The 962,500-nt window shown below is 43.8% G+C and overlaps 3 protein-coding genes and 2 long non-coding RNA genes across 8 annotated transcripts; 3 read left to right on the top strand and 2 right to left on the bottom strand.

The window, feature by feature from the left end:
* The first annotated feature begins 103,467 nt into the window (after positions 1–103,467).
* tox (thymocyte selection-associated high mobility group box) lies at positions 103,468–743,769 on the top strand. 4 transcript variants are annotated; one of them, XM_087985898.1, is made up of 10 exons: positions 103,468–103,486; positions 578,884–578,949; positions 628,396–628,638; positions 675,049–675,183; positions 692,501–692,779; positions 703,289–703,519; positions 728,988–729,068; positions 729,853–730,248; positions 737,086–737,231; positions 742,675–743,769. In XM_087985898.1, exons 2-10 carry the CDS (start codon positions 578,899–578,901, stop codon positions 742,709–742,711), a joined length of 1,599 nt encoding a protein of 532 aa, XP_087842024.1. In that variant the 5' UTR covers positions 103,468–103,486; positions 578,884–578,898; the 3' UTR covers positions 742,712–743,769. The 4 variants fall into 4 exon arrangements, with proteins under 4 accessions (XP_087842024.1, XP_087842023.1, XP_087842022.1 ...); XM_087985896.1 differs by lacking the exon at positions 103,468–103,486 and adding an exon at positions 115,185–115,635; XM_087985899.1 differs by lacking the exon at positions 103,468–103,486 and adding an exon at positions 543,379–543,397.
* Positions 743,770–802,028: 58,259 nt separating this feature from the next.
* nsmaf (neutral sphingomyelinase (N-SMase) activation associated factor) lies at positions 802,029–908,781 on the top strand. The gene is made up of 31 exons (XM_087985894.1): positions 802,029–802,170; positions 809,564–809,653; positions 811,350–811,428; positions 816,237–816,301; positions 816,397–816,433; positions 819,280–819,330; positions 820,709–820,780; positions 821,478–821,525; positions 821,950–822,002; positions 828,708–828,837; positions 834,748–834,819; positions 835,074–835,182; positions 842,676–842,852; positions 842,964–843,043; positions 849,959–850,049; positions 853,532–853,595; positions 853,699–853,750; positions 853,838–853,958; positions 859,327–859,458; positions 865,862–865,904; positions 867,219–867,385; positions 870,166–870,277; positions 871,088–871,146; positions 871,854–871,921; positions 874,664–874,728; positions 880,877–881,000; positions 892,208–892,291; positions 902,062–902,212; positions 902,600–902,702; positions 902,837–902,946; positions 907,429–908,781. The coding sequence occupies exons 1-31, from the start codon at positions 802,127–802,129 to the stop codon at positions 907,521–907,523; spliced, it is 2,748 nt and encodes a 915-aa protein (XP_087842020.1). The 5' UTR covers positions 802,029–802,126; the 3' UTR covers positions 907,524–908,781.
* LOC148150066 (uncharacterized) lies at positions 888,396–911,790 on the bottom strand. Its single transcript, XR_015756879.1, has 2 exons — positions 911,530–911,790; positions 888,396–895,514 (listed from the first exon to the last, which is right to left on the bottom strand). It is a non-coding gene; the product is annotated as an uncharacterized LOC148150066 (long non-coding RNA).
* Positions 911,791–914,614: 2,824 nt separating this feature from the next.
* LOC122549463 (syntenin-1-like) lies at positions 914,615–960,945 on the bottom strand. The gene is made up of 9 exons (XM_087985895.1): positions 960,874–960,945; positions 952,230–952,300; positions 936,404–936,479; positions 926,873–926,973; positions 926,474–926,635; positions 922,791–922,966; positions 917,497–917,668; positions 916,781–916,872; positions 914,615–915,190 (listed from the first exon to the last, which is right to left on the bottom strand). The coding sequence occupies exons 2-9, from the start codon at positions 952,278–952,280 to the stop codon at positions 915,136–915,138; spliced, it is 885 nt and encodes a 294-aa protein (XP_087842021.1). The 5' UTR covers positions 952,281–952,300; positions 960,874–960,945; the 3' UTR covers positions 914,615–915,135.
* Positions 928,324–952,800, top strand: LOC148150065 (uncharacterized). Its single transcript, XR_015756878.1, has 3 exons — positions 928,324–928,488; positions 930,219–930,275; positions 952,496–952,800. It is a non-coding gene; the product is annotated as an uncharacterized LOC148150065 (long non-coding RNA).
* Positions 960,946–962,500: the final 1,555 nt, after the last annotated feature.

The raw sequence follows: 962,500 nt of genomic DNA, 5'->3' as shown, positions 1-962,500 counted from the left end.
TTAAGTTTCATAGACCAATAGAGTCTTAGTGATGTACAGCACAGAAACAGACCCTTCAATCTAACTTGTTCAAGCTGACCAGATAACCTAAATTAATCTCGTCTCATTTGCCAGCACTTGGCTCATATCCCTCCAAACCCTCCCTATTCATATACCCATCCAGATGCCTTTTAAATACTGTAATTGTACCAGCCTCCACCACATCCTCTGGCAGCTCATTCCATACATGTACCACCCTCTGTATGAAAAAGTTGCCCCTTTAAATCTTTCCCCTCTCACCCTAAACCTATGTCCCGTAGTTTTGGACTCACCCACCCTGGGAAAAAGACCTTATTCACTTACCCTATCCATGCTCCTCATGATTTTATAAACCTCTATAAGGTCACCTCTGACACTCCTGGGAAAACAGCCCCAGCCTATTCAGCATCTCCCTACAGCTCAAACCCTCCAACCCTGGCAACATCTTAGAGACTTAACAAAAAATGGACTCAATAGGAATCAGGAAGAAAACTTCCCATTGGTTGGAGACATACCTGGAACAGAGGAAGATGGTAGTGATTGTTAGAGTTCAGTCATCTCAGCTCCAGGATATCTCTGCAGGAGATCCTCAGGGTACAGTCCTCGTCCTAACCATTGTAAGATGTAGTTATGTTTTCTGATGATTACACAATGTTCAGCACCATTCAGGATTCCTTAGATGCTGAAGCAGTCGGTGTTCAAATGCAGCAAGACCATTGCAACTTCAAGCTTGGGCTGATAAGTGACAAGAAACATTCAGACTGCACAAGTGCCAGGCAATGACGACTATCTGCAACAAGAAATAATCTCACTATTTTCCTTTGATACTCAACAGCATTACATTGCCGACTCCCCATTGTCATTATCTTGGAGATGAGCATTGACCAGAAATTGATCTGATTCATTCCTATAAATACAAAGAAATTGCAAAAGTAAAACATACGCGCTATTAAGCCAGGTTTCACTTTGAACTCTGACTGGTCCAGGATTATCATCAGCTGGAACCATGGCAACAGAATATAATTTTATAATTTACAATAATTTACTTGAATACTCTGTTAGGTATGTACTGTAGGCCAAGAAACAGATTTCTCATCGACACAAAGGCACAAACATTAAACTTTCAGGAATTCTGCATTGATTTTTTTTATTCATCTGTGGTTTGTGGGTGTCACCAGCTGGGCCCAGCATTTATTGCCTACGCAAAGTTGCCCCTTTGAGAAGGTGGGGGTGAGCTGACTTCTTGAACCGTTGCAGTCCGTGTGCTGTGGGTGGACCCACAATGCCCTGAGGGAGGGAATTCCAGGGAGGATTCAGAGACAGTGAAAGAACATGGAACATAGAACATTACAGCGCAGTACAGGCCCTTCGGCCCTCGATGTTGCGTCAACCTGTCATATTCCATGTACGTCCATACACTTGTCCAATGACGACTTAAATGTACTTAAAGTTGGCGAATCTACTACCGTTGCAGGCAAAGCATTCCATACCCTTACTACTCTCTGAGTAAAGAAACCACCTCTGACATCTGTCTTATATCTATCACCCCTCAATTTAAAGCTATGCCCCCTCGTGCTCGCCATCACCATACCTGAAAAAAGACTCTCCCTGTCCACCCTATATAACCCTCTGATTATCTTATATGTCTCTATTAAGTCACCTCTCAACCTTCTTCTCTCTAACAAAAACAGCATCAAGTCCCTTAGCCTTTCCTCGTAAGACCTTCCCTCCACACCAGGCAACATCCTGGTAAATCTCCTCTGCACCCTTTCCAAAGCTTCCACATCCTTCCTATAATGCAGTGACCAGAACTGTACACAATACTCCAAGTGCGGCCGCACCAGAGTTTTGTACAGCTGTAGCATAACCTCATGGTTCCGGAACTCAATCCCCCTATTAGATTAGATTACTTACAGTGTGGAAACAGGCCCTTCGGCCCAACAAGTCCACACCGACCCGCTGAAGCGCACCCACCCAGACCCATTTCTACATTTACCCCTTCACCTAACACTACGGGCAATTTTAGCGTGGCCAATTCACCTAACCTGCACATTTTTGGACTGTGGGAGGAAACCGGAGCACCCGGAGGAAATCCACGCAGACACGGGGAGAATGTGCAAACTCCACACAGTCAGTCGCCTGAGACGGGAATTGAACCCGGGTCTCTGGCGCTGTGAGGCAGCAGTGCTAAACACTGTGCCACCCCGCCCACAAATAATAAAAGCTAAAACACTGTATGCCTTCTTAACAACCCTGTCAACCCGGGTGGCAACTTTCAAGGATCTGTGTACCTGGACACCGAGATCTCTCTGCTCATCTACACTACCAAGAATCTTACCATTAGCCCAGTACTTTGCATTCCGGTTACTCCGACCAAAGTGAATCACCTCACACTTGTCTGTATTAAACTCCATTTGCCACCTCTCAGCCCAGCTCTGCAGCTTATCTATGTCTCTCTGTAACTACATCTTTTGTCACTATCCACAACTCCACTCACCTTAGTGTCGTCTGCAAATTTACTAACCCACCCTTCTACACCCTCATCCAGGTCATTTATAAAAATGACGAACAGCAGTGGACCCAACACCGACCCTTACGGTACACCGCTAGTAACTGGACCCCAGGATGAACATTTCCCATCAACCACCACCCTCTGTCTTCTTTCAGCAAGCCAATTACTGATCCAAACTGCTATATCTCCCACAATTCCATTCCTCTGCACTTAGCCTACTGTGGGGAGCCTTATCGAACGTTTTGCTGAAATCCATATACACCACATCAACCGGTTTACTCACATCTACCTGTTTGGTCACCTTCTCAAAGAACTCAATAAGGTTTGTGAGGCACGACCTACCCTTTACAAAACCGTGCTGACTATCCCTAATCAAATTATTCTTTTCCAGATGATTATAAATCCTATCTCTTATAACCTTTTCCAACACTTTACCAACAACTGAAGTAAGGTGATATGTTTCCCAGTCAGGGTGGTGAGTGGCTTGGAGGGGAGCTTGAAGGTAGTTGTGTTCCTGTATCTGCTGCCCTTGTCCTTCCAGATGGAAGTGGTTGTGAGTTTGGAAGGTGCTGCCTGAGGGTCTTCGGTGAATTTCTGCTGTGCGTATTGTAGATGGTAGACACTGCTGCTACTGGGTGTCAGTGGTGGAGGGAGTGGATGCTTGTGGCAGTGCCAACCAAGCTGCTGCTTTGGTGTCAAGCTTCTTCGAGTGTTGTTGGAGTTGACCCCATCCAGGCAAGTGGGCATTAACCATCACACTCCTGACCTGGGCCTTGTAGGAAGTGGACTGGCTTTGGGGAGTCAGGAGGGGAGGTACTTGCCACAGTATTCTGAGCTTCCAACCTGCTCTTGTAGTCACTGTGTGCAATATGACCCTTCTCTGTTCAGAAAAACAAGGTTCCACATTGTGAATGACATTGAAATGTTGAACTGCAGGGGGAAAACAAGAGCATAGACTCTGAAATATGCAAAACTGTTGACAACAACCATACTTTAATGAATTAAATAGATAATTAATGAACTAAGTTTTCAGTACATACAGCATGTGTTAATGTCCTCACTTGTATCAATGTCAAACTTTGATCATTTACTTGCAAACATCAGAATGACTTAGGGTGTAGGTTTCGGGTGTAGGTTTAGGGTGTAGGTTTGCTCGCTGAGCTGTAGGTTTGATATCCAGACGTTTCATTCCCTGGCTAGGTAACATCATCAGTGGTGAGCTCCAAGTGAAGCGAAGCTGTTGTCTCCTGCTTTCTATTTATATCTTTCTCCTGGATGGGGTTCCTGGGGTTTGTGGTGATGTCATTTCCTGTTCATTTTCTGAGGGGTTGATAGATGGTATCTAGATCTATGTGTCTGTTTGTGGCGTTGTGGTTGGAGTGCCAGATCTCTAGGAATTCTCTGGCATGTCTTTGCTTAGCCTGTCCCAGGATAGATGTGTTGTCCCAGTCAAAATGGTGGTTTTTTTCATCCGTGTGTAGGGCTATGAGGGAGAGAGGCTCGTGTCTTTTTGTGGCTAGCTGGTGTTCGTGTATCCTGGTGGCTAACTTTCTTCCTGTTTGTCCTACGTAGTGTTTGTGGCAGATTGACTGTTAATATAATCATATTACTGCAGTACTGTGATTTCATTGTTACCAAATTTCAAATTATATTCTTTCTGATTATGTTACGCTCTGTATGTAGTGTTGACCATCTAATACATTTATATGTAATTTGGAATGCCTCAGCGTTTTGAGCAGTGCTGGCCCATGTGTGAACTTATTACACTAAGTTGCTGAACGTTGCTCTGTTCTGTATAATGATCCACTCCATTTCCAGGATTTATCACTGACGCAAAAAAGCTGCTCTTCACTCTCCTTCAGTCAGTTCCTAGACCCTTGTACTGCCACTAATTCAACAGGTCGAGGGAACTGCACTGACTCACTTGTAGCTCTGGACATCTGTACTGCCAATAATATTCAGTTAGGTTGTTTGAATATCAATAACTATCACAATTATAAACCCGTAAACCATCTGGGTGTTATCAGTGTAGGGTAATGTGGAATTTTTATCCAAAGTAATTTGAATAATTGCAAACTCATACCTGGAATGATCTGAACAAATTAAAATGCTGTGCAGAAACAAGCCCCAACGTGCCTTAAATAAATACCTGAGCCTGGAAGTTATTGTGTGCAATGTTGTATTAAGAACCTGGGAATCTAGGAACAGGAGGAGGCCATTCCACCATTCAATGAGATCAGGGCTGACCTGGGGCCTAAGTGCATATACTTGCCTTTGACCTCTTTTTTAAATCCATTCATGGGATGTGAGCATCTCTGGCTAGGCCAGCATTTATTACCCATCCCTAATTACCCAGAGGGCAGTTAAGAGTTAACCATATTGCTGTGGGTCTGGAGTCACATGTAGGCCAGACCAGGGAAGGATGGCAGATTTCCTTCCCTAAAGCACATTCATGAACCAGGTGGGTTTTTCCTGACAATTGACAATGGATTCATGATCACCATGAGAGTTTTAATTCCAGTTTGTTATGGAATTCAGGTTCCACCATCTACCGTGGTGTGATTCAAACCTGGGTCCCCAGAACATTCCCTGGATCTCTAGATTAACAGCCCAGTGACAATACTGCAATTCCTGGAATGGCAAGATTACCTTAAACTGAAAGACTGAGCGACTGGGCTTGTATACCCCTGAGTTTAGAAGACTGAGAGGGGATCTGATTGAAACATATAAGATTATTAAAGGATTGGACACTCTGGAGGCAGGAAACATGTTTCCGCTGATGGGTGAGTGCCGAACCAGAGGACACAGCTTAAAAATAAGGGGTGGGCCATTTAGGACAGAGATGAGGAGAAACTTCTTCACCCAGAGACTGGTGGGTGTGTGGAATGCGCTGCCCCAGAGGGCAGTGGAGGCCCAGTCTCTGGATTCATTTAAGAAAGAGTTGGATAGAGCTCTCAAGGATTGTGGAATCAAGGGTTATGGAGATAAGGTAGGAACAGGATACTGATTAAGGATGATCAGCCATGATCATATTGAATGGTGGTGCAGGCTGGAAGGGCAGAATGGCCTACTCCAGCACCTATTGTCTATTGTCTAATACCACTAGATCATTGCCTCCCCTAAATATCCTTTTAATACCTTTGTTTAACAAAAAAATTATCTATTTCAGATTTAATATTAATACCAGATCCAGCATCCGCTGCTGTTTGTGGAAGAGAATTCCAAACCTTTCCCACCCTTTGTGTGTGTCGGAGTGGTTCCTAACGTCGCTCCTGAACGCTCTGGTCCCAAATCTCAGGTGATGGCCCTAGTTCTAGAATCCCCAACCAATGGAAATAGTTTATCTTTATCTACCCTGTCTTTTCCTGTTAATATCTTGAAGATGCCAATCAGATCACCATGAGAGCAAGTGCTTGTTATAAGGGGCACTTCAGTAAGAGTTTACTGCAACTGGCAGAAGAGAGACAAAGGCTCAGTTTTACTCGATTCTGACATTCCTTGGAAATGCTGCTTTGCTGGAGTGTAGCTACCAACCAAACACCATGACCATCAAAGAGCAGTGAGGCAGGAGGGACATCCTACTCTGAGAATTCTCATACCCCAGGCCTTCACTGGGACCTGATGTACATTTAACTGATGTAACAAAGACAAAGTAGGGTCTAGGGAACAAATCTAACCATGAGCCTGAGTGAGAGTGGGGGAGTGACTGGGATCTAGAACACAATTACCATTTGGATTCCTAAGACACAAATTCCTAAAGTTAGGAGAGCATCCAAAAAAACAAAAATGTGTGCCATTAGAGGGGCACACAAGTTGCTCAGAGAGTAATGGGGGAAGCTGAAAATGTGTTGCTGGAAAAGCACAGCAGGTCAGGCAGCATCCAATGAGCAGGAGAAGCGATGTTTCGGGCATAAGCCCTTCTTCAGGAATGGGGAAGGCCTGTATCATGCTGTTTCTATCTTGGCTCCACAACAGTTGTCGGCTGGGTGGATGTTTCCCCTAAAACTCTCCTGTGTTTGGGAGTATCCACCCACCATTTTATCAGAAAATGAAGGAAGTTTCCCCAAACCAAAGAAATGCCAAGCAAACATTTCCAGCTCACACGTCTTCAGAGCTGTGTAGACTTTCCATTGAATCAAATTACCTACGGTCCTGGAGGAAGAAGTTAACCTGGTTATTTTAAGTAAAGATGCCCTCCAACGCATCTCATCCACATCCCGCACCTCCGCCCTCAGACCCAACCCCTCCAACCGCAACAAGGACAGAATGCCCCTGGTGCTCACCTTCCACCCTACCAACCTTCGCATAAACCAAATCATCCGCCGACATTTCCGTCACCTCCAAACAGACCCCACCACCAGGGATATATTTCCCTCCCCACCCCTCTCCGCCTTCCGCAAAGACCGTTCCCTCCGTGACTACCTGGTCAGGTCCACGCCCCCCCTACAACCCACCCTCCCATCCTGGCACTTTCCCCTGCCACCGCAGGAACTGTAAAACCTGTGCCCACACCTCCTCCCTCACCTCCATCCAAGGCCCTAAAGGAGCCTTCCATATCCATCAAAGTTTTACCTGCACATCCACTAATATCATTTATTGTATCCGTTGCTCCCGATGCGGTCTCCTCTACATTGGGGAGACTGGGCGCCTCCTAGCAGAGCGCTTTAGGGAACATCTCCGAGACACCCGCACCAATCAACCACATCGCCCCATGGCCCAACATTTCAACTCCCCCTCCCACTCTGCCGAGGACATGGAGGTCCTGGGCCTCCTTCACCGCCGCTCTCTCACCACCAGACGCCTGGAAGAAGAACGCCTCATCTTCCGCCTCGGAACACTTCAACCCCAGGGCATCAATGTGGACTTCAACAGTTTCCTCATTTCCCCTTCCCCCACCTCATCCTAGTTTCTAACCTCCAGCAACATGATCCCCTGACTTGTCCGGACTTGTCCGACCTGCCCAGCTCCTTTTCCACCTATCCACTCCACCCTCTCCTCCCTGACCTATCACCTTCATCTCCTTCCCCACTGACCTATTGTACTCTATGCCACTCTCTCCCACCCCCACCCTCCTCTAGCTTATCTCTCCACGCTTCAGGCTCTCTGCCTTTATTCCCGATGAAGGGCTTTTGCCCGAAACGTCGATTTTGCCTGTCCTCGGATGCTGCCTGAATTGCTGTGCTCTTCTAGCACCACTGATCCAGAATCTGGTTTCCAGCATCTGCAGTCATTGTTTTTACCTCGTTTATTTTAAGTAGGTTACAGTCATCATTAAAACAGCATCAAGATGAATATAATACATAATGGGTTTGTTAGATAGCATCAATCATTAATGAGGCCAAACACACAGCTTGAATCAATGATTTTATTGTCACACGGTGGCTCAGCAGTTAACGCTGCTGCCTCCCAACACGAAGGACCTGGGGCAACTGTCTGTCTGTGTGGAGTTTGCACATTCTCCCCGTGTCTGTGTGGGTTTCCTCCGGGTGCTCCGGTTTCCTCCCACAATCCGAAGATGTGCAGGTCAGGGTGGATTGGACATGAGAAATTCAGGGCTACAAGGATGGGAGGGGTGCGGTGAGTCTGGGTGGGATGTTCACCAGAGGGTCAGTGTGGACTCAATGGGCTGAATGGCCTGCTTTCATACTGTGGGGATTTGATGATTCTAATATATCATGAAGATTCAGTGAAAAAAGTGTTTTGTTGCCACAGTTCAATGCCATTTTGAATGACAAAAGAAATAAAAAGAAATTACTTAAAGAGAGATCACCTTCTGTTCAAATTAGGGTCTCAAGCGTGGCTCCAAGCTCTCTGCAAGGTGTCCCGCTCCTCAAAGAATCCTGCTCCAGGGACAGAAACAACGATACCAATCCTCCAAGAGAATACAGCGGCTCTACTGCCACCTCACCAACACTGCCAGGATTCTGGGCTCACGGCACTGCCAAACACCCCCCCCAACCCCATCCAGAGTCCAGGCACTGCCAACCCCCCCCCCCACCCAGAGTCCAGGCACTGCCAACCCCCCCCCCCACCCAGAGTCCGGGCACTGCCAAACCCCCCCACCCAGAGTGCAGGCACTGCCAACCCCCCCACCCAGAGTCCAGGCACTGCCAAACCCCCCCACCCAGAGTCCGGGCACTGCCAACCCCCCCCACCCAGAGTCCGGGCACTGCCAAACCCCCCCACCCAGAGTGCAGGCACTGCCAACCTCCCACCCAGAGTCCGGGCACTGCCAAACCCCCCCACCCAGAGTCCGGGCACTGCCAACCTCCCACCCAGAGTCCGGGCACTGCCAAACCCCCCCACCCAGAGTCCAGGCACTGCCAACCCCCCCCCCACCCAGAGTCCGGGCACTGCCAACCCCCCCCACCCAGAGTCCAGGCACTGCCAAAACCCCCCACCCAGAGTCCGGGCACTGCCAAACCCCCCCACCCAGAGTCCAGGCACTGCCAACCCCCCCCCACCCAGAGTCCGGGCACTGCCAACCCCCCCCACCCAGAGTCCAGGCACTGCCAAACCCCCCCACCCAGAGTCCAGGCACTGCCAACCTCCCACCCAGAGTCCAGGCACTGCCACCCCCCCCCACCCAGAGTCCAGGCACTGCCAAACTCCCCCACCCAGAGTCCAGGCACTGCCACCCCCCCCCACCCAGAGTCCAGGCACTGCCAAACTCCCCCACCCAGAGTCCAGGCACTGCCAAACCCCCCCACCCAGAGTCCAGGCACTGCCAACCTCCCACCCAGAGTCCAGGCACTGCCACCCCCCCCCACCCAGAGTCCAGGCACTGCCAAACTCCCCCACCCAGAGTCCAGGCACTGCCACCCCCCCCCACCCAGAGTCCAGGCACTGCCACCCCCCCATGCCGCAACCACGACCTTGCCAACACCACTCCAACCTCGAAGGTGAAGACGAGAAAGACAGAAGTTGAAAGATCCATGGAGAAAATGATGGCACCGCCCTGGAGCGGCAGGCTCTGAGCAGCCCGAACATTGCCAGCCCTAATGTGCTGGAGCCAGCTTGGTTGCACTTGCCGGGCCTGTCCTTTGCATGGTCAGTGTCAGTATTTCGGAGGTAGTTACTGGTTATTATCTTGGTTGCTGCCCAGAGTCTACAATTCATTGATTTCTCTTTCCCGCTCCCACCCTTCCTCCCCAATCTTATCTATTACTGGTAGTTCCAGCCAGTGAAACGTTAGATGTAATATGCAAATTAAACTCTTTAACTATAGGAAATGAGCAATTTGACCTTTGGTAATGAGTCAGTTGTTATTTCTGGTTGTAAGGTTACATTCAAATTCCCAACAAATGTGAGAAATGCTCTATTAAATGTGAGCTTCCTATTTTAATTTCTAAAGCTATTTAACTGAAAAAGTCACCTCTTATTCAAAATCCTCCATGTGCTCAGACAGTCCAACGTTCTGTAGAAAATACAGTGACAGGATTATATTGAAAGTAAGTATTAAGCTTGGGTTAACTGTGCATATGTTTAATGCTTAAAAATGATACTGATCAGCACAGGTTAAATCAATCTGTTTTAATCTGAAATTAGTTTAATTGATTTTCCAATAAAGGTGGAAAATTTGAATACTTATGTTCAATTTACAAATCACTAGTTAATACTGGTAAGTTATGTATATTTAACATTGAAAAATATTTGTACTGAGAGAAAATTGTGCCAACAGATTACTGTAAACATGACAAATAAACTTTGACATTGAGAGCTATATTAAATCTTACATCTTGCTGTTATGTCAGTAACTGAAAATAAAAGCATCTGTTTCAGCTTCACCAGAATAGACTAATCCAAATAATCAAAAGTCAGATTGATCAAACTTACAGCATGTTTTTGTTACACACCAGCAGAAAGGTTCTAATTCCATTTCACATCTTGTTGTGGTTCCTTTCTCTCCATCAGTCCACCCTCAGTGTGAAGGCAACATCAGGCAGGAATCTGGGGACAGGGAAACACAAGGGAACCTACACGGTGGGCTCCCTTCCAATGTCGGGCCTTCTGGCATGGTTAATGTGACAATTGGCCAATTAGAGTCTGCCCAGTGGGGCCCATATCAAATTGTGGCCATGGAAAGGGACAGCCTAGAATAGTAATGTCAAGCCGTGAAACAGAATTCTGTTCCAGCAATCAGAGGGCATGCTCAGTGGCTGTAACTTTTAATTGGCAGATATCATAATTGAAGGAAGGAATATAGGAACAGTAATAGGCCATTCAGCCCGTTAAGCCTCCGCTGCTATTATTACAATCACAGCTGAACAAAAGCATCAATGTCTTTTCCACATACTACCCCCATAACCTTTTAAGTCATTTCAGCATTGGCGTTCAGAAATTTATCAATTAATCTTCCTCTAGGATGGAAAATTCCAAAGGTTTAACATCCTGAGTATAAAAATAATTGACCTAATCTTGGTCCTAATTGGCATCTTCCTTACTTTTCAAATTGTAGACACCACAACTAGAGGAAACATCTATCTGCATCTACCCGATCGTGTCATTAGATTCCCTACAGTATGGAAACAGGCCCTTTGGCCCAACAAGTCCACCCAGACCCATTCCCCATATTCACCCCTGACTACGGGCAATTTAGCATGACCAATTCACCTGACCTGCACATCTTTTTGGACTGTGGGAGGAAACCCACACAGACACAGGGTGAATGTGCAAACTCCACACAGTCAGTCACCCGAGGCTGGAACCGAACCTGGGATCCTGGTGCTGTGAGGCAGCAGTGCTAACCACTGAGCCACTGTGCTGCCCTTAAGTATGTAAGCATTGTGTAGATTTCAATGAGATCACCTCTTGATCTTAGAAACTCTCGAAAATAGAAGTCTGGTTTGATCAAATTCTCTTTATGGGGCAGAAGAACACTTCTGGTGAGCCATTGATGTATTCTGCTATGGCAATAATATCCTCCCTGAGATAAGGAAACGAAAATGCACACAATACTCTCCATGTAGTCTAATTAAGATCCTGTACAAGTGAAGCAAGACTCCAGCTGCTCTGTACTCAAATCCTCTTGCAATAAAGGCCAACATTCCATTAAACTTCCCAACAGCTCACTGTACTCTAATTCTGGATCAGTGGTGCTGGAAGAGCACAGCAGTTCAGGCAGCATCCGACGAGCAGCAAAATCGATGTTTCGGGCAAAAGCCCATCATCAGGAATAAAGGCAGAGAGCCTGAAGCGTGGAGAGAGAAGCTAGGGGAGGGTGGGGGTGGGGAGAGAGTAGCATGGAGTACATGACCTGGGAGTTGCAGTGGGAGAGGGACTCCCTGAGATTCTTGTAGAGAGAGGAGGAAAACTTCTTCAAGGCAGAATCTCAGGGAGTCCCTCTCCCACTGCAACTCCCAGGTCATTTACTCCATGCTACTCTCTCCCCACCCCCACCCTCCTCTAGCTTCTCTCTCCACGCTTCAGGCTCTCTGCCTTTATTCCTGATGAAGGGCTTTTGCCCGAAACGTCGATTTCGCTGCTCGTCGGATGCTGCCTGAACTGCTGTGCTCTTCCAGCATCACTAATCCAGAATCTGGTTTCCAGCATCTGCAGTCATTGTTTTTACCTCACTGTACTCTAAGTCAGCCTTCGGTAACAAGGATACCTAGGTCCCTTTGTACATCTATACCTTCCAGCTTCTTGCATTTTAAACAATATTCTGCATTTCTGTTCTTACTGCCAAAGTGGATAAGTGAAATAACTATCCCATCACCTGTACAGTACATGAACTCTGACCAGCTAGCTCAGAACTAGTCCCTAGAGTGAGGAGACTCTCCAAAACTCCTATTTATATTCCACCACCAGGAAGAAAGGAAACACCCGAGTGGCCAGTGACAAGCAGTGCCCTTCACATCAAAGGGCAGTGCTGTGTGATCGAACTGTAAAGGGGAGGGTGGGGACTAAATGAAACAAGAGTTGGAGGGGGGGGGGGGTAAACTCCGGTTTATAATCAGTCTGCCTGGGCTTCCTGATTGGGGTGGTTAACCTGGACCAAGCAGGGAACTCACACTGAAGGAGATTCACCTAACCAATCTCGTTCCAATCACTATAAAAACTTGATGTAGCAGGCAAGGCAGCGGTAGACGTCCGGTACGTGGCCACCGCCATCCGACACCTTAAAACGGCAGTGCTCGGACCCGACGTAGTACACCAGTTGGAGGACGCTCAGGTGTGCGGTGGGATCCCGTCCGCGCTCACCCCAGCCCGGCCGGAATTTCACATTGGCCCCAAGGTCCCGTACTTCCCGCGGGAGCCTGTGCCCCACAACCTGAGCCGCCTCCGAAATTTTAATTTTGTTTTGTTTCGGGAGGTGAAAAGGAGAGCCCTGTATCGACTGCTGCTGCACACCGTCCACCTCTTCTCCCTCATCCACCGTCCGGACACGCCTTGGCATGCCCATTTGCCACCGGGCGGTGGGGATCCCCAGTGGAGGGCTCTCTACGTGGGAGTCCTCCCCCTTTCTCTCGGCGATCTGGGGTGGAGGGTGCTGCACGCAGCAGTCCCCTGCAACCGCAGATTGCGGTGGTTCACTGACTCCCAGCCCAACTGCTTGTTCTGTGGCGCTGTGGAGTCCGTGGACCATGTATATATTGGGTGTGGGCGTTTGCACTCCCTTTTTGATTTCCTGAAAAACCTTCTCCTCTGTTTTTGGCTGCACTTCAGTCCCACGCTCCTGATCTTTGGGCACCCGGTACGGAGGAAGGAGGGCAGGTCTGAAGACCTCCTCGTGGGTCTGCTCCTGGGCCTGGCCAAACTGGCCATCAACAGGTCCAGGCAGCGGGCCGTGGAGGGGGTCGTTAGGGCCGACTGCCTGCCCCTCTTCCGCGGTTACGTTAGAGCCCGGGTGTCCTTGGAGAAGGAGCACGCGGTGTCGACCAACACCCTGGAGTTGTTCAGGGAGAGGTGGGCACCGCAGGGAGTGGAGTGCATCATTTCTCCCTCCAACTCTATTTTGATTTAGTCCCTACCCTCCCCCTCACTGTTTTGATCACACAGCACTGCCCTTTGATGTGAAGGGCAGTGTTTGTCACTGGCCACCCGGGTGTTTTCCTATCTTCCTGGTGGTGGAAATTGAATAAAGATTCGTGCACCTTGCGTCTTTCACTGTGTCTCACACCTGCACACACACAAAAATAAAAACTTTACGTTGCTGTCACCCCAGGTGGGTACCGGGGTGGGCTGTCCTAGAGGTGGATGGAAGGTTATTCAGGGCAGACCGAGAGCTGGAAGGTGCATGGGGTGGGCTGCCTTAGAATGTCCGGAAGGTGGGAGGGTGGGGGGACTTGCTGGGTTTTCTGGGGGACTGTATTGTATGCACTGTTGTTTTTATGTAATTTGACTGTCTTGTATGTATAAATGTCATTGTTACTGTTTTGTAATGCTTGGATCTGGGATTTGAGGTTTGTCCTCATTTCCCTGTAAACTGGTTGAATGTCAGGGTTCGGGGCCGTGCTTTGCTGCCCCTCTCCCTTGTAAAATTGCTGTTTCTCTGTATACAGCTGTAAATGTTAACTTTTCTGTAAACTGTGCATTGTTTAGTAAAATATAAAAACTTTATGTTTTTCCACATTAAATCCTGTCTGCCATGTTCTTGATCATTCATTAACCTTGTCTAAATCCTCCAGAAACCACTTTGTATCTTCTTCACAAATCACATTTCCCGCTCAGCTTTCAATCATCTGCAAACTTGGAAATATTTTATTTGAATCCTTAAATCCAAACCATTGATCTATGTGTGAGTAGTTGGGGCCCTAGGACTGATCCTTGCAATACCGCACTGGTCAGAGTTTGTTAATGTGAGAATGACCCCTTTGTTTTCATTCTCTGACTTCTTTCAGAAAATCAATCCTCAATCCGTGATAGTACTATTCCATCTGCTCCTATCCCACATACTTTAATTTTGTTAACCACCCTCTGTGATGGAGATTATCAAAAGCAATCTAGAAATCTAGGTAGATGGAATCTGTCATCTATTTATCAATCCAACACATTCATCCAGCACTATTTCCCATTCACAAGTCGATTCCAGCCCCAGGCGACTGTCTGTGTGGAGTTTGTACATTCTCCCCGTGTCTATGTGGGTTTCCTCCAAGTATTCCGGTTTCCTCCCACAGTCCAAAGATGTTCAGGTCAGGGTGAATTGGCCGTGCAAAATTGTTCCATAGTGTTCAGGGATGTGTCAGTTAGGTGCATTAGTCAGGGGATATGTAGAGTAATAGGGTAGGGGAATGGTCACGGTGGGTTACTCTTTGGAGGGTCAGTGTAGACTTGTTGGGCTGAAGGGCCTGTTTCCACACTGTAGAAATTCTATGATTTGAAGTCCATGACACCTTTGCCTCAATCAGGTCATTATTATTCAAATGTCTACTCATTGCATCCTTTATAGAAGATTAGAGTATTGACCCTGCTGATGGAAGGCTGGCACATTTGCAGCTTTCTCTCTTGCTCCTTTCTTAAATAGTGGGATGACATTTGAAAGATTCCAATCGATGGCAATCATTCCAGAATCAACAGAGTTTTGGGTGATAATCATCAATGCATTGACCCTCTGTGTCGCCTCCTCCTTCAACACTGCGATATAGAACGGCAGACCCCAGGAATGTATCAGCTTTCACCCCCGGTCCAACCTTCTCACTATCTCTAATTTCCAGCATCTCCTCATTCTCCCCAATCACTTGGATGTGGAAATCTGCAAAATGTCTTGTTTCTTCCTCCGTGAAAACAGACACAAAGTAATTGTTTGCTTTCTTTGCCATTTCTTTAATCCTGATTATAAATTCTCCTGACTGGACTGTAATGGGTGCACATTTTATTTAGCTAAATGTACCTTCAGAAGGCTTTATGGTTCAATTTTTGAAGTTGTGAAGAAGGATCACTGGACTTGAAGTGTTGACTCTCCCTTTCTCTCCACAAATACTGCCTGACCTGCTGAGTTTCTCCAGCAATTGCTGTTTTTGCATTCTCTGGAATGAGATGACTTTCTCACAGTTTTTTGGTTTTGACGATGATATCATATCCCTGTCAATTACAGCCAGCCTCATTCAGTAGCCTGAGTTAGGAGTTGCTCCTTTACAACTGGTTGTCTTCATCTCTGAAGGGGAGAGAGTGAGAAAGAGAGAGTTGCCTTCATGTGCAGACTTGTAGAGATCTGAGTGTAACTGCTGTCTCACCTCAGGGCAACAAAAAGGCAACCAACAAACAAATCAAAAAGCTGTTGCTGGGCAGTTTGTTGCTCACCTGAAAAGCACCTGGTCCCAACTCGCTTTACAAAAAGTGTCAAATCCTCCTTCCCCAGAATTACATACTCTCAGGAACTGTTGAGGGAACTGCATATAATTCCAGTTTTCCACTCAGTTGTAATAAAAGATCATTTTCAGCTCATTCTCTGCAACACAGCAATCCAAACTTCCATTTTCCCTGTTTAAATTTCCTAAAGAATTCTACATAGTCCTTACAGCACAAACAGGTCATTGCAGGTGGCTTTTCCTTTGTCTTGCTGCATGATAGAATGTGTTGATGATCTTTCTTAAATGTTTGGGCATGTTGTTCTTGTGAGGGATTCTACAGTTTGCAAGTTGGTTTAAACAACCTTTAGCCCAGGATTACCTGCTTATTTTTATAGTGCCAGTGACCGTCCTCATGACTTGTCTTAACAATGAAACATGCAAGATTGTCCCTGGAGCTACTGGTTTGTAAAGGTCATATGAGGTCACAGATAGAAGACTGCAAGGAAACATCTGACTTAAAGTCCTCAGCAACCTGACGCAAATCATCCCACATCATGAGTCTGTCGCGCATCCACTCTCTGTTGGGTATCAGATATGCCAGCCTGCAATCTGAAATCTAATCTAACATGAATTATTTACTCAACATCAGACCCAGGTTGGACCAAAGGGTCTGTTTCCATGTTGTATAACTCTATGACACTATAAATACACGACCACTCCAGGTCTGAGTGCATTTAGACAAGGTTCACAAATGTTTGCAGTTACTAATAAGGAAGTCTTGTTATATCTATACAATGTCGAAGTGAAGCTGAATCTGGAGTACTGTGTACAGTTTTGGTCTCTGTATTTAAAAAAGGATATACTGGCATTGGAGGAGGTGCAAAAGAGATGTGCCAGGTTGGTTTCTGGGATGAAAGGGGTGGTTTATTAAGAATGGCTAAATGAGTTTAACTAAATAAGTTCCGCCTTTATTCATTCGGGTTTAGAAGAATGAGGAGTGGCCTTGTTGAAAGATATAAAGATTCTGACAGGTTTAACTGGGGAGATGTTTCCGTTAGTGGGGAATCTTAAAGTAGGAACATAGTTACCGAATAAGGGGACACTCATTTAAAAATCAAAGACAGCAGTGAATGTGTGGAATTCTCGACTTCAGAGATGTGTGGAGGCTAATCACTGAACATTTCTGAAGAGGAGGTGATCAGTTTAATAAATATCAAAGCATTAAGGTCAACGTGGAGAAGAATCAACGTCTGGGGCAGATCCATGATGATCAATGGCAGAGCGTGCGCAAAGGACTGAATGCATTATTCTTTATTTGATGATCTTATCGTGGATAGCAATCATTGCAAGATGGGCTTGGTAAAATATTCAGTTAGTACAGTCATACATGATAAAGTCAAAAGGGATCTTATTGTTCTAAATTAATCATGCAGTAACAGAAGTTGAGCCAAATACCTTTAGATACTTTGATTCTGTAATATAACCAAATGTTAATGGCCACAACATGTTGGTTTAAAGAGCTTTTACCTGCAGATCACATGATTATTTATAGTTTTTCTCATTATTAAACTTGAAATAAATTTGATTTGGCATTCTCTCCTGGAGACTCCTTCTAAAACTGGTCTCTCAGTTGTTGTTGTTGTGTGGTACCTTAGAGTATGTTTTGGGTGAACTACTCTACGAAAGAGACATGGTTTGAGCCATCTAACTTTTGCAAGTAGTTTTTTATTTACATTATTGACATATTTTCTGGCTAAGCACAAGGTCGGAGTTGTTTTTGCTTCTTCAGAGTCCCTACGTTATCATGTGATCTTGACATCATTGAGGTGTTTCCGAGATAGCTGCTCAACAGTTAACCCTTTACACTACAGTCCACCTCAAAAATTCACAGGTCAAACCTTGTCACCTCTAACAATTCAGCTAGTAACTCCATACTGAGTTGGTTCTTTTCCAGGACGTTTCTCCTGCTCCTGTCCTGTTAATGAGTAGCTGCTGAAAATCATTCCAACTGTTTGGCCCATGCACAGTCGGTGAAATGCAACAGGCAAAGTGAAATTTCCAACAATTGCCTATTTACCTGTGGTCAACAGAAGATTAGAAAGTAAACTCAGATCCCACTTGCCCTCCATAAGATCAAACACTGTGGGAGGATGTTAAGCTGGTGGTCTGATTTTACAGAGGCACGGCAAGAGACTGAGTCATCTCTGAAAATCCAGTTCATTGTTTCTTTCTCAAATACTGACTCTAGAATCAGATTCCAAGAATGGAGTCTTGTTTTAATATCACATCTTTCACAACTTCAGAAAGTGCCTTAAACACTTCACAGTCAATTAAGTCATTTTGAAATGTAGGAAACACAATAGCCAATCCTGCACACAACAGGATATCAGCTGTGCAACTCTTCACTGTGTTTCTCTCATCCTCTCTTCCAAATCTCTTCAATTTATCCTTGTCCCTTATCTCTAGTCCAAGTTACTGAAACTAGTCTCCTCTATCCTTTCTTCATTTTAAACAATTCCTTTCTATTGTTTCATAATCTTCAATATTCTTCTGGGAAAAAGAACACTTTTTCATATCTTTGTTTTTATGTCTTTTTCTTTGTCTGATGTATTTAGCAACAATTTTGTTACCATCTTATGAAGGGTTTTTTTTGCGTACACCATAGAAACCTTCAGAAATGGTAATAATGCTGCTGATGCTTTTATCAAGAATATCTACCTAGTTTGATATAAGTGTTGAAATTATCAGCCTGGATTTAACTTGATTTTAATGGTGCAGATAGGAATTAATATGATGGGAATATGCAGTTTGTTTCTATATTCACTCCATGATAATTGGCTCTGTTCAGGGACAGAAAAGCTGCCCTTCCCACCAAATGATTAGATACACACACACAAACACACACACACACACACACACGTATACACACACACACACTCTTACCTGTTGAAGGGCTAATGCCCGAAACATCGATTCTCCTGTTCCCTAGATGCTGCCTGACCTGCTGCGCTTTTCCAGCAACACATTTCCATCATTGTACCCTGAAGGTTACTGCCCAGGTGGATAGAGTGGTCAAGAAGGCATATAGTATGCTTGCCTTCATTGGACGGGGTATTGAGTATAAGAGCTGGCAAGTCATGTTAAAATTGTACAAGACATTGGTTCGGCCGCATTTAGAATACAGTGTATAGTTCTGGGTGCCACATTACCAAAAGGATGTGGACACTTTGGAGAGGGTGCAGAGAAGGTTTACGAGGATGTTGCCTGGTTTGGAAGGTGCTATCTATGAAGAGAGGTTGAGTAGATTAGGTTTATTTTCATTAGAAAAAAGGAGATTGAGGGGGGACCTGATTGAGGTTTACAAAATCATGAAGGGTATAGACAGGGTGGATAGAGACAAGCTTTTCCCCAGGGTGAAGGATTCAATAACAAGGGGTCACACTTTCAAGGTGAGAGGTGGAAAGTTTAAGGGGGATATACGTGGCAAGTACTTCACACAGAGGGTGGTGGGTGTTTGGAACGCGTTGCCAGCAGAGGTGGTAGAGGCAGGCACGGTAGATTCATTTAAGATGCGTCTGGACAGATGTATGAGTAGGTGGGGAGCAGAGGAATACAGATGCTTAGGAATTGACCGACAGGTTTAGACAGTGGATTTGGATCGGCTCAGGCTTGGAGGGCCGAAGGGCCTGTTCCTGGGCTGTAAATTCATTCAGCCTGTCAGTTTTAGTTCCAAGATGTAATTTTCACTTAAACTGTCGTGGTTCAGTGGTAACCCTCCTCCTTGAGCAGAAAGTTCTCAGTTGAATTTCCTTTCCCCATGCTGTACTGAGGGAGTGTTGCACTGTCAGACGGTCAGTACTTAACATAGAACATAAAACATTACAGCGCAGTACAGGCCCTTCGGCCCTCAATGTTGCGCTGACCTGTCATACCAATCTGAAGCCCATCCCACCTACACTATTCCATGTATGTCCATATGCTTGTCCAATGACGACTTAAATGTACTTAAAGTTGGCGAATCTACTACTGTTGCAGGTAAAGCATTCCATACCCTTACTACTCTCTGAGTAAAGAAACTACCTCTGACATCTGTCCTATATCTATCACCCCTCAATTTAAAGCTATTTCCCCTCGTGCTCGGAAAAAGGCTCTAACCCTCTGATTATCTTATATGTCACTATTAAGTCACCTCTCAACCTTCTTCTCTCTAACAAAAACAGCCTCAAGTCCCTCAGCCTTTCCTCGTAAGACCTTCCCTACATACCAGGCAACATCCTAGTAAATCTCCTCTGAACCCTTTCCAAAGCTTCCACATCCTTCTTATAATGCGGTGACCAGAATTGTACACAATACTCCAAGTGCGGCCGCACCAGAGTTTTGTACAGCTGTAGCATAACCTCATGGTTCCGGAACTCGATCCCTCTATTAATAAAAGCTAAAACACTGTATGCCTTCTTAACAACCCTGTCAATCTGGGTGACAACTTTCAAGGATCTGTGTACCTGGACACTGAGATCTCTCTACTCATCTACACTACCAAGAATCTTACCATTAGCCCAGTACTTTGCATTCCGGTTACTCCGACCAAAGTGAATCACCTCACACTTGTCCACATTAAACTCCATTTGCCACCTCTCAGCCCAGCTCTGCAGCTTATCTATGTCTCTCTGTAACCTACAACATCCTTCGTCACTATCCACAACTCCACTGACCTTAGTGTTGTCTGCAAATTTACTAACCCACCCTTCTACGCCCTCATCCAGGTCGTTTATAAAAATGACAAACAGCAGTGGACCCAACACTGACCATTGCGGTACACCACTAGTAACTGGACCCCAGGATGAACATTTCCCATCAACCACCACCCTCTGTCTTCTTTCAGCAAGCCAATTACTGATCCAAACTGCTATATCTCCCACAATCCCATTCCTCCACATTTTGTACAATAGCCTACTATGGGGAACCTTATCGAACGCCTTGCTGAAATCCATATACACCACATCAACCAGTTTACTCTCATCTACCTATTTGGTCACCTTCTCAAAGAACTAAGGGAGGGACTACTGAAAGAACTACTGAGGGAGTGCTGTACAATCAGAGCTGCTGTCTTGCAGATTTAAACTGAGACCCATGTCAATATTCCAAGGTCAATGTTCTTTCTGATTTGTCTTTGCTATATATGACTAGTTAGTTGTATGGAATGCTGGTGTACTGCATACAACTTAATGGAGCATAGATTCTTGTGTTCGATTTGTACTTTGTGTGCTGGCTTTCAGATTGTGTTGTCAGTGTTCAGCTATGAGGGGACATTGTCCAAGAGCCTATGTTTTACATGTTTTGGAGACAATCAATAAAACTATTGTCAAAATGGTGTGTCCTAGTTTCCTTCGTTTTGTCTTTTTTTTCTCTTATCTGCCAATGATTGAGAGGACACAGTTCTGAGAGTGTTTACGATCTCAGTATTTTGCAGATCCTGTGTCATAGGATATTTGACAGAATTGTCACGGGGTGTGGGGGGAAGTGAGATGTATGGATGGGATGCAACATGGAGAAAGCTTCACAGTTTTCAGGAACAGACACTGGATTGCACTCCGAACTGGAATCAGCCGCTGGAGTTTTCCACCCCTTATCCTGGGAAGTTTGCGATCAATGGCAGTGTCACTGTAACTGTGACATCAGGGAAATCAATGCAGACTGAGAGTGGGTCATGACCCAGTTAACTCAATGTCACACAATGTGGTGAACCCATCTTTCAAACCAACAGGAGTTTCTTTTTTCTTACACTATATAGCATCGGTTCCTGAATATTTTAGATTTGTTTTGTTTTGTTAATTGAGGCTTTTCATTTATTGGTACACACGGACATAAAGCATACAGCACCCAGCATTTCCCTTTTTCTAATCCAGGCAGAATGACCATGTAAAACTCTGCAAAAATCAAACTTACAAGCAATAGCATTCTAGCCTTCTGTAGGAAAATGGCTACGGATTTATAATAGTTACGTAGTTAGATATGATTGTTACAAAAAGTAAAGACCCAGTCCTTTTCATAACTAGAATGTGCCGTCTCATCACAGTGTGTTGCTGCAAAATGGTGGTGATTGCTTGTGTAATTCCCTCCAACAAAAGTACTTCCACTGAGCTGAACTCTGCTGACATGGCAGAGACTTTCAGCCTTTTCGACACAACTCAGCATCTTTATAACATCACTTGTGATTTTTACCAAATTGTGACACTGATCAGTGATCTGATTTGTTATCTCAGTACCTAGATGGTATCTCTGCATTAACATGTGACCCAGGCTCACATCATTAATTTATTCTGTTGTTTTAGCAGATTTTGATTTTATCAAATAACATTCAATTTGTTTAATTTCTTTTACTGTTTATAGAACAGCTTTCCATAGGTGTGCCTCAATTTCTACTTACACAATTTTAACCCAGGACATAGATGCTATTCTGTTTTAAATTATTCCATGGAGTTCAATCAAAATGAATAGTTTGGAACAACATTAGACCTAGAATGTGTGCCATTTCTGACAAGTACCATTTTTTTTGTAATAACATTGGGCTGAAGCTAATTTTTTTCGTCTCTTCTTCCATGATGGATATCTCTAAATCCCATGCATTTGGAATAATATTTGATGCAGGTCTTTTCTGGATCACCTGAGACAAGTAGAGTGAAGAAGCAATGAGCTTAGAGTTGGGAAAGGTTTAATAGAAATTTCTCCAACTGGCAACCCCTTTTTGAAGCAATTTTCTTTCAGCATTGCCAGACTCAGGTTTGATGGTGACCACCAGGAGGTTTTCATATCTCACCCAAGGCTTTGCTGTTGCTCTGGGAGATACCAGTCTTTGACATCTGGATGGGATGATGAAGTAAGATGGGAGAAAGCTCTTGTTGAGGTTAACACCCCGACCCTGCACTGGGAAATGTAAGCAGAGAGGTTCATGATTCCATTGGACAATCGATCTCATTAGCATGTTGATTGATTACATGGTCCCTATGAGACTGTGAGAGACACAGAGAATCACTCATGGCTAGGAAGTTAATATGTGGGAGGCTTCATTGTCCAGACCATTGACTGTAGGAGTTGGGACATCATGTTGAAGCTGTACAGTTTATTCCATATACAAACCACTCTCTGTGTGTAAAAATATCACAAGGAAAGACAAGAATTAGTTGGTGTTTTTCTTCCTTTTATCTGGTTATCTCTGAATTAGAGCATTACTTTTTTACAGCAGGAGATTTCCCCAGGTCTGTGGGGTAATTGTCTTTCAGCCTAGTGAAATAACGCCACAGAGGCTGGTATCCCATTACCAAGTCACTGTTCATTTATACATGGAGAGTCCCTGACACTGATTCAGCTGCCTCAGAGCCACCTCTCAGAGTGAACAGGTTGCCTGACAGTCCTATTCACTTTATTTCCCTACACTACTGCCTGACAGCACTAGTGCTTATTTTTCCCCAGCACCCATGTCGTGTGTGTGCAGGTGTCGGACACAGTGAAAAACAACAAGTGTGTAAATCTTTATTTATATTTCACCACCAGGAAGAAAGGAAACACCCGAGTGGCCAGTGACAAGCAGAGCCCTTCACATCAAAGGGCAGTGCTGTATGATCAAACAGTGAGGGGGAGGGTAGGGACTAAATCAAAATAGAGTTGGAGGGGGAAATGATGCACTCCACTCCCTGCGGCGCCCACCTCCCACTGAACAACTCCAGGGTGTTGGTCGACACCGCGTGCTCCTTCTCCAAGGACACCCGGGCCCTAACGTAACCGCGGAAGAGGGGCAGGCAGTCGGCCCTAACGACCCCCTCCACAGCCCGCTGCCTGGACCTGTTGATGGCCAGTTTGGCCAGGCGCAGGAGCAGACCCACGAGGAGGTCTTCAGAACTGCCCTCCTTCCTCCGTACTGGGTGCCCAAAGATCAGGAGCGTGGGACTGAAGTGCAGCCAAAAACAGAGGAGAAGGTTTTTAAGGAAATCAAAAAGGGAGTGCAAACGCCCACACCCAATATATACGTGGTCCACGGACTCCACAGCGCCACAGAACAAGCAGTTGGGCTGGGAGTCCGTGAACCACCGCAATCTGCGGTTGCAGGGGACTGCTGCGTGCAGCACCCTCCACCCCAGATCGCCGAGAGAAAGGGGGAGGACTCCCGCGTAGAGAGCCCTCCACTGGGGATCCCCACCGCCCGGTGGCAAATGGGCACGCCAAGGCATGTCCGGACGGTGGATGAGGAAGAAGAGGTGGACGGTGTGCAGCAGCAGTCGGTACAGGGCCCGCCGTTTTATCTCCCTGACCATTACATCTTAACCAAGGACCAGGCAATTAAAGTTTTTAATTGAGATAAAGAAATAATCTGAATTAATTAGAGTATTGGCCCAGAGTTCCATCACCTGAATACAGATCTGACGAGACTGCAAGGGAATTTGTTAAGTTCGGGAATTCAGTGATCTAGGGATAACATTGCTGCTTCCTATATGAAAAAATAAACAAATAACCATAAGATATCGGACCAGAATTAGGCCATTTGGCTCATCAAGTCTGTTCCTCCATTTGATCATGGCTGATATATTTCCCATCCACGTTCTCCTGCCTTCTCTCTCTAATCCTTTATCCCCTTATTCATCAAGATACCCCCTTCCCGATCAACAATAATAAAGAAGGTTAAGTTATGATTGCAGGCTTAATTTCAAAAAAGACCCAAAATATATATAACTAGATTTCATAAATTAAACAAGATTAGGTCCTAGATTCAAAAATATAAATAGATAACTCAAACCTCAAAAACCTAACTGTTATCAATTGCAATAGAGATGGATGGTAGACATTTATGTGATTCCCAATAGCTGCATCAATAGTAAGTGTCTACATCCTGAGGAACCTCAGCCCAGAGATATTGAGGTTGAGTCTGAACTGTGCACATTGCGATGAATCAGGGAGGAGGAGAATTACATAGACACTTTGTTCCAGGAGGAAGTCACACTACCTTGGGTTAGATACTGTAGATTGGCTCTATGGTCAGGAACTATCAATAAAGCAGGAATGGGCATTTTGAAGCTTATATTGGAGGTGTTTTGTCTTGGGCCAAAAGGACAAACTTCTTGCGGCTTGCAGAGTGGTTAGGGACTAAGCTGATCAGATTAAGCATGTCACTGTGGCATGGCACGTATATACTTAAAGGTGGAAAATGGAGCAGTTCGAACATTGAAATAAATAAAAGAATTGCAGAGTTCTGAAACAAACAAAAGTAGAAATTGCTGAAAAAGCTCAGCAGGTCAGACAGCGGCTGTGAAGAGAAAACCGAGTTAACTTTTCAGATTCTGTGACCTTTGTTCAGAAATAACAGTAATGAGGTAAAGGGGATATTTATGCTAATAATGGGGTGGTGTGGGGGGAGGATTCAAATGAGTGGATAGCTAGAGACAGAAAGAGAGAGAGAGAGAAAAAAGTTAGGCAAACAAAGGATTGCTGAAAGTAAGCCAGGGAAGAAGAGAAGCTAGATTGGTGCTGCTGAGGGCAATGAGTGGGTGAGAATAAGTTGGCAATGCTGAAAGCAGCCCAATTCCTGACAAGGTCTGGGGTGTGGGCATGGGTACAAGTCATGGAACGAGGGATTGAGTCCTGAAAGCTGTATGCTCCCCAAGTGGAAGATGAGGTTAACTGAGAATCAATGTAGTTCAGAGATCAATGATGGAGATCTTCCGACAGGAGCTGCATCAGGTCAAAGCGAGATCAGGCTAAATCTAGACCTTGACAAATCAAGATCAGGGCTTTGCTAGATTTGAACTAATTTCATCAGGACTGTTCTAGGACAGAGCAAATCTAGACTGGACAAGGCTGGATCAGAATCTGACTGGATCAGGACCGATCTGGCTATAAAAACAGTAAAGCTTGAGAATAACAGCCCTGATCCAAACTCAGAGCCGACTCTCAAGGTGGAACTTCAGTTAGGAAAATTGCCGCTATTGTCATGTTTTACTGTTTGTTACTTATTAATTCAAACACTCTGTTGTAATCAGTGTGAACAGAAGAAAAATATTTGACCTTCCCCACGTGATCATTACAGACATCTCAGCAGAAGCTTGACTATTCTGAGCAAGTTCAGAGTTCTGAAGAATGGTTACCAGATCCCGGACCATCAGCTCAGCTTCCTGGCCACAGATGCTGCTCCAATTCTTCCAGCAATTTCTGGTTTTGTTTCTGATTTTCAACATCTGCAGTTCTTTTGGTGTTTTCTTAACAATTGGGACCTGCTGCGCTTTTCCAGCAACACATTTTCAGCTGCTGTCTTAGTGACCACCAACAATGGGCACAGCAGTGAATTCGCAAGAGAAGGAACAGGAATTCTGATTTCCGGGCAGGCCCGCTCCATGATTTCCCTGCAACAACACTTTTTTTAAATTTCAAAAATATACTTTATTCGTACAATTATTTTGATATCTATGAGGAGAAAGTGAGGTCTGCAGATGCTGGAGATCAGAGCTGGAAATGTGTTGCTGGAAAAGCGCAGCAGGTCAGGCAGCATCCAGGGAACAGGAGAATCGACGTTTCGGGCATAAGCCCTTCTTCAGGAACCACAATTGGTCATGCCATTCTTATGCAGACATTGCATTTCTTTACATACAGAGATCGGAATTAATCATTCGTATTTGCAAGTCTGTACATTGACCATCCAGGTGTTTAGCTGAGGCATCAGCGGAGCCCAATTGCTGCGTGGGCCCCTTGTTCTTCTTAGGCAGGCAGCTGTTACACGGTAGTCTTTCCCCACCGCGCCTTGGCGGCAGCTGCCCCAAGCTTCAGCGCGTCCCTCAACACGTAGTCCTGGACCTTGGAATGTGCCAGTCTGCAACACTCTGTCGGGGTCAACTCCTTCAGCTGGAAGATCAGCAGGTTTCGGACCACCCAGAGAGCGTCCCTCACCGAGTTGATGATCCTCCAGGCACAGTTGATGTTCGTCTCGGTGTGTGCCCCGGGGAACAGACCATAGAGCACAGAACGGCTCGGGATGAACCTTGACTGCATTCCTCTCCAGACTTCCTCTGCATAGGCACATTCCAGAACATTCCAGTTGAAATGGTGATTTGCTGGAAGACAGATCTGTGAGCAGCTTAGACACACAAAACCCAGAGTAAGCAGCTCACAATCACAGTGCAGCTGCCCCAATGCCAACGTTTCATGGAGTCTGCTTTGTTTGATGGAAAACTGAGATATTGTCAGCCTTCACAGGTTATGGGCTGATATTAACCAGCATTTCTAGGAATTTCAGACTGTATATCAGAGCTCCAGACCAAACTGGAAGTGAACTGCACTGCTGCCTCACGGCTCCAGAGACCCAGGTTCAATTCCCGCCTCAGGTGACTGACTGTGTGGAGTTTGCACATTCTCCCCGTGTCTGCGTGGGTTTCCTCCCACAGTCCAAACATGTGCGGGTCAGGTGAATTGGCCATTGGCTAAATTGCCCGTAGTGTTAGGTGAAGGGGTAAATGTAGGGAAATAGGTCTGGGTGGGTTGCTCTTCGGCGGGTCGGTGTGGACTTGTTGGGCTGTAGGGCCTGTTTCCACACTGTAAGTAATCTAATCTACTCATTGTATTTGGCTCATCAAATCTAACATCTTGTGAGACAGTAAGGGCTGCAGAAGCTGGAAGCCAGAGTCAATCGTCACGGTGTTGGAAAAGCACCGCAGGTCAGGCTGCATCCGAAGAGCAGGAAAATCGACATTTCGGGTATAAGCCCTTCATCAGGTTTCCTGCTGTGCTTTTCCAGCACCACACTCTCAGCTCTGATCTCCAGTATCTGCAGCCCTCAGTTTCTCCTCCCTGTTTCTATGAGGGCCGAACATGATTCCTTTACAGCAGAGTTCATACTGACTGCCCCACTGCTCTCCTGGACACATCACTGACTGGAATGGACTGCAGCCTTTCAGAGATAAAGTTATAGTAGGCTAGCAGGAATTAATTAGATGTGATATGAAATGTCTGTTTTTTTGTCAATGGGTAGTGATGTTGAGATTAAGTCACTTACATTGTTATGTATCAGACCATAACAGAATTAGACCATTCGATCCATCGTGTGTGCTGATGTTTCCCAGCCTCATTACGAATCAAGAACTGATCCATCTCTGTGTTAAATACACTCAGTGACTTGGCCTCCACAGCCCTCTGTGGCACTGAGTCCCACAGAGTCCCCACCCTCTGGCTGAAGAAATTCCACCTCATCTCAGCTCTAAAGGGCCATCCCTTCACCCTGAGGCTGTGCCCTCGGGTCCTAGTCTCTCCAGCTGGAGGAAACATCTTCCCCATGCTATCTGTGCCTTCAGCTCCTTCATCCAGATCCCCAGTACGTAACATTAATAGGTGCAAAATGGCAGTGGTCTGCTGGTCAGGTTGGTTGAGGGGATGGGCTCAGTCTGTTGAGTCTGTCCATAGTAACTATGGGAACTGAGAGAGGGATAGGGGAAAGGATGGCTGTGACTATGGAGCAGTGAAGTATTAGTTATTGTTATCTGACAATGAGTTATGTCTGGAAGGGCTTAGCTAAAAACAGAAATTGCTGGAGAAACTCAGCAGGTCTGGCAGCATCGTCGAGAGAGAAACAGAGGAGGGGTTGATGTTTTGAGTCCAGTAACCCTTCGTCAGGATTGTTTTTTTTATCTAGTTCTGATGAAAGGTCATTGGACACAAAACGTTAATTCTGTTCTCTCTTCACAGATGGTATCAGATCTGGTGACTTCCTCCAGGTCAAACAGTCATAGAGATGTACAACGCGGAAACAGACCCTTCGGTCCAACCCGTCCATGCCGACCAGATATCCCAACCCAATCTAGTCCCACCTGCCAGCACCCGGCCCATATCCCTCCAAACCCTTCCTATTCATATACCCGTGCAAATGCCTCTTAAATGTTGCAATTGTACCAGCCTCCACCACATCCTCTGGCAGCTCATTCCATACACGTACTACCATCTGTGTGAAAAGGTTGCCCCTCAGGTCTCTTTTATATCTTTCCCCTCTCACCCTAACCCTATGCCCCTCTAGTCCTGGTCCTTTCTGTTTTTTTATTGTTTCATATCTCCAGCATCTGCTGTTCCTTATTTTAGGGTTTGGCTGTAGTGTAACTGATTACTTACTCCATGCTTCCTATGCAGTAGCTCCAAATGCATCTCATCATTAAACCTGAAAATGGTTCTATTCCTGGGAACATTTGGAGAAAAGAAAATGCAAATTCAAAATCAATTCTTGTTTTGAAAGGGGATAAAAGATAATGGGGAGAAGGGAGGAGAATGGGGTTGAGAAAAATATCAACCATGATCCTATGATGGATTAACGTTGATGGGCTGAATGGCCTAATCCTGCTCCTATAGCTATGGTCTTATGGTCTTGTTGCATTTCTAATAATCAGCTCAGGTGAAAGTAGATCAGAAGTAAGGCACATGTATTTTTTTGTTGTAGAAAAACACCACAAATGTTTACAGTAGGCTTTCTGAATGACATTGAGGAAACATCAGTTAGCACTGTGTCTAAATGTGTAGTCTTTCTCAACTTAGAACTGAAAAAACATACACAAAAGGTAATCCTGAAAGACAATCCCGGATGGCATATGAAATGTATGATATCATTTTCCCTTTCACATTTTGAAGTTAGCATGACATTCTGCTGCCATTTATTTAACAATGTGCTCCAGCAACTCTTTATCACATCAAACACTAAACTCCAAATTCTTACCAGCAAATCTGCTGTAAAGATCAACCTATTACTGAAATAAAAGAAAATGAACCAATGCAGAAATATTTTGATAAGCAAACATAAGAACAAAACTAAATATTGGAAGAGAACAAACAAAAGGTTTGTCAAACAGAAACTCGACTGTAGGATAAAACAATAGATGGATGTGAACACTTACCTGGTAATAGGAAGCTAAAAGAAAATGAATGTCTGTTTTTTTTAACGATAACAGAATCCTAGTGATTTTGTACAAACTTATTTATTCGACTCTGTATAATGAGCGTTGACTGCTCAGACTGCATCAGGTGGTTTGTTAAGTGCACAGCAGTGTAATACAACAGAGAGTCTCTGTTGAACCTGTCACATTAATACAGCGAAACAAGGGCATTTAAAGCTGGTCTGCTAATACTGCATCATCAGTGATATCAAGTGACGTCAGATCACATGGAACAGGGGCATGAGTGAAGAGCATTCCAATACAGTCCAGCTGACCCATGTCTGTGTAAATGATCATGAAACAGCCATTAATTTGTAACAGGTAGTTTCAGTTAGGTCACATACCTGGCTGGTTGGTTTGTGATGCAGATTGACGTCATCAGCACAGCATCATATAGTCACAGAGATGTACAGCATGGAAACAGACCCTTCGGTCCAACCTGTCCATGCCGACCAAATATCCCAACCCAATCTAGTCCCACCTGCCAGCACCCGGCCCATATCCCTCCAAACCCTTCCTATCCATATACACATCCAAATGCCTCTTAAATGTTGCAATTGTACCAGCCTCCACCACATCCTCTGGCAGCTCATTCCATACACGTACCACCCTCTGTGTGAAAAGGTTGCCCGTCAGGTCTCTTTTATATCTTTCCCCTCTCACCGTAAACCTATGCCCTCTAGTTCTGGACTCCCCCACCCCAGAGAAAAGACTTTATCTATTTATCCTATCCATGTCCCTCATAATTTTGTAAACATCTATAAGGTCACCCCTCAGCCTCCAACGCTCCAGGGAAAACAGCGTCAGCCTGTTCAGTCTCACCCTATAGCTCCAACCCTCCAACCCTGGCAACATCCTTGTAAATCTTTTCTGAACTCTTTCAAGTTTCACATCTTTCCGATAGGAAGGAGACCAGAATTGCACGCAATATTCCAACAGTGGCCTAACCAATGTCCTGTACAGCCACAACATGACCTTCCTACTGCTGTACTCAATACTCTGACCAGTAGAAGAAAGCATACCAAACGCTGCCTTCACTATCCTATCTACCTGTGACTCCACTTTCAAGGAGCTATGAACCTGCACCCCAAGGTCTCTTTGTTCAGCAACACTCCCTAGGACCTTACCATTAAGTGTATAAGTCCTGCTAAGATTTGTTTTCCCAAAATGCAGCACCTCGCATTTATCTGAATTCTCCATCTACCACTTCTCAGCCCATTGGCCCATCTAGTCAAGATCCTGTTGTAATCTAAGGTAACCCTCTTTGCTCTCCACTACACCTCCAATTTTGGTGTCATCTGCAAACTTACTAACTGTACCTCTTATGCTCGCATCCAAATCATTTATGTAAATGACAAAAAGTAGAGGACCCAGCACTGATCCTTGTGGCACTCCACTGGTCACAGGCCTCCAGTCTGAAAAACAACCTTCCACCACCACCACCCTCTGTCTCCTACCTTTGGGCCAGTTCTGTATTCAAATGGCTACTTCTCCCTGTATTCCATGAGATCTAAACTTGCTAATCAGTCTCCCATGGGGAACCTTGTCGAATGCCTTACTGAAGTCCATACAGATCACATCTACTGCTCTGCCCTCATCAATCTTCTTTGTTGCTTCTTCAAAAAACTCAATCAAGTTTGTGAGACATGATTTCCCACGCACAAAGTCATGTTGACTATCCCGAATCAGTCCTTGCCTTTCCAAATACATATACATCCTGTCCCTCAGAATTCCCTCCAACAACTTGCCCACCACCGAGGTCAGGCTCACTGGTCTATAGTTCCCTGGCTTGTCTTTACCGCCCTTCTTAAACAGTGGCACCACGTTAGCCAATCTCCAGTCTTCCGGCACCTCACCTGTGACTATCGATGATACAAATATCTCAGCAAGAGGCTCAGTAATCTCTTTTCTTGGGTACACCTGATCAGGTCCTGGGGATTTATCCACCTTTATGTGTTTCAAGACATCCAGCACTTCCTCCTCTGTAATATGGACATTTTGCAAGATGTCACCATCTATTTCCCTACAGTCTATATCTTCCATATCCTTTTCCACAGTAAATACTGATGCAAAATACTCGTTTAGTATCTCCCCCATTTTCTGCGGCTCCACACAAAGGCTGCCTTGCTGATCTTTGAGGGGCCCTTTTCTCTCCCTCATTACCCTTTTGGCCTTAATGTATTTGTAAAAACACTTTGGATTTTCCTCCTCTGTAATATGAACATTTTGCAAGTTGTCATGATTTCCTCTGCACAAAGCCAAGCTGACTACCCCTAATCAATCCTTGTCTTTCCAAACATGTTGATTCTTTCTCTCCGAACCCCGTCCAACAACTTACCACCACAGTTGTTATGCTCACCGGTGTGTAGTTCTCTTGCATTTCCCTGCAGTCTTTCTTAGATAATGACACATCAGCCACCTTCCAGTCTTCTGGAAATTCATTCATGCTGTTATAAGTGTACGGTATGGGAGTTGGCGCACCCCATTATGGTTCAGACTGACCACATTGCAGCAAGTGTTGGTTGTTTGAGGAACTCTAACTCAGCGTTGATGAGCTGGAGCCTGAACTTTGAACACTGTGATACATCAGGGAGGGGGAGAGTTACCCGGACACTGTGTTTCAAGAGGCAGTCAGACCCCTTTGATTAACTATCTCAAATTCAGTCAGTGGCCAGGAACAAGGCGCTGTGTGATTATGAGTGAGGCAAGTAGAGGGATCCTGGAGGTGGTGCTTAAAGTGTTTCAGCCCTTGAGCTTGTCTAACAATGTTTGAAATTCTTGCTCCCTGTGTGGATGACAGCGAAGGCTATTGGGAGAATGAGCAAACTGACCACAACATGTGGCACAGGGAGCCATTGAAGAGGAGATAGAAACACAAAGTGTAATTGTAATTGGGATAGTATAGTCAGGGAAATAGACACTGTTCTCTGTGGCCACAATCGAGAGTCCCAAAGGCTGGGTTGCCTGCCTGGTGCCCAAGATCAGGATTATCTCATCTGGGCTGCAGAGGAACCTAGAGTGGGAGGGGAAAGATCCAGTCTGGTACATTCAATATACCATATATACTCAAGTAATAGTTGAATTTTTCATCTACATTTTAAGGTTAATTTATGGGCCGACTATTACATGGATAATATTTTTGAGTGGGGCTGAAATTCCTACCCATCAAAATTCATACCATATCATTAGCAGAAGCCCATTTGATCTCTAAACAAATAAAGAAATGAAAGCACAACGAATTATGGTAATTCTGGAACCCTGGAGCAGAGTGTCACGGGTGGCAGACTGACTCGTACAGGTTGATCTGTTATCTGTGAAGAACTGGGGTCAACCTTTACACGAGATATATGGAAAAACATTCCAGGTTTTGTAACTAAAAATAGAAGGGTCAACTCTGACATGAGATCAACTATTACTCGAGTCTATACAGTAGGTCGCAAGAGAAAAGAGAGAATGTGAGCAGCTCGGGGCAGAATCAATGAGGTAATAATCTCCGGGTTACTCCCTGAATCACGAGTTAATTGGCACAGGGTCAATAAGATTAAATCGGTAAGGATGTGGCTCACAGACTTCTCCCACAGAAGAGAAACAGATTTCAATTCATGGGATGTTGGCACCAGTCCTGGAGAGGGAGGGAGCTGGTCTGATGGGATGGGCGCCACCTGAATTGTAATGGGACCAAAGTCCTGGAGAATCACATAACCAAGGCTGTACATATAATAGCTAAGGGGTGGTGGGTGGGGGCGGTGTTGACAGAGGGGGTTACAGGTGGTGGGGGTGAGATTTTGGCAGGGGGTGGGGTTAAGGAGGATTCAACATATTGTCTAGCTATCACCCATTGTTAACAGCTAACCCAAGAATACAACTTTAAAAAAAGGGTTTTGTGATTTACGCATGAAAGAAGTGAAACTATCACTGTATTCTAACAGATGAAAGGCTTAACAGACAATCAATTTTTCAATGTATAATTTCAGTTACATCACACTGCAAATTTTTGCTATAAATTCTGTGTTACGATCGAGCCCTCCGCAATCACCTGATGAAGGAGCATCGCTCCGAAAGCTAGTGTGCTTCCAATTAAACCTGTTGGACTATAACCTGGTGTTGTGTGATTTTTAACTTCGTACACCCCAGTCCAACACCGGCATCTCCAAATTATAAAAACAAAAGTATAGCAGAAGGTAGGATTTCTGGTTTGTGATGAGGTGGAGTGTTATCGATTGTTCTTCCAGCTTCCTGGTTGTCTGCGAGATAAAGTCATTAACAGACGCAATGTTCCTTAATGAAGTAAGCACTCACTATATAGTGGACTGATGGTGCAAATTGAGGTAAATCAAGATCACAAGGACTTTAGATAGCTTTAGTGGGTGGGAGGGATTCAGGAATGGAAAAGGGTCAGGAATGTAACTATAGGCACAACAGATGAGGGAACAACTATGGGAAGGGGACCAGTCAACACAGGACTGAGGGTGTTGTACTTAAATGCACACAGTGTACGAAAGAAGATAAAGGAGTTTGTAATGCAGATTGTAATTGCCAGGTCCAATATTGTGGGTATCACAGAGACGTGGCTGCAAGGGGATCAGGGCAGGGAGCTAAATCTCCAGGATGTACATCCTCTCGAAAGGAGAGGCCAATTGTCAAAGGGCCCGGGATTGCCTTGTCAATAAGAAATGAAATTAAATCAATAGCAAGAAGTGATGTGGAGTCAGAAGGCTTAGAATCTGCGTGGGTAGGGTTGAGGAACCACAAAGGAAGAAAGACCCTGATAGAATTTATGTACAGGAGCCCCTAGCAGTAGTCAGGAAAAGGGCAGAAAATAAATCAGGAGATAGAAAATGCACATAAGGAAGGCCCTGTTACAATACATGATAACGTCAATATGCAGGTGCACTGGGAAAATCAGGTTGGTGACAGATCTGAAGAAAAATATTTTGTGGACTACGTGCACAATGACCTTTTTGGAGCAGCTTGTAACAGAGCCCACTAGGGAACAGGCAGTTCTGGACTGACTGCCACGAGGGGTCATAGTTTGAAGATATCAGGCGGAAGATATAGGTGGGATGTCAGAGGAAGGTTCTTTACTTAGAGAGTTGTGAATGCATGGAATGCGTTGCCAGCTGTGGTGGTGGAAGCAGAGACATTAGGGACATTTAAGCGACTGTTGGACATGCACATGGACAGCAGTGAATTGAGGGGTGTGTAGGTTAGATTATTTTATTTTAGATTAGGATTCATCCTTGGCACAACATTGTGGGTCGAAGGGCCTGTTCTGTGCTGTACATTTCTATGTTCTAAGTTCTGTGTTCTAAGAGCCTTTTTAGATATCTGAAAGGTGACAGAGAGGCAAGACATTGAACTGCTGGAAATGATGCTCGAGAAGTCATAATGGGGAACAAAGAAATGGTGGAGGAACTAATTAGGTGTTTTGCATCAGTTTTCACAGTAGAAGACACCAGTAACATACCAGAACTTCAAGACAGTCAGGGGGCAGAGGTGAGTGCAGTGTCCATCACTAAGGAGAAGGTGCTGGGGAAGCTGAAAGGTCTGAAGATGGATCAATCAATTGGACAGATGGACTACACCCCAGAGTAATGAAGGAGATAGCTGAAGAGATTGTGCAGGCATTGGGGGTGATCTTTCAGGAATCACTGGGGTCAGGGAGGGTCCTTGAGGTCATGAAAATGGCAAATGTAACACCCCCCTCCCCCGGTTAGGAATGGAGGGAGGCAGAATTCCTCATGAAGGGCTTATGCCTGAAATGTCGATTCTCCTGCTCCTCAGATGCTGCCTGACCTGCTGTGCTTTTCCAGCACCACACTCTCGATTCTGATCTCCAGCAACTGCAGTCCTCACTTTCTCCTCCTGACAGGAAGCTATTGGCCAGTTAATCTGACCTTGGTCATTGTTAAAATTTTAGAGTCCATTTTTATGGATGACCTTATAGAATATTTGGACGTGCAAGTGAAAATAGGGCTGAGTCAGCACGGGGATTTGTCAAGGGGGGTTCATGCCTGACAAATCTGTTAGTATTCTTTGAGAAGGTAATGAACAAGTTAGAGAAAGGAGAGCCAGTGGGTGGGATCGATTTGAATTTCCAGACAAGGTGCCACATGGGAGGCTGCTAAATAAGATCAGAGCCCATGGTGTTGGGGGCAAGGTATTGGCATGGATAGAGGATTGGCTGACTGGCAGAAGGCAGAGAGGTTTGGTTAGAATTTTTGAAATGATTTGTAGTTCGGGTTGCGGGTGAGGTGGGTGGTTTATTTGCTGAGCTGATGTGTTTTTCTGCATAGGTTTCATCACCTCACTAGCTGACATCATCAGTGCACGTCTGTCCCACCTAGTATTTATGTGTCTCTGTTTTCTGGTCCTGAGTGGTTCGGTACATGAGTGGTTTGTATACAGGGTCCACTTCAATATGCTCATTCATCGAGTTCCAGTTTGAGTGCCAGACTTCAAGGAATTCTCTGGCATGTCTCTGTTTAGCCTGTGCTGGGATGGTTACGTTGTCCCAGTTGAATTTATATCCTTTGTTGTCTGTATGTTTGGAAATGAGAGAGCGCTGGTCGTGTCTGGGAGCAGGGAGCTGCTGTTCATGCATTTGTGTGTTCAGTTTTCTTCCTGTTTGTCCTATGTCGTGTTTTTCACAGTCCTTGCAGGGTACTTTGTAGATAACACATTCATCCTTTTGGATGTGGGTCATAGAGTCATAGAGTCATAGAGATGTACAGCATGGAAACAGACCCTTTGGTCCAACCAGATATCCCAACCCAATCTCGTTCCACCTGCTAGCACCCGGCCCATATCTCTCCAAACCCTTCCTATTCATATACCCATCCAAATGCCTCTTAAATGTTGTAATTGTACCAGCCTCCACCACTTCCTCTGGCAGCTCATTCCATACACGTGCCACCCACTGTGTGAAAAAGTTGCCCCTTAGGTCTCTTTTATATCTTTCCACTCTCACCCTAAACCTATGGCCTCTAGTTCTGGACTCCCCAATCCCAGGGAAAAGACTTTATCTATTTATCCTATCCATGCCCCTCATAGTTTTGTAAACCTCTATAAGGTCACCCCTCAGCCTCCGACGCTCCAGGTAAAACAGCCCCAACCTGTTCAGCCTCTCCCTGTAGCTCAGATCCTCCAACCCTGGCAACATCTTTGTAAATCTTTTCTGAACCCTTTCAAGTTTCACAACATCTTTCCGATAGGAAGGAGACCAGAATTGCACGCAATATTCCAACAGTGGCCTAACCAATGTCCTGTACAGCCGCAACATGACCTCCCAACTCCTGTACTCAATACTCTGACCAATAAAAGAAAGCATACCAAACGCCTTCTTCACTATCCTATCTACCTCCAACTCCACTTTCAAGGAGCTATGAACCTGCACCCCAAGGTCTCTTTGTTCAACAACACTCTCTAGGACCTTACCATTAAGTGTATAAGTCCTGCTAAGATTTGTTTTCCCAAAATGCAGCACCTCACATTTATCTGAATTAAACTCCATCCGCCACTTCTCAGCCCATTGGCGCATCTGGTCCAGATCCTGTTGTAATCTGAGATAACCCTCTTCGCTGTCCACTACACCTCCAATTTTGGTGTCATCTGCAAACTTACTAACTGTACCTCTTATACTCGCATCCAAATCATTTATGTATTGGGTCTTTAATCTTTGTGAGGAGCTGGCGAAAGGTGTTTACTGGTTTGTGGGCTATTAAGATTCCTCAGGGTCTGAGTAGTCGGATAGTCATTTCTGATACTCCTTTGATGTACAGTATGGTTACTATTGTGTCTGGTCATGTAGGATTTTCTTCTTTGGGTTTGTCCTGTAAGTATCGGAGGATAGTGTTATTGGGGTACCTTTCCATTTAAGTTCCTTGAGTCGATGTTCCTGCTCTGCGTTCTGTACTGTGTCCTTGAGTCGATGTTCCTGCTCTGCGTTCTGTACTGTGTCCTTGAGTCGATGTTCCTGCTCTGCGTTCTGTACTGTGTCCTTGAGTCGATGTTCCTGCTCTGCGTTCTGTACTGTGTCCTTGAGTCGATGTTCCTGCTCTGCGTTCTGTACTGTGTCCTTGAGTCGATGTTCCTGCTCTGCGTTCTGTACTGTGTCCTTGAGTCGATGTTCCTGTTCTGCGTTCTGTACTGTGTCCTTGAGTCGATGTTCCTGCTCTGCGTTCTGTACTGTGTCCTTGAGTCGATGTTCCTGTTCTGCGTTCTGTACTGTGTCCTTGAGTCGATGTTCCTGCTCTGCGTTCTGTACTGTGTCCTTGAGTCGATGTTCCTGCTCTGCGTTCTGTACTGTGTCCTTGAGTCGATGTTCCTGCTCTGCGTTCTGTACTGTGTCCTTGAGTCGATGTTCCTGCTCTGCGTTCTGTACTGTGTCCTTGAGTCGATGTTCCTGTTCTGCGTTCTGTACTGTGTCCTTGAGTCGATGTTCCTGCTCTGCGTTCTGTACTGTGTCCTTGAGTCGATGTTCCTGTTCTGCGTTCTGTACTGTGTCCTTGAGTCGATGTTCCTGCTCTGCGTTCTGTACTGTGTCCTTGAGTCGATGTTCCTGTTCTGCGTTCTGTACTGTGTCCTTGCCCATTTTAATAACGTCCAAATGCAGCTCCATTTGTGGATGCTCAGAATGGCAGCCAGGGACTAGTAGAACAGGGCTGGAAGTGTGTTGCTGGAAAAGCGCAGCAGGTCAGGCAGCATCCAGGGAACAGGAGAATCGACGTTTCGGGCATAAGCCCTTCTTCAGGAAAGAAGGGCTTACGCCCGAAACGTCGATTCTCCTGTTCCCTGGATGCTGCCTGACCTGCTGCGCTTTTCCAGCAACACACTTCCAGCTCTGATCTCCAGCATCTGCAGACCTCACTTTCTCCTCACTAGTAGAACAGGGTCAGTGTTGGGACCGAAACTATTACATCATCCATTAATGATGAGGAACAGAGGGCATTGCTGCTAAATTTGCAGATAACACAAAGATTGGAGCAATGGATGGGTAGTGTTGAGGAAGAGGGGAGGCTACAGAAGGAATTGGACAGGAGAGTGGGTAAAGACATGGCAGATGGAACACAACATGGGAAAGTGTGAGGTTATGCACTTTGGTCGGAAAAATAGAGGCATAGACATTTCCCATTTCCTAAATGGGGAAAGGCTTCGGAAATCTGCAGCACAAAGGGGCTTGGGAATCCTACTTCAAAATTCTCTCAAGGCAGGTTCAGTTGGCAGTTAAGAAGGCAAAGGCAATGTTAACATTTATTTCAAAAGGGTTAGAATACAAGGGCAGAGATGTATTGCTGAGGCTGTATAAGGCTCTGGTCAGACTGTGTTTGGAACATTGTGAGTGGTTTTGGGCCCCCTATCTAAGGAAGGATGCGCTGGTGTTGGACGGGGTCCAGAGGATGTTTACAAGAATGTTCCCAGGGATACAGACCTTGTCAATATGAGGAGTGGTTGAGTCCTCTGGGTCTGTACTCAATAGAAGGATGAGGGAGGATCTGAGTGAAACTTAGAGAATACTGAGAGGCCCGGATACAGTGGACATGGAGAAGATGTTTCCACTCATAGGAGAGACTAGGACTCAAGAGCAAAGCCTCAGAGTGAAGGGATGACCCTTTAGAATTGAGATCAAGAGGAATTTATTCAGCCAGAGGGTGTGGAATCTGTGGAACTCATTGCCACAGAGGGCTGGGGAAGCCAAGTCATTGAGTATATTGAAGACAGAGATAGATAGGTTCTTGATTGGTAAAAAGATTGAAGGTTACAGAAAGAAGGCAGGACAATAGACAATAGGTGCAGGAGTAGGCCATTCTGCCCTTCGAGCCTGCACCACCATTCAATATGATCATGGCTGATCATCCTTAATCAGTATCCTGTTCCTGCCTTATCTCCATAATCCTTGATTCCACTATCTTTGAGAGCTCTATCCAACTCTTTCTTAAATGAATCCAGAGAGTGGCCCTCCACTGCCCTCTGGGGCAGAGCATTCCACACACCCACCACTCTCTGGGTGAAGAAGTTTCTCCTCATCTCTGTCCTAAATGGTCTACCCCGTATTTTTAAGCTGTGTCCTCTGGTTCGGCACTCACCCTTCAGCGGAAACATGTTTTCTGCCTCCAGAGTGTCCAATCCTTTAATAATCTTATATGTCTCAATCAGATCCCCTCTCAGTCTTCTAAACTCAAGGGTATACAAGCCCAGTCGCTCCAGTCTTTCAGTGTAAGGTAGTCCCGCCATTTCAGGAATTGACCTCGTGAACCTACGCTGCACTCCCTCAATATCCAGAATGTCTTTCCTCAAATTTGGAGACCAGAGCTGCACACAGTACTCCAGGTGTGGTCTCACCAGGGCCCTGTACAGCTGCAGAAGAACCTCTTTGCTTCTATACTCAATTCCTCTTGTTATGAAGGCCAGCATGCTATTAGCCTTCTTCACTACCTGCTGTACCTGCATGCTTACCTTCATTGACTGGTGTACAAGAACACCCAGATCTCTCTGTACTGCCCCTTTACCTAAATTGATTCCATTGAGGTAGTAATCTGCCTTCCTGTTCTTGCCACCAAAGTGGATAACCATGCATCTGACCACTCACCTAACCTGTCCAGGTCACTCTGTAATCTCCTAACATTCTCCTCACATTTCACCCTGCCACCCAGCTTAGTATCATCAGCAAATTTGCTAATGTTATTGCTAATACCATCTTCTATATCATTGACATATATTGTAAAAAGCTGCGGTCCCAGCACTGATCCCTGCGGTACCCCACTGGTCACTGCCTGCCATTCTGAAATGGAGCCGTTTATCACGACTCTTTGTTTCCTATCAGTCAACCAACTTTCAATCCAAGTTAGTACTTTGCCCCCAATACCATGCGCCCTAATTTTGCTCACTAACCTCCTATGTGGGACTTTATCAAAAGCTTTCTGAAAGTCCAGGTACACTACATCTACTGGATCTCCCTCGTCCATCTTCAGAGTTACATCCTCAAAAAATTCCAGATGATTAGCCAAGCATGATTTCCCCTTCATAAATCCATGCTGACTCTGACCTATCCTGTTATTACTATCCAGATGTGTCGTAATTTCATCCTTTATAATAGACTCCAGCATCTTCCCCACCACTGAGGTCAGACTAACTGGTCTATAATTTCCTGCTTTCTCTCTCCCACCTTTCTTAAAAAGTGGTACAACATTAGCCACCCTCCAATCCGCAGGAACTGATCCCGAATCTATCGAACTCTGGAAAATAATCACCAACGCATCCACGATTTCTCGAGCCACCTCCTTCAGTACCCTGGGATGTAGACCATCAGGCGCCGGGGACTTATCAACCTTCAGACCTAACAGTCTCTCCAACACCAATTCCTGGCAAATATAAATTCTCTTCAGTTCAGGTCCATCAGCCACTGTTACCTCTGGGAGATTGCTTGTGTCTTCCCCAGTGAACACAGATCCGAAGTACCAATTCAATTCTTCTGCCATTTCTTTGTTCCCCGTAATATATTTCCCTGTTTCTGTCTGAAAGGGCCCAATTTTTCCCTTTCACATACCTAAAAAATCTTTTACTATCCTCCTTTATATTTTTGGCCAGTTTACCTTCGTACCTCATTTTTTTCTCTGCGTATTTCCTTCTTAGTTAATCCTCTGTTGTTCTTTAAAAGCTTCCCAGTCTTCCGTTTTCCCACTTATCTTTGCTATGTTATACTTTTTCTTTTTTAACTTTTTGTGTTTCTTAACTTCCCTCGTCAGCCAGGGCCACCCATGCCGCCTCCTGGGATCTTTCTTCCTTTTAGGAAGGAACTGATCCTGCAACTTCTGCATTATACACAGAAATATCTGCCATTGTTCCTCCACGGTCATCCCTGCTAAGGTATTGCACCATTGAACTTTGGCCAGCTCCTCCCTCATAGCTCCATAGTTCCCTTTATTCAACAGAAATATTGTCACTTCCGATTGTACCCTCTCCCCCTCAAATTGTAGATTGAAGCTTATTGTATTATGGTCACTACTTCCCAATGGCTCCTTCACTTCAAGGTCCCTGATCAATTCTGGTTCGTTGCACAATACCAGATCCAGAATTGCCTTCTCCGTGGTCGGCCCCAGCACCAGCTGCTCTAAGAATCCATCTCTGAGGCACTCCACAAAGTCTCTTTCTTGAGGTCCAATACCATCCTGATTCTCCCAGTCTACCTGCATGTTAAAATCCCCCATAACAACTGTAGTAACATCTTTGCGACAGGCCAATTTCAGCTCCTGATTCAACTTACATCCGACCAGCCAGACTACTGTTTGGGGGCCTGTAGATAACTTCCAAGAGGCTCTTTTTACCCTTAGAATTTCTCAGCTCTATCCACACTGACTCTACATCCCCTGATTCTAGGTCCCCCCGCGCAAGGGACTGAATATCGTCCCTTACCAAAAAGGCCACCCCACCCCCTCTGCCCGTCAGTCTGTCCTTACGATAGCACGTGTACCCTTGAATATTCATTTCCCAGGCCCTGTCCATTTGAAGCCATGTCTCCGTTATCCCCACAATATCGTATCTGCCAATTTCCAAAAGAGCCTCAAGCTCATCCATCTTATGTCTAATGCTTCGTGCATTCATGTATAGTATTTTTAATTTGTTACTGCCCTCACCCTTCCCATCAACTCCTATTTCACTCAACTTTACAGCATGATCCCTTTGAGTTTTCTGCCTCATTGATACAGTCGTCTTTCTTGACTTCCCTTGTTCTAACTTTCCCTTCAATTTCCTTCTTAAACATCCAGTTTGTCCCCTCTCCCCCCGCTACTTAGTTTAAACGTAGCTGTGTTGCAGTAGCAAACCTGCCTGCCAGAATGCTGGTCCCCAACCTATTAAGGTGCAAACCGTCTCTCTTGTAGAATTTATGCTTACCACAAAACATACCCCAGTGGTCCAAGAATTTAAATCCTTGCTTCCTGCACCAGTTCCCCAGCCACACATTCAAGTCCGTTATCTCCCTGTTTCTGGCCTCACCAGCCCGAGGAACTGGAGGCAAACCGGAGATAACCACCTTGGACGTCCTGCTTTTCAGCCTCCTTCCTAGTTCTCCGAAGTCCCGCTGTAGTGTGTTCCTCCTCTTCTTCCTGACATCGTTTGTGCCGACATGTACCACCACCTCTGGCTCTTCACCTTCGTCCTTGAGGATTTCCTGCACTCTGTCTGTGATGTCTTTAACCCTGGCACCAGGAAGGCAACGCACCATCCTTAAGAGAATGGGGTTGAGAAATGTATCTGTCATGATCACATGACAAAACAGACTCGACTTGCTGAATAGCCTATTTGTGCTTCGATATTGTTTGGTCTTATAGTGTTACAGATCAGACAGCCCAAGAAAAGATCTGTCCAGATCCCTGACTAGTACCTATACATCTCCTTGACGACATTAGTCATACTCCAGGACTGGTGGCTATGAAACCAACGGAGTGACCATGACCCAGTTCCTGCCAAGTAAAGGACTCCAAGCTCCTGGATTGGTGTGGAATTCATGATGGTGTCAGTGCATCTCTCTCTTTAAAGTTTTCTCTGGGACCAGCACTTTCCTTAACGATAAAAAAGAGTGCCCATTGGGAGCATGTTCTTTCAGAAAGATGGAGATCAGTTTAACTTTCCAACAGCAGTCAACTCTGTCAAATTGGTATCAGAATCAAAGAATATGATGCTGGAAAAGCACAGCCGGTCAGGCAGCACTCAGGAGATGGGAGTCAATGTTTCGGGCATAAGCCCTTCATCAGGAACCCGAAACATTGACTCTCCTGCTCCTCGGATGCTGCCTGACTGGCTGTACTTTTCCAGCACCACGACTCTAATCTCCAGCATCTGCAGCCCTCACCTTCACCAACCTGGTATCAGCCAGGATACACCTGACATAACTTGTGCTGTAGATGCTCAGCTTTGTAGCTGAGTGGTTAACACCAACAACCCACAGGATCTGAGTCCAAATCCAGTTTTACTGAGTTCTGAAAATGAGATGGTGTAATAGTGGGTATGTTCCTGGAATAGTATTCCCGTGGTCGGTTTGGTGTTCTTATGACTCACATTCAAATAACAACTGGAATTGAATTTCAATTAATACATTTTGGAATCCCAAGCTAGTCTCAGTCTTGGTGACCTTGTCAAAGTTTGCAAGCACCTTTTGGTTCACATTGAGGAAGGAGCACTGCTCAGCGTAAGGTTCCACATCCACAGAAATCTGGTCAACTCCTATAAGCCCTCTCAAATTATTGAACAAACCAATCAGTTGTAACATACCAACTTACAAAGTTGAAAAAGAATGACCTGGTCAATGGAAATGACATCTACAAACTCAACTCTGTCAACCCCACAAAGTCCTCCTCACTAACCTTTGGAGGCTTGTGCCAACATTGGGAGAGCCATCTCACAGGCTAGTCAACCAATGGCATGAAATACTGTAATAGCCCTTACCTACTCAGACAACATCATGGAATCATAGAAGCCATATAATACAGATAGAGACCATTCAGCTCATTGAATCAGCACTGACTTTCCGAAGATCAACCCACTCTGACTCAAATCCCCACCCCATCCCTGAAACCTTACATTTCCCATGACTAATCCACTTAACCTGCAAATCTTTGGACTAGGAGGAAACCAGAGCACATAGAGGAAATCCACGCAGACACAGGGAGAATGTGTGGATATTGCACAGTCATCGAAAACTGGAATGGAACCTGGTGCCTGGAGCTGTGAGGCAGCAGTACTAACCAGAACACCAGCAACATCCTTGAAGCTGTCCTGTCTCTGACCCACTAGACATGGAGGCATGGGGTGTACAGTTGGAAGGAAGTTGCCATACAAGTCCTTAAGTTGACTCCACACCCCATGAAGTGTCAAGTCAGCTGATCAATCAATACCTATCCAAAGAAGCACTGGGAGGCAAGGGCACTGATTACTCTTGGGGGGAGAACATTAATGCCCATCAGTAGATGTGGCTCAGTAGCACAATCACTGACCACAATAACCATTTCATTCTAACATAACATCCTCCTGTTGACTCCGATAACAAAGACACTTGTTTCCAGGCAATTCAATTCCTCCTACGTGCTATTAAGAAATGGCTGAGACTTGTGTGACAAGGATATTCCCTCAGAAGATGACAGAGGTAGTGTCAATGAATGTTTTAAAGCCAGAAGTGAATAGATTCTTGGTAACCAGAGAACTAATGCTTTATCGGGGGGGTGGACAGGAATGTGGAATTTGAATCACAAAATGGATCTGCCATGATTTTATTGAGTGGTGTGTAGGCTTGTAGGTCTGAATAGTCTACATCTATCCCTATGTATATGATCCATATATTCACAATGGACGTGGGCTCTATCTACATTCTGTCCAACAGTACTTGTGGTCCCAACCCAGCCTGGACCCTAGCCAAGCTGTTTCTAATTCTGTAACAGTAATGTGAAAAATTGCTCAAAGGTTCTGTCCAGAAAAAGCAAGAAAAATCCAACTTGGCCACTTACTGTCTTGTCAGTCTACCCTTTATCATCAGCAAAGTGATGGAAAGTGTTATCAAATACACCTGCTGTGCTACAACCAGTTCAGGCTGCTCTCGGCCAGGGCTCCAGCTTATTATCTTCATAACAACCTTCCAAACATGGACAAAAGAGCAGAACCCAAGAGAAGCGATGAGTGTCACTGCCCTTAATGTCAGGGATGGCATCAAGGAGACCAAGAAAAAGTGAAGGTGGTGGGAATCAGAGGGAAACTCTCCAGTGGCCTCAGTCCTTCCTGACACATCAAAAAGATGATTGTGATTGTTGGAGATCGATAATCTCAGCCCCTGGACAATATCAAAGCTTTGGCTGTTAGATGATAAAAGCATTCATACCACACAAGTGCCAGGAAAAGACTATCTTTAACAAGAGAAAAATTCAACATCTCTTCCTGTAGCCTGTAGAAAGAGTGTCTGTGGATGAGATAGATGAACATTTCCTTCTGCATACTCACGGCATGTATCCTCCCAATCCATAAGTCTTGATTCCCCGACTGATCAAGAATTGATCTACCTCAGCCTTAAATATTCACAAGGACCTGCCCTCACACCTCACTGTGGCAAGGAGTTCCAAAGACACCCCTTCCTCTAAGAAGAAATTCCTCCTTATCTGGAAGTTAATTGCAGGTTATCGTTTCACTTGCTATTCAGTTGTTGACATTTTACTCACATCATCTGATCTTTTACTCACCTGCAGAGATGTATTAACACTCCACTCACGCCATGTAGATGACCTTTTGATTTCTGTGCCTTTACATTGTGTGTTTGTGCACTTCTCTTCACTCCACCTGACAAAGGGGCAGTGCTCTGAAAGCTTGCCATTTCAAATAAACCTGATTCGGAGATGCCGGTGTTGGACTGGGGTGGACAAAGTTAAATATCACACAACACCAGGTTATAGTCCAACAGGTTTAATTGGAAGCACTAGCTTTCGGAGCGACGCTCCTTCATCAGGTGATTGTGGAGGGCTCGATCGTAACACAGAATTTATAGCAAAAATTTGCAGTGTGATGTAACTGAAATTATACATTGAAGACTTGATTGTCTGTTAAGCCTTTCATCTGTTAGAATACAGTGATAGTTTCACTTCTTTCATGTGTAAATCACAAAACCCTTTTTTTTAAAGTTGCATTCTCGGGTTAGCTGTTAACAATGGTGATAGCTAGACAATATGTTGAAGGTGTTGGCCTCCTGTGTTCTCTGTCTATGACCTGATGTTTAGATTGATTCCAATCTAAAAAGTGAGATAACAGAGTTTTACATAGATTCATGCAGTTTTTGAGCTCAGAGTTCTACATGAATGCATGCAGTTTTTGAGCAAAGTACAATGTAACTCTGCAAGTACAAATTCACCCCATAAAATATATGTGTGCATGTGGGTCTTTGTCTGTCTGTGTGTGTGTGTCTGTCTGTGTGTGTCTGTCTGTCTGTCTGGGGTGGGGGTTGTGAGTGTGAGAAAGTCTATGTGTGTGTGTAGTGAGTGCAGAGTGTCTTAAGTCCGTGAGGGGGTGCATGTGTGAGTGTTGGGGCGTGTGTGTCTATAAGGGTGTGTGTGGGTGTCTGTGTGCGCGTCTGTGTGTACCTGTGTCCGTGTGTATGTGAGTGTGTGTGTGTGTGTAGGAATATCTGTGTGTGTGTAGTGTAATGGTGGTCACCTGTAATGTGACATGAACCCAAGGTCCCGGTTGAGGCCCTCCCTATGGGTACCGAACTTAGCTATCAGCCTCTGCTCAGCCACTTTCCTCTGCTGCCTGTCCCGAAGTCCACCTTGGAGGATGGTCACCCGAAGGTCCGAGGCTGAATGTCCTGGACCACTGAAGTGTTCCCCAACTGGGAGGGAACCCTCCTGTCTGTTGATTGTTGTGCGGTGCCCATTCATCCGTTGTCGTGGACAATCAATTTTTCAATGTATAATTTCAGTTACATCACACTGCAAACGTTTGCTATAAATTCTGTGTTACGATCGAGCCCTCCACTATCACCTGATGGAGGAGCGTCGCTCTGAAAGCTAGTGTGCTTCCAATTAAACCTGTTGGACTATAACCTGGTGTTGTGTGATTTTTAACTCAAATAAACCTGTTGGACTGTAACCTGGTGTCCTGTGCCTTCTAACCTTGTCCACCCCAGTCCAACACCCATACCTCTACATCGTGCTTGAAGTAAAACACCTTCAGCATATCTAACCGTACGCTCAGACACTCTGCCCCAGGCAGCATCCTGCTAGATACTTTCCACTGTAATCACCTCCTTCCTATAAAGTGGGGATTGTACAATATTCCAGCTGTGCCTAACCACTGTTTTATACAGTTCCAGCAAAACCTTCCAGCTCTTGTATTCTATGCCTTGACAAAGAAAGGTAGGTGTCCAATGTACCTTCCCAATGACATTACTGACCTGTCTTGCTGTCTTCAAGGATCTATAGATATTCAATATCAAGGTCTCGTTGATCATCACTACCTTCCAGGATCAAGCCACGTTGTGTAATCCCTGCCTTGTTAGCTTTTCTCAAATGCATTATCTCACAGTTTTGCAGGCTGCCACTGTGTTGCCATCCTGCCCAGCCTATTGATGCCCTCCTGAGGTTTATAGCTCCCTTCCTCACTGTTTACCACCTGACCAATTCTCCTGCCATCCACAAAGCACTTGGTCATCCCCCCATTCATGAATGGACACCACAAGCAGAGGCCCCCAGCATTGTGTCTTGTGGAACCCCATTAGAAACAGACTTCCAGTCACAGTAACAACCCTCTTGCATACCCTCTGCTTCCTGCCTCTCAGCTAATTTCCAATTCAAAGTTTGCTATCTCATGGGCTCTTACTTTATTTATCATGAGGGACTTTATCAAAAGCCTTGTTAAAGGCCATACAAACTCTATCAAATGCATTATACTATCAACCATTCTGGTTGACACAACAGAAAATTTAATCAAATTTGTCAAACACAACCGTCCCTTACAAATCCATGCTAACTATCCCTGCTTAACCTGTCTGTCTTCAAGTGCAGTTATACTCTGTCCCTCAGAATTATTATTTCTAATAACTCCCCTGCCATCGAGATGAGGCTGGCTGGCCTATAATTTCCCGATCTGTCCTTCCTTCTTTTTTGATAGCAGTGCTGCAGTCCTCTGACACCTCACCTGTGACCAAAGAGGATTTGAAAATTGTTACTAGAGATCCTATATCTCCTCCTCATCTATCTTTTCCAACAGCTTGGGACACACCTCATCCCAGTCTGTAGATGTGTCCACTTTTAAGGCTGCTAAACCCTTTAGCTTGTTCTCTCCCTCCACGTGAATTTCTTCTGAGAGTACACAGTTCTCCAACCTGCTATAGAGATTGTCCTTTCCCATTGCGACACCTGACACAAGGTCTTCATTGAGATCTGTCCCCACACAGATTGCCTCAGTGACCCCTGATGGGCATTACTTCTCTGCTAGTTATTTATTTGAAAATAAACCTTTGGGTTTTACCTTTACTCTCCCTGCCAATTCTTTCTCATGCATTCTCTTTCATTTCCTGTTTTAATTTACCCACTACACTTATTATTTTCATCTCGGCACTGCCTATTTGATCCCTCTGTGTCTGCTATATCAGCTTCACTTTCTCTATTAATCCTAACCTTCATGTTCCCTACATCCAGTATTTGCTGATTTGGTCCCTTCCTTTTGTCTTAACTGTACTCTCATTATTTTCTCCTTGAATACCTCCCTCGGCTCTGACACAGTTTTATCTGAAACCTGCTGCTCCCAGTTCACTTGCACCTTATATCAGTAAAATTAACCTTTGCCCAATTCAGAACTTTTAATGCCAGTCCACTGTTCTCCTTGTCCATCATTATCCTGAATCTAATTGAATGATGATCACAATCTCCAAAGTGCTCTCCTATTATTATGTGTTCAATCTCCCTGGGCTCATTTCCAATGATTTTGTCCAGGACTGCAGCCTCCCTTCCTTCGAGTTCCTACAGACTCATTAAAAAAAAACACAGAAACATAGAAAATAGGATAGGAGAAGGCCATTCAGCCCTTTGAGCCTCATACCAGCCTTGCTTTATGGTTTTCCTCTTTGTAGATCCTCCTGTCCCCTTTCACAATTTTACAGCAATTCCCCCAGAGCCAGCAGCTCCCAATCCAAGACTCAGCTGCCAGGGCCCAGTCCCATGACAGTACAGATGGACCCAATGGACTGACCATGCCCCACCCTCTTCACTAACATGACTGGGCAGCCCTAGCCAAAATGTGCCCAGACCCCTGACCGATGTATGACATATCTCCCCGAACATGTAGTCTCTACCCACTGCACTTGCCACAATGAGGCCGACAGACTGATTGTGACTCACTCCGGTAACCACGGGGGCACAGCCCCCCAACCATAAACATTTTGAGTAACACATCCCCATGGCCAATGTCCCAAACTGATATTAGAAACTGCCCTTGACATGCTGACATGACTGATTGTTCTCAATTCAGATCATTTCCTGCAGCAGGTTTTCTGAATCCAAAAATAAATTTTAAGGTTGTAACGCAATATCTCTCTCTCACAGAATCACTCCAACAAAGATTAGAAACAGATGAGGAAAATCAGTATCATTTCCCGTTATAATGATTTTAGACACTTTTGTCACAAATGTGTAGTTGCTTAGCTAAATTGTTGCTTTAGCCAAAGTGGAGATCTGATAATAGCAAAGGATTCTCAGTAAATTGCAAACTCTTTGGAATAGAATTGCTTGGAGATTGCCTCTCAAAGTGAATAAGTGATTTAATGGTTTTCAGATGATGTTTCAAATCATATTTCTCATGGCATTTTATTGATCAGAACAGCTTCTTCTGTTATTTAAAGACAATTAACAAATATGACTGTCTTAACAATGTTGAGAGTGTGGCGCTGGAAAAGCACAGCAGGTCAGGCAGCATCCGACGAGCAGGAGGATTGACGATTCGGGTATAAGCCCTTCTTTCCAGTCTCATTCTTGATGAAGGGCTTTTGCCCGAAATGTCAATTCTCCTGCTCCTCGGATGCTGCTTGACCTGCTGTGCTTTTCCAGCACCACACTTGCAACTCTGATCTCCAGCATCTGCAGTCCTCACTCTCTCCTGTCTTAAGAATGTGACTATTGTGAATCCAAAATTGTTTTTCCACAGTAGGTCGTGGATTGGGCCAATACATGGCCTGAGTTATGACCTTTCAGTTTCAGTGTGTCAGAGGCTTCTGTTTAAGTTGGAAACATCACAATTCAATGAAAAATGAGAAAGACTCATTTCATATTTGTCCAATACCCATTGTGTTTCGGCTCCTCTGTGGTTTGTGGGGAAACTACAAGGTGAATCATCAGTTATATTAGAGTTCAATTTGTCTACAGTTCAGCTTACCAAAACATTTTATGATTTTTCACAAGAGATTGACATCTCCTCTTATGCCTGAAACATCGATTCTCCTTCTCCTTTGATTTTGCCTGACCTGCTGCGCTTTTCCAGCAACACATTTTTAATTTCTTCAATGAAACCAACACTGCCAAGATCTCATGAGGTGCTGTCACCATGTTAAAAACATAGCTTTAAAATTGTCAATGTGTCCATGTGTGGCCAAGACAACTCCTTCTGCAAAGAAAGAACGGAATTCTCTTGCACATTTCACCAGGTTTCCTTGTGAGGTGAAATACTAGTGGGTACCTACACTCTCCGCACTTACTTAGATTTTCAACTCCCTTATCTGACACTTAGAGATTCCCTGTTGATTGAATTTTCTTATTAATTTCAGTTATGTTTTAATTGAAGAATGTTTATTAAATTCAGTACACAAGATTTCAGGAATGGTAAATTTACCACAAGCATGATTCTCAGTGCATTGGACACTTGAAGAAGTTCAGAATCCCTGCTGGTTGTTTGGGAGAGTTCACTTTTCACCTGAACTTGGAAAGTTTTGACACATGCCTTTCCAACTGCTTTGTTGTGAAGTCTATGTAGTTCTTAAACTTTAATGGGTGGCTTCTGAAATTCATGAGTTTGTTAAGTTGGTTTCTATTTCCTGATGGCTTGTATTTCCAGGGTAATGGTGTGACTGGCGTTGTACTCTCCACCTCTTCGTGTCTACACCTTCTCTTCAATCCTGCTGTGAGTAATCTCGAAGTATAAGCTGCTGCATTTCTATAGTTTTAACATTTGAATTGCATTCTTTAATGCATCAGCAATAATTCTTTGTTAGCTGCACTTGAATTCCCAAGTGGCTGTCACAAGCACTGATTATCCCAAAGGTTATTTACATGTTTGTTTCTGTGAATCTGGAGATATGTTGGTTTCTAGTTTGTTTTGTAAACGTTTAAGACAGACAGCTGTCTGACTGCTGCCTTATTGCTTCTTCTACACTTTCCAATATCTCCTGGGTTCATATACCCATCCAAATGCCTTTTAAATGTTGCTATTGTACCAGCCTCCACCACTTCCTCTGGCAGCTCATTCCACACACGTCCCACCCACTGTGTGAAAACGTTGCCATTAGGTCCTTTTCATATCTTTCCCCTCTCACCCTAAACCTATGCCCTCTAGTTCTGGACTCCCCGACCCCAGGGAAAAGACTTTGTCTACTTATCCCATTCATGCCCCTCATAATTTTATAAACCTCTATAAGGTCACCCCTCAGCCTCCGACGCTCCAGGGAAAACAGCCCCAGCCTGTTCAGCCTCTCCCTATAGCTCAAATCCTCCAACCCTGGCAACGTCCTTGTTAATCTTTTCTGAACCCTTTCAAGTTTCACAACATCTTTCCGATAGGAAGGAGACCAGAATTGTACACAATATTCCAACAGTGGCCTAACCAATGTCCCGTACAGCTGCAACATGACCTCCCACCTCCTGTACTCAATACTCTGACCAATAAAAGAAAGTATACCAAACGCCACCTTCACTATCCTATCTACCTGCGACTCCACTTTCAAGGAGCTATGAACCTGCACTCCAAGGTCCCTTTGTTCAGCAACACTCCCTAGGACCTTACCATTAAGTGTATAAGTCCTGCTAAGATTTGCTTCCCCAAAATGCAGCACCTCACATTTATCTGAATTAAACCCCATCTGCTACTTCGGAAACTTTCTATTTCTCTATTTAAATCTGAAAAAGTGCCTCCTAATCAGGCCTTTGGTTCAGTTCCTTCACTTACTCCAAACTCCATTTCCTTTGGTTTCTTTTAGACCTGGTTTTGTCCACTTAAACTTTGATCTTCTATCTAAACTCCTTCTAACTTCAAAGTATCGCTCCTGGCCTCCAGAAAATTCTGTCATTTCTCTTCTATATCCATATATCCTTCTCCTTTGATGATGCTATTGCTCCCTCCAGGATGGGAGAATCTTCCTTGGTTTTTGGCAACTGGACATTGTTGACCTGGTTTTTTCCTGCCTCCCCAGGTCTCATGGACTGTATTCAGGCCCCTGGCACAGCTTGTGGTTTTTCTAGTCATTTCTTAGCAATAGTTCTATCCCCTCCCACCCTCTACTAGGATAAACCTGACTGTCACTGCCCCAGTGACATGCTCATTCTGTCGGTGAGATTTTGAACATGGGTCAGTAAGTCCCTTCACTTGTGCCAGAGTGTTCGTCCTGTTTTTGGACAATACATCAGTGATTTCTGTTTGAAAACATCGTGTATCTCAGAAAATAACTCTATTTTTGCTCTTCCAAAAACTCAGCATGTGAAATGGATCATGTTCATTGCCATAGAGGAAACGCAGTGATGGTTTTCCACATTGATTCCTGGGATGGCAGGACTGAAATATGAAGGGAGACTGGATTAGTTGGGACTATATTCACTAGAGTTTAGAAGAACAAGGGGCGATCTCAGAGAAACTTGTAGGATTCTGACAGGGACTGGTCAGGCTAAGCACAGGAAGGATGTTCCCAATGACAGGGGAGCCCAGAACTGGAGTCAGAGACTAAGGGTACAAGGTAGGCCAAGGTTCTTAAGGCTAAGATAAGGAGAAATTTCTTCACCCAGACAATGGTGAGCCTTGGGAATTCCCTGTCACAGAAAGTGATTGAGGTCAAAACAGTGAATGCTTTCAAGAAGGGGATAGACACCGTTCTTCGAGCCAAAGGGAGTAAAGAGTATGGGGAGAAAGGGGGAGCGTGGGGCTGTGTTGGATGATCAGCCATGGTCATCTTGGCAGAACAGGCTTGAAGGATCATAAGACTACTCCTGCTCCTATACTCTATCTTTCTATGTTCTTTTTCAGTGGGGACTTAGTTTGAGTTTTGAACCGTTTCATTCCTGTGCCTCGGTACATGTGACAATAAATTCAATTCAATTCAACTTAATTCTATCTGAGTCTGGACTGGCTACTTTCGATACCGTGAACACAGTTCTGACCACAGCCCCCACTCTTGGGTTACTTGGTGAACGAGCAGTGACTTGCTGACCAAAGATTTGCTTTGATTTAGAGGTTTAGGAGATAAATCATAATCATCCGACATAGCAGATCCATCTTTGAAAATTTGAAAAGCCTTTGTCTTTCTGTGAGTTTAAGGCCAGATGGAAGACAGCTTATAAGCCTTTGTCATTTTCGTCTATTTATTTTGTAATGTATTCATGCCCGTACATTGTATGACAAAAAGAAATCACGAAATCATGATAATTACCAATTACATCCCAACATTTTGGGCAAAAAAACTTAAAATTTATAGTTATTAAAAGAACAATTGATTTGTATCTGATTCCATAATTTTCCCAAAATCTCTTTCTTACCATTATGAGCATGAGGAAAGAGACAATGAAAACAGAATCCCATGAGAATGGCGTGAAGTCTTTCTGCAGAAGATTTCCTCCAGGAATTAAAAACAGAATGATGTGTAATACAAGATTTAAAAAAAAACAGAAAATGCTGGAAAACACAGAATTCGCAGAAAGCATGGAGAAAGAAACATAATATTTTAAGTCAGTTATAACATACTTCCCTCTTTGCATACCAGTGTGTCAACCTCCACAATCCAAAAAAAAATCAAATTATTTGAAATGTATAACAAGACTTCAAGCATTTGGAAATATTAAAAATAGATGATGAGTTCATAGCAAACAGTTTGATATTCAATGCATCAGTCGGTTGTCCTATCCTGGGCAAGAAAAATAGATCTGTTGCATATTTGCACCAAATCCTATTTTTAATTCCAATTTCTAGCAATTTATTAACTTGTTTTTCACCCTATAATAATTACTTTGTGTGATAGTTTAGATAAAAATAATTAATGCGAAATTAAAACATAAATTCACTGGCACAATTTTACCGAATACAATAGCTACTCAACGAGGAGTCTTCAAATGTTCTTTGCTTGTTTTTTCCAGTACTAAATATTTTAACAGAATAAAAAAAAACATTTGAGTAAAGGCTAGGTCTCTCAGTCCAAGAGAACAGCAAAACTCATCTGAGAAAAGAACAAGATGAAGTTTGCTCCCTTGCCATTGGATCAAATGTAGGGATTTTCCAACAGAAACCTCATGAAATATTAATAACTAACTTCCACTGTGTTTAGTACGCGCAAAAACAAAAATTGCTGGAGAAACTCAGCAGATCACTGGATTCAAAACTTTAACTTTGTTTCTCTCTCCACAGATGCTGCCAGACCTGCTGAGTTTCTCCAGCACTTTCTGCTTGTTTCAGATCTCCAGGATCTTTGTTCCATTCTTTGTTTTGCAATAACTTATCAATAAAGTTCTTGGAATTACTGCAAAAAGGTATAAGTTTGTTTTTTGTTTATTTTTGACCTGCTAAAATGCAGACGTGGTAAGCAACTAAAGAACTATGCTCTACCCAAAGGGAGCCTCAGGTCTTGCTCAATCTGAGTTTAAAAACTAGTAAAGGTTTAGCCATCATTGGCTTTAAGTGAGAAGAAGGCTGACTATTCAAATTGCAGAGGGATATTGAAAAGGAATTGAGAAGCCAAGGCTGGGACAATAGACTGTCAACTAAAGTAAAGGAGAATCCTAAAGTGTCCTGTTGGACAATAGTGACTAAGGGTAGGAAGAGGAGGTGAGGTGCCAGCAAGTAACTTTATGGAGGTGAAAGTGCATGGCTGAGGTATTAAATGACAATCTTGCATCTGTTTTAATCAAGGAAGAAGATGCATTTTTGTTCTTTTTTTTTGAGGAATGTGGCAGTACCATCCCTGACCTTCTAGCAAGTTGATGGTCAGTTGAAGTCTTGAACGACAACAGTGGTAGATACACCCTCAATGCTGTTTGGAAGGGATTTCCAGGACTTTCGCCTCTTAGCAGTGACTACATAGTTTTAAATCAAATCATTCTATTGTTTGTGGGAGGGTTATGTCCCTGGCTGTCTGCTGCCCTTGTCCTTCCAGATGGTAGCTCTTCTGGACGTCTGAGATTCTCTCGAGGGAGTCTTGGTGTAAATGATGTGATGTAATGTTGTACATAAATATATAATCAGAGAAGAGCAGAGAGCAGCAGTGGAGGGGTGTATTTCTGACTGGAGATCTATGCCCAGTGATGTTTTGCAGGAATCAGTGTTAGGACCCTTGTTGTTTGTAACATATAGAAGTAATTTGGAGGAGAATGTGAGTGGCCTGATGAGATTGGGGGAGCTGCAGATAGTGAGAGGATTGCCACAGGACACAGCAGGATATAGGTTGGCTGGAGACTTGGGCAGAGATATGGCAGATGGCGTTTAATTCAGACAAATGTGAGGTAGTGCATTTTGGAAGATCTAATACAGGAGGGAAGTATACAGTAAATGGCAGAATCCTCAGTAACATCCAGAGGGATCTAAGTATATAGGTCCACGGTTCCCTGAAAGTGGCAACACAAGTGGATAAGGTAGTCTAGATGGTATATGGCATGGTTCCTTTCATCGGTCAGGGCATAGAGTATAAAAATTAGCTAGTCATGTTGCAGCTGTATAGAACTTTAGTTTGGCCACGTTAGGAATATTGTGTACAGTTTTGAACATCAAAGGGTGAGGAGTGACTTGATTGAACCTTACAAAGCTGTGAGAGGTGTGGATATAATGGATTGTCAGAGGCTTTCTCCCGAAGGTAAAAATAATAATTGCAAGGAGACACAGGTTTAAGGTCAAAGAGAAAAAGTTTAAAGGAGATGTAAGAGACGAGGTGGATCTACTCAAGGTCGATGCTGGGTCCATTCAAGTCTGCTCTGGGCTTGCTCAAGGTGCGCGCTGGGCTTGACTGACTGATGGCTTTACTGAGATGGAAAGTGATCAGAGCAGCCAAGCTCCAGCTCAGGAACCCTACTCCACCAACAACTTGTTCACTTTCTGAAAAAAATATTCAGAATAGAATCAATAGACACATGAAAAAAAATGAATTAATTTGGAAAATCCAAAAGAGATTTCTTAAAAAGAAATCATGTTTAACTAACTTGCTGGAGGATTTTGAAGAGGCAGTATTTGATTTGATTTGATTTATAATTGTCACATGCACCTATCTACAGTGAAAAGTTTTGTTTTGTGTGCGGTACAGGCATATCATACCATACAAAGTGCATTACGGTAATTGAACAGAGCAAGGAATACAATGTTATGGCTGCAGAGAAGGTCCACAATGAGCAGGAGCAATGTTAAATTTAAAAATTGAGAGGTCTATTCAGAAGTCTAATAACAGCGGGGAAGAAGCAGTTCTTGAATCTGTTAGTACATATAGAAAATGTTGATGAGGGAAGGTTGTTGTAGAATCTTCTAGGCACCCAAAAACATGATCGATACAGTGCCATACAAGAGATGTGTGAGAAAACATAGAACATAGAACATAGAACAATACAGCGCAGTACAGGCCCTTTGGCCCTCGATGTTGCGCCGATCCAAGCCCACCTAACCTATACTAACCCACTATCCTCCATATACCTATCCAATGCCCGCTTAAATGCCCATAAAGAGGGAGAGTCCACCACTGCTACTGGCAGGGCATTCCATGAACTTACGACTCGCTGAGTGAAGAACCTACCCCTAACTTCAGTCCTATATCTACCCCCCCTTAATTTAAAGCTATGCCCCCTTGTAATACCCGACTCCATACGCGGGAAAAGGTTCACACTGTCAACCCTATCTAACCCCCTAATCATCTTGTACACCTCAATCAAGTCACCCCTAAACCTTCTTTTCTCTAATGAAAACAGCCCCAAGTGTCTCAGTCTTTCCTCATACGATCTTCCTTCCATACCAGGCAACATCCTGGTAAACCTCCTCTGCACCCGTTCCAGTGCCTCCACATCCTTCCTATAGTATGGCGACCAAAACTGCACACAATATTCCAGATGCGGCCGCACCAGAGTCTTATACAACTGCATCATGACCTCAGGACTCCGGAACTCAATTCCTCTACCAATAAAAGCCAGTACGCCATATGCCTTCCTCACCGCACTATTTACCTGGGTGGCAACTTTCAAAGATTTGTGTACATGGACACCAAGATCCCTCTGCTCATCCACACTACCAAGTATCCGACCATTAGCCCAGTACCCCATCTTTTTGTTATTCTTCCCAAAGTGAATCACCTCACACTTAGCTACATTGAATTCCATTTGCCACCTTTCTGCCCAGCTCTGCAGCTTCTCTATATCCTGCTGTAACCTGCCACATCCTTCCTCACTGTCAACAACTCCTCCAACTTTCGTATCATCCGCAAACTTGCTCACCCAACCTTCTAACCCCTCTTCCAGGTCATTTATAAAAATGACAAACAGCAATGGTCCCAAAACAGATCCTTGCGGAACACCGCTAGTGACGGCACTCCAAGAAGAAACTTTGCCATCAACTACTACCCTCTGTCTTCTTCCATCCAGCCAATTCCTAATCCAAACCTCCAACTCACCCTCAATGCCATATCTCCGTATTTTCTGCAGTAGCCTACCATGGGGAACCTTATCAAACGCCTTACTAAAATCCATATATACCACATCTACCGCTTTCCCCTCATCAACCTCCTTCGTCACCTTTTCAAAGAATTCAATAAGGTTTGTGAGGCACGACCTGCCCTTCACAAAACCATGCTGACTATCCTTGATCACATTATTCCTATCCAGATGTGCATAAATCCTATCCCTTACAATTCTCTCTAAGACTTTGCCCACAACAGAAGTGAGACTCACCGGCCTATAGTTACTAGGGTTATCCCTACTCCCCTTTTTGAACAAGGGAACCACATTTGCTATCCTCCAGTCTTCTGGCACTACTCCTGTAGACAAAGAGGACATAAAAATCAAGGCCAATGGCTCTGCAATCTCCTCCCTTGCTTCCCAGAGAATCCTAGGATAAATGCCATCAGGCCCAGGGGACTTATCTATTTTCACCTTTTCCAGGATTTCCAACACCTCTTCTCTACATACCTCAAAGCCATCCATTCTACTTATTTGTGACTCAGTATTCGCATCGACGACAATGCCCTGTTCCTGAGTAAATACTGAAGAAAAGTATTCATTCAGTGTCTCCCCAATCTCTTCCGCCTCCACACGCAACTTCCCACTACTATCCTTGACTGGACCTATTCCTACCCTAGTCATTCTTTTATTCCTAACATACCTATAGAAAGCCTTAGGGTTTTCCCTAATCCTACCGACTAAGGACCTTTCATGTCCCCTCCTTGCTGCTCTTAGCTCTCTCTTCAGATCCTTCCTGGCTACCCTATAACTCTCAATCGCCCCAATTGAACCTTCACGTCTCATCTTGAGATAGGCCGCCCTCTTCCATTTAACAAGGGATTCCAATTCCTTATTAAACCACGGCTCCCTCGCACGACCCTTTCCTCCCTGCCTGACAGGTACATAATTATCAAGGACACTCAATAGTTGCTCCTTGAACAAGCTCCACATATCATTTACACTCTTGCCTTGGAGTCTACTTTTCCAAGCCACACATCCTAAGTCATGCCTCACCGCATCATAATTTCCCTGACCCCAGCTATAACTCTTGCCCTGTAGTACACACTTATCCCTTTCCATCACGAGAGTAAAAATCACCGAATTATGGTCACTATCCCCAAAGTGCTCACCTACCTCTAATTCTAACATCTGGCCTGGTTCGTTACCCAGAACCAAATCCAGTATGGCCTCACCTCTTGTTGGCCTGTCTACATATTGTGTCAGGAAACCCTCCTGCACACATTGAACAAACACTGACCCATCTAACGAACTTGAGCTATAGCTTTCCCAATCAATATCAGGAAAGTTAAAGTCCCCCATAACAACCACCCTATTACTGTCACTCATCTCCTGAATCACCTTCCCTATCCTTTCTTCAATGATTCTAGGACTATTAGGAGGCCTGTAAAAGACTCCTAACAGGGTGACCTCACCTTTCCTATTCCTAACCTCAGCCCAAACTACCTCAGATGGCAAGTCCTCATCCATCGTCCTTTCCACCACTGTAATACTATCTTTGACAAGCAATGCCACACCTCCCCCTCTTTTACCCCCACCTCTGACCCTACTAAAAAGTTAAAATTCATTTAATAAATGACACAGGAGCAACATGGATATCAAACTGGTTGAAGAATAAGAGACAGAAAGCTAATAGGTGTTTTTTGAATTACAGGAAGGTTTCGAGAGGAGTGTTCCCAGGATTTGGTTTGGTGATACTTGTTTCCCCGATATATAGTAACGAGCTGGATCTTGGTGGGCAGTGGACAGCTTCCAAGTGAGCAGATGTTACAAATTGGGGAACACTGTAAATGATGAGAAGGATAGCGTCAGACTACAAAAGGATATTGACAAGTTGGTAGAATAAGGAGACAATGTTCAATGAAGAGAAATGTGAAATGATGCATTTTGGTAGAAAGAACCAGGTGTGTTGGAATAATGAGTGCTCCCTAAACAAGCCTGGAGAGAGAGAGAGAGAGAGAGAGAGAGAGATAGAGAGAGACAGAGATTCATGTATACGTAGGTATACATATATACACCAGTAAAAGGGGGGAGGGGGAGACAGGTAGACCAAGCATTTACTAAAGTATGCAGTATCCTCGGTTGTGTTAATAGTGGTACAGGAACAAGGGCTTAAGAAGCTGCAGACGATGTTAGTTAGCGGTAGTATTGTGTACAGGTCTGGGTGTCATACAATAGGACATATGAACAAGGAGCAGGAGTAAGCCCTTGAGCCTACTCCAAAATTTAATATATTAATGGCTGATCTTATCTCAGCCTCAACTCCACTTTCCTGCCTGCTGTCCATAACTTTACAATTAAAATCTGTCCACCACCTCCTTAAATTTACTCCATGTCCCAGCATCCACCACATTCTGGGGGAGTGAATTCCACAGCTTCATGACCCTTTGGGAGAAGGAATTTCTCTCAACTCTGTTTTAAATCTGTTATCCTTTATCCTCAAACAATGACCTCTCATTCTAGATTGGCCACATGAGGAAACATCCTTTCCACATTTACTTTATCAATCTCTTTTAAAGGGACAAAAGAGCAACTAAGGAGAGAATAGGGCCCCTTAAAGATCAGCAATGCCATCTCCATGTGAATCCACAGGAGATGGGAGAGATACTAAACAAATATTTTGTATCAGTGCTTACTGTAGAGGAGGATATGAAAGCTAGAGAACTTGGCGAAATAACTAACAATATCTTGAAAAGTGAACATATTACAGAGGAGGAACTGCTGAAGATCTTAAAACACATAAAGGTGGATAAATCCCCAGGACCTGATCAGGTGTACCCCAGAACTCTGTGGGTCCCTTGCTGAGATAATTGTATCATCGATAGCTACAGATAAGGTACCAGAAGACTGGAGGTCGGCTAATGCTGTGCCATTATTTAAGAAAGGGGGCAAGGAAAAGCCAGGGATCTATAGACTGGTGAGCCTGAAATAAGTGGTGGATAAGTTGTTGGAGGGAATCCTGAGGGACAGAATTTACATGCATTTGGTAAGGCAAGGACTGATTAGGAATAGGCAACATGGTTTTGTGCGTGGGAAATGGTGTCCAACTAACTTGACTGATGTTTTTGAAGATGCAACAAGATTGACGAGAGCAGAGCAATGCACATGATCTATATAGACTTCAACAAGGCATTTGGCATGGTTCCACATTGTAGGCTGGTTAGCAAAGTTAGATCACATGGAATACAGGGAGAACGAGCTATTTGGATTCAAACTTGCCTTGAGGGTAGGAGAAAGAGGGTTGTGATGGAGGGTTGTTTTTCAGACTGGAGGCCTGTGACCAGCGGTGTGCCACAAGGATCGGTGCTGGATCCATTGCTTTTCATCATTTATATAGTTAGGAAGTTTGCAGATGACACCAAAATTGGAGGTGAAGTAGACAGTGAGGAAGGTTACCTCAGATTACAACAGGATCTTGAGATCAGATGGGCCAATAGGCTGCAGACTTTAATTTAGATAAATGTGAGGTGCTGCATTTTGGGGAAGCAAATCTTAGCAGGACGTATACACTTTATGGTAAGATCCTAGGGAGTTTTGCTGAACAAAGAGACCTTGGAGTGCAGGTTCATAGCTCCTTGAAAGTGGAGTCGCAGGTACATAGGATAGTGAAGAAGGTGTTTGGTATGCTTTCCTTTATTGGTCAGAGTATTGAGTACAGGAGTTGGGAGGTCATGTTGTGGCTGTTCATGACATTAGTTAGGCCATTTTTGGAATATTGTGTACAATTCTTGTCTCCCCCCCCCTTACAGAGATTTATAAAATCATGAGGGGCATGGATAGGGTAAATAGACAAGGTTTTTTCCCTGGGGTTGGGGGAGTCCAGAACTAGAGGGCAGAGGTTTAGGGTGAGAGGGGAAAGATATAAAAGAGACCTCAGGGGCAACATTTTCATGCAGAGGGTGGTACGTGTTTGGAATGAGCTGCCAGAGAAAGTGGTGAAGGCTGGTACAATTACAACATTTAAGAGGCATCTGGATGGGTATATGCATAGGAAGGGTTTAGAGAGATATGGGCTAAATACTGGCAAATGGGACTAGATTTATTTTGGATGTCTAGTCAGCATAGGTCTGTTTAGTGCTGACCATTTCTATGACTCTATGAGCGAGGATGTCCAGCCAGCACCCATCAGCACTGAAACCAACTCAAAAACCATTCAGGATCTGGCATCCCAATTGGTCCTCTGAGTGGGCTGGCAATTCTTGAGCCTCATTATCTCACTAGTACAGCCCCATTAGGAGGAGTGGGCACTGCTGAGGTAGGTGAGAGATTGTCCCATGTTCATGATACTTGATCCATCTCACTGGGGGGAGGCAGCGGGACTGCATTCCAAAGCTGGGCCAACCCAACTCCCCCATATTTCCCAGCTCCCTCAGGCACAAGGCCATCATCATGTGGTGGGGAAAAATCAGTCTTGATGCCTCAGTGAAGCAACATACGCCTTTCAGATCCAGACAGAAGTATTGGAAGTATGGAGGTCTGATAGATCAGTGCATTGATAGGAATCTCACTTCTGCTGTTCTCAGACTTTCCAAGTCTTTAATTTCTGAAGGTGGTAAGATGGTTCAGTTCAACACTGTCTGGCTCATCACATCCCTCAGTTGATAGTTAAATAAAGAACTATGAATTTAATGAGGCAGTCATGGGCCAATAATCTACTTTTACTGAGTGTGTTTTATTTTTCAGTTTCGAACACATCCAACAAAACATGACCTCTCATACAAGTCATGTTTCACCAATAGACAGCATGGCAATTACTCTCTGTTTACTGGGTGAGAATCATTGCAAAGTTTTGAAAATCTTCACCAGCTTTTGATTCTGGAAACAAACCATCATGCAAAGGTGCAAGAGGACATTAATAATCTTAAAATCCTCCTGAGACCAATTCAAGTTCTGCATTACGGTCAAAAAATATAACTCTGTGACTCCATGACTCTAATTTACATACATCAGTTAGATCTTTCCTCATTCTTCTAAACTCTGGAGGATAATGGCCCAGACTGCTCAATCTCTCTTCATAAGATAAGCCCCTCATCTCTGGTGTCAATCCACTTAAACTCTTCTGAACTGTCTTTAATACAGTTACATCCCTCCTCCAGTTAGGACCCCAATGTTGCATAAAGACTCCGGGTTAGGAGTCACTAAAAGGAAGGGTTATACCTGAAACGTTGACATCTCCACTTCCTGATGCTACCTGGCTTGCTGCGCTCTTCCAGCCTCCTGCTTGTCCACTTTGTAAAGTTACAGCAACATTTCCTTACTTTTATACTCTCCTTCTAGCAATAAATGTCAAAATTCCATTTACCTTCCTTATGACCTGCTGTACCTGCATACCAGATTTCTGTAAATCATTGGGAAACACGATGTATTCAAAAGAGCACAGTAGAGATTTATGGGATTAATTCCAGCAGCAAAAGCATCAATAATTATGATAGGTTGGAGAACTTGTGACATTTTCCCCAGAAGCAAACAGGCTAAGAGGATAATTGAAAAAGGTTTTCACATTCTTAGGGATAAACAGAATAGTTAGTGATCAGCTCTTCCCTGTCACAAAAGGATCAAGGACAAGAGGGAACAGAAATGAGATAATTTGCAAAAGAAATAAATGTGATGCAAAAAAGTCATATTTCCACATAGTGAGTCAAGAGCACGCTGCCTAGAAATGGGTAGAGACAGGTTTAATTGAGACATTCAAGAGGGCATTAGGATAAATATCTAAATAGAAACAATATTCCATAATGCTCACTCAGAGAGTCAGTGCAGACATGATGGGCTGAATGGCCCATTTCTCACAGGACAGACTCTGGGATTCTGTACTACAGTCATCTGAACAAGGGACACTGGGTTTCTTGAGAAATGTTAATGACTTAAACTTGGTTTCACAGAACATTTTATCAACATGTGAGAACAGTACAAAATGTGGGAGCATTGTGAACTGTGAAGATGACTGTGATAAACCTCAAGAGGACATCATTGCCTGGCAAATAAGTCGTCATCCGGTCGGTGTAATTTAGTGCAGAAAAGTGTGAAGTGAAACATTTTGGGAAGAAAGATGATGACAGACAGTATAAACTAAATCAGAGAATTCCAATAGGTTTCCAGGAATAGATGCATCTGTTGCATTACAATCAGAATACCTTTACAGACACGGTATGCAAGTATATCTTTAAGGGACATGCTGATGGTACCGTCAGTATTTAAAGATCTCAAACTCCATCTTAGCTCAGGCTGCTTGAAGCTTAATGCATTGTTGGAAACTTGCTGATGCTTTAACAGAACAGCTTAATGTTAGTCCATGAAAACACCATTTGTACATATTAATCTGTTTTGATCCACATCCTGGTTTCTTAGAGTCGTAGATTCACAGAGGTATACAGCACAGAACAAAAAACCTTCAGTCCATTATGTTCACCACAGGTAAAAATAACCATCTAATCCTTCTAATCCCAGTTTTCAGCACATGGCCATTGTCACAAATGCACATCTAAATATTTCTTCAATGTGGTGAGGGTGTCTGCCTCCCCCACCCTCACAGGCAGCCAGTTCCAGATTCCCACCACCCTCTGGGTGAAAAAGATTTTCTACACATCCCTGTCTAAACCTCCTGCCTCTGCCCTTCAACTTGTGCCCCCTCCCTGGTCATTGCCTCCTCCATCAAGGGGAAAGGCTTCTTCCTGTCTACCTTATCTATGTCCCTCATCATTTTATACATCTCAATCATATTTCTCTTCTCAATCTCCTCTAATCCAGAGAAAACAACCGCAGTTTGTCCATTTGCTGTCCATAACTGAATCGCTCCAGCCCAGGCACCATCCCCTTGACATTCTCTCTCGTCCTACCACATCACTCCATCATGTAGATTTCAGAACTGCACACGAGACTGCAGGAACTTGGAGGATACAACACAAATTGTTCGGAGAGAGGTCTTCACACTGACCACTGACTCCCTCCATCCTGCTGTGAGTATCCTTGTCCAGCACCGCCTCCTCAGTCCCATCACCCAGTGACTCACTTTGTGAATTCCAGTGCAGCCATTGGGCCTTGACCCATTTCTCATGTTGAGGGGTTCAGGGATTCCCAATGCAGTCAAAGACATAATTTTTGTCGTGTCACACAACTTGTTTACACATGTGGGGATGTGGGCATTACTGGCTGGGCCAGCATTTACTGCCCCATCTCATAGAGAGTCATGGAGTCACAGAGTCCTACAGCACAGAGACAGACCCTTCAGCCCAATCTGGTCCATGCAGACCAAAATGTCCTTCTAACTCCATTCCCCATATCCTTCTAAACCTTACCTATCCATGTATTTGTCCAAATGCCTTTTAAATGTTGTTAATGTATCTGCCTCAACCACTTCCACTGGCAGCTCATTCCATATGCATACCATCCTCTGTGTAAAAAGCTCCTCAGGTTCCCTATTATTCTTTCCCCTCTAACCTAATACCCTCTAGTCCATGATTCCCCAACCCTGGGAAAAAGACTGAGTACATTCACCCTATCTATGACACTTGTGATCTTACACTCCTCTATAAGATACCCCCTCAGCCTCCTACGCTCTGAAGAGATAAGTCCTAGCTTGTCAAACTTCTCCCTATAACTGTGACCAAAACTGAATACAATACTCCAAGTCCGGCCTCACCAGTGTCCTGTATAATTGCAACTTCTATACTCAATGCCCTGATTGATGAAGGTCAGTGTGCCAAACACTTTTTTCATTGCCCTGTCTACCTGGGACTTCACTTTCAGAGAAGCTGAAGAGATTAGCTTTTATTGGTAGAGGGATCAAGTTTCGGAATCATGAGGTCATGCTGCAGCTGTACAAAACTCTGGTGCGGCTGCACTTTGGAGTATTACATACTGTTCTGGTCACTGCGTTATAGGAAGGATGTGGAAGCTTTGGAAAGGGTTCAGAGGAGATTCACTAGGATGTTGCCTGGTATGGAGAGAAGGTCTTACGAGGAAAGGCTGAGGGACTTGAGGCTGTTTCGTTAGAGAGGAGAAGGTTGAGAGGTGACTTAATAGAGACATATAAGATAATCAGAGGGTTATATAGGGTGGACAGGAGAGCCTTTTTCCTCAGATGGTGATGGCTAACACGAGGGGACATAGTTTTAAATTGAAGGGTGATAGATATAGGACAGATGCCAGAGGTAATTTCTTTACTTAGAGTAGTAGGGGTTTGGAACGCCCTGCCTGTTGGTGGAAGACTCACCAACTTTAAGGGCATTTAAATGGTTATTAGATAAACATATGGATGAGAATGGAATAGTGTAGGATAGATGGGCTTCAGATTGTTTCATAGGTCGGCACATAATCGAGGGCCGAAGGGCCTATACTGTGCTGTAATGTTCCATGTTCTGTGATCTATGTTCTGGAATCGTGCATCTGGACTCCCAGGTCCCTCTGTTCCATGACACTCCTTAAGGCCTGACCATTCACCACGAAACTCCTACCTTGATTGGACTTTCCAAAATGCAAGATCTCACCCTTATCTATATTAAACTCCATTTGCCATTTCTTGGCCCACTTCCCCAGCTGATCAAGGTCCTGCTGCAATTTCTGATAACCTCCCTCACTGTCCACAATAGCTCTTACTTTAGTGTCACCTGCAAACTTACTGATCATTCCTTATACATTCTCATCCAAATCATTGATGTCGATAACAATCAGCAAAGGGCCCAGCACCGACCCCTGAGGCACTCCACTTGTCACAGGTCTCCAGTCCGACAAACATCCTTCCACTATTACCCTCTGCTTCCTACCATCAAGCTAACCGTGTATCTAATTTGTCAGCACCCCCTGGATTCCATACACTCTAACCTTCCAGAGCAGCCTCCCATGTGGAACATTATCAAAGGCTTTACTGAAATCCATGTAGACTATGTCTACCACCCTGCCCATGTCAACCTTCCTGGTCACTTCATCAAAGAACTCTGACAAATTTGTGAGGCATGATGTCCCACTCACAAAGCCATGCTGACTACTCCTAACCAAACCCTACCTTTCCAAATGTATTTGCATCTTATGTCTCAGAAACCGCTCAAGTAACTTACCCACCACAGATGATAGGTTTATTTGTCTATCGTTCCCAGATTTTTCTTTGCAGCCCTTCTTGAATAAGGGCACAACATTCAATACCCTCCATCTTTCAGGACCTCACCTGTGGCTGATGGTGATGCAGAAATATCAGTCAAGGCCTCTGCATTTCTTCTCTAGCCTCTGGCAGTATTCTTGGAAAAATCTGGTGAGGACCTGGGGATTTATCCACCTTCATTATTCTAACACAACAAACACCTCTACCATGATATGGGCTGTCCCCAAGGTATCAGCACTAACTTCCCCAAGTGCCCAAGTCTTCATACCTTTCTCCACAGTAAACACTGAGGGGAAATGTTCATTGAGGATCTCACTCATCTGCTGCGGTTCTCCCATACATGTCCCCTTTGGTATTGAGGTGCCCTATTCTCTCTCTAGTTACTAATTTATTTTAATATACTTAAAGAACCTCTTTGGATTCACCCTACTCTTCTCAGCCAAGGATATCTCATGCCCCTTTTTGTCCTCCTAATTTCCTTCTTCAGTAAACTCTTCTATCCCCTGTCTCAAGTTACCCCTCGAGCAGATGGGGGTGAGCTGTCTTTTTGAACCACTGCAGTCCATGTGCTGGAGATTGACCCATGTTGCCTGTAGGGAGGGAATTCCCTGCTTTGGACCCAGTGACAGTGAAGGAACAGCCATCTTTTTCCAAGTCAGGATGGTGAGTGGCTTACAAGGGAACGTGCAGGCAGGAGTGTTCCCATGTATTTGCTGCTCATCAGTCAACTCTCAACCATCAGGAAAGTGATGGAAGGTGTCATCAACAGCTCCATCAATCAGCATCTGCTCAGCAATAACCTGCTCAGTGACACCCAGTTTGGGATCCCCCCAGGGCCACTCAGATCCTGACCTCATTACAGCCTTGGGTCAAACATGGACAAAAGAGCTAAAGACGGAAGTGGTTTTGGATCTGGAAAGAGCTGTCCAAGGATCTTTGGTGAATTTCTTCACTGCATCTTGTTGATAGTACACACTGCTGCTAATAAGCTAATAAGTGGATGTTTGCAGATATTTTGCCAATCAACAGACTGGTTTATCTTGAATTCAGGATCAGTGGTGCTGGAAGAGCACAGCAATTCAGGCAGCATCCAAGGAGCAGCAAAATCGACGTTTCGGGCAAAAGCCCTTCATCAGGAATAAAGGCAGAGAGCCTGAAGTGTGGAGAGATAAGCTAGAGGAGGGTGGGGGTGGGGATAGAGTAGCATAGAGTACAATGGGTGAGTGGGGGAGGAGATGAAGGTGATAGGTCAGGGAGGAGGGCCACCTATCCACTCCACCCTCTCACCTCTCAACCTTCTTCTCTCCAACGAAAACAGCCTCAAGTCTCTCAGCCTTTCCTTGTAAGACCTTCCCTCCATATCAGGCAACATCCTAGTAAATCTCCTCTGAACTCTTTCCAAAGCTTCCACATCCTTCCTATAATGTGGTGACCAGAACTGTACACAATACTCCAAATGTAGTCCATCCAGGGCAAGTGGGGATTATACCATCACATATCAGACTTGTGCCTTGTAGATGGTGGACAGGCTTTGGGGAGTCAGGAGATGAGTTACTAATCACAATATTCCTAGGCTCTGATCTGCTCTTGTAGCCACTGTGTTTATCTAGTGAGTCTAGTTGAGCTTCTGGTCAATGGTAACCATCAGGATGGTGATAGTGGGGGATTCAGTGTCATAGAGTCATAGAGTCATAGAGATGTACAATATGGAACTAGACCCTTCAGTCCAACCCGTCCATGCCGACCAGATATCCCAACCCAAACTAGTCCCACCTGCCAGCACTTGGCCCACATCCCTCCAAAACCTTCGTATCCATTTACCCATCCAGATGCCTCTTAAATGTTGCAATTGTACCAGCCTCCACCACTTCCTCTGGCAGCTCATTCCATAGACGTGCCACCCTCTGCGTGAAACAGTTTGTCCTGTAGGTCTCTTTTATATCTTTCCTCTCTCACCCTAAACCTATGCCCTCTAGTTCTGGATTCCCCAACCCCAGGGAAAAGACTTTGCCTATTTACCCTATCTATGCCCCTCATAATTTTGTAAACCTCAATAAGGTCACCCCTCAGCCTCCGACGCTCCAGGGAAAACAGCCCCAGTCTATTCAGCCTCTCCCTATAGCTCAAATCCTCCAACCCTGGCAACATCCTTGTAAATCTTTTCTGAACTCTTTCAAGTGATGGTGATACCTTGAATATCAAAGGGTTGTGGTTAGATTGTCTCTTATTGAAGTTGGTCATTGCTTCCAGCAACCACAGCATTTTCCTATGTACCACCTTTGACTCCCCTGATACCTATTGGTTCCAGTTTTGCCAGGATTCCTTGATGCCACACTCAGTCGAATGCCACCTTGATGTTCAGTGTTGTCACTCTCACCTTACCTCGGAATTCAGTTCCTTTGTTCAAAAGTAGTAATTGGCCGATTTGGATTTGTCCTACTTTTTATTTACAGGATATACCTGGGCAATTTTCTACATTGTCGGGTGGATGCTGGTGTTATAACTGTGCTGGAACAGCTTGGCTAGGGGTGCAACATATTCCTGATGAAGGGCTTTTGCCCGAAACATCAATTTTCCTGCTCCTCGGATGCTGCCTGACCTGCTGCGTTTTTCCAGCACCACTCTAATCTAGAGAATGCTGTCAGGGGCCTATCACCTTTGCAACATCCGGTGTGGAGTGAATCAAATTAGCTGAAGACTGGTATCTGTAATGCTGGAGACCACTGGAGGGGGCTGAAATGGAATGTCCACTCTGCATTTCTGGCTGTAGATCGCTGCGATAGGTTCAGCCTTATCTTTTCCTGAAGAAGGGCTAATGCCCGAAACGTCAATTCTCCTGTTCCCTGGATGCTGCCTGACCTGCTGCGCTTTTCCAGCAACACATTTCCATCTCTGATCTCCAGCATCTGCAGACCTCACTTTCTCCTCAGCCTTATCTTTTGCCCTGATGTGTTGGACTCTTCCAACATTGAGATGGGGATATTTGTGGAGCCTCCTCCTCCAGTGAGTTGGCTAATTGTCCACCACTGTTTACCCCTGGATGTGGCAGGACTGCAGAGCTTAGACCTGATCTGTTTGCTGTGGGATCACTTAGCCCTGTCTATCACTTGCTGCTAATGCTGTTTGTTGCTAACTAGTCCTGTTTGGTAGCTTCACCAGGTTGGCACCTCATCGTCAGATCTGCCTGGTGCTGCTCCAGGCTTGCCCTCCTGCCCTCTCCATTGAACCCAGGGTTGATCCCCTGGCCTGATGGTAATGGTTGAGTGGTGGATATGCCGGGCCATGAGGTTCCAGATTGTGCTGGAGTAGAGTTCTGCTGCTGTTGATGGCCCACAGCGCCTGATGGATGCCCAGTGTAGAGTTGCTAGATCTGAACAGGAATCTCTCCCCCAGTTAGTGTCTGCCATTGGTGAGTTTTAGAATGGATTTTACAAGCTGATATTTCATCTGTTTCCCTGCATGATGAATGCACCTTCCATGGGCATCAAGTCCTAGTGTGGAGCTCCAACCCAGACCCATGGCTCAAAGACAGGAACCTTCTCACTGTACCACAATAACTCCTTATACTGCTACTATTTCCTCACATGTGGATTTAAGTATTTTCTATTGCTAGATATTAGGCCACCTTTGATTTTTCTTTTCATTCACAGGACATGAACATCATTGGCTGGCCCATCTCTAGTTGCCCCTTGAGAAGGTGGTAGTGGGTAAATAGGCAAAGTCTTTTCCCTGGGTCAGGGAGTCCAGAACTAGAGGGCATAGATTTAGGGTGAGAGGGGAAAGATATAAAAGAGACCTAAGGGGCAACTTTTTCACGCAGAGGGTGGTATGTATATGGAATGAGCTGCCAGAGGAAGTGGTGGAGGCTGGTACAATTGCAACATTTAAGAGGCATTTGGATAGGTATATGAATAGGAAGTGTTTGGAGGGATATGTGCCGGGTGCTGGCAGGTGGGACGAGATTGGCTTGGGATATCTGGTCGGCATGGACGGGTTGGACTAAAGGGTCTGTTTCCGTGCTGTACATCTCTGTGACTCTATGACAATGCCTTTTGGGAGGGAATTCAAGGATTTTGATCCAATGATACTGAAGGAACAGCAATATATTTCCAAATCAAGATGGTAAGTGCCTCAGAGGGAAGGTGCAGTTGACAGCGTTCCCATATATCTACTGCCCTGATCCTTCTAGATAGAAGTGGTTGTGGGTTTGGAAGGTGCTGTCTGAGGATCTTTGAATTTCTGCTGTGCACCTTGTAGATAGTATACATTGCTGCTGAGCGTCAGTAGTGAATATTTGTGAATGTGGTACCATTCAAGTAGACTGCTTTGAAAACAAAAACAGAAATTGCTGGTGAAATACAGCAGGTCTGGCAGCATCTGTGAGAAGAAAGCAAAGTTAACATTTTCAGTCTGGTGATCTTTCATCAGACAGCTTTGTCCTGGATGGTGTCAAGCTTCTTGAGTGTCGTTGGAGCTGCACCCATCCAGGCAAGTGGGGAGTATTTCCTCACACTCCTGACATATGTCTTGTTGTTGGTGAACCAGATTTTGGGGAGTCAGGATGCAAGGTATTCACTGCAGGATTCCTAGTGGCTGATTTGCACTTGTAGCCACAGAATTTATATGGCTTGTCCAGTTCAGTTTCTGGTCAATGTTAACTCACAGGATATTGGTTCTGTGATGGTAAAGCTATCAAATCTCAAGGGATGACGATTAGATTCGCTCTTGTTGAAGACGGTCATTTGTTCAGACCAAATATCACTTGCCACTTGGCAGCCCCAAGCCTGGATATTGTCCAGGTCTTGTTGCATTTGATCATGGACTGTTTGAGGAGTCGTGAATGGTGCTGAACTTTGTGCAATCATCGTCCAATATCCCCATTTCTGATGTTTTGATTGGAGGGAAGGTCATTGATGAAGCAGCTGAAGATAATTGGGCCTGAGGAACTCCTGTAGAGATATCCTGGAGCTGAGATGATTGATCTCCAACAAGCACAACCATCTTCCTATGTGCCAGGTATGACTCTAACCAGCAGAGACCCGATTCCTCTATTGATTCTGTCCTTTCTTGTTGGCCCCAGTTTTACTTGGGCTCTTCAATGTCTCCCAGTCAAATCCAGCCTTGACTTCAAGGGCTAACTTTTCAACATTTACATTATTTCATGGGCACGTTAGCTGCATAATAAATTTTAAATAAACATTTTTGCCAGGATGTTGTAAAACTGGCAGTTTATAACCATATTAATGAAATTACAGTCAGGCAAGTTGAACATTTCAAAACCAATTATTTTATTTACAGTTGGCCAGTGTGATGAGAAAGATGCTGCTCCTGTTTCTCATTACAAATGGAATGCCAGGTAAACATGCCTTTAGACCAAACCGATCAGCACACAAATGCTATTAGAAAATTCTGTCCGTGTAATTGATGATCTCTGACTCTTGCTTTATTATTGTCAGATTTGTATGACTCATAGGAAACATCATTAGCAAATGAATAAAAATGGCCAATGGATTGTGCAATTTAGCATAAATTTATTCCTAATTTGAATAAAAATAAGGATATTATTAATTTAAAGCTTGGTTCATTATAAATTATGTAAAACAGTGATGTAAAGTAACTGAAATACCAAAAGGCGTTCTTCAGGCTGGAGTAGGAGTGAGTGTAGGATTTTTTTTGTAGCTGGTCTGTATTGTCTCTGTTTTAAGCAATATATTCAAACAGACATCAGTAAATCCCGGAATGTTTTACTGAAGCAATCATTCCAACACCCACAAACAAAGCTGCATTAGAACATTATTTCATTACATTAGCCCTTCTTCAGGAATGAGGGCTAATGCATTCATTCCTGAAGAAGGGCTTATGCCCGAAACGTCGATTCTCCTGTTCCCTAGATGCTGCCTGACCTGCTGCGCTTCTCCAGCAACACATTTCCATCTCTGATCTCCAGCATCTGCAGACCTCATTTTCTCTTCTAACATTATTTCAATGAGCCACCACACACTGTAGCACAGAGGAACTACGCAGAGCAGAGAAAAATCACCGACAGTGTATTCAAAAAGAACAGGTACCCAGTAACACAGTCCGCCGATTTCTCAGCGGATACATGAACACCAACTAGCTACAAAAAGACATAACCTTCTCTCACTAGTATCCTCACATACGGATAACGAAGGACACCACTTCGACTGGGACAACACATCCATCTAGGACAAGCCAAACAAAGACACGCAGAGAATTCCTAGAAACATGGCATTCCAACCGGAACTCTACCAACAAACACATTAACTTGGATCCATTTACCACTCCCAGAGAAAAAGAACAGGAAATGACATCAGCACAGGAAATGACATCACCCACCCAAGGAAACTTAAATACATAAATAGAAAGCAGGCCATGCAACCAGTGCTTCATCTGGAGGCTCATTGATGATGTTACTTAGGATGGTATCTGAAAACACACCTTCCAGCTCACTGAGCAAACCCATATCCAGAACCTCAACCTGAGCTACAAATCTTCTCAAAACTCACCAACACACAACATCTTTTCACAGACTAAAACAAATAAAATATCTGTTAACTTTGACTTTTTACTCTCTGAACTTTTGAATGCACAGGATATCTAAGTATATTAAAGAAAATCCTCTTTCAATTTTGTATTCCAATATACTAATTATATAAGCTGTCTCTCAATGGCCCAGCACAGCCTCAGCATGAACTTCCAGCCTCAAGGTGATTCCAGAGAGGCCTGGAATCAAGGCCCAGTGTGGACTGGGTTGGAAGGACTGTTATTCTGAACTTTTTATTTCTTTACTTTTCTAATTTTTTTTCAAACAATTTGTATTTAAGATTCTGTGCCTTTGTACCTAAGATGGCACTGTAAGTGGCAACTTGTAAACTTTTCACTGGCCACATTTGAATACGTGTGACAATAAAGCTAATTCTAGCTCTAATTCTAATAAATGGATATGGTCATGGAAAGGATCTAATATTCTGAAAATGATGGTCTTTCTCCACCGGGTCACTTCTTTGCCAGCTTCCTGCTGAGCTCCTGCTTTGGCTGGAGTACCAATATGGTCCAGTCTCTCAGGATTGTTGATCCTCAAGCAATGACAGTGTTTCACTGAAACTGATAGCTCCAGGAAGCAGAACTTGAGTCTCGGTAAAGATTAGAATTCTCTTGGTGATCACTGATGCTGAACTTCCCGTGATATTTTCATTAATTTATAATATTTTAAATGTAACATTTTGAGTTATCTGGTATCTGAATAATTTGAGATATTATGTATACTGCTTAAATGTTGGATTTTGTTGTACTTTGTTCCTGAATCCTGATTAGTAGTGACAGAAAACAGCTTTCTGAACAAATTAAAATTGTTAGATGATCAGTTTCTGGTTACTTCAGTTAACTATCAAATTGTGAAATACACTTTATAGTATTTTAGTTAGGGATTCACATTCCTCAATAAGGCGTGAGAAATGATATGCTAGACATTTGGTTGTGTATTTTGTCTACATATGAAACCTTTGCTGTGACTTAGCAAAATTAGCTTGACAATTGTCAAAATCAGCTGTAATGCTGTCAGACAAAATTAGAGAAAAAAAAACTTTTGCCACTGCTGAACTGCACTAAAAAGAACATCTGGGACCTGAATTATTCATGTTTCTGTGAATAATTTCTCACATTAATGTGTAATTATGTGGTCATTACAGAAAGATTTCATCGTTTGATTTAAATCTAGGTTAAAAATGGTTCGGACTGAATTTGTTGTTTGATCTTATTTCGAGGACATCTACAGAGTAAAAATGGAATATATCTTGTTTTCTTAGTTCAGTTTGCTGCATGGTTGCAACATGGAATCTCAGGATTTTAACACGTGATATTTCTCTTACAAATTGAAGTGGAAATTTATAATTACGTTGATATATAAAGATGACCATCAAAATCATCCAGCATTGTTCTTGTTCTGAAGAGCTCTGTTCCACTGTACAGTCTTTCTACCCAAATTGTTGTATTAAATTAGAGATCGCCGAAGAGGGTTCAAAATCTCACATCAGGCAGATGTTGCCATTTTAAGCAGGGTTGATTACATTATGAATAGAGCAGACTCAATGTCTGCCATTTCTCATCAGTTTCCTGTGACCTTTAAAGATGAATGCAGTTTCTTTGCCCTATTGAAAATGCAACTGTCTTATTTCAATCATTGGAGATGAATGTTACACGATTCACATATCAAATTTACAGCACATATTATTACACCTGTACAGTAACCACGACACAACTAAAGCAGCTCTTTAACAACATGAAACTAAATCCTTTCCAGCAACACTGCTAAAATTGAGTGCTTAATCTCTATTAGTTTTGTCTTCCTTACTTATTCTCCCTGCTGAATCTGTTAATGTTTGAACAAATGTCTGGCTGTTGTTCACAAGAGGCCACAGATTAATGAAACCTGCTCATACAATATGTCACTCTTGCTTTTCCGCATACAATTCTTCCAAATTTTAAGTAATTATGGGGCTCATTAATGTAAATATAGATGCCCACCTATGCTGTTTACATAGCAAAAATAGATTAAATGTATTTGTTTGCCGGTTCAGAAAGCCTTGTTCTCTTAGTTGCCCCTTGAGGCATTTTGCTTTGAGGGAACATTGTAAGACATTGTCCAATAATATAAGCCTAACTAAGCCATTCATCAATTTATCCACTCCTCTCTGTGATTTAATAGCTCCCCTGAAATCAAACCACTTTGCTGGAGGATTGATGTAAGTCTGCAGCAATTATAATAATTACAAGCCTGATTATCCACTAATTGCATTATGAGTATTTTGTTATTTGCTACACGAATTAAGGAAAATTAAAAAGAAGCAAGATTTCATGGCATACGATGTTTGCTCCTTCTGCTTCTTAGATTTCCATATTCATGTAGAAGGAAAAGATAAACCTTTCTTTCTTGACCGTCCGCAGCACAGGTATTATTAAGATAGCAGTCTTAAAATTGCACTCATGTTTAGAAAAATTGTATTTTCTCCAAAGGTGTAGGTCGTTTTCTGAGGATTATCTGACAAATCCTTGGATAATAATTGGGAGAAAACTGCAGGTTTCATTAACAAATGGAAGTAAAATATAATAGTATCTCGTAGAAGTGTTGTAAAGAATGCAGATTTCATTTCAAATAGTTTTTAATAGTTTCCAATTAAATTAGTTGTTAAAATATAAAGGTGAATAAGGAGAGTAGTATTATAGATGTTATAGTGCAGTCACATCTAAACAAATCTGAATTGTCTCTGGCTGGGAGGAATATTTCTGTTCAAACTAAATTTAACAGTAAATTCAAATCACCATAACCTTGGGCACAATTCAATGAACAGTAAATAATCCAACAATCTCAGTTCCTTGATACTGGTTTTATTTTACTGGTGGCATTGATGATGGCGATGGAAGGATGTGGGTCTGAGGATCTGCTGAACTTTATTGAACATGAGTATATCTTCCCAAAGGACCCGTTGGTCCATATGTAATGCTTCCACTTTTGTGAAATGCAAGTATAGTCATTTGGAGTGAATTGTAGTAAGTCAAATTGCAGGGACCCCCCACAAATCCACACTAAGCAGCTATTCAAGATAGCCAAGGAGGACGCAATGTTATCCAGTGTGACTGACTTGGATACCACCTCCAGCCCCACAGCCAATTTTGTTTTTGTTTTTAATGGTTCCACTTGAGACTTTCTCAAAGCCTAATGTTTGGTTTCTGTGGACTACCTTATGGCTTTTGGGAGCAACTTTTTCGTTCACACTGACTCATTTATTCAGTGATGCTGTCATGTAGTAACAATCTGTTTTATAGTTATGTTCACTACAGGATATTGGTACTCAAACACATCCAGAATTTGAATAATTCATCAATATCCTAAGTAATTATCAACTCCTCATCAAATTTAAAGCTGCAGCATACAAAGAAAGCATCAATTTCCTAGATACTTAAGTATCCACAAGTTAACAAGCATGTTAACCATTTTTTTCCCAAACTAACTGACACACACATGCACATGAGAAACCAACGCAAAGGGTGATGTCACAGCTGTTGTGCAGAGTCGGAACATTTAATCAGGCAGTTACCATCATATTTACTGCATCTCACATCTCAGTCACAGATTTAAATGGAATTATTGACTACTCATTACATTAAGATTCATGACACGTTTTCCAGGAACAATAGCTCTTGCCTTTATGGAACCCTAAACTAGATGTTATCTGCATTCATTTTGCAAATAGTTCATGACCTCAGTACTCAGAAGTCCTGTTTTATAGAATCCCTACCAGGTGGAAACAGGCCCTTCGGCCCAACAAGTCCACACCAACTTTCACAGACCCATTCCCCTATCCTATATTTACTCCTGACTAATGCACCTAACCCAGGCATTCCTGAACACTACGGGCAATATAGCAAGGCCAATCCAACTAACCTGCTCATCTTTGGACTGTGGGGGGAAACCGGAGCATCCGGAGGAAACCCACGCAGACACGGGGAGAATGTGCAAACTCCACACAGTCAGTCGCCTGGGGCTGGAATCAAACCCAGGTCCCTGGCGCTGTGAGGTGGATTCCATTTCATTTAGGATTCCCTTGATGACCAGTGTAAAACTATGCTCCCTGATTTGCATGTTGCCTCTACCCCAGCCTTTCCTGCTTCCTCTCCCAGCCTCTGCTCCTACCTTCTACCTCTTGTGGCCTCCATCTCCCCTTCACCTGTGCCAGGCCCCATCACTCCCTTTGCAGCATCCTCCCTCAGTTTTGCATCACTCTTACAACCTCCATTCTCTGACCCCACCCCATAATTAAAACATCTGTCTCACTTTCAAACTCTCCTCCGATCCCATTTCACCATTGGCTGATGCCCTCAGCCAGACCCCAGATGAAACTCTCACCCACAGGTGACCATCCAGAGGATATTTTGCCACACCACCCCATTTCTCAGCCAACTCCCAGCACCTCCCTTCTTGCTCTGAGCCCCTCCTGGTCATGGACATGACATCATTCCCCCATCCCCCTTCCCCCATTACACATGTCCCACTTCACCCACCCCCCAACCCACCCCACAACCACCCACCTCCTACCCCCCAAAACCCCATCCCCATCTCCAAACTCCCACCTCCCATCCTCCAGCACCCATCCCCACCCTCTGTCTTCTTTCAGCTAGCCAATTTCTGACCCAAACCACTAAATCACCTTCGATCCCAAAACTCTGTATTTTGTGCAATAGCCTACCATGGGGAACTTTATCAAACCCCTTACTGAAATCCATATACACCACGTCAACCGCTTTACCCTCATCCACCTGTTTGGTCACCATCTCAAATAACTCAGTAAAGGTTTGTGAGGCATAACCTACCCTTCACAAAACTCTGTACACTATCCCTAATCAACTTACTCCTCTGTAGATTATTATAAATCCTATCTCTTATAACCCTTTCCAACCTTTCCCCACAACCAAAGGCTCACTGGTCTACAATTACCAGGATTGTCTCTGCTCACCTTCTTGAGCAAGGTGACAACGTTTGCTATCCCCCAGTCTTCTGGCACTATTCCTGTAGACAGTGACAACATAAAGATAAAAGCCAAAGGCTCTGCAATCTCCTCCCTGGCTTCCCAGAGAATGCTAGGATAATCCCATCCAGACTTATCTATTTTCAGACTTCCCAGAATTGCTAACATTTCCTCCTTATGACCCTCAACCCGGCTAGTCTAATAGTCTCAGTATTCTCCTCCTCAACATTGTCTTTTTCCAGTGAATACTGACAAAAAATATACATTTAGCATCTCTCCTATTTTTCAGATTTCCCACTACTGTCCTTGACTGGCCCTAATATCACAGAGTTGCTCGTTACTGGACTAGAAAGTTGCATTTCTTCATCCACCTCTCATTGCTTCAATGTTGTCGTGATACACTTTAACTGATGCTTACACCCACTTGCATTGTGGATGGAGTCAAAGAAACAAAAGAGAGAAACACATGGAGACTTTGGCAGAAGACTGATGTCTAAAACATGAATATCATAAATGTCAACAGCAAAATATGTGGAGTAGACAGGCTCATGGTTGGCTTTTGCCCGAAACATCGATTCCCCTGCTCCTCGGATGCTGCCTGACCTGCTGTGCTTTTCCAGCACCACTCTAATCTAGACTCTGGTTTCCAGCAGCTGCAGTCCTCGTTTTACCTACCCTCATGGTTGACAGTGGAGTTTATGGAATAAACATTTAATAATGTAAGAGGAAAACTACAGCTTGCCTAATATCTCTGAATACCATTCATTATTGTAATTAGTTTTTTTTCTTGTAGCTTCGTTATAGTGTCTCTACCTATGAGCCAGGAAGCTTGGGTTCCAGTTTCATATTCTCCCGAGGTGTGTAGCACCATCTCTGACCAGATTGATTAGAAATGTGTACAATGAACCGTGTTATAAAGATTAAAAGTTTGTACGAAGATTTGTAGTAGTGTTGTCCCAGTTGCTCGGTTGCTCGTTGTTGTGGTTCTGTTCGCCGAGCTGGAAGTTTTTGTTGCAAACGTTTCGTCCCCTGGCTAGGTGACATCATCAGTGCTTGGGAGCCTCCTGCGAAGCGCTTCTTTGATGTTTCCTCCGGTGTTTATAGTGGCCTGTCCCTGCCACTTCCAGTTGTCAGTTTCAGCTGTCCGCTGTAGTGGTTGGTATATTGGGTCCAGGTCGATGTGTTTGTTGATGGAGTTTGTGGATGAATGCCATGCCTCTAGGAATTCCCTGGCTGTTCTCTGTCTGGCTTGCCCTATGATAGTAGTGTTGTCCCAGTCGAATTCATGTTGCTTGTTTTCTGCGTGTGTGGCTACTAAGGATAGCTGGTCGTGTCGTTTCGTGGTTAGTTGATGTTCATGTATGCGGATTGTTAGCCGTCTTCCTGTTTGTCCTATATAGTGTTTAGTGCAGTCCTTGCATGGTATTTTGTACACTACATTAGTTTTGCTCATGTTGGGTATCGGGTCCTTCGTTCTGGTGAGTTGTTGTCGGAGCGTGGCTGTTGGTTTGTGTGCCGTTATGAGTCCTAGGGGTCGCAGTAGTCTGGCTGTCAGTTCCGAGATGCTCCTGATCTATGGTAGTGTGGCTAGTCCTTTGGGTTGCGGCATGTCCTCGTTCCATGGTCTTTCTCTTAGGCATCTGTTGATGAAGTTGCGCGGGTATCCGTTTTTGGCGAATACCTTGTATAGGTGTTCCTCTTCTTCTTTTTGCAGTCCTGGTGTACTGCAGTGTGTTGTGGCCCTTTTGAATAGTGTCCTGATGCAGCTTCGTTTGTGTGTGTTGGGGTGGTTACTTTCATAGTTTAGGACTTGGTCTGTGTGTGTGGCTTTCCTGTATACTCTTGTAGTGAATTCTCCGTCTGGTGTTCTCTGTACCATCACGTCTAGGAATGGGAGTTGGCTATCCTTTTCTTCTTCTCTCGTGAATCGGATTCCTGTGAGTGTGGCGTTGATGATCCGGTGTGTTTTTTCTATTTCCGTGTTTTTAATGATTACAAACGTGTCATCGACATATCTGACCCAGAGTTTGGGTTGAATTTGTGGTAAGACTGTTTGTTCTAACCTTTGCATTACTGCTTCTGCTATGAGTCCCGAGATTGGTGATCCCATGGGTGTTCTGTTGATTTGTTCGTTTATCTGGTTGTTGAATGTGAAGTGTGTTGTGAGGCACAAGTCCAGTAGTTTAAGTATGCCGTCTTTGTTGATAGGTTCAGCGTCCTGTTTTCTGTTCTGTATGTCCAGTAGGTTGGCTATTGTTTCTCTGGCTAGGGTTTTGTCAATCGAAGTGAACAGTGCCGTCACGTCGAATGATATCGTGGTTTCTTCCTTGTCTATGTGTATATTTCTGATGATGTCCAAGAATTCCTTTGTTGATTGTATAGAGTGTTTGGATCCGCTGACCAGGTGTTTCAGTTTCTGTTGTAGTTCTTTGGCCAGTTTGTATGATGGTGTCCCTGTCAGTGATACTATGGGTCTGAGTGGGATGTCATGAATTCGACTGGGACAACACTACTATCATAGGGCAAGCCAGACAGAGAACAGCCAGGGAATTCCTAGAGGCATGGCATTCATCCACAAACTCCATCAACAAACACATCGACCTGGACCCAATATACCAACCACTACAGCGGACAGCTGAAACTGACAACCGGAAGCGGCAGGGACAGGCCACTATAAACACCGGAGGAAACATCAAAGAAGCGCTTCGCAGGAGGCTCCCAAGCACTGATGATGTCACCTAGCCAGGGGACGAAACGTTTGCAACAAAAACTTCCAGCTTGGCGAACAGAACCACAGCAGTGTTATAAAGATTTCTTGAGTTAATAAGCTGTAGCTCATGTTTGGATGCAAATGTGGCATGTACCTGTGTTAGGTTTAAAACATGTACAGCTGAGCTGCCAATCTAAATGAAGATTTTTTTGGTTTTGGGATTTTATTGTGTTATGATGACTCTCCCACCACAGCAAATCAATTAAATTTGTGTTAAATTTGCAGATGACACAAAAAATTGGGGAAGCAAGTGGACAGTGAAGAAGGTGACCTCAGAATACACTGGGACCTTGATCAGATGGGCCAATGGGACAAAGAGTGGTTGGTGGAGTTTAACGTAGCTAAATGTGAGGTGGTGCACTTGGGAAGGCCAATCAGGGCAGAACTTAGCCATTTAATAGTTAGGTCCTGGTGAGTGTTCATAGCTCCTTGAAAGTGAAGTCACAAGTAGACAGGGTGGTGACGAAAGCATTTGGCAAACTTTCCTTTATTGGTCAGTACATTAAGTACAGGAGTTGGGAGATCATGTTGCAGCTGTACAGGACATTGGTGCATTCAATTCTGGTCTCTCTGCGATAGAAAAGATGTTGTGAAACTTGAAAGGCTTCAAAAAAGATTTACAAGGATTTTGCCAGGGTTGGAGGGTTTGAGCTATATAGGCTGAATAGGCTGGAGTTGTTTTCCCTGGAGTGTCGGAGATTGAGGAGTGACCTTATAGAGATTTATAAAATCATGAGGGGCATGGATAGGATAAACTGACAAAGTCTTTTTTCCAGGGTGGGGGTGTCCAAAACTAGAGGGCATAGGTTTAAGGTGAGAGCGGAACTATTTAAAAAGGACCTAAGGGGCAAAGTTTTCACACAGAGGGTGGTACATGTATAGAACGAAATGCCAGAAAAACTGAAAGAGGCTGGTACAATTAGAACAGTTAAAAGGATGTGTATATGAATAGGAAGGGTTTGGAGGGGTATGGGCCAAGTGCTGGCAGGTGGGACGAAATTAATTTTGGATATCTGGTTGGCATGGACGGGTTGGACTGAATGAACTGTTTCCATGTTGTTTGATAATTGTATAAAAGATTGAGGTCATAATGTTCTAACAACCCTCAGTGGTTACAGAAATAAACCACTAGAGGCAGGATGGGATAGTTAACATGGCTTTGTGCGTGGGAAATCATGTCTCACAAACTTGATTGAGTTTTTTGAAGAAGTAACAAAGAGGATTGATGAGGGCAGAGCAGTAGATGTGATCTATATGGACTTCAGTAAGGCGTTTGACAAGGTTCCCCATGGGAGACTGATTAGCAAGGTTAGATCTCATGGGATACAGGGAGAACTAGCCATTTGGATACAGAACTGGCTCAAAGATAGAAGACAGTGGGTGGTGATGGAGAGTTGTTTTTCAGACCGGAGGCCTGTGACCAGTGGAGTGCCATAAGGATCAGTGCTGGGTCCTCTACTTTTTGTCATTTACATAAATGATTTGGGTGCGAGCATAAGAGGTACAGTTAGTAAGTTTGCAGATGACACCAAAATTGGAGGTGTAGTGGACAGCGAAGAAGTTTACCTCAGATTACAACAGGATCTGGACCAGATGGGCCAATGGGCTGAGAAGTGGCAGGTGGAGTTTAATTCAGATAACTGCGAGGTGCTTCATTTTGGGAAAGCAAATCTTAGCAGGACTTATACACTTAATGGTAAGGTCTTAGGGAGTGTTGCTGAACAAAGAGACCTTGGAGTGCAGGTTCATAGCTCCTTGAAAGTAGAGTCACAGGTAGATAGGATAGTGAAGGCAGCGTTTGGTATGCTTTCCTTTATTGGTCAGAGTATTGAGTTGGGAGGTCATGCGGCTGTACAGGACATTGGTTATGCCACTGTTAGAATATTGCGTGCAATTCTGGTCTCCTTCTTATCAGAAAGATGTTGTGAAACTTGAAAGAGTTTAGAAAAGATTTACAAGGATGTTGCCAGGGTTGGAGGTTTTGAGTTACAGGGAGAGGCTGAACAGGGTGGAGCTGTTTTCCCTGGAGCGTTGGAGGCTGAGGGGTGACTTTATAGAGGTTTACAAAATTATGAGGGGCATGGATAGGATAAATAGACAAAGTCTTTTCTCTGGGGTCGGGAAATCCAGAACTAGAGGGAATAGGTTTAGGGTGAGAGTGGAAAGATATAAAAGAAACCTAAGGGGCAACTTTTTCGCGCAAAGGGTGGTACGTGTATGGAATGAGCTGCCAGAGGATGTGGTGGAGGCTGGTACAATTGCAACATTTAAGAGGCATTTGGATGGGTATATGAATAGGAAGGGTTTGGAGGGATATGGGCCGGGTGCTGGCAGTTGGGATTAGTTTGGGTTGGGATATCTGGTTGGCATGGACGGGTTGGACCGAAGGGTCTGGTTCTGTGCTGTACATCTCTCTGAGTCTATGACTCTATGTTAAAGACTTCCTCATGAGAATTTACCACGTAGGTTTGATTAGAGTAGTAATAAAGCCATTTGCAAAAGGAAGAATCAAGACAAATCATACAGTTATTTCCTTTGTTTTCTTAAAATATTGTTTTGTACATCATTTAAGGAAAGAGTTTAGATAAATGGTTAACTTCAGATTTTTAAGATTGAATTACCAAATTTGGCATTTCATTTCTGGCCAGATGAAATATTATTTTAACACATGAGTGAAGCTTTAATTCTGGATAACTGCTATTAAATGTGTATTGGTGTGAATTGGCACCTTAGAAAAAATGATGAAGCTTTGGGATTTTTAAATACTGAAAGAGTAATGTTTTTTAAATGAAAAGTATCTGAAGATCTGTGAAAGCTGACATCAAAGAATTTCAAGCCAAAAACATCAAACCCAATGAAGGAGTATTGGTCTGTTTTTAGAACAGAATGCACACAAGACTTCTGTCTTCGAAAGAAAAGAGGAGCAATGACATAGTTACACGGAAAAATGTTCGTGATGGACTCGGCCAGACCCCTCTAAACATTTTTAAGCAGGTAGCCTCGAACGTAACTTTGCTATTTGTTTTTAGCTAGATGTATAAACCATATTCCCCAAGTAAATTAGCTGGTTCGACTGCCAAGTTTTAAACAAACAAAATTTATTTAGAGAATTATAGAATGGAACCCAAAGAACAGAAAACAGAATACCAGACAACTTATCCTAGCCAAACCTGACTTAATAATGCAACAATCCCAATACACACATTCCTTAAGACAAACAGTACAAATTGGCATAGGTAACCTACAGTTCGAAATCAGAAGGCCAGAGAGGAGGCTTCCAGGTTCCCCTGTGATTCTCACTCAACTCACTCCCGAATTGAATTGAACTGCACAGCTGGAGAGTTGGCCATGCCCCTTAACTGGACCACTATCTGTTAGAGCAAACAACAAGCCCCTATGAACCATTCAAACTTCAGATGCATTGGAGTCTGGCCAATTACCCCCTCCTCTGAAAAAAAACTCAACAGCAAAGTAACTTTGTAGAAGGTCAGCATTGTGACATACCCCTTTTTCTGTCAGTAAAGAATTAACCAGTAACTGTTTAAGTTGATTACACAACTCTTAGAATTTATGATATATTTTAAAACTTTTAAGTATCTGAAATCCAAGAATCCCAACAGTGTGGAAGCAGGCCATTCAATGCACTGAGTCCAAACTGACCCTCCCAGTCCCACCACCCTACATATCCTTGGACACTATGGGTAATTTAGTACAGCCAATCCACCCAACCTGCACACCAGTGGATTATGGGAAGAAACCAGAGCACACCCACACAGACACAGGGAGAACATGCAAAGTCCACACAGACAGTAACCTGAGGGTGGAATCGAACCCTGGTCCCTGGAGCTAGCAGTGTTAACCACTGAGCCACCGTGCACCCCACTGGCTATCAGCAATGTTTAGATTAATTAACACATTCTGCCTGAAGTACAATGGGTGGATGTTGTTTTTGTTTTTCAGATGCAGCAAGTTTTCAAACAGTTTCTAGAAGATCTGAATGTTTTCAAACTTTCAACATTACAACACAGTGATGGACAAATAATCTTTAACCCGTCCAAGCTATTTGTTAAATGTTAAATGTTAAGTATCAAGCATTTCAAAACCATTACACCTGGAAACAGAATTCTGTTTTAAAGAAGAAATGTTATAAACACCCACATGTGCTGGTATTCTAAATCATTTAAAGGGAACAGGTGACCAGAATTGGAGGTGTAGTGGACAGCGAAGAAGGTAATCCCAGAGTACAATGGGGCCTGATCACATGGGCCAATGGGATGAGGAGTGGCAGATGGGGTCTAATTTAGATAATTGTGAGGTGCTGCATTTTGAAAAGGCAAATTAGGGCAGCACTTATACACTTAATGATAAGATCCTGGGGAGTGTTGCTGAACAAAGAGATCTTGGAGTGCAGGTTCATAGCTCCTTGAAAATGGAGTCACCGGTAGACAGGATATTGAAAATGGCATTTGAAATGCTTGTCTTTGTTGGTCAGTCCATTGAGTACAGGAGTTGGGAGGTCACGCTGCAGCTGTACAGGACATTGGTTAGGCCACTTTTGGAATATTGCTTACAATTCAGGTCTCCCTGCTATAGGAAAGATGTTGTGAAACTTGAAAGGGTTCAGAAAAGATTTACAAGGATGTTGCCAGAGTTGGAGGATTTGAGTGATAGGGAGAGGCTGAACAGGCTGGGGCTGTTTTCCCTGGAGCGTCGGAGGCTGAGGGGTGACCTTATAGAGGTTGAAAAAGTTTAAAGGGGACCTAAGGGGCAACGTTTTGGAACAAAGGGTGGTGCGTGTATGGAATGAGCTGCCAGAGGAAGCGGTGGAGGCTGGTACAATTGCAACATTTAAAAGGCATCTGGATGGGTATATGAATAGGAAGAATTTGGAGGGATATGGGCCAGGTGCTGGCAGGTGGGACTAGATTAGGTCAGGATATCTGATCGGCATGGACGGGTTGGACTGAAGGGTCTGTTTCCATGCTGTACAATTTGTATGACTTGTTACCTGAATTTCAAAGGGTTTCTGAGAAACAAGTAAAATAGACACACAATCTCAGTGGTTTCAATACATAGAAGAATCATTACTTTTTTCTTGTAGAGAAATAAATTACATATTTAAGGGAAAAGATGTTAGCCAACAATGATTTTTGAACTTGAGAAAATCTTGAGCTGTGAAAAAATATCCAGAGTGATTTATCAAGTAACTTTGGAAAATAAAGATATCCAAGTTTGGGAGAAGATTTGTAGCTCGGGTGCTGGTTGCTGTGGTTCTGTTCGCCGAGCTGGGAATTTGTGTTGCAGACGTTTCGTGGTCAAACCACTATAAATGCTGGAGGAAAGATCACAGAAGCGCTTCACAGGAGGCTCCCAAGCACTGAGGATGTCACCTAGACAGGGGACGAAACGTCTGCAACACAAATTCCCAGCTCGGCGAACAGAACCACAACAAACTAACCATTAATTGTTCCAATATAGTTCCACCCCATAAGCACACCCTTCGTAAAGTCAAATTCAGTGAAATCGAATGCCTCATTTGTAATTCAAGCAGCAGGAAGAGAACCCCAGCTTTTCGCTGTGACAAGGAGAGGAATAAGAGCTTCCACATCCAGCTTCAAGACCCCAGGAACTGTTACTGAAAGCTAGGACTAAAATTTCTGGTCCCGTGGGAGCTTAACCCCCACCCTTCAGGCTGCTTCTATTGTTCCAACTTTAAAAAAAACAAAAACTCACAAGCTGTTTATTGGCTTGAAGCAGACCACTCTATTCCTCTGTCTCAACCTTAGTTCATTTATAAAAAGGACAAAATACACCTCTTAAAGCCTTCCTCCAACACATATGACATTTACTCCTTTGTGAAACTGACAATAAAACAGTTCGTATAGAGTTAAACTCATTGAAGCCTGCTAAAGTGAATAAAATTAAAGATAAAAGGAGGAAAATTTGAATTTGAACTTGAACGATTGAGGCCCCAGGAGTCCAAACACTGAGTAAGAAATATCTTCAGGAGGAATCCAAACAAAGGGAGAGCAGGAGAATTGTGAATTCCATGTCTGATGTTATCTTAATGTTATTGAGTGAAGTGATCTGCAGGTGGGAACTGGAGAATGTTCAACAAAATTCAGTGGCAGAATATGTTTACACCCCCAGCTGTTATCAGTTAAGATGAGAATAAAGTACAAAATCTTTGTTGGGCGGCACGGTGGCTCAGTGGTTAGGACTGCTGCCTCACAGCACTAGGGACATGGCTCAATTCCCGGCTCGGGCAACTGTGTGTGTGGAGTTTGCACACTCTTCCCGTGTCTGTGTGGGTTTGCTCCGGGTGCTCTGATTTCCTCCCACAATCCAAAGATGTGCAGGTTAGGTGAACTGGTCATGCTAAATTGCCTGGAGTGTTAGGGGCAGGGGTAAATGTAGGGGAATGGGTCTGGGTGGGTTGCTCTTTGGAGGGTTAGTGTGGACTTGTTGGGCCGAAGGGCCTGTTTCCACACTGTAGATAATGTAATCTATCTAAAAAATAATCAAGGAATTCATGCCTCAACCTGAGCCAGTTGCTTACTCCTGTGCTCATACTGGAATAAAACCAGTGAAACAAGAACTGAGTCTGGACAGGGAATCAGACAATGTCCTAACTCTGTATCATAACCCTAACGCTTCACAAGCCAAGGTATATATTCAGGCCTTGGTGCGGAACCTTGAAGAACAGGCCAATACTGCTCTGAAGCAGGTTTGTTTAGATGATAAACAGTGAATGAATTACTCTTTCCTCAGAAAATTATACCATCACTCAATCTAAACGTAATTCAACTTTCCCATACATTCCTGCAGCTACATCAATGAAGACTCTTTCACAGGCACAGTTAACATACCAGGAGCCTGCAGAGAAAAGGATGTGTACAGAAATGTTTATGAGAGGGTGAGAAAGCTTTAAGAGGGATGTTGAGCAATGATATCACAGAGCTGCTTCTCATTGAATATAAATAGCAAAGCGTGGGTGGAGTTAAACACAAAATTGCAAAAGCCTGGAGTCTGTCATTCAAATGGCAGAAACATGTACAGAGTTCAGTTGGTGTATACCACCTAGCATTAGGCTATAGACCTTATAAACTTTCAATAATGTAACTATAAGATTAGAGGCAGGTAGATCTTTAAATATCATGTATTAAAATACTTTGTTGTTATAAACAGCATTATAAAAAATACAAGCCTGCAGAAGATTTTTGGCTTGCCTCCTCATCAATCATCTGTCTTGAATCCAAACTCTTGAATGTGGGCTGAAAAAACACACTGTAGATGAGGTCTCAGTAAATTTGGAATGTAAAGTGAATTCCAGTGAGTTGTGGCAGCTAGGTTTCTCACCACTTGCTGACAACACACTCAACCCACCTCAACTGAAGTCTATCTCCATGGCAAGCATGTGATATTTTTGCCTGTTGCCTGATTCAGTTCATTCACCCCTCTCTTCTGATCATATCAGAGACTGGACAATGCCATCTGCTATTTGTTACATCCACAGCTCCTAATCCCTGGATACAAAACTTAGTTCATTTACAGTAATATTTCACAGCCATGTTGTTTAACCAAAAAAAGGGTCTGGAATAATTAATAACAAGTCGTTAACCAGGATGAAAATGTCACAAACTGCTGACCTGTGACAAAGTCTGCATTGTGTTTTTTTTAAATCTTAATCTTACAGACTAGATTAGGCCATTGATTTAATTTGCTGATTGTAAATGAATTAAGATGGCAAAACTTCAGCACAGAAAATACCTCCTCTGCCTGACAACCAGAATCAATATTCCATCAGGATGTGAATCAATATTTTATGTCTCTGCAGTATTGCATACCTTGCTTTTCCAAACCCTTCTGTTAATCCAAAGGTTACAAGGTTTATTATTTGATTTGATTTGGAAAATAGAGTAAACAAACATCTCCCAAAAGTTTCAGTTTAGATTCCACATCAGAAATAATGTATAACTTGTGCAGCATTTATGGGATGGACAGATCTGTTTAGCATGACCTCTATGCTGATGATCCCTGAGCAAACCTTGCCTTCCAAAATGGAGATTAATTTTCTGTATAAAACTTTAGTTGTGCTACATTTGGAGAATTGTGTACAGTTCTGGTCCCCACACTATATGAAAGATGTGGAGGTTTGGAGAGGGTGCAAAAGAGGTTCACCAGGGTGGTGCCTGGATTGGAGTGTATTAGGTATGAGGAGAAGGTAGACAAACTTGGATTTTTTTCTCGAGTATGTCAGAGGCTGAGAGACAACTTAATAGAAATATATAAAATATGAGAGGCATGGATAGCAGGTATGATAGCAACATTAAAGAGGCATTCAGACAGACACATGAACAGACAGTGAATAGAGGGATATGGACCATATGCAGGCAGTTGGGATTAGTTCAGAATGGCATCATGGTTGGCACAGACATAGTGGGCCAAAAGGCCTGTCCTGTGCTGTACTGTTCCATGCCCCTTCCCTATTTTTTCCAATAGTTTCTATCACTGATGTGAGATACACTGGTCTCGAGCCCCCTGGTCTACCTCTCCCAACCTCCTTGAAAAGTGGAACCTCATTCACCGTTCTTCAGTCCTCTGGCACCTCTCTTGTGACCAGGGATAATTTAACAATTTGGGTCCGGACCCCTGTAATTGCCTTCCTCATACCCCCCCAGCAACCTAGGATAAAATTCATCTGGAAGTGGAGATTTGTCCAGTTTTAACTCTGCCAAAATCAGTAATACCTCCTCACCTCTTGTATCAACCTGATGAAGCACTTCACAATGCATCTTCTTGGATTCTGTACTTGTATTCTCCTTCTCCTGAGTCAAGACTGATGTAAATTAGAAACATAGACTCATATAAATCCCTACAGAGACTATGCTGCCCCGACTCTCTGAAGATCATCCCACACAGACCCCTAACACCACATGTTGTTGTGACTACCCACTTACCCTGTAAATCCCAGGACACTATGGGGCAATTTAGCATGGTCAATCCACCTAACCTGCACACTTTTTAAAACTTTATAATTGAAGTACTCCATTTTGTAAATTGTAAGTAGTAAGACTATTATAATTATGCTGTGTGAAACAAGTTGAATTTTGTTGCAAATGCTGTAACATTCAAGTTGAAATATTTTTATGATGCTTTTACAAATTTTATGAAGTGGGTGTATGTTTGGGGGTAAAAAAGCCATGGATTTTACTGCAGGTAATTTCATCTTATTGTCTGTAGACAGCCTTCAAAGGTTAGGGAGTCCACATGGCGTTTGTTGGGAAGAGACAGAGTCTTGCAGCTCAGTAATTCCTGTGGGAGTTGGGACCAGCCTACTCCGCAGCCCCTCACTGCTGCAGGACACAGAAAAGGATAGATTCCAGGGCTGCATCTCAAAGGAGGCGATACCTTCAGAAACAGGCGCTAGAACGTGGAAACAAGAGGTGGCAATTCAGCCCATTGAGCCTGCCCTGTCAATCATTACGATCAGGGCTAATTGAACATTCAGAGCTTTTTACTCACCCATCACTGCTAACAGGAATCTATCAATCTCTACCTTAAACAGACTCAAAAACTGAGCTTCCACACTTCTATGTGGTAAAGAACTCTAAAGGTTCATTAGCTTCTGAGTAAAAGAATTTCTCACCTTAAACCTAACTGGTATCTCCCTTATTTTGAAGTTATGGTCCCCATTCTAGAAACTCAGGCTGTAACAGTGAGCATACATAACTAAGCAGGTGTTGTTGAAAGTGGATGTTTTGTGCTGATTATCAGATGGATGCTGGTTTCCTACCTTTAATTTTGCTGCTGTTAGTTAAGATCTTTTTCTTTCATTTTTATTTTACTTTCTGACTTTAAAAAAATGGTATGTTCCTTTAGCAAAACGTTTCCAACATTTTCAATTTTTTTTTGCTGTCATCCTGTCAAGGATTGATAAGAAGAGAAATATGTAAAAGAGGGAAAATGTAAGCTCATAATAGTGAGTGAGCTGTAGTCCAGAAGCATTGGTTATGGATGAAGCATTCTTTAACAGGTTTCTTGTAGAGACCGGCAAACCTGCAAGTTTAATGCCTGAAAATGGGAGAATATTTTATTTCAGAGGCATTCCTGGTTTAGTCCTCTTAGTGCAGTACTGGAGAAATTTATTGACATGATGCTGACTACCATATCAAGGACTTGTTGCATCTACCATTAAAACCTGGAGGATCAACTGGTGAGGATTAGGACTTACTTCAGAAATAGAAAGTTAAGGAACCCCTGGGCAGTAAATACTGGCCAGCCAGCAACACCAATGTCTCATGAGTGATTTCTTTTTTAAATTGGAGTCATTGGAAGACAACAATGTAGATTGTTAGTGAACTGGAGGTTTACTTGTGGCAGAGGTCAGATCATATATGGTTTTAATCCAGATATTTTGTTGCTAAAAATAACCTGACAATAACTAATTAAAACAAATAAAACAAGGCCAAGAAACATCAAAGTTGTAAGTTTTTTTTTATCTTCAATAATCTGTTTGCCACTTTCATTTGATTTTGGTTGTTCAAACAAATCTGAAGGATGTCTAAGTTAGAGTTTAAAATGATATATTAGCTTAAAAGGAAAGGTACCAGAATTGAAAATGTGGACACATTAAAGGACATTTAGACCATAAGACCAGAAGACATAGGAGTGGAAGTAAGGCCATTCGGCCCATCGAGTCCACTCCGCCATTCAATCACGGCTGATGGGCATTTCAACTCCACTTACCCGCATTCTCCCCGTAGCCCTTAATTCCTTGTGACATCAAGAATTTATCAATCTCTGCCTTGAAGACATCTAGCGTCCCAGCCTCCACTGCACTCTGTGGAAATGAATTCCACAGGCCCACCACTGGAATTCATTTGCTATAAACATGTCTAGAATTGTTTCTCCAATTGTCCAAACTCCCTAGGACTTGGCTCCATAGATATAACTGACCTAAGTATGATGATGGATCTTTGGTACCTTGGTCAGAATGATCATCAACTTCACAATCCTCATTGCTGGTCATCATGTACATAAACGATTGGGATGGGAATACAGGAGGCATGGCCAGTACATTTGCAGATGACACCAAAATTGATGGCATAGTGGACAGTGAAGAAGGTTATACAAGAGTACAACAGGACCTTGATCAATTGGGCCATGGGCCAAGGAATGGCAGATGGTGCTTAATTTAGATAAATGTGGGGTGTTGCATTTTGGTAAGACAAACCAGGGCAAGTCTTACACAGTTAATGATAAGGCCCTGGTGAGTGTTGTCAAACAGAGAGACCCAGGAGTTTAGTTCATTGAAAGTTGTGTCACAGGTATATAGGGGAGTGAAGAAGGCGTTTAGCACTCTTGCCTTCATCAGTCAGAATATTGAGGAAAGGTATTGGGACATCATGTTGCGGCTGTACAAGACATTGGTAAGGCCACATATGGAGTACTGTGTATAATTCTGGTCACCCTGCTATAAGAAGGATGTTGTCAAACTAGAAAGGGTGCAGAAAAGATTTACAAGGCTGTTAGAGAGTTTGAGTTAGTAGAAGAAGCTGGATAGGCTGGGACATTTTCCCAAGAGCATAGGAGGTGAGGGGTGACCTTACAGAAGTTTATAAAATCATGAGGGGCATGGATAAGTTGAATAGTCAAGGTTTTTTTTCCTATGATGGGAGAGTTTGGAACTTGGGGACATAGATTTGAGGTGAAGGGGAAAGATTTAAAAGGGACATGAGAGGCAACATTTTCACACAGAAGGTAGCGCATATATGGACCAAGCTGCCAGAGGAAATGGTAGAGGTGAGTATAATTATAACATTTAAAACACATTTGGACAGGTACATGAATAGAAATTGTTTCGAGTGATATGGGCAATCAAATGGGCCTATGGCTGTGTGCTCTTTCCCAGACCTTACTTGTGGACTCAGCCTGAAATTTATTTTCAGCAGTGGATGAGCCATGACTCCTTGTTGGAGTGTATGACTTCAGTTCACTGTAGATTCATATGGGGACATGCCTTACCATCCAAGAAAACAGCTACACAAATGCACAAGCCTTGAGTACACCACCTGGATTTTAGTTTCAAACATACACCAAGGAGAAGGAATTTAAATGACCAAGTTAAGTCCTGTTTACCTCTCTCTGATTCTTTGTAGCAAAGTATTTATTTATTTACTTTAAGTAAATAAATAAATACTTTAAAAATTGCTCATGTCTGAACTGAGTGGCAGCAACAACATTTGTGCCAAAACTAGTACACAGGAAGCCCATGTGGGATTGGTTTCTGTGTTTTCAGGGAGTCTTTCATGACCCAGTCAGTGCACCAACCCCAAAGAGAGAGCCACAACATCAGCCAGGTTGGAACCCAGCACTGGGCTCACAGTGGTTTGTGGTTGTGGGGGGGACTCACTGGAGACCAGGAAGTGCATGTGGCAATTGTTGGCAGCTAGCTAAATGTAGCTTCAATCCAAATCCAGGACCAGCACTTCAATAAATATGTTTATATTTATCCATTTATGGCAGCATGATCCAACATTTTTCATCAGTTTTCCTGTCAAAATTTCATACAGAAATGTTGCAAAATTCTGGCTGTAGGTTGTCTTGAAAATGTTGGAAAAATAAATAATAAGTTCTTACTTTACTCATTGTAATTAGATAAATAAATATTTATGTGAACTCTGGATTTTTTTTGACTCAGCCTGAGAATCATGTATTCCTTTTTCGCGTACTTTCTTTCTGATGTGAAATAAACAGGTTTCTGGAAAACAGCTTTTTGTCAAATTTTACCTGAAAAATGTTCTATGGTTTTCATGTTCCAGCTTGTTTAGAAATAACTTGGGGAAAAGCAACTGCATAATGATTCTTACATTCTGCAAAGTGCCAGCAGTATGCACTGACAGCATCGTATGAATACATTTTGAGACTTTCACAAGGTGCTTACACCCTAAGTATGGCATCTAGAAATCTAGGTGCAATTGTACAGCTTACAAAAATCGAAAGAACTACAGATGCTGTAAATCAGAAACTGTATAGTTTATAAATCTATTAGCTGATGGAACAATGGATCTGGAAAGAAGATCTACTCAAAATCTTTTATGAGCAGAGAAAATAATTCATGAGTATTTATCTTACTGACTGCACCTATATAAAGTAATCTGGAGACAAATGTATGTAATTGCATTCTGAATGTTTTGCTTTCCATTAAAATTGACGGGAAGACAAGTTTGGACAATGCATTCACAATTCCTTGACATACTGGTGAGGCGAGTGAGGTTTTGTAGTGGGAGTGTGCATTCAGAAGCCCCTTTTTGCAAATTTTAATCTAATCAAAGTAAGAGTCAGGTGCAGAAAATACAGCAAACCATGCAGTGAATGGTATGTTTGTGTATCAGTGTATGCTGCACACTCTGTACAGGCAGGACCTTGGGAATCTTGGCAGACATCACTAGAGCCAGCACCTCCCTTCAGTTGAAACAGTGATAGCTCTGTGAAGTGCAGTCATTTCAGTTTCAGAATTTTGAGGGAGGCTGACAGCTTTGAGGAAAACAGTAAGTGAATCCACTGAAAGATAAAAAAACAATGTTTTCAAGGTATGTGCAGCTGTGTAATGATGAACTAATTATCTTTTATGATTTTACTTCTATCAATCTTGTTCTGGATCTTGAACATTTGAGCTTGTGGAAAAGAAAAATCCTGGATGGAAAAAATGAACTAAGAACACGGGCGGCACGGTGGTACAGTGGTTAGCACTGCTGCCTCGCAGCGTCAGAGACCCGGGTTCAATTCCCGCCTCAGGCGACTGACTGTGTGGAGTTTGCACGTTCTCCCCGTGTCTGCGTGGGTTTCCTCCGGGTGCTCCGGTTTCCTCCCACAGTCCAAAGATGTGCAGGTCAGGTGAATTGGCCATGCTAAATTGCCCGTAGTGTTAGGTAAGGGGTAAATGTAGGGGTATGGGTGGGTTGCGCTTCGGCGGGTCGGTGTGGACTTGTTGGGCCGAAGGGCCTGTTTCCACACTGTAAGTAATCTAATCTAATCTAAACATTTTGAGCAGTTTCATGGGTTTAGTTTCTGCACATTTCATTGGTATATTTTCACAACTGCTTTCACAGTTACAACGCCAGGAGTCTGTTTGAAGTCACACTAAAGAAAACTGTCATCAGCAGGAACTAGGGAAATTACTACTTACTGAATTAACATGGGGCATCGCTTACAGTAAATTTGGCAGCAAACACACATAGTTATCACTATTATTCATTAATTCCTCAAAATAGGTAATAGCTTTTCATATCCTGGGACGAATGAATTGTCTTATAAGCGGAGCTTAAACAGATTGGGATTCCATTCACTGGAGTTTCAATGAATGAGAGATGATCTCATTGAAATACACAGGATTCTTAAAGGATTTGACAGGGTCAACGTTGGGAGGATGTTCCCCCTCATGGGAGAATCTGGGACCAGAGGGTACAGTCCCAGAATAAAGGGGCACCAATTTCAGACTGAGATGAGGAGGAATTTCTTCTCTCAGAGGGTTGTGAGTCTCTGGAACTCCTTACCACAGAGAGCTGTGGGGACAGAGTCCTTGTGTATATTTAAGGCTGAGATATATTCTTGATCAGTCAGAGAATCAACATTATAGGGAAAAGTCAGCAAAGTGGACGTGAGGAATGTTCAATCAGCCACAATCCATTGGATAGCAGAGCAGGCTCGAGGGACTGAATGGCCTATGGTCATATGGTCTTATTTAAACATAAGACCTATTCAGTCATTAAAATGTTTAAGTGACTCCATTCTTTTCTGCACACTAATTTGCACATGATAACTTCACGTGATGAAAACCATGAAATATACAAAATGGCATGATCAGGTGGAAAGATAAACATGGATATATCACACAAACCAGCCGGAGCGGGGGTAATATGAAGAAATGGGTGCATTGTTGTTAACCGGTCAGCCAGGACACAAGACAATGTGAGCATAGGAACTTATACAGGTGATATGTATGAGCAGGAATATAACGACAAGTTGCAGAGGTACAATCAGTTGGTAAAAGGAGATTGAGCACTGTGGGGAAAATGTTGCCTCAGTTAGCAAAAAGCTCAGGGACAGTGACAAAATGAAAACAATTAAAAACCACAAAACTTATGCAATTGGGTCAATAACCTCAAAAGAACTTTCAAAATGATTCGGAGATGCTAGTGTTGGACGGGGGTGTACAAAGTTAAAAATAACCCAACACCAGGTTATAGTCCAACAGGTTTAATTGGAAGCACGAGCTTTTGGAGAGCTGTTCCTTCATTGTTATATTCCACAACCGCCTGATGAAGGAGCAGCGCTCTGAAAGCTAGTGTGCTTCCAAATAACCTGTTGGACTATAACCTGGTGTTATTGAACTTTTAAAAATGTAACTATGATGTGTTACAGATTTTTCTCTTTTCATATTCTTCAGAAAACAGCTCCATGAATATTTTGTGAACACCAATTTTCCAAGCAACTATTGTCCATGTCTGAATCTAGACAGTGGACTGACATGTACTAGAAACCAACTATGTGTCAATTCTGGTTAGTTTCCTGGAGGATTTACCTCAGTGAGTACCAGTGAGACATTCTCAAGCCAGTCTCCCAAACGGGTCCCATTAGCTATCGGGGACGATGCTCATCCTATCTTCCCTGTCTCCAGATGTGGAGGGACTTGCCACTGCTAGGACCTCTCAGGATTCCTGGGAACCGGCGTCCATTTTAAATCCCAGCAGTGAACCAGACCTGGATGTGAGCATAAGAGGTACAGTTAGTAAGTTTGCAGATGGCAGCAACATTGGAGGTGTAGTGGACAGCGAAGAAGGTTACCTCAGATTACAACAGGATCTGGATTAAATGGGCCAATGGGCTGAGAGGTGGCAGATGGAGTTTAATTCAGATAAATGCAAGGTGCTGCATTTTGGGAAAGCAAATCTTAGCAGGACTTATACACTTAATGGTAAGGTCCTAGGGAGTGTTGCTGAACAAAGAGACCTTGGAGTGCAGGTTCATAGCTCCTTGAAAGTGGAGTCGCACATAGATAGGATAGTGAAGAAGGCATTTGGTATGCTTTCCTTTATAGGTCAGAGTATTGAGTACAGGAGGTGGGAGGTCATGTTGCAGCTGTACGGGACATTGGTTAGGCCACTGTTGGAATATTGCGTGCAATTCTGGTCTCCTTCCTATCGGAAAGATATTGTGAAACTTGAAAGAGTTCAGAAAAGATTTACAAGGATGTTGTCAGGGTTGGAGGATCTGAGCTACAGGGAGAGGCTGAACAGGCTGGGGCTGTTTTCCCTGGAGCGTCGAAGGCTGAGGGGTGACCTAATAGAAGTTTACAAAACTATGAGGGGCATGGTTAGGATAAATAGACAAAGTCTTTTCCCTGGGGTCGGGGAGACCAGAACTAGAGGGCATAGGTTTAGGGTGGGAGGGGAAAGATATAAAAGAGACCTAACTTTTTCATGCAGAGGGTGGTACGTGTATGGAATGAGCTGCCAGAGGATGTGGTGGAGGCTGGTACAATTGCAACATTTAAGAGGCATTTGGATGGGTATATAAATAGGAAGGGTTTGGAGGGATATGGGCCGGGTGCTGGCAGGTGGGACTAGATTGGGTTGGGATATCTGGTCAGCATGGACAGGTTGGACCAAAGTGTCTATTTCCATGCTGTACATCTGTATGACTCTATGACTCTAAGGGGGGTCCTTCTTCATAGTGCAGAGGAATGAGAAACAAATGCTTCTGAGGGCACACAGATGGCACAGCGGCACTTCATTGTAACCGTAAAGCTAGTTAAGAAACAAGCTGTACGGCTGGACTGTCTGACAGCTTAACCTATCTGGAGGCCTGTCTGAGGGAGTGCTACATCTTCTCATTATTCAGTGTAGGACTGCTACATACAGGTTGAAAATGTTTTCTTTTATTCAGCAGCAGCCAAGGTAGAGAATAACCAAGCAAACTGAAGCTGCTTTTGTTTGTGGGAATGGTCAGGGACTGCTTGCCTTTCCAGCATCAACAGGTTTACACTCAGTGAGGGATGACTGCACCCAGTCACAGCTACTGGAAATAAATGACAATAAAATCTCGTCTGGCATCTTATACCTGACACTGCAGTGTTCTAACATGAAGAAGGTAATGTTTCTCCTTTTCAATGTCTTCATCTTTCTCCTTGGAAGATTACTGTCACTCTCCCAGCTCTTCAGTGAGGTGGCGTGGTGGCTCAGTGGTTAGCACTGCTGCCTCACAGCACCAGGGACCTGGGCGACCGTCTGTGTGGGGTTTGCACATTCTCCCCGTGTCTGCGTGGGTTTCCTCCGGGTGCTCCGGTTTCCTCCCACAGTCCAAAGATGTGCAGGTCAGGTGGATTGGCCACGCTAAATTGCTCATAGTGTTAGGTGCATTAGTCAGGGGTAAATGTAGGGAAATGGGTCTGGGTGGGTTACTCTTAGGAGGGTCGGCATTGACTCGTTGGGCCAAATAGCCTGTTTTCACACTGTAGGGAATCTAATATCAACCCTTTTTTGCTGTTCAGGTTGTACAGAGCACAGGAGGTAAGGGTTATGTGGCACATTGTGTCAGGAATGGAACGCAAGGCATTCTCTCCACCTTCTCCATCCAGACAGATCCAAGTATTGAAGCCTGAGAACCTCATCTTCAGGAGTTCTAGTATCCATTCCATGATGGTCATGATTGAAGAATGGAGAGCATCACACTTGCTTCAGTCAGAGAGTTGTGTAACAGAGTCATGTTCACTGAGGGTGACCCTTACTCCCCAAGTAATTATCCTTGTCAGGCGTCTAGCCCTTGAGATGCAGCAGGTTCATGAGAGATCTCAAAGATATAGGATTCCTAGCACAGGCTGCAAAGACGTGGTCTGAATGATCACAGATGATTTGCACATTGACAGAATGGAATCCTTTTCTGTTTGTGAACTCTGCTTGTGATGATGTGGTGCACTCAACACGGCATGTGTACAGTCTCCAGCACCCAGCACCTGGGAGAAGCCAGTGATATTGGGAAAGCCTCCAGCCCAGGCTGGAGCCCTGACCTCCTCCAAGGGAAACTAGATGCCATGGTGTGATCTGACAGATATTGCATTGGTAACAGCATTGTTACGTTTGGAGATCAAGGACTGTGAGATCTCACACAGATCCCCCCGGATCCTTGGGAACAGACAGTTACAAGTGAGCTGAGTGCAGCTGTCCTCTTGAAGTCCACTGGGATAGGAGGGCACCCATTTCTTCATGTTGTAGATCCAACTCCAGCAGTTGGTGTAGTTCTGTGAATGCATCCTCGGAGTCTTTCAGTCCGTGGCCATACTGGCCATCATTTACCCTGATGAAATGGGAAAGATAGATGTGGAACCTCATGTATGTCCTCCCCACCCTGAGCGGACCTTCAGCTGTGACCTGTTAATGTGTAAGCTGTGAGGCAGCCATTGGTGGTGGTTGCTGGTCCTGGGTTTGATGGTGCATTGGTTGCTCCTCTATTCCCCTGCTGTTTTGTTGCAGTGTAGTGGCAGCATTGAAAACCCCTGCACCCAGCTGATCCTGCCAGCAAAGCTGTGTGAGGAATTCAGAACCAGGAGTGAGCCATCAGCATTCACACACAAATGATGATTTCACATATTCCACTGTACAGCAGGACATGAGGACAACAAGAGGGACACCTATGCAATTCCTTCAACTGGAACTATGACATGAAGACCTTATTCTGATGATTTGGAGGTGTCAGTGCTGGACTGGGCTGTACAAAATTAAAAATCACACTACATCAGGTTATAGTCCAACAGGTTTTTTTTTGGAAGCACCGAGCTTTCAGAGTGCTGCTCCGTCATCAAGTGATTCATCAGGACACAAATACCTGATGAAGGAGCGGCGCTCTGAAAGCTAGTGCTTCCAAATAAACCTGTTGGACTATAACCTGATGTTGTGTGATTTTTAACTTTATTCTGATGAATACAGCACAACATACTATGCTGTGTGAATCCAGTCAGTGCTAGATTTCTCCTGCCACCCCATATGATGCAAGAAAAGCAGTACTGTGTGTAAGAGCATATTACCAATTGTGGACAGTTTATGGGGAGTGAGAATCCTTTTATGCCCTTGTGCAGCTGATGGGACTGTGGATTATTTTTGCAAATTGTTGCCAGCAGCTGCCAGTTTTGAAGTTGCTGTGATCACTCTGTCTCCCAGAGCTGACCATCAATGATCAGTGGCATGGTAAAGATTACCTGTGGCCAGGATCTGTGTCCCGCACAGTTTGGATACTCTGCACATTGCCCATGTGTGATTACAGATGGCTTCAGCATGCACTGTGTCAGTGCATGATTAACTCAGTGACCCCTTGAAAAGTTACACATTGCCCACAGGACAAGCCCATGTGATTGGAATGGAAAATCAATACTAACTCTTCCTGATGAAGGGCTTTTGCCCGAAACATCGATTTCGAAGCTCCTTGGATACTGCCTGAACTGCTGTGCTCTTCCAGCACCACTAATCCACAATCCAGATACTCCAGTCTAGCTGCAGCAATATTCCATCTGCATTCTGCATTTACGTGGCAACACTGGTCAAACCCAGCTCAGTGAGCTTTAGGCCCAGTCTGGGAATCAAGGCCCCTTCCCCACAGGCTGAACCTGGATGTTCCTGGTTCTCCCTATCAAGCCCATCAGAACTGAGCTTCCAAACACACACCTCTTTCAATCACAACCTCATCCCCTAGCATTACACCCTGGCCCCTGGCCCTGTAGCTGAGTCATACCAACCATTATTGATGCACTGATCCCCTGTTGAATCCAGGTGTTTCTGACCATCATTGACATTCCCTCCTTCCTCAATGACACATGTTCTCCGTTGCACGATCATCTCCACACCTTATTTGTTGAGTTTACCCCCTTTTCACTTGTCGTGCCCCTAGAGCCCAGCATGTTGTCTCCAGTCCCCAGAACTGACTTCCACAACTTTGCTCCAACTGCACTGGCTCCTGATAACTCTCTCTGAACATTCACTGAGCTGATCTCCAGGACTGACCACAGCCCCTAAATCCCTTGACCAACTTGCAAGCCAACCCAGACTGATGTGGGACTGGAGCTATGACTGGCCTGTCTGCAGAAACCTAACTGACTTCATTCCATTCTCCAAATGGATTTCACTAGAGCTGCAAAACTGATCTGAGACTGAGGGCTGCTCCCTTCAAACTTTGGTTCGGAGTGTTTGTAGTGAGAGCTGATGGCTATGGGAGATTGACACAGTACAGCAATGTGCAACAAGTCAACTGCATTGACCAGTCCTTGATGACAACTATGATCAGTTGCCTGCTGCAAAAAGCAACAAGGCAAGACAGAAGGACTGTGAGGGAGATTGAGGGAGAAATGTGCAAAAAGGCGAGGCAAAGCAGAAATACTGTGAGGTTGAAGTAGATATAAAGTGGTCTGAATGTTATGAGAGAAAGCAAGGAGTCAATTCCTATGGAGCATGCCCTGAGATGTTGGAGACTGCTCTCTGAGATGGATTCCCAGAGGAACAAGCAGCAAGCTGGGTTTTCTTGGGTACCTGCTCTGACTTCCATGTTGGGAATTGTCACCCTTGACTGGAAGGAAAATGGGAAACTGCTTATCACTGAGGCAAGAATAATTCATAATAACATGGTAAAACGTGCAAGGAAGACTGTCCTTGCACCACTCACCAATGAGGCTCCCATCTTGCTACTCAAGCAATGGTTAGAAAATTGGATCTTTTTAGCTCCGGACTCTCAAGCTTATCCTTTCTCCTCAACTGACTCTTCCAAATGACCATGTTGTCAGGATCTGGGAAGATCCCACCTATTGAATCTGGCAGTCACAATAAACGGTTGACTACTAGGATGAGAAATTCCATCACTTGTGAATTTTTAGAATTGGTTTTTCCAGAGGGCTTTATATCAGTTAATATATTCAACACTGAGGTGGTAAAATGTTGGAGCTGAAGACAATCAAGAAGTAGATGTTTTATCATTATCCACTTATTCAGAGATGTTGTTATACCTCTCTGGGGCAGCTGGGACTTGAACCAAGATTCCCTACTCCAGAGGTAAAGACCACAGCCCCACAAGAGAATAAGGGCACATAGTGAATGCAAAGTGGATAAGAGTTGAGGTTAAAGCTCAAAGGTAAAATAGCCTGCTCCTTTCCTATTTCTTATGTTCTGATTTTCTTACAGAGATGTTTCTGACACAGCTGAGCCTAACCTCTCTATCACCTAAAATCCAAATATGTGAATATTTCTGTAGAGGCCATTAATAGTCATTTGGACTAGGAACCTTGTCAGATTTAGTTTCCTTAGTCAGATGTGATGGAGGTTATTTAACTAACTTTGTAAATTCTCACACCTCCATTATTACTCCTGATTAACACAGCAGAACAGATCCATTGATACGGGTGTGTTACATACTGCATTGCCAAATGACACTTCGAAAATCCTCATAGGATGCCTCGGTTATAAAAACATCATCTAACTTCAGCCATCAAGAACTAAGATCCAAAAGGCATATCCTAATGGAATTATCTGAGATGATGAAAAAGCTTGATAGGACTGGCACAGATGTTTCTCTTCATAGGGGTCAAACCAAAATGGTGGGGTGGGGGGTGGTGGGGAGCTGCAAATATACAGATCTGACATTAATGGATCTAATCGGAAACTTATTGAGAAACTTCTTCATCCAGAGAGTAAAAGTCATCAGGAAGTGGTTGAAATGGCCAGTGTTAATTCAGTTAAAGGCCATTAAATAAAGGCATGAGGGAGAAAATCATGCCCAGGTAAATGAAGACTCTTATGGTACAGTGGTAATGACCTTTTCTCTCATTCAGGAGGCCCAGATTCAAGTCACAGCTGCTCCAGAGATTTGTAACAATATTTCTGAATAGAATGATGAGGAACATATCTCCAAGGTTAAGCGAGGTAGGTATGGAATTGTTGCAAAACGGTTTGTGTGAGGTATGTTGCACTGGGTGACCCACTCTCTGCTGCAAATACTGAAACAGTGAAATGGAGGATGTAGTGGTTAAAGTGAGCTAAATGTTCCTGCTAGATTAGCCCAACCTTGAACCCACTGGGATTGAGCTGAAAATGTGTTGCTGGAAAAGCGCAGCAGGTCAGGCAGCATCCAAGGAGCAGGAGAATCGACGTTTCGGGCATAAGCCCTTCTTCAGGAATGAGAAGAAGGGCTTATGCCCGAAACCTCGATTCTCCTGTTCCCTGGATGCTGCCTGACCTGCTGCGCTTTTCCAGCAACACATTTTCAGCTCTGATCTGCAGACCTCACTTTCTCCCCACTGGGATTGAGTAAAGGCGTGTGAATAATTGCCCTTAATTTAATAGCATCTCCACAAGCCATCAGTTCAATTCTGATATAAAAACTTGACATTATGGTGAGAATCAACTGAAGTGGTCAACATTGGAATAGATCCTGGTCATTAATCACATTGTCCTTTGTGAACCTTGCCAACTGCAAACTGGTCTCAGATTTCCCTGCAGAATGGTGATTGCTCTTCAGAACTAATACTTAGATTGGGCGTCAATACAGGATGCTGTGATGGACAACAAACGGTAGCATATAAAGACAAGATGTTATTCTTCACATGAAAAAGCACAATATCTTTGTTGAATGGAACTGTTGTGTGGAACTGTTTGGGAAGAAAGTAAATGAGTAAAAATTAATCTAATGGTAACAGAATCTAGCAATGCAATCTGAAATTTGATATTAATTTCAACAATTATAACGGTAGTTGACCCTGTCAATAATTCTGACCTTGACTCCGAACAGAAGTATGAGGATAATTTTCATTTTTCCCCATTTAAAGAGAGAAAAGCAAATCTGGTATTTACATTTAGAGTGATAGAGTCATAGAGATATACTGCTCAGAAACAGATCCTTCGGTCCAACCTGTCCATGCCGACCAAATATCCCAACCCAATCTAGTCCCACCTTCCAGCACCCGGTCCATGTCCCTCCAAACCCTTCCTATTTTTATACCCATCCAGATGCCTTTTAAATTTGTCATTTGTACCAGCCTCCACCACTTCCTCTGGCAGCTCATTTCACACACACACCACCCTCTGGGTGAAAATGTTGCCCCTTAGGTGTCACCCTAAGCCTTTGCCCTCTAGTTCTGGACTCCCCCACCCCAGGGAAAAGACTTTGTCTATTTACCCTATCCATGCCCCTCATGATTTTATAAAAGTTTATTTGGTCACCCCTCAGCCTCCAACGCGCCAGGGAAAACAGCCGCAGCCTGTGAAACTTCACAGTGAATGAGGGTTCTCTTTAAGTGCAGACATGGTGTAGTGTAGGAACATGAAGCAGTTAATTTGTATAGAGCAGGGTCCTGCATACAGCACTATGATAAATGAGTAGACGATAAGTTTTAGTGGTGTTGTGCAGGGTATCAGAAGAATTCCTTTTCTTCAAGCCATGTCAAGAGATGACCAGCACAGGGGTCATCAATGTGATAACTCATTTATGGGCTATCATCATTGACAGAACCACCACCCTTCAGTGTTACAGTAACGTGTTAGCCTTGATTAGGTGTTGAAGCCTACAGACTGGAGCATGTAAACATAAGAGCAGTGTGTTAACGGTGAAGAAGGCTAATAAGATTAGATTAGATTCCCTACAGTGTGGAAACAGGCCCTTCATCCCAACAAGTCCACACCGATCCTCCGAAGAGCAACCCACCTTGACCCATTCCCTACGTTTATCCTGACTAATACCTAATATTATGGACAATTTAGCATGGCCAATTCACCTGACCTGCACATCTTTGGATAGTGGGAGGAAGCCAGAGCACCCGGAGGAAACCCACGCAGACACAGGGAGAATGTGCAAACTCCACACAGACAGTTGTCTGAGGCAGGAATTGAAACCGGGTCCCTGGCACTTGTGAGGCAGCGGTGCTAACCACTGTGCCACCATGCTGCCCTAACTTGGAAAAAAAGTAAGTTTACTTCCTCTTACTCAAAATTCCTTTTATTTAACAAAAAATTACTTTTTAAGTCACCTCATTAGTGGAAGGATGTGAAACTTTTAGAGAGGATGCAGAGGAGATTTCCCAGGATGCTGCCTGGACTGGTGGGCATGTCTAATGAAGAAAGGTTGAAGGAGCTGGGACTTTTCTCATTGGAGCGAAGAAGGACAAGAGGTGATTTTGTAGAGGTGTACAAGATGATGAGAGGTGCAGATAGAGTGGATAGCCAGAGACTTTTTCCCAGGCTATCACAGGGGGGACACAATTTTAAAGTGATTGGAGGAAGGTTTAGGGGAGATGTCAGAGGGAGGTTCTTTACACAGAGAGTGGTGGGGGGTGGGGGTGGAAAGAGTCAGAGACATTAGGGACATTTAAGCGACTCTTGGATAGGCACATGGATGATAGTAAAATGAAGATTATGTAGATTAGTTTGATCTTAGAGTAGAAAAATGGTTGGCACAACATTAAGGGTGGAAGGGCCTGTACTGTGCTGCACTGTTCTATGTTCTATGATCTAAACTTGCCCCTCCTCAATCCTGATGAAGGGCTTACGCTCGAAACATCAATTCTCCTGCTCCTCGGATGCTGCCTGACCTGCTGTGCTTTTCCAGCACCACACTTTTCAATTCTGAAAAGTTCCATATCCAACCTTGTGCCTCTGAACTCTCATTAACTCCCTTTGGAAAGCCTCCCACTTGTCAGTTATCCCTTTACGTGCGAACAGTCTACTCCAATCAACTTTTAAAAATGCTTGTCTCATACCATTAAAATTTGCCTTACTCCAATTAAGAACTTTAATTTTTATGCAAAACTAATAGGATTATCGCCAATGTCCCAAAGTGCTCTCCCATTAACCATTCAGTCACTTGCCCTTATTTCCTAAGAGAAGGTCAAGTTTAACTCGTAGGGTTATCAATATCATACAATCCCTACAGTGTGGAAGCAAGCTATTCAGCCCAGTGAGTCCACAGAGACCCTCCAAAGTGCATCCCACCTCAACCCAACCCTCTAGTCTATCCCTATAACCCTGCATTTCCAATTACCAATCCACCCTCAGCTACACATCTTTGGACTGTGGGAGGAAACTGGAGCACTTGTAGGAAACTCACACAGACAGTTGGTAGTTAACTGTTGGTTTCACATTTTTGCTGAGATTCTGTTGTTCTGATTGCTTGTGACTGATTGAACTCCAGCCTTCCGGGTAAGAGAGTTGTCCCTTTGCATTTCCTTTCTGGCTTGTACATTTGCTCATTTCTAACACTCAGGTTGAGAGATTCACTGTTGCTTCCAACACAGGGGTGACTGTGAAAGCACATCAGCTGTGGCTAACAACAGAGTCTCAGGTTCAAACTCAGGCCAGTAATCATGGGAATAAATGGGTCAGGTGGGAGCACAAATACAAAATAGGCTTCGTATTATGAAATACTGAATATTGACTCCAAACAGTTCAAAATAAGAGTTAAAACATTAACTCTGCTTATTTCTCAATAAATGTTGCCACTGAGTTTCTTCAGTGTTTTCTGTTTGATTTCAGGCTAATGGTCATGGGATATTTTACAGGCTGGAGGGAGGTTTGTAGTGCAGTGCCCCAGGGGTAAGTACTGGGATCCTGGTTTTCCTGTTTTTTATGAATAATCTATATCTCGTAGTGCGGGGGATCGTTTCAAGATTTGGAGGTGATACAACATTTGGAAGCATTGTAAATTTGAAGAGGACCGTATAGAACTTCAAAAGGGCAGGTTGGTGGAGGGAGCAGAGTGTTAGCAGATAAAGTTCAAAGCAGAGAAGTGCGAGGTGATAAACTTTGATAGAATGAACATGGAGAGACAGCATAAAATAAAGAAGCAGGAACTGAGAGACTTGGGTGGAATATGTACAGAAGACATTAAAATTGGTAACACAGGTAGAAAGCAAGTAGTAATGCATCAGGATTTATTACCATATATACACGAGTAAAAGTCGATCCCATGTAAAAGTTGACCTCCTATTTTTGACCAAACAATCTGGAATTTTCCATATATCTGTGTAAAAGTTGACCTTAGTTCTTCACAGATAACAGAACAACATTTGTGAGTCAAGGTATTATCCTGTACATAAATGTTGCGACAAGGAAATGAACTTTTTTTCGTACTATTATATGATGTGATGTACAATTCACACCGATTTGGGGTGAAAGTTTAAGATGCATTCGGTCAGAGACAGGTGACAATCAATCTCTTGGAATACTGTCATATACCTAGTTGAGGTTTTGAAATTTCTTCATCATTTTGTGTAAAAAAACAGAAACAAAAACCAAAAGAGAAAATGCTGGAAAATCTCAGCAGGTCTGGTGGCATCTGTAAGGAGAGAAAAGAGCTGACGTTTCAAGTCTAACTGACCCTTTGTCAAAGCGCAAAGGGAGCTTTGACAAAGGGTCAATTAGACTCGAAAAGTCAGCTCTTTTCTCTCCTGACAGATGCTGCCAGACCTGCTGAGATTTTCCAGCATTTTCTCTTTTGGTTTCAGATTCCAACATCCGCAGTAATTTGCTTTTATCCAGAAAAAAAACAAATATACAGCAGCATTTAAAGTTAAAGTTATTGAAGAGAGATAACTGTGTAGCAACAAGAGAATGTTGTGTTTCAGAGAAACCTGTGAGAGACTGGAGAAAGATATCAAACCAGCTTCAGATAATGTTAAAACAAAAGTGTGCCAACGGAGGTAAACCCAGCAAACGACCACCATTGGAGAGAAATGTCACAGAGTAGGTACTTGAAAATCTTTAAAATGGAAAATGTGTTGGTCGTGAAGCCACCCAAATTGATGCACAAAATGTATCAAAGAAAGATGGAATTTTGGATTTTAACGAGGTAAAAACAATGACTGCAGATGCTGGAAACCAGATTCTGGATCAGTGGTGCTGGAAGAGCACAGAAGTTCAGGCAGCATCCAAGGAGCTTCCAAATCGACGTTTCGGGTAAAAGTCCTTCATCAGGAATATGAAGGGCTTTTGCCCGAAACGTCGATTTCGAAGCTCCTTGGATGCTGCCTGAACTGCTGTGCTCTTCCAGCACCACTGATCCAGAATTTTGGATTTTAAGGCAAGTGCTGGATGGTTTATAAGGATCATGAGAAGGCGTCACTCAGGACTACGGCAGAGAGCTAAGATTTCACGAATGCTGCCTGCTGAATGAAAAGGTAGGATATTACAGTTTCACCAGTTCGTGATCAGAAATCGGCAGACAAAGATGACAAGTTATCATGCATTGGAAACATGGACTGAAACGCCTATTACTCTCGACATGCTGGAGAATCAAACTGTCAACCAAAAAGGAGAAAAATAGTATTGGGTGAGAACCATTGGTCTTGAGAAAAGTAGGTTTACTTTAGTCCTGTCTTGCATGGCTGATGGCACAAAGTTAGAACAGATCATTGTTTTTAAGAGAAAATCTTGGCCAAAGGAGAAATTTCCAAATGGAATTGTCATCCATATGCAGCCACAAGGCTGGTTGGATGAAGGTGGATGCAGGAAATGGAGAAAGGAAGCTTGAAATTTATGATCTGATGTTCTACGCAAGGAAAAGAGTTGCTCATCTGGGACCAGTTTAGATCACATCGACTGAAGAATGTTATTGATAACATCCAATCAGATAACACTGATGTAGCTGTCATTCACAGCAGACTTACAGGTCTTTTGCAACCAATAGGTGTTGGTATCAGTACGCAATTTAAGGTCACGATGAGAAAGAAGTGGAATAACTGGATGTGTGATGGAGAAAAACGTGCACAAAAGGAGGCAGTATGAGGACTCCATCGCTGTCGCTGATCTGATGGAAGGAAATAAAAGCTGACACTATTTTCAAATCATTGAAGAAATGTAGAATTGTGAATGATTGGACAGTACAGGAGACGCTTACCTACGGGATGACACAGATGAAGAAGAAGCAGATAAGGTGTTGCCTCTTAACTATAGACAGCGAGGATGAATTACTGCAATGTGCTGTGTTTTTTTTCCTTATTTATTTAGAGAGCAAGTGACTTACAACAGAAGTAAGTATAAAATGAGAAGAAACTTTTTCATGCGGTGAGTGGTCTGGAGTGCACTGGAAATATGGTGAAGGAAGGTTCAGCTGAGGGATTTAAGAGGACATTAGATGACAGTTTAAATAAATACGCAGGGTTACATGGAAAGAATCAGTGAATGGCATAATGTGCCAGATAACAGAAGCAGCAAGTGATAGTCAGATCTCAGCTCTGCAGTCCTGCTACATCCAGCGGTGAATGGTGGTGAATAATTAAACAACTCATAGAGGAGGAGGGTCCACAAATGTCCTCATCCTCAATGATGGCAGAGCCCAGCACATCAGGGCAAAATGTAAGGCTGAAACTTTCACAGCAATCTTCAGCCAGAAGTGCCAAGTGGATGATCCGTCTCAGCCTCACCCAGTGGTCCCCAGCGTCACAGAGGCCAGTCTTCAGTCAATTCAATTCAATCATCATCATCATATTGAGAAACAGTTGGAGACATTAGATACTAGAAAGGCTATGGGCCCTGACAACATTCCAGGTATAGTGCTGAAGACTTGTGCTCCAGAACTTGCCGCTCCCCTAGGCAAGCTGTACAAGTATAGATACAACATTGGCATCTACCCTACAATGTGGAAAATTGCCCAGGTATGTCCTGTACTCAAAAAAGCAGTACAAGTTTAACCTGTCCCATAACTTTGCTCTCAAACATCAGTAAAGGGGAAGGGGTCATCAACGGTGTTATTAAGCAGCACCTGCTCAGCAATAACTTACTCAGTGACGCCCAGTTTGGGCTTGACCTCATTACAGCCTTGGTTCAAACATCGACAACAGAGCTGAATTCCAGAGGGGAGGGGAGACGGACAGCCCTTGGCAGAATTTGACTGAGTGTAGCATCAAGGAGCCCAGGCAAAACGAGTCAATAGAAATCCAGATGATTGCTCTGAGATGGTCTCCGAGCAGAAAGGAAGATGTTGGTGATCTTTGAGGTCACTCATCTCAGCTCCACCTTCCTTTAAGGATGCTGCCCTGGAAAGGACACACCAGGGACTCTTAGGGGTCAGCATGTGCAGCCAGGGGTGGGTCAGAGATGTGACAGCTAGAGATCTCAGGAAAGACTGAAGATCATACAACTCACTTTGATTTCATGCATGTAGGAATCATACATGATTGTCAGGGCTGGGAAACAGTCTGGTCATCTCTGAAGAAAATTCAAATGATAGAAACTAGAATCTACACTCAAGGAAAAGTACAAATGAACAATTCAACCAATGTGGAGTCTTGGGCCAATTTCTAAACTGAACATAGTCCGGTGAATAAAGTGCAACAGCAGATTCAAATTTATGTCAGAAAATGAAACAACAAACTTTCAACAGGAATATTTATTTCAATTCCACATCTTGGAAAGAAGAATTATCACTGCCACAGACAGAGTGAAATTCTCTGCAATCCTCAACATGACGGAAGATGTGAATATGATGCATCCACGAAGAAATAATTATAGAAAGTGACTGAAGATATTGAACCAACACATTGAACTAAAGAGTGTACAGACTTCTGTACAGGTGCATTCGCAGAAAGAACAGTAAGATTTGCTCACACAGATTGAAGATATAACAACTCCATGGGAGCCAGCATAATGGTGACATGAACAACATTCACAATCTCAGGACAAAACCAAAGATAAATTGGCTGGTCTAGAGATCTGGAATACTGTAGAAAAGAAAATATCTGTTCACCAGAGCAATTGTCTTCCATTAAGGGAAGGAATGAGAGTAAATGTCCCCCAGATGGTATCTTGGAGAAAGCATCTGATTCAGCTCAGTAGAGTTCCACTGTGAATAAAATCCCAGAGATTAAGGGTTCCCCAGGAAGGGGGATTCATCAGGAACAATATTTCTCAGTGAACAACATCAAAGAAATAAAAGATCTTCCAAGATAAATAAACTCAGGGCCAAAAACACAATCAGAGCCAAGAGTCCTCAAGCTAAAGACCTCCCAATCATCCAAGTCAAAGAAAACATAACGTGAAAGTTCCAGGTCAGTTTGTGAATTCAGAGACTTGGGAATGGTGTGGAGATGGGAATGGTGTGGAGATGGGAATGGTGTGGAGATGGGGATGGGGTGGAGATGGGAATGGTGTGGAGATGGGGATGGGGTGGAGATGGGGATGGGGTGGAGATGGGGATGGGGTGGAGATGGGAATGGTGTGGAGATGGGGATGGTGTGGAGATGGGAATGGTGTGGAGATGGGAATGGTGTGGAGATGGGAATGGTGTGGAGATGGGGATGGGGTGGAGATGGGAATGGTGTGGAGATGGGGATGGGGTGGAGATGGGGATGGGGTGGAGATGGGAATGGTGTGGAGATGGGGATGGGGTGGAGATGGGGATGGGGTGGAGATGGGAATGGTGTGGAAACGGTGATGGGGTGGAAACGTTGATGGGGTGGAGATGGGAATGGTGTGGAGATGGGGATGGGGTGGAGATGGGGATGGGATGGAGATGGGGATGGGATGGAGATGTGGATGGGGTGGAGACAGGGATGAGGTGGAGATGGGAATGGTGTGGAGATGGGGATGGGATGGAGATGGGGATGGGGTGGAGATAGGGATGAGGTGGAAATGGGAATGGTGTGGAGATGGGGATGGGATGGAGATGGGGATGGGGTGGAGATGGGGATGGGGTGGAGATGGGAATGGGGTGAAGATAGGGATGGGGTGGAGATGGGGATGGGGTGGAGATGGGAATGGTGTGGAAACGGTGATGGGGTGGAAACGGTGATGGGGTGGAGATGGGAATGGGGTGGAGATGGGAATGGGGTGGAGATGGGGATGGGGTGGAGATAGGGATGGGGTGGAGATGGGGATGGGATGGAGATGGGGATGGGATGGAGATGGGAATGGGGTGGAGATAGGGATGGGGTGGAGATGGGGATGGGGTGGAGATAGGGATGGGGTGGAGATAGGGATGAGGTGGAGATGGGGATGGGATGGAGATGGGGATGGGGTGAAGATAGGGATGGGGTGGAGATGGGGATGGAGTGGAAATGGGGATGGGGTGGAGATGGGAATGGTGTGGAAACAGTGATGGGGTGGAAACAGTGATGGGGTGGAGATGGGGATGGGGTGGAGATAGGGATGGGGTGAAGAGAGGGATGGGGTGAAGATGGGGATGGGGTGGAGATGGGGATGGGGTGGAGATGGGGATGGGGTGGAGATGGGGATGGGATGGAGATGGGGATGGGGTGGAGATGGGAATGGGGTGAAGATAGGGATGGGGTGGAGATGGGGATGGGATGGAGATGGGGATGGGGTGGAAATGGGGATGGGGTGGAGATGGGAATGGTGTGGAAACGGTGATGCGGTGGAAACGGTGATGGGGTGGAGATGGGGATGGGGTGGAGATGGGGATGGGATGGAGATGGGGATGGGGTGGAGATGGGAATGGGGTGGAGATGGGGATGGGGTGGAGATGGGGATGGGGTGGAGATGGGGATGGGATGGAGATGGGGATGGGGTGGAGATGGGGATGGGGTGGAGATGGGAATGGGGTGGAGATGGGGATGGGGTGGAGATGGGGATGGGGTGGAGATGGGGATGGGATGGAGATGTGGATGGGGTGGAGATAGGGATGAGGTGGAGATGGGAATGGTGTGGAGCTGGGGATGGGATGGAGATGGGGATGGGGTGGAGATAGGGATGAGGTGGAAATGGGAATGGTGTGGAGATGGGGATGGGATGGAGATGGGGATGGGGTGGAGATGGGGATGGGGTGGAGATGGGAATGGGGTGAAGATAGGGATGGGGTGGAGATGGGGATGGGGTGGAGATGGGAATGGGGTGAAGATGGGGATGGGGTGGAGATGGGGATGGGGTGAAGATGGGAATGGTGTGGAAACGGTGATGGGGTGGAAACGGTGATGGGGTGGAGATGGGAATGGGGTGGAGATGGGAATGGGGTGGAGATGGGGATGGGGTGGAGATAGGGATGGGGTGGAGATGGGGATGGGATGGAGATGGGGATGGGATGGAGATGGGAATGGGGTGGAGATAGGGATGGGGTGGAGATGGGGATGGGGTGGAGATAGGGATGGGGTGGAGATAGGGATGGGGTGGAGATGGGGATGGGATGGAGATGGAGATGGGGTGAAGATAGGGATGGGGTGGAGATGGGGATGGAGTGGAAATGGGGATGGGGTGGAGATGGGAATGGTGTGGAAACGGTGATGGGGTGGAAACGGTGATGGGGTGGAGATGGGGATGGGGTGGAGATAGGGATGGGGTGAAGATAGGGATGGGGTGAAGATGGGGATGGGGTGGAGATGGGGATGGGGTGGAGATGGGGATGGGGTGGAGATGGGAATGGGGTGACGATAGGGATGGGGTGGAGATGGGGATGGGATGGAGATGGGGATGGGGTGGAAATGGGGATGGGGTGGAGATGGGAATGGTGTGGAAACGGTGATGCGGTGGAAACGGTGATGGGGTGGAGATGGGGATGGGGTGGAGATGGGGATGGGATGGAGATGGGGATGGGGTGGAGATGGGAATGGGGTGGAGATGGGGATGGGGTGGAGATGGGGATGGGGTGGAGATGGGGATGGGGTGGAGATGGGGATGGGATGGAGATGGGGATGGGGTGGAGATGGGGATGGGGTGGAGATGGGAATGGGGTGGAGATGGGGATGGGGTGGAGATGGGGATGGGGTGGAGATGGGGTTGGGGTGGAGATGGGGATGGGGTGGAGATGGGGATGGGGTGGAGATGGGGATGGGGTGGAGATGGGGTAATGACAAATATAATTTGAGGCATGATTGTATAAATGTTAACCAAGGGGAAAGCCTAGTGGGTGAAATAGTTTGAGTTAATATTTCTAAAATGGTTAATACTGGAGACTGCAGTAGGCTCCATCACTGATGTTGGACTGATGTCAGAGCATCTTAGGATCTCGTAGGACAATGACCTATATCTACAGGCATCTCTATCGTCAGAGCGATGAACTCTATCTGACTCTGTAACTTACACCTGATTGTTATCGGGCAATAAACTACTACTTATCTAAAATAAGAGCTTCTTGTTGAGACTGACTAGTGGCTTCCCCAACCTCTGTCGGCCCTTACTTTCAAAAAATAACCAGGAGAGAGTGTATTGGCAGCATCAGTGGAGGAAGGCAGTGTTTCAAATTGATGATTATTAATCTGAAAGCAGAGAGTTTAACTTCTTTGCGCGCTGTTCAATAGTAGCTTTGTGAATGAATAACTAAATGAGGTATGGAGGGGTTGCAACTAATACACTTTTGCCAAACTGTTCACAGGCTGTGGGTGGAGAGGGTAGGACATTGGTGGCTGAAGATAATGAATTAGCTGGGAGGGGAGAGACGTTGAGATATGTTAATAATGCCCAGAATGATTGTACTGGCATGTTGTCTAATGGTTCATTTTCTGAACATCAAAACAAACCATTTGTTAGGCAGGATAATGTATGGCTTTGTGTGAGTGGAGCTGAGTGTAATTGGATGGGAAGCTGCCTGAGTGGGGCTCGGTGAGAGTGCCCCCTGGCTGCCTCCGCTTGCTGCTGCGGCTGGAGCCTCTCTCTTTGTGTCGACTCGCTGGCTCAGAGTGAAGCTTCCCTCCTGCCGAAAGCAAACTGCACATTCTCCTCTTTGTAAAGGGGACGGAGGGAGGGGGCTAACTCAGGAAATCCCCTCCACCTCGGGGACAGGCGCCCTCCTCCTGACCTCAGGTTTCATTTGGTTTTGTCCAAGTGTTGCGGGACTGCAGAGGGGTTTCTGTTGGGAGTCGGAGACTCCAAGCTGCTGCACTCTGTTTTTGGAGAGTTACTGTAGACCACAAACGGATGTGAGACAGGGAAGGTGTGCCCCCTCCTGTCTCTTCTCTCTTTCTTTCTGCTGTCACCAACAGCCCAGAGAAACACAGGGGAAGCTGCTGAATGTGTTCACTGCAAAATTCACTGAGATGGATGTGACGTTTTATCTGCAGACTGCTCCAGCCACCATCTCCACAGATTCTCCCTGCCTGGGACCTTCACCCTGCTTAGATCCATACTATAGCAATAAGGTGATTGAACTTCCGTTCTCTTTCAAGCATGTTGTTAGTTTGGTGTCTGGTTGAATGTTGCTGGAGTTGTGGGCGCACTGAGTGCACTGGGTACCTGCTCTTGGCCACTCACTATGAGCTGCTGCTCAGTGAGGCAGCCGGGATGTTAGGGGCACATCCATGTCCTGTAACCCTGGCTTTCCCCCTCTCCTTTTATAATCGCAGGATGTTTCCAGTACTGAGTGGTTTGGGAGTAAAACTGCATCAACTAGTTGCGACTGATTTGCTTTCATTGTCAGAAATTGTGAGGTTGTGATCCCGCGCTATCACTAACAGTTGTTATCGAACATTTTCCAATCTCTGAACAAGAGTGCAGCTTTGTCAGAAGCGGCTTGTGTTGTGCATCACGTCTCGTTGTTACAAATATAATGTCAGCAGGCTACACATTTCAAACCCTAATCTCATCTTCCCGTGGCTACTAACCAACTAGTCAATTAACTTTCAAAATCTCCTTTACATGCTGGCTGACTTTTTATGTATTTAATATTCAAGCATAAAGGACGGGGTTTACATAAAATTAGTCTGTTACTATTGTGTCCGTTTACTCACGTTAACAAAGTATCTGCTGGTATTGGGTGGTTATCTTAGTTGGAATGAGTTTGAAGTTGACTGAAACCTACTGTTTGGAAAGTGCCCCGTGTACACCAGTGTTGAGTAGCAAAGCAATTCAAACAAGGCTGGTTACAGCAAATGTGTGAGGTATCTGCTATATAAACAGACCAAAATGGGCGGAATGCTGTTGTATTTGGGTCAGACTACGGGACAAACACAGAGGACCTTTCAGTAGCTGAGTATGAGACATGAACAGAAATCTTCAGCAAAGTGTACGCCTGATTCGTGTCTATCATAAAGCAGCAGCAAAAATAACATCAACAAATCAATATTCCTGAAGCTGGAATATATAAATGCAGCAGATATTTAACTTAAATATTCATGGTTAATTTTGTGTTAGTACGGCATCAGTGTATAGAATCTAACCCTATTATTTAATTAATTTTAAATCACAAGGCAATGATGGATATATTTAAGTACAGATATAATTAACCCAGTGCAACATTAAATCCAATCCTATCACTTTCCTTTTAAAAGCATCCTTTGTGCAATTCTTGTAAATTAATGTTTTCATGATACAATGACTATTATCTTTTAAAAATGATGAATTTGTTTAAGTTTAGCTGTAACTGATTACAATTCAGGAGGTGATATACATAGTAGGCTCAGACTCTGAAAACTAGGAAACAAAAAAGTTACTATTTCATTCTGACATAACAAAGCATCATTACCCTGTTGTGAGTAGCGTGTGCATCATGGACAGGTGCACTATCAGGTTTGGTGTCCAATAACGCGCTAAAACAAGAGAATGAAGTGCAGATAAAACAAGAAATGTCTCCTTTTTTAGTGGAGACTGCATTTTTAAAGTAACATCTACATATGGAACACACATTTCCCCTGTGTTTTTTAGATTAATACACACTCACCTTTAAGCTTGTTTCTGTTTCTTCTCATTGAACACATATAAATACAATGAATTAATAAAATGTTTTGCAATTAATATGGAACATGAAAAGACCTTAAACTATTAAGAAATGTGCAAATTCTAATCTATTGTGAAAGTAACAGGTATACGTAACTTTGAGGCTAATCTTGCCTCAGTGTTTCAAGTATTTATAAAATATTTCTTAGTTTATGGTGCCAGTTGAACCCAAGTTTGGATTACAGCTTTTAAATTAACTCTCGAGTATCCTTTGTTCTCGGTGTAATTATTTACAATAATGTTTGAGCCGTCACTTGAATGAATGGAAACAAAATGAAATTAATAAATTGCTTGACAAATTATTGCTGAGAACACAGGACAGCGATAATTGGTGCACTTACAATGATTAAAATACATTCGGATAAGTTCATGAACAGGAAAGGTTCAGAGGGATATAGGCCAAACGCAGGCAAGTGGGACTAGTTTAGTTTGGAAAAATGGTCGGCATGGATTGGATGGGCCGAAGGGTCTGTTTCCGTCATGCATCACTCTAACCTCAAAGTTCATTTTCAAGAACTGTGGGCTTGATAGTAATTCATAAAAACCAGAAATGTTTTCCTGTTATGTATAAATGTATCACTTTGCCTGTTATAAGCAAATAATTGTTAACTTGCCAGTTCAATATATTTACAGTGAACGTGAATCGGTTTTCTAATTATTGTTATGTCCTTTTATTCATTTTCATATGATGCTGGTGATTTATTTGATTGGTTTTAGTGAAACTATCATTTTCTTTGTGAGCATTTCAGCGCTCTGAGTAAGAATTGACCTTTTGGAGTAAATGGAGTTGGCTGCAGTTTTCTCCAGTCAGCCATATATCATTAGTAGCTATTGTGAATTGCTCAGGGTTGCTCTTTACCATTTAAGAAGCCATTTATTATCAGTCCTTTAACTTGTTGCAAAAAAGAGCAAATAACTTTTTAAAAATGTTACAGGAGTAATTTAGTAACTGCATGTATTGACTTTTCACAAAACAGTAAGGTTTGAACAAATGGGCTCTTTTGAAAAGTACAGGTCATATAATGTAATAATCACATTTAGTGATTCATAAAAGAACCCTTTCTATGCTCCCTTGATAACTATAAAAAGCTGTTATGTTCATGGTATCAATTGGGATACAGCTGCTATGCGTTAATGATACATCATTGTCTGACTGATACACACAGAAAAGGTCAAACCTGAAGTGACCCTCAGAACACTTAACAAACTAATCTAGTTTTAAATAACATATTACCACCCCAGAAACTAAAGTATTTCTGGCATCACATCGGACAGGCACAAGTAAACAGATGCCATGGGGAGCAAGTTTTCTGGTGGTAATCGATACAGGCTGCAAAACAAAGAGGGCTGCAAACTTACTGTATGTTCAAATTGTAGTAATCTGAGCCCTTACATCTCTAAAATTAACAGCATGTAACAGCAGTAGTACTTAACATTAATTAAGCACATTTAATCAAGTATTTTTTATTCTTGTATTTAACTGGATGTTTACAAAATATAGTTTTATTCCAGGAATATTGTTTGAGCATTTAAATTTGTACATTTAAATTTTCATAGTAAGATTCTAAAAAATATTAGCCCATTCTCAATGATGTGGCTTAGATCCTATAGTTGTTTTCAAACATGTCATTGTTTTAAGCACCTACCTGGCATTTCACTCAGTTTCATTGGTTTAACCAAAATTTTAAGCAATTAGTAACAAAGTTACATGAAAACCATTAAAGACAACCACGTGTGACCCTTTGGCAAAGGCTGGACTAGAGCTGGACATTAAATATTTAGATATAGCTCTGTTTCAAATTATTATACATGGGATGTCTTCTGGTAAAATATTCTGCTGACCAGAAAACTATTTTTGATTGGAGCTTTAAGCAGAAGTAATGCTTACTTTAGTCTGATTTTCTTTCCCGCTGCAAGAATCTATTTGAAGATTACAATTGTACTGTTCTATTATAGGAATGGCAGTAAACCTTTTGAAATTCAATACTTTGAGTTTAATCGTTACAAAATCCTTATCAATCCTATCTCTATTTGCACTTTCCACATTTATTTTGCATTATTTTCACATTATATATCAATGCACAAGTGACACATTTTCAGCTTTCGAATCTTGCACCTTTTCAATTCACAGTTTAGATGATGGCGACAGTTTTGCTGTAATGATTGCTTTGGCAGTTAATGAAGTTTTTATTGTGATGGGTATTTCAGCAGCTGCTTGCTCGTGAATGAGAAATGAGAAATTATATTGTTAGTTTCAGACATGGTATTACCTTTTTAACACAGACACAGAAAAATATATACACAATTCGTCAGTGATGAAGCAAGTCTTTTATTGTCTCAGCTGATGTGAGCGAGAATGGTATTGGTTATATGGTCAGCAAATGAATAGATCTACTTTGAATCTGGACTGCTGCCAATTTTCTCCACACAAAAGAACTTGACAAAAGAAAGAATTACTAATGCAGAATGCAAACTAGGAACAATCTAGAAAAAAAACTAACAACAGAAAAAAATTAACCATATGGTATCACTGAATTTCAAATTGTTGTTATGTATTTAAGTGCCTGTTTAATATAAAAACAGACATTTCAGGAATCCATCAGTTGTAAATGCTTCTGGTTCAATTTTTAATGATAGTTATAAAGATTGATGTTAAGTTAGCCAGGTATAGTACATTAAAATTTATTTCTCAGTATGTGTTTTCAAACAAAACAATGCACCCTGTGGGACTTTTGCCAAGAAAACAGAGTTGTCCACTGCTAGAGTTCCTGTTTTCTCATCTATGTTGTAGTGGAAACAGTAGTTTGATCAACTATGCCATGCTCCATATGTGACACTCATTAGTGTTTATTGTTGCTACAGGAAAGATGCATCTGTGCTCACCTCATTTAGAAACATGAGCCAGATTTTTGAAGATCATGTTAATTGTACTTAATTTGGGTTGATGGCCGTGGTTGTATACTTTCTGACCTGTTTAATAAAGTAGTTGAATAATTATCACAGACTGAATTGAAATTAAAGTAAGAAAGAGCGTCTTTTTATGTAATGTCTCTCACCTCTTCAGCATGTTTCAAAGTGTTTCCTAACCTGTGAATTACTTTTCAAGTATAGTCATTGTATCATAGGCAAATATCACATAGGCGAATTTGCACAGACTTTAAACAGAATTTAAGGTCATAATTTCTGTGAAGAAATACTAACTGAACAAAGTTACAAATCACACAACACCAGGTTATAGTCCAACAGGTCTATTTGGAAGCCCTAGCTTTCAGAGCTTTGCATCATCTGATGAAGGAGCAGAGCTCCAAAGCTAGTGCTTCCAAAATAAACCTATTGGACTATAACCTGGTGATGTGTGATTTTTAACTTTGTCCACCCCAGTCCAACACCGGCTCCTCCAAATTATAGCTGAACAATGAATATCATTTGAATAATGGTGTCATTAACTACATTCTTAATTTTTGGAATTGAGAGAAGTCATCTAATGCTCTGTCAGAAAACCTGGCACACAGCTGTGGTTGCTGCTTTCAGTTCCAGTCATAGGTAGTGTTGAAATTTTCAGTTTGTATGTAAAAACACTCCTCAGGTCAGATCAATACCAGTAGGAGAGCAGAATACTTGTTGCAATGTGGGAAATGCAAAGAGCTTCTAATCTCACTGGAAAAATATTCAACTGCTGGGAGAGGGCATAAACATTAAAATCTAAAACAGTGTAAATAAATAACCTTCTTGTGGATTGACCAAACTGGACAAAGAGCATTACAAAGGACCAGAATGGAAAAATCTAAATAAATATTTCTTACTGTTAAGCCACGGTAAATTATTAAGTAATTGCAAAAGGTGGCCCAGTGGCTCAGTGGTTAACATTGCTGCCTCACAGCACCAGGGACCTAGGTTCAATTCTAACCTCGGGTGACTGTCTGAGTGGAGTTTGCACATTCTCACTGTGTCTGTATGGGTTTACTCTGGCTGCTGTAGTTTTCTTCCATGGTATATAGATGTGAAAGTCAGGTGGATTGGCCATATTAAATGACCCATGGTGTCCAGGGATGTGCAGGCTAGGTGGGTTAGCCATGGGAAATATGGTGGTATGGGGATAGGGTTGGGTGGGATGCTCTTCAGAGGGTCATTGCAGACTCCATAAGTCCAATAGTCTCTGTCTGCACTATGACAATTCTGTGATTTAGACTGCTGTATGAGAATACTGAACCAACTTTGTGAGCTTGATGATATATTCTGTTACGGCTTATTGCAGAAATGTCATGATTGCTTACTTGAAGATTTTTCAGTAGGACATCAACTTAATATCCTAGGGGCTATTCCATGGTATAATAGATATATTGTTACAGTTGTTCTGTTAGTGACTGAATTGGACAACTCTAATTCTTCGCTTTCCACATCCTATATGCTCCTACTTCTAAGTTTTGTTTCTGATACTTATAAGTTTTTTTTAGTTAATAACATGCTGATAGTTAATAACATGTTGATAGTTAATAACATGCTGATAGTTAATAACATGCTGATAGTTAATAACATGCTGATATGTTTCGCCAATGGAATGGAACAAGCAATAAACCGGAGCCTTACACACGGGTGCCACACATGAAGTTAGTTATCTTTAAGTGGTATTACATGTTAGCAACATACTGACTTGTGTTAATTAAATGTTGAAATGAATGTATCTCTCCTGTTGTACAACCTCACTTTTTCCAAAAGAGAAAGTTAACAGCAGAGGGAACTGCTGTCTCTTGATTCTCGCACATACACTCTTTGAAACAATTTAAGCAGCACTTGTAGTTATATACAGTTCAGAAATTCCCAAAATGGTTTGAGCATTGTGAACAACTGTTATTTCATTCAGAATGAGGATTGGAACAAAGGAAGCAATAGCAGGTAACTGTTGTACATCAGCTGTCATCCTCATAGTTCAACCTCCAACTGGTTTTCAAACGTCTCCAAAAGCATTCTATAGTGACAGAGGATTGGACTATTTCAACCACGCAAACACATGGCTCCAGTTTGGGATATTTCACCCATTTTTATGCTTATGAATCTGTAAAAGTATTGTGATTAATTCCTTTATTTTGTGGTGTAAACCAGAATTCTGTGAAAATGGTAACATTTAAGGAACAGAGAGCTCTAAGAGTCATTAAACTTGACTGTTCCAAAATGTTAGGTACTTTCTGTGGCAAGCACTTCCTTAGGTCACTCAGGGCAGCATGGGATGGGAGGAGGGTGGGTCATTGTCGAGGAGACAGGCAGAGGCCATGAAGACAGTGTGTGAAGGAGGAAGAGAGAAGCAGACTCTGTTGGGCAGAGCTGCAGTAATGCTAAAAGCAATAGAACTAAATTAAGGTTCAGCATAAGTGGGGCTGTGGGAACTCCTAGAGCATTTCAATAGATCTATACAGTGAAAGTCATAGAGTCATAGAGTCAGAGAGATGTACAGCATGGAAACAGACCCTTCGGTCCAACCTGTCCATGCTGACCAGATATCCCAACCCAGTCTAATCCCACCTGCCAGCACCCAGCTCATATCCCTCCAAACCCTTCCTATTCATATACCCATCCAGATGCCTCTTAAATGTTGCAATTGTACCAGCCTCCACCACATCCTCTGGCAGCTCATTCCATACACATACCACCCTCTGTGTGAAAAAGTTGCCCCTTATGTCCCTTTTAAATCTTTTCCCCTCTCACCCTAAACCTATGCCCTCTAGTTCTGGACTCTCCCATCCCAGGAAAAAGACCTTGTCTATTTACCCTATCCATGCCCGCCATGATTTTATAAATCTCTATTAGGTCACCCCTCAGCCTCCGATGCTCCAGTGAAAACAGCCCCAGCTTATTCAGCCTCTCCCTGTAGCTCCAACCCTGGTAACATCCTTGTAAGTCTTTTCTGAACCCTTGCAAGTTTATGAAGAGAGTGTAGGGAAGTCCAAAGTGTGAGGGCTCACTATGTGTGGGGGTGTGTGGAGAGAGAGACAGAGGGAGAGAGAGATGTATCTGTCTGTGTGTGGGGGTGGTGTAGGTAGGGGGATGTTTATTGGGGGTGAGGCTGTTATAGAAACCACAAGCAGTATTTGCTTAGTGCAGCTGAGCTAGGTGATCGCCAAGGAAACAAAGCCAGAGGCAGCATCACCTCAGTGAATGTGTGAGAACCTGGCTCTCTACCTGTAAGGAAGGACTGAGTTGTAGTTTCCAAGAATCCAATGGAGCACAGTACCACAAAAAAATGGACCACTAGAACATGATGGAGTTTAGAAGGATGAGGGGGGATCTAAATGTAACATACAGAATACTGAATGGCCTGGACAGTATAAATGTTGGGAAGATGTTTCCATTGGTGGGAGAGACTAGGACCTGAGGGCACAGCCTTAGAGCAAAGGGAAGACCTTTTAGAATGGAGATAAAGAGCTACTTCTTCAGCCAGAGAGTGGGGAATTTATGGAATTTATTGCCACAGAAGGTTGTGGAGGCCTGGTCATTGAGTGTAATTAAGACTGAGATAGATAGGTAAAAACAATGACTGCAGATGCTGGAAACTAGATTCTGGATTAGTGGTGCTGGAAGAGCACAGCAGTTCAGGCAGCATCCTCCGAGGAGCAGGAAAATCGATGTTTCGGGCAAAAGCCCTTCATCAGGAATACAGGCAGAGAGCCTGGAGGGTGGAGAGATAAATGAGAGGAAGGTGGGTGTGGGGAGAAGGTAGCATAGAGTACAATAGGTGAGTGGGGGTGGGGATGGAGGTGATAGGTCAGGGAGGAGGGTGGGGGAGGGTAGCAGAGAGTACAATGTGTGGATGGGGGTGGGATGAAGGTGATAGGTCAGAGAGGAGGGTGGAGTGGATAGGTGGAAAAGAAGATAGGCAGGTAGGACAAGTCATGGGGACAGTGCTGAGCTGGAAGTTTGGAACTGGGGTGAGGTGGGGGGAGGGGAAAATGAGGAAACTGGTGAAGTCCACATTGATGCCCTGGGGTTGAAGTGTTCTGAGGCGGAAGGTGAGGCGTTCTTCCTCCAGGCGTCAGGTGGTGACGGAGCCTCCAGGTGTCGGGTGGTGAGTTATTGAGTCTCAAGGGTTAAGGGGAGAAAGCGGGAGAATGAGGTTGTGAAACTTAGCCCTGATTGAATGGCAGAGCACGCTCAATGAGCTGAATGGTCTAATTCCTGCTCCTATGTCTTATGGTCTTATGAGCAGTTATTGAGTGGTATTTGAGGCACTTTCAAGGCCAGGTCATCATAAATGAACAAACATAAGCCTTATGCAGTTTGAATGAGATTTAGGGAGATTACTATGAAATCTATGGGATCTCAGAGGGATATGGACCAAGTGCAGGCAAATGGGAAATTTAGTTTGGGAAATCTGGTTGGCATAGACAAGTTGGACTGAAGGGTCTGTTTCCGTGCTGTGTGATTCTATGTCTCTATGTATTCTGTACAACCGTCATTTCTCAGTTACTATATTTGCCTCAAGTGAGGCTTGGGGGGTTATAAAATAACTCAAATGTATCTTTGAACTATCTAAAACTATTTTATCAATAATCCTGCATGTTAATTTCATTTTTATTTGAGCTAAATTACTTATTGTTTGTTGACAAAAGGAACCTAGTGGAATTGTTTCTCATATTCTGCGAGTTACAGTCAGAAGCCTGTATAATTGATGATAACACCACTCGAGTTAGATCGGGAGGTTGTTATAATCAGTGGAGGAGGGGACTACAAAGGAAATAGCACAGTCCGACCTCAGGCATAACATTACAAAATCACACAATGGAATTGAGTTGAATGCAGTAAAATTTTTGATTCTTTATTATTGCATCTTGATCAAGAAACAGAAATCAAAATCTCATTGACATAATGAAGAGGTAAAGGATAACTAAATGACTGACAATATTGAGTAGATTGTGCAATACTGATTTGTAACAGTCAAAAATATGCTTTTAGAATGTGATCACGTATGGCAGGACAAACATTGTTAAAGTATTCATCCTTTTTGAATCTTTAAAATATTCAGACCTGCTGAGTTAAATACTAACAATTAAAAAATAATATTTAAAACTCTGTTCCTTATCCAAACCCAGGAATATCAAATACAACTTCACAAAAACCTGCCTGTTATTATGAGATTTCAATCTTTTTCTAATTCCTCTCATGTCAACATTTAAAAAGAGATGTCTTACTAATACAACTAATCAAGATAGAATTTTCTCCTGCTTCTAACAAAGACTGGTACTGTTTAAGTTCCTGTTCAGTGGTTAGTATGTATGGTTCATTGAGTGTTGTCAAATAGACTTTTCTCTTGATTGACAGCCACACAGGAATGTGAAAAGGGATTTTAATTGCATATTATCTGTGAATATCAGATGCTGTGCATGGCCGCATTCATTTCAATGTATTGTATATTATATGTATTCAATTACTGCTGAGGTCCATATCGACAGGTCAGGATTTATCAGGTTGTGTATTATTTAAAACTAACTATATCTCTCTAAGAGTTAGAGTTATTTTTCAGCCAGTCAGAGAAAAGCACACAAAACCAGAAATATGTTGCCATCATTTACATTAAAGAAACTATTTACAGTAGCATTTTAAACATGTTGATATCATCAGTTTTATTTAATCTAGATTTCATACTTAGTTTTGATTCACGCAAACATATTTTTGAATTTAAGCCACAGAATGTGATACTGTGCAGGGACTTTCTAATCTGTGGTCAAATATTATGTAAAGTTTTTCAGTTTTGTAACACTATTCAGCATTTTTGATAACCATGCTCATGATTGCTGTCTCATTGCATTAGTGCATAATGTCTCATTTTATTCCATGGTTACTGATTGCAATGCAAATTCAACTGACATAATAATTCATCTTATTTTTCCTGCACTTTATCTCATTTTGTAATTTATTTACTGAAAATAGTCTTTCAGAATGTAAGCATTTGGTATTAGCATTTTAGCTCGTGAAATATGGAGAATGATGAACCAGTTTACTGTTTACCAGGCTAGTAGGTAAAGTGTTTAAAATTATTTACTGTCATTAGAAATGGCATGTCTAATCTCTAAATGTCACCCTAATCCTAAACCTAATCATAATCCCAAATATAATTCTAAACTTAAATCAACTCCTTCATCTGATACTAATCCCAGATCCATCATAACTCTTAAATGTAACCATACCTTTTAAACTAACCCCTGGTTCTGAATATACTCTCCCTTTGTAACCTTATTGCTAGTTGGATTGGCACAATTGGCTAACTGCCAACTCTGAATCTGAAGGAGAAAGGCTTCTCAAAAAATGCACCTGCAAAAAAGCCATCATCTATGGCAATGATTGGATTAGATTAGATTACTTACAGTGTGGAAACAGACCCTTCGGCCCAACAGGTCCACACCGACCCGCCGAAGAGCAACCCACCCAGACCCATTCCCATACACTTACCCCTTCACCTAACACTACGGGCAATTTAGCATGGCCAATTCATCTAATGCACAACTTTGGACTGTGGGAGGAAACCGGAGAACCCGGAGGAAACCCACGCAGACACAGGGAGAATGTGCAAACTCCACACAGACAGTTGCCCGAGGTGGGAATTGAACCTGGGTCTCTGGCGATGTGAGGCAACAGTGCTAACCATGTTTCCATCTGATTGTGGAGAGACTTGAATTTATCCAGGAGCATACGGTTTCCATGGTGCAATACTGCCCTCATTTAGGTGAACTGCTTTGATGAAAATCATGGCTTTGTGCGTGGGAAATCATGTCTCACAAACTAGATTGAGTTTTTTGAAGAAGTAACAAAGAGGATTGATGAGGGCAGAGCCGTAGGTGTGATCTATATGGACTTCAGTAAGGCGTTCGACAAGGTTCCCCATGGGAGACTGATTAGCAAGGTTAGATCTCATGGAATACAGGGAGAACTAGCCATTTGGATACATACCTGGCTCAAAGGTAGAAGACAGAGGGTGGTTTTTCAGACTGGAGGCCTGTGACCAGTGAAGTGCCACAAAGGTCAGTGCTGGGTCCACTACTTTTCGTCATTTACATAAATGACTTGGATGTGAGCATAAGAGGTACAGTTAGTAAGTTTGCAGATGGCACCAAAATTGGAGGTGTACTGGACAGTGAAGAGGGTTACCTCAGAGTATATCAGATGGGCTAATGGGTTGAGGAATGGCAGATGGAGTTTAATTTAGATAAATGTGAGGTGCTGGATTTTGGAAAAGCAAATCAGAGCAGGACTTTTATACTTAATGGTAAAGTCCTAGGGAGTGTTGCTGAACAAAGAGACCTTGGAGTGCAGGTTCATAGCTCCTTGAAAGTGGAGTCCCAGGTAGATAGGATAGTAAAGAAGGCATTCGGTATGTTTTCCTTTATTGGTCAGAGTATTGAGTACAGGAGTTGGGAGGTCATGTTGCAGCTGTACAGGACATTGGTTAGGCCACTGTTGGAATATTGCGTGCAATTCTGGTCTCCTTCCTATTGGAAAGATGTTGTGAAACTTGAAAGGGTTCAGAAAAGATTTACAAGGATGTTGCCAGGGAAGCAAGGAAATGGAAGAGTTGAATAGGTACTTTGAATCTGTCTTCACTGGGGAAGACACAAGCAATCTCCCAGATGTAATCGTGGCTGAAGGACCTAGGGTAATGGATGAACTGAAGGGAATTTATATTAGGCAGGAAATGGTGTTGGAGAGACTGTTAGGTCTGAAGGCTGATAAGTTTCTGGAACCTGATGGTCTGCATCCCAGGGTACTGAAGGAGATGGCTCAAGAAATCGTGGACATGTTGGTAATTATTTTCCAATGCTCTAGAGATTCAGGATCAGTTCCTGTGGATTGGAGGGTGGCTAATGTTGTCCCACTTTTCAAGAAAGGAGGGAAACAGAAAACAGGAAATTATAGCCTGACCTCAGTGGTGGGAAAGATGCTGGAGTCAATTATAAAAGATGGAATTAAGACACATCTGGATAGCAGTAACAGGATAGGTCAGAGTCAGCATGGATTTACAAAGGGGAAATCATGCTTGACTAATCTTCTGGAATTCTTCTGAGGATGTAACAATGAAGATGGACGAGGGAAAGCCAGTGGATGTAGTGTACCTGGACTTTCAGAAAGCCTTTGATAAAGTCCCACATAGGAGGTTAGTGAGCAAAATTAAGACACATGGTACTTGGGGCAAAATACTGACTTGGATTGGAAATTGGCTGGCTGACAGGAAGCAAAGAGTAGTGATAAATGGGTCCCTTTCGGAATGGCAGGCAGTGACCAGTGGGGTACAAGTTTCGGTGCTGGGACCGCAGCTGTTTACAATATACATTAATGATATAGATGAAGGTATTAAGCTCAAAGGGCCGAAGGGCCTACTCCTGCACCTGTTGTCTATTATCTATTGTCTGTTGTGAAATTTGAAAGGGTTCAGAAAAGACTTACCAGGGTTGGAAGATATGAGCTATAGGGGGAGGCTGAACAGGCAGGGGCTGTTTTCCCTGGAGTGTCGGAGGTTCATAAAATCATGAGGAGCATGGTTAGGATAAATAAACAATCTTTTTCCTGGGGTGGGGGAGTCCAGGACTATAGGTTTAGGGGGAGAGGGGAAAGATATAAAAGGGACCTAAGGGGCGACTTTTTCACACAGAGGGTGGTGCATGTCTGGAATGAGCTGCCAGAGGAAGTGGTGGAGGCTGGTACAATTGCAACATTTAAAGACATCAGGATGGGTATATGAATAGGAAGGGTTGAGAGGGGTCTAGGCCAAATGTTGGCAAATGGCACTAGATTAGGTTAGATTATCTGGTTGACATGGATGAGTTGGACCAAAGGGTCTGTTTCTGTGTTGTACATCCCTATGAGTCTATGACTCTAAATGTCTGCCCAAAGTCCATAAAATAAAGATATGAACTTTTCACGATCACTCAATGCTTCACCACAAACATATTGCTTTCTGAGGTGGAGTCAGTATTGTAATGTAGGAAATGAAGTCGCTAATTTTCACTCATCAAACACTTTCAACCAATAATATGATGATGATCAGACTGTTTTGATGATGTTATCTGAGGGATATATACTGGATAACACCCTTGTTTTTTCTTTCAAAGTACTGATGTGGGACTTTTTGAGCATCCAACCAAGCAAGTAGATGTGGTATCAATTTAATGACTTTGTCCAAAAGATACTACCTCCAACAGATTCCTTAGCAAAACACGAAATTAGTGCATTTTATTACTTAAGATCTTGAATTGGACTCAAACCTTATGATTCCAAGGTATGTGTGATCCCAACCGACCCACAGCTGATGCTATTGTGATGATAATCAATCATTGTGATGCACCAGAAAAAATATTTACAAAGGATTGGGTATTCTGGCTATCCTACTGCAATCAATGGCATCTGCATTAAAGTCAACCAAGCAAGAGTTTACTCAAATATACAACTTGGTACACAACTATCATTATAATCATTAGTTATTTGGGAAGCCTTCAGAAATGAGATAACAAGAGTCTGGATTAGAGTGGTGCTGGAAATGCACAGCAGGTCAGGCAGCATCTGAGGAGCAGGAAAATTGACATTTCGGGCAAAAGCCCTTCATCAGGAATAGAGGCAGGGAGCCTGCAGGGTGGAGAGATAACTGCCTCTCTGCTGCCTGACCTGCTGTGCTTTTCCAGCACCACTCTAATCCAGACTCCGGTTTCCAGCATCTGCAGCCCTTGTTTTTACCCAATGAGATAACGAGAGTCCAGGGACAGTGTGTTCCTGTCAGGGTGAAAGGGAAGGCTGGTAGGTATAGGGAATGCTGGATGACTAAACATATTGAGGGTTTGGTTAAGAAAAAGAAGGAAGCATATGTAAGGTATAGACAAGAGAGATCAAATGAATCCTTAAACGAGTATAAAGGCAGTAGGAGTATACTTAAAAGGGAGTATACTTAAACGAGTATAAAGGCAGTAGGAGTATACTTAAGAGGGAGATCAGGAGGGCTAAAAGAAGGCATAATATAGCTTTGGCAAATAGAGTTAAAGAGAACCCAAAGTGAGATAATGAGGCTCGAAACCTGCCAGCCCAGTCAGACTCTGGAAACTGTCATTTGGATAAATGTGAGGTATTGCATTTTGGTAAAACAACCAAGGGCAGGACTTATACAGGAATGGATTAGTGGTGCTGAGTTCGAGGGTTGGGACTGAGACAGAGGTGTTCCCTCACTTCTGGGACACCCGGACCAACCAACCCAACCACCCCGTGGCTCAACACTTCAACTCCCCCTCCCACTCCACCAAGGACATGCAGGTCCTTGGACTCCTCCATCACCAGACCATAGCAACATGACGGTTGGAGGAAGAGTGCATCATCTTCCACCTAGGAACCCTCCAACCACAAGGGATGAACTCAGATTTCTCCAGTTTCCTCATTTCCTCTCCCCCCACCTTGTCCCAGTCAAATCCCTCAAACTCAGCACCATCTTCCTGACCTGCAATCTTCTTCCTGACCTCTCTTCCCCCACCACAACTCCGGCCTATCACCCTCACCTTAACCTCCTTCCACCTATCGCATTTCCAATGCCCCTCCCCCAAGTCCCTCCTCCCTACCTTTTATCTTAGCCTGCTGGACGCACTTTCCTCATTCCTGAAGAAAGGCTCATGCCCGAAATGTTGAATCTCCTGCTCCTTAGATGCTGCCTGACCTGCTGCGCTTTTCCAGCAACACATTTTCAGCTCTGATCTCCAGCATCCGCAGTCCTCACTTTCTCCCAGAACATTGGTGAAGGCTGTTTTGGAGTACGGTGTCCAGTTCTGATCACCCAGTTATAGGAAGAATATTATTAAGCTGGAAAAGGTTCAGAAAAGATTTACTAGGATGTTTCTGGAAATGGATGAGTCCTAAGGAGTGGCTGGGACTTTGTTCACTGGGGCATGGGAGGTTGAGGAGTGACCTTATAGAGGTTTATAAAATCATGCTTAAAAATCACATAACACCAGGTTATAGTCCAACAGGTTTATTTGGAAGCACTAGCTTTCGAAGCGCTGCTCCTTCATCAGGTGTTTGTGAAGCAAGATCATAAGACACAGAATTTATAGCAAAAGAATCACGGTGTCATACAACTGATATGATATATTGAACAAACCTAGTTTGCTGTAAAGTCTTTCATCTTTTAGAATGGGGTTTGGAGGTTTCGGTTCATTAACATGTAAATCCCAAAACTTCTTTCAATTCACATTCCTGAGATAACTTAAGGTTTTATAAAAAGAAGTGACATCTCAGCTCAGACAGTGCATTAGAGTCTGTCTGTATTCCAACCTTGAGTCAGACTGGTTCTATTTCCAAAGTAGGAATTTATAAAATGTCACATGGGTTGACTGCCTGCAGACAGTGCATGTTTTGAACAAAATAGAATGTATCTGCAAATACAATTCTGCAAATGCAAATTCACCCTACACACTTATATGCGTGTGGGTGGGTGGGTGTGTGTGCGCGCGCACGCGCATGTGTGTTTGAGAGTGTGTGCATGTGCACATGAGGAAGAGAGAGATTGTGAGTGTGTGTGTGTATGTGTGTGTGTGGATGCGTGCGTTTGGTTGTGAGTGTGTGTGTATTCTTGGCCAAGTGTGTGGATGCGTGTGACAGGAGTATAAGTCTCTGAGAGGGTGTGCACGTGGGTGAGAAGATGGGGAGTGTATGTGTGTGTGTGTGTCTGAGACAGCGTGTGTATGAGAGAGGGTCTGTGTCAGTGTGTGAGTATGTAAGCATGTGTGTGTGTATGTGTGTTTGTGTGTTAGTGCGTGTGTGCGTGCGTGAGAGTGTATAGTGCAGTGGGGTCACCTGTAGTGTGACATGAACCCAGGGTCCCAGTTGAGGCCATCCTCATGGGAACTGAACTTGGCTATCAGCCTCTGCTCAGCCACTCTGTGTGGTTGCATATTCCAAAGTGCGCCTTGGAGAATGGTCACCCGAAGATCCGCGGTCAAACGTCCCGGACCGCTGAAGTGTCAGGGACATTCGGCCTCGGATGACTGTCCTCCAAGGCAGACTTCGGGATTCGCAGCAATGCAGAGTGGCTGAGCAGAGGCTGACCAGAGACAAAAACCCTGCAGATGCTGGAATCCAAAATAGATAAGCAGGAGGCTGGGAGAACACAGCAAGCCAGGCAGCAGCAGGAGGGGGAGAAGTCAATGTTCTGGGTGTAACCTTCTTCAGAACTGGGGGTGGGTGTTGGGGGGAGCTACAGATAAAGTGGTTGGAGGGGGCAGGGTGGTGAAGAGGGGATAGGTGAAGACAGGTAGAGGTACAGCTTGGTTGGTCAAGGGGAGGAATGAATCCGGGTGGGGGCAGGGACGAGTGGAAGGGAGGGGGAAGGGACTAGGAAGGGAGTCGGGGGGATGGGAAGGGAGGTTATTTGAAATTGGAGAACTCCATGTTGAGTCCTCTGGGCTGCACGCTGCCCAGGCAGAAGATGAGGTTTAGTTCATTGTGACAATGGAGGAGGCCAAGGATGATCATGTCGGAGAGGGAGTGAGAAGGGGAATGAAACTGGGTGGTGACTGGAAGGTCTGGTCGACCCCTGTGTGCCCGGCTGTGATGCTTGGTGAGCCACTCCCTTAATTTACCTTTGGTCTCCCTGATGTAGAGGAGACCACATCAGGAGCACCTGATGCAGTAAACCCGGTTGGAGGAGAGGCAGGGGGCAGAGGCTGATAGCCAAGTTTGGTACGGGTGGGAATGGCCTCAACTGGGACCTTGGGTTCGTGTCACACTACAGGTGACCCACTGCACTAAGCACTCTCTCACACGCACCCACCCACTCTCTCTCTCACACACACACACAGACACAGACACACACACAGACACAGACACAGACACACACACATACACGCACACTGACACACACACACACTCACACACACACACACAGACACACACACACAGACACACACACACTGACACGCACACACACTTACACACACACACACATGCACACACACAGAGACACAGACACAGACACACACACACATACATGCACACTGACACACACACACACTGACACACACACACACAGATACACACACACAGACACACACACACTGACACGCACACACACTTACACACACACACACAGACACACACACAGACACAGACACACACATACACACACACACACACGCACACTGACACACACAGACATACACACACTGACACACACACAGACACAGACACACACATACACGCACACTGACACACACACACACGCACACTGACACACACAGACATACACACACTGACACACACACAGACACATACAGACACACACACACTCACACACACACCCTAACACACACACACACTAACACACACAGACACACACACACACTGACACACACACAGACACACTGATACACACACACACATACCCACAGACACAGACACACACACTCACAGACACACACACACACACACACACACACCTATATAAGTCTATAGGGTGAATATGCATTTGCAGATGCATTCTACTTTGTTCAACAAGTGCACAATCTGCAGGCAGACAATCCATGTGACATTTTATAAATTCCTTTTGCTATAAATTCTATGTCTTATGGTCTTAATCTCCACAACTACCTGCTGAAGGAGCAGCATCCCAAAAGCTAGTGCTTCCAAATAAACCTGTTGGACTCTAACAAGGTCCTCCACATTATAAAACCAGGAGAGGTAAGATAAAGCAGGTGTCTTTTTCTTAGGGTAGGAGATTTACACAGAAAGTTGTTCACGTATGGCATGAACGTCCTGAGGAGGTGGTACAGTCACATTTAAAAGCTTTGGGTAAGTACATGAATAAGAAATGTTTGGAAAGATATGGGCCAAGTGCAGGCAGGTGGGTCGGATTATGGTCAGCATGGACTGGTTGGGCTGAAGGGTCTGTTTCTGTGCTGTATCACTCTATGGCTGACTCTTACAGACACAACTCTAGCTTTTCACACACAGCAAACTTCACCAAGACAGCATTACTGCTGGATTTTTCACAGCTCTAATCTTACTCAGATGCAAACACTGTAGGCTTTTCATCACTCACTCTCAAATACACTGAACGATGATTTGTGCACAGACTGTTTTTCAAGTTTTTTGTGGGTCCTCGGATTTCCCTGAGCCCTGATTCCAAGCTGCCTACTAATTCCTGGAGCTGCACAGACTCAACCAATTGCTCCCAACTTCTCACTGACTCTCTGCACAGAGACCTCCAGACCACCTGCCTTCCCTGCAGTACAATAAACAACCCCTGGCTGCTTAGACCATAAGACCATAAGACCATAAGACATAGGAGTGGAAGTAAGGCCATTCGGCCCATCGAGTCCACTCCACCATTCAATCATGGCTGATGGGCATTTCAACTCCACTTACCAGCGTTCTCCCCGTAGCCCTTAATTCCTCGAGACAACAAGAATCTATCAATCTTGGCCTTGAAGACATTTAGCGTCCCGGCTTCCACTGCACTCCGTGGCAATGAATTACACAGGCCCACCACTCTCTGGCTGAAGAAATGTCTCTGCATTTCTGTTCTGAAATGACCCCCTCTGATTCTAAGGCTGTGTCCACGGGTCCTAGTCTCCTCGTTTAACTGAAACAATTTCCTAGCATCCACCTTTTCCAAGCCATGTATTATTTTGTACGTCTCTATTAAGTCTCCCCTTAATCTGCTAAACTCCAACGAATACAATCCCAGTATCCTCAGCCGTTCCTCATATGTTAGACCTGTCATTCCAGGGATCATCCGTGTGAATCTCCGCTGGACACGTTCCAGTGCCAGTATGTCCTTCCTGAGGTGTGGGGACCAAAACTGGACACAGTACTCCAAATGGGGCCTAACCAGAGCTTTATAAAGTCTTAGTAGTACATCTCTGCTTTTATATTCCAACCCTCTTGAGATAAGAGACAACATTTCATTCGCTTTCTTAATCACGGACTCAACCTGCATGTTTACCTTTAGAGAATCCTCGACTAGCACTCCCAGATCCCTTTGTGCTTTGGCTTTATTAATTTTCTCACCATTTAGAAAGTAGTCTATGCTTTTATTCTTTTTGCCAAAGTGCAAGACCTCGCACTTGCTCACGTTAAATTCCATCAGCCATTTCCTGGACCACTCTCCCAACCTGTCGAGATCCTTCTGTAGCCTCCCCACTTCCTCAGTACTACCTGCTTCTTTATCTCATGGACAGTCTGATTTCCTGGCTCCTTTGAACTGCTCTTCAAGAACTTTCAAACTGTACTGTGTGCTGAACTGGAAGCCTTGCAATGTGTCACTCCCATGTCGCTGGGTAGAATTGGACATTGCCACTGAATAACTGTTGGAACAGAGTGTATCCTAAAGGGCTACTCTCTCACAAAATGTTGAGAATTGGTTTCATCACATCAGCCACTGTTAAGATTCAAGAGTTTCAGAAATGGAGGTGAGAAGATTGAAGAAGATGGATAAAGAAAAGCAGTATGTAGTCACAGATGGTGTTGCGAATGAAACCTATTTAGTGGGAAGTTGACAGTGCAAGAACCACCTTTTATAAAAATCATAAATCACGAATTAGTCTCTAATTTGCTATTTGTAAAAGTAAATGACTTATAATTTGGATATAAAGGAGAACAGGTTTGGACTTAAGTAACAGTTGTTAAGGTTGGTCTGTTATCTTTGAAAGTTGTATCTAATGCCCAGCCTTGAATGAATCTTGTCCTGGAGCCAGCAGTCTGGCTGTGTACACCAAGGAGAGGAAACATCTCAGTGTGCTCTGCACCACAATGTTGAAGCCTCTTTGCTGAGGGTTAACCAAACTGTGGTGTTAATGGTATCCATTCCCATGGCCACAGTCTGGACCAGCCTGCTGCTTTGCCATGTTGAGAAAGCCAGTTTTAATCAATATAAGAATATCCCCTGTAGCTGTGCCTTATACACATTGATTTTGCTTTTCTCATGACAATAATGTGCTAATTCCAAAAATAAGTTGAAGTTATGTGGAACCTGTAATGTCATTAAAAAAACAAGCTGAAGCATTCATGGAGATTTTTTTTGAATCAGTTTACTAAAGAGGAGAGACCAAAGGCACAGTCTGATCGGTCAGTATTAGGGTCTTGGCGTGGGAAATGGATGTGGAGAGATGGAGAGATTTAGGAAGAAAATCCCAGAAATATAAGATGTGAAAAATTATTTTTAATTAACCTGTTTGGACATGGAACGTTACACCTCCAGGTCAAGTGAGCACCTGAAGGTAACCTGAACATCTTACATGGAGGTGATTGTTTGTAATATCCAATATTTGATTATACAATAATGTGACCCCGTGGTGATCAGAACGGGAGGTTGGTTTTCACACACTGTCCCATGTCCAACTATCCAGACTTTTCAAAAACTGGTTACAATAAAACATAACAACAGGAAACCAAGGAGCTGCTGCTTAATACCAAGTGAGCAACACTTACGGTCAGATTCACTGAATTTACTCTGTACAAGTTGTCATTGTGTCATAATGCAAAACAATTAATAATTTGTGCTTCCATACATCAGTGTGTTATCTGGCATGACTTGAAGAGAATTCGAACAGATTTCCTGTCATCTAATATTGAGACTGATGAATGCAATGCTCACATAATTCTTTTTCAAATAAACCTGATTTGTCAGCAAATGTCCTCATCCTAAATTATAGCATCCTCTTCCAAACTGGAGAGAAAATATCTGCTCAACAGGCTGAAGGCAATGCCTGGGACCATTCTGCAGTGATGGGTATGAGCTATTCATCAATTACTACCACAAACTCACAAATTGCTTCTTGTTTTTCACCCTCAGTAGTTACAAGGGGATGAAAGGGAATTGTGCCCATTCTCATAGTCACATTAAATGTCATTTGTAACTTGGATAGAGCTGTCTGTTATAAAACCAATCCATCCGAGTTATCGTCCCAACTAATCTGTTGTAATGATAATTGAACATTGGATTGCTTAGAGATATATTCAACTTTTAAGTAAGACAGGTTTTTGTTCAAAAGGACATAGACGATAGAAAAGGCTGAGAATGCAAATCAGTGACTGTCCACAAAATTCCTGATTACAGTCAGCCTCAAGAGATACCAGGGAGGCTTGTACCTGGAAGGCTGCAAACACACTTCAGAAAATCACTTTAATGGAGACAATAAAATGCAAAAAACTGAACCATCTCCTGTGAGTGCCAACCTCAGATCGGGAACATAATGTGAGGGAAAAGAACACCACCTTAGACAAAGGTGTGCCTGTGTTCTCCACTGCTGAGAATAGCCAAGAGAAGGGCTAAAAACCACATAAACGTACCCCTTTGTGTATATGTGCCGGTCTGGTGTTCCCGGGCTATGATTGTTACAGCTGAGAACATCTAGTGGATATCCCTCCACCTGCAGGTAAGTAGGGATAGGGCAGAACACCTTGCTGCTCCCCCCCAACCTCCCCCACCACCCCCTCCACACACACACACACACACACTGCCAAAAGCAAGTCAAAAGCCACCATTGAGTAGGAAGTGATAATTCTTAGCAGTGAATCTTCAGGACCCAGTATTTTCAAACCAACTGCCTAACCTGGAGAAAGTGAGGACTGCAGGTGCTGGAAATCATAGTGAAAAAGAGGAGCAGGAGAATCAATGTTTCGAGCATAAGTCCTTCATCCTCTATCTTCAGATACTGCCTGACCGCCTGTGCTTTTCCAGCGCCACACTCTTCAACAACTACTTAACCGTCAGATTCTACACTGGGTGGAATCACCCAATGTCAAAGTGCAACATTTCACTATTTAGTCTGCTTCAGCAAACCATTTCTACAGAATCCCTACAGTGTGGAAACAGGTCATTTGGCCTCAATGGGTCCACATTGGCCCTCTGAAGATCATCCCAAACAGACCCATCCCCTTACCCTAGCCTGGCATTTCCCATGCATGATCTACCTATCCTGCACATCTCTGGTCTGTGGGAGGAAACACCTGGCAGAGACCCACACAGACATGGGGAGAATATACAACTCAACACAGACAGTCACCCGGGAGTGGACTTGAACCCAGGTCTCTGGTGCTCTGAGGTAGCAGTGCTAACCACTGAGCCACTGTGCCACCCATTTCTACAGATCTTTTTAAAAGTTCTTCTTTCTTACTTCACATTTCCTACCTGTGTGTATTTTCCCTTGTGTTTATTAACTAATAAACTTTTTTTTAAATTCAAGTAAGCCAGGTTAAATTGGTTCATTTTACAACAGAAATAGTTTGGGGCTGGGAAGGCTGTCACAGAGTCATCGAGTCATAGAGTCACAGAGTCACAGAGTCACAGAGTCACAGACACACACACACACTCACACATACGCACTCACACACACTCACACGCACACACTCACATGCACACTCACTCACTCACACTCACACACACACTCACCCACACACACTCACTCAATCACACACTCACTCACACTCACACACACGCACGCACAGACACACACACTCACTCAATCACACACTCACTCACACACACACACACTCACTCACACACACACTCACTCACACACACACACTCACTCACTCACACACGCAGAGTCACAGAGTCATAGAGTCACAGAGTCATAGAGTCATAGAGTCACCGAATCATAGAGTCACCGAGTCACCGAGTCATCGAGTCACAGAGTCACAGAGTCACAGAGTCACCGAGTCACCGAGTCATCGAGTCACCGAGTCACCGAGTCACCGAGTCACCGAGTCACAGAGTCATCGAGTCACAGAGTCACAGAGTCACAGAGTCACAGAGTCATAGAGTCATAGAGTCACAGAGTCACCGAGTCATCGAGTCACAGAGTCACAGAGTCACCGAGTCACAGAGTCACAGAGTCACAGAGTCATAGAGTCATCGAGTCACAGAGTCACAGAGTCACCGAGTCACAGAGTCACAGAGTCATAGAGTCATAGAGTCACAGAGTCATCGAGTCATCGAGTCACAGAGTCACAGAGTCACCGAGTCACAGAGTCACAGAGTCATAGAGTCATAGAGTCACCGAGTCACAGAGTCATAGAGTCACCGAGTCATCGAGTCACAGAGTCATCGAGTCATAGAGTCACAGAGTCATCGAGTCATCGAGTCACAGAGTCACAGAGTCATCGAGTCATCGAGTCACAGAGTCATCGAGTCATAGAGTCACAGAGTCATCGAGTCATCGAGTCACAGAGTCATCGAGTCACAGAGTCATAGAGTCACCGAGTCACCGAGTCACAGAGTCACAGAGTCATCGAGTCATAGAGTCACAGAGTCATCGAGTCATCGAGTCACAGAGTCATCGAGTCACAGAGTCATAGAGTCACCGAGTCACCGAGTCACAGAGTCACAGAGTCATAGAGTCATAGAGTCACAGAGTCATCGAGTCATCGAGTCACAGAGTCATCGAGTCACAGAGTCACAGAGTCACAGAGTCACAGAGTCATCGAGTCATCGAGTCACAGAGTCATAGAGTCACAGAGTCATAGAGTCACCGAGTCACCGAGTCACAGAGTCACAGAGTCATAGAGTCATAGAGTCACAGAGTCATCGAGTCATCGAGTCACAGAGTCATCGAGTCACAGAGTCATAGAGTCACAGAGTCATCGAGTCATCGGGTCACAGAGTCATAGAGTCACAGAGTCATCGAGTCATAGAGTCACAGAGTCATCGAGTCATCGAGTCACAGAGTCATCGAGTCACAGAGTCATAGAGTCACAGAGTCATCGAGTCATCGAGTCACAGAGTCATAGAGTCACAGAGTCATCGAGTCATCGAGTCACCGAGTCATCGAGTCACAGAGTCACAGAGTCACAGAGTCACCGAGTCACCGAGTCATCGAGTCACCGAGTCACCGAGTCACCGAGTCATCGAGTCACAGAGTCATAGAGTCACAGAGTCATCGAGTCATCGAGTCACAGAGTCATAGAGTCACAGAGTCATCGAGTCATCGAGTCATCGAGTCACCGAGTCATCGAGTCACAGAGTCACAGAGTCACAGAGTCACCGAGTCACCGAGTCATCGAGTCACCGAGTCACCGAGTCACCGAGTCATCGAGTCACAGAGTCATAGAGTCACAGAGTCATCGAGTCATCGGGTCACAGAGTCATAGAGTCACAGAGTCATCGAGTCATAGAGTCACAGAGTCATCGAGTCATCGAGTCACAGAGTCATCGAGTCACAGAGTCATAGAGTCACAGAGTCATCGAGTCATCGAGTCACAGAGTCATAGAGTCACAGAGTCATCGAGTCATCGAGTCACCGAGTCATCGAGTCACAGAGTCACAGAGTCACAGAGTCACCGAGTCACCGAGTCATCGAGTCACCGAGTCACCGAGTCACCGAGTCATCGAGTCACAGAGTCATAGAGTCACAGAGTCATCGAGTCATCGAGTCACAGAGTCATAGAGTCACAGAGTCATCGAGTCATCGAGTCACCGAGTCATCGAGTCACAGAGTCACAGAGTCACAGAGTCACCGAGTCACCGAGTCATCGAGTCACCGAGTCACCGAGTCACCGAGTCATCGAGTCACAGAGTCATAGAGTCACAGAGTCATCGAGTCATCGAGTCACAGAGTCATAGAGTCACAGAGTCATCGAGTCATAGAGTCACAGAGTCATCGAGTCATCGAGTCACAGAGTCATCGAGTCACAGAGTCATAGAGTCACAGAGTCATCGAGTCATCGAGTCACAGAGTCATAGAGTCACAGAGTCATCGAGTCATCGAGTCACAGAGTCATAGAGTCACAGAGTCATCGAGTCATCGAGTCACAGAGTCATAGAGTCACAGAGTCATCGAGTCATCGAGTCACCGAGTCATCGAGTCACAGAGTCACAGAGTCACAGAGTCACCGAGTCACCGAGTCATCGAGTCACCGAGTCACCGAGTCACCGAGTCATCGAGTCACAGAGTCATAGAGTCACAGAGTCATCGAGTCATCGGGTCACAGAGTCATAGAGTCACAGAGTCATCGAGTCATAGAGTCACAGAGTCATCGAGTCATCGAGTCACAGAGTCATCGAGTCACAGAGTCATAGAGTCACAGAGTCATCGAGTCATCGAGTCACAGAGTCATAGAGTCACAGAGTCATCGAGTCATCGAGTCACCGAGTCATCGAGTCACAGAGTCACAGAGTCACAGAGTCACCGAGTCACCGAGTCATCGAGTCACCGAGTCACCGAGTCACCGAGTCATCGAGTCACAGAGTCATAGAGTCACAGAGTCATCGAGTCATCGAGTCACAGAGTCATCGAGTCACAGAGTCATCGAGTCACAGAGTCATAGAGTCACAGAGTCACAGAGTCATCGAGTCATCGAGTCACAGAGTCATAGAGTCACAGAGTCATCGAGTCATCGAGTCACCGAGTCATCGAGTCACAGAGTCACAGAGTCACAGAGTCACCGAGTCACCGAGTCATCGAGTCACCGAGTCACCGAGTCACCGAGTCACCGAGTCACAGAGTCATCGAGTCACAGAGTCACAGAGTCACAGAGTCATAGAGTCATAGAGTCACAGAGTCACAGAGTCATCGAGTCATCGAGTCACAGAGTCACAGAGTCACCAAGTCACCGAATCATAGAGTCACCGAGTCACCGAGTCACCGAGTCACCGAGTCATCGAGTCACAGAGTCATCGAGTCATCGAGTCATCGAGTCATCGAGTCATCGAGTCATCGAGTCACAGAGTCACAGAGTCATAGAGTCATAGAATCACCGAGTCACCGAATCATAGAGTCACCGAGTCACCGAGTCACCGAGTCACCGAGTCATCGAGTCACCGAGTCACCGAGTCATCGAGTCACAGAGTCATCGAGTCACAGAGTCACCGAGTCACCGAGTCATCGAGTCACAGAGTCACAGAGTCATAGAGTCATAGAGTCATAGAATCACCGAGTCACTGAATCATAGAGTCACCGAGTCACCGAGTCATCGAGTCACAGAGTCATCGAGTCACAGAGTCACCGAGTCACCGAGTCATCGAGTCACAGAGTCACAGAGTCACAGAGTCATAGAGTCATAGAGTCATAGAATCACCGAGTCACCGAATCATAGAGTCACCGAGTCACCGAGTCACCGGGTCATCGAGTCACAGAGTCATCGAGTCACAGAGTCACAGAGTCATAGAGTCATAGAATCACCGAGTCACCGAATCATAGAGTCACCGAGTCATCGAGTCACCGAGTCACCGAGTCACCGAGTCATCGAGTCACCGGGTCACAGAGTCACAGAGTAACCGAGTCATCGAGTCATCGAGTCACAGAGTCATAGAGTCACAGAGTCATCGAGTCACCGAGTCACAGAGTCATCGAGTCATCGAGTCATCGAGTCACCGAGTCACAGAGTCATCGAGTCATCGAGTCATCGAGTCACAGAGTCACAGAGTCATAGAGTCATAGAGTCACAGAGTCATCGAGTCACAGAGTCACAGAGTCATAGAGTCATAGAGTCATAGAATCACCGAGTCACCGAATCATAGAGTCACCGAGTCACCGAGTCACCGAGTCATCGAGTCACAGAGTCACAGAGTCATAGAGTCATAGAGTCATAGAATCACCGAGTCACTGAATCATAGAGTCACCGAGTCACCGAGTCATCGAGTCACAGAGTCATAGAGTCACAGAGTCATCGAGTCATAGAGTCACAGAGTCATCGAGTCATCGAGTCACAGAGTCATCGAGTCACAGAGTCATAGAGTCACAGAGTCATCGAGTCATCGAGTCACAGAGTCATAGAGTCACAGAGTCATCGAGTCATCGAGTCACAGAGTCATAGAGTCACAGAGTCATCGAGTCATCGAGTCACAGAGTCATAGAGTCACAGAGTCATCGAGTCATCGAGTCACCGAGTCATCGAGTCACAGAGTCACAGAGTCACAGAGTCACCGAGTCACCGAGTCATCGAGTCACCGAGTCACCGAGTCACCGAGTCATCGAGTCACAGAGTCATAGAGTCACAGAGTCATCGAGTCATCGGGTCACAGAGTCATAGAGTCACAGAGTCATCGAGTCATAGAGTCACAGAGTCATCGAGTCATCGAGTCACAGAGTCATCGAGTCACAGAGTCATAGAGTCACAGAGTCATCGAGTCATCGAGTCACAGAGTCATAGAGTCACAGAGTCATCGAGTCATCGAGTCACCGAGTCATCGAGTCACAGAGTCACAGAGTCACAGAGTCACCGAGTCACCGAGTCATCGAGTCACCGAGTCACCGAGTCACCGAGTCATCGAGTCACAGAGTCACAGAGTCACAGAGTCACAGAGTCATAGAGTCATAGAGTCACAGAGTCACAGAGTCATCGAGTCATCGAGTCACAGAGTCACAGAGTCACCAAGTCACCGAATCATAGAGTCACCGAGTCACCGAGTCACCGAGTCACCGAGTCATCGAGTCACAGAGTCATCGAGTCATCGAGTCATCGAGTCATCGAGTCATCGAGTCATCGAGTCACAGAGTCACAGAGTCATAGAGTCATAGAATCACCGAGTCACCGAATCATAGAGTCACCGAGTCACCGAGTCACCGAGTCACCGAGTCATCGAGTCACCGAGTCACCGAGTCATCGAGTCACAGAGTCATCGAGTCACAGAGTCACCGAGTCACCGAGTCATCGAGTCACAGAGTCACAGAGTCATAGAGTCATAGAGTCATAGAATCACCGAGTCACTGAATCATAGAGTCACCGAGTCACCGAGTCATCGAGTCACAGAGTCATCGAGTCACAGAGTCACCGAGTCACCGAGTCATCGAGTCACAGAGTCACAGAGTCACAGAGTCATAGAGTCATAGAGTCATAGAATCACCGAGTCACCGAATCATAGAGTCACCGAGTCACCGAGTCACCGGGTCATCGAGTCACAGAGTCATCGAGTCACAGAGTCACAGAGTCATAGAGTCATAGAATCACCGAGTCACCGAATCATAGAGTCACCGAGTCATCGAGTCACCGAGTCACCGAGTCACCGAGTCATCGAGTCACCGGGTCACAGAGTCACAGAGTAACCGAGTCATCGAGTCATCGAGTCACAGAGTCATAGAGTCACAGAGTCATCGAGTCACCGAGTCACAGAGTCATCGAGTCATCGAGTCATCGAGTCACCGAGTCACAGAGTCATCGAGTCATCGAGTCATCGAGTCACAGAGTCACAGAGTCATAGAGTCATAGAGTCACAGAGTCATCGAGTCACAGAGTCACAGAGTCATAGAGTCATAGAGTCATAGAATCACCGAGTCACCGAATCATAGAGTCACCGAGTCACCGAGTCACCGAGTCATCGAGTCACAGAGTCACAGAGTCATAGAGTCATAGAGTCATAGAATCACCGAGTCACTGAATCATAGAGTCACCGAGTCACCGAGTCATCGAGTCACAGAGTCATCGAGTCACAGAGTCACCGAGTCACCGAGTCATCGAGTCACAGAGTCACAGAGTCACAGAGTCATAGAGTCATAGAGTCATAGAATCACCGAGTCACTGAATCATAGAGTCACCGAGTCACCGAGTCACCGGGTCATCGAGTCACAGAGTCATCGAGTCACAGAGTCACAGAGTCATAGAGTCATAGAATCACCGAGTCACCGAATCATAGAGTCACCGAGTCATCGAGTCACCGAGTCACCGAGTCACCGAGTCATCGAGTCACCGAGTCACAGAGTCATAGAGTCACAGAGTCATCGAGTCACCGAGTCACAGAGTCATCGAGTCATCGAGTCATCGAGTCATCGAGTCACCGAGTCACAGAGTCATCGAGTCATCGAGTCATCGAGTCACAGAGTCACAGAGTCATAGAGTCATAGAGTCACAGAGTCATCGAGTCACAGAGTCACAGAGTCATAGAGTCATAGAGTCATAGAATCACCGAGTCACCGAATCATAGAGTCACCGAGTCACCGAGTCACCGAGTCACCGAGTCATCGAGTCACAGAGTCATCGAGTCATCGAGTCATCGAGTCATCGAGTCATCGAGTCACAGAGTCACAGAGTCATAGAGTCATAGAATCACCGAGTCACCGAATCATAGAGTCACCGAGTCACCGAGTCAGCGAGTCACCGAGTCATCGAGTCACCGAGTCACCGAGTCATCGAGTCACAGAGTCATCGAGTCACAGAGTCACCGAGTCACCGAGTCATCGAGTCACAGAGTCACAGAGTCATAGAGTCATAGAGTCATAGAATCACCGAGTCACTGAATCATAGAGTCACCGAGTCACCGAGTCATCGAGTCACAGAGTCACAGAGTCATAGAGTCATAGAGTCATAGAATCACCGAGTCACTGAATCATAGAGTCACCGAGTCACCGAGTCATCGAGTCAGAGTCATCGAGTCATCGAGTCACAGAGTCACAGAGTCACAGAGTCATAGAGTCATAGAATCACTGAGTCACCGAATCATAGAGTCACCGAGTCACCGAGTCACCGAGTCACCGAGTCATCGAGTCACCGAGTCACCGAGTCACAGAGTCATCGAGTCATCGAGTCACAGAGTCATAGAGTCATAGAGTCATAGAGTCATAGAATCACCGAGTCACCGAATCATAGAGTCACCGAGTGATCGGGTCACCGAGTCATCGAGTCACCGTGTCACCGAGTCACCGAGTTACCGAGTCATAGAGTCACCGAGTCACCGAGTCATCGAGTCACCGAGTCACCGAGTCACTGAGTCATAGAGTCACAGAGTCACAGAGTCACCGAGTCATATAACCATAGAGTCACAGAGTCATAGAGTCACCGAGTCACCGAGTCATCGAGTCACCGAGTCACCGAGTCATCGAGTCACCGAGTCACAGAGTCACAGAGTCACCGAGTCATATAACCATAGAGTCACAGAGTCACAGAGTCATAGAGTCACCGAGTCACCGAGTCACTGAGTCATAGAGTCACAGAGTCACCGAGTCATATAACCATAGAGTCATAGATTCATAGAGTCACCGAGTCACCGAGTCACCGAGTCATCGAGTCATCGAGTCACCGAGTCACTGAGTCATAGAGTCACAGAGTCACAGAGTCACCGAGTCATATAACCATAGAGTCACAGAGTCACAGAGTCACAGAGTCACAGAGTCATAGAGTCACCAAGTCACCGAGTCATCGAGTCACCGAGTCATAGAGTCACAGAGTCACAGAGTCACCGAGTCATATAACCATAGAGTCACAGAGTCATAGAGTCACCGAGTCACCGAGTCACCGAGTCATAGAGTCATAGAGTCACCGAGTCACCGAGTCACCGAGTCACCGAGTCATAGAGTCATAGAGTCACCGAGTCACCGAGTCATAGAGTCGCAGAGTTGCAGAGTCACAGAGTCACAGAGTCATAGAGTCGTAGAGTCGTAGAGTCGTAGAGTCATAGAGTCATAGAGTCACAGAGTCACAGTGTTATAGAGTTATAGAGTCACAGAGTCATAGTGTTATAGAGTCACAGAGTCACAGAGTCATAGAGTCTTAGAGTCACAGAGATGTACAGCATGGAAACAGACCCTTCGGCCCAACCTGTCCATGTCAACTAGATATCCCAACCAATCTCGTCCCACCTGCCAGCACCCGGCCCATATCCCTTCAAACCCTTCCTATTCATATACCCATCCAAATGCCTTTTAAATGTTGCAATTGTACCAGCCTCCAACACATCCTCTGGCAGCTCATTCCACACATGTACCACCCTCTGCGTGAAAAGGTTGCCCTTAGGCCCATTTTATAGCTTTCCCCTCTCACCCTAAACCTATGCCCTCTAGTTCCAGGCTCTCACACCCCAGGGAAAAGACTGTGTCTAACTGTATCCTCTGTTTGCGGTTGAGTTTGTTGGGACCAGCTGAGCCAGGATGTGGGGATTGAATAAAGAAAACAAGGCAGTTCCTCTATCCACATCAGGAATCGTAATGACTGGGACCCTCGCCCTTCATCCATCGTAGCACTATTAATATAACCCACATACAAAAGTATTATTTCATCTTAAAACTGTTCTCCCTATGGAGACCTTTGAAGTTCAGCTCATTGAATTTTCTAGGAACACCACTGGAGTAACATTAAGCTTCAGTAATAGGAACAAAGCAGGTTGTAACATACCTTAGCTTGAAAGAAATAACTGAGAAAGTGTGTAATAGTTGATTAGTTGATACTAACCCTCCAAAAATTATTTTTGAAAAATTGTCCTGGAAATTCAATCCATGGATCTGAGATAAGGTGGGGGCAGGGGAAATGAGGAAACGGGTGAAATCAACATTGATCCTGTGTGGTTGGAGGACCTATCCCCTTCTTTGACCCATCACCATCAGCCCCCACCTTCATCTACCTATTGCTTTCCCAGCTACCTTCTCTCTCAACCCCATCCCGTCCCATTTATCTCTCAGTTCCTTCACTTTCCCCCCCACATTCCTGAAGAAGGGCTCATGCCCGAAACGTTGATTCTCTTGCTCCTCGGGTGCTGCCTGACCTGCTGTGCTTTTCCAGCACCATGCTTTTTGATTCTGATCTCCAGCATCTGCAGTCCTCACTTTCTCCTATAACCCTGTGCCATGTGACTGAATTAGAAGCCCTGCTTTACAATGTAAACACAACAATGTCCTGACATTTTGGATAGTGAGTCCCAGTTTGTTTTTTGAGAGACTAACAGTACAGCAGTACCTTATCTTACAAATATTCCAGCAAATTTTCCTGATTGTCACACATCACTTGCTCACAACTAATTGCTGGATTTTTTAATGCACTCATTGCGGCTGCCACTAACTCACTATTTTACAGTTTATGGTCCATTATTCTCTCAGGATTCCTTGATTCCATGTGAGTTAACTTTAGTGATGAATTTAGTTTATTCAAAGCATTATCTAGTTGCAAATCCCTGAACTCCATGTGCTGAGGAGCATGAACATGTGTAAAATAGATTACCATCAAAGTTAATTCAAGTAAGATCATGTTCTACCTTCATAAGCAGATGCCCTTTTCCCCTTGCGAAGAATTATCTCATTGTGATAAAGTTAAATAAGATGTGGCCTATTTGTTGAAATCAAAACTATAGCCAAGAAAATATATATCAAGATTCTAAAGCAGCTTGTTAGAAGATAATCCCCAGAAATAACCAATGTGATGGGATGGAATTGTTAAATATCCTCAAAGTGCTACATTTTGCAGAAGATGGTTAACCTTTCCTGAGAAAGGAACTTTGGTTGGATTTTACAAATGCAGCAATGGACAGAAACACTGACCTTCAGATCCAAGGTGCCATATGTACAGCTTATTGTAGATCTGTAAGAGATATCCTGATGGTTAGACAGTATCCACAGTAGACAGAGCTCAGGGAACGTAATGACAGAAAAACCTAAAACTTCAAGTAATCCAGAGTTGCTGTGGAAATTAATGTTTTTTTTTCAACATCCTTCCACATCCTGACCAGCAGCCAATCAAATTGGGAGACCGGTTGGTTGCCAGGAAGAAAGGCACAGCTTTCGAGTCAATAAGAAGGAGGACAAATCTGTGATAGCTCAGGTAGAAATTGTGGAGAATGGGGGTGAGATCAAGTAGATGGAGCAGGATGTCAGTGTGGGGTCACTGAGGGGCTTGAGTGGAGGTTAGATAGTGAGATTATGGAAGTTAGGGAGGTATATTGCTGGGGGAGGTCTCCAGGTTAAACAGGGTGATCGGACTGTGGTGGGTTTAGTTTGGTGGGCCAGGGGTAATACTCCTGATTGTCAAGATGGAACCAACAACAGAAATTGCGAGAGAAAGTCAGCAAGTCTGGCAGCAGCTGTGGAGAGAAAGCAGAGTTAACGTTTCAAATCCTTGATGAAGAAAAGTCATTGGACTGAAACATTAACTCTGCTTTCTCTCCACAGATACTGCCAGACCTGCTGAGTTTCTGCAGTACTTTCTGTTTTTGATTGTTTCAGATCACCAGCATCTGCAGACCTTTTTTCCATGAATTCTTCTCAGTTCCCTTCAGGCGGGTTTTCCTCAGCTGAAAAGAATACAGACTTAAACTGGAATGTCTGTAATTATTTAAGGTGTGCAATTTCATCCTCAGGTTTAAATTGCTGCCTTATTTCTGAAGATCAACTTTCCCTGTGTGCCCTTGTTAAAAGTGGAAGACAACATCTAAGCTTTCTCTTCAACCAGACCTTGCATTAAGGAGAGGTGACAGCCCAATGGTGTTAGCGCTGGATTGTTAATCCAGACACCCAGGTAGTGTTGTGGGGACTCAGGTTTGAATCCCTCCACAGCAGATGCTGGAACTTTATCTCAATAAACACTTTGGAATTAACAGTCTAATGATGACCATGAATCCATTGTCAATTTTCAGAAAAACTCCATCTGCTTCGCTAATGTCCTTTAGGGAAGGTAACTGTCATCCTTACTTGGTCTGACCTATGTGTGACTCCAGACCCAGAGCAATGGGGTTGACTCTTAACTGCCCTCTGGGCAAATAGAGATGGGCAATACATGCTAGCCTGGCCAGTGACACTCTCATCACATGAATGAATGAATGAAAATAAATAAATTTATGTCTGTCTCACAGGTGAGAACATTTTCTCTCTGTCTACCCTTTCATAAGAACAAAACAGAATTACAGCACAGTATCAGGCCCTTCGGCCCTACAAACCTGTGCCAACCATCATGCCCTAACTAAACTAAAACAAACCTGCCCTTGATCAGTCCGTATCCCTTTATTCCCTCCCTTTACATGGAACCATCCAGATGTCTCATAAATGTTCCCCAGGAGCCTGCTTCCCCCAGCTCCTGTGGCAGTGCGTTCCAGCCTCCTACCACTCGCTGTGTGAAAAACCTCCCTCGCACATCTCTCTAAAACATTCCTCCTCTCACCTTGAACCTGTGCCCCCTGGTAATTGAAACTTCAACCCTGGGAAAAAGCCTCTGACTATTCACTCAATCCATGCATCTCATCGTTTTGTAGAGTAGAGACCTCCGTCTGATGACTCTTCAATCTCCTTTCTTGAATGGCGCTCCAAGTCTGGTAACCACTGGGAATCCACGTCTCCCCTCTGATTTATCGATCCCTAAGGTTCAGCCTGAACTGGTCTGGGTGGAGAAAATGGTTATGGCCATTTTTTAAATGGGTTTTAATAGTTTATGGTAATGTTGTTAAATTTACAAGCAGCAGTACCCTGCTCCCTTTTTAAGTTAACTATTAAGTTAACTTTTTAAGTTAAGTCAACAAGTCTGTGAAAGCTCTGTGCTGTGCAATGCTGCCACTGATGTTGGATGCTGCTTTCCTTTCACTTGTTTCAGCTGTTTATTTGCTGCCATTACCACTCCATTGCTGAAAAACACATTTCTATGAACACAAAAATCACATCCATCTTACAGATGGGCACAAAACTCTCTCCAAATCTGTGTCTTCTCACATGAGGGAAAGGTGAACTAAATTAGGCTCACTGTCCTCCTCTACTGTTCAAAGCACCGGTGATTTTCAATTGCCTTATTTTCTCTATTTAAAAAATACACGCTGTGTGTTTCCCCAAACTCTGTTTATGAAGTCCAAATGGCCCAGGGCAAATTATTCAGGCTTAAAACAACAAAGGGTTTATTTACTGCATTTGAAACCCAGGGGGAATGGTATGCAACACATATTCACACACATGTGCACTCAGCCAAAAACAAAAAGCTAACAGAAGGAAGGAAAGAAGTTACAAACTACAAATGACCTGAAATTGAAGGTATCAGAAGTAGCTCACCTAAATCCAGTAGGTCAGTGACCAGCTGTGGTCCTTTCAGTTGACTGTTCCCAGGGTTTCAGGCATAGTCCAGTTACCAATGAAGCTGTAAACACTGTGAGCTTAGAGATGATTCACTTTGTAGTTGAAACACGTATTCCTTTCCAGAAGGACTTAGACTTCTGAATGGACCTCTCAAATTTTAAATTTAACATTGATCTCACTCTTTGTGCACCTTCTCTGCAACGATAACATTGTATTTCTGTTCTGTTACCCAAATGCACTTCATATGGAACTTTTCACTGTATCTAGATTCATGTGACAGTAATAAATCAAATCAAATCAAAAGAAGTCAGAATTTTGAGTGGCTTGGAATCGGATCCAGATGTTTAGCTCAGCCTAAAGCTGCTGTTCTAAGTAGGCTGCTGAACAGTAGAGGAGAAGGTGAGGACTGCAGATGCTGGAGATCAGAGTTGAAAAGTGCTCTCAGCCCCCCCACCCCACACTCTTGATGAAGGGCTTATGCCTGAAACATCGACTCTCCTGCTCCTCCAGCATCTGCAGTCCTCACTTTCTCCTCGAATGCTGCCTGATTGGCTGTGCTTTTCCAGCACCACACCTTTCAAAGACTGAACAATAGACAAAGCCTCAGGTCGGAGGAAGGGTCACTGGACCCAAAACATTAACACTGACTTCTGACCACTATTGCTGCAAGACCTGTTGAGCTTTTCCAGCAATTTCTCTTTTTGAACAGAAAACCATGTATAATTCGGGTGGCTTAGTGGTTAACACTGCTGCCTCACAGCACCAGGGACCCTGGTTCGATTCCAGCCTCGGGTGACTGTCTGTGTGGAGTGTGTACATTCTCCCCGTGTCTGCGTGGGTTTGCTCCGGTTTCCTCCCACAGTCCAAAGATGTGCAGGGTTAGGTGAATTGGCCATGCTAAATTGCCTGTAGTGTTAGGTAAGGGGTAAATGTAGGGGTATGGGTGGGTTTCGCTTCGGCGGGTCGGTGTGGACTTGTTGGGCCGAAGGGCCTGTTTCCACACTGTAATGTAATCTAAATTGCCTGTGGTGTTAGGTGTATTAGTCAGGGGGAATGGGTCTGGGTGGGTTACTGTTCGGAGGACTGGTTGGGCCAAAAGGGCATATTTCCGCACTGTAGGGAATCGAATCTAAAGGTGAACCAAACAAACTTAACAGTTTGAGACATGTTACAGTAGTTTTGGGTACAGATACCTACGATGTGAATTTTGATGTCTCCTTGTCAGAACCATTGTGTTTCTTTGCAGCAGATAATTGTGAAGTCATTTACACAAAGTTAATCTAAGTCAAAGGTCTTGATGCACTCCTTTGTTCAGAACAGTCTGAGGTAGGCAGGCCTTTTGTATGGGTTTGTCTGGAATGTGCACCCAATGTAAAAGATGTCACATTCCAGGAGGTGATAAATTCACTTTTGTCCCAGTAATTGCAACTTGCTCATTCTATCATCAATAGCCGCCATTTTTAAACTGAGCAAGAGTCCATTCGAAAGAAAGTAAATAAGAGAATATAGTTTCTTTTAAAATAGGATTTCTGTCTTTGTGATTCCGGTTATATTAGATGTGTTTTTTAATCAAAAAAAAAGCTCTCTGGTTCTTGAATACTCACTTACTAAATGAAAATAGTTTCAATGGGGAAAATGTTGGTTTTGAAATCTCAGAGGTTTAGTTTTCGTTGAGACAGTTTCTGGGATTAACATTGATAGGATTTTGGGGAGCATTTTCAGATTCTGCAGTTTATGGGCACATACTCATTGTATGATCTGACAGCTTTGTTGCTGTCTCTTGACTAGTATAATGAGAAAAGTCACACAATGTGTGTTTTTCCATGTGCCATTGAGTACTAGAAGGTAGAGTTTCATGAATTTCTGCAAATATCCATTACAAATAGCTTTTGCTCACAGGTATGTTTCTGTTTACTTTTGTTAACATCCTTTATGGCCCTTAACCAGCCTGTGTTTGGTTTGTAATTGGGCTGAGGAGTGGCAGGTGGAGTTCAACCCTGTCAAGTATGAGGTTGTCCATTTTGGAAAGACAAATAAGAATGCGGAATACAGGGTTAACGGTCGGGTTCTTAGTAAGGTGGAGGAAAAAGGGATCTTGGGGTCTATGTTCATAGATCTTTGAAAGTTGCCACTCAGGTGGATAGAGCTTGTAAGAAGGCCTATGGTGTATTAGCGTTCATTAGCCGAGGGATTGAATTCAAGAGTCGTGAAGTGATGTTGCAGCTGTACAGGACTTTGGTTAGGCCACATTTGGAGTACTGTGTGCAGTTCTGGTCGCCTCACTTTAGGAAAGATGTGGAAGCTTTGGAGAGGGTGCAGAGAAGATTTACCAGGATGTTGCCTGGGATGGAGAATAGGTTGTACGAGGATAGGTTGAGAGTGCTAGGCCTTTTCTCATTGGAACGGCGAAGGATGTGGGGTGACTTGATAAAGGTTTATAAGATGATCAGAGGAATAGATAGAGTAGACAATCAGAAACTTTTTACCCGGGTACAACAGAGTGTTACAAGGGGACATAAATTTAAGGTGAAGGGGGGAAGGTATAGGGGAGATGTCAGGGGTGGGTTCTTTACCCAGAGAGTGGTGGGGACATGAAATGCGCTGCCTGTGGGAGTGGCAGAGTCAGAATCATTGGTGACCTTTAAGCGACAATTGGATAGGTACATGGATAGGTGCTTAAGCTAGGACAAATGTCCGGCACAACATCGTGGGCCGAAGGGCCTGTTCTGTGCTGTATTGTTCTATGTTCTATGTTCTATGTAATTCATACCTTCTTTAGAAGCTACCAGGTTGGTGACCAGACTAAGTACAATTACAATGGGAGGCAATTGATGAACATCACTTCTGGTCTGCTCTTCTTTCCAGTGTCTTTAATGGGTGGTACAGGAGCTCAGTGGTTAGCACCAGGGCCCTGGTACTTTCTCCCTGTGTCTGTGTGGGTTTCCTTCCACAGTCCAAGGACAGGTGGGTTAGGTGGATTGTCCAGGAATGTGCAAACTAGTTGGATCTGCCATGGAAATGTGGGGGTTACTAGGACTGGGGGATGGGGGGTGTCAGTCTGGGTGGGGTGTCCTTTGGAGGGTCAAGGACGTGTTTTTACCTAGTAGGGATTCTATGACATATTGTACCATTAGTGGCAAAATCACAAACATTTGTGGGACTTTATTCCAAAACTCCTGTTGCATTTCCTTCACATTCAACTTCTCCTTAGAATCTACTTCTGTGGCTGTACTTTTGATCATTTTCCTGTGTTCCTCTCATTTTGTGAAGCAACTTGTGGCATTTTATAAATGTAAAGGGAATATTATGTAGAGAATATTATTTTGTGTGTGTTAGTTTACCTCCCAGATTACCCAGACATCACCATTAAGGTAATTAACAGTTTTTTTCCATCATTTCTGACCACTATCAGGCAATGTGGCAGATTTGCCCATTGAGTTATTTGTGATGTACGATGATCTATAGCTTATGGAATTCCTCAATGTAAACAGGAAGCATAGGAATATTCATTAATATGTTTGCAGTTATTAAGGTGTTAAGCTGTACTGTGTTCGTTGATTCTCCAAGACCTCACGTCCATGAATTTGAAGAGTGTGATGCTGGAAAAGCGCAGCTGGTCAGGCAATGTCTGAGGAGCAGGAGAGTCAATGTTTTGAGCAAAAGCCTTTCATCAGGAAATATGCCCGAAACGTTGATGCTCCTGCTCCTCAGATGCTGTCTGACCGGCTGTGCTTTTCCAGCACCACACACTCTCGACTCTGATCTCCAGCATCCGCAGCCCTCACTTCCTCAAGTCCGTGTAGCTATGAGAAATGAAAAGCTTCGTGCTTAGATTGGATATTCAGCTCAGGCACATTATAAACCACTGAAGTTCAAACATTCTGGTTCAGCCTGAGACAGTAGCTGGCTCTGTGGATGGAACAGGTGGCAATGTTTGTAATGCAGGGGTTTTTCATTTTCTTATATTTTGCTGGAGCCTGACAGCACTGAACCAGTTGATGAACCATGGGAAATGATTGAGAAGCAGGATCATAGGATCTTTGAGATATATAACACCAAATAGAGGTCATTCAATTTACTGTGTCAGTATTGGTCTTCGAAAGAGCTGTACGTCTTCATCACATACCCTGCTTTTTGTCCATAACTTTCTCAATAAATTCCTCAATCTCAAGTAACTGTCCAAAGTCATTTTAAAATGATTTACAGAATCAGCTTTCACTGCCTTCCAGCTACAACAGAACTGTTTTTGCTGGAATTTCTGACTCAGTGTTAGGCTGCTTGGTACATTTCCCCATTGTGCTGTCAGGGATAATTATGGTTTTAAAGTTTATTACCATGTTCAATGGAAGTTACAAGGAATCGATTAGTTTTAAAGGATTATAAGGATTTTAAATCCCGACAATACTGAATGAATGAAAGACCTTCTTGTTATCTACTTTCTTAGATCTTTTGGCATTGACTTTCGATCTTTCACCACTTGCCAGAAGCAGTAGTTTTTCTTGATTTAATATATCAAAACTTCTCATCATCATGAAAACTTTGATGAGGTCACCTCTTAATCTACTCTGGTCCAAAGAGAACAGCCAAACGTTTGAACTCCTGCTCATACCTGAGTGATTTCATTGAACACGTTCGATGGCTGTTTGATATTTCCGGAAGTGTAGTGCCCAGGATCGTCCGTTCTGTCAGCTGAAGCCAAACCAGCGATTTTCAAACAATAAGTGACGTGGAGGGGCCGGTGTCGGACCAGGGTGGTCAAAAGTCACATGACCCGAGGTTATTAATCCAACAGGTTTATTTGAAATCACAAGCTTTCAGAGCACTGCCCCTTCATCAGATGTAGAGAATGAAACAATGAAGTTCTAGCAAGTTCTCTCTGCTTTTATGCTTCTTTGCCTGAATTTATAAACACTAGTAACCCATATGGTTTAGTTTTAGGCACTTTATGCCCAATTCTGTTAGAATTTGTGCACACAGGTATTAAGGAATTTGTTTTAGTGGTGCTTATAATTAAATTGAATTGAATTTATTGTCACGTGTACCGAGACACAGTGAAAAGCTTTGTCTTGTGAGCAATACAGGCAGCTCACAGAGTTAAGTAGCGTAGATAGTAAATAATAGGTAATCAGCGGCAAAAACAAAAACACAGGGACAGGCAAATGTTGAGAGTTTGTGAGTCCATTCAGGATTCTAACAACAGTAGGGTAGAAACTGTTACGAAACCGGCTGGTGCATGTGTTCAGGCTTCTGTTCTTTCTCCCCGATGGTAGAGGTTGTAGAAAAACATTGCCAGGGTGGGATGGATCTTTGAGAATGCTGGCGGCCTTTCCTTGACAGTCTCCGATCTTGAATGGTATAGTTGCCATACCAGGTAGTGATCCATCCAGACAGAATGTTCTCGATGGCGCACCTATAAAAGTTGGCGAGGGTATTCCACCGTCATGCCAAATTTCCTCAGCTGCCTGAGGAAGAAGAGATGTTGTTGGGCCTTTGTAACCAGTGCATCCACATGAAGAGTCCTAGAAAGCTTGTTGTGGATGAGCACTCCCAGGAGCTTGACCCTCTCCACTCGTTCCACCTCTGTGCTGTTAATGTGTAGGGAGGGGCATGAGTAACATCCCGCTGAAAGTCAATAATGAGTTCCTTGGTTTTGCCGGCATTGAGAGCTGGGTTGTTCTCAGTGCACCATTTTTCCAGGTCTTCCACCTCCCGTCTGTAGTCTGTTTCGTCGCCATCTGAGATTCGAGCGACTATGGTGGCGTCATCAACAAACTTGTAAATGGCATTAGTCTGGTATTTGGTGATGCAGTCATGGGTATACAGTGAGTACAGTAGGGGGCTGAGTACGCACCCCTGGGGGGCTCCAGTATTGACAGTTAGTGAGGATGAAATATTGTCCCCCGTTTTCACTGATTGTGGCCTGTGGGTCAGGAAACTAAGGATCCAGTTGCAGAGAGTGGGGCTTAGTCCGAGATCATAAGTTTAGTAATCAGTCTCGAGGGGATAATAGTGTTGAAGGCTGAAATGTTGTCAATGACTAGGATTCTTTCGTAGCTGTTCTTGGTGTCAAGATGTTCTAGAGAGGAGTGAAGGGCAAGTGATATGGCATCTGACGTGGATCGCTTGGTCCAATAGGCAAATTGGAGAGGGTCAAGAGTGGTGGGGAGTGAGGTGCATAAAACTATGAGGGTCATGAATAAAACGTAGCTATTCCCTTTAGGTGAAGGGTCAAGAAGAAAGGGGGCACATTTCTAAAGTGAAAGACAAATGGTTTAGAGGGAATTTGAGGCAAGGGGGGTACTGCTGGGGGTCTGCGATGCCCTGCCTGTGAGGGGTGGGGGGGAGTTAAGTCAGGAAACTTCACAACCTTTAAAAGTTATTTGGATGAGCAGCTGATTGTCACAACATTCAAGGCCATGAGCCCAGTGTCAGAAAGTGGGACTAGTGAAGGGAATAGTGTATTTTTATGCAGTACAGCCTTGATGGGCTAAAGGCCGTCTACATACAGTATGATTCTATTGTATTTTATCTTTCCATCATAAGTGCATGACCTCCCACTGCTCTTCATTGAACTATATCTACCATGAAACTCACCATTTCAACAACCTGACTACATTATCCTCAAGTTGCTAAGTATTGTATCGTTTTTAAACTTTGTAATGCTACTCCTTACATCCAGATCTTGGCAATTTATATAAATGAAGGGTAATGAAGATGGAAGACACCACTGCAAATTGTTTCTGAGTTCTGATATCTATCCATCTACCACTACCATTTGGTTCTTGTCAATTCTGTATCATTCTGCCAAATTCCTTTTAATTCAATGAGCATCTTCATATGGTCCTGAATGACAATTTTGCTGAGTTACCATCTTAAAAATTCATAATTGCAACATCCACTACCTTGATCAGTCTCCTCTGTTCCAATATCAAAGAATACAACCAGGTTAGTGTCAGATGGTTTGCTTCAATATTGACTTCAACAATACCACATCATAACATCTACCCCAATGTTTAGTTGTATTTTGGTTTTTGGATTCCAGCCATTGGTTATGGTTCTGCTTTTCCTGTTCAGAGTTTGCACAGAATCTGCTGCTTCTGGAGGTGCTACGTTTGGAGGCGTGAGGTCATGTCATATCTACAACTCACCACCTTCGTACCTCTACAGAGTTGTGACGGGGAGATACTTGCTCAATCCCTTCTGCAGCATCACCAACTGAGGCTGCTAAGTGGTCATTTACTGACCACCTAAGGGCCTGTTCCTGTTGCTACAGTGATTTATCCAGGAGCATGCAGGACGGTCAAACCGTCCAGATTGCTTGTCATCTTGGGTTGGGAATGTTGGTGGTGGGCAGAGGTGTCCAATACCTGACTGAGGTACTGGATATTGGGAGGGTGGTTCCAGTGTGGGCCACCATCTTGTCATGGTTTCTGATATCCCCATCTCCCCCATGACCCCAGCCCACAAAACTCCTTTGCCCCATGAGTTAACCCTGACTTGGCTGTTCGAAAGATCTGCACCCCCAATTGTGTCTTTCATTTATCCGCCACCTCTCCCTCATTGCTCCACTGAGTGCAGGAGCCTTTGGTTGGGAGCTCTTGTCGTGTAGGAGAAAGTGAGGACTGCAGATGCTGGAGATCAGAGCTGAAAATGTGTTGCTGGAAAAGTGCAGCAGGTCAGGCAGCATCCAAGGAGCAGGAGAAGCGACGTTTCGGGCATGAGCCCTTCCTCAGGCTCATGCCTGAAATGTCGATTCTCCTGCTCCTTGGATGCTGCCTGACCTGCTGCGCTTTTCCAGCAACACATTTTCAGCTCTTGTCATGTGCCAGTTATGATTCTGGGGTCTTGATTTTAGGGGAAAGGCCTACAGTGGCCTGACTACTGCCTGATTGGAACCTGGCTTGGTAAGCCTTCCTAAAAGTAAAGCAGTGCTGGTCATTCAGCAGCTCTCTAACTGACTAATGTGACCCTCAGTGCATTGACAACAATTGTCCCTCATTCCCATGAATTTTTAATTCTTCAGTGGCACCATTACTGTTGCCTTTTACCTGTGTCATTTAATATCTCTTGTCTTCCATTCCATCTCATATCTTCTCTTCCATTCTTCCTCCCAGTGTCTGTATTTGCTTAAAAACATCCACTTTTTCCAATTGTGATGAAAGGTCATTGCTGTGAAATGTTAACTCAGGTTTCTCTATCTACAGATATGAAGTCAGACTAATTCCAGGATTTCCTGTTTGTAGTTATGCTGGTCCACATGACGTGAATTCGACAGGTAACAGTGAGAGTGAGGGAAGTCCTATCAAGTTGGAGGTGTTGGAGGAAGGGATGGGTGACTTACTGTGTCAGTGGCTTCAGAGGAATGATGGAGGGGGAAGAGAGCTGATGCATCAGGGTCATGAACGCTGAAGTGGGAGCTTCCTGTCTGCTATAGGAAGGTTGTAACCAGACTGGAGCAATTTAATCATTTAATTACAGAAATGAAGATCATAGATCTGGGGCCAAAGTCAGGGATAGAGAATCTATGGCTTGATTTTTGATCTTGGGTTGGGAGCAGAAAAGGGAGTAAAAAAACCCCTGGCTCTAGAGACCAAATCTTTCCAAATGGCTCCTGCCCTTTGCTGCCCTGAAGTTCTGGTTTTTGATCTGAGAGGACAGGCCTGGCTTACCAATCAGATCATGTGACAAAGGAAGGGTAGCTGGCTGACTTAGCTCGGTGCTCCAGCACCGTCTTCAAAATGAAAAATAAAGATTAAGACAGAAAGGAGTCCTCCTGCTCTCACCCCCTCACTCCCCTCACACTCCATGCCCTATCCTTGCTACCCAATATCATGGACTCACCCTGTGGCTCCCACACCCTCCCTTGCCAACTGATGACTCTGAAACCATCCTCCCACAGTATTTTATAAGCCAAAGACACCCTGTGCCGATTTAACCATCCACCACAGCCCCTCCATCCCTTTTTCCCAGCTTTATGCCATCTCCCAACCTTTTTGGCTCTCATATGCCCCCAGTCTCCATAGGCCAATCAGTGTTAATTAGGAGCTCTCACCCTTTACCGTTCCCTCTCCATGTCTACTCACCTACCGTGGGAAACCCTGATCTGTCTATGGATGATGTCGATATTGAAAAAAGTACATACTTTGTTTCATAAAGCAATGTATTAAAATTTCTTCACCAATACCTTCTGAAAACAAACTTTTAACTTATTATGTAAATAATAAGTTAATCTCATGATGTAAGCCTACTTTTATTTGAATGTTCATCCCTTACGTAAACAAATATTTCCATGTGCTTAGCGTTTGGAGCTGTCCATCAGTTGTCGATAATGGGCACATCACTTTGTAAAGAATAGTTTGGAAAATCAGCCAGGCAACATGATGGGAATGCCCACTGCTTTTTCCTAACTCCACAAAGTTTTTTTGGACAACTCCTTGTCAGATTTGGCACTTGCAATCATTCCAGTGATCATCACAATGATGTAAGTGTTTATCAATGAAGTTATTAAATGGTACTTCCTCAGCAATAACCTACTCACTTATGGTTAGCTTGGGCTCTGCCAGGGCCACTCAGTTCTTGACGTCATTACAAACTTTGTTAAACATGGACAAAGGAGTTGAACTCCACCAGCACAGTCTCAAGGACAGTCAGGGATGGTACTCAATGTTGGCCCAGTCGGCAGCAACCACATCCCGTGAACACATTTTAAAATCTGTTTGTCCACATTTAACACACAAGCATTTTTAATTTAAAAATCCTAAAGGATGTCTTCCATCAACTAAAGGTTCCCAGGACCACATTCAAAGGAATACCACTCTAAGGAGTTACCATGACTGTCCAAAAGAAATACACTGAGAACAAATCTGTCCTTAAACTACTGTCATGTCCACACTCCAGGGACCACACTACAGGCACTCCAAACTCTGATTTCAATGGAGACAACTGATTATTGAGATAATCAGCTGCCTTTGGATACTGTACGTTACATGATCTACTGACCACCCTCGTCCTGTCCCTGTGAAATGAGTAACACCAAGTTTGGGAGCTGGATAGGAGATTGCTGACTTCTTCCAACAGTGTTGCTCTGTCAGAGATGCTGTTCACTTTGGTGAAAATCTGCGCCTGCATCTTCATTGTTTTGAGAATGGGGGGTGGGCTGGTAATGGGGCAGGAGTGTATGAGGACAGAATGTTCAATTATGGGAAATATTTAAAGGAGAAAGGATCTACAGTTGTGAAAATGAATAAAGCAGTGCTTAAGGAGGAGCAAATATTAACAGTGTCAGCAAGTAGGATATTAGGAACATAGAACATAGCAGCATGGTACAGGCCCTTTGGCCCTCTATATTTGATCAACCTGTGAAACCAATCTAAAGCCCATCTAACCCATTCCATTATCATTCATTCATTTATCCAATGACCAGTTAAACACCCTTAATGTTGGCGAGTCTACTACTGTTACAGGCAGGGCATTCCACACCCCTACCACTTTCTGAGTAAAGAAACTACCTCTGATGTCTGTCCTCTATCTATCACCCCTCACTTTAAAGCTAGGTTCTCTCGTGCTAACCATCACTACCCAAGGGAAAAAGACTCTCACTGTCCACCCCATCTAATCCTCTGATCATTGTTTATGTCTCAATTAAGTCATCTCTCAACCTACTTCTCTCTAACGAAACAGCCTCAAGTCCCTCAGCCTTTCCTCATAAGACCTTCTCTCCATACCAGGCAACATCCTAGTAAATCTCCTCTGAACCCTTTCCAAAGCTTCCACATCCTTCCTATAATGCAGTGATCAGAACTGTACACAATACTCCAAGTGCGGCCGCACCAGAGTTTTGTACAGCTGCAGTATGACCTCATGGCTCCGAAATGCAATTCCCCTACCGATAAAAGCTATCAGATCATACACCTTCTTAACAACACTATCAAACTGGGTGGCAACTTTCAGAGATCTATGCACATGGACACTGAAATCTCTCTGCTCAACCAAGAATCTTACCATTTGCCCAGTTCTCTGAATTCCTGTTGCTCCTTCCAAAGTGAATCACCTCCCACTTTTCCACATTTGCCACCTCCCTGCCCAGCTCTGCAGCTTATCTATGTCCCACTGTAGCCTGCAACATCCTTCTGCACTACTCACAACTCCACCAACCTTAGTGTCATCTGCAAATTTACTAACCCATCCTTCTACCCCTCATCTAGGTCATTTATAAAATTAACAAACAGCAGCACCCCAAAACAGATCCTTGTGGTACACCACCAGCTACTGAACTCCAGGATGAACATTTCCCATCAACCAGCATCCTCTGTCTTCTTTCAGCTAGCCAATGTCTGATCCATATTGCTAAATCACCCTCAATCTCGTGCCTCTGTATTTTCTGCAATAGTCTACCGTGGGGAACCTTATCAAACACCTTACTGAAATCCATATACACCACATTAACCACTTTACCCTCATCCACCTGTTTAGTCACCTTCTCAAAGAACTCAATAAGATTTGTGAGGCACGACCTACCCTTCACAAAACCTTGTTGACTATCCCAAATTAAATTAATCCTTTCTATAACCCTTACCAAAACTTTGCCCACAACTGAAGTAAGGCTCACTGGTCTATAATTACCAGGGTTGTCTCTACTCCCCTTCTTGAACAAGGGGACAACATTTGCTATCCTCCAGTCTTCTGGCACTTTTCCTGTAGACAATGATGAATAAAAATCAAAGCCAAAGACTCTGCAATCTCCTCCCTAGCTTCTCAGAGAATCCCAGGATAAATCCCATCCGGCCCAGGGTATATATCTATTCTCACACTTTCCAGAATTGCTAACACCTCAATCCTGTCTAGTCTAGTAGCCTGTATCTCAGTATTCTCCTCGACAATGTTGTCTTTTTCCAGTGTGAGTACTGACGAAAAATATTCATTTAGCGCCTCTCCTATCTCTTCTGACATCATGTACAACATCCCACTGCTGTCCTTGAATGGCTCTAATCTTACCCTGGTCATTCTTTTATTCTTGACGTACCTATAGAAAGCTTTAGGGTACTCCTTGATCCTACCTGCCAAAGACGTCTCATCTCCCCTCCTAGCTCTTCTTAGCTCTCTCTTTAGGTCGTTCCTGGCCAACTTGTAACTCTCAAGTGTCTTAACTTAGCTTTCATATCTCATTTTTACATAAGTCTCCTTCTTCCTCTTGAAGGCCAGGTTCATTACCCAGTACCAAATCCAATGTGGCCTCGCCTTTTCTTGGCCTGACTTATTACTGTGTCAGTTGAAACTTTATTGCTGGAACAGCACAGCAGGTCAGGCAGCATCCAGGGAACAGGAGATTCAACGTTTCGGGCACAGGCCCTTCTTCAGGAATGAAGAAGGGCCTGTGCCCGAAACGTCGAATCTCCTGTTCCCTGGATGCTGCCTGACCTGCTGTGCTGTTCCAGCAATAAAGTTTCAACTTTGATCTCCAGCATCTGCAGACCTCACTTTCTCCCCTACATACTGTGTCAGGAAACCCTCCTGCACACATTGGACAAAACCTGGGGGAAGCTCCAAGTTAAGTCAATTCTAGCTTTCTGAGGGAAAATAGAAGGAACACTATTTCCTTGTCGGTTTGGTCTGTCAGTTAGTTTTCACACTTTTTCAGTTGGGTTAATTTAACAGCTAAATAAAAGTCACTTTACTCAATAAGTCTCTCTAATGAAACAAAATACATTAATTGCTTCACTTTCCAAACCAAAGTATCTGTGAAGTGTTATATTCACAAGTGTTAGAATTTTTTAAGTCTGTAAGAAGTCATTGAACTGGATTGGAAATATTTTTGACATATGGTGTCAAATTCAGTGCAGGATTGTTATCCAGTATCTACAAAATAAAACCTTTAATAGTTTACATACAACAGAAGGCAAGGGATTTTTCACAAACTTTCTATTTAGGAACAATTGTTGAATTTGTGCTAAAATGAATTTAATTAATATTGAATTGAAATCAATGAGCTTTATTGTCACGTACTCAAATGAGAACAGTGAAAAGTTTAGAAGTCACCACTTATAGTGCCATTAAGTAATGTTACTATAATGCATAATTTAAATATAATTACAATAACAGAAAGGTATACATTGTTTGCATAAGATTCCAAAACTACAGTAAATTCAGTTTTTTTCATCAATTAAAAATACAGTAATTATTGGCCATTACAGTTTTTTAAATAATTTAATCTTGTGTTAAACCTTTGCTTTATCCTTTAAATTCTTTATGACCGAAATATTTTTAAAGGGCTGTGCTTGAACAGTCCAATTTTATGATATCCTATAAAACATGTGTTTCTCCTGTTATTAACTGTGATTTATACTGTGTTATAAATGATGTGAAACAGTTTTGAAACTTGAGGTGATTGTGTGGTAGTGGCTGCGGAGAGATTTGCACACATTCATTTTGTTTCACCATGAACAAATTGCAACAGGATATAAAATGGCTGGTTGGTTATTTAATAGATCTCACTCTTTGGAAACAGGCTACTTTCTGAAGATACACAACATTTACTCCATTGAGAGGCTATTGAACCTTTTAAAACTTCATCCTGCCATCAGCAGATTATGTTAAATCCTCATTTAGTGTAATACGTTAATATTTTCAGTGGTGCACTAATCCAAGAAATGAATGTGTCCGTTACTATGGTTACACTTAATGGTCACAGCCAAAAGATTGTGCCTTCTGGCCATATAAAAGACTTAACATTGGGACTGAATAGTAACATTATTTATTATTTCACCATCATGCTGTGAAAATTTTGTGATCTCATTTTTAGATTTGATCTTTAGACCAATGCCAGGTTTCTTGACTGAAGTAGTTGCAAATTCAGGCTTATACTATAGCTGGTGTTTGAAGCAAAATATACCTAGATTTTGAATTTTGAAATGGTACTTTGAAGTCTTCATGACCTTTGTTAAAGGAGAATTTAAGTAATAATTCCAAATAAAAAACAATCCATCTGCTTCACCATTTTAAACCAATGGTTAAATATGTAATGTTCTGTATGTTTCTGATTTACAATTAAATTAATGCTATTCCTTTTATAAAAATCAATAATTTTCCCTCCAATTATCCTTTTGGAAGGGTTATGGTTCTGTGGGCTTGAATACACTCCTACTAAAAACTGCAAAACTCAAATATGTCATCTGATTGAACAGTGATGATTGACAAGCTGGTCAATCATAAGAATCAAATAAACTCAGTCCAAACCTGCCCTCACTAAATCACTGTTACATAATTTCCACAAGGTCAACTAGTAAATGGTCAGAAGTTTAAATCAAACCTAATTCTGAGCTGATAATGTCAGTCTGGGAGTTTTATCATGGCCACGATCGCGTCAACTAGTGCAGGCCAAAAAGATTAAATTTGGAATTTTCCTACTATGTACAGCTTATCAACACCATCTTAAACAACAGGGGTCAATGAATGTGCTTTTATTAATCTTGTTTCCTGCTATTTATTTTAAGAATATTGTAATATTGTGAGGATATAGTTTGAGACAAACTTGAAGATTTAAGGTAAAAGATACTCAATGGAGTGAGAGACAAATAAGCAATTGGAGGAAAGTTTACACATTTATAGAGAGCACTTTGATAGATTTTAATCCTGATGAAGGGCTTTTGCCCGAAACATAGATTTTCCTGCTCCTTGGATGCTGCCTGACCGGCTATGCTTTTCCAGCACCATACTAACCGAGACTCTGATTTCCAGCATCTGCAGCCCTCACTTTTACCTGCCTGATTTTAATCATGGCCTATCAAACATATGTTGCTGTAGGTTGAGAGTTTTGGAATGATGGGTGCAATTGTGACCCCTGTGGAACTACATCTGATGAAGACAGTCCTGTTACTGCACAACTCAACTTCAAACTGAGTGATGTTTTATCTGCTGGGGAATATGAAAACATATTGTCAGCGTAATTAAAATATAGCAGACACGTTTGATTTCTCCATCAGGGAGAAAGTATTCGGTTTTGTTGTAAGTACTGGTTGTTAAGATTGTTAATGCTTCAGGATTCCTGAAGAAGGGCTCATGCCCAAAACATTGATTCTCCTGCTCCTTGGATGCTGCCTGACCTGCTGCACTTTTCCAGTAACACATTTTCAACTCTGATTTCTCCATCAGTTCACTATATCCAACATAGATTTGGAGGTATAAAAATTACATCATATCTTAAAATACTAAAAAGTACTAAGTTTAACTATACAATTGGAGTTTTCTTTCACTCTGTTTTACAAGTCATATAGAATATCAGCTGATTGGCATTCAATTGCGGTCAATGTGACTCATTGCTGGAAGTATTGGTGATGTTGCTCGTCAGGCTGTTTTGGGATTTATTTATCAAGTCCTTAGGATACTTAGCTCCCTTTAGTTTTCATTTGATCTCGCTGCTTATTTTTAATTTATTTATCAAAAATTACATCCACCTGATCTTTGTGACTTTGAATGTATATAATCTCTCGCTTGTATCTTTGTATTTGTTTTAGTCAATGCTTCAGTAAATACCTGCTGAGGGGCAGTATGGACTCCATATGCTAAATTATCTCTTTCTGTATTGTACAGATCCTATGATTCACTTTACAGTCCCACTAAGATCTTGTCACCTGTTGAATCTGGGATACTTGATAATTTAAAAGTTGCTGGAAAAGCTCAGCAGGTCTGGCAACATCATCGAGAGATATCAGAGTTAACGTTTTGGGTCCAGTGACCCTTCCTCAGAACTGATCCTGTCAGCAAGTGACCCAAAACATTAACTCTGATTTCTCTCTACGATGTTGCCAGACCTGCTGAGCTTTTCCAGTAATTTCTGTTTTTGCTTCAGATTTATAGCATCTGCAGTTCTTTCAGTTTTTACTTTATAATTTAAACTGTTTGAGCCAAACACATTTATTTCAGCCTGGCTTATTGATTCCATCCCGAATTTCTCTCAATCACTTTGTTTCGTTGGTCTGACTGCATTATGTTTAATGTTTCATTGAAGACTCAGTTGGTCTCACTGGGTCCAGGAACTCTTTCTCCATCTCCACAGTCTCAGCCAGAAAACCTCTGTGATCCCCAAACACACTGTGAACTATTCAACCATGAAAGTCAGGGATCACCCAAACAAATTGTCCCACAATATCTGCCACATCTCCCTCCCTCCCTCCCTCCCTCGGTCACACTCATTTGGATATTTTTAATGTGAATGTAATTGATTAAGAGAGGGCATCAGCTGAATATTTAGGTGTAATGTGGTAGCACTTCAGTCAAATGTGCTGACTGGCTTCACTAACTGTGGACACCTCCAGCTCCTTTCACTGCAAACACCCTCACCAATACAATGTGACTGGTTCTTAACTACCCTCCGAAGTGGTGCAAGCAAAATACTGCACTTAAAGGCAATTTGGGACAGGAAACAAATGCTTACCAGCAGCATTTGTGGCTCAGTGGTTAGCACTGCTGCCTCACAGCAGGACCCGGGTTCAATTCCGTCTTGGGCGACTGTCTGTGTGGAGTTTACACATTCTCTCCCCGTGTCTGCATGGGTTTCCTCTGGGTGCTCTGGTTTCCTCCCACAGTCCAACGATGTGCAGGTTAGGTGCTAAATTGCCCATGGTGTTAGGTACATTTGTCAGGGGAATGGGTCTGGGTGGGTTGCTCTGCAGAGGGTGGGTCTGGACGTGTTGGGCTGAAGGGCCTGTTTCCACATTTTAAGGAATCTGATCTAATCTCAGCAACACCTTTACTCCACCAAACAATTGTGAAGGTACTATCCAGTGTGACTTGCACCTTATAAAGGTTCATGTGCCCTATGGATGTTCTGAAAGCACTTTATACACACCCAAAAAATCTAGTCCTTTCATAACGCAGAAAGACTCAATTATCATCGAACGCTACAAAATCATCATCCACAAGGTCCATAAGCCTGTTCTCTTATTAGAGAGAGAGAGAGAACCGGTGGTGATTTAACCTGAGGGTAACCATGCCTCATGGTAACCTCAGCCCATGCAGGAATGGGACTGACACTGTTGGCAATCTAGCCATCTGAGGCAACCAGTCTCTGTAATGGCTACACTGCACTGAAGAAAGCACCAGGTAGCTCATGTCAGTCACAACTGACCTAAAAACTAGAAAAATACATAAAGAAAGCAGTCAGATTCAAAGTGATTTCTTTGCTTCTAAAAGCAATTCAAATGTAGATGTTTATTTCAGTGGAGGGTGGGTGGCAGGGGGGTATTTGTGAGTTAAAAGCACAATGTGTTATTCACTTTGGAAATCAGACAGTGCACATCCGATATTCTGTAATAGTTTTCACTTTAACTGCTAAATTCCCCCCAGCAAATGGTTTACATGTGTGAAAAAAAATTCCAGTGATTGTCAAATATATGTAAGTGACACCAGGTATAAGAATGAAAGTTGCTTCATGGTCAAGGTAATGCATTTGTGTATCTGTATTCCAGTAATGTAATTGCTGGCGTCTTGTGTAGGCACCATTTATTTCTTAACAGAAACAAAATGTGCTGGAGAAACTCAGTAGATCTGGCAACATCTGTAGAGAGAAAAATGGTTAACATTTTCAGTCCAGTGACCCTTGGGAAGAACTGAAAGCAGCTGGGAAATAGTGGGACTTGATGCCGGTGGCAGGGTGGGGGGTAGGGAGGACAGAGTAGGAGTCACAGAGACGGTGCAGAGAGACAGCAGAGGCAAACAAAGGAACTGATGAGAAACTAAGTTAAAAATCACACAACACCAGGTTATAGTCCAACAGGTTTAATTGGAACCTGTTGGACTATAACCTGGTGTTGTGTGATTTTTAACTTAGTACACCCCAGTCCAACACTGGCACCTTCAAATGATGATAAATTAGTTATTTACTTATTCCCATTTATTTCTTACTTAATAGTCAGAAAAATAATTAAACCTGAGAACAAAACCTTAATTTGAAAAAGAATTCAAAATGTTGTTTGTAATAGTGAGCGGTGTTAAATTTAGGTATTTTGTACATTACAGTATGTTGTTCTCTATTGGTTTACCTCCTATCATCAAGTTACCTACATTAATTCAGAAATAATTACTAATTACTGATTTCTGAGCAAATGATTTAGAGAAAAACATGGATCAAACATTTTTAGTAATGGCTTTAGGTGACCAGTTACGTAGAAAAATGAGACAGCTCTAAAATTAGAAATGTAGAATGGCAAAGTTTTGATGTTGAGATGAATATAAACTTGTTCAATATAAAGTAGGTCTTAGTTTGACTTTTAAGTAAATGAGATGTTAAGCTCCAGGCTATTTTGATCTATGTGAAAGCCCCTTGAAATGGGCCTCTGTAGAAACCTGGAATCAAATGCTTTCTACCTCAATCCATATTACCATTAGAATGGGTCTTTTATATTGCGTTATTTATACAGACCTCTTTTTTTTCAGAAAGTAGACACCAAGTAAAAAAAATTAAGCAATAGCAGCAACTGAGTAGCATTAATATTCTTGTTTCAACCAGAATGGATTTATTTATGATCCATAAGATTGTAGAGTTATCTCCAGAAAGCATTTTGATTTTAATAAATTTCCATTCTACTGACATTATGTGATATAAACAACTATTTACAAACTGAAATAAAAAATTAAATTGCATATTGTGTACCTTAAAAAAATTACTTCAGAAACCACTGATGCTCAAATGTTTTCTTGTCATTTTCTTTTACACATTTTTCAGCTATGAAGAAATGTCTTTTTGTCATAGCAAAACACTTAAGGTTTTGAGTCCATTACATTTCAGTTCATTTAAATTTACAGGAATCGAGTCCACTGCCTGGCACCTGTATAAAAACATCTGGTGCCACACTGTGTTTATAAGGAAGAGACAGGATTCATTTTGTCAGGGTAGCTGGACAGGAGTCTTAACTGTAGCTGCTGATAATGAAACGTCCTTAGGATTTGTGGGATTGGTACTCCCAAGTGGGTATGTTATCTTTACTCTTTTTGAACTGAATTGGTTGTTAATAGAATCAAAAGAATTTTTATACAGTATATGGTTTCTGTCAAATGCCATAATTTCCAGTTGAAACAGTAGTGAAAGGGAGCTTGCCTGCTCGGTGTTAGTTATAAGGAAACAGTTTCCTTTCTGAAAACTAATTCTCATCACATGAGAATCCAGTGGTTTTGATAGACTTAACAAATCATACTCAGATAGGCAACTCTTGTTGAGAATGTTAGAAACAGTCTTATTATGTTCGGTAAGAAACAAACCTTCATGTAGTCTTAAGCTGAATGGAAATGTAGCCACGGCTGTGGCTCGTGGGCGGCACGGTGGCACAGTGGTTAGCACTGCTGCCTCACAGCGCCTGAGACCCGGGTTCAATTCCCGACTCAGGCGACTGACTGTGTGGAGTTTGCATGTTCTCCCCGTGTCTGCGTGGGTTTCCTCCGGGTGCTCCGGTTTCCTCCCACAGTCCAAAAGATGTGCAGGGTCAGGTGAATTGGCCATGCTAAATTGCCCGTAGTGTTAGGTAAGGGGTAAATGTAGGGGTATGGGTGGGTTTCGCTTCGGCGGGTCGGTGTGGACTTGTTGGGCCGAAGGGCCTGTTTCCACACTGTAATGTAATCTAATAAACTTGTAAAAGAATTTCAGTACAGAAACACCTTGGGTTATATTAATTCTGCTAGAGATTTTACTTTCTGTTTCTGTTTAAGTGAGCACATTGGAAGAAGCTGCAAGGCAGGTAGAGGGCATAAAATTGAGTGTTACATTGTGGATTCTGTTCTCCCCCTTTAAATGCTCACTCTTACCCCAGCTGTAATTTAATATTCAAAGCCTCTCCCCCATCCTCCCCATCTGACTCCAGTGGCAATCTATGTTGAGGGCTGACTGTAGTCCCCACACTCCCAGTAAGGCTGCGACTATGAGGCTGTTGGCCATTTGGTTGTCTGGCAGCACTCGCAGGTTGGACAATGCCCCAGATAGGGGTGGGAATTATTCCTCGAAGCCAGAGATTCCCCACATTGCTGCAGAACACCTGATAGAGGGCAGGTTGGGGGTGAGGGGTGCCGGAGAGGGGAGGGGGTTGATGGTTTGTTGAAGGTCAGTAGGGTCATTTTGGTTGGAGTGGTGTTGTATGGGAAATATGGCTCCAATAAACCCGGACTTCGGAATGGGAAGATTGGTCTCAGTCCCTCAAAGCTAGATGGGCAAACATTGAAGCTAGTGTTGGGTGGAAGTGAGTACTGCAGATGCTGGAGATTAGTGTCTAGATTAGATTTGGAAATGCCAGTGTTGGACTGGGGTGTACAAAGTTAAAAATCACACAACACCAGGTTATAGTCCAACAGGTTTAATTGGAAGCACTAGCTTTCGGAGCGACGCTCCTTCACCTGATCACAACCACCTGATGAAGGAGCGTCGCTCCGAAAGCTAGTGCTTCCAATTAAACCTGTTGGACTATAACCTGGTGTTGTGTGATTTTTAACTTTGTCTAGATTAGAGTAGTGCTGGAAAGGTTTCTGCTTTTGTTTCAGATTACCAGCATCCACATTCTTTGTTTTATTTTTCGGAAAACTTTTCATCTTCAGTCCAGTGTTAGCTGTTACCAAAAGAGAAAATGCTAGAAAATCTCAGCAGGTCTGGCAGCATCGGTAAGGAGACAAAGAGTTGACGTTTCAAGTCTAACTGACCCTTTGTCAAAGCTTTCTGCTCTTTTCTCTCCTTACAGATGCTACCAGACCTGCTGAGATTTTCCAGCATTTTCTCTTTTGGTTTCAGATTCCAGCATCTGCAGTAATTTGCTTTTATCCAGTGTTAGCTGTTGTTGTATTAGCATTGAAACAGAGTAAGGCTGTCTCTGTGCTGTGGCAATGATCTGTTTTAATGGTAATTTTAGAGATATCCTTCTCTTTCCAGCATTGTGGTTTCATTTCCCTTGCCAGCCATACTGTGGCTTCACGAAACTCAATGGCCAATTGACAAGCTGAGGAGAAAGTGGAGACTGCAGATACTGGAGATCAGAGTCGAGAGTGTGGTGCTGGAAAAGCACAGCAGGTCAGGCAGCATCCGAGGAGCAGGAGAATCGACGTTTCGGGCATAATCCCTTCTTCAGGAATGAGGGCTTATGCCCAAAACGTCGATTCTCCTGCTCCTCGGATGCTGCCTGACCTGCTGCGCTTTTCCAGCATCACATTTTTCAACTTTGGTCTCCAGCATCTGCAGTCCTCACTTTCTCCACAGAACAGAAACAGCTTTGCTCTGTTTCTGTGCTAACTCAACAACAGTTGATGCTAACACTGGACTCAACATGAAAAGCTTTCTGGAAAAAAAACAAAGAACTGCTGATACTGGATGACTTGAAATGCATGATATTGGCATGTGTTCTCAGTAAGGCTATATTCCCATTAGCACCAAATAGTGGGCCTGTTAATCCAGGTTTGTGTAAAGATTTGTAGCTGGGGTGCTGGTTGCTGTTGTGGGTATGTTTGCCGAACTTTGCAGATGTTTCATTCCCTTTTTAGGTGACATCCTGATCCATGAACACCAACTAGCCACTAAAGGCCATAATCAGCTGTCCCTAGTATCCATACACACAGATGACAAGAACTACAAGTTCGACTGGGACAACACAACGATAGTAGGACAAGCCAAACAGAGGACAGCCAGAGAATTTCTAGAAGCATGGCGCTCATCCACGGACTGCGTCAACAAACACATAAACCTAGATCCAATATTCCGACCACTACAACAGACATCCGGAACCAGCAATCGGAAGCAGCAGGAACGGAACCAAATACATTCCCGAAGACACATTACAGCAGCGCTTCACAGGAGGCTCCAAAGCCCTGAAGGTGTCACCCAGACAGGGGGCAAAACGTCTGCAAATCACCTTCCCAGCTCAGTCAACATACTCACAATAACTGCAGTGGCACTGTTATGCTATGGGTCCACTTTTGAGAATTTAGTCCGACCAGTTTAACTTCCATTTGAACCTAGATTCTTGAGACTAAACGCCAAGGTTATTGCATCACACTACCTATATAATAATGAACTATTTCCCTCAATCTACCTTACTCCAATGAAAACTGGCTTAGTGCTACAAGATACTGCTCGTTACTCAGCGGCTTCAGTCCTCGACTCAACCCTGTCAAACCATTGCAATATATATTCAGAAAGTCCTTGTTGCATTATTTTGATGTTGTAAAGAGAATGACACTCTGAGTTGCTAATATTATTTTCATGATAGATTGGTAATGGCTTTCAGATGGGATTTTGTGATCCATTGCTCTGTTTCCCACTGCCTCGGGCAAGGCAGCAACAGAATGCCAACCCCTGATAGGCTACAAAGCTGCATTTTAATGTTAGCGCCAGAACCAGGAATCTTGGGAGTTCCCAGCTGTGCCCTATAGATTTCCTGTGGCCAGTGGGAGAAATCCCTGCACACCAAAATCTAATTGATCAACATATGCAAGAAAGTGAAGATCCCTGTACTGACCCTTGGGAAAATCCACCACAAACTTCCATCCAGTTCAAAATATCAATTGACATTAATCTCAGATTCCTATCACACAGTCAATTGTGTGCCTTTATGTTTCTTTTAAATTGTGTGCTGTAACTTTGATCACCTGTTGTGTGGCATTGTAACAAATATCCTTTGGAAGTTGATACGAACCACATCAGAATTATCTTCATCAACTTGTTACCTCTTCAAAAATACTGCAGCACTTTAATTAAATGTGGATTCCCTTTGAGAAATCCGCGCTGCATCCTCTTCATTAACGCACATTTCTCTGTGCAACTGTTAATTCTATTGTTTTTGGATATTTCCCCACCCCTAAAATAAAGCTGATTGGTCTGTAATTACCTGGCTTTGTACGTGGGAAATCATGTCTCACAAACTTGTTGGAGTTTTTTGAAAAAGTAACAAAGAGGATTAACGAGAACAGAGTGGTAGATGTGATCTATATGGACTTCAGTAAGGCGTTTGACAAGGTTCCCCATGGGAGACTGATTAACAAGGTTAGATCTCATGGAATACAGGGAGAACTAGCCATTTGGATACAGAACTGGCTCAAAGTAGAAGACAGAGGGTGGTAGTGGAGGGTTGTTTTTCAGACTGGAGGCCTGTGACCAGTGGAGTGTCACAAGGATCGGTGCTGGGTCCTCTACTTTTGTCGAGAAAGTGAGGTCTGCAGATGCTGGAGATCAGAGCTGAAAATGTGTTGCTGGAAAAGCGCAGCAGGTCAGGCAGCATCCAAGGAACAGGAGAATCGACGTTTCCTGAGGAAGGGCTTATGCCTGAAAAGTCGATTCTCCTGTTCCCTGGATGCTGCCCGACCTGCTGCGCTTTTCCAGCAACACATTTTCACCTCTACTTTTGTCATTTACATAAATGATCTGGATATCAGCATAAGAGGTAAAGTTAGTAAGTTTGCAGATGACACCAAAATTGGAGGTGTAGTGGGCAGCGAAGAGGGTTACCTCAGATTACAACAGGATCTGGACCAAATGGGCCAATGGGCTGAGAAGTGGCAGATGCAGTTTAATTCAGATAAATGTGAGGTGCTGCATTTTGGGAAAGCAAATCTTAGCAGGACTTATACACTTTATGGTAAGGTCCTAGGGAGTGTTGCTGAACAAAGAGACCTTGGAGTGCAGGTTCATAGCTCCTTGAAAGTAGTGTCGCAGGTAGATAGGATAGTGAAGAAGGTGTTTGGTATGCTTTCCTTTATTGGTCAGAGTATTGAGTACAGGAGTTGGCAGGTCGTGTTGCGGCCGTACAGGACATTGGTTAGGCCACTGTTGCAAGGCTAGGCAACGCTGAATTGCCCGTAGTGTGAGGTGAAGGGGTAAATATAGGGGAATGGTCTGGGTGGGTTGTGCTTCGGCGGGTCGGTGTGGACTTGTTGGGCCGAAGGGCCTATTTCCACACTGTAAGTAATCTAATCTAATATTGTGTGCAATTCTGCTCTCCTTCCTAACAGAAAGATGTTGTGAAACTTGAAAGAGTTCAGAAAAGATTTACAAGGATGTTGCCAGGGTTGGAGGATTTGAGCTATAGGGAGAGGCTGAACAGGCTGGGGCTGTTTTCCCTGGAGCGTCGGAGGCTGAGGGGTGACCTTATAGAGGTTTATAAAATTATGAGGGGCACGGATAGGATAAATAGACAAAGTATTTTCCCTGAACTAGAGGGCATAGGGTTAAGGTGAGAGAGGAAAGATATAAAAGAGACCTAAGAGGCAACTTTTTCACTCAGAGGGTGGTACGTGTATGGAATGAGCTGCCAGAGGATGTGGTGGAGGCTGGTACGGTTGCAACATTTAGAAGGCATTTGGATGGGTATATGAATAGGAAGGGTTTGGAGGGATATGGGCCGGGTGCTGGCAGGTGGGACTAGACTGGGTTGGGATATCTGGTCGGCATGGACAGGTTGGACCGTGCTGTACATCTCTATGACTCTACCTCGCTTTTCCTGTCCATCGTTTTTGAAGAAGGCAGTAATGTTCATAATTCTCCAGTTCCCTGACAAATTCCCTAAGTCTAGGGAAGACTGAGATTATGGTCAATGACTATGTAATGTCCACTCTCACTTCTTCAGTATCTGGTGACTTTGTAAACTTTTATCTGTACTCCTGTATCCGTGTACTTGAATACATGTGACAGTAAACCTAATTCTAATTCTAATCTCATCCAATCCCAGGATCTTGTCAACCTGAAATACAGAGAAATTGTCTAAGATCTCGTCCTTATCAATTCTGAACCTTCATGGTGAATGACTGTCCTTCTCAGCCATCACGGTCTATGTGCCATTCACTTCCTTGGTAAAGGCAAAGTATTCATTTAGTACCTCAGTCATACCCCTTGCCTCCATGTGTTATTCCTTTTGTTTTGATCCTGAATGAGTCTTCTTTTTATTGCCCAGCTCAACAAAGCTATACTCTTCTATCCTATTTCTTGCAGAATCACCTCAGCTGCTACATTGACAAAGCTGGGTCTTTATCATATGGCATAGCTCACAATGTCAAGATAAAGTTGCCATCAGAGACCATAAGGCTGCTCTCTCATTAGAGAGGATGTGGAGGAGCCAGTGTTGGACTGGGGTGGACAAAGTTAAAAATCACACAACACCAGGTTGTAGTCCAACCGGTTTATTTGGAAGCACTAGCTTTCGGAGCGCTGCTCCTTCATCAGGTCTGAACGCTACTGCTTCCAAATAAACCGGTTGGTCTACAACCTGGTGTTGTCTCATTAGAGAGAGAGATGACTGGTGGTGAGTTTAACCTGAGGATCAGTATGCCTCAGGTCAGGGGAGAAGTTGAAAAGGAGAGTCCTTCATGGGCACCTTAGTCAGTGTGAGAATTGGGCCCATACTGTTGGCTTCACTCTGTATTACAAGCCAATGATCCAGCTAACTCCTCATGTGCCAATGGAAAACTTTGTAATTCAATTTTACCCCAGCTGCCATTTCTGTCTTTGCTTCTCTTATTTTATTTTTCATTTCCTTTTTGAACCTTTGACATTCAGCCTGATTTTCGATGTATTTTCTCCCTAAAGCTTGTCATAAGCATACTTTTTACAGTATCGCTTAATATCTTTTACATCCCAGGAGTTGTGGACTTGTTTGCCCTATCTTTCCCTTGACATTGACTCTACCTGAACCATCTCTTCTTGTTCAGCTACAGTTTCTCTCACTAACCTTTGGCTCAAATGGATCTCCCAGCTCCTATTCTCGCCCCATTCTTCCCCTCAAAAAAATGGAAAAGTCTTTTTAAACAATTGTTATGGGTCACAAGGAGCATCTGTAGCTAAAGGATGGCTCCTCTACCCCATCAATACCCCCCCACCACTCCACCAGAAATGGTTGGACTGTGTCATGGATATTTCAATTAAATGGCAGAGGCTGACTCTCTATCCACCTGCCAACAGAAGTGATCACATCAACAGAGAGCCAACTGTAGCCATCAATCTCTGCATTTATAGAGAATGCAGATTAAATCACACTGCCATTTGAAGTAATGCCCCTTGCCTGGATTGTTTGTTTTAATATTAGCTTGGAAAACCAAACAGAAATTGTTCCTGATATCCATTTTTCAGAAGAATGCAACAATCATTGGTCAATGGTTTGCTTGTATTAAAGCTGTGCATGTTTGTATTTGAAACTGAGTAAAATCCTTTTATGTGAGAAAGCTCAGGGCAAAGGAGAAATTGGTCCTAATTCCAGACTTTTCCTATTATTGATTCTCAAAGCAGTTACAGAATGTAACATTTACATTCAATACCTTAAGCAGTTCATAAAATTTTACGTTGCCAACAGTTTGCACCATCGGATATTTCAGACGTCGTTCAAGGAAGTGATTGTCATTGGGTAAAATGTTCGCGTCTTGCCCAATCTTGAGAAGAGATCACCATTTCGATACCTAGCGCATAATCAATAAATACAACAAGGTGGGAGTTTATCAGAGTGTATTTAGCCTTTATGCTAAATGCAGATTCTTGTTTATTATTAATAGAGGTTTTACAAACTCATTTCAAATGAATTGCTGATAACTTCGTTGAAATGGTAAACAAAAGTGCATTGCATGAATGTGCAAAGTGTTAATATTATGAGCAGTAATTTTTAGCCTGCGACAATTTATCAGATCGGATTGTTTTAAATGAAACCAATCCAAATCAGATTGGATAAAATTGGTTAAAACCCAAGATGACATGATGCCAGTATGTATCACAATTAAGGCAATCATGTTGGAAATCTAATTCTGTGTTCTTGGCTCAAATATCTCAACTGTGACTGTGTTGATAATCCTGTTGATTCTGAATTCAAGTCCCATTCTGAGGCTGAATTTAGTCACTTCCTGGAACTCGATTAATATTCCTGAGGCTCCAACTAATGGTCTAGGAACATGAATTCAAATTCTACCATGGCAGCTGGAAGAATTCAAATGTAATTAATTAAATAATGAAATCTGAAATTACTCATTAGTCTTTTAATAGTGACCATGAGCTGATCAGACTAGTTCAGTACCGTTCACAGGAACATAGAAACATTGAATACAGGAGCAGGAGTAGGCTATTCAGCCCTTCAAACCTGTGACAGACAATTCCACAGGTTTATTCAAACTGAAACGTTAACTCTGATTTCGCTTCACAAATGCTGCCGAACCTACTGCGGTTTTCCAGCAATTTCTGTTTTTGTTTTCCTTAAATTATGGCCCTGGTTCTGGACTTTCTAGTCATTGGGAACATCGTTTCTGAATTTATCTTGTCCAGTGCCTGGGAGCATGACGTTATTGCAATCACAGAGACTTGGTTGAAGGAAGGGCATGATTAGCAACTAAATGTTCCAGGATATCGATACTTCAGACAGGACAGGGAGGGAAGTAAAAGGGGGGAAGGAGTTACATCGCTGGTCAGGGATGATATCACGGCTGTGCTCAAGGAGGACACTATGGACGGTCTTGAGCAGCAAGGCATTATGAGTAGAGCTGAGAAATAAAAAGGGTGCAGTTACATTGTTGGGGCTGTATTACAGGCTTCTGAACAGTGAGTGTGAGGTAGAAGAACAAATAGGTAAACAGATTATGGAAAGATGCAGAGGCAACAGGGTGGTGGTGATGGGAGATTTTAATTTTCCCAACATTGACTGGGATACACTTAGTGTCAGAGGTCTGGATGGGGCAGAATTTGTAAGAAGCATCCAGGAGAGTTTTCTAGAGCAGTATGTCATTAGTCTGACGAAGGAAGGGGCCATATTGGACCTGGGACTGGGGAACGAGCCAGGCCAGGTGGTAGAAGTTGCAGTGGGGGATTTCTTTGTGAACAGTGACCACAATTCTGTAAGTTTTAGAATAACTCGTAGACAAAGATGAGAGTGGTCCTAAGGGAAGAGTGCTAAACTGGGCCAAGGCCAATTATATCAAAATTAGGCAGGAGCTGGGAAATGTGGATTGGACACAGCTATTTGAAGGGAAGCCCACATTTGAGATGTGGGAGGCTTTCAAAGATAGGTAACGGCAGTGCAGGATAGGCATGTCCCGTTGAAGGCAAAGGATAGGAAGGGCAAGATTCCTGAACTGTGGATGACAGGAGAAATCATACGACTAGCCAAGAGGAAAAGGGAAGCGTACATAAGGTCTAGGCAGCTAAGAACAGAACGGGCCCTGGAGGAATATCGGAAGAGTAGGACCAGACCAGTCTTAAACGAGGAATCAAGCGGGCTAAAAGGGGTCATGAAATAGCTTTATCAAGTAGAATTAAGGAGAATCCCAAAGCATTTTATTCTTATAAAAGAAGCAAGCGGGTAACTAGAGAAAGGATTGGTCCGCTAAAGGATAACAAAGGAGGGCTGTGTGTCGAATCTGAGAGAATGGGTGAGATTCTGAATGATTACTTTGCATCAGTGTTCACTGAGGAGAGTGAAGAGTGCAGTTACATTGTTGGGGCTGTATTACAGGCCTCCCAACAGTGAGCAAGAGGTAGAAGAACAAATAGGTAAACAGATTATGGAAAGATGTAGAGGCAACAGGGTACCCTTCTTATTTCTCAGCTCCACCCATAATGCCTCACTGATGAATGTTGAGATTAGAGATAGAAATTTGATTAATCTGGATCACATTGACATAAGTAGGGAAGATGTGTTGGGTAGGCTAGAGGTTATTAAGGTGGACAAATCCTCAGGACCAGATGGGATCTATCCCAGGTTGCTGAGGGAGGTGAGAGAGGAAATAGCTGGGGACCTGACCGATATCTTTGTGGCATCCTTAAATACAGGTGAGGTGCTGGAGGACTGGAGGGTTGCTCATGTTGTTTCCCTGTACAAGGAGGGTAGTAGGGATATTCCGGGTGACTACAGACCAGTGAGCCTGATGTTAGTGGTGGGGAAGTTGCTGGAGGAGGTACTGAGGGATAGGATCTATTTATATTTAGAAAAGAATGGCCTTATCAGTGATAGGCAACATGGTTTTGTGCGGGGGAGTTCATGCCTTACCAACTTAATAGAGTTCTTTGAGGAAGTGACCAAGTTGATAGATGAAGGAAGGGCTGTAGACGTCATATACATGGACTTTAGTAAGGCGTTTGATAAGGTTCCCCATGGTAGACTAATGGAGAAAGTGAAGTCACATGGTGTGCAGGGTGTTCTAGTGAGGTGGATAAAGAACTGGTTGAGCAACAGGAGACAGAGAGTAGTAGTTGAAGGGAGTTTCTCGAAATGGAGAAAGGTGACCAGTGGTGTTCCACAGGGGTCAGTATTGGGCCACTGTTGTTTGTGATATACATAAATGATCTGGAAGAGGGCACTGTTGGTATGATCAGCAAGTTTGCAGATGACACAAAGATTGGTGGAGTAGCAGAAAGCCTAAGGGACTGTCAAAAAATACAGAAGGATATAGATAGACTGGAGAGTTGGGCGGAAAAGTGGCAGATGGAGTTCAATCCAGGCAAATGTGAGGTGATGCATTTAGGCAAGTCTAATTCTAGAGCGAATTATACAATGAATGGTCGAGCCTTGAGAAAAGTTGATGAGCAGAGAGATCTGGGAGTGCAGGTCCATTGTACCCTGAAGGTGGCTGCACAGGTGGATAGAGTGGTCAAGAAGGCATATAGTAGGCTTGCTTTCATTGGACAGGGTATTGAGTATAAGAGCTGGCAAGTCATGTTAAAATTGTGCAAGACATTAGTTCGGCCGCATTTAGAATACAGTGTACAGTTCTGGGTGCCACATTACCAAAAGGATGGGGACACTTTGGAGAGGGTGCAGAGAAGGTTTACGAGGATGTTGCCTGGTACGGAAGGTGCTAGCTATGAAGAGAGGTTGAGTAGGTTAGGATTGTTTTCATTAGAAAAAAGGAAATTGAGGGGGGACCTGATTGAGGTCTACAAAATCATGAAGGGTATAGACAGGGTGGATAGAGACAAGCTTTTTCCCAGGGTGAAGGATTCAATAACAAGAGGTCACACTTTCAAGGTGAGAGGTGGAAAGTTTAAGGGGGATACACGTGGCAAGTACTTCACACAGAGGGTGGTAGGTTTCTGGAACGCGTTGCCAGCAGAGGTGGTAGAGGCCGGCACGGTAGATTCGTTTAAGATGCGTCTGGACAGATGCATGAGCAGGTGGGGAGCAGAGGTATACAGATGCTTAGGAATTGACCGACAGGTTTAGACAGTAGATTTGGATCGGCTCAGGCTTGGAGGGCCGAAGGGCCTGTTCCTGGGCTGTAAATTTTCTTTGTTCTTTGTTCTTTGTTCTCGTTCTGTTCTCTCTCTTTCCCAATCTATTACCATCCAGTTAATCATTTTCCTTCTATCTTTGTGACCAAAGTGAATGACCTCACATGATTAAATTAGATTTTCTATCGTATGGAAACAGGCCCTTCGGCTCAACCAGCCCACACCGACCCTCTGAAGAGTAACCCATTTCCCTCTGACTAATGCCCCTAACACTACGGGCAATTTAGCATGGCCAATTCACCTGACCTGCACGTCTTTAGACTATGGGAGGAAACTGGAGCACCCGGAGGAAACCCGCACAGACACGGGGAGAATGTGCAAACTCCTCACAGACAGTTGCCCGAGGCTGGAGTTGACCCTGGAACCGTGGTGCTTTGAGGCAGCAGTGCTAATCACTGAGCCAGCGTGCCACATTTATCCACATTAACTGCATCTGCCATGCAAATGCTCACTCACTCAGCCCAACCAAATCCTACTGCAACATCTTCCTCACAGTATACCCTTCCACCCAGCTTTGTGTCATCAGCAAACCTGGTGACTTAGGTATAGTTTTCTCATCTATATCACTAATATGTGCTATGAATAAACTGATCCTTGTGTTATCCCATGCGTCACTGTGTGTCACTACTCTTTGGTTCCTGTCTCTTAACTAGTTCTCTATCCATGTCAGTACACAGCCCCCAATCTCAAGAGCTTTAATTTTATTGGCTAATTTCTTAAATTGGATCTTATCAATAACTTGAAAATCTAAGTAAACCACATCCCCTGGCTCCCTCTTATCTGAGTCCCCAAAAGGTTCAGCATGATCTTATTGAATGGCAGAACAGGTTCAAGGGGACAGATGGCCTACTCCTGCACCTAGTTCTTATGTTCTCATCAATCTACAAGTTACATTCTCAAAAACATTCCAGTAGATCTGTCAAACATGATTTCCCTTTTGTAAATCAATGCTAACTCTGTCCAATCCTCACTCTGTTTTTCAAGTGCTCTACTATTAATCTTTTATGATGGACTTTAGCATTCTCCCTACTACTGAGGCCAGGCTAACTTCTCTATAATAAATCAGCCGAGGCACCAAAACCAGTAATGGCAGATCTTACCCAGCTGAGCCTGATTCGTGTACAGGAGCAGGGATGTCTTTCTGCACTTGTATGAGCCTTTGATAAGACCACACCTGGAGTACTGTGCGCAGCTTTGGTCTCCTTATCTGAGGAAGGACATTCTGGTTGTGGAAGGAGTGCAGCCAAGGTTTCCCAGACTGATTCCTGGGGCAGCGTATGAAAAATCTTCCATACTAACATCTGAACTATTGTGCTAAAGCTGGGAGTAAAGTCCCAAAGTCCCAAAGTCCCAAAGTCCCAAAGCCCCAAAGTCCCAAAGTCCCAAAGTCCCAAAGTCCCAAAGCCAAATCACATTCACCAATTGAGCCTTACAACATGTGCCCAGACATTGTCACCATCATTCACAAAACATAGAACAGTACAACACAGGAACAGGCCCTTCAGCCCACCATGTCTATGCTGATCATGATGCCATTCTAAACTGATCTCATCTGCCTGAACATGCTCTGTGTCCCTCTATTCCCTGTTCATGTGTCTATCTGAATGCCTGTTATACATTGCTGTTGTATTTGCTTCGACCACCTTCCCTTGCAGCACAATCCATGGTGTCATGGGCAAAATTAGTGTTTTTTCTTACTGTCTATGACTCAATTGTATTAATGTGTGAAAGGGTGCGTTTTTTCATCCTCAGAGTCATTTGTCCCAACTTAAATAATCCAGGAGCAAGCTTTAAAGAGTTTGAAAATAAGATTATTTATTTTTCACACACTTGCCCCGTTTTATTTGAAATCACTTCACCTCACTCATTGGACAATCGCTCACAAAAATGGCAAAAGTATCTAATTACAGTTTGAAATGATTTTGGATGTTTGCACTGGAGACTTGCAGGAATCCCTTGAGACAGCTGTAGGTAATGCTGCTGGTTCTTTACAAAGCAGCAAGTCCTCCCAATGACTGCAAACGCATCCACTAAAGTGGCTCAGGTGGGTGCCCACGAGTTGGCTGTGCCACCCAGTTTTCTGCTTCTGTTGCTGAGCTCCCCTCCTGGTGTTTTCCTCTGGCATTTTGTCAGTGCCCTCAGCTCCCAGCCTGTCATCAGTAAGCTGGTCTGTAATCACCATTTCCCATCAAGAAGGCTGGGCAAATTGACAGAGCATTGTGGAAGCAGGGAGATGCAAGTCAAGCACCTCTACGCTGGTGAGAAAATAACATTATCCTGAGGCTAATATTCATCTTTGAACAAAAGAAAAGTTTTCTTTGGCATTCCTTCTGTTAATGTCTCAGACAGACAGGAGCAGCTGCTACTTTATCATGGCACAGTCTGTATACTGAGGCAAACAGGATGGTCTGAACACAGCTTACTGTGGGTGATAAACGGTTGTTGTGATATTTCTCCCAGTCACAGCAAATCATGGCAAATCAATTATTATAACTGTCATTAAAGAAAAGATAATGACCCATTTCCCAACAGAAAGGAATAATATAAAAAAAACCTTTTCAACCTGTTTGGAGTGATAGCGTTCTTGTTCAGCAATGACAGGGTAGTTTTCCATCATTAAAAACATCTAGTGATTGCAACAATGTGCTCCTGTTCAGATAATATTGGAAATGCAGGCAAGAAATTTCTATACAGCAGCTTCCAATGATCTTATGTAGCCGTTCAAGTTCATGATTTATTTGTTTGGAGAAACTTTTGACAATTAGACATAGAACTCACACAGTATAGAGTACCATTTGGCCCATCAGGCTGTGCTGGCTTTTCTATTGGAACTATCTTCTGTAATCTGAATTCTCTGTGTCATTTTATATTGTTCCTTTTCAAAGCTTTATTCAGTACCCTTTTAAATGTGGTGTCTGTCTCAATTGCCAGCTGTGATAAAGCTTTCTATGTTCAAATAGTATCTGTGTAAAAAAAATCATTTTACTTCCTCTTTCATTCGTGCAGTGATAACCCTGAGGTTATAACTCTTTGTTACTGATTTGTCAACCCACGGAGACAATCTTTCAGTATTGATCCTCTTTAAAACCTTTATTAGCTCCCAACTTTAACCTTTTTTTGTTACTCACACAAGTCTTTGAGCCTTTGTTTTTAACTCTAGCTGATTATTCTTGATTCTACAGAATTTCAATTATTTGATAGTTAATATTGATTCATTTTTACTGTTTTGGTGCCCTATTCAAGACCTAACTTAAAATAGAAAATACATATTTCAGCAGCTATAATAGCAGCTAATAATGGGGTAGTTTTTGAGCCCCATCCAACCCCCAATCATTGCTGCGATTTGAGGCTTCAAACAGTATCAGGTATATACTTCAATGTCTAAAGTAAAGACAAAAACTTCAATCTACCTTCATTATACTAAGCTGAAATAATTTACTATCTACACTATCTATTTGATAATTGATTTATTGTGATGTGAAGAATTATATTCATTTTATAATGGTTCAGGACACTGTGTTAAATGAAAATGTAAGATTTTAAAAAAAATCTTGTTTGCGCTCTGTCGTGTAATTTTGTGTAGTGTAGTAAGGGGAACTGTCAGGGTGGATCAAGGAATAATGCTTTTGTTAGCTGAGAGTTGAAACTTTATTGCTGGAACAGCACAGCAGGTCAGGCAGCATCCAGGGAACAGGAGATTCGACGTTTCGGGCACAGGCCCTTCTTCAGGAATGAGCAGAGAGTGTTCAGCAGGAGAAGATAAAAGGTAGGGAGGAGGGACTTGGAGGAGGGGCGTTGGAAATGTGATAGGTGGAAAGAGGTCAAGGTGAGGGTGATAGGTCGGAGTAGGATGGAGGCGGAGAGGTCAAGAAGAAGACTGCAGGTCAGGAAGGCGGTGCCTGAACTTGGACTTCACCAGTTTCTTCATCCCCCCTCCCCCCACCTTGTCTCAGCCGGATCCCTCCAGCCCGGCACCGCCTTCCTGACCTGCAGTCTTCTTCTTGACCTCTCCGCCTCCATCCTACTCCGACCTATCACCCTCACCTTGACCTCTTTCCACCTATCACATTTCCAACGCCCCTCCTCCAAGTCCCTCCTCCCTACCTTTTATCTTCTCCTGCTGAACACTCTCTGCTCATTCCTGAAGAAGGGCCTGTGCCCGAAACGTCGAATCTCCTGTTCCCTGGATGCTGCCTGACCTGCTGTGCTGTTCCAGCAATAAAGTTTCAACTTTGATCTCCAGCATCTGCAGACCTCACTTTCTCCTTTTGTTAGCTGAGAGTCTGTCTTTTTGATTGTGGACTGAAATAGGAAAAGAACAGTCTTAAAAATTAAAAGTTGTTGAAGAATTGCTGCAGTTATTAAAATCAAGTAATGGGACACTCATTGCAAGTATTGTTTGCACAGCTGCTTGGTCAAGCCCTCGGGGAAGCCTCACCTTCAGGCAGGCTGGAGCCAATGGCTGTGTGTGACATGTAGCTACAGCGCAACCTCGATTATCCAAACGACACGGGTGGGGAGAATTTTGTTCAGATAATAGAATGTTCGGATAACCCAGTTTACCCAAGCATCGGGACCTTGAGATCTTGTTCGGATAATCCAAAATTTGGATAAGCGATGTTCGGTTAACCAAGGTTGTTCTGTATTTAGTTTGTGGATTAATGACCACTTTTCAATAACAAAGGTCTTCTGCTGCTGGCAGTGATGTGATTACCTCCCAGTTAGTGCACACTTTGGCAGAAGCTATCAGATCTCTAGGAGAGAAGGAGATTTTGGTTTTGTTCTGCAGTAAAAAGCATTTGAAGCTTAAAGGTTGTCCGGCCAGCTTATTGCCTCTTTCCAGTTGCTGTAGGCTGTGACTTTTAATTGTTAAGTCAAAACTTTCATAAATGGGAAGCAATCCCCCTGTGCATCCTGTAAACAAGAGAAAGGAGATGGCGAAGGAGCATTCTGCTCACAACAAGAATCATCACAAAGTATCCCTGTGGATAAAGAGCTGATGAACCGCCTCCCCAGTCTTTCCATCAGCCCAGCGCATTCTGTTTGTTATTCCTGACTGTAGCCCTCTATATGTGTATGTGTGTGTGTGGCCTGGAATTTATAAAGGGATTGGAGTTTTAACTAACAGAGTTATTTGTTGAAAAGTGTGGCACTGAAAAAGCACAGCAGGTCAGGCAGCATCTGAGGAGCAGGAGAGTTGATGTTTCGGGTGTAACCCTCCAGGAGTGTCCTGATCCTGATGAAGGTCTTTTCCAGCACCACACGTTTTAACTCTGACTCACCAGCATCTGCAGTCCTCACTGTCTCCTAATAGAGTTATTTGTCAGTGGTTCATAAATGTCCATCCGTGGCTAAAGCCATAGGGTCATAAAGTCATACAGCATTGAAACAGACCATTCGGTCCAACCAATACATGCCAGCCATAATCCCAAGCTAAACTGGTCCCACCTGCCTGAGCTTGGCCCATATCCCTCCAAACATTTCTTATTCATGAATGTATCCAAATGTTTTTTTTAATATTACAGCTGTGCCTGCATCTACTGTGGAAGTTCAATCTACACGTGAGCGTCCCTCATGTAACGTTTACATCTTCTCCCTCTCACCTTAAAAATATGCCCCCCCAGTCTTGAAATCCCCCACCCTAGGGAAAAGACACCTGCTCTTCACGTTACCTATACCCCTCATTATTTTATAAACTTCTACACCTCTCAACCTCCTACACCCCAGTGAACAAAGTCCCAGCCTCTCCTTATGGCTCAAACCTCCATTCCTGGCAACATCCTGGTAAATCTTTTCTGAACCTTTTCCAGCTTAATAATATCCTTCCTATAACTGGGTGATCAGAACTGGACAGAGTGCTCCAAAAGCTAGTGCTTCCAAATAAACCTGTTGGACCAAAACCTAGTCCAACTTCACTTTGTCCAGCCCAGTCCAACACTGGCATCTCCACGTCATTATCCCAGAAGAAGCATCACCATTATCCTGTACAACCTCAACCTGACGTCCCAACTCGGAAACTCAATGGTCTGAGCGACACAGGCAAGCGTGCTAATCACCATCTTCATCACCTTGTCTACCTATGACACAAACTTCATTGCAATAAACAGTCTTTCTTGTTAAATGCAGAAATCTGATCTCTGCCGTCAACCTGAGGCTAAAAGTCTGCTACATTGGAAAATTCCACATATTTTTAAAAATCTTTAAATTTTATGATGACTCTGGAAGTAACAGGGCTTGATATGTAACATGCTACCCCTGTAAGGAATAACAACATTTGGGGACTTATCCGGGATTGTTTGAAAAGAGAAACAAGAATTGGGTGTGTTGTTAGTAAATATAACAATTAAAGGAAACATCAGCTTCTGTACTGCATTTAAAACTTAGCTCTGGAAATGGCCAAGGATTTCCTGTGGATGCAGGGTTGTCCTTGGCAGTCATAAGGGGAATTTCAAAACTCAGGCTGATTGATTTGGTGGGTAAACTAGAGGTAGCATTGCCTGACAGCGCTGGGAAGACAGTTCCTGTTTGCCCAAGGTGACCAAAATTTGAGGAAGAAGATGTGGAAGTATTCTTCATGCCATTTGAGAAAACGGCCAGATAAATGAATTGGGCAACAGAGGACTGGACAGTGTTCATTATACCCTAAGTTGACAAAGTCAGAACTCACACAACACCAGATTATAGTCCAAAAGGTTTATTTGAAATCACAAGCCTTCAGTGACTTCTGACTTTGTCCGCCCCAGTCCAACACCAGTACCTCACAGTAAGTTGACAGGTAAGCCACAGCAAATGTGTGCTTCACTGTCAGGGGGCATGTATAGGGATTATGTCTCTACAAAGACAACAACTTTACTGGCTGCAAATGAGTGACATACGGAGGGATATTGACAAATGAACCAGAATTTAAGGTAACAGCTGGACCAAAACTCTATTGAATTTGAGAGGGATAAGCAAGGTAATTTTGACAAGTAGATATGAGCATTAGAAGCTGAAACTGTGTGTGAAATTCTGAGAGTTATTCTCTTTGGAAAATTTGAAAATTCATTACCGTATGTAATAAGAACTCATGGTGAGAATCGAACTGCTAGACAAGCAGTAATAATGGCTGACACTTATGAATTAATCCATAAAACTAAACCCCTTTTCCAGGGATTGAAACAGGAGAGTGACAGTAAGATAGCCTAGGGAATGGATGGCTGAGGATGCCCCAAGATCTCCTGCCCAGATCAGCGAGTGAATGTACTGAGGATGGGGGTGAAAATCAGAAGATGGGGTGTTTCCAGTCTAACAAGGTGGGACACATTCATTCAGAAAGCTGGAAATTGCAAGGGAAACCCACAGGAATTATTGGAGATCATTAGAATGAGTCCTCAGAGGAACGTCGAAAGGAAAAGGCCATCAATCAGACGGAGTGTTTAACTACAACTAAGAGACTGGAGGTGAACACTGCAAACGAGCGCAGGGAATTTGGGGTAGATGAGAAATTATTTTTTTTTAACTGAAGAGAAGATAATCTCTTTGTCTTCATCAAAGTCCATAACTATACTCAGAGACACAGGGGCTAATCAAATTCTCTTGCTGCAGAAGGATTTGGTTTTGCCTCCACAGAGTTCCTTGAAAGTATTGGTAAATGAGATTGGTGAAACGTATATCATGCTCCAGTCAAATAAAGTCCAATTAGAATGCAGCTTGTTGTCTGGACTCATGGTGGATGGGGTAGATTAGATTACTTACAGTGTGGAAACAGGCCCATCGGCCCAACAAGTCCACACCGACCCTCCGAAGAGCAACCCACCCAGACCCATTCCCCTACATTTACCCCTTTACCTAACACTACGGGCAATTTAGCATGGCCAATTCACCTAACCTGCACATCTTTGGACTGTGGGAGGAAACCTGAGCACCTGGAGGAAACCCACGCAGACACGGGGAGAATATGCAAACTCCACACAGGTAGTTGCCCGAGGCGGGAATTGAACCCGGGTCTCTAGCACTGTGAGGCAGCAGTGCTAACCACTGTGCCAAAGTGCCGCCCATAAGTTCATAACGGGGTAATTAAGAACTTACCAGTGGTTGGAGTTGATTTACTCCTGGGGACTAATATACACCATATGAGAAGTGAAAGATATAAATGAGCCCCATTGCGCAGTTGGATTCCCTGAGGAGCAGGTGCCAGCCAATGGTCTTCCAGACCCAGGAGTGGCCAGCAGGAGCCCAGAGTCAAGGCATATGATAGGCCGAGAAGCCTCTCACAAATTAATAACTTTAACAAGTTCATGAGATGCAGGCTTTCTCTATGGTAGGGGAGGTGAGTTTGTCAAGACCTGCCTGTCCACACATTTAGACTCAAATAGGAAAAATCTCAGCCTGTTTACTTCTCTATAGTTTTTGAGACACACCCAACTGGCAAACACTCAGTCAGCTTCCTGCTGGTAGCAATTTGCTCTTCTTCAAGCACTGACAATCACAATTATGCACTCAAGTATATTCCAAAGGCATTTGATTATCCATTGAAAGAGGTTAATAATCTTGCTGTTGTATAGATCAATGAAAATATTACAGCTGATTTTCACTTGTAAGCTCTGAGCGAAGCAAGCTGCTTGCTTACAGAGCCCGTCAGAAAAGGTTTCCATCCATTTGAAGGAATTGAAAAATAGTGCAGATACCACTATTTGTCAACCTGAACTTCTAGAATATTCCACCTTGTGGGCCTGATCAAAGAATAACCCTATTGCCTTCTTCTTGGCTACTTACTTTACCCAGACCATTAATGCATTAGAGAGGGGAAGAGAAAAAAGTATGATATAAAGATCCTGGGCACAGAGAAATGCTTGCAAACTAACTGTTTGCATTGGAAAAGAAGAGATGGAGAATGGTGTAAGGGAGAAAGAAAGACTCAGAGATATGGAGTGGAATTTTCAGTAGATCCTTGTGAGTCTGAACACTGCAATATCTTTCCTACGCAAAGATGCTGATTGATTGAGAGTGAGCTGGAAGCATACTTACTGATGTTGGAGAAAGTGAGGACTGCAGATGCTGGAGATCAGAGCTGAAAATGTGTTGCTGGAAAAGCACAGCAGGTCAGGCAGCATCCAAGGAGCAGGAGAATCGATGTTTTGGGCATAAGCTGATTCCTGAAGAAGGGCTTGTGCCCGAAACGTCGATTCTCCTGCTCCTTGGATACTGCTTAATGATGTTGGAGGCTGGAACTGGTTGTTGAGAGTGAATCTCACAAGCAGACAGCAGTCATGGTGGGCTTGCTATTGACTTGCAGAATGGATCAGGCAGGAGACTGGGCAGCCAGTAATTAAATGTCATCAGGTTCTGAAACTGTCCCATTCAAGTGAATGACAACACTTAAGTATTGAGTTAGAAATTCCATTATTTCTTAATCTTTGAATGAACAGCTTAACATCAAGCACTGTTCTCCGAAATCTGGGATCAAACATGTCCACAGCTGTTAGCTGTTCCCAGTCTCAGATTGGAAATTTGAGACTTTCTTATTAATCTGTTCAGATGCGTTATGACACACCTCTGGGGCAGGTGGGAATTGAACCCAGGATTGAGGTTGAAACTTTATTGCTGGAACAGCACAGCAGGTCAGGCAGCATCCAGGGAACAGGAGATTCGACGTTTCGGGCACAGGCCCTTCTTCAGGAATGAGCAGAGAGTGTTCAGCAGGAGAAGATAAAAGGTAGGGAGGAGGGACTTGGAGGAGGGGAGTTGGAAATGTGATAGGTGGAAAGAGGTCAAGGTGAGGGTGATAGGTCGGAGTAGGGTGGAGGCGGAGAGGTCAAGAAGAAGACTGCAGGTCAGGAAGGCGGTGCCGGGCTGGAAGGATCCGGCTGAGACAAGGTGGGGGGAGGGGGGATGAAGAAACTGGTGAAGTCCAAGTTCTTCCCCTCCGGTTGGAGGGTTCCCAGTCGGAAGATAAGACGCTCCTCCTCCGACCGTCGGGTTGTTGTGGTTTGGCGGTGGATGAGTCCAATGACCTGCATATCCTCGGTGGAGTGGGAGGGGGAGTTGAAATGCTGTGCCACAGGTTGGTTGGGTTGGTTCGTCCGGGTGGCCCAGAGGTGCTCTCTGAATCGCTCCGCAAGTAGGCGGCCTGTCTCCCCAATATAGAGGAGGCCACACCGGCTGCAGCGGATGCAGTAGATGATGTGGGTGGAGGTGCAGGTGAATCTGTGGCGGATATGGAAGTTTCCCTTGGGGCCTTGGAGAGAAGTGAGGGGGGAGGTGTGGGCGCACGTGTTGCACCTCCTGCGGTTGCAAGGGAAGGTGCCGGGAGTGGAGGTTGGGTTGGTGGGGGGTATGGATCTGACAAGGGAGTCGCGGAGGGAGTGGTCTCTACGGAAAGCTGATAGGGGAGGGGAGGGAAATATATCCTTGGTGGTGGGGTCCGTTTGGAGGTGGCGGAAGTGACGGCGGATGATGCGCTGTACATGGAGATTGGTGGGGTGGTAGGTGAGGACCAGTGGGGTTCTGTCCTGGTGGCGGTTGGAGGGGCGGGGCTCAAGGGCGGAGGAGCGGGAAGTGGAGGAGATGCGGTGGAGGGCACCGTCGACCACGTCGGGGGGGAAATTGCGGTCCTTGAAGAAGGAGGCCATCTGTGTTGTGCGTATTTTGAACTGGTCCTCCTGGGAGCAGATGCGGCGGAGACGAAGGAATTGGGAGAATGGGATGGCGTTTTTACAGGGGGCAGGGTGGGAGGAGGTGTAGTCCAGGTAGCTGTGGGAGTCGGTAGGTTTGTAGTAGATGTCCGTGTTGATTCGGTCGCCTGAGATAGAAACAGAAAGGTCTAGGAAGGGGAGGGAGGAGTCCGAGACTGTCCAGGTGAATTTGAGGTCGGGGTGGAAGGTGTTAGTGTAGTGGATGAACTGTTCAACCTCCTCATGGGAGCACGAGGTAGCGCCGACGAGGAGGTTGAACAGTTCATCCACTACACTAACACCTTCCACTCCGACCTCAAATTCACCTGGACAGTCTCGGACTCCTCCCTCCCCTTCCTAGACCTTTCTGTTTCTATCTCAGGCGACCGAATCAACACGGACATCTACTACAAACCTACCGACTCCCACAGCTACCTGGACTACACCTCCTCCCATCCTGCCCCCTGTAAAAACGCCATCCCATTCTCCCAATTCCTTCGTCTCCGCCGCATCTGCTCCCAGGAGGACCAGTTCAAAATACGTACAACACAGATGGCCTCCTTCTTCAAGGACCGCAATTTCCCCCCCGACGTGGTCGACGGTGCCCTCCACCGCATCTCCTCCACTTCCCGCTCCTCCGCCCTTGAGCCCCGCCCCTCCAACCGCCACCAGGACAGAACCCCACTGGTCCTCACCTACCACCCCACCAATCTCCATGTACAGCGCATCATCCGCCGTCACTTCCGCCACCTCCAAACGGACCCCACCACCAAGGATATATTTCCCTCCCCTCCCCTATCAGCTTTCCGTAGAGACCACTCCCTCCGCGACTCCCTTGTCAGATCCATACCCCCCACCAACCCAACCACCACTCCCGGCACCTTCCCTTGCAACCGCAGGAGGTGCAACACGTGCGCCCACACCTCCCCCCTCACTTCTCTCCAAGGCCCCAAGGGAAACTTCCATATCCGCCACAGATTCACCTGCACCTCCACCCACATCATCTACTGCATCCGCTGCAGCCGGTGTGGCCTCCTCTATATTGGGGAGACAGGCCGCCTACTTGCGGAGCGATTCAGAGAGCACCTCTGGGCCACCCGGACGAACCAACCCAACCAACCTGTGGCACAGCATTTCAACTCCCCCTCCCACTCCACCGAGGATATGCAGGTCATTGGACTCATCCACCGCCAAACCACAACAACCCGACGGTCGGAGGAGGAGCGTCTTATCTTCCGACTGGGAACCCTCCAACCGCAGGGGATGAACTTGGACTTCACCAGTTTCTTCATCCCCCCCCTCCCCCCACCTTGTCTCAGCCGAATCCCTCCAGCCCGGCACCGCCTTCCTGACCTGCAGTCTTCTTCTTGACCTCTCCGCCTCCATCCTACTCCGACCTATCACCCTCACCTTGACCTCTTTCCACCTATCACATTTCCAACTCCCCTCCTCCAAGTCCCTCCTCCCTACCTTTTATCTTCTCCTGCTGAACACTCTCTGCTCATTCCTGAAGAAGGGCCTGTGCCCGAAACGTCGAATCTCCTGTTCCCTGGATGCTGCCTGACCTGCTGTGCTGTTCCAGCAATAAAGTTTCAACTTTGATCTCCAGCATCTGCAGACCTCACTTTCTCCATTGAACCCAGGATCCCTGACTCAGAGTTAAGGACATGACCACAGCGACACTATAGTCCCAAACACTTCCCTCTATTTCTCTCCACATGGTAAAATCTTTTCAAAGGATCTGAAGTCACCATAGTCCCACTGGATGACAGCGCTGCCCTCCTATTAGAGCGAGGTGATTGTTGGCTAAGTGATGGGAGAAGAGCTGAAAATGTGTTGCTGGAAAAGCGCAGCAGGTCAGGCAGCATCCAGGGAACAGGAGAATCGACGTTTCGGGCATAAGCCCTTCTTCAGGAATGAGGAGGGTGTGCCAAGCAGGCTAAGATAAAAGGTAGGGAGGAGGAACTTGGGAGAGGGACATTGGAAATGCGATAGGTTGGAAATGCCCGAAACGTCGATTCTCCTGCTCCTTGGATGCTGCCTGACCTGCTGCGCTTTTCCAGCAACACATTTTCAGCTCTGATGTCCAGCATCTGCAGTCCTCACTTTCTCCTCAGTGATGAGAGAGACTGAGACGGAGAGTCACAGTACATTGAACCCACGCTGTCGGCCTTAGTCGGCATTGCAAACCAATGGGTGGCACGGTGGCTCAGTGGTTAGCACTGCTGCCTCACAGCACCTGGGACCCAGGTTCGATTCCAGCCTCGGGCGACTGACTGTGTGGAGTTTACACATTCTCCCTGTGTCTGTATGGGTTTCCTCCGGGTGCTCTGCTTTCCTCCCACAGTCCAAAGATGTGCAGATCAGGTGAATTGGCTATACTAAATTGCCCATAGTGTTAGGTGCATTAGTCAGAGTGAAATGGGTCTGGGTGGGTTACTCTTCAGAGGGTCGGTGTGGACCTGTTGGGCCAAAGGGCTTGTTTCTGCACTGTAGGGAATCTAATCTAAACAGTTCAGCCAAGAACCTAACAGGCTGTTAATTGGATGCGTTCAGTTGGAATCTTCCTGCCTAACCCACCCACACTTTGTGCATTGTGGCACATTGTGGAAGTGTTGGGCAGTCTGACACACCATCTGAAAGCTGTTTGGGTGTTCACACACAGTCTTGCCCCAGAGGCAATGGGAAACCCTGCCCATAGTTTGGACCATCATAGTTTGAACCAAATGTAAGCAGGTTATTTAATGTGGCCAGGAACACTGACCTATAGCTTGAGGATTCAGATTCAACAAACCTAAATAAAGATACTGAAATTGAAGGATTAGGGAGAACACAAAGGCATTTTACACTTATGTGAGGAATAAGAGAATGGTCAAAGAAAGAGTAGGGCCGATCAGGGATAGCATAGGGAACTTGTGTGTGGAGTCTGAGGAGGTAGGGGAAGCCCTAAATGAGTTTTTTGCTTCTGTCTTTACGAAAGAAACGAACTTTGTAGTGAATGAAACCTTTGAAGAGCAGGTGTGCATGCTGAAATGGATAGAGACAGAGGAAGCTGATGTGCTGAAAGTTTTGTCAAACATTAAGCTTGACAAATCGCCAGGCCCGGACCAGATTTGTCCTCGGCTGCTTTGGGAAACGAGAAATGCAATTGCTTCGCCACTTGCGAAGATCTTTGCATCCGCGCTCTCCACTGGAGTCGTACCTGAGGGCTGGAGAGAGGCAAATGTAATTCCTCTCTTCAAGAAAGGAAATAGGGAAATCCCCGGCAATTACAGACCAGTCAGTCTCACGTCTGGTGTTAGAAGGATTCTAGAAGGTGTTAGAAAGGATTCTGAGGGATAGGATTTATGACCATCTGGAAGAGCATGGATTGATTAAATGCAGTCAACACGGCTTTGTGAGGGGCAGGTCATGCCTCACAAACCTTATCGAGTTCTTTGAGGATGTGACTAGAAAAGTTGATGATGGTCGAGCTGTGGATGTGGTGTATATGGACTTCAGCAAGGCATTTGATAAGGTTCCCCATGGTAGGCTCTTTCAGAAGGTCAGGAGGAATGGGATACAGGGGAATTTAGCTCTCTGGATACAGAATTGGCTGTTCGACAGAAGACAGCGAGTAGTAGTAGAAGGAAAATATTTTGCCTGGAAGTCAGTGGTGAGTGGTGTTCCACAGGGCTCTGTCCTTGGGCCTCTACTGTTTGTAATTTTTATTAATGACTTGGATGAGGGGATTGAAGGATGTGTCAGCAAGTTTGCAGATGACATGAAGGTTGGAGGTGTCGTTGACAGTATAGAGGGCTGTTGTAGGCTGCAGCGGGACATTGACAGGATGCAGAGATGGGCTGAGAGGTGGCAGATGGAGTTCAACCTGGATAAATGTGAGGTGATGCATTTTGGAAGGTCGAATTTGAAAGCTGAGTACAGGATTAAGGATAGGATTCTTGGCAGTGTGGAGGAACAGAGGGATCTTGGTATGCAGGTACATAGATCCCTTAAAATGGCCACCCAAGTGGACAGGGTTGTTAAGAAAGCATATGGTGTTTTGGCTTTCATCAACAGGGGGATTGAGTTTAAGAGTCGTGAGATCTTGTTGCAGCTCTATAAAACTTTGGTCAGACCGCACTTGGAATACTGCGTCCAGTTCTGGTCGCCCTATTATAGGAAAGATGTGGATGCTTTGGAGAGGGTTCAGAGGAGGTTTACCAGGATGCTGCCTGGACTGGAGGGCTTATCTTATGAAGAGAGGTTGACTGAGCTTGGACTTTTTTCATTGGAGAAAAGGAGGAGGAGAGGGGGCCTAATTGAGGTATACAAGATAATGAGAGGCATAGATAGCGTCGATAGCCAGAGACTATTTCCCAGGGCAGAAATGACTAACACGAGGGGTCATAGTTTTAAGCTGGTTGGAGGAAAGTATAGAGGGGATGTCAGAGGCGGGTTCTTTACACAGAGAGTTGTGAGAGCATGGAATGCGTTGCCAGCAGCAGTTGTGGAAGCAAGGTCATTGGGGACATTTAAGAGACTACTGGACATGCATATGGTCACAGAAATTTGATGGTGCATACATGAGGATCAGTGGTCGGCACAACATCGTGGGCTGAAGGGCCTGTTCTGTGCTGTACTGTTCTATGTTCTATGTTCTAACTGTTTTAATGCAAAATATTCCCTTAGATTAAATAGGTCGCATCGAGTTTAAAATAGAATGAATTACACATGCCCTGGAGCAGTGGACTGCATGGCCTTCTGTTGATCCTTGATTTCTGTTATTATTATTTATAGAATTAACCATGAAGATGTATTTCAGTGAGTACCCCATACAGTCAAATAATTCAGGATTATGTTCAGGACGGAACAGTGGTTCAGTGGTTAGCACTACTACCTCATAGGTTCAATCCCACCCTTGGGCGCCTGTCTGTGTGGAGTTTGCACATTTCCCTTGTGTCTGCATGGGTTTCCTCCCAGAGACCAACGATGTGCAGGTTAGGGTGGATTTACCATGCTAAATTTCCCATGGTGTCTAGGAACGTGCAGGCTAGGTGGGTTAGCCATGAGAAGTGCAGGGTTACAAGGATAGAGTCAGAGCCTGGCTGGGATGCTCTTTGAAGGGTTGATGTTGACTTGATGGGCTGAATGGCCTGCTTCCACATTGTAGAGATTCTATGCTTACAGCCTTTGAAGCTAACTTATACACAGGGCTATATGTTATAGCTAATGGCATTGCTCCCTATTTCAGCTAATTTACAACCCATCCACTAATGTAGTTAAAATTGGACCCATATATATTATACGCCAGTTTAACTCATCTCACAGGGAAAACCTTTCCTGGCAATGCAAACTTATTTTTTTTTCCAATTTCCTGTGCAAGGGAGAGTTTAATTATCAAGTGAAATTGTTTATCATTGATACCACAGAGTGAAAACAACCAGAATAGCATTGATTAATGGACGAATACATCACTGGTCTAAGATGTAGATCCAGCTCCAGAAAGAGCTTACAAATGTCACCACATAACCGATTTTCAACTGCCCACCGTCATTTTATAGAAAGTAGTTGTGCAAATTAAGTACACTATCTTACGGAATTCTGAAAGATAATGATTTATTCATTTCAGCAACAAGGAACTGCTTAATTTCAGTGTGGTGCAAAGGTCTCTGTTGGGAGATTGTTATTCATCACATTTACTGACAACTTAGGTGATGAGATAGAAAACCACATTTCCAAATTTGTTGATTGAAGATAATCAAATTGAATTTGAATATAGTGGAAAGGCTAGTGGAATTCTGGTCTTTATGTTGGAAGTCCAGAATACAGGAGGATAGATGTCATGCCTCAGCTACAGACCAATCCTGGAGCAGTTTGGATTGTTTTGGCCACCCAACATTGGAAGGAAGTATTGGCCTTCGAGGGATTTCAACATAGACATGTCAGAATCGCGCCTGGATTCCAAGGGTTAAATTACCATGAGAGATTAAATACACTTGAGTTATATTCCCAGAAATTTAGAAGATTAAGTGGTGATTTGGTTGAAGTTTCAAGATTTTAAGAGGAACATAAGAGGGCAAATTAAGACAAGCCATTTCCAATTAGTTGAGAATTATTGTAATAGGTAGCATAGTCAAACATTCAGTGTTACAGGAGTTAAATTAAGAATAAAGAGTGGAACACAACTTCACAACCACAATCAATGCCAAATCAGTTGTTATTTTGATTGAAGGCAATAGCCACCAAATACATTTTATTTTTAAAAAGTGGTTGCCCTGAAGATTTACTGAGTGTTCTTTACCTGATGTTGAGTAACGTGGCTGGGAATGTGATTAAAACCCATGGCAATTTGCCTGCAGCTAAAGTTTATGTCAGTGAATATGAATTTATTCAAGGCAAATGAAGATGTAGAGAGCATTCCATTGGACAAATGAAAGTCTTTTCTATGAGAATTTGGCAAATAGAACTTTTGGTAATTTTATGACCTATTGTCTCTTTATTTACCACTTTGCTTCCTCCTTCCAATGTAAAGATATTGCCTTTGGAATACCCATGCTGAAAATGTGTTGCTGGAAAAGCGCAGCAGGTCAGGCAGCATCCAAAGAACAGGAGAATCAACGTTTCGGGCATGAGCCCTTCTTCAGGAGCCATTCTTGAAGAATGACTCATGCCCGAAACGTTGCTTCTCCTGCTCCTTGGATACTGCCTGACCTGCTGCGCTTTTCCAGCAACACATTTTCAGCTCTGATCTCCAGCATCTGCAGTCCTCATTTTTTCCCTTTGGAATAGCCATGGCCTGTATGTAAATTTCAGCAGCTGAAAACATTTGTGCCAAATCCTTAACAAAACAGTGGACAATGAAATTCCTGCCAAAGGGCAGAATACAATTCCACTGAGGGGAGTATTGTATAAAGTTATTGTTTATGTTACATTAGCTGGACCCATTCTACTGATCTCACCAACAGTCTATGGGCACTGACAAAGAGTTCTTCTCTGGCTTTCAGAAGGAACAGATGATCTGGAAATCAGAAACAAAATCAAAAATTGCTGGAAAAGCTCAGTAGGTCTGGCAGTATCTGTGGAAAGAAAGCAGAGTTAATTTTCGGGTCCTGACATCCTAGTAATTATTCCTGACCAAATATAATTTCACATTACTATTATGCAATAAGTCTTCTAGTTATCTAAGAACATTGCCTCTTCTGTAGATAAATCTTCTATCTCTAATTACTTGATAAGCCCAAAACAACGCAATGATAATGGAGAGTTGGCAACAGTGAACTATCTCAAACAACTCTTACCCAGCAACATATACCAGCTTGCAAGTATCACAAATGACCAGAAGTGGTCTTCTCTGTGACTACCACAAGAAGGGGAACAAAATTGGGTTGAATCCTGTCCCATAACATTTCTACACCATTTGAGATTTCATGGTCAACAACGATGGCAGTTCATCTATGAATTTTAAACCTGTCATTCTCAGTGCTAGCAGGTTGTGTGCAGCTTTGGCCTCCTGGTCTGCTGAAGGACATTCTTATTATTGAGGGAGTCTGGCTAAGGTTCACCAGATTGATTCCGGGGTTGGCAGGGCTGACAGATGAGGAAAGACTGGGCTTGATCTCACTGGAATTTAGAAGAATGAGAAGGGATCTCAGAGAAACATATAAAATCCTGATGGGATTGGACAGGCTCGATGCAGGAAGTCTGTTCCCAATGTTGGGGAAGCCCAGAACCAGGGGGGTCACAGTTTAGGAATAAGGGGTAAGCCATTCAGGACTGAGATGGGGAAGAACTTCTTCAGTCAGTGAGTTATGAGCCTGTGGCATTCTCTCCCACAGGAAGCTGTTGGGCCCAGTTGATTAGATAGATTCAAGAGGGAGCTGGACATGGCCCTTGCAATTAAAAGGATAAAGGGAAATGGGGAGAAAGTGGGATTGGGATACTGAGATTGTTTGATCAGCAATGTTCATATTGAATGATGGAGCAGGCTTGGAGGGCTGACTGGCCTACTCCCGCACCTATTACCCATGTTTCTAAACTTTAGTGGTATCGGGTTGCTTGCTACTGGGCTACTCAGAGAATTATATCCGTTTTGTCTTTGACATGCCTCGCTGCAATAATTTGCTTTTGAATCAGAAGGCACCTATAACTGGTTTTGTCAGTTTTACACTTCAGTTCTGTTCAGCTGCAGAAGCAAGACACCATGGATCTTCTGCACACTTCCAGGAATATACCTCGTTTGTCAAAGACTGTCCATTTCTATTTTGCAAATAATTCTCTTCCTGTAAATTTTTTGGTATCCCAGTTATATAATTTGCACACTTACGTAAAGAAACATCGACAATATAGTATAGTCTTGCCTCTAATAAAATTTAAGTGAAAATGTCCATCCTCTTTAAATGCAGACTTCCGATAATTCTGCTCAGGAATCTGAAACACCAGTTTCACAGGGACAGACTGAATCTGAAAGACCAGTTTCACAGGGACAGACTGAATTCCTCGTAAAAATCAAAGAAGATTTGGTACTGGTTTGTCTTGTGTTGATTTAGAACATGGAAATGTCCAGCACAGAACAGGCCCTTTGGCCCATGGTGTTGTGCCAAGGTTTAATCCTAATGTAAAATATAATAACTTAACCTACACACCCCTCAACTCACTGCTATCCATGTGCATGTCCAGCAATCGCTTAAATGTCCCCAATGACTCTGCTTCCACCACCACAGCTGGCAACGCATTCCATGCATTCACAACTCTCTGCGTAAAGAACCTACCTCTGACGTCTCATTTGTACCTTCCTCCTAATATCTTCAAACTATGACTCCTGGTACCAGTCAATCCTGCCCTGGGGAAATGTGTCTGGCTACTGACTCTATCCATGCCTCTCATTATCTTGTATACCTCGATCAGGTCTCCTCTCTACCTCCTTCTCTCCAGAGAGAAAAGTCTGAGCTTATTCAACCTTTCGTCATAAGACAAGCCTTCCAGTCCAGGCAGCATCCTGGTAAACCTTCTTTGCACCCTCTCCAAAGCCTCTGTATCTTTCCTATAGTAGGGCGACCAGAACCGGACACAATATTCCAAGTGTGGTCTCACCAGGGACTTGTAGAGCTGTAGCAAAACCTCACGGCTCGCGGATTTTTTTTGGAATAATGTGTTCGGTTTTCAACGAGAGCGTCTTGGTCCAAGGCGACTACAGCTGCTGGAGATCAGAGACAAGCTCAGAGTGGGGCTGGAAAAGCACAGCAGGTCAGGCAGCATCCGAGGAGCAGGAAAATCGACGTCCCCATCCCCCAGTGAGCAAATCGACATCCCCACCCCCAATGAGCTAATCCACATCCCCATCCCCCAGTGAGGTAATCCACATCCCCATCCCCCAGTGAGCTAATCCACATCCCCATCCCCCAATGAGCTAATCCCCATCCACATCCCCCAGTAAGCTAATCCACATCCCCACCCCCAATGAGCTAAACTACATCCCCATCCCCCAATGAGCTAATCCACATTCCCATCCCCCAGTGAGCTAATCCCCATCCCCATCCCCCAATGAGCTAATCCACATCCCCATCCCCAACCCCCAGTGAGCTAATCCACATCCCCATCCCCCAGTGAGCTAATCCACATCCCCATCCCCCAATGAGCTAATCCCCATCCACATCCCCCAGTGAGGTAATCCATATCCCCATCCCCCAGTGAGCTAATCCACATCCCCATCCCCCAGTGAGCTAATCCACATCCACATCCCCCAGTGAGCTAATCCACATCCCCACCCCCAATGAGCTAAACTACATCCCCATCCCCCAATGAGCTAATCCCCATCCCCAACCCCCAGTGAGCTAATCCACACCCCATCCCCCAATGAGCTAATCCACATCCCCATCCCCCAGTGAGCTAATCCCCATCCCCCAGTGAACTCATCCCCATCCCCATTCCCCAATGAGCTAATCCCCATCCCCATCCCCCAATGAGCTAATCCACATCCCCATCCCCCAGTGAGCTAATCCCCATCCCCCAGTGAACTCATCCCCATCCCCATTCCCCAATGAGCTAATCCACATCCCCATCCCCATCCCCAATGAGCTAATCCACATCCCCATCCCCCATTGAGCTAATCCCCAGGCTGGCTATTGTGTCACACAACTGCATGCAGTTTGTGGGCAGGCCTGTAAATTTGGTCATCACTTTAAAACAAATGATGTGATGACTTGGCTACCATGGTTGAATGCTGAAAATGTGGTGCTGGAAAAGCGCAGCAGGTCAGGCAGCTTCCAAGGAGCAGGAGAATCAAAGTTTCGGGCATGAGCCCTTCTTTGATCCTCCTGCTCCTTGGATGCTGCCTGACCTGCTGCGCTTTTCCAGCAACATATTTTCAGCTCTGATCTCCAGCATCTGCAGTCCTCACTTTCTCCCTTACCATAGTTGAATAGCTCACATCCCAGCATACCATGGTTGAATAGCTCACAGTGTGTGCAGGCTGTGAAATGAGAATTGCAGCAGTGATTGGTGTGTGAGGGTGCAGTGGAGCATCTTAATATGAGGCATTACTCCTGATTAATGCACACTAGAATAGAATCCCCACAGTGTGGAAACAGGACATTCGGCCCAACAAGTCCAAACTGACCATTTGAACAGCAACTTACCCAGACCCATCCTTCTTCCCTTTCCCTGTAACCCTACACTTTCTTGCCTAATCCACCAAACTATGCATCCCTGGATACTATGGGCAATTTAGTGTGGCCAATCCATCTACCTTGCACATCTTTGGACTATGGGATGAAACCGGAGCACCCAGAGAAAACCCACACAGACACGAGGAGAATGTGCAAACTCCACACAGACAGTCACCTGGGGCTGTGCTAACCACTGAGCCACCGTGCCGCCCGAAGCATTGTTGGATAGTGGTTGTTGTTGTTGTTGAATTGAATAATGGTTGAAGCACGTGGTGCAATCTGTAGAAGATGCTGTTGGTAGATATCATTTAGTAGTCTGTGAGGTCATTGGACTTCCTTTGTCACTTTTTGCACATCTTCGCCCTGACCTCCAATTTTACCTGTTTTCTATCAGGTTGCCTTCCTGCATGTCTATCAATACTTCTCCAGTCATAGCACCGCTCTCCTCTATGAGGTGCGGACTAGCTTTAAGTAGTGCACACTAGATTTTGTTGGTGATCTGGAGCCCATGTTGATTTATCCAACAGGCTGACTACATGGGGACATGAGGAATGTTAGATCAACCATGATCCTACTGAACGGTGCAACAGGCCTGAGGGGTGCACGGTCCTGCTCCTGTTCTTGTGGTCTAGATGTTATTTTGTTTCCAGAAAATAAAAGAAAATAATAAAAGAAAATATGGGGAAACTATAATAAATTTAGAACAACTGAGATTATACGTTAATAATTAAAAAACAGACAAGCATTACTATTATCAACCAGGCAGGAGTGGGTCCTGCAGATGCTGGAGATTAGAGTCAAGATTAGTGTGGTGCTGGAAAAGCACAGCAGGTCAGGCAGCTTCCAATCACTATTATCAGTTTGCTACAACACATACTGAATATATTTATGTTGACATATGCATTATATATATTTGATATGTGAAGGTTTTCTATCTTTTCCTCTAAAAAAGTTGCCTTCTTTAAAATTGAAGTTGGCAACTGTGTGAAACCCGGAAATGGGTTCAGGTCTCCCTTGGCACCAGATACAAAGCAGGAACAATGTTGTCCAATTTCTGCTGCAGTGACTCAAGTGTAACAAAGGTCGTCAAGCTGATATTATCACCTGATTTCAACAGCAAATAGTTACTGTCTCAAGTCTTCATTGATTATCGAGTAAAATGGATTTCAAGCATTTTAGCAATATTCTGTTTCAAAATAAAATGAATAGTTAAGTGGAATAGAATGAAACTTTAATCGCTAAACTCTTTAATAGCAAGTTGTCAACATTATGCTTTGACCAAAGTGACACATGTCTAGTTGCAAAATTAATTTCTTTGGTGAACTGTTTAGATAGTGGTTAGATTTCTTGTAAGCTACCTGTTATGATATTAATACTCATTTTTCAGATTGCATCTATCGTGGGTGTAGCTGATATCACAGATATACTGCAAATTCAAAATGTTATGATAAAAGACAGAGGCTGAAGTTTGGCTATGATTCGGGTAATTGTTTTAATTAATCTCTCAGTGAAGTGTGAATCATTAATCGAGTATCCCAACAGAAATACATCACTGGCGGATGTTAAAATATTGCACAAAACAGCACTCTTCAGTCAATAGTCACAGCCCTCACAACTGCTTTTCTGAATTTCTAAAGTATTTTATAACACATGCTCTTTCACGGGGAATACACAAAGTAAGGATCTGTCGTAGAAATTTGTTAAATTTTGTTTTAGTTCATTGTATGAGTTTGCACCGCTTCCCGTCATTTCTTCAAATATTACCTTAAAAATTAGAGTGAATGTTAATTTCAACGCCTAAATGATAGCTAATGCCATTACAAAGAACAAAGAAAATGTACAGCCCAGGAACAGGCCCTTCGGCCCTCGAAGCCTGAGCCGATCCAAATCCACTGATTGAACCTATCGCCAAATTCCTAAGCATCTGTATCCATCTGCTCCCCACCTACTCATGCATCTGTCCAGGCGCATCTTAAATGAATCTACCGTGCCTGTCTCTACCACCTCTGCTGGCAACACATTCCAAACACCCACCACCCTCTGTGTGAAGTACTTGCTGCGTGTATCCCCCTTAAACTTTCCACCTCTCACCTTAAAAGCATGACCTCTTGTTATTGAATCCTTCACCCTGGGAAAAAGCTTGTCTCTATCCACCCTGTCTATACCCTTCATGATTTTGTAAACCTCAATCAGGTCCCCCCTCAATCTCCTTTTTTCTAGTGAAAATAAACCTAACCTACTCAACCTCTCTTCATAGCTAGCACCTTCCAAACCAGGCAACATCCTCGTAAACCTTCTCTGCCCCCTCTCCAAAGTGTCCACATCCCTTTGGGAATGTGGCAACCAGAACTGTACACAGTATTCTAAATGCGGCCGAACTAATGTCTTGCACAATTTTAACATGACTTGCCAGCTCTTATACTCAATACCCTGTCCAATGAAAGCAAGCCTACTATATGCCTTCTTGACCACTCTATCCACCTGTGCAGCAACCTTCAGGGTACAATGGACCTGCACTCCCAGATCTCTCTGCCCATCAACTTTTCTCAAGGCTCGACCATTCATTGTATAATTCGCTCTAGAATTAGTCTTGCCAAAATGCATCACCTCACATTTGTCTGGATTGAACTCCATCTGCCACTTTTCCGCCCAACTCTCCAGTCTATCTATATCCTCCTGTATTCTCTGACAGTCCCTTATGCTTTCTGCTACTTAACCAATCTTTGTGTCATCTGCAAACTTGCTGATCATATCAACAGTGCCCTCTTCCAGATCATTTATGTATTTCACAAACAACAGTGGCCCCAGCACTGACCCCTGTGGTACACCACTGGTCACCTTTCTCCATTTCAAGAAACTCCCTTCAACTACTACTCTCTGTCTCCTGTTGCTCAACCAGTTCTTTATCCACCTAGCTAGAACATCCTGCACACCATGTGACTTCACTTTCTCCATTAGTCTACCATGGGAACCTTATCAAACGCCTTACTAAAGTCCATGTATATGACATCTACAGCCCTTCCTTCATCTAACAACTTGGTCACTTCCTCGAAGACCTCTATTAAGTTGGTACGGCACGATCTCCCCGCACAAAACCATGTTGCCTATCACTGATAAGCCCATTCCTTTTCTAAATATAAATAGATCCTATCCCTCAGTGCCTTCTCCAGCAACTTTCCCACCACTGACGTCAGGCTCACTGGTCTGTAGTTACCTGGAATATCCCTACTACCCTTCTTGTACAGGGGAACAACATGAGCAACCCTCCAGTCCTCCGGCACCTCACCTGTGTTTAAGGATGCCACTAGCCTGGACCACTCTTGTGAGGTCATTGAATTTCCTTTGTCATTTCTTGTAGATTTGGGATGTACCTTTTCCATTGGTTCTGAATTTCTGTCCTGGCGTTAAGATTTACAGATTGATTTTATGGCCAACAGTTTATTTCTATTAATTGCAAGAGGCACCAATGTGATTCATGGCCTTACATATTGACATAAGTAAATTCATACATGTTAATGAAAATAAAATATCATTGCATCAGTTTTAAAGGTAATTACACAGCTTGAATATACAATATGTTGAATCACAGAGGTTGGTCTGCAGGTACAATAAGTAATTAGGAAGGCAAATTGAATTTTGTCCTTCATTGCTTGATTGCTTCCACAACTTATCATTGTCACAGTGGGGGACTGTTAGTTCACTGTCTGACTGACAGTTCTGAGAGATTATTAAGTGATTAACTGTCTTTAATGTGGGACCACAAATACAAATATTTGTTGATACAAAGGATTAAGTCTCTAAGGAGATTTAATTGAATAGGCTTTTATCATTTTTTAAAATTAGATTCCCTACAGTATGAAAACAGGCCCTTCAACCCAACGAGTAACCGACCCAGACCCATTCCCACCTGACTAATGTACCTAACACTATGGGCAATATAGCATGGCCAATTTGTCTGGCCTGTACATCTTTGGATTGTGAGAGGAAACCCACACAGACTTGGGAAGCATGTGCAAACTCCACACAGACAGTTACCTGAGGTGGGAATCGAACCCAAGTCCTTGGTGCTGTGAGGCAGCAGTGCGAACTACTGAGCCACCATACCATCCATTTTTGCATAGTGAAGTCTGTAATAGATATTTGTTTTTACTCTATGATCTGCCCCGATGGGTATGAGGTATAAAGGCAAAGGCTGCTGAGTGTGGTTTCATGTTTAGGCCTGAGTTTGGCAATAAACGACAAAACACAGAAACATAGAAAATAAGATTCAGCCCTTCGATCCTGCTCCAACGTTCAGTCTGATCACAGCTGGTCGTCCATCAAAGCTCCCTGTCCTCGGTTTCTCCCTGTACCCACTTTTTCCCTGTACTTTTTGATCTTTTTAGCCCTAAGAATTATACCTAACTTCTTCTTGAAAACATTTAATGTTTCAGCTTCAGGAACTCTCTGTGAAAAGACTTCCACAGGTTCACCACTCTCTGGGTGAAGAAATTTCTCCTCATCGCAGTCCTAAGTGACTTACCTCATATCATTAGACTGTGTAAAGGTCCTAACTGGCCTTGAAGATGAAGAAGGAGTATAGATTGGCAGAGAAGGTATGAAGGACAATGGGAAGTATGTAGAAAGGACATGGGTTTACATGGAGACTATGAGGGGGTCATTGAGGTTGGTGAAAGAATAGGTTCCCATGACTTGAAGGGTTGGGTGGAGATGTGAAGGGGTTTGTGGCATGGGAGTTTGATACTTAAAATCTCAGTCTTCTATTGTGGATCTTTTTAATAACCATGTCCTCACACAGGACTGTCTATGGTGGCAGTAAGTTTGGCTCCAGCACACACTCACCCAACCCTCTTTTCCCACCAGCCTCTGGAAAGGATATCCCATTTTTCCCAGAGAAGCGTGTGGTGAACCATGACATATGCCTGTGTTGTAAAGCAGGAAATTTCAAAAGGCACAATCACTTCAGCAATCCACATTTCTGTGGGTCCTCATAGACACTGTCGGGTCATACTTATATCTGAAAGTGTGGAGCCAGATTTTAAATGTCTTTGTTTGAATGATTCATAGCTTTGTGTCCACAAATAGTCTGATTTAGAACCCTGTAAAAGAAAGATAAATGGAAGATGGAGGCAGCTAAACTCTGTTGAACTAACGTTCTTCTGGAAGCTCCATGTACGGTAACATCTCCTGAAGAAAATGAGTGATATGGTATACAATAATTCTATTTTTAACAATCTTATGTAGCAATTCAAAGAAATGGTGGCAGCTTTGGTCTTAATTATAACTTTGAGGCAGGCTTTGCTAAATGAAATCAACAGGGTTCATTAGGGTCCCATTTGATGTATCAGTATTGTAAAAATACCATGTTAATTATGCTCAAATGCTGCAAGTTACCTCCATTTTCCTGCAATCATAAAATGAGAGAAACCCTGTGAAGCAAATTAGTCCTAATTGAAAGAGGACTGATTAATATTTAAATAAGGCATTGTGTGAGGGATTCTGCCATGAGAAAAGTAAGCGGAACATCTGAATTAATTGCATAGCAGGTTAAATTAAATCTCATATAATGGGTTGGAAGATGAGTTGGCAATAAGCTTTAGGAGAGCACACAATGGCTGAAATACCAGCCTTTTCTTTTCCTTTTGGCTGGATTCCACTCTGAGTCTCGAGGCCATCATTCTTTGTTGTCTGTCTTTCACTACACACAAAGGTACAAGCATAAAATTGCAACCTCATTTTTAAAAACATAATCCTTTTAGGAATAAACACCTGCTGACTGTTTCTGTGAATATTCTTTCTCTGTACATTTGGATGAACATTTTAAATGATGAAATGATTTCTGTACATTACTTTGCAAAGTAATTTGAAGGATGTCATAAAGTTTAGCAATAATTTGGGTTTCTGAAACGAGCTCATCATGACTTACCCCCGGGATATCCTTCAGCCTTCCTTTACCCAAAGTCCAAGCCTCAAAAATCAAGTGATTCTTTTCTCTTGAACACACCATTTTGTTCATACTGATTGTTCATTCATCCACCTGAGACAGCCCCCTGCAGGTTCCTGCCTCTGGCTCCTATTCCCATTGCTCCCTGACACTTTCACAACATCCCTGTTTGTGACCATGGTCAAACCCATGCCTTATGGTCAAAACATAACCCTCCCTTTCCAAAAAAAGTCATCACAGACTCGAAATGTTAACTGTTTCGCTCTCCACAGATGCTGCCAGACCTGCTGGGTTCATCTGTACTTTCTGTTTTGATTTCAGGTTTTCAGCATCTGCAGCATTTTCCTTTTAACACTCTCCCTCTTCTTTCTTCCAAGCTGTCTGCTATTCAATATTTCTTTTTCTGCTTAAATCATGTCATTATATCTTTGTACTTCTGAGCTGCAATATAGAAGGCCACGTTCTTGTTGTGGTTCACTGGGATGGTTGTTATTTGATGGTCTGCCATTGCCATTGACAACCTGACAATACAACTTAGAAAGGCTCTTGTGACTCGATGGTAGTGTCTCTGCTCCAGAAGAGTGTCACAACATCTCTGAGCAACTTGGCTAAAAATATTTACAATACAACTTAGTCTCGAGTAATGTCATTATTTAAAGGATTCTGTGCAAAATAAATTTGATCCCGTGCTGCCAGTGAACTGTTCAAAATGATGATCATCCTTTCGCTTTATTGACCCGCTTCCAATTAAATATTCATGGTTACTCTGTTTTTAATGTAAATTATATCCTATTTGTACAATAACGCATGTGATTACAGTCATAGAGTCATAGAGATGTACAGCATGGAAACAGACCCCTCAGTCCAACCCGTCCGTGCCGACCAGATATCCCAACCCAATCTAGTCCCACCTGCCAGCACCCGGCCCATATCCCTCCAAACCCTTCCTATTCATATACCCATCCAAATGCCTCTTAAATGTTGCATTTGTACCAGCCTCCACCACTTCCTCTGGCAGCTCATTCCATACACGTACCAATCTCTGTGTGAAAAAGTTGCCCCTTAGTCTCTTTTATATCTTTCTCCTCTCAACCTAAACCTATGTCGTCTAGTTCTGGACTCCCCGACCCCAGGGAAAAGACTTTGTCTATTTATCCTACCCATGCCCCTCATGATTTTATAAACCTCTAGAAGGTCACCCCTCAGCCTCCAACGCGCCAGGGAAAACAGCCCCAGCCTGTTCAGCCTCTCCCTGTGGCTCAAATCCTCCAACCCTGGCAACATCCTTGTAAATCTTTACTGAACCCTTTCAAGTTTCACAACATCTTTCCGATAGGAAGGAGACCAGAATTGCACGCAATATTCCAACAGTGGCCTAACCAAGTCCTGTACAGCCGCAACATGACCTCCCACCTCCTGTACTCAATACTCTGACCAATAAAGGAAAGCATACCAAACGCTGCCTTCACTATCCTATCTACTTTCTCAGAGCTATGAAGCTGCACTTACATCACAGTGAGAGACTGCTGTCTCACTAAGAGGTACTGTTACATTCACATGACCTTTGAATCTCAGGGTATTCTGTGTGCAATATTACAATAATCCTGCTCTTCTTTCCCTTTAACTTTAATTGTTAACCATACTTCCTTCCATTTGTTGGAGCTACTGGACTGTGGACCATGTCTCGACTTCAGCCTCTTTTTTACCTGTCATTGGCATCAGTTATTACTGCTGTCTTCCGACTTGTGACAAGCACCATGCTCCATAAAGTGTCAAAGTTTCCTTTCATTAAAAGGCCATTACCAAGAATACTGCACAAAATAAATTAACCTGTGATTTTACAAAAAGGCTTCACCTGCAAATCTGAGCATTAATAGGGAGGCGAAAATAATCTAAAAACGCCTTCATCAATGCACGGTTAATCACTATGGGGGCACCAACAGAAGTGCATTCCTTCTAAAGTTATTCCTCAGTTCCAATTGTGCATGAAGAAAATCCAAAACACGACCTAGCCCACTGTTTCTGGAGGCACTCAGCATTGCAATGGTCATTAGTGATAAACTTTGAAAAGTAGAAAAAAGGTGATGTTGAACATAGAACATAGAATAATACAGCACAGAACAGGCCCTTCGGCCCACGATATTGTGCCGAACATTTGTCCTAGCTTAAGCACCCATCCATGTACCTATCCAATTGCCGCTTAAAGGTCACCAAAGATTCTGACTCTGCCACTCCCACAGGCAGCGCATTCCATGCCCCCACCACTCTCTGGGTAAAGAACCCACCCCTGACATCTCCCCTATACCTTCCACCCTTCACCTTAAATTTATGTCCCCTTGTAACACTCTGTTGTACCCAGGGAATAAGTTTCTGACTGTCTACTCTATCTATTCTCCTGATCATCTTATAAACCTCTATCAAATCACCCCTCATCCTTCGCCGTTCCAATGAGAAAAGACCTAGCACTCTCAACCTATCCTCGTACGACCTATTCTCCATTCCTGGTAAATCTTCTCTGCACCCTCTCCAAAGCTTCCACATCTTTCCTAAAGTGAGGTGACCAGAACTGCACACAGTACTCCAAATGTGGCCTTACCAAGGTCCTGTACAGCTGCAACATCACTTCACGGCTCTTGAATTCAATCCCTCTGCTAATGAACGCTAATACACCATAGGCCTTCTTACAAGCTCTATCCACCTGAGTGGCAACTTTCAAAGATCTATGAACATAGACCCCAAGATCCCTCTGCTCCTCCACCTTACTAAGAACCCTACCGTTAACCCTGTATTCCGCATTCTTATTTGTCCTTCCAAAATGGACAACCTCGCACTTGACAGGGTTGAACTCCATCTGCCACTCCTCAGCCCAGCTCTGCATCATATCTAAGTCCCTTTGCAGCCAACAACAGCCCTCCTCACTATCCACAACTCCATCTGCAAATTTACTGACCCACCCTTCGACTCCCTCTTCCAAGTCATTAATAAAAATTACAAACAGCAGAGGACCCAGAACTGATCCCTGCGGAACTCCACATGTAACTGGGCTCCAGGCTGAATATTTACCATCTACCACCACTCTCTGACTTCGACCGGTTAGCCAGCTTTCTATCCAGCTGGCCAAATTTCCCTCTATCCCATGCCTCCTGACTTTCTGCATAAGCCTACCATGGGGAACCTTATCAAATGCCTCACTAAAATCCATGTACACTACATCCACTGCTCTACCCTCATCCACATGCTTGGTCACCTTCTCAAAGAATTCAATAAGACTTGTAAGGCAAGACCTACCCTTCACAAATCCGTGCTGGCTGTCCCTAATCAAGCAGTGTCTTTCCAGATACTCATAAATCCTATCCCTCAGTACCTTTCCATTACTTTGCCTACCACTGAAGTAAGACTAACTGGCCTGTAATTCCCGGGGTTATCCCTATTCCCTTTTTTGAACAGGGGCACAACATTCGCCACTCTCCAGTCCCCTGGTACCGCCCCCGTTGACATTGAAGACAAAAAGATCATTGCCAACGGCTCTGCAATTTCCTCTCTTGCTTCCCACATAATCCTAGGATATGTCCCGTCAGGCCCGGGGGACTTGTCTATCCTCAAGTTTTTCAAAATGCCCAACACATCTTCCTTCCTAACAAGTATCTTTTCTAGCTTACCAGTCCATTTCACACTCTCCTCTTCAAAAATACAGTCCCTCTCGTTTGTAAATACTGAAGAAAAGTACTCATTCAAGACCTCTCCTATCTCTTCCGACTCAATACACAGTCTCCCACTACTGTCCTTGACCGGACCTACTCTCGTTCTCGTCATTCTCATGTTTCTCACATACGCATAAAATGCCTTGGGCTTATCCTTGATCCTACCCGCCAAAGATTTTTCATGCCCTCTCTTGGCTCTCCTAATCCCTTTCTTCAGCTCCCTCCTGGTTATCCTCTATCCCTCCACTGCTCTGTCTGAACCTTGTTTCCTCAACCTTATGTAAGCCCCCTTCTTCCTCTTTACAAGACATTCAACCTCCCTCGTCAACCAAGGTTCCCTCACACGACCATTTCTTTCCTGCCTGACAGGTACATACATATCAAGGACACGTCGCATCTGTTCCTTGAAAAAGTTCCACATTTCCACAACATCCTTCCCTAATAGCCTATGCTCCCAACTTATGCTCCTCAGATCCTGTCTTGCAGCATTGTATTTACCCTTCCCCCAACTGTAAAACCTACCCTGTTGCACGCACCTATCTCTCTCCCTAACCAAGGTGAAAGTCACAGAATTGTGGTCACCATCACCAAAATGTTCACCCACTAACAAGCCCATCACTTGTCCCGGTTCATTACCAAGTACCAAATCCAAAATGGCCTCCCCACTGGTCGGACAATCTACATACTGTGTTAGAAAAGCTTCCTGGACACACTGCACAAACACCGCCCTATCCAATCTACTTGATCTAAAGAGCTTCCAATCAATATTTGGGAAGTTGAAATCGCCCATGACTAATACCCTGTGGCTTCTGCACCTTTCCAAAATCTGTTTCCCAATCTGTTTCTCATTGTCCGACTAAATCATTGGGCTGCTCTGTCATTAGAGGGAGCCATCTGATGGTGCTTTAACCTGAGGGTTACTGTGTCTCAGGTGAGGGGCGAGGTTGAAAAGGAGAGTCCTTGATGGTAACCTCAGCTAGTGCAGGAGTTGAGCCCATGATGTTGCTGCCACTTTGCATTACAAACTGGCCATGCCGACAACAGTCTGAGGAACAACATAACAATCTCTGACCTTGATTCACATGAACAACTTGCTAAAGCTAGACAATACAAGTATGCTCAGGCAACAAAACATGGGTAAAAACTCAGAATAGTTTGATACATTTCCACATTAGTAATCTGTGGTTCAAGGCTATCAGATTGTTTATGCCATCAGATATCACAAATAGCGAGGGAAATGAAATTCTCTGTGCATTCTGGCAGCTCCAAAACATGACAAATGGAATGAAGTATGGTAAACAAACACAGCTAATGGGAAAGGACCAATCTGTGTTGTAACTTTGCATGGAGAAAAATAGAGAGTAATTAATGCTGTGCATTAATCTTATAGTTAAATTACTGACATTACATTCAGCACCTAAGGTAATATATATCAGTTGATTAGACAGAATTCACTCGCAGAAAGTGAGGACTGCAGATGCTGGAGATCAGAGTCGAAACGTGTGGTGCTGGAAAAGCACAGTCGGTCAGGCAGCATCTGAGGAGCAGGAGAGTCAATGTTTCGAGCATAAGCTCTTCATAAGGAATGTTGGGAGCGTGCAAAGGGAGCTGAGAGATAAATGGGAGGGGAGTGGGCTGGGAGAAAGGTAGCTAGGATCTCCACCTACAGTCAGAGCCCACCACCAGAGATATATTTTCCTCTCCAGCCCTTTCAGCATTCTGCAGAGACCATTCCCTCCGCAATTCCCCCATTAGATCCTTGGCCCTCACCACCCATCCTCTACTCCCAGCAACTTCTCTTGCCACTGCAATAGGTTTGAAACTTGTGCACACACCTTCCCCCTGACCTCCATCCAAGGCCTTAAAGGATCCTTCCACCTCCAGCAGAGATTTTCCTGCACATCCAAACACCTCATCTACTGGGTCCGTTGCTCTCAGTCTCCTCTACATTGTGGAGATAAGATGCCAACTCATGGAGTGTTTCAGGGAACATCTTTGGGACACACACACACCTGACAACTCCACTGCCCTGTGGCTGACCACCTCAACTCCTTAAGGACATACAAGTCCTGGCTCCACTGCCAAATCCTAGCCACCCGACGACTGGAGGAAGAACGCCTCATCTTCTGTCTTGGGGCCCTCCAACCACATGGAATCAATATTGATTTAATCAGTTTTCCTATTTCCCCCTCCCCCCATCTCATTCCAGATCTAACCCTCCAACTTGGCACCACCCTCTTGAACTGTCCTACCTGTCCATCTTCCTTCCCACCTATTGGCTCCACCCTCTGCACTGACCTATCACTTTCACCCCCCCCTACCTTCATCTACCTATCGCATTCCCAGCCTACCCCCCCACCCCCCCCCCATTTACCTTTCAGCCCCCTTGGGGCCCCCCACATTTCTGATGAAGAGTTTATGCTCGAAACATTGACACTCCTGCTCCTCGGCTGCTGCCCAACCAGAATTCAGTAGCTGTAATCTCACGAGCACACCAAGACCTCCACACTGAAACCTTACTTTTCAAAGCAGCTTTAACCAGATACACTATCCAAGAGGAAGATTGTAAGTTGAGAAAACATTCTGATACAGCAAACCAGAATTGATCAATAGGGAGTAAGGATGGCTATAAAGAGGACACAAGGATGAAACTTAAACTGCATTTGAGCTTCATTGATAAGCGAATAAACCTTGGTGCTAGGTGCAGGGATGCAGGGTGCTATCAGCTGGTTAAGAAACACCAACCTGTTGTTAGGTTGTTTCGATGTGGAAAACAAGCAGAGATTTCCCCTCTCATATTGCTCTCATCACTCCATCTTCAACCTATTCCCTTTTCAACAAAGTTTGGCTTGCAGAGGGGAAATAGTGAGCCACTAATAAACTGCAAAATAGCCCACAACTGCCAAATATAAAAGCAAAAGGAGATTTATTTAGTAGTGTCAGAAGTAGGTCAGGACAAAAAAAAAGTAGTTAATCTTAGTTAATATTTAAGAGCAAGTGTCCTGTATTTGAGATGAAGAGGTATAGCCGAGCATTATTCAATTCAATGGAGCAAATAAAAACAGAATTTGCTGGAGAAACTCAGCAAGTCTAGCAGCATGTAGAACATGGAACAAAGAACAGTACAGCACAATACAGGATCTTCAGGCCACAATGTTGTGCCAAACATTTATCTTAATCTAAGATCAACCTAACCTACACAACCGTCATCATGAACAAGATGTCCATTTGCTTGTCCAGCAGTCACTTAAATGTCCCTAATGTCTCTAACTCTACTCCCACTGCTGGCAGTGTGTGCCACACACCCATCACCTCTGACATCTCCCCTATACCTTCCTTCAATCACCTTAAAATTATGACCCCTGTGACAGCCATTTCTGTCCTGGGGAAAAGTCTCTGGCTATCTCCTCTATCTCTGCCTCTCATTGCCTTGTACATCTCTATCAAGTCACCTCTCTTCCTCCTCCTCTCCTGTGTGAAAACCCCTAGCTCACTCAGCCTCTCTGCATAAGACATGCCCTCCAATCCAGGCAGCATCCTGGTAAATCTCCTCTGCGCCCTCTCTAAAACATCGACATCCTTCCTATAATGAGGTGACCAGAACTGGACACAATATTCCGAGTGTGGTATAACCAGGGTTTTATGGAGCTGCAGCAACTTCTCACAGCTCTTCAACTCAATCCCCCCCGTTAATGAAAGCCAAAAAACCATACACCTTCTTAACAACCCCAGCTACTTGGGTGGCAACCTTGAGGGATCTATGTCCATGGACCCCAAGATCCCTCTGTTCCTCCACACTGCCAAGAATCCTGTCTTTAATCCTGTATTCAGCATTCAAATTCGACTTTGCAAAATTAATCATTTCACATTTATCCCAGTTGGACTCCATCTGCCATTTCTCAGCCCAGCTCTGCATCCTGTCAATGTCTCGTTGTAGTCTGCAACAGCCCGCGACACTATCTACAACACCACCGACCTCTATGTTATCGGCAAATTCACTAACCCACCCTTCCCCTTCTTCATTCAAGTCACTTATAAAAACTACAAAGAGCAGAGGCCCAAGAACAGATCCCTGTGGGACACCACTGGTCACTGACCTCCAGGCGGAATACTTTCCATCCATTACCACTCATTGTCTTCTTTCGACCAGCCAATTCTGTATCCAGACAGCCACAATTCCCTATGTCCCATATCTCTGAAATTTCTGAATGAGCCTACTGTAGGGAAACTTATCAAATGCCTTACTGAAATCCATATACACCACATCCACTGCTCAACCTTCGTCAACCTGTCTTGTCACATCCTCAAAGAACTCACTAAGGTTTGTGAGGCATGAACTGTCCCTCACAAAGCCATGCTGACTGCCTTTAATCAAACTTCAATGTTTTTCCAAATAGTTATAAATCCTATCTCTCAGAATCCTTTCCAGTACCTTGCTTACCACAGACGTAAGACTGACTGGTCTGTAATTCCCAGGGATTTCCATATTCCTTTTCTTGAACAGAGGAACAATATTTCCCTCCCGCCAAACATCCGGTACTACTCCCGTGGAGAGTGAGGATGCAAAGATCATCACCAGAGGCACAGCAATCTCATTCCTCACCTCCCGCAGTAACTTTGGATGTATCTGGTCTGACCCTGGGCATTTATCTATCTTTACGCTTCCCAGAATTTCCAGCACATCCACTTTCTTAATATCAATCTGTTCAAGCCTATTAACCTGGTCCACAGTGTTCTCACTATCAACAAGGTCCCTTTCCCTAGTGAATACTGAAGCAAAAAATTCATTTAGGGCTCCCCTACCTCTTCAGACTCCAGGCACTAGTTCCCTCCACTATCCCTGATCAGCCTTACCCTCCCTCTGATCATTCTCTTATTCCTCACATATATGTAGAATGCTTTTGGTTTTCCCTAATTCTTCCCCCCCCCCCCCCCCGCCCAGGCTTTTTCATGCACCCTCCTAGCTGTTATCCGTCCATTTGAGTTCTTTCCTAGCTACCCAGTAATCCTCTAAAGCTGTGCCAGATCCTTGCTTCCTCAACATTTAAATAAGCTTTCTCCTTCCTTTTGACGAGAAGCTCCTCTTCTCTTGTCATCCAAGGCTCCTTCACCTTGCCATTGCTTGCCTGTGTCAGTGGGACAAAGTTATCCAATACTTGCAACAAGCGCTCCTTAAACAGCCTCCATATTTCTGTTGTGCTTTTTCCATAGAACAATTGTTCCCAATTTATACTCCACAGCTCCTGTCTAATAACAGTATAATTTCCCCTCCCCGAATTAAATACCTTCCTATACTGTCTGTTCCTATCCCTCTCCATGTTCATGTTAAAGGTGAGGCAGTTGTGGTCACTGCACCGAAATGTTCTCCAACCGAAAAATCTGACACCTGGCCTAGCTTGTTGCTGAGCAACAAATCCAATATGGCCTCCCCCTAGTTATCCTGTCCACATATTGAGTCAGAAATCCTTCCTGGACGCACCTGACAAAATTGGCTCCATTTAGACCATCTGCACTAAAGAGGTTCCCATCAATATTGGGGAAGTTGAAGTTACCCATAACAACAACTCTGTTACATCTGCACCTTTCCAAGATCTGCTGTCCAATCTGTTCTTCCATCTCTCTGCTGCTATTGGGGGGGGGGGGGGAGGTCTATAGAAAACACCCAATAAAGTGACTGCTGCTTTCCTGTGACTGACTTCCGCCCATACTGACTCAGTAGACAAACTCTCCTCAGCAACGTCCTCTTCTGCAGCTGTGATACACTCTCTAATTAACAATGCTGCTTCCCCTCCTCATTTATCCCCTTCCCTGTTCTTTGTAAAAGATTTAAACCCTGGAACATCTAACAACCATTCCTGCCCCTGTGAAATCTCCATTATGACCACAACATCGTAGTTCTAAGTTATGATCCATACTCTAAGTTCATCACTCTTATTTCTGACAGTCCTTGCATTGAAACAGACACACTTTAACCCATCCCCTTTACCCTATCAACTGTGTACCCTTCCTGACAGACTCTCTGCATTCTATTCCTGCCCATTCAACAACTATCCTCTCCTCTGATCTGTAGCTCTGGTTCCCATCCCCCTGCAAAACCAGTTTAAACCCTCTCAAAGTGCTCTCACAATTCTACCACCCAGGAACGGTGCCCCTCCAGTTTAAGTGCCACTAATGTATTTGTGGGGAGAGAAACAGAGCCAATGTTTTGGGTCCAGTGACCCTTCCTCAGAACTGGAATAAACACTGCTTCTACACTAGCTTTTCACTGCTATGGGCTGCCCTGAAGTAATTCACTGATGAAGCAATCACCAGCATCCACATTCACCAAAGCAACCTGAAAGATTCAAACCTGTAAATTGATAAGACCATTTAATTTTGATACTGCAATATACCACGGTCATCCTTTGAAATGGCAGTTACTGCTGGTTGGAATTTATTTTTCATTGAAAAACGTCATTGCAAATGACTCTTGATTTCTAATCAGAGCACTGAGTGGGATGCTCCAGACTGAATCAACAACATACAATTAGTGGCAAAGATATTGGCTGAGTTTACACTTGAGCAAGAAGTAAAAAGGTAGTTTTTTTCTCACCTTCAGAACATGAATTTGAGATGGAAATTAAGTTGCAGCATATAATCATCAGAAATGTATTGAGTGGAATAATCACAATTCTGTCACCAGTTTTTGCATTATGTTGTGCTAAATCTGCAGTTACTGCTGTTAGGAGAAAGTGAGGGCTGCAGATGCTGGAGATCAGAGTCGAGAGTGTGGTGCTGGAAAAGCACAGCAGGTCAGGCAGCATCCGAGGAGCAGGAGAATCGATGTTTCAGGCATAAGCCCTTCTTCAGGAATGTTATTACAGAAGGAGTAGACTAATGGCTTACCTCATTGTCTATTACTTAGCAAACGTTTCCTTGCAATGCTATCGGTTTGAATGGAGGAATCTTGTGCAAAAATTGTTCTCTAAGAATCATCTCCAATCATCCCAAACAATTAAATATAGATGCATGCAAAGCAGATGTACTGGAAAGAGCTCACATTTTGACCAAATTAAATTAACTTAATAGAGAATTGCTTGGTTTTACGATGTTAACTGAGAAAGGTGTTAATTTAGGTTGTTTATTAATATGAGCAGAGTACCATGTGAGGTTCATGTGAGATTTGGTTTTCTAATCATTTGTAAGTGAAGGATGAATAACCTGTTTCAGTTTTTTAGTGTCCAATGATTTCTCGTATTATATCAAACAGAGATATGGATGAAGAGTAATTGTGAAGGACATCGTTACCAGCTTCCTCTGAGCAATGCATGTTTTTTCATGGCTGGTTCAGTATTTATTATCCAGCTCTAGTTGTCCGTGTGAAGATGGCAATGAGCTGTCTTCTTAAACTGCTGCAGTCCACATAGGTACACCTTTAACAGCCGCGGTTATCTATTAATAGTATACTTTGGCAAAATGGCCCTATTCATTATAGACGGGATTCCTGCAATCAGGCACTTAACTGGACAACAGTGAGATCTCCCTGGGAGCAGGACCCCTGGAGGTAGAAGCACCATCCACGAAGAGATGTCGAAGAGACCGAAGTTGGCACCTCCTTTGAACAGCAGCACTGGGGTGGGGTGGGATGGGGGGGAATACGGGTGGTGGGGGTCTGATGTGGGTGTGACACCCACCTTGGACCCAGTGTCATCACTGGAATCCCAGCCACAAGTAAGTGATAGTGGGAGGGTATCACAGTCTGAGGGTTGTGAGGGAGTTGTAGAAGGGCATCACTAATATAGCTCCATGTGACTCTCAGTGGGAACTCCTACTTTCTTGATGCTACCCCCTTGATCAGGCATTACCACCCTTTGGGATCCCAGGGGTTTGCTTCTTCTGTTGCTTACATGGTCAACCTTAAATTACTGTTGGATCAATGCCAGCGGTAACAGCATGTGACCCTTAAATAAGGACCAATTGCCCCCTTAAGTTGCTCATTTAGCAGCATAGTGGGCCTTCCTGTCACAGACTCACTCAGGGTATAGGTGGAAAGGTGGTAGGATTGTCATCAGCTCCCATCTGGCCTGATGAAATTCCCCCCCCCCCATGCCCACAGTGCGGGAGGGTATTGACTCATGTGCACTTTCTTACCAAATTGTTTGTGACCGTATTTTCCTTTAATAGGAAATAGAATGCTCTCTACGTCATTATTTCTTACTGTAAAGCTTACACAATATTGTTGGCTCGTGTTTTGCTATCAATATCAAAGTGTAAGTTAGCTGGGTTTGCTGGTTAGTTGGTTGATGATACAGAGTAATAGCCAACAGCATGGGTTCAATTCCCACACCAGATGGAGTTACCATACAGATCCTCTTCCCTTGCCCGAAATGTGGTGATTCTCAGGTTAAACAAGCACCAATTGTCTCTCTCTGAAAACAGATCTGGTAACACTGTGGAGAGTTTACCTTTACTAACTTTAAACAGCAACAAAAAGTGTAATCAAAACTGTACATCCTGGAAGGATACCGATCCATCAGGATCAGAAAGCAGATGAGCAATTTGGAAACAATATTCAGTATTAATATGAGCATTAGTCAGTGCAGCTCATAAACATCTCTGCTTTAGTCTTTGTACTGAGTTCGCTGGTCAGAGCTTCAGGGCAATTGAAGATTGGGAATAAAAACAAAACTTGTTTTCAGTTTACTTAGAGCTAAACAGTTAATGATTGTGTAAAATAACGGACTTGAATTTACAGATTTGAATATTGGAAAAATATATAACTGCTTTTTAAATGCTGCAAGCTGAGTCAGAAAAGAAAAATCACCTAAACCACTGAGGTGACAAATTTGGCAAGTGTATTAAAGGTCATTAAACAGTCATAAATAGTTTCATTATTTAAAATTATAGAGCTGTTAAAACTTTGGAAGTGATTTTCTTTTCCCAACACAAAACATCCAAATGAGCATTAGCCCTAGTTTCATTGTGTATTTTTTCAAGCAGACTCAGTTAGCCATCCTCCAAGCTTAAGGTAATCATTTAGTAAAATATTATTGACCTAATGTGATGTGTTTGGAGGAAGGAGAGCACATCAAAGTGAAACCTGCCAGGCAGCAGGATGAGGAATGTGCAGGAAGACAGCAAACAGGTAAACAAAATTTAAAAATGAAATAAAAAGAGGACTCCCCTTTTCCTCTGATGCTGATTGCTTTTTCCAGCACCTCACTTACTCTCCAGCATCTGCAGTTCTCACTGTCTCCAAATTGTAGCTGTTAAACAGCCAACTGACAATGATTTTTCATCTTTATTTGAATGTTTTCCCATGTGCACATGTTCAAAGGAAGTGGGAGTAGTGTGGTGCTGGAAAAGCACAGCAGGTCAGGCAGTTTTCCTGCTCCTCGGAAGCTGCCTGACCTGCTGTGCTTTTCCAGCACCACACTACTCCAGAATCTGGTTTCCAGCATCTGCAGTCATTGTTTTAACCCTGTTCAAAGGAAGTGGGAGCTCAGCAGATGGAAGTGGTAGTGACTGAATACAACTGTGTTGTTAAACAGCTGCCTGAGGTACACTTAAACAAAGGATTGAAAGGTTGTAGGACTGTGAGCACATTTTAGAGAGTAGTTATTTTACTTGTTCATGGGATGAGAGTTTTGCTGGCTAGGCCAACATTTACTGCCCATCCCTAGTTGCCCTGGAGAAGTTGATAATGAGCTGTCTTTTGGAACTGCTGCAGTCCACAGACTGTGCCTTCCACATGGGAGCCAGTCTCGAACAAAGGTAGACAGTGTGGGGAGATAGGCTCAAAATAGATAGGGAGAAACCACTTCTCTGAGAGTGTTGTGGATATGAGGTGCTCACTGCCTCAGAGTGAGAACCAGGGTTAATCTCCCTGATGGACGGTCATGGTAGAATGAAGTTCCACATTGTGGTGCTGCTGTTGCTCAAGGCCCACAGTGTCTCATGCATTGCCCAGACTGAAGTTGCTAGCTCTTTTCAAAGTCCATCCAGCTAAGTCAGCAGTGGTGTTGCTGAGCCAACCTTGGTGAGGAACATTGAAATACCTGATCCACAGTAAGGTATAAGTCTTTCCAAGAGGATGACTACATCAGTCTGTGACTTAACCAGTCAGTAGGATGGCTGTCCCAGGTTTGCTAAGTCCTTAGGTGATAATAAGGAGCACTTGGCAAGGTCAGCAGGGCTGTAAGTGCCATTGTGGTTTAATGTGTCTAGGTCAATGCAAACTGATCCATTCAGTTTCATTCCTTTTGAATGGTGCTTTCCCCATCCGTGTTAGCTAGGCCAGGCAGGGCTCAGATCAACACTCACAGAGGCTTCACAGCTCACTCGGTGCACTGCACTCAGCAGTGAGTGGGAGAGACACATACACACACCCCTGACAAACACTTATACACCCATACATATACACCCACACAAACACCTACCCACCCATATACACACACTCACACAAACACCTACCCACCCATATACACACATACAAACACCTGCACACCCATATACACACACACTCAACCACACAAACAACTATACACACACCACAAGCACTAATACACCCATACAGCCACACACACAAACAAACACCAATACACTCACACACACACACACACCCAAACACCTACACACCTATATGCACACACAACCACACAACACCTGTACACCCACACACACACACAACCACACAGACACCTGTGCACGCATAGACACACACAAACAAACACATACCCACCCATATACACACACACAAACACCTGCACACCCATATACACACACACTCAACCACACAGACACCTGTACACACGCACACACACAAACACCAAAACACTCATACACACACACAAACACCAATACACCCCCACAAACACCAATACACCCATACACACACACACAAACACCAATACACCCATATACACACAACCACACAAACACCAATACACCCATATACACACACACACAAACACACAAACACCAATACACCCATACACACGCCCACACAAACACCAATATACCCATACACACACACACACACAAACACCATCACACCCATTCACACGCACCCACACAAACACCAATACACCCATACACACGCCCACACAAACACCAATACACCCATATACACACAACCACACAAACACCAATACACCCATATACACACACACACAAACACCCATACACCCATACACACAAACACACAAACACCAATACACCCATACACACAAACACACAAACACCAATACACTCATACACACGCCCACACAAACACCAATATACCCATACACACACACACACACAAACACCATCACACCCATTCACACACGCCCACACAAACACCAATATACCCATACACACACACACACACAAACACCATCACACCCATTCACACGCACCCATACAAACACCAATACACCCATACACACACACAACCACAAACACCTGTACACCCATACACACACAAACACCAATACACCCATATACACACACCCACACAAATACCAATACACCCATACACACACACACAAACACCAATACACCCATACACAAACACCAATACACCCATACACACACACACAAACACCAATACACCCAATCACACGCACCCATACAAATACCAATACACCCATGCACACACACAACCACAAACACCTGTACACCCATACATGTTGTCTCTTATCTCAAGAGGGTTGGAATATAAAAGCAGAGATGTACTACTAAGACTTTATAAAGCTCTGGTTAGGCCCCATTTGGAGTACTGTGTCCAGTTTTGGTCCCCACACCTCAGGAAGGACATACTGGCACTGGAACGTGTCCAGCGGAGATTCACACGGATGATCCCTGGAATGACAGGTCTAACATATGAGGAACGGCTGAGGATACTGGGATTGTATTCGTTGGAGTTTAGAAGATTAAGGGGAGACTTAATAGAGACGTACAAAATAATACATGGCTTGGAAAAGGTGGATGCTAGGAAATTGTTTCAGTTAAACAAGGAGACTAGGACCCGTGGACACAGCCTTAGAATTAGAGGGGGTCATTTCAGAACAGAAATGCGGAGACATTTCTTCAGCCAGAGAGTGGTGGGCCTGTGGAATTCATTGCCACGGAGTGCAGTGGAAACCGGGACGCTAAATGTCTTCAAGGCCGAGATTGATAGATTCTTGTTGTCTAGAGGAATTAAGGGCTACGGGGAGAACGCTGGTAAGTGGAGCTGAAATGCGCATCAGCCATGATTGAATGGCGGAGTGGACTCGATGGGCCGAATGGCCTTACTTCCACTCCTATGTCTTATGGTCTTATGGTCTTATGGTCATACACACACAGAAAAACACCGATACACCCATACACACACAACCACACAAACACCTGTACACTCATACACACACACACAAACACCAATACACACACACACCCACACAAACACCTATACACCCATATACACACACATACAAACATCAATACACCCATACACACACAACCACACAAACACCTGTACACTCATACACACCCACACAAACACCAATACACCAATACACACACACACCCACACAAACACCTATACACCCATATACACACACACAAACACCAATACACCCATACACACACAGACAAACACCAATACACCCATACACACACAACCACACAAACACCTGTACACTCATACACACTGACACAAACACCAATACACCCATACACACACACACAAACACCAATACACTCATACACACACAAACACCAATACACCCATACACACACAACCACACAAACACCTGTACACTCTCCATACACACCCACACAAACACCAATACACCAATACACACACACACCCACACAAACACCTATACACCCATATACACACACACAAACACCAATACACCCATACACACACAGACAAACACCAATACACCCATACACACACAGACAAACACCAATACACCCATACACACACAACCACACAAACACCTGTACACTCATACAGGAGAAAGTGAGGTCTGCAGATGCTGGAGATCAAAGTTGAAACTTTATTGCTGGAACAGCACAGCAGGTCAGGCAGCATCCAGGGAACAGGAGATTCGACGTTTCGGGCACAGGCCCTTCTTCAGGAATGAGCAGAGAGTGTTCAGCAGGAGAAGATAAAAGGTAGGGAGGAGGGACTTGGAGGAGGGGAGTTGGAAATGTGATAGGTGGAAAGAGGTCAAGGTGAGGGTGATAGGTCGGAGTAGGGTGGAGGCGGAGAGGTCAAGAAGAAGACTGCAGGTCAGGAAGGCGGTGCCGGGCTGGAAGGATCCGGCTGAGACAAGGTGGGGGGAGGGGGGATGAAGAAACTGGTGAAGTCCAAGTTCATCCCCTGCGGTTGGAGGGTTCCCAGTCGGAAGATAAGACGCTCCTCCTCCGACCGTCGGGTTGTTGTGGTTTGGCGGTGGATGAGACAGGCCGCCTACTTGCGGAGCGATTCAGGGAGCACCTCTGGGCCACCCGGACGAACCAACCCAACCACCCTGTGGCACAGCATTTCAACTCCCCCTCCCACTCCACCGAGGATATGCAGGTCATTGGACTCATCCACCGCCAAACCACAACAACCCGACGGTCGGAGGAGGAGCGTCTTATCTTCCGACTGGGAACCCTCCAACCGCAGGGGATGAACTTGGACTTCACCAGTTTCTTCATCCCCCCTCCCCCCACCTTGTCTCAGCCGGATCCTTCCAGCCCGGCACCGCCTTCCTGACCTGCAGTCTTCTTCTTGACCTCTCCGCCTCCACCCTACTCCGACCTATCACCCTCACCTTGACCTCTTTCCACCTATCACATTTCCAACTCCCCTCCTCCAAGTCCCTCCTCCCTACCTTTTATCTTCTCCTGCTGAACACTCTCTGCTCATTCCTGAAGAAGGGCCTGTGCCCGAAACGTCGAATCTCCTGTTCCCTGGATGCTGCCTGACCTGCTGTGCTGTTCCAGCAATAAAGTTTCAACTGTACACTCATACACACTGACACAAACACCAATACACCCATACACACACACACAAACACCAATACACTCATACACACACAAACACCAATACACTCATATATACACACATACAAACACAAATACACCCATATACACACACACACAAACACCAATACACCCATACACACACCACCACACAAACACCTGTACACTCATACACACCCACACAAACACCAATATGCCCATACACACACACACACAAACACCAATACACTCATATACACACACATACAAACACCAACACACCCATACACACACACACAAACACCAATACACCCATGTACACACACACACAAACATCAATACACCCATACACACACAACCACACAAACACCTGCTCACTCATACACACCCACACAAACACCAATACACACACACACACACAAAACACCAATACACCCACACACACACATACAAACACCAATATACTCATACACACACACCCACACAAACACCAATACACCCATTCACACACACACACACACAAACACCAATACATCCATACACACACCCACACAAACACCAATACACCCATACACACACAGATACAAACACCAATACACCCATACAGACACAACCACACAAACACCTGTACATTCATACACACATACAAACACCAATACACCCATATATACACACACACAAGCACCAATACACCCAAAAACACACACACAAACACCAATACACCCACATACACACACCCACACAAACACCAATACACCCATACACACCCACACAAACACCAATACACCCATATACACACACACACAAACACCCATACACCCATACACACCCACACAAACACCAATACACCCATATACACACACACACAAACACCAATACATCCATACACACACCCACACAAACACCAATACACCCATACACACCCACACAAACACCAATACACCCATACACACACAGATACAAACACCAATACACCCATACAGACACAACCACACAAACACCTGTACATTCATACACACATACAAACACCAATACACCCATATATACACACACACAAGCACCAATACACCCAAAAACACACACACAAACACCAATACACCCACATACACACACCCACACAAACACCAATACACCCATACACACCCACACAAACACCAATACACCCATATACACACACACACAAACACCCATACACCCATACACACCCACACAAACACCAATACACCCATATACACACACACACAAACACCAATACACCCATACACACACACATACAAACACCAATACGCCCATACACACGCACACACAAACACCAATACACCCATATACACACACACAAACACCAATACGCCCATACACACACACACACAAACACCAATACACACATACACACACACCCACACAAACACCAATACGCCCATACACACGCACACACAAACACCAATACACCCATACACACACAGATACAAACACCAATACACCCATACAGACACAACCACACAAACACCTGTACATTCATACACACATACAAACACCAATACACCCATATATACACACACACAAGCACCAATACACCCAAAAACACACACACAAACACCAATACACCCACATACACACACCCACACAAACACCAATACACCCATACACACCCACACAAACACCAATACACCCATATACACACACACACAAACACCCATACACCCATACACACCCACACAAACACCAATACACCCATATACACACACACACAAACACCAATACACCCATACACACACACATACAAACACCAATACGCCCATACACACGCACACACAAACACCAATACACCCATATACACACACACACAAACACCAATACACCCATACACACACACCCACACAAACACCAATACGCCCATACACACGCACACACAAACACCAATACACCCATACACACACAGATACAAACACCAATACACCCATACAGACACAACCACACAAACACCTGTACATTCATACATACACACAAACTCCAATACACCCATACACAGACACACACAAGTGCCAAATACACTCAAATACACACACACATCCACGCCAACACCAATATACCAATATACACATAACCACACAAACAACAATACACCCATATACACACACACAAACACCAATACGCCCATACACACACACAAACACCAATACACCCATACACACACACACACAAACACCAATACACCCATACACACACATCCACGCAAACACCAATACACCAATATACACATACCCACACAAACATCAATACTCCCATACACACACATCCACGCAAACACCAATACACCCATATACACAAACACCAATACACCCATATACACACACACAAACACCAATACACCCATACACACACACCCACACAAACACCAATACACCCACACACACACACAAACACCAATACACCCATACACACACAAACACCAATACACCCATACACACACAGATACACACAAACACCAATACACCAACACACAGACACACAGACTCACACAAACATCAATACACCCATACACACACAAACACCAATACATCCATACACACACAGATACACACAAACACCAATACACCCATACACACACAAACACCAACACACCCATACACAGACAGACACACACAGACACCAATACACCCATATACACACACACAAACACCAATACACCCATACACAGACAGACACACACAGACACCAATACACCCATATACACACACAAACACCAATACACCCATACACAGACAGACACACACAAACACCAATACACCCATACACACACAGATATACACAAACACCAATACACCCATACACACACACAGACACACACAAACACCAATACACCCATACACACACACAGACACACACAAACACCAATACACCCATACACACACAGACACACACAAACACCAATACACCCATACACACACAGACACACACAAACACCAATATACCCATACACCAACAGACACACACAAACGCCAATACACGCATACACACACAGATACACACAAACATCAATACACCCATACACACACACACGCACGCAAACACCAATACACCCATACACACACAGACACACACAAACACCAACACACCCATACACACACAGGAACACACAAACACCAATACACCCACACACACACAAACACCAATACACCCATATACGTATGCAAACACCAATACACCCTGAATGTAGTTTCTCAGACTGACTCAACGTAGGATCTCAAACTGCCTGAACGTAGTTTCTTAGACCGCCTGAATGTAGTTCCTCAGACTGCTTGAATGTAGTATCTCAGACTGCCTGAATTTAGTTTCTCAGACTGGCTGAATGTAATTTCTCAGACCTCGTGGATGTAGTTTCTCAGACCGCCTGAATGTAGTTTCTCAGAAGACCTGAATGTAAGTTCTCTGACCACCTGAATGTAGTTTCTCAAACTGCCTGAATGTAGTTTCTCAGACTGACTGAACGTAGTTTCTCAGGCCAGCTAAACGTAGTTTCTCAGACTGCCTGAATGTAGTTTCTCAGACTGCCTGAATGGGGTTTCTCAGACCGCCTGAATGTAGTTTCTCAGACTGCCTGAACATAGATTCTCAGACTGCCTGAATATAGTCTCCCAGACCGCCTGTATGTAATTTCTCAGACTGCCTGAATGTCGTTTCTCAGACCGCCAGAATATTGTTTCTCAGACCGCCTGAATATAGTTTCTCAGACTGCGTGCATTTAGTTTCTCAGACTGCCTGAACGTAGTTTCTCAGATCACCTGAATGTAGTTTCTCAAACTGCCTGAATATAGTTTCTCAGGCACCTTGAACGTAGTTTCTCAGGCCAGCTAAACGTAGTTTCTCAGACTGCCTGAATGTAGTTTCTCAGACTGCCTGAATGTAGTTTCTCAGACTGGCTGAACATAGTTTCTCAGACTGCCTGAACGTACTTTCTCAGACCGCCGGAATATAGTTTCTCTGACTGCCTGAATGTCGATTCTCAGAATGACTGAATGTCATTTCTCAGACTGCTAGTACGAAGTTTCTCAGATTGCCGGAATGTTGTTTCTCAGAATGCCTGAACGTAGTTTATCAGACACCTGAATATAGTTTCTCAGAGCGGCTGCATTTAGTTTCTAAAACTGCCTGAATGTCGTTTCTCAGACCGCCTGAATATAGTTTCTCATACTGCGTGCGTTTAGTTTCTCAGACTGCCTGAATGTAGTTTGTCAGACGGCCTGAATGTCGTTTCTCAGACCACCCGAATGTAGTTTCTCAGTCTGCCTGAACGTAGTTTCTCAGACTGCTGAATGTAGTTTCTCAGTCTGCCTGAACGTAGTTTCTCTGACCGCCTGAATGTAGTTTCTCAGACTGCCTGAATGTAGTTTCTCAGAGGGCCTGAATGTAGTTTCTCAGACTGCCTGAAAGTAGTTTCTCAGACTGACTCAGTGTAGTGTCTCTGACCGCCTGAATGTAGTTTCTCAGGCCGTCTGAATGTAATTACTCAGACTGGCTGAATGTAGTTTCTCAGACTGGCTGAATGTAATTTCTCAGACTGCCTGAATGTAGTTCTCAGACCACCTATACGTAATTTCTCAGACTGACTGAATGTAGTTCCTCAGACTGGCTGAATGTAATTTCTCAGACTGCCTGAATGTAGTTCTCAGACCACCTATACGTAATTTCTCAGATTGGCAGAATGTAGTTTCTCAGACTGGCTGAATGTAGTTTCTCAGACTGCCTGAATGTAGTTCTCAGACCACCTATACGCAATTTCTCAGACTGACTGAATATAATTTCTCAGACTGCCTGAATGTAGTTTCTTCGACCGCCTGAATGTAGTTTCTCAGACCGCCTGATTGTAGTTTCTCAGACTGCCTGTGCGTAGTTTCTCAAACCACCTGAATGTAGTTTCTCAAGCACCCTGGATGTAGTTTCTCAGACTGACTGAACGTAGTTTCACTGAGTGCCTAAATGTAGTTTCTCAGACTGCCTGAATGTAGTTTCTCAGACTGACTGATTCTCATTTCTCAGAATGGTTGAATGTCATTTCTCAGATTGCTAGTACGTAGTTTCTCAGACTGCCTGAATGTAGTTTCTCAGTATGTCTCTAATGTACTTTCTCAGGCTGTCAGAATGTAATTTCTCAGACCGCCATAATGTTGTTTCTCAGATCGCCTGAATATAGTTTCTCAGACTCCGTGCATTTAGTTCCTCATGCTGCCTGAACGTAGCTTCTCAGACTGCCCGAATGTAGTATCTCAGACTGCCTGAACGTAGTTTCTAAGACCGCTGGAATTTAGTTTCTCAGACCACCTGAATATAGTTTCTCAGACCGCCTGAATGTACTTTCTCAGACAGCCTGAATGTAGTTTCTCAGACCGCTTGAATGCAGTTTCTCAGACCGCCTGAAAGTAGTTTCTCAGACTGCCTGAACATAGATTCTCAGACTGCCTGAATATAGTCTCCCAGACCGCCTGTATGTAATTTCTCAGACTGCCTGAATGTCGTTTCTCAGACCGCCAGAATATTGTTTCTCAGACCGCCTGAATATAGTTTCTCAGACTGCGTGCATTTAGTTTCTCAGACTGCCTGAACGTAGTTTCTCAGATCACCTGAATGTAGTTTCTCAAACTGCCTGAATATAGTTTCTCAGGCACCTTGAACGTAGTTTCTCAGGCCAGCTAAACGTAGTTTCTCAGACTGCCTGAATGTAGTTTCTCAGACTGCCTGAATGTAGTTTCTCAGACTGGCTGAACATAGTTTCTCAGACTGCCTGAACGTACGTTCTCAGACCGCCGGAATATAGTTTCTCTGACTGCCTGAATGTCGTTTCTCAGAATGACTGAATGTCATTTCTCAGACTGCTAGTACGAAGTTTCTCAGATTGCCGGAATGTTGTTTCTCAGACTGCCTGAACGTAGTTTATCAGACACCTGAATATAGTTTCTCAGAGCGGCTGCATTTAGTTTCTAAAACTGCCTGAATGTCGTTTCTCAGACCGCCTGAATATAGTTTCTCAGACTGCGTGCGTTTAGTTTCTCAGACTGCCTGAATGTAGTTTGTCAGACCACCCGAATGTAGTTTCTCAGTCTGCCTGAACGTAGTTTCTCAGACCGCTGAATGTAGTTTCTCAGTCTGCCTGAACGTAGTTTCTCTGACCGCCTGAATGTAGTTTCTCAGACTGCCTGAATGTAGTTTCTCAGAGGGCCTGAATGTAGTTTCTCAGACTGCCTGAAAGTAGTTTCTCAGACTGACTCAGTGTAGTGTCTCTGACCGCCTGAATGTAGTTTCTCAGGCCGTCTGAATGTAATTACTCAGACTGGCTGAATGTAGTTTCTCAGACTGGCTGAATGTAATTTCTCAGACTGCCTGAATGTAGTTTCTCAGACCTCCGAACGTCGTTTCTCAGACCACCTGAATGAAGATTCTCAAACTGCCTGAATGTAGTTTCTCAGACCGCCTGAACGTAGTTTCTCAGGCCAGCTAAACGTAGTTTCTCAGACCCCCTTAATGTAGTTTCTCAGACTGCCTTAATGTAGTTTCTCAGACCGCCTGAATGTAGTTTCTCAGAATGCCTGAATGTAGTTTCTCAGACTGCTGAATGTAGTTTCTCAGACCCCCTTAATGTAGTTTCTCAGACTGCCTGAATGTAGTTTCTCAGACCGCCTGAATGTATTTTCTCAGACCACCTGAACATATTTTCTCAGTCCACCAGAATGTAGTTTCTCAGACCGTCTGAATGTAGTTTCCCAGACTGCCTGATTGTAGTTTCTCAGACATCCAGAGTGTAGTTTCTCAGACTGACTCAGTGTAGTGTCTCTGACAGCCTGAATGTAGTTTCTCAGACCGTCTGAATGTAGTTTGTCAGAGTGCCAGTTTGTAGTTTCTCAAATCGGCTGAATGTAGTTTCTTAGACGGCCTGAATGTAGTTTTTCAGTCTGCCTGATTGTAGTTTCTCAGACCGTCTGAATGTAGTTTCTCAGACCGCCTGAATGTAGTTTCCCAGACTGCCTGAATGTAGTTTCTCAGACACCCTTAATGTAGTTTCTCAGACTGCCTGAATGTAGTTTCTCAGACCACCTGAACATATTTTCTCAGTCCACCTGAATGTAGTTTCTCAGACTTACTCAGTGTAGTGTCTCTGACGGCCTGAATGTAGTTTCTCATACCGTCTGAATGTAGTTTGTCAGACTGCCTGAATCTAGTTTCTCAGACATCCAGAGTATAGTTTTTCAGACTGACTCAGTGTAGTGTCTCTGACCGCCTGAATGAAGTTTCTCAGAGTGCCAGTTTGTAGTTTTTCAGATCGACTGAACGTAGTTTCTTCGACGGCCTGAATGTAGTTTCTCAGATCGCCTGAACTTAGTTTCTCAGATCCCCAGAATGTAGTTTCTCTGAGTGCTTGAATGTAGTTTCTCAGACCGCCTGAATATAGTTTCTCAGACCCCCATAATGTAGTTTCTCAGACCGCCTGAATGTAGTTTCTCAGACGGCCTGAATGTAGTTTCTCAGACTGCCTGAGCGTAGTTACTCAGAGTGCCTGAATGTAGTTTCTCAGACTGCCTGAATGTAGTTTCTCAGACATCCAGAGTGTAGTTTCTGAGACCAACTCAGTGTAGTGTCTCTGACCGCCTGAATGAAGTTTCTCAGAGTGCCAGTTTGTAGTTTTTCAGATCGCCTGAACATAGTTTCTTAGACGTCCTGAATGTAGTTTCTCAGATCGCCTGAACTTAGTTTCTCAGATCGCCAGAATGTAGTTTCTCTGAGTGCTTGAATGTAGTTTCTCAGACCGCCTGAATATAGTTTCTCAGACTGAATGAATGTAGTTTCTCAGACCGCATGGATGATGTTTCTCAGACTGCCTGAACGTAGTATCTCAGACCAGCTGAACGTAGTTTCTCAGACTGCCTGACTGTAGTTTCTCAGACCGTCTGAATGTAGTTTCTCAGACTGCCTGAATGTAGTTTCTCAGACCGCCTGAATGTAGTTTCTCAGACCGCCTGAATGTAGTTTCTCAGATTGCCTGAATGTAGTTTCTCAGACTGCTGAATATAGTTTCTCAGACCGCCTGAATGTATTTTCTTAGATCGCCTGAATCTACTATCTCAGACCACCTTAATGTAGATTCTCAGACCGTCTGAATGTAGTTTCTCAAACTATCTGATCGTAGTTTATCAGACCGCCTGAACGTAGTTTCTCAGACCACCTGAATGTAGTTTCTCAGACTGCCTGAATGTAGTTTCTCAGAGGGCCTGAATGTCGTTTCTCAGACATCCAGAGTGTAGTTTATGAGACTGACTCAGTGTAGTGTCTCTGATCGCCTGAATGTAGTTTCTCAGACTGGCTGAACGTAGTTTCTCAGACCGTCTGAATGTAGTTTCTCAGACCGCCTGAATGTAGTTTCTCAGTCCGCCTGAATGTAGTTTCTCAGGCTGTCTGAATGTAATTACTCAGACTGGCTGAACGTAGTTTCTCAGACCGTCGGAATGTAGTTTCTCAGACCGTCTGAATGTAGTTTCTCAGAGTGCCTGAATGTAGTTTCTCAGACATCCAGAATGTAGTTTCTCAGACTGACTCAGTGTAGTGTCTCTGACCGCCTGAATGTAGTTTCTCAGAGTGCCAGTTTGTAGTTGCTCAGATCGCCAGAACATAGTTTCTTAGACGGCCTGAATGTAGTTTCTCATATCGCCAGAATGTATTTTATCCGAGTGCCTGAATGTAGTTTCTTAGACCGCCTGATCGTAGTTTCTCGGACCCCCTGAATATAGTTTCTCAGACCACCTGAATGTAGTTTCTCAGACCACCTGAACGTAGTTCTCCGACCGCCTGAATGTATTTTCTCAGACTGAATGAATGTAGTTTCTCATACCGCCTGAATGTAGTTTCTCAGACCATCTGAACGTAGTTTCTCAGACTGCCTGAATGTAGTTTCTCAGACCGTCTGAATGTAGTTTCTCAGACTGCCTGAATGTAGTTTCTCAGACCCCCTTAATGTAGTTTCTCAGACTGCCTGAATGCAGTTTCTCAGACCGCCTGAACGTATTTTCTTAGACTGGCTGAACGTAGTTTCTCAGACTGAATGAATGTAGTTTCTCAGACCACCTGAACGTAGTTCTCAGACCGCCTGAATGTATTTTCCCAGACTGAATGAATGTAGCTTCTCAGACCGCCTGATCGTAGTTTCTCAGACCCCCTGAATATAGTTTCTCACACTGACTGAACGTAGTTTCTCAGACCACCTGAATGTAGTTTCTCAGACCACCTGAACGTAGTTCTCCGACCGCCTGAATGTATTTTCTCAGACTGAATGAATGTAGTTTCTCATACCGCCTGAATGTAGTTTCTCAGACCATCTGAACGTAGTTTCTCAGACTGCCTGAATGTAGTTTCTCAGACCGTCTGAATGTAGTTTCTCAGACTGCTGAATGTAGTTTCTCTGACCCCCTTAATGTAGTTTCTCAGACTGCCTGAATGCAGTTTCTCAGAACTCCTGACCGTATTTTCTTAGACTGGCTGAACGTAGTTTCTCAGACTGAATGAATGTAGTTTCTCAGACCACCTGAACATAGTTCTCAGACCGCCTGAATGTATTTTCCCAGACTGAATGAATGTAGTTTCTCAGACCACCTGAATGTAGTTTCTCAGACCATCTGAACGTAGTTTCTCAGACTGCCTGAATGTAGTTTCTCAGACCGTCTGAATGTAGTTTCTCAGACTGCCTGAATGTAGTTTTTCAGACTGCCTGAATGTAGTTTCTCAGACTGCTGAATGTAGTTTCTCTGACCCCCTTAATGTAGTTTCTCAGACTGCATGAATGCAGTTTCTCAGACCGCCTGAACGTATTTTCTTAGACTGGCTGAACGTAGTTTCTCAGACTGAATGAATGTAGTTTCTCAGACCACCTGAACATAGTTTCTCAGACTGCCTGAATGTAGTTTCTCAGACCGTCTGAATGTAGTTTCTCAGACTGCCTGAATGTAGTTTTTCAGACTGCCTGAATGTAGTTTCTCAGACTGCTGAATGTAGTTTCTCTGACCCCCTTAATGTAGTTTTTAAGTCTGCCTGACAGTAGTTTCTCAGACCGTCTGAATGTAGTATCTCAGACCGCCTGAATGTAGTTTCCCAGACTGCCTGAATGTAGTTTCTCAGACTGCTGAATGTAGTTTCTCAGACACCCTTAATGTAGTTTCTCAGACTGCCTGAATGTAGTTTCTCAGACCACCTGAACATATTTTCTCAATCCACCTGAATGTAATTTCTCAGACTGTCTGAATGTAGTTTCTCAGACTGCCTGAATGTAGTTTCTCAGACTGTCTGAATGTAATTTCTCAGACTTCCTGAGTGTAGTTTCTCAGACTTACTCAGTGTAGTGTCTCTGACGGCCTGAATGTAGTTTCTCATACCGTCTGAATGTAGTTTGTCAGACTGCCTGAATCTAGTTTCTCAGACATCCAGAGTATAGTTTTTCAGACTGACTCAGTGTAGTGTCTCTGACCGCCTGAATGAAGTTTCTCAGAGTGCCAGTTTGTAGTTTTTCAGATCGACTGAACGTAGTTTCTTCGACGGCCTGAATGTAGTTTCTCAGATCGCCTGAACTTAGTTTCTCAGATCCCCAGAATGTAGTTTCTCTGAGTGCTTGAATGTAGTTTCTCAGACCGCCTGAATATAGTTTTTCAGACCCCCATAATGTAGTTTCTCAGACCGCCTGAATGTAGTTTCTCAGACGGCCTGAATGTAGTTTCTCAGACTGCCTGAGCGTAGTTACTCAGAGTGCCTGAATGTAGTTTCTCAGACTGCCTGAATGTAGTTTCTCAGACATCCAGAGTGTAGTTTCTGAGACCAACTCAGTGTAGTGTCTCTGACCGCCTGAATGAAGTTTCTCAGAGTGCCAGTTTGTAGTTTTTCAGATCGCCTGAACATAGTTTCTTAGACGTCCTGAATGTAGTTTCTCAGATCGCCTGAACTTAGTTTCTCAGATCGCTAGAATGTAGTTTCTCTGAGTGCTTGAATGTAGTTTCTCAGACCGCCTGAATATAGTTTCTCAGACTGAATGAATGTAGTTTCTCAGACCGCATGGATGATGTTTCTCAGACCGCCTGAACGTAGTATCTCAGACCAGCTGAACGTAGTTTCTCAGACTGCCTGACTGTAGTTTCTCAGACCGTCTGAATGTAGTTTCTCAGACTGCCTGAATGTAGTTTCTCAGACCGCCTGAATGTAGTTTCTCAGACCGCCTGAATGTAGTTTCTCAGATTGCCTGAATGTAGTTTCTCAGACTGCTGAATATAGTTTCTCAGACCGCCTGAATGTATTTTCTTAGATCGCCTGAATCTACTATCTCAGACCACCTTAATGTAGATTCTCAGACCGTCTGAATGTAGTTTCTCAAACTATCTGATCGTAGTTTATCAGACCGCCTGAACGTAGTTTCTCAGACCACCTGAATGTAGTTTCTCAGACTGCCTGAATGTAGTTTCTCAGAGGGCCTGAATGTCGTTTCTCAGACATCCAGAGTGTAGTTTATGAGACTGACTCAGTGTAGTGTCGCTGATCGCCTGAATGTAGTTTCTCAGACTGGCTGAACGTAGTTTCTCAGACCGTCTGAATGTAGTTTCTCAGACCGCCTGAATGTAGTTTCTCAGTCCGCCTGAATGTAGTCTCTCAGGCTGTCTGAATGTAATTACTCAGACTGGCTGAACGTAGTTTCTCAGACCGTCGGAATGTAGTTTCTCAGACCGCCTGAATGTAGTTTCTCAGAGTGCCTGAATGTAGTTTCTCAGACTGCCTGAATGTAGTTTCTCAGACCGTCTGAATGTAGTTTCTCAGACTGCTGAATGTAGTTTCTCTGACCCCCTTAATGTAGTTTCTCAGACTGTCTGAATGTAGTTTCTCTGACCCCCTTAATGTAGTTTTTCAGTCTGCCTGACAGTAGTTTCTCAGACCACCTGAACATATTTTCTCAATCCACCTGAATGTAGTTTCTCAGACTGTCTGAATGTAGTATCTCAGACCGCCTGAACATAGTTTCTCAGACCGTCTGAATGTAGTATCTCAGACCGCCTGAATGTAGTTTCTCAGACTGCCTGAATGTAGTTTCTCAGACTGCTGAATGTAGTTTCTCAGACACCCTTAATGTAGTTTCTCAGACTGCCTGAATGTAGTTTCTCAGACCACCTGAACATATTTTCTCAATCCACCTGAATGTAGTTTCTCAGACTGCCTGAATGTAGTTTCTCAGACCACCTGAACATATTTTCTCAATCCACCTGAATGTAGTTTCTCAGACTGCCTGAATGTAGTTTCTCAGACCACCTGAACATATTTTCTCAATCCACCTGAATATAGTTTCTCAGACTGCCTGAATGTAGTTTCTCAGACTGTCTGAATGTAGTTTCTCAGACTTCCTGAGTGTAGTTTCTCAGACTTACTCAGTGTAGTGTCTCTGACGGCCTGAATGTAGTTTCTCATACCGTCTGAATGTAGTTTGTCAGACTGCCTGAATCTAGTTTCTCAGACATCCAGAGTATAGTTTTTCAGACTGACTCAGTGTAGTGTCTCTGACCGCCTGAATGAAGTTTCTCAGAGTGCCAGTTTGTAGTTTTTCAGATCGACTGAACGTAGTTTCTTCGACGGCCTGAATGTAGTTTCTCAGATCGCCTGAACTTAGTTTCTCAGATCCCCAGAATGTAGTTTCTCTGAGTGCTTGAATGTAGTTTCTCAGACCGCCTGAATATAGTTTCTCAGACCCCCATAATGTAGTTTCTCAGACCGCCTGAATGTAGTTTCTCAGACGGCCTGAATGTAGTTTCTCAGACTGCCTGAGCGTAGTTACTCAGAGTGCCTGAATGTAGTTTCTCAGACTGCCTGAATGTAGTTTCTCAGACATCCAGAGTGTAGTTTCTGAGACCAACTCAGTGTAGTGTCTCTGACCGCCTGAATGAAGTTTCTCAGAGTGCCAGTTTGTAGTTTTTCAGATCGCCTGAACATAGTTTCTTAGACGTCCTGAATGTAGTTTCTCAGATCGCCTGAACTTAGTTTCTCAGATCGCCAGAATGTAGTTTCTCTGAGTGCTTGAATGTAGTTTCTCAGACCGCCTGAATATAGTTTCTCAGACTGAATGAATGTAGTTTCTCAGACCGCATGGATGATGTTTCTCAGACCGCCTGAACGTACTATCTAAGACCAGCTGAACGTAGTTTCTCAGACTGCCTGACTGTAGTTTCTCAGACCGTCTGAATGTAGTTTCTCAGACTGCCTGAATGTAGTTTCTCAGACCGCCTGAATGTAGTTTCTCAGACCGCCTGAATGTAGTTTCTCAGATTGCCTGAATGTAGTTTCTCAGATTGCCTGAATGTAGTTTCTCAGACTGCTGAATATAGTTTCTCAGACCGCCTGAATGTATTTTCTTAGATCGCCTGTATCTACTATCTCAGACCACCTTAATGTAGATTCTCAGACCGTCTGAATGTAGTTTCTCAAACTATCTGATCGTAGTTTATCAGACCGCCTGAACGTAGTTTCTCAGACCACCTGAATGTAGTTTCTCAGACTGCCTGAATGTAGTTTCTCAGAGGGCCTGAATGTCGTTTCTCAGACATCCAGAGTGTAGTTTATGAGACTGACTCAGTGTAGTGTCTCTGATCGCCTGAATGTAGTTTCTCAGACTGGCTGAACGTAGTTTCTCAGACCGTCTGAATGTAGTTTCTCAGACCGCCTGAATGTAGTTTCTCAGTCCGCCTGAATGTAGTTTCTCAGGCTGTCTGAATGTAATTACTCAGACTGGCTGAACGTAGTTTCTCTGACCGTCTGAATGTAGTTTCTCAGACCGCCTGAATGTAGTTTCTCAGTCCGCCTGAATGTAGTTTCTCAGGCTGTCTGAATGTAATTACTCAGACTGGCTGAACGTAGTTTCTCAGACAGTCGGAATGTAGTTTCTCAGACTGCCTGAATGTAGTTTCTCAGACTGCCTGAATGTAGTTTCTCCGACATCCAGAATGTAGTTTCTCAGACTGACTCAGTGTAGTGTCTCTGACCGCCTGAATGTAGTTTCTCAGACCGTCTGAATGTAGTTTCTCAGACCGTCTGAATGTAGTTTCTCAGACATCCATAGTATAGTTTCTCAGACTGACTCAGTGTAGTGTCCCTGACCGCCTGAATGTAGTTTCTCAGACATCCATAGTATAGTTTCTCAGTGTAGTGTCCCTGACCGCCTGAATGTAGTTTCTCAGAGTGCCAGTTTGTAGTTGCTCAGATCGCCAGAACATAGTTTCTTAGACGGCCTGAATGTAGTTTCTCATATCGCCAGAATGTATTTTATCTGAGTGCCTGAATGTAGTTTCTTAGACCGCCTGATCGTAGTTTCTCGGACCCCCTGAATATAGTTTCTCACACTGACTGAACGTAGTTTCTCTTGACCACCTGAATGTAGTTTCTCAGACCATCTGAACGTAGTTTCTCAGACTGCCTGAATGTAGTTTCTCAGACCGTCTGAATGTAGTTTCTCAGACTGCCTGAATGTAGTTTCTCAGACCCCCTTAATGTAGTTTCTCAGACTGCCTGAATGCAGTTTCTCAGACCGCCTGAACGTATTTTCTTAGACTGGCTGAACGTAGTTTCTCAGACTGAATGAATGTAGTTTCTCAGATCACCTGAACGTAGTTCTCAGACCGCCCGAATGTATTTTCCCAGACTGAATGAATGTAGTTTCTCAGACCGCCTGATCGTAGTTTCTCAGACCCCCTGAATATAGTTTCTCACACTGACTGAACGTAGTTTCTCTTGACCACCTGAATGTAGTTTCTCAGACCACCTGAACGTAGTTCTCCGACCGCCTGAATGTATTTTCTCAGACTGAATGAATGTAGTTTCTCATACCGCCTGAATGTAGTTTCTCAGACCATCTGAACGTAGTTTCTCAGACTGCCTGAATGTAGTTTCTCAGACCGTCTGAATGTAGTTTCTCAGACTGCTGAATGTAGTTTCTCAGACCCCCTTAATGTAGTTTCTCAGACTGCCTGAATGCAGTTTCTCAGAACGCCTGACCGTATTTTCTTAGACTGGCTGAACGTAGTTTCTCAGACTGAATTAATGTAGTTTCTCAGACCACCTGAACGTAGTTCTCAGACCGCCTGAATGTATTTTCCCAGACTGAATGAATGTAGTTTCTCAGACCGCCTGAATGTAGTTTCTCAGACCACCTGAATGTAGTTTCTCAGACCATCTGAACGTAGTTTCTCAGACTGCCTGAATGTAGTTTCTCAGACCGTCTGAATGTAGTTTCTCAGACTGCCTGAATGTAGTTTTTCAGACTGCCTGAATGTAGTTTCTCAGACTGCTGAATGTAGTTTCTCTGACCCCCTTAATGTAGTTTCTCAGACTGCCTGAATGCAGTTTCTCAGACCGCCTGAACGTATTTTCTTAGACTGGCTGAACGTAGTTTCTCAGACTGAATGAATGTAGATTCTCAGACCACCTAAACATAGTTTCTCAGACTGCCTGAATGTAGTTTCTCAGACCGTCTGAATGTAGTTTCTCAGACTGCCTGAATGTAGTTTTTCAGACTGCCTGAATGTAGTTTCTCAGACTGCTGAATGTAGTTTCTCTGACCCCCTTAATGTAGTTTTTCAGTCTGCCTGACAGTAGTTTCTCAGACCACCTGAACATATTTTCTCAATCCACCTGAATGTAGTTTCTCAGACTGTCTGAATGTAGTATCTCAGACCGCCTGAACATAGTTTCCCAGACTGCCTGAATGTAGTTTCTCAGACTGCTGAATGTAGTTTCTCAGACTGCCTGAATGTAGTTTCTCAGACTGCCTGAATGTAGTTTCTCAGACCACCTGAACATATTTTCTCAATCCACCTGAATGTAGTTTCTTAGACTGCCTGTATGTAGTTTCTCAGACCACCTGAACATATTTTCTCAATCCACCTGAATGTAGTTTCTCAGACTGTCTGAATGTAGTTTCTCAGACTGTCTGAATGTAATTTCTCAGACTTCCTGAGTGTAGTTTCTCAGACTTACTCAGTGTAGTGTCTCTGACGGCCTGAATGTAGTTTCTCATACCGTCTGAATGTAGTTTGTCAGACTGCCTGAATCTAGTTTCTCAGACATCCAGAGTATAGTTTTTCAGACTGACTCAATGTAGTGTCTCTGACCGCCTGAATGAAGTTTCTCAGAGTGCCAGTTTGTAGTTTTTCAGATCGACTGAACGTAGTTTCTTCGACGGCCTGAATGTAGTTTCTCAGATCGCCTGAACTTAGTTTCTCAGATCCCCAGAATGTAGTTTCTCTGAGTGCTTGAATGTAGTTTCTCAGACCGCCTGAATATAGTTTCTCAGACCCCCATAATGTAGTTTCTCAGACCGCCTGAATGTAGTTTCTCAGACGGCCTGAATGTAGTTTCTCAGACTGCCTGAGCGTAGTTACTCAGAGTGCCTGAATGTAGTTTCTCAGACTGCCTGAATGTAGTTTCTCAGACATCCAGAGTGTAGTTTCTGAGACCAACTCAGTGTAGTGTCTCTGACCGCCTGAATGAAGTTTCTCAGAGTGCCAGTTTGTAGTTTTTCAGATCGCCTGAACATAGTTTCTTAGACGTCCTGAATGTAGTTTCTCAGATCGCCTGAACTTAGTTTCTCAGATCGCCAGAATGTAGTTTCTCTGAGTGCTTGAATGTAGTTTCTCAGACCGCCTGAATATAGTTTCTCAGACTGAATGAATGTAGTTTCTCAGACCGCATGGATGATGTTTCTCAGACCGCCTGAACGTAGTATCTCAGACCAGCTGAACGTAGTTTCTCAGACTGCCTGGCTGTAGTTTCTCAGACCGTCTGAATGTAGTTTCTCAGACTGCCTGAATGTAGTTTCTCAGACCGCCTGAATGTAGTTTCTCAGACCGCCTGAATGTAGTTTCTCAGATTGCCTGAATGTAGTTTCTCAGACTGCTGAATATAGGTTCTCAGACCGCCTGAATGTATTTTCTTAGATCGCCTGAATCTACTATCTCAGACCACCTTAATGTAGATTCTCAGACCGTCTGAATGTAGTTTCTCAAACTATCTGATCGTAGTTTATCAGACCGCCTGAACGTAGTTTCTCAGACCACCTGAATGTAGTTTCTCAGACTGCCTGAATGTAGTTTCTCAGAGGGCCTGAATGTCGTTTCTCAGACATCCAGAGTGTAGTTTATGAGACTGACTCAGTGTAGTGTCTCTGATCGCCTGAATGTAGTTTCTCAGACTGGCTGAACGTAGTTTCTCAGACCGTCTGAATGTAGTTTCTCAGACCGCCTGAATGTAGTTTCTCAGTCCGCCTGAATGTAGTTTCTCAGGCTGTCTGAATGTAATTACTCAGACTGGCTGAACGTAGTTTCTCAGACCGTCGGAATGTAGTTTCTCAGACCGCCTGAATGTAGTTTCCCAGACTGCCTGAATGTAGTTTCTCAGTCCACCTGAATGTAGTTTCTCAGTCCGCCTGAATGTAGTTTCTCAGGCTGTCTGAATGTAATTACTCAGACTGGCTGAACGTAGTTTCTCAGACCGTCGGAATGTAGTTTCTCAGACCGTCTGAATGTAGTTTCTCAGACAGCCTGAATGTAGTTTCTCAGTCCGCCTGAATGTAGTTTCTCAGGCTGTCTGAATGTAATTACTCAGACTGGCTGAACGTAGTTTCTCAGACCGTCGGAATGTAGTTTCTCAGACCGTCGGAATGTAGTTTCTCAGACTGTCTGAATGTAGTTTCTCAGACAGCCTGAATGTAGTTTCTCAGACATCCATAGTATAGTTTCTCAGACTGACTCAGTGTAGTGTCCCTGACCGCCTGAATGTAGTTTCTCAGACATCCATAGTATAGTTTCTCAGTGTAGTGTTCCTGACCGCCTGAATGTAGTTTCTCAGAGTGCCAGTTTGTAGTTGCTCAGATCGCCAGAACATAGTTTCTTAGACGGCCTGAATGTTGTTTCTCATATCGCCAGAATGTATTTTATCTGAGTGCCTGAATGTAGTTTCTTAGACCGCCTGATCGTAGTTTCTCAGACCCCCTGAATATAGTTTCTCACACTGACTGAACGTAGTTTCTCTTGACCACCTGAATGTAGTTTCTCAGACCACCTGAACGTAGTTCTCCGACCGCCTGAATGTATTTTCTCAGACTGAATGAATGTAGTTTCTCATACCGCCTGAATGTAGTTTCTCAGACCATCTGAACGTAGTTTCTCAGACTGCCTGAATGTAGTTTCTCAGACCGTCTGAATGTAGTTTCTCAGGCTGCCTGAATGTAGTTTCTCAGACCCCCTTAATGTAGTTTCTCAGACTGCCTGAATGCAGTTTCTCAGACCGCCTGAACGTATTTTCTTAGACTGGCTGAACGTAGTTTCTCAGACTGAATGAATGTAGTTTCTCAGACCACCTGAACGTAGTTCTCAGACCGCCTGAATGTATTTTCCCAGACTGAATGAATATAGTTTCTCAGACCGCCTGATCGTAGTTTCTCAGACCCCCTGAATATAGTTTCTCACACTGACTGAACGTAGTTTCTCAGACCACCTGAATGTAGTTTCTCAGACCACCTGAACGTAGTTCTCCGACCGCCTGAATGTATTTTCCCAGACTGAATGAATGTAGTTTCTCAGACCGCCTGAATGTAGTTTCTCAGACCACCTGAATGTAGTTTCTCAGACCATCTGAACGTAGTTTCTCAGACTGCCTGAATGTAGTTTCTCAGACCGTCTGAATGAAGTTTCTCAGACTGCCTGAATGTAGTTTCTCAGACCGTCTGAATGAAGTTTCTCAGACTGCCTGAATGTAGTTTCTCAGACTGCCTGAATGTAGTTTCTCAGACCACCTGAATGTAGTTTCTCAGACCACCTGAACGTAGTTCTCCGACCGCCTGAATGTATTTTCTCAGACTGAATGAATGTAGTTTCTCATACCGCCTGAATGTAGTTTCTCAGACCATCTGAACGTAGTTTCTCAGACTGCCTGAATGTAGTTTCTCAGACCGTCTGAATGTAGTTTCTCAGACTGCTGAATGTAGTTTCTCAGACCCCCTTAATGTAGTTTCTCAGACTGCCTGAATGCAGTTTCTCAGAACGCCTGACCGTATTTTCTTAGACTGGCTGAACGTAGTTTCTCAGACTGAATGAATGTAGTTTCTCAGACCACCTGAACGTAGTTCTCAGACCGCCTGAATGTATTTTCCCAGACTGAATGAATGTAGTTTCTCAGACCGCCTGAATGTAGTTTCTCAGACCACCTGAATGTAGTTTCTCAGACCATCTGAACGTAGTTTCTCAGACTGCCTGAATGTAGTTTCTCAGACCGTCTGAATGTAGTTTCTCAGACTGCCTGAATGTAGTTTTTCAGACTGCCTGAATGTAGTTTCTCAGACTGCTGAATGTAGTTTCTCTGACCCCCTTAATGTAGTTTCTCAGACTGCCTGAATGCAGTTTCTCAGACCGCCTGAACGTATTTTCTTAGACCGCCTGAATCTACTATCTCAGACCACCTGAATGTATGGAAGTTCTCAAACTATCAGATCGTAGTTCATCAGATCGCCTAAACGTAGTTTCTCAGACCGCCTGAATGTAGTTTCTCAGACCACCTGAATGTAGTTTCTCAGACCACCTGAACATAATTTCTCAGTCCACCTGAATGTAGTTTCTCAGACCGTCTGAATGTAGTTTGTCAGACTGCCTGAATGTAGTTTCTCAGACATCCAGAGTATAGTTTCTCAGACAGAGTGCTTGATGTAGTTTCTCAGACCGCCTGAATATAGTTTCTCAGACTGAATGAATGTAGTTTCTCAGACCGCCTGATTGTCATTTCTCAGACTGCCTGAATGTAGTTTTTCAGTCTGCCTGACTGTAGTTTCTCAGACTGTCTGAATGTAGTTTCTCAGACTGCCTGAATGTAGTTTCTCAGACTGCTGAATGTAGGAATGTAGTTTCTCAGACCCCCTTAATGTAGTTTCTCAAACTGCCTGAATGTGGTTTCTCAGACCGCTTGAATGTAGTTTCTCAGACCACCTGAACATATTTTCTCAGTCCACCTGAATGTAGTTTCTCAGACCGTCTGAATGTAGTTTCTCAGAGTGCCTGAATGTAGTTTCTCAGACATCCAGAATGTAGTTTCTCAGACTGACTCAGTGTAGTGTCTCTGACCGCCTGAATGTAGTTTCTCAGAGCGCCTGAATGTAGTTTCTCAAACTGTCTGAATGTAGTTTCTCAGACTGCCAGTTTGTAGTTTCTCAGATCGCCAGAACATAGTTTCTTAGACTGCCTGAATGTAGTTTCTCAAATCGCCAGAATGTATTTTTTCTGAGTGCCTGAATGTAGTTTCTTAGACCGCCTGATCGTAGTTTCTCAGATCCCCTGAATATAGTTTCTCACACTGCCTGAACGTAGTTTCTTAGACCGCCTGAATGTAGTTTCTCAGAGTGGCTGAACGTAGTTTCTCAGACCACCTGAATGTAGTTTCTCAGACCACCTGAACGTAGTTCTCCGACCGCCTGAATGTATTTTCTCAGACTGAATGAATGTAGTTTCTCATACTGCCTGAATGTAGTTTCTCAGACCATCTGAATGTAGTTTTTCAGACTGCCTGAATGTAGTTTCTCAGACTGCTGAATGTAGTTTCTCAGACCGCCTGAACGTATTATCTTAGACTGGCTGAACGTAGTTTCTCAGACCACCTGAATGTAGTTTCTCAGACCGCCTGAATGTATTTTCCCAGACTGAATGAATGTAGTTTCTCAGACCGCCTGAATATAGTTTCTCAGACCACCTGAATGTAGTTTCTCAGACCATCTGAACGTAGTTTCTCAGACTGCCTGAATGTAGTTTCTCAGACCACCTGAATGTATTTTCTCAGACTGAATGAATGTAGTTTCTCATACTGCCTGAATGTAGTTTCTCAGACCATCTGAATGTAGTTTTTCAGACTGCCTGAATGTAGTTTCTCAGACTGCTGAATGTAGTTTCTCAGACCGCCTGAACGTATTATCTTAGACTGGCTGAACGTAGTTTCTCAGACCACCTGAATGTAGTTTCTCAGACCGCCTGAATGTATTTTCCCAGACTGAATGAATGTAGTTTCTCAGACCGCCTGAATATAGTTTCTCAGACCACCTGAATGTAGTTTCTCAGACCATCTGAACGTAGTTTCTCAGACTGCCTGAATGTAGTTTCTCAGACCGTCTGAATGTAGTTTCTCAGACTGCCTGAATGTAGTTTTTCAGACTGCCTGAATGTAGTTTTTCAGACTGCCTGAATGTAGTTTCTCAGACTCCCTTAATGTAGTTTCTCAGACTCCCTTAATGTAGTTTCTCAGACTGCCTGAATGCAGTTTCTCAGACCGCCTGAACGTATTTTCTTAGTCTGCCTGAATCTACTATCTCAGACCACCTTAATGTATGGAGTTTCTCAAACTATCAGATCGTAGTTCATCAGATCGCCTGAACGTAGTTTCTCAGACCGCCTGAATGTAGATTCTCAGACCCCCCCCAAACGTAGTTTCTCAGACTGCCTGAATATAGTTTCTCAAACTGCCTGAATGTAGTTTCTCAGACTGCCTGAATGTAATTTCTCAGACTGCCTGAACGTAGTTTCTCAGACTGCCTGAATGTAGTTTCTCAGACTGCCTGAATATAGTTTCTCAGACCGCCTGAATGTAGTTTCTCAGACAGCCTGAATGTAGTTTCTCAGACCACCTGAATGTAGTTTCTCAGACTGCCTGAACGTAGTTTCTCAGACTGCCTGAATGGAGTTTCTTAGACCGCCTGAATGTAGTTTCTCAGACTGCCTGAATGTAGTTTCTCAGACCGTCTGAATGTAGTTTCTCAGAGCGCCTGAATGTAGTTTCTCAGACTGCCTGAATGTAGTTTCTCAGACGGCCTGAATGTAGTTTCTCAGACTGCCTGAACGTAGTTTCTCAGACAGCCTGAATGTCGTTTCCCAGACTGCCTGAATGTCATTTCTCAAAATGCCTGAATGTAGTTTCTCAGACACCCTGAATGTAGTTTCTCAGACTGCCTGAATGTCGTTTCTCAGATCCCCTTAATGTAGTTTCTCAGACTGCCTGAATATAGTTTCTCAGACCGCCTGAATGTAGTTTCTCAGACTGCCTGAATATAGTTTCTCAGACCGCCTGAATGTAGTTTCTCAGATTACCAGAATGTAGTTTCTCAGACCGCCTGAATGCAGTTTCTCAGATTGCCAGAATGTAGTTTCTCAGATCACCTGAACTTAGTTTCTCAAATCGCCAGAATGTAGTTTCTCTGAGTGCCTGAATGTAGTTTCTTAGACCGCCTAATCGTAGTTTCTCAGACCACCTGAACTTAGTTTCTCAAATCGCCTGAATATAGTTTCTCAGACTGCCTGTACGTAGTTTCTTAGACCGCCTGAATGTGGTTTCTCAGACCGCCTGAATGTTGTTTCTCAGACCACCTGAATGTAGTTTCTCAGATCACCTGAACGTAGTTTCTCAGACTGAATGAATATAGTTTCTCAGACTGCCTGAATGTAGTTTCTCAGACTGCCTGAATGTAGTTTCTCAGACCGTCTGAATGTTGTTTCTCAGACTGCCTGAATGTAGTTTCTCAGACCGTCAGAATGTAGTTTCTCAGACATCCAGAGTGTAGTTTCTCAGACTGACTCAGTGTCGTGTCTCTGACCGACTGAATGCAGTTTCTCAGAGTGCCAGTTTGTAGTTTCTCAGATCGGCTGAACGTAGTTTCTTAGACGGCCTGAATGTAGTTTCTCAGATCGCCTGAACTTAGTTTCTCAGATCGCCAGAATGTAGTTTCTCTGAGTGCTTGAATGTAGTTTCTCAGACCGCCTGAATATAGTTTCTCAGAGTGAATGAATGTAGTTTCTCAGACTGAATGAATGCAGTTTCTCAGACCGCCTGAATGTAGTTTCTCAGACTGCCTGAACGTAGTATCTCAGACCATCTGAACGTCGTTTCTCAGACTGCCAGAATGTAGTTTCACAGACCACCTGAACTTAGTTTCTCAAATCGCCAGAATGTAGTTTCTCTGAGTGCCTGAATGTAGTTTCTTAGACCGCCTGATCGTAGTTTCTCAGACCCCCTGAATATAGTTTGTCAGACTGCCTGTACGTAGTTTCTTAGACCGCCTGAATGTAGTTTCTCAGACCACTTGAATGTAGTTTTGCAGACTGAATGAATATAGTTTCTCAGACTGCCTGAATGTAGTTTCTCAGACCACCTGAACATATTTTCTCAGTCCACCTGAATGTAATTTCTCAGACCATCTGAATGTTGTTTCTCAGACTGCCTGAATGTAGTTTCTCAGACATCCAGAGTGTAGTTTCTGAGACTGACTCAGTGTAGTTTCTCAGAACGCCTGAATGTAGTTTCTCAGACCGTCTGAATGTAGTTTCTCAGACTGCCTGAATGTAGTTTCTCAGACCACCTGAACGTAGTTCTCAGACCGCCTGAATGTATTTTCCCAGACTGAATGAATGTAGTTTCTCAGACCGCCTGAATATAGTTTCTCAGACCACCTGAACATAATTTCTCAGTCCACCTGAATGTAGTTTCTCAGACTGCCTGAATGTAGTTTCTCAGACCGTCTGAATGTAGTTTCTCAGACTGCCTGAATGTAGTTTTTCAGACTGCCTGAATGTAGTTTCTCAGACCGTCTGAATGTAGTTTCTCAGACTGCCTGAATGTAGTTTCTCAGACTCCCTTAATGTAGTTTCTCAGACTGCCTGAATGCAGTTTCTCAGACCGCCTGAACGTATTTTCTTAGACCGCCTGAATCTACTATCTCAGACCACCTTAATGTATGGAGTTTCTCAAACTATCAGATCGTAGTTCATCAGATCGCCTGAACGTAGTTTCTCAGACCGCCTGAATGTAGATTCTCAGACCCCCCCAAACGTAGTTTCTCAGACTGCCTGAATATAGTTTCTCAAACTGCCTGAATGTAGTTTCTCAGACTGCCTGAATGTAATTTCTCAGACCACCTGAACGTAGTTCTCCGACCGCCTGAATGTATTTTCTCAGACTGAATGAATGTAGTTTCTCATACTGCCTGAATGTAGTTTCTCAGACCATCTGAATGTAGTTTTTCAGACTGCCTGAATGTAGTTTCTCAGACTGCTGAATGTAGTTTCTCAGACCGCCTGAACGTATTATCTTAGACTGGCTGAACGTAGTTTCTCAGACCACCTGAATGTAGTTTCTCAGACCGCCTGAATGTATTTTCCCAGACTGAATGAATGTAGTTTCTCAGACCGCCTGAATATAGTTTCTCAGACCACCTGAATGTAGTTTCTCAGACCATCTGAACGTAGTTTCTCAGACTGCCTGAATGTAGTTTCTCAGACCGTCTGAATGTAGTTTCTCAGACTGCCTGAATGTAGTTTTTCAGACTGCCTGAATGTAGTTTTTCAGACTGCCTGAATGTAGTTTCTCAGACTCCCTTAATGTAGTTTCTCAGACTCCCTTAATGTAGTTTCTCAGACTGCCTGAATGCAGTTTCTCAGACCGCCTGAAAGTATTTTCTTAGTCTGCCTGAATCTACTATCTCAGACCACCTTAATGTATGGAGTTTCTCAAACTATCAGATCGTAGTTCATCAGATCGCCTGAACGTAGTTTCTCAGACCGCCTGAATGTAGATTCTCAGACCCCCCCCAAACGTAGTTTCTCAGACTGCCTGAATATAGTTTCTCAAACTGCCTGAATGTAGTTTCTCAGACTGCCTGAATGTAATTTCTCAGACTGCCTGAACGTAGTTTCTCAGACTGCCTGAATGTAGTTTCTCAGACTGCCTGAATATAGTTTCTCAGACCGCCTGAATGTAGTTTCTCAGACAGCCTGAATGTAGTTTCTCAGACCACCTGAATGTAGTTTCTCAGACTGCCTGAACGTAGTTTCTCAGACTGCCTGAATGGAGTTTCTTAGACCGCCTGAATGTAGTTTCTCAGACTGCCTGAATGTAGTTTCTCAGACCGTCTGAATGTAGTTTCTCAGAGCGCCTGAATGTAGTTTCTCAGACTGCCTGAATGTAGTTTCTCAGACGGCCTGAATGTAGTTTCTCAGACTGCCTGAACGTAGTTTCTCAGACAGCCTGAATGTCGTTTCCCAGACTGCCTGAATGTCATTTCTCAAAATGCCTGAATGTAGTTTCTCAGACACCCTGAATGTAGTTTCTCAGACTGCCTGAATGTCGTTTCTCAGATCCCCTTAATGTAGTTTCTCAGACTGCCTGAATATAGTTTCTCAAACCGCCTGAATGTAGTTTCTCAGACTGCCTGAATATAGATTCTCAGACCGCCTGAATGTAGTTTCTCAGATTACCAGAATGTAGTTTCTCAGACCGCCTGAATGCAGTTTCTCAGATTGCCAGAATGTAGTTTCTCAGATCACCTGAACTTAGTTTCTCAAATCGCCAGAATGTAGTTTCTCTGAGTGCCTGAATGTAGTTTCTTAGACCGCCTAATCGTAGTTTCTCAGACCACCTGAACTTAGTTTCTCAAATCGCCTGAATATAGTTTCTCAGACTGCCTGTACGTAGTTTCTTAGACCGCCTGAATGTGGTTTCTCAGACCGCCTGAATGTTGTTTCTCAGACCACCTGAATGTAGTTTCTCAGATCACCTGAACGTAGTTTCTCAGACTGAATGAATATAGTTTCTCAGACTGCCTGAATGTAGTTTCTCAGACTGCCTGAATGTAGTTTCTCAGACCGTCTGAATGTTGTTTCTCAGACTGCCTGAATGTAGTTTCTCAGACCGTCAGAATGTAGTTTCTCAGACATCCAGAGTGTAGTTTCTCAGACTGACTCAGTGTCGTGTCTCTGACCGACTGAATGCAGTTTCTCAGAGTGCCAGTTTGTAGTTTCTCAGATCGGCTGAACGTAGTTTCTTAGACGGCCTGAATGTAGTTTCTCAGATCGCCTGAACTTAGTTTCTCAGATCGCCAGAATGTAGTTTCTCTGAGTGCTTGAATGTAGTTTCTCAGACCGCCTGAATATAGTTTCTCAGAGTGAATGAATGTAGTTTCTCAGACTGAATGAATGCAGTTTCTCAGACCGCCTGAATGTAGTTTCTCAGACTGCCTGAACGTAGTATCTCAGACCATCTGAACGTCGTTTCTCAGACTGCCAGAATGTAGTTTCACAGACCACCTGAACTTAGTTTCTCAAATCGCCAGAATGTAGTTTCTCTGAGTGCCTGAATGTAGTTTCTTAGACCGCCTGATCGTAGTTTCTCAGACCCCCTGAATATAGTTTGTCAGACTGCCTGTACGTAGTTTCTTAGACCGCCTGAATGTAGTTTCTCAGACCACTTGAATGTAGTTTTGCAGACTGAATGAATATAGTTTCTCAGACTGCCTGAATGTAGTTTCTCAGACCACCTGAACATATTTTCTCAGTCCACCTGAATGTAATTTCTCAGACCATCTGAATGTTGTTTCTCAGACTGCCTGAATGTAGTTTCTCAGACATCCAGAGTGTAGTTTCTGAGACTGACTCAGTGTAGTTTCTCAGAACGCCTGAATGTAGTTTCTCAGACCGTCTGAATGTAGTTTCTCAGACTGCCTGAATGTAGTTTCTCAGACCACCTGAACGTAGTTCTCAGACCGCCTGAATGTATTTTCCCAGACTGAATGAATGTAGTTTCTCAGACCGCCTGAATATAGTTTCTCAGACCACCTGAACATAATTTCTCAGTCCACCTGAATGTAGTTTCTCAGACTGCCTGAATGTAGTTTCTCAGACCGTCTGAATGTAGTTTCTCAGACTGCCTGAATGTAGTTTTTCAGACTGCCTGAATGTAGTTTCTCAGACCGTCTGAATGTAGTTTCTCAGACTGCCTGAATGTAGTTTCTCAGACTCCCTTAATGTAGTTTCTCAGACTGCCTGAATGCAGTTTCTCAGACCGCCTGAACGTATTTTCTTAGACCGCCTGAATCTACTATCTCAGACCACCTTAATGTATGGAGTTTCTCAAACTATCAGATCGTAGTTCATCAGATCGCCTGAACGTAGTTTCTCAGACCGCCTGAATGTAGATTCTCAGACCCCCCCCCAAACGTAGTTTCTCAGACTGCCTGAATATAGTTTCTCAAACTGCCTGAACGTAGTTTCTCAGACCACCTGAATGTAGTTTCTCAGACCGCCTGAATGTATTTTCCCAGACTGAATGAATGTAGTTTCTCAGACCGCCTGAATATAGTTTCTCAGACCACCTGAATGTAGTTTCTCAGACCATCTGAACGTAGTTTCTCAGACAGCCTGAATGTCGTTTCCCAGACTGCCTGAATGTCATTTCTCAAAATGCCTGAATGTAGTTTCTCAGACACCCTGAATGTAGTTTCTCAGACTGCCTGAATGTCATTTCTCAGATCCCCTTAATGTAGTTTCTCAGACTGCCTGAATATAGTTTCTCAGACCGCCTGAATGTAGTTTCTCAGACTGCCTGAATATAGTTTCTCAGACCGCCTGAATGTAGTTTCTCAGATTACCAGAATGTAGTTTCTCAGACCGCCTGAATGTAGTTTCTCAGATTGCCAGAATGTAGTTTCTCAGATCACCTGAACTTAGTTTCTCAAATCGCCAGAATGTAGTTTCTCTGAGTGCCTGAATGTAGTTTCTTAGACCGCCTAATCGTAGTTTCTCAGACCACCTGAACTTAGTTTCTCAAATCGCCTGAATATAGTTTCTCAGACTGCCTGTACGTAGTTTCTTAGACCGCCTGAATGTAGTTTCTCAGACTGCCTGAATGTGGTTTCTCAGACCGCCTGAATGTTGTTTCTCAGACCACCTGAATGTAGTTTCTCAGATCACCTGAACGTAGTTTCTCAGACTGCCTGAATGTAGTTTCTCAGACTGCCTGAATGTAGTTTCTCAGACCACCTGAACATATTTTCTCTGTCCACCTGAATGTAGTTTCTCAGACCGTCTGAATGTAGTTTCTCAGACATCCAGAGTGTAGTTTCTCAGACTGACTCAGTGTCGTGTCTCTGACCGACTGAATGCAGTTTCTCAGAGTGCCAGTTTGTAGTTTCTCAGATCGGCTGAACGTAGTTTCTTAGACGGCCTGAATGTAGTTTCTCAGATCGCCTGAACTTAGTTTCTCAGATCGCCAGAATGTAGTTTCTCTGAGTGCTTGAATGTAGTTTCTCAGACCGCCTGAATATAGTTTCTCAGAGTGAATGAATGTAGTTTCTCAGACTGAATGAATGCAGTTTCTCAGACCGCCTGAATGTAGTTTCTCAGACTGCCTGAACGTAGTATCTCAGACCATCTGAACGTCGTTTCTCAGACTGCCAGAATGTAGTTTCACAGACCACCTGAACTTAGTTTCTCAAATCGCCAGAATGTAGTTTCTCTGAGTGCCTGAATGTAGTTTCTTAGACCGCCTGATCGTAGTTTCTCAGACCCCCTGAATATAGTTTGTCAGACTGCCTGTACGTAGTTTCTTAGACCGCCTGAATGTAGTTTCTCAGACCACGTGAATGTAGTTTCGCAGACTGAATGAATATAGTTTCTCAGACTGCCTGAATGTAGTTTCTCAGACCACCTGAACATATTTTCTCAGTCCACCTGAATGTAATTTCTCAGACCATCTGAATGTTGTTTCTCAGACTGCCTGAATGTAGTTTCTCAGACATCCAGAGTGTAGTTTCTGAGACTGACTCAGTGTAGTTTCTCAGAACGCCTGAATGTAGTTTCTCAGACCGTCTGAATGTAGTTTCTCAGACTGCCTGAATGTAGTTTCTCAGACCACCTGAACGTAGTTCTCAGACCGCCTGAATGTATTTTCCCAGACTGAATGAATGTAGTTTCTCAGACCGCCTGAATATAGTTTCTCAGACCACCTGAATGTAGTTTCTCAGACCATCTGAACGTAGTTTCTCAGACTGCCTGAATGTAGTTTCTCAGACCGTCTGAATGTAGTTTCTCAGACTGCCTGAATATAATTTTTCAGACTGCCTGAATGTAGTTTCTCAGACCGTCAGAATGTAGTTTCTCAGACTGCCTGAATGTAGTTTCTCAGACTCCCTTAATGTAGTTTCTCAGACTGCCTGAATGCAGTTTCTCAGACCGCCTGAACGTATTTTCTTAGACCGCCTGAATCTACTATCTCAGACCACCTTAATGTATGGAGTTTCTCAAACTATCAGATCGTAGTTCATCAGATCGCCTGAACGTAGTTTCTCAGACCGCCTGAATGTAGATTCTCAGACCACCTGAATGTAGTTTCTCAGACTGCCTGAATGTAGTTTCTCAGACCGCCTGAATGTAGTTTCTCAGTCCGCCTGAATGTAGTTTCTCAGACTGAATGAATGTAGTTTCTCAGACCGCATGGATGATGTTTCTCAGACCGCCTGAACGTAGTATCTCAGACCAGCTGAACGTAGTTTCTCAGACTGCCTGACTGTAGTTTCTCAGACCGTCTGAATGTAGTTTCTCAGACTGCCTGAATGTAGTTTCTCAGACCGCCTGAATGTAGTTTCTCAGACCGCCTGAATGTAGTTTCTCAGATTGCCTGAATGTAGTTTCTCAGACTGCTGAATATAGTTTCTCAGACCGCCTGAATGTATTTTCTTAGATCGCCTGAATCTACTATCTCAGACCACCTTAATGTAGATTCTCAGACCGTCTGAATGTAGTTTCTCAAACTATCTGATCGTAGTTTATCAGACCGCCTGAACGTAGTTTCTCAGACCACCTGAATGTAGTTTCTCAGACTGCCTGAATGTAGTTTCTCAGAGGGCCTGAATGTCGTTTCTCAGACATCCAGAGTGTAGTTTATGAGACTGACTCAGTGTAGTGTCTCTGATCGCCTGAATGTAGTTTCTCAGACTGGCTGAACGTAGTTTCTCAGACCGTCTGAATGTAGTTTCTCAGACCGCCTGAATGTAGTTTCTCAGTCTGCCTGAATGTAGTTTCTCAGGCTGTCTGAATGTAATTACTCAGACTGGCTGAACGTAGTTTCTCAGACCGTCGGAATGTAGTTTCTCAGACCGCCTGAATGTAGTTTCTCAGAGTGCCTGAATGTAGTTTCTCAGTCCACCTGAATGTAGTTTCTCAGTCCGCCTGAATGTAGTTTCTCAGGCTGTCTGAATGTAATTACTCAGACTGGCTGAACGTAGTTTCTCAGACCGTCGGAATGTAGTTTCTCATACCGTCTGAATGTAGTTTCTCAGACAGCCTGAATGTAGTTTCTCAGTCCGCCTGAATGTAGTTTCTCAGGCTGTCTGAATGTAATTACTCAGACTGGCTGAACGTAGTTTCTCAGACCGTCGGAATGTAGTTTCTCAGACCGTCGGAATGTAGTTTCTCAGACAGCCTGAATGTAGTTTCTCAGACATCCATAGTATAGTTTCTCAGACTGACTCAGTGTAGTGTCCCTGACCGCCTGAATGTAGTTTCTCAGACATCCATAGTATAGTTTCTCAGTGTAGTGTTCCTGACCGCCTGAATGTAGTTTCTCAGAGTGCCAGTTTGTAGTTGCTCAGATCGCCAGAACATAGTTTCTTAGACGGCCTGAATGTAGTTTCTCATATCGCCAGAATGTATTTTATCTGAGTGCCTGAATGTAGTTTCTTAGACCGCCTGATCGTAGTTTCTCAGACCCCCTGAATATAGTTTCTCACACTGACTGAACGTAGTTTCTCTTGACCACCTGAATGTAGTTTCTCAGACCACCTGAACGTAGTTCTCCGACCGCCTGAATGTATTTTCTCAGACTGAATGAATGTAGTTTCTCATACCGCCTGAATGTAGTTTCTCAGACCATCTGAACGTAGTTTCTCAGACTGCCTGAATGTAGTTTCTCAGACCGTCTGAATGTAGTTTCTCAGGCTGCCTGAATGTAGTTTCTCAGACCCCCTTAATGTAGTTTCTCAGACTGCCTGAATGCAGTTTCTCAGACCGCCTGAACGTATTTTCTTAGACTGGCTGAACGTAGTTTCTCAGACTGAATGAATGTAGTTTCTCAGACCACCTGAACGTAGTTCTCAGACCGCCTGAATGTATTTTCCCAGACTGAATGAATGTAGTTTCTCAGACCGCCTGATCGTAGTTTCTCAGACCCCCTGAATATAGTTTCTCACACTGACTGAACGTAGTTTCTCAGACCACCTGAATGTAGTTTCTCAGACCACCTGAACGTAGTTCTCCGACCGCCTGAATGTATTTTCCCAGACTGAATGAATGTAGTTTCTCAGACCGCCTGAATGTAGTTTCTCAGACCACCTGAATGTAGTTTCTCAGACCATCTGAACGTAGTTTCTCAGACTGCCTGAATGTAGTTTCTCAGACCGTCTGAATGAAGTTTCTCAGACTGCCTGAATGTAGTTTCTCAGACCACCTGAATGTAGTTTCTCAGACCACCTGAACGTAGTTCTCCGACCGCCTGAATGTATTTTCTCAGACTGAATGAATGTAGTTTCTCATACCGCCTGAATGTAGTTTCTCAGACCATCTGAACGTAGTTTCTCAGACTGCCTGAATGTAGTTTCTCAGACCGTCTGAATGTAGTTTCTCAGACTGCTGAATGTAGTTTCTCAGACCCCCTTAATGTAGTTTCTCAGACTGCCTGAATGCAGTTTCTCAGAACGCCTGACCGTATTTTCTTAGACTGGCTGAACGTAGTTTCTCAGACTGAATGAATGTAGTTTCTCAGACCACCTGAACGTAGTTCTCAGACCGCCTGAATGTATTTTCCCAGACTGAATGAATGTAGTTTCTCAGACCGCCTGAATGTAGTTTCTCAGACCACCTGAATGTAGTTTCTCAGACCATCTGAACGTAGTTTCTCAGACTGCCTGAATGTAGTTTCTCAGACCGTCTGAATGTAGTTTCTCAGACTGCCTGAATGTAGTTTTTCAGACTGCCTGAATGTAGTTTCTCAGACTGCTGAATGTAGTTTCTCTGACCCCCTTAATGTAGTTTCTCAGACTGCCTGAATGCAGTTTCTCAGACCGCCTGAACGTATTTTCTTAGACCGCCTGAATCTACTATCTCAGACCACCTGAATGTATGGAAGTTCTCAAACTATCAGATCGTAGTTCATCAGATCGCCTAAACGTAGTTTCTCAGACCGCCTGAATGTAGTTTCTCAGACCACCTGAATGTAGTTTCTTAGACCACCTGAACATAATTTCTCAGTCCACCTGAATGTAGTTTCTCAGACCGTCTGAATGTAGTTTCTCAGACTGCCTGAATGTAGTTTTTCAGACTGCCTGAATGTAGTTTCTCAGACCGTCTGAATGTAGTTTCTCAGACTGCCTGAATGTAGTTTCTCAGACTCCCTTAATGTAGTTTCTCAGACTCCCTTAATGTAGTTTCTCAGACTGCCTGAATGCAGTTTCTCAGACCGCCTGAACGTATTTTCTTAGTCTGCCTGAATCTACTATCTCAGACCACCTTAATGTATGGAGTTTCTCAAACTATCAGATCGTAGTTCATCAGATCGCCTGAACGTAGTTTCTCAGACCGCCTGAATGTAGATTCTCAGACCCCCCCCCAAACGTAGTTTCTCAGACTGCCTGAATATAGTTTCTCAAACTGCCTGAATGTAGTTTCTCAGACTGCCTGAATGTAATTTCTCAGACTGCCTGAACGTAGTTTCTCAGACTGCCTGAACGTAGTTTCTCAGACTGCCTGAATATAGTTTCTCAGACCGCCTGAATGTAGTTTCTCAGACAGCCTGAATGTAGTTTCTCAGACCACCTGAATGTAGTTTCTCAGACTGCCTGAACGTAGTTTCTCAGACTGCCTGAATGGAGTTTCTTAGACCGCCTGAATGTAGTTTCTCAGACTGCCTGAATGTAGTTTCTCAGACCGTCTGAATGTAGTTTCTCAGAGCGTCTGAATGTAGTTTCTCAGACTGCCTGAATGTAGTTTCTCAGACGGCCTGAATGTAGTTTCTCAGACAGCCTGAATGTCGTTTCCCAGACTGCCTGAATGTCATTTCTCAAAATGCCTGAATGTAGTTTCTCAGACACCCTGAATGTAGTTTCTCAGACTGCCTGAATGTCGTTTCTCAGATCCCCTTAATGTAGTTTCTCAGACTGCCTGAATATAGTTTCTCAGACCGCCTGAATGTAGTTTCTCAGACTGCCTGAATATAGTTTCTCAGACCGCCTGAATGTAGTTTCTCAGATTACCAGAATGTAGTTTCTCAGACCGCCTGAATGCAGTTTCTCAGATTGCCAGAATGTAGTTTCTCAGATCACCTGAACTTAGTTTCTCAAATCGCCAGAATGTAGTTTCTCTGAGTGCCTGAATGTAGTTTCTTAGACCGCCTAATCGTAGTTTCTCAGACCACCTGAACTTAGTTTCTCAAATCGCCTGAATATAGTTTCTCAGACTGCCTGTACGTAGTTTCTTAGACCGCCTGAATGTGGTTTCTCAGACCGCCTGAATGTTGTTTCTCAGACCACCTGAATGTAGTTTCTCAGATCACCTGAACGTAGTTTCTCAGACTGAATGAATATAGTTTCTCAGACTGCCTGAATGTAGTTTCTCAGACTGCCTGAATGTAGTTTCTCAGACCGTCTGAATGTTGTTTCTCAGACTGCCTGAATGTAGTTTCTCAAACCGTCAGAATGTAGTTTCTCAGACATCCAGAGTGTAGTTTCTCAGACTGACTCAGTGTCGTGTCTCTGACCGACTGAATGCAGTTTCTCAGAGTGCCAGTTTGTAGTTTCTCAGATCGGCTGAACGTAGTTTCTTAGACGGCCTGAATGTAGTTTCTCAGATCGCCTGAACATAGTTTCTCAGATCGCCAGAATGTAGTTTCTCTGAGTGCTTGAATGTAGTTTCTCAGACCGCCTGAATATAGTTTCTCAGAGTGAATGAATGTAGTTTCTCAGACTGAATGAATGCAGTTTCTCAGACCGCCTGAATGTAGTTTCTCAGACTGCCTGAACGTAGTATCTCAGACCATCTGAACGTCGTTTCTCAGACTGCCAGAATGTAGTTTCACAGACCACCTGAACTTAGTTTCTCAAATCGCCAGAATGTAGTTTCTCTGAGTGCCTGAATGTAGTTTCTTAGACCGCCTGATCGTAGTTTCTCAGACCCCCTGAATATAGTTTGTCAGACTGCCTGTACGTAGTTTCTTAGACCGCCTGAATGTAGTTTCTCAGACCACTTGAATGTAGTTTTGCAGACTGAATGAATATAGTTTCTCAGACTGCCTGAATGTAGTTTCTCAGACCACCTGAACATATTTTCTCAGTCCACCTGAATGTAATTTCTCAGACCATCTGAATGTTGTTTCTCAGACTGCCTGAATGTAGTTTCTCAGACATCCAGAGTGTAGTTTCTGAAACTGACTCAGTGTAGTTTCTCAGAACGCCTGAATGTAGTTTCTCAGACCGTCTGAATGTAGTTTCTCAGACTGCCTGAATGTAGTTTCTCAGACCACCTGAACGTAGTTCTCAGACCGCCTGAATGTATTTTCCCAGACTGAATGAATGTAGTTTCTCAGACCGCCTGAATATAGTTTCTCAGACCACCTGAATGTAGTTTCTCAGACCATCTGAACGTAGTTTCTCAGACTGCCTGAATGTAGTTTCTCAGACCGTCTGAATGTAGTTTCTCAGACTGCCTGAATGTAGTTTTTCAGACTGCCTGAATGTAGTTTCTCAGACCGTCTGAATGTAGTTTCTCAGACTGCCTGAATGTAGTTTCTCAGACTCCCTTAATGTAGTTTCTCAGACTGCCTGAATGCAGTTTCTCAGACCGCCTGAACGTATTTTCTTAGACCGCCTGAATCTACTATCTCAGACCACCTTAATGTATGGAGTTTCTCAAACTATCAGATCGTAGTTCATCAGATCGCCTGAACGTAGTTTCTCAGACCGCCTGAATGTAGATTCTCAGACCCCCCCCCAAACGTAGTTTCTCAGACTGCCTGAATGTAGTTTCTCAGACTCCCTTAATGTAGTTTCTCAGACTGCCTGAATGCAGTTTCTCAGACCGCCTGAACGTATTTTCTTAGACCGCCTGAATCTACTATCTCAGACCACCTTAATGTATGGAGTTTCTCAAACTATCAGATCGTAGTTCATCAGATCGCCTGAACGTAGTTTCTCAGACCACCTGAATGTAGTTTCTCAGACCATCTGAACGTAGTTTCTCAGACTGCCTGAATGTAGTTTCTCAGACCGTCTGAATGAAGTTTCTCAGACTGCCTGAATGTAGTTTCTCAGACCACCTGAATGTAGTTTCTCAGACCACCTGAACGTAGTTCTCCGACCGCCTGAATGTATTTTCTCAGACTGAATGAATGTAGTTTCTCATACCGCCTGAATGTAGTTTCTCAGACCATCTGAACGTAGTTTCTCAGACTGCCTGAATGTAGTTTCTCAGACCGTCTGAATGTAGTTTCTCAGACTGCTGAATGTAGTTTCTCAGACCCCCTTAATGTAGTTTCTCAGACTGCCTGAATGCAGTTTCTCAGAACGCCTGACCGTATTTTCTTAGACTGGCTGAACGTAGTTTCTCAGACTGAATGAATGTAGTTTCTCAGACCACCTGAACGTAGTTCTCAGACCGCCTGAATGTATTTTCCCAGACTGAATGAATGTAGTTTCTCAGACCGCCTGAATGTAGTTTCTCAGACCACCTGAATGTAGTTTCTCAGACCATCTGAACGTAGTTTCTCAGACTGCCTGAATGTAGTTTCTCAGACCGTCTGAATGTAGTTTCTCAGACTGCCTGAATGTAGTTTTTCAGACTGCCTGAATGTAGTTTCTCAGACTGCTGAATGTAGTTTCTCTGACCCCCTTAATGTAGTTTCTCAGACTGCCTGAATGCAATTTCTCAGACCGCCTGAACGTATTTTCTTAGACCGCCTGAATCTACTATCTCAGACCACCTGAATGTATGGAAGTTCTCAAACTATCAGATCGTAGTTCATCAGATCGCCTAAACGTAGTTTCTCAGACCGCCTGAATGTAGTTTCTCAGACCACCTGAATGTAGTTTCTCAGACCACCTGAACATAATTTCTCAGTCCACCTGAATGTAGTTTCTCAGACCGTCTGAATGTAGTTTCTCAGACTGCCTGAATGTAGTTTTTCAGACTGCCTGAATGTAGTTTCTCAGACCGTCTGAATGTAGTTTCTCAGACTGCCTGAATGTAGTTTCTCAGACTCCCTTAATGTAGTTTCTCAGACTCCCTTAATGTAGTTTCTCAGACTGCCTGAATGCAGTTTCTCAGACCGCCTGAACGTATTTTCTTAGTCTGCCTGAATCTACTACCTCAGACCACCTTAATGTATGGAGTTTCTCAAACTATCAGATCGTAGTTCATCAGATCGCCTGAACGTAGTTTCTCAGACCGCCTGAATGTAGATTCTCAGACCCCCCCCCAAACGTAGTTTCTCAGACTGCCTGAATATAGTTTCTCAAACTGCCTGAATGTAGTTTCTCAGACTGCCTGAATGTAATTTCTCAGACTGCCTGAACGTAGTTTCTCAGACTGCCTGAACGTAGTTTCTCAGACTGCCTGAATATAGTTTCTCAGACCGCCTGAATGTAGTTTCTCAGACAGCCTGAATGTAGTTTCTCAGACCACCTGAATGTAGTTTCTCAGACTGCCTGAACGTAGTTTCTCAGACTGCCTGAATGGAGTTTCTTAGACCGCCTGAATGTAGTTTCTCAGACTGCCTGAATGTAGTTTCTCAGACCGTCTGAATGTAGTTTCTCAGAGCGCCTGAATGTAGTTTCTCAGACTGCCTGAATGTAGTTTCTCAGACGGCCTGAATGTAGTTTCTCAGACAGCCTGAATGTCGTTTCCCAGACTGCCTGAATGTCATTTCTCAAAATGCCTGAATGTAGTTTCTCAGACACCCTGAATGTAGTTTCTCAGACTGCCTGAATGTCGTTTCTCAGATCCCCTTAATGTAGTTTCTCAGACTGCCTGAATATAGTTTCTCAGACCGCCTGAATGTAGTTTCTCAGACTGCCTGAATATAGTTTCTCAGACCGCCTGAATGTAGTTTCTCAGATTACCAGAATGTAGTTTCTCAGACCGCCTGAATGCAGTTTCTCAGATTGCCAGAATGTAGTTTCTCAGATCACCTGAACTTAGTTTCTCAAATCGCCAGAATGTAGTTTCTCTGAGTGCCTGAATGTAGTTTCTTAGACCGCCTAATCGTAGTTTCTCAGACCACCTGAACTTAGTTTCTCAAATCGCCTGAATATAGTTTCTCAGACTGCCTGTACGTAGTTTCTTAGACCGCCTGAATGTGGTTTCTCAGACCGCCTGAATGTTGTTTCTCAGACCACCTGAATGTAGTTTCTCAGATCACCTGAACGTAGTTTCTCAGACTGAATGAATATAGTTTCTCAGACTGCCTGAATGTAGTTTCTCAGACCGTCTGAATGTTGTTTCTCAGACTGCCTGAATGTAGTTTCTCAAACCGTCAGAATGTAGTTTCTCAGACATCCAGAGTGTAGTTTCTCAGACTGACTCAGTGTCGTGTCTCTGACCGACTGAATGCAGTTTCTCAGAGTGCCAGTTTGTAGTTTCTCAGATCGGCTGAACGTAGTTTCTTAGACGGCCTGAATGTAGTTTCTTAGATCGCCTGAACTTAGTTTCTCAGATCGCCAGAATGTAGTTTCTCTGAGTGCTTGAATGTAGTTTCTCAGACCGCCTGAATATAGTTTCTCAGAGTGAATGAATGTAGTTTCTCAGACTGAATGAATGCAGTTTCTCAGACCGCCTGAATGTAGTTTCTCAGACTGCCTGAACGTAGTATCTCAGACCATCTGAACGTCGTTTCTCAGACTGCCAGAATGTAGTTTCACAGACCACCTGAACATAGTTTCTCAAATCGCCAGAATGTAGTTTCTCTGAGTGCCTGAATGTAGTTTCTTAGACCGCCTGATCGTAGTTTCTCAGACCCCCTGAATATAGTTTGTCAGACTGCCTGTACGTAGTTTCTTAGACCGCCTGAATGTAGTTTCTCAGACCACTTGAATGTAGTTTTGCAGACTGAATGAATATAGTTTCTCAGACTGCCTGAATGTAGTTTCTCAGACCACCTGAACATATTTTCTCAGTCCACCTGAATGTAATTTCTCAGACCATCTGAATGTTGTTTCTCAGACTGCCTGAATGTAGTTTCTCAGACATCCAGAGTGTAGTTTCTGAGACTGACTCAGTGTAGTTTCTCAGAACGCCTGAATGTAGTTTCTCAGACCGTCTGAATGTAGTTTCTCAGACTGCCTGAATGTAGTTTCTCAGACCACCTGAACGTAGTTCTCAGACCGCCTGAATGTATTTTCCCAGACTGAATGAATGTAGTTTCTCAGACCGCCTGAATATAGTTTCTCAGACCACCTGAATGTAGTTTCTCAGACCATCTGAACGTAGTTTCTCAGACTGCCTGAATGTAGTTTCTCAGACCGTCTGAATGTAGTTTCTCAGACTGCCTGAATGTAGTTTTTCAGACTGCCTGAATGTAGTTTCTCAGACCGTCTGAATGTAGTTTCTCAGACTGCCTGAATGTAGTTTCTCAGACTCCCTTAATGTAGTTTCTCAGACTGCCTGAATGCAGTTTCTCAGACCGCCTGAACGTATTTTCTTAGACCGCCTGAATCTACTATCTCAGACCACCTTAATGTATGGAGTTTCTCAAACTATCAGATCGTAGTTCATCAGATCGCCTGAACGTAGTTTCTCAGACCGCCTGAATGTAGATTCTCAGACCCCCCCCCAAACGTAGTTTCTCAGACTGCCTGAATATAGTTTCTCAAACTGCCTGAATGTAGTTTCTCAGACTGCCTGAATGTAATTTCTCAGACTGCCTGAACGTAGTTTCTCAGACTGCCTGAACGTAGTTTCTCAGACTGCCTGAATATAGTTTCTCAGACCGCCTGAATGTAGTTTCTCAGACAGCCTGAATGTAGTTTCTCAGACCACCTGAATGTAGTTTCTCAGACTGCCTGAACGTAGTTTCTCAGACTGCCTGAATGGAGTTTCTTAGACCGCCTGAATGTAGTTTCTCAGACTGCCTGAATGTAGTTTCTCAGACCGTCTGAATGTAGTTTCTCAGAGCGCCTGAATGTAGTTTCTCAGACTGCCTGAATGTAGTTTCTCAGACGGCCTAAATGTAGTTTCTCAGACTGCCTGAACGTAGTTTCTCAGACAGCCTGAATGTCGTTTCCCAGACTGCCTGAATGTCATTTCTCAAAATGCCTGAATGTAGTTTCTCAGACACCCTGAATGTAGTTTCTCAGACTGCCTGAATGTCGTTTCTCAGATCCCCTTAATGTAGTTTCTCAGACTGCCTGAATATAGTTTCTCAGACCGCCTGAATGTAGTTTCTCAGACTGCCTGAATATAGTTTCTCAGACCGCCTGAATGTAGTTTCTCAGATTACCAGAATGTAGTTTCTCAGATCACCTGAATTTAGTTTCTCAAATCGCCTGAATATAGTTTCTCAGACTGCCTGTACGTAGTTTCTTAGACCGCCTGAATGTGGTTTCTCAGACCGCCTGAATGTTGTTTCTCAGACCACCTGAATGTAGTTTCTCAGATCACCTGAACGTAGTTTCTCAGACTGAATGAATATAGTTTCTCAGACTGCCTGAATGTAGTTTCTCAGACCACCTGAACATATTTTCTCTGTCCACCTGAATGTAGTTTCTCAGACCGTCTGAATGTTGTTTCTCAGACTGCCTGAATGTAGTTTCTCAGACCGTCAGAATGTAGTTTCTCAGACATCCAGAGTGTAGTTTCTCAGACTGACTCAGTGTCGTGTCTCTGACCGACTGAATGCAGTTTCTCAGAGTGCCAGTTTGTAGTTTCTCAGATCGGCTGAACGTAGTTTCTTAGACGGCCTGAATGTAGTTTCTCAGATCGCCTGAACTTAGTTTCTCAGATCGCCAGAATGTAGTTTCTCTGAGTGCTTGAATGTAGTTTCTCAGACCGCCTGAATATAGTTTCTCAGAGTGAATGAATGTAGTTTCTCAGACTGAATGAATGCAGTTTCTCAGACCGCCTGAATGTAGTTTCTCAGACTGCCTGAACGTAGTATCTCAGACCATCTGAACGTCGTTTCTCAGACTGCCAGAATGTAGTTTCACAGACCACCTGAACTTAGTTTCTCAAATCGCCAGAATGTAGTTTCTCTGAGTGCCTGAATGTAGTTTCTTAGACCGCCTGATCGTAGTTTCTCAGACCCCCTGAATATAGTTTGTCAGACTGCCTGTACGTAGTTTCTTAGACCGCCTGAATGTAGTTTCTCAGACCACGTGAATGTAGTTTCGCAGACTGAATGAATATAGTTTCTCAGACTGCCTGAATGTAGTTTCTCAGACCCCCTGAACATATTTTCTCAGTCCACCTGAATGTAATTTCTCAGACCATCTGAATGTTGTTTCTCAGACCGTCTGAATGTAGTTTCTCAGACTGCCTGAATGTAGTTTCTCAGACCACCTGAACGTAGTTCTCAGACCGCCTGAATGTATTTTCCCAGACTGAATGAATGTAGTTTCTCAGACCGCCTGAATATAGTTTCTCAGACCACCTGAATGTAGTTTCTCAGACCATCTGAAGGTAGTTTCTCAGACTGCCTGAATGTAGTTTCTCAGACCGTCTGAATGTAGTTTCTCAGACTGCCTGAATGTAATTTTTCAGACTGCCTGAATGTAGTTTCTCAGACCGTCAGAATGTAGTTTCTCAGACTGCCTGAATGTAGTTTCTCAGACTCCCTTAATGTAGTTTCTCAGACTGCCTGAATGTAATTTTTCAGACTGCCTGAACGTAGTTTCTCAGACCGCCTGAATGTAGTTTCTCAGACCGCCTGAATGTAGTTTCTCAGACCGCCTGAATGTAGATTCTCAGACCACCTGAATGTAGTTTCTCAGACCGCCTGAACGTAGTTTCTCAGACCGCCTGAATGTAGATTCTCAGACCACCTGAATGTAGTTTCTCAGACTGCCTGAATGTAGTTTCTCAGACCGCCTGAATGTAGTTTCTCAGTCCGCCTGAATGTAGTTTCTCAGACTGAATGAATGTAGTTTCTCAGACCGCATGGATGATGTTTCTCAGACCGCCTGAACGTAGTATCTCAGACCGTCTGAATGTAGTTTCTCAGACTGCCTGAATGTAGTTTCTCAGACCGCCTGAATGTAGTTTCTCAGACCGCCTGAATGTAGTTTCTCAGATTGCCTGAATGTAGTTTCTCAGACTGCTGAATATAGTTTCTCAGACCGCCTGAATGTATTTTCTTAGATCGCCTGAATCTACTATCTCAGACCACCTTAATGTAGATTCTCAGACCGTCAGAATGTAGTTTCTCAAACTATCTGATCGTAGTTTATCAGACCGCCTGAACGTAGTTTCTAGGACCACCTGAATGTAGTTTCTCAGACTGCCTGAATGTAGTTTCTCAGAGGGCCTGAATGTCGTTTCTCAGACATCCAGAGTGTAGTTTATGAGACTGACTCAGTGTAGTGTCTCTGATCGCCTGAATGTAGTTTCTCAGACTGGCTGAACGTAGTTTCTCAGACCGTCTGAATGTTGTTTCTCAGACCGCCTGAATGTAGTTTCTCAGTCCGCCTGAATGTAGTTTCTCAGGCTGTCTGAATGTAATTACTCAGACTGGCTGAACGTAGTTTCTCAGACCGTCGGAATGTAGTTTCTCAGACCGTCGGAATGTAGTTTCTCAGACCGTCTGAATGTAGTTTCTCAGACCGTCTGAATGTAGTTTCTCAGACAGCCTGAATGTAGTTTCTCAGACATCCATAGTATAGTTTCTCAGTGTAGTGTTCCTGACCGCCTGAATGTAGTTTCTCAGAGTGCCAGTTTGTAGTTGCTCAGATCGCCAGAACATAGTTTCTTAGACGGCCTGAATGTAGTTTCTCATATCGCCAGAATGTATTTTATCTGAGTGCCTGAATGTAGTTTCTTAGACCGCCTGATCGTAGTTTCTCAGACCCCCTGAATATAGTTTCTCACACTGACTGAACGTAGTTTCTCTTGACCACCTGAATGTAGTTTCTCAGACCACCTGAACGTAGTTCTCCGACCGCCTGAATGTATTTTCCCAGACTGAATGAATGTAGTTTCTCATACCGCCTGAATGTAGTTTCTCAGACCATCTGAACGTAGTTTCTCAGACTGCCTGAATGTAGTTTCTCAGACTGCTGAATGTAGTTTCTCAGGCTGCCTGAATGTAGTTTCTCAGACCATCTGAACGTAGTTTCTCAGACTGCCTGAATGTAGTTTCTCAGACCGTCTGAATGTAGTTTCTCAGGCTGCCTGAATGTAGTTTCTCAGACCCCCTTAATGTAGTTTCTCAGACTGCCTGAATGCAGTTTCTCAGACCGCCTGAACGTATTTTCTTAGACTGGCTGAACGTAGTTTCTCAGACTGAATGAATGTAGTTTCTCAGACCACCTGAACGTAGTTCTCAGACCGCCTGAATGTATTTTCCCAGACTGAATGAATGTAGTTTCTCAGACCACCTGATCGTAGTTTCTCAGACCCCCTGAATATAGTTTCTCACACTGACTGAACGTAGTTTCTCAGACCACCTGAATGTAGTTTCTCAGACCACCTGAACGTAGTTCTCCGACCGCCTGAATGTATTTTCCCAGACTGAATGAATGTAGTTTCTCAGACCGCCTGAATGTAGTTTCTCAGACCACCTGAACGTAGTTTCTCAGACCGTCGGAATGTAGTTTCTCAGACCGCCTGAATGTAGTTTCCCAGACTGCCTGAATGTAGTTTCTCAGTCCGCCTGAATGTAGTTTCTCAGGCTGTCTGAATGTAATTACTCAGACTGGCTGAACGTAGTTTCTCAGACCGTCGGAATGTAGTTTCTCAGACCGTCTGAATGTAGTTTCTCAGACAGCCTGAATGTAGTTTCTCAGTCCGCCTGAATGTAGTTTCTCAGGCTGTCTGAATGTAATTACTCAGACTGGCTGAACGTAGTTTCTCAGACCGTCGGAATGTAGTTTCTCAGACCGTCGGAATGTAGTTTCTCAGACCGTCTGAATGTAGTTTCTCAGACTTCCTGAATGTAATTTCTCAGACATCCATAGTATAGTTTCTCAGACTGACTCAGTGTAGTGTCCCTGACCACCTGAATGTAGTTTCTCAGACATCCATAGTATAGTTTCTCAGTGTAGTGTTCCTGACCGCCTGAATGTAGTTTCTCAGAGTGCCAGTTTGTAGTTGCTCAGATCGCCAGAACATAGTTTCTTAGACGGCCTGAATGTAGTTTCTCATATCGCCAGAATGTATTTTATCTGAGTGCCTGAATGTAGTTTCTTAGACCGCCTGATCGTAGTTTCTCAGACCCCCTGAATATAGTTTCTCACACTGACTGAACGTAGTTTCTCTTGACCACCTGAATGTAGTTTCTCAGACCACCTGAACGTAGTTCTCCGACCGCCTGAATGTATTTTCTCAGACTGAATGAATGTAGTTTCTCATACCGCCTGAATGTAGTTTCTCAGACCATCTGAACGTAGTTTCTCAGACTGCCTGAATGTAGTTTCTCAGACCGTCTGAATGTAGTTTCTCAGGCTGCCTGAATGTAGTTTCTCAGACCCCCTTAATGTAGTTTCTCAGACTGCCTGAATGCAGTTTCTCAGACCGCCTGAACGTATTTTCTTAGACTGGCTGAACGTAGTTTCTCAGACTGAATGAATGTAGTTTCTCAGACCACCTGAACGTAGTTCTCAGACCGCCTGAATGTATTTTCCCAGACTGAATGAATGTAGTTTCTCAGACCGCCTGATCGTAGTTTCTCAGACCCCCTGAATATAGTTTCTCACACTGACTGAACGTAGTTTCTCAGACCACCTGAATGTAGTTTCTCAGACCACCTGAACGTAGTTCTCCGACCGCCTGAATGTATTTTCCCAGACTGAATGAATGTAGTTTCTCAGACCGCCTGAATGTAGTTTCTCAGACCACCTGAATGTAGTTTCTCAGACCATCTGAACGTAGTTTCTCAGACTGCCTGAATGTAGTTTCTCAGACCGTCTGAATGAAGTTTCTCAGACTGCCTGAATGTAGTTTTTCAGACTGCCTGAATGTAGTTTCTCAGACCACCTGAATGTAGTTTCTCAGACCACCTGAACGTAGTTCTCCGACCGCCTGAATGTATTTTCTCAGACTGAATGAATGTAGTTTCTCATACCGCCTGAATGTAGTTTCTCAGACCATCTGAATGTAGTTTCTCAGACTGCTGAATGTAGTTTCTCAGACCCCCTTAATGTAGTTTCTCAGACTGCCTGAATGCAGTTTCTCAGAACGCCTGACCGTATTTTCTTAGACTGGCTGAACGTAGTTTCTCAGACTGAATGAATGTAGTTTCTCAGACCACCTGAACGTAGTTCTCAGACCGCCTGAATGTATTTTCCCAGACTGAATGAATGTAGTTTCTCAGACCGCCTGAATGTAGTTTCTCAGACCACCTGAATGTAGTTTCTCAGACCATCTGAACGTAGTTTCTCAGACTGCCTGAATGTAGTTTCTCAGACCGTCTGAATGTAGTTTCTCAGACTGCCTGAATGTAGTTTTTCAGACTGCCTGAATGTAGTTTCTCAGACTGCTGAATGTAGTTTCTCAGACTGCCTGAATGTAGTTTCTCAGACTGCCTGAATGCAGTTTCTCAGACCGCCTGAACGTATTTTCTTAGACCGCCTGAATCTACTATCTCAGACCACCTGAATGTATGGAAGTTCTCAAACTATCAGATCGTAGTTCATCAGATCGCCTAAACGTAGTTTCTCAGACCGCCTGAATGTAGCTTCTCAGACCCCCCCAAACGTAGTTTCTCAGACCGCCTGAATGGAGTTTCTCAGACGGCCTGAACGAAGTTTCTCAGACAGCCTGAATGTAGTTTCTCAGACCACCTGAATGTAGTTTCTCAGACCACCTGAACATAATTTCTCAGTCCACCTGAATGTAGTTTCTCAGACCGTCTGAATGTAGTTTCTCAGAGTGCCTGAATGTAGTTTCTCAGACATCCAGAATGTGGTTTCTCAGACTGACTCAGTGTCGTGTCTCTGCCCTCCTGAATGTAGTTTCTCAGACATCCAGAGTATAGTTTCTCAGACAGAGTGCTTGATGTAGTTTCTCAGACCGCCTGAATATAGTTTCTCAGACTGAATGAATGTAGTTTCTCAGACCGCCTGAATGTCATTTCTCAGACTGCCTGAATGTAGTTTTTCAGTCTGCCTGACTGTAGTTTCTCAGACTGTCTGAATGTAGTTTCTCAGACTGCCTGAATGTAGTTTCTCAGACTGCTGAATGTAGGAATGTAGTTTCTCAGACCCCCTTAATGTAGTTTCTCAAACTGCCTGAATGTGGTTTCTCAGACCGCTTGAATGTAGTTTCTCAGACCACCTGAACATATTTTCTCAGTCCACCTGAATGTAGTTTCTCAGACCGTCTGAATGTAGTTTCTCAGACATCCAGAATGTAGTTTCTCAGACTGACTCAGTGTAGTGTCTCTGACCGCCTGAATGTAGTTTCTCAGAGCGCCTGAATGTAGTTTCTCAAACTGTCTGAATGTAGTTTCTCAGACTGCCAGTTTGTAGTTTCTCAGATCGCCAGAACATAGTTTCTTAGACTGCCTGAATGTAGTTTCTCAAATCGCCAGAATGTATTTTTTCTGAGTGCCTGAATGTAGTTTCTTAGATCGCCTGATCGTAGTTTCTCAGATCCCCTGAATATAGTTTCTCACACTGCCTGAACGTAGTTTCTTAGACCGCCTGAATGTAGTTTCTCAGACTGGCTGAACGTAGTTTCTCAGACCACCTGAATGTAGTTTCTCAGACCACCTGAACGTAGTTCTCCGACCGCCTGAATGTATTTTCTCAGACTGAATGAATGTAGTTTCTCATACCGCCTGAATGTAGTTTCTCAGACCATCTGAATGTAGTTTTTCAGACTGCCTGAATGTAGTTTCTCAGACTGCTGAATGTAGTTTCTCAGACCCCCTTAATGTAGTTTCTCAGACTGCCTGAATGCAGTTTCTCAGACCGCCTGAACGTATTATCTTAGACTGGCTGAACGTAGTTTCTCAGACCACCTGAATGTAGTTTCTCAGACCGCCTGAATGTATTTTCCCAGACTGAATGAATGTAGTTTCTCAGACCGCCTGAATATAGTTTCTCAGACCACCTGAATGTAGTTTCTCAGACCATCTGAACGTAGTTTCTCAGACTGCCTGAATGTAGTTTCTCAGACCGTCTGAATGTAGTTTCTCAGACTGCCTGAATGTAGTTTTTCAGACTGCCTGAATGTAGTTTCTCAGACCGTCTGAATGTAGTTTCTCAGACTGCCTGAATGTAGTTTCTCAGACTCCCTTAATGTAGTTTCTCAGACTGCCTGAATGCAGTTTCTCAGACCGCCTGAACGTATTTTCTTAGTCTGCCTGAATCTACTATCTCAGACCACCTTAATGTATGGAGTTTCTCAAACTATCAGTTCGTAGTTCATCAGATCGCCTGAACGTAGTTTCTCAGACTGCCTGAATGGAGTTTCTTAGACCGCCTGCATGTAGTTTCTCAGACTGCCTACTTGTAGTTTCTCAGACCGCCTGAATGTAGTTTCTCAGACAGCCAGAACGTACTTTCTCAGACCATCTGAATGTAGTTTCTCAGACTGCCTGAATGTAGTTTCTCAGACTGCCTGAATGTAGTTTCTCAGACTGCCTGAACGTAGTTTCTCAGACAGCCTGAATGTAGTTTCTCAGACTGCCTGAATGTCGTTTCTCAGATCCCCTTAATGTAGTTTCTCAGACTGCCTGAATGTAGTTTCTCAAATCGCCAGAATGTAGTTTTTCTGAGTGCCTGAATGTAGTTTCTTAGACCGCCTGAATATAGTTTCTCAGACTGCCTGAATGTAGTTTCCCAGACCGCCTTAATGTAGTTTATCAGGCTGCCTGAACGTAGTTTCTCAGACCACCTGAATGTAGTTTCTCAGACCACCTGAATGTGGTTTATCAGACCGCCTGAGCATAGTTTCTCAGACCACCTGAATGTAGTTTCTTAGACCGGCTGAATGTAGTTTCTCAGACCGCCAGAGTAAATTTTCTCAGACCCACTGAGCCAAGTATCTCGGGCCACCTGTATGTAGTTTCTCCGACCGCCTGAGTGTAGTTTCTCAGACCGGAAGAATGTAGTTTCTCAGAATGCCTGAGCGTAGTTTCCCAAACTGCTTGAATGTAGTTTCTCAGACCGCGTGAGCATAGTTTCTTAGACCGTCTGAATGTAGTTTCTCAGACCGCCAGAGTAAATTTTCTCAGACCCACTGAGCATAGTATCTCAGTCCACCTGTATGTAGTTTCTCAGACCACCTGAATGTAGTTTCTCAGACTGCCTGAATGTAGTTTCTCAGACCCCCTGAATGTAATTTCTCAGGCTGTCTGAATGTAGTTTCTCTGACCTCCTCAGCATAGTTTCTCAGACCACCTGAATGTAGTTTCTTAGACTGCCTGAATGTAGTTCTCAAACTGACTGAATGTAGTTTCTCAGACCTCCTGAGCGTAGTTTCTCAGACCACCTGAATGTAGATTCTCAAACTGCCTGAATGTAGTTTCTCAGACCGCCTGAACGTAGTTTCTCTAAATGCCTGAATGTAATTTCTCAGACTGCCTGAATGTACTTTCTCAGACCGCCTGAATGTAGTTTCTCAGACTTCCTGAACTTAGTTTCTCAAACCGCCTGAACGTAGTTTCTCAGACCGCCTGAATGTAGTTGCTCAGACCGTCTGAGCATAGTTTCTCAGATCGCCTGAATATAGTTTCTCAGACCGCCTGAATGTAGTTTCTCAGACTGCCTGAGCAAAGTTTCTCAGGCCGACTGAATATAGTTTCTCAGACTGCCTGAATGTACTTTCTCAGACCGACTGAATGTAGTTTCTCAGTCTGCCTGAATGTAGTTTCTCAAGCCGCCTGAACGTAGTTTCTCAGACCGCCTGAACTTAGTTTATCTAAATGCCTGAATCTATTTTCTGAGACTGCTTGAATGTAATTTCTCAGACTGCCTGAATGTAGTTGCTCAGACTGTCTGAGCATAGTTTCTCAGATCGCCTGAATATAGTTTCTCAGACCGGCTGAACTTAGTTTCTCAGACCGCCTGAATGTAATTGCTCAGACCACCTAAATGTAGTTTCTTGGACCGCCTGAGCGTAGTTTCTCAGACTGCCTGAATGTCGTTTCCCAGACCCCCTGAATGTAGTTTCTCAGACTGGCAGAATGTAGATTCTCAAACACCCTGAGTGTAGTTTCTCAGACCGCCTGAGTGTAGTTACTCAGACTGGCAGAATGTAGATTCTCAAACACCCTGAATGTAGTTTCTCAGACCGCCTGAGTGTAGTTTCTCAGACTGGCAGAATGTAGATTCTCAAACACCCTGAGTGTAGTTTCTCAGACAGCCTGAATGTAGTTTCTCAGACCGCCTAAATGTAGTTTCTCTGACTGCCTGAGCATAGTTTCTCAGGCCGACTGAATATAGCTTCTCAGACTGCCTGAATGTACTTTCTCAGACCGACTGAATGTCGTTTCTCAGACTGCCTGAATGTAGTTTCTCAGACTGCCTGAATGTAGTTTCTCAAGCCGCCTGAACGTAGTTTCTCAGACCACCTAAATGTAGTTTCTCAGTCCGCCTGAATGTAGTTTCTCCGACCGCCTGAGCATAGTTTCTCAAACCACCTGAATGTAGTTTCTTAGACCGTCTGAATGTAGTTTCTCAGACCTCCAGAGTAAACCTTCTCAGACCCACTGAGCATAGTATCTCAGGCCACCTGTATGTAGTTTCTCAGACTGCCTGATTGTAGTTTCTCAGACCCCCTGAATGTAGTTTCTCCGACTGACTGAGTGACGTTTCTCAGACTGGCAGAATGCAGCTTCTCAAACCGCCTAAATGTAGTTACACAGACGGTCTGAATGTAGTTTTTCAGACCGCCTGAGCGTAGTTTCCCAAACTGCCTGAATGTAGTTTATCAGACCGCCTGAGCGTAGTTTCCCAAACTGCTTGAATGTAGTTTCTCAGACTGCCTGAATGTAGTTTCTCAGACTTCTAGAATGTAGTTTCTCAGACCGCCTGAATGTAGTTTCTCGGTCTTTCTGAATGTAGTTTCTCAAACCGCCTGAGCATAGTTTCTCAGACCGCCAGAATGTAGTTTCTCAGACCGCCTAAATGTTGTTTCTCAAACTGCCTGATGTAGTTTCTCAGACTTCTAGAATGCGGTTTCTCAGACCGCCTGAATGTAGTTTCTCCGACTGCCTGAACATAGTTTCTCAAACCACCTGAATGTAGTTTCTTAGACTGCCTGAATGTAGTTTCTCAGACCCCCTGGATGTAATTTCTCAGGCTGCCTGAATGTAGTTTCTCTGACCTCCTCAGCATAGTTTCTCAGGCCACCTGAATGTAGTTTCTTAGACTGCCTGAATGTAGTTTCTCAAACGGCCTGAATGTAGTTTCTCAGACAGCCTGAATGTAGTTTCTTAGGCTGCCTGAATGTAGTTTCTCAGACCACCTGAATGTAATTTCTCAGGCTGCCTGAATGTAGTTTCTCTGACCTCCTCAGCATAGTTTCTCAGACCACCTGAATGTAGTTTCTTAGACTGCCTGAATGTAGTTTCTCAAACTGACTGAATGTAGTTTCTCAGACTTCCTGAACTTAGTTTCTCAAACCGCCTGAACGTAGTTTCTCAGAACGCCTGAGCATAGTTTCTCAGATCGCCTGAATATAGTTTCTCAGACCGGCTGAACTTAGTTTCTCAGACCGCCTGAATGTAATTGCTCAGACCACCTAAATGTAGTTTCTTGGACCGCCTGAGCGTAGTTTCTCAGACTGCCTGAATGTCGTTTCCCAGACCCCCTGAATGTAGTTTCTCAGACTGGCAGAATGTAGATTCTCAAACACCCTGAGTGTAGTTTCTCAGACCGCCTGAGTGTAGTTTCTCAGACTGGCAGAATGTAGATTCTCAAACACCCTGAATGTAGTTTCTCAGACCGCCTGAGTGTAGTTTCTCAGACTGGCAGAATGTAGATTCTCAAACACCCTGAGTGTAGTTTCTCAGACAGCCTGAATGTAGTTTCTCAGACCGCCTAAATGTAGTTTCTCTGACTGCCTGAGCATAGTTTCTCAGGCCGACTGAATATAGTTTCTCAGACTGCCTGAATGTACTTTCTCAGACCGACTGAATGTAGTTTCTCAGACTGCCTGAATGTAGTTTCTCACACTTCCTGAATGTAGTTTCTCAGACAGCCTGAATGTAGTTTCTCAGACCGCCTGAATGTAGTTTCTCCGACTGCCTGAGCATAGTTTCTCAAACCACCTGAATGTAGTTTCTTAGACCGTCTGAATGTAGTTTCTCAGACCGCCAGAGTAAACTTTCTCAGATCCACTGAGCATAATATCTCAGGCCACCTGTATGTAGTTTCTCAGACTGCCTGATTGTAGTTTCTCAGACCCCCTGAATGTAGTTTCTCCGACTGACTGAGTGGCGTTTCTCAGACTGGCAGAATGCAGTTTCTCAAACCGCCTAAATGTAGTTACACAGACGGCCTGAATGTAGTTTCTCAGACCGCCTGAGCGTAGTTTCTCAGACCGCCTGAGCGTAGTTTCCCATCTGCCTGAATGTAGTTTATCAGACCGCCTGAGCGTAGTTTCCCAAACTGCTTGAATGTAGTTTCTCAGACTGCCTGATGTAGTTTCTCAGACTTCGAGAATGCGGTTTCTCAGACCGCCTGAATGTAGTTTCTCGGTCTTTCTGAATGTAGTTTCTCAAACCGCCTGAGCATAGTTTCTCAGATCGCCTGAATATAGTTTCGCAGACCGCCTGAATGTAGTTTCTCAGACCGCCTAAATGTTGTTTCTCAAACTGCCTGAATGTAGTTTCTCAGACCGCCTCAATGTAGTTTCTCAGACCAACTGAATGTAGTTTCTCAGACTGCCTGAACGTAGTTTCTCAGATCGCCTGAATATAGTTTCTCAGACCACCTGAATGTGATTTATCAGACCGCCTGAGCATAGTTTCTCAGACCGCCTGAATGTAGTTTCTTAGACCGGCTGAATGTAGTTTCCCAGACCGCCTTAATGTAGTTTATCAGGCTGCCTGAACGTAGTTTCTCAGACCACCTGAATGTAGTTTCTCAGACCACCTGAATGTGGTTTATCAGACCGCCTGAGCATAGTTTCTCAGACCACCTGAATGTAGTTTCTTAGACCGGCTGAATGTAGTTTCTCAGACCGCCAGAGTAAATTTTCTCAGACCCACTGAGCCAAGTATCTCAGGCCACCTGTATGTAGTTTCTCAGACCACCTGAATGTAGTTTCTCAGACCGGAAGAATGTAGTTTCTCAGACCGCCTGAGCGTAGTTTCCCAAACTGCTTGAATGTAGTTTCTCAGACCGCGTGAGCATAGTTTCTTAGACCGTCTGAATGTAGTTTCTCAGACCGCCAGAGTAAATTTTCTCAGACCCACTGAGCATAGTATCTCAGTCCACCTGTATGTAGTTTCTCAGACCACCTGAATGTAGTTTCTCAGACTGCCTGAATGTAGTTTCTCAGACCCCCTGAATGTAATTTCTCAGGCTGTCTGAATGTAGTTTCTCTGACCTCCTCAGCATAGTTTCTCAGACCACCTGAATGTAGTTTCTTAGACTGCCTGAATGTAGTTTCTCAAACTGACTGAATGTAGTTTCTCAGACCTCCTGAGCGTAGTTTCTCAGACCACCTGAATGTAGATTCTCAAACCTGAAGTAGTTTCCCAGACCGCCTTAATGTAGTTTATCAGGCTGCCTGAACGTAGTTTCTCAGACCACCTGAATGTAGTTTCTCAGACCACCTGAATGTAGTTTCTAAGACCGGCTGAATGTAGTTTCTCAGACCGCCAGAGTAAATTTTCTCAGACCCACTGAGCCAAGTATCTCAGGCCACCTGTATGTAGTTTCTTAGACTGCCTGAATGTAGTTTCTCAAACTGACTGAATGTAGTTTCTCAGACCTCCTGAGCGTAGTTTCTCAGACCACCTGAATGTAGATTCTCAAACTGCCTGAATGTAGTTTCTCAGACCGCCTGAATGTAGTTTCTAAGACTGCTTGCATGTCGTTTCTCAGGCTGTAAGAGCATAGTTTCTCAGACTGGCAGAATGCAATTTCTCAAACCGCCTGAACGTAGTTTCTCAGACCGCCTGAATGTAGTTTCTTAGACTGCCTGAATGTAGTTTCTCAAACTGACTGAATGTAGTTTCTCAGACCTCCTGAGCGTAGTTTCTCAGACCACCTGAATGTAGATTCTCAAACTGCCTGAATGTAGTTTCTCAGACCGCCTGAATGTAGTTTCTAAGACTGCTTGCATGTCGTTTCTCAGGCTGTAAGAGCATAGTTTCTCAGACTGGCAGAATGCAATTTCTCAAACCGCCTGAACGTAGTTTCTCAGACCGCCTGAATGTAGTTTCTCAGACCCCCTGAATGTAGTTTCTCAGACTGCCTGAGCGTAGTTTCTCAGACTGCCTGAGCGTAGTTTCACAAACTGCCTGAATGTGGTTTATCAGACCGCCTGAGCATAGTTTCCCAAACCGCTTGAATGTAGTTTCTCAAACGGCCTGAATGTAGTTTCTTAGGCAGCCTGAATGTAGTTTCTCTGACCTCCTCAGCATAGTTTCTCAGACCACCTGAATGTAGTTTCTTAGACTGCCTGAATGTAGTTTCTCAGACCGCCTGAATGTAGTTTCTAAGACTGCTTGCATGTCGTTTCTCAGGCTGTAAGAGCATAGTTTCTCAGACTGGCAGATGCAATTTCTCAAACCGCCTGAACGTAGTTTCTCAGACCGCCTGAATGTAGTTTCTCAGACCCCCTGAATGTAGTTTCTCAGACTGCCTGAGCGTAGTTTCTCAGACTGCCTGAGCATAGTTTCCCAAACCGCTTGAATGTAGTTTCTCAGACTGCCTGAATGTAGTTTCTCCGACCGCCTAAATGTAGTTTCTCAAACTGCCGGAATGTAGTTTCTCAGACTGCTTGAATGTAGTTCTTCAGACCGCCTGAGCATAGTTTCTCAGACTACCTGAATGTAGATTCTCAGACCGCCTGAGCAACGTTTCTCAGATCACCTGAATATAGTTTCTCAGACCGCCTGAATGTAGTTTCTCAGACTGCCTGAATGTAGTTTCTCAGGCCGCCTGAGCATAGTTTCTCAGACAGACTGAATGTAGTTTCTCAGAGTGCCTGAATGTAGATTCTACGACTGTCTGAACGTAGTTTCTCAGACCACCTGAATGTAGTTTCTCAGACCACCTGAATGGTTTATCAGACCGCCTGAGCATAGTTTCTCAGACCACCTGAATGTAGTTTCTTAGACCAGCTGAACGTAGTTTCTCAGACCGCCAGAGTAAATTTTCTCAGACCCACTGAGCCAAGTATCTCAGGCCACCTGTATGTAGTTTCTCCGACCGCCTGAGTGTAGTTTCTCAGACTGGCAGAATGTAGATTCTCAAACACCCTGAATGTAGTTTCTCAGACCGCCTGAGTGTAGTTTCTCAGACTGGCAGAATGTAGATTCTCAAACACCCTGAATGTAGTTTCTCAGACCGCCTGAGTGTAGTTTCTCAGACTGGCAGAATGTACATTCTCAAACACCCTGAGTGTAGTTTCTCAGACAGCCTGAATGTAGTTTCTCAGACCGCCTAAATGTAGTTTCTCTGACTGCCTGAGCATAGTTTCTCAGGCCGACTGAATATAGTTTCTCAGACTGCCTGAATGTACTTTCTCAGACCGACTGAATGTCGTTTCTCAGACCCCCTTAATGTAGTTTCTCAAGCCGCCTGAACGTAGTTTCTCAGACCACCTGAATGTAGTTTCTCAGACCGCCTGAATGTAGTTTCTCTGACTGCCTGAGCATAGTTTCTCAGGCCGACTGAATATAGTTTCTCAGACTGCCTGAATGTACTTTCTCAGACCGACTGAATGTCGTTTCTCAGACTGCCTGAATGTAGTTTCTCAAGCCGCCTGAACGTAGTTTCTCAGACCACCTGAATGTAGTTTCTCAGACCGCCTGAATGTAGTTTCTCCGACCGCCTGAGCATAGTTTCTCAAACCACCTGAATGTAGTTTCTTAGACCGTCTGAATGTAGTTTCTTAGACCGCCAGAGTAAACTTTCTCAGACCCACTGAGCATAGTATCTCAGGCCACCTGTATGTAGTTTCTCAGACTGCCTGATTGTAGTTTCTCAGACCCCTTGAATGTAGTTTCTCCGACTGACTGAGTGACGTTTCTCAGACTGGCAGAATGCAGCTTCTCAAACCGCATAAATGTAGTTACACAGACGGTCTGAATGTAGTTTTTCAGACCGCCTGAGCGTAGTTTCCCAAACTGCCTGAATGTAGTTTATCAGACCGCCTGAGCGTAGTTTCCCAAACTGCTTGAATGTAGTTTCTCAGACTGCCTGATGTAGTTTCTCAGACTTCTAGAATGTAGTTTCTCAGACCGTCTGAATGTAGTTTCTCGGTCTTTCTGAATGTAGTTTCTCAAACCGCCTGAGCATAGTTTCTCAGACCGCCAGAATGTAGTTTCTCAGACCGCCTAAATGTTGTTTCTCAAACTGCCTGATGTAGTTTCTCAGACTTCTAGAATGCGGTTTCTCAGACCGCCTGAATGTAGTTTCTCCGACTGCCTGAGCATAGTTTCTCAAACCACCTGAACGTAGTTTCTTAGACTGCCTGAATGTAGTTTCTCTGACCTCCTCAGCATAGTTTCTCAGACCACCTGAATGTAGTTTCTTAGACTGCCTGAATGTCGTTTCTCAAACGGCCTGAATGTAGTTTCTCAGACCACCTGAATGTAATTTCTCAGGCTGCCTGAATGTAGTTTCTCTGACCTCCTCAGCATAGTTTCTCAGACCACCTGAATGTAGTTTCTTAGACTGCCTGAATGTAGTTTCTCAAACCGCCTGTGCGTAGTTTCTCAGACCACCTGAATGTAGTTGCTCAGATCGCCTGAATATAGTTTCTCAGACTGACTGAATCTAGTTTCTCAGACCGCCTAAATGTAGTTTCTCAAACTGTCGGAACGTAGTTTCTCAGACCGCCTGAATGTTCTTTCTCAGAATGTCTGACCGTAGTTATCTCCGAACGCCTGAATGTAATTTCTCAGACTGCCTCAATGTTGTTTCTCAGACTGTCTGAATGTAGTTTCTCAGACTGACTGAATCTAGTTTCTCAGACCGCCTAAATGTAGTTTCTCAAACTGTCGGAACGTAGTTTCTCAGACCGCCTGAATGTTCTTTCTCAGAATGTCTGACCGTAGTTATCTCCGAACGCCTGAATGTAATTTCTCAGACTGCCTCAATGTTGTTTCTCAGACTGTCTGAATGTAGTTATTCAGACTGCCTGAATGTAGTTTATCAGACCACCTGAATGTAGATTCTCAAACTGCCTGAATGTAGTTTCTCAGACTGCCTGAACGTAGTTATTCAGACTGCCTGAATGTAGTTTATCAGACCACCTGAATGTAGATTCTCAAACTGCCTGAATGTAGTTTCTCAGCCTGCCTGAACGTAGTTTCTCAGACCGCCTGATTGTAGTTTCTCAGACCACCTGAATGTAGATTCTCAAACTGCCTGAATGTAGTTTCTCAGACTGCCTGAATGGAGTTTCTCAGACTGCCTGAATGTAGTTTCTCAGACTGCCTGAACATAGTTTCTCAGACTGCCTGAGTGTAGTTTCTCAGAACGCCTAAATGTAGTTTCTCTGACTGTCTGAATGTAGCTTCTCAGACCGCCAGAGTGTAGTTTCTCAGACTGGCAGAATGTAGTTTCTCAGACCGCCTGAGTGTAGTTACTCAGACTGCCTGAATGTAGTTTCTCAGAACACCTGAATGTAGTTTCTCAGCCTGCCTGAACGTAGTTTCTCAGACCGCCTGAATGTAGGTTCTCAGACTGCCTGAATGTACTTTGTCAGACCGCCTGAGCATCGTTTCTGAGACCGCTTGAATGTATTTTCTCAGACTGCCTGAATGTAGTTTCTCAGACCCCCTGAATGTAGTTTCTCAGACCGCCAGAGTGTAGTTTCTCAGACTGGCAGAATGTAGTTTCTCAGACCGCCTGAATATAGATTCTCAGACTGCCTGAATGTAGTCTTGCAGACTGCCTGAATGTAGTTTCTCAGACTGACTGAGTGTAGTTTCTCAGACTGCCTGTGCATAGTTCCTCAGACTGCCTGAACGTAGTTTCTCATACAGCTTGAATGTAGTTTCTGAGACCGCTTGAATGTAGTTTCTCAGACCACCTGAGCGTAGTTTCTCAGGTTGCTTGATCGTAGTTTTTCAGACTGCCTGAATATAGTTTCTCAAACAGCCTGAATGTAGTTTCTCAGTCTGCCTGAATGTAGTTTCTCAGACAGACCGAATGTAGCTTCTCAGACTGCCTGAATGTAGTTTCTCAGACCGCCTGAATGTAGTTTCTCAGACTGACTGAGTGGTTTCTCAGACCACCTGAATGTAGTTTCTCAGACTGCCTGAATGTAGTTTCTCAAAATGCCTGAATGTAGTTTCTCAGACTGCCTGAATGTACTTTCTCAGACTGCCTGAGCGTCGTTTCTCAGACTGCTTGAAAGTAGTTTCTGAGACCGCTTGAATGTAGTTTCTCAGACTGCCTGAACGTAGTTTCTCAGACCACCTGAATGTAGTTTCGCAGACCGCCTGAATGTAGTTCCTCAGACTGCCTGAACGTAGTTTCTCAGACAGCTTGAATGTAGTTTCTGAGACCGCTTGAATGTAGTTTCTCATACCACCTGAGCGTAGTTTCTCAGATCGCTTGAACGTAGTTTCTCAGACCGCCTGAATGTAGATTCTCAGACTGACTGAGTGTAGTTTCTCAGACTGCCTGAGCGTAGTTCTTCAGACCACCTGAATGTAGTTTCTCAGACCGCCTGAGTGTAGTTTCTCAGACAGCCTGAATGTAGATTTCTCAGACCGCCTGAATGTAGCTTCTCAGACTGCCTGAGTGTAGTTTCTCAAACTGCCTGAGTGTAGTTTCTCAGACTGCCTGAAAGTAGTTTCTCAGATCGCCTGAATGTAGTTTCTCAGACTGCCTGAATGTACTTTCTCAGACTGACTGAGTGTAGTTTCTCAGACTGCCTGAGCGTAGTTTCTCTGACCGTCTGAATGTAGCTTCTCAGACTGCCCTGAATGTAGTTTCTCAGACTGCGTGAACGTAGTTTCTCAGAACGCCTAAATGTAGTTTCTCAGACCGCCTGAGTGTAGTTTCTCAGACCGCCTGAATGTAGTTTCTCAGACCGCCTGAATGTAGTTTCTCAGACCGCCTGGGCATAATTTCTCAGACTGCCGGAATGTAGTTTCCCAGACTGCATGAACGTAGTTTCTCAGACTGCCTGAGTGTAGTTTCTCAGACTGCCTGAACGTAGTTTCTATGACTGCCTGAACGTACTTTCTCAGACAGCCTGAACGTAGTTTCTCAGCCTGCCTGAACGTAGTTTCTCAGACCGCCTGATTGTAGTTTCTCAGACTGCCTGAATGTAGTTTCTATGACTGCCTGAACGTACTTTCTCAGACTGCCTGTGTGTAGTTTCTCAGACGGCCTGAGCGTCGTTTCTCTGACTGTCTGAATGTAGCTTCTCAGACTGCGTGAACGTAGTTTCTCAGACTGCCTGGGCATAGTTCCTCAGACCGCCTGAATGTAGTTTCTCAGACTGACTGAGTGGTTTCTCAGACTGCCTGATCGTAGTTTCTCAGGTTGCTTGATCGTAGTTTTTCAGACTGCCTGAATATAGTTTCTCAAACTGCCTGAATGCAGTTTCTCAGTCTGCCTGAATGTAGTTTCTCAGACAGACCGAATGTAGCTTCTCAGACTGCTTGAATGTAGTTTCTCAGACCGCCTGAGCGGTTTCTCAGACCGCTTGAACGTAGTTTCTCAGATTGCCTGAATGTAGTTTCTCAAACTGCCTGAATGTAGTTTCTCAGACTGCCTGAATGTAGTTTCTCAGACCGCCTAAACATAGTTTCGCAATCTGCCTGAATGTAGTTTCTCAGACTGCCTGAGAGTAGTTTCTCAGACCGCCTGAATGTAGTTTCTCAGACTGCCTGAGAGTAGTTTCTCAGACCGCCTGAATGTAGTTTCTCAGACTGCCTGAATGTACTTTCTCAGACCGCCTGAGCGTCGTTTCTGAGACCGCTTGAATGTAGTTTCTCAGAATGCCAGAACGTAGTTTCTCAGACTGCCTGAATATAGATTCTCAGACAGCCTGAATGTAGTTTCTCAGACCACCTGAATGTAGATTCTCAGACTGACTGAGTGCAGTTTCTCAGACTGCCTAATCGTAGTTTCTCAGTCTGCCTGAATGTAGTTTCTCAGACCCCCTAAATGTAGTTTCTCAGACTGCCTGAATGTAGTTTCTCAAACTGCCTGAGTGAAGTTTCTCAGACTGCCTGAAAGTAGTTTCTCATACTGCTTGAATGTAGTTTCTCAGACTGCCTGAGCATAGTTTCTCAGACCAACTGAATGTAGTTTCTCAAACTGCCTGAATGTAGTTCCTCAGGCCGCCTGAATGTACTTTCTCAGACTGACTGAGTGTAGTTTCTCAGACTGCCTGAGCGTAGTTTCTCAGAGTGTCTGAATGTAGCTTCTCAGACTGCCTGAATGTATATCTCTGACCGCCTGAATGTAGTTTCTCAGACTGCCTGAACATTGTTTCTCAGACCGCCTGAGTGTAGTTTCTCAGAAAGCCTAAATGTAGTTTCTCAGACCGCCTGAATGTGGTTTCTTAGACCGCCCGGGCATAGTTTCTCAGACCGCCGGAGTGCAGTTTCTCAGACTGCCTGAATGTAGTTTCTCAGAACACCTGAATGTAGTTTCTCAGCCTGCCTGAACATATTTTCTCAGACCGCCTGATTGTAGTTTCTCAGACTGCCTGATGTAGTTTCTAGGAACACGTGAATGTACTTTCACAGACTTCCTGAATGTAGTTTCTGAGACCACTTGAATGTAGTTTCTCAGACTGTCTGAATGTAGTTTCTCAGACAGCCTGGGCGTAGTTTCTCAGACCGCCTGAATGCAGTTTCTCAGACCGCCTGAACGTAGTTTCTCAGACTGCCTGAATATAGTTTCTGAAACTGCCTGAATGTAGTTTCTCTGTCTGCTTGAATGTAGTTTCTCACACCACCTGAGCGTAGTTTCTCAGTCTGTCCGAATGTAGTTTCTGAGACCACTTGAATGTAGTTTCTCAGACCGCTTGAATGTAGTTTCTCAGACTGCCTGAATGTAGCTTCTCAGACTGCGTGAACGTAGTTTCAAAGACTGCCTGTGTGTAGTTTCTCAAACCACCTGAACATAGTTTCTCAGACCTCTTGAATGTAGTTTCTCAGACTGTCTGAATGTAGTTTTTCAGCCCGCCTGAACAACGTTTCTCAGACTGCTTGGATGTAGTTTCTGAGACCAGTTGAATGTAGTTTCTGAGACCGCCTGAATGTAGTTTCTCAGACAGCCTGAGCGTAGTTTCTCAGACCGCCTGATTGTAGTTTCTCAGACTGCCTGAATGTAGTTTCTCAGAACACCTGAATGTACCTTCTCAGACTGCCTGAATGTTGTTTCTCAGACCGCCTGAATGTAGTTTCTCAGACAGCCTGAGCGTAGTTTCTCAGACCGCCTGAATGCAGCATCTCAGACCGCCTGAACGTAGTTTCTCAGACTGCCTGAATATAGTTTCTCAGACTGCCTGAATGTAGCTTCTCAATCTGCTTGAATGTAGTTTCTCACACCACCTGAGCGTAATTTCTCAGTCCGCTTGAACGTAGTTTCTCAGACAGCCTGGGCGTAGTTTCTCAGACCGCCTGAATGCAGTTTCTCAGACCGCCTGAACGTAGTTTCTCAGACTGCCTGAATATAGTTTCTGAAACTGCCTGAATGTAGTTTCTCTGTCTGCTTGAATGTAGTTTCTCACACCACCTGAGCGTAGTTTCTCAGTCTGTCCGAATGTAGTTTCTGAGACCACTTGAATGTAGTTTCTCAGACCGCTTGAATGTAGTTTCTCAGACTGCCTGAATGTAGCTTCTCAGACTGCGTGAACGTAGTTTCAAAGACTGCCTGTGTGTAGTTTCTCAAACCACCTGAACATAGTTTCTCAGACCTCTTGAATGTAGTTTCTCAGACTGTCTGAATGTAGTTTTTCAGCCCGCCTGAACAACGTTTCTCAGACTGCTTGAATGTAGTTTCTGAGACCAGTTGAATGTAGTTTCTGAGACCGCCTGAATGTAGTTTCTCAGACAGCCTGAGCGTAGTTTCTCAGACCGCCTGATTGTAGTTTCTCAGACTGCCTGAATGTAGTTTCTCAGAACACCTGAATGTACCTTCTCAGACTGCCTGAATGTTGTTTCTCAGACCGCCTGAATGTAGTTTCTCAGACAGCCTGAGCGTAGTTTCTCAGACCGCCTGAATGCAGTTTCTCAGACCGCCTGAACGTAGTTTCTCAGACTGCCTGAATATAGTTTCTCAGACTGCCTGAATGTAGTTTCTCAGTCTGCTTGAATGTAGTTTCTCACACCACCTGAGCGTAATTTCTCAGTCCGCTTGAACGTAGTTTCTCAGACCGCCTGATTGTAGTTTCTCAGACTGCCTGAATGTAGTTTCTCAGAACACCTGAATGTACCTTCTCAGACTGCCTGAATGTTGTTTCTCAGACCGCCTGAATGTAGTTTCACAGACTGCCTGAATGTAGTTTCTCAGGCTGCCTGAGCGTAGTTACTCCGACCGCCTGAATGTAGTCTCTCAGACCGCCTGAATATAGTTTCTCCTGCAGACTGAGCATAGTTTCTCAGACTGCATGAATGTAGTTTTTCAGACAACCTGAACGTAGTTTCTCAGACCACCTGAATGTAGTTTCTCAAACTGCCTGAATGTAGTTCCTCAGACCGCCTGAATGTCGTTTCTCAGACTGACTGAGTGTAGTTTCTCAGACTGCCTGAGCATAGGTTCTCTGACTGTCTGAATGTAGTTTCTCAGCCCGCCTGAGCAACGTTTCTCAGACTGCCAGAATGTCGTTTCTGAGACTGCCTGAATGTAATTTCTCAGACAGCGTGAGCGTAGTTTCTCAGACCGCCTGAATGTAGTTTCTCAGAACACCTGAATGTACCTTCTCAGACTGCCTGAATGTTGTTTCTCAGACCGCCTGAATGTAGTTTCTCAGACAGCCTGAGCGTTGTTTCTCAGACCGCCTGAATGCAGTTTCTCAGAGCGCCTGAACGTAGTTTCTCAGACTGCCTGAATATAGTTTCTCAGACTGCCTGAATGTAGTTTCTCAGTCTGCTTGAATGTAGTTTCTCAGACCACCTGAGCGTAATTTCTCAGACCGCTTGAACGTAGTTTCTCAGACCGCCTGAATGTAGTTTCTCACACCACCAGAATATAGATTCTCAGACTGACTGAGTCCAGTTTCTCAGACTGCCTGAGCGTAGTTTCTCAGACCGCCTGAGCGTAGTTCTTCAGACCGCCTGAGCATAGATTCTCAGATCGCCTGAATGTAGTTGCTCAGACCACCTGAATGTAGTTGCTCAGGTCGCCTGAATATAGTTTCTCAGACCGACTGAATCTAGTTTCTCAGACCGCCTAAATGTAGTTTCTCAAACGGTCGGAACGTAGTTTCTCAGACCACCTGAATGTAGTTCTTCAGACCGCCTGAGCATAGTTTCTCAGACCACCTGAATGTCGTTTCTCAGACCGCCTGAGCGTAGTTTCTCAGATCGCCTGGATATTGTTTCTCAGACCACCTGAATGTACTTTCTCAGGCTGCCAGAATGTAGTTTCTGAGACCGCCTGAAAGTAGTTTCTCAGACAGCCTGAGCGTAGTTTCTCAGACCGCCTGATTGTAGTTTCTCAGACTGCCTGAATGTAGTTTCTCAGAACACCTGAATGTACCTTCTCAGATTGCCTGAATGTTGTTTCTCAGACCGCCTGAATGTAGTTTCTCAGACAGCCTGAGCGTAGTTTCTCAGACCGCCTGAATGCAGTTTCACAGAACGCCTGAACGTAGTTTCTCAGACTGCCTGAATATAGTTTCTCAGACTGCCTGAATGTAGTTTCTCAGTCCGCTTGAACGTCGTTTCTCAGACCGCCTGAATGTAGTTTCTCAGACCGCCTGAATATAGATTCTCAGACTAACTGAGTGCAGTTTCTCAGACTGCCTGAGCGTAGTTTCTCAGATCGCCTCAGCGTAGTTCCTCAGACTGCCAGAATGTAGTTTCTCAGACCGCCGGAGCGTAGTTTTTCAGACCGCCTGAATGTAGTTTCTCAGACCGCCTGAATATAATTTCTCATACAGACTAAGCGTAGTTTCTCAGACTGCATGAATGTAGATTCTCAGACTGCCAGAAGTTAGTTTTTACAAATGGCCTAAACATCGTTTCCCAAAATGCCGGAATGTAGTTTCTCAAACCACCTGAACGTAGTTTCTCAGACCTCTTGAATGTAGTTTCTCAGACCACCTGAACGTAGTTTCTCAGCCCGCCTGAGCAACGTTTCTCAGACTGCTTGAATGTAGTTTCTGAGACCAGTTGAATGTAGTTTCTCAGACCGCCTGAATATAGATTCTCAGATCGCCTGAACGTAGTTTCTCAGACCGCCTGAATGCAGTTTCTCAGACCACCTGAACATACTTTCACAGACTGACTGAGTGTTGTTTCTCAGACTGCCTGAGTCTAGCTTGTCAGACTGCCTGAATGTAGTTTCTCAGACTGCCTGAACATAGTTTCACAGACTGCCTGAGTGTAGTTTCTCATACTGCTGAATGTAGTTTCTCAGACTGCTTGAATGTAGTTTTTCAGACCCACTGGGCGTAGTTTCTCAGACTGCCGGAGTGTAGTTTCTCAGACAGCATGAATGTAGTTTCTCAGACTGGCAGAATGTAGTTTCTTAGACCCCTTGAATGATGTTTCTCAGACAGCCTCAGCGTAGTTCCTCAGACTGCCTGAATGTAGTTTCTCAGAACACATGAATTTAGTTTCTCAGACTGACTGAGTGTAGTTTCTCAGACTGCCTGAATGTAGTTTCTCAGACTGCCTGAATGTAGTTTCTTAGACCGCCTGAATGATGTTTCTCAGACAGCCTCAGCGTAGTTCCTCAGACTGCCTGAATGTAGTCTCTTAGACCGCCTGAATGTAGTTTCTCAGACAGCCTGAATGTAGTTTCTCAGACCGCCTGAATGTAGATTCTCTGACTGACTAAGTGCAGTTTCTCAGACTGCCTGATCGTAGTTTCTCAGTCTGCCTGAATGTAGTTTCTCAGACTGCCTAAATGTAGCTACTCAGACCGCCTGACTGTAGTTTCTCAAACTGCCTGAATGAAGTTTCTCAGACTGCCTGAATATAGTTTCACAAACTGCCTGAATATAGTTTCTCAGTCTGCCAGAATGTAGTTTCTCAGAACACATGAATTTAGTTTCTCTGACTGACTGAGTGTAGTTTCTCAGACTGCCTGAATGTAGTTTCTCAGACAGCCTGAATGTAGTTTCTCAGACCGCCTGAATGTAGTTTCTCTGACTGACTAAGTGCAGTTTCTCAGACTGCCTGATCGTAGTTTCTCAGTCTGCCTGAATGTAGTTTCTCAGACTGCCTAAATGTAGCTACTCAGACCGCCTGACTGTAGTTTCTCAAACTGCCTGAATGAAGTTTCTCAGACTGCCTGAATATAGTTTCACAAACTGCCTGAATATAGTTTCTCAGTCTGCCAGAATGTAGTTTCTCAGACAGACTGAATGTTGCTTCTCAGACTGCCTGAACGTAGTTTCTCAGACCGCCTGAATGCAGTTTCTCAGACCACCTGAACGTACTTTCACAGACTGAGTGATGTTTCTCAGACTGCCTGAATGTAGTTTGTCAGAACACCTGACTGTTCTTTCTCAGAATGTCTGAGCGTAGTTTCTCAGAACACCAGAATGTAGTTTCTCAGACTGCCTGAATGTAGATTCTCGGACTGCCTGAGTGTCGTTTCTCAGAACGCCTAAATGTAGTTTCTTAGATCGCCTGAATGTAGTTTCTCAGACCCCCTGGGTGTAGTTTCTCAGACCGTCGGAGTGTAGTTTCTCAGACTGCCTGAATGTAGTTTCTCAGACCACCTGAACGTAGTTTCTCAAACTGCCTGAATGTAGTTCCTCAGACCGCCTGAATGTAGTTTCTCAGTCTGCCTGAATGTAGTTTCTCAGACTGACTGAGTGCAGTTTCTCAGACTGCCTGATCGTAGTTTCTGAGACTGCCTGAGTGTAGTTTCTATGACTGCCTGAATGTAGTTTCTCAGACAGCCTGAATGTAGTTTCTCAGACCGCCTGAATGTAGTTTCTCAGACTGACTGAGTGCAGTTTCTCAGACTGCCTGATCGTAGTTTCTCAGACCGCCTGAATGTAGTTTCCCAGACTGCCTGAATGTAGTTTCTCAAACTACCTGAATGTAGTTTCTCAGACTGCCTGATCGTAGTTTCTCAGACCGCCTGAATGTAGTTTCCCAGACTGCCTGAATGTAGTTTCTCAAACTACCTGAACGTAGTTTCTCAGACCGCCTGAATGTAGTTTCCCAGACTGCCTGAACATAGTTTCTCAAACTGCCTGAGTGAAGTTTCTCAGACTGCCTGAAAGTAGTTTCTCAAACTACCTGAATGTAGTTTCTCAGACAGCCTGAATGTAGTTTCTCAGACCGCCTGAATGTAGTTTCTCAGACTGATTGAGTGCAGTTTCTCAGACTGTCTGAATGTAGCTTCTCAGACTGCGTGAACGTAGTTTCTCAGACTGCCTGAATGTATATCTCAAACCGCCTGAATGTAGTTTCTCAGACTGCCTCTACATAGTTTCTCAGACCGCCTGAGTGTAGTTTCTCAGAACGCCTGAATGTTGTTTCTCAGACCGCCTGGGCATAGTTTCTCAGACCGCCGGAGTGTAGTTTCTCAGACTGCCTGAATGTAGTTTCTCAGAAAACCTGAAAGTAGTTTCTCATACCGCTGGAATGTTGTTTCTCAGACCGCGTGAATATAGTTTCTCAGACTGCCTGAATGTACTTTCTCAGACTGCTTGAATGTAGTTTCTCAGAAAGTCTGAGCGTAGTTTCTCAGACTGTCAGAACGTAGTTTCTCAGACCACCTAAGTTTAGTCTCTCAGTCTGCCTAAATGTAGTTTCTCAAACCGCCTAGGCGTGGTTTCTCAGACTGTCTGAGTGTAGTTTCTCTGACCGTCAGAATGTAGTTTCTCAGACGGCCTGAATGTAGTTTCTCAGACCGCCTGAATGTCGTTTCTTAGACAGCCTGAATGTAGTTTCTCAGACCGCCTTAACGTAGTTTCTCAAAATGCCTGAATGTAGATTCTCAGACTGTCTGAGCATAATTTCTCAGGCCGCATGAACATACTTTCTCAGACTGACTGAGTGTAGTTTCTCAGAATGCCTGAATGTAGTTTCTCAGACTGCCTGAATGTAGTTTCTCAGACTGCCTGAATGATGTTTCTCAGCCTGACTGAGTGTAGTTTCTCAGACCACCTGAGCGTAGTTACTCAGTCTGCCTGAATGTCGCTTCTCAGACTGCCAGAGTGTAGTTTCTCAGACTGCGTGAACGTAGTTTCTCAGACTGCCTGAGTGTAGTTTCTCAGACCGTCTGAGTGTAGTTTCTCTGACCGTCAGAATGTAGTTTCTCAGACCGCCTGAATTTCATTTCTCAGAACGCCTAAATGTAGTTTCTCAGACCGCCTGAGCGTAGTTTCTCAGACCGCCTGAACGTAGTTTCTCAGACCGCCTGACAGTAGTTTCTCAGACTGACTGAGTGCAGTTTCTCAGACTGCCTGATCGTAGTTTCTCAGTCTGCCTGAATGTAGTTTCTCAGACCCCCTAAATGTAGTTTCTCAGACTGCCTGAATGTAGTTTCTCAGACAGCTTGAATGTAGTTTCTCAGACCGCATGATCGTAATTTCTCAGGCTGCCTGAACACAGTTTCTCAGACTGAGTGTAGTTTCTCAGACTGCCTGAATGTAGTTTCTCAGACCGACTGGGCGTAGTTTCTCAGAACGCCTAAATGTAGTTTCTCAGCCTGCCTGAATGTAGTTTCTCAGAACACCTGAATGTAGTTTCTCAGCCTGACTGAACGCAGTTTCTCAGACCGCCTGATTGTAGTTTCTCAGACAGCTTGAATGTAGTTTCTCAGACCGCATGATCGTAATTTCTCAGACTGCCGGAAAGTAGTTTCTCAGACCCCCTGAATGTAGTTTCTCAGACTGCCTGAATGTAATTTCTCAGACCGCATGAACGGATTTTCTCAGAACACCTAAATGTATTTTCTCAGACCGCTGGAATGTTGTTTCTCAGACCGCCTGAATGTACTTTCTCAGACCGCCTGAGCATAGTTTCTCAGACTGCCTGAACATAGTTTTACAGACCACCTGAACATCGTTTCACCAAATGCCTGAATGTAGTTTCTCAGACTGCCTGAACATAGTTTCTCAGACTGACTGAATGTACTTTCTCAGACCGACTGGGCGTAGTTTCTCAGAACGCCTAAATGTAGTTTCTCAGCCTGCCTGAATGTAGTTTCGCAGAACACCTGAATGTAGTTTCTCAGCCTGACTGAACGTAGTTTCTCAGACCGCCTGATTGTAGTTTCTCAGACTGCCTGAACGTAGTTTCTCAGACTCCCTGAATGTAGTTTCTCAGGCTGCCTGAATGAAGTTTCTTAGACCGCCTGAATGGAGTTTCTCAGACTGCCTGAACGTAGTTTGTCAGACTGCCTGAGTGTAGATTCTCAGAACACCTGAATGTAGTTTCTCAGCCTGACTGAACGTAGTTTCTCAGAACGCCTGATTGTAGTTTCTCAGACTGCCTGAATGTAGTTTCTCAGACTGCCTGAACGTAGTTTCTCTAAATGCCTGAATGTAGTTTCTCAGACTGTCTGAATGTAGTTTCTCAGACTGCTGAATGTAGTTTCTCAGACCCCCTTAATGTAGTTTCTCAGACTGCCTGAATGCAGTTTCTCAGACCGCCTGAACGTATTTTCTCAGACTGACTGAACGTAGTTTCTCAGACCACCTGAATGTAGTTTCCCAGACCACCTGAACGTAGTTCTCAGACCGCCTGAATGTATTTTCCCAGACTGAATGAATGTAGTTTCTCAGACCGCCTGAATGTAGTTTCTCAGCCTGACTGAATGTTATTTCTCAGACCGCCTGAGCGTAGTTTCTCAGACCGACTGGGCATAGTTTCTCAGAATGCCTAAATGTAGTTTCTCAGCCTGCCTGAATGTAGTTTCTCAGAACACCTGAATGTAGTTTCTCAGCCTGACTGAACGTAGTTTCTCAGACCGCCTGATTGTAGTTTCTCAGACTGCCTGAATGTAGTTTCTCAGACCGCCTGGTTGTAGTTTCTCAGACTGCCTGAACGTAGTTTCTCAGACCGCCTGAGTGTAGATTCTCAGAACACCTGAATGTAGTTTCTCAGATTGCCTGAATGGAGTTTCTCAGGCTGCCTGAACATAGTTTGTCAGACTGCCTGAGTGTAGATTCTCAGAACACCTGAATGTAGTTTCTCAGCCTGACTGAACGTAGTTTCTCAGAACGCCTGATTGTCGTTTCTCAGACTGCGTGAATGTAGTTTCTCAGACTGCCTGAACGTAGTTTCTCTAAATGCCTGAATGTAGTTTCTCAGACTGTCTGAATGTAGTTTCTCAGACTGCTGAATGTAGTTTCTCAGACCCCCTTAATGTAGTTTCTCAGACTGCCTGAATGCAGTTTCTCAGACCGCCTGAACGTATTTTCTTAGACTGGCTGAACGTAGTTTCTCAGACCACCTGAATGTAGTTTCTCAGACCACCTGAACGTAGTTCTCAGACCGCCTGAATGTATTTTCCCAGACTGAATGAATGTAGTTTCTCAGACCGCCTGAATGTAGTTTCTCAGACCACCTGAATGTAGTTTCTCAGACCATCTGAACGTAGTTTCTCAGACTGCTTGAATGTAGTTTCTCAGACCGTCTGAATGTAGTTTCTCAGACTGCCTGAATGTAGTTTTTCAGACTGCCTGAATGTAGTTTCTCAGACTGCTGAATGTAGTTTCTCAGACCCCCTTAATGTAGTTTCTCAGACTGCCTGAATGCAGTTTCTCAGACCGCCTGAACGTATTTTCTTAGACTGGCTGAACGTAGTTTCTCAGACCACCTGAATGTAGTTTCTCAGACCACCTGAACGTAGTTCTCAGACCGCCTGAATGTATTTTCCCAGACTGAATGAATGTCGTTTCTCAGACAGCCTGAATGTAGTTTCTCAGACCACCTGAATGTAGTTTCTCAGACCATCTGAACGTCGTTTCTCAGAACGCCTAAATGTAGTTTCTCAGACCGTCTGAATGTAGTTTCTCAGAACACCTGGGCGTAGTGCCTCAGACCGCCTGAGTGTAGTTTCTCAGACTGCCTGAGTGTAGTTTCTCAGACTGACTGAGTGCAGTTTCTCAGACTGCCTGATCGTAGATTCTCAGTCTGCCTGAATGTAGTTTCTCAGACTGCCTGAATGCAGTTTCTCAGTCTGCCTGAATGCAGTTTCTCCGACAGACAGAATGTAGCTTCTCAGACTGTTTGAATGTAGTTTATCAGACCACCTGAGTGTAGTTTCTCAGACCGCCTGAGCGTAGTTTCTGAGACAGCCTGAATGTAGTTTCTCAGACCGCCTGAATGTAGTTTCTCAGACTGCCTGAATGTAGTTTCTCAGACTGACTGAGTGCAGTTTCTCAGACTGCCTGATTGTAGTTTCTCAGACTGCCTGAACGTAGTTTCTCAGACCGCCTGAGTTTAGTTTCTCAGACCGCCTGAATGTAGTTTCTCAGACCGCCTGAGTGTCGTTTCTCAGAACGCCTAAATGTAGTTTCTCAGACCGCCTGAGTGTCGTTTCTCAGAACGCCTAAATGTAGTTTCTCAGACCGTCTGAATGTAGTTTCTCAGAACACCTGGGCGTAGTGTCTCAGACCGCCTGAGTTTAGTTTCTAAGACTGTCTGAGTGTAGTTTCTCAGACCGCCTGAACTTAGTTTCTGAGACAGCCTGAACGGAGTTTCTCAGACAGCCTGAACGTAGTTTCTCAGACTGACTGAGTGCAGTTTCTCAGACTGCCTGATCGTAGTTTCTCAGTCTGCCTGAATGTAGTTTCTCAGACCCCCTAAATGTAGCTTCTCAGAGCGCCTGAATGTAGTTTCTCAAACAACCTGAGTGAGGTTTCTCAGACTGGCTGAATGTAGTTTCTCAAACTGCCTGAGTGAAGTTTCTCAGACTGCCTGAATGTAGTTTCTCAGCCTGACTGAATGTTATTTGTCAGACCGCCTGAGCGTAGTTTCTCAGACCAACTGGGCATAGTTTCTCAGAATGCCTAAATGTAGTTTCTCAGCCTGCGTGAATGTAGTTTCTCAGAACACCTGAATGTAGTTTCTCAGCCTGCCTGAATGTAGTTTCTTAGACCGCCTGAATGTAGTTTCTCAGATTGCCTGAGTGTAGTTTCTCAGACTGCCTGAACGTAGTTTCTCAGACTGCCTGAATGTAGTTTCTTAGACCGCCTGAACGGAGTTTCTCAGGCTGCCTGAACGTAGTTTGTCAGACTGCCTGAGTGTAGATTCTCAGAACACCTGAATGTAGTTTCTCAGCCTGACTGAATGTAGTTTCTCTAAATGCCTGAATGTAGTTTCTCAGACTGTCTGAATGTAGTTTCTCAGACTGCTAAATGTAGTTTCTCAGACCCCCTTAATGTAGTTTCTCAGACTGCCTGAATGCAGTTTCTCAGACCGCCTGAATGTATTTTCCCAGACTGAATGAATGTAGTTTCTCAGACCGCCTGATTGTAGTTTCTCAGCCTGACTGAATGTTATTTCTCAGACCGCCTGAGCGTAGTTTCTCAGACCGACTGGGCATAGTTTCTCAAAATGCCTAAATGTAGTTTCTCAGCCTGCCTGAATGTAGTTTCTCAGAACACCTGAACGTAGTTTCTCAGACTGACTGCACGTAGTTTCTCAGACCGCCTGATTGTAGTTTCTCAGACCGCCTGATTGTAGTTTCTCAGACCGCCTGATTGTAGTTTCTCAGACTGCCTGAATGTAGTTTCTCAGAACACCTGAGTGTAGTTTCTCAGACTGCCTGAACGTAGTTTGTCAGAACGCCTGATTGTAGTTTCTCAGACTGCCTGAATGTAGTTTCTCAGACTGCCTGAACGTAGTTTCTCTAAATGCCTGAATGTAGTTTCTCAGACTGCCTGAATGTAGTTTCTCAGACTGCTGAATGTAGTTTCTCAGACCCCCTTAATGTAGTTTCTCAGACTGCCTGAATGCAGTTTCTCAGACCGCCTGAACGTATTTTCTTAGACTGGCTGAACGTAGTTTCTCAGACCACCTGAATGTAGTTTCTCAGACCACCTGAACGTAGTTCTCAGACCGCCTGAATGTATTTTCCCAGACTGAATGAATGTAGTTTCTCAGACCGCCTGAATGTAGTTTCTCAGACCACCTGAATGTAGTTTCTCAGACCATCTGAACGTAGTTTCTCAGACTGCTTGAATGTAGTTTCTCAGACCGTCTGAATGTAGTTTCTCAGACTGCCTGAATGTAGTTTTTCAGACTGCCTGAATGTAGTTTCTCAGACTGCTGAATGTAGTTTCTCAGACCCCCTTAATGTAGTTTCTCAGACTGCCTGAATGCAGTTTCTCAGACCGCCTGAACGTATTTTCTTAGACTGGCTGAACGTAGTTTCTCAGACCACCTGAATGTAGTTTCTCAGACAACCTGAACGTAGTTTCTCAGACCGCCTGAATGTATTTTCCCAGACTGAATGAATGTAGTTTCTCAGACAGCCTGAATGTAGTTTCTCAGACCACCTGAATGTAGTTTCTCAGCTTGCCTGAATGTAGTTTCTCAGAACACCTGAGTGTAGTTTCTCAGACTGCCTGAACGTAGTTTGTCAGAACGCCTGATTGTAGTTTCTCAGACTGCCTGATCGTAGTTTCTCAGTCTGCCTGAATGTAGTTTCTCAGACCCCCTAAATGTAGCTTCTCAGACTGCCTGAATGTAGTTTCTCAAACAACCTGAGTGAAGTTTCTCAGACTGGCTGAATGTAGATTCTCAAACTGCCTGAGTGAAGTTTCTCAGACTGCCTGAATGTAGTTTCTCAGCCTGACTGAATGTTATTTCTCAGACCGCCTGAGCGTAGTTTCTCAGACCGACTGGGCATAGTTTCTCAGAATGCCTAAATGTAGTTTCTCAGCCTGCCTGAATGTAGTTTCTTAGACCGCCTGAATGTAGTTTCTCAGATTGCCTGAGTGTAGTTTCTCAGACTGCCTGAACGTAGTTTCTCAGACTGCCTGAATGTAGTTTCTTAGACCGCCTGAATGGAGTTTCTCAGGCTGCCTGAACGTAGTTTGTCAGACTGCCTGAGTGTAGATTCTCAGAACACCTGAATGTAGTTTCTCAGCCTGACTGAATGTAGTTTCTCTAAATGCCTGAATGTAGTTTCTCAGACTGTCTGAATGTAGTTTCTCAGACTGCTAAATGTAGTTTCTCAGACCCCCTTAATGTAGTTTCTCAGACTGCCTGAATGCAGTTTCTCAGACCGCCTGAACGTATTTTCTCAGACTGACTGAACGTAGTTTCTCAGACCACCTGAATGTAGTTTCCCAGACCACCTGAACGTAGTTCTCAGACCGCCTGAATGTATTTTCCCAGACTGAATGAATGTAGTTTCTCAGACCGCCTGAATGTAGTTTCTCAGCCTGACTGAATGTTATTTCTCAGACCGCCTGAGCGTAGTTTCTCAGACCGACTGGGCATAGTTTCTCAAAATGCCTAAATGTAGTTTCTCAGCCTGCCTGAATGTAGTTTCTCAGAACACCTGAATGTAGTTTCTCAGCCTGACTGCACGTAGTTTCTCAGACCGCCTGATTGTAGTTTCTCAGACAGCCTGATTGTAGTTTCTCAGACCGCCTGATTGTAGTTTCTCAGCTTGCCTGAATGTAGTTTCTCAGAACACCTGAGTGTAGTTTCTCAGACTGCCTGAACGTAGTTTGTCAGAACGCCTGATTGTAGTTTCTCAGACTGCCTGAATGTAGTTTCTCAGACTGCCTGAACGTAGTTTCTCTAAATGCCTGAATGTAGTTTCTCAGACTGTCTGAATGTAGTTTCTCAGACTGCTGAATGTAGTTTCTCAGACCCCCTTAATGTAGTTTCTCAGACTGCCTGAATGCAGTTTCTCAGACCGCCTGAACGTATTTTCTTAGACTGGCTGAACGTAGTTTCTCAGACCACCTGAATGTAGTTTCTCAGACCACCTGAACGTAGTTCTCAGACCGCCTGAATGTATTTTCCCAGACTGAATGAATGTAGTTTCTCAGACCGCCTGAATGTCGTTTCTCAGACTGCCGGAATGTAGTTTCTCAGACCATCTGAACGTAGTTTCTCAGACTGCTTGAATGTAGTTTCTCAGACCGTCTGAATGTAGTTTCTCAGACTGCCTGAATGTAGTTTTTCAGACTGCCTGAATGTAGTTTCTCAGACTGCTGAATGTAGTTTCTCAGACCCCCTTAATGTAGTTTCTCAGACTGCCAGAATGCAGTTTCTCAGACCGCCTGAACGTATTTTCTTAGACTGGCTGAACGTAGTTTCTCAGACCACCTGAATGTAGTTTCTCAGACCACCTGAACGTAGTTCTCAGACCGCCTGAATGTATTTTCCCAGACTGAATGAATGTCGTTTCTCAGACAGCCTGAATGTAGTTTCTCAGACCATCTGAACGTCGTTTCTCAGACTGCCGGAATGTAGTTTCTCAGACCGTCTGAATGTAGTTTCTCAGACGGCCTGAATGTAGTTTTTCAGACTGCCTGAATGTAGTTTCTCAGACTGCTGAATGTAGTTTCTCAGACCCCCTTAATGTAGTTTCTCAGACTGCCTGAATGCAGTTTCTCAGACCGCCTGAACGTATTATCTTAGACTGGCTGAACGTAGTTTCTCAGACCACCTGAATGTAGTTTCTGAGTCCACCTGAACGTAGTTCTCAGACCGCCTGAATGTATTTTCCCAGACTGAATGAATGTCGTTTCTCAGACAGCCTGAATGTAGTTTCTCAGACCACCTGAATGTAGTTTCTCAGACCATCTGAACGTCGTTTCTCAGAACGCCTAAATGTAGTTTCTCAGACCGTCTGAATGTAGTTTCTCAGAACACCTGGGCGTAGTGCCTCAGACCGCCTGAGTGTAGGTTCTCAGACTGCCTGAGTGTAGTTTCTCAGACTGACTGAGTGCAGTTTCTCAGACTGCCTGATCGTAGTTTCTCAGTCTGCCTGAATGTAGTTTCTCAGACTGCCCGAATGCAGTTTCTCAGTCTGCCTGAATGCAGTTTCTCCGACAGACAGAATGTAGCTTCTCAGACTGTTTGAATGTAGTTTCTCAGACCGCCTGAGCGTAGTTTCTGAGACAGCCTGAATGTAGTTTCTCAGACCGCCTGAATGTAGTTTCTCAGACTGCCTGAATGTAGTTTCTCAGACTGACTGAGTGCAGTTTCTCAGACTGCCTGATTGTAGTTTCTCAGACTGCCTGAACGTAGTTTCTCAGACCGCCTGAGTTTAGTTTCTCAGACCGCCTGAATGTAGTTTCTCAGACAGCCTGAGTGTCGTTTCTCAGAACGCCTAAATGTAGTTTCTCAGACCGCCTGAGTGTCGTTTCTCAGAACGCCTAAATGTAGTTTCTCAGACCGTCTGAATGTAGTTTCTCAGAACACCTGGGCGTAGTGTCTCAGACCGCCTGAGTTTAGTTTCTAAGACTGCCTGAGTGTAGTTTCTCAGACCGCCTGAACGTAGTTTCTCAGACTCCCTGAATGTAGTTTTTCAGGCTGCCTGAATGAAGTTTCTTAGACCGCCTGAATGGAGTTTCTCAGACTGCCTGAACGTAGTTTGTCAGACTGCCTGAGTGTAGATTCTCAGAACACCTGAATGTAGTTTCTCAGACTGCTTGAATGTAGTTTCTCAGACTGCCTGAATGTAGTTTTTCAGACTGCCTGAATGTAGTTTCTCAGACTGTCTGAATGTAGTTTCTCAGACTGCTGAATGTAGTTTCTCAGACCCCCCTTAATGTAGTTTCTCAGACTGCCTGAATGCAGTTTCTCAGACCGCCTGAACGTATTATCTTAGACTGGCTGAACGTAGTTTCTCAGACCACCTGAATGTAGTTTCTCAGACCACCTGAACGTAGTTCTCAGACCGCCTGAATGTATTTTCCCAGACTGAATGAATGTAGTTTCTCAGACAGCCTGAATGTAGTTTCTCAGACCACCTGAATGTAGTTTCTCAGACCATCTGAACGTCGTTTCTCAGAACGCCTAAATGTAGTTTCTCAGACCGTCTGAATGTAGTTTCTCAGAACACCTGGGCGTAGTGCCTCAGACCGCCTGAGTGTAGGTTCTCAGACTGCCTGAGTGTAGTTTCTCAGACTGACTGAGTGCAGTTTCTCAGACTGCCTGATCGTAGTTTCTCAGACTGCCTGAATGCAGTTTCTCAGTCTGCCTGAATGCAGTTTCTCCGACAGACAGAATGTAGCTTCTCAGACTGTTTGAATGTAGTTTCTCAGACCGCCTGAGCGTAGTTTCTGAGACAGCCTGAATGTAGTTTCTCAGACCGCCTGAATGTAGTTTCTCAGACTGCCTGAATGTAGTTTCTCAGACTGACTGAGTGCAGTTTCTCAGACTGCCTGATTGTAGTTTCTCAGACTGCCTGAACGTAGTTTCTCAGACCGCCTGAGTTTAGTTTCTCAGACTGCCTGAATGTAGTTTCTCAGACCGCCTGAGTGTCGTTTCTCAGAACGCCTAAATTTAGTTTCTCAGACCGCCTGAGTGTCGTTTCTCAGAACGCCTAAATGTAGTTTCTCAGACCGTCTGAACGTAGTTTCTCAGAACACCTGGGCGAAGTGTCTCAGACCGCCTGAGTTTAGTTTCTAAGACTGCCTGAGTGTAGTTTCTCAGACCGCCTGAACGTAGTTTCTCAGACTCCCTGAATGGAGTTTCTCAGACTGCCTGAACGTAGTTTGTCAGACTGCCTGAGTGTAGATTCTCAGAACACCTGAATGTAGTTTCTCAGCCTGACTGAACGTAGTTTCTCAGAACGCCTGATTGTAGTTTCTCAGACTGCCTGAATGTAGTTTCTCAGACTGCCTGAACGTAGTTTCTCTAAATGCCTGAATGTAGTTTCTCAGACTGTCTGAATGTAGTTTCTCAGACTGCTGAATGTAGTTTCTCAGACCCCCTTAATGTAGTTTCTCAGACTGCCTGAATGCAGTTTCTCAGACCGCCTGAACGTATTTTCTCAGACTGACTGAACGTAGTTTCTCAGACCACCTGAATGTAGTTTCCCAGACCACCTGAACGTAGTTCTCAGACCGCCTGAATGTATTTTCCCAGACTGAATGAATGTAGTTTCTCAGACCGCCTGAATGTAGTTTCTCAGCCTGACTGAATGTTATTTCTCAGACCGCCTGAGCGTAGTTTCTCAGACCGACTGGGCATAGTTTCTCAGCCTGCCTGAATGTAGTTTCTCAGCCTGCCTGAATGTAGTTTCTCAGAACACCTGAATGTAGTTTCTCAGCCTGACTGAACGTTGTTTCTCAGACCACCTGATTGTAGTTTCTCAGACTGCCTGAATGTAGATTCTCAGACTGTCTGAGCATAATTTCTCAGGCCGCCTGAGCATAGTTTCTCAGGCTGACTGAGTGTAGTTTCTCAGACTGCTTGAATGTAGTTTCTCAGACCGCCTGAATATAGTTTCTCAGACGGCTTCAACGTAGTTTCTTAGACCAAATGAATGTATTTTCTCAGACCGCTTGAATGTAAATTCTCAGAACGCCTGAATATAGTTTCTGAGACAACTTGAATGTAGTTTCTCAGAACGCCTGAATGAAGTTTCTCAGACTGCCTGAAAGTAGTTTCTCAGACTGCCTGAATGTAGTTTTTACAGACTGCCTTAACGTAGTTTCTTAAAATGTCTGAATGTAGTTTCTCAGACCGCTTGAACGTAGTTTCTCAGGCCGCCTGAATGTAGTTTCTCAGGCTGCCTGAACATAGTTTCTCAGACCGACTGGGCGTAGTTTCTCAGAACGCCTAAATGTAGTTTCTCAGCCTGCCTGAATGTACTTTCTTAGATTGCCTGAGTGTAGTTTCTCAGACTGCCTGAACGTAGTTTCTCAGACTCCCTGAATGTAGTTTTTCAGGCTGCCTGAATGAAGTTTCTTAGACCGCCTGAATGGAGTTTCTCAGACTGCCTGAATGTAGTTTGTCAGACTGCCTGAGTGTAGATTCTCAGAACACCTGAATGTAGTTTCTCAGCCTGACTGAACGTAGTTTCTCAGAACGCCTGAATGTAGTTTCTCAGACTGCCTGAACGTAGTTTCTCTAAATGCCTGAATGTAGTTTCTCAGACTGTCTGAATGTAGTTTCTCAGACTGCTAAATGTAGTTTCTCAGACCCCCTTAATGTAGTTTCTCAGACTGCCTGAATGCAGTTTCTCAGACCGCCTGAACGTATTTTCTCAGACTGACTGAACGTAGTTTCTCAGACCACCTGAATGTAGTTTCCCAGACCACCTGAACGTAGTTCTCAGACCGCCTGAATGTATTTTCCCAGACTGAATGAATGTAGTTTCTCAGACCGCCTGAATGTAGTTTCTCAGCCTGACTGAATGTTATTTCTCAGACCGCCTGAGCGTAGTTTCTCAGACCGACTGGGCATAGTTTCTCAGAATGCCTAAATGTAGTTTCTCAGCCTGCCTGAATGTAGTTTCTCAGAACACCTGAATGTAGTTTCTCAGCCTGACTGAACGTAGTTTCTCAGACCGCCTGATTGTAGTTTCTCAGACCGCCTGATTGTAGTTTCTCAGACCGCCTGATTGTAGTTTCTCAGACTGCCTGAATGCAGTTTCTCAGAACACCTGAGTGTAGTTTCTCAGACTGCCTGAACGTAGTTTGTCAGAACGCCTGATTGTAGTTTCTCAGACTGCCTGAATGTAGTTTCTCAGACTGCCTGAACGTAGTTTCTCTAAATGCCTGAATGTAGTTTCTCAGACTGTCTGAATGTAGTTTTTCAGACTGCTGAATGTAGTTTCTCAGACCCCCTTAATGTAGTTTCTCAGACTGCCTGAATGCAGTTTCTCAGACCGCCTGAACGTATTTTCTTAGACTGGCTGAACGTAGTTTCTCAGACCACCTGAATGTAGTTTCTCAGACCACCTGAACGTAGTTCTCAGACCGCCTGAATGTATTTTCCCAGACTGAATGAATGTAGTTTCTCAGACCGCCTGAATGTAGTTTCTCAGACCATCTGAACGTAGTTTCTCAGACTGCTTGAATGTAGTTTCTCAGACCGCCTGAATGTAGTTTCTCAGACCACCTGAATGTAGTTTCTCAGACCATCTGAACGTAGTTTCTCAGACTGCTTGAATGTAGTTTCTCAGACCGTCTGAATGTAGTTTCTCAGACTGCCTGAATGCAGTTTCTCAGACCGCCTGAACGTATTTTCTTAGACTGGCTGAACGTAGTTTCTCAGACCACCTGAATGTAGTTTCTCAGACCACCTGAACGTAGTTCTCAGTCTGCCTGAATGTATTTTCCCAGACTGAATGAATGTCGTTTCTCAGACAGCCTGAATGTAGTTTCTCAGACCGCCTGAGCGTAGTTTCTGAGACAGCATGAATGTAGTTTCTCAGACCGCCTGAATGTAGTTTCTCAGACTGCCTGAATGTAGTTTCTCAGACTGACTGAGTGCAGTTTCTCAGACTGCCAGATTGTAGTTTCTCAGACTGCCTGAACGTAGTTTCTCAGACCGCCTGAGTTTAGTTTCTCAGACTGCCTGAATGTAGTTTCTCAGACCGCCTGAGTGTCGTTTCTCAGAACGCCTAAATTTAGTTTCTCAGACCGCCTGAGTGTCGTTTCTCAGAACGCCTAAATGTAGTTTCTCAGACCGTCTGAACGTAGTTTCTCAGAACACCTGGGCGAAGTGTCTCAGACCGCCTGAGTTTAGTTTCTAAGACTGCCTGAGTGTAGTTTCTCAGACCGCCTGAACGTAGTTTCTCAGACTCCCTGAATGGAGTTTCTCAGACTGCCTGAACGTAGTTTGTCAGACTGCCTGAGTGTAGATTCTCAGAACACCTGAATGTAGTTTCTCAGCCTGACTGAACGTAGTTTCTCAGAACGCCTGATTGTAGTTTCTCAGACTGCCTGAATGTAGTTTCTCAGACTGCCTGAATGTAGTTTCTCAGACTGTCTGAATGTAGTTTCTCAGACTGCTGAATGTAGTTTCTCAGACCCCCTTAATGTAGTTTCTCAGAATGCCTGAATGCAGTTTCTCAGACCGCCTGAACGTATTTTCTCAGACTGACTGAACGTAGTTTCTCAGACCACCTGAATGTAGTTTCCCAGACCACCTGAACGTAGTTCTCAGACCGCCTGAATGTATTTTCCCAGACTGAATGAATGTAGTTTCTCAGACCGCCTGAATGTAGTTTCTCAGCCTGACTGAATGTTATTTCTCAGACCGCCTGAGCGTAGTTTCTCAGACCGACTGGGCATAGTTTCTCAGCCTGCCTGAATGTAGTTTCTCAGCCTGCCTGAATGTAGTTTCTCAGAACACCTGAATGTAGTTTCTCAGCCTGACTGAACGTTGTTTCTCAGACCACCTGATTGTAGTTTCTCAGACTGCCTGAATGTAGATTCTCAGACTGTCTGAGCATAATTTCTCAGGCCGCCTGAGCATAGTTTCTCAGGCTGACTGAGTGTAGTTTCTCAGACTGCTTGAATGTAGTTTCTCAGACCGCCTGAATATAGTGTCTCAGACGGCTTCAACGTAGTTTCTTAGACCAAATGAATGTATTTTCTCAGACCGCTTGAATGTAAATTCTCAGAACGCCTGAATATAGTTTCTGAGACAACTTGAATGTAGTTTCTCAGAACGCCTGAATGAAGTTTCTCAGACTGCCTGAAAGTAGTTTCTCAGACTGCCTGAATGTAGTTTTTACAGACCGCCTTAACGTAGTTTCTTAAAATGTCTGAATGTAGTTTCTCAGACCGCTTGAACGTAGTTTCTCAGGCCGCCTGAATGTAGTTTCTCAGGCTGCCTGAACATAGTTTCTCAGACCGACTGGGCGTAGTTTCTCAGAACGCCTAAATGTAGTTTCTCAGCCTGCCTGAATGTAGTTTCTCAGAACACCTGAATGTAGTTTCTCAGCCTGACTGAACGTAGTTTCTCAGACCGCCTGATTGTAGTTTCTCAGACTGCCTGAACGTAGTTTCTCAGACTCCCTGAATGTAGTTTTTCAGGCTGCCTGAATGAAGTTTCTTAGACCGCCTGAATGGAGTTTCTCAGACTGCCTGAACGTAGTTTGTCAGACTGCCTGAGTGTAGATTCTCAGAACACCTGAATGTAGTTTCTCAGCCTGACTGAACGTAGTTTCTCAGAACGCCTGAATGTAGTTTCTCAGACTGCCTGAACGTAGTTTCTCTAAATGCCTGAATGTAGTTTCTCAGACTGTCTGAATGTAGTTTCTCAGACTGCTGAATGTAGTTTCTCAGACCCCCCTTAATGTAGTTTCTCAGACTGCCTGAATGCAGTTTCTCAGACCGCCTGAACGTATTTTCTTAGACTGGCTGAACGTAGTTTCTCAGACCACCTGAATGTAGTTTCTCAGACCACCTGAACGTAGTTCTCAGACCGCCTGAATGTATTTTCCCAGACTGAATGAATGTAGTTTCTCAGACCGCCTGAATGTAGTTTCTCAGAACACCTGAATGTAGTTTCTCAGCCTGACTGAACGTAGTTTCTCAGACCGCCTGATTGTAGTTTCTCAGACTGCCTGAACGTAGTTTCTCAGACTCCCTGAATGTAGTTTTTCAGGCTGCCTGAATGAAGTTTCTTAGACCGCCTGAATGGAGTTTCTCAGACTGCCTGAACGTAGTTTGTCAGACTGCCTGAGTGTAGATTCTCAGAACACCTGAATGTAGTTTCTCAGCCTGACTGAACGTAGTTTCTCAGAACGCCTGAATGTAGTTTCTCAGACTGCCTGAACGTAGTTTCTCTAAATGCCTGAATGTAGTTTCTCAGACTGTCTGAATGTAGTTTCTCAGACTGCTGAATGTAGTTTCTCAGACCCCCCTTAATGTAGTTTCTCAGACTGCCTGAATGCAGTTTCTCAGACCGCCTGAACGTATTTTCTTAGACTGGCTGAACGTAGTTTCTCAGACCACCTGAATGTAGTTTCTCAGACCACCTGAACGTAGTTCTCAGACCGCCTGAATGTATTTTCCCAGACTGAATGAATGTAGTTTCTCAGACCGCCTGAATGTAGTTTCTCAGACCACCTGAATGTAGTTTCTCAGACCATCTGAACGTAGTTTCTCAGACTGCTTGAATGTAGTTTCTCAGACCGTCTGAATGTAGTTTCTCAGACTGCCTGAATGTAGTTTTTCAGACTGCCTGAATGTAGTTTCTCAGACTGCTGAATGTAGTTTCTCAGACCCCCTTAATGTAGTTTCTCAGACTGCCTGAATGCAGTTTCTCAGACCGCCTGAACGTATTTTCTTAGACTGGCTGAACGTAGTTTCTCAGACCACCTGAATGTAGTTTCTCAGACCACCTGAACGTAGTTCTCAGACCGCCTGAATGTATTTTCCCAGACTGAATGAATGTCGTTTCTCAGACAGCCTGAATGTAGTTTCTCAGACCACCTGAATGTAGTTTCTCAGACCATCTGAACGTCGTTTCTCAGACTGCCGGAATTTAGTTTCTCAGACCGTCTGAATGTAGTTTCTCAGAACACCTGGGCGTAGTGCCTCAGACCGCCTGAGTGTAGTTTCTCAGACTGCCTGAGTGTAGTTTCTCAGACTGACTGAGTGCAGTTTCTCAGACTGCCTGATCGTAGTTTCTCAGTCTGCCTGAATGTAGTTTCTCAGACTGCCTGAATGCAGTTTCTCAGTCTGCCTGAATGCAGTTTCTCCGACAGACAGAATGTAGCTTCTCAGACTGTTTGAATGTAGTTTCTCAGACCGCCTGAGCGTAGTTTCTGAGACAGCCTGAATGTAGTTTCTCAGACCACCTGAATGTAGTTTCTCAGACTGCCTGAATGTAGTTTCTCAGACTGACTGAGTGCAGTTTCTCAGACTGCCTGATTGTAGTTTCTCAGACTGCCTGAACGTAGTTTCTCAGACCGCCTGAGTTTAGTTTCTCAGACCGCCTGAATGTAGTTTCTCAGACCGCCTGAGTGTCGTTTCTCAGAACACCTAAATGTAGTTTCTCAGACCGCCTGAGTGTCGTTTCTCAGAACGCCTAAATGTAGTTTCTCAGACCGTCTGAATGTAGTTTCTCAGACAGCCTGAACGTAGTTTCTCAGCCTGACTGAACGTAGTTTCTCAGACCGCCTGATTGTGGTTTCTCAGACTGCCTGAACGTAGTTTCTCAGACTGCCTGAATGTAGTTTCTTAGACCGCCTGAATGGTGTTTCTCAGGCTGCCTGAACGTAGTTTCTCAGAACGCCTGATTGTAGTTTCTCAGACTGCCAGAATGTAGTTTCTCAGACTGCCTGAAAGTAGTTTCTCTAAATGCCTGAATGTAGTTTCTCAGACTGTCTGAATGTAGTTTCTCAGACTGCTGAATGTAGTTTCTCAGACCCCCTTAATGTAGTTTCTCAGACTGCCTGAATGCAGTTTCTCAGACCGCCTGAACGTATTTTCTTAGACTGGCTGAACGTAGTTTCTCAGACCACCTGAACGTAGTTCTCAGACCACCTGAATGTATTTTCCCAGACTGAATGAATGTAGTTTCTCAGACCGCCTGAATGTAGTTTCTCAGACCACCTGAATGTAGTTCTCAGACCGCCTGAATGTATTTTCCCAGACTGAATGAATGTAGTTTCTCAGACCGCCTGAATGTAGTTTCTCAGACCACCTGAATGTAGTTTCTCAGACCATCTGAACGTAGTTTCTCAGACTGCTTGAATGTAGTTTCTCAGACCGTCTGAATGTAGTTTCTCAGACTGCCTGAATGCAGTTTCTCAGACCGCCTGAACGTATTTTCTTAGACTGGCTGAACGTAGTTTCTCAGACCACCTGAATGTAGTTTCTCAGACCACCTGAACGTAGTTCTCAGACCGCCTGAATGTATTTTCCCAGACTGAATGAATGTAGTTTCTCAGACAGCCTGAATGTAGTTTCTCAGACCACCTGAATGTAGTTTCTCAGACCATCTGAACGTCGTTTCTCAGACTGCCGGAATGTAGTTTCTCAGACCGTCTGAATGTAGTTTCTCAGACGGCCTGAATGTAGTTTTTCAGACTGCCTGAATGTAGTTTCTCAGACTGCTGAATGTAGTTTCTCAGACCCCCTTAATGTAGTTTCTCAGACTGCCTGAATGCAGTTTCTCAGACCGCCTGAACGTATTTTCTTAGACTGGCTGAACGTAGTTTCTCAGACCACCTGAATGTAGTTTCTCAGACCACCTGAACGTAGTTCTCAGACCGCCTGAATGTATTTTCCCAGACTGAATGAATGTAGTTTCTCAGACAGCCTGAATGTAGTTTCTCAGACCACCTGAATGTAGTTTCTCAGACCATCTGAACGTCGTTTCTCAGACTGCCGGAATGTAGTTTCTCAGACCGTCTGAATGTAGTTTCTCAGACGGCCTGAATGTAGTTTTTCAGACTGCCTGAATGTAGTTTCTCAGACTGCTGAATGTAGTTTCTCAGACCCCCTTAATGTAGTTTCTCAGACTGCCTGAATGCAGTTTCTCAGACCGCCTGAACGTATTTTCTTAGACTGGCTGAACGTAGTTTCTCAGACCACCTGAATGTAGTTTCTCAGACCACCTGAACGTAGTTCTCAGACCGCCTGAATGTATTTTCCCAGACTGAATGAATGTAGTTTCTCAGACAGCCTGAATGTAGTTTCTCAGACCACCTGAATGTAATTTCTCAGACCATCTGAACGTCGTTTCTCAGACTGCCGGAATGTAGTTTCTCAGACCGTCTGAATGTAGTTTCTCAGACTGCCTGAGTGTAGTTTCTCAGACTGACTGAGTGCAGTTTCTCAGACCGCCTGAGTGTAGTTTCTCAGACTGACTGAGTGCAGTTTCTCAGACTGCCTGATCGTAGTTTCTCAGTCTGCCTGAATGTAGTTTCTCAGAACCCCTAAATGTAGCTTCTCAGACTGCCTGAATGTAGTTTCTCAGACTGCCTGAATATTGTTTCTCAAACTGCCTGAATGCAGTTTCTCAGTCTGCCTGAATGCAGTTTCTCCGACAGACAGAATGTAGCTTCTCAGACTGTTTGAATGTAGTTTATCAGACCACCTGAGCGTAGTTTCTCAGACTGCTTGAACGTAGTTTCTCAGACTGCCTGAATGTAGTTTCTCAGACCGTCTGAGTGTATTTTCTGAGACAGCCTGAATGTAGTTTCTCAGACCGCCTGAATGTAGTTTCTCAGACCGCCTGAATGTTGTTTCTCAGACTGACTGAGTGCAGTTTCTCAGTCTGCCTGAATGTAGTTTCTCAGATCCCCTAAATGTAGCTTCTCAGACTGCCTGAATGTAGTTTCTCAAACAGCCTGAGTGAAGTTTCTCAGACCGCCTGAGTTTAGTTTCTCAGAACGCCTAAATGTAGTTTCTCAAACCGCCTGAGTGTAGTTTCTCAGAACGCCTAGATGTAGTTTCTCAGACCACCTGAGTGTATTTTCTCAGAACGCCTAAATGTAGTTTCTCAGACCGCCTGAGTGTCGTTTCTCAGAACGCCTAAATGTAGCTTCTCAGACCGCCTAAATGTAGTTTCTCAAACCGCCTAGATGTAGTTTCTCAGACCAACTGAGTGTAGTTTCTCAGAACGCCTAAATGTAGTTTCTCAAACCGCCTGAGTGTAGTTTCTCAGAACGCCTAGATGTAGTTTCTCAGACCACCTGAGTGTAGTTTCTCAGAACGCCTAAATGTAGTTTCTCAGACCGCCTGAGTGTCGTTTCTCAGAACGCCTAAATGTAGCTTCTCAGACCGCCTGAATGTAGTTTCTCAAACTGCCTAAATGTAGTTTCTCAAACCGCCTAGATGTAGTTTCTCAGAACACCTGGGCGTAGTGTCTCAGACCGCCTGAGTTTAGTTTCTAAGACTGCTTGAATGTATTTTCTCAGACTGCCTGAATGTACTTTCTCAGACTGCTTGAATGTAGTTTCTCAGAACGTCTGAGCGTAGTTTCTCAGTCTGCCTGAATATAGTTTTACAGACCACCTGAACATCGTTTCACCAAATGCCTGAATGTAGTTTCTCAGACTGCTTGAATGTAGTTTCTCAGACAGTCTGAGCACAATTTCTCAGCCCGCCTGAACATAGTCTCTCAGACTGACTGAGTGTAGTTTCTCAGAATACTTGAAGGTCGTTTCTCAGACCGCCTGAATATAGTTTCTCAGACTGCTTGAACGTAGTTTCTCAGACCACCTGAATGTAGTTTCTCATACCGCCTGAATGTAGTTTCTCAGACCATCTGAACGTAGTTTCTCAGACTGCCTGAGTGTAGATTCTCAGAACACCTGAATGTAGTTTCTCAGGCTGCCTGAATGTAGTTTCTTAGACCGCCTGAATGGAGTTTCTCAGGCTGCCTGAACGTAGTTTGTCAGACTGCCTGAGTGTAGATTCTCAAAACACCTGAATGTAGTTTCTCAGCCTGACTGAACGTAGTTTCTCAGACTGCCTGAACGTAGTTTCTCTAAATGCCTGAATGTAGTTTCTCAGACTGTCTGAATGTAGTTTCTCAGACTGCTGAATGTAGTTTCTCAGACCCCCTTAATGTAGTTTCTCAGACTGCCTGAATGCAGTTTCTCAGACCGCCTGAACGTATTTTCTTAGATTGGCTGAACGTAGTTTCTCAGACCACCTGAATGTAGTTTCTCAGACCACCTGAACGTAGTTCTCAGACCGCCTGAATGTATTTTCCCAGACTGAATGAATGTAGTTTCTCAGACCGCCTGAATGTAGTTTCTCAGACCACCTGAATGAAGTTTCTCAGACCATCTGAACGTAGTTTCTCAGACTGCTTGAATGTAGTTTCTCAGACCGTCTGAATGTAGTTTCTCAGACTGCCTGAATGTAGTTTTTCAGACTGCCTGAATGTAGTTTCTCAGACTGCTGAATGTAGTTTCTCAGACCCCCTTAATGTAGTTTCTCAGACTGCCTGAATGCAGTTTCTCAGACCGCCTGAACGTATTTTCTTAGACTGGCTGAACGTAGTTTCTCAGACCACCTGAATGTAGTTTCTCAGACCACCTGAACGTAGTTCTCAGACCGCCTGAATGTATTTTCCCAGACTGAATGAATGTAGTTTCTCAGACAGCCTGAATGTAGTTTCTCAGACCACCTAATTGTAGTTTCTCAGACCGTCTGAATGTAGTTTCTCAGAACACCTGGGCGTCGTGCCTCAGACCGCCTGAGTGTAGTTTCTCAGACTGCCTGAGTGTAGTTTCTCAGACTGACTGAGTGCAGTTTCTCAGGCTGCCTGATCGTAGTTTCTCAGTCTGCCTGAATGTAGTTTCTCAGACTGCCTGAATGCAGTTTCTCAGTCTGCCTGAATGCAGTTTCTCCGACAGACAGAATGTAGCTTCTCAGACTGTTTGAATGTAGTTTATCAGACCACCTGAGTGTAGTTTCTCAGACCGCCTGAGCGTAGTTTCTGAGACAGCCTGAATGTAGTTTCTCAGACCGCCTGAATGTAGTTTCTCAGACTGCCTGAGTGTAGTTTCTCAGACTGACTGAGTGCAGTTTCTCAGACTGCCTGATTGTAGTTTCTCAGACTGCCTGAACGTAGTTTCTCAGACCGCCTGAGTTTAGTTTCTCAGACCGCCTGAATGTAGTTTCTCAGACCGCCTGAGTGTCGTTTCTCAGAACGCCTAAATGTAGTTTCTCAGACCGCCTGAGTGTCGTTTCTCAGAACGCCTAAATGTAGTTTCTCAGACCGCCTGAGTGTCGTTTCTCAGAACGCCTAAATGTAGTTTCTCAGACCGTCTGAATGTAGTTTCTCAGAACACCTGGGCGTAGTGTCTCAGACCGCCTGAGTTTTGTTTCTAAGACTGCCTGCGTGTAGTTTCTCAGACCGCCTGAACTTAGTTTCTGAGACAGCCTGAACGGAGTTTCTCAGACAGCCTGAACGTAGTTTCTCAGACTGACTGAGTGCAGTTTCTCAGACTGCCTGATCGTAGTTTCTCAGTCTGCCTGAATGTAGTTTCTCAGACCCCCTAAATGTAGCTTCTCAGACTGCCTGAATGTAGTTTCTCAAACAACCTGAGTGAAGTTTCTCAGACTGGCTGAATGTAGTTTCTCAAACTGCCTGAGTGAAGTTTCTCAGACTGCCTGAATGTAGTTTCTCAGACCGCCTAAATGTCGTTTCTCAGACCGCCTGAGTGTAGATTCTCAGACTGCCTAAATGTAGTTTCTCAGACTACCTGAGTGTAGTTTCTCAGACCGCCTGAGTGTCATTTCTCAGAACGCCTAAATGTAGTTTCTCAGACCGTCTGAATGTAGTTTCTCAGAACACCTGGGCGTAGTGCCTCAGACCGCCTGAGTGTAGTTTCTCAGACTGCCTGAGTGTCGTTTCTCAGACCGCCTGATCATAGTTTCTGAGACAGCCTGAACGTAGTTTCTCAGACAGCCGGAATGTAGTTTCTCAGACCGCCTGAGTGTAGTTTCTCAGACTGACTGAGTGCAGTTTCTCAGACTGCCTGATCGTAGTTTCTCAGACTGCCTGAATGTAGTTTCTCAGACTGCCTGAATATTGTTTCTCAAACTGCCTGAATGCAGTTTCTCAGTCTGCCTGAATGCAGTTTCTCCGACAGACAGAATGTAGCTTCTCAGACTGTTTGAATGTAGTTTATCAGACCACCTGAGCGTAGTTTCTCAGACTGCTTGAACGTAGTTTCTCAGACTGCCTGAATGTAGTTTCTCAGGCCGCCAGAATATAGATTCTCAGACTGCCTGAGTGTAGTTTCTCAGACCGCCTGAGTGTATTTTCTGAGACAGCCTGAATGTAGTTTCTCAGACCGCCTGAATGTAGTTTCTCAGACTGACTGAGTGCAGTTTCTCAGTCTGCCTGAATGTAGTTTCTCAGATCCCCTAAATGTAGCTTCTCAGACTGCCTGAATGTAGTTTCTCAAACAGCCTGAGTGAAGTTTCTCAGACCGCCTGAGTTTAGTTTCTCAGAACGCCTAAATGTAGTTTCTCAAACCGCCTGAGTGTAGTTTCTCAGAACGCCTAGATGTAGTTTCTCAGACCACCTGAGTGTAGTTTCTCAGAACGCCTAAATGTAGTTTCTCAGACCGCCTGAGTGTCGTTTCTCAGAACGCCTAAATGTAGCTTCTCAGACCGCCTGAATGTAGTTTCTCAAACTGCCTAAATGTAGTTTCTCAAACCGCCTAAATGTAGTTTCTCAGACCATCTGAATGTAGTTTCTCAGAACACCTGGGCGTAATGTCTCAGACCGCCTGAGTTTAGTTTCTAAGACTGCTTGAATGTAGTTTCTCAGACCGCCTGAATGTAGTTTCTCAGACTGCCTGAATGTATTTTCTCAGACTGCCTGAATGTACTTTCTCAGACTGCTTGAATGTAGTTTCTCAGACCGCCTGAATGTAGTTTCTCAGACTGCCTGAATGTAGTTTTACAGACCACCTGAACATCGTTTCACCAAATGCCTGAATGTAGTTTCTCAGACTGCTTGAATGTAGTTTCTCAGACAGTCTGAGCACAATTTCTCAGCCCGCCTGAACATAGTCTCTCAGACTGACTGAGTGTAGTTTCTCAGAATACTTGAAGGTTGTTTCTCAGACCGCCTGAATATAGTTTCTCAGACTGCTTGAACGTAGTTTCTCAGACCACCTGAATGTAGTTTCTCAGACCGCCTGAATGTAGTTTCTCAGACTGCCTGAATGTAATCTCTCAGGCCGCATGAACGTATTTTCTCAGACCGCCTGAGCGTAGTTTCTCAGACTGCCTGAATGTTGTTTCTCAGACTGCCTGAATGTAGTATCTCTGACACCCTAAACATAGTTTTACAGACCACCTGAATGTAGTTTCTCAGAATGCCTGAATATAGTTTCTGAGACAACTTGAATGTAGTTTCTCAGAACGCCTGAATGTAGTTTCTCAGATCGCCTGAGTGTAGTTTCTCAGACTGCCTGAATGTAGTTTCTCAGACCGCCTGAATGTAGTTTTTACAGACCGACTGAACGTTGTTTCTCAAAATGCCTGAATGTAGTTTCTCAGACTGCTTGAATGTAGTTTCTTAAAATGTCTGAATGTAGTTTCTCAGACTGCCTGAATGTAGTTTACCAGACTGCTTGAACGTAGTTTCTCAGGCCGCCTGAATATAGTTTCTCAGACCGCTTGAACGTAGTTTCTCAGACCACCTGGATGTAGTTTCTCAGACCGCCTGAATGTAGTTTCTCAGACTGCCTGAATGTAATTTCTCAGGCCGCATGAACGTATTTTCTCAGACCGCCTGAGCGTAGTTTCTCAGACTGCCTGAATGTTGTTTCTCAGACTGCCTGAATGTAGTATCTCTGACACCCTGAACATACTTTTACAGACCACCTGAATGTAGATTCTCAGAATGCCTGAATATAGTTTCTGAGACAACTTGAATGTAGTTTCTCAGAACGCCTGAGTGTAGTTTCTCAGACTGCCTGAATGTAGTTTCTCAGACCGCCTGAATGTAGTTTTTACAGACCGCCTGAACGTAGTTTCTCAAAATGCCTGAATGTAGTTTCTCAGACTGCTTGAATGTAGTTTCTTAAAATGTCTGAATGTAGTTTCTCAGTCTGCCTGAATATCGTTTCTCAAACTGCCTGAATGTAGTTTCTCTGACTGCCTGAATGTAGTCTCTCAGACCGCTTAAATATAGTTTCTCAAACTGCCTGAATGTAGTTTCTCAGACCGCATGAGCGTAGTTTCTCAGACCACCTTAACGTAGTTTCTCAGACCGCCTGAATGTACTTTCTCAGACCGCCTGAGCGTCGTTTCTCAGACTGCTTGAATGTAGTTTCTGAGACCGCTTCAATGTAGTTTCTCAGACTGCCAGAATGTAGTTTCTCTGACCGCCAGAATATAGATTCTCAGACCGCCTGAATGTAGTTTCTCAGACCGCCTGAATGTAGTTTCTCAGACTGACTGAGTGTAGTTTCTCAAACTACCTGTGCATAGTTACTCAGACTGCCTGAACGTAGTTTCTCTGACCGCCAGAATATAGATTCTCAGACCGCCTGAATGTAGTTTCTCAGACTGACTGAATGTAGTGTCTCAGACCCTCTAATCGTAATTTCTCAGACTGCCTGAATGTAGTTTCTCAGACTGCCTGAACGTAGTTTCTCAGACTGCTTGAATGTAGTTTCTGAGACTGCTTGAATGTAGTTTCTCAGACTGCCTGAATGTAGTTTCTCAGACAGCGTGAGCGTAGTTTCTCAGACCACCTGAATGCAGTTTCTCAGACCGCCTGAACGTAGTTTCTCAGACTGCCTGAATATAGTTTCTCAAACTGCCTGAATGTAGTTCCTCAGTCTGCCTGAATGTAGTTTTTCAGACAGATTGAATGTAGCTTCTCAGACTGCATGAATGTAGTTTCTCAAACCATCTGAGCGTAGTTTCTCAGACCGCTTGAACGTAGTTTCTCAGACCGCCTGAATGTAGTTTCTCAGACCGCCAGAATATAGATTCTCAGACTGACTGAGTGTAGTTTCTCAGACTGCCTGAGCGTAGTTTCTCAGACCACCTGAGCGTAGTTCCTCAGAACGCCTGAATGTAGTCTCTCAGGCTGCCTGAACTTAGTTTCTCAGACAGCCTGAATGTAGTTTCTCAGTCTACCTGAATGTAGTTTCTCAGACCCCCTAAATGTAGCTTCTCAGACTGCCTGAATGTAGTTTCTCAAACTGCCTGAATGTAGTTTCTCAGACAGCTTGAATGTAGTTTCTCAGACCGCCTGAATCTAGTTTCTCAGACTGCCTGAATGTAATTTCTCAGACCGCATGAACAAATTTTCTCAGAACCCCTGAATGTATTTTCTCAGACCGCTGGAATGTTTTTCTCAGACCGCCTGAATGTACTTTCTCAGACTGACTGAATGTAGTTTTACAGACCACCTGAACATCATTTCACCAAATGCCTGAATGTAGTTTCTCAGACTGCTTGAATGTAGTTTCTCAGATAGTCTGAGCATAATTTCTCAGGCCGCCTGAAAGCCGTTTCTCAGACTGACTGAGTGTAGTTTCTCAGACTACTTGAATGTAGTTTCTCAGACCGCCTGAATATAGTTTCTCAGACTGCCTGAATGTAATTTCTCAGGCCGCATGAACGTATTTTCTCAGACCGCCTGAGCGTAGTTTCTCAGACTGCCTGAATGTTGTTTCTCAGACTGCCTGAATGTAGTATCTCTGACACCCTGAATGTAGTTTTACAGACCATCTGAATGTAGATTCTCAGAACGCCTGAATATAGTTTCTGAGACAACTTGAATGTTGTTTCTCAGAACGCCTGAATGTAGTTTCTCAGACCGCCTGAGTGTAGTTTCTCAGACTGCCTGAATGTAGTTTCTCAGACCGCCTGAATGTAGATTTTACAGACCGCCGAAACGTAGTTTCTCAAAATGCCTGAATGTAGTTACTCAGACTGCTTGAATGTAGTTTCTTAAAATGTCTAAATGTAGTTTCTCAGAATGCCTGAACGTAGTTTACCAGACCGCTGGAACGTAGTTTCTCAGGCCGCCTGAATGTATTTTCTCAGACCGCCTGAATGTAGTTTCTCAGTCTGCCTGAATATAGTTTCTCAAACTGCCTGAATGTAGTTTCTCAGACCGCCTAAATATAGTTTCTCAAAATGCCTGAACGTATTTTCTCAAACTGCCTGAATGTAGTTTCTCAGACCGCCTTAACGTAGTTTCTCAGACCACCTGAATGTACTTTCTCAGACCGCCTGAGCGTCGTTTCTCAGACTGCTTGAATGTAGTTTCTCAGACTGCCAGAACATAGTTTCTCAGACCGCCAGAATATAGATTCTCAGACTGCCTGAATGTAGTTTCGCAGACCGCCTGAATGTAGTTTCTCAGACTGACTGAATGTAGTTTCTCAGACTGCCTGTGTATAGTTTCTCAGACTGCCTGAACCAAGTTTCTCGGGCTGCTTGAATGTCGTTTCTGAGACTGCTTGAATATAGTGTCTCAGACTGCCTGAGTGTAGTTTTTCAGACAGCCTGAGCGTAGTTTCTCAGACCGCCTGAAAACAGTTTCTCAGACCGCGTGGATGTAGTTTCTCAGACCGCCTGAATGCAGTTTCTCAGACCGCCTGAGCGTAGTTTCTCAGACCGCCTGAGCGTAGTTCCTCAGACAACCTGAATGTAGTTTCTCAGACCCCCTAAATGTAGCTTCTCAGACTGACTGAATGTAGTTTCTCAAACTGCCTGAGTGAAGATTCTCAGACTGCCTGAATGTAGTTTCTCAGACAGCTTGAATGTAGTTTCTCAGACCACATGAGCGTAATTTCTCAGACAGCCAGAAAGTAGTTTCTCAGACCGCCTGAATGTAGCTTCTCAGACTGCCTGAATGTAATCTCTCAGACCACATGAACGCATTTTCTCAGACCACCTGAATGTATTTTCTCAGACCGCCAGAATGTTGTTTCTCAGAATGCCTGTATGTAGTTTCTCAGACTGCCTGAATGTACTTTTTCAGACTGCTTGAATGTAGTTTCTCAGAACGTCTGAGCGTAGTTTCTCAGACTGCCTGAACATAGTTTTACAGACTACCTGAATGTCGTTTCAAAAAATGCCTGAATGTAGTTTCTCAGACTGCTTGAATGTAGTTTCTCAGACCATCTGAGCGTAATTTCTCAGGATGCCTGAACGTAGTTTCTCAGACTGACTGAGTGTAGTTCACAGACTGCTTGGATGTAGTTTCTCAGACCGCCTGAGCATAGTTTCTCAGACCACCTGAATGTATTTTCTCAGACCGCCTGAATGTGGTTTCTCAGACTGCCTGAATGTAATTTCTCAGGCCGCATGAACGTATTTTCTCAGACCGCCTGAGCGTAGTTTCTCAGACCACCTGAATGTTGTTTCTCAGACCGCCTGAATGTAGTATCTCTGACACCCTAAACATAGTTTTACAGACCACCTGAATGTAGATTCTCAAAACACCTGAATATAGTTTCTGAGTCAACTTGAATGTAGTTTCTCAGAACGCCTGAATGTAGTTTCTCAGACCTCCTGAGTGCAGTTTCTCAAAATGCCTGAATGTAGTTTCTCAGACTGCCTGAATGTAGTTTTAACAGACCGCCTGAACGTAGTTTCTCAAAATGCCTGAATGTAGTTTCTCAGACTGCTTGAATGTAGTTTCTTAAAATGTCTGAATGTAGTTTCTCAGAATGCCTGAACGTAGTTTCCCAGACTGCTTGAACGTAGTTTCTCAAAATGCCTGAATGTAGTTTCTCAGACCGCCTGAATGTAGTTTCTCACACCGCCTTAATGTAGTTTCTCAGACCGCCTAAACGTGATTCCTCAGACTGCCTGAATGTAGTTTCTCTGACTGCCTGAATGTAGTTTCTCAGACAGCCTGAATATAGTTTCTCAGACTGCCTGAGTGTAGTTTCTCAGACTGCCTTAGCGTAGTTTCTCAGACTGCCTAAACGTAGTTTCTCAGACCGCCTGAGCGTCATTTCTCAGACTGCTTGAATGTAGTTTCTGAGACCCCTTGAATGTAGTTTCACAGACTGCCAGAACGTAGTTTCTCAGACCCCCTGAATGTAGTTTCTCAGACTGCCTGAATGTAGTTTTTACATACCGCCTGAATGTAGTTTCTCAAACTGCCTAATTGTAGTCTCTCAGATTGCCTGAACCTAGTTTCTTAAAATGCCTGAATGTACTTTCTCAGACCACCTGAGTATAGTTTCTCACACTGTCTGAACGTAGTTTCTCAAACTGCCTGAACGTAGTTTCTCAGACCGTCTTAAGGTCGTTTCTCAGTCCGCCTGAATGGAGTTTCTCAGAGCGCCGGAGCGTCATTTCTCAAACTGCTTGAATGTAGTTTCTCAGACTGCCGGAATGTAGTTTCTCAGACAGACGGAATGTAGCTTCTCAGACTGCCTGAATGTAGTTTCTCAGACTGCTTGAATGTAGTTTCTCAGACCGCCTGAGCGTAGTTTCTCAGACCGCTTGAACGCAGTTTCTCAGACCGCCTGAACGTAGTTTCTAAAACTGCCTGAATGTAGTTTTTACAAATCGCCTGAACACCGCCTGAGCGTAGTTTCTCAGACTGCCTGAATATAGTTTCTCAGAGTGCCTGAGTGTAGTTTCTCAGATTGCCTGAGTGCAGATTCTCAGACCTCCTGAACTAAATATCTCAGACTGCCTACATGTAGTTTCTCACACCCCTTGAGCGTAAGTTCTCAGACTGCCTGAACGTAGTTTCTCAGACCACCTGAACATAGTTTCTCAGACTGCTTGAATGTAGTTTCTGAGACTGCTTGAATGTAGTTTCTCAGACTGCCTGAATGTAGTTTCTCAGACAGCCTGAGCGTAGTTTCTCAGACCGCTTGAACGTAGTTTCTCAGACTGCCAGAATATAGATTCTCAGACTGCCTGAGTGTAGTTTCTCAGACCGCCTGAGCGTAGTTTCTGAGACAGCCTGAATGTAGTTTCTCAGACCGCCAGAATATAGATTCTCAGACTGCCTGAATGTAGTTTCGCAGACCGCCTGAATGTAGTTTCTCAGACTGACTGAGTGTAGTTTCTCAGACTGCCTGTGTATAGTTTCTCAGACTGCCTGAACATAGTTTCTCAGGCTGCTTGAATGTCGTTTCTGAGACTGCTTGAATATAGTGTCTCAGACTGCCTGAATGTAGTTTTTCAGACAGCCTGAGCGTAGTTTCTCAGACCGCCTGAAAACAGTTTCTCAGACCGCGTGGATGTAGTTTCTCAGACCGCCTGAATGCAGTTTCTCAGACCGCCTGAGCGTAGTTCCTCAGAAGACCTGAATGTAGTCTCTCAGACTGCCTGAACGTAGTTTCTCAGACAACCTGAATGTAGTTTCTCAGACCCCCTAAATGTAGCTTCTCAGACTGACTGAATGTAGTTTCTCAAACTGCCTGAGTGAAGTTTCTCAGACTGCCTGAATGTAGTTTCTCAGACAGCTTGAATGTAGTTTCTCAGACCACATGAGCGTAATTTCTCAGACAGCCAGAAAGTAGTTTCTCAGACCGCCTGAATGTAGCTTCTCAGACTGCCTGAATGTAATCTCTCAGACCACATGAACGCATTTTCTCAGACCACCTGAATGTATTTTCTCAGACCGCCAGAATGTTGTTTCTCAGAATGCCTGTATGTAGTTTCTCAGACTGCCTGAATGTACTTTTTCAGACTGCTTGAATGTAGTTTCTCAGAACGTCTGAGCGTAGTTTCTCAGACTGCCTGAACATAGTTTTACAGACTACCTGAATGTCGTTTCAAAAAATGCCTGAATGTAGTTTCTCAGACTGCTTGAATGTAGTTTCTCAGACCATCTGAGCGTAATTTCTCAGGATGCCTGAACGTAGTTTCTCAGACTGACTGAGTGTAGTTCACAGACTGCTTGGATGTAGTTTTTCAGACCGCCTGAGCATAGCTTCTCAGACCACCTGAATGTATTTTCTCAGACCGCCTGAATGTGGTTTCTCAGACTGCCTGAATGTAATTTCTCAGGCCACATGAACGTATTTTCTCAGACCGCCTGAGCGTAGTTTCTCAGACCACCTGAATGTTGTTTCTCAGACCGCCTGAATGTAGTATCTCTGACACCCTAAACATAGTTTTACAGACCACCTGAATGTAGATTCTCAAAACACCTGAATATAGTTTCTGAGTCAACTTGAATGTAGTTTCTCAGAACGCCTGAATATATTTTCTCAGACCGCCTGAGCGTAGTTTCTCAGACCGCCTGAATATAGTTTCTCAGACCCCCTGAATATAGTTTGTCAGAGTGCCTGAATGTAGTTTCTCAGACTGCCTGAGCATAGATTCTCAGACCTCCTGAACTTAATATCTCTGACTGCCTACATGTAGTTTCTCACACCCCTTGAGCGTAGGTTCTCAGAATGCCTGAACGTAGTTTCTCAGACTGCCTGAACATAGTTTCTAGGACCACCTGAACGTAGTTTCTCAGACCACCTGAACGTAGTTTCTCAGACCGCCTAAACGTAGCTTCTCAGACCGCCTGAACGTAGCTTCTCAGACTGCCTGAACGTAGTTTCTCAGACCGCCTGAACATAGTTTCTCAGACTGCCTGAACGTAGTTTCTCAGACCGCCTGAACGTAGTTTCTCAGACCGCCTGAACGTAGCTTCTCAGACAACGTGAATTTAGTTTCTAGGAACATCTGAGTGTAGATTCGCAGACTGCGTGAATGTAGTTTCTGAGACCGCTTGAATGTAGTTTCTCAGACCGCCTGAATGTAGTTTCTCAGACTGCCTGAGTGTAGTTTCTCAACGTCCTGAATGCAGTTTCTCAGACCGCCTGAGCGTTTATTTCTCAGACTGCCTGAATGTAGTTTCTCAGACTGCCTGAATGTAGTTTCTCAGACCACCTGAATGTATTTTCTCAGACCGCCTGAATGTGGTTTCTCAGACTGCCTGAATGTAATTTCTCAGGCCGCATGAACGTATTTTCTCAGACCGCCTGAGCGTAGTTTCTCAGACCACCTGAATGTTGTTTCTCAGACCGCCTGAATGTAGTATCTCTGACACCCTAAACATAGTTTTACAGACCACCTGAATGTAGATTCTCAAAACACCTGAATATAGTTTCTGAGTCAACTTGAATGTAGTTTCTCAGAACGCCTGAATGTAGTTTCTCAGACTGCCTGAATGTAGTTTTAACAGACCGCCTGAACGTAGTTTCTCAAAATGCCTGAATGTAGTTTCTCAGACTGCTTGAATGTAGTTTCTTAAAATGTCTGAATGTAGTTTCTCAGAATGCCTGAACGTAGTTTCCCAGACTGCTTGAACGTAGTTTCTCAAAATGCCTGAATGTAGTTTCTCAGACCGCCTGAATGTAGTTTCTCACACCGCCTTAATGTAGTTTCTCAGACAGCCTGAATATAGTTTCTCAGACTGCCTGAGTGTAGTTTCTCAGACTGCCTTAGCGTAGTTTCTCAGACTGCCTAAACGTAGTTTCTCAGACCGCCTGAGCGTCATTTCTCAGACTGCTTGAATGTAGTTTCTGAGACCCCTTGAATGTAGTTTCACAGACTGCCAGAACGTAGTTTCTCAGACCCCCTGAATGTAGTTTCTCAGAAGATCTAAGCGTAGTTTCTCAAACCGCCTTAACGTAGATTCTCAGACCGCCTGAGCGTCGTTTCTCAGACCACCTGAATGTAGTTTCTCACACTGCCTGAACGTAGTTACTCAGACCGTCTTAACGTTGTTTCTCAGACCGCCTGAATGTAGTTTCTCAAACTGCCTGAATATAGTTTCTCAGACCGTCTTAACGTTGTTTCTCAGACCGCCTGAATGTAGTTTCTCAGAGCGCCGGAGCATCGTTTCTCAGACTGCTTGAATGTAGTTTCTGAGACCGCCTGAATGTAGTTTCTCAGACTGCTTGAATATAGTTTCTCAGACCGCCTGAGCGTAGTTTCTCAGACCGCCTGAATATAGTTTCTCAGACCCCCTGAATATAGTTTGTCAGAGTGCCTGAATGTAGTTTCTCAGACTGCCTGAGCATAGATTCTCAGACCTCCTGAACTTAATATCTCTGACTGCCTACATGTAGTTTCTCACACCCCTTGAGCGTAGGTTCTCAGAATGCCTGAACGTAGTTTCTCAGACTGCCTGAACATAGTTTCTAGGACCACCTGAACGTAGTTTCTCAGACCACCTGAACGTAGTTTCTCAGACCGCCTAAACGTAGCTTCTCAGACCGCCTGAACGTAGCTTCTCAGACTGCCTGAACGTAGTTTCTCAGACTGCCTGAACATAGTTTCTCAGACTGCCTGAACGTAGTTTCTCAGACCGCCTGAACGTAGCTTCTCAGACCGCCTGAACGTAGTTTCTCAGACTGCCTGAACGTAGTTTCTCAGACAACGTGAATTTAGTTTCTAGGAACATCTGAGTGTAGTTTCGCAGACTGCGTGAATGTAGTTTCTGAGACCGCTTGAATGTAGTTTCTCAGACCGCCTGAATGTAGTTTCTCAGACTGCCTGAGTATAGTTTCTCAACGTCCTGAATGCAGTTTCTCAGACCGCCTGAGCGTTTATTTCTCAGACTGCCTGAATGTAGTTTCTCAGACCACCTGAATGTAGTTTCTCAGACCGCCTGAATGTAGTTTCTCACATTGCCTGAACGTAGTTTCTCAGTCAACCTGAATGTAGCTTCTCACATCGCCTGAACATAGTTTCTCAGACTGCCTGAATGGAGTTTCTCGGACCGCCTGAATATAGTTTCTCAACGTGCCTGAATGTAGTTTCTCAACGTGCCTGAATGTAGTTTCTCAGAGCGTCTGAGCATATTTATGAAATATGCTTATGAAATAAGTTTATGAAGGAAATACGCAGAGAAAAAATGAGGTACAAAGGAAAATTGGCCAATAATATAAAGGAGAATAGTAAAAGTTTTTTTTGGTATGTGAAATGAAAAAAATGGTGAAGACTAAAATTGGGCCCTTGAAGACAGAAACAGGGGAATATATTACGGGGAACAAAGAAATGGCCGAAGAATTGAATTGGTACTTCAGATCTGTGTTCACTGGGGAAGACACAAGCAATCTCTCTGAGGTGACAGTGGCTGAAGGACCTGAACTGAAGGGAATTTATATTTGCCAGGAATTGATGTTGGAGAGACTGTTAGGTCTGAAGGTTGATAAGTCCCCGGGGCCTGATGGTCTATATCCCAGGGCACTGAAGGAGGTGGCTCGAGAAATCGTGGATGCGTTGGTGATTATTTTCCAGAGTTTGATAGATTCGGGATCAGTTCCTGCAGATTGGAGGGTGGCTAATGTTGTACCACTTTTTAAGAAAGGTGGGAGAGAGAAAACAGGAAATTATAGACCAGTTAGTCTGACCTCAGTGGTGGGAAAGATGCTGGAGTCAATTATAAAGGATGAAATTACGACACATCTGGATAGCAGTAACAGGATAGGTCAGAGTCAGCATGGATTTATGAAGGGGAAATCATGCTTGACTAATCTTCTGGAATTTTTTGAGGATGTAACTCTGAAGATGGACGAGGGAGATCCAGTAGATGTGGTGTACCTGGACTTTCAGAAAGCTTTTGATAAGAGTCCCACATAGGAGGTTAGTGAGCAAAAGTAGGGTATTGGGGGCAAAGTACTAACTTAGATTGAAAGTTTGTTGGCTGATAGGAAACAAAGAGTAGTGATAAACGGCTCCATTTCGGAATGGCAGGCAGTGACCAGTGGGGTACCGCAGGGATCAGTGCTGGGACTGCAGCTTTTTACAATATATGTTAATGATATAGATGATGGTATCAGTAATAACATTAGCAAATTTGCTGATGATACTAAGCTGGGTGGCAGGGTGAAATGTGATGAGGATGTTAGGAGATTACAGGGTGACCTGGACAGGTTAGGTGAGTGGTCAGATGCATGGCAGATGCAGTTTAATGTGGATAAATGTATGGTTATCCACTTTGGTGGCAAGTACAGGAAGGCAGATTACTACCTCAATGGAATCAATTTAGGTAAAGGGGCAGTACAGAGAGATCTGGGTGTTCTTGTACACCAGTCAATGAAGGTAAGCATGCAGGTACAGCAGGTAGTGAAGAAGGCTAATAGCATGCTGGCCTTCATAACAAGAGGAATTGAGTATAGAAGCAAAGAGGTTCTTCTGCAGCTGTACAGGGCCCTGGTGAGACCACACCTGGAGTACTGTGTGCAGTTCTGGTCTCCAAATTTGAGGAAAGACATTCTGGCTATTGAGGGAGTGCAGCGTAGTTTCACGAGGTCAATTCCTGGAATGGCGGGACTACCTTACGCTGAAAGACTGGAGCGACTGGGCTTGTATACCCTTGAGTTTAGAAGACTGAGAGGGGATCTGATTGAGACATAAGATTATTAAAGGATTGGACACTGTGGTGGCATGAAACATGTTTCCGCTGATGGGTGAGTCCTAAGCCAGAGGACACAGCTTAAAAATACGGGGTAGACCATTTAGGACAGAGATGAGGAGAAACTTCTTCACCCAGAGAGTGGTGGCTGTGTGGAATGCTCTGCCCCAGAGGGCAGTGGAGGCCCAGTCTCTGGATTCATTTAAGAAAGAGTTGGATAGAGCTCTCAAAGATAGTGGAATCAAGGGTTATGGAGATAAGGCAGGAACAGGATGCTGATTAAGGATGATCAGCCATGATCATATTGAATGGTGGTGCAGGCTCGAAGGGCAGAATGGCCTACTCCTGCACCTATTGTCTATTGTCTAATGTCTATTTACTCAGACCGCCTGAGCGCGTTTCTCAGACCATCAGATTGTAATTTCTCAGACTGCCTGAACGTAGTTTCTCAGACCGCATGAACGTAGTTTGTTAGACTGCCTGAACGTAGTTTCTCAGACCACCTGAATGTAGTTTCTCAGACTGCCTGAACGTGGTTTCTCAGACCACCTGAACGTAGTTTCTCAAAATGCCTGAACGTCGTTTCTCAGACCACCTGAACGTAGTTTCTCAGACTGCCTGAACGTAGTTTCTCAGACCGCCTGAACGTAGTTTCTCAGACTGCCTGAACGTAGTTTCTCAGACCACCTGAACGTAGTTTCTCAGACTGCCTGAACGTAGTTTCTCAGACCATCTGAACGTAGTTTCTCAGACAACCTGAAAGTAGTTTCTCAGACCACCTGAACGTAGTTTGTCAGATCCGCCTGAATGTAGTTTTGCAGAACATCAGATCGTAATTTCTCAGACTGCCTGAACGTAGCTTCTCAGACCAACTGAGCATATTTTCTCAGACCGCCTGAACTTAGTTTCTCAGACTGCCTGAAAGTAGTTTCTCAGACCGCCTGAGCATAGTTTCCCAGACTGCCTGAATATAGTTTCTCAAACTGCCTAAATGTAGTTTCTCAGACTGCAGAGCATATTTTCTCAGACTGCCTGCATGTGGTTTCTCAGACCGCCTGAATGTAGTTTCTAAGACTGCCTGCAGGTAGTTTCTCAGACCGCCTGAATGTAGTTTCTCAGACTGCCAGAACGTAGTTTCACAGATCATCTGTTCGTAATTTCTCAGACCGCCTGAATGTAGTTTCTCAGACTGCCTGAACGAAGTTTCTCAGACAGCCTGAACGTAGTTTCTCAGATCATCTGTTCGTAATTTCTCAGACTGCCAGAACGTAGTTTCTCAGACTGCCTGAATGTAGTTCCTCAGAAGACATGAATGTAGTTTCTCAGACTGCCTGAACGTAGTTTCTCAGACTGCCCGAACGTAGTTTCTCAGACCATCTAATCGTAATTTCTCAGACTGCCTGAATGTAGTTTCTCAGACTGCCTGAACGTAGTTTCCCAGACTGCTTGAACGTAGTTTCTCAAAATGCCTGAATGTAGTTTCTCAGACCGCCTGAATATAGTTTCTCACACCGCCTTAATGTAGTTTCTCAGACCGCCTAAACGTGATTCCTCAGACTGCCTGAATGTAGTTTCTCTGACTGCCTGAATGTAGTTTCTCAGACAGCCTGAATATAGTTTCTCAGATTGCCTGAATGTAGTTTCTCAGACCGCCTGAGCGTCATTTCTCAGACTGCTTGAATGTAGTTTCTGAGACCCCTTGAATGTAGTTTCACAGACTGCCAGAACGTAGTTTCTCAGACCCCCTGAATGTAGTTTCTCACACTGCCTGAACGTAGTTTCTCAGACCGTCTTAACGTTGTTTCTCAGACCGCCTGAATGTAGTTTCTCAAACTGCCTGAATATAGTTTCTCAGACCGTCTTAACGTTGTTTCTCAGACCGCCTGAATGTAGTTTCTCAGAGCGCCGGAGCATCGTTTCTCAGACTGCTTGAATGTAGTTTCTGAGACCGCCTGAATGTAGTTTCTCAGACTGCTTGAATATAGTTTCTCAGACCGCCTGAGCGTAGTTTCTCAGACCGCCTGAATATAGTTTCTCAGACCCCCTGAATATAGTTTGTCAGAGTGCCTGAATGTAGTTTCTCAGACTGCCTGAGCATAGATTCTCAGACCTCCTGAACTTAATATCTCTGACTGCCTACATGTAGTTTCTCACACCCCTTGAGCGTAGGTTCTCAGAATGCCTGAACGTAGTTTCTCAGACTGCCTGAACATAGTTTCTAGGACCACCTGAACGTAGTTTCTCAGACCACCTGAACGTAGTTTCTCAGACCGCCTAAACGTAGCTTCTCAGACCGCCTGAACGTAGCTTCTCAGACTGCCTGAACGTAGTTTCTCAGACCGCCTGAACATAGTTTCTCAGACTGCCTGAACGTAGTTTCTCAGACCGCCTGAACGTAGTTTCTCAGACCGCCTGAAAGTAGCTTCTCAGACCGCCTGAATGTAGTTTCTCAGACAACGTGAATTTAGTTTCTAGGAACATCTGAGTGTAGTTTCGCAGACTGCGTGAATGTAGTTTCTGAGACCGCTTGAATGTAGTTTCTCAGACCGCCTGAATGTAGTTTCTCAGACTGCCTGAGTGTAGTTTCTCAACGTCCTGAATGCAGTTTCTCAGACCGCCTGAGCGTTTATTTCTCAGACTGCCTGAATGTAGTTTCTCAGACTGCCTGAATGTAGTTTCTCAGACCACCTGAATGTATTTTCTCAGACCGCCTGAATGTGGTTTCTCAGACTGCCTGAATGTAATTTCTCAGGCCGCATGAACGTATTTTCTCAGACCGCCTGAGCGTAGTTTCTCAGACCACCTGAATGTTGTTTCTCAGACCGCCTGAATGTAGTATCTCTGACACCCTAAACATAGTTTTACAGACCACCTGAATGTAGATTCTCAAAACACCTGAATATAGTTTCTGAGTCAACTTGAATGTAGTTTCTCAGAACGCCTGAATGTAGTTTCTCAGACTGCCTGAATGTAGTTTGTCAGACTGCTTGAATGTAGTTTCTTAAAATGTCTGAATGTAGTTTCTCAGAATGCCTGAACGTAGTTTCTCAAAATGCCTGAATGTAGTTTCTCAGACCGCCTGAATGTAGTTTCTCACACCGCCTTAATGTAGTTTCTCAGACAGCCTGAATATAGTTTCTCAGACTGCCTGAGTGTAGTTTCTCAGACTGCCTTAGCGTAGTTTCTCAGACTGCCTAAACGTAGTTTCTCAGACCGCCTGAGCGTCATTTCTCAGACTGCTTGAATGTAGTTTCTGAGACCCCTTGAATGTAGTTTCACAGACTGCCAGAACGTAGTTTCTCAGACCCCCTGAATGTAGTTTCTCAGAAGATCTAAGCGTAGTTTCTCAAACCGCCTTAACGTAGATTCTCAGACCGCCTGAGCGTCGTTTCTCAGACCACCTGAATGTAGTTTCTCACACTGCCTGAACGTAGTTACTCAGACCGTCTTAACGTTGTTTCTCAGACCGCCTGAATGTAGTTTCTCAAACTGCCTGAATATAGTTTCTCAGACCGTCTTAACGTTGTTTCTCAGACTGTCTGAATGTAGTTTCTCAGAGCGCCGGAGCATCGTTTCTCAGACTGCTTGAATGTAGTTTCTGAGACCGCCTGAATGTAGTTTCTCAGACTGCTTGAATATAGTTTCTCAGACCGCCTGAGCGTAGTTTCTCAGACCGCCTGAATATAGTTTCTCAGACCCCCTGAATATAGTTTGTCAGAGTGCCTGAATGTAGTTTCTCAGACTGCCTGAGCATAGATTCTCAGACCTCCTGAACTTAATATCTCTGACTGCCTACATGTAGTTTCTCACACCCCTTGAGCGTAGGTTCTCAGAATGCCTGAACGTAGTTTCTCAGACCACCTGAACGTAGTTTCTCAGACCGCCTAAACGTAGCTTCTCAGACCGCCTGAACGTAGCTTCTCAGACTGCCTGAACGTAGTTTCTCAGACCGCCTGAACATAGTTTCTCAGACTGCCTGAACGTAGTTTCTCAGACCGCCTGAACGTAGTTTCTCAGACCGCCTGAACGTAGCTTCTCAGACCGCCTGAACGTAGTTTCTCAGACTGCCTGAACGTAGTTTCTCAGACAACGTCAATTTAGTTTCTAGGAACATCTGAGTGTAGTTTCGCAGACTGCGTGAATGTAGTTTCTGAGACCGCTTGAATGTAGTTTCTCAGACCGCCTGAATGTAGTTTCTCAGACTGCCTGAGTGTAGTTTCTCAACGTCCTGAATGCAGTTTCTCAGACCGCCTGAGCGTTTATTTCTCAGACTGCCTGAATGTAGTTTCTCAGACTGCCTGAATGTAGTTTCTCTGACCACCTGAATGTAGTTTCTCAGACCGCCTGAATGTAGTTTCTCAGACCGCCTGAATGTAGTTTCTCACATTGCCTGAACGTAGTTTCTCAGTCAACCTGAATGTAGCTTCTCACATCGCCTGAACATAGTTTCTCAGACTGCCTGAATGGAGTTTCTCGGACCGCCTGAATATAGTTTCTCAACGTGCCTGAATGTAGTTTCTCAACGTGCCTGAATGTAGTTTCTCAGAGCGTCTGAGCATATTTATGAAATATGCTTATGAAATAAGTTTATGAAGGAAATACGCAGAGAAAAAATGAGGTACGAAGGAAAATTGGCCAATAATATAAAGGAGAATAGTAAAAGTTTTTTTTGGTATGTGAAATGAAAAAAATGGTGAAGACTAAAATTGGGCCCTTGAAGACAGAAACAGGGGAATATATTACGGGGAACAAAGAAATGGCCGAAGAATTGAATTGGTACTTCAGATCTGTGTTCACTGGGGAAGACACAAGCAATCTCTCTGAGGTGACAGTGGCTGAAGGACCTGAACTGAAGGGAATTTATATTTGCCAGGAATTGATGTTGGAGAGACTGTTAGGTCTGAAGGTTGATAAGTCCCCGGGGCCTAATGGTCTACATCCCAGGGCACTGAAGGAGGTGGCTCGAGAAATCGTGGATGCGTTGGTGATTATTTTCCAGAGTTTGATAGATTCGGGATCAGTTCCTGCAGATTGGAGGGTGGCTAATGTTGTACCACTTTTTAAGAAAGGTGGGAGAGAGAAAACAGGAAATTATAGACCAGTTAGTCTGACCTCAGTGGTGGGAAAGATGCTGGAGTCAATTATAAAGGATGAAATTACGACACATCTGGATAGCAGTAACAGGATAGGTCAGAGTCAGCATGGATTTATGAAGGGGAAATCATGCTTGACTAATCTTCTGGAATTTTTTGAGGATGTAACTCTGAAGATGGACGAGGGAGATCCAGTAGATGTGGTGTACCTGGACTTTCAGAAAGCTTTTGATAAGAGTCCCACATAGGAGGTTAGTGAGCAAAAGTAGGGTATTGGGGGCAAAGTACTAACTTAGATTGAAAGTTTGTTGGCTGATAGGAAACAAAGAGTAGTGATAAACGGCTCCATTTCGGAATGGCAGGCAGTGACCAGTGGGGTACCGCAGGGATCAGTGCTGGGACTGCAGCTTTTTACAATATATGTTAATGATATAGATGATGGTATCAGTAATAACATTAGCAAATTTGCTGATGATACTAAGCTGGGTGGCAGGGTGAAATGTGATGAGGATGTTAGGAGATTACAGGGTGACCTGGACAGGTTAGGTGAGTGGTCAGATGCATGGCAGATGCAGTTTAATGTGGATAAATGTATGGTTATCCACTTTGGTGGCAAGTACAGGAAGGCAGATTACTACCTAAATGGAATCAATTTAGGTAAAGGGGCAGTACAGAGAGATCTGGGTGTTCTTGTACACCAGTCAATGAAGGTAAGCATGCAGGTACAGCAGGTAGTGAAGAAGGCTAATAGCATGCTGGCCTTCATAACAAGAGGGATTGAGTATAGAAGCAAAGAGGTTCTTCTGCAGCTGTACAGGGCCCTGGTGAGACCACACCTGGAGTACTGTGTGCAGTTCTGGTCTCCAAATTTGAGGAAAGACATTCTGGCTATTGAGGGAGTGCAGCGTAGTTTCATGAGGTCAATTCCTGGAATGGCGGGACTACCTTACGCTGAAAGACTGGAGCGACTGGGCTTGTATACCCTTGAGTTTAGAAGACTGAGAGGGGATCTGATTGAGACATAAGATTATTAAAGGATTGGACACTGTGGTGGCATGAAACATGTTTCCGCTGATGGGTGAGTCCTAAGCCAGAGGACACAGCTTAAAAATACGGGGTAGACCATTTAGGACAGAGATGAGGAGAAACTTCTTCACCCAGAGAGTGGTGGCTGTGTGGAATGCTCTGCCCCAGAGGGCAGTGGAGGCCCAGTCTCTGGATTCATTTAAGAAAGAGTTGGATAGAGCTCTCAAAGATAGTGGAATCAAGGGTTATGGAGATAAGGCAGGAACAGGATACTGATTAAGGATGATCAGCCATGATCATATTGAATGGTGGTGCAGGCTCGAAGGGCAGAATGGCCTACTCCTGCACCTATTGTCTATTGTCTAATGTCTATTTACTCAGACCGCCTGAGCGCGTATCTCAGACCATCAGATTGTAATTTCTCAGACTGCCTGAACGTAGTTTCTCAGACCGCATGAACGTAGTTTGTTAGACTGCCTGAACGTAGTTTCTCAGACCACCTGAATGTAGTTTCTCAAAATGCCTGAACGTCGTTTCTCAGACCACCTGAACGTAGTTTCTCAGACTGCCTGAACGTAGTTTCTCAGACCGCCTGAACGTAGTTTCTCAGACTGCCTGAACGTAGTTTCTCAGACAACCTGAACGTAGTTTCTCAGACTGCCTGAACGTAGTTTCTCAGACCATCTGAACGTAGTTTCTCAGACAACCTGAAAGTAGTTTCTCAGACCACCTGAACGTAGTTTGTCAGATCCGCCTGAATGTAGTTTTGCAGAACATCAGATCGTAATTTCTCAGACTGCCTGAACGTAGCTTCTCAGACCAACTGAGCATATATTCTCAGACCGCCTGAACTTAGTTTCTCAGACTGCCTGAAAGTAGTTTCTCAGACCGCCTGAGCACAGTTTCCCAGACTGCCTGAATATAGTTTCTCAAACTGCCTAAATGTAGTTTCTCAGACTGCAGAGCATATTTTCTCAGACTGCCTGCATGTGGTTTCTCAGACCGCCTGAATGTAGTTTCTAAGACTGCCTGCAGGTAGTTTCGCAGACCGCCTGAATGTAGTTTCTCAGACTGCCAGAACGTAGTTTCACAGATCATCTGTTCGTAATTTCTCAGACCGCCTGAATGTAGTTTCTCAGACTGCCTGAACGAAGTTTCTCAGATCATCTGTTCGTAATTTCTCAGACTGCCAGAACGTAGTTTCTCAGACTGCCTGAATGTAGTTCCTCAGAAGACATGAATGTAGTTTCTCAGACTGCCTGAACGTAGTTTCTCAGACTGCCCGAACGTAGTTTCTCAGACCATCTAATCGTAATTTCTCAGACTGCCTGAATGTAGTTTCTCAGACTGCCTGAACGTAGTTTCTCAGACTGCCCGAACGTAGTTTCTCAGACCATCTAATCGTAATTTCTCAGACCGCCTGAACATAGTTTCTCAGACCGCCAGAATGTAGTTTCACAAACCGCCTAAATGTAGTTTCTCAAACTGCCTGAATGAAGTTTCTCAGACCGCCTGAACATAGTTTCTCAGACCGCCAGAATGTAGTTTCACAAACCGCCTGAATGTAGTTTCTCAGACCGCCTGAATGTAGTTTCTCAAACTGCCCGAATGTAGTTTCTCAGACCGCCTGAGCATAGTTTCTCAGACCGCCTGAATGTAGTTTCTCAGACCGCCTGAATGTAGTTTCTCAGACAACCTGAGCATAGTTTCTCAGACCGTCTGAATGTAGTTTCTCAGACCGCCTGAATGTAGTTCCTCAGAAGACATGAATGTAGTTTCTCAGAATGCCTGAACGTAGTTTCTCAGACAGCCTGAGCATATTTTCGCAGACCGCCTGAACATAGTTTCTCAGACTGCCTGAATGTAGTTTCTCAGACCGCCTGAATATAGTTTCTCAGACCGCCTGAATGTAGTTTCTCAGACCGCCTGAATGTAGTTTCTCAACCTGCCTGAATGTAGTTTCTCAGACTTCCTGAATGTAGTTTCTCAGACTGCCTAAACGTAGTTTCTCAGACTGCCTGAATATAGTTTCTCAACCTGCCTGAATATAGTTTCTCAACCTGCCTGAATGTAGTTTCTCAAACTGCCTGAATGCAGTTTCTCAGAACGCCCGAATGTAGTTTCTCAAACTGCCTAAATGTAGTTTCTCAGACCGCCTGAGCATAGTTTCTCAGACCGCCTTAACATAGTTTCTCAGAACGCCTGAGCATAGTTTTTCAGACCGCCTTAACATCGTTTCTCAGACCGCATGAGCGTAGTTTCTCAGACAACCTGAATATAGTTTCTCAGACTGCCTGAGCATAGCTTCTAAGATCGCCTTAACGTCGTTTTTCAGACCGCCTGAGCGTAGTTTCTCAGACTGCATGAACGTAGTTTCTCAGACTGCCAGTTCGTAGTTTCTCAGACTGCCTGAACGTAATTTCACAGACTGCCAGTACGTAGTTTCTCAGACTGCCTGAATGTAGTTTCTCAGACTGCCTGAATGTAGTTTCTCAGACCACCTTAACGTAGTTTCTCAGACTGTCTAAATGTAGTTTCTAAGACTGCCTGCATGTAGTTTCTCAGACTGCTGAATGTAGTTTCTCAGACTGCCAGTTCGTAGTTTCTCAGACTGCCTGAACGTGGTTTCTCAGACCACCTGAACGTAGTTTCTCAAAATGCCTGAACGTAGTTTCTCAGACCACCTGAACGTAGTTTCTCAGACTGCCTGAACGTAGTTTCTCAGACCACCTGAACGTAGTTTCTCAGACAACCTGAATGTAGTTTCTCAGACTGCCTGAACGTAGTTTGTCAGATCCGCCTGAATGTAGTTTTGCAGAACATCAGATCGTAATTTCTCAGACTGCCTGAACGTAGCTTCTCAGAACAACTGAGCATATTTTCTCAGACCGCCTGAACTTAGTTTCTCAGACTGCCTGAATGTAGTTTCTCAGACCGCCTGAGAATAGTTTCCCAGACTGCCTGAATATAGTTTCTCAGACTGTCTAAATGTAGTTTCTCAGACCGCCTGCATGTAGTTTCTCAGAACACCTGAATGTAGTTTCTAAGACTGCCTGCTTGTAGTTTCTCAGACTGCCTGAACGTAGTTTCTCAGACCGCCTGAACATAGTTTGTCAGACTACCTGAACGTAGTTTCTCAGACCACCTGAACGTAGTTTCTCAGACTGCCTGAACGTGGTTTCTCAGACCACCTGAACGTAGTTTCTCAAAATGCCTGAACGTAGTTTCTCAGACCACCTGAACGCAGTTTCTCAGACTGTCTGAACGTTTCTCAGACTGCAGAGCATATTTTCTCAGACCGCCTGCATGTAGTTTCTCAGAACGCCTGAATGTAGTTTCTAAGACTGCCTGCATGTAGTTTCTCAGACTGCCTGTAGGTAGTTTCTCAGACTGCTTGAACGAAGTTTCTCAGACAGCCTGAACGTAGTTTCTCAGATCATCTGTTCGTAATTTCTCAGACTGCCTGAATGTAGTTTCTCAAACTGCCTGAGCGTAGTTTCTCATACCGCCTTAATGTAGCTTTTCAGACCGCCTGAGCGTAGTTTCCCAGTCCGTCTGAAAGTAGTTTCTCAGACCGCCTTAACATAGTTTCTCAGACTGCCTGAACGTAGTTTCTCAGACCACCTTAACGTAGTTTCTCAGACCGCCTGAACGTAGTTTCTCAGACCGCCAGAATGTAGTTTCATAAACCGCCTAAATGTAGTTTCTCAAACTGCCTAAACGTACTTTCTCAGACCGCCTAAATGTAGTTTCTCAAACTGCCCGAATGTAGTTTCTCAGACCGCCTGAGCATAGTTTCTCAGACCGTCTGAATGTAGTTTCTCAGACCGCCTGAATGTAGTTTCTCAGACCGCCTGAATGTAGTTTCTCAGACAGCCTGAGCATATTTTCGCAGACCACCTGAACATACTTTCTCAGACTGCCTGAATGTAGTTTCTCAGACCGCCTGAATTTAGTTTCTCAGACCGCCTGAATGTAGATTCTCAGACCGCTTCAATGTAGTTTCTCAGACCGCCTGAATGTAGTTTCTCAGACCGCCTGCATGTAGTTTCTCAGACCGCTTGAATGTAGTTTCTCAGAACACCTGAATGTAGTTTCTCAGACTGCCTGAATATAGTTTCTCACACTGCCAGAGCATAGTTTCTCAGACCGCCTTAACGCAGTTTCTCAGAACACCTGAATGTAGTTTCTCAGACCGCCTGAGCGCAGTTTCTCAGACCACCTGAATGTAGATTCTCACACTGCCTGAACGTAGTTTCTCAGATCACCTGAACATAGTTTCTCAGACTGCCTGAATGTAGTTTCTCTGACCGCCTTAACGTAGTTTCTCAGACCGCCTTAACGTAGTTTCGCAGAACACCTGAATGTAGTTTCTCAGACCACCTGAATGTAGTTTCTCAGACCGCCTGAGCATGGTTTCTAAGATCGCCTTAACGTCGTTTCTCAGACCGCCTTAACATAGTTTCTCAGACTGCCTGAACGTAGTTTCTCAGACCACCTTAACGTAGTTTCTCAGACTGCCTGAGCGTAGTTTCTCAGACCGCCAGAATGTAGTTTCTCAAACTGCCTAAACGTACTTTCTCAGACCGCCTGAATGTAGTTTCTCAAACTGCCCGAATGTAGTTTCTCAGACCGCCTGAGCATAGTTTCTCAGACCGTCTGAATGTAGTTTCTCAGACCGCCTGAATGTAGTTTCTCAGACCGCCTGAATGTAGTTTCTCAGACTGCCTAAACGTAGTTTCTCGGACTGCCTGAATGTAGTTTCTCAAACTGCCTGAATGCAGTTTCTCAGACCGCCTGAGCGTAGTTTTTCAGACCGCCTTAACATAGTTTCTCAGACCGCATGAGCGTAGTTTCTCAGACAACCTGAATATAGTTTCTCAGACTGCCTGAGCAAAGCTTCTAAGATCGCCTTAACGTCGTTTTTCAGACCGCCTGAACGTAGTTTCTCAGACTGCCTGAACGTAGTTCCTCAGACCATCAGATCCTAATTTCTCAGACAGCCAGAGCCTAGTTTCTCGGACCGCCTGAACATATTTTCGCAGACCGCCTGGACGTAGTTTGTCAGACCGCCTGAATGTAGATTCTCAGACCGCTTCAATGTAGTTTCTCAGACCGCCTGAATGTAGTTTCTCAGACCACCTGCATGTAGTTTCTCAGACCGCCTTAACGCAGTTTCTCAGAACACCTGAATGTAGTTTCTCAGACCGCCTGAGCGCAGTTTCTCAGACCACCTGAATGTAGATTCTCACACAGCCTGAACGTAGTTTCTCAGATCACCTGAACATAGTTTCTCAGACTGCCTGAATGTAGTTTCTCTGACCGCCTTAACGTAGTTTCTCAGACCGCCTTAACGCAGTTTCTCAGAACACCTGAATGTAGTTTCTCAGACCGCCTGAGCGCAGTTTCTCAGACCACCTGAATGTAGATTCTCACACTGCCTGAACGTAGTTTCTCAGATCACCTGAACATAGTTTCTCAGACTGCCTGAATGTAGTTTCTCAGACCACCTGAATGTAGTTTCTCAGACCGCCTGAGCATGGTTTCTAAGATCGCCTTAACGTCGTTTCTCAGACCGCCTGAGCGTAGTTTCTCAGTCTGCCTGAACATAGTTTCTCAGACTGCCAGTACGTAGTTTCTCAGACTGCCTGAACGTAGTTTCTCAGACTGCCAGTATGTAGTTTCTCAGACCGCCTTAACGTAGTTTCTCATAATGCCTAAATGTAGTTTCTCAGACCGCCTGCATGTAGTTTCTCAGACCGCCTGAATGTAGTTTCTCAGACTGCCTGAATGTAGTTTCTCAGACAGCCTGAATGTAGTTTCTCAGACTGCCTGAATGTAGTTTCTCAGACAGCCTGAATGTAGTTTCTCAGAACACCTGAATGTAGTTTCTCAGACAGCCTGAATGTAGTTTCTCAGACCGCCTGAATGTAGTTTCTCAGACCGCCATAACGTAGTTTCTCAGACTGCCTAAATGTAGTTTCTCAGACTGCCTGTACGTAGTTTCTCAGACTGCCTGAGCATATTTTCGCAGACCGCTTGAACGTAGTATCTCAGACTGCCTGAATGTAGTCTCTCAGACTGCCTGAACGTAGTTTCTCAGAACGTCTGAGCGTAGTTTCTCAAACCGACTGAGCGTCGTTTCTCAGACAGCCTGAACGTAGTTTCTCAGAACGTCTGAGCGTAGTTTCTCAGACCGCTTTAACGTAGTTTCTCAGAAATTTTGAGCGTAGTTTTTCAGATCACCTGAGCGTAGTTTCTCAGACTGCCTCAATGTAGTTTCTTAGACTCTCTGAACGTAGTTTCTCAGCCTACCTGAATATAATTTCTCAGACTGCCTGAACGTAGTTTGTCAGATCCGCCTGAATGTAGTTTTGCAGAACATCAGATCGTAATTTCTCAGACTGCCTGAACGTAGCTTCTCAGAACAACTGAGCATATTTTCTCAGACAGCCTGAACTTAGTTTCTCAGACTGCCTGAATGTAGTTTCTCAGACCGCCTGAGAATAGTTTCCCAGACCGCCTGCATGTAGTTTCTCAGACCGCCTGAATATAGTTTCTCAGACTGTCTAAATGTAGTTTCTCAGACCGCCTGCATGTAGTTTCTCAGAACACCTGAAAGTAGTTTCTAAGACTGCCTGCATGTAGTTTCTCAGACTGCCTGAACGTAGTTTCTCAGACCGCCTGAACATAGTTTGTCAGACTACCTGAACGTAGTTTCTCAGACCACCTGAACGTAGTTTCTCAGACTGCCTGAACGTGGTTTCTCAGACCACCTGAACGTAGTTTCTCAAAATGCTTGAACGTAGTTTCTCAGACCACCTGAACGTAGTTTCTCAGACTATCTGAACGGTTCTCAGACTGCAGAGCATATTTTCTCAGACCGCCTGCATGTAGTTTCTCAGAACGCCTGAATGTAGTTTCTACGACTGCCTGCATGTAGTTTCTCAGACTGCCAGAACGTAGTTTCACAGACTGCCTGTAGGTAGTTTCTCAGACTGCCTGTAGGTAGTTTCTCAGATCATCTGTTCGTAATTTCTCAGACTGCCTGAATGTAGTTTCTCAAACTGCCTGAGCGTAGTTTCTCATACCGCCTTAATGTAGCTTTTCAGACCGCCTGAGCGTAGTTTCCCAGTCCGTCTGAAAGTAGTTTCTCAGACCGCCTGAATGTAGTTTATCAGTCCACCTAAACGTAGTTTCTCAGACTGCCTGAATATAGTTTCTCAAACAGCCTGAATGTAGTTTCTCAGACTGCCTGAATATAGTTTCTCAAACAACCTGAACATAGTTCCTCAATCTGCCTGAGCGTAGTTTCTCAGACCACCTGAATGTAGTTTCTCAGACGACCTGAATTTGGTTTCTCAACCTGCCTGAATGTAGTTTCTCAGATCACCTGAACGTAGTTTCTCAGACTGGCTGAATGTAGTTTCTCAGACTGCCTGAATGTAGTTTCACAGACCGCCTGACCGTAGTTTCTCAGACTGCCTGAACGTAGTATCTCACATCATCTAATCGTAATTTCTCAGACTGCCTGAATGTAGTTTCTCAGTCTGCCTGAATGTAGATTCTCAGACTGCCTGAACGTAGATACTCAGACTGCCTGAGCATATTTTTGCAGGCCGCCTGAACATAGTTTCTTAACCTGCCTGAGTGTAGTTTCTCAGACCGCCTTAACGTAGTTTCTCAGAACACCTGAATGTAGTTTCTCAGACCGCCTGAGCGTAGTTTCTCAGACTACCTGAACGTAGTTTCACAGACTGCCTGTCGGTAGTTTCTCAGACTGCCTGAATGTAGTTTCTCAGACCACCTGAATGTAGTTTCTCAGACGACCTGAATTTGGTTTCACAACCTGCCTGAATGTAGTTTCTCAGACCGCTTGAATGTAGTTTCTCAGAACACCCGAATGTAGTTTCTCAGACTGCCTGAATGTAGTTTCTCAGATCACCTGAAAATAGTTTCTCAGTACGCCTGAATGTAGTTTCTCCGACCCCCTGAGCGTAAATTCTCAGACTGCCTATACGTAGGTTCTCTGACCGCCTTAACGTAGTTTCTCAGAACCCCCGAATGTAGTTTCTCAGACCGCCTGAATGTAGTTTCTCAGACCGCCTGAATGTAGTTTTTCAGACTGCTTGTATGTAGTTTCTCAGACTGCCTGAATATAGTTTCTCAGATCCCCTGAGCGTAGTTTCTCAGACTGCCTGAACGTAGTTTCTCAGACTGCCAGTACGTAGATTATCAGACCATCAGATCGTAATTTCTCAGACTGCCTGAACGTAGTTTCTCAGACCGCCTGAGCATATTTTTGCAGACCGCCTGAACGTAGTTTCTCAGACTGCCTGAGCATAGTTTCTCATACCGCCTTAACATAGTTTCTCTGCCCGCCTTAACGCAGTTTCTCAGAACCCCCGAAAGTAGTTTCTCAGACCGCCTGAATGTAGTTTTTCAGATTGCTTGTATGTAGATTCTCAGACTGTCTGAGCATAATTTCTCAGGCTGCCTGAACATAGTTTTTCAGACTGCCTGAATGTAGTTTCTCAGACCGACTGGGCGTAGTTTCTCAGAACGCCTGAATGTAGTTTCTCAGACTGCCTGAATGTAGTTTCTCAGACAGCCTGAACGTAGTTTCTCAACCTGCCTGAATGTAGTTTCTCAGATCACCTGAAAATAGTTTCTCAGACCGCCTGAATGTAGTTTTTCCGACCCCCTGAGCGTAAATTCTCAGACTGCCTATACGTAGGTTCTCTGACCGCCTGAACATAGTTTCTCAGAACCCCCGAATGTAGTTTCTCAGACCGCCTGAACGTAGTTTCTCAGACTGCCTGAATGTAGTTTCTCAGACCACCTGAATGTAGTTTCTCACACCGCCTGAGCATAGTTTCTCAGACCGCCTTAACATAGTTTCTCTGACCGCCTTAACGTAGTTTCTCAGAACCCCCGAAAGTAGTTTCTCAGACCGCCTGAATGTAGTTTTCCAGACTGCTTGTATGTAGTTTCTCAGACTGCCTGTGCGTAGTTTCTCAGACAGCGTGAATATAGTTTCTCAAACTGCCTGAATGTAGTTTCCCAGACTGCCTGAACGTAGTTTCTCAGGCTGCCTGAATATAGTTTCTCACACCGGCTGAATGTTGTTTCTCAGACTGCCGAAACGTATTTTCTCAGACTGCCTGAACATAGCTTCTCAGCCCACCTGAATGTCGTTTCTCAGACCGCCTGAAAATAGTTTCTCACACCGCCTGAACTTAATTGCTTCAACTGCCTAAATGTAGTTTCTCAAACAGCCTGAACGTAGTATCTCAGAAAGTCTGAGCGTAGTTTCTCAGACCGCTTTAACATAGTTTCTCAGAAATTTTGAGCGTAGTTTTTCAGATCACCTGAATGTAGTTTTGCAGACCGCCTGTACGTAGTTTCTCAAACCACATGAATTTAGTTTCTCAAACTGCCTGAATGTAGTTTCTCAGACTGCCTGTGCGTAGTTTCCCAGTCCGCATGAATATAGTTTCTCAAACTGCCTGAATGTAGTTTCTCAGACTGCCTAAACGTAGTTTCTTAGACTGTCTGAATATAGTTTCTCAAACTGCCTAACGTAGTTTCTCAGACTGCCTGAATGTAGTTTCTAATACCGCCTCAATGTAGTTTCTTAGACTCCCTGAACGTAGTTTCTCAGCCTACCTGAATATAATTTCTCAGACTGCCTGAATGTAGTTTATCAGGCCACCTAAACGTAGTTTCTCAGACTGCCTGAATATAGTTTCTCAAACAGCCTGAATGTAGTTTCTCAGACTGCCTGAATATAGTTTCTCAAACAGCCTGAACATAGTTCCTCAATCTGCCTGAATGTAGTTTCTCAGACTGCCTGAGCGTAGTTTCTCAGACCACCTGAATGTAATTTCTCAGATGACCTGAATGTAGTTTCTCAGACTGCCTGAACGTAGTTTCTCAGACTGCCAGTATGTAGTTTCTCAGACCGCCTTAACGTAGTTTCTCAGACTGCCCAAATGTAGTTTCTCAGACCGCCTGCATGTAGTTTCTCAGACCGCCTGAATGTAGTTTCTCAGAAAACCTGAATGTAGTTTCTAAGACTGCCTGAATGTAGTTTCTCAGACCGCCTGATTGTAGTTTCTCAGACCGCCTGAATGTAGTTTCTCAGACTGCCTAAACGTAGTTTCTCAGACCGCCTGAATGTAGTTTCTCAGAACACATGAATGTAGTTTCTCAGGCTGCCTGCTTGTAGTTTCTCAGACCGCCTGAATGCAGTTTCTCAGACTGCCTGAATGTAGTTTCTCAGACCGCCTGAATGTAGTTCCTCAGAAGACATGAATGTAGTTTCTCAGACAGCCTGAGCATATTTTCGCAGACCGCCTGAACATAGTTTCTCAGACTGCCTAAACGTAGTTTCTCAGACTGCCTGAATGTAGTTTCTCAAACTGCCTGAATGCAGTTTCTCAGACTGCCTGAGCATAGTTTCTCAGACCGCCTTAACATAGTTTCTCAGACCGCATGAGCGTAGTTTCTCAGACCACCTGAATATAGTTTCTCAGACTGCCTGAGCATAGTTTCTAAGATCGCCTTAACATCGTTTCTCAGACCGCCTGAGCGTAGTTTCTCAGACTGCATGAATGTAGTTTCTCAGACTGCCAGTCCGTACTTTCTCAGCCTGCCTGAATGTAGTTTCTCAGACTGCCTGAACGTAGTTTCTCAGACTGCCAGTATGTAGTTTCTCAGACTGCCTTAACGTAGTTTCTCAGACTGCCTAAATGTAGTTTCTCAGACCGCCTGAATGTAGTTTTTCAGACCGCCTGAATGTAGTTTCTCAGACCGCCTGAATGTAGTTTTTCAGACCGCCTGAATGTAGTTCCTCAGAAGACATGAATGTAGTTTCTCAGACAGCCTGAGCATATTTTCGCAGACCGCCTGAACATAGTTTCTCAGACTGCCTAAACGTAGTTTCTCAGACTGCCTGAAAGTAGTTTCTCAAACTGCCTGAATGCAGTTTCTCAGACTGCCTGAGCATAGTTTCTCAGACCGCCTTAACATAGTTTCTCAGACCGCATGAGCGTAGTTTCTCAGACCACCTGAATATAGTTTCTCAGACTGCCTGAGCATAGTTTCTAAGATCGCCTTAACGTCGTTTCTCAGACCGCCTGAGCGTAGTTTCTCAGACTTCCAGTATGTAGTTTCTCAGACTGCCAGTTCGTAGTTTCTCAGACTGCCTGAATGTAGTTTCTCAGACTGCCTGAACGTAGTTTCTCAGACTGCCAGTATGTAGTTTCTCAGACTGCCTTAACGTAGTTTCTCAGACTGCCAAAATGTAGTTTCTCAGACCGCCTGCATGTAGTTTCTCAGAACACCTGAATGTAGTTTCTAAGACTGCCTGAATGTAGTTTCTCAGACCGCCTGAATGTAGTTTCTCAGACCGCCTGAATGTAGTTTTTCAGACCGCCTGAATGTAGTTTCTCAGACTGCCTAAACATACTTTCTCAGACTGCCTGAATGTAGTTTCTCAAACAGCCTGAATGCAGTTACTCAGACCACCGGATGTAGTTTCTCAGACTGCCTGAGCATAGTTTCTCAGACCGCCTTAACATAGTTTCTCAGACCGCCTTAACGTAGTTTCTCAGAACCCCCGAATGTAGTTTCTCAGACCGCCTGAATGTAGTTTTTCAGATTGCTTGTATGTAGATTCTCAGACTGTCTGAGCATAATTTCTCAGGCTGCCTGAACATAGTTTTTCAGACTGCCTGAATGTAGTTTCTCAGACCGACTGGGCGTAGTTTCTCAGAACGCCTGAATGTAGTTTCTCAGACTGCCTGAATGTAGTTTCTCAGACAGCCTGAACGTAGTTTCTCAACCTGCCTGAATGTAGTTTCTCAGATCACCTGAAAATAGTTTCTCAGACCGCCTGAATGTAGTTTTTCCGACCCCCTGAGCGTAAATTCTCAGACTGCCTATACGTAGGTTCTCTGACCGCCTGAACATAGTTTCTCAGAACCCCCGAATGTAGTTTCTCAGACCACCTGAATGTAGTTTCTCAGACCGCCTGAATGTAGTTTTTCAGACTGCTTGTATGTAGTTTCTCAGACTGCCTGTGCGTAGTTTCTCAGACCACCTGAATATAGTTCCTCACACTGCCTGATAGTAGTTTCTCAGACTGCCTGCGCGTAGTTTCTCAGACAGCGTGAATATAGTTTCTCAAACTGCCTGAATGTAGTTTCCCAGACTGCCTGAACGTAGTTTCTCAGGCTGCCTGAATATAGTTTCTCACACCGGCTGAATGTTGTTTCTCAGACTGCCGAAACGTATTTTCTCTGACCACCTGAACATAGCTTCTCAGCCCACCTGAATGTCGTTTCTCAGACCGCCTGAAAATAGTTTCTCACACCGCCTGAACTTAATTGCTTCAACTGCCTAAATGTAGTTTCTCAAACAGCCTGAGCGTAGTTTCTCAGACCGCCTGAAAGTAGTTCTCATACAGCCTGAACGTAGTATCTCAGAAAGTCTGAGCGTAGTTTCTCAGACCGCTTTAACATAGTTTCTCAGAAATTTTGAGCGTAGTTTTTCAGATCACCTGAATGTAGTTTCGCAGACCGCCTGTGCGTAGTTTCTCAAACCGCATGAATTTAGTTTCTCAAACTGCCTGAACGTAGTTTCTCAAACTGCCTAACGTAGTTTCTCAGCCTACCTGAATATAATTTCTCAGACTGCCTGAATGTAGTTTCTCAGACCGCCTGAATGTAGTTTATCAGACTGCCTGAATATAGTTTCTCAAACAGCCTGAACATAGTTCCTCAATCTGCCTGAATGTAGTTTCTCAGACTGCCTGAGCGTAGTTTCTCAGACCACCTGAATGTAGTTTCTCAGACGACCTGAGTGCAGTTTCTCAGACTGCCTGATCGTAGTTTCTCAGTCTGCCTGAATGTAGTTTCTCAGACTGCCTGAGCGTAGTTTCTCAGACCACCTGAATGTAGTTTCTCAGACGACCTGAATGTAGTTTCTCAGACTGCCTGAACGTAGTTTCTCAGACTGCCAGTATGTAGTTTCTCAGACCGCCTTAACGTAGTTTCTCAGACTGCCTAAATGTAGTTTCTCAGACCGCCTGCATGTAGTTTCTCAGACCGCCTGAATGTAGATTCTCAGAAAACCTGAATGTAGTTTCTAAGACTGCCTGAATGTAGTTTCTCAGACCGCCTGAATGTAGTTTCTCAGACTGCTTGAATGTAGTTTCTCAGAACACCTGAATGTAGTTTCTCAGGCTGCCTGCTTGTAGTTTCTCAGACCGCCTGAACATAGTTTCTCAGACCGCCTGAATGTAGTTTCTCAGACCGCCTGAATGTAGTTTCTCAGACCGCCTGAATGAAGTTTCTCAGACTGCCTAAACGTAGTTTCTCAGACTGCCTGAATGTAGTTTCTCAAACTGCCTGAATGCAGTTTCTCAGACTGCCCGAATGTAGTTTCTCAGACCGCCTGAGCATAGTTTCTCAGACCGCCTTTACATAGTTTCTCAGACCGGCTGAGCGTAGTTTTTCAGACCGCCTTAACATAGTTTCTCAGACCGCATGAGCGTAGTTTCTCAGACCGCCTTAACATAGTTACTCAGACCGCATGAGCGTAGTTTCTCAGACCACCTGAATATAGTTTCTCAGACTGCCTGAGCATAGTTTCTAAGATCGCCTTAACATCGTTTCTCAGACCGCCTGAGCGTAGTTTCTCAGACTGCATGAATGTAGTTTCTCAGACTGCCAGTCCGTACTTTCTCAGCCTGCCTGAATGTAGTTTCTCAGACTGCCTGAACGTAGTTTCTCAGACTGCCAGTATGTAGTTTCTCAGACTGCCTTAACGTAGTTTCTCAGACTGCCTAAATGTAGTTTCTCAGACCGCCTGCATGTAGTTTCTCAGAACACCTGAATGTAGTTTCTAAGACTGCCTGAATGTAGTTTCTCAGACCGCCTGAATGTAGTTTCTCAGACCGCCTGAATGTAGTTTCTCAGACCGCCTGAATGTAGTTTTTCAGACCGCCTGAATGTAGTTCCTCAGAAGACATGAATGTAGTTTCTCAGACAGCCTGAGCATATTTTCGCAGACCGCCTGAACATAGTTTCTCAGACTGCCTAAACGTAGTTTCTCAGACTGCCTGAAAGTAGTTTCTCAAACTGCCTGAATGCAGTTTCTCAGACTGCCTGAGCATAGTTTCTCAGACCGCCTTAACATAGTTTCTCAGACCGCATGAGCGTAGTTTCTCAGACCACCTGAATATAGTTTCTCAGACTGCCTGAGCATAGTTTCTAAGATCGCCATAACGTCGTTTCTCAGACCGCCTGAGCGTAGTTTCTCAGACTGCATGAATGTAGTTTCTCAGACTGCCAGTCCGTACTTTCTCAGACTGCCTGAATGTAGTTTCTCAGACTGCCAGTCTGTAGTTTCTCAGACTGCCTGAATGTAGTTTCTCAGACTGCCTGAACGTAGTTTCTCAGACTGCCAGTATGTAGTTTCTCAGACTGCCTTAACGTAGTTTCTCAGACTGCCAAAATGTAGTTTCTCAGACCGCCTGCATGTAGTTTCTCAGAACACCTGAATGTAGTTTCTAAGACTGCCTGAATGTAGTTTCTCAGACCGCCTGAATGTAGTTTCTCAGACTGCCTGAATGTAGTTTCTCAAACAGCCTGAATGCAGTTACTCAGACCACCGGATGTAGTTTCTCAGACTGCCTGAGCATAGTTTCTCAGACCGCCTTAACATAGTTTCTCAGACCGCGTGAGCGTAGTTTTTCAGACCGCCTTAACATAGTTTCTCGGACCGCATGAGCGTAGTTTCTCAGACCACCTGAATATAGTTTCTCAGACTGCCTGAGCATAGTTCCTAAGATCGCCTTAACGTCGTTTCTCAGACCGCCTGAGCGTAGTTTCTCAGACTTCCAGTATGTAGTTTCTCAGACTGCCTGAATGTAATTTCTCAGACTGCCTGAACGTAGTTTCTCAGACTGCCAGTATGTAGTTTCTCAGACCGCCTTAACGTAGTTTCTCAGACCGCCTGCATGTAGTTTCTCAGACCGCCTGAATGTAGTTTCTCAGACCGCCTGAATGTAGTTTCTCACACAGCCTGAATGTAGTTTCTCAGACCGCCTGAATGTAGTTTCTCAGACTGCCTAAACGTAGTTTCTCAGACTGCCTGAATGTAGTTTCTCAAACTGCCTGAATGCAGTTTCTCAGACCGCCCGAATGTAGTTTCTCAGACCGCCTGAGCATAGTTTCTCAGACCGCCTTAACATAGTTCTCAGACCGCCTGAGCGTAGTTTTTCAGACCGCCTTAACATAGTTTCTCAGAGCGCATGAGCGTAGTTTCTCAGACCACCTGAATATAGTTTCTCAGACTGCCTGAGCATAGTTTCTAAGATCGCCTTAACGTCGTTTCTCAGACCGCCTGAGCGTAGTTTCTCAGACTGCATGAACGTAGTTTCTCAGACTGCCTGAACGTAGTTTCACAGACTGCCTGTAGGTAGTTTCTCAGACTGCCAGAACATAGTTTCTCAGACCGCCTGAATGTAGTTTCTCAAACAGCCTGAATGTAATTTCTCAGACGGCCTGAATGTAAGTTCTCAAACTGCCTAAACGTAGTTTCTCAGACTGCCTAAACGTAGTTTCTCAGACTGCCTGAAAATAGTTTCTCACACCGCCTGAGCGTATTTTCTCAGACCACCTTAACGGAGCTTTTCAGACGGCCTGAGCGTAGTTTCTCATACCGCCTTAATGTAGCTTTTCAGACCGCCTGAGCGTAGTTTCTCAGTCCATTTGAAAGTAGTTTCTCAGACCGCCTTAACATAGTTTCTCAGACTGCCTGAACGTAGTTTCTCAGACCGCCTTAACGTAGTTTCTCAGACTGCCTGAATGTAGTTCGTCAGAAGACATGAATGTAGTTTCTCAGATTGCCTGAACGTAGTTTCTCAGACCATCTAATCGTAATTTCTCAGACTGCCTGAGTGTAGTTTCTCAGACTGCCTGAGCATATTTTCGCAGACCGCCTGAACATAGTTTCTCACACCGCCTGAATGTAGTTTCTCAAACTGCCTGAATGTAGTTTCTCACACTGCCCGAATGTAGTTTCTCAGACCGCCTGAGAATAGTTTCTCAGATCGTCTGAATGTAGTTTCTCAGACCGCCTGAATGTAGTTTCTCAGACCGCCTGAATGTAGTTTCTCAGACTGCCTGAATGTAGTTTCTCAGACTGCCTGAATGTAGTTCCTCAGAAGACATGAATGTAGTTTCTCAGACTGCCTGAACGTAGTTTCTCAGACAGCCTGAGCATATTTTCTCAGACCGCCTGAACATAGTTTCTCAGACTGCCTGAATGTAGTTTCTCAGACTGCCTGAATGTAGTTTCTCAGACCGCCTGAATGGAGTTTCTCAGACCGCCTGAATGTAGTTACTCAGACTGCCTAAACGTAGTTTCTCAGACTGCCTGAATGTAGTTTCTCAAACTGCCTGAATGCAGTTTCTCAGACCGCCCGAATGTAGTTTCTCAGACCGCCTGAGCATAGTTTCTCAGACCGCCTTAACATAGTTTCTCAAACCGCCTGAGCATAGTTTTTCAGACCGCCTTAACATAGTTTCTCAGACCGCATGAGCGTAGTTTCTCAGACCACCTGAATACAGTTTCTCTGACTGCCTGAGCATAGTTTCTAAGATCGCCTTAACGTCGTTTCTCAGACCGCCTGAGCGTAGTTTCTCAGACTGCATGAACGTAGTTTCTCAGACCGCCAGTACGTAGTTTCTCAGACTGCCTGAATGTAGTTTCTCAGACTGCCTGAACGTAGTTTCACAGACTGCCTGTAGGTAGTTTCTCAGACTGCCTGAACGTAGTTTCTCAGATCATCTGTTCATAATTTCTCAGACTGCCAGAACGTAGTTTCTCAGACCGCCTGAATGTAGTTTCTCAAACAGCCTGAATGTAATTTCTCAGACGACCTGAATGTAAGTTCTCAGACTGCCTGAATGTAGTTTCTCAGACAGCCTGAGCCTAGTTTGCCAGACCGCCTGAACATATTTTCGCAGACCTCCTGGACGTAGTTTGTCAGACCGCCTGAATGTCGTTTCTCACACTGCCTGAACGTAGTTTCTCAGACTGCCTGAATATAGTTTCTCACACCGCCTGAGCGTAGTTTCTCAGACTGCCTGAATGTAGTTTCTCAGACCGCCTGAATGTAGTTTCTCAGACAGCCTGAGTGTAGTTTCTCAGACTGCCTGAGTGTAGTTTCTCACAACGCCTGAGCATAGTTTCCGGAACCGCCTTAATGTAATTTCTCAGAACACCTGAATGTAGATTCTCACACTGCCTGAATGTAGTTTCTCAGACAGCCTGAATATAGTTTCTCAACCTGCCTGAATGTAGTTTCTCAGACCGCGTGAGCCTGGTTCCTCAGACCGCCTGAACGTAGTTTCTCAGACGGCTTTATCGTAGTTTCTCAGACCGCCTTAACGTAGTTTCTCAGACCACCTGAATGTAGTTTCGCAGACCATCAGATCGTAGTTTCTCAGACTGCCTGAATGCAGTTTCTCAGACCGCCCGAATGTAGTTTCTCAGACCGCCTGAGCATAGTTTCTCAGACCACCTTAACATAGTTTCTCAAACCGCCTGAAATTAGTTTCTCAAACTGCCTGAATGTAGTTTCTCAGGCTGCCTGAACGTAGTCTCTCAGACCATCAGATTGTAATTTCTCAGACCGCCTGAATTTAGTTTCTCAAACTGCCTGAATGTTGTTTCTCAGACCGCCTGAATGTAGTTTCTCTGACCGCCTTAACGTAGTTTCTCAGACCGCCTGAATATAGTTTCTAATACTGCCTGAATGTAGTTTCTCAAACTGCCTGAATGTAGTTTCTCAGACTGCCTGAATGTAGTTTCTAACACTGCCTGAATGGAGTTTCTCAAACTGCCTGAATGTAGTTTCTCAGACGGCTTTATCGTAGTTTCTCAGACCGCCTGAATGTAGTTTCTCAGACTTTCTGAATGTAATTTTTCAGACTGCCTGAGCGTAGTTTCTCAGACCACCAGAATATAGTTTCTCACACTGCCTGAATGTAGTTTCTCAGACTGCCTGAATGTAGTTTCTCAGACAGCCTGAATGTAGTTTCTCAGACTTTCTGAATGTAATTTTTCAGACTGCCTGAGCGTAGTTTCTAGGCCGCCTGAATGTAGTTTCTCAGACCGCCTGAATGTAGTTTCTCAGACAGCCTGAATGTAGTTTCTCAGACTTTCTGAATGTAATTTTTCAGACTGCCTGAGCGTAGTTTCTCAGACCACCAGAATATAGTTTCTCACACTGCCTGAATGTAGTTTCTCAGACTGCCTGAATGTAGTTTCTCAGACCGCCTGAATGTAGTTCCTCAGACCACCTGAGTGTAGTTTCTCAGACTGCCTGAACGTAGTTTCTCAGACTGCCTGAACGTAGTATCTCAGACCATCTAATCGTAATTTCTCAGACTGCCTGAACGTAGTTTCTCAGACTGCCTGAGCATACTTTTTGCAGACCGCCTGAACATAGTTTCTCAAATCGCCTGAATGTAGTTTCTCAGACCGCCTGAGCGTAGTGTCTCAGACCGCCTTAACATAGTTTCTCAGACCGCCTGAACGTAGTTTCTAAAACTGCCTGAATGTTGTTTCTCCGACTGCCTGAGCGTAGTTTCTCAGACCGCCTGAATGTAGTTTCTCAGACCACCTGAATGTAGTTTCTCAGACAGCCTGAATATAGTTTCTCAGACTTCCTGAATGTAGTTTTTCAGACCGCCTGAGCATAGTTTCTCAGACCACCTGAATGTAGTTTCTCAGACTGCCTGAACGTAGTTTCTCAGACTGCCTGAATTTGGTTTCTCAACTGCCTGAATGTAGCTTCTCAGATCACCTCCATATAGTTTCTCAGCCCGGCTGAATGTTGTTTCTCAGACTGCCTGAATGTAGTTTCTCAGTACACCTGAATGTAGTTTCTCAGACTGCCTGAAAGTAGTTTCTCAGACTGCCTGAAAGTTGTTTCTCAGACCGCCTGAATGTAGTTTCTCAGACTTCCTGAATGTAGTTTCTCAAACTGCGTGAATGTAGTTTCTCAGACTGCCTAAACGTAGTTTTTCAGACTGCCTGAATATAGTTTCTCAACCTGCCTTAACGTAGTTTCTCAGACCACCTGAATATAGTTTCTCACACCGCCTGAATGTATTTTCTCAGGCCTCCTGAGCGTAGTTTCTCAGACCGCCTTAACATAGTTTCTCAGACCGCCTGAGCGTAGTTTCTCAGACCGCCTTAATATAGTTTCTCAGACCGCCTGAGCATAGTTTCTCAGATCGCCTTAACGAAGTTTCTCAGACCGCCTGAGCATAGTTTCTCAGACTGCCTGAACGTAGTTTCTCAGACTGCCAGTACATAGTTTCTCAGACTGCCTGAATGTAGTTTCTCAGACTGCCTGGCCGTAGTTTCTCAGACCATTAGATCAGAATTTCTCAGACTGCCTGAATATAGATTCTCAAACTGCCTGAATGTAGTTTCTCAGGTCTCCTGAGCATAGTTTCTCAGACCGCCTTAACATAGTTTCTCAGACCGCCTGAGCGTAGTTTCTCAGACCGCCTTAATATAGTTTCTCTGACCGCCTGAGCATAGTTTCTCAGATCGCCTTAACGAAGTTTCTCAGACCGCCTGAGCATAGTTTCTCAGACTGCCTGAACGTAGTTTCTCAGACTGCCAGTACATAGTTTCTCAGACTGCCTGAAAGTAGTTTCTCAGACTGCCTGGCCATAGTTTCTCAGACCATTAGATCAGAATTTCTCAGACCGCCTGAATGTAATTTCTCAAACTGCCTGAATATAGTTTCTCAAACTGCCTGAATGTAGTTTCCCAGACTGCCTGAACGTAGTTTCTCAGACTGCCTGAATGTAGTTTCTCAAACTGCCTGAATATAGTTTCTCAAACTGCCTGAATGTAGTTTCACACACCACCTGAATGTAGTTTCTCAGACTGCCTGAACATAGTTTCTCAGACCGCCTGAGCGTAGTTTCTCAGACCGCCTTAATATAGTTTCTCAGACCGCCTGAGCATAGTTTCTCAGATCGCCTTAACGAAGTTTCTCAGACCGCCTGAGCATAGTTTCTCAGACTGCCTGAACGTAGTTTCTCAGACTGCCAGTACATAGTTTCTCAGACTGCCTGAATGTAGTTTCTCAGACTGCCTGGCCGTAGTTTCTCAGACCATTAGATCAGAATTTCTCAGACTGCCTGAATATAGATTCTCAAACTGCCTGAATGTAGAATCTTAAACTGCCTGAATGTAGTTTCTCAGGTCTCCTAAGCATAGTTTCTCAGACCGCCTTAACATAGTGTCTCAGACCGCCTGAGCGTAGTTTCTCAGACTGCCTGAACGTAGTTTCTCAGACTGCCGGTACATAGTTTCTCAGACTGCCTGAAAGTAGTTTCTCAGACTGCCTGGCCATAGTTTCTCAGACCATTAGATCAGAATTTCTCAGACCGCCTGAATGTAATTTCTCAAACTGCCTGAATATAGTTTCTCAAACTGCCTGAATGTAGTTTCCCAGACTGCCTGAACGTAGTTTCTCAGACTGCCTGAACGTAGTTTCTCAGACTGCCTGATCGTAGTTTCCCAGACTGCCTGAATGTAGAATCTTAAACTGCCTGAATGTAGTTTCTCAGATTGACTGAATGTAGTTTCACACACCACCTGAATGTAGTTTCTCAGACCGCCTGAGCGTAGTTTCTCAGACCGCCTGAGCGTAGTTTCTCAGACCGCCTTAATATAGTTTCTCAGACCGCCTGAGCATAGTTTCTCAGATCGCCTTAACGAAGTTTCTCAGACCGCCTGAGCATAGTTTCTCAGACTGCCTGAACGTAGTTTCTCAGACTGCCAGTACATAGTTTCTCAGACTGCCTGAATGTAGTTTCTCAGACTGCCTGGCCGTAGTTTCTCAGACCATTAGATCAGAATTTCTCAGACTGCCTGAATGTAGTTTCTCAGATTGACTGAATGTAGTTTCACACACCACCTGAATGTAGTTTCTCAGACCGCCTGAGCGTAGTTTCTCAGACCGCCTGAGCGTAGTTTCTCAGACCGCCTGAGCATATTTTCGCTGACCGACTGGACGTAGTTTCTCAGACCGCCTGAATGTCGTTTCTCAACCTGCCTGAATGTCGTTTCTCTGACTGTCTGAATATAGTTTCTCACACCGCCTGAGCGTAGTTTCTCACACTGCCTGTGCGTAGTTTCTCAGACCGCCTTAACGTAGTTTCTCAGACCACCTGAATATAGTTTCTCAGACCACCTGAATATTTTTCTCACACCGCCTAAAAGTAATTTCTCAGACCGCCTGAACGTCATTTCTCAGTCTCCCTGAATATAGTTTATCAACCTGCCTGAATGTAGTTTCTCAGATCACCTGAATGTAATTTCTCAGACCGCATGAGTGTAGTTTCTCAGACCGCCTGAACATAGTTTCTCAGACCGCCTTAACGTAGTTTCTCATACTGCCTAAATGTAGTTTCTCAGACCGCTTGCATGTAGTTTCTCAGACCGCCTGAATGTAGTTTCTAAGACTGCATGCATGTCGTTTCTCAGACCGCCGGAATGTAGTTTCTCATACTGCCTGAATGTAGTTTCTCAGACTGCCTGAACGTAGTTTCTCAGACCATCAGATCGTATTTTCTCAGACAGCCTGAGCCTAGTTTCTCAGACCGCCTGAGCATAGTTTCTCAGACCGCCTTAATGCAGTTTCTCAGAACACCTGAATATAGTTTCTCAACCTGCCTGAATGTAGTTTCTCAGACCGTGTGAGCGTAGTTCCTCAGACCGCCTGAGCGTAGTTTCTCAGACTGCCTGAATGTAGTTTCTCAAACTGCCTGAATGTAGTTTCTCAGACCGCCTGAATGTAGTTTCTCAGACCACCTGAATGTAGTTTCTCAGACTGCCTGAATGTTGTTTCTCCGACTGCCTGAGCGTAGTTTCTCAGACCGCCTGAATGTAGTTTCTCAGACCACCTGAATGTAGTTTCTCAGACAGCCTGAATATAGTTTCTCAGACTGCCTGAAAGTAGTTTCTCAGACTGCCTGGCCATAGTTTCTCAGACCATTAGATCAGAATTTCTCAGACCGCCTGAATGTAATTTCTCAAACTGCCTGAATATAGTTTCTCATACTGCCTGAATGTAGTTTCCCAGACTGCCTGAACGTAGTTTCTCAGACTGCCTGAGCGTAGTTTCTCAGACCGCCTTAATATAGTTTCTCAGACCGCCTGAATGTCGTTTCTCAACCTGCCTGAATGTCGTTTCTCTGACTGTCTGAATATAGTTTCTCACACCGCCTGAGCGTAGTTTCTCACACTGCCTGTGCGTAGTTTCTCAGACCGCCTTAACGTAGTTTCTCAGACCACCTGAATATAGTTTCTCAGACCACCTGAATATTTTTCTCACACCGCCTAAAAGTAATTTCTCAGACCGCCTGAACGTCATTTCTCAGTCTCCCTGAATATAGTTTATCAACCTGCCTGAATGTAGTTTCTCAGATCACCTGAATGTAATTTCTCAGACCGCATGAGTGTAGTTTCTCAGACCGCCTGAACATAGTTTCTCAGACCGCCTTAACGTAGTTTCTCATACTGCCTAAATGTAGTTTCTCAGACCGCTTGCATGTAGTTTCTCAGACCGCCTGAATGTAGTTTCTAAGACTGCATGCATGTCGTTTCTCAGACCGCCGGAATGTAGTTTCTCATACTGCCTGAATGTAGTTTCTCAGACTGCCTGAACGTAGTTTCTCAGACCATCAGATCGTATTTTCTCAGACAGCCTGAGCCTAGTTTCTCAGACCGCCTGAGCATAGTTTCTCAGACCGCCTTAATGCAGTTTCTCAGAACACCTGAATATAGTTTCTCAACCTGCCTGAATGTAGTTTCTCAGACCGTGTGAGCGTAGTTCCTCAGACCGCCTGAGCGTAGTTTCTCAGACTGCCTGAATGTAGTTTCTCAAACTGCCTGAATGTAGTTTCTCAGACCGCCTGAATGTAGTTTCTCCGACTGCCTGAATGTAGTTTCTCAGACCACCTGAATGTAGTTTCTCAGACTGCCTGAATGTTGTTTCTCCGACTGCCTGAGCGTAGTTTCTCAGACCGCCTGAATGTAGTTTCTCAGACCACCTGAATGTAGTTTCTCAGACAGCCTGAATATAGTTTCTCAGACTTCCTGAATGTAGTTTTTCAGACTGCCTGAGCTTAGTTTCTCAGACCACCTGAATGTAGTTTCTCAGACTGCCTGAACGTAGTTTCTCAGACTGCCTGAATTTGGTTTCTCAACTGCCTGAATGTAGCTTCTCAGAACACCTCCATATAGTTTCTCAGCCCGGCTGAATGTAGTTTCTCAGACTGCCTGAATGTAGTTTCTCAGTACACCTGAATGTAGTTTCTCAGACTGCCTGAAAGTAGTTTCTCAGACTGCCTGAAAGTTGTTTCTCAGACCGCCTGAATGTAGTTCCTCAGACTGCCTGAATGTAGTTTCTCAGACTTCCTGAATGTAGTTTCTCAAACTGCGTGAATGTAGTTTCTCAGACTGCCTAAACGTAGTTTTTCAGACTGCCTGAATATAGTTTCTCAACCTGCCTTAACGTAGTTTCTCAGACCAGCTGAATATAGTTTCTCACACCGCCTGAATGTATTTTCTCAGGCCTCCTGAGCGTAGTTTCTCAGACCGCCTTAACATAGTTTCTCAGACCGCCTGAGCATAGTTTCTCAGATCGCCTTAACGAAGTTTCTCAGACTGCCAGTACATAGTTTCTCAGACTGCCTGAATGTAGTTTCTCAGACTGCCTGGCCGTAGTTTCTCAGACCATTAGATCAGAATTTCTCAGACTGCCTGAATATATATTCTCAAACTGCCTGAATGTAGAATCTCAAACTGCCTGAATGTAGTTTCTCAGGTCTCCTGAGCATAGTTTCTCAGACCGCCTTAACATAGTTTCTCAGACCGCCTGAGCGTAGTTTCTCAGACCGCCTTAATATAGTTTCTCTGACCGCCTGAGCATAGTTTCTCAGATCGCCTTAACGAAGTTTCTCAGACCGCCTGAGCATAGTTTCTCAGACTGCCTGAACGTAGTTTCTCAGACTGCCAGTACATAGTTTCTCAGACCATTAGATCAGAATTTCTCAGACCGCCTGAATGTAATTTCTCAAACTGCCTGAATATAGTTTCTCAAACTGCCTGAACGTAGTTTCTCAGACTGCCTGAACGTAGTTTCTCAGACTGCCTGAATGTAGTTTCTCAAACTGCCTGAATATAGTTTCTCAAACTGCCTGAATGTAGTTTCACACACCACCTGAATGTAGTTTCTCAGACTGCCTGAACATAGTTTCTCAGACCGCCTGAGCGTAGTTTCTCAGACCGCCTTAATATAGTTTCTCAGACCGCCTGAGCATAGTTTCTCAGATCGCCTTAACGAAGTTTCTCAGACCGCCTGAGCATAGTTTCTCAGACTGCCTGAACGTAGTTTCTCAGACTGCCAGTACATAGTTTCTCAGACTGCCTGAATGTAGTTTCTCAGACTGCCTGGCCGTAGTTTCTCAGACCATTAGATCAGAATTTCTCAGACTGCCTGAATATAGATTCTCAAACTGCCTGAATGTAGAATCTTAAACTGCCTGAATGTAGTTTCTCAGGTCTCCTGAGCATAGTTTCTCAGACCGCCTTAACATAGTGTCTCAGACCGCCTGAGCGTAGTTTCTCAGACTGCCTGAACGTAGTTTCTCAGACTGCCGGTACATAGTTTCTCAGACTGCCTGAAAGTAGTTTCTCAGACTGCCTGGCCATAGTTTCTCAGACCATTAGATCAGAATTTCTCAGACCGCCTGAATGTAATTTCTCAAACTGCCTGAATATAGTTTCTCAAACTGCCTGAATGTAGTTTCCCAGACTGCCTGAACGTAGTTTCTCAGACTGCCTGATCGTAGTTTCCCAGACTGCCTGAATGTAGTTTCTCAAACTGCCTGAATATAGTTTCTCAAACTGCCTGAATGTAGCTTCTCAGATCACCTCCATATAGTTTCTCAGCCCGGCTGAATGTAGTTTCTCAGACTGCCTGAATGTAGTTTCTCAGTACACCTGAATGTAGTTTCTCAGACTGCCTGAAAGTAGTTTCTCAGACTGCCTGAAAGTTGTTTCTCAGACCGCCTGAATGTAGTTTCTCAGACTTCCTGAATGTAGTTTCTCAAACTGCGTGAATGTAGTTTCTCAGACTGCCTAAACGTAGTTTTTCAGACTGCCTGAATATAGTTTCTCAACCTGCCTTAACGTAGTTTCTCAGACCACCTGAATATAGTTTCTCACACCGCCTGAATGTATTTTCTCAGGCCTCCTGAGCGTAGTTTCTCAGACCGCCTTAACATAGTTTCTCAGACCGCCTGAGCGTAGTTTCTCAGACCGCCTTAATATAGTTTCTCAGACCGCCTGAGCATAGTTTCTCAGATCGCCTTAACGAAGTTTCTCAGAACGCCTGAGCATAGTTTCTCAGACTGCCTGAACGTAGTTTCTCAGACTGCCAGTACATAGTTTCTCAGACTGCCTGAATGTAGTTTCTCAGACTGCCTGGCCGTAGTTTCTCAGACCATTAGATCAGAATTTCTCAGACTGCCTGAATATAGATTCTCAAACTGCCTGAATGTAGAATCTCAAACTGCCTGAATGTAGTTTCTCAGGTCTCCTGAGCATAGTTTCTCAGACCGCCTTAACATAGTTTCTCAGACCGCCTGAGCGTAGTTTCTCAGACCGCCTTAACATAGTTTCTCAGACCGCCTGAGTGTAGTTTCTCAGACCGCCTTAATATAGTTTCTCTGACCGCCTGAGCATAGTTTCTCAGATCGCCTTAACGAAGTTTCTCAGACCGCCTGAGCATTGTTTCTCAGACTGCCTGAACGTAGTTTCTCAGACTGCCAGTACATAGTTTCTCAGACCATTAGATCAGAATTTCTCAGACCGCCTGATTGTAATTTCTCAAACTGCCTGAATATAGTTTCTCAAACTGCCTGAATGTAGTTTCCCAGACTGCCTGAACGTAGTTTCTCAGACTGCCTGAACGTAGTTTCTCAAACTGCCTGAATATAGTTTCTCAAACTGCCTGAATGTAGTTTCTCAAACTGCCTGAATGTAGTTTCACACACCACCTGAATGTAGTTTCTCAGACTGCCTGCACATAGTTTCTCAGACCGCCTGAGCGTAGTTTCTCAGACCGCCTTAACGAAGTTTCTCAGACCGCCTGAGCATAGTTTCTCAGACTGCCTGAACGTAGTTTCTCAGACTGCCAGTACATAGTTTCTCAGACTGCCTGAATGTAGTTTCTCAGACTGCCTGGCCGTAGTTTCTCAGACCATTAGATCAGAATTTCTCAGACTGCCTGAATATAGATTCTCAAACTGCCTGAATGTAGAATCTTAAACTGCCTGAATGTAGTTTCTCAGGTCTCCTGAGCATAGTTTCTCAGACCGCCTTAACATAGTTTCTCAGACCGCCTGAGCGTAGTTTCTCAGACTGCCTGAACGTAGTTTCTCAGACTGCCGGTACATAGTTTCTCAGACTGCCTGAAAGTAGTTTCTCAGACTGCCTGGCCATAGTTTCTCAGACCATTAGATCAGAATTTCTCAGACCGCCTGAATGTAATTTCTCAAACTGCCTGAATATAGTTTCTCAAACTGCCTGAATGTAGTTTCCCAGACTGCCTGAACGTAGTTTCTCAGACTGCCTGATCGTAGTTTCCCAGACTGCCTGAATGTAGTTTCTCAAACTGCCTGAATATAGTTTCTCAAACTGCCTGAATGTAGTTTCCCAGACTTCCTGAACGTAGTTTCTCAGACTGCCTGATCGTAGTTTCCCAGACTGCCTGAATGTAGTTTCTCAAACTGCCTGAATGTAGTTTCTCAGATTGACTGAATGTAGTTTCACACACCACCTGAATGTAGTTTCTCAGACCGCCTGAGCGTAGTTTCTCAGACCGCCTGAGCATATTTTCGCTGACCGACTGGACGTAGTTTCTCAGACCGCCTGAATGTCGTTTCTCAACCTGCCTGAATGTCGTTTCTCTGACTGTCTGAATATAGTTTCTCACACCGCCTGTGCGTAGTTTCTCAGACCGCCTTAACGTAGTTTCTCAGACTGCCTGAGCGTAGTGTCTCAGACCGCCTTAACATAGTTTCTCAGACCGCCTGAACGTAGTTTCTAAAACTGCCTGAATGTTGTTTCTCCGACTGCCTAAACGTAGTTTCTCAGATCGCCTTAACATAGTTTCTCAGACCGCCTGAACGTAGTTTCTAAAACTGCCTGAATGTTGTTTCTCCGACTGCCTGAGCGTAGTTTCTCAGACCGCCTGAATGTAGTTTCTCAGACTGCCTGAGCGTAGTGTCTCAGACCGCCTTAACATAGTTTCTCAGACCGCCTGAACGTAGTTTCTAAAACTGCCTGAATGTTGTTTCTCCGACTGCCTAAACGTAGTTTCTCAGATTGCCTGAATGTAGTTTCTCAGACCGCCTGAGCGTAGTGTCTCAGTCCGCCTTAACATAGTTTCTCAGACCGCCTGAACGTAGTTTCTAAAACTGCCTGAATGTTGTTTCTCCGACTGCCTGAGCGTAGTTTCTCAGACCGCCTGAATGTAGTTTCTCAGACCACCTGAATGTAGTTTCTCAGACAGCCTGAATATAGTTTCTCAGACTTCCTGAATGTAGTTTTTCAGACCGCCTGAGCTTAGTTTCTCAGACCACCTGAATGTAGTTTCTCAGACTGCCTGAACGTAGTTTCTCAGACTGCCTGAATTTGGTTTCTCAACTGCCTGAATGTAGCTTCTCAGATCACCTCCATATAGTTTCTCAGCCCGGCTGAATGTAGTTTCTCAGACTGCCTGAATGTAGTTTCTCAGTACACCTGAATGTAGTTTCTCAGACTGCCTGAAAGTAGTTTCTCAGACTGCCTGAAAGTTGTTTCTCAGACCGCCTGAATGTAGTTCCTCAGACTGACTGAGTGTAGTTTCTCAAACTGCGTGAGTGTAGTTTCTCAGACCGCCTAAACGTAGTTTTTCAAACTGCCTGAATATAGTTTCTCAACCTGCCTTAACGTAGTTTCTCAGACCACCTGAATATAGTTTCTCACACCGCCTGAATGTATTTTCTCAGGCCTCCTGAGCGTAGTTTCTCAGACCGCCTTAACATAGTTTCTCAGACCGCCTGAGCGTAGTTTCTCAGACCCCCTTAATATAATTTCTCAGACCGCCTGAGCATAGTTTCTCAGATCGCCTTAACGAAGTTTCTCAGAACGCCTGAGCATAGTTTCTCAGACTGCCTGAACGTAGTTTCTCAGACTGCCAGTACATAGTTTCTCAGACTGCCTGAATGTAGTTTCTCAGACTGCCTGGCCGTAGTTTCTCAGACCATTAGATCAGAATTTCTCAGACTGCCTGAATATAGATTCTCAAACTGCCTGAATGTAGAATCTCAAACTGCCTGAATGTAGTTTCTCAGGTCTCCTGAGCATAGTTTCTCAGACCGCCTTAACATAGTTTCTCAGACCGCCTGAGCGTAGTTTCTCAGACCGCCTTAATATAGTTTCTCTGACCGCCTGAGCATAGTTTCTCAGATAGCCTTAACGAGGTTTCTCAGACCGCCTGAGCATAGTTTCTCAGACTGCCTGAACGTAGTTTCTCAGACTGCCAGTACATAGTTTCTCAGACTGCCTGAAAGTAGTTTCTCAGACTGCCTGGCCATAGTTTCTCAGACCATTAGATCAGAATTTCTCAGACCGCCTGAATGTAATTTCTCAAACTGCCTGAATATAGTTTCTCAAACTGCCTGAATGTAGTTTCCCAGACTGCCTGAACGTAGTTTCTCAGACTGCCTGAACGTAGTTTCTCAGACTGCCTGAACGTAGTTTCCCAGACTGCCTGAATGTAGTTTCTCAAACTGCCTGAATATAGTTTCTCAAACTACCTGAATGTAGTTTCACACACCACCTGAATGTAGTTTCTCAGACTGCCTGAACATAGTTTCTCAGACCGCCTGAGCGTAGTTTCTCAGACCGCCTTAATATAGTTTCTCAGACCGCCTGAACATAGTTTCTCAGATCGCCTTAACGAAGTTTCTCAGACCGCCTGAGCATAGTTTCTCAGACTGCCTGAACGTAGTTTCTCAGACTGCCAGTACATAGTTTCTCAGACTGCCTGAATGTAGTTTCTCAGACTGCCTGGCCGTAGTTTCTCAGACCATTAGATCAGAATTTCTCAGACTGCCTGAATATAGATTCTCAAACTGCCTGAATGTAGAATCTTAAACTGCCTGAATGTAGTTTCTCAGGTCTCCTGAGCATAGTTTCTCAGACCGCCTTAACATAGTTTCTCAGACCGCCTGAGCGTAGTTTCTCAGACTGCCTGAACGTAGTTTCTCAGACTGCCGGTACATAGTTTCTCAGACTGCCGGTACATAGTTTCTCAGACTGCCTGAAAGTAGTTTCTCAGACTGCCTGGCCATAGTTTCTCAGACCATTAGATCAGAATTTCTCAGACCGCCTGAATGTAATTTCTCAAACTGCCTGAATATAGTTTCTCAAACTGCCTGAATGTAGTTTCCCAGACTGCCTGAACGTAGTTTCTCAGACTGCCTGAACGTAGTTTCTCAGACTGCCTGATCGTAGTTTCCCAGACTGCCTGAATGTAGTTTCTCAAACTGCCTGAATATAGTTTCTCAAACTGCCTGAATGTAGTTTCTCAGATTGACTGAATGTAGTTTCTCACACCACCTGAATGTAGTTTCTCAGACCGCCTGAGCGTAGTTTCTCAGACCACCTGAGCGTAGTTTCTCAGACCGCCTGAGCATATTTTCGCTGACCGACTGGACGTAGTTTCTCAGACCGCCTGAATGTCGTTTCTCAACCTGCCTGAATGTCGTTTCTCTGACTGTCTGAATATAGTTTCTCACACCGCCTGAGCGTAGTTTCTCACACTGCCTGTGCGTAGTTTCTCAGACCGCCTTAACGTAGTTTCTCAGACCACCTGAATATAGTTTCTCAGACCACCTGAATATTTTTCTCACACCGCCTGAGCGTAGTTTCTCAGACCGCCTGAACGTCATTTCTCAGTCTCCCTGAATATAATTTATCAACCTGCCTGAATGTAGTTTCTCAGATCACCTGAATGTAATTTCTCAGACCGCATGAGTGTAGTTTCTCAGACCGCCTAAATGTAGTTTCTCAGACCGCTTGCATGTAGTTTCTCAGACCGCCTGAATGTAGTTTCTAAGACTGCATGCATGTCGTTTCTCAGACCGCCGGAATGTAGTTTCTCATACTGCCTGAATGTAGTTTCTCAGACTGCCTGAACGTAGTTTCTCAGACCATCAGATCGTATTTTCTCAGACAATCTGAGCCTAGTTTTTCAGACCGCCTGAGCATAGTTTCTCAGACCGCCTTAATGCAGTTTCTCAGAACACCTGAATATAGTTTCTCAACCTGCCTGAATGTAGTTTCTCAGACCGTGTGAGCGTAGTTCCTCAGACCGCCTGAGCGTAGTTTCTCAGACTGCCTGAATGTAGTTTCTCAGACTGCCTGAATGTAGTTTCTCAGACAGCCTGAGTGTAGTTTCTCACACCGCCTGAGCGCAGTTTCCGAGACCGCCTTAACGTAATTTCTCAGAACACCTGAGCGTAGTTTCTCAAACCGCCTGAATGTAGTTTCTCAGACAGCCTGAACGTAGTTTCTCAGAGAGCCTGAATGTAGTTTTTCAGACCGCCTGAGCTTAGTTTCTCAGACCACCTGAATGTAGATTCTCACACTGCCTGAATGTAGTTTCTCAGACCGCGTGAGCTTGGTTCCTCAGACCACCTGAACGTAGTTTCTCAGACGGCTTTAACGTAGTTTCTCAGACCGCCTTAACGTAGTTTCTCAGACCACCTGAATGTAGTTTCGCAGACCATCAGATCGTAATTTCTGAGACCGCCTGAATGTAGTTTCTCAAACTGCCTGAATGTAGTTTCTCAGGCTGCCTGAACGTAGTCTCTCAGACCATCAGATTGTAATTTCTCAGACCGCCTGAATTTAGTTTCTCAAACTGCCTGAATGTAGTTTCTCAGACCGCCTGAATGTAGTTTCTCTGACTGCCTAAACATAGTTTCTCAGACTGCCTTAACAAAATTTTCCAGACCGCCTTAACGTAGTTTTTCAGATCACCTGAGCATAGTTTCTCAGACCGACTGAATATAGTTTCTAACACTGCCTGAACGTAGTTTCTCAGACAGCCTGAATGTAGTTTCTCAGACCGCCTGAATGTAGTTTCTCAGACAGCCTGAATGTCGTTTCTCAGACTTCCTGAATGTAATTTTTCAGACCGCCTGAGCGTAGTTTTTCAGACCACCTGAATATAGGTTCTCACACCGCCTAAATTTAGTTTCTCAGACCGCCTGAGCGTCGTTTCTCAGACCGCCTGAATATAGTTTCTAATACTGCCTGAACGTAGTTTCACAAACTGCCTGAATGTAGTTTCTCAGACTGCCTGAGCGTAGTTTCTCAGGCCGCCTGAATGTAGTTTCTCAGACCGCCTGAATGTAGTTTCTCAGAAGCCTGAATGTAGTTTCTCAGACCACCAGAATATAGTTTCACACTGCGCGTAAATTTAGTTTCTCAGACCGCCTGAGCGTGGTTTCTCAGACCGCCTGAATATAGTTTCTAACACTGCCTGAACATAGTTTCTCAAACTGCCTGAATGTAGTTTCTCAAACTGCCGGAATGTAGTTTCTCAGATCACCTGAACGTAGTTTCTCAGACTGCCTGAACGTAGTATCTCAGACCCTCTAATCGTAATTTCTCAGACTGCCTGAATGTAGTTTCTCAGACTGCATGAACGTAGTTTCTCAGACTGCCTGAGCATATTTTCGCAGACCGCCTGAATGTAGTTTCTCAGACTGCCTGAGTGTAGTGTCTCAGACCGCCTTAACATAGTTTCTCAGACCGCCTGAGCGTAGTTTCTCAGACCGCCTTAACATAGTTTCTCAGACCGCATGAGCGTAGTTTCTCAAACTGCCTGAGTGTAGTTTCTCAGACTGACTGAGCGTAATTTCTCAAACTGCCTGAATATAGTTTCTCTGACCGCCAGAGCGTAGTTTCTCAGACCGCCTGAATGTAGTTTCTCAGACTGCCTGAATGTAGTTTCTCTGATCACCTGAACATAGTTTCTAGACCGCCTGAACGTATTTTCTCAGACCACCTTAACGTAGTTTCTCATACTGCCTAAATGTAGTTTCTCAGACCGCCTGCATGCAGTTTCTCAGACCATCTGAATGTAGTTTCTCAGAACACCTGAATGTAGTTTCTCACACTGCCTGAATGTAGTTTCTCAGATTGACTGAGCGTAGTTTCTCAAACTGCCTGAATATACTTTCTCAGACCGCCTGTGCGTAGTTTCTCAGACCGCCTGAATGTAGTTTCTCAGACCACCTGAACGTAGTTTCTCAGACAGCCTGAATATAGATTGTCAGACTTCCTGAATGTAGTTTTTCAGACCACCTGAACATAGTTTCTAGATCGCCTGAGCTTAGTTTCTCAGACCACCAGAATGTAGTTTCTCAGAACAACTGAATTTAGTTTCTCAGACCGCCTGAATGTAGTTTCTCAGACTGCCTGAATGTAGTTTCTCAGACCACCTGAACATAGTTTCTAGATCGCCTTAACGTAGTTTCTCATACTGCCTAAATGTAGTTTCTCAGACCGCCTGCATGCAGTTTCTCAGACCATCTGAATGTAGTTTCTCAGAACACCTGAATGTAGTTTCTCACACTGCCTGAATGTAGTTTCTCAGACTGCCTGAATAAAGTTTCTCAGACAGCCTGAATGTAGTTCCTCAGACCACCTGAGTGTAGTTTCTCAGACTGCCTGAACGTGGTATCTCAGACCATCTAATCGTAATTTCTCAGACCGCCTGGACATAGTTTCTCAGACTGCCTGAATGTAGTTTCTCAGACTGCCTGAATTTGGATTCTCAACCTGCCTGAATGTAGTTTCTCTGATCACGTGAACATAGTTTCTAGACCGCCTGAACGTAGTTTCTCAGACCACCTTGTCGTAGTTTCTCATACTGCATAAATGTAGTTTCTCAGACCGCCTGCATGCAGTTTCTCAGACCATCTGAATGTAGTTTCTCAGAACACCTGAATATAGTTTCTCACACTGCCTGAATGTAGTTTCTCAGACTGCCTGAATGTAGTTTCTCAGACTGCCGAAACGTAGTATCTCAGACCATCTAATCGTAATTTCTCAGACTGCTTAAACGTAATTTCTCAGACTGCCTGAATGTAGTTTCTGAAACTGCCTGAACGTAGTTTCTGAGACCGCCTGAATGTAGTTTCTCAGACTGCCTAAACGTAGTTTCTCAGACTGCCTGAATGTAGTTTCTCAGACCGCCTGAACGTAGTTTCTAAAACTGCCTGAATGTTGTTTCTCAGACTGCCTGAATGTAGTTTCTCAGACCACCTGAATGTAGTTTCTCAGACCACCTGAATGTAGTTTCTCAGACAGCCTGAATATAGTTTCTCAGACTTCCTGAATGTAGTTTTTCAGACCGCCTGAGCTTAGTTTCTCAGACCACCTGAATGTAGTTTCTCACACTGCCTGAACGTAGTTTCTCAGACTGCCTGAATTTGGTTTCTCAACTGCCTGAATGTCGCTTCTCAGATCACCTCAATATAATTTCTCATACTGCCTAAATGTAGTTTCTTAGACCGTCTGAATGTAGTTTCTCAGTACACCTGAATGTAGTTTCTCAGACTGCCTGAATGTAGTTTCTCAGACTGCCTGAAAGCAGTTTCTCAGACCGCCTGAATGTAGTTCCTCAGAACACCTGAGTATAGTTTCTCAGACTGCCTGAATGTAGTTTCTCAGACCATCTAATCGTAATTTCTCAGACTGCCTGAACGTAGGTTCTCAGACCGCCAGAATGTAGTTTCTCAGACTGCCGAAACATAGTTTCTCAGACTGCCTGAATATTGTTTCTCAAACTGCCTGAATGTAGTTTCTCAGGCCTCCTGAGCGTAGTTTCTCCGACCGCCTTAACATACTTTCACAGTCCGCCTGAGCATAGTTTCTCAGATCGCCTTAACGAAGTTTCTCAGACCGCCTGAGCATAGTTTCTCAGACTGCCTGAACGTAGTTTCTCAGACTGCCAGTACATAGTTTCTCAGACTGCCTGAATGTAGTTTCTCAGACTGCCTGGCCGTACTTTCTCAGACCATTAGATCAGAATTTCTCAGACTGCCTAAACGTAGTTTCTCAAACTGCCTAAATGTAGTTTCTCAGGCTGCCTGAATGTAGTTTCTCAGGTCTCCTGTGCATAGTTTCTCAGACCGCCTTAACATAGTTTCTCAGACCGCTTGAGCATAGTTTCTCAGACCGCCTTAATATAGTTTCTCAGACCGCCTGAGCATAGTTTCTCAGACCGCCTGAGCATAGTTTCTCATACTGCCTAAATGTAGTTTCTCAGACCGCTTGCATGTAGTTTCTCAGACCGCCTGAATGTAGTTTCTCAGAACACCTGAATATAGTTTCACACAGCGCCTAAATTTAGTTTCTCAGACCGCCTGAGCGTAGTTTCTCAGACCGCCTGAATATAGTTTCTCAGACTGCCTGAGTGTAGTTTCTCAGACAACCTGAACGTAGTTTCTCAGACCATCTAATCGTAATTTCCCAGACCGCCTGAATATAGTTTCTCAGACAGCCTGAATGTAGTTTCTCAGACCGCCTTAACGTAGTTTCTCAGACCACCAGAATATAGTTTCTCACACCGCCTGTGCGTAGTTTCTCAGACCGCCTTAACGTAGTTTCTCAGACCACCTTGATATAGTTCTCACACCGCCTGAATGTATTTTCTCAGACCGCCTGAGCATAGTTTCTCAGACCACCATAATATAGTTTCTCACACCGCCTAAATGTAATTTCTCAGACCGCCTGAGCGTCATTTCTCAGTCTCATTGAATATAGTTTCTTAACCTACCTGAATGTAGTTTCTCAGATCATCTGAACATAGTTTCTCAGTCCGCCTGAATGTCGTTTCTCAGACTGTGTGAGTGTAGTTTCTCAGACCGCCTGAACGTAGTTTCTCAGACCGCCTTAACGTGGTTTCTCATACTGCCTAAATGTAGTTTCTCAGACCGCTTGCATGTAGTTTCTTAGACCGCCTGAATGTAGTTTCTCAGAACACCTGAATGTAGTTTCTCAGACTGCCTGAATGTAGTTTCTCAGACCGCCTGAATGTAGTTTCTCAGACTGCTTGAGTGTAGTTTCTCAGACCATCTAATCGTAATTTCTCTGACTGCCTGAACGTAGTTTTGCAGACTGCCTGAGCATATTTTCGCAAACCGCCTGAATAAAGTTTCTCAGACCGACTGAATGTAGTTTCTCAGAACACCTGAGTGTAGTTTCTCAGACCGCCTGAATGTAGTTCCTCAGAACACCTGAGTGTAGTTTCTCAGTCCGCCTGAATGTAGTTTCTCAAACTGCCTGAATGTAGTTTCTCAGACCGCCTGAATGTAGTTTCTCAGACTGCCTAAACGTAGTTTCTCAGACTGCCTGAATATAGTTTCTCAAACTGCCTGAATGTAGTTTCTCAAACTGCCTGAATGTAGTTTCTCAGACTGCCTGAATGTTGTTTCTCAAACTGCCTTAACATAGTTTCTCAGACCACCTGAGCGTAGTTTCTCAGACCGCCTTAATATAGTTTCCCAGACCGCCTGAGCATAGTTTCTCAGATCGCCTCAACGAAGTTTCTCAGGCCGCCTGAGCATAGTTTCTCAGACTGCCTGAACGTAGTTTCTCAGACTGCCAGTACATAGTTTCTCAGACTGCCTGAATGTAGTTTCTCAGACTGCCTGGCCGTAGTTTCTCAGACCATTAGATCAGAATTTCTCAGACTGCCTAAACGTAGTTTCTCAGACTGCCTGAATATAGTTTCTCAAACTGCCTGAATGTAGTTTCTCAGGCCTCCTGAGCATAGTTTCTCAGACCGCCTTAACATAGTTTCTCAGTCCGCCTGAGCGTAGTTTATCAGACCACCTGAATGTAGTTTCTCACACTGCCTGAACGTAGTTTCTCAGACTGCCTGAATTTGGTTTCTCAACTGCCTGAATGTCGCTTCTCAGATCACCTCAATATAATTTCTCATACTGCCTAAATGTAGTTTCTTAGACCGTCTGAATGTAGTTTCTCAGTACACCTGAATGTAGTTTCTCAGACTGCCTGAATGTAGTTTCTCAGACTGCCTGAAAGCAGTTTCTCAGACCGCCTGAATGTAGTTCCTCAGAACACCTGAGTATAGTTTCTCAGACTGCCTGAATGTAGTTTCTCAGACCATCTAATCGTAATTTCTCAGACTGCCTGAACGTAGGTTCTCAGACCGCCAGAATGTAGTTTCTCAGACTGCCGAAACATAGTTTCTCAGACTGCCTGAATATTGTTTCTCAAACTGCCTGAATGTAGTTTCTCAGGCCTCCTGAGCGTAGTTTCTCCGACCGCCTTAACATACTTTCACAGTCCGCCTGAGCATAGTTTCTCAGATCGCCTTAACGAAGTTTCTCAGACCGCCTGAGCATAGTTTCTCAGACTGCCTGAACGTAGTTTCTCAGACTGCCAGTACATAGTTTCTCAGACTGCCTGAATGTAGTTTCTCAGACTGCCTGGCCGTACTTTCTCAGACCATTAGATCAGAATTTCTCAGACTGCCTAAACGTAGTTTCTCAAACTGCCTAAATGTAGTTTCTCAGGCTGCCTGAATGTAGTTTCTCAGGTCTCCTGTGCATAGTTTCTCAGACCGCCTTAACATAGTTTCTCAGACCGCTTGAGCATAGTTTCTCAGACCGCCTTAATATAGTTTCTCAGACCGCCTGAGCATAGTTTCTCAGACCGCCTGAGCATAGTTTCTCATACTGCCTAAATGTAGTTTCTCAGACCGCTTGCATGTAGTTTCTCAGACCGCCTGAATGTAGTTTCTCAGAACACCTGAATATAGTTTCACACAGCGCCTAAATTTAGTTTCTCAGACCGCCTGAGCGTAGTTTCTCAGACCGCCTGAATATAGTTTCTCAGACTGCCTGAGTGTAGTTTCTCAGACAACCTGAACGTAGTTTCTCAGACCATCTAATCGTAATTTCCCAGACCGCCTGAATATAGTTTCTCAGACAGCCTGAATGTAGTTTCTCAGACCGCCTTAACGTAGTTTCTCAGACCACCAGAATATAGTTTCTCACACCGCCTGTGCGTAGTTTCTCAGACCGCCTTAACGTAGTTTCTCAGACCACCTTGATATAGTTCTCACACCGCCTGAATGTATTTTCTCAGACCGCCTGAGCATAGTTTCTCAGACCACCATAATATAGTTTCTCACACCGCCTAAATGTAATTTCTCAGACCGCCTGAGCGTCATTTCTCAGTCTCATTGAATATAGTTTCTTAACCTACCTGAATGTAGTTTCTCAGATCATCTGAACATAGTTTCTCAGTCCGCCTGAATGTCGTTTCTCAGACTGTGTGAGTGTAGTTTCTCAGACCGCCTGAACGTAGTTTCTCAGACCGCCTTAACGTGGTTTCTCATACTGCCTAAATGTAGTTTCTCAGACCGCTTGCATGTAGTTTCTTAGACCGCCTGAATGTAGTTTCTCAGAACACCTGAATGTAGTTTCTCAGACTGCCTGAATGTAGTTTCTCAGACCGCCTGAATGTAGTTTCTCAGACTGCTTGAGTGTAGTTTCTCAGACCATCTAATCGTAATTTCTCTGACTGCCTGAACGTAGTTTTGCAGACTGCCTGAGCATATTTTCGCAAACCGCCTGAATAAAGTTTCTCAGACCGACTGAATGTAGTTTCTCAGAACACCTGAGTGTAGTTTCTCAGACCGCCTGAATGTAGTTCCTCAGAACACCTGAGTGTAGTTTCTCAGTCCGCCTGAATGTAGTTTCTCAAACTGCCTGAATGTAGTTTCTCAGACCGCCTGAATGTAGTTTCTCAGACTGCCTAAACGTAGTTTCTCAGACTGCCTGAATATAGTTTCTCAAACTGCCTGAATGTAGTTTCTCAAACTGCCTGAATGTAGTTTCTCAGACTGCCTGAATGTTGTTTCTCAAACTGCCTTAACATAGTTTCTCAGACCACCTGAGCGTAGTTTCTCAGACCGCCTTAATATAGTTTCCCAGACCGCCTGAGCATAGTTTCTCAGATCGCCTCAACGAAGTTTCTCAGGCCGCCTGAGCATAGTTTCTCAGACTGCCTGAACGTAGTTTCTCAGACTGCCAGTACATAGTTTCTCAGACTGCCTGAATGTAGTTTCTCAGACTGCCTGGCCGTAGTTTCTCAGACCATTAGATCAGAATTTCTCAGACTGCCTAAACGTAGTTTCTCAGACTGCCTGAATATAGTTTCTCAAACTGCCTGAATGTAGTTTCTCAGGCCTCCTGAGCATAGTTTCTCAGACCGCCTTAACATAGTTTCTCAGTCCGCCTGAGCGTAGTTTATCAGACCACCTGAATGTAGTTTCTCACACTGCCTGAACGTAGTTTCTCAGACTGCCTGAATTTGGTTTCTCAACTGCCTGAATGTAGTTTCTCAGACTGCCAGTACATAGTTTCTCAGACTGCCTGAATGTAGTTTCTCAGACTCCCTGGCCGTAGTTTCTCAGACCATTAGATCAGAATTTCTCAGACTGCCTGAATATAGATTCTCAAACTGCCTGAATGTAGAATCTCAAACTGCCTGAATGTAGTTTCTCAGACTGCCTGAATGTAGTTTCCCAGACTGCCTGAACGTAGTTTCTCAGACTGCCTGAACGTAGTTTCTCAGATTGACTGAATGTCGTTTCTTAGACCGCCTGATCGTAGTTTCTTAGACCGCCTGATCGTAGTTTCTCAGACCACCTGAATATAGTTTCTCAGACTGCCTGAATGTAGTTTCTCAGACCGCCTGAGCATAGTTTCTCAGACCGCCTTAACAGTTTCTCAGACCACCTGAATATAGTTTCTCAGACCACCTGAATATAGTTTCTCAAACTGCCTGAATGTATTTTCTCGGACCGCCTGAGCGTAGTTTCTCAGACCGCCTTAACAGTTTCTCAGACCGCCTGAGCGTAGTTTCTCAGACCGCCTGAATGTAGTTTCTCTGACCGTCTGAATATAGTTTCTCACAACGCCTGAGCGTAGTTTCTTACACCGCCAGTGCGTAGTTTTTCAGACCGCCTTAACGTAGTTTCTCAGACCACCTGAATATAGTTTCTCAGACCACCAGAATATAGTTTCTCACACCGCCTAAAAGTAATTTCTCAGACCGCCTGAACGTCATTTCTCAGTCTCCCTGAATATAGTTTATCAACCTGCCTGAATGTAGTTTCTCAGATCACCTGAGCAGAGTTTCTCAGTCCGCCTGAATGTAGTTTCTCAGACCGCGTGAGTGTAGTTTCTCAGACCGCCTGAACATAGTTTCTCAGACCGCCTTAACATAGTTTCTCATACTGCCTAAATGTAGTTTCTCAGACCGCTTGCATGTAGTTTCTCAGACCGCCTGAATGTAGTTTCTCAGAACACCTGAATGTAGTTTCTCAGACTGCCTGAATGTAGTTTCTCAGACCGCCTGAATGTAGTTTCTCAGACCGCCTTAACGTAGTTTCTCCGACCACCAGAATATAGTTTCTCACACCGCCTGAAAGTAGTTTCTCAGACCGCCTGTGTGTAGTTTCTCAGACTGCCTGAATTTAGTTTCTCAAACTGCCTGAATGTAGTTTCTCAAACTGCCTGAATGTAGTTTCTCAGACTGCCTGAGCGTAGTTTCTCAGATCGCCTTAACGTAGTTTCTCAGACCGCCTGAGCGTAGTTTCTCAGAGCATCTGAATATAGTTTCTCACACTGCCTGAGTGTAGTTTCTCAGACCGCCTTAACGTAGTTTTTCAGATCACCTGAGCATAGTTTCTCAGATCGCCTCAACGAAGTTTCTCAGGCCGCCTGAGCATAGTTTCTCAGACTGCCTGAACGTAGTTTCTCAGACTGCCAGTACATAGTTTCTCAGACTGCCTGAATGTAGTTTCTCAGACTGCCTGGCCGTAGTTTCTCAGACCATTAGATCAGAATTTCTCAGACTGCCTAAACGTAGTTTCTCAGACTGCCTGAATATAGTTTCTCAAACTGCCTGAATGTAGTTTCTCAAACTGCCTGAATGTAGTTTCTCAGGCCTCCTGAGCATAGTTTCTCAGACCGCCTTAACATAGTTTCTCAGTCCGCCTGAGCGTAGTTTATCAGACCACCTTAATGTGGTTTCTAAGACCGCCTGAATGTAGTTTATCAGACTGCCTGAATGTAGTTTCTCAGACTGCCAGTACATAGTTTCTCAGACTGCCTGAATGTAGTTTCTCAGACTCCCTGGCCGTAGTTTCTCAGACCATTAGATCAGAATTTCTCAGACTGCCTGAATATAGATTCTCAAACTGCCTGAATGTAGAATCTCAAACTGCCTGAATGTAGTTTCTCAGACTGCCTGAATGTAGTTTCCCAGACTGCCTGAACGTAGTTTCTCAGACTGCCTGAACGTAGTTTCTCAGATTGACTGAATGTCGTTTCTTAGACCGCCTGATCGTAGTTTCTTAGACCGCCTGATCGTAGTTTCTCAGACCACCTGAATATAGTTTCTCAGACTGCCTGAATGTAGTTTCTCAGACCGCCTGAGCATAGTTTCTCAGACCGCCTTAACAGTTTCTCAGACCACCTGAATATAGTTTCTCAGACCACCTGAATATAGTTTCTCAGACTGCCTGAATGTATTTTCTCGGACCGCCTGAGCGTAGTTTCTCAGACCGCCTTAACAGTTTCTCAGACCGCCTGAGCGTAGTTTCTCAGACCGCCTGAATGTAGTTTCTCTGACCGTCTGAATATAGTTTCTCACAACGCCTGAGCGTAGTTTCTTACACCGCCAGTGCGTAGTTTTTCAGACCGCCTTAACGTAGTTTCTCAGACCACCTGAATATAGTTTCTCAGACCACCAGAATATAGTTTCTCACACCGCCTAAAAGTAATTTCTCAGACCGCCTGAACGTCATTTCTCAGTCTCCCTGAATATAGTTTATCAACCTGCCTGAATGTAGTTTCTCAGATCACCTGAGCAGAGTTTCTCAGTCCGCCTGAATGTAGTTTCTCAGACCGCGTGAGTGTAGTTTCTCAGACCGCCTGAACATAGTTTCTCAGACCGCCTTAACATAGTTTCTCATACTGCCTAAATGTAGTTTCTCAGACCGCTTGCATGTAGTTTCTCAGACCGCCTGAATGTAGTTTCTCAGAACACCTGAATGTAGTTTCTCAGACTGCCTGAATGTAGTTTCTCAGACCGCCTGAATGTAGTTTCTCAGACCGCCTTAACGTAGTTTCTCCGACCACCAGAATATAGTTTCTCACACCGCCTGAAAGTAGTTTCTCAGACCGCCTGTGTGTAGTTTCTCAGACTGCCTGAATTTAGTTTCTCAAACTGCCTGAATGTAGTTTCTCAAACTGCCTGAATGTAGTTTCTCAGACTGCCTGAGCGTAGTTTCTCAGATCGCCTTAACGTAGTTTCTCAGACCGCCTGAGCGTAGTTTCTCAGAGCATCTGAATATAGTTTCTCACACTGCCTGAGTGTAGTTTCTCAGACCGCCTTAACGTAGTTTTTCAGATCACCTGAGCATAGTTTCTCAGACCGACTGAATATAGTTTCTAACACTGCCTGAACGTAGTTTCTCAAACTGCCTGAGCGTAGTTTCTCAGGCCGCCTGAATATAGTTTCTCAAACTGCCTGAATGTAGATTCTCAGACTGCCTGAGCGTAGTTTCTCAGGCCGCCTGAATGTAGTTTCTCAGACCGCCTGAATGTAGTTTCTCAGACCGCCTGAATGTAGTTTCTCAGACTTCCTGAATGTAATTTTTCAGACCGCCTGAGTGTAGTTTCTCAGGCCGCCTAAATTTAGTTTCTCAGACCGCCTGAGCATAGTTTCTCAGACCGCCTGAACATAGTTTCTCAAACTGCCTGAATGTAGTTTCTCAGACCGCCTGAACGTAGTTTCTCAGACTGCCTGAATTTGGTTTCTCAACCTGCCTGAATGTAGTTTCTCAACCTGCCTGAATGAAGTTTCTCAGACTGCCTGAATGTAGTTTCTCAGACTGCATGAACGTAGTTTCTCAGACTGCCTGAGCATATTTTTGCAGACCACCTGAACATAGTTTCTCAGACTGCCTGAATGTATATCTCAGACCGCCTGAATGTAGTTTCTCAGACTGCATGAACGTAGTTTCTCAGACTGCCTGAGCATATTTTTGCAGACCACCTGAACATAGTTTCTCAGACTGCCTGAATGTAGTTTCTCAAACCGCCTGAGTGTAGTGTCTCAGACCGCCTTAACATAGTTTCTCAGACCGCCTGAGCGTAGTTTCTCAGACCGCCTTAACATAGTTTCTCAGACCGCATGTGCGTAGTTTCTCAAACTGCCTGAATGTAGTTTCTCAGACTGACTGAGCGTAGTTTCTCAAACTGCCTGAATATAGTTTCTCAGACCGCCTGAGCTTAGTTTCTCAGACCGCCTGAGCATATGTTCGCAGACCGACTGGACGTAGTTTCTCAGACCGCCTGAATGTCGTTTCTCAAACTGCCTGAATGTCGTTTCTCAGACCGCCTGAATGTAGTTTCTCTGACCGTCTGAATATAGTTTCTCACAACGCCTGAGCGTAGTTTCTTACACCGCCAGTGCGTAGTTTTTCAGACCGCCTTAACGTAGTTTCTCAGACCACCTGAATATAGTTTCTCAGACCACCAGAATATAGTTTCTCACACCGCCTAAAAGTAATTTCTCAGACCGCCTGAACGTCATTTCTCAGTCTCCCTGAATATAGTTTATCAACCTGCCTGAATGTAGTTTCTCAGATCACCTGAGCATAGTTTCTCAGTCCGCCTGAATGTAGTTTCTCAGACCGCGTGAGTGTAGTTTCTCAGACCCCTGAACATAGTTTCTCAGACCGCCTTAACATAGTTTCTCATACTGCCTAAATGTAGTTTCTCAGACCGCTTGCATGTAGTTTCTCAGACCGCCTGAATGTAGTTTCTCAGAACACCGGAATGTAGTTTCTCAGACTGTCTGAATGTAGTTTCTCAGACCGCCTGAATGTAGTTTCTCAGACCGCCTTAACGTAGTTTCTCAGACCACCAGAATATAGTTTCTCACACCGCCTGAAAGTAATTCCTCAGAACGCCTGTGCGTAGTTTCTCAGACTGCCTGAATTTATTTTCTCAAACTGCCTGAATGTAGTTTCTCAAACTGCCTGAATATAGTTTCTCAGACTGCCTGAGCGTAGTTTCTCAGATCGCCTTAACATAGTTTCTCAGACCGCCTGAGCGTAGTTTCTCAGAGCATCTGAATATAGTTTCTCACACCGCCTGAGTGTAGTTTCTCAGACCGCCTTAACGTAGTTTTTCAGATCACCTGAGCATAGTTTCTCAGACCGACTGAATATAGTTTCTAACACTGCCTGAACGTAGTTTCTCAAACTGCCTGAATGTAGTTTCTCAGACTGCCTGAGCGTAGTTTCTCAGGCCGCCTGAATATAGTTTCTCAGACCGCCTGAATGTAGTTTCTCAGACAGCCTGAATGTAGTTGCTCAGACCGCCTGAATGTAGTTTCTCAGACAGCCTGAATGTCGTTTCTCAGACTTCCTGAATGTAATTTTTCAGACTGCCTGAGCGTAGTTTTTCAGACCACCTGAATATAGTTTCTCACACCGCCTAAATTTAGTTTCTCAGACCGCCTGAGCGTTGTTTCTCAGACCGCCTGAATATAGTTTCTAACACTGCCTGAACATAGTTTCTCAGACCGCCTGAATGTAGTTTCTCAGACTGCCTGAGCGTAGTTTCTCAGGCCGCCTGAATGTAGTTTCTCAGACCGCCTGAATGTAGTTTCTCAGACAGCCTGAATGTAGTTTCTCAGACTTCCTGAATGTAATTTTTCAGACCGCCTGAGCGTAGTTTCTCAGACCACCTGAATATAGTTTCACACAGCGCCTAAATTTAGTTTCTCAGACCGCCTGAGCGTAGTTTCTCAGAGCGCCTGAATATAGTTTCTAACACTGCCTGAACATAGTTTCTCAAACTGCCTGAATGTAGTTTCTCAAACTGCCTGAATGTAGTTTCTCAGACCGCCTTAACGTAGTTTCTCAGACCACCAGAATACAGTTTCTCACACCGCCTGAAAGTAATTTCTCAGAACGCCTGTGCGTAGTTTCTCAGACTGCCTGAATTTAGTTTCTCAAACTGCCTGAATGTAGTTTCTCAAACTGCCTGAATGTAGTTTCTCAGACTGCCTGAGCGTAGTTTCTCAGATCGCCTTAACATAGTTTCTCAGACCGCCTGAGCGTAGTTTATCAGAGCATCTGAATATAGTTTCTCACACCGCCTGAGTGTAGTTTCTCAGACAGCCTGAATGTAGTTTCTCAGACCGCCTGAATGTAGTTTCTAACACTGCCTGAATGTAGTTTCTCAAACTGCCTGAATGTAGTTTCTCAGACTGCCTGAGCGTAGTTTCTCAGGCCGCCTGAATGTAGTTTCTCAGACCGCCTGAATGTAGTTTCTCAGACCGCCTGAATGTAGTTTCTCAGACCGCCTGAATGTAGTTTCTCAAACTGCCTGAATGTAGTTTCTCAGACTGCCTGAGCGTAGTTTCTCAGACCACCTGAATGTAGTTTCTCAGACCGCCTAAATTTAGTTTCTCAGACCGCCTGAGCGTAGTTTCTCAGACCACCTGAATGTAGTTTCTCAGACCGCCTAAATTTAGTTTCTCAGACCGCCTGAGCGTAGTTTCTCAGACCGCCTGAATATAGTTTCTAACACTGCCTGAACATAGTTTCTCAAACTGCCTGAATGTAGATTCTCAGACCGCCTGAATATAGTTTCTAACACTGCCTGAACATAGTTTCTCAAACTGCCTGAATGTAGTTTCTCAAACTGCCTGAAAGTAATTTCTCAGAACGCCTGTGCGTAGTTTCTCAGACTGCCTGAATTTAGTTTCTCAAACTGCCTGAATGTAGTTTCTCAGACTGCCTGAGCGTAGTTTCTCAGATCGCCTTAACATAGTTTCTCAGACCGCCTGAGCGTAGTTTCTGAGAGCATCTGAATATAGTTTCTCACACCGCCTGAGTGTAGTTTCTCAGACCGCCTTAACGTAGTTTTTCAGATCACCTGAGCATAGTTTCTCAGACCGACTGAATATAGTTTCTAACACTGCCTGAACGTAGTTTCTCAAACTGCCTGAATGTAGTTTCTCAGACTGCCTGAGCGTAGTTTCTCAGGCCGCCTGAATATAGTTTCTCAGACCGCCTGAATGTAGTTTCTCAGACAGCCTGAATGTAGTTTCTCAGACCGCCTGATTGTAGTTTCTCAGACAGCCTGAATGTAGTTTCTCAGACTTCCTGAATGTAATTTTTCAGACCGCCTGAGCGTAGTTTCTCAGACCACCTGAATAGAGTTTCTCACACCGCCTAAATTTAGTTTCTCAGACCGCCTGAGCGTCGTTTCTCAGACCGCCTGAATATAGTTTCTAACACTGCCTGAATGTAGTTTCTCAAACTGCCTGAATGTAGTTTCTCAGACTGCCTGAGCGTAGTTTCTCAGGCCGCCTGAATGTAGTTTCTCAGACAACCTGAATGTAGTTTCTCAGACTTCCTGAATGTAATTTTTCAGACCGCCTGAGCGTAGTTTCTCAGACCACCTGAATATAGTTTCACACAGCGCCTAAATTTAGTTTCTCAGACCGCCTGAGCGTAGTTTCTCAGACCGCCTGAATATAGTTTCTAACACTGCCTGAACATAGTTTCTCAAACTGCCTGAATGTAGTTTCTCAAACTGCCTGAATGTAGTTTCTCAGACCGCCTAAACGTAGTTTCTCAGACTGCCTGAATGTAGTGTCTCAGACCGACTTAACATAGTTTCTCAGACCGCCTGAGCGTAGTTTCTCAGACCGCCTTAACATAGTTTCTCAGACCGCATGTGCGTAGTTTCTCAAACTGCCTGAATGTAGTTTCTCAGACTGACTGAGCGTAGTTTCTCAAACTGCCTGAATATAGTTTCTCAGACCGCCTGAGCGTAGTTTCTCAGACCGCCTGAAATAGTTTCTCAGACTTCCTGAATGTAGTTTCTCAGACAGCCTGAATGTAGTTTCTCAGACTTCCAGAATTTGGTTTCTCAACCTGCCTGAATGTCGTTTCTCAAACTGCCTGAATGTCGTTTCTCTGACCGTCTGAGCATAGTTTCTCACAACGCCTGAGCATAGTTTCTTACACCGCCAGTGCGTAGTTTTTCAGACCGCCTTAACGTAGTTTCTCAGACCACCTGAATATAGTTTCTCAGACCACCAGAATATAGTTTCTCACACCGCCTAAAAGTAATTTCTCAGACCGCCTGAACGTCATTTCTCAGTCTCCCTGAATATAGTTTATCAACCTGCCTGAATGTAGTTTCTCAGATCACCTGAGCATAGTTTCTCAGTCCGCCTGAATGTAGTTTCTCAGACCGCGTGAGTGTAGTTTCTCAGACCGCCTGAACATAGTTTCTCAGACCGCCTTAATGTAGTTTCTCATACTGCCTAAATGTAGTTTCTCAGACCGCTTGCATGTAGTTTCTCAGACTGCCTGAATGTAGTTTCTCAGAACACCGGAATGTAGTTTCTCAGACCGCCTTAACGTAGTTTCTCAGACCACCAGAATATAGTTTCTCACACCGCCTGAAAGTAATTTCTCAGAACGCCTGTGCGTAGTTTCTCAGACTGCCTGAATTTAGTTTCTCAAACTGCCTGAATGTAGTTTCTCAAACTGCCTGAATGTAGTTTCTCAGACTGCCTGAGCGCAGTTTTTCAGATCGCCTTAACATAGTTTCTCAGACCTCCTGAGCGTTGTCTCTCAGAGCATCTGAATATAGTTTCTCACACTGCCTGAGTGTAGTTTCTCAGACCGCCTTAACGTAGTTTTTCAGATCACCTGAGCATAGTTTTTCAGACCGCCTGAATGTAGTTTCTCAAACTGCCTGAATGTAGTTTCTCAGACCGCCTGAATGTAGTTGCTCAGACCGCCTGAATGTAGTTTCTCAGACAGCCTGAATGTAGTTTCTCAGACTTCCTGAATGTAATTTTTCAGACCGCCTGAGCGTAGTTTCTCAGACCACCTGAATATAGTTTCACACAGCGCCTAAATTTAGTTTCTCAGACCGCCTGAGCGTAGTTTCTCAGACCGCCTGAATATAGTTTCTAACACTGCCTGAACATAGTTTCTCAAACTGCCTGAATGTAGTTTCTCAAACTGCCTGAATGTAGTTTCTCAGACCGCCTTAACGTAGTTTCTCAGACCACCGGAATATAGTTTCTCACACCGCCTGAAAGTAATTTCTCAGAACGCCTGTGCGTAGTTTCTCAGACTGCCTGAATTTAGTTTCTCAAACTGCCTGAATGTAGTTTCTCAAACTGCCTGAATGTAGTTTCTCAGACCGCCTGTGTGTAGTTTCTCAGACTGCCTGAATTTAGTTTCTCAAACTGCCTGAATGTAGTTTCTCAAACTGCCTGAATGTAGTTTCTCAGACCGCCTTAACGTAGTTTTTCAGATCACCTGAGCATAGTTTCTCAGACCGACTGAATATAGTTTCTAACACTGCCTGAACGTAGTTTCTCAAACTGCCAGAATGTAGTTTCTCAGACTGACTGAGGGTAGTTTCTCAAACTGCCTGAATATAGTTTCTCAGACTGCCTGAATGTAGTTTCTCAGACAGCCTGAATGTAGTTTCTCAGACCGCCTGAATGTAGTTTCTCAGACAGCCTGAATGTAGTTTCTCAGACTTCCTGAATGTAATTTTTCACACCGCCTAAATTTAGTTTCTCAGGCCGCCTGAGCGTAGTTTTTCAGACCTCCTGAATATAGTTTCTCACACCGCCTAAATTTAGTTTCTCAGACCGCCTGAGCGTCGTTTCTCAGACCGCCTGAATATAGTTTCTAACACTGCCTGAACATAGTTTCTCAAACTGCCTGAATGTAGTTTCTCAAACTGCCTGAATGTAGTTTCTCAGACCGCCTGAACGTAGTTTCTCAGACTGCCTGAATTTGGTTTCTCAACCTGCCTGAATGTAGTTTCTCAGATCACCTGAACATAGTTTCTCAGACTGCCTGAATGTATATCTCAGACCCTCTAATCGTAATTTCTCAGACTGCATGAACGTAGTTTCTCAGACTGCCTGAGCATATTTTTGCAGACCTCCTGAACATAGTTTCTCAGACTGCCTGAATTAGTGTCTCAAACTGCCTGAATGTAGTTTCTCAAACTGCCTGAGTGTAGTTTTTCAGACTGCCTGAGTGTAGTGTCTCAGACCGCCTTAACATAGTTTCTCAGACCGCCTGAGCGTAGTTTCTCAGACCGCCTTTACATAGTTTCTCAGACCGCATGTGCGTAGTTTCTCAAACTGCCTGAATGTAGTTTCTCAGACTGACTGAGCGTAGTTTCTCAAACTGCCTGAATATAGTTTCTCAGACCGCCTGAGCGTAGTTTCTCAGACTGCCTGAATGTAGTTTCTCAGACCACCTGAATGTAGTTTCTCAGACAGCCTGAATATAGTTTGTCAGACTTCCTGAATGTAGTTTCTAAGACAGCCTGAATATAGTTTCTCAGACTTCCAGAATTTGGATTCTCAACCTGCCTGAATGTAGTTTCTCTGATCTCCTGAACATAGTTTCAAGACCGCCTGAACGTAGTTTCTCAGACCGCTTGAGCTTAGTTTCTCAGACCACCAGAATGTAGTTTCTCAGAACACCTGAATTTAGTTTCTCAGACTGCCTGAATGTAGTATCTCAGACCACCTGAACATAGTTTCTAGACCGCCTTAACGTAGTTTCTCATACTGCCTAAATGTAGTTTCTCAGACCGCCTGCATGCAGTTACTCAGAACACCTGAATGTAGTTTCTCAGACTGCCTGAATGTAGTTTCTCAGACCGCCTGAACGTAGTTTCTCAGACCGCCTGAATGTCGTTTCTCAGACCGCCTGAGCATAGTTTCTCAGACCGCCTTAACAGTTTCTCGGACCACCTGAATATAGTTTCTCAGACTGCCTGAAAGTAGTTTCTCTGATCACCCGAACATAGTTTCTAGACCGCCTTAACGTAGTTTCTCATACTGCCTAAATGTAGTTTCTCAGACTGCCTGCATGCAGTTTCTCACACCATCTGAATGTAGTTTCTCAGAATACCTGAATGTAGTTTCTCACACTGCCTGAATATAGTTTCTCAGACTGCCTGAATGTTGTTCCTCAGACCACCTGAGTGTAGTTTCTCAGACTGCCTGAACGTAGTTTCTCAGACTGCCTGAACGTAGTATCTCAGACCATCTAATTGTAGTTTCTCAGACTGCCTGAGCATACTTTTTGCAGACCGCCTGAACATAATTTCTCAAACCGCCTGAATGTAGTTTCTCAAACTTCCTGAATGTAGTTTCTCAGACCGCCTGACTGTAGTTTCTCAGACCGCCTGAGCGTAGTTTCTCAGACCGCCTGAAATAGTTTCTCAGACTTCCTGAATGTAGTTTCTCAGACAGCCTGAATGTAGTTTCTCAGACTTCCAGAATTTGGTTTCTCAACCTGCCTGAATGTCGTTTCTCAAACTGCCTGAATGTCGTTTCTCTGACCGTCTGAGCATAGTTTCTCACAACGCCTGAGCATAGTTTCTTACACCGCCAGTGCGTAGTTTTTCAGACCGCCTTAACGTAGTTTCTCAGACCACCTGAATATAGTTTCTCAGACCACCAGAATATAGTTTCTCACACCGCCTAAAAGTAATTTCTCAGACCGCCTGAACGTCATTTCTCAGTCTCCCTGAATATAGTTTATCAACCTGCCTGAATGTAGTTTCTCAGATCACCTGAGCATAGTTTCTCAGTCCGCCTGAATGTAGTTTCTCAGACCGCGTGAGTGTAGTTTCTCAGACCGCCTGAACATAGTTTCTCAGACCGCCTTAATGTAGTTTCTCATACTGCCTAAATGTAGTTTCTCAGACCGCTTGCATGTAGTTTCTCAGACTGCCTGAATGTAGTTTCTCAGAACACCGGAATGTAGTTTCTCAGACCGCCTTAACGTAGTTTCTCAGACCACCAGAATATAGTTTCTCACACCGCCTGAAAGTAATTTCTCAGAACGCCTGTGCGTAGTTTCTCAGACTGCCTGAATTTAGTTTCTCAAACTGCCTGAATGTAGTTTCTCAAACTGCCTGAATGTAGTTTCTCAGACTGCCTGAGCGCAGTTTTTCAGATCGCCTTAACATAGTTTCTCAGACCTCCTGAGCGTTGTCTCTCAGAGCATCTGAATATAGTTTCTCACACTGCCTGAGTGTAGTTTCTCAGACCGCCTTAACGTAGTTTTTCAGATCACCTGAGCATAGTTTTTCAGACCGCCTGAATGTAGTTTCTCAAACTGCCTGAATGTAGTTTCTCAGACCGCCTGAATGTAGTTGCTCAGACCGCCTGAATGTAGTTTCTCAGACAGCCTGAATGTAGTTTCTCAGACTTCCTGAATGTAATTTTTCAGACCGCCTGAGCGTAGTTTCTCAGACCACCTGAATATAGTTTCACACAGCGCCTAAATTTAGTTTCTCAGACCGCCTGAGCGTAGTTTCTCAGACCGCCTGAATATAGTTTCTAACACTGCCTGAACATAGTTTCTCAAACTGCCTGAATGTAGTTTCTCAAACTGCCTGAATGTAGTTTCTCAGACCGCCTTAACGTAGTTTCTCAGACCACCAGAATATAGTTTCTCACACCGCCTGAAAGTAATTTCTCAGAACGCCTGTGCGTAGTTTCTCAGACTGCCTGAATTTAGTTTCTCAAACTGCCTGAATGTAGTTTCTCAAACTGCCTGAATGTAGTTTCTCAGACCGCCTGTGTGTAGTTTCTCAGACTGCCTGAATTTAGTTTCTCAAACTGCCTGAATGTAGTTTCTCAAACTGCCTGAATGTAGTTTCTCAGACCGCCTTAACGTAGTTTTTCAGATCACCTGAGCATAGTTTCTCAGACCGACTGAATATAGTTTCTAACACTGCCTGAACGTAGTTTCTCAAACTGCCAGAATGTAGTTTCTCAGACTGACTGAGGGTAGTTTCTCAAACTGCCTGAATATAGTTTCTCAGACTGCCTGAATGTAGTTTCTCAGACAGCCTGAATGTAGTTTCTCAGACCGCCTGAATGTAGTTTCTCAGACAGCCTGAATGTAGTTTCTCAGACTTCCTGAATGTAATTTTTCACACCGCCTAAATTTAGTTTCTCAGGCCGCCTGAGCGTAGTTTTTCAGACCTCCTGAATATAGTTTCTCACACCGCCTAAATTTAGTTTCTCAGACCGCCTGAGCGTCGTTTCTCAGACCGCCTGAATATAGTTTCTAACACTGCCTGAACATAGTTTCTCAAACTGCCTGAATGTAGTTTCTCAAACTGCCTGAATGTAGTTTCTCAGACCGCCTGAACGTAGTTTCTCAGACTGCCTGAATTTGGTTTCTCAACCTGCCTGAATGTAGTTTCTCAGATCACCTGAACATAGTTTCTCAGACTGCCTGAATGTATATCTCAGACCCTCTAATCGTAATTTCTCAGACTGCATGAACGTAGTTTCTCAGACTGCCTGAGCATATTTTTGCAGACCTCCTGAACATAGTTTCTCAGACTGCCTGAATTAGTGTCTCAAACTGCCTGAATGTAGTTTCTCAAACTGCCTGAGTGTAGTTTTTCAGACTGCCTGAGTGTAGTGTCTCAGACCGCCTTAACATAGTTTCTCAGACCGCCTGAGCGTAGTTTCTCAGACCGCCTTTACATAGTTTCTCAGACCGCATGTGCGTAGTTTCTCAAACTGCCTGAATGTAGTTTCTCAGACTGACTGAGCGTAGTTTCTCAAACTGCCTGAATATAGTTTCTCAGACCGCCTGAGCGTAGTTTCTCAGACTGCCTGAATGTAGTTTCTCAGACCACCTGAATGTAGTTTCTCAGACAGCCTGAATATAGTTTGTCAGACTTCCTGAATGTAGTTTCTAAGACAGCCTGAATATAGTTTCTCAGACTTCCAGAATTTGGATTCTCAACCTGCCTGAATGTAGTTTCTCTGATCTCCTGAACATAGTTTCAAGACCGCCTGAACGTAGTTTCTCAGACCGCTTGAGCTTAGTTTCTCAGACCACCAGAATGTAGTTTCTCAGAACACCTGAATTTAGTTTCTCAGACTGCCTGAATGTAGTATCTCAGACCACCTGAACATAGTTTCTAGACCGCCTTAACGTAGTTTCTCATACTGCCTAAATGTAGTTTCTCAGACCGCCTGCATGCAGTTACTCAGAACACCTGAATGTAGTTTCTCAGACTGCCTGAATGTAGTTTCTCAGACCGCCTGAACGTAGTTTCTCAGACCGCCTGAATGTCGTTTCTCAGACCGCCTGAGCATAGTTTCTCAGACCGCCTTAACAGTTTCTCGGACCACCTGAATATAGTTTCTCAGACTGCCTGAAAGTAGTTTCTCTGATCACCCGAACATAGTTTCTAGACCGCCTTAACGTAGTTTCTCATACTGCCTAAATGTAGTTTCTCAGACTGCCTGCATGCAGTTTCTCACACCATCTGAATGTAGTTTCTCAGAATACCTGAATGTAGTTTCTCACACTGCCTGAATATAGTTTCTCAGACTGCCTGAATGTTGTTCCTCAGACCACCTGAGTGTAGTTTCTCAGACTGCCTGAACGTAGTTTCTCAGACTGCCTGAACGTAGTATCTCAGACCATCTAATTGTAGTTTCTCAGACTGCCTGAGCATACTTTTTGCAGACCGCCTGAACATAATTTCTCAAACCGCCTGAATGTAGTTTCTCAAACTTCCTGAATGTAGTTTCTCAGACCGCCTGACTGTAGTTTCTCAGACCGCCTTAACGTAGTTTCTCATACTGCCTAAATGTAGTTTCTCAGACCGCCTGAATGTAGTTTCTCAAACTTCCTGAATGTAGTTTCTCAGACCGCCTGAACGTAGTTTCTCAGACTGCCTAAACATAGTTTCTCAGACTGCCTGAATGTAGTTTCTCAGACCGCCTGAGCGTAGTGTCTCAGACTCCCTTAACATAGTTTCTCAGACCGCCTGAACGTAGTTTCTCAAATTGCCTGAATGTAGTTTCTCAGACTGCCTGAGCGTAGTTTCTCAGACCGCCTGAATGTAGTTTCTCAGGCGGCCTGAATATAGTTTCTCAGACTTCCTGAATGTAGTTTTTCAGACCGCCTGAGCTTAGTTTCTCAGACCACCTGAATGTAGTTTCTCACACTGCCTGAACGTAGTTTCTCAGACTGCCTGAATTTGGTTTCTCAACTGCCTGAATGTAGCTTCTCAGATCACCTCAATATAGTTTCTCAAACCGCCTGAATATAGTTTCTCAGACCGCCTTAACGTAGTTTCTCATACTGCCTAAATGTAGTTTCTCAGACCGCCTGAATGTAGTTCCTCAGACTGACTGAGGGTAGTTTCTCAGACTGCCTGAAAGTAGTTTCTCAGACCGCCTGAATGTAGTTCCTCAGACTGACTGAGTGTAGTTTCTCAGACTGCCTGAATGTAGTTTCTCAGACTGCCTGAACGTAGTATCTCAGACCATCTAATCGTAATTTCGCAGACCGCCTGAATATAGTTTCTAACACTGCCTGAACATAGTTTCTCAAACTGCCTGAATGTAGTTTCTCAAACTGCCTGAATGTAGTTTCTCAGACCGCCTGAATGTAGTTTCTCAGACTGCCTGAATTTGGTTTCTCAACCTGCCTGAATGTAGTTTCTCAGATCACCTGAACATAGTTTCTCAGACTGCCTGAATGTATATCTCAGACCCTCTAATCGTAATTTCTCAGACTGCCTGAATGTAGTTTCTCAGACTGCATGAACGTAGTTTCTCAGACTTCCTGAGCATATTTTTGCAGACCTCCTGAACATAGTTTCTCAGACTGCCTGAATGTAGTTTCTCAAACTGCCTGAGTGTAGTTTCTCAGACTGCCTGAGTGTAGTGTCTCAGACCGCCTTAACATAGTTTCTCAGACCGCCTGAGCGTAGTTTCTCAGACCGCCTTTACATAGTTTCTCAGACCGCATGTGCGTAGTTTCTCAAACTGCCTGAATGTAGTTTCTCAGACTGACTGAGCGTAGTTTCTCAAACTGCCTGAATATAGTTTCTCAGACTGCCTGAGCGTAGTTTCTCAGACCGCCTGAATGTAGTTTCTCAGACCACCTGAATGTAGTTTCTCAGACAGCCTGAATATAGTTTGTCAGACTTCCTGAATGTAGTTTCTAAGACAGCCTGAATATAGTTTCTCAGACTTCCAGAATTTGGATTCTCAACCTGCCTGAATGTAGTTTCTCTGATCTCCTGAACATAGTTTCTAGACCGCCTGAACGTAGTTTCTCAGACCGCTTGAGCTTAGTTTCTCAGACCACCAGAATGTAGTTTCTCAGACCGCTTGAGCTTAGTTTCTCAGACCACCAGAATGTAGTTTCTCAGAACACCTGAATTTAGTTTCTCAGACTGCCTGAATGTAGTATCTCAGACCACCTGAACATAGTTTCTAGACCGCCTTAACGTAGTTTCTCATACTGCCTAAATGTAGTTTCTCAGACTGCCTGAATGTAGTATCTCAGACCACCTGAACATAGTTTCTAGACCGCCTTAACGTAGTTTCTCATACTGCCTGCATGCAGTTTCTCAGACCATCTGAATGTTGTTCCTCAGACCACCTGAGTGTAGTTTCTCAGTCTGCCTGAACGTAGTTTCTCAGACTGCCTGAACGTAGTATCTCAGACCATCTAATTGTAGTTTCTCAGACTGCCTGAACGTAGTTTCTCAGACTGCCTGAACGTAGTTTCTCAGACTGCCTGAGCATACTTTTTGCAGACCGCCTGAACATAATTTCTCAAACCGCCTGAATGTAGTTTCTCAAACTTCCTGAATGTAGTTTCTCAGACCGCCTTAACGTAGTTTCTCATACTGCCTAAATGTAGTTTCTCAGACCGCCTGAATGTAGTTTCTCAGACTGCCTGAATGTAGTTTCTCAAACTGCCTGAATGTAGTTTCTCAGACCGCCCGAGCGTAATGTCTCAGACTGCCTGAATGTAGTTTCTCAGACTGCCTGAATATAGTTTCTCAGACTTCCTGAATGTAGTTTTTCAGACCGCCTGAGCTTAGTTTCTCAGACCACCTGAATGTAGTTTCTCACACTACCTGAACGTAGTTTCTCAGACTGCCTGAATTTGGTTTCTCAACTGCCTGAATGTAGCTTCTCAGATCACCTCAATATAGTTTCTCAAACCGCCTGAATATAGTTTCTCAGACCGCCTTAACATAGTTTCTCATACTGCCTAAATGTAGTTTCTTAGACCGCCTGAATGTAGTTTCTCAGTACACCTGAATGTAGTTTCACAGACTGCCTGAATGTAGTTTCTCAGACTGCCTGAAAGTAGTTTCTCAGACCGCCTGAATGTAGTTTCTCAGACTGACTGAGGGTAGTTTCTCAGACTGCCTGAATGTAGTTTCTCAGACTGACTGAGGGTAGTTTCTCAGACTGCCTGAATGTAGTTTCTCAGACCGCCTGAATGTAGTTCCTCAGACTGACTGAGGGTAGTTTCTCAGACTGCCTGAATGTAGTTTCTCAGACCGCCTGAATGTAGTTCCTCAGACTGACTGAGGGTAGTTTCTCAGACTGCCTGAAAGTAGTTTCTCAGACCGCCTGAATGTAGTTCCTCAGACTGACTGAGTGTAGTTTCTCAGACTGCCTGAACGTAGTATCTCAGACCATCTAATCGTAATTTCGCAGACCGCCTGAACATAGTTTCTCAGTCTGCCTGAATGTAGTTTCTCAAACTGCGTGAATGTAGTTTCTCAGACCGCCTGAATGTAGTTTCTCAGACTGCCTAAACGTAGTTTCTCAGACTGCCTGAATATAGTTTCTCAAACAGCCAGAATGTAGTTTCTCAGACTGCCTGATCGTAGTTTCTCAGACTGCCTGAATATCGTTTCTCACACCGCCTGAACGTAGTATCTCAGACCATCTAATCGTAATTTCGCAGACCGCCTTAACGTAGTTTCTCATACTGCCTAAATGTAGTTTCTCAGACCGCCTGAATGTACTTTCTCAAACCGCCTGAATGTAGTTTCTCAAACTGCCTGAATGTAGTTTCTCAAACCGCCTGAATGTAGTTTCTCAAACTGCGTGAATGTAGTTTCTCAGGCCTCCTGAGTGTAGTTTCTCAGACCGCCTTAACGAAGTTTCTCAGACTGCCTGAACGTAGTTTCTCAGACTGCCAGTACATAGTTTCTCAGACTGCCTGAATGTAGTTTCTCAGACTGCCTGGCCGTAGTTTCTCAGACCCTTCGATCAGAATTTCTCAGACTGCCTAAATGTAGTTTCTCAGACCGCCTGAATGTCATTTCTCAGACCGCCTGAGCATAGTTTCTCAGACCGCCTTAACAGTTTCTCGGACCACCTGAATATAGTTTCTCAGACTGCCTGAATGTAGTTTCTCTGATCACCCGAACATAGTTTCTAGACCGCCTTAACGTAGTTTCTCATACTGCCTAAATGTAGTTTCTCAGACTGCCTGCATGCAGTTTCTCACACCATCTGAATGTAGTTTCTCAGAATACCTGAATGTAGTTTCTCACACTGCCTGAATGTAGTTTCTCAGACTGCCTGAATATAGTTTCTCAGACCACCTTAATGTTGTTCCTCAGACCACCTGAGTGTAGTTTCTCAGACTGCCTGAACGTAGTTTCTCAGACTGCCTGAACGTAGTATCTCAGACCATCTAATTGTAGTTTCTCAGACTGCCTGAACGTAGTTTCTCAGACTGCCTGAGCATACTTTTTGCAGACCGCCTGAACATAATTTCTCAAACCGCCTGAATGTAGTTTCTCAAACTTCCTGAATGTAGTTTCTCAGACCGCCTGACTGTAGTTTCTCAGACCGCCTTAACGTAGTTTCTCATACTGCCTAAATGTAGTTTCTCAGACCGCCTGAATGTAGTTTCTCAGACTGCCTGAATGTAGTTTCTCAAACTTCCTGAATGTAGTTTCTCAGACCGCCTGAACGTAGTTTCTCAGACTGCCTAAACATAGTTTCTCAGACTGCCTGAATGTAGTTTCTCAGACCGCCTGAGCGTAGTGTCTCAGACTGCCTTAACATAGTTTCTCAGACCGCCTGAACGTAGTTTCTCAAATTGCCTGAATGTAGTTTCTCAGACTGCCTGAGCGTAGTTTCTCAGACCGCCTGAATGTAGTTTCTCAGACTGCCTGAATATAGTTTCTCAGACTTCCTGAATGTAGTTTTTCAGACCGCCTGAGCTTAGTTTCTCAGACCACCTGAATGTAGTTTCTCACACTGCCTGAACGTAGTTTCTCAGACTGCCTGAATTTGGTTTCTCAACTGCCTGAATGTAGCTTCTCAGATCACCTCAATATAGTTTCTCAAACCGCCTGAATATAGTTTCTCAGACCGCCTTAACGTAGTTTCTCATACTGCCTAAATGTAGTTTCTTAGACCGCCTGAATGTAGTTTCTCAGTACACCTGAATGTAGTTTCACAGACTGCCTGAATGTAGTTTCTCAGACTGCCTGAAAGTAGTTTCTCAAACCGCCTGAATGTAGTTTCTCAAACTGCCTGAATGTAGTTTCTCAAACCGCCTGAATGTAGTTTCTCAAACTGCGTGAATGTAGTTTCTCAGGCCTCCTGAGTGTAGTTTCTCAGACCGCCTTAACGAAGTTTCTCAGACTGCCTGAACGTAGTTTCTCAGACTGCCAGTACATAGTTTCTCAGACTGCCTGAATGTAGTTTCTCAGACTGCCTGGCCGTAGTTTCTCAGACCATTCGATCAGAATTTCTCAGACTGCCTAAATATAGTTTCTCAGACCGCCTGAATGTCATTTCTCAGACCGCCTGAGCATAGTTTCTCAGACCGCCTTAACAGTTTCTCGGACCACCTGAATATAGTTTCTCAGACTGCCTGAATGTAGTTTCTCTGATCACCCGAACATAGTTTCTAGACCGCCTTAACGTAGTTTCTCATACTGCCTAAATGTAGTTTCTCAGACTGCCTGCATGCAGTTTCTCACACCATCTGAATGTAGTTTCTCAGAATACCTGAATGTAGTTTCTCACACTGCCTGAATGTAGTTTCTCAGACTGCCTGAATATAGTTTCTCAGACCACCTTAATGTTGTTCCTCAGACCACCTGAGTGTAGTTTCTCAGTCTGCCTGAACGTAGTTTCTCAGACTGCCTGAACGTAGTATCTCAGACCATCTAATTGTAGTTTCTCAGACTGCCTGAACGTAGTTTCTCAGACTGCCTGAGCATACTTTTTGCAGACCGCCTGAACATAATTTCTCAAACCGCCTGAATGTAGTTTCTCAAACTTCCTGAATGTAGTTTCTCAGACCGCCTGACTGTAGTTTCTCAGACCGCCTTAACGTAGTTTCTCATACTGCCTAAATGTAGTTTCTCAGACCGCCTGAATGTAGTTTCTCAGACTGCCTGAATGTAGTTTCTCAAACTTCCTGAATGTAGTTTCTCAGACCGCCTGAACGTAGTTTCTCAGACCGCCTTAACGTAGTTTCTCATACTGCCTAAATGTAGTTTCTCAGACCGCCTGAATGTAGTTTCTCAGACTGCCTGAATGTAGTTTCTCAAACTTCCTGAATGTAGTTTCTCAGACCGCCTGAACGTAGTTTCTCAGACCGCCTTAACGTAGTTTCTCATACTGCCTAAATGTAGTTTCTCAGACCGCCTGAATGTAGTTTCTCAGACTGCCTGAATGTAGTTTCTCAAACTTCCTGAATGTAGTTTCTCAAACCGCCTGAATGTAGTTTCTCAAACTGCGTGAATGTAGTTTCTCAGGCCTCCTGAGTGTAGTTTCTCAGACCGCCTTAACGAAGTTTCTCAGACTGCCTGAACGTAGTTTCTCAGACTGCCAGTACATAGTTTCTCAGACTGCCTGAATGTAGTTTCTCAGACTGCCTGGCCGTAGTTTCTCAGACCATTCGATCAGAATTTCTCAGACTGCCTAAATATAGTTTCTCAGACCGCCTGAATGTCATTTCTCAGACCGCCTGAGCATAGTTTCTCAGACCGCCTTAACAGTTTCTCGGACCACCTGAATATAGTTTCTCAGACTGCCTGAATGTAGTTTCTCTGATCACCCGAACATAGTTTCTAGACCGCCTTAACGTAGTTTCTCATACTGCCTAAATGTAGTTTCTCAGACTGCCTGCATGCAGTTTCTCACACCATCTGAATGTAGTTTCTCAGAATACCTGAATGTAGTTTCTCACACTGCCTGAATGTAGTTTCTCAGACTGCCTGAATATAGTTTCTCAGACCACCTTAATGTTGTTCCTCAGACCACCTGAGTGTAGTTTCTCAGACTGCCTGAACGTAGTTTCTCAGACTGCCTGAACGTAGTATCTCAGACCATCTAATTGTAGTTTCTCAGACTGCCTGAACGTAGTTTCTCAGACTGCCTGAGCATACTTTTTGCAGACCGCCTGAACATAATTTCTCAAACCGCCTGAATGTAGTTTCTCAAACTTCCTGAATGTAGTTTCTCAGACCGCCTGACTGTAGTTTCTCAGACCGCCTTAACGTAGTTTCTCATACTGCCTAAATGTAGTTTCTCAGACCGCCTGAATGTAGTTTCTTAGACTGCCTGAATGTAGTTTCTCAAACTTCCTGAATGTAGTTTCTCAGACCGCCTGAACGTAGTTTCTCAGACCGCCTTAACGTAGTTTCTCAGACTGCCTAAATGTAGTTTCTCAGACCGCCTGAATGTAGTTTCTCAGACTGCCTGAATGTAGTTTCTCAAACTTCCTGAATGTAGTTTCTCAGACCGCCTGAACGTAGTTTCTCAGACCGCCTTAACGTAGTTTCTCATACTGCCTAAATGTAGTTTCTCAGACCGCCTGAATGTAGTTTCTCAGACTGCCTGAATGTAGTTTCTCAAACTTCCTGAATGTAGTTTCTCAGACCGCCTGAACGTAGTTTCTCAGACTGCCTAAACATAGTTTCTCAGACTGCCTGAATGTAGTTTCTCAAACTTCCTGAATGTAGTTTCTCAGACCGCCTGAATGTAGTTTCTCAGACTGCCTGAATGTAGTTTCTCAAACTTCCTGAATGTAGTTTCTCAGACCGCCTGAACGTAGTTTCTCAGACTGCCTAAACATAGTTTCTCAGACTGCCTGAATGTAGTTTCTCAGACCGCCTGAGCGTAGTGTCTCAGACTGCCTTAACATAGTTTCTCAGACCGCCTGAACGTAGTTTCTCAAATTGCCTGAATGTAGTTTCTCAGACTGCCTGAGCGTAGTTTCTCAGACCGCCTGAATGTAGTTTCTCAGACTGCCTGAATATAGTTTCTCAGACTTCCTGAATGTAGTTTTTCAGACCGCCTGAGCTTAGTTTCTCAGACCACCTGAATGTAGTTTCTCACACTGCCTGAACGTAGTTTCTCAGACTGCCTGAATTTGGTTTCTCAACTGCCTGAATGTAGCTTCTCAGATCACCTCAATATAGTTTCTCAAACCGCCTGAATATAGTTTCTCAGACCGCCTTAACGTAGTTTCTCATACTGCCTAAATGTAGTTTCTTAGACCGCCTGAATGTAGTTTCTCAGTACACCTGAATGTAGTTTCACAGACTGCCTGAATGTAGTTTCTCAGACTGCCTGAAAGTAGTTTCTCAGACCGCCTGAATGTAGTTCCTCAGACTGACTGAGGGTAGTTTCTCAGACTGCCTGAATGTAGTTTCTCAGACCGCCTGATTGTAGTTCCTCAGACTGACTGAGGGTAGTTTCTCAGACTGCCTGAAAGTAGTTTCTCAGACCGCCTGAATGTAGTTCCTCAGACTGACTGAGTGTAGTTTCTCAAACTGCGTGAGTGTAGTTTCTCAGACCGCCTTAACATAGTTTCTCAGACTGCCTGAATGTAGTTTCTCAAACTGCCTGAATGTAGTTTCTCAAACCGCCTGAATGTAGTTTCTCAAACTGCGTGAATGTAGTTTCTCAGGCCTCCTGAGTGTAGTTTCTCAGACCGCCTTAACGAAGTTTCTCAGACTGCCTGAACGTAGTTTCTCAGACTGCCAGTACATAGTTTCTCAGACTGCCTGAATGTAGTTTCTCAAACCGCCTGAATGTAGTTTCTCAGACTGCCTGAATGTAGTTTCTCAGACTGCCAGTACATAGTTTCTCAGACTGCCTGAATGTAGTTTCTCAGACTGCCTGGCCGTAGTTTCTCAGACCATTCGATCAGAATTTCTCAGACTGCCTAAATGTAGTTTCTCAGACCGCCTGAATGTCGTTTCTCAAACTGCCTGAATGTAGTTTCTCTGACTGCCTAAACGTAGTTTCTCACACCGCCTGAGTGTAGTTTCTTACACCGCCTGTGCGTAGTTTCTCAGAGTGCCTAAGCGTAGTTTCTCAGACCACCTGTATATAATTTCTCACACCACCTGAATGTATTTTCTCAGACCACCTGAGCATAGTTTCTCAGACCACCAGAATATAGTTTCTCACACCACCTAAAAGTAATTTCACAGACCGCCTGAACGTCATTTCTCAGTCTCCCTGAATATAGTTTATCAACCTGCCTGAATGTAGTTTCTCAGACCGCCTTAACGTAGTTTCTCATACTGCATAAATGTAGTTTCTCAGACCGCCTGAATGTAGTTTCTCAGACCGCGTGAGTGTAGTTTCTCAGACTGCCTGAGCGTAGTTACTCAGAGTGCCTGAATGTAGTTTCTCAGATCGCCTTAACGTAGTTTCTCAGACCGCCTGAATGTAGTTTCTCAAACTGCCTGAGTGTAGTTTCTCAGACTGCCTGAACGTAGTTTCTCAGACCGCATGAGCGTAGTTTCTCAGACCGCCTGAATGTAGTTTCTCAAACTGCCTGAGTGTAGTTTCTCAGACCGCATGAGCGTAGTTTCTCAGACCGCATTAACGTAGTTTCTCAGACCGCCTGAGCGTAGTTTCTCAGACCGCCTGAATGTAGTTTCTCAAACTGCCTGAATGTAGTTTCTCAGACCACCTGAATGTAGTTTCTCAGAACACCTGAATGTAGTTACTCAGACTGCCTGAATGTAGTTTCTCAGATTGCCTGAGCGTAGTTTCTTGGACCGTCTGAATATAGTGTCTCACACCGCCTGTGCGTAGTTTCTCAGACAGCCTTAACGTAGTTTCTCAGACCACTAGAATATAGTTTCTCACACCGCCTGAAAGTAATTTCTCAGAACGCCTGTGCGTAGTTTCTCAGACTGCCTGAATATAGTTTCTCAAACTGCCTGAATGTAGTTTCTCAGACCGCCTGAATATAGTTTCTCACACCACCTGAACGTAGTTTCTCAAACTGCCTGAATGTAATTTCTCAGACTGCCTGAGCGTAGTTTCTAAGACCACCTGAATGTAGTTTCTCAAACTGCCTGAATGTAGTTTCTCAGATTGCCTGAGCGTAGTTTCTCAGACCGCCTGAATGTAGTTTCTCAGACAGCCTGAATGTAGTTTCTCACACCACCTGAACGTAGTTTCTCAAACTGCCTGAATGTAATTTCTCAGACTGCCTGAGCGTAGTTTCTAAGACCACCTGAATGTAGTTTCTCAAACTGCCTGAATGTAGTTTCTCAGATTGCCTGAGCGTAGTTTCTCAGACCGCCTGAATGTAGTTTCTCAGACTACCTGAGCTTAGTTTCTCAGACTACCTGAATGTAGATTCTCACAATGCCTAAATGTAGTTTCTCACACTGCCTGAATGTAGTTTCTCAGACTGCCTGAACGTAGTTTCTCACACCGCGTGAGCATAGATTCATAGACCGCCTGAATGTAGTTTCTCAGACTGCCTTAACGTAGTTTCTCAGACCGCCTGAGTGTAGTTTTCCAGACTGCCTGAGTGTAGTTTCTCAGACCGCCTGAAGGAAGTTCCTCAGAACACCTGAACGTAGTTTCTTAGGCCGCCTGAGCGTAGTTTCCCAGACTGCCTGAACGTAGTCTCTCAGACCATCAGATCGTAATTTCTCAAACTGCCTGAATGTAGTTTCTCAAACTGCCTGAATGTAGTTTCTCAGGCTGCCTGAATGTAGTTTCTCTGACTGGCTGAATGTAGTTTCTCAGACTGCCTAAACGTAGTTTCTCAGACCGCGTGAGCATAGTTTCTCAGACCATCTTAACGTAGTTTCTCAGAACACCTGAATGTAGTTTCTCAGACTGCCTGAGCGTAGTTTCTCAGACCGCCTTCATGTAGTTTCTCAGAACACCTGAATGTAGTATCTCAGACTGCCTGCATGTAGTTTCTCAGACCCCGTGAGCATAGTTTCGCAGACCGCCTTAACGAAGTTTCTCAAATCGCCTGAGCGTAGTTTATCAGCCTGCCTGAACGTAGTTTCTCATACTGCCAGTACGTAGTTTCACAGACTGCCTGAACATAGTGTCTCAGACCGCCTGAGCAAATTTTCGCAGACCACCTGAATGTAGTTTCTCAGACCGCCTGAATGTAGTTTCTCAGACTGCCTGTATATAGTTTCTCAAACTGCCTGAATATTGTTTCTCTAAATGCCTGAATTTAGTTTCTCAGATCGTCTAAATATAGTTTCTCACACCGCCTGTGCGTAGTTGCTCAGACTGCCTTAACGTAGTTTCTCAGACCACCTGAATATAGTTTCTCACACCACCTGAATGTATTTTCTCATACTGCCTGAATGTAGTTTCTCAGACTGCCTGAACGTAGTTTCTCAGGCTGCCTGAATATAGTTTCTCAGACCGCCTGAGTGTAGTTTCTCAGACTGCCTAAATGTAGTTTCTCAGACAGCCTGAATGTAGTTTTCAGACCGCCTGAATGTAGTTTCTCAGACCGCCTGAGCTTAGTTTCTCTCACCACCTGAATGTAGTTTCTCACACTGCCTGAACGTAGTTTCTCAGACTACCTGAATGAAGTTTCTCAGACTGCCTGACTGTAATTTCTCAGACTGCCTGAATGTAGTTTCTCAAACTTCCTGAATGTAGTTTCTCAGACCGCCTTAACGTAGTTTCTCATACTGCCTAAATGTAGTTTCTCAGACCGCCTGCATGTAGTTTCTCAGACCACCTGAGTGTAGTTTCTCAGACTGCCTGAACGTAGTTTCTCAGACTGCCTGAACGTAGTTTCTCAGACCATCTAATCGTAATTTCTCAGACTGCCTGAATGTAGTTTCTCAGACTGCCTAAACGTAGTTTCTCAGAATGCCTGAATATAATTTTTCAAACTGCCTGAATGTAGTTTCTCAGACCGCCTTAACGTAGTTTCTCATACTGCCTGAATGTACTTCCTCAGAACACCTGAATGTAGTTTCTCAGACCACCTGAGCTTAGTTTCCCAGACTGCCTGAACGTAGTTTCTCAGACCATCAGATCGTAATTTCTCAGACTGCCTGAATGTAGTTTCTCAGACTGCCTGAACGTAGTCTCTCAGACCATCAGATCGTAATTTCTCAGACTACCTGAATGTAGTTTCTCAAACTGCCTGAATGTCGTTTCTCAGATCGCCTGAGCGTAGATTAGATTACTTAGTGTGGAAACAGACCCTTCGGCCAAACAGGTCCACACCGACCCCCCGAAGCGTAACCCGCCCATTCCCCTACATTTACCCCTTTATCTAACACTACGGGCAATTTAGCATGGCCAATTTAGCATGGCCAATTTAGCATGGCCAATTCACCTGACGTGCACATCTTTGGACTCAGACCACCTTAACATAGTTTCTCAGACCGCCTGAGCGTAGTTTGTCAGACCACCTGAATATAGTTTCTCAGACCGCATGAGCGTAGTTTATCAGACCACCTGAATATAGTTTCTCAGACCACCTGAGCATAGTTTCTCAGACTGCCTGAATGTAGTTTCTCAGACTGCCAGAACGTAGTTTCTCAGACCATCAGATCACAATTTCTCAGACCGCCTGAATGTAGTTTCTCAGACCGCCTGACTGTCGTTTCTCAGACCGCCTGAATGTAGTTTCTCAGAAGGCCTGAATGTAGTTTCTCTGACTGCCTGAATGTAGTTTCTCTGACTGCCTGAATGTCGTTTCTCAGACCGCCTGAACGTAGTTTCTCAGACCGCCTGAGCATAGTTTCTCAGACTGCCTGAATGTCGTTTCTCAGACCGCCTGAACGTAGTTTCTCAGACCGCCTGAGCATAGTTTCTCAGACTGCCTGAGCATAGTTTCTCAGACTGCCCGAATGTAGTTTCTCAGACCGTCTGAGTGTAGATTCTCAGACCGTCTGAATATAGTTTCTCACACCGCCTGAATGTATTTTCTCAGACCGCCTGAACATAGTTTCTCAGACCACCAGAATATAGTTTCTCACACCGCCAAAATGTATTTTCTCAGACCACCAGAATATAGTTTCTCATACCGCCGGAAAGTAGTTTCTCAGAACGCCAGTGCGTAGTTTCTCAGAACGCCAGAATAAAGTATCTCAAACTGCCTGAATGTAGTTTCTCAGACCGCCTGAATATAGTTTCTCACACCACCTGAACCTAATTTGTCAAACTGCCTGAATGTAGTTTCTCAGACTGCCTGAATGTAGTTTCGCAGACCGCCTGAATGCAGTTTCTCAGACTGCCTGAATGTAGTTTCTCAGACTGCCTGAATGTAGTTTCTCAGACTGCCTGAATGTAGTTTCGCAGACCGCCTGAATGCAGTTTCTCAGACTGCCTGAATGCAGTTTCTCAGACTGCCTGAATGTAGTTTCTCAGACCGCCTGAATGCAGTTTCTCAGACTGCCGAAACGTAGTTTCTCAGACTGCCTGAATGTAGAGTCTCAAACTGCCTGAATGTATGTTCTCAGACCGCCTCAATATAGTTTCTCAGACAGCCTGAATATAGTTTCTCAACCTGCCTGAATGTAGTTTCTCAGACCGCGTGAGCGTAGTTTCTCAGACCGCGTGAGCGTAGTTTCTCAGACCGCGTGAGCGTAGTTTCTCAGACCGCCTAAATGTAGTTTCACCGACCGCATGAATGTCGTTTATCAGACCGCCTGAACATAGTTTCTCAGACTGCCTGTACGTAGTTTCTCAGACCGCCTGAATGTAGTTTCTCATACCGCCTGAGCGTAGTTTCTCAGACTGCCTGAACGTAGTTTCTCAGACTGCCTGAATGTAGTTTCTCAGACCACCTGAATATAGTTTCTCACACCGCCCGAGCATAGTTTCTCAGACCGCCTTAACATAGTTTCTCAGTCCACCTGAGCGTAGTTTCTCAGACCGCCTGAACGTAGTTTCTCTGACAGCCGGAATGTAGTTTCTCAGACCGCCTGAATGTAGTTTCTCAGACTGCCAGAATGTAGTTTCTCAGACCGCCTGAACGTAGCTTCTCAGACTGCCTGAATATAGTTTCTCAGACCACCTGAATGTAGTTTCTCAGATCGCCTCAAAATAGTTTCTCAGACCGCCTGAATGTAGTTTCTTAGACCGCCTGAATGTAGTTTCTCAGACCACCTGAATGTAGTTTCTCAGACCGCCTGAATGTAGTTTCTCAGACAGCCTGAGCATATTTTCGCAGACCACCTGAACATAGTTTCTCTGACCGCCTTAACGTAGTTTCTCAGACTGCCTGAATGTAATTTCTCAGACTGCCTGAACGTAGTTTCTCAGACTGCCTGAACGTAGTTTCTCAGACAGCCTGAGCATATTTTCGCAGACCACCTGAACATAGTTTCTCTGACCGCCTTAACGTAGTTTCTCAGAACACCCGAATGTAGTTTCTCAGATCGCCTGAATGTAGTTTCTCAGACTGCCAGTACGTAGTTTCTCAGACCATCAGAATATAGTTTCTCACACCGCCCGAGCGTACTTTCTCACACCGCCTGTGCGTAGTTTCTCAGAACGCCTGAATGTAGTTTCTCAAACAGCCTGAATATAGTTTCTCAGACTGCCTGAGCGTAGTTTCTCAGACTGCCTGAACATAGTTTCTCAGACAGCCTGAGCATATTTTCGCAGACCACCTGAACGTAGTTTCTCAGACTGCCTGAATGTAGTTTTTCAGACCGCCTGAATGTAGTTTCTCAGACTGCCAGTATGTAGTTTCTCAGACCGCCTGAATGTAGTTTCTCAGACCGCCTGAGCGTAGTTTCTCAGACTGCCTGAAAATAGTTTCTCAGACTGCCTGAGCATATTTTCGCAGACCACCTGAACGTAGTTTCTCAGACTGCCTGAATGTAGTTTCTCAGACTGCCTAAACGTAGTTTCTCAGACTGCCTGAATGTTGTTTCTCAGAACACATGAAAGTAGTTTCTCAGACTGCCTGAACGTAGTTTCTCAGACCATCAGATCATAATTTCTCAGACTGCCTGAACGTAGTTTCTCAGACCGCCTGAGCATATTTACGCTGACCGTCTGGATGTAGTTTCTCAGACTGCCTGAATGTAGTTTCTCAAAATGCCTGAATGTAGTTTCTCAGACCGCCTGAGTGCAGATTCTCAGACCGTCTGAATATAGTTTCTCACACCACCTGAGTGGAGTTTCTCACACCGCCTGTGCGTAGTTTCTCAGACTGCCTTAACATAGTTTCTCAGACTGCCTGAATGTATTTTCTCAGACTGCCTGAGCATTGTTTCTCAGACCACCAGAATATAGTTTCTCATACCGGCTGAAAGTAATTTCTCAGAACGCCTGAATGTAGTTTCTCAGCCTGAATGTAGTTTCGCAGACCGCCTGAACGTAGTTTCTCAAACTGCCTGAATGTAGTTTCTCAGACTGCCTGAGCTTTGTTTCTCAGATCACCTGAATGTAGTTTCTCAGACTGCCTGAATGTAGTTTCTCAGACTGCCTGAATGTAGTTTCTCAGGCTGCCTGAATGTAGTTTCTCAGACCGCCTTAACATAGTTTCTCAGACCGCGTGAGATTAGTTTCTCAGACCGCCAGAACATAGTTTCTCAGACCGCATGAGCGTAGTTTCTCAGACCACCTTAACATACTTTCTCAGACCGCCTGAACATAGTTTCTCAGATCGCCTTAACGAAGTTTCTCAGACTGCCTGAATGTAGTTTCTCAGACCGCCTGAGCGTAGTTTCTCAGACCGCCTGAGCATATTTTCGCAGACCGTTTGGACGTAGTTTCTCAGACCGCCTGAATGTAGTTCCTCAGAACACATGAATGTAGTTTCTCAGACCGCCTGAATGTAGTTTCTCAGACTGCCTGAACGTAGTTTCTCAGACCATCAAATCATAATTTCTCTGACTGCCTAAACGTAGTTTCTCAGACTGCCTGAATATAGTTTCTCAAAATGCCTGAATGTAGTTTCTCAGACTGCCTGAATATAGTTTCTCACACTGCCTGTGCGTAGTTTCTCAGACCGCCTTAACGTAGTTTCTCAGACCACCTGAATATAGTTTCTCATACCGCCTGAAAGTAATTTCTCAGAACGCCTGAGCGTAGTTTCTCAGACCACCAGAATATAGTTTCTCATACCGCCTGAAAGTAATTTCTCAGAATGCCTGAGCGTAGTTTCTCAAAACGCCTGAATGTAGTTTCTCAAACAGCCTGAATGTAGTTTCTCAGACCGCCTGAACGTAGTTTCTCAAACAGCCTGAATGTAGTTTCTCAGACCGCCTGAACATAGTTTCTCACACTGCCTGAATGTAGTTTCTCAAACTGCCTGAACATAGTTTCTCAGACCGCCTGAGTGTAGTTTCTCAGACCGCCTGAACATAGTTTCTCAGACCGCATGAGCGTATTTTCTCAGACCACCTTAACATAGTTTTTCAAAACGGCTGAACACAGTTTCTTAGATCGCCTTAACGAAGTTTCTCAGACTGCCTGAATGTAGTTTCTCAGACCATTAGATCAGAATTTCTCCAACTGCCTGAACGTAGTTTCTCAGTCTGCCTGAATGTAGTTTCTCAGACCGCCTGAACGTAGTTTCTCAGACTGCCTGAACGTAGTTTCTCAGACTGCCTGAATGTAGTTTCTCAGACCGCCTGAACGTAGTTTCTCAGAGCGCCCGAATGTAGTTTCTCAGATTGCCTGAAAATAGTTTCTCAGAACGCCTGAACGTAGTTTCTCAGACTGCCTGAATGTAGTTTCTCAGACCGCCTGAACGTAGTTTCTCAGAGCGCCCGAATGTAGTTTCTCAGATTGCCTGAAAATAGTTTCTCAGAACGCCTGAACGTAGTTTCTCAGACTGCCTGAATGTAGTTTCTCAGACCGCCTGAATGTTGTTTCTCAGACTGCCTGTACGTAGTTTCTCAGACTGCCATTACATAGTTTCTCAGACCATCAGATCGTAATTTCTCAGACTGCCTGAACGTAGTTTCTCAGACCGCCTGAGCATATTTTCGCAGACCGCCTGAACGTAGTTTCTCAGACCGCCTGAGCGTAGTTTCTCAGACCGCCTGAACGTAGTTTCTCAGACTGCCTGAATGTAGTTTCTCAGATTGACTGAATGTAGCTTCTCAGACTGCCTGACTGTAGTTTCTCTGACTGCCTGAACATAGTTTCTCAGACTGCCTGAACATAGATTCTCAAACTGCCTGAATGTAGTTTCTCAGACTGCCTAAACGTAGTTTCTCAGACTGTCTGAATGTAGTTTCCCACACTGCCTAAGCATAGTTTCTCAAACCGCCATAACGTAGTTTCTCAGACCGCCTGAATGTAGTCTCTCAGACCGCCTGAACGTAGTTTCTCAGGCAGCCTGAACGTAGTTTCTCAGGCAGCCTGAATGTAGTTCCTCAGACAGCCTGAATGTAGTTTCTCAGACTGCCTGAATGTAGTTTCTCACACCGCCTGTGCGAGTTTCTCAGATCACCTGAGCATAGTTTCTCAGACCGCCTGCATGTAGTATCTCAGACCGCGTGAGCGTAGTTTCTCAGACAGCCTGAATGTAGTTTCTCAGACCGCCTGAATGTAGTATCTCAGACCGCGTGAGCGTAGTTTCTCAGACAGCCTGATTGTATTTTCTCAGGCCGCCTGAACATAGTTTCCCAACCTCCCTGAATGTAGTTTCTCAGACCGCCTGAATGTAGTTTCTCCGACCCCCTGAGCGTAATTTCTCAGATTGCCTGAACGCAGTTTCTCAGACTGCCTTAACGTAGTTTCTCAGAACCCCTGAATGTAGTTTCTCAGATCGCCTGAATGTAGTTTCTCAGACCGCCTGAGCGTAGTTTCTCAGACTGCCTGTGTGTAGTTTCTCAGACCACCTGAACATAGTTTCTCACACCGCCTGAGCGTAGTTTCTCAGACCACCTGAACATAGTTTCTCAGACCAACTCAACATAGTTTCTCAGACCGCCTGAGCGTAGTTTCTCAGACCACCTGAATAAAGTTTATCACACTGACTGAATGTAGTTTCTCAGATTGCCAGTGCGTAGTTTCTCAGACAGCCTGAATGTAGTTTCTCAAACTGCCGGAATGTAGTTTCTCACACCGGCTGAATGTAGTTTCTCAGACTGCCTAAACGTAGTTTCTCAGATTGACTGAATGTAGTTTCTCAGACCGCCTTAACGTAGTTTCTCAGTCCGCCTGAATGTAGTTTCTCAGACCACCTGAATCCAGTTTCTCAGACAGCCTGAATGTAGTTTCTGAGACCGCCTAAATGTATTTCTCAGACTGCCTATACGTAGTTTCTCAGACTGCCTGAATGTAGTTTCTCAGACCGCCTGAACGTAGTTTCTCAGACTGCCTGAATATAGTTTCTCAGACCGCCTGAACGTAGTTTCTCAGACTGCCTGAATGCAGTTTCTCAGACCGCCTGAATGTAGTTTCTCACACCGCCTGAATGTAGTTTCTCAGACCGTCTAAACATTGTTTCTCAGACTGCCTGAATATAGTTTCTCAGCCAGAATGTTGTTTCTCAGACCGCCTGAATGTAGTTTCTCAGTCCACCTGCATGTAGTTTCTGAGACCGCCTGAATGTAGTTTCTCAGGCTGCCTGAATGTAGTTTCTCAGACCGCCTTAACATAGTTTCTCAGACCGCGTGAGATTAGTTTCTCAGACCGCCAGAACATAGTTTCTCAGACCGCATGAGCGTAGTTTCTCAGACCACCTTAACATACTTTCTCAGACCGCCTGAACATAGTTTCTCAGATCGCCTTAACGAAGTTTCTCAGACTGCCTGAATGTAGTTTCTCAGACCGCCTGAGCGTAGTTTCTCAGACCGCCTGAGCATATTTTCGCAGACCGTTTGGACGTAGTTTCTCAGACCGCCTGAATGTAGTTCCTCAGAACACATGAATGTAGTTTCTCAGACCGCCTGAATGTAGTTTCTCAGACTGCCTGAACGTAGTTTCTCAGACCATCAAATCATAATTTCTCTGACTGCCTAAACGTAGTTTCTCAGACTGCCTGAATATAGTTTCTCAAAATGCCTGAATGTAGTTTCTCAGACTGCCTGAATATAGTTTCTCACACTGCCTGTGCGTAGTTTCTCAGACCGCCTTAACGTAGTTTCTCAGACCACCTGAATATAGTTTCTCATACCGCCTGAAAGTAATTTCTCAGAACGCCTGAGCGTAGTTTCTCAGACCACCAGAATATAGTTTCTCATACCGCCTGAAAGTAATTTCTCAGAATGCCTGAGCGTAGTTTCTCAAAACGCCTGAATGTAGTTTCTCAAACAGCCTGAATGTAGTTTCTCAGACCGCCTGAACGTAGTTTCTCAAACAGCCTGAATGTAGTTTCTCAGACCGCCTGAACATAGTTTCTCACACTGCCTGAATGTAGTTTCTCAAACTGCCTGAACATAGTTTCTCAGACCGCCTGAGTGTAGTTTCTCAGACCGCCTGAACATAGTTTCTCAGACCGCATGAGCGTATTTTCTCAGACCACCTTAACATAGTTTTTCAAAACGGCTGAACACAGTTTCTTAGATCGCCTTAACGAAGTTTCTCAGACTGCCTGAATGTAGTTTCTCAGACCATTAGATCAGAATTTCTCCAACTGCCTGAACGTAGTTTCTCAGTCTGCCTGAATGTAGTTTCTCAGACCGCCTGAACGTAGTTTCTCAGACTGCCTGAACGTAGTTTCTCAGACTGCCTGAATGTAGTTTCTCAGACCGCCTGAACGTAGTTTCTCAGAGCGCCCGAATGTAGTTTCTCAGATTGCCTGAAAATAGTTTCTCAGAACGCCTGAACGTAGTTTCTCAGACTGCCTGAATGTAGTTTCTCAGACCGCCTGAACGTAGTTTCTCAGAGCGCCCGAATGTAGTTTCTCAGATTGCCTGAAAATAGTTTCTCAGAACGCCTGAACGTAGTTTCTCAGACTGCCTGAATGTAGTTTCTCAGACCGCCTGAATGTTGTTTCTCAGACTGCCTGTACGTAGTTTCTCAGACTGCCATTACATAGTTTCTCAGACCATCAGATCGTAATTTCTCAGACTGCCTGAACGTAGTTTCTCAGACCGCCTGAGCATATTTTCGCAGACCGCCTGAACGTAGTTTCTCAGACCGCCTGAGCGTAGTTTCTCAGACCGCCTGAACGTAGTTTCTCAGACTGCCTGAATGTAGTTTCTCAGATTGACTGAATGTAGCTTCTCAGACTGCCTGACTGTAGTTTCTCTGACTGCCTGAACATAGTTTCTCAGACTGCCTGAACATAGATTCTCAAACTGCCTGAATGTAGTTTCTCAGACTGCCTAAACGTAGTTTCTCAGACTGTCTGAATGTAGTTTCCCACACTGCCTAAGCATAGTTTCTCAAACCGCCATAACGTAGTTTCTCAGACCGCCTGAATGTAGTCTCTCAGACCGCCTGAACGTAGTTTCTCAGGCAGCCTGAATGTAGTTCCTCAGACAGCCTGAATGTAGTTTCTCAGACTGCCTGAATGTAGTTTCTCACACCGCCTGTGCGAGTTTCTCAGATCACCTGAGCATAGTTTCTCAGACCGCCTGCATGTAGTATCTCAGACCGCGTGAGCGTAGTTTCTCAGACAGCCTGAATGTAGTTTCTCAGACCGCCTGAATGTAGTATCTCAGACCGCGTGAGCGTAGTTTCTCAGACAGCCTGATTGTATTTTCTCAGGCCGCCTGAACATAGTTTCCCAACCTCCCTGAATGTAGTTTCTCAGACCGCCTGAATGTAGTTTCTCCGACCCCCTGAGCGTAATTTCTCAGATTGCCTGAACGCAGTTTCTCAGACTGCCTTAACGTAGTTTCTCAGAACCCCTGAATGTAGTTTCTCAGATCGCCTGAATGTAGTTTCTCAGACCGCCTGAGCGTAGTTTCTCAGACTGCCTGTGTGTAGTTTCTCAGACCACCTGAACATAGTTTCTCACACCGCCTGAGCGTAGTTTCTCAGACCACCTGAACATAGTTTCTCAGACCAACTCAACATAGTTTCTCAGACCGCCTGAGCGTAGTTTCTCAGACCACCTGAATAAAGTTTATCACACTGACTGAATGTAGTTTCTCAGATTGCCAGTGCGTAGTTTCTCAGACAGCCTGAATGTAGTTTCTCAAACTGCCGGAATGTAGTTTCTCACACCGGCTGAATGTAGTTTCTCAGACTGCCTAAACGTAGTTTCTCAGATTGACTGAATGTAGTTTCTCAGACCGCCTTAACGTAGTTTCTCAGTCCGCCTGAATGTAGTTTCTCAGACCACCTGAATCCAGTTTCTCAGACAGCCTGAATGTAGTTTCTGAGACCGCCTAAATGTATTTCTCAGACTGCCTATACGTAGTTTCTCAGACTGCCTGAATGTAGTTTCTCAGACCGCCTGAACGTAGTTTCTCAGACTGCCTGAATATAGTTTCTCAGACCGCCTGAACGTAGTTTCTCAGACTGCCTGAATGCAGTTTCTCAGACCGCCTGAATGTAGTTTCTCACACCGCCTGAATGTAGTTTCTCAGACCGTCTAAACATTGTTTCTCAGACTGCCTGAATATAGTTTCTCAGCCAGAATGTTGTTTCTCAGACCGCCTGAATGTAGTTTCTCAGTCCACCTGCATGTAGTTTCTGAGACCGCCTGAATGTAGTTTCTCAGACTGCCTGAACGTAGTTTCTCAGACTGCCTGAATGTAGTTTCTCAGAGGACCTGAACATAGTTTCTCAGACTGCCTGTACGTAGTTTCTCAGTCCGCCTGAATGTAGTTTCTCTGACCCCCTGAGCGTAGTTTCTCGGACCGCCTGAATATAGTTTCTCAGACCGCCTGAATGTAGTTTCTCAGACTGCCTGAATGTAGACTCTGAGAACGGCGAAATGTATTTCTCAGACTGCCTATACGTAGTTTCTCAGACTGCCTGAATGTAGTTTCTAACACCGCCTGAACGTAGTTTCTCAGACTGCCTGAATATAGTTTCTCAGACCGCCTGAATGTACTTTCTCAAACTGCCTATACGTAGTTTCTCAGACCGCCTGAATATAGTTTCTCAGACCGCCTGAATGTAGTTTCTCAGACCGCCTGAATGTAGTTTCTCAGACTGCCTGTACGTAGTTTCTCAGACTGCCATTACATAGTTTCTCAGACCATCAGATCGTAATTTCTCAGACTGCCTGAACGTAGATTCTCAGACCACCTGAGCATATTTTCGCAGACCGCCTGAATGTAGTTTCTCAGACCGCCTGTGCACAGTTTCTCAGTCCGCCTGAATGTAGTTTCTCAGACCGCCTGAACATAGTTTCTCAACCTACCTGAATGTAGTTTCTCAGATCACCTGAAAGTAGATTCTCAGACCGCCTGAATCTCATTTCTCTGACTGCCTGATCGTAGTTTCTCAGACCGCCTGAATGTAGTTTCTCAGACCGCCTGAATGTAGTTTCTCAGACCGCCTAAACGTAGTTTCTCAGACTGCCTGAATGTAGAGTCTCAAACTGCCTCAATATATTTCTCACACGGCCTGAATGTACTTTCTTAGACCTCCTAAACGTTGTTTCTCAGACTGCCTGAATGTAGTTCCTCAGACAGCCTGAATGTAGTTTCTCAGACTGCCTGAATGTAGTTTCTCACACCGCCTGTGCGAGTTTCTCAGATCACCTGAGCATAGTTTCTCAGACCGCCTGCATGTAGTATCTCAGACCGCGTGAGCGTAGTTTCTCAGACAGCCTGAATGTAGTTTCTCAGACCGCCTGAATGTAGTATCTCAGACCGCCTGAATGTAGTTTCTCCGACCCCCTGAGCGTAATTTCTCAGATTGCCTGAACGCAGTTTCTCAGACTGCCTTAACGTAGTTTCTCAGAACCCCTGAATGTAGTTTCTCAGATCGCCTGAATGTAATTTCTCAGACCGCCTGAGCGTAGTTTCTCAGACTGCCTGTGTGTAGTTTCTCAGACCACCTGAACATAGTTTCTCACACCGCCTGAGCGTAGTTTCTCAGACCACCTGAACATAGTTTCTCAGACCAACTCAACATAGTTTCTCAGACCGCCTGAGCGTAGTTTCTCAGACCATCAGATCGTAATTTCTCAGACTGCCTGAACGTAGTTTCTCAGACCGCCTGAGCATATTTTCTCAGACCGCCTGAACGTAGTTTCTCAGACTGCCTGAATGCAGTTTCTCAGACCGCCTGAATGTAGTTTCTCACACCGCCTGAATGTAGTTTCTCAGACCGTCTAAACATTGTTTCTCAGACTGCCTGAATATAGTTTCTCAGCCAGAATGTTGTTTCTCAGACCGCCTGAATGTAGTTTCTCAGTCCACCTGCATGTAGTTTCTGAGACCGCCTGAATGTAGTTCCTCAGACCGCCTAAACGTAGTTTCTCAGACTGCCTGAATATAGTTTCTCAGACCACCTGAATGTAGTTTCTCAGATCGCCTCAAAATAGTTTCTCAGACCGCCTGAATGTAGTTTCTTAGACCGCCTGAATGTAGTTTCTCAGACCACCTGAATGTAGTTTCTCAGACCGCCTGAATGTAGTTTCTCAGACAGCCTGAGCATATTTTCGCAGACCACCTGAACATAGTTTCTCTGACCGCCTTAACGTAGTTTCTCAGACTGCCTGAATGTAATTTCTCAGACTGCCTGAACGTAGTTTCTCAGACTGCCTGAACGTAGTTTCTCAGACAGCCTGAGCATATTTTCGCAGACCACCTGAACATAGTTTCTCTGACCGCCTTAACGTAGTTTCTCAGAACACCCGAATGTAGTTTCTCAGATCGCCTGAATGTAGTTTCTCAGACTGCCAGTACGTAGTTTCTCAGACCATCAGAATATAGTTTCTCACACCGCCCGAGCGTACTTTCTCACACCGCCTGTGCGTAGTTTCTCAGAACGCCTGAATGTAGTTTCTCAAACAGCCTGAATATAGTTTCTCAGACTGCCTGAGCGTAGTTTCTCAGACTGCCTGAACATAGTTTCTCAGACAGCCTGAGCATATTTTCGCAGACCACCTGAACGTAGTTTCTCAGACTGCCTGAATGTAGTTTTTCAGACCGCCTGAATGTAGTTTCTCAGACTGCCAGTATGTAGTTTCTCAGACCGCCTGAATGTAGTTTCTCAGACCGCCTGAGCGTAGTTTCTCAGACTGCCTGAAAATAGTTTCTCAGACTGCCTGAGCATATTTTCGCAGACCACCTGAACGTAGTTTCTCAGACTGCCTGAATGTAGTTTCTCAGACTGCCTAAACGTAGTTTCTCAGACTGCCTGAATGTTGTTTCTCAGAACACATGAAAGTAGTTTCTCAGACTGCCTGAACGTAGTTTCTCAGACCATCAGATCATAATTTCTCAGACTGCCTGAACGTAGTTTCTCAGACCGCCTGAGCATATTTACGCTGACCGTCTGGATGTAGTTTCTCAGACTGCCTGAATGTAGTTTCTCAAAATGCCTGAATGTAGTTTCTCAGACCGCCTGAGTGCAGATTCTCAGACCGTCTGAATATAGTTTCTCACACCACCTGAGTGGAGTTTCTCACACCGCCTGTGCGTAGTTTCTCAGACTGCCTTAACATAGTTTCTCAGACTGCCTGAATGTATTTTCTCAGACTGCCTGAGCATTGTTTCTCAGACCACCAGAATATAGTTTCTCATACCGGCTGAAAGTAATTTCTCAGAACGCCTGAATGTAGTTTCTCAGCCTGAATGTAGTTTCGCAGACCGCCTGAACGTAGTTTCTCAAACTGCCTGAATGTAGTTTCTCAGACTGCCTGAGCTTTGTTTCTCAGATCACCTGAATGTAGTTTCTCAGACTGCCTGAATGTAGTTTCTCAGACTGCCTGAATGTAGTTTCTCAGGCTGCCTGAATGTAGTTTCTCAGACCGCCTTAACATAGTTTCTCAGACCGCGTGAGATTAGTTTCTCAGACCGCCAGAACATAGTTTCTCAGACCGCATGAGCGTAGTTTCTCAGACCACCTTAACATACTTTCTCAGACCGCCTGAACATAGTTTCTCAGATCGCCTTAACGAAGTTTCTCAGACTGCCTGAATGTAGTTTCTCAGACCGCCTGAGCGTAGTTTCTCAGACCGCCTGAGCATATTTTCGCAGACCGTTTGGACGTAGTTTCTCAGACCGCCTGAATGTAGTTCCTCAGAACACATGAATGTAGTTTCTCAGACCGCCTGAATGTAGTTTCTCAGACTGCCTGAACGTAGTTTCTCAGACCATCAGATCATAATTTCTCTGACTGCCTAAACGTAGTTTCTCAGACTGCCTGAATATAGTTTCTCAAAATGCCTGAATGTAGTTTCTCAGACTGCCTGAATATAGTTTCTCACACTGCCTGTGCGTAGTTTCTCAGACCGCCTTAACGTAGTTTCTCAGACCACCAGAATATAGTTTCTCATACCGCCTGAAAATAATTTCTCAGAATGCCTGAGCGTAGTTTCTCAAAACGCCTGAATGTAGTTTCTCAAACAGCCTGAATGTAGTTTCTCAGACCGCCTGAACGTAGTTTCTCAAACAGCCTGAATGTAGTTTCTCAGACCGCCTGAACATAGTTTCTCACACTGCCTGAATGTAGTTTCTCAGACCGCCTGAATGTAGTTTCTCAAACTGCCTGAACATAGTTTCTCAGACCGCCTGAGTGTAGTTTCTCAGACCGCCTGAACATAGTTTCTCAGACCGCATGAGCGTATTTTCTCAGACCACCTTAACATAGTTTTTCAAAACGGCTGAACATAGTTTCTTAGATCGCCTTAACGAAGTTTCTCAGACTGCCTGAATGTAGTTTCTCAGACCATTAGATCAGAATTTCTCCAACTGCCTGAACGTAGTTTCTCAGTCTGCCTGAATGTAGTTTCTCAGACTGCCTGAACGTAGTTTCTCAGACCATTAGATCAGAATTTCTCCAACTGCCTGAACGTAGTTTCTCAGACTGCCTGAATGTAGTTTCTCAGACCGCCTGAACGTAGTTTCTCAGCGCGCCCGAATGTAGTTTCTCAGATTGCCTGAAAATAGTTTCTCAGAACGCCTGAATGTAGTTTCTCAGACTGCGTGAGCGTAGTTTCTCAGACCGCCTGAATGTAGTTTCTCAGATTGCCTGCTTGTAGTTTCTCAGAACACCCGAATGTAGTTTCTCAGACCGCCTGAATGTAGTTTCTCAGATTGCCTGAATGTAGTTTCTCAGACCGCCTGAACGTAGTTTCTCAGACTGCCTGAATGTAGTTTCTCAGACCGCCTGAACGTAGTTTCTCAGAGCGCCCGAATGTAGTTTCTCAGATTGCCTGAAAATAGTTTCTCAGAACGCCTGAATGTAGTTTCTCAGACTGCGTGAGCGTAGTTTCTCAGACCGCCTGAATGTAGTTTCTCAGACTGCCTGCTTGTAGTTTCTCAGAACACCCGAATGTAGTTTCTCAGACCGCCTGAATGTAGTTTCTCAGATTGCCTGAAAATAGTTTCTCAGAACGCCTGAATGTAGTTTCTCAGACTGCGTGAGCGTAGTTTCTCAGACCATCAGATCGTAATTTCTCAGACTGCCTGAACGTAGTTTCTCAGACCGCCTGAGCATATTTTCGCAGACCGCCTGAACGTAGTTTCTCAGACTGCCTGAATGTAGTTTCTCAGACAGCCTGAATGTAGTTTCTCAGATTGACTGAATGTAGCTTCTCACACCACCTGAATGTAGTTTCTCAGACCGCCTGTGCATAGTTTCTCAGACCGCCTGAATGTAGTTTCTCAGAGTGCCTGAATGTAGTTTCTCAGACTGCCTGACTGTAGTTTCTCTGACTGCCTGAACATAGTTTCTCAGACTGCCTGAACATAGATTCTCAAACTGCCTGAATGTAGTTTCTCAGACTGCCTAAACGTAGTTTCTCAGACTGTCTGAATGTAGTTTCCCACACTGCCTAAGCATAGTTTCTCAAACCGCCATAACGTAGTTTCTCAGACCGCCTGAATGTAGTCTCTCAGACCGCCTGAACGTAGTTTCTCAGGCAGCCTGAATGTAGTTCCTCAGACAGCCTGAATGTAGTTTCTCAGACTGCCTGAATGTAGTTTCTCACACCGCCTGTGCGAGTTTCTCAGATCACCTGAGCATAGTTTCTCAGACCGCCTGCATGTAGTATCTCAGACCGCGTGAGCGTAGTTTCTCAGACAGCCTGAATGTAGTTTCTCAGACCGCCTGAATGTAGTATCTCAGACCGCGTGAGCGTAGTTTCTCAGACAGCCTGATTGTATTTTCTCAGGCCGCCTGAACATAGTTTCCCAACCTCCCTGAATGTAGTTTCTCTGACCCCCTGAGCGTAATTTCTCAGATTGCCTGAACGCAGTTTCTCAGACTGCCTTAACGTAGTTTCTCAGACCGCCTGAATGTAGTTTCTCCGACCCCCTGAATGTAGTTTCTCAGATCGCCTGAATGTAGTTTCTCAGACCGCCTGAGCGTAGTTTCTCAGACTGCCTGTGTGTAGTTTCTCAGACCACCTGAACATAGTTTCTCACACCGCCTGAGCGTAGTTTCTCAGACCACCTGAACATAGTTTCTCAGACCAACTCAACATAGTTTCTCAGACCGCCTGAGCGTAGTTTCTCAGACCACCTGAATAAAGTTTATCACACTGACTGAATGTAGTTTCTCAGATTGCCAGTGCGTAGTTTCTCAGACAGCCTGAATGTAGTTTCTCAAACTGCCGGAATGTAGTTTCTCACACCGGCTGAATGTAGTTTCTCAGACTGCCTAAACGTAGTTTCTCAGATTGACTGAATGTAGTTTCTCAGACCGCCTTAACGTAGTTTCTCAGTCCGCCTGAATGTAGTTTCTCAGACCACCTGAATCCAGTTTCTCAGACAGCCTGAATGTAGTTTCTGAGACCGCCTAAATGTATTTCTCAGACTGCCTATACGTAGTTTCTCAGACTGCCTGAATGTAGTTTCTCAGACCGCCTGAACGTAGTTTCTCAGACTGCCTGAATATAGTTTCTCAGACCGCCTGAACGTAGTTTCTCAGACTGCCTGAATGCAGTTTCTCAGACCGCCTGAATGTAGTTTCTCACACCGCCTGAATGTAGTTTCTCAGACCGTCTAAACATTGTTTCTCAGACTGCCTGAATATAGTTTCTCAGCCAGAATGTTGTTTCTCAGACCGCCTGAATGTAGTTTCTCAGTCCACCTGCATGTAGTTTCTGAGACCGCCTGAATGTAGTTTCTCAGACTGCCTGAACGTAGTTTCTCAGACTGCCTGAATGTAGTTTCTCAGAGGACCTGAACATAGTTTCTCAGACTGCCTGTACGTAGTTTCTCAGTCCGCCTGAATGTAGTTTCTCTGACCCCCTGAGCGTAGTTTCTCGGACCGCCTGAATATAGTTTCTCAGACCGCCTGAATGTAGTTTCTCAGACTGCCTGAATGTAGATTCTGAGAACGGCGAAATGTATTTCTCAGACTGCCTATACGTAGTTTCTCAGACTGCCTGAATGTAGTTTCTAACACCGCCTGAACGTAGTTTCTCAGACTGCCTGAATATAGTTTCTCAGACCGCCTGAATGTACTTTCTCAAACTGCCTATACGTAGTTTCTCAGACCGCCTGAATATAGTTTCTCAGACCGCCTGAATGTAGTTTCTCAGACCGCCTGAATGTAGTTTCTCAGACTGCCTGTACGTAGTTTCTCAGACTGCCATTACATAGTTTCTCAGACCATCAGATCGTAATTTCTCAGACTGCCTGAACGTAGATTCTCAGACCACCTGAGCATATTTTCGCAGACCGCCTGAATGTAGTTTCTCAGACCGCCTGTGCACAGTTTCTCAGTCCGCCTGAATGTAGTTTCTCAGACCGCCTGAACATAGTTTCTCAACCTACCTGAATGTAGTTTCTCAGATCACCTGAAAGTAGATTCTCAGACCGCCTGAATCTCATTTCTCTGACTGCCTGATCGTAGTTTCTCAGACCGCCTGAATGTAGTTTCTCAGACCGCCTGAATGTAGTTTCTCAGACCGCCTAAACGTAGTTTCTCAGACTGCCTGAATGTAGAGTCTCAAACTGCCTCAATATATTTCTCACACGGCCTGAATGTACTTTCTTAGACCTCCTAAACGTTGTTTCTCAGACTGCCTGAATGTAGTTCCTCAGACAGCCTGAATGTAGTTTCTCAGACTGCCTGAATGTAGTTTCTCACACCGCCTGTGCGAGTTTCTCAGATCACCTGAGCATAGTTTCTCAGACCGCCTGCATGTAGTATCTCAGACCGCGTGAGCGTAGTTTCTCAGACAGCCTGAATGTAGTTTCTCAGACCGCCTGAATGTAGTATCTCAGACCGCCTGAATGTAGTTTCTCCGACCCCCTGAGCGTAATTTCTCAGATTGCCTGAACGCAGTTTCTCAGACTGCCTTAACGTAGTTTCTCAGAACCCCTGAATGTAGTTTCTCAGATCGCCTGAATGTAATTTCTCAGACCGCCTGAGCGTAGTTTCTCAGACTGCCTGTGTGTAGTTTCTCAGACCACCTGAACATAGTTTCTCACACCGCCTGAGCGTAGTTTCTCAGACCACCTGAACATAGTTTCTCAGACCAACTCAACATAGTTTCTCAGACCGCCTGAGCGTAGTTTCTCAGACCACCTGAATAAAGTTTATCACACTGACTGAATGTAGTTTCTCAGATTGCCAGTGCGTAGTTTCTCAGACAGCCTGAATGTAGTTTCTCAAACTGCCGGAATGTAGTTTCTCACACCGGCTGAATGTAGTTTCTCAGACTGCCTAAACGTAGTTTCTCAGATTGACTGAATGTAGTTTCTCAGACCGCCTTAACGTAGTTTCTCAGTCCGCCTGAATGTAGTTTCTCAGACCACCTGAATCCAGTTTCTCAGACAGCCTGAATGTAGTTTCTGAGACCGCCTAAATGTATTTCTCAGACTGCCTATACGTAGTTTCTCAGACTGCCTGAATGTAGTTTCTCAGACCGCCTGAACGTAGTTTCTCAGACTGCCTGAATATAGTTTCTCAGACCGCCTGAACGTAGTTTCTCAGACTGCCTGAATGCAGTTTCTCAGACCGCCTGAATGTAGTTTCTCACACCGCCTGAATGTAGTTTCTCAGACCGTCTAAACATTGTTTCTCAGACTGCCTGAATATAGTTTCTCAGCCAGAATGTTGTTTCTCAGACCGCCTGAATGTAGTTTCTCAGTCCACCTGCATGTAGTTTCTGAGACCGCCTGAATGTAGTTTCTCAGACTGCCTGAACGTAGTTTCTCAGACTGCCTGAATGTAGTTTCTCAGAGGACCTGAACATAGTTTCTCAGACTGCCTGTACGTAGTTTCTCAGTCCGCCTGAATGTAGTTTCTCTGACCCCCTGAGCGTAGTTTCTCGGACCGCCTGAATATAGTTTCTCAGACCGCCTGAATGTAGTTTCTCAGACTGCCTGAATGTAGATTCTGAGAACGGCGAAATGTATTTCTCAGACTGCCTATACGTAGTTTCTCAGACTGCCTGAATGTAGTTTCTAACACCGCCTGAACGTAGTTTCTCAGACTGCCTGAATATAGTTTCTCAGACCGCCTGAATGTACTTTCTCAAACTGCCTATACGTAGTTTCTCAGACCGCCTGAATATAGTTTCTCAGACCGCCTGAATGTAGTTTCTCAGACCGCCTGAATGTAGTTTCTCAGACTGCCTGTACGTAGTTTCTCAGACTGCCATTACATAGTTTCTCAGACCATCAGATCGTAATTTCTCAGACTGCCTGAACGTAGATTCTCAGACCACCTGAGCATATTTTCGCAGACCGCCTGAATGTAGTTTCTCAGACCGCCTGTGCACAGTTTCTCAGTCCGCCTGAATGTAGTTTCTCAGACCGCCTGAACATAGTTTCTCAACCTACCTGAATGTAGTTTCTCAGATCACCTGAAAGTAGATTCTCAGACCGCCTGAATCTCATTTCTCTGACTGCCTGATCGTAGTTTCTCAGACTGCCTGAATATAGTTTCTCACACGGCCTGAATGTAGTTTCTCAGACCGCCTAAACGTAGTTTCTCAGACTGCCTGAATGTAGAGTCTCAAACTGCCTCAATATATTTCTCACACGGCCTGAATGTACTTTCTTAGACCTCCTAAACGTTGTTTCTCAGACTGCCTGAATGTAGAGTCTCAAACTGCCTCAATATATTTCTCACACGGCCTGAATGTAGTTTCTCAGACTGCCCAAACGTAGTTTCTCAGCCTGCCTGAATGTAGAGTCTCAAACTGCCTGAATATAGTTTCTCACACGACCTGAATGTAGTTTCTCAGACTGCCTAAACGTAGTTTCTCAGACTGCCTGAACGTTATTTCTCAAACTGTCTGAATGTAGTTTCCCACACTGCCTAAGCATAGTTTCTCAAACCGCCATAACGTAGTTTCTCAGACCGCCTGCATGTAGTATCTCAGACCGCGTGAGCGTAGTTTCTCAGACAGCCTGAATGTAGTTTCTCAGACAGCCTGAATGTAGTTTCTCAGACCGCCTGAATGTAGTTTCTCCGACCCCCTGAGCGTAATTTCTCAGATTGCCTGAACGCAGTTTCTCAGACTGCCTTAACGTAGTTTCTCAGAACCCCGAATGTAGTTTCTCAGATCGCCTGAATGTAGTTTCTCAGACCGCCTAAATGTAGTTTCTCAGACTGCCTGTGTGTAGTTTCTCAGAACACCTGAACATAGTTTCTCACACCGCCTGAGCGTAGTTTCTCAGACCACCTCAACATAGTTTCTCAGACCAACTCAACATAGTTTCTCAGACCGCCTGAGCGTAGTTTCTCAGACCACCTGAATAAAGTTTCTCACACTGACTGAATGTAGTTTCTCAGATTACCAGTGCGTAGTTTCTCAGACAGCCTGAATGTAGTTTCTCAAACTGCCGGAATGTAGTTTCTCAGACTGACTGAATGTAGTTTCTCAGACCGCCTTAACGTAGTTTCTCAGTCCGCCTGAATGTAGTTTCTCAGACCGCCTGAACGTAGTTTCTCAGACAGCCTGAATGTAGTTTCTGAGACCGCCTAAATGTATTTCTCAGACTGCCTATACGTAGTTTCTCAGACCGCCTGAATGTAGTTTCTCGCACCGCCTGAACGTAGTTTCTCAGACTGCCTGAATATAGTTTCTCAGACCGCCTGAACGTAGTTTCTCAGACTGCCTGAATGTAGTTTCTCACATTGCCTGAATGTAGTTTCTCACACCGCCGGAATGTAGTTTCTCAGACCGTCTAAACATAGTTTCTCAGACTGCCTGAATATAGTTTCTCAGCCAGAATGTAGTTTCTCAGACCGTCTAAACATAGTTTCTCACACCGCCTGAATGTAGTTTCTCAGTCCACCTGCATGTAGTTTCTGAGACCGCCTGAATGTAGTTTCTCAGACTGCCTGAACGTAGTTTCTCAGACTGCCTGAATGTAGTTTCTCAGACTGCCTAAATGTAGTTTCTCAGACCGCCTGAACTTAGTTTCTCAGACCGCCTGAACGTAGTTTCTCAGACTGCCTGAATGTAGTTTCTCAGACCGCCTGAATGTAGTTTCTCAGACTGCCAGTATGTAGTTTCTCAGACCGCCTGAATGTAGTTTCTCAGACCGCCTGAGCGTAGTTTCTCAGACTGCCTGAATGTAGTTTCTCAGACAGCCTGAGCATATTTTCGCAGACCACCTGAACGTAGTTTCTCAGACTGCCTGAATGTAGTTTCTCAGACTGCCTAAACGTAGTTTCTCAGACTGCCTGAATGTTGTTTCTCAGAACACATGAAAGTAGTTTCTCAGACTGCCTGAACGTAGTTTCTCAGACCATCAGATCATAATTTCTCAGACTGCCTGAACGTAGTTTCTCAGACCGCCTGAGCATATTTACGCTGACCGTCTGGATGTAGTTTCTCAGACTGCCTGAATGTAGTTTCTCAAAATGCCTGAATGTAGTTTCTCAGACCGCCTGAGTGCAGATTCTCAGACCGTCTGAATATAGTTTCTCACACCACCTGAGTGGAGTTTCTCACACCGCCTGTGCGTAGTGTTTCAGACTGCCTTAACATAGTTTCTCAGACTGCCTGAATGTATTTTCTCAGACTGCCTGAGCATTGTTTCTCAGACCACCAGAATATAGTTTCTCATACCGGCTGAAAGTAATTTCTCAGAACGCCTGAATGTAGTTTCTCAGCCTGAATGTAGTTTCGCAGACCGCCTGAACGTAGTTTCTCAAACTGCCTGAATGTAGTTTCTCAGACTGCCTGAGCTTTGTTTCTCAGATCACCTGAATGTAATTTCTCAGACTGCCTGAATGTAGTTTCTCAGACCTCCTGACCGTAGTTTCTCATACCGCCTTAACATAGTTTCTCAGACCGCGTGAGCATAGTTTCTCAGACCGCCAGAACATAGTTTCTCAGACCGCATGAGCGTAGTTTCTCAGACCACCTTAACATACTTTCTCAGACCGCCTGAACATAGTTTCTCAGATCGCCTTAACGAAGTTTCTCAGACTGCCTGAGCGTAGTTTCTCAGACCGCCTGAGCATATTTTCGCAGACCGTTTGGACGTAGTTTCTCAGACCGCCTGAATGTAGTTCCTCAGAACACATGAATGTAGTTTCTCAGACTGCCTGAACGTAGTTTCTCAGACCATCAGATCATAATTTCTCTGACTGCCTAAACGTAGTTTCTCAGACTGCCTGAATATAGTTTCGCAAAATGCCTGAATGTAGTTTCTCAGACTGCCTGAATATAGTTTCTCACACTGCCTGTGCGTAGTTTCTCAGACCGCCTTAACATAGTTTCTCAGACCACCTGAATATAGTTTCTCATACCGCCTGAAAGTAATTTCTCAGAACGCCTGAGCGTAGTTTCTCAGACCACCAGAATATAGTTTCTCATACCGCCTGAAAGTAATTTCTCAGAACGCCTGAGCGTAGTTTCTCAAAACGCCTGAATGTAGTTTCTCAAACAGCCTGAATGTAGTTTCTCAGACCGCCTGAACGTAGTTTCTCAAACTGCCTGAATGTAGTTTCTCAGACTGCCTGAGCTTAGTTTCTCAGACCACTTGAAAGTAGATTCTCACAATGCCTGAATGTAGTTTCTCACACTGCCTGAACACAGTTTCTCAGACCGCCTTTCCGTAGTTTCTCAGAACACCTGACTGTAGTTTCTCAGACCGCCTGAAGGTAGTTCCTCAGACTGCCTGCATGTAGTTTCTCAGACCGCCTGAAGGTAGTTCCTCAGACTGCCTGCATGTAGTTTCTCAAACTGCCTGAATGTAGTTTCACAGACCGCATGAGCGTATTTTCTCAGACCACCTTAACATAGTTTTCAAAACGGCTGAACATAGTTTCTTAGATCGCCTTAACGAAGTTTCTCAGACTGCCTGAATGTAGTTTCTCAGACTGCCTGAACGTAGTTTCTCAGACCATTAGATCAGAATTTCTCCAACTGCCTGAACGTAGTTTCTCAGACTGCCTGAATGTAGTTTCTCAGACTGCCTGAATGTCGTTTCTCAAACTGGCTGAATGTAGTTTCTCAAACTGCCTGAATGTTGTTTCTCAGACTGCCTGAGCGTAGTTTCTCAGACCGCCTGAATGTAGTTTCTCAGACTGCCTGAATGTAGTTTCTCAGATTGCCTGAAAATAGTTTCTCAGAACGCCTGAATGTAGTTTCTCAGACTGCGTGAGCGTAGTTTCTCGGACCGCCTGAATGTAGTTTCTCAGACTGCCTGAATGTAGTTTCTCAGATTGCCTGAAAATAGTTTCTCAGAACGCCTGAATGTAGTTTCTCAGACTGCGTGAGCGTAGTTTCTCGGACCGCATGAATGTAGTTTCTCAGACTGCCTGCTTGTAGTTTCTCAGAACACCCGAATGTAGTTTCTCAGACCGCCTGAATGTAGTTTCTCAGACCGCCTGAATGTAGTTTCTCAGACTGCCTGTACGTAGTTTCTCAGACCATCAGATCGTAATTTCTCAGACTGCCTGAACGTAGTTTCTCAGACCGCCTGAGCATATTTTCGCAGACCGCCTGAACGTAGTTTCTCAGACTGCCTGAATGTAGTTTCTCAGACAGCCTGAATGTAGTTTCTCAGATTGACTGAATGTAGCTTCTCACACCACCTGAATGTAGTTTCTCAAACTGCCTGAATGTAGTTTCTCAGACTGCCTGAATGTAGTTTCTCAGACCGCCTGAATATAGTTTCTCAGACCGCCTGAATGTAGTTTCTCAGACTGCCTAAACGTAGTTTCTCAAACTGCCTGAATGTAGTTTCTCAGATTGCCTGAATGTAGTTTCTCTGATTGCCTGAATATAGCTCCTCACACAGCCTGAACATAGATTCTCAAACTGCCTAAATGTAGTTTGTCAGACCGCTTGAACGTAGTTTCTCAAACTGCCGGAATGTAGTTTCTCAGATTGCCTGAACATAGTTTCGCAGACCGCCTTAACTTCGTTTCTCACACCGCCTGAACGTCGTTTCTCAAATTGCCTGAATGTAGTTTCTCAGACCGCCTGAATGTCGTTTCTCTGATTGCCTGATCGTAGTTTCTCAGACAGCCTGAATATAGTTTCTCACACAGCCTGAATGTAGTTTCTCAGACTGCCTAAACGTAGTTTCTCAGACTGCCTGAATGTAGAGTCTCAAACTGCCTGAATGTAGTTTCTCAGACCGCCTGAATGTAGTATCTCAGACCGCGTGAGCGTAGTTTCTCAGACAGTCTGAATGTAGTTTCTCAGACCGCCTGAATGTAGTTTCTCAGACTGCCTGAATGTAGTTTCTCAGACCGCCTGAACATAGTTTCTCAACCTACCTGAATGTCGTTTCTCAGATCACCTGAAAGTAGATTCTCAGATCGCCTGAATGTCATTTCTCTGACTGCCTGATCGTAGTTTCTCAGACTGCCTGAATATAGTTTCTCACACGGCCTGAATGTAGTTTCTCGGACCGCCTAAACGTAGTTTCTCAGACTGCCTGAATGTAGAGTCTCAAACTGCCTCAATATATTTCTCACACCGCCTGAATGTAGTTTCTCAGCCTGCCTGAATGTAGAGTCTCAAACTGCCTGAATATAGTTTCTCACACGACCTGAATGTAGTTTCTCAGACTGCCTAAACGTAGTTTCTCAGACTGCCTGAACGTTATTTCTCAAACTGTCTGAATGTAGTTTCCCAGACCGCCTAAGCATAGTTTCTCAAACCGCCATAACGTAGTTTCTCAGACCGCCTGAATGTAGTCTCTCAGACCGCCTGAATGTAGTTTCTCAGACCGCCTGAATGTAGTTTCTCAGACCACCTGAACGTAGTTTCTCAGACAGCCTGAATGTAGTTTCTCAGACCGCCTGATTGTATTTTCTCAGACCGCCTGAACATAGTTTCACAACCTCCCTGAATGTAGTTTCTCATATCACCTGAAAATAGTTTCTCAGACCGCCTGAATGTAGTTTCTCCGACCCCCTGAGCGTAATTTCTCAGATTGCCTGAATGCAGTTTCTCAGACTGCCTTAACGTAGTTTCTCAGAACCCCTGAATGTAGTTTCTCAGACTGCCTGTGTGTAGTTTCTCAGACCGCCTGAGCATATTTTCGCAGACCGCCTGAACGTAGTTTCTCAGACTGCCTGAATGTAGTTTCTCAGACCACCTGAACATAGTTTCTCAGACCAACTCAACATTGTTTCTCAGACCGCCTGAGCGTAGTTTCTCAGACCACCTGAATAAAGTTTCTCACACTGACTGAATGTAGTTTCTCAGACTGCCAGTGCGTAGTTTCTCAGACAGCCTGAATGTAGTTTCTCAAACTGCCGGAATGTAGTTTCTCACACCGGCTGAATGTAGTTTCTCAGACCGCCTGAATGTCGTTTCTCTGATTGCCTGATCGTAGTTTCTCAGACAGCCTGAATATAGTTTCTCACACAGCCTGAATGTAGTTTCTCACACTGCCTAAACGTAGTTTCTCAGACTGCCTGAATGTAGAGTCTCAAACTGCCTGAATGTAGTTTCTCAGACCGCCTGAATGTAGTATCTCAGACCGCGTGAGCGTAGTTTCTCAGACAGTCTGAATGTAGTTTCTCAGACCGCCTGAATGTAGTTTCTCAGACTGCCTGAATGTAGTTTCTCAGACCGCCTGAACATAGTTTCTCAACCTACCTGAATGTCGTTTCTCAGATCACCTGAAAGTAGATTCTCAGACCGCCTGAATGTCATTTCTCTGACTGCCTGATCGTAGTTTCTCAGACTGCCTGAATATAGTTTCTCACACGGCCTGAATGTAGTTTCTCGGACCGCCTAAACGTAGTTTCTCAGACTGCCTGAATGTAGAGTCTCAAACTGCCTCAATATATTTCTCACACCGCCTGAATGTAGTTTCTCAGCCTGCCTGAATGTAGAGTCTCAAACTGCCTGAATATAGTTTCTCACACGACCTGAATGTAGTTTCTCAGACTGCCTAAACGTAGTTTCTCAGACTGCCTGAACGTTATTTCTCAAACTGTCTGAATGTAGTTTCCCAGACCGCCTAAGCATAGTTTCTCAAACCGCCATAACGTAGTTTCTCAGACCGCCTGAATGTAGTCTCTCAGACCGCCTGAATGTAGTTTCTCAGACCGCCTGAATGTAGTTTCTCAGACCACCTGAACGTAGTTTCTCAGACAGCCTGAATGTAGTTTCTCAGACCGCCTGATTGTATTTTCTCAGACCGCCTGAACATAGTTTCACAACCTCCCTGAATGTAGTTTCTCATATCACCTGAAAATAGTTTCTCAGACCGCCTGAATGTAGTTTCTCCGACCCCCTGAGCGTAATTTCTCAGATTGCCTGAATGCAGTTTCTCAGACTGCCTTAACGTAGTTTCTCAGAACCCCTGAATGTAGTTTCTCAGACTGCCTGTGTGTAGTTTCTCAGACCGCCTGAGCATATTTTCGCAGACCGCCTGAACGTAGTTTCTCAGACTGCCTGAATGTAGTTTCTCAGACCACCTGAACATAGTTTCTCAGACCAACTCAACATTGTTTCTCAGACCGCCTGAGCGTAGTTTCTCAGACCACCTGAATAAAGTTTCTCACACTGACTGAATGTAGTTTCTCAGACTGCCAGTGCGTAGTTTCTCAGACAGCCTGAATGTAGTTTCTCAAACTGCCGGAATGTAGTTTCTCACACCGGCTGAATGTAGTTTCTCAGACCGCCTGAATGTCGTTTCTCTGATTGCCTGATCGTAGTTTCTCAGACAGCCTGAATATAGTTTCTCACACAGCCTGAATGTAGTTTCTCACACTGCCTAAACGTAGTTTCTCAGACTGCCTGAATGTAGAGTCTCAAACTGCCTGAATGTAGTTTCTCAGACCGCGTGAGCGTAGTTTCTCAGACAGTCTGAATGTAGTTTCTCAGACCGCCTGAATGTAGTTTCTCAGACTGCCTGAATGTAGTTTCTCAGACCGCCTGAACATAGTTTCTCAACCTACCTGAATGTCGTTTCTCAGATCACCTGAAAGTAGATTCTCAGACCGCCTGAATGTCATTTCTCTGACTGCCTGATCGTAGTTTCTCAGACTGCCTGAATATAGTTTCTCACACGGCCTGAATGTAGTTTCTCGGACCGCCTAAACGTAGTTTCTCAGACTGCCTGAATGTAGAGTCTCAAACTGCCTCAATATATTTCTCACACCGCCTGAATGTAGTTTCTCAGCCTGCCTGAATGTAGAGTCTCAAACTGCCTGAATATAGTTTCTCACACGACCTGAATGTAGTTTCTCAGACTGCCTAAACGTAGTTTCTCAGACTGCCTGAACGTTATTTCTCAAACTGTCTGAATGTAGTTTCCCAGACCGCCTAAGCATAGTTTCTCAAACCGCCATAACGTAGTTTCTCAGACCGCCTGAATGTAGTCTCTCAGACCGCCTGAATGTAGTTTCTCAGACCGCCTGAATGTAGTTTCTCAGACCACCTGAACGTAGTTTCTCAGACAGCCTGAATGTAGTTTCTCAGACCGCCTGATTGTATTTTCTCAGACCGCCTGAACATAGTTTCACAACCTCCCTGAATGTAGTTTCTCATATCACCTGAAAATAGTTTCTCAGACCGCCTGAATGTAGTTTCTCCGACCCCCTGAGCGTAATTTCTCAGATTGCCTGAATGCAGTTTCTCAGACTGCCTTAACGTAGTTTCTCAGAACCCCTGAACGTAGTTTCTCAGACTGCCTGTGTGTAGTTTCTCAGACCGCCTGAGCATATTTTCGCAGACCGCCTGAACGTAGTTTCTCAGACTGCCTGAATGTAGTTTCTCAGACCACCTGAACATAGTTTCTCAGACCAACTCAACATTGTTTCTCAGACCGCCTGAGCGTAGTTTCTCAGACCACCTGAATAAAGTTTCTCACACTGACTGAATGTAGTTTCTCAGACTGCCAGTGCGTAGTTTCTCAGACAGCCTGAATGTAGTTTCTCAAACTGCCGGAATGTAGTTTCTCACACCGGCTGAATGTAGTTTCTCAGACCGCCTGAACGTAGTTTCTCAGATTGACTGAATGTAGTTTTTCAGACCGCCTTAACGTAGTTTCTCAGTCCGCCTGAATGTAGTTTCTCAGACCGCCTGAACGTAGTTTCTCAGACAGCCTGAATGTATTTCTCAGACCGCCTTAACGTAGTTTCTCAGTCCGCCTGAATGTAGTTTCTCAGACCGCCTGAATGTAGTTTCTCGCACCGCCTGAATGTAGTTTCTCAGACCGCCTGAACGTAGTTTCTCAGACTGCCTGAATATAGTTTCTCAGACCGCCTGAACGTAGTTTCTCAGACCGCCTGAATGTAGTTTCTCAGACCGCCTGAATGTAGTTTCTCAGACCGTCTAAACATAGTTTCTCAGACTGCCTGAATATAGTTTCTCAGCCAGAATGTAGTTTCTCAGACCGTCTAAACATAGTTTCTCAGACCGCCTGAATGTAGTTTCTCAGTCCACCTGCATGTAGTTTCTGAGACCGCCTGAATGTAGTTTCTCAGACTGCCTGAACGTAGTTTCTCAGACTGCCTGAATGTAGTTTCTCAGAGGACCTGAACATAGTTTCTCAGACTGCCTGTACGTAGTTTCTCAGACCGCCTGAATGTAGTTTCTCAGATCACCTGAACATAGTTTCTCAGACTGCCTGTACGTAGTTTCTCAGACCGCCTGAATGTAGTTTCTCCGACCCCCTGAGCGTAGTTTCTCGGACCGCCTGAATATAGTTTCTCAGACCGCCTGAATGTAGTTTCTCAGACCGCCTGAACGTAGTTTATCAGACTGCCTGAATGTAGTTTCTCAGACCGCCTGAATGTAATTTCTCAGACAGCCTGAATGTAGATTCTGAGAACGGCGAAATGTATTTCTCAGACTGCCTATACGTAGTTTCTCAGACTGCCTGAATATAGTTTCTAACACTGCCTGAACGTAGTTTCTCAGACTGCCTGAATATAGTTTCTAACACCGCCTGAACGTAGTTTCTCAGACTGCCTGAATATAGTTTCTCAGACCGCCTGAATGTACTTTCTCAAACTGCCTATACGTAGTTTCTCAGACCGCCTGAATATAGTTTCTCAGACCGCCTGAATGTAGTTTCTCAGACCGCCTGAATGTAGTTTCTCAGACTGCCTGTACGTAGTTTCTCAGACTGCCATTACATAGTTTCTCAGACCATCAGATCGTAATTTCTCAGACTGCCTGAACGTAGATTCTCAGACCACCTGAGCATATTTTCGCAGACCGCCTGAATGTAGTTTCTCAGACCGCCTGTGCACAGTTTCTCAGTCCGCCTGAATGTAGTTTCTCAGACCGCCTGAACATAGTTTCTCAACCTACCTGAATGTAGTTTCTCAGATCACCTGAAAGTAGATTCTCAGACCGCCTGAATCTCATTTCTCTGACTGCCTGATCGTAGTTTCTCAGACTGCCTGAATATAGTTTCTCACACGGCCTGAATGTAGTTTCTCAGACCGCCTAAACGTAGTTTCTCAGACTGCCTGAATGTAGAGTCTCAAACTGCCTCAATATATTTCTCACACGGCCTGAATGTACTTTCTTAGACCTCCTAAACGTTGTTTCTCAGACTGCCTGAATGTAGAGTCTCAAACTGCCTCAATATATTTCTCACACGGCCTGAATGTAGTTTCTCAGACTGCCCAAACGTAGTTTCTCAGCCTGCCTGAATGTAGAGTCTCAAACTGCCTGAATATAGTTTCTCACACGACCTGAATGTAGTTTCTCAGACTGCCTGAACGTTATTTCTCAAACTGTCTGAATGTAGTTTCCCACACTGCCTAAGCATAGTTTCTCAAACCGCCATAACGTAGTTTCTCAGACCGCCTGCATGTAGTATCTCAGACCGCGTGAGCGTAGTTTCTCAGACAGCCTGAATGTAGTTTCTCAGACAGCCTGAATGTAGTTTCTCAGACCGCCTGAATGTAGTTTCTCCGACCCCCTGAGCGTAATTTCTCAGATTGCCTGAACGCAGTTTCTCAGACTGCCTTAACGTAGTTTCTCAGAACCCCGAATGTAGTTTCTCAGATCGCCTGAATGTAGTTTCTCAGACCGCCTGAATGTTATTTCTCAGACCGCCTGAGCGTAGTTTCTCAGACTGCCCGTGTGTAGTTTCTCAGAACACCTGAACATAGTTTCTCACACCGCCTGAGCGTAGTTTCTCAGACCACCTCAACATAGTTTCTCAGACCAACTCAACATAGTTTCTCAGACCGCCTGAGCGTAGTTTCTCAGACCACCTGAATAAAGTTTCTCACACTGACTGAATGTAGTTTCTCAGATTACCAGTGCGTAGTTTCTCAGACAGCCTGAATGTAGTTTCTCAAACTGCCGGAATGTAGTTTCTCAGACTGACTGAATGTAGTTTCTCAGACCGCCTTAACGTAGTTTCTCAGTCCGCCTGAATGTAGTTTCTCAGACCGCCTGAACGTAGTTTCTCAGACAGCCTGAATGTAGTTTCTGAGACCGCCTAAATGTATTTCTCAGACTGCCTATACGTAGTTTCTCAGACCGCCTGAATGTAGTTTCTCGCACCGCCTGAACGTAGTTTCTCAGACTGCCTGAATATAGTTTCTCAGACCGCCTGAACGTAGTTTCTCAGACTGCCTGAATGTAGTTTCTCACATTGCCTGAATGTAGTTTCTCACACCGCCGGAATGTAGTTTCTCAGACCGTCTAAACATAGTTTCTCAGACTGCCTGAATATAGTTTCTCAGCCAGAATGTAGTTTCTCAGACCGTCTAAACATAGTTTCTCACACCGCCTGAATGTAGTTTCTCAGTCCACCTGCATGTAGTTTCTGAGACCGCCTGAATGTAGTTTCTCAGACTGCCTGAACGTAGTTTCTCAGACTGCCTGAATGTAGTTTCTCAGACTGCCTAAATGTAGTTTCTCAGACCGCCTGAACTTAGTTTCTCAGACCGCCTGAACGTAGTTTCTCAGACTGCCTGAATGTAGTTTCTCAGACCGCCTGAATGTAGTTTCTCAGACTGCCAGTATGTAGTTTCTCAGACCGCCTGAATGTAGTTTCTCAGACCGCCTGAGCGTAGTTTCTCAGACTGCCTGAAAATAGTTTCTCAGACAGCCTGAGCATATTTTCGCAGACCACCTGAACGTAGTTTCTCAGACTGCTTGAATGTAGTTTCTCAGACTGCCTAAACGTAGTTTCTCAGACTGCCTGAATGTTGTTTCTCAGAACACATGAAAGTAGTTTCTCAGACTGCCTGAACGTAGTTTCTCAGACCATCAGATCATAATTTCTCAGACTGCCTGAACGTAGTTTCTCAGACCGCCTGAGCATATTTACGCTGACCGTCTGGATGTAGTTTCTCAGACTGCCTGAATGTAGTTTCTCAAAATGCCTGAATGTAGTTTCTCAGACCGCCTGAGTGCAGATTCTCAGACCGTCTGAATATAGTTTCTCACACCACCTGAGTGGAGTTTCTCACACCGCCTGTGCGTAGTTTTTCAGACTGCCTTAACATAGTTTCTCAGACTGCCTGAATGTATTTTCTCAGACTGCCTGAGCATTGTTTCTCAGACCACCAGAATATAGTTTCTCATACCGGCTGAAAGTAATTTCTCAGAACGCCTGAATGTAGTTTCTCAGCCTGAATGTAGTTTCGCAGACCGCCTGAAAGTAGTTTCTCAAACTGCCTGAATGTAGTTTCTCAGACTGCCTGAGCTTTGTTTCTCAGATCACCTGAATGTAATTTCTCAGACTGCCTGAATGTAGTTTCTCAGACCTCCTGACCGTAGTTTCTCATACCGCCTTAACATAGTTTCTCAGACCGCGTGAGCATAGTTTCTCAGACCGCCAGAACATAGTTTCTCAGACCGCATGAGCGTAGTTTCTCAGACCACCTTAACATACTTTCTCAGACCGCCTGAACATAGTTTCTCAGATCGCCTTAACGAAGTTTCTCAGACTGCCTGAATGTAGTTTCTCAGACCGCCTGAGCGTAGTTTCTCAGACCGCCTGAGCATATTTTCGCAGACCGTTTGGACGTAGTTTCTCAGACCGCCTGAATGTAGTTCCTCAGAACACATGAATGTAGTTTCTCAGATTGCCTGAGTGTAGTTTCTCAGACTGCCTGAACGTAGTTTCTCAGACCATCAGATCATAATTTCTCTGACTGCCTAAACGTAGTTTCTCAGACTGCCTGAATATAGTTTCGCAAAATGCCTGAATGTAGTTTCTCAGACTGCCTGAATATAGTTTCTCACACTGCCTGTGCGTAGTTTCTCAGACCGCCTTAACATAGTTTCTCAGACCACCTGAATATAGTTTCTCATACCGCCTGAAAGTAATTTCTCAGAACGCCTGAGCGTAGTTTCTCAGACCACCAGAATATAGTTTCTCATACCGCCTGAAAGTAATTTCTCAGAACGCCTGAGCGTAGTTTCTCAAAACGCCTGAATGTAGTTTCTCAAACAGCCTGAATGTAGTTTCTCAGACCGCCTGAACGTAGTTTCTCAAACTGCCTGAATGTAGTTTCTCAGACTGCCTGAGCTTAGTTTCTCAGACCACTTGAAAGTAGATTCTCACAATGCCTGAATGTAGTTTCTCACACTGCCTGAACACAGTTTCTCAGACCGCCTTTCCGTAGTTTCTCAGAACACCTGACTGTAGTTCCTCAGACTGCCTGCATGTAGTTTCTCAGACCGCCTGAAGGTAGTTCCTCAGACTGCCTGCATGTAGTTTCTCAAACTGCCTGAATGTAGTTTCACAGACCGCATGAGCGTATTTTCTCAGACCACCTTAACATAGTTTTCAAAACGGCTGAACATAGTTTCTTAGATCGCCTTAACGAAGTTTCTCAGACTGCCTGAATGTAGTTTCTCAGACTGCCTGAACGTAGTTTCTCAGACCATTAGATCAGAATTTCTCCAACTGCCTGAACGTAGTTTCTCAGACTGCCTGAATGTAGTTTCTCAGACTGCCTGAATGTCGTTTCTCAAACTGGCTGAATGTAGTTTCTCAAACTGCCTGAATGTTGTTTCTCAGACTGCCTGAGCGTAGTTTCTCAGACCGCCTGAATGTAGTTTCTCAGACTGCCTGAATGTAGTTTCTCAGATTGCCTGAAAATAGTTTCTCAGAACGCCTGAATGTAGTTTCTCAGACTGCGTGAGCGTAGTTTCTCGGACCGCATGAATGTAGTTTCTCAGACTGCCTGCTTGTAGTTTCTCAGAACACCCGAATGTAGTTTCTCAGACCGCCTGAATGTAGTTTCTCAGACCGCCTGAGCATATTTTCGCAGACCGCCTGAACGTAGTTTCTCAGACTGCCTGAATGTAGTTTCTCAGACAGCCTGAATGTAGTTTCTCAGATTGACTGAATGTAGCTTCTCACACCACCTGAATGTAGTTTCTCAAACTGCCTGAATGTAGTTTCTCAGAGTGCCTGAATGTAGTTTCTCAGACTGCCTAAATACAGTTTCCCAAAACTGCCTGAATGTAGTTTCTCAGATTGACTGAATGTAGCTTCTCACACCACCTGAATGTAGTTTCTCAAACTGCCTGAATGTAGTTTCTCAGACTGCCTGAATGTAGTTTCTCAGACCGCCTGAATATAGTTTCTCAGACCGCCTGAATGTAGTTTCTCAGACTGCCTAAACGTAGTTTCTCAAACTGCCTGAATGTAGTTTCTCAGATTGCCTGAATGTAGTTTCTCTGATTGCCTGAATATAGCTCCTCACACAGCCTGAACATAGATTCTCAAACTGCCTAAATGTAGTTTGTCAGACCGCTTGAACGTAGTTTCTCAGACCGCTTGAACGTAGTTTCTCAAACTGCCGGAATGTAGTTTCTCAGATTGCCTGAACATAGTTTCGCAGACCGCCTTAACTTCGTTTCTCACACCGCCTGAACGTCGTTTCTCAAATTGCCTGAATGTAGTTTCTCAGACCGCCTGAATGTCGTTTCTCTGATTGCCTGATCGTAGTTTCTCAGACAGCCTGAATATAGTTTCTCACACAACCTGAATGTAGTTTCTCAGACTGCCTAAACGTAGTTTCTCAGACTGCCTGAATGTAGAGTCTCAAACTGCCTGAATGTAGTTTCTCAGACCGCCTGAATGTAGTATCTCAGACCGCGTGAGCGTAGTTTCTCAGACAGTCTGAATGTAGTTTCTCAGACCGCCTGAATGTAGTTTCTCAGACTGCCTGAATGTAGTTTCTCAGACCGCCTGAACATAGTTTCTCAACCTACCTGAATGTCGTTTCTCAGATCACCTGAAAGTAGATTCTCAGACCGCCTGAATGTCATTTCTCTGACTGCCTGATCGTAGTTTCTCAGACTGCCTGAATATAGTTTCTCACACGGCCTGAATGTAGTTTCTCGGACCGCCTAAACGTAGTTTCTCAGACTGCCTGAATGTAGAGTCTCAAACTGCCTCAATATATTTCTCACACCGCCTGAATGTAGTTTCTCAGCCTGCCTGAATGTAGAGTCTCAAACTGCCTGAATATAGTTTCTCACACGACCTGAATGTAGTTTCTCAGACTGCCTAAACGTAGTTTCTCAGACTGCCTGAACGTTATTTCTCAAACTGTCTGAATGTAGTTTCCCAGACCGCCTAAGCATAGTTTCTCAAACCGCCATAACGTAGTTTCTCAGACCGCCTGAATGTAGTCTCTCAGACCGCCTGAATGTAGTTTCTCAGACCACCTGAACGTAGTTTCTCAGACAGCCTGAATGTAGTTTCTCAGACCGCCTGATTGTATTTTCTCAGACCGCCTGAACATAGTTTCACAACCTCCCTGAATGTAGTTTCTCATATCACCTGAAAATAGTTTCTCAGACCGCCTGAATGTAGTTTCTCCGACCCCCTGAGCGTAATTTCTCAGATTGCCTGAATGCAGTTTCTCAGACTGCCTTAACGTAGTTTCTCAGAACCCCTGAATGTAGTTTCTCAGACTGCCTGTGTGTAGTTTCTCAGACCGCCTGAGCATATTTTCGCAGACCGCCTGAACGTAGTTTCTCAGACTGCCTGAATGTAGTTTCTCAGACCACCTGAACATAGTTTCTCAGACCAACTCAACATTGTTTCTCAGACCGCCTGAGCGTAGTTTCTCAGACCACCTGAATAGAGTTTCTCACACTGACTGAATGTAGTTTCTCAGACTGCCAGTGCGTAGTTTCTCAGACAGCCTGAATGTAGTTTCTCAAACTGCCGGAATGTAGTTTCTCACACCGGCTGAATGTAGTTTCTCAGACTGCCTAAACGTAGTTTCTCAGATTGACTGAATGTAGTTTCTCAGACCACCTTAACGTAGTTTCTCAGTCCGCCTGAATGTAGTTTCTCAGACCGCCTGAACGTAGTTTCTCAGACAGCCTGAATGTATTTCTCAGACCGCCTTAACGTAGTTTCTCAGTCCGCCTGAATGTAGTTTCTCAGACCGCCTGAATGTAGTTTCTCGCACCGCCTGAATGTAGTTTCTCAGACCGCCTGAACGTAGTTTCTCAGACTGCCTGAATATAGTTTCTCAGACCGCCTGAACGTAGTTTCTCAGACCGCCTGAACGTAGTTTCTCAGACCGCCTGAATGTAGTTTCTCAGACCGTCAAAACATAGTTTCTCAGACTGCCTGAATATAGTTTCTCAGCCAGAATGTAGTTTCTCAGACCGTCTAAACATAGTTTCTCAGACCGCCTGAATGTAGTTTCTCAGTCCACCTGCATGTAGTTTCTGAGACCGCCTGAATGTAGTTTCTCAGACTGCCTGAACGTAGTTTCTCAGACTGCCTGAATGTAGTTTCTCAGAGGACCTGAACATAGTTTCTCAGACTGCCTGTACGTAGTTTCTCAGACCGCCTGAATGTAGTTTTTCCAACCCCCTGAGCGTAGTTTCTCAGACTGCCCGAAAGTAGTTTCTCAGATCACCTGAACATAGTTTCTCAGACTGCCTGTACGTAGTTTCTCAGACCGCCTGAATGTAGTTTCTCCGACCCCCTGAGCGTAGTTTCTCGGACCGCCTGAATATAGTTTCTCAGACCGCCTGAATGTAGTTTCTCAGACCGCCTGAACGTAGTTTATCAGACTGCCTGAATATAGTTTCTCAGACCGCCTGAATGTAGTTTCTCAGACCGCCTGAACGTAGTTTATCAGACTGCCTGAATATAGTTTCTCAGACCGCCTGAATGTAGTTTCTCAGACCGCCTGAACGTGGTTTATCAGACTGCCTGAATGTAGTTTCTCAGACTGCCTGAATGTAGATTCTGAGAACGGCGAAATGTATTTCTCAGACTGCCTATACGTAGTTTCTCAGACTGCCTGAATATAGTTTCTAACACTGCCTGAACGTAGTTTCTCAGACTGCCTGAATATAGTTTCTCAGACCGCATGAATGTACTTTCTCAAACTGCCTATACGTAGTTTCTCAGACCGCCTGAATATAGTTTCTCAGACCGCCTGAATGTAGTTTCTCAGACCGCCTGAAGGTAGTTTCTCAGACTGCCTGTACGTAGTTTCTCAGACTGCCATTACATAGTTTCTCAGACCATCAGATCGTAATTTCTCAGACTGCCTGAACGTAGATTCTCAGACCACCTGAGCATATTTTCGCAGACCGCCTGAATGTAGTTTTTCAGACCGCCTGTGCATAGTTTCTCAGTCCGCCTGAATGTAGTTTCTCAAACTGCCTGAATGTAGTTTCTGAGACTGCCTGAATGTAGTTTCTGAGACTGCCTGAATATAGTTTCTCAGCCAGAATGTAGTTTCTCAGACCGTCTAAACGTAGTTTCTCACATTGCCTGAATATAGTTTCTCACACCGCCTGAATGTAGTTTCTCAGTCCACCTGCATGTAGTTTCTGAGACCGCCTGAATGTAGTTTCTCAGACTGCCTGAACGTAGTTTCTCAGACTGCCTGAATATAGTTTCTCAACCTGCCTGAATGTAGTTTCTCAGACTGCCTGAATGTAGTTTCTCAGATCACCTGAACATAGTTTCTCAGACTGCCTGTACGTAGTTTCTCAGACTGCCTGAATGTAGTTTCTCCAACCCCCTGAGCATAGTTTCTCAGACTGCCCGAACGTTGTTTCTCAGATCACCTGAACATAGTTTCTCAGACTGCCTGTACGTAGTTTCTCAGACCGCCTAAATGTAGTTTCTCCAACCCCCTGAACGTAGTTTCTCGGACCGCCTGAACATAGTTTCTCAGACCGCCTGAATATAGTTTCTCAGACCGCCTGAATGTAGTTTCTCAAACTGCATATACGTAGTTTCTCAGACCGCCTCAATGTAGTTTCTCAGATTGCCTGAATGTAGTTTCTCACACCGCCTGAATGTAGTTTCTCAGACTGCCTGAATATAGTTTCTCAAACAGCCAGAATGTAGTTTCTCAGACTGCCTGAATATAGTTTCTCACACCGCCTGAATGTAGTTTCTCAAACTGCCTGAATGTAGTTTCTCAGACTGCCTGAGCATAGTTTCTCAGACCGCCTGAATGTTGTTTCTCAGACTGCCTGTACGTAGTTTCTCAGACTGCCATTACATATTTTCTCAGACCATCAGATTGTAATTTCTCAGACTGCCTGAACGTAGTTTCTTAGACCACCTGAGCATATTTTCGCAGACCGCCTGAATGTAGTTTTTCAGACCGCCTGTGCACAGTTTCTCAGTCCGCCTGAATGTAGTTTCTCAAACTGCCTGAATGTAGTTTCTGAGTCCGCCTGAATGTAGTTTCTCAGACTGCCTGAACGTAGTTTCTCAGACTGCCTGAATATAGTTTCTCAGACCGCCTGAATGTAGTTTCTCAGACTGCCTAAACGTAGTTTCTCAGACTGCCTGAATATAATTTCTCAAACTGCCTGAATGTAGTTTCTCAGACTGCCTGAACATAATTTCTCAGACCGCCTGAATATAGTTTCTCAGACCGCCTGAATGTAGTTTCTCAGACCGCCTGAATATAGTTTCTCAGACTGCCTGAATGTAGTTTCTCAGACTGCCTGAATGTAGTTTCTCAGATCACCTGAACATAGTTTCTCAGACTGCCTGTACGTAGTTTCTCAGACCGCCTGAATGTAGTTTCTCCGACCCCCTGAGCGTAGTTTCTCACACCGGCTGAATGTAGTTTCTCAGACTGCCTAAACGTAGTTTCTCAGATTGATTGAATGTAGTTTCTCAGACCCCCTGAACGTAGTTTCTCAGTCTGCCTGAATGTAGTTTCTCAGACTGCCAGAGCGTAGTTTCTCAGACCACCTGAACAGAGTTTCTCACACCGCCTGAGCGTAGTTTCTGAGACCACCTCTACATAGTTTCCCAGACCACCTCAACATAGTTTCTCAGACCGCCTGAGCGTAGTTTCTCAGACCACCTGAATAAAGTTTCTCACACTGACTGAATGTAGTTTCTCTGACTGCCTGAATGTAGTTTCTCAGACTGCCTGAAAGTAGTTTCTCCGACCCCCTGAGCGTAGTTTCTCAGACTGCCTAAACGTAGTTTCTCTGATTGACTGAATGTAGTTTCTCAGACCGCCTTAACGTAGTTTCTCAGTCTGCCTGAATGTAGTTTTTCAGACCACCTGAATGTAGTTTCTCAGACAGCCTGAATGTAGTTTCTGAGACCGCCTAAATGTATTTCTCAGACTGCCTTTCCGTAGTTTCTCAGACTGCCTGAATGTAGTTTCTCAGACTGCCTGAGCGTAGTTTCTCAGACCGCCTGAATGTAGTTTCTCAGACTGCCTGAGCGTAGTTCCTCAGACCGCCTGAGCGTAGTTTCTCAGACCGCCTTAACGTAGTTTCTCAGACTGCCTGAGCATAGTTACTCAGTCTGCCTGAATATAGTTTCTCACACTGCCTGAATGTAGTTTCTCAAACTGCCTATACGTAGTTTCTCAGACCGCCTGAATGAAGTTTCTCAGACTGCCAGAGCGTAGTTTTGCAGACCGCCTGAACGTCGTTTCTCAAATTGCCTGAAGGTAGTTTCTCACACTGCCTGAATGTCGTTTCTCTGACTGCCTGATCGTAGTTTCTCAGACTGCCTGAATATAGTTTCTCACACGGCCTGAATGTAGTTTCTCAGACTGCCTAAACGTAGTTTCTCAGACTGCCTGAATGTAGAGTCTCAAACTGCCTGAATATAGTTTCTCAGACCGCCTAAATGTAGTTTCTCAGACCGTCTGAATGTAGTTTCTCAGACAGCCTGAATGTTGTTTCTCACACCGCCTGTGCGTAGTTTCTCAGATCACCTGAACATAGTTTCTCAGACCGCCTGAATGTAGTATGTCAGACCGCGTGAGCGTAGTTTCTCAGACAGCCTGAATGTAGTTTCTCAGACTGCCTGAATGTAGTTTCTCAGACCGCCTGAACGTACTTTCTCAACCTGCCTGAATGTAGTTTCTCCGATCAACTGAAAGTAGTTTGTCAGACCACCTGAATATAGTTTCTCAGACCGTCTAAACATAGTTTCTCAGACTGCCTGAATATAGTTTCTCAGCCAGAATGTAGTTTCTCAGACCGTCTAAACATATTTTCTCACATTGCCTGAATATAGTTTCTCACACCGCCTGAATGTAGTTTCTCAGTCCACCTGCATGTAGTTTCTCAGACCGCCTGAATGTAGTTTCTCAGACTGCCTGAACGTAGTTTCTCAGACTGCCTGAATATAGTTTCTCAACCTGCCTGAATGTAGTTTCTCAGACTGCCTGAACGTAGTTTCTCAGACTGCCTGAATGTAGTTTCTCAGATCACCTGAACATAGTTTCTCAGACTGCCTATACGTAGTTTCTCAGACTGCCTGAATGTAGTTTCTCCAACCCCCTGAGCGTAGTTTCTCAGACTGCCCGAACGTAGTTTCTCAGATCACCTGAACATAGTTTCTCAGACTGCCTATACGTAGTTTTTCAGACCGCCTGAATATAGTTTCTCACACCACCTGAATGTAGTTCCTCCGAACGCCTAAACGTAGTTTCTCAGGCCGCCTGAATGTAGTTTCTCAGACTGCCTGAATGTAGTTTCTCACATTGCCTGAATGTAGTTTCTCACACCGCCTGAATGTAGTTTCTCAGACCGCCTGAATATAGTTTCTCAGACCGCCTGAACGTAGTTTCTCAGACCGCCTGAATGTAGTTTCTCAGACCCCCGAGCGTAGATTCTCAGACCGCCTGAATGTAGTTTCTCAGACTGCCTGAACGTAGTTTCTCAGACTGCCTGTACGTAGATTATCAGACCATCGGATCGTAATATCACAGTCTGCCTGAGCGTAGTTTCTCAGACTGCCTGTGCGTAGTTTCTCAGACCGCCTGAGCATATTTTCGCAGACCGCCAGAGCGTAGTTTCTCAGACTGCCTGAATGTAGTTTCTCAGACCACCTGAACATAGTTTCTCACACCGCCTGAGCGTAGTTTCTCAGACTACCTCAACATAGATTCTCAGACCACCTCAGCATAGTTTCTCAGACCGCCTGAGCGTAGTTTCTCAGACCACCTGAGCGTAGTTTCTCAGACTGACTGAATGTAGTTTCTCAACCTGCCTGAAAGTAGTTTCTCACACCGCCTGAATGTAGTTTCTCCGACCCCCTGAGCGTAGTTTCTCAGACCGCCTGAATGTAGTTTCTCAGACTGCCTAAACGTAGTTTCTCTGATTGACTGAATGTAGTTTCTCAGACCGCCTTAACGTAGTTTCTCAGTCTGCCTGAATGTAGTTTTTCAGACCACCTGAATGTAGTTTCTCAGACAGCCTGAATGTAGTTTCTGAGACCGCCTAAATGTATTTCTCAGACTGCCTTTCCGTAGTTTCTCAGACTGCCTGAATGTAGTTTCTCAGACTGCCTGAGCGTAGTTTCTCAGACCGCCTGAATGTAGTTTCTCAGACTGCCTGAGCGTAGTTCCTCAGACCGCCTGAGCGTAGTTTCTCAGACCGCCTTAACGTAGTTTCTCAGACTGCCTGAGCATAGTTACTCAGTCTGCCTGAATATAGTTTCTCACACCGCCTGAATGTAGTTTCTCAAACTGCCTATACGTAGTTTCTCAGACCGCCTGAATGTAGTTTCTCAGACTGCCTGAGCGTAGTTTTGCAGACCGCCTGAACGTCGTTTCTCAAATTGCCTGAAGGTAGTTTCTCACACTGCCTGAATGTCGTTTCTCTGACTGCCTGATCGTAGTTTCTCAGACTGCCTGAATATAGTTTCTCACACGGCCTGAATGTAGTTTCTCAGACTGCCTAAACGTAGTTTCTCAGACTGCCTGAATGTAGAGTCTCAAACTGCCAGAATATAGTTTCTCACACCGCCTGAATGTAGTTTCTCAGACTGCCTGAATTTAGTTTCTCAAACTGCCTGAATGTTGTTTCTCACGCCGCCTGTGCGTAGTTTCTCAGATCACCTGAACATAGTTTCTCAGACCGCCTGAATGTAGTATGTCAGACCGCGTGAGCGTAGTTTCTCAGACAGCCTGAATGTAGTTTCTCAGACTGGCTGAATGTAGTTTCTCAGACCGCCTGAACGTACTTTCTCAACCTGCCTGAATGTAGTTTCTCCGATCAACTGAAAGTAGTTTGTCAGACCACCTGAATATAGTTTCTCAGACCGTCTAAACATAGTTTCTCAGACTGCCGGAATATAGTTTCTCAGCCAGAATGTAGTTTCTCAGACCGTCTAAACATATTTTCTCACATTGCCTGAATATAGTTTCTCACACCGCCTGAATGTAGTTTCTCAGTCCACCTGCATGTAGTTTCTCAGACCGCCTGAATGTAGTTTCTCAGACTGCCTGAACGTAGTTTCTCAGACTGCCTGAATATAGTTTCTCAACCTGCCTGAATGTAGTTTCTCAGACTGCCTGAACGTAGTTTCTCAGACTGCCTGAATGTAGTTTCTCAGATCACCTGAACATAGTTTCTCAGACTGCCTATACGTAGTTTCTCAGACTGCCTGAATGTAGTTTCTCCAACCCCCTGAGCGTAGTTTCTCAGACTGCCCGAACGTAGTTTCTCAGATCACCTGAACATAGTTTCTCAGACTGCCTATACGTAGTTTTTCAGACCGCCTGAATGTAGTTTCTCTGACCCCCTGAGCGTAGTTTCTCGGACCGCCTGAACATAGTTTCTCAGACCGCCTGAATGTAGTTTCTCAAACTGCCTATACGTAGTTTCTCAGACTGCCTGAATATAGTTTCTCACACCACCTGAATGTAGTTCCTCCGAATGCCTAAACGTAGTTTCTCAGACCGCCTGAATGTAGTTTCTCAGACTGCCTGAATGTAGTTTCTCAGACTGCCTGAATGTAGTTTCTCACATTGCCTGAATGTAGTTTCTCACACCGCCTGAATGTAGTTTCTCAGACCGCCTGAATATAGTTTCTCAGACCCCCGAGCGTAGATTCTCAGACCGCCTGAATGTAGTTTCTCAGACTGCCTGAACGTAGTTTCTCAGACTGCCTGTACGTAGATTATCAGACCATCGGATCGTAATATCACAGTCTGCCTGAGCGTAGTTTCTCAGACTGCCTGTGCGTAGTTTCTCAGACCGCCTGAGCATATTTTCGCAGACCGCCAGAGCGTAGTTTCTCAGACTGCCTGAATGTAGTTTCTCAGACCACCTGAACATAGTTTCTCACACCGCCTGAGCGTAGTTTCTCAGACTACCTCAACATAGATTCTCAGACCACCTCAACATAGTTTCTCAGACCGCCTGAGCGTAGTTTCTCAGACCACCTGAGCGTAGTTTCTCAGACTGACTGAATGTAGTTTCTCAGACCGCCTGAATGTAGTTTCTCAGACTGCCTTAATGTAGTTTCTCAGACCGCATGAATGTAGTTTCTCAACCTGCCTGAAAGTAGTTTCTCAGACCGCCTGAATGTAGTTTCTCCGACCCCCTGAGCGTAGTTTCTCAGACCGCCTGAATGTAGTTTCTCAGACCGCCTGAACGGAGTTTCTCAGACAGCCTCAACGTAGTTTCTCTGACCGCCTTAACGTAGTTTCTCAACCTGCCTGAATGTAGTTTCTCCGATCAACTGAAAGTAGTTTCTCAGACCGCCTGAATGTAGTTTCTCAGACTGCCTAAATGTAGTTTCTCAGACTGCCTGAATGTAGAGTCTCAAACTGCCTGAATATAGTTTCTCACACGGCCTGAATGTAGTTTCTCAGACTGCCTGAATATAGTTTCTCAACCTGCCTGAATGTAGATTCTCAGACTGCCTGAACGTAGTTTCTCAGATCACCTGAACATAGTTTCTCAGACTGCCTGTACGTAGTTTCTCAGACTGCCTGAATGTAGTTTCTCCAACACCCTGAGCGTAGTTTCTCAGACTGCCCGAACGTAGTTTCTCAGATCACCTGAACATAGTTTCTCAGACTGCCTGTACGTAGTTTCTCAGACTGCCTGAATGTAGTTTCTCCGACCCCTGAGCGTAGTTTCTCGGACCGCCTGAACATAGTTTCTCAGACCGCCTGAATATAGTTTCTCAGACCGCCTGAATGTAGTTTCTGAAACTGCCTATACGTAGTTTCTCAGACCGTCTGAATATAGTTTCTCACACCACCTGAATGTAGTTCCTCCGACTGCCTAAACGTAGTTTCTCAGACCGCCTGAATATAGTTTCTCAGACCGCCTGAACGTAGTTTCTCAGACAGCCTGAATGTAGTTTCTGAGACCGCCTAAATGTATTTCTCAGACTGCCTATACGTAGTTTCTCAGACTGCCTATACGTAGTTTCTCAGACTGCCTGAATGTAGTTTCTCAGACCGCCTGAGCGTAGTTTCTCAGACCGCCTTAACGTTGTTTCTCAGACCGCCTGAGCATAGTTACTCAGTCTGCCTGAATATAGTTTCTCACACCGCCTTAACTTCGTTTCTCAGACTGCCTCAGCGTAGTTTTGCAGACCACCTGAATATAGTTTCTCACACCACCTGGGCGTAGTTTCTCAGACCGCCTGAACGTCGTTTCTCAAATTGCCTGATCGTACTTTCTCAGACTGCCTGAATATAGTTTCTCACACGGCCTGAACGTAGTTTCTCAGATCACCTGAACATAGTTTCTCAGACCGCCTGAATGTAGTATCTCAGACCGCCTGAATGTAGTATCTCAGACCGCGTGAGCGTAGTTTCTCAGACAGCCTGAATGTAGTTTCTCAGACCGCCTGAATGTAGTTTCTCAGACTGCCTGAATGTAGTTTCTCAGACCGCCTGAACGTAGTTTCTCAACCTGCTTGAATGTAGTTTCTCAAATCAACTGAAAGTAGTTTCTCAGACCGCCTGAATGTCATTTCTCTGACTGCCTGATCGTAGTTTCTCACACTGCCTGAATATAGTTTCTCACACGGCCTGAATGTAGTTTCTCAGACTGCCTAAATGTAGTTTCTCAGACTGCCTTAACGTAGTTTCTCAGACCGCCTGAATGTAGTTTCTCAGACCGCCTGAACGTAGTTTCTCAGACAGCCTGAATGTAGTTTCTCAGACCGCCTGAATGTAGTTTCTCAGACTCCCGAGCGTAGATTCTCAGACCGCCTGAATGTAGTTTCTCAGACTGCCTGAACGTGGATTATCAGACCATCAGATCGTAATATCACAGACTGCCTGAGCGTAATTTCTCAGACTGCCTGTGCGTAGTTTCTCAGACTGCCTGAGCATATTTTCGCAGACCGCCTGAACGTAGTTTCTCAGACTGCCTAAATGTAGTTTCTCAGACCACCTGAATATAGTTCCGAAGACTTCCTAAACGTAGTTTCTCAGACCACCTGAATATAGTTTCTCAGACCGCCTGAACGTAGTTTCTCAGACTGCCTGAATGTAGTTTCTCACACGGCCTGAATGTAGTTTCTCAGACTGCCTAAATGTAGTTTCTCAGACTGCCTGAACGTTATTTCTCAAACTGCCTGAATGTAGTTTCCCACACTGCCTAAGCATAGTTTCTCAGATCGCCTGAACGTAGTTTCTCAGACAGCCTGAATGTAGTTTCTCAGACCGCCTGAATGTAGTTTCTCAGACCGCCTGAATGTAGTTTCTCAGACCCCCGAGCGTAGATTCTCAGACCGCCTGAATGTAGTTTCTCAGACTGCCTGAACATGGATTATCAGACCATCAGATCGTAATATCACAGAATGCCTGAGCGTAATTTCTCAGACTGCCTTTGCGTAGTTTCTCAGACCGCCTGAGCATATTTTCACAGACCGCCTGAACGTAGTTTCTCAGACTGCCTGAATGTCGTTTCTCAGACCACCTGAACATAGTTTCTCACACCGCCTGAGCGTAGTTTCTCAGACCACCTCAACATAGTTTCTCAGACCACCTCAACATAGTTTCTCAGACCGGCTAAGCGTAGTTTCTCAGACCACCTGAATAAAGTTTCTCACACTGACTGAATGTAGATTCTCAGATTGCCATTGCGTAGTTTCTCAGACAGCCTGAATGTAGTTTCTCAAACTGCCGGAATGTAGTTTCTCACATCGGCTGAATGTAATTTCTCAGACTGCCTAAACGTAGTTTCTCAGATTGACTGAATGTAGTTTCTCAGACCGCCTTAACATAGTTTCTCAGTCCGCCTGAATGTAGTTTCTCAGACCGCCTGAATGTAGTTTCTCAGACAGCCTGAATGCAGTTTCCGAGACCGCCTAAATGTATTTCTCAGACTGCCTATACGTAGTTTCTCAGACTGCCTGAATATAGTTTCTCGCACCGCCTGAATATAGTTTTTCAGACCGCCTGAATGTAGTTTCTCAGACAGCCTAAACGTAGTTTCTCAGATTGACTGAATGTAGTTTCTCAGACCGCCTTAACATAGTTTCTCAGTCCGCCTGAATGTCGTTTCTCAGACCGCCTGAATGTAGTTTCTCAGACAGCCTGAATGTAGTTTCTGAGACCGCCTAAATGTATTTCTCAGACTGCCTATACGTAGTTTCTCAGACTGCCTGAATATAGTTTCTCACACCGCCTGAATATAGTTCCGAAGACTTCCTAAACGTAGTTTCTCAGACCACCTGAATATAGTTTCTCAGACTGCCTGAATGTAGTTTCTCAGACTGCCTGAATGTAGTTTCTCACACCGCCTGAATGTAGTTTCTCAGACCGTCTAAACATAGTTTCTCAGACTGCCTGAATATAGTTTCTCAGCCAGAATGTAAATTCTCAGACCGTCTAAACATAGTTTCTCACATTGCCTGAATATAGTTTCTCACACCGCCTGAATGTAGTTTCTCAGTCCACCTGCATGTAGTTTCTGAGACCGCCTGAATGTAGTTTCTCAGACTGCCTGAACGTAGTTTCTCCAACCACCTGAGCGTAGTTTCTCAGATCACTATATTCAGGTTTCTCAGATCACCTGAACATAGTTTCTCAGACTGCCTGTACGTAGTTTCTCAGACCGCCTGAATGTAGTTTCTCCGATCCCCTGAGCGTAGTTTCTCGGACCGCCTGAACATAGTTTCTCAGACCGCCTGAATATAGTTTCTCAGACTGCCTATACGTAGTTTCTCAGACTGCCTGAGCGTAGTTTCTCAGACTGCCTGAATATAGTTTCTCAGACCGCCTGAATGTAGTTTCTCAGACTGCCTGAATGTAGTTTCTCACATTTCCTGAATGTAGTTTCTGACACCGCCTGAATGTAGTTTCTCAGACCGCCTAAACATAGTTTCTCAGACTGCCTGAATATAGTTTCTCAAACAGCCAAAATGTAGTTTCTCAGACTGCCTGAATATAGTTTCTCACACCGCCTGAATGTAGTTTCTCAAACTGCCTGAATGTAGTTTCTCAGACTGCCTGAGCGTAGTTTCTCAGACCGCCTGAATGTTGTTTCTCAGACTGCCTGTACGTAGTTTCTCAGACTGCCATTACATAGTTTCTCAGACCATCAGATCGTAATTTCTCAGACTGCCTAAACGTAGTATCTTAGACCACCTGAGCACAGTTTCTCAGACCACCTGAATGTAGATTCTCAAACTGCCTGAATGTAGTTTCTGAGTCCGCCTGAATGTAGTTTCTCAGACTGCCTGAACGTAGTTTCTCAGACTGCCTGAATATAGTTTCTCAGACCGCCTGAATGTAGTTTCTCATACTGCCTAAACGTAGTTTCTCAGACTGCCTGTATGTAGTTTCTCAGACTGCCTGAACATAGTTTCTCAGACTGCCTGAATGTAGTTTCTCAGATCACCTGAACATAGTTTCTCACACTGCCTGTACCTTGTTTCTCAGACCGCCTGAATGTAGTTTCTCCGACCCCCTGAGCGTAGTTTCTCAGACTGCCTGAACGTAGTTTCTCAGACTGCCTGTGCGTAGTTTCTCAGACCATCAGATCGTAATTTCTCAGACTGCCTGAACGTATTTTCTCAGACTGCCTGAATGCAGTTTCTCAGACCACCTGAATATTGTTTCTCACACCGCCTGAGCGTAGTTTCTCACACTGCCTGAATGTAGTTTCTCAGACTGCCTGTGCGTAGTTTCTCAGACAGCCTGAATGTAGCTTCTCAAACTGCCTGAATGTAGTTTCCCAGACTTCCTGAACGTATATTCTCAGGCTGCCTGAACGTAGTTTTACACACCGCCTGAATGTAGTTTCTCAGACCGCCTAAACGTATTTTCTCTGACCACCTGAATATAGTTTCTCAGACCGCCTGTGCATAGTTTCTCAGTCCGCCTGAATGTAGTTTCTCAAACTGCCTGAATGTAGTTTCTGAGACCGCCTGAATGTAGTTTCTCAGACTGCCAGAATGTAGTTTCTCAGACTGCCTGAACGTAGTTTCTCAGACTGCCTGAATATAGTTTCTCAGACTGCCTGAATGTAGTTTCTCAGACTGCCTATACGTAGTTTCTCAGACTGCCTGAATATAGTTTCTCAGACTGCCTGAATGTAGTTTCTCAGACTGCCTATACGTAGTTTCTCAGACTGCCTGAATATAGTGTGCCAACCTGTCTGAATGTAGTTTCTCAAACTGCCTGAGCATAGTTTCTCAGACCGCCTGAATGTAGTTTCTCAGACTGCCTGAGCGTAGTTTCTCAGACAGCCTGAATGTAGTTTCTCACACAGCCTAAACATAGTTTCTCAGACTGCCTGAATATAGGTTCTCAAACAGCAGAATGTAGTTTCTCAGACTGCCTGAGCGTAGTTTCTCAGACCGCCTGAACGTAGTTTCTCAAACAGCCTGAATGTAGTTTCTCAGACTGCCTGAATATAGTTTCTCAGACTGCATGAGCGTAGTTTCTCAGACCGCCTTAACGTAGTTTCTCAGACCAACTGAGCGCAGTTTCCAGACTGCCTGAACACAGTGTCTCACACACCCTTAACGTAGTTTCTCAGACTGCCTGAATACAGTGTGCCAACCTGCCTGAATGTTGTTTCTCAGACTGTCTGAATGTAGTTTCTCAAACTGCCTGAGCGTAGTTTCTCAGACCGCCTGAATGTCGTTTCTCAGACTGCCTGAGCGTAGTTAATCAGACCGCCTGAATGCAGTTTCTCAGACTGCCTGAGCGTAGTTAATCAGACCGCCTGAATGCAGTTTCTCAGACTGCCTGTGCGTAGTTTCTCAGACAGCCTGAATGTAGCTTCTCAAACTGCCTGAATGTAGTTTCCCAGACTTCCTGAACGTATATTCTCAGGCTGCCTGAACGTAGTTTTACACACCGCCTGAATGTAGTTTCTCAGACTGCCTAAACGTATTTTCTCTGACCACCTGAATATAGTTTCTCAGACCGCCTGTGCATAGTTTCTCAGTCCGCCTGAATGTAGTTTCTCAAACTGCCTGAATATAGTTTCTGAGACCGCCTGAATGTAGTTTCTCAGACTGCCTGAACGTAGTTTCTCAGACGGCCTGAATATAGTTTCTCAGACCGCCTGAATGTAGTTTCTCAGACTGCCTATACGTAGTTTCTCAGACTGCCTGAATATAGTTTCTCAATCTGCCTGAACGTAGTTTCTCACATTGCCTGAATGTAGTTTCTCAGCCTGCCTGAATATAGTTTCTCAGACTGCCTGAATGTAGTTTCTCACACAGCCTAAACATAGTTTCTCAGACTGCCTGAATATAGGTTCTCAAACAGCCAGAATGTAGTTTCTCAGACTGCCTGAGCGTAGTTTCTCAGACCGCCTGAACGTAGTTTCTCAAACAGCCTGAATGTAGTTTCTCAGACTGCCTGAATATAGTTTCTCAGACTGCCTGAGCGTAGTTTCTCAGACCGCCTTGACGTAGTTTCTCAGACCACCTGAGCGCAGTTTCTCAGACTGCCTGAATACAGTGTCTCACACCGCCTTAACGTAGTTTCTCAGACTGCCTGAAAATAGTGTGTCAACCTGCCTGAATGTTGTTTCTCAGACCAACTGAATGTAGTTTCTCAGACCACCTGAGCGCAGTTTCTCAGACTGCTTGAATACAGTGTCTCACACCGCTTTAACGTAGTTTCTCAGACTGCCTGAATATAGTGTGCCAACCTGCCTGAATGTTGTTTCTCAGACTGTCTGAATGTAGTTTCTCAAACTGCCTGAGCGTAGTTTCTCAGACCGCCTGAATGTAGTTTCTCACATTGCCTGAATGTAGTTTCTCACACAGCCTAAACATAGTTTCTCAGACTGCCTGAATATAGGTTCTCAAACATACAGAATGTAGTTTCTCAGACTGCCTGAGCGTAGTTTCTCAGACCGCCTGAACGTAGTTTCTCAGACCGCCTTAACGTAGTTTCTCAGACCACCTGAGCGCAGTTTCTCAGACTGCCTGAATACAGTGTCTCCCACCGCCTTAACGTAATTTCTCAGACTGCCTGAATATAGTGTGCCAACCTGCCTGAATGTTGCTTCTCAGACTGTCTGAATGTCGTTTCTCAAACTGCCTGAGCGTAGTTTCTCAGACCGCCTGAATGTAGTTTCTCAGACTGCCTGAGCGTAGTTTCTCAGACCGCCTGAATGTTGTTTCTCAAACTGCCTGAATGTAGTTTCTGAGACCGCCTGAATGTATTTTCTCAGACTGCCTGAATATAGTTTCTCAGACCGCCTGAATGTAGTTTCTCAGACTGCCTAAACGTAGTTTCTCAGACTGCCTGAATATAGTTTCTCAAACAGATTGAATGTAGTTTCTCAGACTGCCTGAACGTAGTTTCTCAGACTGCCTGAATGTAGTTTCTCAGATAACCTGAACATAGTTTCTCAGACTGCCTGTAAGTAGTTTTACAGACCGCCTGAATATAGTTTCTCTGACCCCCTGAGCGTAGTTTCTCAGACTGCCTGAACGTAGTTTCTCAGACTGCCTGTGCGTAGTTTCTCAGACCATCAGATCGTAATTTCTCAGACTGCCTGAACGTAGTTTCTCAGACTGCCTGAATAAAGTTTCTCACACTGACTGAATATTGTTTCTCAGACTGCCAGTGCGTAGTTTCTCAGAGAGCCTGAATGTAGCTTCTCAGACCGCCTCAAAATAGTTTCTCAGACCGCCTGAGCGTAGTTTCTCAGACCACCTGAATAAAGTTTCTCACACTGACTGAATGTAGTTTCTCAGACTGCCAGTGCGTAGTTTCTCAGACAGCCTGAATGTAGTTTCTCAAACTGCTGGAATGTAATTTCCCAGACTTCCTGAACGCAGATTCTCAGGCTGCTTGAATATAGTTTCACACACCGGCTGAATGTAGTTTCTCAGACTGCCTAAACGTAGTTTCTCAGATTGACTGAATGTAGTTTCTCAGACCGCCTTAACGTAGTTTCTCAGTCCGCCTGAATGTAGTTTCTCAGACCGCCTGAACGTAGTTTCTCAGACTGCCTGAATGTAGTTTCTCAGACCGCCTGAATGTAGTTTCTCAGACTGCCTGAATGTAGTTTCTGAGAATGGCTAAATGTATTTCTCAGACTGCCTATACGTAGTTTCTCAGACTGCCTGAATATAGTTTCTAACACCGCCTGAGCCTAGTTTCTCAGTCCGCCTGAATGTAGTTTCTCAAACTGCCTGAATGTAGTTTCTGAGACCGCCTGAATGTAGTTTCTCAGACTGCCTGAACGTAGTTTCTCAGACTGCCTGAATGTAGTTTCTCAGACTGCCTATACGTAGTTTCTCAGCCTGCCTGAATATAGTTTCTCAGACTGCCTGAATATAGTTTCTCTCACCGCCTGAATATAGTTTCTCAGACCGCCTGAATGTTGTTTCTCTGACTGCCTGTACGTAGTTTCTCAGACTGCCATTACATAGTTTCTCAGACTATCAGATCGTAATTTCTCAGACTGCCTGAACGTAGTTTCTCTGACCACCTGAGCATATTTTCGCAGACCGCCTGAATGTAGTTTTTCAGTCCGCCTGAATGCAGTTTCTCAGTCCGCCTGAATGTAGTTTCTCAAACTGCCTGAATGTAGTTTCTGAGTCTGCCTGAATGTAGTTTCTCAGAATGCCTGAACGTAGTTTCTCAGACTGCCTGAATATAGTTTCTCAGACCGCCTGAATGTAGTTTCTCAGACTGCCTAAACGTAGTTTCTCAGAATGCCTGAATATAATTTCTCAAACTGCCTGAATGTAGTTTCTCAGACTGCCTGAACATAGTTTCTCAGACTGCCTGAATGTAGTTTCTCAGATCACCTGAACATAGTTTCTCAGACTGCCTGTACGTAGTTTCTCAGACCGCCTGAATGTAGTTTCTCTGACCCCCTGAGCGTAGTTTCTCAGACTGCCTGAACGTAGTTTCTCAGACTGCCTGTGCTTAGTTTCTCAGACCATCAGATCGTAATTTCTCAGACTGCCTGAACGTAATTTCTCAGACTGCCTGAATGCAGTTTCTCAGACCACCTGAATATAGTTTCTCACACTGCCTGAGCGTAGTTTCTCAGACCGCCTGAACATCGTTTCTCAGACCTCCTGAATGTAGTTTCTCAAACTGCCTATACGTAGTTTCTCAGACCACCTGAATATAGTTTCTCACACTGCCTGAATGTAGTTTCTCAGACTGCCTAAACGTATTTTCAATGACCACCTGAATATAGTTTCTCAGACCGCCTGTGCATAGTTTCTCAGACCGCCTGTGCATAGTTTCTCAGACCGCCTGAATGTAGTTTCTCAGACTGCCTGTACGTAGTTTCTCAGACCGCCTGAATGTAGTTTCTCAGACCGCCTGAATGTAGTTTCTCAGACTGCCTGTACGTAGTTTCTCAGTCTGCCATTACATAGTTTCTCAGACCATCAGATCGTAATTTCTCAGACTGCCTGAACGCAGATTCTCAGACCACCTGAGCATATTTTCGCAGACCGCCTGAATGTAGTTTTTCAGACCGCCTGTGCATAGTTTCTCAGTCCGCCTGAATGTAGTTTCTCAAACTGCCTGAATGGAGTTTCTGAGACCGCCAGAATGTAGTTTCTCAGACTGCCTGAACTGGTTTCTCAGACTGCCTGAATATAGTTTCTCAGCCAGAATGTAGTTTCTCAGACCGTCTAAACATAGTTTCTCACATTGCCTGAATATAGTTTCTCACACCGCCTGAATGTAGTTTCTCAGTCCACCTGCATGTAGTTTCTGAGACCGCCTGAATGTAGTTTCTCAGACTGCCTGAATGTAGTATCTGAGACCGCCTGAATGTAGTTTCTCAGTCCACCTGCATGTAGTTTCTGAGACTGCCTGAATATAGTTTCTCAACCTGCCTGAATGTCGTTTCTCAGACTGCCTGAATGTAGTTTCTCAGACCGCCTGAATGTAGTTTCTCAGTCCACCTGCATGTAGTTTCTGAGACTGCCTGAATATAGTTTCTCAACCTGCCTGAATGTCGTTTCTCAGACTGCCTGTACGTAGTTTCTCGGACTGCCTGAATGTAGTTTCTCCAACCCCCTGAGCGTAGTTTCTCAGACTACCCGAACGTAGTTTCTCAGACTGCCTGAATGTAGTTTCTCAGATCACCTGAATGTAGTTTCTCAGACCGCCTGAACATGGTTTCTCAGACCGCCTGAATTTAGTTTCTCAGACCGCCTGAATGTAGTTTCTCAAACTGCCTATACGTAGTTTCTCAGACTGCCTGAATATAGTTTCTCACACCTCCTGAATGTAGTTCCTCCGACTGCCTAAACGTAGTTTCTCAGACCGCCTGAATGTTGTTTCTCACATTGCCAGAATGTAGTTTCTCACACCGCCTGAATGTAGTTTCTCAGACCGCCTAAACATAGTTTCTCAGACTGTCTGAATATAGTTTCTCAAACAGCCAGAATGTAGTTTCTCAGACTGCCTGAATATCGTTTCGCAAACAGCCAGAATGTAGTTTCTCAGACCGCCTTAATGTAGTTTCTGAGACCGCCTGAATGTTGTTTCTCAGACTGCCTGTATGTAGTTTCTCAGACTGCCATTACATAGTTTCTCAGACCATCAGATCGTAATTTCTCAGACTGCCTGAACGTAGTTTCTCAGACCGCCTGAATGTAGTTTCTCAGACTGCCTAAATGTAGTTTCTCAGACTGCCTGTGCGTAGTTTCTCAGACCATCAGATCGTAATTTCTCAGACTGCCTGAACGTAGTTTCTCAGACTGCCTGAATATAGTTTCTCACACCGCCTGAGCGTAGTTTCTCAGACCGCCTGAACATCGTTTCTCAGACCGCCTGAGCCTAGTTTCTCAGACCACCTGAATATAGTTTCTCACACTGCCTGAATGTAGTTTCTCAGACTGCCTGTGCGTAGTTTCTCAGACGGCCTGAATATAGTTTCTCAGACTGCCTGAATGTAGTTTCTCAGACTGCCTATACGTAGTTTCTCAGACTGCCTGAATATAGTTTCTCAAACTGCCTGAACGAAGTTTCTCACATTGCCTGAATGTAGTTTCTCACACCGCCTGAATGTAGTTTCTCAGCCTGCCTGAATGTAGTTTCTCACATTGCCTGAATGTAGTTTCTCACACAGCCTAAACATAGTTTCTCAGACTGCCTGAATATAGGTTCTCAAACAGCCAGAATGTAGTTTCTCAGACTGCCTGAATATAGTTTCTCAGACTGCCAGAGCGTAGTTTCTCAGACCGCCTTAACGTAGTTTCTCAGACCACCTGAGCGCAGTTTCTCAGACTGCTTGAATACAGTGTCTCACACCGCCTTAACGTAGTTTCTCAGACTGCCTGAATATAGTGTGCTAACCTGCCTGAATGTTGTTTCTCAGACTGTCTGAATGTAGTTTCTCAAACTGCCTGAGCGTAGTTTCTCAGACCGCCTGAATGTAGTTTCTCAGACTTCCTGAGCGTAGTTTCTCAGACCGCCTGAATGTTGTTTCTCAAACTGCCTGAATGTAGTTTCTGAGACCGTCTGAATGTAGTTTCTCAGACTGCCTGAACGTAGTTTCTCAGACTGCCTAAACGTAATTTCTCAGACTGCCTGAATATAGTTTCTCAAACAGACTGAATGTAGTTTCTCAGACTGCCTGAACGTAGATTCTCAGAATGCCTGAATGTAGTTTCTCAGATCACCTGAACATAGTTTCTCAGACTGCCTGAATGTAGTTTCTCTGACCCCCGAGCGTAGTTTCTCAGACTGCCTGAACGTCGTTTCTCAGACTGCCTGTGCGTAGGTTCTCAGACCATCAGATCATAATTTCTCAGACTGCCTGAACGTAGTTTCTCAGACTGCCTGAATAAAGTTTCTCACACTGACTGAATATTGTTTCTCAGACTGCCAGTGCGTAGTTTCTCAGACAGCCTGAATGTAGCTTCTCAGACCGCCTCAACATAGTTTCTCAGACTGCCTGAGCGTAGTTTCTCAGACCACCTGAATAAAGTTTCTCACTGACTGAATGTAGTTTCTCAGACTGCCAGTGCGTAGTTTCTCAGACAGTCTGAATGTAGTTTCTCAAACTGCCGGAATGTAATTTCCCAGACTTCCTGAACGCAGTTTCTCAGGCCGCCTGAATATAGTTTCACACACCGCCTTAACGTCGTTTCTCAGTCCGCCTGAATGTAGTTTCTCAGTCCGCCTGAATGTAGTTTCTCAGACAGCCTGAACGTAGTTTCTCAGACCGCCTGAATGTAGTTTCTCAGACTGCCTGAATGTAGTTTCTGAGAACGGCTAAATGTATTTCTCAGACTGCCTATACGTAGTTTCTCAGACTGCCTGAATATAGTTTCTAACACCGCCTGAGCCTAGTTTCACAGACTGCCTGAATATAGTTTCTCAGACTGCCTGAATGTAGTTTCTCAGACTGCCTATACGTAGTTTCTCAGACTGCCTGAATATAGTTTCTCAAACTGCCTGAATGTAGTTTCTCAGCCTGCCTGAATATAGTTTCTCAGACTGCCTGAATATAGTTTCTCACACCGCCTGAATGTAGTTTCTCAAACTGCCTGAATGTAGTTTCTCAGACTGCCTGAGCGTAGTTTCTCAGACCGCCTGAATGTTGTTTCTCAGACTGCCTGTACGTAGTTTCTCAGACTGCCATTACATAGTTTCTCAGACTGCCTGAATATAGTTTCTCACACCGCCTGAATGTAGTTTCTCAAACTGCCTGAATGTAGTTTATCAGACTGCCTGAGCGTAGTTTCTCAGACTGCCTGAACGTAGTTTCTCAGACTGCCTGAATATAGTTTCTCAGACCGCCTGAATGTAGTTTCTCAGACTGCCTAAACGTAGTTTCTCAGAATGCCTGAATATAATTTCTCAAACTGCCTGAATGTAGTTTCTCAGACTGCCTGAACATAGTTTCTCAAACTGCCTGAATGTAGTTTCTCAGATCACCTGAACATAGTTTCTCAGACTGCCTGTACGTGGTTTCACAGACCGCCTGAATATAGTTTCTCTGACCCCCTGAGCATAGTTTCTCAGACTGCCTGAACGTAGTTTCTCAGACTGCCTGTGCGTAGTTTCTCAGACCATCAGATCGTAATTTCTCAGACTGCCTGAGCGTAGTTTCATAGACTGCCTGAATGTAGTTTCCCAGACTTCCTGAACGTATATTCTCAGGCTGCCTGAATATAGTTTTACACACCTGCTGAATGTAGGTTCTCAGACTGCCGAAACGTATTTTCTCTGACCACCTGAATATAGTTTCTCACACCGCCTGAATGTAGTTTCTCAGACCGCCTGTGCATAGTTTCTCAGTCCACCTGAATGTAGTTTCTCAAATTGCCTGAATGTAGTTTCTGAGACCGCCTGATTGTAGCTTCTCAGACTGCCTGAACGTAGTTTCTCAGAATTCCTGAATATAGTTTCTCAGACTGCCTGAATGTAGTTTCTCAGACTGCCTATACGTAGTTTCTCAGACTGCCTGAATATAGTTTCTCACACCGTCTGAATGTGGTTTCTCAGCCTGCCTGAATATAGTTTCTCAGACTGCCTGAATGTAGTTTCTCACATTGCCTGAATGTAGTTTCTCAGACTGCCTGAGCGTAGTTTCTCAGACTGCCTGAATGTAGTTTCTCACATTGCCTGAATGTAGTTTCTCACACAGCCTAAACATAGTTTCTCAGACTGCCTGAATATAGGTTCTCAAACAGCCAGAATGTAGTTTCTCAGACAGCCTGAATGTAGTTTCTCGGACAGCCTGAATATAGTTTCTCAGACTGCCTGAATGTAGTTTCTCACACCGTCTGAATGTGGTTTCTCAGCCTGCCTGAATATAGTTTCTCAGACTGCCTGAATGTAGTTTCTCACATTGCCTGAATGTAGTTTCTCACACAGCCTAAACATAGTTTCTCAGACTGCCTGAATATAGGTTCTCAAACAGCCAGAATGTAGTTTCTCAGACTGCCTGAACGTAGTTTCTCAAACAGCCTGAATGTAGTTTCTCAGACTGCCTGAGTATAGTTTCTCAGACCGCCTGAGCGTAGTTTCTCAGACCGCCTTAACGTAGTTTCTCAGACCACCTGAGCGTAGTTTCTCAGACTGCTTGAATACAGTGTCTCACACCGCCTTAACGTAGTTTCTCAGACTGCCTGAATATAGTGTGCCAACCTGCCTGAATGTTGTTTCTCAGACTGTCTGAATGTAGTTTCTCAAACTGCCTGAGCGTAGTTTCTCAGACCGCCTGAATGTAGTTTCTCAGACTGCCTGAGCGTAGTTTCTCAGACAGACTGAATGTAGTTTCTCACATTGCCTGAATGTAGTTTCTCACACAGCCTAAACATAGTTTCTCAGACTGCCTGAATATAGTTTCTCAAACAGCCAGAATGTAGTTTCTCAGACTGCCTGAATATAGTTTCTCACATTGCCTGAATATAGTTTCTCACACCGCCTGAATGTAGTTTCTCAGTCCACCTGCATGTAGTTTCTGAGACAGCCTGAATGTAGTTTCTCAGACTGCCTGAGCGTAGTTTCTCAGACTGCCGGAATATAGTTTCTCAACCTGCCTGAATGTAGTTTCTCAGACTGCCTGAATGTAGTTTCTCAGACTGCCTGAACGTAGTTTCTCAGACTGCCTGAATGTAGTTTCTCCAACCCTCTGAGCGTAGTTTCTCAGACAGCCCGAACGTAGTTTCTCAGATCACCTGAGCATAGTTTCTCAGATCACCTGAACATAGTTTCTCAGACTGCCTGTACGTAGTTTCTCAGACCCACTGAGCGTAGTTTCTCGGACCGCCTGAATATAGTTTCTCAGACCGCCTGAATGTAGTTTCTCACACCACCTGAATGTAGTTCCTCCAACTGCCTGACCGTAGTTTCTCAGACTGCCTGAATATAGTTTCTCAGACCGCCTGAATGTAGTTTCTCAGACTGCCTAAACGTAGTTTCTCAGAATGCCTGAATATAATTTCTCAAACTGCCTGAATGTAGTTTCTCAGAACGCCTAAACATAGTTTCTCAGACCGCCTGAATATAGTTTCTCAAACAGCCAGAATGTAGTTTCTCAGACTACCTGAATATAGTTTCACACACCGCCTGAATGTAGTTTCTCAAACTGCCTGAGCGTAGTTTCTCAAACTGCCTGAGCGTAGTTTCTCAGACCGCCTGAGCGTAGTTTCTCAGACTACCTGAATAAAGTTCTCACACTGACTGAATGTAGTTTCTCAGACTGCCAGTGCGTAGTTTCTCAGACAGCCTGAATGTAGTTTCTCAAACTGCCGGAATGTAATTTCCCAGACTTCCTGAACGTAGTTTCTCAGGCTGCCTGAATATAGTTTCACACACCGGCTGAATGTAGTTTCTCAGACTGCCTAAACGTAGTTTCTCAGATTGACTGAATGTAGTTTCTCAGACCGCCTTAACGTCGTTTCTCAGTCCGCCTGAATGTAGTTTCTCAGACCGCCTGAACGTGGTTTCTCAGACTGCCTGAATATAGTTTCTCAGACCGCCTGAATGTAGTTTCTCAGACTGCCTGAGCGTAGTTTCTCAGACCGCCTGAACGTAGTTTCTCAAACAGCCTGAATGTAGTTTCTCAGACTGCCTGAATATAGTTTCTAAGACCGCCTGAGCGTAGTTTCTCAGACCGCCTTAACGTAGTTTCTCAGACCACCTGAGCGCAGTTTCTCAGACTGCCTGAATACAGAGTCTCACACCGCCTTAACGTAGTTTCTCAGACTGCCTGAATATAGTGTGCCAACCTGCCTGAATGTTGTTTCTCAGACTGTCTGAATGTAGTTTCTCAGACCGCCTAAACATAGTTTCTCAGACTGCCTGAATATAGTTTCTCAAACAGCCAGAATGTAGTTTCTCAGACTGCCTGAATATAGTTTCTCACATTGCCTGAATATAGTTTCTCACACCGCCTGAATGTAGTTTCTCAGTCCACCTGCATGTAGTTTCTGAGACAGCCTGAATGTAGTTTCTCAGACTGCCTGAGCGTAGTTTCTCAGACTGCCTGAATATAGTTTCTCAACCTGCCTGAATGTAGTTTCTCAGACTGCCTGAATGTAGTTTGTCAGACTGCCTGAACGTAGTTTCTCAGACTGCCTGAATGTAGTTTCTCCAACCCTCTGAGCGTAGTTTCTCAGACAGCCCGAACGTAGTTTCTCAGATCACCTGAGCATAGTTTCTCAGACTGCCTGAACGTAGTTTCTCAGGCGGCCTGAATATAGTTTCACACACCGGCTGAATGTAGTTTCTCAGACTGTCTAAACGTAGTTTCTCAGATTGACTGAATGTAGTTTCTCAACCTGCCTGAATGTAGTTTCTCAGACTGCATGAATGTAGTTTCTCAAACTGCCTGAATATAGTTTCTCAGACCGCCTGAATGTAGTTTCTCAGACTGCCTGTACGTAGTTTCTCAGACTGCCATTACATAGTTTCTCAGACCATCAGATCGTAATTTCTCAGACTGCCTGAACGTAGATTCTCAGACCACCTGAGCATATTTTCGCAGACCGCCTGAATGTAGTTTTTCAGATCGCCTGTGCATGGTTTCTCAGTCCGCCTGAATGTTGTTTCTCAAACTGCCTGAATGTAGTTTCTGAGACCGCCTGAATGTAGTTTCTCAGACTGCCTGAACGTAGTTTCTCAGACTGCCTGAATATAGTTTCTCAGACCGCCTGAATGTAGTTTCTCAGACCGCCTAAACGTACAATCTCAGACTGCCTGAATATAGTTTCTCAGACCGCCTGAATGTACTTTCTCAAACTGCCTATACGTAGTTTCTCAAACCGCCTGAATATAGTTTCTCACACCGCCTGAACATAGTTTCTCAGACTGCCTGTACGTAGTTTCTCAGACCACCTGAACATAGTTTCTCAGACTGCCTGAACGTCGTTTCTCAGACTGCCTGTGCGTAGCTTCTCAGACCATCAGATCGTAATTTCTCAGACTGCCTGAACGTAGTTTCTCAGACTGCCTGAATAAAGTTTCTCACACCGACTGAATGTAGTTTCTCAGACTGCCAGTGCGTAGTTTCTCAGACAGCCTGAATGTAGCTTCTCAGACCGCCACAACATAGTTTCTCAGACTGCCTGAACGTCGTTTCTCAGACTGCCTGTGCGTAGTTTCTCAGACCATCAGATCGTAATTTCTCAGACTGCCTGAACGTAGTTTCTCAGACTGCCTGAATAAAGTTTCTCACACTGACTGAATGTAGTTTCTCAGACTGCCAGTGCGTAGTTTCTCAGACAGCCTGAATGTAGCTTCTCAGACCGCCACAACATAGTTTCTCAGACCGCCTGGGCGTAGTTTCTCAGACCACCTGAATAAAGTTCTCACACTGACTGAATGTAGTTTCTCAGACTGCCATTGCGTAGTTTCTCAGACAGCCTGAATGTAGTTTCTCAAACTGCCGGAATGTACTTTCCCAGACTTCCTGAACGTAGTTTCTCAGGCTGCCTGAATATAATTTCTCACACCAGCTGAATGTAGTTTCTCAGACTGCCTGAACGTAGTTTCTCAGGCGGCCTGAATATAGTTTCACACACCGGCTGAATGTAGTTTCTCAGACTGTCTAAACGTAGTTTCTCAGATTGACTGAATGTAGTTTCTCAACCTGCCTGAATGTAGTTTCTCAGACTGCATGAATGTAGTTTCTCAAACTGCCTGAATGTAGTTTCTCAGACTGCCTCTACGTAGTTTCTCAGACTGCCTGAATGTAGTTTCTCCAACCCCCTGAGCGTAGTTTCTCAGACTGCCTGAGCGTAGTTTCTCACACCGACTGAATGTAGTTTCTCAGACTGCCAGTGCGTAGTTTCTCAGACAGCCTGAATGTAGTTTCTCAGACCGCCTAAACGTAGTTTCTCAGACTGCCTGAATATAGTTTCTCAGACCGCCTGAATGTACTTTCTCAAACTGCCTATACGTAGTTTCTCAGACCGCCTGAATATAGTTTCTCACACCGCCTGAACATAGTTTCTCAGACTGCCTGTACGTAGTTTCTCAGACCGCCTGAATATAGTTTCTCAGACCGCCTGAATGTAGTTTCTCAGACTGCCTGTACGTAGTTTCTCAGACTGCCATTACATAGTTTCTCAGACCATCAGATCGTAATTTCTCAGACTGCCTGAACGTAGATTCTCAGACCACCTGAGCATATTTTCGCAGACCGCCTGAATGTAGTTTTTCAGACCGCCTGAACATAGTTTCTCAGACTGCCTGTACGTAGTTTCTCAGACCGCCTGAATATAGTTTCTCAGACCGCCTGAATGTAGTTTCTCAAACTACCTGAATGTAGTTTCTGAGACCGCCTGAATGTAGTTTCTCAGACTGCCTGAACTAGTTTCTCAGACTGCCTGAATATAGTTTCTCAGACTGCCTGAATGTAGTTTCTCAGATCACCTGAACATAGTTTCTCAGACTGCCTGTACGTAGTTTCTCAGACTGCCTGAATGTAGATTCTCCGACCCCCTGAGCGTAATTTCTCGGACCGCCTGAACATAGTTTCTCAGACCGCCTGAACGTAGTTTCTCAAATAGCCTGAATGTAGTTTCTCAGACTGCCTGAATGTAGTTTCTCAGACTGCCTGAATGTAGTTTCTCAGACTGCCTATTCGTAGTTTCTCAGACCGCCTGAATGTTGTTTCTCAAACTGCCTGAATGTAGTTTCTCAGACTACCTGTACGTAGTTTCTCAGACCGCCTGAATGTAGTTTCTCTGACCCCCTGAGCGTAGTTTCTCAGACCGCCTGAACGTCGTTTCTCAGACTGCCTGTGCGTAGTTTCTCAGACAATCAGATCGTAATTTCTCAGACTGCCTGAGCGTAGTTTCTCAGACTGCCTGATCGTAGTTTCTCAGACCGCCTGAATGTAGTTTCTCAGATTGCATGAATGTAGTTTCTCAAACTGCCTGAATGTAGTTTCTCAGACTGCCTCTACGTAGTTTCTCAGACTGCCTGAATGTAGTTTCTCCAACCCCCTGAGCGTAGTTTCTCAGACTGCCTGAACGTAGTTTCTCAGACTGCCTGAATGTAGTTTCTCAGACCACCTGAACATAGTTTCTCAGACTGCCTGAACGTCGTTTCTCAGACTGCCTGTGCGTAGTTTCTCAGACCATCAGATCGTAATTTCTCAGACTGCCTGAACGTAGTTTCTCAGACCACCTGAATAAAGTTCTCACACTGACTGAATGTAGTTTCTCAGACTGCCATTGCGTAGTTTCTCAGACAGCCTGAATGTAGTTTCTCAAACTGCCGGAATGTACTTTCCCAGACTTCCTGAACGTAGTTTCTCAGGCTGCCTGAATATAATTTCTCACACCAGCTGAATGTAGTTTCTCAGACTGCCTGAACGTAGTTTCTCAGGCTGCCTGAATATAGTTTCACACACCGGCTGAATGTAGTTTCTCAGACTGTCTAAACGTAGTTTCTCAGATTGACTGAATGTAGTTTCTCAACCTACCTGAATGTAGTTACTCAGACTGCAAGAATGTAGTTTCTCAGACTGCCTGAATGTAGTTTCTCAGATCACCTGAACATAGTTTCTCAGACTGCCTGTACGTAGTTTCTCAGACTGCCTGTGCGTAGTTTCTCAGACAATCAGATCGTAATTTCTCAGACATGCCTGAGCGTAGTTTCTCAGACTGCCTGATCGTAGTTTCTCAGACCGCCTGAATGTAGTTTCTCAGATTGCATGAATGTAGTTTCTCAAACTGCCTGAATGTAGTTTCTCAGACTGCCTCTACGTAGTTTCTCAGACTGCCTGAATGTAGTTTCTCCAACCCCCTGAGCGTAGTTTCTCAGACTGCCTGAACGTAGTTTCTCAGACTGCCTGAATGTAGTTTCTCAGACCACCTGAACATAGTTTCTCAGACTGCCTGAACGTCGTTTCTCAGACTGCCTGTGCGTAGTTTCTCAGACCATCAGATCGTAATTTCTCAGACTGCCTGAACGTAGTTTCTCAGACCACCTGAATAAAGTTCTCACACTGACTGAATGTAGTTTCTCAGACTGCCATTGCGTAGTTTCTCAGACAGCCTGAATGTAGTTTCTCAAACTGCCGGAATGTACTTTCCCAGACTTCCTGAACGTAGTTTCTCAGGCTGCCTGAATATAATTTCTCACACCAGCTGAATGTAGTTTCTCAGACTGCCTGAACGTAGTTTCTCAGGCTGCCTGAATATAGTTTCACACACCGGCTGAATGTAGTTTCTCAGACTGTCTAAACGTAGTTTCTCAGATTGACTGAATGTAGTTTCTCAACCTGCCTGAATGTAGTTACTCAGACTGCAAGAATGTAGTTTCTCAGACTGCCTGAATGTAGTTTCTCAGATCACCTGAACATAGTTTCTCAGACTGCCTGTACGTAGTTTCTCAGACTGCCTGAATGTAGTTTCTCAGACCGCTTGAATGTAGTTTCTCAGATCACCTGAACATAGTTTCTCAGACTGCCTGTACGTAGTTTCTCAGACTGCCTGAATATAGTTTCTCAAACAGCCAGAATGTAGTTTCTCAGACTGCCTGAATATAGTTTCTCACACCGCCTGAATGTAGTTTCTCAAACTGCCTGAATGTAGTTTCTCAAACTGCCTGAGCGTAGTTTCTCAGACCGCCTGAATGTAGTTTCTCAGACTGCCTGAGCGTAGTTTCTCAGACCGCCTGAATGTTGTTTCTCAAACTGCCTGAATGTAGTTTCTGAGACCGCCTGAATGTAGTTTCTCAGACTGCCTGAACGTAGTTTCTCAGACTGCCTGAATATAGTTTCTCAGACCGCCTGAATGTAGTTTCTCAGACCGCCTGAATATAGTTTCTCAGACCGCCTGAATGTACTTTCTCAAACTGCCTATACGTAGTTTCTCAGACCGCCTGAATATAGTTTCTCACACCGCCTGAACATAGTTTCTCAGACTGCCTGTACGTAGTTTCTCAGACCGCCTGAATATAGTTTCTCAGACCGCCTGAATGTAGTTTCTCAGACTGCCTGTACGTAGTTTCTCAGACTGCCATTACATAGTTTCTCAGACCATCAGATCGTAATTTCTCAGACTGCCTGAACGTAGATTCTCAGACCACCTGAGCATATTTTCGCAGACAGCCTGAATGTAGTTTTTCAGACCGCCTGTGCATAGTTTCTCAGTCCGCCTGAATGTAGTTTCTCAAACTACCTGAATGTAGTTTCTGAGACCGCCTGAATGTAGTTTCTCAGACTGCCTGAACTAGTTTCTCAGACTGCCTGAATGTAGTTTCTCAGACTGCCTGAATGTAGTTTCTCAGACTGCCTGAACGTAGTTTCTCAGACTGCCTGAATGTAGTTTCTCAGATCACCTGAACATAGTTTCTCAGACTGCCTGTACGTAGTTTCTCAGACCGCCTGAATGTAGTTTCTCCAACCCCCTGAGCGTAGTTTCTCAGACTGCCCGAACGTAATTTCTCAGATCACCTGAACAAAGTTTCTCAGACTGCCTGTACGTAGTTTCTCAGACCGCCTGAATGTAGTTTCTCAGACCGCCTGAATGTAGTTTCTCAGACCGCCTGAATGTAGTTTCTCAGACCGCCTGAATGTAGATTCTCCGACCCCCTGAGCGTAGTTTCTCGGACCGCCTGAACATAGTTTCTCAGACCGCCTGAATGTTGTTTCTCAAACTGCCTGAATGTAGTTTCTCAGACTGCCTGTACGTAGTTTCTCAGACCGCCTGAATGTAGTTTCTCTGACCCCCTGAGCGTAGTTTCTCAGACCGCCTGAACGTCGTTTCTCAGACTGCCTGTGCGTAGTTTCTCAGACCATCAGATCGTAATTTCTCAGACTGCCTGAGCGTAGTTTCTCAGACTGCCTGAGCGTAGTTTCTCAGACTGCCTGAATGTAGTTTCTGAGACCGCCTGAATGTTGTTTCTCAAACTGCCTGAATGTAGTTTCTGAGACCGCCTGAATGTAGTTTCTCAGACCGCCTGAATATAGTTTCTCAGACCGCATGAATGTAGTTTCTCAGACCGCCTAAACATAGTTTCTCAGACTGCCTGAATATAGTTTCTCAAACAGACTGAATGTAGTTTCTCAGACTGCCTGAACGTAGTTTCTCAGACTGCCTGAATGTAGTTTCTCAGACTGCCTGAACGTCGTTTCTCAGACTGCCTGTGCGTAGTTTCTCAGACCATCAGATCGTAATTTCTCAGACTGCCTGAACGTAGTTTCTCAGACTGCCTGAATAAAGTTTCTCACACTGACTGAATGTAGTTTCTCAGACTGCCAGTGCGTAGTTTCTCAGACAGCCTGAATGTAGCTTCTCAGACCGCCACAACATAGTTTCTCAGACCGCCTGGGCGTAGTTTCTCAGACCACCTGAATAAAGTTCTCACACTGACTGAATGTAGTTTCTCAGACTGCCATTGCGTAGTTTCTCAGACAGCCTGAATGTAGTTTCTCAGACTGCCGGAATGTACTTTCCCAGACTTCCTGAACGTAGTTTCTCAGGCTGCCTGAATATAATTTCTCACACCAGCTGAATGTAGTTTCTCAGACTGCCTGAACGTAGTTTCTCAGACTGCCTGAATATAGTTTCACACACCGGCTGAATGTAGTTTCTCAGACTGTCTAAACGTAGTTTCTCAGATTGACTGAATGTAGTTTCTCAACCTGCCTGAATGTAGTTTCTCAGACTGCATGAATGTAGTTTCTCAGACTGCCTGAATGTAGTTTCTCAGATCACCTGAACATAGTTTCTCAGACTTCCTGTACGTAGTTTCTCAGACTGCCTGAATGTAGTTTCTCCAACCCCCTGAGCGTAGTTTCTCAGACTGCCCGAACGTAGTTTCTCAGATCACCTGAACAAAGTTTCTCAGACTGCCTGTACGTAGTTTCTCAGACCGCCTGAATGTAGATTCTCCGACCCCCTGAGCGTAGTTTCTCGGACCGCCTGAACATAGTTTCTCAAACAGCCTGAATGTAGTTTCTCAGACTGCCTGAATGTAGTTTCTCAGACTGCCAGTGCGTAGTTTCTCAGACAGCCTATACGTAGTTTCTCAGTCAGCCTGAATGTAGTTTCTCAGACCGCCTGAACGTAGTCTCTCAGACTGCCTGAATATAGTTTCTCAGACAGCCTGAATGTAGTTTCTCAGTCAGCCAGAATGTAGTTTCTCAGACCTCCTGAACGTAGTCTCTCAGACCGTCTCAACATAGTTTCTCAGACCGCCTGATCGTAGTTTCTCAGACCACCTGAATAAAGTTCTCACACTGACTGAATGTAGTTTCTCAGACTGCCAGTGCGTAGTTTCTCAGACAGCCTGAATGTAGTTTCTCCAACTCCCGGAATGTAATTTCCCAGACTTCCTGAACGTAGTTTCTCAGGCTGCCTGAATATAGTTTCACACACCGGCTGAATGTAGTTTCTCAGACTGCCTAAACGTAGTTTCTCAGATTGACTGAATGTAGTTTCTCAGACCGCCTTAACGTAGTTTCTCAGTCCGCCTGAATGTAGTTTCTCAGACCGCCTGAACGTGGTTTCTCAGACTGCCTGAATATAGTTTCTCAGACCGTCTGAATGTAGTTTCTCAGACTGCCTGAATGTAGTTTCTGAAAATGGCTAAATGTATTTCTCAGACTGCCTATACGTAGTTTCTCAGACTGCCTGAATATAGTTTCTAACACCGCCTGAACGTAGTTTCTCAGACTGCCTGAATATCGTTTCTCAGACCGCCTGAATGTAGTTTCTCAAACTGCCTGAATGTAGTTTCTGAGACCGCCTGAATGTAGTTTCTCAAACTGCCTGAACTAGTTTCTCAGACTGCCTGAATATAGTTTCTCAGCCAGAATGTAGTTTCTCAGACCGTCTAAACATAGTTTCTCACATTGCCTGAATATAATTTCTCACACCGCCTGAATGTAGTTTCTCAGTCCACCTGCATGTAGTTTCTGAGACCACCTGAATGTAGTTTCTCAGACTGCCTGAACGTAGTTTCTCAACCTGCCTGAATGTAGTTTCTCAGACTGCCTGAATGTAGTTTCTCAGACTGCCTGAATGTAGTTTCTCAGACTGCCTGAATGTAGTTTCTCAGATCACCTGAACATAGTTTCTCAGACTGCCTGTACGTAGTTTCTCAGACTGCCTGAATCTAGTGTCTCAGACTGCCTGAATGTAGTTTCTCAGATCACCTGAACATAGTTTCTCAGACTGCCTGTACGTAGTTTCTCAGACTGCCTGAATATAGTTTCTCAAACAGCCAGAATGTAGTTTCTCAGACTGCCTGAATATAGTTTCTCACACCGCCTGAATGTAGTTTCTCAAACTGCCTGAATGTAGTTTCTCAAACTGCCTGAGCGTAGTTTCTCAGACCGCCTGAATGTAGTTTCTCAGACTGCCTGAGCGTAGTTTCTCAGACCGCCTGAATGTTGTTTCTCAAACTGCCTGAATGTAGTTTCTGAGACCGCCTGAATGTAGTTTCTCAGACTGCCTGAACGTAGTTTCTCAGACTGCCTGAATATAGTTTCTCAGACCGCCTGAATGTAGTTCCTCAGACCGCCTAAACGTAGTTTCTCAGACTGCCTGAATATAGTTTCTCAGACCGCCTGAATGTACTTTCTCAAACTGCCTATACGTAGTTTCTCAGACCGCCTGAATATAGTTTCTCACACCGCCTGAACATAGTTTCTCGGACTGCCTGTACGCAGTTTCTCAGACCGCCTGAATGTAGTTTCTCAGACCGCCTGTACATAGTTTCTCAGACTGCCTGTGCGTAGTTTCTCAGACTGCCATTACATAGTTTCTCAGACCATCAGATTGTAATTTCTCAGACTGCCTGAACGTAGATTCTCAGACCACCTGAGCATATTTTCGCAGACCGCCTGAATGTAGTTTTTCAGACCGCCTGTGCATAGTTTCTCAGTCCGCCTGAATGTAGTTTCTCAGACTGCCTGTACGTAGTTTCTCAGACCACCTGAACATAGTTTCTCAGACTGCCTGAACGTCGTTTCTCAGACTGCCTGTGCGTAGTTTCTCAGACCATCAGATCGTAATTTCTCAGACTGCCTGAACGTAGTTTCTCAGACTGCCTGAATAAAGTTTCTCACACTGACTGAATGTAGTTTCTCAGACTGCCAGTGCGTAGTTTCTCAGACAGCCTGAATGTAGCTTCTCAGACCGCCACAACATAGTTTCTCAGACTGCCTGAACGTCGTTTCTCACACTGCCTGTGCGTAGTTTCTCAGACCATCAGATCGTAATTTCTCAGACTGCCTGAACGTAGTTTCTCAGACTGCCTGAATAAAGTTTCTCACACTGACTGAATGTAGTTTCTCAGACTGCCAGTGCGTAGTTTCTCAGACAGCCTGAATGTAGCTTCTCAGACCGCCACAACATAGTTTCTCAGACCGCCTGGGCGTAGTTTCTCAGACCACCTGAATAAAGTTCTCACACTGACTGAATGTAGTTTCTCAGACTGCCATTGCGTAGTTTCTCAGACAGCCTGAATGTAGTTTCTCAAACTGCCGGAATGTACTTTCCCAGACTTCCTGAACGTAGTTTCTCAGGCTGCCTGAATATAATTTCTCACACCAGCTGAATGTAGTTTCTCAGACTGCCTGAACGTAGTTTCTCAGGCGGCCTGAATATAGTTTCACACACCGGCTGAATGTAGTTTCTCAGACTGTCTAAACGTAGTTTCTCAGATTGACTGAATGTAGTTTCTCAAACTGCCTGAATGTAGTTTCTCAGACTGCCTCTACGTAGTTTCTCAGACTGCCTGAATGTAGTTTCTCCAACCCCCTGAGCGTAGTTTCTCAGACTGCCTGAGCGTAGTTTCTCAGACCGCCTGAATGTTGTTTCTCAAACTGCCTGAATGTAGTTTCTGAGACCGCCTGAATGTAGTTTCTCAGACCGCCTAAACGTAGTTTCTCAGACTGCCTGAATATAGTTTCTCAGACCGCCTGAATGTACTTTCTCAAACTGCCTATACGTAGTTTCTCAGACTGCCTGAATGTTGTTTCTCAAACTGCCTGAATGTAGTTTCTGAGACCGCCTGAATGTAGTTTCTCAGACCGCCTGTACGTAGTTTCTCAGACCGCCTGAATATAGTTTCTCAGACCGCCTGAATGTAGTTTCTCAGACTGCCTGTACGTAGTTTCTCAGACTGCCATTACATAGTTTCTCAGACCATCAGATCGTAATTTCTCAGACTGCCTGAACGTAGATTCTCAGACCACCTGAGCATATTTTCGCAGACCGCCTGAATGTAGTTTTTCAGACCGCCTGTGCATAGTTTCTCAGTCCGCCTGAATGTAGTTTCTCAAACTACCTGAATGTAGTTTCTGAGACCGCCTGAATGTAGTTTCTCAGACTGCCTGAATGTAGTTTCTCAGACTGCCTGAATATAGTTTCTCAGACTGCCTGAATGTAGTTTCTCAGATCACCTGAACATAGTTTCTCAGACTGCCTGTACGTAGTTTCTCAGACTGCCTGAATGTAGATTCTCCGACCCCCTGAGCGTAGTTTCTCGGACCGCCTGAACATAGTTTCTCAGACCGCCTGAACGTAGTTTCTCAAACAGCCTGAATGTAGTTTCTCAGACTGCCTGAATGTAGTTTCTCAGACTGCCTGAATGTAGTTTCTCAGACTGCCTATTCGTAGTTTCTCAGACCGCCTGAATGTTGTTTCTCAAACTGCCTGAATGTAGTTTCTCAGACTACCTGTACGTAGTTTCTCAGACCGCCTGAATGTAGTTTCTCTGACCCCCTGAGCGTAGTTTCTCAGACCGCCTGAACGTCGTTTCTCAGACTGCCTGTGCGTAGTTTCTCAGACAATCAGATCGTAATTTCTCAGACTGCCTGAGCGTAGTTTCTCAGACTGCCTGATCGTAGTTTCTCAGACCGCCTGAATGTAGTTTCTCAGATTGCATGAATGTAGTTTCTCAAACTGCCTGAATGTAGTTTCTCAGACAGCCTGAATGTAGTTTCTCCAACCCCCTGAGCGTAGTTTCTCAGACTGCCTGAACGTAGTTTCTCAGACTGCCTGAATGTAGTTTCTCAGACCACCTGAACATAGTTTCTCAGACTGCCTGAACGTCGTTTCTCAGACTGCCTGTGCGTAGTTTCTCAGACCATCAGATCGTAATTTCTCAGACTGCCTGAACGTAGTTTCTCAGACTGCCTGAATAAAGTTTCTCACACTGACTGAATGTAGTTTCTCAGACTGCCAGTGCGTAGTTTCTCAGACAGCCTGAATGTAGCTTCTCAGACCGCCACAACATAGTTTCTCAGACCGCCTGGGCGTAGTTTCTCAGACCACCTGAATAAAGTTCTCACACTGACTGAATGTAGTTTCTCAGACTGCCATTGCGTAGTTTCTCAGACAGCCTGAATGTAGTTTCTCAAACTGCCGGAATGTACTTTCCCAGACTTCCTGAACGTAGTTTCTCAGGCTGCCTGAATATAATTTCTCACACCAGCTGAATGTAGTTTCTCAGACTGCCTGAACGTAGTTTCTCAGGCTGCCTGAATATAGTTTCACACACCGGCTGAATGTAGTTTCTCAGACTGTCTAAACGTAGTTTCTCAGATTGACTGAATGTAGTTTCTCAACCTGCCTGAATGTAATTACTCAGACTGCAAGAATGTAGTTTCTCAGACTGCCTGAATGTAGTTTCTCAGATCACCTGAACATAGTTTCTCAGACTGCCTGTACGTAGTTTCTCAGACTGCCTGAATGTAGTTTCTCAGACCGCCTGAATGTAGTTTCTCAGATCACCTGAACATAGTTTCTCAGACTGCCTGTACGTAGTTTCTCAGACTGCCTGAATGTAGTTTCTCACATTTCCTGAATGTAGTTTCTGACACCGCCTGAATGTAGTTTCTCAGACCGCCTAAACATAGTTTCTCAGACTGCCTGAATATAGTTTCTCAAACAGCCAAAATGTAGTTTCTCAGACTGCCTGAATATAGTTTCTCACACCGCCTGAATGTAGTTTCTCAAACTGCCTGAATGTAGTTTCTCAAACTGCCTGAGCGTAGTTTCTCAGACCGCCTGAATGTAGTTTCTCAGACTGCCTGAGCGTAGTTTCTCAGACCGCCTGAATGTTGTTTCTCAAACTGCCTGAATGTAGTTTCTGAGACCGCCTGAATGTAGTTTCTCAGACTGCCTGAACGTAGTTTCTCAGACTGCCTGAATATAGTTTCTCAGACCGCCTGAATGTAGTTTCTCAGACCGCCTAAACGTAGTTTCTCAGACTGCCTGAATATAGTTTCTCAGACCGCCTGAATGTACTTTCTCAAACTGCCTATACGTAGTTTCTCAGACCGCCTGAACATAGTTTCTCAGACTGCCTGTACGTAGTTTCTCAGACCGCCTGAATATAGTTTCTCAGACCGCCTGAATGTAGTTTCTCAGACTGCCTGTACGTAGTTTCTCAGACTGCCATTACATAGTTTCTCAGACCATCAGATCGTAATTTCTCAGACTGCCTGAACGTAGATTCTCAGACCACCTGAGCATATTTTCGCAGACCGCCTGAATGTAGTTTTTCAGACCGCCTGTGCATAGTTTCTCAGTCCGCCTGAATGTAGTTTCTCAAACTACCTGAATGTAGTTTCTGAGACCGCCTGAATGTAGTTTCTCAGACTGCCTGAACTAGTTTCTCAGACTGCCTGAATGTAGTTTCTCAGACTGCCTGAATGTAGTTTCTCAGACTGCCTGAACGTAGTTTCTCAGACTGCCTGAATGTAGTTTCTCAGATCACCTGAACATAGTTTCTCAGACTGCCTGTACGTAGTTTCTCAGACCGCCTGAATGTAGTTTCTCCAACCCCCTGAGCGTAGTTTCTCAGACTGCCCGAACGTAGTTTCTCAGATCACCTGAACAAAGTTTCTCAGACTGCCTGTACGTAGTTTCTCAGACCGCCTGAATGTAGTTTCTCAGACCGCCTGAATGTAGTTTCTCAGACCGCCTGAATGTAGTTTCTCAGACCGCCTGAATGTAGATTCTCCGACCCCCTGAGCGTAGTTTCTCGGACCCCCTGAACATAGTTTCTGATTAGATTAGATTAGATTAGATTACAGTGTGGAAACAGGCCCTTTGGCCCAACAAGTCCACACCGACCCGCCGAAGCGAAACCCACCCATACCCCTACATTTACCCCTTACCTAACACTATGGGCAATTCAGTATGGCCAATTCACCTGACCCTGCACATCTTTTGGACTGTGGGAGGAAACCGGAGCACCCGGAGGAAACCCACGCAGACACGGGGAGAACGTGCAAACTCCACACAGTCAGTCGCCTGAGGCGGGAATTGAACCCGGGTCTCTGGCGCTGTGAGAAACCGCCTCAGACCGCCTGAATGTTGTTTCTCAAACTGCCTGAATGTAGTTTCTCAGACTGCCTGTACGTAGTTTCTCAGACCGCCTGAATGTAGTTTCTCTGACCCCCTGAGCGTAGTTTCTCAGACCGCCTGAACGTCGTTTCTCAGACTGCCTGTGCGTAGTTTCTCAGACCATCAGATCGTAATTTCTCAGACTGCCTGAGTGTAGTTTCTCAGACTGCCTGAGCGTAGTTTCTCAGACTGCCTGAATGTAGTTTCTGAGACCGCCTGAATGTTGTTTCTCAAACTGCCTGAATGTAGTTTCTGAGACCGCCTGAATGTAGTTTCTCAGACCGCCTGAATATAGTTTCTCAGACCGCATGAATGTAGTTTCTCAGACCGCCTAAACATAGTTTCTCAGACTGCCTGAATATAGTTTCTCAAACAGACTGAATGTAGTTTCTCAGACTGCCTGAACGTAGTTTCTCAGACTGCCTGAATGTAGTTTCTCAGACTGCCTGAACGTCGTTTCTCAGACTGCCTGTGCGTAGTTTCTCAGACCATCAGATCGTAATTTCTCAGACTGCCTGAACGTAGTTTCTCAGACTGCCTGAATAAAGTTTCTCACACTGACTGAATGTAGTTTCTCAGACTGCCAGTGCGTAGTTTCTCAGACAGCCTGAATGTAGCTTCTCAGACCGCCACAACATAGTTTCTCAGACCGCCTGGGCGTAGTTTCTCAGACCACCTGAATAAAGTTCTCACACTGACTGAATGTAGTTTCTCAGACTGCCATTGCGTAGTTTCTCAGACAGCCTGAATGTAGTTTCTCAAACTGCCGGAATGTACTTTCCCAGACTTCCTGAACGTAGTTTCTCAGGCTGCCTGAATATAATTTCTCACACCAGCTGAATGTAGTTTCTCAGACTGCCTGAACGTAGTTTCTCAGACTGCCTGAATATAGTTTCACACACCGGCTGAATGTAGTTTCTCAGACTGTCTAAACGTAGTTTCTCAGATTGACTGAATGTAGTTTCTCAACCTGCCTGAATGTAGTTTCTCAGACTGCATGAATGTAGTTTCTCAGACTGCCTGAATGTAGTTTCTCAGATCACCTGAACATAGTTTCTCAGACTTCCTGTACGTAGTTTCTCAGACTGCCTGAATGTAGTTTCTCCAACCCCCTGAGCGTAGTTTCTCAGACTGCCCGAACGTAGTTTCTCAGATCACCTGAACAAAGTTTCTCAGACCGCCTGAACATAGTTTCTCAAACAGCCTGAATGTAGTTTCTCAGACTGCCTGAATGTAGTTTCTCAGACTGCCAGTGCGTAGTTTCTCAGACAGCCTATACGTAGTTTCTCAGTCAGCCTGAATGTAGTTTCTCAGACCGCCTGAACGTAGTCTCTCAGACTGCCTGAATATAGTTTCTCTGACCGCCTGAATGTAGTTTCTCAGTCAGCCAGAATGTAGTTTCTCAGACCGCCTGAGCGTAGTCTCTCAGACCGTCTCAACATAGTTTCTCAGACCGCCTGATCGTAGTTTCTCAGACCACCTGAATAAAGTTCTCACACTGACTGAATGTAGTTTCTCAGACTGCCAGTGCGTAGTTTCTCAGACAGCCTGAATGTAGTTTCTCCAACTCCCGGAATGTAATTTCCCAGACTTCCTGAACGTAGTTTCTCAGGCTGCCTGAATATAGTTTCACACACCGGCTGAATGTAGTTTCTCAGACTGCCTAAACGTAGTTTCTCAGATTGACTGAATGTAGTTTCTCAGACCGTCTTAACGTAGTTTCTCAGTCCGCCTGAATGTAGTTTCTCAGACCGCCTGAACGTGGTTTCTCAGACTGCCTGAATATAGTTTCTCAGACCGTCTGAATGTAGTTTCTCAGACTGCCTGAATGTAGTTTCTGAAAATGGCTAAATGTATTTCTCAGACTGCCTATACGTAGTTTCTCAGACTGCCTGAATATAGTTTCTAACACCGCCTGAACGTAGTTTCTCAGACTGCCTGAATATCGTTTCTCAGACCGCCTGAATGTAGTTTCTCAAACTGCCTGAATGTAGATTCTGAGACCGCCTGAATGTAGTTTCTCAGACTGCCTGAACTAGTTTCTCAGACTGCCTGAATATAGTTTCTCAGCCAGAATGTAGTTTCTCAGACCGTCTAAACATAGTTTCTCACATTGCCTGAATGTAGTTTCTCAGACCGCCTGAATGTAGTTTCTCAGTCCACCTGCATGTAGTTTCTGAGACCACCTGAATGTAGTTTCTCAGACTGCCTGAACGTAGTTTCTCAACCTGCCTGAATGTAGTTTCTCAGACTGCCTGAATGTAGTTTCTCAGACTGCCTGAATGTAGTTTCTCACACAGCCTGAATGTAGTTTCTCAGACCGCCTAAACATAGTTTCTCAGACTGCCTGAATATAGTTTCTCAAACAGCCAGAATGTAGTTTCTCAGACTGCCTGAATATAGTTTCTCACACCGCCTGAATGTAGTTTCTCAAACTGCCTGAATGTAGTTTCTCAAACTGCCTGAGCGTAGTTTCTCAGACCGCCTGAATGTTGTTTCTCAAACTGCCTGAATGTAGTTTCTGAGACCGCCTGAATGTATTTTCTCAGACTGCCTGAATATAGTTTCTCAGACCGCCTGAACGTAGTTTCTCAGACTGCCTGAATATAGTTTCTCAGACCGCCTGAATGTAGTTCCTCAGACCGCCTAAACGTAGTTTCTCAGACTGCCTGAATATAGTTTCTCAGACCGCCTGAATGTACTTTCTCAAACTGCCTATACGTAGTTTCTCAGACCGCCTGAATATAGTTTCTCACACCGCCTGAACATAGTTTCTCGGACTGCCTGTACGCAGTTTCTCAGACCGCCTGAATGTAGTTTCTCAGACCGCCTGTACATAGTTTCTCAGACTGCCTGTACGTAGTTTCTCAGACTGCCATTACATAGTTTCTCAGACCATCAGATCGTAATTTCTCAGACTGCCTGAACGTAGATTCTCAGACCACCTGAGCATATTTTCGCAGACCGCCTGAATGTAGTTTTTCAGACCGCCTGTGCATAGTTTCTCAGTCCGCCTGAATGTAGTTTCTCAGACTGCCTGAATGTAGTTTCTCAAACTGCCTGAATGTAGTTTCTCAAACTGCCTGAATGCAGTTTCTGAGACCGCCTGAATGTAGTTTTTCAGACTGCCTGAACTGGTTTCTCAGACTGCCTGAATATAGTTTCTCAGCCAGAATGTAGTTTCTCAGACCGTCTAAACATAGTTTCTCACATTGCCTGAATATAGTTTCTCACACCGCCTGAATGTAGTTTCTCAGTCCACCTGCATGTAGTTTCTGAGACCGCCTGAATGTAGTTTCTCAGACTGCCTGAATATAGTTTCTCAACCTGCCTGAATGTAGTTTCTCAGACTGCATGAATGTAGTTTCTCAGACTGCCTGAATGTAGTTTCTCAGATCACCTGAACATAGTTTCTCAGACTGCCTGTACGTAGTTTCTCAGACTGCCTGAATGTAGTTTCTCCAACCCCCTGAGCGTAGTTTCTCAGACTGCCCGAACGTAGTTTCTCAGATCACCTGAACATAGTTTCTCAGACTGCCTGTACGTAGTTTCTCAGACCATCAGATCGTAATTTCTCAGACTGCCTGAACGTAGTTTCTCAGACTGCCTGAATATAGTTTCTCACACTGACTGAATGTAGTTTCTCAGACTGCCAGTGCGTAGTTTCTCAGACAGCCTGAATGTAGTTTCTCAAACTGCCGGAATGTAATTTCCCAGACTTCCTGAACGTAGTTTCTCAGGCTGCCTGAATATAGTTTCACACACCGGCTGAATGTAGTTTCTCAGACTGCCTAAACGTAGTTTCTCAGATTGACTGAATGTAGTTTCTCAGACCGCCTTAACGTAGTTTCTCAGTCCGCCTGAATGTAGTTTCTCAGACCGCCTGAACGTGGTTTCTCAGACTGCCTGAATATAGTTTCTCAGACCGCCTGAATGTAGTTTCTCAGACTGCCTGAATGTAGTTTCTGAAAATGGCTAAATGTATTTCTCAGACTGCCTATACGTAGTTTCTCAGACTGCCTGAATATAGTTTCTAACACCGCTTGAACGTAGTTTCTCAGACTGCCTGAATATCGTTTCTCAGACCGCCTGAATGTAGTTTCTCAAACTGCCTGAATGTAGTTTCTGAGACCGCCTGAATGTAGTTTCTCAGACTGCCTGAACTAGTTTCTCAGACTGCCTGAATATAGTTTCTCAGACCGCCAGAATGTAGTTTCTCAGACCGTCTAAACATAGTTTCTCACATTGCCTGAACATAATTTCTCACACCGCCTGAATGTAGTTTCTCAGTCCACCTGCATGTAGTTACTGAGACCACCTGAATGTAGTTTCTCAGACTGCCTGAACGTAGTTTCTCAACCTGCCAGAATGTAGTTTCTCAGACTGCCTGAATGTAGTTTCTCAGACTGCCTGAATGTAGTTTCTCAGATCACCTGAACATAGTTTCTCAGACTGCCTGTACGTCGTTTCTCAGACTGCCTGAATGTAGTTTCTCAGACTGCCTGAATGTAGTTTCTCAGATCACCTGAACATAGTTTCTCAGACTGCCTGTACGTAGTTTCTCAGACTGCCTGAATATAGTTTCTCAAACAGCCAGAATGTAATTTCTCAGACTGCCTGAATATAGTTTCTCACACCGCCTGAATGTAGTTTCTCAAACTGCCTGAATGTAGTTTCTCAAACTGCCTGAGCGTAGTTTCTCAGACCGCCTGAATGTAGTTTCTCAGACTGCCTGAGCGTAGTTTCTCAGACCGCCTGAATGTTGTTTCTCAAACTGCCTGAATGTAGTTTCTGAGACCGCCTGAATGTAGTTTCTCAGACTGCCTGAACGTAGTTTCTCAGACTGCCTGAATATAGTTTCTCAGACCGCCTGAATGTAGTTTCTCAGACCGCCTAAACGTAGTTTCTCAGACTGCCTGAATATAGTTTCTCAGACCGCCTGAATGTACTTTCTCAAACTGCCTATACGTAGTTTCTCAGACCGCCTGAATATAGTTTCTCACACCGCCTGAACATAGTTTCTCAGACTGCCTGTACGTAGTTTCTCAGAACGCCTGAATATAGTTTCTCAGACCGCCTGAATGTAGTTTCTCAGACTGCCTGTACGTAGTTTCTCAGACTGCCATTACATAGTTTCTCAGACCATCAGATCGTAATTTCTTAGACTGCCTGAACGTAGATTCTCAGACCACCTGAGCATATTTTCGCAGACCGCCTGAATGTAGTTTTTCAGACCGCCTGTGCATAGTTTCTCAGTCCGCCTGAATGTAGTTTCTCAAACTACCTGAATGTAGTTTCTGAGACTGCCAGTGCGTAGTTTCTCAGACAGCCTGAATGTAGTTTCTCAAACTGCCGGAATGTAATTTCCCAGACTTCCTGAACGTAGTTTCTCAGGCTGCCTGAATATAGTTTCACACACCGGCTGAATGTAGTTTCTCAGACTGCCTAAACGTAGTTTCTCAGATTGACTGAATGTAGTTTCTGAGACCGCCTGAACGTGGTTTCTCAGACTGCCTGAATATAGTTTCTCAGACCGCCTGAATGTAGTTTCTCAGACTGCCTGAATGTAGTTTCTGAAAATGGCTAAATGTATTTCTCAGACTGCCTATACGTAGTTTCTCAGACTGCCTGAATATAGTTTCTAACACCGCTTGAACGTAGTTTCTCAGACTGCCTGAATATCGTTTCTCAGACCGCCTGAATGTAGTTTCTCAAACTGCCTGAATGTAGTTTCTGAGACCGCCTGAATGTAGTTTCTCAGACTGCCTGAACTAGTTTCTCAGACTGCCTGAATATAGTTTCTCAGACCGCCAGAATGTAGTTTCTCAGACCGTCTAAACATAGTTTCTCACATTGCCTGAACATAATTTCTCACACCGCCTGAATGTAGTTTCTCAGTCCACCTGCATGTAGTTACTGAGACCACCTGAATGTAGTTTCTCAGACTGCCTGAACGTAGTTTCTCAACCTGCCAGAATGTAGTTTCTCAGACTGCCTGAATGTAGTTTCTCAGACTGCCTGAATGTAGTTTCTCAGATCACCTGAACATAGTTTCTCAGACTGCCTGTACGTCGTTTCTCAGACTGCCTGAATGTAGTTTCTCAGACTGCCTGAATGTAGTTTCTCAGATCACCTGAACATAGTTTCTCAGACTGCCTGTACGTAGTTTCTCAGACTGCCTGAATATAGTTTCTCAAACAGCCAGAATGTAATTTCTCAGACTGCCTGAATATAGTTTCTCACACCGCCTGAATGTAGTTTCTCAAACTGCCTGAATGTAGTTTCTCAAACTGCCTGAGCGTAGTTTCTCAGACCGCCTGAATGTAGTTTCTCAGACTGCCTGAGCGTAGTTTCTCAGACCGCCTGAATGTTGTTTCTCAAACTGCCTGAATGTAGTTTCTGAGACCGCCTGAATGTAGTTTCTCAGACTGCCTGAACGTAGTTTCTCAGACTGCCTGAATATAGTTTCTCAGACCGCCTGAATGTAGTTTCTCAGACCGCCTAAACGTAGTTTCTCAGACTGCCTGAATATAGTTTCTCAGACCGCCTGAATGTACTTTCTCAAACTGCCTATACGTAGTTTCTCAGACCGCCTGAATATAGTTTCTCACACCGCCTGAACATAGTTTCTCAGACTGCCTGTACGTAGTTTCTCAGAACGCCTGAATATAGTTTCTCAGACCGCCTGAATGTAGTTTCTCAGACTGCCTGTACGTAGTTTCTCAGACTGCCATTACATAGTTTCTCAGACCATCAGATCGTAATTTCTTAGACTGCCTGAACGTAGATTCTCAGACCACCTGAGCATATTTTCGCAGACCGCCTGAATGTAGTTTTTCAGACCGCCTGTGCATAGTTTCTCAGTCCGCCTGAATGTAGTTTCTCAAACTACCTGAATGTAGTTTCTGAGACTGCCAGTGCGTAGTTTCTCAGACAGCCTGAATGTAGTTTCTCAAACTGCCGGAATGTAATTTCCCAGACTTCCTGAACGTAGTTTCTCAGGCTGCCTGAATATAGTTTCACACACCGGCTGAATGTAGTTTCTCAGACTGCCTAAACGTAGTTTCTCAGATTGACTGAATGTAGTTTCTGAGACCGCCTGAATGTAGTTTCTCAGACCGCCTGAATGTAGTTTCTCAGACCGCATGAATGTAGTTTCTCAGACCGCCTAAACGTAGTTTCTCAGACTGCCTGAATATAGTTTCTCAAACAGACTGAATGTAGTTTCTCAGACTGCCTGAACGTAGTTTCTCAGACTGCCTGAATGTAGTTTCTCAGACCACCTGAACATAGTTTCTCAGACTGCCTGAACGTCGTTTCTCAGACTGCCTGTGCGTAGTTTCTCAGACCATCAGATCGTAATTTCTCAGACTGCCTGAACGTAGTTTCTCAGACTGCCTGAATAAAGTTTCTCACACTGACTGAATGTAGTTTCTCAGACTGCCAGTGCGTAGTTTCTCAGACAGCCTGAATGTAGCTTCTCAGACCGCCACAAAATAGTTTCTCAGACCGCCTGGGCGTAGTTTCTCAGACCACCTGAATAAAGTTCTCACACTGACTGAATGTAGTTTCTCAGACTGCCATTGCGTAGTTTCTCAGACAGCCTGAATGTAGTTTCTCAAACTGCCGGAATGTACTTTCCCAGACTTCCTGAACGTAGTTTCTCAGGCTGCCTGAATATAATTTCTCACACCAGCTGAATGTAGTTTCTCAGACTGCCTGAACGTAGTTTCTCAGACTGCCTGAATATAGTTTCACACACCGGCTGAATGTAGTTTCTCAGACTGTCTAAACGTAGTTTCTCAGATTGACTGAATGTAGTTTCTCAACCTGCCTGAATGTAGTTACTCAGACTGCAAGAATGTAGTTTCTCAGACTGCCTGAATGTAGTTTCTCAGATCACCTGAACATAGTTTCTCAGACTGCCTGTACGTAGTTTCTCAGACTGCCTGAATGTAGTTTCTCCAACCCCCTGAGCGTAGTTTCTCAGACTGCCTGTACGTAGTTTCTCAGACCGCCTGAATGTAGATTCTCCGACCCCCTGAGCGTAGTTTCTCGGACCGCCTGAACATAGTTTCTCAAACAGCCTGAATGTAGTTTCTCAGACTGCCTGAATGTAGTTTCTCAGACTGCCAGTGCGTAGTTTCTCAGACAGCCTATACGTAGTTTCTCAGTCAGCCAGAATGTAGTTTCTCAGACCGCCTGAACGTAGTCTCTCAGACCGTCTCAACATAGTTTCTCAGACCGCCTGAGCGTAGTTTCTCAGACCACCTGAATAAAGTTCTCACACTGACTGAATGTAGTTTCTCAGACTGCCAGTGCGTAGTTTCTCAGACAGCCTGAATGTAGTTTCTCAAACTGCCGGAATGTAATTTCCCAGACTTCCTGAACGAGGTTTCTCAGGCTGCCTGAATATAGTTTCACACACCGGCTGAATGTAGTTTCTCAGACTGCCTAAACGTAGTTTCTCAGATTGACTGAATGTAGTTTCTCAGACCGCCCTAACGTAGTTTCTCAGTCCGCCTGAATGGAGTTTCTCAGACCGCCTGAACGTGGTTTCTCAGACTGCCTGAATATAGTTTCTCAGACCGTCTGAATGTAGTTTCTCAGACTGCCTGAATGTAGTTTCTGAAAATGGCTAAATGTATTTCTCAGACTGCCTATACGTAGTTTCTCAGACTGCCTGAATATAGTTTCTAACACCGCCTGAACGTAGTTTCTCAGACTGCCTGAATATCGTTTCTCAGACCGCCTGAATGTAGTTTCTCAAACTGCCTGAATGTAGTATCTGAGACCGCCTGAATGTAGTTTCTCAGACTGCCTGAACTAGTTTCTCAGACTGCCTGAATATAGTTTCTCAGCCAGAATGTAGTTTCTCAGACCGTCTAAACATAGTTTCTCACATTGCCTGAATATAATTTCTCACACCGCCTGAATGTAGTTTCTCAGTCCACCTGCATGTAGTTTCTGAGACCACCTGAATGTAGTTTCTCAGACTGCCTGAACGTAGTTTCTCAACCTGCCTGAATGTAGTTTCTCAGACTGCCTGAATGTAGTTTCTCAGACTGCCTGAATGTAGTTTCTCAGATCACCTGAACGTAGTTTCTCAGACTGCCTGTACGTAGTTTCTCAGACTGCCTGAATCTAGTGTCTCAGACTGCCTGAATGTAGTTTCTCAGATCACCTGAACATAGTTTCTCAGACTGCCTGTACGTAGTTACTCAGACTGCCTGAATATAGTTTCTCAATCAGCCAGAATGTAGTTTCTCAGACTGCCTGAATATAGTTTCTCACACCGCCTGAATGTAGTTTCTCAAACTGCCTGAATGTAGTTTCTCAAACTGCCTGAGCGTAGTTTCTCAGACCGCCTGAATGTAGTTTCTCAGACTGCCTGAGCGTAGTTTCTCAGACCGCCTGAATGTTGTTTCTCAAACTGCCTGAATGTAGTTTCTGAGACCGCCTGAATGTAGTTTCTCAGACTGCCTGAACGTAGTTTCTCAGACTGCCTGAATATAGTTTCTCAGACCGCCTGAATGTACTTTCTCAAACTGCCTATACGTAGTTTCTCAGACCGCCTGAATATAGTTTCTCACACCGCCTGAACATAGTTTCTCAGACTGCCTGTACGTAGTTTCTCAGACCGCCTGAATGTAGTTTCTCAGACCGCCTGTACATAGTTTCTCAGACTGCCTGTACGTAGTTTCTCAGACTGCCATTACATAGTTTCTCAGACCATCAGATCGTAATTTCTCAGACTGCCTGAACGTAGATTCTCAGACCACCTGAGCATATTTTCGCAGACCGCCTGAATGTAGTTTTTCAGACCGCCTGTGCATAATTTCTCAGTTCGCCTGAATGTAGTTTCTCAAACTGCCTGAATGCAGTTTCTGAGACCGCCTGAATGTAGTTTCTCAGACTGCCTGAACTGGTTTCTCAGACTGCCTGAATATACTTTCTCAGCCAGAATGTAGTTTCTCAGACCGTCTAAACATAGTTTCTCACATTGCCTGAATATAGTTTCTCACACCGCCTGAATGTAGTTTCTCAGTCCACCTGCATGTAGTTTCTGAGACCGCCTGAATGTAGTTTCTCAGACTGCCTGAATATAGTTTCTCAACCTGCCTGAATGTAGTTTCTCAGACTGCATGAATGTAGTTTCTCAGACTGCCTGAATGTAGTTTCTCAGATCACCTGAACATAGTTTCTCAGACTGCCTGAATATAGTTTCTCCAACCCCCTGAGCGTAGTTTCTCAGACTGCCCGAACGTAGTTTCTCAGATCACCTGAACATAGTTTCTCAGACTGCCTGTACGTAGTTTCTCAGACCATCAGATCGTAATTTCTCAGACTGCCTGAATGTAGTTTCTCAGACTGCCTGAATATAGTTTCTCACACTGACTGAATGTAGTTTCTCAGACTGCCAGTGCATAGTTTCTCAGACAGCCTGAATGTAGCTTCTCAGACCGCCTCAACATAATTTCTCAGACCGCCTGGGCGTAGTTTCTCAGACCACCTGAATAAAGTTCTCACACTGACTGAATGTAGTTTCTCAGACTGCCTGTGCGTAGTTTCTCAGACAGCCTGAATGTAGTTTCTCAAACTGCCGGAATGTAATTTCCCAGACTTCCTGAACGTAGTTTCTCAGGCTGCCTGAATATAGTTTCACACACCGGCTGAATGTAGTTTCTCAGACTGCCTAAACGTAGTTTCTCAGATTGACTGAATGTAGTTTCTCAGACCGCCTTAACGTAGTTTCTCAGTCCGCCTGAATGTAGTTTCTCAGACCGCCTGAACGTGGTTTCTCAGACTGCCTGAAAAAAGTTTCTCAGACCGCCTGAATGTAGTTTCTCAGACTGCCTGAATGTAGTTTCTGAAAATGGCTAAATGTATTTCTCAGACTGCCTATACGTAGTTTCTTAGACTGCCTGAATATAGTTTCTAACACCGCTTGAACGTAGTTTCTCAGACTGCCTGAATATCGTTTCTCAGACCGCCTGAATGTAGTTTCTCAAACTGCCTGAATGTAGTTTCTGAGACCGCCTGAATGTAGTTTCTCAGACTGCCTGAACTAGTTTCTCAGACTGCCTGAATATAGTTTCTCAGACCGCCAGAATGTAGTTTCTCAGACCGTCTAAACATAGTTTCTCACATTGCCTGAATATAATTTCTCACACCGCCTGAATGTAGTTTCTCAGTCCACCTGCATGTAGTTTCTGAGACCACCTGAATGTAGTTTCTCAGACTGCCTGAATGTAGTTTCTCAACCTGCCAGAATGTAGTTTCTCAGACTGCCTGAATGTAGTTTCTCAGACTGCCTGAATGTAGTTTCTCAGATAACATGAACAGTTTCTCAGACTGCCTGTACGTAGTTTCTCAGACTGCCTGAATGTAGTTTCTCAGACTGCCTGAATGTAGTTTCTCAGATCACCTGAACATAGTTTCTCAGACTGCCTGTACGTATTTTCTCAGACTGCCTGAATATAGTTTCTCAAACAGCCAGAATGTAATTTCTCAGACTGCCTGAATATAGTTTCTCACACCGCCTGAATGTAGTTTCTCAAACTGCCTGAATGTAGTTTCTCAAACTGCCTGAGCGTAGTTTCTCAGACCGCCTGAATGTAGTTTCTCAGACTGCCTGAACGTAGTTTCTCAGACTGCCTGAATATAGTTTCTCAGACCGCCTGAATATAGTTTCTCAGACCGCCTGAATGTACTTTCTCAAACTGCCTATACGTAGTTTCTCAGACCGCCTGAATATAGTTTCTCACACCGCCTGAACATAGTTTCTCAGACTGCCTGTACGTAGTTTCTCAGAACGCCTGAATATAGTTTCTCAGACCGCCTGAATGTAGTTTCTCAGACTGCCTGTACGTAGTTTCTCAGACTGCCATTACATAGTTTCTCAGACCATCAGATCGTAATTTCTCAGACTGCCTGAACGTAGATTCTCAGACCACCTGAGCATATTTTCGCAGACCGCCTGAATGTAGTTTTTCAGACCGCCTGTGCATAGTTTCTCAGTCCGCCTGAATGTAGTTTCTCAAACTACCTGAATGTAGTTTCTGAGACCGCCTGAATGTAGTTTCTCAGACTGTCTGAACTAGTTTCTCAGACTGCCTGAATATAGTTTCTCAGCCAGAATGTAGTTTCTCAGACCGTCTAAACATAGTTTCTCACATTGCCTGAATATAATTTCTCACACCGCCTGAATGTAGTTTTTCAGACCGCCTGTGCATAGTTTCTCAGTCCGCCTGAATGTAGTTTCTCAAACTACCTGAATGTAGTTTCTGAGACCGCCTGAATGTAGTTTCTCAGACTGCCTGAACGTAGTTTCTCAGACTGCCTGAATGTAGTTTCTCCAACCCCCTGAGCGTAGTTTCTCAGACTGCCCGAACGTAGTTTCTCAGATCACCTGAACAACGTTTCTCAGACTGCCTGTACGTAGTTTCTCAGACCGCCTGAATGTAGTTTCTCCAACCCCTTGAGCGTAGTTTCTCGGACCGCCTGAACGTAGTTTCTCAAACAGCCTGAATGTAGTTTCTCAGACTGCCTGAATGTAGTTTCTCAGACTGCCTATACGTAGTTTCTCAGACTGCCTGAATATAGTTTATCAAGCTGCCTGAACGTAGTTTCTCAGACCGCCTGTATGTTGTTTCTCAAACTGCCTGAATGTAGTTTCTCAGACTGCCTGTACGTAGTTTCTCAGACCGCCTGAATGTAGTTTCTCTGACCCCCTGAGCGTAGTTTCTCAGACCGCCTGAACGTCGTTTCTCAGACTGCCTGTGCATAGTTTCTCAGACCATCAGATCGTAATTTCTCAGACTGCCTGAGCGTAGTTTCTCAGACTGCCTGAATATAGTTTCTCAGCCAGAATGTAGTTTCTCAGACCGTCTAAACATAGTTTCTCACATTGCCTGAATATAATTTCTCACACCGCCTGAATGTAGTTTCTCAGTCCACCTGCATGTAGTTTCTGAGACCACCTGAATGTAGTTTCTCAGACTGCCTGAACGTAGTTTCTCAACCTGCCTGAATGTAGTTTCTCAGACTGCCTGAATGTAGTTTTTCAGACTGCCTGAATGTAGTTTCTCAGATCACCTGAACATAGTTTCTCAGACTGCCTGTACGTAGTTTCTCAGACTGCCTGAATGTAGTTTCTCAGACTGCCTGAATGTAGTTTCTCAGATCACCTGAACACAGTTTCTCAGACTGCCTGTACGTAGTTTCTCAGACCGCCTGAATATAGTTTCTCAAACAGCCAGAATGTAGTTTCTCAGACTGCCTGAATATAGTTTCTCACACCGCCTGAATGTAGTTTCTCAAACTGCCTGAATGCAGTTTCTCAAACTGCCTGAATATAGTTTCTCAAACAGCCAGAATGTAGTTTCTCAGACTGCCTGAATATAGTTTCTCACACCGCCTGAATGTAGTTTCTCAAACTGCCTGAATGCAGTTTCTCAAACTGCCTGAGCGTAGTTTCTCAGAACGCCTGAATGTAGTTTCTCAGACTGCCTGAGCGTAGTTTCTCAGACCGCCTGAATGTTGTTTCTCAAACTGCCTGAATGTAGTTTCTGAGACCGCCTGAATGTAGTTTCTCAGACTGCCTGAACGTAGTTTCTCAGACTGCCTGAATATAGTTTCTCAGACCGCCTGAATGTAGTTTCTCAGACCGCCTAAACGTAGTTTCTCAAACTGCCTGAATATAGTTTCTCAGACCGCCTGAATGTACTTTCTCAAACTGCCTATACGTAGTTTCTCAGACCGCCTGAATATAGTTTCTCACACCGCCTGAACATAGTTTCTCAGACTGCCTGTACGTAGTTTCTCAGACCGCCTGAATATAGTTTCTCAGACCGACTGAATGTAGTTTCTCAGACTGCCTGTACGTAGTTTCTCAGACTGCCATTGCATAGTTTCTCAGACCATCAGATCGTAATTTCTCAGACTGCCTGAACGTAGATTCTCAGACCACCTGAGCATATTTTCGCAGACCGCCTGAATGTAGTTTTTCAGACCGCCTGTGCACAGTTTCTCAGTCTGCCTGAATGTAGTTTCTCAAACTACCTGAATGTAGTTTCTGAGACCGCCTGAATGTAGTTTCTCAGACTGCCTGAACTAGTTACTCAGACTGCCTGAATATAGTTTCTCAGACTGCCTGAATGTAGTTTCTCAGACTGCCTGAATGTAGTTTCTCAGACTGCCTGAATGTAGTTTCTCCTATCACCTGAACATAGTTTCTCAGACTGCCTGTACGTAGTTTCTCAGACTGCCTGAATGTAGTTTCTCCAACCCCCTGAGCGTAGTTTCTCAGACTGCCCGAACGTAGTTTCTCAGGCTGCCTGAATATAGTTTCACACACCGGCTGAATGTAGTTTCTCAGACTGTCTAAACGTAGTTTCTCAGATTGACTGAATGTAGTTTCTCAGACCGCCTTAACGTAGTTTCTCAGTCCGCCTGAATGTAGTTTCTCAGACCGCCTGAACGTAGTTTCTCAGACTGCCTAAATATAGTGTCTCAGACCGCCTGAATGTAGTTTCTCAGACTGCCTGAATGTAGTTTCTGAAAACGGCTAAATGTATTTCTCAGACTGCCTGAACGTAGTTTATCAGACTGCCTGAATATAGTTTCTCAGACTGCCTGAATGTAGTTTCTCAGACTGCCTAAACGTAATTTCTCAGACTGCCTGAATATAGTTTCTCAAACAGACTGAATGTAGTTTCTCAGACTGCCTGAACGTAGTTTCTCAGACTGCCTGAATGTAGTTTCTCAGATCACCTGAACATAGTTTCTCAGACTTCCTGTACGTAGTTTCTCAGACTGCCTGAATGTAGATTCTCCGACCCCCTGAGCGTAGTTTCTCGGACCGCCTGAACATAGTTTCTCAGACCGCCTGAACGTAGTTTCTCAAACAGCCTGAATGTAGTTTCTCAGACTGCCTGAATGTAGTTTCTCAGACTGCCTGAATGTAGTTTCTCAGACTGCCTGTACGTAGATTCTCAGACTGCCTGAATGTAGTTTCTCTGACCCCCTGAGCGTAGTTTCTCAGACCGCCTGAACGTCGTTTCTCAGACTGCCTGTGCGTAGTTTCTCAGACCATCAGATCGTAATTTCTCAGAGTGCCTGAGCGTAGTTTCTCAGACTGCCTGAGCGTAGTTTCTCAGACCGCCTGAATGTTGTTTCTCAAACTGCCTGAATGTAGTTTCTGAGACCGCCTGAATGTAGTTTCTCAGACCGCCTGAATATAGTTTCTCAGACCGCATGAATGTAGTTTCTCAGACCGCCTAAACGTAGTTTCTCAGACCATCAGATCGTAATTTCTCAGACTGCCTGAACGTAGTTTCTCAGACTGCCTGAATAAAGTTTCTCACACTGACTGAATGTAGTTTCTCAGTCCACCTGCATGTAGTTTCTGAGACCGCCTGAATGTAGTTTCTCAGACTGCCTGAATATAGTTTCTCTAACAGACTGAATGTAGTTTCTCAGACTGCCTGAACGTAGTTTCTTAGACTGCCTGAATGTAGTTTCTCAGACCACCTGAACATAGTTTCTCAGACTGCCTGAACGTCGTTTCTCAGACTGCCTGTGCGTAGTTTCTCAGACCATCAGATCGTAATTTCTCAGACTGCCTGAACGTAGTTTCTCAGACTGCCTGAATAAAGTTTCTCAGACAGCCTGAATGTAGCTTCTCAGACCGGCTCAACATAGTTTCTCAGAACGCCTGGGCGTAGTTTCTCAGACCACCTGAATAAAGTTCTCACACTGAATGAATGTAGTTTCTCAGACTGCCATTGCGTAGTTTCTCAGACAGCCTGAATGTAGTTTCTCAAACTGCCGGAATGTGCTTTCCCAGACTTCCTGAACGTAGTTTCTCAGGCTGCCTGAATATAATTTCTCACACCAGCTGCATGTAGTTTCTCAGACTGCCTGAACGTAGTTTCTCAGGCTGCCTGAATATAGTTTCACACACCGGCTGAATGTAGTTTCTCAGACTGCCTAAACGTAGTTTCTCAGATTGACTGAATGTAGTTTCTCAGACCGCCTTAACGTAGTTTCTCAGTCTGCCTGAATGTAGTTTCTCAAACCGCCTGAACGTAGTTTCTCAGACTGCCTGAATATAGTTTCTCAGACCGCCTGAATGTAGTTTCTCAGACTGCCTGAATGTAGTTTCTGAGAACGGCTAAATGTATTTCTCAGACTGCCTATACGTAGTTTCTCAGACTGCCTGAATATAGTTTCTAACACCGCCTGAACGTAGTTTCTCAGACTGCCTGAATATAGTTTCTCAGGCCGCCTGAATGGACTTTCTCAAACTGCCTATACGTAGTTTCTCAGACCGCCTGAATATAGTTTCTCACACCGCCTGAACATAGTTTCTCAGACTGCCTGTACGTAGTTTCTCAGACCGCCTGAATGTAGTTTCTCAGACCGCCTGAATGTAGTTTCTCAGACTGCCTGTACGTAGTTTCTCAGACTGCCATTACATAGTTTCTCAGACCATCAGATCGTAATTTCTCAGACTGCCTGAACGTAGATTCTCAGACCACCTGAGCATATTTTCGCAGACCGCCTGAATGTAGTTTTTCAGACCGCCTGTGCATAGTTTCTCAGTCCGCCTGAATGTAGTTTCTCAAACATCCTGAATGCAGTTTCTGAGACTGCCTGAATGTAGTTTCTCAGACTGCCTGAACTGGTTTCTCAGACTGCCTGAATATAGTTTCTCAGCCAGAATGTAGTTTCTCAGACCGTCTAAACATAGTTTCTCACATTGCCTGAATATAGTTTCTCACACCGCCTGAATGTAGTTTCTCAGTCCACCTGCATGTAGTTTCTGAGAACGCCTGAATGTAGTTTCTCAGACTGCCTGAATATAGTTTCTCAAACTGCCTGAATGTAGTTTCTCAGACTGCCTGAATGTAGTTTCTCAGATCACCTGAACATAGTTTCTCAGACTGCCTGTACGTAGTTTCTCAGACTGCCTGAATGAAGTTTCTCCAACCCCCTGAGCGTAGTTTCTCAGGCTGCCCGAACGTAGTTTCTCAGATCACCTGAACATAGTTTCTCAGACTGCCTGTACGTCGTTTCTCAGACCATCAGATCGTAATTTCTCAGACTGCCTGAACGTCGTTTCTCAGACTGCCTGTGCGTAGTTTCTCAGACCATCAGATCGTAATTTCTCAGACTGCCTGAACGTAGTTTCTCAGACTGCCTGAATAAAGTTTCTCACACTGACTGAATGTAGTTTCTCAGACTGCCAGTGCGTAGTTTCTCAGACAGCCTGAATGTAGCTTCTCAGACCGCCTCAACATAGTTTCTCAGACCGCCTGAGCGTAGTTTCTCAGACCACCTGAATAAAGTTCTCACACTGACTGAATGTAGTTTCTCAGACTGCCAGTGCGTAGTTTCTCAGACAGCCTGAATGTAGTTTCTCAAACTGCCGGAATGTAATTTCCCAGACTTCCTGAACGTAGTTTCTCAGGCTGCCTGAATATAGTTTCACACACCGGCTGAATGTAGTTTCTCAGACTGCCTAAACGTAGTTTCTCAGATTGACTGAATGTAGTTTCTCAGACCGCCTTAACGTAGTTTCTCAGTCCGCCTGAATGTAGTTTCTCAAACCACCTGAACGTGGTTTCTTAGACTGCCTGAATATAGTTTCTCAGACCGCCTGAATGTAGTTTCTCAGACTGCCTGAATGTAGTTTCTGAAAATGGCTAAATGTATTTCTCAGACTGCCTATACGTAGTTTCTCAGACTGCCTGAATATAGTTTCTAACACCGCCTGAACGTAGTCTCTCAGACTGCCTGAATATCGTTTCTCAGACCGCCTGAATGTACTTTCTCAAACTGCCTATACGTAGTTTCTCAGTCCGCCTGAATATAGTTTCTCACACCGCCTGAACATAGTTTCTCAGACTGCCTGTACGTAGTTTCTCAGACCGCCTGAATATAGTTTCTCAGACCGCCTGAATGTAGTTTCTCAGACTGCCTGTACGTAGTTTCTCAGACTGCCATTACATAGTTTCTCAGACAATCAGATCGTAATTTCTCAGACTGCCTGAACGTAGATTCTCAGACCACCTGAGCATATTTTCGCAGACCGCCTGAATGTAGTTTTTCAGACCACCTGTGCATAGTTCCTCAGTCCGCCTGAATGTAGTTTCTCAAACTGCCTGAATGTAGTTTCTGAGACCGCCTGAATGTAGTTTCTCAGACTGCCTGAACTAGTTTCTCAGACTGCCTGAATATAGTTTCTCAGCCAGAATGTAGTTTCTCAGACCGTCTAAACATAGTTTCTCACATTGCCTGAATATAATTTCTCACACCGCCTGAATGTAGTTTCTCAGTCCACCTGCATGTAGTTTCTGAGACCACCTGAATGTAGTTTCTCAGACTGCCTGAACGTAGTTTCTCAACCTGCCTGAATGTAGTTTCTCAGACTGCCTGAATGTAGTTTCTCAGACTGCCTGAATGTAGTTTCTCAGATCACCTGAACATAGTTTCTCAGACTGTCTGTATGTAGTTTCTCAGACTGCCTGAATGTAGTTTCTCAGACTGCCTGAATGTAGTTTCTCAGATCACCTGAACATAGTTTCTCAGACTGCCTGTAAGTAGTTTCTCAGACGGCCTGAATTTAGTTTCTCAAACAGCCAGAATGTAGTTTCTCAGACTGCCTGAATATAGTTTCTCACACCGCCTGAATGTAGTTTATCAAACTGACTGAATGTAGTTTCTCAAACTGCCTGAGCGTAGTTTCTCAGACCGCCTGAATGTAGTTTCTCAGACTGCCTGAGCGTAGTTTCTCAGACCGCCTGAATGTTGTTTCTCAAACTGCCTGAATATAGGTTCTGAGACCGCCTGAATGTAGTTTCTCAGACTGCCTGAACGTAGTTTCTCAGACTGCCTGAATATAGTTTCTCAGATCGCCTGAATCTAGTTTCTCAGACCGCCTAAACATAGTTTCTCAGATCACCTGAACATAGTTTCTCAGACTGCCTGAACGTCGTTTCTCAGACTGCCTGTGCGTAGTTTCTCAGACCATCAGATCGTAATTTCTCAGACTGCCTGAACGTAGTTTCTCAGACTGCCTGAATAAAGTTTCTCACACTGACTGAATGTAGTTTCTCAGACTGCCAGTGCGTAGTTTCTCAGACAGCCTGAATGTAGCTTCTCAGACCGCCTGAGCGTAGTTTCTCAGACCGCCTGAGCGTAGTTTCTCAGACCACCTGAATAAAGTTCTCACACTGACTGAATGTAGTTTCTCAGACTGCCAGTGCGTAGTTTCTCAGACAGCCTGAATGTAGTTTCTCAAACTGCCGGAATGTAATTTCCCAGACTTCCTGAACGTAGTTTCTCAGGCTGCCTGAATATAGTTTCACACACCGGCTGAATGTAGTTTCTCAGACTGCCTAAACATAGTTTCTCAGATTGACTGAATGTAGTTTCTCAGACCGCCTTAACGTAGTTTCTCAGTCCGCCTGAATGTAGTTTCTCAGACCGCCTGAACGTAGTTTCTCAGACTGCCTAAATATAGTGTCTCAGACCGCCTGAATGTAGTTTCTCAGACTGCCTGAATGTAGTTTCTGAAAACGGCTAAATGTATTTCTCAGACTGCCTATACGTAGTTTCTCAGACTGCCTGAATATAGTTTCTAACACCGCCTGAACGTAGTTTCTCAGACTGCCTGAATAAAGTTTCTCACACTGACTGAATGTAGTTTCTCAGACTGCCAGTGCGTAGTTTCTCAGACAGCCTGAATGTAGCTTCTCAGACCGCCTCAACATAGTTTCTCAGACCGCCTGAGCGTAGTTTCTCAGACCACCTGAATAAAGTTCTCACACTGACTGAATGTAGTTTCTCAGACTGCCAGTGCGTAGTTTCTCAGACAGCCTGAATGTAGTTTCTCAAACTGCCGGAATGTAATTTCCCAGACTTCCTGAACGTAGTTTCTCAGGCTGCCTGAATATAGTTTCACACACCGGCTGAATGTAGTTTCTCAGACTGCCTAAACGTAGTTTCTCAGATTGACTGAATGTAGTTTCTCAGACCGCCTTAACGTAGTTTCTCAGTCCGCCTGAATGTAGTTTCTCAAACCACCTGAACGTGGTTTCTTAGACTGCCTGAATATAGTTTCTCAGACCGCCTGAATGTAGTTTCTCAGACTGCCTGAATGTAGTTTCTGAAAATGGCTAAATGTATTTCTCAGACTGCCTATACGTAGTTTCTCAGACTGCCTGAATATAGTTTCTAACACCGCCTGAACGTAGTCTCTCAGACTGCCTGAATATCGTTTCTCAGACCGCCTGAATGTACTTTCTCAAACTGCCTATACATAGTTTCTCACACCGCCTGAACATAGTTTCTCAGACTGCCTGTACGTAGTTTCTCAGACCGCCTGAATATAGTTTCTCAGACCGCCTGAATGTAGTTTCTCAGACTGCCTGTACGTAGTTTCTCAGACTGCCATTACATAGTTTCTCAGACAATCAGATCGTAATTTCTCAGACTGCCTGAACGTAGATTCTCAGACCACCTGAGCATATTTTCGCAGACCGCCTGAATGTAGTTTTTCAGACCACCTGTGCATAGTTCCTCAGTCCGCCTGAATGTAGTTTCTCAAACTGCCTGAATGTAGTTTCTGAGACCGCCTGAATGTAGTTTCTCAGACTGCCTGAACTAGTTTCTCAGACTGCCTGAATATAGTTTCTCAGCCAGAATGTAGTTTCTCAGACCGTCTAAACATAGTTTCTCACATTGCCTGAATATAATTTCTCACACCGCCTGAATGTAGTTTCTCAGTCCACCTGCATGTAGTTTCTGAGACCACCTGAATGTAGTTTCTCAGACTGCCTGAACGTAGTTTCTCAACCTGCCTGAATGTAGTTTCTCAGACTGCCTGAATGTAGTTTCTCAGACTGCCTGAATGTAGTTTCTCAGATCACCTGAACATAGTTTCTCAGACTGTCTGTATGTAGTTTCTCAGACTGCCTGAATGTAGTTTCTCAGACTGCCTGAATGTAGTTTCTCAGATCACCTGAACATAGTTTCTCAGACTGCCTGTAAGTAGTTTCTCAGACGGCCTGAATTTAGTTTCTCAAACAGCCAGAATGTAGTTTCTCAGACTGCCTGAATATAGTTTCTCACACCGCCTGAATGTAGTTTATCAAACTGACTGAATGTAGTTTCTCAAACTGCCTGAGCGTAGTTTCTCAGACCGCCTGAATGTAGTTTCTCAGACTGCCTGAGCGTAGTTTCTCAGACCGCCTGAATGTTGTTTCTCAAACTGCCTGAATATAGGTTCTGAGACCGCCTGAATGTAGTTTCTCAGACTGCCTGAACGTAGTTTCTCAGACTGCCTGAATATAGTTTCTCAGACCGCCTGAATCTAGTTTCTCAGACCGCCTAAACATAGTTTCTCAGATCACCTGAACATAGTTTCTCAGACTGCCTGAACGTCGTTTCTCAGACTGCCTGTGCGTAGTTTCTCAGACCATCAGATCGTAATTTCTCAGACTGCCTGAACGTAGTTTCTCAGACTGCCTGAATAAAGTTTCTCACACTGACTGAATGTAGTTTCTCAGACTGCCAGTGCGTAGTTTCTCAGACAGCCTGAATGTAGCTTCTCAGACCGCCTGAGCGTAGTTTCTCAGACCGCCTGGGCGTAGTTTTTCAGACCGCCTGAGCGTAGTTTCTCAGACCGCCTGAGCGTAGTTTCTCAGACCACCTGAATAAAGTTCTCACACTGACTGAATGTAGTTTCTCAGACTGCCAGTGCGTAGTTTCTCAGACAGCCTGAATGTAGTTTCTCAAACTGCCGGAATGTAATTTCCCAGACTTCCTGAACGTAGTTTCTCAGGCTGCCTGAATATAGTTTCACACACCGGCTGAATGTAGTTTCTCAGACTGCCTAAACATAGTTTCTCAGATTGACTGAATGTAGTTTCTCAGACCGCCTTAACGTAGTTTCTCAGTCCGCCTGAATGTAGTTTCTCAGACCGCCTGAACGTAGTTTCTCAGACTGCCTAAATATAGTGTCTCAGACCGCCTGAATGTAGTTTCTCAGACTGCCTGAATGTAGTTTCTGAAAACGGCTAAATGTATTTCTCAGACTGCCTATACGTAGTTTCTCAGACTGCCTGAATATAGTTTCTAACACCGCCTGAACGTAGTTTCTCAGACTGCCTGAATATCGTTTCTCAGACCGCCTGAATGGACTTTCTCAAACTGCCTATACGTAGTTTCTCAGACCGCCTGAATATAGTTTCTCACACCGCCTGAACATAGTTTCTCAGACTGCCTGTACGTAGTTTCTCAGACCGCCTGAATGTAGTTTCTCAGACCGCCTGAATGTAGTTTCTCAGACTGCCTGTACGTAGTTTCTCAGACTGCCATTACATAGTCTCTCAGACCATCAGATCGTAATTTCTCAGACTGCCTGAACGTAGATTCTCAGACCTCCTGAGCATATTTTCGCAGACCGCCTGAATGTAGTTTTTCAGACCGCCCGTGCACAGTTTCTCAGTCCGCCTGAATGTAGTTTCTCAGGCTGCCTGAACAAGTTTCTCAGACTGCCTGAATATAGTTTCTCAGCCAGAATGTAGTTTCTCAGACCGTCTAAACATAGTTTCTCACATTGCCTGAATATAGTTTCTCACACCGCCTGAATGTAGTTTCTCAGTCCACCTGCATGTAGTATCTGAGACCGCCTGAATGTAGTTTCTCAGACTGCCTGAACATAGTTTCTCAGACTGCCTGAATATAGTTTCTCAGACTGCCTGAATGTAGTTTCTCAGACTGCCTGAATGTAGTTTCTCAGATAACCTGAACATAGTTTCTCAGACTGCCTGTACGTAGTTTCTCAGACTGCCTGAATGTAGTTTCTCCAACCCCCTGAGCGTAGTTTCTCAGACTGCCCGAACGTAGTTTCTCAGATCACCTGAACATAGTTTCTCAGACTGCCTGTACGTAGTTTCTCAGACCCCCTGAATGTAGTTTCTCCGACCCCCTGAGCGTAGTTACTCACACCGCCTGAACATAGTTTCTCAGACCGCCTGAATATAGTTTCTCAGACCGTCTGAATGTAGTTTCTCAAACTGCCTATACGTAGTTTCTCAGACTGCCTGAATATATTTTCTCACACCACTTGAATGTAGTTCCTCCGACTGCCTAAACGTAGTTTCTCAGACCGCCTGAATGCAGTTTCACAGACTGCCTGAACTAGTTTCTCAGACTGCCTGAATATAGTTTCTCAGCCAGAATGTAGTTTCTCAGACCGTCTAAACATAGTTTCTCACATTGCCTGAATATAGTTTCTCACACCGCCGGAATGTAGTTTCTCAGTCCACCTGCATGTAGTTTCTGAGACCGCCTGAATGTAGTTTCTCAGACTGCCTGAACATAGTTTCTCAGACTGCCTGAATATAGTTTCTCAACCTGCCTGAATGTAGTTTCTCAGACTGCCTGAATGTAGTTTCTCAGATAACATGAACATAGTTTCTCAGACTGCCTGTACGTAGTTTCTCAGGCTGCCTGAATGTAGTTTCTCCAACCCCCTGAGCGTAGTTTCTCAGACTGCCTGAATATATTTTCTCACACCACCTGAATGTAGTTCCTCCGACTGCCTAAACGTAGTTTCTCAGACCGCCTGAATGTAGTTTCTCAGACTGCCTGAATGTAGTTTCTCAGACTGCCTGAATGCAGTTTCTCAGACTGCCTGAACTAGTTTCTCAGACTGCCTGAATATAGTTTCTCAGCCAGAATGTAGTTTCTCAGACCGTCTAAACATAGTTTCTCACATTGCCTGAATATAGTTTCTCACACCGCCGGAATGTAGTTTCTCAGTCCACCTGCATGTAGTTTCTGAGACCGCCTGAATGTAGTTTCTCAGACTGCCTGAACATAGTTTCTCAGACTGCCTGAATATAGTTTCTCAACCTGCCTGAATGTAGTTTCTCAGACTGCCTGAATGTAGTTTCTCAGATAACATGAACATAGTTTCTCAGACTGCCTGTACGTAGTTTCTCAGACCGCCTGAATGTAGTTTCTCCGACCCCCTGAGCGTAGTTTCTCGGACCGCCTGAACATAGTTTCTCAGACCGCCTGAATATAGTTTCTCACACCGCCTGAATGTAGTTTCTCAAACTGCCTATACGTAGTTTCTCAGACTGCCTGAATATATTTTCTCACACCACCTGAATGTAGTTCCTCCGACTGCCTAAACATAGTTTCTCAGACTGCCTGAATGTAGTTTCTCAGACTGCCTGAATGTAGTTTCTCAGACTGCCTGAATGTAGTTTCTCAGACTGCCTGAATGTAGTTTCTCACACCGCCTGAATGTAGTTTCTCAGACCGCCTAAACATAGTTTCTCAGACTGCCTGAATATAGTTTCTCAAACAGCCAGAATGTAGTTTCTCAGACTGCCTGAATATAGTTTCTCACACCGCCTGAATGTAGTTTCTCAAACTGCCTGAATGTAGTTTCTCAGACTGCCTGAGCGTAGTTTCTCAGACCGCCTGAATGTAGTTTCTCAGACCATCAGATCGTAATTTCTCAGATTGCCTGAACGTAGTTTCTCAGACCACCTGAGCATATTTTCGCAGACCGCCTGAATGTAGTTTTTCAGACCGCCTGTGCACAGTTTCTCAGTCCGCCTGAATGTAGTTTCTCAAACTACCTGAATGTAGTTTCTGAGTCCGCCTGAATGTAGTTTCTCAGACTGCCTGAACGTAGTTTCTCAGATTGCCTGAATATAGTTTCTCAGACCGCCTGAATGTAGTTTCTCAGACTGCCTGAACTAGTTTCTCGGACTGCCTGAATATAATTTCTCAAACTGCCTGAATGTAGTTTCTCAGACTGCCTGAATGTAATTTCTCAGACTGCCTGAACGTAGTTTCTCAGACTGCCTGAATATAGTTTCTAACACCGCCTGAACATAGTTTCTCAGACTGCCTGAATATCGTTTCTCAGACCGCCTGAATGTACTTTCTCAAACTGCCTATACGTAGTTTCTCAGACCGCCTGAATATAGTTTCTCACACCGCCTGAACATAGTTTCTCAGACTGCCTGTACGTAGTTTCTCAGACCGCCTGAATGTAGTTTCTCAGACCGCCTGAATGTAATTTCTCAGACTGCCTGTACGTAGTTTCTCAGACTGCCATTACATAGTCTCTCAGACCATCAGATCGTAATTTCTCAGACTGCCTGAACGTAGATTCTCAGACCTCCTGAGCATATTTTCGCAGACCGCCTGAATGTAGTTTCTCAAACTACCTGAATGGAGTTTCTGAGACCGCCTGAATGTAGTTTCTCAGGCTGCCTGAACTAGTTTCTCAGACTGCCTGAATATAGTTTCTCAGCCAGAATGTAGTTTCTCAGACCGTCTAAACATAGTTTCTCACATTGCCTGAATATAGTTTCTCACACCGCCTGAATGTAGTTTCTCAGTCCACCTGCATGTAGTTTCTGAGACCGCCTGAATGTAGTTTCTCAGACTGCCTGAACATAGTTTCTCAGACTGCCTGAATATAGTTTCTCAAGCTGCCTGAATGTAGTTTCTCAGACTGCCTGAATGTAGTTTCTCAGACTGCCTGAATGTAGTTTCTCAGATAACCTGAACATAGTTTCTCAGACTGCCTGTACGTAGTTTCTCAGACTGCCTGAATGTAGTTTCTCCAACCCCCTGAGCGTAGTTTCTCAGACTGCCCGAACGTAGTTTCTCAGACTGCCTGAATGTAGTTTCTCAGATAACCTGAACATAGTTTCTCAGACCGCCTGAATGTAGTTTCTCCAACCCCCTGAGCGTAGTTTCTCAGACTGCCTGAACATAGTTTCTCAGACTGCCTGTACGTAGTTTCTCAGACCGCCTGAATGTAGTTTCTCCGACCCCCTGAGCGTAGTTTCTCACACCGCCTGAACATAGTTTCTCAGACCGCCTGAATATAGTTTCTCAGACCGTCTGAATGTAGTTTCTCAAACTGCCTATACGTAGTTTCTCAGACTGCCTGAATATATTTTCTCACACCACCTGAATGTAGTTCCTCCGACTGCCTAAACGTAGTTTCTCAGACCGCCTGAATGTAGTTTCTCAGACTGCCTGAATGTAGTTTCTCAGACTGCCTGAATGCAGTTTCTCAGACTGCCTGAACTAGTTTCTCAGACTGCCTGAATATAGTTTCTCAGCCAGAATGTAGTTTCTCAGACCGTCTAAACATAGTTTCTCACATTGCCTGAATATAGTTTCTCACACCGCCGGAATGTAGTTTCTCAGTCCACCTGCATGTAGTTTCTGAGACCGCCTGAATGTAGTTTCTCAGACTGCCTGAACATAGTTTCTCAGACTGCCTGAATATAGTTTCTCAACCTGCCTGAATGTAGTTTCTCAGACTGCCTGAATGTAGTTTCTCAGATAACATGAACATAGTTTCTCAGACAGCCTGTACGTAGTTTCTCAGACTGCCTGAATGTAGTTTCTCCAACCCCCTGAGCGTAGTTTCTCAGACTGCCCGAACGTAGATTCTCAGATCACCTGAACATAGTTTCTCAGACTGCCTGTACATAGTTTCTCAGACCGCCTGAATGTAGTTTCTCCGACCCCCTGAGCGTAGTTTCTCGGACCGCCTGAACATAGTTTCTCAGAACGCCTGAATATAGTTTCTCAGACCGCCTGAATGTAGTTTCTCAAACTGCCTATACGTAGTTTCTCAGACTGCCTGAATATATTTTCTCACACCACCTGAATGTAGTTCCTCCGACTGCCTAAACGTAGTTTCTCAGACCGCCTGAATGTAGTTTCTCAGACTGCCTGAATGTGGTTTCTCAGACTGCCTGAATGTAGTTTCTCACACCGCCTGAATGTAGTTTCTCAGACCGCCTAAACATAGTTTCTCAGACTGCCTGAATATAGTTTCTCAAACTGCCTGAATGTAGTTTCTCACACCGCCGGAATGTAGTGTCTCAGACCGCCTAAACATAGTTTCTCAGACTGCCTGAATATAGTTTCTCAAACAGCCAGAATGTAGTTTCTCAGACTGCCTGAATATAGTTTCTCACACCGCCTGAATGTAGTTTCTCAGTCCACCTGCATGTAGTTTCTGAGACCGCCTGAATGTAGTTTCTCAGACTGCCTGAACATAGTTTCTCAGACTGCCTGAATGTAGTTTCTCAACCTGCCTGAATGTAGTTTCTCAGACTGCCTGAATGTAGTTTCTCAGACTGCCTGAATGTAGTTTCTCAGATAACCTGAACATAGTTTCTCAGACTGCCTGTACGTAGTTTCTCAGACCGCCTGAATGTAGTTTCTCCGACCCCCTGAGCGTAGTTTCTCGGACCGCCTGAACATAGTTTCTCAGACCGCCTGAATATAGTTTCTCAGACCGCCTGAATGTAGTTTCTCAAACTGCCTATACGTTGTTTCTCAGACCGCCTGAATGTAGTTTCTCAGACTGCCTGAATGTAGTTTCTCAGACTGCCTGAATGCAGTTTCTCAGACTGCCTGAACTAGTTTCTCAGACCGCCTGAATATAGTTTCTCAGCCAGAATGTAGTTTCTCAGACCGTCTAAACATAGTTTCCCACATTGCCTGAATATAGTTTCTCACACCGCCGGAATGTAGTTTCTCAGTCCACCTGCATGTAGTTTCTGAGACCGCCTGAATGTAGTTTCTCAGACTGCCTGAACGTAGTTTCTCAGACTGCCTGAATATAGTTTCTCAAACTGCCTGAATGTAGTTTCTCAGACTGCCTGAATGTAGTTTCTCAGATAACATGAACATAGTTTCTCAGACTGCCTGTACGTAGTTTCTCAGACTGCCTGAATGTAGTTTCTCCAACCCCCTGAGCGTAGTTTCTCAGACTGCCCGAACGTAGTTTCTCAGATCACCTGAACATAGGTTCTCAGACTGCCTGAACATAGTTTCTCAGACCGCCTGAATATAGTTTCTCACACCGCCTGAATGTAGTTTCTCAAACTGCCTATACGTAGTTTCTCAGACTGCCTGAATATATTTTCTCACACCACCTGAATGTAGTTCCTCCGACTGCCTAAACGTAGTTTCTCAGACCGCCTGAATGTAGTTTCTCAGACTGCCTGAATGTAGTTTCTCAGACTGCCTGAATGTAGTTTCTCACACAGCCTGAATGTAGTTTCTCAGACCGCCTAAACATAGTTTCTCAGACTGCCTGAATATAGTTTCTCAAACAGCCAGAATGTAGTTTCTCAGACTGCCTGAATATAGTTTCTCACACCGCCTGAATGTAGTTTCTCAAACTGCCTGAATGTAGTTTCTCAGACTGCCTGAGCGTAGTTTCTCAGACCGCCTGAATGTTGTTTCTCAAACTGCCTGTACGTAGTTTCTCAGACCATCAGATCGTAATTTCTCAGACTGCCTGAACGTAGTTTCTCAGACCACCTGAGCATATTTTCGCAGACCGCCTGAATGTAGTTTTTCAGACCACCTGTGCACAGTTTCTCAGTCCGCCTGAATGTAGTTTCTCAAACTACCTGAATGTAGTTTCTGAGTCCGCCTGAATGTAGTTTCTCAGACTGCCTGAACGTAGTTTCTCAGACTGCCTGAATATAGTTTTTCAGACCGCCTGAATGTAGTTTCTCAGACTGCCTAAACGTAGTTTCTCAGACTGCCTGAATATAATTTCTCAAACTGCCTGAATGTAGTTTCTCAGACTGCCTGAACATAGTTTCTCAGACTGCCTGAATGTAGTTTCTCAGATCACCTGAACATAGTTTCTCAGACTGCCTGAATGTAGTTTCTCCGACCCCCTGAGCGTAGTTTCACATACTGCCTGAACGTAGTTTCTCAGACTGTCTGTGCGTAGTTTCTCAGACCATCAGATCGTAATTTCTCAGACTGCCTGAACGTAGTTTCTCAGACTGCCTGAATGCAGTTTCTCAGACCACCTGAATATAGTTTCTCACACTGCCTGAATGTAGTTTCTCAGACTGCCTGTGCGTAGTTTCTCAGACAGCCTGAATGTAGCTTCTCAAACTGCCTGAATGTAGTTTCCCAGACTTCCTGAACGTATATTCTCAGGCTGCCTGAATGTAGTTTCTCTGTCCGCCTGTATGTAGTTTCTCAAACTGCCTGAATGTAGTTTCTGAGACCGCCTGAATGTAGTTTCTCAGACTGTCTGTACGTAGTTTCTCAGACTGCCTATACGTAGTTTCTCAGACTGCCTGAATGTAGTTTCTCAGACTGCCTATACGTAGTTTCTCAGACTGCCTGAATGTAGTTTCTCACATTGCCTGAATGTAGTTTCTCACACAGCCTAAACATAGTTTCTCAGACTGCCTGAATATAGGTTCTCAAACAGCCAGAATGTAGTTTCTCAGACTGCCTGAGCGTAGTTTCACAGACCGCCTGAACGTAGTTTCTCAAACAGCCTGAATGTAGTTTCTCAGACTGCCTGAATATAGTTTCTCAGACCGCCTGAGCGTAGTTTCTCAGACCGCCTTAACGTAGTTTCTCAGACCACCTGAGCGCAGTTTCTCAGGCTGCTTGAATACAGTGTCTCACACCGCTTTAACGTAGTTTCTCAGACTGCCTGAATATAGTTTCTCAGACCGCCTGAACGTAGTTTCTCAAACAGCCTGAATGTAGTTTCTCTGACCACCTGAATATAGTTTCTCAAACAGACTGAATAAAGTTTCTCACACTGACTGAATGTAGTTTCTCAGACTGCCAGTGCTTAGTTTCTCAGACAGCCTGAATGTAGCTTCTCCGACCGCCTCAACATAGTTTCTCAGAACGCCTGAGCATAGTTTCTCAGACCAACTGAATAAAGTTTCTCACACTGACTGAATGTAGTTTCTCAGAATGCCAGTGCGTAGTTTCTCAGACAGCCTGAATGTAGTTTCTCAAACTGCCGGAATGTAATTTCCCAGACTTCCTGAACGTAGTTTCTCAGGCTGCCTGAATATAGTTTCTCACACCAGCTGAATGTAGTTTCTCAGACCGCCTTAACGTAGTTTCTCAGTCCGCCTGAATGTAGTTTCTCAGACCGCCTGAACGTAGTTTCTCAGACTGCCTGAATGTAGTTTCTCAGACCGCCTGAATGTAGTTTCTCAGACTGCCTGAATGTAGTTTCTGAGAACGGCTATATGTATTTTTCAGACTGCCTATACGTAGTTTCTCAGACTGCCTGAATGTAGTTTCTGACACCGCCTGAACGTAGTTTCTCAGACTGCCTGAATATAGTTTCTCAGACCGCCTGAATGTACTTTCTCAAACTGCCTATACGTAGTTTCTCAGACCGCCTGAATGTAGTTTCTCAGACCGCCTGAACATAGTTTCTCAGACTGCCTGTACGTAGTTTCTCAGACCGCCTGAATGTAGTTTCTCAGACCGCCTGAATGTAATTTCTCAGACCACCTGAACATATTTTCTCTGTCCACCTGAATGTAGTTTCTCAGACATCCAGAGTGTAGTTTCTCAGACTGACTCAGTGTCGTGTCTCTGACCGACTGAATGCAGTTTCTCAGAGTGCCAGTTTGTAGTTTCTCAGATCGGCTGAACGTAGTTTCTTAGACGGCCTGAATGTAGTTTCTCAGATCGCCTGAACTTAGTTTCTCAGATCGCCAGAATGTAGTTTCTCTGAGTGCTTGAATGTAGTTTCTCAGACCGCCTGAATATAGTGTGCCAACCTGCCTGAATGTTGTTTCTCAGACTGTCTGAATGTAGTTTCTCAAACTGCCTGAGTGTAGTTTCTCAGACCGCCTGAATGTAGTTTCTCAGACTGCCTGAGCGTAGTTTCTCAGACAGCCTGAATGTTGTTTCTCAGACCGCCTGAATGCAGTTTCTGAGACCGCCTGAATGTAGTTTCTCAGACTGCCTGAACGTAGTTTCTCAGACAGCCTGAATATAGTTTCTCAGACCGCCTGAATGTAGTTTCTCAGACTGCCTGAATATAGTTTCTCAGACCGCATGAGCATAGTTTCTCAGACCGCCTTAACGTAGTTTCTCAGACCACCTGAGCGCAGTTTCTCAGACTGCCTGAATACAGTGTCTCACACCGCCTTAACGTCGTTTCTCAGACTGCCTGAATATAGTGTGCCAACCTGCCTGAATGTTGTTTCTCAGACTGTCTGAATGTAGTTTCTCAAACTGCCTGAGCGTAGTTTCTCAGACCGCCTGAATGTAGTTTCTCAGACTGCCTGAACATAGTTTCTCAGACTGCCTGAATATAGTTTCTCAAACAGACTGAATGTAGTTTCTCAGACTGCCTGAACGTAGTTTCTCAGACTGCCTGAATGTAGTTTCTCAGATCACCTGAACATAGTTTCTCAGACTGCCTGTACGTAGATTCTCAGACTGCCTGAATGTAGTTTCTCTGACCCCCTGAGCGTAGTTTCTCAGACTGCCTGAACGTCGTTTCTCAGACTGCCTGTGCGTAGTTTCTCAGACCATCAGATCGTAATTTCTCAGACTGCCTGAACGTAGTTTCTCAGACTGCCTGAATAAAGTTTCTCACACTGACTGAATGTAGTTTCTCAGACTGCCAGTGATTAGTTTCTCAGACAGCCTGAATGTAGGTTCTCAGACCGCCTCAACATAGTTTCTCAGACCGCCTGAGCGTAGTTTCTCAGACCACCTGAATAAAGATTCTCACACTGACTGAATGTAGGTTCTCAGACTGCCAGTGCGTAGTTTCTCAGACAGCCTGAATGTAGTTTCTCAAACTGCCGGAATGTAATTTCCCAGACTTCCTGAACGAGGTTTCTCAGGCTGCCTGAATATAGTTTCTCAACCTGCCTGAATGTAGTTTCTCAGACTGCCTGAATGTAGTTTCTCAGATAACATGAACATAGTTTCTCAGACTGCCTGTACGTAGTTTCTCAGACTGCCTGAATGTAGTTTCTCCAACCCCCTGAGCGTAGTTTCTCAGACTGCCCGAACGTAGTTTCTCAGATCACCTGAACATAGGTTCTCAGACTGCCTGAACATAGTTTCTCAGACCGCCTGAATATAGTTTCTCAGACCGCCTGAATGTAGTTTCTCAAACTGCCTATACGTAGTTTCTCAGACTGCCTGAATATATTTTCTCACACCACCTGAATGTAGTTCCTCCGACTGCCTAAACGTAGTTTCTCAGACCGCCTGAATGTAGTTTCTCAGACTGCCTGAACGTAGTTTCTCAGACTGCCTGAACGTAGTTTCTCAGACTGCCTGAATATAGTTTTTCAGACCGCCTGAATGTAGTTTCTCAGACTGCCTAAACGTAGTTTCTCAGACTGCCTGAATATAATTTCTCAAACTGCCTGAATGTAGTTTCTCAGACTGCCTGAACATAGTTTCTCAGACTGCCTGAATGTAGTTTCTCAGATCACCTGAACATAGTTTCTCAGACTGCCTGAATGTAGTTTCTCCGACCCCCTGAGCGTAGTTTCACATACTGCCTGAACGTAGTTTCTCAGACTGTCTGTGCGTAGTTTCTCAGACCATCAGATCGTAATTTCTCAGACTGCCTGAACGTAGTTTCTCAGACTGCCTGAATGCAGTTTCTCAGACCACCTGAATATAGTTTCTCACACCGCCTGAGCGTAGTTTCTCAGACCGCCTGAACATCGTTTCTCAGACCTCCTGAGCCTAGCTTCTCAGACCACCTGAATATAGTTTCTCACACTGCCTGAATGTAGTTTCTCAGACTGCCTGTGCGTAGTTTCTCAGACAGCCTGAATGTAGCTTCTCAAACTGCCTGAATGTAGTTTCCCAGACTTCCTGAACGTATATTCTCAGGCTGCCTGAATGTAGTTTCTCTGTCCGCCTGAATGTAGTTTCTCAAACTGCCTGAATGTAGTTTCTGAGACCGCCTGAATGTAGTTTCTCAGACCGCCTGAATGTAGTTTCTGAGACCGCCTGAATGTAGTTTCTCAGACTGCCTGAACGTAGTTTCTCAGACGGCCTGAATATAGTTTCTCAGACTGCCTGAATGTAGTTTCTCAGACTGCCTATACGTAGTTTCTCAGACTGCCTGAATGTAGTTTCTCACATTGCCTGAATGTAGTTTCTCACACAGCCTAAACATAGTTTCTCAGACTGCCTGAATATAGGTTCTCAAACAGCCAGAATGTAGTCTCTCAGACTGCCTGAGCGTAGTTTCACAGACCGCCTGAACGTAGTTTCTCAAACAGCCTGATTGTAGTTTCTCAGACTGCCTGAATATAGTTTCTCAGACCGCCTGAGCGTAGTTTCTCAGACCGCCTTAACGTAGTTTCTCAGACCACCTGAGCGCAGTTTCTCAGGCTGCTTGAATACAGTGTCTCACACCGCTTTAACGTAGTTTCTCAGACCGCCTGAACGTAGTTTCTCAAACAGCCTGAATGTAGTTTCTCTGACCACCTGAATATAGTTTCTCAGACCGCCTGTGCATAGTTTCTCAGTCCGCCTGAATGTAGTTTCTCAAACAGCCTGAATGTAGTTTCTGAGACCGCCTGAATATAGTTTCTCAGACAGCCTGAATGTAGTTTCTCAGACTGCCTGAATATAGTTTCTCAGACCGCCTGAATGTAGTTTCTCAGACTGCCTAAACGTAGTTTCTCAGACTGCCTGAATATAGTTTCTCAAACAGACTGAATAAAGTTTCTCACACTGACTGAATGTAGTTTCTCAGACTGCCAGTGCTTAGTTTCTCAGACAGCCTGAATGTAGCTTCTCAGACCGCCTCAACATAGTTTCTCAGAACGCCTGAGCATATTTTCTCAGACCAACTGAATAAAGTTTCTCACACTGACTGAATGTAGTTTCTCAGAATGCCAGTGCGTAGTTTCTCAGACAGCCTGAATGTAGTTTCTCAAACTGCCGGAATGTAATTTCCCAGACTTCCTGAACGTAGTTTCTCAGGCTGCCTGAATATAGTTTCTCACACCAGCTGAATGTAGTTTCTCAGACCGCCTTAACGTAGTTTCTCAGTCCGCCTGAATGTAGTTTCTCAGACCGCCTGAACGTAGTTTCTCAGACCACCTGAATGTTGTTTCTCAGACTGTCTGAATGTAGTTTCTCAGACCGCCTTAACGTAGTTTCTCAGTCCGCCTGAATGTAGTTTCTCAGACCGCCTGAACGTAGTTTCTCAGACTGCCTGAATGTAGTTTCTCTGACCCCCTGAGCGTAGTTTCTCAGACTGCCTGAACGTCGTTTCTCAGACTGCCTGTGCGTAGTTTCTCAGACCATCAGATCGTAATTTCTCAGACTGCCTGAACGTAGTTTCTCAGACTGCCTGAATAAAGTTTCTCACACTGACTGAATGTAGTTTCTCAGACTGCCAGTGATTAGTTTCTCAGACAGCCTGAATGTAGGTTCTCAGACCGCCTCAACATAGTTTCTCAGACCGCCTGAGCGTAGTTTCTCAGACCACCTGAATAAAGATTCTCACACTGACTGAATGTAGGTTCTCAGACTGCCAGTGCGTAGTTTCTCAGACAGCCTGAATGTAGTTTCTCAAACTGCCGGAATGTAATTTCCCAGACTTCCTGAACGAGGTTTCTCAGGCTGCCTGAATATAGTTTCTCAACCTGCCTGAATGTAGTTTCTCAGACTGCCTGAATGTAGTTTCTCAGATAACATGAACATAGTTTCTCAGACTGCCTGTACGTAGTTTCTCAGACTGCCTGAATGTAGTTTCTCCAACCCCCTGAGCGTAGTTTCTCAGACTGCCCGAACGTCGTTTCTCAGATCACCTGAACATAGGTTCTCAGACTGCCTGAACATAGTTTCTCAGACCGCCTGAATATAGTTTCTCAGACCGCCTGAATGTAGTTTCTCAAACTGCCTATACGTAGTTTCTCAGACTGCCTGAATATATTTTCTCACACCACCTGAATGTAGTTCCTCCGACTGCCTAAACGTAGTTTCTCAGACCGCCTGAATGTAGTTTCTCAGACTGCCTGAATGTAGTTTCTCAGACTGCCTGAATGTAGTTTCTCACACAGCCTGAATGTAGTTTCTCAGACCGCCTAAACATAGTTTCTCAGACTGCCTGAATATAGTTTCTCAAACAGCCAGAATGTAGTTTCTCAGACTGCCTGAATATAGTTTCTCACACCGCCTGAATGTAGTTTCTCAAACTGCCTGAATGTAGTTTCTCAGACTGCCTGAGCGTAGTTTCTCAGACCGCCTGAATGTTGTTTCTCAGACTGCCTGTACGTAGTTTCTCAGACCATCAGATCGTAATTTCTCAGACTGCCTGAACGTAGTTTCTCAGACCACCTGAGCATATTTTCGCAGACCGCCTGAATGTAGTTTTTCAGACCACCTGTGCACAGTTTCTCAGTCCGCCTGAATGTAGTTTCTCAAACTACCTGAATGTAGTTTCTGAGTCCGCCTGAATGTAGTTTCTCAGACTGCCTGAACGTAGTTTCTCAGACTGCCTGAACGTAGTTTCTCAGACTGCCTGAATATAGTTTTTCAGACCGCCTGAATGTAGTTTCTCAGACTGCCTAAACGTAGTTTCTCAGACTGCCTGAATATAATTTCTCAAACTGCCTGAATGTAGTTTCTCAGACTGCCTGAACATAGTTTCTCAGACTGCCTGAATGTAGTTTCTCAGATCACCTGAACATAGTTTCTCAGACTGCCTGAATGTAGTTTCTCCGACCCCCTGAGCGTAGTTTCACATACTGCCTGAACGTAGTTTCTCAGACTGTCTGTGCGTAGTTTCTCAGACCATCAGATCGTAATTTCTCAGACTGCCTGAACGTAGTTTCTCAGACTGCCTGAATGCAGTTTCTCAGACCACCTGAATATAGTTTCTCACACCGCCTGAGCGTAGTTTCTCAGACCGCCTGAACATCGTTTCTCAGACCTCCTGAGCCTAGTTTCTCAGACCACCTGAATATAGTTTCTCACACTGCCTGAATGTAGTTTCTCAGACTGCCTGTGCGTAGTTTCTCAGACAGCCTGAATGTAGCTTCTCAAACTGCCTGAATGTAGTTTCCCAGACTTCCTGAACGTATATTCTCAGGCTGCCTGAATGTAGTTTCTCTGTCCGCCTGAATGTAGTTTCTCAAACTGCCTGAATGTAGTTTCTGAGACCGCCTGAATGTAGTTTCTCAGACTGCCTGAACGTAGTTTCTCAGACGGCCTGAATATAGTTTCTCAGACTGCCTGAATGTAGTTTCTCAGACTGCCTATACGTAGTTTCTCAGACTGCCTGAATGTAGTTTCTCACATTGCCTGAATGTAGTTTCTCACACAGCCTAAACATAGTTTCTCAGACTGCCTGAATATAGGTTCTCAAACAGCCAGAATGTAGTTTCTCAGACTGCCTGAGCGTAGTTTCACAGACCGCCTGAACGTAGTTTCTCAAACAGCCTGATTGTAGTTTCTCAGACTGCCTGAATATAGTTTCTCAGACCGCCTGAGCGTAGTTTCTCAGACCGCCTTAACGTAGTTTCTCAGACCACCTGAGCGCAGTTTCTCAGGCTGCTTGAATACAGTGTCTCACACCGCTTTAACGTAGTTTCTCAGACCGCCTGAACGTAGTTTCTCAAACAGCCTGAATGTAGTTTCTCTGACCACCTGAATATAGTTTCTCAGACCGCCTGTGCATAGTTTCTCAGTCCGCCTGAATGTAGTTTCTCAAACAGCCTGAATGTAGTTTCTGAGACCGCCTGAATATAGTTTCTCAGACAGCCTGAATGTAGTTTCTCAGACTGCCTGAATATAGTTTCTCAGACCGCCTGAATGTAGTTTCTCAGACTGCCTAAACGTAGTTTCTCAGACTGCCTGAATATAGTTTCTCAAACAGACTGAATAAAGTTTCTCACACTGACTGAATGTAGTTTCTCAGACTGCCAGTGCTTAGTTTCTCAGACAGCCTGAATGTAGCTTCTCAGACCGCCTCAACATAGTTTCTCAGAACGCCTGAGCATATTTTCTCAGACCAACTGAATAAAGTTTCTCACACTGACTGAATGTAGTTTCTCAGAATGCCAGTGCGTAGTTTCTCAGACAGCCTGAATGTAGTTTCTCAAACTGCCGGAATGTAATTTCCCAGACTTCCTGAACGTAGTTTCTCAGGCTGCCTGAATATAGTTTCTCACACCAGCTGAATGTAGTTTCTCAGACCGCCTTAACGTAGTTTCTCAGTCCGCCTGAATGTAGTTTCTCAGACCGCCTGAACGTAGTTTCTCAGACTGCCTGAATGTAGTTTCTCAGACCGCCTGAATGTAGTTTCTCAGACTGCCTGAATGTAGTTTCTGAGAACGGCTATATGTATTTTTCAGACTGCCTATACGTAGTTTCTCAGACCGCCTGAATATAGTTTCTCATACCGCCTGAACATAGTTTCTCAGACTGCCTGTACGTAGTTTCTCAGACCGCCTGAATGTAGTTTCTCAGACCGCCTGAATGTAATTTCTCAGACTGCCTGAATATAGTGTGCCAACCAGCCTGAATGTTGTTTCTCAGACTGTCTGAATGTAGTTTCTCAAACTGCCTGAGCGTAGTTTCTCAGACCACCTGAATGTTGTTTCTCAGACTGTCTGAATGTAGTTTCTCAGACTGCCTGAGCGTAGTTTCTGAGACCGCCTGAATGTTGTTTCTCAAACTGCCTGAATGCAGTTTCTGAGACCGCCTGAATGTAGTTTCTCAGACTGCCTGAACGTAGTTTCTCAGCCTGAATATAGTTTCTCAGACCGCCTGAATGTAGTTTCTCAGACTGCCTGAATATAGTTTCTCAGTCCGCATGAGCATAGTTTCTCAGACCGCCTTAACGTAGTTTCTCAGACCACCTGAGCGCAGTTTCTCAGACTGCCTGAATACAGTGTCTCACACCGCCTTAACGTCGTTTCTCAGACTGCCTGAATATAGTGTGCCAACCTGCCTGAATGTTGTTTCTCAGACTGTCTGAATGTAGTTTCTCAAACTGCCTGAGCATAGTTTCTCAGACCGCCTGAATGTAGTTTCTCAGACTGCCTGAGCGTAGTTTCTCAGACCGCCGGAATGTTGTTTCTCAAACTGCCTGAATGCAGTTTCTGAGACCGCCTGAATGTAGTTTCTCAGACTGCCTGAATGTAGTTTCTCAGCCTGAATATAGTTTCTGAGACCGCCTGAATGTAGTTTCTCAGACTGCCTGAACATAGTTTCTCAGACTGCCTGAATATAGTTTCTCAAACAGACTGAATGTAGTTTCTCAGACTGCCTGAACGTAGTTTCTCAGACTGCCTGAATGTAGTTTCTCAGATCACCTGAACATAGTTTCTCAGACTGCCTGTACGTAGTTTCTCAGACCGCATGAATGTAGTTTCTCCAACCCCCTGAGCGTAGTTTCTCAGACTGCCCAAACGTAGTTTCTCAGATCACCTGAACATAGTTTCTCAGACTGCCTGTACGTAGTTTCTCAGACCATCAGATCGTAATTTCTCAGACTGCCTGAACGTAGTTTCTCAGACTGCCTGAATAAAGTTTCTCACACTGACTGAATGTAGTTTCTCAGACTGCCAGTGCGTAGTTTCTCAGACAGCCTGAATGTAGCTTCTCAGACCGCCTCAACATAGTTTCTCAGACCGCCTGAGCGTAGTTTCTCAGACCACCTGAATAAAGTTCTCACACTGACTGAATGTAGTTTCTCAGACTGCCAGTGCGTAGTTTCTCAGACAGCCTGAATGTAGTTTCTCAAACTGGCGGAATGTAATTTCCCAGACTTCCTGAACGTAGTTTCTCAGGCTGCCTGAATATAGTTTCACACACCGGCTGAATGTACTTTCTCAGACTGCCTAAACGTAGTTTCTCAGATTGACTGAATGTAGTTTCTCAGACCGCCTTAACGTAGTTTCTCAGTCCGCCTGAATGTAGTTTCTCAGACCGCCTGAACGTGGTTTCTCAGACTGCCTGAATATAGTTTCTCAGACCGCCTGAATGTAGTTTCTCAGACTGCCTGAATGTAGTTTCTGAAAATGGCTAAATGTATTTCTCAGACTGCCTATACGTAGTTTCTCAGACTGCCTGAATATAGTTTCTAACACCGCCTGAACGTAGTTTCTCAGACTGCCTGAACATCGTTTCTCAGACTGCCTGAATGTACTTTCTCAAACTGCCTATACGTAGTTTCTCAGTCCGCCTGAATATAGTTTCTCACATCGCCTGAACATAGTTTCACAGACTGCCTGTACGTAGTTTCTCAGACCGCCTGAATATAGTTTCTCAGACCGCCTGAATGTAGTTTCTCAGACTGCCTGTACGTAGTTTCTCAGACTGCCATTACATAGTTTCTCAGACCATCAGATCGTAATTTCTCAGACTGCCTGAACGTAGATTCTCAGACCACCTGTGCATAGTTTCTCAGTCCACCTGAATGTAGTTTCTCAAACTGCCTGAGTGTAGTTTCTGAGACCGCCTGAATGTAGTTTCTCAGACTGCCTGAACTAGTTTCTCAGACTGCCTGAATATAGTTTCTCAGCCAGAATGTAGTTTCTCAGACCGTCTAAACATAGTTTCTCACATTGCCTGAATATAATTTCTCACACCGCCTGAATGTAGTTTGTCAGTCCAACTGCATGTAGTTTCTGAGACCACCTGAATGTAGTTTCTCAGACTGCCTGAACATAGTTTCTCAACCTGCCTGAATGAAGTTTCTCAGACTGCCTGAATGTAGTTTCTCAGACTGCCTGAATGTAGTTTCTCAGATCACCTGAACATAGTTTCTCAGACTGTCTGTACGTAGTTTCTCAGACTGCCTGAATGTAGTTTCTCAGACTGCCTGAATGTAGTTTCTCAGATCACCTGAACATAGTTTCTCAGACTGCCTGTACGTAGTTTCTCAGACTGCCTGAATATAGTTTCTCAAACAGCCAGAATGTAGTTTCTCAGACTGCCTGAATATAGTTTCTCACACCGCCTGAATGTAGTTTCTCAAACTGCCTGAATGTAGTTTCTCAAACTGCCTGAGCGTAGTTTCTCAGACCGCCTGAATGTAGTTTCTCAGACTGCCTGAGCGTAGTTTCTCAGACCGCCTGAATGTTGTTTCTCAAACTGCCTGAATGTAGTTTCTGAGACCGCCTGAATGTAGTTTCTCAGACTGCCTGAACGTAGTTTCTCAGACTGCCTGAATATAGTTTCTCAGACCGCCTGAATGTAGTTTCTCAGACCGCCTAAACGTAGTTTCTCAGACTGCCTGAATATAGTTTCTCAAACAGACTGAATGTAGTTTCTCAGTCTGCCTGAACGTAGTTTCTCAGATTGCCTGAATGTAGTTTCTCAGATCACCTGAACATAGTTTCTCAGACTGCCTGAACGTCGTTTCTCAGACTGCCTGTGCGTAGTTTCTCAGACCATCAGATCGTAATTTCTCAGACTGCCTGAACGTAGTTTCTCAGACTGTCTGAATAAAGTTTCTCACACTGACTGAATGTAGTTTCTCAGACTGCCAATGCGTAGTTTCTCAGACAGCCTGAATTTAGCTTCTCAGACCGCCTCAACATAGTTTCTCAGACCGCCTGAGCGTAGTTTCTCAGACCAGCTGAATAAAGTTCTCACACTGACTGAATGTAGTTTCTCAGACTGCCAGTGCGTAGTTTCTCAGACAGCCTGAATGTAGTTTCTCAAACTGCCGGAATGTAATTTCACAGACTTCCTGAACGTAGTTTCTCAGGCTGCCTGAATATAGTTTCACACACTGGCTGAATGTAGTTTCTCAGACTGCCTAAACGTAGTTTCTCAGATTGACTGAATGTAGTTTCTCAGACCGCCTTAACGTAGTTACTCAGTCCCCCTGAATGTAGTTTCTCAGACTGCCTGAACGTGGTTTCTCAGACTGCCTAAATATAGTTTCTCAGACCGCCTGAATGTAGTTTCTCAGACTGCCTGTATGTAGTTTCTGAAAACGGCTAAATGTATTTCTCAGACTGCCTATACGTAGTTTCTCAGACTGCCTGAATATAGTTTCTAACACCGCCTGAACGTAGTTTCTCAGACTGCCTGAATATAGTTTCTCAGACCGCCTGAATTACTTTCTCAAACTGCCTATACGTAGTTTCTCAGACCGCCTGAATATAGTTTCTCACACCGCCTGAACATAGTTTCTCAGACTGCCTGTACGTAGTTTCTCAGACCGCCTGAATGTAGTTTCTCAGACCGCCTGAATGTAGTTTCTCAGACTGCCTGTACGTAGTTTCTCAGACTGCCATTACATAGTTTCTCAGACCATCAGATCGTAATTTCTCAGACTGCCTGAACGTAGATTCTCAGCCCTCCTGAGCATATTTTCGCAGACCGCCTGAATGTAGTTTTTCAGACCGCCTGAATGTAGTTTCTCAAACTACCTGAATGGAGTTTCTGAGACCGCCTGAATGTAGTTTCTCAGGCTGCCTGAACTAGTTTCTCAGACTGCCTGAATATAGTTTCTCAGCCAGAATGTAGTTTCTCAGACCGTCTAAACATAGTTTCTCACATTGCCTGAATATAGTTTCTCACACCGCCTGAATGTAGTTTCTCAGTCCACCTGCATGTAGTTTCTGAGACCGCCTGAATGTAGTTTCTCAGACTGCCTGAACATAGTTTCTCAGACTGCCTGAATGTAGTTTCTCAACCTGCCTGAATGTAGTTTCTCAGACTGCCTGAATGTAGTTTCTCAGACCGCCTGAATGTAGTTTCTCAGATAACCTGAACATAGTTTCTCAGACTGCCTGTACGTAGTTTCTCAGACCGCCTGAATGTAGTTTCTCCGACCCCCTGAGCGTAGTTTCTCGGACCGCCTGAACATAGTTTCTCAGACCGCCTGAATATAGTTTCTCAGACCGCCTGAATGTAGTTTCTCAAACTGCCTATACGTTGTTTCTCAGACTGCCTGAATGTAGTTTCTCAGACTGCCTGAATGTAGTTTCTCAGACTGCCTGAATGCAGTTTCTCAGACTGCCTGATCTAGTTTCTCAGACCGCCTGAATATAGTTTCTCAGCCAGAATGTAGTTTCTCAGACCGTCTAAACATAGTTTCCCACATTGCCTGAATATAGTTTCTCACACCGCCGGAATGTAGTTTCTCAGTCCACCTGCATGTAGTTTCTGAGACCGCCTGAATGTAGTTTCTCAGACTGCCTGAACGTAGTTTCTCAGACTGCCTGAATATAGTTTCTCAACCTGCCTGAATGTAGTTTCTCAGACTGCCTGAATGTAGTTTCTCAGATAACATGAACATAGTTTCTCAGATAGCCTGTACGTAGTTTCTCAGACTGCCTGAATGTAGTTTCTCCAACCCGCTGAGCGTAGTTTCTCAGACTGCCCGAACGTAGTTTCTCAGATCACCTGAACATAGTTTCTCAGACTGCCTGAACATAGTTTCTCAGACCGCCTGAATATAGTTTCTCAGACCGCCTGAATGTAGTTTCTCAAACTGCCTATACGTAGTTTCTCAGACTGCCTGAATATATTTTCTCACACCACCTGAATGTAGTTCCTCCGACTGCCTAAACGTAGTTTCTCAGACCGCCTGAATGTAGTTTCTCAGACTGCCTGAATGTAGTTTCTCAGACTGCCTGAATGTAGTTTCTCACACAGCCTGAATGTAGTTTCTCAGACCGCCTAAACATAGTTTCTCAGACTGCCTGAATATAGTTTCTCAAACAGCCAGAATGTAGTTTCTCAGACTGCCTGAATATAGTTTCTCACACCGCCTGAATGTAGTTTCTCAAACTGCCTGAATGTAGTTTCTCAGACTGCCTGAGCGTAGTTTCTCAGACCGCCTGAATGTTGTTTCTCAGACTGCCTGTACGTAGTTTCTCAGACCATCAGATCGTAATTTCTCAGACTGCCTGAACGTAGTTTTTCAGACCACCTGTGCACAGTTTCTCAGTCCGCCTGAATGTAGTTTCTCAAACTACCTGAATGTAGTTTCTGAGTCCGCCTGAATGTAGTTTCTCAGACTGCCTGAACGTAGTTTCTCAGACTGCCTGAATATAGTTTTTCAGACCGCCTGAATGTAGTTTCTCAGACTGCCTAAACGTAGTTTCTCAGACTGCCTGAATATAATTTCTCAAACTGCCTGAATGTAGTTTCTCAGACTGCCTGAACATAGTTTCTCAGACTGCCTGAATGTAGTTTCTCAGATCACCTGAACATAGTTTCTCAGACTGCCTGAATGTAGTTTCTCCGACCCCCTGAGCGTAGTTTCACATACTGCCTGAACGTAGTTTCTCAGACTGTCTGTGCGTAGTTTCTCAGACCATCAGATCGTAATTTCTCAGACTGCCTGAACGTAGTTTCTCAGACTGCCTGAATGCAGTTTCTCAGACCACCTGAATATAGTTTCTCACATCGCCTGAGCGTAGTTTCTCAGACCGCCTGAACATCGTTTCTCAGACCTCCTGAGCCTAGTTTCTCAGACCACCTGAATATAGTTTCTCACACTGCCTGAATGTAGTTTCTCAGACTGCCTGTGCGTAGTTTCTCAGACAGCCTGAATGTAGCTTCTCAAATTGCCTGAATGTAGTTTCCCAGACTTCCTGAACGTATATTCTCAGGCTGCCTGAATGTAGTTTCTCTGTCCGCCTGAATGTAGTTTCTCAAACTGCCTGAATGTAGTTTCTGAGACCGCCTGAATGTAGTTTCTCAGACTGCCTGAACGTAGTTTCTCAGACGGCCTGAATGTAGTTTCTCAGACTGCCTGAATGTAGTTTCTCACATTGCCTGAATGTAGTTTCTCACACAGCCTAAACATAGTTTCTCAGACTGCCTGAATATAGGTTCTCAAACAGCCAGAATGTAGTTTCTCAGACTGCCTGAGCGTAGTTTCACAGACCGCCTGAACGTAGTTTCTCAAACAGCCTGAATGTAGTTTCTCAGACTGCCTGAGCGTAGTTTCACAGACCGCCTGAGCGTAGTTTCTCAGACCGCCTGAATATAGTTTCTCAGACCGCCTGAGCGTAGTTTCTCAGGCTGCTTGAATACAGTGTCTCACACCGCTTTAACGTAGTTTCTCAGACCGCCTGAACGTAGTTTCTCAAACAGCCTGAATGTAGTTTCTCTGACCACCTGAATATAGTTTCTCAGATTGCCTAAACGTAGTTTCTCAGACTGCCTGAATATAGTTTCTCAAACAGACTGAATAAAGTTTCTCACACTGACTGAATGTAGTTTCTCAGACTGCCAGTGCTTAGTTTCTCAGACAGCCTGAATGTAGCTTCTCAGACCGCCTCAACATAGTTTCTCAGAACGCCTGAGCATATTTTCTCAGACCAACTGAATAAAGTTTCTCACACTGACTGAATGTAGTTTCTCAGAATGCCAGTGCGTAGTTTCTCAGACAGCCTGAATGTAGTTTCTCAAACTGCCGGAATGTAATTTCCCAGACTTCCTGAACGTAGTTTCTCAGGCTGCCTGAATATAGTTTCTCACACCAGCAGAATGTAGTTTCTCAGACCGCCTTAACGTAGTTTCTCAGTCCGCCTGAATGTAGTTTCTCAGACCGCCTGAACGTAGTTTCTCAGACTGCCTGAATGTAGTTTCTCAGACCGCCTGAATGTAGTTTCTCAGACTGCCTGAATGTAGTTTCTGAGAATGGCTATATGTATTTTTCAGACTGCCTATACGTAGTTTCTCAGACTGCCTGAATGTAGTTTCTGACACCGCCTGAACGTAGTTTCTCAGACTGCCTGAATATAGTTTCTCAGACTGCCTGAATGTACTTTCTCAAACTGCCTATACATAGTTTCTCAGACCGCCTGAATATAGTTTCTCATACCGCCTGAACATAGTTTCTCAGACTGCCTGTACGTAGTTTCTCAGACCGCCTGAATGTAGTTTCTCGGACCGCCTGAATGTAGTTTCTCAGACTGCCTGAGCGTAGTTTCTCAGACAGCCTGAATGTTGTTTCTCAAACTGCCTGAATGCAGTTTCTGAGACCGCCTGAATGTAGTTTCTCAGACTGCCTGAACGTAGTTTCTCAGCCTGAATATAGTTTCTCAGACCGCCTGAATGTAGTTTCTCAGACTGCCTGAATATAGTTTCTCAGACCGCATGAGCATAGTTTCTCAGACCGCCTTAACGTAGTTTCTCAGACCACCTGAGCGCAGTTTCTCAGACTGCTTGAATACAGTGTCTCACACCGCCTTAACGTCGTTTCTCAGACTGCCTGAATATAGTGTGCCAACCTGCCTGAATGTTGTTTCCCAGACTGTCTGAATGTAGTTTCTCAAACTGCCTGAGCATAGTTTCTCAGACCGCCTGAATGTAGTTTCTCAGACTGCCTGAGCGTAGTTTCTCAGACCGCCGGAATGTTGTTTCTCAAACTGCCTGAACATAGTTTCTCAGACTGCCTGAATATAGTTTCTCAAACAGACTGAATGTAGTTTCTCAGACTGCCTGAACGTAGTTTCTCAGACGGCCTGAATATAGTTTCTCAGACTGCCTGAATATAGTTTCTCAAACAGACTGAATGTAGTTTCTGAGACCGCCTGAATGTAGTTTCTCAGACTGCCTGAACATAGTTTCTCAGACTGCCTGAATATAGTTTCTCAAACAGACTGAATGTAGTTTCTCAGACTGCCTGAACGTAGTTTCTCAGACTGCCTGAATGTAGTTTCTCAGATCACCTGAACATAGTTTCTCAGACTGCCTGTACGTAGATTCTCAGACTGCCTGAATGTAGTTTCTCTGACCCCCTGAGCGTAGTTTCTCAGACTGCCTGAACGTCGTTTCTCAGACTGCCTGTGCGTAGTTTCTCAGACCATCAGATCGTAATTTCTCAGACTGCCTGAACGTAGTTTCTCAGACTGCCTGAATAAAGTTTCTCACACTGACTGAATGTAGTTTCTCAGTCTGCCAGTGATTAGTTTCTCAGACAGCCTGAATGTAGGTTCTCAGACCGCCTCAACATAGTTTCTCAGACCGCCTGAGCGTAGTTTCTCAGACCACCTGAATAAAGATTCTCACACTGACTGAATGTAGGTTCTCAGACTGCCAGTGCGTAGTTTCTCAGACAGCCTGAATGTAGTTTCTCAAACTGCCGGAATGTAATTTCCCAGACTTCCTGAACGAGGTTTCTCAGGCTGCCTGAATATAGTTTCTCACACCGGCTGAATGTAGTTTCTCAGTCCGCCTGAATGTAGTTTCTCAGACCGCCTGAACGTATTTTCTCAGACTGCCTGAATGTAGTTTCTCAGACAGCCTGAATGTAGTTTCTCAGACTGCCTGAATGTAGTTTCTGAGAACGGCTGAATGGATTTCTCAGGCTGCCTGAATATAGTTTCTCACACCGGCTGAATGTAGTTTCTCAGACCGCCTTAACGTAGTTTCTCAGTCCGCCTGAATGTAGTTTCTCAGACTGCCTGAACGTAGTTTCTCAGACTGCCTGAATAAAGTTTCTCACACTGACTGAATATAGTTTCTCAGACTGCCAGTGCGTAGTTTCTCAGACAGCCTGAATGTAGCTTCTCAGACCGCCTCAACATAGTTTCTCAGAACGCCTGAGCGTAGTTTCTCAGACCACCTGAATATAGTTTCACACACCGGCTGAATGAAGTTTCTCAGACTGCCTAAACGTAGTTTCTCAGATTGGCTGAATGTAGTTTCTCAGACCGCCTTAACGTCGTTTCTCAGTCCGCCTGAATGTAGTTTCTCAGACCGCCTGAACGTAGTTTCTCAGACTGCCTGAATGTAGTTTCTGAGATCGGCTAAATGTATTTCTCAGACTGCCTATACGTAGTTTCTCAGACTGCCTGAATATAGTTTCTAACACCGCCTGAACCTAGTTTCTCAGACTGCCTGAATATAGTTTCTCAGACCGCCTGAATGTACTTTCTCAAACTGCCTATACGCAGTTTCTCAGACCGCCTGAATATAGTTTCTCACACCGCCTGAACATAGTTTCTCGGACTGCCTGTACGTAGTTTCTCAGACGGCCTGAGCGTAGTTTCTCAGACCGCCTAAATGTAGTTTCTCAGACTGCCTGTACGTAGTTTCTCAGACTGCCATTACATAGTTTCTCAGACCATCAGATCGTAATTTCTCAGACTGCCTGAACGTAGTTTCTCAGACCACCTGAGCATATTTTCGCAGACCGCCTGAATGTAGTTTTTCAGACCGCCTGTGCACAGTTTCTCAGTCCGCCTGATTGTAGTTTCTCAAACTACCTGAATGTAGTTTCTGAGTCCGCCTGAATGTAGTTTCTCAGACTGCCTGAACGTAGTTTCTCAGACTGCCTGAATCTAGTTTCTCAGTCTGCCTAAACGTAGTTTCTCAGACTGCCTGAATATAATTTCTCAAACTGCCTGAATGTAGTTTCTCAGAATGCCTGAACATAGTTTCTCAGACTGCCTGAATGTAGAATCTCAGATCACCTGAACATAGTTTCTCAGACTGCCTGTACGTAGTTTCTCAGACCGCCTGAATGTAGTTTCTCTGACCCCCTGAGCGTAGATTCTCAGACTGCCTGAACGTAGTTTCTCAGACTGCCTGTGCGTAGTTTCTCAGACCATCAGATCGTAATTTCTCAGACTGCCTGAACGTAGTTTCTCAGACTGCCTGAATGCAGTTTCTCAGACCACCTGAATATAGTTTCTCACACCGCCTGAGCGTAGTTTCTCAGACCGCCTGAACAACGTTTCTCAGACCTCCTGAGCCTAGTTTCTCAGACCACCTGAATATAGTTTCTCACACAGCCTGAATGTAGTTTCTCAGACTGCCTGTGCGTAGTTTCTCAGACAGCCTGAATGTAGCATCTCAAACTGCCTGAATGTAGTTTCCCAGACTTCCTGAACGTATATTCTCAGGCTGCCTGAATGTAGTTTCTGAGACCGCCTGAATGTAGTTTCTCAGACTGCCTGAACGTAGTTTCTCAGACTGCCTGAATATAGTTTCTCAGACTGCCTGAATGTAGTTTCTCAGACTGCCTATACGTAGTTTCTCAGGCTGCCTGAATATAGTTTCTCACATTGCCTGAACGGAGTTTCTCACATTGCCTGAATGTAGTTTCTCACACAGCCTAAACATAGTTTCTCAGACTGCCTGAATATAGGTTCTCAAACAGCCAGAATGTAGTTTCTCAGACTGCCTGAATACAGTGTCTCACACCGCCTTAACGTAGTTTCTCAGACTGCCTGAATATAGTGTGTAAACCTGCCTGAATGTTGTTTGTCAGACCAACTGAATGTAGTTTCTCAGACCGCATGAACGTAGTTTCTCAGACTGCCTGAATGTAGTTTCTCAGACTGCCTGAGCGTAGTTTCTCAGACCGCCTTAACGTAGTTTCTCAGACCGCCTGAATGTCATTTCTCAGACCGCCTGAACGTAGTTTCTCAGACCGCCTGAATGTCGTTTCTCAGACTGCCTGAACGTAGTTTCACAGACAGCCTGAATGTAGTTTCTCAGACCGCATGAATGTAGTTTCTAAGACTGCCTAAACGTAGTTTCTCAGACTGCCTGAATGTTGTTTCTCAGACTGCGTGCGCGTAGTTTCTCAGACCGCCTGAACTTAGTTTCTCTGACCACCTTAACGTAGTTTCTCAGTCCGCCTGAATGTAGTTTCTCAGACCGCCTGAACGTAGTTTCTCAGACTGCCTGAATGTAGTTTCTCAGACCGCCTGAATGTAGTTTCTCAGACTGCCTGAATGTAGTTTCTGAGAACGGCTAAATGTATTTCTCAGACTGCCTATACGTAGTATCTCAGACTGCCTGAATATAGTTTCTCAGACCGCCTGAACGTAGTTTCTCAGACCACCTGAGCGCAGTTTCTCAGACTGCCTGAATACAGTGTCTCACACCGCCTTAACGTAGTTTCTCAGACTGCCTGAATATAGTGTGCCAACCTGCCTGAATGTTGTTTCTCAGACTGTCTGAATGTAGTTTCTCAAACTGCCTGAGCATAGTTTCTCAGACCACCTGAATGTAGTTTCTCAGACTGCCTGAGCGTAGTTTCTCAGACCGCCGGAATGTTCTTTCTCAAACTGCCTGAATGTAGTTTCTGAGACCGCCTGAATGTAGTTTCTCAGACTGCCTGAACATAGTTTCTCAGACTGCCTGAATATAGTTTCTCAAACAGACTGAATGTAGTTTCTCAGACTGCCTGAACGTAGTTTCTCAGACTGCCTGAATGTAGTTTCTCTGACCCCCTGAGCGTAGTTTCTCAGACTGCCTGAACGTCGTTTCTCAGACTGCCTGTGCGTAGTTTCTCAGACCATCAGATCGTAATTTCTCAGACTGCCTGAACGTAGTTTCTCAGACTGCCTGAATAAAGTTTCTCACACTGACTGAATGTAGTTTCTCAGACTGCCAGTGATTAGTTTCTCAGACAGCCTGAATGTAGGTTCTCAGACCGCCTCAACATAGTTTCTCAGACCGCCTGAGCGTAGTTTCTCAGACCACCTGAATAAAGATTCTCACACTGACTGAATGTAGGTTCTCAGACTGCCAGTGCGTAGTTTCTCAGACAGCCTGAATGTAGTTTCTCAAACTGCCGGAATGTAATTTCCCAGACTTCCTGAACGAGGTTTCTCAGGCTGCCTGAATATAGTTTCTCACACCGGCTGAATGTAGTTTCTCAGTCCGCCTGAATGTAGTTTCTCAGACCGCCTGAACGTATTTTCTCAGACTGCCTGAATGTAGTTTCTCAGACCGCCTGAATGTAGTTTCTCAGACCGCCTGAACGTATTTTCTCAGACTGCCTGAATGTAGTTTCTCAGACCGCCTGAATGTAGTTTCTCAGACTGCCTGAATGTAGTTTCTGAGAACGGCTAAATGGATTTCTCAGGCTGCCTGAATATAGTTTCTCAGACCGCATGAGCATAGTTTCTCAGACCGCCTTAACGTAGTTTCTCAGACCACCTGAGCGCAGTTTCTCAGACTGCCTGAATACAGTGTCTCACACCGCCTTAACGTCGTTTCTCAGACTGCCTGAATATAGTGTGCCAACCTGCCTGAATGTTGTTTCTCAGACTATCTGAATGTAGTTTCTCAAACTGCCTGAGCATAGTTTCTCAGACCGCCTGAATGTAGTTTCTCAGACTGCCTGAGCGTAGTTTCTCAGACCACCGGAATGTTGTTTCTCAAACTGCCTGAATGTAGTTTCTGAGACCGCCTGAATGTGGTTTCTCAGACTGCCTGAACACAGTTTCTCAGACTGCCTGAATATAGTTTCTCAAACAGACTGAATGTAGTTTCTCAGACTGCCTGAACGTAGTTTCTCAGACTGCCTGAATGTAGTTTCTCAGATCACCTGAACATAGTTTCTCAGACTGCCTGTACGTAGATTCTCAGACTGCCTGAATGTAGTTTCTCTGACCCCCTGAGCGTAGTTTCTCAGACTGCCTGAACGTCGTTTCTCAGACTGCCTGTGCGTAGTTTCTCAGACCATCAGATCGTAATTTCTCAGACTGCCTGAACGTAGTTTCTCAGACTACCTGAATAAAGTTTCTCACACTGACTGAATGTAGTTTCTCAGACTGCCAGTGATTAGTTTCTCAGACAGCCTGAATGTAGGTTCTCAGACCGCCTCAACATAGTTTCTCAGACCGCCTGAGCGTAGTTTCTCAGACCACCTGAATAAAGATTCTCACACTGACTGAATGTAGGTTCTCAGAATGCCAGTGCGTAGTTTCTCAGACAGCCTGAATGTAGTTTCTCAAACTGCCGGAATGTAATTTCCCAGACTTCCTGAACGAAGTTTCTCAGACCGCCTGAATATAGTTTCTCACACCGCCTGAACATAGTTTCTCGGACTGCCTGTACGTAGTTTCTCAGACGGCCTGAGCGTAGTTTCTCAGACCGCCTAAATGTAGTTTCTCAGATTGGCTGAATGTAGTTTCTCAGACCGCCTTAACGTCGTTTCTCAGTCCGCCTGAATGTAGTTTCTCAGACCGCCTGAACGTAGTTTCTCAGACTGCCTGAATGTAGTTTCTGAGATCGGCTAAATGTATTTCTCAGACTGCCTATACGTAGTTTCTCAGACTGCCTGAATATAGTTTCTAACACCGCCTGAACGTAGTTTCTCAGACTGCCTGAATATAGTTTCTCAGACCGCCTGAATGTACTTTCTCAAACTGCCTATACGCAGTTTCTCAGACCGCCTGAATATAGTTTCTCACACCGCCTGAACATAGTTTCTCGGACTGCCTGTACGTAGTTTCTCAGACGGCCTGAGCGTAGTTTCTCAGACCGCCTAAATGTAGTTTCTCAGACTGCCTGTACGTAGTTTCTCAGACTGCCATTACATAGTTTCTCAGACCATCAGATCGTAATTTCTCAGACTGCCTGAACGTAGTTTCTCAGACCACCTGAGCATATTTTCGCAGACCGCCTGAATGTAGTTTTTCAGACCGCCTGTGCACAGTTTCTCAGTCCGCCTGATTGTAGTTTCTCAAACTACCTGAATGTAGTTTCTGAGTCCGCCTGAATGTAGTTTCTCAGACTGCATGAACGTAGTTTCTCAGACTGCCTGAATCTAGTTTCTCAGTCTGCCTAAACGTAGTTTCTCAGACTGCCTGAATATAATTTCTCAAACTGCCTGAATGTAGTTTCTCAGAATGCCTGAACACAGTTTCTCAGACTGCCTGAATGTAGAATCTCAGATCACCTGAACATAGTTTCTCAGACTGCCTGTACGTAGTTTCTCAGACCACCTGAATGTAGTTTCTCTGACCCCCTGAGCGTAGATTCTCAGACTGCCTGAACGTAGTTTCTCAGACTGCCTGTGCGTAGTTTCTCAGACCATCAGATCGTAATTTCTCAGACTGCCTGAACGTAGTTTCTCAGACTGCCTGAATGCAGTTTCTCAGACCACCTGAATGTAGTTTCTCAGACCTCCTGAGCCTAGTTTCTCAGACCACCTGAATATAGTTTCTCACACAGCCTGAATGTAGTTTCTCAGACTGCCTGTGCGTAGTTTCTCAGACAGCCTGAATGTAGCATCTCAAACTGCCTGAATGTAGTTTCCCAGACTTCCTGAACGTATATTCTCAGGCTGCCTGAATGTAGTTTCTGAGACCGCCTGAATGTAGTTTCTCAGACTGCCTGAACGTAGTTTCTCAGACTGCCTGAATATAGTTTCTCAGACTGCCTGAATGTAGTTTCTCAGACTGCCTATACGTAGTTTCTCAGGCTGCCTGAATATAGTTTCTCACATTGCCTGAACGGAGTTTCTCACATTGCCTGAATGTAGTTTCTCACACAGCCTAAACATAGTTTCTCAGACTGCCTGAATATAGGTTCTCAAACAGCCAGAATGTAGTTTCTCAGACTGCCTGAATACAGTGTCTCACACCGCCTTAACGTAGTTTCTCAGACTGCCTGAATATAGTGTGTAAACCTGCCTGAATGCTGTTTGTCAGACCAACTGAATGTAGTTTCTCAGACTGCCTGAGCGTAGTTTCTCAGACTGCCTGAATGTCATTTCTCAGACCGCCTGAACGTAGTTTCTCAGACCGCCTGAATGTCGTTTCTCAGACTGCCTGAACGTAGTTTCTCAGACCGCCTGAATGTCATTTCTCAGACCGCCTTAACGTAGTTTCTCAGACCGCCTGAATGTCATTTCTCAGACCGCCTGAACGTAGTTTCTCAGACCGCCTGAATGTCGTTTCTCAGACTGCCTGAACGTAGTTTCACAGACAGCCTGAATGTAGTTTCTCAGACCGCCTGAATGTAGTTTCTAAGACTGCCTAAACGTAGTTTCTCAGACTGCCTGAATATAGTTTCTCAGACTGCGTGCGCGTAGTTTCTCAGACCGCCTGAACTTAGTTTCTCTGACCACCTTAACGTAGTTTCTCAGTCCGCCTGAATGTAGTTTCTCAGACCGCCTGAACGTAGTTTCTCAGATTGCCTGAATGTAGTTTCTCAGACCGCCTGAATGTAGTTTCTCAGACTGCCTGAATGTAGTTTCTGAGAACGGCTAAATGTATTTCTCAGACTGCCTATACGTAGTATCTCAGACTGCCTGAATATAGTTTCTCAGACCGCCTGAACGTAGTTTCTCAGACCACCTGAGCGCAGTTTCTCAGACTGCCTGAATACAGTGTCTCACACCGCCTTAACGTCGTTTCTCAGACTGCCTGAATATAGTGTGCCAACCTGCCTGAATGTTGTTTCTCAGACTGTCTGAATGTAGTTTCTCAAACTGCCTGAGCATAGTTTCTCAGACCGCCTGAATGTAGTTTCTCAGACTGCCTGAGCGTAGTTTCTCAGACCGCCGGAATGTTGTTTCTCAAACTGCCTGAATGTAGTTTCTGAGACCGCCTGAATGTAGTTTCTCAGACTGCCTGAACATAGTTTCTCAGACTGCCTGAATATAGTTTCTCAAACAGACTGAATGTAGTTTCTCAGACTGCCTGAACGTAGTTTCTCAGACTGCCTGAATGTAGTTTCTCAGATCACCTGAACATAGTTTCTCAGACTGCCTGAATGTAGTTTCTCAGATCACCTGAACATAGTTTCTCAGACTGCCTGTACGTAGATTCTCAGACTGCCTGAATGTAGTTTCTCTGACCCCCTGAGCGTAGTTTCTCAGACTGCCTGAACGTCGTTTCTCAGACTGCCTGTGCGTAGTTTCTCAGACCATCAGATCGTAATTTCTCAGACTGCCTGAACGTAGTTTCTCAGACTGCCTGAATAAAGTTTCTCACACTGACTGAATGTAGTTTCTCAGACTGCCAGTGATTAGTTTCTCAGACAGCCTGAGCGTAGTTTCTCAGACCACCTGAATAAAGATTCTCACACTGACTGAATGTAGGTTCTCAGACTGCCAGTGCGTAGTTTCTCAGACAGCCTGAATGTAGTTTCTCAAACTGCCGGAATGTAATTTCCCAGACTTCCTGAACGAGGTTTCTCAGGCTGCCTGAATATAGTTTCTCACACCGGCTGAATGTAGTTTCTCAGTCCGCCTGAATGTAGTTTCTCAGACCGCCTGAACGTATTTTCTCAGACTGCCTGAATGTAGTTTCTCAGACCGCCTGAATGTAGTTTCTCAGACTGCCTGAATGTAGTTTCTGAGAACGGCTAAATGGATTTCTCAGGCTGCCTGAATATAGTTTCTCAGACCGCATGAGCATAGTTTCTCAGACCGCCTTAACGTAGTTTCTCAGACCACCTGAGCGCAGTTTCTCAGACTGCCTGAATACAGTGTCTCACACCGCCTTAACGTCGTTTCTCAGACTGCCTGAATATAGTGTGCCAACCTGCCTGAATGTTGTTTCTCAGACTGTCTGAATGTAGTTTCTCAAACTGCCTGAGCATAGTTTCTCAGACCGCCTGAATGTAGTTTCTCAGACTGCCTGAGCGTAGTTTCTCAGACCGCCGGAATGTTGTTTCTCAAACTGCCTGAATGTAGTTTCTGAGACCGCCTGAATGTAGTTTCTGAGACCGCCTGAATGTAGTTTCTCAGACTGCCTGAACATAGTTTCTCAGACTGCCTGAATATAGTTTCTCAAACAGACTGAATGTAGTTTCTCAGACTGCCTGAACGTAGTTTCTCAGACTGCCTGAATGTAGTTTCTCAGATCACCTGAACATAGTTTCTCAGACTGCCTGTACGGAGATTCTCAGACTGCCTGAATGTAGTTTCTCTGACCTCCTGAGCGTAGTTTCTCAGACTGCCTGAACGTCGTTTCTCAGACTGCCTGTGCGTAGTTTCTCAGACCATCAGATCGTAATTTCTCAGACTGCCTGAACGTAGTTTCTCAGACTGCCTGAATAAAGTTTCTCACACTGACTGAATGTAGTTTCTCAGACTGCCAGTGATTAGTTTCTCAGACAGCCTGAATGTAGGTTCTCAGACCGCCTCAACATAGTTTCTCAGACCGCCTGAGCGTAGTTTCTCAGACCACCTGAATAAAGATTCTCACACTGACTGAATGTAGGTTCTCAGACTGCCAGTGCGTAGTTTCTCAGACAGCCTGAATGTAGTTTCTCAAACTGCCGGAATGTAATTTCCCAGACTTCCTGAACGAAGTTTCTCAGACCGCCTGAATATAGTTTCTCACACCGCCTGAACATAGTTTCTCGGACTGCCTGTACGTAGTTTCTCAGACGGCCTGAGCGTAGTTTCTCAGACCGCCTAAATGTAGTTTCTCAGACTGCCTGTACGTAGTTTCTCAGACTGCCATTACATAGTTTCTCAGACCATCAGATCGTAATTTCTCAGACTGCCTGAACGTAGTTTCTCAGACCACCTGAGCATATTTTTCGCAGACCGCCTGAATGTAGTTTTTCAGACCGCCTGTGCACAGTTTCTCAGTCCGCCTGATTGTAGTTTCTCAAACTACCTGAATGTAGTTTCTGAGTCCGCCTGAATGTAGTTTCTCAGACTGCCTGAACGTAGTTTCTCAGACTGCCTGAATCTAGTTTCTCAGTCTGCCTAAACGTAGTTTCTCAGACTGCCTGAATATAATTTCTCAAACTGCCTGAATGTAGTTTCTCAGAATGCCTGAACATAGTTTCTCAGACTGCCTGAATGTAGAATCTCAGATCACCTGAACATAGTTTCTCAGACTGCCTGTACGTAGTTTCTCAGACCGCCTGAATGTAGTTTCTCTGACCCCCTGAGCGTAGATTCTCAGACTGCCTGAACGTAGTTTCTCAGACTGCCTGTGCGTAGTTTCTCAGACCATCAGATCGTAATTTCTCAGACTGCCTGAACGTAGTTTCTCAGACTGCCTGAATGCAGTTTCTCAGACCACCTGAATATAGTTTCTCACACCGCCTGAGCGTAGTTTCTCAGACCGCCTGAACAACGTTTCTCAGACCTCCTGAGCCTAGTTTCTCAGACCACCTGAATATAGTTTCTCACACTGCCTGAATGTAGTTTCTCAGACTGCCTGTGCGTAGTTTCTCAGACAGCCTGAATGTAGCATCTCAAACTGCCTGAATGTAGTTTCCCAGACTTCCTGAACGTATATTCTCAGGCTGCCTGAATGTAGTTTCTGAGACCGCCTGAATGTAGTTTCTCAGACTGCCTGAATATAGTTTCTCAGACTGCCTGAATGTAGTTTCTCAGACTGCCTATACGTAGTTTCTCAGGCTGCCTGAATATAGTTTCTCACATTGCCTGAACGGAGTTTCTCACATTGCCTGAATGTAGTTTCTCACACAGCCTAAACATAGTTTCTCAGACTGCCTGAATATAGTGTCTCACACCGCCTTAACGTAGTTTCTCAGACTGCCTGAATATAGTGTGTAAACCTGCCTGAATGTTGTTTGTCAGACCAACTGAATGTAGTTTCTCAGACCGCATGAACGTAGTTTCTCAGACTGCCTGAATGTAGTTTCTCAGACTGCCTGAGCGTAGTTTCTCAGACCGCCTTAACGTAGTTTCTCAGACCGCCTGAATGTCATTTCTCAGACCGCCTGAACGTAGTTTCTCAGACCGCCTGAATGTCGTTTCTCAGACTGCCTGAACGTAGTTTCACAGACAGCCTGAATGTAGTTTCTCAGACCGCCTGAATGTAGTTTCTCAGACTGCCTAAACGTAGTTTCTCAGACTGCCTGAATATAGTTTCTCAGACTGCGTGCGCGTAGTTTCTCAGACCGCCTGAACTTAGTTTCTCTGACCACCTTAACGTAGTTTCTCAGTCCGCCTGAATGTAGTTTCTCAGACCGCCTGAACGTAGTTTCTCAGACTGCCTGAATGTAGTTTCTCAGACCGCCTGAATGTAGTTTCTCAGACTGCCTGAATGTAGTTTCTGAGAACGGCTAAATGTATTTCTCAGACTGCCTATACGTAGTATCTCAGACTGCCTGAATATAGTTTCTCAGACCGCCTGAACGTAGTTTCTCAGACCACCTGAGCGCAGTTTCTCAGACTGCCTGAATACAGTGTCTCACACCGCCTTAACGTAGTTTCTCAGACTGCCTGAATATAGTGTGCTAACCTGCCTGAATGTTGTTTCTCAGACTGTCTGAATGTAGTTTCTCAAACTGCCTGAGCATAGTTTCTCAGACCGCCTGAATGTAGTTTCTCAGACTGCCTGAGCGTAGTTTCTCAGACCGCCGGAATGTTGTTTCTCAAACTGCCTGAATGTAGTTTCTGAGACCGCCTGAATGTAGTTTCTCAGACTGCCTGAACATAGTTTCTCAGACTGCCTGAATATAGTTTCTCAAACAGACTGAATGTAGTTTCTCAGACTGCCTGAACGTAGTTTCTCAGACTGCCTGAATGTAGTTTCTCAGATCACCTGAACATAGTTTCTCAGACTGCCTGTACGTAGATTCTCAGACTGCCTGAATGTAGTTTCTCTGACCCCCTGAGCGTAGTTTCTCAGACTGCCTGAACGTCGTTTCTCAGACTGCCTGTGCGTAGTTTCTCAGACCATCAGATCGTAATTTCTCAGACTGCCTGAACGTAGTTTCTCAGACTGCCTGAATAAAGTTTCTCACACTGACTGAATGTAGTTTCTCAGACTGCCAGTGATTAGTTTCTCAGACAGCCTGAATGTAGGTTCTCAGACCGCCTCAACATAGTTTCTCAGACCGCCTGAGCGTAGTTTCTCAGACCACCTGAATAAAGATTCTCACACTGACTGAATGTAGGTTCTCAGACTGCCAGTGCGTAGTTTCTCAGACAGCCTGAATGTAGTTTCTCAAACTGCCGGAATGTAATTTCCCAGACTTCCTGAACGAGGTTTCTCAGGCTGCCTGAATATAGTTTCTCACACCGGCTGAATGTAGTTTCTCAGTCCGCCTGAATGTAGTTTCTCAGACCGCCTGAACGTATTTTCTCAGACTGCCTGAATGTAGTTTCTCAGACCGCCTGAATGTAGTTTCTCAGACTGCCTGAATGTAGTTTCTGAGAACGGCTAAATGGATTTCTCAGGCTGCCTGAATATAGTTTCTCAGACCGCATGAGCATAGTTTCTCAGACCGCCTTAACGTAGTTTCTCAGACCACCTGAGTGCAGTTTCTCAGACTGCCTGAATACAGTGTCTCACACCGCCTTAACGTCGTTTCTCAGACTGCCTGAATATAGTGTGCCAACCTGCCTGAATGTTGTTTCTCAGACTGTCTGAATGTAGTTTCTCAAACTGCCTGAGCGTAGTTTCTCAGACCGCCGGAATGTTGTTTCTCAAACTGCCTGAATGTAGTTTCTGAGACCGCCTGAATGTAGTTTCTCAGACTGCCTGAACATAGTTTCTCAGACTGCCTGAATATAGTTTCTCAAACAGACTGAATGTAGTTTCTCAGACTGCCTGAACGTAGTTTCTCAGACTGCCTGAATGTAGTTTCTCAGATCACCTGAACATAGTTTCTCAGACTGCCTGTACGTAGATTCTCAGACTGCCTGAATGTAGTTTCTCTGACCCCCTGAGCGTAGTTTCTCAGACTGCCTGAACGTTGTTTCTCAGACTGCCTGTGCGTAGTTTCTCAGACCATCAGATCGTAATTTCTCAGACTGCCTGAACGTAGTTTCTCAGACTGCCTGAATAAAGTTTCTCACACTGACTGAATGTAGTTTCTCAGACTGCCAGTGCGTAGTTTCTCAGACAGCCTGAATGAAGCTTCTCAGACCGCCTCAACATAGTTTCTCAGAACGCCTGAGCGTAGTTTCTCAGACCACCTGAATATAATTTCACACACCGGCTGAATGAAGTTTCTCAGACTGCCTAAACGTAGTTTCTCAGATTGGCTGAATGTAGTTTCTCAGACCGCCTTAACGTCGTTTCTCAGTCCGCCTGAATGTAGTTTCTCAGACCGCCTGAACGTAGTTTCTCAGACTGCCTGAATGTAGTTTCTGAGATCGGCTAAATGTATTTCTCAGACTGCCTATACGTAGTTTCTCAGACTGCCTGAATATAGTTTCTAACACCGCCTGAACCTAGTTTCTCAGACTGCCTGAATATAGTTTCTCAGACCGCCTGAATGTACTTTCTCAAACTGCCTATACGCAGTTTCTCAGACCGCCTGAATATAGTTTCTCACACCGCCTGAACATAGTTTCTCGGACTGCCTGTACGTAGTTTCTCAGACGGCCTGAGCGTAGTTTCTCAGACCGCCTAAATGTAGTTTCTCAGACTGCCTGTACGTAGTTTCTCAGACTGCCATTACATAGTTTCTCAGACCATCAGATCGTAATTTCTCAGACTGCCTGAACGTAGTTTCTCAGACCACCTGAGCATATTTTCGCAGACCGCCTGAATGTAGTTTTTCAGACCGCCTGTGCACAGTTTCTCAGTCCGCCTGATTGTAGTTTCTCAAACTACCTGAATGTAGTTTCTGAGTCCGCCTGAATGTAGTTTCTCAGACTGCATGAACGTAGTTTCTCAGACTGCCTGAATCTAGTTTCTCAGTCTGCCTAAACGTAGTTTCTCAGACTGCCTGAATATAATTTCTCAAACTGCCTGAATGTAGTTTCTCAGAATGCCTGAACATAGTTTCTCAGACTGCCTGAATGTAGAATCTCAGATCACCTGAACATAGTTTCTCAGACTGCCTGTACGTAGTTTCTCAGACCGCCTGAATGTAGTTTCTCTGACCCCCTGAGCGTAGATTCTCAGACTGCCTGAACGTAGTTTCTCAGACTGCCTGTGCGTAGTTTCTCAGACCATCAGATCGTAATTTCTCAGACTGCCTGAACGTAGTTTCTCAGACTGCCTGAATGCAGTTTCTCAGACCACCTGAATATAGTTTCTCACACCGCCTGAGCGTAGTTTCTCAGACCGCCTGAACAACGTTTCTCAGACCTCCTGAGCCTAGTTTCTCAGACCACCTGAATATAGTTTCTCACACAGCCTGAATGTAGCATCTCAAACTGCCTGAATGTAGTTTCCCAGACTTCCTGAACGTATATTCTCAGGCTGCCTGAATGTAGTTTCTGAGACCGCCTGAATGTAGTTTCTCAGACTGCCTGAACGTAGTTTCTCAGACTGCCTGAATATAGTTTCTCAGACTGCCTGAATGTAGTTTCTCAGACTGCCTATACGTAGTTTCTCAGGCTGCCTGAATATAGTTTCTCACATTGCCTGAACGGAGTTTCTCACATTGCCTGAATGTAGTTTCTCACACAGCCTGAACATAGTTTCTCAGACTGCCTGAATATAGGTTCTCAAACAGCCAGAATGTAGTTTCTCAGACTGCCTGAATACAGTGTCTCACACCGCCTTAACGTAGTTTCTCAGACTGCCTGAATATAGTGTGTAAACCTGCCTGAATGTTGTTTATCAGACCAACTGAATGTAGTTTCTCAGACCGCATGAACGTAGTTTCTCAGACTGCCTGAATGTAGTTTCTCAGACTGCCTGAGCGTAGTTTCTCAGACCGCCTTAACGTAGTTTCTCAGACCGCCTGAATGTCATTTCTCAGACCGCCTGAACGTAGTTTCTCAGACCGCCTGAATGTCGTTTCTCAGACTGCCTGAACGTAGTTTCACAGACAGCCTGAATGTAGTTTCTCAGACCGCCTGAATGTAGTTTCTAAGACTGCCTAAACGTAGTTTCTCAGACTGCCTGAATATAGTTTCTCAGACTGCGTGCGCGTAGTTTCTCAGACCGCCTGAACTTAGTTTCTCTGACCACCTTAACGTAGTTTCTCAGTCCGCCTGAATGTAGTTTCTCAGACCGCCTGAACGTAGTTTCTCAGACTGCCTGAATGTAGTTTCTCAGACCGCCTGAATGTAGTTTCTCAGACTGCCTGAATGTAGTTTCTGAGAACGGCTAAATGTATTTCTCAGACTGCCTATACGTAGTATCTCAGACTGCCTGAATATAGTTTCTCAGACCGCCTGAACGTATTTTTTCAGACTGCTTGAATATATTTTCTCAGACCGTCTGAATGTAGTTTCTCAAACTGCCTATACGTAGATTCTCTGACTGCCTGAACATAGTTTCTCAGACCGCCTGAACATAGTTTCTCAGACTGCCTGTACGTAGTTTCTCAGACTGCCTGAATGTAGTTTCTCAGACTGCCTGTACGTAGTTTCTCAGACTGCCATTACATAGTTTCTCAGACCATCAGATCGTAATTTCTCAGACTGCCTGAACGTAGTTTCTCAGACCACCTGAGCATATTTTCGCAGACCGCCTGAATGTAGTTTTTCAGACCGCCTGTGCATAGTTTCTCAGTCCGCCTGAATGTAGTTTCTCAAACTGACTGAATGTAGTTTCTCAAACTGCCTGAATGTAGTTTCTGAGACCGCCTGAACTAGTTTCTCAGACTGCCTGAATATAGTTTCTCAGACTGCCTGAATATAGTTTCTCAGACTGTCTGAAGGTAGTTTCTCAGATCACCTGAACGTAGTTTCTCAGACTGCCTGTACGTAGTTTCTCAGACCGCCTGAATGTAGTGTCTCCGAACCCCAGAGCGTAGTTTCTCAGGCTGCCTAAACGTAGTTTCTCAGACTGCCTGTGCGTAGTCTCTCAAACCATCAGATCGTAATTTCTCAGACTGCCTGAACGTAGTTTCTCAGACCGCCTGATTGTAGTTTCTCAGACTGCCTGATCGTAGTTTCTCAGACTGCCTGAATATAGTTTCTCACACCGCCTGAATGTAGTTTCTCAGACTGCCTGAGCATAGTTTCTCAGACCGCCTGAATGTAGTATCTCAGACCGCGTGAGCGTAGTTTAACCGACCGCCTGAATGTAGTTTCTCAGACCGCTTGAATGTAGTTTCTCAGACTGCCTGTACGTAGTTTCTCAGACCGCATGAGCGTAGTTTCTCAGACTGCCTGTGCGTAGATTCTCAGACCAACAAATCATAATTTCTCAGACTGCCTTAACATAGTTTCTCAGACCACCTGAGCATATTTTCGCCGACCGCTTGAACGTAGTTTCTCAGACTGCCTGTACGTAGTTTCTCAGACTGCCTAAATGTAGTTTCTCAGACCGCCTGAACTTAGTTTCTCAGACCGCCTGAACGTAGTTTTTCAGACTGCCTGAATGTAGTTTCTCAGACCGCCTGAATGTAGTTTCTCAGACTGCCTGAATGTCGTTTCTGAGAACGGCTAAATGTATTTCTCAGACTGCCTATACGTAGTTTCGCAGACTGCCTGAACATAGTTTCTCACACCGCCTGAATGTAGTTTCTCAGACTGCCTGAATATAGTTTCTCAGACCGCCTGAATGTAGTTTCTCAAACTGCCTATACGTAGTTTCTCAGACCGCCTGAATATAGTTTCTCAGACCGCCTGAATGTAGTTTCTCAGACTGCCTGTACGTAGATTCTCAGACCGACTGAATGTAGTTTCTCAGACTGCCTGTACGTAGATTCTCAGACTACCATTACATAGTTTCTCAGACCATCAGATCACCTGAGCATATTTTCGCAGACCGCCTGAATGTAGTTTCTCAAACTGACTGAATGTAATTTCCCAGACTGCCTAAACATAGTTTCTCAGATTGCCTGAATATAGGTTCTCAAGCAGCCAGAATGTTGTTTCTCAGACTGCCTGAGCGAAGTTTCTCACACCGCCTGAATGTAGTTTCTCAGATTGCCTGAACATAGTTTCTCAAACAGCCTGAATGTAGTTTCTCAGACTGCCTGAATATTGTTTCTCAGACCGCCTGAGCGTAGTTTCTCAGACCGCCTTAACGTAGTTTCTCAGACCGCCTGAGTGTCATGTCTCAGACCGCCTGAACGTCGTTTCTCAGACCGCCTGAATGTCGTTTCTCAGACTGCCTGAACGTAGTTTCTCAGACAGCCTGAATGTAGTTTCTCAAACCGCCTGAATGTAGTTTCTCAGACTGCCTAAACGTAGTTTCTCAGACTGCCTGAATATAGTTTCTCAGACTGCGTGAGCGTAGTTTCTCAGACCGCCTGAACTTAGTTTCTCTGACCACGTTAACGTAGTTTCTCAGTCCGCCTGAATATAGTTTCTCAGACCGCCTGAACGTAGTTTCTCAGACTGCCTGAATGTAGTTTCTCAGACCGCCTGAATGTACTTTCTCAGACTGCCTGAATGTAGTTTCTGAGATCGGCTAAATGTATTTCTCAGACTGCCTATACGTAGTATCTCAGACTGCCTGAATATAGTTTCTCAGACCGCCTGAACGTATTTTTTCAGACTGCCTGAATATAGTTTCTCAGACCGCCTGAATGTAGTTTCTCAAACTGCCTATACGTAGTTTCTCTGACTGCCTGAATATAGTTTCTCAGACCGCCTGAACATAGTTTCTCAGACTGCCTGTACGTAGTTTCTCAGACCGTCTGAATGTAGTTTCTCAGACCGCCTGAATGTAGTTTCTCAGACTGCCTGTACGTAGTTTCTCAGACTGCCATTACATAGTTTCTCAGACCATCAGATCGTAATTTCTCAGACTGCCTGAACGTAGTTTCTCAGACCACCTGAGCATATTTTCGCAGACCGCCTGAATGTAGTTTTTCAGACCGCCTGTGCACAGTTTCTCAGTCCGCCTGAATGTAGTTTCTCAAACTGCCTGAATGTAGTTTCTGAGACCGCCTGAATGTAGTTTCTCAGACAGCCTGAATGTAGTTTCTCAGACTGCCTGAATATAGTTTCTCAGACTGCCTGAATATAGTTTCTCAGACTGCCTGAAGGTAGTTTCTCAGATTACCTGAACATAGTTTCTCAGACTGCCTGTACGTAGTTTCTCAGACCGCCTGAATGTAGTGTTTCCGACCCCCTGAGCGTAGTTTCTCAGACTGCCTAAACGTAGTTTCTCAGACTGCCTGTGCGTAGTTTCTCAGACTGCCTGAATATAGTTTCTCACACCGCCTGAATGTAGTATCTCAGACCGCGTGAGCGTTGTTTCACCGACCGCCTGAATGTAGTTTCTCAGACCGCATGAGCGTAGTTTCTCAGACTGCCTGTGCGTAGATTCTCAGACCAACAAATCATAATTTCTCAGACTGCCTTAACATAGTTTCTCAGACCACCTGAGCATATTTTCGCCGACCGCCTGAACGTAGTTTCTCAGACTGCCTGAATGTAGTTTCTCAGACTGCCTAAACGTAGTTTCTCAGACCGCCTGAACTTAGTTTCTCTGAAGACGTTAACGTAGTTTCTCAGTCCGCCTGAATGTAGTTTCTCAGACCGCCTGAACGTAGTTTTTCAGACTGCCTGAATGTAGTTTCTCAGACCGCCTGAATGTAGTTTCTCAGACTGCCTGAATGTAGTTTCTCAGACTGCCTGAATGTATTTCTCAGACTGCCTATACGTAGTTTCGCAGACTGCCTGAACATAGTTTCTCACACTGCCTGAATGTAGTTTCTCAGACTGCCTGAATATAGTTTCTCAGACCGCCTGAATGTACTTTCTCAAACTGCCTATACGTAGTTTCTCAGACCGCCTGAATATAGTTTCTCAGACCGCCTGAACATAGTTTCTCAGACTGCCTGTACGTAGTTTCTCAGACCACCTGAATGTAGTTTCTCAGACTGCCTGTACGTAGATTCTCAGACTGCCATTACATAGTTTCTCAGACCATCAGATCGTAATTTCTCAGACTGCCTGAACGTAGTTTCTCAGACCACCTTAGCATATTTTCGCAGACCGCCTGAATGTAGTTTCCCAGACTGCCTAAACATAGTTTCTCAGATTGCCTGAATATAGTTTCTCAAGCAGCCAGAATGTAGTTTCTCAGACTGCCTGAGCGAAGTTTCTCAGACCGCCTGAGCGTAGTTTCTCAGACTGCCTTGACGTAGTTTCTCAGACCACCTGAGCGCAGTTTCTCAGACTGCCCGAATACCGTGTCACACACAGCCTTAACGTAGTTTCTCAGACTGCCTGGATGTAGTTTCTCAGACTGCCTGAGCGTAGTTTCTCAGACCGCCTTAACGTAGTTTCTAAGACCGCCTGAATGTCATTTCTCAGACCGCCTGAACGTAGTTTCTCAGACCGCCTGAATGTCGTTTCTCAGACTGCCTGAACGTAGTTTCTCAGACCGCCTGAATGTAGTTTCTCAGACTGCCTAAACGTAGTTTCTCAGACTGCCTGAATATAGTTTCTCAAACCGCCTGAATGTAGTTTCTCAGACTGCCTGAATGTAGTTTCTCAGACCGCCTGAATGTAGTTTCTCAGACTGCCTAAACGTAGTTTCTCAGACTGCCTGAATATAGTTTCTCAGACTGCGTGAGCGTAGTTTCTCAGACCGCCTGAACTTAGTTTCTCTGCCCATCTTAACGTAGTTTCTCATACAACCTGAATGTAGTTTTTCACACCGCGTGTGCATAGTATCTCAGTCTACTATGGATATAGTGGATATAGTGTGCCAACCTGCCTGAATGTAGTTTCTGAGACCGCCTGAATATAGTTTCTCACACCGCCTGAATGTAGTTTCTCAGACTGCCCAAACATAGTTTCTCAGACTGCCTGAATATAGTTTCTCAAGCAGCCAGAATGTAGTTTCTCAGACTGCCTGAATATAGCTTCTCACACAGCCTGAATGTAGCTTCTCAAACTGCCTGAATGTAGTTTCTCCGACAACCTGAGCGTAGTTTCTCAGACTGCCAGAATGTAGTTTCTCAGACTGCCTGAGTGTAGTTTCTCAGACCACCTGAATATAGTTTCTCACACCGCCTGAGCGTAGTTTCTCAGACCGCCTGAACATAGTTTCTCAGACCGCCTGAGCCTAGTTTCTCAGACCACCTGAATATAGTTTCTCACACTGCCTGAATGTAGTTTCTCAGACTGCCTGTGCGGAGTTTCTCAGACAGCCTGAATGTAGTTTCTCAAACTGCCTGAATGTAGTTTCTCAGACCGCCTGAATGTAGTTTCTCAAACTGCCTGAATGTAGTTTCCCAGACTTCCTGAACGTATATTCTCAGGCTGCCTGAATACAGTTTTACACACCTGCTGAATGTAGTTTCTCAGACCGCCTAAACCTATTTTCTCTGACCACCTGAATATAGTTTCTCAGACTGCCAGAATGTAGTTTCTCAGACTGCCTGAGTGTAGTTTCTCAGACCACCTGAATATAGTTTCTCACACCGCCTGAGCGTAGTTTCTCAGACCGCCTGAACATAGTTTCTCAGACCGCCTGAGCCTAGTTTCTCAGACCACCTGAATATAGTTTCTCACACTGCCTGTACGTAGTTTCTCAGACCGTCTGAATGTAGTTTCTCAGACCGCCTGAATGTAGTTTCTCAGACTGCCTGTACGTAGTTTCTCAGACTGCCATTACATAGTTTCTCAGACCATCAGATCGTAATTTCTCAGACTGCCTGAACGTAGTTTCTCAGACCACCTGAGCATATTTTCGCAGACCGCCTGAATGTAGTTTTTCAGACCGCCTGTGCACAGTTTCTCAGTCCGCCTGAATGTAGTTTCTCAAACTGCCTGAATGTAGTTTCTGAGACCGCCTGAATGTAGTTTCTCAGACAGCCTGAATGTAGTTTCTCAGACTGCCTGAATATAGTTTCTCAGACTGCCTGAATATAGTTTCTCAGACTGCCTGAAGGTAGTTTCTCAGATTACCTGAACATAGTTTCTCAGACTGCCTGTACGTAGTTTCTCAGACCGCCTGAATGTAGTGTTTCCGACCCCCTGAGCGTAGTTTCTCAGACTGCCTAAACGTAGTTTCTCAGACTGCCTGTGCGTAGTTTCTCAGACTGCCTGAATATAGTTTCTCACACCGCCTGAATGTAGTATCTCAGACCGCGTGAGCGTTGTTTCACCGACCGCCTGAATGTAGTTTCTCAGACCGCATGAGCGTAGTTTCTCAGACTGCCTGTGCGTAGATTCTCAGACCAACAAATCATAATTTCTCAGACTGCCTTAACATAGTTTCTCAGACCACCTGAGCATATTTTCGCCGACCGCCTGAACGTAGTTTCTCAGACTGCCTGAATGTAGTTTCTCAGACTGCCTAAACGTAGTTTCTCAGACCGCCTGAACTTAGTTTCTCTGAAGACGTTAACGTAGTTTCTCAGTCCGCCTGAATGTAGTTTCTCAGACCGCCTGAACGTAGTTTTTCAGACTGCCTGAATGTAGTTTCTCAGACCGCCTGAATGTAGTTTCTCAGACTGCCTGAATGTAGTTTCTCAGACTGCCTGAATGTATTTCTCAGACTGCCTATACGTAGTTTCGCAGACTGCCTGAACATAGTTTCTCACACTGCCTGAATGTAGTTTCTCAGACTGCCTGAATATAGTTTCTCAGACCGCCTGAATGTACTTTCTCAAACTGCCTATACGTAGTTTCTCAGACCGCCTGAATATAGTTTCTCAGACCGCCTGAACATAGTTTCTCAGACTGCCTGTACGTAGTTTCTCAGACCACCTGAATGTAGTTTCTCAGACTGCCTGTACGTAGATTCTCAGACTGCCATTACATAGTTTCTCAGACCATCAGATCGTAATTTCTCAGACTGCCTGAACGTAGTTTCTCAGACCACCTTAGCATATTTTCGCAGACCGCCTGAATGTAGTTTCCCAGACTGCCTAAACATAGTTTCTCAGATTGCCTGAATATAGTTTCTCAAGCAGCCAGAATGTAGTTTCTCAGACTGCCTGAGCGAAGTTTCTCAGACCGCCTGAGCGTAGTTTCTCAGACTGCCTTGACGTAGTTTCTCAGACCACCTGAGCGCAGTTTCTCAGACTGCCCGAATACCGTGTCACACACAGCCTTAACGTAGTTTCTCAGACTGCCTGGATGTAGTTTCTCAGACTGCCTGAGCGTAGTTTCTCAGACCGCCTTAACGTAGTTTCTAAGACCGCCTGAATGTCATTTCTCAGACCGCCTGAACGTAGTTTCTCAGACCGCCTGAATGTCGTTTCTCAGACTGCCTGAACGTAGTTTCTCAGACCGCCTGAATGTAGTTTCTCAGACTGCCTAAACGTAGTTTCTCAGACTGCCTGAATATAGTTTCTCAAACCGCCTGAATGTAGTTTCTCAGACTGCCTGAATGTAGTTTCTCAGACCGCCTGAATGTAGTTTCTCAGACTGCCTAAACGTAGTTTCTCAGACTGCCTGAATATAGTTTCTCAGACTGCGTGAGCGTAGTTTCTCAGACCGCCTGAACTTAGTTTCTCTGCCCATCTTAACGTAGTTTCTCATACAACCTGAATGTAGTTTTTCACACCGCGTGTGCATAGTATCTCAGTCTACTATGGATATAGTGGATATAGTGTGCCAACCTGCCTGAATGTAGTTTCTGAGACCGCCTGAATATAGTTTCTCACACCGCCTGAATGTAGTTTCTCAGACTGCCCAAACATAGTTTCTCAGACTGCCTGAATATAGTTTCTCAAGCAGCCAGAATGTAGTTTCTCAGACTGCCTGAATATAGCTTCTCACACAGCCTGAATGTAGCTTCTCAAACTGCCTGAATGTAGTTTCTCCGACAACCTGAGCGTAGTTTCTCAGACTGCCAGAATGTAGTTTCTCAGACTGCCTGAGTGTAGTTTCTCAGACCACCTGAATATAGTTTCTCACACCGCCTGAGCGTAGTTTCTCAGACCGCCTGAACATAGTTTCTCAGACCGCCTGAGCCTAGTTTCTCAGACCACCTGAATATAGTTTCTCACACTGCCTGAATGTAGTTTCTCAGACTGCCTGTGCGGAGTTTCTCAGACAGCCTGAATGTAGTTTCTCAAACTGCCTGAATGTAGTTTCTCAGACCGCCTGAATGTAGTTTCTCAAACTGCCTGAATGTAGTTTCCCAGACTTCCTGAACGTATATTCTCAGGCTGCCTGAATACAGTTTTACACACCTGCTGAATGTAGTTTCTCAGACCGCCTAAACCTATTTTCTCTGACCACCTGAATATAGTTTCTCAGACTGCCAGAATGTAGTTTCTCAGACTGCCTGAGTGTAGTTTCTCAGACCACCTGAATATAGTTTCTCACACCGCCTGAGCGTAGTTTCTCAGACCGCCTGAACATAGTTTCTCAGACCGCCTGAGCCTAGTTTCTCAGACCACCTGAATATAGTTTCTCACACTGCCTGAATGTAGTTTCTCAGACTGCCTGTGCGGAGTTTCTCAGACAGCCTGAATGTAGTTTCTCAAACTGCCTGAATGTAGTTTCTCAGACCGCCTGAATGTAGTTTCTCAAACTGCCTGAATGTAGTTTCCCAGACTTACTGAACGTATCTTCTCAGGCTGCCTGAATACAGTTTTACACACCTGCTGAATGTAGTTTCTCAGACCGCCTAAACCTATTTTCTCTGACCACCTGAATATAGTTTCTCAGACCGCCTGAATGTAGTTTCTCAGACTGCCTGAATGTAGTTTCTCAGACTGCCTATACGTAGTTTCTCAGACTGCCTGAATGTAGTTTCTCACATTGCCTGAATGTAGTTTCTCACACCGCTTAAACAAAATTTCTCAGATTGCCTGAGTATAGGTTCTCAAACAGCCAGAATGTAGTTTCTCAGACTGCCTGAGCATAGTTTCTCAGACCGCCTGAACGTAGTTTCTCAAACAGCCTGAATGTAGTTTCTCAGACTGCCTGAATATAGTTTCTCAGACCGCCTGAGCGTAGTTTCTCAGACCGCCTTAACGTAGTTTCTCAGACCACCTGAGCGCAGTTTCTCAGACTGCCTGAATACAGTGTCTCACACCGCCTTAACGTAGTTTCTCAGACTGCCTGAATATAGTGTGTCAACCTGCCTGAATGTTGTTTCTCAGACCAACTGAATGTAGTTTCTCAGACCGCCTGAACGTAGTTTCTCAAACTGCCTGAATGTAGTTTCTCAGACTGCCTATACGTAGTTTCTCTGACCGCCTGAATATAGTTTCTCAGACCGCCTGAATGTCATTTCTCAGACCGCCTGAACGTAGTTTCTCAGACCGCCTGAATGTCGTTTCTCAGACTGCCTGAACGTAGTTTCTCAGACTGCCTAAACATAGTTTCTCAGTCTGCCTGAATATAGTTTCTCAAGCAGCCAGAATGTAGTTTCTCAGACTGCCTGAATATACCTTCTCACACAGCCTGAATGTAGTTTCTCAAACTGCCTGAATGTAGTTTCTCAGACAACCTGAGCGTAGTTTCTCAGACTGCCAGAATGCAGTTTCTCAGACTGCCTGTGCGTAGTTTCTCAGACCACCTGAATATAGTTTCTCACACCGCCTGAATGTAGTTTCTCAGACCGCCTGTGCATAGTTTCTCAGACTGCCTAAACGTAGTTTCTCAGACTGCCTGAATATAGTTTCTCAAACTGCCTGAATGTAGTTTTTCAGACTGCCTTAATGTAGTTTCTCACACCGCCTGAATATAGTTTCTCAGACTGCCTGAACGTAGTTTCTCAGACAGCCTGAATATAGTTTCTCAGACCGCCTGAATGTAGTTTCTCAGACTCCCTAAATGTAGTTTCTCAGACTGCCTGAATATAGTTTATCAAACTGCCTGAACGTAGTTTCTCAGACTGCCTGAATGTAGTTTCTCACACCGCCTGAATATAGTTTCTCAGACTGCGTGAGCGTAATTTCTCAGACCGCCTGAACTTAGTTTCTCTGACCACCTTAACGTAGTTTCTCAGACAACCTGAATGGAGGTTTTCACACCGCGTGTGCATAGTTTCTCAGTCCACCTGAATGTAGTTTCTCAGACTGCCTGAATGTAGTTTCTGAGACGGCCTGAATGTAGTTTCTCACACCGCCTCAATGTAGTTTCTCAGACTGCCTAAATATAGTTTCTCAAGCAGCCAGAATGTAGTTTCTCACACTGCCTGAATATAGTTTTTCAGACAACCTGAATGTAGTTTCTCAAACTGCCTGAATGTAGTTTCTCAGACAGCCTGAATGTAGTTTCTCTGACTGCCTGAACGTAGTTTCTCAGACTGCCTGAATGTAGTTTCTCACATCGCCTGAATGTAGTTTCTCAGACTGCCTAAACGTAGTTTCTCAGCCTGCCTGAATATAGTTTCTCAGACCACCTGAATGTAATTTCTCAGACTGCCTGAATGTAGTTTTTCACACCGCCTGAATGTAGTTTCTCAGGCCGCCTAAACATAGCTTCTCAGACTGCCTGAATGTAGTTTCTCAAACTGCCTGAATGTAGTTTCTCAGACTGCCTGAACGTAGTTTCTCAAACAGCCTGAATGTAGTGTCTCCGACCCCCTGAGCATAGTTTCTCAGACTGCCTGTGCGTAGTTTCTCAGATCATCAGATCGTAATTTCTCAGACTGCCTGAACGTAGTTTCTCAGACTGCCTGAATGCAGTTTCTCAGACTGCCTGAACATCGTTTCTCAGACCGCCTGAGCCTAGTTTCTCAGACCACCTGAATATAGTTTCTCACACTGCCTGAATGTAGTTTCTCAGACTGCCTGTGCGGAGTTTCTCAGACAGCCCGAATGTAGTTTCTCAAACTGCCTGAATGTAGTTTCTCAAACTGCCTGAATGTAGTTTCCCAGACTTCCTGAACGTATATTCTCAGGCTGCCTGAATATAGTTTCTCACACCGCCTGAATGTAGTTTCTCAGTCCGCCTGAATGTAGTTTCTCACACCGCCTGAACGTAGTTTCTCAGACTGCCTGAATATAGTTTCTCAGACTGCCTGAATATAGTTTCTCAAACTGCCTGAATGTAGTTTCTCCGACCGCCTGAACGTAGTTTCTCAGACTGCCTGAATATAGTTTCTCAGACTGCCTGAATGTAGTTTCTCAGACTGCCTGAATGTAGTTTCTCAAACTGCCGGAATGTAATTTCCCAGACTTCCTGAACGTAGTTTCTCAGGCTGCCTAAATATAGTTTCTCACACCAGCTGAATGTAGTTTCGCAGACTTCCTGAACGTAGTTTCTCAGATTGACTGAATGTAGTTTCTCAAACAGCCAGAATGTAGTTTCTCAGACCGCCTGAATGTAGTTTCTCAAACAGCCTGAATGTAGTTTCTCAGACTGCCTGAGCGTAGTTTCTCAGACCGCCTTAACGTAGTTTCTCAGACAACCTGAATACAGTGTCTCACACCGCTTTAACGTAGCTTCTCAGACTGCCTGAATATAGTGTGTCAACCTGCCTGAATGTTGTTTCTCAGACCAACTGAATGTAGTTTCTCAGACCGCCTGAACGTAGTTTCTCAAACTGCCTGAATATAGTTTCTCAGACCGCCTGAATGTAGTTTCTCAGACCGCCTGTGCATAGTTTCTCAGTCCGCCTGAATGTAGTTTCTCAAACTGCCTGAATGTAGTTTCTCAGACCGCCTGTGCATAGTTTCTCAGTCCGCCTGAATGTAGTTTCTCAAACTGCCTGCATGTAGTTTCTCAGACTGCCTGAATATAGTTTCTCAGACCGCCTGAATGTAGTTTTTCACATTGCCTGAATGTAGTTTCTCAGACAGCCTGAATGTAGTTTCTCACATTGCCTGAATGTAGTTTCTCAGACAGCCTAAACATAGTTTCTCAGATTGCCTGAATATAGGTTCTCAAACAGCCAGAATGTAGTTTCTCAGACCGCCTGAATGTAGTTTCTCAGACCGCCTGTGCATAGTTTCTCAGTCCGCCTGAATGTAGTTTCTCAAACTGCCTGAATGTAGTTTCTCAGACCGCCTGTGCATAGTTTCTCAGTCCGCCTGAATGTAGTTTCTCAAACTGCCTGAATGTAGTTTCTGAGACCGCCTGAATGTAGTTTCTCAAACTGCCTGCATGTAGTTTCTCAGACTGCCTGAATATAGTTTCTCAGACCGCCTGAATGTAGTTTTTCACATTGCCTGAATGTAGTTTCTCACATTGCCTGAATGTAGTTTCTCAGATAGCCTAAACATAGTTTCTCAGATTGCCTGAATATAGGTTCTCAAACAGCCAGAATGTAGTTTCTCAGACTGCCTGAGCGTAGTTTCTCAGACCGCCTGAACGTAGTTTCTCAGACTGCCTGAATATAGTTTCGCAGACCGCCTGAGCGTAGTTTCTCAGACTGCCTAAACGTAGTTTCTCAGACTGCCTGAATATAGTGTGTCAACCTGCCTGAATGTTGTTTCTCAGACCAACTGAATGTAGTTTCTCAGACCGCCTGAACGTAGTTTCTCAAACTGCCTGAATGTAGTTTCTCAGACTGCCTATGCGTAGTTTCTCAGACCGCCTTAACGTAGTTTCTCAGACCGCCTGAATTTCATTTCTCAGACCGCCTGAACGTAGTTTCTCAGACCGCCTGAATATCGTTTCTCAGACTGCCTGAACGTAGTTTCTCAGACTGCCTAAACATAGTTTCTCAGACTGCCTGACTATAGTTTCTCAAGCAGCCAGAATGTAGTTTCTCAGACTGCCTGAATATACCTTCTCACACAGCCTGAATGTAGTTTCTCAAACTGCCTGAATGTAGTTTCTCAGACAACCTGAGCGTAGTTTCTCAGACTGCCAGAATATAGTTTCTCAGACTGCCTGAGCGTAGTTTCTCAGACCACCTGAATATAGTTTCTCACACCGCCTGAATGTAGTTTCTCAGACCGCCTGTGCATAGTTTCTCAGACTGCCTAAACGTAGTTTCTCAGACTGCCTGAATATAGTTTCTCAAACTGCCTGAATGTAGTTTCTCACACCGCCTGAATGTAGTTTCTCAGACTGCCTGAACGTAGTTTCTCAGACAGCCTGAATATAGTTTCTCAGACCGCCTGAATGTAGTTTCTCACACTGCCTAAACGTAGTTTCTCAGACTGCCTGAATGTAGTTTCTCACACTGCCTGAATATAGTTTCTCAGACTGCGTGAGCATGATTTCTCAGACCGCCTGAACTTAGTTTCTCTGACCACCTTAACGTAGTTTCTCAGACAACCTGAATGTAGGTTTTCACACCGCGTGTGCATATTTTCTCAGTCCACCTGAATGTAGTTTCTCAGACTGCCTGAATGTAGTTTCTGAGACGGCCTGAATGTAGTTTCTCACACTGCCTCAATGTAGTTTCTCAGACCGCCTAAACATAGTTTCTCAGACTGCCTAAATATAGTTTCTCAAGCAGCCAGAATGTAGTTTCTCACACTGCCTGAATATAGCTTCTCACACAGCCTGAATGTAGTTTCTCAAACTGCCTGAATGTAGTTTCTCAGACAACCTGAATGTAGTTTCTCAGACTGCCTAAACGTAGTTTCTCAGAATGCCTGAATGTAGTTTCTCAGACTGCCTAAACGTAGTTTCTCAGACTGCCTGAATATAGTTTCTCAAACAGCCAGCATGTTGTTTCTCAGACTGTCTAAATATAGTTTCTCACACCGCCTAAATGTAGTTTCACAGACTGCCTGTGCGTAGTTTCTCAGATTATCAGATCGTAGTTTCTCAGACTGCCTGAACGTAGTTTCTCAGACTGCCTGAATGTAGTTTCCCAGACTTCCTGAACGTATATTCTCAGGCTGCCTGAATATAGTTTTACACACCTGCTGAATGTAGTTTCTCAGACTGCCGAAACGTATTTTCTCTGACCACCTGAATATAGTTTCTCAGACCGCCTGTGCATAGTTTCTCAAACTGCCTGAATATAGTTTCTCACACCGCCTGAATGTAGTTTCTCAGACTGCCTAAACGTAGTTTCTCAGCCTGCCTGAATGTAGTTTCTCACACCGCCTGAATGTGGTTTCTCAGGCCACCTGAACATAGCTTCTCAGACTGTCTGAATATAGTTTCTCAAACAGCCAGCATGTTGTTTCTCAGACTGTCTGAATATAGTTTCTCAGACCGCCTGAACGTAGTTTCTCAAACAGCCTGAATGTAGTTTCTCAGATCGCGTGAGCATAGTTTCTCAGACTGCCTGTACGTCGTTTCTCAGACTTCCTGAACGTAGTTTCTCAGACCATCAGATCGTAGTTTCTCAGACTGCCTAAATGTAGTTTCTCAGACTGCCTGAATGTAGTTTCTCAGACCGCCTGAATGTAGTTTCTCAGACTGCCTAAATGTCATTTCTCAGACTGCCTGAATGCAGTTTTTCAGACTGCCTGAATGTAGTTTCTCAGACCGCCTGAACGTAGTTACTCAGACTGCCTGAATGTAGTTTCTCAGATTGCCAGAATGTAGATTCTCAGGCTGCCTAAATATAGTTTCTCAGACCGCCTGAATGTTGTTTCTCAAACCGCGTGAGCATAGTTTCTCAGACCGCCTGAATGTAGTTTCTCAGACTGCCTGAATGTAGTTTCTCAGAAGACCTCAATGTAGTTTCTCAGACCGCCTGAGCATAGTTTCTCAGACTGCCTGAATGCAGTTTCTCAGACTGCCTGTACGTAGTTTCTCAGACTGCCTGATTATAGTTTCTCAAACTGCCTGAATGTTGTTTCTCAAACCACGTGAGCATAGTTTCTCAGACCGTGAGCATATTTTCGCAGACCACCTTAACGTAGTTTCTCAGACTGCCTGAATGTAGTTTCTCAGAAGACCTCAATGTAGTTTCTCAGACCGCCTGAGCATAGTTTCTCAGACTGCCTGAACATAGTTTCTCTGACCGCCTGAATGTTATTTCTCAGACCTTCTGAATGAATTAGTAGATTAATTCTGGGTGATAAGTGGTATCCACTAATGATATGATAGCTTGCCGCAGCACAAAGGCCAAGTGACTAGCAAGGACAGCATTGAATAAGCGATAGATGTTTTGAGTTTCAGATGCCTGGATTGATTTGGGGGACCTTGGAATACAGCCCCTTTACATGGAATACATGGCCACTCATGTCTTGGTGAAATCTGCATTTCTGTTTAACCTTGCTTTCTTGAGAGGCATTGCAAAGCCGAGCATTGAGTGCACCATATTCTCCTCCAATGACCCTGAGTTGGAGCAGATTCAATGCGAAACAGCCATCAGCTACTATCACTGGGTGTACTACAGGGGAAGTTCACCTCTCTGTGGAATGGTCCTTAAATTAAAAGACAAATCAATCTTCTCCCTGTGGTATCTGACTTTTTTTCATAAGTGCTCTTAACATCCTAGTGACCTGATTTTCCAAAATTCCATAGGTGACATTTATATTGCCTCCATTGGAAGGTTACTCTTTCAGGTGTCCAATCTGTACATGCTCTGGTTATGACCAACTGGTGAGGAAATGAACAGGCAATGTGTGCACTGCAACAACTTCCACTTTCCACACCATCTCACACTTTAGTATTCCATCCAAAAATATCATTTCTTCAGACCCCAGTCACTATTGGCTGGCTTTATCAGAAAGTTAGTGCTCCTAATTGGTGTTCTCTTTAAATCTACTTCCTAACGTTGTGACCACAATTCCGCAAACCCACGTGAAACTTGAGGAAGCGCCTGTCATGCTGCTGTGTTTAACAAATGGTTTCAAAGTCAGATTGTGGTAATAATGTAGATGTGTAATGCGTTGCTGAGAGGCCAGAACTTCGTATCCCCCAGGTCGTATTAAAGTTAACCACAAAGGGGTTCCACCCACTGGGCAGCTGTTTTTCATGTTCAAGTAGCAGTTAGACACCATCATTTTCTGACCACTTTAAAAATAAAAGGTTACTTGGAAAGTTTTAAAGTTCCCAGTGCAGCAGTTGTGATCCAATATACTGTCTGAGCACATTTAGATCATGGTTATATGTAGAACTGGAGTTAAACTTTGCAAAGTCAAGTCAATGTGAGATGGACTCCTGAAGGGGTATCACATCATTTCGTTTCGATCTGATCAGCATAACAACCTATCCTGCCACATTCAGGTCAGTACATATCAGTGAAACCTTCCTTGCCAAAAGTGGCAATATAACTGCAGCCTAAATTTCAAGCTTGTTCTTTGTAGAGAAATGTTTTTCCCATGTGAGTATTTGGGAGTTAGCATAATAAAAGGCACAAACACTGAGAGATTGCATATAAATGGAATTACTATTCATGTATTCAAACTCACTGAAGCTTATTTCTGAGCAACTGGACATTCTTTTATTGAAGATCTGAAACTGAGCTCAGTGCCACATCAGAGAAAAATGCAAGTGGGCAGGTTAATGTCATTCATTGCTTACTCTTTCGCTGTGACATGCTCCTTTATAATTGTTTAAGAACTGAATCATTGAAAATATGATTTACACTACTTATTCACTTTATGTCATGCATTCATTTAGGAATCCAAATTTACTTAAACTGGCTAATTGTATTTGTTTTGCTAGAGTTTAAAGTATGAGTCGTAATTTTATTAGTTCAGAAATTACTATTTTCTTTCCGATATCATTTTTAAAATGAGGACAAGAATGCAGGTTCAATTAGTTTACAAATAAGGTGACAATCATAATTTTATCGTTCTTAAGAGGTATCGTGTCTGAAACATTTTACAGCTAAGTAAAACATGAAACAAATATGTGAATATTTATTTTAAAATACCAAAATGCTAATGCATGACAACATGAGTAAAATGAACTTTTAAAGTAAATTGGGGTAGTAAAATGATGGTAATGTTTTACAACTTACAATTTCAAATAATTGCAAGAAAGATATAAGATGCCAGTCAGGCACTGTTTGTATTAAAATTCATGATAGTTTTCTTTCCAAACATAAGTTGTTATTCTGTAAGGGGGCTACTCGAGCAATACTGTTGTATTTGCTGCATCACTGTATTTCTATAACAGATTAATGATGTTTGCTCTGTTACTACCTTTTTGTAAACTATGCAAATTCAATTTTGGGAGAGATCATTGCATATCATTCAGTTTATGGCTTGCTTACTGCCAGCTGTTCCCATTTTCCAAATTTATGCTTTTTTTATTCCTTTCACCATATGTATTCTGTTATAGAAAGTACTGCTATTTTGAAGATTGTTCCTGAGAAGTGAGAGTAATAGATATACATGTTCAATAAATAAATAAAGCGCAAGTTAACTTGTAATGAGGTGTATTCATACTTCAGTGTTTAAATGCTATTTATGGATTTTTATACAACATTTCTCTTAAATCACTGAAGCTGTGCGGTTTAAAAACATTGTGGCTGGAAGAAGGTAGATCTGATGCTGTGTAATGTACAGATCTGATAATTAAAGTACTGCATAAAAATATCTCATGGAAAGAATATTCAAAACATACATGGGATTAAATTAAACCTTTTTGCTGACAATTACTCCAACAGTGATGTTTTAAAATTCAATTAGAATATACAAATAGAGGAAGAGTGAGTACAAGCATTTTTTAATCCATTGTAAATGTTACAACCCTCCATTTCACGGCGTTATCATGGTAAGAGATGAAAGCCTCAAGTTGCAGAGGCCATTATGTGAACCACCTCATTAAAAAATACAGCTTTCAATATATAGTTTAACCATTTCACCTGTTTATAAGAGGAGTGCTTTGCAAGATGATGTGTTGTATAGGAATCCTTGTAAAGTCTATGTGGTCTAGATACAAGTTATTTGCACTATTACTTAACATTATATATAGGTGTTCTTAAAGTGCCAGAATAAATGACCAGTGAAATCATTGCACAGAGGCTGGAATCCCATCACCAAGTCACCCTTTATTTACACATGAACAGTTCTTGACTTTAGTTCTAGGAGAAAGTGAGGACTGCAGATGTTGGAGATTAGAATCAAGAAGGTGATGCTGGAAAAGCACAGCAGGTCAGGCAGCATCCGAGAAGCAGGACGTTCATCCGGCCTCAGACAGAGCCAGCTACCAGTATCTCTGACACTGCCCTTTTTATCTGTCAGCCAGGGCTCCCTGGCTGCACCAGATTAACAGCTCCAATCAGGGAATTTGTTCTATTATGTCCAGCTGGCTGACCTCATTACAATCAAATTACAATTATAGAAGTGAAATTAGTTGGTTTATGTATTTGCAAGTTAAATAACAATGAAGCATTAAACTAAAGCGATGGTTAGAGATACATTCTGCACTGCATTCTTTGTATTCCCAAAGTGAACTGTAGGAACATTTGTCTATGTCAATGCATGGTAATTGGAATTGGTACTTTCTCCCACTGCATCAATGACTTTTTTGTGATTTAAAAAATATTTACTCCAGTTTCCAGCTTCAGAAATTTTAAAGAAAGCTTTAGTAGGACGAAACATATAAAGTTAAAAGAGAAAAAGTATAACATAGCAAAGATAAGTGGGAAAACAGAGGACTGGGAAGCTTTTAAAGAACAACAGAGGATTACTAAGAAGGAAATATGCAGAGAAAAAATGAGGTACGAAGGTAAATTGGCCAATAATATAAAGGAGGATAGTAAAAGTTTTTTTAGGTATGTGAAAGGCAAAAAAATGGTTAGGACTAAAATTGGGCCCTTGAAGACAGAAACAGGGGAATATATTACGGGGAACAAAGAAATGGCAGAAGTATCGAATTGGTACTTCAGATCTGCGTTCACTGCGGAAGACACAAGCAATCTCCCTGAGGTAATATTGGCTGAAGGACCTGAACTGAAGGGAATTTATATTTGCCAGGAATTGGTGTTGGAGAGACTGTTAGGTCTGAAGGTTGATAAGTCCCCGGGGCCTGATGGTCTACATCCCAGGGCACTGAAGGAGGTGGCTCGAGAGATCGTGGATGCGTTGGTGATTATTTTCCAGAGTTCGATAGATTCGGGATCAGTTCCTGCAGATTGGAGGGTGGCTAATGTTGTACCACTTTTTAAGAAAGGTGGGAGAGAGAAAGCAGGAAATTATAGACCAGTTAGTCTGACCTCAGTGGTGGGGAAGATGCTGGAGTCTATTATAAAGGATGAAATTATGACACATCTGGATAGTAATAACAGGACAGGACAGAGTCAGCATGGATTTATGAAGGGGAAATCATGCTTTGCTGATCTTCTGGAATTTTTTGAGGATGTAACTCTGAAGATGGACGAGGGAGATCCAGTAGATGTGGTGTACCTGGACTTTCAGAAAGCTTTTGATAAAGTCCCACATAGGAGGTTAGTGAGCAAAATTAGGGCAAAGTACTAACTTGGATTGAAAGTTGGTTGGCTGATAGGAAACATGAAGGGCTTTTGCCCGAAACGTCGATTTCATAGAACATAGAACATAGAACATAGAACAATACAGCGCAGTACAGGCCCTTCGGCCCTCGATGTTGCGCCAATCCAAGCCCACCTAACCTACACTAGCCCACTATCCTCCATATGCCTATCCAATGCCCGCTTAAATGCCCATAATGAGGGAGAGTCCACCACTGCTACTGGCAGGGCATTCCATGAACTCACGACTCGCTGAGTAAAGAACCTACCCTTAACATCTGTCCTATACCTACCCCCCCTTAATTTAAAGCTATGCCCCCTTGTAATAGCTGACTCCATATGTGGAAAAAGATTCTCACTGTTGACCCTATCTAAACCCCTAATCATCTTATACACCTCTATCAAGTCACCCTTAAACCTTCTTTTCTCCAAAGAAAACAACCCCAAGTGCCTCAGCCTTTCCTCATACGACCTTTCTACCATACCAGGCAACATCCTGGTAAACCTCCTCTGCACCCGTTCCAGTGCCTCCACATCCTTCCTATAGTATGGCGACCAAAACTGCACACAATACTCCAGATGTGGCCGCACCAGAGTCTTATACAACTGCAACATGACCTCAGTACTCCGGAACTCAATTCCTCTACCAATAAAAGCCAGTACGCCATATGCCTTCTTCACCGCACTATTTACCTGGGTGGCAACTTTCAGAGATCTGTGTACATGGACACCAAGATCCCTCTGCTCATCCACACTACCAAGTATCCGACCATTAGCCCAGTACCCCATCTTTTTATTACACTTACCAAAGTGAATCACCTCACACTTAGCTACATTGAACTCCATTTGCCACCTTTCTGCCCAGTTCTGCAGCTTATCTATATCCCGCTGTAACCTGCCACATCCTTCCTCACTGTCTACAACTCCTCCGACTTTCGTATCATCCGCAAACTTACTCACCCAACCTTCTAACCCCTCCTCCAGGTCATTTATAAAAATGACAAACAGCAATGGTCCGAAAACAGATCCTTGCGGAATACCGCTAGTGACGGCACTCCAAGATGAACATTTGCCATCAACTACTACCCTCTGTCTTCTTCCATCCAGCCAATTCCTAATCCAAACCTCCAACTCACCCTCAATGCCATTCCTCCGTATTTTTTGCAGTAGTCTACTATGGGGAACCTTATCAAATGCCTTACTAAAATCCATATACACCACATCTACTGCTTTCCCCTCGTCCACCTCCTTAGTCACCTTCTCAAAGAATTCAATAAGGTTTGTGAGGCACGACCTGCCCTTCACAAAACCATGCTGACTATCCTTGATCACATTATTCCTCTCCAGATGTTCATAAATCCTATCCCTTACAATTCTCTCTAAGATTTTGCCCACAACAGAAGTGAGACTCACCGGCCTATAGTTACTAGGGTTATCCCTACTCCCCTTCTTGAACAAGGGAACCACATTTGCTAGCCTCCAATCTTCTGGCACTACTCTTGTAGACAACGAGGACATAAAAATCAAGGCCAATGGCTCTGCAATCTCTTCCCTTGCTTCCCAGAGAATCCTACGATAAATGCCATCAGGCCCAGGGGACGTATCTATTTTCACCCTTTCCAGAATTTCCAACACCTCTTCTCTACATACCTCAAAGCCATCCATTCTACTTAATTGTGACTCAGTATTCACATTGACAACAATGTCCTGTTCCTGAGTGAATACTGACGAAAAGTATTCATTCAGTGTCTCCCCAATCTCTTCAGCCTCCACACGCAACTTCCCCCTACTATCCTTGACTGGACCTATTCCTACCCTAGTCATTCTTTTATTCCTGACATACCTATAGAAAGCCTTAGGGTTTTCCCTAATCCTACCAACTAAGGACCTTTCATGTCCCCTCCTTGCTGCTCATTGGATGCTACCTGAACTGCTGTGCTCTTCCAGCACCACTAATCCAGAATCTGGTTTCCAGCATCTGCAGTCATTGTTTTTACCTGACAGGAAACAAAGAGAAGTGATAAACGGTTCCATTTCGGAATGGCAGGCAGTGACTAGTGGGGTACCGCAGGGATCAGTGCTGGGACCGCAGCTTTTTACAATATATGTTAATGATATAGAAGATGGTATCAGTAATAACATTAGCAAATTTGCTGATGATACAAAGCTGGGTGGCAGGGTGAAATGTGATGAGGATGTTAGGAGATTACAGGGTGACCTGGACAAGTTAAGTGAGTGGTCAGATGCATGGCAGATGCAGTTTAAGGTGGATAAATGTATGGTTATTCACTTTGGTGGCAAGAACAGGAAGGCAGATTACTACCTCAATGGAATCAATTTAGGTAAAGGGGCAGTACAGAGAGATCTGGGTGTTCTTGTACACCAGTCAATGAAGGTAAGCATGCAGGTACAGCAGGTAGTGAAGAAGGCTAATAGCATGCTGGCCTTCATAACAAGAGGGATTGTGTATAGAAGCAAAGAGGTTCTTCTGCAGCTGTACAGGGCCCTGGTAAGACCACACCTGGAGTATTGTGTGCAGTTCTGGTCTCCAAATTTGGGGAAAGACATTCTGGCTATTGCGGGAGTGCAGCGTAGTTTCACGAGGTCAATTCCTGGGATGGCGGGATTACTTTACATTGAAAGACTGGTGCAACTGGGCTTGTATACCCTTGAGTTTAGAAGATTGAGAGGGGATCTGATTGAGACATAAGATTATTAAAGGCTTGGACACTGTGGTGGCATGAAACATGTTTCCGCTGATGGGTGAGTGCCGAACCAGAGGACACAGCTTAAAAATACGGGGTAGACCATTTAGGACAGAGATGAGGAGAAACTTCTTCACCCAGAGAGTGGTGGCTGTGTGGAATGCTCTGCCCCAGAGGGCAGTGGAGGCCCAGTCTCTGGATCCATTTAAGAAAGAGTTGGATAGAGGTCTCAAGGATAGTGGAATCAAGGGTTATGGAGATAAGGCAGGAACAGGATACTGATTAAGGATGATCAGCCATGATCATATTGAATGGTGGTGCAGGCTCGAAGGGCTGAATGGCCTACTCCTGCACCTATTGTCTACTGTCTATTGAAGCAATAAGTCTTTAACACCCTCCTTTTAGTAAATAAATGGTGAGGCTTTAACCTCAAAGGCACAAAATGTCATATTTTCAACATTTTGTGTTAAATTATCATCCACAGCACATGCGTACACTTCTTGTGCTGGAAATGCTTCTCAGTCGGTTGGTCACATCAGTGCAAGGAGTTGGTGCTGTTGTATGCAGAGTACATTATCTCATTCAGTGTATCATACTGATTCCCCATTGCCATTTTCAACTTCTGTATTCCAACTCAGGTACTGTGTAAACCGACAGGGTTGAAGATGCTTGGAGCAGCAGGTAGGTCATCTAGCAGTGCCTTTAGAAGAGATGATGACGAGGTACTGGTTTTGGACGGGGGTGGACAAAGTTAAAAATCACACAACACTAGGTTAAAGGACAGGTTTATTGGAGTGACTAGCTTTCAGAGCGCTGCACCTTCATGAGGTAACTAGTCACCTCCAAGTAAATCTGTTGGACTATAACCTGGTGTTGTGTGATTTTTAACTTTAAAAGAGTTGACCGGACACCATCAGGTTAAATTGCTAATCATTTTGTTCTAGCTGCTGCTGACTTGATGTATTGTATTTGGTTTGTAATGTTACATAAAGTTTGCTCTGAGTTGAGTTTGGATCAGTGCATCTCAGCTTTGGCGCTGTGTTATGATAGAGAATGAGTAAAGGTATCAGAGAGAAGGGCAGGCTGGTAGAAGAAGCATGATAATGAGACAGAGTCTCAGCAAGACACCAGGATGTTCAGGGAGTAAACCTTCTGCCTCAAACTCTTCAAAAAGCTGCACATTAGATCCATCTGTTTCACTGAGGGAATGCTCACTGTAACCTACCATCATTACAGGCTGATCTGCAAATTCCAAACAGAGTGAAAGATGCCATCACCAAAACCTGAGAAAGTACCATAGCCAGGAATCTCTTTATGTTGGGTTCATTCCAGGCTGGAGTTGGGGAGTTCTCCTTCATCTTATAGTTTGCTGTTCTCTGTTGAATAAAAGAAGTAACTACTATACTAAAGCTTCATCATAACAGCAGATTTCCTCATGGCCTAGGCTGCTATTGGTTAGGGATTGTACTATGGACACTGTTTCCAATTCCAGGAGTTACTTCAAATGCAGAGGGTTCAGCTCTTGCAACGTGCACCATTTGTGTGATTTTTGCTCAATGTATTGTGCAGGTGAATACAGGTTATAGGTAGCAATCATGCATCTCTTTAATGTATTGCAGTAACTGGAACCCAGGGCCAGGTGGATCTCATTGACTATGAGACCCTTGATTGGGCCAGTCATGGAGCCCAAGCTGACAGATCTCAACAGGAGGTCTCCTCAGACTGTGCAAATGTAAATAAAAGGGGACTTGGGGATGAGATACCAGCCACTGTGCAATCATTTCATGTGCCACAAGAATTTGAGTCTCCAATTGAAGGTGGCTACTAGTGACAAAAGCTAGCTACTGACAAACCTCTTTGTGACTCCAGTGAACAATCCACAAGCTCGCTTATAGAAACGGCCATGCTGCCAAATGGAATATCATCAAGAAGACCACTGGGGTGCTTAAGTAATATTAACATTGTGTACAACACTCTGGAAAAGTCCCTGTACAAGATTGCAGAGCATGTGACATGATTTCTTGTGGTTTGCTATATCCTGCCCAATCTCATCATGATAAAGTTACAGTCCTTATAATCAGGTACATTGCAAGCAGTGGAATGGCAGAAACAAGAGCTGAGGAAGAAAGAGAGGAGGCCACTCATATATCTTAATTCTTCTGGGCTGCCCATCATCTGAGCACAAACACAATCCCTATACCCTCTTCTACAATTCCACACCTTAACCACCCTCTGTTACCAACTATCACAATATCCTCTTGACTCCAATACAAACGGAAAATCCATCATAAAACAAATGGTCCTAGTAAATTATGTAATATTCCATATAAAACACAACTCATCACATATATCCTTTGCTCTACTATCTGTCTTCCATTCCCAATTCCTGGCCAAGTGTTCCCACAGAGTAGTAAGCTGGCTGGGAAAAGGCTGTTGGCTCTCAATGGGAGATACAGCGGATGGTGTGCAGGATGACCTTGTGAGGTCTTGGTAGATTACCTTCACTATCGGTACACATACCCCTTTCAGAGAGGTACATTAGACATGAATATGCTCAGAAAGTGGATTTGCTGTAAGAACCACCAAACCTTCAAGGAATTTAAATCTCCTGCCCTTTAAATAAAATACCTGTAATTTATTTTAAATAGTGCTAACAAGTTCACTCTCTGTCTGTTGACATAAACCACAGGGCTCTTCTTAAATACTTTTTGCAGAATGATTGAATCCACATCCTGCCATTATCACAGAGGGCCAGAGGCCTGTGAATTGAAAGTTTGATTGATGTCTCCAAATGGTTAAGAAGTGTTTGATGTGGGCATTTAAATGCAAATTCTGGATTAGTGGTGCTGGAAGAGCACAGCAGTACTGCTCCTTGGATGCTGCCTGAACTGCTGTGCTCTTCCAGCACCACTAATCCAGAATCTGGTTTCCAGCATCTGCAGTCATTGTTTTTACCTATTCAAATACAAATGTTTGTTTCAAAAAAGATTAAATTCTTGAATGAAGTGTTTTCTTTTATAAAGGATTACACTTTCTTTTTATAAAGTTGGAAGATTTATTTTTTAACTAAGCTCCACAATCGTCACTTAAAACTTTATTTCATCTCAGCATTGCTTCTGAAAATCAGACATAAAGGACACTAGGCAATTTAAAACAGAGAACTGCAAATGCTGGAGATCTGAAACAAACCAACACAGAAATTGTTTGTGAAACTCATCAGATCTGGCAGCATCTGTGGGGCAAAAGCAGAGTTAATATTTCAATTCCAGTGACACCTGCCGAGGCCCAGATTCAAAGGTTGGCATGAAGAGTATGGTGGGTAGAAGGATTGGAATGAGTTGGCATAAAGGGTATGGTGGGTAGAAGGATTGGAATGAGTTGACATGAAGGGTATGGTGGGTAGAAGGATTGGAATGAGTTGGCATGAAGAGTATGGTGGGTAGAAGGATTGGAATGAGTTGGCATAAAGGGTATGGTGGGTAGAAGGATTGGAATGAGTTGACATGAAGGGTATGGTGGGTAGAAGGATTGGAATGAGTTGGCATGAAGAGTATGGTGGGTAGAAGGATTGGAATGAGTTGGCATGAAGGGTATGGTGGGTAGAAGGATTGGAATGAGTTGGCATGAAGGGTATGGTGGGTAGAAGGATTGGAATGAGTTGGCATGAAGGGTATGGTGGGTAGAAGGATTGGAATGAGTTGGCATGAAGAGTATGGTGGGTAGAAGGATTAGAATGAGTTGGCACTATGTCAGCGTGGTGTAACAGAGTGATGGGTATGGTCAGTAGAGGGGCACAGATTGGTATATGAAGGTGTAGTGCTAATAGGGGATTGGTGGGCAATGAGGTATCATGAGTTGGTTTGAATAAGGATGGAAAGTGTATGGTGGGTGTGTCTGGAGAGTAAGGGCTAGACATCTGTCTTTTAGTTTTGTTTTTAATACAGCTGCGATGGAGTTGTGGATCTCTGAGGCCAGACTGACACAGAGCTTACCAATGCAACTGATAATCCTTTGGGTTATATTATTCATTTCATGGGATGTGGTGTCGCTGGCTGGGCCAGTATTTACTGCCCATCCCTAGTTGCCCCTTGAGAAGGTGGGGGTGAGCTGCCTTCTTGAACCGCTGCAGTCCATGTGCCGTGGGTTGACCCACAATGCCTTAGGGACGGAATTCCAGGATTATGACCCAGCCACAGTGAAAGAACGGTGATATATTTGCAAGTCAGGATGGTAAGTAGCTTGGAGGGAAACTTGAAGGTGGTGGTGTTCCTATGTATCTGCTGCCCTTGTCCTTCTAGATGGAAAAATGGTTATGTATTTGGAAAGCATTGTCTAAGGAGCCTTAGTGAATTTCTGTAGTGCATTTTGTAGATAGTACACACTGCTGTGGGGTGGGGGAGAGTGTGGATGTTTGTGAATGTGGTGCAAATCAAACAGATTGCATTATTCTGGATGGTGTCAAGCAACTTGAGTGTTGTTGAAGCTGCACCCACCCAGGCAAATGAGGAGTTTTCCATCACATTCCTGACGTGTGCCTTGTAGATAGTGGACAAGCTTTGGGGAGTAAGGAGATGAGTTACTCACTGCAGTATTCCTAGTCTCTGACCTACTCTTGTAGTCACTGTGTTCATGTAGTGAGCCCAGTTGAGTAGCTGGTCAATGATAACCCCCAGGATGTTGATAGTGGGGGATTCAATGATGGTAACACCATTGAATGTTAAGGGGCAGTGGTTAGATTGTCTTATATTGGAGATAGTAATAAGCTGGAATTTGTTGCCACTTGTCTACTCAAACCTGGATATTGTGCAGATCTTGTTGCATTTGAACATGGCCTGCTTCAGTATCTGAGGAACTGTGAATGGTGCTGAACATTGTGCATTCATCAGGGAACATCCCCACTTCTGTCATTATCATGGAAGGAAGATCATTGGTGAAGCAGCTGAAGATGGTTGGGCCGAGGACACTACCCTGAGGAACTCCTGCAGACATGTCCTAGAGCTGAGATAACTGACCTCTAACTGTCATTCTTGGTTCTAATTATGACTGCAACAAACTACTTCCAGATTGTTCCGGAGGGTTGCAGACTAAATCCTCATTAACACCCTCTCCCATGGAATGACAATAAGATCAGCATTGTGCTTTCTCCCAAGCTGGGTTGTTATGTGGGGGCATGGATGTTCTGAGGTGAATTGAGTGGGTGGGGTTTGAGATGACATGTGACAACGTGAGTATGGGTGAAGGAATGAGGGTATCTGAAGGTGATGTGGGTCAGCATTGATGTGGATAGGAGTGATGTAAGAACTGAGGATCAAGGGACTATTACATGATGTTGGGAGCTGGGCTACAGTGTTAGAAAGCTCTGAGGAGGTCTCTGTCCATAGCCACACCCCTCATGCTCTCCATTGTGGCTCAAAGACATAGAGTGAGTCCAAACCCTGTGTGAAAAGACAGTGTCACAAATGGGAGAAAGTGAAGTCTGCAGATGCTGGAGATCAGAGTCAAAAAGCGTGTTGCTGGAAAAGCGCAGCAGGTCAGGCAGCATCTGAGGAGCAGGAGAGTCGACGTTTCACGCATAAGCTCACATTCCTAATGAAGAGCTTTATGCATGACTCTCCTGCTCCTCAGATGCTGCCTGACCAGCTCTGCTTTTCCAGCATCACACTTTCTGACAGTGTCACAAATAGGTCAGTTGTGCATTCCTGAAAGTGAAACAGTATTTCCCGAAATCCACAAGAGAACCTGAACCTTTGGCAGCTACAGCTACCAAAATGCACAAGCCCTTCGGGAGGTGAGGCTGGATTTAAATCAGGAAGGCTCCATGAACATTTTGTTCAAACTGTCATGTTTTGAGCCTCTTTTTCAGGAGCACACCCTACGCTTTTGAACCTGAAACAATTTGCTCCAAAATTTACTTAAAAAGAATATAGATTTAAATTTGTTGCACAACTCTAAAACTAAATGTATTTTTTAAGAAGAATACTGAAAGACATGAACAATTTAAAATACAGTGTTCAGTTCACAATATGCAATATATAATGTTGAGTGGAACTCCAGCAGGCCCCAGACAAACATGCTCAATGATTGTGGCTCTGGTTCTGCATCAGGTTACACTCTGTCCTGTCCATTCATTTTGATGGCCATTTAAACAATGTAATTAAAGGCCTTGATATGTTGACTTGAGCCTGAAAACAGCTGTTCCTGAAAACATGATGAATGTATAACATAGAATAGGTCACATGATAATGTTGGTTTAACTCAAGTGCAACAGGGCAGCATTTCCATGATGGTCAGATTTTTGAACAAGATTGAATTGTACATTGGTTGACGAGATGCTGATAAAGCCAGATACTGTGAGACAACCAGGGCCTTAGCGGGGATTAGTGAGGAGAAAACTTGCTTTCTGAGTTGATGAAGAGATCACCTGTATTGCAAAATTTAATTGTTTTTCTTCCAAATGTGAAAAATTCCTTGGTTGCTATATAATTATGGAAATAACTCATTTACTTCATGGTGTCATATTTTACAAAAATGCAGCATTGAAATTCAGTCAAATAAAAAATATATGGATTATTTACTGATGACAGGTGGACAAGGAAATTCATGCTAAGAGTCTGTAAAGAAGACATTCTGGAGTTTTACTTGATTGGTCTTGAAGTTCAGGGAGAAATTCTGCAGGTCTGTCCTTTGGTTGTAAATTAAATGGTACAGAGGGTAGGTTGTACAATATAATTCTTACTGACATACTTGGCAGCGTTTTCCAAAGGCACAGAATATGCTGATGATATCCAGCTCTCATAACTTCATCTCACCATCATCTCTCCTGAATCCTTTGTTTTGCTAAATGATCAGACTACTCAGAAATGTCATGCTCCATGAACAAAACTTTCCTCCAATTAAATATTAGGAAGATTGAAATAATTGTGTTCAATCCTCACTCCAGACTCTATTACCTCGGTACCAAATAGATCCCTCTCTTGAGCGACAATCTTTGAGATCATGTCAGTCAGTTTGCAGCTTTGGTGTCTGTTTTTATTTTGAGAATCCAGCCTCATTTTATGTCATCACTAAAACAGCCTATTTCTAATTTGACCCTGTTTCAGCCCATCTGCTGCTGAAGCTTCCAAACAAACCTTTCATAAAATGTTTTCTTTTTCACCTCAGTACCCACTAACAACATTTGCAACTGGTCAAGCAACATCTCGATTTTAAAATTCTCAGTCTTGTTTTCAGATCCCTTTATGACCTTACCCCTTCCACTTCAGGATGATCTCCATTCCCAAAGCTACCTGAGATATCTGAGCTCATTGAGTGCTGGAGTCCAGATTGTTCCCAATTTTAATTGTTGCACAATTAGAGGCCATGCCTTTAGCTGTCTGGCTCCTGGGCTCTGGAATGTTCTTCCTAAGCATTCCGCTTTGCCACCTCACATTTCTCATTAAAGTCACTTCTATGAACCTGCCTCTTTGTCCATGTTTTTGCTCATCTTCCCTGACATCTCCTTACGGACGTAGATGTCATGCTGTCTTTTATAATACTTCTGCAACTTGCCTTGAGATGTTTCAGTATGTACAAGCTGTTGTTAATGTAACTTCATGGCCAAATGATTTAGCTTTATATATTTTTAAAGTTTATTGTCTGACATTGTTCTTTACTTTCTAAAGCTGCAGACTCATGGTTAAGTTTAGTTTGGTTTATAGGTCCTTGTCACAATGTACTAATTTACCGAGTGAATCCTCTTCATGTGTCAGTTAGACCCCTGGGATCCACACAGCAATTCTTTCCATCAGGGAGGGTCTGGAAACAGGAATTTTGGCTAATTAATCTTCCCCTTCATCTCATGATGCTTTTGGTACTTCTAATGCCGTTAGGTTAGATTTCAGCGACCCTATCTTTTCAAAAACTAAGAACAATACTGAACACTCAACAACTTCGAAAAACTTCCACTGAAAGAAGACCTGATTGCATTTGTTCATGTGGGATAAGGCAGGTGCAGGTCAGGATTCTCAGAGGACTATCCAGTGTAGATGAGAACTTCGACATGAAGAGGGTTATGCCACCTTTCATGTTCATGCGATATATCCTGACTGAAAATAAAATCTGTCAGTTTTTCCCAATGTCCCCTTTGTGAACAATTCACTTTATATTAAGCCATGTTGGTGGAACAAATGTATTGATTGTAGATTACAAAAGTAAGAGTTGATGGAAAAATGTGACCAATATTCATGAAGATGTAAATTAGAAGTTATGGATAAGAAATTTACATAATCTTTCTCCCTCCTGCAAACTTATTCTGCCTTGTGTTAAACGTTTCAATTATGTTATGACACTGAGACAAACAGGCAAAGCAAATCAGTCTTGAATACTCGATCCCAGACTCTGTGAATAATCTGTTCTCGACACTGGGTTTGTAGCTTAAACAAAAGACTTAGCAATTTATTATTCCCCATTGTCTGGACTTGTCAGAACACTTCCAGTATCAGAAGCATTGTGGAAGTACGTTGCTCTATTGGTCTGCTCTATTACATCTCACGTGACAGTATGCTATGTAACTCATCCCCTGACTCCCCAAAGCCTGTCTACTATCTACAAGGCACAAGTCAAGAGTGTGATGGAATCCTCCCCACTTGCCTGGATTGGGGAAGCTCCAACAACACTCAAGAAACTTGACACCATCCAGGACAAAGCAGCCCACTTGATTGGCACCACTTCCTCAAGCATCCACCCCCGCCACACTGGTGCTCAGTGGCAGCAGTTGTACTATTCACAGGATGCACTGCCGAAATTCATCAAAAGTCCTTAGACAGCACCTTCCAAACCCACAACCACTTACACCTCGAAGGATAAGGGCAGCAGATACATGGGAACACCATCCTCTGCAAGTTCCCCTCCAAGCATTGTGTAAGCACATTGCTCTATTGGTCTGCTCTACTACATTCACGTGACAGCTGGAGGCAAGAGAGGAGGGACAGTATTACAGCTGTACTGAGGGAGGATATTCCCGGAAATACATCCAGGGAAGTTATTTGGATGGAACTAAGAAATAAGAAAGGGATGATCACCTAATTCAGATTGTATTAAAGACCTCCTAACAGTCAGAGGGAAATTGAGAGACAAATTTGTAAGGAGATCTCAGTTATTTGTAAGAATAATAATGTGGTTATGGTAGGGGATTTTAACTTTCCAAACATAGTCTGGGACTGCCATAGTGTTAAGGGTTTAGATAGACAGGAATTTGTTAAGTGTGTACAAGGAAAGTTTCTGATTCAGTATGTGGATGTACCTACTAGAGAAGGTGCAAAACTTGACCTACTCTTGGGAAATAAGGCAGGGCAGGTGACTGAGGTGTCAGTGGGGGAGCACTTTGGGGCCATAATTCTATCCATTTTAAAATGGTGATGGAAAAAGACAGACCAGATCTAAATATTGATATTCTAAATTGGAGAAAGGCCAATTTTGACGGTATTAGACAAAAACTTTCAAAAGCTGATTAGTGGCAGATGTTCGCAGGTAAAGGGACGGCTGGAAAATGGGAAGCTGTCAGAAATGAGATAACAAGAATCCAGAGAAAGTATATTCCTGTCAGGGTGAAAGAGAAGGCTGGTAGGTATAGGGAATGCTGGATGACTAAAGAAATTGAGCGTTTGGTTAAGAAAAAGAAGGAAGCATATGTCAGGTACAGACAGGATAGATCGAGTGAATCCTGAGAAGAGTATAAAGGCAGTAGGAGTATACTTAAGAGGGAAATCAGGAGGGCAAAACGGGGACATGAGATAGCTTTAGCAAATAGAATTAAGGAGAATCCAAAGGGTTTTTACAAATACATTAAGGACAAAAGGGTAACGAGGGAGAGAATAGGGCCCCTCAAAGGTCTGCCTTTATGTGGAGCTGCAGGATATGGAGGAAGATACTAAACAAGGATTTTGCATCAGTATTTACTGTGGAAAAGGATATGGATGAAATAGAATGTAGGGAAATAGGTGGTGACATCTTGAAAAATGTCCATATTACAGAGGAGGAAGTGCTGGATGTCTTGAAATGTATTAAAGTGGACCCTGATCAGGTATACCCCAGAACTCTGTGGGAAGCTAAGGAAGTGATTACAGGGCCTCTTGCCGAGATATTTGTATCATCGATAGTCACAGGTGAGGTGTTGGAAGACTGGAGGACGTGGTGCCACTGTTTAAGAAGGGTGGTAAAGACAAGCCAGGGAACTATAGACCAGTGAGCCTGACCTCGGTGGTGGGAAAGCTGTTGGAGGGAATCCTGAGGGACAGGATGTACATGTATTTGGAAAGGCAAGGACTGATTAGGGATAGTCAACATGGCTTTGTGCATGGGAAATCATGTCTCACAAACTTGATTGAGTTTTTTGAAGAAGTAACAAAGAAGATTGATGAGGGCAGAGCAGTAGATGTGATCTATATGGACTTCAGTAAGGTGTTCGACAAGGTTACCCATGGGAGACTGATTAGCAAGATTAGATCTCATGGAATACAGGGAGAACTAGCCATTTGGAATTTAACAATGGAGTCTAACAATGACCATGAAATCGCTGGTGGGGGAAAAACATCTGTTTCATTATTGTACTTCAGGGAAGGAAACTGTCATCCTTACCTTCATGTGTCTCCAGGCCCACAGCAATGGGGTTAACTCTTAAATACTGTCTGTGCAATTATAGATGGGCAATAAATATTGGCCCAGTCAGTGATACCCTCATCATAGAAATGAATAAAAGGTATAAATGTAAAGAAAAACAAGGAAAACTGGTCTAATTGAAATGTATGGCACTAATGATCAAGTATAACACAGGAATTAACATACTTTGGACCAAAAAACCAAAGACATTTGTGTATGAGGGTGTGTGCCTGTGGTCGAGATGATTTTTCAAACTGTAGACTTAAAAGTTTGTAAATTTGCTATATTGAGGATGCAATCTATATCTGATCCATTGATCAATAGCCACTTGAGTTCACTGTACATAGTTAAAGCAAGTCTCATACTTAGTATGCTCGTTTCCAATGGAAAGGAACAACATATCTGAAGTAATTAAGCATTTCTGACACCAATTATTTCTAAACATATAGATCATAGGACATAGAACATTACAGCACAGTACAGGCCCTTCAGCCCTCAATGTTGTGCTGACCTGTGGATCCAAACTGAAGCCCGTCTAACCTACACTGTTCTATGTTCATCCATATGTTTATCCAATGACCATTTAAATGTCCTTAAAGTTGGTGCGTTTACTACTGTTGCAGGCAGTGTGTTCGATGCCCCTACTACTGTCGGAGTAAAGAAACTACCTCTGACACATGTCCTATATCTATCATCCCTCAACTTAAATCTATGTCCCCATCATGCTAGCCATCACCATCTGAGGAAAAAGGCTCCCACTGTCCACCCTATCTCACCCTCTGAATATCTTATAGAACATAGAACATAGAACAATACAGCACAGAACAGGCCCTTCGGCCCACGATGTTGTGCTGAACTTCTAACCTAGATTAAGTACCCATCCATGTACCTATCCAAATGCCGCTTAAAGGTCGCCAATGATTCCGACTCTACCACTCCCACAGGCAGCGCATTCCATGCCCCCACCACTCTCTGGGTAAAGAACCCACCCCTGACATCTCCCCTATACCTTCCACCCTTCACCTTAAATTTATGTCCCCTTGTAACACTCTGTTGTACCCGGGGAAAAAGTTTCTGACTGTCTACTCTATCTATTCCTCTGATCATCTTATAAACCTCTATCAAGTCACCCCTCATCCTTCGCCGTTCCAACGAGAAAAGGCCGAGAACTCTCAACCTATCCTCGTACGACTTCCTCTCCATTCCAGGCAACATCCTGGTAAATCTTCTCTGCACCCTCTCCAAAGCTTCCACATCTTTTCTAAAGTGAGGCGACCAGAACTGCACACAGTACTCCAACTGTGGCCTAACCAAAGTCCTGTACAGCTGCAACATCACTTCACGACTCTTGAATTCAATCCCTCTGCTAATGAACGATAATACTCCATAGGCCTTCTTACAAACTCTATCCACCTGAGTGGCAACCTTCAAAGATCTATGTACATAGACCCCAAGATCCCTCTGTTCCTCCACCTGACTAAGAACCCTACCATTAACCCTGTATTCCGCATTCTTATTTGTTCTTCCAAAATGGACAACCTCACACTTGGCAGGGTTGAACTCCATCTGCCACTCCTCAGCCCAGCTCTGCATCATATCTAAGTCCCTCTGCAGCCGACAACAGCCCTCCTCACTGTCCACAACTCCACCTATCTTCGTATCATCTGCAAATTTACTGACCCACCCTTCGACTCCCTCATCTAAGTCATTAATAAAAATTACAAACAGCAGAGGACCCAGAACTGATCCCTGCGGAACTCCACTTGTAACTGGGCTCCAGGCTGAATATTTACCATCTACCACCACTCTCTGCCTTCGACCGGTTAGCCAGTTTCCTATCCAATTGGCCAAATTTCCCTCTATCCCATGCCTCCTGACTTTCCGCATAAGCCTACCATGGGGAACCTTATCAAATGCCTTACTAAAATCCATGTACACTACATCCACTGCTCTTCCCTCATCCACATGCTTGGTCACCTCCTCGAAGAATTCAATAAGACTTGTAAAGCAAGACCTACCCTTCACAAATCCGTGCTGGCTGTCCCTAATCAAGCAGTGTCTTTCCAGATACTCATAAATCCTATCCCTCAGTACTCTTTCCATTACTTATATGTCTCAATTAAATCACCTAGAGGTGACCTATATCATATCTAGTGGAAAACAAAGAACCATGGATGCTGAAAATCTGAAACAAAAAAGAGAGTTTCTGGAGAAATGCAGCAGGTCTGGCAGAGAGAGAAAGAGAGTTAGTGTTTCAAGTCCAGTGACTCTTCTTCAGAGCTGAAAAATGTGTTGCCGGAAAAGCGCAGCTGGTCAGGCAGCATCAAAGGAGCAGGAGAATCGACATTTCGGGCATAAGCCCTTCTTCAGGCTTATTCCTGAAGAAGGATTTATGGCCGAAATGTCGATTCTCCTGCTCCTTGGATGCTGCCTGACCTGCTGCGCTTTTCCAGCAACACATTTTCAGCTCTGATCTCCAGCATCTGCAGTCCTCACTCTCTCCTAACACTCTTCTTCAGAGTCAGGATGGAGAGGAGTATTTCTCTGGATCTCACAGGAGTGATCTGGACCAGTCCATGAATCAACTTCCTAATCCCCTCATCCACTTTCTCAGTTGTGGACTTCCAACAAATATGGAAAATTAAATAATAAATTATGCATTTTAAAAATCATCACTAGCATAAGAACATTGTCAAACACATACATCTAAATTGGAGCTCCAATGGCAATAATTCTCTCATTTCATCTTATCAATGTTCCTAAACTGCTTGGGCTTAGCATTTACAATTCATTATGTTTGACTGAAGTATTTTTTTTTTCAGCGTGTTAATGTAACTGTGTTGCATTATCTTTCTGGGTTCAGTCTTCCCAGTACATTTCCCCAGGTTGACAAGTGTATTAAAACTGAGTCAATTTGCTCTTTATCCTGTACAATATGAACATTTGAAATTAATCATATAGCATTCACATTCCTTATTATAGTTATCATGAATACTGCCTCCTATCAAAAGGAAAATTGTACAATTTTGATGAAATTGAAATTTCAGCACAGACCTGCACACACACAACTCATACACACACACACACACTCACTCTCACACACACACACACTCTCACACACACACACTCACACACACACACAACTCACACACATGCTCACAAACACATACAACTCACACACTCACTCACAAACACACACACACACTCACACACACACACTCACACACACACACAAAACTCACACACACTCACTCACACACACACAACTCACACACATGCTCACAAACACACACACACACACACACACACAACTCACACACACTCACTCACACACACACACTCATTCACACACACACACTCTCACACACACACACACACACACACCTCTCACACACACACTCACACACAACTCACACACACACACACGTTACGAAATAACTGCAGCTCTGATTATGTAAGTAAGCATAATAAATTAAAGACATGTATCACGGTCTCCTCATGCCTAGCGTACCAGTGAATATTGAGTCTCCTTTAAAATTCACTTCTTATTAGATTTTCTGTGGTTGTAGTACCATCATGACAAAGTTAGAATAAAACTATTTCTGAAAACTGATATTAAACACATCCCAGTAACAACTGATTTTAGAATAAATATTTAAAACATGATTTCTTCCCCAGAATTATTCATGGTGTTTTACAAAACTTCAGCAGTTTGACATTGCCATGCTAACACCTTAATCAATTAAATCTGTTCATTGACAAGAGTGTTAAGGAGTTATGATTTTTAGTCACAACAACAGAAGGAAATAAAAATATAACTTCTATGATGCATCAAGATTTTTGAATATGCTTGCTAAAGATGGAAAAGTCACATTTTTGCAATGCTTTGCTAATGTTTTCCTCACAATTGTTAACATTTTCTAGCCTTGTGCTAGTGCCTACACCGTTCTAATCAGTAGAAATAATTCGGTTCACTGAACCTTTCTCTTTTCCTGTTAAAACTTGGAATTTTGCTACCTACGTTTTTCTTTATCTGTCACAACCATCAGCGACACTCCAGGGTAACACTGTGGAGTGCTTCACTGTTGTAAATGCTATCTTTCAGATGAGACTTTAAGCCAAACCTCCAGCTGCATTCTCAGATGGACATGGTGCTGCTTTCCAGATGTTATCCATTTGTCATGATCTTTCTTTTTAATTAGCAATAGAAGAAGCTTGTCCAGTGATGGTCACGTTGCTGTTTGTAGCATCTTATATGTTCAAACACCTTCAAAGGGTTTCATTTGTTTCAAAGTGCCTTTGGATTTCCTAAGGTCTTTGAAAGAAGCTATGGATTGCAAGTCTTTGTTTTCTTTCCCTACATCTTCATTGCAGTGGAATAGGGTGTTTAATATAAACAATAGGAAAAGTTAGCCTGCTGAGGAAAAGAGCAAAAGAGTTAAATCTGATATACCTCATTGTGGGTCAGGATTCTCTGTATTTCTCATTAAATTTCATTCTAAGGCACTGATATCACAAGGTGATTGTAAAATAATTAGGTAACAAAGTTGACAATTATTTTTACTTGGTAAAATCAAGCAAGCACAATACAGCTAATAGCGATTATTACTGAAGGGACTGACAAATTTGAACTATGTAACAGCGTAAGTTATCGAAATGATTTCATGGTCGAGAGTGTGGTGCTGGAAAAGCACAGCAGGTCAGGCAGCATCTGAGGAGCAGGAGAATCGATGTTCCGGGCAAAATCCCTTCATCAAGAATGAGGCTGTGAGCCTCGGGGTGGAGAGATGAATGGGAAGGGGTGTGTTCAAGAAAGGATCAAGGCAAAAGATGGAAAATTATAGGCCAATCAGCTTAACCTCGGTTGTTGGTAAAATTCTAGAATCCATCATTAAGGATGAGGTTTCTAAATTCTTGGAAGAGCAGAGTCTGATTAGAACAAGTCAACATGGATTTAGTAAAGGGAGGTCATGCCTGACAAACCTGTTGGAATTTTTTGAAGAGGTAACAAGTAGGTTAGACCAGGGAAACCCAGTGGATGTGGTCTATCTAGACTTTCAAAAGGCCTTTGATAAGGTGCCACACGGGAGGCTGCTGAGCAAGGTGAGGGCCCATGGTGTTCGAGGTGAGCTGCTGGGATGGATTGAGGATTGGCTGTCTAACAGAAGGCAGAGAGTTGGGATAAAAGGTTCTTTTTCAGAATGGCAGCCGGTGACGAGCGGTGTCCCGCAGGGTTCGGTGCTGGGGCCACAGCTGTTCGCATTATATATTAACGATTTGGATGAGGGAACCGGGGGCATTCTCGCGAAGTTTGCCGATGATACGAAGTTAGGTGGACAGGCAGGTAGTACTGAGGAAGTGGGGAGGCTGCAGAAGGATCTTGACAGGTTGGGAGAGTGGTCCAGGAAATGGCTGATGGAATTTAACGTGAGCAAGTGCGAGGTCTTGCACTTTGGCAAAAAGAATAAAAGCATAGACTACTTTCTAAATGGTGAGAAAATTAATAAAGCCAAAGCACAAAGGGATCTGGGAGTGCTAGTCCAGGATTCTCTAAAGGTAAACATGCAGGTTGAGTCCGTGATTAAGAAAGCGAATGCAATGTTGTCTCTTATCTCAAGAGGGTTGGAATATAAAAGCAGAGATGTACTACTAAGACTTTATAAAGCTCTGGTTAGGCCCCATTTGGAGTACTGTGTCCAGTTTTGGTCCCCACACCTCAGGAAGGACATACTGGCACTGGAACGTGTCCAGCGGAGATTCACACGGATGATCCCTGGAATGACAGGTCTAACATATGAGGAACGGCTGAGGATACTGGGATTGTATTCGTTGGAGTTTAGAAGATTAAGGGGAGACTTAATAGAGACGTACAAAATAATACATGGCTTGGAAAAGGTGGATGCTAGGAAATTGTTTCAGTTAAACGAGGAGACTAGGACCCGTGGACACAGCCTTAGAATTAGAGGGGGTCATTTCAGAACAGAAATGCGGAGGCATTTCTTCAGCCAGAGAGTGGTGGGCCTGTGGAATTCATTGCCACAGAGTGCAGTGGAAGTCGGGACGCTAAATGTCTTCAAGGCCGAGATTGATAGATTCTTGTTGTCTCGAGGAATTAAGGGCTACGGGGAGAACGCTGGTAAGTGGAGCTGAAATGCGCATCAGCCATGATTGAATGGCGGAGTGGACTTGATGGGCCGAATGGCCTTACTTCCACTCCTATGTCTTATGGTCTTATGGTCTTATGGGCACAGGTTTTGCAATTCCTGTGGCAGCAGGGGAGGTGCCGGGAGACAAGGGTGGGTAGTTAGGGGCATGGACCTGACCAAGTAGTCGCGGAGGGAACAGTCTTTACAGAAATCAGATTAGGGTGGAGAGGGAAATATATCTCTGGTGGTGGGGTCCATTTGTAGGTGGCTGAAATGGCGGAGGATGATGCGATGTATGTGGAGGTTGGTGAGGTAGAAGATGAGGACCAAGGGGGTTCTGTCCTTGTTGCGGTTGGATGGGTGGGGTTTGAGGGCAGAGGTGCGAGGCGTGGATGAGATGTGCTGGAGGGCATCATCAACCTCTTGGAAGAGGAAATTGCGTCTTTAAAGAAGGAGGCCATCTGGGTGTGGTCTGTGGTGGAACTGGTCCTGCTGGGAGCAGATGTGGCAGAGGCAGTGAAATTAGGAATAAGGGATTGCATTTTTGCAGAAGGCAGGGTGGGAGGAAGTGTAATCCAGGTAGCTGTGTGAGTCGGTAGGCTTGTAGGAAATGTCAGTGTTGAGTTGGTCACCGTTGATGGAGATGGAGATGGAGAGTTCCAGGAAGGGGAGTGTGGTGTCAGAGATGGTCCAGGTGCATTTAAGGTCGGGCTGGAATGTATTGGTGAAGTTGATGAACTGTTCAAACGCCTTGCGGAGCACGAGGTGGCACTGATGCAGTCATCAATGTAGCGAAGGAAAATGATTTCATGAATGATTAGCTATGTTCATTTTCTGGTAGAATTTAAGTATGTCAAAAGTTTACAATAATTTACAACAACTTTATCAGTTTTGACTGGAATATATCTTCACAAATTATATTTCTAAATTGCTCTGCTGTATCAAGTTTATTGCTCATAATTGCTGTTTACAATTTGGAAATTGTAAATCGCTGGAGGAATAACCTGTCTTGTTTTCTCAGTTGAATTAGCTCATTGTAAAAATATTTTAGATCCAAAATAAGAACTGAAATTTGCAACAAAGTTTTTGTGTCAGTGGTACAGTTGATGCTCTCAAATTTGTTTGGTGATTAATTCAGATTCTATTTAATTTCTCCCTGTGGCCATAGATTTGTTGTGAGATGATTTATAATAATTAAAGCTCATGTTACTGTTCTTTAATTAATTACAAAACATAACATTTGAGAGTTCTGACAAAAGAAAACCAAATATTTTTTCCATTCGCCTTGATACTGATGTTGTGGTTGCAAGTACAGTAAGACTAAAAGGTTTCCTTTATGTATTATCAGTGTATCTGCATTTTCAAAATGCATTTAAAATGACAATGACTGTGCCCTGCTCTATCTTCATATAAAATGATAGATCTTGTGAGTAAGTAAACAAACACCTTCTGCAGGATGCCCTATGCTGTGTGGATTTTAAGGATAGCAGTATAATTTTCTTTATTCACAAATTATGCATTTTGCCAAATTGCATATTTGGGAAAAACAGAACAAGTCCATATAAGGAGTATAAAGCAATTCCACTCTGAGGCTGCAGACATATTCCTACTGTATGTTTGGGGGAGGGGAGCTACTCCATCATTTACAATCCTGACCTACTTTCAGCTGCTTATTATTCAGCTATATGTTCAAAAAAATCTCAGTAATTCAATTTGGCATCCTGTCCAGCATGGTTGCACTGAAAAGTAGGTACATTCTAAGATTAAGAATGGCTCTTGTGTAATCATCATATTTAATAAAAATCAGAATGTGCTCATTGTAAGCAAACAGAACACAGAGAGTAATCAGGAAACCCGAACCAATATAAAGAAATATATACTACTGCAAATGATCTCAACTAAAAGCCAGTGTTGACATTTAAATTTAAATTGGGTTTTCCTTTAATTGAACCCTGAGGGAACTGATCCTTTCAGATGTGTGGATTAATAGAATTAGCCTTAAATTGTTAAAACAGTAAACAAAAATATTTTCACAAGAAATGTAACCAGCTGCACTGCTACGAAAATCACAATTAAAATAAAAATCCAAACATCATCATAGTACTGAGGACGCCAAATGATGCACAACAATAAGAGTATATCTGTTGTTTAACAAGAGGATTAAGGGAAAATGTTTAACTAAGTCAACATTTATATTATAACAAACAACATAAAGATGCCATGTCTTTAGTCAGGAAGCATACACCCTGATTACAATATGATCGATTTTAACATAGACCATGATACAAAAATGTGTTGATTGCAGACCTCCTGACTAACCTGTTATAAAAATATTCACATCAAGCATAACATCAACACTTCGAATTCCAATGGGCTACAAATTCAACATTGTCAAACCATATTAAAGCATAAAACAGGCAAAACAATTTTAAATTTAGCACATTAAATGCTATTGCCAGAAGTGCAGGAATTATTAAACCACAGCTAAGTTTATCAGGCCCTTGATTGTTTCAGGCAGTTCTGTGCCTGCCTGAGATGAGTACGAGGCTAATATTCAACTAAGAGTCATGTGCCCATTCCAAGATCCATTTGCCAAACTTGTTTAAACTAATTGGGCCTCTGAGAAAATTGATGTTTTATATAAATAGTTAACATTGATTCCAATTATGTTACTTGGAACTGCTTAGTTAACAGTTCAAAGTGATCTTCCATCTTTGTGAATATTAAACATATCTCTGGACAAGAATAAATTAATAGCAATCTGCTCAACCCACACAAAGTCTTTTGTGTGTTTAAAGATACTCAGTAGCACCATAGTTTTATATAGCAAGGGAAGATGTTCTTGTTGAACAAAACTTAATTTTGTGACTGAACTGCTGATGATTTTCACTTGCCTTTTGTGTAGAGTGTTTTAATTCCTCACTCACATACTCAGAGATTTTCTCCAAACATGACCTGATGAAGGGCTTAAGCCCGAAACATCAACTCTCCTGCTTCTCAGATGCTGCCTGACTGGCTGTGCTTTTCCAGCACCACATTCTCGACTCTGATCTCCAGTATCTGCAGCCCTCACTTTCTCCTAGTTGATTTTCATTGAAGACAAAGATGACAAAACTGAGAAGTGATATGATCCAGGTTTGTAAAATATCCGAAGAAATAGATGGAAAATCTCAGCCGGGGTCTGAGATCTTCAGCAATTCCTGTTTTTGTTTCAAATTTCCAGTATCGGCAGATTTTTGTTTAATTGAAGGAGTGAATGGGCTGAATGTTACTGAGTGTGTTTTCAGTGGGGGAGATGGAGGGAGAAGGGGGGAGGCATGTTAAAACCAATGAGGTTGCCACTCATTACCTTCCTGCTCATTCCTATAATACAGGGTGGGGGAGATGCTCGCAGTGGGATCCCAGCCACCATTGGTAATAACTAAGGGTGAATTGAACCTGTTGAAAAGTCAGCTAACCCCAATATTAGGCTGCCCACACCAAAGTCTAAGTGGTGTGGGCAGTTGGATGAGAGTGGCAGTCTGTTTTTAAATGCCCACATGAGCAAAGGCAGGAAGAAAGTGGACACCTCATTCAGTGTGTGTACTGTGTGCTTTGGAAGCATCCTTTAAAATAGAATCCCTTTCTCTTTTGTGACATCTGCCCAAAGAAAGTGGTACCCCCCAAACCCCTCTTTCCCCTTCACCGGATTCAAGAATCTCTCCCCACCATAAAACTCTCAGATATCCCTCAGTAACAGCCACCAACCCCTTAAGGCCTTCCCTTGTTGTCAGGGAGTGAACTGTTGTTTATCATTTATAGAAACGCTTTGGATGAGAATATAGGAAGCATGGTTAGTAAGTTTGCGGATGACACCAAAATTGGTGGTGTAGGGGACAGTGAAGAAAGTTATAAGACCATAAGACCATAAGACCATAAGACCATAAGACATAGGAGCGGAAGTAAGGCCATTCCGCCCATCGAGTCCACTCTGCCATTCAATCATGGCTGATGGGCATTTCAACTCCACTTACCCGCATTCTCCCCATAGCCCTTAATTCCATGTGACATCAAGAATTTATCAATTTCTGCCTTGAAGACATTTAGCGTCCCAGTCTTCGCTGCACTCTGCGGCAATGAATTCCACAGGCCCACCACTCTCTGGCTGAAGAAATGTCTCCTCATTTCTGTTCTGAATTTACCCCCTCTAATTCTAAGGCTGAGTCCACGGGTCCTAGTCTCCTCACCTAACGGAAACAATTTCCTAGCGTCCACCCTCTCCAAGCCATGTATTATCTTGTAAGTTTCTATTAGATCTCCCCTTAATCTTCTAAACTCCAATGAATACAATCCCAGGATCTTCAGCCGTTCCTCGTATGTTAGACCTATCATTCCAGGGATCATCCTTGTGAATCTCCGCTGGATACGCTCCAGTGCCAGTATGTCCTTCCTGAGATGTGGGGACCAAAACTGGACACAGTACTCCAAATGGGGCCTAACCAGAGCTTTATAAAGTCTCAGTAGCACAACGGTGCTTTTATATTCCAACCCTCTTGAGATAATTGACAACATTGCATTCGCTTTCTTAATCACGGACTCAACCTGCATGTTTACCTTTAGAGAATCCTCAACTAGCACTCCCAGATCCCTCTGTACTTTGGCTTTACGAATTTTCTCACCGTTTAGAAAGTAATCCATGCTTGTATTCTTTTTTCCAAAGTGCAAGACCTCGCATTTGCTCACATTGAATTCCATCAGCCATTTCCTGGACCACTCTTCCAAACTGTCTAGATCCTTCTGCAGCCTCCCCACTTCCTCAGTACTACCTGCCTGTCCACCTAACTTTGTATCATCGGCAAACTTCGCTAGAATGCCCCCAGTCCCTTCATCCAGATCATTAATATATAATGTGAACAGCTGCGGCCCCAACACTGAACCCTGCGGGACACCGCTTGTCACCGGCTGCCATTCCGAAAAAGAACCTTTTATCCCAACTCTCTGCCTTCTGTCAGACAGCCAATCCTCAATCCATCCCAGCAGCTCACCTCGAACACCATGGGCCCTCACCTTGCTCAGCAGCGTCCCGTGTGGCACCTTATCAAAGGCCTTTTGGAAGTCTAGGTAGACCACATCCACTGGGTTTCCCTGGTCTAACCTACTTGTCACCTCTTCAAAGAATTCCAACAGGTTTGTCAGGCATGACCTCCCCTTACTAAATCCATGTTGACTTGTTCTAATCCGACCCTGCTCTTCCAAGAATTTAGAAACCTCATCCTTAATGATGGATTCTAGAATTTTACCAACAACCGAGGTTAGGCTAATTGGCCTATGATTTTCCATCTTTTGTCTTGATCCTTTCTTGAACAAGGGGGTTATCTCAGAGCACAACGGCATCATGATCAAGTAAAATAAGGAATGGCAGGTGGAGTTTAATTTCAATAAATGTGAGATGTTACATTTTGATAAGACAAACCAGGGCAGTTCTTACACAGTTTATGGTAGGGCCCTGGGATGTGTTGAAAGAGAGACCTAGAGGTGCAAGTACATAGTCCCTTGGAAGTGACGTCTCAGATAGACAGGAAGAAGGTGTTTAGCATGCATGCCTTCACTGGTCAGAGCATTGAGTACAGGCATTGGGGCGTCATGTTACAATGCACAAGACATTGGTGAGGCCACATTTGGAGTACTGCTTGCAATCTGGTCACCCTGCTATGGGAAGGATGTTATTAAATTGACAAGGGTGCAAAAAAGATTTATTAGGATGTTACCAAAACTCAAGGGTTTGAGTCATAAGGAGAGGCTGGATAGATTGGAACCTTTTTCCCTGGAGGGTAGGAGGCTGAAGGGTGACCTTATAGAGGTTTATAAAATTGTGAGGGGCATGGATAGGGTGACTAGCCAAGGTCTTTTCCCCTGGGTGGGGAAGATCAGAACTAGAGGGCACCGGTTTAAGGGGAGAGAGAAAAGATTTAAAAGGCAGTTTATTCACACAGATGATGTGCATATGTGGAATGAGCTGCCAGGGTAGAGGTGAGTACAATTATAACATTTAAAAGCTATTCAAACAAGTATAGTCAGTTCTGATTTAACATGATAGCTTAGTTCTTGCGCAATCTTGCGTTATAAGAAAATCACACAATAGCTGCGCCATTTAAACTAATGGGACCAGAATCATGTTATAGCCAATACAGGGAATGAAAGTTCGTGTTCTGCAAATAACGGTCTAAATTCTTCAATCGCATTAAAGCCAATTTGTGTTGAATTTATTATAGCAGATCCAACTGTACATGGATAGGAAAGGTTTAGAGGGATTTGGGCCAAATGCAGGCAAATGGGACTCATTCAATTTAGGATACCTGGTCAGCATGGATGAGTTAGGCTGAAGGGCCTGTTTCCGTGGTGTTACTCTATCTATTTGCTGGTCAAACACTAATTTTAGGCAATGGCCTTGTTGCATTATCGCTAGCATATTAATCCAGAGACCCAGGAACTGTTCCAAGGGTCAGGGTTCAAATCCTGCCACGGCAGATTATGGAATTTTAAATTCAATTAAAAGAAATCTGCAAGTATGAGTCTAAAGATGTTTCTGATACTATTGTCGATTGTCAACAAAAATTCATCTGGTTCACTAATGTCCTTCAAGGAAGGAAACTCCCATCCTAACCTGGCCTGATCTACATGTGACTCCAGACCCACAGCAATCTGGGTGACTCGAAACAGTTAGGGGTATTGCTGGCACCAAGGAGCATTACCGACCTTCCCTGGCTCACTGAGGTTTGGCTATTCTTTAGGGCACTGGCTCCATACTCGAGACCAGACAACTACTGATCACTCTGTCAGCAACCTCCCGGCAGTTCAACACTGAGGTCAAATACTGCACTTTCAGTGGAGCTGCACTCAGTGTCAACACAGCATGTGCCCAGGACTCGAGGATAAACTCTGAACTCAGAAACTTCTCATTCAGGACATTGTTCCTGGTATTCAGCCAAGGCTGATTTGCTAATATAAGAGACATTTACAGCAATAGATTGGACCAGTAAGTTGTTCAGTCCAGTTTTTGAAATCACTACTTGATAATGCAGGAGGATACTTCATGGAGATTGTGAGAGAATTAAGTCCTCACATCTTTTCTTCAGGATGCCATAGTGATTATAATCCATAGCTGTAATAGGAGTGCCTTCAGTTACTCAATCCTCATTTCAGTAATTCTGGCAACTACTGATTGCCATGAACTGTAGTAATCCAAGGACTTGCCATGGTAACAGCAATACAAGAACAAGTCTAGTTCTTTTGCTTACAGACCAGCTGGAAAACAATAGATTGCAACTATTTTCGGTTTCTAAATTGAGTTGCCCTGGGGAAGGGGGCTTTGCTGGCCTCTGGTGTTGTCAGTGAACCCTGGAGCATCCTGCCATATGGTGGAGGTGGCCGATTTCCAGTTGCTGATTGCTTTCCCAAAGAAATTGAATTCAATTACAGGTTTTGGCAATTGACGTGCCCTTGACCCATGCAATGCAAATTTGGATGGAAGATTGTGAAATGTGCCAGAGGTCACCCATAGATGCTTGGTTTTTTTGATTAGATTCCCTACAGTGTGAAAACAGGCCTTTTGGCCCAACAAGTCCACACCGACCCTCCGAAGAGTAACCCATCCAAACTCATTTCCCTCTGACTAATGCATCTAATCCTACGGACAATTTAGCATGGCCAATTCATCTGAACTCCACATTTTTGGACTGTGGGAGGAAACCGGAGCACCCAGAGGAAACCCACGCAGACACGGGGAGAATGTGCAAACTCCACACAGAGAGTCACCCGAGGCTGAAATCGTTCCTGGGACCCTGGTGCTGTGAGGCCACAGTGCTAACCACTGAGCCACCGTGCCACCCATAACAGGTTGGAGCCTGTTACATTAAGTTCATGACAACACTAAACTTTAATGCCATTGGCAAAGCTGGTCCGAGCCTGGAAAGAATTTGCAAGTCCAGTTGCAGACTTTTGCACTGCTCTTTTATAAGTTTCTTCAGAAATCTTAGTCTCCTCTTATTGGTGTCTTCAATATGTCCAGGGAGAATCCTAGCTTTGTGTATGTAAATAATGGCTTAATAATGAGCATCTAAAATTTAAATAGAGCTGTTAGGAATGTGTCTTTTCATTTTCCAAAAGCTACAAATAGAGAAGGATGCCGTTGCTGATATTAGTGGGAGACAGGCAGGAGGCTGGAAGAACACAGCAGGCCAGGCAGCATCAGGAGGTGCAGAAGTTGACGTTTCAGGTGTAACCCTTCTTCAGGGCTAATATTTATAGCTGCATACCAATCAGTGGGATGACTGACCTTGCCTCTACAATCAGTGGGATGACTGACCTTGCCTCTACAATCAGTGGGATGACTGACCTTGCCTCTACAATCAGTGGGATGACTGACCTTGCCTCTACAAGCACGCAAACATTCATGGAGAAGTAGGTTGGCTTCAAAAAGCTGGCTGTTCAGCTGACTGAATGTTTTGATTTCTGTTCATCAAAACAAGTGTTTCTCACCAAGAAATGTGAGTTACCGTGAGATACAGCTGTACATATGGATCTTCCATGTAGCACTCATTTTGGAGTCATTTCAGAAACTGAATATTTCTGAACAAAGACACATTTTCGTGAAGCTTTTCATTTTGCCCTAAGTAGTAGAATTTGCAAGAAATAACAAAGTAAAGGAGAGAGCTGATTGGTTAGCGGTGGATTCCGGTTCATTGAGGCATTGCCAAGAGAATGCATCAGTTAGTGATGACTGAAAGTTAACTATAAAGCTTTGTTTAAATGTTAAGCAGGGCAGATTCACTCTGATTAATAAAGGCTTTACCATGAGAAATGAACCAGAGAATGGACTGCTACTGATTTTAATGTGTTGAAACGAACCCAATGTGCGCATGTTCTTTTTGTCTGATGGTCAGTAACAGAGGAAAGTTAGCGTATGGAACTGTTTGGGAATAAGGAGTTGGGGTTGTTTTCATTAATATCTTTATGGACAAAATGATAGCTGTCTGGGCTGCCCCCTCGCTTTCTCTGCCTTGTTCTCTTCCTTCGCTTTTCCAAGCCCATCAACTACTTCCTTGGTCAGTGGTGGAGTCAGTGTCCTTCCTTATGTAGCACTTGAAAAGCAATTGAGATCTTGCAAATACATACAACTGCAGCCTGAAGGAGATAAGGCCATACCCTCAAATGTTCATGGTCATGGTGTCCCTCATTCTGGATCTCTGGTGGGTGCATTTCATTGGTTTGACACATTGTCAGGAATCTGGCTTTCAGCACAAAACTCCATCCAGAAATATGTCAGTGGCACAGAGACTATTTTGGAACTCCTTTAAGATTGAAACACCTGAAAAAAATTGAGTACTGTTGGTGAAAATTGGTAGCGTACTGGGCCAGAAAGAGTTATGTGCAAGTTTCCTCTGGTATTTTGTTAACTAGCTCAAAAATCACTGCTGAATAATTAGAAGATAAATTCTAACATTGAAAGGTTGTACAGAAAATTCATGATGAAATAAAAGGATTAGCTTGCTGCTGAAATGAAATAATGTTGAGTAATCAATGGGATTCTAGCTCTTAAAATAAGTATATAGTACATCAACTTGGAAGCTCTCCCAGAGGCCGAGAGTTCCATTGGGTTCTGTTATTGTAGACACACAAGTGCTTTTAGACGTTAATTAAAAACTTAGCCATCCTCTTAAAGAGTTTTGTAAGTAATACTATGTGCTACTTATAGTGTTGAGATGGCGATAGACTTATATTGTTGCATGGTGTTCATTTAATCTTTGCAAAGTAAAGCCACAACTGCTGAACATATATGTATGTGGTTTTATCAATGATTTCAGACATTGCATCATGAACTTTGCTTTGGCTAGTTGAAAGGGTATTCGGTAGTAGTGTTTACATTTGATGGTTATTGATTGTGAACATATTGTGGTTCTCTTGGATTGTATAGGGAGAGCAATGTTCAGGATTTTGTTTGAATAATGTTGCATTCTGTTGACTGCTGCAATTTTCAAATATGTCAGAAAGAAGCCTTCAAGATAAAAGTTAAAAATCACACAACACCAGGTTATAGTCCAACAGGTTTAATTGGAAATACACTAGCTTTCGGAGCGACGCTCCTTCATCAGGTGATAATGGAGGGCTCGATCGTAACACAGAATTTATAGCAAAAATTTGCAGTGTGATGTAACTGAAGTTATACATTGAAGAATTGATTGTCTGTTAAGCCTTTCATCTGTTAGAATACAGTGATAGTTTCATTTCTTTCATGTGTAAATCACAAAACCCTTTTTTTTAAGTTGCACTCTCGGGTTAGCTGTTAACAATGGTGATAGCTAGACAATATGTTGAAGGTGTTAGCCCCCTGTGTTCTCTGTCTATGACCTGATGTTTAGATTGATTCTAATCTAAAAAGTGAGATAACAGAGTTTTACATAAACTCATGCAGTTTTTGAGCTCAGAGTTCTACATGAATGTATGCGGTTTTTGAGCAAAGTGCAATGTAACTCTGCAAGTGCAAAAAAATTCACCACACAAAATGTATGTGTTCATGTGGGTCTTTGTCTGTCTGTGTGTCTGTCTGTCTGGGGTGGGGGTTGTGAGTGTGAGAAAGTGTGTGTGTGTGTGTGTGTGTAATGAGTGCAGAGTGTCTTAAGTCTGTGAGGGGGTGCATGTGTGGGAGTGTGTGTGTCTATAAGGGTATGTGTGGGTGTCTGTGTGCGCGTCTGTGTGTACCTGTGTCCATGTGTATGTGAGAGAGTGTGTGTGTAGGAATATCTGTGTGTGTGTGTGTAGTGTAATGGTGGTCACCTGTAATGTGACATGAACCCAAGGTCCCAGTTGAGGCCCTCCCTATGGGTACCGAACTTAGCTATCATCCTCTGCTCGGCCACTTTCCTCTGCTTTCTGTCCCGAAGTCCACCTTAGATAAAAGTTCAAGATAAAAGTTTTTTCTTTGTGCATGTTCTTGGATTTTGATTCAGAACTGCTTTGTATGTTTAGATTTGGTAACTGAACTGTTGCAATATCAATGTAAATGCAGAGAAAGTTTCAGACTAATCTATAAATCTCAAGATTGTTTTTTCAAGTTAAAACTTAACCTCTCATACCTCCACCCAAAGAGGGAGCTTTTTACTTTAATGTGCTTGAATAAAATGGACAATAGTGAAGATGTTTTATATTTGTCCCATTTATTTATTTCTATTAAACCTACCCCGATGTCTTTATCATGTTATTTAGTTACACATTCTTGCTTGAGCAGTTAAATGTGGTTTTGAGCAATCCCAGAAGTTATAATTTTAATACTAACTTTGATAAGTTCATGGGATGCTGGCTGAGCCTACATTTATTGATGTTCCTTAACTGGCCTGCAGGGGCCATTTCAGAGCCATCCATATTGCTGTGGGTCTGCAGTCACATGTAGGCCAGGCCAGGTAAGGATGGCAGATTTCCTTCCCTAAAGGTCACTACTGAACCAGATGGAATTTTTACAACATGGTTATTATTTGGTTAGGTTTCAATTCCAGATTTTTAAATTGAATTTAAGTTCCACATTGAGGTTCAAACTCACATGCCTGGTATTCTGGATTACTTGCCCTGTGATATTATCAGCACCCCATTGCCTCCCCTGTGAGGGTACCTGCCTTTATATTGAACCAAAGCCTGTGAACTTCAGATGGTCTGAACTAAGGAGTTCCTCAGTTTTGAAGTGTCAGTTTCAAGAATAAAAAGGCACCACTGAGGTTGGGTTAGCTCGGTGGGATGGATGGCTGGTTTGCACTGTAATGTGACGCCAACAGCGTGGGTTAAATTCCCGCACAGACTGAGAAGGACTCCTTCACCTCAATCTCTTGCCTCACCTGAAGCGTAGTGATCCTCAGGTTAAACCACCATCAGCCATCTCTCTCTAATGGTCTTACAGATACCTTCAGTAGAGTACAATGAAGCCCACTTTGTAAAGAAACAAAGTGAACTAATTGTCATGACAATATAGTTCCATAAGTTAGTCAATCATAGCATCAGTGTAGAATAATTGAACAACACCCACAATTTGTAGCATATCCACTAACAAGTATTTAACAAGCATCATCTGAGTTTCATCAGTGAATATATGGAACATAGTGATAAAACAGCTCTTCTGTGGCAATGGTAGTGTGCCTATTCTGAGCTGGAGGCCTGCGCTGTAGTTCCACCTGCTCCAGCAGTATATTCCAACGTACCTGAGCAGATTGATTGGTCTATGATGTCTATAAAACGTGAAAACTGGCTCAATCAATTTGAAAATGCAATAACATTGAGATATTAGAGTGTTGCAATGCTGAAACCAAGCAATATTTTCAAATATTGGACCATTTCTTTTTGTATGTGCACACATACACTCCCTGCAGCCAAGTCGTAACATTGAAATCTGGAGCAAATCAGAGTACTTTCGATTCACTTCATCATTCTTCTACCCTGCCAGAAACAGTGCGATTCATTTAGCAATTCATTAAGACTAATAGCAATATGTGTGTGTATGCTGCCGAGAATGAGCCATTTTGTTTCATAACAGATTGCAGATGAAAGGAAACCATTCATTTCTTGCCTGCCTGATGTAATTACTATTGCACTAATTGCCTCAAATCACTGGCATCCAGGGTCAATAAGGATAGGAACAAATAGATCAAAGACATGCAATGTGAAAGGAAACAAACCTTTCAATAAGATCTACGTTTGGTTCTAATGTGCATTATTGCTAGACTTTAAGTTTAGACGCATTCTGAATATTTATTATTTTGTTCACAGTTTGATGGTGAAAACATGTATATGAGTATGACAGATCCAAGCCAGGAGTGTATGCCAGGAAGCCAGGTGGGTTAATTAATCTTCTCCGCCATGTTTCAAGATGTAATTAAACAAATTCAAAAGGATGCATTGCAAATAAGCATTACTATCAGTAACTGGTGTAATCAAAATAATTATAATTTGCAAACAAAGCATTTAAACTGTGCTTTAGATTAATGAGATGTAGCATGAACAAATGTCATATTTGGATGATTCTGAGATGCAAACATTCAACATTGCAATTAGCAGTGTTTTTACTGAGCAATCAAGTATATACTTTGTTGGCATGATCTTAAAAGGCAAATCTATGTTCTTTATGAATAATGTGCTTACATGCGCTTATTAGGAGAATTTTAATTGTAACTACTTTGATCATGAGGTGCAAACCTTACACTAAACACCTGCATATAAATAATGATTACACTAATTTATTTTAATTGGAAACAAAATGTTGGAAAAATATCTTGTAGTATATCATGAAATAAGATTTTCAGACAAATACTAATTAGTAAATGTATCAAGTCAAAACACAAAACATTACTAATGATCATTTATAAGTAAAATTGTATCTAACTTATTATTTGCTATAGGAAGAATTGAAAGTAATCCATTCACAACAGTCAGTAAATATTTCTCGTCCAAGACACAATAAATCAGCAGCTTTCAGGCTCCAGTTGAAAAATTATTGCAAACTCTCATTTTGTAGAATGTTTTATATCCTCTGGTAATGCACACATTTAAACAATTCTAGTCCTCTAATGTTTACTGTTGTCAATATTTATGTATTTTGTTCTATCACTTTTGCCCTACATGTTACTTTTATTACAATTAATTTTGTTTGTTCACTTAATCTATCAAGTTACATAGGAGATAAGTGGGCGTGACATATTAATTAAATCAAAAAAAGGGTTTATAGTTTGTGTAAGAGGCAAGATAAAGCTAAAATGAAAAGCTCACAGAAATGTAAATCTGAAAATTAAGAATATAGGAGGCTATCCATTTGATAAGACCATGGCTGCTCTACGTTTGACTATCAAACATCCAACTACTGAAATGTTGAAAACTAATTGGGTGTCATTTAGTTAATATATATTCAGCAGAACAGTTTAACAATTCTATTATGACACTGCTTTCATGTTTATGTCAGGTAATTTTGGCTGTATGCTATTGTAAGAGTTACAGCTTAATCAGGAAGTCATGTGCCAATCAGTTGGCTATATTAGACATCCCTCTTTAGCACCTACACAGGCACTGGGCCCCACCTCTTCCACCATTACATTGATGACTGCATCAGCGCTGCATCCTGCCCCCAGGCTGAACTGGAGAAGTTCATCGATTTCACCCACAACTTCCACCCCACCCTCAAATTAACTTGGTCCATCTTGGACACTTGCCTCTCCTTTCTTGACCTCATCATTTCCATCTCTGGCGACAGTCTCCAGACAGACGTTTACTAAAACCCACAGACAACTACCTCCTCCCACCCAGTATCCTGAAAGAACTCTATCCCATTCTCCCAAATCCTCTACCTCAGCCGCATCTGCTCAGATGAGGAGACATTCCACTCACATGCATCCCAGATGTCCACCTATTTTGAATAACATGCTTTTCCTCCCTCCATCATCCAGAGAGCCCTCCTCTGCACCACCTCCATTCCATGTTCCACTGCTCTAAACCCCTCCCAACCCTTGTCCTCACCTACCACCTGCCAGTCTCTGCATCCAATGCATCATCTTTAAACACTTCTGCCATTTCCAACTAGACCCCACCACCAGGAACATCTTCCCTCAACCCACCCCTCTTTACCTTCCACAAGGACCGTTCTGTTTGACAGTCCTTAGTTTACACCACACTCCCCACCAAACCCCCCCCCCCCACCACGAACCTTCCCCTGCAACCAGAAAAGATGCAAAACCTGCCGGCACCCCCCCCCCACCTCCCCCTCACCTCCATCCAGGGCCCCAAATAATCCTTCCAGGTGAGACTGAGGTTCACCTGTCCCTCCTCCATCCTAGTTTGCTGCATCAGGTGCTCCTGATGTGGTCTGCTCTAGATTGGGGAGACCAAATGTAAACTTAGTGAACGGTTCACCGAGCATCTCAGTCGAGCCGGGCTGTAAAGGCCCTCCCAGTCACTGCTCATTTTCATTCCCCTTCCCACTCCCTTTCTGACATGACCATCCATGGCCTCGTCCATTGACAAAACAAACCACAACTCAAATTGGAGGAACAACATCTCATCTTCCGCCTGGGCAGCCTACAGTCCAGAGGACTCAACACTGAGTTCTCCAATTTCAAATAACCTCCATGCCCATCCCCCAACTCCCTTCCCACCTCCACCCCCTCCCTTCCACACCTCCCTGTCACCAACTGGATTCATTCCTCACATTGACCAACCACCCTACCCCTGCCACTCCCTTTATCTGCAGCTCCCCCGACATCCACCCACAGACCTGAAGAAGGGTTACATCCCAAACGTTGACTTCTCATCCTCCTGATGCTGCCTGGCTGTCTAATCAATTCCCAAGACCAAGTGGGGCTAGCGCTAACATGTGAAACCACACTCCCTCAGCTCTGGAGCATGTATATTTCAATTCCATTCTTGTATGAAGCCTCATTTTCATAAAATTGGTAAAAAAATCTTTATGAAAATTAGAAGTATGAAATCTGCTAAATAGGAAGAAGTCATTGCTGCTGTCTGCCCTATTATGACATTGAACGTTATCCAGCTGGGCAGTGGAACTCTGCACACAAACAGCTCCTTTGTTGTTAAGCTGGATTGTTGGCACAAGTCAGCAACATAACTTGGGTCTGCCGAATGCACCACACACTTTAAAACGAAACAGTCAAAAACCAGCATTGATAGTATAATGACACTCATAAACTTCTTCACTGTGTTAGTTATACTTAAGGAAGTGGATTTGGGAATGTTTTGTGGTAACATTCATTATATTTGCAGATAAATATCTTTGTATGGTACATATGAAATTCCCTTGTTATTAAGATGCTGTGAATCTATGCATTTTAACTGGCTTAATGTCATGTGAAACTAGCAGAGGTATTGAGCACTATGTCATTATGTTTATGTTCTCATTGCAATGCAATTTGGTATCAGTTATGTATTAGCTTGTAAAAATATTATGAGCTAAAATGTTTCTTTTCCATAGAATACTATGTGCTTATTATTACAATATGAATTAGGCAACATTTAAGTTAGAAGTGGGGCAATGAGTTTGAAGGAATCTAAGGTAAGTCACAATAAAACACCAGCAGTGTGACAACCTCGTGTACACTTAAACAGGCAATAAAGGAACTACATCAAAGTAAAATAATCTCAACAAGTTAAAAAACAATTTAAATAATTTGTATATTTATGTCAACAAATGTTTTGTACACCATGGCATCACAATTACGACGGAGAGATAGTGATAATCAAAAATCCAGAAGATTAGTGAAGAAATGTACCAAATGTTACAGAATAATTCATTGGCTTTAGTCAAGATGACAGCTATAGACTGAGGACTCTATTGTACAGATTACAAGTTATTACTGTGGGGAAGAATCTAACCTTTAGAATTACATATCAGTACCTTACAGTAAGCGTTATTTCCAGCTGAAAGTATAGTATAATTTGGAAGTATAAATAAATTAACAGTAGTAGCAAAACTCTTTTATGACGTGCAAGCACTGTAAATGTTATGATTTGGAGCGACGTTCCGAAAGCGAATGTGCTTCCAATTAAACCTGTTGGACTATAACCTGGTGTTGTGTGATTTTTAACACTGTAAATGTTAACCAGTTTCAGTTTTTATTATGATCTAAGAGCCTTAAATCATTCGATAATGTGAGTGAAAAATCTGTAATGGCTTCTTCTGCTCTTGGATTCTGTTCAGACAAAATCTACAGTTTATTTGCAATTATAATAATTCCATATATTTCAAATAGAGTCAGCCAGAATGCAAGACATTTATTATCAAATGTAAACGATATTTGACTGTCCTCAGTTCTGTGTTAATATTGAAGTGTTTTAAGTGTAACACTGATGTTTCATGTTTGCACTAAATGACAAGTACAGTGATGGATCAGCCATTAGATGCCTTAAGGGTTTAAAAGTACAGAGACCAATTTAACTTGCTTAACAAAGCTGGAACACAAATGGCAGTGAATGGTTGTTGCTATCAAACATCTGTTACTCCTTAAAAGAACCTTGTAAAATATTTTGAATGCATCACTGTGCTTGTGAATAAACTTCTATTTATCAATTGATGAATGCCTCCTCCCACACCCCTCGTCTTGCCCCATCATACCCACAGTGCACTGCTCCAGCGCGGCCTGTAGACATGGCTGCTCCTGTACTGGACCTTCTGCACAGCCTTGGGGCACTCCTCACTGCACCCAACACCAGAGGAAGGGGCAGGAACATTGAAGCCTCCCTTCTGTGCAGCTGTAGCTTGTAATTGAGAGATCGTGATCAACAGCTAGAACATGCAATTTATTTGCCCATGTTATTTGTTGGGAAAGATGTTTGTGTTTTGGGGAAGTGGTGTTGTGATCCTCCACAATTAATTTTGAAAATTCTGATCTACAGCCTTCATGCAGACAGACCATTGTCATGTTGCTGAAATCGAGCTAAGAATCAACCACTCCTCCAAGATTGACTATCTGTGTGCCTTATTGGATTTAAAATAATTAAACACACTTCTGTTATAAAACAAACATTACAGCAGAGCTCCCTGCTTGCTACTGGCATATACTCTCAGTCAGTCCAACTAATATGTGAGGTCAGGAGAAAGTGAGGACTTCCTGATGAAGGGCTTATGCTCAAAACGTCGACTCTCCTGCTCCTCAGATGCTGCCTGACCTGCTGTGCTTTTCCAGCGCCAAGCTTTTTGACTCTGATATGTGCAACCGAAGCCTATACAAACATACACACACAGTCACAGACACACACACACCCACTCTCTGTCACACACACACTCTCTGTCCCTCACACACACATACACATACACTCTCTCTCTCTCTCTCTCACACAGAACCTAGAGTTTTTAAAGGTATAGCCTAATAAAAGCAGACACACATGTAACAATTTCCTCTTTTTGAAAAGAAAGCTGAACTATTTACAATAACAGATGAGCCTCTGAGTACCTATGAAATATTGATAGTTTATTGAAACATCCTGATCTCATGATAGTAATGTTGTCTGCTGATGATGCTGATTTCCACACTGTTGTTTATGTTTCTTTACTTGTTTCTTCCCTTTATTTTCCTGGAGGCCTGGACTGCTTCCACTTGCTGGTTCCATTTGTTTCCCTGTACGTCTTGCCTGAGTTCTCTCACCAGAATATCGCTGCAGCTGTTTATTTCTGAAATGACTGTCCCTGAGTGATGTGCAGCTCCTCATTTTAACTGCTGTGTATTGCCACTTGTTCTCACAGATCCATATCACCTTGGGCTGAAATCAACGTTTCAATGGCCTCTCATGTTGAGCCTGGTTTGTCTTACTTGCAAGTTGCTCCAGGTCTTCCCATAGATTTGCAACCCTTTCGTTAACTGTGATAAACATACTATGTTTCCTTTCTTAAACAAGGATAGACATTACTGCTGAAACTCAGCAGATCTGGCAGTATCCGTGGAGAGAAAGCAGCGCTGGATTTTTGGGTCCAGTGAACCTTCTTCAGAACGTGTTCTGCAGCAATTTCTGTTTTTGCTTCAGATTTATAGCACCTATCCTGGTGGTTTTTATGCTTTTTTCCTTGCTCTTTAAACTCTTTGGAGGTTGAGCATTGGAATCCCTTAAAGACTTCAAACTTGAAAATGCCACCTCAAAGATGATGGATTTATCTTGAGTTAGTTTTTCAGCCTTTTGCACTTGAACTTTTAGTTTTCCCTCGACAGCAGAGAGCTGGGATTTTCATGCTGCTGATTCAGAACAGATAGGTTCTGTTCTTCATTATCATTCAGTTCTACAAACGATGCTGAAATAATCTGCTGCAGTTTCAGTCATGGCTCTGAGATCTGATTGATTCCATGGGTTCTGACCAGTGCCAGATTATGGCATTCTGGTATAATTGCAGTTGCTGGTCCTGCAGCATCTACAATGTAATGGGCCTGTGACCATCTATATGTACCAAATAACAGCAAGTTACTGCGGATGCTGAATCTGAAACCAGAAGAGAAAATGCTGGAAAATCTCAGCAGGTCTGGCAGCATCTGTAAGGAGAGAAAAGAGCTGATGTTTTGAGTCTAACTGACCCAGATGCTACCAGACCTGCTGAGATTTTCCAGTATTTTCTCTTTTGGACCCATATGTACCACATGTGCTCCTGCACATGGACTTGGTGAACCATTGTATCCTGAAAGTTTTACCTGCATCAGTTTCACTGTGGACTCCAGGTTCTGTGGGATCATGTTTTCACCTTCAGACAGGAATATATTATTAGCAATTACCCCATGTTGGTTTTAGCAAAAATAGATCAACATGTTTAATTCAGCAGGGAAATGGAAACCTAAATTGTAGTTCCAGTGTCCAGGAGGTTGAGAGTAGTGAGGTCAGAAATAAGATTTCAAGGTCACAAGAGTGCACCAACAAGTAGGAAGGTGGTTTGAAGTGCATCTACTTCAACGCCAGGAGCATCCGGAATAAGGTTGGTGAACTTGCTGCATGGGTTGGTTCCTGGGATTTTGATGTTGTAGCCATTTCGGAGACTCCTGCTGAGATATTTGTATCATCGATAGTCATAGGTGAGGTGCCGGAAGACTGGAGATTGGCTAATGTGGTGCCACTGTTTAAGAAAGATGGTAAGGCCAAGCCAGGGAACTATAGACTACTGAGCCTGATGTCAGTGGTGGGCAAGTTGTTGGAGGGAATCCTGAGGGACAGGATGTACATGTATTTGGAAAGGCAAGGACTGATTAGGGATAGTCAACATGACTTTGTGCATGGGAAATCATGCCTCACAAACTTAATTGAGTTTTTTGAAGAAGTAACAAAGAGGATTGATGAGGGCAGAGCAGTAGATGTGATCTAAATGGACTTCAGTAAGGCATTCGACAAGGTTCCCCATGGGAGACTGATTATCAAGGTTAGATCTCATGGAATACAGGGAGAACTAGCCATTTGGATACAGAACTGGCTCAAAGGTAGAAGACAGAGAGTGGTGGTGGAGAGTTGTTTTTCACACTGGAGGCCTGTGACCAGTGGAGTGCCACAAGGATCGGTGCTGGGCCCTCTACCTTTTGTCATTTACATAAATGATTTGGATGCGAGCATAAGAGGTACAGTTAGTAAGTTTGCGGATGACACCAAAATTGGAGGTGTAGTGGACAGCAAAGAGGGTTACCTCAGATTACATTGGGACCTTGATCAGATGGGCCAATGGGCTGAGAAGTGGCAGATGGAGTTTAATTCAGATAAATGCGAGGTGCTGCATTTTGGGAAAGCAAATCTTAGCAGGACTTATACACTTAATGGTAAGGTCCTAGGGAGTGTTGCTGAACAAAGAGACTTTGGAGTGCAGGTTCATAGCTCCTTGAAAGTGGAGTCCCAGGTAGATAGGATAGTGAAGAAGGTGTTTGGAATGCTTTCCTTTATTGGTCAGAGTATTGAGTACAGGAGTTGGGAGGTCATGTTGTGGCTGTACAGGACATTGTTGGAATATTGTGTGCAATTCTGGTCTCCTTCCTATCAGAAAGATGTTGTGAAACTTGAAAGGGTTCAGAAAAGATTTACAAGGATGTTGCCAAGGTTGGAGGATTTGAGCTACAGGGAGAGGCTGAACAGGCTGGGGCTGTTTTCCCTGGAGCATCGGAGGCTGAGGGGTGACCTTATAGAGGTTTACAAAATTATGAGGGACATGGATGGGGTAAATAGGCAAAGTCTTTTCCCTGGGTTGGGGGAGTCCAGAACTAGAGGGTATAGGTTTAGGGTGAGAGGGGAAAAATATAAAAGAGACCTACGGGCAACGTTTTCACACAGAGGATGGTACATGTATGGAATGAGCTGCCAGAGGAATTTGGTACTGGGTAATGAACCCAGCCAAGTGTTAGATTTGGAGGTGGTTGAGCACTTTGGTGATAGTGACCACAATTCGGTTATGTTCACTTTACTGATGAAAAGGGATAGGTATATACCGCAGGGCAAGGGATGTAGCTGGGGGAAAGGCAATTATGATGCACTTTTAAACTGCAGAGCTGGGCTGAGAGGTGGCAAATGGAGTTTAATGTGGAAAAGTGTGAGGTGGTTCACTTTGGAAGGAGCAACAGGAATGCAGAGTACTGGGCTATTGGCAAGTTTTAGGATGCATTGAATGGGGAAGGAAACTGCAGGGATGGGCACAATTGAAATGTGGAGCTTATTCAATGAACAGCTACTGCATGTCCTTGATAAGTATGTACCTGTCAGGCAGGGAGGAAATGGTCGAGCGCAGGAGCCGTCTTCTTCTCAAAACGAAGAAAAGGCTTATGTTAGGATGAGACGTGAAGACTCAGTTAGGGCACTTGAGAGTTACACATTAGCCAGGAAAGACCTAAAGAGAGAGAATAGCAGAGCCAGGAAGAGACATGAGAATTTGTTGGCAGATAGGATCAAGGAAAACTCTAAGGCTTTCTCTAGGTATATCAGGAATAAAAGAATGACGAGAGTAAGATTAGGGCCAATCAAGGATAGCAGTGGGAAGTTGTGTGTGGAGTCCGAGGAGATAGGGGAAGCACTAAATGAATATTTGTCAACAGTATTTACATAGGAAAAAGACAATGTTCTTGAGGAGATTACTGAGATACAGGCTACTAGACTGGATGGGATTGAGTTCACAAGGAGGAGGTGTTAGCAATTCTGGAAAGTGTGAAAATAGGTAAGTCCCCTGGGCCAGATGGGATTTATCTGAGAATTCTCTGGGAAGCCAGGGAGGAGATTGCAGAGCCTTTGGCTTTGATCTTTATGTTGTCATTGTCTACAGGAATAGTGCCAGAAGACTGGAGGATAGCAAATGTTGCCCCTTGTTCAAGAAGGGGAATAGAGACAACCCTGGTAATTATAGACCAGTGAGCCTTACTTCAGTTGTGGGTAAAGTGTTGGAAAAGGTTATAAGAGATAGGATTTATAATTATGTAAAAAGAAATAAGTTGATTAGAGTTGGTCAACATGGTTTTGTGAAGGGTAGGTCATGCCTCGCAAATCTTATTGAGTTCTCTGAGATGGTGACCAAACAGGTGGATGAGGGTAAAGCAGTTGATGTGGTGTATATGGATTTCAGTAAGCCATTTGATAAGGTTCCCCATGGTAGGCTATTGCACAAAATATGTAGGCATGGCATTGGGGGTGAATTAGTGGTTTGGATCAGAAATTGGCTAGCTGAAAGAAGACAGAGAGTGATGGTCGATGGGAAATGTTCATCCTGGAGTTCAGTTACTAGTGGAGTACTGCAAGAATGTGTTTTGGGGCCACTGCTGTTTGTTATTTTTGTAAATGACCTGAATGAGAGCGTGGAAGGATGGGTTAGTAAATTTACAGATGATACTAAGGTCGGTAGAGTTGTGGATAGTGATGAAGGATGTAGTAGGTTACAAAGGAACATCGATAAACTGCAGAGCTGGGCTGAGAGGTGGCAAATGGAGTTTAATGTGGAAATGTGTGAGGTGGTTCACTTTGGAAGGAGCAACAGGAATGCAGAGTACTGGGCTATTGGTAAGATTCTTGGTCGTGTAGATGAGCAGAGAGATCTTGGTGTCCATGTACATAGATCCCTGAAATTTGCCACCCAGGTTGGTAGGGTTGTTAAGAAGGGGTACGGTGTGCTAGCTTTTATTGGTGGAGGGATTGAGTTTCGGAGCCACAAGCTCATGCTGCAGCTGTAAAAACTCAGGTGTGGCCGCACTTGGAGTATCGCATACTGTTCTGGTCACCTCATTATAGGAAGGATATGGAAGCTTTGGAAAGGGTTCAGAGGAGATTTACCAGGATGTTGCCTCTAATGGAGGGAAGGTCTTTTGAGGAATGGCTGAGGGATTTGATGCTGTTTTCATTAGAGAGAAGAAGGTTGAGAGGTGACTTAATTGAGACATATAAGATAATCAGCGGGTGAGATAGGATGGACAGTGAGAGTCTTTTTCCTCAGATGGTGATGGCTAGCACGAGGGGACATAGCTTTAAATTGAGGGGTGATAGATATAGGACAGATGTCAGACGTAGTTTCTTTACTCAGAGAGTAGTAGGGGCATGGAACGCACTGCCTGCAACAGTAGTAGACTCGCCAAATTTAAGGGCATTTAAATGGTCATTGGATAGACATATGGACAAGAATGGAATAGTGTAGGTTAGATGGGCTTCAGATTGGTTCCACAGGTCAGCACAACATTGAGGGCTGAAGGGCCTGTACTGTGCTGTAATGTTCAATGTTCTATATTTCTGAGGACAGATGATTTGAATGTTTGAAAACACATTGGACAATTGGATGACATTTACATGAAACCGACTGTCTAACCATATACAAGGTCAGATTTTAGTTACTTAAATACTTCATGTGTCCCACAGATCCCAGATGGTCTGTGTCACAGCTTAAGCCCACTCTTTGTGAGTGGTTTGTTTGTCTTGGTGCACTGCTTTAGCCACATGTCGAAAAGTCAGTGCTGGAAAAGCACCTCCAGCGGGCAGCATCCGAGGAGCAGGAGAATTGACATTTCAGGCATAAGCCCTTCAGGAGGAAGTTTGCCAAAATTGATTGACAGCTGAGCATTTTCTTGGCGTATGTAAAAACCACACCTTGTCCTGCTGTGTTTGATTGTCCTGGTGATTGTGTTAACCATCAAGTTTATTCTTAGGACTTACTTGTGACATTGACTCATGAGGATTGCTTTGTTCCTAAATGCATGGCACAGAAGCTGTTTGAGGCTTCAAGTCTTCACTTTATCCAGCAAATCCTTCAGGAAAACTTCCTTGGAAGTGGATCTAATCACCAATTCAATATTCTGTTTTCAGTAGTAAGGCACAACAAATTAAACTTGTGTCATCTCTTGCTTTACTGTTTCAGACTCAGCCTAGAAACCATAGCCCAGAACACTGTTTGAATGGTTTATATTCTGTTAGGACTTCTGTTATCCCAATTTAAACTTTGGATATTCTGACAAAATGCCTTTGACCTTCCCTTTCTGGATATTAAGCTTACACACAAATTCATCCTCCTACTCTCTTTTAAACATAACTTGTATTTTAGGCTTAGATTTTGATGCAACATTTTGTCGGAATAAAGTTTTTAGATAAATGTCATAATGTCTGAAATGTAGCAATATTGTTGCAGCAAGGATCTTGAATCTTTCACAAACCACTTTCAAATGGTTTAATTTCACTCAGTTTTGCTAAAATGGCAAAGAAATATCCTTCATTTATCTTCAACTTAAAACAAAATGGCAGATTTGCATCTTTCCCTACTTTCAAAATGGCCACCTTAGTCTTTTCCAATTTTAAAGAAAAGTTTCCAGTTTTTAGTAAAAGCCTATCATTCCTCAAACTAGTTTATTGTTATGCTGGCCTAATTTAGTTTCTAAAATAATTGTCTTGCAGCTTCTATTCAATTCTTCTTCCAGTATTAATTCAATAGTTCATTCTTCCCTGAATATGTCTGCAAGCTGTTTTCTTAAAAACAATTTCTTAAACAATGTAGTTACTGCACCACAACACTATTCTGCAGCATCGCTGTTTTTCTGCAACCTTTTCATTGATATCTCATGTTGCTGCTACTTTAAAGCTTCAAGCAACTATGTCCTCCCCACCGGCTGCCTACACGCTCCCACTCAGTTGCAGCTTTAAGTCTCTTAAAGGCAAAGGCACACAGGTACCAAAATTGGCATGGAGTTTGTGCTGTGTGCTTATCCATGTTATTCCTTCAGATACAGATTGCATGCAAATGACGGACTCCCTGCTGTTTTAAACGTGCTGTCTGAAGCCAAACGCTGAGTGACTACATAGCTCAGCAGGAGGCACCTTTTTACGTGACATCAGCACCACTTAAAGCTATCATGGTCCTTTTAAAGTGTATGTGGACTCTGGCTGTAGCAGAGAAAGAGAATTTGACATGCCAAAAGACTGAATAAACTATCATTGGATATAGAGCGAGTTTCAGTGTTCTCTGATGCAACATTGGGAGTCTTGGTATAGGAGGAAAAAGGTTCATAATTCACAGGGAAACAGAAACCCCTCCAGATAGCCATTGCTAATACCAGAAATGTAGGCCTGAGGCCTGGATGCAGTGGTCAAGGTCAGTGAATGCACCTTCAAATGCCATATTCTACCAAATAAACCACAACGCTCACATTCTGTTCTGTTCACCACAACCTCTCACTGAATAACAATCTCTGAAACTGTGGACCACTGCACTTTCATAACCTTACATCACTCTCAAAAGTAGTCCTGTTACTAGCTTCACACCCACATCACTCACATTGCACACATACCAATAATTCAGCTCTAGCAGCCGCATTACTAACTAGATCACACTCACTGACACACCTCCCTCACACTCACTGACACACCTCCCTCACACTCACTGAACACACCTCCCTCACACTCACTGACACACCTCCCTCACACTCACTGACACACCTCCTCACACTCACTGACACACCTCCCCCACGCTCATTGACACACCTCCTCACATTCACTGACACACCTCCCTCACACTCACTGACACACTTCCTCACACTCACTGACACACCTCCCCCACGCTCACTGACACACCTCCTCACACTCACTGACACACCTCCCTCACACTCACTGACACACTTCCTCACACTCACTGACACACCTCCCTCACACTCACTGACACACTTCCTCACACTCACTGACACACCTCCTCACACTCACTGACATACCTCCCCCACGCTCACTGACACACCTCCTCACACTCACTGACACACCTCCCTCACACTCACTGACACACCTCCTCACACTCACTGACACACCTCCCCCACGCTCACTGACACACCTCCTCACACTCACTGACACACCTCCCTCACGCTCACTGACACACTTCCTCACACTCACTGACACACCTCCCCCACGCTCACTGACACACCTCCCTCACACTCACTGACACACCTCTCTTACACTTACTGAACACACCTCCCCCGCACTCACAGAACACACTTCCCTCACACTCACTGACACACCTCCCTCACACTCACTGAACACACCTCCCTCACACTCACTGACACACCTCCCCCACGCTCACTGGCACACCTCCCTCACACTCACTGACACACCTCTCTTACACTTACTGAACACACCTCCCCCACACTCACAGAACACACTTCCCTCACACTCACTGACACACCTCCCTCACACTCACTGAACACACCTCCCTCACACTCACTGACACACCTCCCTCACACTCACTGAATACACCTCCCTCACACTCACTGACACACCTCCCTCACGCTCACTGACACACCTCCCTCACACTCACTGAACACACCTTCCTCACACTCACTGACACACCTCCCCCATGCTCACTGACACACCTCCCTCACATTCACTGAACACACCTCCCTCACACTCACTGACACACCTCCCTCACACTCACTGAACACACCTCCCTCTCACTCACTGACACACCTCCCCCATGCTCACTGAATACACCTCCCTCACACTCACTGACACACCTCCCTCACACTCACTGAACACACCTCCCCCACGCTCACTGACACACCTCCCTCACACTCACTGACACACTTCCCCCACGCTCACTGAACACACCTCCTCCACACTCACTGGCACATCTCCCTCACACTCACTGACACACCTCCCTCACACTCACTGACACACCTCCCTCACACTCACTGACACACTTCCCCCACGCTCACTGAACACACCTCCTCCACACTCACTGGCACACCTCCCTCACACTCACTGACACACCTCCCTCTCACTCACTGACACACCTCCCTCACACTCACTGACACACCTCCCTCACGCTCACTGAACACACCTCCCCCACACTCACTGAAGGAAGTCTATACAATTGAACAAAGTAGGAATTATGTTTTAAATAAACATATTTTAAAACCGAGGCTGATTGCATGTTCTACAAGACTATTAGAGCACAAGTAGGGATAGAAGGTACAAGAATCAAATTTGCAGATGACACTAAAATAGGTGAGAATGGAAATAAAAACTGTACAAGTAGCTCTGGAGAAGTTTGGTGAAACGGCCAAAATGTGCCGGATGGAAGTGAGTTTTGGATAAGGTTATTCATTTTGGTTAGAAGAATACAAAAGTAACTTATCTAAGGCAAATGGAATTTTGGTGTTGATTGCTAAAGGAATCGAGTTTACAAGCAGGAAAGTGCTGCTACAATTGGACAAGGCATTAATGAGATCTGAAGTATTGTGTACAGTTTTGGTCCTCTTAATTGTTGAGGGATATAATTGTATTGAAGTCATTTCAGAGGAGGTTCACTAGATTGATTGCAGCGATGAGTAGCCAGTGGCTCAGTGGTCAACACTGCTGCGGTTCGATTCCAGCCTTGTGGAGTTTGCTTATTTTGTCTGTGCAGGTTTCCTCTCATTGCTACGGTTTCCTCCCATAGTCCAAAGATGTGCAGGTTAGGTGATTTGGTCATACTAAATTGCCCGTAGCATGCAGGCTAGGTAGGTTAGCCATGAGAAATGCAGGATCACAGGGATAGGGTAATCAGGGTGGATTAGAATGGAATGCTCTTCGGAGTGGTTGGTCCAGACTTGATGGGCTGAATGGCCTGCTTCCACACTTGAGGGATTCTATGATTGAGTGATTTGACAGTCAATGGTTCAGCTTGAAATAAGTCAAGAGTTTCTCCAAACTGTTTCATCTGACATTAATGTGCATCAGCAAAATCCAGCCAGTTACACAGATGAATTTGTTTGCAATTTGTTTGCAAATTCATCTCTATTCTAAAATAGAACATACAAATATTATTCATTCCAAAAACTGCAGCATAGAGATACATGGCTTGAAAAATCATAAAATTTGACAATGTGATTGCCTGAGATTTGTTTGCTGCTGTTGTTGCTAATATTTTTTTTCCCTAGATGTTAGTTCTTCTATTTTTCAAATTACTAACTTCATGATTATCGACAAAATTAGGCACCTGACAATTTTCAGGAATCGAGGGCACATTAGTCCTCATTCTGGAGATGGCAATTGTCACAACTGATGAATTATTGAGTCATGCTGTATCCTTAAGGGCTATGGTTCTTTGCTAAGTAATAACATGTCTGTGTTTGAGTTTCATTAGCCATTGCTACAACTAAAGGTTCTAATTCTTTGGGTGTAATAATGTTTTTTTGTGAAATAACTGATGGATACAAGCCAAAGTCTTCCTGAAAGCATATGGCAGACAAGCATAAGATGTTAAAATGCTAATAATTTTCATTACCATCTGCTAATTTGTTGTGTAATTGATGCATCCTTGTATAAAACAGTAAGAAAAGCTGTTGACAAAAATAATGTTGAGGCTGAGGTTATGTATTTCGCTGGTTGACTTGAACATGTACAAGAGAGGTAAAGGATGCTTCCAATATAAAAGTCATTACCGCGCAATGAATTGTTGTGAAACAATCTAGCTACAAATAAATCTAAACGCTGGTTGTAAAAATGTAGTAGAAGAAGCCACATGAGAGACTTTAGAAGCGTCTGGTTTTTAGAATATGGTAAAATAAGCCAAGTATTACGATAATTAATGTAATGTACAGGTCAGGTGATTTGGCCATGCTAAATTGCCCATAGGTTAGGTGCATTAGCCAGAGGGAAATGGGACTGGGTGGGTTACTCTTCGGAGGGTTGGTGTGGACTTGTTGGGCCGAAGGGTCTGTTTCCGCACTGTAGGGAATCTAATCTAATAATTAAACACTATTTTGATAATGATGAGGTGCAGACATGTTGTATGAGTTTGTCGTACGAGAGGTGTCATGAAAACTGATCAATTTGCTTCAATTATGGAAATAACACCCATTTCTGCCATTGCCTTAAGACTGTTCTCGAACTCTGGTAGCTCAGTGGTTAGCACCACTGCCTCACGGCACCAGGGACCCAAGCTCAATTCTACTCTCATGGAATTCGAACATTCTCCCCGTGTCTGCGTGGGTTTCCTCCGGGTGCTCCAGTTTCCTCCCACAGTCCAAAGATGTGCAGCTCAGGTGAATTAGCCATGGGAAGTGCAGGGTTACAGAGATAGATTGGGTCTGGATGGGATGGTCTTTGGAGGGTTGGTGTGAACTCAATGAGCTGAATGGCCTGCTTCCTGCACGGATTCTATGAAAATATGATGAGAGGGAGAACCAAAATGGTTGATGCTGTGTTTACTTGCCATTGAACAGTTAAAACTGGACAGCAGTCAGGAGTGGGCATCCTGGCCAATGTTTTTTTCTTCCCTAATGATGTGAACAATTTCAAAGCTAACTTCTGCAGTTTTGATTGATTTATTGTTGTCAGATGTACAGATGAAAAGTGTTGTCTTTTGTGCTATAGGCACAGATCGTACCATATAGGGTGCAGAATACAGTGCTACAACCACCAAGAAGGTGCAGAGAGTGATTGATCAGAATTAACATTTGAAGGTCCATTCAAAAGTCTGATAACAGCAAGAAGCTGCTCTTGAATTTATTTGAAGAGTCATAGAATCATAGAGATGTACAGCACGGAAACAGACCCTTCGGTCCAACTCGTCCATGCTGACCAGATATCCCAACCCAAACTAATCCCACCTGCCAGTACCCGGCCCATATCCTTCCAAACCCTTCCTATTCACATACCCATCCAAATGCCTTTTAAATGTTGCAATTGTACCAGCCTTCACCACTTCCTCCGGCAGCTCATTCCATACATGTACCACCCTCTGCGTGAAAAAGTTGCCCCTTATGTCCCTTTTATATCTTTCCCCTCTCACCCTAAACCTATGCCCTCTAGCTCTGGACTCCCCCATCCCAGGGAAGAGACTTTGTCTATTTATCCTATCCTTACCCCTCATAATTTTGTAAACCTCTATAAGGTCACCCCTCAGCCTCCGATGCTCCAGGGAAAACAGCCCCAGCCTGTTCAGCCTCTCCCTCTCGCTCAAATCCTCCAACCCTGGCAACATCCTTGTAAATCTTTTCTGAACCCTTTCAAGTCTCACAACATCTTTCTGATAAGAAGGAGACCAGAATTGCACACAATATTCCAACAGTGGCCTAACCAATATCCTGTACAGCCGCAACATGATCTGTACTCCTGTACTCAACACTTTAACTCCCCCTCCCACTCCACCAAGGACATGCAGGTCCTTGGACTCCTCCATCGCCAGACCATGGCAACACGACGGTTGGAGGAAGAGCGCCTCATCTTCTGCCTGGGAACCTCCAACCACAAGGGATGTGTTTCCTCATTTCCCCTCCCCCCATCTTGTCTCAGTCAAATTCCTTGAACTCAGCACCGCCTTCCTAACCTGCAATCATCTTCCTGATCTCTCCGCCACCACCCCACTCCGGCCTATCGCCCTCAGCTTGACCTCCCTCCACCTATCGCATTTCCAAAGCCCCTCCCCCAAGTCCCTCCTCCCTACCTTTTATCTTAGCCTGCTGGACACACTTTCCTCATTCCTGAAGAAGGGCTTATGCCCGAAACGTTGATTCTCCTGTTCCTTGGATGCTGCCTGACCTGCTGCGCTTTTCCAGCAACACATTTTCATACTCAATACTCTGACCAATAAAAGAAAGCATACCAAACGCCTTCTTCACTATCCTATCTACCTGCGACTACACTTTCAAGGAGCTATGAACCTCCACTCCAAAGTCTCTTTGTTCAGCAACACACCCTAGGACCTTACCATTAAGTGTATAAGTCCTGCTAAGATTTGCTTTCCCAAAATGCAGCACCTCACATTTATCTGAATTAAACTCCATCTGCCACTTCTCAGCCCATCTGGTCAAGATCCTTTTGTATCTGAGGTAATCTTCTTCACTGTCCACTACACCTCCAATTTTGGTGTCATCTGCAAACTTACTAACTGTACCTCTTATGCTCGCATCCACATCATTTACATAAATGATGAAAAGTAGAGGACCCAGCACTGATCCTTGTGGCACTCCACTGGTCACAGGCCTCCAGTCTGAAAAACAACCGTCCACCACCACCCTCTGGCTTCTACCTTTTGAGCCAGTTCTGTATCCAAATGGCTAGTTCTCCCTGTATTCCAAGAGATCTAACTTTGCTAATCAGTCTCCCATGGGGAAACTTGTCGAACGCCTTAATGAAGTCCATATAGATCACATCTACCACTCTGCCCTCATCAATCTTCTTTGCTACTTCTTCAAAAAACTCAATCAAGTTTGTGAGACATGATTTCCCACGCACAAAGCCATGTTGACTAACCCTAATCAGTCCTTGCCTTTCCAAATACATGTACATCCTGTCCCTCAGGATTCCCTCCAACATCAGGCTCACTGGTCTATAGTTCCCTGGCTTGTCTTTACCACCCTTCTTAAACAGTGGCACCACGTTAGCCAACCTCCAATCTTCCAGCACCTCACCTGTGACTATCGATGATACAAATATCTCAGCAAGAGGCCCAGCAATCACTTCCCTGCTTCAAGTGAGTTCTGGGGTACACCTGATCAGGTCCTGGGGATTTATCCACCTTTATGTGTTTCAAGACATCCAGTACTTCCTCCTCTGTAATATGGACATTTTGCAAGATGTCACCATCTATTTCCCTTCAGTCTATATCTTCCATATCCTTTTCCACAGTAAATACTGATGCAAAATACTCATTTAGTATCTCCCCTATTTTCTGCAGCTCCACACAAAGGCCGCCTTGCTGATCTTTGAGGGGCCCTATTTTCTCACTAGTTACCCTTTTGTCCTCAGTGTATTTTTAAAAACCCTTTGAATTCTCCTTAATTCTATTTGCCAAAGCTATCTCATGTCTCCTTTTTGCCCTCCTGATTTCCCTCTTAAGTATACTCTTCTAAGGATTCACTCGATCTATCCTGTCTGTACCTGACATAGGCTTCCTTCTTTTTCTTAACAAAACCCTCAATTTCTTTAGTCATCCAGCATTCCCTACACCTACCAGCCTTCTCTTTCACCCTGACAGGAATATACTTTCTCTGGATTCTTGTTATCTCATTCCTGAAGGCTTCCCATTTTCCAGCCATCCCTTTACCTGCGAACATCTGCCCCAATCAGCTTTTGAAAGTTCTTGCCTAATACCATCAAAATTGGCCTTTCTCCAATTTAGAACTTCAACTTTTAGATCTGGTCTATCCTTTTCCATCACTATTTTAAATCTCATAGAATTGTGGTCACTGGCCCCAAAGTGCTCCCCCACTGACACCTCAGTCACCTGCCCTGCCTTATTTCCCAAGAAATGTTTTTCACCTTCTCTAGTAGGTACATCCACATACTGAATCAGAAAATTATCTTGTACACATTTAACAAATTCCTGTCCATCTAAACATTTAACACTATGGCAGTCCAGTCTATGTTTGGAAAGTTAAAATCCCCTACCATAGCTACCCTATTATTCTTACAGATAGCTGAGATCTCCTTACAAATGTGTTTCTCAATTTCCCTCTGACTATTAGGGGGTCTATAATACAATCCCAATAAGGTGATCATCCCTTTCTTATTTCTCAGTTCCACCCAAATAACTTCCCCGGATGTATTTCCGGGAATATCCTTATTCGTATGCGTACTTGAGCTTTTATATCATCTGCCTGATGGGCGAGGGTGGAAAAGAGTCTAACCGAGATGGGAGGGGTCTTTGATTACATTTGATCACCTTGATTACTGCCTGACCTGCTGTGCTTTTCCAGCACCACTCTAATTGAGGCAGCGGGAAGTGTAGACAGAGTCAATGGATGGAAGATTGGTTTGTGTAATGGACCGGGCTGTTCATGAGGTGAAGAATAATTCCAGCTGAAGAAGTCCTCCACCCCTGTTTGATCCGATCATTCCAAAATGCCAACCTGACATTTTTTACCATTATAGCATGTTGTCGTTTGTTCATTTTTTTTGTGACCTAGTCCCAAACTACTTCCTCGGTAATTGTACATATTTATTCACCATGTACTCTAAAAAATATAATTTCCTATAAATCTATTTTTGTTACGGTAAGAATATTTGCTATCAAATATTTTGTTGAGTTTTATAATGCTATAATTGGTTGACAGTAAGTTTTACTGCGTGTGTATCTGCTTTAGCAAAAAGCATAAAGTATAATTGGTTTTTATAGATCACAATTTAATTGGTCACAATTGTAATTGGCTAGTCATTTAATCATGTGATTAAGTAGTGTTGTAAAATGATGCTGGCCTCTTTACTGTTCTGAATATTACAATAATGTGTGAATTATGGTGAGGAGGATTCTTTTCAACAAATTTGAGGACCAAGGGTTTCTAGCCTCCAGGTGATAAAATGAGGGAGACGTTCTCTCCTTCACTGAATGAAACTTTTCTGGTTATTTTTGGGATCACTCAGAAAGTGATCGACATGGGATTTGCATGTGTGATTGAGGCGTGGATCTTAAATTTTCCTTCACAATGGTGAACCTGTTCGCTGTTCTGTCCTCTGAGAAATAGTGCGAATTTTGTTTCAAAATCATGCTAGGAACCCGGATTGTGTCCCGTCGAGACCAGCCTTAATTGAAGTGTTTGGACAGAGTGGGAGAGAAACACTGAAACCTCTGTTTCCTTCTTCACTCTCTGTAATCAGTGTGTGTTTGAAAAGGAAAATGTATATGTTTGTTAACTCCTGTGTGGATAATTTGAATAACCAGTAGCAAGTTTTTTGTGTGTTTAAATAAAGAAGATTGCTTTGTATATGCTTACACCGAAAATCTAACACTACATCATTCACTCACCAACTCAAGCACACTCAAGGCAAATACAATTCTAGAGTACAATACACTGTTACAAATTATAGACAAAAGGAACTGTTCATATTAATGTAATTTGCTTGTCCTGGTAAACAAATATTGGAGGCCTGGTAAGGAAGGAGTTTTCACTCCTGAACTGTAGTACGTGGCCACAGGGAAGTATGTGGCCATAATCATTGCTGGATTCTCTCAGTATACTTTCTGCAGATACAAACTTGCTTTTAGCCATCATATCTTTCCTGGGAATGATATAAATCATTCCTCATCTTTCATTCCCCAGGTCAGGGGCCTGCAAACTTAATGGAAAGTATAGCCAATTTTATGAAGCATGGCCAAGTTCCATTTATAAAAACTATAATACTGTTACTTGAGAGCCAATAATAACATAAAACAAAACAAATACACACATAGATTTACTGACAAACATGAAAAGAGCATGATCAACATTTTAAATAATTGACTATAAGTTGTTAAATGAATGATGCTTTACAATGAGACAACCCAATGAATTAACATCGACTACTTCCTTGAAGAAAATAAATCTCTTACTTTAATGTGATTTCTGGGGGTTGGGGGAGGGGGATGTTGATCAATTACCTGGACAATGTGCTGTCATTTTCATTTCAAAGCAGGGCTGTAAACTCTCATCATTCAATCAATTTCTCAATTTTTATGAGACTCATAGTTAAAAACAATTGCTCATGCTGGAACTAATCTGTAATCTCAAGCAGCTAGCTAGTGGCATCTGTGGCCAATTTCACTTCTGTTCCTCCTAATCTTTAAAAGCATGTCTTTCTTTTTGAAGAAAAATCATTTCAGTTTTGTTTTAAAACCCACTGCATGACTCGGGGATTTGATAAAGCTCCCTTTTACACATGGACCCTTCCCTGTGAATAGCTTCCCTTCTTTCACAATTTCTTCAGCAGTCACAAAGCCAGCCGTTGTTTTAAATAATTTATGCTGCATTTACATTGCGCCATTTTTCTGCCTCGTTCTTCAGCTCTTGCACCCTTTCTTTCAAGTCTCTCTGGTTAGATCACCTTTGATGGATGTGCTGTGGTTTTTGAGAGATACATCTCAAGGTTTGATTTTGAGGTATTGACGAGTTTGTTTCTATAAATGAGTCATGGAGGAGGATCGTTGAACTTGGGATTTATGCAAATAAATCATTCCATTCATCTTGAAATTCCTTAGGTTTCTCTTCATTTCTTATCTTCTTTGTAGCTGTTTCCAAAGCAGCCATAAAACAAGGACGAGAGAATGCTTCTTCTATCTGGCTTTAAACTAAACATGGGGGGGGACAGAGAAACAATCCAGTTGCATGGAAAATTAGACTATCAGAGTTAAAGGAGAAGGCAGGATTGCAGATTAGTGTTGGGGCTGGCTGTTCACAGAAAATAATCAGATGGGACAGAGTGCGTGAATATCATTTGCATCAAGCAAGCGTTTGCGAGGAGGGAAAGTTGCTAATGGAACAAACTTAAAGGCTTTGTATCTGAATGCAAGAATCTTTCAGAATAAAATTAATACAATAAAATTAAACACACAAATATAGTTATTGAATCACACAGCATGGTAATAGTTCTTTGAGTCTAGCTCCTCCATCCCTACATCCCAATCTGACCTAGTCCCATTTGCCAGCAATTGGCCCATATTGCTCTAAACTCTTCCTGTTCGTATACCAAAAGGTATATGTCCATATACCTTTTAAATGCTGTAATTGAACCAGCCTCCACCACTTCCTCTGGCAGCTCAATCCATACATGCACCACACTCTGTGAAAAAATTGCCCCTTAAGTCCCTTTTAAATCTTTCCGCTCTCACTTTAAACCCATGCCCTCTAGTGTGGGACTCCCACACCCTGGGGAAAACATTGGGTCTGATTGGGTGGCAATTACATCGAATGGTACAGCACAGTACAGGCCCTTTGGCCCTCGATGTTGGGCTGACCTTTTATCCTCCACTAAGATCAGACTAACCTACATACCCTTCATTGTACTATCGCCCATGTGCCTATCCAAGAGTCGCTTAAATGTCCCTAATGTATCTGACTCTACTACCACTGCTGGCAGTGCATTCCACACACCCACCACTCTCTGTGTAAAGAACCTATCTCTGACATCTCCCCTAAACCTTCCTCCAATCACCTTAAAATTATACCCCCACATGATAGCCATTTCCGCCCTGGGGAAAGGTCTCTGGCTATCCACTCTATCTATGCCTCTCATCATCTTGTACATCTCTATCAAGTCACCTCTCATCCTTCTTCACTCCAATGAGGAAATCCCTAGCTCCCTAAATCTTTCTTTATAAGACATGCCCTCCAGTCCAGGCAGCATCCTGGTAAATCTCCTCTGCACCCTCTCTAATGCTTCCACATTCTTCCTATAATGAGGTGACCAGAACTGAACAAAATATTTCAAGTGTGGTCTAACCAGGGCTCTACAGAGCTGCAGCATAACCTCAGGGCTCTTAAACTCAATACCCCTGCTAATGAAACCCAACACAACATACACCTTCTTAACAACCCTATCACCTTGAATGCCACTTTGAGGGATTTATGGATGTGGACCCCAAGATCTCTCTGTTTCTCCACACTGCGAAGAATCCTGCCTTTAACCCTGTAACCTGCATTCAAGTTCAACCTTTCAAAATGAATCACTTCATACTTTTCCAAGTTGAACTCCATCTGCCTCTTCTCAGCCCATCTTGGAGAAAGTGAGGACTGAAGATGCTGGAGATCAGAGTCAAGAGTGTGGTGCTGGAAAAGCACAGCACAGCTTATGCCCAAACATTGATTCTCCTGCTCCTTGGATGCTGCCTGACCTACTGTGCTTTTCCAGCTCTGCATCTTATCAATGTCCTGTTGCAACTGACAAAAGTCCTCCGTACTTTCCACAACTCCGCTAAACCTTGTGTCATCGGCAAACTTACTAACCCACCCTTTCACTTGCTCATCCAAGTAATTTATAAAAATCACAAACAGCAGAGGTCCCAGAACAGATCCCTACGGAACACCACTGGTCACCGAGGTCTAGGCTGAATACTTTCCATCTACTACTACCCTCTGTCTTCTATAGGTCAGCCAATTCTGTACCCAGACAGACAGGTTTCCCTGTATCCCATGCATCCTTACTTTCTGAATGAGCCTACAATGGGGAATCTTATCAAACACCTTGCTAAAATCCATATACACTGCATCCACTCCTCTACCTTCATCAATGTGTTTTGTCACATCCTCAAAGAATTCAGTCAGGCTTATGAGGCATGTCCTGCCCCTCACAAAGCCAAGCTGACTATCTCTAATCAAGCTACGCTTTTCCAAATCATCATAAATTCTGTCTCTGAGAATCCTCTCCAATAATTTGCCTACCACTGATATAAGACTGACTGTTCTCTAATTTCCAGGGTTATCCCTATTCCCTTTCTTGAACAAGGGAATAACATTTGCCACCCTCCAATCATCTGGTGGACAGTGAGGATGCAAAGTTCATCGCCAAAGGTACAGCAATCTCTTCCCTCGCTCCCTGTAATAACCTAGGGCATATCCCCGTCTGGCCCAGGGGATTTATCTATCCTCATGTTTTTCAAAACTTCCAGCAGATCCTCCTTCTTTACATCAATCTATTCAAACATATCAGCCTGTTTCACACTGTCCTCATAAACGACAAGGTCCCTCTCACTAGTGAATACTGAAGCAAAGTATTCATTAAGGACCTCCCCTACCTCCTCTGACTCCAGGCACAGGTTCCCTCCACTGTCCCTGATCAGTCCTACTCTCACTCTGGCCATCCTCTTGTTCCTCACATAAGTGTAGAATGCCTAAGGGTTTTCCTTAATCCTACCCATAAAGCATTTTCATGCTCCTTCTTGCTCTCCTAAGTCCATTCTTCAGTTCCTTCCTGGTTACCTTGTAACCCTCTAGAGCCCTGTCTGATCCTTGCCTCCTCACTCTTAAACCCACTTCCTCCTTCCTCTTGACTAGATGTTCCACACCTCATGTCATCCAAGATTCCTTCACACTCCCATCCCTTCCTTACCTCAGTTGGACAAACCTGTCCAGCGCTCACAGCCAGTGCTCCCGAAACAACCTCCACATTTCTGTTGTGCATTTCCCTGAGAATATCTGTTCCCAGTTTGTGCTCCACAGTTCCTGCCTAATAACATTGTAATCCCCCCTCCCCCAATTAAATACTCTCCCATACTGTCTGCTCCTGTCCCTCTCCATGTTTATGGTAAAGGTCAGGGAGTTGTGATCACTATCATCAAAATGCTCACCCATTTCAAGAGTACTCAGTGTTTCAGAAGGATAATAAGAAGGAAAAATGGTTTGATGCAGCTTTGATAGTAAAGGAAGAGATGAGAGCTGTAGTGAAAAATGATACAGGCATTAGAGATCAAGATGTAGAATCAGTCTGGGTACAAATACAAAGTCCTGATGAAGGGTCTATGCCCAAAACGCGATTCTCCTGCTCCTCAGATGCTGCCTGACCTGCTGTGCTTTTCCCAGCGCCACACTTTATCGATTCTAGAAATAAGAAAATGCAAAGACGTTCCTGGTTGCAATAATCCCTTGGGACCAGGGTGGGGTGTTAAAGTGGCAGGTAACTAGAAGGTTAGAGTCTTTTTTTGTGAACAGAACACAAGTGTTTTGCGAAGTGGTCACCCAGTCTTTGCTTCATTTCCTCGGTGTAGTGGAGACCACACACTGTGAGCAGCTAATGCAGTAGACTAGGTTGTGAAAAGTGCAGGTAAAGTGCTGCTTCACCTGGAAGATGTGTTTGGGCCCTTGGATACTGAAGAACGAGGAGATAAATGAGCAAGTATTACATCTTTGGTGGTTGCTGTGGAAGGTGCCATGGGGGTGTGGGGCGTCTTGGGAGTGAAGAAAGAATGGACCATGATGTCCCAGAGGGAATGGTCCCAGTGGAAGGCAGACAAGGGAGGGGAGGGGAATGTGGTGGTGGGATCTCACTGGAGGGGGCCAGGAAAGGCAGCTGATGACCTTCTGGATGTGGATACTGGTGGGATGGTCGGTAAGGACAAGGGGAACCCTACTGCTGTTGCAGGAGGGGAGGGAGAGTGAGGGTAGAAGTGCGGTAGATGGGGGTCAGACCTGGTTAAGGGCCCTGTCACCAACAGTCCTGGGGAATCCTCAGTTGAGGCAGAAGGTGGAAATTTCAGAGGCTCCCTTGTCAAAATTGGCATCATCAGAAGTGGGAGATGGATGAGCTGGGAGATGGATGAACTGGGAGATGGATGAATTGGGAGAATGCAATGGAGTCTTTCCAGGAAGCAGGGTGCAAGGATGCATAGTCCAGGCAGCTGTGGGAGTTGGTTAGTTTGTAATGGGTATTAGTGGCCAGTCTATCCCCAGAAATGGAAGCAGAGATGTTAAGGAAAGGAAGGGAGGAGTCAGCGATAGACCAGGTGAAAGTGAGAGCGGGATGGAAATTGCAAGCGAAATTGATGAACTTTTCCAATTCCAGAGGAGAGAGGGAAGCAAAAAGCACAAAATGTATCTGTGTATTACAGTTTCATTGCTCCTAATTATATTTGGATAGCCATTTAAACTTAATTTGTTGTTATAATACAATCCTGGCTTGATATCACTGTTGATGACCACTTCCATCACTTTGCTAATGATTGAGAGTGGAGCAGTTGTCTATGTTGGAGCTGCCCTTCTTTGTTGTGTAGATGGAGTGATTTGGTTTTACTCAAAGAGTTTGGCGAAGGGTGCAGCTGTTTCTGAAGCACAAATCTTGAGAACAATTACTGAAATGTTGTTTGGGTCCCACAGCCTTTGCAGCCTCAGGGCATTCAGGTATTTCGTGGTATTACATAAAACAAACAAAGATCAGTACAGCTCAGGAACACGCCCTTCAGCCCACCAAGCCTGATCCATCACATGATGCCTTTCTAAACTACACGGCCCAAGGCCCTCTATTCTCACCTATTCATGTGTCTGTCAAGATGCCTCTTAAATGTTGCTATTGTATTCACATCCACCACCTCCTCTGGGAGCGCACTCCAGGCATTTACCACCTTCTGTGTAAAACACCTGCCTCTCACATCTCCTTTAAACTTACCCCTTTTTATCTTAAGCCTATGTCCCCTAGTAATTGACACTTCTGCCCTGGGAATAAGAGTCCGACTGTTCATTCTATCCCAGTGCCTCTTGTAATTTTGTAAAGTGAATTGAATTGGTTGAAGACCGACATCAATGATGCTGGAGACCTTCGGAGGCAACTAACATGGTTCATCCACTTGGCATCTCTGGCTAAAGATAGATGCAGTTGCTTCAGCCTTGTCTTTTGCACTGATGTGCTGGGCTTCCCCACTGCTGAGAATCGGAATATTTGTGGAATAATATCAAATGTTAGTAGCCAGTTGATGTTACATTTACAACCGTGTCACAGACTCATCTTGTCTCTCTGGGCTGTTTCCATGACAAAGATAGTTTTTTGCACGGCTCGGTCAGTTGTATGTCTCACAGCCACCCCACTCCCCTCACCCGGCCCTATTAGTTGTCTGTGGTCTGGCTCCTACCTGTCAATCTGTCTGGTTGAAGTGACCATGCCAAGTGTTATATTTGTTTCCTTTCAATGTAATTCGTTCACTTGCCAAACGGGTAAACCTTCAGAAAGGTCTGTGCATTTGGTTCGATAGTGAATCAGATGTATATCAAGGTAGACAACAATCAAGATGATGGGTTTAGATAACAATAACTAAGAAAACTGTGAAATTGGTTTACTAACTCAGTTTCACTGTCAGCATAATTTCATAGAGTCATAGATGTACAGCACGGAAACAGACCCTTCAATTCAACTCACCCATGCCAACCAGATACCCTAAATTAATCTCGTCTCATTTGCCAGCATTTGCCCATGCCCCTCTAAGAGAGAAAATGAGGTCTGCAGATGCTGGAGATCAGAGATGGAAATGTGTTGCTGGAGAAGCGTAGCAGGTCAGGCAGCATCTAGGGAACAGGAGAATCGACGTTTCGGGCATTAGCCTGAAGAAGGGCTAATGCCCGAAACGTCGATTCTCCTGTTCCCTAGATGCTGCCTGACCTGCTGCGCTTCTCCAGCAACACATTTCCATCCATGCCCCTCTAAACCCATCATATTCATACCCACCCAGATATACTTTAAATATTGCAACTGTACCAGCCTCCACCACTTCCTCTGGCAGCTCATTCCATACACGTACCACCCTCTGCGTGAAGAAGTTGCCCCATAGGTCCCTTTTAAATCTTTCCCCTCTCACCCTAAACCTATGCCCCCTAGTTTTACATTCCCCTACACTAGGGAAAAGACTTTGTCTATTTACCCCATCCATGCCCCTCATGACATTTTCTGTTGTATATTTCTCCAAATTTGTATGATGTACCAGGCTATTGGCAGAAAACCCGTGCCTGTAGAGAAACATTTGTTTCCCAGAATTGTTAACACTGAACAAATCATAGGTGTGAAAGGTTTTAATTAATCACATATCCAAGGCAGAATGTGCATGTATTTTCCCCATTACTACCTGAATTTTGTAACACGGACCCTAGAGCCAGCGATTATTAGCAAACTACCTTCAGTACAAGAAGTGAAAACATTCCATGGGAAGGCTTACGTCATGTTCTGATCCAATTAATGTTCACCTCGTTGGTCACACTCACATCCCAAGAAGAGAAAAAATAGGATCTCCACCATTTTCAAATCTTATAAATTGAACAATGTTTAACATGTCAGTAACAGACTAAATAGTAAAAACATACTGTAAAACAGAAAATGAAAAATAACTAAGTCTTTCAGCATTTTAACAACTGTTGTTAATTAACTCACTATCATTCAATTCAAATGAGCAAACAAAGGGTACTTCTAATCATGTGTGTGGTGCTTATTTCAGTGCTTTCTGATAATCAAGGAAAGCACAGCTGGTTTTTTGATAATGCCGCCTTCAGCCAGCCTAAAAATCAGCCAAAAATTTGAACCAGTTTCACTAGTCCTAATGTCCAGTACCTAACCTCTCAAAATAATGTGCCTTTGTGATCAGAAAGTACATACTCATATTCCCATTACAATTTGGTTTAATTTTATTATTCGTGTTTTCTGTTTCTTGAAAGGGAACATGACATTAACTATTACTGGTGTGCTATTGCAGAGATGCCAGACCAGCTAGGCAGTATACCTTTAAATCAGGTGCATGATATCATGATATGTAACACTCTAGTCTTCAGTCATGTTCTCAGTACAATAGACTCAGTGTAGTGTGTTCAGTCAGCCACTCAGTTCTGTGTGTAATGTACAGTAACATTGGAAAGCACCAAATCCTGACTATAATATTACAGCAATATAAATCATTAGCATTGTTAATAAACTTCACAACATCTATCTGAACACAGACCCTGATGTGCTAGTGTTGGACTGGTGTGGACAAAGTTAGGTGATGAAGGGAGGGCAGTCCAAAAGCTTGTGATTTCAAATAAACCTGTTGGACTATAACCTGGTGTTGTGTAACTTTTGACTTTGCCAACAAGAACTCGATCTTTGTCGTGTATGTTACCTGAGTTAACATGTAGGAAAGCACTTCGGCCATAGTGTACTAGCAATGGTGTTTGACTTAGAAATATACCCCACTCTCCCTACATCATGGCAGAGTCAAGTCCAAGGTTTGTGTAAAGGTTTGTAACTTGGATATCGGTTGCCGTGGCTGTTGGTATGTTTGCCAAGCTGGGACGTTGGTTGCAGACATTTCGTCCCCTTTCTAGGTGTCAGCCTCAGTGCTGTGGAGCCGTCCGTGAAGTGCTGCTGTATTTTGTGGGTGGGAATTTATTTTGTTTCATTCCCCTTGCTTCCAGTTGCTGTTCCAGTTGTTCTCTGCAGTGGCCGGAATATTGGGTCCAGGTCTATAAGTTTATTGATGGAGTCTGGATGAGAGCCAGGCTTCTCGGAATTCTCTGGCTGTCCTCTGTTGGCTTGACCGAACTGCAGTGTCAAGTCCTCCAATAAATCGAATGATGGCCATAAAGATGTGGGGGAAAATTCTCAGATTTTGGAAGATCAATTTAAAGTTGAAGTTGAGTTCACAATATTTGGGTTCAAAGCAAGTAGACACTCCCTCGTGGCCAGGAGTATTTTTCCACAGTAGTTCAGGGAGTAAGTTAGCCCAAAAGAGAAGTGTAGTTTATGCAGGTTACAGATGAGGAGCATTTGATGAGAAATCATCAGGCTGTTAGAAGCTGAAAACATCTCAACTCAGTTTGATGAGCGTAGGGGTAAGAAAATTCCACAGTTCAGAATCTGAGAAGAATCTGTTCAGTCAAATTGAAAGATCTGATATCGAGGGCAAGCTTTCTGTATTTGAATCGTTGTGATGAGATTGTTTCAGGGAATAGGTTGAAACTTTGTTTTGCTGAGGTTGAAGAGGCTTATAACTTTTTGATATCTGGATAGTTTGATTTTTGTTTTCATCATTTGTGTAATAAACTGTGTACTGTTGTTAAAGAAACCCCTCAGTTTTGTGTAACTATGTTTCAGTGAATGACCGTCACATTAACTAAAATCAAACAAAACCACGACCTATCCAGCTAGACTTCATTCTGACAGCTGTCTAGTGATATCTGCAACTGGGAGCGTAACACGTAGGAACCTACAGTGTTGCATTGCAGCATATCAAGGACATTTCTAAAATTTCATTTCTGGCACGCAATGAAATATGAAGGTATCTGCAACAATACAGCTTGCAGATCCCAGTCCATAATGCTGTAAGATATTGGAGCACATGCAGGCCATTCAGCCCATTGCTGTTAGTGAGAGATCACATCGTCAATTTGACTTATCACATGAAAATAGTCAGAAAAGCTGAGGTTTTCAACTCTATCCAAGCCGAATTGTGTGGAGCTGGAAAAGCTCAGCCAGACAGGCAGCATCCAAGGAGCAGTAGAGTCGATGTTTCGGGCATGAGCCCTTCATCAGGAATCCTGCATCACTTTTCCACACACACACACACACACACACTTTTCCAACACCCCACCCGTTGACTCTGATCTCTAGCATGTGCAATCCTCACTTTCCCCAACTCTATCCAAACGTACATAATAAAAGAGCAGCCTACACTATTATACCTCACTGGGCCAGTGTGATGGAACTCACTCTCCAGCGTTCCTGGATTGATAATTTGTTTAAAAAGCATGCAGAAATCCCAGTTTACCTGTTTTATTAAACCCAGGTTGACACAAAGCATGAGACAGATTTCTGTACTTAATAAAGGGGGCTATTTATCACAAACAAATATACTTACAGATATACATTAACATTTGATTAGAAATCTGCAGATTATTAGAAGCTGAAAATGTCTGAACCCCCCATTATGAATCACAGAAAGAGGCCATTCGGCCCATAGCATATGCACCAACTCACCAAAAAGCATCCCACCCAGATCCAGCCTCCTCACCATATCCCTGTAACCCCGAATTTCCCTTGGCCAATCTGCCTAGCCGGCACAACTTCCATAATTCCAATAATTAAAACTCTTATAAACCCCTTATAAATCTGATCCCCTTATTAAACCACACCATGTACACACACACAGTCACACACATACTCACACTCGTGCATGTGCACACACTGTCTCACACAGACACATACTCATACACACTCAATCATGCACATAGTTACACATACTCTCAAACGCACTAACATACATGTTCACATTAACACACACGCACACACACACGCACGTGCACACACACGCGCACACACACACGCGTACACACACATGCACACGCGCACACACACACACGCACGTGCGCACACACACATGCACACACACACACACACACACACACACGCGCGCGCGTGCGCACACACACACACACACACGCGCGCGCACACACAAATCAAGGATGTTATGGTTGGAGGAAATAGGTGGCAAGACAGTTTTATGGTCCCTGTCCACAGAGTTCACTGAGATGATTATCTTGGTTTGTCAGAGTTTGCTGTTTGTCAATCTCTGACTTACCCAAGTACTTTCACTTGCTTGTAGAAGGTACAGAGTAACTGGCTCACAACTTATAAAATCCCTTCACATAGTGGTTGAAATTGGTGAGGGAATATAAATTGGCTTTTTTCTCGTTATAGTGTCTTTTTTATTGCAGAATCAAGGACACCACCTTCCCTCCCAGAAATCCTGAGGTGGTTTGTTTTCGTGTTCATACCCATAAACTGTTCAGCTCGCTGGGAGCCAATCACAAAATTGGCAGGTAGAAGGCTTTGTTATTGATAATGGCTCACCCCATCACACCCCAATCAGCTGCTTGTTGGCAGCTCCAACCTCCTTCATAAACTGCCTGTGCACAGTGTACCTCCACACTGCTTGAACAAGTCACAACACTAACAGCACGTACAGTAAATGCTGGTGGATTACATTTAAAAAGCGCAGCAATCTCGCCACAAAATTTGGTTTGTGAACATTTTGGTTCACAATCAAAAAATGAAGAAAAATAAAATAGATGTGGTCTTTACATATGTGTTAAATGCAAAGATTGACACTGTTGCAAGTGCAAATATCATCGCTTTATGCATCTGATAAGTGAAGTACTCAGGAAACTTGCACAGTGTGTTGCAGTCAACACATGGTAAGCTACAACTGGTCTAACATCCCTTGCATTACCTGCTTTCAGTCACAGTATAGTCCTTGGTATGGAAACTTGAGACCTTCTATATTGTTGATACAGCAGGAGCAGGTATTATTAGCTTACCAGCATGCAGAGATCTACATATTACCATGGCCCATAGTGCGACAAACCAGCTTTGTAACACCAATGATTCCAAGCTACAATATCAAATCTATCCATCAAAAATTGAGAAAATCTTTCCTTCCACCCACGATTCCTTCTGATCTGTGGTACATAAGTGTCACTGACATTTTCCAACAACATGATTACATTCTGCTGACTGACTTTTTTTAATTTCAAAAATATACTTTTTTCTTAAAACGTCTATATATACATGGTCACTAAAGCAGTTCAGTTTGCACAGTCTTTGCAAATGGAGAAACAAATTAACATTGGAGTTTGACTCTCCCGACTATTCCAACAAACAAGCCCAAGGCACGTTTTACTCATTTGAGGTACTATTTACATATGTTTGAGGCATGGGAGGGTCCAATAACTGAATGGACCTGCGTTGTACTTTGGCTGAAAGACCTCAGACAGTGGTCTTTCCCCACCACGCCTTGGCAGCAGCTGCCCCAAGCCTTAGTACATACCTCAGCACGGAGTCCTGGACCTTGGAATGTGCCAGTCTGCAACACTCAGTCAAAGTCAACTCTTTACTTTGGTGGACCAACAGGTTTCAGACAGGTCAAAGAGCGTCTTTCCCCGAATTGATGGTTTTCCAGACACAGTCAATGTTTGTCTTAGTGTGCTTCCCGGGGACCAGACCGTAGAGCGCAGAGTCCCACATCATGGAGCTGCTCAGGATGAACCACAACAAAAATCACTGCATCTTTCTCCAGACTTCCTTTGCAAAGCCACATTCCAGAAGGAGGTGTGTTCTCTACCCCCCAGAGCCACTTCGAGGGTAGTGTGCAATGGCACACAGAGACCGGGTGTACATGAGGGATCTGATGGAAGTGCCCTTCTCATCACCAGGCAAGCTCTGTCTTGGTACTTTCAGAACGTGATGAAATATTGTGCCCATTGGCTTTGAGAGTCTGCTCAAGGAACAGCCCAAGAGGATCCACCCTCTCCTTTTCCCGCAGGGTCTTGAGGACACAATGTGCTGACCACTTCCTGATGGACTTATGGTCAAAATGTGTTTTCCTTTGTAAATCTCTCCATGAAGGACAGCGATACAGAACAGTCCAATTACTTGGAGCATTCTGCAACAGTGAGTCCACTCCCATACTTTGCAACACCAGGGACAGGTAGAATGACAGTACGTAGTGAAACTTGGTGTTTGTGTACCAAGGATCTACACACAGATTAATGCAGGTGACCATCAGAATAAGGGTGACATTGATTATGTTCTCCTTCCCCCCTTATCAGGAACTTTGTACATGGTGTCCCTGCAGACACAGTCTATCTTAGACCTCCAGGTGAGGTGGAAGATGGCTTGAGTGCCACACTTGTGTGTTGCATGCTCCTCAACAAATGCTGTCTGACAACAATCTATATTGTACTAGTACACCTTTTCAGGAAATGTGCAGGAGTTGGAGTATTTAACATATTACCTCTTCCCCTTCATTACCTTCAGTCGAATTGTCTCACAGCACACACCATTCACACAGTAAAATCCATTTTAGTTAAGTGGCTTGCCAAGCTTCAGAGAAAGCTATATCCTGCTCCTCCAGGCAACCATTCACCCTCACTGGCAGCTCTGGTGTTTAGGAGACAGATCCACACATTTCTCCCTCCCACACTCTCAACACCCATCACTTGTGCCTGATACATTGTTGGAACGACTGACAAAAGGGGTACAAGGAGCATTATCAACAAGCAGTTATTCTAATCTGAACCAGGACAAAGCATAAGAATTAGAGATTTTGATCTGAACACATAGGTTGATACAATATTATTATGTCCAGCCCAGGTCATGTGGACTTGTAATGAGTAATGATCCAGTCCTACCTATCACTAACCACCTGTCACACAGGCTGATGACACAGATACCAAAGATAACATGCCTGACAACAAGCACACACTAGGCGTGATATAGGTCCCTCCATGACAACAGATAGCTCACTGAATAGCGAAGCTATAGTAACAGTCTAAGGACTAGATCTGGTTGTGTCATACATCAACCAATGTATTACCAAGAAAATGGCAAACAGAGTTTAATATAGATGAGGGTGAGGTCTTGCATTTTGGAAAGTCAAATCAAGGTAGGTTTCATGGTGAATGGTAGGGCCTTAAGGAGTGTAGTGGAACAGAGGGATCTTGGCGTTCAGGTGCATGGCTCTCTGAAAGTGGAGTCCCAGGAAGTCAGGGCAGTGAAGGCAGCTTTTGGCACACTGGCCTTCATCAGTCAGGGCACTGTGTAGAGAAGTTGGGAAGTTATGTTGCAGTTGTACAGGATGCTGGTGAGGCCTCACTTGGAGTATTGTGTTCAAATTTGGTCACCTTGCTGTAGGAAGGATGTTATTAAAGTGGAAAGAGTGCAGAAGAAATTTACAAGGATGTTGCCAGGATTCAATAGTCTGAGCTATAGGGAGAGGTTGGATAAGATAGAGGGTAGGAGACTTGGGGGGATCTATAGAAGCATATAAGGTCATGAGAAGCTTGAAAGGGTGAAAGCACCCAGTCTTTTTTCCCAGGGTCGGAGTATCAAGGACTAAAGGGCAACAGTTCAAGGTTAGAGGGGAAAGAATAAAAGGAAAACTGAGGGCAACTTTTTTACACAGAGCGTGGTAAGCATATGGAATGAGCTGCCAGCGGAAGTTGTTGAGAAGGGTACATCAATAACATTTAAAAGGCATTTAGACAAACACACGGATAGGAAAGGTTTAGAAGGATATGGTTCAACTGCAGGGAAATGGGGTTAGCATGTATGGACCAGTTTGGGCCAAAGGGCCTGTCTCTGTGTGGGCAATTTAGCATGGCCAATTCACCTGGCCTGTGGAAGGAAACTGGAGCATTTAAGTAAAACACAGACAGACAGTCACCCAAGGCATGATTGAACCCAGGTCCCTGGCACTGAGCCACCTTGTGCTGTTACAACAATGCAAATAGTCAGTGTTATTAAGAAACTTGAAGACATCTGTCTCAACAAGAACCCAATCTTGTGAACCCATTATCTATATTCTGGAAGCTAAAACTAGGGCAACACTCAGACTGTATCATTTGTGTTCAGCCCAAGAAACCATGTCTTGGTGTCCCATTAGTTACAGTTTAGATCGATTTTCATCGTCTACAGGTGAATCTGAATGTACATTGAAAGCAGTTTCAGTCAATTCCCTGAGTTATAGGGAACAAATTACGAACACCTTATCTCAATTTGCAGAGAACCAACCAATTAAATCTGTTTGACCTGATGATCTTCCACCTTAGAGTTGACAAGTTTGGATTAATCAAGTTAGCATGATGCAGAGTAATGTCTCAACAAAACTGCACTAGTTATAGAAACAAATCCAAAATTTAGCAAAGTGACTACTGTGCAGTGTCCCAGAGGTCTTCATTACAAGAACAAAAACTGTTCAGGTTGTCTTAAATATTTTAGTGAAAATCAAACTATTTTCTTCAGGAATTTAAACGTAACCAGTGCAAAGAGGGAATCTAAGATGTACTTCAGTGGCTAATCCTTGCCTTCCCCCCCCCACCCCCCACCCCATACCATCATCAAAATCAGTTTATATTCCACTTAAATGTACTCATTTTCTAATTTTTCACTTTAATTTTGCTTTTGGCTTTGATAAAATAAATGTAAAATAAATTGCAGAATTATTTATTTTCTATAAATGGAGAATGTCAAAATCCCATTCATTGTAATTTTATTGTATAATACAGTGTGAAAATGTCACAATCAATACTGATAGTTTCAGCTATGACTACAAATTGATTTTATTACAGGTTCATATTTCAGGCTACAAATTATAAATCATTTCACAGAATACTGCTGTTATGTCATTTTATGTTAAGGCATTTTTACAATGCTCCAGAGCACAACAAGTATTTGAAACTGTATTCAATTTTCAAGATCCAAATACACACTAATGAGGCAGCTGTCATGTTAAATGTTGTGTATCATTTAAATCACGGTGTCTTGAGAACTGCACTGTTGTGTAACCTGTTTGTTTCATATTTTATAAGGATGTCTTTTGAAATATATTTTGATAAAGCTTTCCTTCCTAAATGTGTATTTTTAAGTAAATGGCTCAAATTGATTTTAAAATTATATTTCAGTTTAATTTAAATCTTTAACATTTATGTATGTGTGTCTGCTGTATCTCCCATTTTGTATATTTACCTTCGGGTTAGATGCCTGTGTTTGCTTTAGCATGTGACCATGAAATACCATGTGAAATGTATTAGATTATATGCTATAGATATGGCAGCTTGGACCCTCTTGTGGTACAGTGCTAGTGTCCTTACCCCTGGACTAGGAGGTCCAGGTTCAAGTCCCACCTGCTCCAGAGGAGTGTAATAGCATCTCTGAGCAGGTTAATTAGAAAATATCAAAGCTTATGTATATCTCCCTTTAATACCCAACCTGATATTCTAATTCTCCTCTCTCATGTTTGCCAGCATTATTTGAAACAATTCATACTCATAAACCTGGTCTGCTCAAATATATGACATGGCCTTCTGTTTTTAATATTTGTTTAACATAGTATTTTATTTAATCCTTAAAGTTGAGGTTCAGATATACCATTTAAATATTCTTTCATTGGATGTCTATCACAGGATTATTCTATGTGCTCTATTTTATTCCTTTTTGTAGAAGCTTGCTGCTGTAATGTAATTCTGCAAATCACTGTAATTACCTAACCAATAAATGATGTATATCAGAGTTTAGTCAGGCACCTCAGTGATAATGCTTCAAAAATGATAGCAACGATTAAAGCATCAGATAAAATAGATCAAATACCTGATGTAATGCAACTGATCTTAACGCAGAATGGACATTCTGCAGGCAGTAGGTGGGAAGAACGACAAATCCTCTGAATTTGTAGCATGATTTGTAAGTTTAACTCAGTGCCTCAGCTGTATAAAATTCCTGATTTGAACATGTCGGCTGCTACTTTCAATCTATTTAAAGAAACTTGAAAAGGGAAGTTGTATTTTTTAGCGTTAGGTTCTTTGCAACTGTATAGATTCTCAAAGTTTGTGAGAAGATTTGTAGATTGTGTGTAGATTCTGTAGGCAGGAATGAATCAGGCAGCCACTCCTACATTTTCTCCTGACTCACTGAAGGATGTGGTGGAGAAGGTAAGGATCAGGAGGAAGACACAGTTCTGAAGAGGCTGCAGGAGCATTAGCAAATCAGTTGTGCAGCAAGCCTGGACAGAAGGCCAGTTGCAGCAGCATCATGACTTGATGCTGGGTTCAGTGTAATCTTATAGGCTACAGCTCTTCATCTGTCCTCCCTTTCAGCAGCACCTCACAACATTCATTTCACTCCCACATGAGCACTCTGAGCAGTTGACAGCTCCAATACACCCTTCAATATCACATCATTGAGACCCATTGACCATTATTCTGCTTCATTCAAACACACTCTTCCACCATCATACTCTGCACTAACTCTTCCATTAGAATACCACTTGTTCAAAAAACTCCTCCTCAAATATTCTTGAATTCAAGTTAAGTCTGGAAGGCTGTAAAATATCCAACCAGCAGCTGATGATCTTCTTCCTTATACTTACTTTGAAGTTCATTTGAAAGGTTAGGAGGCCATAAACTCAGAGGTCAAATAAGAGCGGGGCATAGAATTAAAATGGCAAACCCACCAACACACTAAAACAGCAGCTAATGAACTTGAAAGACCCCGTACAGACAACAAGCAAAACTAGTGTCATTTACAAAATACCGTGCAAGAACTGTAACAAACACTACATTAGACAAACAGGCAGAAGACTAGCCACCAGGATACATGAACATCAACTAGCCACAAAACGACATGACCATCTCTCACTAGCATCCTTTCATACAGATGATGAAGGACACCACTTCAACTGGGACAACACATCCATCCTAGGACAAGCCAAACAAAGACACCCTGACAAAATTCCAGCAATAGCAATGAGCCATTGTGCTCCTAAAGTCTTTCTTTATCTTTTTTTTTTCCTTTTTACATACATTATAAAAGCTTTTATGTTTAAATGTAGAGAGAAAGCAGAGTTAACATTTCAGGTCTGGTGACTCTTCTTAAGTTCTAAAGGAGGGTCACTGGATCCCAAATGCTAGCTCTGCTTTCTCTGCACATATGCTCTGAGGTTTCTCTCGCAATGTCTGGTTTTGTTTCTAATTTCTAGCATCCACAGTTCTTTGGGTTTTTAAAAAAATGTTTATATGTTTCACTTTCTTCAGTTTCAGAGTGACTCAGTGGTTAGCACTGCTACCTCACAGCACTAGGGGCCAGAGTTCAATTCCAGCCTCAGGTGCTTGGCTTTGTGGAGTTTGCACATTCTCTGTGGGTTTCCTCCCAAAGATGTGCAGGTTTGACCATGGGAAATGTAGGGATTGGGTGGGAGGGTCAGTGTGGGCTGAATGGACCTGCTTCCATGCTGTAAAGATTCTAAGATTCTTGGTCCTTCTTTGATGAATTCTGAAATGTTCCCAATCTTCATAGTTATTACTTTTTTGATGACTTTGAACTCATGCAATCTTTAATGTCTTTTGTTAGCCATGGTTGACTCGCTTTCCTGTTGTGTTTTGGTCCGTCAAGCGAATATAAATTTTTGAAATAATTATTCTTTAAATGCTAGCCATTGCCTGGCTTAGTGTAGTTCCCCAATCTACCCAAATAATCTCCCCTTCATACTTTTGCAGTTTCCTTTGGTTAGATTGAAGAACAGCATCATTTTCACACCTCATTGCAAACTCCATCATGTTATGGTGACTCATTAACAAAGGCTCCTTTATAGTGAAATTCTGAAAGCGTTCTTACACTTACATTATACTAGATTTAAAATTACCTGTTCTCTAGTTGGTTCCACAACAGTATGTTCTGGAAAACCATGCTGTATACATTCCTGGAAATTGTCCGTAACAGCATTAGAGCAAATTAGGGTTACCCAATCCAAATTTAAATTCAAATCTCCCATGATGATGGTATTGTCCTTGTTACATACACCTCTAATTTCTAGATTTAAAATGCCCTACATTTCTACTACAGCTTAGTGGTGTCACTACTCACATAAATGTTTATTGCTCTTTGCTGTTTCTTAGCTCCAACCAGATTGAGTCCAGAACTTCTGTTAACAGATCCTCTCTCACTAACACACTAATTTCACCCTTTGGGAATTCTGCTGTACTGCCTCATCTTCCTTCGGGTCTATCTTTCCGAAATTTTGAATATCTTGAATGTTCAGTTCCCAGACTTGGTCAGTGTGTAGTCCCTCCTCTGAAAGGGCCATTAGATTACACTGAAATGGCCATTAGATTATTCTGAAAGGGCTATTAGATTACACTGAAATGGCCATTAGATTACACTGAAAGGGCCATTAGATTACACTGAAATGGCCATTAGATTACACTGAAATGGCCATTAGATTACTCTGAAATGGCCATTAGATTACTCTGAAATGGCCATTAGATTACACTGAAATGGCCATTAGATTATTCTGAAAGGGCCATTAGATTACACTGAAATGGCCATTAGATTACTCTGAAATGGCCATTAGATTACACTGAAATGGCCATTAGATTACTCTGAAATGGCCATTAGATTACACTGAAATGGCCATTAGATTGCACTGAAATGGCCATTAGATTACACTGAAATGGCCATTAGATTACTCTGAAATGGCCATTAGATTACTCTGAAAGGGCCATTAGATTACTCTGAAATGGCCATTAGATTACACTGAAATGGCCATTAGATTACACTGAAATGGCCATTAGATTACTCTGAAATGACCATTAGATTACTCTGAAATGGCCATTAGATTACACTGAAATGGCCATTAGATTACACTGAAATGGCCATTAGATTACTCTGAAATGGCCATTAGATTACACTGAAATGGCCATTAGATTACACTGAAATGGCCATTAGATTACTCTGAAATGGCCATTAGAATACACTGAAATGGCCATTAGATTACTCTGAAATGGCCATTAGATTACTCTGAAATGGCCATTAGATTACACTGAAATGGCCATTAGATTATTCTGAAAGGGCCATTAGATTACACTGAAATGGCCATTAGATTACTCTGAAATGGCCATTAGATTACACTGAAATGGCCATTAGATTACTCTGAAATGGCCATTAGATTACACTGAAATGGCCATTAGATTACTCTGAAATGGCCATTAGATTACACTGAAATGGCCATTAGATTACTCTGAAAGGGCCATTAGATTACATTGAAATGGCCATTAGATTACTCTGAAATGGCCATTAGATTACTCTGAAAGGGCCATTAGATTACACTGAAATGGCCATTAGATTACTTTGAAATGGCCATTAGATTACACTGAAATGGCCATTAGATTGCACTGAAATGGCCATTAGAATACACTGAAATGGCCATTAGATTACTCTGAAATGGCCATTAGATTACTCTGAAATGGCCATTAGATTACTCTGAAATGGCCATTAGATTACACTGAAATGGCCATTAGATTACTCTGAAATGGCCATTAGATTACTCTGAAATGACCATTAGAATACACTGAAATGGCCATTAGAATACACTGAAATGGCCATTAGATTACTCTGAAATGGCCATTAGATTACACTGAAATGGCCATTAGAATACACTGAAATGGCCATTAGATTACTCTGAAATGGCCATTAGATTACTCTGAAATGACCATTAGAATACACTGAAATGGCCATTAGATTACTCTGAAATGACCATTAGATTACACTGAAATGGCCATTAGATTACTCTGAAATGGCCATTAGATTACACTGAAATGGCCATTAGATTACTCTGAAATGGCCATTAGATTACTCTGAAATGGCCATTAGAATACACTGAAATGGCCATTAGATTACTCTGAAATGGCCATTAGATTACACTGAAAGGGCCATTAGATTACACTGAAATGGCCATTAGATTACTCTGAAATGGCCATTAGAATACACTGAAATGGCCATTAGATTACTCTGAAATGGCCATTAGATTACTCTGAAATGGCCATTAGATTACACTGAAATGGCCATTAGATTGCACTGAAATGGCCATTAGAATACACTGAAATGGCCATTAGAATACTCTGAAATGGCCATTAGATTACACTGAAATGGCCATTAGATTACTCTGAAATGGCCATTAGATTACACTGAAATGGCCATTAGATTACTCTGAAATGGCCATTAGATTACTCTGAAATGACCATTAGAATACACTGAAATGGCCATTAGATTACACTGAAATGGCCATTAGATTACTCTGAAATGACCATTAGAATACACTGAAATGGCCATTAGATTACACTGAAATGGCCATTAGATTACACTGAAATGGCCATTAGATTACTCTGAAATGGCCATTAGATTACACTGAAATGGCCATTAGATTACACTGAAATGGCCATTAGATTACTCTGAAATGACCATTAGAATACACTGAAATGGCCATTAGATTACACTGAAATGGCCATTAAATTACTCTGAAATGGCCATTAGATTACTCTGAAATGGCCATTAGAATACACTGAAATGGCCATTAAATTACACTGAAATGGCCATTAGATTACTCTGAAATGGCCATTAGATTACTCTGAAATGACCATTAGAATACACTGAAATGGCCATTAGATTACACTGAAATGGCCATTAGATTGCACTGAAATGGCCATTAGATTACACTGAAATGGCCATTAGATTACTCTGAAATGGCCATTAGATTACTCTGAAAGGGCTATTAGATTACTCTGAAATGGCCATTAGAATACACTGAAATGGCCATTAGATTACTCTGAAATGGCCATTAGATTACTCTGAAATGGCCATTAGATTACTCTGAAAGGGCTATTAGATTACTCTGAAATGGCCATTAGATTACACTGAAATGGCCATTAGAATACACTGAAATGGCCATTAGATTACACTGAAATGGCCATTAGATTACTCTGAAATGGCCATTAGATTACTCTGAAAGGGCTATTAGATTACTCTGAAATGGCCATTAGATTACACTGAAATGGCCATTAGATTACTCTGAAATGGCCATTAGATTACACTGAAATGGCCATTAGATTACACTGAAATGACCATTAGAATACACTGAAATGGCCATTAGATTACTCTGAAATGGCCATTAGATTACTCTGAAATGACCATTAGAATACACTGAAATGGCCATTAGATTACACTGAAATGGCCATTAGATTACTCTGAAATGGCCATTAGAATACACTGAAATGGCCATTAGATTACACTGAAATGGCCATTAGATTACTCTGAAATGGCCATTAGATTACTCTGAAATGGCCATTAGATTACACTGAAATGGCCATTAGATTACACTGAAATGGCCATTAGATTACACTGAAATGGCCATTAGATTACACTGAAAGGGCCATTAGATTACACTGAAATGGCCATTAGATTACACTGAAAGGGCCATTAGATTACACGTGTTTACCTCTATTTGACCCTGAATAACAAAGTGCTTTCCGTTACATAAAATAAAAAACCAAAATACTGCTGGAAATCTGAAGTTAAAAACAAAAAGTGCAAGTGAAACTGAGCAGGTCTGATAGTATCTGTGGAGAGAAACAGAGTTAACATTTCGAGTCCAGTGACTCTTCTTTAGAATTAACATTTCAGGTTCAATATGTTGGAACCTTCCAGATGCACAGAAGTGTATCACAGTGCTAGCTCCCATGGCCACTAACAGTGTCCTCGCTAACATTGTGGTTATATCAGGTGACCGATTTCAATGGGAGTGTCCTTACTGGAAACTACACTTTTCCCATGTGCTGCTTCTTGTGAGGTGATAAAGGTGAATTACTCCTTCAACATGCAGGGTAGGTATGTCCTCGTACTGTCAGGTTCCATCTTCTCTTTGTCCTTCTCCATCTTCCAGCAGCTTGTCCTACAGCCAGACTACTCAGACCCCTTAGCATCATGGTAGCCCACAAACCCACCAACACACTAAAACAGCAGCTAATGAGCTTGAAATACTCTATACAGACAATGAGCAAAACTAATGTTATTTACAAAATACCATGCAAGGACTGTAACAAACACTACATTGGACAAACAGGCAGAAAACTAGCCACCAGGATACATGAACATCAACTAGCCACAAAACGACATGACCCTCACTCACTAGTATCATTATATACGGATGAGGAAGGACACCACTTCGACTGGGACAACACATCCATCCTAGGACAAGCCAAACAAAGACATGCACGAGAATTCCTAGAAGCATGGCATTCCAACCGGAACGCTATCAACAAACACATCGAGTTAGACCTCATCTACCACCCCTGAGAAAAAGAACAGGAAATGACTTCACCACAGGAAATGACATCACCAACCCAAAAACCCCAAACATATAAATAGAAAGCAGGAATTTTCAGCAGTGCTTCACCTGAGGCTCACTGAAGATGTTACCTAGTATGGTGACGAAACATCTGGAAATGAACCTTCAAGCTCAGCGAGCAGACCTACGTCCAAAACCCCAACCTGAGCTACAAATCTTCTCAAAACTCGCTAATCTGTAACAGCAGTTCTGTACAGAATCCTAGAAGACACAGACATGTCCTTCAGCCACATCACTCCCTTTAAATTTCTGTGAATAGAAAGAAATAGAAAAGCATCAACCGCTTGTAGGTTCAAAGCAATGGCCAGAAAAAGATCAAACAGTGATTAACCTAAAAGTGGTTAATGATCCCTTTAAATAACTTGTTTGAAAGATTGAAAGAGATCATTATTGGCTGACATATTAAACTCCAAAATGGTACTGCGGGTGTCATTCCTGAAGAGGGTGTCATCCCGAAACGTCGATTCTCCTGCTCCTTTGATACTGCCTGACCTGCTGCGCTTTTCCAGCAACACATTTTTAAGCTCTGATCTCCAGCATCTGCAGACCTCACTTTCTCCCACTGCGGGTGTCAAATCAACATTGTACTAATTAATACAATGGCCTGCCCATTCTACATGTTTCTGCTTCTATGTGTGCACCTGCCTGCAACTGTATAGAACTGTATAGTACTGTATAGTACTGTATAGAACTGTATAGTACTGTATAGAACTGTATAGTACTGTATAGAACTTGATATGACTTGCCCTTTGAATGTGCATGAACACCGTGGGCATCATGTTGTAACTCTCACTTAAAGCACATTCTACACAAGCCCTAACAAGTTCAGCTTTTTATTGATCAGATTACAATCACAAAACACTGAGGAGAGCTTAAAAGAGATTCTTTAGGTATAGGAATGTGGAATGCTGTAACACAAGTAATGATTGACACCAAACTGAGAGCAGCAGACAGATATCAGCTGATTACTTAGGAATATAAAAGAGGAAGCAATTAAAAAGTGAACCAGCCCGAGATTCTATGATTTTACGATAGAAAAGAAGAGTGATGTCACTTGAGGATAGGCAACGAATGTTGGCCTTGCCAGTGATGTGAATATCCCCTGATAAAATGATTGAAGAACAACAGGAAAACAGGACTGTGGAAAGTTAACTACAAGAGTGTTGAAGATTCAATAAGGAAAAGAAGAGCTTAATAGTATCCCTCTAGACCCTTCATACACCCACCCAGATGCCTTTTAAATGCTGTAATTGTACCAGCCTATACCACTTTCTCTGACAGCTCATTCCATACATGCACCACCCTCTGCGTGAAAAAGTTGCCCCTTAGGTCTCTTTTATATCTTTCCCCTCACACCCTAAACCTATGCCTCCTAGTTCTGGACTCCCCCACCACAGGGAAAGGACTTTGTCAATGTATCCTATCCATGTCCCTCATGATTTTATAAACCTCTATAAGGTCACCCCTTAGCCTCTGATGCTCAAGGGACCATTCTTTTCTGTGCACAACTTTTATACCCAGTCTTGCTTCAATGAGATGAACCTTTTGAGCAGAAAGTGACATCATGATAGAAGCAGGATGTATTTTTAGATACAGCAAGATTCCATAAAGAGAGGGATGAAATTCCTGAACAGTTAATCTAATTTAGGCAGTGACAATTGAAACTGACTGAGAAGCAAGAAATCTCAATGTAATGTGAATGTTATTGATCAATCCTTAATATCTACTGATTATAGCAAACAATGTTTTGATTGAATGTTTCGGTTGAGATACAGCACCTTTAATACTGCAGCATTCCATTTGATGCAACTGATTGAAGGATCAGCCCGTATTATTAGCTGACTTAGACTGTGGGGCATGATGTTGGACAGAATCAGACAGCTGTAAGCGATCTTCCAGCAGATGTCCAGTGAAACCATGGGGAGGTATGGGGATGAGCTGCTGAGTGTGCGAGGGCAGGATGGCATGTTGGTGTGATGGACAGAGAATCTGTGGAAGGTGTTAGTGCCCTGGTCAAATAGCTGCCAGCATTGGGTGTAGATGGTGATGGCTGGAAGGAAAGATGCAGTCAGATTGGCAGAAGGAAATCCTTGAGAGATCCCATGGTTCAGTGACACTTCCTGAAAGCTCTCCTCCAGGCTGCAAGGGTTAGGATCCTCTGTTCCTCAGGGACAGGTCTGAATGGAAATGGCAGGGGGCATTGAGCAGCTGTGGAGATACTGCATTCAGAACTGAAAGCATGGCATCAACCTTGATTGGCTCACCATATTCAATACACTGGGTCTTGCATGTGGAACAGGGGAGGGGTTTTTTATTCATTCATGGGACATGGGCATTGCTGGCTGGATCAGCATTCATTGTCCAGTCCTTGTTGTCCTTGAGAAGGTGGTGGTGAGCTGCCTTCTTGAATTGCTGGAGTCCACTCTCCAGTTGGTGGAGATGGAATGGCCACCCTTTCAGTGGTAATGGGGTCAAGGAATATCAAATCTATCAGAGGTCCAGCTGCAAGATAGGCCCCTCGAGATTATACACATATACATTTTATATCTATATCAGACCACTGGGTTGCCCCTCGTTTGGATGTTAGTTGTGTTTCCACGGAGTGACTAATAGTGTCCATCCATGTGGTGGTGAGAGTTGACCTTGTTGGGACAATGCTTTTGACTTGTCTGGGTACTACTAGCGATGGTCTCATTTCTAGAGGTGAAATGTCCCACATATATTCAACATGTGATGGTAAAGTTCCTTTATTCAATCAAGGACGTGGGCTCCACTGGATGGGCCACTGTGTTTTGCCCGTTGCTAATTGCTCTTGAGAAGGTGGTGGTGAGCTGCCTTCTTGAACTGCTGCACTCCATTAGGTGTAGGTATCACAGCTAAGGAGAGAGTTCCAGGATGAGAGCAAATGAAGGAACATGATGTATTTCCAAGTCAGGGCGATGAGTGCCTGGACAGGAAATTGCAGGGGGTGGTATTCCCTTGTATTTTCTGCCCTTGTCATTCTAGTCCTGGGGGGGCGATAGATAGAGACTGAGACTGAGTGATGTACCAGCTCATAAGATCACAGGGGGAGAGGGATTGATCCAATTGTCACCAGAAACAAGTCCATCTTTACTTGCACCCACTGTGGGAGAATCTGCCAATAACAGATAGCCACGTAGGGCTCTGCGCCCAATGTGTATAATACTCCGAAATCTTCATCTGTAAAGAAATGGCAAGACAGACTTTCACATTGAATAATCAGGCAATTTGTTTGTAATACTAAAAACATTTAATTATATTCTCTTCTTCACACAAATTTACATTCTAAATACAAAGATCCTTTTTTTGTTTTTCTTTTTCAAATGATAATTTTTAAAATATTCGCTGTTATTCAAATAATTGAATGAAAAGATGTCCCTCAAATAAAAGATGATTTATCACTTGCAATAAATTAAGTGAAACCACATAGAAAGCCAAAAGTAAACAGAAACCTGAATCACAGGGTGGAAGGTGGAGGCTTCTTCTCAATATTAACATCAGATAATGTTTGCAAAGATCAGACCCTCCAACACCATCTGGAATGTGTAATTCGATCCTGCCTGCTGTAGAATAAGTCAAGGTGCCTGCAATTTGTAATTGGATCTAATCATTGTCAGATGGGCTCAGGCACAACATTGACATTCCAAAGTTCAAAAAATGCAGAGTATTGACACAAAAAGAGCTCATGAAAATACCCAATGCTAATAAAGAGCTCAGATATTGCAATCCGAAAATAAAAGTTTTCAATTCAGGCATCACTACAGGGCTCTGCTTAAATAGCTAAAAGCTAAGTACAGTAACCTAAAGAAACAACCGCAAAATGGTATCATCTGGCCAGTGGTACAAGTGAAAGAGCTGATATTTACATTTACCTTTTTAGATTTACCTTCCTCCTCACTCAGTGTATTAGTTTAAACGCTGCTACAACATCATCTCTCAATATTGATTTCACAACTGGAAAGTCCAAGTTTCTCTAATCTTTCCTCAAAAGATTCTGTTAGAAGTGAAGGGGGTAGAGGAGATGTATGGTTCAGATTTGAAATTTTAATGAACGTTTTTACCCAAACTCATCCATTGGAGGGGCTGCCAAATATGCCCCTTGGATAAGCCTCTTTGGTCTTCGTTACTTTGGCTCCTATACATGTGGGTTTCTCAAAGAAACTAGAGACAGTATCCTGTATATCAGTTCATACTGGCCTGACTTATAATGCACAGAATCCATATAGTGTGGAAACAGACCATTCGGCCCAACAAGTCCACATCGACCCTCTGAAAAGCCTCATGCCCAGACCTATCCCCCTACCCTCTGCATTTCCCATGGCTAATGCACTTAATCTACACATCCCTGAACACTATAGACAATTTAGCCTGGCCAATCCACCCAACTTGCACATCTTTGTACTGTGGGAAAAACCAGACCACCTGGAGGAAACCTACGCAGACACGGGGAGAATGTGCAAACTCCACACAGTCACCTGAGGGTGAAATTGAACCCTGGTGACTGTTGCCCGTCTTGTTTTTTGGTTACTCCATTGACTAATGTTGCATCTATACACCAAAATAAATCGTTCCATGTGAAGTGTTTTGAAATGTTTCTAAAAGATGGGATACGATAGACATTTTCTTTTAATACTGGCACACATCTGAAGGACTTCCCAGCTGCCTAGTTCATTAACTCAGAGAGAAAGAGAAAATTCCTATTCAGCAGACATTAATTATTTTGCATACATTTCATGCTTCTTTACAAAATGATGTTTATTTGAATTATACACTCTCCAGCCTTGTCAGTGCATATTTTTGCTACCACCAAGAATAGTTTTAATCACATTTTGAACATTTATTCTAATTCTCAGTGACTTGAAATAAACTATAATTAGCATATTTTATTTCAAAGAAAATAATTATTGCCATAAATTTTCAAATTTGGATTCAAACTGTTACTTTAGCTCTTAAATCAGAATTCCAGAATTGTTTGATTTGGCAAGAGCTGGGCAGGTCTGGATGTATCAAATGTGACATTCAGTCTCTGGTGCTGTCTGAGTTAAGTATTTATGACTGTCTAAAAGAAAGTGGTAAATTCTGCTTGTTAGTATTTGTCAATACTATAAGTTTGAAACAGCATAATGAGTTACAATCACCAAATTGGCAATGTTATAGCGAGTATTCCTTTTTGCTAGAGGGACCCATGGTTTCTTTAGAATGGATTCTTCATATTCCTGATGAAGGGCTTTTGCCTGAAATGTCGATTTCAAAGCTCCTTGGATGCTGCCTGAACTGCTGTGCTCTTCCTGCACCACTAATCCAGAATCTGGTTTCCAGCATCTGCAGTCATTGTTTTTACCTTGTTTCTTTAGAATGTACAATTATCCATAACATTCCTATTAAAATGCCATTTTATTCCACAGTCTTATCCAGTCCCAAACATCGGAGATGAGGATCTGGATATCCCTCCTATTACTCCTCCTACAATGCCAGATCATTCACTTCTTCACTTGGCTGACCCAGAATCCAGTTACCATTCAATCTGCCACTCAATGCCTCAGAATGGGCTCCTTCAATTCAATCCACAGAACATGAATCTTCCTGCAATAACAGTGTCCAATATGTTAAACCAAGATGGAGCTCTGCTTTCAAACTGTCTGTCTGTGGTAGGTAATTCATTTGTTACTTTTTGGTCAAACAGCTTGTCAGAGTTTCTCTAAGTAATTGATAATTTAAATCTTAATGTTTATAGTGATATATGTGATTTCAAATTTGTTTTAATATGCTTGTAATTTTTCACAATTTTGAGCATCTTTAAGAGGTCATGCAGTAATTGCTAAATTGATATCTTATTTTTCTTCGAACTTAATAAATGTGTTATGAGCAAATATGAACCTTAAAACAATTCAGCCAAAATTTATTGTTTTCAATATTTATTCATGTGCGGACATAGCTAATTAATCTCTCTAAAAATAGTAAACAAAGGGATACCATGCTTATACACTGTTGGCAACTCAAATTGTAATTATTTGTTTTAAGGTATTTTGTAAAACCAAAAATAATTAAACATTCCTGGCAATGGAAACTGAAATACAGTTTATCAGTGCTTAGCTTAGAGAGATGCACCTGATATTAGTCAATAAATCGCTGCCCCCTCCAACCCCCACCCCACCAACCCTGTCCCCACCTCCACCCCCATCCACTCCCGCCCCCAACCCCACCCCCATCCACCACCACCCCCACCCCACATACGTCCCCACCTCTACCCCCACCATGCACACCCCAAACCCCATTCAACCACACCCTCATCCCATTCCCCCCCCCATTCCATCCAACCCTGACCCCTGTCCAACCCCACCCACATTCTGCTCCACTGTCCGTGCCCCCGCCTTCCATCCTCCCCCCACATCTCCGGGATAGCTAGACTGGACATCAATTCTGAGACTGCTGCTGCCTTTGGGGGGGGGGGGGTGAATCTCCAAACACACACACACACACACTCTCACAAACACACACACTCTCTCTCACATACACACACACTCACACCCACTCTCTCTCTCACACACACACACACACCCATTCTCTCTCACACACACACACACACACTCTCACACACACACACTCACACACACTCTCACACACACACCCACTCTCTCTCACACACACACACACACACTCACACCCACACACACACTCACACCCACTCACACACACACACACTCACACACACACTCACACCCACTCTCTCTCACACACACACACACACACACTCTCACACACACACACACACTCACCCCCACTCTCTCTCTCACACACACACACATACACACCCACTCTCTCTCACACACACACACCCACTCTCTCTCACACACACGCACACTCTCTCTCACACACACACACCCACTCTCTCTCACACACACGCACACTCTCTCTCACACACACACACCCACTCTCTCTCACACACGCACATACACACACCCACTCTCTCTCACACGCACACACATACACACACCCACACTCTCACACACACACACACTCTCTCTCACACACACACACACCCACTCTCTCTCACACACGCACATACACACACCCACTCTCTCTCACACACACACATACACACACCCACTCTCTCACACGCACACACACTCTCTCTCACACACACACACATACACACACCCACTCTCTCTCACACACACTCACACACACACTCTCTCTCACACACACACTCTCTCTCTCTCACACACACACCCCCACTCTCTCTCTCACACACACACACACACTCTCTCTCACACACACACCCACTCTCTCTCACACACACATACACACACATACCCACTCTCTCTCACACACACACACTCACACCCACTCTCTCTCACACACACTCACTCTCTCACACACACACACACACTCTCTCACACACACACACAAACACACCCGCTCTCACACACACACACAAACACACCCGCTCTCACACACACACACTCTCTCTCACACACAGATACACACACAACACTCTCTCACACACACACTCTCTCACATACACACACACATACCCACACTCTCTCACACACACCCCCACTTTCTCACACACACACACCCACTCCCTCTCACACACACACACTCTCTCTCTCACACACACATACTCTCTCTCACACACACACACTCACTCTCTCTCACACACACACCCACCCTCTCTCTCACATACACACACCCACTCTCTCTCTCTCACACACACATACTCTCTCTCACACGCACACACTCTCTCTCACACACACACACCCACTCTCTCTCTCACACACACACACCCACTCTCTCTCTCACACACACACCCACTCTCTCACACACACACACCCACTCTCTCTTCTCACACACACACACTCTCTCTCACACACACATACACTCTCTCTCACACACACACCCACTCTCTCTCACACACACACACTCTCTCACATACACACACACATACACACACACTCTCTCTCTCTCACACACCCACTCTCTCTCACACACACACACATACACACACCCACTCTCTCTCACACACACATACACACACACACTCTCTTTCACACACACACGCACACTCTCTCACACACACACACCCAGTCTCTCTCACACACATACCCAATCTCTCACACACACTCTCTCTCTCACACACACTCCCACTCTCTCACACACACACACACCCACTTTCTCTCACACACACGCCCACTCTCTCACACACGCACCCACTCTCTCACACACACATACACCCACTCTCTCTCTCACACACACACTCACTCACACTCTCTCACACCCACACACACACACCCACACACAAACATACACATGCACACACACACACTCTCACACACACATACACACATACATTCTCACACACACATACATATACACACACTCCACACACACACTCACACACACACATACACATACATACACACACACACTCACACATACACACACATACACACACAAACACACACACACTCACACACACGTACACACACACACTCACATACATACCCACACACACATACACACACCCACATACAGATACACACACCCTCTCACACACACACATACACACACATATATACATTCACAAACACACACATGCACACACACATATACACACACACATACACACACATATATACACACACACTCCCAAACACACACACTCCCACACAAACACAAACATACACACACACTCCACACCCGCCACACACATACACACACACATACACTCACACACACACCTCCCCCACACACACCCACACACACTTACACTCGCACTCACACATACACATACACACACATACACACATACACATATACACACACTCACTCACACACCCACATACACACACATGCACACACACAGACACACATACACACACACATATATACACACACACTCCCACCACACACATTCCCACGCATACACAAACATACACACACACTCCACATACCCCCACACACATATACACACACACTCACACACACCTACACACATACTCACACATACACACACCTCTTCCACACATATACACACACATGCACACACACACACATACACACACGCACACTCACACATATGCACAAACACATACACTCACACATATGCACACACTCACACACACATACAGACACACCTCCCCCACACATACACACATACATGCCCACACACACACATAGACACACACACACTGACACACATGCACAAACACATACACACACACACTCACACACACACATACACACATACACACATACGCAGACACACACATACACATACTCCCACACATACACGCACATACACACACATACTCAAACACACCTCCCCCACACATACACACACATGCACACACACATACACATACATATATACACATGCACACATACACACTCACTCACACAGCCACATACACATACACGCACACCCACTCCCATATACATACACACATATGCACACACACATTTATACACGCACACACACACACTCACTCACACACACATACACATACACACACACATATACACACGCACACAGTCACTCACACACCCACACACACACACTCCCACACACACACCTCCCCCACACCTTCACATACAAACACACACACATACATACACACACATACACACACATACACATACACACACACATACACACACACATATACACACACCCCCACACATACACACACACCTCCCCCACACATACACACATATACACACACCTACACATGCACACATACACACTCACTCACATACATACACACATACACACACTCATACATACACACACACACACTCACTCACACAGCCACATACACATACACCCACACCCACATATACACACACATATATACACACACATATGCACACAATCATATATACACACGCGCACTCACTCACACACCCACATACACATACACACACATATACACATGCACACACTCACTCACACACCCACACACACACATACACTCACACACACACATACACACACACTCCCACACACATATACACACACATCCACACACACACACCTCCCCCACACATACACACAATCACACACACAGACAAACACACACTCACCCACATGCACATACACATACACATACACACACATATACACACACATACACACACGCACATATACTCATACACATACACTCACATACACACACATACACACACACTCACTCACACACCCACTCCCACATACGCACACACATACACACACACATATACACACATACACATACACGCACACATACACACCCACTCACACACACACACCTACACACACACATACACATACATATACACACACACACATACATACACACACATAATCACACACATACACATCCACACACACACCTACATGGAGACACACCCACAGCACACACACTAACACACACATACACATACACACACAACACACACACCCACTCACACACACACATGCACACACACATACATACACACGCACACATATACACACACACATACACACCTACACACACACATCCACACACATATACACATATACACACACACGCACACACACATACATGGAGACACACCCACAACACACTCACACGCACACATACACATACACCCACAAACACACACATATACACACACACACTTAAATACACACACACTTAAATACACACACACATATACACACACACACACACTAAACCCCCCCCCACACACACACAAACACACAAACAGATACCTACATGGAGACACATCCACAAAACCCACACACACACACATACACACCCACACACACACACACACATACACACCCACACACACACACTCACAAACACTCACACACGCACATTTTTTTTTGAGTGGAGAAGGAACCAGAGACACTACACATGTAGTGTCTCCCACCCTCCCTCCTCCTCCTCTAACCTATTAAAAAGGTAAGCTACTTGGTGTTCTTGTTTTGGAGACTAACTGTAGAGTTATGGCAGCGCAGGCAGTGGAATGTTCCTCCTGCAGGATGTTTGAGGGAGGGGTGACCACTGATGCTCCTGCTGACTTCATCTGCAGGAAGTGCAGCCAACTCCACCTCCTCACAGACCGCGTTAGGGAACTGGAGCTGGAGTTGGATGAACTGAGGATTATTCGAGAGGCTGAGAGGGTGATAGATAGAAGCTACAGGGACATAGTTACGCCAGAGAACAGAGGTAGCTGGGTAACAGTTAGAGGTGGGAAGGGGAGGGGAGGATGCAGGCAGTGCAGGGATCTCCTGTGGTCGTTCCCCTCAACAATAAGTATACCGCTTTGGGTACTGTTGGGGGGGGATGGCCTAGCAGGGGTAAGCTGCAGTGACCGGGTCTGTGGCGCGAGGTCTGGCTCTGAGGCTCAGAAGGGAAAGGGGGAGAAGAAGAGAGTGCTAGTTATAGGGGACTCTCTAGTTAGAGGGACAGACAGGCGGTTCTGTGGACATGGGCGAGACTCTCGGTTGGTTTGTTGCCTCCCGGGTGCCAGGGTCCGAGATGTCTCGGATCGTGTCTTCAGAATCCTTAAGGGGGGAGGGTGTGCAGCCAGAAGTCATGGTGCACATTGGCACCAACAGCATAGGTAGGAAGAGGGGTGGGGAGGTCATTCAGGAGCTCAGGGAGTTAGGCTGGAAGCTGAAAGCTAGGACAGACAGAGTTGTCATCTCTGGGTTGTTGCTGGTGCCACGTGACAGTGAGGCAAGGAATAGGGAGAGAGTGCAGTTGAACACGTGGCTGCAAGGATGGTGTAGGAGGGAGGGCTTCAGGTATTTGGACAATTGGACTGCATTCTGGGGAAGGTGGGACCTGTACAAGCAGGACGGGTTGCACCTGAACCAGAAGGGCACCAATATCCTGGGAGGTAGGTTTGCTAGCACTCTTCGGGGGGGTTTAAACTAATTTGGCAGGGGGATGGGATCCGGACTTGTAGTCCAGCAAGTAGGTTAGGTGTTTTTCAGGATGTCCAAGAATGTAGGGAGGCTGTGGAGGAGGTAGCACTGACAGGGAATACTTGCGGACACAGAGATGGGTTCAAGTGTGTATACTTCAACGCAAGGAGTATCAGAAATAAGGTGGGTGAACTTAAGGCGTGGATAGGTACCTGGGACTACGATGTTGTGGCCATCACGGAAACGTGGATAGATGAGGGACAGGAATGGCTGTTGGAGGTTCCTGGTTACAGGTGTTTCAGTAAGATTAGGGGGGATGGTAAAAAAGGAGGGGGGGTGGCATTGCTAATTAGAAATGGTATAACGGCTGCAGAAAGGCAGTTTGAGGGTGATCTGCCTTTGGAGGTAGTATGGGCTGAAGTCAGAAATAGGAAAGGAGCAGTCACCTTGTTGGGTGTTTACTATAGGCCCCCCAATAGCAGCAGAGATGTGGAGAAACAGATTGGGAAACAGATTTTGGAAAGGTGAGAAGCCACAGGGTAGTAGTCATGGGCGATTTCAACTTCCCAAATATTGATTGGAAGCTCTTTAGATCAAACAGATTGGATGGGGCGGTGTTTGTGCAGTGTGTCCAGGAAGCTTTTCTAACTCAGTATGTAGATTGTCCAACCAGAGGGGAGGCCATATTGGATTTGGTACTCGGTAATGAACCGGGACAAGTGATGGGCTTGTTAGTGGGTGAACATTTTGGTGATGGTGACCACAATTATGTGACTTTCACCTTGGTTATGGAGAGAGATAGGTGCGTGCAACAGGGTAGGTTTTACAATTGGGGGAAGGGTAATTACGATGCTGTAAGACAGGATTTGAGGAGCATAGGCTGTCAGGGAAGGATGTCGTGGAAATGTGGAACTTTTTCAAGGAACAGATACGACGTGTCCTTGATATGTATGTACCGGTCAGGCAGGAAAGAGATGGTCGTGTGAGGGAACCTTGGTTGACGAGGGAGGTTGAATGTCTTGTAAAGAGGAAGAAGGAGGCTTATATCAGGTTGAGGAAACAAGGTTCAGACAGAGCTTTGGAGGGATATAGGATAGCCAGAAGGGAGCTGAAGAAAGGGATTAGGAGAGCTAAGAGAGGCATGAAAAATCTTTGGCGGGTAGGATCAAGGATAACCCAAAGGCATTTTATGCGTATGTGAGAAACATGAGAATGACGAGAACGAGGGTAGGTCCGATCAAGGACAGTAGTGGGAGACTGTGTATTGAGTCGGAAGAGATAAGTGAGGTCTTGAATGAGTACTTTTCTTCAGTATTTACAAATGAGAGGGACCGTATTGTTGAAGAGGAGAGTGTGAAACGGACTGGTAAGCTAGAGGAGATACTTGTTAGAAAGGAAGATGTGTTGGGCATTTTGAAAAACTTGAGGATAGACAAGTCCCCCGGGCCTGACGGGATATATCCTAGGATTATGTGGGAAGCAAGAGAGGAAATTGCAGAGCCGTTGGCAATGATCTTTTCATCTTCACTGTCAACAGGGATGGTACCAGGGGACTGGAGAGTGGCGAATGCTGTGCCCCTGTTCAAAAAAGGGAATAGGGATAACCCCGGGAATTACAGGCCAGTTAGTCTTACTTCGGTGGTAGGCAAAGTAATGGAAAGGGTACTGAGGGATAGGATTTATGAGTATCTGGAAAGATACTGCTTGATTAGGGACAGCCAGCACGGATTTGTGAAGGGTAGGTATTTGAGGAGAAAGTGAGGTCTGCAGATGCTGGAGATTAGAGCTGGAAATGTGTTGCTGGAAAAGCGCAGCAGGTCAGGCAGCATCAAGGGAACAGGAGAATCGACGTTTCGGGCATAAGCCCTTCTCCAGGAATGAGGAAAGTTTGTCCAGCAGGCTAAGATAAAAGGTAGGGAGGAGGGACTTGGGAGAGGGGCGTCGGAAATGTGATAGGTGGAAAGAGGTCAAGGTGAGGGTGATAGGTCAGACTGGGGTGGGGGCGGAGAGGTCGGGAAGAAGATCTCAGGTTAGGAAGGCGGTGCTGAATTTGATGGATTTGACTGAGACAGGGTGGGGGGAGGGGAAATGAGGAAACTGGTGAAATCCGAGTTCATCCCTTGTGGTTGGAGGGTTCCTAGCCGGAAGATGAGGCGATCTTCCTCCAACCGTCGTTTTGTTGTGGTCTGACGATGGAGGAGTCCAAAGACCTGCATATCCTTGGTGGAGTGGGAGGGGGAATTGAAATGTTGAGCTACAGGGTGGTTGGGTTGGTTGGTCCGGGTGTCCCAGAGGTGTTCTCTGAAACGCTCCGCAAGTAGCCGGCCTGTCTCCCCAATGTAGAGGAGGCCACATCGGGTGCAGAGGATGCAATAGATGATATATGTGGAGGTGCAGGTGAATCTGTGGCGGATATGGAAGTTTCCTTTGGGGCCTTGGAGGGAGGTGAGGGGGGAGGTGTGGGCGCAAGTCTTGCACCTCCTGCGGTTGCAGGGGAAGGTGCCGGGAGTGGAGGTTGGGTTGGTGGGAGGTGTGGATCTGACGAGGGAGTCACGGAGGGAGTGGTCTTTACAGAATGCTGATAGGGGAGGGGAGGGAAATATATCCTTGGTGGTGGGGTCCGTTTGGAGGTAGCGGAAATGAAGGCGGATGATGGGCTGTACATGCAGATTGGTGGGGTGGTAGGTGAGGACCAGTGGGGTTCTGTCCTGGTGGTGGTTGGAGGGGCGGGGTTCAAGGGCGGAGGAGCGGGAAGTGGAAGAGATGCGGTGGAGGGCATCGTCAACCACGTCGGGGGGGAAATTGCGGTCCTTGAAGAAGGAGGCCATCTGGGTTGTGCGTTTTTGGAACTGGTCCTCCTGGGAGCAGATGCGGCGGAGTCGAAGGAATTGGGAGAATGGGATGGCGTTTTTACAGGGGACAGGATGGGAGGAGGTGTAGTCCAGGTAGCTGTGGGAGTCGGTCGGTTTGTAGTAGATGTCCGTGTTGATTCGGTCGCCTGAGATGGAAATAGAAAAGTCGAGGAAGGGGAGGGAGGAATCTGAGACTGTCCAGGTGAATTTGAGGTCGGGGTGGAAGGTGTTGGTGAAGTGGACGAACTGTTCAACTTCCTTGTGGGAGCACGAGGCGGCGCCGATACAGTCATCGATGTAGCGGAGGAAAAGGTGGGGGGTGGGGCCAGTGTAGTTGCGGAAGATGGATTGTTCCACATATCCTACGAAGAGGGGTAGGTCTTGCCTTACAAGTCTTATTGAATTCTTTGAGGAGATGACCAAGCATGTGGATGAGGGTAGAGCAGTGGATGTAGTGTACATGGATTTTAGTAAGGCATTTGATAAGGTTCCCCATGGTAGGCTCATGCGGAAAGTCAGGAGGCATGGGATAGAGGGAAATTTGGCCAGTTGGATAGAAAACTGGCTAACCGGTCGAAGTCAGAGAGTGGTGGTAGATGGTAAATATTTAGCCTGGAGCCCAGTTACAAGTGGAGTTCCGCAGGGATCAGTTCTGTGTCCTCTGCTGTTTGTAATTTTTATTAATGACTTGGAAGAGGGAGTCAAAGGGTGGGTCAGTAAATTTGCAGACGATACGAAGATTGGTGGAGTTGTGGATAGTGAGGAGGGCTGTTGTCGGCTGCAAAGGGACTTAGATATGATGCAGAGCTGGGCTGAGGAGTGGCAGATGGAGTTCTACCCTGTCAAGTGTGAGGTTGTCCATTTTGGAAGGACAAATAAGAATGCAGAATACAGGGTTAATGGTAGGGTTCTTAGTGAGGTGGAGGAATAGAGGGATCTTGGGATCTATGTTCATAGATCTTTGAAAGTTGCCACTCAGGTGGATAGAGCTTGTAAGAAGGCCTATGGTGTATTAGGGTTCATTAGCAGAGGGATTGAATTCAAGAGTCGTGAGGTGATGTTGCAGCTGTACAGGACCTTGGTAAGGCCACATTTGGAGTACTGTGTGCAGTTCTGGTCGCCTCACTTTAGGAAAGATGTGGAAGCTTTGGAGAGGGTGCAGAGGAGATTTACCAGGATGTTGCCTGGAATGGAGAATAGGTCGTACGAGGATAGGTTGAGAGTACTAGGCCTTTTCTCATTGGAACAGCGAAGGATGAGGGGTGACTTGATGGAGGTTTATAAGATGATCAGGGGAATAGATAGAGTAGACAGTCAAAGACTTTTTCCCCGGGTACAACAGAGTGTTACAAGGGGACATAAAGTTAAGGTGAAGGGTGGAAGGTATAGGGGAGATGTCAGGGGTGGGTTCTTTACCCAGAGAGTGGTGGGGGCATGGAATGCGCTGCCTGTGGGAGTGGCAGAGTCAGAATCATTGGTGACCTTTAAGCGGCAATTGGATAGGTACATGGATAGGTGGTTAAGCTAGGACAAATGTTCGGCACAACATTGTGGGCCGAAGGGCCTGTTCTGTGCTGTATTATTCTATGTTCTATACAACATTACAGGGCAGTACATGGAGACACACCCACAACACACACACTAACACACATATACACACCCACTCACACACATGCACACACACACATACACACGCACACATATACACACACACATACATCCACACACACATATATACACGCACACACACGTACATGGAGACACACCCACAACACACACCCACAAACACACACATATACACACACACGCACACACACACATACACACACACACACACAACCCCTCCCCCCACACACACAAACACACACCAACATGGAGACACACCCACAAGACCCACACCCCCACACACACACACACACACAAATACACACCCACACACACACCCAGAGACACACTCACACACGCACATAGAACATACAACATTACAGCGCAGTACATGGAGACACACCCACAACACACACACACACACACACACACACACATACACACACACACACACACATACACACACACACACACACACACCCACACACACCTCACATAGAACATAAACATTACATCGCAGTACAGGCCCTTCAGCCCTCGATGTTGCGACAACCTGTGAAATCAATCGAAAGCTCATCTAACCTAAACTATTCCTTTATCATCCATATTTTTATCCAATTTGTATGCCCTTAATGTTGGCAAGTCTGCTACTGTTGCAGACAGGGCATTCCACGCCCCTACTACTCTGAGTGAAGAACTTACCCCTGACATCTATTTCCCCTCAATTTAAAGCTATGTCCCCTCACGCTAACTATCACCATCTGAGGAAAAAGGCTCTCACTGTCCACCCTATCTAACCCTCTGATAATCTTATATGCCTCTATTAAACCACCTCTTAACCATCTTCTCTTTAATGAAAACAGTCTCAAGTCCCTCAGCCTTTCCTCATAAGACCTTCCCTCCATACCAGGCAACATCCTAACAAATCTCCCCTGAACCCTTTCCAAAGCTTCCACATTCTTCCTATAATGCGGTGACCAGAATAGTATGCAATACTCCAAATGCGGCCGCATCAGAGTTTTATACAGCTGCAGCATGACCTCATGGTTCTGAAACTCAATCCCTCTACCAATAAAAGCTAACACACCGCATACCTTCTTAGCAACTCTAACAAACTGGGTGGCAACTTTCAGGGATCTATGTACATGGACACAGAGATCTCTCTGCTCATCCACACTACCAAGAATCTTACCATTTGCCCAGTACTCTGCATTCCTGTTGCTCCTTCCAAAGTGAATCACCTCACACTTTTCCACATTAAACTCTATTTGCCACTTCTCAGCCCAGCTCTGCAGCTTATCTATGTCCCTCTGTAGCCTACATCATCCTTCGGCGCTATCCACAGCTCCACTGATCTTAATGTCATCCGCAAATTTAATAATCCATCCTTCTACACCCTCATCCAGGTCATTTATAAAAATGACAAACAGCAGAGGCTCCAAAACAGATCCTTGTGGTACACGACTCGTAACTGAACTACAAGATGAACACTTGGTCTTCTTTCGGATCCAAACCACCAAATCACCCTCAATCCCATGCCTCTGTACTTTGTGCAATAGCCTACCATGGGGAACCTTATCAAATACCTTACTAAAATCCATACACACCACATCAACCATATTACCCTCATCCACCTGTTTGGTCACCTTCTGAAAGAACTCAATAAGGTTTGTGAGGCATGACCTACCCTTCACAAAATCATGTTGACTATCTCTAATCAAATTATTCCTTTATAGATGACTGTGAATCCTATCTCTTATAATCCTTTCCAAAACTTTGCCCACATCCAAAGTAAGGCTCACAGGTCTATAATTACCAGGGTTGTCTCTTTGAACAAGAGGATAACATTTGCTATCCTCCCGTTTTCTGATACTATTCCTGTAGACAATGAGATACACCCCCACACACAGACACACTCACACATACACAGACACATATGCAGACACACAGACAAATACACACACACACCTACACGGAGACAGACACACACACACCTACACGGACACACACACACACACAGGCAACATGGTGTCTCAATGAGTAGCACTGCTGCATCAGAGTTTTAGGGATCCGGTTTTGATTACAGCCGGAACGTTTGCACATTCTCCCGGTGTCTGTGTGGGCTCCCTCCAGTTGCTCAGCTTCCTCCCACAGTCCAAAGATGTGCAGGTTAGTTAACCAAGCTAAATTGTCCATAGTACCCAGGGATATGCAGGCTAAATGGATTAGCCATAGGAAATGGAGAATCACAGGGATAGGATGGGATGCTCTTTGGAGGGTCTGTGTGGACTCGATGGGCTGAATGGCCTGCTTCCACACTTTAGGGATTCCATATACATGCACAGGTGTTAAGGTTTGTTGTGGTTTCCTGCAGGCTGCACTACTCCAGCATCATTGTAGTCTTTGTTGTTGTATTATTCTCGAGAGCAACAGCTCTCACCTTGTGCAATAACCTTTTGTATCACCATATTCAAAGCCTTTTGGAAATACATTATGTCTATTTGTTCTCCTTTATTTTCCCTGCTCAAAGAAGTCTGTTAGAACTTTGATTTCCCTTTCACAGAAACATATTGGCTGCTTGATCATGTTACTATTTTCTAGATCAGCTGATACTTTGTTGTTAATGGTGGATTCTGGCATTGTCCCAGCGTGAGGCTGAGTGCCCTTGGTTTCCGCTAGTGGCCACTGTCCCTCACTCGAGTGATGTTCAGAAATCTCAACAATATCTTGGAGGACAGATTAGATTTTTTTTTAGATTACATTACAGTGTGGAAACAGGCCCGTTGGCCCAACAAGTCCACACCGTCCCGCCGAAGCACAACCCACCCATACCCCTACATTTACCCCTTACCTAACACTACGGGCAATTTAGCATGGCCAATTCACCTGACCCTGCACATCTTTGGACTGTGGGAGGAAACCGAAGCACCCGGAGGAAACCACGCAGACATGGGGAGAACGTGCAAACTCCACACAGTCAGTCGCCTGAGGCGGGAATTGAACCCAGGTCTCTGGCGCTGTGAGGCAGCAGTGCTAACCACTGTGCCACCGTGCCGCCCAATTACTGAACTGTTGCTTAATGCAGACTATCATCCACAGCCACAATAGCAATATCTGCTCCTCATGACCTCACTCCGATTTTGGGTGACTGTGTTCATAGTAAGTTGTTAGATCATAAACCAGGGCTGGCTGAATGAATGTGTGAATGGATTCAACCACCATTTCCATGCAGACTGGAAGGAGAAGGGTACTCGAGTAATATTATGGTGCTGAGATAGGGAAAGTCAAAGATTATCCGATCCTGTGATTCAGGGATGTGAAAGAAGATTAGGTATGAGGATAGCATGATCTTAAGTGGGCTCCACCTACTGTTAGACATGGCCTGAACAGTGACTGAGCCAATAATTGCAGCATTAGGACACACTACCACCAGCACACTACCACCCCCCTTACCACCATCACCACCACCACCACCACCACCACCACCATCACCACCACCATCACCACCACCATCACCACCACCACAACCGCCACCAACACCACCACCATCACCATAACCACCACCACCACCATCACCACCATCACCACCACCATCACCACCACCACCACCACCATCACCACCACCAACACCACCACCACCATCACCACCACCACCATCACCACCACCATCACCACCACCACCATCACCACCACCACCACCACCACCATCACCACCACCACCACCACCATCACCACCACCACCACCACCATCACCACCACCATCACCACCACCACAACCACCACCAACACCACCACCATCACCATCATCACCACCACCACCACCATCACCACCACCACCACCATCACCACCACCATCACCACCACCATCACCACCACCATCACCACCACCACAACCGCCACCAACACCACCACCATCACCATAACCACCACCACCACCATCACCACCATCACCACCACCATCACCACCACCACCACCACCATCACCACCACCAACACCACCACCACCATCACGACCACCACCACCATCACCACCACCATCACCACCACCACCATCACCACCACCACCACCACCACCATCACCACCACCACCACCATCACCACCACCACCACCACCATCACCACCACCATCACCACCACCACAACCACCACCAACACCACCACCATCACCATCATCACCACCACCACCACCATCACCACCACCACCACCATCACCACCACCACCACCACCACCATCACCACCACCATCACCACCACCACCACCACCACCATCACCACCACCACCATCACCACCACCACCACCACCATCACCACCACCACCATCACCACCACCACCACCACCATCACCACCACCACCATCACCACCACCACAACCACCACCAACACCACCACCATCACCATCACCACCACCACCACCATCACCACCACCACCACCATCACCACCACCACCACCACCATCACCACCACCACCACCACCATCACCACCACCACCATCACCACCACCACCATCACCACCACCACCATCACCACCATCACCACCACCACCACCACCACCATCACCACCACCACCATCACCACCACCATCACCACCACCACCATCACCATCACCACCACCATCACCATCACCACCACCACCATCACCATCACCACCACCATCACCATCACCACCACCATCACCACCACCACCACTATCACCACCATCACCACCACCATCACCACCACCACCACCATCACCACCACCACAACCACCACCAACACCACCACCATCACCATCACCACCACCACCATCACCACCACCACCACCACCATCACCACCACCACCACCACCACCACCACCATCATCACCACCACCACCACCACCATCACCATCACCACCACCACCACCATCACCACCACCACCACCATCACCATCACCACCACCACCACCATCACCACCACCACCACCACCACCACCATCACCACCACCACCACCACCATCACCACTACCACCACCACCACCACCATCTGATTCTTTCCTGCTGCCTTAAGCTGTGTACCATCTTGTCTGCAAGTCAATAGGAAGTGTTTCAGGAAGCACTGTCAATCTATTTGGGTGAATGGATGAATATATGCCAGTGTGTGAGGTGAGGTGTGTGATGGTACAGTGGACCAGATGAATTTTAGAGATGAGTCCCTCATTGATAAAATGTTTTGGTGGGTGAATGATGGGCCTGTGGTGAATTGAGCAGGCTGTGAGTTGACTGGTAGAGTTCCTACTGCGCAGTATTTGAGGACATGACCTCCACATTGCTCACACTGGCTAGCTGCTCCCACTGCCTTCTGACCTTGTGTTTGGAGGGTGTTCTCCTAATTTGCATATCCTTCAGTTGTATCTGAAAACATTGTAGCCCACTCCCCCAACGTTTTGTCACTCTCTAGTATTTCCCTGGCCAGGATTACTTACCATTCCAGCCACAACACACCTCCACTCTGACAAAGTGCCAGCAGGCGTTAATCACTGCAGTGTAATTTAAAGCAATGCTAGCCTCTCACAGCATTAACCCTTTCCTAATGAGTCAATTCATTCCCACAGTATAGTGGCGTTGACTGGCCCCTGAGATCGGTGAAATGAGCAGACTGTGTAACGCTGGTGTGCTTCTGGCATTTCAATCACTAGGCAACGGTAAATTGTGGATCACAGTCACTCGAACTCTTTGATGATTGTAGCATCTCAGACAGAACACTATGCTGTTACTCACAATCCAGTTTCCAGTGAAATAGTACACAGCAGAGCTGTCATCTTTTTCCATCTCACTTAGATACCAAAATCAAATGATAATATCCAAACAGTGAATTTGTCAAGAAGAGTGGCAGCCGTATGTGCTTATTTCAAGTAGGAGTTTACTTTCAATTGCCAAACATTTTCTTTACTACTTTTCTTTTTTGGCGATACATTCTGTCACTGTAAGCAGTGATGATCATGGAATCCAGATCAGAACATTCAATAGTTGTCTTTTTTTGTTCATTAATGGGATGTGGCATTTCTGGCTGGGCCAGAATTTAATGCCCACCCCTTGTTGTGTTTGAGCGAATGAGGTGCCTTATTGAAGCACTGCGTTCCAATGGTGGAGGCAGGCCCACAATGCTCTTCAAAAGGCTCTTGCAGGACTTTGACCCAGCAACAGTGAAAGAGCGGAAGTAGTGAATGGCTCGGAGTGGACCTTGCAGGGGATGGTGTTCCCATGTATCTGCTGCTCTTGTCCTTTTAGATGGAAGTGGTCATGGGTTTGGAAGGTGCTGTCGAAGATGCTGCCTTGGTAATTTCCTGCAGTGAACGTTGTAGCTGATGCACACAGAGTGTTGGTGGTGGAGGGAGTGAATGTTTGGCGATGATTTGGAGACACCGGTGTTGGACTGGGGTGTACAAAGTTAAAAATCTCACAACACCAGGTTATAGTCCAACAGGTTTAATTGGAAATACTAGCTTTTGGAGCGCTGCTCCTTCATCAGGTGGTTGTGGACAAAAGCTAGTGTTTCCAAATAAACCTGTTGGACTAAAACCTGGTGTTGTGTGATTTATGTTTGTAGATGTGAAGTATTATGGGTGGGGTTGAGGGGGGAAAGGAAAACATCTCATTCTCCACAATATGCAAGCTTATTCCATTAGGTTCCTTCTGTTCGGTGCAGTTGGGTGACATTTCGGAATAGAATGGGCATCAACTGGGGACCTAGTGGAATGTCGGTGCTTACAGTGGGGGTTTGACAGTCATGGGAGCTTCACTCTACAAGACTTTGCTTAGAATTACAGTCAGGCTCCAAACATTCCCGATGGAGATGTTTAAAAAAAGTCACAATTCTGCTTCTTTCCAAGAGTATATAGATCATCTCCTTAGGAAAAGGTTAAAATTCCAATTAATATGAAACAATGGGATTGTGAGAGGTAATATGGCCTCTCCATTTTAACTAGGGTTTAATTAGTTCGACTGAACCAAAAGATCATATTTTGTTGTTGTTCAACATTTTCCTTTACATTAATTGGAACAGTTCTGGGAGAATAACCACAATAATGACTGAATGAATTATTGATTTCTTCTTTGTACCTGATCAAGTTAATTCCTGAGGAAGACCCCTCAAGGATTTTAACACTACCCACCTCTCAGAAACCAGTCAGACATGCTGTGGTCAATTGTCAAGTAACTCACCTGCCCTGAAGTCCTTGCAAATGGATAAACTCCAATTTTCAGTTGTTCACCTGAGTAGGGGCTAAGAATACCCAATCAAAAATACCCAATCATTTCTTTACCATACCTGGTGTAACCTTTAACTCATTGCAGCCCAGTGCAGAGAAACTTTATACCCATTAGAGACTCCAAATAGATGTTTTTTAATGGTTCCCTGAACCAAGAGAAGCAGATGCAATCCTCTAGACCCACATATAAAGCTATGGCCTCGCAGCTTCGGATATGTCCCTACCACATCCCAGCACCCCCAGCACCCCCACCACATCCCAGCACCCCCACCACATCCCAGCACCCCCACCACATCCCAGCTCCCCCACCACATCCCAACACCCCCACCACATCCCATCACATCCCAGCACCTCCACCGCATCCCAGCACCCCCACCACATCCCAGCACCCCCAGCTCCCCTACCACATCCCAGCACCCCCAGCTCCCCACCACATCCCAGCTCCCCCACCACATCCCAGCTCACCCAACCACATCCCAGCACACCCAACACCCCCAACACATCCCAGAACCCCCACTACATCCCAGCACCCCCACCACATCCCAGCACACCCAACCACATCCCAGCACGCTCAACACCCCACCACATCCCAGCACCCCCACCACCCCACCACATCCCAGCTCCCCCACCACATCCCAGCACCCCACCACATCCCAGCACCCCCAGCTCCCCCACCACATCCCAGCACCCCCACCACATCCCAGCACCCCAGCTCCCCCACCACATCCCAGCACCTCCAGCACCCCCACCACATCCCTGTAGCCCCACCACAACCCAGCACCCCCAGCTCCCCACCACATCCCAGCACCCCCACCACATCCCAGCTCCCCCACCACATCCCAGCTCGCCCAACCACATCCCAGCACACCCAACACCCCCAACACATCCCAGAACCCCCACTACATTCCAGCACCCCCACCACATCCCAGCACACCAAACCACATCCCAGCACGCTCAACACCCCACCACATCCCAGCACCCCCACCACATCCCAGCACCCCCACCACCCCACAACATCCCAGCTCGCCCAACCACATCCCAGCTCGCCCAACCACATCCCAGCACACCCAACACCCCCACTACATCCCAGCACCCCACCACATCCCAGCACCCCTACCACATCCCAGCACACCCAACCACATCCCAGCACGCTCAACACCCCACCACATCCCAGCACCCCCACCACCCCACCACATCCCAGCACCCCCACTACATCCCAGCACCCCCACACATCCCAGCACCCCCAACACCCCCACCACATCCCAGCACCCCGACAGCCCCAACACATCCTAGCACCCCCAGCACCCCCAACACTTCCAAGCACCCCAACACTCCCAACACCCCAACACCCCACCACCCCCACTGACCCCACCACACCCACTGCCCCAACACCCCCAAAACCCTCACCGCACCCAACACTCCCCACACCCCCACTGCCCCAACACCCCACCGCCCCCACCATCCCACCACCCACACCGTCCCTAACAGTCCCAACACCCCTACTGCCCCCAACCACACCCAACACCCCCAACACCCCCATCGTCCCCAACAACCCCACAGTCCCGAACACCCCCAACACCCCCACCACCCCAAGGACCTCCACCACCCCAACACTCCCAACACCCCCAACACCTCAACCACCCCCAACACCTCAACCACCCCCACCACCCCCACCACCCCAACACCCCCAACACTCCACCACCCCAACACACCACCCATGCCCCCACCACCCCCAAAACCCCCAACATCCCCCAACATCCCCACCACCTCAACATCTCCACCTCCCCAACACCCCCACTGTCCCTACAGTCCCCACTGCCCCCAACACTCCCAACACTCCCACCATCCCCACCATCCCCACCATCCCCATCATCCCCACCGCCCCACCAGCCCCCACAGACCCCACAGCCCCCACCACCACCACCACCACCACCACCCCCACCACCCCCACCACCCCCACCACCCCCACCATCCCCACCACCCCCACCACCCCCACCACCACCGCCACCCCTCCACCCCCACCGTCCCAACACCCCCACTGCCTCCACTGCCCCTACCATCCTCACTGCCCCCATAGCCCCCAACACCCCCAACACCCCCACCATCTCCACCACTCCCAACATCCCCAACACCCCCACTGCCCCACTGCCCCACCACCCCCAACTACCCCCACAGTCCCCACCAACCCCAAAACCCCCCACAGCCCCCAATAGCCCCAACACCCTCACCATCCCCACACCCCCAACACTCCCCACAGCTCCCAACACCCCACCGCTCCAACATCCCCACTGCCTCCACTGCCCCTACCATACCCACTGTCCCCACAGACGACCAACACCCCCAACACCCCAACAGCCCCAACACCCCCAACACCCCCACAGCCCTCAATACCCCCAATACCCCCCACAGCCCCCACCACCCCCACCACCCCCAACACCCCCACCATCCCCACCAACCCCACCATACCCACCATTCCCACCATCCCCACCATCCCCACCACCCCCACCAACCCCACCATCCCCACCATTCCCAACACCCCCACCATCCCCACCACGGTGGCACAGCGGTTAGCACTGCTGCCTCACAGCGCCAGAGACCCGGGTTCAATTCCCGCCTCAGGCGACTGACTGTGTGAAGTTTGCACGTTCTCCCCGTGTCTGCGTGGGTTTCCTCCGGGTGCTCCGGTTTCCTCCCACAGTCCAAAGATGTGCAGGTTAGGTGAATTGGCCATGCTAAATTGCCTGTAGTATTAGGGGCAGGGGTACATGTAGGGGAATGGGCCTGGGTGGGTTACACTTCGGCAGGTCGGTGTGGACTTGTTGGGCTGAAGGGCCTGTTTCCACACTGTAAGTAATCTAATCTTCAAAAACCCCACCATCCCCCATCCCCACCAACCCCACCACCCCCAACACCTCCACCAACCCCACCATCCCTACCACCCCACCACCCCAACACCCCCACCATCTCTACCAGCCCCACCACTCACAACACCCAAAATACCCCAGTATCCCCGGTATCCCCACCGTGGCAACACCCCCATCATCCCAAACACCCCCACCTCCCATATCACCCACAAAACCCCTGACAACCTCATCACCCCAACAGCCCCAACATCCCCAGATCCACATTGCCCCAACACCTACAAGACCCCCAACACCTCCACCATCCCCACCACCCCCACCCTCACCTCCTGAAGACCTCCAAAACCCTACTACCTCTATCACCCCAACTACACACACCATCCCTAACACCTCCATCACTCCCAACACCCCATAACTCCTAATACCCCAATACCCCAACCACACACACAACATCACCAACACCCCCATCACTTCCAACACCCCAACACCCCTTAACCCCTAATACCCCAATACCCCAACCACACAAACCATCCCCAACACCCCATCACTCCCAACACCCCATAACTCCTAATACCCCAATACCCCAACCACACACACCATCCCCAACACCTCCATCACTCCCAACACCCCAACACCCCATAACTCCTAATACCCCAATATCCCAACAACACACACCATCCCCACCACCCCATCACTCCCAACACCTCAACACCCCATAACTCCTAATACCCCAATACCCCAACCACACACACCATCCCCAACACCCCCATCACTCCCAACACCCCATAACTCCTAATACCCCAATACCCCAACCACACACACCATCCCCACCACCCCCAATGCCTCCAACACCCCTATCACCCACAAAATCCCACCATCCCAGCATCTCCCACCATCTCCACCACCCTCAGTATCACCACCACCGACACAACCCACACCATCCCCATCACCCCCAACACATCCACCATCCCCACCACCCCACTATCCCCAAGACCTCTATTATCCCCAACACCCCAAGAACCCCAACATCTCCACCACCCTCATCACCGCATCACCCCAAACACCAACACAATCCCCACAGCCACCATTACTCTCAACACCCCCTTAACCCCTAACAGCCCCAATACCACGACCACTCCCAACATCCCAAACACCCTGAAGCCCCCAACACCCCCAACACCCCAATACCCTCAATATCCCACCATCCCAAACACCCCAAACACCTATCCCTACCATCGCACTCCTAACCAGACACACTGACACCTACACACACCCTCACCAACACCCCACCACCTCATCACCATTCCTACCACCACACCCACTACCTCCACCACCTATTGCTACCACCACACCCACACCCTCATCTAAATCCATTCCTATCCTCACTCCCCCATCCACACCAATACCACACCCATACACACACTCACACACAGCCACTACATCCACCCTCACCCTCACACACACTCAAACACCCCCACCCCACACACACACCCACAAACACTGGCACCTACACCCGCCCTCACCTACACCCACACCCTTACCTGATCCCATACCCATCCCCACACCCACAACACCAACAGCCAAACACACGCACCCTCATAAATACCAACACTTAAACGCATACAGTCATACCCATACCCATAAACACATATCCACACTGGCACACACATACACCATGACCTACACCCACATTAACACCTATCTGCCCAAACACACACACACACACCCTCCCACACCTGTACCACACAGACAAACACACTCCCACACACACACCCTCCCACACCTGTACCACACAGACAAACACACTCCCACACACACACACCCTCCCACACCTGTACCACACAGACAAACCCACTCCCACACACACACACCCTCCCATACCTGTACCACACAGACAAACCCACTCCCACACACACACACACACACACACTCTCTGTCACTCTCTCTCACACACACGCGCGCACATGCACACACACGCACATATCAACACACATACACATAGCCACATGCACACTCTCTCTGTCACACATACTCTCTGTATCACACACACACTGTCACACAGGCACACATATCAACACACATGCACTCTCTTGTCTCTCACACACACACACACACTCTCTATCTCTCACACACATACTCACTCACACACACACCCACACACACACTCACACACTCTCTGTCTGTCACACACACACTCACACACACACCCACACACACACTCACATGCACACACACAGTCTGTCACACACACATACACACACACTCACTCACACAGTCACACACACACCCACACTCACACACACACACACAGACTCCACAATTCTGCCTCAGTCCATGACTTTCTCACAGACAAACCTCTACACGACAAAGTCTTCCATAATCTTTACATTTTAAAAAAAGCTGTAAGTTTCTGTTTTATTTTTGTGGTATTTGAGTCTACTAAATACAATAGAAACCAAACATACAGATACAGAAAAGATGAAAGGAGTAAGTATGTGAAGTAATATCAAATGCTAGCTATGCTACAATTAGTTTCTGTCACTGAGCTGAGATAGTAAAATTATTTTCTGGTATCTTGGAACTAAATGCAAAAGCCAGTTTTTAAATTGGATTCAGCGTTTTTTTTGTCCAATGAAAGAGAGCCCTGGTTCCGGTGTTTCAATTTCAGAATCATCCATCGAATATAGCACAGGCCTGTCAGCCACCATGCTGTGCTGGGCCTCAAAAGGAGCAATTTCTCTTGTCCCACACCCCCAGCTTCTTCCCATTGCACTGTATATTCTTCCTTCACAGATTATCATCGGATTTCCTTTGGAAAGCCTTGATTGGACCTTCCGCCAACACATAGCCTGGCAGTGCATTCCATATCGTAACCACTCGCTGCATTAAAAAAAGCTGCATCTCATTGCACCTTTGCATTTTTAGCCAATTATCAGAAATTAGTGCCCTCTGGTTTTCGATCCTTCCACCAATGGGAACAGTTTTTCCCTACCTGCTCTGTCTAGATTCCTCATGATCTCCTCTCAGATTTCTCATTTCCAAGGAAAATAATCCCAGTTTCTTCGATCTCTGCAGGTAATAGCTGCAACCATTTTCGTCTATCATTTCTGCATTCTCTTCAATGCCTTCACATTGTTCCTAAGGTGTGGTACCCAAAATTGGACACAGTGGCCAAGCTTTTTATATATAACTTTTTTTGCTTTCGTACTCAACGCCCTAATTAATAAAGCCAAGGATACTGTATACTTTAATTAACTGAGCTCTCAACCTGCCTGGCTCGATGATTTATGCAGATGCATGCCCAGGTCCCTCTACTCAAGCATTCCCTTTAGAATTTCACCCTTTGTTTTACATTGTCATCACAAAATAAATCATTTCTCACTTTGCCACATTATCTTTCATCTGCTATTTGTTCAACCATTTCCACCAGCCTATCTCATTTGTTATAGAGTCATAGATTCATACAGCATGGAAACATACCCTTCGGTCCAACCAGTCTATGCCGACCATAATCCCAAACCAGACTAGTCCCAGCTCCCTGCTCCTGGCCCACATCCCTCCAAATCTTTCCTATTCATTGACTTATCCAAATATCTTTCAAAGGTTGTAATTGTACCCACATCCACCACTTCCTCTGGCAGTTCATTCCACATGTGAGCCTCTCCCTGTGTAAAAAATTGCCCATGTCTTATTTAAATCTCTCTCCTCTCACCTTAAAAACGTATCCCCTGGTCCTAAAATCCCCCATCCTAGGGAAAAGACAACTACCATCAAATCTATCTGTACTGTTCCTGATTTTATAAACATCTACAGGGTCACTTTTCAACTTCAGTGGAAAACAGTCCCAGCCTATCTAGCCTTTTTTTAGAACTCAAATCTTCCATACACAGCCACATTCTTTGAAGTTTTACACTATCGTCCTTACAGTTCACAATACCTCCTTCCTGAACACCAAAGTCTTGGCCGTGATGTTTATCAGGAAGAGTTGTTGTCCTTACACTGAAGCTCCCCTATAAACCTGATATTGCAAACAGAAAGTGCTAGAGAAACTCTGCAGTATCTGTGGAGAAAGAAACATTTCGACTCCCATATGCCTTTTTAGACTGAAATAAAACCGTATGAGCTGTGCACAGAACTGTAAGCATTAATGTTGCTATGTATCTTTGGACTGACTGATTCTGAGCAGAAGTTTCCATTGGTCCAGGCCAATGATTTATCTGATTACACTACCTGAGTATCTAGGCAATCATATTTTACATTCTTTAAAGATCATTTACATCTCTGAAATTCCTTATAGCCACAATAGCATTACCAGTTTAGATAGATACCCAATAGTACTATTCATATTCAGACAGATTAAATAAATTTATTATGGCAGAAAAAGCAGAAGTTGTTTTGCAATTGACTAGGTTGTTATGAACAATCTATACTTCCATAAATTATAGTTTATTGCATTAAAAATTTTACTTATTGTACAATAATATAAAACATTTAATAATGTGAATAAAAGGAATGACAGCTACAAAATGTTTTCATGAATATGTGTGTATATTTCTGTGTATATATACAAAATAAAGATCACAACTTAGTTTCCAATCCATGGTCAATTAGCCAGCCTCAGCCTGAGGCATTTAGAGTCATAGAGTCATACAGCACGGAAACCGACCCTTCGGCCCGACTAGTCCATGCCAACCATGTTTCCAAGGTAAACTAGTCCCACTTGCCTACATTTGGCCCATATCTCTCTAAACCTTCCCTATTCATGGACTTATCCAAATGGATTTTCAATGTTGTAACTGTATGTGCCCTTGCCACTTCCTCTGGCAGTTCATTCCACATAGGAAACACTCTCTGTGGAAAAGAATTGCCCCTCATGTCCTTTTTAAAATTTTCTCCTCTGACCTTAATAATCTGCCCCCTAGTTTTGAACTCCCCCACCAGGAAAAAGACACTTATTATTCACCTTATCTGTGCTCCTTATGATTTTATAAACTTCACTTCAGCCCCTCGAACTAGAGGATGGGAGAGATGGACAGTTCAATGTCTGATTTGATTTGATTTGATTTGATTTATTGTCATGTACCTAAACACAGTGAAAAGCTTTGTTTGTGAGCAGTACAGGCAGATCACAGTAAGCAAGGACATAGGGTGAAAAAACTTGGATGAGTAAGGCGTACAGGTTCCACTGCAAAAGACGTGATTGAGACGAGATCAACACTAACAAGATCAGCATTATTTGAAATTAGAGGGTCCATTCATCAGTCTAATAACAACAAAGAAGAAGCTGTTCCTGAATCTGCTGGTGCGCGTATTCGCACTTCTGAATCTTCTGCCTGACGGAAGAGGTTGTAGGAGAGGATTACTAATTGTTACTCATTATCAAGTGAGCCCTGCTGCACTATCGAGTGAAGGCCCTTATCTAGACCTGTTTGATAGCACCACACAAGAATAGCCAACTGGCACTCAGCAAAAGGAGTTTGGAAAGCAATGACATTGTTGTCTCCTTATGACTAAAGATAAACATTCTGTAATTAAAGCACATTAACCCTCTCAGGACTTACAATTAGTTCAAGAATAGTTGAAAGACATGAAGTGATATGTAAACATAGCTAACATTCTCATTAGGGCATCTGTGCTCTCTACGAACAGTAATATCTCTCCATCCTTCAGGCTCTCTGCCTTTATTCCTGATGAAGGGCTTTTGCCCAAAACGTCGATTTTACTGCTCCTCGGATGCTGCCTGAACTGATGTGTTCTTCCAGCACCACTAATCCCATATCTCTTTTACCGTCTAGTACAAAACAGAAAAATATACCTATTTTTGAAGTAACATTATTTCTCAACACTGCCTTGAAAATTGACTAAATCCAAGTGTTTGGAAATGGTAATAGGAATCAAGTCCAATCAAAGTATGTCATACACAAGGTAGTTAATTTAAAATCTTCTATTCCTAATTCTGTAATAAACCCCTCTCATAATGATTGAAAAATTTCTGAATAGGGCTATTGTTGAATTTATTAATATTTATGTTACAACTATGGTTTTAATATTTTTAGCAACTTGAATATATGTGCAAGAATGTCATACGTTTGAAGGAAATTGTTTTGATTTTTGGAGTTTAAATTCTAAAATTCTGTCTCTAAAACAAAACCTAGCCAGTTTATTTCTTTGTGTTGCTTATGGCAAGACAGCTGTGGGTTTATTTGTTGGCTTCAAGAGCAGAAAAGGTCAATTTCAATCATGTTTGTAATAGCTCATTTTAGACAACTATGTGCTGCTCTGCTTGCAAAACACATTACAGTGAAATATGCAATTACTACAACTCAGTTTCCTGCTGCAGAAACATTGCAGCATTATAGCATTACAAAAATAGAATGACATGCATAATGAAAGATTCCAAGATTCACCCAAGGCATTTATTCTCTTCACCTAAATGTTCTCTGTGGTAGCAGCGTATCCATTAAGAGCTACTATGAATTATGGTTACCTAGCAACAGAGGGGAGCTTGTAACAGCAGCCAGGAATGAAATGGATGACTGACAAAATGAATTTTCTCTGTGCATTAGGGCTGTTGAAACTGTCTTTTCTTGTGGAACATAAACTGCATTTATTTGTCTCATGCATTTTTTATTAGAAAATTATTTGAGTTCCAGGGGCTTGAATCGTTTTGCTGCAGGAGATATTTGATTTTAATGTGTTTTACTAAAACGAGTAATAAAAAGGGTATATTTGAAAGTAATGGAAAATCTGAAAGCAGTGAACCATTTTCTGTAGTTTTTTTTTCAACAAGGAATGAAAAACACAAATTATACATTTCATGTTTCTTGAATACCTGAATGAAAGTATTGAAACAGTTCAAACATCAATAGGTCGCTTGCAGGTTGGGATATTTAAATCACATTTTAAATAAAGACATTGGTATTACATGTAGCAATAGAGAGAACCAACATAATCTTTTATTGACAAATAGATACCTCAGTGCAAAAGGAAATACCAGTAATTTTGTTCAAATATAGATTTGTTGTTTGATAATTACATATTACAAAAGGTAGCCAATTGCAGTATAAAGCCAGGACTCCTTAATCCTACAATTCAGTAAATACACGTTTTTTAATACACCACCTTTATTTGACAAAGACAACAGTTAGTGCATAATTCCAGTTTTCTGAGACAAATCATTGCATAAATTATCACACGAAACAAGGGTAACATTTGTGTAAGATTTTGTTATTCCCAAACCCATTAATATTTGCATCCAAGGTGTTTGTGGTTACTGTCGGAGAACATGAGCAACTGCATTTTAAAACAATCCGTTTGTCTCAGGCCTTTGTTAATCAAAATTTTTACTTCTTGTGATCGGAGTACCAGATTGTTCAACCCTTTTTCCTTCTGGAGTACAATTAAGAATATTCAGCTGGTGAAATCGAAAGAGAATGTAGCATTATAACACATAAAACAAAAGCCAGTTACATTCTAAAAGATATTAAATTAGTTATTTTGTTTTGAATCATCCTTATCACCAAACAAATAATAGATATGCAGATTGTTGATGATTTTGTTTGTGAATGAAGCAGAGGTCTTTACTTTTCAACAGTATCAATCTGTCATGGGAATGGAGGGAGATTAGAGTCAGAAAGCTAATAATTTAAGTAAAATCGCAGTTACCTTCTTATAAAAAATCAGCTCAGTGAGTAAAAGAAAAAAGGGATAGATTCAACAAACTAATAAAACTCAAAGAGGGTAAGACCCCGGGTCCAGATGGATTGCATCCACATATTTGAAAAGAGCCTCAGGAAGAGATATCTTTAGCAGCACTACACATATTTAATAATTCATTAGAAGGAGGTGCAGTGTCAGGACACTGGTAGACAGTTAATGAAATTCCTATATTTGAGAAGGGTCAAAAATTATAAACCAGTCAGCTTAAGAGAGCTAATGGGAATATAATGAAATCCCTACCAAACTAGAGATCAGAAAATCATGTACAAAAATAATAATAAAAAGCATACATTTCAAAGTGAAATATTTTACATGATCAACCTTCTTTAATTTTTTTGAGGATGAAACAGAGAGTCAATGGTAGCAATGGAGAATATGTGGTTTATCTGTATTCACATTAGGCCTTTGACAATATGCCCCCATGCTTGAGTAATGAATAAGATGGACGACAGGTGATTTATTGGATTGCCTACTGCCTTCAAGACAGAAGCAGAGATTGGAAGTAAAGGTAGGTATGCAGAATGACAAAAGGTAGAAGTGATGTTCCACAAAGTTAGCACTGGGACCATTGCCATGAATGATTTGGACTCTGGAATTGAACAAACAGCTCAACATATGCAACATGGAGTGGAGTTTGCACGTTCTCCCCGTGTCTGCGTGGGTTTCCTCCGGGTGCTACGGTTTCCTCCCACAGTCCAAAGATGTGCAGGTCAGGTGAATTGGCCATGCTAAATTGTCCGTAGCCTTAGGTAAGGGGTAAATGCAGGGGTATGGGTGGGTTGCGCTTCGGTGGGTCGGTGTGGACTTGTTGGGGCGAAGGGCCTGTTTCCACACTGTAATGTAATCTAAAAAAAATCATTAAGTTCAGAATGGACATTCTTCACTGAGGAAGACTGCAACAACTTACAGAAAAACTTTTATAAAGTTCTAGAAATGACAAATAATTGGAAGTGAAACTCTCCATAGTTTAATGTGAGGTATTACATTTGATTTCCTTTCTAATTTGTTTTGGTACATCTGCTATTATTCCTATAATCATTTCCTTTCATTGTAGACCTATTTGGTTCTTATGAACCAGAACAAACTTTAGACTGCAGGCTGGTTTGTTTTGGGAGAGATGCAATAGGATTTTCAAAATAATAAATAAGTTTCACCTTAACTGAAGCAGAAGGTTTTCTTTTCAAAACTGGGAGAGATCAGCTGGGTAACTTGTTTTAGCAGACTTCACTTCAACTGAACTGGATCAAATAAGCATCATCTCAAACCCCGTCATTATTCAAAATCCATTTCAGCAAGTATCTGCAGAAAAATGAGGAATTATCACCAATCATGTGGTTTATAGGTAAACTTCCATTTTTAAAGACATCTCCAATGTCCACATTGAGCCTTCAATGACCTCATTTTGAGAAACCACTTTTGGTTTGTCACAAAACTTGAATAAGCTTTTTTTCCCACAATCCTTCAAAACCTAATTCCAAACTCTGTTAATAATAAAGCATTTTCATTACACAATGCACTAAACAATTGCTGATGCACACTTAACCATCCTCAATAAATTACACAACTGCCAATGTCTGCATTGCACACACCTCTGGAAGGGAATCCTTTGCCAGCCTTTCATTCTTGCTGTGTCTTACCAATGTCTGGGAATCAAGGATAGGGTTTGGGGAGGGGAAGAAAGTGAGGCTGTGAGGTGTGAGGGGGGAGGGGAGAATGACTGGAAAGGTGAAGGCCTGGCGAGCAAGGTTGATGTGGCCAGGGACTGAGGGGTGACACTTCACATCTGGGCTGGCTGCTAGGGTGTGGGGATTAAGGAGGTGATAAAAAGGCTGGGTCTGAAAAGTGGGTGGGACAGGGGCTGCAGGGGTAGAGAGGATGCAAAATGGAGCAGAGAGCATCTGCAGAGGAAGCTGCAAAATGGAGAAAAGAGCTGTAAAAGTTGGGGATGGTGGAGTGGATATAAAATGAAGAAAGGTACTACAACGGGGAGTGAGGGGCAGTGTGGTGGGAAAGGGTCTGAATAAGAAGGGGTGAGGGGCTGCAAAAAGGAGAGAATAGCTTTAAGCCATCAGGGTGGCTTAGTGGTTAGCACTGCTGCCTCACAGTGTTAGGGACCTGGGTTCGATTCCAGCCTCAGATGACTCTCTGTGTGGAGTTTGCACATTCTCCCCGTGTCTGTATGGGTTTCCTCCGGGTGCTCTGGTTCCCTCCCACAATCCAAAGATGTGCTGGTTAGGTGAATTGACCATGCTAAATTGCCCGTAGTGTTCAGGGATGTGCAGGTGAGGTGCATTAGTCAGAGGATGTGTAGAATCTGGATGGGTTACTCTTTGGAGGGTCGGTGTGGACTGGTTGTGCCAAATAGCCCGTTTCCACATTGTGGGGATTCTATGATTTAATAAAATAATACTCAGCTGTCTGTCAGCCAGGAACACTGAAGTACTGAGTTCCTTGCAAATGATTGTTAAATCTCAAGCTTAAGGTTCAGATCAGATCCGATTTCAGGTCAGATTTTATTTATTGTCACTTGGAGCTGAGTACAAGAGGACAGAAGTATAAAGTTGCCACTCTCCGGCACTTTACATGGACTCAAAACTTTTTCGGGGGGGGGGGATCTCGTAGTAAATACTATTGCAGTGGGAAACTATGACAGTTGGATAAATTAGTATCGAACAGTTTTATTCCATAACGATTGCCTTTTATGTGTTACCACATTTAAAGCACAGACACTGAATTAACTGAGCTACAGTGGCTGTGTAAGAGACAATCCATTAGCTGTGACTCCACCTGACCAAGTGCATTTAAGGTGGTAGTTTGTTTTTGTCTGAAGTTGGTATCTATCAGTTATTTATTTGTAAAATTATTTGCCAATATGTTTCTTGTATTGTACCAGTTAAAGTATTATGGTCTCTCAGAAATTGACACTGCCTTAGAGTCATAGAGTCAAACAGCATGAAAACAGACCCTTTAGTTCAATTCCTCCATGCTGACCAGACATCCCAATCTGACCCACTCCCATTAGCCAGCATTTGGCCAATATCCCTCTAAACCCTTCCAATTTATGTCCCCATTCAGATGCCTTTTAATTATTGTAATTGTACCAGCCTCCACAACTCCTCTGGCAGATTGTTCCATACACACACTACCCTCTGCATGAAAATGTTATCCCGCAGGTCCTTTTTAAGTCTTACCCTCTCACCTTAAACCTGTCTTCTCTAGTTTTGGAATCCCCCAGCCGAGGAAAAAGATGTTAGATATTCACCCTATCCATGCACCACATTATTTTTATAAACCTCTAGAACGTCGCCCCACAGTCTCCATTGCTCCAGGGAGAAAAACACCAGCATATTCAGCCTCTCCCAGTAGATCAAAACCCTCCAGTCCAGGTAAGGTCCTCGTAAATCCTTTCTGCTCCCTCTGAAGTTTCATAACATCCTTCCTAAAGAAGGATGACTAGAATTGTACACGGTATTTCAAATGTATTCCAATATTTGTGACATTGAGCCTTCAATGGCCTCATTTCAAGAAACCACTTTTGGTTTGTCTACAAAACGTGGAATAAACTTTTTTTCCCACAATCCTTCACAACCTAATTCCAAGCGCTGTTAATAATGAAGCTTTTTGATTGCACAATGCACTGAACAATTACTGACGCACGCTTAACCATCCTCAATAAATAATATCTCAAAACCCTCCAGTCCAGGTAGCATCCTTATAAGCCTTTTCTGCTCCCTCTGAAGTTTAATAACATTCTTCCTAAAGAAGGGTGACCAGAATTATATGCAGTATTCCAAAAGCGACTGTCCTGTATAGCTGTAATGTGACCTCCCAACTCTTCTACACAGTGTTATGACCAACAAAGGCAAATGTGCCAAACACCTTTATGATTTAACATTTTTTAAATTCATTCACAGATTTGGGTGTCACTGGTTAGGCAGCATTTATTGCCCATCCTTATTTACCCAGGGGATAGTTAAGATTCAACCACATTGCTGCGGGTCGGGAGTCACATGTAGACCAGACCAGGTAAAGATGGCAGTTTCCTTCCCTAAAGGGCTTTAGTGAACCCGATGGGTTTTTCCCAATAATCAGCAATGATTCATGGTCATCATTAGACTCTTAATTCCATATTTATTTTGTTATTGAATTAAAATTGCACCATCTTCCAAGACAGGAATCGAACCTTTGTCCCCAGAACATTACTGTGGGTCTGGATTAACAGTTCACCGATAATACCACTGAGTTGTCGCCTCCCCTACATTTATTGCAGTGGTGATCATCTAATTCCACTTCTGTGTATGAGTCCAAATCCCCATATGTCAACACAAGCTACAGAGGGTATTGTTACTCTGCAATTGCATCACCTAATGAAGGAGGGAGTGAGAATGAGAAAGAAGCCCCTGAAAACAAAATGTAGTCGTCTATAAATGGGCGGCATGTGGCACAGTGGTTAGCACTGCTGCCTCACAGCGCCAGAGACCCGGGTTCAATTCCTGCCTCAGGCGACTGACTGTGTGGAGTTTGTACATTCTCCCCGTGTCTGTGTGGATTTCCTCCGGGTGCTCCAGTTTCCTCCCACAGGCCAAAAATGTGCAGGTTAGGTGAATTGGCCATGCTAAATTACCCGTAGTGTTAGGTGCAGAGGGAAATGGGCCTGGGTGGGTGCGCTTAGGGAGTCGGTGTGGACTTGTTGGGCCGAAGGGCCTGTTTCCACACTGTAAGTAATCTAATCTCATCATAAATCAAAAAGTAGACTTGGAGAAAATCTCAAGAAATATTTTTGGGAAATAAGAAATTAATAAAAGCTAGGTTGAGTGGCGCTGCAAATAATAATTACCAATAGAAGTTGTCAGAAAGAATGCAAGTGATAATATGATGCAAAATTGTTGAACTCATGTTGAGTGTGAAGGTTATAAAATGCCTTATCGCAAGACAAGATATTGTTCCTTGTGCTTTCTTAAGCTTCATTCAAACAGTTTAGGAGGCCAAGGATAAAGAGATCAGAATCGCTTTCTCTCTCCACAGCTACTGCAGGGAATTTCAAACATTTTCTGTCTGTTTCAGGGTTCCAGCATCCATGGCATTTACCTTTAGGTTTCTGTTATTTCTGCTCTCCTTGGGTAATTGATGGCTTTGGCAGAAAATCAAAGACATTTTCTGCAGTCTAGCCAGATCTGGTAATGATGGCTATCTACTAACAATACAGCAGCATTAATGACAATTCAGAAAGACCTAAAACAATTCAATACTACGTTATCAAATCTTTATTTGATGGCATGTGGCTAGAATTTACTCACTATATTGCAATTTTTTTAAACCTAAACATTTGAATTATCCAATCTTTTGAATTAAACAACAAAAATAAAATTGGACTTTTATGTAAGACAAGTGAAGAAGCAGATAACTACCATATGTACTTGTGTATAGGTCAAATTTTGAAGACTTTTTTAAAGCTAAAATCAGGGGGTCGACTAATACACAAGCACACATTTTGATTGGCTGAAATTTATGCTGCACTTTTTAATGACATTAACTTTTGGATGTATCGCAAACAAAGTGTGATAAGTGCTGATAGACTTAGTCCCGGCCTAAAAGAATGAATCAATCAAAATGTGCTGTAGTAAATCAAGTGTGGGAAGTAGAGTTATGAATGAATGAATGAGTAGAGATACAATATAGTAAACAAAGACAAATGAACAGAGTCGCAGGTATGAATGAATGAATGAATGCAATTTAATGCAAATTATACACGCGATATATTGAAAACACAAGATCTTTTGGCCAAAAATAAGGGGTCTACTTATACATGAGCTTGACCAATACATGAGTATATATGGCAAATAACTTCCAATTTATCTATATACATTATATGACATCTAATCAATTAGGGGCCATGTAAATCCCTCCATTAAAAAGCTGGAAAGTGGAATATATTAAACATTTATCTGTATTTCTGTTCCCTAAAGCCATGATTCCCTTCCCAGCCTCCTCACCCTTCTGCCCTGGCATTTGATGACTTTGGTTTGAAAGAGTTCTCGAGAATTCCAAGGGCTTTAACAATATTTGTCCTCTGAGAGTTGTCCTTCTCTTTAACTGTTCACATTCCATTGAATTTCACCTGCATCCAATGTGCTCCACACATAATTCATATTTTCCTTGCTCAGGCCTATAATTGAGCAAAGGGGCTGACTCCAGGACATAAAAATAAGTGAATTCTTGAATTCTCCTTGCTCAAAGTCTAGTCTAGTCTGTTACATACAATGTCTGTTACACACAAGGTCTGTTACATACAATGTCTGTTACACACAAGGTCTGTTACATACAATGTCTGTTACACACAAGGTCTGTTACATACAATGTCTGTTACACACAAGGTCTGTTACATACAATGTCTGTTACACACAAGGTCTGTTACATACAATGTCTGTTACACACAAGGTCTGTTACATACAATGTCTGTTGCACAGCAAACTCATATGAGAGGTGATTTAAAGTTACATAATTTTCTATAAATGCAGAAACATTGTGAGAAATCACAAATAAGTTTTATTCTCCATCTCAACTGCAAACAATTTAAGGTTGATAAAAGTAAATTAGTAAATGATTTATATTTTACACTTATAGCTGTTGAATATGTTTTCAAGCTGAATTAACAGACTACGATTAGGTTTTTAATATGCATTGTATGTTTCTTTTACATGACCTCTTGTGAATTCTAAAAGCGATAAAATGTATTGATTAGCAATAAACTACATCACAGAAATGTAATTACTGCCACACACGAAGTTTCAATCTATCGTGGTAACAGTTACTCTGTCACATACCAAGTTTTGATAAGCTGAAAATAAACTAAAGGAAGGAAATAATTTCCTATTCTTTTGGAACATCCCTGCTAGAGTGTCACCCCAGAATAAAATTAGAATATCCTTTATGGTCATGTGTACTCTTGTCCAGAAGTGCAGGAGTACAGTGAAAAGTTTTACAATGTCGCTTCTTATGATGTCATCTTAGGTACAAGTATCTAGGTACAAACCTTAGATAAAGGGAGGACGAGAAAAGAAAAGTAGTTGCATTACTTTACAGTGTTTAAAGAATTAGTTAGAAAAGGAGAGACATTACAGTCAGATAAACAGATTACATGAAACATTGCATTGCAGTGACTGAGCGCAGGAGCTTTTACACATGGTCTGACTGACCACTTTAGACCCCAGACCAACAACTGTCCCCACTCTGCTCCAGGCCTCCAGTCCAACTCTCCTCTGCTCCGAACCCCAATATCGTTTGCAAAAGGTGAACCAGTATTACAAAAATTAAATTCTTAATAATTTGATAGAATAATTTGGCGAAGGTATTTTACATTAGTGATGCCAGTCTGAAGTTCAATACATGATCAATACACTTTAGCATTGACAGACATCTTTATATCATCTTTGGCCACAGGAAGGTCCCAAAGGACTGGAGCACTGCGAATGTTCTCCCATTGTTTAAGAAGAATAGCAGGGATAATCTAGGAAGTTATGGACTTGTGAGCCTCAAATTGGTGGTAGTGAAATTATTGGAAAAGACTTTCAGCGACAAAATTTGGACGCATTTCGAAGCAAATGGACTGATTAGTGATAAACAGCGTGGTTTTGTGTGTGTGGGGGGAGGGGGGGGGGTGGTGTCTCACTAACCTGATTGAGGTTTTTGAGGAGGTGACGAAGATGATGAATGAGGGAAAAGCAGTTGATGTTGTCGACATGGACTTCAGTAAAGTCTTTGACAAGGTCCCTCATGGCAGACCGGTACAAAAGGAGAAGTCACATGGTATTAGGGCTGAGCTGGCAAAATGGGAACAGAACTGGCTTAGTCACAGAAGACAGAGGGTAGCGGTGGAAGGATACTTTTTGGAATGAAGGGCTGTGACTAGTGGTGTTCCACAGGGATCAGTGCTGGGACCTCTGCTGTTCATGGTCGACATAAATGATTTGGAGGAAAACACGGCTGGTGTATTAGTAAGTTTACAGACAATACAAACATTAGTGGAGTTGCAGATAGTGAGGAGGATTGTCACAGGATACGCAGGATACAGATCAGTTGAAGGCATGGGTAGAAAAATGACAGATGGAGTTTAATCCAGACAAATGTAAGGTGATGCATTTTGGAAAGTCAAACACAGCTGGAAATTATGCAGTGATTCGCAGAACCCTCAGGAGTATTGATATACAGAGGGATCTGGGTGTGCAGGTCCACAGATCACTGAAGGTGGCAGTGCAGGTAGATACGGTAGTAAAAAAGGCCTGTGACATGTTTGCCTTTATTGGAAGGGGCGTTGAGTATCAGGATAGACAAGTATTGCTGCAGCTTTATAGAACTTTAGTTAGGCCACACTTGGAATATTGTGTAGAGTTCTGGTCACCACAATACCGGAGGAATGTGGATGCTTTGGAGAGACTACAAAAGTGTTTACCAGATGTTGCCTGGCATGGGAATTTTAGCGATGAAGAAGGGTTGACTAGACTAGGTTTGTTTTCACTGGAACGCAGGAGGTTGATGGGTTACCTGATAGAAGTTGATAAGATTGTGAATGGCATGGATAAAGTGGAAAGTGTGAGGCTTTTTCCCAAGGTGGAGGGGTCAATCACTAGGAGACACAGGTTCAAGTTGCGGAGGTTGGGGCAGGGTGGGATGTTGTTTAAAAGAGATGTGGGAGGCAAGTTTTTCGCACAAAAGGTAGTGAGTGCCTGGAACGCGCTGCCAGAGGAGGTGGGAGCAGACACAATAGCAGCATTCAAGAAACACCTGGATGAATGCATGAACGAAGAGGGAAAAGAAGGATACAGATCCTGTAAGTGAAGACTGTTTTAATATGGAAGGGCAAAATGTATCCGCGCAGGCTTGGAGGGGCGAAGGGCCTGTTCCTGTGCTGTATTGTTCCTTGTTCTAATCCAGCCATTGTCCACTCTTTATCGTGTAGAGCTGAACATCCATTAGACTGCAGGGGGGACCCTCAAAAGGCACAGTTTAAAGGAGTCATCAATTACATTAATAAAACCAAGAACTGCAGATGCTGAAAAGCTGAAACAAAAATAGAAATTGCTGGACAATCTCAGCAGGTCTGGCAGCATCTGTGGAGAGGAAGCAGAGTTAACATTTCAGATCAGAAGGGCAGTCGCTGGACTCAAATCATTAACTCTGCTTTTTCTCCACATATGCTCCCAGACCTGCCAAGTTTCTTCATCAGCAATTTGAGGATTATTGCTAATTGAACTTTTTTCTGGCTGTTGCTGCAATGATCAAAATGTTTGATACTTTCTGTCGTTCTTTGTGAGTTTCCCAGGTCTATATGTAATGCATTAGCAGGTGCTGAAGGACATTTTTCTGACTTCAAGAATTCCGTGTGAGGATTCTCATTCAAAAATATATAGTTTTGACAATATGCAATAGTGAAATAAAAAGGCATTGGACCCCAGATCTGGCTACAGAAGTAGGAATGCCCATTGGAATACAATGTGATGGGAGATAGAGCAGAACTCTGAGGGCAGGACATTCTTCTGGGACAGAGAAGAGTAGGAGAAGGACTTCAGCAAAAAACTGTATCCAAGGAGGCTGTTCAGAGAGCAATTCTCCCATCTGAAGCTCAGCAAGGAGTCTATGAAATTACTGTTTCACTAAGAAATGTAGCCTGTTGTCTACAAATTTCAAACAATGGGAGCGAGTTAGTCATGCATGAAGTTATTATGTTCTATTCAGAAGCTTTCCAATTTAGCCGCCAATATGTAATTCTGTTAGTGGAAAATATTTTCTCAGCTTTACTGCAGCAGTTACATGAAATTATTGCAAACTCCGCAATTAGATTATTTAATTTTTGACCGTTATATCATTAAATAACAATTGCTGCTTGAGAATACTGAAAGATGCATTAGCATAGCAATGTGTGACTGTTCAGTTTTCTGTCATTCTCACTAATTAATTTGTGCTTCACAAAATCACCCCACAGGAAAATTGAACATAGCCGCTGTATTGATTGACAGTTTTTAAAATTTGTAAAAAATAACTTTGTATACTTATTGAATCTGAAAATGGAAAATTTATAACCTCCCCCTCCCAACCACCTTTTTGACTGTCCTCATTAAAAATAATGACAAGAGTCTATTAAATATAGATGTTCAGGTCAACGTTTCCTGACAGTGATCTATTTACAGGAAATGTTTGCTCAGTAGATCAAATGAACCAGTATTTTGGAATTGCATTAGCATTTTTTCACTTATTGAATCAAATTTTACATTGTTTTACACAAATTTTGAATTTCCTTCAGGTAAAATAATGGATTTTTTCACAGGACAAATCTGAACTCACAAAAGAGATGGTTGAGGTAAACAGTTATAATTTAGAGCAGATTCAGGTCAAAGGAGAAATTGCTTTTGATGCCAATATATTTAATGGAATGAAGCTGCTGATTTAAAAGTGGTATTCACATTCCTCGTGTAGTATTTTAATAATGCTTTAAGTTGTTTTAATCAGACATGAATAATAACTGAGTTTTAATACCATTAGGAGTTGGACTGTCTGTTCCTAAATCCATTTTAACTTCACTCAGTTAATCCCCCTCATTAGGTTTAAATAGAGGAGGGGTCTCCCATTATGTTACTGTTCCTCCAGCCCAACATTTCAGAAATCTTATGTGAGGCATATAACACAGAACATTACAGCGCAGTACAGGCCGTCCAGCTCTCGATGTTGTGCCGACCTGTGAAACCAATCTGAAGGCCATCTAACCTAAACTACTCCATTACCATCCATGTACATGGGAAGATTGTCTGCTCCATAAAAGATGAAAGCCTGAGATAAGATGCAGTGTCTTATCTCAGTGATGTCATCCAGAAGTGCATTCTAATTGTGTATCCAACAATCTCTCACATGATCTCTGGTCGAAGGGCCTGTACTGCGCTGTCATGTCTGCCAGCATTTGCAGTAAAGAAACTAGACTGACCACTTATTTTCCTGTAACGTTGATTCCTACCTGGAATTTAAAGCAACCTTTTATTTTATACCGACAGCAACTCTTATGTTGTTCTTCTAATGAATGGCCTTGGAATATGTTTCTATGTTAATTGTGCTATATAAATGCAAATTCTTATTATTAAACCCCTCTGCAACCTCTCAACTAGGCCTGATAATCTGGGTTTTTATAATTCAAGTGCTCTTTCCTGTAGCTATTTTAAATACATTTATTTTTAATTACTTTTGTCAGTATTTTAATTAGTGTGTCCCTAACATGTCTTCTGATCCTGACATATCCCTGGAGTGGCCTTCTGTTGAAAGCAATTTATTACTTTGTAATCTAAAGCTGATGGCGTTAGCTGCAGGTCAGAAAAATGAATTAATATTGTGTTTCTATGTGAATAAAAAATTAAGCTTATAGCTGTATAAGGTGTGTCAAATATAGATGTGGTAGCCTGCAATAGGAAAGTAGAAAAACTCCTATTAAAGACACAGGTTCAAAACCAATAACTTCTTATTGAATATTACTGTTAAGTTAAAAAGAAAGAAGTTAAATTGATCTTTTTACTATCCAGTAAAATGAGTTCTAGAAAGCCAGCTGGCCATTTTCCATCTCTTCTGCCTATTTCTGGTTATGTTTTTGGATATTAACTCATCTGCTGAACTAAACCTGTTTAAGTGATTTCTGCCATATTTTTGGTGTTTATTAATATTTCTGATGCCTTGCTATTACATTTACTTGAAGACTGCAGAAGTTAGACCAGGCTGGATGTTTTTAGTAATGGGTTGTTGTTGGGTTATGGACAGTTATGCAGAGTGGTGAATCAAACCTTTAATTTCTCACATTCTGAAGAACTTCCACCCTTCCAATAATAACAACCTATATTCACACCTTGAATGTTGCAAGGTGCTTCATAGATGCATTATAAAAGCAAGTTTATACAGGGGTGATATTAGCATAAATTACCAAAATCTTGGTTAAAAGAGATAAATTTTGATGATTGCCTTGAATGAGGAAGGAGAGGCCTGAGTCAGGGTTTTAGGGAGGGAATTCCAGGAGGTTAAGCCTTCACCACCGATGGTGACTGGCCAATTCAGATTGAGAATTCTCTAGAGGACAGTCTTAGATGTGTACAGATATCCCAGAGGGTGATGATACTCGAGGGGATGACAGAGGTAGAGATAGTATTAACCTCTGTACCATTAATGGAGGATTTCAGTAATGTGGCTCAAGATTGAAATGAATTATCTAAAGCAACTGTTTTAAATGTTGGGGAAGTATTTTTAGACTTTTTTTATGCCTCAGCCCACAGTGTGGTAAATACTCATCAGTATATATTCATCACGATTTAAAACTGGTTGGGAGGGTGAGCTGTGAGAAGTGCTTCAGTGTGATTTGGACATATTGAGTAAGTGGGTACATGCATGGCAGATGACGTGTGACAAAGATAAATGTGAGTTATCCACTTTTGTAACAAAAACAGAAAGGCTGATTGTCATCTGAATGACAATAGATTGGGAAGAAAGGGAGATATGAAGCCTGTGTGTCCTCATACACCAGTCACTGAAAGTAGATTAGATTAGATTACATTACAGTGTGGAAACAGGCCCTTCGGCCCAACAAGTCCACACCGACCCGCCGAAGCACAACCCACCCATTCCCCTACATTTACCCTTACCTAACACTACGGGCAATTTAGCATGGCCAATTCACCTGACCTGCACAGGTCTGTGGGAGGAAACCAGAGCACCCGGAGGAAACCCACGCAGACACGGGGAGAACGTGCTGTCTGTCGCCGGAGGCGGGAATTGAACCCGGGTCTCTGGCGCTGTGAGGCAGCAGTGCTAACCACTGTACCACCTTGCCACCCAATAAGTAAGAGTGGACGTGCAGCAGGAGGTGAAAAAGGCAAATGGTGTGTTGGCCTTCATGGCAAGAGGATTTGAGTTCAGGAGCACAGATCTCTTGCTGCAATTGTACAGGGCCTTAGTGAGACTACATCCAGAGTATTATGTGTAATTTTGATATCCTTAGCTGAGGAAGGATGTTCTGACTATATTCATTGGAGTTTAGAATAATGAGGAATCTTATAGAAAACTATAAAATTCGAGCAGGACTAGACAGGGCAAACCCAGGGAGCATGTTCCTGGTGACCAGGGCATCAAGAACTAGGGGGTCACAATTTAAGGATATGGGTATGCCACTTAGGACTGAAATGAGGAGAAATGTCTTCACCCATAGACTGGAGAGTCTGTGGAATTCTCTGCTACAGAAAGTGGTCAAGGCCAGCATTATATATTTTCACGAAGGAGCTAGATACAGTTTTTAGGGCTAAGGGGATCAAAGGGTCTTGGTGAGAAAGTGGGAACAAAGGTATTGAATTAGTAGATCAACCATGATCATATTGAATGGCAGAACAGGCTCGAAGGGCCGAATGGCCCCTCCTGCTCCTGATTGTGATTTTTTTCTGTGTTTCTAAGAGTGTGTGAGTCAAAAGGGAATTGAACATTTTTTTCAGTCTTGGTCACAATCATCACAATAAAGTATTTTATTTTCATTTTCACGTTGCACTCTCAGACTTTCTTGGCTTTCACATCTCTTAACATTTTCATCAATGAGGTAACAACCTGAATGGATCTAATCACACTATTTGAGGAACTAAAGAGTTTAAGTAGAAAAAAACTAACAATTATTGTCAAGAGGATAACAAACCAGAAACACCTAAAGGTGCACTTTGCTGTTGTGTAAGTTTTGTTAAATGCTGCATTCCCCCAAATTGTGGATAACCATGAGGAATCCCATATTTATTCTGTGCCATAGATATGTTATCTTCTTGTCCTTGCTATATAAGCTCTTCATCTCTGTACCATAACAACACTGTTGTTCTCTCTGATAAAGTTTTCAATTCTGCATTGTGATGATGCAATGTTAAATTCTGCTAAATAGAAATATGGTATCTCTGTATTGTTTGCATCTTTGTGATCAAAATGGTGGTTTCCTACCTTCCATAGACAAAACAGAGAATTTATTCCATTCTGCAGCCTGCATGGGCATTTCCTGCAAAGTTGATGCTTTCTCACTTTTCCCGTTTCCATACACAATGCATATCCCTTTCCCCAACTGTTGAAATAAACACTTGTGGCTGCAGACTTAATAAATCTTCCTGCCAATTTTGTGGTTTTTATTTTGTATCTCCTGATCTTGTTACAGTTTTAAAATTCTTCCATCTTCTTCTGTCCAACTTTATTTTGCATGCAGTTCTGGTTGCCACACAACGAGAAGGATGTGGGATGCTTTGGGCATGGTGCAGAGAAGGTTTACTCGGATGTTGCCTGGTCTCAAGGGTTTTAGGTTGAGGAAAGGTTGGATAAACTTAAATTGTTTTCACTGGAAAAACCGAGGACTGAGGAGTAACCTGATAGAGGTCTACAAACCTCTGAGAGGCACCGGTAGGATGGATAGTCAGAGACTTTTTTCCCAGTAGAAAGGTCAACTATAAGAGGGTACAGGTTGAGGGAAAGTTTAGGGGAGAAGTGTGAGAAAAATGTTGGACCCAGAGGGTAGTGGGTGCCTGGAACTCCTTGAATCAGGCCTGACCTCACAGATTCTCTCAGGACACTATAGATGTGACGGGATTGTTTATTTCCTTTCTGGCTCACACGACTTACCCTGTGTACCTTTATAGGTTTTGAGGTCTCGGTTTTTAACCTGGAGTAATGCAATTGCCCCGCCATTCTTTTTTTTGTGATCTGCTGACTATTTGTACAAGTACTTGTAACTGTTAACTGACTGTGTATTCTTACAGTGACAATGTTCTTAAAGTGATAAACTCACTTGTCTTTTTAAAAATGTTTCTTTTGTATTGGTATGATTTTTTTCTGCCATTATTACCGAGATGTATTTAAGCAACATTGAAAATGATGCTGTAGCATCCACCGCTCCCAGCTAATGGTTGGTGTAGAGTTCTGCAACCAATCCTCATTTCTGTTCCATGTCTAAAGGCCTGTTTATTTAACAGTGGTAGCTGATAAACCACTAATTCACTTTAACAAGAAGAGGCACTTGTCTTAACAAAAATATGTAGTTTATTACATAACCATAACAGATACAGGTTATGTTGGCGAATGCAACATAATTGCTAAGACTAACAATAGTCAGGGGTGATATGTCTGACCCTATCAGAACCTTCATTCTCTACCCAAGTCCATATGACATCATCTGATTCAGTAGTCACCGTCATTAACCCTTTCAGAACCATTCTTTTATGCAACAGTAACTTGTTTTAGTATAGCAACATTTGAGTGATATGTGTTGTATTGACTGGGCTTTAATCTGATGTATGCACACATTTAAAACATTTAACAAATGTTTGATAAAAAAATTTTGATTAAAGCATGCAATGATGCTCATTGAAAAATCTCTTTAAAAGAACTGTACTACTGAAGATATACTGCCTTTAGAGCAGAAATCAATATCAGATTTGTATTATATACTGCTGAACTCCCCTACTAGTCTTTACGTCCTGGCTCTGTAATTGTTAACATTGTGGGGAGCGGTAAATCAGAAATGCAAGAACATTAACTGCATACTTAATCACTTTATGCTTAAAAAATAAAAAAGTATATAGTGCGAAAACAATGAGCCAAATGGGCTCCTTCTGCACTGTAATAATTTTATAATTCTGTGAACCTGTGGATAGTGTTAAATAGTTAATTAATTATTATTTCCAATCTAAAATATAGAAACTCTTCATTTACAGGTCAGCCATGTGTCCATTATAGTAAGACCTCGTACCTTGTATCTTTCTGGGTTCACTATGATTTCCTGCAACGCTACAATTTTAAAACATTTTGTTGTAGGAGAATGTAATTATTAACTCATTCTAATATCTGCTTTCATGTTTGGAATGTTGAGAAATATTGTGCAGACAGTATCATGTTGCCTAAGTATAGTAATCAAGTTATTAAATGCAATTAGTGAAATTTATCAAACTTTGAATGCAATACTAGCTTCAGCTAAAATGTTATCCAGCAGAAATATGAACCGGATTACTGTATGCTCAGTAAGGTAGCAAACCAGAAATCATGTTGTATCTTATTAATGAAAAACTTCTGTTGAATTTTAGAGTAAAGTATATGAATGTACATCTGTAATGTTTCCAGCTTACAGTGTGACCATAGTTAACAGATTTGTGTGATGCCAAAGTACCATGATCTTCCATTTTCCCTCGAGGACAATTACTCCACATTACTGCATTGATATACCTTCACTCCATCCACAAATTCCTGATGAAAGGCTTATGCCCAAAACGTCGATTCTCCTGCCCTTGGATGCTGCCTCTCAGCTGATCTCCAGCATCTGCAGTCCTCACTTTCCCCTGACAAATAAACATTTTTACTGTAACGACTTATATGTTGATTTTCACCCTATCAGCCTTGTGACCTTGATGCCAATTTAATGCCAATTTATTGACAGTTCTGTATTCTGAAGCTGACCTCGGAAAGAACTAGTTTAAGTATGTTCAGCATTCAAATCCTGACCAATACTCGCAGATGCTTTGTCAATTGGTTTTCCTGTATTTAAAGTACCATTCAGTCACAAAGGACATGTTTAAGAGCTCTCTTCACTGGCCCACATTTTTCTCCATCAGATTAAGTTTGTTTAATCTTTGATTAAGTAAAAAAATAGTGTTTTTTATTTTAAGCAAGCACAACAGTTTTGTCAATCTTTAAACAATGAAACCCTGTCTTTGCTGCTGATCTATCATGTATCTGTTCAAACCACATGTTAGGGATTTAAGGACCTATTATTTTAACTGCTTTCTGAGAAGATGGTTGTCATTATATATTCCAGCAGTTAAGCTGGTTATATTTTTGTCTCTCAAAAGATGGCAACATTCATTTAATGGCATACAGTTTTTCAATTTCATGGTTGGATGCCTTCTTGATAAAGACTGAAATTATATAGTGAAAAAGAAATCAATGCAGTCGTTTCATTGGATTTTGGAGAATTGAAAATTCAAAAAGACAACTTGAGGTTTCCCTTCTCACTGTTAAATTGCATAATATTAACGAAATGTTTGGTCCATTTTAAATTCAAGTAGATGGAGTTAAACCTTTTAAACAACATGCGCAGTGTTGGTACAAAAACAGAAATTGCCAGAAAACCTCAGCAGGTTTGGCAGTATCTGCGGAAACAAAACAGAGTTAATATTTCAGCTCCAATATCCTTCTTCAGAACTGTTCTTAGGAAGAGTCACTAGATTCAAAATGTTAACTCTGCTTTCTCTCCACAGATGCTGCCAGACCTACTGACTTTATCCAGCGATGTTTGCTCTTGTTTCAGATGTCCAACATCTGCAGTTCTTTGTTTATTGTTGTGTTTTTTGCTGGTAACTGCCTACTTTCCATCTCAGAATAGAAGTTATGCCATCTCTAAAGAACGAGTGGGTTTGAACAATCACTGACCCCCGGTGATCATTAACCTCCATCTTCTCCCTGACCTGGAGCTTCCCAACAACTTTAATCATCTACTGACTTTGATCTCCCCCATGACTTTTATCTTCCCCAATCTGATTTTTCTCCAGTAGTGGTCTCGTTCCACACGTTTCCCTACCCGATTGGCAGGCAGCTGTCAATCAAGCTGCTCTGACAGGAGGGAAACAGTGCTAAACACAATCTTTAAACCATTTCAGCAGGATCTCCGGGTTTCCTCTCCAGAAGTCCTCCTACCTTGTCTCTTTGTAAATATCACTGCCAGCGTCTCTATATGAAAGTGTGCAATGCAATAGATTAGTGATGTGAGACAACTGTAGCAGGACACTTCCAAGTAATTTATGTTGCTACGTGCTAACGGATTAATCAACAGCCTTAGACTTGTTTTTTACTCTGCCCCTTTTCTTGTGTAGGCAAAGCAACGTAAACATAATGGCCCCAATTTTGACGGTTTCTGTTCATCGGGAACGGGCTGCCAGCGCCCGATCCATCCGTCAGCATTTTCACTGGGGCCTTCGCAAAGGCAAGCCAGTGCCCACCTGTCTCAGGTAGGAGCCTCCTTGTTATGTGCTAATCTGCATCCCGGGATGTATGTATGATCCAGATGGAATTCTAATGCCAATGGGTGAAATGTGCATTGTACAAGCTTCATACCATGTTTATTTTTAAAACAAAGCTGAAAAATGTGTTGCTGGAAAAGCGCAGCAGGTCAGGCAGCATCCAAGGCACAGGAGAATCGACGTTTCGGGCATAAGCCCTTCTTCAGGAATCCTGAAGAAGGGCTTATGCCCGAAACGTCGCTTCTCCTGCTCTTTGGATGCTGCCTGACCTGCTGCGCTTTTCCAGCAACACATTTTTTAGCTCTGATCTCCAGCATCTGCAGTCCTCACTTTCTCCTATTTTTAAAACAAATAAATGTTGGAATATGGCATTGTTTTGGCAAGAACAAAGAACAATACAGCACAAGAACAGTCCCTTCGGCCCTTCAAGCATGCGCCAACACATTTTGCCCTTCCATATTAAAACTGTCTTCACTTACAGGATCTGTATCCCTCTGTTCTCTTCCTATTCCTGTATCCATCCAGGTGTTTCTTGAATGCTGCTGTTGTTTCTGCTTCCACCACCTCCATTGGCAGTGCGTTCCAGGCACTCAACATCCTTTGTGTGAAAAACTTGCCTCATACATCTCTTTTAAACTAGACCCCCCCCCCCCCCCCACAACCCCCCAACCCCATACCTTGAACCTGTATATCCACTATTAACTGACCCCTCCGCCCTGGGAATAAGCCTCATACTTCCCACTCTATTCATGCCATTCACAATCTTATAAACTTGTATCAAGTCGCCCTTCAGACTCCTGCATTCCAGTGAAAACAAACCCAGCAATGGTAGTAGTTATGGTCTATCCCTAACTCCTCTATGTAGCATTTGGTTACAACTGAGAGGCTTGCTAGTGTAAATCACAGAACACTTCAACATCAATGATGTGTTATGAAACTGGAATGACAAAGGGGCCAGACTAAGATTTCCTCAGGACGTTATGAATTCAGTGGGTTTTCATGATATTCTAAGGCTTCATGGTCACTTTAACTATGCCACCTTTTTGTTTCCATTTATAATATCCAGTTTCAAGCTCCTAATCTGACTGGCCAAGCCAATCTGTTCTGTCACATTGGTCATTTTCCAAATCAGCTCTCATATTGCCTCATGGATCTCTCCGAATTAAGAATTTCAGGGACTGCAGTGATTTTGTTTTAAATGCACACATCCTTAATTTTATTCTTATAACTGATATTAAAACATTCATTTTACATGAACTTACATAATATTAAGCAGCAGTAAAGGCTTTAATTTGAAAAAAAATCAATAAGGAACAATTTCCGCCATTAACTCACATGTCCGTCAGTCTGCTAAAACAATGTTGTTGTGTGCTGCATTTGACAGTCGCCGTTGTTCAGCTCCTCTAGTGACTATGTTACAATAAGCATTGGCTCATGTAATACCAACTCGTGCAGACCACAGTGATTCCTCTCTGAGTTGGTAGGAGACATGTGTGAATCCTCCAGAGCAGCTTTTGTGACACCCATTTATACTAGTGTAAGCATCAAGTTCAGCTGTGGGTACAAAATTATCCCCGATTACTCATTCCTTCTAAAGCTTAGTTCCCACGTTGAGTTGAGTGACAGATCAGTGCAAGTGACCCTGGGGAATGTAGAAGGACCATCAAACAGACTGGCAGCTCCATCTGAGTACATCAGTAAGTGGGTTGATCATCCATATTTAGGAATGGGGGAAACTGTGGAACAGTTTTTAATTGCTGGCTATCGGTTTTTCAGGTGAGAAATGACCATGCAGCATTTGAAAAATTTCCTCTACTCCTGTTGATAAAGTTTAGCTTCAGGTGGTGGGGAAGAGCAAAAAAGGGGAGAATCAGCCAAGGTTCCCACTCCAAATTGTTATCCACTTGATGCCACCTTGCTAATGTGCAGAGGTGTTTCAGGTGAGACGAGGATTGAACTTGGTGTGGTTCCAGTAAGACAAAATAGTCCAGCAACACTCGTCACCCAGAATTACACATGAAAATATTGGTAAGACACCAAAGGACAACAGTATCCATAGACTCATACCTCAATGGTTTTATGCGAAGAGAGAAGATTATAAAATAAAGATCCATTAGTGTTTAATGAATCAAACACAAAACATGGTTTTCGCTGAATGATGATTAGAGCATTGAAGACATATCTCCAAGACATTTCTAAAAGGTTTTGTAGCATGTAAGATAATTGTAAACACTTGTTATACTTTCAAAACTATCAGTCCTTTTAAGGTTTACAGTAACAATATTATCTCTCATTCATGCAGAAAGCAGCTTGGCAAACCATCAAATAGCCACTGAACTGAAGAGTCATTGTCAGTACTACATAGTTAACAGCATGTAAATACAGCCTTATACCGTAGTTGCATTAAACTCTAACTGTGTATTTCAGTAGCCCTGGGGATCACAGTCACCACTGCTCTGTGTCAAGTGGTGACAGCCAGGGCTAAATGGGAAGGTTTCAGAGACACCTGATTTCTTTTGCTGAAAGCTGGCTCATTTCCAGAGCTGCTTGCTAGCACCACATAGGTAGCAGCTGGTTAGGAACATTAACAAACCAAGCCTCAGGGCTACCAGCATTGGTTTCTCAGTCTGTCTACTGCTGTACAATGTGCAGTAGTCAAGAACAGCTAGTCAGAACAGATACAGTAATGTAGTAAGAGATAGAGCCAATACATAAGTGTTTTGATGTAGATTATATTGAAATGACAGCAATAATGATAGCCTTGTACAAAAGTGAAGAGTTTCTCAAACTGAAGTGAAAATTGTTGTTGTCAAGAATTAGGCCTTAGATCAAAATGATACTTACAAGATCGTGTCAGTTAAAATAATTCTCTGTAATTACCAGAAACACTCCCCAGTTCAAAGCACATGCTAGTGGCAAACTTAGTATTTTTCTAGTTTTGGTTTAGTTTCTTTATCAGAAAGCGGTACGGTTAGTAAGTTTGCAGATGACACCAAAATTGGAGGTGTAGTGGACAGCAAAGAGAGTTACCTCAGATTACAATGAGATCGTGATCAGATGGGCCAATGGGCTGAGGAGTGGCAGATGGAGTTTGATTTAGATAAATGCGACACACTGCATTTTGGGAAAGCAAATCAGAACAGGGCTTATACCTTACCACTTAATGGTAAGGTCCTGGGGAGTGTTGCTGAACAAAGAGACCTTGGAGTGCAGATTCATAGCTCCTTGAAAGTGGAGTCACAGGTAGATAGGAGAGTGAAGAAGACGTTTGGTATGCTTTCCTTTATTGGTCAGAGTATTGAGTACAGGAGTTGGGAGGTCATGTTGCGGCCGTACAGGACATTGGTTAGGCCACTGTTGGAAAATTGCATGCAATTTTTGTCTCCTTCCTGTTGGAAAGATGTTGTGAAACTTGCAAAGGTTCAGAAAAGATTTACAAGGATGTTGCCAGGGTTGGAGGATCTGAGCTACAGGGAGAGGCTGAACAGGCTGGGGCTGTTTTCCCTGGAGCGTCAGAGGCTGAGGGGTGACCTTATAGAGGTTTATAAAATTATGAGGGGCATGGTTAGGGTAAATAGACAAGTCTTTTCCCTGGGGTCGGGGAGTCCAGAACTAGAGGGCATAGGTTTAGGGTGAGAGGGGAAAGATATAAAAGGGACCTAAGGGGCTTTTTCATGCAGAGGGTGGTACGTGTATGGAATGAGATGCCAGAGGATGTGGTGGAGACTGGTACAATTGCAACATTTAAAAGGCATCTGGATGGGTATATGCATAGGTAGGGTTTAGAGGGATATGGGCCGGGTGCTGGCCAGGTTGGGATATCTGGCCAGCATTGACGAGTTGGACCAAAGGGTCTGTTTCCGTGCTGGGCATCTTTATGACTTTATATGAAAACTGAGATGACTATTAAAACTTTGTGGCAAATGAATGTTCTTTCCATTACGGTTTTAGTTGGTGAATTAATATTTTGGAAAAAGTATTGCTAAATACTATAGTTTAGTACAAAGACATGTTGTAAACATTTGAAGCACATGTCAATTACTCACACTTCAGTGAGAATCATAGCATTTGGCCGACGTTGTACCTGTTGCAAAATATTCCTGGAGGCCATGTGGAGTCAGTGAAACATCTGCTCGTGTTATGCAATATTAAACAATTATTCAAATTGCTGTAGTTAAAATTTTGACAACAAATCCGACTCTAAAAGCTTGATTTGCATAACTTTCACCAGATGCTGTGCAGATCTGAGAGTACTATATTATCCTCAACCTTTTGGACAAGCCCACACCATTTATCCCAGATCTTGCTGACAACAAAGTAGCAACTCAATAATGTTAATACCTGACCAGTTTGAACTTAGAAATTACATATAAATGAAATTTAAAATTGTTTTCTCACCAATATACATGACAACATTTATTTTATTTTAGATTTTACAGTTGTTATTTTAACCTGAATCCCATTTGAGTAATTTCAGGATATAGGATAAATACCTCTTGCAGAGCATGAATTCTTTTTAGCTGACATTTTTATTAGTTTGAATTTTATTTGTTCCACCGTAGGAACATCTATATGTAGTTTTCAAGAATATCATTTACAAAAAGGACTTAGAGGAACTCCAATTGATTTCATGATCCTGTTGTACAATGTTGCGAGCATTGCAGTGATTAGAACATCATGGAAGGTTTGAAAATTGACATTAATCTCATAGAATACAATTACACCTAACATTCTGTCAATTAACTCAAACTACTAACGTAAAGAAACTCATCCAATACCATCATTAAAAAAAGCAAAATGGAGATTCGGAAAATCTAAAACAAACATAAAATTACTGGAGCCAATCAGCTGGTCAGGTAGATGTTGTAAAGAAAACAGAGAAGTTGAAATGTTAAGTGTGGGCTCTTCAACCGAAGTTTCTATTTCAGGATGATTGATTTCACTTGTATAGCAGCTAGTTCAAGAGCCAAACAATCCTACAGGTGGAATCTTGCTGAGATGGTGCACACCTCTGGGGCCAGCTGCAAGGCCTGGCAAATATAAGAGTAATCAGGCATTGATGAGGTCACTGATGGGCCTTTAACTGGAAGGAAGGTCCCAGCAACAAACATTCCCCTGCTGGAACAGCCAGCCAATCAGAGGCTAGCAGCTTTCACAACTTGGCAGCACCATGGAGGGGACTGTGTTTGCTGCTGGAAGACCCTGTGTGATCACAGAGACCCAGGGAAAGCAAATTTGTGTGTATCCACAAGTAATGAGGGTGGGCCTGTAAGATTAGGGACAGCAGGGACAGGGGGACATAGAATCCACAGCAAGGGGTAGAGGTTGACTCTCAGCAGACAGCCAGGCCCAGTCTTTCAATCAAAGGACACCCCCAGAAAGCTGACAAGCTGTGTACATAGTCAAAGAGTGTGGTGCTGAAAAAGCACAGCTGGTCAAGCAGCATCCAAGGAGCAGGAGAATCAACATTTCAGGCAAGGGCCCTTCATCAGGAATGGTGATGAAGGATGCTGGTGATGGGCTTTTGCCTGAAACATCAATTCTCCTGCTCCTCGGATGCTGCCTGACCGACTGTGCTTTTCCAGCACCACTCTCTTCGACTTGGATCTCCAGCATCTGCAGTGTTCACTTACTCCAAGCTGTATACATGGTTTATCACAGTTATAGCATACCACATGGTACCAGGACCACTCACAAATCTTGCAATTTCTGCAGCAGAAAGCTGAGCTTCTTCAATGGTCCTGTCCTTGCCAATGGTGTGGGTCGAGAAGGATAACCACGGAACTTTCCCAGCCCCAGCTTTATTCTAGTCAAGGCACCAGGGTTTCTATACAGACTGCTTGGCCTAATTCCCAGCTCCCAACTTGTCAGCTCTGGGAGCAAGGAATTCCGGGTTATATGTGGAAATAGGAACAGAAGGAAAAATAAAGGACAATCTATGTACAGAACTTGAAAAGTTCAGCTGTGTTGTTAAGAAGCTATCATTGAGAATAGTTTGTAATGATTATGAATTGACTAAGTTGTGAGCAGTGGTTAGTGATTGAGCATGTTTCGTTTTCGCTGCACGATTGTCCACGATTCTGATCATAATGACCTCAGTATGAATTAAATTTAATCTTGAAAGTAACATTATAGAGATTGAGAGATTCACCATATTCAGTACAAAATAGTTTAATTTCCTGAAAAAGAGGGTTAGTTTAAAATTTAAGGATTTATTGCTTTATCAAAAATTTACCAGCTGGATCCAAATCTGTCAAAAATGGATCTAGAGAGCATAGAACATCAAACAGCACAGCACAGTGAAGGCCCTTCGGCCTTCAATGTTGTGCTGACTTTTCATCTTACTCTAAGGTCAAACTTATCTATATCTGTATACCCTTCATTGTACTATTGCCCATGTGCCTGTTCAAGAGTTGTTTAAATGTCCCTAATGTATCCGACTCTACCACCACTGCTGGCAGTGCATTCCACACACCCACGTACCTCTGACATCTCCCCTAAACCTTCCTCCAATCACCTTAAAATTACTGCCCCTCATGGTAGCCATTTCCACCCTGGGAAAAAGTTTTGGACTTTCCACTCTATCTATGCTTCTCAACATCTTGTACATCTCTAATAAATCACCTCTCATCTTTCCTTGCTCCAATGAGAACAGCCCTAACTCCCTCAACCTTTCTTCATAAGACACACCCTCCAATCCAGGCAGCATCCTTGAAGATCTTACCTACACCCTCTCTAAAGCTTCCACATCCTTCCTATAATGAGACAACCAGAACTGAACACGATATTCCAAGTGTGGTCTAACCAGGGCTTCATAGAGCTGCAGTATAATCTTGTGGCTCTTAAACTCAAGCCCCCTGCTAATAAAAACCAACACATCATATGTCTTCTTCACAACCCTATCAATTTCACAACCCTATCAACCTGTATTCTACGTTCAACTTCCACATTCCAAAATGAATCACTTCACATGTTTCCAGGTTGAATTCCATCTGCCACTTCTCAGCCCAGTTCTACATCCTGTCAATGTCCCGTTACAACCTATCCACAACTATCCACAACTCCACCAACCTTCGCATCATCGGCAAACTTACTAACGCACCCTTCCAATTCCTCGTCTAAGTCATTTATAAAAATCACAAAAAGCATAGGTCGCAGAATGGATGCCTGTGGAACACCACTCATCACTGAGCTCCAGGCTGAATATTTTCCATCTGCTACCACCTTCTGTCTTCTATGGGTCAGCTAATTCTGTATTCAGACACCCCCATTTCCCTGTATCCCAAACCTCCTTACTTTCTAAATGATCCTTCCATGAGGAACCTTATCAAACGCCTCGCTAAAATCCATATACACCACGTCCACTGCTCTAAGTTCATCAATGCGTTTTTTCACATCCTCAAAGAGTTCAATAAGGTTTGTGAAGCATGATCTGCCCCTCACAAAGCCATGCCGACTATCTCTAAACAAACTATGCTTTTCCAAATAATCATAAATCCTGTCTTTCAGAATCCTCTACAATAATTTGTCCAGCACTGACGTAAGACTATCTGGTCTGTAATTCCCAGGGGTTTCCCTATTCCCTTTCTTGAGCAAGGGAGTATCATTTGCCACCTTCCAATCATCTGGTACGACTCCAGTGGGGACGCAGAGGTCATCGCCAAAGTTGCAGCAATCACTTTCCTCACTTCTCAAAGAAACTTTGGAGTGGCACAGTTGCTCAGTGTATAGCACTGCTGCCACACAGCGCCAGGGACCTGGATTTGAATCCAGCCTCGGGCGACTGTCTGTGTGGAGTTTGCCATGTTTGCGTGGTTTCCTCAGGGCACTCCAGTTTCCTCTCACAATCCAAAGATGTTCAGGTTGGGTGAATTGGTGGTGCTAAATTGCCCATAGTGTTCAGGGATGTGTGGGTTGGGTGTATCAGTCAGAGGTAAATATAGACTAATAGATTAGGCAAATTAGTCTGGGTGGGTTACTCTTCGGAGGGTTGGTGTAAACTTGTTGGGCCTACTAGCCTGTTTCCACACTGCATTGATTCTACGATGGCCCAGTGGGCTTATCTCTCTGTAGGTTTTTCAAAATTTCCAGCATATCCTCCTTCTTAATGTTAACCTTTTTGAGCATATTGGCCTGTTTTATGCTGTCCTCACAAACAACAAGGTCTCGCTCACTGGTGAATACTGAAGCAAGGTATTCATTAAGGACCTCCCCTACCTCCTCCGACTCCAGGCACAAGTTTCCTCCCCTATCCCTGATTGGCCCCACCCTCACTCTGGTCATCCTTTTACTCCTCACCTAAGTGTAGAATGCTTGGGGTTTTCCTTAATCCTACCCAGCAAGACCTTTTTATGCCCCCCTCTAACTCTCCTAAGTCCATTCTTCAAGAGTTCATTGATGAATCAGTTGCATGGTCAGTGTGTGAATCAAGTTGGATGTTGCTTGATCTAGTAATTTCTTGCTTCATTTATAACTGAAACGATTCTTAGACTTAATTACATATAAATGCAATACTCTTTCTGAAAGGTGCATTTCAAATTAATCCAGATGATCTCAAATGGAAATCCATTGCTTATTATTGTTTTTAGATTTGGGATATCCTTTCAATACTCATGATTAAATATGAATAAAGTTTCACTTTTCACTGATCTACTGTTGTGGTGGCATTCAGGTTAAGTGGCGGAAACATGGAAACAAACCGCTTGCCATGTACAGAAGAAAGCTGAGTATTTGCTTCTGTTGGTAACTTTAATTGGAGTACTCCATCTGGGTGTGTTAACTGTAGTTTGTATGTTAATAATTCAAAGAGAAAATTTACAAAATGTTGAATGATGCTATACAATTGGCTGCCTAAGGAAGATTTTAAAACATTTAAATAATAGTGTTTTGTGCTCCTAAATAAACAGTGGATAATCACAAATCTGTTGTATTAGTATCAGTGTAGGCCTTGCATTTGAGTGCAGTATTTAATTGTTATGCTACTGTAATCAAGTGCATGAATCAAAGAATGGCCTGGCTCTCTATACTAGTTAGGTTTGTTAAATCTGATCTATTAAATGAGTACAGAAGTGGCGAATGTATGCACTCATGCCAACGCACACCCCACTATTACACCCAGAAGCTGCCATGGGCAGGAGCCATGCTCAGGTTAAATAAAATTTTAAGTTTCTATTACAGATTTCACTTCATAAAAATGCCAATCATTGCAAGTCCTTTAAGCATATTTTAACTTCCTTACAGAGGCATAGAGCTGTACAACACGGAAACAGACTCTTTAGTCCAAATCATCCATTCTGACCAGATATCCTACATTAATCTAGTTCCATTAGTCATCATTTGGCCTATATTCCTCTAAACCCTTCCTCGTCATATACCCTTCCAGATACCTTTTAAATATTGCAATTGTACCAGCCTCCACCACATCCTCTGGTAGCTCATTCCATACACGTACCACCCTCTGCGTGAAAAGTCGCCCCTTAGATCCCTTTTAAATCTTTCCCCTCTCACCTTAAACCTATGCCCTCTAGTTTTGGATTTTCCTACCCTGGGAAAAGACCTTGTTTATTTATCCTATCCATGCCCCTCATGATTTTATAAATTTCTATAAGGTCACTCCCAGGCTCTGACGCTCCAGGGAAAACAGATATTTGTATTAATAACCCAGATCAAAAGCAGTTAATCCCTTAATAACCTCTTGGAACTGTCAATCAATTTGGGAATGTATCACCTCACAGTGTGTGTATGATAAGCTGAGGGAGCAGTCAAGCAGCAATAAAAACAACTCTAATTATTTTAATAATATTATAATGACAGACCACAGGTTTCTATCAATAAACATCTATTGAAACTGCAAGAAATCATTTTTATTCAGCTCAGAGACTCAATAGGTTATTTTTGTTTCAAATCTCAAAGGTTAAGAGATTTTTAAAATATCTTGAGAGCTTGACAATTCCACAGGCTCTGACAGGTTTTTTTTGAGCACTTACATCTATTGTTATAAATTGTAATTCTCACCAAGCGAAACGCACCATGGATCTCCAGCCAACAAAAAAAAATGGGATTCGATGGGCCCAATGGCTGAATTCTGCTCCTATATCTCATGGTCTACAGTCTTTTTGAACCTAGCATTAGTTCAAATGGCCTTGCTGCATTCCAATTTCCTCCATGTGTGTATTCTGCCTCCTTTTCCTCCCAATGTAAATTGGATCTGTCAGAAATAGCAGTGAAACTTCTAGCAATCAGCTGTGTTTATTGCCAGTGCCACTGCTAGGTGGCGTAGTGACCATGCACTTACCAACATACAGCTTTGTAGTCCAACTCCTGGGTACAAACAAACAAACCATCCATCCATGCCTCACCTGCTACCTCACTATTGCAATTGTCCTGAGCTACGTGGTAAGCTGTGCAACCAGTGAGTATGTGGAGAAACCAACCAATGTGGACAGCCCAGGGTGGGAGAGGGAGGAGTGGCAAGCAGAAGGCTCTGTCATGATGGTGTGCATCACTGCCATCTACACTTGTGCAGGTATAGTAATCCTACATTAAACTGATCTGTGTAGTCAACCTGAGTCACAAATATAGGCAAATGGGGACTTTTACGTACTTCTTTAAATATTTTGATGATGATGACTCTGGAAACAGTAGGGCTTGAGTTCCATTGTGCTGCTCCAGTGAGATGTAACACAATGAAGTACTTTTCAAACTGCATCCCTACTGTAATGCAGGAAAGGGGGGTAATGATCCAGTGGTATTATCATATGGCTATTAATGTAGAAACTCAGCTAATGTCCTGGGGACCTGCTTCAGATCCCTTCATGGTAGATAGTGGAATTTAAATTCAACAAAAACATCTAAAAATTAGAAGCTGAAGGAGAGCACTATGGAGGACTCAAGCAGTAAAGCAATATGGGCAGAGCTCAGAAATAGGAAGGGTGCAGTAACAATGTTGAGATTGTTCTACAGGCCTCCCAACAGCGAGTGTGAGATAGAGGTACAAATATGTAGAGAGATCATCGAAAGATGCAGGAGCAGCAGGGTGGTGGTGCTGGGAGATTTTAATTTTCCCAACGTTGACTGAGATTCATTTAGTGTTAGAAGTCTAGATGGAGCAGAATTTGTAAAGAGCATCTAGCAGAGGGACAGCAGTTTGTAAATAGTTCAACTTGCGAAGGGGCCAAACTGGGCATGGTGTTGGGGAATGAGCCGGCCAGGTGGTTGATGTTTCAGTAGGGGATTACTTTGGCAATAGTGATCACAATTCCATACGTTTTAGGATACTCATGGACAAAGACGAGCGTGGTCCTAAAGGAAGAGTGCTAAATTGGGGGAAGACCAACTATACCAAAATTGGGCAGGGGCTGGGGAATGTAGATTGGGAGCAGCTGTTGAAGGTAAATCTCCATTTGTTATGTGGGAGGCTTTTAAAGAGAGGTTGATTAGAGTTCAGGACAGACATGTCCCTGTGAATAAGAGGGATAGAAATGGCAAGATATGGGGACCATGGATGACAGTTGAAATTGTGAGACTAGCTAAGAGGAGAAAGGAAGCATACATAAGGTCTAGGCGACTGAAGACAGACAAAGCTTTGGAAGAATAGCGGGAATATAGGACCAATGAAATGAGGAATTAAGAGGGTTAAAATGGGTCATGAAAATATCCTTTGCAAACAGGATTAAGGAAAGTCCCAAAGCCTTTTATTTGTACATAAGGAGCAAGAGGGTAATTAGATAAAGGATTGGCCCACTCAAAGACAAAAGATATGCGTGGAGTCAGAGAAAATAGGTGAGATTTTTAATGAATATTTTGTATCGGTATTTACCAAGGAGAGGGACATGATGGACGTTGAGGTTAGGGATCAATGTCTGATTATTCTAGGTCAAGTCGGCATAAGGAGGGAGGAAGTGTTGGGTATTCTAAAAGGCATTAAGGTGGACAAGTCCCCAGGTCCGGATGGGATCTATCCCAGGTTACTGAGGGAAGTGAGAGAGAAAATAGCTAGGGTCTTCATAAATACCTAAACAGCATCCTTGAACTTGGGTGAGTTCTTGGAGGACTGGAGAATTGCTAATGTTGTCCCCTTGTTTACAAAGGGTAGCAGGGATAATCCAGATAATTATAGACTGGTGAGCCTGATGTCAGTTGTAGGGAAGCTGTTGGAGAAGATACTGAGGAATAGAATCTATTCCCATTTGGAAGAAAATGGGCTTATCAGCGATAGGCAACATGGTTTTATGCAGGGAAGATCATGTCTTACCAACATATTAGAATTCTTTGAGGAAGTGACAAATTTGATTGATGAGTTGATTGATGATGTAGATGCCATATACATGGATAAACAGGCAGAAAACTAGCCACCAGGATACATGAACATCAACCAGCCACAAAACGACATGACCCTCTCTCATTAGCATCCTTACATACAGATGAGGGAGGACACCACATCGACTGGGACAACACATCCATCCTAGGACAAGCCAAACAGAGGCATGCATGAGAAGTCCTAGAAGCATGGCATTCCAACCTGAACTCTATCAACAAACACATTGGTTTGGACCCCATTTAACACCCCCTGAGAAAAACAACAGGAAATGCCATCACCATAGGAAATGACATCACCACAGGAAATGACACCACCAACCCAAAGAAACCCAAACATACAAATAGAAAGCAGGAAACATCAGCAGTGCTTCATCTGGAGGCTCACTGAAGCTGTTACCTAGTAAACGTCTGAAAATGAACCTTCCAGTTCAGCGAGCAAGCCTACATCCATGTGGAATAATCACACGTGCCCTCTGAACATCCAAATCCTTCATGTCTTCAAACATCTTCCTTTTAAACTGACCTCTGATCAAGATCTCTATCTTGACCCCTCCACTCTCATATTTACTTTATTTTCAGAAGTACTTCTATATTAACTGAGCTGGGTAAATATATATACAGTGTAGTTGTAGTATCTTTGGTAATTGTGGTCATTTAAAATAATGACTGTGATTGTGACTTTATGATCTTAAAAGTGATTTGTTGTCGTTCATTAGCTGTTATATAGAAGTTGAGATTTGGATTTTATTTTGCCAAAATTATGGTGGAATATTCCCAACCCCGGAATGGGCTCATGGTGACAAAGTTGGGAAAATCAGTGAGATATCCAACTAGGAGTTTGATGACATCAAGAACAAAATGTCCAGCTTTCCAATAGTGTTAAATAGTCAGTGACCTGATTGCATACATTAGCATACAGTAACATCTAATTATTAGTTAATCTCATCTCGTTAATGTGTAGTTTTCCATCCTACCATCCCCGGATAGAAACTACGCACCAAGAATTCCCAACATGGGAATCAGTTCGGGTACCTGGTAACTCCAGCTCACTGCTTACTCCTCTGGACATCGAACTTCAACGTTACTCATCAATATCTCAAGGCACACTCAACAGACAATGATTACACGTAGACCTATGCATTTGAAATATCTCAGCCTCATCATAGCTCATCTCTAACTCACTGACAATGTGGTCCTGTACTATAGTGTGCACCAGCTCCTCTCATTGCAGTGCTCCTGTAAAGACACTTAGCACCCATCGTAAGGTTTGACCACATGCATTTCAGGACTCCCTGCTCACTCTTTGTGCTCTTTCACTTTGTACCTATTTTAATGTTCACAGCATTCCTGCTTTAGCACACCTTATCTTTAAAGGCTCACAGTAGTTCTGTTTTGTCTTACTGCTTAGTGTAGACACAAACCAGGCACCACGTCATCAGTCAAGTTGGTTGATGGCACCATGTTGTGTCAATCTCACACCTGCACCAGGTACCAGCCACGTACGCACTAAACATGCTGCATGTGCTTCAAGCAAATAGCCATATGTCAAAGTCTACGAGGAGTAGTCTTCAATCAAGTCATGGGAAATATCATGCAGTCAGGTGGTTCCCAGAACAGTAAGTCAAGAGCAGCTGCCTATATCAGTCCAAGGGCTTGTTTCATCCCTGGGTGCTGGTATCCTACAGGTCCCTATAGAGCAATGTGAATCTCATAAAAATAAGGTGTTTATACCTCTTACAACAGCAAATGATGTCACTCCATGTAAGATCTGTAGCTGACAGGTAATGAATGACCAGGTTATTCATGTTTATGGTATTGGAGAAAGAGTAAACATTGACTTGTGCATCATAATGAACAACTTTGGAATTCCTTAATTGCTGACACATTACAGGAAGAATATTTTGACAGACATTTAGATGTGAATATAGGAAGGTTGATCAGTAAGTTTGTGGATGATATATAAATTAATGGGGTGCCAAATAATGAGGAGGATAGCCTCAGATTACAGGAGCATACAGACAGAGTGATTATTCCTGTCCATCATCATTCCCACCTAAGCGCTCCACACTTCCCACTGACCTATCACAATTACCTCCTACCTTTCCTCACCTATCACCATTCCATCTATCTTTCCCCGAACGCCACCCTGACTCCCCCTATGTATTTCTCAGCCTCCTTCCCCTTCCCCAGTCCTGATGAAGGGTTATCCCTAAAAGGTCAACTCCCTTGCTCCTCAGATGCTGCCTGACCTGCTGTGCTTTTTCCAGCACCACACTTTATCAACTCTGACTTCTCCAGCATCTGCAATCCTCAGAATCTCTCAGTGGCAAACAGAATCCAATCCAGATAAATGTGAGGGAATGCACTTGTTTGGACAAACAAGGCAAGGGAATGCATGATGAGCAGCAAGACCCTGGGAAGCACTATGGATCAGAGGAGCCTCAGGGTGGCGTTCGGGGAAAGATAGATGGAATGGTGATAGGTGAGGAAAGGTAGGAGGTAATTGTGATCGGTCAGTGGGAAGTGTGGAGCGCTTAGGTGGGAATGATGATGGACAGGAATAATCACTCTGTCTGTATGCTCCTGTAATCTGAGGCTATCCTCCTCATTATTTGGCACCCCATTAAGGTATCAGGATGGGTAGATGTTGTTAAGAAGGCACAGGGTATACTTGCCTTTATTAGCCAGGATGCTTGAGTGTAAGAGCAGGAAGGTGATGCTGGAACCATGTAAAACATTGGTTAGGCAACATCTAGAGTATTGTGTGCAGTCTGGAATTCACATTATAGGAAGGATGTGATTGAACTGGAGAACGTGCAGAGGAGCATTCATCGAATCTAAAATCCCTGCAGTGTTGAAAAAGGCCATTTGGCCCATCGAGTCATCCCACCCAGACCGAATCCCCTACCCTACCCCTGTCACACTGTATTTCCCATGACTAACACATCCTGCACATCCCTGGACACTATGGGCAATTTTCCATGGCCAGTCCACCTAACCTGCACATCTTTGGACTATGGAAGGAACCAGAGCATCCAGAGGAATCCCAGACAGATATGAGGAAAATGTACAAACTCCACACAGACAGTCACCTGTGGGTGGAATCGAACCCAGGTCACTTTACCTGTGCCAGAGATGTGAAGGGAGGTTTGACAGATTGGCATTGTTCTCAGGACAGAGGAGACAAGAAGTCTGAAGTGCAAAGAGACTTGGGAGTTTTAATTCAGGATCCAATGTAAACTTGCAGGTTGAGTCAGTAATTAGGAAAGCAAATGCAATGATGGCATTTATTTTGAGAGGACTTCAATATAAAAGCAGGGATGTATTTCTGAAGCTCTGTAAGGCCCTGGTCAGACAACTTTCGAGTATTGTGCAAAGTTTTGGGCCCCATATCTGAGGAGGGATGTACTGGCTCTGCAGCGTGTTCAGAGGAGGTTCATGAGAATGGTCCCAGGAATGAAAATCTTAACATGTGAGGAACATTTGAGGACTCTGGGTTTATGTACGATGGAGTTTAGAAGGATGAGGTGGGATCTAATTGAAACATACAGAATACTGAATGGCCTGGACAGAGTGGATGTTGGGAAAATGTTTCCATTGGTAGGAGAGACTAGGACCCGAGGGCACAGCCTTAGAGTAAAGCGAAGATCCTTTTTGAACAGAGATAAGGAGAAACTTCTTCAGCCAGAGAGTGGTGAATCTATGGAATTCATCGCCACAGAAGGCTGTGGAGGCCAGGTCATTGAGTGTAGTTTGAGATAGATAGGTTCTTGAGTATCAAGGGGATCAAGGGTTAGAGGAGAAAGCAGGAGAATGGATTTGAGAAACCTATCAGCCATGATTGAATGGCAGAGCAGACTCATTGGCTGAATGGCCTAATTTCTGCTCCTGTACCTTGTGGTCTTCTGTATGCCTCAGCATCTGTCCAAATGATATATTTTCCAACTGAGCCATGGTCATAGAACATAGAACAATATAGCACAGGAAAGGCCCTTCGGCCCTTGATGTTGTACCGATATGATACCAATTGAACCAGACAACAGTTTTGCTCAAGGATTGGTAACTTCATATAAATGGAACCTCTTTTTTTTAAAAACAACAGTGAATGTCATCATGTAAGTTTGATGGTACTTGAAACCTGGATTAACAGCAGTGCAGGTAGTCAGTAACACATGGTGTTAGTCTGATATCATTTCAGACCTCAATACCATGTGTTTCTCAGTGAGATAAGATCAGTGTTGAAACAGCTTTCACATGACACCTTTACGTTACTGCGTGTGCTGTGACTTTTTGATGGTGCACGGATCTGATCACAACAGATATAAATATATCCAATTCAGACTTTGTAATCAATTTGACATCTCGGTGTCTGAAATATTTCTGATTATTGAGAGATGAGCACAATGTGTTTCACTAAAGCTTTTATTTAAAAATTCATAAATTAAATCAACCATGTCTATCTAATTGTAGATCTAGCAAACAAAGGTCCCAGCACAAAACAGGATCCAATTTCGGGTTTATGAACTCTAGTGTGAAAAAATATGTACAATGGGAAATATCACTTCAAGACACAGATTGCAGTTTTCTGAGGTGACAATTAGCAATCTATACAAAGTAATACTTGGCTTAGTGCATTGCACAATGTCCAGTATAGTCGCTTATATTGTCACCAAAAATGGCCATTAGTATTTAGCAGTTTAATCTCTCACTACTTAGAATTAAACGCATTAATGCACAAAATTAAACATGCAGACATTTCCCCTTGCTCAAGATATAGTTCCAGGAATGATTTCTTATCAATATATAATAATATATTAACCTTGATAAAATGTATTTTCATAATTTACATGGATTGAGTGGCAATAAGACAGGTGAGATCAATCTGGTCATCGTATAACCAAAACCATCAATCTCCTTGTACAAATGTGTGTGCTTCTTCAGTAAACTTTATTTATTATTTCCCCACCACCATCATTTTCTTTTCCAGATGCATGATCTGGGAAACACAGAAACTACTCATTACAGTGCTCACCCACAGATGTCAATGATGAGATCTGCTATCCAATCTACAGACATCAGACACCCAGGAGCAATGCAACGTGGTCAGCTGACCACTATAAACCAGTCACAACTCAGTGCACAACTTGGTCTTAACATGGGAGGAAATGCTATCCAGCACAGCTCACCATCCCCACCAGGAAGCAAGTCTGCTACTCCATCACCATCCAGCTCAGTCCATGAAGATGAAACCGATGAGACATCCAAGGTGTGTAAAGCTCTGTTATGTAAAGCTTCCAATGCAATGACTTGGAGGAGTTACTGAGACAGACAGTAGATTTAAAAAAAACTGAAATAAAGATTAGTAGAGAACTTTCACTGATCTGAGGTAATTGAATCAGCAGGTATGGGGATAGTGCAGGAAGACGAGTTGCCCTAGACCAGCCATAATCTAAGTGAATAAACAAACAGGAGGCTGGAAGAATACAGCAAGCCAGGCAGCATCAGGAGGTGGAGAAGTCAATGTTCTGGGTATTAACCCTTCTTCAAGAAGGTTGACTTCTCCACCTCCTGATGCTGCCTGGCTTGCTGTGTTCTACCAGCCTCCTGTTTGTCTACTTTGGATTCCAGCATCTGCAGGGTTTTTTTTTGTCTAAAATATAGGTGAGTGATGGAACAAACTCAAAGGGCCTAATGACTTATTCTGTTCCTCTTGCATTCTAAAAGTCCAATCATTGGTAATTTGCTAACCATCTTTGCATGTTAATCTGGCTCCCTTGTATTTTATCACTGCTCCCAACCTGTTCCTAATATGCCATTAGTGCTCACTGTTTGAATATAGCTATCTAAATTGAAGAAAAATAAACAACACCTCTCGATCAGAATATTACATTGTAAATTTTAAAAGTTCAAATCTTTGAGATTTTAGATAAATATTGACAGTGAAATGTCTTTAAGAAACCATGTGACGACAGTATGAAAATATTCACTGCTTGACTATTGCTTACCTATCTTTGACGTTGTTAGAATTTATTTGACACCTTGTATTTTAATGCTTGTGGTATGGACACAAATGTTGAGATGTTTTGAATCTGAATTTTAATTTCTTTAAAATATAAATTTTCACGAAAATGTAATAGTTTCATATTCTATATATTTTTGAGATAGCTATCATACATTTTAATCTTTAGCAGAGTCTGAAGAACTGAAAATCACTCCAGAGAGTGACGTGAAATAAAGTATAATTTCTGAACATGGGCAATTCTACAAAGAAATGATTATCAAAAATACTTTTATGAATGTGAACACCCTGATGAGATGAAGTCTTCATTTAATATACTAAAACAGGCTTGGGAATCCTGGTGTTGATATTATCATTGGTGATTCACCCTAACACTGTCCTGTGATTAACATGGGAGCTACCAGTCAATCAAGAAAACAAATCTAACCATGCTCAACAATGACCATAAGCAAGCTCAACATAGAACATAGAACACAAAACAGTACAGCACAGTACAGGCCCTTCGGCCCACGATGATGTGCCAAGCATTTATCTTAATCGAAGATCAATTTAACCTACACACCCCTCAATTTACTGCTGTCCATTTGCTTGTCCAGCAGTCGCTTAATTGTCCTAAATATCTCTAACTCTAATACCACTACTGGCAGTGCATTCCAGCACCCACCACTCTCTGCATAAAGAACCTACCTCTGACATCTCCCCTATACCTTCCTCCAATCATCTTAAAATTATGACCCCTCATGACAGCCATTTCTGTCCTGGGGAAAAGTCTCTGGCTATCTCCTCTATCTCTGCCTCTCATTGCCTTGTACATCTCTATCAAGTCACCTCTCTTCCTTCTTCTCTCCAGTGTGAAAACCCCTAGCTCACTCAACCTCTCTGCATAAGACAAGCCCTCCAATCCAGGCAGCATCCTGGTAAATCTCCTCTGCACCCTCTCTAAAACATCTACATTCTTCCTATAATGAGGTGACCAGAACTGGACACAATATTCCGAGTGTGGTCTAACCAGGGTTTTATGGAGCTGCAGCAACTTCTCACAGCTCTTCAACTCAATCCCCCCTGTTAATGAAAGCCAAAACACCATACACCTTCTTAACAACCCTAGCTACTTGGGTGGAAACCTTGAGGGATCTATGTCCATGGACCCCAAGATCCCACTGTTCCTCCACACTGCCAAGATCCTGTCTTTAATCCTGTATTCAGCATTCAAATTCGACTTTGCAAAATTAATCATTTCACATTTATCCCAGTTGGACTCATCTGCCATTTCTCAGCCCAGCTCTGCATCCTGTCAATGTCTCGTTGTAGTCTGCAACAGCCCTCGACACTATCTACAACACCACCGACCTCTATGTTATCGGCAAATTCACTAACCCACCCTTCCCCTTCTTCATTCAAGTCACTTATAAAAACTACAAAGAGCAGAGGCCCAAGAACAGATCCCTGTGGGACACCACTGGTCACTGACCTCCAGGCGGAATACTTTCCATCCATTACCACTCACTGTCTTCTTTCGACCAGCCAATTCTGTATCCAGACAGCCACAATTCCCTATGTCCTATACCTCTGAAATTTCTGAATGAGCCTACTGTAGGGAAACTTATCAAATGCCTTACTGAAATCCATATACACCACATCCACTGCTCAACCTTCGTCAACCTGTCTTGTCACATCCTCAAAGAACTCACTAAGGTTTGTGAGGCATGAACTGTCCCTCACAAAGCCATGCTGACTGCCTTTAATCAAACTTCAATGTTTTTCCAAATAGTTATAAATCCTATCTCTCAGAATCCTTTCCAGTACCTTGCTTACCACAGACGTAAGACTGACTGGTCTGTAATTCCCAGGGATTTCCATATTCCTTTTCTTGAACAGAGGAACAATATTTCCCTCCCGCCAAACATCCGGTACTACTCCCATGGAGAGTGAGGATGCAAAGATCATCACCAGAGGCACAGCAATCTCATTCCTCACCTCCCGCAGTAACTTTGGATGTATCTGGTCTGACCCTGGACATTTATCTATCTTTACGCTTCCCAGAATTTCCAGCACATCCACTTTCTTAATATCAATCTGTTCAAGCCTATTAACCTGGTCCACAGTGTTCTCACTATCAACAAGGTCCCTCTCCCTAGTGAATACTGAAGCAAAAAACTCATTTAGGGCCTCCCCTACCTCTTCAGATTCCAGGCACTAGTTCCCTCCACTATCCCTGATCAGCCCTACCCTCTCTCTGATCATTCTCTTATTCCTCACATATGTGTAGAATGCCTTTGGGTTTTCCCTAATCCTTCCCACCAAGGCTTTTTCGTGTCCCCCTCCTAGCTCTTCTCAGTCCATTTTTGAGTTTTTTCCTTGCTACCCAGTAATCCGCTAAAGCCAGATCCTTGCTTCCTCAACATTAAGTAAGCTTCCTTCTCCCTCTTGACAAGAGGCTCCTCTGCTCTTGTCATCCAAGGCTCCTTCGCCTTACCATTCCTTGCCTGTCTCAGTGGGACAACATTATCCAATACTCGCAACAATGGCTCCTTAAACAGCCTGCACATTTCTGTTGTGCATTTTCCGTGGAACAACTGTTCCCAATTTATACTCCACAGTTCCTGTCTAATAATAGTATAATTTCCTCTCCCCCAATTAAATACTGTCCTATTCTGTCTGCTCCTGTCCCTCTCTGTGGCTACAGTAAAGGTGAGGCTACATCTTAAGCAGAAGGAAATTCCAGCCAAATGTAAAGTGACAAGGGAACAGAAACAAAGCAGACAGAAAGGAATAACAATATTTTTTCACTGTAAAAACCTGAAAACTGCTGAACTTGTAGAAAATATACCTGCTATTTATTCCCTTCTTATCACAAGTATTTACTTTTAACTAGTGTTTAGCAACTCAATAATTAATTCCAATAATGGAAAGAAAATTATTCAGAAATTGCAGTGGATAAGCTGGTTTGTGAGAAGTTGCCGTTCTCCACTGTAGATCCAGTGGGAAGCTGGAAGCACTGACAGGGAAATGTGGAACATATTGAAAGCACCTTTGAGGCATTTCTTTTTGTGATGCCTCATGCAGCCGAGAGGTAAGTTGTAGGAGAGGATTGTAGAACTCCTTCAGCATTTCATGCCAATATTTATAATTAACCTTGTGTTGATTAACGTGCTTCAAAATAGATTTTTTCTCATTGCAGACAACCAGTTTCAGCATTAACAAATTGCAGCTTTAGCTGGGGCAAATATAAAATGAGCAAGTGTATTGGAAACAAAATTGTCTGTATAATGGGCAGTGTTAAACAAAAACTGTTGTAAAGTGCTTTTGACGTTGGGTGGAATTAAAGGTCTGTCCATGTAGGGCTGGGTTTGGAGGCAGAAAACATTTAATGAAACTGGTGGGTGTGGGAGAGGGATCCCACAACCTCCCCCTTTCTGCCCAATAATGTTCAGGCTTATGGATGACCTTCCTGTCATGGTAATGCCTTGCTCATGTTGGTATTTGACCAGCAGTGAGTGAGGGGTTCACCAGACAGTGAGCCTGAAAAGAAGTCCCCATCAGGTTTACTTGCAGGATATTGGGAAGGGTTCCACATTCCAAGGTACTCAATTTATATCGAGGGATTGGGAAGGAGAGTCTTATCCTGCTCTTTCCTCCGACACCCACATGCTTCTGTCTCCCATCCCCTTGACTGTCCAGCAGCCAGCACTCAGTCCATAACCTCCTGTACTGGAGTCGGAGTCTCTTTGTGACTTGAAGCCTCTGCAGTGTTCTATCAGTGGCACTGAAAACAAGATAGCCATCAGTTTCTGATTGTTCGGGATGGAAATCAGTTTCTGATTTCCATCCCATGATTCTGAAAGGTGGGGAAGGCTTGTCATTTAGGGACTTCCTAATGGGAGCAACTATGTTCTCCAATCAGTTCTCCAAAATTAAATTCCACCCATTTAAATCAATCTCCCAAAGTAGTCTCTTTCTAAACCTAGGTTCCAAGAAGCAAAGCTTCAGAATAGTCAGACCATTCCATTCCACACTGTAAGAGTGACCTGATATCATTTGTGTAGCAAGTTGAATGTCAAAATATTGGCAGTTATTAAGGGGGAAGGAAACATTTCTTTACAGAAACAATGCACTGACAGAAACTAACAACCCTGTATAACCTAACGGAAATATTTTCTGTAGGAAGATATTATGGCGTGTGGTCATCGATAGCACAATCGATGTTCCTCTAGCCAAGCTGTTCCAGTTCAGTTACAACACCGGCATCTACCCGACAATATGGAAAATTGCCCAGGTATGTCCTGTACATAGAACACAGGACAAGACCAACCTAGCCATTCCCACCCCATTGGTCTACTCTCAGTCATCAGTAAAGTGATGGAAAGTGTCATCAACAATGCTGTCAAGCAGCACCTGCTCAGCAATAGCCTGCTCAGTGACACCCAGTTTGGGTTCCACCTGGCCCACTCAGTTCCTGACCTCATTACAGCCTTGGTTCAAACATGGACAAAAGAGCTGAATCCCAGAGGGGAGGGGAGAGGGACAGCCCTTGACAACAAGATTGTATTTGACTGAGCGTGGCATCAAGGAGTCCCAGCAAAACTGGAATCAATGGACATTGCAGGCAAACTCTCCAGTGGTTAGAGTCATACATAGAAAGATGGTTATGGTTGTTGGAGGTCAGTCGTCTCAGCTCCAGGACATCTCTGCAGGAATTAGAACATTGAAAATAGAACATTAAAGTGTAGTACCGGCCCTTCGGCCCTCAATGTTGCGCTGACCTGTGAAACCATTCTGAAGCCCATCTATCCTATACTATTCCATTTTCATCCATATGTTTGTCCAATGACCATTTAAATGCCCTTCAAGTAGGTAAGTCTACTTGGAGGCAATTTGCTATCTGAGTAAAGAAACCACCTCTGACATCTGTCCTATATCTATCACCCCTCAATTTAAAGCTATATCCCCTTGTGCTAACCATCACCATCCAAGAAAAAAGGGTCTCACTATCCAACCCTATCGAACCCTCTGATTATCTTATATGTCTCAATTAAGTCACCTCTCAACCTTTTTCTCTGTAATGAAAACAGCCTCAAGTCCCTCAGCCTTTTCTCTGAAGACCTTCCCTCCATACCAGGCAACATCCTAGTAAATCGCCTCTGAACCCTTTCCAAAGCTTCCACATTCTTCCTATAATGCGTGACCAGAACTGTACGCAATACTCCAAGTGTGGCCGCACCAGAGTCTTGTACAGCTGCAGCATGACCTTGTGGCTCCAAAACTCAATCCCTCTACCAATAAAAGCTAACACACCGTACACCATCTTAACAACCTTATCAACCTGGGTGGCACCTTTCAAGGATCTATGTACATGGACACAGAGATCTCTCTGCTCATCTACACTCTTTACTCCTGTTGTTCCTTCCAAAGTGAATCACCTCACACTTTTCCGCATTAAACTCCATTTCCATCTCTCAGCCCAGCTCTGCAGCTTATCTATGTTCCTCTGTAACCTGAAACATCCTTCGGCACTATCCACAACGCTATCAACCTTAGTGTCATCCACAAATTTACTAACCTATCCTTCTATACCTTCACCTAGGTCATTTATAAAAATTTCAAACAGCAGTGGACACAAAACAGATCCTTTCTGTACACCACTATTAACTGAGCTCCAGGATGAAACTTCCCATCAACCACCACCATTTGTCTTCTTTCAGCTAGCCAATTTCTCATCTAAACCGCTAAATCACCCTCAATCCCGTGGTTCCGTATTTTGTACAAGAGCCAACCATGGGGAACCTTATCGAACACCTTACTGAAATCCATATACACCACATCAACCGCTTTACCCTCATCTACCTGTTTGGTCACCTTCTCAAAGAACTCAATAAGGTTGGTGAGGCATGACCTACCCTTCACAAAACTGTGTTGACTATCCCTAATCAACTTATTCCTCTCTAGATGATTATAAATCCTATCTCTTATAACCTTTTCCAACACTTTACCCACAACTGAAGTAAGGCTCACTGGTCTATAATTTCCAGGGTTGTCTCTACTCCCCTTCTTGAACAAGGAGACAATATTTGCTAACCTCCAGTCTTCTGGCACTATGCCTGTAGACAATGACGACATAAAGATCTAAGCCAAAGGCTATGAAATCTCCTCCCTAGCTTCCCAGAGAATCCTCAGATAAATCCCATCCGGCCCAGGGGACTTATCTATTTTCACACTTTCCAGAATTGCTAACACCTCCTCCTTGTGAACTCAATCCCGTCCAGTCTAGTAGCCTGTATCTCAGTATTCTCCTAAACAACATTGTCTTTTTCCTATGTGAATACTAACAAAAAGTATTCATTTAGTGCTTCTCCTATCTCCTTGGACTCCACGCACAACTTGCCACTACTATCCTTGATTGGCCCTAATCTTACTCTAGTCATTCTTTTATTTCTGATATACCTATAGAAAGCCTTAGGGTTTTTCTTGATACTATCTACCAATGACTTGTCATGTCCCCTCCTGGCTCTCTCTTTAGGTATTACCTGGCTAACTTGTAACGCTCAAGCATCCTAACTGAGCCTTCATGTCTCATCCTAACATAAGCCTTCTTCTTCCCCTTGACAAGAGATTCATGCGCTCGACAAATTCCTCCCTGCCTGACAGGTACATACTTATCAAGGACCCGCAGTAGCTGTTCCTTGAATAAGCTCCACATTTCAATTGTACCCATCCCTGCAGTTTCCTTCCCCATTCTTCACATCTTAAATCTTGCCTAATTGCATCATAATTGCCTTTTCCCCAGTTATAACTCTTTCCCTGTGGTATATACCTATCCCTTTCTACCATTAAAGTAAACATAACTGAATTGTGGTCACTATCACCAAAGTGCTCACCTATCTCCAAATCTAAGACCTGGCTGAGTTAATTACCCAGTACCAAATCCAATATGGCCTCGCCCCTTGTTGGCCTGTCTACATACTGTGTCAGGAAACCCTCCTGCACACATCAGATAAAAACTGACCCATCTAAAGTACTCAAACTAGAGTATTTCCAGTCAATATTTGGAAAGATAAAGTCCCTCAGTCACTCTTGCTCTGATCAAGAATCATCTTTGCAATCTTTTCCTCTACATCTCTGGAACTATTTGGAGGCCAATAGAAAACTCCCAACAGGGTGAACTCTCCTTTCTTGTTTTATAACGTCAGCCCATACTACCTCTGTATCGAGTCCTCAAACATCCTTTCTGCCATCGTAATACTATCCTTGATTAACAGTGCCACACCTCCTCCTCTTTTACCATCTTCTCTGATCTTGCCAAAACATCTATATCATGGAACCTGCAACAACCATTCCTGTCCCTACTCTATCCATGTCTCTGAAATGGCCACAACATCGAAGTCCCAGGTACCAACCCATGCTGCAAGAACACCCACCTTATCCCGAATGCTCCTAGCGTTGAAGTAGACACACATCAATCCACCTTCTTGCTTACCTCAGGGTAATGTCCTCGGCCCAACCATCTTCAGCTGCTTCACCAATGACCTCCCCTGCTTTATAAGGTCAGAAGTGGGGATGCTCGCTGATGATTGCACAATGTTCAGCAACATTCATGACTCCTCAGACACTGAAGCAGTCTGTGTTCAAATACAAGATCTGGACAAATCCAGGCTTTGGCTGACAAGTGGCAAGTAACATTCATGCCACACAACAAGCAGGCTTTGACCATTATCAACAAGAGACAATGTAACCACTGCCCTTTGACATTCACTGGTATTATCATCAGTGAATCCCTCACTATCAACATCCTGGGCGTTATCATTGACCAGAAACTCAACTGGACTCATCACAGAAACACAGTGGCTACAAGAGCAGACCAGAGGCTTGGAATACTGCAACAAGTAACTCATCCCCTGACTCCCCAAAGCCTGTCCACCATTGACCAGGTACAAGTCAGGAGTGTGATGGAATACTCCCCACTTGCCTGGATGGGGGCAGCTCCAACAACATTCAAGAAGCTCGACACCATCCAGGACAAAGCAACCCATGTGATTGGCACCACATCCACAACCTCCACTCCCTCCACCATTGAAGCTCAGTAGCAGCAGTGTGTACTATCTACAAGATGTACTGCAGAAATTCACTAAAGATCCTCAGACAGTACCTTCCAAACCAATAACAACTTCAATCTAGAAGGACAAGGCAGCAGATATATGGGGAATGTCGCTACCTTCAAGTTCCCCTACTCGTCACTCACCATCCTGACTCGTAAATATATTACTGTTCCTTCACTGTTGCTGGGTCAAAATCCTGGAGTTCTGCCCTAATGGTATTGTGGACTCTAATGGTTCAAGAAGGCAGCTCACCACCACCTTCTCAAAAGTAACTAGGGATGGGAAATAAATGCTGGCCAGCCAGCAATGCCTATGTCCCACAAGTGAATACATAAAATATTTATTGTCCATTCATAATTTCTTGAACTGTGTGGCTTATTCAGCCATTCCAGAAGACATCTGAAAGTGAAGCATTTTGCTTTGGATCTGAGTCATGTGAAAACCAGACTAGGTAAGGATGGCAGCTTTCATTCCCAAAAGAGCATTAGTTACATTTTGGGACAATGGCACTCAATGGTTGGCACATGGTCACCATTACTGAGACCAGCTTTATATACAAGATTCATGAATTGAGTTTAAATTTCACCAGCTGCAGTACTAGACTCATGTCCCCACATCAATAGCCTGGGTCTTTGGATTTTCTAACCTTGTAATATTATCACGATACCAGCATCGCTGCCATACTCAGAGTGCTTTGTAACATCGTTGTGACAATGAGCCCTAGAAAATCTTGCAAAAAAGAATTGTCCCAGATATTTTATTTGAAATATTTCCTATTCAATTCTAATCTCTGTTTTATAAAGTATAAACGTGAAATGTGGATGTTGTTAAACAGTTAATGTTGTAATTTAGCTGTTTTGCTGAAATGACTGAGATGGTAACATTTAGAATGATTTTAGGAATGTTTTTGCAGTCATGTTTTGAACATCTTGCAATGAAAAGATTATGACTAATATTTAATATAGTCTAATTGGCCAATGTGACAAATCTATTTCACTGAAAACTGTTAGGTAGGTCACATTGTGTTAATGATAGCTGTTTTTATTGAGTCAAAGCTTGCAAAATATTACTCCAAATTAGATAAATAGCTAGAAATACCAGTTATTGTTAGTTATCGTATGAATGTTTAACATATATGCAGCATATTGCTCTCGCGTCTATCTTAACTGAGAAGCTAAAATTATTGAGTTGGCATTTATAAAGAGTTTCCATAGATGAGATCACAAATAGCAATTTTGAGACTCTGTGTTTTGTGTTATTCTGTGTTTGAGTGGTTAGTATTTTTTGCAAAATCACTTAAAACACAAACAGGAACAACTTACATAGCCAAAAATGGTGAAATTGTGAATAATTAGTTCAATTAAAAGTATTTGATTATTACTGGTGGACTTAGTCCCCTGTACTGAATTTCTGACCTTATCTAACTTATTTTACTGTATAAGTTCACAGCTTTTAACAATACTTTAATAAAAGTACATAAATATGTTACTGCAAAACAAAAAAATGTCATGCAGTCACCAGTCATATTAAAATCATCATTAGTCAGGTGGCTAGGCCTTTGTATAATGGATGAAGTAAATTTCATTCTTCAGAAAGATTGTATCAGTTTAAATATAAATGTGACCATTATTAAAGCATGACCTTTGGTTCTTGTGTAACATAGATGAATGGTGGTGAAAAACGGGCTGCAGTAGATGTTGGAAAGAAACCCAAAACTCCAAAAAAGAAGAAAAAGAAGGATCCAAATGAGCCGCAGAAACCCGTGTCAGCCTACGCTCTGTTTTTCCGTGATACCCAAGCAGCTATTAAAGGTCAAAATCCAAATGCCACATTTGGTGAAGTTTCAAAGATTGTTGCCTCAATGTGGGACGGTTTAGGTGAAGAGCAAAAACAGGTAAGAATGAGTGCACAGCATTGTGACACCTTCATTTGTAACACTGTCCATAGGGAATATATATGCCGATTATCTCAATAATTAATGGCATCTCAATTGATTAGGCAAATAAAGTTTTCTCTCCTGGGTGGAAGGCTGGTGAAGATGCAGTCAGGCAAGAGGCCTGGCTACATCATACTTCCTCATGGCACTAGTACTGACTGATTTTGGAGAATTAGTGTCTTTGGAATACTTGCAGCATCTCCCAGCAGGATAGAACCCTCATTTCCGTATGCCTATCTTGGGAAGGGGAAGGAACAGGAGAACATTTTATGACAGCAACTCTTATACTGTGCCACCTGCAACAGAATGGGCTGATCCTGAAAATATGCTTCAAATCTTGGAATAATTTGAAAAGAATGGTGCAATCAACTTCATTAGAAATTCCATTCCCTTAAGGGTTTTAGTATATAAATTTCCATCCCATGCTAAAGAAATAAAATATACCAGAGACACACTCCATTTCTCCAGTAGAACATTTTTATGATGTATTGCCATAATTTACATTGTTTACAGTATTATTAGAAGGACACATGGGATGCCTGTTCACAATTCAGCTCATTCATGGCTGTGGACATTACTGGAAAGGCCAATATTTACCACTGATCCCTAATTACCCTCGAGAAATTGATGAGACTTGAAACTCTGCAGTCCATGTTATCCAGGGATGTGCCAGTAGCTTTAGGTATGAAGTTCCAGGATGTTGGCCCATTGATAAAGAAGGAGTAGTAACATATTTCCAAGTCAGAATGATGTGTGACTAGAAGGGAAATTTGCAGATGGTGGTATTTCCTTGTACCTAGTCCCTTTGTGTTGCTAGGTGGCAGAAGTAGCAGACTTGGGAAGTGTGTTGAAGAAGCTTTGACGAGTTGATACTGTGCATTTTATAGATAGACACATTGTGGTACATACTGTAGCTAGAATCTGCCAGAATTGTAAGGAGTGAATGGAGTGCCAGTCAAGGCTGTTTTGTCCCAGATGGTGTTGAGCCATTTCTGGGATGAAGGGCTTATCTTACGGAAAAAAAGATTGAATGGGTTGAGACATATCCTTTGGGGTTTAGAATAATGGGAGGTGATCTTATTGATCCTGAGGAGACTTGTTACAGTGGATAAATGAAGAAAGTTTTCTCTTGTTTGGAAGAACTAGGGGCAGAGTTTAAAAATAAGACATTGCTCTCTTAAAATGGAGATGAGGGTTTTTTTGCTCTCTGTGAGTTGTTAGTCTCTTTCCCAGTAAACAATGGAGGTTTGGTTATTGAATGTATTCAGGTGGGAATGAGATTTTTGATTGACAACGGAGTCAAGTATTATGCAGCAGCGAGCTGACAAGAAAATGGAACTGAGGCCATAGCCAGCACAACCATGACCTTCATGTGTGTAAGGGCTGAAAACCTCCTCCTGCTCCTCACTCCTATATTCACATGATGCACATAACATGAGACGTTTATTACCTGAGCACTGCTGACCACTCACATGGCCAGATTTTCACAGGTCACTGAACCTCTTCCATGTCACAATTCTGACATTCATCGAGGCCTTTCAGAGGGGCAGGTTTCTGCTGTTGGGTCCCACTGAAAGGATTTCTTGTCTTGTGTCAATTGCCTCTATCAACATCTCAAAAGAGGGAGCAGATAATCTTAGCACCACCAATAAGGACGTTTGCATTTGAAGGTCACGTCATTTCACGATGCTGACTTGATGCAAGGTCAGAAATTTCCCAGCAACAGATTCCTCACCAAAAATTGAAAATTCAACCAGAAGACCTGATATTTCAAGATGAATATAAAGATCTGAAGGTATTGTTTGAAAAGATGCAAGGTAGATTTGTCTACCAACCTGTTGTGCCTTACCCAACCCTATGCAAATGAGCTAGTCATTTATTTCTGCTGACTTTTTGGGGATTGTGCTGGGTGTGAAATGTTTACTTTGTCAGTCTGTACTACAACAGTGAGCACTGCTCTGATGCATTTAATGATGGAGACATGTTTTGAAATTTGCAAAAGGAATAAAATAAAGTATTGTTTTCGAAGCAAAAAAGCACAAGGGAGAAAGATCATTCATCACAATAATGCAAATCATTTGGATGTGTCTTAATTTGAATTTTAACAACAGATGAGCCGGGCAGACTGAGCAGTTGTTTCTTGTTTCTAGGATCTTCGGTTATTACATTGTTAGTGATATTATTGTTCCTGAGGGAGGTTTTAGGTTGGCTCAGTTCCTGGAACAGGTTGTGTGGCAATCTTTCTTCCCACAGTGCCAGGCTGACAGCTGTGACGGGTTTACTGTGAAGCCAATCGCATATTAGCTGAAGCACTAACTGTTGAGAACTTTTTATCAGAGTTTTGGCCGTCAAAATTTTCTAACAGGCATGTATGCTAGAAAATGTAGCAATTAAATTGTGTCACCAATCTCACTGTCAATTCTTCCTCAGTACAAGAAAATACACACAATCTACTGCAATGTTCATCTTCCATAGTTCCAGCCAGATTCCAGTAGAACAATACCAGAGTTGGCACCTGGTAATGCTGGACCCCACCCAATGCCAACGTGTCTGTAAGGAAAAGCATCTGCCTGTGTCTTACAAGACCATAAATTGTAGGGAGTTTCGAAACTCCAATGTCAATGTTTTCACATTCTGAACTTTACATAGAACATAGAACAATACAGTGCAGAACCGGCCCTTCGGCCCTCGGTGTTGTGCCGACCTGTGAACTATTCTTAGCTCGTCCCCCTACACTATCCCAAAATCATCCATGTGCTTATCTAAGGATTGTTTAAATCTCCCTAATGTGGCTGAGTTGACTACATTAGCAGGTAGGACATTCCACGCCCTTACCACTCTCTGCGTATGAACCTGCCTCTGACATCTGTCTTAAATCTATCACCCCTCAATTTGTAGTTATGCCCCCTCGTACATCATCATCCTAGGAAAAAGACTTTCACTGTCTACCTTATCTAATCCTCTGACCATCTTGTATGTCTCTACTAAATCCCCTCCTAGCCTTCTTCTCTCCAATGAGAACAGGTTCAAATCTCTCAGTCTTTCCTCATAAGACCTTCCCTCCAGACCAGGCAACATCCTGTTAAATCTCCTCTGAACCTTTTCCAATGCTTCCACATCCTTCCCGAAATATGGGGACCAGAACTGTACACAATATTCCAAGTGTGGCCGCACGAGCGTTTTGTATAGTTAGTGTGGCCGCACCAGCGTTTTGTATAGTTTTGTAACTCTCTTTGGGATATAAACAGCTCACAGAGCCCTGGTGAAATGGGAGCTACCCACTGATCCATATGTGGAGTCCATCCTGAATCCAGGCTGGAAATTTTACCCAGACTAAGAGTCAGAGTCATAGAGTTATACAGCACCGAAACAGACACTTCAGTCCAACTCCTCCATATTGACCAGATATCCTAAATTAAGCTAGTCCCATTTGCCAGCATTTGGCCCATGTCCCTCTAAGCCCTTCCTGTTCATATACCCATCCAGATGCCTTTTAAATGCTGTAATTGTACCAGCCTCCACCACTTCCTCTGGCAGCTCATTCCATACATGCACCATCTTCTCTGTGTGAAAACGTTGCCCCTTAGGTCCCTTTTAAATCTTTCCCCTCTCACCTTAAACCTCCCCCACTCTAGGGAAAAGGCCTTGTCTATCTATCCTATCCATGCCCCTCAATATTTTATAAACCTCTATAAGGTCACCCTTCAGCCTCCAGGGAAAACAGCCCCAGCATATTCAGCCTCTCCCTATAGCTCAAACTCTCCATCCCTGGCAATAGGCAAAATGGGTCAAATGTTTCAAAGGTTTCCTCATCACCATAGAAGCATTAAATATTCTTTCCTGGATATAAGCCAAACGTCATCCCAACCAGGGCTATTTGATCAGATATGAGAAAGTGAGGACAGCAGATGCTGGAGATCAGAGCTGAAAATGTGCTGCTGGAAAAGCGCAGCAGGTCAGGCAGCATCCAAGGAGCAGGAGAATCGACGTTTCGGGCATGAGCCCTTCTTCGGGAATGAGGAAAGTGTGCCAAGCAGGCTAAGATAAAAGGTAGGGAGGAGGGACTTGTGGAAGGAGCGTTGGAAATGTGATAGGTGGAAGGTGGTTAAAGTGAGGGTGATAAGGTGAGGGTGATAGGCCGTGGTGGGGGTGGGGACGGAGAGGTCAGGAAGAAGATTACAGGTTAGGAAGGTGGTGCTGAGTTCGAGGGTTGGGACTGAGACAAGGTGGGGGGAGGGGAAATGAGGAAACTGGAGAAATCTGAGTTCATCCCTTGTGATTGGAGGGTTCCTAGGCAGAAGATGAGGCGCTCTTCCTCCAGCCGTCGTGTTGCTATGGTCTGGCGATGGAGGAGTCCAAGGACCTGCATCTCCTTGGTGGAGTGGGAGGGGGAGTTGAAGTGTTGAGCCACAGGGTGGTTGGGTTGGTTGGTCCGGGTGTCCCAGAGGTGTTCTCTGAAACGTTCCGCAAGTAGGCGGCCTGTCTCCCCAATATAGAGGAGGCCACATCGGGCGCAGCGGATGCAGTAAATGATGTATGTGGAAGTGCAGGTGAATTTGTGATGGATATGGAAGGATCCCTTGGGGCCTTGGAGGGAAGTAAGGGGGGAGGTGTGGACGCAAGTTTTGCATTTCTTGCGGTTGCAGGGGAAGGTGCCGTGAGTGGAGGTTGGGTTGGTGGGGGGCGTGGACCTGACGAGGGAGTCATGGAGGGAGTGGTCTTTTCGGAATGCTGATAGGGGAGGGGAGGGAAATATATCCCTGGTGGTGGGGTCTGCTTGGAGGTGGCGGAAATGACGATGGATGATACGATGTATCTGGAGGTTGGTGGGGTGGTAGGTGAGGACCAGTGGGGCTCTGTCCTGGTGGTGATTGGAGGGGCAGGGCTCAAGGGCGGAGGAGCGGGAAGTGGAGGAGATGCGGTCTGAGGGGAAATTGCGGTCCTTGAAGAAGGAGGCCATCTGGGTTGTACGGTTTTGGAACTGGTCCTCCTGGGAGCAGATGCGGCGGAGGCAAAGGAATTGGGAATATGGGATGGCGTTTTTACAGGGGGCAGGGTGGGAGGAGGTGTAGTCTAGGTAGCTGTGGGAGTCGGTCGATTTATAGTAAATGTCCGTGTTGATTTGGTTGCCCGAGATAGAAATGGAGAGGTCTAGGAACGGGAGGGAGGAGTCTGAGATGGTCCAGGTAAATTTGGGGTCAGGGTGGAAGGTGTTAGTAAAGTGGATGAACTGTTCAACCTCCTCTTGGGAGCACGAGGCAGCGCCGATACAGTCATCGCTGTAGCGAGGGAAAGGTGGGGGGGTGGTGCCAGTGTAGCTGCGGAAGATGGACTGTTCCACATATCCTACGAAGAGACAGGCATAGCTGGGGCCGGTGCGGGTGCCCATGGCTCCTCCTTTGGTTTGGAGGAAGTGGGAGGATTGGAAAGAGAAGTTGTTAAGAGTGATGACCAGTTCAGTCAGTCAAAGGAGGGTGTCAGTGGAAGGGTACGTTCGGCGGGAAAGGAAGAAGCGGAGGGCTTTGAGTCCTTCGTGATGGGGGATGGAGGTGTATACGGACTGGATGTCCATGGTGAATATAAGGCGTTGGGGACCGGGGAAGCGAAAATTATGGAGGAGGTGGAGGGCGTGGGTGGTGTCCCGAACGTAGGTGGGTAGTTCTTGGACTAAGGGGGACAGGACCGTGTCGAGGTATGCAGAGATGAGTTCGGTGGGGCAGGAGCAGGTGGAGACAATGGGTCGGCCGGGGCAGTCAGGTTTGTGGTTACTGGGCAGGAGGTAGAAGCGGGAGGTGCGGGGTTGTGGGACTATGAGGTTGGAGGCGGTGGATGGGAGATCCCCCGAGGTGATGAGGTTATGGATGGTCTGGGAGATGATGGTTTGGTGGTGGGGGGGTGGGGTCATGGTCAAGGGGGCAGTAGGAGGAGGTGTCCGCGAGCTGGCGTTTGGCCTCAGCGGTGTAAAAGTTGGTGCGCCAAACTACTACCGCACCTCCCTTGTCTGCCGGTTTGATCGTGAGGTTGGTGTTGGAGCGGAGGGAGTGGAGGGCTGCACGTTCCGAGGGTGAGAGGTTGGAGTGGGTGAGACGGGTGGACAGGTTGAGGCGGTTAATGTCGCGGCGGCAGTTGGCTATGAAGAGATCGAGGCCGGGTAAGAGGCCAGCACGGGGTGTCCAGGTGGATGGGGTGTGTTGGAGGCAGGGGAAGGGGTCGTCAGAGGGTGGGCGAGAATCCTGGTTGAAGAAGTAGGCACGGAGGCGAAAGCGGCGGAAGAATTGTTCGATGTCTCGCTGCATGTTGAACTCGTTGATCCAGGAGTGTAGGGGGATGAAGGTGAGGCCTGTGTCAAGGACTGGAGGAAGAGCGCCTCATCTTCTGCCTAGGAACCCTCCAACCACAAGGGATGAACTCAGATTTGTCCAGTTTCCTCATTTCCCCTCCCCCCACCTGGTCTCAGTCCCAACCCTCGAACTCAGCACCGCCTTCCTAACCTGCAATCTTCTTCCTGACCTCTCCGCCCCAACCCCCACTCCGGCCTATCACCCTCACCTTAACCTCCTTCCACCTATCGCATTTCCAATGCCCCTCCCCCAAGTCCCTCCCCCCTACCTTTTATCTTAGCCTGCTGGACACACATTCCTCATTCCTGAAGAAGGGCTCATGCCCGAAACGTCGCATTGAATGGGAACAGGCTCAGGGGACTGAATGGCCTACTCCTGTTCCTGTGAACTTTTTGTGATCGAAATAATGCTGCTTCTGAAGAAATAGAGAGTCACAGTTTTCTTTCAGAATCTCCACATGAAAGAACACCACAGAAATTATTCAAAAACAATCAGATAGCAAAGATGTCAGTGCACAAACATTCCAACATAATTTTGAATGTTATTAATTCCATCAGTGTGTTATGACACCTTTGGATCAAAAGGAAACAAACTCATTTTACATGGATTCTTCTCTGTACCTCATTCAACTTGGGGCTTCCACCCTCGGGCGACTATTCGTGTGGAATTTGTACATTCTTCCCATGTCTGTGTGGGATTCCTCTGGGAATCCCTTCACTCTGAGGCTACATCCTCTGGTCCTAGTCTTTTCTCCTACTGTAAACATCTTCTCTACATCCACTGTATCCAGGCCTATTGGTATTCTGGAAGTTTCAATTAGATATCCCCCTCATCCTTCCAAGCTCATCTAGAGGGTGGCTGCCTCACAGTGTCAGGGTCCCAGGTTTGATTCCAGCCTCGGGCGACTGACTGTGTGGAGTTTGCACATTCTCCCCGTGTCTGCGTGGGTTTCCTCCGGGTGCTCCGGTTTCCTCCCACAATCCAAAGATATGTAGGTTTGGTGGATTGGCCATGCTAAATTGCCCATTGTGTCCAGGAATGTGTAGGTTAGGTAGATTCCCCATGGGAAATGCAGGGTTATGGGGTGGGTCTGGGTGGAATGATCTTCAGGGGCCAGTGTGAAGTTGATGGGCTGAATGGCCTACTTCAACGTTGTAGGGGTTCTATGATTCTAACTCCTGCTCAACTTCTTGCTGCTTTTCCACCACTATCTCTGCCTCCTCTCCTTTTATCTTCCGTAAGTTTCTCCTCCTCTTCAGCTGCTCTTCTCCTCTATGACCTTCTCTCTTCTCCTCCACCTTTTCCTCGACCTAGTTTATATTGATTATTTCAACGGCTTCTTCCCTTTCTCTTTTGTGAAACTCATATGTCACCAGTGTTTTCTCAAAGTCCCTGCTATGTTTAATTTCCTCAAATGTTCTTGAAAACATTGTCGGCAGGAAATCTTTGTGGAGAGAAACTTTGCTTGCCAGAATGCAAATAATAACAACAGCAGAGGCTTAATTCCCTGTGAAACAAGCAATGATTTGGGTTGTTTGTTTTTTTTACAACATAAAGCCTGCTGCAGAAGTTGCTGACTGCTGTGGATTAATTTACTAATCCTTAAATTAATGCTCAGGTAACATTAGCAACTGTTGAACATTACAACATATGCTTGCTTTCAACTGCATAATTTATATTCGGTAACCTTAACTCACACAGTTTAACTCAATAGCAACACCTAATTACTTCATCCACGGTATTTATTCTGTGTTTGATTCCTCACTGTTGCTGCTAATATGTTATATGAGGGCAGAGCTGCTGAAAGAGGGAAGAATTTAATTTCCTACTTGGTTGTTCCCGCTGACGCTGTCCTTCCCCTGGTAGTAGTGGCAAGTGTAAATAGTTAATTTGCTTTAATTATGAGCCTGTCCTGCTGAATTAGCAGCAGCAAGAATATGAAGAGCTGGAATCATAGTTCTGAGGCAGCTGACAACTCCTCAGAGTCCAGAAACCAATATCTTCTTCTCTAAGCTGTCAGTAATTCCATTAATATTATGTCCAGTCAAGTCAATCAAATCATTTACTCCTCATTGGTGCTCAGACAGCAGATAGATAAGGAATCTCAGCTTTCTCCTTTCATTTCTCCTGATTCATTTCACTTATGATCAAATGTCTTATGCAGTAATACGGTTTTAAAAAACACATTACATTGTGCATGTTGTATTAAATTTTCACAATTTTAAGGTGTAGAGATATTGTAAACGTGGTGAGGGGGATTTATGAAGTAGAAATAATGAAATGTGGGGTGACTGAATTAGGCAGAATGCAAAAGTTTGATTTCCTAATGATGGGGTTTGAGAGGCAGAGATAAAGTCAGCAGCATATTTGTAGCATATTATGCCTTTCCTTATTCATTCACAGGATGGGGGCATTGCTGGATGGACCAGAATTTATTACCAGTGATAATTTCCCTTGAGAAAATGGCAGTGAAAGTGATGCTTTCTGAACCGCTACAGTCCACTTATGGAAAGATACAGCACAGTTGGGAAGGGTGTTCCGGGAACTTTGACCTACTGATAGTGAAAGAACAACAATAGTATTCCAAGTCAGGATGTTGTGTAGCTTGGAGAGGGACTTGCAGATGGTGATGTTCCTTTGTCCTTTATCTTTTGTCCATCTCAGACCACAGGTTTAGAGATTGCAGTCAGAGTAGCCTTGGGTGAGTTATTTGCAGTGCAATTTGTAGTTGGTAGAAATTGTTCCCTCTGTGTGTGTGAATGGTGAAGATGGTGAACACAGTGTCACTCACACAGGACGCTTTATCCAAGGTGATATTGAATGTCTTGAGTGTTATTGGAGCCACCATCATTCGGCAAGTGGGGAATATTCCGTCACATTCCTGAATTTCTTGTAGATGGTGCTTAGGGTTTGGGGAGTTAGGGATGAATTGAGATCAGCTGTCCACTCTGTGGAGGCAGGCAGCCAATTTTGCTTAAGCAGGTTAAATTAGCACAAGTTAACAGCCTCACTTTCAGCAGAGCATCTTCCCTGCAATGCACAGAGGCTGTCTGTTCAATGCAGGCGTGATGGGAGAATGAGCCCAGCCGAACGCTCAATCCCTGTGCCGAGGTGATGAGGATAAAAGGCTGCAGTCCACCAGAGGTTTATTTTATTTCTTTGTTGCTGTGCCGGCAGTGTGGGCACCTCAGTGTGGAGAAATCTGACCTTTCTCAATAATATCCAGCTTTCCTGTTGGAATGACACAGGCTCACTGTTTCTGCAGTACGTAAAAGTTGTGGAAATTTGATAGCTCTGTTGACATGCACACACATGAAAAAAACTATTTTTTCCACTTTAATGACTGCTTCATACATCTTTGAAAAGACAGACATTGTCGGTATAGTTTAACTTGGGCAAAGACATGAACCTGCCAGTGCTTGTTGTCTGAGTGATATGTATCTGAGTGATATGCTGCGCTTTTCCAGCAACACATTTTCAGCTCTGATATGTATCTGCCCAACTTTCCTTTCACTTGGGTGATACAGAGGGCAGTTCTGGATTGGGTGATGTGTAACGGGGCAGACTTGATTCAGGAGCTGAAGGTGAAGGAACTCCTAGTGGACAGTGACCATTACATGATCGAATTCACCCTGCAGTTTGAGAGGGAGAAGCTGGAATCAGATACAACAGTATTACAGCTGAGTAAAGGTAATGACAAAGACATGAGGGAGGAGCTGGGAGAGTTAATTGGAGGGGGAGCCGAGCAGGGAAGATGGTGGAGCAGCGATGGCAGGAGTTTCTGAGGATAATTCAGAAGGAACAGCAGAAATTCATCCTGAGGAAGAAGAAGCTTATTAAGGGGAGGACATGGTAACCCATGGCTGACAAAGGAAGTCAGGGACAGAATAAGAGCAAAAGAGGAAACATATAATTAGATTAGATTAGATTACTTACAGTGTGGAAACAGGCCCTTCGGCCCAACAAGTCCACACCGACCCGCCGAAGCGCAACCTACCCATACCCCTACATTTACCCCTTTAACCTAACACTACGGGCAATTTAGCATGGCCCGTTCACCTGACCCGCACATCTTTGGACTGTGGGAGGAAACCAGAGCACCTGGAGGAAACCCACGCAGACAATGTGCAAACTCCACATAGTCAGTCGCCTGCGTCGGGAATTGAACCCGGGTCTCTGGCGCTGTGAGGCAGCAGTGCTAACCACTGTGCCACCGTGCCACCCACAAATGTGGGGAAGGTTAGAGGGAAGATGGAGCCTTTAAAATGGAAGCCTTTAAAAACCAGCAAAGGATAACTAAAAAAGCAATAAGGGGTGAAGATGAAATATGACAGCAAGTTAGCTACTAATATAAAAGAGTCTTTTTTAGATATACAGAAGATGAGAGAGAGAAAACAAGAGTGAATAATGGACCATTTAAAAATGAACTGGAGAAGTAGTAATGGGGAACAAAGAAATGACGGAGGATCTGAATAGGTACTTTCCATTAGTTTTCACAGTGGAAGACACCAGTAACATAACAGAACTTCAAGACAGTCAGGGAGCAGAGGGGAGTGTAGTGGCCATCACTGAAGAGAAGCTGCTGCAGAAGCTGAAAGGTCCGAATGTGGATAAATCACCTGGACCAGATAGACTGCACCCCAGAGTAATGAAGGAGATAGCTGAGGAGATTGTAGGGCATTGGTGGTGACCTTTCAGGAATCACTGGAGTCAGGGAGGCTCCCAGAGGACTGGAAAATAGCTAATGCAGCACCCCGAAGACAGGAAATTACAGCCTGACCTCTGTCATTGACAGGATTTTAGTGTCCATTATTAAGGATGAGATGGCATTGGAGGGTGTCTAGAGAAGGTTCACAGGAATGAGGCTGGGGATTAGGACCTGTCATATGAGGAACAGTTGAGGACTCTGTGTCTGGACTAGATTAGATTAGATTAGATTCCCTACAGTATGGAAACAGGCCCTTCGGCCCAAAAGGTCCACTCCAAAGAGTAACCCAACCAGACCCATTCCCCTCTGACTAATGCACCTAACACTGTGGGCAATTTAGCATGACCAATTCACCTGACCTGCACATCTATGGACTGTGGGAGGAAACCGGAGCACCCGGAGGAAACCCACGCAGACACGGGAAGAATGTGCAAACTCCACACAGACAGTCGTCCGAGGCTGGAATCAAATCTGAGACCCTGACACTGCGAGGCAGCCACCCTCTAGATGAGCTTGGAAGGATGAGGGGGATATCTAATTGAAACTTCCAGAATACCAAGAGGCCTGGAAATAGTGGATGTAGAGAAGATGTTTACAGTAGGAGAAAAGACTTGGACCAGAGGATGTAGCCTCAGAGTGAAGGGATGATCCTTTAGAACTGAGATGAGGAGGAATTTCTTCAGCCAGAGGGTGGGGAATCTGTGGAACTCATTGCCACAGACATCTGTGGAGACTAAGTCATTGAGTGTCTTTAAGATAGAGATAGATAGGATCTTGATTAGGAAGGGGATCAAGGATTACGGGGAGAAGGCAGGTGTGTGGGGTGGTGAAGGATCTCAGCCATGATCAAATGGTGGAGCAGACTCAATGGGCCATGTTGAGGTGTTGATGGCCTAATGGTATTATCACTAGACTGTTAATCCAGGGACTAGGTAATATTCCAGGGACACAGGTTTGAATCCTGCCATCACACATGATGGAATTTGGATTAAATTTTAAATATCTCAAATTAAGAGTCAAATGATGACCATGAATCAATTGCTGGAAAAAAACCCATCTGGTTCGCTAATGTCCTTTAAGGAAGAAAACTGCCCTCCATGTCTAAGTCCTGACCCACAGCAATGTGAGTGACTCAGAACTGCCCTCTGGGTAATTAGGGATGGGTAATAATTGCAGACCCAACCAGTCATGCATATCCAGTGAATTAATTTTTTTTAGAAATGGCCTAATTCTACTCCTATATCTTATGACCTTATGGTGTAAATGTCTAAGGGAGAATTTTAGCAATAAGCGATAAACAATAAGCGATAAGCAATGGAAAATGCAGGAACTGGCAGCCCTACCCCTCCAATAGGAAACAAAAACAGAAATTGCTGGTGAAACTCAGCAGATCTGGCAACATCTGTGAAAAGAAAGCAGAGTTAACGTATTGAGTCCAGAGGTTCTTCATCAGAACTCACCCATTCCATTCCGAGAGTCAGACCTCTTTATCAGACATCAGGTGAACCCCACATTCCTACTGTAAATGGCTGATTTCAGGAGTCTGAAATATCGACTGGAAGGTAATTTGGCCAGCAACAGGGAGCAGGAGAGGCAAACGGGGGCACATTGGTTGCTTTCAGGGATGGAGCTTGGGGAAATTGAAGCTCACATTGTTCAGAAGGAGACAAAAGGAGCTCCTGTTGGTCCCACAAAAAACAGCACTTATTCTTTTACCCGACAGGATTTGCTTAGCAGGGCATCCACAGGACACACTATATAGAACATGGAAGATCAAACATTACAATTACAGTGGGGCCCTGTGTGAGTGAGATAGGGTTAGGGCTAGGTGCTCAGTTGCCCAGTGGAAGGTGTTCCTGGTGAATCGTGGGAAAGTAAATTTTAGTTCTGCTCCACTTTATTTTTTGCCAGGAGGAGGGGGTTAAGTTTTCCTCTCAAATATTCCAGTGCTGTTTACTTAAAAAACGTACTCTGCATGATGTTGTTGAGGTGATTTTTTTTTCAATCGAAGTGGTGATTTGGAATCAGCCCCCACACCCAGTTTTTCTTCAAAGGGGAGCCAAAATATTATGATCAGTGTTACATCTGCACCCAACCAATAAATAATCCCCATGCTGTTTTCAGAGAGAATGCTGCTGAGCTGTACTCCTCAGTTAGAGCACAGTTGGAATGATACTGTTATGGCATTGCGCTCATATAAGACAATGGCCCCAAGCAACATTACAAGGATTTTTCTGAGCAAGATGCATGCTTTCCTGTGAAGCTTTTTATGCACAACCTTTCTACTTACAGCAGTGGTCTGAAATATTAATGAAAAAATATTAAATGAAGTACTGTCACTCTTCATGCGGATCCAACCTGTTCTCAAATTTTGGGTTTTGCCCTGAGTGCTGCTAACCTGAGTCTTTCATTGAAAACAACACATTTCTTCACAAGGAATGATCATAAATTGTAACTGTTCAGCACTAAAACTTTCACATTCCATGTTCCTTTTAGTTTTGACATGTATTTTAAAGAGTATCAGAAAATATATAGAAACCAAAGAAAAAATCAGATTAAATGTTGTCTGATGGACAACATGAAAGGACAAAGAATTAAAAGAACTTTAATCTGAAATTAACTTTTCTATTTTAATCCAAAGTTAAAATTTATAAGAAATTGAATTTCTAAAAACGCCATTAGGAAAGTATTTTAAGGCAACTTTACAGCAGCATTATTGCCCTGGAGATTACACTGGATTCCTTTATAAAGTTTAGATTGCCTTGAAGCTTGAGGCCTGAGGTGCAGTTTTGTTCACACCTCAGGCCTTTCCCGTTAAGGAGCACAGATATTTTACTTCACTTAGTTTCTACAAATTAATCAAGCAAACACATTTCTACATTGATCCTTATCATGTTTTAACATGTTTATCATGTTTGTATCATCGGTAGTCACAGGTGAGGTGCCGGAAGACTGGAGGTTGGCAAACGTGGTGCCACTGTTTAAGAAGGGCAGTAAAGACAAGCCAGGGAACTATAGACCGGTGAGCCTGACCTCAGTGGTGGGCAAGTTGTTGGAGGGAATCCTGAGGGACAGGATGTACATGTATTGGGAAAGGCAAGGACTGATTCGGGATAGTCAACATGGCTTTGTGCGTGGGAAATCATGTCTCACAAACTTGATAGAGTTTTTTGAAGAAGTAACAAAAAAGATTGATGAGGGCAGAGCAGTAGATGTGATCTATATGGACTTCAGTAAGGCGTTCGACAAGGTTCCCCATGGGAGACTGATTAGCAAGGTTAGATCTCATGGAATACAGGGAGAACTAGCCATTTGGATACAGAACTGGCTCAAAGGTAGAAGACAGGGTGGTGGTGGAGGGTTGTTTTTCAGATTGGAGGCCTTTGACCAGTGGAGTGCCTCAAAGATTAGTGCTGGGCCCTCTACTTTTTGTCAATTACGTAAATTATTTGGATGTGAGCATAAGAGGTACAGTTAGTAAGTTTGCAGAAGACACCAGAATTGGAGGTGTAGTGGACAGCAAAGAGGGTTACCTCAGATTACAACAGGATCTGGACCAGATGGGCCAATGGGCTGAGAAGTAGCAGATGGAGTTTAATTCAGATAAATGGGAGGTACTGCACTTTGGCAAAGCAAATTTTAGCAGGACTTATACACTTAATGGTAAAGTCCTAGGGAGTGTTGCTGAACAAAGAGACCTTGGAGTGCAGGTTCATAGCTCCTTGAAAGTGGAGTCACAGGTAGATAGGAGAGTGAAGAAGGCGTTTGGTATGCTTTCCTTTATTGGTCAGAGTATTGAGTACAAGAGTTGGGAGGTCATGTTGCGGCTGTACAGGACATTGGTTAGGCCACTGATGGAATATTGCGTGCAATTCTGGTCTCCTTCCTATCAGAAAGATGTTGTGAAACTTGAAACGGTTCAGAAAAGATTTACAAGAATGTTGCCAGGGTTGGAGGATCTGAGCTACAGGGAGAGGCTGAACAGGCTGGGGCTGTTTTCCCTGGAGCGTCGGAGGCTGAGGGGTGATCTTATAGAGGTTTACAAAATTATGAGGGGCATGGATAGGATAAATAAATAAAGTCTTTTCCCTGGGGCCGGGGAGTCCAGAACTAGAGGACATAGGTTTAGGGTGAGAGGGGAAAGATATAAAAGAGACCTCAGGGGCAACTTTTTCACACAGAGGGTGGTACCTGTATGGAATGAGCTGCCAGAGGAAGTGATGGAGGCTGGTACAATTGCAACATTTAAGAGGCATTTGGATGGGTATATGAATAGGAAGGGTTTGGAGGGATATGGGCCGGGTGCTGGCAGGTGGGACTAGATTGGGTTGGGATATCTGGTCGGCATGGACAGGTTGGACTGAAGGGTCTGTTTCCGTGCTGTACATCTCTATGATTCTATGACTCCATTATCTTGCTATACTTTGCAAGTTTTAAATTCTACTCCTTGTTTTCAAATGGCTTCATGAACTGGGCCATTCCAAACTTACTACACTCCAAGGTCTTTGTACAATTCTTGTGATTAACACAGCTCCACCATAGAACGTAGAACAATACAGCGCAGAACCGACCCTTCGGCCCTCGATGTGGCGCCAACCTGTGAACATGTTTTTTTTAACTGCCTCGATCCTAATCTTTGGAATCCCTGTTTTGTAATGATTGTAACAGGACCAGCCAGCAGGACCTCATAGAATATGAGCTCCCTGATTGGGCCTGTTAATGTGGTCCAACTAGAGAGCCCTGGCTAACAGGAGTGTCAAGGCTCTGTTCACTCTGAGAGCTGACTCTGAAGAGGCAGTACTACAGTCAGGGACTTTTCTTGTGTAAATAAAGGGTGACTTGGTGATGGGACACCAGACTCTGTGGAGTGATTTCAATGGCAATGAGAATAAAGCATGTTCTTAAGAAACTCGCTTGTGACAGTTGTCTTTGAGTGAGGTAGGCATGCCTCTGTTTGATAAACTTAACCCTGCTGATGAAGACTGGGCCCAGTATGTGAAAAGAATGAGCTATTCTTTTTCTGGAATATTGACACTGTGACAGGTGAAAAGAAATGAGCGATCTTGCTGACAGCTTGTGGAGCTGCAGCTTTGTCTGTTATTTCTCTGAGGCACCAGATACTAAAATCTTTCAAGAATTGACAGACATAATTAAGGAATATTACAACCCCAAGCTTCCTCTAATTCGAAGACGGTATCATTTTTACCTAACAATTTGAGAACCAGGGGACTCCACATTGGGATTTTTGACTATGTTAAGGTGACTGGCAGAAACCTGTGTCTTTTGGTTTAACCATTATGAGATGCTGAGAGACTGTTTGCTGTATGGGATTAATGTTGTGACCATGCAAGAACCCATCTGGACTTCAAACAGGCATTGCAACTGACATTGTTATTGAAAACTGTGGCAAGTGAATCATTTATTCCATCCAATGGAAGTGGATATCCTTGCCAGGCCAACTGAGCTTGGGGAATACCACTTGCGTGATGGCAATCGCACAGCCTCACTCAGGACATATCCTGAACAAAAGGACTCTAGGTCAGCCCCACAGCAAAACCCCAAAACAAAACCAAGCCTCAACCAAATGGTTAAAATTTTCTTCAGGACATGGGCTGGCAAGGAATTGTAATTGCTGCTGGTATGCGGATTTGAGACAGCAAAAGAGTCCCACTAGACCTCAATTGAGTAAGAGAACTCAAAGGCTGATATCTCGGAGAGTGCACACCCTGGAAGGTCCCCTACATCTGGAACAGTTGAGTTGCTGAGCAATATCCAAATCAGAACCAATCAAAATGAACATCTGGTTAAATGGTCACCTGGTTCTAATGGAGGTCAATACGGGTGCAGCTGGATCAGTGATCACAGAACAGATCCAACCCATATGTTTTTGCAAGACCTCAGCTAGACTTAGAACCTATACTAGGGAACCTTTATGGATTAAGGGTACAACTTTGGTTCCGATCTCTGGTTCAGTTAGCACAGATTGTAATAAAAGGCCCAAGTTTGATAGGGTGAAATTGGTTGAGAAAGATTCGCCCAGATTGGCTCAATGTTTTTCGATTTTAAAAATGGCTACCTGAGTGAAGTCCTAAAAAAATACCCAGTTGTTTTTCAGCAAGGTCCAGAGACTCATCGAGGCTGAAGGGCCTGAGCTGCTCTGTAATGTTCTATGGAGTCTCAAAGGAGCCAAGGGCACATTGCCCCATAACCAGGAAGCAATTCCACGATTCTGCAAGGCCCGCCTTGGGCCATTTGCCTTACGGGCAAAAGTAGAGGCAGAAATCAGGAAGCTCGAAAATGGAGAAACTATCAGACCAGTCCAATTTGTGGAATGGGCAGTTCGAACCGACTGTGAGGCCTGACAGCTCAGTTCACCACTGTGGGGATCTTAAGCAAACGGAAAACCACTTCCTGCACCTGGATAAATACCCAATCCCTCACACTGAGGATTTATACACAAAGCTGGCAGGGGGGTATCTTCATGAGCCATGCGTACTTGCAGTTATGGTTAAACAAGGATTCCCGGAAGTAAGCTACAGAAAGGTTTATACCAATATGCAAGACTGCCATTTGGGGTATCATCATAAGAAAGAAATAGATCTGTTTCTGATGAAAAGCAGATAAAGGGCTATGGGGAGCCGGTAGGAGAGTGGGGTTGAGACCAGGAGAAGCAAGTGCTGAACTGCCTACTTCCACTCCTCATCCCGATGTTCCTATTCATGTTTCTGTCAGGATTCCTCTTAAATATAGCTATTGCATCCACCTCTACCACCAACTGCGGCAGCGCATTCCAGGCACTTACCACCCTCTGTGTAAAAGACCTGCCTCTCACATCTCCTTTAAACTTTCTCTCTTTGATCTTAAACCTTTCCCCTTTGATCTTAAACCCACATCCCATCGTAATTGACATTTCTACCCTGGGAAAAAGACTCCGACTATCTATCCCTTTCAATTTTGTAAACTTGTATTGAGTCATCTCAGCTTCCAAAGTTCACCTGAAAATAAACCAAGTTTGAAATTGAGAAGGAGAGACCTACATGGTAACTCTAGCTAGTGAAGGAATTGAACTCATGCTGTTGGTATCATTCAGCAGCTGTCCAGCCTTCTGAGCTAACTGAGCCCCCAGTAGTCTCAGGCTAATACCATGTGGCCATCACCTGGAAACATGTGACCTTAGGAGGCTGTAGCTTACCTTTCAGGTCTAGTCTCCTGATAACTGGCAAAGGGGGCATGGAAGGAAAGAGTTTGGTAAGTTGCCCAAACATTGAATTGAATTGAATTGAATTTATTGTCACGTGTACCGAGACACAGTGAAAAGCTTTGTCTTGTGAGCAATACAGGCAGCTCACAGAGTTAAGTAGCATAGATAGTAAATAATAGGTAATCAGCGGCAAAAACAAAAACACAGATACAGGCAAATGTTGAGAGTTTGTGAGTCCATTCAGGATTCTAACAACAGTAGGGTAGAAACTGTTTTGAAACCGGCTGGTGCATGTGTTCAGGCTTCTCTACCTTCTCCCCGATGGTAGAGGTTGTAGAAAAGCATTGCCAGGGTGGGGTGGATCTTTGAGAATGCTGGCGGCCTTTCCTTGACAGTGGGCCTGGTTGATGGATTGTATAGAGGGGAGGTTGGCCTTTGTGATTGTCTGGGCCGAGTTCACCACTCTCTGTAACCGTCTCCGATCTTGAATGGTACAGTTGCCATTCCAGGTAGTGATACATCCAGACAGAATGCTCTCGATGGCGCACCTATAAAAGTTGGCGAGGGTATTCACCGTCATGCCAAATTTCCTCAGCTGCCTGAGGAAGAAGAGACGTTGTTGGGCCTTTGTAACCAGTGCATCCACATGAAGAGTCCTAGAAAGCTTGTTGTGGATGACCACTCCCAGGAGCTTGACACTCTCCACTTGTTCCACCTCTGTGCTGTTAATGTGTAGAGGGGCATGAGTAACATCCCGCCGAAAGTCAATAATGAGTTCCATGGTTTTGCCAGCATTGAGAGCTCGGTTGTTCTCAGTGCACCATTTTTCCAGGTTTTCCACCTCCCATCTGTAGTCTGTTTCATCGCCATCTGAGATTCAACTGACTATGGTGGTGTAATCAACAAACTTGTAAATGGCATTAGTCTAGTATTTGGCGACACAGTTGTAGATATAGAGTGAGTATGGAGGGGGCTGAGTACACACCCCTAGGTGGGCTCTAGTGTTGAGTGTTAGTGAGGATGAAATGTTGTCCCCAATCTTCACTTCATTCTTTCCCAGCTGCCTGTGGGTCAGGAAACTGAGGATCCAGTTGCAGACAGTGGGGCTTAGTCCAAGATCGCTTGGTTTAGTAATCAGTCTCGAGGGGATAATAGTGTTGAAGGCTGAACTGTTGTCAATGAGTGGGATTCTTTTGTAGCTGTTCTTGATATCAAGAAGTTCTAGGGAGGAATGAAGGGCAAGTGATATGGCATCTGACGTGGATCTGTTGGTCTGATAGGCAAACTAGAGTGGGTCAAGAGTAGTGGGGAGGCTGGAGTTGATTAATGCCATGACCAGCCTTTCAAAGCACTTCATGACCACTGAAGTTAGGGCCACTGGGCGGTAGTCATTGTGACATGCTGCATGAGCCTTCTTAGGCACAGGGATGATGTTGGCCTCTTGAAACAGGCAGGGACAGTGACCTGCTGCAGGGAGAGGTTGAAGATGTCCGAAAAGACCTCTGCCAGTTGATCTGTGCATGCTCTAGGTGCACGGCCTGGTACTCCGTCTGGACCCATTGCTTTCCTTGGATTCACACAAAGGAAAACTGATCTGACTCTGATGCAGTGACTGTTGGAGTAGGTTCGTTAGGACTTGTTGGAATAGGTGTTTCCTCCCTCCAAACTTCTGCTCAAAGCAAGCATAGAACGCATTGAGACAATCTAGGAGGGATGTGTCATTGTCTCTATCTTGCACTGTGATGTCATTCAGTCCTTGCCATTGTCGCCGGGTGTCTGTCTGGGTCTCTAGTTTGGATCGGTATTGGTCCTTGGCTGTCTTAATGGCTCTGTGAAGGTCATACTTGGATTCCTTATATTTGAGTGGGTCTCCTGATCTGAAGGCCTCACGCCTGATTTTTAGCAGGTTCTGTATGTCCTGATTCATCCGAGCATCGCTTGAATGTTAATGCAGCACCAAGTTGGAATTTTTTCTATCTTCATTCTTTCCCAGCTGCAGTCTGCAAATGGAAGGACGGGCTGGTTCTGAGGCAGAGAGACTGCAGGCAGGAGCCAGAGATCACTCTGCAATAAAAAGGCAGAGTCAGAAGGAAGTGTTGGTGGGGGAGAGGGAGACGTGGGAGAGGTAAGGTCAGAATCTACAGTCAGGGAAAGGGAGGTGATCCAGGCATCAGGAAAGTGAGGGGAACAGGTCAGTAAGGAAGGTGAGGGGATCAGAGAAGCCAGAGCAAGTTGGGAGTTTGCAGAAAGGGAAAATCCAGGAGGCCAAAGCAGAGGGCAATTGGGTACGAAGACAGGCAGCACCATGGAGACTGGGGTTAGGGGTGAGTGAACACATCTGGAGCAGACTGCAGGTCATGGTCAGGGCACTAGCATAGGTTTGGAGGCCAGAAAATGATCAGAGGTTTCAAGGAGATCAGGAAGAATCAGGGGAGATGAAAGAACAAGGTCAGAAGGCTCATAGGTAGATTGGAGGCTTTGTAAAGGATGAGGCATGGGGTAGGTGTTGTCTGATGAAGGGTGTGTGTGAAGGAGATGTACAAGATCCAGGGGGTTCATGGAGAAGCATTTATAGCTTGGATCCATCTAACATCATCTCCCTTTAGCAAGTGAAACTCATCCAGCTAGTGTTGAATTTAAAATGATCAAATATCTGATATGCAGCATCATTGTAATATTCAAATTACTAACCCACCTTCTGGGAGTGAGTTGATCACCCACGCCCTGTCCCAGACTTTGAAGATGAGATTGAGGCTGAGATTCCCACTTTTAACATTCCACTCAACCCACATCTGAACCCATTATTTTGGGTTGATCTTCATCATTTTGGAAAATTGGAGCATAATTTCCAATAGATTCCCACTTTGGGGAACTATAGCTGGTTAAATAAGTGACTGCAGTGATCTGAACAGGGAAGAGGGCAGGCTAGGCTACTGTTGACTTCCTTCTTGGTGAATGAGAAACAGAGAAATGCAAGGCCAAGAAATCAGGCCGAGAGGTTGCAGAGAGGGGTAGGTGGGAGCCTTGTGTTTTTAAGATGAGAGCAGAGCAGGTCCAGGGAAACCATGACAACACTAAAACCTCACTTAAATAGCTAACAGAAACTGACAGCACATGTATGCCATTGAATTGTGGTGGGGATCAGTATTGATGGTCCTCCAAGTATTCAGCTGCTAATTGTAAAGTTAATGTGATGCTGAGGTGGAACATCAGCCATGATTTCGTCGAATGGGAGTGTCGACTCGAAAAGATGAATGACCAATTCCTACTCCTGCTCCTCATTTGTTATGCTTTTATTTTAAATCTGCGTATTGATTTGCATTTGGCCTGGCCTTGTTAAAGTGTTAAATCATTCCCTGTTTAGCAGATTGGAGAATTGCACATGTCAACAAATATGTAATTACCAGATACAGTTTATGAAATAAAGGATTTCCATTGTTATAGCCCCAGGGTCACATTAACAATTATTAGATATGAGTAATAAAAGGAAATTCCTGATTATAAGGCAGATGGACTGTTGAGTATAGGAGTTGGGGGTTCATGTTGTGACTGCAGAGGACATTGGTTGAGCCACTTTTGGAAAACTATATTCAATTCTGGTCACCCTGCTTTAGGAAAGATGGAGTTAAACTTGAAAGAGAGCAGTAAAGATTTACAAGGATGTTGCCAGGGTTGGAGGGTTTGAGTTATAAGGAGAGGTTGAATAGCCTGAGGCTGTTTTCTCTGGAGTGCCGGAGATTGAGGGGTGACCTTATAGAGGTTTACAAAATCATGCAGGGCATGGATAGGATAAATAGACAAGGTCTTTTCCCTGGGGTGGCGGAGTCCAGAACTAGAGGGCATAGGTTTAGGGTGAGAGGGGAAAGATATAAAAGGGACATAAGGGGCAACTTTTTCACGCAGAGGGTGGTATGTGTATGGATTGAGCTGCCAGAGGAAGTGGTGGAGGCTGGTACAATTGCAACATTTAAAAGGCATCTGGATGGGTATATGAATAGGAAGAGTTTAGAGGGATATGGGCTGGGTGCTGGCAAATGGGACTAGATTAATTTAGGATATCTGGTTGGCATGGACAAGTTGGACAGAAGGGTCTGTTTCCATGCTGTACATCTCTATGACTCTGCTTATCAGAGATATGGACATTGGACAGGTGGGGTTTGCAATCCTTAAGAAAGAGTAAGCTTTATAGTCCAAGGGGCAGAGGAGGAAGGGGGTATGGGATGTGGCGTGTGCCAGTAATCTGAAGGTAGTATCACCTTACTTCCAGCACTTCTAAAATCTTGTGAAAAAATGTTTGCCCATGCCAACCAGTTTATGGTGTAGGCAGGGTCAGGCGATCCTTAATTATTTACATATAGTGGACAGACTTCTGATTTCACTGCCTGGCAACCCTCCATGTCATAGGAGTTATCTTGGGGGTCAGTGAGAAGGTGGTGCTTGGGCAACTGAGCATCTCCAAAATCTCAACCAGCTGGGTAATATAAAATCCAGTTCCAGAGCTTTGTGATGTCTTCTCCCTTGTATTAGAGTTATTAGGTATCAAGGTCAGCAAATCCTTCATCTTTTTGCTGAGTGTCTGTACTTGTTTGTGGCAGTTTAATGATTTTTGCATTTGGATCCCCTCTCTGACATCTTTTTGACTGTTGCTAGATTTTCATTATTTAGAAAGTGCCCTGTTCTATCCATTTGAGGTTCTCATGTCTGCCTACACTGGAATCTATTTACCACAATTTTGCCTCTTCATTCAATACGTAAATACTGGTTTGTTATTCAATGTTTTCATGTACGCTGCTTACAATGCCACTTATCTTGGTGTCAACAGCAGGTTTGGTTATGTGACTTTCAATCTCATCATCTGAGTCATTAATAAATCCCATAAAGACAGGCCTGAACACAGATCCTTGTGGAATACCATTAATCACATTCTGCCAATCGGTGTACATGTCCATTACTTCACCTGTCCAGTTCATATTGTTCAATCCATTTCTTTCCAGGTCTGTAATTTGCATTCAGTTGCCTGAGTTTCAGCTTCAGTTAGTAGTCTTTTACAAGAAGCATTATCAATACTTGCTGGAAGTCCATTTAAGTAAATGTATAGATACCCAACCATCTGTTACTGAGTCACTTTTTTCAAAAGTTTCAGCCAGTTTTGTCTGGTTAAAGGTTAACGCACTGAAATATTAACTCAATTCCCTCCCCCCCAGATGAAATATGACCCATTGAGTATTTCCAGGGGGTTCTTGATCCTGTATTTAATCTAAATTATTTCACCTTGTTGTGGCTGAGCAGCTGTTTGAGTCTCTGTGGCTGCTGTCCAAAGCTCGGCTCCATTTCCCTCCAATGGGATTTTCTGGATGACATTCTGCGAGGGGCTAGGCCCATACCAGGAGTATAATTTCTAAGTTAATGGCCACTCCATTAGGTTGCAGCTGACTTGGAAAGACCTGGGCCTATCCAGAGGCAAGGATCGGCCAGGAATGTCAACCTCACTATCACTTCAACTGAGATATTAGTATAGCAACTCCCTTGCAGGTGCATATTGAAAAAAACTTGATGTGCCTTACCAAGTTTGCATCCTGAAACTCATCCAAAAATCAAAGATTTTAAAATGCATGTAGAATTCTTCAACTTACCTTCTTTTAGCCCCAGATTGACAGAAAACACAGACCAGGTTTCGGTACTTTACAAGAATAATTATTTATTGAAAATGAACAGTTTTGACCTATTGGTCAACAACTATGAACCATCAACATATTACTTTCCTAGTTAAAACTCAAACACACACACACACATACACACTCTCAATCTTCCTTCTGCAGATACTTCCTCTTGTTTGAAAGAGGCACAGGGTGACTGGTTCCCACTTATCAATTTAAAAATCACACAACACCAGATTATAGTCCAACAGGTTCATTTGGAATTACAAGTGTTTGGACCGCTGCTCCTTTGTCAGGTAGCTAGTGGGGCAGGATCATAGGACACAGAATTTATAGTAAAAGATCAAAGTGTCATATAACTGATGAGATCCCACTTATAAAAGCCAATTATCATATAAATCACTGATTGCAGCAACTGATGAGGGGAAGAAACTGACTAAAACTATCTTCAGGATTAAGATTTTTTTAACTGCAGAGCAAAAATCAGCTCCTTCTCTTCCAGGTGTCCAATGGTTCTGACTATCTTGTTCACACCCTAAAGTGTTCAGTCATCTGAAAGTCAATCACGTAGTTGTTGAGGATTCTGTCTTTGATAACTGATCATTATTCTAGAGACTAATTAGCAAATTGTTGACATTCCAAAGATCATTCAACCATAACCTTAGGCTCCAGCTCAACTGTCACTAGGCTTCTACGACTACAGGACCAAGCAGCTGTGTAAACAATACTTACAATGAGTGTGAAGTTAGTTACTTTTAAAAAGTGCAGCAATCCTGCCTCACAGCGCCTGAGACCCGGGTTCAATTCCCGCCTCAGGCAACTGACTGTGTGGAGTTTGCACGTTCTCCCTGTGTCTGCGTGGGTTTCCTCCGGGTGCTCCGGTTTCCTCCCACAGTCCAAAGATGTGCAGGTCAGGTGAATTGGTCATGCTAAATTGCCCGTAGTGTTAGGTAAGGGGTATGGGTGGGTTGCCCTTCGGCGGGTCGGTGTGGACTTGTTGGGCCGAAGGGCCTGTTTCCACACTGTAATGTAAACTAAACTAAACTTAGTTTTTAAAGCAGTTCTATTCCCTTTTTAACTCACAATCAGAGATACAAAAAAAATTGTCTTTCCAAATTAATTCCCCAGTTTCTGTAAAAGGGATTTATTTAATGACAAGCGTAATCATTATTTAAAATGGAACCAAGCTATTGAAAAAATATTCTGATAAAAACAACAAATTTGCTTTTCAGCTGTTACTTTCTTTCAAATTATGCCGATGATCATAAAGATATTTACCATTGGAATAGTAAGGCTTTGAAGGTAATTTCTTCTTTCACATTTTTGAGAAAGGAAGAGTCGAGTAAAGAATATGTTTTGAATTGATGCAGTTGGTTTCAAAGGCCTCAGTTAAAATTATGTTTTTGTTGATCTATCTTAACATTATTAGGATATCCTGCTTGATGGATCATTTTGTGAAATTGCAGCTGTAACCAGCTAATGCTGTCACTTACAAATAATGTGTTACACTGTTTTATAGGTGTACAAAAAGAAGACTGAAGCTGCAAAAAAGGAATATCTCAAACAGTTGGCAGCTTACAGAGCCAGCCTGGTTTCCAAGGTAACCATCCATGTCATCAAAGTTTTCAACATTTTTCTGTCAAATGTCTTCCTCCCTCAATTTAAAAAGGTCTGAGATGAGGAGAAATTCTTTACTCAGAGGGTTGTTTTAGAACTTTTGGAATTCTCTACAACATAGGCCAGACCTGCTGAGTTTCTCCTGCATTTTCTGATTTTATTTCAGATTTTATTTTTATTTTTATTTCATTTTCTGATTTTATTTCTGATTTTATTTCAGATTTCCAGCTGTGCTTTGATTTGCCTTTTGCGACATTAGCACAATTTTCAGTTTATAATGATGTATTATCATGAATTCTAGTGTTACTATGTTTATAGTAAATACTGTCTTCAGATTATTTCTGCATCTATTTGGTGCATTCATATTTGGTAAATATGGCTTTAACTCTGCATACAATAATGAATATGATTAACAGAACTTTTGGTTTTGTATAATGTTGTTATTTCACATATTTGCAAAAAAATTGCTTTTGACATGGAAATTGAGCATAGTATGAATATTATTTTATGTATTCTGATTACTTTGTTTCAGTGATATGTACAGACATAACAGAATAAAGGCACAGCATGGAGTGATAAGAATTCTATACATCAATCTATTGTACATTTAATGCAATTTCTTTAAATAAACCATCTGTGTAGTTCTGCTAATTAAAATGTCAATTGAAGAATACAATAATTATGTAAGAAAATCACCGCTGTATGTTGCAGTCAGTAAGTCCATTATAATCGCTAATAGTTATCTATCCTGGTGATCTTCTCTACAGAGCTACAATGACCCAATTGAGACAAAGACATCCCAGGCTTCTCAGATGATGAATTCAAAGCAGCCAGTGTTTTCTGGTCACTCACAGGCACCATCTCCACTGTACCTTGGTTCAGGTGCCTACCATCAACAGCCTGGTATGAACCCTCATATGTCCACCATGCATCCTAATCTGTCTCGGAGTATTGCCCCCAAGCCCAACGGTCAGATGCCAGTGACTGTTTCTATTGCAAATATGACCGTCTCCCCACGTCCATCTCTTCAGATCAGCCCACCTCTGCACCAACTATCCATGCAACAGCACCAGCTACACCAGCAGCAGAATACTGTTCTCTCTCAGCAAATAGGAAACCACCAACTATCCATGCAGGTTCAGCACTCGCCAACAATGCAGCAGGTTAGTACAAATATAAACTAGTAAAAAACAATAAAACAATGTATTTAGTGTTTAACTGAATATAGTGTTACCTTGATCCATGTCAGAGTGCTGAAAGAACTCTCAACAATCAGGCTGTTCTGCTTTAATGAGTAAAAATCTAGGCTTTAGCCACTGCACTTATTCTGGATAATTTTCCCCAGTTTGAAGACAGTTAGATGGGTGACCATACCTGGGTGCTGTACACTAAGAGTGTTGAGAAAGTAAAGAGAGTAATCCAGCTGCAAGAAAACATCAATCATTCTTCCAAATGAAGCACTGAAAAACATAACTTATTGGGATGTTAATATCTTTCCAGCTGAAAAGAAGTTTCCAAGGAATAAATCATAGTCACTATTGAACAGAAGAAGGCTGTTGAGTTCGTGCTGGCTCTCTGTAGAAAGGTGCAGTCAATCCCCTTTCCATACTTATTTCCTTCAAGTAACCACCCTGTTTCACTTTCAAAACATTCATCAAGACAGGGAATTCCAGGTCAGGACAGTTTGCTCTCATATCTACCCTGCCCAAAGCTCCAAATCTGTGTCTCTTAGTCTTGATGCATCAGCTAATAGGAACAGAATTTCTTTTGTCTTCCTTATCCAAATCTGTCATAATCTGATAGTCAATCTCCTTTGCACCAAGAGAGCAGCCCCAGCTTCTACAACTTAACTTTTTCACGAAAAACCCTCATTCTTGGAACCATTCTGGTAAATCCCCTGTGCACTTCTCTCAAATCCTCACATTCTTTGTTCAGTTTGTTGACCAGACTAAATGTAATACCCCAACTGTGCCCTAATCAGAGCTTTAAAACAGTTCAATAAATCTTTCTTTTGTAGTGCATGCCCTGATTTCAGATCCTATGTGCTTTGGTAATTACTCACAATATCTTCTGCCAGCTTCAATGATCAATACACAAGCATCCTCAGGTTTCTTTGGTCCTATACACTATTTAAAACTGTGCCATTAATTCTTTATTACCTTTCTATATCTGTTCCGCTAACATTTCTCTACATTAACTTCCATCTGCCAATTCTGCTTATCTCTCTGGGTCTTCTTGTGATCGACTCATTGTTTGCCATTTCTCCAAAGTTCTTCCAACTATTTACTACGACTTTTCTGTCCTTCAGCCACTTTCTTATCCAAGCTGACACTGACCCTTTATTCTGTGAGCTCAGATATTGCTTTATTGCTTGTTAAGTGGCATTTTGTCACAGCTGTCTTATACTCACTTCCAACAGCATCTATTGCTGTTGCTTCATCAACTCTATGAATCGAACACAATTTCCCTTTTACAAACCTATGTTGAATATCCTTAATCATCGTAAACCTCTCCAATTGTCTGTTAATATTTTTCTTAATTATTTTTCCTGAAATCTTATCCACCATGGATGGTAGGCTGACCACCTTGTAATTACCAGATTGCCTTTATAAATAGTTTTTAATCAACCTGTTCAGAGATGACACTTGAACCTAGACCTTCTGCCTCAGAGATAGGGATGTACCAATGTTGCACAAAACCCCTTAGATTTCCCTTTCTTAAATAGAGGTGTCACATTATTATTCTTCAATCATTTGGTACCTCCACATATCTCATGAAGAGAGGAAGATTAAAACAAGGCCTTTCACTATTTTCACCCTAAGTTTCTTGAACCAATCATCTAGATCAAGTGATCTACCCACTCTCAGTGATGCCAACCTCCATCCAATCTATTAATTTTCACCTTATCCATTAGCTTCAGATTCTCCGCTTTTAGTAAGACGTATCAAGGGAAAAAGAGAAACATTTCTTACGTATGGTCACTGCCTTTGCGTATAATTTTCTTGATTACTAATTGACTGCTGGGATAGGGACATTTAGATACTTCACCAAAACACACATTTTTCAGATGAAAGCATCGACAAGAAAAAGCAATAAACTATTTCACGGTGGAAAGCATGAAGGTCCTGTCTTTGTGCTTCACTCACATATATACATATTCAATCATCTGACAATGGATAACAATCATGAGCATTAATCCAAGTAAAGTTCTTCCCGAGCCCAGGCTTGCTGAGGCTGTTCGTAATTTCCTAACCAATAAATCTGATGCCTTCTGAACTTAATGGCATAGCACTTCATAAAGCAAAGTTCTTCAAAAGAAGAAATCTACATTTCTAACTATTAAATCTCTGTGGAAAATTCGACTATGGGGGATTCATAGAATCCCTACAGTGTGGAAACAGGCCATTTAGTCCAACAAGTCCACGCAGGCCCTCCGAAGAGTAGCCCACCCTACCCTATTACTCTACGTGTACCCTTAACCTACACATCCCTGAACACTATGGGCAATTTAGCATGGCCAATTCACCTTACCTACACATCTTTGGATTGTGTGAGGAAACTTGAGCACCCAGAGGAGACCCATACTGACACAGGGAGAATGTGCAAACTCCGCACAGACAGCTGCCTGAGGCTGGAATCAAACCTAGGTCCCTGGCGTTAACTGGAGATAGGCAGCAGTGCTAACCGCTGAGCCACCATGCCGAGATTGTTGCAGTATTATTTTGACTCTAGTCATTTTCAATCACTATAATTACAGCTAGGTAAAAAAAACATGCTTTTCAATCTAGTCTTGTTGAATATGCTCAATTTAATATGATGCAACGTATTTAATATGTGGCATTACTTTAAAGGTCATATATTATATCATTATGAAAGAATACTAGCTAAATTCTGAATTGCATATAGAGATCCTGTAGGGATTGAGAATACTCCAGGTCTAAAAATACTAAAGTCACAAAGCTGGAATATTTGTTCAGATAACCAATCCTCCTTGTTATTCTGTTCACTGCTACAAAAAGAATCTCCAAAATGAAATCATTAATATCTGTCGACTTGCTGTATAACCTTGTGGAAAAATCTTTGTATGATATTACAAAGACAGATTTTCAATTTTCTCATGTAATAAACAGATGTGTGTGGATTTGGATGTAATTTCAAGGTTGTAAAAGAAAACAAAATCACATTGAGATTGATGAATAAATCAGCCACGAAGACAAAAAGCCCTGATGCCTGATGAAACCACCTCTTCAGATAGGCAGGAAATGAAATTAGCTCACAGTAAAGTGCAGAGATGAAGATCAGTGTACTGTTTTGCTGCAGGCTTCATAAGACTTAGCACAGCAGCAGAGCAAATTGCTAAGACTCAAAAATCTAATTACAGAGCAAATGCCCCCTCTGACATCAAATTAATCTCTATCAGAACCCCTTTTTGATTCCAGGCTAACACATGAAAATGAAATTTAAAATTCTAGGCATGGATACCACCAATCACAGAAAAACATCTGGTAATTGTTGCAGCTGTATCAAACTGTAAAATGTCCAGTATTGTGTAATTAGAAGTCTTTGCATTAATTTTTAAGCTCAATTTATCTTTCATCAAATTCATGAGTGGCTGATAGAGAACAGTCATTGCAGTTTTATTGGCACAGTATTCTAGTTCAGCTCTCTTAATCTGAAGAGAGTTTTTGAACACAAACTACATCCATTTCATTTGTAATCTTATCCTAGGAGAAGTGGAAATGTGACCAAATTCAATAGCATAGTCTGAACCTTGAGAGACTTCAAAACAAAGCCTGAAAAGTGTACAGACAAGCTCTATCTTTTTAGTATAAACTGCATCCAACACAAGTTTCAGAAGTGAAGTTGGAACATCTTATTACCTCATATTACTAGCCTGGAGAGTTCAATGACCTGTGTTAAGTGTATTTGCTTGAAACAAAATTTCCCCTAACAAATGCATTTTGTTTTGTATATGTATACATCTACTTGTAAGATTTGTCATTATATTTTTGAATACCCAGTGTTTCTGCATAAAGTAATGATGTCTTTCTGCATTCATTAACCTACTTTTTCTGGAACTGCCTGAGATTGTTTTTAGGATTTATTTTCTGTGAACTTCCTATAAAAACTGTTAAACTGAATTTTTGGTTAGATGAGCCTCCTGTAGATAAAAGAGAAGCAGATGGTGCCTTTGTAAGTGAAGGAAGGAGAGTAGTTTGGAGAACAATACATTAATAGATAGAGTTAAATAAAATACCCAGCCACCTGCTGCCTGCTCTTTCAGCCAGATCTAAATGTATGTTCCAGAGATTAACTCCCATTGCATTTATATTTATCAAGATTAAAATAGTATTGACAGCCAGAAAAAAACAATAAGCACTTCATCTCATCCTTTTTTCTCTTTTAAACTTCAGTCAACTCAAGTTGTTTATTGAATTAAATGTCAAAACAAATGCATACATTTTCATATATTTTAAACTGCCAATACAAATATTCTATGCTGATAGATGTCAATTTAAGGAAATAACCATAAATATTAATTTTAGGCATTTCAGTAATCAACAACAACCTTGTTTACAGGATTGTTGTTAACTACTGCTCCAGGAATGTTAAAACTTTTAAAAGGTAGCCAAGTCTAGCAATAAAAATAGAAATTACTGGCAGAATTCAGCAGGTCTGGCAGCATCAGTGGCAAGAAAACAGAGTTAATTGTTCCAGTCCTGTGATGCTTCATCAGCACCGGACTCCAAACTTCAACTCTGTTTTCTCTCCACATAGCTGCTGAGTTTCTCCAGTAATTTCTATTTTTGATTCAAGTTTTCAGCACCAGCAGGTCTTTGTTTTATTAAAGGTTTCTCTAAGCTTCTGCTTCCTCCTTCTTTAGAGTGCTTACCTGACACACAATTTGTGCTGTACTAGGAAGCAAGTCTCTATATCACGGCCTCTTCCATCTTGTTTATCTATCACAAGAAAGTCTAAGAAAACAGCTTGGAATAGCTTATACCCTGACTTGCCCTTTCTTTTCTCTCCTTCAAGAAATGTCTGGTACCTGCTGAAATCAGGAACTGATCATTCATTGACATGAATGTGTATCTTACCTGTTTGTGGCATAGAAATTTCACCGTCATTGCATTGCAAAATCTTTATATGCTGAATTGTTTCCATTAACCAGCTTTTCTCTTGTGAAAAGGCAGCCTGGCAATAGCAGAATAATGTCACTAAATTACATACTCCATTTTTATTTTGACCATGTTTAGACAAAATTCTGCCCCTCACATAAGGCTGAGGCTGTGTGGTCAGACAGTTTGTAGCGTTGCACAGATGCTGCAGTACTACATTAGCAAGTGCAATATAATAATTACATTAAAGATTTAGGACACATTGAAATAAATTAATTGCGTTTCCCCAACCTGTTACTTAAATATTTCAGAGAATATGAGCTGACTGGAAAGGTTTGGAGAAGTGTTTTTGTATTTATAATATGGTTCATCAATGGAAATACATCCCCCTACACTTGACAAAATTAATCAAAAAAATGCAATCAATTCAACAGAAAGAAAAATACAATGAGGAAGTGAAGAATAAGATGATTTATAAAACTGAAAATTACCCGCGACATTCCAGTAGCCTGCTGGTAGTAAAGTGTAGGTTTTGGTGAGGTCGGGTTGAAATGGAGCCAGAATTGGCTGTACTGTGTCAGTATCCACCAGAGATTGGAGGTGAAGTTAGGGGTAGAGACATTAATTACATTTGGAAACTGTTCTGATTGGAAAGTGACATTTGGAATTTGTATTATGAAAGTATTTACATATTGTGGTTCTGTTCCCCGAGCTGGAAATTTTTGTTGCAAACGTTTCGTCCCCTGTCTCGGTGACATCCTCAGTGCTTGGGAGCCTCCTGTGATGCGCTTCTGTGGTGTTTCCTCCGGCATTTATAGTGGCCTGTCCCTGCCACTTCCGGTTGTCAGTTTCAGCTGTCCGCTGTAGTGGCCACTATAAATGCCGGAGGAAACACCACAGAAGCGCATCACAGGAGGCTCCCAAGCACTGAGGATGTCACCTAGACAGGGGACGAAACGTTTGCAACAAAAATTTCCAGCTCGGCGAACAGAACCACAACAACGAGCACCCGAGCTACAAATCTTCTCACAAACTTTGAGTATTTACATATTTTTGAACAAGGCGTGCTCTGACAAGGTACTGCCCTGCCCACGCAGAGCCCCACCCATCTGCCCCCAAGACAACCTGTATCTTTAAATAATGTAAGTTGCTTCCTGGAGTATCGGAGCACCTTGATTCCAGAATGTGGGATAACATCAGGGAGCCACCCTTTTCTTGTATATCATTGTTATCTTTACAACTGTGTGAGCAAACTGTTGTGTTATTAACTGTATCAGGGATCCGAAATAGCAAACCGCCCATCTGCTGGATCAGTTTGTGGGTTCTCAAAGACTACAAGTTAACAAACATACCATTAATGTAAGATGCCAATGGATTTATTCATTATTACTCTTCTATTGCTAACAATTTTTTTTTGCTCTCAGTATTAATTTTGAATTTTTAAATGTTTTGTCTTTACTAATATAAGTGAATTGGTTTTGGATGTTATCAAATATTTTCTCAGCAGCTATGGACAGGGGAATAGTACAGAACAGCAAATATAGTAAACCAATACGCTTGTAGTAGGATAGAATTTGACATTAAAGGTGCCCTTAAAAAAGTAATTGCATGGTGTAAATAGCAAGCCGTTTGAAGCTTCAAAGATCAACATTCATTCAACAATTGGAGTGTCTTCCTGGTATTGTAAATACATTGTTAGTTAAAACACAAAATTGATCTTTTTGCTTCTCTTTTCCCTCCCCCCACCAATCCCATCAGAATGATTATTTGTCAACAGGAAGCTTTAGAGTATAAAAATCTCAGTGAATTCACTTTTGATCTTATTCTTTTCATTGTTTCATGATTGACAACCCTGAAAATCCTTGTTATTTTCTGCTTCAGGGGTTCTTACAGTCTGAGTTTCAGAACATAATGAACTCAACATCTACAGCTGCACCTGTTGCTACTCCGACAATGGACTGCATTCGCTCAGTTTGCCGGAACCCCCCACCCCAGAGCGTTGACTGGAATGAATACTGCAATAATGGGTTAGTGGTCAGGAGTGGCACATCAAGCCAGAACCATGACTTTGCATTTTAAATGGAGTCAAAGGATTCTGATTTCATCCTTAAATAATATTTGTTGGTTGCATTAAAGGATAGGTAAAATATAGGAAGAATTATATTTTGAATTATATTATAGAATTATATTATAGAGTATATATTATATTATAGAACTATAAGCATTTCATATTTTGAATACTTGTGCAACAAAATATTCAGTAGTTTTGAAACAATTAGGTTAGCAGTGATTTATCTTGATACATTTACAAGGAAATAAAAAAGCATGTTAACATTGGGGTTTGCCAACCCTGCAGGATTTTCCTCAAACAACCAGGAATTAAATATTAAATTCCAGTTGAGCAACCTCAGAGCAACATCGCAGAAGCAATTTTTTTAAAGTTTTATTCGAACACTATCAATTATTAGTTACTAATGTATTGGAGACAGGAAAAAAAGCTTTCAGTTTTAGTGGGGGTGTTGAAGGTGGGAGGTGGGAGGTGGGAGGTCATCAGATGAAACCTGCAGAAATATGCCTAAACAGTTACACCTGTGTGTGTGTGTCTGTGTGCGCATGTGTGTGTGTGTGCATGCGTGTGTGTGTCTGTGTCCCTACATATTATATCTGCTTACACTGCCTGCCAACTTCATACCTGCACATTTTAATGGCAACTGCCCATGTTTGATACCCTCATACCAGCATTACAAGCTTCCATTATAAAACCCAATAAAGTGTAGGCATTTATACTGGATTTATAAATTATGTTAATTTATAATTTATAATAGAGCTACAAAATTGCTGGGCATTTCCTTGAGTGTTTCTTGATTATCTGATATAGATTCATTCAGAGGTTGGTTATGAATCTGGGGTATCTATTAATCTTGTCTCCAAAGTGATAGCAACTGATTGGGAAAAACCTCAAGGAATTTATAATCGCACAATTTTAAAATAAATACTGAATTAACTCTCCATGTCCAAGCCCAATTATCTGTGTCTTGTAACCCCCCTTCATCTGTAAATGACCTAATTATTATTCAAAATCACGGGAAAACAATATAAGTCCACATAGTTAGGCACAGTCTTATAGACACCTGGTGGTGAATGAGCTGGAACATGACACATTCTCATTCAAGGCCAGAACAATGGAAGGAACATGCATGTCTATAATTGATGCTGAAATCAAGTTAATTATTTCCTCATTCATTAAAATCTCCTTTTCATAAGTAGTCCAACAAACTAAGAAAATGAAAACAATTTCTGCTTTGTTTGGGAAGCAGTGAGATTATTCTAGAGTGATAATACAAAATGGACAATGGTAAATGGACAGCCTGATTTATATAACACCAACCAGGTGCAGGATACCAGTGCCTGAAATTTATTTTTGTTCCGCTCACCTTAGACCAATAAAACAAGTCTGATTTCTCTGCCTTAGGTAGGTCAGCATTAACACTCTGCCCATTCTGTTGATTTTATAGAACGATAAAGATGTGAAACAGGATGAAAAGGGTAAATTAAACAATGAGAATAGCATCTTGAGGTTCACAATTATAATCTAAAAGAGGGCAAGTTAAAGATAGTCAGAAGACCTTCTACACGCAGTAATTTTCAGATAGAATAATCTCCCAGATAGACTCACCGGAAACACAAACTTGAGAATCATTCCAGAACCAAGTGGATGTGACCGCAGAGGGACTGATGGATGAGCTGTGGTCATGGTCATCCATAATCTTGTGATTAATAAATAGTGGTGTAGCTACCATTGCCTCCATACCATGAACAAATAATAAAAAATGTGAGGAATGTTTCTTACAGCATTTCCCAATGTTCCAGAGTGTTTGCTGAGCCAATGTAAATGAGTGATAAAAGTAGACAAATTAATTCAGAAAGAGAAAAACAAAAGAACAGCAATTGGTGTTGGATATTGGTGTTGGATATTGATGTTGGATATTGGTGTTGGATATTGGTGTAACTAAATATAAGGTTGATGCATATTGGAATAGCAAATATCTACACAATCCATTAGCAGCACTCAATAAAACTGGATACTATTTATGATCAATCATTGACATTTTCGTGCCAAGGAACAGTATTTTATGTCTTCCCTCTATGGTAGATTTGGAAGCAGGAGGAGCATTAATCAGGTGGGGACCCTGCCACCTTATATAAGATGACAGAAAATCTCACACTCAGCCTTCCCACCTACTGCCAATAAATGGTAATTATGTCCTAAAGCCCTGATATTAATCCAGCAGTGGGTGTGCCTGTTGCCACACTGGGAACATGGTCTGTAAACCTCCGAGGGTTTCTTGTGGTTTCCAGGGGATAGGCTCATTCTTTATACAAAAGAACTCAGTGCCCAATCAAGGGACCTAGCATTATCCAAGCCCAGCCACCTCCTTTCCCTAGATACCAACACCGCTCACTCCCACCACCATGACTCCCTACCAACACCTGTTGCTTCCATCCCTGTGACTTCATACCACATAACTGCTCCCATCATCACTTAGCTCTGGTCTAGATCCAGAATTTTCAGTGGGTGTTGTTCTGGCAGGAGCCTCCACCAACTGGAGAAAGGAAGAACATTCACTTTTTCAAAAATGACTCACTAGGCACCTGGAGGCTTGAACTCCATAATGGTTCATCAATCACCTTTGAAATTCCAGTTAAATTCCCACAGAATTTCAGCTCCCTGGTTTTTAATGAATTGGAGAGTTCTGATAATAGCGTAATAGAGTCATAAAGCGTGGAAACAGGCCCTTCGGCCTAACTCGTCCATGCCGACCAGGTTTCCTAAACTGAACTAATCCTATTTACCTGCGTTTGGCCCATGTCCTTCTAAACCTTTACCATTCATGTACCTGTCCAAATGTCTTTTAAATGGTAATTGTACTCACCTCTACCACTTCTTCTGGCAGCTTGTTCCATATACGTACCACCCTCTGAGTTAAAAAGTTGCCCCTCTCTCACCTTAAAACTGTGCTGTCTAGTTTTGGATTCCCCTGCCATGAGGAAAATACCTTGACTATTCACCTTATCCATGCCCCTCATGATTTTATAAACTTCTTTAAGGTCACTCCTCAGCCTCCTAGAAAAATACATAATTGGTGCTGGAAATGGGATAGAGGGTATCAGTGGATGACAGAGGGGTGAAGGCTAGAGATAAGAAGAACTTTGAATTTTGTAAAATTCTTTATAAGGAATAACAATTATTTAGGACAAACCTAGATCTGGATATTCAAAATGTAGACCCATGATATGATAAATTAGGCATCATATGTGAAAAGGGCGACCAGTTTCTTGATTTAGCCCCTGGTTTTAAACTTAAATAATCGAGATCCTAGACTGAATGTAAATATATTGTTTATGTTTTCATACATCTGGGTGCCATTGCTGAGCTGTTTGGTCATTTGCAAGTCTCAGCAAGCTGACTGTGATCTCCAGAAATATGTGCCACAGAACAGGTTTACTAGCTCCTGAATCAGTGAGTCCAAAACAGCCATCAGCAAAAAACCACATCCACAGGATTCAGGCAGTCTTGGTGTTCAGCGATGAAAAATATTGCTTGGGGTCGTGAGACACAAAATTCACAATAAAGTCTCCATCAAACAGCATAATGTCACAAAGTCCATGGAAATTACTATGGTCTATTTGACGATTAGTCTCCAAATAAGTATAGGTGATTGCCTGTGTGGTTTAATGTGCCATTTGAACATTTCTGATGGGTTGTCTTATCTAATGTTGTATGTTTGACTCCATTAATGGAAGAAGTATAGTTCAATTGTAAATAATTGTTCTAATCTTGTTTTTAATGAGAAAGGCAAAGTATTGTGCTTTGCTTTCTCTTCCTCATAATTTCATCGATATCAGTAGAATTGAAGGACTGTGTGACATTTTTCTTTATTGGATTACACTAATCAGCTGTAATTGTAAATGACCATTCATTAAAATTCAGATAAAGCACGGAACACCTTTTTATTGGTGTCAAGGGAGGGACAATAAATCTGACCCAGCAATGAAGCCCATATCCCATCAATGAATGAAACCAAAATCTTCAGATCTAACAGCAATTAAACCAAGAATTGGTTTCAGAAATATGCCACATGTAGGAACACAAGGAAAGGATTAGAAAGGACCAGTTGACCTGTAGGAACATAATTGCCTGAGAAATCAAGTTGCTGCATTTTAAATAGCCTTTTATTTTGTTTTGTGGCAAACTATTTGTGATACTTGCAATTCAAAACATTCACAGGTAGATATTAGTGAATCAGCAAGAGTTAGTCAAATTGTCAGAAACTAAGGAAGTATAACATAAACTGTTTTATAACGAGTCAATTGGCAATTTGCAGTTGTAGTCTCGCTAGATTACAAATGGACCAATGACAATAATAATATAATCTGATGTGTTCATAGCCCAAAACAGGAAGATAGATTATGTTATTATTGTTATGAGCAGTCAATTTTTGTAATGATAAATAGAACCATTCTAGTATGTCCCAAAGTAGCACTAAATAAGACGTTGTACTGAACCCACTGGACCTCAGTCTTAGGAACCAGATGAAGCAGCAAATCAGAAAAGGCAAGTTTCAACAGGGGACAGACTGCAGTAAAAACAATTCAATGATGATCAAGAATTTAAAGATAGTCTTGCTTCTGTTTCAGCAAAAGCATATGATTGCATTTTGTTGTGATGGCACAAGACCAATAGCGAAGCAACTGACTTGCTTATGCACAAAACTTGCAAGTTTAGTAACACTAAGGAGGAAACTGATAAACGTACAGAGATATATGAAGTGATTTGTTATGAAGAATAAGGAGTGACAGAGGGCTGGATTTTTGTGTTCTTGGTGTGTGACAGGAGTTGGCGAATTTCCAGAGTCAGTGTGCACTTCAGGAGAAAGTGCCTTAAAGGGTGTGATTTTTGTATCGGGGAGTGCAGTCTGCTGTAATGGGCACTGATCTGATGCACCAGAGCATAAAGTCACCCTTATGATGCCTTCACATGACAAGGAATATTATCAATACACATATGTCGTTGAGCAAGTGTTTTTGAGCATATTCATTTGTATCTTAAACACTTTGCAAAAAACAAATTGTACTTATTTCTGACAAATATGCAAAATGTTGGAAAAACCCACCTGGTTCACTAATATCCTTTAGGAAAGGAAACTACCATCCTTACCCAATCTGGCCTACATGTGTCTCCAGACCCACAGCAATGTGGTTGACTCTCAACTGCCCTCCAGGCAATTAGGGATGGGCAATAAATGCTGCCCTAACCAGCGATCCCACATCTCATGAATTTAAAAAGTATGGTATCAATGATAGTTGGCTCCTGTTTAAACAAACACTAGAAGGCACATATAATTGTTGCATTTTATTTGCCTCCATTTATTTCTTGTAAAAATTAACAATTATCTTCTATTTCTTTAGAAGTTTGCAGAGGGATAAAGCACTCTACCTCACCTGAGGATATAGCGTTCTTTCCTATGATGACTGCAGGGAAGTCTTCAAATATGGATTGCATCAAGGCAGTTCTGTGACCTTTTAGACAACAAGTCGCTAAGCACTTAGATCTTTAAGCTTGCACTTAAACCTGTGGGATTGCCCAATTGACAAGACATTATTTTGCTTCTTTCCATCGAAGATTATTATTGGACAAATGTCCCTCTTCATTTCTGAAGAAAACCTGGATCATTTTGCTTACTGTTGGTTTTGCTGTGGAGTGCTGCTGTAGTGAACTGCCTTAGCAATTTTATGTCATACTAGGAACATAATCCTAGACCTTCCATCAGTTGTTAATAGTTAACCAGTGAAACCATTTGCTGATGGATAGAGCACTCATAGCAAGTTTGTAAATAGGGTCTGTGTTGCACTCTGTTAGAGTATAAAATGATAAAAAGGTTTTCCTAGTTAAAATGTAACTTTATACTGACGCTGTTCAGTGAGATTATATCATTTAAATGGGACCAGATTGGCAAGATTAGTATTTTTTGCTTAATTTGTAAGAAAATGGTTTCATAGTTATATATTTGCAAAATTGCTTCCAACAGTTTTATTAAGCAATCCCAAATTGTCTCATAGAATAGCATGAACAGTTTTTAAGTGTTTGAAAAAAAAACACATTTATTTTGTACTACATAGATGTTTTTGTATCTTCTATGGTGTAATGGGTAGTAATTATGTCACTCCATACTTTTGTGTAAAACAAAAACTGCCAAATGCTTCTCTGGTGTTTATTAGATACAGCTAAGTTATAACCTTGACATATGGCTATATATAATTGTTTCTTCATAATGTATGTCCATATTTAATCTTTTTTTAATGGAAACTGTTACGCCTATTTATGAAATAATAAATAGAGGTGTTTGTAAGTAATTTTGTAAGCATCAAAAACTATTTCAGGTGCCATTTAACTTTGCTGGCACAATAAGTCTCAAACTGTGTGATTATGCTTACCATTTTGATTTAGTTTCTTCAGTAATAATAAAATAAACAAATCTGGATTTCTTCTTTGCAGAAAAAAATTATCCGAGCGTTCCTGTTTTTATTTGTATTTGATCTTTTATAAATATATTTGCTTTTTGTTCTGAAAATATAAAATATTAGATGCAAAATTTGACTAGCTCAGTGCTACAGGTACCAGTTGAGGAGAAAAATGGTGTCTTTGCCATGATTTCAAGGCATTAGTGTCAACATTTCATGGAAGAAATACTGGGAACATAGAGAGTAAGCAAGTTCTGACTTGTGTCAGTGTCCAGTGCTGAAGCAACACATAGAAATATAGAAGGTAGGAGCAGGAGTAAGCTGTCAACTCCCTGAACCTGCTTTACCCGTCAATTTGATCATGGCTGATCATCAAGCTCAATTCTATAATCAGTCCAAAGATGTGCAGGTTAGGTGGATTATCCATGGCAAGTGGTGGTGGGGTTTGAGTGGGATGCTCTTCAGAGAGTCAGTGCAGACTTGATGGGCTGAATGGCATCCATCTGTACTGTAAGGATTCAATACCCTCCCTGGATCCCTTTAGCCACAAAAGCTTTATCTATCTCCTTCTTGAAAACACCTTACTTAATTTTCATCATCACTCCTCTAGGTAACAAACTCAGCTGAATATGTGTTCCATAGGACAAGGAGCCCCCAATGAGTGCTATTCAAAAGCATAATTTTTAAGAATATAGCAAGGCATTTGATAAGGTTCCCCATGGTAGGCTCTTTCAGAAGGTCAGGAGGAATGGGATACAGGGGAACTTAGCTGTCTGGATACAGAATTGGCTGGTCGACAGAAGACAATGAGTGGTAGTAGAAGGAAAATATTCTGCCTGGAAGTCTGTGGTGGGTGGTGTTCCACAGGGCTCTGTCCTTGGGCCTCTACTGTTTGTAATTTTTATTAATGACTTGGATGAGGGGATTGAAGGATGGGTCAGCAAGTTTGCAGACAACACAAAGGTTGGAGGTGTCGTTGACAGTATAGAGGGCTGTTGTAGGCTGCAGCGGGACATTGACAGGATGCAGAGATGGGCTGAGAGGTGGCAGATGGAGTTCAACCTGGATAAATGCGAGGTGATGCATTTTGGAAGGTGGAATTTGAAAGCTGAGTACAGGATTAAGGATAGGATTCTTGGCAGTGTGGAGGAACAGAGGGATCTTGGTATGCAGGTACATAGATCCCTTAAAATGGCCACCCAAGTGGACAGGGTTGTTAAGAAAGCATATGGTGTTTTGGCTTTCATTAACAGGGGGATTGAGTTTAAGAGTCGTGAGATCTTGTTGCAGCTCTATAAAACTTTGGTTAGACTGCACTTGGAATACTGCGTCCAGTTCTGGTCGCCCTATTATAGGAAAGATGTGGATGCTTTGGAGAGGGTTCAGAGGAGGTTTACCAGGATGCTGCCTGGACTGGAGGGCTTATCTTATGAAGAGAGGTTGACTGAGCTTGGACTTTTTTCATTGGAGAAAAGGAGGAGGAGAGGGGACCTAATTGAGGTATACAAGATAATGAGAGACATAGAGTCGATAGCCAGAGACCTTTTCCCAGGGCAGAAATGGCTAACACAAGGGGTCATAGTTTTAAGCTGGTTGGAGGAAAATATAGAGGGGATGTTAGAGGCGGGTTCTTTACACAGAGAGTTGTGAGAGCATGGAATGCGTTGCCAGCAGCAGTTGCGGAAGCGAGGTCATTGGGGACATTTAAGAGACTACTGGACATGCATATGGTCACAGAAATTTGAGGGTGCATACATGAGGATCAGTGGTCGGCACAACATCGTGGGCTGATGGGCCTGTTCTGTGCTGTACTGTTCTATGTTCTATGTTCTATAAGAAATAGCAGGAGGCCACTGAACCTGCTCCATTATTGAGTAACGCTATGGCTGATATACTTCAACTGTTGAAAGTCACACAACACCAGGTTATAGTTACATAGGTTTATTTGCAAGTGCTAGCTTTCAGAGCACTGTTCCTTCGTCAGTGTTTGCTAGTGCTTCCAATTAAACCTGTTGGACTATAACCTGATGGTGTGTGATTTTTAACTTTGTACACCCCAGTCCAACACCAGCTCCTCCACATCATACTTCCACTGCACCTGCAAACCAATATCCTCATATCATTTGTCTGGCAGTTTTGCTGAGTTTTTTGGAATTGGTTTGGGAAGAGTTCAGGATATTTTGATGAGTTTGCGTGATGCAGTGTTAGTTGTAAAAAACAGAGCAGTTGGTATTGCAAAGACACCAAGTCCATCATTTGACTTGACATCTTAGGTCGGTAATCGCAGCCTCCCTTCATCTGGAGCATCAGAGGGAGCTGGAGAAGAGGGAAGAGTGAAGACAAGTTATTGACAGACAGAAGAGGCAGAGATCTCAGCAGGAGCTCTTAACCTCCTAGGGACTTCATGTGCTGTACCTTGTGTTGGGCACAGTGTGCTTGGTGACTGTATTTCATTAATTAAGTACTTACAGCACTGTGCCATGAGACAGTTTAACATTGCAGGGTCCAGCCTGTTAGATAATGATTAACTCCAGCCCCATCAGGATAGTAACTGTCCCAATCACCAGCCAATCAGCTCATGAAGAACTGACAGGTGAGCCAAGGGCAAACATCTCACCCAATCACAGGCCTCAACACTGATGACTGGGGTTATTAGAAGCTACCAGCCAATCAGAGACCAGCAGCTTCTGTGTCTGAAAGACCTAGGGGATCCAGTCAGATGTCACATGACAGCAGGCTGTAGTCCAACAGTTTGGTTAAAATCACAAGCTTTCAGTGCCCTGCATCTTCATCAGAATTTATAGGTGGAAAGATAATGACAAGATAATTCAAGGTAATTAACAGTGTCAACAGATAGGTACAAACAGGAGAGTAAACTGTCAACAGCTGAATAACAAATGAAGGGATGACCAATGAACCAATTATGTGAGGCAGAGAGATGAGTGCAAAAACAAATATTGTGCTGTAGACAAACCAGATGATCGGAATAACAAATAGGTATAAGAGTCACATGACAAGGTTTGAACCAGAATAACAAGTAATTGAAAACTGTACAAGCTAATTAAGATAGGGAGATAATTGCAAGTAATTAAGGTGATGATGTCAAATAGGACAGTAAGGAAGAGTTTACAAATACAGGACAGTATGGTGAGGTTACATGTAGCATGACATGAACCCAAGATCACAATTGAGGCTGTCTACACTGCTACAGAACCTGACCATCAGTTTCTGCTTGGTGATTCTGTGTTGTTGTGTATCTTGAAGGCCATCTTGGAGGACGCTTACCCAAAGATTGGAGGCTGAATGCCCTTGACCACTGAGGTATTCCCAACTGGTAGGGAACATTGCGGTCTGGTGATTGTTGTGCTATGTCCATTCATCCATTGTCATAATATCTGCATGGTCTCACCAATATCTCATGCCTCGGGGCATCCTTCCCTGCAACTTATGAGATAGACACCATTGATGAGTATCTGGAATGTACGTGGTGGGTGGTGTTCCCATGTGTGATGGTAGTATACATGTCAATGATCTGACACGTCTTGCAGAGGTTGCCGTGGCAGGGTTGTGTGGTGTTTTGGTCAATGTTGTCCTGAAGGCTGGGTAGTTTGCTATGACCGATGGTCTATTTGAGATAAGTGGTTGTTTGAAGGTGAATAATGGAGGTGTAGGGATGGTCTTGGTAAGATGTTTGTTATTTCAAATAATGTGTTGAAGGCTGCGAAGAACATGGTGTAGTTTCTCCACTCCAGGGAAGTACCGGATGATGAAGGGTACTCTATCAGTCGTGACCTGTGTCTGTCTCAGAGGAGCCAGCAGTGAGGAGAAAAGTTATCTTCTCGACACAGGGTGGGCGTCGCAGTTGAGGAGGCTAGGGTTTTTAAGAGTACACAGCAGAGGGATATCTTCAGAACCTACCGCTCCCCCTCCCCAATCCATCCAAACCTCTGATCTGATTCCAGGGTTGGGCAATTGGAGCCCTCCCCATTCTCTCACAACCTGGCTGGCAGGTTGCCATGGTTTCTCATTGAGAAAACTAGCCACCTTGGAAACAGGTGATCAGCGAGGTAGAGGTTTGGGATCCTTCAGTGACCGTTAATTGACCACTGAGAAATGTTAATTGCTGAGGTGCTAAGAGGGGGCTATGATTCTCTCCAGGGTTACCTTCCCTCTTTACCATCTTCAAAGAGGGGGAAATCATGGTGCATTAAGTAGGAAGCTTATTACCTTGGTCAGTCTCTAACTCTGATTTGGTACATTACCTTTAACTTCACCACACCAGTTAACAAATAGGTGACAAGCAAACATTGTTCAGTCCACCCTTCATTGCTGCAATCAGGGTAATACAGCCAGGAAAGGAGGTTTCATGGTCTTTCTTGTGAACATTCAAATAAGGAGCAGCAGTAAGGTCCCTCAGGCCTGCTTCACCCTTCTATAAATTTGCTGCTGTTCTGATACTGCCCAACTCAACTTAACAGTCAAACAGTGACAACATATCCCCGTTAGCCAAAATTTAATCTCCTTCTCTCTTAGAATTATTCATTAATTCTGCCTCCATCACACTTTGGCTAAGAGAGTTCCACAGAGCATTTTATTTTGCTGTTGTGTCTATCGTAAATGGTATTTCCTGGTTCTTGTCTGTCCCACAAGGAGAATCATCCATAAAGAGCCTTTCCTGTCAAATATCGTCAAGATCTCAAATTAAAAGTAAAGTTACTTTGGATGCTAGAAATCTGGAATAAAAAGAACAGAAAGTGCTGGAGAAACTCAGCAGGTCTGTCAGCATCTATGGAGAGAGGAACAGAATTAATAAGTCCATTAAAGGGTCATTATAGTCAGGGATTTCAGACTTCCCAAATATTAACTGAGTAGTCTGTGCAAAAGCCTTAGTAGCAGTGGAATTCTTAAAGTGAACCTGGGAGACTTTAAAAGCCAGCATGTAGAAAATCCCAAAAGAGATAGGACAGTACTGGACCTAATGTTAGGGAACGAAACTGAGCAAATAGTAGAATTGTCTCAGCCTGCTCCTGCCCCACTGAACTCATCTCCGCATACCTCGACACGATCCTGTCCCCCTTAGTCCAAGAACTGCCCACCTACTTTCGGGACACCACCCACGCCCTCCACCTCCTCCATGATTTTCGCTTCCCCGGTCCCCAATGCCTTATCTTCACCATGGACATCCAATCCCTGTATACCTCCATCCCCCATCACAAAGGACTCAAAACCCTCCGCTTCTTACTTTCCCGCTGTACCAATCAGTACCCTTCCACTGACACCCTCCTTCAACTGACTGAACTGGTACTCACCCTGAACAACTTCTCTTTCCAATCCTCCCACTTCCTCCAAACCAAAGGAGTAGCCATGGACACCCGCATGGACCCCAGCTATGCCTGCCTCTTCGTAGGATATGTGGAACAGTCCATCTTCTGCAGCTACACTGGCACCACCCCCCACCTTTTCCTCCGCTACATCAATGACTATATCGGTGCTTCCTCGTGCTCCCACGAGGAAGTTGAACAGTTCATTCACTTTATTAACACCTTCCAACCCGACCCCAAATTTACCTGGACTGTCTCAGACTCCTCCCTCCCCTTCCTAGACCTCTCCATTTCTATCTCGGGTGACCAAATCAACACGGACATTTACTATAAATCGTCCGACTCCCACAGCTACCTAGACTACACCTCCTCCCACCCTGTCCCCTGTAAAAATGCCATCCCATGTTCCCAATTCCTTCGTCTCTGCCGCATCTGCTCCTAGGAGGACCAGTTCCAATACCGTACAACCCAGATGGCCTCCTTCTTCAAAGACCGCAATTTTCCCCCAGACGTGATCGATGATGGACACCTTCCTCATTCCTGAAGAAGGGCTCATGCCCAAAATGTCGATTCTCCTGCTCCTTGGATGCTGCCTGACCTGCTGCGTTTTTCCAGCAACATATTTTCAGCTCTGATCTCCAGGATCTGCAGTCCTCACTTTCTCCTAAATGGTAGAAGTGTCAATGGGAGAGCATTTCAGTAATAGTGATCATAACTTTGTAAGAATTATGGAACAGGAAAAAGATGGGTCAGAAGTAAAAGTCTGGAATGGGGAGGGCTGATTATATGAGATATGATATGGCCAAAGTGGACCGGAAGCAGCTTTTTGTAGGAAAATCTATTTTGGAAAAGGGGGATTCTTTCAGAATGGAAATAATGAAAATTCGGGACCAACATATTCCCAAATCCCAGAACAAGAACCATTATTTATTACAAGCAATCAGACTCAAGTAACAGATCAACAGCTATAAACTATTGGCATTTAACTCTAATTAAAACACTAATCCACTTTATAAACTCCCCCTTACACATACAGAGAGACAAATAGACAGGAAAATAGGTTATTGGCAGAGGGGAACAACTGGAAAGATAGTTCAGTTGTCTGTGTTCATAGGTTCTGTTTTTGAGATGATTCCAGGACTTCTCTTCTGGTCAACACATTGTTTCAGCTGTCTTCATTGACATGCTTCCACAGTTGGTAAAATTTACAAAGTGGCAATTCATTTACAAATAAGAATTCATATCCATTACATATCAGGCTGACAACAATGTTACAGGAAGGATGAACCAGTTTTCTTCAGCTTCACACTTTTCAGTACATCTTTGACTGCAGAGAACACAGAACATCTCCTTTTCTCTCTCTCTGTCTCTTTCTCTTTTTCACTCTGTCTGTCTGTCTCTCTCTCTCTCTTTCTCTCTCTGTAACTCATTCCCAACTGTTCAATTACCTGAGAAGTAATCACAGAGAGTAAAGATCTCTGCTATTCTCTGCTATTGATAAATGGTCACTAGTCCATAGACCAATCAAATTGTCAGCAAAAATACAGTTGCCAGTGAAATCTGTATCAGTACACCTGCCCAGCTCCAAATAGTCTGCAAATTGAGTTGCTGCTTGTTCAAGCAGCTCCTTATATGATGCCTGCGATGGATATTCAGATTACTTCATTTCTAACCTTCAGCCACTCTTTCCAACATTTTTTATAAAACAGTTCTCTCTCACTGCAGTCTAGTTTTAAAACACAAAATAAAAAGACATGGTCCTTACACAATGAAGGTAAGGTGGCACCTGGGGTGAGTGTGAGGGGAAGGGTGGGTCAGGAAACATGTGCAAGGAGATACACAGCTCTCTCAGTCACAGACAATTCACTTGAGAGCATAAACAGCAGTGGACAATAAGCCAATGCATTTTATCTGAGAGCACTACTGATGTGTTCTAGGAAACCCTCATCATCCACCTCATTCCATTGATCCTCCCTAATCTTCTGAATGCCTTCTCCTATAAGCATGAGCTGTCCTAAGGTGTCTATGGCCATAGTTTCATTTCACCCTTTGCCAAATTCTTTGCTTTATCCACCTTTCAGTTGTGAAGGACCACAAGTCATAGGTATTGTCGTCCCTCCAGATCTGATGATAGCCGAGAGCTGAAAACTGGACAATAAGTTTACAGCAATAAATCCAAAGAGAGTTCCCCTTCATATTCTATAAGTGTTTGCAATGCTGTGCTAATGTGACAACTTACAACCTTCATCTGAGGATGGCATTGATGAAATACAAGCAAATAAAGTGACTTAGTGCTAAGTTAATGAATAACCTTTAAAAGGATTCAAATGATAAGTATTGTTTGCTCTGAGGAAATTATACTAGATATACACTAAAAGATTTGAACAAATTAGGACAGGTTCAGACTTTGTTGCGAAACAAGTGGGCGGCACGGTGGCACAGTGGTTAGCACTGCTGCCTCACAGCGCCTGAGACCCGGGTTCAATTCCCGCCTCAGGCGACTGACTGTGTGGAGTTTGCACGTTCTCCCCGTGTCTGCGTGGGTTTCCTCCGGGTGCTCCGGTTTCCTCCCACAGTCCAAAGATGTGCAGGTCAGGTGAATTGGCCACGCTAAATTGCCCGTAGTGTTAGGTAAGGGGTAAATGTAGGGGTATGGGTGGGTTGCGCTTCGGCGGGTCGGTGTGGACTTGTTGGGCCGAAGGGCCTGTTTCCACACTGTAAGTAATCTAATCTAATCTAATCTAAAAAAAAACTTAAATATGAACACAGTTCTAGTTTTGCATTAGAGGTAATGCTGGATAAGGGATGGAAAAATGTTCTCTAACTCTGTGCAAAGTACATGTCACCAATCCACATGTGAAATGGTAACAGCCAAGTTACAACTTGACAATGTGTATTTGTCTTGCAATTCGCATTACTGTATTGACTGGTTGTCAGGGCAGGAAAGATTAATATTATGAGAATTATCTTTGACTGGTGTTTATTCTTCAACAGCTGTAACTGGCAACATTCCTGAAGCTAGCAGCCATTTCCATGAATCAGGTTAACACGCTGTTGCTTGCCAGCTGTTACAAACAATGGAGCAGTATTTTTGGAGTAGTTAGTTCTGAAGCAGCCTGGGAACTCTCTTTATCAAAGTTCGACAGCAGCAAATATGCTGTTAACTCCATTTGGCTCTTTTTCTTGGTTTGTTTTAACTGACAGTTTTACAAAATTTTACTGAAATGTCAGTTCATGGACGATTGCTATACTGATAAGAACCACAGGAAGTATGTAGGTGGTCTCAGGTATAATAATAACCTGTTTTACACACAGTATGGTTTTGCTGTTAGTTACTTCATGGAAGAGAAAACCACAGTTTGCAGCAGTTCTATGCAAACTACAAAACACTGCTACAAACGGCGATCAAAGGTAACATAGCTGTCTGAAAATAGCCCCTTTACTATTGCAGCCAGTAGCACACAGATAAGCAACTAGAATATATTGAAAATAATCACTACATAAGTTAGTACTAAAAACTTTTAATCTTCATCTATAATGGGAGAGCAGTAAGAATCTTCTTCTGCTGGTTGATCATACTTTCAACCAAAAAAATCATAATCCACACCCACTTCACGTAAATTTTTAAAATTATTCACATTTGCAATTTCAAGAAATCTGTGAGTAAATGGGCCAATCCTATTTACTGACCTGCTTACTGTAATTCATTTGAAAACTCTGTAAAAATAGTTAAATGATCAGAAACAAAAGCAAATAATAGCATTCCAGTCACAATGAGAATTACTTTTTCTCTTTTCTGTGCTCATTAATGTGTGGGAGATCAGTGTCGGAAAATACAACCCTTTCCAATTTTGGCACTCCAGTGTCACTTCTAGCTCAGACATGGCAGTCCATTGCAAATCAAAACCCCCTCCATTCTTCCCCAGCATAAGGGTTGGGACCATGTTGTACAATATTAATGGTGCAATCATTCAATTTCCCAGGCTCAACTTGACCTGGAAATAAACAGTGATGTTATATCACTGTTTCTTTGTTATAACAGTAACCATGGTATTTCTGCATTGAGTTTTGTAAGAACTACGTTCTGCAGATTTTAACTAGTTTTAATACACTTAAAAATTACACTTATTATCAATATTATAAAACTGAATCTACGTAGCAGCATCATTCCATTTTATGTTGTTGACTTAACAATTACTTAATGATTTCTAAGCAGTGTCACAGCAGCAACTATAAATGGCTTCATTCAGAACAGATGACTGAGACATGTGAACAATGGGTCTGATAATGTTGGGGACATAATGGGAACTTTATTTGTCATGCCATTGGGACTCTTTCTGGTAGAGGAGGATCAGGAAGCATGTAGAGGTAGCCCATAAAGCACTTTCCTCAATGATCCAGCTGTGGGGTTGTGGGAAAATTGTTCTCTCTCCATTTAGGTTTGCACCCATTATGACTGCAATCTGTATTTGCAATTATCATACCACAAAAATATTCTGCTCTTCTCACCTCGTTATACAACAAGATAGGGCTGTTTAAATAATTCTGTTGCAAGACAATGCTGTTGTTCCTCCCACAGCAGCAAACACTCAAACTTATCAGTGCTTTGTCAGAAAGTGTTGGTGAATTAACAAGCTAACCATGCAAGGTAGTTTGTGTGCACCCAGGATATATATTAACACATGGATCTCAATCTAATCATTCAAACACTCCAAAACTAATTCCCCTAATGCACATCTTGTTTCTCTCATTTGAAGTCTTTGATAAATGAGAACAGAGATTTCTCATTATAGTAGCAATGGATAAACTCTCCAAAGTTTTCGAGTAATATTTATTGAAAGGTGAGAGTGAAGACGAGTGGTGGGTTTCCTGACATGTGGCTCTTCATCCGTTACATGGAGAACATCCTGACTCTGTCCATCCTGACTGGATGACCCGCTGTGTCTCAGCCCCAGACTGGAAAAAGCACAATGCCTGGCAATGTTCGTTCTGTTTGGAGAGGTCATAGTCCTGTATATAACTATCTAGCAAGCGTAAGTAAGATTCAGTGTGACCCCAACTAATAACTATACATTTATTGCTAGAGTAATTCTCAGCACAATGAGATTGTTCCAGAGTGGATCTGTGGAATTGTATCTAATATTGAATGCTATTAATATTAATACTAGTAAACTAATATTGAATACTATTTTCACAGTATGGCATATATGAACTTGTTGAATATGTTTAACACTCTGCCTGTTGTGAATAGCTGAAGTAATGCACTGATTGATATGACCTGCCAGTTACAGGAACATATGGTGTGTACCTGATATATGCTGGCACCGAACATTTTATATAACGTTATTCAGTTGTGTTTTAGGAAGAATGACCTGTTAGCATGACAGTAGCATTCTTTTGGTAGGGAACACTGTTTAGAGTACATAGGAGCAGCGTGAAAAAGTTACCATTACCTGTTGCTCAAATTTTGACGTGTCACCCATCGTGGTGGTCTGAGGCAGCCTGGACAATTTTCAGGATCGAAAATCGTGGCCTTAAGCCCATTTGTGAATTAGCATGATACACACTGAGCAATGTCAGATTAGGCTGGTCTTATCCTGCAGAATAGTTTGATGTGCTCTGTTTTGGCACATTGATCCATCGATTCAGATCCATCCCAAATGATTCTCCAGAAGAGAACTGGGGAGCAGTAAGTAAGTACATCGAGTTGGTATATTTCTTTTAACTTTAAAATGTTATTCTACTTTAAAGTTATTTCCCTGATGAATATATTAGAGTCATAGGTTCATAGAGATGTACAGCATGGAAACAGACCCTTCGGTCCAATCCGTCCATGCCGACCAGATATCCCAACTCAATCTAGTCCCACCTGCCAGCACCCGGGCCATATCCCTCCAAACCCTTCCTATTCATATACCCATCCAAATGCCTTTTAAATGTTGCAATTGTACCAGCCTCCACCACTTCCTCTGGCAGCTCATTCCATACAGGTACCACCCTCTGCGTGAAAAAGTTGCCCCTTAGGTCCTTTTTATATCTTTCCCCTCTCACCTTAAAACTATGCTGTCTAGTTCTGGACTCCCCCACCCCAGGGAAAATACTTTGTTTACTTATCCTATTCATGCCCCTCATTATTTTATAAACTTCTATAAGGTCACCCCTCAGCCTCCGACGCTCCAGGGAAAACAGCCCCAGCCTGTTCAGCCTCTCCCTATAGCTCAAATCCTCCAAACCTGGCAACATCCTTGTAAATCTTTTCTGAACTCTTTTAAGTTTCATAATATCTTTCCGATAGGAAGGAGACCAGAATTGCACACAATATTCCAACAGTGGCCTAACCAGTGTCCTGTACAGCCACAACATGACCTCCCAACTCCTGTTCTCAATACTCTGACCAATAAAGGAAAGTATACCAAATACCTTCCTCACTATCCTATCTACCTGCGACTTCACTTTCAAGGAGCTATGAACCTGCACTCCAAGGTCTCTTTGTTCAGCAACACTCCCTAGGACCTGTAATAATTTTCTTCTTTAATGTAAAAAGTCCTACAGAACATAACTACAGCTTTCACATTGTTTGTAATAGGTAACTCTGATTTTCCTAGAACTGTTTTAGGTAAAGCAGATGGCTCAGGAATACAACGACACTTTAAGCTAGGATCACGGCAGCTTGCTGTATTGATACAGAATACAAAATTGAAATGACCAATTACATGGCATTGCATGAGACAATTGCAAAACCACAATAATTTCAACGGCTGAGAAACAGTTCATTATTGTATTGCTCAAGGGGAGGTCCTCAATTCTTGTGGTAAATGATGTGGTTGTCTAGAATGCAAGATTACTAATTTTACTGCAGAACAGAAATGAGAACTTCAAAATGAATTTTAAACATTTCAAGGGGTATTGAACAAACCTTATTATGTAATCATTCTTTATAGCTAATCGACCTACTAATCTTTGGATTTGAAAATACAATGTAAGAAGCCATCGCATTACAATCACAAGTTGGTGTGACTGCCAGAGAAACATCGTGCGATGAACCTAAAGCTGAACAAGCAAAAGGTGCACTTTCAAATGGCACAAGTCAATTTCATAGGCCGTGAGCTGATCTCACAAGGCGAGACCTGTAGCACAGATGCAGCCACAAACAGACCATTGGTATTGCTGAAAAAAGATACACAACTGTCCTTTATTCTTTCTCTAACCCTCTTTAGCTTAAAATTGCTTAAAATTACAATTCCTTAAAACTGATTAGATTTCCAACATCTCGCATTTCTGATAAAAGATCATCGACTTGAAGAGTTAATTCCATTGGTTCATTCCTCCTCAAATGTTATCTGTCCAACTGAATATTTCAAGCACTTTTTTGTTTTTAGTTTATGAATAATATGCTGGCCTTGCAAGGGAAGTAAACCAGATTCACCAGAATAAAACTAGAGTTTAAAATGTTAAATTATGAGGAAATGACCCAATAGATTCAATGAGGTATAAAGAACTACATCTTTAGATGGCAGATACTGAAAAAGAGGCTATCAACCGATCGTTCGAACTCGGCAAATTAGAAGTACAGAGCTGAAAACGTGTTGCTGGAAAAGCGCAGCAGGTCAGGCAGCATCCAAGGAGCAGGAGAATCGACGTTTCGGGCATGAGCCCTTCTTCAGGAAAGTAGGGCTCATGCCCGAAACGTCGATTCTCCTGCTTCTTGGATGCTGCCTGACCTGCTGCGCTTTTCCAGTAACACATTTTTAGCTCTGATCTCCAGCATCTGCAGTCCTCACTTTCTCCTTAAATTAGAAGTACAACAAGGAAGTTTGTTTTACATAACTCGTGGAAATCTGAATATCACACTCGCTAAAGGTTATGGATTCTGAGTCAATATAATCTCGCAAGGTAAGAATATCAAGGAATGCTGGACAAAGGCATAATGCTGGACAAAGGCATAATGCTGGACAAAGGCATAATGCTGGACAAAGGCAGCTAAATACAGTTGAGGTGTGAATTGTAAAGCTGACTCATGGTCTATATGGCCTATTCACGTTTGTAAAATTGCTAAAGATTTTAAAATGAACACAGCTCCTAAAACTAAAACTGTTAGCATTGGACACCAGAAGAGCAACAGTTCAGGGATAGGCTGCAAACCATTTATGATGTTTTTATTACTAATATGATTTAGTACTCAATTAAACTAGCATGTTGCTATAGAAACTCACTGGGAGTAATGTTAACTTTAAGCCCTAGAGTCAAATGCATGATGAAAGTGTGATGACAGCTACTTGTGCAGTAGCAGGAACATGCAGAGAAGGTGATTGGCATTACACACAAACTCTGTATTCATTGAGTGAAAACATTTGCTCTTCATAAATCTGCGGAGGTTGTCATTTAGAGCTTTCAGTGTTGTGTGTTTGCTTTCACTTGTTCTTATGCCTTGTCAGCCTGGAGAACAGGATAACTTACACTTCACCAGGGTCATTAAGGAAGGAATGACTTGCACATCCCACCTGAAGCAGGTATAAGTGACCTAATTTAGACAGTAATCTGATACTGCCTGCCTCATGTGAAAAAGGAACTTCTTGGTCCATATGTATTGCTGAATAGATAAAATATGTCTTCTGTGACAGCTCACCTAAAGAATCTCCAATTTAGCTTTTTTTGTGCCCTCCTCATCATATACAAAACAGGAACATTAGACTTCCCAACCCTGTCCTAAAGAACTGAAAATGTGTTGCTGGAAAAGCGCAGCAGGTCAGGCAGCATCCAGGGAACAGGAGAATCGACGTTTCGGGCATAAGCTCTTCTTCAGGAATGAGGAAAGTTTGTCCAGCAGGCTAAGATAAAAGGTAGGGAGGAGGGACTTGGGGGAGGGGCTGTCGGAAATGTGATAGGTGGAAAGAGGTCAAGGTGAGGGTGATAGGTCAGACTGGGGTGGGGGCGGAGAGGTCAGGAAGAAGATTGCAGGTTAGGAAGGCGGTGCTGAATTCAATGGATTTGACTGAGACAAGGTGGGGGAGGGGAAATGAGGAAACTGGTGAAATCCGAGTTCATCCCTTGTGGTTGGAGGGTTCCTAGGCGGAAGATGAGGCGCTCTTCCTCCAGCCGTTGTTTTGTTGTGGTCTGGCGATGGAGGAGTCCAAAGACCTGCATATCCTTGGTGGAGTGGGAGGGGGAATTGAAATGTTGAGCTACAGGGTGGTTGGGTTGGTTGGTCCGGGTGTCCCAGAGGTGTTCTCTGAAACGCTCCGCAAGTAGCCGGCCTGTCTCCCCAATATAGAGGAGGCCACATCGGGTGCAGAGGATGCAATAGATGATGTGTGTGGAGGTGCAGGTGAATCTGTGGCGGATATGGAAGTTTCCTTTGGGGCCTTGGAGGGAGGTGAAGGGGGAGGTGTGGGCGCAAGTCTTGCACCTCCTGCGGTTGCAGGGGAAGGTGCCGGGAGTGGAGGTTGGGTTGGTGGGGGGTGTGGATCTGACGAGGGAGTCACGGAGGGAGTGGTCTTTACGGAATGCTGATAGGGGAGGGGAGGGAAATATATCCTTGGTGGTGGGGTCCGTTTGGAGGTGGCGGAAATGACGGCTGTACATGGAGATTGGTGGGGTGGTAGGTGAGGACCAGTGGGGTTCTGTCCTGGTGGCGGTTGGAGGGACGGGGCTCAAGGGCGGAGGAGCGGCAAGTGGAAGAGATGCGGTGGAGGGCATCGTCGACCACGTCGGGGGGGAAATTGCGGTCCTTGAAGAAGGAGGCCATCTGGGTTGTACGTTTTTGGAAGTGGTCCTCCTGGGAGCAGATGCGGCGGAGTCGAAGGAATTGGGAGAATGGGATGACGTTATTACAGGGGGCAGGGTGGGAGGAGGTGTAGCCCAGGTAGCTGTGGGAGTCGGGCGGTTTGTAGTAGATGTCCGTGTTGATTCGGTCGCCTGAGATAGAAATAGAAAGGTCGAGGAAGGGGAGGGAGGAATCTGAGTCGGTCCAGATGAATTTGAGGTCGGGGTGGAAGGTGTTGGTAAAGTGGATGAACTGTTCAACCTCATCGTGGGAGCACGAGGCGGCGCCGATACAGTCATCGATGTAGCGGAGGAAAAGGTGGGGGGTGGGGCCAGTGAAGTTACGGAAGATGGACTGTACCACATATCCTACGAAGCCACTTCACCAACACCTTCCACCCCGACCTCAAATGCACCTGGACAGTCTCAGATTCCTCCCTCCCCTTCCTCGACATTTCTATTTCTATCTCAGGCGACCGAATCAACACGGACATCTACTACAAACCGACCGACTCCCACAGCTACCTGGACTACACCTCCTCCCACATTTTTAGCTCTGATCTCCAGCATCTGCAGACCTCACTTTCTCCTGTCCTAAAGAAGGCAGACAATTCCTGACCATGAACTCTACATCTTCATTCATTTCCATCTGTCAATCCCACAAAAGGCTGAATTGTTTGGGAATTTCCCAATGTGCAGACCCACTTGGTGAAAATTGCTCCAAATCAGTTTGCGAGGTGAGGATGTCTGAGGATTTCTTCAAGCTAGCCCTGAAAGCCAAGGGTTGGCTGCAGGATTGGGAATAAATGCAACTTTTTTCAAAAGCTGTTAGGTGCTGTAGCTCACATCACCAACGCGCCCTGCCCCCACCCCAACCAGCCAGTCTCCATGTTAACTCAGTGCCTGCTCATGTCCCCAGACAGCCCACATTTGCCCTTCATACTCTCCAAGTCACCTCTATAGTCACTCATCCATCATCCACCAGGGGTAGACCTCAGGAACTATGTGGAGATGACAAAATATACCTATACCAATCTGACACAGCTATCATTCATACAAACATGATGAAGAAGTTCACAGTCAGTTTAAAACTATATTTAAAATTTGGTTAATTGGTTAATTACCTATAAAAATAAACTTTTATTAAAACCTCACGTCAAACACCTTCAATCCTTTAACAATCTCTTTAAATTGTCAATCAAACTGTGAACTTGGAAAATGTTTTCTGGGTAATTGTAATTTTTTAACTTGGAAACTCAGCCAAGCATTTGTAACTATATATTAATAACCTTTGGTAAAATGTCAAGAACAAAATCTACTGAAACTGTATAATCAGATGATACTGTTTTTTGTATCTAACGTATGATCTTTCAATCAAAGCAGTCTGACATGATGCTTTTTAAATCTCAGGGACAGGTGACAGGTTACTCATCTTAAAATTTAAGGAGCTGTGGATTTGAAAAGAAAGCTCAGATTATGAAACTTTACAGAGCTCATCCAAATAGAATTAAGGAGAATCCAAAGGGTTTTTACAAATATATTAAGGACAAAAGGGTAACTAGGGAGAGAATAGGGCCCCTCAAAGATCAGCAAGACAGCCTTTGGGTGGAGCCACAGAAAATGGGGGAGATATTAAATGAATATTTTGCATCAGTATTTACAGTGGAAAAGGATATGGAAGATATAGACTGTAGGGAATTAGATGGTGACATCTTGCAAAATGTCCAGATTACAGAGGAGGAAGTGCTGGATGTCTTGAAACGGGTAAAGGTGGATAACTCCCCAGGACCTGATCAGGTGTACCTGAGAACTCTGTGGAAAGCTAGAGAAGTGATTGCTGGGCCTCTTGCGGAGATATTTGTATCATCGATAGTTACAGGTGAGGTGTCAGAAGACTGGAGGTTGGCAAATGTGGTGCCACTGTTTAAGAAGGGCAGTAAAGACAAGCCAGGGAACTATAGACCAGTGAGCCTGACCTCCGTGGTGGGCAAGTTGTTGGAGGGAATCCTGAGTGACAGGATGTACATGTATTTGGAAAGGCAAGGACTGATTCGGGATAGTCAACATGGCTTTGTGCGTGGGAAATCATGTCTCACAAACTTGATAGAGTTTTTTGAAGAAGTAACAAAGAAGATTGATTAGGGCAGAGCAGTAGATGTGATCTATATGGACTTCAGTAAGGCGTTCGACAAGGTTCCCCATGGGAGACTGATTAGCAAGGTTAGATCTCATGGAATACAGGGAAAACTAGCTATTTGGATACAGAACTGGCTCAAAGGTAGGAGACAGAGGGTGGTGGTGGAGGGTTGTTTTTCAGACTGGAGGCCTGTGACCAGTGGAGTGCCACAAGGATCGGTGCTGGGTCCTCTACCTTTTGTCATTTACATAAATGATTTGGATGCGAGCATAAGAGGTACAGTTAGTAAGTTTGCAGATGATACCAAAATTGGAGGTGTAGTGGACAGCGAAGAGGGTTACCTTCGATTACAACTGGATCTGGACCACGGGCTGAGAAGTGGCAAATGGAGTTTAATTCAGATAAATGCGAGGTGCTGCATTTTGGGAAAGCAAATCTTAGCAGCACTTATACACTTAATGGTAAGGTCTTAGGGAGTGTTGCTGAACAAAGAGACCTTGGAGTGCAGGTTCATAGCTCCTTGAAAGTGGAGGCGCATGGTAGATAGGATAGTGAAGAAGGCGTTTGGTATGCTTTCCTTTATCGGTCAGAGTAATGAGTACAGAAGTTGGGAGGTCATGTTGCGGCTGTACAGGACATTGGTTAGGCCACTGTTGGAATATTGTGTGCAATTCTGGTCTCCTTCCTATCGGAAAGATGTTGTGAAACCTGAAAGGGTTCAGAAAAGATTTACAAGGATGTTGCCAGGGTTGAAGGATTTGAGCTATAGGGAGAGGCTGAACAGGCTGGGGCTGTTTTCCCTGGAGCATTGGAGGCTGAGGGGTGACCTTATAGAGATTTATAAAATCATGAGGGGCATGGATAGGATAAATAGACAAAGTCTTTTCCCTGGGGTCAGGGAGTCCAGAACTAGAGGGCACAGGTTTAGGGTGAGAGAGGAAAGATATAAAAGAGACCTAAGGGGCAACTTTTTCATGCATAGGGTGGTACGTGTATGGAATGAACTGCCAGAGGAAGTGGTGGAGGCTGGTACAATTGCAACATCTAAGAGGCATTTGGATGGGTATATGAATAGGAAGTTGGAGGGATATGGGCCGGGTGCTGGCAGGTGGGACTAGATTGGGTTGGGATATCTGGTCGGCATGGACAGGTTGGACCGAAGGGTCTGGTTCCGTGCTGTACATCTCTATGACTCTAAGTGGTGTTGAAAGGTTGTGAGGTTTCCTACCTGAATTAGCCTCCCAGGCAGAGCATCCCACCCACTCCCATCACCCTTTGGGTGATGAATGATTTCCTTAAATTGCCTCTAAACCTCTTACCTTTCACCTTAAAATATTGTTCCTTTGTTCATGTCTTTTTGACTAAGGGGAACAGCTGCTTTTTATCTATCCTGTCCTTGCCACTCATAATCTTAGACCTCTCTATCAGGTCCCTCTCAGGCTTCTCTGCACTTAAGAAAACAGCCTGAACCTATCCAGCCTCTCTTCATCACTAACTCATTTTACATCATGTCTGAATTTCTTTTTCCACTGAACTTTGCTCAGTGCATTGCATAGTGGCAGAAGCAGTCACATTATTCTCTGTGATTATGTCTCTTTTGAAAGCTTTGGTCTTTTATTCTTGACAACAAGGTCAGAGGTTAGCTGTGCTATTTCTCTGTGTCATTAGAAGTCGTTGCTACTGCCACTTCAATATTCCTTCATGTGTTACTTGCTTCTGTTAATTTTTGAAGAATTTATGGATTATGTCAAGATGAACACTATCCATTGAATGTGTTTGTATCGCAGTATGGTGGAAAGCAGCAGCTCACACTTACCTTCCCTCTCCTAGTAACATTATTAAATGACCCTCAGCATTGGACAGTGTGAGTACACTCAATGGTCTCAGTCACCAATGGCCAAGCCCAGCCTTTCAGCGACATCAGGATGTTCTTCACAGCAATAAGTCTGATCTGCCCAAAGCAGTAAAGCTCTAATAGAATGTTATTTCTTTAACAAGTCATGGTGTTGACTTACTTTCTTTCTTCATCAACCTCATTTTAGTTTCACTTAGATTAATCCAATTCTATCTGTTTATCAACAATTTGCATCCAGAGTTAGGGATTACACAGCACAGTTAACACACGATATTCTTTATCCAGAGGGGTTTTAATAGTGAAATTTACAAAACTACTTTCAGTATAAGCATTACCAACCTCAATATGTCTGAAACTACGTAATGTTACATTTTAGACTCATTGATTCATAGAGGATTTACATTAATATACATTTGAAATTGTACCTGTCAAGTAGATCAAAGATTTTGATGGGAAGATACTTATAGTCTCAGTAAATAACACAAAATAAATATTGTCAGCTCCCCACAAATCTACAGATGCTGTTTGACAAACATTTCTATGCTCTTTCAACTATTGACAATTATGAGGACAATGCGAATGATTTTTGTAACTCTTCTTAGTTACCTGAAATTTTCCTCTCTCATCAAATGAAACTAAGAATGTCAGACACACAATTTGAGTAAATAAAATGGTTTCCGTTCTTGTCCTTGTAATAATGACATTTTGGTTAAAGCACGTGTTGGAGACGAGATCTGAGAAAGTGACTGGTTTCTCAGGTTGACAATCTATTGACTTGAATCCCAGTCTTTTCCAAAATGCTGAAACCTTTGGTGTAAACACAATTTTCTCCCTGATCCCCTCTTTCTTTTCAATTCAAAACTAATTCATGATTGTTAGACTGTTCTATGTGATGCTTAGTTCCTAGTAGTTGAGTCACAGAGATGTATAGCGTGGAAATTGACCCTTCGGTCCAACCCGTCCATGCCGACCAGATATCCCAACCCAATCTAGTCCCACCTGCCATCACCCGGCCCATATCCCTCCAAACCCTTCCTATTCGTATACCCATCCAGACGACTTTTAAATGTTGCAAATGTACCAGCCTCCACCACATCCTCTGGCAGCTCATTCCATACATGTACCACCCTCTGCGTGAAAAAGTTGCCCCTGAGGTTTCTTTGATATCTTTTTCCTCTCACCCTAAACCTATGCCGTCTAGTTCTGGACTCTCCCACCCCAGGGAAAAGATCTTATTCATTTACCTTTTCCAAGCTCCTCATGATTTTATAAACCTCTATAACATCACCCCTCAGCCTCCGATGCTCCAGGGAAAACAGCTCCATCCTATTCAACCTCTCCCTATTAGCTCAAATCCTCCAACCCTGGCAACATCCTTGTAAATCTTTTCTGAACCCTTTCAAGTTTCACAACATCTTTCCGATAGGAAAGAGACCAGAATTGCACACAATATTCCAACAGTGGCCTAACCAATGTCCTGTACAGCCGCAACATGACCTCCCAACTCCTGTACTCAATACTCTGACCGATAAAGGAAAGCATACCAAACGCCTTCTTCACTATCCTATCAACGTGCGACTCCACTTTCACGGAGCTATGAACCTGCACTCCAAGGTCTCTTTGTTCAGCAACACTCCCTAGGACCTTACCATTAAGTGTATAAGTGCTGCTAAGATTTGCTTTCCCAAAATGCAGCACCTCACATTTGAGGTTGAGGCTGAAATATAAATGGATAACTGGATAAATGAGAATCAGTCAGCTCTCTGAATATACTATTACGAGTGAGTAGAGTTCATAAGTACTTTCTTTAGGACAATGGCATCTTTTCACACTGAATGATCAGCAGACAACCAACAGAGAGGGCCATGGAGCAGCAGGACCTAGGCTTGATGTCCTTGTTTCTCTGTTGTACCAACACTGGGACATGGCTGCATTGTTGCCGTGCCTTGAGGAGTTCTTTTGATCTATAACTGTATCCATGCTCATCTCATGATCCTTTGACCTAGTCTCCGCCAGCTTCCTCGCTTTTACTAACTCCCATAGAGTGTGGAGTTTATTTGAAATACAAGTTAACTGCACATTTTAAGTTGCTTTAGTCTTTATTTAACATGGAGCAGTGATTAGGTGCAATTGGGGTCACAAGATACATTTGTGTACCATTGCTGGTTCCAAACTTTCAGGTTTAACTCGGAACATGTGCCTGTTTATGCACAAACTCCATTGGAGAGGCTGGCTGACTATAACACATTAAAGCTTTGAAAAATATACAAAGAGTTATTAGACTAATTTAAAACACAGAACGGTGGATGCTAGGAACCTGAAACAATAAAAGCTTTCTCTCCGCAGATGCTGCCAGATCTGCTGAGTCTCTGTTAGACTAATTCCCTACTTAAAAATCTTAGTTACTAAGATAAGACCACAGAGAGTTATAGGCCTAGGGGATCTGATTGTGTTTTTTTCAATGTTAAATGGTGGCTTCCAGTTGATACATTGGATTGAGTTTAGTTTCAGTGGTGGCTATTTTTCTCAAAGGCTACCACTAGTTGGAGAACTGCTGGCAGCCCTGAATCTTTGGAGTCTGAGAACCTAATAAGATCATAAGACCATAAGACATAGGAGCGGAAGTAAGGCCATTCGGCCCATCGAGTCCACTTCATCATTTAATCATGGCTGATGGGCATTTCAACTCCACTTACCCGCATTCTCCCTGTAGCCCTTAATTCCTTGTGACATCAAGAATTTATCAATTTCTGCCTTGAAGACATTTAGCGTCCCAGCCTCCACTGCACTCTGTGGCAATGAATTCCACAGGCCCACCACTCTCTGGCTGAAGAAATGTCTCTGCATTTCTGTTCTGAATTTACCCCCTCTAATTCTAAGGCTGTGTCCACGGGTCCTAGTCTCCTCGCCTAACGGAAACAATTTCCTAGCATCCACCCTCTCCAAGCCATGTATTATCTTGTAAGTTTCTATTAGATCTCCCCTTAATCTTCTAAACTCCAATGAATACGATCCCAGGATCCTCAGGCGTTCCTCGTATGTTAGACCTACCATTCCAGGGATCATCCTTGTGAATCTCCGCTGGACATGCTCCAGTGCCAGTATGTCCTTCCTGAGGTGTGGGGACCAAAACTGGGCACAGTACTCCAAATGGGGCCAAACCAGAGCTTTATAAAGTCTCAGTAGCACAACTGTGCTTTTATATTCCAACCCTCTTGAGATAATTGACAACATTACATTCGCTTTCTTAATCACGGACTCAACCTGCATGTTTACCTTTAGAGAATCCTTAACGAGCACTCCCAGATCCCTCTGTACTTTGGCTTTACGAATTTTCTCACCGTTTAGAAAGTAATCCATGCTTCTATTCTTTTTACCAAAGTGCAAGACCTCGCATTTGCTCACATTGAATTCCATCAACCATTTCCTGGACCACTCTCCAAACTGTCTAGATCCTTCTGCAGTCTCCCCACTTCCTCAGTACTACCTGCCTGTCCACCTAACTTTGTATCATCGGCAAACTTCGCTAGAATGCCCCCAGTCCCTTCATCCAGATCATTAATATATAATGTGAACAGCTGCGGCCCCAACACTGAACCCTGCGGGACATCGCTTGTCACCGGCTGCCATTCCGAAAAATAACCTTTTATCCCAACTCTCTGCCTTCTGTTAGACAGCCAATCCTCAATCCATACCAGTAGCTCACCTCGAACACCATGGGCCCTCACTTGCTCAGCAGCCTCCCGTGTGGCATCTTATCAAAGGCCTTTTGGAAGTCTAGGTAGACCACATCCACTGGGTTTCCCTGGTCTAACTTACTTGTCACCTCTTCAAAGAACTCCAACAGGTTTGTCAGGCATGACCTCCCCTTACTAAATCCATGTTGACTTGTTCTAATCCGACCCTGCTCTTCCAAGAATTTAGAAACCTCATCCTTAATGATAGATTCTAGAATTTTACCAACAACCGAGGTTAGGCTAATTGGCCTATAATTTTCCATCTTTTGCCTTGATCCTTTCTTGAACAATGGGGTTACAACAGCGATCTTCCAATCATCCGGGACTTTCCCTGACTCCAGTGACTTTTGAAAGATCTCAACCAGCGCCTCAGCTATTTCCTCAGCCACCTCCCTCAGAACTCTAGGATGTAACCCATCAGGGCCGGGAGATTTATCAATTTTTAGACCTTTTAGCTTTTCTAGCACTTTCTCTTTTGTAATGGCAACCATACTCAACTCAGCCCCCTGACTCCCTTTAATTGTTGGGATATTACACATGTCTTCCACTGTGAAGACTGACGCAAAGTACTTATTAAGTTCTCCTGCTATTCCCTTATCTCCCATCACTAGGCTCCCAGCATCAGTTTGAAGTGGCCCAATGTCTACTCTTGCCTGTCGTTTGTTTCTTATGTATTGAAAGAAACTTTTACTATCATTTCTAATATTACTGGCTAGCCTACCTTCATATTTGATCCTCTCCTTCCTTATTTCTCTCTTTGCTATTCTCTGTTTGTTTTTGTAGCCTTCCCAATCTTCTGATTTCCCAGTGCTCTTGGCCACTTTATAGGCTCTCTCTTTTTCTTTGATAGATTTCCTGACTTCCTTTGTCAGCCATGGCTGTCTAATCCCTCCCTGGATAATTTTTCTCTTCTTGGGGATGAACCTCTGTACAGTGTCCTCAATTTTACCCACAAACTCCTGCCATTTTTGCTCTACTGTCTTCCCTGCTAGGCTCTGCTTCCAGTCTATTTTCGTCAGTTCCTCTCTCATGCCCTCATAATTACCTTTATTTAACTTTAACACCATTACATCTGATTTTGCCTTCTCTCTTTCAAACTGCAGACTGAACTCTACCATATTATGATCGCTACTTCCTAAGGGTTCCCTTACTTTAAGATTTTTTATAAAGTCTGGTTCATTACATAGCACTCGGTCCAGAATAGCCTGCTCCCTTGTGGGCTCCCTGACAAGCTGTTCCAAAAAGCCATCCTGTAAGCATTCCAAGAATTCCCTTTCTTTGGATCCACTGGCAACGTTATTTATCCAGTCCACCTGCATATTGAAGTCTCCCATGATCACCGTGACCTTGCCTTTCTGACATGCCTTCTCTATTTGGGCGGCACGGTGGCACAGTGGTTAGCACTGCTGCCTCACAGCGCCAGAGACCCGGGTTCAATTCCCGCCTCAGGCGACTGACTGTGTGGAGTTTGCACATTCTCCCCGTGTCTGCGTGGGTTTCCTCCGGGTGCTCCGGTTTCCTCCCACAGTCACAAAGATGTGCGGGTCAGGTGAATTGGCCATGCTAAATTGCCCATAGTGTTAGGTTAAAGGGGTAAATGTAGGGGTATGGGTGGGTTGCGCTTCGGCGGGTCGGTGTGGACTTGTTGGGCCGAAGGGCCTGTTTCCACACTGTAAGTAATCTAATCTAATCTAATCTAATCTATTTCCCGGTACATGTTGCGCCCCTGGTCCTGACCAATGTTAGGAGGTCTGTACATAACTCCCATTATGGTTTTTTTGCCTTTGTGGTTCCTCAATTCCACCCACACAGACTCCACATCATCCGACACTATGTCATTCAGCACCATAGATCTAATAGAATGGGCATTGAAGTAGTCAGTGTCCAATTCCGACATGATCAAACTTCGCAGAGGGCAGAAACACAGCCGTCCCTTTCCCGATCACAGACAGCTATGTATTGTTAGCACTAGCACAGGGACTGTCAGCAATATTTTGAGGTCTTCACTCGGAACTGATGTTGCTATATTGAGTAGTTTAATGGTGGTTGGGGTCAGGGGTGTCACTGGGAAGTATGAGAGAGGGGGCATGACTTTCTGAAGTATCCCTTTTCCTGATGCTAGATCCTTTGATCAGGCATAGAATCGGAGAACATTCTGATAAGGACAAAGTTAAGAAGAACACAACACCAGATTACAGTCCAACAGGTTTACTTGGACGTACAAACTTGCTCCTTCATCAGGTAGTGGGGTGGGATCATGGGACACAATTTATAGTAAAAGTCAGGTCTAAGTCAGATGTCAGGAGGTAAGTGAATAGTGAAGCTCTGAAACTAGTTGCTATCTCATTCCGTGGATCTGAATTCACAGAATACCTTTTGAAAAAGAGTAGAACTTGATTCTGGTTTGGACAGATATCAGCTTTTACAAAACGTTGGCTATTACGGGGAATTTGGGACAAGAATAATCTACAGCTACGCTGAAAGAGTTTGAACAACTGGAGCTAAAATAAAATGCAAAACCTCCTGACAAATTGGTGTAGGGTAAATAAAGTGAGGGAGGTAACTGTGGGAGGACTGGGTTTCAATTCAAGAAGTATTGGCACAAACACGGGGGAGGATGGAGCTGTTTTGATTTGAAAAGATTCACTTGAACTGTTACCTATGTCCATGTGAATCGAATAACTAGGGCTGTGGAGAGTTTTTTAAACTAATCAGTTGGCAGGGGAGGGTTTGGCAAGAGAGAAATATAGGCTTACAAATAAAAGGATAAGTGAGCATTGCAGGAGAACTATTTTGACAATGCTACCCAGAGGGAAACAGGAAAAGACAGAATATACAAGCATGAAAGATGTTTAAAAAATGATAAATAAGGCCAAAAGGGGAACAAAATGTAAAAAGGCAAAATTAACAGACCTTTACTTACATACACTTCTTTTTCACACAGAGGGTGGTACGGGTATGGAATGAGCTGCCAGAGGAAGTGGTGGAGGCTGGTACAATTACAACATTAATAGGGCATCTGAATGGGTACATGAATAAGAAGGGTTGGGCCAAATGCTGACAAATGGGACTAGATTAATTTAAGATATCTGGTTGGCATGGATGAGTTCAATCAAAGGGTCAGTTTCCATGCTGTACAGCTCTGCGACCCTATTGGAAGTGATCTCATATCCATTATTGGAGACATGGTTACAAAGAGATCAAAGCAGGGAACTGAACATTCAGAGATATGTGACCTTTTAGAACAGTTAAGAGGGAGGAGTGGTGGGTTGGCTTTGTGAGTACAGGATGGAATTCATAAGTCAGTGTGGATCAGATGACTTAGAATCTAGATCTCTTATTAATCCTACCTCATTACACAATCAAAGATCTAAAATAGTCTGTTCCTGGGTTCAATCTGCAACATACTGCTCTAAGAAACACTCTACTATTTTATTTTCACCAGTTTAAAGATGTATTCCCCCCACTCTGATGTACTGTAGAAGTAGTGTGTATTATTAACAGATGCATTGCAGCAAACATCAAGTTTCCATTAACAGCTCCTTCTCGTACCACTGGAAAGACGCTCCTGGTTCTTGGCAACACAATTACTTGCCATTATTCTCCAAATCACACACCATCCTGAATTGGAAACATACTGTTGCCCTTTTACTGGATTTACGCCAAACAGCCCCTCCCTAAGAGCACTGTCAGTGTATCTACACCCACAAGTTATGCAACAGTTGGAGACAGCAATTTACCAGCAACTTCTCCAGTACAATTGGGGATGAGTAATCATTGGTGGTCTTACCAACAACTCCCATATCCTATGAACAAATTAACTGAACCTCTCTTGGACTAAATAGAATCTGATATTCCCAATTTGAAAAATGATGCCCTGAGAGTTAAATTGAACACCACAAATTCTACACCATTAAAATGTGAATAAAGAAAATTACATTAGATACAAAGGATATTAGAAACTATCACAACAACTGAAGCTTTGTCAGACATATGCTAATGCTAAGGTCTGCACGAGCATATGTATTCAATAATGTTAAAGTCTATAATGTTTTCTGAGTTGTTCAAAATTGCCAGCAATGACAGTAATTTACTCACCAGTATTTACTTAATAATGACTTCATTTCAGGAAAATTCTGTTCCTATTCATACCAATTATAGTTACCTTTCTTGATTATATTTGATAGCTGTCACATTAACAATGAATTTCTTTTCTTCACTAAAATATTTTTCAATTGAATGACTGGAATTTACAAACATGATATCCAGTAGTGACTTAAAACTGCTGAAAAAGAAAAGAGGCCTGTATTTAGGGAACAGTATATTCATTTGGTAAAGAGTTTCTACACCAAAATATTTCTTCTGCTGAAGTCTGCTGTCTTTGATTTAGAAACAAACAGCTGGTTTGATGCTAAATGAACATTGCACATCAATCATTCCCATTATTGCTGAAAGGGGGTAACTATTCATTCGATTAAATTTAATACACTAACCAGGTAGTCCAGCAGATCTGTAGGAAGGCATTAGGTATAGAAGACTCCGATTTCTCAGGGTTTGGTATTTGAATCCTATCCTTAAATGGCAATCAAACTTCTTGACTTAATGGGACACTTTTCTCGTTTGTAGTGGGGAAGATATAACAGAAGCACACGTCAAGTAATCTCTTTAGGGTGACTTCCTAACAAACAGAACACGTTTCAAATCTAAACTGGCAGACTTTCCCAGTTGAATTAATGAATGTAGCTGTGAATACTGGAGCCATAAAAGCAGGTAAGTATGAAAGTCAGAGGTTACCTTTTTAAGTCAATGGAGAGGGAGAATCTAAGGAAATAGTGAATGAAAAGAATATGTTATGTTTCATGGTCAGTATGTTGGTATACCGTTAAGACACACAGCATGTTAGTATACCTTTAAGACATGTATCATCATTGGATCATAGCACTGGGTATAATAGACTCTGAAATCTTCATACCCTCAGATCACATGGCACTATACAGTAATGATGTCATGAGCACTTCAAAGTCTCCAGCATCCTGGGGTGAATCTTATTAGTATTCAACTGATGATATGGGGTAAACCATTTAAGACTGAGATGAGGAGAAATGTCTTCACCCAGAGAGTGGGGAGCCTGTGGAATTCTCTGCCACAGAAAGTGGTTAAGGCCAAACCATTGAGTGTTTTCAAGAAAGAGTTGGATGTAATTCTTAGGGCTGGAGGGATTAAGAGACTAGAGGGAGAATAGGGGATTGAGTTGGAAACGATCAGCCATGATCCTATTGAATGACAGACCAGGGTCAAAGAGCTGAATAGGCTGTGTTTGCTCCTATTCTCTATATTTAAATGTCATTTAATTCAAGTTTAATTGAGGGTTTCTCTCCAAGAGGCCTAGCAGATTTTCTCACATTATCATCCCAAACTTGCTGAAGTAACTATGTGTCCTTCCCATCTGGTGATCAGTCTGTTTGATGCTAGCCCAATTTTCCCACTCTGTGTCGGCAGAAGAGCCTGCCACTACCTGGGGTCCTTGGCAATGCTGCCATCTTTAAACTCCAGCTCCACACGCAGTCTAGTGGTGACTGTCTAGAGCTAATTTTCATCATGCATCTAATGGGACAAAATCCATAAAGTAATGCTCCTTCGTGTACGTAAGTGATCAGCTGATATCTCTTTGCAAGTACAATTGCACATTCCTTTACCTAATGTTACTGAAGCATCAAGCCATACCACGTGTCTGCTTTTGGCTACATTTGATCCTGTTTCCCTCTATAAGTCACTCTCCCTAGCAGCCTGTGTAGGCCAGCATTTCATCATTGTTCAATTGGAGAACATCGCAGAACACTTCTGAGGAAGGGTCACTGGACCTGAAACTCTGATTTCTCTCCGTAGATGATGCCAGACCTGCTGAACTTTTCCAGCAATTTCTGGTTTGGGTTCTGGAATGAGTGGGTTGTTCTTTGAGGAAAGGGTGGACAGACTGGGCTTGTCCCCTGTGGAGTTTAGAAGGTGACTTGATTGAAATTTATATGATGCTGAATGGTCTGAATGTGTTAAAAAGATATTTCCTCTTTTGGGTAAATCCAGAATGAAGGAGTGCCATTAAAAAATTTAAGACAGAGAGGAAGAGGCTTTTGTTTTCTCAGCCATTAGTGCAATGTTGGTGGAAGTGAGGACATTGATTTTTTTATGGCAAAAGTGAATAGATTGCAGCTTTACAAAAGGGATTCTGCAGCATTTTTTAAGATTCATTCACGGGATGAAGGTCTTGCTGACCAGGCCAACATTTATTGTCCATCCCTAACAGTTAAGAGTCAGCCATTTTAATTGCTGACCTACTGCTCTTGTCCCCCCCCCCCCCCCCCCACCCCCCCATCACACTAGTTTAAACCCTCCTGAATGGTGGTAGGAAACCCCTCTGCCAGGATATGGACACTCGCCTCCAGTTTAGGTGCAACCCATCCTTCTTGTACAGGTCCCACCTGCCTTGGAGGATATCTTAGTGATCCCCATATCGGAAGCCTTCCCTCCTACACCAGCTCTGCAGCCAGATATTTAATGATGTTATCTTTCTATTCCTGGCCTCACGAGGAAGTAATTCTGAGATTAGAACCTTTGAGGGGGTTTTCAACTTCCCACCTAATTCCCTGAACTCTGTTTTCAGGACCTCATCTCTCTTGCTGCCAAAATGGAGCAAAACTTCTGGCTGCTCACCCTCCCCACTCAGAATATCATGTGCCCACTCAGAGACATCCTTGGCCCTGACACCAGGGAGGCAGTACATTATCCTGGAATCTTGTTCACGACGACAGAAATACCAATCTGTGCCTCTAAATATAGAATTCCCTATCAGTAGCACTCACTTACACTTCAACCCTCCCTGCTGTACAACAGTGTCACAATGGTGCTACTGACTTGCTTTCCACTGAGAGGCCATCCTCCCCCAGTATCCAAAACGGTTTAACTGTTTGAGGGAGAATGGCCACAGAGGACTCTGGCACTGACTACTCTCATTTTCACATCTTCCTGGTGCCCACCCAACTCTTCTCTGTCAGTGTAGGCCTTACACTTGGTGTGACTAGCTCACTAAACGTGCTACCCCATAACTTTATCAGCTTCATGGATGCTCCACAGTGATTCCATCGGCAGCTCCAGGTGCTCAATCAGGTGCTGCAACTGAACACACTTCCCGCATACATGGTCACCATGGAGACTGGATTTGTCCATGATTTCCCGCATATTGCAGGAGGAGTATTCCACAGAGCTGAATTGTCCTGCCATTGTCGACTAAACCAACCCTATCAACTATAGACAATAATCCAGGAGTTGATTACACAACCTTACCCACTCATCACCAAACTCCGGTCTCTCACTCTAACTCTCTATTCCTAGCAGACTACAACCACAAACAGTAATACCTTATATCTCTCCAGACACAATTCAGTTAGTCTGCAAACCTGGTACATGAGCACCCAAACACCAGTCACTTTTTGAGTCGTAATGTCACCACTGGCATTCTGCCCCTAAATTCACCCCCAGGTTCACTCTGACCCTGTTTCTCAGGTAGTTATCCTGCTGCTGTTGATCACCCCAATGGCTTTCCACAGCAACTCCTTTTCTTGGTAATACCCAACATCACTTGTATTTTATGCAAGTACATTACAAATATTTTGTGTGTTAATTTTGAAGCTTCAAACATTATCACAATGCCGCTGGATGATCACTGCTGACTGCTTTTGACAACCTCCTAATTTATCAGCTCAGATCAATCTTCACATGTGATCATATTGTGGTGCAATTAGAAGCAGAAAAGTGCTTACTTTAAATTAGAGAGACAGTGGTGATACGTTACAGATGTGTATGGGCAAAGGCCTGCTTGGTTTGGTTCCTATTTGTGATTTTGGTGTACTTGTAAATACTTGACACAAACCAACGTTCGAACATGTTCCCATGTGTAACTCACTCTGACCATCTGTCCTGTGTGCTCTTTTTTACAAAGGGACTTGCTGTAGCCCTGAACAGACAGATGAAAAGGCACTGCATTGTCCTTTACCACATCATTCAGACCGGCCTGTGATTGAAAGAACATCCATACCATAATGCATTACCATAATTCTTCAGTCCTGCCTACTATTAATCATTTTGCAGAGGCCAAAATGTGCTGGAGAATGTCAAATAATGGGTTCACTGAAGGTTTGGTGCAAGAAGTTTGAAAGCTGGGCAAACCCATTAGCTCAAAAAGCACACAATAAGAAAATTGTTAATTAAAAATAATGATATGTGTTTTCCTTGGAGTATTGTTAATAGATTTTACAAGATAAGGTGCTGACGATCTAATATTAGCTTGATTGGGCTTTATTAGTGTCAGTTTTCTTTATGTAATGCATATGGTTTGATTGCCCCCTGCTGGCAGATAGCATTTAATACAAACAACAAACAGAAACAGGTTCAAAGCTGAAAGAATTATTCTGTAAAATTGAACTGAGGTCCCAGATAACAGAGCATGATGCTGTTAACATTATTAAATTAAATCAATTCAAAAACTCACTGATCTCAAACATATTTTGGAAATGGAGAAATAGGAATAGTAAAGTGTAAATAATAAAGTATAGTTAGCAGTGAGTATGATTTGAGAATTGTCAACAAACGTGCAAACAAATTTAGTTTGATGAAGTTACAATGAAGCTGCCAGGGTCTTCATTAGGATAGTCTGATCTTCTGATGTACCACATGGTGTGTTAAGTTTAATTTATATGAGAAATTTTCAAATTACTTTGTTTTACTGAAGAAATAGGCAGATATTTGCACATATTCACCGACAGCAAAGTTGTTCACATTTTTCCAATGACCTTTATTGTGACCTTTCACTTATCTGCCACCATCCACAAGATGCACTTCAGAAATTCACTAAGGCTCCTTGGGCAGCACATTCCAAATGTACAACCATTACCCATACCAAAGACAAGGACAGCAAAAAACTGGGAACACAACCATCTTCATGTCCCCTTCCAGACCGCTCACCCTCCTGACCTGGAAATGTATCAACATTCCTTTACTGATGCTAGGTCAAAATCCTCGAACTTCCTCCCAATCATCACTTCAAGTGTATCAAGAGAGGGGCAATAAATGCTATCCCTGCCAACAATGTGGACATCCCAATGAGTTTATTTTAGAAAGTTGTTTGATTGTAAAGAACCTGAATATTGCTGGAAGAAGAGACATGTAATTCTTAACATATCTGGGATTCTTTATGTGCTATCCATCACATCCAACTGAGACATTGCAAACATGGGCTGGCTAAGTTAGGTCACTCATCTACACGTGCAAGTAGCTGAAGGGACATGTTTATTGATAAGATCTGCCAGATATTGGAGCATACAGGCTACATTTCTAGCAACAAATTGACACTAAAATTCATATAACAAAATTATGTTGCAGTTTTAATGTACAAAGAATCTATGCAATGTCATAATCAAAATATGATCATAGACAGATATTCCAAAAACTCAGTCAAAGGAGTTAAGTTTCAGAAAGTGTTTGCAGAATGAGAGAGATTGAAGAGGTGAACTGGTCTCTGGAGGGAAATCCTGAGTCAAAGTAAAGGCAGCCATAATTGGGCCAACGGAACAGGACAGGATGTGCACCCAGAGAGTGATGGAGGTGGCTGGTAACGTTAGAGGTGATTTAGAGATAAGGAGTCTTAAGAATATGAACAAAGTTAGCATGAGGGTGATAGGCTGCAATTACTGACTTTGGAGTACAGAGAGATGGGAGAAGGTGTGATGAAATGTTCAATAAAAGAACATTTTTAATAATTTAAATAAGGAGAAATTATTTTCAACAACTGAGTTAGAGAATACAGATTAAAAGTGATTGGCAAACCCAGGGGCAACATGAGGAAAAAACTTTTTTTGCAACCATTTGTTAGGAATAAACTGCCCAGTAAGGTAATGGATATAAATTTAGTCGTCATCTTCAAACCAGAATTAGACAAATACTTGAAGAAGAAAGTGCTGCAGGAATAAAAGGAACAATTGGCACTTCCTGATGACACAGATAATGGGGGCTTTTGGGCTCAATTTATCCTGAAATATTCTAAGTTTGTAAAGAATGCCTAGATTTAAAATTGTGATACACTTTAACATTGAAGCAGTAGCATAAGAAAAAAATCTTATAGTTTCTTTAAAATATCTGTGGAATCTGTAATTGCTTTTATGAATTTTTGAGAAAAGAATTTTAAGAATTTGTGACAATTGGAAAGGAATCAATTTTACTTTCCTTGAATAGTAAGAAAGATTGTTCCATGTGATCTGAAGATCATTGACTTTGATGCAGTGTCAGTTGAAAAGACACTAGCATTGGAATACCATGCGACCAGACACAAAGTACAGCTGCAACATAAGGAAGAACAGAGAAGGTATACTTACACTGAGCAATTTATGTATTATGCTGTTCAAAATGACAAAGAATAAACAAAGATTGTGAAACAATTTTCCTGCCCTTGCTTCAGTTTTCTCAGAGTTGATCAAATTATTTAATGGGATTTATTAAAGGGCTTGAATACATGTGTCATTGGCGCATCTGTGCCCTCAAAACTGTCATGAGCCTAACTCACTCTACAGGATTCTGCCATCCAAGTGCTAAGCATATCCAACTTCCCAGCTGACCCATGTCCTGCTGTATCCTTTGATAACCTTCTCATGACCTACAATTGTTTTGTCGGGGTCCCAGCACTGATCCCTTTGGAACACCACTGTTAACAGACCTCCAGTCAGAAAAACATCCCTCCACCACTGCCCTCTGCCTTCTATGACCAAACCAATTTTGTATCCAACTTAGCAACTCATGGTGAATTCCATTTGGCTTAATCTTCAGGAGTAATGAGGGACATTGTCAAATGCCTTAATAAAGTTCACGTGGATGATATCTACCACCCTCCCCTGATTAATCATCTTCATCATTTCCTCAAAAAACTCAATCAAATTTGTGAGACAAGATCTCTCCTGCACAAAGCCATGCTAACTATCCCTATTAAGCATTTTTTTTCCAAATGCAAGTAAATCTTGTCCCTAAGAAGCTTCTCCAATAATTTCCTAACCACTGATGTAAAGCTCACTGATTTATAATTTCCTGGATTATCTCTGTTGCCCTTCTTAAACAAAGGAATAACACTGACTATTCTCCAGTCTTCAGGGACATGGCCTGTGGCTAAAAAGGATTTAAAAAATCTCTATCAAGGCCCAAGCATTCTCATTCCTTGCCCCCTTCAGTATCCTGGGATAGATTATATCAGAACCTGGGGACTTATCTATCATAATGTGTTTCAAGCACCCAATATTTCCTCCTCCTTAATATCGTCATGCCCAGAATATTAACATACACATCCTTAATTTTACCATCACCCATGTCCTTGGTGACTACCTATGTGAAGTATTCATTAAGGACCTTACCCACTTCCTCTGGCTCCACACATAAATTCTATCCTTTATCCTTAAGTAGATATACCCTTTCCTTAGTTACACTCTTGCTCCTGATATTAGTTTAATACACGTTGGGATTCTCCTTAATCCTTCTGCCAAGAACATTTTATGGTCCCTTTTAGCTCTAGTGAAGAAGACATTTGGCATGCTTTCCTTGATTGGTCAGAGTATTGAGTTTATAAGTTAGGAAGTCATGTTGTGGTTGTACAGGACATCAGCTAGGCCACTTTTGGAATATTGCGTGCAATCCTGATCTCCTTCCTGTCAGAAGGATATTGTGAAACTTGAAAGGCTTCAGAAAAGATTTACAAGGATGTTGTCAGGGTTAGAGGATTTGAGCTATAGGGAGAGGCTGAACAGGCTGGGGCTGTTTTCCCTGGAGCGTCAGGGGCTGAGGGGTGACCTTATAGAGGTTTATAAAATCATGAGGGCATGGATAGGATAAATAGACAAAGTGGGAGAGTCCAGAACTAGAGGGCATAGGTTTAGGGTGAGAGGGGAAATATATCAAAGGGACCTAAGGGGCAACTTTTTCACACAAAGTGGTACGTGTATGGAATGAGCTGCCAGAGGAAGTGGTGGAGGCTGGTTCAATTGCAACATTTAAGAGGCATTTAGATGGGTATATGAGTAGGAAGGGTTTAGAGGGATATGGGCCAAGTGCTGGCAAATGGGACTATATTAAGTTGGGATATCTAGTTGGAATGGATGGGTTGGACTGAAAGGTCTGTTTCCATGCTGTACATCTCTGTGACTCGATGCTTCCTTTATATTCCTCAAGGGCTTTGTCTGATTTCAATTTCCTAAACCTTACATATATTTCCTTTCCCTTTGTGACTAAACCTTTAGTATCTCTTGTCATTTCCGGTTCCTGAATCAGGCCATCCTTATCTTTTATCCTCCCAGTAACATGCTGGTCCTGAACTCTGATCAACTGGCCTTTAAAAGTTTCTCTTCATACAGCTTTCCCCAACATATATTCCCCAGTTTCTGCCTAAAATGTTTTAATTAGCTTTCTCCCAATGTATCACCTTCACCCAAGAACCATTCTTTTCCTTGTCCACAACTACCTTAAACCTGACAGAATAATGATTACTGTTCCAAAATGCTACCCCACTGAAACTTAAATCAGTTGACCAGGCTCATTCTCCAAGACAAGATCTAGCACAGACCTATTCCCTAGTTGAACTATCTAAATTTTGATTTCAGAATCCCTTCTGAAAGCACCTAACAAATTCTGCCCCATCTAAGGCCCGCCACTAAAGGATCCCTGTGAATATTGGGGATGTTAAAGTCACCCACTACCACATCCTTGTTGTTTTTAACACCTTTACATGATCTGCTCACACATCTGTTCCTCTGTCTCCTGCTGGCTATTGGGAAGCCCATTGTAGTGTTTGCACCTTTCTTATTCCTGTTCTACCCATATGGCCTCACTGGATGAGCCCTCCAAGATGTCATCTCTGAAAGCAACTGTGACATTCTCTCTAATCAGTAATGCAACTCCCCCCACCCCTTTTATATATCTTGTTATCTCACCTGAAATATCTAAACCCCGGAATATTGAGCTGCCAGTCCTGTCTGTCTCTCAACAAAGTTTCTGTAATAGCTACATGTAGTCCCATGTAATAATCCAGGCTCTAAACTCACCTGTGTTACCTGTTATACTCCTTGCATTAAAATAAATACATTTCAGAGTGCCAGTCCCACCATGTTCACCAACCAGGCCCTGCCTGTGTGTTCTATTATTCTCACTATTGGATTTGCCCAGCAATTGGATCATGACTGACCATGGGAGCATCGAAACTCTTTAGGTGACATCATCATTCTTTTGGTGAGAAATTTTCTTCAAAACTTCCCACATAAATGACAGGCCCAAAATTCTGAACATCCAATTTTATCATACATGCCAACACTGAAAATCGTAAAAGAAATGCCTGACATGATCCAGATAAATGCTTTCAAGGTGTTAGTGTTTTTAAATTACATGGATACAGTGCGATATAATGCACACAGAAGCTGCCTGAATATTAAACAGTTGGCTTTTAGATTTGCTAGTCACAGGTATAATATGGACTTTGTGCTGCACGGTTCATTTCTGAGGAATTGATATTGATGCAGGTATTTGGGAATATAGGAATACAAGTAGAGAATTAGGCCATTCAGTCCATCAAGACTATTCTATCTCCATTTGTTAAGATTAAGGCTGACCTTTGTTAGTATTGTGGATTTAATTACTTTAAAGTTTATCTCCCTGATGTGATTGATTTATTATGCACAATGTAATTCTAAAAGCCATGCTTTATACAATACACAAAAATACAATCATTGAAATTTACATTTATTCAATAGACTTAAATTAAATTTTTAAACTAATTCATCTAGTTATAGTTAAACACCCTTGACATTTGACCACACTATTGCATCATTCTCTCATGCCATTCCTGACTCTCAGCTTTAGGGAGGAGACAGTGAGGTCTGCAGATGCTGGAGATCAGAGTTGAGAGGGTGGTGCTAGAACAGCACAATGGGTCAGGCAGCATCTGAGGACAATAGACAATAGGTGCAGGAGTAGGCCATTCTGCCCTTCGAGCCAGCACCACCATTTATTATGATCATGGCTGATCATCCTCAATCAGTATCCTGTTCCTGCCTTATCCCCATTACCCTTGATCCCACTATCCTTAAGAGCTCGATCCAACTCTTTCTTGAAACTATCCAGAGACTTGGTCTCCACAGCCTTCTGGGGCAGAGCATTCCACACACCCACCACATGGAGCAGGAAAATTGACCTTTCAGGCAAAAGCCCTTCATCAGAACTCTCAGCTTCACCCTGTTCACTTGCCCTCACCCTCACCTTCACCCTCTTCACCATAATCATGGTTTCACCACTTTCGCCCTGCTGACCAGTTCCATTATCACATTAAACTGAAAGCAGATATCTAAGATATAAATTGGAATGCTATTTGTGATTCACAGACTCAATCCATTCAAACAAATTACTTGACCATAGAATATGTTGGTAACAATCAGTAGATAAAAGTGACCATGGAAATAATAGGACAACAGTCATGTTGTATTTGTATTGGTTTTCAGGGATGTGTCAAGTGCAGGTTTTCATCTGTAGAGGGAAAATGCTTACTCTCAGTCCACTGGGTTTGCGTAATTTTCTCTAGGCCAATATGCCTCCATATGCACAGAGCTGCCTCATCTGTCCAATGACAAGTGCATTTTATCTGTTTCAGTAAGAGAGCAGGTGTGGACACGATGACTGTGTCCTGTGGGATACTGGCACTGGGTTTGTGCTAATAATCACAGACTGACTGTAATGTTTCACATTGCCTAGAAAACACTAAGAGAGATGCTGTTTTGCAAATATAAATTATTGGCTTGATGTGAGAAACTCTTGATAGTATTCCACCTTTAATTCAATTTCAGTTTGGAAGAATTCTCCTTCAGGGAGCTTCATTTTCTCTGATGGCACACTGGTTAATGCACTTGCATAGCGCTCCTTTGTGTGTTGTTTTAACAGACATTAATTCCTTTATTTTAAACAGTGAACAATTAATTAAAATAGTGTACAAAGGAATGCAAATACCTGAACCAGAACATTACCAGATGAACTATCCCAAAGTAACAAATAATTCTATCAGCACTCTCAAGTTTCAATTCAATTAATACACTATTAAAATAAAGCTTGACACTGACTTGTCATTGGCTCCAAATCAAAGCCTGAAGTTATTTTTGAACAGATGTTTTAAGTTTGAATGTTTAATGCACCAGATGGATTCTGGCAGCTTTTCATTTTACCTCTTTATTGAAAATGTCAGGAATTTCAATTATTTTGAGACAAGTTTGCAGCTCATCAGCTGCTACAGGTGAAACATCTCAAGCACAACTTAAACAGAATGGTTCATTGCCCACTTTATAATTTTAGTTCTCTAATATAGCAACTAATATGAATGCACTTGTTTGCATAATGTATGTTAAACATCTTTGGGTCCCTTTGATGTAATTTTAATAATTGAAATACTGTTGTAACTCAATTAAATATATTTTCAAGTCTGGATCAGACATTTAAACTACCATACAGTATATACTCTTTCTCCACAGTTTACTAAAATTACAGTTGAAAACATATCAATATAATTCAACCCTCTAGAATAATAATTTTCTATTAAAACTATATTCACCACAATCTGATAAAACTCTGATATGTTCCAGTATATTGGAAACAATTTCAATACTAACATCATCTACAAAGCCTTGCAATTCCAACAGTTCTATTTTCTTGGTGGAAGAATTTTAGCAGGTCTGCACACCAACAGAGTCCTGTATTCAGTTGTTTTGAATTTCAAAATCATTGTTGAGGAATTTGATCACAATCTTACAGTAAGTTACACAGCCAGATTTTCCCAAACATTTTGGGTAGTGAATTTCTATTGGGCTGATTTAATTTCACAAGATTATTTTGGGAGGAGACCAATGAAGCTCACAAAGATATAGAGAAAATGTCGATACATGCAACTCTGTGGATCCTTGCATATGCTTAGATGACTGCATAAGCAAGCAGTTGGAAGTGAGAGAGGCAGAGTAGAGTTGTGCACAGTTCCTCCAGGATGCTCAGTAACAGTTACAGTCCTGCTAAGCAGGGCTCTAAAGCTGGACCTTCAGAGTCACAAGAAAGGCTCAAATTAGATCAGCATCAAAAAGTGTACCCATAACTCCAAGTTCTCTGAAATAGTATTGGGTCAAGGGCTCGGAGTGGATGAGTTCAACCAGGACATGGGCATAGCCATGCCTTAGGGATTTGAGGCAGGTAACTCCTTCATTGAAAGAGTGACCAATCAGATGGGAAGTATTTGTGGCAAATCCTAGGGGGGGAGCTGAAGGTCACAGGATACATGCCACACACTGTAGCATGGCCCAGTGATACAAACTGCACAGAATACATGCCACACACTGTAGTGTGGCCTAGAACATAGAACATAGAACATAAAACAATACAGCACAGAACAGGCCCTTCGGCCCACGATGTTGTGCCGAACATTTGTCCTAGCTTAAGCACCCATCCATGTACCTATCCAATTGCCGCTTAAAGGTCACCAATGATTCTGACTCCACCACTCCCACAGGCAGCGCATTCCATGTCTCCACCACTCTCTGGGTAAAGAACCCACCCCTGACATCTCCCCTATACCTTCCACCCTTCACCTTAAATTTATGTCCCCTTGTAACACTCTGTTGTACCCGGGGAAAAAGTTTCTGACTGTCTACTCTATCTATTCCCCTGATCATCTTATACACCTCTATCAAGTCACCCCTCATCCTTCTCCGTTCCAATGAGGAAAGGCCTAGCACTCTCAACCTATCCTCGTACGACCTATTCTCCATTCCAGGCAACATCCTGGTAAATCTTCTCTGCACCCTCTCCAAAGCCTCCACATCTTTCCTAAAGTGAGGCGACCAGAACTCCACACAGTACTCCAAATGTGGCCTTACCAAGCTACAACATCACTTCACGACTCTTGAATTCAATCCCTCTGCTAATGAACGCTAATATACCATAGGCCTTCTTACAAGCTCTATCCACCTGAGTGGCAACTTTCAAAGACCTATGAACATAGACCCCAAGATCCCTCTGCTCCTCCACCTTACTAAGAACCCTACCCGTTAACCCTGTATTCTGCATTCTTATTTGTCTTCCAAAATGGACAACCTCACACTTGGCAGGGTTGAACTCCATCTGCCATTCCTCAGCCCAGCTCTGCATCATATCTAAGTCCCTTTGCAGCCGACAACAGCCCTCCTCACTATCCACAACTCCACCAATCTTGGTATCATCTCCAAATTTACTGACCCACCCTTCGACTCCCTCTTCCAAGTCATTAATAAAAATTACAAACAGCAGAGGACCCAGAACTGATCCCTGCGGAACTCCACTTGTAACTGGGCTCCAGGCTGAATATTTACCATCTACCACCACTCTCTGACTTCGACCGGTTAGCCAGTTTTCTATCCAACTGGCCAAATTTCCCACTATCCCATGCCTCCTGACTTTCTGCATGAGCCTATCATGGAGTACCTTATCAAATGCCTTACTAAAATCCATGTACATTACATCCACAGCTCTACCCTCATCCAAATGCTTGGTCACCTCCTCAAAGAATTCAATAAGACTTGTAAGGCAAGACCTACCCTTCACAAATCCGTGCTGGCTGTCCCTAATCAAGCAGTGTCTTTCCAGATACTCATAAATCCTATCCCTCAGTACCCTTTCCATTACTTTGCCTACCACTGAAGTAAGACTAACTGGCCTGTAATTCCCGGGGTTATCCCTATTCCCTTTTTTGAACAGGGGCACAACATTCACCACTCTCCAGTCCCCTGATACCACCCCTGCTGACAGTGAAGACGAAAAGATCATTGCCAATGGCTCTGCAATTTCCTCTCTTGCTTCCCACATAATCCTAGGATATATCCCGTCAGGCCCGGGGGACTTGTCTATCCTCAAGTTATTCAAAATGCCCAACACATCTTCCTTCCTAACAAGTATCTCCTCTAGCTTACCAGTCCTTTTAACACTCTCCTCTTCAACAATACGGTCCCTCTCGTTTGTAAATACTGAAGAAAAGTACTCATTCAAGACCTCACTTATCTCTTCTGACTCAATACACAGTCTCCCACTACTGTCCTTGATCGGACCTACCCTCGTTTTCGTCATTCTCATGTTTCTCACATACGCATAAAATGCCTTTGGGTTATCCTTGATCCTATCCGCCAGAGATTTTTCATGCCCTCTCTTAGCTCTCCTAATCCCTTTCTTCAGGTCCCTTCTGGCTATCCTGTATACCTCCACTGCTCTGTCTGAACCTTGTTTCCTCAACCTTATGTAAGCCTCCTTCTTCCTCTTTACAAGACATTCAACCTCCCTCGTCAACCAAGGTTCCCTCACACGACCATTTCTTTCCTGCCTGACAGGTACATACATATCAAGGACACGTCGTATCTGTTCCTTGAAAACGTTCCACATTTCCACGACATCCTTCCCTGACAGCCTATGCTCCCAACTTATGCTCCTCAGATCCTGTCTTGCAGCATCGTATTTACCCTTCCCCCAATTGTAAAACCTACCCTGTTGCACGCACCTATCTCTCTCCATAACCAAGGTGAAAGTCACAGAATTGTGGTCACCATCACCAAATTGTTCACCCACTAACAAGCCCATCACTTGTCCCGGTTCGTTACCAAGTACCAAATCCAAAATGGCCTCCCCTCTGGTCGGACAATCTACATACTGAGTTAGAAAAGCTTCCTGGACACACTGCACAAACACCGCCCCGTCCAATCTACTTGATCTAAAGAGCTTCCAATCAATATTTGGGAAGTTGAAATCGCCCATGACTACTACCCTGTGGCTTCTGCACCTTTCCAAAATCTGTTTCCCAATCTGTTTCTCCACATCTCTGCTGCTATTGGGGGGCCTATAGTAAACACCCAACAAGGTGACTGCACCTTTCCTATTTCTGACTTCAGCCCATACTACCTCCAAAGGCAGATCCCCCTCGAACTGCCTTTCTGCAGCCATTATACCATTTCTAATTAGCAACGCCACCTCCCCTCCTTTTTTACCACCCTCCCTAATCTTACTGAAACATCTGTAACCAGGAACCTCCAACAACCATTCCTGTCCCTCTTCTATCCACGTTTCCGTGATGGCCACAACATCATAGTCCCAGGTACCGATCCACGCCTTAAGTTCACCCACCTTATTTTTGATACTCTAGTGATACAAACTGCACAGAATACATGCCACACACTGTAGCATGGCCCAGTGATACAAACTGCACAGGATACATGGCACAGAGCTTGTTGCAGCCAGGTTAGCACTTCTCTCGAGCTGTCCATTGTGCCATCTGAGGCATTGACCACCTTGACTCTCTAACTGAGTGGGCATCTGTTCTACAGGACCCTGTGATAGCAGCTTCCCCTACATTGTCAACAGTGCAGCAACTTCTGGAGATGTCCCAGTAGTAGCACCTCCAAGATAAGGACAACCACTACAAGCAGAGCCAGGTGAGTAGGTTACATCCAGTCCATGTAGGTCAGAAAGGGATCACACTTTCAGTGACTGAGAGCAGAGGCCACTGTGTTGGGCATACCATTAAGTGGTTCACTGGAACTTGCTCCATGTTGTTCCTCTTGGAATGCACTGTATATATTGTATATGCTGTATGTATCACAGGTGATGTACACCAGGCAGTCACCTGTGTAGGGGCTGGGCAACTTCAAGCTTGCAGTGTTCAGGGCAGCACTGATACTTCACAGCACCAGGAACCTGGGTTCGGTTCCACTCACAGATGACTGTCTGTGTGGAGTTTGCACATTCTCCCTGTGTCTGCATGGGTTTCCTCTGGGTGCTCTGGTTTCCTTCCACAGTCAAAGATGCGCAGGTTAGAATGGATTGCCCGTGCTAAATTGCCTATAGTGTGCAGGGATATGCAGGCTTGGTGGATTAGCCATGGAAATTGTAGTATCACAGGGATAGGGTAGGGGGATGGGTCTGGGTGGGATGCTCTTCGGAAGGTCAGTATAGACTCAATGAGCCGAATGGCTTGATCCCACAGTGTAGGGATTCTATGATGTTGGCACATGTCATCGCACTTGAAATTTCATTCTTTAATGGCATGACTTGTGAAGCGGGATGAAGTGGGCAAAAGAAGCAAGAATTTTGGAAGAGTTGGGGGGAGCAAACTGATGTACCATTTTCCCTGTTCATAAGAGTTCACAGGTTCCAGGCTATATGTTCACTGGAAGTGTTATCCCTGGCAGCTGAAAGTAAGTTCTGGACCACGTGAAGGGTTAATGCTCTTTGGTGTTGGAGTGGGAATGACTAAGTGAAGTGAGAAGTTTCAGGAAAAAGGCATGAGCCTCAATGAGAGGTGGATGCAGTAGCAGATATCGAGTGAGTGTGACATATTAGAGAGACAATGGTGGAACTTAAGCTGGCAGCATGGAAAAGTACATGGACCTTCTTTCTGCTGCACCAGACTGAGGTAACTTTAACATGGGTGGGAGCCTCAGATAAGGCTGGTAGGATCAAATGTTGTAGGTTATGGTCGAGCCTTTTAACTTGCCAAACATAGACTGGGACTGCCATAGTGTTAAGGGATTAGATAGAAAGGAATTTGTTAAGAGTGTAGAAGAAAATTTTCTGATTCAGTATGTGGATGTACCTACTACAGAAGGTGCAAACCTTGATCAACTCTTGGGAAATAAGGCAGGGCAGGTGACTGAGGTGTCAGTGGGGGAGCACGTTGGGGCCAGCGACCATAATTCTATTAGTTTCAAAATCGTAATGGAAGAGGATAGACCAGATCTAACAGTTGAAGTTCTAAATTGGAGGAATGCTAATTTTGACGGTATTAAGCAAGAATTTTAAAAAGGTGATTGGGGGCAGGTAAAGGGACGGCTGGAAAATGGGAAGCCTTCAGAAATGAGATAACGAGAATCCAGAAACAATATATTCCTGTTAGGGTGAAAAGAAAGGCTGGTAGGTGTAGGGAATGCTGGATGACGAGAAAAATTGAGGATTTGGTTAAGAAAAAGAAGGAAGCATATGTCAGGTATAGACAGGAGAAATCGAGTGAATCCTCAGAAGACTATAAAGAATACTTAAAAGGGAAATCAGGAGGGAAAAAAAGGGACATGAGATAGCTTTGGCAAATAGAATTAAGGAGAATCCAAAGGGTTTTTACAAATACATTAGGGACAAAAGGGTAACTAGGGAGAGAATAGGCCCCCTCAAAGATCAGCAGGCCAGGCAGCATCAGGGGAGCAGGAGAATCGACATTTCGGCATAAGCCCTTCTTCAGGAGTGAGGCTGGTGTGACAAGCGAGCTGAGATAAAAGGTGGTGTGGGAATTTGGGGGAGGGGCGCAGGGAATACGATAGGTGGAAGGAGGTGAGGGTGAGGGTGATAGGCCAGAGAGGGGGTGGGGGCGGAGAGGTTGGGAAGAAGATTGCAGGTCAAGAGGGCGGTGCTGAATCCGGGGGTTGGGACTAAGATAAGGTGGGGGAGGGAAATGAGGAAGCTGGAGAAATCTACATTCGTCCCATATGGTTGGAGGGTTCCTAGGCGGAAGATGAGGCGCTCTTCCTCTGGCGTCTTGTGGCCAGGGTCTGGCGATGGAGGAGGCCAAGGGCCTGCATGTCCTTCGTGGAGTGGGATGGGGAGTTAAAGTGTTCAGCCACGGGGCGGTTGGGTTGGTTGGTCCGGGTGTCCCAGAGGTGTTCCCTGAAACGATCCACAAGTAGGCGGCCTGTCTCCCCAATATAGAGGAGACCACATCGGGTGCAGTGGATGCAGTAAATGATGTGTGTGGAGGTGCAGGTGAATTTGCGACAGATATGGAAGGATCCATTGGGGCCTTGGAGGGAAGTAAGGTGGGAGGTGTGGGCGAAAGTTTTACACTTCTTGCGGTTGCAGGGGAAGGTGCCGGGAGTGGAGGTTGGGTTGGTGGGGGGTGTGGACCAGACGAGGGAGTCGCGGAGGGAGTGGTCTCTCCAGAATGCTGATAGGGGTGGGGAGGGAAATATATCCCTGGTGGTGGTGTCTGTTTGGAGGTGGTGGAAATGACGGAGGATGATACGATGTATCCGGACGTTGGAGGGGTGGAAGGCGAGGACCAGTGGGGTTCTGTCCTGGTGGCGATTGGAGGGGCGGGGCTCAAGGGCGGAGGAGCGGGAAGTGGAGGAGATGCGGTGGAGGGCATCGTCAACCACATCGGAGGGGAAATTGCGGTCCTTGAAGAAGGAGGCCATCTGGGTTGTACGTTTTTGGAATTGGTCCTCCTGGGAGCAGGTGCGGCGGAGGCGAAGGAATTGGGAGAATGGGATGGCGTTTTTACAGGGGGCAGGGTGGGAGGAGGTGTAGTCTAGGTAGCTGTGGGAGTCGGTCGGTTTGTAGTAAATGTCTGTGTTGAGTCGGTCACCCGAGATAGAAATGGAGAGGTCTAGAAAGGGGAGGGAGGAGTCTGAGACGGTCCAGGTGAATTTGGGGTCGGGTTGGAAGGTGTTAGTAAAGTGGATGAACTGTTAAACCTCCTTGTGGGAGCATGAGGTAGCGCTAATACAATCATCGATGTAACGGAGGAAAAGGTGGGGGGTGGTGCCAGTGTAGCTGCGGAAGATGGACTGTTCCACATATCCGACGAAGAGGCAGGCATAGCTGGGGCCCATACGGGTGCCCATGGCTACTCCTTTGGTTTGGAGGAAGTGGAAGGATTGGAAGGAGAAGTTGTTAAGAGTGATGACCAGTTCAGTGAGTCGAAGGAGGGTGTCAGTGGAAGGGTACTGGTTGGTTCGGCGGGAAAGGAAGAAGCGAAGGGCTTTGAGTCCTTCGTGATGGGGGATGGAGGTGTATAGGGACTGGATGTCCATGGTGAAGGTAAGGCATTGGGGGCCAGGGAAGCGAAAATCATGGAGGAGGTGGAGGGCGTGGGTGGTGTCCCGAACGTAGGTGGGGAGTTCTTGGACTAAGGGGGACAGGACCGTGTCAAGGTATGCGGAGATGAGTTCGGTGGGGCAGGAGCAGGCTGAGACAATGGGTCGGCCGGGGCAGTCAGGTTTGTGGATTTTGGGCAGGAGGTAGAAGCGGGAGGTGCGGGGTTGTGGGACTATGAGGTTGGAGGCGGTGGATGGGAGATCCCCTGAGGTGATGAGGTTCTGGATGGTCTGGGAGATGATGGTTTGGTGGTGGGGGGTGGGGTCATGGTCAAGGGGGCAGTAGGAGGAGGTGTCTGCAAGCTGGCGTTTAGCCTCAGCGGTGTAAAGGTCGGTGCGCCAAACTACCACCGCGCCTCCCTTGTCTGCTGGTTTGATGGTGAGGTTGGGGATGGAACGGAGGGAGTGGAGGGCTGCACATTCCGTGGGTGAGAGGTTGGAGTGGGTGAGAGGGGTGGACAGGTTGAGGCGGTTAATGTCACGCTGCAGTTGGATATGAAGAGATCGAGGGCAGGTAAGAGGCCAGCACGGGGTGTCCAGGTGGATGGGGTGTGTTGGAGGCGGGAGAAGGGGTCTTCAGAGGGTGGGCGAGAGTCTTGGTTAAAGAAGTAGGCGCGGAGGCGAAGGCGGCGGAAGAATTGTTCGATGTCTCGCCGCATGTTGACTCATTAATCCGGGAGCGTAGGGGGATGAAGGTGAGGCCTGTGTCGAGGACTGATCTTTCATCCTCAGAGAGGGGGAGGTCTGAAGGGATAGTGAAAACACAGCAGGGCTGGGAGCTAGGACCTGGTGTGGGGCCGGAACTGGGAGTGGGGGTCGGAATTACGCATGGGGGCGGAGTTAGTCGTGGGGGCAGAGATCAAAATGGGGGTGGAGATTGACGTGAGAGTGGCGTAGTGTGCGGTGTGGTCCTTGAGCAGGTGAGTGACGTCACTGTGGGCAGAAGTTGCTGCAGTGATGGCAGCTCTGGGGATGGAAGTGGCGTGCTGGGCAGAAACGACGCTGGTCCCGGTGGCCATGGATCCCGCGGCGGCCGCATATCTGTCGGCGATGGTCTTCCTAGTGATCGTGGAGGTGGTTGTCTGGGTGGCGATCGCGGAGGCTGCATGGTCAGTGGTGGCTGTTGTCCGTGCGGCCGTGGGGGCGGAATTGACGTCACCGTTCGCTGCGGTGGCTGCAGTGGCTGCGTGGGCAATGGCGCCTGAGCGGTTCCGGAGGTCACGAGAAGATTCAGGAACGGTCAAGGAATCCGGAGTGTGGGGGTGAGTTTATGAATGTTTTTTGTACTTACTTTCTTTGATGTTCGATATGGCTCGGAAAAAACGTTTGTCCAGTGTATGAATTCTTCTGAGGATGAAGAACATCAAAGGTCCTTTGCAGGTCTGGGAGAGTGTTGTCCTGAGCTGGGACAGGGCTGACTGCAGGGAGTGTAGGTAGCGGCACATGGCTGCGAGTGTGGAGTGGAGGATCCGGAGGGAGGTCTGTTGCTGGAGGTTTTGGATTTGTTGCAGGTACAGGTTGTCCTGGTTGGGTCCAAATTGTGTTGGTCTGAACGTAGTCTGGAGTCCGTGTGGGGTCAGTCGGTTCCGTAGACAGGTGCTGAGGAAAGAGATGTGGCTGTAGTAGTGAGTCTGTTTCAGGACGTGGCTGAAGAGCTTCAGGGCAGAGGAGATGACCTGGGGGGTGCAGTGAGAGAGGGACTCACTGAGATCCTTGTAGAGGGAGGAGGAGAGCTTCTTCAGGGTAGGCATCCTTGTAAGAGGATTCGCAGAAGCTCTTCAGCCACGTCCTGAAACAGACTCACTACTACAGCCACATCTCTTTCCTCAGCACCTGTCTACGGAACCGACTGACCCCACACGGACTCCAGACTACGTTCAGACCAACACAATTTGGACCCAACCAGGACAACCAGTACCTACAACAAATCCAAAACCTCCAGCAACAGACCTCCCTCCGGATCCTCCGCTCCACACTCGCAGCCATGTGCCGCTACCTACACTCCCTGCAGTCAGCCCTGTCCCAGCTCAGGACAACACTGTCCCAGACCTGCAAAGGACCTTTGATGTTCTTCATCCTCAGAAGAACTCATACACTGGACAAACGTTTTTTCCGAGCCATATCGAACAAAAAACTTTCATGTACTCACCCCCACACTCCGGATTCCTCGACCGTTCCTGAATTTGCTCGCGACCTCCAGAACCGCTTGTACCGCCATTGCCCACCACTGCCGCTGCGAATGGTGACGTCACTTCCCCCCCAACCTCTCACCCTCACAATGCGCAGCCCTCCACTCCCTCTGCTCCAACCCCAATCTCACTATCAAACTGGCAGACAAAGGAGGCGCAGTGGTAGTTGGCGCACGGATCTTTACACCGCTGAAGCTAGAGGCCAGCTCGCAGATACCTCCTCCTACTGCCCCCTTGACCATGACCCCACCCCCCACCACCAAACCATCATCTCCCAGACCGTCCATAACCTCATCACCTCAGGGGATCTCCCATCCACCGCCTCCAACCTCATAGTCCCACAACCCCGCACCTCCCGCTTCTACCTCCTGCCCAAAACCCACAAACCTGACTGCCCCGGCCGACACATTGTCTCCGCCTGCTCCTGCCCCACCGAACTCATCTCCGCATACCTCGACACCGTCCTGTCCCCCTTAGTCCAAGAACTCCCCACCTACATTTGGGACACCACCCACGCCCTCCACCTCCTCCATGATTTTCGCTTCCCCGGCCCCCAATGCCTTATCTTCACCATGGACGTCCAGTCCCTATACACTTCCATCTGCCATCATGAAGGACTCAAAGCCCTTCGCTTCTTCCTCTCCCACCGACCCAACCAGTACCTTTTCACTGACACCCTCCTTCAACTGACTGAACTGGTCCTCACTCTTAACAACTTCTCCTTCCAATCCTCCCACTTCCTCTAAACCAAAGGAGTAGCCATGGGCACCTGCATGGGCCCCAGCTATGCCTGCCTCTTCGTAGGGTATGTGGAACAGTCCATCTTCCGCAACTACACTGGCACCACACCCCACCTTTTCCTCCATTACATCGATGATTGATTGTATTGGCGCTACCTCATGCTCCCACAAGGAGGTTTAACAGTTCATCCACTTTACCAACACCTTCCAACCCGACCTCAAATTTACCTGGACCGTCTCAGACTCCTCCCTCCCCTTTCTAGACCTCTCCATTTCTATCTCGAGTGACCGACTCAACAGACATTTACTACAAACCGACCGACTCCCACAGCTACCTAGACTACACCTCCTCCCACCCTGCCCCCTGTAAAAACGCCATCCCATATTCCCAATTCCTTCGCCTCCGCCGCATCTACTCCCAGGAGGACCAATTCAACTACCAAACAACCCAGATGGCCTCCTTCTTCAAAGACCGCAATTTCCCCCCAGACGTGGTCGACAATGCTCTCCACCGCATCTCCTCCACTTCCCGCTCCTCCGCCCTTGAACCCCGTCCCTCCAATCACCACCAGGACAGAACCCCACTGGTCCTCACCTTCCACCCCACCAACCTCTGGATACATCGTATCATCCTCTGTCATTTCCGCCACCTCCAACAGACCCCACCACCAGGGATATATTTCCCTTCCCACCCCTATCAGTGTTCCGGAGAGACCACTCCGTCCGCGACTCCCTCACCAGGTCCACACCCCCCACAAACCCAACCTCCACTCCCGGCACCTTCCCCTGCAACTGCAAGAAGTGCAAAACTTGCACCTCCTTTGCCTCCTGGCCACACGACGCCTGGAGGAAGAGCGCCTCATCTTCCGCCTAGGAACCCTCCAACCACACAGGATGAATGCAGATTTCTCCACCTTCCTCATTTCCCCTCCCCCCACCTTATCTCAGTCCCAACCCCTGGATTCAGCACTGCCTCTTGACCTGCAATCTTCTTCCCGACCTCTCCGCCCCCACCGCCTCTTCAGCCTATCACCCTCACCCTCACCTCCTTCCACCTATCGTATTCCCAGCGCCCCTCCCCCAAATTCTACCCCCCCCTCCCCCACCTTTTATCTCAGCCCGCTTGGCTCACCAACCTCATTCCTGAAGAAGGGCTTATGATTGAAACGTCGATTCTTCTGCTCCTCGGATGCTGCCTGGCCTGCTGCGCTTTTCTAGCACCACACTTTTCAACTCTGGTCTTCAGCATCTGCAGTCCTCACTTTCTCCCCTCAAAGATCAGCAAGGTGGCCTTTGTGTGGAGGCACAGGAGATGGGCAGATACTAAATGGGTATTTTGCATCAGTGTTTACTTTGGAGAAGGACATGGAAGATATAGAATGTGGGGAAATAGATGCCTCCTTTTTCTTCCTTATTTTCTCATCAATATCCTCAGGCCCCTCCATAGTACCCTTTGGATATCCCTTATTATTGAAAAATGTCTATGTTACACAAGAGCAAATGCTGGATGTCTTGAAATGCATAAAAGTGGATAAATCCTCAGAACCTGATCAAGTGGACCCTAGAACCCTGTGTGAAGCTAGGGAAGCAATTGCTGGGCCCCTTGCTGAGATATTTGTATCATCAATAGTCACTGATGAGGTGCCAGAAGACTGGAGGTTGGCTAACATGGTGTCACTGTTTAAGAAGGGTGGTAAGGACAAGTCAGGGAACTATAGACCAGTGAGCCTGACGTCGGTGGTAGGCAAGTTGTTGGAGGGAATCCTGAGGGACAGAATTTAACTGTATTTGGAAAGGCAAGGACTGATTAGGGATAGTCAACATGGCTTTGTGCGTGGGAAATCATGTCTCACAAACTTGATTGAGCTTTTTGAAAAAGTAACAAAGAGGATTGATGAGGGCAGAGCAGTTGACGTGATCTATATGGACTTCAGTAAAGAGTTTTACAAGGTTCCCCATGGGAAACTGATTAGCAAGGTTAGATCTCATGGAATACAGGGAGAACTAGCCATTTGGATACAGAACTGGCTCAAAGAAGACAGAGGGTGGCGGTGGAGGGTTGTTTTTCAGACTGGAGGCCTGTGACCAGTGGAGTGCCACAAGGATCAGTGCTGGGTCCACTACTTTTCAACATTTACATAAATGATTTGGATGCGAGCATAAGAGGTACAGTTAGTAAGTTTGCAGATGACACCAAAATTGGAGGTGTAGTGGACAGCGAAGAGGGTTACCTCAGATTACAACAGGATCTGGACCAGATGGGCCAATGGGCTGAGAAGTGGCAGATGGAGTTTAATTCAGATAAATGTGAGGTGCTGCATTTTGGGAAAGCAAATCTTAGCAGGACTTATACACTTAATGGTAAGGTCCTAGGGACTGTTGCTGAACAAAGAGACCTTGGAGTGCAGGTTCATAGCTCCTTGAAAGTGGAGTCGCAGGTAGATAGGAGAGTGAAGAAGGTGTTTGGTATGCTTTCCTTTATTGGTCAGAGTATTGAGTACAGGAGTTGGGAGGTCATGTTTCAGCTGTACAGGACATTGGTTAGGCCACTGTTGGAATATTGCGTGCAATTCTGGTCTCCTTCCTATTGAAAGGATGTTGTGAAACTTGAAAGGGTTCAGAAAAGATTTACAAAGATGGTGCCAGGGTTGGAGGATTTGAGCTATAGGGAGAGGCTGAACAGGCTGGGGCTGTTTTCCCTGGAGCATCGAAGGCTGAGGCGTGACCTCATTGAGGTTTATAAAGTCATGAGTGGCATGAATAGGATAAATTGACGAAGTCTTCTCCCTGGAGTGGGTGAGTCCAGAACTAGAGGGCATAGGTTTAGGGTGAGTGGGGCAAGATATAAAAGAGACCCAAGGGTCAACTTTTTCATGCAGAGGGTGGTACATGTATGGAATGAGCTGCCAGAGGAAGTGGTGGAGCTTGGTACAATTGCAACATTTGAAAGGTACCTGGATGGGTATATGAATAGGAAGGGTTTGGAGAGACATGGGCCAAATGGGACTAGATTAGGTTGGGATATCTAGTTCAACCAAAGGGTCTGTTTCCATGCTGTACATCTCTATGACAGGTAGATTTGTGATATTGGTCATTTCAATACCCCAGGGTAAACTGGGAATAAGATAAAGTGTGGGGCAACGGAGGAAAGAAATTCCTGCAATGTGTGCAGGAGAACTTTCTGAAATAATACATTTCCAATCCTCCCAGGTGAGGGGCTGGACCTATTCCTAGGAAGTGAAGCAGGCCAAGATGAGAATGACAGAGTAGGGGAGCATTTGGGAAATAGTGATCATATAGGAGCCACAACATGACCTCCCAACTCCTATATTCAATGCTCTGACCAAAAAGGAAAGCATACCAAATGCCTTCTTCACTGTCCTAGAGATGTCGCAGAGTCTTCTAGCTCAGGCAAATAATTGGTCAATTTTATTTTCTTAACTCTGGTTAAATGTAAGGCTTTTGATAAAGTTAAATACTCCCTGAATTACATAAAATTAGATAATGCCTCCTCCAAAGCTCCTATGATAACATGATTCTGAATGTATTCATCTTTTAGGGCTCCACATTCACAGCTCTCAGCTAGTGTTTAGAAATTACTAATAAAGGAAATAACACAGTCTGTTGGTTAATTAAACCTGTTACATTTTGTCTGCTTTGTAATGGTGTTCCTCTGAAGGCTTAAGAAGCTTTTATAACATCTTCCTATCTCGCAGTTTATTCATTAAACCCTTTCTGACCAAGATGTCACCTGCAGTACCACCAATGACAATAGAGAAGGATATTGACCAGTTCCGCATTAGGTGTTTCAGAGCTATTGATATATCCACAAAGTTAGCTCTGCCACCTCTCAGCCTGATGTGGTTTGGTCCATTCTCGAAACCTTTAGTCATTCATTTGTATTCCATTGTTTCACAGATTGTCCTTTCGCCCCCTCACCACCTGCACAAAGCATTTAGTTTATCAAAGTTGAGGGTGATGGCCTTGTGGTATCTTCACTTGACTATTAATCAGAAACTCAGCGAATGTTCTGGGGACCTGGTTTCGAGTCCCACCAGAGCAGATGGTAGAATTTGAATTCAATAAAACCTACCTGGAAGGAAGATGACTGTGAAACCATTGTTGGAAAAACCTGCTGGTTCACTGATGCCCTTCAGGGAAGGAAACTACCTTCCCTTCCGGGTCTGGCCTACATGTGAATCTAGACCCACAGCAATGTGTTGACTCTCAACTGCCCTCTGAAATGGCCTAGCAAGCCACTCAGTTATATTAATCACAACAAAGACTCAGCAACGAAATGAAACAGACAGTCTATCTGGCATCAACCTAGGCATCGGTAAAGACAATGGCAGAAACAGCCCTGTTGACCCTGCAAAGTCCTTCTCACTAACATCTGGGGACTAGTGCCAAAATTGGGAGAGATGTCTCACAGACTAGTCAAGCAACATGGAGAAAGTGAGACTGCAAATGCTTGAGATCAGAATCGAGAGTGTGATGCTGGGAAAGCACAGAAGGTCAGGCATTATCCGAGGAGCAGGAGAATCGACGTTTCAGGCAAGAGCCCTTCATCAGGAATGAGTTAAGCAACAGCCTGACATAGTTACACTCATGGTATCATACCTTACAGACAATGTCCCAGACACCACCATCACCATCCATGGTTATATCCTGTCCCACTGACAGGACAGACCCAGCAGGTACAGTGGATACAGTCGGGAGGGAGTTACTCTGAGAGTTCTCAACACTGACTCCAGACCCCGTGAAGTACTGATGGCTTCAGGTTAAACAAGAGCAAGGATTACCCCTGCTGATGAATCGATATCCTCCATGTTGAGCAACACTTAAAGAGAACACTGAGGATGGCAAGGGCACAGAATATTCTCTCGGTAGGGGATTTCAATGTCCACCCACAAAGAGTGACTCAGCAGCAGTACTACTGATCGAGCTGGTTGGGTCCTAAAGGACATAGCTGCTCAACTTGATCAGCAGCAGGTGGTGAGGGAACCAACAAAAGGGAAAAACATACTTGACCTCATCCTCATCAATTCACCAGCTGCAGATGCATCTGTCCATGATAGTATCGGTAAGAGTGACCACTGCACAGTGCCAGTGGAGACAAAGTCCAGCCTTCACAATGAGAATAACCTCTATGGTGTTGTGTGGTACCATCACTGTGCTAAATGAGACAGAATTCAAACAGAGATAAGGTGGGCACTGCAAATCAGAGTCAAAATGTGTGATGCTGGAAAAGCACAGCTGGTCAGGCAGCATCTAAGGAGCTGGACAGTCAACGTTTCAGGCATAAGTTCTTTATCAGTAGCCCAAGGTGTCTTTAGAGCTAAGAGCAGCAAGGAGGGGACATGAAAGGTCCTTAGTCGGTAGGATTAGGGAAAACCCTAAGGCTTTCTATAGGTATGTTAGGAATAAAAGAATGACTAGGGTAGGAATAGGTCCAGTCAAGGATAGTAGTGGGAAGTTGCGTGTGGAGGCGGAAGAGATTGGGGAGACACTGAATGAATACTTTTCTTCAGTATTTACTCAGGAACAGGGCATTGTCGTCGATGTGAATACTGAGTCACAAATAAGTAGAATGGATGGCTTTGAGGTATGTAGAGAAGAGGTGTTGGAAATCCTGGAAAAGGTGAAAATAGATAAGTCCCCTGGGCCTGATGGCATTTATCCTAGGATTCTCTGGGAAGCAAGGGAGGAGATTGCAGAGCCATTGGCCTTGATTTTTATGTCCTCTTTGTCTACAGGAGTAGTGCCAGAAGACTGGAGGATAGCAAATGTGGTTCCCTTGTTCAAAAAGGGGAGTAGGGATAACCCTAGTAACTATAGGCCGGTGAGTCTCACTTCTGTTGTGGGCAAAGTCTTAGAGAGAATTGTAAGGGATAGGATTTATGCACATCTGGATAGGAATAATGTGATCAAGGATAGTCAGCATGGTTTTGTGAAGGGCAGGTCGTGCCTCACAAACCTTATTGAATTCTTTGAAAAGGTGACGAAGGAGGTTGATGAGGGGAAAGCGGTAGATGTGGTATATATGGATTTTAGTAAGGCGTTTGATAAGGTTCCCCATGGTAGGCTACTGCAGAAAATACGGAGATATGGCATTGAGGGTGAGTTGGAGGTTTGGATTAGGAATTGGCTGGATGGAAGAAGACAGAGGGTAGTAGTTGATGGCAAAGTTTCTTCATGGAGTGCCGTCACTAGCGGTGTTCCGCAAGGATCTGTTTTGGGACCATTGCTGTTTGTCATTTTTATAAATGACCTGGAAGAGGGGTTAGAAGGTTGGGTGAGCAAGTTTGCGGATGATACGAAAGTCGGAGGAGTTGTTGACAGTGAGGAAGGATGTGGCAGGTTACAGCAGGATATAGAGAAGCTGCAGAGCTGGGCAGAAAGGTGGCAAATGGAATTCAATGTAGCTAAATGTGAGGTGATTCACTTTGGGAAGAATAACAAAAAGATGGGGTACTGGGCTAATGGTCGGATACTTGGTAGTGTGGATGAGCAGAGGGATCTTGGTGTCCATGTACACAGATCTCTGAAAGTTGCCACCCAGGTAAATAGTGCGGTGAGGAAGGCATATGGCGTACTGGCTTTTATTGGTAGAGGAATTGAGTTCCGGAGTCCTGAGGTCATGATGCAGTTGTATAAAACTCTGGTGCGGCCGCATCTGGAATATTGTGTGCAGTTTTGGTCGCCATACTATAGGAAGGATGTGGAGGCACTGGAACGGGTGCAGAGGAGGTTTACCAGGATGTTGCCTGGTATGGAAGGAAGATCGTATGAGGATAGACTGAGACACTTGGGGCTGTTTTCATTAGAGAAAAGAAGGTTTAGGGGTGACTTGATTGAGGTGTACAAGATGATTAGGGGGTTAGATAGGGTTGACAGTGTGAACCTTTTCCCGCGTATGGAGTCGGGTATTACAAGGGGGCATAGCTTTAAATTAAGGGGGGGTAGATATAGGACTGAAGTTAGGGGTAGGTTCTTCACTCAGCGAGTCGTAAGTTCATGGAATGCCCTGCCAGCAGCAGTGGTGGACTCTCCCTCTTTATGGGCATTTAAGCGGGCATTGGATAGGTATATGGAGGATAGTGGGTTAGTATAGGTTAGGTGGGCTTGGATCGGCGCAACATCGAGGGCCAAAGGGCCTGTACTGCGCTGTATTCTTCTATGTTCTATGTTCTAGATAAATGGGAACGGTGTGGGGCTTAGGGGAAGTTAGCTGAGAATGCAAAAGGTAGATGAAGGTGGGGAACAAGGTGATAGGTCAGAAAGGAGGGGGGCGTGGATAGGTAGGAAGGAATATGGACAGGTAGGACAGTTCAAAAGGGCGGTGTCGAGTTGGAGGGTTGGGCCTGGGATAAGGTGGGGAGGGGGGGAATGGGAAAACTGGTGAAATCGACCTTGATCCCGTGTGGTTTAAGGGTCCCAAGGCGGAAGATGAGGCTTTCTTTCTCCAGGCATTGGGTGGTGTAGGAGGCCCTTTACTTGTACGTCCTTGTTGGAGTGGGACGTAGAGTTAAAGTGGTCAGCCACAGCGCGGTGGGGTTGTTTGGTTCGTGTGTCCCAGGGATGTTCTCTGAAACATTCCACAAGTCGGCATCCTGTCTCCCAAATGTGCAGGAGACCACAATTGAGAGGAACAGACACAGTAGGTGATGTGTGTGGAAGTGCGGGTAAATCTCTGTTGGATGTGGAAGGATCCTTTGGGGCCTTGCATGGTGTTGGGGGGGGGGGGGGGGGTAGGTGTGTGTGCAGGTTTTACACGGTGTAAAGTGCATCTCCTCCACCTCCCGCACCACCACCCTCGAACCCACCACCCCCCCCACCGCAACAAGGACAGAAACCCCCACCCCCCCCACCGCAACAAGGACAGAAACCCCCCCCCCCCCACCGCAACAAGGACACAACCCCCCACCACCCCCCCACCGCAACAAGGACAGAACCCCCCCCCCCGCCACCGCAACAAGGACACAACCCCCCCCACCCCCCCCCACCGCAACAAGGACACAACCCCCCCCCACCGCAACAAGGACAGAAACCCCCACCCCCCCCCACCGCAACAAGGACACAACCCCCCACCCCCCCCACCGCAACAAGGACACAACCCCCCCACCCCCCCCACCGCAACAAGAACACAACCCCCCACCACCCCCCCCACCGCAACAAGGACACAACCCCCCACCCCCCCCCCCACCGCAACAAGGACACAACCCCCCCACCCCCCCCCCCACCGCAACAAGGACACAACCCCCCCCCCCCCCCACCGCAACAAGGACACAACCCCCACCCCCCCCCACCGCAACAAGGACACAACCCCCCCCCCCCCACCGCAACAAGGACGCAACCCCCCCCTGTCCCTGGGGGGGGCGGTCCCTGTGCCGGGGGGGGCGGTCCCTGTGCCGGGGGGGCGGTCCCTGTGCCCGGGGGGGCGGTCCCTGTGCCCGGGGGGCGGTCCCTGTGCCGGGGAGGGCGGTCCCTGTGCCGGGGGGGCGGTCCCTGTGCCGGGGGGGGCGGTCCCTGTGCCGGGGGCGGTCCCTGTGCCGGGGGGGCGGTCCCTGTGCCGGGGGGGCGGTCCCTGTGCCGGGGGGGGCGGTCCCTGTGCCGGGGGGGCGGTCCCTGTGCCGGGGGGGCGGTCCCTGTGCCCGGGGGGGCGGTCCCTGTGCCGGGGGGGCGGTCCCTGTGCCCGGGGGGGCGGTCCCTGTGCCGGGGGGGCGGTCCCTGTGCCCGGGGGGGCGGTCCCTGTGCCGGGGGGGCGGTCCCTGTGCCCGGGGGGGGCGGTCCCTGTGCCCGGGGGGGCGGTCCCTGTGCCGGGGGGGCGGTCCCTGTGCCGGGGGGGCGGTCCCTGTGCCCGGGGGGGCGGTCCCTGTGCCGGGGGGGGCGGTCCCTGTGCCCGGGGGGGCGGTCCCTGTGCCCGGGGGGGGCGGTCCCTGTGCCCGGGGGGGCGGTCCCTGTGCCGGGGGGGGCGGTCCCTGTGCCCGGGGGGGGCGGTCCCTGTGCCCGGGGGGGGCGGTCCCTGTGCCCGGGGGGGCGGTCCCTGTGCCGGGGGGGGCGGTCCCTGTGCCGGGGGGGGCGGTCCCTGTGCCCGGGGGGGCGGTCCCTGTGCCGGGGGGGCGGTCCCTGTGCCCGGGGGGGCGGTCCCTGTGCCGGGGGGGGCGGTCCCTGTGCCCGGGGGGGCGGTCCCTGTGCCGGGGGGGCGGTCCCTGTGCCGGGTGGGCGGTCCCTGTGCCGGGGGGGCGGTCCCTGTGCCGGGTGGGCGGTCCCTGTGCCCGGGGGGGCGGTCCCTGTGCCGGGGGGGCGGTCCCTGTGCCCGGGGGGGCGGTCCCTGTGCCGGGGGGGCGGTCCCTGTGCCCGGGGGGGCGGTCCCTGTGCCGGGGGGGCGGTCCCTGTGCCCGGGGGGGCGGTCCCTGTGCCGGGGGGGCGGTCCCTGTGCCCGGGGGGGCGGTCCCTGTGCCGGGGGGGCGGTCCCTGTGCCCGGGGGGGCGGTCCCTGTGCCGGGGGGGCGGTCCCTGTGCCGGGGGGGGCGGTCCCTGTGCCGGGTGGGCGGTCCCCGTGCCCGGGGGGGCGGTCCCTGTGCCGGGGCCTGGTGTGTGTTTGTGGGGGAGGGGACGGTGCTGTTTGATCCCGTGTCCGGCCGCGGGCTGTGGGCCCGGTGTGTTGTCGCCTCCCGATGGCCTTCGTGGAGAAGCAGCAGCTGCTCCGCTGCAGGGAGAGGTGAGCACAGGGGACCCGGCCCCGGGCCCGGGCACTGCCTGCTGCTGATTCACTCCAGTCCCCGGCTCTGCTGACACTAACAGGCCCGAGACCTGGGCCCGGCGACACCCTCCCGCGGGGCCTGGGCCTGGGCCTCAGCGGGTGAACTCCAGATGCTTCCGGTCAGCTCTGGGGGCGATAGAATTATGGTGGGGGTTGGGGTGTGGGGTTGTAGTGAAGGGGGGGGCTCTCTCCAGGTCAGTGTGGGTGTGGGGTTGTTGTGAGGGCGGGGGGGCTCTCTCCAGGTCAGTGTGGGTGTGGGGTTGTTGTGAGGGCGGGGGGGCTCTCTCCAGGTCAGTGTGGGTTTGGGGTTGTTGTGAAGGGGGGGGCTCTCTCCAGGTCAGTGTGGGTGTGGGGTTGTTGTGGGGGTGGGGGGGCTCTCTCCAGGTCAGTGTGGGTGTGGGGTTGTTGTGAAGGGGGGGAGGGGGGGCTCTCTCCAGGTCAGTGTGGGTTTGGGGTTGTTGTGGGGGTGGGGGGGCTCTCTCCAGGTCAGTGTGGCTGTGTTCTCTGCTCAGGAGGTCCCTGGTGTCAGACTTGCATCAGCATCAGTTTGTTTAAATCTCCTTATGACTACTTCATCCTGGGTTTGTAGGTTTAAATAATTTCAGAGTTTCTTGCACACTTTTGTTTAATTGGTATTGCAATTTAAAAACAAAAAACAAGCTTTTGTTAAAGTCATGATTTTGTGGAGCTGGTGAAAGACTGGGGTGTACAAAGTTAAATATCACACACCAGGTTATAGTCCAACAGGTTTAATCGGAAGCACTAGCTTTCAGAGTGCTGCTCCATCAGCAGGTGGTTGTCAATCACTTGATGAAGGAGCAGCACTCCGAAAGCTAGTGCTTCCAAATAAATCTGTTCAACTATAAGCTGGCGTTGTGTGATTTTTAATTTTGTTAAAATGACTGTCTACTATTTACCATTGAGGAGAAAGTGAGGTCTGCAGATGCTGGAGATCAGAGCTGAAAATGTGTTGCTGGAAAAGCGCAGCAGGTCAGGCAGCATCCAGGGAACAGGAGAATCGACATTTCGGGAATAAGCCCTTCTTCAGGAATGAGGAAAGTTTGTCCAGCAGGCTAAGATAAAAGGTAGGGAGGAGGGACTTGGGGGAGGGGCATCGGAAATGTGATAGGTGGAAAGAGGTCAAGGTGAGGGTGATAGGTCAGACTGGGGTGGGGGTGGAGAGGTCAGGAAGAAGATTGCAGGTTAGGAAGGCGGTGCTGAATTCGATGGATTTGACTGAGACAAGGTGGGGGGAGGGGAAATGAGGAAACTGGTGAAATCCAAGTTCATCCCTTGTGGTTGGAGGGTTCCTAGCCGGAAGATGAGGCGTTCTTCCTCCAACCGTCGTGTTGTTGTGGTCTGGCTATGGAGGAGTCCAAAGACCTGCATATCCTTGGTGGAGTGGGAGGGGGAATTGAAGTGTTGAGCCACAGGGTGGTTGGGTTGGTTGGTCCGGGTGTCCCAGAGGTGTTCTCTGAAACGCTCCACAAGTAGCCGGCCTGTCTCCCCAATATAGAGGAGGCCACATCGGATGCAATAGATGATGTGTGTGGAGGTGCAGGTGAATCTGTGGCGGATATGGAAGTTTCCTTTGGGGCCTTGGAGGGAGGTGAGGGGGGAGGTGTGGGCGCAAGTCTTGCACCTCCTGCGGTTGCAGGGGAAGGTGCCAGGAGTGGAGGCTGGGTTGGTGGGGGGTGTGGATCTGACGAGGGAGTCACGGAGGGAGTGGTCTTTACGGAATGCTGATAGGGGAAGGGAGGGAAGTATTTCCTTGGTGGTGGGGTCCGTTTGGAGGTGGCGGAAATGACGGCGGATGATGCGCTGTACATGGAGATTGGTGGGGTGATAGGTGAGGACCAGTGGGGCTCTGTCCTGGTGGCGGTTGGAGGGGCGGGGCTCAAGGGCGGAGGAGCGGGAAGTGGAAGAGATGCGGTGGAGGGCATTGTCGACCACGTCGGGGGGAGAAATTGCGGTCCTTGAAGAAGGAGGCCATCTGGGTTGTACGGTTTTGGAACTGGTCCTCCTGGGAGCAGATGCAGCGGAGTTGAAGGAATTGGGAGAATGGGATGGCGTTTTTACAGGGGACAGGAGGTGTAGTCCAGGTAGCTGTGGGAGTCGGTCGGTTTGTAGTAGATGTCCGTGTTGATTCGGTCGCCTGAGATAGAAATAGAGAGGTCAAGGAAGGGGAGGGAGGAATCTGAGTTGGTCCAGATGAATTTGAGGTCGGGGTGGAAGGTGTTGGTGAAGTGGATGAACTGTTCAACCTCATCGTGGGAGCACGAGGCGGCGCCGATACAGTCATCGATGTAGTGGAGGAAAAGGTGGGGGGTGGGGCCAGTGAAGTTACGGAAGATGGACTGTTCCACATATCCTACGAAGCCACTTCACCAACACCTTCCACCCCGACCTCAAATGCACCTGGACAGTCTCAGATTCCTCCCTCCCCTTCCTTGACCTCTCTATTTCTATCTCAGGCAACCGAATCAACACGGACATCTACTACAAACCGACCGACTCCCATAGCTACCTGGGCTACACCTCCTCCCACCCTGCCCCCTGTAAAAATGTCATCCCATTCTCCCAATTCCTTCAACTCCGCCGCATCTGCTCCCAGGAGGACCAGTTCCAAAAACGTACAACCCAGATGGCCTCCTTCTTCAAGGACCACAATTTCCCCCCCTCCCCGACGTGGTCGACGATGCCCTCCACCGCATCTCTTCCACTTCCCGCTCCTCCGCCCTTGAGCCCCGCCCCTCCAACCGCCACCAGGACAGAACCCCACTGGTCCTCACCTACCACCGCACCAACCTCCATGGACAACGTATCATCCGCCGTCATTTCCGCCACCTCCAAACGGACCCCACCACCAAGGATATATTTCCCTCCCCTCCCCTATCAGCATTCCGTAAAGACCACTCCCTCCGTGACTCCCTCGTCAGATCCACACCCCCGACCAACCCAACCTCCACTCCCGGCACCTTCCCCTACAACCGCAGGAGGTGCAAGACTTGCGCCCACACCTCCCCCCTCACCTCCCTCCAAGGCCCCAAAGGAAACTTCCATATCCGCCACAAATTCACCTGCACCTCCACACACATCATCTATTGCATCCTCTGCACCCGATGTGGCCTCCTCTATATTGGGGAGACAGGCCGGCTACTTGCGGAGCGTTTCAGAGAACACCTCTGGGACACCCGGACCAACCAACCCAACCACCCTGTGGATCAACACTTCAACTCCCCTTCCCACTCCACCAAGGATATGTAGGTCTTTGGACTCCTCCATCGCCAGACCACAACAACACGACGGTTGGGGGAAGAGCACCTCATCTTCCGCCTAGGAACCCTCCAACTACAAGGGATGAACTCGGATTTCACCAGTTTCCTCATTTCCCCTCCCCCCATCTTGTCTCAGTCAAATCCATCGAATTCAGCACTGCCTTCCTAACCTGCAATCTTCTTCCTGACCTCTCCGCCCCCACCCCAGTCTGACCTATCACCCTCACCTTGACCTCTTTCCACCTATCACATTTCTGACAGCCCCTCCCCCAAGTCCCTCCTCCCTACCTTTTATCTTAGCTTGCTGGACACACTTTCCTCATTCCTGAAGAAGGGCTTATGCCCGAAATGTCGATTCTCCTGTTCCCTGGATGCTGCCTGACCTGCTGCGCTTTTCCAGCAACACATTTTCAGCTCATTCCCAGCTCTAATCCATCTGGTAATTGGGACAGGAAACGTTCCTCTCCTCCAGACTTTTTTTTTTGTTACAATCTTGTTTTCCTGTTTTTTGTTCAGTTATTCACTACGTTTATTTGAACAAAATCAACACAATGGTTTGAAAGATAGACCATCCTTGTCATAAAATGTATTTATTTATGAGTGCAGAGAATGTGAGTCATGGATCATAATGTGTATCTCGTTAATAACTTGAGCCATAGAGACAAGGCAGATGCTCAGTTTAATAATCTCTCTTAGCTAGATTGACCACAGGGCTTTAGTTTTCTTTCAATCTTTCAGGAATTTTAATAAACTTCATGCTCTTTATCGCTATGGAAAAAATTCTGTTTGAAATACAGTTAAATAATTTGCTGATAACAATTAAAGCTCAAAATTGAATTATAGTATGACTAGTTGGACAAGTATCTCAATGATGCAGTGCTTACACAACTGAATCCTGTTAGGAGAGCTTACATTTTTTAGAAAACATGCAAGCTGCCAGTATTGTAATGTAATAGTCATCTTACTGATGTCCAGCCATGAGTTATTTGGTGGCTCAGTGGTTAGCACTGCAGTTATCACCAGTGCTAGGGATCTGGGTTCAATTTCAGCCTTGGGCAATTGTCTGTCTAGTCTTTGCGTGTTCTCCCTGTATCTGTGTGAGTTTCCACCCACAGTCCAGAGATGTGCAGGTTAGGTGGATTGCCCATGTGGGGATAGGTTGGGTGTCTGGGTGGGATGCTCATTGGAGGGTCAGTGCAAACTCGATGGGCTGAATGGCCTCTCTCCACACTGTAGGGATCCATTGATTATTTGTCGTCAGAATCGGAGGATTGACTTGCAATTTATGGCTCCTGGACTTAACTGCTTCATTGAAATGTATCTGCCCTAATCTTTGCCAATGCAACTTGTAACTTTAATTTTCTCAGTAGGCATTTTCACAGCCACCGCATTGCTACCTATGTTTTCAATTATTCTTTCATTCCTCTTACTGCTTCCTCTTGTCACTTGTCAGCTTTTGTCTGAATAGGTTCAACATTTTCTATATTATATAAGTTTAAGTTGCCATCATGGAATAATTATTTGGAGATGCTGGTGTTGGACTGGGGTGGACGAAGTTAAAAATCACACAACACCAGGTTATAGTCCAACAGGTTTATTTGGAAGCACTAGCTTTTGAAGCGCTGCTCTTTCATCAGGTGGTTATACTCCACAACCTTCAGATCAGAGACTAAGTTAAAGATGGAGCTATTGAACTCTTTGCGAAACTTGTGTATTGCGAAGGGTCACTGGACTCAAAATGTTACCTCTGCTTTCATCCTACACATGCTGTCAGACCTGCTGAGTTCCGCTTGCAATTTTTGTTTTTGAACCACATTAGATGTTTTCTAACTCCTTAGTCTCTTGAAATCTGGAATGACTGACTTCCCCTCTGGAAGGAATCGAAACTGTTGAATGTTGGATCCTCAGACCCTGCCTAAAGTGGGACAGGTGATGTTTGAGGATGTGGGTGGGTAGGCTGCTTGCTTTTCCTTGTGCTGCTTCTGTTTGTTTGTCTATACCTGGGTTTGTCAGACCTGCTCGAAATGTTTGATTTCTTCATAGAAGTAGCTTTGGTTAGTCTTGGGCAAGAGGTTCCCACGAAACCGTGGGGATAGTGTACTTTCTCAGGGAGGCTTTGGGGACCCCCTTCATGTTTATTTTCTGTTAGGAAACACTTCTACACAAACTGTGGTAGAATGCTAGATCATTTATTATTTTTAAATCTGACTTCTGGATTTTTGTTAACCAAAGGTATTCAGAAAGTAGGACAAAGGCAGATAAATGGTTGCAGATCAACCATGATCTGGTTGAATGCCAACATAGATCTATGGGGCTAAATTGCTCTATTCCTGCTTTTATGTCCCTATAATTTGTTGTCTGTAGCTTTGGATGACCCACTGATCCACTGTGTCAACAGTCAGCTAACTGAGTGCCTTAACCTTGCCCCGGCATCTTCAGCATTCTGATGACTATAGTTAAACAGCGAGCAAATTATACAGAAATGACTTAAGAGTCTTTGTTGCCTACTGTAGATCAGGGAGGCAGCAGTGTAGTGGTAATGTCGCTTGACTATGAATCCAGCATCCCAGACTAATGTCCTGGTGACATGGGTTTGAATCCCCACTGTGGCAAATGTTGAAATTTTAATTCCATAAAAATCTGAAATTGTAAGCTAGTCTACCAGTGCCCGTATAATGATTGTTGTAAATACCCATGTGGCTCACTGATGTCCTTTAGGCAGGTCAAGCTGCCATCCTTATCTGGTCTGACCTACATGTGAGTCCAGACACAAAACAATGTGTTTGACTCTTAACTGCCTCTAAAATGATCTAGCAAGTGACTCAGTACGAGGTCAGTAAGGGATGGGCACATACATATATCCAGTAAATACATTTTAACAGGTCCACTGTAGAGTAAGTAAAAATTAGGACATTAAGATTGGGTTCATGAGCGGCATGGTAGCTCAGTGGTTAGCACTGCTACCTCAGCGCCAGGGGCCCGGGTTCAATTCCCGCCTTGGGCAACTGTGTGGAGTTTGCACATTCTCCCCGTGTCTGCATGGATTTCCTCCCACAGATGTGCAGGTTAGGTGATTTGGCCATGCTAAATTGCCCATAGTGTTATGTGCATTAGTCAGGGGGGAATGGGTCTGGGTAGGTTGCTTTTTGGAGGGTCGGTGTGGACTTATTGGGCTGAAGGGCCTGTTTCCACACTGTAGGGAATCTAATCTAATAAAATAAAATCATAGTTCATATGCCATATTCTTTCTTTAGGTACCTCTTAATGATATGAATATTAACTTTTGAAGGCATCAAACTGTCCTTCATCTGAATTAAACACTGCATTTTTTTTAAAAATGTAGTTATAGTTTTTCTGTTTTTAATGTATCTGATGTGATAAAGGTTTGAAATTTTGTAGAAAAGACTTTGCAAGTCTCATTTAACATGATTTTTGGATTTCTTTTTAAAGAGCAAAAATAGTGACTTTGGATTCCACCAATACATTTCATGTAACTTTATGCTGTTAGGAACGGGTTTAAGTGCCAGGAATATACATGCTCTGGTCTATAGATTTGGAGCCAAACGATGGTAATTACCTGATTTGGGTTTTGGGGGAAGTAATAGGGGAATGTGCAAATGATTGAGGAAATTTACATACATCAGAGCTTCAGTCTAAAGCTGGTGTAAATTATTGCATATAAATTTCTGTGGGGCGAGTGGATGGGAACAGAAACAGTTCATCTCCATCTTTGCTCTGTAATTGTGCTAAATTTTCCAGGATTCTTATGATAGTTATGTTGTATATGTACTTGACTTCTTGGTAGAGTTTTCTTTGCTTCATTGTGTATGCTTGATACTCTGTCGCATGTGTGCGCACGTGAGAGACATTTGGTCTAAAGCTGAGATGTTAAGACTGCGTATTTGATTTGTGTGTTTGATTTGAAAACTGCAGTCACCTACTGTGTAAGTAAATTGTGTACAAATCTTAAGAGCTGTACTTTGTAACTGCTAAATAAAAACACAAATGTATAGTCTGGGTATAACTTTCTTTTAGATCCCCGGTTCACATTTATTTTTTTTCACATTGAGCAGGTTTTCTCTGCTGATGCTTGACCTTGAAGAATATTACTTTGACCATCACACATTTTATCATGTATTTATCAACAACAAAGGGGAAGAAAGGTACTGTATGGAATCTTGAAATGTCAATTTAACTTATTGTATTGTGTAAGTGATACCTGCCTCTGACTGTGTATGTATTCAAGCAGGAGAGTTAAAATGTCTCAGCTTACTGGTTGCCTGGCAATTGGGAGGCTGTGTGAAGTATAACTATGATCTGTAAAGCAGTTAATTTGAAGCTAAGAAAAAAAATAGCATGCATTGTGGAGACTAATGCTCCCTGAAATTTGTTACAAATTGGAACATTCCTTAGTTTTAAGCATACTGTGTGCTAGGATCTGAGTTGAATTTCTAGACTTTGATCCAAATGGTTAAAGGCCAAATACTTTAACCCATAATTGAAAATAATTAAATTCTGCACTAAAAAAGTGGGAAAATTGCCACAATTGACGTCTTTCAATATCGATTTGGGAGAAGGTTCAGCACTGTCACTTTTTGGATTGACATCTAGTTGCTGGGACTGGCTGCAGATGAATGTTAGTTGAGACCACTGTTGCTGTTATTGCTACTCATGATGAATGATCACTTGGGAGAGGGCTGCCAGTACTGGTGGCATGTCTTCAATCATTTATGGATTATTTTTGGATAAGAAAAAGATACCATTTTTAACATTGATGTCAAACTTTCTTTGTAGTGTACATTTGAAAATAAGTAAAAAGTTCACATCTAGTGAGATCCTTTTCCCTATCTTGTAAAGTATTAAGTTAAAAATCACATAACACCAGGTTATAGTCCAACAGGTTTAATTGGAAGCACTAGCTTTCGGAGCGACGCTCCTTCATCAGGTGATTGTGATCAGGTGAAGGAGCGTCGCTCCGAAAGCTAGTGTGCTTCCAATTAAACCTGTTGGACTATAACCTGGCGTTGTGTGATTTTTAACTTTGTACACCCCAGTCCAACACCAGCATCTCCGAATTGTAAAGTATTGTGTGCCTCAGTCAGTTATTTGTCCGAGTTGATGTTTATTTTCTTGAAATGATTGACATTTTGTAAGAAGCTGAACTTGGTTAGTTTTGGTTTTTATTAAAGGTAAAGCAGCCATAGATCCAGAGGACCGTAGGGCTGCTCTTTCATCAGAGAGAGATGACTGGTGTTGGGTTTAGCCTGAGGGTTACCTCACATGAAGGGAGAGGTTGAGAAGGTGGGACATTCATGATGACCTTAGCAGAGTGGGAATTGAATCCATGCTGTTGGCATCACTCTGTATTACAAGACAGCAGTCCAGCCAACTGAGCAATAATTATAGCAAACACCTTGTGCTCTGTATTCATATTATATACGAAAGTCGCAATGCACTCAGCAACACTGCTTTTTTTTATAGAACATTACAGTGCAGAACAGGTCCTTCAGCCCTTGATGTTGCACCAATCTGAAGCCCATCTATCCTACACAATTACACTTTCATCCATATGTGACCATTTAAATGACCTTAAAGTTGGCAAGTCTACTACTGTTCCATTGTGTTTAATTTTGTCTGTATCAGTTACATTTTTATTTCATTAACTGTATATCCATGTTCTAGCAATGCTTTCCATTGGGGGTGGATTGTTTAATTTTTTTAAAAAGACTTATTGCATTGTTTCCAATGGGCTAGTTTCTGTACATCAAAAGGAAATGCTTAGATTTGAGTTCAGTATGATTAAATATCTGTCATGATGTATTTATGTGGACACCAGCATTTTTAATTTGTTTGTTGCAGAATGTTTAAAGGTTCCCTGAAGATATGTTCAAAATCCCTGATCTTTGAACCAGATCAAATATCAGAACCTGTTTTAAAGGTACTGTCAGTAAGAATTATTTTCATGTTTGCAGTTCACATATGTTATTCTATAATCTATTCATCTTTATAGTACTTTTTGAATATTATAGCTATACTGTACTTTTGGTGTTTGTGATTGGATATTTGGTGTTCACTGGTAAGTTTAAATTTGCCTTGTTCTTCTATTTTCCTTTCAAGTCCTTTAGTTTGTAATTTGCATCTCAAGTGTTGGTGGTGCAATTTTCCACATCAATGTAACCTTTCTTCCCTGAGTGGCATAAATTTCTGGTCCCAAATGCAGAGCTTTGTCACTGATCATATTATCTTTTTAAATACAAGTTGTTCAAATTCCTGAGGATAAATTGTGTACCCTCAATCCAGTGTTTGCCATCACTGGTGCTTACTTTTATTGTATCTTTTATTGTTGAGAAACTGAATCTAGTCAACTTGTGATTGTGTTTAACATTCAGTTTTCATGTTTTGTAAGAAAATTCACAAAATACTTAGACAAAGCAGTTGTTTGTATGGGGAGTTGGCATCGGAGTGGAGAGAATAAAGGGTGCTATCGTGGGGCTTTGGACAACATAAGGTGAACATACAAACAAGGCTACAAGTACTGACTGCAATGGGATCTGATCGCGCCAGGTATTTTTCTGGTCATGGATACAGACTAAATTTTAAAGAAAGTTTGAAGATACTCAACTCTACCAATGACACAGAAATAAAAAAAATGAAAGAAACTAATCAAAGCAGATAAGGAAAAATAAACAAAGTACAGAATGAAAGAGAGAGATACAAACGTATGAGGATCAAGAAGACAGGAATGAGGAGGTTCGAGAAAGAGTGATCAAGAGAAATAGGAACTGAGAAAGAGGAAAGAGAACTGCAGAGAGAGGAGTAGTAAAGCAGTAGCAGCAAGCAGCTAAGGAGGAAAAAGTTTATTTTGGTTATACAATAAACTTTCCAAATAGAAAGAAAGGAAATTTTGGGTTAGTCCAGTTCGTATTCTTGAAATTCATGTATTGTTATGTTGTGTAATATTGTACATTTATACTAAACTTGGAGTGCAGATTCATAGTTCCTTGAAAGTGGAGCAGGGTAGTGAAGAAAGCTTGCCTTTATTGGTCAGTGCATTGAATAAATAAGTTGGGAGGTCATGTTGCGGCTGTACAGGACATTGTTTCGGCCACTTTCGGAATACTATGTGCAATTCTGGTCTCCCTGCTCTAGGGACGATGCTGTTAAACTTGAAAGAGTTCCGAAAAGATCTACAAAGATGTTGCCGGGTTTGGAGGCTATGAGCTAAAGGGAGATGCTGAATAGGCTGGTGCGTTGGAGGCTGAGGTGTGACCTTATAGAGGTTTATAAAATCACAAGGGGCATGGATAGGGTGAATAGACAAGATCTTTTCCCTGGGGTGGGGAGTCCAAAACTAGAAGGCACAGGTTTATGGTGAGGGGGAAAAATGTAAAAGGAACCTATGGTGCAACGTTTTCACGCAGAGGTGCCTGTATGGAATGAGATGTCAGAGGAAGTGGTGGAGGCTGGACAATTTCAACATTTAAAAGGCATCTGATGGATATATGAATAAGAAGGGTTTAGAGGGATATGGCCCAAGTGCTGGCAAATGGGACCAGATGAATTTAGATATCTGTTTGGCACGGATGGGTTGGACCGAAGGGTCTGTTTCCTTGCTGTGCATCTCTATGACCATATAACTCTCCATGGGATGATGGGGTACTCCTATTTCCAAGCATATACAAAGAAAGATGGGATTTATTGTGCTAATGCAAGCCAAAAAGCTGACTGACCTGAGGAAAGCATGAGTCTTATGGGCAATATTATTAGTATTTGATATTGTCTACATTATAGTTTCATTGTTTTCAGTCAGAATTGGCATTAGGCCAGACAACTCAGTTGGCTGTTTTGTGATGCAGTATGATGCCAAACAGCACTGTCAATTCCCACATTGACTGGGATCACCATGATGATTCCTCCTACTCTACCTTCCCTACGCAATGGTGACCCTCAGGTTCAACACAATAGTGGTCTTCTCTCTTTAGTGAGAGAGTAGCTATGTCTCCTCTGGGACTTAGAACATAGAACATTACAGCGCAGTACAGGCCCTTCAACCCTTGATGTTGCGCCGACCAGTCATACCAATCTGAAGTCCATCTAACCTACACTATTCCATGTACGTCCATATGTTTGTCCAATGACGACTTGAATGCACTTAAAGTTGGCAAATCTACTACCGTTGCAGGCAAAGCATTCCATACCCTTACTACTCTGAGTAAAGAAACTACCTCTGACATCTGTCTTATATCTATCACCCCTCAATTTAAAGCTATGCCCCCTCGTGCTCGCCATCACCATACCTGGAAAAAGGCTCTCCCTGTCCACCCTATCTAACCCTCTGATTATCTTATATGTCTCTATTAAGTCACCTCTCAATCTTCTTCTCTCCAACGAAAACAGCCTCAAGTCCCTCAGCCTTTACTCGTAAGACCTCCCCTCCATACCATGCAACATCCTAGTAAATCTCCTCTGCACCCTTTCCAAAGCTTCCACATCCTCCTTATAATGCAGTGACCAGAACTGTACGCAATACTCCAAGTGCGGCCGCACCAGAGTTTTGTACAGCTGTAGCATAACCTCATGGTTCCGGAGCTCGATCCCTCTATTAATAAAAGTTAAAACACTGTATGCCTTCTTAACAACCCTGTCTACCTGGGTGGCAACTTTCAAGGATCTGTGTACCTGGACACTGAGATCTCTCTGCTCGTCTACACTACCAAGAATCTTACCATTAGCCCAGTACTTTGCATTCCGGTTACTCTGACCAAAGTGAATCACCTCACACTTGTCCCCATTAAACTCCATTTGCCACCTCTCAGCCCAGCTCTGCAGCTTATCTATGTCTCTCTGTAACCTACAACATCCTTTGTCACTATCCATAACTCCACCGACGTTAGTGTCGTCTGCGAATTTACTAACCCACCCTTCTACGCCCTCATCCAGGTCATTTATAAAAATGACGAACAGCAGTGGACCCAACACCGACCCTTGTGGTACACCACTAGTAACTGGACTCCAGGATGAACATTTCCCATCAACCACCACCCTCTGTCTTCTTTCAGCAAGCCAATTATTGATCCAAACTGCTATATCTCCCACAATCCCATTCCTCCGCATTTTGTGCAATAGCCTACTGTGGGGAACCTTATCAAAAGCTTTTGCTGAAATCCATATACACCACATCAACCGGTTTACTCTCGTCTACCTGTTTGGTCACCTTCTCAAAGAACTCAATAAGGTTTGTGAGGCACGACCTCAAAACCGTGCTGACTATCCCTAATCAAATTATTCCTTTCTAGATGATTATAAATCCTCTCTCATATAACCTTTTCCAACACTTTACCAATGACTGAAATAAGGCTCACTGGTTTATAATTGCCAGGGCTGTCTCTACTCCCCTTCTTAAACAGGGGAACCACATTTGCTATCCTCCAGTCTTCTGGCACTATTCCTGTAGACAATGATGATTTAAAGATCAATGTCAAACATGGCTTTCCAGAGGATCCTAGGATAAATCCCATCTGGCCCAGGGGGCTTATCTATTTTCACACTCTGCAGGATTTCTAATACCTCTTCCTTGTGAACCTCAATCTCACCTAGTCTAGTAGCCTGTACCTCAGTATTCTCCTCGACAACATTATAGTTTTCTAGAGTGAATACAGTCAAAAAATATTCATTTAGTGCTTCCCCTATCTCCTCTGACTCCACACACAACTTCCCACTACTATCCTTGATTGGCCCTAATCTTACTCTTGTCATTCTTTTATTCTGACTTCTCTGACTTTACCTTTACTGGTCATGACAAAATTTGAATTGAAAAAGGGAAGTGAGATTGCCAATTACATGCATCATACTGTGTATAAGTCAGTATCAGGAAAAAAGTCAACTGAATTCCTTTTGAAATAATTAAAGAACTAGATGCAAATGAACTTTGTCCTGGAAAATGATGTAAAGATTTTTAACAAAAGGTTTAGATGGTGCGAATACACAACTACCCTTCTTGAAAACTAACACAACCTCCAAGTCTGGGAAAAAATATAATACTCTACAGTTGTTATCTTAAACGTATTTTGGCCAAGTAGAAGTAAAATTCAATATAAAATAATTATTCACAGAATTACTCCAAATGTTGATCTGTAGCTGAAATCACTTCAGAAGCTGTTGGCACTGGAACTTTTGCTGGATCAGTTATAGTTAACAGAATTCTTTTTATCTGGAGGACTTGGTGATAGATATTGGATTTTTTTTTAAAAGCTCTCGGGTTACAGCAATGAAGGCCACTTTTGTTAAGAATCCTCCACTTGTGGCAATAATATCTTCCAGTGGGTTTTGATCTGAAACTTTGTTCAGAACAGTTTCATAGAAAGGAGAAATGGGCTGAAGGTGGTTGTTCTTTAGACAAGTTATCTCAGCCTATCTCAAACCTAGTATCTCCTTTTTATCCACAAACTGGATCATCCACAGTATTAAACCTCAAAATGAGTTGTTCTAAAATCTTCTGTCAGAGGCTGTCTTCAAATCGGTGGATGTCTTATCACAGATTCCATGTGCTAAACCTTCAACAAGCAAATATTAATTAGTGCTATTAATGCAGATTTTTTATTATCATCTCATGAGGTTTTAATTCACTGTATAACTGTTCACTTACACTTAAAGAAAAACCCCAAAAAGACTGCATATGCTAGAAATCTGCAACAAAACCTTGGGGATTAGAATTAATACTGGACACTGACCTATGAAAATTTACAGTTCCCTTTCAGAGAGTGCAGCAGAATTGAAGAGATAGAAGATAAAGACAATAATCCTTTTGAAGAGTGAGTTTAAAATGTGTATATTCAGGTTTTCAATTTTATTGAGTGCATTACTTTGGTGAATTTATGTTTATTTCAATTCAATCATACATTTCTAGAAATCATATTTGTGGATTCCGCATCACTTGCCGTCAGGTAAGAATCTTGCAGTTACTGACTCTTTGTGTGCACCATTTTTTTCCCTTTTCTGTTCACTGTTTCTCGTGTAAACTTGTTTTCCAAGTCTTGCTACTAGAATTGTCTATCGTGCTCTCACTTACCCTCTCATTCAGTCTATCACTTACTCATTCCCTCCTTCCTCCTCTTCTGACTTTTTTTTATTATTCAGTGCTTTCCCTGCTGTATTTCATTTTCCCTTTCTTACTGTTTTCATTTTAACTCCTCTCCTCCTTTGTCTAACCTAGAGCTGGGAAAGTCAGTAACACTGGAAACTGGCAGGCAAGCTGGAGGCTGCAGCTTTGGGTGCTTGGTGGAAAGAGCTATTTGTGGCGCTAGGAGGAAGTGGTCTGACAGCAACTATGCTGCTGGATTTCTATAGACTGTTAAAGCAAGGGTACTGTCAAATCTAACCTCAGTAACCTTTGTGTTTAAAAAAAAAAGCCATCCTTTAAAGGTCCTGCCCAACAGAGCAAAGCAAGACATCAGTAAATAATTTGAAAGGATGAACCTCAAAAGATTTATTGTGTAGAGAAGCATATTCAGCACCTGAACTGTTCATTATTACAAGGAGTGCCTTTTACTGAAGTGAAACAACATCTCTTTGGGCTATGTGAATGCAATAGCTCAGAACTTGTTAATGTAACCTCTGCAATTTTTTTCAGATGTCTTTGTATTTGAGTGTAATGATATAATGATTGTAGTGCATGAGGATTTTTTAAAAAATGTTTTTAAGGGCTGCTTTTTGACTGTCAGGAGCTGTGTCTCTGTTCTCACGATCTTTTCAATGAGGTAATAGAACATAGACATAGAAAAGTACAGCACAGAACAGGCCCTTTGGCCCACGATGTTGTGCCGAGATTTAATCCTAATGTAAAATATTGTAACAACCTACGCATCCCTCAACTCATTGCTATCCAGCAGTCGCTTAAATGTCCCTAATGATTCTGCTTCCACCACCACAGCTGGTAACGCATTCCATGCATTCACAACTCTGTGTAAAAAACCTACCTCTGGCGTCTCCTTTATACATTCCTCCTAATATCTTCAAACTATGACTTCTCGTACCAGTCAATCCTGCCCTAGGGAAAGGTAATGAAATGTCCTTTGTTGGTATTGCCAAATGGGATATTTAGACTCATGTATAAGGAGAATTGGAAACAGTCTTCAATATCAACCTACCCATAATTGTAAAAAGCAGAATCTAAGGGCCAGAGTGACCTGGACAATGCCAAGGAATGTGGCAGAACCATGTGAGACGTCCAACGCGTTGCGTCTTTTATCTACGTTCCCGGGATATTCTCACTAGGCAACAGCCTGTTGCCTGTACTAAGTGTGATTATTGCTTGTTAACACTCTTAGTAATGACACATCTAGCCTCATTATTAGCAATTGTTAATGTACTATCCACTGTGAGCAAACTGGGCACTGAGAATTCTCAACGTAGAAGTCAGAGTGGGTCCCTGGTGACTCATGACCCTTTTCTGATCAATGAACAGGACATTTCTACACTTTGGAGCTAACAGTAGTTATCGTTATACCTCAGGAGCAAGCTGCATTTGCACTCGGTCAGGCACCCAGCTCACAAACAGGATCAGGCTGCATCTCTGGCCTGTTCACTTGCTTTCTCACTCCCTTTGAACTGACTTGAATGTTCACAGTATCGATGCCTTGCCTCTTTTCTGTTTCCTGTCCGAATCCTTAGGCAGGACGTTGTGGAGGCCTCTTCTGGAGAACTGTGTGTAGTTCTAATCATCCTACTAAAGGAAGGATGTTATTAACTTGAAGAGGGTTCACAAAAGATTAACCAGGATGTTACTTGGAATTAAGGGTTTGAGGTATAAAACTAGGCTGGATCAGTTGGGACTTTTTTTGCTGGAGCATGGGAGGCTGAAGAGATGGCCATATAGAGGTTTATAAAATCATGAGGGTCATAGATCAATAGGGTGATTAGCAAGAATCCTTTCCCTAGGGCAGAGGAGTTAAAAACAAGGGGACATATTTTTAGGGCGTAAGGAGAAAGTTTTTAAAAAAGGACATGAGGGGCACCTTTTTTTTTTGAGAGAATGGTTGGTGTGTGGAATGAACAGCCAGACAAAGTGGTGGATGCGGGAACAGTTACAACATTTAAAAAGCATTTGGACAGGTATATGAATAGGAAACGTTTGGAGGGATATGGGCGAAACACAGGCAAGTGGAACTAATTTAGTTTGGGGACATGGTCAGTGTGAACAGATGAGTCTGTTTCCCTGCTCCATGACTCTGACAGTTTTTATAAGCAATGAGAAGCTAAATGTTGGGTCACACATCACCATTTTGACTCTTTCTGCCCTATTTTGGGCTGTTTTCCTCCTGGATTAAAGGGAAAGACTGATATCACAGGAGATGCAAGTGGGTGGCATGGTTGTTATTTTTGGTGAGGTGGGGAGGTGTCCTTAGCATGTGAGTAGGTAGTGCAGATGGTAAGCAGGGTTAGTGGTGTCTGGTGAGTGAGGGAAGATGTTGCAGGTAGTAATGAGATTGGTAGTGAATGAGCCCTGATGGGTGGGTACAGTAGCAAATGTAAAGAGTGTGAGAGAGAAGCTTGTGGCATTTTAGCTGGTAAAATGGCGAAGGCTGTTGACCTACTACTTGTATGGCCCTGTATTCCACCAGGCACACACCTCTGCACACAAAAAACAATCGTCCTATATACACCTTTTGTAGACTAGTGAGTTCATAGCTAATATGTTCTCATCTCATAAACCAACTACAATCAAGTTTACTGTTGAAATCTGAGGTTTTTGTATTTTGAATGTCAGTAATTATTTTATTTTCTCTTTTAGATCTGTTTAATCAAAGAGCAAAGATTAGTGGCTCCATATAAAATTGAACGAGTAAGTTGATGGTTTTCCCTTATTTTTCTTAATTCATTTTTATTAGTGAGCTGTTGAATGCTCTATGCAATAAATTTCGGTCTGTGAAAGACTGCATGTTTTAACTTGCATTAAAACATATCATGCTTGCAGCAAAATCCCACTTTAATTGATTTGTATTTTACTTGTAATGATCCCTTCACCTATATTTAAGTATGATCTAATCAGTCCTTCATCACAATTCCTTTTGAATGAAATTCAGCCGAGTGTAGATTCTGAGAATGGGATTTTTATGTATCATATGTCAGATACCTGTGTTAAATGAAAATGCATTGGCCCAACATTTATTTTAATAAACCTCTCAATTGGCCTTATTGCTGTAGATTTATCACATTAAAACATGACTGACGATGGCTGAATAACTTAAATTCTATTTACCCATTTAAAAAAAAATCTTAGTCTGTTTGACTTTATTCCTTCAAAATCCTAAGTATGAGTTTTGTTCAGACTGTTGCTCTGAAGTCTGTCATTCTTATATTTTTATTAAAGTAAAATTTATATCTCCCTGGAAGGTGTACCTGAATCTTCTAACACAGAAGTAGGAACACTATCACTGTGCCACAAGAGCTTCTGTGTCACGTAATGCTGCAGTTAGGCAAATCGACACTGGCCCCAGGCTGCAATGATAGCCTTGTGAAATATTGAAGGAGTTAAAATACATAATGTAGATGAAACATTGCAGTGCAAGCTTTTTCCCAACATTGTTCGATTTTAATTGTCCAACAAAAACGGACCAAGATTGCAATGAGCAAAAGCATGCATTTTTACTTGAGCTGTTTTGCCAGGTTAGACAAATGAATAGTTAATTGCAGTATATCAATATTCTAGAACATGTAGGATGCCTATTTCTGTTATCCTGATCCTTCTCACAGGCGACAATACACTGTCAGTTCAGAATGCAAAAACTTAAACTGGTCGGATTTTATAACAAACAAAATAATGCACAAAGTAAAAAGAAACTGGTAATAATTTTAGTCCACAAGGGGTCAGTATATCTATTTTAAAATGATATCCATGACTTGATGGGCAGCAGCAAAATTTCAATATCTAATTTGTTTCTTGATAGTTCTTCAAAATGGCATGTTTGTGAACTTCGAAGGAAGCTGGTTGCTTTTGAGAAATAAAGTTTTGCATTTGTGCTTTATGCCAGAATGCTTCCATTTTGAAATCATTTGTTTGTAGTAAGCAGCATTTTTGTGTACTGTGCAGTCCAGTTCATATATTGAAAGACAAATTGGTTAATGAGCATTGGCCTATTTTAGTGAACTGTCCAAGAGAATTTTAAAATAAACTGACAATAATTTGAGTAATTTCAATAATTAATCCATGTTATAACTAGGGTCCGAAGGACTATATTTTCAGAATTGAAGACATTTCAAAAGCAGAAGATGTTGTGCAAAGTTTACTTCAGGTAAAATGTTGAGGTATTTTGAGTCATTCTGTTATTCTTTGTAAAATGTGATTTCTATTCACCACCATGAAAATGTAAAAAATAGTTCATGTGAAATCAGCGTTGACAATATAATCCCTCCTTCACTCCAGTTACTGTTATAATAAAAGATTGTCCATTCAGGACAGTGGAACAATTTATTTATGCAACATGGTTTTGTCCAAATAAGACACTTTTCCTGTAGATATATTTGCATTGCATTTGTACTCTGCAATGCAGTGTATTTCACATAAAATAAGAAATAGAAGTTCTAAATTTTCAATTATTTCTTTACAATGCGTCAGTAACATCTGTATTTAAACTAAATTCAGAAATCTAGCTATTCAATTAGGAAGGAGAACCTAAAAGTGTTCTTTTAACACTAAGGTCCTTATAGCTAATGCAGCATGAGTGAGTGCCTTAACCAGTAACAGTTTTTTAAAATACTGGCACATAAACATTGGCTATATCTAATGTTAATGGATGATAATTATTGATGATCATGGATAACACCCTAAATGATGTGTATAGTCTTGGGAATTTGATTAAATGGTTTCATGCAGCATTAGTTAGGATTTAAGGATTATTTTCTTTATGTTCATTTTAATGTGTAGTTCTGCTTTTCCTTAGCTCATAATGACTAACTAAAATGAATCAATTATGAATGTTGTTTTCATAGCTTCACAGAGCTTCTCAGTTGGACAAAACAGCAGACCAGATTGCCATGGTAAATGATTTCTAAATGAAAAAACACATGTTTCTTTTTATTGTTAATGATAGAGCTTGTTTTTGTTGAATATTAACTTTCGATAACTGCTTGTATACTGAGCAGCAAAACTAAAATACACTTGCTTATCTTGAAAGATATGTTCATATTCATGAATTGCAATTAAATTAACATTAGGTTTTTAAATTTTAGAAAGTCAAGCTTACATTTATTAAGTAGCTTCACCTATTTTTTTAATATGTAATTTAATTTGATCAATAAAACCAGCTGAACAATTAATCTTAACTCATGTTAATTATATTTGTGTCAATATATATTATGTATTGAAATCTGTTTTTCACTTCATATTCTTTCTCTCTGTCTGTCTCTCTCTCTCTCTCTCTCTCTCTCTCTCTGTCTCTCGCTTTCCACTGCTCTATTGCAGATCACAGCTATTTTGCAATCTCGATTGGCTCGGATTTCATTTGATAAAAACAGGTACTGTACATGAGCTATAATAATTAAACAGTTAACTATTTTCCTTAATGGTATGAGTGTTGAAGCTATTTTCGGATTGAATGCACAAAATTGAAACACGTTTCCATTTTCTAAGCAAAAATCTCTCTACTTTTCCTTTAAGTTGTTATGGCAGGGAGAGCAGGGACAATAATACATAGAATATAGAACAATACAGCACAGAACAGGCTCTTCGGCCCACGATGTTGTGCCAAACATTTGTCCCAGCTTAAGCACCCATCCATGCACCTATCCAATTGCCGCTTAAAGGTCACCAATGATTCTGACTCTGCCACTCCCACAGGCAGAGCATTCCATGCCCCCACCACTCTCTGGGTAAAGAACCTACCCCTGACATCCCTCCTATACCTTCCACCCTTCACCTTAAATTTATGTCCCCTTGTAACACTCTGTTGTACCCGGGGAAATAGTTTCTGACTGTCTACTCTATCTATTCCTCTGATCATCTTATAAACCTCTATCAAGTCATCCCTCATCCTTCGCCGTTCCAATGAGAAAAGGCCTAGCACGCTCAACCCGTCCTCGTACGACCTATTCTCCATTCCAGGCAACATCCTGGTAAATCTTCTCTGCACCCTCTCCAAAGCTTCCACGTCTTTCCTAAAGTGAGGTGATCAGAACTGCAGACAGTACTCCAAATGTGGCCTAACCAAGGTCCTGTACAGCTGCAACATCACTTCATGACTCTGGAATTCAATCCCTCTGCTAATGAACGCTAATACACCATAGGCTGCCTTACAAGCTCTATCCACCTGAGTGGCAACTTTCAAAGAGCTATGAACATAGACCCCAAGATCCCTCTGCTCCTCCACCTTACTAAGAACTCTACCGTTAACCCTGTATTCTGCATTCTTATTTGTCTTCCAAAATGGACAACCTCACACTTGACAGGGTTGAACTCCATCTGCCACTCCTCAGCCCAGCTCTGCATCATATCTAAGTCCCTTTACAGCCGACAACAGCCCTCCTCACTATCCACAACTCCACCAATCTTGTATCATCTGCAAATTTACTGACCCACCCTTCTACTCCCTCTTCCAAGTCATTAATAAAAATTACAAACAGCAGAGGACCCAGAACTGATCCCTGCGGATCTCCACTTGTAACTGGGCTCCAGGCTGAATATTTGCCATCTACCACCACTCTCTGACTTCGACCGGTTAGCCAGTTTTCTATCCAACTGGCCAAATTTCCCTCTATCCCATGCCTCCTGACTTTCCGCATGAGCCTACCATGGGGAACCTTATCAAATGCCTTACTAAAGTCCATGTACACTACATCCACAGCTCTACCCTCATCCACATGCTTGGTCACCCCCTCAGAATTCAATAAGACTTGTAAGGCAAGACCTACCCTTCACAAATCCGTGCTGGCTGTCCCTAATCAAGCAGTGTCTTTCCAGATACTCATAAATCCTATCCCTCAGTATCCTTTCCATTACTTTGCCTACCACCGAAGTAAGACTAACTGGCCTGTAATTCCCGGGGTTATCCCTATTCCCTTTTTTGAACAGGGGCACAACATTTGCCACTCTGCAGTCCCCTGGTACCGCCCCCGTTGACAGTGAAGACGAAAAGATCATTGCCAACGGCTCTGCAATTTCCTCTCTCACTTCCCAAATAATCCTAGGATATATCCCGTCAGGCCCGGGGGACTTGTCTATCCTCAAGTTTTTCAAAATGCCCAACACATCTTCCTTCCTAACAAGTATCTCTTCTAGCTTACCAGTCCGTTTCACACACTCCTCTTCAACAATACGGTTCCTCTTATTTATAAATACTGAAGAAAAGTACTCATTCAAGACCTCTCCTATCTCTTCCGACTCAATACACAGTCTCCCGCTACTGTCCTTGATTGGACCTACCCTCGTTCTCGTCATTCTCATGTTTCTCACATACGCATAAAATGCCTTTGGGTTATCCTTGATCCTATCCGCCAAAGATTTTTCATGCCTCTCTTAGCTCTCCTAATCCCTTTCTTCAGGTCCCTTCTGGCTATCCTGTATTCCTCCACTGCTCTGTCTGAACCTTGTTTCCTCAACCTGATGTAAGCCTCCATCTTCCTCTTTACAAGACATTCAACCTCCCTCGTCAACCAAGGTTCCCTCACACGACCATTTCTTTCCTGCCTGACCGGTACATACATATCAAGGACACGTCGTATCTGTTCCTTGAAAAAGTTCCACATTTCCACGACATCCTTCCCTGACAGCCTATGCTCCCAACTTATGCTCCTCAGATCCTGTCTTGCAGCATCGTTTTTACCCTTCCCCCAATCATAAAATCTACCCTATTGCACGCACCTACCTCTCTCCATAACCAAGGTGAAAGTCACATAATTGTGGTCACCATCACCAAAATGTTCACCCACTAACAAGCCCATCACTTGTCCCGGTTCGTTACCAAGTACCAAATCCAATATGACCTCCCCTCTGGTCGGACAATCTATATACTGAGTTAGAAAAGCTTCCTGTACACACTGCACACACACCGCCCCATCCAATCTACTTGATCTAAAGAGCTTCCAATCAATATTTGGGAAGTTGACTACTACCCTGTGGCTTCTGCACCTTTCCAAAATCTGTTTCCCAATCTGTTTCTCCACATCTCTGCTGCTATTGGGGGGCCTATAGTAAACACCCAACAAGGTGACTGCACCTTTCCTATTTCTGACTTCAGCCCATACTACCTCCAAAGGCAGATCCCCCTCGAACTGCCTTTCTGCAGCCATTATACCATTTCTAATTAGCAACGCCACCCCCCCCCTCCTTTTTTACCATCCTCCCTAATCTTACTGAAACATCTGTAACCAGGAACCTCCAACAACCATTCCTGTCCCTCTTCTATCCACGTTTCCGTGATGGCCACAACACCGTAGTCCCAAGTACCGATCCATGCCTTAAGTTCACCGACCTTATTTCTGATACTCCTTGCGTTGAAGTATACACACTTGAACCCATTTCTGTGTCCGCAAGTATTCCCTGTCAGTGCTACCTTCTCCACAGCCTCCCTACATTTTTGGACATCCTGAAAAACAGCTAACCTACTTGCTGGACTACAAGTCCGGATCCCATCCCCCTGCCAAATTAGTTTAAACCCCCCGAAGAGTGCTAGCAAACCTACCTCCCAGGATATTGGTGCCCTTCTGGTTCAGGTGCAACCCGTCCTGCTTGTACAGGTCCCACCTTCCCCAGAATGCAGTCCAATTGTCCAAATACCTGAAGCCCTCCCTCCTACACCATCCTTGCAGCCATGTGTTCAATTGCACTCTCTCCCTATTCCTTGCCTCACTGTCACGTGGCACCGGCAAAAACCCAGAGATGACGACTCTGTCCGTCCTAACTTTTAGCTTCCAGCCTAACTCCCTGAGCTCCTGAATGACCTCCCCATGCCTCTTCCTACCTATGTCGTTGGTGCCAATGTGCACCATGACTTCTGGCTGCACACCCTTAAGGATTCTGAAGACACGGTCAGAGACGTCTCGGACCCTGGCAACCGGGAGGCAACAAACCATCCGAGAGACTCGCCCATGTCCACAGAACCGCCTGTCTGTCCCTCTAACTATAGAGTCTCCTATAACTAGCGCTCTCCTCCTCTTCCCCTTTCCCTTCTGAGCCTCAGAACCGGACCGCGTGCCAGAGACCCGGTTACTGCAGCTTACTCCTGCTAGGCCATTCCCACCCCCCCAACAGCATCCAAAGCGGTATACTTATTGTTGAGGGGAATGACCACAGGGGATCCCTGCACTACCTGCTTCCTCCCCTTCCCACCTCTAACTGTTACCCAGCTACCTCTGTTCTTTCGCTTAACTATGTCCCTGTATCTTCTATCTATCACCCTCTCAGCCTCTCGAATAATCCTCAGTTCATCCAATTCCAGCTCCATATTTACGAGTTTTGCTGAGTTTTTTGACAATACTTGATTTAATTCGGTTTTCCTTTATTATTTCCTTGTCTTTTGTTGCATCTTAAAATGTAGGAATGTGGATGTGAGGATCCTGATGAATGGCAGAGCAGGCAGGACAGGGCTGAACAGCCTACTCCGGTTTCTTACAATCGTCATGTTGTCTTTTGTAGAGTTAGTGTCTCAAATCCAGCTGTCCAAAATCGAGTTGTTTGAATACTAGAAAAGAAAGCTTATTGGAACAGTTTGAGGACAAAGTGAGGTCTGCAGATGCTGGAGATCAGAGCTGGAAATGTGTTGCTGGAAAAGCGCAGCAGGTCAGGCAGCATCCAGGGAACAGGAGAATCGACGTTTCGGGCATAAGCCTGAAGAAGGGCTTATGCCCGAAACATCGATTCTCCTGTTCCCTGGATGCTGCCTGACCTGCTGCGCTTTTCCAGCAACACATTTCCAGTATTGGAACAGTTTGTCTGGGTACTGCATTGGCATGTTGTGGCGCCAGACTAGTTATCTGCCACTTGTCCACCAGTCTATTCCCACTCTCCAAGCTACCTTTGACTGTACTCAGCCTGATGTGCTCCAGACAGCCTATGGCTTGAGCCATTTGATCTGAAATCTGGCACAGTCCCGATCCCAAATTTGTACTAGTTTTGAGATAATGTATCTGTACTGTGATTATTTTTAAATGCGAAAAATTGTTGTTTGACACCGAACAATAAATGTTTGTTCTGGTTAATTCAATTACTAACCATTAAAAAAATCTGTCAGATGAGCCATTAGCCCTGACAGTATAAGAGGTTAAAGGAAAATCTTTACTGTCTGGACAGTTGAAGTTATAAGTTATCCAAACCAAAGGAGTAGCCATGGGCACCCGCATGGGCCCCAGCTATGCCTGCCTCTTCGTAGGATATGTGGAACAGTCCATCTTCCGCAGCTACACTGGCCCCCCCCACCTTTTCCTCCACTACATCGATGACTGTATCGGCGCTGCCTCGTGCTCCCAGTTCATCCACTTTACCAACACCTTTCACCCCGACCTCAAATTCACCTGGACCGTCTCAGACTCCTCCCTCCCCTTCCTAGATCTTTCCATTTCTATCTCGGGTGACCGAATCGACACGGACATTTACTATAAACCGACCGACTCCCACAGCTACCTAGACTACACCTCCTCCCACCCTGACCCCTGTAAAAACGCCATCCCATATTCCCAATTCCTTTGCCTCCGCTGCATCTGCTCCCAGGAGGACCAGTTCCAAAACTGTACAACCCAGATGGCCTCCTTCTTCAAGGACTGCAATTTCCCGCCAGACGTAGTCGACGATGCCCTCTACTGCATCTCTTCCACTTCCCGCTCCTCCGCCCTTGAGCCCCGCCCCTCCAACCGCCACCAGGACAGAGCCCCACTGGTCCTCACCTACCACCCCACCAACCTCCATGTACAACGTATCATCCGCCGTCATTTCCGCCACCTCCAAACGGACCCCACCACCAAGGATATATTTCCCTCCCCTCCCCTATCAGCGTTCCGAAAAGACTACTCCCTCCGTGACTCCCTCGTCAGGTCCACACCCCCCACTAACACAACCTCCACTTCCGGCACCTTCCTCTGCAACCGCAAGAAATGCAAAACTTGCGCCCACACCTCCCCCCTTCCCTCCAAGGCCCCAAGGGACACTTCCATATCCGCCACAAATTCACCTGCACCTCCACACACATCATCTATTGCATCCACTGCACCCGATGTGGCCTCCTCTATATTGGGGACACAGGCCGGCTACTTGTGAAACGTTTCAGAGAACACCTCTGGGACACCCGGACCAACCAACCCAGCCACCCCGTAGCCCAACACTTTAACTCCCCCTCCCCCTCCACCAAGGACATGGAGGTCCTTGGACTCCTCCATCGCCAGACCATGGCAACACAACGGTTGGAGGAAGAGCGCCTCATCTTCTGCCTGGGAACCCTCCAACCACAAGGGATGAACTCAGATTTCTCCAGTTTCCTCATTCCCCTCCCCCCACCTTGTCTCAGTCAAATCTCTCGAACTCAGCACCGCCTTCCTAACCTGCAATCTTCTTCCTGACCACTCCGCCCTATCACCCTCACCTTGACCTCCCTCCACCTATCGCATTTCCAAAGCCCCTCCCCCAAGTCCCTCCTCCCTACCTTTTATCTTAGCCTGCTGGACACACTTTTTCCTCATTCCTGAAGAAGGGCTTATGCCCGAAACATCGATTCTCCTGTTCCTTGGATGCTGCCTGACCTGCGCTTTTCCAGCAACACATTTTCAGTTCTGAAGTTATAAGTAACATTGTTAGCGTTCTAGGAAGGATGAGATCATATGGTTTACAGAATATGCACTGGAGTCTATCTCATGAAGTTAATTTTCAAATTATCAGTTAAAAATCAACATTGTTTTACATAAAATAACTATGCCACCAACCTCCCCTTCCAATGTTACTTTTGCAGCCTAGTTTTTTCCTCAAGTTCTTTGAATCCACTTAGAATGTGTTGCTCCATTTAAGGCACTATTTAAATACAAGTTGTTAATGTTTTATGGCTCCTGACTCATTCTTGTAATCAAATCCTCTAACAGCTTTTGAAAAGAAAAGCTCACTGGAATTCATGCATTATTAAAATAGAAACTTTATGATCCACAGTTTTATAGTGTAAATGTCTATTTTTGTATTAAACTCATTGCTGTTATATTTTTAGCCCATCTCTTATTTTACCAATCAGTAGTGACTGGTGTTTCTTGTAGATTTCAGAGTGTAACAGAAAGGCCCCACATGGAGTGTGAGGCTGAAATGGTCACCCCTTTGGTATCTAATCCTGGGCATGTTTGCATCACAGACCAAAACTTGTACTTCCAGCCTCTGAATAGCTATCCTGTAAGTTGTTTGTTATCACTGTTTTATGCAATGTACAACTTCACAATTTTGTTTGAAACAGGAAGACTGCTTATGTTGTACATTTACTTTAAAACCTCAGATTTACATTTTTATTTCCATGTTTTGAAGTTGTTTTCTTCTAACTCAGAGATAAAAGAATGTTTCACACAGACCTCTGCTTCACTTTGTCTTGCTTTTTGTTGCATTGATCCCTACAGATCAAAGGATTACAGATGTAATCAATGGTGTGGTGTCTGGTAACTTGTTTGACAGGTTAAGCACACATTCTTGACGCCAAGCCATTACCAGATTGTTATCGTGACAGAGTCTTACACAATGAACTATATATTTATACTTTTTTATTTGCAATCTCTTGTTGATTATTTTCTCTTAAAAAACCTCACATCAGGGTTGACTAGACTGTTGATCAGAGTGAATTCAACAGATCTCGTTTAAGCTGAAGTCTTGGAGAGCCGTGCAACTGCTCCACAATTGCAACATAATTATGGTCTCACCAGTTTAGGTGCCAAACTGTTTTATCCTGTGGACAATTTTATTAAAAATGTTCACTTCAGAATACCACATGAACGTGAAAGCTGGGTTGAAAAAGAGGTTGCTCTCCCTTACTCTATGACATATAAATGCATTGTGAGTCAGCATATTGATGTGGTGTTGTTTGACATTGGCTGAACTAAATTCATTAAACTTTATCACTACATTAAATGTTGTTATTTATAACTCGAGGCATCTTTTACCTACAGTTGTTGCTCCAAGTATGGAGCACGCAAACCTGGACAGATAAAGGGCATGGATCCTCATTGGGATGACTGCCTCACTGTGAAGGAATTTGTCAGCTGAGTATCAAAAAATCTTGATGAGAATTTGTTCCCCAAGTTTATTATGGTGCATTAAAGGAAGATTGTGAGACAAACAGATGTGTCCATGGTCAAAGATTTAGCTGAGATCTATTTTCGTAAGGGACAGGCATATTAGTCGAATGAAGAGGTTGAATACAGTAGGCCGACCATTCTGTATTGAAGCTACTGCAATGTGTGTGAAGGGTAATTTTAATGCTGAAAAATATGGTCAGGTTTTAACTGACTTGCTACGTAAAGCTGAATTACATTATCATTAGTTTCCCATGATTGAAGGAATCCTGCATCATCTAATATTCTTAATGTAATTTAACTCAGAGTCATACAGCATAGAAACAGGCCCTTAAGCCCACCATGTCTATGCTGACCAACAAACACCAAACTACACTAATCCCATTTACCTGCACTTAGTCTGTAAACTACTCTCTCCTGGCATTTTAAGGGCTCATCCAGATGCTGCTTAAATGTAGGGAGTACCTGCCTCCACCACACACTCACCACCATCCGGGTGAAAATGTTTTTGTCAGATCTCCTCTAGACCACTTGTTCCTCACCTTTAAACTCTTGCTCTCCCGTATTTGATATGTCTGACATGGGAAAGAGATTCTCACAATCTACACTGTCTATGCCTCTCTTTGTATACCTCAATCAGATCCTCCCTCAGCCTCCTCTGCCTCAGAGAAACCAAAACCAGCCTATCGAGGCTGTCCTCATAACTGAGACTTTTCATTCCAGGTAACATCCACATCCTCTTTAATGCAATTACGTCCTTCCTATAGTGTAGTGACCAGGGCTGCACGTAGCGTTCCATTTATAGCCTAACCAACGTTTTATAAAGTTGAAACAATTCCTTGCTCCTATATTCTATGACCTGGCTCATGAAGGCAAGCATCCCATATGCTGCTTTTGCCACCACGTCTACCTGGTTTGACACCTTCAGGGTTCAGTGGACTTGAGTACAGTCAAGGTCTGTTTGCTGCTCAGGACTTGCTTGGAACCTCCCATTATTGTGTATATCCTTCTCGTCTGACCCCCAAAATTCATCACCTCGCACTTACCAGAATTAAATTCCATCTGCCATTGCTCTGATCAATATCAGACTGTAGCTTGAGACTATCCTCACTATCAACAACGCCATTAATTTTCATGTCATCTGCAAAATGACTAATTATACAAAATTACCAAAAGTACATAACAAACAGCAAGGGCCCGAGCATCGATCCCCGTGTACACCATGGGTCAACTGCTTCTAATCACAGCAACAACCCTTCACCATCACCTTTTGCCTCCTATCTGAAAGCCAATTTTGGATCCAATTTGCAAACTTGCCTAAGATCCATGTGAGACCTTGTCAAAGGCCTTACCCTGAAATCCATGTAAGCTACATCATCTGCAGCACCCTTGCCAATATATTTAGTTACCTTTTCAAAAAGTCAACTAAAGACAGGATCTCCTTCTAATAAATCCATGCTTCCAGGTATTGATTAATCCTGTCTTTCAGAGCCTTTTGCAATATTTCCCTACCTCTGACGTCAGGCCATTTGTCTGTAATTACCTGGCTTATCCCTGCTGCCATTCTTGAACAAAGAAACCATATTAGCTATTCTCCAGTGATCTGATACTTCTCTTGTGGCCAGCAGTATTACATATCTCCCCAGGGCCCCAGCAATCTCCTCCCTTGCCTCCGACGGCAGCCTGGGATATATCCCATCAGGCCCTAGGGATCTGTGCACCTGTAGGCCAGTTAAAACATCTAATGCCACCTCCTTATTAATCTTAACATGCTCTAGAACCTCACCATCCCAACTGAAATCCTGCATGAATACAGATGAGAAATAGTCATTTCATACTTCGCTCGCGTCCACTGGCTCCATGTACTTTTTGACCCTTTGGTCTCTAATGTGTCCCAATTTTCCCCTCATAATCCTCTTACTTTTAATATATGTATACAAAACGTTGGAACTTTCCCAATCTTTGCAAGTTGTTAAACCATTGAATCACAATGCCAGCGTGGATCTGGATTTCTTTATCATCAATTAAGCAATTACTGAATCTGTTAGGATGAACAATGAAATGTCAAATATGTACTTGTGTGGCCGGATTGAATATTCTGCTGAAAGAGAAAGGCAAAGGCAAACTCAACACTAATGAAGCACTTGCATGAGTAAAGACAAATTCAGGGTTTGGAAATGCCTTAAAGAGGTGGCCAGCAGGGGGAGGAATACAAAGTAATTGGAGTGAAGTTGGCAAACGGTGAAAAAGTTGCACAGAGGCATAAGTAAAACCTTAGGCATCTATAGCAAAATGACTGTAACCTTAAATAACTACTTTGTTTAATTATATACTAGGAAGGAACTGGTGGAAGTAACATTAGAAATGAAACAATAGAAATGTACCCATGCTTAAAAGTTTAATAAAAGAAGGTGAATGAACTATTAAAGTCAAACGTCAAAACTGCAGAGCTGGATGGATGACATCTGTTTTGTTTTATAAGAATTAAGAGAGGAGATGGCAGAGACATTATTATCCATAAATAATAGCAGAGAATGTGTGATGTAATGACACAAAAATCGGGAGTTCATCATTTTTGCTGTGGGAAAAATAGTAAGTTTTGGCATCCGCAGGTGCACAGTTAAACACAGGAATCTGGGGGTTCCTATTACAGAGGCTCTGCCATAGCTTTCATAGATACATTCAGCACAAAAACCAATGCCTTGATCTTAGCTTCTATTTTACAAACACTATTCTTGCAATGCAAAGTATCAAAAGCTTAATATATATTTGAATGAAATGTAACTTTAAGTAATAATTTCCACTGCAAGCATGTTTAAGTCTTTTTTTTCCAGTTCCTGGCTTAATCCCATGTTTATTTTACACTGTGTAAATTCAGAAGAGATAATATATTTTAAAATTCCTGATAAACTGATTCCTCTAGTGGTCCCCAGTCTTCAGCCAATTTGATTTACTCCACATATCAAAAAATACTGAAAAGGCAATGGATCTTGACATTTCAGCAAGAGCATGGAGACTTGTAACTCAAATTTCAAAGGATGAGGAGGAATCTCATTAAAACTTAAAGAATACTGATAGTCCTGAATAGAGAGGACGTGGAGAAGATGTTTCCACTAGTAGGAGAGATTAGGACCTGAACGCACATCCTCCTTGATTAGATGACTCTTTAGAAATGTGATGAGGAGGAATCTTCAGCCAGAGGGCGGTTAATCTGTGGAACTCATTGCCGCAGAAGGCTATGGAGGCCAAGTCATTGCCTTTAAAACAGAGGTTTTTGATTAGTAAGGCCATTAAGGGTTGTGGAGAGAAGGCATGAGATTGGGGTTGAGAATCATACCAGCCATGATTGAATTTTGCTCCTCTATCTGATGGTCTTGCTATGTCCCTCGCCAAGTTGTTCCAGTACAGATACAGCCTGGCATCTACTTGACAATGTGGGACATTTCCCAGGTATTTCCTGTATGCAAAAAGCAGGACACTTACAACCTGGCCAATTACCACCCCATTTGTCTACTATCGATCATCAGTAAAGTGATAGAAAAGGTCATTAGCAATGTTAAGAAGGTAACACTTAGCAAAAAGCTGTTTGCTGATGCTCCGCATGGGTTCTGCCAGGACCTTGTTACAGCCTTGGTTCAAACATGAACAAAGAGCTGAATTCCAGCGATGAGGTGAGAGTGACTGTCCCTGACATCACACAATGGATAGCTACCCGAATGCAAGGTAGAAAGTAAGAGGAGCTATTCACAATGGTTGAGACAGTAAAGTCCCAGTAAGATCAGTACTGACCACAGTAACATTGTTAATGGTATCGACTTTGGAAAGTAAAGAACGGTTTCTAAATTTACAGATGAGACCAAACCGTGAGGGAGTTGGGAGGAGTACTCAGTCCCAAGACTACAAGAAGTTACAGGAACACACTAACAAGCTTGTAGATTTGGCATTTAATTGGCAAATGAATATCAACACAGAAAAGGGTGAAAGTTAGAAAGTCCTATGTTACTTGGAAATAAAACACATAGAATGATACAGAGGAATCAAAATAAGATGTGCAATCTTCTAAAAAAGTAGAGATGCAGCTTAATAAAGCCAAATAAAAGCCAAATAAACACTAGATTTATTTCTAGTGGAGGGAATTGAATAAAGGGGTTAGCACTGCTGCCTTACAGTGCTATGGACCCAGGTTCAATTCCAGCCTCAGGCGACTGTCTGGAGTTTGCACATTCTCCCTGTGTCTGTATGGGTTTCCTCCAGATGCTCTGGTTACCTCCCACAGACCATGCCAAATTGTCCCATAGTGTTCAAGGATGTATTGGTTAGGTGCATTATTCAGGGGAAATGTAGAGTAATAGGGTAGTGGAATGGGTGTGGGTGGGTTACTCTTGAGAGGGTCAGTGTGGACTTGTTGGGCCAAATGGCCTGTTTCCATACTGTAGGGAGTCTATGGGTCTATGACAAAATGATTGCTAAACTTGCAGTAAATTCTGATTAGACCTCACATTTGATGTAGTGTGCACAGCTTAGGTTGTTATATTATTACAAATAAATGGATACAGAAGCAATGGAGAAAGTAAAATGATTTACAAAGATGATTCTAGAAATGTGAGGTTATACATGTCAAAGCAGCATCTTCAAAGGCTGGTTTTCATTTTTCTTGAAAAGCTCAGACTGAAGACTGACATAATAGAGGCCATCAATAATCACCAAGAAATCCAATTGGAATTTCACACACAAATTCTTTACTCAAACTGGTGAGAATGCAAAATGGTTGACTGCAGGAGTTGAAGAAGTGAACGGTACAGTTACATTTAAGGAGAAACAGGATTTTTATATGACAGAAGAAGTTAGTGTTATGCTTATAGAATTTGAGAATAAAAGACAGTAGGAGGCAGCATGGTTGTGCCAAATGTATTGTTTCCCTGTCACGTGCTCTTATCTTCTACAATATAAAAATATCTGAGTAGGTGTGTCTTATTTTATGAGACATCTAAATAATTAATGCACATAATGCATTGCTTTTTAGGAGACAGTTGTACAAGTAAAGTTGCACGAAGTAAGACGGATTTACAAAAGGCGGCATGGATTAAAACCTTTGGTGAGTGCTAATGATTTAATTTGATTATATGCATTTTATAGCAGCTTCCATAATTAAATTATTAAAATAATTCGGTAATCAATCAACATTCATTACATTATTTCTAGTCATCCATGGTAAAGTAAAGTGTCTGCTTTTAAAGTGAGGTATACATTTTAAATTTCATCATGTATTAATGTTAGCTGTCATATATGTTGCCTCAGATTTGCAATACAGTTTTTAATTTTTTCTCATTTCATTGTTTCTCCCTTTAGGGTCTTGAGGTATTTTGTACAGAAGATGATCTTTGTTCTGATATCTACTTAAAATTTTATAACTCCAAAAATCGTGATGAACTCTACTACTATATTGCAACCTTTTTAGGTTAGTAAATAACAGAATGCTACACATAAATTTTAGCTTCGATTTAATTGTTAACAATCAAATGCCAATTCTAGGTGAGGATTTTCTTTTCTCAATTCTTTGAAAACCAGCAATGTTTTTGAACAGAGGCTGATTTAGTTTGTAGTCAACCTTGGAACTTAGATTCCCTACAGTGTGGAAACAGGCCCTTTGGCCCAACAAGTCCACAGCGATCCTTCGAAGAGCAACCCATCCAGACCCATTCCCCCCTGACTAATGCACCTAACATTACAGGCAATTTAGCATAGCCAATTCACCTAGCCTGCACATCTTTGGACTGTGGGAGGAAACCGGAGGAAACTCACGCAGACACTGGGAGAACGTACAAACTCCATGCAGACGGTTGCCCAAGGCGGGAATTGAACCTGGGTCCCTGGCGCTGCGAGGCAACGGTGCTAACCACTGAACCACCATGCCGCCCTTGAAGGCGTCTGGTTTGGTCAGTTGAAAGTGTTACAGCTCTATGTTTACAGCTATAATGATTATTTTGACACATTTCAAATTAATTCAACAAAACCAGTTCCAGGCTTGTTCACACTAAACTTTATATTTTGTTACGATCCTTTTCAAAAATGGAATTTTGTAAAACAAAAAGTTGATTCACGACAGTATTCTTTTATGCATTTTTATTTATTTTATGGGAGCAGTGTTCAGTGACAGTCGTGGAACTGCTATAGAAGATTTGTGAAATACCACAGTGCAAATAAACTGAATTGATGTGCGGTTTTGATTACTGCGTTAACAAAAAAACATTAGCTCCGCCATGCCCAATTTGTCTCATTAAACCTAGCTCGTTGTTTCATTCACTATTAAGTGTTGATCAGAAACATGTTTACCGGACAGATTCATGATAAAGTTTCTTTGCTGTATATGTTATTGTCTAACATTCATGAATTTACGGTTTTTAAGCATTATTTACTGCATTTGCCATGTCCCTATCATAACATTAATTTAAAGTGGTATCCTGCTGCTTAGTTTGTCAATTTTTGTGGTTTAACCCAAGTCTAAATATAAAAATGCATTATTGTGGATGATTTGAAGTGTGATAGTGACCAGAGGTGGGATTTTTGTGACACATTCCTTCTCACAAAGGAAGTGGTAAATGGATTGATTTCTTAAAAACAAGCAAGTCACATTTGGGTGTTGGAGGCTGAACTACAGATATAGCAATGCACCAAGGAGTTGGGCAAGTTATCTAGATTTGTTGTACCAGGAGACAGTCCCACCTGTTAGGACAGGGTGTTCAGATCTGGCCAGGGACAGGAGGATGAGACTGCAAGTGAGGCAGGTAAGGGGACCCAGAGGACGGGAGTGTTAGCTTCAGGATGGTAGTGGGTCTGTGAAATAGATGAGCTAGATGATTATGGCACTGTGGTATAGGAGGCCTTTCAAGCAGCGATTGGAAAGGAGCCTAAAGGAATGTAGTGGTAGCTGGGGCTACATTGCCAGTGACATTGAGACAACAAGAGTCCAGGTGGCTGTGATGTCTGCCTGGTGCCAAGACTCAGGATGTATGCTCTGGGCTGGATTGTTACCTGAGCCTTGTCTAAATTGGCATTGAGTCACAGAGATGTATAGCATGGAAGCAGACCCTTCGGTCCAACCCATCCATGCCGACCAGATACCTGAGGTGTTCACATAGCAGTCAGGTAAAATGATGCCATAAGATATTTAAAACCCAATCAAATTTAAATTTTACTGTTTTGACAGCATTGAACCAATGAGACAATCAGATGTTTTGGAGTTATAAAGCAGGAATTTTGGGCAGGTAGCCAGAGAAAGAGCACCACCTGCCATTGTCAGACAGACTGCCCGGAAACCCCCCTCTGTGAAAGGTATCTTTGCAGTAGAAGACTGAAAGATGACCCAGGCAGATCTATAAACAGAGGAGAATCAACACCGGAGTCAACAGCCACTTCTGGTTTTGTCAATTAATTTGCTGTAAATTTAACAGGGGCTTTATCAGATCAGTATATGGTTATAGAGTGGGAGGTAGATACCAAACATTGAAGACAAAGGAGGCTTGGAGTTGTAAATAGTTGTTGTTTAATGTTCACTTTTGGAGTTAAAGAATAAAATTGTTTTTTTTTCTTTTAAATAGTAAAATTTGGTTAGTTCTCTGTCAATCATACTTTACCAGATGGTGAGGTGAGCTTTTCTGCACGTTTGGTTTAATTAGCAGAAGGGTTTACCGCTGTGTCGTAACAGTTTGAGGGCACGGGTCCGTGATTTGGACAGGTTTAGACTGCTCCAGCCTGAGATTTGGACAGATTCGAATAGATTTCGGGTACGAAAGATCCCAGCCGATTTAAACACTTGCTGATTAGTGTCCTCGGTCTTTAAATAAAACGTAGAACATAGAACACAGAACAATATAGTGGTGAACAGGCCCTTCGGCCCTCGAAATTGCACAGACCTGTGAGCTAATCTAAACTCATCTCCCTACACTATCCCATCATCCATGTGCTTAGATAGGTGAGACAATTTGTTTAATTTTTTTTGTAGTTGATTAAATTAAAAGTGAGTGTAATGGCTCCTTAAATTGCTAAAGAGGTTCTGAAGTTTGAAGATGATTCCCAAATTTGCCAAGACAGTTTAGAAGGAAGGAAAAACACCTTACTTTTAGAATTAACAAAGAGGTTAGTAGTGCGTTTAGCCAAGGACAAAAGGAAAGCTGAAATTGTAAGGGAGTTACTCAAACTTCAGTGTGTCAGAGAAACAGACAATTGCAGTAGAGTTCAGAATTACAATTGAGGAAAATGGAATTAGAAGATAAACAGAGCGAAAGGGGGGGTAGAGAGAGAATGTTCTTAGCTGAAAGAGAGAAAAAGAGAGAGAATTTGAACTTCAGAAGTTGTGACTTAGTCAGCAAAGTCAAGTTAACAGGATGGGCATGAAAAGAGAAGGTAGTGATATATACAAATATGTAAAACACTGCCAAATTTTGATGTGAAAGATGTCAAAGTCTTTTTTATTTTATTTGAAAAGTTGGCTAGGCAGATGGAGTGTTCAGAGGACTTATGGATAATGCCAGTTCAGACTATACTGGTAGGCAGAGCTGGTGAGGTATTTGTTGCACTGTCAGATGAGGGGTCAAGAGATTATGAAGAGGATAAGGAGGCTATTTTGAGCACTTATGAATTGGTACCAGAAGGGTACAGACGGCGGTTCAGAAACATAAAGAAGGAACCAGATCAGACTTGTGTTGAGTTCGAAAGAATTAAACATAGTCATTTTGATAGATGGGTGCAAGATCTCACTATCATAAATCACAGCACAAAGCAAATACTAAAGAGAAAGCTGAAGGAGTTGAGGTTCGTTTAGCGAATACACTGTTTGACGTAATGGTGCAGAAAAACCTGAACAGGCAAAGGGTCAGACAGAAGTGTTTAGTTGTGAAAGGCTAACGGACTTACAACAGAAAGACGAGATAATAGAAGATTTATATATTGGTGCATACTCTGAAAAGGAGGCAGAGAATATTGCTGAGGGTTATTATCACAAAGATAGAATCCTAAGACGAAAATGGAGACCACGGCAGGTTAGTGCAGAGGAGAAATGGGCCGAAGTGCACCAAATTGTGTTGCCGATAGCACACAGACAGCAGGTGTTACAGGTAGCACATGAACTACCAATAGGAAGTAGGGGTACAAAAGACTCAGGCTAAGGTACAAATTATTTTTATTGGCCTGGAATACATAAGGATGTGGATAAACTTTGCCGTACGTGTCATACATGTCAAATAGTAGGTAAGCCACAGGTGGTAATAAAACCAACACCTTTGTTGCCAATTCTTGCTTTTGAAGAACCTTTCACGTGGGTTATGATTGAATGTGTAGGTCCCCTCCTGAGAAGTGGGAAGTAGTACTTGTTAACCATAATGGATGTGTCTCCCAGATTTCCAGAGACAATTCCAATATGGAGTATTAAGGCAAAGAGGGTGGTATAGGAGTTAGTAGCTTTCTTCACCAGGTATGGGCTACCCAGAGAGATTCAAGCAGACCAAGGGTCTAATTTTACTGCTAAGCTGTTTAAGGGGGTTATGGGTAGCTTAGGCATATAGCACTTTAAATCAAGTGCATATCATCTTGAATCCCAGGGAGCTTTGGAAAGGTGGCATCAAACCCTGAAGACCATGTTGGGAGCGTACTGTCAGGATTACCTGAATAATTGGGATAAAGGAATCTCATTCATATTGTTTGCCACTAGAGATGCCCCAAATGAATCTATTCGGTTTACTCCCTTTACGTTAATATTTGGGTATGAAGTGAGAGGTCCTTTAATTAATTTCAAAGAGAAATTGACAGGACCAAAGTTGGAGATCTCACACTTGGATTATGTATCGGAGGTGAGGGAGAGATTAAATCGAGTTGGCTAAGCAGCACCTGAAGAGTGCACAGCATAGAATGAAGCAGGTGGCAGATAAAATGTCAGAAATTTGGATGTTTTCCCATGAGGACCTCGTATAGTATTGTTACCAGTGGTAGGAATTCCTTCAAAGCCAGATTTAGTGGACCCTATCAAATTGAGAAAAAGGTAAACTATCTGGTAAAGATGCCAGATAGGGAAAAACTGTATCGGGTATGTCATGTGAATATGTTGAAACCGTATTATAATAGAGTGAAGGAACAGGAGAAACAGGTTTTAGTTACTGCCCTGCAGAGTGAGGAATCAAATCCAGATGTTGTGGATTTTGATGTGCCTCAAAATATGTTAAACAATGATGAAGTCCTTGAGTGGGATAGGTTAATAAACGATCAGTCCCAGGAGCAAAGAACACAATTGAAAGGTTTGTTGCAGCAAAATGAGGACATATGCAAGAATAAGATGGAGAGGACTAATGCTATTGTGCATGAGGTAGAAGTAGGGAATGCTGTTCCGATAAAACAACACCCCTACAGGCTTAATCCTTTCAAGGCCACACAGTCCAGAAGGAAGTGGATGCAATGCTCAACAAAGAAATCAAAGTGAGTCAGAGCGAGTGGAGTTGGCCGATTGTGTTAGTTCCAAAACCTGACGGGGCTCGACGATTTTGCGTGGACTATTGGAAGGTCAACGCCGTAACAAAATCGGACTTATGTTCAATACCAAGATTGGAGGACTGTATACAGAAAGTTGGACAAGACAGAGAAATCACAAAGTTGTACTTATTGTATGTTCATTGGCAGGTACCTTTTTCAGAGAAAGCAAAATAAATTTCTGCATTTGTAACCCCAGGATGGGCTGTATCAATTCAAAGTAATGCCCTTTGGAATGACAAACGCACCCTCTGCATTCCAAATTGCTGCAACAAACCTTTCAATTGTGTTCTTTGCTCCTGGGACTGATAGTTTACAAACCTATCCCACTCCTCCGGGACTTTGTCATTGTTTAACATATTTTGAGGCACATCAAAACCCACAACATCTGGATTTGAACAAAGTTGTGGCTGGCTTAACAAACTGTGCAGTCTATCTGGATGATGCAGTGATCTTTAGTGTATCCTGGAAGAATCACATGGTACAGTTGGTAGAGCTCTTTGAACAATTGCTCTTTGAAGCAAAACTGGTAATAAATTTAAAGGAAACAGAATTTGCGAAAGCAGAGGTGATGTTCTTGGGACATAACATCGGTCACGGAAGATTGACCCAAGGAACCAAAGACGAAGGCCATGGAGGAATTTCTACAACCAACCTTGAAGAAAGAGGTGCTTCCATTTTTGGGACTAAGCGAATTCTACCGTAAGTTTGTTCCAAATGTCAGCAGTGTAGTGGCACCATTAACAGATTCACTGAAGAAGTACGCAAAATTTCGGTGGACAGGACAATGCCAGGAGGCATTTGACAATTTAAATCAGTATTAACCACCGCACCAGTTTTAGCTACACCAAACTTTTTGAAACCCTCCAAAGTTGCAATCGATGCTAGTGACATAGGAGATGGAGCCGTATTGCTACAGGAAGATGATGATGGAACTGAACTGCTAGTTGGTTACTTTTCAAGGAAACTCAACACCCACCAGAGAAAATACTCTACGATCGAAAAAGAATTATTGAGTTTGGTACTGGCTTTACAACATTTTAATGTTTATGTGGTGAACAATGTGTCGGAGACGGTTGTGTACACAGATCACAATCCTGTTACATTCTTGGAAGGATTTAAAGACAAGAATATGAGACTCTTTCATTTGAGTCTTATGTTACAGATTTTTAATTTGTAAATTTTATATGCTGCGGCTCGTAGGAATGTGATAGTCGATGTGTTATTGCAGATTTAACAGATAAAGTATAGTTAAGATTGAACAGACCCATGTTATATGTGTGTGCAAAAGTTAATACGCCCTTGGATTAATGTCCTATGTATTTCATGGTAATGGGGTTAAGAAATAGAAAAAAAAATGAAGCCATCTTTTCATTGTGATGGTTCATTTTTTTTCTTAAGGGGGGAGGTGTTATGAAGTTGAAGGTGTGTACTGTACCTTTGAGAGAGTGAAAACTGTCAAGTTCTTGTCATGTGACTGACTTGCAGACAGTGTGCTGCAAAATTGAAAGATGTGACATATTGTTGTAACCTAGATACCTGAGTTGTTTTCACAGCAGTTCAAAGTTAACCAATCTGTTTAAAAGATGCCCCCAGATACTAAAACCCAATCAAATTTGAATTTTATTATTTTGACAGTATTGCACCCATGAGATGGTCCGATGTTTTGGGGTATAAAAAGCAGGCATTTTGGGCAGGTAGCCCGAGAAAGAGCACTACCTGCCATTGTCAGACAGACGGCCCGAAAACCCTCTCTGTGAAAGGTACTTTTGTCATATGAAGTTAAAAATCACACAACATCAAGTTATAGTCCAACAGGTTTAATTGGAAGCACACTAGCTTTCGGAGCGACGCTCTGAAAGCTAGTGTGCTTCCAATTAAACCTGTTGGACTATAACCTGGTGTTGTGTGATTTTTAACTTTGTACACCCCAGTCCAACACCGGCATCTCCAAATCATGACTACTTTGTCATATGAAACATCTTTGCAGCAGAAGACTGAAAGATGACCCAGGGAGATCTACAAACAGAGGAGAATCAACACCGGAGACAACAGCCACTGTCTGGTTTTGTCAATTATTTGCTGTAAATTTAACAGGGGCTTTATCAGATCAGTATATGGTTATAGAGTGGGAGGTAAATACCAAACCTTGAAGACAAAGGAGGCTTGGAGTTGTAAATAGTTGTTGTTTAATGTTCACTTTTGGAGTTAAAGGATAAAATTGTTTGTTTTTCTTTAAATAGTGGAATTTGGGTAGTTCTCTGTCACTCATACTTTAACAGTTGATGAGGTAAGGTGAGCTTTTCTGCACGGTTGGTTTAATTAGTAGAAGGGTTTACCACTGTGTCGTAACAGTTTATCGAAAAAGCTAATATTCAATTACTTTGTGAAACAGTAATTGTAATGTTTATTTTCTGCCAACATTTCTTCCTGCAGAAAATCATATTACTGAACACACAGCTGAAAGCTGTATGCTCCAATGGCAAAAAGGATATCTCTCAAATTCTCAGTATCTCCTGCACCTGAATAATCTGGCTGACCGCAGTTGTAATGACCTGTCTCAGTATCCCATCTTTCCTTGGATCATAGCTGATTATACCTCCTCAGAATTAGGTAACTCTCTCAGTGCTGTTTTTCAAAACCATATGACCTATTGTATCTTAAATGATGTATTTGCAGTAAGATGTACATAATAACCCATCTCTAACTTTTGTCTTGAAACAGATCTGTCCAATCCTGAAACATTTCGTGACCTTAGGAAGCCAGTCGGTGCCTTAAATAAAGAACGTCTGGATCGATTGTTGGTATGGGTCCTTTTCAAATGGATAGATCATCTTTGGTGATTTAATTCTAAGCAGTCTTGAAACGGTTAAAGGTGGATAAATCCCCAGGACCTGATCAGGTGTACCCGAGAACTCTGTGGGAAGCTAGAGAAGTGATTGCTGGACCTCTTGCTGAAATATTTGTATCATCGATAGTCACAGGTGAGGTGCCGGAAGACTGGAGGTTGGCAAATGTGGTGCCACTGTTTAAGAAGGGCAGTAAAGACAAGCCAGGGAACTATAGACCAGTGAGCCTGACCTCGGTGTGGGCAAATTGTTGGAGGGAATCCTGAGGGACAGGATGTACGTGTATTTGGAAAGGCAAGGACTGATTTGGGATAGTCAACATGGCTTTGTGCATGGGAAATCATGTCTCACAAACTTGATTGGGTTTTTTTGAAGAAGTAACAAAGAAGATTGATTAGGGCAGAGCAGTGGGTGTGATCTATATGGACTTCAGTAAGGCGTTCGACAAGGTTCCCCATGGGAGACTGATTAGCAAGGTTAGATCTCATGAAATACAGGGAGAACTAGCTATTTGGATACAGAACTGGCTCAAAGGTCGAAGACAGGGTGGTGGTGGAGGGTTGTTTTTCAGACTGGAGGCCTGTGACCAGTGGAGTGCCACAAGGATCGGTGCTGGGCCCTCTACTTTTTGTCATTTACATAAATGATTTGGATGAGAGCATAAGAGGTACAGTTAGTAAGTTTGCAGATGACACCAAAATTGGAGGTGTAGTGGACAGCGAAGAGGGTTACCTCAGATTACAACAGGATCTTGATCAGATGGGCCAATGGGCTGAGAGGTGGCAGATAGAGTTTAATTCAGATAACTGCGAGGTGCTGCATTTTGGGAAAGCAAATCTTAGCAGGACTTATACACTTAATGGTAAGGTCCTAGGGATGTTGCTGAACAAAGAGACCTTGGAGTGCAGGTTCATAGCTCCTTGAAAGTGGAATCGCAGGTAGATAGGATAGTGAAGAAGACGTTTGGTATGCTTTCCTTTATGGGTCAGAGTATTGAGTACAGGAGTTGGGAGGTCATGTTGCGGCTGCACAGGACATTGGTTAGGCCACTGTTGGAATATTGCGTGCAATTCTGGTCTCCTTCCTATCGGAAAGATGTTGTGAAACTTGAAAGGGTTCAGAAAAGATTTACAAGGATGTCGCCAGGATTGGAGGGTTTGAGCTACAGGGAGAGGCTGAACAGGTTGGGGCTGTTTTCCCTGGAGCATCGGAGGCTGAGGGGTGACCTTATAGAGGTTTACAAAATTATGAGGGGCATGGATAGGATAAATAGACAAAGTCTTTTCCCTGGGGTCTGGGAGGCCAGAACTAGAGGGCATAGGTTTAGGGTGAGAGGGGAAAGATATAAAAGAGACCTCAGGGGCAACTTTTTCACACAGTGGGTGGTACGTGTATGGAATGAGCTGCCAGAGGATGTGGTGGAGGCTGGTACAATTGCAACATTTGAGAGGCATTTGGATGGGTATACGAATAGGAAGGGTTTGAAGGGATATGGGCCGGATTTTGGCAGGTGGGACTAGATTGGGTTGGGATATCTGGTCAGCATGGACAGGTTGGACCGAAGGGCCTGTTTCCATGCTGTACATCTGTGACTCTCTACTTTGATAGCATTTTGAAAATCTCTTGAAAGCAATTTGGAATCCATTGGGGTTCCAGATAGCCATATAAACTGGGGAAAAAATTGTCAAATCGGATGTGCAGCAGACTGGTTGTTTGTATTTCTCGCTTCAAAATCAATTTCTTTTAGTGCAAGCTGTAGTTATGCTTGCATTTCCCATTTGCATTTATGTAATGCCAGCTGCTTAAAATAACATTGACTAAACATAAATATTTACTGTTGCATTAGTTTTTTTAATCTGTTGAAGAATGTCTGTTAGCTCAGTTTGCTGGAAAAGCGCAGCAGGTCAGGCAGCATCAAAGGAGAAGGAGAATTGACGTTTTGGGCATAAGCCCTTCTTCAGGCTTATGCCCGAAACGTCGATTCTCCTTCTCCTTTGCTGCCTGACCTGCTGCGCTTTTCCAGCAACACATTTTTAAGCTCTGATCCCCAGCATCTGCAGTCCTCACTTTCTCCTAGCTCAGTTTGCTGGACAGCTGGTTTGTGAGTTACAGTGATGCCAACAGCGTGTGTTCAATTCCCACACCGACTGAGGTTACCATGAAGGTCTGTCCTTTTCAACCTCTGCCTTCAGAGATGGGGTGTCTCAGGTTAAACCACCACCAATCAGCTCCCTGTAATGAGAGTGCAGCCCTGTGGTCTAGTAGAACTAACGCGAATTCACCCTCTATATGTTGAGCCCAGCAACAAGATTCTTCTGAATAGTCATTCATTCATTGGCCAATCCTTCCAGATGACAATGACTGTTTTCCACTTTTAGGGCGGTCTGTGGGTGGCTGTACACACCAATGCGTCTACTACAGACTCTTCAATTTGGGGCAAGTGGTGGTCAGGGGAATGGGTAGGTGGGACATTGGTGTGACAGTGCACTCCTTTCACTGTTTTCATCTGGCTTCTGCTGTTTCCTGACAGCAGGTGCACAATGTCTTTCTGAATGTTGCTCTTGCATTTTGGACAGTCTTGAACCAGTGAATCCCAGGTGTCAGTGGGAATGCTGCAATTCGCTAGTGAGGCCTTGAGGGTATCACTGAAGCTTTTCCTGTGTCCACCTCGGGCTCGTCTGCTGTTTCAGAACTGGGAGCAGAGCACATCATGTTGATCATGGGGACAACATACTCAGCCCATCGTAACCGATCGGGGGGGGGTCAGTGTCTAGATACGTTGGATGTTGGCCTGGTTGAGGACGCTGGTGTTGGTATGTCTTCTTTCCCAGCAGATTCACAGGATGTTGCAGAGGCAGTGTTGGTGGTACTGCTTCAGCACCTTGAGGTGCCTGCTGTAGACAGTCCACATCTCAGAGCCATATCGGAGGGTGGGAACTGCCACAGCTCTGTACCATGAGCTTGGTGTCAGATCTGATGTTGATCTGAACAGTACATCACCACAAATACATGTTCCCATTTTGCATTTTTTTTAGCCTTTGCTCACCTGTGGAATGTGAATTTTGCAGACCCAAACCTAACAGTGATACGAATAGAAGGAATGTTGACTGCTTGTTTGTAAATCCTAATTTTTCCTCTTTGAAACTCTAGGTTTTAATGTTCAGATCAGATCATTAATGGTAATATAACTTCACAGTAGGCAGAAAGGTGAAAGGAAAATGAAAACAGTTGCAGTGACTTTCAGAGTATAGCGAGATATTTGTTTGGAAAACCTAACCAAAGTGAATTTGAAAATTTATTGCTTTTGTGAATACCCTCACATAAGACTGCTTTGTGTCCAATAAAATAAAAAGAACAGGAGCTCTAAGATGCCTGTCAGGTATTTGGTGATTGTTTTTGACCACAAATGCGATGGGCTGAAGTGTCTTTTTCTGTGTTACAGATCTTTAATTGGGCGGCACGGTGGCATTCTTCAACAGATTAAAAAAACTAATGCAACAGTAAATATTTATGTTTAGTCAATGTTATTTTAAGCAGCTGGCCTCACAGCGCCAGAGACCCGGGTTCAATTCCCGCCTCAGGCGACTGACTGTGTGGAGTTTGCACGTTCTCCCCATGTCTGTGTGGGTTTCCTCCGGGTGCTCCGGTTTCCTCCCACAGTCCAAAGATGTGCAGGGTTAGGTGAATTGGCCATACTAAATTGCCCATAGTGTTAGGTAAGGGGTAAATGTAGGGGTATGGGTGGGTTTCGCTTCGGCGGGTCGGTGTGGACTTGTTGGGCCGAAGGGCCTGTTTCCTCACTGTAATCTAATCTAATCTAATCCCTATGTTTATTCATTGCTGAAGAAGATCTGGTGCCCTAATCTTTGCTCAACATTAAAATTTTCAGCTTTGTTTCTTTATTAATTGTCCTTGTTTAAGGACAGACAACATTAGAACACAGTACAGGTCCTTTGGTGACCTGTGAAACCACTCTAAAGCTGATCCAACCTACACTATTTCATTATCATCCTTAGGTTTATCCAATGACCATTTAAACGCCCTTAAAGTTGGCAAGTCTACTACTGTTGCAGGCGGATCTTTCCACGCCCTTACTAGTCTCTGAGTAAAGAACCTACCTCTGACATCTGTCCTTTATCTATCAACCCTCACTTGAAAGCTATGTCCCCTCGTGCTAGCCATCACCTTCCGAGGAAAAAGGTTCTCACTGTCCACGCTATCTAACCCTCTGATTATCTTATATTCAATTAAGTCACCTCTTAACCACCTCCTCTCTAATGAAAACTGCCTCAAATCCCTCAGTCTTTCTTCATAAGACCTTCCCTCCATACCAGGCAACATCCTGGTAAATCTCCTCTGCACCCTTTCCAAAGCTTCCACATCCTTCCTATAATGCGGTGACCAGAACTGTATGCAGTATTCCAAGTGTGGCCGCACCAGAGTTTTGTACAGCTGCAAGATGACTTCTTGGCTCTGAAATTCAATCCCTCTACCAATGAAAACTAACACATCGTACACCACCTTAACAATCTTATTAACCTGGGTGGCAACTTTCAGACCTATGTACTTGGGCATCGAGATCTCTCTGCTCATTTACACTACCAAGAATCTTACCATTAGCCCAGTACTCTGTATTCCTGGTACCCCTTCCAAAGTGAATCCCCTCACACTTTTCCACATTAACCTCCATTTGCCACCTCTCAGCAGAGCTCTGCAGCTTATCTATATCCCTCTGTAACCTGCAACATCCTTCTGCACTGTCCACAACTCTACCAACTTTAGTGTCATCAGCAAATTTACTAACCTATCCTTCTATGCCCTCATCCAGGTCATTTATAAAAATGACAAACAGCAGCGGCCCTAAAACAGATCCTTGCAGTACACCAATAGTGACTGAACTCCAGGATGAACGTTTCCCATCAACCACCACCCTCTGTCTTCTTTCAGCTAGCCAATTTCTGATCCAAACTGCTGAATCACCCTCAATCCCATGCCTCCGTATTTTGTGCAATAGCCTACTGTAGGGAACATTATCAAATGCTTTACTGAAATCCATAAACATCACATCAATTGCTTTACCCTCATCCATCTGTTTGGTCACCTTCTTAACTCAATAAGGTTTGTGAGGCACAACCTACCCTTCATAAAACCATGTTGACTATCCCTAATCAAATAATTCCTTTCTAGATTATTATAAATCCTATTTCTTATAATCCTTTCCAACACTTTACTCTTCTTGAACAAGGAGACAACATTTGCTATCCTCCAGTCTTCTGTCACTATTTCTGTAGACAATGGTGACATGAAGATCAAAGCCAAAGGCTCAGCAATTTCCTCCCTGGCTTCCCAGAGAAACCTCAGATGAATCCCATCCGGCCCAGGGGATTTACCAATTTTCACACTTTCCAGAATTGCTAACACCTCCTCCTTGTGAACCTCAGTCCCATCTATTCTCGTAGCCTGCATCTCAGTATTCTCCTCGACAACATTGTCTTTTTCCTGTGTGAATACTGATGAAGAATGTTATTTAGCGCCTCTCCTATCTCCTCAGACTGCATAACTTCCCACTACTGTCCTTGATTGGCTCTAATCTTACTCTAGCCATTCTTTTATTCCTGACATACCTATAGAAAGCTTTAGGGTTTTCCATGATCCTTTCTGCTAAAAGACTTCTCACATCCCCTCCTGGCTCCTATTAGCTCTCTCTATCGGCTCTTCCTGGCTAACTTTTAACTGTCAAGCACGCTAACTGAGCCTTCACATATCATCTTTAAATAAGCCTCTTTCCTCTTGATAAGAAATTCAACTTATTTAGTAAACAATGGCTCCCTCACCCGACCACTTCCTCCCTGCCTGGGGCTCCAAAATCAACTGCTTCCATTCAGACTTTGCTTCTTTTTGATATTGCTGAAAGTAGCGTACTCTTATTGTACTTGTGTCTGGGTTGCTTCTCCTGGCTGACATCCTTTTCTCAATAGGTTTCAGCTCATTCAAAGCTGCAGATATCCTTTTTGTACCTATTGTCTACTCACTTGTAATCTTTGTATTTATTGACCAACATGCCAAAAGACCAGTTCCCTCATGCCTCTCTCAAAATTGTTATCAGTCTGTTTAAATGACTTCTTAACCAAATTGTTTCCTATATTATCTGTAAAATTTTCTTCAACCCTACAGCTTTATGAGAATGGTACATTATTTCAGTTCTGTCATCTTGTGCATCTCCTATGTTACAGTTAATAGCTGTGCCTTCAACCATTCAGGTGTTAAGCTCTAGAATCCCATCTTAATATCTCTGCATTTCCTTAAAACCCAGCTTTGAATGAAATGCCTACACTACAACCCTGCCATACATTTTTGGCTTGACTTTCAATGTTATTTGACTTTCTTCTGTGAAATGCCTTGAGATGTGTTTCTATATTAAAAGCATTATATAAATACAAGTAATCTTGCAACTTGGTCTGAGTTCAATTATAGTGTAAGCTGAAATTAAAGTTAGCTAAAATGAATTCCTACATAAAATAATATGGGACAGGGTCTACTTGGTCTCATTGTGAGCTCACGATGCAAAATTGCCTATAGATGGTGCATGTGTCAATTTCACTCAAAAAGATCATAATGTTGAGTTATATGAGACGACATTATGCAGAGTGTGGGGCTGAAACATTTTTAGTGTAAAATAAATATGGTAATTTGCATTTGCTGTGCCTATTAACAGTGAGTGCCCAAAATGGTAACATGGATCTTTCCTGTTAGTTAGTGCGAAGATTTGGTGTGTTGGTAACACAATGAGTTTTCAAAACATCTAGCCATGTTCTGTAAGTTGAAATCAAGTAGAGTAAGTAGGAAATTCATAATGTTCTTTCATTTTAGACTCGCTATCGGGAAATGCCTGACCCAAAGTTTATGTATGGAAGTCATTATTCTTCTCCAGGTTATGTCCTCTTCTACCTTGTGAGAGTCGGTAAGGTCACATTTTTCTCTCCGACTCCTCGAATGGTGAGAAAATGAAGGATCAAGTAAAGCAAAACCTAATAACTTCAGCTGCACCTAGCCCAGTATAATACTGTAAATTCAGGGACTGATTATTTCTCTACATTACTTGACTGCAGAGGAAACTCAATTATCCGGCATTCGATGATCCGAATATCGGATTATCCGGCAAAATTGCAAGGTCCCGATGCTTGGCTAAACTGTATCATCCAGCATTTGATTACCTGGAATTCAGTTAACCGAACAAAATACTCCCCACCTGTGTCCTTCAGATAATTGAGGTCCCTCTGTATTTGAAAAAAGAATCAAATTGTACATTCTGTTTAAGAACAAAGAAAGAACAGAGAAAAGTGCAATGCAGGAACAGGCCCTTCTGCCCACCAAGATTGCACCGACTGGTTTTGTTTCTGTGTCTTTGTTTTCAGAAGGGATGACTTAAGACAGATGGGTTTCTTTTTCAGTAATGGTGCCAAACTCCTGATCACATATGAATTTGGAATTATGTAATCTATTCTAATGCTATGCAAAAGAGAATTAATATTAAGGTAGCTGTTCCAAATGTTTATATACTATTTTATATACTATTTTTATATACTATTCACCGTCTTTTCACTTCAACCAAGTTCACTGTGATCACAGCTGGTTCATCCAGAAATGGCATTAGATAAAAGCAGCATTCAAAAAGGTGTTTTAGTGATCCAGTTTTAACTTGTTCAATAGTGCCCATTACAAAGTTCCAGTACCTGCGTATAAGTCAATAAAGCTTCAAAGATCTGTCGTGAAAGGGAGAAGAATAAGATAAAGGTTAAGCTATTTTAGGAAATATTGCTATGCCACCTTTGTCGATAATTCCTCCATTCCTTTGTGTTCTCATTAATTTATCTTTAAAAGTATTCCTAATAAATGTATTCTCCTAACTTAAGAATGCTGATATCTGGGTGTCTTCTGCTATACTAGTCTCACCCCACATTTGTTATCAACTAAAATTACAAATGAAAAATCATTAGATATGTATAGTTTCACAATATATACTCTTTTAACTTGAATAAATGTTGAAATTTGAGTGTATTCTTTTAAACTGAAAATGTGTTGCTGGAAAAGAGCAGCAGGTCAGGCAGCATCCAAGGAGCAGGAGAATCGACGTTTTGGGCATGAGCCTTCTTCAGGAATGAGGAAAGTGTGCCAAGCAGGCTAAGATAAAAGGTAGGGAGGAGGGACTTGGGGAAGGAGCGTTGGAAATGCGATAGGTGGAAGGAGGTAAAGGTGAGGGTGATAGGCCGGAGTGGAGGCGGGGGCGGAGAGGTCAGGAAAAAGGTTGCAGGTTGGGAAGGTGGTGCTGAGTTTGAGGGTTGGGACTGAGACAAGGTGGGGGGAGGGGAAATGAGGAAACTGGAGAAATCTGAGTTCATCCCTTGCAGTTGGAGGGTTCCTAGGCAGAAGATGAGGCGCTCTTCCTCTAGCCGTCGTGTGCTATGGTCTGGCAATGGAGGAGTCCAAGGACCTGCATGTCGTTGGTGCAGTGGGAGGGGGAGTTGAAGTGTTGAGCCACGGGGTGGTTGGGTTGGTTGGTCCGGGTGTCCCAGAGGTGTTCTCTGAAAGGTTCCGCAAGTAGGCGGCCTGTCTCCCCAATATAGAGGAGGCCACATTGGTGCAGCATGGGCCCCAGCTATGCCTGCCTCTTCGTAGGGTATGTGGAACAGTCCATCTTCCACAGCTACATTGGCACCACCCCCCACCTTTTCCTCTGCAACATCGTTGACTATATCGGCGCTGCCTCATGCTCCCACGAGGAGGTTGAACAGTTCATCCACTTTACCAACACCTTACACCCCGACCCCAAATTTACCTGGACCGTTTCAGACTCCTCTCTCCCCTTCCTAGACCTCTCCATTTCTATCTCGGGCGACCGAATCAACACGGACATTTACTATAAACCGACCGACTCCCACAGCTACCTAGACTACACCTGCTCCCACCTTTCCCCTATAAAAACGCATCCCATATTCCCAATTCCTTCATCTCCGCCGCACCTGCTCCCAGGAGGACCTATTCCAATACCGAACAACCCAGATGGCCGCCTCCTTCAAAGACCGCAATTTCCCCCCAGACGTGATTGACGATGCTCTCCACTGCATCTCCTTCACTTCCCGCTCCTCCATCCTTGAACCCCGCCCCTCCAATCACCACCAGGACAGAACCCCACTGGTCCTCACCTACCATCCCACCAACCTCCATATGCATCGTATCATACGTCGTCAGTTCCGCCACCTCCAAACCTGACCCCACCACCAGGGATATATTTCCCTCCCCTCCCCTATCAGTGTTCCGAAAAGACCACTCCCTCTGTGACTCCCTTGTCAGGTCCACACCCCCCACCAACCCAACCTCCACTCCCGGCACCTTTCCCTGCAACCGCAAGAAATGCAAAACTTGTGCCCACACCTCCCCCTTTACTTCCCTCCAAGGCCCCAAGGGATCCTTCCATATCTGCCACAAATTCACCTGCACCTCCACAAACATCATTTACTGCATCCGCTGCGCCCGATGTGGCCTCCTCTATATTGGGGAGACAGGCCGTCTACTTGCGGAACGTTTCAGAGAACACCTCTGGGGCACCCGGACCAACCAATCCAACCACCCTGTGGCTCAACACTTCAACTCCCCCTCCCACTCCACCAAGGACATGCAGGTCCTTGGACTCCTCCATCGCCAGACCATAGCAACACGACAGCTGGAGGAAGAGCGCCTCATCTTCCGCCTAGGAACCCTCCAACCACAAGGGACGAACTCAGATTTCTCCAGTTTCCTCATTTCCCCTCCCTCCACCTTGTCTCAGTCCCAACCCTCGAACTCAGCACCACCTTCCTAACCTGCAATCTTCTTCCTGACCTCTCCGCCCCTACCCCCACTCCGGCCTATCACCCTCACCTTTACCTCCTTCCACCTATCACATTTCCAACGCCCCTCCCCAAGTCCCTCCTCCCTACCTTTAATCTTAGCCTGCTTGGCACACTTTCCTCATTCCTGAAGAAGGGTTTATGCCCGAAACGTCGATTCTCCTGCTCCTTGGATGCTGCCTGACCTGCTGCGCTTTTCCAGCAACACATTTTCAGCTCTGATCTCCAGCATCTGCAGTCCTCACTTTCTCCTGTATTCTTTTAAAGTCCTCTTTTTTTTCTGTCAAAGTTCAACAGTACACAAAGGGTTAAACTTAGAACTAATTTATCAGTTATTTATTCAAAAAACTAATGATTATGGGCATTTTCAAATATAAACAGTGAGTGTGGATAATGCCATAACACCACAGAATAAAATTGGCATTTGCTGTTTACAGATGTCAGAACTGTTAATATGTTTGCAAATTTTTTTTGTTTCTGAATTGGATAATTTTGTATATGGAAGTTTTTTCCCCAACTGAGTTTTTTTCAATCCTCTTTTTTTTTCCTTTCTCAGCCCCTGAGTATATGTTGTGTTTACAAAATGGAAAATTTGACAATGCTGATAGAATGTTCAACAGGTTAGTATTACCACCTTTAGGACAACCTGTTACTTCGTTATAAATATTCCTGTTTGTGTGCGCAGATCTGTATATGTGTAATCAATGTCTATACTGTGTTTAGTGTTGCAGAGACTTGGAGAAATTGTTTAGAAGGTGCAACAGACTTCAAGGAGGTAGGAGATGATAAACATATTCATTCTACCTGAATTTGAAGTATCTAAATTCCCAATTGTTCTACTAATCATTATTTTGTTTTCTAGTTGATCCCAGAGTTTTATGGCACAAATTCCAGTTTCATTATGAACAATTTGAAGTTGGACCTTGGGAAGAGGCAGGGAGGGAAGCTGGTAGACTCTGTAGAGCTTCCACCATGGGCTTCAGGTACTTGGAAATTATATAAATTTTAAAATTCTGATTTTCCCTTTTCCATATGTAGAGAGCACTGAAATTCTTTCTCTTTTGGAGACTCTTGATCTATCTTGTGTTTTCCCTAAAAGACTTGAAATTATCTGAATCTGAATTGTGGACAACGGTATTGTGCATTTAATTGCCAAATTAGAAATTGCTAGTTAGTAAACTTATCTTGATTTTAAAAAAATTCTAAACTTGTCTCTCTCCGTCCCACTGCTATTCAGTAGATAACTTGGGAAGGGGAAGGAGGATGTAGTAATTTGTTTGCAACTTTTTGTGTTTTATGCATTTCATCCAATTGCTTGCAATCAAATAATGATTCAGTTCCTCCCGTGGCCTCTAGTCCATTGCCATTCTCAGTATTATGCACAAAGATGTTCTATGAGTGACATAGGCCAGCTTATCACTCTGAGTTGCCCAGAAAAGATGGTGTGGATCTTCTCCTTGATTTGGGGAGATGATCGCCAAGTGGTATTACTACTCTGCTACTAATCCAGAAACTCAGCTAATGTTTTGGGGACTTGGGTTCAAATCACACCATGGCAGATAGTGGAATTTGAATTCAATGAAAATCTGGACTTAAGAGTCCAATGGTGATTATGAATCAATTGTTGGGAAAAAACCCATCTCGTTCACTAATGTCTTTCAGGGAAGGAAATCTGCCATCCTGACCTGACCTGGCCTACATGTGACTCCAGACCCACAGCCATGTGGTTGACTCTCAATTGCCCTCTGAAATGGCTTGTTGAGTGTTATTGAAGACAAAGTCCCATCTTCACATTGAAAATAACTTCCATAGTGTTGTGTGGCAGTATATCCGTGCTAAATGGGAGAGTTAGAGGGCAAGCTTGCCGCTGGTTAGAATTATACTTGGCACATAGGAAGGTGGTCATGATTGTTGGAGGTCAATCATTTCAGCTCCAGGACATCTCTGATCGCACAATGTTCAGCACCATTCACGACTCCTCAGACACTGAAACAGTCCACACTCAAATGCCCAACACAAGCTAGATAATATCCAGACTTGGCCTGAGAAGTGGCAAGTAACATTTGTGCCGCACAAATGCCAGGCAATGACCATCATCAACAAGACACAATCTAACTACTGCCCTTTGCCATTCAGTCGTAGAATCCCTACAGTGTGGAGGCAGGCCATTTGGCCATCGAGTCCATACCAACCCTCTGGCGAGCATCCCACCCAGACCCACACCCTACCTTATCTCTGTATTTATGACTAATCCATTTAGCCTGCACATCCCTGGACACTTGGCAATTTAGCATGGCCAATCCACCTAACCTGCCCATCTTTTGGACAATGGGAGGAAGTCCATGTACACACAGGGGAGAATGTGCAAACTTCACTCAGGCAGTCTCCTGAGACTGCAATAGAACTGGAATTCCTCATGCTGTCCTAACCACTGAGTCACAGTGCCGCCCAATGGTGTTACCATCACTGAATCTCCCACTGGCAATATCCTGGGGGTTACCATTGACCAGAATCTCAACTAGACTCACCACGGTGGTTAGAGTTAGTCAGAGGCTAGATTTCCTCCCACAGTCCAGAGATGTCCAGGTCAGGTGGATTAGACATACTAAATTGCTCTGTAGTATCCAGGGATTGTATAGGCTAGGTGGATTGGTATTGGGAAATACAGGGATGGGTATGGGTGGGAAGATCTTTGGAGGGTCACTGTGGACTCAGTGGTTTGAAGTCTCAACCATGTACCATGGATATAATGCCACACAATACAATGGAAGTTATTCTCAATGTGAAGGTGGGACTTTGTCTCTAATAACACTCAACAAGCTTAGAGCCGTAAAGCATGGGAACAGATCCTGCAGTTCAACTCAACCATGCTGACTAGTATTCTAAATTAATCCAAACCCATTTGCTAGCATTTGGCCAAATTCTCTCTCTGAACCCTTCCTATTCATATACATATAGCAAGCGTTTAGAGAGTTTGACACCATCCTGGACTAAGCAGCCTGCTGATTGGCACAACATCTAGAAGCATTCACTCCTCCATCAGCACTGTGTAATATCTACAAGATGTGCTGCAGAAATTCACAGAGATACTTAGACAGTATCTTCTAAATCCATGACCACTTCCATCTAGAATGACAGGGGCAGCAGATACATGGGAATGCCACCATCTTCAAGTTCCCCTCCAAGCTACTCACTATCTTGACTTGGAAGTATCTCATTACTCCTTTAGTGTCACTAGGTCAGAGTCCTGGAATTCTCTCCCTAATACCATTGTGCATCAATCCACAGCACATGGACTGCAGCGGTTCAAGAAGGCAGCTATCCACCACCACCTCAAGGGCAGTGAGAGACCGGCAATAAATGCTGGGCCCAGCCAGCGATCCCCACATCCCATAAATGAATAAAAAAGACTATTGCTGTACTTAAAATGATTATGATTGGGATGGAGCAAAGGTGTTGGTGATGTATGGGACAGGAGGATGTTGTGAACCAGAATGTAGGGTGTGGGGAGGATCGAGGTTTGTAAAAATGATCAAACGCAGTTGTTGGAGTTGGTGGTTAGTATGATTTTTCTTGTAATTTTTGGAAGAACAGACTTTGTCTGTAATAACATTATGAATGAAGCTGTTGGTCTGAGACTTGTAACTGAAAATTGGTTTCTAACCTTAAAGGAGAAAGTGAGGACTGCAGATGCTGGAGATCAGAGCTGAAAATGTGTTGCTGAAAAAGCGCAGCATGTCAGGCAGCATCCAAGGAGCAGGAGAATTGACGTTTCGGGCATGAGCCCTTCTTCAGGAATGAGGAAAGTGCGTCCAGCAGGCTAAGATAAAAGGTAGGGAGGAGGGACTTGGGGGAGGGGCGTTGGAAATGCGATAGGTGGAAGGAGGTTAAGGTGAGGGTGATAGGCCGGAGTGGGGGTGGGGGCAGAGAGGTCAGGAAGAAGATTGCAGGTTAGGAAGATGGTGCTGCGTTCGAGGGTTGGGACTGAGACAAGGTGGGGGGAGGGAAAATGAGGAAACTGGAGAAATCTGAGTTCATTCCTTGTGGTTGGAGGGTTCCTAGGCAGAAGATGAGGCGCTCTTCCTCTAGCCGTCGTGTTGCTATGGTCTGGCGATGAAGGAGTCCAAGGACCTGCATGTCCTTGGTGGAGTGGGAGGGGGAGTTGAAGTGTTGAGCCACGGGGTGGTTGGGTTGGTTGGTCCGGGTGTCCCAGAGGTGTTCTCTGAAATGTTCCGCAAGTAGACGGCCTGTCTCCCCAATATAGAGGAGGCCACGTCGGGTGCAGCGGATGCAGTAAATGATGTGTGTGGAGGTGCAGGTGAATTTCTGGCGGATATGGAAGGATCCCTTGGGGCCTTGGAGGGAGGTAAGGGGGGGAGGTGTGGGTGCAAGTTTTGCATTGATACAGTCATCGATGTAGCGGAGGAAAAGGTGGGAGGTGGTGCCAGTGTAGCTGCGGAAGATGGACTGTTCACATATCCTACAAAGAGACAGGCATAGCTGGGGCCCATGCGGGTGCCCAAGGCTACTCCAAACCAAACCAAACCAAAGGAGTAGCCATGGGCACCCGCATGGGCCCCAGCTATGCCTGTCTCTTTGTAGGATATGTGGAACAGTCCATCTTCCGCAACTACACTGGCACCACCCCCCACCTTTTCCTCCACTACATCGATGACTGTATCGACGCTGCCCTCGTGCTCCCACGAGGAGGTTGAACAGTTCATCCACTTTACCAACACATTCCAACCAGACCTCAAATTTATCTGGACCGTCTCAGACTCCTCCCTCCCCTTCCTAGACCTCTCCATTTCTATCTCGGGCGACCGAATCAACACGGACATTTACTATAAACCGACCGACTCCCACAGCTATCTAGACTACATCTCCTCCCACCCGGCCCCCTGTAAAAATGCCATCCCATATTCCCAATTCCTTTGTCTCCGCCGCATCTGCTCCCAGGAGGACCAGTTCCAATACCGAACAACCCAGATGGCCTCCTCCTTCGAAGACCACAATTTCCCCCCAGACGTGGTCGACGATGCTCTCCACCGCATCTCCTCCACTTCCCGCTCCTCTGCCCTTGAACCCCGCCCCTCCAATCGCCACCAGGACAGAACCCCACTGGTCCTCACCTACCACCCCACCAACCTCCATATACATTGTATCATCCATCGTCATTTCCGCCACCTCCAAATGGACCCCACCACCAGGGATATATTTCCCTCCCCTCCCCTATCAGTGTTCCGAAAAGACCACTCCCTCCATGACTCCCTCGTCAGGTCCACACCCCCCACCAACCCAACCTCCACTCCCGGCACCTTTCCCTGCAACCACAAGAAATGCAAAACTTGTGCCCACACCTCCCCCTTTACTTCCCTCCAAGGCCCCAAGGGATCCTTCCATATCCATCACAAATTCACCTGCACCTCCACACACATCATTTACTGCATCCGCTGCACCCGATGTGGCTTCCTCTATATTGGGGAGACAGGCCGGCTACTTGCGGAATGTTTCAGAGAACACCTCTGGGGCACCAGGACCAACCAACCCAACCGCCCCGTGGCTCAACACTTCAACTCCCCCTCCCACTCCACTAAGGACATGCAGGTCCTTGGACTCTTCCATCGCCAGAGCATAGCAACACGACGGCTGGAGGAAGAGCGCCTCATCTTCCGCCGAGGAACCCTCCAACCACAAGGGATGAACTTAGATTTCTCCAGTTTCCTCATTTCCCCTACCCCCAGCTTTTCTCAGTCCCAACCCTCGAACTCAGCACCACCTTCCTGATCTGCAATCTTCTTCCTGACCTCTCCGCCCCCGCCCCCACCTCCACTCCGGCCTATCACCCTCACCTTAACCTCCTTCCAGCTATCGCATTTCCAACGCCCCTCCCCAAGTCCCTCCTCCCTTCCTTTTATCTTAGCCTGCTTGGCACACTTTCCTCATTCCTGAAGAAGGGCTCATGCCTGAAACGGCGATTCTCCTGCTCCTTGAATGCTGCCTGACCTGCTGCGCTTTTCTAACCTTAAATACCTGTTTACTTTGCTTAGGTATTTAAGCTTTGGCCCTACCCTGTTATAGGTAAGACATGGGAATAACTCCATGTACAGAGTGTATGCTTCCAGCAGTTAGAACCTTAAATGGAAGAATTCCTGTACACAAATACGAACAGAGACACTTTAGAACACAGTGGATAACTTGAAACAAATTGAATGGTGAACAAAATCGAACCATCCAACCAATTTGAAAACTGCATCCAAGCTGAACCTGCTATGTTGTGTATTCTGTTATAATAGATTTGCTCTGTGTTGATGTGGCTAAACTAGAGTTAAAATGAATTGTGCCCTTTAGGCCCTGATGATTTTCTCCAGAAGAACAGAGATGCTCTGGAGAGTCAGTATGTTTCTGAACATCTGCATGAATGGATCGATCTCATATTTGGCTACAAACAAAAGGGGAGTGAAGCTATTGCAGCCTATAATGGTATGAATTTTCCAGAATTGACTGAAGAAAAATATATTTTTTTAATTCTTTAAACTTAGCGAGTTTTGAGAAGATTTGTAGCTCAGGTTGAGGTTTTGGATGTAGGTTTGCTCGCTGCGCTGAATCGTTCATTTCCAGACATTTCGTCACCATACTAGGTAACATCTTCAGTGGGCCTCAGGTGAAGCGCTGCTGAAAATTCCTGCTTACTATTTATATGTTTGGGTTTCTTTGGGTTGGTGACGTCATTTCCTGTGGTGGTGATATTTCCTGTAAAGTAAAGCCGCAACCAGTGAACTTGAAAAACCCTATGCAGACAACAAGCAACACTAATGTCATTTACAAAATATCGTGCAAGGACTGTAACAAACACTACATTGGAGAAACAGGCAGGAAACTAGCCATCAGGATACATGAACACCAACTAGCCACAAAAAGACATAACCCTCTTTCACTAGTATCCTTACATATGGATGAGGAAGGACACCACTTTGACTGGGTCAAGCCAAACAGAGACACGCACGAGAATTCCTAGAAGCATGGCATTCCAACTGGAACTCTATCAACAAACATATCGAGTTAGACTCCATCTACCACCCCCTGAGACAAGGAACAGGAAGTGACTTCACCACAGGAAATAACATTACCAAACCAAAGAAACACTAACATATAAATAGAAAGCAGGAATTATCAGCAGTGCTTCGCCTGAGGCCCACTGAAGATGTTACAGTAGACAATAGGTGCAGGAGTAGGCCATTCTGCCCTTCAAGTCTGCACCACCATTCAATATGATCATGGCTGATCATCCTTAATCAGTATCCTGTTCCTGCCTTATCTTCATAACCCTTGATTCCACTATCCTTGAGAGCTCTATCCAACTCTTTCTTAAATGAATCCAGAGACTGGGCCTCCACTGCCCTCTGGGGCAGAGCATTCCACACAGCCACCACTCTCTGGGTGAAGAAGTTTCTCCTCATCTCTGTCCTAAATGGTCTACCCCGTATTTTTAAGCTGTGTCCTCTGGTTCGGCACTCACCCATCAGCGGAAACATGTTTCCTGCCTCCAGAGTGTCCAATCCTTTAATAATCTTATATGTTTCAATCATATCCCCTCTCAGTCTTCTAAACTCAAGGGTATACAAGCCCAGTCGCTCAGTCTTTCAGCGGAAGGTAGTCCAGCCATTCCAGGAATTGACCTCGTGAACCTACGCTGCACTCCCTCAATAGCCAGAATGTCTTCCCTCAAATTTGGAGACCAGAACTGCACACAGTACTCCAGATGTGGTCTCACCAGCGCCCTGTACAGCTGCAAAAGAACCTCTTTGCTTCTATACTCAATCCCTCTTGTTATGAAGGCCTGCATGCTATTATCCTTCTTCATTACCTGCTGTACCTGCATGCTTACCTTCATTGACTGGTGTACAAGAACACCCAGATCTCTCTGTACTGCCCCTTTACCTAAATTGATTCCATTGAGGTAGTAATCTGCCTTCCTGTTCTTGCCACCAAAGTGGATAACCATACATTTATCCACATTAAACTGCATCTGCCATGCATCTGACCACTCACCTAACTTGTCCAGGTCACCCTGTAATCTCCTAATAGCCTCCTCACATTTCACCCTGCCACCCAGTTTAGTATCATCAACAAATTTGCTAATGTTATTACTGATACCATCTTCTATATCATTAGTATATATTGTAAAAAGCTGTGGTCCCAGCACTGATCCCTGCGGTACCCCACTGGTCACTGCCTGCCATTCCGAAATGAGCCACTTATCACTACTCTTTGTTTCCTGTCAGCCAACCAACTTTCAATCCAAGTTAATACTTTGCCCCCAATACCATGCACCCTAATTTTGCTCACTAACCACCTATGTGGGACTTTATCAAAAGCTTTCTGAAAGTCCCGGTACACCACATCTACTGGATCTCCCTCGTCCATCTTCAGAGTTGCATCCCCAAAAAATTCCAGAAGATTAGTCAAGCATGATTTCCCCTTCATAAATCCATGCTGACTCTGACCTATCCTGTTACTACTATCCAGATGTGTTGTAATTTCATCCTTTATAATAGACTCCAGCATCTTTCCCACCACTGAGGTCAGACTGACTGGTCTATAATTTCCTGCTTTCTCTCTCCCACCTTTCTTAAAAAGTGGTACAACATTAGCCAACCTCCAATCCGCAGGAACTGATCACAAATTTATCGAACTCTGGAAAATAATCACCAGCGCATCCACGATTTCTCGAGCCACCTCCTTCAGTACCCTGGGATGTAGACCATCAGGCCCTGGGGACTTATCAACCTTCAGACCTAACAGTCTCTCCAACATCAATTCCTGGCAAATATAAATTCCCTTCAGTTCAGGTCCTTCAGCCACAGTTACCTCTGGGAGATTGCTTGTGTCTTCCCCAGTGAACACAGATCCGAAGTACCAATTCAATTCTTCTTCCATTTCTTTGTTCCCCGTAATATATTCCCCTGTTTCTGTCTTCAAGGGCCCAATTTTAGTCTTAACCATTTTTTTGCCTTTCACATACCTAAAAAAGCTTTTACTATCCTCCTTTATATTATTGGCCAGTTTACCTTCGTACCTCATTTTTTCTCTGCGTATTTCCTTCTTCGTAATCCTCTGTTGTTCTTTAAAAGCTTCCCAGTCCTCCGTTTTCCCACTTATCTTTGCTATGTTGTACTTTTTCTCTTTTAACTTTATATGTTTCTTAACTTCCCTCGTCAGCCACGGCCACCCATGCCTCCTCCTGGGGTCTTCCTTTTTGGAATGAACTGATTCTGCATTATACACAGAAATATCTGCCATTGTTCCTCCACTGTCATCCCTGCTAAGATATTGCACCCTTAAACTGTGGCCAGCTCCTCCCTCATAGCTCCATAGTTCCCTTTATTCAACAGAAATATTGTCACTTCCGATTGTACCCCTCCCTCTCAAATTGCAGATTGAAGCTTATTGTATTATGGTCACTACTTCCCAATGGCTCCTTCACTTCGAGGTCCCTGATCAATTCTGGTTCGTTGCACAATACCAGATCCAGAATTGCCTTCTCCCTCGTAAGCTCCAGCACTAGCTGTTCTAAGAATCCATCTCTGAGGCACTCCACAAAGTCTCTTTCTTGAGGTCCAATACCATCCTGATTCTCCCAGTCTACCTGCATGTTGAAATCTCCCATAACAACTGTAGTAACATCTTTGCGACAGGCCAATTTCAGCTTCTGATTCAACTTACATCCGACATCCAGACTACTGTTTGGGGGCCTGTAGATAACTCCCAAGAGGGTCTTTTTACCCTTAGTATTTCTCAGCTCTATCCACACTGACTCTACATCCCCTGATTCTAGGTCCCCCTGTGTAAGGGACTGAATATCATCCCTTACCAACATGGCCACCCCATCCCCTCTGCCTGTCAGTCTGTCCTTACGATACCACGTGTAGCCTTGAATATTCATTTCCCAGGCCCTGTCCACTTGAAGCCACGTCTCAGTTATCCCCACAATATCGTATCTGCCAATTTCCAAAAGAGCCTCAAGCTCATCCATCTTATTTCTCATGCTTCGTGCATTCATATATAGTATTTTTAATTTGTTACTGCCTTCACCCTTCCTATCAACTCCTATTTCACTCAACCTTCCAGTATGATCCCTTTTTGAGTTTTCTGCTTCATTGATGCAGTTGTCTTTCTTGACTTCCCTTGTTCTAACGTTTCCTTCAATTTCCTCCTTAAACATCCAGTTTGTCCCCTCCGCCCCCACTACTAGTTACCTAATAGGGTGACGAAAGGTCTGGAAATGAACCTTCCAGCTCAGTGAGCAAACCTGCATCTAAAATTCTTTAAGCTTTAAGTTGTCAGAATTAAGAATTTTTAGTTAAGTAAAAAATACAGTGCTAAGTATAAGATATGTTTCCTGTGCCAGTTATTAGTGGCAGAGAAGTCAAAATGTTGAATTCAGAAGCATAAAATGTTTTCAAGTTAAAGCCTGAAAGATGTCATTAAAAGTGGAATTTGTAAAGTCTGAATAGAAGGATACAATTTTCTTACCTTTTCACTACGTTGATTCAGAGTTAGAAATAGTGTACTATCATTGTCTGAGGAGAAAGTAAGAATTGCAGATGCAGGAGAATCAGAGTTAAGAGAGTGTGGTACAGGAACAAGCACAGCAGGTCAGGCAGCATCCAAGGAGCAGGAGAGTTGACTTTCAGACTTCATCCTTTTTCAGGACCATCCTGCGGCCACCTCCAACAACAAAACTTCCATGGCCTCCACAGAACACACCAATCCCACAGCCCATACCTCCGACCGTGCCACCTCCGTCCCGTCCTGTGGGTGTCACCTATGATGTTACTTCTGCTGCCAGTGATGACCTACCCCACCCCCAAACGCCACTGTCTTCAACCACTCTGTCTCCACAGATGCTGTCAGTCACGTAACTGCCCACATCACCATAGTCACATGAACGCACGCCCACACACTCCCACTTCAGAGACAGTGTCCACCCCCACTCCCAACTCCAGTCCTACACTAGACCCCAGCCTCAAGGCCTGCTGGGTATTTACCATCCCTCCTGACCTTCCCCTCACTGACGAAAATGGTCAGTCCTCAGCAAAGCACTCACCTACATTCCACTCTGTCCCTATGTGACCGAATTTCATACGCGTCATGATGTTAAACTCTTTTTCTGTCACCTCCGCCTCTGTACCTACATTTTCGATCTTGACTCCCACACACTCTGCCGCCTCCAACAAACTCCAAGGGTCCTGGCAGAAGGGTTATGCCTGAAATATCAATTCCCTTGCTCCTCAGCTATTGTCTGGCCTGATGTGCTTTTTCCAGCGTCACACTTTATCAACCTCTACCACTACTACTACCCAGTCCCTGTGATGGGAACTCTCCATAAACTGTTTGTATGTTCATATTTTATGCAGGCATCCGTAAGCTCAGTGTACAGTATTAGACCTGATTAAGTAAAAAAAGCAGGATAAAAGGAATACTGGTTTTGTTGTTTTAATTTATCTCACCTTTACATCCATCTTTTCTTTGTTTGTCCAATTACTATTCTGCCCCTTTGACTCGTGCCATCACTCCATTAATTGTTTATTTTTATGCCATCCACCATAACATCAAATCTTTCATTTTTTCATTTATTCTATCTGCCGCCTTCTACATCACCACATCTTCCCATTTTGTTCTTTCCTGCTCCTTCCTGCCTCTGTACTGGTTTAAAATTGTCAACTTGCAATGTTACTCTATCATTTACTAAATGTTACTTGTCATCTCTAACATTTTCCAGGTTTTGATGGGAGCAATTTCTTTGTTTTTCTCTCCATTGAGGCTGCCTTACCTGCTGAATATTTCCACCATTTTGTGTTTTTGTTTAGAATAGCAAAGAGAGTGTGCAGCTTGAATGACATTGATTTTAAGGATAACTTGCTTCTTGGAGGGAGAGGGGGAGTGTGTGTGTTTAGCCTCTTCAGGAATGCTTTGAGAACAGCCCTAGGATGTTTTTCTTGTCATGGCTTGGTTCAGAGTAGTCTGCTGCCTTAGGAGTCTGATGACAGGCATAGGGATGATATGCCCACCCAGCAGACTACCTGTAGTTTCCTTGTTTATTCTTCTTTCCTTTCATGAATAGTTGTATCCCATTTAGAATTAGAGTTAGGTTTATTGTCATATGTACTCACATGAGACGTTTACAAGTCACCACTTACAGCTCCATCTTAGGTCCCAACGTATCTAGGTACAGAATCTTAATATGATTTGGTCTGTTCTTAATTACATGTGAGTTGATTAGGGGGCTGGGATTCTGAAAGCACTGACCTTTGGAAAGCCTTTTTTAAATTACCTTGGAGCTGTAAAGACAGATTCCAGGGATTTATGACAGGCAGAGATCCCTAAGGTACAATACCACCATCAGGGAGAATGAGGCAACAAAAGAAGTTGGTTAGCTTCACTTATTAGAGGTGCTCTTAATTTTTATTCTGTGTTGTAAAACTACCCATCTTGAACTATTTGAAGCTTAAACTCAAAATCTGAGCCTAAAATAGATACAGTTGGTTCTGCTATAATGTGTTTCTCTTCATCATGAATAGACTTTAATGTGATTGAAAATTTTAGACTGTTAGTTGTAGAAAGTGAAATTTACACGTATCGGTTACAGTGCAGTTTCAGCCTCATTAGTTTAAATGGCGTGACTATTGTGCGATTTTCTTACTACGTGGAAGTGCACGAGAGCTGAACTATTGCATTATATCAGAACCGACTATGCTGTGATTTTTATGCACTAAAAATTCTTACTTGACTGTTTCAATGTTGTGAATTCCAGTATTAAAACAAGGTTGTTGTGCCAAACACCCAGCAAGAACTTACTTTTGTAATCTCAAATTTGTTACAGTGTTTCATCCATTGACTTATGAAGGTGGAGTTGATTGGGACAGGTAATGTATATTTGTAATTTTGCTGCTGCTTTGAATCTGCACTTACATGACATTGTAAATGTGATAACAGACCAGGATAACATGCAGAGTTTAAAATGTACAGTATTATGTTTGAACTGTTTTTAACCATTGTGGAAATAAAATTTCCCCACGGTAGGTTCTTGCACAAAATATGGAGGCATGGGATTGAGGGTGACTTAGCGGGTTGGATCAGAAATTGGCTAGCTGAAAGAAGACAGAGGGTGGTGGTTGATGGGAAATATTCATCCTGGAGTTCATTTACTAGTGGTGTATCGCAAGGATCTGTTTTGGGGCCATTGCTGTTTGTCACTTTTATAAATGACCTAGATGAGGCATAGAAGGATGGGTTAGTAAATTTGCAGATGACACTAAGGTCGGTGGAGTTGTGGATAGTGACGAAGCATGTTGCAGGTTACAGAGGGACATAGATAAGCTGCAGAGCTGGGCTGAGAGGTGGCAAATGGAGTTTAATGCAGAAAAATATGAGGTGATTCACTTTGGGAGGAGTAATGGGCGAATGGTAAGAATCTTGGCAGTGTAGATGAGCAGAGAGATCTCAATGTCCAGGTACATAGATCCCTGAAAGTTGCCACCCAGGCATACGATGTGTTAGCTTTTATTGGTTGAGGGATTGAGTTTTGGAACCGAGAGATCATGCTGCAGCTGTACAAACTCTGGTGCGGTCATATGTGGGAGTATTGCGTACAATTCTGGTCACCGCATTATAGGAAGGACGTGGAAGCTTTGGAAAGGGTTCAGAGGAGATTTACCAGGATGTTGCTTGGTGTGGAGGAAACATCTTACAAAGAAAGGCTGAGTAACTTGAAGCTGCTTTCGTTAAAAAGGACAAGGTTGAGAGGTGACTTAATTGAGGCATGTGATCAGAGGTTTAGATAGGGTGGACAGTGAGAGCCATTTTCCTTGGATGGCAATGGCTAGCGCAAGGGGACAAAGATTTAAATTTAGGGGTGATAGATATAGGACATATGTCAGAAGTAGTTTCTTTACTTAGAATAGTAGGAGCGAGGAACGTACTGCCTGCAACAGTAATAGACTCGCCAACTTTAAGGGCATTTAAATGGTCATTGGATAGACATATGGACAAGAATGGAATAGTGTAGGTTAGATGGACTTCAGGTTGGTTCCAAGGTATGAGTAGCATTGAGGACCAAAGGGCCTGTACTGCGCTGTAATGTTCTATGTTCTAAATTGTATTGGCTTAATTGTAGCTTTCATTGAACGGTTGTAATTCAAAATCAGGATCACTTCAATATTGTACAAATTTGTCCACAGCATCGAGGATCCAAATCAGAAGATAGCAATGCTGACCCAGATCCTTGAATTTGGACAGACTCCGAAGCAGTTGTTCACCAGCCCACATCCTCAAAGGATAATGCCAAAGTTTCAAACCCTTTCTAAAGGATGCAGCCGAAGTACTTCTATAAACGAGTTGCCTCCAGGTAAATTTGCAGAAATTTGAACTGCAGTTATCATTATTAGAACATAGAAAAGTACAGCACAGAACAGGCCCTTTGCCCCAGATGTTGTGCTGAGGTTTAATCCTAATGTAAAAAATAATAATTTAACCTACACATCCCTCAACTCACTGCTATCCATGTGCATGTCCAGCGGTCGCTTAAATGTCCCCAATGACTCTGCTTCCACCACCACAGCTGGCAACACATTCCATACATTCACAACTCTCTGCGTAAAGAACCTACCTCTGATGTCTCCTCTATACCTTTCCCCTAATATCTTAAAACTATGACCCCTCATATGACCCCTGTCAATCCTGCCCTGGGGAAAAGTCTCTGGCTATTGACTCTATCTATTCCTCTCATTACCTTGTATACCCCCAAGGTCTCCTCTCTTCCTCCTCCTCTCCAGAGAGAAAAGTCTAAGCTTATTCAACCTTTCTTCATAAGGCAAGCCTTCCAGTCCAGGCAGCATCCTGGTAAACCTTCTTTGCACCCTCTCCAAAGTGTGTATATCTTTCCTATAGTAGGGTGACCAGAACTGGACACAATGTTCAAAGTGTGGTCTCACCAGGGACTTGTAGAGCTGCAGCAAAACCTCGTGGCTCTTAAACTCAATCCCCCTGTTAATGAAAGCCAAAACACCATATGCTTTCTTCACAAACCTATCCACTTGGGTGGCAACTTTGAGGGATCTATGTACTTGCACACCCAGATCCCTCTGTTCTTCCACACTGCCAAGAATTCAGTCTTTAATCCTATATTCAGTATTCACGTTCGACCTTCCAAAATGCATCACTTTGCATTTATCCAGGTTGAACTCCATCTGCCATTTCTCAGCCCAGCTCTGCATCCTGTCTATGTCACGCTGCAGCCTGCAATAGCCCTCTATACTATCGACGACACCTCCAACCTTTGTGTCATCTGCAAATTTACTAACCCACCCCTCAACCTCTTCATCCAAGTCATTTATAAAAACTACGAAGAGCAGAGACCCAAGAACAGAGCCCTGCAGGATACCACTCAACACTGACCTCCAGGCAGAATACTTTCCATAAATTGTGTACTAGTAATGATCTAGTCAGTGTTCCAGAAGCCTGAAGATGTTAAGTTAAGGTAATTTCACTTTTATGCTCGATATAATTTAGTATCTTGTGTCCTTCTTTGTATAGAATCCCTACAGTTGGAAAGTCGAATGGCCTCTTCATATGGTCTGCACCAACCCCCCAAAAAGAGCATCTTCCCAGATCCAGCATCCCACTCCCCCCTCACCCCACACCCCACAGTTAACATGGCCAATCCACCTAGCCTGCACCTCCTTGTACATTATGGGCAATTTAACGTGACCAATCTCTCTGTGGAAGGAAACCGGAGCAGCTGCCATAAGCTTACACAGGCATGGAGAGAATGTGCAAACTCCACGCAAAGTTACCTAAGGTTGGAGTCGAACGTTGGTCCGTGGTCCTGCAAGGCAGTAATGCTCGCCACTGTGCCATCCTGCTTGAATGCAGAGGAATAGAGGAAATCAGCTAGTGATGTAACTTCCATTCCTTTCCCCAGCACATGTTTGTTTAACTCTGTCTCCTGCTCCCCCAATTAATGTTATTTATTTTAGCTACTTTCTGTAGTAGTAAGATCCACATTCTCTCCAGCTTTTAGGTAAGTAAATTTCTTCTGAGTTTCCAGTTAGATTTAATGGTGCTACCATAAGTTGTTGGTGCTGGTTTTGACCACCACCAGATATTTTCTCAAACCATATGTTGCCATAAAGGAATCCATTCAGTTATCCACTCATCCTTTTCTGTTCTGGAGAAACAAGTCCCAGTTTGTGCAATGTTTCATAATAGAAATGACCTCTCCTTGCAAATCATTTGTGCACCTTTTAATGCCTGAATGATCGGCAGCATCTTTATGGTTTCCATCTGTAACTGTGCAGATGTCATCCTAAAGTTATCAGCTGCACAGTTATAACATTGCCAATGCTGTTGTTTTTGCTGTCATTAAAATTACAACCTTTGATTCCATGTTTTTTTTAAAACCATGCAGGGGCCAGATATGTGCCGAATACTTGTATGATTTAACCAGAATTTTATGCAAATTTAATGTAACTTCTTTACCATTTTATTCCTTTAGAAATCAATCCCAATACTTTTTTTTTAATGGTCTTATTAAACTTTAAGCCCAGATCCCTGACCAAGATTGTTTATAATTAGGATTTCAATTCCATCGGGTTGTTAATCTATGGAATTCCTTGCCCAGTGATGTAGTTGATGCTACTTCAGTAAACATTTTTAAAGCTAAGGTAGATTTGTTTTGAACAATAAAAGGATTAAGGGATATGGAAGAGCGTGGGCAAGTGGAGCTGAGGCCATGAAAAGGTCAGCCATGATCTTATTGAGTGGCTGAGTAGGCTCAAAGGGCCAGACGGCCTACTCCTGCTCCTAGCACTTATGTTCTTACCATCTTATGTTCTTGTTTAATTCATTCTACAACATAAATGCAATCATATAAAAGGCAAATTATATTTGTTGTCTTTGTACTTTGCATACAGGCTATTTATTAATTATAATCTCCTGCATTTATTAAAAAAGCAATAAAAAAGCCATGCATCAGATTTAGATTATTCTTTATAAGTTGATATAGAGAATTGCTGTTGCCTGCACTGCAAACCTCTACACTGATACTGGTTATTTGAAGATGACATGGTGTCACAGCAACCATTGTGGAGTTTCCTGTGCTCCAGAACATCATTTTCTGTTTTTCAGTTTCTTCCTGTGAAGACTCCTCATTTGAAGATTTGACAGAAGAAAGTCTAAAACTAGCTTGGAGCAATATTAGCAAACTGAGTATAGTTTACCAGCAGAAGATTCACAAAGAGTAAGTTCTGTGTATTCATTCTGTGCTTTTCAGTAACTAACAATAGAATAAATGATGAGGTTATGAACTATGTTATAGTGAGATTGCAGTGGACTAAGTAAATATTTCTGTACTACTATTTATGGACAAGAACAGAAAAGTGAAAACCTTTCATAAATGTTCACTCCTAACTGATGTCACCTGCAATACCTAGCCATCTACTCTCTTCCCATCTCTTGGGGAACACAATAAGTACATGATTCTGATAAATTTAGAAGTGAAAAGGTCCTTTTCAGACCCACGTGTGATCATGTAAGGTCCTGAATCCTGTTTTCATATAAAATGGTGAAGAATAACTGTGGGTCATTTTTAACTTTTGCAGCAGGGAGAGAAATTGATAGAATGTTTTAAATCAAATTCGATTTTATTTTCCATTTTCAATTTGTTAAATATCAATGCCAGTAATTTCAGTTCTACAATAAACATTGCCAGGAGAAACTGAAGACTGCAGATGCTGGAGATCAGAGCTGAAAAATGTGTTGCTGGAAAAGCGCAGCAGGTCAGGCAGCATCAAAGGAACAGGAGAATCGACGTTTCAGGCATAAGCCCTTCTTCCGAAACGTCGATTCTCCACCTTTGATGCTGCCTGACCTGCTGCGCTTTTCCAGCAACACATTTTTCAGCTCTAACAAACATTGCCAGTCAACTAACTGTTGCTTTGTGGTGAAGGATGCGCTTACTTTGTCAGTCTTCACTGACTTCTCTGGAAGGTTTTCTTGTTGGTATTGTGACCTCTGATTGTGTTTGTATTTTCTTTTTTTAAATCATTAGGGCAGTGACTGGCATCGCTGTAGTTCGCGATGGAACTTCGGTCTTTACAACTTCCCAAGGTACTTTAGTAAATATCTGTGGACATGATCACCTGTAAATCAAAAAAATCAGCCATGTTTTATTGTTTCAGCTTCATGCTAGCCTATAAATTTAGATTTGACGAAGTAAAAGACAATTTGTATAAGTCTTTCTTTAATGTATGGCAATAATCTTGCCCATCTCCACTTTCCTAACACTAGGGGTGGCACGGTGGCTCTGAGGTTAGCACTGCTGCCTCACAGCACTAGGGTCCCAGGTTCAATTCCAGTCTCAGGTGACTGTCTGTGTGGAGTTTGTACATTCTCCCCATGTCTGCGCGGTTTCCTCCCACAGTCCAAAGATGTGCAGGTCAGGTGAATTGGCTGTGGTAAATTGCCCGTAGTGTTAGGTGCATTAGTCAGAGGGAAATGTGTCCAGGTGGGTTACTCTTTGGCGGGTCGGTGTGGACTGGTTAGGCTGAAGGGCCTGTTTCCACATTGTAAGGAATCTTAAAAAAAAAAATTCTCTCTACAAGTGTTTAACAACCTCACCATTAAGCGGCTGATAATATTTATGGTAAAACTGTAAGAGTTTTTTAAAAAGTTATCATTTAACAGTTTGTCTAGCTGACTAATATGTTTCTTTTTATGGTATGTCTCTGTTTTTGTTTGTATTCTGTAATGTCTATATAGCTTTCAATTTTACACGCATTAATTTGTGTCATACTTTCTTTTAATTTACAAAACAGATTCAACACTAAAAATGTTTTCCAAGGAAAAGAAATTGTTACAACGGAGTATGTCCTTTTCAAATATGGTAAGATCTGGTAATGTAGAAAAAGAATAATAGCCAAAGAATCCCCAGGTGGAGTTCATTGCTCCTGCGGGTAAAGTAACATAACTTTAAAGCAAACAAAGAGTACGTGTTTTTGTCAAAGTCTACTCCAGAGGCTATGCAGGATACCACTGAGACATTCTAACCTGGAGCATGCAAAATCATACACCTTTACAGTGATCAGCTGGTCTTGGAGTAATGCTGAGATTGACGTAGTTAAGCTGAATAGACAATAGGTGCAGGAGTAGGCCATTCTGCCCTTCGAGCCAGCACCACCATTCATTATGATCATGGCTGATCATCCTCAATCAGTATCCTGTTCCTGCCTTATCCCCATAATTCTTGATTCCACTATCCTTAAGAGCTCGATCCAACTCTTTCTTGAAAGTATCCAGAGACTTGGCCTCCACAGCCTTCTGGGGCAGAGCATTCCACACACCCACCACTCTCTGGGTGAAGAAGTTTCTCCTCAACTCTGTTCTAAATGGCCTACCCCTTATTTTTAAACTGTGTCCTCTGGTTCAAGACTTACCCATCAACGGAAACATGTTTCCTGCCTCGAGTATCCATTCCTTAATAATCTTATACGTCCCAAACAGATCCCCTCTCAGCCTTCTAAACTCAAGGGGATACAAGCCCAGTCGCTCCAATCTTTCAACGTAAGATGGTCCTGCCATTCCAGGAATTGACCTCGTGAACCTACGCTGCACTCCCTCAATAGCCAGAATGTCTTTCCTCAAATTTGGACACCAAAACTGCACAATATTCCAGGTGCAGTCTCACCAGGGCCCTGTACAGCTGCAGAAGGACCTCTTTGCTTCTATACTCAGTTCCTCTTGTTATGAAGGCCAGCATGATATTAGCTTTCTTCACTGCCTGCTGTACCTGCATGCTTGCTTTCATTGATTCATGTACAAGAACACCTTGATCTCGTTGTACTGCCCCTTTACCTAACTTGACTCCATTTAGGTAGTAATTTACCTTCCTGTTTTTGCCACCAAAGTGGATAACCACACATTTATCCACATTGGACAGATGCATAGAAGATGCAGTTTACTCACCTAGCCTGTCCAGGTCACCCTGTAATTTCCTAACATCCTCCTCACATTTCACCCTGCCACCCAGCTTTGTATCATCAGCAAATTTGCTAATATTACTTTTAGTACCATCATCTGTATCATTAATGTATATTGTAAAAAGCTGCGTTCCCAGCACTGATCCCTGTGGTACCCCACTGGTCACCGCCTGCCATTCCGAAAGGGAGCTGTTTATCACTACTCTTTGTTTCCTGTCAGCCAACCAATTTTCAATCCAAGTCAGTATTTTGCCCCCAATACCATGCGCCCGAACTTTGCTCACTAATCTCCTATGTGGGATTTTATCAAAGGCTTTCTGTGGTACACTACATCCACTGGATCTCCCTTGTCCATCTTCAGAGTTACATCCTCAAATCTGTGTTTGTGTAAGGGGAGACATAAATCCATAAGACCATTTAATAAAAAGGAACAAGAGCAGGCTGTTCGACTCCTTGAGTGTGCTCCTCCAATCATAGGATCTGATTCCTCTCAGCCACTTCCCTGCATTTTCCCCATTCCCCAACTGATCAGGAAACTATCTATCTCAGCCTTAAAGGTTCACAATTTCTCTTCCCCCACAGCTCTGCCAAGGAGTTGCAAAGATTCTCAACTTACCGACATAAGAGATTTCCTCTCATCTCAGTCGATGAGAGTTTTGTTAATGGTAATATGCTGAAGGTGAGCGTATGGTCATCAGGACAGCAGGCTTCAGCTAGGTAGTAACATCCTGTAAGATGGCATAACATAATGTTCATTGTATAGGCTTCCAGTCAGCAAGCACCCCCTTTCAAATAAGATAATAAAGGATGGTGAAAAACTGTAGTCTAGTCTTTGACAAGAGATGAGGAAAATCATCAAAACAGCTGAAGGCTGTTTGTGTGGGTGGCACGGTGGTGCAGTGGTTAGCACTGCTGCCTCTCAGCGCCAGAGACCCAGGTTCAATTCCCGCCTCAGGCAACTTTCTGTATGGAGTTTGCACATTCTCCCCATTCTGCATGGGTTTCCTCCGGGTGCTCCAGTTTCCTCCCACAGTCCAAAAATGTGCAGGTTAGATAAATTGGCCATGCTAAATTGCCTGTAGTGTTAGGTGTAGGGGTAAACGTAGGGGAATGGGTCTGGGTGGGTTGCGCTTCGGATGGTCGGTGTGGACTTGTTGGGTCGACATTAAGTAATCTGATAGTGAATATACATAGTGCATGGACATATCTCTGTTTTAGCAGTTTTAAATTATATAGCTTTCTATATTTTGTAATGCTGGATCTTTCTGTATTCATTCTGAGTGAAGCCCTCACTGTTGAATTTAAATTGGTGATTTAAGGTACAAAATATGTAAATATCAAAATTCTTCTCTTGTCTTGTCCTCAATTGTTACTGAGGGTGTGTTTTAAATTGGTACAAAATGTAAAACCATCAAATAAATAATCTTAACTTTTGCAGGACTTCCTCAATCTGTCATTGTAACTTTGGCAGGAGATTATTGGAAACCCCAGAGGAATGGCATGAGCCTTAATTTATATTTTTACTTCCAGGTTTTCCTCCCAGCTTCTGCCAAAGTTACAGCATGAGATACCTGTGTAATATTTACCCTCATATTTTCAATTCATTGGCCTCTGACTGGTCTGTTAAACTGATCTCCATTTTTTATTAGGCATTGTCATCTTGTTTGTTACTGGATGATACGACAGTCCTTTGTTCGTCGTGGGACAACAATGTGTATGTATTAAATGAAACATAACCCTGAATGCTGGAGATAAGAAACAAAAATAGAAATTGCTGATGAAACTCAGCAGATCAGGCAGCATCTGTGGGAGGAAAGCAGAGTTAATGTTTCACATCCAGTGTCATGAGTTCCGATCAAGCCCTGCTGAGTTTCACCAGCAGTTTCTGTTTCTGAATGTATTAAATGTTGCTAAAAGGACTGTTTTAATCAGTTGTTTCCAAACCTCTGATGGAAATATTGGTGGACCTGTTTTTGAGAAATGTGGACTAAATGGAGTTAGTTTCAGTTGGAGAGTACCTAGATATAGCCATAGAAACGTTGCAACCCAGACCATTGTGCCTGAGATAACTGAATAACTTCAATAATGTCCATTTGAATAGCCTTGAAGCTTCAGGAGCAGATTCATATTCCTTTTCAATGATTTGAGGGTTTCAGCCTCAGTCACCAGGCAGAAAGTTCTGACACTCAGCACCTTCTGGGAGAAAATGTTTTCTTTTCCTCATGTTCTCTCTAATCCTTCTACTAATTACCTTATTTCTGTGTCCTATGGTAATTGAATTCTCCACGTGAGGTAACAGGTCTTTCCTGCCCATTCTATCCAAGAATTTTGATATCCCACATTATTTTAAACATTTCAATTATGTCACCCCTCAGCCTCCTCTATCCTAAGGAAAACAACTCTGAATTATCTCACTGTTCTTCTTAGCTGTAATGTTGAAGGCGCAACAGCATTCATGTAAATCTGCTCTGTACTCGCCCTCATGCAATTATGTCCTTGTTGTAATTTAGTGACTTAAACTGTACATAAAACTCCCAAAGTTGCCTAACTGGTATCTTCAGTCGCTCCAGTATTTATAGTCAATACCTCAAATAATGATGATTCGGGGATGCCGGTGTTGGACTGGGGTGTACAAAGTTTAAAAATCACACAACACCAGGTTGTGTGATGAAAGAGCGTCGCTCCGAAAGCTAGTGTGCTTCCAATTAAACCTGTTGGACTATAACCTGGTGTCAAATAATGATGGAAGACATCCCATATGTCACCCTTAACTGCCTTTATCTACTCATTCAGTGATCTTCAGGATCCTGTGGACATGTATTTCAATGTTTCACTTCCTCTGCCTCTCGCTATGTCCTCCCATTTATTGTGTATTCCTTTAAGTTTACCCTCCCCAGTTTGCACTTAGAGTCATAGAGGTATACAGCATGGAAACAGACTCTTCGGTCCAACTTGTCCTTACCTAGATATCCTGAATAAATCTAGTCCCATTTGCCAGCATTTGACCCATTTCTACCTAAATCCTTCCTATTCATCTATCCATCCAGAGGCCTTCTAAATGTTATAATTGTACCAGCCTCCACCACTTCCTCTGGCAGCTCATTCCATACACGTACCACCCTCTGTGTGAAAACAAATTGCCCCTTAGGTCTCTTTTAAATCTTTCCCTTCTCACCTTAAATCTATGCCCTCTAGTTTTGGACTCACCTCATCCCAGGGAAAAGGCTTTGTCTATTTATCCTATCCATGCCCCTAATGATTTTATAAACCTCGATAAGGTCACCCCTCAGCCTCTGATGCTCCAGTGAAAACAGCCCCAGTCTATTCAGCTTCTCCCTATAGCTCAAACCCTCCAACCCTGGCAACATCCTTGTAATTTTTTTCTGAACCCTTTCAAATTTCACAGCATCCTTCCTGTGGCAGGGAGACCAGAATTGCGCGCACTATTACAAAAGTGGCCTAACCAAAGTCCTGTACAGCCGCAACACTACCTCCCAACTCCTTTACTCAGTGCATACCAAACATCTCCATCTCCATCTACGACTCTACTTTCAGTGAACTTGCGCTCCAAGGTCTCTTTGTTCACGACTTTACCATTAAGTGTATAAGTCCTGCCCTGATTTGCCTTTCTAAAATACAGCACCTCACAATTATCTAAATTAAACTCCATCTGCTGCTCCTCAGCCCATTGGCCCGTCTGATCTAGATTCCATTGTAATCTGAGGTAAATTTCTTCGCTATTACTATACCTCTAATTTATCATCTCTCCGACTGATCATCTGCCACTTTCCTGTCTCCTCAACTAAACCATTGATCTCATTCTGCAGTGGACAACCATCCTCTTCACAAGCAATGGTGCAGCCAATTTGTGTTGTCTGCAAAGTTCCAAATCATACCTCCCATGTGTAAGTCCATATTATTGATATATATCACAAATAGCAAGGAATCCTGTGAAACATCACTGGAAACTGTTTTCTGTTCTTTGACGCAGCATCAACCATTATCCTATGTTCCTGTCACTGAAGCAGTCTTACATATAATTTACCATATTACCCTGCATTCCATGGACTTCATTTTTCTAACCAGCTTACCATGTGGGATTTTCTCAGATGCAGTACTAAGATCTATGTAGACCAGATCCATTGCACTATCCCCATCAATCCTCCTTTTAATCTCTCAAAAATGTATTTAGTTAGTAAGATATGGCCTTCCCTAATGAAACTATACTGACTGTCCTTAATTAATCTGTAGGTGAAAGAGGACTGAAGGTGCTGGAGATCAGAGCCAAAATTAGAGTGGTGCTGGAAAAGCACAGCACGTCAGGCAGCATCCGAGGAGCAGGAAAATTGATGTTTCGGGCAGGAGCCCTTCATCAGGAATGAGCCCGAAATGTTGATTTTCCTGCTCCTCGGATGTTGCCTGATCTGCTGTGCTTTTCCAGCACTACTCTAATCTTGACCCTTAGTTAATCTGTACCTCTCCAATGAACAGATTCCTATTTCTCTGTATTGATTCTAGCAATTTGTTAACCACCAAGGTCAGACTGTCTGGCATTTAATTATTTGGCCCATCCCTTGGACCCTTTTTGAATAATTGTTTGATGTTATGAGCCACACAGTGGCTCAGTGGTTAGCACTACTGCCTCACAAAATCAGGGACCCAGGTTCAGTTCCAGGTTTGGGAACTGTCTGTGTGGAATTTGCACATTCTCCCTGTGTCTGTGTGGGTTTCCTCCGGGTGCACCGTTTCCTCCCATGATCCAAAGATGTGCAGGTTAGGTGAATTAGTCATACTAGTGGTTAGCACTGCTGCCTCACAGCACCAGAGACCTGGGTTCAATTCCCGCCTTAGGCGACTGACTGTGTGGAGTTTGCACATTCTCCCTGTGTCTGTGTGGGTTGCCTCCGTTGCTCCGGATTCCTCCCACAGTCCAAAAATGTGCAGGTTAGATGAATTGACCATGCTAAATTGCCCGTAGCGTTAGGAGCAGGCGTAAATGTAGGGGAATGAGTCTGGGTGGGTTGCGCTTCGGCGGGTCGGTGTGGACTTGTTGGGCCGAAGGGCCTGTTTCCACACTGTAAGTAATCTAAGTAAATTGCCCGGAGTGTCTAGGGATGTATAGGGTAGATGGATAAGCCAGTGGTAAATGTGCAGTAATAGGGTAGGGGCTTATGTCCGAATGGGTTGCTCTTTGGAGGCCTGGTATGGACTTGTTGGGCCGAATGGTCTGTTTCCCCACTATAGGGTGTCTTTAAAAAAAAAACATTGATGTTTGCCAATTTTGAATCCGCACCTGTATCTAGTGAGGATTGGGAAATGACTTTCAGAGCATCTGCTGTTCTCTCCTTGGCTTCCTTTAACAGCCAATGGTACAAGTGATTTGGGTCGGTTTGTTCACCCATCTTCAAGGAGGTCAGTTCCCTTCAGTATTCCAATAAAAGCAAAATACTGCAGAAGCTGCAAATCTGAAACAAGCGCAAACATTGCTGGGGAAACTCAGCAGGTTCCCTGGATGACAAAGGGAAGTAGGTTCTTTACCCAGAGAGTGGTGGGGGCATGGAATGCGCTGCCTGTGGGAGTGGCAGAGTCAGAGTCATTGGTGACCTTTAAGCGGCAATTGGATAGGTACATGGATGGGTGCTTAAGCTAGGACAAATGTTCGGCACAACATCGTGGGCCGAAGGGCCTGTTCTGTGCTGTATTGTTCTATGTTCTATGAAGTAGAGGATAAAATAAAAATGAGAAACAATGTTGTGGGAAATGTCAGTTTGGAATAAAGTTGAAGACTGGGCAGAAAGAATGTGGGGGGGATATTCGAAAGAAGGACTAGGAATGTAAGAGTAAAATGTAATGGTTATCATAAAAGGAAGCCGCTGCAGAAGGGGGTATCTCCTATGTTGCTGAAGGAAGCTGGAATTGAGATCAAAGAATCATATTGCAAGTATTACAACCCTGTTCAAAATAAGGAAGAGGGATAAACTCAATAGCAGTTACTGAATCACTGACAGATCATTACCTAGGACATATCAATTCTCACTTGCTGAGGGTTAAAAATCTCAACACCAGGTTATAGTCCAACAGGTTTTTTGGAAGCACTAGCTTTCGGAGCGCTGCTCCTTCCTCAGGTGGTTGTGGGATATAATCACCTGATGAAGGAGCAATGCTCTGAAAGCTAGTACTTCCAAAAAAACCTGTTGGACTATAACCTGCTATTGTATGATTTTTAACTTGTCTACCCCAGTCCAACACCAGCACCTCCAAATCATCACTTCAAATGTAGTTAACATAGGACGGTCAGCACAGATTTGTTGGAAACAAATTTTGCCTTACTAACCTGATTGAATATTTTGGTGAAGTAACAGAGGAGTTGATGAAGGCAGTGCAGTAGATGATAGATTTATGAAATACAGTTTGAAATGTCATAAATCTTAACAGGGTTATTCAATCAAAGGAATTTGCATGGAATTAAAGGGCTATTGGTAACTTGTGTGCATAATTAGCTAAATGGTAAGTGGCAGATACTCATGAGAAATGGATAGTTGTCTGATTGGAGTGTATTTTGCACCAGATTACTAAGTACAGTCTTTAGCTGAAGTATGATTAGAGGAAACGGAATAATTGATCCATTGTACACTGTACATTGATATCATGTACCGGTTGGTACTTCACTGTATTACTGGGAGATGCTGAACATTCAAAGGTGCAGTTTTCAAATGATGCGTTCATTTAGAACGTATTCAGACCAATGTTTTTGGATTTTAATAACTGAGATTAGACTGTCAAAGCCTGCAAGTAGAGGTTTTTCCTGAAGAAGGGCTTATGCCCGAAACGTCGATTCTCCTGCTGCTCGGATGCTGCCTGATCTGCTGTGCTTTTCCAGCACCACACTTTTCAACTCTGGTCTCCAGCATCTACAGTCCTCACTTTCTCCTAGTATTTAAAACTGTGGTGGGTTTTGATCTAACGTGGGGAGAGACTGTATTTTCTGGCAAGTGATTAAAAAGAATATATGATGTATTTAAATGAATTGGCAAAAGGACAGAAATGAAATGTTTTCACACAGGTGATGGTTAAGATCTAACATGTACCAGCTTACAGGGTGGTGTAGATTTTGAGAAGTTTCAACAGACCATTAGGAATGTAACTGAAAAAGAGAGACAGTGAAGACTCACGGAACGTTTCAGAGAACATCTCTGGGGGACACACCAAACAACCCCACCGCCATTTGGCTGACCACTTCAACTCCCTCTCCCACTCCGCCCTGGGCCTCCACTGCCAAATCCAAGTCACCCGACGCCTGGAGGAAGAATGCCTCATCTTCCGCCTGGGGACCTTCCAACTACATGGCATCAATTTTCCCATTCCCCCCCTCCCCACCTCAATCTAGATCCAACACTCCAACTCGACACTGCCCTCTTTGACTGTCCTACCTGTCCATCTTCCTACCCACCTATCCACTCCGCCCTTCCCTCCAACCTAGCACCATCATCCCCTACCTGCATCTACCTATCACCTTCCCAGCAACTCCCTTCTTCCCCCCCCCCCCCCCCCTCCCCGTCCCAAATTCCTGATGAAGGGCTTATGTCCGAAACGTCAACTTTCCTGCTCCTGGGATGCTGCCTGACCCGCTGTGCTTTTCCAGCACCACACTTTTCGACGTAACTGAAGAAACCTAATTTACAGAGACCTGATAAAAATAAACTTGGGTCAGGGACCAAATTAGACAGCTCTTTCAAAGAACTGACAATCACAAGAGGTTAAACAATGTCCCTCTATGCTGACTGTATGATTCAAATAAACATTTTTGATAGATGTGTGAGTATAAACAATGGTCTGATGTATTTCTGGATTCATTGTTGCAGATATTTTTACTCAGTAGCTTATGGACGAAGACAAGATACACTCATGGGTCACGATGATGCTGTGAGCAAGATCTGCTGGTATAATGACCATTTATATACTTCTTCCTGGGATTCTACAGTCAAGGTCAGTGCTGCTAGTTGACCTTTTGAGGCATTGTAGATGGGAAGTCCAGACTAAGTGCAGTTTTCAGCTGAAGTGTGATTAGAGGAAGGAGAATAATGGAACCATTGTACATCAATATCATGGCACTTCAGTACATTACTGGGAGATGCTGAGCATTCAGAGGTGCATTAATTTAGACCGTAAGGTTCAATGGCATTACTTGAAGAACAAAGTATTTCTAGTATCCTGCCAGATATTTATTTTTCATTTTGTATACCATATGAGAGTGTTAAATTCATGGAAATCACTGTTTTCACCTGGAAGGACTATTTTAGGTCTTGTATGATTAGATGGCAAAAGATCTAAAGGCAGCTTTTGCTTTTACTGCACTTGCATGCGTGGGTGTTATGGAAAGGGGAGTGTGTGTTGGTGGTGATTGGCAAATGGACCACAATCTTGTGAAAGGAATAATCTATAGGGAATGCTGCTGGTGAATGGAAAAGAGATGTGTGATAATCGCATCTTGCTGGAAGTGGCCGAGATGCCAAGGGATGACCCAGTGCATATGACTCTGATAGTGTGAATGATGAGGGAAAGGACCTCCAATTCTGGGAGGGAAGATGTAAGGGTGAGAGCAGAGCTTTGTGAAATGTAACCGACATAGTCAAGGGTTCTGCCTTCTGAAAGGAGAGTCTTCAGTAGAATTAAAAGAATGACATACACTGTATAGGATACACTGTCTCTGTTCACATTCTCCAATCTCTCTCTGTAAATGGAAGAGCCTTGGGAAAAGTTGATGGGCAGAGAGATCTGCGAGTTCAGGTCCATTGTACCCTGAAGGTGGCTGCACAGGTGGATAGAGTGGTCAAGAAGGCATATGGTATGCTTGCCTTCATTGGACAGAGCTGGCAAGTCATGTTAACATTGTCCAAGACATTGGTTCGGCTGCATTTAGTATACTGTGGACAGTTCTGGTTGCCACATTACCAAAAGGATGTGGACGCTTTGGAGAGGGTTTACGAGGATGTTGCCTGGTACGGAAGGTGCTAGCTATGAAGAGAGGTTGAATAGGTTAGGATTGTTTTCATTAGAAAAAAGGAGATTGAGGGGGGACCTGATTGAGGTTTACAAAATCATGAAGGGTATAGACAGGGTGGATAGAGACAAGCTTTTTCCCAGGGTGAAGGATTCAATAACAAGAGGTCACATGTTCAAGGTGAGACGTGAAAAGTTTAAGGGGGATACGCACGGCGCACACAGCGTGGTGGGTATCTGGAAGGCGTTGCCAGCAGAGGCGGTAGAGGCAGGCACGGTAGATTCATTTAAGGTGCGTCTGGACAGATGCATGAGTAGGTGGAGAGCAGAGGGATACAGGTGCTTAAGAATTGAACGACAGGTTTAGACAGTGGATTTGGATCGGCTCAGGTTTGGAGGACCGAAGAGCATGTTCCTGGGCTGTAAATTTTCTTTGTTCTTTATCTGCGTCATTGAAACTGATATAATAATTTTGCATATGAGTGTTTCCAAATTGCATTGTCAGTGTTGGCTGTCCAAATGGGGATGTGACGAGGTGCCCTTGGGAGCAGAGAGAAATCCGTGTACTGGGGTCTGAGGGATAATTTACAGAAGAATTTTAATGAGTGCGTGGGGACTAACACTAAATGGTGAGATGCTTTTCTGTATTCCTGAGGTTCCCAATTCTTTCTCTCCATGTTTGAGCGGCTGGCCCCTTCCTGTGTTTGGTGAACATCACCTCACATCAGTCCCTCAGATCCCTCAGCAAGACATCTAGGTAGGTGACTCAGGATCTTCCAACATCCTTTGAACTAGAAATCCTTTTAATTGGTCAATGCAGTGAGTGAGTAGCCAGTCTGACCTCTGGGACTGAGAGCAGAATCCTAACCCTGTAGCTGGGTTAGACATTGAAGTGATTTCACCCTTAATCACTAACTCTGTGTCTCCCATCTTCTATCATGTTCAACTTTGATAGTGAATAGTGAATTAGCTTGATTGTCATGAGGACAGTGAAAAGTTTACAGGTTGTCACTAATCGCATCATCTTGGGTACAAAGGTACCTAGGTACAGAATCTTAGGTATAAAACAAAAAATAAGGAAAACAAAGTTTTAAAAGTTAAGCATTACTAAAAATAGGAAAACAAAGAAACATAGTTAACAGCTCCTGGACCTGAAACATTGTTAGAAACAAAATTCAATAAAATTTAGACGAGACCACCAAAGCTGGAAACAAGACAATTTATTCTGCGATCTTGCAAGAAAGAACCCCAATTGCAGAAAGCAATTGAAGTGATGATTATTCAAACTACTGCACAGTTATACTTTCGAGCTGCGTGAGGTCACCTCTCCCGATTCCTGCATTACCCAATCTCTCTCAGTATTTTGCCTCTGCCCATCTATGCTCCACGCCCATTGCCCCCTTGCCCAGGTTGGCAACCTTCCTCTCTGTAAGTGCTGACACACATTACTTTGTCGACAGTACATCAAGATCTGGTTCAACATTTTGTATCAATTCTGCCGGTACATTCCATCCTCGGACATTTGTATCATTTTGTATAGCCCAAGCATTTCGGTTATCTCAGCTTTTTGCTGAAAATATCTTTTTTTAAAAATAACTTATTTGCTATAATAATTACACACCAAAGTTAGTATTTAATTAACCACAATTATACACTGAAAAGTAGAGATATTCTTCCCTAAATACCTGCAGAGTTAATAGTTCTCTTGCTGTACCCCTTTTCTGTATGCTTTTTCTATATCTGCAAAAACAACACTTTTCCCCATTTCTAACAACTCCCTCATTTCTTTTCTTTTACCACTTGTTATTTTTGCAATTTTATTTTCTGCCCTCTTTTAACTCTACAGTGCAGAGGTTCACAATCTTGCCATTTCTGTCCTTCTAAGTCTGTCTTTCTCAAACTCCAGGAGTAATCTGCTACTCACTCTTTCTTGCACTTGTATTGTTGTCCTCCCCAAAGACATTACCAGCTTAGTCATTATCCATTTTAACAGATTAACTCCTATCAGTAAACCTACAATTATTAGTAATACGTGTATGCCTAAATTAGCTAACCATTTTCCCCAACGGGACAGTCTCCAGTCACCCCATCCCCATCTTTCATCTTTCATCTTTTCGGAGTTCATCCGCAATTTCTCTTATATTGTTTATCTTTTTCTTTACTATTTCTGCCTTATCTTCCACTATGGAAGAGGTGTCTGGGATGAAGGTGCAGCATTCCTTACCAATCAGCGCACAAGTTCCCCCTTTTTTGGCCAAGAGATAGTCTAAAGCCATTCGATTCTGCAAAGCTGTCAGTCTTGTTGCTATCATTTCGGTGGTTATGGCTGATATCTGGGATTGAGTTTCCCCCATTGCGCCGGTGGTATCATTAATTAAAGTTTCAAGGGCAGCCGCCAGTTTCTGTATTTCCACCCCTGCCCTTGTAGTGCTGTAGTTTGGGAGTAGTGTCCACAGCAGACAGTCTCCTTCAGGGACCTCTCGGGTCTTACGTCTTATCCCACCCCTCCTTTCTTAGGTTAGGCTCATGTTTTTCTGTTTGGAGGTGAGGGACTATATAAGCAAGGTAACAGCAACCACGCTAGCCTTTCTTGTTTTCAGGCAATGCTTCATCAATTACATTACATGCATTTATTTCCACACATTCGGTCACTTGAATGTATTTTTCCCTGGGAATAAATGGATAGGCTTTCGGACCACATACCCAATATGTCCCATTCAATACTTGGGGAGTGTTTGTGGCAGTGGCTTGGTTGGTATGGACACAAGATGATTTTCCTAATTGGAAGGATGCGGCGTCATTCCGATTACAGAAACAGGTGATATTCACTGCTCCTTTTGGTGGGGAAATTCTAAGGCTATCGATAACACCCTGGGTTTTCAGGGCTGGCCTTGGGAACCATCCCGCAAAGTTATATTTGCTCCTTTCATATTCCCACTTTGTATTATTTAAGCCCGAGTCAAATTGTTGTACATCGTACACTTCTCTTTTGGTAAGCGGTATTACCGAGGTGGGGATCCCAGATTCGCCATGGTGTGGGATCTCTGCACAGACCCAACAGTTGGCAAGTCCCTCTTGTTTGGCGTCATTTTGGCATAGTGTAGTGAAGTGATTTTTCCCGCTTCCTTGAACAGTTAGTACTACTAACATCATAATACTATACCAGAACCCACCCATCTCTGAATCCTGCCTATCACCCCATCTTAATCTTTTAGGTGCCAGGGAGAGGTGAGTCCATGCAAACCTTACAATCAATACAATATATATCATCAAACATTAAAAGAGTCTTTTATCTTAGTTCATTCCCTTTTTCTCAGCTTAACTTTCAGAGGGTTGTCTGTAGGATGAGCGTGCCACTCTGCCAATGGGGCGTTCACAGGACCTTTAATGCGAGTGTGATGACTCCACCCTTTCTCAGCAGTCCGGATAGCTGTCTCAGTAGTCAGGAGGGTTAGGAATGGTCCCTCCCAGCTCGGGTGGAGTTTGGTATCTTTCCAAGTCTTGATCAGGACCCAATCACCCGGTTGTCGAACTCAAGTGGAGGTATCTGGGTCAACAGACCCTTCTTCCTAAGGACAGACAAAGAAGAGCCAAGCGCCACAATATAGTTCTTTAAAAACTTATCATTGAACTCTACAGTTGGTAATTCCCCTCTTCCACCCAAAAAAGGTAATCCAAACATCATCTTATAAGGAGAGAGGCCTATATCATGTCTCGGAACAGTCCTAATGCGTAGCAATGCGATAGGTAAACATTTTGTCCGTGGTAATCGAGTCTCTAGGACTAGCTTAGATAATTGCTTCTTCAAGATTTGATGCATTCGTTCCACCCGCCCAGAGGAGGGTGAGTGCCAAAGGGGTGTGGAATTCTTGCCATTACTTCTTGTAGTATCTTGGAAGTAAAATGGCTACCTTGGTCTGAATCTATACTTTCCACTATTCCATATCGTGGGATGATATGTTCAAGGCATGTTTTCACCACTCCTTTTGAGGTGGCTAATGACATTGGGAAAGCTTCCACCCACCTGGTTAAGTGGTCTATTAGGACCAACAGGTACTTCTAACTACTATAAGGCTGCTCCATCTGCTGTCTTTGCAGCTCCTAAATCTTTTAGTCCCTTTTCCCCCTTTGCAGTAAACAACGGGGCACCCTGAAGATCTGAAATTGTAGATATTAGGGAGTATATCACTGCTCCTTGTAGATATTAAGGAGTATATCACTGCTCCTTGTGGATTCAGGGCCGCTTCTTTAGCTACCTCATTGACCAGTCTATTTCCTCTTACTTCCGGTTCATTCCCCTTCTGATGCACGTTTATGTGAACTATCGCTATTTCTCTCGGGAGTAATAGGGATTCCAGCACTTGTTTTATCAATTCCCCATGTGTTAGTTCTTTTCCTCTGCTATTTATCAGTCCTCTTTCTTGCCAATTTTTTTTTTTCGACGGTATGTGCATTCCAAACGCATATTAGGAGTCTGTACATATTGTTCCTATTTTGTTTTCTAAGGTTCTGAGAGCTCTTTCTAGGGCATAGAGTTCACAAGTTTGGGCTGACCAGCCGTTAGGCAGTCTTTCAGCCTCGATAATGCTTCCCTCTATCCCGTCTACTACAGCATATCCATTATGCCTTTTACCCTCCATCATCCGGGAGGACCCGTCGATAAATAACCGAGCTCCCGCATGCAACGGTACGTCTCTTAAGTTCATTCGTACTTTAGTCTGATATTCAGTAATATCAAGGCAGTCATGTTCTGGATTGCCAAGGGGCACCACCTCTCTCTCCGCCACAGAAATGCAGCTGGATTCATGCAACTGTCTGTGACTAACACAAGGTCATCCTGCTCTATTAAGATTGTCTCATATTTCAAGATCCGAGAATCTGTGAGCCATCGCCCTGCTTTCTGATTTAGTATGGTCCGTACCTGATGTGAGGTGCTGACTATTAAGGATCCCCCAAAAGTAAGTTTCTGACTCTCCTCTACCAATAATGCTGTTGCTGCCACTACCTGCACACACTCTGATCAGTAATGTATCTTTCCATTCTTTAATTAACAATGAATTAATGCAGTTCATGTTTTAAATTAACCATGAATCAATATGACAGGTCACTGAGAATGTGTGAAGGAACCCTGCCAATTAATATTGATTCAGGCTAACACAATTGATTTATTATAAATATTAATTATTAATTATATATATATATATATATATATATATATATATATAATATAATTCAGAGTGGAAACGCAACAAGTGACTAAAACATTTTAAAAACTGTAATCGCGCAGTTCTGTTTGTTTACCAGTCACATGCGACTTCTCTCTCTGTTTCTGTAATTGTTTGTGCTCGAGCACATTCATTTTTAAGAACCTCAACAGATTCCATAGCACCATTTGCAGAAACCGTCGCCATAATCCAATTAACTTTTTCGTTCCCACTCCCTTTGGCTTAAACTTTAAGGATGACCTTGTTGCCCCCGTATCGACTAGGAAAACTACGTACTCTTTGTAAGGTCCCACCTTTAAATTTATCAAGGGTTCCTGGTGGGTCCCCGGGGGCAGGAACTCCTGACACCCCTATTTTTCATCAAGGCTCATAAACGGCACTGCCTTTACTTCCTTTTTCGGATCTGGACACTCTCTCTTAAAGTGACCTGTCTTTCCACAGTGATAACATCCCGCCTGTGGGGATTTCCACTTTGATCCTTGTTCCTGTCTACCAGACCCCTTCACATCTCCTCCCCGATCCCTTCTCCTCCCTTTATTTTCAACATGCTGCCCGCCACCATTCCGGTTTCCTTCTCCTTTTAGTTTTGTCCTTTATTACCCAATGATTTGTTTAGACCTTGGTTTTTAAAGAAATATTGCAATATTTCTTGCTCCCTGTAATCTCAAATATAATTTATCAATTTATGATTGTCTAACTTTAAAGCCTGTTCCTAAATATACATTTAGGAATCTTACGTGTGTGTGTGTGTATATATATATATATATATATATATTATAAATTCATTTATTCAGTATTTAATATTTAAAATGTAAAATGCATACAGTTCCCAACTTTGAAATCCACTATAATTACCCGGTTTTAGTCCCTTGATCCAAAATTAATCTTCTTAAGTAGTCTTGACCAGTCATTGCTCAATTACAATGCTATAGGTCGTTAAAAAAATTTCTAATGCATGAATAATGGCCGAATCCAAGGTCACGGATTTTAACCATAGGATTTTCTTTTTTTTTGATTTATTACAATCTAATGTTGAACTGAGACTTCAACTGTCCTCCGCAAATCGCTTTTATGTAAGGATAAAAGAGATTAGTTAGAAACTAATAGTAAGGTAGTCATGACCTGTAAAAAGAGCAGGAGTTAACATTTTATTTCATAATCTTGCAAAATCCTTAACCTTAAAAGAAATCATGTTAAAATTTCCATAATAGAAATCCGATTCAAAACAGTCCGGGATCTCAAGCTCCAGGGAACATTTCAATCACCAACAAACAAATGTGCATTCACACTGAATCACAAAGGGTTAAACTTTCTACTAGATGTACAGCTCTTTTCTCTCTCTCTCTCTCTCTCTCACACGCACACGCTATAAATTAGTTACGAAGTGTACCCTCAGTAGCCCTTCAGCTACTAGCCTTTCTGACACGAAGCATAATCTGATTCCTCCTGACTGTAAGGCTGTTTTCAATTGACATTTTATCATTTTTTTTTATCATTTCCTCGCGTCCGAGGATTGTACTTCCAATCTCTTAACATTTTTCCTAAAGGACTGTCCGTTGGGATGTGGTCCTCGGACGTCCCTCTCATGTCCCCTTCGACACTTAAAGAAACGGCTGAGTATTAGTTGTTTCTGTAATTTAATTAACCTGACTGAGGTCCGGTGTCACCTTCCACACCCACTTCAGGGTCCTGACCTTCGCGTGGTGGATTTCCCCTTTTAACAACCGGTCTAAGGCTGGGTGGTCGAATCAGGTAGACACCCCACTCATCAGATTAATTTAGCCAATTAAATACCTTAATTTGTGTGTTGCCAATTCCCCATACTTCTCGTACGTGCCCGACCACCAAGGCAATACTTAAAGGTCCATTTTCATACCTTGGTCTGTGCACAAGAGTTACCTGGTCGAATGCGCCCCGTCCCGCAGCAATACCTGGCAGCAACCACCCCGTTGCTTGCCCTAGACAAATATCGCTACCTATCCCTGCTGCCCGGAGACCTGGGTCTTGTATACACAAGAGTTGAACTGACACGCATTATTTTGTCGACAGTAAATCAAGATCTGGTTTAACATTTTGTATCAATTCTGCCGGTACATTCCGTCCTCGGACATTTGTATCATTTTGTATAGCCCAACCATTTTGGTTATCTCAGCTTTTTGCTGAAAACATAATTTTTAAAAAGAACTTATTTGCTATAATAATTACACACCAAAGTTAGTATTTAATTAACTACAATTATACACTGAAAAGTAGAGATACTCTTCCCTAAATACCTGCAGAGTTAATAGTTCTCTTGCTGTACCCCTTTTCTGTATGCTTTTTCTATATCGGCAATAACAACACTTTTACCCCATTTCAAAAATAGGAAAACAAAGAAACATAGTTAACAGCTCCTAGACCTGAAACGTTAACTTTGATTTCTCTTCACAGATGCTTACAGACCTGCTGAACTTCTCCAGTTTCTGGGTTTTTTTTCTGATTTATACAGGATCTGCAGTTCTTTTAGTTTTAATTAAAGATCGGTTTGCTCTTTGATGATTAATATCTGTTCCAGTGTTAGTAATCACAGTAGTCTATTTTTGACCCATTTTCTGCCTTAGGAACTAAATAAACCACAAAATTTCTGTCCAAAAGATTAAACCACAAAGGTTCATGTATTTCTTTTCAACAATTATGTATATTTCTGGTATTAACATTTTTCTATTGTAATCCCATAACTTTAGGTTGATATTGATTCAGTCACCAGGGATGGATGAGCACAATTTAACTTGTTGGAAATTTCCATTTGAATGACATTTATTTTTTACTAAAACGTTTCTCATCTATAAAATTGGGTGTATTTTGAAAGATGGTGATGATGATGAGAATTCTCTGGAAACCATGAATTATAAACCTACGTTCCTGGATTGAATCCCTTGTGCTTGCTAAGAATGAAAGCTCTGTTCCTTAATTGAAAATGCGACCAGATGTGTAAGTCTGGTTCACTCTCCTGTTCTCCCTGCTCCACCAAATTTGCAGTAGTCAGATCTCCGAAAATTTTCCATTGCGCACACAACACAAGCAACGTCAGTTATAAATCATTTTACATTTGATGCATTTGTGTATATTTCATTGTCATTATTACTTGTGATACAGTTGATACAGGTGCCCCACTGTCCACAGGCTGTTAATGCCACATAAAGTAGTAGCAGCAATTGAGTACTTACACAAATAATATTTACTTTTGCAGTCTCTATACATTGATAAAGTGCAGAAAATAACAGGAAGACATTTCAAAGTAAAGTTTACTAGTTTTAATTTACCACTCAGAGTAGTTGGGTGCATGGAATGCTCTGCCTGCGACAGTAGTAGATTCGCCAACTTTAAGGGCATTTAAATGGTCATTGGGTGGGAATATGGATGAAAATGGAAGAGTGTAGGATAGACCAGCTTCAGATTGGTTCTGCAGGGTCGGTGCAACATCTGCACTGTAATGTTGTGTTCTGTGTTCTAGATGGTGCTCATTGGTTTGTTTTTACCTGAGTCTGTCATGGTTCAATGTGCATTGATTAAATAGTCTCCACTTTTTGATGATGACACACACACCCATATCTGTGCCAATAATTAACATGAATAACACTTATTTTTCTTCTACAACAGGCAGACTCTTACATATTCAGCAAGAATCTGCCAGAATATTTGGGACTTTGTTGATGTGTTTGGTCTCAGGTTCTCTTTCTAGTCTTGTTTAGGAATTTCTGCCCAGTCAAGGTTTCTACCTCAAAAAGGTGGCAGCTCTGCAGCTGGCAACTTGGGCACTAGTATAAGTTTGGAAGCTAATAAATAAATGTCTCAGAGATGCACTAGCCCCTTGGTGGACTTGAGTGAGACCTGTTAAGGACAAGGGAGGTCAGTATTGTGACCAAAGCCCTGAGAAGGAAGTAGGCTTTTTTTAAAGAGGCCACCTTGCTTTAAAACATAAACTGTCACTTTAAACAATGCGCAAGACTTATTCCTCCTACACTCGACATCTGCATCTCTGGGCTGATGGGTTTTCTCCTGCTGACCAGTGCAGACCCCTGCCTGACCTGTATAAATTGGTTGATCCTGCTATCGACCTGTGTACAAATTCTCTTCCTACAAATACAAAGTCTGCTGCAACCTCAACGATATAATAACAGCAGCATATACTCGTGTTTGTGTGCTGTCATTGTTTTACAAATGTCCCATGGCCCTTCAGGTAGGCACATGGGAAGCTTGTGTTTGCTGAACCGAATACATTGATAACATTTGAGAATTTTACTGGCAGACAACACGTAATCTTCAAATCTCATTTTCCTAAAAGTGTTCCAGTATCATGTGTGTACATATACACTCTAGGAATAGTCGGAGTTTGCTAATACCAAACTAGGAGGCATTACATAAAGTATTGGAGTAGACAGGAGGATCAAATCATTTAAGATGTGTGGTGCATTTTCTTTCCTCTGACATTTCTCCTCTGTTGTTTGAGCTCAGTGGCATTGTCTTCACTTGTTTCCTAGTTTACCGAGTCAAACCCAACAAAAGCATTTCTGTACTGGTCAGCGCAAACTCGTGCTCTGAGTCTGATGTACATTTCTCGGCACGTCCACGTGATTAATTGAAAACTGCTTGGCTCCTATTTATTTATTGTGTTTATGCAATATTTCCCCATCAGGAAAAAGGACCTCTTTTGTTTTTTTTTATAGGTATTTTCTACTTTCAGGCCTATTAAGTAATTAATAGTAGTCAGGGGGATGTCCTTTTGTGATACGGATCACAACTGCTTGAGGCTTAAATTATTTACTTTGTTGAAGAGAAAGTTAATCACTTCCTGGTACTGAAAGTTCTTTTTCTTGAACTCAGTTACATAATATAATTATTTAGAAACATTTTTAATTTCCAATGATGAATAATAAAGTTCAGTTACTGACAGAAATTGATTTTTTTTTGCCTTTTGCTTGGCTGTAGGTCTGGAAATGTGCCTCTGCTGATCTCACTAACTCAAAAAAGAATAGCTGTGAACTAATGGCTGAGCTGGAACATGATGCAGGTGTAAGTGCATAGATTTTGGAGTTTCTCATTATCACTGCATTCATTTAATCACTTAGTGGTCAAAATTTGTTGATGGTGTCCATTGAAAATTGAAAGTATTTTAAACTGAGGAGAACAGTGTCGAATTTGAAAGGTACATAAGATGGAAGAGACAGACAAGTGGCAGAAGAAGCTGAATGCAGAGAAATACATTTCATACTGTCAACTGAAATGATTCATTTTGACAGGAAGAGCATAGATGATATGAAATAAAAGATACAACTCTAAAGGGGATGCAGGAACAAAGGGACTTGGGTTTATGTTTGCATAAGTCATTAAAAATGGCATAACTATTTAATAAAGCATAGCATATCGTAGGCTTTATAACAGGGCTCATAAAGTACAGGACCAAGGAGGTTATGTTGGGCTTGTACAGCATGTTGGTTCAGCCTCAGTTCGAGTATTCCATCCAGTATTGAGTGCCACACTTAAGGAAGGATAGGATTCATGAGAAGGGGGTCCCAGATAAAAAATTGCAACAATGAATTTGATCAGAGAAGATAGGACTGTTTTCCATAGCAACAAGCAAACTGAGGGGAGATTTGATGGAGTTATACAAAATCACTAGGAGCCTGGACAGATTAACCAAAGCTAATAGCATGCTGAAAAATGTGTTGCTGGAAAAGCGCAGCAGGTCAGGTAGCATCAAAGGAGCAGGAGAATCGACATTTTGGGCATAAGCCCTTCTTCAGGAATGAGGAGGGTGTGCCAAGCAGGCTAAGATAAAAGTTAGGGAGGACGGACTTGGGGGAGGGGCGTTGGGAATGCGATAAGTGGAAGGAGGTTAAGGTGAGGGTGATAGGCCAGAGAGGGGGTGGGGACGGAGAGGTCGGGAAGAAGATTGCAGGACAAGAAGGCGGTGCTGAGTCCGAGGGTTGGAACTGAGAAAAGGTGGGGGGAGGGGAAATGAGGAAGGTGGAGAAATCTGCATTCATCCCTTGTGTTTGGAGGGTTCCTAGGTGGAAGATGAGGCACTCTTCCTCCAGGCGTTGTGTTGCCATGGTCTGGTGATGGAGGAGGCCAAGGATCTGCATGTCCTTAGCGGAGTGGGAGGGGGAATTAAAGTGTTCAGCCACGAGGCGGTTGGGTTGGTTGGTGCGGGTGTCCCAGAGGTGTTCTCTGAAACGTTCCGCAAGTAGGCGGCCTGTCTCCCCAATGTAGAGGAGGCCACATCGGGTGCAGCAGATGCAGTAAATGATGTGTGTGGAGGTGCAGGTGAATTTGTGATGGATATGGAACGATCCCTTGGAGCCTTGGAGGGAAGTAAGGGGGGGAGGTGTGGGCGCAAGTTTTGCATTTCTTGCGGTTGCAGGGGAAGGTGCCGGGAGTGGAGGTTGGGTTGTTGGGGGGTGTGGACCTGACGAGGGAGTCGCAGAGGGAGTGGTCTTTCTGGATAGGGGCGTGGAGGGAAATATATCTTTGGTGGTGAGGTCTGTTTGGAGGTGGCGGAAATGACGAAGGATGATACAATGTATCTGGAGGTTGGTGGGGTGGTAGGTGATGGCAGCACTGCAACAGCCTCAGTACTCAATACCAACAACTGTCAATCTCCAAGCACCGTCCTACAACTCATCCACTTTATCCTTGATCCCAACATTTTCACCTTTGATAACTAGTTCTTCATCCATACACACACAACAGCCATGGGAACCAAATTTTCACCCATTGTGCCAACATTTTCATGCACAGATTTGAACAAGACTTCTTTGCTGTACAGGGCCCACAACCAATGCGCGCGCTCTCTCTCATGCACACGCGCACACAAGCATACATCACATACATGCCCCACACACGCCTCTCTCATACACACACACATACATGCCCCACACACAGACACCCACACATGCATCCTCTCACAGGCTTACACTCCATCACGCTTAGACTTTACCAAGATTGCACATACCAAAACGCGCGCACACACACACACACACACACACACACTCACATGCACTCTCACTCTCACTCTCTCTTTCTCTTCCTCGCATGCTCGCACCTATATGTCATTGGGTGAATTTGTATTTGCAGAATTATATTTACAGATACATTCTATTTTGCTCAAAAAATAGACAACCATAGGCAGTCAATGCAGACAGTCAATCCGTACAGTTTGTAAATTCCACTTTGGAAATAGAACCAGTCTGAGTCAAAGTTAAAAATCTCACAACACCAGGTTATAGTCCAGCAGGTTTAATTGGAAGCACACTAGCTTTCGGAGCGACGCTCCTTCATCAGGTGATTGTGGAGGGCTCGATTGTAACACAGAATTTATAGCAAAAATTTGCAGTGTGATGTAACTGAAATTATACATTGAAAAATTGATTGTCTGTTAAGCCTTTCATCTGTTAGAATACAGTGATAGTTTCACTTCTTTCATGTGTAAATCACAAAACACTTTTTTTAAAGTTGCATTCTCGGGTTAGCTGTTAACAATGGTGATAGCTAGACAATATGTTGAGGGTGTTAGCCCCCTGTGTCCTCTGTCTATGCCATGATGTTTAGATTGATTCTAATCTAAAAAGTGAGATCAGAATTTTACATAAATTCATGCAGTTTTTGAGCTCAGAGTTCTACATGAATGTATGCAGTTTTTGAGCAAAGTGCAATGTAACTCTGCAAGTACAAATTCACCCCACAAAATATATGTGTGCATGTGGGTCTTTGTCTGTCTGTGTGTGTGTGTGTGTGTGTCTGTCTGGGGTGGGGGTTGTGAGTGTGAGAAAGTGTGTGTGTGTGTGTAGTGAGTGCAGAGTGTCTTAAGTCTGTGAGGGGGTGCATGTGAGAGTGTTGGGGTGTGTGTGGGTGTCTGTGTGCGCGTCTGTCTGTACCTGTGTCCGTGTGTATGTGAGAGTGTGTGTGTGTGTGAAGGAGTATCTGTGTGTGTGTGTAGTGCAATGGTGGTCACCTGTAATGTGACATGAACCCAAGGTCCCGGTTGAGGCCCTCCCTATGGGTACCGAACTTAGGTATCAGCCTCTGCTCAGCCACTTTCCTCTGCTGCCTGTCCCGAAGTCCACCTTGGAGGATGGTCACCCGAAGGTCCGAGGCTGAATGTCCTGGACCACTGAAGTGTTCCCCAACTGGGAGGGAACCCTCCTGTCTGTTGATTATTGTGCGATGCCCATTCATCCGTTGTCGTAGCCTTTGCTCGGTTTCCCCAATGTACCATGCCTCCGGGCATCCTTGCCTGCAACGTATAAGATAGACAATGTTGGCTGAGTCACATGAGTACCTGCCATGTACAAGGTGGGAGGTATCCCCTCGCGAAATAGTGGTATCTATGTCCACAATCTGACACGTCTTGCAGCGTCCACCGTGACAGGTAGTGGAGTGTGGGGAAGGTCTTGGTGAACCTCAGTACTTCCCAGGAGCTGAAAAGTTACGCCATGTTCTTCGTGACCTGCAACACATTATCATTGAGGGTGAGCACCTCACCAAAACTTTCCCCACACCTCCACTACTTGCCTTTAAACAACCACCAAACCTCAAACAGATCATTGTTCGTAGCAAGCTGCCCGGCTCTCAGGACAACTCCATACAACCCTGTCACGGTGGAAGTTGCAAGAGCTTCTTTTAAGTCACATGCTCAAGATAAGTTAAAGCATTTTTTTAAAAACGTGACATCTTAGTTCAGACAATGCATTAAAGGTGTGAGTCTGTCTATCCCAATCTTGACTCAGAGTGATTTGGAGATGCCAGTGTTGGACTGGGGTGTACAAAGTTAAAAATCACACAACACCAGGTTATAGTCACAAAAGACAGAGTAGCGGAGGAAGGATGTTTTTCTGAATGGAGGGCTGTGACTAGTGGTGGTCCACAGGTATCAGTGCTGGGACCTGTGTTTGTGGTCTACATTAATGATTTGTAGGAAAACGTAACTGGTTTAATTAGTAAGTTTGCAGATTATGCAAAGATTGGTGGAGTTGCAGATAGTGAGAAGGATTGTCAGAGGATACAGCAGGATATAGATCATTTGGAAGCATGAGCAGAAAAATGACAGATGGAATTTTGGAAGGTCAAACACAGCTGGAAATTATCCAGTGAATGGCAGAACCTTTAGGAGTATTGATATGCAGAGGGATCTGGGTGTACGGATCTACAGATCACTGAACGTGGCTGCGCAGATAGATAAGGGAGTAAAACAGGCCTATGGCATGCTTGCCTTCATTGGAAGGGGCATTGAGTATAAGGATAGACACGTTATGCTGCAACTTTATTGAACTTTAGTTAGGCCACACTTGGAATATTGTGTACAATGCTGGTCACGATATGACCAGAAGGATGGGGATGCTTTGGCGAGGCTATAGATAAGGTTTACCAGGATGTTGCCTGGTCTGGGGGATTCCAGCTATGAAGGAAGGTTGGATAGACTGGGTTTGTTTTCTCTGGAACGCAGGAGTTAAGGGGCAACCTGGTAGAAGTTTATAAGATTGTGAATGACATGAATAGTGTGGGAAGTATGAGGCTTTCTCCCAGAGTGGAGAGGTCAATTACTAGGGGACACAGATTCAAGGTATGGGGTGGAGGGGTGAGGGGGGAGGTGAGTTTAAAAGAGATATGCGAGGCAAGTTTTTCACACAAAGGATGGAGAGGGTCTGGACCGTGCTGCCAGAGGTGTTAGAAGCAGACACAATAGCAGCATTCACAAAGCACCTGGACAGATACAGGAATAGGAAGGGAATAGAGGGATATGGATCCTGGAAGGGAAGACAGTTTCAGTAAGAAGGGACAAATTGTGACCGTGCAGGGTTGGAGGGCTGAGGGCCTGTTCCTGTGCTGTATTGTTTTTTGTTGTTTGTAAATAGTGAGTAAATGACAGGAGGACCACAGGGCAAAAGTGGGACCACTGATGCGGGAAATCAGAGTCCAGATCAGAGTGGTGCTGAAAAAGCACAACAGGTCAGGCAGCAATCGAGCAGCAGGGAAATTGACGTTTTGGGCAAAAGCCCTTCATCAGGAATGAACAGGAGGACCACAGACTAGTCAGGCAGTGGCAAATGAAATTCAACCTGGGAAAGTGTAAGGGTAAAAAGGGATGGTTTTACATTATGAATGGTAAGGCCCTGGAAAGCACTAAAGTTGAGATATATTGGTGCACCCATCCACAGATCCCTGAATGTTGCAGGACAGGTAATTGAGAGGACATGGATATCTTTACTATCCAAAGTAGGGAGGTGATACTAAACTGTATAAAACATTGATGAGGCCACAATGGAATAGTGTCTTCATCTCTGGTCAGAACATTGTGGGAAGGATATAACTGCACGAGAGAGGGTGCACAGGATACTGCCTGGCTGAGGGGTCTGCGCTGTCGGGGAAAGTTGTATAAATTGTGGTTGTTTACCTTTAGAACAACAAAGGTTGAAAGGAGATGTGATCGAGATGTGTACAAGAGAACCTAGCGAGGGCGGGAAGGCACGTTTTCTGTGAGTAGAAGGATCAATAACCAGGGAGTATAGATTTAAACCTATGTTGGAGGGAGGGATTCCGGTATTTGGATAACTGGGGTTCTTTCTGGGGAAGGTGGGACCTCTATAAACAGGATGGTCTACACTTGAACCTGAGGGGCACCAGTATCCTTGGTGGGAGGTTTGCTAGTGCTCTTGGGGGGGGTTTAAACTAACTCTGCAGGGGCATGGGAACCCAGACTGTAGCTTTAGGGTGCAGGACCTGGAATGTAGGGAGGTTAGGAACATGGCATCAATTTCAAAGGAGGGTGCCTGTAAACAGGAAAGTGGTTTGAAGTGTGTATACTTCAATGCAAGAAGTATACGAAATAAGGTAGGTGAACTTGCAGCGTGGGTTGGTACCTGGGACTTCGATGTTGTGGCTATTACGGAGACATGGGTAGAACAGGGACAGGATTGGCTGTTGCAGGTTCCAGGGTTTAAATGTTTTAGTAGGATCAGAGGTGGGGGTAACAGAGGGGGAGGTGTGGCATTGCTTGTCAAAGATAGTATTACAGCTGTGGAAAGGACGATGGATGAAGACTCGCCATCTGAGGTAGTTTGAGCTGAGGTTAGGAATAGGAAAGGTGAGCTCACCCTGTTAGGAGTTTTTTACAGGCCTCCTAATAGTCCTAGAAACGTAGAAGAAAGGATTGCGGGGATGATTCAAGAGAAGAGTGAAAGTAATAGAGTGGTTGTTATGGGGGACTTTAACTTTCCTGATATTAATTGGGAAAGCTATAGCTCAAGTTCGTTAGATGGGTCAGTGTTTGTCCAATGTGTGCAGGAGGGTTTCCTGACACAATATGTAGATAGGCCAACAAGAGATGAGGCCATACTGGATTTGGTTCTGGGTAATGAACCAGGCCAGGTGTTAGAATTAGAGGTAGGTGAGCACTTTGGGGACAGTGACCACAATTCGGTGACCTTTACTCTAGTGATGGAGAGGGATAAGTGTGCACTACAGGGCAAGAGTTATAGATGGGGGCAGGGAAATTATGATGCTGTGAGGCATGACTTAGGATGTGTGGCCTGGAAAAGTAAGCTTCAAGGCAAGGGTGTAATTGATATGTGGAGCTTGTTCAAGGAGCAACTATTGAGTGTCCTTGATAAGTATGTGCCCGTCAGGCAGGGAGGAAAGGGTCGTGTGAGGGAGCCGTGGTTTGATAAGGAATTGGAATCCCTTGTTAAATGGAAGAGGGCGGCCTATGTAAAGATGAGGCGTGAAGGTTCAATTGGGGCAATTGAGAGTTATAAGGTAGCCAGGAAGGACCTGAAGAGAGAGCTAAGAGCAGCAAGGAGGGGTCATGAAAGGTCCTTAGTTGATAGGATTAGGGAAAACCCTAAGGCTTTCTATAGGTATGTCAGGAATAAAAGAATGACTAGGGTAGGAATAGGTCCAGTCAAGGATAGTAGTGGGAAGTTGCGTGTGGAGGCTGAAGAAATTGGGGAGACACTGAATGAATACTTTTCGTCAGTATTCAATCAGGAACAGGACATTGTTGTCAATGTGAGTACTGAGTCACAATTAAGTAGAATGGATGGCTTTGAGGTATGTAGAGAAGAGGTGTTGGAAATTCTGGAAAGGGTGAAAATAGATAAGTCCCCTGGGCCTGATGGCATTTATCCTAGGATTCTCTGGGAAGCAAGGGAGGAGATTGCAGAGCCATTGGCCTTGATTTTTATGTCCTCGTTGTCTACAGGAGTAGTGCCAGAAGATTGGAGGCTAGCAAATGTGGTTCCCTTGTTCAAGAAGGGGAGTAGGGATAACCCTAGTAACTATAGGCCGGTGAGTCTCACTTCTGTTGTGGGCAAAATCTTAGAGAGAATTGTAAGGCTTAGGATTTATGAACATCTGGATAGGAATAATGTGATCAAGGATAGTCAGCATGGTTTTGTGAAGGGCAGGTCGTGCCTCACAAACCTTATTGAATTCTTTGAGAAGGTGACTAAGGAGGTGGACGAGGGGAAAGCAGTAGATGTGGTGTATATGGATTTTAGTAAGGCGTTTGATAAGGTTCCCCATGGTAGACTACTGCAAAAAATACGGAGGTATGGCATTGAGGGTGAGTTGGAGGTTTGGATTAGGAGTTGGCTGGCTGGAAGAAGACAGAGGATAGTAGTTGATGGCAAAGGTTCATCTTGGAGTGCCGTCACTAGCGGTGTTCCGCAAGGATCTGTTTTGGGACCATTGCTGTTTGCCATTTTTATAAATAACCTGGAGGAGGGGTTAGAAGGTTGGGTGAGTAAGTTTGCGGATGATACGAAAGTCGGAGGAGTTGTAGACAGTGAGGAAGGATGTGGCAGGTTACAGCGGGATATAGATAAGCTGCAGATCTGGGCAGAAAGGTGGCAAATGGAGTTCAATGTAGCTAAGTGTGAGGTGATTCACTTTGGTAAGGGTAATAAAAAGATGGGGTACTGGGCTAACGGTCGGATACTTGGTAGTGTGGAGGAGCAGAGGGATCTTGGTGTCCATGTACACAAATCTTTGAAAGTTGCCACCCAGGTAAATAGTGCGGTGAAGAAGGCATATGGCGTACTGGCTTTTATTGGTAGAGGAATTGAGTTCCGGAGTACTGAGGTCATGTTGCAGTTGTATAAGACTCTGGTGCGGCCACATCTGGAGTATTGTGTGCAGTTTTGGTCGCCATACTATAGGAAGGATGTGGAGGCACTGGAAAGGGTGCAGAGGAGGTTTACCAGGATGTTGCCTGGTATGGTAGAAAGATCGTATGAGGAAAGGCTGAGGCACTTGGGGTTGTTTTCATTGGAGAAAAGAAGGTTTAGGGGTGACTTGATAGAGGTGTATAAGATGATTAGGGGTTTAGATAGGGTCGACAGTGAGAATCTTTTTCCACGTATGGAGTCAGCTATTACAAGGGTGTAGGGGGTGGTGTAATTTTTAAATCATTAACCGTTGTAGTAAGCACATAGTAAGTACAAAGCCACCATTTTAGTCTTCTCTACCTTGTAGTAAGCACGAGCAGACACTCCCCCAGATTTTCATGAATGGAACAATGGAAACAGCTTTCCTCGTGGCTGAGGGACCGCCCACAACCACGGCTGTACGTCATCATCCATATAAGGGAGAAGCGGGGAACTCGAACACTGATTGGCTGGGTGAATAACCAAATAATCTCATACATCAGGAGGACAGTGGGGAACTTTAACACTCATTGGCTGAGACAGTAGAAGGCCCCGCCCACTCCTACATGTATATAACGTGCGGGGATTACAATCTGTGTGTGCCCCTCGTGGGAAGCCATTGAGGTAACACCCGGTTCTGCAGAATTGAATAAATAGTTTTGGACGAGCTCCTCCGTGTCTTTGTTCTTGGGAAGGGAAGCAGAGTGCCTGATGGGGGGGTCGCAGAGTCCCCTATCTTGCACAAGGGGGCATAGCTTTAAATTAAGGGGGGGGTAGGTATAGGACAGATGTTAGGGGTAGGTTCTTTACTCAGCGAGTCGTGAGTTCATGGAATGCCCTGCCAGTAGCAGTGGTGGACTCTCCCTCATTATGGGCATTTAAGCGGGCATTGGATAGGTATATGGAGGATAGTGGGCTAGTGTAGGTTAGGTGGGCTTGGATCGGCGCAACATCGAGGACCGAAGGGCCTGTACTGCGCTGTATTCTTCTATGTTCTATGTATAAAACTAAGGGGGAGTTGATAATGTGCTTCCACCAAGAACCTGCTGGGAATCTGGAACACTCTGCCTGGAAGGGTGACTAGGTGTGGTATTCCTGTAATATTTAAGAAGAATTTAAATATTCACTTGCATTGCCATAGCCGCCAAAGCCAGACCAAAAGCTGAAAAACAGGATTTGTGTAATGGGGTTAAGTGATTTCCTGTGTTACGAACATGTGTCTGAGCTGACTGCAGCCGCACTGTAATAACTCGGAGAATCTCATTGTGAATATCCATTCTCATGGGCAGCAGGGGGAACGTGACAGAATCATGGCATCTACAAATACAACTTTAATTAGGAAATCAGCAAATGTATGTGAATTGTAGATTCCTGCAGATTTAGATGCAAGGCTTTGTTGTCCTGACAAATGGTGCAGCTTTTTGTTTAACACAGCAACGGTTTGATGAACTTGTGCAAGATTAATTGCTCTGTAATTATTTAAAAATTGTTTCTTTTGATGCTGGACAAATATCAGAATCTGATAAATATTTCTAAAGTCCCCAGCAGATCTTGTTTGCTTGTATATAATATATGAAAGAAAATCCTGGGTTCATTCTGTTTGGATGAAAGTAACTTGATTTGAATTTTCTTTGACAGGTAAATACAATAAACCTAAATCCTATCGCCACAATGCTTGTTTCAGGCAGCAAGGAAGGGACTGTTAGTATTTGGGACCTCACCACCTTAACTGTTTTACATCAAGTCCCTTGTCATTTAGGCACTGTCAATGATGTTGCATTCAGCCCTGGTATGTTTCAGCTTTAAATATATTTTTATCAAATATAAACCTCATTGCATAGTCTTACACTGTGCAATGTTTTTTAAATGCATAATGGTTTGTTTTAATTATGAACATATGATCTAATCACTGCCATACTATTGAGGTCACTGCTTTCTAATCCAAATGTGCTGAATTTTTATCATTAACTATTTGGTCAGTGCGGACTGGTTGGGCCGAAGGGCCTGTTTCCACACTGTAGGGAATCTGTTTCATAGAGCACTTGCTTATTATCTGTACTTAACTAATACAGTTAGCAAATTTTTAAATGCAACTTAATCTTATCCTGACCTAATGAAACACAGCTTTAAAATTTCAGTAAGTTTGAATAGCTGTTGAATGAGTGTATGATTACAGATAGTCGCCATGTTCTCAGTGCGGGAGAAGACTGTTATCTGAAAGTTATTGATGTACAGACAGGAATGTTGATCTCCTCTTTACACACAGATCAACAACAAAGGTAACAACTCTGGTGTCTATGTTAACAAAATTGAAGTTATAGTTTGAATATAACTCTGTTATAGAATACATTGCATATTTTTCCATTTAAACAAATTTGGCGATTTTTATAAACTGGCAGCGCTCTTTTTTCAGGTGTTTTTGCTGGGATGGAAACACCGTTCTCTCAGGCAGCCAATCTGGTGAACTTTTAGTATGGGATCTGATGGCTGCAAAAATTACTGAAAAAATATTTGCACATTCAGGTAGGACATCACCATAGGTTTTTCTATGTTCACTTCGCATTTCGCAAATTCTCCGAAGACATCTAAATTATTTCTGTTACTATGTTTGTATAACATTCCTTCCTGAATGCCTAGCTTTTTATAATCCCTTCTACAATCTATATTGGAATTCACTATATCAATAAACACTAAATATTCTATATGTTTCATTGTCATAATTTATATTCTCATTTCTGGTCTGACAGCAATGTTAGAATAACAGTCAGAGTAGCTTCCAATTATTTAGAGTTCTTTCAAGAGGTAGTGAGCTGTGGATAAAGACAAACCAATAGATGGTTCATCATAATGGAAAATATTCAGCCTGGAGTCCAGTTACTAGTGGTGTGCCACAAGGGTCTGTTTTGGGACCACTGCTGTTTGTCATTTTTATAAATGACTTGGATGCAGGCATAGGTGGATGGATTAGTAAATTTGCAGACAACACTAAAGTCGGGGGATAGTGGACAGTGTGGAGGAATGTTGCGGGTTGCAGGGGGACTTGGATAAACTGCAGAATTGGGCTGAGAGGTGGCAAATGGAGTTCAATGCAGCTAAATGTGAGGTGGTGCACTTTGGGAAGAATAACAGGAAAGCAGAGTACTGGATCAATGGAAAGATTCTTGGTAGTGTGGATGTGGAGAGGGATCTTGGAGTTCATGAACATAGATCCCTGAAAGTTGCACCCAGGTGGACAGTGCTGTTAAGAAGGCATACAGTGTGTTAGGTTTCATTGGTAGAGGGATTGAGCCACAATATCATGCTCCAACTATACAAAACGCTGGTGTGGCCACACTTGGAATATTGTGGACAGTTCTGGTCCCCATACTTCGGGAAGGATGTGGAAGCATTGGAAAAGGTGCAAAGGAGATTTACCAGGATGTTGCCTGGTCTGGAGGGAAGGTCTTATGAGGAAAGGCTGAGAGATTTGAACCTGTTCTCATTGGAGAGAAGAAGGCTGAGAGGGGATTTGATTTGGAGATGCCGGTGTTGGACTGGGGAAATCACACAACACCAGGTTATAGTCCAACAGGTTTAATTGGAAGCACACTAGCTTTCGGAGCGATGCTCCTTCATCAGGTGATAGCTGAGGGCTCAATCCTAACACAGAATTTATAGCAAAAATTTACAGTGTGATGTAACTGAAATTATACATTGAAAAATTGATTGTCTGTTAAGCCTTTCATCTGTTAGAATACAGTGATAGTTTCACTTCTTTCTTGTGTAAATCATAAAACCCTTTTTTTTAAAAAGTTGCATTCTCAGGTTAGCTGTTAACAATGGTGATAACTACACATTGAGGGGTGATAGATTTAAGACAGATGTCAGAGGCAGGTTCTTTACTCAGAGAGTGGTAAGGGTGTGGAATGCCCTGCCTGCTAATGTAGTTAACTCAGCCACATTAGGGAGATTTAAACAATCCTTAGATAAGCACATGGGGGATGAGCTGAGAATAGTTCACAGGTTAGTACAACATCGAGGGCTGAAGGGCCTTTTCTGCGCTGTATTGTTCTATGTTCTATGTAATAGAAACCGGAGGAAGCCATTTGGCCCGTCAAGCCGATTTTGCCATTCATTGAGATCTTGGCTGATCTATCCATCCTCTCAGCTCCTCCTATCTGCATTATCCCAATAACCCTTCATTCCACTATCATGCAAAAACCGATCTAACTGTGTCATGAATATACTTAATGAAGCTGCGTCTACTGCTTCCTTGGGCAGAGAATTCCATAGATTCAGTACTATCTGGGAAAAGCAGTCCCTCATCTCTGTCCTAAATCTACTCCCTCTAATATTGATGCCATGTCCCCTAGTCCTAGTCTCACCCACCAGCAGAAACAACTTGCCTGCCTCTATCTTATCTATCCTTTTCATAATTTTGTGTTTCTATAAGATCCCCTCTCATACTTATAAATTCTAGCCGCTATAGTCCCAGGTGTCTCAACCTCTCCTCATGGGGTAACCCCGTCAGCTCAGAATCAACCTGATGAACCTCCTCTGCACCACCTCCAAATCCTTCCTCCAGTAAAGAGACTAGAAATGTGCACAATACCCCAGGTGCGGCCTCACCAACACCTTGTACAATCACAGCAGAACCTTCCTGCTCGTAAATTCAGTCCTTTAGCAATGAAACCCAATATTCTGTTTATCTTCCTGATTACCTGTTGCACCTGTAAATCAACTTTAAGTGATTTTATGTAGGAGCACTCCTAAGTTTCTCTGCACAACAGCTTGCTGCAATCTTTCACCATTTAAATAATACTCTGACCTAGTATTTTTATTTCCAAAGCGGATAACCTCATATTTGCCAATATTGTATTCCATCTGCCAGATCCTTGCCCACTCAGTTAACCTTTCCAAAGCTAAATCTCTCTGCAGACCCTCCACATCCTCTGCACAGTTTGCCTTTCCACTCAATTTAGTGTCATCAGCGAACTTGGATACGTTACATTGCGTCTCCTCTTCCAAATCATTTCTATATATCATGAACAGTTGCAGGCCCTATGTCACCTTGCTCACCACTGATCTCCAACCATTTATCCGAACTCTGCTTTCTAATGGTTAATCAGTCCTCTATCCATGCTAGTACATTCCCCGCAACTCTATGCATTCTTATCTTATGGATGAGTCGTTTATGCAGCTTCCAGAAATCCAAGTATACAACATCCACCTGTTCCCCTCCATCCACTGCACTTGTTACATTCTCAAAGAGCTCCAGTAAGTTTGTCAAACATGACCTTCCCTTCCTGAATCCATGGAACCCGTTCCATCCAGATATCTCAGTATTTCCTCTTTAATGATAGCCTCCAGCATTTTCCCGACTACAGATGTTAAGCTAACTGGACTATAATTGCCTATCTTTTGCCTGCACCCTTTTTTAAACATGGGTTTCCATAAGGCATCTATTAAGTTACCACATTAAAGACTATTATGGAAAATGAAAACTCATGGATTCGGTGTGGATAGAAGATTGACTTATTAACAGGAAGTCAAGGACAGTAAGTCCTAGGTGAGAGATGTAATAAGTGGTGTGCTGGATGCTGGAATCTCCACTGTTTATAAGTTACATCAATGACTTGTGTAAAGAGCTGAAAGGTATGTTTATCAGATTTGCTGACAACACAAAGGTGGAAAGTAAGTTGTGAAGTGAACCTGAGGAAGCTACAAATATGTACAGATAGGTGTGTATTTTCAAGGTGGGGGGCAAAGATCTGGCAAATGGAGAATCATGTGGAATTGTGCAGTTTGGCAGGAGGGAGGAAAGCCACATTTGATTTGATTTAGTGTAGTCACATGTACCTAAGTACAGTGAAAAGCTTTGTTTTGTGAGGCATACAGGAAGATCACAGCAAACAGACACATACAGATCATAGCTGAAAAATGTGTTGTTGGAAAAGCACAGCTGGTCAGGCAGCAACCAAGGAGCAGGAGAATCGACATTTCGGGCATAAGCCCTTCTTCAGGAATGAGGAGGGTGTGCCAAGCAGGCTAAGATAAAAGGTAGGGAGGACAGACTTGGGGGAGGGGCTTTGGGAATGCGATAGGTGGAAGGAGGTTAAGGTGAGGGTGATAGGCCGGAGAGGGGGTGGGGGTGGAGAGGTCGGGAAGAAGATTGCAGGTCAAGAAGGCGGTGCTGAGTCTGAGGGCTGGGACTGAGAAAAGATGGGGGGAGGGGAAATGAGGAAGGTGGAGAAATCTGCATTCATCCCTTGTGGTTGGAGGGTTCCTAGGCGGAAGATGAGGCGCTCTTCCTCCAGGCGTTGTGTTGCCATGGTCTGACGATGGAAGAGGCCGAGGACCTGCATGTCCTTGGCGGATCATAAGAAGGTTAGACAGAGTGAGGCAGACAAGGTCACAGGTGTACAGGAAGTGCACAACACCAGATCAACATTAGTAAGACCAATCTTGTTTGAAGTTAGAGAGGTGCATTCAGCAGCCTAATAACGGCAGGGAAGAAGCTGTTCGTGAACCTGTATTATCTGATTGCTTGGGGGTTGGAGAGTTCTGAGATGCAGAGGGAATGGGAGGGCTCTCGTGCTTCTATGCAGGTCCAGCAAGTAATTAGACAAGCTAATAGGATGTTATCATTTATTGCACAGAGAATTCAATGCAAGATTAGGAAGGTTATGCTTCAGTTGTACAAGGCACTGGGGAGACCCTACCTGGAGTAATGTGAACAGTATTGGTTACTTTATTTAAGGAAGGATTCATTGGAGGCAGTTCAGAAAAGATTTACTAGACTAATACCTGGAGGGGAGCTGGTCTTTTGCGGAAGAGCTTGTATCTGCTGGAGTTTAGAGAATAAAACTAATTTATTTTTAATCGGAAGTGTGGCTCTTTTGTGTTGTTCTCTGCAATTTATTTATAAACCGCTCCATTTTTCTATCTTTAAAGATTGGAAATAGCCAAAGGAATTGTTTCTTTTTAAAAAAAATTGACATAATTTATTTTCTTTTCTGTTGTCAGGTGCCGTGACATGTCTTTGGATGAATGAGCATTGCAGCAGCATCATAACGGGAGGGGACGATAAACAGATTATTTTCTGGAAGCTGCAATACTAAGTGCCTTTCTTTGAGACTTTGGCTTCTAGCACTTTGTTTTTTTAAATGAAGCAGAAACTGTTTTAAAGCTGCATTGTCCATGATCTATATTATTAAGGCAATAACCTTCAGTACAAAGGCAAAATTCTGTGGATGCTGGAAATCTCAAATAAAAACAAAAATTGCTAGAAGTACTCAGTTGGTGAGATAACATCTTTGGAGAGAAAAGCAAAGACAACATTGCTGATCAAAATGAAAGGTTCTCATCTTCTGAATATTTCCAGCAGTTTTGTTTTTGATATAACAAGATAAGACTCCTTGTAGAAATGTAGGAATATTTATCTTCACTCAATAAACCACCTACAGCAGCAGGAGCATGGAAAGTTTTGTAATCTTGCATTGGTTCTTCCAGCATGCTATGTCTCAATGCAAAAACAAAGTAGTTTTGAATGTTCCTGATACTGGAAAAAGATAATGAAGTGTAGGGAAATGTAACTAATTTTACTTGGATTTCACCAAAGTTCATACTGCTGAATGAGTATTCTGCATTAAGTACATGACAAATCTAAGTTCACCTCATGTTAAGACTGCATCAGCTGGGTTGAGATTAGTCAGGAAATAGCAGAATCAGTTGTCATAGAAAAATTCAGAACCTCAGCTGAGCTAAGGTTTAACTTTTATTCTTAACTCCTTTTTGTTTTCAGTGGACAGGAGACCATAACAAACCAAATTGCATGTTTGTCAAAACAGATGTACCTACACAATCCACAAGTGCTTTTATTGTAAGCTAAATTGTGAAATTTGAAAAATGTTTTACACAGTTAATGTAAATATTGTTGGGTATTATCAATAGGTTTTTAAAAATTATGCTTGTGCCTTGATGTCCTTTAGTCTCCTAAGAACTTTCTCGAAAATGTTTGCATCTGAGATAGTTACTGGAAAGGTTATATCAACTATTTCAAGCAGTGCAGAAGATAAAGACTTTTCCAGTGACTAAGTCCTGTGGGTAAATCATTTTGTGAAGTGGCATTGGTCATGGCAATATGACAAAATTGAATATTTCATTATAATTTAAAACTTCCTGAATTTAGATTCTGGAGAATTTGTCAACTGGAATTATATGAGCAAATCTTTCCATTAACTCTGCAGATGGAAAATAAGGATTATAATAATATGTGGGTAGAGTTTGCATTTTTATCTATTGGATAATATATTTGAAATGTTTAAATTACATTTTTATTTCTGCATGACTGCATTAAAATTAGACATTTAATCATGAGTTTCAGAATGGCTTCCTGTTTCCAGAGCATTCTTTTAACACCGTGTTGTTAAACCTACATCAACTGTTCAGGTAATAAGAATCCTTAGACATGAGCTCCGTAACCACTACCTGTCCCTCCATAGAGTCAGAATCCCCACAGTACGGAAACAGGCCATCTGACCCAAAGGGTCAAAGCCAACCCTCTGAAGAGTATCTCACCCAGACCCATCCCCATAACCCACATAACCTGCACAGCCTGAGCATTATGGGCAATTTCCCAAGGCTAATCCGCCTAACCTGCACATCTTTGGACTGTGGCAAGAAACTGGAGCACCTGACAGAAACCCATTCTTTACAGCACTCCGTCCTAATTGTTAGTTAAGGTGCACCAATTGCTGTAAATTACCATATGATTTCTACAAAAGGAAAAAACATTGTTCATTTGAAGGATAATGTAAACAGGTTTATTTGTTAGGCCTTGTCCATTTCCTAAGTTAGATCGATAATAAGCATTGCCTTGTAAATCTTCCACATGCTGTAAATACCCACCAAGCGTTGCTCAAGATGGAATGATCTTAAAATAGACGTCTTTATCTGTAAGGGTAGTTGACGTAACACCAACATTTATGTACTCTATTTGTGTACATTAGAAAGATAATTGACAAATGAGTAAAATTAATATTGAAGTTAATTTTATTTTAATCAGCTGGAAATCGAGTTGCTATCGTCCCGAACTCTCGTTTTGCATCGGCTTTTGGAGATAGGTAACTCAAATGAAAAGTTTGTTCCATTCTTTAAAATTGTTTATAGACATACATGATCATCAGAGGGTTAGATAGAGACATACAAGATAATCAGAGGATTAGATAGGGTGGACATGGAGAGCCTTTTTCCAAGTATGGGGACGGCAAACACGAGGGGACACAACTTTAAAGTGAGGGGAGATAGGTATAAGACAGATGTCAGAGGTAGTTTCTTTACTCAGAGTAGTAAGGGTATGTAATGCTTTGCCTGCAACGGTAGTAGATTCGCCAAGTTTAAGTGCATTTACGTCGTCATTGGACAGGCATATGGACGTACATGGAATAGTGTAGATGGGATGGGCTTCAGATTAGTATGACAGGGCGGCGCAACATCGAGGGCCGAAGGGCCTGTACTGCGCTGTAATGTACTCTGTTCCATAGGCTATGTTGGTGGTATATTGCACCAAATTTCATGTTGTAGAAAGTGTATACACTGTAACCTCTCATTCTGGAAATCTCTGATCAGAAATACCCATTTCCAGAAAAATTTTAATGCAGCCTTTGAATGTGGAAAAATGAATTCTACAATATTTGATAAAACAGAGTAAAATTAATTATGTAATTTTATGCTTCAAATGAGCAGTAAATCATGGTGTCTTCTCTTCACACACTTGTGGTTCGATATTCTAACATCACTCTATAATCCAATAATATACACAAACATTCTGGACTGAAGAGGTCGGTGTATACTGAGTATATTGATTACATTTGTGTAATTTCAGATTTAATTGTGGTATTTGAATTTATTTTTTATTTTGTACTGTACATTAACTTGCACTCGAACTATTCTTAAAAATGTCTTAATTTAGAATTTACAAACCACATACTTCACCCTAGTAGCCAATCTTAACTGAAACTGACCATAGCTAATTATATTACCAGCACAGGTGTGAATATGTTACCTCTTCAGAATACTGAAATATCTGTTATAGGTCTGTTTATCTAACTCAAATATCAATAAATTTATTATGCAATTTATTGCAGTTGATTAATCCTATCTAATAACCATCCCAAACTTAGAACTCATGACCAGTGTTTCCTGTAAACTCTGTAGCAATATGATTTCCAGTGTAGGCCCAGTACAAGTCAGCTGAATTGAGTTACCATGCATGAGCTTCAGGTCATGAAGATTTAAAGACTTACATACTTAAAAAGACTGCACACTACAAGAGGTAAAATGACTGCAAATTTAATCAGTGTTATGATAATTTAAGTGCAATGTTTGACAATATCTGAGAGAGTGTCTACACATGGAATCTACTGGGCTGCTCCGCTCCTATGATTTTCCAAAATTCCATAAATTCTAGAAAGGTCCAGAAGGATTGGAAGTAAGTAAATAGAACAGCACAGCCGACATGGTGGCTCAGTGGTTAGCATTGCTGCCTCTCAGCGCGAGGGGCCAGCGTTCGATTCCAGCCTCAAGTGATTGTGTGGAGTTTGCGCATTTTCCCTGTATCTGTGTGGGTTTTCTCTGGGGGTTTTGGAAATCTTAATCAGAGGTTTTATTGGACTGGTACTGTAGAAAGGGAATGTAAAAGATATGAGAGAGGAAGGAGCTGTAAATAGTTGTTAGTCACTTATTCTCTGTTCTATTTTAAGAAATAAAGTTGTTAATTTGTACGTTAAATAGTTATTGGCCTCTCGAATTTTCACAGATTACTGCATAGGATAAATCCTTTGTGTTGCTGGTTTAAATTAAGCCGGAGAGTTTACCCCGTGTTGTAACAAATGGAAGCTTTTGTTCAGGGAGCTATTGCCTAAGCTGGGCAAACAAGGCATTATGCGAGTTTGCCTAATTGCCTGAAATGAATTGCTGTTTTACAGGGAGGCTGGCTCTGAGTGGAATGCTCTTCAGAGGGTCATTGTGGACTGGATGGGCCAAATGGCCTGCTTTCACTGTGTTGGGATTCTATGATCAGCAAACACACAAAGAACTAATACACCAACCACTTAAATTTATCACCTCCAACTTGAACCTTTAGTTTTCTTCCAGGTTACTCAAGGTTGATTTCCTGAAGAAGGGCTTATGCCCGAAATGCCGATTCTCCTGTTCCCTGGATGCTGCCTGACCTGCTGCGCTTTTCCAGCAACACATTTCCTACTCAAGGTTGTCTTGGGAAATGGTAAAATTGACAGCGGGGCCATCTCTGAAAGTGGGAGAGATTTTTTCTTAAAAACCGGGTATATTGCCCAGTTACAAAAACAAATTGCTGGAGAAACTCTGGTCTGCCAACATTTGTGGGAAAATAGAGTTAATGTTTTGAGTCTCTTCATCAGAACTGATAGCTTGGAAAAAGTGATATTTATGCTGAAGGTTAGGGTGTAGGGGGTGGTGAGTGCATAGGTGGAGACTGAGTCCACAGAGTTTTATGAACGGGGTGAGCAGAAAAGGGGAATAACGCTAGTTAAGCCAGACTGGAAAGAAGCTGAAGTGATAATGAGGGCTAAGAATAGGTGAGGATGGGTGGGCTGGGCTGAAAGCAAGCCCTGTCATGATAGAGTTAGGAAGTGGGTAAAATATATGAAAGGACATACTCTGCTATAAAGTTGTTGAACTCAACATTGAGTCCTAGAGGCAGAATTGTTCCCACATGAAAAAGATGCTGTTCTTTGAGCTTTCAGTGAGGCTCCCTGCAGGCATGAGATGAATGTTGGCTTGGAACACTGGTGTTGAGGTGGCTAAGCAATTGAAAGCTTGGAGTCATTTTTACAGAAAGAATGTAGGTTGTCGTCCAATTACCTGGTATTGCTAACATAAGGATTTTTAAAATTCATTTTGGAATATGCAGAGGTCATTAAAGCTGTTTATGTAAATTACATAATTTATTTTCTATATCTCTCAATACCATTCTTTGGCAAGTGCCCATCTCTATTTTAACCAATAGATTTGTTCATTCATTCAGCTGTTACATTACACATTTCAATTGTGGTTAGGGATACATAAATATTTTTATTCAGAATTATCTTAAAGACAGTATTACAAAAGAATCTCCCCAAAAGGCACAAGCTTGTAAAGGCTGGGAAGTATTCAATAGTTCAGTTATTTATCTTTACACAAACAAAAGATTCTTCTGCCCCTTGAGCCTACTCTACCCTTCAATAGGATCACAGTCGATCTGTTAGAGTTCTAAATTCCAATTGCTGTTTACCTCCATTAACTCTTTATTCCTGTGATGAAGAAAAATATTTCTCATAAAAACAAATGGCACTACCTTCAACATCTTTTGACAGTCCCAGAATCTCTCAACCCTGAGGAAAACATTTCTTCTCTCTGTCCTGAAAGACCAGGCTGCCACAGAACGCTCTTCCCAAAACAGGGCAGGCTTCATAAGGGTACAATACAAAGGTGATCATTGCAAACCAGTTACAGTACAATGGTGAAAAAAAAAATCAATGCTTTCTTGATGGTATGAAGTTAAACAGTGGATGTCCAGAGATATGAGGGGTTTTTTTTAAATGTCACAAACCGGTGCAGGAACTAATAAAGCAAATTAATGGAATGGACATAAAATTACGGAAGTTATGCTGCAGTTATATAAAACCCTGGTTAGACTCCGATTGGAGCAGAGTCCAGATCTCAGCACTCTACCTTGGGAAAGAAATATTTGATCTTGGAAAGCCAAAGTAGGTTGACAAGAATGATAAACTTAATTCCTGAAATTCATGTGAGGACAGATTATACATTTTACTCCAGCTTTTTCTAGAATTTAGAAGGTTTAGGAATGAAGTGATTGAAATCTTCAGGAATATTTACAGAAAAAGACAGGATAGATAAAGTAAACCCCACTGGTTAGGGACTCTAGGACGAGGTACAGACTGAGAATTATGGCCATTCTGATGATGTTAGGAAGCACTTCTACACACAAAGGGTTGCAGAAGTTTGGAACACTTCCACAAACTGCAGTGACTCATGCACCTAAATCTCTGCATCTTCAGAATTCTGCAGTCACTCTGTGTTAAGTAATAATGCTTTCTTACTCTTCCTGTCAATGTGAGAAAGTGAGGACTGCAGATGCTGGAGATCAGAGTCAAGAATGTAGTGCTGGAAAAGTACAGCAGGTCAGGCAGCATCCGAGGGGCAGGAGAATCATGTTTTGGGCATAAGGCCTTCATCAGGGCCCAAATTGTCTGTTCTCCTGCCCTGCTTTTCCAACACCACATTCTCGACTTGCTGTCAATATCTGCCTGCAACTTCCTGATGTCATCCTCACAGCAGCTTTTTCTATTTCAGTATCACATACAATTTACATCAATTACTTAGAGGGCAATGAAGGCATGTTTGCTAAATTTGTAAGTTAGACCACTACATATTGCCAAAAATATGCATGGTATTATCTGCCAGCCAATCTATGCTAATAATATGCTTTTATCTTCTAGAAATCCTCGTGTCCCCACAGGTTCCCTTTTATTCATAGTGAAGTTCTTCAAAGGAGTATCATGTGCTAAGTTAGTTGAATAGGTTTTGACAAAACCATGCAGACTCTGATTAATCAATTTTAGCTGTGTAGTTAAATTTCTAAAGAAATTATAACAGCTTTCCTAAAACATACAATCCAGCTCACTTTTTTTCCCAGTTTTCTCCTTTCTGAGAGGGGTTGTACTTTCTTAAATCTAAGGAATTTGGAAAATTAACACTCATGCACCTGCTACCTCATTAGCAACCACAAGGCCCTGGGATGAAGTCTATTTAGGCCAGGAAACATCAGCCTGCGGTCTGTTAATTTGCTCAGTACCATTTCCATTGTAATTCTGCTAAGTTGATGTCCTGATGTACAGTTTTACTGGAATGATTTTTGCATCCCCTTAAATCTCTGCAACTATTGACTGATCACCTAGCTGAATGCCACTGCAGCTTGCTCAGGGCCCAGATTGTTGCCATTGTTTAGGTTTAAAATATTAGGCGCAATCTTCTCCCCTTGAAACCAGATATAAAATTCACTCATTCTGATCACTGCTTCTTAGGTGTACCTTGACTGTGAGGTCATTAATCCTATCACTGGATGGTCAAATGGCGAAATTGTGAAAGAAAAATGAGTGACATCAAGGAGTATAAGTAAAACAGAACTTTTTGTTTTCCAAAGTTCACAATTTTATTTGTCATAAACAGCATTCAATGTCTTTAAGACATTTTAATGTAAATAAGGAGTGATGTGCAAGAGACCACTATACAGTATAAACATAATCAGAAGCAGAACTTATTGAATAAAACTACATGACATAACAGTCAAGACAGTTACCAGCTAGAAGACAAATCAAGATTCACAATTTTTCTGGAATTAACTGCTCAATACTGTCATCACAATTTCACATTAAATTAACTGATGTGGAATGATCAGGAATAAAATGCTAATGCGCCATTTCTTTGCTTTGTAAACAGAGTACTGAGTAAAACAGCCCATAATTTGTACAAGAAAAGTATGCAGCTGGCAGCAACAGTTAATAACCATATTAAAACTCCTTTGACATGCAAGCCAGGTAGTATACAAGCAGCTGTTTTTACTAGACTAAGGCCATCTAAAAGGCTAATAGATTGAATCACTGTAAATCATAGCATTCATACGAGCTCACTTTACACTTCCGGGACACCATGATCCATGAGACTCTTGACAATGCTTGAAGCCATCCTAGAAAGACAAAGGGGGGAACATTCAGAATTACAAATGGAAGGTAGACTGCTATGGAGTGTGGCTTAAACTGGTAGCTATGAAATCTTGACATTTCAGTCTTTCAATGTGGTTAAAGTTGCATTTTTAAGTCCAAAATGTAAAATGCATACAGTATAATTAATTTAGATAAAATCAAAATACTGCAGATGCTAGAAATCCAAAATAAAAACAAGTGCTGGAGAAATTTCACCAACATCTCCTGAGAGAAACAGAATTAACGTTCTCAAGAAAAACCAAAGAACTGCAGATGCTGGAAAAACTCAGGGATGACAGCATCAGTGAAGAAAAGAACAATTAATGTTTCAGGTCCAGTGACCCTTCTTCAGAAATTGTAATTTTACACAAACACTCCATAGTATTCCCACAAAGCATCACCAGGTTTGAACAATAGCAGATAATTACAGTTCTAATGAAATAAGCATCTGAATCAATCTCAGATTGGGAAACTAAATATGCTTCAACAGCATGAAAGGCAAATTCATAAATATATTCAAGATGGTTCCATAATATTGATCCAGAAAACTGCCACTGCTGTTTAAGCTTTCAACCATTTTAATAATTAAAATTTGTAGTTTGTAATTAATTCCCTTAAAGAATACTACCACAGTAATAGTGGCCAACTGTGGCTACTGAGAAATTACAAGATTATAATAGTTTATAAGAAAGATGCTTAAAATGCAAAGAGTTGTTGACATTGAATACCAGGGGCTCCTAAATTTTGGACTAGCCTTCATGTGGGATCTTGCCAAAAGGACTTACTGACATCCAAGTAAACCACATCAGCTGCACTATCTTAAATAAATTTAGTCATGTTTTCCAAAAATTCACATTAGTCAGACAGGACCTCCCTTTAACAAATCAGTGTTATCTCTGTCTTTCCAAGTATTGATTGGAATAGAATCCCTACAGTCTGAAAGCAGGCCATTCAGCCCATTGAATCCACACCGAACCTATGAAGAGCTTCTACCCTACTTTGATCATTTCATCAAACCCTGTAGGTTTATGGAGGAGAAAGACTGCAGATACTGGAGATCAGAGTTGAAGAGTGTGGTGCTGGAAAAGCACAGCCAGTCAGGCAACATCAGAGGAGCAGGGGAATCAACGTTTTGGGCATAAGCCCTTCATCAGGCATGAGGCTTGTGGGCCAAGGGGAGCGAGAGACAAATGGAAGTTGGGGGAGGGGATGGGGGAAAATGCAATAGGTAGATGAAGGTTGGGGTGAAAGGATTTATGCACCTTTGTGTCCACCAGAACATCTCGCACCTCCTTATTAATTCTGTGTTCTAGAATCTCACCATCCCAAATGATATCCCGGCTACAATGTCTTTCGCCCTTGTAAATACAGATGAGAAATATTCATTTAAGATCTCGCCCATGTCCAGTGGCTCCACACACTGGCTGCCCCTTAAGTGTCTTACAAGTTCCACTCTTACCCTTGAACAACTGGTTATTGTGCAACAAGTGTTTGACTTGCAGTACAATTTAAATTAAATATTTATTAAATATATAGACAAGTAGCTACTGAATGTACTTTAAATCAGTATTTACCTTTTCATCATATGGTCATGAATGTAGGAAGGCATGATCGTAATGGTTATTGTATTCCCTGCTGTGGCCAAAATGTCTGCAATTTGTGTATCCTATTCAAATATCAAGAAAAAAAAATCACAAAACAATCCTACAAATAACTTCAATTATTTTATATTATTTGATTAAAAACAGAATTCTGTAAAAATGGCAAAGACTCTTTCGCCTTTATGACAGTTGACAGTTTCAAGCTTTCTCTGTGTGGCAACTCCTTTTAGGCTGACCTATTATAACAGTAGGCAGAAACCCAGAATTTACCAAAATAGAGTTTAATCTGATTAATGTGATTGACAGTCAAAAGATTGAGGATTAGTGTAGTTGGAGGTCAAGAATATAGAGATCCAGATTATTTATTCAAAAGAAAAGGTGAAGAAATATTCATTGGCAATCTCTGCAAAGATATTCTTAAAAGTACACTACAGATTTAGATTGTTCCTAGACTTGACTGCCAGAAAAGTCAAAATGAAAAATTAAACATTGGAGAATTATTAACTTCTCAACATCAATAAACAAAGTTCAAAAAACCAAAGTGATAGATCAAACTGGTCATTGGATTTTGTTTATGTAAAAACGGTGGATGTTTAAGACAAGAATAGAGATACAGTATGAGTGTTTTGCAACAATTATTTTCCTACAAGATTATCCAACCGGCGCAAATTAAAATCAGCATTCCTTACCTTCAGTCCAATGATATTCTGCCCATTAATCTCACAGATATTGTGTTCTGTTAGGAGTCCATTTCGAGCTGCTGAACTGTCTTTTACAATTGAAGTGATTTTCCCATTTTTGAAAATGAAGCCAACATGTCCTGTGCTGTCTTTGTGCATCGTGATTGTGCGTTCAAAAGGCCTATGCAAAACAGAAATCCCATAAGAGCTTATATCCATGATAAACTAATCAACTCACTTCAAAAGGACAATGCTGCTGTAATTCCTGAGAAGACACTCTTCCTTTCTTATTCCTTCTAACCTGTCTGTCTGGACGGACACAGAATTGGTTGGCCCATACAAGATGGTGGTGGTAGATGGAAAGTATTCAGACAAGCTCTGTGACCAGTGGTGTTCTGGGACCTCTGCTCTGTGATTTTTATAAATGACTTGATGAGGAAATGGAAGGGTGGGTTAATAAGTTTGCCAATGACATGAGGGTTGGAGGAGTTGTGGATAGTGTGGAGGGTTGTTGTAGGTTGCAACATGACATTGACAGGATGCAGAGCTGGGCAGAAAAGTGGCAGATGGAGTTTAATCCAGAAAAGCATGAAGTTATTCACTTTGGAAGGTCGAATTTAAATGCAGAATACAGAGTGAAAGGCAGGATTCTTGGCAGTGTGGCGAAACAGAGGGATCTTGGGGTTGATTTCCAAAGATCCCTCAAAGTTGCCACCCAGGTTGATAGTGTGGTGCTAGAAAAGCACACTAGGTCAGGCAGCATCTGAGGATGCCGGAGAATTGATGGGTCTATACCCAAAACATTGATTCTCCAGCTCCTCAAATGCTGCCTGACCCACTGCGCTTTTCCAGCACGACACACTCAACTCTGATCTCCAGCATCTGCAGTCCTTACTTTCACCCAGGTTGATAGGGTTGTTAAGACGACGTATAGTGCGTTCGCTTTCATTAATAGAAGGATTTGAGTTTAAAAGCCACGAGGTTATGTTACAGCTCAATAGAGCCCTAGTTAAACCACACTTGGAATACTGTGTTCAGTTCTGGTTGTCTCATTATACGAAATATGTGGAATCTTCACAGAGGGTGTAGAGGAGATTAACTAGGATACTGCCTGGACTGGAGGGCATGTCTTATGAAGAAAGAGTGAGGGAGCTAGGACTTTCCCATTGGAGTGAAGGATGAGAGGTGTCTTTATAAAAGGTGTACAAGATGTTGACAGGCACAAATAGAGTGGGTGGCTAGAGATTTTTTCCCCATGGTGGAAATGTTTATCACAAGGGGACATAATTTTAAGGTAATTGGAGGAAGGTTTAGGGAAGATGTCAGAGATAGGTTCTATACTCAGTGGTGGGTACCAGTGGTGGTGATAGAGTCAGATACATTAGGGACATTTAAGCAATTCTTAGACAGGCACACGGGAATGAGTACAATGAAGGGTATGTAGGTTAGTCTGATCTTAGTGGGGTAGTAGGCTGGCACAACACAGGGCTGAAGGGCCTGTACTGTGCTGTATTGTTCTATGTTTAAATAATCCAATTTTCACGTACTTGGCTCTCCATGACAAGACAAATTAGGAGTTTGCATTTTTAGATTAAACTTTAAATCGAAGTCCCATCTATTGCATGTGAATACTAAATACATAACACCTCTCAAAAAGCAGAAGCTCTCATTGGCCCAAGCAACCATCCTCCGGCAACTAATATTACAACAAACAAACATTGATTTGTCAGTCGTGATCTTCCTTTGCAGAGTGTGGCTTAACATTTACATAGTAGCTGTGCTTCAGAAATAATCTATTGACTATAAAACCCTTTAAAGTGCCTAGTGTTGTCCAAGAAAGTGAAAACAATCTCTTCCGCTCCCAACCCAAACCTTCCACTTTAAGCACATTCCTTTCCAGAGCCACGATGATTCCAGTTCAGCATCAAGGAATATTCAAAGCAAGTTTGTCATCCATCTCTCATTTGAACATTGTATCTCCAATGCACAATAAACTTACACTCTTCATACTACATTCTGTTAAAATCATAAATATATGATTGTGACATTGAGATGAGATGGTTTAGATGAGGCGTTGGAGAGTTACTGATTAGCTAGGAAGGATTTAAAGAGAGTTAAGAGCAGCAAAGAGGAGACACGAGCAATCTTTAGCAGGTAGAATAAAGAAGAACCCTAAAGCTTTCTAAAAGTATGGAGGAATAAAAGGATGACTAAGGTAGGAATAGGGCCAAAGACAAGTGAGAAGTTGTGTGTGAATCCTGTGGAGATCAGAGAAATGCTAAATGAACATTTCTCATTGGTTTTCACTCAGGAAAACGAGAATATTGTAGAGAAGATTGAGATACGGGCTTTTAGACTTGAACGGATTGACATTAGTAAGGAGGAGATGTTATCACTTCTAGAAGATGTGAAAGTAGATAAGTCTCCTGGGCCGATGGGATTTATTAGAGAACTCTCTGAGAATCTAAGGAGGTGATTGCAGAGCCTTTGACCTCGATCTTTGAGTCGTCATTGTCTACCAGAAGTACCAGAAGACTGGAGGATTGCAAATGTAGTGCCCTTGTTTAAGTGGTTCAGCAGAGATGATCCAGGTAATTATAGACCAGTGAGCCTTACATCTGTTGTAGGAAAAATTTTGGAAAGGATTACAAGAGATAGGATTTATAATCATCTAGCAAGCAACAATTTGATTTCAGGTAGTCAACATGGTTTCATCAAGGGCAGGTCGTGTCTCACAAACCTGAGTATTTTTGAGGTGACCAAGCACCTATCGGAAAGATGTTGTGAAACTTGAAAGGGTTCAGGAAAGATTTACAAGGATGTTGCCAAGGTTGGAGGATCTGAGCTACAGGGAGAGGCTGAACAGGCTGGGGCTGTTTTCCCTGGAGCGTCGGAGGCTGAGGGGTAACCTTATAGAGGTTTACAAAATTATGAGGGGCATGGATAGGATAAATAGACAAAGTCTTTTCCCTGGGGTCGGGGATCCAGAACTAGAGGGCATTTGTTTAGGGTGAGAGGGAAAAGATATAAAAGAGACCTAAAGGGCAACTTTTTCACGCAGAGGGTGGTACATGTATGGAATGAGCTGCCAGAGGAAGTGGTGGAGGCTGGTACAATTGCAACATTTAAAAGGCGTTTGGATGGGTATATGAATAGGAAGGGTTTGGAGGGATATGGGCCAGGTGCTGGAAGGTGGGACTAGATCGGGTTAGGATATCTGGTTTGCATGGACAGGTTGGACCGAAGGGTCTGTTTCCGTGCTATACATCTCTATGACTCTATGTGGAGAGGGTAGGGCAGTTGACGTGGTGTACATGGACTTCAGTAAAGCCTTTGATAAGGCTATCGGAAAAAATGCGAAGGCATGGGATTGAGGATGATTTAACGATTTGGATTAGAAACTGGCTTTCTGTAAGAATGCAATGAGTGGTGGTTGATGGAAAATATTCAGCCTGGAGTCCAATTACTAATGGTGTGCCACAAGGATCTGTGTTGGGACCACTGCTGTTTGTCATTTTTAGAAATGACTTGGATGCAGGCATAGGTAGATGGGTAGATGGGGACAGTACAATGGCACAGTGGTTAGCACTGCTGCCTCACAGCACCAGAGACCTGGGTTCAATTCCCATCTCAGGCAACTGTCTGTGTGGAGTTTGCACATTCTCTCCATGTCTGCCTGGGTTTCCACCGGGTACCCCAGTTTCCTCCCACAGTCCAAAGATGTGCAGGTTAGGTAGGGGAATGGGTCTGGATGGGTTGCTCTTCAGAGGGTCGGTGTGGACCTGTTTCCACACTAAGTAATCTAATCATCTAACCTAAAGTCAGTGGAGTGGTGGACAGTGTGGAAGAATGTTGCAGGGGGTCTTGGATAAACTGCAGAATTGGGCTGAGAGGTGGCAAATAGAGAATGCAGATAAATGTGAGGTGATTCACTTTGGGAAGAACAACAGGAAGGCAGAGTACTGGGTCAATGAAAAGATTCTTGGTAGTGTGGATGTACATAGATCCCTGAAAGTTGCCACCCAGGTTGATAGTGCTGTTAAGAAAGTATACCATGTGTTGGATTTTATTGGGAGAGGGATTGGGTTCCGGAGCCATGATGTCATGCTGCAACTGTACAAAATGCTAGTGCGGCCACACTGGAATATTGTGTACAGTTCTGGTTGTCCCATTGCAGGAAGGATGTGGAAACATTGGAAATGGTGCAAGGAGATTTACACCTACCGGATGTTGCCTGGTCTGGAGCGAATGTCTTATGAGGAAAGGCTGAGGAACTTGGGTCTGTTCTCATGGGAGAGAAGGTTAAGAGGAGATTTAATAGAGATATACAAGATGATCAGAGGATTAGATAGGGTGGACAGTGAGAGTCTTTTTCTTAGGATGATTACTTCGACTTGTACGAGGGGGCATAGCTGCAAATTGAGGGATGATAGTCAGAGGCAGGTTCTTTAATCAGGGAGTGGTAAGGGCGTGGAATGCCCTGCCTGTAAATGTAGTTAACTCAGCCACATTAGGGGCATTTAAACAGTCCTTGGATAAGCATATGGATGATTATGGGACTGCATAAAGGGAAGGATTTAGATTAGTTCACAGGTCGGTGCAACATCAAGGGCTGAGGGCCTGTTCTGCACTGTATTGCTCTATGTTCTATATATTCCAAGGATAATTTAAAAAATTATGTTCTCCACAAACTTAAGTAAAAAAATAAATTGCAAGTTTACTGCCTGCAGCACCTCTCCTAATCTTCTGGTCCTAATCACTAATCCCAACAAATGACTTGAGAAGAAAAAACTGGAGATAGAGGGAAGAGTCAAGTCGAAAAGGAATGTTAATACCTAATGGCCGTTTCTCATCCTGACCGGCTACACTGTACAGCTATATTCCAAAAAGTCATCCAAACCAAGTAGTAAATCTCTCTTATCGACCATTGAAGGGACATGCCATTTCATTTTATTTCCTTCAAATTAATTCATTCATTCATTGCCGTGTGGCGCTTCTTTGCTTCCATAAAAAAAGACTCACCATGACATAAATCATCTTCATGGAATAACTAAATTCACACTTGTCTACTTCATCAATTTTTACATTAAAATGTTAAAAACAAAGAACCACAGATGCTGTAAATCAAATAAAAAATTGCTGCAAAATCTCAGATCTGGCAGCTTTTGTCGACTGAGTTAACATTTCGGGTCCAGTGACCGTTCTTCAGAAATGTAACTGAGACAAAATACCAATTGTTGAGTTTTCAAACAAAATGAAAAATTTCCAATTATCTCTCAACAGAAAGAGAGGGGCATTCTTACCTGTCACGAACTATAATACTAATCTTTTGATCAGAAGCTTGTTTCAGTACTTTGTGACTCTTGTCACTGCTCCAGCCTGCACAATTCTCACCATTTATCTGCAGGACCTGGTCACCAAATCTTAAACCAGCGAGGGAAGCAGGTGAGTTTGCTTGTACAAGTTGGACAAAGACACCCTTATAAAGCAAAGAGAAATGTAACACCATTATATTAGGGACAAATTACATGTACTCTTCTGCTTCAGTTTACAGAGGAACCTCGATTATCCGAATATCAATTATCCAAAAATCGGATTATCCAAAGGAGATCTCAGGGTCCCGATAGAAACATTACATCAAAGACGTGTTTCCAACAGTGATCGCCTCTTTCGTTGACAGTGATTAAACAGGCACAGTCTCCAAATGACTAACCTCTCGCCCCTCTCTCTCCCCACACTTTCCCTGGAGTTCTACACAGGGGTGTACCCTAAACCCCCCTGCCCAACATGGTCCTCTAGAGGGCAGAGGTGGAACCTGTCAAAACATTGCAGCAAAATGGTGTGCGCACACAAGTTCACGCTATTTGGAGACTTACCCCATAAAGGCAACTGCAGCAGCAGTCGTGTTGGTGCACAGTCCAGATGCCACGGAGGGGTGGGCGGGGGTCTGCATTGGACGGGGTAGAGGGTGGGGGGGCCATGCTGGACAGGGTTGGGGGACAGGGATGGTGTTACATGGGTTTGGGTGTGGGGGCTGTGTTGCACGGGGTTGGGATACAGGGGCGGTGTGGGATGGGTTTGCATGGGTTTGGGCACGGGGGCGGTGTTAGACGGGGTTGGGTGACAGGGGGCAGTGTTGCACTGGTTTGGGTGCGGGGGAGCGGTGTTGGACGGGGTTGGGAGTGAGGGGGGGTGGTTTTGGACTGCATGGGGGCGAGGGGGACTGGTGTTGGACAGGGTTGGGGGAGGTGTTGGGCAGGGTTGGGGGACAGGGGGCAGTGTTGCACGGGGTTGTGGAGGTGCTGGGCAGGGTTGGGGGCAGGTGGCGGTGTTGTTTGGGGTTGGGGTTGGGGGTGGGGCAACAGGGCCTCGCACGCTGTGTGCTGCTGCAGTATCCTGAACAGGGAGCAGAGTTTAAAAACTCTGAGCCCCAGAGGAAAGGCATTTAATCGATTGACCAAATAATCGATTATCCGAACAAAATAGTGCCTGCCCATCACGTTCGAATAATTGAGGTTTCCCTGCACAAAGTGGAATACATGTACGCTACCACTGGCCATATCATGCAAAAACACATTACATGCATAAATGTAATGTAAGGTTACAGTATCCTGGTGTAAATTAATGATTTTATCAAAGCACAGACAAGTAATAGTGTGGTACGCGGAAGACATTCCAGCCTCCACCCCATCTCATAGGATTCATATACACATATCAAATGTTCCCTTCAACTCAATGTAAAGGTAACAAATGTACATCAGAATGTCAATAATAAATAACAAGCCATTTTAAAAATGCACATAAGGACTGCTGAATTTCTTTACTCTGCTCGTTAAAGGTCAAGGCCAATGATAAAACAAGATACCAGATCACAGTAAAGTCATCACATGGAGCAACCACAGATTGATTTTTCTGAACTTGATTTATCTCATTCCATCAGATAACCTTTTATTCCTGCCGCTCAACTATTTGGCTTTGCCTTAAATTAATGCTATTATTAAACCAAACACAGATTTTAAACCAAATGTATCAAAAGGCTCTGCTTTCCTTGAAAGATCTTTACTATTGTAGAAAGAATTCATATTTGGAAATGTTGAATAATTTGCATTTCACAATTTATGAAACATGGTCAAGCACATTTGTTTTCACAAAGATTTTGGCAAGAGTGACAGGCATTATTTTAAAAAGTATAGTGTTTTCTTTTATCATAAGCATTAATCTCAAACTTAAGTGCTACAGCATTTCAAATTGAAATATAGTGTAATTTGGAACTGGGTCAATTATTTTATAACTCTCTGCCTTCAACAACCTCTGACAGGTTTTTGAATAACCCAAATTGGCTAAGTGGTGCTCAAATGCTCAAAGAAAAACATTCACTGAAGAAATAAACAGCAAATCCCAAATATTAAAAGGAACTTTACGCTTTCCAGTTTTCTGATTGCAATGTCATTGCTAATTCTGGCTTGTTTCCAAAGTGGGATTTGCTATTATGATAATTTGCTTCTTCTGTCATGATACTACAAAAGCAGGACTAATGGTAGCATTTTGATTGTGTTGGTCGCTACAACTTTCTTCCACAGCAGGCAATGCAAAGAATAGGTGTCACCTATCTTTCTGATAGTAGATGTTTCTCACGGTTAAGAAATCATTACTATAGTGATAAACCCTCTTCCCTGTTCCTATAAGTTAAATGTAGGAAAAAATCACCACAAGGCTTTTCTTGTCAACTATGTCTTGGCAGTTTCTTCAGCTGAATATGTGGGAGAATCAGCACAGACTGCAGTAAAGCCATCTCCACCACACAGTTTTGCAGTCATATAAGCTAATTACTAGCATATCATATCCATCGATAGCAGCCCTGAATGTCAGCATTTGGTGATCCAAGCCACATTTTGTATGAGAAAATGTATGCAAAGACTTTGGATTTTTTTTTTGGTGGGAGTGAAAGACATTAGTTGTTTAAAATTTGTAGTATATAATTTCAGGGTAGGCAAATTGTCTAGATCTTTTCAGACAAATCTAATTTTGTTTGTGGCTAGCATTTAGATGTAATTCTGAAGTTCCCAGCTTTAAAGCAGAGTTTTAACATGGCCTCCACCGTAATAAGTTTGAGAAGCAACTGAATCTGGTTTTTCTAACTGAATCCGCTGGGCATTGTAAGGTTTTTACAGCGCAGCTGTAGTTTCTATGCGCCAGGACCAGGAGGTTCAGGTTCAAGTCCCACCTGCACCCCTGACCATCTTTGAACAGGTTAATTTAAAAATAAAAAGTCAGCTAGACATTTGCATCAGCAGTATAAATACATCCAGCTGAGTGTGACATACAGTACTGCTGGCAGTAAAACGTTTTTCAAAATAAACCTGTTCCTAGGATGTGGGTATTACTGGCAAAACCAACATTTAGCAACCATCCCCAACTGCCCTGAAGAAGGCACTCATGTGCCACCAGTTGAACCACAAGACTCAGAGTGTAAGCATACCTAGTGCTTTTAGGATCAGAACCCAGTAAACGTACAGCAATGCGTTTCTAACTTGGTTAGAAAACAAGTTCCTGAGGCATCTTGACAGGATAGCAGTGTAAAGGATCTTGCCTCTTCTGGGGCAGAAGAGGAGTTAGGGTTTACTATTTTAAATTAAGGAGCATCCAGAGATGAGGTGAAATTCTGAGTGTTAGTTGCCATTGGGAATCTTCCTGAAGAGGCGAGTGGAAACAGAGTCTATCCTTAAGGCAGGATCCTTCTTGCTAAGGAAGTGAAAGGCTGGAGTAGGCAGAAATGTGGATTCCAATCATCTGCCATGATTCTATTAAACAGTGTAGCAGGTAAGAGGGGACAATAGCAGACTCCCGCCATATCTATATGTTCCTAAAAATTGTCCCATCCCCACAGCAATGAAAGCAAAGCTACCCTTTTCCAATAAACATCTTAGCATCTTCCGGCACATTGTAAACTGCTATGTACTTCTAAATTACAGGAAGTGGTACTTACATTGTCAATAGATTTGAGACGAATGCCAATCTTTCCATCCTGATCCTTGCAAAGGATTAATTCCCGGATCCCCTGTTTGATTTCAGCTCTTCGAAGACCCAAATCGGTTCCAGTTACTGGTGCCACCATGTAATTTATACTGGATGGTCTAGCAACAGTTTGCTGTTCAATATAAAGCATATTAAAATCATTTTAAAAACCTTTACAAACATTTCTTCCAACCAAGATCTGAGATTTTTTCCATTCCCATTAGTTTTACACTCACAGTAGTGCAGAAAAATAGTTATCATTTTAGCAGTACTGCTAAGGGAAATCCTGCAGATGTCAAGTTGGATTAGAACTGATTGTAATATCTTGCTTAGAATTTAACAGAAAAGTACTAAGAAATATATCCCTTGCCTGTGGTACTGCAACTGCAGCCATATTTCTTTGTATTTCTTCTTCATTCAGACTGAGTCCCATATAGTCAGACAGTTCAGGGTACAGACGGGGATAAAGGCCTGCAAAAATTTTAAAGGTTGTCAGACCTATTTATTCACAAAAATGTAAAAGTTGCATTAAAAAGAGCTTTACAATGAAGCAATAGAGGTTATACATTTGTCGTAAATCAAGTGACATTGGAAGACTATTTGGGAGAGTGATAACTATATCATCTGGTTTATGTATACTATGGAAAAGGATAACTAACAAACCAAAGTAATTAACTGGGGAAAGTCAAATGCCAGTGGGTGGGAATGTATCTGGGTTTAATAAATTAGAGTCAAAGGTTCACAGGAATACAAGCAGCTAAATAATGGGCAACCTCCAAAATGGAACAGGAACATTAGCAGAGCAGGAAATGGGCCAATTATAGACAAAGAAGATTTATGCACGGAGACAGAGAGCATTGCTGAAATATTAGATGCAAAGATTTGTTTTCCCAAGGGAAAGCGATGCAAGCCAGGCCATAGTGAAAGCGGGTGGAAATTAGGAACAGGAGTAGACCATTCTGTGCTTCAAGCCTACTCCATTATCTAAGGGGATCACTGCTGATCTATGGCCTAACTCCATATACCTTTGGCCCATCTCTTAAAACCTTCGCTTAAACATTTATCTACGTCAGATGTGAAACTAACAACTGATCTAGATCAATTACCATTTGGAGAAGTGTTCCAAATATCTACCGTGAGCTGAAGTGCTTCCTAACATCTCTCCTGAACAGACTAGCTTCAATTCCCAGACTATGCCCCTAGTTCTACGATCACCATGTGGAAATAGTTTATTTTTAGCTACTCCATCTTTTCCTGTTACTTGTTGCTAGAATTCAGTTGCTGGAAGAGTTTACAATTATGTACTGATTCGTTAAAGGCAGGACAGGTTACTTAATAAAATATACAATATTTTAACCAGTCTCACATGAGGAACCTTACCGAATGTCTTACTGAAGTCCATATACATTACATCTACTGCTCTGCCCTCAATCCTCTTTGTGCTTTATTAACAGCACAGAATTCAAGAGCAAGATTTATGTTGAACTTCTGCAAAACACTACTTAGGCCTCATCTAAAGTACTGCATTCAGTTCTAGTTGGTAATTTAGGAAGGACAAAGACATTGGAAAGTCTGCAGAAGAGGTTTTATGAGAATTTTTTCCAGGTATATAGTCAGAGACAAACTGCACAGAAACAGACTGTTCGGTCCAACTCATCCACACCAGTTCTGTATCCAAATGGCTTGTTCTCCCTGTATTCCATGAGATCTAACCTTGCTAACCAGTCTCACATGGGGAACCTTATCGAATGTCTTACTGAAGTCCATATACATCACGTCTACTGCTCTGCCCTCAATTCTCTTTGTTACTTCTTCAGAGAATCTATCAAGTTTGAGAGACATGATTCAACATGGTTACTACTTTTATGGGGGTGAAATTCATGCATAATAAATTACGGCAATTCCATGAGTGCTATGGGGAACTGAACCCAGCTGAACTGAACACAAAAGGAGGTTGTCACCTGACCGACCTAATGCGTCTTAAAGGTTTGCACCAAATTCTTATATTCCCCGGTTTTCTCTCATCTGCTGTTGTTTTAGTTTTTCAAACTAACATTTTAAGTTATTATTTCTGATAAGAGTTAGACATTAGACTCAGTCTTACTGATCATTGTTGCCGTGAGAAATCAAAGGCTGCAGGGTAATTATAGTGAAATAAATGCATTTGGGCCTATCATATATAGGAAATGATTGTGTGATAAACTTTGCATCACTTTGAACTAATTATAGTTCTTCCTCAACAATGAACTTCAGAAATCCGCAGCCTAACAAGAGTGTGAATTGCACATTAAAATATAATAGCAGAAATGTTGTTATGTTGAGACAATGAATTTATGCACAGGATAACACTGACTCTCAAATGTTGATCTATTATCTGAAGAACTATGGTCATCTTTTACATGAGATATGGAAAATTCCAGGTTTTTTTGGCCAAAATTTACGAGATCAACTTTTATGTGAATATGTGTGTAATTTGATGTAGCAGCAAAAGTGATATAAGGAAAAAGGAGTGGAGTGTGTTTGGGATGCAATGGAGGCTGGTTCAGTCGAGGATTCAAAAAAAAAAAGGAACTATTATTATTTAAACAGGAGTAAGGTAAAGGGTACAGGATAAAAGCAAGAGAACCACTAAGAAGCTCTGAGGAACAGAGGGACCTTGGGGTGCATGATGAAGACCAGGTTAATAAGGTACTTAAGACAAACAGGATCCTTGCCTGATCAATCATCGCATAGATTATAAGAGTAGTAAAGGTCATGTGGGAGCTGTACAAGAACTTTGGTTAGGATACAGCTAGGGTACTATGTGCAGTTGTGGTCACCACACAAGAGAAAGAATGTGATTGTAGTGGATGGGATGCAAAGGAGATTCACCATGACGTTGCCTAGGATAGAGTATTCAATAATGGAGAGAGGCCGGATAAATGCAAGGTTGCAACAGAGCAAGTCAAGGGCATGGACGAGTGGGGGTGCTATTGGGAGAAGACCTGAAAGGTGTATCAGAGGAGAGGGGAATAGCTACTTTCTATTCACCCCTAGTCAAAGGCTCAATAAGAAGGGGCATCTTTATAAAGTGAAAGACAGAAGGTTTAGGAGATTTAACAAAACCTTTTCACCCAGAGGATGGCAGGGTCTGAAAAAGAGTAGCTGAGGCAGGAAACCTCAATCTTTATAAAAAGAGCTTGGTTGAGCATTCAAATCATAACATTCAAAGCTATGGGCCTAGTGCAGGAAAGTGGGACCAGTGTAGGTAGTAGCATATTTTTGGCAACACAGACTCAATGTGAAGGGCTTCTTCTGTACTATGACTAATTTTATAGTGGCACGAGGCGAAATCTTCATTTGAATAGCCATGCAGACATAATGAGCCGGTCTCCTTTACAGTGTTAAAATGCCCAAAGCTGTTTCAAAGTTAAACTCAAATCAAGCTTCAACAGTTATCAAAAGTAAACGCCTTAGGAGTTCTTGCAGCCAGGGGAGGAATAAAAAGGAGAAAAGATTGAACATCAGTAAGGATATTTTATAGCTCATCTATATATTTAATATATAGCTTAGAACCCATGTGTTTTAAGTAAATAAAGCCTTTCAATATAAAACATTTTCAGTTAAATTCTGAAGTTGAGAATTTATATCATTTACTCTATTTCCTAATTTGAATTAAGTTTAAACACTGCTTTTATGCTCAAACATCAGGATTTCTGCATAATCTCTATTTGCAGCAGAGAACGGCGGGTGCTGGGCGGAAGTGAAGTCTGAGCGCAAAGCCGGTCGGGAAGGTAAGTGATTGTTATTTGAGTGGAGAAGGAACCAGAGACACTACACATGTAGTGTCTCCCACCCTCCCTCCTCCTCCTCTAACCTAAAAAAAAAGGTAAGCTACTTGGTGTTCTTGTTTTGGAGACTAACTGTAGAGTTATGGCAGCGCAGTCAGTGGAATGTTCCTCCTGCAGGATGTTTGAGGGAGGGGTGACCACTGATGCTCCTGCCGACTTCATCTGCAGGAAGTGCAGCCAACTCCACCTCCTCACAGACCGCGTTAGGGAACTGGAGCTGGAGTTGGATGAACTGAGGATTATTCGAGAGGCTGAGAGGGTGATAGATAGAAGCTACAGGGACATAGTTACGCCAGAGAACAGAGGTAGCTGGGTAACAGTTAGAGGTGGGAAGGGGAGGAAGCAGGCAGTGCAGGGATCCCCTGTGGTCGTTCCCCTCAACAATAAGTATACCGCTTTGGGTACTGTTGGGGGGGACGGCCTAGCAGGGGTAAGCTGCAGTGACCGGGTCTCTGGCACGAGGTCCGGCTCTGAGGCTCAGAAGGGAAAGGGGGAGAGGAGGAGAGCACTAGTTATAGGAGACTCTATAGTTAGAGGGACAGACAGGCGGTTCTGTGGGCATGGGCGAGATTCTCGGTTGGTTTGTTGCCTCCCGGGTGCCAGGGTCCGAGACGTCTCGGATCGTGTCTTCAGAATCCTTAAGGGGGAGGGTGTGCAGCCAGAAGTCGTGGTGCACACTGGCACCAACGAAACAGGTAGGAAAAGGGGTGGGCAGGTCATTCAGGAGCTCAGGGAGTTAGGCTGGAAGCTAAAAGCTAGGACAGACAGAGTCGTCATCTCTGGGTTGTTGCCGGTGCCACGTGACAGTGAGGCAAGGAATAGGGAGACAGTGCAGTTGAACACGTGGCTGCAAGGATGGTGTAGGAGGGAGGGCTTCAGGTATTTGGACAATTGGACTGCATTCTGGGGAAGGTGGGACCTGTACAAGCAGGACGGGTTGCACCTGAACCAGAAGGGCACCAATATCCTGGGAGGTAGGTTTGCTAGCACTCTTCGGGGGGGTTTAAACTAATTTGGCAGGGGGATGGGATCCGGACTTGTGGTCCAGCAAGTAGGTTAGGTGTTTTTCAGGATGTCCAAGAATGTAGGGAGGCCGTGGAGAAGGTAGCACTGACAGGGAATACTTGCGGACACAGAGAGGGGTTCAAGTGTGTATACTTCAACGCAAGGAGTATCAGAAATAAGGTGGGTGAATTTAAGGCATGGATCGGTACCTGGGACTACGATGTTGTGGCCATCACGGAAACGTGGATAGAAGAGGGACAGTAATGGTTGTTGGAGGTTCCTGGCTACAGATGTTTCAGTAAGATTAGGGAGAGTGGTTAAAAAAGGAGGGGGTGTGGCGTTGCTAATTAGAAATGGTATAACAGCTGCAGAAAGAGAGTTCGAGGGGGATCTGCCTTTGGAGGTAGTATGGGCTGAAGTCAGAAATAGGAAAGGTGCAGTCACCTTGTTGGGTGTTTACTATAGGCCCCCCAATAGCAGCAGAGATGTGGAGAAACAGATTGGGAAACAGATTTTGGAAAGGTGAGAAGCCACAGGGTAGTAGTCATGGGCGATTTCAACTTCCCAAATATTGATTGGAAGCTCTTTAGATCAAGTAGATTGGACGGGGCGGTGTTTGTGCAGTGTGTCCAGGAAGCTTTTCTAACACAGTATGTAGATTGTCCGACCTGAGGGGAGGCCATATTGGATTTGGTACTCGGTAACGAACCGGGACAAGTGATGGGCTTGTTAGTGGGTGAGCATTTTGGTGATGGTGACCACAATTCTGTGACTTTCACCTTGGTTATGGAGAGAGATAGGTGCATGCAACAGGGTAGGTTTTACAATTGGGGGAAGGGTAAAAACGATGCTGCAAGACAGGATCTGAGGAGCATACGTTAGGAGCAAAGGCTGTCAGGGAAGAATGTCATGGAAATGTGGAACTTTTTCAAGGAACAGATACGACGTGTCCTTGATAGGTATGTACCTGTCAGGCAGGAAAGAGATGGTCGTGTGAGGGAAGCTTGGTTGACGAGGGAGGTTGAATATCTAGTAAAGAAGAAGAAGGAGACTTACATAAGGTTGAAGAAACAAGGTTCAGACAGAGCGTTGGAGGGATACAGGTTGGCCAGGAGGGAGCTGAAGAAAGGGATTAGAAGAGCTAAGAGGGCATGAAAAATCTTTGGCGGGTAGGATCAAGAATAACCCCAAGGCCTTTTATGCGTATGTGAGAAACATGAGAATGACGAGAACGAGAGTAGGTCCGATCAAGGACAGTAGTGGAGACTGTGTACTGAGTCGGAAGATATAGGAGAGGTCTTGAATGAGTACTTTTCTTCAGTATTCACAAATGAGAGGGACCGTATTGTTGAAGAGGAGAGTCTGAAACGGACTGGTAAGCTAGAGGAGATACTTGTTAGGAAGGAAGATGTGTTGGGCATTTTGAACAACTTGAGAATAGATAAGCCCCCCCCCCCCCCGGGCCTGACGGGATATATCCTAGGATTATGTGGGAAGCAAAAGAGGAAACTGCAGAGCCGTTGGCAATGATCTTTTCGTCTTCACTGTCAACGGGGGTAGTACCAGGGGACTGGAGAGTGGCAAATGTTGTGCCCCTGTTCAAAAACGTGAATAGGGATAACCCCGGGAATTACAGGCCAGTTAGTCTTACTTCGGTGGTAGGCAAAGTAATGGAAAGGTACTGAGGGATAGGATTTATGGGCGGCACGGTGGCACAGTGGTTAGCACTGCTGCCTCACAGCGCCGGAGACCCGGGTTCAATTCCCGACTCAAACTGTGTGGAGTTTGCACATTCTCCCCGTGTCTGCGTGGGTTTCCTCCGGGTGCTCCGGTTTCCTCCCACAGTCCAAAGATGTGCAGGTCAGGTGAATTGGCCATACTAAATTGTCTGTAGTGTTAGGTAAAAAGGGGTACATGTAGGGGTATGGGTGGGTTGCGCTTCGGCGGGTCGGTGTGGACTTGTTGGGACGAAGGGCCTGTTTCCACACTGTAAGTAATCTAATCTAAACAGATTTATGACTATCTGGAAAGGCACTGCTTGATTAGGGACAGCCAGCATGGATTTGTGAGGGGTAGGTCTTGCCTTGCAAGTCTTATTGAATTCTTTGAGGAGGTGACCAAGCATGTGGATGAGGGTAGAGCAGTGGATGTAGTGTACATGGATTTTAGTAAGGCATTTGATAAGGTTCCCCATGGTAGGCTTATGCGGAAAGTCAGGAGGCATGGGAAAGTGGGAAATTTGGCCAGTTGGATAGAGAACTGGCTAACCGGTAGAAGTCAGAGTGGTGGTAGATGGTAAATATTTAGCCTGGAGCCCAGTTACAAGTGGAGTTCTGCAGGGATCATTTCTGGGTCCTCTGCTGTTTGTAATTTTTATTAATGACTTGGAAGAGGGAGTCGAAGGGTGGGTCAGTAAATTTGCAGATGATACGAAGATTGGTGGAGTTGTGGATAGTGAGGAGGGCTGTTGTCGGCTGCAAAGGGACTTGGATATGATGCAGAGCTGGGCTGAGGAGTGGCAGATGGAGTTCAACCCTGTCAAGTGTGTGGTTGTCCATTTTGGAAGGACAAATAAGAATGCGGAATACAGGGTTAACGGTAGGGTTCTTAGTAAGGTGGAGGAGCAGAGGGATCTTGGGGTCTATGTTCATAGATCTTTGAAAGTTGCCACTCAGATGGATAGAGCTTGTAAGAAGGCCTATGGAGTATTAGCGTTCATTAGCAGAGGGATTGAATTCAAGAGTCGTGAGGTGATGTTGCAGCTGTACAGGACCTTGGTAAGGCCACATTTGGAGTACTGTGTGCAGTTCTGGTCGCCTCACTTTAGGAAAGATGTGGAAGCTTTGGAGAGGGTACAGAGGAGATTTACCAGGATGTTGCCTGGGATGGAGAATACGTTGTACGAGGATAGGTTGAGAGTGCTAGGCTTTTTCTCATTGGAACGGCGAAGGATGAGGGGTGACTTGATAAAGGTTTATAAGATGATCAGGGGAATAGATAGAGTAGACAGTCAGAGATTTTTTCCCCGGGTACAACAGTGTGTTACAAGGGGACATAAATTTAAGGTGAAGGGTGGAAGGTATAGGGGGGATGTCAGGGGGTAGGTTCTTTACCCAGAGAGTGGTGGGGGTATGGAATGCACTGCCTGTGGGAGTGGCAGAGTCAGAATCATTGGTGACCTTTAAGCGGCAATTGGATAGGTACATGGATAGGTGCTTAAGCTAGGACAAATGTTCGGCACAACATGGTGGGCCGAAGGGCCTGTTCTGTGCTGTATTGTTCTATGTTCTATGTTTTAATACATGCTCCATCACATTTTGCAATCTTCAACTCTATTACATAATAGAATTACATATATAATCACAAAGAGCATGTTAAAAATAACTTACAAGCAGTAAAGTCACAAATCAGTCTAAAACAATGCATAAATTGATATAAGCATCTTATGCCATAAAAAGCTATATTCATCCCATGTGTACTGTATACAACACCCACCCAACACCTGGAAATATGCTAGAATTGTTTTCAAGTCAAATATGCCACAAGTACAAAGTTGGACTTTGTGACCAGCCAAACAATACAAAGTCAATAACAGCTGCAGGTTAAACAAATAGAATCTTGCTTTAAAACCTGACTGACTAATACCATACAGCAGGAAACTGATCTGCCTTAATCACAGAAATACTGGCTACTGCCTTTCTTTTAAAAATCAAAAATGGACAGGGAGGGAGTAGTTCATACTGAGAATCCCTCAGAAGCAATACAAATTTCTACAGCCTGTATTTGAAAAATAGGGTTCTAATTGTATATAAAAGCAAAATATCAGATGTTGGAATCAAATAAAGAGAGAAAATGCTGGAGAAACTCAGCAAAACTGGCAGAATCTGCAGACAGCTAAACAGTTGATAGTTTGAGTTCAACAGAAATCTTAAAAGAGTTAATAACTATTTGAACAGGAACAGAGTACAGGATTTTCTCTGTCTTTATTCCTGACTATACATGGTCAATTAAATCCGGAAACAACTCAAATTCTGATGTTGAGCAAATGCTGTGACTTTAAAAGTGACAGCTTCCCACTGTGCAAATCCATAGCTTTACATGGAATACAGCAAATTGAAAATATGAAATTGTTCACTTTGGTTAGAAGAATGAAGTATTATTTAAAGTGAATCACTGTAGAATTCTGAGATGCAGAGATATCTAGGTATTTGAGTGTAAGAGTCACAAGAAATTAGCATGCAGGGGATTATGGAAACAAATGAAATGCTATCCTTTATTAGAACAGAATTTAACATAAAAGCATGTTATGCTTTAGTAATACAGGACTTTGATGATTCTACATCTTGAATACTGTGCATATTTAAGGAAAAATCAAAATGTACTGGAGGTGGTTCAGAGGTTTATTACATTGATACCTGGAATCAGAGGTCTGTCTTATGAGCAAAGATTGGACAGGCTGAGTTTGTTTTCATCAGAATTTAAAGAGCAAGGGATGATTGGTTAGATCCTAAGTAGTACTCAAGATGGAGATAGACAAGATTCACCTCCTGTAGATGAAATCAGAACCAAGGGAACACTGTTTTAAAAGCAAAACACTGAAGGTGCTAGAAATCTGAAACAAGCACAGAATGCTGGAGAAACTCAATAAATATGACAGCACTGTGGACAGCTGTGAACTTAGTTCTGAAGAGGAATTGTACCAGACTGTTTTAAAGTTAGAGTCTTCTCTTTTAGGAACAAGTGTTAAAAAACATTTTTTCTCCCAGAAGCTTATGCAATCTTAGAATTCTGCCTTAGGAGGTGCAAGTGGGAATAAGATTGAGGGAAGACTGATTCCCTCATCTAACAAGAATCCAAGGTTATTGGGATTATATGAGAATGTGGAATTTTGAACTCGTGATCTTGAATGGCAGAAAAGATTTGAAAGATCAAATAGGCAACTTTTGCTCATAATTGAGATGTTGGTATATTCTTATTATTTAGCACAACATTCCTGTTTCTATAAACATTACACAACCTTACAAATCCTCTTCTCATACCCCTACTCCTCAAAAAACCAAACTTACCATCTGACGGCACAGAGGCAACGGTTTCAGGCAGAATTGCAGGAGTTCCAGAATTCACTGCATATGAAGCTTGAGCCTGAAAAACATGTTGAACATCTACATGTTGAACATTGGCATTTCAATAAGTTTGAAAAATTTTAATATTCTCATCTGATATATCACAGAGAAGGTGAAACCAAGGAGAGAAAGGATTGCATTTCTTTCCCCTTGAATAATGGAGAAACATGTTTAATCTTTGTTCAAGAAGGGCAGTAGAGATGACCCAGTTAATTATAGACCAGAGAGCTTTATTCTGTTGTACGAAAGTTTTTGGAAAGGATAAGAGATAGGATTTGTAATCATCTAGCAAGCAACAATTTGATTTCAGATAGTCATTTTGTCAAGGGCAGGTCATGTCTCACAAACGTCATTGCGTTTTTTGAGAAGGTGACCAAGCATGTAGATGATGGTAGGACAGTTGACATGGTATACATGGACTTCAGTAAAGTCCTTGATAAGGTTCCACATGGTAGGCCGATGGAGAAATGCAGAGGCACGGGATTGAGGGTGATTTAGCAGTTCAGATTAGAAACTGGCTTCCTGAAAGAAGCTGCGAGTGGTGGTTGATGGAAAATATTCAGCCTGGAGTCTAGTTACTAGTGGTGTGCCACAAGGATCTGTTTTGGGACCATTGCTGTTTGTCATTTTTATAAATGACTTAGATGCAGGCATAGGTGGATGGATTAGTAAATTTGCAGATGACACTAAATTGGTGGAGTAGTGGACACTTTGGAAGAATGTTACAGATTGCAGGGGGACTTGGATAAACTGCAGGATTGGGCTGAGAGGTAGCACATGGAGTTCAATGCAGCTAAATTTGAGGTGATTCACTTTTGAGAAGAATAACAGGAAGGCAGAGTACTGGGTCAATGGAAAGATTCTTGGTAGTGTGGATGTGCAGAGGGATCTTGGAGTCCACATACACAGATCCCTGAAAGTTGCCACCCAGGTTGATAGTGCTGTTAAGCGGCATACCATGTGCTAGGTTTCAATGGTAGAGGGATTGAGTTCTGGAGCCGCAATATCATGCTGCAAATATACAAAATGCTGGTGCGGTCACACTTGGAATATTGTGTATAGTTCTGGTCCCCATATTTTGGGAAGGATGCGGAAGCATTGGAAAAGATGCAGAGGAGATTGCCTGGTTTGGAGGGAAGGTCTCATGAGCAACGACTGAATACTTGGGTCTGTTCTCATTGGTAAGAACGCAGCTAAGAGGAGATTTGATAGAGACGTACAAGATGATCAGAAGATTAGATAGGGTAGACAGCAAAAGTCTTTTTCCTAGGATGATGACGTCAGCTTGTACGAGGGGGCACAACTGCAAATTGAGGGGTGATAGATTTAAGACAGATGTCAGAAGCAGGTTCTTTACTCAGAGAGTGGTAAGGGGATGGAATGCCCCACCTGCCAATGTAGTTAACTCTGCCACATTAGTGAGATTTAAACAATCCTTGGATAAGCATATGGATGACGATGGGATAGTGTAGAGGGACGAACTGAGAGCCGAAGGGCCTGTTCTGCACTGTATTGTTCTATGTTCTAACTGAACTAAATACTGCCTGCCTGTGTCCTTTGGATACAAAAGGTTCCTCTAAACAATTACCATCCAATATGATTACAGTTCAGTTCACCTCATTTTCACATGGTCTTAAATACCATGATGTAACATTGAGTTGAACATGGCGACGGGGATGAGGGAGGGTGGGTGTCAGATACCTGGATAATTTGGGCTCATTCTGGGGTAGGTGGGACCTCTACAGACAGGATGGTCTACACATGAACCAGAAGTGTACCAATATCCTGGGGGGAAATTTGCCAATGCTCTTCAAGAGGGTTTAAACTCATTCAGCAGGGATCGGGAATCGAAATTGTAGTTCCAGTGCCCAGGAAGTTCAGAAATGAGGTTTCAAGGTCACAAGAGTTCACCGGCAAGCAGGAAGATGTTTTGAAGCCTGTCTACTTCAATGCCAGGAGCATCCGAAATAGGACTAGTGACTTCAATGTTGGGGCCATTTCAGAGACATGGATAAAACAGGAACAGGAATGGTTTTGGAGGTTCCAGGATTTAGATGTTTCAACAAGAATAGAGATGATGATAAAGCAGGGGTAGGTGTGGCAGAGTTAGTTAAGGACTATATTACAGTGGCTGAAAGGTAGATTAGATTACTTACAGTGTGGAAACAGGCCCTTCGGCCCAACAAGTCCACACCGACCCGCCGAAGCGCAACCCACCCATTCCCCTACTTTTACCCCTTTACCTAACACTACGGGCAATTTAGCATGGCCCATTCACCTGACCTGCACATCTTTGGACTATGGGAGGAAACCGGAGCACCCGGAGGAAACCCACGCAGACACGGGGAGAATGTGCAAACTCCACACAGTCAGTCAGTCGCCTGAGTCGGGAATTGAACCCGGATGTTTGAGGATTCTTCAATGAGGTAGTATGGGCTGAGGTTGGAAACAGGAAAGGAAAGGTCACCCTGTTGTGATAAAAGCAAATTACTGCGGATGCTGGAATCTAAAACCAGAAGAGAAAATGCTGGAAAATCTCAGCAGGTCTGGCAGCATCTGGAAGGAGAGAAAAGAGCTGATGTTTCTAGTCTAACTGACCCTTTGTCAAAGCTAAAAAAAAAAAGGGAGAAATAGGGAGGTATTTATACCAGGCTGAGAGAAGGCGAGTCCTGGCTCCAGAAGCAAAGGTAGCAATAAAGAGGTGATAATGACAGTGCATAGAGTCCATGCACTATCATTATCACCTCTTTATTGCTACCTTTGCTTCTGGAGCCAGGACTCACCTTCTCTTAGCCCGGTATAAATACCTCCCTATTTCTCCCTTTGTCAAAGCTTTAAAAAAAAGGGTCAGTTAGACTAGAAACATCAGCTCTTTTCTCTCCTTACAGATGCTGCCAGACCTGCTGAGATTTTCCAGCATTTTCTCTTTTGGTTTCACCCTGTTGTGAGTTTTCTATAGGCCTCCAAATAGTTGCAGAGATGTAGAGGAAAGGATAGCAAAGATATTGTGGATATCTTTTTCCATGTATGGAGTCAGCTATTACGAGGGGGCATAGCTTTAAATTAAGGGGTGGTAGGTATAGGACAGATGTTAGGGGTAGATTCTTTACTCAGCGAGTCGTGAGGTCATGGAATGCCCTGCCAGTAGCAGTGGTGGACTCTCCCTCTTTATGGGCATTTAAACAGGCATTGGATAGGCATATGGAGGATAGTGGGCTAGTGTAGGTTAGGTGGGCTTGGATCGGCGCAACATCGAGGGCCAAAGGGACTGTACTGCGCTGTATTTTTCTATGTTCTATAATAGAAGCAAGTGTAACAGGGTAGTCGTTACGGGGAACTTTAACTTTCCAAATATTGACTGGAAATACTATAGTTCAAGTACTTTAGATGGGTCAGTGTTTGTCTAATGTGTGGAGGGTTTCCTGACATAGTATGTAGACAGGCCAAAAAGGGGCAAAGCCACACTGGATTTGGTACTGGATAATGAACCCAGGCAGGTGTTAGATTTGGAGGTAGGTGAGCACTTTGGTGATAGTGACCACAATTCAGTTATGTTTACTTTAGCGATGGAAAGGGATGAGTACATACTGATGGGTAAGAGTTATAGCTGGGGGAAAGGAAATTAAGATTCGATTAGGCAAGACTTTGGATACATAGGATGGGTACAATTGAAATGTGGAGCTTATTCAAGGAACAGCTACCGACCTTATCAGAAATAAGGTCGGTGAACTTAAGGCGTGGATAGGTACCTGGGACTACGATGTTGTGGCCATCACGGAAACGTGGATAGAAGAGGGACAGGAAATGGTTGTTGGGAGGTTCCTGGTTACAGATGTTTCAGTAGGATTAGGGAGGGTGGTAAAAAAGGAAGGGGAGTGGCGTTGCTAATTAGAAATGGTATAACAGCTGCAGAAAGGCAGTTCGAGGGGGATCTGCCTTTAGAGGTAGTATGGGCTGAAGTCAGAAATAGGAAAGGTGCAGTCACCTTGTTGGGTGTTTACTATAGGCCCCCCAATAGCAGCAGAGATGTGGAGAAACAGATTGGGAAACAGATTTTGGAAAGGTGCAGAAGAGGATGATTCAAGAGAAGAGTGAAAGTAATAGGATTTTAGTAAGGCATTTGATAAGGTTCCCCATGGTAGACTACTGCAAAAAATACGGACGTATGGCATTGAGGGTGAGTTGGAGGTTTGGATTAGGAGTTGGCTGGCCGGAAGAAGACAGAGGGTAGTAGTTGATGGCAAAGGTTCATCTTGGAGTGCCGTCACTAGCGGTGTTCCGCAAGGATCTGTTTTGGGAACATTGCTGTTTGTCATTTTAATAAATGACCTGGAGGAGGGGTTAGAAGGTTGGGTGAGCAAGTTTGCAGATGATATGAAAGTCGCAGGAGTTGTAGACAGTGAGGAAGGATGTGGCAGGTTACAGCGGGATATAGATAAGCTGCAGAACTGGGCAGAAAGGTGGCAAATAAAGTTCAATGTAACTAAGTGTGAGGTGATTCACTTTGGTAAGAGTAACAAAAAGATGGGGTACTGGGCTAATGGTCGGATACTTGGTAGTGTGGATGAGCAGAGGGATCTTGGTGTCCATGTACACAGATCTTTGAAAGTTGCCACCCAGGTAAATAGTGCGGTGAAGAAGGCATATGGCGTACTGCCTTTTAGTGGTAGAGGAATTGAGTTCCGGAGTACTGAGGTCATGTTGCAGTTGTATAAGACTCTGGTGCGGCCACATCTGGAGTATTGTGTGCAGTTTTGGTCGCCATACTATAGGAAGGATGTGGAGGCACTGGAACGGGGGCAGAGGAGGTTTACCAGGATGTTGCCTGGTATGGTAGAAAGATCGTATGAGGAAAGGCTGAGGCACTTGGGGTTGTTTTCATTGGAGAAAAGAAGGTTTAGGGGTGACTTGATAGAGGTGTACAAGATGATTAGGGGTTTAGATAGGGTCGACAGTGAGAATCTTTTTCCACGTATGGAGTCAGCTATTACAAGGGGGCATAGCTTTAAATTAAGGGGGGGGTAGGTATAGGACAGATGTTAGGGGTAGGTTCTTTACTCAGCGAGTCGTGAGTTCGTGGAATGCCCTGCCAGTAGCAGTGGTGGACTCTCCCTCATTATGGGCATTTAAGCGGGCATTGGATAGGCATATAGAGGATAGTGGGCTAGTGTAGGTTAGGTGGGCTTGGATCGGCGCAACATCGAGGGCCGAAGGGCCTGTACTGCGCTGTATTCTTCTATATTCTATAAGCCACAGGGTAGTAGTCATGGGCGATTTCAACTTCCCAAATATTGATTGGAAGCTCTTTAGATCAAGTAGATTGGATGGGGCGGTGTTTGTGCAGTGTGTCCAGGAAGCTTTTCTAACACAGTATGTAGATTGTCCGACCAGAGGGGAGGCCATTTTGGATTTGGTACTCGGTAATGAACCGGGACAAGTGATAGGCTTGTTAGTGGGTGAGCATTTTGGTGATGGTGACCACAATTCTGTGACTTTCACCTTGGTTATGGAGAGAGATAAGTGCGTGCAACAGGGTAGGTTTTACAATTGGGGGAAGGGTAAAAACGATGCTGCAAGACAGGATCTGAGGAGCATAAGTTGGGAGCATAGGCTGTCGGGGAAGGATGTCGTGGAAATGTGGAACTTTTTCAAGGAACAGATACGACGTGTCCTTGATATGTATGTACCTGTCAGGCAGGAAAGAAATGGTCGTGTGAGGGAACCTTGGTTGACGAGGGAGGTTGAATGTCTTGTAAAGAGGAAGAAGGAGGCTTACATAAGGTTGAGGAAACAAGGTTCAGACAGAGCAGTGGAGGAATACAGGATAGCCAGAAGGGACCTGAAGAAAGGGATTAGGAGAGCCAAGAGAGGGCATGAAAAATCTCTGGCGGATAGGATCAAGGATAACCCAAAGGCATTTTATGCGTATGTGAGAAACATGAGAATGACGAGAACGAGGGTAGGTCCAATCAAGGACAGTAGTGGGAGACTGTGTATTGAGTCGGAAGAGATAGGAGAGGTCTTGAATGAGTACTTTTCTTCAGTATTTACGAATGAGAGGAACCGTATTGTTGAAGAGGAGAGTGTGAAACGGACTGGTAAGCTAGAGGAGATACATGTTAGGAAGGAAGATGTGTTGGACATTTTGAACAATTTGAGGATAGACAAGTCCCCCGGGCCTGATGGGATATATCCTAGGATTATGTGGGAAGCAAGAGAGGAAACTGCAGTACCGTTGGCAATGATCTTTTCATCTTCACTGTCAACGGGGGTGGTACCAGGGGACTGGAGAGTGGCGAATGTTGTGCCCCTGTTCAAAAAAGGGAATAGGGATAACCCCGGGAATTACAGGCCAGTTAGTCTTACTTCGGTGGTAGGTAAAGTAATGGAAAGGTACTGAGGGATAGGATTTAGGACTATCTGGAAAGGCACTGCTTGATTAGGGACAGCCAGCACGGATTTGTGAAGGGTAGGTCTTGCCTTACAAGTCTGATTGAATTCTTTGAGGAGGTGACCAAGCATGTGGATGAGGGTAGAGCAGTGGATGTAGTATACATGAATTTTAGTAAGGCATTTGATAAGGTTCCCCATGGTAGGCTTATGCGGAAAGTCAGGAGGCATGGGATAGAGGGAAATTTGGCCAATTGGATAGAAAACTGGCTAACCGGTCGAAGTCAGAGAGTGGTGGTAGATGGTAAATATTCAGCCTGGAGCCCAGTTACAAGTGGAGTTCCGCAGGGATCAGTTCTGGGTCCTCTGCTGTTCGTAATTTTTATTAATGACTTGGATGAGGGAGTCGAAGGGTGGGTCAGTAAATTTGCAGATGATACGAAGATTGGAGGAGTTGTGGATAGTGAGGAGGGCTGTTGTCGGCTGCAAAGGGACTTGGATATGATGCAGAGCTGGGCTGAGGAGTGGCAGATGGAGTTCAACCCTGTCACGTGTGAGGTTGCCCATTTTGGAAGGACAAATAAGAATGTGGAATACAGGATTAACGGTAGGGTTCTTAGTGAGGTGGAGGAACAGAGGGATCTTGGGATCTATGTTCATAGGTCTTTGAAAGTTGCCACTCAGGTGGATAGAGCTTGTAAGGCAGCCTATGGTGTATTAGCATTCATTAGCAGAGGGATTGAATTCAAGAGTCGTGAAGTGATGTTGCAACTGTACAGGACTTCGGTTAGGCCACATTTGGAGTACTGTGTGCAGTTCTGGTCGCCTCACTTTAGGAAAGATGTGAAAGCTTTGGAGAGGGTGCAGAGAAGATTTACCAGGATGTTGCCTGGAATGGAGAATCGGTCGTACGAGGATACAACAGTGTATTACAAGGGGACATAAATTTAAGGTGAAGGGTGGAAGGTATAGGGGAGATGTCAGGGGTGGGTTCTTTACCCAGAGAGTGGTGGGGGCATGGAATGCGCTGCCTGTGGGAGTGGTGGAGTCAGAATCTTTGGTGACCTTTAAGCGGCAATTGGATAGGTACATGGATGGGTGCTTAAGCTAGGACAAATGTTCGGCACAACATCGTGGGCCGAAGGGCCTGTTCTGTGCTGTAATGTTCTATGTTCTACGTGCCCTTGATAAGTATGTACCTGTCAGGCAGGGAGGATGTGGTCGAGTGGGGAAGCCATGGTTTACTAAAGAAGTTGAATCTCTTGTCAAGAGGAAGAAGGGGCTTATGGTAGGATTAGATTAGATTCCCTACAGTGTGGAAATAGGCCCTTCAACCCAACAAGTCCATACTGACCCTCTGAAGAGAAACCCACCCAGACTAATTTCCCTACATTTACCCCTGACTCATTCACCTAACACTATGGGCAATTTAACTTAGCCAATTCACCTAACCAGTACATCTTTGGACTGTGGGAGGAAACAGGAGCACCCAGAGGAAATCCACACAGACACAGGGAGAATATTCAAACTCCACACAGACAGTCGCCCAAGGCCGGAATTGAAGCTGGGTCTCTGGCACTGAGGCAGCAGTGCTAACCACTGAGTCACTGTGCCACCCCCAGTAAGGGCGTTTGAATTTTACAAATTAGCCAGGAAAGACCTAAAGAGAGCGCTAAGAAGAGCCAGGAGGGGACATGAGAAGTTGTTCGCAGATAGGATCACAGAAAAGCCTAAAGCTTTCGATAGGTATATCAGGAATAAAAGAATGACTAAAGATTAGGACCAATCTAGGTTAGTTTCGGGAAGTTGTGTGCGGAGTCCAATGAGGTAGGGGAAGTGCTAAATAAATATTTGTCAGTATTCACACTGGAAAAAGAGCATGTTGTTGAATAGAATACTGAGATACAGGATACCAGACTAGATGGGATTGAGGTTCACAAGGAGGAGGTGTTAGCAAATCTGGAAAGTGTGAAAATAGGTAAGTCCCCTGGGCCAGATGGGATCTATCCTAGGATTCTCTGGGAAGCCGGGAGGACAATGCAGAGCCTTTGGTTTTGATCTTTATGTCGTCATTGTCTACAGAAATAGTGCCAGAAGACTGGAGGATAACAAATGTTGCCCCCTAGTTCAAGAAGGGGAATAGAGTCTACCCTTGGAATTATAGACCAGTGAGCCTTACTTCAGTTGTCAGTAAAGTGTTGAAAAAGGTTATAAGAGATAGGATTTATCATCTAGAGAGGAATAAGTTGAGCAGGGATAGTCAACACAGTTTTGTGAAGGGTAGGTCATGCCTCACAAAGCTTAAGTTCTTGGAGATGGTGACCAAACAGGTGGATGAGGGTAAAGCAGTTGACATGGTGTAAATAGATTTCAGTAAGGCGTTTCATAAGGTTCCATATGGTAGGCTTTTGCACAAAGCATGGAGGCAAGGGATTGAGGGTGATTTAGCAGTTTGGATAAGACATTAGCTAGCTGATTTCAGTATTTCAGACGACAGAGGGTGGTGGTTGATGGGGAATGTGCATCCTTGAGTTCAGTTGCTTATGGTATACCACAATGATCTGTTTTGGTTCCACTGCTGTTTGTCATTTTTATAAACGATGAGGACGTAGAAGAATAGGTTAGTAAATTTGCAGATGACAAGGTTGGTGGAATTGTGGACAGTGTGGAAGGATGTTACAGGTTACAGGGGACATAAATAAGCTGCAGAGCTGGGCTAAGAGGTGGCAAATGGAATTTAATGTGGATAAGTGTGAATTCATTCATTTTGGAAGGAGTAATAGAAACAAAGAGTACTGGGCTAATGGTAAGATTCTTGGTAGTGTAGATGAGCAAAGAGATGTGTGTCCATGTGCATAGACCCCTGAAAGTTGCTACCTAGGTTGATATCTCTTTACCCTGCAGGCACTCTGCCTCTATTCCTGATGAAGAGCTTTTGCCCGAAACGTTAATTTTCCTGCTCCTCGAACTGCTGTGCTTTTCCAGCACCACTCTAAATCTAGAATCTGGTTTCCAGCATCTGCAGCCCTTGTTTTTACCTAGGAGAAAGTGAGGTCTGCAGATTCTGGAGATCAGAGCTGAAAATGTGTTGCTGGTAAAGCACAGCAGGTCAGGCAGCATCCAAGGAGCAGGAGAATCGACGTTTCGGGCATAAGCCCTTCTCAAAGATTTCAACCTACCTCCTGTTCCTTGGATGCTGCCTGACCTGCTGTGCTTTACCAGCAACACATTTTCAGCTCTTGTTTTTACCTAGGTTGATATGGTTAAGGCTGCATATAGTGTGTTAGCTTTTACTGGTAGAGAGATTAAGTTTCAGAGCCATCAGGTCATGCTGCAGCCATACTCAAGTATGGTACACAGTTCTGGTCACTGCATTATTGGAAGGACGTGGAAGCTTTGGAAAGGGTTCAGACAAGATTTACTGGGATATTACCTGGTATGAAGGAAGGTTTTATGAGGAAAGGCTGAGGGACTGGAGGCTGTTTTCATTAGGGAGAAGGTGGTTGAGAGGTGACTTAATTGAATATAAGATAATCAGAGGGTTAGATAGGGTGGACAGAGAGAATCTTTTTTCCTCAGATGCTGATGGCTAGCATGAGGGGACATCGCTTTAAATTGAGTGATAAATACAGGACAGATGTCAGAGATAGTTCCTTTACTCAGTAGTAGGGACATGAAACGCACTGCCTGCAACAGTAGTAGACTTGCCAACTTTAAGGGCATTTAAATGATCATTGGATAGACACATGGATGAAAATGGAATAATGTAGGTTCGATGTATTTCAGATTGGTTCAATAGGTTGGCGCAATATCAAGGGCTGAAGGGTTTATACTGCGTTGTAATGCTGTATGTGACTCCAGACCACAGCAGTGTAGTTGATCAATTTGGAGTAGGCTATAAATCTTGGCTTAGCTAGCAACATCCCATGATTAAACATTAAAAATTGATCATTTAGGCTCATGTAAAGTGTCATTTACTAAGAACAAGTGCAGTTTATGAGAGTACAAAAGAAATTAAACATTGGACATATAAACTCAGCTCATAGAAATCAACAGCAGCTTGTAAAATACAAAAAAGTAACAAAATCTTCTAACATTGCACCAATAAAAAGTGCACAAATTTCACTTTGTACATACATTGGTACAGTTATTTCTGGATTCCACATACAATTTGGTCTGACTAAAACACCAAAGACAGTGGATAAACATGCTATCAAACAAGTCACTGGTTAAAGACTTCTCAGCTTGAAGTCTGGCATTGTTTACTGAAAAGAAAAATCCCAAAAGAGAGATTGAGGTTCAAATTACTCTCAAGAACAATGTATTTTTGAACATGTTACTATTTCTACAGTCGAGGGACATAGTTACTAAACTCCAAACATAACTAATTTAAGATAGTGAATGCATGGAACAGACTATACAGGGAGACACTAGAAACACATAAAAGGTAAACAAAATTTAGAAGAACTTGATGAACTGCACTCTTCTCTAGTCCTATTCTTTACTATATTCCTACGCAAAGGAAACTACATTCTCAACACAGATCAGCTTTGAGACATAAACAAATTGCTGAAAAATCTCAGCAAGTCTGGCAGCATCTGTGGCGAGGAATCAGGGTTAAAAATTCGAGTCCACTAACCCTTCATCAGCTTTGAGATCCGGGTTTAAATCCAGCATACCTTTATTTAGATCGAGTGCCTTTGCAAAAAGACGTTGGACCCACATAAATTATAACGTTTCTCAAAGTACAAGACTACCATTTACATTGGCAAAATAATTGAGAAACCATAAAGATGCTTTTACCTATAAGAATTTTAATGTCTTTCCTACAGAGGTGTTTGTGGTAAATGGCAGGACAGATCACAAAACTAATGCAGCCAGCTCTGCTCCCCTTATTTTCATTCATTTTATTAAAATGTTATTTTACTCTTCTGCTTCACATATATTCTTTCATTTCTTTCTTCAGATAGTTTCCTCATTGAGCACATTATCTTTGACCTCCTGGGTCACAGAAAGCATACAAAATACAAACAAATGCTTGAAGTAAATAGCAATCAGCAGCCAGAGTTTAATAAACGTTATACATAAAAAAAATTGAAACCAGTTTTCCCTCTTTACAAGGAATGACAATCCTGCAGAATAACTTCACAATCTGATTTCTCTTATTGAAAAATGCTGAAAATCATTGAAAATAAAGTTGCTTACTGACAGAAACTGTTTATTTTTCTTTGATTATTTATCACGAAGACACAAGTTGCCATTTTTTTTTAAACAATGTGATTGTATTAAATGCGACTCAAAAATATTAAAACCAGCTAAGGCTTCTAAAAACCAGTGTTATTTTACAGAACATAGAAAAGTACAACACAGAACAGGCCCTTCAATTCACTGCTATCCATGTACATGTCCAGCAGTTGCTTAAATGCCCCTAATGACTCTGCTTCCACCACGACCGCTGGCAATGCATTCACAACTCTCTGCGTAATGAACCGACCTCTGATGTCTCCTCTACACCTTCTTCGCAATATCTTACAACTATGACCCCTCATACCAGTCAATCCTGCCCTGGGGAAAGTCTCTGGCTATTGACTCTGTCCATGCCTCTCATTACCCTGTATACCTCAATCAGGTTGCCTCTCTTCCTCCTCCTCCTCCTCCTCTCCAGAGAGGGAAGTCTGATCTTAGTCAACATCTCCTCATAAGACAAGCTCTCAGTCCAGGCAGCATCCTGGTAAATCTTCTTTGCACCCTCTCCATAGCCTCTGTATCCTTCCTATAGTAGGGCAACCAGAACTGGACACAATATTCCAAGTGTGGTCTCACAAGGGACTTGTAGAGCTGCAGCAAAACCTCACAGCTCTTAAACGCTATTCCCCTCTTAATGAAAGCCAAAACAACATATGCTTTCTTATCAAAGTAACAGAGTGGCTAACAGAGTGGTGCGCGAAAGGAGGGTTCCTTTGCATGGGGTACTGGCATCATTATTGGAACAAGAGGGATCTGTACCTTTGAGACAGTCTGCACCTGAAGCAACTTGGGACCATTCTAGCAAAAAGGGTAAATAGGGTGGTCAACAGGACTTTGAACTAGGAAGTGGTGGTGGTGGTCGGGGTGGTTGTAAAACTCCAAGCAGTATAATGACCAATGGGAAACAAAGCAGCAGGTTAACATCTGTGGAGGTGGATTGAACTGCATAGAAAAGTATGAGAAAAATGGAAAGGTGAACTCCTGAGTAGCTATTAAAATCTTCAGCCTACAAAATAGGACAGTGTTTGGAAAGGAATCAAACTTCAAGCACACTGGCTCAATAAATGACAAGGAGAAGAGGGATGGTAAATACAGGACTGAAGGTGCTTTATCTGAATGCACACAGTATATGAAATAAGGTAAATTATCTTGTGGCACAGATTGAAATTGGCAGGTATGATGTGGTGAGCTTCCTGGAGACGTGGCTGCAAGGGGATTAGGACTGGGAACTAAATATCCAAAGATATACATTCCATCAAAAAGATGGGCAGGTGGGGTTGCCTTGTTAGTAAGAAACAACATTAAATCAATAGCAAAAAAACCAAGTAGAGTCAGATGATGTAGAATATATGCTGGCAGAGTTGAGGAATTACATACAGGCCTCCAAAGAGTACGCAGTATTTGGGGCACAAGATACTTGAGGAGAAAGAAAAGGCATCTAAGAAAGGCAAGGTTACTGTGACTATGAGGGAATTTCGATATACAGATGAACTGGAAAACTCCGGTGGACTAGTAGTGGATCACAGGAAAAGGAACTTGTGGAATGTCTATGAGATGGCATTTTGGAGCTGCTTGAAATAGATAATTCTGGATTTTGTGTTGTGCAATGAGGCAGACTTGATAAGGGAGCTTAAAGGTGAAGGAACCCTTAGGAGTCAGTGACCATAACATGATAGAATTTACTCTGCAATTTGACAGGGAGAAGATGGAATCAGAGGTAGCGGTATTATAGTTGAATAAAGGCAACTAGAGGCATGAGCTGACCAGAATCGACTGGGAGTGGAGCCCAGCAGGAAAGACGTAAAACAGCAGTGGCAGGAGTTTCTGGGAGTAATTTGGAAGACAGCAAAAATTCATCCCAGATAAAAGATGCATACTAAAGGGAATATGAGGCAACCATGGCTGACAACGGAAATCAGGGACAGCATAAAAGCAAAAGAAAAAGCATATAATGCGGAAAAGAGCAGTGAGAAGCCAGAGGATAAGGAAGCATACAAAGACCAGAAGGCAAAGAAAGAAATGAAGAAGGAGAAGATTAAACGAGAGGGTAAGCTAGTAATAAAAGGTGGCAAAAGTTTCTTTAAATATATAAAAAGGACAAAGAGAAGCAAAGGCGGACATTGGACTGCTGGAAAATAGTACTGGAGTAGTAGTAATAGGGAACAAAAATGGCTGAGTACTTTGTGTCAGTCTTCACAATGGAAGACACAAGTAACACCCCAAAAAAAATCAAGACAGTCGGAGGGGTCACTGGTGGTGGTGGTGGCAGCGGTGTGTATGGGGGCCATCACCAAGGAGAAGATGCTAGAAAAACTGCAAGGTCTGAAGGTGGATCAATCACCTGCTCCAGATGAACTAGAGCCCACAGTTCTGACAGAGATAACTGAAGAGATAGTGGAGGCATTGATACTGATCTTTCAGGAATTATTGGAGTCAAGGCAGGTCCCAGAGGACTGGAAAACCACTAATGTAACCTGCCGTTTAAGGATCAGATTTCTGAATACTTGGAAGTGCATGGTAAAATAGGGCAAAATCAGCATGGATTCATCAAGACAAGGTCATGCCTGACAAATCTGTAACAATTCTTTGAGGTGGTAACGAGCAGGTTAGACCAAGGTTAGACCAAGGCATGTTATTTACCTGGGCTTCCAGAAGGCCTTTGTAAAGATGCCACACAAGTGGTTCCTGAGTAAGATAAGGGCCCATGTTGTTAGAGGCAAAGTACTAGCATAGATAGAAGATTGGCTGTCTGGCAGAAAGCACAGAATGGGGATAAAAGGATTAGTCTCAGGATGGCCACCAGTGACTAGTGGCATTTGACAAGCAGTGTTGGGACCACAACTTTTCATTTCATACATTGATGAGCTAGATAAAGGAATGGAGGGCATTCTGGCTAAGTTTGCAGATGATACAAAGATAGATAGAAGGAGATAGGAAGGCTGCAGAAGGATTTACAGGTTAGGAGAGTGGGCAAAGAAATTGCAGATAGAATGTAATGTGGGAAAGTGTGAGGTCATGTACTTTGATAGGATGAATAGGGGCATAGACTATTTTCCAAATGGGGAGAAAATTCAGAAATCTGAAATCCAAAGGGTCTTGGGAGCCCTAGTCCAGGATTCTCTTAAGGTAAAGTTGCAAGTTGAGTCGGTAGTTAGGAAGGCAAATACAATGTTAGCATTTATTTTGAAGGAGTAGGAGAAAGTGAGGACTGCAGATGCTGGAGTACCAGAGTTGAAAAATGTGGTGCTGGTAAAACACAGTAGGCCAGGCAGCGTCCAAAGAACAGGAGAATCAACGTTTCGGGCATAAGCCCTTCTTCAGGAACTTATTTTGAGGGGGCTAGAATATAAAAGCAGAAATGTACTTCTGAGGCTTTATAAAGGTCTGGTCAGACCACATATAGAGTATTAGGAGCAATTTTGGGCCCCATACCTCAGGATGGTTGTAATGGCCCTGGAACAGGTCCAGGAGGTTCACATGAATGATCCCAGGAATGAAAAGCCGACGAGGAATGTTTGAGGATTGTGGATCTATACTCTGAGTTTAGAATGATGGGGGACAACCTGACTGAAACTTACAGAATACTGAATGGCCTGGACAGAGTGAACTTTGGGAAGATGCTTCCATTGGCAGGAAAGACTAGAACTCAAGGTCATAGCCTTAAAATAAAGGAAAGACCCTTTACAACAGAGATAAGGAGAAACTTTATTCAGAGAGCAGTAAATCAATGGAATTCATTGCCACAGAAAGCTGTGGAAGCCAGGCTATTGAGTATATTTAACACAGCGATAGACTGGTTCTTGACTGTCAATGGGATCAAGAGTTACGGGGAGGAAATGGAAGAATGGCGTTGAGAAACTTATAAGCTATGATTGAATGGTGCAGCAGAGTCAAAGAGTCAAGTGCAGCCTAATTTCTGCTCCCGTGTCATATGGTCTAACCTCTGGAACCACCTATAATGCACCAAAGTATAATTTTGAAAATCTCTCGTCCTAGTCCCTTGCTCTCAATCTGCTGTCTCACCATTAAATTTTGGAATCTTAAATGTCTTCATTTCTCAACATCCTTCTCCTCTTGGATAGGTTATGCACAGGAAAGAACCTTAACAGGCAAGTATTCCCTTTCCACCTACCTGGATCACCTTGTCCACTTTAAGGTCTTCTAAGGACGGGTACAAAGACATCTTTACAGAAATGTAAAAGCCTTAAAAAGAAAAATGTAATTTAGCATACATTTGTGATGTAAAATATTACAAATGATCTTTTCACACATTGTATAGAAATATCTATTTCAAAATACTGCATAAATTGACATCTTGTTTTTAAGCATGAAAAGTTATTGCAATTGTTCTCTTATGGAAATTATATTTCATCCAATCACTTATTCCTTATTTTCCAGATGCAACTTAAAAGGGAAATAAACAATACACCTGACCATACTCAACATTGGGCAAGGAGAGTAAAGTTGCCTCAATTGTCAAAAACATTCTTAGCATTTTGACTGCAAATACAGATGAGCTGGAGTAAATTCCAATGTTGCAGTAACTGATAACCATGTAAACATTTTCCATTACTGTGCAATTCATGTATGATGGGCTGATCAATTTGCACAGAAATTGAATTCATAATTTATGCTCCACATAAATGGAAAAAGTGACGGGATAGAGTATAGCACAAGTTCACTAGGATTTTGCTTTGAATAAAGATACCTAGACAGACTTTAGAATGACTTGAGAAAGAGGAAAACAGAAAAGTGTGATAGCCATGGTGTAGCAGGCAGCATTCCCGCACCTGTTCTGGAAGGTTCCACTCTAGGACTAAGCACAAACATCTAAACTGAATTTAGTGCTGCAAGTGCCCTAATTCCAACACCCAGGCTCAAAGAGCATTATCCAATTCCTCCATGTGAAGCATGCTATGCATAGACTGGTCACTGCATTTCCCATTTTACAATAATGTGAAATACTTGGGAACACCCAGTAACACGCATGGGGTGGGGTTTGCATTGAAGACTTCAGTCATGCAAACAGATTGTATTAAGTAGTCAAACAATTAAAAAGATTGGATGTAGGTTTGCTCACCGAGCTGGAAGGTTCACTTCCAGTTGTTTCATCACCATACTGGGTAACATTTTCAGTGAGCCTCTGAACAAAGCACTGCTGATGATTCCTGCTTTCTATTTACATGTTCGGGTTTCTTTGGGAAAACAACAAACTGCCATTCCTAGATGTCGCAGTAGAACAAACAGCCAATGGACAACTTCAAACCAGCGTCAACAGGAAAACAACATATGGACAAAATATGAAACTACAGATGCGATCACCTCAACATCCACAAACGAAGTTGCATCAGAACATTATTCCAACGAGCCAACACACACTGCAACGCATAGGAACTACGCAGAGCAAAGGAAAATCACCTATACAGTGTATTCAAAAAGAACAGGTACCCAATGAACATAGTCCCCTGATTTCTCAGCAACAAACTAAACAAGCAGACAAAACACTTCCAGACACCCTAGTCACTCTCCCCTAAAAAGGCATTTCGGAAATGATGCCAGACTACTCAGACCTCTTGGCATCATGGTAGCCCTCAAATCTACCAACACACTAAAACAGCAGCTAATTAACTTGAAGGACCCTATACAGACAAGAAGCAAAACTAATGTAATTTACAAAATACCGTGCAAGGACTGTAACAAACACTACATGGGACAAACAGGCAGAAAACTAGCCACCAGGATACATGAACATCAACTAGCCACATAATGACATGACCCTCTCTCACTGGTATCCTTACATACAACTGAGGAAAGACATCAGTTCAAATGGGACAACACATCCATCCTAGGACAAGCCAAACAGAGACACGCACGAGAATTCCTAGAAGCATGGCACTTCAATCGGAACTCTAGCAACAAACACATTGACTTGGACCCCATTTACCACCCCCAGAAAAAAAGAACAGGAAATGAGATCACAATAGGAAATTACATCACCAACCCAAAGATATAAATAGAAAGCAGGAATCATCAGTAGTGCTTTGTCCAGAGGCTCACTGAAGATGTTACCCAGTATGGTGACAAAACATCTGAAAACAAACCTTCCAGCTCACTGAGCAAACCTACATCCAGAGCCTCAACCTGAGCTACAAATCTTTTCAAAACTACACAATTTTAAAAATTCCCTACAGAGTGGAAACAGGCCATACAGCCCAAAAGGTTCATACCGACCCTCCAAAGAGTAACCCATTCCCCTACCCTATGAGATATTTGTATCATCGATAGTCACAGGTGAGGTGCCGGAAGACTGGAGGTTGGCAAACGTAGTGCCACTGTTTAAGAAGGGTAGTAAGGACAAGCCAGGGAACTATAGACCAGTGAGCCCGACCTCGGTGGTGGGCAAGTTGTTAGAGAGAATCCTGAGGGACAGGATGTACAAGTATTTGGAAAGGTAAGGACTGATTGGGGATAGTCAAAATGGCTTTGTGCGTGCAAAATCATATCTCACAAACTTGATTGAGTTTTTTGAAGTAACAAAGAGGATTGATGAGGGCAGAGCGGTAGACATGATCTATAGGAAAGCGTTCAACCAGATTCACCATGGGAAACTGGTTAGCAAGATTAGATCTCAGAATACAGGGAGAATTAGCCATTTGGATGCAGAACCTGACTCAAAAGGTAGAAGACAGAGGGTGGTGGTGGAGGGTTATTTTTAAGATTGGAGGCCAGTGACCAGTGGAGTTCCACAAGAATCGGTGCTGAGTCCACTACATTTTGTCATTTATATAAATGATTTGGATGTGAGCTTAAAAGGTATAGCAGGTAAGTTTGCAGATGACACCAAAATTGGAGGTGTATGGACAGCGAACTTGGTTACCTCGAATTACAATGGGATCTTAATCAGATGAGCCAATGGGCTAAGAAGTGGCAGATGGAGTATAATTTAGATAAATATGAGGTGCTGCATTTTGGGAAAGCAAATCTTAGCAGGACTTATACACTTAATGGTAAGGTCCTAGGGAGTGTTGCTGAACAAAGAGACCTTGAGTGCAGGTTCACAGCTCCTTGAAAGTAATTACAGATAGGTAGGATAGTGAAGGAGGCATTCGGTATGCTTTCCTTTATTGGTCAGAGTATTGAGTACAGGAATTGGGAGTTCATGTTGCGCCTATACAGGACATTGGTTAGGGCATTTCTGGAATATTGCGTGCAATTCTGGTCTCCTACCTATCGGAAGGTAGTTGTGAAACTTGAAAGGGTTCAGAAAAGATTTACAAAGATGTTGCCAGGGTTGGAGGATTTGAGCTACAGAGAGAGGTTGAATACGCCAAGGCTGTTTTCCTTGGAGCATCGGAGGCTATGGGTAACCTTATAGAAGTTTATAAAATCGTGAGAGTCATGAATAGGATAAATAGGCAAGGTCTTTTCCCTGGGATGGGGGAGTCCAGAACTAGAGGGCATAGGTTTAGGGTGATTGGTTGCTTTTATATTTTTCCCCTAAGGAGCAATTTTTTCACACAGAAGATGGTGCATGTTTGGAATAGGCTGCCAGAGGAAGTGGTGGAGGTTGGTACAATTACAATATTTAAAAAGGTATCTGGATGGGTATATGAACAGGAAAGATTTGGAGGTATATGGGCCGGGTGCTGACAGGTGGGACTAGACTGTGTTAGGATACTTAGTTGGCATGGACAAATTGGATCAAAGCGTCTGTTTCTATATTGTACATCTCTAGGAGTCTATTTACCCTCGAGTAACGCACCTAACGTTTTGGGCAATTTAGCATGGCCAAATCACCTGATCTGCACATCTTTGGACTTTGGAAGGAAATTGGAGCACCCAGAGGAAACCCACGCAGACACGGGAGAATGTGCAAACTCCACAAAGGCAGTGGCCCGAGACAGGAATCAAACCCAGGTCCCTGGTGCTGTGAGGCATTGCTAACCACTGAACCACTGTGCTGCCTTAAAAAGTTCTATAAAAGATCACAAAATATTTATAAATGAAGACTAGGTTGTTGAATTGAATAAGTTACAAATAAAGGTCAGTGAAAATGAGAAGAGTGATTGAGAAGTCAGTGATGGGTAGATTAGCTTCCATAGTTTAACTAATGAGGGGAGGCTGGTAAGAAAGCATCAAGAATCTGACAGTACAAATGGTATATGTTATGAGCTCAATAAGACACAGTCAGCACTGCAGAGTGGAAGTGAGCAATCTCAAACACGGCTGAGGAAGGGTCACCGGACCTGAAACGTTAGCTTTATTTCTCTTCAGACTCTGCCAGAACTGCTGAGCCCTTCCAGCAAATTTGATTTTGAATCTTACATGTGGGTTGGAAAACTGAGCAAATGTGAACTCACTGGTTCAGACTGACAGGACAGCTGGAGAGGATGATGCTTTTGGTCTCCAATTAATCTAAATAATGTGAAACCTATCCAGAACATGATAGTGACAAGCACAGAGACACACTCAATTCAGCGAAGTGGCAAAGAGGTCAGCACACATGAACACTGACCTCATGTGCTGGTGAGGCCAATGAGTGGCTGCACATAAATGAAGAGAAAAGATCCTTGAGGAACAGAGAAGGAGACTGCATAGAAAAGAACAGGAGACACTGCCACAAGTTACTGGCATCTTCTCAATGTACAAAAATCTCCCAAAACTGAAATTAAACCAAACAGACACCTGGCATTGACCTAGACACCAGGAAAGACAACAGCAGAAACACCCCTATCAAGCCTGCAAAGTCCTCTTTACTAAGATCTGTGGGCTAGTTCCAAAATTGGGAGGGCTGTCTCAGACTAGTCAAGCAACAGCCTCACAGAATCATACCGTACAGTCAATACACCAGACACTATCACTGGATAGATCATATCCCACTGGCAGGACAGTTATATGCAGCTTGCAGAGAGTTGCACAGGAACTCCTCAACATTGACTGTCAGCCCCATGAAGTCTGATGACTTTAGGTCAAACACAGGCAAGGAAACTTCATGATCATCACATGCTGTCCTCTATCAGCTGATGAGTCAGTACTCATCCATATTGAGCAACATTGGAGGAAACATTAAGTGGCAACGGCACAAAATGTACTTGGTGCAGGAATTCAATGTCCACACCAAAAGTGGCTACGCAGTAGCAGTACTGACTGATCGAGTCAGGTCCTGATGTACACAGCTGCTACATGGAGTCTGCAGCAAGTAGTGAAGGAACCAAGAGAGAAAAACATACTTGACCTCACCCTCACAAATCTGCTGGCTGTAGCTGCATCTGCCAATGACAGCATCTGTAACAGTGACTACAGCGGAGCCCTTCTGAAGCAAAAATGCCTTCACACTGAGAATACCCTCCATCGTGTAGTGTGGCACTATCACGTGCTAAATGGGACAGACTTTCAACAAGTCGAGGAACTCAAGACTGGGCACCCAAGCGGGCCATCAGCAGAACTGTCCTCCAGCACAATTGCAACCTCATAGCCTAGTATATCCCCCACTCAATCATTACCATCGGGCTAAGGGATCAACTTTGGTTCAATAAGTGCAGGAGGGTATGCCAAGAGCAGCAAGAGACGGATCTAAAATGAGGTGTCAACCTGGTGAAGCTACCAAACCGGACTACTTGCATGCCAAACAGCATAAGCAGCAAGACAGAACTAAGCTATCCAAGAGCAAACGGATCAGATCCAAGCTCTGCAATCCTGCCATATCCAGCCATGAATAGTGGTGAGCAATTAAACAACTCACTGGAGAAAGACAGCTCCACAAATATCTCAATTTTCAACGATGAAAGAGCCCAATACATCAGTGCAAAGATATAGCTGAAGCTTTTGCAGTAATCTTCCACCAGAAGTGCCAAGTGGATGACCCATCTTGGCCTCCTCCAGTGATCCCTAGCATCACAGATACTAGTCTTCAGCCAATTCAATTCACTCCATGTAACATCAAGAAAGTTGGAAGCACTGAATATTGGAAAGGTTATAGACCCTGACAACATTGTAGCTATAGTACTGAAGATATATACTTCTGAACTTGCCACTCCCCTAGCCTGTGTTATAACTGTATTGGAAGAACTTGGCATCTACCCAATGTGGAAAATTGGCAAAGTATGTCCTGCACATAAAAAGACAAATCCCACCTACCCAGTCAGTCTACTCGTCAACAAATTGATGGAAGACATCATCAATAGTACTATCAAGCTGCACCTTCTCAGCAATAACCTGCTCAGTGACACTCCGTTTGGGTCCCAATAGGACCACTCAGCTCCTGGCCTCATTACAGTCCTGGTTCAAACACGGACAAAAGAGCTGAATTCCAGAGGCGAGATGAGTAACAAGCCTTGATATCAAGGCCACATTTGACCTAATGTGGCATCAAGGACCCCCAGCAAAACTGGAACAAAAAGGTATCTGGAGGCAAACTTTCTAGAGGTCGGCACATAGGAAGATGGCTGTGGTTGTTAGAGGTCAATCATCTTAGCTCGAAGACACCTCTGCAGGAGTTCCTTCAGCAGCACCATCCAAACCCACTACCACTTCAATCTCGAATGTTGGGTCAAATCCTGGAATTCCCCAAGGGCATATTGGGTCAACCAATAGAACATGGACTTCAGTTCAAGTAGGCAGCTCACTACCACCTTCTGAAGGGCAATTAGGAACAGGCAATAAATGTTGGTCCACAGTGACACCCATGTCCCATGAGTAATGCAAAACAAAAGCTTTGTACAATCAATGAAGGATAAAAAAGCAAGCAGAATTCAGCAGTGGTAGAGTGGCTCCCCTGGCTTCATTCATTTGGAATGGAATCATATACGGTAACAAATATTGACTACAATACTCTAGCTGCATGGCTAAATTTAAATATTGAACCTTTAACATGACAGTTGTCACACACCGAGGTAGGATCCTGGATTCCCTCCCCAACTGCACTGTGGTTGTGCCTATAATACAGGGATTCCAGCAGTTCAAAATGACAGCTCACCAACACCTACACAAGGCCAATGGCCATACCCAGTAAGAGATATCTATCACACATCACCAGGTTGTAGTCCAGCAGGTTTATTTCAAGTCACAAGCTTTCCCAGCACTGCCCCTTTGTCAGCACACCTAAAGCTTGTGATTTCAAATACACCTGTTGGACTATAACCTAGTGACTTCTGGCCTGTTCACCCCAAGCCAACACTGATACCTCCACATAATAAATGGTTATTTTTGACCAGCAAGGAAGTGATGGGCCAAAGTGCCTTTGTCAGTGCTGTAGGATTTATGACTGTAAACAGGAAGTGATTCGATCACCAGTGATTTTGTTACGACAGTGCATCTATGTTAAAATAGCACCCTGACTGCTATAACATGGCACATTTATCAACTTCTAAACAATGCCACGCATAGGCTCCTGTTTGTGTTTTCGGTACTTCCCTTTCAATATCCAGAATACAAAGAATTTTCCTCAGAAAAACACTGATAAACAATCTGTATGATACCTAACCAAAAGAACCAATTTTCTGACAGAGTTATAGAACATAGAATAGTATGGCCCTCAATGTTGTGCCGACCTTTTATCCTATTCTCAGATCAAACTAACCTATATACCCTTCATTGTACTATCATCCATGTGCCTATCCAAGAGTTCTTAAATGTTCCTAATGTGTCTGACACTACTCCCAATGCTGGCAATGCATTCCACACACCCACCACTCTGACATCTCCCCTAAACTCTCCTCCAGTCACATTAAAAAATTATCTATCCATCATCCCCTGACATTCAACAGCATTACCAACACGGAATCTCCACCATCCAGATCTTCAGGGTTACTACTGACCAGAAACTCAACAGGATTCACCACATAAATAGTAGCTACAGAGCAGATGTGAGGTTAGGAATACTGTGGCAAATATCTCACATGACTTGTTCACCATCAACAGTACAAGTCAAAAGTTACAAGCATTACAGAATACTCTCCACTTGCCTGCGTGCTGCTGCAGCAAAACAAACTTGACATCAACCAAGACAAAACAGGCAACCCATTTGATTGGAACCATATCCACTCAGATCAGAGTGGTGCTGGAAAAGCACAGCACGTCAGGCAGCATCCAAGGAGCAGGAAAATCGACGTTTCGAGCAAAAGCTCTTCATCAGGATAGGCTCTATTCCTAATGAAGGGCTTTCGCCAAAAAGGGGAGCTGCCTGACCTGCTGTGCTTTTCCAGCACCACTCTGACCTAAACTCTGGTTTCCAGGATCTGCAGTCCTCACTTTTTGCCTACAGTATCCGCTCACTCCATCGCTAATGCTCAACAGCAGCAAATACCGGTAAGATCCAAAGATCATTTCAACAGCATTTTTCTAACCTACAACTAGTTCCATCGAGAAGGACAGCGGCAGCAAGTAGGAACACCATCACCTGCAAGTCCCTCTCCAGATTACTGACTGTCCGGACCTGAAAACATTAATTACCACAGTCAATCCCCAACACACCATCGGGGGGGGGGGGGGGGGGGCAGTGCTGACGGTGAGGGACTGACCCGGGGGAGACTGACCCGGGGGAGACTGACCCGGGGGGGGGGGGGACTGACCCGGGGGGGGGGGCGGTGCTGACGGTGAGGGACTGACCCGGGGGAGACTGACCCGGGGGAGACTGACCCGGGGGGGGGGGGGGGACTGACCCGGGGGGGGGGGCGGTGCTGACGGTGAGGGACTGACCCGGGGGAGACTGACCCGGGGGGGGGGGAGACTGACCCGGGGGGGGGGGGACTGACCCGGGGGGGGGGGGGGGGACTGACCTGGGGGGGCCCGGTGCTGATGAACTGCTCTTCGGTCCAACTCCACGAATGTCTCGTGACCTGCCACCGGAAGGAAGTGCGTCACGGAAACTGACGCGCGCGATGACAGGGGCCTTGACAACGTCCCCGGGAGGGGGGGGAATGAGAGGGGAGGGGGGGAGGGGGGGAATGAGAGGGGAGGGGGGGAGGGGGGGAATGAGAGGGGAGGGGGGGGGGGGGGGAATGAGAGGGGAGGGGGGGGGGGGGGGAATGAGAGGGGAGGGGGGGGGGGGGAATGAGAGGGGAGGGGGGGGGGGGGGGAATGAGAGGGGAGGGGGGGGGGGGGGAATGAGAGGGGAGGGGGGGGGGGGGGGGAATGAGAGGGGAGGGGGGGGGGGGGGGGAATGAGAGGGGAGGGGGGGGGGGGGGGGGGAATGAGAGGGGAGGGGGGGGGGGGGGAATGAGAGGGGAGGGGGGGGGGGGGGGGGGAATGAGAGGGGAGGGGGGGGGGGGGGAATGAGAGGGGAGGGGGGGGGGGGGGAATGAGAGGGGAGGGGGGGGGGGGGGGAATGAGAGGGGAGGGGGGGGGGGGGAATGAGAGGGGAGGGGGGGGGGGGGGAATGAGAGGGGAGGGGGGGGGGGGGGGGAATGAGAGGGGAGGGGGGGGGGGGGAATGAGAGGGGGGGGGGGGGGAATGAGAGGGGGGGGGGGGGGGGGGGGAATGAGAGGGGAGGGGGGGGGGGGAATGAGAGGGGAGGGGGGGGGGGGGGGAATGAGAGGGGAGGGGGGGGGGGGGAATGAGAGGGGAGGGGGGGGGGGGGGGAATGAGAGGGGAGGGGGGGGGGGGGGAATGAGAGGGGAGGGGGGGGGGGGGGGAATGAGAGGGGAGGGGGGGGGGGGGAATGAGAGGGGAGGGGGGGGGGGGGAATGAGAGGGGAGGGGGGGGGGGGGGGAATGAGAGGGGGGGGGGGGGGGGGGGGAATGAGAGGGGAGGGGGGGGGGGGGAATGAGAGGGGGGGGGGGGGGGGGAATGAGAGGGGGGGGGGGGGGGGGAATGAGAGGGGAGGGGGGGGGGGGGAATGAGAGGGGAGGGGGGGGGGGGGGAATGAGAGGGGAGGGGGGGGGGGGGAATGAGAGGGGGGGGGGGGGGAATGAGAGGGGAGGGGGGGGGAGGGGAGGGGGGGGGGGGGAATGAGAGGGGAGGGGGGGGGGAGGGGAGGGGGGGGGGGGAATGAGAGGGGAGGGGGGGGGAGGGGAGGGGGGGGGGGGGGGAATGAGAGGGGAGGGGGGGGGGGGGAATGAGAGGGGAGGGGGGGGGGGGAATGAGAAGGGAGGGGGGGGGGGAATGAGAGGGGAGGGGAGGGGGGGGGGGGGAATGAGAGGGGAGGGGGGGGGGGGGGAATGAGAGGGGAGGGGGGGGGGGGAATGAGAGGGGAGGGGGGGGGGGGAAATGAGAGGGGAGGGGGGGGGGGGGAATGAGAGGGGGGGGGGGAATGAGAGGGGAGGGGGGGGGGGGGGAATGAGAGGGGAGGGGGGGGGGGGGAATGAGAGGGGAGGGGGGGGGGGGAATGAGAGGGGAGGGGGGGGGGGGAATGAGAGGGGAGGGGGGGGGGGGAATGAGAGGGGAGGGGGGGGGGGGAAATGAGAG

The sequence above is a fragment of the Chiloscyllium plagiosum genome, unplaced genomic scaffold (genome assembly GCF_037043375.1).
Source record: "Chiloscyllium plagiosum isolate Xiang-an unplaced genomic scaffold, Cpla_swu_hap1 HiC_scaffold_4, whole genome shotgun sequence".
Classification (NCBI taxonomy): domain Eukaryota; kingdom Metazoa; phylum Chordata; class Chondrichthyes; order Orectolobiformes; family Hemiscylliidae; genus Chiloscyllium; species Chiloscyllium plagiosum.
The sequence above is the reverse complement of the archived record's forward strand: the minus strand, read 5'-3'. Positions and strand labels throughout refer to the sequence as shown.

Bases quoted from the DNA above. Each gene is read 5' to 3' on its own strand.
- tox (XM_087985896.1), top strand. From the start codon at position 115,534: ATGGATGTGACGTTTTATCTGCAGACTGCTCCAGCCACCATCTCCACA. The intron at 115,636-578,883 runs GTGATTGAACTT...TTTTGTTCACAG, and splicing joins ATCCATACTATAGCAATAAG to TTTGATGGTGAAAACATGTA. The intron at 737,232-742,674 runs GTTAGTGGTCAG...CTATTTCTTTAG, and splicing joins AATGAATACTGCAATAATGG to AAGTTTGCAGAGGGATAAAG.
- nsmaf (XM_087985894.1), top strand. From the start codon at position 802,127: ATGGCCTTCGTGGAGAAGCAGCAGCTGCTCCGCTGCAGGGAGAG. The intron at 834,820-835,073 runs GTGAGTGCTAAT...TTCTCCCTTTAG, and splicing joins GGCATGGATTAAAACCTTTG to GGTCTTGAGGTATTTTGTAC. The intron at 865,905-867,218 runs GTAATGTATATT...ATTTGTCCACAG, and splicing joins GGTGGAGTTGATTGGGACAG to CATCGAGGATCCAAATCAGA.
- LOC122549463 (XM_087985895.1), bottom strand. From the start codon at position 952,280: ATGTCTTTGTACCCGTCCTTAGAAGACCTTAAAGTGGACAAGGTGATC. The intron at 926,636-926,872 runs GCAAGGGATATA...TATATTGAACAG, and splicing joins CTGCAGTTGCAGTACCACAG to CAAACTGTTGCTAGACCATC. The intron at 922,967-926,473 runs GTAAGTACCACT...TTGCTTTATAAG, and splicing joins GTCTCAAATCTATTGACAAT to GGTGTCTTTGTCCAACTTGT.